Below are 1,136,883 nucleotides of genomic sequence, written 5' to 3' on the forward strand. Positions count from 1 at the left end.
AAGTTTAAATTTGCAGTGCTGCCTGCCCAGCATTGGCTTGTTCTGGATGTCTGCATTCGAGCCGGGAGGTGTAATCTGCAGGCCGGAAGACACCCCCACACTAGCTTTGATCAGAGCTAGCGAGCTAAAAATAACGGTCAGGGCCGGCTCCAGCATTTCTGCTGCCCCAAGCAAAAAAAAAAAAAAAAAAAGCAGCCGTGGTCGTGACCGGTGGGAAAAAAAAAAAAGCCGCGATCGGCGGCGGCAGTTCAGCGTCAGGTCCTTCGCTCCTAGAGGGAGTGAGAGACCTGCCGCCCCCGAATTGCCGCAGGTGCCGCCCCTCTCCCTTGGCCGTCCCAAGCACCTGCTTGTTAAGCTGGTGCCTGGAGCCGGCCCTGGCCACGGTGGCACGAGGCCCAGAGTACAATCCTGTCAAGACCCTATGCACATACTAGGGTAGCTAGCCCCTCCCACCACTCCACTTCTGTTTTTAGGGGGCTGTCTGCTCAAGGTGGGAATTTGACCGGCCAGCTCAAATGTAGAGAGATGCACCCTTGTTTCCTTGTGCTCCCCCATCTGTCTGTACCCACTGGTTGTCTCATGTCTTTTGTCTTATATGTAGGTATAAGCTTTTTGTGTCTGTTGCCCAGTGGAGCTCTGGTCCATGATCGGGGCGCCTAGACACTATTACAAATAATAATAATAGACAAGGCCTAAGTGACTTGCCTAAAGTCACGCGAGAAGCCTTTGTCAAAGCCAGGAACTGCATCCAGGTCCTCAGGACATGAGTCGCCTTTATGCAGCCCTGGCAGTGTAAAGGGCCTTAGAGTGGGTGTGAATGGAGCCCGAGTCCCAGCCTCCGTGTCCTGGCTCCCACCCACGTGTCGTGCCTGGCTGCCTTTCCCTGCGGGGTGATCCAAACTGCAGAGATGCAGGTTGTAGAAGGAGGGACATAAGCTCACTTGGAGACGATCCTGCTGAAAGGAGTGTGCAGTTTCCCAGGAGTGCAGGCGACTTTCCGTGTCTGATTTTCCCTCTGGGAGTCAAATGATTCCCTTATTATAGAGACTGCAGACTCGCCAGGAGCAAATGACCCAGACCGGTTAGCGGGTGGAACTGAATTACTGTGGCTGAACCGAAGGCAGCACCGGGTTTATAGGTTTTCTTTGTAACTGCTTTGTTTCATCTTCCTAGCCCAGGCTGGGAGGAGGGCGTCCTGGGCCTGCGATCAAAATGGGAATGTTAAAAGGCTCCGTGCTTGTAAAAGCCCAGGTCAGAGGCAGGCTCTGTACAGGCAGGCGATGTGTAAGGTCCCCTCCAAAATTACCCTGCTGATTATTTAGACCTGAAAAGTGCTAGCCATGGAAAATAGCCAGCGAGGTATGGTCCCTTCCCCAAGGAATGGGCAGGCTCGCTGCTGTGGAATCCTTACCTACGGCCCTCCCGCTATTCCAGCCCTACAACCCCCCACTCCTGCTCTGCAGCTTCCTCCAGCAGTGCAGAGGTTTTCAATCGACTGCTCCCCTGATTTTCCAGCCTCGGGCTCCTCTCTCCCATGGATCTCTCAACCCTGCCCGATGGCATCTCTGTTCCATCCGTTTGCGTCACCAGACGGAACTCAAGCGAGAGAAATTTCCTTGTCCCGGAGTCTGGATTCCCCAAACGCACACAAAAAAGCATTGCAGCCATGACACAATCCAAACCAAAAGGAAAGTAACTTCCCTTTCTCCGGGGCCTTTCATTCATAGAATCATAGAATATCAGGGTTGGAAAGGACCTCAGGAGGTATCTAGTCCAACCCCCTGCTCAAAGCAGCACCAATTCCCAACTAAATCATCCCATTCAATGGGATCCCGCTGTGCTTTGCGCAGAGATAGACAGATAATTTCGCCTACTCACCCCTTGAGTGCAGCCACTTCTGGGGGATGTCAGCCGTTCTAAGAAGGCCGGTCCTCAGTTTGGGACAGGAAGTGATGAAGGCCACTTGAAACTGCGGGCAGCAATCAATGAAGGAGGAATGGCACCGCCCAGATTGGACTTTTTGTCCCTGACACTGGTGCTAGCACCACAGATCTTGACAGAACTGCACAGGATATTTAACGTCCACAAATGGTTAGTTCTTGGTTTTACGTCTCACCTGAAAGAAACCTCAGCATCACTGTCCCCCTCCCCCCCACAAGCACATTGGGGTCAATACTTATAAGGAAGCGCCCACCAAGTGAGTCAGCTACATTGCTCCCTGAATCACAGCGCCCCAAGCACTGCGCTGAGGTCAGTACTGACTCAGAGAGAGGAGTACCCCCTATGGATTCTCCCACACTACCGCCTGCACCCATTTCTCCATGAAGATCAGCCCATCGAGTGCTACCCAGGACCTTACCCTGCTGAGCCGTGGGATCCCGGGAGGCTGGTTTGACTACAGGGCCTAGAAACCGATTGGCTTTTTGTTCTTACCGGCTGGCCGCAGACGTACAGCCTTTCCCACCTCAGTGCACTGGGAGTAGCGCAGCCATCCAGCCGCAGACATTAGAAGAGAGACACCGAGTCCCATCTCTGGGGCCTGGACTTGCTATGGTATATTCTGTATGGACAGCAGCGGAGCCTTTAACTGGGACTCTCAGGGGCTTCGGCAGCTGGGCTTTTAAAGTTCCTTCCACTCCCAGTGAGTCATGCAAAGCTTGGGCCATCTCGGGAGCCTTTCCGTGCACATCTGACTCCAGCCAGAGAGGAGAGTGCTTCTGAAAGGCTGCAGCTGGCAATTTTCTGCATTGTCCCCAGTCACGTGCAGAGAACTGGAGGGCTTTCATTTGAGAGACAGCTTTAAAAAAATAATTCCAGACTGCCCAATTTCCAGCCCAAATTCAAGGGGGCGTTTGCCCACAGAGACGCCTTTCGTGTCTGGATTTTCCCACCTCACCGTTCTCCCCCTTTTCTGCTCCCATTCATATATCAGGCACTGCTGATCGCAGTCGGAAACGGGGATACGGTCAGCTGCTGTAAGGATTCTGCAGCAAGGCTCTCGCTCTGTAGGTCAGTATTTCCCGAACGGCCGGTCCCGACCCACCAGTGGGTTGCAGGCAAGTTCAAGGTGGGTCACAGGCCCGGTGAGGAGGAGAGGCCAGCCAGGGCCAAACCTGAGTGACGCGATGAGCCCATGTGCCAGGTGGCAAAGCCCGGAGTGTGGAGCTGGGCCCAGCCCTGTGCAACAGGAGGTGTTGGGGTGAGTGTGGGTCGGGCTTGCTCCCCAAACACCTCCCGCCTCCCGTCTGACCATGACACAGACCCCTTTAATGCCCCCTGGCCCCTCCACATACATCCCCAAACCTCCTAAGGAGCCCTCTCCCTGCCCAACATCAGCACAGATATTACCTGGCATGGCAGCACATGGAACATAGGCGCAAGGTTTTTGTTCCCTTCCTGAATGGACTTGGTGTTTGCATTTACTCGCCCTGTTGAAATGCCACAAGTGCTCAGGGGATGCTGCTGCTGCAGGGCGGTTTGCTACAGTCACGAGATTAAAACCCACCTGTGGGCCATTAAATTACTGGCGGAAAAGAAAAAATGTCTTTGCCCACTGCGTGAAGAAGAGAAGAGCTGGGAGAACAAGGCGTTAATCCGGCTGGGGCGGTTTCCAGCCCAGGACCCAGCCCAGCCATTGTCAGGAGCTCATTTTGGGGGCCCATGGTTAGGAATGTAATACCTCAGCAAACAGCTTTTTGAAGCAATTCTGGGGCCGGGTGGACTGAATCATGTTGGCAGGGACATGGGGCTTTTTCTTCCAGGCTGCTCACTACAGCAATTACATTACTAATTTGTTTTTCTGCTGAGCCTTTCTCCAGGGGGCGCAGGGATTAAAGTTGTGCACTGTCACAGATGTCTCACTTGATGGTCTTGATTTCATACCGGGAAATGGTTTATTTAGCGTTCTGCCTTAGGGTGCGGAGGAAAGATGTGGGCGGGGGGGAGAAGAGGAAATACCTTCTCTGCCCTACCCACATTTGCCCTCTGTGCATTATTCTTCCTGACGTAAACTGCTAAGGAACATTGCAGCGTGTTGTTGAACAGCTGCTGCGCTTCTTCCCAGAGGGGGCTGCATTCCAATGGTTGGCAGACGTGATCCATGAATATGTGGTTTGCAGATGCTTCGGGATCCCTTCCAAATGAAAAGCACTACATCAAAACAAGTTATTCTCCATTTGGGCCATGATAATGGGCAGAACTGCCTGCCTACGAACTAAGAGTGGTGTTTTTTTAAGCACTGCTAATAACACACGGGTGTCACATATACCACGCTTGAGCCTTGTCAACCCTAGGAAATTTCCCTGGGTGCCAGCTGAGACGGCGTTGAATGTGGTTTAAAGTCAGAATTAGACTGAAAAAACCATGATCGGGGCGCTTTTTGGAAACCGTGGTTAAAAATATGCTCAATTTATGAAAAAAAATCTATGGGCTTATAACTTTCCCATATGCACCCAGTTAGGCACGTAATTCCCCATTTATATTCCCATCCAGCTCTGAAAATCACACACACACGAGCATTTCAGTCTTCATGAGCCTGATTTTCTGAAGAGATGAGCCCCCACAGCGCCAATTCACACCGTGTGTTCAGCACTATCCCTAGACAAAGAAACAGTAAAATAGTTTGTAAATATTTTGGACTCCCCCCCTCCCCCTCTAATTTTGCAAAAGATTAAAATATTTCAAACCAGCTAAACTGAAAAAAAAAAATTTGACGAAAGATTTTTGTTGATATTTTGGGTGCTCTTTTCTGCCAAATTGTCGATGAAAAATTGGGTTGAAAAGTCAAAATGGTTCAACCAACTCTTCTCAACCCTTCTAAAAATCCGCCAAATACTCATGGCATGGCTGAGTCTGCTGTGTAGTAGCTGAGACCCCACCCTTCTTCCGATAGGCACAAACTTGTGGCACATGGCAGCGTGGCCACCATTTTAGTTCTGTGTAGTTTAACTACATACTCTGTGCTTGAGGGACCAAGTCTGACGAATGCTTCCGGGTCCAACCAACATGGCTCCCTTTAACATCTGGAGCGCTAGTAATTCCCATAAAACCATGGTTCAGTTGTTCAGCCCCTCTACCCAAATCAGGACTAAACCAACAGCTGTAACACGGTGCACTCCTATGGCACTGGTTTGCCAACAATCGGAGTTTGCTGTGGCCTATTCTGTCTCACAAACACCTTGTGAGGTAGGCGAGGGATATTAAAGGATCATTTCATGAGACAGTGAAACCGCAGCCACCGCTGCGGTGAGGCCCGGCACAGCCGTGCCATGCAATGGGCTAGGGCCCCAACGGAAGAGCGGCACATCCGGCTGAAACTGCAGGTGGACATGGGGGAGGAAGAATGTGGTTTTTCTAATAATTTGGCCAGGACATAGGGGGCTAAAACCTCTGCTCTACAACATATCCTATGGGATTTTGACTGCGCACCAGCTGCCGGCACGATCTTTGTTTTGTCTTCGCATCACTTAAGAGCATAAACCAATTGCCACGCAGGCCGACCTAGCCCTATGCTACGGCACGGACTCCAATGGAAAATGTCTTTCAGTGCCAATGGAGCATTCGAAGGTAGCCAATAATTGCTGAGCAGATGAGAAGGGAGCTCCCTGTCTCTCACGGCCTGAGGAGTAAGTGAGCTAAGGAGCTGATTTCATGTCACAACCTCTCGCTCTCTGGCCTCCCCAACCCCACTTTCTTCTCTTTCGTTACTGACTACACTGAAGGGCGAGGGGGAACACAGGTCCCTGCTCTTCTGATTGGGAGCAGGGCGGATGAATCAAGGAGGTGTCAGTTAAATCCATCGCTTTTCATCCAGCAGCTCATGCAGCTCCTCCGAATTTCTAGTCCCGCTCCACAACTGGGGTAATTCAGTAGCGCTGTTAGCTGCTGTAAACAAGCATAGCTGCACCGAAGCTAAGGATCTGGCCCTCTTTCTTTCTATAATCTCACCGAATCCCCCATCTGTCCCCCCGCCCCCATGGATGAAATAGCAACAGATCGCTAATGAAAACCAAAAAAGGTGAGGATTACAGGTGGAATATCATCCCACCCTGTTAGCAGAGCAATTGGAGAGAGAGGAAGTCACCCTGGGGGAATAGAGGACAGGTGTCAGCTCCGTTTAGCTCCTTGAGCATGAATCTGCTGCAATCCAGGAAGCGTGGACTGAATCCAGATTGGGGATGTCTTCCAAGGGTTCCTGATGGCTGCCGGCTGTGGTAGGAGAGACGAGTATGTGAAGTGGGAGGGGAAAGGGTCTTGTCTGATTCCCTTTCCCGCCTTTTGCTCCTATTGTTCGCTTTATGGGTCTGTGAACATGGTGCACAGGAAGGCAAGGGAGTAAAGGCCTTCTGAAGAGCCGGGCACAGAGCAAGAAAGGTGGCTGGCGTAAGCGTCCTCCTTTTTCCTGTACTGTCCCTCAGCCAGATCGACAGTGCCCTTCTAAGCCAGCCCTTGGCTTCTCCCGCAGCTCTGCCAACGCATCTTTTGAACCGCACTGCTATTCCAGTCCTGGGCACACCCCGCACTCAGCTCTGCCTTTGCATCTAACTCCTACTCTGCCGCATTCCCTGCTAGGCCAGTCTTGGGTTTCCCCTCCTCAGCTTTGCCAATCCCGTTCAGTTCTGACTTGCAGCCCCAACCCCGCCATTCTAGATTAGAACTGCATGAAGGAAAGAGAAAAGATTCAGTACAGCAACGAGAATCCTGTGTGTCCTCAACCCACCCATATCTAGGTTTATCCGCAGGCTGTCTGAAACCTCCTGTTCTCAGGAGATACAGAGAGGCCTTCCCCAGCTTGCGTGGTTGGTGTCCATAGCCTCTGTTCTCAGGAGATACGTAAAGGCCTTCCCCAGTTTATGTGGCTGGTGTTTATAGCCTCCTTGCAGAGTAGAATGAGGAGATCCTTGGAAGCATATGAAAAAATGCCAGGAAAATGTAAGAAAAGCAATGCAAAAATTTATATTTTATTTTAATTCAAAATTTTAAAATAGCTTTCAAATTCAGTAAAGTATGCCTGGACACAATGAAAAGCCTCATATACAGAGACAGATAAATTAACTTGAATATACTGCAGACAAGCCAAGTGTATGTATAGATTACATATTTACATTTCTTTAATGTAAACCATATTTATACATTTTATTACATTTACAAAAAAGCCAATCTTCCACTACTGTTTACTACAATAATGAAAAAAAACCCCATTTACATTGTGTCTTTTTTTAACTGTACAAACTTTTGTTTCATAAAAATATATCTCTGTACAAAAGAGGGATTTTTTTTCTTTTTCTTTCTTTTTTTTTTTTTTAAACATAATGCAAGTCCGATGGGCACAAGAATGAAAAATATGTCACATTTCATGACCCGGCCAGCTTGCAAAAAAAATGGGGCAGTACCACCTTTGAACTGTTGCATGAACAGCAATGAAAACTGGTACATAATTGGTTGAAAGCAGCTAGTGCTGTGTTTAAATAGAGCCACAGTTCATCCTGCCATGCTATTAAAAGACATCTGGTGGATTCTAAACTTGTATGTATATCCTGTACTGTTGCATTATCTGAACGAATCAGAAAGGCTGAGAAGTAGAATGTGGGGCCCTTAATTCTTTAGTTAACGGAGTGAGTGTGTGTGCGTGTGTGTACGCCACTGCCCTCTACTGAACAGAATCAGAACTGCTCAAATATGTGTCATAGACCCTGTCCTGCTCACAGCTGGCGAAGATTCTAATTTAGGTCAAGTGGCAGGGGGTCTGTATGTTGGAAGCAGGACGACGTCATTTCTGTCCCCACTCTTGGTCTGAAGTTCTGAAGCAGAACAGTAAGTGTGAAGGTCGAGAGGGCTGCCAATTTGATACAATAATTATCAGCAGAGCATGAATGATTGCAAGAGGATGCTCTCTTGCTAATTGCACAGTTCTCCTTCTAGGGGAGCTGGGTCCTCACACTATACCATGGGGTCACTAAAAAGGATAGGAATAAGGCTCTGTGCAATCAACTGGGGAGCTTATTTGGTTGAACTAGTGGCTGGGATAATGGAGGGAGACCAGAGAGAGGTCTCAAATCTTCAAATCTGAAGCTGGTCACCTATTTGCAGGCAAAATAAAAATCACTGGGCGGATCCTTAGCTTGGTTACACCTTTGAGCTCACAGGAGTTACTCCACATTGACACATATGTGCAAAGGCAAGACGCTGGCCCTGTGGCTATGAAACTGAATGCTGCTGCACACTTCAGTCACGCGGTATGGAGTTCTTTTCTTATACAGCCGTCTATCTCAATTTGCAATTGGATCCAGACCCTCTATCAATCCACACAAGTGGGGACGGGGACGGAATGGGACCCAGAACCCACAAAAATCTTTGCTTTAGAGGGAGCTGCTCATCACCACTTTAACCCCCCACTAAAAAGGGAACTCCCCCTCCCCCAGTAGCACCAGGATGCCGTCTCAGCCTCATCAATGCATTGGGTACAGCCTGTTGCTAGTGTCCTGCTCGGGGAGCTGCTCTTTGACAGCACGGGCCCACTACCCAAACTGTCGAGGAGCAATACGTGAGCAGCCCCTGGCACCTCACTGGCACCACTGGTGTTCATTGCAGGATCGGCGCCTTGGGTTTTCATAGATTCCAAGGCCAGAAGGGACCACTGTGATTATCTAGTCTGACCTCCTGTATAACACAGGTCGGAGACGTGCCCCACAGTAACTCCTAGGGCAGATCCGATAGAAAAACTGCCCATCTTGATTTAAAAATGGCCAGTGATGGAGAATCTACCACAACCCTGGCTAAGCTGTTCCAGTAGTTAATCACTCACACTGTTACAAATGTACGCCTGCTTTGAATACGCACACATACACAAACACACACGCCTGCATGCGTCTCTTCCCAATCAATCTGAGCAGCGTGGTTCTGGGAGCGCAACTGGCCTTTTTTTGGCAGGCTGGTTGTTCAGCAAACAGGCTGTAGATCACTGCTTATTGTAAGACAGCTGTCTAAATAACAGATAGAAGTAAAAATAAATATATCTATATCTCCAGTAAAGGGGAAAGCAAAGAAAAGAACTACAGTGTGGTTTTAATCAGACAGGAACCTAGACAATATTAGACAGGGGAAAGATACTGTTTAAAACCAAACTTAAATGTAAATAACACCTTGGTTTTTTTTTTAAGTCTTGTTTCCTCTTCAGTAACAAAAAGCTGCTTCTTCTAAGTTCATTTGACACATACTGGTCTAAGTCTGCTGCATTTGGGAAAAGCGGTCGGCTTTATCAGGATGTGATAAAACGGCGCGGTTGCTTTCTCTGACTTCAGCCCTGACTAAGAAAGAACTACTCAAACCAAGCAGAATTAAATCCTGAATCAAAAGATCAGTCTCATCACCAAAGCGTCATTCTTTGAAGGGAAAAATAATAACATCAGGTCTTCTTATCTGCTTTCATTGCGGTCAAAACAACCTTTTGGCCTCTGAGAAATATAGTCCACGGCGCTGCATTGAAATTAAAGCCCTTACTGTGTTGCCGTGTGGAGGATCAATATGGAAAGGGCAAAGGTTTCTGAACTCACTAGGGGGAAAAAAATGATCTGTATTTGTAGGGTCTATTTTGAAAAAGAAGTTTTCTTTTTTTCTCTCTCCCTAAATTTGTGTGTGTGTGGATGTTTGTGTAAAGAGTTACAGAAGATTAGCAATCATTAACGCTGGGACAGGAGGGACAGAGAACCATTGGTTGAGAGACTCAATTCCTATTGGCCCCATTGACCTCTGAAATTTAGAGAAAGGATGTTGAAATTAACAGCAGAAACAGAAGAAAACCAAGGGAAAAAATCAATAAGAAGGGGAAAAAAGATTTTCCTCCTCTCTAACCAAAAAAAATCAGAACTTTTGCATCACTAAAAGCCCTTGCCAAAAACCAAAACAAAAATCAACAACAAACAAACCAACATCTCTCCCTTCCAGAAGTTGGACGTCTCAGTTACACCCATAGGCATTTTGTGCCGTGCAACCTGAAGTCCATCCCTTTGCCAAGAAAGCTTTTTCCCAAAAGCAATGGGGTGTTGGTTTCACAGAAGCCCCCAACAACTGTTTCCTCTGCTAGAAAAGTACTCATCCGGCATTAACTGCTTCTCTTGAGATAATGAACAGCAGGTTGGCAAGGCAATTCAGAAGGCGATCACCTGCCTTCTAAGGCTCAGCAGCTGGGCGCTGTCTGATTTCTGAGCAGCAACACTGGGATCTTGAAGTTGGCCAGGAGGAACTGGAAGTGGCTCAATGGAGGGGAAAAGGAGAGGTTCTCCCGAGCTGTGCTGGAGGAGACACTTTGGTTGGCTTGATTATCCACTGCAAGACGTGGTGGGTGGGTGAAGATGAGGAGGATGGATGGCAGCCTCGCAGGCTCTCTCTGGAGTAACTCAAAGTCCAACGAAGGAGCAGCAGGTTCTCCACAGCCTCAGCATGACTGGGGTAGGGAAGAGAATGACGGAGGACTAGTGAGGTGAAACACAATCATCAACAGGACACCTGCCTGTGGAGAATTCTGGGGCAGTTGGGGAGGAAAGGAGAGAGAGAGAGGAGCAAGTTATTATTAGACATGGAAAAACCAGAGAACCAGAGGCAGTTTCACTATCTTTCTGAGGCCAGGGCTGCACTGGAAACTTTTGCTGATGTAGCAATACTGACTAGGAGTGGGGATGCTGCTTATATTGGCAAAAAGAAGTACTTTTGCTGGTGTAGCTTATGTTGATCGCCAAACCTGTCTAAGATGTACCAGCAAACACACTTTTTGGTGATATTTTCTAGTGTATACCTGGGCTAAGATATACCTTACCTTACACCCATTACCATAATATCTGAGCACCTCACATTTTGTAATGTATTTACCCTCCCACCCCACGCCTCTATGACGTAGGGCAAGGCTATGATTCCCACCGTACAGATGGAGAACTGAGGCACAGACAAGCTAAGTGACTTGACTACGGTCACAAAAGAAGTCTGTGGCAGAGCCGGGACTTGAAGCCAGTTTTTCCAAGTCTCAGGCTACTGCCCAAACCACTGCGCCACCTTGCTCCTCTCCTCACACTGTGCACAAGGCAGTCTCAGTAACAGCATCATGGTCTCTGCTTAAAGATGGAACCAAACTACAGTGATCAGATCCAAAGTGTTTGGATGTGTGGATCTAAGGTGTTGGGGACGATCTCAAATCTCTTCCCCTGTATAATAGCCTGGTGTATCTGCCTGCCATTGATGGATTCCCAAACATTTGGGTTCAAGCACTGGCGCTGACTGACTGAATGTGTCTCTACTCCCCTTAACAAAAGCTGAGATGAGTCACAGATCTGACTGTAATAACTTTCTAACTGTTAGGTGCTTATCTGAGCCCAATTACCACGGCATCTAAGCACCTTACAATCTTGCAATGTATTTATCCTCCCAACGCCCCTGTGAGGTAGAGCAGGGCTGTTATCCCTATTGTACAGAGGGGACGGAGGCAGGGAAAGGCTCAGTGAGTTGCCCAAGGTCACACAGGAGGTCTGTGACAGAGCCAGGATTCCAGTCCTGATCTTGAGTTCCAATCCAGCGCCTTCACCACAAGGCTATTCACACTCCCCGAATTCACAAGGGACTCTATCTCAGGCTCCTGCTGAAACCACTAGGCGAGATTCCCTACCTGCAATTTTGTATTTTTATTAAGGGAATGATTCCAGTTTGAAATTTGGACTCACTTTCCCCCTCCCCCCACCAGGTGTCTGTTCTCCTCACTGGAGGGGGGGGGAGGGCAGGGGTGAGCATGTGCCTCTCGGCGGGTTGAACTTAGAATTCCAAAAGATGCCAATTAAACGTTCGGTTTTCACAGGCAAACAGGGATCTGTATGGATCAACACCCTTTTCCGTCCAACTAACAGCGCGGCACTTGGGCCAACGAGATAGATAGATCTGCGGGTGCCTTCAACAGCCAAGTATCAAGTTTTCTTTTCTCGCACTCACCGCACGAGAGGATGAGTGCTATACCGCCGTGCACACGGTGCTGACAGTGAAATCTGCCTCGTTGGCCATGATGTCTGTGGGTTGTAGGTTTCGGTCGTACATCGGGTTTTCAAACGTCGCTCGGACGTTGGTGTTTTCATGGCCGGCATAACCGTTGAACGGTACTTTTGGTCTTCTCCTGCAGGGTGCCGGAAACAGAATCCAAAGAGATCACGGCTAGTTCCTCACGGTATCTGGCTTGTGACCATTTCTCCCAGCTCAGATGCTGAGCCAAAACAACACTGAAAGGTCTAAGAGATGAGCCTGGGAACTTAAATTAAATAGTGTCTGCTGGATGCTAAAAACCACGGACTTAACAGAGACCCTGGTTTTATGGCTCGTTATAACGATTTGTAACACACCCCACTGCCAGCTAACCCTCCATTATCCTATGACTGCAGAGGGGTTTATTGCCTACTTCATTTTAAGTTGTCTCCTACAGTATATGTGAACTTCTTAGGCTTAACAATCTGTCCCACCTTGTATTTAGCTTGGACATCCTGGTTACCTACCCCCGACCTGAAAAAAAGAGCTCTGTGAATTTCAAAAGCTTCTCCCTTCCAATAAAATTGGTCCGGTAAAAGATATTACCTCACCCATCTTGTCTCACAGAAAGTTCTAATGAATTCACTACACTCGAGCAGGGACAGATGTGCCCAAATGGATATCTACAGGATATCTCTGGGCGCTTTCTTAGTTGTATCAATATTACCTCATTGGTAGTGCCCTGATGGCATTAAGCAGGAATGAGGGCCAGATATTTAGGATCTGGCCCAGAATCGCTAGCAGGACAGGTCTGGAAAAGAAGTCTTGCTATCTGATCGGGACTTGAGGTTTTTCAGAGACACCCAATTGCCTGCTGTAAGGCAAAACAAGATGAAGCTCCCCCATCTTGTTCCTTTCAAGACAAAGGGTCTTGAGGAAACGGTACCGGATCCAAGACCAAAAAACAATGGAAGGTGAAATCTGTTTGCAGCCTGCAGAGCCTGCAAGGTCATCCTAAAAGGTGCCAAGCAACTGGGACTTCCACTGTCCTCAGCTGGAGTTGTGGGTAATTCAACTATTCTTAACCAGGCCTTTTGGGCCAAATTTTGAGACGAGCTCAGGGCCAGGTTCTCAAGCATTCAGTGCCCACAATTTTCCATTGTTGTGTCTCGGTTCCAAGGAGTAAGCTGCGTGAATAGGACTCCTCCCCGAGTGGTGAGCAGCACTGGCATTACCAAGATGTAAATATCTGTCATTTGTGTAAGCCAGCTAGCAATGACGCTCAGCTCACTAGCACATGGACTGAGGGGGAGACATTCAAAAGCACCCAAGACGGTTAGCAGCACAAATTCCACCAGCGTTCTCTGAGACTTGTGCTTCTAAACCCCTTAGGTACTTTTGACAATCTCACCCTTAGCTTTCCTATCATTGCAATGCCCAGATTTCCAAAGGCGTCATTGGCCACCCTGGACCAGACCATGGGGTGGGCAAGTCCTGTATCCTACCTCCTGCAGTGACCAACATACATGAAGTTTCAAACCAAAGCCACACCGCTCGCTGTAAAGCATCAATCCTGAGAAAAAATTTCTTTGCCACACCTGCAGGATCAGTCTTAAACTGAAGCATGAGATGTGCTTGCCTTATCTAACCTGCCATTGCTACAAATCTTCTTAGCAGTTGTTAAATTACCCAGTCCTTTGCAAATATGCTGCTACGGTATTTCCTCACCTTACCAACCACATCAGAAAGCAGAACTATCAGGAGCTCTCTTAAGCTAAGCTTGCAAATATTAATATTCCCCTCAGCACCTAGCTCTTTTCGATCCCATTTTCTCCATACATTGCCCCTCGCGGCCCAGCAACGAAACAGGTTTTTTTAATCGCTTCGGCTCCTGAAACCTACCTGTGTTTGTAGAGATAAAGCACAAACCCTGCAATAATCAGGGCTATGAAAGGCACAAGAATGGCTGCTGCCACAGAACTGCTGTTCGATGCAAAATGATGTCCTATTGATTCGGGATCGTTTTCAATCAGGCTGATGTCTGCAACACAACGAAAGTAAATACGTTTAAACCCCAGCTGCTGGGAACTGGGGTTTGCTCAAGTTCTGCTAGAACCGGTTCATTCCATGCTTCAGCGTAAAGATCATTTCAAGTTTTGGATTCATATGCAGGCTGGACTGCAGCTATAGTACAACGCATAATGTTGCCTGGTTTGAGGTTTCTACATTGACTTCATAGTAAAAACAAAACAAAACAGCAAAGATCTAAGTCAAGTAAAAATACTAACACCAGAATGCTCAAGTGTCAAGCTAAGGGGGAATGCTCAAAGGTACCAATCACAGGCTCCCAACACAGGCGAGAGGAGTGAGGGGTAAATTTTTCTAATGCCCCTCAGTGATTTAGGCTAAGTCCCATTTTCAAAAGTGACTTAGGCACTTGGGAATTGCAATCCCATTGACTGCTCAGACCTACGTCTCTACTGAAAATGAGACGTAGGTGCTTTCTGTAAATCATACCCTAAATGCAATTGGAAGCCAATGGGACTTAGGCTCCTAAATCACTTAGACATGGAGGATAATATTTTCAAAAGTGCCTAAGTGCCAGGTGTGCCTTCAAAAATTAACCCCTCATTTGAAAAGCAGGCTGTTCAGTTTGGAGCTTCACGTTAGGACCAGAGCTTTGAAAATCCCAGCCTGAAAACATTAAGAAGAATCAGTTGTGTCTCACAAACCATTTTCTGTACTCTCTAAAGTAATTCTCTGGCACTCACAACCGTAGCATCCGAGCACCTCACAACCTTTAATGAATTTATCCTCATGTACCCCTGTGAGGCAGGGCGGGGCTATGAACTGCATTTTAAAGATTAACTGAGGCACAGAGAGGCTAAGGCCCTGATCCTCAGAGATATTTGGGCTCTTATCTTTCACCGATTTCAATGGGAGTTTGGAACCTAAATGCCTTTGAGGATTTGGGCTTAAGCGACTTGCCCAAGGTCACACATGATGTCTGTGGCAGAGGAGGGAATTGACCCAGGTCTCCCAAGTCTCAGGCTGGCGCCCAACCTACTGTCAGAGGAGTATTTTGTTAAATGAATAAAGTAGAAAAAAAGTCTAAAAGTAAAGGCCATGATTTTCTAAAGCAACTAGTGACTGGGGGAGCCTCAAGTTCAGGGGGTGAACTTGAAGCACCTGGTTTTCAGAGGAAGGGGTGTTTCCTAAGAGCCCCTCCAAAGTTCCCCTCAGGAGCCAGTTTTGCCTGTGCCTTCAACACCAATCTGCCCATCACTGCTTATTAATGACTCTCCCAGGTTTGACTGGGGAGCAAGTGAACGCAACACATTTCCTTTCAGAGACAGCTGGCACCTGGCCATGGAAATAAACTGCGGAGTTTTCGAAGCGCTGGCTTAACGCTGCTCTGTACATAAAACAGCGATGAAAATCGCTGTCGCTTGTTTTTTAAAAAAACAAAGAGAGAGAAAGGAACTACCTGATGCCCTCAAACAAAAGTTTTGAAGGAAACCTGGTCCAGAAACAGTCCTGCTTTGTAATTCGACCGTCTCCTGGCCCCCACCAGGGGACTGTCGGACAAGAACTGCTTTGGTTGACTTGTTCGCGTAGGACTTTGCACAATGCCCCTGGACTGGTTATGTCTCAAGGGCAGGCTTTTATTTCTGAAGGGTTTCCCAGCACATCTAGGGCTGAGACCTTAAGGGCAGGAAGTCTGTTTGTCTCTCTCTTATATAGATCCCTTATGGGGGTATAGCCTGCTCAGAACAGGATGGGGTTCTGACAGGAGTCAAGGAGCTATACAATCATAAATAAAATTGCCCTGATTTTCAGAGGCACTGGGCTGTTGTAACACCCATGGCAATCAGCAGGCACTGCAGGTACTCAAGATAACATTTTCACAAGTACCTAAGTGATTCAGGAGCCACTGAACGTCAATAGCACTTAGATTCCTAAGTCGGGCACGTCTGAAAATTTTACCCTTCATCCTCAAAGCCTTTGGAAAACCAAGTCACCTTTCCAGGTGCTTCAATATGGATTTAGGTAACTAACTTTAGGAACAAAATTTTGAAAACACTGGCATAGAGTTTTAGTCTCGAACATCACCTGCTATGGGCTGGCGCACAGAAACTATGCCCTCAAATTTGCAAGAGACAAGTTTCACCCCAGAGGTAGCTGCATTTCAGTGGTGGGAGGAGTGATTTCTCTCTGTGTGTGTGTGTGTGTGTGTGTTAAAGATGTGCCCAAACTGCACAGTTCAGATTGGACCCAAGCTTTCTTTAAATGTGGAATTGTTCATATCAGTATTTTTGTTATAGGCCCATCGCTAATGCATAGCGTGAGTCTATGTACAGTGTGTAAAGTACTTTGGGTGTCTGTGGCAGGAAAGGTGCTCCATGTCAATATAAGATACTCTTATTGTGATATGCCAATTTTGTTAAGAACCCCCTTGTAAACTTTCCTTAAAGTTTTACTGACAGAGCCCTCTGGACATACGACACCAGAAAGGAGCCAACTAACATCTGCATGGGGCACTTGTACTCTGGGAAAATATTGAGACCTATAACAACCAAGAAACAGCACATGGGTCTCCTGAGTGTGGTTTAATAAGAGGGGAGATGCAGCACATGTCTCCAGTACCGCTCATGTTCCCTGTACTCCCATGTTAATGCTGGCCTGCTAGCAATTGGGTGATTGCAGACAGGGGTGGAAGAGGAGCAGTGGGGCGGCTGCTTATGTTGTCATGCTCAGAGCTGCAGTAACAGCAGGCTAATCGTATCTCAAATACTAGCAAGCAACAGCTGATGGAAAACCTAAGAGTCAGGTCTCTAGCAGAAAGACTCCAGTTCTGTCTGCTGTACCCAGGTACTCCAAAGGCCCCCACCACTGCAGGACACGAACATGTCAGAAATAGTCATGAATGTGTCCTCAGAACACCCCCATGAGGCAGGAAAGTAGTTTCACCCCCTTTAGATGAGGGGGAACTTAGGCACAGAAAGGTGGAGTGGCTTGACACTGGACCGTGACAGAGCCACGCCTCAGGTCTGCCAGCTGCCAGTCCAGTAGGTAGCATGATTTCTGGCTGGCAGTGGGGAGTTTTGCTATTGCTTCCAATATAGCCAAGATTTCACCCACAGGAGTCCTGGCTCCACAGTCTCTTACTCTAACAACTAGACCACATGGGTTGTCTTTTCCTTTGGCTTCATTACCGATATTGATCTTTCTGCTATCCTTAAAGAGGCGTGTTTTCGCCTACATTGACTCTGCCCATCCCCCTGCCATAGAGAAAACTACCGCCTTAGGCTGCGGATGTAAGGGGACGTCTACACTGGAAAAAAGGTGTGTTCTAGGGTGACCAGATGTCCCGATTTTATAGGGACAGTCCTGTTTTTTGCGTCTTTTTCTTACATAGGCTCCTATTACCTCCCACCCAGTGTCCCGATTTTTCACATTTGCTGTCTGGTCACCCTAGTGTGCTCTTAACCTGGGTGTAACTCAGGTTACAATAGCGGTGAAAACACGGCAACTCAACTTTTAACTCCGGTTAGCAGCACAAGTGACAACCTGCAGGGGAGCCTGGGTTTCAACTCAAGCTGCTAACCTGAGTTAAAAGCCGAGTTTCCATGTCTTCACTGCTATTTTAACCTGAGTAAGCTAACCTGAGTTAAGAACATCCTTTTTTTTTTTTTTGCAAAGGCTAGACATCCTTTGCACGAAATCACCAATGCAGAGGTCAGTCCTTGCTTCAGGAGGAGGCGGTTGAGAGAAAGGGAGGAGGCCCGGGTGTTTAAAAGATGGACAGATCAAACAGCCAAAGCAGCGAGGAATAATGGGACAGATCCTCAGCTGGTATAAAATAAGTGCAGATCCACTAGCATCAGTCGGATGAAGCCAATTTACACCGCGTGTAGATAAGGCCCGGTATATTTGAAAACCAAAATGCAGGAATGGTAAAACGCTTCATGTTTTCAAACTTTCACCGGTGCCGAAATCCATCTTAAACATTGAAATAATAAGAAGACAAAATTTACCGAGTCTCTGAAGGCCAAACTGCCCAAACCCTTTGCCGCGTACAAAGCCCTGGTATACAAAAGTGCCGCTTGACGACTCAGACGAGACCTGTAAGCGTGGGAGCCCAAATAAATCATATTTACAATGGAGTCTCAAAAATTCATCGTCTCTTACTGCAGATGTAACACGACCCTGGTGGTTTGGCCATAAATCTGTTCAAAGCCCAGTGGGCAGCAGAAGCATGGATACGTTTACTCACCCAAAGATCAACTTACCTCAGTAGCCGATATTAATATTCATGATGTGCTCGGTTAATATTAGAAGCATGGCCACATACAAATGACACTCTCTCCTGTTCAATGTATATTATTTCAGAGGGTGAAATTCACCCCAGTGCAACATGGGGAGCATAGACGTAATTTCCATTGAAGCCTTATTTTGAACTTCAAGTGCTGTAAAGATCTCATGCTGGCCCCTGGCACAGGGGTGAATTCTAATCTTAGCATCTTCAGCAGCTGACTTCATTGACAAAACCAAGGGTTTGTTCCTTTTGGTCTTGCAGAGCCAACCCAGGTTTGGGTGAAGGAGCGGAGTCTGTTCTGCTTTGGCTAGCATCAAAAGCATTGCCAGCTAAAGTTTCAGACTATGGAACATTTATTAGAGGTGAGGAGAGGAGATGCAGAAAGGACCCAGCGTGATTCTCAGATGCCAGATGGAGTCTGTAGCAATGGCAGCTCGAAACATAATCCCGTGACATGTAAGATGCAGAGCTGGCTCCGGGGTTTTGGCCGCCCCAAGCAGTCAAAAAAAAACAAAACAAAACAAAAGCCGCGATCGCGATCTGTGGCGGCAATTTGGCGGGAGGTCCTTTGCTCCCAGGCGGAGTGAGGGACCGTCCGCCGAATTGCCACCGAATACCTGGACGTGCCGCCCCTCTCCGGAGTGGCCGCCCCAAGCACCTGCTTGAGAAGCTGGTGCCTGGAGCCGGCCATGGTAAGATGAGCGAATTTATCATGGTAACTATTGAGAGAATGGAAGCCCACCATTGATTTTCTCAGTAGTCTTGCTTCCAACTCTACTCTCTAATTGCATAGAATACTGGCATCCGTCTCGCCGGATGCCCCACTGGGTGTCCGGAAGTCCTGCAAAGTGCCTGTTTGTTAGGAGATTCTAGCTGAAGGCACAGAGCGGCACTAAACAACTAACGGTTGAGTCTAACGGAGGAAAAATTTGTGCATAAAACAAGACCAACAAAGTATCCAAACTCTTGTAATGCACCGTTTGCTGCAGTACATGAAGTTTAGTGCTTGGCTCCCAACAGCAGCTTGAGAAACGCAGCAGCTGGATTTTACCAGAGACTCCACATTAGCCACCTGTTTACGAGCAGAACTTGCTTCGTCTTTGCAATCTTTTCCAAGTTTATGCATAGCATTAATTTAGTTCAATTGCACAGAAAGCTGAAAGCATTAAAAAACAACAACCCAAAGAACCCAACAACTTGTTCCTGAGGGGGGAAATCTTGTTTGTAATAACTGCCGCACATACTGCAGATAACAGAGATAGCCAGAGCCAAGGCTGCATCTGGTCATGGGGTCAATCAGATGAAGTCTCCTTCTAAGCTCCAGGAGGCCTCTGAGGCACATGTGAAGTTACCAGAGACAAAAGCTGGTGTGGGAAGCCAAGTCCTCAGGGAAAGATTGGCTCTTTTGGATGTTAAACCGAGACATAATGCTTGAGTTGGAATTAACCTTCTTGGCTTCTTCTTTTGCGTTATCTGGAGAACATATGGCCATAAGTGATAGCAGAAGGGCTGCTTGTGCAATGTTAATCTAATGCACTGGCAGAGAGCATTGCATCCCCCTTTAGCAGCAGAGGATAACAACCTACTACTGCTACCAGCTAAGTGAGTTACTCTTTCAGCTCAGGTGGCAGAGGTCTGTGCTGTGGTTCTCAAGGTCAGACTTTGCTGATAACCCATGAAGGGGCTGTTACACTAACACACACTGTCACGCAAGAGGGTTGTGTACTTACAGTACACATTTGCACATGTGCCGATATACTTACATGCCCATCTAAAGCCCATTTATCATTCTTGAACTTGTTAACAAAGATCTCCACTGGTCCTGTTATCTGATAAACCTGGAGAAGTAGGTGCATGTCTTCTCTCTTGTAAATGCCTGGAAAAGAACACAGGGGTTTTACCAATCAGCCATTCTTGGTCTAGCAAACCTGGCAGGTGCCCTATTTCGATATGGAGGTGTGGGGGCTCAGCCAGCGGAACAAATAGTCTGAGATGATAATTTATAGAATAGCTTCTGAGAATTTTTTACCGGAGCCAGAGATGGAGGCACAATAACTGCTTCTTCCCAAAGCAAGAAACAACTCCTGCGCCATATAAAAGTGTCACTGCGAAGCGATAAAACCAAAACAAACCACCACCCCACAGACCTGCCCAGGATAATAAACCATCTGGAGGACGGGAAGAACCTCGCCTGTCAGGGTTTAAGCTTTATAACCAGTTCATTATAGGAAGCACGGAACGGAGGCTAATGAGGCAGAAGGTGTTTATGCCTTTTCACCTCATTTGTATGAACTAACTGTGAATCTGCCACTGCAGAACCAGGCACGAGCTCAGCACTGGCTTTCAGCTGGAATTAGAGCAAACAAAAGTCTGTATCTTATATACAAGCAACTCCAGGTGCAGCAACTCCTCGGTTTCAATCTCTAACGCTATCAAAGAGCGGAGGTTTCAAACCTCAGCGGTTCTGTCGAAGATCCAGCAGGCAATCAATATCATTCACAAGACAGAACAACGCTGCTTCAGTTTGTGACTCCAAAGGCCACCGTTTCAGTGCAAGAGTCTGACTGCACCTGCCATGGTGAGTGTGGATCCATAGACGCCGCCGTGCTAGGTCTCCTTACCTGACACCAGCAGTTCCACGCCACTGTGGTCTATCAAAGTAGCATTAACTTTACTGGTAGTGGGATCGAAGCTGGTGACAGAGAGCATCGCGGGCTGCTTCTTTCCCATGTATTCGTAAGAGCCTTTCCACAAAGAATTCTTTGCAAACACATCGGCGGGAACTGGAAACAGTAAGAAATAGGGGTGGGGAGGAAAGAGGGGGTTTTGAGCAGAGCTGAATGAATGCAAGGTATATTCTACCATACTGCTCGATGACTGATAATATTGTGAACATCCCTTGGGAGGAAAAGAAGACAAAGAACAGGCAGAAAAGACGACAAAGAACAGGCAGATCCGTAGGAATGAATTTATTTAAAGGTGCAATTTCAGCTGGGCTAAAAATGTATTTAAAAAAAGTCTAATATGAATAGAAAATTGTTTGTCATGTTTGGAAACTCGGATGCACAAAGATCTCCCTAAACACATGAGAAACACAAAACGTAACAGACTAGAAACTAAAGGGAAACTGATCAGTCTGGTTTCCTTGTTCAAGTGGGGAAAGGGTAAACAGGAAACAAGCAGCACAAAATGTCAAAAGTATTGATAATATTTGTATTAGAGTACTGCACAAAGACCCTGGCTGTGTTTGAGGACTCATCATACGAGGGGCTGTATATACACATAGTAGGAGACAGACACAGATTTTTAAAGGTACTTTAAAAGGTGCTGTGCTCAGGATTAGAAAGCCTACGTGATTTATGAGCCTAACTTTCATTTTCCTCTAAAGCCCATTGACTGTCAAAGAGATTTTGACTCCTAAATGCTAAATTTCTTTTGAAAATGAGATTGAGACTCCTAAATTAGTGAAGTGTTGCAATGCTGAGCAGAGAAACGCTGGAGTACCTTTAAAAATCTGGGCCATAGTGTATTAGCCAAAGAAATTACAATTTAAAGACAGACAAAAGGCAGGAGAAAGGAAATGTTATTATGCCCATTTTACAGACTGGGAACAGAGGCACAGAGCAGTTTAAGTGACTTTGGTCCAAGTCACACAGAAAGCCTATGGCAGAGGTGGGAATTAAACCCAGGAGTCCTGAGTGTTACGCCAGGGCCTTAATCACAAGACCATCCTTCCTCTAAAAAGTACTTTTGATTTTTAAAGTTCTCTCCCAAAGGTCTCGTAAAAAATTGAAAAAAAATTGTGAAAAAATGTGTCATATTTTAAAAAAATTATTGCAATTTGTTTTTTGAAAAATTTAGAATCTCCCCCTCCTCCTCCTCCTCCCCCCCCCTTTTTTTTTTGCCAAGGAGCGTGAAAGGAAAAGCGAAACTGCCACTCTGATCCATATTATTTTTCATAGAGTTTAAGGCCAGACGGGATCATTTAATCATTTAGTCTCATCTCCTGTACACAGGGCCATTCAATTTCACCCAGATACCCCTATACTAACACAAAAGATTTCCCTTAGACTAAAACATTTCACTCCTTGGGAGCCTAACGTGTGCCAGAGAGAGTAAACAGGAGAGATGAATGACCGAGGCCCCTGCAACTTCTCCAATTTTTGAAAACTTATGGAGTTTAATTTGTCCTTTTGCCCCTCTGTCTGCAACTTGTCCAGTGTTGAGGAAGTTTTGAAAAGTGGCAAAAGGAAAATGAAAAGAAAAACAAAGTGAGAAAACCCCCAAGCCCCGGTTCATTCTATTGTTTTCGGCAGCAGAAAGGAATAAAGGAAAAAAGGAGGAGAGAGACGGGGATAAAAAACAAACTCTGACCTTTTGAAATGTCCAGTTTTGACAAAACACTGGAAAATAAAAAATAACCCCACCCCAAACACCACAGCTGTTCTGGTAAGTTTTCTTTATGAAAAAACAACAATTTTTCATTAAAAAGTTTCTGAATCAAAAATTCTGACCAGTTCTAGTCCGAGGAGACATACAGGGCTGAGATTTTCAAAGGAGCCAAAGAGAAATTCAATAGGAGATAGGTGCCTAACTCCCTTGGGCTGTGATTCTCACAGATGTCTAAGTGGGGCGCTACCATGGAACCCAGTGGCTAGGGGACTCTGGGTGTTTCCACCAGAAAGGACTGCGGGGAACAATCGAAAAGCTATTTGTTAGCCTTCCGATCGATTTGATAACAGGAAAAGGCAGGGGAGCTGTAGATTGCTCCTTGCCACCCTTCTATTTCTGCGTTAAGAATAAATATCAATGCTTCCGACAGAATAAATAACCAGGCTACAGTACCTGACACTTTAGCAAGGGGTGGATCCCTGGCAGTGCCAACCGGTCTTCCGCTTGGTCGTATATCAGCTGAAAAGAATGGGCAAAACCGCAGCAAATTAATATTACAGGACACTGAAGTATGGTTTAATCCCTTCCCTTGTGGCAACGCATGATGGATGCGTGGGAGTCGCTTCACACTCGTTTCCCAGCGCTCAGATATTTGTGACAGCTCAGAAAGGAGCAGCAAGAGGAGATAAACATTGAGCTAACCTTTCTCATGCCCACAGTGTGCGTGCTCACCCCCAGTAACTGGCACCCCAAACGGCCCCTCCAAACAGCCCCTTGGTAGCTGGAATAGCCCTGGGATCTGGAATTCCCCTCCTATCCATCTGCCTCTCTGTGAGGAGTCGGTTTCTGTTGGGACTTTAACTAGGGTTCTTCAGAGCCAAATGCCACTGCAGGTAAAACAGAGAATCTCCTTCAGCTGCTAGCCCTGGTGTCTATGAGCCTGAGTCACCTGGCACTGAAGCCGATGACAGTGTTTTCCTTGACATCATCACAAGTTGGATCAGGCTTTATACGTTTATATAAGACCTGCAGTCACAAAACAAGAAGACCATTGCCAGCTTCTCTCAGATGTATCCGGAGACAGCAAATTCCCCTTGGATCACAACTCCTCATCGTTGTAGCGATGGGATGGGCTTCAAGACACAACCCAAGCCAATCGGTCCCTTCTCTCCCTGCGGGCTCAGGGCTCTTACCAAGGCAAATGGGCGGTTTCCCTGTCCAGCTGCCATCCGCTTTGCAGGTTCTGTGTTCGGATCCTCCCGTGAGATAGTACCCACTCTGGCAGGAGTAGATCAAGGTGTAGCCCAAGGAGGGCAAATCTAGGGCACCTACATTAGCATGGGATGGGGTCTCTGGCTGTTTGCAGTGATGAGCTGGAAAAACAGAAAGGGCGGAGATGAGAAGACCTGCCAGTGGGAGCTTTGCCATTGACTTCAGTGCAGTCAGGATTTAACCCAAGGGAGTTTTGTCCTGCTTAAAACTCTCTGAAGCCCTTCCGTGAAGATGTCAAGGTTGGGCATTTCACAGATACAGTGAATTCAACAGGCCAAAGACGCAGAGCACCACTTTCAGCAGGTCCCCTGCATCAGAGCCTGTGCGCTCCCAAACGCTTCTGCAAACGGTATCAGTGAACAGCAGGATTCCTCTGGGAATGCTCAGAAGTGCACATCTATGGGCAGAAAAAGCCACACTGCCGGGTTTCAAGTTCACTCTCTGATCCTACCTGATCAGTTTATGAGTCAACCAACGAGCTTCCCAGTTAACGGCACCTCCAATTCCAGCAAGGATTTGAGAGCTGAGCCCTGTTCATCCCACACTTCTTACGTCCCCCTCAGTGACAAAGATCCCCAAATCGGAACTGTGCTGAAGAGACCCTTGCCGATGCACGAGGCAGAATAGAATTCAGCTCATTCTCCCACCGCTTTGCAAGACCTTGCACCTTGAAGTCAGCAGGCACACGAGCGAATACATGGGGCAAGAAGGGGCCGTTTTTACACAGTCCCCTATCGGAACCTAACTATGCTTGAAAAAAAGCCAAGAAAGAAAATAATCTAATCTCCCCCATGCCTCCTCTGGCCGTTGATCCAGCATCGTGTCATCATGTTAACATGCAGATAGAAAATGGCCTGAAGGCAAATCCTGCTTTAATCTTGAGCTACTTTTGCAGAAGAACATCGAACCCTGCTAAGGCTGTGATCGTATCAGTGGTTCTACACGGTGGCTGAGTGATGGATTCTCTCCTTATTTTGCCTCTGTTCCAAGGATCCCTATTGACTGGCCTTCTAACTAAGAATTTCTACCTACCTGTCGGCAGAATCACAGGGTCAAATCTTCAGAGGTGCTGAATACCTGTGTTCCCACAGTTACTCAGAATCTTTCAGGGTTTGGCCCTTAGATATGAGAAATCTATGACATCTGTGTGCGTGTGTGTGTGTGTGAGATTTACTGCTCTATGCAGTCCTGTTGTTAATCATACCATCAGCTTCCTTGGGGGAGGGGGGGTGTTACTAAACACACCTAATAATCTCATTGCTAGGAAGCTTTCCCCAAACCTCCCTCTGATTCTCCCTTTCTGTGGATCTCAAAGCACTTTATAAACATGAATGAAGCCTCAACAGCCCTTGTGTGGTGACTATTATTGTTGTTATAATCTATATTTTACAGATGGGGAAACAAAGACAGAGAAATGACTAGCCCGAAGTCACACAGGCCCTGTGCAAATCAGTAGATGATAATTCAGCTGTCAGTAAATTAGAGTAACTGCACCTAATTCTACTCCTGTAGATTGCACCGACAGACGAAGCTTCGAGAAGAACTGCTAGATGGCAACTCAGTATTTCTCCCTGTTATAAGCAAGCAACAGAAACAGTTTTGCTTCAACTCTCTTAAAAGCAGCAACTAACTGTCACTCACACCCATCGCTGCTTCTTCATACTAGTCCAGCAGCAAGGGAGGGGAGTTTGTAAGCTAAGGAGAAACACCGCTCTCTGGCAGGGCGAAGCAGTCACACAACAGCACACAATTGCATCTTTCTCCTCCGATTCTCCATGTTAGGAATTGTAGCGGCTGATGCCGAATTAAGCTACGTCAGGTTGGCACACCTTGCTCGAACGACAATAAACATCTGAAATAACCGGCTGAAGAAGGCCAAGAACACAGTCAAGAGAATTCTAGGAGCAAGGGAGTGAGAGAACAAGACCTTGGGATTAAAGGGAACTGGGCTATGAATGACATTTTCCTGTTTCTTAAAGGGCCCAATCCAGCACCTGTTGGGAATTTTTCCATGGACGTCCATGGCAGCGGGATCAGCTCAAAGCAATTTATGGCTTTGAGTAAGTCCCCTGGTCTGAAATTACATTCAGTGTGAGGCCAGGTGTTTGAAGGTGTTCACACACCACGGTAAGGAAAATAGCGTAATGATCTGAGTAGAACAGAATGGCACAAAATCCCAATCTACATTTGGTAGGAGATGCCCCTCCCCACCCGCAGCTCAAAGGAGGAGGAATAAGGTTCTCCATACCACAAATTGCCAATCCCTACCCCGCCGAAGGACCTGCTTTCACGTGACCCTGATTGCTTCCCTTTGCAGTTAAGGGCCCATGCTTACAGTGGGGCATCTCAACATCTTCAGAGCTCAGAGAAAGAGACATCTGCATTAAAGTCACATGTCCCCAACCATATGGCAATGCCCGCCAGCACCACACGAAGCGTGTGTCTTCACGGCAAGTAAAAGCTGGGTTTTAAACCTGCGTGAGTTAACTCGGGTTAAAACAGTAGTGAAGACTCGGCATTTTGGCTTTTGACTGGGGTTAGCAACATGAGTTCAACTCCAGACTCTCCAGTAGGCTTGAACTGAAGCTGCTAACCTGAATTCAGAGATGAGCTGCTGGGACTTCAGTGCCGTTTTAACCTGAGTTAAGAACACACTTTTTTTTTTTTTTTTGCAGTCAAGACATCCCCCTCAGAAGGTTTAGTTCTTGCAGCTTGTGTAGCTTTTCAGTCGACATTGGGCCAATACAGAGTTATTAATTAAATGTATGTAGTACCTGCACTTACAGAATTACATTAACTGGATAAGATCATGGTAATAAGTCACCCCAGAAGGGGAAGGGAGAAGAATTCTAATATTTCTGATGAGGCGCTAGATGCCATGATACCAAATTAGAGCTCAATACATTGAATTAAATTCCGCCCTGTATAAGGAGAACTGAATGAGATAACTACAATTTATTCAAGATCTACAGAAACATCATCCCACTGAAGCGGTCTTCTGGCTGAAGACTATTACTTGGTCCCTCCAGCCTGAAAACTGGCTGTTCTCATCTGCTGTATCCATGACACCAGAGAAGTGGTCTGCGCTTTTTTCAACAGAGAGTCAGAACATATGATATTTCAGTGGCCTCTGCCCTCTAACGCGGAATGGCCAAAGTTTCGCTGTGTAAAGCACATGGCCAAAGGAGTTTGTTGCATAGACAAAGCTTCCCTGCGACACTTACGAACACAATCGGGCTGTACTCCGCTCCATGTCAGGTTGGGGAGGCACGTTCTAGTGGTCGAGCCTTGGAGCAAGTATCCTTTCTGACACCTGAAGAACATGATGCTTCCCACCTATCGCAACAAAAGATAAAGAGCCGGATTGTCCAGTGTAACCAACCAGTTGACACCCACTGTGTTCTACGCCAATCCCAGAGTGTTCAGAGCTCTTGGAAAAAACCTCTGCATGAAGTGGGCACAGTGCTGCTTCATTCATAGAGGCGAGTGTGGCTTTATTGTCATACAATTCCCCTCAAATTAGCAGCAGCACAAGTGATTTAACTGATCGACATTTTTCAAAATGTTGATTACAATATTCATCAAAATTGTGTCCATCAAAAAATCCAGGAATAAAATTTCATTAAAATGTTTAGTCAACGTTTCACCTACTCTGGTGTTATTTATTATCGTAGCACTTAGAGGCCCGGGTCAAGAGGAGGGCCCCATTATGCTAGGTGAAGTGCAAACGCACAAGAAGATATATGGTCCTTGCCTTAAGGAACAATGTTTATTTTCCTTATGATAAATGTTTAAAGGGACATTCAAAATAAATAATGATAAGAGGAAACATCCCTTACTTACATTATCGATGCCCCCTTGGCTTATGGACACTGAAAAGGATTTTAAAAATTTAATTTACTTTTCCTCAGTATTATTTATTTTTCACACTTTGTTCTACTGGGACAGCAGAGCCAGACTAGTCAGTTTCAGGTCCTGTTTTCATAGGCTGCTAGCATGATGCTATTTCTTTTGGGTTTCCATCATTGCAAGCAAATGTTTCCTTTTAAAAATAGAATAGATTAAAAATAAAAAAAAAATTCTATATAATTCTATATAAACTCTGCTCTTTTTTAGTTTGGGTTTTGCTGTTGGTGGGTTTTTGTTGTTGAAACATTTTGATCATTAAAGAAACTCCCACAACTAACAAACTATCAGAAACATTATTTCAGATTTTTCCATGGAAGTTCAAGATACATAGTGGGGTGTAATTCTAGCCCCCCCTTAAATCAAATGGGCATTTTGCTAGGACTTCCCCCATGATCACAGGGATTAGGAGGAAATGACTGATTGAGGTCTACACACCTTTCTGAATCCAATTATCACCACTTCCTGGCATTTGCATGGGTGGGTGCTTACCAATCTTTTTTGCAGGCTAAACATTCAAAACCAGCTGGAAATTTGGTACATTTGATCATCTTATCCACCTTTCACAAGGGCAGAAGTAACATAAGATTTTCCCCTGCACTTTCTCCCACCTCCTCATCAGCCAATCAACAAACATTCTGATTTTGTGATGTTTCACCATGTGCAGGCTCTCGTGGGTTTCTGCCTGGCGGATGATGACTGGCTCTCCTTAACACAGCCCTAGAGCGCAGTCTCATCCGCAGCATGGATACCAGCGCGGCTCAGATCTCTTGCCAACCCCACTTACCAAAACAAACAAAAAAAATCACACTTGCGGTGTCTCCGTATTAATGAGGACCTAGAATTAACACACTAAACCCCTGGATCAAGGTAACAAATTAGCACCTTTACTAAAAAAATCCACTTTCGGAGGATAAACCTCCTCATGCCCCACCCTAGCATCTAAGGTGTCTTGTGTAAGACACAGGATGGGAATGCACAGGTGGAACATGGAGGGGATCTCTCCATGACATTACATTGATTTCTTCCCCCATCAAGCCTGAGATTAGGAAAGCCACTTAAATGATTTGGATTTAAAAGTAATGGAAACGGGGCATGCAATGCTAATACTAATTCCACTAATAATAAATCTTAGTTAGCAACGTAATTAACAGCATAAATCTAATACTTAAATACACTGAAGGGTCGCTGTGGAATCACTGCACACTCTGGCAAGAGCCCATATGCACGAAGTCTAATTGAGGTCCCAGGGACTTCTCGAGCAAGTCAGTGCTAACCGACAACAGTACAGGTTGCACAGTCTACGCAACTTGCGCTTGTGTAATGGATTAAGAGACATGGGGATAAAATGGTAATTACATTACCTGATAACCTTGGGAATTGTTCTGCATTCCAAAGAGAGGCACCCCAGGGTCAGCACATGTAGTGAGAGTTGGATCTTAAATAGAAAAAAAACGAACAAGCCATATTAAAAGGACTCAGACACTGAGGGTGTTAGTGAAATCCATTTCAGAGCTATGCATCCTCCCTGCTCGCTCTACAGCTGTTTCACTTTCCTTTTCACGTGGGACTTATGTATTTTGCAACAGAACTAATACGGACCATTAGAGAGAATTAAACAGCTACTTCTGTCTCTTAGCCTGGGGTGGGTCCAACACAGGGTAACAGGGAAGCATTGCATCCCTCAGGGGAAAATAAACAAGACAAAAATCCACCAGCGGTGTATAGTTCCCTCCCTTTTACAGTTCTACACACCATTCGCAGCAGTTAATTTAATACATGATTAGACCTGGGATCCATGCAAGAGCAGGTACTGTGGCATCCCAGGCTGGCCTGGGCGCATTCCAATAGCACGCACCAAAGCTGCAGCAGGAGTTCCTAATTCAACTGGCCGTAGTTGAGGAAAGTGCAAGAGTGGTTGGAAAAAAAATTAGTAACTTAAAACAGGAACCTTTTTTTTTTGGTAAAAAACCTCTTCCAAAAAATCCCATTTTTCAACCACCTCTAGAGAGTGTCTTTAAGCCCACGGGTAAGCAGGACCCAACCCACAACCTTAATTTAGAGACACGGACAGTTTCCCCCAGCTGCACCTGGCATCACAGAATGTCTAACAGACTGCTCCGTTATCACTGTCTGGGCGGGAGATACAAGCATTTGTAAAGGCACATTGGTAATGTCTCCCCCATCTGGGCATTTCAGGTATTACAAAACCCTTTCCCTGGCCATTCCGACGATGTCGAGATGTTGTCACTTTGCGCACTGACGTGCAGCCTCTTGGTTTATTGGTCATTTTCTCTCTATCAACAGGGTTGTTTAATCTCATTTTCAATGCTCCAGGCAGGGTTTACACAGGGAATAATAAAGTGGTTTAATTCCAAGTTCCATGCACGGCCCTGGAATAGCTGGATTCTGCTACAATAATCTGCCGTGAAACAGGTCCTGGCCTTGACATGTAGGCCCCATCTGTGCTATAGTTATTATGGTATTGGGTCACCTATATGCAATGCAGTTGTGTTCTGACGTGACCTTTTGGTTTTGGCCTATGAGAGGCACTAGCTCCCTTTATATCTTCTCTGCCTCTCTGCGGTCGACAAGCAATGTTATGAAAGTTGTTCAGTGTGGTTTTCCATCAGGATTCTGCTCGGCTGCCTCTGTCACCAAACACTCATCTCATAACCCTGCTATTTCATGGTGATTGATGGTGACTGGAGATGTTAATGCATCTCAGATATATAATCTCTCTTTATGCCTAGTTTGGTCTCAATCCATCAGAAGATGGATACATGCAAGTCAGAAATACCTGCCATTGTCATTACAGCATATATCACTTTCTTCTTCCAGTGCGTAGACAAGAGCTGTGAATCAGTTGAATGAAAGCAGAAATGTATCAAGTTTGTCCTCGAGTTCCAAACTGATCAAAGAAGCTGTAATCCCTGCCTGATAGGTAGCAGCAGCAAGATTGACTGGGAGACGAAAAAACAAACCAACCCCAAACCAACCAAACACACAAGCAAAGATACTGAGGATGGACAGTCCCCTGCTGGATCCATTGGGGAACCAGCACTGGCTGACAAAGTGCCAGTTCCTTGCAAACTCTGTGAGCTTTTGTGAACCTGTGACAGGCCAGAGCGAAGCTGAAAAGCCCCCTCTCCTGCCGTGGGATGAGAATGGGCGAAACGTTTGGAACAGGAGGAGCAGCGCTGAATAAGACTCTGCCCAGCAATGGGCTGAGAACAGCTGATATGGATGGATCAGTAGGTGACCTGGGTGTAAAATCAGCTGTGGGCAATGTACATGGGCTTTGCATTCAGGCCTTGAGTCGGGCTCAGCAGGAATAGGCAGTGCACAGATGCACAGAAGTTTAAACACTAGCCAGAGCCGTGTGCACTGCGCAGAGGTAAGTCACAAGCTCCCTGGGTGCTGGGTCCCTCGCGTGCAAGAGCGCAGGATAAAAACAGGGGTTGTGATTGCGACATTAGCAATGCTAGCACTAACGGGGGCTCAGACCACTTGGCGAGGTCCTGATATAAATGTAGAACAGGCAGATGTCAGCAGACAATGGGAGTGCATGCAGACTCTCCACTACGCCGGATCGGGCTCTCCTGTGGCCAGGATCCTGTTCCTCACCCCTGATTACACTGAGCTGCTAGGTGAAGCACTCTGCACCACACTGAGCAGGATCAAACCTTCTCTGGTAACTCTCTCCCTAAGCTAAAAAGAGACTCAAATGAATCGGATGTATCCAGACACAGGAAACACACAGTGCGAAAAGCCCTCACAATCAAACACACAGCAGGAGCAGAGATCACTCCCTCTCCTCCTGGCGGCTAAGGGGAAAAGGGCACACCAATGCTGTAATTAACAGGCCCGTTGTTTTATTCCTTATGACCTGACTAATCGGCCTCTCCATCCAGCATCCTTACGTGCTTCCCTGAGCTCTCCGCAGGTCCTTGGGAACCGCACTGAGTCAGTAAACAAGGGATACAAAGTGCAGCCGGTCTGGGGCTGCAACACACAAGCTAATTCATTTCACTTATTCAGCTCTGCTGAGCTTTTGTCATTTATCACCGGTGCGGTTTCCATGGCATCTGATGGAGGCCCCCCAGATAAATCAGAGTGTCTAAACTCACTAACTAACTAACTAAAATGAAGTTCCATCCCACAGATGAGGTGGAGGCTGACGGATCACGCCAGGTGAGGTGTATTAAATCCGGGTTTCCGGGCTGTATTTTGGGGACCCGAGAGCCCGGCCATCTAACGAACCTCGAGATCGGATGGGATCTGAATAAATAATACTTTTTTATCGTCTGCCTGGACTGGAAATAGACATGCTGGATCAAGATTTTCACCGGCAGACAAGTTTTTTCCCTTCCTGTGATTTGTACGAGGGAGACAAATTTGAAGGAGGAAAATAAATTTCGTTGGCAATATAAACGACTGTGTTATTGCGTCCTTTAATGCTACACTCTTCCAGAGGTGTGGGTGCCACAGCCTGAGCGTATATTACAGGGCCCTGAATAAGGACTCGTGGAGAAGTGATGAAACATTGGAGGCGAACCTAGCTGTGGTAGTTAAATGCCAAGATGCTCCGGTGACCGGGGCTACATGCCTAGCTAATGGTACATGTATACTTGGCTAACTTGCTAGATTAAAGATCATGAATGGTAGAATGAAATCTGATTAGTCCTTCCTCATCACACCAGCCCACATATGAGAACAAGGATGCGACTGATGGCAGGTAAATTTAGAACAATGCAGCTTCTTTGCTCCTGGTGCCCGGATAATAAGGTGATGGTGGCATTAGAAATGGATAGTTAGATGGACAAGTTAGAGGGATAGACGGCATGTCGTCAGCCCATGGAATTCATTGCCACAGAGGCCTGAGTCAACTACTGAAGCTAGAAAGAGATGAGAATGATCTGACTACTAATGATTATGTACTGCCCTGAGCTTTCGTGGGGCCTTGGAAACCACTGGGAAGTGACAGACAAGGGATTTGTTAGGGATATGGGGATTTGTATCCAAGTCAGCAGCTCAAATCCACAGCTACGCACAGTAACTCACATGGTTCTGTATTCTATGGACAGCACCTGTACCTTTCCAGAGGTCTCCTGTTCTGCTGGGAGCAGCTGCCATTTTGGGTCCCATTCAAATGCAGCATGTTACAGAGGACACACACGCTGCACTTTACTTTGTTCCATCAGGAGCTCCTGTGACAATCTGGCCCTGGTTGTGGATGCGGAGAACTTCTGGAAACGTGGCCCCGGGTCCCATCAGCAAAAATCTCCCACAGGTTCCAGGGACTGGGACTTTGCCATGAAATACGGATCGCCGGTGGGGATGGCCAATAGGCAGAGCCAGCATCTGGGGCTGGGAAGCTTGCAAGTGAGGTGAGCCCACACCCAGATCTGTTCTGAGATTTAATGGGGAGGAGGATCTGACAAGTTAGCAGAAGGAAGGTGAATTTGCCATGTGCTGGTCTTCTCTGCAGAAGAAGATTTTCCTCCAGCTCTAACCACAGGGGACAGGGCCGAGTAAGCAGGTGAAAGGGGTAGGAGAAATTGGGGACGAGAGACTGAGTAGATTGACGGGGGAAGGGACAAGTGAAGCTTTGGAATGTTCCCTTACCTATACAGCTGGGCTGGGTTCCACTCCACGTCCCATCAGACTGACAGAACCGCCGAGCTGAGCCCACCAGCACCAGTGGGGACAGGCAGGAGAATGAAACAGATGAGCGGTAAGTGAATCCTCTGTCTTCTCTCCTGCCTTGAGCTGGTGTCCCGGGGTCACCACAGAACACAGCTAGAAAAGCCAAAGGGTAGTCAGAGGATGGCGACGAATCTCCGTAAGGGCAAATAGTGTTAATGGGTTAAAGACAATTCTATTAATGGCCAAAACCTCCCAACCCCGGCTTTCAAGCGCTGCGATGGCTCAGGAAATTACTAGTGGCAGAAGGTACGCTGGCTGCTTTCGGCTCACTTCTGTCTTTTTGTCAATTACTGTTTAATTAACTTTCACTTTCCAACATCTCCCGGCAGGGAGGAGGAACAGACGGTTTGGATCCTTTTTTTATTGGTCTTTTTTCTGCACAATGGTGTGCTTAACTTTGACTGTATCTTTAATTGCACAAGGTCAAATTGCCACGCGGCGCCGTGTCAGACGTAAAGCCCGTTAATTATATAATAGCCGGGGAAAGGTGTAAGGAATGCGGTTGGGTCTTTGTGCTGTTTAAGATGAAAATGGCTATTGTGCAGCTGCCAAATACTCAAAGCTAAAATCCGGCTTTATCATTCTGAGCTGTTTCACTAATCTGTATTGTATCACGCACGCAGGTTTTCATCCAACCACAGGGCCCTGCCTTTGCTCCACGTTCCAAGGCTTGCTGGAACACTACGGGGCTCTTTTCATGTAAGGCCTTCGCAAGCCGCAGGGGCCAGAATTTCAGAAGAGCTCAGCTCCAACGGAGGCACTTAAATCAGGGCCAGACTTTCAGAAGTGCACAGCGCGTCGGGTGCCTGGCGGGTATTAGGGGTCTTTTGAAAATCTGGCCCCCATTTTGCATGCTAAGCGCTTGGAAAGCTGGGTCCTGATCGATTATCTTCACACCACTCCTCTAAGGTGGCGATGAGTGTCTCCATGTTACAGAAGGGGAAACTGAGGCACACAGCAGTTGGGTAACTTGCAGAGCAAGCGGGTGGCAGGGATGGGGAGAGCACCCAAAACTCCTGGCCCTATCATTCAGCGCACCACACTTCTTCCTTTTCGCCAGCATGCTGCCATCCACCTCTGTCCCGATGGGGTGACGCCCTTGCCTCACTGAAGTCAGTGGTAAAATTCCCATTGATCTCAGTGGGGTTAGGATTTTGCCTGGGGTCAAGAATCACTGGAGTTAGGTCTCCAAACCCATATGAATGTTTAATGCCCCAAGGGGGAAGTCTTTGTCTTGTAAGGATGGGACAAGGATTCCCCCCTGAGGCACAGACATAGCTGTGAGATATTGTGGGGGGTCTCAAGCCTGGGTCCCCAAACAGTCCTCAGACCACAGCCACCACCCAGCAGCTCATAGGTACTAACAGGGAGTGTGGGCTGGTGGACCCTACCTAGGTCACCTTAGGCACTGCCCACAAAGCTCCCAATTGGAGAACATATCTGACCTCTTTGATCAGCTCAGACTCACTATTTAAGTCAGAAGGAGGCACAGCAAGTTGTCTGAGTAACTATTTGAATCCCTGGCTGGTTGCAACATTGAACCCCTGCCTTCTTGTCAGACTCCTGAGACCTGCCTTGTTCCTGATTCCTGACTTCCTGTCATGTTCCTGCCCTACTTCCTTGTTCCAAATCCCTGCCTTCTACAGCACATCCCCGGCTACTGATTCCAGCTCCAATCCTTGGCTTGGTTCTTGACTCTGCCTCTGACCTCCTGTTCCTGGTGTCAGGCTCCTGCTCTCACCACTAGGTCTGACCACCCATGTCCTGATCTATGGCCATAGCTAATTCCCATTATTTGAGAAACAATGTATAAAATCCCACCATGAGTTTCATCTCCCATCAGGCACACCTTTAATGGACGGTATTAACAACTGGGTCACTATCCCTGATATCTCCTTCCTTCACCCTTATGCACCAGGCAATTTTCAGACCAGCAGCCAAGGTTATGCTTTACCAAAAAGTGTTTTGCCTTTAATTCAAAATATTTCCCACTACTGTGGGTGCATGCATGAGCCATGATGCTATCTGAAGGTTGGGGGAATAAGTCAATCACTAATTGTGTATGGGTGGGAAGAAACTTCTCCCATGGGCAGGTTATGCCATAATTGTCCATTATGGAGATTTCATACCTTGCTCTCAAACGTCTGGTACTAGCCAATGCTCAAGAGAAGATACTAGTTTGGACAGACCATTAACTGGATCAAGAAAGACTTATCCTTTGGAGGTGGTGGGACACAGGGGGTTTGGAGTTTAAGGCTAGTGCTCCATCCCCTTTGCACGTGAATACACATGGATGTCTGCTTACGAAAACACTGTGGCAGTTCTCCGGTCCATGTCCCATTCCCTTCACAAGTCAGGACGGCAGGTAGTGAGAGCTGGTATCCTTCCAGGCAGCCATAGCTCACGCTTGAGCCCCAGCTGAAATCTGAGCCCATGACTTTCCCGTTGGGGATGACTTGTGGGGATTTACAGGTGATAGCTGAGCAGCAAACAAAAAGCATATTCAGGTCTAATGACTTCTCAGCGTAGTTATTTCCATTAACAAACAAATCCACATAGGATCAAAGTTACTTTCTGTGAACTGAATGCATCACAGGGAATTTAGCTAGAGGGGGTCTGTGCACACTTTCTGTTATATGCATGTGTGTTTGTGTATCCTGGGATTTTTTTCTTTGAGTTTTAGGGTCAACCAAATCCCAAACCTCGCAGTCAGATCAGCAGGCTTTTGCTAGCTTCCACCGAAGATTATGAATCTGATCCCAGCTTAGTGGGAACATCCCCTCAGGTACTCCAGAAGTTTCACAGATTTTGGAAAACCTAGACAAGTTTCAAGTTAGCGATTAACTCAACAACTCGGTTGAATTTTGCCTGGTTGGAAAGTTTTATAGTACTCTGCTTTCAAGCGCATATGAGCACGGGGCCAGATTCTCAGCTGGTGGTGTAAATCAATGTAACTCCCAAGTGAGAATCTAGCCACATTGTGTCTTGCTCTTGCTACATTAGCTCAAAGTGGCAAGAAGAAAAAAGAAGGAAGTGTTGATCTTCACAGCCTTGCAGGGGAGTGAAGTATTTAGGGAAGATCCCAAGTGACCTGCATTTCTGACAGGTGGACCTTAAGAACTTTGCAGGCTGAGATCAGACAAGCATCCAGATGCTGCTTCACATTTTGTCAGTACCCCTGGGGCAGCAAAACACTGACAAAGAAATCACCCTCTCTTGCAAGATGCCCAGTGCTTCCGCATTCTGATCAGAGAAGCAGAGGCAACCACAGCTCTGAAAAATAATACAAGCAGGGGGTAGAAAAGCTTTCCAGACCTTTTGGGAGGCCGAAGAAAATGCTTCATTCAGGTTTGATTTGAGTTTGGGGTGAAGACTTGCATATTTATGCAAAGTGCTTCATCCATTCATAATGAGGGAGATTGAAATCTCTTTTACAATGGTGTAAATCCCCAATAATGCCACTGAAGTCAATGGACGTACTCCAGAGTTACACTGGTGCACATGGGATCAGAATCTGACCCTTAGAGGCTACCCCAGTTTGGAGAAAGCTCTGCTTTAGAGGGCACTTGTTGTCCATGTTTGATTTCAAATAAAATGTGGCTTTCGTATATACATACTTTTTATTTTTAAATGGACACATTTGATCTTTAAGAGGGGCCACCGGTTCTCCAACTCTCCCTTTTGAACCATGACATGTCCAAAAGGAAGCCAGGCTGGTTCTGAGGCTACTGTAGGATGGACAGATTACCCCAGTGTGAAAGTTCCTCTGCAGACTAGCGTATATACACAGCTTAACAGCACTTTAGCGTGGCAGAGCTATAATACCGTCAATCATTTCTACAAGAAGTACTTACGAGCGTAATGCAACAGTTATTGGAACCTGAGATATTCATGCAACTGGATTAGTAAGTCATAAGCCATACTTAAGAAACCATAAACTGCACAGGTGAAGCATTTTGCAGCGGCTGGGTAATTTCGAAGTATGTCACTGCAAGGTACAGGCCTGGATTATTTATGTCTTCTAAACCACAGTGCAAGTTCCACATTGGGGTGGCTACTTTTGGATCCTCTTGTGCATTGGGATGCTTACGATAGATTCTGCAGCCCACTTTGAACCAGGCTGGGGCCGATCTTCCTTCCTACTGCACGTCATGCATACAATTGGGCTGCCCAGAGGAGCCGGAGTGGGTGCTACCTTTAAAAATCATTTATTGGGCGCGCTCCTGCAAGCCTTCCGTGCTCTGTGCCTCTTGACCTCCTGCTGTCTGTCAGGGGACACTAACGGGGCAAACGTGACAAGATGCCAAGTTTCCCTCCACTAAGGAGAGTGAGCGGCATGCAGTAACCATGTGTAGTTATTTACACTAGGGCAAAGGATGTGTGTGAGGGCAGGGGGAAAGCCACATGCTTCTACCTCAGAATGGAAACACTTTGCCCTGGTCCAGGGCAATGGAGAATCAGATCCAGGTTCTCCTAGAAGGCAGCAGATTTACCTTCACTGGCCATGCTGAACTACAGTCCAGTGACTGTTTGGTTGCACGTGATGTATCACACAGTGCCTGGCAATCTGAGTAAACGGTATCCCTGCAGGGTAAATATAGGAGTATTTCTTTCTTTTAAACCACAGTACAGGTTAGATGGTCATTATTTTTGGACCTACTCAGCATAATTCGCTTGAATGAGTGAGGAATTGCTATGGTTCAGAGCCCTTTAACTCCCACTGATGACCAGTTACTCTCCAGTAGTTCCAATGACTCCTCACATAATTGCTTCATCAATAAGAGCAAAGAGTTCAGAGTCTGGCCCCATGTAGTTATGTGGCACTTTCGCAGTAAAGCTTACTAAGATATCTTTAGTTACAGGAGCCTTGAGGCTTGTAACCTAATATCCTCAGACATTTATAGTAAATAGGGTCTCACCCTTGCAGACAGGTTTGGTGCCATTCCAGGTTCGGTCTTTTGTGCAAATCAAAGAGGATGCCCTGTCCGACTCCATCATGTAGCCAGGAATGCACTGAAACACTACCGTTTTATTGTAGTTAAAGTCATTTCCCAGCCTAAAGCCATTGGCTGGTACACCAGGATCCCCACAGTTTATCACTGGGAAAGGAGAAGACACAATGGTTAAATTTTCTGGTGCACATAACATGGCTCAAGCATATGGATATGCAATGGCTAGAAACCTCACAGTCCCCACTATCTTTCAACGGATGATGGTGATCTATCAGCCCCTGAGATGTATGGGCTACAGGGTAAACCTGGGAGCTGGCTCAACCAGAGCAAAGTTTGGAAATGTGTGCGCAAAAAACTTTGCCCATGCTCAGTGGCGTGGACAATAGTCATAACAAATGGCTCTAAGGCCTAGCATTATGCAAAATGATGTGTTAATTAGCACATTACGGGGGCCCTGAGGTTTAATCATAACCAGTTAACATGCCTTTAAACATGACTTGTCCCTGTTTGTCCTAAATGCTGTATGTTGTTTGCAGACAGAATACATTTTCCTAACACAGGCCTGGCCTCATCCACACCTTTCATCTGTCATTCTAAGGACCTAAGTGAACACAGTATATGTTCAACAAAAGCTTCCAAGCTATGGCCCAATCAGGGCACGTACTGGGAGCTGACACACCATAGGGCAGGACTCTGTAGTAGAGCTTACGTCTAGTCATGAGATTTACGACTGCAGAGCACGTAGCTTAGCTGAAAAGACCATCCGAAGCGGGAGTATTCCATGAGGCACTCGGGGCCTCAAAGTTTGCATGAAGAATTATCTCCACTGGCAGTAGATAGTTTTATTACACTTCTGAACACATTGGGTTTACATGTGCCTGTAAGTCTTAAACTGGAGTCACATGCACTCTTTGAAAACCTAGCCCTAGTGCCTTATGTTTGTTATTTACCTTGTCTCCCAGGAATCCACTCAGCTGCTCACCTGTACACTCAGGAGTGCTGCCTGTCCAGGTTCCATTGACAGTACAGTGCCTGCTCAGCACGCCCGTGGAATAATAGCCTTCCCGGCACTGATATATAATGGAGCTGGAGAAAACCAAGCCGTCGTTAAATACAACTCGAGCGTTGCTTGGAGTCCCTGGATTTCCACAAGATATAACTAAAAAGCCAAAATAGCAGAATTAGAAAAAAATTAAAGATGACCCTGATCTCAACCAAAGCAATTCAGCTGCAAAAATCTCCGGATTAATCAGTGGACCACATGCGGTTTTGGAGTGAAATCAACTGTACCTATCAATTCTGTTAGTCTATAAGCTGCCACAGGACTCTTTGTCGCGTTGTACCTCCCAACGCAAGTAAAGAATCCCAAGAGCAATGGATACAACTTGCCCTGGGAAACCACGAGGAAGCACATCTCAATGCTGTGTGACTTCTGTGGTGAGCGACTGAGAAGTTCTCCTGCACCAGAAGCTAATTTCTCCAGCAGAAGATACTCCAGCACGTACCCCATTGATTTCACACTGGGATTCAAGAACATACACTGGCTGCAAGCCTCCGGATTACAGGTCTCTACTGAATTGAAAGAGGTGCTGGTTTTATGCCCCTGGATACTGATCACTCTGCAGGATTGAGCCATTAAATTAGCCGAACCTGACATGCAGCTCAAAGAGACAAAGCTGGGCTCTGGGTGGAATGATGGAGGAGGAGGTGGCACCTAGACAGCTCAGCACTAGCAGGTTATTGGAGTCGCTCATTGCTAATCTGAATTCAAACCCAGATTGGTAGTGACCAAAACAGATACCATTGAATGTTGGCTCGGTGAGCTGTGTGAAACAAGGTGGGTTCAGCCCAGTTTCTAGAAATGTCTGCACAAACGGAGAAACTGGCGATGACTGTCACATTAGTGTCAATAGAGGAGCCGATATGGGCCATGAGACACCTTGTTTTCCCTTCAGGCGCTTCTTGCAGCTCAAGATTATGACACATCTGGGCATGGGAATCGGCACCCTGATCTGGCTCTGAATTTCACTGCTGGCTTCAAGTCTCTATCATGGGTTGAACCAAACCCGTAGGTCCCAGCATCTGCAGACAGTTAAAGGGATCTGAGCTTCATAGCTGGGGCTCGTGTCTGCTTTGGAAGCCAATCTTTGCAGACTTCAAGGGAATCGAAGCAGCGGGGGACTCAGCTACCCTTCCATAATGGCAGCCGCTCCTGCTTATTGCCTGCGTATATCCAATTATGCTTTCAGCTGGGGGAGAATATTGCGACGATACAATTATAGGTTTGTCAGCACCCAGGTTTTATGTCTAAACTGCCTCGGTTCCACTGCAATAAAAGGGCATCAGACTGAATGGCAGTACGCACAGTCCTGTCATGGCAAAATAAGTACCTGCAATAATTGCATCCAGCCCTCATTTACTGTGGAATTACAGTACATGAAAGAAAATCACATGAATCAATAAAGGCTTAAACCGTTTGTCTCTGACTATTTGACAAGGAAATTCCCCTGGCAATGCAACACCATCTCGCATGCTGCAAGAGCATCAGTTTGGAAATAACAAGGTGCCCAAGTCTCCAGGCTCTATCGCTGCCCCCCAGACCAGACACCTGTGGGAGTGGAATATTGCCTGCCATTCTGCACAGGTAAATGAATCTCACTTGGGTCACGGACTGAATGTACTGTGCACAGCTGTAAGGAGAGGCCCCCTTCTTCCTTGTTACTTGGTTTGCTGACAGCAGGTTAACATATGAGCTTGTCGGATGTGTATCTGTTTGACAGGGAAAAACTAATAACCATTCCAGCTTGTGTGCGCAGACATTTTGCATGGCACGAAAATCACGTGGGGTGCTCTCTAGTTACAGATTCCTCATGCAGCCAAAGTCTCAATGATACATAGTGTCATTTCCAATAAATGTGGGGATAAAAGTCAGATTCTATCAGCTTAGGAAAAGCACTGGATAAATATTTCACTGTCATGTCTATGCATCATCCTCTCTCTCCTCCCCCCCACCTGCCTCGCGTATGCCCCCCGCCAAAATGCACACAGCCGATTCTAAAATAGCCACTGCTACAAAAATTAATCGTGACTTCGGAAAAAGGTGTCAATGGGAAAGGAATGACGACGGTGCAATGTTACGGCACAGTCGAGCACGTGAATATAGAGTAGTAATTCCAATCGGACGTCTGCCGAAAGCCTGCATTGCCCTGGATATAAAAGAGACCTCAAACTTATGGGCAAGTGCTCAGACTTCAAAGTCATATTTAAAATAACTCAGAGCCCAAGCCAGGAAGCCACGATCCATGTAAAGAATTTCCCATGGCATTAATGGGAGCTGGGAGCACCAGCACGATCAGGTGACAGAAGAAAACTGAGCGGCATTGGTGTTTGGAGGAAGCACATATCAAGATCAACCCCACTCCTCACCAAACAAGAAAATAATTCGACAAGCAAAATACATGGGTTGGGACTGTTGGTCTTGTTCCTTCGTTAACTGGAAAATATTTCAAGGGATGAGACCCATATAAAATGATATATTTTAACAAAAAGTGTCAGATCCTCAGCTGCAACAAAGGAATGCAAAGGTGTAGGGAACCCATGGCCCTGCCCCCTTTCCCTTGGCCACACCCCCACACTGGTGACAGGAAGGGGAGCTGTCGTACCGCCATCTCCCTAAACTGGTGTGAGCCTCCTCTGGCTTGTTACGGTGGCTGGATTGTTGCCAGGAATGTGGTGCAAAGCAGCCACACTCCCGCTCTGAATCTGGGTTTATAAATCTCCACCTGAATTACTAACAGCTTGTCAGACTGTCAAAATGGAGAGGAATTTAACGATCTAATTCACTTTTCACACTTTATGCTGATTATTTTCTTGAACTTCCCCTCAGCCGTGGAAAGTGAAATTAGATTGATCTGTTTAGTCAGTTTCACTTTCGGGGTCTAGCAATAATGATACCATGCTGTTCTGTAGCGCCTTTCCTCTCAGGGTCTCAGTGCGCTTTCAAATGAGTAATGAATGATGCCCCCAAGGGAGGCATTATTATGCTGATTTTAACAGATGGGAAAATCAGTCAGGGAAAGATGAAATGATTTGGCCAAGATCATATAATGATTCTGTGGAATAGCTGGAAACTGAACCCAGAAATGCTGACTCGCCGTTCTCTGCTCTAACCACTAGGCACCTTCTCCTCACAGAGTTGAGAACAGAACCCAGGAGTCCTGACTCCCAATCCCCTGCTCTAACCACTAAGACAGCCTTACTGTATTCCAGAGTTAGCACAACACACTCTGGTTTATGAGCAATGCCGTGGAATGCTTACCACTAAAAATGATGTCTATAGACACACACATCTAATTGCAAACATTTCTATTAATAACTAATTGTTGTAAATCTCTTCACCCCATATATTTTTTGTTTCCGTAGCACACCTATATTTTGTGCCTATATTATTCTGATGGCGGCCCTTTGAAACCAACACGATAGACGTGGCTGTTAAAAGTAATCACCATTGCTGCTAAAGATAAGGAGAGAGCCCTGTGCTGGGGGGGAGATCAGGCCGAGAATTACAATGAGGAAGGCGAGCATTGCTTGGGAAGTAATGGGACTTTATCATTTGTGGTGGTGCATGAGATTCACTAATGGGGAGGCTAATACCATTATGCAGGGAGACAGCAGCTCAGTTGTGAAACTGGCTGTGTGCCTACACAAGACAGTAACAGAGCATAAGCGGCATCCTTATTTCCCTGCATGAGTTACCTGCACTGGCCAGCAAAGTCAGAAAGAAGCTGGGTCAGATTAGAGAATCCAGATCAACACACAGACAAACACCAGACTGTGGTCAGACCCCTGAAACACACTTGTGGACCAGGATTTTGAAAAAAAAACAACAACAACTCAGCACCAGCTCAGGTTTTCAACAGAGCTCAATGCATTGGGTGCTGAGACTGTTTGAAAATCTGGTTGTAAATGGAGCAATGGGAGCTGGGCACTTGAAAATCTGGCTGTGAGCTCTTCTGAAATTTTTCCCACTGATGTCGTTTGGAAGTTGTAGATCCTTTCAACATCTAATTGTTTCCCCTCATTGCTGTTAAGTCGAGGGCAAGTTTGATTGCTTTCCTGCATGGCTTCCTACCTATTCAAGTTGTGGTTATTAAATAAAGATGGCTACTAATCAAGAGTGACTTCAAAATGAAGGCGAGTAGTAACAGTTATTGGTATAGGAGTTTTCACCAGGTGGCGCTTGTGACGTTTCACTCCATATTCTTTATGAAAATATGCTTATGATATGAATATGACATAACAGATTCTTTATGCAAGATATCATTGGAAAGGTTATAATTTACTGAATGTGATTATCCAATTTGTATGCACGTATCATTTCTGTATCTAAAGTTAGGAATATGGACTATGCAACAATTACAACTGGGTGTGTATTGGGAAGACACCCACCAGACGACAGGCCATCAAATTTGACGAGCCATCAGGAAGGAACAACAGAACCAGGAAGTTTCTAATCTCTCCCCCTCCTGGGAGGTGTCCGGGACGTAACTATGACATTAGTAGGTCAGGTGGTATCGTCACCAGATACTAAACATTACCTGGGACTTGTAACTTTCCATTGGAAGGGAAGGCGGGGGGGGGGGGAGGGACAAAGGATTGCCACCTTATCTAAATCCTAGTTAAGTGTGGGGAGGAAGACAAACAGGACTCCTCCTCTCCGGGGCCTGTCTTCCCAAGAAGAAAGACTGCTAAAGACACCTGAAGGGAAGGCTGGGGGAGTCCAGACTGAGACAGGGGTCCAGTCTGAAAAGAAATATAACTGGAACTCTGAACCAAAGAAACTTTGCAACCTGCCTAAAATAACATTTAGGGTAAGAAATTACATTTTGTAACGTGTTTCTTAAGTATATTGAGCTTAGTTTGCGTACTTTGGTTTATTTGCTCAGTAATCTGCTTTGTTCTGTTTACTATCTCTTTAACCACTTAAGATCCACCTTTTGTAGTTAATAAACGTATTTCTTGTTTATAACATAACCCCGTGTGTACAGTTCATAATTGAATGGGGGTGGGGTGGGGAATAAGAGGCTGTGCATACCTTCCTCCACATTGAGGGAAGAGCCGGATTTTATACTATATCTTTGGGTCTGCACTCCTAGGGAGGTGGACACCTGAGTGCTAGGGCAAGTCCCTTAAGCTGAGCCTTCCCAGAACTGATCTCAGTGTCTGTTTCGTTCTGCAGTTTGGAGCGGCCCTGCCTGTGTGTGTGCTGGAGGAAGCTCAATAGCTTGGCTCAGCAAGACAGGTAAAAAGGGTGCCCAGGTTGGCATAACAGGCAGGCTCAGTGGTATCTCAGCACATCAGGTGGCATCCAAAGGGGGGCAACCCATCACAGCGCTGTCACACAGTCTTCCAAGTTCTTTTTCTGCGAGCAAGTTTTGACTCTTGGGAAGACATGGCATGTGGTGGTTAGTTCTGAGTTATGCCAGAGGCAGCTTGGGGAGAGAGGGAGTAGGGGAGTTTGGTGTCTGCCTTGGGCTCTGATTAGTGTCATTTCTTGAGGCACAGTTGCTTCCAGGGAACCAGGCAGGCGCGTTGGGATGAGATTCCCAGAAGAAGGGAGTGTCCTGTGAGCTGCTTGACCATCTCCGTTCAGGACTGATGTATGTGCCTAAACATAGCAAGTTCCATTTAGAAGACACTCAGACTATGTCGCTGATTTATCCTCCCCTGGGAAGCCAAGCTACAAGGCCACAGATATCAGCTACCATTTGCCATAAGGGGCATCACAAGTATCAGAAGAAGGGGCCACGTTATTATTTATTTACTACAGAGGCTTCTAGGGCACATGTTCTCATCCCATACCATTACATACAGTGCTGCTCTTAACATTCCCTCTGCCCGGCAGGGTGAATCACATCGAATTACACGGAGTGGTGTTTCTTTTAATTTTTTTTTTTAAAAGGTCCTTCCCCTTCCGAACTGGTGGCATTTTAAGGCTCGATGACTGTCAAACCTGAAGCACAGCAATTCCCTCCAGGAAGCTTCTCTTCTCCTCTCCTACAGATTAAAGCTGTTTACTAAAGAGGATTCCAGTCTAGGTAGCATGTAAATAAAATGTCCCACACGTGCCCCCCGGTCTAATCCTTACAGCGGACAGAATCGTCCTTTTGGGTCTTGCTGCCAGTCAGCAGACAGGCTGAATTGGTCTCCTAACAATGCCTGACACATCAGGCAAAATCCACTGCGGGAATAACACATAGCTCAGAGCATTCGGAGTCCTAAAGCCTTCACTTTGCAGATGGTAATTTACATACTGTTTAAATTAAATAGTAACCTACATTCCCCTCAACATGCAGAGGGGAAAAAAATCCTGTCACAAGCATATTCTCAGTGGTCAAATTGGGATCAATTAAAATAAACGCATTTCTGTTTACTTAAACTGGCAAACACCAGCGAGGGTCCTGCCTCATTCTGGCTGTGGATTTTGTTTAATTCATCTGGCGCGATAATAAACACGCTAAAAGCAAATGTTCCATTCAGCTTTTCAAGGAAGGAGGAGAAACTATAAAGCTTAACGGCAACTAACAATGCAATTGCAGCGTCTATTGTGCAGGAGAGCAAGTGATTTTTGTTTTGTTCCCTCGGCCCTTCATTCCTTAGCGCTGTGCATGGAGAGATGGACGGAGAAGAAAGCAGGGGGAGGGAGGGGAGCTTGTAAATTTGCATGTACATTTTAAAACTTGCTGGAAATTAAAGCTAAATGGGGCTTGAAAGCTGAGATTTTAGAAAGCCTGGAAAGCTGGTTCTACTGGAAATGATGCGGCCTCTGCTGTCTAACACAGTCAGCAGCGCTGAGGCGTTCCAGCCGTTACCGATAATTGACTCGTTTGATCTCAATCCATTTGTACCTTATGAAAAAATGATTGTGGGCTTTTTAAAAATAATTCCTCCTCTTTCTTGTTTGACTTCTAGAGCAGTTGAAAGGCACCTGACAGCTCAAGGGAATAAAGCCCCTTTCCTTACCCAGCTGGGCACTCAGAAGATCTGGATTCGGTTCCTGCCTCTGCCACACCCCTTCTCCGTGACCTTGGGTGAGTCACTTTGGTCCTGATTCAGCAAAACACTTATTTTAAGTTAAGCACATGCTTAAATTCCGTGGTCTTCAGAGTGAACCATGTGCTCAGCTGCTTTGTTGGACTGGGATATCATCTCTTTCTGCTGCAGTTTTCCTACTTTTTCCCCGCCCGGTCTATTTAGACGGTAAGTCCTGTAGTGCAGGGATGGACTTGTCTTACGTGTCCGTACAGCACCTGGTACAATGGGGTCCTGATCCCAGCCGGGGCCTCTAGGGACTATAAACAACTTGCTCCCCCATCACCGGGCAGGGACAACAGACGATTCTGCCCAGTGCAGCGCCTGCAGTGAGCTGGCGCACCCTTGCTTTGCAGGGCAAGATGGTAGCTTGATCTCTGTCCCCTTTCATTTCTCAGCCTCTCTGGCAACATTAACAAGGGTGGCAATTAATCAACAGTGCTTTTTTTGTGCCGCAGACCTTGGTCTACTCAAGAACAGACAGAGCTCCTCCACGCCCATTTTGCACCGCGGCTAACAGAAAGGAACGATTTTCACTCGCTGGGCAGGGTCGAACTGAGGCCCTGCAGGCTCCTCCTGACTTGATTATGTTTTCTGTTCCTAGCCGCCGAGCATGAGGTGTGAGTCAGAGACAGACAATGCCCTACAGAGGCGCTGAACGGCTGCGTTGGCATGCTGGAGCTCTGCCACGCCAATGCTGAATGGGGCTCCCATGGAGAGGTCCATACATTCAAATGGGCTAATTCAGAAATATGGAAGGGGAGATGCAATTTAGCAGGTTTTTAAATATGATTAGCCCCAATTTAGGGCTATGGAACATATTAATCACTCTGATTCAGATCACGCCTTGGAGACCTCTAATCACCAGGTTTTAACGAGTCGGGGAATATGGAACTTGGGTGCTGGGGTATTCTCCCTCCTCCCGTCCAAAAATATATAGATGACTCCTGGCTCTGGGAGTTCTTCTTGGACCTGGGCTTATTTACGGCGGGTCGGCTGAACCCGATCCAAGAGTTATGCCTTTGATGAAGTTGCAATTACCTACAGACGTAGGAGCGGCTGGGTCGGAACAAGCTTTTCAATAGGATTTCATTAGTCTGGGAACGTGGTTACTACTGAGAAACCATTATCACATTCTGCAGAAGCTAAAAAAGCCCGGCGCTGTGTGTGGTTTCTAAAGCAGACCAATCAGCTAGTGACATGTAGAGTATGCGGGCCACAGATGTCAACGTTTGGGCTTCGATGCAGCAAAGTAGTTAAGCACACGCTTAGCTTTAAGGCACATCAGAGGGACTGAAGCAGGCATTTAAGCCCACCCCATTTCTGTAAAGCAGGGAAGTCTGTGTTTATGTCCCATCGACGCCAATAGGTCTTAAGAACATGCTCTACGTTAAGGATGCGTATTGCCAAATCAGGTCCTTGCTGACTAAAGTCAAGCACCTAAATAAGAGGCCTGACTTGCAGAGGAGTTGAGCACCTGTAGCTTCTGTTCAGTATAGTGCTTCTGCTTAAATATGGATTCACGCCCCATTAGGCATTGAAAGCTTTGGCCTTACCCACTACATGTATATCCTTAGCTAAAACCATATACAGCTGATTAGGGTCCAAAGAGATTTGGGGGGGGAGGGGGGGGAGGAATTGAGCTGGGGACAGCACCTTCAGTGATGGAGGCAGGCACCATGCCTGGATATGGCCTGCTGGCTTCAGGGACACTGACGGAAACAGCAAAGAACAAGTTTTGTTTCACTTGCCTGTGCTTTTCCCCCAAGTGCAACCTGGTGGATAGTGGGTTGGGGCCAGGGTTTGACCCCCATCCTGCCCAAACATGCCTGTCTGGGTAGATAATTGCTGCCAGCTGCACTGGCTGCCCCTGTGGGGGTACACGGGGATGGGAGAAAGGACTTTGCCACCTGCTTTCCACCTCTACCAAAATGCACATGCCTGGGGCCAGCCATAACGAGCGCTGCTGGTTAAAACCCCATCCCCGTGCAGCGTGGGACAAAAATGACCGTGCACGTGGCTGTAACAGTGGCCGTGGGCATGCCAGGCTGGGAAGCAGAGTCAGCATTGTGGGCTCAGTTCTCAAACCCTGGGTTCAAAGCCTGACTTAGAGCTGAAGCACCAGTGAGCCAGTGGCCTATGTCTCCGATCAGCCTATGTCCCAAACACCATGCCTTCCCCGGCACCATTTGGCACAACTGAGAGTCTGCTCAGTAGAGACAGGTCTGGAGTAGCCGGGGGAGGGGCACTGGGGAGTCCGACTGGCCTGGCAGAGGGGCTGCAAGTCAGGGCATCAGCAGCGTTGCATGTGGCGAGCCCGCACTGGAACAGGAAGAGGTGCTGTGGATTAGGACTGGGACGCTCTGGCAGAGCTGCGTTGGTTCAGGGGGAGGCAGGGTCTTGAATGGCTGGCTGTGCTGCAGGTCGGGATGGAGAAGATGTGAAATAACGGCAGGTGAAGAGCTTGCATAACCCTGCTTGTGCTGCCTCAGTGCTGTCAGTCCTCACTCCTGCCTGCCTTAAATGTACTCGCAACATTAAAACAAAAAGATGGAAATCCCTGCTCCAGAAAGTCAAATCTAAGACTCAGAGAGTGCAGCCCCACGGATACCTGACCCTGTTTGCACCTTGCCGTGAATACAAACAACAGAGACACAGCGCACGACTCCACACTGAGAATGACTTGCCTATTTCGGTTGGCGAGGGCCTAACACTAAACCACCACATTATAGGAATAATGTTACTATTATTCATAAAGCTGTGATTCAAAACTAAAATAGCCCCACTGCATCCTGGTGCCTTTTGAATTCGAGGGGTTATTGATCCCATATTAATATATACAGCCCCTGCCGATCCCCTCCACCAACCCCCCCCCCCCCCCCCCCCAAAAACGGCAAAGAAAAAATAATGCTCCTCCCGCCCGAAGGCCTCAGTAAATTAATAAATGTGACGCGGTGTCTTCAATCAAGGGCTGCATCAATCTGGAATACATTTCCAATTCATTTAAACTCTCTCCGAGCTCTTGGCTTTCAAATCAGCTGAGGAGAAGGACTTGCGCAGGTCTCCTTGCTCATCGGTTTCCTGCCTAGTTTGGAGCTTTTGTTCCTTCTCGGATTGATTTTTAAACACTTCTGTAATAGCAACAGGCAGCACAGTGGCTCGCAGGAGCTGGCCCGGGGTTTATCAGGTTGGATTAGGGGTTTTTTATTCTTTTTCTTCAAACAACATAAAAGGGATTTTTTAAAATAAAAAATGTTTATTAGGATTTTAATTTGTGTTATGCACCGCTGTGTCATGTAACTTATTCATACCCGCACCAGCTCTGGCTTTCACAAAGGTTCCAGGCAAGGAAAGTTTCCCTTTTTGCTGAATTTTCTCCCCCGAACTGGTATTTAATCCATTGGTGGCCCCGGATTTGGAGATTCTAAGCCCAGAAGGAACCATTATGACCATCTAGTCTGACTCCTGGATAGCTCAGACCAGAGAATTCCACCAGCCATTCCTGCACCCAACCCAATAACTGGTGAGGTGGGAACACCGTCAGGGCCGGCTCCAGGGTTTTGGCCGCCCCAAGCAGCCAAAAAAAATAAAAAAGCGCGATCGCAATCTTCGGCGGCAATTCGGCGGAAGGTCCTTCGCTCCCAGCTGGAGTGAGGGACCATCCGCTGAATTGCCGCCGAATAGCTGGACGTGCCGCCCCTCTCCGGAGCGGCCGCCCCAAGCACCTGCTTGACAAGCTGGTGCCTGGAGCCGGCTCTGGGAACACGGGCTGAACGGAGCGGAGAATCAGCCTCCAGCAGACACATCCAAGGTAAAACAGGCCAAAAGGGCTTTTCCTCGTTCCAGCCTCAGATGCTGAAATGAACCCAGCCATCGTGGGGCCCCAGTGAGACCACTGCATGAGGCCTGGCAGATCCAGGTTGGACACAGCACAGAGACATGTGCCCCCCACCCCTTTTCTACTGGGACGTGGAACATGGGGGATGAGACCTGCAGGTATTTGGAGGGTGCAGAAGTGTGAACCACTGTCCCCTCAAAGGTTGGCAGGAAACCCTGGAGTAAGCTAATAAAACAGGTGCCCCTCATGGTTTCTTGCCAGCTAGAGCAGTGGGGAGGTCAGCCGGGGGCTTTGGTACGCCTTCTGCCCCTCCTACACAGCAAGGCCGGGTGTAAGGCAGCCCTAATTATCTTGCTGTGATGGCTCCACTAAGTAGGGCACTACAACACCCAGGAGCCCCCTCCCTGCTGTACATCCCCAATCGCCTGGCCAGGCGAGGGGGAAAAGTCCTGCACCAGAAAGTAACTGGGCTCTCTCTGGATGCGGCGGCTGCCTGGCGGCGGGGAGCTGCAGAGAAGCTGAATGCAAAGGGGAATCTCCAGGCAGAGGATGCAGAGCCAAGTGCGGACCAGGCTGTGAATGCCGTACAGGACAGCGGGGTGCAGGTCTGTGTGGGACCTTACCGTGCAGGGAACCATTGCAGAGAGGCCCCAGAGAGACACCGTAACGGAGTCTGACCTGGAAACCCACAAGCTCCTATTTGCTTGAACAGAGTCTGGACTGGAGAGGACGCCTGAGGCTCTAGGTCCGGACTCTACACTGGACGGCTCCTGGGACCCAGACATTTCTTGCTATGGCTCACTTTGAACTGTAACTGTTTCAGCCTCTGTACCTAGGGTATTTGTAACCTTTCCCTTTCCTGACAAGCTTAGTAAAATACCCTGGCCCTTCGCCATGTGTCTGAGTGGTTACTGGGACCCATCAGGACTAGCCCTCACAAGGCCTCACCAATGAGGCAACCACGGTGCTTGCCTCTGAGCTGTGGTACATGGGGCACATACCAGCACCATAAGGGGTGTGGCGTACTCCACGTTCCCCTGGAGAGACAGCCCGCGAGCAGGGGAGCGGTACCTTCGCACTCCGGCTGCGTGCCGCTCCAGGAGCCGTTGGCATGGCAGGTCCTCTCCGACGAACCCCGGAGGGTGTAGCCTGGTTCACAGCTGAACCGAACCATGCTGTCCACACCAAACTCGCTGCCCAGCCTGATGCCGTGCGAAGGGATCCCTGGGTCACCACACGTTCCCTGGCTGCCTCCTGCCGAGCGGAGAAAAACACTTTGTCAGCAACAGCCAGGGGCAGCAGTGCAGGCGTCGGTCCTGGCCCATCTTCTCCCCAGCGGCAGAGAGGAGTTACTTGTGCTACACAAGCAGCTACCATAGAGTAGCCAGTCTAGACACTGCATCCTTTCATTAACCTTCTAGTTATCCGCTGGGATCATGAAGCCATAGTTATTGGAGCCTCATAGATTTTAAGGTGGGAAGGGACCACTGTGATCTTTAAACCTCATCTCCTCCACAGTGCAGGCCATAGAATTTCTCTTGCTAGGGGGGAAACCACCTATTAACCCATCCACTCCCTCTCCCTGCCGTCCCAGGGACGGATGTCTTCCAATGTTCTGCCCAGTGGGTTTGCTCTAAATACCCCTAAATGATAAGCCTTCCACCCTTCCCTGGGGAGACTAGACACAGCCCGAGAGATCTCACAGCCACTACGTTTTTTTCTCTTATAGCCAGCCTGAATTTTCTCCCTCAGTTTCACCCCTCTGCTCCTGGTGACTTCCTTGGGGACCAAGCAGCAAAATTACATAGCGGGCAGGGAGCTCCAAGTTCCCCTCACCCATTGGTGATGTGGGGGGGGTGTCTCTAAATCTGCTCTCCCACAAGTCAGCCGAGCCTTGAAACGTGGTGGCTGTTGCAGCCGAGCCTTGAAACGTGGTGGCTGGCATGGCATGTTTCATTATACCGCACACATCACTGTAGTAAGTGGGGAGGGTGAAATTCACCCGGTGGGGAAAGCCAGCAAAGTCCGAATTTAGCTCTTGTGCTGACCTTCTGCACAGGTGGTTATTTCAACCCATGTGTCTACTGTCTTGGGAAGCTCATTGCTTTTTAAGCACTTGCAAAAGAGGTCCCATGCCTCCCGAATCTCCAGAAAGAAACCTAGACAGATGCAGAGACTTTCTGCAGCAGCTGCTTAGGCAACAAGAGGTTTGTTTGCCAGCATCAGACAGGCGGATGGTTCCCCTCCAAGCAGAAATGATGAGATGCTCAAAGCCTCCCGCCCCAACCCCGTTATCCTTGCAGAGCAAGGAGCTGTTAGTTTTGCAGCACAGACGTGCTAGGAACCCAGCCGAGAAACATCCGCTTGCAGAAATCACTAGCGCTCAGCACTGCTGGCGGAAAGTTAGGGGGACATGAAGAGAGAGGCAGCGGAAAAGGTTGCCTTGCAGGGATTCTTTGAGAACATGTCTCCCCACATGCCAGGCTCATGCCAAGTCTGACTGTTATCAGCTCTCTCTGCTAATGATCTCTGTAAACACACCAGCCCCAATCCAGGGAGCAATATTTCACTCCTACAGTTAGAGCTCCCAGGCCCTCTGTGCTTTGCTACGGTAATGAGCTTTGCGGCATTGTGTCGGATGTAAAAAATAATGAAGACATTTGTCATCCAGGAAAACACTTGTTTTTAAAAGGGTGGCGGGAATCCCTCTCTCTGGCCTCACTGTTCTCCTCTGCGGGCGACTTATTCCAAAACGGCTTGTTCTGATTTGCTAAAGCCACTGTCGCAATTAACGAGCTGCCTGCACATGGCAAAAACCTTTGCATTGGAAACAGCCTCAACTGGATTCTGGCCTCTATGCATCGCTCTGGGCTGCAAAGGTTGGCCCCGGAGGAGAATTTCCCCAGGGCAGGAGCAGTGTAGGGGTGGCATAGATTGCCCTATGCTGCCTTCAGTGTAGGGGAGTGCTGGGGGCAGGAGGTGGCATGCTGGACAATGGAGAATCAGGCCCTTAACTGATGTTTGAATTGCTGATTATTAAAGCGCAAGCACAAGACAAAAGGTCCGATTTCCCATCACCTTGGTTCTTATTTGCACCAGGACAAGTTGAGTTTGGTGTGAAAAAGTAGCAAATCAGAATCGGTGGCTGACACGTACCAGTGGTCACGTTTCACGCCCTCTTTGCAGGGCTAAAAATGACTCACAGAGGGTGCAAGGAAGCCGGGAGGGGTAGCGGGGAGGAAGTCAGGTCCCAAGTGGTTAGGAGTTTGTTGCAGGGGGTGGGGTTTTCAAAAGCACATGGCACTGGCCTAACTCTGTTCTCTCTGAAGTCACCAGCAGACCTTCCATCCCACTGGTTTCAACAGGAGCAGGGTTGGGCTAAAGCTGAAGGCTTTTAAAAAAAATGGATATGAATTAAAGAAGAACCTTTCCAAGTGGCCATAAAACACCAAGCAAATCACAAATTGTTCTGTACATACGTCCTTCAGAGAGGTTGAAATTGCCTCTTAATATTTCCCCCCTTTTAAGTGCAGGTTAAACTTGGTCAAGTGGAGCTGCTAGGTCTAAAGTGGCAAAATTAAAAATTAACCACTTCCTCTTATTGCCTCTGCTCCAGCTAGAGTCCCATCTCCTTCGTGCCTTACTCTCAAGGGAATGGAAGGCTGCATGGGGTGGGAGTGGAGTTTTACACAGCTCGGGCAGTTTTTCAGTTCCATCGGGGAGGGAATCCGCTGATTTTGTGACGAAAGAGACTTGGATGTGGGTGAGGAACAAGACTGGAACAAGGATGGATTCCGCCCTACTCCAGATTCTCATCATCACATGTGATGTTTGCTTATCAGGACATTTCTCAACCTGTGAGGGGAGAAACCCCACTCTGGTCCAGAGTTTCAGAATAGCTCAGCTCTCAGGGAGGCACCAAGGTGAGTGGCCAGAGCTTCAAAAAATCTGCCTGTGTTGAGATGGGAGCTGAGGGTTCTTGTAAATCTATCACTTATTTTGATACCTGAGCGCTTTAAAATATATAGGCCTGATTGCCGGCGATGAGCACTTGGAAATCGGTTACCGTGCATCTATCCCTGCCCATCGTGGATACGGGACATCCCATGTATCTATGCCTTATCCAAAGTGATGTGCGGTACACGGGACAGCGCTGCTGCACGGAGCAACAGCTCAGGTGTGAAGCCTGAGATAGGAGCATCGGACTTATCTGAATGCATGAGAGAGAGAAAGGGAAAATCTGAAGTTACATTGTGAGGAGCAATTTGTGAGGATGAAACCTCCCCCCAAATCAATGCTCTTCACAGAAGCACAATAGGAACCACTGAATAGCAAAGAGCAGGCTGCAGTATTGACTGTGCCGTGTTATTTGTTATGTTTAGAGCATTCGCTGCAATGATTTATTCATCCTGTGCCACGGGACAAAGTTTACTCTTTATCGGCACCCACTGTCCAAGGTGCTGGAGGCTGGACTGCTGAGCTCCAGCTGGGCTTTCCAAGTCCTGCAGGATCCAGATCCCTCCTTTGTTCAGAATAATATAGATCTGAGAGGCCTCGTGGCTTCTCTTCTCCAGCTGGAGGCCGGGTGGAAGGGTGGTGGACTGTGAAGAAGCAAAGGGTCATCGCACTAACCCTGACCAAGTCTCCTGGCCTTCTCACCTGAGCAGTGAGGGAGGGAGCCACTCCAGTGCCCGTCCAGCTGGCACATACGGGTGGAGTTGCCAATCAGACTCCGCTTCCCCAGGCAGCTATAGCGGACGACAGACCCTACCGTGTACCTATCGCCTGAGATCTGGGAGTGGGGCGGGGAGCCGGGATGGCCACAGGAAACCACTGAAACAAAGAGAACAACATTATGGCTTGCGTTACTATCTAACTGCAGGGGACGAGCGTTCAAAAGGAAGGTGCAATGGGTGCAGCTGCAAAACACTCCCCTTTTGCACCCACAAAGTGGAATTTGCAGACACAGAGCAACCAACAGTTATGGGTCAGACCCCTCAGTCGGTATAAATCAGCATAGATCCATTGACTTAGAGTCATAGAATCCTAGACTTTAAGGTCAGAAGGGACCATTATGATCGTCTAGTCCAACCTCCTGCACAACGCAGGCCACAGAATCTCACCCACTCACTCCCGCAACAAACCCCTGACCTATGTCTGAACCACTGAAGTCCTCAAATCATGGTTTAAAGACTTCAACAGAGCCTCACCAATTTACACGAGTTGAGGATCTGGTGCTAAGTGACCTTAGCATGAACTGCTCATTGAAATCTTGCATACCCTTACTCCCTACTCAGCGGAGCTGGCACAAGAGTCAGGCATCACTGCAGTGCTCGAAATAGAGTTGCAATGGTACACAAACCTTGCATTGGTCCCCGGGGTGAATTTCACCAGGGCTGGTCATGTAAACATTTGCACAGGGGCTGTCCCAGGTCTGTGCATGCAAATACCCAAATGCACACGCAAACAAGGATGTCCCAGGCATGCACTTTGCACGTTCCCGTGAACATCCATCCCCTATTAAAAATGAATATTTACACACACACACACACACACACGCACATATCCCTTGGCAGTGTGGGATTCTGTCAACACATAGCCGTATTAGATGCAATGTCACACCTGATGAAATTACTCTGGCAGCTTGTAAGAACCGCTCACCCTATGATTGCTAGTAAAAATATTGTTAACAATAATTAATTGGTTTATTTAGCTTAGCTATTAGGGTAGATGAAGCTTGGCTGTTCACAAACAAGCTGACAGCTCTAAAGGCGATTAAATATGATCTGATCTAAAAGAATCTTAATGTGAGGGCCACATGCCATTAGGATTTCTGAAGGGAATTATCAGCAATGGATGCATTTCCCCTTTCTGCGTAGGTGGAATGCATGATGTATACTTCAAGAAAAAGAAAAGGGTGCAGATGTTTATATACAGTACGTGGGCACTGAGAGCTGTGACTAAAACCAAGGCCTTTTTCAAAAGAAATGAGTTTGAGAGCTAATAAACTCGTACTGTAACTAACAATTCAATAATGGATACTCCAGCAGACACATCTAAGCTAAAAATCTGTGACCGTATTGGGGGTTGTAAAGCATTTGTACAGACAGTCGGAACAAATTTCTTCCATTGTGCTAGATTTTGCTGTGGTAGATTTCACTTATTGTATCAGAATCCCTCTTCTGCCCCTCACAGAACAGGGTTTTTTCCTTCTCTAAAATACTCACTAGCCAAAATGCTCAAACCTGGGTTACCTGATGGCAAGGTTCCTGGGTCTACATTTTAAAAAGTGTGTAACGAGTACAGGTTACTAAATAAAACTGGCCTGATTTTCAAAGGTGGTGAAAACACCCATAAAATCCTCTGAAGTCAATGGAAGCTGTAGGTGCTCAATGTTTTTAAAACACAAGACCTCGTTTATTTAGCTGCTTGAGGTACCCAGGTATGAGCGGGTTGGCTCTTTGATTTGAGTGCCTGTAGATTCTAAGGATGTGGTTATCACTTGTCAATTTCCCATGGCTTGTGCAGCGTGCTTGTAGATGTCAGATGGTGGCATGCTGGTAACAAAGGAAAAGAAAATGTGCCAAAAAACTAGTTTTTATGAGTTGGTGTAAAAAGGACAAATAAATTAAGTAATTAAAAAAAAAAGATCGAGGCTTTGGAACAGCTCAGCTGAATGACACTTAAGCGGCTAGGTAGGAGATTTGATTGTCCCCCTCCATTTCTGACGGTTTGACCTATTTGTCCTGCAAGGTACAACTTCTGAACAGCAGATGCACCAATTGCAAGTAAAAGAAATCCTAATGATTTTATTCTTGAAGAAGGAATGTAAACACAAAAATCAATAACCATCGCTTATCTGGAGGTAGTGTGTTTCCCTTTCACCTCACTTGCCCCCTGTCCCTACCACATCCCCTTTCTTCCTTGTTAAGTGCTTTCATGGAAAATTGACTGGATCCACTGAGGAGACTTTAACTGAAAGGTTATGTCTAGCTGTGCAGGAAGTGAGCACATCCATAGAGAGGTTCTGCTTTCTCTATCTGCCTGAGCAGCTATATAATTTGCAATCACCTTTGCCGGGTTATAATGATACATTTGCTGCTTTGGATTTTCTGTTGGGGACCATTAGGTGCATGGTGAATTATGCCATTTTCTCAGGGCCTAATCCAATGCCCATTGCAATCAGTGGAAGGACTCTGCAGTCAGGCTCCAAGTGCAGTGTGACTTAGTTGCTAGAGTACTGGGCGGGGACTCAGAAGACATGGGTTCTATTCCTGGTTCTGCTGCTGGGTGACCTCGGGCAAGTCACTTTGCCCTTCTGTGCCTCAGTTTCCCCATCTGTAAGAAGGGGAGAGTGATACTGACCTCCTGTAAAGTGCTTTGAGATCTATTGATGAAAAGCATTATGGAAGAGCTAGGTATTACGAGTCCAGCATCCCCAGCTGCCTGACTAGTATGAACTTCCTGTACTGTATTACAGATCTTGTATCTATCTATCTATGGGGTTTGTACACTGCCTCTCCCCCACTGTACCTAAGCACATAGGACTGGATGATGCTGTGCTACTTAAAATTTGTCACTGTTATAAAATGTTTTTCTTACATGGTGTCTCATCCTGTCTGGTTCCAAACACCAATCTTTGGGATTATATGGGTCCACACTTGGTTGGGGCTCAGAGTTCTTGGGTCTAATATACTTTTAAGGTGACAGCAGTGTATGTGTGTGCACACGTGAGCTATAAAGCACTCATAAGCAATAACCCACCCCAGGGTGCATTACCTAGGTTGCTCCCTAGGCATGCCTCACGAGACAGAAAGAGCAGGGTACTTAGAGCCCAAACTGCACATCCTGCCGTGTATTCAAATGGTTGTTTTGATCAGTTCTGAGCGGTGTGGCTACTGGCTCAAAATCACACAGCTCAGAGCTCCCATCTCCTAAATCAGACTGCTCCCTTAACCCAAGCCTTGGCACAGAATCTCCCATCTCTCTTCACTGTGCCTTTACGTATAAACATCTGTAACTAACTTAAAGGCAGCAAGCATTAAGGTTACTTTAAGGGGGAAAAAATCTACAGCAAGAGTCAAGAGGCGAGTCCTCGGGAACATGCAGTTTGCAAAAGAGTAAGAGCAATGAAGGTGTTTATTTTGATACTGAACTGACGTTGCCTTTCTCCAAAGACATGTGAGCGAGTGGGTGGGTGGAAGTTCGAATGTGTACGAGCTGTGCTAAATCTGCTGTGGCTAATTACACGCTGCCTTGCTATAAATTCCCTGTGTGGGATCTACTGGACGCTTCTCTTCGCCACCTACAATATTGTCGCTGAAGCGGAATGGGGTCAGGAATCCAAACTCAAAGGTGTCTGCATTTCATTGGTGGGTGAAAGGATCCCTACCTAATCTAATCTCTCCCTAGACCATATTTTTCCCTTCTAGGGGCACCCTCCAAAGCCCAGTGAAGTGGATAGGAAGACGAACATTGATTCCAATGGGCTTTGGGTCAAACCTTGTAGGCATCATTCAGCTAAAGAGAGATGTAAACCCTGTGGGATGAAAGACTGCAATGGATCATTTGAGTATGACTTCTTTAGCAATGCCCTAAACAAAAGGGTTAGGCTCTGAACAACTTACAAAGACACTGTGGGAGGGACCGGTCCCAAGTGCCATCCCCCTGACAGGAAAGTACATGTGTGCCCAATAAGTAATATCCATGGCTGCATTGATATGAGACAGTTGTTCCAAAGCTGAATCTGTGAGGACCACTTGGCTGCACTTGACGGATGCTGTTTTCCAGGTGCCCGGGGTCAGTACAGTTTACAACTGCAAACAAATAACAGAAAACAAAAATACAAAACACAGGGTGTAACAAAGAACAAAGGACTCTCTAAAACAAGGAGGAAAAGGGGAAGAAATCTCAAGTCACACATTCCGCAGTTTGGGTTCTTTCTTTTTTCCGTCTTTTAAAAAAAAATCAAACAAAATAATTGGATTCAAAAGAAGAGATCATCTTCTGGGCCCGATCCTGCCACGTGACGTGCAGAGACAGAGCCTCGCTGATTGGCTCACTGCAGGATCGGGCAGTTAGCGGGCAGGTGAGAAGAGCTGACTTTGCCATTGACCAGACAGCAGTAGGGACAGAGATAAGTGCCTTGACGGAGTATAGAGGAACGGAGTGCAGGGATGGGGAGGGGAGGAGGGAATTTGGTAAGTGAACTTTAATGCTAATACTGAAGGAGGCAGGAAGCCCTGGAAATGAGAGGGAAGAGAGGTTAGCATATGGGAACATGACTGAGTGTTTCTGGGTCAGATCCTCGGCTGGTATGGATTGGCGTATCCCCACTGACTTCAATGGAGCCTGTCCTGATTGAGACCAGCTGCAGATGTGGCCCAGTGATTGTTTTGTTCTTATTAGCAATTCACACGTCAATCGATTGGAAGGTGGTGGGGAAGGGGGTGAAGCCTCAGCATTGGGATCAGCTCTGGGGTGAGTAGGGGCAGTGCCCCTGAACTCGGGGTGGGGTGGGGGAGGGGTTGTATCTGCTTATGCCACATAGGAATGTTTGGCCTTCAAACATCACTCTTATGTTCCCACTCAGCTGCAAACTCTGCTTTACGCTGACTCATGATGGCATCTAACTGGATTTCAGGAACCAGGAGTAACCAAGGACGTTGCACAGAGAGCAACAAAGTCCAACTCATCTTGATCACAGGGTGCGGCATTTGCACTGTTCCTTCATCAGCAAAACCCCCATCGCATCCTCTCTGTGCTTCCCACTTACCCTCCCCTGCTACCTTAATAGCACCATGGCAGCTGAAGGAATGACTGAGCAGGAAAAACAAAACACAGCCCCGGTCTGCAAGGGTTTTTCCCTGGGCCAGAGTCGCCTCTGGTGGCGTTCCACCCACTAGTGGCGTTCCACCCACGTCAACAGACTGACGTGACACTGAAAGCGACAGAGCGGGGCAGATTTACACCAGTGGAAGATCTGGCCCAGGGTTTGTGACTAGAAATCAAAAAGTTCACGATGAAAATAGAAGAGGAGTCCCCTGTTTTGGGCTCTGCCCCGTGAATGGAACATACCCTTCTTCTACCGCCATTTCCCACGCGGCCCCTCTGATGCACCCAAGTGCTTGAAGAGGGGGAAGTCGAGCTGCTGCTATTCCATTGTCACAACCCCATTACGCTGCAAACCTGAAGGCATTTCTGATCCTTGGACTATAGCTCTCGCCACCATCTACCCCTTCCAGCACATTCATACGCTCTAGGCCTCAACCCCAGTGGTCGAATGAGGGCCAGGGGGAAGATGACTTACTGCGGCAGGTGGGCAGGGAGTTGCTCCACTGGCCGTTCGCCAGGCACTGTGACTGGGATGCCCCTTCCAAGTGGTACCCGACGTTGCAGACGAACTTGGACACGTCGTTCAGGTTAAACTGGCTGCCCTGCGTCAGGCCGTTGGCTGGGTTGCCCGGGTGACCGCAAGTGATGGCTACAATCAGAAAGCGGAGACATTACCGCTGCGGCCCTCGTGGCTGCAGAAAGTGAGCCTTCTGCCTGGAAGGACAGTTCTCGAGGAATACGGTCACCAAGAAAATACCACCGTATACCACAACAGCCGCCCTTAGCATCGAGGGCCATGTCTTTGGAACCACACTGATTTACACCAGCTGGGGGTCTCTCCCTGTGTTGCTACTGCTGGGGGCATTTCCTAAGGGAGATCAGCACTCAATTCCCACTGTATTTCACGGTGATTTGGGCAGTTAATGCCCCTAGGCTCCTCTGAAAATCCCAGCCATTATTGTTCATTCATTCACCGAGCACCCACAGATGTGCTAGGCACCACCCAGACATTCAAAGCCATGAGGCCTGATTCTTCTCTCACTCACCCTGATGTAAATCAGAAGTTACCCCATTGAAGTCCATGGAGTCACGCTGGGTGGGAGGGAGGGAGGAAGGGGAGAGGAAATAGATTTAACAGTAAGAAGGAAATCAGGTTCCTGGTACCTAGCTCAAAGAGCGCACAATCCAAACGGCATGAGATGAGAGAGAGGAACACAAGCCCTCCTGCTTCAGGGGGTTAGGAAGAAACCCATCAGCAGATTGTCCCAGAATGTCTACTGCAGGATTTTCTCACACCTTCCTCTGAAGCAACTAGGACTGACCACTGTCAGAGACAGGATGCTGGACTAAATGGACCGGGGGTTTGACCCAGTGTGGGATGCTTATGTTCTGAAGACAATGCGAGGGGTAGGGTGGGGACAGAGAGACACAACAAAAGGATTATGTGGACAACCAGTAGAGACAGTGCTTGGATTTAATATAGGCTTGGTTGGCTCATACCTGGTTGGCCCTCTCCCCCCCTGACAGAATCATGGTTGGCTAATGGCTGGTTGCCCCCCACTCCTACAGAAACAGGTCTTAAAGAAAGATTTAAAGCCATAGCAACCCTACTGCAAGGAGTAAAGTTGGGGACCTTTACTCCAGAGTACAGCAGTATTTTTGGTTTGCAAAGGAAGCTCGAGGATTTTCAGCTAAGAGCCTTCTGGCCACGTTAAGAATATGGCATCCTTGGATAGTCAATAAGGAAGCAACACTGATTGGAGGACATAGGAATTGCCATGGTGGAGCAGACTGATAATCCATTATTAGAAGTCCAGTGTTTTGTCTCCAACAGCAGCTGTGCCAAATGCTACAGAGGAAGGTGAGAAAAAATAATATACCTGCTCAATTGGGCAAGACTATACCATGGGGAGAGAAATTTCTTCCAGAATCTAGCTGGTGACTAGTTTAGGCCTTGAAGCATGAAGATTGATAACCTTTTGGTACTTCACAAAGCAGATGTCAGGCTCTCTCCAAGGTACCCATGAGTCACCATTAGGGTCCTATTATAGTGTGTGACAAAGTTCCTCCTCTATCTTGGTGGGTCCTGCGCTTATCGGCGGATTTTTTTCCCTCAGAGATTCACCATGTGGGTTGGGGAACAGCCCAGAGACCTTCCCCTCTGGAAGAACCCACAGTCCAGGTAACTGGGTGGTTTGGGGGGAACCCGGGCCCGCCCTCTACTCCGGGTTCCAGCCCAGGGCCCTGTGGACTGCAGCTGTCTATAGTGCCTCCTGTAACAGCTGCATGTTAGCTACAACTCCCTGGGCTACTTCCCCATTGTCTCCTCCAAACACCTTCCTTATTCTCACCACAGGACCTTCCTCCTGGTGACTGATAACGCTTGTGCTCCTCAGTCCTCCAGCAGCACACCCTCTCACTCTCAGCTCCTTGCGGCTCTTGCTCCCAGCTCCTCACACTCACACCACAAACTGAAGTGAGCTCCTTTTTAAAACCCAGGTGCCCTGATTAGCCTGCCTTAATTGATTCTAGCAGCTTCTTCTTAATTGGCTCCAGGTGTCCTAATTAGCCTGCCTGCCTTAACTGGTTCTAGCAGGTTCCTGATTCCTCTAGTGCAGCCCCTACTCTGGTCACTCAGGGAACAGAAAACTACTCATCCAGTGACCAGTATATTTGCCCTCTACCAGACTCCTGTACCCCACTGGTCTGGGTCTGGCACAAGTGGTTGTGAACTAGGTGGTGGATTCTTTGTCAACATAAAAAGGAGAGATTTTGCCCCAGATCCCTAAGTGGCCCCCTCAAGGATTGAACTCACAACCCTGGGTTTAGCAGGCCAATGCTCAAACCAGTCTCTTTAGACTGCACCCATCACAAATTCAAGTTCATACATAGCTTAGCAACTGTTGTGGAGCAGGTTTAAGAAAAGAAACATTAACAAGGCAGGGAATTCTGATGGGATAACACAATGCCCTGCTTCTATATAAATAATGACACAGCCTCCAGGCATCTATTTTCAAAACCCAACAATACTCCGTTTTAATTACTTGAAATGCACGTTACCCCAAAGGACTGCTGTAGTTTTAATTACTTCGAGGCCATCGTTGAATATCGGGCCCCTGCTTAGGATGCTCAGAATCCAGGAGCAGCCAAAAAAGGAGATGAAGCTAAGCTAAGCAACTGAAAGTCCTATTAAGGCCCCTGCGTTTGAAAGGCAGGTCACCAGTGCGAAGTGCATTGATGCAGTCAAGCAGTGGGACCTGCTTCATTCTAATGGGCTGGGCGTACAGACCTTCTGTTGGATTCGTTCCATGAGAGACCAACTGATCCATGAAAAGGCATGTGCTTTACAAATGCTGTGGTTTAATTAATCTAACTGGCTGAAGGTGTGGTTTGAAAATTCCCACCAGCCAATAACGGTTGCTACCCAGCAATCTGACTTACTGACCCGGGCTCATTACTCACCGAGCGGGCTAAATGTGTTTTCTGCGTCTCATTCTGGGTCACAGATGGCTAGTAAAGAAGAACCAAAATCTTGCCTCTAAACACTCTCACACTTTGGGTTTATTTGGAATCTGGTATCAGAGTCGGAGCCCAATTTTCATCTGATCTTTATCCTCATAACAGAATGAAGGAAAACCCTGGGTGCAAACGGCCCTGAATTTTGGAGCATTCATAAAGTTTTGCAGATGGAGCCCAGCGCTAACAATGAGACTTGCGTCTGTATTATTTATGGTTTTGCAGGGCATCTGCTGGCTGCTCTGTATCTTGCTCTGAAATGGATGTTGCTATCACGTCTGAGCGCATAAAGCTACAGCACAGACAGGTGAAGTTGGAAGTAAACAACCGGCAAACCAGGATATGAAATATATGGACTGCGTCATCTGTTGATGGGAAGATATTAACATCATCGTCAGAAATCCAGCGAGTTATTTAATTAGCTTATTTACTGAAAAGAAACCTTGCATTTTAGGCAAGGTGACTCCTAAAAATGCATCATGGGATAGGGACTAATTTTCCTCTCACTAACACCTGTGTAAATCAGGAGTGACTCCACTGATGTCTATAAAGTTGCTCAGGTGTAAATGAGGTGAGAATCAGTATTTTGAGCCAGATTCTGGCCTCAGGTCTAAATCCAAACTAGCTTCATACATTTTAAGGCCAGAATGGGCCATTACGATGTTGTCTCCTGCAACACACAGGTCCAGAGAATGTCACCTGGTCACTCCCACATCCATACCAATATCCTCAAATTCAACCACAAGTTATCTTTTAGGCAGATATCCACCCTGGCCATTGAGGTTTTTCTATCTGACTTCAATACAGTTTCTCCAGTTTGATATCAGTGGAACTAAGATCGGAATATGGAATGGTATTATTCCATTCCAATGTACCTCCCAGGACATGGTCCTCTAGCACAGACACAAGTGCAGCAACTTCATAAGCTCTCATCAGTTAAAAATATATGAAGAAAAATAAAATAAACCCAAGAAAAAGGCGAGAGGGTTTGTGGATCTGACACTGAAATGTGTACAGAAAATCAATGGTCAATATTTCAAATCTTACCACTCACGCTACACATACAAAGTATTCTCTTGCACATTCAGGTGAGATATTCGTGCACACAAGCACTCATTTTGCATTCACAATAGTTGCAGGCACCTGAGGGAGGCAACACACCTTGGCAATTTGTGAATATCTGGCCACAGGTATTTTAGCAAGGGGAAATTCTTTGTGCAGTAGGGATCTCTTGAACAGATGGTAGATTAGAGGCACAAAATCAACAGGGGGACAGCTCATGAGAAAGCCCATAAATCACAAGTTAGCAAAATGAGGATGCTTGCCTACAGTTTGCCAGTCCTATTTTGTTCCCAGCATGGTGGCTGAAATCACCCTAGCTCTTCAGAATGCCCTGAGAATTAATTTGTTTGCTTCCAATTCAGGGCATCTTTTGGAAACCTGATTACATTTTATTCTCTCCCTTTTGGAAATGAGTTTTAATGCTTGTGAAAGGTGCCAGATTCACAGCCCTGGAGGCTGGTGCTTGGCTAAGGAGAGGACAAGCGGTACAGAACGGGCTGCAGCCAACGTTCCTCATCCATGTGTCTCAACTTTGAGCCGGAAGGACCGCCTGCAGGCGTGAGGTGGCAAGTATCCTCCATGCTGACTCAACTCCTTGGCAATGCAGCTGAGGCTACCAACACACCAGTATCAGTTCAGAGGGGAAGGGGGGATGGTTTTATTGTAGGCGATAGGATCAAGACTGAGATTATCTTCCCAACCCACAGTCATTAATACAGGCCTATCTGGCAATCATTTCTCACTAGGGCTGAAACCTCGACTGATCACCTAGATGCAAAATGCTCCCTCCCCAACCAGTCCTTCCTTGCTTGTTCAAGTGCCTTTTCCCCCAGTTGCTCTCTCAGTCTCTGAACTCCTAGATGAACAATGCCCTGACACTTCCGCCTCTGTCCCTTCAATAGCAGGGCTAAATAAACCTGACAACATACTTACGCACACAGACAGGAGTCTTTCCAGACCAGTGATGGTCCTGCTGGCAGATCCTCACAGACATCCCAATGAGGCGAAAGCCGGGGTTGCACTGGTACACCACGCTGCCTCGGTAGTTGTAGTTCTCCCCGTTGATCTGCCCATTGACGATGGGGTTGGGTACGCCGCAGTGCCCGGCTGGAGGGGGCACACAAGGGGATCCTTTCAGAACTGTGCGCAGGCAGGGGCCGGTGGTAACCAAGCAAAGGACTTCCCATTTCCGGATATGGGGTCTGACCCGGGGCCAATGGGTGTCTTTCCACTGACAGGAATGTGCTCTGGGGTCAGGCCCGGGGGCATTTCCTAAGAGGGTGAAGAGGCCTAGCCCCCACAATAGTAAATAAAATAGCAACAAATAAAAATAATGTCTCACTTTTATAAACCTCTTTCATCTTCCCAATTCAAAGCTTGTTACACTCTTTGATCAGCTGAGCCTCAAATCCCCTTTAAACACGTGCTTAAACCCCTTTGAATTCAGTGGGAGTGGGACTTAAGCACATGCATAAATTCTTGAATTGGGGTTCTGGGCTCTCATTCCTTTGTGAAACATAATTCATCACTTTACACAGATATCGCTCCAGCACCTACCCAAACATTTCACTTCAGTTCCACTCCAAAGCCCATTAGCCATGCATTCCCGTACACGCGATCCCACCAGGGTATAGCCAGTATTGCAGGAGAAGATGGCCGTCGCGCCGTAGATGGTTAAAGTCCCAATCCTGTTCCCATTGGGAGGCGTTGGCAGGTCTCCACAGGAGATAACTGAAAGAGATCCCAAAGCATGCAGTAAGGAAGAGCGGCTGGGGGAATGCTTTGGAATGCAATGTAGTCTGTGGAACCAATTGTCACAAATTATTACGGAGGCCAAGAACTTATCAGAATTGAAAAAGAGGATTAGATGTTTACATGGCTAATGAGACCATCCACAGTTACATGACACAAGATGAAAACATATGGGGTATAAACCCTCATGCTTCAGGACATAAGCCAAACTCTAACTGATGGGGATCAGGAAGAAACATCCCCTATGGACTGGTATTTCCAGAATTGTCCAGTATGGGATTTCTACAGGATCTGGCAATGGTCAAAGACAGAGACAGCATACTGGACTAGACAGTCTGATGCACATTGACAATCTCTATATTTTTGTATTTCAGATGCCTTTTGGGAAGATATACAGAGGTAGTTGGGTGACATTTAATGGCCTGACATATACAGGAAGTCAGGCTAGAAGATCTAATGGTCCCTTATGGGCTTAAACTCTATGAATCTATGAATATTCGGGCAGCCTGAGTTCTAAAAAAACTATGAAGTTGACATCAGAAGTATGACCCCAGAGACTTCCATATTTATTCTCTTCCAGTGACTGCCAGATCTGCTTAAAAGTCACAAAGATATATTCCAGGGAACGTGCCCAAAGTTTGGATGACCCTCCAAACTTCCCCAGTGATTGGGGGGGAAGTGTGGCTCCAAAGTTTAATTATCACGAGCTGTAGACTGAGATCCCGCCCACAAAGTTCAGATCTGACCCTCTTCAAGCTTTCTGTCTGGGGAGTCTCTAATAGTTTCAAACTCAACATGAGATTTGAGGATTGAGCTGGGTTCTTTCTGCCCCTTTTCTTGCCACCAAGATTCTGCAATTGGAACTTAGCTGACAATGCTCCCGATGAGGCAGAATGGGAGCTGACTCACTCCCAGAACAGGTTGAGCCCTGAAATGCCAACAAGAGCAAAACCTTGCATCTGCCAGTGAAGTCGGCAGCTGCATCTCCAGACACGAAGGTTGAGTAAAAGTGACATTTCGAAGGAGTAATTTTTCTGTCTCTATCTGCACTTAAGGAGAGAAAAAGACCTTTTACAAAGGAAAGATCTAAAACACAGCAGTTGCATCAGAACAGACAGGATGCCTGGAGGAGTCACTTAATTCATTTGGCAAGAGCGTTTTGATTTACAGATCTACACAGTTTACCCTTGTGAACTTGGCATTTGTGTCAGATTGGAAGCTCAGGTTGGATTTTCAAGTGGGATTTTTGTTTGTTTGTTTTAAATGCAAACTTCACTATGGCACTAGTGGCAGCTGACAGGCTGGGATCTGACAGCAAAGGATGGACAACTGCATTTGGGTCCATGTAGAGCGGTTCCAATTAAATTAAGAAGCAGATCAACATGTGGCCCATCCCTTGCTCCAAGCTTCTTCTACCTGAGGAATTCGGCAGCACAGCAACTAAGGCAGGGGTAAGGGTAGGGGTCGGTGTGTGTGTCCATGCAGGGGAGGGGGCTTGTGGGCTTGGTGGGGAGGGAAAACAGATTCCTCTGTGAGATGTTTAACACTGCAGTCTGCCCATGAATAGGCCACTGACATTTGCCATCCTTACTTTTACATGTTGGCATAGGGTCACCTATGCTCCACGTCCCATTGGCTTGGCACTTGATGACCCGCTGGCCCGTGTAGTAGTACCCAGGGTCACAGATCAGCATGAGCTGGGCGTCGTACTGGTACTGGGTCTCGTAGGTCAGCCTCCATCGGCCATGGTCCACCATGATGCTGTTGATATCGGGGCAGGTGACGGCTGGACAGCCGCCACAACAGTGGGGGAGCAAGCGGGGGGAAGCAGAAACACGGGAATTAATTAATGATTTCGCTTTGGGGCTCCTTCTGCCTTAGGGCTTGTAACAGGGTGTGCCGGTCCTTTAAGGAAGGCTTTCCTGTTTCTGTTTACAGCCCAGAACCAGGAAACTCTGGGAGACATAGTTTCTAGGTTTGATGGGAGTTGGTGGCTTGGCAGCAATGGATGCTGGGAAGGGGAGAGAGGATGCCTGCTAAGAGACAGGTCAGGGGAAGGAAGCTCTTCCAAGTCTCGGTCCCCCTCTCCCAGCATGCATTGCTGCCAAGCCTACAACTCCCAGGCATTATTCCTCTCAGAAGTGCCTTGTTCTGGGCTGAAACTGGACAGAGACTGTGCTGGGCCTGTAGCCTCCCTTAAAGGGCCACCGCACCCTCTTTTTATAGGGCTTCTTCTGACCTTTGCCTGAATATCTGATTTTAACCTCTGAACAGAGCTAATTACAAAACAGCTGGTGATAACCTGTGAAACACAGTGGGGTAGTGTTAGGGCTTTGCCACTCAGGGGCTGTCTAGAAGTTACATAAGGGATTAGGGGCGGGTCCTTAATTTTTCTTGTTTGTTTTGGTATTACAGAGTGTTACAAGGGGGCGGGTGGGTCTTGAAAAATCACCCCCCAAAATGTGCTGCGGAATTCACGAACAGCCCCTAGAGGGCGACATTGTAGCTCTCGTTCACATACACGTTCCGTCCAGCAGAGGGGGCCGTGCTGCACATTTTAGAAGACCAGAAACAAAGCCGTAAATGTAACGTTCCCTTGGCTGGAGAGCCTTTCTAAATCACCTCGCGAATAAGCCCAGCTGGGGGCTACTCACCCACGCACTGTGGAGGGATGTTGCTGTTACTCCACTGCCCTGTCTGCAGACACTCTGTGGTGGACTCCTCTGCGGCCTGCAGGTGGAATCCCTGGTTGCAATGATAGACAGCTTTGGTACCCACTGTGTACTCCTTGCCGAAGACGATTCCGTTCTTTGGGGCTCTGGGCACTCCACAGGAGATAGCTGGGGAAGGGGGAAAAATACTGCCCTCTGAGCTGAAATGTTGATAGATGGTTAATTAATAGAACTGGGCCCACTCCAGGTGCCCCCACCGGTGGATATTCCAAGCCAGATCAAGGTTTCATAGCTCAGCAGTGATAGACTGAGTTAACTTCCCAGATCCAAGCCACTCCTCATTTTGAGATTTCTGAATCCAGATTCAAACCCAAAGCTGTGGCCCATCTCTAATAAACACAAAGGGCCAGATCCTCAGCTGGTGTAAATGGGGGCAACTCCATTTTTTAAAGTCAATGGCGTTATGCCCCAACCTACGTTTTATATAGTGCCTATAAATACTAAATATATCACAAAGTGCTCCACAGTTTTAACAACAGAATTGCAAGACTAAATAAAAAAACGACCTTTGTATTTAGATCCTATAGCACCCCGGACCTCAAAATGTATTCCTAGCATTAATTAATTAAGCTGTCCGACACCCTGGGAGTACAGCTCAGGAGAATACAGAGAATTGTATGGTTTAGTTGTGGCAGAGGCAGGACTAAATTTAGAGTTACAGGCAAGAGGGAAAAAATGGTTGTCAGATGACAGGTGAAATTAGATGGAGCCAGCAAAGGGGAGTGAGGCAGGGGGGCTGTTCCAGGTGACTGGAGCTGCAGAGGAGAAGGCTCTCGCACTGTTAGTGCTAAGACACTCGCTATAGTAGCCAGAGGGAATGGTTTGGTGGTCAGCTCGGTGTCCAATAAACAGAGGTGCCAGAGAGTCTATTAACCCTTTCCATTCAAGGACTTGTGGGGCAGGATTCCACACCCTGAGTTAAGACAAGATACCTATCTTGAAGGGGGCACACCGATTCCTCTTGATTTCTCCAGGCAGAAAGGGACACCCATCCAAATTCTTCCCGATGGGGCCCTGCTTCCCTATGGGTCAGGTTCTTGAAGCATCAGGAAGAACAAACCAATCCAATCGTAGCTCCAGAACCTCTCGGCTCCCGGGATGAATAGGTCACCACAGACAAATGCATTCTGACTGGCCTCTGTCCCTACTGCTGTGTTTTGTAAAGGGACCCGCTCAGTGTCACAAAAATAACATTGTACACACACAGAACTGCAGGCTGGGGGACTTGCTGCTCTGTTCAACTGCACCACACCTAATGAGTGTGGGGAAAGCTCTCATTGAAAACCAGGAAGTAGGGACGGGGGGGGGGGGACATGGCTCCATCCCCATGTACTCCAGGTAACCCAGTTAACCTCATGATGACCACTTTACTACACTAAGCATAATGGATCGTTAGAGGTGAGGATGCCCTTGACAACTGGGTGCTACAGTGTTGAGAGCCCTTCCTCACCCTGCTAGTCTATCCCAACTGATTTCTGGGCACCCCCCAGCCCCCCGTAAAACAGGAGGCTGCAGGGATGGTGTCCCTAGCCTCTGTTTGCCAGAAGCTGGGAATGGGTGGCAGGGGATGGATCACTTGATGATTCCCTGCTCTGTTCATTCCCTCTGAAGCACCTGGCATTGGCCACTGTTGGAAGACAGGATACTGGGCTAGATGGGCCGTTGGTCTGATCGAGTATGGCCGTTCTCATGCAGTGTGGTGGGTTGGAGTTCAAGGCCCTGAAAATGTCTGGCTTAATGGGGCAGCAGGGACAGAGAGAGCGTGGAGGGTTTGGCAAGGTGGCTGGTCCTAGGGGACAGAGAGGAGTGGACGCAGAAGCCTGTCACCGAAGCACAAGGCGGATTGCAATGCCTGTGTCAGCGCTCCGGGTTTTGTACAACATGCTGCATATCATGCTGACCTCTTCCCCTGCCCACAGAGCTGGAAAATTGGGCAAGCAGAATCTATCTTTCAATCCCCTTTTCTTCATCAGCATTCACAATGGCTGGAAAAGTGGCCCGGGGCTAGCCTCCAAAAATAACAAGTGGGTTCCCACCCCTTTCTTCTCTAGTCCGGGCTAAGACAGCAGCCGGTCCATTTGGACTGGCGAGTCACGGGCCCCGACTCAGAGCCCACCCGTCTGGACTGGCGTAGGATGGCAAACGGGAACGGAGAGCTTGTGTAATGTTACGCTGCCATTAGAAAGCAGCCAACGGAACCTCGCCGCAAAATGCCACCACAGGCTAGGGAGGTGGAAGAAGATAACAGGACTTTTAGGAACGGCCGCTTTGGGGTGGACCCCTGCACCAAACAACGGCACACGTGGGTGTCTCTTTTTAAAAGGGTCTAAAGTGAATTTATTACTGGAGTGACCATCCCTAGAGAAAGAGCTTCCTCTGCTCAGCCACTGCGTGGGCACACTCAACGCACCGTACAAAGGAGGGCTTGTAAAATGGGGAAACTGAGGCACAAAGGGGCACCGTGACTTCCCCAAGGTCAACCAGTGGCAGAGCCATGACTAGAACCCCAATTTCCTGAATGCCACATCGGTGCTCTAGTCACTAGGTCACAGCTGCTGCATTCAAGCTTCACCAGGATGGGACCCCCTCTAGTGGTGAGAGGAGCGTCCAGTCCTCCTCCTTCCTCCTCAACTGAGATGAAGGTCCTGGTGTGCTAGGTGCTGTACAAACACGCAGCGAGAGACAGCCTTAAAGGGGTTAAAAGCCACACAGACAAGGCATGCAATGGGAGAGTATTGATCACCCCTACAGGTGGGGAACGAAAACACAGAGAAGTGACGTGGCTTGTGCAAGGTCCTACCCAAGGGAGTCTGGCAGAGCAAGTCACAGTCCAACACTTCAGCCTTCCTCTTATTCACCTTACAGGCCATGAAAGGTTGCGAAACTCAGAGCCAGTCAGGAGAGTGGACAGACCCATCTCATTTCATTCTGCACAGACTATTGGTAGCATGGCTTTCCACCCTTAGAGGTGCCAAGCGCTTTCCTCTCATTACCAGCGCTGGAGCCACTCAATGCTCCAGTCTGGAAAGCAATTAAGCAGCACCTAACGTAAGCTGGTCTTGCTCATACACGTGGGTAATCCAGCAACCTGGTATTAGCGGGATCAGGCATATCCCCGGTTGAAATGATAATCACACGTATGTCACTTCAGCGAGCTAAGGAGCTTGATGAATCTGGCTAGGAGACGGGGTGTCTAGACAACTTGCCCTGCTGAATACCAATTTCATTCAGAGGTGAAAGAAGATGGGGCTGGAAATTCGTATCATTGTTAGCTGTCAGTTTGTAATCACTTTTTGTCACCCATTATATCTGATCAAAGCAATTGAAGGGGTAACCACCAAGCCAATAGTTTTTCCTCTGGTGTCTACCACACCCTGTCTGCCTCTCGGATTCAAAGAGAAAGAGGAAAGACAAGGAGACGGTGGTGTTTAGGGACTTCGCCAAAAAGAAAACTCTCAGAAGTGAAAACACTAATGGACTGATCCAAAGCCCATTAAAGTCAGTGCAGGTACGTCTACACAGTAAAAAAAAAAACAACCACCATCCACGGTGGCGAGTTTCAGAGCCTGGGTCAGCTGACTCGGGTTCGCACTTCAGGCCGACAAACAGCAGTGTAGACATTCCCACTTGGGGCTCCAAGACCCAATCCCCTGGCTGGGTTTCAGGGCCCAGGCTCGTGCCCAAGCCCCAATACCTGCACTGCTATTTTTAGCTGCTGCGGGGTTTTGTTTCTTTGCGATGCAGACCTACCCTAAAAGTCTTTCTGTTGACTTCACTGGGCTTTGGAGCTGAGCTTTAGTGTGCCTGGAACCAGAGAGCGGAGACTGCTCCGTGCTTTATGCTGGTGCAGGGATCCTTTAGCACCAATGCCTTTTGCAAACCAGAGGACCTAGTGGCTGAGGCAAGGTACTGGACCTGAGCAGAACCAACTTCTGCCACAAGCCCCCAGCATGACACAAGGATGATCATCCCCATTTGGAGAAACTGAGGCACGGAGCGCTTAAGGCTGAGCTTTTCAAAGGGGCTGACGAGAACTGGGTGCCCAATTTCCATTGAAACTCCATGAGATTTGGACACACAATTCCCTAAATTTCCTTTGAAAACCCTCAACCTTAAGCTGGGTATCCCAGTTCCCCCATCTGTAAAATGGGGACTCCCACCCTTACTTGTCTATTTATGTTGTAAACTCTTGGGGGGTGAGCACTGTCTCCTGCTGTGTGTGCGCACAACGCCCAGCACAATGGGGCTCTAGGAGCTACAATACACACAATAAATACTATTGGAGAAGCGACACCAAAGCAACTAGCAACACAGACGTAATATTGGGAAGGGGGTAATGACAAGAGAAGAAGCACTAGAACGAAGGGGCCGGACTTGCCTCTCTGTTGTGCTAATTTTAACCCCACTGCAGTGACACCATGGGACCCAGAGGAGAATTAGCCCCATGCTATTTATGGGTTTCTAGCACTATAACCAGTTATTTCTTCTTGTTATGCTGGTTTCCTTGTGTCTCTGTAGCTGCCTGTTTGACTTTATTTGGACACCTGCCATTGCATAAACCCAGTGTGGACACAGAGGGTAGTCAGCAATAATCGGGGCCATTCCGACCAGATGTAGTTAAATAAAAAGTTCATTACGCTACTAAGCCCCTCCCTTCCGCACAAAACCCTCTGCACCTGCAGCTGGCCAGGCTGAAATATGAACAGTCCATCATAGATGGCTGGTTGGGCCTTCGGACATTCTGCTTGCTGCATGACATGGGCTCCGGTGCCTTGCGCTTTGCAGTGGAAGGATGTTCCTACTTGCAAATTTGGTATCCTTGAACAGAATGTGGGCTTATTTAGTCTTTATTTACAGGGCCCGGCATGGAGCAGAGAGGCTTGGTTTTCGGGATTGCAATAAACTTGCCATCTGCTCCAGCAGTGCATTACCCAGGTTGAAATGCAAGCGGCGCAATCCAGGGGAGTCAGAGAAGAGGATGAAATATTGGAACGCTTCCCAGGGAAAGCAAAGTCAACAAATATCTTTGAGGGACCCATTCGGAGCCTAGCTCTCAGGATGGGGGAGGGGGGAGCTGCTGGGGAGGGAGGGGGAAGGTATGAGAGCAGTGTTTGCAGGAAGAATGTGTGCTAGGGAAGAGGACACAGGCTTTGATGGCAAACATGTAGTTGTGACTGCAAAAACAAGGCAGCTTAAAAATAGACAGCAGAGGTAGAAAAGATGTATTACATCGTCGTGTATTGTCCCCTCTGTGCCAATGCACGATTGCTCTCTGCAGAATGTTCTGTACTAGTTCCATAAATGTCAACCAGGACAGAGCAGGCAATAAAGCTTACTTGGAAAGGATGGCGAAAGGAATGGAGGATTATGAGCTGGCAGCAGGGGGCTATGGGAAATGTCATTGTTAACTAAACCATGTGTTTATGGGGACCCCAGTTCCCATCCTCCTGACACAGCTGATTGTCTGAGCAATTTATTCCATGTTGTGGGGCAAGTTCCCAAATCCCTGCTGTGTGATGCTAGCTACTGGAAAAGAGAGATGCTGAGGACAGCCAGAAACAAAAGGTTGCCAGTTGGCTGGAAGAGAGCAACAAAAAATATGTGCTGGAGTTCATGTAATTGTACTGGGCAACATATACAAGCCAGCAATTGATCTCATCTCATCAAGGCCAGAGGGGGGAGCTGCTACCACTGTGAATTACAGTAATAAGTAGCACTTAGCTAGCGCTATCTAGTCCTACAGAGTCAAAGCTCTCGATAATGGTGGGGAAATAGGATTTGTATTTTAAAAATGGGGGAGAAACTACAGCAGAGAGAGGGGAAGTGACTTGCCAACAGTCGTACAGAGAGACAAGGAGAGAACCCAAGAGTCCTGACTCCCAGGCCTGTACTCCACCCACTAGTCCCAAAGGATGAGCTTTCCCCCGACTTCACCCTATCTAATATTTGTAAAGATACTGGGCCGTACGCATTTTTGAGGTAACTCTCCGGAGTGGGTGCAGTCACACCGGGGAGGAGTTTGGCCTGCTGTGCATTGATAAAAGAAGTAACCCAAATAAAGGGCAGACTGTTAACCCTATCATTGCTGGGTCTCCCTGCGCACTCCTGCTGCTTCAGTGGAACATGCCAGGTGCCTACAGGGCAGGGTTCATGGCCGAGTCACAGCCAGTAAATCGATCCACAGGCACAGGCAGGTGTTATCGGGGAAGCAGCTCCCGAGCAAAACTCTGCTCGCAGGCAGCACTGGACTCTCCAGAGAGGCCCCCGCTGCTTTAGAAACAGCCGTGTGCCTGGAATGACTCTGGAAGGAGCGGGCTTCATGCAGGGTCTGAGCTGCCAAGCTCTCCATAACACCACAGGGGCTTTCTGGCTTCCAGGCCTTGTCGCTGTATCTAAGAGACTGCACAACTCAGGGGAGCTTTGACAGTCAGCTTCAGCGCAATCACCGAGGGAGGCCGAATGGGACTCAGGCCCCCCGTCCCACTTTTATTGTCTTGTCGCTATCCCCCTCGGTGCAGCTGCAGGACGTGTCCCCCACAACCCAAGAACCAACACACTCTCTCTATATAAGTAAAATCTCCCTGGTGCTTTAAAATTCCCTGTCTTGCAGGAAGGCAGGCGTAGATCCTCAAAGGGATTTAGGCACCTAACTCCCCTTCAAGCCAACGGGAGTTAGGCTCCTAAATACTTTTCAGGATCTAGGCTGGAGGGTGGTTGCGTTTTGTTTAATAGGAATGCGATCCCCAATGTAAAGCATCTTTTAGGGCAGGTGGCCTCCCAAGGGGCCAATCTAGTAAAGGCTCCGGAGTGTTACGAGCCTCTGGCGCAGCAACAAGGGTGGTGGGGCTTTCCTTTAGAAAGATGTCAGCGCGTAATTCCTGCTTTCTCAGGTACCAGATAGAAATTCTTCACACTTGGTTTAAGGTCTCATTCCACCGGGATTCGTGAGCAGTAGTTGCCATGAAAGCCTGCTGCTAATAGAACCGTGTTCTGCTGTCTGATTCAGCTGCTCTATTCAACTAACCAGCTCTTACCCCAGTTTGTATTTTAGACTGGGGTTATTCACTTGTTTGCCCTAGCCACATCCCTTATCTGCCGTTTGTTAACAGCACAGCTTTCCACGGCTTGGATTGCTTTACCCCACTCGCCCTTCTGTTAGTACAAACCCTAAAAAGGAACTCAGAGCAACCAAACACAGAGCAGCCCTTGCAATTGGAGAGGATGGGTCCCAGGGCAATCCCTAGCAGTCGGGAGTGTCCATATCCCCTCCTGCCCTCTGCAGTTGATTGAAAAACAAAGAAAGAAGTTAGCAACATTTTTGCGCATTTTACTCCTGAGTTTTTTGTGTCGAAATTTCAAATTTCGACTGAACAACATCACCCTGAAATGCTATTTATCGAAAAATGGTTAAAACATAGAGACAATGTTGCAAAATTTCCCGTTCCTCCCCACACAGCAGCTGGGTTCGTCAGCATTTTGCATTTTGAAAGATGTAGCCATCTGGGTTTTTTCCCCCAGTCCTCAGCGAAGCTAAGGTGTGAATGGACAGGATTTACAAAAGAGCCTAACACCCAGGTTTTTAATGGGCGTTAGTCACCTAAATACCTTTAAAAATCTGGCCCTAAGTAATTTAGGAGCACAAGTGTACCTTACGCCCCTAAAACACTTAAGCATCTCTTGAAAATCCCATCCTGAACTATCCTGCTACTCCGCGGGGTAACGGAGAACACGAGTATAAGAACACCTTGCCTACACGGTACCTGTTCTCTGGCCAGTTTCGAGAATCATCAATACAATCTTGATTCCCCAGCGTTACATTCACTTGGAACATTACAGGAAGAAACATTCGGAGCTATTGGAAAACCCCGTCCAGATAAAGAGGAGTGTTTTATCAATAGAGAAAAGCAGGGTTGATCATGGGATTGAAAACAGGTACAAATACCAAAAGCAGTGAGCGGGGAGGAGAGAGTTGGGTTTAAAAAAACAAGGTGATGCAGCAGGTGATGTTCTGCCGGGAGCTTTCCCCTCTGATGCATGTGCAAAGCGCCGTGTGCTAGAGACACATGATCAATAAGAGAGAAATTCACAAAGGACCATTAGGTGCCCAGCTCCTACTGAAAGCCAGTGGGAGCTGGGCACCTACCTGTCATCCGTGGCTTGGGAAATCTCCCCCTTAGCACACAATAATTAGCCTAGGCTGGGATTTTCAGATGTGCCTGAGGGAGTTAGGAAGCACAATCCTGCCACTGAAGCCACTGCAGGTCAAGGAGACCCATCCTCCGTGGGTGCTTCTGAAAACCCCACCCCAACCCCGAAAGGCCTCGCTCCAGGCTGGGCTGTACCATGACCCAGTTGTTACACACTGCGACCCAGGCTTGGAACCCTGTCCCCTTCCCTAAGGCTTCAGAGCCTAAGCTCTCGCCCAAGCCGTAACGTCGACTCCACCTCCTGGCCCCTTGCTCGCCCGGAGGGAACATTCCCCCTGCCCCTACCCGCAGCCAGAGGCACCCAGCGAGCAGGGGGGAAAGGGCCGGGGCAGTGCAGTTCTACCCAGCCCATGCCCCCAAGCAAGCCAGCGCTTCATCCTAGCTCAGACTGAGGAGAGCTCCGGGGATTGGGAGTCCCCACAGGAATTCATTTGTCTTCTCCCCACCTTGGCACAGAGGAACCGCTTCGCTCCAGTGGTAGTAGCCTTGAGGGTGCCTTGAGCACGTGGTGCCGCTGTGGCCAATGAGACGGTAGCCCGCGTCGCAGCCGAAACGGATCTCGCTGCCTGGCTGCAGCCCGGTGTGGCTGAGAATCGAGCCGTGGAAAGGGGGCGGAGGGAGGCTGCAGTAAGGAGCTGGAAAAGGGGGGAAATATGTCACACACACACACACATCTGTTGGAACAAAAGAGGCGCCATGTCGAGACAAATTCTCCTCTCTGTGCGTACGTGTTAGACGGCGTTTGCTTTGGTCTGAGATCTTACAAGGAAAGAGAGGGGTTGCAAAAAATACAAAGCCGAAGGGGGAAATGTTACAATGGCACATAATCAGGAACGGGCATCATTAACAGCAGTGCAAAGAACCTGTCCGCTCCGCGAGTGATTTCCAGGCATATTTAGGGCAAGACTGTAACATTATTGTGACCTGCATCCGGGGCAGTGCCTAGCTGTCCTGCTCCAGCAGCAGACCAGGGAGGGAACTGAATCAGAGAGGCACTTCCATCCCGGCTCAAAGGGGGAAGTAACGTGCTACACTGGTCTATGCCACATGACTTCCCTCCGTTGCACCAGCTCAGGGCTGCTGGCTGGCATGTTGGGGGAATGGCGTCCAGGCTCGGCCCACCTGCATGGGAGAAGGAGCAGCCACTCACGGAGATGGCCCTTCCAGCATCGTGAGATGCAGCACTGGAGTAAGGGCAGCTCCCAGTCCTGCCCTTAGTAATTTAGGGCCTGCCCCTGCGAGGTTCTGAGTGCCCCCGACTCCCGCTGGATTCAATGAGTGTTGTGGGTGCTCAGGATGGGGCCTTGAGAGGGCTCCGCGTAAGGGGCGGGGGTGTTCTTGAACACCGAAAGCGTCTGAACGCGGCTGATTTCAAGTTCTGTTCCAAGAAGGCAGGGTTGGTCTGACAGTCACACTCCCTTTGAGCAAACTGGGGCTGGACCCGGAGCCATTATTACAAAGCACCACAGCATTTTAGAGTCAGCACCAAAAACGCTGCAGGTGACAATCCAGACGCTGCTGTGCTTTTCGGAGATTCCAAGGCCAGAAGGGACCACCGGGATCATCTAGTCTGACCTGCTGTATAACACAGGCCAGAGACCTGCCCCCAAACCATCCCCAGGGCAGACCTTTCAGAAAAAACATCCGATCTTGATTTAACGATGGTCAGAGACGAAGAATCCACCACAACCCTTAGTAGATGGTGCCAATGGTTAATTACTCTCATTGTTAAAAATGGACACCTTATTTCTAGTCTGAATGTATCTAGCTTCAACTTCCAGCCATTGGATCATGTTCTACCTTTCTCTGCTAAATATTTGTACCCCATGTAGGTACTATAATCACGTCACTCCTTACCCTTCCATTGTTAAGCTAAATAGATTGAGTCCTTGAGTCTATCATTAGAAGGCAGGTTTTCTAATCCTTAATCATTCTCCTGGCTCTTCTCTGATCCCTCTCCAGTTTATCAACGTCCTTCCTGAACTGTGGACACCAGAACTGGACACAGGATTCCAGCAGTGGTCGCACCAGTTCCAAATGCAGAGGTAAAATAATCTTTCTAGTCCCAGTTGAGTTTCCCCTGTTTATGCATCCAAGGATCACATTAGCCCTCTTGGCCACTGGGTCACAGTGGGAGCTCATGTTTATCTGATTATCCACCACTATCCCCAAATCTTTTTTAGAGTCACTGCTTCCCAGGATAGAGTCCCCCAATCCTGTAAATCGGATTGGGGCGATCATTCAAGTACTTTTTCTTGCATGGGAAGCTGGGCCAAACTCTCAATTTTACAAATCTTTTGGAGACAAAAACAGGTAAAACTCAGTGAGCTCGAATGAGTTTTGCTTTGGGTTTTTATGTTCTCGGCAGAGGTCCAGGTCAGAAATCAAAAAGAAAATGTTCACAAGCCCACCCTGAGAGGAACAAAACCACCAAGATTTACCCAGCTCTGGAAATTAGGAGTAATGTCTAGTAATTAAATATTAATTGATTCATTTACTGAGTAATGTCATTTATTTATGACATTCACTCAGGGTCGCACTCTAGTTTTATGGCCTTCATTAAGTAATTGAAATTTGCTAGCTTCCAAAAGATGCTAATTAATTTTGAGGAATTCTTAGTAAACAGTCAGTACCCAGTAATTGGTTTATGCTGGATGAGACATTAAAACTAACCCTGTTCCCTCTGACAGCAATGGCAAAACCCTCAGTGGCTGGAATAGGAGCAGGATTTTAGCCCTAGTATTCCCCTTTGGGTGCCGTAATAAAAAAGTCACCCGAGTCACTTCTCATGCACCAAACGGATTCTCACACAAGTTCCAAGTGCTGCGCTTCTGACGCTACGCACCAGACAGCACCTCCTCAATATTAGGCTCCAAGAACACAGCATCAAAGTGATCTTTAAATGAATCAAAGGGAGGGAAATGCTGTTTTAAGGACTTAGAGGTGGAAGAAACTGTCCAACCAGGGCTTCAGATCCACACAACAGGTGGTGCTTCCTTAGGATAAAATTCCCCCTGGTGCCAAGAGTCTGCAAAAAGCCTATGCTCTACGTTGGGCTTCAGTGGGACTCAACTCGATGCCTGGTCGAATTTCGTGGAACTAGTTTCGGATCATTGAGATCATGCAACATTTTTCTGGTTTCCGTTCCCCAGGAAGGGTTCCATGGAGTTTTTGCTCCCAACACCCTCTCCCCCAAAACTAAAGGTTTGATGCCCAGCTATCACAGGGATGGGGGCATCAGCAATACAAAATGCGGGGTGAACCGCAGGCCAAAAGCTGCACGTTTCCTTTGGAAACCCCAACCTGACCCAGATTCCCAAACGTCAGTGACCGGTGCAGTGAACTGAAAACTAGCCAAGCTTTGAGCTGCCCCAGAATGCTCTGCACAGCTCCATTCCCTCAACACAGCCCTGCGTGGCTCATATAGTGACAACACTTAAAGGGGAAAAGCAAAGGGAGGTAGCCCAAGGAACAGCCACATTCTCAGGGCCGGTTTCCAGTCTCTACTACGCACTCACCTGAGTAGCGGATTTTAAAGCCCTTTCTGTTGTACGCATGGTCGGAGGACCAGCGGAGATAGACCTTGTTCCCAGTGCTGGTGACAGTCAGAGGAGCAGAGTAATTCCCACTTAGAGACAACAGCAGTGGACTCTGGCCAGCGGGACCTTTGGGGAAAGATTGGACACGTGAAGGTTGGGCCCGGCACATGGCAACCCCTCCCCTCAGCGATAGCCACTCCTAGCCTCACACACCGGGACCTGATTTTTGCAGAAGGAACACATGGCCAGACCTGCTTTTGGCCGTACTGTGGGAGCTGTGACTTCCCCTTGAACATTGCCATTGAGTTCTGTGGGCCCAGGATTTCACCTTCATGGGGCAGAACCTTCTGCACACTCACTGGGACGATGAGCAAGGGGTTTGTGTTCTCGGTTCAGCCATGAGGTTGCGTTTCCTGTGACACAGGAGAACCTCGGCTCTCCTGCAAGGTGCCTGGTGTGTAGTTTAGGGAAATGTCCTTGGATAGCTTTAAAATCGTTTTATTCCCCATCTCAACCCATCCTCCCCAATGACCTTCCCCACTGTTCTTCAGCCTGGCACATCCTCCAACTACTCCCCTCTCTCCATGCAAAGCTATCCCAACTACTTCGCTGAGCCATCCCGCCGCGATGAAATCCAGGCCTCCCCCTCTCCCAGAAGTGAAGCACAAAGCTAGAGCTTCTCACCGTGCTGCATTCCCACGTAGAAATGCTCCCCCAGGGTATGTCTACACTGCAGCTAAACACCCCGCGATCGGCCCGCGTCAGCTGACTCCAGCTTGCAGGGCTTGGGCGACGGGGCCGTTATAATTGTGGTGTAGACTCGGGCAGGACACTGCGTTCTGGGACCTTGTGACTGGGGGAAGGTTCCAGAGCCTGGGCTCCGGCATGACCCTGAATGTCTACGCCACGATTACAAACAGCTCCGTAGCCCAAGCCCCATGAACACAGGTCAGGCCAGCTGCAGGTGTTTAAGTGCAGTGTAGACATACCCACTTGTTAGAGATATCCCATCTGATAGAACTGGAAGGGACCTTGAAAGGTCATCGAGTCCAGCCCCCTGCCTTCACTAGCAGGACCAAGTACTGATTTTGCCCCAGATCTCTAAGTGGCCCCCTCAAGGATTGAACTCACAACCCTGGGTTTAGCAGGCCAATGCTCAAACCACTGAGCTATCCCTCCCCCCCCACTTAGGGGGGCTTTTTCCAAGCACAACACAGGGTGATAGACGTGTCGGTGGAAAGAAGCCCCTCGGCTCAGGGAAGACAGTGTTTAGTGACTAACAGCAACGCTCACTGCTACACGGTTGTGTCCTTTCCCCCACCCCCAACAGACAGCGTCCGTGTGCTTCACGCGACAGTTACCATCAAAGATCTCGAACTCGTCGTACTGCTTCTCGCTCAGGAAGTACTCGATGGCGAGGGTGATGTTGTACCCGGGCTCTACTTTGATCACCCAGGAACAGGTCTGGAAATGGGGGTAACGCCCCAGGTAGCTCTGGCTGAGGATCACGCCGGTGGAGTCCGTCAGAACCTCGTTCATCAGGCAGTGCACTAAACCAAACCCAAACAAGAGTCCACAGAAAATGAGACCTCGTTTCAGCGGCCAGAAGAAAATGAAGGGAAGCAAGGAAAGCCGAGGTTTAAAATGCAGGCGCTTAGAGTTAGGCTGCAATTTCCAAAGTGATTTAAGGGGACAAGGCTCCCAACTCCAATTGACCTTTATTAGGATCTAGGCTCCTAATTCTCTTGGGATCCCTGGAAAATTCCAGACCTAAATCCTGATTTAGGCTCCTCAGTAAGTGGGCTGCTGTTTAAGAGTGCTGAGCGCCCAGCAACTCTAGCGGAAGTCAAGGAAAAAACAGCACTTTGCATGTGCTGGGTCCAAGTGACCTCTGTGTCACTCCAGCTTTGTGTGGGGAAACTGTCAAAATCCATGGGAGTTGCATGGGTGTAAAATTGGAGTAACGCAGGGATGGATCAGGGCCTCACCTTTTGACTGACATTCTTAAAGCACTGTGCAGCCATTCTCTTATCAAGCCTCAGAATATTCCCTCCAAGACCAAGCAAACTTTATTATCCCCATTTTACTGACTGGTAAACTGAGACACAGATCTTGCGACACTTGCTCAAGATTACTAGGCAAGTCGGTTAGACTAAAACCCAGGAGTCCTGAGTCCTAGTTGCTTGCTCTAATCCCTAGATCTCACACAAGCTCAGAAGTGTTTATACCAGAAGCAAGTGTTAAATAAAAGTTTGGTGTAAAAACAAACCAAAAAAACCTAACCCAAGAGACACCGAAATACAAACACACAAGAGGATCTTTATTGATCTGTACATCCATCCATCAGCGATTGAATGCTCTATTGAACGCTATCCTTGGGATTACAGAAAACAGCAAGAGCTGTCCAGAAGGGACAGTGGATTCTTTCCAAATCCTTAATCCCATTAATGATTTTTTTTTACCTCTGTAAATTGGTGACCAGATATCATTTAAGCAATCTCTTGGCTTGCAGGCTAACAACCACCAGTAAATAACTAAATGCCTGCCCCTCCCACCCCGTTCTCACACTACTAGAGAGAGACAAAGCTATAGAAAAATCTCCCATTATACAGCAAAAATGTTCAGATGGCGGAAAGAAGATGAAAAGATAACCATGGCTGAAGTGGAAAAAACCTATCAACAGGAAGCGATAGGATAAATAAGATAACAGGGTTGCATCTTTGGCATTCCTCCTGAGTAACAGGAAGGGGTGTGATGCATCACACTCAGAGCATTCAATTTTCTCTCTTTTAATGCACTGTGTAGTACTAATGCAGAAGCTGCGCCTCCCAGACTCTGCCCTCAGGAGGACTGTACTTAGCTGAAGTCAGTTCCTCGGTGCTACCGGGGTTCGTGTATCACTGGCAAATGGTCAGAGAGGGCTTTTTGTCTCTCTGAGGATAAGGATGTTTGGATTGTTGTTTTAATGACTTCACGGATGTAGCCAGGTGTTTGCTGTGTCAGAACAGTGCCCAGAAAGGCTTTGTTCGGGCTGTGACTTGGGGAAGTACTTACACTTATGCTTAAAATTAAGCATGTGCTCAAATGCTTTCCTCGACGGGGGCCTCAAGGCATAACACAGCACTACCCAATGCTAGACAGATTCTACCAGGGGGGTTGAGAGCCGTCAGCTCCCACGGCAGTCTGCAGGGGCTGCAACTGGCTATATATAATTTCTCAAATCATTTCTCAGACGGATCCTGTCATAAATTAACTGATAAATATTTTACTATTCACCCTGCTTTGCTCAGTACCTGCAGCTGGCTAGACTGAATCCCACGGCAGGAGAAGAGCCACTCCCTGCACCCTGGTCTTTCAAATTTGCAAATGTGTTGGGACCCAGGCCAGTTACCTTCGCAGGTCGGGGGCGGCCCTCCAAACTGGAGATGAGTCCCCAGCTTGCACGTCAGGATTTCAGTTCCGGTCAGGGTGAAGCCGGGGAGGCACTGATACCTCACGATGTCACCTGGAAAGAAAGACAACGCCCTCAGCTGGGGAGAAGGTTTGGTTTAGCAAGGATGAAAGTCACCCCTATGCAGAGTGGCCCGTACAAGGCTTAGGTACCATTTCATTCCCGCTGTAGCTGCTATTTCAGGAGATTGCTCAAAGGGGCTGACTGCAGGGGACCCAGTGCATCAATCGCACAATTCACCTATTCTATAGCCACAGAATACCAATCCACAGGGGTGAAAATCGCCCATGTGCAGCTCCACTTAATTCCCACTTCAACCATCTTTTAAGGACTTCAGTGAGGCGCAGATCCACTGCACATGGGTGAATCTGACCGAGTGCCTGCACAGACATCCCATGATCTTTCTAACAGCCAGCGCTGCACAGTCCCTCAGGATCTGAGAACCCCGCTCCCTCCGGGTCTTACACCAGTATGGGTCCTGCAACCAGAACTTAGCTGGCAATGGTGTGGATAATGCGCAAGAAAGACACAAATCCAGCTGGATCCCCCCTTAGCTATGTGGGGATAATATGTGGAGTATAGATAGATAGATTAGACAGGGCAATACAAGTAAAACGTGGCACATGCGGGTCATATTCGGAACGGGTGTAAATCAGTATTACTCTGCTGATTTCAGTGGAGCTAGGCTGATTTATACCAGCTGAGGATTTGGCCCAGAAGGAGCAGATACAGCGAGCAAGGTGGCTTTCGATCACGGGTACTTTTCTGGCTGCGGACATACTTTAAACACAGACACGACACTGAAAATTCAAAAAGCGCAGGAAATACGGAGGGAAGCTTTTGTTTGAAGCCTCATGGCCTGCTACACAGTTTAATCGCCTTAAACATCTTAATGCGGCAGGACACGATTGAGGCAAATAGCTCTGAACACGGACTGGGCTTTCATCGGAGACGCCTCCTTGCAGTTACACTAGTGAGGATAAAAATCCTAAAGACTATCAAATCCAGCTGATTCAGTGCATATGCCAGTCACCGAACTGGGGCAAGCCCTCCAACCTCCCATACTGAATAGCGCAGAATTAGATGGGTTCCTCTGAAGCACACAGCATTGGTGCCAAGATACCAGCCACAGGGAGCGCTCATCTGTTCTGATGCAGCCTATCCTATGGGGATGGGGGTCGGAAGAAGATACCTATGTTAAATTCTTCATTCTCGGTGATGATTTCGGCATTGGGAACAATGGTCGGAGGGTGGCATTTGAAGAGCTGATAGGCTGAAAAGAAGGAAAAACAGCAAAGGTCAGGGCATGGAATTGCTTCCAACGGGATAAGGCTCGCACGTGCCTAACAGCAGCTCAGTGTGGTGCAAGGATCTGCTTCTCTGAAACAAACTGCCACCCTGCGGCATGGAAAAAGGGTGGAGCACCCAGCTGTATCGATCTCAGTTACTTATCTGGTCCTCATTACCCTGAGTAACTCGCAATCTTCCATCCTCACAGCACCTCCGGCAGGCAGGGCTGTGCTATGGTCCCCATTGTACAGATGGGGAACGGAACCACAGAGATGCTAAATTTAGTGGAAGGTCCCACGGGAAGATTGCAGTAGGACCCATGTCCCCCTAGTCCCAGGCTAGCCCCGTAACTCCCTCTTTCTTGGTAGGGCCATGGCTCAGCTTAGTTTACACTTAACACCTTGTGAAAATATCATCGACCCCGTCCTTCCCCAGTATGTGATCCCCCATTATCACGACTGTACAGTTCTGGCTCAGGCTCCCTACATTATCCCAGATCTGTTCAGTGCCTGCTACAGCCAGAACCAGTGCTGAACGAGCCAATGGATTCCAACATCCGTCCAACCTACCTGGCTTCTGAGAAAGGGCAGGTGAGGAGATGCAAGACGCCCCCAGGTATTATTACAGTGTTGTTGTAGCCATGTTAGTCCCAGGATATGAGAGAGGCAAGGAGGGCGAGGGAATATCTTTGATTGGATCCACCTCTGTTGGTGGAAAGGACAAGCTTATGAGCTTTACAGAACTCTTCCTCAGGTCTGGATAAGGGAACCAGAATGCCCACGCTAAACACTAAGGTGGGACAGATTGTTAAGCATAAGGCGTTCACACATATTGTAGGAGACCACGTAAAATGAAGTGGGCAGTTAACACCTCTCCAGTCATAGGACAATGGAGAGTTAATAGGCAGCACGACACTAAAAAAAACATGGACTGGTTTTATGCCTATTACAACAATTTCTAAAACACCCAGCTGTCTAACAACTCACCATTGTCCTATGATTGCAGAGGATCCCTTGCCCACCTTGTCTCTCTCAGGTCCTTGGGATGGTGTCTGTATTGAGAATCAGCACCATGGAGAGCACACTATGCAGCACTTCTCCTCCCAGGAAACAGCTGAGTGGAAGGAGAGTGAAAAGAAGACTACAAGAAACCCTATATGGTGCTGGCTGCAGCAATCTGGTCACAAGAACACCTTCCTCCACAGTCTTGGTCTGCCTAGAATGCCATTCAATAGCACATTACAAACCTTCCATGCCCAAAGTCACTGGGAAGAAAGCTCTTTATTAGTATGAAAGAGTAGAGGGCTTCGTTCGTGGACAGATGAAGGGTGACTGGTGTTTACTGAGTGACTCGTGTGCGGCGGTGATGGGATCATCCACAGAGTCTGGGATACTTAGTGGAAGAGACTGGACAACCTCAATCGGATTAGGTCAATCCGTGAATAACGAGGATGGATGGAAATCTTGTTCTGCTCTGCAGCCAAGTGAATAATTCACAATGAATAATTATTCTGAGAATTTCATCTTTGGTCCCTGTCCTTGAACGGAGATCGCAAAATTCACTGATTTGTCACTTGGAATTATTCATTATTTTATTTTGCAAATAATTCCTGGGATGCAGCTGGTTTGAACTTCCAATTGAGAATATTAAAATCGAAGATGCAGGTTGCAGTGCCCAGTGTAACTTCCCTGCTATGTGATGTAAAAAACAACAGTGCAGGTTTGAAGCAGGTGTTTAATTATACATTTCTCAGCTGGCGCTGTGTTGATGAAATAAAGAAGCCATCCAGTCAGGGAACAAAAACAATACCGTTTGACTTATGAGCCTGGCCAAACACAACAAAGAGCAAATTTTACAATCGAACATACAGCCTGAAATGAACTATCAGCAAATATTCTAGAACTTGAGCAAAATAATTTGCTGCTCACCAACAGATGAGCTCATAATGGCTTCACACTCTAATCCCTATGGAGATGAACACACAAGGAATGTGAACGTGGTTAAAACATCTGCTTTTGGAGCTGAGTAACTCTTCTTGGAAAGCATTTTCTGAGGTCAGTCCTATTCTATCATACCCCTCCCACCGAGCCTGGGCCACCATAAACTTCTCTGCAATTGGTGTCAGCCTGCTAAGCCCAGATGTAGATGATCCACCTACTAGAGAGGAGCTAATTTTCACTAACTCTACAAAGCTAGTGGAAACAGAAGCAGCAGAACAATGTTTCTAAGACTTTATTATAATGTATTTAGATGCTTAAATTAGGATTTAGTTGCTTAACTTTAGAGACCCACTCACCCCTCTCTGTGCCTCAGTTTCCCCATCTATAAGTTTGGGGTACAATAACCTCCCCTACTTCACCAGAGAGGTTGTGAGGCTCAATTAATGTTCATGAAATGTTTGGAAAGAGTTGGATGAAAAGGGTGATTTATTTTTACCTAAGGGCAGTGTATGGCCCAACGTTTGCAAAAGAAAAAAAAAATCCTGACATCATCATAATGAGCTAAGCTTGAACAGAGGAGATCAAAGGGAACTGTCAGATCTGTAATTCTGTGAGATGCCTTCTATATAAGTTCTTTGCAACTTACCAAAAAGTTACAGTGAAACGATGAGCTAATGAGCAGGAGAACAATGCATGTTCCAGAGATTTGGGCAGTTTAACTGCCGAACCTGTCACTTCTCCTGCAAAGCTTCTTTGGTCATGGAGGAATAAAAGGGAGGGAGGGGGAGGAAATGGGAGTGAATTTTGTCAAGCTCCCAGAAATAAACAGTTGCTTGAAGACTCCAAACCTTTGCTCCTCCGGACACTCTGCCTCTGGATAAACAACAGGTGCTTTATTATGGCCAACAGAAAACAAGGAGAGGGAGAAAAAGCCCCAGAAGAAAGAGCAAAGGTCGGACAACTGCTTTAATGGCAGAAGCATCTCTGCAAAGATTTATTTTCATTGAAGTAAAACTCCACGCTAGTGGTATGTCTGTATTGCAATCGGGGAGCGTGAGTGCGGCTCAGGTGGACACACCCGAGCTAGCTTTAATCCAGCTAACTTGGGCACCAGAACAAGGAAGCGGTGGAAGCCTGGAATCCTGGGAGCTTAACTCGGGAGGTGAGCCCACGCTGAAGTGTAGGTGCTGCAGCTACTTCACTGCTCCAGGACCCGAGCCAGCGCCATGAAAGCGAGCTCAGGTGTGCCCAGAGAGCTGCAATCACACCCCGCGATGGCAGTGTAGACACACCCTAAGTGGCAAACTGGGCTTTAGGCCAAGATTTTCAACAGCGATTGATTATTCCATTTTGGGAAGCTCAACTCGAGCCACCATAAAGGGGCCTGATTTTCCGAGTCTGGGTACTCAGCACTTTCTCTCAGCGGTCCCCTTTAAGGAGGTGGCACCGTGGTGGGACTCAAAAATCCCAGGTTCTAATCCCAGCACAGCCACTGACCTGCTGTGTGACCATGGGCACATTTCTCTGCCTCTGTTTTCCCTCCCAACCTCTGTCTTCTCTATACAGACTGTGAACACTTTGGAGCAGGGACTGCTTCTCACTAGGTATGCACAGCACCTAGCAGGAGGAAGCCCTGATCTCAGCTCTAGGTGCGACCATAAAAGAGAGAATAATATCCTTTCTTTTATGTCAGAGTGGAAAAAAGATTCCAGAGTCCAAGGCTGAATTAATCCCCTTGGTTGTGGAATAAAATAAAAAAAACAAACCCAGGAGGAAATCCAAACAACACACCTAGGAGAGAGAAAGAGAAATGCTATTTGCAAGCTTTAAAATGGATGTTTGACAGTGGAGAATAAAAAAAAAAAACCCAGACAAAAATTAAATTAAATGCTATTTTAAAATGCTTGACAGCATCTATTTAAGTGGAGAGATAACCTAGCAATTGGAGCATCAATCTCTATTCCTTAATGGGCTACATTTCAATACGGGGCCATGATTACGACGGTTTCAGCATCTGGATAACACCGCACTGATAAACCTTCCTCTGAAAGCACCCTGATGTGCCTGCACCACAACAAAGCGCAGCCTGTGTCTTTGAAACACCACTGAGACCCACCTTGAGTTACTGTGCCATAAACATCCTTCCCCATCACATTCACACATCAGGTTCTTGGGCTGCTACCAGAAATAAGCATTTAATAATAGGTGCAACATCATCAAGTTTCAAGGGATGCTGCCAACCTTTCAGCCTCCCTGAATCACTCCTTTTCCAGGAGATGCTTCCCTATAGGTGTTTAAAGAGGGGTGGTTCCCGTAAGCGGATGATGCTCATCATTGCATTGGGGAAGATATTTAATGGGATGTCTTGTGTGCCCGATCTAAGTAGCCTGTGCATGCACAAAGAGTTACATTGTGGCAGATCCAGGGGAAACTCTATGGAACTCAGTGGACTTACACTGGCATATGGTAGGCACTGTCAATGAATCCACCCACTTTGGTCAATCAGGGAGCCACCTGTGTGCAAATTTTCTGTTGTACCATGTGCAACTTATCCACTGAAGCATACAAAGCTTGAGCAGAGCAGAGCAGAATCTGACCCTATGTCTTTTTATCATGCTGTATGCACAGAGAAGAAACACTGCAGAGCTGTGCCTAGACATTAATAGTAACAGTATTCAGTCCCCAAGAGAGACGGTTGCAGAGCATTAAACAGAACCCAGGCTGTGTGCCTCCCCCCCACGCCAGGATGAAGATTACCATTGGAATGGAATGATTTGGGGAGGGCTAAACAGCAGGCAATCAGCTTTTAAATACTTTGTGGAAGTTGGTTGCTCAAGATGAGGGTAGGGTGACCAGATGAGAGGAAGAAAATATCGGGAGGGGGGTTTGCCAGCAGAGAAAAAAAAAGGGGGGGGGAGTGCGGACAGCGGAGCAAAAAAAAACAAAACCAAAAACCGAGCACCGCAAAATATCGTGACACATTGCATCCCGACCGAACATCGGTTGGGACGCGGGACAAACGCCTAAATATTGGGACGGTCCCAGTTTTATCGGGACGTCTGGTCACCCGAGATGAGGGTGAAGGCATGAGTTGGTAGCAGGAAGGTGCCTGAGGCTGAAATGGGGATCAGATGAGTGGAATGAATATCGGATGATTCAACTGCTTACTTCCTGGTTGTTTTCCGGTTAGTTTGGGTGGGGTATGTAATCTAAGCCACCTCAACTCAACGTTCATGAACACAGCTGCAGACAATTTCGGATAGGTCATTTTTTAAAAAAATGAAAATCCTCACTGAAATTTCTATGAAAAAAATAATGGATGAAATTTGTGTGCTTTTTTTTTACATTTTTCAACCAGCTCAATCAATGAAGTTTTTAGCCACAGTTTATACTGAGGTTCCATTTCTGTGTATTTTATAAAGTGGTTAATAAACCAGTAATAGATGCTTTAATAGATGGTTAAGCAACGGCTCCTGAGTACAACAGATCAACAGGTTGCTCACAACCACAGTTTATAACTAGGCTTTGCACAATTTGATTTTTATCAATTTAAACGGTTTCAGAGTAGCAGCCGTGTTAGTCTGTATCCGCAAAAAGAACAGGAGTACTTGTGGCACCTTAGAGACTAACAAATTTATTAGAGCATAAGCTTTCGTGGACTACAGCCCACTTCTTCGGATGCATATAGAGTGGAACATATATTGAGGAGATATATATACACACATACAGAGAGCATGAACAGGTGGGAGTTGTCTTACCAACTCTGAGAGTTCCACTCTATATGCATCCGAAGAAGTGGGCTGTAGTCCACGAAAGCTTATGCTCTAATAAATTTGTTAGTCTCTAAGGTGCCACAAGTACTCCTGTTCTTTTATCAATTTAAGTATTCACTATTGTGCAATATGGGCGTTAAGATTTTCTTCTGATTCGTATCAATTTAAATTTTTGCAATGATGGGAAATTATGAGGAGGGGTCAGATGATGTGGGGCTAGACACTAGTTATTTAAGGACAGCAGATGCTGAGATTCAATGAGTTAATGCTTTACAACCATTAAAACACAAATAGCCAACCTCACATGGCAAAATATACAAAGCAAATATCCTTAAATCAAACTCTAATAAGTTCTTGAGCGGGATTTTTCTTACTTTGCCCAACTGTAAACTTCAATTATTATCAAAATATCTTTTCATCCGTGTGCGGTGAAATCGACATTTAGTGACATTTACCGATAAAAGTCTAATCCTGCCAAGCCTGCTTATAACCATCTTCTGCTGAGGTGCTTATATACATACTACTCATGACTAGAACATGCTCCTTAGACGTCTGCTTGGGCCTAATTATTAGGCCTGACCCGGAGCCAAGCCCACCCGACCTGATCCGAGAGGGTAGAGTCATTTTCCAACCTGATCGACCCCTGACTCTGGTCCCTGAACCTGGGTCAGCGGCATGGCTGCCTGCTGCCCATGGGGTCGGCCGTCCTCCCCTGCTCCTGCCGGCTGCTGCCCCTGCTGTGCTGTGCATGTGCTGCAAAGTGAGCCGTGTTGGGACTCCTTGGCACACTCACTGTGCACACTCACACACACACAGCGCCCCCACATCAACCCCACGGGCAGCAGGAAAGGAGCCGAGCTGACCCGAGCGGGTCTGGTTTTTTCCCAACCGACTCACACCCGACGCTTATAGTCGGGTTAGTGTGGGTTCAGGTCGGATGCAGGGCTCAAATGCTTATGACATCTTATTAATCACTTACTAGTCCTTTATAAAATTATAGCGTTGAAAGGGACCACAAGGGTCATCTAGTCTAACTCCCTGCCGAGATGCAGGACATTTAATAACAATACCTGACTCTTGTACAGTACTTCTCTTTAGATCATAAAGAACATTCAGAAAAATAACTTTAATATAAAGCGTGAATATAAATATATTCTGGTGGGCTTTCACTATAGTAACTCTGGTCTCTAACTCCCAGTAAAAGAAGTGTCAATTGACTTGCAGTAGGATTTATGTACTGCTCCCTTCCATTGTTAGATTTTCTGTGGGTTTTTTTTTTGCATAACTGTTATACACACATCCCTTGTGTATTAATACACACCTTATTGTGTTTTGCAGTAATCAAGCAATCAAGCCTAGCAAAGATTCTTTAAACTTAGCCTGGCCACGTAATACTGGCCTTTCCATTATCAGACATAACATTTGGTGTTCTGTACAGACTGGCATGTAACTGATATTAGTCTTTGTTGCAGTTGTTACAAGTGAATTATTGTGGTGAGTGGAAGGTCCTGTTCACATTTTCTGAAATCCCAGAACTGTCATAGGTTCTTGTTTGCTAATCCAATTTAAAGTTGGACTCTTGTTTAGTGATGGGGTGAAAATGCTCTTATTTACAGCGTCATACCTAGCATTTCTCGAGCATGCGCCTCACTCAGACCGAAGAATCCCCAAATAATTTAAGGAATCATTTCTCTCACTGAGAAATGAAGCCACCTCTGGGCTGGAACGTGACTGTGGTTTAACAAAGCACAGCAAGGCTACCCAAGCAGTTTAGCATGGGATTGGAAGAATAGCACCATATCCAACTGAAATGGCAAGAAGTGGGAATGTTAGGAAACAAAATGGATTTACACTAAATAGAATTTGCCAAGGACAGCAGTATTAATAGCTGTCACCGTGTGAGATATGCCATAGGATCTTTCACAGCTGCTAGTTTGCAGGAGTTTGATTTGTGTTCGGATTATCAGGAAGTTGCTGATACATTTCTACTTCTGCATGGCGTACGCATGCCTACTTCGCATGTGCAATTATAAGTGTGTGCGTAAGGCAGGCATTTGCACATGCAAAATTGCACAGAGACTGCAGGTCTCAACTCTCTGAGAGACAGACCCTTCATGATAGGTCTCATCTGAGAGATGGTGCTTCAAGCAGCAGGGTATTTTCTGTATCTTGCCCTCTAAATATATCCCTTTCATGAGCATTATTCTTCCTCCCGATGACCCACAACTGGCTCAGACCCCTCTACGTGCAACAAAATCGTGGGGCAAGAAATTAAAACACAGGCTGCTCAATGAGCAATACAGACCATAGAAATAGATAGCAAAGATCCCTCCGTTGGCTGCGTCACTGTGGAATTTCATCAGGATCTGGTTGGAGGAGCTTTGGGCAGATTTCTTCACTGAGTTCCCCGTGAACATGCCCAGCTGTGGGGCTGTTTGCTGTGGTCCATCCCTTGAAAGCACAAGTCAGAAAGAACACAACCACATTACACCTTTCCCTGTTATCCCAGGGTAGGATCCGATGCACACATACGCACAACCTCCTGTTCTTTCCTGCCCTATCTTTCTTGTCACCACCCCAATCTGCGACATTAGGTTTCCCATTACTCCTTTGGCAGCCAATAACTTCACTTCCAGAGTGGTACAAGTGGATTCTTCCCAGGTTGGCCCATATAATTGCAGGCAATGGGGACTCCAGATGTAACCAGTAATCTGCTTCTGAAGAGAGGGTTCATCTCAGCCTTCTGAACTTTCATCACCTGCCTTTGGAGAATTAAGGCCAGATGGTCCAAAGAGCTCTGCACTTTGGTGCACAGTGGATGCTGAGCTCCTTTGAATGTCCAGCTCCAGCAGTGGGCACTGAGCACTTGAAAATGTAGCTCTGAGCTCTTTAGGAAGTTTGGCCCCATGTGCCCCCCTCAATGGACCAATGTGGGTGGAGTTATTGACGTGCCGTGCATGACTTCTCCTTCCCTATCCTAAGGGGAGATGAAGATCCTACCCTGCCATGCTCCTGGAGCCAAATTCTCAGCTGATGTAAATCAGCCTAGCTACACTGACTTTGGTGGAGTTACACCCATTTACACCAGCTAAAGACCTGGCTCCCGATCTCTGGGCGCTTGCGTTTGAACCCAGCTCTCCATTCCTGATGCCATGCTGTGCCCTCGCTCTGAGTGAAAGCGTTCTGTGATTTCACTTTGGATTGCACAGCTACTGACAAAGCAAAAGCTAAAGAGGACATCAGCAAATGTAGTATTTCCCCCCTGTTCTATATCTATCTAGTACCACAAAGTCATTCTGCCAAGGAATAAACAAGCCTGGGAAAACGTCTGCTGGGGAAATCTGAAGCAAAAGGCAATTCCTATTATGCTAGTTTGAACCAGATTCATTTCATCTAAATTCAGCTTGAGGTAAAGACCCCGTTTGCCATTCATAAAAGTATCCTCTGTCAAGAGATTTTCTCTTATTCCCTTCAGCAGAGCATTTCAGAGATGAAGGGCCGGGCTGAGGAGAGAATCCAGCAGGAGGAGGAGGGACCTGGAAGCTAATAATGTCCAGTCTCAGCTGGGATGATGTCCTGCATTTGCCCCCAGCAGAGATGCAGCGTCTAGAGAGACTAATTGGGTCAGACTGGATGCAGGAGGGCGGCATTTGTTTAAACTGCACACAGCATGGGTTTGATTTCTTTGTTTTTGAACAGGCAGTGATCACAGAATTAGGGCTCGGAAAGACCCCTTGCCACTCAGTCCCTAGACAGTATTTATCCTCCAGGGGCCAAATCATCGGTTGCTGTAAACGGCATAACTCCAATGAAGTCAATGGGAAAAGGATGGCGAGAACTCAAAGTCACTGGAGCTACGGCCAATGTACATCGGCTGAGGGGCCATCTACAGATCTTTGTCCAGTCCCAAATGAAGGGGGTTTCCACCAGTTCCTTTAGGAAACCAGCCCATGTTCAGTCTCATTCCCTCTGGGGACTTTTCATTTGAAATCTAGCCTAAGTTTTAGGTTAAGATCACAGAAGCTAAGTTTGGAGAAGATCTCTCAGCTCATCTTGTCCATTCCCCTTAGCCAGCACAGCACATGGCTCTATGGAGAAAGGGCCTATCAGACACTGAGCTGATACTTACTAGGCCAAATTCCCATCACTCCTAGCTATATTCCAAACCCCTCCAGAAGCATTCTTCTCTCCACCCCTTCCCTCCCCCCCCGAATGCTTTATAATGGCCCAGTCCAGCAAAGCACTCAAGTGCATGAATAACGCCATTGAAGTCAATGGAACTATTCCCGTGCGTGAGCGCTTTGCTGAACCGGGGCCCAAATCCCTACAGATCAGGCAGACAGACAGACCGACTGACCGACCAAGTCAGCTCTCACGCGCCCGCCGAGGCACCCACCAGATGGTGATGAAGTCATTGTAGGGCTCCGTTTGCAGCAGTGTAAAGTTGAGATGAATCCCATATCCTGCAGGCACCGTGATGAGCCAGGTGCAGTCCTGGGAATTGGGGTACTGGTTGGGGAAGCCCGGGGAGTAGACCGTGCCGTTCTGGGTGGTGATATTTCCTCCACATGGGACTGCACGTCATTAATAAAGAAAAACACAAATACAATTAACAAACCCCTCCTGGATCCCCTGCCCCTCTTCGCCTACCCTCCCTTCCTTCCCCTGCTGTGAACCTCCTCCCAATTGAACAGAGATGGATGCACCGCTCACTCCTGCGCCCAACGATGCTGATCTGCTCCTCAGCCCCAGAGGATGATTCAGGAGTGATCCCAGAGTCAGAGGCTGATCCAGATGTCTAACTACAGCTCCCGGCTCCCGTTAGCTCAGAGGGGTCAAGATAAAGGCAAGATTTGAACTCCATTTCCTTTGCACAGTGTCAACAGGGAATAAGCCAGCACTGAGGGGCTGCAGTGACCGGTCTCAACAAATACACGAGAGGACAGAGATAGAGCAGCTAGACAAGACAGTGGTTCTGATTATAGATGGATCCAACCCAATGTGCACGCTAGGAATCCGTGGATCCTGTCCCAAACTTTTCAGCTCCATCCCGTTAACAGTAAACCCTGCTTAGTGCTTCGGGGCTGGGCAGAAACAATTAGAGGCTTTTGGTACCCAGTTGACAGCCAGGTGCGCTGAGAAACCACACCCCCGCTCCAATGCAGGGACTAGGGCTCTCCAGCCATGTGTACTCATGGGGGAACAGCATGCTCCTAAACCCGTCAGTGGGCAAAGCTACCCAATCATAAATATGCCACGACCTGGGCCAGAACTGCCGGACAGCAGTTTTAGAGAGCGGATCTGAGAGCAGGGGTGGGGATTATTAGTAGTTGTTATTTGCATGACAGCAGCATGCCCTGATTGAGATCTGGGGCCCACTGTGCCAGAGACAAACAAAGAATGGGAGGGGAAACAGAGAGGTGATGTGACCTGCCTACAGACACATGGCAGATGAGTGGCAGACAGGGAACAGACCCCAGGCTTCCTGAGTCCCACATCTAGGTTTTACCCACTGCATCATGCTGCCTCTCTAGGACGCAAGATTTCTGGTGCAGAACCTTTTCCAATCTGCTTGGAACAGCCTTGGTGGATTTGCAGAGCGTGATTAGCCCCCTGCAGACAGGACTGTCTCTCACACCCTGTGCGCCTGATTCTCTTGCTTACACACAGCGCGTCACGCCGGAGTCGCTCCATTGACTTCAAGGGAATTAGTTCCAATTAACGGTGTAAATCAGATCTGAAGCAGGCCCTGTGTATTTAGTGCCTAATCCCACTTTGCCTATTCACTTGAGCAGTCCAAGTGAGAGTGTGCGTGTACACACACACACACACATTTACCTTATAGAACAAGGATGAGATTTTCAAAACCACCTCGGAGATTGGGATGCTCAATTCCTCTCAACTGTAATAAAAACAGCGCAACCTAGTGATTTCCAACGGAGTCCCTTCAGTGGCTTTAGAAATCTCAGCCTATACAGATTTATTTCAAAATCACTACTTCTCTTACAGTTAAATGGACTTTCCGCTGTGACCTGCACGGGAAGGGCAGATTGTTGGACTAGGGCAACCACTACTCACGGGCAGCTTCTATGCAAAAACAGACAGCGATTGCTGGTGGTGTTTAAGAAAAAAAAGTATCCGGAAAGGGAGCATTTGCAATGATATTAATAGTGCTAACAGCCCAGTGACTCCTCAGCAAAAACACCCCCCCCAAAACTGTACTTAACCACCTCTTACTGCGCCTAAGTATGTGGCTCCTGAAGCATCACATTTAGAAGTACTGCAGGATATGCCAATTGCTTTGTACTCCCTTCCTCGTGGTGTAGCAGGGTTCTTGCTAAAGAAAGCAAGCAGGGATGAAAGAAAGGGCCGGATGGAAAATGTGGGCAGAACGGTTATTTAAATAACTTAGGGGCTCGCTCCTGGTACCTCCAAGGCACAGTGAAATCAACGAGCATTGAGGGTGTGCAGCACCTGTGGCTAGAACTCAGCACTTTACAGGACTGGGTGCTAATGGGCGGATATTCAGTCACATCTTCAGTGGGTGTGTATCACCAGAGCTCCATTGAAGTCAACTGACACCAGCTGACGTTGTGGCCCTCTATGTTTTATGTCCTCTAGAGCTAAGGAGTCTTGATTCAAAAGAGATAAACAAACGCAGCCCCTGCAGTACAAGGCAAGTTTGGGAGCAACTGGTACAAGCCATCAGGGCCGGCTTCAGGCACCAGGCAACCAAACACATGCTTGGGGCGGCACCTGGTAAGGGGCGGCCAATCTTGGGGTGGCGGGGGGCAGCGCGGCGCGGCATTCCGCGGGAGAAGGGGTGCTCCGGCGGCGCGGTGCACGGTGCTCGGCGCTCGGCGGGGGGCGCGGCGCTCAGGGAGGGGTTCCGGCGGCGCGGCGCTCAGTGGGGGGGTGGGCTCCGGTGGCGTGGCGCTTGGCGGGGTGTGACACTCAGGGAGGGGTTCCAGCGGCGCGGCGCTCGGGGGGGCGGGCTCTGGCGGCACAGCGCTCGGCGGGGGGGCGGCGCTCGGGGGGGGGGGGTTTCCGGCGGTGCGGCGCTCGGCAGGGGGGGCTCGGCAGGGCAGCGCTTTTTTTTGCTGCTTGGGGCAGCAAAAAAGTTAGAGCCGGCCCTGCAAGCCATCCTGCTTACGGGGGAATCTTGCACTTCCTAAGGTTTTATATAAAAGACCCTGCTACAGTAAACTGCACATAACTCAATTTCTCTCTCTTGGACTCATGAAAAGCCAAGATAGCCTTGAACAGAGAAACTACACATTTCAGACCTTAAGCATATTCTCACCAACAACCACACACCGCACCATAGTAACTCTAACTCAGGAACCAATCCATGTAACAAACCTCGATGCCAACTCTGCCCACATATTTACACCAGAAACACCATCACAGGACCTAACCAGATCAGCCACAACATCACCGGTTCATTCACCTGCACGTCCACCAATGTAATATGTGCCATCATGTGCCAGCAATGCCCCTCTGCCATGTACATCAGCCAAACTGGACAATCCCTACGTAAGAGGATTAATGGACACAAGTCAGATATTAGGAATGGCAATATACAAAAACCTGTAGGAGAACACTTCAACCTCTCTGGCCACACAATAGCAGATGTAAAGGCAGCTATCTTACAGCAAAAAAACTTCAGGACCAGACTCCAAAGAGAAACTGCTGAGCTTCAGTTCATTTGCAAATTTGACTCCATCAGCTCAGGATTAAACAAAGACTGTGAATGGCTAGCCAACTACAGAAGCAGTTTCTCCTCCCTTGGTTTTCACACCTCAACTGCTAGAAGAGGGCCTCATCCTCCCTGATTGAACTGACCTTGTTATCTCCAGGCTGATTCTGACCTGCATATTTATACCTGCCTCTGGAAATTTCCCCCACATGCGTCTGACGAAGTGGGTATTCACCCATGAAAGCTTATGCTCCAATATGTCTGTTAGTCTACAAGGTGCCACAGGACTCTTTGTTGCTTTTTACAGATCCAGACTAACACGGCTACCCCTCTGATACATTTCAGACTGGATGTCAAGAACACCGAGCCATTCGTTCCGGCTAACACCCTGAAACCACAGCTGCAGACACAGGTCTTGCAAACGGAGACTCTTGCGAAGATCATTAAAGAATTCCGCCTCCAACAGGGAAAGATTCAGCAGCATTTCAGTGGTGCAGCAGTCGCTGCGCAAGGGAGACCAGACTGCACATTGACCCAATCCTACCACTGAAGCCCGAGAGCTGCAAGGGTCCTTTCTCAGCAAGGGCTCCGCACAGTGGTGGGGATTAAATTTACTTCAGCGCAGCACTGGGTGTTGCAAACCCAAAGCGCGGAGCTGATCAAAGCCCCAGTTCTTTACCTTATTTATTTAGCTGCTCCGACACATCGTAAAGTTCTGACTTTGATAGGTGTTCGAATGGGAAAAAGTCAAAACTTATTTGGAACAATAAAACACGGCTCTAATCAGGCTCAATGTCAGCATGAAATAGCATGCTGGGAAAGGAGGAAAAGTTAAAAAAAATAGAAAGAAAACCAGGCAGAGAATGCTGGCCATGTGCGGCCATAAACCTGTCCAAGAGCTGGCAGTAATTTCTCAGGGGTTAATAAATCAACAAAACGATGATGGTTTCTTAGCATAAGCAGGGAGCACAGATTCTGAAGTTGCCACGTGACAGCGCTCAGGGAAATGTGCTCCGTGGGGAGCTTGCAGAGAAGACAAATCAATGCATTTACAATGTGGAGCCACTGTCCCTGGAGAGATTAAGAATTGATCAGAGCTGGGTGCTAATTTTTGTCTCTGCCGCTGAGTTGCTGGGTGACCATTGGCAAGTCACTTGAATGCTGTGTGTTTCAGCTCCTCATCTGTACAATAGAATTGATAATACATGAGGCAGTGGAGCCGAGAGGGTTAGATAATTAAGATCTGTGAAGCCCATCTTTGTCCTTGGAAGACAGGCGCTATGGACCTGGTTCGCAGAGGTTCTGACAATGGGCGCTTTAAGTGCTCAGCACTTTCAAAAATCAGGCCCAACAGGCATATTCTTCTCAGGGCCATATACTGCCTTATTGCACAAGCACTACTCCCACTGATAGTCAGCAATGGAACAAGCAAAGAATAAAATGCTGTTAGCCAGAGATGGACTTGAATCATAACCCCAGCTGCAAACACACCCTAACTTTGGAAGACGAACCCAGGCCTGGGTGTGAATTTCACCACTCGCCCACACCGCTCAAAGAGGGCTGACCCCAACTTGCTGATCCAAACGCTACCAGGGTCGAGACCTGTATCCGTACTCCACAGCTCAGGCCTGTCTCTAGCAGCAGCTTATGTTTCCAGAGAAACTTTCACCCTATAGGATCACAAAGCACTTTAGGTTTTACAAACGTAAAGAGCCACGGACTGTACAAATGATAAGCACTTTGCTCACTGATGCAATGCAGCTGGCTCTGGGGTGAGACGAAGCAGCTGTTAAACAGTGCACAGCAACGCTACCCAAAGGCTTAGGAAAGGAAGAGCTATGCCCTCGAGGATCACATGAATAAAACATAAAGAAACTGCAGACCATATTTTTATCTCTTCTATTGCATCCTCCAGTATCACTGAGCTGCTGTTGCAAGCTTGTTCCCTTCCCACTAATCAGCATCGGAACAAAGCCAGACTGCATAGGAGTTTGAATGAACCTGAGTCAGCAATCTGGGCTTTGACCTAGAAAGAAGGTGGATTCAAAATACCAAGGCAATGTCATTTCCTCCTTCCTCCCAGCTGATCCATCAAAATCCCCAAGGCAAGCAAGTTACAAGAAGCCAGTACTGAGCAGACTCCTCGGGCTTCCCAGAAAATCCCCATGATGTTCAAAGGTGACCCGATAAAGTCGTACCTTCACACCTGGGCAGTGGGTGGTCCCAGTTCCTATTGGTGCCGTGCTGACACGTCAGGACTGGGTGGCCAATCAGCTGGTATCCAGGAAGGCACTCAAAAGATACAGACTGGCCAACATTGTAACCGGCTCCTCTCACAATGCCATTCGCGAAAGGCTCAGGGTCAGGACACTCTTGGAGTTCGTAGGCTGGAAATACAAGGAGGAGACAGGTTCTATATTTCATGCTTTCCTCTAAAGGCTGGAATCATTTTTCCCTCCTGCCAAGGGTTTCGTAGTGCTAGAGCCACCATCCTCACCATATCTTGGTTGTTGCTCTAGAGGATGGAGGTATAATGGGTGGAGGAGGAAACGGGGCATGGGACAGAAGGCCAAAATGTCACCCCGCTGGACAAAAATCCCTTGATAAATACATGTCCTATGGCGGTAAATACCCCTTTTCTCCCTGCCTTATAGCTGGACATAGGACCAGAAGGGCTTGAAGCTATATAAAAATGGTCTGATCCGGTATGGCAATTCCCAGCTAAAAATCTATCCCCTGGCATGATTACGGATTTCAGGTGAAATTCTGGCCCCACTGAATTCTATGGGAATTTTGCCATTGACTGCAGTGGGGCCAGAATGCCACCGTTAGATTCTTCACAATGCTTGGTGCTTTGGGTTTGGTTTGGGGTTTTTGTTTATTTTGGTGGTGACTCTATAAAGGGTTTAAAGAGCCAAACGTTCTTCTGAACGATAGCGATTAGAAAATCCTGCTACTTGGGGCAGGCGTGGTCATGGAGCAATGGGCCCCACTTTTGGTTTATCCTGTCTCTACGAGGCCTATATCTGCAGAGTCAACCCAGAGCTCGCTTCTAATGGGGGAAATCTGCCTGATTTTTCAACAAAATGGAAGTGGATTTGGTGATAAATGGATGGCAATGGGCTAACATGCTCTGCCTGACACGATGAGTTATTATTGATCAGCACAGCCAGATCTAATTTTCATAGCAATTTCCATGAGATTACCCATGGTGCCTTGGACTGTGCTTTCCCCCCCTAAATCATACAACAGCGCATGAGTTATATGGTGCATGCACGGGAAACCCAAGGGAAAATTAATGTTTTCAATTAGGTCTGAGTAGCTGCTTTTAGTGCTATTTCTGGGGAGTCTGCCCTTTGCCAGCCTTTGGCTGCATCACACGGACAGAGAGATACGCTCTGCCTTTTCCACTCCTAGGTTGCCTCTCTTCTGTGGTGGCAGGATCACTCGGCTCCCAGCTGTGGCACATCAAAGTCCACCCTCATGTCCTTCGTCACAAGACACACAGCTCCCCTGCAGGACACCTTGTCCCTTCAATGCTTGAATCCACCCAGGATGGGGATGCAGAGAAGGCCAAGTGTTTTTGGAAATGTAGTACTGATGAGAGCTCCGGATTGACAGCCCTGCAGACTCAGATATGCACTGACCCATTCCCCTTGAAGTATATATAAAAATGAGGCCGTGTCTAGGTATATACATGGAAATCTGCTTCTTTGGTCTGCTCAGCCCTTGGCTTCTTGTATTGCAATGACCAATGGCCCCTCAGCAGAGAGGCCAACAAGCGAATGAGCCATGAGACTCAACACCCTGCGGGATGACCCGTCCAAAGGCACATTGGTACAGGGACATTGTGAGGGGAAACAGCACTGCTGTTGCCCATGCTGCAGCTGGATGAATCAAGGAGCTCAGCGCCTTCCAAAAGCAGAAAATCTACTCTGAGAAGTTTCAACAAGAAATGCCCAGAAAGCTCCTGCCCAGAGGGATTCACAGACTCACAGGCATTCACTGCTCAGGGGCCTACATGTTTAATGGTGCCTAGGGATCTGGGGTGCTCAATTTTTCAGGTGCCTGACTTAAGACACCTTAAATGGGTCTTGATTTTGAGAGAGTTGAGCCCCATCCCCCTGAAAATCAGGACTCCCTGTAAGGTGAGGATGCAAAACCAGAGGCTCTTCAAATTCACTGGTCACTTGTGAAACTTTACGCCAGGGTTTCCTTTGGAATTGGTGCTAATTTATTTCTCTGCTCCCACTCTCATTCTCTGTTAAGATTCTCAAACCATGCCCAGCGCCATGCATATGAATATTCAGTTAAACTACTGCACCTCTTTTCTTTTAAATGCCCAGTTCCCCTCTCCACAACCCATCTCAGCACAAATCAAGAGTGCATCGCAGCTCTAGGAAACAGAGAGGGGCTTTCAGGATCCAAACTGATTTGACAAGCACCTGCAAAATTCCAAGGCAAAGTCATGTCCATTGGGGACTACTTCTTATGGCACACGACAGTCTAGAGAGCCAAGATCAAAGTCAGTCTGGCCAGAATTAATTCTGAGGCATTTCACTGTTACAAAGCACTACAGGAACATTTGTTATTTGCCTTAGGCGACAGCAGGATGAACGGAACCCAGCTATTAGGATTAAGTATGGATCTCATGTAACACCTTTCCACTCATTTGGATTAAGTCCTCATGGTACTAATTCAACACAAGAGCAGCTCTTGTTCCATCTATTCCCTCTCCACTGCCAGCCCTGGGGACAGAATTCTTCCTCCCTGCTTATTTGGTGGCCTTGTTACCTTGGTATTCCAGCTTAAACCCTGGCTTGTTTTGTGAATGGTCGCTGTGGAAGTACACGGTGGTCTCGTGTGACGTCGACAGCAGGGAGCCCGGGATTTCAGTGCCGCTGAACCTGCCAATCACGTTACTGGTGTCGTACGGTCCATTCCGGATTTCAATGAAATCGTGGTTCGGCTCGGTGGAGAAGTTCAGAAACTGGATGTGGGCGCCTGAGAAGGAGAAGAAATGAATGCAACGGTCAAGCCAGTCTGCTAGTTCGGAAATCGGCAAATACCGATGGGTCAAGCAGCAGGACCTGGAACTCTATTCAGCAAGTGTCTGATGCCACAATGAGCCTGGTGGTGGATGTACCAGGTGCATGCAGGTGGACTGAAGGAACCTGTTTATACGCAGGTAGAATACATTTGTTGTGCTGCTGAATGTCCCTGGTACGTCCAGACAGAAAGCACCTGCTGTACTGACTGTACCAGCTAAGCTCTTTCATTCCTGTTATTTCAGTGGAGTGCTGCAACACAGTAGGCAAAGTGGACACTCAGCAGTTGAGTGCTGGAGCATTGAACATTCGTACTCTTTTTAAAAATCATTCACCCCACTGTTTCAGTGGGAACCATTGCTTAAGAACATAGGCCCTTTGGGTATGTCTACATTGTACACTAGGCTCAGGCTCTGACCCAGGTGTGAGCCCAACCTCACACAAATCCATCTGACTCGGGTCAGCACTCAGGACCCGGGTCCTAGGATCCAGTTAGCTGGATGGGTGAGAGCCTGGGTCCAGCTGTGACTTGGGTCCACGCCCTGTCACTTTGTAGTGTGGATGCAGGTCACGCTGTAGACCCAGGTCAGAAGGTCTGTGAAGTGCAGTATGGACGTGTTAGCACGGCTGAAAGACCCGGGTCCAGCAATTGCAAACCCAGATTTACAAAGCAGCCTGGACACTCAAGCATGGGCAGGGAAACAGTGAGGCCATAAGCCCGAGTCTCACAAACATGGCTTAGTGGACAGTGTAGACACACCCTTTATGTCCAAACCTCCAGCCATACACATCATGAAATAGGCTCACGCCTTACCTTACCTCCATCCATCCAGAGAGAGGAGTCCATCTGTTCCTAGTAGTTCTCAACCTATTTACCATTGTGGGCTGCATATGTGGCCTAGAATGTGTTTTATGGGCTGCATCCAACACTACCTATATGGCCCAGGGGATGCCACATGGGCCGCAGCTCTGTGCTGATTGGGCCGCAGGTTGAGAACCACTGACTCAGACTAATGCTCTCTCAGGGATAAGTTCAGCATGGGGACCAGATCACCACTTCCACTGCCTTGTGAAGACCAGGTTTCTGACAGAAACGAGTCAGACACACGCTCCCATCTTGCACAGAGAGTGTGAGAATTTAGCATTCAGGCGCCGCTTAGAGGGAGACCATGATCTAATTGTATCTTGATTTGCCCTTTAAACAACTCAGCTGGCTTCCAGTTGTTCTATAAGGGATGCTTCTCAAGCTAATGGCCCAGTGCCGCTGGAGTTCCTGCGCTGCACTGTTTGGGGCTGGATTGTGACTGGGTCCTGAGCAGATGTGCTATGAGGAAGGGAGCACCAGGCAAATCTCTCCCCCTTTCCGCATGCTGTGGTGTGTGACCGAGCCATGATCCGGGTGGCCAGCTGGGGTGCTGGGGGAGGCAAGTCCTGACTGCACCCCAACATACAGAGGCATGCGTGATTACAACAAGGGGGAAAGCTTCAGTCCAGAAAACTCAGAAGTGACCCAGAGAATCAGAGGTATTTGCAGGTGCAGTGAGACCTTCCAGATTAAGCCCTGAGTGTCTACCATCACATAGGCCACAAGCAGAAATAGGCACCCAGAAGCAACAGTGTTCGTCTGAAGAAGCGGCAGCCTTACCGAACCCTACGGGCAGAGAGATCCTCCAGCTGCAGTCCATGTTACTGGGGTAGTTTCCTGGGAACCCAGGACTCAAGATCACTCCTTCCATCTCTTCTGCGGTCCCACCGCATTGGGCTGTAAGATTGACACGGGCCTGATGTTAATGGAAAGGATCTGCGGAAAGGTCACTTACCATTTACACAGGGAGACAGCCGCAGCCATCCATTTATTTTATGGAAAAGAAGAAAAATTCACCATGGAACTAACATGATATTTGCCAAGCATCAGCCTGTTCACCCCACTAGTATGTTGCATGTTTTTCCTGCACTCTGTGTCTGACCTATTAAAGCTCTTATCCTGTGACTGGATCCATACCTCTGAGCAGCTCTGGCCACAGCATTGGGACCTTAGGTTGTAAGGCGTTAGAAACAGGGGGCATCTGTTACCATGGGGCACGTCTTCACTACCTGCCGGATCGGCGGGTAGCAATCGATCTATTGGGGATCGACTTATCACGTCTAGTGAAGACGCAATCAAATCGATCCCTGATCGCTCTGCCGTCGACTCCGGAAATCCACCGCGGCAAGAGGCGGAAGCGGAGTCGACGGCGGCGCGGCAGCGGTCGACTCGCCGCCGTCCTCACAGCCAGGTAAGTCGACCTAAAATACGCAACTTCAGCTACGCTATTCACGTAGCTGAAGTTGCGTATCTTAGGTCGACCCCCCCCTGTAGTTTAGACCTAGCCCATGTGTATGTGCAGTATCAAGCCCAATGGGGCCTGTAGGTGGTAACTATTTCATTTCTTAAATAAGGGACAAAATACAGCTAAGAAATCTGTCTGTCTAGCGCTTACGTTGATTCTGAGTGCCTCCGTTTGATCCAAATCAAGGTGGATCCGTTGGTATGATATTTAACAAACTCTGGACAATTATAAATACAGAACAATGTGTATATGCAGTTGGCTCCAATGAAACCTTTACAAAGGCCAGTGCACAAACATCAAAACAAACAAGATGTTTACAAAAGACGACAGATTAAATTTCAACTCAAGACACCATCTTATCTGACTGACCTCTGCGTTACTCTTGTAATACATTCCAGCAGAAGACACGCACTCATATCCCTAATCCAATCTGACACTGAAGGTACAGATTTCCCTTTGTCCAGCATCTAACTATGCATGCTCACGTCTGACAATGCTTCTCTGGTAAGGTTTTTTTTCCCCCCTTGATGTCTGCTTAACATAACTGCTCTTAAATTATGTAAAAGGAAAACATCTGGATTAAATAAACTGAGAGAAGCCAGGGAATTAATATGTTTTCTCCGGTGTTTTGGGGGCTTTTGTATATGGTTTGGAAATGAGAGAACGACGAAGAATCCAACCTCTGGTTTTACATTTAGGTGAAAATTGTCATACTGGGGAGATGCTTGGCACATATACATAGAATTTCACACACACACACACACACACACACACACACACACACACACACACACACACACACACACACACAGAGAGAGAGAGAGAGAGAGAGAGAGAGAGAAATAAGTCGCTACCTTGCTTGATTTTCACTCAATGAGCTGCCGGTGCTCAGCGTCTCCGAAAACCAGGTCTACACAGCCTGCGGCAGCGAACCTTTGAGCCCGAATTGACAGACTCAGGTTCATGGGGCTCACGATACCACACTAAAACCAGCTGCGTAGCCACAGTGACTTGGGCTGGAGCTTGGACTCTGAGGCCTAGGCAGGGGGCGGGCATCAGAGATTGAGCCGCGACTTACAAGTGCTGTCTCCGCAGCTGTGTTGAGTGCGGTAGTGCAAGCCCGAGTGTTGACTTGGGCTCAGATGCTTGCTGCCGCGGGCTGCCCCTGGTTGTGGAGACGTACCCTTATTTAAGGTGCCTAAATACGGATCCAGCTTTACACTCCTGGGCTTGAACAAACCAACCCCAGACACACACTGTGTTCCTTTATTAAAACAGCAGTGACCCGGTCCTGCAAAGGGGTCGCCCCCTAGTGACATCACTGGGATTTGGAGGAGAGAAGTAAGTAGGTAGGTAGGTAGACAGATAGGCAGGCATGTATGGGGAGGGACACACAGACAGAACTTTCCAGCTCTACACTAAAGGGACGATCTGGAGCAAACCCCGGTGTTATTTGCATCGTGGTAATGCATAGACGCCTCGGTCATGGACCAGGGCCCCATTGTGCTAGGCACTGTACAGACACTAACGTCTACAACAGGGTCTTGGCCCATGACTGGGCTCCTAAGTGCTATGCCAACACAAATACATCACAGTAACGATAATATAAGAGTTTTTTGTTCTTGCGTATCTATCCATTAATCTTGGAGGTCCCCGTGGCTGCAGTATTGAGACGCTGTTCCCAGTGCCTGAATTCCTTGACTATAATGCTGAGCCAAAGGGGTTCTGGCTCCTTTCTAAGCAGCTCCCATTGGCAGGAGTCCTATCCGCTCACTTCTTTCTGCTGTAAGTATCTCTCTATTTATTTCTGGCCTGTAGATCATCAGATAAAAGAGCCAGCAGCTATTATAATTACTTTAAAGCTAAATGATGTGAGCTGGAGCAGCAGGGGCCTGAAATAACTGTTAACTAACTAACGCTGTTAAATGCATAAATGTCTCTCTCGCAAAGTCATAAAGTGCAGAATATGAATATTAAACATCTAGAGTTGTTAAAAAGCAAAATATTGCCTTAAAATAACCCAAAAGGTCCCACAAGCTGCCTTCATGCCTCTGTTTCTACAGTACCTGCTCCTGCCCTTATGTAAATCAAGAGCCTGACACTTGTTCTCCTCGACAGGAATAGGATGGGCCCTACAGGTCCACCACCTTTAACGCTGCTGGCAACTCATCACCACCTTTCCCCAGGACATCACCGTAGGCAAGCCTGGTGAACGAGGCGTGGTGAGCTTCTGGTTCTTTACCGTTCTTCTTTTCCTGCAGGGTGGCCACCACTGAATGCCAGGTGGGGGGAATGGCTCTCCCTCTACACAGGCGTGATGGTTCTGTGATGTAGATTCACTGATGGGGGCTTTGTGAATCGAACCAAACCAAGTTTTGTTGTTGTTTTGGACGCCAGTCCCAGTCCCAGTGCTACCGGTCCTTCCCTTTTCACCCACGCTTATTCCCCCACATTTTAAAAGGGCACCATATAGAAGCGGCTAAGCTGTGGCACGAATCCTACCGATGCAAAGTGGAGGTGGATAATTCCAGCGCCGGACGGTCCCCGGCATGCAGGAAATGTGTGAGTGCCCCTACAAAAAATAAATAAAATAAGATGTTTAGAAGATTTGGGGTTTCTTTGTTTCACAGCAACGTTGAAGTCCAGAAAACAAAAACCTTCCGGATTTGCAAGTGTCTAGTACCTGGAGGGCATAGCCTGGCTCACACTGAAAGGAGACGACATCATTAACCAAGTACCTCTCTCCAATCTTCAGGCCATTCCCAGGTACTGCAGGTTCCGGACAGCTGGACAGGCCGACGGCTGTGAAAAAGAAAGCGTGAAACTGAAAGCTCAAAGAGAGAGGGGAATGTGAACTATGGAAAAGGCAGAGAAGGAAGAACCTTGGGTCTCAATGGGACAAGGACATCATACTTACAGATGCACGACAAGCAGGGGGGAGAGAGACCACAGGAGCAAACACAGAGAAAGAGCCAATGCAACTGAGCGTGTGTACTGAAATGGGCATAAACCACAGAGGGGAATCTGCATCTTAACTCACTGTGACCCTTCAATGGTCGCTAATGACCTCCCCCATAGAAATCAGACGGGGAAACTCCATTTTGTCATCTCCATCTCTCTATGAAATTCCCCCCAAAACAGTGTATCGTGGCATGCTTTGCCCAGTCCAGCTTTGAATGCCTCTAGTGATGGGGCTTCCGTCACTTCCACTGGGAGACCATCGCAGGGTCTAACAGAACTCACCACTGCCCTATTTCCCCCTGTCAGTCACCTTAAATTCACCCTTCTTCCATTTTACCCCATTGGTCCTCGTCCTAATACCTCCTCCACACAATCCCTTTACCTCCGGGCTGGGAGCACCTGTACCCGCCAAAACCTCTTCCCAAGGGCCATCAGCAAGAAAGCTGGATCCCTAGCGTTAAATTTGTTCTGCATCCCGTGCAACTTTCTTTTGCCACCTAACTTGATCTGTATGCCCATGCCATGGCTCCCGTCTTCCTAACAGCCCTGATCACCTTTCTCCATCCTCCATGAAGAAGCTCCAGCATCTCATTTACATCCTGGCCTCGGCAGCTTTCTCTGGTATCTTAATAGTTCCCCACGCTCTATTCTCTAGTGCTTTATTCAGTCCAATTTTATTCGTCTTGCATGAGCGGGCTCCCAACACTTCCCTTGGGGAGAGTATTCGTTGGATATGTATAAGTAAGATGTAACCTTCTGGTTGACAGGCATGAATGCTACTGATCAGACCTCACTGACTCAGGGCTAGTCAGCAGTGTAATAATTGCTGTATTATACATAAGCAACAATACATCAGTCTTTAAAGTAACAAAGAGTAGAAAAGCAAAGCACTGAGGCAACTAAAGCCCCCCTGAGAATGTTAAATTGTGTTTGCATTCATGTTGCTGTACATCATTCTGTATCCGATGTTGCCTGATCTGTAAGAAGAGGAAGCCAATCCCAGTTGTCCCTTGCTTGACCAACTCCATTTTATTTGAGTCACGCTTGTAGTACAAAGAGTACATTATTTTTCTTGTATGTAATTTATCCGTTTTGGGGACAGAGATGGCACAATCCCATTTTCCCCCTCTCTCTCTGCCCCCTCCCTCTTTCTCTTCAGTTATGGAATAAATTTATCATTCGAGACAGGTAACAGTAATAGATGTGGGTCTCTCATAGCATCTAAATCGAATATTCCATGAAGATTTTACTCAATCCCGTTTCCTTCCAGGCTACAATTACAATGGGAAGGAGGCCGACTGCAAACAGGATTAGCAACCCCAAAGGTCATCTGTCCGGTGAGGTGCTCTCCTCTTTATGTATTCCCCCATCTCCCACTTCTATGGCGCCACATGGAGATAAAACTAAGACGGTAGTTTGCAGTCACCTCATGCCCACCGTAGCTCAGCTGTCTGCCAGAACCTCCCTCACTCACCACACTAACAGCTGTCGCTAAAAGATAACCTTCAGCATCATTCCAAGGGCTAACGTTCTGCTTCGACTCTACAATCTGGAGGCTGAACTACAAAGCGGGGGAAAAAAAGAAATAACTTTGACACGGGTTTGATGGTGACTCCCCTTCTGAAACCAGAGCCATGCTTCCTGGCAAGAAAACATGCATGGCCACACGTGTAGCTGTATCTCCTGACCTTCAGGGAGTAGTGAGAGCAGATTTGAATAACTTCTCACACAGAACAGTGGGCGACTGAGTCATCCCAGCCAGGGCTTTGTCAAACCTGATCTTAAAAACCTCTAAGGGAGGTGGTGGAATCTCCTTCCTTAGAGGTTTTTAAGGGCAGGCTTGACAAAGCCCTGGCTGGGATGATTTAGTTGGGGGTTGGTCCTGCTTTGAGCAGGGGGTTGGACTAGATGACCTCCTGAGGTCCCTTCCAACCCTGATGGTCTATGATTCTAAAGTCCACTCATTTCCCTCTGGCTTTTGGGCATGTGGAGATAAGGGCTATTTCTCAAGGGATCAGATCCGGGGAGAGGTGGAAGAAACACTACATATGAGCTCACCTCATGCTGCTTCCTTCCGGTGTTCTTAAGTGTACAAGCTGGAAACTTCCTGTCCCAGTCTGGAAACCGGACCCCAAAATGGGGCACCCAGTATATTTCAGCCAACGCCTCAGCTGAGAACCATGATTATCTATCCACCTCAGGGTTTTGTACTGCCGACCATCACCGTAGTATCTGGGTGCCTTCCATATAAAACCAATGGCAGTAGCCACATCATTGCTAGGCTTCATGGACTCGCTGGCGTTCTCGCTGTTGTACTTTGTACTAAGGTACTGCTTTACTAATGAACCCATTAGGAGCGAGGTGCTCTTATCTCCATTTCACAGAAGGGAAAACTGAGGCAGAGGGTGGTGAAATGACTCAAGGTCGCACAACAGAAGAAAATGGGTCAGAACCCAGGAGTTCCGACTCCCTGCCTCATGCCCAAACCACTGCCTTGAATTAGAGTCTTCATAGCAAATGACCAACCTCTCTTGGGCTACCAAAGCTGTCAAATCCACCCTTCCTAATCATGACTCCAATCTCACCACCACCACCCGAGGATGCGCCTGATGGGTCAGGTTTGACTGTTCCTGGCCCGTTGGTCACGGCAGTCCTAAAGGACGCAGGTTCTCTCTACAAGCAAGACTCCTCTAGTAAAGAAACAAAAGCCCAGTGGAAAGAAAGTCATGGGATATGGGCACATTTGGCGACACGCTGCCCAATGGCTAGGAAAAACCACGGTTGAACTTGGTGGTGACTGGCTGGATTAGCACGTGCCTGCAAGTGAGTTGGTAGGCATGGAGGAGGGGCTGGAAATGCAATGAGGGGACCTGGGATCCCCACAGAGTTCTGACGGTCTCCCTCAATAATCAAACAAGTACTAGGAAGCACCAGGGTGACCCGCCCCCAAGAAGGAGAGGGCAAGACACCCTCCAACACATGTGGGAGACTGATGTATTCCCCAGCAAGTCGCTCATCTGCTGACCCACCCAAGCCTCTTCCCTGTGCCTGTCTGGCAGCATTCACCTGGGGGTGCCCCCAGGCTGCATGGAGAGAGAGAGAGGATTCTGGCTACAGACGTGTACGCTGCTGGGAACAATGGGATGGATGGCGAGAGGAGGAAACAGATGGGAAGCAGATCTGCCAGGTGGGCTGGTGGCCCAGCCGATGCCTCACACCACTGACGCAATGTCAAAGCATGCCTGGCCAGCCCCTTTCTCATCGTGCTGGGGAGATCCTTTGCACCCTGCTTCCCAGGCTCTTTGCTGCCCTGTAGCAGAGACACCAGCCCAGAAGGGATGACAAGCCCCGGGCAGCTGGCTGAGTGGCAGGTCTCACTTTCACAGACCCAGAGACAGCATCCTTTGCAGACAGGCAAGCCGTAAACAAGAGCAACACTGGGCTTCAAGGAGAGAACGTGGCGGGGGACAAGAGGGAGCGGGCAAATCCATGCATGACCTTGGGGACTAAGGGAAGTGGCAGGAAATGGGGGTGAGGGTGGAGGAAATGCAGGACCCTTCTGCGGTTACTATGGAAGCTTCTGTAGTGCAACAGGGACGGAAGAATGGTGACATGCCGAGAGCTTGGAGGCTGCCCTATTTACCCCTCCCTGGGCAATTGTAGCTGGGCCAGGAAGGGCCTGGCACAGCTTTTGGGCACAACCGTGGTTTTGCCAGAGACCAAAGACACAGAAGGCAGCCTTGGGGCCAGCCTGGGCCTTCACATCTCCACCCCAAAACTGCTAAGGCCAGGGCTCTCTTGGGGGGGGGGGGGGGAGTGGTACTGAGCTCTCCAGCCTGGCCGGCTGAGTGGGAGCTGCCATCTGGGATGGGAGCCAGGTTGTGGACAGAGTAAAGCTCTGGTGCCAAACAGTCTCCAGGTGAGAGAGAGAGAGAGAGAGAAGGAGTGTATCTGGGCAGGGAACTGCAGTCGGATAATAAGTATTGTTATTTGTATTACTGTAGTGCCCAAGAGCCACCCTGATGGACCAGGCCCCCTTGTGCTCGGCACCCTACAAACACAGATCAGAAAGCCAGGTCCCTGCTCCAAAGAGCTCACAACCTCAGCACTGGAATGCAATACGGAGGTAATTTACTTGCATAAGCTACCATCTAGGAACCCCCCTGAATGCTCACACTCAAGCTTAACTCAGAGCAAGAGATGATGCCTCCCACTCCCACTGGGAACTCTAGAGAACAGGGGAAGGCGCTGGATGTGGTTAGGGGAGAGCTCTCACCTGCAGTTCAGTTCCTGGATGCCAGGGGCGAGCTGGAAACATGGATCTGGTTTGGCTCTAGGACCTGCTTTAGGTCCTTCTGTAGGACCTGCTTTAAAGGACAGATGGAAGCAATTTCCCCCCCCCCCCCAACTCATAGATAGCAGCATGCAGGGAAGTTATCCCAGTCAGTGGGAAGGACCTTGGCCCGAGTTGATCTAGTGACCATCAAAGAGGGATGGAAACAATGGCAAAAAATATGGCGGGGCCCTATGCAATGCCTCCTTCTATGCAAACTGTGTATCTTCAAACTCTTCCCCCTTCTACCAGCTAAACAGATTCCCTCCAACCCTCCCCTCGCACCCGGGTCGTGAACGTTAGGAGAGAACTCCCTGCTCAAACACCCCCCTCCCCCCGACACACCGCTCATCAGGGAGCAACATGTAATGGCTCAAACCTGGAAATGTCACCTGCTCCCACGCAGGGCATTTCTCCTGTATCTGTTTTGGTAGAGCGCAGAGGGAGGGCTAAGCGCTCCAGCAGGAGCTAACCAAGGGAAAGCAGCACGAGCCAATGAGCAGCTGAAAACCTTCCCAATCCTTGCAGAGAGATGAACGCAGTCATGCCTCCTGCAGCAAAGCCCACGCTAAGAGATCTTCCCTGGGCAGTGAGGCTTACTGTTTGCCTAATAGCTGACTCTGGCAATGGCAACAGCCTGCTACTTACAGGTAAAGGAGCTCTTCTTCAGCTCAACTAACCAAGCCATGTGCTTTGGGGGCTGACAGTCCGGGGTTCTATCCGTGGTGGCGTCTCTGTATATTGTCTCCTTACCAAATGGCACCCTATCTGTTATGTGGCAGAAATCAGTGGGTGAAAAGTTATGGATCAGACCCGTTGATCATGATGGTCCCTTCTGACTTACAAATCGAGGAATCTAGACAGGTGGCAAACTCCTGCAGCCTCGGGACGCTGGTTCTGTGCATGGGATTGTGTTTTGCTACAGTTGCTGGGGCCAATCAGTATATAAGCCTGCGACTCACTCACATACGAAGGAGCGCTCCCTCCGCTCAAGCGGCGGGGCTTGTGGTTCTCAGGGCTGGAGGTCCTGGGTACCAACCCTGGTCATATATATGAAGCCAAAGCTCACCATGCCCCACACCAAAACATTCCGTAGGCAGGGAGCAAATGACTTAAATGAACATCTGGTAAAGAGAATAAACGTTAAACACTAAACTCCCTCCCCGCCCACCCTGAGTCAATCTCATGGTTTTGAGGGATCTGACTTGTGGGTTTTGAACATTTGGGGCTGGTAATACTGCGATCAGGTCCAGATCAAAGAGGATATTGCTTGTTCCTGATACAGCCTCGCTCCCAACAGCTGCTGTCCTGCACCCTTCTCGGGTCAATGATTATAAATCAGAGAAGAGACACGCCCAGCCCATCTCAACCAGCTCTTGCTGTGGTTAACAGTTCCCTGAAGCATCTGCTGCTCTAGGTTCCACCTCTGGCTGTGCTCTGAACAGATGAGCGGTTCCTGACACAGTAACTGAGCTTCCTGGAGCACAGTGTTGGCCAAGACACTGACGAGGAATACTCTACGGATCCCCGCCACATGGCGGGAGAAATAAATAGCCCTGCTACCTACCCGTAACAAGCAAGCGGAAACCGCGAAACATTATACCGTGCTAAACACCAGGCAACACGGCGCCGGCTCTGCTCCCAGTGGAGGTCAAAGCTCCCACACTGGCACCGGGGATGGGGCCCCAAAGGAAGATCTCAAACAACTTCAACATGCAGTACACATATTAACCGATCCTCTCAGCAAGCTGTCACTCCCATTTGACAGATGGGGAGCTGAAACACGGAGAAATTAAGTGACCAGCCCACATAACAAGTCACTGACAGAGCTGCAGTTAGAACACAGGACTCCTGGGCCACTACACTGATCCCTCGGGATCCCAGCCATGGAGCAAGCCAGCTACAAGGAGAAGCTGTTCAGATGATAAGCTGTTTGGGGCAGGGATTGTCTTTTTATTTTCTGTGAGTGCAGCAACTTGCACAATGGGGCCCTGACCCCTTCATCTGGGGCCTCCAGGTGCTTCCACAAAGCAAATAAAATCCAGAATCATTTATGTGTATGACAGTAGTGCCCATAGGTCCCCATGAAATCAAGGCCCCGCTGCGTGGTGTGCTGCAAACACATATAGTAAGAGGCAGCTCTTGTCCCGAAGAGCTTACAAACTAAACAGACAAAAGGTTGGAGGAGACACAGAAAGGGGAAGAGACTTACGCAAGTTCATAACCTGTATCTCCTGAGTCCCACTCCAGGGTCCTAGCCTCTCCCAAGTCCGCCTCCTGTCCTGCAGTTTTGCTTTAACCATTAGCACACACAGGCATAAACAGAAGCAACCTGGAAAGTCTGGTAGAAGCAGGCATTTCTCAAGGGTAGAGTCTCTGCAGATAGGCACCTGTACAGCACAGGACCTTATGCCGTTTTCTGGACATTTTGCAAATGAGAAACAGTCTAAATCTATCTGCGGCTTTGGGGAGAAAAAAACCCACAATCTGTTGGCTCAAGATCTGAAGGCGAGAGTCATGTTTGTGAGCAGCTGTGAAAACAGGGTGTCCAGCAAGAAACAATTACGTTCACATCGCCTGCAGGAAGATTCCATTAAAGGAGACAAGAGTCCCAGCACATCTCTCATCAGCTCAGTGCTGCTGATACCGATTCAGGCATGAGTCAGAGAGTCAGAATATCTCTGTATATTAACCTCCACGCATGTAGGGAGCGGAGAATGCCCTGGATTGGTTGTTGTAGACGTACACTGTAAATGCACAAGCCTGCTTGCTTCCACTGCTGTTACAGATACCTTCAATTTCATAACCGCTATCATTCTGCTACCTACAGTTCATACATTGCTGGACTCTGTTCCAGCTTTCATTCACATACTACAGCCACCTGTATGGCATGGCTGTCTGCTGTGGCTTTACCAAGAGATAGCTTTTCTGGATTGACCAGATCTGGTCATAGATGAGGAATCAAAGTACAGGCAGCAGGAAGAACGAACCTTTGGCTTCATGATAAAAACCTGCCGGTTCTCTTTAATGAAAATCCCTCCCACCCCCACTCCAGTCAGACGCAGTGTCCTGCAGAGATGCACACGATCCAGGCCCCCTTTCATATGGATGGCTCCAGGCTCCCTGTCCATACCCATGTGATGCTCCCACAGCCTCCTGGAGTGGAGGTCCAAGAATGGGAAGCGACTCTACGTCACGTTACCTCCAGATCCCTAATGGTCAGACCCTTTAACAGCAATTGGGGATGCACCAACACTTGAATCTTTCCAATAAAACACTGGGAGACAGCAATGGAACACGCCCTAGATTGCCTGGGGCCGCAGCTGCTTTGGCAGAACGGTCTTCCTCAGGGTTTTCTATTCAGTTCATGCTAAGAAGCCTCCCAGGTCTGATGTCTCAGGCTGTGAAAGCCATTAATAAGCATGCCCCTGCCATATTCCTCTGCAGCATCGCTGCATTGCCAGCATCTAACTTGTTGCTTCACAAAGTTCATTGGGACGGGAGGTGGGTTATGACAGACACTGTCGCAAGCCCACATTCACTTCTATTCTTTCATTCCACGTAGGGCCAGGCGCTATTACAAAGCGGTGCCCACGGCAACGATCTCTGCATCCCAGCACAAGGAGGAAGTCGAGGTTGGAGGGCAGCCGTGCACGTACGCTCACCACACACATTCATGCACTGGGGGACTGACATGGCACAGCAGGGGAGTACAGCGTGGGTAAGTGCAAGGCATAAAGTGCCGAGGAAGTGCAGGGGACCCTGATCTATGAACCTGCAGGCTGCCAACTTACTCCTGCCTTGTAACAGGGGCGAGGGTAAACAGGGGATGTCACAGCTAAGCGCATCAGCCGCAGCACGAGGATCACATGTATGAAAATACCTCCTTGGCCATGTCCATTCTATGCCCACATGAATACCTCTTTTACATCCTGTGCACTTGCCCGCAAGAGAGTAGGCCTGGATGGTGTTTGAGCACTGGGTCAAAACCTGGCCCTTAACCTCGCTTGCACCACCCACCTTATGTAGCCTCCACTTGCACTGAATGGTCACCACCTTACACCCCATGCTAGGACCTGCAGGATCAAAGCTAGAGCATGTGCCGTTACAGGAACCCATCTGGGAGCTGCGCTTACTTTTGTATTCCAAGTGAAATCCTGCGGCGGACACGCTGATATCGGAGTAGAAATGCAGATAGAGCTGGTTCGAAGTGCTGTTCAGCAAAGCAGGCACCGTCGTACCTGGGAAAAGAGGAGGGATGTATGGGACTGTAAGGTGTTTTTTTCTCCTCCCCTTTTTATTCCGAGATTTGCTGCATAAATCTGAGAAAAATCTGAGAACAGAAAGTCCTTTAATTTAACAGCCCGCTCAGTTTGAACAGGTTCTCATGAGTCCAGGAGAGGAATAGCCAAGAACGGTCGGAAAAGAGGTTTCCAAAGCCTAGAGACACATTTCATCATGTAAAGTTTTATCAGCCAGAGAGCAGCCGGACTGAGGGATTGAGAGATCGACTTGGTGATGAGCTTGAGTGGGAGTGAAGCTTCAGTCGCTGGGGAAGCCAGGAGTGCATTACGCCGCCCCTGTTAGCTATTAAATTAGCAGGTGCAAGTGTTTCTATCTGATCCGTGGGACTGAGCGCAGCCCTGGACGCAGTGACCGCTACTCTTTGTGAATCTGACCCAGAACCTTTCATCTGAGGATCTCAAAGCATTAAAAAATGTTAATCAATTAAATCTCACAATGCTGTGAATAACCGACGGCAAGTTTTTGCCAGAAACACTGCACCCAGGTGTTGATTCTGCAGGGAAGGGGTTAAAAGGGTTCTGGTGACTCAATGCTGCAGGTGACTTGTTACCCCATTTGGATGTAAGGTAATCTCATTCTCTGGGATGAGAGGATCTAGGGTGATGGCTGAGCGATACAGAGGGAGAAACCATATTAGCAACCAAGTCTAGAGAGAAAGCTTGAGTTAGTTTTGATGTTCTCTTTTTTCTGTTTTCATTGTTAACAAAGGCGGCGGCAATCTTGGACTTGACGCTGTACAAGCACTGGGTTGGTAGAGCAGTTTAGGGAAAGTGCCATAGTATTGTACCCATTTTACAGATGAGTAAAAATGAGACACAGAGGCCTTATCTAAAGCCAACATTTTGCATCTGGCAATGGTGCAGCTTAGTAATGCTAGCAATGGTGAAAGGGCTAGTGCAGACAGGATTTACAGCAGGTTTTCACAAGCAGGGTGGTACAAACACCTATGCCCTACATTAGCATTTACACTATTGCTACTGGAACATTGCTGGAAAAGGAGTACAGCACTCTCTAGTGCGGACACACTCAGCAATACTAACTGACCTTTTCAAGGTCACCAAGTGACAGGTCAGTCCCATCGCTGGAGTGTAAGAGGCAAGAGTCCAGACTCCCAGGTCCTACTTACTAGACCACTTTCTTCCATTTTCCCTAAGACATGGTACTGCTGTTACCAACCTAATAACACTACAAAGGTGACCAGCCAGTGCCATGTTTAAGGTTCTCTGCTGGCATCTTCTGAAGTCAACCATAGCCCAAGGCCTCAATTCAGCAAAGCACACTGTCCCATTTAAGCACATGCTTAGATCCGTCCCTAGTCTGCAAAGCATTTAAACATGTGCTTATTTTTAAGCATCTGTTGCAGTCCAGTTGAAGTCAATGGAAATTAAGTTTGTGCTTAAGTGCTTTGCTGAATACTGCAAATAGGACTTTAAATAGCCACCTACCAGAGAAACTTCCCAGCATGGTGACTGTATTATCCCCTCCATCAAACACTTCCAGGGAATCCCAGTTCTGCTCAGTGACAAAACTGATCACTTGAATCTGAAACATTAAACAAAGAAAAGAATATCATTCACTTAGTACCTATGTTGTTAATAGACAAAAGTAATACCAACCACAGAGTCATTAATAAAGATAACAATAGGTCCCGTGGTTTGATCTCACTAGGAACGGTCATTCTGCCCGTGATGACGCATTACCAAAGTTAACAGAACTATAGTCTCAGAATGTCACTGGTTGGGCTGAGTGAAAGGATTACAGCGAAACCGGAAAGCATCAGTCCATATTCTGGGATTGATCATCAGCGGGTGCAACCTGGCACAGCTCCTTTGACTTCAGAAGCTGATTTGCACCAGCTGAGGCTCTGGTCCTTTGCTTCAATTTGGCAAAATTCCTGCAGAGTTCTGTAGGTTTTCGCACTAAAACGTAATGTTTTCAGAAGGAAGATGCTCTCATGTATAGTAATGCCAATGCCCCGTGATCAGAAATTACAAGACTGGCTTGAAACTCATGATACGATGATGATTATTTTTAATTGGGGGCTCTTCATATTTTCCTTCGGTTTCTGAGCCTTTTGGGTGCACTCTAGTCTTGTTTTCAAGCTTTCCCCTACAACTAGAAGTGCTGGAAATTTACTTTAAAAATGAAAACTGAGATTCTTATGTAATCACATGACTCCAGGAGCAGGGGCTTCAAAAATCACCAAATAAATAAAATTGCTACAGCATTCTGAAATAGCTCCTATTCTTCAGCAAGAACACCTCCAGTGATTACCAGTGGATTTTTTTTTTTCTCTTGATGCCTTTTCAGACAGATTCTAATAGTATTTCTGGGGACAAGGAATTCAAAGTGCTGGAGAAACAAGTTGCTCTGTGCTTCTAGGTTGGCATTTTCAAGGCAGCCTAAGAGAGCTAGGGGCCCACCTCCCACTGAAAGTCAAAGGCAGTGGGGCACCCTTAGCATTCTTTGACAGTCCCCGGCTTAACAATTATCCTATGGCTACAATTTTCAAAAGTGGGGGCCTAAAGTTAGGCACCTAAACCCATATTTAGGCTCCTATACAAGAGGCCTGGATTTTCAGAAGTGCTGAGTTGTGTGCCCACAATTGCCATTCAAATCTATGGGGACTGTGGTTGCTACGCCCCTGACAAAAATCAGACCATTTACCTAGGTGCCTAACTTGATGGAATTTTGTACCCATATTTGGGCTTTTTGGCTGGCTGGATAGAATCTCTCTCATTTCCAGGGCTCTTGCATATACGTATTGCTGCTATTCACTTGGATGATGTAAATACTTCTTACCAATCCCAATGCTTATGATCAGCAGAAGTCCCGTTAAATTCAATGAAATTACTCTTTTAAGCACTGAGCTCAGCGGGAGGCAATTTGCAGGACTAAGCACTTACAGGTACTTTTAGACATGACAAATCCTGATTTATATATAATCACACACACTCCCAGACAACCCTCCCCCCTGCCCATCTGGAAATCCTACGAAAACACCCCCATTTCCTCTAAAATGCCTACATGCTGCATTTACAAATCCAGTCCAAATGCCTGACTTCCTTTTGCCTGCTAATGCAAAGTTAAAAAAAAAACAAATCAAACCATTATTTCTGGCATTTTAACCTGTTTTCCTGCTTGATTTACTCTGAATGATAAAATAACTTTGCAGCCTTTTTTTTTTTTAAACAAATGGAGTCTATCTAGCTGGAATACTAATGACCCCTGTGGAGTCATTACCTGTCACACTGACAGAGTCAATACCTGTGTCAGCCTGCATAACTGCACCCCAATTATTACTTACATTTTTACAAAGGAAAGTGGGTTTCATTTGCTGTCTTAAAATTCCTTTATTTATGTTTATAAAGACAAACATTTTAAGGTTCTAATTCTAGACTGATGTGGATTCATGAGGGAGCGGCATCTATTTTCTGCCATGTATAGAAATTAATTCACAGGAAGATTTGCTCCCAGAATGAATAATTCATGGCAGAAGTGCGAGCTGGTGCATTGATTACATAAAAACCCCTGCCGTTGACTCGCTGCTGTTAAGAAAGCTTTCGTTTCGCCTCCTCCTCTGATTTACAGGTTTTTTAACCTTTAATTGTTGTACAGAACGGGGGGTAAACTGATACTTAAATTAGTATCTAATAACTCTGAACATTTCACACACAAAAGGAGGTAATTGGGGGGATGGGGCACATGAGGTGCTCAGGGCTAAGTGGCTCTGGTTATATTGTGGTCCACCTCGGTGCAGAGAGCGCCTTGGGGTGCATAAGCATAACTAGATGCCAGCTTTGCTTCTATGTGGGTCAAACACAGAGCGATCGCTCTTGTTCTGCCTTTACTGCATCCCTTTTCTTGACGGCTCCCGGAGGCCGACTTCATGGTGACATGTTCCACCTGTCGAAGCCCAATGGCTCTTGCAAACTTTCCTTCAGCTGAGAAACTTCCAGCAGAGAAAAAGAATGGCAAATCAACATCAGCTTCCTCAGCAGAAGGGGGTCACGTCATCTGGATTCACATCTCTGCCCCTTGTTCTATGTGCGTCTTCATGAGTAAAGCTGAAGGGGCTGTGGCTCTATCCATCATCCATATCCCCACTCATACCGTTAGCTAAATGCACTGTGGCCCTCCCATGAAGAGTGGCATGGGTAGAAGTGCTGTTCCAGGCTAACAGAGTTATTTCTTTAGCTCAAGTGGCGGAGGCCTGTGCTGAAGGGCCAAGGGCCAGTCCCTTGCTGATGACTCATCACTAGGGCCCTACCAAATTCATGGCCATGAAAATGCGTCACAGACCGTGAAGTCTGGTCTCCCCCCGTGAAATCTGGTCTTATGTGTGCTTTTACCCTATACTATACAGATTTCATGGGGGAGATCAGTGTTTCTCAAATTGGTGGTCCAGACCCAAAAGGGAGTTGGGGGAGGGTCACAAAGTTATTTTAGCGGGGGCCCAGTTTTGCCACCATTACTTCTGTGTTGACTTCATAGCTGGGCAGCCAGAAGGCAACGGCTGTTAGCCGGGCACCCAGCTCTAAAGGCAGCGCTGTTGTCAGCAGCAGCGCAGAAGTAAGGGTAGCATTACCGCAACCCCCCTACAATAACCTTACGACCCTCCCACAACTTCTTTTTGGGTCAGGACCCCTACAATTACAACACTGTGAAATTTCAGATTTAATCATGAAATTTACGATTTTAAAAATCCGATGACCGTGAAATTGAACAAAATGGGCCGTGAATTTGGCAGGGTCCTACTCATCACCATGGTATTGGATGCTGAACTGAGCTAGTTACGCTTTTGGAAATGATTGACTTGATGCTCACTTAGAGGCAAGATGATTTTTGTTTCTCATGTGCATAAACGCAAACTTTTTTTTTTCTCTTTGCAGGTCACCTTTAGGGCTTGTCTACACAGGGACACTCAGGATAATTAATCCAAATTAAGGAAAGGGGTGAATTTAAAGTGGATTAGTTAAACCACATTAAACTCCAGTGTGGACATTTTGTATTCAGAATTAAACTGGCTTTGTTCAATTTAGATGATCTTAATTCACCCTGGAAGTAAAGTAAACTGAATTAAGGCCACTTTAATTTTGAATAAGAGCGTCCACCTGGGTTTAGTGAGGTTTAACTAATCCACTTTAACTTTCCTGAGTGTCTCCCTGTAGATAAACCTTTAGTGGAAAAAGGGCTTTTGGATCATTTCCTGATTTCCTTCATATTAGTTTTCCTAGTTTTACCCACTGTGTTTTCTGGGAGGGTTTATTAGATGCATCATGATGATGGGGAGACGAAATCGCGGGGAGAGCACTTATGAATGAAAGACACGTTTTTTCTTACCAGCCTATATTATTATTCACTTCCTTCCATATCCAATGTAGGAATGTAAAAACAATGATTGGCTACACATGCTGAGAACATTCCCACTGAAGCTTTGCATTAAAAGTGGCGGAAGGAAGAATCTATTGATAACACTTTAAAAAAAAATCTGAATTATTTATCACCTCTTGATAATGTGAGTCCCAAACATTTTGCAAAATGCATCGACAGTTTACATGTTTAAACGGAGCCTCCTGCAATTTGATTGTATTAATGGCTAACATTTCAGATGAGTGGGAAGGAATCTGTGATGCATTTTGCAGCTTTGCAAAACAGTCTGTTAATTGGACTTAAAATACAAAACAAGAGCAGAAATTTGCCAGTCTGGAAGTAGTGACAGCCCCATTAGAAGCCACAGAGCACTTATCCCCTCCATTCCGCCTGTTAACAAACTGTCACTGATGTGACAGGCCATGGTCAGGCAAGATACTAATCTCAGTGACACGACTGAAGTCAATGGAATCATTTCAGATTTACACCCGTGTCCCAGAGATCAGAATGCAGCCTGGTCGCTTCGTGTCAGACACAGATCCGCAGCACATAATAAAAGTATACCTGATGTCAGAACAAACATGTCATAAGACATACATTTACTGTGTGTGCCAAACAGCTACCCTGTTTCCCCGAAAATAAGACAGTGTCTTATATTAATTTTTGCTCCCAAAGATGCGCTAGGTCTTATTTTCAGGGGATGTCTTATTTTTCAGAAATGAAAAATGCCTTATTATCGGTGGATGCCTTATTATCGGGGGGATGCCTTATATTACAACGAGAGGCAAAACTGTAAGTAGGCCTTATTTTCGGAGGATGTCTTATTTTCGGGGAAACAGGGTATGACTGCTGCAGGGGGGGGGGAAACCTCTATTAACCTAATGCCTGATTAAAAAAATAAGAGCATTTAATAAACAAAACCCCTGCAGATAAAATGGTGTAAAGAAGAAGAAAGAAGCCCAGCGATTATCAGACTCGTGCAATGAATGAACCCTATTAAATGAATCCATCTTATCTGCATCAATTGATGCCAGTGTAACATGTAGCTAGATACCTTTCTGTGAGGATGGGAACTTTATCTAAAGGACTGGTCTCTGTGATGTGCTTTGAATGAATTTAATTCTCAGTCTCCTCAGGTTTGTGCCAGGGATTCTGTGGAGGACTGATAAGTGCCAGAGAAACCCAAACACAGGGCTTCACTACGTGGAGAAACTGACCACTAGAACTACAGTGGTAGAATTATAATGCTATAGCTATGTTGGTATAGTCCCTGTGCGGATAATCTAATCCAGACTAAAAATGATTTATTTTGATATAGTTCATATGATTTTAAACCTGCATAACTACGCACCATGCAGCTACTCTAGGCAACATAAGCTACATCAACAAAGACTCACTTTTATTCCAGAAGGAATTGGGATTGGTTAGTCTGCAGAAGAGAAGAATGAGGGGGGATTTGATAGCTGCTTTCAACTACCTGAAAGGGGGTTCCAAAGAGGATGGATCTAGACTGTTCTCAGTGGTAGCAGATGACAGAACAAGGAGTAATGGTCTCAAGTTGCAGTGGGGGAGGTTTAGGTTGGATATTAGGAAAACCTTTTTCACTAGGAGGGTGGTGGAGTACTGGAATGGGTTACTTAGGGAGGTGGTGGAATCTCCTTCCTTAGAGGTTTTTAAGGTCAGGCTGGGATGATTTAGTTGGGGATTGGTCCTGCTTCGAGCAGGGAGTTGGACTAGATGACCTCCTGAGGTCCCTTCCAACTCTGATATTCTGTGATTCTATGAATAGAGCATCCACACAGAGAGTTAGACTAGCATAGCTATAGTGGCCGGCCAACTTCCCCGTGTAGTAATCCTCCCACTGAAATCTCACCCACCTTGCCAGCCAGGGTGAAAAGGAATGTCTGATTCCAGAAAAGAATTACGCATTCCACCGACCTCCTACCTCTGAGTAGCAGTGACTTGATGGTACTTGTCCTCTACAAGTGCACGAGATACAGTATGTTCCTTCTCTCAATATCATGCTGCAGTGACGGCTGTTTAATATGGTACCTGTATTCCTGCTCCTTCAGGGACGGTTATCTTCCACACGCAATTGAGACTATTCAGATAGGGCTCAGGGAAGCCAGGGGAAAGGATGGTGCCTTTACGCTCAGTCAAGTTTCCACCACAAGGCACTGGAAAAAAAAAAAGCAAACGAGAACTTGAATGTGGGAGAGCTCAGCTTTATATAATAAATAATATATGGAGATATATGGATTGCATAGAAGGGGAAGGTCATCAAGTCCAGCCCCCTGCCTTTCCTAGTAGAACCAAGTACTGATTTTGCCTCAGATCCCAAAGTGGCCCCCTCAAGGCCTGAACTCACAATCCTGGGTTTAGTAGGCCAATGCTCAAACCACTGAGCTATCCCTCCCACCCCAACACTTCACTGGGTATGGGCAGAAAAGTACCTGGGACTGGGTGATTACTTAAGAAAGTGATTTGTGAATAAAACCATCTGGGTTGCAACTCTGTTCCTGGCAGCACAGCACCGAGCAAAATGGGAACCCGATCTTGGCCCCAAATTGGGGGTTGGCGGGGATGGGGAAGGAGTGCACCCATTTCAGCAATCCGGATCAATGTGGAAACCATGATCTTTTGGCGCAAGTTAGAGCAGCCTTCAGGCTGGTTTAATTTACAGCAGGGCCAGGTTCAGCCACCAGCATTGTGAAGGGTGGTAAGAAAGGTGGCATAATGCCACTTATACCCTCCCACTTAGGCCAGCTTTGCTGGGCACTACCCTGGCACACCTGGCGAGCAGGGGCAGAGTCCTTAGTAGAGAATGATACCCTCTCTAAAGGTGATTGTAACCATCCCATAGAATTCAATATTCTGTTAAAAAACCCCTAGAGAAAGAGGATGGTTTTCCAGGACTTTCTATCGGGCTTTCCCACAAGGAATACAAAGAGCTAGGCATGCAGAGAACCTTGCTTTCCCTTTTATCCCCCACAGAACCAGGTTTACAAACCAAGACAGGTAGGCACGGAGACATTCCACTGAGCTAACGCTCCCGGCATAGTCAGGCATTCAATACTCCGGGAGCCCTGGAGAGCATATCCGGCACTGCACTCGAATCGGACAATGGCCCCGACAGCGAAATCACTTCCAATCCTCCTCCCGTAGCGGGGTTCTGGCACGGAGCTGCATTGTGTGGCGCTGGTGCGAGGAACCGCTTTGAACACAGAGGGAGAAAATGTTAGTGTGATGCTAGCAGACCAGGAACCAGCTCATGCCAAGGCCCTGGGGCTCTCTGAACACAGACTAATGCTTAGCTGGAAAACAGTTTAGTTCGCCTGTGGATTAGTATGGTTAAACTAGATATTAGTGTTATAAGAATGTGTTTAGACTTTATGGCATGCTTGTAGGATGCTGCTTGTATTAGTCCTACTTATAATATCTGTATCCCATGCTATAAAGTAATTCTCAAGTGTTCGCTCTATAACTAAAATGTTTGTTCTGAAACTATGTAATTCATCAACCGGGGGGGTGGGGGGGGGAGAGGAGGGGAAGCTTCACCTAATGCAAAATGCTGGATTCCTACAGAAGGTGTTATCTTCTGGCCATTAGGAAGGACTATTGAATCCAAATGGGCCACTGTGGAACAGAAACTTTGTCAATTTCTCTTCCCCTCCCCCTCCGCCCCCAATGAAGAGGTTAGGTGCAGAAGTGCTTATCTCATCAGCTTGGACTCCCTGACCAGAAGGAGTTAGGGTGTTTTTATGATGTTTGGACTCTAACGGACAAAGATTTCTAAACATAAGCAAGAGATCCCCAGGATTAACTTGGGTTAGCCCTAATGGACATATGGAACTGGCATATTTCAGCAGCTCTTTCACCATCTGAAACCTAAGACAGCTACTCATTTGTGTGTGCACATTTATCTGTTTTAACCGCTTAAATAACTCATTCCTTTTTTCCTACTTAATAAATCTTTAGTTAGTTTATTACAGGATTGGCTACAAGCGTTGTCTTTGGTGTGAGATCAAAGGTGCAAATTGACCTGGGGTATGTGACTGCTCCTTTGGGACTGGGAGTAACCTCAATATTTTGTGCTCTTTGGGTAAAATGACCGTCTGTCACAGAGTCAAGCTTGCCTGGGTGGCAAGATAGATTGGAATGCCCAAGGGGACTGTCCATGACTCCATGTTAAGCAAAATCCTGAGGAATTTACCACTTGTTACTTGGTTGGTGAAATCAAATTATAGAACTCACAACCAGTTTGGGGCTTGTGTCCTACCTCTTAACAGTCTGCCCGAGGTTGGTATTCTTGCTTGTGAGCCATTCCAGACAGCATGACAGTTAGATCCAGACACGGTTGCAAAACAAGAATGTATGTTACGCTGAACATCAGGCAAAGATTCTGCCCCAGGATCATAGGTTCTGACTTTAAAAGGTACATACGGAGTATGCACAGTTAGGCTGTAGAGGACAGAGGCTGTCTTTTTGGCTACATCTTCACTGCACAGGTAACCCCAGTGTTTGGTCCTCAGTCTGAACATCTGTATTAGCCTAGCCTTAGTGGAAGCCTTAGTGCAAAGCCCTACTGTGCCCTGATGGTTTCTGCATTCACCCATGTGTGTCTGTAGGCAAATCTAATGGCTCTTTGTGCTGACATGCTTGGGAGACCCAGGTTCACTTCTCTAGGCTGCCACAGACTTCCTGTGTGACCTTGGGAGAGTCCCTTAGTTTCTCAGTGCTTCAGTGCCCCATCTGTAAAATGGGGAACATAGCACTGCCCAAGCTCACAAGGGTGTTGTGAGAATAAAATACAGGAAAGGTTGTGAAGTGCTTTGAGATCTACTGATGAAAAGTGCTATATAAAAGAGCTAGGTATTATTATTATTATTAGAGACACATAGAAAGAATCATTCAGTTCACACAAATCACGAGTCCTTGCACACAATCATTCTTTGATTAGCACTTAACATGTTCACAATGATGTACGGACACCACCAGCTAAAGATTTAGACTTTTTAAAAAATGAATTTAAAATAGTTCCTGGTACAACACTGGCTCCTGAGTCCCCCTGATAAATTGTTGGGATTTTACAATTACCTTTTCCTATTAGTTCAAGATGGTTTTTTTTCTCCAGTGTGAAAGACCCACACAAACAACAGAGGAAACTGGCTATAGAGGGTGCAATTGATGATGAAAAGTGCTGTCACATCCAAACATGAACAAAGAAGAGAGATCATTTTTCACTTTAACCTCTTTGTTGTCACCATCTCAGGTGTTACTTGTGCTAATGTGTTTCCCCTCACAACACCCCTGCGAGGCAGGGCAGTATTGTTACCTCTGTTTTACAAATGGGAAAACCAAGGCACAAAGAGGTTATAGGCTGAGTTTTTCAATGGCGCTCAAGCAAACAGGGCACCTAACAGCCCACTTCTTCGGATGCATGTAGCCCACGAAAGCTTATGCTCAAATAAATTTGTTAGTCTCTAAGGTGCCACAAGTACTCCTGTTCTTTTTGCGGATACAGACTAACACGGCTGCTACTCTGAAACTTGGTTCTTTCAGGCTACTAGGAGTCTCGTTATTGTAATGGATTGTAACAATGGAGTGTGTTATTGTAACATTTTAAAACAATCCTTGTCAACACGAGCGAGGGAGAGAAAAGACAGTTGGGCCCAGGCACTGCCCTTATTTCTGTAAGTGCCTGAACTCCTGCCACTTGCGGATGATGCTCTTGTGAGCTGTATGGTACGGGAAACAGCGGAGCTTCAGAGAGAGCGAAGGGGCGAGAGACTGACTCTCAGACCGTTGTGGGAGTGGGCAAATGCTCCCAGTGGGAATAAAGAAGTCAAAGCACTGATTATTCCTGAGTAGGAAATCAATGAATTTTCATCTCTCAGTGGCGCTAAGATTTATTAGCACTTCAGGCGGGAATTGTTGGGAAGAGAGGGGAAAAAACAAAGATTACAAGCACATTAGCGACGCTTCCGTTGATTTTAATTTGGTCCAGAGAGATGAATGTCCATGTGCTATGTGTTTTGTTTTACCCAGGATGCCTTGCACACCCTCCCTCTAACACATCTCAGACAGGCATCCCCACCTATGCATACACAACTGCCAGGATATGGGGAAGCAAGAAGTTAGACTTTGACGCCCATCTGTGTTTTTGAAAAAAAAAAAAAGGGGTCCACTTGCCAGCCCGTTCTGCTCTGACGAGAACAGAGATTCCTGTGAATCTGAACTGCGGCTCAATAGGGTGAATGGGATTAATCGTTTTTGCATTAGACAGACAACCAACCATGTGCTTGGCCTCTCTCCAAGCTACCGAAACAATTGCACCTGTGTGCCTGACTCCACTGATCTCTTGCCCTCAAATCCACTGAAACAAGAGCGATCAAAGATGCTCAGGACTTTGTAAGATCAGGTTCAAATCTGGGCCACCGATTTGAAAAAAAAAAGTGCTTGTCAATGTCAATGAGATATTTACTCACCATGGACGTATCTCTGGACCACAACTGCACCTACCTTGGTAGACAAAATGAAATCCTTTGGCAGTTGCTTGACCCTTGGCACTGAACTTGATGAGGATTTGATTGGTGGTGGCTAAGGGCAATGATTCACCTAGACAGGGAGAGAGGGAAACAGACGGCAGGCGTACATGTATTACAGCATCACCCAGGGAACTGGTTTACTGAGGCCTTTCTACTAAGACCGTCTCAACATGGGGAACTTTTACGGTATAGGTTTTTCTGAAGCTGGCATGGAGGAGACTTCCTTACGCACAGAGCAATTGTTAATTGTACCCAGGGATCAGTGAGACTCTATCTGTAGAAGTGCATGGCTCTGCACAGCTTGGGGTTGCCTATGGTGTGGGGGGGTTTTGGGGAGAAAAAAATGCAATTGTGGCTTTTTTTAAAGAACCGAACTCAAAATTTTGGAGGAAAAGAAAAAGGTAGGATGCACACCTTACAAAAACACTGTCCTGAGAAGTCTAGTCCCTGGTGAAGATTTTCAGAAGTGATCAGCAATGAGGACAAGTTCTCAGCATGTTTTGAAAATCAGGCCCTTCTAAGGTGTCTCAAGCTGGGCTTCCCAAAAATGAAGCACCCCATATCAAGGGTCAATCTTGGCCTAGACGTATATCGCCCACTAATGGGGATCTCGCGCCACACACGCGACAAGGAAACAAGTTCCTTAAGTACAGCATTGGGGAGATAAAGCCAAACAAGGGATGGGTGGGTCCTGAAAACGAAGGGAAGGCAATGTTCAGTTGGAAGATAACACCAGCTACGAGGGGAGAGACGCTGCAATAGCTTCCTGCGGGGAAGTGTGATTGTGTGTTGGCCGAGAACTGAATCAGCCTCCAGCATCACTTTGGCAAACCAGGAAGACGGTCTAAGTTCCACAGCCATGCCGGGGCTGCCCACGAAGAGCTCAGCAATCTAGAACTGCTCAGAATCTACCATCGTGCTCTGCGTTATGGCCCCTTTCTCCCCTGATCTTGCCACCCCCCCCCATTTTGCAAGGGCTTGTGAGGGGCTGTGCACAGGGCAGCCTATGGCTGACTCACGCAATGCCTGCACAGTGTGTAACAGAGGGAATGAATCCCGCTCTCTTTCTAAATAACCATTCCCCAGCATGCCACATTTGGCACATCTACAATGCCAGGGCCGGCTCCAGTTTTCACTTCCAGCTGCGGCGTAGACATACCCATTGGGCCTTGCCCAACTTACCCCAACCGGCTAGCAGTGCTGCCATATTCTCCATAGCCTGGGGTCGTTGCTTGTCACGGATCAGTCAGCGCGATGACCTTTTGAGAGGCAAGGCCCCATCGATCGTTACGGGGCATTCCGTCTCTGCCAGCACCGGTGACTGATCCTTACCTGTGTGAGAGCCGGAGAGCGAGCTGAGGAGCCGGGAGTGCTGGTTGGGTCCATCGTGAACTTCGATGACATCATTGAGCGCTGTCTGGAAGAAGGCGAACTGCCCGAAAACCACTGTGAATGGAGAGAATGGAACCAGTAAGGGCAAGAGACAGGGAACACACTGCCATTCAACTAAAGCCAACCCCCAATGCTGAGATGCTTCAGCTTCAGGTAACTCCAGACTGTCTTGAGAACCCAGAGAAAAGTGCCCGATTGTCAGCCCTTCAGATGGAAATCCCTTATTTATCCACCAAGCAGGTACAACATGGGCAGCAGCAAGCTTCCAAAATGCTGGCTCACCAAGGTTTCATAGGCCAGAAAGGGATCATATTATGGCGAGTCTAGTCTGGCCTGCTACATAACACAGGCTATATAATTTCACCCAGTGATAATGATCAATTATTATTTATTATTTGTATTCTGATAGCACTAAGAAGCCTCCATCATGGACCAGAACTCCATGGTGCTAGGTGCTGTACAAACACAGAACAAAAAGCTGGTCCCTGCCCCAAAATGCTTAGGGCAAGATTTATTTCAAATTAAAAATTTGTGCCCTTAATTGAGAACATAACATAAAAATGGCCATACTGAGTCAGACCAATGGTCCATCTAGCCCAGTATCCTGTCTTCCAACAGTGGCCAATGCCAGGTGTTTCAGAGGGAATGAACAGAACAGGTAATCAAGTGATCCATCCTCTGTTGCCCATTCCCAGCTTCTGGCAAACAAAGGCTAGGGACACCATCCCTGTCCAATTCCAGCACCAAGCCCATCTGCTCTGGAAGGATAGCTCCTAGTGATGAAAAGATACTTGAATTTCCAGTCAGTCCTAGGCACCTCTGCTGAGACTGCCAATGAGGAAGTCACTCTGTGTTCCCCATTTTATTGCTTATTTTGTAAATGCACCCAGATGACCCCCAATCTCATCCATGGAAAACGATAATGAGACGATCGGGCCATTTTCAAGTTGGTGTGTACGGGTTTGGGGAATTTTTGTAAGTTTTTCAAATTACAACAACAGTATTTTCCTCAAGTACCCAAGCCTCTATTTCCCCCCCCTGAGCTGTGTATCTGTAAGTTGCAAACGCCCAGTTACAGATTCACAAACTGTAAGGTCCCTCACTGTGACATTCATCAAGCTGCAACGTTTGTTACTTGCAAATTCAGTTTTACAGCGTGTCTTCCATGCTAGGACACTGCGATGGAGCTGGGTCAGCCCCCTGACACCTGCTGTCTGGAGAATCAGGAAAGGAAAGGAAACAGGATTCCTACAGAATTTGCTACTAGCAGTTTCCCCACTCACTTTTAATGAAGCTATTGAAACACGGTGGGTGGGGGAAAGAAACTAACTTAGCTGTCATCATACTGTAGATAGGAAGTCAGGTCGCTCATCAAGAAGTTTTGCCTAGTCCACTAGATACTTGACTGATTCAAGCATAAGGATCAGCAAAAGTAGCAACAGTAGCACCTTAACGGGGCTGGATGGCACTGTGGAATGGTAACCACCTATGGCGTATTTCGCAGCTTGGTCACGGGTCCAAATCCACCTCAAGTCAGTAAAGACTGAAGGTCATTGCTGTGTGCTAGCTACTGAGGGGAAGAAGTTGGTAGCCCTAATTAGTCCCAGATAGAACTGGATGTCCTGATTTCACCTTGCTGTGTCAAGGGCTATGGGAACTGACTCCACTGTAGATCAATATAACATGGCAGCCTACAGAAGCTTGCCTTGTGGAATAAAATTTACAGGGCTTCACTCTACAGAGCTGTCAGTGCAGCAAGTTTCATGAGCCCTAAGTTCACTTTGAAAAAGAGAAAATATGTTAAACAACATGAATACCCATCCATCTAGCTGTCTCAAGGGTTCCCAGGTATATATGCTGGTATCCAGGCACGGTACAAAATTAAGCAACATCAGAGTCGATAACTAAAATGTTGGTGCATGGATTTAATCTGGCTCCGATGCACATTTAGGCCCTGATTCAGCAAAGTACTTAAGCACGTGAATGCTCCCACACCTATTCAGCTCAGCTTGTTTTGCTGAATCAGGGCATAGTGCTGTCGTTATCACAGAATAATCACCCACCCTTCCCCCCGCCCACTAGACAGAGTTTTGCTCTAATCTCAGATGCCAATACTCCATGCCGTAGCTTTAGCAAAATGAAGGTCACGACAAGCCTACAGGAAAAATAACATCTCAAAAGGAGTTTTGCACGAGGGAGATAGCTTTTCTCATACAACGGTATAAATATGGTACAAGTGACTGCACCTCCTCATTGTGCATATTAGAATGGCAGAGAGCATTATCATTCTTGCTGGGGCAACATTTCTATCTACTGACTGTGATAGTATTTCACTTGACAGTGGCTGAATTGCAAAGATCAGTTCTAACAGCTGTTCTAACAGTTCTATATTTACCTTCTAAATATCCATTCAACAAACACTTATTTTCTGAAAGATTTTTAAAGGGCTACCAGATTGATTTTTACTCATACTTCTCTCTCTCTCTCTCACACACACACACACACACACACACACACACACACACACACACACACACACACACACACACACACACACACAATTTTAGCACAATATTTAGCATATATTTGGGCTGAATACATTTGCACTCTCAGACATCTTCTGAAGGAGAAGACTGCTGCCACTGCTCCATTGCAAAACCTAATTACTGTAAATTAAATTTTCACTCCTTTTTTTTTTTTTTTTCAAATCAGTAACTCTCAGATTTGGTTGAGAAACTGAAAAAAAAAAAACCCTCATAAAAACTGTGTCAAATTTTTTTTTTGCCATTTTTCATGTAATTTTTAAATTAACAAATTTCCAACATCTCTGTACATGAAATTGAATTTACAGTCAATAATGCCACTTCTGCCGTATTTCCCATTCCTCCTCCTCCCCAATAATAATACACTCACACTCAACTGTAGAAAATAGACTGTGGGGAACATTTTCAGCTGGTATAAACTGACATCTCCAGTGGCTTCAACAGAGCAATGCTGATTTATACCAGCTGAGAATCTAGCCCACTGACTGCACGGCATATACCGTAGTCCTTCGGCACGACGACAAAATACAGGCAGATTTGTCCACTGGTGTAATTCCGAGGATAATTTGGAGACAGAACTACTCCATCTGATCCAGTGTACTGACCACCACACGGTGCTGAAAGACAAAGTCAGGAAGAAATCATTGGAAGAAATCACCGGAGCAGCTGTCATTCAAGCCCCGGCTTCAAGCATTACCCATTTTCTCCACTGCTTCAAAATACATCCAGCCATGTGCTTATTATTCTGTGCAGGACCGGCTGCCCAAGTCTGTGATCAATGCTACATTTCAGGTGGAGCAGCACCCACTGCAAGTTCTTATTAAGAACAATACTGCTTATCCTAACTCGAGTTCATGCTTGCTTCACATTTAATTACCACCACCATACCAGGGACTGGGTGGATGTCACATACAGTATGTAGCCGAATGCGTGATCTCCAGCGCTATCCATCTGATTCTAAAGCACAGGAGTTGGAGGGATGGGTTCTTAATCTTTTCATTGTTTCTCAGCAACAGGAGACTGGCCCAGGGACCAATGCAGTACTCCCCATCAGAACATTTTCAAACCATCGATTTCTCCCATCCACACCCACGTTCCAGCCTCATATTAGTCTCTTGTCCAGCTCCCGTTAGCAAATAGAGCTGGTCAGAAACATTTAATCAAAATTTTCTGATGAAAAACAGGAAAAACTTATGAGAAAAAACATTTTCCTGTTTTCTTACCCGCCCTGGCTCAGGAAATCAATTAAGCACATGCTTAGGTACTTTCCTAAATGAGAATGGATTTCAGCACAGGCTTAAGTGGCTTTCCAAATCAGACGCTGTATTTGGAATGCAGAATTTGTCCTGCTGGATCTGATAATTGGTTTGTTCTAGTACCCTGTCTTTGTTAGATGCTTCCGAAGGAGGGACAAGAAGCCTCATAATGGATATCTATGAAATAATTTGCATACAGAGTAAGTTTCTTTCTGACCTCGGACAGTGAATGCTTTCATTTTTCATTCAACATTTTTTACAGGAGTAAAAACAAATCTCCCCTCTACCCCCGATGAGCTCGCTATAAAAGGGACGCCCGTGCGTCTGAATGGTTGGTGCTGCAGCGAGGCTCGGCAGCAGGCCTGGAAGTTTTGGAGCCGGCTCCTTGCTCACCCCACCAGCCTTACCTGTGCATGTTGGCCGAGGTTTGTTCCACGCGGGTTTCCCATCCCCTCCCATTATGCATGTCAGGGTGGAGACTCCTTCGATCTCATAGCCACCATCGCAGTAGTAGGTAATTGTCGACCCCAGTTTCAGGTCTGTGCCCACTCGGGTGCCATTCTTAACTGACCCGGGATCAAAGCAAGACTCCCTGGGATTTTCTGCAAAACAACATTGCAAGGAGGTTTAGCGTGTTGATTTGACTGTTTAAGAGGTTCATCTAGCAGGTAAATAGTACATGATGCCAGCCCTATCAGTTACAGCAGGTAACTGGGAGTCAAGACTATTGAGTCCTATTATTAACAGCTGTGCCACTCAGGGACTGTCTTCCCTATAGAATCAGCCTGGGATCTTACCCAGGTGTTGACCCGTCCCCCCCACTGTCTGCACACAAAAACCTCTCACTTGAGTTTAGCGGTACTTTCAAGCTAGCAAAGTTGGAGCTGTGGGGTAGAGCCCAGGTTCTGCTTTCACTCAGGTGGAAACTACTCTCTTTGCAGTGGCTAAATCACTCGAGTGCTGATAGTCCTCCAGTGCCTTCCCACAATTCCCCCCATGTGCGCAGAAGGACAGACAAGATCTCCGACAATTCACGCGGAAAGAGTCATAGAGCAGCTCAGCTTACTGCAGCATGCAAAGAGCCACGGGATATGCCACCAGGAGCCCTAGCAACACACATGGGGAAGTGCAGCACCAGTGAGGACCCAGTAACTTGGGTTCAGGCTTTCCAGCATGGCTGCTCACACCTGGGCTAGCTAACTCAGATGCCAGTCATCTGGGCTAACTCTGCAGTGAAAATAAACTTTCACTCACTGGGTGTCGTCGGGAACATCACTTAGCCACTCTATGACTCAGTTTTCCCATCTTTAAAATGGGGGAATAACACATCACAAGGATTTTGTGAGCCTTATTTACTATTTGTAAAGTGCTTTTAGATCTTCAGATGAGAGCGTTTATTACATGCAACCTCCGGAAATGCTGTGGTATTGCTGACATTACAGGCCATTTTTTTATAGGGCCCTCAACTGGGCCTCTAATTTTGCACAGACATTCCGCTGTGGGCACCACAAACCATAGTCACGGAGTTACACACTCAGGAAAAAATTTCTAAGTCATGTAAGTGCCTAAATCCCAATTTTAAAAGTGGCTTGGGCACTTAGAAAAATCCCAATGAAAGTCAATAGGAGTTAGGCTCCTAAATCACTTGATACTGTTGACGATTCCCCCAAGTCCTATAGTGTGTCTTTACAAGTAAGCCTGGACATAAAAATATGGATAATATTAAAAACTGAAACCCTTCCTAAGCAACTATGCTCTTCCATACAACAGGCAGATCCCAATTTCAAAACCAGCTTTTTCTGATCTGGGATTCCGCCTCAGCCCATTTTAACAGACGGGGGTCACCGCAAGATTTGGATCCAGATCCACGCCTGAATTTCAAACACATTCTCACACGTGGAGGAAGCTGGGATATTCAGATCCCAGATTCGGTCTAGGCCATCTCTAAATTACTGGTGAAAGCACAGAGTGGTGGAGGAGGAGAGAGAGTGATTGTGCAAGTATTCACTGGTACCAAAACGGGCACATAGGCAGAGCTTTTATTTAAGTAGCTGCATACGTGCTTTGCTGAACGGGAGACCGAATGCAATGAATTTTGCAAACCAGAGCATGTAACTGCACGTGCGGCTTGTAAAGTAATGGATCCATTCTCTTATATAGTTGGATGCACTACATCTATTCACAGTATCTCTCAGGCACCTGTCAGTCTAGCATCTAACAGCTTAGTGCTCTTACCCACAGTGATATACAGGGCCATGTGCTAGCTGGCTTTTTATCCAGATGTGTAGATTCCTGCAGAATGACTACATGCAATTAGCCAAAATGAAGACATTTTTCATTCTCTTTCCCATGCTCTGCAGAGTTAAAATCCCCGTTTGTATATGAAAATTCCAGAAAGATTGCAGATCTGTCAGGCTGTGCATATTTTTCTTCCGCTTCGGGGGACTTTTTTTAATGAAATATAATTAGGGGCTTTGATTATTCTGGGCTTTTGCCATTAGAAATGGCTGATTAAAAGCTCAGGCTTTTGGTGAACAGTGGGGTCTGTGAACAATCACAATTGCCTGAGAATTATATCGTGCCGTTTTAATTTTGTTTGAAAGAAAAAAAGACTCAACCCACTCTACTAGGCCCTGCCCTGGCTTCTTTGTTTGTAGTGAAAGCAGGATTAGCCTTGTGATCTCCTCCCTGTGACAGCTGTGCATTAGACAGTGGCCCAGGTAGGCAGAGAACAAAGAGTTGAAGTGCTCCTATTAGGATAGTCGAACTGGGACACAGGCGGTGAAGCCTCTCTTCCTCTCTAGAGGGAAGCACTGTCTAGTGGTAAAAGCACAGGACGAGGAGACAGAACTCCAGGGTCTTGTCCTGGCTCTGCCACAGGCTTGCTGCATGACCTTGGCACCTCACTGCCCTCTCTGCAACTTTATTCTCTTAACTGTAAAATGGGATAATGCAATTCAGTTGCCTCTTGGAGGGAGGGGTGCGTGTGTGCTGTGCGGCATAATTAGCATCTCGTTTGTAAAGGGCTTTGATGCTCAGACATAAGGTGGTAGAATAGTTCTGTTCTCAGAAGCTATAAAAGAACTTTGTTTTTATTCCATCATTTCATGCAGTTCCAGCCCTGAGCAGAAGCTGGATGCAATAAAGAGACATTAGCCAGGCCGACTAGGAAGAGACCAAGCCTGGAGGTCTCATTTCACCTATGGCGATGGAGAGCATGACCACCAGGCTATGCGGTCAGACAAGGAGCCCGCCATTTTGTCTTCTTTAAGCCTCACTCTTTGGATAATGATCACTGCTGCTGAGCAGGCAGCCTTCGCCAATACTAAGATTCTTCTGTATACTGTTAGGATGGTGCCAAATTACTATGAATTACTGTGGCCGATATGCATAAGTGTGGTAAGCATGAGTTTGGTATGGCTCGGAACGTCTGTATTTGCTAGAGGATTCTGGGAGCAGGATTCTCTTAGCATCAGATAGTTGGTGTGGAAATTTATTGAGAGTACTGAAATTGCACTTGAATGGTTAATAAGGCGGTATCTGTGCGTGTTTCTCAACGGGAGCCTTTGAAACCTGTCAGCCGATTGACCAGCTCACAAAGGAAAGAAAACGCAAAAACAGGCCATCAGTGAGCTTGGTATAGGTTGACCCGGGTCAAAATAACCCCTTCTGGAGAACACCGCACTAGGAGCTCAAGTGAATGATTGATGAGAGGGTAAATGTTGATTGAGCTTTGGTCTGTGCCTGTTTTGCAGCCCCCTTCTAAAAGATTAATTAAAGAAAACCAGTAATGAAATGCCCACAGGGCATATTTCTGGGACATGTGACTCCTGTGAGAACAAAAGGTATAAATGCTAAGCAGAGTACATTAGTTAGTTAGTTCCCCAATTGACACCTAAAGAGGTCTGTGATGCTGTAAGACAGAGGGTCAGGGTAGCTGAGACCTGGCTACAAGAGACTTGTGTGGGACTTTGGAATCAGAAGGCCTCGGGGTAACCAAGACCCTGCAGCGAGGGACATTTGACAGACCAAGTACCTGAGAGGGGAAAAGAAGAAAAGAAAAGAAGTCTCCCTCTAGGACTGGTACCTATACCTGCTTTGTTTGCCAAGCAGGATACTGTGTAAGGCCAACACAGTTACTGAGGGTTTATGCTTGGGGAATTCAGGCTTATTAGGGAGATGTATATTCTGTAACCTTTACTGCTTGTGTAATTCTTTCTCAAATAAACTACTGTGCATTAAGCATATTGAATCTGAATTTTCACTGGTACCGGTAACAATCCACCCAGTTGTGGGCCATTAAAGCTCTGTTTTAACATATACCACTCAAGAAACACTTGCAGGGCTGAGCATAGCTACCCGAACCTGGAGCTGAGGCCCAAAACTGGGCCTGGACCTCATCGCTAGAACCCAGCACCAGCCACTGGGGTCGAGATCAGAAGCTGAGCACCCCCCTGCACATCTGCAGAGCGCCCGTGGCTCCATCGGCCTGGGAGTGAGGGACCCCAGGCAGTGCCTGAATTTGTGTCCCATGCCCTGAACAAGGCAGCAGTGCTGCTGCCCGGCAAAGCCAAGCCAAGCCCATCATCGCCCAGGAGACCTTTGCAAAAGCAAACGCTGCGCTTGCTTGTCCAAATTGTTTCCCAGTTCTGCAGGCCTTGATGCCTCTGGAATGCGAGCATTCGTTATTAGCCTCTTCCCGAACAAGGCTGCACCCGACAGGTTTCCTCATGACCACGTTATGCCTCTCTTGTGTTTTTGAACCATTTCCCTGCATTTCATCTCACAAGCCGATGTCGCCTCAACCTGCCAATCAGCCTCCCGCCCAGCTGTCGGGTGCCTTAGACATACGCTTGATCTCAGTCTCCGCTCTCGCTTTCAAAACTCCCGATGTTCAGTGCTCCAGCCACCCTGCTGACGGGGGCTGGCGGCTGATTGCTGAAGTCTCCCCCTGCTGCTCTTTTGTTTTCTTCCTTTTTTGGCTGTTTTTCTTTTCCCTGGAGAGTCCATGCCTCTCGGGACAGTATGTACCTCAGCCAGGCGTGCGGATGATTCCCCTCGACATGCCGATAATATCCCCGCCCCAATCCACCAACTCCTTCATTGGCGAGTCGCTGTGACACCAGCCAACGCTGACCTATGAATGTGTTCACAGAGCAAAACGTCAGGACGTTCTCCAGTTTAAGGAGGAGTTTGGTCCAGTGGTGGCTGCAGAGGAGCAGGCGTCAGGACTCCCGGGTTTGGATCCCCAGCACGACCATCAGACTCGCCATGCGATCACGGGCAAGTCTTAATCTCTCTGTCCTTTGATTTGCCCGTCTGCAAAACGAGCGTCGTACCTCAACAAATTCCAGGTCTGTGAAGTAAGTGGCGATTGGTTCAAAACCAGTCCCAGCTGGCAGTGACCGAAAAGCATTTGACATCTTGCACAAAGAGTTTGGGTGTCTCATTCCAGTTCCAAAGGAACAGCTGTCCACATCTCTCTCTCTCACACACACACACACAAATAACTGTCCACAACCAAAATTGGCCCTCTGCCTAGCCAACTTGGCAGTAAGAGCAAAGAATGACTGAGCCAAATGGGGCACGGCTATAAACCTGTCCTCTGACACCTAGAGGCAGTCCTTCCCGGCCACAGACTGGACATGCTGGGGGAACATTGTGAAGAAAACTTGTGCAGCAGCTGTCTACATAGCATCTGTTCTGCAGACAGAGGACAGTAGCTTCTAAGGCTGTTGCTAGGGGGCTTTTCGTGAGCGCTAAATGCTCAGACAACGCTTTGAGAAGTTGCAGAAAAGAAAATAATCGCTGTGAGGTAACATTTAGCAAGAAAAAAATAAAATAAGCCAGAGTGTTACCATGCTGGGTCCTCCGTTCCACACATAGCCTTCGCCGCTCAACTAGAGCCATCAGTGGGGTGCCACTTTTCCAGTGACAATGCAATGCTGCCTTGAAAGAAGCACGGCCTCCGTTCCTTTGATACGGCAAGATCACAAGACACAAAAAAGCCGGGTGCCTTTAGAATGCACATACCCGTATTTCCAAATGCAATACAATGAATCGTTTTACGGGGCGGTTTGAACCGTTCCCCCTCTTTGGGTCTCTCTGAATGCTAAACACCACTGGATGTTCTCTAGCACGTCCTGCCGTGTATCGCGAAGCGTGCTGCAGCACAGTGGGAATTTCCATCTTCAAAAAGGGAACACAGGAATTGTTGAAAGAATCGTCTTGTGTGTATTTATAAGCCTGGTATGGGCAAAGCTGCTTTGATCAAGGAATAACTGACTCGCAATGGACGGTTTGGGGAAGGGTGAAAAGTAATCGGCTGTGCCTCGTTTGTTTTCGGTTCCTTGCCTCACTTCCAGATTCCAGCCAGGAACAAGAGTGGGAAGCATTCAAAGAGTGCGAGAAATGTCACGAAATGCCTAATTGTGACTTTCGCTCATCCCTCCTGTACCAAAGAGGTCTGGATAAATCTGGATAAGCATCTAGGGTCAGATGCTGTGCTGAGCTTCCAGGGGGTATAGCCCAGGGGGAGGAGGAGGCGGCAAATGCGGCTTTAACCCACCTTTGTGCTAAGTTCCTGGCATAATTTAGCCAGCTCTAGGGGCTGCTCTAAGTTATGTCAGCTTCCCCAAGCCTGCCGATACCCTGCAGCGCACAAGCCAGAATTGTTGCAGCAACATGTGCTACAGCTTGGCCCCTCCTGTCTCCAACTCCACCCCTGTGCTTTTCCCTAAGCTAGGGATGCGGTGGGGGCGGGGAGGAGGAACCTGTGTAGGACTGCCTATAGTAACCCAACAAAGTGCCCTCCCTCGGAGATTTTTCCTCCAGCCCCTTGCAGGATATTTATATCCCCTATATTCTGCCAGAGCTATATATAGGGGCAGATTCCCGCCACCAAATTCTGGGGCACTCTTAAGTAGTAAATCTCTGAACAGCTTTAGGACTGATTTCAACGGGGACTTGCTTATCTAAATTTCCCATTCTGAACACCCCTTTCCCTCCCCCATTATCCTGAAGAGCATCACTGTCCTCCAATATTTGTGTGTTCACCTGAGACCTACAAATACTGCAGGCACTACATTTTGGATGCCACAAGCCCTCATATGTTCTATACAAGCAAGATATGACCAACTGGCAGCTTGTCCATTTTAGCTACTGGAATTATTGGGTAATGCTCAATGATTCCAACAGCCCTTCATAGTGTTGCTGCAAATGAGTGCCTTCTAGCTTAGGGAATCATTTCAAATGCCACTTGAAACTTAAATCCACTCATCACGGGCATGTTTTCCCATAGATTAACGTTCTCTCTTGCTGATGGACAATGATAGAGCTTTAAGTCCTTTCTTATTCTTCTTGATGCTGCATTTAAGCTATTGTTACAGAAGAGCTAGCCAATATAGATAAAGAAAAATGGATCTCAGCTTGTGCCCAGACTGCAAATCAAACCTCTCCTGAGGTTCAAAAAAATGCAGTTACTTCCCCAAAATCCCAGTTCAGCACTTCCTGATGCCAGCTGGGATGCAAAGTAAAAAATGCCACTGGGGTGCAAAGCGGAAAGATTTGACGGCAGGCTGGCTATCTGGAGGGACTGTGCTCATGTGATCACCAGAGGCTCAGGAGGTTTGGACAATTCAGATAAGCATCAAAGCACTCAAACTACTGGAGTGCATACTAAAATCCAGTGCAACCTCGGATCCTTTTGAGGTTCAGCAGCCGCTATGAATGACCCCAAATCTGTATTTCGACAGAGCTTCTGCCCTAATGAGTGTCTTTTCTTCAGTCCTCCAGAGAAGTCATCATCATGCTGAATCTGGGACAAAAGCCCTTTGCAAGTCAACAGATTGTGATGCCTTCTCTACCAGAGTGTGACTTCAGAGCAGGGCCTTGACGAACAAGCAGAGAGACAGGGTAAATTTTAGCATTTGGAGGAAATAAATAGCAATAATAATATATTTTTTTGCAATTTTTTAATGTAATTTGCAATTTCTTCTGCACAGCAGGGTGGTTTTCAAGAACATGCTGCGTGCACACAGGATGTTGAGCTCTTCTGAAAAACTGGCCCCAGTTGTGTGTGCTGAGCACTGGACAATCCCGCTATGGGTCCTTTGGAAATGTAGGCTCCACAAGCATAAACACAAGCTAAAAATGTAGTCAGCTGAATTGGGAATACAGGGACGCTGGCTCCTGTGTTAATGAGAACAAGTCACTCCTGTCTTGTAGCAGGAGTGAGAGTGGGGAATGGGGAATGTATAGCTAAATGCACATTAACAGGATGATGGTTGATCTTAAAGCCGTATCTCCTCAACCATGCTGAATCTGTCCCCTAGGACCTGCCTACGCACAAAAGTTGTGCTGTTTTAACTGTACTGGTATGGTGAAAGTAGTACCAACCCCAGTGTGGAAGCAGTTACACCAGTATAAAGTGCTGATACCAGTATAGCTGGTTCCTGTGTAAGAGAGGGGGAGTAAACTATACCAGTACATACATTACAGATATCTCCTGGCATAGGTGTATTGGTCAGGGATGAAAAGTAAAACTGGGTGAATAATGGATTTTTCAGTTTGGGAACAGAAATGGAAAATCTGGGGCGGGGGAGGGAATGTATTTCGATTTGAACCGAAACAATTTTTTTGAAAAATTTTCAGCAAATCAAAAAATGACAGAAAAAAAAGGAGTAAATCAACACCTTTCCATTTACTAAAAACATTTTTTAAAGTGATTTTTTTGTTTCAATTCGGCTGGTTTTGGGGTGCTCGTCACCCCTTTTGGGGCATTCTTTTAAAAAATTGGCCAAATTTGAACTAGAAACGCCATTTTGAAATGAAAAATCAAACGAAACATTTCAAAACAAAAAAGTCAAAACATTTCAAAATGTTCACAAGTAAGCAGTTGTACTTTAAAAAAAAAGTTTTTTTCTCTCAGCCAAAGCTATTTGCTGAATTCTACCTGAATTTACAAATCATTTCAGTGCACCAAAAAGGCGTTTTTGGAAGAAAAATCTATTTGCCCAAACTATTTGCCCAGCTCTAGTGTGAAGAGGTGGGATCCTGACTAACATAGCTGTGGCAATAAAGTGCTCCTAATACAGACACGTTGCGTACCAACAAAACTGCACTTTTAGCTTGCTTCGCTTGGGGGAGGGGGAGCTGAAATAAACAATACCGGCAAAAGTGCAGTTTTGTTGGGATAAGCGCATAGCTATGCTGGCAAAGTACTCCTAGTATAGATCTGGCCTAAGATACCTTCATGCCTATATGCAGCCACATTTTGCTCTCTCCCTGCTGTGTCAGCACAAGTACTGGCAAAACCAGAACCAAAACCAAAACCATTATGTTTCTACATGTTTTTTTCCTTCCCCTAGCCAGTGTGAAAGTAGCCCTTTCAGAGCCATCGGTCCCCCGAATCATAGACTCATAGACTTTAAGGTCAGAAGGGACCATTATGATCATCTGGTCTGACCCCCTGCATGCTGCAGGCCATAAAACCGTCCCTACCCCTTCCCTGGACTCTGCTGTTGAAGTCCCCAATCCTGTTTTTAGTGACTTCAATCGGCAGAGACCCTCCTGCTAGAGATCCCTGCCCCATGCTGCGGAGGAAGGCGAAAAACCTCCAGAGGCTCAGCCAATCTGCCCTGGAGGAAAATTCCTTCCCGACCCCAAATGTGGCGATCAGTAAGACCCCGAGCATATAGGCAAGAGTCTCCAGCCCGACCCCGTTAGCCATTATACTATTTACCCACCATTGCTTGGCTTTCCTTGACTACTATGTTTTACCATTAAACCATTCCCTCCATAAACTTATCTAACTTTATCTTAAAACCAGACAGGTCCCTCGCCCCCACCGTTTCCCTCGGAAGGCCGTTCCAATATTTCACCCCTCTGACGGTCAGAAACCTTCGTCTAATTTCAAGTCTGAACTTCCCCACGGCCAGTTTGTATCCATTCGTTCTGGTATCCACGTTAGTACTAAGCTGGAATAACTCTTCTCCCTCCCTTGTATTAATCCCTCTAATATATTTAAAGATAGCAATTTAACATGAAGAGCCGGGGCTGTTTGAAAATCACCAGGCGTGTTGTAGCTCGAGGCTAGCAATCTGATCCCAGTCTCCGAGAAGATGTTGGATTTCCAAAAGGGGCTAGTGGATGGTTATGGCGTCTTTCCCTGCACATTACTAGTGGAGGATTACGAAGTCCCCGGTAATTGGACTGTTTCGTCTGGGACTGAGACCGTTGAGAAAAGCAGCTTGGGGACCTAGAGTGAAATCAGCCTATGGACTGTGGAGCTGACCATATGCATTGAGATGTTACAAAGAAGCCTGTGTCTTTGAACTGTACTTGGCATTCTGTTCTGGCAAGAAGCCCAATGAGATACTTGATTTCTCTTTCATATACTCTCCTTTTTTCCCTTCTTTTTCTTCTTCCTCCAATTCCCCAAAGTTCCATTTTCTGCAGCTTCTCAAACTCGAATTGCTGTCTCCTTGTAATGCGTGGGGAAGTTAATGAGCAAAGTTAAAGCCTCATTCTTTTCTCCCAGCAGTTTGGCTTCGTGGGAAGTATGTAGGCGTGATTAACTCTGTAGGTGTGTTTAGGGAAAAAAATAACACTGTACAACAGCCCTAATTTAATGAGGCCAACTTTTGTTCACTACATTTTGGCTGCCAAAAGGGGGGAGGGTGGGGAAAGGGAGGACAAAACCAAAGGCCTTCATTTGTACGAAAAAGAATTCTAATTAAAGGCTGGAAATTTTTAATTTGTTCAATTTTAAGAGCTGCTAATTACTTTTGTCTTCTTAGTTTATAGCTAGTTATTGAAGACGCGGCCATTCATGGACAGGATTTGCCATGTCTGACTATAATACTACTTAGCTTTTCAGCTGTAGACCTCAAAACATTTTCCCTAGGAGGGTAAAGTATCATCGCCCCATTTTACAGATGGGCACAGAGAAAGGGGATGAGATTTGGCCCAGGATATTTGGCAGGTCAGTGGCAGCGTTTGTATCCCAACCTAGCACCCTATCCACTAGACCATACTGCTTCCATGTATATAGGTTTGGGCCAGCAAGTCTAGCATTCTGTCTCTGATGCATCTGAAAGCAGACAAGCCTTCCCAATGGTGCACCTAATCTGCATGTGGCGGAGGTGTGTTGAGGAGTCATTTCTTTTTAGCCCCTACTTCTATCATGTCCTAATTTCCCTCTCTGCATAGGCCTGGCTTCCCCAGTTAGTCCAGATGTATTCTCTCTCTGTCCCCATTAGTGAGCAGCAGGGTGCCTTTGGAACAGCAGACTCACTGTAGCCTGCAGGGCATGTAAAGCACATTGGCAGTCCAAGCCCTTCCTTTCCGTAGACGCTTGAATCAATACATCCTCCCAGGAATCCAGCCCGCATTCATCCCTCACACAACAACAGCCTGGCTCGGATAGGGGACCCGATGACAAAAATGTCCTAGCAGAGGCAGCATCTTGGCTTGAACTTTCACAGGAACGAGCGAACGGGGCAGGACATGTTCTATTTTTGCCAATTGTGGCATCCCTGGCAACACCCTTCCACTCCTTGCTCCACCTCTCAAACCATCCACGTGCTCTGCAGGAACTGGACAGCGAGGTTCTCATTCTTCCAGGCTCCGCACTAGAGAGCAACATTCCATGTTTTCGATCATTTCTCTGCCTTTGGCACAGTAGGCTGAACTTTATATCCTCCCCCCCCCCCAAAAAAAATTTTTTTTTTTCAGCTAAAATGCAAGCTGGTTGTGACAAGCAGGAGCTTGTGGTGGCAAAAAAAACAACAACAACTCACGTCCCTGTGAATTGTGGGAGCCAAGGAGAGGATCCCAAATGCAAATGCATTGCTGTAGCAAGGATGCACTTGACTTGTAGCACTGTCTACACTAGTTTCAGTCACCAGGTCCATTCCCATCAGAGAGGGGGCGAACCCGAAAAGGCTGGGTTGGTAGGGAGGGAGGGTGTTCAGTGCAGAGAACTGGGCCTCAGGACGAGTGTGTGCTGTTCCCTGTTCTCTCACTGACTCAATGTGAAGCCGCTTAGTTTCTCTGTCCCTTGGTTTCCCCATCTGTAAAATGGAGATGATCGTACTGAGGGATTTGGAGGTGATAAAGCTCACCTCAGTCGCAGAGGCTAAATCACCCTTTGCTGCGAGCTCCTCAGATGGAAAGCACCGAAGAGATGCAAAGTGCCACAGGCCAGTTCATTGCTGCCCTGCACCTCGTGCCGTCATCAACACTGCCACCACGGGAGTGCCAGATGGGTGTAAAATGCTATCCCGTCAGAACGGGATCCTTTCACATTCGCTCGGCACAGATGTAAAAAAGTGCACAAAATGCAGGGCAGTGGCGAATTGGGTCCTATATTTTGACAGCGCTCCTAGAGAACGGATATGGCCGTGCTTGCAGTTACACAAGCTGCCGGAGACATATGTGCAGACTACCACGGACACGAATGAGAGCAGTACCTACTACAGTAGTGAGAAGCAACGGCAGCTACAATGAGCCATTCACTGTGAAGGTAGGTCTACAGTACACCAAGGATCAGCCTTAAGCGTATTCCTATTTGTGATTCAATGGACACCTTGACACAGGGGATTAGGGGAGAGGCTCCAAGGAGCCTGTTTTTCGCGGACACATTACATTGTACCACGAAGATCAATACAAACTGGGAAGGGATCTAGGACAATGGAGGGCTGCATTAGAAGAAAATGGTTTACACATCAGCTGACAAAAGACAGGATACAGATGGTGCTTTGTTGAACGGGACAAGGTGAAACCAGTAAAACAAGATGGTACAGAGCTAACGTCTGTGCAACATTTCGAACACTTTGGTTTCAGTGTTGAGCTATGATGGAACTGTGGATGCGGATTTTAGAGGAGTCACATGAAGAGCATACGGTGCAAATGTAAGGGTTGATGGGAACTTTCTGAGATAACGATATGCCAAGTAAACTAAAGAGCAAAGTGTATAAGGCCATGATTAGGGTGGCCACGACGTATGGGACAGAATGCTGGCCAACGAGGAAGAAAGAAGCCATCACACAACACTGAAATGAGAACGCACAGGTGGATGCTGGGTAAGACAAGAACTGACAGGCTGTGTAATGCCATGATATGAATCATGATGCAAGTAGCCCCCATCATAGAAAAGTTGAGGGAGTATCAACTGAGCTGGCTTGGTCATGTGAGGGGATGAGATGGCCAGAGCCAAACTGGGTAGTCATGGGGCAAAGATCATGAGGAAAACCTAGAAAAAGATGGTTCTAGACACCAGAGGAGGACACGAAGAAGGTCAGTGTCAGCTTAAAAGAGGCAGTTGATAGGAATACTTGGAGATGAAGAACAAGAACCACTGACCCCGACTAATGGGACAAGGCAAAGGCAAAGAAGAAGAATTTTGATGGTAGTTCAGTTACTTCTATGACATTTAACCAAACGTTGCCAACCTCTTGGAATTCTAAATCTGAGCTGAAAGTCTCAAATGACCATCGCTAGATGCACAGAGTTTCTTGTTTCTGATGGGCCTGAAATAACCACTAGAAAAGCCTTCCAGGAATGTTACTGCATTTTTCCTCAGAGCCGCATGAGATCCCGATCGCCATACCACTCGAATGGCCCCGCCACAAGAACAACGCATTAAGCCCACCATGCAACACCCCATTGGCCCATGTGGCTCTTTGCTCAGGTTCTATCAGACTGTTTGGCTGTGAGCACGACTAGAAGAGGTCTGACAAACAGAGAAAACCCCAGAATCCCTGAAGGCTAAAGCAGAACAGACGCTTCAGTGATGGGCACCAGTACAAAACCCCATGATGGATATATGGCCTGGCTCCAAAGAACATAAGTGACGAGAGAAGAACAAGAAGAGGGTTTGTTCAATGTATTTTCCTGGATGCCTTTTGATTTGCCTCCCCAAATTGAATCCAATGAAGATACTAGTTAATCTTCTGACAGTCAAATTCTCATCACATCCTACTACAGCGAATCACATTTGTATGTAGGTAAAAGAGGGTGTGTATGAGAGAGAGAAAATCCAGTTCCTTGTGAAGATGGCCTAAAAAGGAAACTTGGAAAACTTTCTTTAGCTCTGAATGACCTTCTGGGCACGTGTTAGTCTAATGTCTCATGCTGCTATGGGTATGTCTACACTGAACCCACCCCCCCCACACACACACACACACCCGTGCAAAAAACAACAACTCAGGCTGCAGGGTTTAAAATCGCTGCATGGACATCTGGGCACAGACTGGACTCCAAGCTCTGGGACCTCAGAGTTCAGGCTCCAGCCTGAGCCCGAATGTCTACGTAGCAATTTTCCAGTCCTGGATCCTGAGCCCCGTGAGCTTGGCCAGCTGACCGAGGCCAGCCGGGTTTTTTAATGCCCATGCAGACCTACCCTGCGGGGTTGTTCGTTTGTTTGTTTGTGTATATTTTGCAGTGTAGATATACACTCAGACAGTCCCAACACCGCATTAGAATGGTTTTTTATTCAGCAGTGGCTGGCCTTTCCCCAAATAAATCCATGCTGCCTCTAATCACAGCCCGTTTCTCAAGCTGCAGCCCTTCCTAAACCCTGCCAAATGATCTCTCATTCCACCCTCAGCCCCACCTCGCACACACTAACAATGCTAAGAACAACAGTCTGTTGGGGGGTGCTTTCATTTCGGTTCTCCCTGAATAACTGCGCTGGCTCTGCCGCATCCCAGCCTGGCTTGAAAGAAAGAACAGCTCAAAAGACCAGCTTAAGACTTTAATCATTTCTTACACCCCTCGCCTTTAGAGCCGAATCCACCAGAAGGTGTGTTTTCCCCTGGATTCCCTGAGAAAGAAAGAAAATACTTTAAAGGCTGTAAAGCCACTGCTTTAATAAGAAAGGACACCTGGCTTGGCAACTCGCTCCCTTTATAAATATACTTTGGGGCCTAAGCTCTTTCGCCTGATACGTTTGTGCCACTCCGATGGGAGTAGCTCATGCATAATGGAGAGCACAATTCATCCAGGATTTAAGGCCAGATGCTTTCCTGAACCAAGGCCTTAAAAAGGAATCTGCGAATAGCCCTTTAAAAGGTGAGCTGCCGGGGCAGGGGGAGGGGGGGGGAATTGGGTTATAATGCTGGTTTCTTGCTTCCCTTAGGATAGCTAAAAGCTACCCCAAACAGCCACCCCTCCTGCCATGGAATCTGCTTGGTTTTTTTACATTACAATTTTGAGTCTGGTCTGCCCTAGAAAACTTGACGGAATGTAACGTTGATGACCCCGGTCGTCGGTAGGGTGACCAGACAGCAAATGTGAAAAATCGGGATGGGGGTGGGGCGTAATAGGAGCCTATATAAGAAAAAGACCAAAAAAATCCGGACTGTCCTATAAAATCGGGACATCTGGTCACCCTAGTCATCGGCGGGCAGAATTGAACCTGGGCCTCTGGACTTAGGGCATGAGCCTCTACCGCATGAGCTAAAAGCCAACTGGCTGTTAGCTAAGGCGGTAGAGCAGACTCATTAATTTCTCTAAGGGGTCTCGGTTCCACTAGATGGGACAGAGCACCCCACCCAGAAGATGTGTGGGTTACAGGAAGATCAGAGAACTGGTAGATGTACGGCATCGAAGGCCACGGAGGTGGATCTTCATTAACTGAGACGGAAGCGCTGGGCTACATGCGTAGCAGCAGTAAATTGGCACATCTCCGTTAACCTCAACGGTGTTACAGGGATTTACCCCAGCGGCGGAGCTGGCCCTCTGACTGCACATTGTTTGTGCTAACATCTACTTAACTAAAATGCTCTGAAGAAAACCTCTCCCTGTTACAGACATTCCCCTGCAGCTCTGGAAATGCAAATACCACCCCACTTAAGGCTCCGTCACTAGGAGCCTTTCACTAGGAAGGTGGTGAAGCACTGGAATGGGTTACCTAGGGAGGTGGTGGGAATCTCCTTCCTTAGAGGTTTTTAAAGTCAGGCTTGACAAAGCCCTGGCTGGGATGATTTAGTTGGGGATTGGGTCCTGCTTTGAGCAGGGGGTTGGACTAGATGACCTCCTGAGGTCCCATCCAACCCTGATCTTCTATGATTCCATCCTGCAAATGCCAGGTGAGGACACTTGAGAACTAACTGACGTGCTTGGACACCGGGCAGGATACAAACCCTCAGGGCCAGATTTTCAAACGGGCCTAAATAAGGGTCAGATTCTGGGAGCTGAGCAGTGGAGAAAGTCCCATTGCAAGACTTCTGGGCAGATTCTCCCCAAAAACCTCAGCACCCAGCACATGCGGAACTCTAGAAAAGCTGCTCCCAATTGTGGGTGCTGAGCTCTTTTTAAAATTCTGAGCGGAGAGGGGTGGGAACCAGAGAGTGAAACTGACTAGAAACAGAATGTGAAACTCACCAGTCTAGTTCTGCTCGCTCCATTTCTAGAACACTAACCTGGCTTGGGTATCTAGGCACTAATAGTTTCATTGGGAAAAATGAATGGTGAAAAGCAAGCCAGACTCTTTCCTTCTGCTCTCCCAAAAGAGCTGCTCTGGCAGCAGGGCTGAGAAGCCGGTAGAAATTACCGGGGCCCAGCGGTCCAGAAGGGGGCCCAGGGCCCGGCTTCCCCAGCTTCGTCGGCCCTGTTTAACCGGTCCGCCCTTGCTGGGGGGCCCGAAAAAATGTTTTCACTGGGGCCCGAACTCGCTCTCGGCAGCCCTGTCTGGCAGCATGCAGGGGCTGTAAGGTGAGGATAGACACACGTACCTTAGCCTTGAGAATCCCCCCTGTACAATGGGCCTCCCGAGCTGCAACAGAGCTGCTATAAGGACCTTACAGGTATGTCTACACTGCAGTAAAAAACCTCCACCATGGATTCTCAGAAACTGGCTTAGCTGACTCAGTTTATGGGGCTCAGGCTGCAGGGCTAAAACTAGCAGTGTAGAGATTTGGGTTTGGGCTGGAGCCTGGGTTTTGAGACCCTTCCTCCTGGCCAGGTTTCAGAGCCCGGGCTCCAGCCCCAGCCCGAGCGTCAACACTACAATTTTATAGCCCCATAGCCCATGACCCGCGAGCCCGAGTCAACTAACCTGGGCCAGCCGTGGCTGTGCCGTGGGTCTTCAAATTGCAGTATAGACAAACCCTACCTTGTCTCTTCTCCCAGCCCCCAGTGTAGGGGGGTGGATTGGAGGCGTGGCCAAAACCGACATCAGTTCTGTGCTTCCCAGGCCACACAGGGAGCAAAGGGTAAGTTAAAGCAGCCCTGAGACTGCTCTAACTTATACTGGAGGGTGGACAGGTGCCTGCATGGCAGAGTTTGAAGAGTACAAAGGTGGCTCAAAAACACCTGAAACCCATCTCCTGCATTCCTGCTGTGAGCAGGGAGGGAGTCACTTAGCATCAGGCCCCACATTTCCAGTTTAGGGAGAGGAGAAATTGTTTGAGCTTCGATCTTCACGAAGCGCTGGTGCCGAGTCTCATAAAGCATTCCCTCCACTTCCCATTAATGCCCAGAAGCTGAATACGCTGCCATCTCAACCTTCCAAGTCCCTGCTGGTGCATGGAAAGCAAGCCTGCCGCTCCTGCACTTGGCAGAAAAGAGCACAAACCAGACGCTAACACAGCCAGCCCCAGCTGTGGGGAATATCACACCACGGAGAACAGATGTCAAACAACAAAGAGAATCCTGGAGGCGTACCCAACCGCCTACAACGTAACGACGATTCCCCCATTGCCTTATCTATGTCCCACTGACATAACCTGCGTCTTCTCCTTGAACTGCAGCCACACGGCCTGCGCACCAGGCAAGGTCTGTGTAAGGCCCACGCGATTCAGCCTGGAGAAATAATTCAAGAGCAGCAGACTGGCAACATTTCAGCTAAGGAAAGCCTGGCAAGCAAACGTCCAAGTTGTTCAGCGCTGGGTAAAATACAATGTTTGGAGGAAAACCAACAACACGGCGTTTAAGTGGAGTAAATGAGCAAAGACAAGGGGCAAAGGGACCAGCACCAAGCCCGGCTCACTGGCAGCTTTTGGGTGAATGTTTCGAAGTGCAGGGCTGGGGAAATAAGCTCTTGGAGGCAGGGGCTGTTTTTCAATTTGGCGTGTGTTCAGCCTCCAGCACAATGAGGCTGGACCTTCTTGGATCTACTGCAACACAAATAATACTAATAAAAAACTGATCTCAGAAGAGAACCTGAAGCTTAGTCACGCAAAGGGGGCTGTGTTTCTGTTTGCAAAATACAGGCTCTGTTGAAACAGACATAACTGTTTGCCCAATTCGTATCCAATCAGGGACCTGAAATGCCCCCATGCTCCCACGTCGAACACGAGGGTCTGTGTAACGGTGATGAGAAACTGGAAGCACTGACAGTGAAATCCTGGCCCCATAGAAGTCAGTGGGAGTTTTGCTACTGATTTCAATAGGGCTCGGATTTCACCCTGGGAATCTAACATGGAGTTTTACATTTAAATCTCAAAGTGCTGGGGAAAATGAAGCACAGAGGAGTTAAATGACTTATCCAAGGACAGGAGCATCAGTGGCAGAGCCAGCTGTTCCTAGAGTGTTATACAAGACAATGCTCATCGAAAACCATTCCCCCTTGCAGCCTTCCCTGCCCTTTCTTTGCTGCTGATGCTAATGTGGATGCCAGAGTCAATTCTGCAGCCAGTAATGAAGCTGAATCACAGCATTGTACTTTCTGGTGAGCTTGTCCACTTCAGTTAGGGAACCACTCTGAGAGCTGGCACCTCCCAAAGCCTCCACTGAAGCCAAGCCCCTGGGACTGCTCCCACCTGACGGTAACTGAAACTTTACAAATCAGGTCATTCAGAGGACTTGATTGACCTCAAACCAATGTGATGCCGCTGTGAAAAAGGCAAAGGCAATCCTAGGATGTATCAGGCGAGGCATTTCCAATAGAGGTAGAGAAGGATTAATGCCATTGTACCAGGCACTGGTAAGACCTCACCTGGAATACTGTGTGCTGTTCTGGTCACCCGTGTTCAAGAAAGATTCATTCAGACTGAAATTCAGGTGCAGAGAAGAGCTATTGATGATGAACAGGGAAATGGAGGCCCTATCTTGTGGAAGGAGATGGGAAGAGCTTGGCTTGTTTAGCTTGCAAAAAGAAGGCTGAGGAGACAGGATTGCTCTCTGTAAATACATGGTGTGGCGGGGTAAACCCCAGGGAGGGAGAAGAGCTATTCAAGCTAAAGGATAATGCCGCACAAGAACAAATGGGGATCAACTGGCCATGAACAAATTCGGGCTGGAAACTAGAAGGTTTCTAACCATAAGTGGGGTGAGGTTCTGGAACAAACTCCCAATCGGAGCTGTGGGGCAATCAATTTAATTAGTTTTAAGAGAGAGTTGGATCAATTTGTGGTATTGAAAGACGGGGCTACTTGAGATGGTGGGGGGCAGGGCATGGCAGCCCTCGGGGTCCCTTCCACTTTATGTCTTATATTCCTAAAGCTCATGCTTCAGGGTTTCAGTTGCAGGGGTCAGGAAGGGATCTTTTCCCCGCACTGTATTCTGGGGTTTTTTGGTCTCCTTTCTCTGAAGTATCAGTGATGGGCCTGGCTGGAGATGGGACACTGGACCAATGCTCTGAGGTGGCACCAAGCGTTCTCTCTCTCAGGTGCTTGGCTGTCTGGTTCTTGCTCAAATACTCACAGACTAAGTGATCACCGCATGTGGGATCGGGAAGGAATTCTCCCTCTCCCCCAGTGAGATTGGCAGAGACGTTGGGGGTTTTTCACCTTCCTCTGGAGCATGTGGGTGCAGGTCGTTTGCCGGGCTTACCTGGGTCTATCTCACATAATCATTTACCTGCCATTGCGGGGGCCTCGGGCACTGGTGCACCTGGGTCCCTCCTGTGGGCTGTAATACCTTGGTCTAATGTCAGCCGCGGGGTTTAGTGTGCGCAGGCTGGCTGGTGTTGGTGGCCTGTGCTGTACAGCGGGTCAGACGAGGTGATCTGGTATATGAATCTCGTCCCTGTTCCCAACCACTCTTCTCGACAATTTTTCCCTTGGAGAGCAATCGGCTGCTCTCCCTGCCGGCCTTCGCACAGCCACACAGACTGCAGGACTGATGATGGGAGGGTTCCTATAGCTACCAACTGGGTAAGCATCCTCCTGCTTATGGCTCATCCAGGAGGCCTGATCGAAGTGGGGGTGGTTCTGACATACGCCACTGGGTCGGGCTGGGCCGAAGAACGGCAGGGCACGGTACACGCCACGGTCGATGGGTTACCTGTATAATCGATCACGAAGCCTGCATTGCTCACGGAGGCGTCACTTCGGAAAGCCAGGAAGAGGTTGTTGCTGCTGCTCTCTATCCGGTCGGGCAGCTGGGAGCCGTAGAAGCTCCCGATCAGGGGGCTGAGTGAGCTGGGGCCGTCGTAGATGTGGAGGAAATCGTAGCCGGGCTCCAAATTAAAGCTGGGCAAGAAACAAAACAAGCAGAGCTGGAATGATTACGTGTATTGTGGGAGCACCGGGAGGCCTAACAGAACATCGGGACCCAGTGTGCTAGGTGCTGTACAGACACAGAGTAAGGAAACAGCCTCAGCACCACAATATTTCCAATTTAAGTGGGCAAGACAGGTGGAGGAAATGGAGGATTGTTATCCCCATTTTACAGATTAGGAACTGAGGTCCCAAGAGACTAACTGATGTGCCTGAAGTCTCCCACACTGCCCAGAGCAGTGGTAGGGATTGAATCTAGCTCTCCAAAGCCCCTGTCCAGCCTTAACCACAAGGTTGCCCTGGTGGCAGGTGGGAAAAAAAATCCTGTACAAATCAACATCTATTAATGCTGCCATTCTCTGCTCTTCCGTGCAGAAAGTCTCTCAAGATGCCCGTTACCGCGGTTACTGAAAAGTGCAAATTAAAGGTGAGGAGCACAGAAAGATGTCTCTTTCCCTCGATGTACCCCCAGGGAAGTTTTAAAGGTGCAGAGGGCATAAGCAATAGACAAAGATTCCAGCAGCACAAGCAGCTGTTGCTTGGAAGGACAAGGCCTTGCTCCTGAATCTGCCACCCAGGCCTGGGAAGATGCCCCTTTCAAGCCACCTCAGGGTTACTGTAGGCAGAGCAGAGGGCTGAGCTCGACAGCGTTTTAACTCCAGACTTACTCTAGATCCAGCCCAAGCTTTGTGACAGGTGTAACCTGAGTCTGATTCTGTCTTACACTAGATCCTGTCCAGGAATTACAATGGTCAATCTCCTCAGGCGATACGGAGCAGTATGCACCAACCGGCCCCTCTCCTGAGGTGGCATCTACACAGTGGAGATCAATTGAGATACCCTGGCTGATTGTCCCCTGATTTGGGCTCTTGGGAGACAGGGTCAGGGCATTTCCAGTGGAGCCTGAGTGTCTCCTGGCCTTTGGGGCAGGCTGCTCGATCCCTCTACTGACACAGGCGTGGGTGCGAGCAGCAAGAGGGAGGTCTCACTGAGTTCTCCATGCACTGGAGGGCAGAGGAGTCCAAAAGCTTCTGTGCAGATTTTACATATGGGCCACAGGCAGCATGGCCCAAAGAATTAACCTGTTGATCCAGCCACACTTTGGATCCAGTCTTTTGAAAACACCCGCTAATGAATTAACAGGAGCTGGAAGGGCCGGGGGGGAGTTTGGGGGAGGCATGGCAGACACTCGCTCTGCAATAGCACCAGAATTTAAACACATGCACAAATAAAGCAGGGCTGTAGTCGGAATACACGTATCCTCTTCCCAACTGGGACGGATTGAGGCTAAACATGGGAGCCAATCAGCTAACACTACAGGAACCAGACACCACCCTTGGTGAGACTGGCGGGAGAAGGGGCCGGCAGATATAAGTGGTTTTCTTTGTTTTGGACACGGGTTAGGGGCACAGTTGCCAACTTTCACGTGGTAAATAAGCCCCCCGATTTTCACAATAAGACAAAAATCAAGAGAATCCCATTTCAAAACAAGTCCAAAACAAGCCAATCCCTACAAACCCCAACACCCTATGTGACTAGCTCCCCCCGGCATGCAGTCTGGGACTGTGGTGGGCCTGCTGTGCACCCCTGACTCTCTCCCCCACTTGTCCCGCTTGCCCCTGTTTGTCCCCCCTTGCTCCTGCTTGCCGGGAGCCGATCAAAAAACAGAAGCAACAAGCTACAACAAGCAACAAGCCAAAAACTAGCCAACAAGCAACTCACAAGCCAATTAAGCCAAAACCAAGCCCAATTTTCTGCTTTTTTTGCAGGTTTGGTACGTCTGGTTAGGGGCTCTCTAGGAAACTGATCCATGGAGCCCTGGGACAACCCTTTAGAGAGCAGGTGATGCAAATGGCAAGCCCGTTACCTCAGGCCTTGCCCCACTTCTGAGCTCCTCCCCTCTCCCCACAAGTCCCAGCAGAATTGAAAGGGAGCAGCTGAGTCGCTCATGGGTACATACATATTAAATACCAGGGCAATGACATAATCGGGAGAGACCGTCAACTTCCAGTCGCACTCCTTCCCCGGGGGATAGGGCTCAGGGTACTGCGGTGACAAGATGACCCCGGCCGGCCCCGTCAGGATCCCTCCGCAGGGAGCTGAAACAAGAAAGCAAGGGGGGGGGAGGGGGATAGTGATACACGTTCTGCCATATGGGGAAAACAACAGACCATGGTGGGAATTAGACTTCTGGGTTGAGCTGTGGACTAGGTGCACCTGGAAGTCATGGGGAGGGTAGGTTTAGAAATGGACGGATGGAGATTTCGGTAGAGAGATGAAGAGATGGATGGAAATATGATTGACTAGATGGCGACAAACAGCCATATGGAGAGAGAGAGAGAGATGGAAAGACAGACAGCTAGATTGCCAGAGAGATAAGATACTATTTGTGATACAGTAGCCCTGAGGGACCCTAACCGAGACTGGGACCCTGTTATACCGGGCATTGGACATACACATAGCAAGAGACAGTCCGAGCCCATTACAATTTTCATAAGAGATGGATCATCAGAGAGAGAGAGAGAGAAGATGCCCCGAGCCTTCCTGTTTCATTATCTAGACAGCTCCTGGTCAAAATCAAGGCTCCTCCTCAAGAAGTGAAAACACGTGCTGTCAGGGACTAATGATCGCTTTGCATTGCCAGGAAGGCTAAGCATTCGGTTGAAAAGTTTCCAATTAAGCTTGTTTTATGACAGAAAATTTGGTTTTCACTGGAACATTTTTCGCAAAATGTATCTGCTTTCCAGGGAGATTTTTGATATTTTTGTCAAAAAACGGAACACCCTAAAACAAACATTTATATAGATATGAAATACTGCTGCAGTATCTCGAGGGAGCTGTAGTTCAGTTGCTACATACTCCCATTCTCCTCTATGGATTAGACTTAATCTCCCAAGATGCTCCGCGCCTCCTCAGACCAAAAGGGGATACCGTGATGCATCCAACCAGGGAGATGTAGTCCAACCAGGGAGCCCAGTTTAGAGAGAAGAATGGAAGTATGAGACGCCTGAACCACAATTCCCAGGAGGCACCGCAGAGGTATTTCAGAATCAAAGTAATTTTATTTTTCACCAAAACCTGGAAATGTTCCACTGGGGGGAAAAAAACTCCAAACACTTTTCAACCAGCTGTAATTAGGCAACATAGTGTAAGGCTATTGTAGAATCATTTACAGTATCTGACCACCAAAAATTCCAAAAGCCCTTTGTCATTGAAAGAGAACGTTGTCACTGCTGTTCCCCCCGCCCCCTCCAGCTTATTGGGAGATCTTGCATCTTCTAAAAAAGGATCGCCAGGGCTCTGTCCAGAAGCAACCCACCACAATGGCTCTTTCTAAGTCAAATGACCTTCACTGAAGACACCCTATGAGAATTCCCTTAGCCCGGATCATCTCACCTCAGTTCCACTCCCTGGAAAGAAGAACTAAGATCTCAGCTTTCGATGTGAATGAGAACTCAACGGGGGATTAGCTAGATACCTAAATACACAACACTGTGATTTTAGTTACAGCTCCACAACAACTAAAAGGGCTGTCAGCATCAGATAGAAATGATGCCATGTGAGATTATTAACAGAGTCTTTCAAATATCAAGCTGTCCTGCAGCAAACAAATTCTGGGCATGTCATAAAAGTTTCCCAGCTGGCTTTAAATCTGTTTTAAGAAATGGAGTTAATTAATTTAAGTTGCTTGGGGTAACATTGCATAAACAAGAATAAAGGTTACAGGATGACTAATATCTGGCTAACATTTAATTAGCCAGCTAATTTAACATTTATTGCTTTTATGTGCATAGCATGACAATTGTTATATGTTCTGGCCGTATTGAAAAAAATAATAGATTTCATGAGCTTCTTTTATGACTTTATGAACCCATGGAGAACGTCAGACAGTTTTCTCTTGTGATTCAGAATATGTTACCTCCTGGCACAAAAGTCACCCAACCAAGGTCCTTCCCCAACCAAAAATAATTGGCTTGCCCAGACAATCTCCTGCCTCCTATCTAATATCTCACTCTCCTTCCTTTCTATGCTCAGGGATCATGAGAGCGCTGGGCTTTATATACCAGACCCCTTTGGCAACATGTTCCAACACACCCTAGCAAGGGGAACCTAGACCCCTTGCTGTACAATCAGAGAAATGTTGCACAGATCATACCTATGCAAGAGGGAGGGTCGGGTTGCCAGAAAAACCTGTTCTCAATCTGCACACAGCTGATTTTGGCCTCCCCTTGCAGGGTGTATCCTGGATCGCACTGGAAGACGACGGAGTCACCTGCTTCTTTGCTGTCTGCGCTCCGGCTCCCATTCTGGGGAATCCCTGGGTCATTGCAGGAGGTGGCAGTGGAAACTGGGAGTATCAAAAAACAAACAAACAAATCTATAAATACAGGTTTGCGAACCTCCCCAGGCCTAGCTTACCCTTCTATAGCTTGCACATTCTATATGATGCCTAAGAAAATGAAGTGCTGGTTGAATTTTTTTTCAATTAACATTTTTTGTTGGTGGGGTGGGGGAAATTCTTCAAGAACAGTGTTGACAACTGTCATGCTTTTCTCACACTATCTGGTATTCTTTGTAGAGCCCCAGCACCTGGAGTCATAGGATCATGTGGCATTTTTGGCTTTCATTGATTAAAAAGAAACATAGGAAGTTTCTAGACCTCGTGGATGCAGAGAAAAGCTGGAAAATGCGATGTGAGTGTGATCTAAAGGCTCACAAACCAGAAGAGAAAGATGACCCCCAAATGCATCTTTAAAAAAATATTTCATGATCTTTTAGCCAATCTCATGATTTTAGAAGGGCCTGATTTGTGAAGGCAATACGGCAGTGCAGCCAACTGAGATTTTTCCTTCCAAAACGTTTTTCAACAAAAAATGGTGTTTTATTAGGAAGTTAAAAAAAAAATCTTTGCTGTAAATTTTTCTTGTTTGATTTTTTTTAAGCCAAAAAATGGAAAATTCCAGTCTCTACCCCCTCCCCAGTCTCTTCCTCCCTTTTCAATTTTGTCCCTGGAAAAAGGGTAGGGTGGCGGGGGAGGAGTAGGAACAATTTTTGTGGAGAATTTTGATAAAACAAACTTTTAAAAAAATTTCTGCAAAAAATAATTACAATTTTCCAAGCAGCTCTACTATTCAGGAAATTATTTCCCAGGCTTTCAGGAAATTATAGAGCTAATCAACATTTTTCAAATTTCACAATTTTGGAGTTTTGAATTTTTGGAGGAAAAATGGGGATTTATTTCGATCGTGTTCCTCTCCCATCATTTTTGGCCAGATCTAGTGTACACAGTTTATACTGTGACTTTAAACCCTCCTGGTCGTATCCTTGTGGCAATCTGCTTGCTCTCTCAAACACTGACATCTGCGAACTCTTAACCTACATCGCTGCATATATTGGACAGAAAATTATCCAGACTTTTATAATAAGGCAGCCTTGTTATTTGACCGAATGATACTCCTGCGGCAGGGAACTCTGCTAGCTGCAAATGTTGATTTTCTTGTTGCATCCAGCGTAAGTGCAGATTCCACAAAACAGTGCGGGAGGTGAACATATGTCCTTCTGGGATTCAATATGGTCCCCACTGCCATAATATCCAAGTGCTCCACGCACACTAATATATTTATCCCAACACCATCTGTAAATGGGAAGAAAATATCGCTGCCCTGGTTTTACAGATGGGGAAACTGAGGCACAGAACGACACTGACTTCCTGAAGGCCACAGAAGAAATCGGTGGCAAAGCCAAGAAATAAACCTCCACCTCCCAAGTCTCAGACCAGTGTCTGAACTCCAAGACCTTCCTTCATCTTGTGTTGTTAACTCAACTGCAATAACTGGGTGATGGGCGGGGAGAAGCCAAGATGCATAATGCAGATGATTAGTGCTGACTGTACTATCCTCTTTAAATACACTGTGCCAAGCAATGACTTTTCTCCCTCTTTCTTTTCTCTGTTTCCCCTTAAAGTTCTCTCTCTCTCTCTCTCTCTCTCTCTCACACACACACACACACACACACACACACACACACACACACACACACACACACACACACTCTTTTACTTTGCAGTTAGCATCTGGTCCTCCAGCTGGGAAAGGCTTCGGGGAATGGTAAGTTCAAGTGTGTAACACAGAATGCAAGTCTGATGTATGCTCACGCATTGCACATACATGTTTACTTAACACGCCCAGGCATCCACTAATCTTACATGGCATTTTGATACAATCCTGCGTCAAACATATGCTGTCAAATAAACTGATACGCTAGCAGCTTTCCCGGTCACTGCGTGGCAGTGGAATTTAGCCTCGAGCCCTGGGACGCATCAAGCCTGAACTTTTAGGAATGGACGTGCTCACCTAGCATCCTGGCAGCTGTCCTTACGAGGCAACGGAAAAAAAATACAATGGGACAGATCCTCAGCCCTTGTAAATCAACATAGCTCCATCCTTGCTGATTTACACCGGCGGAGGATCTGCACCATAATGTCCCCATGGCAATCAAACTATTTCGCCTCCTGCGTTTTAGCATTGGAGTTGGAGGAGATGGGGAGGTTATATAAATATATATTTAAGTTATACCAGATCCCAGCCTGTATGTTTGAGCTCAGGTCTCTGGCTACACGATCACACCCTACGAACAAAGGCTGTTAGAAGTAGTAGTAAATAAGGATGCAGTTCTACATCAGACAGCTGCCTGGAGCTTTTTTTCTGCTATAGTAACCTGGCTCTGTGCAATTAGCTCATGCTATGGCAAACTCCAGCATAAGGAGCTGGAGGGAGTTTGCGTCTCACTCGGTTACCCCAGTGCAGGAGCTGGCCAAAATATTGCTGGGGAGCATAGTCCCTGCTCTCTTCCAGCACCCCACAGCAGTTAGGGTGAGTCAGGAAAATGTGCCTGCTCCATTCCAGCCCATGAAGCAAGCCAGGCATAGAGCAGAGGATGCAGCATTGTCTCCAAGGGCGCTGAGCCACCACTCTGTCTTGTGCTTCCCAGGAGGAGCTCGGACTCGGGTAGGATTCACCTGGAGGGCTCCACCTGCAATGCACACACCTCTCCAGCCCACACTCGGGTACCAAGAACAGAATCGTACAATCAGCTCGCAAAACAACTTGGAAGCAGAGACAAGAGCTGCTGCCTAGATACCAAGGAAGCCACTACTCAGCGATCCAGGGACACTGCAGTAAAATGATACAGCCCTGCCTTGCCACTAGAGCTACAAACTATGGCCCTCTGTAACAGGTCCATGCATGCTTAATGTTACTACCCTGAGTAGCCCTATCAAAATCAACGTGTGTAAGCGTTTGCAGGCTCAGGGCCCGTGCAGTGAACACAGAGTCAGGCCGTGTATGTTATATACAGTGACGCTGTACAAAACAACACTGGGCTACAAACAGACTAAGGCCAAGATTTTCCAAGGGTGACGACTGATTTGGGTTGCTTCAATTTTTGGGGGGCCCAACCTGGGTCGTCATAAAGGGGCCTGATTCTCAGAAACTGCCGAGCACCCACACTCGGAAAATCAGGACCCTCTAGGGTGTCTCAGGTTGGACACCAAAAAAAAATGGAGGAAGCGAAAATCATTAGTCATTTTCAAACCTTGGCCTGTCTTCCCATCTGTAGATTTTGTGCAGCACATAAGGTACATGAGACACCGTGTTTATGGCTTGGCTTTCAGACATGCAATAAGCATGCGGCTCCCATTGTTTGGGTGCAGAGTGCTTCTGAAAATCAGTCCGTTAATATTTTCTGGGCAAAGCAAAATCCCCTTTGGGCTTTTCTAGGTTAGGGAAATTTGCACTGGTTTAACTACATCACAGTGCAAATCCTCTCAGTGCAGACACAGTAGATTGGTGCAAAATGGGTTTGCACTGGTGTGACATACCTTGCACCAGTTATGTTTTCAAAATACAATGCACAAGTCTCGCGCTAGTCCCCACCCCCACTGCATGAGACACTACAAACAGGGCCACCAGACCGGACACAACTTCTTAGGCCTTGTCTACACACTGAAGTTGCACTGGTAAAGTTCCATTAACCGAGTGATTTCAGTGGAGTGCACTCACACTGGACTGTTTGTGCTACGGCGTTGTGTCCACACAGCCTCAGGTAACATTGGCAAAGGCATGGTGCCCTGTGGGTAGGCATCCTAGTGCCCTCCATGCCGCCTGCAGATGCATCACCTTCCGGGAAATTTTCACTGTGCATTGTGGTGCCGTGGGATACCTCACAAGGAACTGTGGAGATGTGGGGACAAATACCCACAATTCCTCCTAACGTATTTCCCATGATCAACGGTGCCATTTACAAGCTCATCCCAGTGAACCTGGATACGGCGCAATGGAATGCAGCGCTCTTCCCCGTTACGTTACGTTACGGTAGGCACACATCAGCGGCACTCAAAGGCGTGGCCCGTCCAATGAACGCTGAGTGGTGTGCGTGCCCATTCATCACCAGCCCCATTCAACCCTGAGGAAACAGAGTCTCCGTGGCGCCTACCTGAAAACTGAATAGCGAAGCCCTGCTTGCTGGTGAAGAAGTCGGTGTTGAACTGAAGGACGACGGAGTTAAAGGTGCTGTGGACATCGCTGGGCAAGCTGGAGCCGCTGATCTCCTTTAAGATGATCCCATTCTCCACCGGCCCATCCCATATCCTCAGAACGTCGTGGAATTCCTCCGTGTGGAAAACCATGAAATGGAGCCTGCGTGGAGGAAAAGGAACAAACGCTCATCAGAATCCTTTGCAAAACTAAATACGAGAGTAAGAATCCAGCAGTGTAGTGCAGAATGGGCACCTACTAGAACACCCCCGCCAACGTTACCTCACACACAAGCTATGTAGAGGACGCCATTTTGCTCTACCCAATGGAGTCCTCCATTCTGTGTGTCCTCGCACACACCACGCTGAGTGGGAACACCATTTTGAGAACAAAATGGCACCCTCCATGCAGACAAAAGTACTGGTATACCATTCCGGGATGATCCGGCCTGACGACAGCACAGTCTGTGTCCTTTGTGGATGCAGCTAAAAATGGGCTTGATGCCAATAAGAGACAGCACGTTCGAATGGACAGGGAAGCGGATGGGAACGTGGGTGACCCAAGGTCTGTTCCAGGCACTGCTACTGGCCTGATGGTTGACCTAGGGCAAGTCTCTTCCTCTCTCTATTTCTGAGCTTCTCCGTCAGTAAAACAGAGATAATCTCCTTTGTGAAGCCCTTTGAGAGCTACCAATGAAAAGTGACTCCAGGGGACAGGGTACTCAGCGCTTTATGAAAATCAGGCCCCTTCGTGGTATGTCTAGCCGGGCATCCAAAATCACTAACCAACCCTAAAACTTCTCCAGAGAGACTAAGGGCCCGATTCAAAGCCCACTGAAGTCAGTGAGAACGTCTCCACCAGGGACTTCACCACTGCCATTGATTATATGTGGAAGGCGCTCAGTTACTAGGGTGATGGGTGGGAGGGTAAAACCCTAAGACAGACTAAAGTCAAGTTGACACAGAAAAGTGTGAGGAAGTTGTGCAGGAGCAGTGAAGGGGCTGCCGAGGTGCATCCAATAGTGTTTTATTGAGCTCTTTTTATTAAAGATAAAGACAAACACAGTAAAACCGGGAAGCTGTTCTAAACCCAGAAGAAATGTGCGGGGACTCTTTAAGATAATTGATGTGCATGCATCTAATTCACATCTCATCCCTATGTTGCATGAGTCAACCTTGGCTGTCCTTTTGCTTCCCAGTGTCCTCCCCTTTTGCTTCCCAGTGGAAGAGCTTTTTGTCACAGGCCTGTATCTATCGATAAGGGGGGAGGGGGATCCTGAATGCTGGAATGCAGGTCTGAAATGGGAAAAGGGGTAAAACAGGCGAGATGGGAAAGGCTCTTCTGGAACATTGTAGGGCAGGGCTGATCTGGGAACACTGTGGAAAATCGGAAATGAGGGGAATTTTGTAAAGGTGCAGGGCAAGGCTGAGTGGGGTAGCAGAGCAGTGGATGGAGTCAGGGGACAAAGTAGGTCTGAGTGGAGCACTGAAACAACACAACACAGGTCTAAGCGGAGTGCAGAGACAAAAGCCAGGGAACTCGTGCAATGGTGCAGTGCAGGGCTGGCCTGGGAAGCAGGGCACAGAAGGAAATGGGCGAGCTGGGAAGCTCCCATTAGGCTGCAGCACAGGTCTGATCCAAGTAACAGGTGACTGGGGAAATGGGAAACATGGGGGAGCAAACGTATGAGCCTCCCTCTAATTTTCCTCTCTCCCTGGTTTCATTCCTTTTCCCCTTTCATTGTGCTACTTCCATCCTTGAATCCTTTGCCACATTCAAGTGAAACAATAAAACTTTAGGAATTGCCCCACCTGCGGTCAGGGCAGGTATGTGCAATGGACGTGGGCTGGGTCCCAGGGGCCCAATTGATTTTTTTCTTTTCTTTAACTTTATTTTTATTGTTTTTATATCAAATGCCAACACATAACAAAACCTAACCCACTCTGAATATATGCACAAGATGGAAACAGCCTATAAATCACACAATTCAATGTCACTATTTGTAAAACCTGGAGAGAAAAACAAAAAACCCTGAACCTGTAGAGATCATGCAGGGCATCAATTATTAAAGTGATTAAATAAAAAAATAAGTCAGAACGTAGCATCAGGGACTAATATATACTAAGCTGCAAACGTATGCAATAGTTTCTTGTGTGACTAGACGTCCTCATATTTTTTTCCAAGCGTTTCTATTAGACAGAGTCATTTTTTCCATTAATGCAGTAGTAGAGAGCTCACTCAGCCGGTCTGTGTGTGAGGGAGCGGAGGAATTGCAGATTTCCATTTTCTCAAAATAATTGTTTTGCCCACTAAAACAGTTACTGCAAGCCATTTCTTAATGTTAACTGGTAATACCACCTCCTCCAGCACCCCCAGTACCCACCAGCTTGGAGAAGGAACAATAGCAACACGTAATGTGATTTTCAATCGATTGATTTTCAAGGGCTTCACTTCCTTTATTTGTTTTGTTTTATTCATTTCTCCTGAGGTAGCAGCACCTGTCTGCCGCTTTAATATTTTAATTCCCTATGCAAGATAATGGTTACTATAGTAATGCATTATATATGTTAGTCAGTGATTTGATATTATTAATTGACTACTCAGGAGGGTTCTGCATTTTAGGCTTTTATTTAATATGCTTGTTATGTTTGTTTTAGTGTAATAATTTTGTACAGGAAAAACAATGAAATATTGATTAAAACACAGAGGAATTCAGCTGCTGGGCTCTCCTGGTTATTTATTAGGCAGCACGCCTGGCTTACCTTATATTAATGCCAACCACCCCCATCTTACTGGCTTCCTCTTATAACTCCTCAGCCTATAATTCTGCTCCCCATGTGGTGCTCTGAGAGGTGACCCCCAATTTCTCCTCATTCAAATTCCCTCCCATCTAAAACAACTTTGAAGGCTTCAACTCCCAAGTGAGGAGGACTAGGAGTGATCCCATTGCATGCCAGGGAGCACCCCAGGGAGAGAGGGTTGGAAGATGTGCAACACCCCCCCCACCTTGACTTCCTGGCAGGGCGAGCAGACAACTAGGAGCTGGGTGAGGAATGATGGTCTTATAGTTAAGGGCACCGGCTTGTGGAATCAGGGAATTTGGGTTGTGTTTCTGGCTCTGCTGTGTGACCTGAAGCAAGTCCCTTAGGTTCTGGAGTGAAGTAAATGGGAGTCTTTCCACTGACTCTTGTGGGCTTTATATCAGGCCCATTACTCCCGTGACTCAGTTTCCCCATCTGCAAAATGGGGAGAAGAATACCTACCTCACAGAGGTGTTATGCTGCTCCCTTTAGACCGAGTTCTGAGATGCTCAGACAAAAGGTGCCGTAGCAGGTGAGGTGCATGTCTGTCCTAGATGGATCCTGTACTGAAGTTTGCTTTGGATACCATCGTTTTATAAAACTTTAGTTATTACAAAGCTAAATGCAATCAGCTGATAGAAGAAGTTCCAAGAGAATATCTGGAGAGTAAGAAATTACGACCAGCTCTCCAAAATATAGTTAAAAGGGAACGGAGAGTAAAGAGGAGAAGCAACAGCCAGTGAAATTACACAATGTTCTCAGTTTTGTATTTATTGTAATACTCTGAATGCAGATCACATTTCTCTGCTCCATGTCTTTTATTGCTTCACCTGCCTTGGATCAAAGGTTTCCCAGTACGCGACTGCCTGCACCACTACCACTGTGGGCTGTTATCTTGCCTGTCCTTGTAAGGTAAGCAGGGTCATGCCTGGTCAGCACTTGGAGCAGAGACCCTGGGAAGAAGTGGGGTCGGTGAGTCAGTAGATGGCTCTCCACTTCAGAGTCAGGACTGTGTGGTGGCAGAGGTGCTGCTGCTTTCCATGCGAGACAGCGGTTCTGTCCACTTGTGCTCTTTAAAGTTCCTCTGGAACTTTGCAGAAGGGTTAACTCGTGATCCTGATTCCCTGATCAAATTCCATTCTACTTATCCAACGCTTTCCCTTGTTGCTACAATTAGATATGGGATCCCTTTTCATTTCCTGTCCCAAACACTTGTGTCAGATAGCAGCAGGCTTTTCAATGGCCGTCTGCCTTCTGCTTCAAAAAGATGTGAAATGACCGCTGCACACACATAGTTTGCAAAGAACTTTGGACCTTCCAGGATAAGAAGGGTTATCTAAGTGTAAGATATTGTCATTATTATTGTTAACCAGGGGAGCTGGCAGCACAAGGTGACAATACACCAGGGTTCAACCCCTTCATTCAAAATGACAGGTGAAGAGGAGTATGTGGTTCAGATATCCCTTAGGGGAGGATCTCTAAGTGGAGATTCCCTATGTCCTAGTAAGGAGGAGAGGATGGAAGATGAAAAAATATGGGTAGGATCTGATGAGGAACCGTCAAATGAAAAAATGTCCCATTCAATTACATCATGTAATGGCAGGCAGCTAAAAAGTGACAAGTTTTTGAAGTGCTTATATACCAGTGCTAGCAGTCTAAATAATAAGATGGGTGAATCAGAGTGCCTCATGTTAAATGAGGATATTGATATAACAGGCATCACAGAAACTTGGTGGAATGAGGATAATCAATGGGACACAGTAATACCAGGGGACAAAATATATCGGAAGGACAGAACAGGTTGTGCTGGTGGGGGAGTGGCACTAGATGTGAAAGAAAGCGCAGAATCAATTGAAGTAAAAATCTGAAATGAACCAAACTGTATCATAGAATCAATATGGATAGTAATTCCATGCTTGAATAATAAGAATATAGCAGTAGGGATACATTACAGACCACCTGACCAGGATGGTGATAGTGACTGTGAAAGGCTCAGGGAGATTAGAGAGGCTATTAAAATAAAAAACTCAATAATAATGGGGGATTTCAACTATTCTCATATTGACTGGGTACATATCACCTCAGGGATGCAGAGATAAAGTTTCTTGACACCTTAAATGACTGCTTATTGGAGCAGTTAGTCCTGGAACCCACAAGGAGAGAGGCAATTCTTGAGTTAGTCCTAAGTGGAGCACAGGATCAGGTCCAAGAGGTGAATATAGCTGGACCGCTTGGTAATAGTGACCATAATATAATTAAATTTAACATCCCTGCGGTGGGGAAAACACCACAGCGGCCCAACACTGTAGCATTTAATTTCAGAAAGGAGAACTACACAAAAATGAGGAAGTTTGTTAAACAGAAATTAAAAGGTACAGCACCAAAAGTAAAATCCCTGTAAGTCGCATGAAAACTTTTTAAGGACACCAAAATGGAGGCTCAACTTAAATGTATACCCCAAATTAAAAAACATAGTAAGAGAACCCAAAAAGAGCCACCATGGCTAAACAACAAAGTAAAAGAAGCAGAGAGAGGCAAAAAAGCATCCTTTAAAAAATGGAAGTTAAATCCTAATGAGAAAAATTGAAAGGAGCATAAACTCTGGCAAATGAAGTATAAAAATATAATTAGGAAGTCCAAAAAAGAATTTGAAGAGCAGCTAGGCAAAGACTCGAAAAATAATAGCAACATTTTTTTAAAGTACATCAGAAGCAGGAAGTCTGCTAAACAACCAGTGGGGCCACTAGACAATCAAGATGCTAAAGGAGCACTCCAGGACGATAAAGCCATTGCGGAGAAACTAAATGAATTTTTTTGCATTGGTCTTCGCGGTTGAGGATATGAGGGAGATTCCCAAACCTGAGCCATTCTCTTTAGATGACAAATCTGAGGAACTGTCCCAGATTGAGGTGTTATTAGAGGAGGTTTTGGAACAAATTGATAAACTAAACAGTAAAAAGTCACCAGGGCCAGATGGTATCACCCAAGAGTTCTGAAGGAACTCAAATGTGAAATTGCAGCACTACTGTCATCTGTAACCTGCCATTTAAATCAGCTTCTGTACCAGATGACTGGAGGATAGCTAATGTGATGCCAATTTTTAAAAAAGGCTCCAGAGGTGATCCCGGCAATTACAGGCCGGTAAGCCTGACTTCAGTACTGGGCAAATTGGTTGAAACGATACTAACCAACAAAATTGTCAGACGCATAGATCAACATACTTTGTTGGGGAATAGTCAACATTGTTTTTGTAAAGGGAAATTATGCCTCACCAATTGACTAGAATTCTTTGAGGGAGTCAACAAGAATGTGGAAGGGGGATCAAGTGGATATAGTGTATTTAGATTTTCAGAAAGCCTTTGACAAGGTCCCTCACTGAAGGCTCTTAAGCAAAGTAAGCTGTCATGGGATATGAGGGAAGGTTCTCTCATGGATTGGTAATTGGTTAAAAGATAGGAAACAAAAGATAGGAATAAATGGTCAGTTTTCAGAATGGAGAGAGGTAAATAATGGTGTCCCCCAGGGATTTGTACTGGACCAGTCCTATTCAACATATTCATAAATGATCTGGAAAAAGTGGTAAACAGTCAAGTTACAAAATTTTGCAGATGATACAAAATTACTCAAGATAGTTAGGTCCAAAGCAGACCTACAAAAGGATCTCTCAAAACTGGGTGACTGGGCAACAAAATGGTAAATGAAATTCAATGTTGATAAATGCAAAGTAACGCATATTGGAAAACATAATCTCAACGATACATGTAAAATGATGGGGTCTAAATTAACTGTTATCACTCAGGAAGGAGATCTTGGAGTCATTGTTCTCTGAAAACATCCGCTCAATGTGCAGCGGCAGTCAAAAAAGTGAACAGAATGTTTGGGCATCATTAAGAAAGGGATTGATAAGAAGACAAAAAATATCATATTGCTCTATATAAATCCATGGTACGCCCACATTTTGAATACTGTGTGCAGATGTAGTCACGCCATCTCAAAAAAAGATATATTGGACTTGGAAAAGGTTCAGAAAAGGGCAACAAAAATGATTAGGGGTATGGAACGGCTGCCGTATGAGGAGAGATTAACAAGACTGGGACTTTGCAGCTTGGAAAAGAGACAACTAAGCGGGAATATGATAGATGTCTATAAAATCATGACTGGTGTGGAGAAAGTAAATAAAGAAGTGTTGTTTACTCCTTCTCATAACACAAGAACTAGGGATCTCCAAATGAAATTAATAGGCGGCAGGTTTAAAACAAATAAAAGGAAGTATTTTTTTACACAACATACAGTCAACCTGTGGAACTCCTTGCCAGAGGATGTTGTGAAGGCCAAGTCTATAATAGGGTTCAAGAAAGAACTAGATAAGTTCATGGATGATAGGTCCATCAATGGTGACTAGCCAGGATGGGCAGGGATGGTGTCCCTAGCCTCTGTTTGCCAGAAGCTGGCAATTGGTGACAAGGGATGGATCACTTGATGATTATCTGTTCTGTTCATTCCCTCTGGGACACCTGGCATTGGCCACTATTGGAAGACAGGATACTGGGCTAGATGGACCTTTGGGCTGACCCACTTTGGTCATTTAATTGCCTGTTTTTCATTGCCACATTATCACCAGGGAAAACACTGCATGACACAATGAAATCAGGCTAAAACTGGACTAACTCTAGACATACCATTCTATGTGCTGTGCTGAGGAAACCTCTGACAGTGGGCTTAAAACCTTGGCTATGAGTCTACTGAAGAACACACAGAAACATTAACTGTTTTCCCATTTATCCAGAACAACAGTAAACAAATAAGATGGAACAGAACCCCCCCCCCCAAATAGAACAGTTAAAAAAAACAAAACAAAACAAAAAAACCCTTCAATGTACTCAGCAAGGAAATGAAGTCCACAGAATCAGACAGCGGCCAAAAGAGCTGAATCATAAATCTATCTAAGCAGGGACCTTGAGCAAAGTGAAAAGAAAAAAATAAAAAGACAGACTCGGGGAAAATAAGAATGGATCACACTGGAATCAGTCTCAGATAGCTCAGTGCAATAGCGTTTGCTTCAGGGCTAACTTACTAGCAATGAAAACTCAGCAGTGAATTCACAGGAGCAATTGGAACACAGAGCGGATGGAAAGACACGTGTAAGGAAGTGGTGGAGGGGAGGAGGAGGAGGAAGAGTATAGCAAGGGAAGGCTTGGGAATTCCTATAAACATCTTGTCCTACCAGCTGTTAAAGGAAAACCCCAACAAGCTCGCCAATTACTGGGAACAGGGCCTTACTTCCTAATGGAGCTTTAAGAAGCAACTCACAAACGATCAGGGAGCCATCAACAGGCAACCTGATGATGTAATGACAAGGGACAGGCTGACCAACGATTGCAGCGTCTAGGACCCCTAGTCATGGACTCCTTTGCACTAGACATAGTACAAACCCAGAACAAAGGGGCAGTCCCTGCTGTTAAGAGCTTACGATCTAACTATAAGACAAGAGTCAACAGATGGGTGGTTGGTTTGTGCATCCGTCAGGGATAGCTGAAGTTATGTATTAATTTAAGAGACTAGGTACCTTCGGGAACAAGCGATCTACTCAACAGGGGCTCATGTAACTTTCCTTACCATCACCCTCCCTTCCCTGTGCCCCAAAGAGCTGACAGTGTCATTTACGCAGGACACAACAAATAGGTGTAGCAAATCATACGGAGGAGGACAATTATCTTAGCATTCTGACAATCACTAATAGGTGTATTAAAATGCAGCTAAAAGCAAGTGAGGCAGTGGTTCTATGTATAAACCACAGTAGAGTTGTCTCCTGCTTAGGGGAAGGCGGTGGAAGGTAGGACTTCTGGGTCCTATTCCTAGCACTTCCACTGACTTGCTATGTGGTCTTGGAGGAGTCACGTAGGCCCAGGTTTTCAAAAAGTGCCCAATTAGTTTAGCAAGCCCAATTTGAGGTACCCAGGGCCTGACTTCCAAAGGGTGTTCAGCACCCACAGCTCACACTAACTTCCCGTGGAGAGGTGGGTGCTCAGCGGCACTGAAAGTCAGGCTGTAAACACCTCCGGTTGGACACCCCAGAACTGAAGCACCTCCAATTATGGGGTGCTATTGCAAACTTGGGCCTTATCTTCTAGGTACAGATGAACGCCACCAAAGAGCACAGAATTATTACACCGGCTACCTCCTTCTTTCTCTCAACCACTGTTGTTAAAGAATACCAACCAGTGAAAACTATGGAGCCCTGCGAGCAGGCTGGTATTTGCCTCCTTGAACAACAACTCCAGGAGCCACCCTTTCTGCTCCAAGCCTCCCCCCCAAGTGCGCTCTGAACCCTGGATAAAATGGGCAGAAGGATATGCCATACACAGAGAAGAACTGGCTTTTGCTGCTAGGTATATAAGGCAGCCATGATTAGAGATGCAGGTCAAAGAGGCTTTCCACACCAGAGTGACATAAGTCCTCTAAAGAACAAGTGAAACATGCTGTACTCTGGTACCCAAATGCCTGAAAGCATTAAGGGATTCTTAAGAGGGTGCAGAACGGCGGAAAATTGCCCTGGGTGCTCACTCAACGAGAAGGAGAGAAATATCTCATCTGTAGCTGCTGCAACGAGGACGCACTTTTAAATGGAAACGGCAGGAACCCGAGCAAACATGATGGGAAGAAGTAATGATGTGACGCAGTGGGTCTAACATTAAAACTAACCCCTTCCCCTAACCACAGGGGAAGTCCCTGAGGGAAATCCAGCCCTGCTCAGGGGTGAGATCTGCCTGCAATGGAAGAGGGGCACTCCTGCAGGACAGGGACAGATGGGATTCAACTCTTGGCTCTGCCATGGGCTCCTTAGATGATCCTTGGCATGTCCCCTAATCTCTCGGTGCCTCTGACTCCTACTATAAAATGGGGATACTAATACAGCCTGTTTCCCCACTTCTGTCTATTTAGATGGTAAGGTCTTTGAGGAAGACACTGCCCCTTAGTAGGTGTATGTGCAGCACCTAGCGCAGTGATATCCCTGATCTGGCTTTCAGCCTTTAGGCATTACTAGAATACAAATAATGATACTGAGCCAACACCTTCACTGACTGCAGCCATCAGGATTTTCCATTAATGTCTCCCATTCAAGCAATTCTGCTCAGTTTACATAACACAAAATCAGGTCCTGAACTGGTTAAGAAGCAGAATGATTGTAATGTTAATGATTTATAGCCCATCAGCCAAAGGTTCAAGCCTCTGTTTAAGACTAGGACCCTCAGAGTCAGGAGTTTGGGGCTCTTCTTAACCCCCTGAAAGCGCCATACCAACAAAATAAGAACTCCTCAAATTCTCTGCCCCCAGAAGTCTCTAATGAAGCTGATCCAAGCATCCAAATATTTCTACTCATATTTTTAGATGAGACTTTGAAAAATGGACCTGTCAGTACAGTGCCATTCATTAGGCCGGGGTTAGCAATTACAATAAACTCCCTTAGAACCCCGAGATGGCTGCTAAACAATAAAACACCACCGAATCAGCATATTCACAGACTGTTCTTGAGCATACAAACAGATGTCGGAGGTAAGTTTCATTTGTCTTATAATATCCCTCCCCCTCCCCCCTACCTCTTTACTGGAGCTAGAGACATTTTAGTTGCAATTTTATGGTGGGGGAGATGGTTAATCCCCTTTTGAAGTGCACCCCTTTTAACATTTGTAGCAATAATGGACATTCCATTTTCTATCTTCCGCCTTTTCTTCTTTTCCTCCCCCCCCCTTGCCGAGAGATACAGCTTTATTCAAAAAGCTTTGGTGATTAATTTTAATGGAAGTTATAAATGAGAGCTTTATACAATTGTATCATGCATGAAGAGGATTATTATTCTGATGGATTACCATAAAAATGAAGTTGATGGAAATTCGCTCACCCAACAAACCAAAATTCATCTGTTCTGTTTCAGCTGCACAAAAACCAGATGTTCGGAGGAACAGAACAGGGGGCTTAATCTCTGATGAAAGGGAGGGTCGCAATTTGTATTATCACCTGGCATAATTTCATTCCATTCTTGAGCCCTTCCAAACCATTGGTCTGATCCTACAAATATTAGCATATAGCATGACTCATTCATGTATTGCCATTGAAGTGGCCAGGGATAGGCGTGGGGGTAAATTTACTCACAAGTTTTAGTGGAGGTAGGATCAGCCACCATTGCTACGCTCTTTTGGGCTCTGTGCAGGTGAATTATATTCACACCCACTCTGCGGTCCTTTTGCACTGTTACAATGGTGTAAAGAGGCCTTGGGATAAATGAGAATCAGATCTCTGGGCTTCAAGGGATCATTGTGTGGTTGTACAGGTCTGGCAGAGTGAATCCCACCGAAGATAATGGGGCTCTGCATAGGGTCAGAAATCTGTCTGCATGGATCAGGCTGCAAGACTGGGACCTTATATTTTAATTGTGCATGTTACATGTAGAGCCATAGTCATCTAGGGCACTGTACTTGCCAGTTTATGCTAGCTACACATGCAGTCTTTATTCCATGAATAAATACAGAACTCCGATCTTTTTGATTGTCAAGCCAGTGCCTTCCACGAGTACTAAATTCACATTTATTTTATTTCTCCCTAGATTGATTACCTAATTGGTACCCAGCAATCTAGCAAGAACCACTGTTCCTACTGCTGCAATTTAATGCCTGCTTCTACCACTGCCAATTTAGAACAAGGACCACGGGTCAGATCATCATTTAAATCAGCAAGAGGTGATGCAAACTAGTGCTATTAATAGCGACAGCGCGTGTACATGTTAATTGGAATATATCAGTTGCAACAAAGATGTGAGTAAGACATCAGTGGAGATAAGCTCAATCAAAAGACATCATTGCCTGACGGGAGCCAAGGAGCATTAAAGATTTGCATGGGATATTACAAACTTCTTTGCAGGGAATGAAAAAGGAGAAGAGATTTTTGAGAAATGTTCCTTTGAAAGTCCCCCCTTGCATCCATTAAGAGTTCTCATGCAGATTTCCCCAAACCATCCATCCTTGAATCAGTTTGAGAAGACTGAAGTAATGCAGGAATTTCTACATTTAAAAATACTGGACCAAATTCACCCCAGCATAAAGCCATTGAATAAAAGCACCACCCAGTGCAACGTGATTAACTGTCTCTGGTAAAGATAAGATCAGATCAGTGCTGCTGTAGCGGGTAGGCTGTGGGTCAGGATAGAGGTGGCGGGACAGAGCAATCCGAGAACACAGGATTGGAACAGTAAGGGATTCTGCAGATCAGTATAGACGTGTTACTGCAGAGCTTTTTATAGGGAGCAACAGCAGTAGGGTGAATAGATGGGCAACGGAAGAGCTGGTCTAAATAACAATTTGTTGAATAAATTCTGCTCATTTCTCCATCTATTAGCAAAAAATGTATTTGCAAATAGTTGTTGGTTTTGTATTAAAAGCAGCCGTAGCTGGACTGGACTATCCAGTTAAGTACAGGGCTGTATTGAGGTGGTGTGGCAGGGCTGTGGGGGAATTCAGTGCTGGATCAGGGAAGCAGAAGTTTCCAAAAAGCATGCTGGTGGCTGCACTAAGTCTACGAGCCAGTTCCCCACCTGCCTCCATGCCAAATTCACATAACTTAAAAACTAGAACCCATTAAATTTGAAACTGCAATGAAGCAAAGGCAAAGGGGTAGGAGGGGCAATAACAAAAGGTGGGGGAGAAGTGGGAGGAGGAAACGTTTTCTGGTCTCTATACTCGCCAGATGTTTGCGAACTATTTTGATGCTTCTTTTAGGGCGAATAATTCCCTTTTGTACATTGCTTTTTATTATTAAAACTATAAAACAGTGAAGTTATAATAAAAAGATGCCATGTGTTGCGATCTTATCCTTCCAGCTCCTCCACTCACTGCTCATATCTGGGGACCCATTCCCTGATTCTTTCTTCATCTAGAGCCGTGTAATTCCACTGACTTCGGATGAGCTATTCCTAATTTATGCTGGTGGTGTGAGCGGGAGATGGCTCAAGCCCCTAACTGCCTAGGATATAATCTTGTAGGTGCTTGGATCTCAAATAGAAGCCCATTTGGTAGGATAAAACAACTGGAAGCATGTTGGACCGAACTGGGGAATCTCAGTACAGTACTCTCGTGGTGAGCCAGTTTTCAACTCTGAAATACATCCCAAGAGGAAACAAAATCAAAGTCTCTTGCACGGCACACAGACACAGGATTGAAGGCTAACAGATGAAAGTTTAATAAAGCAATAATATCAGGCAACAGCAGCAGCAGCAAATTACATGACCTTCTCCACAGTGTTGCATGACAGATGTTTCTGACAATAATGTGTGTTTCAGAGACAGGCCGTATAGGGGATATAAATTAACCAAAGCCAGAATGGGGGGGGAATGGTGCCTCTTTTAACCATCCCAGCAGGAGAAGAGCATGCGTTGGTGGCTCATTTGTGATCTGCAAAGTGAAATAACTTTCTTTCTAACCTCTTTAAGTAATTGCTAGCCAGTTTCCAGCATTACAGAAGCAGCAAATGGGAAATAAACAAGCCTATAGTAACCACCATGTAATCCCAGCATAACAAACAAGACTGCATAAGAGCACATGGTAACCCAGCCTCCCTATAGCAGAATTACCGGTCACATTTTCATCGCTGTCTCAGGGACTTGGATGTTTAATGGGAACTAGACATTCAAATCCATTGACCAGTTTTGACTTCAGCCTACTTGTAAAAAGAGTTGATAACAGAGAAAATAGATAATATAACAAATAAGAGAGCAAACAGGGCTGATAACAGAGCACATAACTGATTTTCCAGCTAAGAGGCTGAACCTTCCTCCCCACCCTGGAGCCTCTCATTTTGTTCAGCTCACGCCAAAGCATTATTATTTTCATTTTTTCTCACTGAAACAAAAGACTGAAGAGATTTAGTTTGGGGTTGAATGAAACATTTATCTCAGCTTTTTTTGTTTCATTTCTGGGTGTCTCCCCCCACTTTCTTCTTGTTATTTTTTTCAAAGAAATCTAGCTACATTTCAAAACAAAACCTCGTTCTGAAAGGAAATGTTTTGATTTTTTTGCATTTTTTTCTTCATAATTTCATAGATTTAAGGCCAGAAAGGACCATTACGATCATCTAGTCTGACTTTTTGTATAACACGGGCCAGAGAACTTACCCAAAATAATTCTTAGAGCAGATCTTTAAAAAAAAACACCTTTAAAATGGTCAGTGATGGAGAAATCACCATGACCATTGGTAAATTGTTCCAATGGTTAATTATTCTCCACATTAAAAATTTATGCCTTATTTCCAGTCTGAATTTGTCTAGCTTCAGCTTCTAGCCATTGGATCATGTTATATCTTTCTCTGCTAGATTGAAGAGCCCATTATTAAATATTTGTTCCTTATGTAGATACTTACAGACTGTCATCAAGTCACCCCTTAGCCTTCTCTTTGTGAAGCTAAATAGGTTGAGCTCTTTGAGTCATCACTTCTTCTTCTTTTTTGGCTAAAACTATATACCAAATTTGACCCAAATTCACAAATAATTTCTTTCAACCCCAAACTGCATTTTTAGCAAATAAACTATTCATCCAAAAAGTTTCGCTCAGCTCTGCCGACAAAAGAATGCAGTAAACCCAAGCCGCACCACAGAAGAGCTATGAGTAAAAACAAGGCACAAAACAGCCCCTATATCTGGCCCCCAACTCACCCTATTGTGCAACCAGCTTCTGCCTCGATCGTCCAAATGCAGTTGAGGTTGTGATCATAGGGTGTTGGGTATCCAGGAGACACTATCCGCCCTGATGACTCTCCTCTGATAGTGCCTCCACACTCCGCTGAAAAACAAACAAAACATATGCACTGCTTAGGAAAAGATTCTTGATGTTTTGTGGTTATATACATCCAACTACCCCTAACACGGCTCACACACAAAGGATGTTGTACAGATGCATCTCCTTCCTGGGGTAACCTTTTATCACTAATGTAACTAATCACAGATGCAAGTCTCAGCCTATAATTACTACAGAGCGTGGCAGTTCCTAGGTAGGAATCTCTCTTTTCTCTTAGAGAGATTCTCAACCTTGTTAGATTAAAGCTAATGAGACTCACCTCATCTGGCTTGCAGGGTGAGTCAGCAGAATAGCTCTGCACCTCTCTGCAGCACAGGTTCCTACAACCTGATGTGATCTCACAGCAGACCAAAGATTCTTTCATCCCCCTTTGGCTTCACAGTGCACAAGTTTAGAGCTTATTAGCATTCAAGCTTTCTTTAATTCACACTTTGTGGAGTGATTTGAGAGAGCATAATACCTTTGCCATCCATATGCAAAAATATTTAATAATGATTCACAAGCATAATAAAGCCAAGTTATCTACGTACCTGATTAATTGGCTTATAAAGAACATAGTGCCTCCCCTCTTTAATGTGTTTTCTTAAACATTTGTTACAATTCTGTGAATTTTCACACACACAGCACTGAGGAGACGATGAGAAGTTCAGCGGATTATAAAAACGTGGCCTTTTAATTTTAGCAGCCAGAGCTAAAGTTCGGTATAAGGTCATTGCATAAATTGAAGCCAGTTTGCTTTTGACCCAACTCCTAGTGTGTCATTCCTGAGCTTGAAAATAACCCACCAGTTGTCGAGACTTTCCTATGGAACAGTGCGCCAAGAGATTTCATCATGCACTGGAAATACAGGTTAATTGTGCAGCTATCAGTTAACAGGATATTAGGGCTGGGCTGATCATCACTGAATCATAGTACTGTAGTTAGAGGTGGGAAAAAAAATCTATTGGATATTCTAGTCAATACTACATGCTTCTTACCATACATTTCCTAATGCTTTGTCCAGCCTAGTTTTAAATGTCTACAGCAGTTTTAACTGCTATAATGAGTTATTTTGCAGTTACTGTGTAATAACTTTCAGAGTAACTATGCAGTCAATTGTGACGCTACTGTATATCTTCTTTATTGGCAGATGGGGATATAAATCTTTCCATTAAAAAGGGGGTCTCCTATTTTATCATGTTTCTTGTTTAACTAGTTTGCCATGATTGTATGTACACACACACACACACACACACACCTCTGTTTGTGGGTCTTAAATAGTTTTTTTATTGTTTCCAAGGTCGGGGGGAGAAAGAGAGAGAGAGAGAGAGCATGCACACACAAAATTTTGTTGCGGACAGTCTGGTCTATACTCCATGTGGACGTTAAAGTTCACGAAGATGATGCTGATGATGACAAGCAACCAATTTTCTTTACTTGGATTCTCTTAGCTTTGGCCTAACCTTGGTGCCTACTGAAGCCAAATGGGAGTTTTACCACCAATGAGAATTTCGCATGAATCAAAGAAGAGTTAAGCCAATGCGGAAGGGTTCTGAGAGTTAACATTTTGATGGCCTCCTCAATTGGAAGCACTGTATTTGCAAGCACAAAGACCACGATTTGTCCATGTACATGGACATTGGCTACAGCTAATAAGTGCCTGGCTGCCTATCTAAAATAAAGAACTAACAATGGTTACGTAAAGGGCTGTTGAGGTGAGTGTGTACACGCATGGAACTAATCAGACACATACTGATTGTCCATTCACCACTACTTGTCTATTGTATCCCTTTCCAACATCCTCCTCCTCCGTCTATATATATATAATAGGCTCTTCAGCATAGGGACATTGTCTTCCTATGTGGTCTGTACAGCATGTGATATATTTTGAGCACTTCAATCTAAACAACAATGATCTGTTTGTGCACACAGCTCTCCATGCTCCGTGAGCAAATGGATGCAACTGAAAATATCACAAGAAGCGATAAAATCAATATTGCAAGTGAATTTTAAGGATCCTCCTCGAAAATTTAGCCCATGGGGGTCATTTACTCATTTTGGATACTAAGGTTTTAATTTCAGACTCTTCTAGGCAAGAATGTACTGCTCTTGTGGGGTAAGGAGGAGAATGGACCACTTGGGAGTTGTGGAGAGGAGGCAAAGTAGGAGAGTTAATGCAACAGAGTTAAAACCGCGGAGAATCTGGGATTAAATCCTGTGTAGCTCTCAAATTAAAGTGATTTTGGACTTTGAAATTTAGATCTCTACTGATGTCTGCCATCATCGGAAATCACCCCTCTGCTTTAGCACATTTAAGAGAGGACAAAGCATTAGCAGAGCTGTGCTGAAGGGACCAGAGCTTGAAGATGACAGCAAGGGGTGCAGGACTGGGGCACATTAAACAGGGGGCTGTTTGTGGAGAGCATGCACAGCCCGGTCCTCTCAATCTATAGTCACAACGCGAACATAAAGATGTCTGACAAAAGGACATGTGGAAAGGGCTCTACAGTGCTGTCTCTGTTAGTGTAGATGGATGTGATCAGCATGACTCCATCTCAGGCTAGTGGACTGGTTATGCAGGCCAAAGGGGCATTTGGGACGCGAGATGCAAACAGAGCACTTAGCTAAGAAATGACAGCGGTCGTACCTACGCACACCGGCAGTGGTTGGTCCCAAGCTCTGCGTTCTCCTGTCAAACAGACCAGCGCCCTGCTGCCTCGTAACGTATAGCCAGGGTCACAGTTAAAGGACACAGAGCTGCCCGCAAAGTGCCCTTCGTCACGGACCTTGTAGCCAAACTGTGGGATGCCGGGGTCCTCGCACTTAATGAGCTCAAAACCTGGAACCAGAGACGAGGAAGCTGTTTTCATCAGATATTTAACAGTCAGGTACGCTAATAAGTGGGAAGATAATAAAACAGTTACTGCTTTTCCCGGGTCATCAGGTGTGAGAATTTTCTTCTCCTAATGTGGATCTCACGACTCGTGGGAGAGAAGGAATGTTCAATGAATCATGGTATTGTGATTAAGACACTGGACTGGGACTCCAGGGATTTCAGTGCCCAGCTTTGTCAGACTTTCTGTGGGACCTCTGGCAAGTTCCCCAGGCCTTGTCTCCACTAGAAAGGGTTTGCTGGAATAACTATCCCCATACAGCTGTACTGATACATCTTCCTTGTGGAGATGCAGCTTATACCAGCTCCATGAATGAAATAAGCTATGCTGGCCAAAGGACTTTTTACTAGTATAATTCCATCTACTCTAGGGATGACTATGTCACGCTTCTAACTGACACCGCTATGCCACTAAAATGTTTAAGTGTAGACCGTCCAGGGCTTAATCTCTTTGTCTCCCAATTCTCCATCTGCAATATGAGGATAAGAATGTTTCTTCTTTGCCATACTTTCTCTGTGATGTCTATTTAGGCTACTGGCTTTTTAAGGCAAGGATGGTCTCTCAGTATGGGTTTGTACAGCGCCTCACACAGTGGGACCTTGGTCTCAGTTGGAGCCTCTCGGCGCAACAATGACAGTCTGGGTTTGTCATCTCATGAGCAAGCAGGCCTGTGACTTACTAGAAAACTGTAGCTCAAAGCCTTTACTCGTGTTCTCGCTGTTGGAGATAAATTCAAGCCACATGCTGCTGGAGGTGCTGTTGATACGGGTGCCCAGCATCTCAGTGCGGCTGAAGGAGCCCAGCAGGCGAGCAGAGTTGTTGTTACCGTCATAGACCTGGAAGATTAAAAAAAAAAAAAAAAAAACGTATATTTGGTACTTCAGGGGTCTAGCCACTAGAGGGGGACAGAGAGCCACCCGGTGTTATCACGGTGGCACCCGTTTAATCATTGAACACGCTAATGAACATCCACAAGGATGCCTGTCACCGGGCTACTGACTGATGGGCCAGAATGACGGGACCACCGCGGAAATGGGAAGGAATGGAGTCAGGGGAGGAAGTTGGGAAATGCAGCACTTCTTAAGAAGGCGTGCCTCAGTATGTATTTTATCACCATCTACACCAGGGGTTCTCAAACTGGGGGTCGGGACCCCTCAGGGGGTCATGAGGTTATTACACGGGGGGGGTCGCGAGCTGTCAGCCTCCACCCGAAACCCCGCTTTGCCTCCAGCATTTATAATGGTGTTAAATATATAGAAAAAGTATTTTTAATTGACAAGGGAGTTCACATTCAGAGGCTTGCTATGTGAAAGGGGTCACCAGTACAAAAGTTTGAGAACCACTGATCTACATCCATTCGCTTTTAGGTCACCCCTCTGATGTTCCTACAGTAGCACACCCTTCTCTGGTGCTGCTTTGCTTCCGCCACCCTTTGGAATGAGCTGGGTCTGGATTTACATGGGACCCAAACCCCTCCCACTGGCAGCAGCCTCTGACAGGATGGAGGGGCTGATTAGAGCCAGCTGGGTCACATCCTGTGTGTCATTTTCAGGAGTAGCTCACCAGCACCAGCTGCTTCCCCACCCCACAACCACGTAAGAGTTCTCTCCGTCACAGTGACACATCGGTGGTCAATTCTGAGGATGGTTTTTGTGACTGGAGTCACCCGTGTAGTAGGAACTGGGCTGAAACCACCAAATATTTTCACTTAGGCCATCAAATGGCCACGTTAATTAACGACCCAGAGGGGAAAGTCTCCTTATCATGTTTGCCGATGACCTGAGCCATCCATTTCACCCTGGTAGTACAGACACACAAAATCTAGCCTTGTGGCTAACCTAATGCACCTCCTTTTGTTGGGCAAAAATATACACACACATCGGCTGCAAGTTGTCATTTGCCATGATACAGACAATCTGGGATGAAACAATGGATCACATTGCTGATGTCTGTGAGTAACACCTGTCCCTGGGTCAGCAGTGAGGAAGGTTGGTTTGGGATTAGGGCCCTAACCTAGGACTTGAGAGACCTGGGTTTAATTCCCTGTCCTGACACAGACTTCCTTTGTGACCGTGCACTACAGTGTAGACACAACCTATGTAAATGAGAGGGATTCTCCCATCCGTATAGGAAATCCACCTCCTCAGGAGGCAGTAGCTAGGCTGATGGAAGAATTCTTCTGTCAACCTAGCGCTGTCTACATGGAGACTTAGCTACACCACTCACGGGTGGGGATTTTTCACAACCCTGAGCAACGTAGTTAAACCGACCTAGTTTTCTAGGGCAGACGAGGCCTTAGTCTCACTGTGCCTCATTTTCAGACCCGTAAATGAGGAGAGAAATACTTCCCTACTCACGAGGTGTTGTGAGGATAAATACATTCAAGGTTATGAGGAGCTCAGATCCCACGGTAATGGGGGCCATATAAATACGACAGAAGAGATTAATGAAACATTTACGTTTCCTGCTCTGACAGGAACGTTCCTCCCAGTCCAGGGTATTTCAGTGGAGTTTAACATTACCTCCCGATCTTTCTGCCCAAATCTTTCTCTCTCCAGCATACGAGCGCTAGTCAGTAGGGAGCTGATGTCAGTACACGTTAGGTTAGGCCAACAACCTAATCCTGCTTTGCACTAGTAGGAAATCTCTCTTTCCAGTGAATCTGTGGATAGCGTGTCGGGGGATTCAGCCCACCTCGCACCGAATAAATACAACACTCAAATAAGGACAGATGTTTTCCGGCGAGATGGCTTAGCACAGTAGCATGGAACTTGTAATAATGCTCCCTACAAAAGGCAGTTCTTTGTGGTTAATATAACACGGCCTAGATTTGTCTCCCTCTATATGAGTCTTGAAACTTGTAAATGCAGATGAATAGAATAGTGGGCGCTGCACTGCTGAAGAGCTCGGGTCTGGCGTTTTGCGTTTAAATAATTTTTTTTTGTATTTGTTTTTTTGGCAAATCAGCCTTGACACTTAGACACACAAAAATAATACGAAGAATCTCGCGCATCCTCCGGGTTCGTACTTGCTGCTTTACAATGATGTGGATAAGAATGGAAGTTTGGCTTCAGGGAGTGACCCCCTGGCGTTCCAGCAAATCTCTGAAACGGAGTCATTTTCCCCTCTATTAATGGATGTTTCCAAACATTTCTGCACATTGTGCAGTGTCTGCTGCTCTGTGGGGTGTCGGAAGCTGCCAGATTAGAGCCGCATCTCTATCTAGCTACCATAAGACACAAAATATTTTCCGTTTTTTTAGGGGGGAAAAACAGCCTCTTAGCTGGTCTGTGCGGATATTTCCATTACCTTTTATCAATCTAAAGAGCACACTACATCATTTACATAAAAGACTGAGACCTTTCTCCACCTCTCAGCAAGGACTTGCTAGCTGAAGTTGCAGTGATATTACTATTTTTACAGACTATATACTTTACTTACATGTTTATTAGCAGACTGCGAAGCATCATGAAACAATGAATACTAAGCTAATGCATGCAAAGAGCAGAGAACATTTTGTGGTGTGTTAATGTTGCTTTTATTTATTCTGTGTGCAAAAGACAGCCGTGAGCAATGCGTCTCCCAGATAATAGTGAGAATTGGGAAGGTTTGGCTCTACAGAGGCTTGTGATACCAGAGCACTGCAAATGAATGCATAGTAGCAACACAAACCACACAGTGCCCATGGACAGTGGGATGTTGTTTCACAGACATCACACAAATACACAGTCATTTGCAGCTCTCTCTCTAACCCCAGCAAGGTACCCCAACCACAGACATTGCTGAGGTTCAGTTGCATTTCTTGATCTAGAGTTAAAGAGAGTCTTTCCACTGATTTCAAGGGGCTTTGGATCAGGCCCTAAATGATAACTACTGGTTGGCTGGCTGTCTAGTGACCCATTTGGAGAGTTGAGTCCAGTTTCCAAGGGGTGGGACAACATGTGTATCTATATCATTACAAACAACACTCCAATGGGCAGCCCTGTTGGCAATCTCGGGCGAATGGTCAAGGACTGAAAGAACATGAAGGCCAAGCTTCTTCTCCCGCCCTCCTGGGGATGGCAGGGGACAGGGTAGAGAGTAGCCTGGTGGAACGCCATATGGCTGATGCCCGTGCCGCACAGTGCAGCTTCCAGGGCTATTAGCCCAGTAGCTTTCACCAGCAATGAATGCACATGAAGACATACAGCAAAGGAGAGTTGGATAGACAATGATGGGGCTAATCAACAAAGTCTGAAACTCAAGAAGTTTGGAAGGGTTGGTAAAGCGTCCAAAAAAGGCCGGGTACCCAAGTTGAATACCAGACTGAGAGAAAAACATTTCCTTTAAGTTTTCCCACTACTAACCAGCCATTCACTTGTTTAATCCACACTGCAAATACCACTTGGTTCATCTCTTAGCACTACTTTGGAATGTCCATATTTAGCCAAAAATTACAGGTAAGTTCCTTGTTTTATCCAAATGACTTTACCCATCCCTGATGCTGATGCAAATTCAGTAATGCTTTGCTGGGTCTCGGGATGGCTAGAGGTTGCTAAACCTGCCCTACAAGCTTTGTGGACACAAATAATGCAAACCTTTTTCTATGTCCAGATGTGCACCACTCTAAATATCTGCCTCATCTCTCTTTACAGATCTCACATTTTATCCCAAAGACTCAAGGCTGTATCGCTTCCCAGAGATGCTGCTGACACTACTTCGACTGTGGGCAGGAACTGTCCCTTTGTCCTGTGTCTGTACAGCCCCTAGCACAATGGGCTCTGGTCCATGAGCAGGGCTTCTGGGTGCTACCACGACACAAATGATAGCAATCATTAATAAACTTCAAGATAACTGTGGATTTTGCTTGATGAAGCTGCACAATTGCTTTTCGAAGGGGTGTGTTTCAGTCAATGGGTAATTGGCTAACCCAGAAGGAAACATTCAGAATGATATTTGTCTTTTACAAGTGTCTCCATACATTCTCCAGAGTGTTACTTTCCAACAGAGGAGAGAGAGGCATTACCTTGAGAACATCCCCTGACTCCAGTTCAAAAGTCCTGGCTTTCAGCTGGATTCCCTTTCCTGGCTGGGTCTGGATGGAGTAGATGCATTCATGGTTGTTATTGTAGTTTATTGGATAGTTGGGGGACAACAGAACCCCTTGAGTTCCGGTTACAGATGAGCCACATTCAGCTGTGGGAAGACACAAAGAAACATTTTAATAACCATATGGAAATACTCGCAATATGTATCTGAATCCCTGCATGTTTGTGTATAGGGCACTTGGTCCCTTACACACACCCCAAATCCACATTGCCTTGTGCTCTCTCCAAGTGCAACTGGCATTTCCGCAATGAGCAGGGCTGAGCGAATAGGGTTTAGAAAATTCTGCGAATATTCAGATTAAAAAATTAATCCTAATACGACCGTGTCTGGTCTATGAACATTCAAAGAGCTGAGCTTTACTAGCGCAGCTATTTGCAAAAAGAAAAAAAAAAAACAGTTTAAGCTTGGATGTACCATTCCTCACTGAGGCCCTGATTCAGGAAAGCACCTATGCACCTGCCTAACTGTGAAATCGACAGGACTTGAGCACATGCTTAAATGCTTTCCTGAATCAGGGCCCGAAAGAACATTTTGAAGTGCATGTTACATTATGCTATTCAACCATTTGCCTGTCTGCTTATACTAGTCACCCGACACACAAAAAACAAAACCAGACCCCTTCTATTTAACTAACTGACACAGACAATATTTCATAGCTCAGCCATTGAATAGTGGTAACAAACTCTTACAACGGTAAAGGCTAGTTGTGCAGGAAAATATGCGGAGTTGAAATTCACAAATAATTTTAAATAATAACCAAATCTGTGAATTTCACAATCTTCCCAAAAATAAAGTTGAAGACAGAAAACAGGCAAAATCCGAGACACTGTTCATTGGTAATTATGCCCTTAGCTCTAGTGATACAATAGCAGATCGGGGATTCACTATCTGACATTATTTCAAAGCCTCCTAATCTTTTACTGACCCAGCACTTCTCTCCCCAACCTTGCCGCTGCCAGCTCTAGTAATTTCAACAAGGAATGGGAGAAGCTTGTGGAGATATGAAGGTTTTCCCACTCCCTCATATTCATTTTTTGGTTCCCAAACTAGTCCAAGTTCACTCACCTTTGTTTCCTCCCAAAATTTAAGCCCAGAGATTTTTCAAAGACGAGTCACTTGAACCCCACCCCATTTTCTGTAGGTGAACAAAAGCCAGCCCCCTATTAGGGAGAGAATTCATAGATTCATAGATTCTAGGACTGGAAGGGACCTCGAGATTGCAGAAATGCTCAGCTGACCCTGACAGGCAGACCAATAGACAGGATACAGACTATATTTATTTTGTCATTAGAATTTCTCTTTGCTCCTTTTGTCACACTCCACGTTTCCACTGGGTTTTCTCCCCTACTCCACCTACTTGGGTCCTTTGTCTACATCGTCTCCTAATACAAACATGAACCCTGTAGCATTTCAGTTCAAGCCAAAGTTTGGATTCCACAGTGTCTGAATGGCTCACATTTTCAAAGCAAGCTACTTTCCAGAGGAAGGATGGCCTTGGGGTGACGACATTGGATTGGGACTCAGAAGTGGGTTTAACTCCCAGTGTGACCCTGGGCAAATCTCTTAATTTCTCTGCGTCTCAGCTCCCCATCTATAAAGTGGGGATAATAATATTTCTTCTGTCTGTCTTGTCTATTTAGATTGGAAGCATTTCTAGGCAAGGTTTGTCTCGTATTATGGGTCTATACAGCACACGGCACAACAAGGCCTTGATATTGGTTGGGGGTCCTGGGTGTTACTGGAAAATAACACAACAACAACAGCACTTGAGAAAATGAGGCACAGAGGAATTAATAAGCCTGATTTTCTGGGGTCCTGAGCAATCACTGCTTCTACGGACTCCCAAAGGAAGCTGTGAGCACTCAGCGCTTCTGAAAATCAAGCTGTAAGTGGCTTATCTAACAGTGAGCCCATGGAGGAGGTAGATATAGAACCTGGGAGTCCTAACTCCTAGTCCTGTGCAGAGCAAGTCTGGAATCTTCCTTGCAAAATGCTGATTTATGAAAACTGAATCAGTTTGCGGGAAAGGGTCAGCTCTGATGAGCCTCCCAATTCGAAAATTTGAACAAAGTTTTGAAATTGTCAAAACATCCCGGTTGACTTTTTCTAATAAAAAAAAAAATCATTTTGGGGCTTGAAATGACTTTTTGTTTATATTGTTTTGTTAATTTTTACTAGGAGAAAAGTAAAAAATAATTTTTAAAAGGTGAAAAGCAAAAGCAAACATTTTGAAACTGCTGAAATGACACATTTTGACTGACCCAAATTTAAAAAAAAGGAATATCAGTCTGTCGGTGGGTGAAAATCTTTGAGATTTTGTCTTTTCAGTCCAATTCAGGACAGGAAAAATTTTTTAAATCTCAAACCTTCTCACAATCTGAGAAAACCATTCCCCACCCAGATGTAGTCCTGCACTCTCACCATAAACCACAGCCCTTTTCTTAGAGATCCTATCACTACATAATACCCAGAACATTATTATTAGTTCCTTGATCCCTACCTACTCTTTGCCACACCAGCAGCAGTTTCAGCATTGCATCAAGTAGGCTGCTGTGAAGACTAATCAGGGCAAAGAATTGGCCTTAGCAGGCTGCAGTGAAATCACATTGGCTTTTGTTATAATCTAATGCACATGGCTTTCAAAGTTACTTTTCTCCCCCCAGAATTAAAAAGAACCTTTCATTGACACATGCAATCTATTGTACAAAGCAATTTAAGAGCCTGGAGATGTGATGGTTTCAAGATTCTGTGCATCAGATACCATTAAGCAGCTATGTTCCCTCCCTGCTTGCACCTTTGAATACATTTCAAAGCATTAACAATCATCCAGGCTGGCGTTCACCCTAGAACAAAGCACCTCCCCCTGCCATCGTATCTTTCAGGTATGTCACAAGGAATTCACCCGAGACTCTCAGACGGAATTGATCAGGCAAATATTGATTCAGATGCCTGCAAACCTGCTAGGTAGCTTCACCCTGCGTGTTAAGTCTGTACCTTCGCAAGGGAACCGGCTTCTGTGCTCCCCACCTCTTCAGACCACTGAAGCTACTCTGTTACTTGGCTGGCCTTATGGTTAGTGAGGTCCCAAGATCCCAGTGAGGGCGGTAAGTCAAGCAAGGCACTGCCTTTCCTCTTTGACCCGGCTACTGGAGGGCAGGGGGATGAAATTCTGGCAAGGGCTTGATTTTTCCTCCTCTCCAAACCTACTACCAGAGAGCGAGATAGGGCAGAGCCTCCAAGGGAAATGGGGCCTACAAAAGAGTGTTGCTCTAAGTAGCCACTCGCTTTGCTTTACTTGTGTCTAAGAACCGCCAGGCCTCTTTTGCATCACTCATGGTGATCCATTTGCAGCTTGTCTCTCCAAAGTAAGGCACAGGCAGGCTCCTAAGGGAGCCAGCAGCGTAAGAGCAGGTAGATAACACTGAGACTAGCTTGACGTAAAGCTGGTGTCCATGCAGAAGAGAGGACCAAATACAGGCTGAATAAGGAAGCATTTGTTCAAGGCAATGTGTGAAAGCTGGTACCAAACCCTTCCCCTGTAAAGGGAAAAGGCTCTCATGATCTCCCCTGAGCAGTGAAGGCCCCAAGGGCATCCTGAGACATTTACAGAAACCACAGAGCCCGCTGAGTAACTCAGGATGAAGTCTACATGGACATGTGACTAGAGCAGTGTCCTATTACTTCCCTCACCTCCTATTAAATTAGAGGGTGCTATTAACACTAACTAGGGATAAGAAGACTGAGAGGGGACATGATAACAATTTTCATGTACATACAAGGTTGTTACAAGGGGGAGGGAGAAATTCTTCTTCTTAACCTCTGAGGACAAGAAGCAATGGGCTTAAATTGCAGCCAGGGCAATTTAGGTTGGACATTAGGGAAAACTTCTCAACTGTCGGAGTGGTTAAGCTCGGGAATAAATTGCCAAGGGAGGTGGTGGAATCTCCATCATTGGAGATTTTCAAGAGTAGGTTGGACAAACACCTGTCAGGGATGGTCTAGATAATACTTAGTCCTGCCATGAGTGTAGGGGACTGGACTAGATGACCTCTCGAGGTCCCTTCCAGTCCCGTGATTCTGTAAGAGCTCAGAGAGCCAAAGAACTACTAGGTCTTACACATTTGCCATAGGACCGTGACTCCTCTTGGGCAGCCCCAGTTTTCAGCGAGAGGGTTGGTCAGTTCCGCTGGGCTCCTATCTGTCCATCCTATTTCCCTTAACCGTAGCCTGGGGAGCACTTGATCACAGTGCAGAGGGCTGGTTCTCCATGGCACTTACTCCTCTTTTAAAGAGGTGGTGTTAGCATAGCCAAAGGAACCACATTATATCATTCAAGCAAATATCCACGAGGAATGTCTGCGGATATTTGCTCAGTTGTAACTGCTGACCCTAGTCTCCCTCACAAAAAGTATTTCAGCACTGATTTCTTTACAGGAAAAGGCTGTTGCATGCCCTCTGCAAATATGTAATGTAGTAGCAGGTGATGGAAAATCAGGCATAAAATTCCTGACTGTATTCTTTTACACAAGGCTAACACACAGTTGAGAATCTGATTACCAGCATCCTGGAACTAGTCACCCAAACACCAGAGTTCCCTGCAAACCATCAGACAGTACATTTGATCCATTATTATAAAACCAACATGTTAATTTAAAACCAGGAGTAAACCGGATAAGTAGAAGCCATTATGTTTGCTTAGCGCTGATGTCTGTGGATCGAATTGAAAGCGGTGTTATGACTCCTTTTGATTTCTATTTTCCTGATTAGCTTTCCCTGCAACCTGATTACTATGCGTGCCCCAGAATGGGTGCTTGTCATGGCAGGATGATGTGACTTTGTGACTGGGACATTAAGCAGTGCTAGGAAATGGATTCAGCATGACAGGACTCACAGGCAACGCGCTGCAGACTGCAGAGACAGCCTTGCTCTCTGTGGGATGCCGTCTCTGCCTCGGCCGCAACAGGTTCCTCACGTTTATAGACAGACTCGAAATGGCAGGATTTGCCAGACTGGAAGCGGCGGGATAAATGGATCAGGGATTATCTCTAAAGCAGAGGGCTCTCAAACTGCATGCTTTAGCCCACTGGCAGTCGGTGGAGGACTTGCTCATGGTCTGCAGGGAGATGGCTGATAACCCGGTGTTGGCTGTTTATTTCTAACTGTCAGATTGCGTTACAAGAAACTAAAACATGTACATGAAATACTGCCCTAGGATCACTCCTCTATGTAAAAAATTGCTGTCGGTGCCCCAGAGATGATATGCAATGGCCAGTGGGAAGGGAGGGCAGGGATCAATGGGAGGAGGAGGAGGCTGGTCACTGGGTGGTGAAGAGGGGCCAATGGAAAGAAGACTTGGGGGGTGCTGGGCAAAGGGAGGGGAGGGCAGGGGCCAATGGGAGGATGAGGTGGGGACTGGGCCATGGGAGGAGGTTGGGGGCGGGGCAATGGGAGGGCAGGGCGGGGGCATAGGAAGGGCAGTGTTTTCCAGGAGACAATCTCTGTATGAACTCCTGGTCTGCTCGCTTGTGGGCGTCTCCTCCTAAGTCCCCTGTGCCCCACGTTTCCGTGTTCTCTGGGACTCGGTGGAAAGGGTATCGTTTTCTAGCCATCTTCACGAGACTTTTCATCAGGGATGCAGCCCCCCCCAACCCTCCCCCCGATACCCTATGATTTACTTGCTGCTCCGTGGACTGTCTCCAGAGCTGCTGCTCACTCCCTCTCCCTCCCTGCCCACGCGGTGAGCACAAAGACGTGGCCCTGGGGGGGAGGGCAGGGATGTCGCACGCCGCCGGCGCACGCCCCTGCCCGTTTCATATTACGATAGAATACGTCGACCAAGCAAAATGAAAGCACATGACCACCTACCAACACACCTTGGCAGAGGCGAACTCCACACACGCCGTCTACCCCCCAGGCAGGTGATGCGCGACACGCCCTCCAGCCGGTACCCGGGGAAGCAGGAGAAGGTCAGCACGTCCCCCACGCCGAACTGCAGGCCCTTCCGGATGCTGTAGGCCGGGACCTCGGGCTCGTCGCAGGGCTCCAGGTCGTACTCTAAGGAGGGGTACGAGGACGTTGCGTTAGGGGGTGACTAATCGGGCTCCCCTCCCCCGTCCACAAGGAGCTACAGAAATGATGCACTGGTGACAACAGTGCTCGGTGTTATGATTGCAGCCTGGGTGTAATTCATGCCAAGGCAAAGGGGCCGGCACCAGGCCAGCGCAAGACGCAAGTTCCACTTAAACCCTCAAAACAGGGGTGAGTTTCATCCTAGGGGAGCAGTCAACAGCGCTCTAGATTTAACCCGACACTGGGCCTCATTCTCCATCATTGACACCAGATTCATGTGAGTGCACACCACCACCAATGGTACCAAGTCAGAATGGAGACATTTTCTTCTCCCATTGGACGGGTGTCAATGACATGGGAAGTCAAATCCAATAGTTCTTTCCCATCTTCTCTTCTTCCCAAGAGCCCCCCCTTGGCACCCTTGTTGTATTCAAGTCTGCATTGCTCTCTCTCACACCTGCTCTATTCAGTCAGCCTGGAGACAGCACCTACCCTACATTACTGTCACACCTTTCATCCTGAAATGATGGCGTAAAGTGCCCGACAGACTGCAGAAACCACTGAAATGCACCCACCTCTGGGGTGGAATCCAGAAGCCAACTGACATGCTGCACCTTGCAAAACAGGATGTGAGGAACTTGAACCAAGGAAACCAGGGGCAAAAATGCCACTTCTGTAAAATGCCATAGAGATTTTTGACTTCCTGTCTGCTCCATTTAGAGCTAGCTTTTAAAAGTGTCATCCAGAAAGACACACATACAGTAAGTTGCTTGATATTCACTTTATTTGCTTTAGTGGAATGAGGCTGGATTCATGCGACTGGGACTTCTGCTGCTTCTGAATTGCTAATCCACAGAGTGAATGAGACAAAACATCCTGCTAAGGGACCATGGAAGAATGGCTAAGCTGCTAACCGGAAGGGCATTTGCTGTTAAAGCAGGTTGGAAAATATATTTCATTTGCCACAAAACATTCTGAAGACAAACATTTTTCAACGAATTGTTCAGGTTTTCGTTAAAAAAGAAACCCCCCAAAACAAAAGTTATTTAGTTTATGACAACCAAAAATTAAAAAAAAAAAATATATATATATATAGTGGATTCCCATTTTTAGCTGACAAACAGAAAAAAAACCAATGTTGACAAAACTCCTGAAAAATATTGATAGAGAGGGACACATTCTTGTGCAAATTTCTGTTTGGTCAAAAGCCATGTTTCATCAAAATGTGAATGAAAACTTTTTTGACTAGCTCTGTTTGCTGCGGGGGTTTAGGCGGAACAGACTTGAACTCCTGGTTTCAGAAGCCCTAATACAAGTATTTAAAATCAATGCTTTGTTTTCTACCCCATCCATAGCAGCGCACAAAGGTACACTAGGTATCTATGCCTAGAGAAATAACTGCAAGCACAGCATCAGGCATGATCACCACAATTTTTGTCACTTTTCGCCCCATCAGGCGGTATTTTGCAGCTGTTGCCTTCAAAGCTGAGGAGGTACAGATAAGATATAGAACCGTGATTTTGTTCTGTACAGAGTCTACCATAATGCATGAGGCTTCTGAGGAGCCAGACAGCAGCAACTGTATTTTCAAAATGCAGTGCCATCAAAATGCGCACCTGGGCAAACACACCAGAAATCACGGCCACGTGTTCAGATGGGCAAGTGCAAATCACCCACCTCCACACTGTAAAGGGAGCTTACACAAGTCAAGTGACCATTTGCATGTGCAATCACCTGTTCTGCATATGCAAATATGCATCTGCTAAGGTCTTTATCTAGCGGCACCAGGTATATTTTGCGGGCAGAGCAGATGTTTGTATATGTGAAATTTGGTCTTAGGGAAACCAGTCTACTGTACAATTACATGGGACCTGACCCTGCGAGGAAGGTGGCATGGTCTGGTGGGTAGGGGACTGAACTTGGTATCATGAGAGCTTGGTTCTGTTCTTGGCTCTGTCACTGATCTACTGGGTGACCTAACGCCAGACACTTCCCCCCTCTGTGCCTCAGTTTCACTTTCTGTCTTTTGTCCCTCTTGTATGGATTGTAAGCTCTTTGGGGTAGGGGCTGACTCTTACTGGTTTATACACAGCCTAGCACAATGAGACCCCAGACTCGGTTGGAGCCCATAGATGCTACTGTGATACAAATAATGAATAAAGCAAAGCGCTTAGCGCCCGCCAGCTCCACTGAGATGAATAGAAGCATCAGGCCCAAGCCGTTTCAGAGCTCTACATCCCTTAATGCCCTCCTAGGCTCCAGGGTGCCTGCTTCTATCAGCGACTCTCTTATTACAACGCCTTGAGCAAAGAAATGCACCGTTCCAGCTTCCCAGCAATGCCATCAAGCTAATCTAAAGGCTGAGGCTTTGCAAGACATGTATTCTCTCTAAGATCAACCAGGACCAGCTGCAGCTGGCTTGATGAAGTGCCCTTGGCATATGAGCAGGGCACAGGACCAATGTACCAGGAGACCAGCCAGGGGACAGGAGTGACCAGCTAGGCTCCTTTCTCCAAAGAGTCCGGATTGCTTAGAGTCTCTTTCTAAGGCATCCCATCTGCCACCGCTTCCTGGGCTGAGAATGGACCTGCTGTGCCCTAGCAGTGATTCTGATTTCGTATTCCGGGAATGGGGGTATTTGGAGCAAGGAGGGCTGCAGACAGAGAGGAAACTGGGTTCCCAGGAACAGAGGAGAAAACAAAAAGCCAGTTGGGAGGGGATGATAAATACCAGTGCAGAGGGATTTAATTTCAACAGATTTAGTCCACTGGCTGATGCCATGCAAGAATGAAGAAATATAATTACACAGGTACATTTTTATTAATATTGTGCTTGCATGGATCAGAAGACACGGAATAAAATAAAAAAAAGGGAAATATCCCTTAAAATTTCTGATTTAAAATGAAGAATGGATGGATGGATACTGGTCCCTGTCTAGGGATCCTAGGAGCTATGGTAATACAAATAAAATTAATCATCATCATCATCATCAGATGGCTCAGGGGAATGGGCCTTTTATATTTGGTCATCAGTTCGATCTTGGCTCAGGTCACCCTGATTGCAAATTGTACAGCAGCCAGGACTGAACGATCATGCGGAGAGGGACCCTGTAGAAATCCTCGAAGCACTTCAGTTCAGGGCTCAGGTGCATCAGTGGCGTGAATGTGGCTAGGCAGAGGATTGATCTCCAAGGCACTTCCCGCCAGCAAACTCAATTTGTGACAAGAATCAGTCTTTGCTCTTACCCAAGAAGGTGATGTTGAATCCCTCATAGGACATGGAGAAGTCCGAGACGAAGCGGATCTGAGCGGAGAAGTTCCCAAAGAGCCCGGCGCTGATGGGGGGAGGCAGGCGGGACCCGGTAAGCTGTTTCAGCGGCTGGGTGAAGCTGCCATTTTCGGTGATGAGCAGGTAGTCATGGCCGCTCTCCAGATGAAAGGTGTGAAAGGTGAAGAACACACCTGCAGGGAAGAGAAGGGAGGAGCCCAGCTCAACAGGCGTTTCTACAGTGCCCAAATGCCCAGTGCAGCCTGTTAACCTTCCTGCTCCTCAAAATAGCAGTTCAACACCCGCCTCCCCCCAAAAAGAAAAAGGAGACTGAAAAGATTGGGAGCGTTTACTTTAGAGAGGAGAGAAACAGGCAAAGAACAGGAGAGACTCAATGCCTAAGGCTCCTGCAACTGCAGTGAACTGATGCGGTGAGATATACCGAGATGATCACAGCAGGTGATCCCAGGCCCCATGCTGCAGAGCAAGACGGAAAAACTAATGGGGGTCAGGAAGATGCTTTCCCTGGAGGCAGGTTATGCCAAATCTGCAGGGTTTCCGGCACCTTCCTCTGAAGTAGCTGGTATTAGTGCCGGTGAGTGACAGGATACTGAATTAGATAGACCCTGGCCTTATCTGGTATGGCAAGTCCTATGAACAAGAAAGATTCTGCACTCTCCTCCTGACAGCGTACGGCCAAAAGAGAAATTAAAACTGAATCAACAACAACGACTAAAGCCAGCTGAAGAAAGAAAAGCTCTCCCCTCCTCCCCCCCCAAACCTAGGTTTCCATAGTTTGAACAATGAAGCTGGAAGGCTTTGACCTGGCCACATTTGTTAAGTATTTAGAGGCAGCAATGGATTTTTTAACATCTCCCTCACACCTACACACTCGCAAAAACAGCTACTATTTCTAATTTCCACAGAGGCCTCCAGCTGGGTGATTTCCACGCTGGAAATCAAATACAATTAGAAACCCTTCGTTTACGAAAAAAACCCTGCTGCAAAAATGGCGGCAGCAGCAGCTTTTGGGGAGACAGGAAAGGCGGGCTCCTATCTCCTATGTCACATAAACTATCCAATGAAGTTAACATGCTAAAGCAGGGGTCGGCGACCTTTCAGAAGTGGTGTGCCGAGTCTTCATTTATTTATTTTATAAATTTAAGGTTCCGCGGGCCAGTCATACATTTTAACGTTTTTAGAAGGTCTCTTTCTATAAGCCTATAACATATAACTAAACTATTGTTGTAAATAAGGTTTTAAAAAAGTTTAAGAAGCTTCATTTAAAATTAAATTAAAATGCAGAGCCCCCCAGACCGGTGGCCAGGACTCGGGCAGTGTGAGTGCCACTGAAAATCAGCTCACGTGCTGCCTTTGACATGGGTGCCATAGGTTGCCTACCCCAGGGCTAAAGAAACATCAAGCAACAAATAAACCCCTTTTGCGCTGATACAGCTTCTTTCATCCAAAGACCTCAATGCACTTTCCAAACATTAAGGACCAGACTGATATCCAATCTCATGTTGACTTTTACTGTACACCACGCATACACTGAAATCAGTGGGGCTCCTGGTGGATTAAATCACTACTCAGAACAAGAGTATCCCAACCTGGATTCTAATCAGTTACAGTTGAACTGTAATCCCCTTTAGTGACACAAGTAGCGCCCAGTGGCACAACAAAGGTATTTCATTAAAAAACCCTAATTGACAATGGATGAATTGCCAGACTGGATCAGGTCTGATGTCCATCTAGTTCTGTCTCTGACAGTGGCCAGCACCAGATGGGTCAAAGGAAGGTGCAAGAACTCCACACAGTACAGGGCCGGCTCTACTGTTTTTGCCGCCCCAAGCAGCGTGCCGAATTGCCGCCGTGGACGGCAGGGGCAGTCCGTGTGCCGTTAGGGCGGCACGCGCGTTTCCGCAGCAGCGGCAATTCGGCGGCAGCTTGTCTTCAGCCGGAAGACAGAAGCCACCGAATTGCCGCCGCAGGCAGCTGAACATAGAAGCTGCCGCCGAATTGCCACTGCCACGGAAACGCGCGTGCCGCCCTAAGGGCACACGGACGGCCCCCGCCGTCCACAGCGGCAATTCAGCGCGCTGCTTGGGGTGGCAAAAACACACGGCGTGCCGCCCCTTGCAGACTGCCGCCCCGAGCACCTGCTTGGAATGCTGGTGCCTGGAGCCGGCCCTGACACAGTAGGAGATGCAGGATAATCTGGTTCCCGCGTGAAGTCTCGTCCTAATTTCTAACAATTCAAGATTGGGTAAAGTCCTAAAGCGTGAGATTTAACATCCCTTCCAAATTTTCTGTTGGCATTCAGTACTATTGCTCTGGATATTAAGAACATAAGAGCAGCCACACTGGGTCAGACCCAAGGTCCATCTAGAGCACACGAGGGGAGTAGCTACCAGCGCTGGTGCACTGTAAACTCTGCCACTTTACAGCGTTGCAACTTGCAGTGCTCAGGGGGGTGTTTTTTCACACCCCTGAGCGAGAAAGTTGCAGCGCTGTAAAGTGCCAATGTAGACAAGGCCATAGCCTCTAATAGGCTAAAGCCATAGGGCTGACTACAGACTCATTTAAAAGAAATTTGCAATTCTGACGACACCTTTGCTCTGGTCTGAAATTGACTGCAGCACAAAATGTGTCAGCCTGAAAGCAAATTTCTTTTTACCAAATCAGGGGGAAAAGAAATCATTTTGGTCACTCAGAAGTTATCAGATTAAAAACAAAAAAAAAATCTTTTTTCAGACTTAAGTATCTTAAAAATTAAACTCTTTTTAAACTGAAATTTTACAGCCCATTAGTCCGTAATGTAAATTAGTGCCTTTGGGCATGTAAAAAAAGCCATTACAACAACACAGCTGCTTCCTTTAGAAAACGAGTGTATTGCTCACATGCAATAAGCAGAGCAAAAATTCAGAAAGATCTGGGAGCAGATGACTCATGAAATTGGTATTTGTGCTGCAGAGTATTTCACTGCTAGTTTAGTGGTCTAGCTGACTGGGAATCTGAAGATTTCAGTTCCCTTTCCAGCTCTGTCACTGAGTTGCAATACCCTCCACTGCTCTGTGACTCGGTTTTCCCTTCTGTCAAATGGGGATAATGATCCTGCGCGCCTTTGTAAAGTGCTTGGGATCCACAGATGAAAAGGCGCTTTATGAGAGCTAAGGTGTTATTTTCAACCCAGAACACGGCAGGAAGAAGGACCAAAAGTTACCACACAACAGCTTCTGTGGCCTATCAGAAGAATTGGTGTTTCTCAGGCCAGCTCCTCCAGGAAATCATTAATGCAGTTGGCCTCAACTGGCATAACGTTTGGCAGTCTCAACACAGCAGCTCAGAAATAAATAAATGGGCATCAGGGTCAGACTAGGAGGGGGGAGGGAGGGGCGGGGCTCTTCCAGACTCCAACCACAAAATGAGCCCTGCCCCCGCATCAGAGTTACCAAATGAGACAGTACATTGTGAAGATGTTTAGAATATGATTGTGTTTGCTGTGCTTGGCACTGCTGAGGTCCCTGGGGGTGTGTGTGTGTGTGTGTGTGTGTATAAATAAATTAATTATCATTGGGCATCTGAGTTAACTCCTCCCTGAGGTGTACGGGGTGGCTCACTCTTCTCTGAGCTATTCTTCCAGTCTCTTTGAAGACTCATCTGCCTCAGTCACACTCGAGTCACGTTTTAAAAGTTTTCTTTGCAACCATCACAGCTAGAGACCAACTTTTTTTTTTTAAAGTTGCAAACTGAGATTCTGGAGAATAAGGCTGCATCTTCAGGGAAGGGCTGGTACGGTATAAGGGTGCGTTCCTGCTGGTTTTAAGCCCTAATGGACTTAGGAAGTCAGCCTGCTCTCGTATAGAGACTGTCCCTCCCAATCTTGGACAGCCTTGGCTTTCAGAAATCAGGGCAGCATGTTGAATGTCCTTGGAGAAGCAAGGGCGAGCCTTTTAGAAGGAATAACAACGATGAAGACAATAAAAACAATGAGGAGTCCTTGTGGCACCTTAGAGACTAACAAATTTATTTGGGCATAAGCTTTCGGGGGCTAGAACCCACTTCATCCGATGCATGAAGTGAAAAATACAGGAGCAGGTATAAATACATGAAAGGATGGGGGTTGCCTTACCAAGTGGGAGGTCAGTCTAACAAAATAAATCAATTAACAGCAGGATACCAAAGGAGGAAAAATAACTTTTGAAGTGGTAAGAGAGTGGCCCATTACAGACAGTTGACAATGGGAATTGTGCCTGTTTGACGCTAAGACTCGGTTACTTTTTACTGATGCTCACACGTATGGTTGGTGAAACAGAGCAAAAAAGACGCTCCACGTGGCCCAGGTTATAGTTTAAATTAATGAAAGGGGAGGGTGAGGGACCAATCAGCTCTCTTCCTCCCCCAGCTGACCAATGAGTGGCTACAGCTGCTGGAGGGAGAGGCGCCACGCCTGCATGCACGCAAGTGCTCTCCTTCCCAATTCACCTGGGGCCATCGCCAATCTCCGCTGGCCCCACCAAGCCCCACCTCCCACGGAGGTGGAGGGTGGCATTAGCGCCAATGTAAAATAACGGTATGACCTGGATTATGAAAGAGGCTCTGATAGGGCAATTTGTTTGAAGATGCATTATAAAACAAGGGTTATAGAATTCCATGGCACGACCGAAGGGCTGAGTTTGGACTTAGCCTGAGGAGAGGGACGGTGTTTCATTTCAAAGGGGATGTAGTGTGTGGGAGGAAAACAGTGATCAGAGATGGTGAGATCCTTGATGTTCAGACTAGAAAGTATCACCCCTATGAGAGATCGGCAGATCAAGGCTAGGGCAGCAGATGTGAGCAGGAAGACGGAGCGTCTAGGTAAGCCCCAGGCAATGCCTGAGTGAAAGTGAGCCCGCCCCACAGGAGAGGAGGTGGGATTGATAGGTCACTGAAAAATCATCCATATTAAATATTTCACTGGGGTCAGTGCGAAGCAAAGAGCCAGTCTCAGGGAATGCAGAGGGAGAAAGGGAAGGGTTGTGCCCTCGGGGGCACCGTGCAGAGTGGAGAGCTGAGAGGGGAACAGGCAAATGTGCTCGCAAAGCAGGAGAGAGGCCAGAGCCACTACTCTGGCAATGAAATGAAGAGTTTATTGCTGGTGAGAGGCCAGGCTGACAGGTCCTGAAGAGGACACTTTTGGGAGTTTGGCACAAACCAGGGCAAGGCAAACTGCCTTGGTGCTGTGCCACTGCCCTGAGCTAGGAGTGGCAGCTCAGAGGGAGTAGATGGCAGTTCTGTCTCTCTGGACCATGAAATCCTTTTCTCTCCACTGAGACAGCCCACGCGGGGGCTCAGCTGGCCAGTTGCAATAAGAGCTGGGGAGATGCCCCACAAAAAAGCATGGGACTTTTGCTATTGACTTCCATGGGAGCAGGAGCTGGCTTGAGATTTTTACAACAGATCTCAACAACCCCTTCCGCATCCCAGAACAAGGGATTTCGCCTTAAAAAGGAGGAAAGAGAGAATGAAAAAGAAAAAAAACGAAAGAGGAATAAAAGCAGGAGAGAACAAAAGACAAAAAGCAAGTGAGCGAGAGAGAAAAGCGAGAATGAGCTCTCCGGGTCAGCTCTTAAGGAAGGAGACCGAAAGCAAGTCAATAACCTTGCTAGAATCTTGAGATGAAAGATCAGCCACTGCAAATGGTAAGTCAGCAGGAAGAGGTGTGGGAAAGAAGTGCTCATGAATGAAAGGGTGGAAGGTGGTTAAGGAATCAACCCATCAGCCAAACAAGGAGTCCTGAAGACAATAAAGAAAGGAGTAGTAAATGTCTAAAGCAGTGGTTTTCAACCTCTGCTCTGCAGACCCCTGGTAGTCCGCAGACTACGTCTAAGATTTCCAAAGGGGGTCCCATCTCCATTTGAAAATGTTTAGGGGTCCGCATGTGAAAAAAAGGTTGAAAACCAGTGATCTAAAGGATGGGGCTTAGCAGGGAGGGTGCATTTAGGAACATTCAGAATAATATGCAGACCGGGGCACATTTTATAATCTCGGGGTGCTGTGAGAATGACGGGACAAATTCCTCTCGCACTGTTAGAAATGGCAAGTTGTGCTAGAGGATCTGTCACTGGAAAAGTCACTTTCCACGGAGTTGCTATACAGTCTCAGTTTTGACTTGTGACCTGTGGGGATCAGGCTGATCTCATGGATAAGACCTGGCCATTCTGTAGCTATCAGTGCACACGGCCTTAAACTCCTCCTAGCCTACATCAGAATTCAGAAAACGTCTCTCCCACTCAAGCTGCTTTTTGAAAGACAACATGGAAATAACAACAAAATGTCAGTCACACATTAGGAAGCCCAATTGCAAAGAGATGGCAAACACGCTATGGAACCCAGGAAAAGATCCCTCACTTCAGCATCTCATCAGAAGCTGAAGCACCCCCTGAAGGACCCAGTAAATATCCAAGCAGAAGCCACTGCAAAGCTCCAGCAAGTACAGTCTGTTGTGTCTCCAATGCGAGCAATCCCCATGCAAAACGGCACAACAATCTCCAACAGATTCAGAACCCAGCAGCTGGAAACTCCATCTGTTCCCAGGCACGAGTGCCGCCAGTCCAACAATGGGACAATGAAAGCTGTGTCAGGTCCCCAATATTGGTACAGAAGATGCTGCTGGACTGAAATGCCCTGGCAGAGCTGAGTATGAGGGGGGTCAAAGCCTGGAACAGCAAGATGATACTGCAGGTCTGGGCCGGGTTGCATTGGCAGAGCTGCGAGGAAGCTCAGTAAGGAGTGAGGTATGGACTGAGATATGCTTTAAGAGCCTATATGCATCCGAAGAAGTGGGCTGTAGTCCACGAAAGCTTATGCTCTAATAAATTTGTTAGTCTCTAAGGTGCCACAAGTACTCCTGTTCTTCTTTTTGCGGATACAGACTAACACGGCTGTTACTCTGAAACCTGGCTTTAAGAGCCGTGTGTGTAGGCCCAGGACTGGAGCAGTGAGGCGCGGTGCAATTCTGAATGGAGGTGCTTCAGTAGAGCTCAGTGTGAGTGGCCCGAATCTGGAAGAGCATGGGGTGCTGCAAGTCCAAATTGAGCTGGCATTGGTCAAGAAGTGAGTGTTGCAAAGGGGAACTCATCCCATGCCTGTGGTCAATGCTGCTCACACCAGAGCGGTTAACGTTCTGACTTTAATGAGCACCAAATTCAACTGCAATGTTCGAGAACAGAGAATTCAGAGACGAGGATGCAACAATAGACAACATTCTGCAATAAGGGGGTGGTGGTACTGAAGTCAGTGAGGCTACATGGGAATAACTAGGAGCAGAATTTGCCCCAATTTCTGCAAGCCTCTTCACTTCCCACCAACCCAAATTCATCCCATCTCAATCTGACCCCAGCTCCATTGACTCTTTCTGTAGGTAGGAGAGAGGCTGCTGAACGGGGCTGGGAGATCTCCGTGTAACGCATTATTCTGCAATTTAATGCAGTAAAGCCTAGCAAAAACAGATCATTAAGAAATTGTGCACAGCTTCAATGGAAACAGAATGTATATACAGCACATCATAGTCCGGCCTCTGGCTACATTCTGTCGCCTTTCACAAAATCATTAGATAAAAGGAAAACTTCAGGTGCGCTCCCCTTTTCTTGTGCCGGTAAATAAACGCGACTTGTCTGAACTCCAGGAGCAATGAGGGAGTGGACTGTCTGACATAAAAGGTGGCTTGGTGCCAACTTCCTATAATTGGGTTATGTCCTCTATTGTATCTTCTCCTTTCCCACCCAACTCTAATTCGGTTCCATGTTCTCCTGATTTCCCCCCCTAACACAGCAGCATGGCCCCTGCATGCCTAACCCAGGCTGCTGCAGAAATACAGGAAAGGTGACTCAGCGAGGCACAGGGGCAGAGTCCCAAACTGCTGAGTCATAGCCCTGACCAGCCAAGTGCCTTTGAATGCAGACAGTGGGCTGGGGCAAGGAGAGAGATTCCACCACTCTCTGGTATTTATTTCCAGTAGGCTGCTGGTAATTAGCATTGGTGGAAGGATCCTAGCAAGGGAAAAAGGGGAACAAAAAAACCCCAACACATCCATAGTAACACAGAGTCTCTCTTCCCTCTGGCCCATAGGCCGTTTTTACACTTTATATTTTCCCATCAGTGCTCGGATACTGTTGTGGACACAGTGCGGGGGGTGAGGGAGGGACGCGAATTTTAACTGTGAGACAGATTTTCCAAAGAGCTCAGGCTCCCGCGTGCATTGCTGGACACTTTAGGAGAATTAAAAAAAGAAAGATTAGTACAGACACAGCGCCACTGTTTGAAAATGCAGCTTGTCTTGGGCAAGAGATATTCTTTTGTTCGGGGTTGGGGAGCACATCCACCGTCTGCATTACCTCTTACGAGAGGGTGTCAGGTCTCTGTATTGTGCATTAGCTTAGCAACAGGATAATGCAATGTCTCTCCTCAGAAGAGCTGATTCCAGGGCAGAGTGGATTAATGAAGAGTGGATTGGCACTGCTCAACAGGATACTTTTCACAGCACGTGAAGGCTCCCATCATGCCCTGTGCTTTTCACTGACACGTTTATATGCTTTAAGAAAAATGGGTCTTGCAAAATTGGCTGATCCTAGCTCTCATGTGCCGCTACCTGGTATAAACAGAGCGACATGGTTATATAAGGGATATAACTCCCCCCACACAGCCTTAATCCAGGTTGTTTTAGGAACAGCGGCGGCTCCAGGCACCAGTGCAGCAAGCGCGTGCCTGGGGCGGCAAACCGCGGGGGGTGCCCTGCCGGTCCCTGCGAGGGCAATTTGGCGGCGGGTACGCCAAAGCCGCGGGACCGGGGACCTCCCACAGGCACGCCGCCGAAGGCAGCCTGCCTGCCGTGCTTGGGGCGGCAAAAAAGCTAGAGCCACCCCTGTTTAGGAAGAAACTTCCCCGTGAGCCAGAGCAGCATGGGTATCAAATCTAACCTCATTTCCCGTAAGATGCTGTCACAAAGTCAACCTAAGCTTGGAGGTAGCTCCTTGCACATTGGAGCCAGGCACCTGCGGGGGCGGGGGGAGGGGGCTAACTCCTGACCTCCATGTCAATAAGAGGCAGAAGAGTGAACATACATGATGGAATAACCAAGTATTAAGCAGTCAGACCACGATAATACTTTGTCTGCATGCAGTGGTTTTCATCCGAGGATCCCAACACGCTTTCAAAAGGTGACTTTGGTTTTTTGCTCTAGAGTGACAGGTTGGGAAGCAGAAGCATTGGACTAATTTGCCCAAGGTCATGCAATGATTCAGTGGCAGAGCTAGCAGCAGAACCCAGGAGTCCTGACTACCAGTCCCTTTTTGTAACCACCAGACGCCATTGCTGTCTCTTCTGTAATGGCGACATCACTTCTGAGCAGACATGGGTCTGCTAGGATGTGCTGCAAGATTTCACTTCCTTACACAGCTGGACCTGAGCAGTACAGCTCAGCAAAAAGGAGCAGGACCCAGGCCCCTCTATAAGGAGGATCTGTTCAGATATGGCATTCTGCTTCAGGCCATATGGAAGACCAGTGCCAGAGTAAGGTTTAGTTATGGATTGGGACTTCACCAAAGCTTGCAGAGATTGGATGTGAGGGTTTGGGTCCATCTACCTATGTTATTATGCCACCTCTCCCCATTCTGGAGGAAAGACAAGGTGCTTCTGAGAAAGCCTTGGTTGCATTACCCAACCCTCAGCGTCATTCCCATATCACTTTTGCGAGGACTGATGGGAAACAAAAGAGAGAGATTCCAACACACCCGGGCTATTTTGGGGTTGCCCTTGTCTCTTCTGCAAGCCAACCATCATGTTTACATGGGACGCTGTGTCCGCCCCCCCCGACCCACACACACACACACACACTATCCCACAGCACGGCCTCTTTTCAAAACCACCCTAATCTAAAGGTGTCTCACCTTTGCCGTGAGAAGTTTCTATCACCCAGGTGCAGTTCAAGTTATTGGGGTAGAAATCAGGAAAGCCTGGGGATAAGACGGTGCCGCTGGAGCCGCGGATGTAACCTCCACAAAGAGCTGCAAAAATCAAACGTGCTAAAGTCAGACAAGCCAACGGAGTGACTATGAAAAAGGAGACGAGCTAGAGAGAACTGGGCAGGGATATTTAGGGCAGAAAAGGCTCTTCTTCCCTTCCCCTTGGGGACAATGTGATGAAATCCACACTAAGTACATTTAGAACGTACAAAGGAAATACTTTGCTATGTGGCATGCCGCAGTCAGCCTATGGCACCCACTGAAGAAGGGGACCCATGCTGGCTACAGTGAATGACTAATTTTATGATCAGTGATACTACCCATGGTTACAGCTAATCAAAACTCTTGCATCAGGGCATACACTTGATTATTGCACAAGTCAGGGAAAATAACCCTTCCCCTTCCCTATGTATAGCTTTGCACTGTGGCCAATTGCATTTTACATGCCTTCATTTTCTTGCCTCACCTGCACTCTGGGCATTGCCAGAGAGAGAATGCCAGAGGCAATGGACCAATGGCCAGGGATTGAATGGGCCACGGAGATTAAACTACCTGTTTGCTCGCCAAGAAACTGGCCCAGATCAGAACGGGTGCACACTCAGGGGGCAGTATGGGGGAAAAGCGGTCTGCTGTTGTAATTTTTCTGTGTATCAGCAGAGACTTTTGTTGTCCAGATCTGTAAATTGGGCCCCTCTAATGCAAACTAAATTCACCACCAGCCCCTCCAATAAACCACAGACATTCAGAAGGATAGTTATTCTTGGTGAACACCAACATGCCTCCCTCCCCGGGGAAACACTGCTTGTGAAATCACAAATAAGATTCACAGAGTAGGTGCTGTTAGAAATTCAACAATCCCTGCCTCGGGCCCCTCCAGTAAAGTGGTAGCTACAGTTTTCACATGATCATTGCCCTGGATACTCGAGGTATTGTAGTATTCCAGTCACTGCAGAATTTTAATGGCACTGATTGTACATAAATACCAGCTTCACATGTGTTTCAGCCATGTGATTCACATCAGCCCTACACAGGATGCTGAGAATTCACCACTCTTGGGTTCCCCTTCTCCAGTTGTTCTTTTCCAAAACCCTTACCCTCACAGCTGGGCAGAGGCCTGCTCCACTGGAAGTTGGGCTCACACTCAAGGGCCTCTCCGTCGCTCAGGGTGTAGCCCGAATCACAGCTGAACGTCACTAGAGCCCCCACGTAGAAATCGTTCCCATGGCGCTGTCCATTTACGGGGATCCCGGGGTCCAAACAATGATCTGACTGGAGCTTCACAGCTGCAGCAAAGAAACCATCAGAGATTTAAGGGGAGCAACTAGATCCCTCTGCATCCCCTAACCGGAAAGTGGCTGCATGGGGAGGAGGAATTTTATCATGAACTTTTAAATCATTCTTGTGCTATCTGAGAAACATGCACAAGACCTGGGCTGGCCCCAGTTCTGCTCCCCAGACCTGGATCATCCCTGGGCTGGGAAGCACTCAGACAGCATGGTGTTCACTGCCTGGAATGGGTAGGTTTGGTGTCCCTCAGCTGTTCAGGAGTGGCAGTGAAAGCGTGAAGCGGGATACCCAGGACTGGTGGGGAACAGAGCTATCTCCACCAGAGTTCTGACAGTGAGCGCAGCAGGGCTGAAGATTGCCCTTGAACATCCCATGGCAACGACTGATGCTGCACCTAGCGGAGGGGCTTCAGCTGCATCCCTCTCAGTTTAAACAGGAAGCAGCAGGTGGCTGGGTTTCTCTCTTCAGGTCCTTGGACTATGGATTTTGCTCCCACTTTGGAAGGCCAGAGCCTAGAGTCCTTACTCTTCTAGGCATGCAGCGAAGCTCCTCAACTGAGCAAAGGGCGGGGGTGGGGGGAGAAAGAGGCTTTGTTGAAGGAGATGATGGTTGACAAGTGTTGTCATTATCAACATCATTGTGGGGTGATTATTCTGGACCATATGGTCGCAGATGAATAGCAAACGTATTCCTTGCTTTTGTTGAGTTCGTTCGTAGTTTGTTGCTGGATATAATTTATGTGAGACGTATTTATTTATCTATGCCAACACCCACATATTTTATATCTATGTATATAGACAGATAGACAGACTGATAGACAGACACACAAACACCATACAGCATAGCACTTAGAGCAACTGACAGGTGTTTTTTGAAGAGAGAAAACAAGAAAAAAAAAGACTGCCGCTGAAGTCAACAGAAGACGCATGAGTTGCACAGACAGTATCGGAGAACACAGCTTGCCCATAAACATGTGTTTCACTCAATCAATGCACACCCAGATGCCACTGCAATGGGCACGTTAATCAATGCAGGTAATGATAACCACCGAATAATAATCACAATGCTTAACAAACACAAGTTCCTCTCTCTAGCCAAGCACCCTCCTCTGACTCCCATAAAATCACTCGAACGTCTGCAAGGATTGCGCTGTAATGGGTCATTGACAAGCTGGGATCCTCACAGGCTGTTCCTCTGAGGTGCCACTGATTAGTCTCAAGGTGAGGGGATAACACAGAAAGAGGAAGTCGAATCTGCTTCCTTACAAAAAAAAAAAAAATCTATTCTGAAGATGTTGTTTCAAGTTGTTGCACATAACATAAAATAAATAGCAATAAAGATAATCATAATGAGAGGCTGTTATCAGATTGCAATAGCTTGAGGTCCTCAAAACACTTAAGAGTAACAGCGCTAACTGCATAGCAGAATGGAAAAGTAGCTCCAATGGGCCTTTGATTGAGTCCTTTTGTGCTGCTGGGCACTACACTTACTCTCATATCGGATCTGAAAGCCGATGTCGGAGTGGCTTTTGTCGGTAGAGAAGAGGAGGTAGAGGTAGTTGCTGGTGCTAATGAGGAACTGGGGCACTTGAGTTCCATCGTAGACCCCTATCAGTGGGGAGGAATAGGACCTGCCGTCTCGCACTTCCAGGGTGTCGTAATTCACCTCGGTCTTAAACCTGCCAGGGACATAAAGAAATTGGCATTTTCCATGTTATAATTCTGGAAAGACTAATAACAGAGAGGCAACGCGGTCCAGTGCACAGGAGACTGGACTAGGAGTCCTCAGCTCAATTCATGGTTCTACCGCTGGCCTGCTGCGCGAGCTAGAGCAAGAATTGGGTTTGTTTAGTTTGGAAAAGAGAAGACTGAGAGGGGACATGATAGCAGTTTTCAGGTATCTAAAAGGGTGTCATAAGGAGGAGGGAGAAAACTTGTTCACCTTAGCCTCTAAGGATAGAACAAGAAGGAATGGGCTTAAACTGCAGCAAGGGAGGGTTAGGTTGGACATTAGGAAAAAGTTCCTAACTGTCAGGGTGGTTAAACACTGGAATAAATTGCCTAGGGAGGTTGTGGAATCTCCATCTCTGGAGATATTTAAGAGTAGGTTAGATAAATGTCTATGAGGGATGGTCTAGACAGTATTTGGTCCTGCCATGCGGGCAGGGGACTGGACTCGATGACCTCTCGAGGTCCCTTCCAGTCCTAGAATCTATGAATCATTTCCTTGCTCACCTTTGGTCTGTCTTGTCTATTTACAAGCTAAGGCCCTGATTTTTAAAGGTATTTAGGCAATTAGGCACTTCACATCCATTAAAGGCAGTGAGTTTTAGGCCCCTAGATACGTTTGAAAATTCCATTAGGCTTTTAAAAATCTGGCCTTACGCTTGTTGTGGCAGGAACTTCTATTACTATATGTACGTGCACTTTGTTATGTTGATTAAAAGAAATGGTGTGGCCCAGTGGACTAAGCATTGTACTGGGATTCAGGAGAAATGGCTCAGTTCTTGAGTCTACCACAGAGCCATTGTGTCATTTGGGTTGAATCAGTTCTTTCTTGTCTCTCTCTGTGCCTTTCTTTCCTCTCCCCTCTTTTCTCTGTCTTGTGTATTTGGCTGTAAGCTCTTTGGGCCAAGGAGTGACTCCTGCTAGGTGTATATGCAGTTCACAGCCCAATAGGGCTTCTAAGTGCTACTGTAACATAAATAATAATCATAATATACAGACGCATGATTATCAGAATGACTCTGAGAAGCAGCAGCCACTATAAGTATCAATTTTATAATCCCAGACATAGATGCTCTCAATGGGCCAAACCCCAGTAAATTCCCCCACTGAGCAACATTCCTGTTTGGGGTCAACTGGAATTATGGATGGTCAGCCTCTCTGAAATTTGCGACCACTTTGGAAGATTTAGCCCTAAAATAAGGGCCTTGATTTAAATCCGTTGTGTGTGAATTTCTCCACACAGTCCTACATCAGGGGAGAGACAGGTAATTCATATGCCAGATTCATCCATGATGTATGGGGAGTTGCACCAAACATCTCGTTTTTGGAATACAGAAAAAAAAATTATGAAAATGTTTCCACAGTTTTTCAAACAGTTCTCTGTAATACACAAGGAAAAAGGAATTTGTTGCCCCATTTCTGAAACAAAGTCACATCCAGAATGTAATGTATTTTAAAATGTTTATCCCACTTATTTCTCTGGCCCTCATTAACACAATGCGCAAGTACCTCACAAAATGTATTTATTCCTGCAACACCCCAGGAGGTTTTACAGAGAGAAAATTGAGATACAAAAGTGACTTGCCTTAAAAGTCATTGTGCTGGAGCACAGAATTGATTCTGGATCCTCCCAAGTCCCAAGCAACTGTCCTACCCACTGCACCATGCTTCCTCTCAGAAGTTTTTTTTATTAATTAATTAATTAATAATGGAGATATCCCATCTCCTAGAACTGGAAGGGACCTTGAAAGGTCATCGAGTCCAGCCCCTTGCCTTCCTTAGCAGGACCAAGTACTGATTTTGCCCCAGATCCCCAAGTGGCCCCCTCAAGGATTGAACTCACAACCCTGGGTTTAGCAGGCCAATGCTCAAACCACTGAGCTATCCCTCCCCCCAAGTGTGAAAGTTAGAAACAGCTCAACATGTTCTTAGCTCTGGCTCAAAATGTAGATTAGTTCTTATTTTAGCCATCCGAGCCAGTTGGCTGACACATCCTCAATGCTGTCTAGATTTTAGCAAATGGTGGTCAGAGTGCAGAACTGGGAAACAGGAGCCTGATGGTTCATATCTGACTGTGGCCCTGAATCCATTTGCAGCCCTATGACCTCTCGGCATCAGTGCCCCTATTTGCAAAATGGAGGTAAGAATACTTATTTACTCAGCTGGTAGGGCTGTGGTGAGGATTAGTTCATAGACAGAAAGGAGAGCTGATTGAAAAAAGGGGAAATATTTCCTTTAAAAAAAAAAAAACTTTTCTGATTTATTCATTTATTTCAATTTCAAAATTTCACATTTTTAGAGGAAGGTCGGTAGGGGGAGGGGGGGGGAGATTAACCAACTGTGGAGTTGGTTGAATGATGGGGAACATATCACACAAAAAATCTGGATTGTTATGCAAATTTTGGAAAAAAATGTGCAAAATAAATTGCCTGACTTTAACAAAAAACTCATAAGTGCTACTTTTTAGTGCTGGACATAAGGCTTGATGAAGGACCTGTCTGAAGTCAGTGGGAATCTTTCCATTGGCTTCAGTGAGCACAGGGTCAGACACACATGCAGTATTGGTTAATAGAAGCCATGCTATTCTTTATCCTCAGTGACCACCTGTCAAATGTAATTTTGATGGGATATCCCGGCTGAGCTTCTATCACCCACACACAGTTCAGGGAGTCCTTGTAGAAGGCAGGCCAGCCCGGGGACAGGATCATTCCACTCGGAGAAGTCAGATGGCCACCGCATGGAGCTGGGGAAAGAGGACACAGGAATCAGGCGAAAGGTTTAATTAGCTGAGTTTACTCCCTCGAGTCCCCTGCAGACAGTAAGTATGCTGATGTAGGACATATCAGTTCCTAGACTGGTAGGGTCAATAATTTATGTTCACAGTGAAGTTAGGTCTCATGAAAGTGGACAGTCTGGGAGGCTGAAATCTACTTATGCAAAATTCCCCATGATACTCCCCAACTTACAGGCCTCAAACCTGCCCTGCAGGCATGAGGACAGCTTGGTCTTCACGGCCCAGTTGGGACTTCACCTCTCTCTGTTGAGACAGCCATCAAAGCCTTCAGTCAGTTCCAGCTCTGGCAGCGGCTTTACGAAATGGGCACCAGGGCTGAGACCCAACAAACTCACTTCCCACAGGTCAACAAACAGCTACCAGGCAGTAATGACTCTCAGTCACTAAGGACCAGAGTTACAAAGGTGTTTAGGCACCTACAGATGCAGATTGGGGCCCAGTGGGAATTTAAGAAGTGACTATTTGTGTTAGGTGCCGAATTCCCATTGGCTTTCAACGAACATTAGCTGCCTAACTTGCTCACATGCTTTAGTAAACCCCACTAGGCGTCTACCTGCCTTTGCAAGTCTGGCCCCAAGGGCCTGAGCCATTGATTTGACAGGGCATGGGATCAGCCCTTCCCACGCTGGGTCCTAATCAGTGATCCAAAAGCAAAAATCCATTTCTCAAAACACATGAACTTTCCAGTGTCTCCCAAACCTCCCACCTGCTGTCTACCTTGTTGGTTTTGTGGGAGAAGATGCTCTTTTTTCAGATATGGACTTCTTGTCTAGTCGTTTTCCAGACACCAAACAGTATTTCATAGAGACAAAGTGGGTGAGGTGACATCTTTTATTGGACTAACTTCCGTTGGTGAGAGAGACAAGCTGTTCTACACTTTTACACATACCCTTTTTCTTTTTTAAGAACTAATTAGAATTTGCATTTAATTGAGCACATACTGGAGGGCGAGTCAAAGGCAAGCCAAGAGATCACGCACAGAGAAGTACAAGTTAATAGAGCTGGGTTATCACAGATAAAAGTCGATAAAAATATAATTTTATTTATATATTTCCCCTCCCTCGACCAGCTAGAGACGTGTGCAGTTAAACACTCAGGCTCACAAAGGGAACTGAAGTACTGAGCCAGCCCCACAAATATTTCATTTGCCAATTCCCTGCAAAAATCAAATAAAAACAAACCAAAAAAAGCAGTCTCCTACTGAATTACAATCATTCTGGACAGCAAGTACCCTCTTCTCCCTTTAATGGAAAAGACAAAGCATCCTCCATGCTATTTGCAGACTGGCATTAAAACACGGATGGCCAATTATTGAAATTATTTCTCAATACTTCAGCACATCTGTAATTCAAACGCTTGCAAATATCACTTCCTGGCATCTCTTCTCCGAGAACAGAGAGGGAAAGAGGCCTTTTAATTTCTAACAAGCTCTTTTCATTTCATTTCTGTTTTCCACACTGGAAACTTTAAAGCACCAGGAGCTGCTTTGAAATCCAAATCAGAACCTTTAATTAAGTGAGTGAGTGAGTGTGAGTGTGAGTGTGTGTGTCGTCATAGACATATTGGCATGGAGATGTAACTGCAAAACATCTAATTCCAGAGTTCATTATAGGGGGCCTGATGCAGTCATTGATATACTGAAGATTCACAGACAGGTCTGAATTTCTATAGCAAGAAATTCATTGTTCATTTCACTGCAAAGGCCTATTGCTTCTTCTATTATTTGAAGAATACATAAGATTTTTGGTCTCAAAAATCAGGAGGGGAAAAAAAAAGAAATGAAACGGAATGCATTTCAACACTTTCCTTTTTCTTTTCTTTACATCTCACCATGAGACTTGTGGTAAAGAATTTTATTTTTGTTATTAGCAAATCAAAGCTTTTTGTGTTTGTTTGTATGTGTGTGTGTGAAGAAAAACACCTGTTGTAGACAGATCTGAATTAATAAAAAAATCCCATAATTTATTTGAAAAAAAAGTCACAGAATTAATCACTCAGTGATTATTTGGTTTGTTTAAGTTTCTAAGGAAACTATAGGGTGCAGACAAGAGTCCAATGGTCCATAAATCACACGTGGAGCTGGGGATTAGAACCCTGGTCTTTCAGATCGAAATAACACAAGCTTCTATGTGTGAGAGAACAGAAATCTCCTTTAGGGTCCAGTGCTGCAAAGAATTATGCATAAATTTTGCTTTATCCATGGTGTGGTGCCCTTTGATGTCATTGGGGCTCTTCATAGTGTGCAAGGCACGTAAGGAAGCTTTGTAGGATTGGGGCATCAGTGGGAAGTAGTAATACCTTCCTTCTCTCTAGGCTGCAGCCACTAGCGGGAGATTTCTCTCTCTAACACTAACCCCCTCCCACAATTAAATTATCTATTCAGGGTTTGATCTTGCAACTTGCTAAGCCCTTTGGCCCTGACCTAGCAAAGCATAGCATCTTAAGCACATGAGTAGCCCCTGTTCTTCAATGAGACTATCCACGTGCTTAAAGTTAAGCACATGCTTTGTTGGATCAGGGCCAGAGTCAAGTCATGTATTTAGTGTATTTGTATGTATTTAATCTCCTATCCATGTATTTAATCTCCTATCCAAAACAAATTCTAAATCATCGTTGGAGTTGGAGTTGGGGTTGGGGTTGGGGAGGGAGGGGAAACAGCGATTTACCTTCACATCTCAGCACCGCATTGTTCCAAACCACATTGCCTTCCTTCAAGATGCAGGTGATGGTCTCCGACCCGTGGGTTCTTATGAAGCCCTCATCACAGAGGAAGGATACGGAGCTGCCGAGCTGGAGGCTGTCGCCGAACCGCTTCCCGTTGACGGGCACCCCAGGATCGGGGCATTCATTGTGCCTGAACGCTGCAGGGGGGGTGACAAGAGGGCGGTGAGTCAGCCGCTTCCCCACCCAACCTCTTGCCAATGGAGAAACAACCAGGTCAGACCCAAATCCAGGATCTTCACTTCCACAGAGCTGCCTGGTGTGTGTTCCTGCACCACGGAAGGCAACATTGACTTCAATGGGAGCTGGCTCAAGAAGAGACAGAACAGCGCAGAAGGTCAAGTGCTAGCCTAGCATTTAGGAGACCTGAATTCAAGTCCCTGCTCTGCCACAGAACTCCCCTGTAACCTTGGGTAAGTCACTTAGCCTCTCTGTGCTGCTTCAGTTCTCCATCTGTACAACGGCATTAATAGCACTGCCCCACCTCACAAAGATGTTGTGAGGATAGTTATGGTAAAGATAACAAAGCACTCAGATGCTATGGTTATGGGGCCCTCTAAGCACCATGGATAGATAGATCAGGTCCCTCAAGTGTAGGTGAAGGGTAGAGCTGGTTAAAAAACAGCATAAGCTTATGCAAAACTCCCCCCCCCCGGGACATTTTTGGTCAAAATTCAAAACAAATTTCAAGCAGCCCTAGTGGAAACAATAATACCACCCAACTTTTACATCACACTTCTCGACTATAGATCTCAAAGTGCTTTACAAAGGAGGTCAGTACCATTATCCCCATTTTACAGATGGGGAAACTGAGGCACCAGGAAGGGATTTGGCTTGCCCAAGGTCACCCAGCAGGTCAGTGGCAGAGCCAGGAACAGAGACAGGGTCTCCTGAGTCCCAGTCCAGTGCTCCCACCTTATCCTCCCCCTGCTGTGGTCTCTGGATGGCCCTCCCATACGAAACACCACTGTTTAGCTCCTTGAGCTAAGTAAATCATACAAACACAGTAAGTCTATTAATCAGATTGAAAGCTCTAGAGACTGGAATTTTCAAAGTAGCCAAGGGAGTTAGGAACCCAACTGCCAGTGAATGTTCATGGGATTTGAGCACCCTACTCCCATGGGCTCTAGGAAATCCCAGCCTAAATTTTTTTGTCCATATGACAGGTACAGGCTGAGCAGCGGCATTGCAAGCTTCCCCACCAACGTGTCTCAGCCTTGGCATTTAGGGTGAGGGTTTCCAGTTGTCTTGTCCTTTTAGGTTCCCAGGCTCTGCGTCCAGGAATGCCAATGGTGCCAGGTAGGGCCAGCTGCTCTGGTGGGTCTCCGAGGTGGAGACTGAGGGCTAGTCTACACTAGAAAGTTAAGTCAACCCAGCTGCATCGCTTAAGGGGTCTGAAAAATTCACACCCCTCAGAGACGTCGTTAAGCTGACCTAAGCCCCAGTGTAGACAGCGCAAGGTCAACAGAAGAACCCTGTCTGTCACTGCAGTAAATGGCTACACTACGGTGTTACAGAGGCACAGCAGCGGTGCTACAGCTGTAGGGTTTGTAATGTAGACCTAGCCTCCGACTGCAAATTCGTTCCACATAAGCAATGAACAGCTATCAGACATCAATGACTTGTGCTCTTCTGTAACCTGTACTGCATTCAAACCAGTTAACTAGCGGCTAACTGCCCCACTGCCACTCCCCTGAGCCATCCATTGTCTCCATACGCACCCAGTTTTCATGACTCCAGCATCACCAACACTAACGGTATTTTTCACTTTATAACAACAGGCAGAACTAAGGGTGGCTTTATGGATGAGGCTCTGTTCTGGGACTTCAGGGATTGAAATCCTGGCCTCGCTGAATCTGAATGACCTTGGGCTAATAACTTGATCTCTCCTTGCCTCAGTTCCTCACCTACAAAGTGGGGATGATAATTTCTCGCCCTCGCAGCGGTGCTGTTAGGACAAAACCATTGACGTTTGTGAGGTGCTGAGATAATACAGGGATGGGAACCCCGGAAACACCTGCAATAATATTCTTTACAACTCTTCACTTTTGAAAGATTTGAAACTGCACAAAAACATTGCTTGAGAGAATTTCCCTGAAGCTCCGGAAATGCTACACAACAAACAGCCAAGAAGGGACATGTGTGCACAGAGGGGCAATAAACTGACAGAATATGAAAGGTTTGAGGACCTGAGGCTAACATGAAGAGCACTTTAACCATGGCCTGCCATGAAATATCTGACCTCAGTCATTACTGCTATTATAAAACAAAGGAAACAAAGTAATTACCTTTTTATGTGTTGCAAAATTGAAAGTTTTCAGAGTAGCAGCCGTGTTAGTCTGTATCCGCAAAAAGAAGAACAGGAGTACTTGTGGCACCTTAGAGACTAACAAATTTATTAGAGCTGTAGTCCACGAAAGCTTATGCTCTAATAAATTTGTTAGTCTCTAAGGTGCCACAAGTACTCCTGTTCTTCTTTTTTTAAAATTGAAAGTGGAGTTGCATGTACCCATAGATACAGGGTAGTTGTCAGCACTGGCCTTTACCAGCAGTTAAAAACCAAGGCCATCAATCAGAAAGCAAGAACTTGGTCTCAATGTTTCATTAAGTTGATAATTATGTGTACCATACCTGAACAAAGTTTGTGATGTTCTTCTGGGGTTAGCACCGTATGAAAGGCAGCAGTACCCAGATCAATTGCACACCTATGCTCTTACAAGTGTAATGACTGAGACGAGTTCTGGACTATGTCTGGAGCAGTCTTATCGGCACAGCACTACTACAATCTGTGAAGACCACTTTCAGTTAAGAAAGCGGGAACATTTAGGTTGAATATCACAGTCTCCATTTCCTTGTGCTCCCCGACTGTCTATTGTATGCATCTGTTGTCCCTTATCTTATCCTTAGGTTGTAAGCTCTTTGGAATGGGGACTAGCTGTTTGTTACATGTTTATACAGTGCCTATCACAATAGGGGTGCTGGTTCACGACTGGTGTGCTTAGGTGCTAATGGAACATAAATAACAAGGACACCCTTGCTAACAGTTTCAGAGTGGTAGCCGTGTTAGTCTGTATCAGCAAAAAGGAGGAGTACCTTAGTCTCTAAGGTGCCACAAGTACTCCTCGTTCTTCTTGATAACAGTGGTATCTACTGGACTGTGAAACTTAGAAACTTGGGCTCCATCCCTACTTTTTTATCCTGTCAACCAGTGTCAAGAATGTTAATGGTTGACAGATTTAGAAAAGATGAAAAGAAAGGGACAAATTCTTTGCTGGTATAAATGGGCAAGAAGAATTAGAGTTGATAGGCTTCATTTACAGCAGCAGATAATTTGGCCTAAACACCTCTTCATACAGGGAGCACCCAGCATGTGACATTCCCTTCCTCAGGAGTTCATGGCATAAGAGACTTGTGCTTGAGGACGGAATGCTGCGGGCCTTGCCCTCAGGTCATCATTTACCGCAATGCAAAGCAGCACTGGCAGAGGGGCCGGTCCACCCTTTCTTCTGAAAGCACCAAGGATTAGTCATTGCCCAAAGCAGACCACCTTACCCGAAGAGCCAATAGCCTGATCTGATGTGGCAAATGATTTCTCAAGACCTACATTTTTTTTTAAATGGCTGATTTGCAGTCATCAGCAGGAAAGACTATTAATTTAGCAGTGCCACTTGCTGCTGTTATAACTTGAATCATTTATCATTTCTGCTGAGTAGGTTTAATAACGTTCTTTAGAACATTACAGGGTAACATGAATGTAAATTGTTATGGTAGTTTGCATTCACTTGAACGCGGAAGGCCTGAATTTATGTGAAGCCATACATAACCCTGTCTGTTTCATTCCTTCATTGTATATAGCGTCTCTCACACTGTCCTCACGGCTCTGCATGCCTCCCAGTACAAGTGAATAATGATAGTACTGAACATTTATATGGCACCTTCCATCAAAAGATCTCAAAGCACTTCATGTTGTTGTTTTTTTTAAATCACCCAAACCTCTGTCAGATAAGCATTCATATGTTACAGATGCGGAAACTGAGGCACGTGAGATCCTGACTCCCAATCCTCTGCTCTCACCCTAGACCCTGCTTTCTTTCCAAGCTGGGAAAATTACCCACCCTGTAGTTATGGCGCCAGCCTAGGACTTTGGAGATCCAGGTTCGATCTCCTGCTCCACCATAGACTTCCCACGTGACCTTAGGCAAGTCATTTAACTTCTCTTTGCCTCAGTTTCCCATCTGTGAGCAGGGATACTAGCACTGTCCTATCTCACAGGGAGGGTTATGAAGATAAATGCATGAAAGACTGTGAGGTGCTCATATGCTGCAGTGATGCAGGCCAGGTAAGAACCTTAGAAAGACAGATTCCTCGTTCACGGCTCTCAACACTAGACCACACACATTTCCAGAGCCAGGAACCAGAACCTGTGACTCCTGTCTCTGAGTTCTGTGCCTTAGACCCAAAGGCTGACATTCTGACCAATACCGCACCATCTGTCAATCCAGAGTAACACCACTGATATCAGAGTTACTCTGGACTTACTCTGGTTTCCGTTCGATCGGAATCTGGCCCAACATGATAATTCCACTTGGCAAGACGCCTGTCCTCCAGGTACTAGCAGAAAGGAAGGATTCTGCACTTACTGGTGAATGTGATGTTGAAGCCCCTCTTCTCCATGGAGTGGTCGGTCTGGAACTCAAGCCTGGCTACGTGGCCGCTGCTGGTCAGAGACGAAGGGATTTGGCTCCCTGAGAAGGTCCCCAATACCGGAGACTCAGGGGTCCCTCCATCTTTCACGGCTAGGAAATCAAACTGAGGCTCCACATCAAAATCATTGAAAGCCAAGTGGATCCGGCTCTCAGGCTTAGCTATAATTAACCAAACACAGTGCAAGCTGCTCCCGTATTCTTCAGGATAATTTGGTGACAGGACAATCCCAGACGGGGTGGTGAAGTTGAAAAAGCAGGAAACTGCAATGAGAAATCGCCATCAATCATGCAGCACACAGTTCCTATAACCCTGACTTGTTAATCCCCCACCCCCACCCCCATGCAAATTCACAACCTTTTTGCTTCTCAAAGAATTTAGGATGGGAAGGGATCAGTGCTCCATTCACTGCTGGGCATCAGTGATTTATTTATAAAGGGGAGTAAGAAATATCTTCAATCCAAAAAATATTCTCTGGTCCTTGGTTCTGAATGGTCAATAATTTTCCAGCCAGGGATTGCATTGTCCCCTTTTTTATGCTATGTGTAACCCTGAAGCTTTAAAGTCCCACCATGCCTGCAATGGATTTCATGCCCCCCCTACCCTGCAGGAAGTAGCATGTGGATTTCTTTCTTTCTCTTTCAAGAACTCAATGTTACTTAATGGAATTCACCCTGCAGGAGAGTTTGCACCTTGCAGGGTGAATTCCATTGAATAACACTTAGCTGTTAAAAAAAAAAACCCTCAACCATCCCCTTTCAGCAGGACAGGGAGCATTTTAAAGCTTCAGGGTGCTATTTGGTTTACATGATCATTTGCTAAATGCAGTTCTAACCTAAGTCCCAATGCTACAAATCCACATAGCTCGGTGCACATAAGCAGCCTCCCTGAACTCAACAGGATTCTTCTTATGCATAGCATTCCCATATGTTAAGTTCTTGCAGGACAGGGCTACAAATTGCAAGCTCCTTGGGGGAAGGAGCTGTGGGGGCTCGATTCACCATTGGCCTGCCACTTTTGCAGTCATTTGCACCAAAACAATGTGGGTATAAAACAGTGCCGCTGTGATTTGAGAGCCACTTTGCACGGGGGTCAATCACTTCCCAGGGAATAGGCCCAGTGACTGGATTTTCTCTAAAAAATGCTGTGCATACTCACACTGCTTGGTGCAAACAGACATGGCAACATATGATTGGCCAAGCTCTAGAGTGCTGAGTGCACTGGACAGAACCCTTTCCATTAGGAATAAATCACTGACTTTCACCAGACTAACGATGTCAAGAAGAATCGCACTGGACTCCTGCCCCTGTGAACATAATTAATTGTGTGGAGCGTGGAGGGGTAACCAGTGCAAATGAAAAATCCTCAGCCCTCTAGGGGGTGACTGTTTTCAATATAGGCTGTATTTTAGCTGACAGGGTCCATTAGTTCTGAACTGCAATGCTACTATCTAATTGATACCTACCGGATGATGGTTATGCTTTATATACATCTTGCTTGCTCCTTTCCCCGCCCCCACCACATCGCCTGATATACATTTATTAAAAGCTATCATTTAATACGCTTTTCATGCTAATTCCTGGCACGAGGCTGTAACTCAGAGGATGGCTTTGGCTTGGCATTTATACAATTATTTGGTCTGACGTTTGCCCTCCCCCTAGTATGAGCTTCCTTTATCTTTAATACCTAATGGTCTTAAATCAAATAAAATGCACATTACCGGGCATTACTGAGGCTAAGAGCTACAAGCCATTTCCTGCTCCTGATAACAAAGAGAATAGGCAGCTAGATTAAAGAGAAAAGAAACAGGCGGCAGCATCTACCAAGGATTTGGTGTATGTAGGAATCTTTATTAAAAGGAATGCTGTCAAGTCTTTTTGACAACTAAACCCTATTATAAGGTGTCTGGGAATATCTGTCTATTAAAAAAAAAACAACAACCCACGCCTACTCACTACTGTGGAAGTTTGAGATAAGTGACTCCCACGTGGTGCTATACATCCAAATAAGACCATCTTTTTGTTTTGGGTTTGTACACACACTTAGCACAACAGGGTCCTGGTCCATGACTAGGGCTCCAAGGTGCTACAGTAATACCAATAATTAATTAATAATAATGTTGGACCTGGAACATTGTGCTCTGCTGATCCATGCAACCAGCAGCAGAAGTAAATGGAGGTAAATGGAGCAATACTGAGTTACACCAGGGGCTAGATTATGGCCCACTTGCACGGGCTACCTCCATTGTAGGTAGTAGTGCGGGGGGCGGGAACAGCCCATGCAGAGCTTGGTAGGAGTGGGAGGTGGTGGGCTGGGCATGCCGGAAGACCTGTGCTGTGCCAGGTATTGGACTGACATAGGATACATTAGCCCTGGAGCAGTGGGGGAAAAAATGGGATTCAGACTGTGACTGAGAGTCACAATCTTCTTCCTGATCTGCTCCTGGGATAAAACAACGATACACTGTCTGAGACACAGGTTTGCCTCAAGTGAGGATATGGCCGTGTATATTAATAGACATGCAAACAGAGTGTCCCTTTACTTAGCAAAGCATTGAGGTACTGCAATATAAATGTTAAATAATGAGAACAAGAAGAATCTCAAGAGATTGCAGCCCCCTGCCTCTGGCACTCTGCATAGTAAAGAAACCAATGCAAAGAAAAATAATCACCTCAAGCTACAACAACAGCAAAGATACAATATTAGGTTAAAATACACCATAAAATTAGGACAGGCAAATAAATGCAAGAGACACGAGAAAACCACTCCGTGGTCCAGATTAAAGACAGGCATGTGACGCCCTGGGCATTTCCTTTTCTCTGGGGGAGAGGAGAAAAGGTGCAAAGGTAAAAATCAGATAAACCACTAGTAAAGATCCCACCCGACCCAGGTACACAGAGAGAGACACACGCAGCAAATAAGCAGCACCATCAGGAATAAGGAAAGTTCCTCAGGCCAGGGAGGCTCAGATGCACCACGATAAATCGGCCAGAATCGTTACTCCAGACCAGTGTAAACAAGAGCAGAATTCAGCCCTGGAAATGGATCTGAAGGCACTGGAGACCTGACTCAAAAGCGTTGAGCAGCCAGCCGGTAGTTGGTCAGCACCTCTGACAATCAGAATGTTCAGCACCAAGGCTAACGATAATACAACATAGTAATGGAGGCTTTGATTCAAGCTATCCTAACAGGCAGGATCCATTATCGGAACACCATACTTGCAGGTTTTCTAGTTAAACTGAGAGTCAAGAATCCAGGAGCTCATTATGACCAAGAGCAACCCAGCACAGTCTCTGTTGGGCTTAAGAGCTTCCAAGCCAAGTCTGTTGCCAGTCTGGAAACATTAAACAAGTATTTGAAAAAACTGTCCAAGCCCCGAAAATGTTATTATGGGTCCACAAAATTCCACTGCTGGGCAAAGACAGACCTGGACAGTCTTTGAAGGCCACTTGAAGTTCTGTCCCAAACTAAAGATATCCCCTACAGAAACAAGAAGCATGGTTCCCGCTTGACCTGTGCATACCAAAGCCAACTCCATATAGATGCTAAGAGAGATACAACAACTGAAGGAAGTGGGGTGGTATTGGATGCCCTGCGACTTCCCTGCTGGATGGACACCATACACCCACACTCAAACACAAAACAAGCACCCTTCTAGTTAAAGCTCTATCAGAAGGGACTGGCCCACCAGTCAGCAACAGAGCAGGTACATCCTCTCGAGTCATAGACGGGGGAAACGGAAACATCACAACACAATAAGAAATGGATGGGGAGTGAATCATAGGACAATAAACCCCAATTCAGCAAAGTACTTAAACACATGGATAAATTCATCCCTAGTCACCATGGCACTTAAGCACGTGCCTAAATCTCAGTGCTGAAGTGCTTTGATGAATTGGGGCCATAATGCAGAATAAAGACTTTGGATGCAGAATGGCAACTTCATTTTAAGAACAGGACGCTCTGACATGGCTGCATCTGTGAAAGAAGGTTGTTAATAAGAGCTGCAAATCCCACATGTACATAGAGATCAGAATAATCCAAGAAACAATGGTCCAAAGGGCTCAGGGGAGCCGTCAGAGGATTCAGAGCATTTCACCAATAATTAACCTCTTTGAACCTGACTCTGGCCAACAGTAACCAAAAGTTATTAATGGGTCTTTGTGGACATATGTTCATATCGCGCGCGCACGCACACACTCACGTCATCACTCAGCAATAACTAGTCTCACTCATGGCCGACGCTGTTGATGGCATGAAGCCAGAAGTCATCTTGATGGCCCATAACAGTCACAGAGGAGACACGCTGGCAGGAGAGCTTGCCCTGCCAGCACCCATCCTTTATTTGTTTGGTGGATCAAAGCAGATCGAGGGATCTCATTCCAGCACCTTTCCTGAGCACACAAGGCAAAAAAGGCACCAGGTAAACCAGCCCCAAAGCAACAAATGACAAATGTCCTATTACTCACCCCAAAGCCACTAAACAAACTGAGTCTACAAACAGATGAGCAACTAACATCCACAACAGGTATAACCTAGAAGAATAGTCTCATCCCTTAGTAACAGAGGGGTGGAGCAGCCTACAGATGCAACACACACTATACACGCCATATTCAATCAGCACTGCACAGAGGAAAAAGAAGAAGTTCAAGAGGAAACATTACAAGGAGTGAATTGGAACAATTCCCATTGGAGAAAGGAAACACACTATTCCATGGCTGTTAAAATGAGAAAACCCCCAGTGCCTACAGAGATCCAACTTCTGGAGATTTGAACAACCCCATACACTTTGAATAATTATCTGAAATTTACCAAGAGTTTTAGAAGGGATGTGAGTCCCTCTGCTTCACAGCATAAGCCAGCCACTAATGAGTGGCAGGGACAGGAAGAAACTAGCCCCCGTCTGTAGCTGCCCTTTGCATGGTTTTCTGCACCATCCTCTTTAGAAGCTGGCGCTGGCCTCTCTCATAGACTGCACATCAGCAAGTGGGAGTAAATAGGTCTAGGGAATTTAATGTACCCTTACGGAGTCTAATTACACACTACCTCTCAATTTTGCTCTTAGGCCTTCTAGTCTACTCACAAATGTTGTACTGCATTAACTGTACTGGAATAGTTAGAGCATAACAGTTACCCTAATGTGGAAATATGCTGGCATAAAAGTGTTTATACCACGATAGCTTATTCCCGTACGGTAAGGGGAATAAGCTATTCCAACCTGAGCTCTTTAATATTAGTATAACGACATCCACACTTAACGTTGTACTCGCCTAACTATTTCAACATCACATCCCTCCCCAAAACAGCCAGACTGGTACAAAATCGGTGTGTAGACAAGGCCTTAGAGTCCAAGTTGGACTGTATAAATTCTCAGATGCACAAAATACCATCTACTAACTACCCCCTGGCACTTATCTGACCTACAGCTGGACTAAAGCCAAAAGCCCAGAGCCAAACACACACAGACTTTTAGAAAACTGGAATCCAGAGCCAATTTTACAGTTTGGCCCCAACCCCAGTCTGAACATTTCCTCCCTTTGCTAAGATTCAGGTCAATTTTTTTATTTTTCATTTAGGAGAAAAGTTCAGGTTATTTATTTTATCCAACTATTTCTTTCCAGGCTGGGTATTGGCTGGATTTGCATAAGCACAAGTTAGGGAAACTGCCTTTCTTCTCAAATAACTAAACAGGCAGCTATTTACCTTTTCTTTATTAGAACTAGAGCGGGTCAGACATGGATAACTTTTAAAAAATAGTAATATTTTAATTTATATGTTTTAAATGAACAACTCTGTAACTCGGGGGGGGGGAGATCGTAAATGTTTTCTGTGAAACAAATTTTAAATGTTGGGTGAAAAAAAGCTTTGTTGAAATTCTGAAAATTTGCACACACAAAAATGGCCTCTCTGTACTTAGAATAGAACTGCATTTCCTACCTCTGCCAGACCTACTCTGCTTTTGACAAAGCTTAGCGCAACCAAATTCAACAGATTATTATTGCCTTCTGGAATCTGGCTGTCTGGGTTCCCCGGTCTCAAAATAAATTTCCATAATTTAAAATAAATAAATACAGAGAAGATTTTTTTTCCCTCTTATTGCCACTTATTGAAAACTCGCAAATTGTTTTTTGTTAGGGTGGTTCCATTTGCTGCCATGAATCATGGGCAGTGAGAGAAAGAAAGAAAGAAAGAAAGAAAGAAAGAATAACCAATTGACAGGTTAATTTAGAGCTAAAATTGAGAATTTGTCAAGTTATACAAAATTACATGGTGCTGTTCAGTACGGTGCTGGGAAAACGTCTATCACAGTTTGTATTACCGGCTCGTAATCCTATATGTATGTATCAGGAAGTGAATGCAAAAGGTTAGCCACTCAGTTTTAAATTAGAAAACACACCATTTGCAGTGGGGAGTTAGGATTATTCAGCAGGTATAAAAAGCCAATATGAGATTAACAGGAAGAGTAATTACCGCTAAAGGGAAGAAAAATTATATGTGAGGCATAAAACATCAGGTGCACAGATGGGCTGGAAGGATTCACGAAGAACAAAAAGAAAACTTTAGTGCTGTATAACTGAATGGGAGTTCAGGCGAGGAGCTCGGAGCCAAGCTGCTAACTGCACACACAATGGCTGGTGCTTTTGTGGGACAAATTCAGAATCACCACAACTAGCAACAGGCGCTGCTGAGTCACTCCATGCTAGTTCATAACAGGTTGTGGGCACAAATCGCCAGTTCTAAAACATCTACTGAATAGGCTCCAGTATCAGGTAAGTGCCCATTTTACAGGTCATATATGTCAAAGCAATCAGCTACAGACTGGAGGGCGGTTTCAATTGGTGAATAGGAAACTAAGGTTGGGTGGAAAAAAGCATTTCTAACCATACAGTATGTCGACCCCGAATCTCCTTTCCAGTCAGCTCCAGGGCACGGGAACATGCAAGTTTGCAGTTTGACACACACACACACACACACACACACACACACACACACACAGTCACAGCGCAAAGCACCATGCCACATCACAACCACCCAGACCCATAACACAACCATGTGAAGTTGTGCTAAAAACCAGCACATCACAACTAGAGATAGCAGAAACTTTCACCATTAAAAAGAAAAAGTTCCCACTGGCGTGTACTGGATTCTTTTAAACCAGAAACGAAAGGAACTGGGGGAGTGCACCACAGCTGGGGGGGGGGGGGGGGGGTGGAGAGCGACTATAATTTCACTTGCTAAACTCTCTGGGGCTAGGAGCTGCCCTGTGTTCTGGGTTTGTACAGTGCCTAGCACAATGCAGCCTTGGTCCATGACAGAGGCTCTAAGTGCTACCACAATACTAATTAATTTAAAAAAATAAAATAACTAATAATAATAAAGCAAAAACCACCGGAAACCAGGGATGAGCCTGAACTAAAACCCCAGATTAGAATCACCTGGAAACTTTGTAGAAGTTTGTATCAGGACACGGACCCAAGCTTTCTGGCTCACCCCACAATATCTCAAACAGGCCCAAAAATATGGATCCTCCAACAAAAACACCACTCTTCATTAGGTTCCACACATAACCTATAGGGCAATCAGGGCCGGTGCAAGGAAGTTTCACGCCCTAGGTGAAACTTCCACCTTGCGCCCCCCCCAGCCCTGCGGCAGCTTCCCCCCTGCCCTGAGGCGTCCCCCCCCGGCAGCTCCCCCCTCCCCAGGAGCCGTGCAGCAGCTCCCCACCCCAGCTCACCTCTGCTCCACCTCCTCCCCGAGCACGCCGCCCCCGCTCTAATTCTCCTCCCCTCCCAGGCTTGTGGTGCCAAACAGCTGATTGGCGCCACAAGCCTGCAAGGCGGGAGAAGTGGAGCGGCCGCTGCGCTGGGAGAGGGAGTCTGAGCCACATGTGTCAGCACGCCGCTGGCAGCCCAGCCCAGGAACGCTGTAAAAAAAAATTGGGGGCACGCTTTTTGGCGCCCCCAAATCTTGGCGCCCTAGGCAACCGCCTAGTTTGCCTTACTGGTAGCACCGGCCCTGAGGGCAATTGTAGCAGAACTTCAATGTAAAACCATAAAATTTGCCCCCATGTCCTCTTCACGCATCCATGATCATAATCATTTACAGCTACATGCACATGTATATGTACACACACACACACGCACACACACTTTACCTTTACAGTGCTTGACGGGTCCAGCAAACTACAGCTCCATGAGCGTGAAGACACTGAACTAACGTGCCAGGAAATGATTCCATTTCAGAAATAATTCTCCTGAGACACTCACCAGCACAAGTCATGGAGGAGGGGGAGTGGAAGGCAAAACCATCACCCATATTCACCGGGATTTGGTATCAAAAGGTATCACCTGGCAGTTACAGCTTATTCCATAATTATCCACAACGTAAAATGATCACACATTTGGCGCAATTGTCTCACTTGCTCATAGCACAGGATTGGACCATCGGGCATGGCTGGTCAGGGTTTGAGTGCTTTAACAGGACAGCGTGAGGAACCCAAGACTAGAAGAGCAAAGAGATTTGGGGGACGGAATAGAACTGTGCAGGGGAAGTTGTCAGAATATCTTAGACACGAGCTGGCGCTAGCCAGGGATGCTAGTCTTTCCCTTTTCTTTAGCTCTGTAATTCGCACGTTGTAAAATCTATACTTTAAATGCAAAGCCTGATCATGGAATCTGTTTTGAATCAGGGCCTAGGGTTGCAATAGCCCATCTAAAATCCAGGTAAGAATTACAAAACACCTTATTTTTCATAACACAGATGTGTGCGTTTAAGTTGCAATACGGACACGTGATTGAAAGTTACACTTAGTGCAATGGAATGGGGCATTCCAGTCAATCTGGCCATACATTATACCAGGGTCATCACTGTGGTATATGAACAACCAGTCTGCTCCCTATGAAAGTTCTGTTACCATGGGACTATTTCCCCATTCTTAAACCTGCTTTTCTATTCATTCACAGGTAACTACAGTTTGATTATTGCCTCATATTCATATCAGATCCCACCAATGCATCCAGATGCGGCACCTACTAAGATTAATTAACACAACTGCATGTCTGAGGAACTAATTTTCTCCCTTAGACACTTCCTCACCCTGTTTTCAATAGCTTTAAGTTCCTGATGGACAACCACAACTTGATACCGAAGTGATGATCTTGGTTCTATTGTGCTATGAAAGCTGGATCACCCCTGCTTGTGAAAACGATACCGACCCTGGAATGATGTTACAAATGGTAGCTTTCAAAACGCACGTCAGGGTGAATAACTGCAACCATGAAGCTGGTTTGAGGTCTAAGAGACGCTGCGAAGTGGGGAGAGAGGTCTTCCACATCTAGTAATGATCGTGGCTGAGTGCAACAGAGACGGTCATCATCAGCTAACAGCAAACATGTGGATGGATAACTGCACTCACCCCTTTCAGCTACAGAAACGCAGTGAGCGAAAGGAACCATTTCCACTAGATCAGCCAGTCAGAGGGAACCTATGTGCACTCAAGGCCAGACATACTCTGTCCCTAAGAGGGCAGTACAGTGCATGCATGGGACAGTCTCCTGAAGATGCCCAAGGGCCCGACGTACATAGCATGAAAGGTTAAGGGGTATGACGACAACCACAAGGATAAAGATGGAAGGTCTTTTATCGTGAAGACATAGACAATGGTGGATTCAGGAATCCCTTGCAATAAGGCAGGTACATGATGATTTTATGTGGCCACATCACTGGAAGCTCAGGCCATGAGTACTCTGAGTTCCATACATCATGGACATAAATCATTTGCTCAGGCCAGCAGATGCTGCTTTAATCTTCTTCTGCATTTGTCATGCGTTTGCAGCTAGAATTGGAGGCACTAAATTGTTTGCATATTCCAACTAGCAGCATATGAATCAGGTTACCTTGTTTGTCCACCTGATGCCCAGTACAGGTACAGATACAGATTTCATGCTGAGTTACGTTCTTGTGCCATTCTATTGTGTCATCTCTGCTGACACGCATTCATGTGATGGTGTCTAAAGTAACCAAACACAAGAGCGGCAGGAGGCGGACAGGCAAAACTTCTTTGCGCTATCTATACATTTTGCCTTTTTGGTTAGTAAATATCCACAGCTGGACCAAAGGTGGTGGAAGGTGCTGCATGATTTTAACTGGTGGATTCATGGCTCTTTAGTGATCATGTTTCTCTTCCCCTGCCCCGAGCAATATGGGCTTTGGTATGATGCCCATCCCCCAATTCTGTATCTATGGACAGAGTAAGTGAAAATTCCACACCTTTATTGGACTGAAGATGGGGAAATTTCAACCGTGCTAACATTTTGATGGAGCTGTGACACTCCAGGTACCCCAGACGTGAATAACAGGCATCTATCAATTGTCAGTCCGGGGGAATCTCAGAAACAGCTGAAGGTTTTGTTAAAAATCCCCAAAATTGGATAGTTTGGGGTAGAAAAAAACTGGGTTGGAGTGTCACAAAAAAAAGGGCTGTCTCGTGAGAATTCTAGCACTTCCCATTTTGATCAGGAGGAAAATACAAGGGGGACTATTTTCCTCCAACGTCTCAGGGTGTGTTTGCTTTTGGACAAAGCCAAGCAGTGCAAAAGTGCATGACATTTAGCAATGGGCAAACCTTGTGGACGCCAAGGGCTTTCACAAATTGTGCAAGCGGCTTAGAGGTTTTGCAAAACTTGTTCAAAGCATGTGAAACATTTACCCTATAATTTAAAAGCAAGTTTACTTATTTGCAACTGTTGTTCTTCCACAGTTGCCTCTATGCATTGCCCCTTGTAGCAAGGGTAATTCAATTTTCAAATAATATATTTGTTTCTCTAGGCTTTGCAATGTCTTTGGTACAGAAGAAATCTATGTAAACTACAAGTGAGTACCTTGGACGGGATGCATGTGTGCATTTATTGTATTATAATAAATATACACACAGTGTATCATTTTAGGAACATTTCTGCTGTCTCCTCTCGGCACACTCTTCCACACACTCGCCCTTCCTCTATATCTGTTATTCTCTCTCAGCTCCATTTGATCATCCTGTTGTTTCACTCACTTTCCCTTCTCTTCTCCTCAAAGCTGAACATTCAGATCCTAGAGTGCTCAAGTGGGTAAAATATTAGACACAATGAGTTCACTCACCCTCAGCTGGAGAACAAAATAAAGTAAATACTTTTGTTAGCCTTGTTAACAGTTTCCTTTTGGGTGACGATTCCAATAATTTATAATTTTATTGTGCTTAACACTATCAGTTAAAGGGGAGATTTTCCAAGGGCAGTCAGGACTACTGAAAGCCAGAAAGAATTGGGTGCCTAACTCCCGCTTATGCCTCTGAAAATCTCCCCCCTAAGTCACTACTGGGAGCATCAAACCCTATTTCTGCTGAGATTTAAGACAAGAAATTTATGAGATATGGAGGTAGGAGACGTGAGAGCTGTCAGGTTACAAAGCAGAATTAAATGGCCAAAAATTGAATCTAATTTAATGGGTTTTTACCAGCATGGAACATTCCACTTTCTCTCAGAGATGAACCTGAACCCAAATCCTGAAACCAAATACCATTAAAAAATAAATGTCGGGAGGAGAGATTGGAATCTGAAGCCAGATCCAAATTTTGAGGCTGTCCCTTTCCCCTGTAATGGACAGAACCAAATTCTCAGATTCAAACACTCTCAAACATTGGGGGAGTTGAAATCTTGATCCATATTTTGCAGTTTGGCTTCCATCTCTCTATCTCCAGTATTTTCTGCATTCTAGGTACTAAATCCAGTGCACAAATGTATTGCGTATGTAGCTACTTCACTGGACATTGCAAACACTTTAAAGCAGCCCCCTCACTGACTTACAAACACAGACTGGTTTCTGAGCGGACCACTGGCTACTCTTTTGGCAGGTAATTGTTTTCTGTCCCTTCAACTCAAAGGCAGGCTGGCATTCAAACTTCAAAGTGTCCCCGTGGCGAAATGTTGAGCCTTCTCTCTTGCCGTAGGCTGGTATCCCAGGATCGCCGCAACTCCCCTGGTCAATTTCTGAAAGAAAATAAAACAAAAGTGGGGGAAAAAAGGTTCTGGCAACTGGATACTTTGTTGTAATGTTTGTATTATGCTCTTGCTTGCATGCTATCAACAGATAACATGTGCATTACCCTTACATAATGTCACACCCCTGGGTGGGTCACTGGCATGGGGGATTGAACTTGGAGCCTCTGTATCTCAATGCATGAGCCTCCATCGCTCAAATTAAAAGACCCACCTCTATTAGCTAATGCACCAGCAGCCTTATGGTCCCCTAGCTACGTCCCAGCCACCACTACACGGGGGCAGCATGTTACACTGACTGGGTGAGTGGTACACGTATCAGTGTTGGGACATCAACTAAAGCAAGTAATTATTTTAAACAGCTGTATTTACAGGCACGGTGATGGTTTTCCTGGTTGATTGTTCTGAATTGCTAATCTCTTTCCATCCATCCTTCTAACTGATCTATTTCCAATTGCCTTTCTAAATACGAAAGTACTACAGGGAAAGAGAGATTGATTGTTATACTGATTTCCCATGCAGCTGAATATTTAATCCGGGTGGCATGAGAAGTGGACACACAGTTACTGTGAAACCTTTGGGGAGGGAGGGTAACTGATTTGCGAACCCGGCCATTGAAATACAATGAACGATTTTAAAATCCTCTTTAATAAAGAAAAAAAAGTTCTATAGATCTCGGTAAAGGAACTCTCTGTCTCCATCAACTCATGTTCTATCTCAGGAGTAAATAAACACATCTATAGTACTCGTTGGAAATTAAAATCCACATTGAGCCTGAAGATATTCATTTACTTCTCAAAGGCTAGATTCTGCCACACTTACACTGAGTATAAGACTCAGGCAATGGGAGTTAGTTGCCTATATACCTTTGAGGGTCTTGGCCTTATCAAATACAGTAGAACTCGGAATTATGAACACCAGAGTTACGAACTGACTGGTCAATCGCACACCTCCTTTGGAGCCGGAAGTACGCAATCAGGCAGCAGCAGAGACCAAAAAAAATAAACCAAAAACTAAAAAGCAAATACAGCATGGTACTGTGTTAAATGTAAACTAACAACAAAATAAAGGGAAAGCAGCATTTTTCTTCTGCATAGTAAAGTTTCAAAGCTGTGTTAAGTCAACGTTCAGTTGCAAGCTTTTGAAAGAACAACCATCACGTTTTGTTCAGAGTTACAAACGTTTCGTTCGTGACTCTGACGTTAGCCCTGTGGGAATGAGGTGAGGTGCTCTGATGAGTAAAGCAGACTGTGGCCCCAAGTTGAGGGTCTTTATCGCTACAGATTCACTACCCTGGATACTGAAATCCTAGATCCACAGAGCACTGGTTGAAACAGGACAAGCTTCCATCCAGATGCACCTGGACTTCATGCATCTGCAGGGAACTCCTATAGCAGTGTGTCACAGGGTGAGCTGGCCCCTTTAAGAGAATCTGAATTTAGCCTCACCTGTGAGCAATGTCCCTCTCAGACACTGGGAACTCCCTTGCTGAACTCCTAGTCCTATGATCAGGAAGATAAAATAGTCACAGGTGAGGCTGATCCCAAAGTCCTTTAAAGGGGATAGGTCACCCTGTGACACTCCCTACACACAGCAGATTCAATCCTTTGCCCCATCCTGAAACTAACAACAGTGCCAACTGTGTGGGTGGTTTTATTATATGGAAGGCCATCAGTTCAATCAACGGACGGGGCTGAGGCCGGCAGCCCATTTCACAGAGCCCAACAAACAGGGGGCAATGAGTGATCGACCTTGCTTGTTTCAAAACAGTGACCTGGGAGTTGTAAAGCTCTGCATCCCATTTATCATTCCCAACTATATCGTTTTCACTCAGTTTTCTGATCTGAGCTAATAAAGGAGCAATGTCTCAGGTCACAGATGGAACAGTTCAACCAAATGGTAGTTCTGGAAATTTGAGAATAAATCCCGTCTCCTGAAGCAATTAGTGACACTCCTTCATGAAGATACGAATGCATAGCACCCCTTTAATTCTTCTGGAAAGGCATCTTGTAATGACTGTATAAGAGAAGCTCTGCATGTCTACTTTAGTAAAGTATTCAATGAGATGGGGTCTGTCTCTCTGCTTTCTCCACTCCCCAACTAATGATGACAAAAGGAAAATATGGGGTTATCTTGGAAAGATCCTCTTCTACATTCCACATCACGACTTTGGATTCTTTGATCTCCAGACAGCTCCCAATGTGTCACCCGGTTTTTACACAAGAAAACTTGAGCGTGCTCTGGTCCAACAGGTTCCATAGTCACATCTTGACCCACAACCACATCCAGACCCACAGCCTGCTGAGTCCAGATTTCAATTTCACTGAAGTCTTTCAACCCCAATGTGTTTGTTTCCCTCACGGCATCACAGAACCCCAAAATGCCCCAGTGTATCCAATAAGGAATGAAACACACTTAGTCTGACTTCATAGTTTTTATGATCATCTAGTCTGACACAAGTCACAGAAATTAAGTAAATTGCAGAGCTGGGATTCAAACCCAGATTTGAGTCCCAGCGCCTCAGCATAAATCCATCCTGTCTTCTCTATTTATTCTTTTTTTTTTAACTTTATGTTAGAGGCAAAAGTATCCCTCGACATCCCTTCCTACCAAATGATTCAATAGTGACTGAAATATAAAGAAAAGCAATCATGCATTCCTTTTTACCCTCTCATAATACAAAAACAAGAGGACAGCTCATGATTTAAAAGGCAATACACTTAAAAAGAATAAAAGGAAATAGATTTTGCGTGCATCATGGAACTCTCTGCAACAAGACAGGTATATGAATAATAAGAATATCACCTGCATTATCCCAGCCAGTGTAGACACTTTTACTGGTATCAACCTTCATTCTTCAGGTCACGAATCAACCCCCAAACACTTGGGTTTAGGAACAAATTAGCCCCCTGCATAGTTGGCATAATTATGAGTGTTTTACACTCATCTGGTATTGGCCACTCTCGGATACAGGGCTGGATGGACCATTGGTCTCACCTAGTGTGGCATTCGCTATGTTCTTAAAGCTCTCATTTTGCATATACTGTATGAGTAGGCCCTTTAGGGCAGGAATTGTCTCTTTTCTATGTTTGTACAGCACCCTGCACATGGGGGACTCAATCCTGATTGGGCACTACCATGATATGAACATTTAATCCTTGTCATAATAAGGAGGCCTGGAAGTTGTTCGGCATGAGCAGAGCCTCACTGCAAGGTTCCACCCTTGGAGAGCTCATTGCATGACAGGGGTCTAAGTCTTCGTCGCAGTGGAGGGAGATACCTACAAAATGCAAGTTGGACTGCTAAATTTGTGTCAACATTCTCTCTCTGCATTACCGTATTCCATTTCAACAGCAAATCCCCCATGCAGTTCTAAAGTAGACAGATGACACCTTCTCATGTGGAGATGTACAGGTAGCAAGAGATTAATTGTATTCTGACTTTGGGAAAATCGTGTATGCGATTTTCTGTTATCTGCTTTCATACAGCTTCATTTCTAAAGAGTTCCTTCCCTCTCTATCGCTATTAGTGATGAGACTTTATTCCTTTAAAGCCTTCTTCGGTGCTTCAGCACTATTAATCTGTGTTGCATTCATCTCATCTTCCACTTTCTCTGGTTTTTATCTGCATCATCTGTGATCAGCCTCACTGTCTTTTCTCCCAGTTTTCAATTTCTAACACCAAATTGGAAACTTCTTTTATGACATTTCCCTTACAGAGGAAATCACATAAGCCAAGATTTGTATTAATGCATCTAATATTCTGATGTGATTTGAATATCAACAAGTTTCTCTTTCTGTTATATTGACTCTAGGCAACTTTAGATACAGGTATATTTTCAACAGAAGCCACGACAGAGCATCTGGTTTCTGTTATTGCATTTTATGTCATGCACTAAAAAGTCATTGTCAGGTAATAGGGTCCAAAAATATGATCTAACAATTTAATATTCATAGAAAAGTTTTCATGAAGTGTATTTCTTTTCTGCTTTTCAGTGAAAACAATTTGTTTGGATTTAAATATGGCCTTGCAGGCTTTGCAAATGCCGAGAAACAGAGAGTGAAACAGACTAGATACAACAATGAAATTGACCAGTTGATTGCTATTCTCCAAACAGAGCAAAGTGGGAGACCAACAGTGTAAATTATGAAAAGGAAATTCAACTTGTAAGAGTTTTACAGCTATAATAACCTTTCTTAAAAGCATATATGATTGTAACCAAACAGAAATGTGGGCAATGACCTCAGCTGGAAAAGTCATAAGGCATTTATATTCATACACAAAGTTCTTGGTCAATTAGCGCCAGCCACTTCTACAATATTTAAAACCCACACCACCACCAAACGTACTGACTGGTGTGTGTGCACACTGCAGACCTCTGCTGGATGGAGCATCAGCACTGCTCAAATGCATGACATCAAGATACCTCCTAGTACCTGGATTATCTGCGGAGGAGGAGAGCTCTTAACACTTCCCCAGCTCATGGCAAAAGCCTTGTTTAGCACAGCTAGTAAAGGCCTGTCTCCTTGGGTAGGAAGTCCCATGTTCTATCTTTGCTTTTAACCAGGAGTCCTGTGTCCATTGAACTGTTGCAACAGGCCAGAATCCACCATTCAAAGCATCATGCCTGACCTGTATGGAAAAGTCCAATGCAATGTAAGGAAAATGTTTACTTTTCCCATAGGTTTTTTGAAGCATCCTAAATAGAGAATTCTTTCCCTGCTTGCTTTGCGGAGTTTCCAAAAAACCCAAGAAATGAGCAAATTCTCTCAAAGTATACACTACTTAGAGTAACTACTACAAAACACACTCAGATGTCTATAGAAGTTCTATTAATTTCCACCATTAGTTCAGTTCTGTAGGACTTTCCCACATGGGCCCACACACAGCTCTGACAACCAACAACCCATCCAAAGCTGCCAGTTTCCCCATGCATGCAGACGATCAGAAATATTTTTCCATTTTTAGACTGCACCGCATTCAGTGCTGAAGTTGTTAATAGAGGTCAATAGCAGGCAATTAGAAATAATACAAAACAAAGGTTGAAGGTGGGAAGAATTTTGTTAGCAATAAACTCTCCTCAAAATATTCTGCAAACATCCATTAGGAAAGTCTGTGAGCTGATAAAACGATGTCTACAAATAGCTGATAGACAATATACAGCACCTAGAAAGCAATCCGTGTTGACCTACTTCCTTTTAAAAACTGGTAATGTAAAATGTCTGAGACTGAGGAAGAACCCATTCATAGCTTAACAGGAGATAATGTAAAATAAATAAATAACCCACACAGCAGTTAGGAACAAAACTAATGGCTACAAAAGCTGGATGTGCTACTTATATGATGCTGGGATGCCCGAGTTGTATTGAATCTTCTGGAACTGCTACTTCAAATACAAATCTATTATTGCTTCTTATCCGTCATCGGGATTGAATGGGTCAGCTCTTTGGAGGCTCAGGATTTAGATCTAACACTGGTACCGCCCCCACTGTACATATAGTAAATAAATGCACACCCCCACACAATGAACACTTATGAATATATATTCCACAGACTATATAAAAACACATCCCTGCTCTCCGCAGCATGTCTGTACATGCACAGATAGACATGCAGAGAAAGAGAGAGACACGATGCCATGATGTAGCAGCAAAGGGTTTGAGTGGAATGAGTTTAGATGGCCTCATGGCTCACAAGTGGAAACTCAGCCCTCCTGACTCACAGCACTGGGCTTTTAACCACAATACCATCCCTCCCTCCCTTTTGTTGTGACAGGTTATACCCCAAACCCGGAAAGTTGGGCACCTCTCTACAAATGCCTCCATTTACTGATCCCTCCTCCCAACTCACTCTCTTACACGAAAGCCTCTTGCATGCACACCTCAACCATCCTAACATAATATGAACATGATCTTCTTAGGAGTCATTAAATCCTATTAACTGCAGCACTGATATAAACATCTTTCATCAAGACATCTCTGAAAGCAATTTTCAAAGATTAAGGGCCAGATCCAGCCGAGCATTTAAGAACGAGCTTAACTTTTGTCATAGGATTATTCAGCAAAGGAGTAAAGCATCCTTGAAATCAAGCACTTCGCTGCATTGGGACCTAAGTAATGAAGCCGCAGAGAACTCGGGCCTGATTCTCCCCCCTCTGCACGACACCATTTACTCTCGCTAGCATACCTGTGGTAGGAGACACCGGCCTTTGAAATCCAATTAAAATGCCCATTTTAAAATCTCAGTTGGGTTATCTTTTTCAGTTTCCTTCTCTGGGTGAATGTGCTAAAACCACTCGCCATGTTCCTTGCTATTGTGGTTTGAATGTCCTTGGGGCTGTTCGGTGAAATGTACACCTCACTTCAGGGTATATTCCACTGAATAACATTGTGTCCCTTTAAAAGGGTCAGTTTGCACAGGGGAGGTGACGTACAAGCCCCAGGGGTGAAATTCTGACCCTGTTGAAGTCAATGGGAGTTTTGCCAATGGACTTCAACAGGGCCAGGATTTCACCCCAGGTTGTTTGCTTTTTTGTAACCATCTCCAAATTTTCAGCGCTGGCATGGGAGGCACAGGGCACTAGGAACCCGAACACAGCCAGGGGGCTGCTGTCAGTGTTGCTGGGCAAGTCCACGTGCCAGAGAACTCAATGGGAATACAGGCGCTCATCACTTTTGTAAAATCAGGCCATGATTAGAGCACGGGATACTCAGAATGAGAGAGGGAAAAGAGAGAAGTGCAGCCATACAAAGAAAGGAAGGAATATCTTCTTTCTGAGCTAGTGAAGGGAAAGAATGAAGTTCACAGACACCCCCCAAGAAGCTGATTAGAAGGTCTCTGAAAGCTTCTCGCTCATTCCTATTTGCTTGGGCAGAAAGACTTTCCTTCTGCCTTATGGTATGAACCCCAGGGGCACAAATGGCTCCACAGAGGGAGAGAGATTTAAGGGAGGGAGATGGCAGATTTAAGAACTGGAGTGGAATGAAAGATTATATTGCTCACACGTCCTTTCCCTTCTACAAGGCGCGTTCCTCATTGTAAGCATCAGGCAAACAAACCAGCAGACTTCTTCATGCCTAGAGCAGGTTGGAAAATGGAATGGCTGTTCTAACTTGTAACTAATTGCTACTTGTAGAAGTGTTGTTACTAACACTCTTAGAATTAGTAACTACTACAAAATACACGTCACCCTTTTCATTTTCATACTTTTGAGAAATAAAAATATATAAGATAATATAAGGTAAAAGTCTGAACAAAATGAAATGAGAAAATCTAAACAAAACATTTCAACTTTATCTAAACAAAATGCAAAAGTCAAAATGAACCATTTCAAAACTTTTTTTTGCAAATTTCATTGAAATTCACACCATAGTGCAAAACATTTCAATTGGGCTGAAACAGCGTTTTCTAACAAAAAACTGTTCCACTGAAAATTTTTCAACCAGCTCTATCTAGGCCATATGTAGCTTGGTGATGGGTGGTGGTGGGGAATTTCCATATTGGCACATAATGTGGTAGAAGGAAGCCTGGATTTTCAAAACTACTAATGACTGCGGGTATTTCAGCATCCAGGGGCCCAACCTGAGACATTGAAAAGGGACCTGATTTTCTGAGCATGGGTGGCCAGTATACACCCTCTACGGTATCTCCAGTTTTGCTATCAAAAATGGAGGCACCTAAAATTTAGGTCACTGTTTTCTTAGAGCCCAATCTCAGGCCCCCATGGAGCCTTTCCATTAACTTCAATGGGTAGTGGGAATTAGACCTTTAAAAGAGTGCTTAAACATGGTGCAAAATAGTTAATTGTCTCACCTGTCTAACCTCTTATACAGCGATGCGACTGCGCAAGTAGTTAAGACTGGAAGAAGCTACCTTCTGGAGAGAACTGCAGCACGATCCAGGATGCGCAAGATGCAAGAAGCCTATTTTCTTTTGTTGGTTCCAGAAGTGGGAATAAAATGTCACAGGAAGAAACAAAACAAAAAAAGAAAACTCCCCTGCCCTTATATCTCCTCTCATATCCACTGTCTAGGCCAGAGCTCCCGGGCAAAAATAAAACCTGTATCCAGCAGGCTGTCACTCATTAAAATCCCTCATGGCATAATGTCAAATCATTCCAGCTTTTATGCTCGTCTTTAAAGGTAAAGAGGAACCAGGTGACTCCGAATGCAGCTCAGGTCAGTGGCACTGACTAAAGCTAAAAGCCTGAATGTGTGTTGGTTCAGCGATCTCCAGCCCTCCTGCTTTATGACAAGAGTCAATCTGTTAAATGGAAACGGGGAGTGGGAAGAAGTAAACAGACTTCAGTGCCAGGGAGACTGGGGGGCTTTCCTATAATGTAAGACCAAATAAAAAACAAATATGCACATCTAATCAATGGAGAGCGTTCAGGAAAAGAAACACACAATATGATAGAATCTCAGGGTTGGAAGGGACCTCAGGAGGTCATCTAGTCTAACCCCTTGCTCAAAGCAGGCCCAATCCCAAGACAGATTTTTGCCCCAGATCCCTATATGGACCCCTCAAAGATTGAACTCACAACCCTGGGTTTAGCAGGCCAATGCTCAAACCACTAAGCTATGCACGGCTTCCTACTAGAGGTGGCTTGTGCTAGCAGATCTGGTGTGGAATTCAAAGAAACAAGTAGTCAAGAAGATGCCCTTGGACCCCTGGGTTTCTGTGGCAGCTCCTTACACAACAAAGACTCTGAGATGCAAAACAGATCTGTGTCTGGGTGTCTGTCTCTGTACAGCGAAAGCCTGTTAATAGCAGCCACCAGAGCGACTGTTATAATCCGGACCCCTGAATACAGGAGTAATGCATTTGTGTGATTCGTACATGGGAACCGTCAGAGGGGAGGAGAAAAATTGATCATCTCTTGGGGCAGGTGGCCATTTGCACTGTGTACATATGGATGTATGCATGGATAGCTCTCTCAGGTATTTATCTAGCCCCCATAACTGTTGTATCTGATCACCTCACAATCTTTAACGTATTCATCCTCACAACACCCCTGTGAGACAGGGCAGAGCTGTTATTCCATGTTTCTGATGGGAAATAGAGGCCCCAAGAGACTACACGACTTGCCCAAGATCACACAAGAAGTCTGTGGCAGAGTAGAGAATTGAAGCTAGAACTCCCAGGTTAGTGACTTACCCACTGGACCATCCTTCCTCCCCAAAGCCCCATCTTCACATTATGAGCCAGATTTTCAAGAGCGCTCAACTCCCATTCAAAAATGTAAAAAAGGCCAAATTTTGAATAAAAACTTTTAGCATCCATCAGTTCCCATTGTGACACTATTGTATAGGAGTGATATTCCCCATTGCACCTTGGGTAGACCTTTGCAGCCTCGCAAAATGCGTGTCTCATGCTCCCAAGGCAGAGTGGGAGTGTTTTATACTCACTTTACAATGGTGTAAGTGGCACGACAAGGTGGAAGACAGTGAACAATCAGGCTCTATATTAATTATGTTGTATTCATGCACATACCCTCAACTATGTATTGATGTGTGTATTACATACAGAATAATTACATTCAAATAACATTCCTTAGATTCCAAACTCAAGCATTCAAAAATTAGGAAAATATTTTATAAATTTGAAAGCTTTAAGCAATCTAAATATAGGGGTCACTATCAGCTCCCCTTACAATCTATGTGCATGTGCATACAGATCTGTCTCATCTTACGCTGGGGTTATGTTCTGCGGTCAGCGCGTAAAGCGAAAACCACGTATAGTCAAAATTACATTGAGTGTAATGGCGGGCGGAATCGCCCGCACTACAGGAACAGTATTTAAATGGTTATTTTTCTCTTTTTTTGTTTTTGCCGACCGCGTAAAGCTGAATTTGCGCATGTTAAATGCATGTAAGATGCGACAGACCTGTCAACACTTGCATTTGCATATAGATACATTCAGATGTGCATATTTACGTACAGTGTGTATGCATACACAGAGGTAGGGAAACACAGAGCAACCCAGTGATCCAAATTGCTTGGGTCGCACGGATTTGATTGAAATACCCAGGAGCTCGGTACAGAGGGAATCTTATGCCTTCAGTTCTGCGGAGCTCCTATATTTCTAAGCTCCATGCGGCTAAAGCGGAGCGCTAAAGCTAAACTTCATCAGGGCTCTCCACAGCCAAGTGCTGAGTCAGCATTTAAATGATAGTAAATACTATTCATTTTTCATCCGCCAAACTCATCCACCTGCAGCACACCATTAGCTGGGGAAAGAGGCCTCTGTCAGCCTCCGATTTAAAACCTAGTCTAAACCCAGTACAAATTCGGATCCAAAAACCACCTTTTCAGGGTTTGTGTATTCATCAGAGCTGAACCAGCAAACTCTGGGAGTTTGAGTTTGCCCATCATTAGAACGTAGAGTTTCTGGAAGGAAAGGATTATGCTGGTGAATAGCCGGTCAGAGGGGATACAGGCTCTGGCCAACCTCCACTCATACAACTCTGCCAATTTTGATCCACCAGATCTACAAGTCTTGGGAACTGAAATTCAAGCAATGTTTTGAGGCTGTACATTGTCACCAGGAATAAAGATCCCGCAGCGGGTCTCAACTGAACACAAAACACAGTGAACTCTGGCTCACTCTCCCGTACCTCTATTGGGCCAACAGAAGACTTCATCTTTGTAGCAATACGAGGAGATATGAATTGAAAGACACACACAGAGCCTGATCCAAATCCCAGTGAATTCAATAGAAAACCAAAACACATCTGCGTCTGACGAAGTGGGTATTCACCCACGAAAGCTTATGCTCCAATACATCTGTTAGTCTATAAGGTGCCATAGGACTCTTTGTTGCTTTTTACAAAACACATTGAGTTTAATGGCCTTTGGATGAGGCCCACAGGGTACTGAGTAAGAAAATCACGTACTTGTTAACAGCCACTTTCCCAACTTTACCAGCTCTTCCGTTAACTTCCCTAGCCTCAGTTCTACAGTCCATCATTTCTGAATGCTAGAATGCAGCCCACGCTAGCACAGTGTGGACACTTCATCCCTACGAGCGGTTAAACCACGCACAGATATGCACAAGTCGGTCTTTCAGCTCAGGCAGCAGAGACCCATACTCTTGGATTCAGAGTCTCAGGTTCAATCCATGTGCATGACCCGGCTAGGCCATTGTTACAAGCACAGTAAAAGGACACAGTGGAATATAACAGGTCTGTTGTGTGGGAGAAGGGTCCCGCATATTTCTTTTAGAGTTTTATACTGCTGCTTAAAACCGCAGTATCTGAGGTCCTTGCACATAAAGCAAATAGCAACAGCGAAATCCCTAGTGGACTCCATGGAATCCCTGGAACTTCTTCCTTTTCAAGGTGAACATTCTGCTTGGGGTAGGGGTTTTGTTTTTCATTTTTTAGATTTTCGTATTAATTTATTTTTTTTCCCATTGGTAGGGGTTTATAGGGCAGAAAGGGGTGTCAGCGTTGTGAATGTCATTCTTACATTGGACAAGTCTTTTTCGAGAGGAAGGCTTGGCAGTGTTTCCTAAAGATGTTCAGGCAGAAAAGGTTCAGAAAAGGGCAACAAAAATTATTAGGGGGATGGAACAGCTGCCGCATGAGGCGAGATTAAGAAGACTGGGACTTTGCAGCTTGGAAAAGAGATGACTAAGTGGGAATATGATAGAGGTCTATAAAATCATGACTGGTGTGGAGAAAGTAAATAAGGAAGAGTTATTTACTCCTTCTCATAACTCGAGAACTAGGGGCCACCAAATGAAAGTAACAGGCAGCAGGTTTAAAACAAACAAAAGGAAGTATTTTTTTCACACAACACACAGTCAACCTGTGGAACTCCTTGCCAGAGGACATTGTGAAGGCCAAGACTATAACAGTGTTCAAAAAGAACTAGATAAATTCTTGGAGGAGAGGTTCATCAATGGCTATTAGCCAGGATGGGCAGGGATGGTGTCCCTAGCCTCTGTTTGCCAGAAGCTGGGAATGGGTGACAGGGGATGGATCACTTGATGATTACCTGTTCTGTTCATTCCGTCTGGGGCACCTGGCAATGGCCACTGTCAGAAGACAGGATACTGGGCTAGATGGACTTTTGGTCTGACCCAATATGGCCGTTCGTATGCTCTTATGACTCTAGATTTGCCTAATCTCCTCTGGAGGTTCACTCCATACCGGGATCCCCTTGACTGAGAATCTTTTATCTCCAGCTCTCTCTCACTTCATCTTGGGCTGCATGGTCTATGCTTTCCCAGAGGAACAATGGTTCATAGATTGAGCTTCGGTCTTTGATGTAGCCGGCGTTTGATCCCTTAATTGCTTTTAAAATTAGAACCCAGGACTTAAACTGGCATCAAGAGTTGACTGGGAGCCAGTCGAGGGGTCTAAGCCCCGGAGAAGGCAGGAGCCACATTCTGGAGCATCATCTTCACATTCAGCTTCAAATATAATGAATTACAATAATCCAGCCTGGAGGTGACAAATGCATAGATCACTCTGGCCAGATCCTCATGCTGGAGGAAGAGACGTTACCTAGAAAGATGGCGGTGAAAAGACATTTTTGGAAACAGATCATATCTGATCAGCCAAGCTTAGCAAGGAATCAAACAGGACCATGAAACCTGGAACCACTTTGATGAATGGGAGCTGTATGCCTTTGATAGAAGGTGAAGACAACTTCTTGGCCAGTTCTTCGAAGCAGTTCCTCTTTTCAACGGGCATCACTTCACTCTTGCCTGGGTTCCGCTTGAGCCAGTGGCTTTGCATCCAAGAGCTAATTTCCTGTAGGCTTTCTGACATTTTAGTAATAGTGGTTGTTGCATCGGTAGTGAACGAGAGATAGAGTTGAGTGTTACGGAAATTCACCCCACTGAGGCCTTAAATTAGGAGAGATTACTCAAGGGGATCTAGACAGACAGACTGCAATCAATGAAAATGACATCCACACAGGGGACTTGAGTTATTGGGAAGGGATTGTGCAAAATGAGTCCACTCAGTGCTTGACAGAAAGCTCCGAGGGACTCCAGGCTGCAAAAGCTTGTGAATCCAGAGGTCTGATGGTTTGTGGGAATCTGCTGGATGAGATTAAACAGCCAAGTGCCCTGTGAATTTGAGTCTGGAAAAGAAAATATTGCGAACTGACATTGCTCATCCACCGTGCCTCTGAACCACCAGTTTAAAACGACATTAGAAGGTCTGCTTTGCTAACCTTTTATGAAGCGCAAAGAGCCCATTTCCAAGTGACAGGATGTCGGCTAAAGCCATCCCTCAGTTAGGACCTGATCCATTTCTCACTGAAGGCAACGGCCAAGCTCCCATTGAATCAATGGAGCAGAATCCAGCACAACACCACACAGAGCATTTGCAACGAACGTCCGCGGTAGCTGTAAATGCCTCAGGGCCTGGCGCCTCCCGTTCTAAGGGAGGCGTCATATTTTCACTCTTGTGTTCTGCAGCGTCAGCTCATGCCGGTCTGCTTCAGCTTTCCACGTTCAGTTACGGTCAGCTGAGATGCATTAATGGACACTGCAGATGGGGTTTGAAGTCTAGTCCTTCAAAGGGTATTGGAACAGGGAGGCAGCCCTGTCATACACCAAGTTCTCACATAGGGATGTCATGGAGCAGGCTCCTAGCAGCACATGGTAGAATTCTGCCTGCAAATTAAAGGACGAGTCAGAAGGGGACATGATTTCCTGCTACTCATGGAGTTTACTTCCTCTATGGATACCGTCAAAGCATCCCTATCAGAGATGATTTCTCTTTGGAGCTCATAAAGAATCTTCTGGGGAGCTATTACTCTGTCTTTGGGGTGCACGAGTGTGCACTAAATATCAAAAGACCCTACGCTGGATAGAGGGACGGGAGGGAGAAGAAGACAACCAAGACCCTCTACAAGACCATACCCCATTTCGCAAGTAGAACACAGCACTGTGGCATCAATCAGCTCCATATCGTTTTCAGAGACGAAGGACTTTTCCAGCAAAGCGGAGCTTAATATACATTTCTCTTGCAAACAGCAGGGCTGCCATCCTCGGTTATCGTCCCAAGAGAGTGTCTTTGTTTCCCGGGGAAAAGAAAAGGCCGTGGTTCAGATGTTCAAACTTGTCTAGTGGATTCAGACACACAGTCTCCATTGCTATTGAAAGGCCAGCTGGCATAAATTCGCACAGCTTCATTGTAATCAATGGCACTACACCAATTGACACCAGCTGAGGATCTGCCCCAACAAGCCGAACTAGACAGCTTTGAATTCAGCCTAGATTCACTGTCCTTCTTTACTGTGGGCACATGTATCCCTAGGACATGGCTAAGAAAGGTGACTGGTTTTTCAGGGAGCTCCTTCTTAAAACACTGGCAGCATGTTGCTGCACTCAACATGTTCCTTTCTCTGAGTCCTGAAAAACATGTTTCAATACATCCTTAGGAGTAAGATTAGCACAGGCATTTGAACACCGGCAACGACTGTTGTATTACACTTCAAAGATACACTAAACCCAAGAAGTATGCTAGGATATATAGCTATTTAAACATACTACATAAGCAATACTCTGATTTCCTATTAGGCAAATTCTTCATCTTGACTTTATACAGATCCATTAACTGTGATTTCTTTCTTGCAATTAGGGAAGAGGGTGGCTGTAAAACTGGCAATGAAACTTGTTAGTAAGTTGTGTATAATTTCGTTTGTATTTGCCAAGCACTAATTGCCTCTTACTTAGATGTTTTTTGCTTTGTCGTTTGGCTCAAAGTATTTGCAAAATGAAATGTATTTTATGCAACTGGCTGATTAGGGGAAAGCCAAGCTATGGGATGGTTCCAGCATGGGTCCTCGGGGACACCAGACAGAGGTGCATCCTGCGGGTCATGCACCGGTGCTTTTCAGCAAGACCAAAACCAAATTGCTGCCCTAAGACAAGGCAAAGTGCTTAGAAAAAGGACATTGGACACTAGTCAGCAGGTGGCTCTTCACTTGTAAACCATTCAAGGGTGGATTACAGGTCAGAAACAGTTTGGGACAGGCGCCACCCATAGGAAGGCTCTATGCCTTTAGGTTCATGCTGGTATCTTGTGAGTTTAGGCTGCGATGCACACATGATGAATCTGGCTATGGGGTAAGGAACTAACTTGAACTCCACTCATGCATCTGTCTAACACTTGGGCAGAGATGACATCTCCATGCTAACCACCCCGAATAGGTTAATTTGGGCTACTAGCCAACAGGACCTATTAGCAGGTAACCTTGCCACAATGAACAGCTCTGGGAAGGTGGCTTCAGTCTCTTCTAAGTGAGGTGAAGTTATAGAGAACGTGCATCTTTCACTTAGGTGGGAGGGGCATGAGGCTCACAGTTGGCTACTTTGTAGGGGCACATTAGCCTGGGACTTCCTGGCTCCTAGTGACCAGGGGTCTCTTGGTCAAGCAGCCTCTTCCATCCTGAAGAGGAAGGTGCATTCACACTGATGATAGGACGTTTGTCATCTCCTCCTGCAAAGCCACAGTGCTCCCCTTTCTCCTTTCACAGGTTCTGGGATGTAAATGAAGTAGCAAAGTGTGGAAAACTATGGGAAACCTTGGCATGTGACTCACCACTGGAGTGAGCACCCAGTTAAAGGTGCTAATGCCCAGAACAGGGAGTGGCATTCATAGACTCATAGACTTTAAGGTCAAAGGGACCATCATGAACATCTAGTCTGACCTCCTGCACATCACAGGCCACAGAACCTCCCTCACCCACTCCTGTAATAGACCCTCTAACATTCCTTGCACTGCTTGAGGATATCAGACTACTAGAGAGAGACCTCAGGGCCAAAGTTTGCAAGAGACACTAGTGATTTTGGGTGCTCCATTTGAGACATGTTAAAAAGACTGATTTTCAAGAAATGCTTAGCTCCTGCTCTCTGAAGTTCAGGCCCCTTGAAAAGCCATCTCAGGTTGGCCACCCGGAAATAGAGGCAGCCAAAGTAACCAGGCACTTTTGAAAATCTCGGAGATGTTTTTAAGGTAAGAGAGGAAAGAACTGACTTCAAACAAGTTGGGAGAAGATTGCCTTTTCTTTTCTTTTTTTTTAATACACTTTTTCTAATGATCTGGGATCTACAGACCCAATTTTGCAAACACTTGTGACCACTGTAAAGATACAAAATCCTGGATTTTTATTTATTTAAGGCTGGGGTTTTTAAAGAAATCTAAGAGAGTTCAGCATTCCAATCCCAATGAATTTCAATAGTCTACTTTGAAAATCCCAGGCTTCATTCTTACCTTTCCTTTTCACACCTTGCATAGATCATTACAATTTAAAGATGTTTATTCTGAACATTCACAAGGCACTATTGATGAGATTGATTATTTACACTTCACACAAGGAAACTAGGCTGGTTATTTTCACTCCCACTTGTTTTCTGAAATATACTAGATCATTGCTATAGCATTTGCACTCCCATCAAAGCAAGGGAAATGCTCAAGAAAACCTACCCTGACCATTTTCATGGCAACAAAATATTATGAAATGTTTTCTATTCAAATTGGGCCAAATCCCTATTTCAAAGAGGGCTGCAGGTGCTTAGCATCTCTGGGAATCTGACAACCTCCTTCCTCCACTTTTTTTGTTTATAGCTGGTATTCTTTGACATTGTCTTTAAAAACCCTAAGCTTTTCAATTCCCTTGTAAAAAAGTTACTGTCTGATATCCATGTTAGACTGATGTGAAAAAAAATAAAACAAAAAACAAGGCAACAAAAATAGAACCTTCAAAGAAAACAAGAACTAAAATTACAAGAAGGAAGCCAATATTTTCCCAGTGCTGAATTATGCTGCATAAGATCATTGAAGAGAAAAGCCCTCAGAACTCTTACAGCTTGCAAGACAAGATATGTGACAGCTATGACTCACAGGATAATCTCCTGCTTATTTGGAATTTAGTCTATCATAAATTTTCCATTTTTCTTGGTACTTCTCCCTTTGTAATATGAAGCACATTACCATATTCAAATACACCATGCTCCCTGTATAGAGTCAGTCATTCAAAGCCCAGATCACAGCCCACTAGCACCTAGTGTCAGGAATGCATCACACTCTAAGGTGCTTTAAAAATAAATATTCAAAAGCTCTGAGTCAGAATCCTCCAAGTGCAATGCCCACCACGGAGCTGTCAAAACTGCAGCGGGATTACATGTCCTGAGATGACAAGATCCACACGAGACCACATCCCTGCTTCTTCTGAGGCAAGCAAATGCCAAGAACTGAACTTAGATTACCTTCATAGGTTGCTTTGAATCCTAGTAAGTTGCGGACGCTGTCTGTCTGGAAGAGGAGCCACATCTGGTGATTTGTGCTGACAATCAGATCAGGAACCGTCGTACCTGTCAAACTGTCAAAAAAAATAATAATGCTTATTTCCCCTACAGGAGTATTTGGCTTGCTGTCCATTTCAAAGACCACATACCCCTTCTCTGTGGGGTAGACAATAACTTGCATCAGTGCTATCATATCTCACTTAAAAAAACCTAATTGAGCAAATTTTAGTGCTTCTAAAAGTAAAATATTGATACATCTTCCAGGATCCAGGCTTAGAGTAGGCAAAGGCTAAACAACCTCATCCCAGCCACATTTCTCTCTCAATCCCAACCCACAGCACTGCTCCTTTTCCCTGGGCCAGTCTGAAATGGACTAGCAACAGAAAATGATAACGGGGCCAAGGTCTGCAATGGTTTATTTTTCCTCTCTGAAGGGCAGCAAGAAACAAATTGGTCGGAAGACAGTGAGGTCTAGTGGATAGGGCACTGGTCTCTTAATCAGGAGACTTGGGTTTTGCTCTGCCTGTGACCTTAGCAAACCACTTAGGCCTTGTCTACACTGCAGGCGGCATAGCTATGACACCAGGGCTATGCTGGCATAACCTCGCGGTGTCGATGCAGCCTACAACTGAGGGGTTTTTCCATCACTGTAGAACATCACCTCCCTGAGTGAAAGTATCCAGGTCGATAGAAGCATCCTTCCATCAACCTATTACATCTACTCCAGGGGTTAGGCCAACATAGCTGCACTGCTCATGAGTGTGCATTTTTCTCATCCCTGAGCATTGCAGCTATGTCTGCTAAAATTGCCGACCAGGCCCTAATCTCTTTCCTCTCCCACCTGCTGTCCAGGTAGACCGTAAGCTCTTCAGGGCAAGAGTCAAGCTCTCACTAAGTGTCTGCACAGCGCCACGTTCAGGGAAGCCCTGATCTCAGTTGAGCCATTCGGGCAATATTGTAACGTGGATAACAGCAACTTCCTTTGTCACTGAAACAGGACGCAAAACCTGCAGGTGAGGGAAGCGGGTGACTGAGTCACCTTCATTGCCTCTCCCCCCCCGCAGTTACTTATAAAGCAAAAATGTAGCCAAATATTAGAAATTTAATTTAATCACATTTCACGCAGCACTTCTCAGCTGACAGGTAAGTTTTCACGGGGACCGCAAACAAACTGCAGACGGGCACAAACACTAGTGCCTCTGCTGATCCTCCATGAACCCTTGATGATGCCATGATGCCACACCCTAGGGAAGCGCTGGAGCGTTGTTTAAGTAAGGCTCACCCTGGAAAGATATTCTCAGGAGAGCTGAACCAGCAACCCATTAGAGAAATGCCACAACAGATCCATGTTCACGAGCTACAGAGGGCCTCTTATCTAGCCACCCGGACTATTCACCTTATCTTTGTTCAACACACACACACACGATAATGGAGTAGGGGGCGTGGATCGTAAAGGTGAGGAATTCACTTTGTTTAGGGGCAGGATTTGACTTTTTAACTTGCCTGGCTTACAGGCGGTGGTTTATATTAAATAGGACTGCTGCAGCTAAAGTATTATTTGTGATGTATTTTTAAATCGTGTTATTCATGTATTTTTAAATCCAGTGCTTACAATGGATGAGGTGGTCACTTTTTGGAACTGCATAAACGTACACACATTTGCTCTATGTCCTGCATCATCCACAGATCTAGCAATAAGAGCGCCTGAAAGTGTGCTTGATTAAATTGATCCCAGAGCTCGTGAGGCAAAATTATTGCAAACCAGCACTGCATGTGAGCGACCACAGTGGCTGTGCACCGGCAGCACCAATTCCTCTTCGGGGTTTTTGAAAGAGGCAGACACAGGAAGGGAGATGGAGGATTGACAAAGAGGAAAAGATCATTGCCTCAAGGTTTCACACACGCTTTCAAACTTCACCTTCCTGAAGACAGTCAGGCTGAGATGTTCACAGTTGAAGGAAGGATTTGGATGCCCAATTCCAATTAATGTTAATGGACACTGGGCAGCTGAATCCCCAACATCTCAGCCTAAGCGTCTCCATCTCATCTGAAGGACACGGACGTCGTACTGGGCTGCAAGAAAGGAGAATGACAACCACCAAGCTCCCACAGCTCAGTTTGGCACTCCGATAGTTTACCATTCTGCACCATTAAAGTCATTCAGAATTTTCCTCTTGGTTTCAGTGGATGCAGAATTCAGGTCCTAACAAGCAGACAAGAACTGGTCAAGGCTAGTGGGTTCAGAATCTGACTCCAGCTCTCTCAGCCAGTAGCTGTAGCCAGCGGGTATGCATGCATGCAGGTTTCATTGAATCTGCACTAGAGCTGGGCGAATGCTGCAGGATGTCACCCCCCAAATATTCATTCACTTCTGCTGCCTTTGTGCTCCTTTTGCACCCGCTCTCACTAGTGCATTTTCAGCTCGCACTCTGGGATTGAAAATTCACTCCCTGGACATCTTTGCACCATTCACTTGATGGTAAGAGTTACACTCATCCAGGCAGGAAACAGAAACGATAGTGTGTGACTTGTGCAACCAATCACGGCTAAGCAACAGAGATTCCAAATTTGCAGTAGCAAGGTGCTGAGTATCTGATATTAAAAAATGTGGGCCGATTAAGCACCAAGATTAAATCAGGGATGATCTTGATGATAATATCATTGCCTGGCTCTTACATAGTGCTTTTCATCAGCACATCTCAAAGCGCTTCATAAAGTAGAATCAGTGTCATCATCCCCCTTTTACAAATGGGGAAACTGAGGCACAGAGAGGGGAAGTGACTTGCCCAAGGACACCCAGCAGGCCAGTGGCAGAGCCAGATCTTCTGAGTCCCCACGTAGTACTCTATTCACTAGATCACACTGATTCCATCTGTTCATGGACATCCCACAACGTGAAAATGAGGGACTAGCCATTGACTAAATTATTTATTACAGTCTATTTCCTCTGCTCTAATTTCCATGGTCAGACCAATCAGCTGTGAAATGTTCTGCGACACTTTAATTACAAGTACTTTCACAAGTCATACTTCAGAGTTATATACACCGCGGGTGAGAAACGTTGACTCAAATGTCACTGGAGTTCACACTCCGCTGAACAGAGACAGTGCAAAAGAAGGAGAGAAGGCAGAGAGAAATTCCAGAGGAAAAAGAGTGAAAAATGAAGCAAAATGAAATCAGAGAAGCAGACAGACAGACAGAGGCAAAATGAGAAGAGAGAAAAAAATCTAATATCTAATATAATAAGAAATAGGTTATATATAGTAAATAGGGCAACCACTTATGCCAGCCAGGCTTTTGGACAGTTATTCTACGCATAATGCATGGCACACATTTTCTTTAGCTGAAATATATCTACATAAAGAGGAAGGAGAGCCTAGTGGTTAAGGCACTGAACTAGGACCCCAGAGAACTTGGATCAGTTCCCAGTTCTCCCAAACACTCTTTGCAATCTTGGGAAAGTTGTAATATGGAGATGATCATCCTTCTCTGCCTCTGCACATGAACTAAAAAAACAGAGTTAAAGACGTTTACAAAACCTCACACTCAATGAGGTTCACCAGTCCCCAATGGTCAGTTATCATCTTCTCCATGTCAGAGACAGGAAAGGGATGCAACATAAAGGTTAAAGGTCAGACTTGTAGAAGAGGTCAGTACCTGTTCCAGCACCTCAGGGTAGATCTACACTGCAATGAGGCACATAATTGCAGGTGGGTAGGAGTACCCAGGCCGGCTTTAATTTAGCAAGCACAGCTAAAAATATCAGTGAACACATGGTGAAATGGGCTTCAGCACGGGCTGTAGATGGCTTCCCATAACCTTGGGTTCACACTGCCATTCCTAACCCATGTCAGAGTCCATGCTGCAGTGTTTTCACTGCTATTTGTAGTGTGCTAGCTATATTAAAGCTAAAGCTCCCAGTTGCCTCCTCTAACCATCATAACAGGCTGCTTCTCTCTACAAAGCTATAGAAAACTACACTGCATTCTCCTTCAGTATATTGTATGATTAAAGCTACGGCTCCTTCCATATACTGGAGCTGGATTTGAACTGATGTCATTTTCAGCAACTGGTGCTCCCCCTCATCCCCTGTCCTTCAGGCTGTGGAGGGGAGATGGGACCTACTGGAATAAGATCAGCGGCACACCCTCAGAAATTGGTATATTGGAGACTGGGGCTTCCAGGCCTCATTTTCTCTTTAAGGTTTGTCCCATCCTGCTTGATATTTAAGAGAACTTGACTTATCTTCGTGTTGCAGAAGGGTAGTCAAAGCCTGCTGTGGAGTTATTTATTCACAGGTGTGCGCACAGTTTTAACCAGATAATCCACAAAGTATGGAGTAGAGAGAGACCCCAATGGACAACTGAGACCTTTACCACTATGTACACTTATTCCCCTAGGTCCAAATTCTGAGGTCCCGTCTCGGTTTTTACTTAGTCCACCTGAACCTACACACAGTGATATCAGTGAGAGTTTTGCCTGATTCAGGACCCCAAGAAGTGATGCTTAGATTGTAAGCTCTTTGGGGCAGGGCATGCCTCTCACTGAGTTTTGCAAAGCTCCATGTTTACATGCACTTTGCACAGGTAAAGACAACTGCACATGATGCACAGCAAGTCAGGCATGCTCCACTTTCAATTCCTGCTTGTTTAGCATTTCCTCTTGCATTGGATATCTGACCCCATGCATTTCACTTCCTAGCTATTGCTAGTCTCTCTTGCTTTTCTCAGGCAGCCCCACACAAATAATTCAGATACGCCTTCAGCTTAAAGCAAAACCGTCTCTCCAGTTACTATACAGGAGCTCTGTAATGGCGTTAACATCCTCGTAAGTTAGCCCTATCACGAAGTACTTATTTCCAGGCAGTTAGCATGACGCCATTCACCATGGTTTGAATGATCATTTACTATCAAAAGTTGTAGTCCAACCTTGCTTTGGCATGGTAGGAGTGGCCTAGGTTATCAGATGGACCACAGTCTTTCCTTGGCAACTGAGCAGAATTGCTTAGCCAGCAATGCGACTTTTGCATGCAGAACAAAGATGGAACGTAGCCCTATAAGCAAAAGGATGCCTCACAATGTTCTCTCTACTGAGATAACTGCCACTGCATATTACCTCTGTAAAGGAACCGATATCAATTCAGTGGACCAGATTCTCTATTGCCTTGGGCCTTGTGTTACCATTTACACCAGTGCAAAATGAGCATAAAATGCTACCAACTCAAAATGGTAATGATTTACACGCACTTTGCACGGGTAAAACAATTGCACAAGATGCAGAGCAATTCAGAATCAAGCGCAATCTATTTTCAATTCCTGCTTCTTCAGTATTTGCTCTCGCACTAGATTTCTGACCCCACGCATTCAGCTTCCTAGCTATTGCTAGTCTCTCTCTTTCTTCTGTCAAGTGTCCAGACACAGAGACATCCCAGAAGGATGAAAGCAGCCGGATGAGGGAACGAAGATTCTGACGGCTTCCCTGGATGGACCTGAAGATAAGGTGACTAGGAAGGAAATACAAGGCTCCAGCAAGAACATTCCTTTCATTCTCTACTGCAGACCATCACATAAAACATTCACTGGCTTCTAGCAAACAGGCCCTGGCCCCTCCAGAATCCAAACACCTACAGTAAATATCCTGATGCAAAACTCGTGTACTGATTTGCACAGTGCTAAAAGAAACTACTTACACATAGAGCACAGTTTTCTGGTCTCCAACCTGCCCTCCATCACCCACTGTCAGCGTGTCGTATCCTCTTTCCAAGTCAAATTCTTCAAAGGTGAGTTTGATAACCTAGCAAAGATACAGCATGTTAATATGAATCAACCATAGAGGCAGCCTGCAGCTCCTCTTGTTTATTTGTGTGTGTGTCTATCGAGGAGCAATTTATAGGTGCATTAAATCTTCTGGACAATGGAAATGGTGTCTGGTCTCACTTTTTACTGCATTGTGGCATTTCTCCCCAGACGCACACAGCTATTACTGAAATCATCTTTCAGATTTCTCTGCTGTGTCTGTCGATTTACCCTATGCATTTACTGATACAGAGACAAGCCCGTTGAGCTTACAGAGCAGGGATTATATTCGCTCTGCTGGTTGGTCACTATTACCATTCGATTTTCTTTGCAAATTGGGGATTTGGCTTTGGGTGATGGATTTGAATGCACGTGTAAGTGGCATTAATCAGTCAAACACAGTGCAGGTGTGTTTAAAGCAGCCTGGGGCCCTAGGCTAGTCAATTTGGTAGTGGTTGTGTACTCAGGGGGGTTCCTCCCTGGCTTTAGTGGCTGCTCTTTCTCCCTCTGCTTGAGACACCACTGCATTGGTTACACTGCGGGCAGCTCCCCCATCTCAGAGCAATGGTTTCAGGCTCTCTGCAGACTCAGAGGTCACTGAATTAGTTTACAGTTGGTTCAAATTTTCAGACTTTTTTCACATAAACATGGGATGGGATTTTCCAAAGCACTTGTGTGATTTAGGAGCACAAGTCCCACTGAAAGTCAAAGAGAATTGTGCTCTAAAGTCACTTAGATGCTTTTGAAAGTTCCACTCATTTAAAAAAAAAAATGAATGCTTCATTCTGAAACTGGGGGCTGGGCCCATAGGCGTTGGCCTACTGTGGCTAGACCTTAATTCTGCCCTGGGCAAGCTCTGTAACCTGATGCTAATAATGGCCTGCTTTGCACATCCACAACTGCAATCGGAATCAATGGGAGCTGTCGTTGCTCAGTACTTCTCAAAGGCTCCCAATTCAGGAAAGTACGTAAGCATGTATTTAAATGCATCCTTATTTGGAGAAGCACTTATGCATGTGCCTATATGAAAAATACCTTCCTGTGATACTCATAACACCTTGGGATTATCAAATATGAATTTATTACATCTAATCTGTTTTTTTCGACTATTTATGATATTTATTTAATTTTGCATTTCAGATTAGAAATAATCTAAAGTCATAAAGACAGGGACCTGGTCGCCCCAAATGTCTGCACAACACCACCCAAGCACTATGCCAGTAAATAAATCATTTCATCCGGATTGGGACAGGGGAGTTAGGTATGAGATCGTCAGCTGGTGTAACCTGACAAAGCTCCATTGACACCACTGGAGTTACAAGAATTTACACCAGTTGAGGAACGTTGCCCATAGTCCGTTCCCTATGGGAAGTTATTAGGCATTGAAGCCAATGTAGTTCCATCAACTTTCATCAATTGAGTATCTGACCCTAGGTTGGTCAATTTCACATTCTGACTCCCGTCAGTTTCACGGTCATGCACTAGCCTGTTACCAAAGATGAGGGAGGAATGTTTAAACCCAGTTGTCACTGAAATTTAAAATAAAATTGTATTAGATGTGTCTATTCATATTGGATTGTGGGTAAATAATAATTATTTAAGAAGTATGTAAAGATCAATTATATTTGGAAGCATCTCTCCAAAGGGACACCACTGACATTAAAAGAAAACAAACAGATGTCTGTCTAAACATTTTTCATCTACTATAGTTAAAAGCAGCATTTAAAGTTCCAATCATGCAAGGACTTAAGCACATGCATAACTTTAAGCACACGAATTAGCCCACTGAATTCAAAATGAACACAGATTTCAATGGCAATTAAATTAAGTGGTGCTACCCCCATGCTTAAAATTACATGAGTGTGCCAGTATTTGTGGGACCGGGACCTAAGATTACTATAATTGCAGTAGACAAAAGAAAAGTGTGTGTCTCTTTTTTTCCCTTTTCCTTTTTTTCACATTTGACAGCACTTTGTTAAAACTCATTTCATTGTATTTCCTGTTTTCCTTCATGTTATGTGGGTCTTTCCCACAGCAGCAGGGAGAGGAAAACATTTTAAAAATACAGAAAAAAATGTGAGTGTAAAATTACAACTATTGGCGCAAGGGAAGATGTAGCATCTTAAGCCACTTGTAATTTTATTTATCTATTTATTTATTTATTTATTTATATATATATATACACACACACACACGTGCGACAGGGTGTATCAACTCTGTACTGGGCCAACGGCGGCTGACCAATCGCTGTGGGCCCAGGAGACCACGCCCCCCCTTACATCTGCTGTGCATGCTCCAGGTGGAGGGGACAGATAAAAGGAGACGGCCCAGCTCAGTTGGGGCTGCTGAGGAGGAGGAGGAAGAACGTATGCTGCCATCGACTCTCCAGACTACTGAGGGCATGGATCTAGACTATGCTGCAGAGGTCCAGCTGACCGCGGAGACTGGCAGGGATGCTGAGCTGCTGCCAGCAGAGGAGATGCCCGAGATAGATTTTATGGTAGGAAGTTAACCAGGGAACGTGTTAGGACTGAGGCTTGAACCCTTAATAGGGAGTTTACTGGCTTCATGGGACCCTGGGTCAGAACCCAGTAGAGTAGGGTGGGCTTGGGTTCCCCTATCCCCCTGAGTTTGCCAGTAGGCGTGGCTGCCGGGGACTCTTGATATAGACTAATTGTTTGCTCTGCCCCACTAGGTCAGAACCCCTAAACTATTATTGTTTGCCCTGGAGAAGAGGCTATAGACTGCTTGTTTGCTCTGCCCTGCCCGAGGGTCTGGAGTTCCTCATTGTGATCCCTTGACTTAGCAGGGAATCTCAAGGCTTGTGTGATGGGGTGTATGAACCCTGCACTGGGAAAATGGGGGTGATGCCCGTGGGACACACTGAGCCCCCGTGAGACCACGATTCAGGCAAAATGTTCTTTGCTCCTTCCTTATAACTCATCTCTTTAAAATGTGTAAATCTAGGAAATCTAATGAAATTAGACACTGTGGCTATCACATCTTGGGTAGAGCAGAGCCTTCAAAAGCGTTTGGATTCTAAAACAAAGGGATTCACAGTATTTCACGGCGGTTTAGGAACTTATATACATTTTAGTAGGGCTCAGCTCCAATTCCTGATTGCGGCTTACAGTAAATGTTCTTAAAATCCCCAATCTTCATTCTTTTATGTTCAATAAAAAGCTACTAAGATTATCAGCAAGGCTGAAATAGTAACCGATGCAGAATATTATTGAACCATGTAACAATGAAATAATGTGATTAATACAAAGAACACAGGGCTGTAAAATGGCACACATCATTAGTTAAACCAGTCATGCAAGTAAACTGCATTTTAAAGAGTCCGACCCTCATTAAAAAGCTAATTACCTTCTAATATACTGTAGACCATAACCTTGTTGTACGAGAACACGATAGCGAATGTAACATTTATTTATGTATCTTTCCCTCACAGTTTATATTGTTTTCCTTTTGGCTGAAGACTGAACATTATTGAATGGGACAAACACCTCAAGACCTCCTGGCACATGCAGAATCACTAATGCGACAAAGCCTAATTTTTAATTCATTGACATGACAGGAAACAATCGGCAAAGTCAAAGAAATGGGCTCAAATATGCCTCATGATTTTAAGGCTTGATCCACTGCAATTTCTGATATGAAGGAGGTCACATCTGGAGAACAAAATTACAATAATAATCCTGTCCATGTAGCATAGCGCCTTTAATGTGCTCATCTCAAAGTGCTTTACAAATATTAATTAAGCCCCATGATATCTGTTTGAGGTCAACAAGTAAACATTGCTATCCAGTAGATACATCGACACAGCAGGGGATGTTTTTACAGCTGGAGGGGAAAAAAAAGAGAGGTCAAGGGACTTGCTCAAGGCCAAAGAGTGAGCAGGTGGCAGAGTTGAGCACAGACACTCAGGCATTTCGGGGTCAGATCACTAGATACCCAGCTCTTTCAGAGTACAAATATTTTGGCTGGTTTACCTGAAACGGTTTACCACGCCTCAGTTAATCAGAAGCCAGTTTAGCGTTTCAAACCTATAAGGTGCTGAGCAAGCCACATAAACGTGCTTTTATTTTAAGCATGTGAGCAATTCCTGCTTCGCGGCTTGTAATGCTGAGCTCTAGGAGTCCTTCTCAGAAGAAACATTGACAAATGAGCTCAGTTTTATTTTAAGAACGGGGGAAGCGTCACCAGTGGAGGGGGTGGGGGGCTCAGAAATGCCAATTTTAATTCAAATCTTGTTTCTCCCCAGACACTTTCTCAGTTTGCTTCTGGTTCAACGGGCTACTCACCACTTGAGAAACCAAAGCCTGCAGCCCAGGGGCCAGCACAAAGACTTCAGTCCTCAAAAGAGTGTTTACAGACAGTGGTCTCATGTGGTACCTGGGCCTATTGTACACAAAAGTTTTCAACCAATGCTGCACTGTACCCAGGGTTTCTAAGCACACCTCAGGGCGGATTATGTAACTCAGCGGTCTGGACTCACGAGAGGTATATTTACACGGTTTGGGATGTGATTTTCCCAGCTCATATGCGCATGCCCCACACTAGCTTTCATCTGGCTAGTTCGCTAAAAATGGAAATGGGGATTTAGCACCACCGGCTTCAGTGCAGGCTGCACAAGAGAGTACATACCCTGAGCGGGGAGGGGGGGGTGTCGGGTGGATTTGGCAGCTAGTACTGAGCCTCACGCCGCTGCACCCTCTTAGTGAGCTCTCTAAATGAATGCTAGAATGGGTTTGTACCCTATATCTAGGCTCCACAGAATAACATTTTGACAGATCATTGTGAGGGATGGCAGGTCTAGAATCCGGGTCCTTAAGTCGTCCTCAAACAGCAGCCACCACACAGCCGCTCACTGGTACCAGCTGGGAGCGCGGGCTGGTGGACCTAGCTCACCGGCACCACCACGAAGCTCCCAATTGGAGGAAATATCCAGTCTCTCCGATTGGCTCAGACGCTCTATTTAAGCGAGAAGGAGGCACAGAAAGTTGTCTGAGTAACTAGATGAATCGCTGGCTCGCTGCTATATTGGACCGTGCCTTCTTGCCTGACCCCTGGGCCATGTTTTGTCCCGGATTCCTGCCTTCCTGTCTATTTCTGGTCCTTGCTTCTACACCCCACCCCAGGCTACTGACCCTGGCTCTAACTCCAGTTCTGATGCCCGGCTCCAGTTAACCACTGCTAGGAGCACTAGGACATGTTCCAATGTACAGCAATGGCATTGATGGGACTTTAAAGCACTTTTTTTATTTCTGTTGATTTAAATTTTCACAGTTGTGAGAAATTGGGATGGGGTCAGATAACTACTTACTGACAAAGCAACAGAGGGTCCTATGGCACCTTTAAGACTAACAGAAGTATTGGGAGCATAAGCTGTCGTGGGTAAGAACCTCACTTCTTCAGATGCAACTTACCCACGAAAGCTTATGCTCCCAATACTTCTGTTAGTCTTAAAGGTGCCACAGGACCCTCTGTTGCTTTTTACAGATTCAGAGTAACACGGCTACCCCTCTGATATTTAATGACAGCAGATGTTGAGATTTACAAAGTTAAAGCTTTATAACCGTTGAAATACAAATTATCAACATCACACGTCAAAATATATAAAGTAACTATCCTTAAATCAAACTCTCAAATTCTCAAGCAACATTTTTCTTACTTTGGCTATTCATGAATTTAGATGTTTTCCGCGCTGGTTTAGCATGCGCCGTGAAGTGGACGTTTACTAATGCTGACCAAAAAAACCCTCATCCTTCCAAACCTGCCCTATATCACTTACAGAACATCAACCTTGCAAAATGCTACTGCCCCATGTTGGTTGTAAACTATTTCATACCTTGCTTCTTGAGAAGAAAAATAAATTTTTAAAAAAATGCAGCAGCCCAGCTCTCTCCTTTTCCCAAGCCCAAGGACACTTGAATCTTAAAATATAAACTGGAATAGCCGGATTGAACTCAGTGGAGCCACTTGATTTACACCAGCTGAGGATGTGCTGTAAGCCACTGAACTAACCCAGACTGCTTGCTTTAATGGCACTCTGCGTGGGCACAGGGAACTGGCCACACTAGGCAATCTACTTGCTAGATTGGGGCCTTTGTCGTCAGCACATGTATTTTATTCAGTGATCATGCTTTCCTGTTGAATGCAATGATTTGGAGCTGTATACGTGTGTTTTCTCCCTGCCAATGAGATCTCTTCACAGCTTGGGGTTTCTGCAGCCTCAGATTCCTTCAGTAGCAGCAAATGCTAAATGCAATCGATTTGATTTTGCTGTTTGCCATCTTCCTGGGGCGTGTCAAAAGGCAGCCCTCTCCTTGGATGGGCCCCTGGGACCTCGCAGAGCATTCTCTGCCCTTTGAACAGGGAGCAAGACATCATTCTTTGGTCATGAACTGCATCTCAGATTAACATGAACAAGCTAAACTGTTCACACATGACAAGCAGCCACAGCAACGGCTTTTCCGAACACATCAGTGCATTTCACCCAACCCCTTGTGCTGCAAAGAGATGGAGAGATTATTCCCTACCTGGAAATCGTGTCTCTGGGATGAAGCACTCAACAGTCTGAAGTCTTCCCAGAAACCTTTTATTGGCTGATAATTATCCAGTTACTTAGGGGGAAAGATTATGTTTATTTTCCATGGGCTGGTGTAAAATGGATATAGCTGCAGACATCCAGGGAGTTACACCAGTTGAAGATGTGGCCCATAGAGAACAATGTGTATTCTCTACAGGAATTTATTAGTCATTGAAGTCAGTGAAGCTACATCCGCTGAGGATCTGGTCCCATGGATCTGCTGTTAGCTAATCAAGTTTTTTTTTTTAATTAATTATTATTATTAAAGTATGTTTAAAAGCTAAGGAAGATACCAACTGGAGAAAGAACAGTGGGGATGGGGGAAGCTGCAGCAGGGTGGGGACAGAGTCTGGGAAGCATGCGATGGGCCATTCCACCTAGCAATTGTGCATAGTAGAGGGAAACCCATGAAACAGATTGCTGGAGGAGAAGCAGAGAAGTTCATTTACCAGCTTTTTCATGACTGGTGAAAAAGCAAATGGGAATGTCTGGAGTCTGCACATTCAAGCACCCCGGGGAAGTGGCGCAAGGCAGTTCTCTTGTTTAGGATCACTGAAGCAACTGACATGGCCCTAAACACGAATTTTGGTGCCCAAAATCATGCACCCAAGCTCGAAAGTGTTTGCCTATTTGAAAGCCAGTATAGACAGTGCCAGGCTGATGGCAACTTCCTATCCAAGCCCCGGAACAAAGGGAACTGTTTTCTGTAAATTTTATTTACCAAAATTTCATGTCCATTTTCTTTTTTAAACAAATAAAGATGCAGAAAAATAATGAAGGAAATACGTTGCTTCTCACCTCTTCCCCTGCAATTTCCATTATGGCCCCAAAGTCCTTGTGTCTAAAAACCTACCCCTGAGTGCATGTTATGCAGCTAATGCATAGTGATATTTGCCACCGACACAAGTTATATCTAATCCCTCTGCTGCACCTTGGCAATAGCTTCCAAGCTGCAGTGAAATCTCTTTTAAAGCATTAATGTTCCACTGGAATATCCTCCCTTCAGACTCAGACACCCCGGAGGGCACTTCTTGTGTGTTTCACCTGGCATGCATCGCACAGGGTGCAGCAGGTGCACGGAAGGGCTTGCACACAGGTTTACACTATGTTCACTGAGAAAGCACAACCCTCGGTCCCCTGGAGAAACAAACACTAGCACTAGCAGGTCACTGGCACTGGCAGCTTTTCAACTGTGCCCTTGGCACCTGCTCATCGCCAGCTAAGCTGCCCAGAAGCCAACCCTGGCTACACTTTAGATCTTTTCTCCTCATTCACATCAGCCCCCTCTATATTCCCATGTCACCAGCTCCAAGCCTGAGATCCCACAAGCTGACACGTGGCACATAGAAAACAAACCTAACAGTAGATTCAGCTGCCCAAAAAACTTCCTGAAGTGGCAACAATAGTTCATAGGGAAGCTTCAGAGGCTCGTGGGCTCCCAGGTCACAGATAAAATCAGTGCTACACCCAGCAAGGGCGCAGAGCTTCCCATCAGCCCTCATCCTAGCTTCTGCCCTTGCTACAGGGCCACACGGTGTGCAAGACTATCTTTTCCCGACGACAGATAGCTCCCTGCTGATGATAACCTCAGCACCGCTGGGGAAACAGGACACCTCGCCCTTTACCCCAGCCCCACCTGGGACATTCTGCAGCTTCCTCGCCTCCACCTATTTGAAAGGAAACCTCCATCCATTATCCCCCTTGCTTCAGCATCCGTAACAGTCCTGGCCACTCTCCCCCGATTCGATCTCCCGTCGCTGTGAGCCCTGCCAACACGGTAGGGCAGGTGGGAAGTAGCAGGTTGCACAGTTAGCCTTGAGCCCAATTGAATAGCTCGGCACGGGGTTCCCAGATTCACTTGCACTGGCCCTGTGAGGGCATGTCACCCTCTGACAGGTTCCCTGCATCCATGTTCACCAACACTGAGTGCACGAGCCCGGCGCCTGCTAAAAGGGCTGGCCACATTAAGAAGATCTACAGCAACGTGCCAGGCCATCAACTGGCGTCAATGCACTGATGTCCGTGGAGTTCCTCTGATTTACATTGAGGATCCGGCCCCATGTCTCCCATGTGCACAGGGTACAGCATGGGGACATCGTTGATTCAGTTCAGCAGCCAGGGCCTGAATGAGGTCTTTCGATATCAAAATATTACTGAATGATATTTGCAGAGCTTCACATTATCAGTGCTGGCTGTTAGCAGCAGTCAGTTCTGCACCGGAACAGAATCCTGGTTAGGACAGACCTGTCCGTTGCCTGGATAGGCAGACAGGAAAAACACTAATGAAAATCTGATCGCTGGATTTGGGGCTGGGGAGGATTTCCCCCCAACCCCGGTCAGATTAGCAGGGACCTGGGGGAGGGCAGGAGGAGGGCTAGGTTCACCGGCCGCTGAACTGAATCAAAGATGTCCCCACACTGTACCCCATGTGCACGGGAGACGTGGGACCGGAGCATAGACCTGCCCTCAGTCTTTGCTGTTCTCTATTTGTGACACACAACAGTTCAGTCTTCTTTGGTCTAACTGAAGTCATTGGGCTCAATACAGGGGTAGCTGGGTGAAATTCTCTGGCCAGCGTTATACAAGAGATCCAATGAGATGATCTAATGGTCCCTTCTGGCTTTAAACTCTATGGCATTAATAAATCAGGGTAGAAAAATAGAGCAATGCAACTCCTTGAATTTGGGGCCTAGATACCTGCCTGGGACGCCAAAGCAAGATGCTCATTATATGATGTGTTCAGCTAATGAAGCCCTTAAAACAGAATGCATCCTGAACAGGACGATGTAGTTAAAGGCCATAGGGATAATCTCTCTAAAGCTACCCTTTGCCAGGGACGTTTGCTTCTTAACTCTGGAGTTCTGGGATGCAGTTTGTAGAAGCACTTTGGCTTGGCACCGTCGAAGGGAATGTTCCCTCCAGCACTGCCCTTTGGTATTGTTGCTTCCACAGCTGGGCATGGTTCCATTTCTCTGGGAAAGTATCTCTCTTTTTTTTTAGTTTAACCCCACATTGTTTTTTTCCCCCACCATGTCTGTTGCGCTAATACCTTCTGCTGATCCTCTGTTTACATCCGATCCATAGATTCTGAGGCCAAGAGAGAGCATTATGATAAACTAGTCTAACCTAGGTGACCTGATCAGCTTAGGCCATAGAATATCATCCAGTGGCACAATGCCCAAATACAATGCCCATTCAGCAGCACAGACGGTATAGGGCAGCTGGACACCTCTCGTACATTCACCAGAAGGATAGGTGCACAGTGCACTTCCTTTGGACACGCTTAGTATATTTAGCAGCATTGGTGTTCGCGTCCTTGCTTAAAAGCACTTGGAAATATCAGTTGCAATCACATGGTTAGACATGGCTCCTTCTACGTCCCTTTTGTTTTATTATCAGTAAAGCCAAAGGCTTAGGAATTAATGACAGCATTTTTGTTTCCCTGAAATCTGTTTTTAAATCTTCAGTTGATAAAAAAAGTTAATTCACAAGACATTTACTATGGAATCAATTAAACAAAAACAAAAAACCATAACATACTCCATACTTTGCCCCAAACAGTTCTCAACTGGGGTGGATTATTCTTACGTTTAAGATTATTTCAAAAGCCCTCTTGCAACCTCGTTGCATCCGACGAAGTGGGTATTCACCCACGAAAGCTCATGCTCCAATACGTCTGTTAGTCTATAAGGTGCCACAGGACTCTTTACTGCTTTTACAGATCCAGACCAACACGGCTACCCCTCTGAAACTCTTGCAACTTGTTCACACTTGTCAAGTGACCAAACTGATCAACCAGCAAAAGCTGCCACAAGTGGGCGTGATGAGGGCTAAGGGGAAAATGCAGGGGAAAATCAGCCAGGGAAGGTTTCGGAGAACTTGGGGGGAAAGAAAGAAAAAGGAAAAAAGACTGAGAAAGAAACACCTGACTGAGAGAGACCTGAATTTTCTTCTTTGGGAATTGAGGGCTTTAGCAGTATGTTCTAGCCTGTTTAACAGAACCTCCTGAAGTTTTGGGAACTCTCCACAATTCTCCAGTACCTTGTGGACCCAAAGCAAGGCCAAAGCATTATAGCCTGGAACTCTCTGTGTTATCAAGCATCGCTAGTTTGGGTGCAAAGGCAGCAATCTAAAACTCTCCCCCAGCACAGGCCAAGTGGGGAATGGCAGAGAAAACTCAATGTTTTCTTTCCCAGCTCCAAACCCCAAAGCACAGGAAGGACTGGCCAGTATCAGCGGTGGAGAGAGCCAGTTCCTCCTCCTCTCTGGCTCGCCTTCTGCCCTTTAGACTGTAAATCCCAGTTGGCCGCGGGCCAGGTACCAGTCAAGAACAGTGAACATCAGCATTCGCGGCACGGACGTTTCATGCCCTAACTGAAAGCCAGTTTTAATGAAATGCTTTGCTAAGCTGTCTGGCATTTCAGCACCATTCACATCGAGATATCAAAAAGGCTTTGATTAAAAATAATTACATTGACTTTTAATTACATCCTTTAAAGAAAGATGTTTTAAACGGGAGGTACGTGACGTGTCACAGCCTCCCTAAGTAGTTGAGACACACGTGGTAGGTGGAAACAACAGCACCAAAAACCTGAGCAGCTGTGTAAGAAAGTGAGAAAGATGAACGGTGACTTAAAAAAAAAAGCGAATAAAGATACTAACATGGCAACATCTCTCGGAGACCTACCTTGGCTGGATTGAGGGCGGTGATCACCCACACGCAGTAGGCGTTGTTATCATACTGTACGGGGTAGTTGGGAGAGGTGATCACTCCGCTGGGGCCCCGGAGATATGCATCGCACATCCTGGCTGTGAAGAAGAAAATAAGACAGTGTCTAGGGGAGGTTCATCAGCCCAGGGATGTACATTTGACTCCTTATTTCGGGAGGGGAAGGAGTGCTTGCATAAAATCAGGAGGGAAATAAATCGCTTCACATTGTCTTCAGCAGGTAGGGGCTGTTGCATCCCTTGTAGTACAGAAGACACAGGACTCGGCTGTGATGAATAGAAAGGGGATTCTTGATTAAGGCTGCTGAACAGAGACCGACCCTGTGGCTCAGACTGATTTAACAGAGCCTGGGCTACACCTACGGCCACCGCACAGGGGTTTCTCTAAGCCCTGGTTCACGAAGGGCACTGCAGCCCACGCTGCAGAATCCAACTGGGAAGCCCTGCTTCTTTCCAACAGGCAGGCCCTGATTTCCTTTCCCCATGCTCCTTTTGACAGCCTGAGCAAAAGCCAACACAGCAAACGGTTAATGAGGAGAGGCTGAGTTAAGTCCGATTTCTCCACGGGCTGGGGAAGAGTGCAGCTGGCAGCTCCGCTTAGCATCTTAACAACAGCTTAAGTGAAGCAGAGATGGGAAAGTGCATAAGGGTTACAGAAAGGAAAAGCCCCATGGAGTCTTTTTGTCAGAACTATCCCCCAACTCCCGCTCCACTGGCAACTGAAATGCAGAGTCCTGGCTCTGTATCGGCGTTTGCTACCAGCTGAATGTCAGGGGGGCCTGGCCCACAAACATCAGATCCGGGAGTTGTACCTTCCCGATGTTTGAAGGAGCTGCGTGTGTACGTGCATGTGCCTGCGTTCAGATCCAAGGTTCTGCTCTGGGTCCTTCGCTAGACAGAACAAATACAGCTCCACAGAGCTGTTGATTAAGGGCTATGCCATATGAAAAACACAAACAAACAAACAAACACCCCCTTCCTGAGTTAACCAGTTGCCCTTTCAGTACAGCTACCCAGAGTCTAAGCCCAGAGCAACCAACTCTGGGCCAAATTTACTGGAAATGGTGGTGTTAAAGGGTGTAATTTATAATCCGAGGGCCAGAAAACTGGGGGATGCAGCAAGTGAAATAACCATGAAGCGGTGTAAAGTAAAGCAGGTCCCTCCTACTTCACCTGATCGGTTTCATTTCACACTGACATATATTTGGGGGCATTCTACTTCCCGATCCAAGTCTCACCCCCTCCTTTCTTCCCTATGGCTCCCCCGGTCAGTGATTTCACACTGTGATGCTGCATCCTGCCACTGATGGGGACAAATGGAACTCCTGTTAACGGGACGGGTTCACAACAGGGCTTCTCTCTTATTCCAAACGAGCCCCACCGAGGTCAGTCTCCTGATGTGATTGCTGTATCTTGTTAACCTGAGATCCATGGGCACCCTTTGTACTCGCCTTAAAGGAGGCTGCTCCCTTGTGACTGGTAAGTGGCAACGAGGAGGGAAACAACTTTGGGTGGAAGCACTGGTAGACTGGACCCAATCGATAGGCTCAATGGCTGTGGCCAATGAAGTTGGAAGGGATCATGCTGGTTGCTGTCAGCACGAAGGCATCAGCAGTAGGGGGCACCATTTAGATAGCGGAGAAGACAGTAAATAGTTATGCAAGGATATGGTGATGAGGTCCAAAGTGGTTGCTCTCTGAGCCCACTGAAGTCAATGGGAGTCTTTCCATTGACTGCAATAGGGTTCGGATCAAGCCCCGAGTAACTCCAAGGGTTTCACTAGCCACGGGTAGGTTCCGTTTGCTCATACACACGGGCAAAGCATAGGAAATTTCACACGGGCCTTTGAACTTCATAGACAGCATGGATGAAATGGAGTAGAACTGAAGAGTCACTTGCAGAGGAGCTGAGAAGATCCATCTACATATTTATCTGGCCCCACCACCATTGTATCTGAGCACCTCACAATCTTTAATGGATTTATCCTCACAACACCCCTCTGAAGCAAGGAAGTGGTGTTATCCCCATGGTACAGATGGGAAATGAGTCACAGAGAGGCTGTGTGACTTGTTAAAGGCTACACAGGGGGTCGGTGGCAGAACAGGAAATTAAACCTAGGTCTCTCAAGTCACAGGCTAGTGGCCTACCGGCTGGACAATCAGGAGTTAGATACAAAGTGGCCTCCCATTACAGAATGACCTTTGCATTTCAAGGAAAAGGAATTTGTCATTTAAAAACTAAAAATATAAAACCAGCAACAATGCTAAAAATGGTTTGGAACCGGAATAAGAAGCAACAAACCAAAACAAAACCATATAAAAAAAAAACGGAGAGTAGGAATGAAAAAAAATTAAGTTGATTCACAGAGTCGTAATAACACAGGCAAATCCTTTCTTATCTCAAACGAGAGGATGCTATAAATTTCCTTTAGAGTGTCGAATATTTATGCCAAATATCCTCTTACGCTGATTCAATTTATTCTATACTTGTTTCAAAGAATCAGGTGGTATTCTAAAGCCTTGCAAAAATCTGCAGAGGAAATTAAAAGTGGGGGAAAAGCAGAACTGAAGAAATAACAATTCATGACTTTAAGGGCTTCAGAGGGATTTAATTAAAAGTATTACAAGTTGTTCATTATTAGCATTACAAACATCACAATTATACATGCTGGTTAAAAAGAAAACATAACCAAAACAACCAAGACCTAGATGGGCATCCGTATATGTTGTCCTTTTAAGTAAAACTCCGTTCACACATTTCCCGGTGCTGGGTCACGGGGACATCCATATTTTGCCAGTTGCTGGCTAGTTGCTCATTTCCTAGTGAAAGCCATAATGTGCAGGATTACTGGGCTTTAACACGCTTTTGATTACCAGATGCTGGGAGGGGAAGACAAGGGCGGATCACTCCAACTTTCCAGTTCTGTACACTCTCCCTGAAGCTCTGGCACTGGCCACTATCGGAGACAGGATACGGGACTAGATAGACCATTGGTCTGACCCAGTATGACTGTTTTGTTCTAAAGGCCCTGCGTACACTACAACTACAGGCTTGTCCACTCAACCTTTTAGCACACAACAGCAAGCCAGGGTATAACTCTATTGCACTCTACTGGCCGAGCATTAACCAGCTATATGGACCCTGCTATCATGCATTAAGAGTTCTGCACTTTGACTTCATAGCATCTCTATCTCTTCTTCCTTTTCAGGTTACAGACAGCTCTGCTAAGGGTAGGTAGATTGGGTTTTCTGTATTTCGTTAAGGGTAGGGAAGTGGGGAGCAGCTGATGCCGTGAACGTTGTTCAGGTTGTGGTTGGAAAAGATTTATCAAACAAAGCATTTGCACTGTTCCCCAAGAGATGGATCAGGCTCTGGGTTCATTGAGTCTCCCCTGGAAGTTCAGGTAAGAATGCCTTGACACCAGCTCTCATGCACTTTGTTCTGGGCTTTGTGATCTGCATTGGTCCAACTATCCCAGCCGTTCATGTCTCGGTTGAAGCTGTAAATAGAAGGGCTTGCAATCTGAACCATATTAAGCAGGGCCTGGGTGAAGCCCAGTTATTGTGGGAGAACTGGATGGGAATTGAGGGAGAGCGACATAAAGGTGAAAAATCAGCACTGTGGTGAAAAACCTCTTCTCTGTCCTTTGCGGCAGGAGATCAGCACAAAGTTTATGAACCTCTTAACATCCCACTGAATCCTTCAGGTAGGATTCAGATGGAACTCAAGTGACATGCAGGCTTTGTGCTGGTCCCTCTTCAGAGGGGTGAAAATTCAGTGTTTCCAACTTTCAAGAATTTATCACGAGTTTCCTGAAATAAAAGGCCCAGCTGCTAGGATGAAGAGATTGCATGAAAATCTCAGCTTTCATTGAAGAAAAAAAAAAAAAGGTGTCTAGCTTTTATGATTGCAGAGAAAAGAATGAAAACATGACCCCAGTGCACCCTAAAGTCTCAGAAAGCAAATAAAAAGAGCCCAACTAAAAAAAAAATACTGGGGGGTCAGACTTATTTTTGAATGCTTGAGGTTGACAACACTGTGAAATTCACCTCCAGTGATCAAGGATCCTTAGTGCACACACACTCTCTCTCTCTCTCTAGCCCACCCTGGGGTGTGAGTGTCCACAAAATATATGCCCATGCAGACAGAGCTGTTAACAATGGCTGAGCTACAATCGTCATGGCCCCACTGGACTATTCTGTGACCCTAAGCTACCTGCAGGTTTGGTCTCTGCACTTTGATCTGACCAGCCTCCTCCTACTTTTCTATCAGAGCCCAGTCCCTGGTGCAGGTCTTTCAGCAGCTTTTGAACACGCATCCCGTGTCCCAAAGCACCACAGAACAGACGGTTATGAAGGCCAAGAGCTAGCACCGCTTCGGGCAGCTCGGAGGAGCTGTCTCTGTAGGCCAGCCCCAATGCCCTAGTGCCGCTGCATGCTGAGCGAAGCAATGGAAACAGTTCTTTTCGTCACAGCCCACAGAGCGGCCTCTCAACACAGCCCCCATCCACGCACCTCTGCTGAATGTGTCTCCTGGTGGTTTGAATCTAGAAAGTGGATACTTACAAAGGAGTTTACGTACATAAAGGGAATAATAACTGGGTAGAGGTTATGCGTCTTGCTGAAGCATCCCCAGGCACAACACAATAGTCAATTTTTTGCTGATAGTTAGACAATGGAGTACTTATGAGCATTGCTGGGAAAATACTGCTCATCAGAGACCTGCCGTTCAATCAAATATCCTAAAACAATAACACATATTAGAGGCATTCACTTCCATGCAGGGGAAGAAACAACAATGGAGACTACTACTTAAAAATACAAACAGCCTCATGTTCCGTTGCCTCTGTTTGGCATGAATGCTCTGTGGGGCTGATCACAGAAGGACAACGAGCTGGTTCATTAGCATATATGGCATTGCTAATTTCAGGACAGTCTTTATTACTAGGATCCATTTTTCCCCAGGGTCATTGTTCTATTGTTGAAAATAAGTCCGAACCATGAAGTTAAGACTCTGATCCAAATCCTAACTTCCCCAGCGTGTGGACATTTTCCAGTCGCACCTGTTAGGGTATGTGTACATTGCAGCTGGAGGTGTAGACATACCTGCCCTAGCTCTCATTAAGCGAGCATGCTGAAAAAGGTAGCGTAGCTGTGGCTGCATGGGTGATGGAATGGGCTAACCACCCCATTCCAGAGCAGCTACACTGCTGTTTTTAGTGCGCTAGCTTAATCAGAGCTAGTGGGGGTACGTCTCTTCAAGCTGGAATTTACGCCTCTAACTCCAGCATAGACATACCCTGTGACAGGGTTGGGACTCACCAGCCAGTGCCTCCTGCAGGTTGTCTCTGGGAATTAGCTCAGTCCAGTGGAGCACCCTCTCCTGGTGGTGTCCCACCCAGTGTCTCACCCTTGATTGGCGTCTGAGCCCACGTCGCTCACCAGCTCACAGTGTCCTCTTCAGGACCACTGCCCTCCGGCAGTGCCCTTTTGTCCATCCACGCCCCCTTCCTGTCAGGGATCTGGTGTAGTCTGTAATGGCCGCTCCCCACAGCCGATGACTGGGTGCACTGCAAGGGGGGTAGAGGGGGACCCAGGCCCGCCCTCTACTCTGGGTCCCGGCCCAGGAACCCTCTGGCGGCAGCCTCGCTGTCCTCCTTCTCTCCCCTCGTCTGTCCACTTCCCTGGGCCGCTTCCCCTACAGCCCCTTGCACCTGCTAGGCCCTTCCCTTCAGGGCCTGCAGCCAGGCAGGCTACGGGCTAGATCTCCCTGAGCCTGGCCAGCACTGCGCTGTCCGCGGTGCTAGTCTCCCAGCTCTGGAGACTGACCTTCCCCTGTCTAAGGTCTGGAACAGACTGACTCTCCTCTCCCTGAGCAGCCTTTTTATAGGGCTGAGCCCGGCCCTGATTGGCTGTCTCCAATCTGGGCCCCGATTGGCTCCCAACAAGCCCTCCTCTAATTGGCTGCCCGTCTGTGCGGGCACACTGGTCTGCTGCAGCCCACACTCTCAGGGAGTGGGGCAGTCGCCCCACTACATACGCTTAGAAATAAAGGCTCAAGTCACATCAGAACTGCCAAACTGGATCTGAACAATGGTCTCTCTAGCTCAATATTCTGTTTCCAATAGTGTCTAGTAACAGATACTATCTCTGAGATGTAGGCCTAGTCGACACCTAGAAGTTTTATCAATATAACTGTTTCAGTTAGTGGGGTGATGTTTTCAAATTTAGTTTTATACCAGCAAAAGCCTTAATGAGGACTCAGTTCTAATGGTTTAAATGTGCTTATAACAATATCACGTACTCCCCTTCTGATACAGGATTTAACTACACTGGTGTAAGTATTTGTAAACCGATATAACGGTGCTCACACTTTGTGTGTGTGCGTGTGCACTACTTGAATTATACCAGTATAACTACGGTATAATTTAAATGTGTAGGCAGGTCCAGAGTAATGAAAAACTATGGAATAGACTCATAGACGTTAAGGTCAGAAGGAACCATTATGATCATCTAGTCTGACCTCCTGCACAATGCAGGCCACAGAATCTCACCCACCCACTCCTGTAACAAACCCTTAACCTATATCTGAGCTATTGAAGTCCTCAAATCGTGGTTTAAAGACCGCAAGGTGCAAAGAATCCTCCAGCAAATGACCCGTGCCCCACGCTGCAGAGGAAGGTGAAAAACCTCCAGGGCCTCTGCCGATCTGCCCTGGGGGAAAATTCCTTCCCGGCCCCAAATATGGCTATCAGTTAAACCCTGAGCATGTGGGCAAGACTCACCAGCCAGAACCCAGGAAAGAATTCTCTGTAGTAACTCAGATCCCACCTCATCTAACATCCCATCACAGGCCATTGGGCATATTTACCTATACAGAGATCAATTAATTGCCAAAATTAGGCTATAAGGAAGATTTCTCCCCCTCCCCCCTGCCCCCAACAATAGGCAGTTAGTGGCTAGCTTATGTCCTGAAACCATGAGGGTTTATATATCCCTTATAAATATTTCATCTAATGTAACTATGGACGTTTTATTGTTCATATAAATACTTAAGCTTTTTAAAATGCTGCTAAACTCTTGGCTCTAATGTTATGCTCTAGCAGTGAGTTCCGTGGGTTAACAGTCCCAAGTGTAAACGAAGCATACATTACCCACTGCAATACCATTGGATGAACTCAACCAACCACATTCAGTGAGTCAGCTGACATTACTTAGGGTACGTTCATACTTACCTCCGGGTTCGGTGGTAAGCAATCGATCTTCTGGGATCAATTTATCGCGTCTTGTCTAGACGCAATAAATCGATCCCGGAAGTGCTCGCCGTCGACACCGGTGCTCCTGCTCCGCGAGAGAAGTACACGGAGTCGATGGGGGAACCTGCCTGCCGCGTGTGGACCCGCGGTAAGTACCTTGTAGTTCGAACTAAGATACTTCGACTTCAGCTACATTATTCACGTAGCTGAAGTTGCGTATCTTAGTTCAAACTGGGGGGTTAGTGTGGACCAGCCCTTAGTGCGAAAGGGGGGCAATTCTGTAGCCTATGAGCATTAAACAGCCTTCAAAGATACTACAGCACGGTCCATTACTTTTGAAATGGCAAGTGTAATGGGCAGTGTGCAGAGAGCTATCAGTTATGGAAGGAAAGAGCCTCAGGTACAGAAGCTGGTAGTTCAGACAAAATACCGGACATTCTGGTTGGGATGAAAGTCAAGTCAAGTCATCATTTATTAACTGTTCGGAAGCTACTAAAGACAGCAAATAGACAAGCCATTCTCATGTCCTTCCAGGCATAGCGATCATTTAAGATCTAAACTATCGGGTTGACTTTACTTGGAATTTATTTATTTATTTAACCGTTCTCTATAATAATATAATATAATAATATATGGAGATATACCTATCTCATAGAACAGGAAAGGACCCTGAAAGGTCATTGAGTCCAGCCCCCTGTCTTCACTAGCAGGACCAAGTGCTAATTTTGCCCCAGATCCCTAAGTGGCCCCCTCAAGGATTGAACTCACATCCTTGGGTTTATCAGGCCAATCCTCAAACCACTGAGCTATCCCTCCCATATTAATTAATTAATTAATTAACATGTAATATCTGCAGCCACGTTAATGGTATTGCAACAAATCTGTGCCCATCTACAGCTTCACAGCTGTCAGCATGCTGCAGATTCAGAACATGTTCAGAAACATATTCAGTGGGGATAGAACTTGAGTCCTCCTGCTCCAAAAGTCCAAGATCCTCCTTTTTGAGCTAAAGGAGACAAGCCTTTACTACCTCTAAATGTTTATAATACACTCAACACTGTGGTATCTCAGTACATACAGCAGTAGAGGGCCTATGAAACACAGTTGAGCCATTCCCATTCTCACCAGTGAATGGCAACGGTACACATGCACACTAGCAAGTTTGTTGAAATTACAGTTGGTTAAAAATTGTTGCCAAAAAATAGCTATTTTTCAAACTGAACATGTTTTGCTTCTTTAAAAATGTTCTGGTATCGCAACAAAAACATCTCGATTTTTAAAATCCAAAACCAAGCAGAATTCTTTTCTGGTTTCCATTTTTCATTGAAAAAAAAAATGAAAAAAAGTTTTGTTTTGTTTTAAAGATATTTTTCATGGAAAATCCTTTCCATGTTCCAGCCAGCTCTGAGTGCAGCCAGCTCTGAGTGCAGTATTGATATATCGCTGTCACACCAAAGACAGGTATGTGATTTTTGCATCCCAACTACTATATATATATATGTGTAAAAGAATGTGTGTGTGGAGGGGGAAAAGGTAACTTCATCCAGTCATGACTAAGCATCTAGCAGGGAAATGGGCCAGGGGTGTGTAGAGATCACTGCGCCACAAAGTGCAACAGTGTGCACATAAGGCAAAAGCCGCTTACAATGCTGACGTCAAAGGCCTAATCCTGCTAAGCACTGAGCAAGCTCAGCTCCTACCATCATCAGTGGGACTCAGCACTTCTTAGGAGACCCTTCACAAATGGGCTATGAGGGGCTGTCATTTACCCCCACTTCCCCCGCGCACCAGACTTTCCCCATAGAGTGGACTCATCCTATCTTAAACTGTATTACCTACTGACTTTGGGGGCCTGATTCGCCGCTGCCCAGCATCTCCTGCTGCCGTTCGCACCAGTGCAAAGTGACTGCAAAACACAACCGTTCTGATTTGCTGGTGGTATGTCCCCACTTCGCACTAGTGTAAATGGCGGCCCAGGCTCAATGCAATGGCCGACCAAGCTCTGGGCTTGTATTTCTTCCAGCGATGAGGAGGGGACCTGTTTAGACAATGCCATTTCCTAGTCATCTCTCCCAGGCTCCCGTGAAAGGGGAGGTGGGGGGAATGCTGTGTCGTCAATGAGGCCTTGCGGAAATAGCCTGCGGGAGGAAGCAAGATCAGTGACCTTCCCCCGCGGTGCACACTTATGTGGCGATAGCTCTTTTCTGCTAGAGACCTAACAAGATGTCTTTATCATCATCATCATCATCACTGAACCTGATAACTTAGAGGGAAACCATTCTAAGGATACAACCTCCCATAGAGAAAACCACATGCACCAGAGGGAAGCAATTAGAGTGACCCCGGTACCATGGAGGCAGCACAAACTGCTCAGTTAATGCCAGCCTCAGCAGCGCCAGGCTGCCCAGGTATCAGAGGTGCTATTCTGAAAGCGACACCCATCCGGGGACTGTGCACAGCTTCCATCTTTTTAATTTTTTTCCCCCTTGCTGTTTCTAGTGACCCCCTGGGAAAGTGGGGCCAATTTCTGTGACCAAACTGGGTTTTCCACCATTGGGCTGAGCGGATGGCATTGGCCTCTCCCCTTAACAACAATATTTTGTTCTCCCCTAATGCAGGGCTGGCTCCAGGCACCAGCGGAGGAAGCACATGCCTGGGGCGGCACATGCTAAGGGGCAGCACTCCGTCCATTCTTGGGGCAGTACAGGCCGAGCGGCTTTTTTCTTGCTTCGGTAGTTCGGGCGGCCTTTCTTTTTCGCTTGGGGCGGCAAAAATGGTAGATCTGGCCCTGTCCTAATGCCTTGCAACCAAAGATCTCACCGCACTTGACAAGCTTGAAATAATTAAGCCTAACAGCCCTCCATGAGCTAGGCAGGCACTATGCCCCCCACTTGGCAGGAGGGCAGCTGCCAAGGGTGCCGGAATGGGGAGGCAGGGGGCCATGGCCTTTCACTTTTAAAAGTGGGAGGGTTATGCCCTCCCACGTTTTACCTGGCGTAAGGGGAGCGACAGAGGGAGGAGGAGTGAGTGGGGGGTGAGTTCCTGGATGGACGAAGCAGCACGGGGACGAGGCCTTGGGGGAAGGGGCCGCGCAGGGGGTGGGGCCATGGTTTGGGTGCCCAAGCCCCTCCCCCCCTCAGTTTTAGGGAGTTTTCGCTGTCCCTGGCAGCTGCCAACTTGCCCTGGAGCTAGACAGTGGAACCAGGAGTCCTGGCACCCATTCCAGGGCCCTCTTTGCAGGGTGAACGAGCAGTGAGCCAAACAAGAAGAGAGTGAAGAGACTGCAAGACCCCACAGGTAGGAGTTGCATCGGCTTTGCCAAAAAGATACACGACTCCTTTGGATCTTAGCAACGTGAGAGCATCCCTTTAAAGGCCATTCCCAACCGCACTCCTGAGAGTGGATAAAGAATTCCGATGTAAGAAAAGGAGAAAGTGGAAAGACCAAGGCCTTATCAAACACAAACATAAGGATAGAATGGAGGGTTACGAAACTGGATTTTTCATCAATCACCATAGCTAGGTTAACTCCTAATCCTCCCTCACCTCTGCACGCCGGCCTCTGGTCACTCCAGGCAGCGATCATGTCACTCAGTTTCTTACAGGTGATGCTCTTGGAGCCCTGTAAATCATAGCCTTCATTACAGGTGAACTGGATGCTGGATCCTAACCTAGTAGACAGAACCAAAGGGAGCTAATTAGCATTGGAGAAACTAACAAAGCAACAGTGTTTGTCCTTTGCCTTCTTTGACTCCTCAGTGATTCTCCATAATGTGAATAACAATAGTTCTCTGGCTTCCAGGGCATAGGATGGGATGAACAATGGTCAGTATCTTTCCTCATGCATTTGCTTGTGTTGGGAGCTCATTTCCTAAGGCAATTATAGTCTAATAGGAGGCCAGAGCTTTCAACATGACTTTAGGAGACATTTCCTCAGTGCAGAAGTATAGGTTTGCGCCCTACTTCATTACATGCTCAGCATTTTTATAAATGACAAAATAAATAAGAAAAAAAAATCACCGAGTGCTGGAAACACTGGTTAATTCCACTGTTTTAGCACCAGAGACTCAGCTGGTGTAACCCAGTGCAGCCCAATTCACAAAAATGAAGTGATGATTTACACTAGCTGAGAATCTGGCACATAGTATTTAAGAACTCTGTTTGCAGCCCCTTTTCTTCCCTCGCTCACAAATCCATTTTGTGGATTTCAGGGAACTTGATGGTTTCAGGTTAGACATTTTTAGTGAACAGAAAGCAGTCGACAGAGAAATAAGATTAACTATTGATCTGTCATTGCTAACAGCTGGCTGATTTATTCCTGCACACTTCACATGAAGGCCAGCTACTAAAGTAGGACAAAGGCATTGTTTTAACCGTTAGACGAGAACAATTATCCAACAGTACCTATGCTTATTGACAAAGGGTCGACATAGCGTTCTGGGAAGCTGTCTCAGAAGCCTCTATGGACAGAGCCCTGCGGTGACTCATGCTAATGTAAAACAAGGCCTTTTGTTTGTTTAAAACATTTCTTGCTGCACTTAACCAAAAGGAAAAAATGAATTACAAAGAATCCTGATTGCAAAAGCTTGGTTACAAGGCTGATTATACACCCTCTCTTTCTCTCTCTCTCACACACACACACACGCACACATACACACAATTTTTCTATGTCACTTATCACTGCAAGATTTTCAGACATAAACCATTTATTGGTGTACAGTGGGTTGCTAAAGAAAGAGTATACAACACACAAAGCCCATATGGTGGTTTTGAACAGTAGCTTTGTTGCATGCAGAAGAAACACATACAAGGTTCTTACCTAAAATCGTTGCCTATTCTTTTGCCTCTCTCTGGAATCCCAGGGTCTGGACACATATTATGTCCCTGGGACACACCAACCTGAGTTACTACAAAGCAAAAACAGCACATACAGAGATAGAATAGCACAGGAAAACATCATCTTATATCGACTGTATTGGGGTAGGTGGATGTGAAGAGAAAATGGGTAATTGCTAGTTGGAATGCATTAGCTTTTTGTTTTGTTTTAATTTGGAAACAAGCGTAACTGAAGTCATTTCAGCTCAATTTATGCACCATGTTTTTCTGCTCAATGCCAGTGAGCAACATGGCTTTCTCTTCGTTACACTACAGACGCACCATTGTAAAAGAAGTCCTGCGTTTTGCAAAATTATACCAATTAAAGAGAATGTTTCCAAAGACTGCTGTTAAAAAGGCCACCTGCAGCATGACAAGGTGTGTCCCTAGTGCCCATCAAATTCCCATCTGACTGGTGCCAGTGAAAGAAAACAACTCAATAAAAGGTGGATGTGTGATACAAACCGCCCAAAATAAAAGCCAGTCTAAAGTTTTAAAGTAAGTCATTACGTTTGAATATGAAAACTTTTATGGAGCAACCTGATATAGCTGCTTATAAACAAGAGGCATCAGCACTGAATAAACACATCTGTACGTTTGACCCCTTTCCCATTTCCTCCCGCAAATCTGTCAAATGGCGCAAACAAGCGTAGACTCAGAGAATGGATAATACATGGATGGTTCCCAACGAGGATCAAATGAGCTCTGGCAATATGTTGATTTCAATTTTACATTTTGAAAACCACCAACCAATTTTTTTTCATGCACACTAATATCAGAAAAGGAACAGTTTTGTCATGGAGTGGCTGAAGTCTATATGATTCAATTTTCTCACATCGCAGAGGAAAAGACGCAGGGAAAGAATGTGGCATTTCTCGGCAATGATGCTGAAGCGATGAAGCATGAAACATAAATGAGCATGCTTCCATCCTGCCTTGGCCTAGCTCACTAAATGAAAGGAAGCCAAACCATCCCCTCAGTTACACGCCTTCAGAGCACTCGAGATTGGATGGCAATCCGATGGAAAGCACGTCTTTCACACGGCATGAGTGTACCCGCAGCGTTAGTGCCACGGGACACCGTGCACGCTGGAAAAGGTGTAGGGGTGAGGAAACGTTTCTATGGAACAATAGATGCACATGCACGGTCTGTGGAGACACGGTCCCACAGACCACTGAGTATGCTAAAGGCAAGAAAGCTCCATTTAGCAATTTTTCACTATACAGTTAAACCCCACTTTGTCGTTAGGTACTGCGCTTGCCAAGTGCGTGAGACACCGCTGCTCTCAGACGGATGGAAGGAGCCATCTGCTCCCAGGGGTTCAAAGCTTTAATCCCAATGCCTTACAAGGAGCTGCGGCTGACACATGCTGGAAGCCTTAATATTGTTAGAGCAAATACAGGTTCCCCTTTGGTTCCAGTGCTACAGGAGCATGCCTTTGCGGGATGGAGGTCCTCAGCTGCATGCCGAGGCAGACACAACACCTCTCTTTCTAAAGGATTTTCTACACAGCTCATCCCCGTAGTATCTGAATGCCATGCCTTCATTGAGAGGCATGAAGAACAAGGCCCTTCTCTTCCCTCTCCTTAATCCTGACATCTTACACTCTTTGCCACTGCTGCTCTACAAGGATTTAAAATATGTATAAAATAGATTCTTCACCTTCAGCCTCAGCCACAATCCTTTCACTAAACTGCCCTCTTCACCCCAACCCAGCATCTGCCTGCGTATCTTCAGGACCCAGATGCTTGCTAGGATCTTAGTGCAGGCTGCACCACCCAACTCCTTTGACACACTGCAGGAGCTACGCAACCACAAGGGGAGATGTGGTGTCCTGCTGTCTCCAAGTGCCATGTTTCACAGGCTCTAGGAGCAATCTCTCTTAGAGGCGTCTTTCCAACCTTGTGGATACCAGGGCATCCTCAGAACGCTCTGATTAATTTGTACACACAGGCTCAGGGATGCCAGAGCATCCAGGGAAACAAGCAAAAGAAATAGCATCAATACAGTGGTCCACGCTTTATTTCCTGTTTGCTATGTTTTAGAACAACAAAATTTGCTGCCACCTTTTATATATCCGGGGGACTCTGAATGTGTGGAGAAGCTGGGAGGGAACTCCTCCTTACAGAAGAAGATCATGCTATATATATTTGCAATACAGTGTCAGATTAGACAGGAATCATCTGATAATGTAGGCAGCCATTAAAAAAAAACCTGTTTCCTGAATGGGCACCTCCATTAGTTAACAGAGCTGCCAAATACCCAGTGGTTTTTCCTTCACAGAGATTTGTGAAAATATTTCCTTTGGTTATGAGAGGTGAGAATTTGTACCACCAATCCTCCACTCCCCCTTTGAACATCATACTCAAACACACAGAGATCCTCAAAGCAAAACACAGATGAAAGCTCCATGTTTTACCTGGATTTCAATGGAAATGAATGTGGTGTAACTTAGATTTGAAATCATAAAGAAGGCCCAGAGTTGCTGGAGGGGTCTGCCAGTTTCAAGAAAGATATCAAGGCAACTGGCCTGAATTTCGCAGTCCTTAAGCAAACCCCGAACTAGGAAAGCACTTTGCATTTTGGTGCAAACATTTTGCACAGCTTTGATAGTCTGAAACAGGGAGCAGAAGCTGTAGAATAGAACACGTACGCAACCTGGAAAACCAGCTGAATGACAAAGGGTAATTTCTTTGAGACCTGAAGCCCACTGAGGGATGCACTGAAATGCAACCCAGCACAGTGGCTCAGACAGAGGCAATCCAGCCAGACATGTGCTCTATCTGTCTTAATACCATGCAAGTGATACTTATGTTATATTGAAAATCAGGCTGCTAAATGTACCATGGGCTGCTAAACAAGATGCATTCCTGGGTTGCTGATCTGCTACGATGCAGCGCACCTTGGAAGTGCTTTGTGTGTCCTTGGAAAATCAACTGGAATCAGCAGCAAGGAAAGGTGGATATGGGGCTCCAGCAATGAAGGGGTTGGATGGCCTCTGCCAAAGCAAACAAACAGAAAGGTCAGGGTAAAATGGCCTCCAGAATCCAGGAACAAGGGAACATGTTTTAGGAAAGGAGTTATTTTCACTGGAAACATTTCACAAACAACAAAACCAGCAACAAATATCTGCCTCCCAGAGGGACCCTTGAGCAGGACATCAGCTCTTTAAAGATGGACAAGGTACTTGTGGGAATGACATCATCCATCAGTGTTACCCAGTGGGGTGATGGAAGTGTTGGAAATAACTAATCAGTTCTGGGAAAGGAGAGGTCTGTAGGGTGGGTCAATCAAGTCACTCGATTTTCCTTTGGGTTTCTTAATTCTATTCCGCCTCCCTGCACCCACGTGATATGAATTACCCACCTCAAGGCAAATCTGCTGGGCCTAACTTTCATGTATGTGAAGAGATGTCGCGACAATGAAAAAAAATGGTCTAAGGCCCGGGGAGGGAGAGTGGGTGTTGACCATATTTGCAGTGTACAAGTCACAAGTGTTCAAGGTGATAAACGCTACGATTTCTTCTTTCATTCCTATGCCTTTTCCCAGACCAAAAATGCATTGTTGGGCAGATATGCACACAGGGTATATGTCACATGGTTTCCAATACTTTTACTGGGGATGGGTCAGCATTTAAGCACTTGAGTTCTCGAAGCATCTTGCAGAGCAGCTTCCAACAACACAGACAGCACGTACCGCCCTACCCAGAGTCTTCCTTGCAGCTTTCTAAAAAGACAATAACATTATCCATGTATCCTCCAAAGTTACTTATTTCAAATCCATTCCATTGAACGTACTAAGCCCCATACGAGATGGCGATGCAACTGGAGCCCAGTGGCCCATCGGAATTGACCCGAGGAAGTGGGACATCAAATTGAGTCACGTATAACCCAAAGGCACCAGAGGAGCAACAATCAACTATCCATCACATCGGTGACTCCTGGAAATGGTTATTTCCCTGTACGCTAGCATGTTATTAATATCCACTTAATAAAGGACAGATAAGCCAGCAGGTCGGGTGATAAAATAGGGAGCAGGGGGAGAGAGAAAAGTCACCCGGATGTCCTGGTAGTTGGGATATTATAAATGTAAACGTGGGAGTGAGAGAGAAGGAGGGGAGAGGATGCACTGGATGGCTCACCCACAACTCTGGCTTCTGACTATAATGCACAAACCTTCCCTCTTCTGTTATTTATTTATTTTTAAAGAGAGAGAAATGCCTTGATTTAACCCTGCGCGAGGCTATAAACCATATTTGCCATGCTGACAATTTGTTGGCAGGTCTGCTTTCATTTTACAAGAGGTTTGACTGAGCTGAGCTCCGGGCTCTGGCGTTGTCAATGAATTCTTCAAGGTTACGTGGGAAACGATAAGCCTCAGTCTTAATGAACTGTTGACTTTATAAATTACAGATTCGAGAGTTTTCTTCCCCAAAGGGTTGTGGGGGTTTTCTTCTCCCCCTCCTTCCCTCTTCTTCTCCTTTTGCCAACTCTAATTTCTTTCCATCCCCTATTCAGAAGCAGCCAATTGTGATTGCATTGTTTGCCAAAGTAATTTACTCCTTCTACTGAAAGAAGAGCTAAAGAGGATGATCCTCAATTTTCCCCCTCACGTTAATAAAGGAATTTCATTGATGCCTCTCCTGGGGGCAGCTTTCTATTGAATTTAGGATTGTTTAATATGAGCTACAAGATAAAAGAGAAGTATTTAATAGAGAGGTACAACTCCCCCCTCCCCCCCTGAAAGTTTCTCAGTTCAAGGAAAGCAGAGAAGAGATGCAAGCAAGCTCTTCTATTTTAAAATAGGATTTCAGTAGCCATCATGTGTTCTGAAGAGGTACAAATGAAGCTGGATGATTTCTAAGGTCTGACTACACTGAAAAAAGGGGGTATCTTAACTTGGGGTTAATTAACTTGGGTTAAAATAGCAGTGAAGACAAAGCAGCTCCACTTTTAACTTGGGTTGGCCTGAGTTCACACCCAGGCTCTTCTAGACTATGTCCACACTGCAGCTGGGAGTGAGAATCCAAGCCTATGCGGACAGACTTGTGTCAGCAGGGCTCACGCTAGCGTGCTGAAAACAGCGGTGTAGATGCTGCCATTCAGGCTGGAGTTAGGCTTGAGAGCCCGAGTTCCAGCCCCAGCTATTTTTAGGGCGCAAACATGAGCCCGCCAACACGAGTGTGTCTCCCAGCTGCTGTGTAGACACACATCTGCAGGCTCTGATTTGAGCTGCTAGCCAGCGTTAAAAGCCACGCTGCAGTGGCTTCACTGCTATTTTAACCCAAGCTAACTAACCCACGTTAAGAATACGTTTTTTTCCCAGCCCAGAAATACCCTAAGAGGCAAACTCCGCTTCCAGTTACTCCCATGCAAACCTCTGTCCGGTAACAGGGAGAATAATTTACTTCTCATATATAAAGAGATGATCCCCTGATAGCAACACAGCAAATGCTTACTGTGTTCCCGATCCAAGAAAGCACTTCGGCACCTAGGTATCTTTAAGCATGTGAGTGGATCCCACTGACATCAGTGGTTCAGGATCAGGCATGGAACTATTCACATGCTTCAAGCTATGCAGGTGCTAGCAGGTTTGAAGGATCTAGGACACAAGAGTTTGACATTGTGAGGTGCTGGCCACTTCCACCAAGGTTCTGGAAACTTTCAGCATCATGTCTTTCCTGGGACCCATGGAATGGAGACACCACCATCTGGATGGTTTCAAACCGTGTCTGTTTTGTTGCTAATCTCCAAATGGAGCTTGCAATTTTAGTCTGTGTTTACGCGAAAAGGTGTCCGTGTGCTACACGCCATATCTGGTTACCCCAGAACACAAGGGTCTTCCAAACCCACATCACTGCTATCTGCTCTCTCTCTAGAATAGATCAAAGTAAATGAATGGATCCAGACACCTCTTCTGAACACCAGGAAACCAGAAATCCAGCATCACACAAGTTTCCAGCTTCTAATCATCTCAGACTTTATGAGAAACTGAATTTATTCGCAATTTACAAGAGACACATTTATAGTATTCCTCCCTTCAACCTATATTTTCAAAATTGGATGCCTACTGCTAGAAATCCAGAGTCTGATGCTCTGTTGCTTCTGCAGTCACTTACCCCAGTGCAATGCGTCTGTAGAACGCTCCCAAATCAGAACGGCGATGATGTATGTTTGTATGGCACTCGCTTTGTAGTGCTGTAAATGACTGCACAAGGTACAGGGTAATGGAGAACCAGACCCTAAAATTGATAGTTAAGCACCTAATTAAGTGAGCTGTTTTTCACAAGTGATAAACACCCTGCAGCTCCCATTGACTTGGCTGGAATCTAGGTTCTACTCAGCACCTCTGACATTCTTTTAATTCTCATCTAAGCAAGTTGGAAAATGCCCTTACTGCACACAATTCTTTCCAACAAGATTCAGCAGCAAAAGTTTAGGAATATCCTGTTGAAAGATCAGAGAAACTTACTTCTGTTATTTTTATATTTAGGCAACAGAGGAAATAAAGATGCTCTAGAAAAGATGCTTTCCCATGCTAGTTACATAAGGACAAAATACTCATATTGTACACAATATCTACACTACTCCACAGCTTCGGGAATGCTGCCGATGTTGAAAAAAGTTTCTCTCTCAATTAGTATCGGTGACAGAAAAGCGACTCCTAAAACATAATCCCCTAAGTGAAGGCTCAGCTTTAAGCTACATTTCTTCTGCTTATTCTCCAAAGCAATTTAAAAAAAGCATGTTTAAAAGAAAGATGTCCAATTAATTTTAGGGGAAGTGGGCAATATGCAGCAGATGTAAAATTTCACATTAAAATGTTCCATCATCATTCAATGCAATACAATTTGCACGAGGACTTATAGATAAAATTATTTCCCATTTTTATTTCTAGGCACACAAGAGACATGTTTAAAGATGTGAAATACATTTTGCCACCAATGGGTCATGTGAAACTTGCAGGCTTTAACTAGCCAGTTGGAAACTGGCAGCCATCCATGGCTACGGTTCAGCAAAGCAACAATTTCTCTGAAAGACCTGAATGGGCTGAACACCCAACGCCCGTGGCAGGCTCCAAGCTGGTAACAGAAAGGAATTTGGGTCATAGTTTCTCACACATGTATTTTTAGATCAACTGCTTGCAAGCTGATCTGCCTCCCACGGCTTCAGGGGGCAGCTCTGCCCTGTGCAAAATTGGCATTATGTAGGGTGCTGGACTGACACTCCTGGTGACGAGTCACGTATCCACCGGATGGGGACAGTCTGAGCCGAGCCTGCATAACTCTCTATTTCCCACTTATTTCCAGCGCTTCTGCTGAGATGGCCACCTCGAGGGCCGATGACCGCGGTGGCCTTGTATTATGGAAACCAGAATCAGAACCAACCGTCACCAGATCGCTGCACAGCCAACCACAACATTCAATTCTTAGCCCGTGCCTGGATGCATCGTTATTTTGCTACTCTAGGTTTTTTTGAATCACCGTAACGATCAATGACAACTGGTGGAGTTAGGGAGTGGAAGAAACCCGACGCTCCTGACCATGTTAAATGGGGGAAGCCCTGCACCATTCCATTAAGAAAACAAGTTCTTTGTCTGGAACACCTTTGTGTGAGCAAATTAGGATTCCAATCCAGGCCAAGGCTTTTCTTTAGATAAGGACCCCCACCACCTTTGAGGTGTCCAAAACAAAATGTATCCCCATCCCCCCCCACAATGCCCACCTCTCTAAGAGTTCCAGTGTCCAAACCAATACCAAAGTGAATGGTACCTTCCAACGTACGTTAACCATCAATGCATAGACTGACTGTTGATGGTAGCTTCTTGGATCAGGCAAACTCCTCTTGGCTAGAGTCTTTCATAGGGCCAGAAGTAACTTGGACATGTGGATTTTCCATCCCAATAAAATCCCACGTGTTTCCTCCAACCATGCCTAACTAGCCGATTTCTCATCCTTCCCGAGTAACCAGAGGGCATCAACACACCGGTGTTGAAGCTAGAACTGAGCCAAGGAGTAGAACTTCATTTCAGATAGACGCTCAGTGACATTTTATATTTTTTTCATTGTGTCCATTTCTCTCTTAACTGAATTTTCCCTGCTGGAATTAGAGATACAATGTATCAAAATGGTACATCTTGGATGGGCATCATGTACTACGCAATGGATGAGCAACTATTTTTTCTCACACATGATTATTTTAGTCCAAAAGGGCTAAACTTTGTCAAGAGCCAAATTTATCCAAAATTCAGCTCAACTCTGACTCAAACCTTTCCTACTTAATCTCACAAAAGGTAGAGAGGGAGGCCCTTTAAGAACACAGTCATCTGTCTAAAAACATAAGCCTAGAGAAGTTCTGAATGTCACTTCTGATTTACAAAGTTGGAAGGTCCAAATGGGTTCACTTACTGGAGCAGGAAAACATACTGGGGACAAAATGACCTCCTAGGCACCTCTCTAATAGATTTCATCTGCTATACGCATTTTACATAAGAAACTGACAGAGATGTGGGATGCAGCTGAAGTTTGCATTTCAGTGACTAGTCCTTCCATAGCAAAGTGGTATGATTTTTCTGTAGGGAGGTATAATTAAGTCAAATAACTTGCAAAGAGAGCAAAGATGCTATTACTACCACCGTTATTGTTCCTTCTTCACTAAACTTTCTGTCTATAGTTTCCTCATTGCAGGTCTGACTCCTCTTACTTTTACACTAGATAAATGTGTTTGTTTTCAAATTCATTTGCATTTGGATACTCTTAAGACTAAAAGAAAACACAAAAGTAATGACCCCCTATAACAACAGATATATGTATACAGTATATATACACATACACACATGCACCAGCTCCCCTGCAGTCCCAGTTTAAGGAGTTAGTACATGTTTGTGAATAGAGCACTGGAAGGAGGTGATGTGGTAATGCCAGGGGGAAGGAGGAGGGATACACATTAAACCTTTTAAGAGTGACAACATTTTAGAGATTATTGTCATATGAAATGTTCAGGGAGATCATCTTGCAAAGAGTGCATATCTAGGAGCAGCGAAACTTACACACTGATGTCTTCTGATTATTGTCCTTGCTGGGCATCAGCTTCACTCCTCTGGATTTCAGTTCAATTTGCTTCTTGACTGGAAAGAGATTTTAACCAAAAAAGGGAGAGAGAGAGAGAGAGGTTTAGCTAGATTTTAAGGATTATTGATTTGATTCAGAGACTTCAAAGCACCAATTTTTTGGGGCATCCCCTGTTAACGCAGTGGTTGTACAGCACCTTGCACAACGAGGCCCTGATCCTGAACAAAATAATAAAATGACCTCAGGTTCCAGAATTCACAATAACCTTAGCATGATTATTTATATCAACTTCCATAGCAAAAAGTTTTATGTGGCCTATTTATTATTCGCCTGTTTGGTTGGCCAATTTGGAAGCAAAATCAATAACTTGTGACTTAGATGACCAACAGACACAGTATGAACAACCAACAGTGAATATTCCACGTGCCAGTAAATGGGTGCGGGGGGATCCAAAGGAACAAAGCTGCACCATTGTAAGCTCTCTGGTAGAGCTGCTCTAAGTCGAAAGGAGAGAAGTCTCCTGTCAACTTAATTAATCCACCCCCAACTATGTCGATGGGAGAACTTCTCCCGCGGAAATAGCACTGTCTTCACTGGCGCTTAGGTCGGTGTTGTCGCTCAGCGGGGTGGCTTTTTCACTAGCAGCAGTGCTATGTTTGGGGGCTAGGAGAGCAGACTTTAGTGGGGTTTTGGTTTTAATATGAGAAAAGAGTAATCTTGCCTCTGAAAGCAAAGTGCCCATAGTCATTCTACATGATTCTTTCCATTGTAGTTTTATTTTCATCTGTTCAGCCAGTTTATACTTCATTTCAAGTGGTTCCCTCTGTGTACTTTATTGTTTCATGCTTTCATCTCTACATTAGCACATTTCTAAGACAACGTTGTCAAGAAAAATTACCACTAAAACTAGCAGGGATTTTAATCAACTTTTGCGTGCGTGTGTGTTGAAACAAAATCTGTTAATAGCATCTGTGTGCAAGAACTTCAGGCAGGGAGAGGTCAAATACCTTTTCTTGAAGCTTACCCCAAGTAACACATTCTCTGCTCTACATGTTTGTTGGCACCTTTTCACTTTATCATGTGGCTATGGCATTTTGAGGGATTTTTTCCCCCTTATCTTTAAATAAAGCAGTCAAAATGTCAAGCTGAGATCAGGTCCATAGTCATAAATATATACGTATGTGGGCTTAGGCAACTCTTGTCTTTCCGACACGCATTAATGGCTTTCATCTTTTGGGCAGGGCAAAATAATGACTAGTATGCTGATTGGAGAGGAAAACCTGAGACACACAAGTCTTGTTTAAACGTAAACCAGTTGCACATAGGCTAAGGACTACGCCTGTCTCAGAATGCCTTAACTGGCAATACTCATCTAGGGTCAGATAGCATAATGACCTCTGGCTATAGGCAATCCGGTGTCTCCTGAGTCATTAGTTAACAGCAAACCTGCTGCACGCCAAAATGCTAACTTTGGCTGCAAAAGCCCAGACTGTTTTGGGAAGCCAAGGAGCTATTTCTAGCTCGGCGAATCGGTAACTTTCCCAAATTTCCTCAACTTTGGAAAAATCACAGTGTCACAGTTCATGTTTCGCTTGTTCTCTAACCACTTCGTAAATTTTACAACATTGGAGAAACTTGGGAAAGAAACAGAAGAAAAAAGGAAGAAGGATGGTGGGAGAGGGGAAAAAAAGGTGACAGAAACCCCTCCCCCCCCCCAAAAAAAACCTCGTTTGATTGCAATCAGTGTCAAAAAGGAAAGAATGGGGAAAATGAAAACTGGTAACCTTGAATTGTTGTGGTTTTCAAAAACTGAAACTAAATGAAAATGTCCAGCTAGCAATGAGAACATAAAAATGTTGTTCTGAGGCGATCTGACACATTCCAGGCACTAGAGGGCAGTGGTATACAGATACACTGTTAAAGGCACAGGGCAAATTTAGTTCTGATGTAAGAAAATGATTGAAATCCTGTTGCATTTGGTCTGGGTTTTTCCCATAAAACCTTTTCATATAGAAGCAGGTCAAAAGGGTTCTATCGCTAGTCTCAGAGGACCATGATGGTGCGGGAGGGAAGAATCTCTTTGGAAACTATACTTGGAGAAAACAATATGTGTGAAGACTGCAAAGCATCGAGTGGGCACCTTCACAAATGGCTAGGAAGCAAGCTTAGCAATTCGAAAGCATTTGTTAGTTTCAGTAGCCAGTAACCCACTCATGAGGTTCCTCTTTATAGATCCAGATTTCCCATCATTCCACAAAAATTGGAGGTAATTCCTACCAGCGTAAAGTATTCACAACAGAAATACAGATCCATTTAACCGGATGCTACTTATACTGAAGGAATTAATCCTGTATCATCTCAAGATTCCTGAACAAGTTGTTTTCTTGTGTCCCATGTGATGGGCCTTTGCCCCACACTGAATTCCATGTCAGAACCTTGACTGGCTAAGGAGTATGCAAATACTGGTACCTTAGATCCAATCTTGAAAATCATCTCAGGGATGGAATATACCTCTATATAATGTATGACATTGGGCTACAAAGATTACCTGTGCCCTCTGTATAGATGCACACTGTACACTAGTCAGCAGTCCTTTCCGTAATGCTTTAAACCAGGCCAGGGTTTAGGGGAGCGCTTTGGGGTGGCACTGTGCTGTATTTAGCTAGAGAACCAGAGAAAAAGGCAGGCTCTGTCTGCAGCCTGCAGCCTCAATGAAGAATCTCTTTCATATACATTACAACGGAGTCCTTTCCCATCTCTACTGCAGGAGAAATCCCTACACAAGTCTGCAGCATCACAACAGAACTGGAGTGCTCAGCTCGAATGCTGACACCGCAGTGCAGTAATGAAGGGCTGATGCATGGCTAGAAGTGCTGCAATTTGGCCGAAATGTTGAAATCAAGGTCCCATTCTACCTGCCCCAGGTGACTCTGCAGGCAGAAGTTAATGATCCTCTGGCACTTACCAGGCAACTAAGGGACAACCCCATAGTCCTGAGCAACATTCCCTGTCTGTCAATAAAATATAGTCAAGTCCAAATGTCTAAAGTGCCATTTGAGCTATTACAGGATGCATAATGGCTCCTGAATTTACGAGATCTAACTCATTGCTTTGTAAAATGCTTTGGGGCACCTTAAATATGAAAGGAGCTATACAAAACCAAATTCTACTCTACTCCCTGCCTGGCTTCATAGCGCATCTTATTGTGTGAGTGACAGTTGAGGATTTTTTTTTTTGGTAGCTCTGAAATGCACACAGATAAAAATGAATCTTTTGCCTGTCATATGTTCACAGGGAATTGATCAATTGATCAAAAAAATCTTTTTCTGTCCTTTGGCTTTGAAAATAAATTTCTAATTTTATTGGGGCATTTAATGCTTTCCATCCACCACTGCACACTTGACTGACATCAGTGGGGCTAATAGCCTTTATAGCTGCCTCTGTGGGAGTGGCTGGGATATTCTGTCGGTAGCTCCTTTTGACCCAAGCGGCTTGTCAAAGTTCAGGGCCTTGCAGGGGTTCCAGATGGGAACAGAAATGGATAATGGAGTCTTTTGATGCAGTCTTGTTTATTTACAAGAAATGTACAAAGTCCTGTTTCTCTGAACACAGTAGGAATCAAACCGCAGGAGACGGTTTCTTTGTTCGCTGTTCCAAGCCTGCCTTTCCAGCCGATGCTTTGTACCCAGATAGACTTTTCTCTTAGCTTTATTTCAGGGCCAGGTTGTGCTTCCATCCTGCGGCTGCTTGGCTTGCTTTTCTCTCTCTGCTTCTGTGTCTTTTGGTCCCTGTGTATCTCTTTGCTTCTGCTGCCTCCGTCCCACCACACACAGAAAGACACAGACAAAAACAATGCCTTGTGGAGCTTCCTGCCCACAAAGTCCAAATTACTGGGCCAGTTCACAGAACCCCTTTGTCTGAGGCGGGACTGTTTAGCTGTCTCTCACAGCTAGTGTACACGAGGGATGGAGGTCACAACAGTTTAGACAAGGTTAAACCCAATCCACCTAACGCTTTACAAAGCATTGACAGTGCTTTTGATTGCAGACATTACTGAAGTGCTGACCAACTGCAGCGCCCAATGGCTTCAAAGAAGCAATGCATACACATAACCACAACTGAAGTCAGTGGGTGCTGTCGGTGCTCATGGCCAGTGCCGGCTTTAGGCCGATTCCCCCGATTTCCCCGAATCGGGCCCCGCGCCCGAGCCTAAGAGGGCCCCGTGCCCTAAAGAAGAACGCCTGACTTTTTAATTTTTACTCACCCGGCGGCGGTCCGGGTCTTCGGAGGCACTTCAGCAGCGGGTCCTTCACTCGCTCTGGGTCTTCGGCGGCTGCCAAAGTGCCACCGAAGACTCGGACTGTCGCTGGGTATTCGAATCGGGCCCCGCACTTCCTAAAGCCGGCCCTGCTCATGGCCTCTGCAAATCAAGTCCTCGGCTGTCTCGAGTCGGGCATTTAGTTAGACCCCGATTCAGGAAAGCAATTAAGTTATGCCTAAGTCCTATTGAAGCCGATGGAACATCAGCTATAAGCTTAACTTTAAGAGCGTGCTTAGTGCTTTGGGGCCTTAAAAACAGAGCTACCCCCAAATTAGTGCACGCTGTCGAAAATTTAGGCCTAAATGACTCACCCAAGATCACAAAGTGTGTCACAAAGTGGGCAGAACCACATCGCTCTTACAGAGAGGCCTGGTCTCATGTTCTAACTAGTAAGCCACAGTCTCTCTCCCATGATTTCAGTGCCCTATATTACACTAATTGCATTCGGCCTCTAGGAATAATAACTGGAGAGAGATTCCTAGATGTTTTCCAGTTAATGCTTTATTTTGCTCATTACATGGAGATAAAATTATGAAAGTCAAGCTTCACAGGAGACTTTGGCAACATCTTAAGGGGTAACCAGTAATAAAGGCATCAGTTTAAAAGAGCACAATTCAAGAGATACATTTTCTCTCTCTCTCTCTCTTTTTAATGACTAGGATAACTTAAAAGCAAGACCACCACCCTCTTCCCTAAAAATACAAAATCAGATTGTGGAAGGCCCAATGTTCTTCCAGGTTCAGATGCAAAACAGTACCTCAAAGGATCATGTCAAGATAATTGGCCAAACAAAACTTGTACTGTTTTCTGGAGGGTTTTGCTGTACATAAACAACTGATAGATCTGACAGAATATTCAATTTCTTGACAAATTGAAGTGTGACATTACAAAGCGATTGGGGTGAGCAGACAATCTGGTGTATTAACAGCGGTTTCATGTTGCTTTTGAATAGGGATTTCTCATGGGGAAAACTTTTAATAAAAGAAAGAGCGTTTAAGCAGAAATCTGTTCCTTGTGTCTACACTATCCCCGATTCCACTTGCTGTGGGAGCTACTGAAGAGCTCTATGTTGGAATTGGAGATTGTTTCCTTCTTTCCCGACTGTTGATTCTTCCGGCTGACAAGTCCAATCCTGCATTTGCCCTATTACGATGTGTTGCTTAAAAGGTGGGAGGAATCTTGGGGGGAGGGGAGGGAAGGGGCAGGGGATTTGATTTGATTTGATTTGATAACTCCCTGAACCATTTTGTGGGCCTGCACAAACTAACTTGTGTTTTAGGATTGTTGTTCCACCTGTAATTTAAACTCATTTCCCCTCTCCTCACCTTGACTTATTTTTTAACCAAAAAACAAACAAAACTAACAAATACCAAAATTAAATAAATACATACACCACAGCTCTTCCAGCTACAGGGGAGGTTCCTTTGCCTTAGGGACAAAACCATCCACCGCCTCCCCTTAGAACTCAACAGTCCCAAATCAAAGCCAGACCATGATCTGCACACAGACAGAGGTGGCTTGCAAGAAACCTTAAGCGCGAGTGATTGTAGGAATCCCTGTGAGCAATCTGCACTATTCAGATGGCTGGAGCAGATTATTTGCTGGTTTGGGCACTCATTTGATACCTTGGAAATTGTGCACGCAGAGCGGAGTATGCAGACATGCCTTCCACCTGCATGCATTTCTGCCTGCAATTAACCAATCCGCAAGAGAAATGAATCTGTATAAGCGCCATCCTCAAACATTAAAGGCTTTGGAATCCAAGATGAAATCCATATGTAAATTTCCTCACTATCGCAACAAACAGCCAAATCAAAACCTGTATCTTTTCTGTAGGGTTGAGGATTCCAAAGCCGAATTCAAAGATTGTAGCCATCGTTTATAGCTAAGCTGGGTATGTGCAGATCTGTTTGTCACAGCTGCTGAGCACTCAAAATCCCCATTACAATCAATGCGGATTCTGACATTTCAGCACCTCTAAGTCAGGTCTGTAGTGGGCCTACCACGGAGAGGAAGGATTTTGTGAGTTTACGGCACTGCAGTGGAACTCAGAAGCTCAGGGTTCAATTCCTGACCCCACCACAAACCCCAAGTGTGACCTTGGGCAAGTCACTTATCTCTTTGTGCCTCAGTTTCCCTCCTCGATATGGGGACAATAATCCTTCCTTTCTCCCACCCCTTCTTTTATCTGTTTAAGACTAACTTCTTTGGCGCAGGGAGTGGCTCTCGTGATGTGTTTGTACAGCCCCTACCACAGTGAGCTCTGTCCTCCAATGGGGACTCGAAAAGCTAGTGTGAAATGATTCTCCTGTAGGATTTAATGGTTCCTATTATTAGGGTCCTGTATTTTAAACTCCCGAGGCTGGCCCTCCAAAGTGGATTTGGCAGGTCGATACAATGCATGCTGTATTCCTTTGCAGTCCCACCCAGTTATCTGGGATTCAGCTGGACAGATCTGATGAAGACAGAATAAGAATATCTGAGGCACTTTGTTTTAATGTGGGGTCATATTTTCAGGGCTTCTCTGCACAGTTTATCAACCCATTATTGAAGACCACAGTTCATCTGCCCTTCAGAGCACTGCAACGGCTTGATTGGGCCAGGACTAGACCCACATTTATTTCCTGACTGGTGGGGGGTGGGATAAAAAGTAATATAGGATACAATAATGTGCTGGTAACAATCAGCTAAAAAACAATTTGGGATCCTAAAATATGTGCTGGTGAGAGGGCTCCAGGAGCCAGATCGTTAGTTAGATCCATTTAGCATTGTTTTAAACTCAGCAGCTTTTTCATTAGCTCACTTTCAACACTTCATCCTTGGGCAAAGGACTCCAAGTCAGGACTCATGGGTTCTAACCACTGAGCTGCCACTGACCTCGGACGAGTACTTATGGGCTGATTTTCAGAGCGGCAGGCGCTTAGCACCTCTGAAAGTCAAACCGCTGACTTCTCTTTGCTTCATTTTCCTTTCTTGCTGGGGGTGTTGGAAGATATAATTAATTTTTGCAAAGCATCTGGGGAGACTTCATGTTGAACGATGCTGGAGAAGAGCAAAGCCTGATTATTACTACTGAAAGGAATGAATTTCCTATACATGTCTACGTCAATAGAAAGAGCACTAATTTATGGTTTGTTTACCTGCCACGTCCACAGGTCCGGCCGATCGCGGCTCCCACTGGCCGCAGTTCGCTGCTCCAGGCCAATGGGGGCTGCTGGAAGTGGCGCGGGCTGAGGGACGTACTGGCCGCCACTTCCAGCAGCCCCCATTGTCCTGGAGCAGCGAACCGCGGCCAGTGGGACCCACGATCGGCCAAACCTGCGGACGTGCAGGTAAACAAACTGGCCCGGCCCGCCAGGGGCTTTCCCTACACAAGCGGCATCCCAAGTTTGGGAAACACTGTCATAGATAATCTGAAAATGCAGATGACAGTCACAGAGAGGGGGCATCACAGATGCTAATAAGTTACATCCCTACCCTTGGAAAACAGACAACAAATAAAATCTATGCATTTCAAAACCCGAGCCTGGAACTACAGCAATCCTCTGCTCAGTTTGCATCTTTGGTGATTAAAACTATTTGCTGTGCGCTTCATGTGGGTTGATGACATGTCCTATTTTGCACGTATTTATGTATCTTTAATATTTGTGTTAAAACCACCTTATAGTTTTTCTTTTCTTTTTTTTAAAGAGGATGAGGTACAGTCTTCTGAGGCCCCACTAGGGTGGAAGATGGTTTCACTAACTCATTAAAAAAAGGACAAAGATGGGATCTTTGCACAGTTTGAGGTCTTTATGAATAGGATGGAACTAACTCTACAATGAAAACCAGGCTGGAAGCAGAGTGTCCAGCTATCATGACCTTACTACGAGTCTCAGTATATTCTGTGTTTTTTTCTGAAAGCCTTAGCTCCTGGAGTCATGTGAATATGTGGGAATCTCTACTTTTGATTGAAAAAATAAAGTTTCCAGCTCGCACAGTTGCCGAAAAAAATATTGAAAATGTGACCCTTAAAGGCACAAAGATCAGAAAGTAAATAAGAGGGACAAGATGAGTGAGGTAATTTATTTTATTGGAGGAACTTCTGTTTGTGGAAGGGCCAAGCTTTCAAGCTTTCAGGACCTTAAGTAGAGCTCTGTGTAAGCTCAAAGCTGGTATCTTTCACCAACAGAAGTTGAGCCAATAAAAGCCATTACCTCACTCAGCTTGTCTCTCTAATATCCTGGGAGCTACACAACTACAACAACACTGCAAATGAAAAAGTAAATAAAGAGATCGCAAAATTTACAATTTTTTTTTCTAATTCTCAGGACTGTTAAGCCAATCTCATGATTTTGGGGGCCTGATTCGTGATTCTGAATGCTTTAGGGTGATAAGATTGTGGAAGAACAAGAGTGGGTAGCAGGAATTTGTGTGGGAGGGTCACATGAGAAAACTGGACATTATTAAAACTAAATTATCTATGATCCAAAGTATGACAATTTGCACATTTCAGAGAACGGGAGATGTATGAAAATCCTCAAATTCCCTTCACAGAGGTTCACACATCAATGATTTCTTCAGTTCTGACCATGCATGGGATTCATGCTGCAATGAACTCAATAACTCTAAGTGAAGTTCAGGTAAAACTGCCAAGGGTCATGCCATCAGATGTTGGGCCTGTGAATCCCATGTGCTATTAATGAAAAACTACAAGGAGGATCAGAGTTCCTGCAGGGCAGAGAGCATCTAAGATTCTCTGTTTCTTTTATTATTTGTATGGAGTTCAGATGATGAGCATAGAACAAAAACCTAGCTGGGTTAGCTAGCTACGTAGAGATAGATTTTATCGAGAGAGAGTGTTACAAATAGAGCTGCTTGGAATTTTTTTTTTTGACAAAACGGTTTTTCATTGAAAAATGCCAATTCATCAAAACCCAAACGTTTCCCGCAAGAGAGTCACTTTCAATGGGAAGGTTTCTCAGATCGAGGGGAGAATTTCTGCTCCAAAGCAGTGAGAGAGAGACCTACCCAGAATAGCCAATAGCCCCATGGTTAAGGCACTCTGTTAGGATAAGGGAGATCTGGGTCCAGCTCGTTGCTCTAGAGAACAGACTTGAACCTGGTTTGCCCATGTCTTGTGCATCCCAAATGCCATCATCACTGGGCTCTTGGCTAGTTGGGAGTGGGGATCCCTGTCAAATAAATAAATAAATATGGCAAAGTCTTGGTTTCATCCCACTGTGGACAGGAAATACTGTTTCCCACCCAGCTCTAACTACAAACTCTAAACTAGCTTCCACCAAACCTTCAGAACTATTTCAAGGGAATCAAATATAACTCTCTCTCTCTCTGGCTACATAGCTAGACAAACTCTCTTTCCATGTCGAGGGGCTGGTCTACACACTGTTTTGTGCCACTATAACTACATTGGTTTAGAAACGGAAGCTATGTATGACAGATGGGATAGGTGTGGAGTGATATAAGCACCTTTATTCTGGTACAGCTGCATCTAGACTAGGAGAATGTAACACTTCATCTTAACTATTTTAGTTTCTAAATCAATAATAATTATACTGGTTCAAAAAATGTGTAAAACCAACCCATAGACACATTGAAAAATTATCTCAAGAGAGATTATCTGACTACATAGAGCAGGGGTAGGCAACCTATGGCACAAGTGCCAAAGGCGGCATGCGAGCTGATTTTCAGTGGCACTCACACTGCCTGGGTCCTGGCCACCGGTCCGTGGGTCTCTACAATTTTAAATGAAGCTTCTTAAACATTTTAAAAACCTTATTTACTTTACATACAACAATAGTTTAGTTATATATTATAGACTTATAGAAAGAGACCTTCTAAAAACGTTAAAATGTATGACTGGCACGCGAAACCTTAAATTAGAGTGAATAAATGAAGACTCGGCACACCACTTCTGAAAGGTTGCCGACTCCTGACAGAGAGAGAGAATTGCATCACAAATGGACAGAGACCTTCTTTGCCCCCTGCTGGAAGTACTGAGGTCAGGCCAGGCTACCAACAACTTAATCCTCCAGAGGCCTAGAAGGGCCAGGAGGAGACACTGACCAATTGGGTGCCAGCCGGCCAGTTAAAAGGGCTTGCCTGCTTTTTCTCAGGGACAGTACTGGGTGAGCTTTGGCTAGAGAAGCAGCACCTCATGGCTAGCCCAAAACTTTAGGGCCAACTCAGGCCTTGTCTTCAAGTGCTGCAAATGAAGCACTTAACCTTTGAGTTTTTGTTTGTTTATTTAAAAAGTACAAAGAGAGAAATTTTGAGTTTGTTATTTTTATTTAACTGTGTAGAGACTGATGCCAAGCTTGTGGCAGGTAGCCAGAACTTGTGGCCTAAAGCAGGGAGTGCCTGCAGTACCACGTGTGGCCCTGCAGGGAGCGCTATGGAGCAGCCCCACCTGCAACACAAACCTTCCAAAGGAATCTAAATGTGTCATCACCGCTAGTGTAGAGTTTGTAGCAAAAACCCAACCCAAGCGATCCTGATGTGTGTTCTGGGTACCCAGAGCACATTTACCTGGCTGTAATTTTGATCACATATTCCTCGCATTGATTTCTCAATTCACTGAAGCACCCATAGCAAAATCTCCAGGTTCCACACAGAGGATAAAAATGCCCACTCACCAAGCCCCATTAATACTAATGGCTCCTGTGCCGAATTCGTAGCACAAATGCACCTTTCGAGCATGACACGTGCAGCAGATGGGATGCGCTCCACCACCTCAATCGAGGTCCTGCCTCATTGCCATTTTGTGAAGGTTTTTTTAAGTTAATCTTTTAAGCGCTTGACACACAAACGCAGAGCTCATTATATCCAACAAAACGTTTTCCGAGGAGCTCACTAGATTAGAACCCCCTGACATTTATCTAATCAGAGGAAATTATAACATTAATCGTTACTTTTCTATTTAAGAAAAAAGGCATGATTCAGACAGGTGTTTTAATAGAAAGCAGCAATCATGACTGTGGAAGGAAAATGTCAGATCAAGAGCCATCAATGGTGTGTAATAATTTATGTTAGAAACGAAAAGCTATGGCAGAGCTTTTTGATTTAAAACTGTGACTATGCAACGGGAGGGGAAGAACTGAAAAATGATTTATAAAACAAGGCCCAAATTAAGGCCACTAGAGTGATTTCTGGAGCTATATGAAGGGAAGGATTTTTCGTGTATCTGTATCATGGGACTGGGAATCAGGGCATCTGGGATCTATCGCCCCTCTGCGGCCTTAAGTATGGATCTTAACCACTCTGTGCCTCAGTTTCCCTTCAGTACAAAAGGAGGTAATAACGAAGCAGGACTGTGGGGTTTGACTCATTCATCTCCATTCAGTACTTGGAAAACCTCAGACTGAGATTGTAACAAAGGCCCTGATACTAGAAGACACATGCTTAAATTCATTCCTATTCAAGAAAATCCTTAAACACTTTAAGCATGTATACAAGTCCAGTTCGCTTCAAGAGGAATTAAGCATGTTTATAGTTAAGCAAGTGATTTCCTAAATATAGATGATTTTCTGAATTGAGGCCTAACAGGAGTATGTCCCCGTGGGGGCGAAGTGAGCAGTGTGATACTCTGTACCTCAAAGTAGCACCCTGGAACTCCCATATTCACCACTGTGAGATGATTATGATATGTTCTGTACAATGCATGCCTTGTGAGGTATCATTTCAAGCGTCTTGATCTGTTGAACATGAATATCCTGTTGAATTGCACGTACCATCAGTGTATGGATGTTATGAAGTATTGCTATAGGACTGTTACTGAAATATGTGGTAAGTGGGAGACCCCTACAGCCAGTGGCAACAGAGGAGCAACTATCCCTAGCCAGACAGGTGTTGATGACCCATCAAGAAGAATCCACTTCTCAGAGAGGACACACACGCAGTGGGGGATGCCGAACACCCATGTCACAGCAAGGACCTTTCTAGTACCTGGAGAGAAAGTATAATTGAGGGTCGATGACATCACCACTTGGCCTCTCTCCTCCCCCATCTCAACCTCTGGAAGATCACCTGGAAGACAAAGACTTGGAACTGCGGAGATTGGCCCCAGGCTGAGAGGGAAAGCTAGCCTGTGCATTAAGAACTATGAGCTGCCCGTAACATCTATTAGGGTGAGAAAAGCTGCTTGATTCAAATCTTACTTAGCCTGTTAAAGTTAGAATTGCAGTCTAAATTCTATTTTTTTTATTTCTTATGTAACCAACTTTGATCTCTATGCCTACCACTTATAATCACTGAAAAACTGTCTTTCCATAATTAATAAATCTCTTTTGTATTTTATCTAAAACGGCATGGTTTTGGTTGAAGTGCTTGGGGAAATCTCAGTTCAGGTTAACAAGGGCTGTTGTACGTCCACTGCCCTTTGTTGGGGTGGCGAACTAATTAATGAGCTTGCGCTGTCCAAGGGAGTCTTGAGCAGTGTGAGATGGTATATTTCTGGGGTGCAAAGCTGGGGGTGATTTGCTGGTGTCCGTCTCTGTATAATTCATGAGTGGCTTAGAGAGCATTCATGCAGTTTAGCTGGGTATGGGTCTCCACATGCTCATGGTTGAGTGATCATACCACCCGGAGGAGTATGCTGCTTGTCACTGGCCTAGCTTTGTGAGAGACAGCCCAGGCTGGAGAGTTAAGGGGGCACAGCAGTCCCACAGATCCAGGTTGAACCCTGGGGATCCGGTCACAAGCAGCTCCCTCTGGTTTAAGCCAAGGTCACAGGTGGTCTGTTGGAGATGATCATTGCCTTAGAGGCAAATGGGTAGAGTTGTATAGCCACCTCTTTTGCTCCTTACGTCAGGCAAGCCTTTCATCACCGAGGGCGTGGCATGTCACTTGCTTAGCAGCAATGGGAAAACCTCAGAAGAATTGGGAGGGTGCCATTTGGATATATCTCAGCAAGCTTCCTGCTTCCTGCGTGCCTATGCCTTGGAGATGTTTAAGAGTGGGAACCGCCTCTCTCCCCATTTATTTATCTCATTGATTTTTTTATGGTGCATATTCCTGCATAGTAATAACCGTAAAGCACCCTGCAGTGCAAAGTAATAATAGCATGTTCTTAACTATTAATTCTGCCCTTTCGCTGTAGCACCTTAGCTGATCCTGTTAGATTGCTGCTATAGTGCTCAGTTTTACTCTGTTTATCTTGGGTACTTAACTGGGCCCATCACCGTAGTATCAGAGTGCATCCCAATCTTTAATTTACCCTCACAACACCTTTCTGAGGCAGGGCAGTGCTCTTATCCCATTTTACTGATCAGGGAATTGAGGCACAGAGAGACTAAGTGACTTGCCAAAGGTCACACAGGAAGTCCGTGGCAAAGAGGGGACTTGGAGTTGGGTCTGAAATCCTAGGCTACATTCCTAACCACTGGACCCAACCTATTCCCACTCAGTAACAGCCTAAGAAACCCCCGGTGAAATTCAGCCCTTTACAGAAACCCTGCATGTCACTTAAATCCCACTTAAGCCTTCAAAATAAAGTTTAAGTGGGCCACAAGGGGCATAGGGGCCTTGAGCTGTTCCTCTGAACAGGGCTGAATGCTGCACCCCCAAGGATTATTTTTCATACAGATCCCTGCTCTGTGCTATGATTTAAACAAAACAAAAAAAGCTCAACTCATCGGGCATCTCTTTGTAAAGACGACAAAACACCATCTCCTTCCAAAGCACAAGTGGACAGTGTTCTTTACATCCCAGTGCTAAACTGCAGTCCATGTTGGCCTCCTGTCACAGTCCCCAACCCTGACTCATTGTCAGGATTTGAACCCAGGACCTTCGGCATCAACCTCTGCCACATGAACTGAATTTGGCAGCGATAGCAGGCTGATATCCTCCATGTGGATCAGCCACTAGAGGGGGACATGACACACATTTGACATCCCCTACACATTTGTAAAGCTCTCCACATGCTACTAGAGATAGTCCCACACACTCAGTGCACTAGCCAAAGAGAGCTGGACATCATGTCCACAAAACTCACATTGCTTTGGCTGGATAAGTGAGTTGTCCATCATACCCCCTGATGGAGCTTTGGGGCTGCTTAGCTCTATAGCAGGCAGAGAGACTTACCACCACCACCATTTAAATCAGGCCTTCAACACAACGGTTTTAATTCTCATCTCCATTGTACCAGTTTGCAACTTCACCGCCTTCAATACAGGTACTTTTGATTTAAACAGTGTGAGATCTAAATCAGGATCAGTCAAAATAAATCTGGGCTCTGACAGTCTGACTGAGGGCTGGTCTACACGACATTTGAGTCAATGTAACGTTCATCGCTCCAGGGTATGAAAAAGACACACCCCCGAGCGACGCAAGTTACATCGACCTAAGTTCTGTCCATACCAGCGCTAAGTTGGCGAGAGCGCGTCTGCCGCGGACATAGCTTCCGCCTCTCATTGAGGGGGAGTAATTATAACATGGGAGAGCACTCTCCCGTTGGCATACTGCATCTTCACCAGACGTGCGACGGTGGCCCAGCTGCACTGATGCAGCTGCGCCGACGTAACACAGTAGCGTAGATTTGCCCCAAGTCAAGCAGAAAGCAAATTGATAGGATCATTACAGAAAGACTGACTTAGATGGACTCTTAGCGAGGTAAATTAGGTACCCAACTGCACCGTGAGGAGAAAACGCATCCTGCAGACACTCTCTCCCTACATCTTCAGGGTGAGGAAACAGAACTGATTAACTTGCTGTTTGCTATTGACAAAAAGAGAATGCGCCCAGGCCAGAGGCAAGTGCAAACAGAGCAAACGGATGTGTGCTTCTATTTTTTTTAGACATATGCACATTTATTTGCCAGGGAGAGGCAGCCCTCGTGCTCCTAGCAAGCTGCCAGGGTGGCCATCTATGCTGAAAAATGTGGAAGAGGAAGGAAGCACCTGAGCTAGCCTGTTGAGTGTAGTTTTGAAGCTAAAGCATCTTTCCCTAGAGCTGAAAGGAAGGATGTTAAAAAACATTGGTTAATGATTCAAAATGGTCAATAAGCAGTTACCTTGATACTGGGCACTGAACCCCTTCTGCCGGTGGTTGCCGTCCGACGTAAAGTGAAGTCGCAGCCAGTTTTTACTGCTGATTACTGGGGCGGGCAGATTCATTCCAGTAAACCTGTAAGAAAATCAACCAGTAATAGTCAAATGCCTGTGGCTGGAAATGGTCTTCTGTGAACTTAACCGGAAAGCTGCCCTTCAGATGTCACCCATGCAGGTGCTTGCCAGGAACTGTTCCACACTCAGGGCATCCTGCCCCACTCTGAAGAAAACGGAATGAAAATACATAGACCGTATTTTCCTGCATAGTGTTGCCATCTTCCACCTCAAGGACTCGTGCAGGGGCAGCACCCCAAACAGTTCAGCCTGCATTCCAGAAGGGGAAGTCAAAGGAAAAGCATCCCCATTTCAAGGGAACAGCCCAGGAGCCGCAGCAGAAGAGCAAGCTGGAAAGCTTCCAAGAGGCATTCTTAGTTGATGAATGAGACAGAAGAAATGCCGGGCCCAGTCTCGAATCCTGATCTAGAGCCACCCACTGGCGAGTTACCACTTGCTCTCCTTTCTGCTGAACTTCTGCTGAACGCAGGATGATACAGTGTGAAACCAAAGAGGAAAGTCATTAAACCATTCAGGACGACTCTTTGATCCCACTGTAAAAAATTTAAAAAAACCATCTGCCTTTCCTGTGAAAGGTCCGAGGGATTTTTTTTCTCTCTCTCTCAATTAGAAGGGTTATATTCATAACGGACTATGTCTCCCTCTCTCTCTCTTATTTTTAGGACAAGGAGTGCAGGTGACCAAGAACTGAGCATGTTTGGGGAGGGCAAGGATCCTTCACTAGGGAGACTCTGTTCATGTCCTCGGAGCTAAGGAGCCTGGCTTGTTTGGTGTTAGCTGTGCACTTCTGGCAGTGTGGGAGTGGCGGAGGAAGTTACTCAGCCAACATACCTCAACACGAGCTGCTTCTAGGGCAGACGAGGTTAATTTGACTTCAATGTCATTTGGTTCCTGACCACTTGGTTCAGACTAACAAGAGTGCTGATTTTAATTGAGGGGAGAGGGAGGGCAGGTGTGAGGAAGGCTACTTCTTGTAAAGAAATGAGCCAGGTAGGGTGACCAGATGTCCTGATTTTATAGGGACAGTCCCGATATTTGGGGTCTTTTCTTATATAGGCTCCTATTACCCCCAACCCTCTATCCCGATTTTTCACAGTTGCTGTCTGGTCACCCTAGAGCCAGGTCCACCAGCTGACTTCACTAAGGCCACCGAACAGCAGTTGAGCAGTGATAACGTGCAATCTGCACCAACCTGGAGAAGACTGGAGCCCTCAAACTACAGGTGGAAAGCACCATATCCCATTAACAACCCATTGAGCCACCTACACCCCCAACTCCTTGTTTAATGATAAATGGATTGCTTTAATACATTGCAGGAACATTAAAAAAAACAAACTCTTGGCTAGGTTGTCATGTGCCATGTCTCAGCCTGGAACAAATGTTTACATAAAAGTCATATGCAAGAATGCATCCTTGAAAACTGGGGTTTATAATAGTAGCATTAACAGTCTTTACTAGAGCAGTGCAAACAACATTGCCATGATATCAGCTATTACAGAATCCAATTACTTTGACCGAAGCCCATTTAAAATATTTTATTATAGGACTAAGCCATTTATTTAAAAAATATCAGTATTCTAACACCAGTTCTGTTCTGGACGAGAGGGAAAGAATCTGAATAAATCAATTCCTTTCTCAGAGAGGCTGCGAATGTTATAGCCAACCCGTCCAATAACAGACCAGATAGCCAAAGCAACATAAGAAATCCCACACCAGTGTAACACCCCTATGATAACTTGGATCTTTCCTTCTGGAAAACAGCAAGCTGCTGGGATGATATTTTGCAGTACATTTACTAATGCTGGTGAACTTCAATACATCCCTGTTCTATGTGTTAATGAAGCAGCTAAGATGAGTCTACTGCATAGTTAACACTTCTCTGCCACCTACTGTACAGCCTTTAAACAAAGTTTAACCTTCAACCTATATCCACCCGGGTGGCGCAACTCCAGGCAATTGTGAAACACAATTTAAAATGTTTCTCTTATACTAATTCTTAAGATTGTTCCTGGTCATTTATCTATTGCTTATTTAGATTTGATCTTTGCAAAGCCCTTTGCAACATGGGATGTTATAGAAACGGATCACATATGGCATTTTCCCACCCATGAATAACTCCAAGACAGCTGAACCAATTTCATATAAAAATTTTCTAAATAAATAAGTTCAAACATAATCCTCTTTTGGCTGAGATCAAACATTGGCTGTTTATTACCAATTTTGAGAAAGTTACTATGGATGGTTACAATGGCAACACAATTAAACTTAATCCTTGTCTTAACCCAGAGGCTATAATGTTATTGTGTATTCTGAATCAACGGTCAGACAACTTGACCTGTGTATGTAAAGTTAAATGCCCGAAATCTACCATTGAGTCCATCCTAGTAAATTATCATTCTGCAAATCTACTTTAAAAACGGGCTAGATTCCCTTTTGTCTCACCCCTGTGTAGTTATTTATACGAGTGCAAAATGCTAGTAAACCAGAATGGCAGTGGTTTTTTTGCACCAGTAATTTGGGGGTGCTTGTGCGTAAATCGAGCAGTATATATTTCGTGCGTGGAACTCATCAACACCTCGTGACATCTGCCTAATCCATCTACAGGATTTTGAAGGCATTAATCACTGCAGAATCTGAGCATCAAACCCTGATTTCTACGGGACTATGCATGTGCTTAAGGTTAAGCACCTGCTTAAATCCTTTGTATTCTCTGAGGTGCCAGTGCAACAATCTCCCCCCGTCAACTTCATTTTTATTTTCTAAACTGAATTAGACTTTTAATTTAAAATGTTGCATCACAGCGGGATGGCCTCCTTCAGCATTATGCCCGATCACAGCTATTGATGGTCATTAGCATCCCCCAGTCTTTGTACTGCAGGAGCACCAATCAGGGATTAAGGCTTCCTAGTGCTAGACGCCATACCCGCACACACAGTGAAGAGACAGCCTTCCTCAAAAAGCATATACATCTAAAGTTAGAATTTAAGGACACCCCGAAGTGCCGGTCTATCTATTTAATGTGCTTATATAGCCACTGGAGGATCTGAGCACCTCCCAGTCTTTAGTGAATTTATCCTCACAAAACCCTGAACAATCGGTCAGTGCTATTGTTCCTATTTTACAGATGAGGAACCGAGGCACAGAGAGGCTAAGTGACTTGCTCAGGATGACATAAGATGTTTGTGACAGAACAAGAATTGAACCCACATCCCTGGCTATCCACAACCGCTGGACTGCTATCACTAAAGATGACAGTACTTTGCTACATGAATAGTGCCACTGAGATCACTATAAGGCTGGGTGTGTATCAAGGTACGATTCAGTGTGAGTGTTGCACAGCTGGGCTGGGTACTGCTTGTGTGGGGATATGCATGTGTGCATGTATACATACAAAGACATGCAATTAATGAAGTGTGAGCATCACAAAGCCATTGATTCATACCCTCTCCCACACACAATTTTTTTTTTTTTGCTAACGAGTCAGCTGATCCACTTTATTAAGCTGTGGTAAGGAAAAGCTGGTAGCATTATATCTGGATTCTGCACATTAGCAGAAGAATTCTTCCTATTTTGTCTCTCTTCTTTAAAGCAAAAAGAATAATAATCCCCACCCTCACTAGGGTTTCTGACCACATTAACTTCCCAACAGGTGAGGAGCATTTCAAACCCCACCACCAAATTGCTTTTTCAACCTCACATAAAGTATAGTTAAGCAATTAAAGTGAGTTTTTTAATTGGTTCCAGTTAAATAGAGATTCACTAATGGAAACTGGCTCAAGAACCTGAAGGCCTCATCTTATAATTACTTTAATTGCATAAAAAATATAACTTGAAGTTATACATGTGCACTGTGCTCCACATATGACCCAAAGAAGGGAAATCTCTACAGGATATACCGGGACATTTTGTCTATGGGTGCTGTTGTTAATTATAACCTTCCTGGGTGTTAAAGCTTACATGGCATGAAGTGGTTTTGTACAAACTTTGGGCCTGATCCAAAGCCTAAATTGACGAGAATCTTTCCACTGGCTTCCCTGGGTTTTGCATCAAGCCTTTCATGTCTTTGTATCACTAAAGAAATTTTTGTTTGTACCAGACTAAGGTCCGATCCACTGTGTTACGTTCTGGGTGATCCTGGATGCACGTTTCTGATTCGGTTCATTATAACAAAGGTTGGCACTAGCAGTGAACTTGAATCTGGATCCGAACTTCCCCTGAACTTGGAGATACAGAGATCTGAGGTTAAGGTTTAGGACACAGGAATGTTGTCTCTCTCACCAACAGAAGCTGGTCTAATATCCTGGGGCCAATAAGGCTACAACAACGCCCCTACTACACACACCAGGGTGGGAGGGGTGTCAAATTACAAGCAAATACTTATACCGCAGCACTGGACTGGACAAATAATATTAATAAGAAAGGAGGGGGGAGAATCCTCTGAAAAATAAATGATGGACTGGAGCCATGTATTTAATGGGAAACATGTTCCTCGTCAGCAGTTAATAACTCATTTTTCACCCTAAGGATGGGATCCCACAGGTTTCAAATAATCGCTAGGAAGCATTAATGGTTAATTGATACTGGAATAATTAATTACAATTAAACACGTATTGAACGGAAGCAGCTGCACGGGCCCTGAGTGCAAATGCCGTGGATTACAAACACAAAGTCTCGGATGCAAAAAGGCCAGATGCTCAGCGGGTGTGAATCAACATAGCTCCATAGATTTCACTAGACCTATGCCGCTTTACACCAGGGGAGGATCTGGACCCAAAACGTCTTTCAATAATTATATGGTTTAGCATTTGTATTGAGGTAGCATCTAGAGGCCAGGATGCTAGGCCATCTAGCAATTCCTTCTCCAAAGTGGAGTGTGTGGTGTTTCACTGAACTGTGCAGAAGGAAGCCAGCTCTGTTTCTGGTAGATGGAATTTGGGAGCAGAGATGCTGCTAGACTGGCATGGGGCAGAGTTTAAGAATGTGGCACATATTCAGCAGTGTACAGTCTTGTGCTAGATGGGGATTCGAGGGATTGTACTATGATTAGCCTTAGATTTTCATTCCTTAACTTTTTAGGCTTGTGTTTGGTATATAACCCATAGAGCACTCCTATCTGACACACAACGCTGGGCTATTGTCTATTAATAAAGGGGAAAGTGAATTCTAGAGGCTTAACCACACGGAGCTATCCAGACAATAAATTATGCCTTTTTCTCCTTTCTGTGTTCCCAACGACACATTTCTACTCTATGATGCACAATGAATTTCCAACCCCTGCCATTAGCCCAATAAATGATTGCATTTCTAATAGCTCAGTGAGTCACTGGAATAAATGGAAGTCTATTTTGGATCCTTGCTACTGTGCCTTTCTGGATCGTATCTGAAAAAGAAGACTACTAGCAACTTTGAAGCTTTTTAACCATTCCCAAGTTTTTCCTGCCAGCATCATCAGGAGACATGAATCACCTGATTAAGTATTCAGCTTCCTGAATATGGTGACATGTTAACTGGAAATTACAAGGTTTTTGGATGACTAGCTGGCTACCTATTTAAAAAAAAACCCAACATTACTCACTCACGGAGGTACAGTGCTCATTCTAAATTAAACCCTCTTTTTAATACAGGGAGCATTCAGACCAAGGTGTGGATGAGAAAATGATGTTCAAAGTGCTGAGGCTTAGAAAAGACTGAATAGTTTTTCTGGAAACAAGGTGGAATGGAGGTTGGGGGAGGGGGCAAAGTCACGTGATGGTTTTGGTTTGAGCAGAAGTGGATTTTCACACCTGTTACTTTATTGCCCTCATGTTCAGTGATTCCGGGTTGGGGGGGGGAAGGGCGAAACAACCCCAAGTCAGCTTGACCCTCATTGATTTCCTAAGACAATGCTTCACTCCAGTGCTGTGAGGGCCATATCTGCAGACATCGCAATTTAGGTCATACCTAAACACAAGAACCAAGACAAGAAACCCGGCAATTGCAAACCACCATTTGGAATGCAACACTAGGTGCTGTTCCTGCAAAACAACCAATTAGCATGTACCAGAGCCAGCCCAGGGCTGAGCACATCCTGTCAGGTGTTCAGCACCCTCAACTCCCACTATGTCAACCAGAGTAAAGGACACTCCGGATCTGATTCTAGTCTCACTCCTAGTGGGGTGAATCAGGAGTCACGTCCTGGGGAAGAAGGTTGCTCTTGTGGTTAACAGCACTAGCCTTCGACACTGGGTTCTGTTCCACTCCTTATGTGACCTTCAGCAAGTCATTAATCTTTGTGTCTCAGTTTCCCATCTGCAAAGTGAAGATAATCATATCTCCTTTACTGTTTAATGTCTTGTCTATTTAGAGGGGCAGGATGTGCCTCTGATTACATGTATGTGGAACACTTGGCAGAAGCAGTTGCGGATCTCAGTTGGAGCACTTAACTGCTTCTGTAATGCTGCTATAAACAACCGGCAACTACTCCTTTGAAGTTAATGGAGTCACAACCGGGGTAAGACTCTTAACTTGAATGTGTTTATTCCAGATTAACACTGGTGTGAGCAGGAAGAGAATTAGGACCCCAGTGTTTTCCAGGAACTACTCAGCGGCTTACAAAACTGGCCTGGGAAAAATCTATTTGTTAAAGTCAGAAGAGGGGCAAAGACTTCCACAGATTTCATCCCAGAAACCTTCTAACATTGTTTATAGCCACAGCATTGAAGCAATTTCCCTTAACTGGAATGGAATTCTCCAAGTTAAATACAGCTCATCGGCATCCTTTCTTACATACTACGGAAAGGTTAATGCCCCCAAACATTTGCCTTTTAAGCAAATTCAGTGAAGTGTGGTCCCCTGCTCTAAACTATTTTACTTGTTGGTTTTTTTCCCATTCTTGTATTTTACATTGGATTTAGTCATTAAATATTTATACCGTTCACTCAGCCATTCCTTGATCAGCATGATCAGTATTACTGTATGCACACCGCATAAATTAATCTCTGGCTCTCAGGCACCATTATCCATTTATAATACCCGATTCCCGTTTGACTTAGTTTCCATTTTTTCCTCTAAATCAATAAAATGTCAAAATGTGAATCAGAAGCAGTAGAATACTAGAAGGAGAATATTTCCAGGCAAATGCCAATTTACGCACAAGCACCCCCAAATTACTGGGGTTATATTATTATTAATTTGTATTATGGTAGCCCCCAAAGGCCTCTGATGAGATTATGAACACATTGTGTAGGTGCCGTGCAAACAGATGGTAAGAGAGACCCTGCCCCAAAGATTCCAATTCAAGAAAGCAACCCTATTTAGGATAGCATGTAAGTGTTTTGTTGTAAATCAACGGGACTTAAGCACATGCTCAACTTCAAGCATATGCGTAAGTGATGTTCCGAATAGGAAGAATTAACCCAAGTTGAAACCTTTTTGTGAATTGGGCTCCAAATAGGGAAGACAGATAAAGGAGCGGAGAAAAGCAGATCTTTGTCCCTGTTTTACAGACTGGGAACTAAGGCACTGGGAGCTGAAATGATTTGCCCACGGTCACAAAATATGTCTGTGACAGAGCTGGGAATTGAACCCAGATCTCTTAAGGACTAATGGGGATTATAAAGAAACCTTCCCTGTAGACAGGTTATTATATAACTGGCCCCTCTGGGGTTTCTTGCACCTTCCTCTGAGGCAGACCAGCAGTCTATCAGTCTCGCCCTTGCAGTCCCAGACCCCTGCATTTGACACGGGCACACCCAGAATTAATGCCTCCTCATGCTTAGTATCCCATTCAAGCAGGGCTGCAACACATGTAATTAAAAACTGGCAATCAAAGAAGAGATTGTCTGAGCTGCCAGCCTCTGTGTTGAATAAATTAAACACGAGAAACCCCATTTCATTTGGTTAATTGCAAATTCGATAGGAATTGTGCAAAGCTTTCCCTCATGCAAGGGCCATAATGAACCTCTTAACAAAGCCTCTCATTTTCTAACAGGTTTGTATCTTCAGGATGAGGCCTTTAATGGACTTCCGTTTATAGCCACGGCTCTCACTTAGGGTCCCTCGGGGATTCTGAATCCTTCATTTAAATGGGCATGTCCAGAGCGCGAGAGCTCCTAAAGAAATCCTCGTGTTACTCTTGTACATTAAACTCAAAATTTCTCCTGCACCCTTGGAAAAAGAACATTGACAAAGGGCTTGCGTGGTCTGGTTTGCAAAGTCCCCGTGCTATTGTAACGCACACACCACCTGGGTGTGGTGCTCTGTCACCTCCAGTGGCACTGAAACCACTTGCAGATTAATGTGTCTGCTCTACAGCCATAGCTAAGGGCTGTATGGCTTTTAGCTCATGCAATAGAGGCTCATGCATCTAGCTCCAGTGGCCCCAGGTTCGATCCCGCCCACCAACTACCAGGGTCTGTTGGTGTTACACTACGTTCCAGTGGTTCCACTCAGCAGTCAATTTACCAGTGGTGGCTGGCATGTGAACCTCCAATCCAGCATTCTTCAGTGTGGATTTCCACTCCTTACCTCACCACCTAGGAGAGCAATGCCTTTTAGCCCCTTGTGTATCTGGTGCGGATTGTGGCAGATGTTTGACTAGCGCAACAGAAAGCTGCTGCACTTAACAGGCAGTGAAAAATGTCTATTCTATTCCATAGAGGTTCTCACCGTAGCATTTGAGACGCCTTCTAGTAGTGCATTAAGCAACATGATTAAAACCTGTTTGTTCTCTTATCCTTCCACCAGGGGACAACGTCTGTGTAGTGAGGCGCGTGCGTGTGTACACCCACGCACACACAATGTTTGTTAGAGAAGGCAAGGTCAAAGAAATGTGCCTCCACTTCGAGCAGAAGCTGGTGAGATTTGTGATGGTCCCTGGGCGAGTTCATTCCAGTCTTGGGCCACACCCTAGAAAGCCCTGCATCCTGCACAGGTGAATGTCAGCCTTATTGTAGAGTTCCACTGTGCCAGGGGAGCAAAACTGTTGACCGTGGTCTTCATCCCAGAGTTTTACTTAGTCTTTTCGCTACCCTGGGCCCTGAAGCCAGTTGAAATTGCAGGCAAACAGAGGCTGGCCGACTGTACTTACTGCAGCTGGGATGTAACTAACACCTCTTCCTCTTGTGTGGAGTACCATCAGATCTCAAACTACTATGAACAGTCAGGAGGATCTGTCTTTTCTGCAAGATCCCAGCAGCACAGCACTCCCTCGCTCCACAGTGGGTTAATCACTGACTCAGAAAGAAGAGCACCTGCTCTTTAAATAATCACTACTACTTTCTGAAGCACCAGATGGTCTTCCCTAAACGCCTCTGTGAAGCAGCTAGTAAAGGGTTAAGGGTACCTGCCTGTCATGTGACCCAGCAAGGGGTTTAACAATAGGGTGTGCCCTGGAGAGTAAGGGAGCTGCTTTGCTTTGGTGTTGCAAGTTTTCTGTTTAACCCATAACTCATGCCCAGAGTCACGGAGCAAATCAGAGGTGAGCACATCACTGCCATTTGCTGGGCTGGTCAGTCCGCTCACCAGCTTCCAGTCTCCGAGGCAAATTTTGGGCCAGATGGACCAGGCTTAATTTATGAAACAGCACAGTCACAATGCAAGGAAGGATAGCATTAGGTTGGATACGGTATCTCTACCTGCACATTAATCTATCCTTTCTGTAGGCAAGGGGCCATATTTCAGATGCTCTTCCTATCTTAGTGCATTCTTTATTATTATTCACTTCATCTGTACTTTTACCTTTTCAGCCAAACTTCTACTCAAATCATCTTGAGAGGTGAACGGTCATTAATGTTGAACACTGTACTTTAGGATATTCCCCCTCTTATGGTTAAGCCTGCAGTGAGACTCTCTAACACCTCATTCACTTGTGATATCAGAGCAATTTCATCCTGATGGACTTCCACAAAGACAACAGATAATTAGGTCACGTTGTTCAAGAGCAAAAGCCAGGAAGCGGGGAGGACCAAACAAGCATCCCTAAATACAACTCCACCATTTCGAAAGAGAAGTGAATCAACCTGGAGTTCTCCTGGGGAGCGTTGCGATGTAATGCTGGGTGCATAGACTGAGCTTAAGTCTCTGACAGTCCCTGGATATTAACACTGGAACTGCCATTGAGCACGGGACTCCTGCCCGTTGCAGCACTAAGAAAAAAAAAATACACCGATAAGACTAACAGCAATGCCTTTCAATAGCACCAGCTATCCAAGGACCACAAAGCATTTTACACACAGGAACAGAGTCTTCTGGCTTCCTCATCCCATCGCCCTGAGAAAGAAAGAAATTAAATTACTTTCTCCTTTTATAGACAAGGAAACAGGAGCACCAAGAAGTTACTGGCCTGATCTGCAGAGATGCTAAGCACCCACCAATCCAAATGAAGCTAACAGGAGCGCAACATCTTTAGAGAAAACAGTCCATATGTGACTTGCTCTAGGGCATTCACTGAGGCAGAGGCAGGCAGCTCTGTTTTCCGATTCCAGCCTTACAGATCTCAAGTGAAGTCCTGGCCCCGCTGAAGTCAATGGCAGATCTCCCATTGATTTCAATTTCTCCTCTGAATTTTGCATCCTAGACCCACCTGTAGGGCCAGACCCTCCATTGCTATAAATTGGTCAGAACTCTACTGACTTCAAGCTTCACCATCTGAGGAACCAGCCTCTACTTTCCAATATTTGAGTGCTCAGTCCTTCCTAGACAGTTTCCAACCTTTGAGTGCATCTGCCGGTATCCCTTACAAAAGCTGATGCTGGAAGTGACACCAAGTTTTTATCATTAGGTTTGCACTCTTTTTCTGGTTGTATTCCCTTGAAAGATGACAGTACTTCCACATAGCAGCAAAAAAAATCAGCCATGGCCATCAACTTTAATTACAGTCTGCTCCCAGATAAATTTGCTGGCTAAAAACAATCAATGCTTTTTGCAAACGAGTTACATTGTTCTTAATTTTTTATTTTTAAAGTGACACAGAGTTGGTCTCCCCAGCTCATTTAAAATAAAATTATAAACCAGAGTCTTAGCTGGTAAATATCGGTGTAAAGGAGATACACCACTTTACACTAGCTAAGGATCTCGCCTTACTTATTTTCTCTGCAATTTACTTTCCTGACTTACAAAATGTTTCCAAATTAATTCACTCCCCCTCAGCCCACTCATTATTGGACCCCTTATACCAAACTGTTTCATTAAAATGAATTTAATTAATTTATTTACATGCCTACTGGGGGGAGGGATAGCTCAGTGGTTTGAGCATTAGCCTGCTAAACCCAGGGTTGTGAGTTCAGTCCTTGAGGGGGCCACTTAGGGATCTGGGGCAAAATCAGTACTTGGTCCTGCTAGTGAAGGCAGGGGGCTGGACTCAATGACCTTTCAAGGTCCCTTCCAATTCTCAGAGATAGGTATATCTCCAAATATAAAAAAAAATTCTGAAATTATTAGATGGCTTCACAGTAACCAGGTGAAGTCTGGATGCTAAAGATTTCTTGTTTAATTTAACACACTTTGTGTACACATCCCCTCCCTCCCCACACATGCGTATTAAAGGAAACGGGCCAGTTTATTTCCAATACTTCATTCTCACGGTGGATTTTGCTCCCATAAATGCAATTCTTAACTCCATTCACAGACAAGAACTCGAAAGATGCAACAAGGAGTTTCTGCTGTGACGGGTGAAAGATTTGGGATTGTATATAGATTTAGATCACTTACAGAAATCAGCTGTTAAACAGGAAGCGAACCTCGACCTTGAGTATAGTGGTGCTATAGCCCAGTTATAAATCAACCAAGAAACTTTCTCAAAACTTATCCTGACCCTAAACTTTGAAGTTCAAAAATTCTGGATAACTCTAAAATCTCTCTTAATACACAAACACTCTACATATCCAGTGGCACAGTCCCTAAAAGAGCATTATCGCATTCTGCTGCAGGAGAAATGCATACCAGTGATGAAGGTGAAAACAGGCCATCTGCTGCTAATATTTCTTAATGCCTGTCCGGGTACCAACAGGTGGGGATGTTATACGTATAACTAGGAGGAAAAAATCCTGCTGCAATAATACTTCTGAAATGGACCCCGCAGAGGTGGATGCCCACCCAGGCCCATTCAGGAGAAAAAAGGAAGAGACTCTTACTCCAGGAGAAGAATTTGTTTTAATAGGTGTCCAGGGCTATTCTAGCTATTAGCCAGACAGCTGTCACTGATACAGAGCCTCCTATGACCCTGCTCATCATCTTGCAAAAAGATTTGTACTGGTGACTTCAAAATAAGAGTTGTGCTCAATACCCTCAGATATTAAAAATAGATATTCCAGGCCCTGACCTTTGGCAATTTTTTTTTAATATGTAGCAAAACTTGGTGTTTATATAGCTCTTTTCATTCCTAGGTCTCAGAGCCCTTTACAAAGGAGGGAAAGTATCATTATACCCATTTACACAAGGAAGTTGGAGTGACTTACTGATGGCCACATACGGGGCTGGGAATAGAACCCACATCTGCTGAGACTCAGATCCCTAGCCACTCAATCCCCTGGCCTGTCCCTTAGTATATTTAATACGGATGAAAGGCTCATGACGGCCATCACAGCCTTTCGCAATCCAAAAAAGGCATCCGAAGAAGTGGGCTGTAGTCCACGAAAGCTTATGTTCTAATAAATTTGTTAGTCTCTAAGGTGCCACAAGTACTCCTGTTCTTCTTCTAGTAGATGAAGTGGTAACTGCCTTGCCATTGTGCTTCAGGATACGTCTCCACCACAATCAGAGATGTGACGGCAGCACCTGTAGACATACCTACTTTGATCCAGCTAGCTGGAATAACAATAGCAGTGAAGCCATGGCAGCATGGGCTAGCCATTCGAGAGCGGGGCCAGGGTACCGAGCAGGCCTTTATTGCTGTGACTTCACTGCTATTGTTATTTGAGCTACCTGGATCAAAGCTAGCCTAGGTATATCTGAAAATACTGCTGTCATAAATTACTGCATTGTAGATATACCCTCAGGCATGAGAAGTGATGTTCAGTGAGCAGTCCATGGCCTTCCTGGTTACACACCCAACCCAGGAGCCAAATATTGTCCATTATGGGAGAGATGGTTTTGTGATGTGGTCACATGTACAATAACCTATGGCTATTGGACAGACATCCGATGGAAATGGCTTTCACACTCACTACTGAGCTGGACTGGACTGTGACCTGAGAACTAGAAATGAAAGTTTCACATCCCCTTTGCCAACTAGCTGAGCTAGTCTTAATGCAAATATTCTTACAGTGACTTGATACAAGACAACACATGTAAACATGACACGGTCTTTACAACAGAAAAGAATGGGAAGCCCGTACAATGCATAGACACAATAAACTGCAATAAGAATGGTTACAAAAGAAGGGTTAGCCTAATAGGATGGAGAGATCAAATTATATATATATATATATATATATATATATATATATATATATATATATATATATATATATATATATATATATATATATATATATATATATATATAAGTGCTTGCCATGGTATTTCTATTACTTCAATAACATTAGGTTCAAGCCATAGAAAAAGAAAGGTAACTAATATGATTATATTTATTCTATTCAGGAGAAAACAAACACTAATTTAACCCAAGGTAAAATAGCTAATGCATTTGAAAGCTGTTAATGCCGTGTGCAAATCCCCCAAAGAAATTTGCTACAGTTTTATTACACTTTCCTGTAACCTCTTTCCACCTTATTACCAATGCTACAGAGAGTGCTTTTTCTCAGGACACACACAGCTAGTATGGTGACAGCAAAGAGCCACTACATTTTTATTAGTTATTGTTTTAAATAATAAATGCGGTGTGTGTGTGTGTGTGTGTGTATGCACGTACGCGTGCACACGTGTGTGAGTGAGAAAGTGAATTTACTTGTGATTTCAACAGGACCTAATCATATGCTCAAAGTTAAGCACATGCTTAAGTGCTTTGCTGGGTGGGAGGCAGTGGTGCTGGACTGATAACCCAGGAATCAGAAGCTCTCTCTTGAACCATAGATTAGGCAGAGCATGCATCACAGCAGGGCATGTATTTACACAATGGTCAACCCGGAACATCAAAGACCAACCCCAAGGAGTAGGAAGACAATTCAGTCTCCATGAGTCCTTGGTTGGCTGCTCTGCTGGGACTGCCCACCTGGGTTTTTATGATGGTGGTTTCTTTCGGAACTGGACCGTGAACATTCAATTTAAGCCACTACTGCTTTCAAATACACAAAAACTAACTTACATAGATCCTTCTGAGCATTTGCTGGGGTAGCAGTTCACTCGAAAATGCTAGGGTCCAAAGGGTCATTAACCTTCACCCAACTTCTAAGTATCATATCCACAACTGGAATGCTCCAAGCCCGTGGTCAACACATTCTCAGGGTCCTGCTTAGGGCCTGATCTAAATTCAACCAAAGTCCCTGGGAGTCTTTCCACTGACTTCTATGGGCTTTGGGTCAGGCCATTAATAACTGACTTGAGATCATTTTACTAGCTGCTGTTCATTGACTATTTACGGACAATCAGGCCCAGTCTGACAAGCTGCCAAAACCTGGAAGGAAATGGTTTCAACAATAAGATGGGGGAGGAGGCTCTCACTTACGTGAAGGCTTAGTTGCCTCCTTAAAGTTGCAAAGGATGCTCCCCAAGGCTTGCCTGGCATGTGCAGAGATGCTAGCCCCAGGGAAGTAAGACACTGTTAGTGACCCAGATACCAGGGGCTGCCATTAAACCAGCTCATGCACTATTTAGGACTGGTTGCAAGTGGCTTTCTTGCAGCATCTGGAGCAGCGTTTGAAGCGGCTTTCGACTCTCCTGCAACTTCTCAACTATGCCACAGAGGTAAATTAAACCCCAAAACATTCACCAATTGACCGTTGCTTATAGGCAGTCCCACGCAAACATACCACACGGACGATAAAATAGCCGCAGACATCACGGTCACAACTCCTGCTAACTGGCCTCAGGGATACATGGCAGAGCTGATCAGAAGTGAACCAGGAGCAGGAGCGTCTCTCTGCAGGCATGGTGCTTCCATCAACACCTTGAGGATGAAAGGGGCTGATGGGCTGTGCCAGGAGAGGTGCTGAAGCCTCCCGAGGAAGGCACAAGCCTGCCCTAATGGTTTCTGCCTCAAAGCAGAAGTCTTAACTAATCAAGTGACAAACAGCTCCTCTGGTGCTGGGAGTCTGGAGCAGCCCGTCCTTTGAACTATCTTCACCGGTTCCTACAGTGAGACGCTGACTGATGGAAACAATGCAGCAAAGCTAGGGGATACGACAAGCTGCTCACCTTTCCCATCACATCAGCAAACAGAGGCTGGGAGGACGTCTTTAATTTTTTAAATAAACGGTCTGATGAATCTTGGGACTATTACAACGTCCTTCTTAGTCTAAAACCAGAGCCTGTCCAGATTGCTTATACAGGGCTAATTCATTACACTTAAAGAACTACTCTACGCTCTAAAGGGATGATGCGTATGAGCACCCAGCACCGTGCCTGCACCTTTGGGTACTTATATGAAAGGACTGAACCTCCAATCCTTTCAGCAGATGGCAAAATCTTGTCTAGCTCTTTAAACAAGGGCTATGTGGAGTTGTCTGTCTGGTTACAGCTGGCAACATCACAGGCCATATTTTCTTCAAGTGAAGTCCAACAGTGAAGGAGAATGACAAAAATGGCATCGTCTTATTCAGTAGGAGCCTGGTCTAAAGCCCACTTTAATGGGCTTGTCCTCTCTGCTTTGGCACCTACCTCTGCTGTGATGCCCACAGATCACTAAACGTTTGGAGACAGGGACTGTGTTTTTATTCTGTGATTGCACAGCCCCTAGCTCCCTAGTCTGGACCCTGAGTGGGGCCTCTAGACCTACCATAATACAAATAAATAATAAAATACCACCAACAACAACTAGCACTGGCTGGGCAAGGGCAAGCAGCTCACTTGATGGTTACCTGTTCTGTTCATTCCCTCTGGGGCACCTGACAGTGGCCACTGTCAGAAGACAGGATCCTGGACTAGATGGACCCTTGGTCTGACCCAGTAGGGCCGTTCTTATATTCTTAATTTCTTTTTTCTAAATTGTTTATTGTTGTCCCTTCCCCAAGCCCTTGCCCCATGCCCATTTCTCAGTTTTGTCCTAACACCCAGATGATAAACTCACTAGGGCATGGCAGTTTTCTTTGTTATTTTTCTTCATAGTGCCAAGAACAATGGGGCTTTGTTGAGCACCAGCTTGACTGGGGCTCCAAAAAGGGCTACCATAATATGAATAGATCAACGCCAGTCTTTCCATTGGCTTCAGTGGGTTTTTGATCACGCCTCAGAGCGGCTCTCTGTAGGTATTCCATGTTTTACCTGCTTGATTTAGTGATGGAAAATAAGTGTTTACTCCTTTGCTCTCCCACTACCCCTGCGAAGCCAACACAGCTGGTTGAGAGCTAATTGGATTCTAGTCTGCCTTGTAGAGCAGCTACGTTGACAATCCTAATTCACTACAGCGCCAAATTCTGGCCCTTGCTTACACATGGGCAACTACACTGAAGACTAGAGCCGGAAAGTTTTCATAGCTTCTTTCACTTCATTCCCACTGTGCAGCCTTTTTGGCTTTAATGTCTCCAGCTGATCCTGATTCAACATGGCCTTCTGGCAGCTTGTTCCACTGCCTAATAATTGTCCTGGCAGCTGTAAAATTGTTTCTTGTTCTGCCTTCGACTACTACAGAGAATAGGCCTTCCCCCTTCCTCTTTGGTATATTCACACATGGTTTTATAGTTATTGTGTCTGCCTCCATCATCTTTTACATGCCTCTCTGTGGAGATCTCATTTTCCAAACCATTTTTGGTCACCTTTCTGGGAATTCCTTTCCAAACTATTATTTATCCAGAACAGGCATCACCCCTTGCGACAGCTGCCAGGGGAACGGAATGTGTCCCTCTAACAACCAACAAAATAAACCCAAAAATGTATATATAAGAGCTTGAAGAGGTTTGCTGATATTGGGGTTCCAGGTTTGTTGGACATTCAAGTCTCCAGAGCCCTGCATAAAGAGAGAGACTGGGTGTGGGGAAAGGGCTCTTCTGAAGACTGTATCTTGGAGGGCTACTTCAGCAAATGGACCTATGAAACTCTAGGGGACAAGGGAAGATGCTACACACCGTTCCACTATTCCACCCTTCATTCATTACCTCTTTCACACCCCGGCTTCCCTCTCTTAGTTACACTGTGCATTGTTGCTGCTATTTTCCACTACTAGTGATCAGACTCTGGTAACTGTCATGACCACAAAGTTTAAACGTTTTTATTATTGTACAATAGTTCCTCGGTGAGATCAGGAACCCCGCCGTATACTGCATTTACATATAGTAAATAGTCCTTGCCCTCCACGGACATTACCGCACAAAACAGAACTGGCACTAGAACGAGGCTGCCTTATTCTCACTGTGACAATTACAACACAAGCATATTTTGCAGTCCTCTTCCTAGCTCAACAGGGAATCATTAAGAAAGGGATAGATAATAAGACAGAAAATATCATATTGCCTCTTTCTAAATCCATGGTACGCCCGCATCTTGAATACTGTGTGCAGCAGATGTGGTCGCCCCATCTCAAAAAAGATATATTGGAATTGGAAAAGGTTCAGAAAAGGGCAACAAAAATGATTAGGGGTATGGAACAGCTTCCATGTGAGGAGAAATTAGTAAGACAGGGACTTTTCAGCTTGAAAAAAAGACAACTAAGGGGGGATATGATAGAGGTCTATAAAATTATGACTGGTGTGGAGAAAGTAAATAAGGAAGTGTTATTTACTCCTTCTCATAACACAAGAACTAAGAGTCACCAAATGAAATTAATAGGCAGCAGGTTTAAAACAAACAAAAGGAAGTATTTTTTTCACACAACACACAGTCAACCTGTGGAACTCCTTGCCAGAGGATGTTGTGAAGGCCAAGACTATAACAGGGTTCAAAAGGAACTATATAAATTCATGGAGGATAGGTCCATCAATGGCTATTAGTCAGGATGGGCAGGGATGGTGTCCCCTGTTTGCCAGAAGCTGGGAATGGGTGATGGGATGGATCACTTGATGATTACCTGTTCTGTTCATTCCATCTGGGGCACCTGGCACTGGCCACTGTCGGAAGACAGGATACTGGGCTAGATGGACCTTTGGTCTGACCCAGTATGGCCAATCTTATGTTCTTATGTTGCCTGTGTGACTGCAGCAAACTCTCTTTCCAACAGGCAAATGGGGAAAGCAAATGGTGGATTTTGACCTAACAATCATCTCAGAACAAAGCATTTTGGTTTAACTGACACACAGAAAGAAAGGGTGAAAATTTTGCCTTTGAATGCACTGATTGCAAAGGGCTGACAGATTGAAGCAATCACCTGTAATGACTCAGTGTTTGAATAAAACATGCTAAGTAAATAAAACACATTCCGATATTGTGGTCATTTGCTAAGACACACAGAGAATGGCAAAGAGAACGCAGGCCCTTCAGATTAAAACTAACACAGCTCTCCGCTACTTTGTACTAAACAAGATTGCCCATTAGCTGTGTGAATTACTGGCAGCACTTACCGGCTCTTTCTAGACCTCCAGCCACCAGACACATTATCGGGGTCCTATTTAGGGCCTAATGCAAATCCCACTAAAGTCAAGGGGAGTCCTTCTATTGGCTTGAGTTCATTTTACCAGCAGTCCTGTGTTGGCTATTCATTCTCCATGCACTAAATAAATATATATGTGATCATTCTGGCCCTGTCTGATGTGCTGCCAATCTCCTGGAGGAAATAGTTGTAGAGAAGAGGAGGAGAAGCTCTCGCGTTACATGAAAATTTATTGTTGCCTCCTTAAATTCCCAAAGGGTCAAAAAATTGTACACACACACGCGCCCAATGCAGACCAAAGCCCAGATGTTCAAAAGCAACCGGCAACATTGGGTGCCCCAAGAATTGTTTGGGTCGCTCACTTGAAACATGTCAAAGGGGCATACATTTTCAGAACCTGCCCTCTGATAATCAGGCCCCTTTCTTAGGAGTTTCAAGCTGGGCACCCAGAATTTGGGGTACTCAAAAATTACTAGCCACTCTTGAAGAGCTTGACCCAGAGCCCAGCAGGGTGAGCTGCTGCACCACATGTAGCTTAGAGATGTCTGATTTGCCTCTGTGCACAATGCCTCCCTGTCTGAAAAGCCAGAGAAACGGTTAAACGACGGAGCTCCAGGTACAAAAATGCCTCTAATTGTAATCAGTCACTGCGCAAAGCCCAGCTTCAATGGGAACACTTATTTGATTTTCCAAACTCTTTCTTTTTTTTTTTATATATATCAACCTGTGCTCTCTCATCAAGCTTAATGAGCACCCTGGGGCCGGGGAACTGAAAACAAAGCCAAGAGGTCAGCAGCAAAGATGCTTTGTGGTCCCAGATGCTAATCCCGCTGTCAGCATGGGAATTTTGACGTGCCGAGCATGGCCCGCATGAGGGGAATCTGCTTGCACCCTGGGATTCACAGCTATGACGGGGCAAAATAGGTGTTCTGTAGGGTAGGGAGAGATGTGCAGTATTGCATCTTGTACTCAGTTTTATGATCCCTCCACTTTGGAGCCCCCTCCTCCTGGATATTGCTAAATCCTCTTAGCAATGTGAACAGGGACTGCCCCAATTCAGGGCAGCATGGCATGTAGTTAGCCACTCCCCTTTCATCATCTTTCCCCGTTCACCACTGTGACACAGTCTGTCACTGTTAATGCCAACAGTGTTTACTTCCGCTAGGGACGTTCACCAGTGATGGAAAGAGCACTGAAAACACAATAGCATGCAGAACACACTCGATCAATGCGTGCAAACTTGCTTGACCAAAAACTCAATAGGGCAAGCAAATTAACGGGGCTAATATTTTACCTAATTGATAGCCTGAGGGAATTAGCATTCAATAAATCAGGTAAATACAGATGTGAATGCCTTGGAATGGTGGAAGTTGGGGAAACAACCCTAGATCTTCTTACAAAGAGAGGAAAGTTTAGAACATCCTCTGGAATTAGAATCTGATGTTCATAATCCTGGTGGGAAAAGGATTATCCATTACTGTGCTTTGAGTACTGCCTTTATGTGAATAAAAAGAAGAGAAATCCCTTACTTCGGATCTGCAACATCTCCAACTGATACACACAGACGCAAACCCAAACGCAACCCATTTTGCCACTCTAATTTCTCTAAGAATGATCTCTTAGTGATTCAGTGATGAAGGGTGGGCTGCCTGAGACGCACGCAATTCTGAGCTCTTCTTCAGAAGGTAACAAAACCCCAACAAAACATATATCCCCGAATATGAGGCAAAGAACTGGGAAAGCATTTCAAACCCTACAGAAAGAGAGAACATCCCTTGGATGGAAACTACTATTTCATGCAGGAACAAGGAGCGGTTTTGTTTACGCAGTGTGAAAGAAAGTGCATTCCTTTTCATTTACCACAGACATTGCAATAAGAAATCCTATTAAACAGGGAGTTGAAAAACACCCAACATCCTTAAGCATTATTGTGCTTTTTGATAGCCAGACATCTACCAATTTACAGAGACAGGTTGTTTTCTGGAGTAGGTATGATCATAATTCCTTATTAATTATCACATTTCCACTGCACTGTGCATCAGAGCAACTAGCAAGAGCTAAGAGTCTATCCCAGATTCTTCTGTGCTGGAATAATCCCTTATTGTTATGCACCTGTCATCCTCAAACACTTCACAGGCTGTAGACAATGGGTTGTACTTTAAATGTTTCTACCAGCATGAAAGTTCATAGCAGCTCAAATTTGTTTGTTTGTTTTTGCACTTATTAACAAACTGGGGGGGGAAATAAAACAAAAACCTTTAAAAACAGTAGAAATTTTACATCTAAGGAATCAGGAAAAAACATTGTTAAAAGCTTTTAAAGTGTCTCTACTGTATATACTATACTGTCATCACTCAGCCACTTCTGGTGCAGAACACAACAGCTTTTTTGGAGTGCACGGCAATGCTACTCACCCTAATCAAGAATATTGTATCCAGTTGGAGTCACCGGGAATACTGGAAAAGCAAATTTAGTTACTAAAACTGGCATTTACCCAGCTTACTAGGCGAACCTGTCTACTTTTCCAGTAAGAAACAGGAGATCTTTATTTTTAAAGGACTCTCCATTTTTCATTTTATCCAGAACACAGCAATTCCAGCAGCACATATTCCCTAGCATCATCCAGGGTATTTGTTTACTATTGAAAGAGAACCTCCTACTGAATAACTATTACAACTTCCTGCAAGGCCATGATTTTCATTGTATGGGGTGCCCCACTTGGATATTATCCAGGCCCAAGCCTGCTTGGCTTGTGAGGTTTACTGAAACCACAGAACAGCAGGATAATTGCAGGGCATTGGCCAAGTCCTTTGCTGGTATAAAGTGGCACAGCTCCACTGAAACCAATTTATACCAGCAGACAATTCACCCCAATATTCCAGTTTCCTGCAAAGATGGATCTAAACACCCCAGAATATATGGGATAGTTTGGATTCAGATCCGAGCTTTGCAGCTAAGGTTCAGCTCTATTTTTGGTATGGGTAGGGGATTCTTTCCCTCCCCCATTATATCCAGAAGTTTGGTTGGTTGGATGGTTTTAAACATGCGATCTTAGTTTTACATAAGTAACAAGGGTGGCTTTAAGATTCTCACAGGCATTTCTGAGAATCAGGCCCTAACCTTCCATCTCTCAGAGAACGTCGCATTGCATGCAAACCAATTGCAGTCTGCTCTTTTCTAATAGCAGCACTTAAAGCTTGTCCTTAGACATTAGCGTCCAGTAATGGCTTACTCAATCACAACACTCGCGCCTCTGCTAGCAGCTGCCAAAGGAATGTTTTCGAAATTCTTAGCTTGGTATCTGTCACTTGCAATAACTTACCATAGGAAACAAGGCAAAATAATGCTTTCCTAAATGCTGGATTTCAACAAAAATTCGTTGCGGCCACAATTCCTTCAAGATTAGACATGCTGCAAGGTTAAGGGTGTGTTGTACATTAATGGCATCAGATATATTAAATATCCGCTGCCGAGTCTCTGCTGGGGTCATTAGAAAATGGATGTCAGGCAGATAGAGGAGCAATGCGGCTGGCTGCAGCGGCTGGAAATGAGACATGCTGTTTTTGCAGCAATGAAAAACGTACCTGAGAGAAGCACGAGCCTCCAGAGTTCTATTATTTAGGTTTTTGGTTGTTTAAGTTTGGAAAGGAAACGGCCCCTCAGCGCAACAGCCAGCCTGTGAGTTAGGAAGGAGGGACATCCATCATGGCCTTCTGCTGAGCTTGTCCACACCGTCCTCTGAACCAACCAGCATAGGTAGGGTTACCATATTTTGTGCCTCCAAATGGAGGACACTCCACGGCCCACGGCCCCGCCCCCAGCCCCGCCCAACCCCACCCCCTCCCCAAAGTCTCCGCCCCCTCCCCTGCTTCCCGCGAATATTTGATTCGCGGGAAGCCTGAAGCAGGTAAGGGGGGCGTGGGGGGAGGAGGCGTGGCCCAGGCTGGCCCCCCGGCGTTTCCAGCCTGGGTCGGCTCGGGCCCTGGGGTGCCGGCCCCGGCCGACCACCCCCGCCCAGCACTGCCGGCCCCCGGCAGCCCGGCTGACCCGGCTCCCCGCCGGCCCGGCTCCCCGCCGGCCCGGCTGACCCGGCTCCCCGCCGGCCCGGCTGACCTCCCGATTTTCCCGGACATGCCCGGCTTTTGGGGATTTCCCCCCGGACGGGGATTTGAGCCCCCAAAAGCCGGACATGTCCGGGAAAATCCGGACGTATGGTAACCCTAAGCATAGGCCACGGTCAGAGCCAGGACCCCGGATTAGAGGGATGGCTCCATTATGGCAATTATAGTCTTATCTCTAAGGCCACCACTAACTTACACACAAAAACAATGCATGCTCCACCATTTTAAATTAGGATGGTCTCATGGGTCAGACAGTGTGCTGTCACTCAGGATGTCTGGGTTCATTTCTCTACGCTGCCACAGACTCCCTGTCTGACCCTGTGCAACTCACTTAATCTGTAAAATGGGATAATGATGCTTCTTCGACAGGGGTACTGTGAGGATAAACACATTAATAGCTGTATGATGTTCAGAAACTATGGCAAGAGGGACCATCTAAGGACGCAGATAGACAAAACAAATCTCTATCCTCTTCCTGGGAATCCTGGCCTCAGAAGCAAATCAGGGATAAAGCTTCAATGAGGAGTGTCTTCAACAACCACAGTGCCACATGGAACACCTGTTCCCTATCCTCCCGTGGAATTCTCAAATATCAACCCTCTTTCGGCACTTGGACTTGGCTGGTATGCACAGCGTATCCTGCCTCATTTTCATGCATTGGTTCTACTTTCACTACAGCCGAGATGACATGAGCAGCAACAGAGGCGGTTGCTCAGATGGCTCTTGTTAAGGGAAAACAAGAGGATTATGACCTGTGTCGTCAGAAATAATTTAAGTGCGCCACGAGGCGCACTGGGAGCAGACAGAACTCAACTTTTCTGCAATGGAAACAAACAGGATAAAGACCAGCAAAGTGATGATTTTTTGCACCCAAGAGAAGGGACAAGCAAAACCACGCTCCCCAAAAGGCACATGTGAGCGAGCAGCTTATGCCTTGAACATAGTTATGGCAAGAGAGAGGCGAATCTTTGGGCAGCTAGTTCTCGTGCTTCTGCATAACAGATGCTGTGCTGAGCGGATGGAACATCTGCTACTGTGTAAGGTGCAGAAAACCATCAGTGAGGGGGAGGGATAGTTCAGTGGTTTGAGCATTGGCCTGCTAACCCCAGGGTTGTGAGTTCAATCCTTGAGGGGGCCATTTAGGGATCTGGGGCAAAAATCTGTCAGGGACGGTACTTGGTCCTGCTGTGAAGGCAGGGGACTGGACTCGATGACCTTTCATTTCAAGGTCCCTTCCAGCTCTATGAGATAGGTATATCTCCAGATAATTAAAAAAAAAAGCGAGAGAGGTGAGCAGACAAAGACAGAAAGGGGAGAAGCAAATAAAATTCACGAAGAAAGTTGTGGAAGGGGAAAGGCCAAAGAAGGCAGAGAACTGAGGAGAGGGAGAGGAATATAGACTGGAGGCCTGGTTTTCTATTGCCTTGCACCTCATGCAGTCATTTATGTCAGTGCAAACTGAGATCGTTCCGATTTGGGTAGCACTTAATGACCACGCTGCCCTGGCGTAAATAACCGCAGAAGAGGCGGGGCAATGGAGACTCAAGCGTAGGGAGGGAGCCGTTCAAAGAGCAAGGTAGACAGAAGGATGGGGAAAGGGAAAGGGAAAATCAAAGGAATGAAAAGCAGGACAGAGTCATGGGAAAAGGGAGCCCGGGCTTGGGTGGTGCAATGAAAGTGAGTTGAAAGCAAATCAGCAGGGCTTCTATTCCCTCAGCATGAGTTACTGAAGGGAGACCAATTACTGTGGAGTTTTCCATGTTTCATTTTCATTCAAGGATTGAAACGCTTAAGAAAAAAGCTAAGACTAAAAGCCAGCTCCCTCAGCTGGTGCAAAGTGATATCGCTCCACTGAAGCCAAGGGAGCTCCAGTGATCCTCCAGCTGAAGATCTGGCCTAAACGTCCCCATCAGCCTCACTCAAATCGCACCACTGTTCTGACATGTCATGCAACCAAGAGGCGCTGGTGTAATTCCACTGACGTCCACCATGTGGGAGACTCCGGATGCCAAAAGTTGACAGAAACCACTGTCCATTGAAAGCTATGGCCAGAACACTTACAAACCCTCCTGGGTCCAAAACCATTAGGATCACCAGTTTCCTAATCTCCAGTCTCGTGCTACGCTAAGGTCGTGGAAGCACGAAAAGGTCCCTCGCAAATAGATATGCAAATCAGGGCCCCCTCCAAGGCCAGTGGAGTTACACCAACGCACACGTCGGCTGAGAGGAGAATTAGAACCCAAGGCCAACATCTTTCCATTTAGGCACTGTAGCAGGGTGGACACCTGCTCCTGCCTGGAAGGGCCTGGAACAGCCCTGGGAGAAGGCTGGTGGCTGGGAGCTGCTAAGCTGGGCTGATTGGGGAAGCAGCCGCAGCTGGGCCACACCCCAATCAGGCCTCAGCTGGCTCTATATAAGAGGCTGGGAGCCGGGAGCTCAAGAGTCTCTTTCTGTGTTCAGAGAGAGAAGGGCCTGGCTGCAGGGAGCTAGACAAGGTACCTGTAGTGGAGCAGGGCTGGGGAGCTCCAGCCTGGATAGCCCCAGGCTGCGGCCTGGTAATAGGCCAAGGGGTACTGGGGGTTGCAGAGGGCAGCCCAGGACTAGGCCAAGGCAGCAGGTCCAAACCCAACCTTGCCGATGATGAGTGGCCTATACTGCAGTCTGCCCCAGAGAGTGGGGGCTAGATGGTGACTAGCCGTGGCCTTATCCTGAGGTGAGGTGGGGTTAGTGGGTGGAGGTTCCCCTGGGAGGGGAGACCTAGCGTGTGTGGGTATTGCCAGGGGGCAGCACCCAGAGCAAGGGGCACCGGGGACCTGGGAGGGATACGAGAGCCTGAGGAAGAGGACAGGCAGATCACCGGCCTGCAGAGGGCGCTCCAGAGGCTGGTGAGCTAATTCCCTGGACGACCAGCAGGAGGCGCCGCAGGGGTGAGTCTGGACCGCTTACAGGCACCTAATGTTAGACACCTACCTCAGGGTAGATAAAAACCGATGATATAAAAAAAATCAGTTATTTTTCTTTAAATCAGATGTTTTTATTTAAGTATTTAATGGTTACCAACCAATAAGAATCAACCTTTCTTTAGTAAAATAATTAAGAAGTACAAATGCAAAACAGTGATTCAAATCAATCCACCCTGACCTAAATCCATGTTTAGACACCTAACTATCTGGATTCTCAGAGATGTTAAGCACCCACAGCCCCCATTCACCTCTCCCCTCCCCTATTAGCTCTGCCTCCTCTATCCTTCTCCCTCTTCATAGCTGCTCTTCCCAAAGTTGTTCCCCATCACCATATGTTATCCTACACTCCACCCCCCCTTTCCTCAAAGGATATGTCTACACTGCAAGTGAATCTGGGTTTCTAGCACAGGTAGGAATACCCATGCTAGCTTTAATCTACCTAGTGTGCAGGTGACAACACAGGCTTCCACATGAACTGATAACCGGAGGTTAAACCCACTAGTAGCTTGCTAGCCCACGCTATGACATCTACACCCCCTATTGTTACCGGTACTAGCTAGGTTAAAGCCTATCCATGATACAATCACACTGTCAATTGCAGTGCGGACATACTAAACTTTAGGACCCAAGCAAGGCTGAAGTATCTGACACGGTCAGACCGACGAGGCAGACGAAAAGGAAACCGACGCTCACACTGCAGCTTTGTATCATTGTAGACGCAGCATCAGCAAAATCTCAGTCACTTCAAAACTCTCACCAATAAATACCTTTGTTTTATAGACATTCCCTTCACTTTTAACGAGAAGGGGCAAAACAGCTTCCCAGTCTCCGGTATGAACCATCCTAATCTTTTATGCCTGTAAGCAGGTAGCGGGGAAAAAAGAGAATTCTATCAGCCTCCAAGGTCACTGTGACAGGCTCTCAGCAAATGAGGCCTCTCTGTGGATTCATAAAACTGAAATATATATGCCCTGTACATTAAAACATTAAAAAAAATCAAATGTTATTAAGCCTCTGAATGAAAGCCATAAAAGGCTGGAAATCCAGAGTTAAGCCTGAATCTCTGGATCTGATTCAAGAGAGAGAGAGCGAGAGAGAGTTGGGGAGAGAGATACAGGTAAAGATTGTTTCAGTTTATGAACATTTGTTTAGTTTATTAATTTACAAAGCTCCCATTCTCCAGATGAGTTATCTGGGATTGTGCACAGAATTAAACAGCTGGGCACGATTCCCAGAAAAATGGGCAAAATCAAATGAGAGGCTGAGAAGGAAGAACTGGCAAAAAAGGAGCAGGGGGGGAGGGGGAAAGAAAAGAGGCAGTGATCCAAATATGAAAGCCTAAGACTAATGGTTCTCAGGTTTGAGACTTAGTGTACTACATTGAGAACTCAAAGGAACTTGGTGAATCTCTTTTAAAAAGTATTTAACAATCTCCATAACATACAAAATAATTCTTAGCTTCCCCTCTACATTCATGCAATCAATCACCTTTGGGAATTTTAATTGCTGTGGTCTTAATGTGTTCTTATTCTGATGCTATACTTTAAACCAGCCAGATCGAGGCCCACCTACCATCAGCGATATGTATCCCATGGCTTGAGAAAGCTGCCTTAATAACGACGACAACAAGCACCTACGCAGCAATTTCCACCAGTAGATCTCAAAGCACTTTACAAAGGAGGGAAGTATTCTTGTTCCCATTTTACTGATGGAGGAACTGAGGCACAGAGAGGGGAAGTGACTTACCCAAGGTCACCCAAGTCATCTTTCCTCAGAGGTCAGGTTTTCTAAACCTTTTATCATTTTTCTTGCTTTCCTCTGGACTCTCTCCAATTTGTCCCCATCTTTCCTAAAATATGGCGCCCAGAACTGGACACAGTACTCCAGTTGTGTCCTTACCCGTAACTGAGCAGAGTGGACAATTACTACCCATGATTACACACCACACTTCTGTTAATACACCCCAGAACGATATTAGCTTTTTTCTGCAACTGCATCACATTGTTGATTTTTATTCACTTTGTGATTTGCTGTGTCACTCAGATCTTTTCCAGCAGTACCATTGCCTACTCAAAGTTATTCCCTGTTTTGCAGTTGTGCATTTCATTTCTCCTTTCTAAGTGAAGTATTTTGCATTTATCTTTATTGACTTTCATCTTGTTCAATTCAGACCAATTATCCAATTTGTCAAATTCCAATAGGGTCATGCTGCCTTAGACCAAACAAATCTGGGGTGACATGCTCTGGAAGGCAGCACCATACATATGGGATGCCTGAACTAAAGGGACACAATACACATGGGGATTATAGCTCTGAGGGCCAGCACAGCAGAGATCCCCCAACTACCCCAGAGGGACTGAGTAGGGGAAGCAGCCACTCCAGCACATTAGCCATAGATAGTTAAGGATTTCCTCATTAAATTGTAAAGCCCCATCTCTGAGCCACGCTGCCTCTTGCTTACTGTACGGTGACTGCCCCAAGAATAGAGGAGGACATCAGACTCCAGGGGTTCTCACCCCCTAGCCCCTTTAGACAAATATATTGCTCCAGTTCTTACAATGGCAAGTTATTTCCAGAGCTTTTCCTTCTCTTCAACACCACTACTAATGTCACTCGGGTAGGATAATAAATACAAGTTAGGCAACAAAAAATTATCCATGGGATGCCCGAGAGGAATGTTGACAAGGGAGCAACAACACAGTAGTGATGATGTTGAAGAAGCAGGAGTGGGTACAGAGTGGGCCCCAGGGTAGTTTCTACAGGGACTAGAGAGCTTTAACACACAGGATCATTGCAGGCAACTCTTTGGGAATGAAGTAGGTTCTCCACTCAGTTGGACATGATCATTTTACGCTAATTCTTAAATTGAGTGCCATCAAATATTATATTTTGTCAGGATATTAAAATCATCATAGGAGATGCTGTCTAGTGGTTAAAGCAAAGAATCCCTGGGCTCCATGCTCAGCTCAACCACCGAGCAGCCTTTGGACAGTTGCTTCGCTGTCTCAGTTTACCCCTCTGTAAAATGGTGACAATAATTGTCTATCTACAGGGCTGCTGCAAGGCTTAGCAAAGAACTTTGAGATCCTTGCATCCATAAAAGTGGAATGTGAGATGGATCCTTTGATTAAAGGAGGGCTGGAGTGTGGAAAGAGGCAAAGGGAATGTGAGCAGACTGGACAGCCCAGGAGACAGGATAAGGGACAAAATTTCCAGAAGTGGTCACTGATGCATCAATTTTGGGGTGTTCAAGCTGGCACCTCTACAGCTTGATTTTCTGAGCTGCTGAGCAGCAGTAGCTCCCACTGTCTTCAGCTGGGTGCTCAGCACTTTTGAAAATTAGGCTTAAGGTGTCTCGAGGTGGACCTGGAAACCCCCAAACCCCTGAAGTAAGTGGCCATCTTTGAATATTTGGATGATAGAATCTTGCTGGATAGGTCCTCCAGGGCTCCAATTCATCCAAGTGGCTAAACAGGTGGTTAACTCCATCCTCTCTTTGGCAAAGCACTTAAGTACGTTCTTACTTTAAGCACAAGCTTACATCCGATTAGGTCACCAGCAGAAGCAGAAAGGGTGGAAAAGGGAATTCTCTTCAACAGCATTAATTGCCAAGAAGTTATGGAAAAAATGAGCTGCCTTTCTTTGCTCGGTCTTCCTGTTGGCCCCCTGCCCTACCCACCATTAATGGATTCAGCTCTTCGGAGTGAGAGAGACATTTCAAACAGGCACTTGCGAGATCCCGTGTATTTACTTAGCAAGAGCCGAATAATTAGAGCAGAACAGCATAAAACAAGCCTGGCTCCAAACTCTTTGGTGAATTATTTAGAGAGTCCGTTTTCAGAGGGATGGTGTAACAAAATGGTTTGTTGTTGACCGAGCACTCCAAGCATTCGATCTGAGTAAATAAATCATTGCTTCCTAGGAATGGGTGGCGTGTTGTGGTCAGTGAAATGGGGGCTCCAGAGTCTCGGCCTTAATATGTTTGTGTGCCCAATAAGTCCTTGGCGATTTTAAGTTGGAGCATTTCTTGCTGAAAGTTTTCAAATACGAAAGAAAAACTAAATTGGAATGAGACGTGACAATTCCCTACTGTTTCTCCAAGTCAGCAAGATACTTATTTAGGGTTAGATTGTACCACTGAGGCAAGGTGGGACTCCCAGCCCACCCAGCGAGGGCATAGCATGCTCTCCTGGCCTCTGGCGGTCACATCTCACAGGCTGATGCATAGGGATTGTGGGAGCATGGCGTTACTTCCTCCCACTCTTCTTTGGAGAGGTTAGTAGAGTTCAAGGGTCGTGATTATGGCCACTGGGAGAAGGTGCAAGGGGGACGGAGGAGCCTCAATAGGCCCAGCCCCCTTCGCATAACCTGGATTTTATTGGACATGGCAGTTGGGACAAGTGTGAATTGCAGTCAGAAATGCACAGGTGGCCACAGACCTTTCTGGACATGTCCTGCCTCCCTTTCCAGTGGGCAACTTCCCCCAAAGGGAGGTGGGGGGCTGCCCTGTGTCACCGCCACCACTCTTCCTGCAGACCCCGCACCAACATTGGCCCTGGATTACAGCCAAGAGAGCAGCGCAGACGAGGGGCGAACTCGCCCCGTATTTTATGTATAAAATAAAGCTTTTCACGAGACACACCCAGGACTGAACGAGCCATGGAAACAGATTTTTCCTCAGACCCTAGAAAGCGGGTCCCTGTGCTCAATGTCCACTAGCTGGGGATGACATGGGGGAGCTTTGCTCTAACCCTGTCTGTGCAGTCCTGGCTCTCTGGATACGCAGGGGGACTTCAGTCTCCAGAGCGCCAGTCTGGCACCATTCGTGAGCACTCGCTTTAAGAAAGAAAATGCTTTTCATCCTGTACCACTGCTGGCTGCCAAAGGCATCTCTGCATTTGTTCCATGGAGAGCAGAAAGCTCAATATTGTTACTGCCGTATTGCCCAAGCATTGAAAAAATGAGCATCGGGCAGCAAATAAATCATTGCACTTCACTTAAAATCATGCAGTTAAAAAATAAATGACAGATTTGGGGTTCTTTTTATTTGAATTCTAGTTTGCAAGCCTTTAGGGTCTCATTTTCATGCACTCATGAGAGTTAACCCCCCCCAAAAAATAATAATTTAATTTCTCCCATAGTCACTTGATGCCGCATACTGAGGCTTTAAGAAAAATATCAAAAAACAAAACAAAAAAAACACAAATCACAATACAAATCACAAGAGTTAGTGTCACTGGCATGAGCTGCATCCAAAGATCCAAGATCAGGACCCCACTGTGCTAGGGGCTGTACGTACACATTGCTCTAAAGAGCTTACAGTCTAAACAGACCAGACAGACAAAGGGTGGGAAGAGAAATCAAGGCACAGGAAGGGGAAGTCATTTGGCCAAGGTCATACAGCAGGTCAGTGGTAAAGTCAGGGCCAGAATCAACCCAGCAAGATATGTTTTAGCATGTACGGAGTGTGCAATACAGAAACAACACTCCTGTGCTATCAGCCTGGTATTTATAAAGTAACTTACTTTGCATTCTCTCCCTTTTGCTGTTCTGTTTTGTTTTAATTTTAATTCAGGCTATTATTTATATCAGGGCTGTTTCATGCTGTTTGCTCAATATCAATGGATTTAAGTTGTCTGTGAGCTAGAGCCAGATAGAGAGAGCAATGCAGATTTAATTGGTTTGAATCCCAAGGTAGGGCCTGCCAGAAACAGCTGCCTTCTGTCTGGGCAAGATCTTTTAAAAAAAAAAAAAAGTCCTGTAATGTCAGGCCAGAGAAGACACCATGGCTGGGCACAGCGCATTGCTATCGAATGGGCTGCCTAAGGCTTTAGGTTAATAAACCAAACAGGAAGAGCTTGAGAAATGCATGTCATTGCCTGGCACACAGCAAGGAATGAAAAGCTGTTGCATTCCAGGGTGAGGATATGCAGCGGCTATACATGGGCACAAGGCGGCGAAGCAGTAGGCGTCCTTCACAGTGAGCAGCTGTGTGTCTCAAGCACCTTGAAAGCCCGCTCCTTTACTGTTCCGTGCACAAGGTAGAAAAGGAGTGAGGCCAGGGCAGGGAATGGTGGAGAAGGAGCGTCCAGTGGTGAGGGCGCTAGGGTGGGACTCCGGAGACCCAGATTACAACACCCAGACCTTGGGCGAGTATCTCTGAGCCTCGGTTCCCCATCTGCAGCATAAGGATAATAGCACTTCCCTGGCTCATTAAACACCGCGAGGTGCTCCGTTATTATAGTAATGGGGACCATGAATATTATATCTTTGCCTACGAGAGGTTGAGAGATTGGGCATGTCTGTGGAAACGTGCTCATATCAATCCCCATCCTGCTAAGGAGGTGCGAGGCACTCCCCTCTCAAGCCTCAATCCTGCATGGGTGGGAGGTGGGCCCCAGTGGCTGTGCAGTGTCATTACTGAACTGTGCTCTGCCATTCTGTTCATTGCTTATCATCACTCTGTGCTTATACATACAACACTCACCTTTGCTGGACCGCATCAAGCCCTTTTAATGCACAAACTACCTACATCACAGATACCGGAGTGCAGTAGAGGGTGGGCACATCTTCTAAAACTTCAGCCACTGTTCTTCCCACCTGAGCTCTTCCACAAATAAAATAGTTGTGCATGCAAGCAGCCTGGTGCAAACTGCAATAGAATAGTTATTGGGCTGACTGTCTGATCTGTGCATGCAAACACACCGCTGGAACCAGTTAAGGTCGCAACATTTGACGGTTCACAACTGACCATCAGCTCTGACAATAGCAAACTACACAAATCTGAGCTCAGACGTATTCGAGGAGGATAGGAGCTGTCGAGTGACCAGGTATCAATGTAACACTCGCTCCTCTGACCATTATCAGATACTGACAGGTAAGCATGGAAGTTTTGTAGAATGCAAGACAGGCAAACTCCTGAAACTATGAGACGTTTATGGGATGTGTCAAGGTTGACTAAATGTTGCTCTCCGTTTAAATGAACTGCATCATCCATAACAATAATTAAAGATAATTAATTCTAGACTGACTCGACTGTCTCAGAGCTGCTCAGCGTCATTCCATGTGGGAAGCAGATTTCTGAGACAGGCAGGCAGAAAAGGGCTGGGTGCAACCGTGAGGCAGACTGCACAGTCCTGGCGCTTAGCTATTATGGCGAATGGCATATATAATATCCCAACAGACAGACTCAGGGGGAAGGTGGTGGTGGTGGTGCTCACAGAATGCTTAGAAAAACCCTCCCCCAGGTGCACAGGGCAGCACTGCTGTTCCCTATACGGGTTGGCATGTCATCCCTGCTCAATGTCTGTGTGTCAGAGGCGGCACTCGAGCACCTACCAGCATTAGTATTGTTGCAGCTAATGGAAATTCTCTGTCAGTTCTGGCCCTTCTGATGACTGTAAAGCCTGACATGGCAGCTTTAGACACAATGTAATGCAAGTCTCAGGCAGTACAGCCCACAGAATCCGCACGCTGCACACACAGCACCTCTGGTAACCGTGATGCTGGGGGCTTCATGGAAGGGAAAGAGTGGGGGGGGGCAGAGGACAGGTGGTCTCTGGGTTTGTGTAGCTTTAAAAAAAAGAGAGAGAGAAAGGAATCATTCCAGGAGTGTCATGTGACCACCCACAGGTCCTGTTGAGGACAGCGAGACATTGAATTGACTCCGATCAGGATTTGCCCCTTTGTAATTAGTCACTATCTGAAAAGATGAAGATACCAAGATTCCGACATTTCCAGCCAGCTGTTTGCCACTGGCCTGTGGGGTGTCCTTGGACAAGTTACTTCCCCTTTCCGTGCCTTCATTTTTCTATCTGTTAAACAGGGCTAGTGATACTTCCCTCCTTTGTAAAGCGCTTTGAGATCCATGGATGAAAAATGCTATGTAAGAACTAGGTGGTATTATTACAGATCACAGGCCAACCAGAGAGACTCCAGCCAGGACTTTTAAACGGGCAACATTCACACATGCTAAAGTCTCTCTCTCTCTCTCTCCCTTTTAGATCACCCCATCATACCGAACATCCTGCCATCCTGCATGTTGGCTCACGGGTGCTCTTAGGGCAGCAGTTTTGCCACATTATCAGCTATCACCATAAGAGGGGTGGTATCTGAAACCAAACAGCCCTTCTCCATGACACCGCCTCACAGCTTTCTTGAAAACAAAGCAAATAAAACCACATCCATCTCCAATCCCTAAAAGTTATAATTGCACTTTCCAAATCAACCCATGACCGGACGAATGCCTGGAATGTGAAAGCACTTAGAAACAATTTACGGAAGGGCTAGATTCACCCTAGAGATTCCCTGGAGAAATGTACCCTTTATGATTGCAGACTATACCCCTTCTCTCCTTCCTGTGCCTCAGGCCTTTACCAGAATTGATTTCTCTGCGCGCTCTCTCTCTCTCTCCTACTCTAAGACCCCCAAGTTCCCCACTTGGGATGCTAATTCCATTACCTTATCTGAATCAGCCTCCACAATGGGATTTTTGGTGTGGTGGGAGAAGGATCTGCCACAGCCCCGTGGACCACTATTGAAACTGGCCACTGTGGAGGAGATGCTAGCAAACCAGGGCTTTGTTACCTTTAGTCAGAGCTGTGACATCAAAAATGTCCTTGAATTGTATTGGGGCAGGGACTTGTATTCCCTAAGATGCCGGGAAAAATGTCCTGCAAGGGGACAAAAATAGCCCCTTTACCATTGTAGAAGGAATGATTTGAAGCAGCAGTAGATTAATGTTTATTATTATGTGCATTACAGTAGCACATAACCGCAACTGAGAATGGGGCCCCCATGCATGCACAGAGTAAGAGACAATCCTAGCACTGAAGAGCTTACAAACCAAACACATAAGACAAAGGAAGAAGTATTACCCACATTTTACGGAAGGGAAAAATTGAGAGACTGAATGACTCACCCCAGGTCTCTTACAGGTAGTTTATGGCACAGCTGGGACTTGAACACAGACCTCCTGAATCCCAGAACAGCACCTGGACCACAGCCCATCTTTACTCTCTGGCACACATTTACCCACATATCACTCAGACAAAGCCTGATTTTCAGAGGCGCTGAGCACTTCCAGCTCCCGTAGACTGTCCTGGTAGCTGTGGGCGCTGAGCACTTCTGAAGTTACATCCATAACCCTTAAAACTCTCCAACGATCCACAAATCCAGATGATTCTTTATGCTTCTTGCAGATGGAATGGGCAATAATATTGCAGGACACCCCCCCCCGTCACGACAGGTGAGGACACAGGAGTCGTTACCTGAGATGGCTAACACTGTCTACACTCAGAAGCCAAAACACCTGCATGCTTGATCTTCCAAACCGCATATGAAACCAACTCAGTATTGCCATTCAGTGGTGCCTTTCCTCAAAGGACCCACTACAGAAACATTCCTTGGGCCATGTTATTCCCCAAAATATTGCTAGGGAGGTATTAATGTCGACCACATTTAACTGCATCCCTAACCACAAACAGGTAGAGGCACCAGCAATCCACAGAGGCCATGAAGCAGGGTATCCAACCTAATCCTAACTATCGTCCTAATCTATTTATTGGTTCTCTATAATGTATCATCCTAGTATCTAATCACCTGTAGCATCAAGTGAAAGTGCAAATGCTATAGGAGGCAGTGTCACCCAGTGGATTGGCCCCTAGATTGGACTCAGGAGATCAGAGTTCTAGCCCCAGCTCTGCTGGTAGTCTTGGGAAAGTTGCTTCTCCTGCCTATATGTACAATGGAGAGAAAGATCCTCATCTCCTTTATAAAGCACTTTGAGATGTATGGGTACAAAGTGCTGTACAAGAGTTGAGTATCATTACAGGCTGGCTAAAGCTTTTTAATATTTGAAAAATCAATACAGCAAAATATTTGGAAACAAACTATTGCTTAATTGTTCATAAATAACTTACTCTAGCTAGTGTTATACATTTAATTCATTAAACTGACTTCATTAAAGCTGAGTCGGGTCATTTAATATTTGCTGTGTCACTGTTAAACCATTAACAAATACAGCTGGGAATGAATTTTCACAGCTACAACATTCATTCATTCACAGCTACAACATCCCACTCATTCCACTCTTCACATCCCACTTTCCCAGAGCAGACTGCTGGTGGGAAGAGAAAAACTCCAACTCCTTTAACAGAACCCCTCTAACAAGACTAGACACAAAAGAGAACCACCACAATCATTTTGCACAGTATAAAAGACAAAGAGCTACAGTGGGGCAAGCTGTTAGTGGGAAATGTTCTTAATAGTAAGAGCAAACAGGCCATGCCCCCGACTCAAGCAAAATGGCGTAGGCACCGCAGAGACTCAAGAACAGGAATCCTGGCTACCAGAAAACCAGACTGCTTGCCCAGAATGGGAAGACTCAACAATTTACCTGATGTTTATCAGAGCCTTTCAACGCCATGTCGTTAAATTACTTATTTACTCTTCTCAATTAAAATGGCTGCCCGTTTCACCAATGTCTGTTTCCCCTTTCCTTTCTGGACAGGTGACAATGTCTTATGTTCTGCCATCCACAAAGAGTTACCATTATACTTTACATTAAAATCACCCATCCCGTCAAAACGGTAGTCTATGGCTATAGACAACTTCTTCTAGGCATCTCAAGGTGCAGACCACAGGCAAGAAAACAACAGCCCCATAGCTACATGCACCATATGAAATGGACATCTTAGCTCCCAGAAATAGGTATGAAAAGGCCCAGAGCCTTGATACCATAAGAACAACATAAGAAAGTAAGAATGGCCAGACTGGGTCAGACCCAGTATCCTGTCTACCGACCGTGGCCAATGCCAAGTGCCCCAGAGGGAGTGAACCTAATAGGTAATGATCAAGTGATCTCTCTCTTGCCATCCATCTCCACCCTCTGAAGCTGGTTATGTGGGATATACCCACTTGACTACAATAAGTGACCCCACTCAGTGCAGCAGAATAGGGTAAACTCCTCACTGAGTTGGCCCCTGGGCACAGGGGAGAAACCCCCTTTCATGACTCTACATCCAGGGATTGGTTACGTATGTTTACAGTTTAAAATTGGGGAGGGGGGCTGATTCCCAGAGGTGCTGAGCATCTTTAGCACCCACTGAAGTCAACCGAAGGTGCAGGATGCACAGAGCAGCTGATAAATTTGTCCCTGTCTTTGTAACAAGTACATCGTAAGGAGGGCGCTAGAATAAATATCTGTGTTGATTCCCTTATCAGAGGTCAGCCTTTTGGAGGTCATGAAATCAGCACAGCCCCACATTACCCACATCCACACACACAGAGCCTGGAGTAATTCATGCATCCGACCTAATAGGTACATGTGTCACACAGATTTGTAGGTGGTATCACACCTTAAATGAAACTTTATATGGCAATTACTTCATTTAATATTGTGTAACGGTTGAGCAAACTAGTCAGCAACCTGAAATAGTGAAAAGTTAAATATGGTATTAAAGCAGAAAACACTAACTAAATAATATAAAAAAGAATCAGGAATAAAAAGGCAACACAGCATGCATCAGAGAGAGAAAATAAATACTTTATTACGCACAGCTGAAAGATCTGACAGGTTTTAGCAGCCTCTGAAAAACGAATTCAGCACTTCAGGGACCGTTCCTCTCTTAGCTGCATGGGTTTATCGCGTCATGGAAAATAAAAGGGAACCAAGAAAGGAATGAAAGAAAACTAACTATACGTTCTTCATGGGAACTCAATGAAATTTGATAGACTGGTCTCCCTTATGCAGTTAGTAGATCAAGGACAAGATGCTCCAGGAGACACAACTTTCCTGAGGAGTAATCACAGAGATGGTGCTTTGCAGCATCAGTGTCCACTTAAATATGCAACACCTTGTATTATTAACATCATCATCGACACTTAGCATTTAGATAGCATGCCATCCAAGGGTCTCTAGGTTCTGTGGCACATTCATTAAGCTTTTCAACCCCACTGCGCGGTACAATAGTCCGTATTATTGTCTCAATTTGATAGATAACTAAACCAAGACACAGAGGTGAAGGGCCATATTTTGGAAAGTGACGGTGTATTTCTGCACACCTCAACTTGCACATTCGCAAGCTTTGGTGCGTGTGTGCAATCTGTGAGTAGAGTGCACGCCTGCCTAATGTGTGAGAGGGTGCAGACTCGCAAGTCATGTCAGGATAATAGTGCACTGTGCTCTTTAAAAAAAAAAAAAAATCTGGCCCAAATTGATTTCTCCCGGGTTGCACAGATAGCCAGTGGAAGATGTAGGAATATAGCCCAGCCTCGTGTTCCCTACTCTAACCACTACACAGGAGATAAAGCAGCAATACTTTTCAACATGCAAGGGTCTTCCATCTACACAGGAGGGTGCTTGCTTGTTGCTCAGAGGAAGTTGTAACTATCTCCCTGCCTTTTTCTGAACTGGAACTAGGAACAGAAGAGAGGGGAGGAATTTTGCAAGGGCTTCTGAACGACCATCAGAGGTCAATAATCTAGGGGTTCTCAAATCCCCTTTTGGTCTACCTCATCAGAACAGCTCAAGTCCTCTAAAGAGAGATAACGAGTGATCAATATCATCTTCATTTCCCAAAAAGCATGTGATCTCCATGGTAAACTTAAGATCCTCCAACTTTCCATCTTACTGGAGATGAAGCTATGCTGAACTCAGTGGTCTCTCTGCACAGGGCTGGGCAAGAACTTTCCCTTTGACCCTGGTGCCCAGCTGTTCTCACCTCCAAGCTTTGCTATATACTTTCAGATGAACCAAGGTGCAAACCGTGAAACCCAATGCAACCTGCAGAGCATCACGCCAAAGCCACTCAGAGATGGTGAACGCCAGCGGGAAGTGAACATTCCTCCAGAAATGGACCCGCGAGCTCTTAAGTGAGTCCAGCTCCGCATGTCTCAGTGAAATAGAAGCACCAGCCCACTCTGAGATGAAAGGGCCAAATGCCCAACCCACAGGAGTCACTGGAGGTTCTGCCATTGAATGCTAAATGGAGAAGTAGATGATCAAGTAAACTGCACCCGCGTTTCAGGCTTCGCGGTAAATGCTCCAGGCAGCATCCTCCCCTGGTTCCTGACTCAGTAGCACCTGATCTTCAGAGGGACTGAGCTCCACATTTGAAGAGCACTTCCCACAACTGGGCCCAAAAGGATGGGATTCACTCATGGGCAGAGGGCTTTTCAATCCTCCTCTGAGACACAGCACCGCCAGGGTTAAGCGAGAAGTAAGTGGCGCAGAGGTCTCAGGGTGGTGGTCCCCAGCACACCGGTGAATTTCATCTAAAATTCAACAAGAGTGTGTGTCAAAGAACAGCTCTGTTTATTGCCTTTTCAGTCCCAGGCAGATCCTAAGCTGTACATGCTCATAGCTTCACCCAAGTCAAGGGAGCACTTCTGATTTAGACCAGCTGAATAGCCAGGCCTCTCATTTTGGTGATGTTCTGAAAATATTCACAAAACCATGAGACAGGCACCAAAATATCAAGACATTATAAAAATAATAAATTTAGGGTTCTTTTTATTTTGCTTCTGGTTTCTGAGACTGTAGGTGCACGCAGGTCACGTTTTCAAGCTTTTCTCTGCAACTGCCAGGGCTAAAAATTCACTTTTCTTTTTAATCGAAAGCAATCCCATGAAATCCCATGACTCCAGGAGCTGAAGTTTTAAAAAAACACATCAAGTATTGCATGAGACATGGTTAAATCGTGAGACCTGGCAACGCTAAAATACACAGCACAGAACTTTTAATCTTTTACCACTCTTATATAAGCACAGAATGTTTCAGACATTACACAGCTCTGCTTCTCACTACATCATATTTTATATGGATCCTGTATGCCCAAGTGGGTGTCTGATCTTTTCAACTGAACTCTCAAATGTCAACATTCATTTTCCTTATAATTAACATCATTATCAGCAGACACATTTTTCTCATCATCCTCCTGCTTTTTCGTTTCTTGATGACTTCTGTCAGGGAGCTGTTTTTCTTTTTTTAAAAAAAAGAAATAGTCCAAAACTGTGCTTTCAAATGAACAGCTAATGTATGTGGCGAAGGTGGCTCAGAATTAATTTGTCATCACTGGTTATACTGACCTTAAAAAACATTCAGGCCACAGGTGAATGCAGCTGAAGATTCACCTTTATTGGGGCAACAAACCAGGTCACGGTCTTCTGTTTTTTTCTTTTCTTTTATTATTTTCCCCACATAGCCTTGCACTTCTTATCCTTCTGTCAGGAATTTCCATCTTCCATGGCAGATCATCTCAAATTTCACAGCTTGGTGGAGCTCAAAAAGGTTAGGACTCCAGGGTCAAGCAGGTCAAGGCTGAAATCTGGATACTTTTCGGTTTCTCTCAAGGATATCTGTTTATTACATGCATTATATGAATCTCTCAATTCTAAAACATTTAGCTAGGAATCTAACAAGAACAAGCTGTGTCCACAACAAAAGTTTCCTGCTACAGGTCCCAGCTGGCAAAGCTGTGGTTATGGTGTCCTGGAAGGAACCTGTAAATACGCAAGGGGCTAGATAAAGACATTACGATGACATTTTAGAACCTCCCAAGGCTTTTGCTCCGGCTCAGTTTTGGAAATTGACAAAGATTCAGGGGGGTTGAAACTTTTTTTTTTTATGGAACCAATTCAACATGCCTTCCTCATGCACATCCACTGAAATAAAAAGGCCTCCTCTGTCCAATGCCCCCTTCTGAAAGCCATTGTTCCCAGGGAGGAAATATGCCAAGTACTTGGATCAGGGGGCGTGAGTGTTAAAGGCCAGACTAGTCCCCATCTTCCATGTACTCACTGGGTGACCCTGGAATGGTCCCCTCCTCTCTCTGTACAGCAGTTTCCCTGTCTGTAAAACAGGGATGATGATTCTTCCCCAATTTTGAGACCCTTCCCCCGGAGATGCACTTAGCTTGGCTCTGTTTTGTTAATTGGTGACTGGAACATTTTTTAAACCTTTATCCACTACAAGGCCCCAATTATTGCAACAGCTCCTAATAACTCAGCCCAGGGACAGGCTTCTCCAGCATATCCCCTGATGTCTCATTTGAAAGCCAGCTGTGTTCATGTGCAGGGTGCACACACTACAAAATACATTTGAGGACACTGCAAACTGGACTAATCTTCTCCCACCTGCTAGCAGAAACAACATCCCGTTGTAACTTTGAAGGGCAGAAACCAAGTCAGATGACCTGGGTTCAACAGCGCTATGGGGCCTGGAAGAACAAACCATCTGGATGTAGTTCAATACAGGATTTGCCACTTGACTTCTGAAGCTAAAGAATGTAGAACAATCCCAGAGATTTAATATCCCACCTGTCCTGCAGGGGAAAAAAATGTGATTTTCATACAGGAGCCTAATATTACTCAATGGAATCTCCCTTCAGAAATGGGGTGTAAGACAGTAATCAGAACTATGTGCCAACCAAGTCCCATCATAAGCACAGGTAAAATATAGAGATCAAAAAGGTTCTTCCTGTTAGACATAAATAGCAGCAAAGAACCACAGCCCTGACAAATTACCTGGGATAGAAAACAGCGGTCTTTTCTGTTCAAGTGATTACCCTGTGCAAAGCCCCCTCAATTACCCCAATTATGGCTTCTGTTTTTCAACTCATAGTTGTTCCCCTACAACAACTCTTTATATCCTCTGCTTCCAATCTGCCTACACTTAGAAACTTCAACAGCCTCATTTGTATGATACTAATACAGGGGACCGAGGCAAGAACGGACCCCTCAGCAATACAATGAAAAGGAAGAGGGGAAGGAATCAAGTCCCAGTGCACAGAAAGACATTCATTTGGTAAATAAGAGGCTGGATTCTTAAGAGAGATAGAGCTCAGCTTTTAAGTTCAACAAGGTAAGATGAAAAAGTGAATGGGAGCATATTAAAGCACCAAGTATTCTGTGTCGTCAACACCATCAGTTTCCCTATAACAGAACACAAAGCAGACTCGATGTACCTTATTTTGTTATCAGGCAGGGACAGTTGTTTTTAAATTATAGCTCCCTATAAGCTGCTATCAGAGAACTCTTGTTCTATTTTATTGTGGCGTTACTGACTTATCATATATGACAGATGGGGAAAAACAAACCTGAAACCATTCCTAGCCTCAGCTAGCTCTAGAAGCGCGCAGACAAGGATTAAGCGTTTTGCTGAGATGAAAGAGAGGCTGAGCTCCAGACACAAAGATATGGTGTGTACATGAGCAAACATACCATGGGAATGTCAAGATCACTGTCACTACTCGGTGGATGAGTTGCTTTACTGTGAAAGAAAGTAGCCATTGCAGGGAATTTAAAGAATTGGTCAAACTATTCATGGTTAATAGCTTATGCAATGATTTCAGCCATTTTTTCCCTGTGCACCGAATTACCAGCAAAAAGATCATGATTTTTACACATTTGTTGCTTGAACTCATTAGGCCAATAGTTTTCAATTCATGTATTCGAGCACATAGATTCTGCCTGAGCGGTTTGCATCCAGTATTCAGTCTTATTTGGAAGCACAGTTGGTGCTTTGTGAACGGTCACCTACTGTAAAACTCACATGGCATTGCTTCTCTTTCCCTATTGGATAATCCCAACCTTTATAAACTAGTCACATTTCCGTTCAAATTGAATTTCATTTATCAGACAGGTGAGATTCACTCCTATGCAGAGGGACAGCACACAGTCTATGCACCAAAACCTTCCAAATCAAGATTCAGTGGAATTTAGGTACTTCATAGTCATTGTGTTGGCCCCATTGCATATGGGTGAGCGCCAGCCTTGACAGATTTCATTTTTTGACTAAACAGAGCTCAGCTACAGGCCCAGAATTAACTGCCCATGAACATTTGAATGAAAAAAAATTGCTCGTACAAATGTCCATGAGCAGTGAATAAAACAGGCCAAATCAAAACCAAGTTTCTAGTTCAATGACCAATTCATCAACAAGTATTTTTTTTTTATTCAACTAACACAAAGTGGAACGCACATTAAAAAGCTACATTTGAAAGGGGAAAGTACTCTTTGGTTACCTAGGATAAATTCCTTCAAAACTGTAAGATTAGTTACAGATGACTGTTAATCAGCCCTTTATCTGTACAAAAATAGAGGATGCAATGTTAATGATGCAAGCAAACCCAACCATCACCCAGACACCCCATAAAAATATGCTCTAAATTTGGAGAATCAATCCAAAAGAGAGCAAGTCAATTATACATAAGCATTTTAAGATCTTTTCATCTTTACTTAGGTCTGGTCAACACATAGTTCTTGTGCTGGCATAACTCTGGTGGTTATAGGGTGACCAGACAGCAAGTGTGAAAAATCAGGATTGGGGTGGGAGGGTAATAGGAGCCTATATAAGAAAAAGACCCAAAAATTGGGACTGTCCCTATAAAATCGGGACATCTGGTCACCCTAGGTGGTCAGAGGTGTCATTGTTTTCTTTTATCATTAGAGTTATATGGGTACAGTCCCTAGTGTGGACAAAATTATACCAACATAAAGGCACCTTATGCCCGTATTTCTTATTTCCCTTCCCATACAGGAATAAGCTATACTAATATAAGCACATCTATTCCGGTCTAATTTCACCTGCACAAGCAGAGGAGGGTGGAGGGTTGCAGCACTTGAATTATATCAATACAGCTTTTCTGTCTAGACTAGCTCTTAAAGAAGATCTTAGGTCACCTTTCAGGTCAAGTCAGTTTCACCACCACAAAATGGCTCTTTAGAAACTAAATTTCTAAAGAGTGTATGACCAATATGATGGCGTCCAAGTGTTCTTATATTTACACCCACGTAGCCAAGTGAGGTTTGAGAGGTGCATGCTTGACACAGGGACAGGTTCTAGGGCGGTCTGCTTGTGAAGATAAAGAGATGTAGCTGGACTCTGGGCAAGATCAGCCTTCTACTCCCTGGGCTGATCTACTCCAACACATTTTGCGCATACACCACCGTTCCAGCCAACTGCTGTTCCAGTCGCGAAGCCCTTCCCCCGGTTCTGCCAGCCAGCTCAGTTAAGAACAATAATATTAACACTTCTCTTGTGTACAGTGCTTTTCATCAGTAGATCTCAAAGCACTTCACAATCTTGGTTGTATTTATCCTAGGGTGACCAGATGTCCCGATTTTATAGGGACAGTCCCGATTTTTGGGTCTTTTTCTTTTATAGGTCCCTATTATCCCCCACGCCCGTCCCGATTTTTCACACTTGCTCTCTGGTTACCCTAACTTATCCCCACAATGCCAAACAACGCTATTATCCCCATTTCCAGATGGGGAACAGACACAAAGAGGCTAAATGACTTGCCCACGGGCACTCTGGAAGTCTGTGTCAGAGAAGAGAATTGAACCATCTTATTCCTAGTCCCAAGAGAGCTTCCTAACCACTGAAACGATCCTTCATTCACTGCCTACAATCTCAGCCATTCTAGTAATGAGCCTTTCACACAGCTCTGCCCATCCCTCCCAACCCTGACCTGCATTACTCTCTGATATTCCAGCCCTGGGTCTCTCTTGAGTAGAAGCTGCCTATTGTGCTAAATTAGGTAGGTAATTTGGGGACTTGAGCAAACGTTCTATTGGGATTAGATTAACAGCCTCAACTCAAAGTGATTTTTATAAATGACCTAAACCAGATGTGAGTTTGTCCATCTCAAGTGCATTTTAACACCACACGCTCCTTAAGATAATCACATTGAATATAATCAATTCCACATTTAAATGAAATTCCTGGGGAAGATCTGGAAAGGACTCAGATAAATGAGGCCAAATAAATGAAATCAGGAAAGGAGCAGAAGAGCTTTATTTGCAGCTCTCAAACTCTGGGAACTGGGGAATACAGAAAGTCCCCCAGGCTGAATTAGTGAGATAATAAAGCACCTGCTGAAGAGACCTCCAAGTGCAGTAATCAAATTATTTCATTGCCCCAGAATAATCACAAATGCGGGTTCCCTTTTCAGAAGAAAGAATCAACAGAAGGAGAAGCAGGATAGATAAATGGAATTCAAATCTCCCTCACGGGGAACACAGTAAGCTAAAATGACATACAAGAAGTGAGCCTTATGCTAATGCCAAACAGACTGGGAGTTTATTCAATTTTTATTTCCGACTGCAAGGTCACCGCTAAAAGGTAAGCACAGTAATGGAATATGCTATAGATCACCTGACATGTTTCTGTTTTGCTTCATAAACCACAAAACTGACTGAAAAGAAAACTGCTCAGCACGTGAATGGGCCGAAGGCTAGTCTTGTGTTTCAGGCACTTGACGGAAATCTGGGTTCGGTTCCAGGCTCTGCCACATTCTCCCCATGTAACCAAGGGCAAGTCACTCAATTTCTCTAAACCTGATTCAGTGCAGCACTTAAGCATGGGTTTTACTTCAAGCATAGGCTTAAGTCCCATTGATTTTAACAGGAATTAAGCAGGTGCATATATGAGTCAAGGCTCTTGTGCCTCAGTTATCCACGTTCAAAGAGAGATAATGTCACTTCCCTTGTCTTGTGTAATTAGGAATTACCTACATGTTGCAAAATAAGCTACGGCGTGTATTGAAAGCACGCGAGCCAATCTGGAACAGCTCCCCACACGGACAATCTTATTCTGCATTTAGTGCCCTTTTGCAGTTTAGCCTGATCCACTTTCTGGGCTAGTCTCCCATGGAGGCATAGTCTCCCCTTTGATTATAAGCTCTTTGGGGGCAGGAACTCTCTCTTATTATGTGTACACGGTGTATAGCATATAGCACACTGGGGCTGTGACTCTGGTTAACACTTCTAGATGCTAGAGTAATACGAATAAAAAGAAGTGCCCCAGCACATGAACTGCACGGCCAAAATTTCAGTCGGCTTCATTACAACTATTCATAAGTTCGCTCTCGGCGGCAGTCAGCCTCACAAAAGAAAGTTCTGATGGGACCAGAACTGGGGTCTGTTTTCTCTGTGTGGGATTTTTTAACCTTAAACAAACCAACCAACCTGGGAAACCAGCTAGTTGTGATCCCACCCAAAACTGCAGAACCTTATCACAGTTTCATTTACAAAAATGTAATTAATGAAGGCTTTTAAACCCTCAGAACCTTTCAAATTAATGAAAAGTCCACCCAAGTAAATTAGACTAGTAGGCCAAGTGCTGCAGATTTAAATTATGGTCGTTATCCTGACAGGAACCAAGAAACAGCTGTCACATACAATTATTTTTAGGGCTGCTACTAAACCATTCTCACATTATGAGCCGCCGCCTCTCAGAGGCTAACAATGGCTTCACATTTTATCATGACAAAGAATTAGAGTCATCCAGTTCTCTCTCTGGATATTACCTACATTTATAATATACTGTACATTAAACAGATGGGAATCTCACAGGCAGCTGGAAACATCCTCTCCTAGCCATGAGGTCTCTAAGGCCTTGGCTACACTTACCGGCAAGTTCGACGGCTGGAAATCGAACTTCTGGGTTCGACTTATCGCGTCTAGTCTGGACGCGATAAGTCGAACCCGGAAGTGCTCGCCGTCGACTGCGGTACTCCAGCTCGCCGAGAGGAGTACCGCGGAGTCGACGGGGGAGCCTGCCTGCCGAGTGTGGACCAAGGTAAGTTTGAACTAATTCGAAATAAGGTACTTCGAACTTCAGCTACGTTATTCACGTAGCTGAAGTTGCGTACCTTAGTTCGAATTAGGGGGGGTAGTGTAGACCAAGCCTTAAGGACTACATTGCATGACTACAATTATGACTTCAGCTCAACCTTTTAGCCAATCGGACTGTAGTATGCAAATGACCAAATTCAGCTCTTAGGTTGACTGGAGAGGTTTCGCTTGATGTCACAATCAGACTACCTACCAAACAATGTCAGGAAACCTGAGTACAGCATCAAGTTTGCCTTCTGCAACACCAAACTAGGCAGAACCCTCCTCCCATGATCATCATGCCACAAGGAGGAGGGGACTGTCTGTCTAGTATTTAAAATTATGTTTATTCATTTGATTTGCACCAAAGGAGCTCAGAGCAGATCACTGGACAAACCTGATCATTATGTAAGATCAAACATTTGAAATAATGGTCGGGCATGCTGCAGTAAAACCAAAGGGGAAGTTATCTTCCTATTTGCTCTTCTTCATATCTTTCAAAGAGCAGTACAAGACAAACCAAACAGTCCCCGCCTTGAACTGCATTGAATTATCCAAGAAGTGCTCGGAAAAGTGGAAAACCATCTCTGAGGAGGAGAAAAAGAAGTACGAAGAGCTGGCAAGGGTGCATAATGCCCGGTGTGTGAAGAAGAAAAAATCAGATCCTCTGCGGGGCGTGAGGAGATCGCAGAGAAAGAGACCTGGGAAGAAAGGTACTCAGACCAAGAGGAAGAGGCCACTGTCTGCTTTCTTCCTCTTCATGGCTGCGCATCGCGCGGCACTTGAGAAGTCAAATCCGGGCTGGACCATGGTGGAAATCGCCAAGAAGCTGGGAACAATGTGGCACCAGCAGCCTGACAAAGACAAAGAGATGTACAAACAGAAGGCAGCTCAGCTGAGGCAGAAAAAACGAAAGGGCAAAGCAGCAGGTCAGGGCAGAAGCCGGGGGCGATCGAGAAAGACAGGAGGCTCACAGCGCAGAGGATCCAAGAGGAGGGAAGCAGCTGAGGACTTTGATTGTCTTATTTGTTGCTAAGCCTATAAAACTCATCACGTTCAGCTCCTCATTAATGTAGGTGCAGTTGAATGGGAATCTTCAGCACCCCTCCTTGTGAACTTAAGTAAAAATTAGAGCAGACTTATGTTAAGTGTCCTTCTTTACAGGAAACCATTCAGAACTAATAGAGTGAAACCTGTGCTGGTGAAAAGCAAGGACTTCACACTGCCCAGAGACAGAAGTCCTCCATTTAGCCACAGCACAGGTACAGCGTGGAGAACGGCAGTGCGGGCTCCCCCTTACCACAGCTTGGAATGAGGTCCTTCCATAAGAGGCAAAGGACTCTGGCCCCCTTGGCAGAGGTGCCAATTCACACCAAGGGAGGGAATGATTTTTATGACGTGAACTCTTGCTCCTTAGAGCAGACCCAACAATTTGCTTCGCCGAGGCTATCTGTTGGTAACAACTTCTTTAGCAGAACCTGCCTGAGTGGCATATGGCAGGGGAGATTTAGCCTTGGAAGAATTCCAGTGAGGTCATTGGTGTCTATGCCATTTCCCAGGGGTACCTCGCTATCACCTGCCCTTAGCATGCCTGCCTTGGGTCAGCTCCCCAACTCCACCGGCCATGGGCAATACAAGCAATCCCCTCTCAGCCTCGCAGGCCCTGCTACAGGTTAGCAAATGACATGCCCCAATCCTCAAGATGTCCGAGTGGTCCAGCCCCTGACCACTGGACATTCCCAGTATTCACAGATTCACTACTCCCATGAAAACAGTACAGCCTCACTGACCAGTTCCACTTTAGATGACAGCACGCTTCACGCACAGCACTCAGATATGTTTACAGTGAAAACAAGTATAAATTGATTTAACAAAGCACAGAGATTCCAGTAACAGCAAGTAGACATGCGGGAGACAAATGGTTACCTATCAAATAAAATCATAACATGCATTCTAGAGACTTGACTTAATTCACGAGACACTCATGTCTTGCAGAGTTTTGCTCATTCCCAAGCCATGCCGGAGACCAGCCTGTTGTCAGCTTGTCTCTTCGGTGAAGGATTCCGTGTGTCTCTCCGCATTTCCAAACTAATCCTTTCTTATTATTCGTAAACAGGACACACCCTGCTGTTTGTTTCTTCCTATAGGTTTCCTCTCTTGTATATTATGCAATCTCAATTTGCATCTGGCTTAGTATGCAAATAGGCCTACAATGGGAGGCACACAACAGGCCCCAGACAGGGACACAGGTATTAGTGACTGCCTGCCTGAAAGGAACACCTTTGAGGTCTCTCACTGCTTGGTAACGTGCCTTAACTCCAAAACGTTAAGAATATATTTTTTTCAGTATAGATACATAACTCCTCAAACATGATCTGTACATACATTCTGCCATGAGTATGATCATAGAACATCAGGGTTGGAAGAGACCTCAGGAGGTCATCTAGTCCAATCTCCTGCTCAAGGCAGGACCAACACCAACTAAATCATCCCAGCCAGAGCTTTGTCAAGCTGGGCCTTAAAAACCTCTAAGGATGGAGATTCCACCACCTCCCTAGAGAACCCATTCCAGTGCTTCACCACCCTCATAGTAAAATAGTTTTTCCTAATATCCAACCTAGACCTCCCCCACTGCAACTTGAGACCATTGCTTCTGGTTCTGTCATCTGCCACCACTGAGAACAGCCGAGCTCCATCCTCTTTGGAACCCCCCTTCAGGTAGTTGATGGCTGCTATCAATTCCCCCGCCCCCATCACCACCACTCTTCTCTTCTGCAGACTAAATAAGCCCAGTTCCCTCAGTCTCTCCTCATAAGTCATTTGCCCCAGCCCTCTAATCATTTTTGTTGCCCTCCACTGGATTCTTTCCAAAGTGTTCACATTCTTTCTGTAGTGGGGGGCCCAAAACTGGACACAATACACCAGATGTGGCCAGTGGGCTACTGGCTCGCAATACAGACCTCACATTCTACCCCTTGATGACCTATTATGTACATATCCAACCCAGGGAAACCCTGTAAAACCTAAGCACTCCCTCTCGGAGCGGACACCAATGGGGCCCCAGGTCACAGTGTTACCTCAAGGATTAAGTTGCTGCGGTGGTTTTATCATTAGATCTTAAGCGATCTTTATGTTTAGACCTAGCATGTGGCGATCATTATATTAATACACAGTATGAGTTAAAAACAGAGTACGACATGAGGAGGTTGTAATGGCACATTATACGTCAGTGTTACTGACTGATTGAGGAGCAACTGCATTTCAGTAGTAATGAGAGCCTAACACTGGAACAAAGTATAATCTAAACTACAGAGTAGCAGATTTTACATTCGGTGTCTTCACACCTCTCCGGCTCTAATTCACTCGCAAGACGTGACCAGGTCACATCCACAGGCATAAACTGTGCCACTGACAATAGGTTGCACTTCACAACCGTACCGTCATTCGAGGCCAAGCCACTGGTTTTAATAATCCAGTAAGAACATGGGATGTTTAGGGCTGGATTGTCAGAGGAATCTCAGCTCTGCCTCAAACTGTGGCTGAACCTACATTTTTTGGTTCCTGGGTTTTTTTCTTTTTTCATGTGCAAAATCTCAGAAGTGGTTGCACAAACTGCATTTGAATGTAACTTTTTGTGCATCTACTCCCAGACTGAGCGCTGTGTAATGGTGCAGGCCTGCAATATTAGACATGCCCATTTTGGGAGACCGTTGTGAAAAACTCAAGCGGACAAAGTGCTAGAAAGCATATGGCAGGCATCCATCCCAACTAGCTTGGGACACAGTATGGGAAAAAGTCCCGTTAAAAAAAAAAATTTAAGAGGAAATTAAAAATGAAAGGTGCTAAAACCAGATGGGATGCATGTCAAAAAGCTTTATTCCAATGATCTGATAGGTAAACCTTATACAAAGAAAGGATCCTAAGATCCAAAGAAGATCTTGATACTTATTCAGTCAGCCAGTGTCACAGGAAAACAAAAAGGAGAGATCCAACTAGTTCAGATTCAAACCTCACTGGGCTATAGTTCTGGAAACCTCAGGATGGTTTCCTTCCAAATTCCTGAATCAAAAATTTCACCATTATTACAAAAAAAACAACAACCCCAAAACAAAACAACCCCCCCTCCCTCACAAACCCAACTGAATCATAACAGAACATCCTTTTGCACAACTCACTCGTTCCCACTGATAGGGAGAAAATGGCACCAGGGTGCATTTTCCTTTCAAAACCTCTGTTAGCACATTGGTTTGGATCTTTCGAGAACCGAGGCATGAGCCGCTCTGGCACCATCATTTTCATCAGGCTACCAACATACGCACACCATATGCATACGCGTGCCTACAAACACAACCCCCCATCCCCCAAATAAAAACAGAAAAGCAATTTTTTGCTTGGCTTTTAAACACATTTTCTAACTACATATGAAATGTGGACAGGGATCAACTTGATCAGGAAATAGATGAAGGGAGTTTGTTCCTATGAAAACGGTTACAATGAAACAATAAATGCCTCAAATAAAGGAAGCACGCAGGAACACCATCACTCACACACACACACACACACACACACACACACACACACACACACCACAACTGTAAGACGCTTACCTGAATCTCTCAAAAAACTAAATATTAATTGATCCTCGCAATGCCCCTGTGTGTCAGAGTAACCTATTCTTGGCCCCACATTACACGGGCAGAAATTAAAGCACAGAGAGGTTAAATGCCTCAATGGTCACACAGCAAGCTAGGGGCACATCCAGGAATTGAACACAGAGGTCTCGATTCCCAGTCCCCCTATTCCAATGTCGCTGCCTGTTAGGAGGGAAAGAGCACACTTCCCCTGGTTAAATGTTTGTTGTCCTAGCTCTGTAGTTTTTGTAAGTATTGGGTTCATCTCCATAGGGCAGATCTGAATGGGACTGAACATTTCCTTGGTTTGGTGGAGGAAGGATAGTTTTGCAAAACTATTCACCATTTCCCAAGGCTAAGGTGACTAACAACACTGTGGCAAAGCAGGGAACCTGTTCCTCCCCTTTATGATTTAAAAAAGCCAACCCGCTGTTTGATTAAGGTGGAAAAACTCATTTGTGAGTGCAAGTTCCATGAGGCCCTGGGATAATAAACCACCTTTTAAAACTCTGGAGACGTCTGAAACCAAGGATCTAATCCCAGCTCAGCTCCCCAAGTGAAAACAAGTTTGATTATTTTGCTCCGGACTCCATTTTTCAACATCCTGGAATCACAGCAGTGGTTTGAGCATTGGCCTGCTAAACCCAGGGTTGTAAGTTCAATCCTTGAGGGGGCCACGTAGGGATCTGGGGCAAAAATCAGTACTTGGTCCTGCTAGTGAAGGCAGGGGGCTGGACTCGATGACCTTTCGAGGTCCCTTCCAGTTCTATGAGATAGGTATAGGTATATCTCCATATATTATTTGTAAGGGTTGTCGGTTCTGTTCTGGAGGGAGGAAGAACTAACAGTGGGTGTTTGCAGGTTGAGACTGTTAGAGGAAGGCGAGGAGGGCTGTGTGTGAGCAGCGTAGGGAGCACTTGGATACTATGCCCCTGAACACAGCATGAGAACCTAGACACAGAACATGTTAGAGGGCAGGAATGAGGTGGCCCAATCCGAAGCTACTTAAAGACAATGGGAGTCTCTCCATTGACTCCGGCAGGCTTTGGATCAGGCCCCAGAAGAGCAAGAGGTGCTCCTGTCAGGGATTGAGGTTGAGCTGGCAGAGAGGTGGGAAGGTGGCATTGTGCTTGGTACCCAAACACCTTATTATATCCTATATTGGCTCTTAAGCCACCTGCATCTCCACAGTATCTGAGTGTCTTTCACTAGTGTATCGAGGGTATGCCTACACTGCAGTGGGGGGGATTCCCAGGGGGTAGACAGACTCATGCTAGCCCAGTCCAGGCTAGCGTGCCAAAAATAGCAGTGTGGACATTGCAGCATGGGCAACAGCTCAGGCGAGTCACCCAAATCCAAGCCCACTTGAGGCCCTGGGTCTGAGCTCAGGCAGCTAGCCCAAGCCACTGCCCATGCGGTAATACCCACACTGCCCGGAATCACACCTCCCAGCTGCAGTGCAGACATACCTTATACAACGAGTCTAACCGCTGTCACACGTAGCTCGCTCTCCCTCATCCTCGCCCTAGGGGAAGAATTGCATGTGCAGTGTAGTGTTTTGTTTTGGTAGGTCTGTGTTTGTTATAAGCTCAGTCAAATCCCATCCTCACCTTCCTTCCAGACTCATCCGGAAAATCATTTCAGTTCCCCAAACTCCAAACAGAACTGGCCCTGGTGGTGATGGGATCTTTGTCCCGTATTCCACCAACCGGACTTCTTTGGGATCTTAGCACCATCTGCTGTAATACCAGGAGAACAAGACACCATGGCCAAGCGCTTTCACTGCATGGCCCACTAAATAGTCAGTAAAGACACTGCTGACATATTAAGTAAAAAATAATTCTCAACTATAATTTCTCTGACTCGGTGGCAGAGTGTTTAACTGAGCAGAGACAAAAAAATATCATATTAATGGTTCTCATCACTGCATGGTCACTAACAGCTTGACAGGCCCCATCAATTAAAATCTATTTCCAGCTGCACTAGTAAGGGTGACTCCAGGCTGTCTAGCTATTTTTGTTACATACAGCAAATACAAAGAGGTTAATACACACACTCAAAAATGCACAAGGCATCATCCATCCAACCGAACTTTTAAAAATTAAGAAATGTTTGAGTCTCTGGTTCTTTGAGTCACATACTTCACAAAATGGCAGGGCATGATTGGTATGCAGGCAAAATCATGCTCTGTGAAGATGCCACATAGTTCCACTCAATTTAATGCATCGGAGTCTGGTCATGAGTAATGTCTCTAAATTCCTGCAGCCTGGCCTCCACGCGCACACACCTTTGTGCAAGCGCACACACCTTTGTGCAAACGCACACACACTCCAACAGAGTCTCAATATGGCTGTTGTTACCAATCCTCTACTACTGAAACGCATCCTTCCGCCCCCCTGATTGTCAACTGACTGCAAGGTCGGGGAATTTGTGATCAACAGAAGAGGATTTTATTTTTTTAGCCATTCCAGCTGGCTTTCTGGAACGTCACTCAAACAAAGTAAGAATAAGAGCAGCTCAATGTTTACTGCATATATTAATACCTCCTGGGGGAAAAAGCACTTTACAAAAGGTAGCTATTATCTACACTGTGCAAATAGGGAAACTGAGGCATGGAGGTGAAGGCCAACATTTTCAGACTTGAGTTCTGAAAGTAAAGCAACTAAATCCATAGTTGGGTACCTCAATAAAAGTTGTCCTGATTTCCAGGGGGAGCTACCAGCACTCAGAATCTCTGAAAGTCAAACCACTTATTTAGATGCCAAACTTGAGTTGCCTAATTGATTTGGCCAAAGTCAAAGAGATTAATAAAAGAATCCTGGGTTTCGAACTCATTGAGTTCTTGGCTTCCCAATTTTTTTGCTCAGGGCACTGGGCCACACATCTCAATGAAACTGTTGCACTAGAAGTGTGAGCCAGGACAGACTATTACAGGGAACGGGCAAAAGAAGAAGAGACCATAAGTAATTTTAGAATTCTGAATGTTTCAGAGTTCCACAGAGCATCAGTAATCACACTAGCTGGTTTGCATTAGCAGATAGCATTCATCTCTCTGTTACACAGCTTCCCTTCACAGTAGTCGTTATTAAGGGAAGCAGTGTGATCTGATGAGTAGGTCTCTGGACTAAGGAAAGTGTGTTTTAATTAGAACTGGGTGAATAACTGGCCACTGAGCTGAAAAATCAAACAGGAAAATGCTCCAATCCCCAAAATTGTTTTGGGTTAAATGAAACATTTCGTTTGATCCAAAACTAAATCTTTTTGTTTAATTTCCGGGTGGTCTTTTTAAACTGCTAAATCCTGCTACATTTTCAAAGGAAATGTGTTTCAAAATGAAATGTTGAAACATTTTATTCTGAAAATGTCAAAACAAACATTAGGACTTCCTTGGAATTTCCCCCACCCTCCCTTGTTTTGGCCAAAACTCTTTGCCAAATTCGACCTGACGCTGCCCAGCTCTAATTCTGACTCTGCCGTGCATTTGCTATATGACCTTGGGAGAGTCATTTCACACCTCTGGGCTTCTATTCCCACATCTATCAGTAAGGAGAATGCTTCTTACCTTCCTTTGTTAACTGCTTTGAGAGCTACAGATTAAATGCACTATATAAGAGTGATTAACAAACAACCCAAAAACCCCTAACACTTTCTCAGTTGCCATGTAGCATTATTGAAGGAAGCAGTTATTTCTCAGGACCTGTTGAAATTTGAAGTTGGAGGGGGCTCGACATTGTTAGACTTTCTTGAATGAAGACTCATACACTTTAAGGCCAGAAGGGACCATCATGATCATTTAGTCTGACCTCCCGCACATCGCAGGCCACAGAACCTCCCCCACCCACTCCTGCGATAGACCTAGAACCTCTGGCTGAGTTACTGACATCCTCAAATCACGGTTTAAAGACTTCAAGTTACAGAGAATTCACCATTGACACTAGTTTAAACCTGCAAGTGACCCATGCTCCAGGGTGCAGAGGAAGGCAAAAAAAACCCCAGGGTCTCCGCCAATCTGATCTGGGGGAAAATTCCTTCCCAACCTCAAAATGGTGATCAGTTAGACCCTGAGCATTTGGGCAAGACCCACCATGCAGATACCTGGGAAAGAATTCTCTGTAGTAACTCAGAGCCCTCCCCAGCTAGCACTAGTCACCTTGAAGACCATGGACAGATTCCCACTCCATCCAGTTTCTATGCACCAGTAAAAACAGACGATTAAATTGTATCTGAAATCCACGGATTCTTTCAATATTGAAACAATCCAGTTCAGCTGAGGCTCATTACAAGCCTTAGCATGAAAGCTGTTCCACACGCTTTTCACATACTCCAAACTAATGATAATGACATTATAATAGATCTCGTAATAACATTTTTACACAGCTTAATGCAGCCTTTGTTTCCGTTGCTAAGGGAAAGATGGGTAAAGAATACCTTTTAAGTTTTGCAGAAGAAAATTAGCTGGAATGCCACTTTCCTTTAGTGAGCCAACTAAATGGATTAATCTGGATTCTTGGCAGCAGTACAAAACCAGACAAGTGTTTAGTTTTCTTGTCAACTTGATGCATGGATATCAAAGGTTTAGGGTTCAGCTTGGAGAAGCGACCAGAAGTTTTAGATGCTTATCCAAACATCAAGTCTGCAGAAATCTGCTTTCCTTGGCAGTTTCCCACACTTCCAGTTCTAATTACAGGCAGAAATACAGAACTACTGCCACTTCTCTGGCGGTACTTCTGCACTTCAGATGTCAGATTCATTACTTCTCTTATCTGAAAATTTCAGAGCCTTAAAGATTTGGCTGAAGTTCAAACCATAAAAGAACAAAACAAGTTTCAAGTGCTTTTCTGGAATGGTCTACACCAATGGTTTTCAACCTGTGGTCCGCAGACCCCTGGGGGTCCGCAGACTCTGTCTAAGATTTCCAAAGGGGTTCGCACCTCAATTCAAAAATTGTTAAGTGTCCGCAAATGAAAAAAGGTTGAAAACTGCTGCTCTGGACAGAAATGAAGATGCCTGAATATACAGTGGAGAGACCTGAATTCTAATCCCAGCTCTTCTTGTGACTTTCTACCTGGCCTCTTGCAAATCACGTAACCTCTCTGTGTGTCAATTTTCCCAGCTATAAAACAGGAACAAGGACACTTTTCTCTCACTCTTTGACCAATCTCAAGCTCTTCAGGGTAGGAACTCTCTTACCAGGTAGTTGCACGATGCCAGGCACAAGGGGCCCCCAATCTTGGTTGGGGCCCTCTTGATACTATCATAATACTGACAATAGAAGGGAACGTAAATTCCTTTCAGCACTAGAATTTTCCCCAAACAGATTAGGTTAGTGGGGTTCCTTCTCTACTTTAATGCTTTCAGACACGCTCCTTATCTTTCCTGAGTCAATAAGGCAGGAAGAAGAAAACTCAAGTCCACAGAAGCTTTTTGAAACATTGCATCCGGCATTGTTGCATTTAAAAAAAAAGAAAAAGAAAAGTCTTCCAGGACCAAACGTTTTGATTCCTGGTGGATGTTGCAAAACTGGTGAGAGAGCATGTTTTTGAAAGCGCTTGTTTTATTTTTTGAAGGTCAAAACAATCCTGCTAGGACATTAAATAGATTAGGATTCCCCTCGCAGACTGATTAAATAAACGCTATTATTAGCCTTATTGGCATTGCAGCAAATTATAGTAAGTATTAAATGGGAGAAAAAAAATGAAAAAGATTATAACAAAACCCAACAACCCTGCAATTGAAGTAATCTGTTGGCTGGGTTTGTGTTCCCATCGCTTGTGCAGAAGGTGAATTACTTCGGCAGGAGAAATGAGCAAACTTCTGCCAGCTTTACGCTCTCTTTCCAGACAGTCCCTTCTAATGGAGGTTGCATCTAGCCAACATGGGAGCTAGAGCTGTGTCAACAGTTTCCATCATAAGCCTCTCCACTCCCTCACCTGACCCCGGCCAGCACATCACCACCACCACCCTGCGGGTTTTAAGAACACAGTTCGCCAAACTTCCATCCAGGCTGAGATCTTGCAGAAAAATCATTCCATTTAGAACCCTACAGTCTTAGATCCTTGCGCTGCTCTGGTCCTTCTACTGATTCAGCGCAAGAGGTTAGGGACGATACTTTACCTCTCCTGAGCTCCAACTCAGCAAAGCACACAACCACAATCTTTAGTCCTACTGAAGAAAATTACGGTGTTCAGAAAAACCAACAATGATCTAGTATGCAGAATGTGAGAAACTAGAGAGGTTTATGTAAAAGAAAAAAAACATTTTTTTTTAGGCAGTTGGAGCATATCTTTAAAAAAAACACAACAACAAACAACCGAGATTAACCTCTCCAGAACCTTCAAATTACTATTCACCCTGCACAGCCCTTTTAGGAAATAACTGATCACAAGCTAATTTGCATCAGTGGCAATCAGAGAAACATTTTTCCTACTTAAAAAGAAGATACAAGAGGTTGCTTATGTACCTTATGCGCATAGGCTGTCTGGCAAACCACCAGCCATTTTGTTGGAAAAGATCAGTATCCCAATGTGCTGGCAACATGATGGTAATTTGGCCACCAGGTATCAGTATTTATTTATTTATTTATTTAATACATAACAAAGCTGCCAGAACTCCTTGCAGAAGGAAGAGCAGTAATTGGCCTATTTCAAATCGATCCAACTGTGCATCTTCCACCAAACATTGACACTATTCCTGTATGTTTATTTATCTCTGTAGATGTATATAACAGATAAATACCGGTCAATGTAACAGGATCCCTGCACTCCTGCTGTGTCTGTCTCCAGCTTAGATTGAAAATCACTGGAACAGGGATGGCTTCCGCTGTATGTCTGTACGGTACCTACCACAATGGAGCCCCGATTTACCGAGTGCTGCGCTGTGATATAAATAATATCTTATTTATTAAACCTAAGCATTACTGTTCAACATGGTGAGTTGTTTACCATCCATTCCTTCTGTCAGCCTTGCAGTTCTTAATGCAAAAGCATCCTCAATGTAAATTGGAGTTTGGTTAATGAAACACGGCTCTTCATGAGGGCATTATTATTACCTAACCATGTAACCATCTGTTTCATTTATTTGACAACAATGACAGCAACAAAAAGGCAGATGCTATGTTATTAAAAGTGCAATTAGGGGAGGTTTGTGTTTTTGCTTTTGCTTTTTTTTAAACTGATCTGATTCTCTCCCCCCCCCCCCCCCCCGAGATGTTTCAAGACATTACCAACTAGATTGATAAAATAAATATTTGTTTTTGTTCCTTCCAGCCTAAATTAAAACTATGCCAGGTATGATAGATCATGAGAGACATCATTAACTTGGGTATATGAGGCTAACTTTCTTCTCTATAGTGGGATCAGGGCTGGCGCAACCCATTAGGCGACCTAGGCGGTCGCCTAGGGCACTACAATTTGGGGGGCGGCGACAGCAGTGGTATTTCGGCGGCGGGACCTTCCACCACCTCTGTGGGGGGCGGCATTTTGGAGCGGGACCTTCCGCCGCCTACGGCAGCAGAAAAGCTGGCGGCGGAAGGTCCCGCCCCAAAATGCCGCCCCCTGGCAGCGCTCCTGAGTGGGATGGAATTATGACTAAGACATGAAATATATATACATACACATATATGTAATAACGTACATGGCTGCCTTTTGCTATCTTCTCATATAAAAAAGGAAAATAAACTCTGCATTTAAAATAGACCCTGCTAACAGTTAATTAAGGATAGGTACATTACACATCATTAATAAGTCACAGAAATCATTTCCAATCTAATAAAATATTTTTTCTTTTGAACTTTTTTTTAAATTTAAAGGATTTTTGTCCTTGTAAGTACAGCAAACAGCACAAAGTGCATTCACAGAGGGTTAACTGAATTAATAATAATTCACTAAATTTACAAAACATAGGAGAAATCAGTCAGCAACAATCTGAAATGAAATGCTTGCTACAGAATCCCACTGGTTGCTTGTAAGGATGGGACAGTACATGCTAGCACAGTAATCTAACAACTATCCTCTACTGCAGACTAACTGGTTTGGATGATCTGCCTTATTGGCTAAATCCTGGGTTGCAGGGAATATGAATCTGCCTCTTGGTATATGACAATCATTAATATTAAAGGATGTTATGTATGTGCATCAAGAGAACAATATAATCGATAGATACCCACACACACCTTGTTTCAACCACGCTTGAGTTTTAAAAGGCAGAAGGAGAGTTTATGATGACCTTGTTTCTCCAGAAAATCAATAGAGTTCACTGCCTGGCTTAATTCCAATGCTGGATGAAACATCAGGTAGCTGAAACACAGCCCTGCATCAAGCATCCCCCAAAACAAAGCAAACATATTAATCCTTCCTCGCTGCACTGGAGAAGAGTTTTATCAGATTACAGCTAGCTCGGCCAGCAGTCAGAGCAGGGAACTAGGAGTCAGAACTCCTGGCTAAGCAGCCACTCATTGCTGCGTGACCTTGGGCAAGTCACTTATCCTCCCTGTGCCTCATTTCACTCATCTGAGGATACTAAGACTGGTCTGCCTCCCTGGGAAGGTTATGAGGTTTAATTAGCATATGAATGGGCATATATTAACAGACCTGCTGAAATCCTTGGATGAAAGTTTGTATAAGAACAAAACATTACAGCTGTCTTATTTCTAGGGACCGGGGAATCGTCTGGGATGATTTTTAGCCACTCCATGAAGGCTTCTACACGCATACTTGTTGCCGCTTGCATAGTCTCCCTGAAGGTATTACTACCCCATCAAAGTCTGCTGCTACCTTCCCTGAGAAAACGTCAGCAGCTCCTCACTTCCCCAGCATCTTTCCCTCCTTAGTCTGTTCTCCAGATGGATCAATTACCATCTGCTCTGTTGGAATTCCTTGAAAGGGATTGTGCTGTGCATTGAGAGGCCGGCAAGACAGACCTTATTTCAGTGGTTCTCAACCAGGTGTCAGGGGGGCAAGCAGTTTTCAGGGGGTCCGCCAAGCACGGCTGGCATTAGACTCGCTATGTGCCAGGGCAGAAAGCCCTGCGGCGCAGGACTGCAGCCTGGGCCCCTGAGCCCCACCACCCGGGACTGAAGCGAAGCGCGAGCACCTTAGTTTTGCGGGGCCCCCGTGACATGGAATCCCAGGGCAACTGCTCTGCTTGCTACCCCTTAACGCCAGCCTGGCTTTTATATGCAGAAAAATCGTTGTGGCACAGCTGGGCCGTGGAGCTTTTATAGCATGTTAGGGGGGTCCTCAGAAAGAAAAAGGTTGCGAAACCCTGCCTTATTTCAGCCACCTGAATCTCATCAGAGGAGTTAACGGACAATAATAATACTCAGCACTTACACAGCACCTTATTGTTCCAACAAGTTGATCTGGTAGGAAGGAATTAATCACAAGCCTTACTGTGAACTGAAATAAACTGAAAACGACATTATTTGGCAGAAGAGGGGTGAACGCTTCGGTTCTATTTAGAGTTTCAAAATTCTGCTTTTGAATAATAATCGCTTTGTCGGTTTGATTGATTGTTTTAAGAGATGGGTTCATAACAAAACACCAGACTTAACCACATCCCACCTCCGGTCCCAGACTTGGAAGCAAGTTTTGCAATTTGACTTCTATCTGTATAATGGGAAGAAAGAACGAAAATCCCAGATGCAAACACACCCTAAATTTGGAGTGTTCAAAATCTGAATTCTGGAAGTTCGGCCTTTCCCTTCTCCATTTACCTACACTGGAATTTTCAAAGGGACCTTAAGGGAGTTGAGTGCCCAATTCCCACTGAAAGTCAGTGGGAGCTGGGAGGTACCCCCTTAGGTCCCTTCGGGAATTATTTTGGAAGGGTTAAAAGAACAAAAATGGAAAAAAAAATAGAGCAGTATAAGGTAACCCCAGTGGCTTAACCCTAGTATGTTATTTCCACAAAGGACAGGTGGAATTTTGAGCATCTTCCTAGTAGGAAACCCACGTTACCCATGAGCCAATTAGTGGTAATGACGACCATGTCAAGTGGCTGTAAAAAGAAGCTTTCCAGCTTTGCAATACAAAGAAACAACATATGTTAATCAGTTTATTAGCATCGCTACTTATAAGTCATTTCTAAGCTTGAAGCAGTGATTACTGCTACACTGCAGTCAAATTTGCAAGAAAATGACCAAAATTAGTCACAGTTTAGATGAACTTTTCCCCTCTTTTAATCAATAAAAAGCCTTTAAAAATCCTCTCCAAGTCCTGCCTTGTTTTTATGGTTAGAGATTCGACACAGCCATATTATTGCCTGCAGTGTATTAAAGATATTCCCACTCAAATTGCATTAAACTGCAACATAGCACACTTTTTGCTGCAGATAGTCTGTCGGCGTTTATGTGTAGAGTTGACCCACCATGCTGTGGTGTTTTCCAGCCTGCTAGCCAAATGAATGTTCGGCAGATCTGCTGAGGTAAGTCTCTGGTTTCTGAAGGGTTAAGTTTGCTTCATATTTGAAGATATTTCCATGCTTACTATTTGTCCAGCCCATGTAGGCCCTTTGAACTTGAGGCCAAGAAAAATGGAGACCCACTGGAGGAATTCAAGAAAGGGAGTGATGGTGGATAGAGTGATGGCCAAAGAAAATAATGGTCCCCCCCCCCTTTTTTTTTTGGTTTGATTAGAACACAAAGGTTCCATTGGTGATCCATCCTGGCCTGTACATACACACACAGTAAGAGATGGTCCCTACACCAGAGAACTTGCAACCTGAATAGACAAGGCAAAAAAAGGAATGGTTTAATGTTCTGTCCCCACCCCCTACCATTATATAGAAGAACTGAGGCACAGAGAGATCAGGTGACTTTCCCAAGGTCACCAGGAAGTCTGTGGTAGAGCTAGCAATTAAATTAAAAATTCCTGGATCCATACCAAGTGCTTTAACCACAACACCATCTTCCTGAAGAGAACACTTTGCAGATCTGTTTCCATCCATGGTTCCTGCAGGATTAAGCCTTTTTAATAGGAGATATTTTCCGTATTTTCACTGGTTCATAGAGTAGCAAGACATCGTGGGTTTATGGGGTAAAGAGCGCAACTCCAGTAAGCACAGGAGCTTATGCAAAACTTCTTCGGTACTTACATTTCACACAGGTTTGTATAACAACAAATGAAATCCCGAAGTTCAAACTTGGGCCACGACCTCCTAACGCCATCTTGCATCACACTGGAAGCCGGAGGTTTTCGTAAGCTAAAATATGCCTTCATGCTGCCTGACTATTTAGTCCAAAACCCACTGAAGTTAGCTGCACTCTTTCCATTGACTTCAGTGGGCTTTGGAACAAGCATTTAGCGTAGGAAGGTGATAATCCATTTGAAGCTGGAAAAGATGGCTTCTAGTAACTTGGTATAAAAAGTTAAATAGGTAACTTTTTTTTGGCAATTTATCAAAATCAGGCGAAGTTTCACTAATGAAAAAGTGTCAAAAATCAAACTGATCATTGGCATATATACCCTGGCACCATAGCACATATATAATCAATCATTTTGTCCCTTTGGACTTAATTAGTCCCAATTTACAAAAGGATGACACCAATAAAGATGCTAAACATTAACACATCTTCTGTTAACTTGTTTCAAACGGAAGTTTAATTGCAAGCCTTCGGTTTTACATATATTCTGGTGTTGTATAATTTAATGGGTTTTTTATTCCTTCCACAAAAAGTCAAATATGTGAATTTCATGTTAAAACCCATAGTTGTTTAAGAGAGTTTAAAAAAAAAAAGACCAGACCCTTTGAGTGAGTTCATCCTCTTGAGGTCTTTTTCCTTTGGCGAGATATTGGGACAAGTTTTAAATAGCAGTGTCCCAAAGCTTCTGCTTAAATATCTGCCATCACATTTCCCCCCTACTACTGTAAATAAATAATTTATATGCATATGTTCTATTTTAATTACAGAGGGACCCCCCCAGACCAGAAACCCCAGATCTAAATGTCACCTGACTTTGATCCAAACTTAATTTTAATTCAAAGCAATTGTGTACATAAAACAAAGTTGAATAACTTCAGAAAACATTAGAACAATAAAAGAACCTACACCCATGCTAATAAGCTTACCAGAGATCACCCCCAAATCTAACAAAGGCTTTGGCAGGTGATCAATCCTTCAAACCCCACCAATGGGGATTTCCTGTAGTTCTAAGTTCAAAACAGCTGTTACCTCAGAGCTCCCCCATGAATCTGTCAGTCACTCATAGTTTAGGGTTTTGATCTTGGTACCCTGGGAAAGGTCAGCAGCAGATGCTGGCATGTTCCTCAGGCCATAGTTTCAAAGGGGGCTGGGGATTTGCATAACCAGAGACAGGGTGTAGGGAACAAATATCCTTCCCCCTAGATATTTCCCAGGAAACGCACTTCACATGCATGGTCCCAAAAGTTCACTCTTGTCTGCCACATAGTCCAATAGAGTCCTCTGAGCCTCCAGGACCAGAAGAATACGGAGCCTGTGCATTTAATACAATGGGCCCAAAGATACTTACATGTAATTCAATAATATCGCAAAGATATTGCAGGAAATTGCCTCATCTGACACACAAATGCCTTAAAGGTCCTACATTTGGTAGGGATAAATGCCACGTGCACCCACAGTACCACTTAAATAATGACCTCCAACCATTTGGAGGCCTCGTTGTACAGACTAACGCATCAGCAATGCCTGGTTTCATACCAGGACATGAGTACCGGAATTGCCAACACCAGTACATAAGAACGGCCGTACTGGGTCAGACCAAAGGTCCATCTAGCCCAGTATCCTGCCTACCGACAGTGGCCAACGCCAGGTGCCCCAGAGGGAGTGAACCTAACAGGTAATGATCGAGTGATCTCTCTCCTGCCATCCATCTCCACCCTCTGACAAACAGAGGCTAGGGACACCATTCCTTACCCATCCTGGCTAATAGCCATTAATGGACTTAACCTCCATGAATTTATCCTTTATTTACCTTTTACCTTTATTTATTTTATAGAATTAGTGCCCTAAAGATTTGGCCAAGATCCGTGTCCCACTGGGTGAGGCATTGTGAAAACACACACAGTAAAGAGCTTGCAATCTAAACAGACAAGGCAAAGGGCAGGCAGGGAGGCAGAGGAACAGAGAGGGCAAATGACTTGCCCAGGTTCGCACCAGAGGTCCGTGCTAAAGATGGGCACAGAACCCAGGTCTCCTAACTCCCCATCTAATGTCTCATCCATTAGACCATGCCCTTGTGGAGGTTTCAGCTTCGCTTCGGAGTGCTACCAGCTTCATAGCACCAGGTGACTGAGCTGCAGGCCATTCACAGTAACCCCAGGGTAAGGCTTTTTCCATTATCCTCTATGGAGCTGGTGCAAGGTGATGCAAAAATCCCATTACGCTGCTTCATGATTAAGGATGGTCTTTACAGTGCTTTGAAGTAGTAAAGCACAATAGTGCTAAATACGGGGATTAATGCTTTTACTCCTTTGCAATCTCCCTATCCTCTTCAATCCCTGTGGTGGTCCTAGCTGACTCACTGATTCTTCTATAGGCTTCCTTCCTCTGACGTACTTAAAGTCATTTGCTCTCAATCCTTAAGCTGCATCTTACACTGGATGTTAAGTCCTATTAGCATCATTGTCAGTCTTCTAAAAGATACTTGGGAGGGGGGGGGGCGGGCATGAATACACTTTCAGACCTTGCAATGTAACCATCTGAGGGTATTCCCCTCCCTTGCCCTTTCCTTGAATTTTTGTTCCAGGATCCAGCAATTCTAGGAAGGCTTTTTAAAGCTGCCTTCATGCTGGTTCCATGCATTTTTATTCTGCTTTTATTAAGTGCTAGTACTTGTCTTTCCATCTGCCATGGCCCTTTAGGTTTTGGCAACAGGGGGGTCTCCCTTGTTTCTCACTCTGAGAAGTATCCTTGTGTGTTTCATTTCTTTTCTCCTTCATCTGCTTTTACTGCTCTGTGTTTGCCCTTTAGAGGTTTTTTTTTTTTAATATTGATAACCTTCCATGCCAAAAGTCCGGCAAATTAAATGGCAACTCCCTACACCAGTCATTATTCCAGCTCTAGTTATTATGAATTATTCGCACTGAAGAGTCCAAGTCATAGATCAGGATCCCACTGGGCGAGGAGTGATACAAAGAACAAACACAGTCCCTAACACAAAGATTGAACAGTCCAAGGAATCTCTAGTCTGACTCCTAACCTCGGCCAATGGTCCACAGAATAGATGGAACGCAGCATTTCACATTAAGTCTCAGGGGTCAGGAAAACAAGACAAAGCTACTCCAACCCGGCCCCAGCTGAACCAGCCAGGTTACAATGCAAGGTCTGAAAGTGTATTCATGCCCCCCACCCCCCAGCCACATTCTAATGGTGCAACAGTTCCACACAGACACCATTTAAAGCGTGTACTGGCAGCATGGGAAGTGTTCTGCCAGGGAGAGCTCCACACTCTCAAAGGAGAGAACTGCGGCCTGCCCACTCCTGGTACCCTGCACTCCCTCCCGAAAACATGGATGCTGCCACACTGGTTTGGCATGATGATACTGCAACATCAGTGTCAGCAACCTTGTGTTATGGATTTACCCCATATTGATAATAACTCCGACCTCCCCCCAAAATAAAGCAGAAACGTTTTGAATCCACCCACCCCTACGCTTCATCTCTCAGGACAAAGGACCTGCTATGGAGATTGATCAAGTACTACTATGGCAATGAGATGGTGCACATCCGACAACAGGAGGGGGCAGTATGGTCTAACCACTGGACTTGGAGCCAGGAGCTCTCTACTTCTAAGCACAGCTCTGATACCGACTTCCCTCTGTGGTCTGGGGCCAGTCCTTTCTGCATCTGCAGGATGCACGTTAAGCCCTGCATCCCTCCGAGAGGATAGAGGGTTGTGTGAATTAATTAGTTAATGTTGGGAAAGTGCTTTGCAAATTCCAAATGTCATTAAGGCCCAAGTAGTATTAATATGCAGTGCAGATAAACTCTTGTTTTGCTGTTATTGTTACAATGGCAAGCACAGCTGTGTTTCCATTAACGCCTTGCTTCCCCAATTGTTTTGATCAGAGGAGGGGCAGCCCATCCAGTGATTTAAATCACATCCAGTTGAGTCTTTTGCTCAAAGTAATTAATACTTAAAAAAAAAAACACAGTTATCTTCAGCACCCACACAGTATCTGGGATGCTTTACAAAAAAAGAGCAACATTAATTAAATAAAACTGGGCCAAATGGTCCCGAGAACTAGGGACAATGTGCCAAACAACATAACAGGCTGTGTAGGATAAAAAGCTAATGCAACACTGAATAGTCAACACTGACAGATTTCAAAGCACGTTATCAAGGTGGGTATTGTGGTCAGGTTTTGTTCTTTGCACAGATTGGGGAAACTGAGGCAGAGACGTTAAGGGACTTGCCCATGGTCCTGCAGCCAAGAACAGAATCCAGGTCTCTCGACTCAGAGTCCGATCCCACATCCTCTGGGGCATGCTGTTTCCAGCACTAAATAAGCCAAAAGGCAAAGCGAGCACAAGAGGTGAGCTGACCCCAAATTTTAAAAGTCTCAACAATGACCCAAGACAGCTACAGGGCAGCTTTGGTGGGCATTCCCAGTGAGCAAGCTCCATTCAACAGACCTCTGAACTGAGGGAGGCTCGGACACGGACTGATTCAGATGGAACCTCGACTCCCCTGGCTTGACATGGGCAGGGACAAGTCCGCCAAGTAGGGTTGCCAACCCTCCAGGATTGGCCTGGAGTCTCCAGGAATTAAAGATTAATCTTTAATTAAAGATTGTCATGGGACGACATCTCCAGGAATACATCCAACCAAAATTGGCAACCCTACCGCCAAGGCTAGATGATGAATGGTGAAGAATTCCACTCATGCAGAGGGCAAGCACACTCTCCATGAAGTATGCATACGTGTTATTGACGTGCGTGGACAGGAGTGTATTAAAGAGGCTGCCTATACCAGAGTCCACATAAGATCCAATACACGTAAAATACATGAAAGTGCCCATGTATTAATTTACTTCTATTTAACTTCTTTGCAGGTAGCTAAAATGCCCCCCTGCCATTCTGTCACCCATCAGGTGTGTTGTGTGCCCATATTGTCTTACATCACATGGTACCCAGGTGGGGACTAAAGTTAGACTGTATATTTTGAGGGATATGTTGGACCTGTTATAGAACATCATGGACTTTCATTGCTGTACCACATAAATAATCATTTAACATACCACCAGTACGGCCTGAACAGGATCTGTTGGCTACAATCACGCCGAGGTTACGATCATGGTCCTGGGGTTAAGGCATTCGTTTGGGAAACTGCTGGCTGTTATTCAGACTGTGTGTATTTGACCTTGTTAAGTTACTTAAGGGCTGGTTCTCGGTTGCGCTGCCCTCTTTGCCGTCTTTCCCGCTGGTATAAAATGCTGCCATTTTGGAATGGCGGTGGCTCGCACCCATTGGGACACCGGCATCAGGTGACTTCAAAAGATGAGGCCCTTACTCTGTGTGCCAGCTATAAGGGGAATAACCGCTCTGCCCTGCCTTACCCACATGGAGAAGATGAATTCATTAACGTCTGTGAGGCGCTCAGATATACGGAGAGAACTGGCAGCCTGGGCTAATCAAAAGTCAGGTTTTTTGGGGGTTTTTTGCTGCGTTCGGAAATACCAAAAATTAAACCTCCATACAGGTTGTGTTGGGGGACGAACGTTTAGGTCCCCCCTTTGTGCAGCTTTCCCAGCATCCCACCTAGCACTGCAGAATGCCTCACCGAAGACTCTGCTTGCTCACAACCCTCGCTCCACAGGGAGCAGCAGAGACCCCCGTGGGTTGCAGGCTGCCAAACAGAAGGCTCTTGGTGCAGAGAAGGGAGGGACTGACAGATTGTGTGCTGCCCTATGGAGTCCCCTTTCGACCATAGCCTGCTTCGAAGAACGCCCCCGGGGAGTGCAAACTGTAGGAGCCAGCTCACTTTCACTGACATGATGCAGGCCCTACACACACAAGAGGAGGATACCAACGTGATTCCAAACACAAACATGCTGTTTGAACAACAACAAAAAGCCTAAGGTCTAAGGCACAAAAGCAAAGAAATCCAGATGAGTGGCAGACCAGCCCTCTGGGCAAGGGGAGACCTGATCTCTCTCTGCACACAAACTACAATTTCTAGGCACAAGCTGGTAAGCAAAGGAACTGAGCACCACGAGCCTTTGTTCTCTGGTCCTTCTGGTAGACTGCACTGTAAAATCATTTGATTTGTTTGAATTGTGGATTGATCACTTGCCAACTTTCATTTAAGCAATTAAAAGAGTTTTATTTTATAATTTTGCAAGCACAAACACACCACAGTCCACTGGCAGGGTTTGGTTCTTTTTATTTATTACTAGTCTTTTGTTTAACCACATAATATGTGTGCAGAGTGAGGAGTAAATTTTCTGCTGGTGGATGGTTCTGTACTGGCCACTCGGGAGAGTGCAAAACTCTGGTTACTCCTGACAACAGGGAGAACAATACAAAGAGCAACAGCAAAAGCGCGCACACACACACACGACCCTGTAGTGGTGAGAAGAGCTGTGCAAATAACTGACTTTTTTGGTTTGCCGGCAATTCAAAAGAAACAAACAAAAAATAACAACCATGTTTTGGGTCAACATGAAAAAGATTCTTTTTAAAATTTTCAGGGAAAAGTAAAAAATCATTTTGGGTTGAATGGAACATTTGAATTGAGCTTTTAAAAAAAATACTTGCATGTTTTTTCAAAAATTGAAGGAAATTTTGAAAGTAATGTTTTGATATTTTCAAGTATTTTTTTCCACCCAACAAACCATGTGGTGAATTTGATACAAATTCACTAAATGCGTCAGTGACGGCGGTTGGGGGAAGAGGATGTGTGCGTGATTTGAGTGCCAGGGATCACAATCTTTTTCACAACGAGACCCCATGTACAACAGAAATAAAAGTTCAGGACCCCCCCCTCCACTCCCCACAAAAACAACCCCCAGCTTGAGAAACCACCTACTAGGGAACTGACTGACTTTCAACAATGCTTTTCCCCCCATCCACTACCGGAGAGCAGTGACTTCCATGCAGCTGGTCAGAGTTTGAAACACTGGCTGCATATCTAATTGTATGCCCACCCATCACCATAGCATTCCCGTGCCCACAAGCAATACTGACTGCATTCGCACAGCCCTCTCTGAAATGTAAACCAGCACCATCATCCCCATTCCATCCCTACCTGAGCGCCTGCCTCTCTCCCCTTGCTATGCTGCAAAGCTGAGGTCAGTAATGGCAGGTTAGCTGGAGGATCTCCCTCATTATAAAGGAGCAGGGACAGCTAGCAGGACACCCTCTACGGACTCTGAAACTTGTCCTCCAGGCAGGGCCGGCTCTAGCTTTTTTGCCGCCCCAGGCAAAAAGGCGGCCAGACTGCCAAAGCAAAAAAAAAAAAAAAAAAAAAAAACCCGCAGCCGCAGAGGGCGGTCAAAGCGGCTCGCAGGGGGGTGAAGGGTCTGTGGGCAACCAGGTGAGAGAGGCTCCCCCCTCCGGCCTTGGGGTGTCTTTCCCGGCCGGGCAGGCGGAGCCCCCGGGGGCTGCAGGAGGTGCTGGCTCAGCCGCTCCTTTAAAGGCGGCTCGGCCGGGCTCAGAGCAGCGCGGAAGGCAGAGGCCAGTGCAGGCGGTGGGGAGGGGCGCATCCTGGGGAGCCCAGCAGCACGGTGTGCAGTGGGGATCCCTAGTTCCTGCCCCCCCCGGGGTCGCGGTCCGGCTGGCCGCCCCAAGATTGGCCGGAATGCCGCCCCTTACAATGTGCCGCCCCAGGCACGTGCTTTCTCATCTGGTGCCTGGAGCCGGCCCTGCCTCCAGGTCCGAGACAGCCTGAATTTGAGGACCTTCTGGGCAAGCTGCAAAGGACCCACTGTTTTACTGGGTTCTTGGGAGACAGTGGCGGGGTGGAAAGGGGATCTCTTTTCCCCATAGTGGTTCGCTGGCTACGCTCCTGTTTGAATGACTGTTTTCATGCTACTGGGATTTTGTTGTACGGGGAATTATGCATCAGGGTGGCTAGAACTTTACACATGCCTTTTTAAAAATTACTATTTAATTCATTTATTAATTGTTATTTTAAACGAGGCCCTTAAAGTCACTAGGTGTTGTGTACCCAAACGCCACCTGTGCCTTTGAAATGCTCCTCCAGCTCTTCAAGGATTCGTGGCTGGAGTCTGCAGCAAAGCCAGGACTTGAACCCAGGTTTTCTGCAGACTGAGCCAGCACTTAGATCACAAGGCCATTCTTCCTCTCTAGCCTGTCACTGACAGGGGAAGGCTCCACATCCCAGCACCAACCCCTGCATCAGCTCATCTATCTATTATATATAAATCTTTTCCCTTCAAAGGTTCCTACATCAAAACCATTTCAACGCCAACTCCCTGCCCGGAGCACTTTTTTCCCCTTTAAAAGAGCTGACTTATCAAAACCAGATTTTATAATGAGAAAACTAACACAAGCTAAGCCACATTATTATAATTGATGCAATTAATTACATTTATACTTTTTTTTAAAAAAGAAAAGAAAAGAGAGATCCTTAATGCAGGTAATTTTGGCTAAAAGTGCTAATTTGAATCGTTCCGTCACATAGAAGATAATTATCAAAATTAATTTCGAAAACACATATTGAATAAAGAGGGGGTGGGGAAAAGGATGCAGGGACTAGGAAAGTGATCATATGATCTTCAATTGTGACCTATCTAAATAGGTGGTTTTATATTGTAAATAGTATTGCTAGTCTGGAGTATTTTCTAATGGAATCTAGGTTGTCTAAGCCATTGAAAATGTTATTATGTTTGTATGTTGAATCATTTATATTTAACAAGCCAGCCTGCCACATATTATCAAAGGTTCCTGGGGGTAAATAATGTCACGCAAAAGCATATTCAACACACACAAAGAGCCCAGTGGGGTTTTTTGTACACAGTGCACAACCCGGTTATTTTATGAAGGAATGCAGTGTTGCTCCCTGGAATTTAGCACGACAAGGTGGGCGAGGTAATATCATTGATTGGACCAACTTCTGTCTCTCTCACCAATAAAAGATATTATCTCTCCCACCTTGTCTCTTATTTTATGACAGTGTTGGAGATTGCATACCTTGCTAACTTTTAAAGGCTTTCAGATCACCCAAGCCTATGCCAGTCTCCAATGCAGAATAAGATCAGAGCACAGTTGAAACATTAAAAAAAAAAAAAAGTATAGCTCATATTGGTTTAAATGGACTCCACCTGTTCTGAGTCGTCTCCAGGCTGTTTGCCCTTGTTTGCTTATTTGTGTTTAACAGACTGCAGCACTATGTTGAAAAATCATGGAACTAACATGATGTTTGCTACCACCACATTGCTAACTCGGTTTGTGGATTAGGCCCCTTCCCCCTAACCTGCCTCTCTCTTATAGTCTATTTAGAGTGTAAACTCTTCAGGGTGGGGTCTCTATCTGCTACTTTGTGTTTGTACAGTGCCTAGCACAGGGCAGCCCTGCTCTTGAGTGGTCCTTAGGCAATACTGCAATAAACAGGATTAATAAGAAGTTGGTGATGTGTCCAGAATTGCCAAGCTGGCTGAGGGCTCCTTTATTTTTTGAGGCATTTAAACTGACAAGAGTTCTTCAACCTGGCCAATCAGTCTCTCTTTAATTCTGAATTACCACAAACCATTGCTCGGGAGGGAGATTTTATTTTTAAAGACACGTTCCAGTGACAGTCGGAAATCTGGGCTAATGTATAAACCTCTGACGGTAATAAAATGCATCCTCAACCAGACGATAGGCCAGGGTACCTGTGCAGCATCAAAATTCAGAATACAGATCACGCCTGAAAAAAGTTAACGCCGTAGCCAGCTTTGAAGAGACAAAGGAGGTTGAGGGCTCCTGCAGTAGCGACAGCTAGAGCATGAAGCTTGGAGCTGGGGGCCATTCTTAGCAAAGGGCTTCTAGCAGTAATGTGGTCTTTGAAACAAGTGCAGGCAGGCGGGGCACAGTCAAGCAGATGTTGAAGCAAGCACACTAGATAGAAGTCAGGCAGTGATTCCCGAATGTCTGAAACCGAAGCCCTCTTCAGGAAACTGAAGTCAATCATCCTCGCACGGCCCCTCGCAACGACACTGCCTCTTGTTAAAGGTCTGCCCAACGTGAGCAGTCACTGAGACGAGCTTGTGTACATCCTCACAATACAAGACACTTCCTCTCCTTTCTTGTTTGCGCTGAGCTGTGAAACAGCAAACTAGGTTGACATTTAATGTATCACCGGCATCCAAGGCAGCACCCACCGAGATGAATGGGGAAGTTCGCATGGCAGACCCATTGTTTCAGGCTCTCTGCAAACTGAGGCAGGCATTGCTGCACTAGGTACACTTAGCTCATGTTTTCAAGGTTTCCATCACATGCCTAGCGACTGTTGACTTCTTCTCTGTAATGAAAGCTTAGGTTCTGAAGAGCAAGTGAAAGGCCTATCCACATGCCACTCAGCAAATCCTTCAGCCCCACACTGCTCAAGGGGCCCCACTCTTTGGGAAATGCTGAGTTAAGGACAGACGGTCCATTTTAGCTTCATTTCCCATGGCTTCCCTGACTTTGCCTCAACCTTCTAATATTTATTCAGAACCAGAATCATTTTTCACCATGGGCATTACCATGACAACAGGTACCAGAGATTTGCTGTGATGCTTGATCCAGCTTAGACACACAAAGATGGCCCCAGCCACCATGCCTACCTTTTGTGATCAGTGTCCATCCCACAAATTCTCATTGCAGAATGCGGCCTGCCTTACCCTGACCCGACCTGACACCTGCGAAAGCGGAATCAAAATGCCTGTTCTAACACTAACTGGTTATTATTTCTGGATATAATCTGTGAGAGCTCTCATACTGTTAGCTCCTGCTCTTTCTTTTGATGCCAGAATCCACCGGGGAAAAAGAAATTATTTACCTCCCAAGAGTACTGTCCATGGGGAGAGCATGCCTGCCACAGCAAAGTTCAAGATGAAAGCCACAACATGAGAGGACACTCATGTCCCAGTGAAGTCTGGCATTCAAGGAGATCTTTAAAGACCAATGCTGCCCATTAGAATGAAAACCGTAAACTATGTGGCATTAGAGAGATCAAACATCATCAGAAAAACCACCAGAAAAAAGCAGCAAACAGACTGGCCCATATGAATCAGAAAATCAGCTTCCCTTCGCTGCCCGCAGTGCTGGGAGGTCACATTACAACTGAGCATTGAGAGGGGCTTAGACATTTGGAGTTAGAGGTTTACATTAAGGAGCAAATAACCACTAAGAGCGTTGATAAGAGCTGTATACGTGTTGGTCAAGAGGGATGTGAGTACCAGGGAGAGATGGGAAATACCTCCTATCACTGAAGCATATCAGCGTCCATTTGCCACCCGCTGCAATAAAATTGAATTTTATTAAAAACACCTGGTCCTCCACCTTGTCAACCCACCTTTCACTGTCCTGCTGCTTGGTGGTATAATTTTGGGAGATGTTTGGATCGGCTCATTGTAGAGAAAGGGATTAGACTCAACCCTTAGAAATGGATTCAGAGTCCCACAAAGCATGTAGGGTTTTTCCAGTCTGGCAATTTGCTTCAGTGCCCATTTCTAGATGAGGGGGGGAAGCTGCTTCTAGATATTGAAGTGGTGAAGACATTTGTTTGAATCAGCAATAGGTCACCATGTGACTGTTGAGAAAAAGGAAGCATGAACTGATCACGTACCAAGCAGGGTCAACAAAGGAAAAAGAGAAAACAAGTGTGGCCAGAGAAGTCCAATTGCAAGCCAGCTCCATAATCTTTCAACTAAGAGAGGAAAGATGCTTTGTGGTGAGGGAACTGGGCTATGACTCCATAGATCAGGGTTCAGTTCTTGGGTCTGAGAAAGTTCCTGTGTGATCTTGCTCTCTTCCTCCAGTCCCATCCTTTGACTGTCTTGTCATCTTAGAGTGCAGGCTCTTCACGGTCTCTTGCCATGTGGGGTCTCTAGGTGCCACCATAATAATAAACTAACAATCACTCCATAAGGGCTGTACAGATATCAATCCATTCTCTCACCCTGAGTATCTGTGTTTTATTTCTCCTGTTTATATGACTGGGACTTTTCTCTTATGGACCGCTGACTTCCAAAGCCATCACTCAGAGAGGTACAGTGGAGCACAACCCCGCCCTCCAAACAGGTTGATCGTTAGCAGAACTTATTCATTTTAAAAGAAATAATAGCTCAGGCCTGAAATAAATCAACAGCAGCAGCAGATGAATAATTTTTCACTCGCGCTGAAAGGTTGTTACTCAAGGACAAAAGTCCTCCCTAATTTACAGCATATTTGTCAAGTTAAACTTCAAAAGACTGGCTAGAGAACACAAACCTATTAAAAATATCTTGAAATAAGTACAATGGACTGGCTCCAAACACACTTTCTAATCCTTAATCTCAAAAGTGCCCCCCCCCCTCTCTCTCTCTGTTCTGTTGCAGAGATGACTAGGATAACGTGCCTTTGTTTCACTGCTTCTACAGTAGAGGGCTTTGTATCGGATACATTTAATTAATGTTTCTAGTTCTTTCAACACCGAAATGTTCCTTTTCTATCCTCCCATCTCATCCCCCCTCCTGCTTCCTTGAGCATACTTAAATTTACAAGTCATTTTTGACCCTGTCTTTCTCTGAACCCTAAAATAAAATTTAAAACAAACAATCTCTTTCCATTTCAGGTGGAGGCCATGTAAGGAAAGACACTCAACTGGGAAAGCAGCTCAACAGGATTAAAGAAATGCAGCCTATACTAGCATTGGAAGACCCTCAGAAAACAGTAGTTCAGTGGGAGGAGGAGTGGATATCATGACCAAATGTTCTATCGATATTGAGCAAAATCACAATAAGAATAGACTCTCTCTTAGTCTTACTATTTATATTATGGTAGTGCCTGAGAAAGCTCAGCTGAGGGCAGGGCTCCATTGTGCTAGGTATTGTGCAAACACCAAGTAAGAGACAGCCCTTGCCCCCAAAGAGTTTACAAACAAAGCGAAGTGGGAGGGGAAACTGAGGCAAAGAGCGATGAAAGGACTTGTCCACAGGCTCAGTGGTAGAGCCAAGAATTGGTTCACAGGTCTCCCAACTCAACAAAATCCCAGGAATACTTCGGAATTTCCAAGTCCCAGCAGAACCAGAATGAGCAGGCAAAATAGTTCTCTGAATATTACAGAGGGAAAAGGTTTGTTGTGGAGCATGAGAAATGAACAGAAAGAACATGCTCTTATTCTATTCTGGACTGCTTTGCCTATCCCTTGTATATGCACAGCCATGTAGCTATATCAGAGGCACATGGAGGCAGAAGGGCATCTTTTGCTCTGATCCCTCTAGCACTACTGGCTTCTGATATGCCAGGCAAATCCCATTTGATTACATCCTGAATAGACAAGACAGACAAAGGGGGTGCTAAAGGGCTAGAACACAGAATAGAAAAGTAGGGCTGGAAGGGACCGCAAGAAGTCATCAAGTCCAGCCCCCTGCATTGATTTACATAGATACAAGCAGAAGAAGAGAAATGAAGTGACATCCCACCATCACATGGAAAATCTGGGCAGAGCCCGGAATTGAACCTATGTCTCCTGAGGCTCAGGCTAACGTCTCAAGCACAAGATCTCCCTTATCTAGATGCTAGTCTGCGGTCAACTTGCTGCTTTTTATGACGCTGATCCAACTACCATTAATATAGACTTGACTTCAGTGGACAGCTGGCCCCAAGTCAGTATTGTCTGGGAACCTCTGAAGAGCTCTTTATTAGTTTTTGTAATTGTCTTTCGATGAGGACACAACTGTTTGTAAAGATCACACTCATGCACTGCCCTATGATTACTGCTACAACGATAAATAAAGCTCTCCTGCAGACACTCTGCACCTATGTCCTCCTTGGCTTCCATGCACTTGTGAAGCTCAGATGGGACAGATGTATATGAATAAGAAATGAGACTTGAGAGATTCTGCCAGAAAATTAATGGCACGTCTCCATAATTCAAGCCTGTGCAAGGCATGGTAAATGCAATTCTTCTCCCCCTCATGAATTAACATGCTATGGAAATTAGAGGGGAGTTAGGAGTTTGGACTTAATCATGGTACATGATATACATTAGCATTTGACATCTAAAATGAATTTAAACAACAATAGCGATGCGAATTAGCCCCAAACTGAATCAATTAGTTGTGACTTCCAACTAAGGCACAGGAAGAAAAGCTACAGGGACAGAACACATGTAAAGCGGCATTCTCCTATCCTTTCATAAGAGGAAAAGCTGTAACGAACCAAGAGGGGAAAACAAAACTAAATATGCAAAATGTGTTAAATATATACACTGTAAAATGGCCGCAATCTACTCTCATCCAAACAGGAATTGTTTTGGGGACGGTTTATGGCCTGTGTTATATAGCAGGGGCAGACGAGATTATCACAGTGTTCCCTTCTAGGAGTCTCATGTACAGATGACACGAACCAGCCTCAACTTTACACCCATTTTGCCCAAATGTAAATTCCTGCCCAAGATACAAGGCAGTGGAGAATCCTATCCACAATGTCTTCCCTTCATCACTAACACACTGCTCACTTTGTAGCCCCATTTCCATCCAAAACTTTGTCTTATCCAAGTTTGTACACAAGAGCAATCTTGCTGAGACCTCCTTTTAGCCTGTGAGTAAACAGCATTTTTAGACGCAATCTTTAGCTTGTCCTCTTCTTTTGGGGGAAGAGGCAGGGAGCAACCAGTCCAGCTATCTGACAGGCATTTCTGAAAGCGGATTTCTGCTTGTTGGAAAGCTGCAGGTGCCTCTCCACGTCCTGCAGTCTCTTTCCCACATGGACACTGTCCACTGAACAGCTACCTTAGTTACTCAGGGTTCTCTGTGCTCAGGGGAGGGGAGCATTGAGTCAGTGAAATGAAAGAGGGACAAAGTAGGATGATAAAGACAATTAAAGGATGATTAGTGTAGCTTGTTAACCATGAGAGAAGATGTTTTTAGGCCGTGAAAATTGCCTGAATATTCATAGAAATGCCCTCTACCATCCAGCAAATAGAATTAATCATATTAATGCATGGAAAAATAAGATTAGTCAGGAAACGGTGTAAGAAATCTAATCATGTTTTATTGCATGAAACAAAGCAGAAGAGGTCAAGGGGCCCTTTCATTGTAATTTGTTACAAAAGTCTCTCTCTCTCTGCCATGCTGCTGGCAAAAGAGTTGTGCAGGGCTGGGCTTTCAGAAGCGCTGGGCACCCTGTAGTCCAGATGAAATCACTGGGAGCTGCAAGTGCTCAACAACTTTGGAAAAACAAAAGCAAATCAGAGGCTAGAAGCTAGTCAGGGAAGGAATGGGGTTCCAAGAGCAGCGTTCACAGAAGGGTAGTGACCCCATGTTACCAAGGAGTCAAATGAAGTTTGGCCAAACTTACGGGTGTGGCTGAGCGAATGTGGCCAGTTTTGCTATTGACAAGTTTAAGCAGCACGGTAGCACTATTGGAATGCAATTGCTCTAGCAGTGGGAACAGCGGGCCAGGAGACAATGTTCCCAAGTTCTATTAATAGCCATGCATCAGTCTCACCCTGTGACCCTGGGCAAACCACGTAGGTCCTGATCCTGCAAAGATTAAGCCATAGGCTTCATTTTAAGCACGTGGAGCAGTCCCATGGGACACTGCTCATTGGCTTAAAATTAAGGACATGCCTAAATCTTTGCAGGATTTGGGCTTTATACCTCCTGTGCCTTAAGGCCCCTCTGTGGGCCTACACTCAAAGGGATTGTTGTGAAGCCTCCACCCACTCTCTATTCAAACTTGATCCTGCAATGCTTACTTGGCAGGGGTGGCTCCAGGCACCAGCGCACCAAGCGCGTGCCTGGGGCGGGAAGCCACGGGGGGCGGCCTGCCGGTCACCGTGAGGGCGGTTTCAGCGGCAATTCGGCGGCGGGGATGCCGAAGGCGCGGGATCGGTGGACCTCCCGCAGGCATGCCGCCGAATCCGCGTTACCAGCAGACCACCCGCAGGTGCGCTGCCGAAAGCCGCCTGACTGCCGTGCTTGAGGTGGCAAAATACATAGAGCCGCCCGTTACTTGGGCAAAACTCCTGCAGAGTTCCATGTTTTATTATTATTATTTATATAGTACAGTAGGCCGACATGAAGAAATACAATATTAAAACCCAGCCCATAAAATACCCTAAGTTATCATGCTCTCCATCCCCCCAACTTTGCTTCTGTACTGAGATGAGAAAGCTCAGTTGCATGAGATCTTCACATCCCCCGGGGGGAGCGTTTTAGATGAACTCCAACTCCAAACCGCAGCCAGTAAAATGAACACACACAAGAGCTGTGCCAGCTACCTCCCATTGGGGAGAGTTCAGCTCACTGACCTGAAATTCCTATTTTAACATGAATCTGCAATTTGAAGAACAAGGGCCAAAGCACAGCCCAGCAAGTTGCAGAAGCCGGATCATCCCAGCGAGCTGCCGCATGCCTGCCAGAGGCAAACAGGGAACATCGCACAATAGCACAGCCCTGCCTGCGAGGTAAGTTACTAGCATTTCCAAAGCTGGCTGCAGGCTCGGAGACGGTCTTCACTTCAGACAGGCCTCCTAACTGTCTCTCCAGGTAGCTGCAGTGTCATGGACCCAGAGTCCAAAAATCACAACACAGACCCACCCCCCAAAAATTAGTGAAAATCATGAGATTGAAGAAAACCATAACAGTAAAATAACATTTCCATTTCCCGTCTGTCTTCCTGGGATTTTTGAACTCTTAACAGACAGCGCCCCCACCTGGTGCAATTCAACCTGAAAGATACACTAACTAGCGAAAGTCACGCTGGCGCAAACAGAACCGGCATGACGGCTATGAGTTTGGGCTTAAATGGTACTTAAATGATGCCCAGGCCTTGCACAGGATCTCTGCATAGAGTGGATTTCTCCCCAGATCTGTGCACACAAATTGAGGGATCTGCCTCTTTTTCTTGATGGGAGAAATGCCGTCCCCCAGGGCCCATCTCTGCCAGCATGCGTGTGCATGGTACTTAACACAAAGAAGGCAAGAGCACAAAATCAGATACCGCTCCAGACTTCCAAGGTGCTAAACAAACATTAACCAGTGAAGCCTAGAATATGGGGCACAACTTGCAGGTTTGGCGCTTATACCACTGGAAACTGCATGTCGAAATATCTGAGAGAGACGGGAAGCAAAGGGACTGTATAACATGAGACTAAAGTGGCTGAAATAGCTACATTGTCATGGCCACTACAGCAAATGACAGTAAATTTTCCATTTCAAAGCACTGATTTATCTGTGAATGCTACAGTGAGGAACATTCATTTAAGGCACCCTAGGGGTACCAAGAGACAAGCATACCGATGTGGTAAACGTTACCTGTATACCTGAAATCAAAGGGAGAAAACTCTGCCCCTCAGGACTGACCCCAGATGTCCCCCAGGAGATGCCTGATCTACACAAGGTTTTTGTACCGGGATAACAATGTCAGTTGGGATGTGATTTTTCTACCAATATAGTTGTACCAGTACAAGCGTAGTATAGACACAGTTACCCTGGTATAAAGATACCTTATACAACTGTATGGCTTATTCCGCTTCCCAGTATGACTGTGTCCACACTAGGGAGGTTGTACCATCTCTAATGGTATAGTTAGTGTGTTACAACTTGTACCGTTTGTGGTTATTTATGCCAGGGCGATGAGAATGTAAAACGTTACCATTCTGATTGGACGGCCTATTTTATAGCTGCTTTGCACTGGCGTGAACGAGGTGCAAAACAATGGAGAATCACTTGTCTTGAGTGCAGGATCATAGGAAGTGTTACCCAGCGATCACAGCCTCTCTCCACTGCTCAATGTACCCACCTGTGAGCTGGGTCTAATAATATTTACCCAATTCACAAAGGGGTTGTAAGTTAGTGGGTGGTAAAAAGATGAGTGTGTTGTGGGGGGAGGGAGAAAGTTCAAACATATCCATTTTTGCTGACCAGTTTTTTAATATCTATAAAGTGGTCGGAGATCCTTAAATGAAAGGTGCGGTATCTCTGCAGAATATAGGTTCTAAGATTTAAAAAAGGGAGTGGGGACTTGCGAGGAGACATTATTTGCCATGTAAGAAACAACGTATCTATCTCTGCTAAAATAAAAAGCCATCTGTAGAGTATTTGTCTCCAGTTTTAAGCATTACTGAGCTCTTTAAAAAAATTTAAAAGTGCACAAACTGAATAAGAAAATCTGTTTCCACAGCCTGATGAAGATGTAGCTGACATTTAAACAGTGGATTAAAAAAAGCCACTGCACATACACTTTTTATTCATTCCCAGTCCTCTGAAAAATAGGACCAGGGAAGAAAAGCATCCAAATATTACAGATAAAAATATCTGTTATTTAACCGGCTCTTAAACCTAATTCACTGCACAGAAAAGGGAAACTTTCATACTTGCATTATCTGGGCTTCAACCGATGATGAAATAGGTTATTTCAAGGAGCACAATAACTAATCTTCTCAAGTTTTCTGCCTCTTGTGTGCAGCGAGACGATAGAATGCTTGTCAACTTTCAAATAAAAGTAATCACTGGTAGGCCAAATCCCAAAGGAAAGGACAGCAGATAGATGTAAGCCATTGTTACCCAGCGATAGGGCTGTGTGGTTTACAGCCTCTCCGTTGCAACTGGCAACTAGCTAGGGATCTGAAATGAAACGACACCAGGGAGGCCTAATCCTCTGCTGACCCGCACCTTGTATAATCATTCACTCTAACGCAGAGTGAACGCAAAGTCGGTGCAAACCACTGGCAATTGGAAACATTCTTAAACACACTCTCCTCTGGTGTCAAACAACTGCACAAGGTGCAGGGCAATGGAGGATTAGGGCAGTTGAGCTGCAGCCGTGGTAGTAAAGAGAGAAACACTTCAACAGGCAGTGGGTTATCTGCTTGACTAAGGAGCTGATCCAGTGAAGCCAAACGTCATTCCATTGGCTTCAACGGAATTTGGATCAGGTCCTGAGAGAGCTCTCAAACACAAGCTCTCTCTAGAAAGCCCTGAAGCTGGAAGTCGGGGATCAGAAAGCACTTACAGACATCAGAAAATAAACCCATTCCATGCAATTCATTACAAGTAGCTATGTAAAACAGCAATACTAATGGCTATGAATCATCATCATCATTTATTATACTTAGGAGCTCTAGTCAGGGACACTAGGCCCCCCATTGTGCTAGGCACTGTACAGACACAGAACAACAACAACGAGTGTGCCTGACCCAAAGAGCTTGCAATCAAAGTATCATCATGATATGAAACTGAAGAACAGGTGCTCTGCTCTCCTCAATTTGCTGGGTAGACCATGACATGTATTATTGAACTAGCCCATTCAGTGGTTTTGAATGTCTGACATCGAAGATGAGCAAAAAGCAGATTTGATACTGGAGAACCAGTCAGATAATATTAGATGTCAGTTAACATGGTTTTGCATCCCTGCCCATCATGGCTAATAGCCATTGATGGACCTATCCCCCGTGAACTTATCTAGTTCTTTTTTGAACCCTAACATCCTCTGGCTAAGAGTTCCATAGGCTGACTGTGCGTGGTGTGAAGAAATACTTCATTTCAATTGTTTTAAACTTGCAGCCTATTAATTTCATTTGGTGACCCCTAGTTCTTGTGTTATGAGAAGGAGTAAATAACACTTCCTGATTTACTTTCTCCACACCAGTCATGATTTTATAGACCTCTATCATATCCCCCCTTAGTCGTCTCTTTTCCAAGCTCAAGAGTCACAGTCTTATTAACACAGTCTTGTTCCATACCCCTACTCATTTTTGTTGGCCTTTTCTGTACCTTTTCCAATTCCAATACGTCTTTTTTGAGATGGGGCAACCACACCTGTATGCAGTATTCATGATGTGGGCATACCATGCATTTATATAGAGGCAATATGATAAATAGGAGGTGGGGGTAGGGCGGGGAAAAGACATGTATTCCACCCACTGTCCACAGGACAATTCGGGGAGTGGGAAGAGTAGAAGGATCCTGTGAAGAGATTTTAACAAACTCAAACTAAGCAGAAGATTCTTATATACCTAGGGGCTGCAAGGTACCTGAGATGCCCAACTTTCTCATCCTGAACACCTGAAACACAGCAGGGATTCAACATCCCATTCTGGTTTTGCCATGGCTGCAGCCATTATGGGATTAAAAAAAGAACTCCTATTCCCCCAACTCTCTGAAGGGAGGTGGGGGACTGAAGAAAGGACATTCAAACACTTTTGTGTTCTAATGTTTTGTCTGGTTTCAGGGTAGCAGCCGTGTTAGTCTGTATCCGCAAAAAGAACAAGAGTACTTGTGGCACCTTAGAGACTAACAAATTTATTTGTAGTTTGAGTTGGACACTGAGAATCAGGACACGTGGGCTTCATGCCCAGCTCCAAGGAGGGCGAAGGGTGTAAGTGTTAGAGAAGAAGCCGAGGGTTCAGAACTTCTGGATTGTTTCCCCAGGTACACCTCTGGCTTATGTACAATTATGCAAGTCAATTAACCTTCTGCACCTCAGTTTGCCTATCACCTGGTGACCATAACAACCCCCTGGGGTTTTGTGAGCATCCATGCTTGTACAACATAGACTCCCTTAGAAGCGAGGAGCTACAGACAGTAAATGTGATGTTTTGCCTTACAAAGTTTATTTTTAGCCTTTTCAGCTACCCTGACTCACATGGGACAGAAAAATCAGAATTAAAAGCTGTCACCACACTTCTTTCAATTCTGGCATCTCACAGCAACATGGTGCAGGTTACATATTATACAGCTGGCATAACTTATGCCATGTCATATAACACAATTACTTATATATTCAGCATTCCTTGGGAAGCCATTATGCCATATCGTGTCGCTGCACCCCATCAGGGCCCTGATGTTACTTGGATGTGTGTGTTATTTCAGTGCACCACACCTTCTGCATCCTGCTCTGTGGAAGAAGGAGATATCCAGGGTGCTCCCTGCACTGGGTTAGTACAAGCAAGGCTCGCCCTGTGCCCTCCGGCCCCACATGGCCGGGTTGCTAGTTTCCCCTATAGTTCTTTTGTGTCACTGCTGGAGTTGAGTGTTTAAATTACAGAACTTTTCGTAAAGAACCAGGTACTTTGGTAAGTTCACATGTTTTTTGTTTACCGCATTAATGAGTGACATTTCACAACTTCCCTGTTGGCACAGAAACATTACAATCCCCAGTTTGCAGACACAAAACTGAAGCACAGACTGGTTGAGGGAGCCTGGCAGAGCTGGGAGTTGAACCCCCCAGCACTCATGACCTAGTCCAGTGGTTTCATCACAAGACTCTTTCATTTATAAATTCAGACAAAAAATAAGGCACATTTTTTTTTTAAATCGGTGAGGGTAATTAACCACTGGAACAACTTCCCAAGAGTTGCGGTGGATTCTCCATCACTGGCAATTTTTAAATCAAGATTGGATTTTTTTTCCCCCTAAAAAAGATCTGATCTAGTTCAAACAGGAATTAATTCAGAGAAGTCCTAGGGCTTCTCTTATACAGGAGGTCACACTAGGTGATCACCATGCTTCTGGCTTTATAATCTAAATATGATACTTACCCACCGATTTGTACAATGCTCCGAGATCCACACATGAAAAGCACTATACACGCTCAGTGTCTATATACGTACCTCTCCAAAGGAAAGCCTTCAAGGAGGTTTTGTCCAACTGTAACGGAGTTGGGACTCACCACCTGGCGCCTCCTACTGGTTGCCTCTGGGAATTAGCTCAGTCCAGTGGAGCGCCCTCTCTAGTGGTGTCCCGCCCATTGTCTCGCCCTTGGTTGGCTTCTGAGCCCACATCGCTCTCCAGCTCGTGGCGTCCTCTTCAGGACCACTGCCTTCCGGCAGTGCCCTTCAGTCCATCCACACCCCCTTCCGGGGGGGTTAATCAGCTGTCTCTATGCCCAGCCACCGTGGTCAACCACACCCCAAAGTCTAATCCCTCCTGTGAGGGATCTGGCGTGGTCTATAATGGCCGCTCCCTACGGCCAATGGCTGGGTGTACTGCAAGGGGGGGACCCAGGCCTGCCCTCTGCTCTGGGTCCCGGCCCAGGGACCCTCTGGCGGCAGCCTCGCTGTCCTCCTTCTCTCCCCTCCGTCTGCCTACTTCCCTGGGCCGCTTCCCCTACAGCCCCTTGCACCCGCTAGGCCCTTCTATTCAGGGCTGGCAGGTATCAGGCATCAGGCTGCTTCCCTGAGCCTGCCCAGCACTGCGCTGTCCTGGGTGCTGGTCTCCTGCTCAGGAGACAGACCTTCCCCTGTCGAAGGCCCGGGACAGACTGACTGCTCCCTTCCTGGGCAGCCTTCTTATAGGGCTGAGCCTGGCCCTGATTGGCTATCTCCAATCTGGGCCCTGATTGGCTCCCAATAAGCCCTTCCCTGATTGGCTGTCCATCTGCGCAGGCCCACTGGCCTGCTGCAGCCTGAATTCTCAGGAAGTGAGGCAGCTGCCCCACTACACCAACCCATAACAGTATGGTTGTACAGTACCTCTACCTTGTAGGTGAGACCAGGATCTCATTGCACAGGGCACTGTACATACATATGGTAAGAGAGAATTCCTGCCCTGAAAAGTTTACAATCTAGACAGAGGGTGGAAGGGGAAAGAAAGGTATAGAGAGGTGAAGTGACACAGCAGGTGGGTGGCAAAGCCCAGTCACTGGACCACTCTCGCAAACCAATAAAATTTGTTCAAAAGCCGGCCAAAGTTAATATATAATTCTAAACAAATTTATTAACGCATAAATCAATATAATACAGTTTATAGTTTTGTTTAAAAGTATATGCTAATTAATGTATTAATACAATATATAATTTAAAACAAAATAATAAAATTTACCAAACATTTTTTGAAGTCTCAAAGCAGTTTCAGGTTTGGTTTCTCTGTTGAGTTTACTGACCTCATTATTTTCCCAAATACACAGCTGCTCTCAAAAGTTCAAAGAAAAGACATTTATTTTTAACTTTGCAACAGAATATAAGACTTTTTCCACCTACATCTGAAAGTAGAAATCTCTGATTCTCTCACCAAGCTATATGGACTTTAAGCACTAAAATCAAATGCAGTTTCCATTAGGCTGTAAAGCAATAATTAACTACAGCAACTGGGACAGATTCACATTCCAGGGTAGAATAGTTGTAAAAATTGATCATTCAGGAAACTTTTGCTTCATATAAATGTTGAATGATGATCAGCTAATATTATAAAAAAAACATCAATTAAATCATATCACGCTTTTAAACACTATATTCATCTTCCAAATGGCCAAGAGCGGCTACATTAAACAATTGCATGCTGAGTATTTTAAAATTATTATAGTATATTTATTACTCTTTTAATCAAACATTGCCATTAGATAATGATGATTAGAAATCTCAATTGCAAATACTCAAACTCTACCTGAATAATATTTCTGATTAAAAAACCACCAATCGGTTTTCATTACAATCATATCAGAATGTCCATTTCTTACATGCCCTTGTGAGCACTGCACTCTGGACCTCCTGATGTAAAAGCACCTGACTGTTTCTTATGCTAAAAGAAAGAGCTCCCCTACCTTTTTGTGAGCCAGTGTTACTCAATTCCCCGGCGTGGCACTAAGAGGTGCTGTGCTATCGGAGGTTCTGAGTTTCATATGGGACCTAACCCTAATGTCCTGATGACTTGTAATTAAATTTGTCCTGTACAAAAAACTAACCAAAGGGCTATCCACCACTTGCATCCTATTTTGAGTGCTCATGTGGGACTTGAGTGGTGCATATGCTTTTTGCTATGCTTCTATACAGGGATGAATTTCGCTCTACAAGAAAACAGTATTTTTTGCAGCAATAGGGAGGGCAGTAAGGACACATCCTTCCGGCTGAATTTCAATCTGGGTTATTACACTTTCCTGCCTTCCTGACTTCTCACGATCTAGGAAGTCCAGTGACCTACTGTAGTTTTAAAAAGAAGTTTGTCTTTCATAATGAACATTTCAAAACTCCTAACATCTCAGGGCTAACTCTCAGTTGAAGATTAGACCAATAAGAGAGACACACTCAATCAAGAAACAATGAATCAACATCAAAGCATTCCAGACAGCAGTGCTGCGGTCAAACAAATGAACATTAGTGGTGGTGTTGTTTTTAAAACAACATTAATTCATTTTGGAGGGGATGGGAATAAAGCTTCATCATTGAAATGAATTGGTATGGAGTGACAAGTCATTTTGTTCTAGGGAAATCTACATTCGAATTTAGATTCGGGATACAATTTGGCACTAAGTGGCACCATTGCTAGCAGACTTTGCAGAAAGACACAAAACCGGCAGCATCCTCTTTCACTGCTACAAGTGCTTCTCACAAAGCAGTGGGGGGGGAGGGGGACGACGCAGATGATGCTTGTATTGTCACACACTGGACAATACACATTCTGTTGATATTATTAATTATTTGTATTACCATCGCCCCTAGGAACCCAAGTCATGGATCAGCACTCCTTTGTGCTAGGCCTAGTACAAAAACAGATAGAAGCTGTCTCTGGGCTTCAGTCCCCATCTGTAAAATGGGGATAATACTTACTTTCTCCCATACTTTGTCTATTTTGTCCGTAAGCATTTTGATGTAGGGCCTCTTTCCTTGCTATGTGTGTTTGTATTCCACTTCGCTCAATGAAGCCCTGATCTCACCTGAGCAGCCTAAGCATACTGTGATACCACCAATAGACACTAGCAATTTATATCTCCTGTCTTTACATTCTTGTCCCTGAGAAGTTTGGATTCAATTCTTCTCCCAGTCAAAGAACAGCCTGATTCTAATGTGTTTCCCTCCAGATTTTCTACCTATAAATGACTTTTTTTGGTTGAGTGGGAAGGCACCGTAAAGTACGCATCTCCCCCTCAAGATATTTAGTCAATCCAAGCACTTTGCCTATTAAAAATTAATCAGAGTTAGTTTAGTGTTAGAACTCAGCAAGAGTCATCGTTAATTTGCAAGAACCTTCCCAGAAGATTATCGGCTCCCATTCACTCCTTCATGACATCTAAAATGTAGTAAAACTGACGCACCCTTTTATTAACTTGTATTACGCCACGATTTTCCTCCTTGTTATTCCTGATTAGCCGTATTTCAGCAGTGCACAGAGGCGTTGCCCAGACATACAGCCTGACACAACCCCTGCTCCATGTATTACAATCTAAGCAGATCTTACAAAGAAAAGGGTGGGGGAAAGGAGTATCCCCATTTTACAGATGGGGGACGGAGGCAGTGAGTTTGAGTAACATGTCCAAACATACAGTCTGCAGCAAAGATGAGAATCTAAATCTCACAAGGGCCAGACCCGTGTCTTTGCCATGGGACCATCCTTCCTAGGCCAATTTAGCCAACTGAGCTAAACTATATTCTTGTTAAGAGAGATGTAGCTCGTATTCACTTTCAGAGCATCTCCCACAGACATGCACTGTGAGCATAAATTGCAGAAGCCGGACTTGCACAGAAGCCCTTGAGTAATTTAAATTCACTCTCCCCCACTCTACCGCAGAATCTCAACCCAGGGTGGAACTGGTAAGACAGTCTGTCCTGCAGAGAGTCAAATCTATTGTCTGGCTCTGGTACAATGGTTTAGCACCTTTGTGCTGCCTATCAATGCCTGAATGCTGCAGAATCTGGCTCTAGATGTGTGGCTCAATCCATTCTTGGAGGAACACAGCAGTATCAATGGCACCGGCCCCAACCCTCATAATTTGCATGGCTTGGTGCCCTTGTAAATTTTTTTATTGTAATATTTTGTAGCTTGAACGAGACATGAGTGATTTTGTGGGAGAGCGGCTAGACTGGATTTTGTTTATTTGTATGCATTTCTGGACTTGATTAAAACAGTTTATAATACTTATTAAATGAAATATTGTAGTTGCGAGGTACTTAGATATAATGGTTTATTTGGCCAGGAGTTTATCTGTCACATTACCAATAATTAAAACTAGGTTTTCATAAAGCAAATTAAAAAAAAAGAAAGAAGAAGGGGTTTCTAGCAATATTTTCAAGCTGAATCATATCAACATATTTAAAGAATAGATATGAGCTTCAGTTTTTTCCCCACAGGCAAAAATTATTTAAAAATGGGAAAAAATGAGTCATCTGAATTTAATTACCAGGCTCAGGGTAGCGACGGCCAGCTTTGAAAAGTGAAATTTAAAAAGGACTCTGTAATTCTGCACATGGAACTGACGAGTTTGCTTCTAGAGAATACTAAATTGGGTCCTTCAAATTGACTGGAGCCTATAAATCTTGCCTGTGTGTATTTCACAAATATAGAAGGAGCTAAGAATGCACCTTGGAAAACAAATCTTGCTATGGACTCTTAAGAGTGAAATTCACACCTGCACAAGGTGTGTGATTTCACTCACCAGTTCAGCGTGTCTTGACTGTCCTGCTGTAGCGGCTGATCCACTGGACACAGCTAATAGTGTTGGTCTTTAAACTAAACCCCAGTGGTAGTCCACTGAGGGAAGAGAGTCAATGAATATGTACCACCTATTTTGACATCCTCAGCAGAGCACAGGCCACGTGTTTGGCCTTCTGCATGCTAGTGAGTCTCACCCTTGAGGAAGTAAATGTTGAGGTAACATTTTCAAAAGCACTGAAGTCCCGTTTTCAAAAGGGATCTTGGCAACTGTGAGCCTAAATCACGTAGGTGCTTTGAAAATGTGTATCTATGGATTATGAATGGATTCCCTCTTATCATTTGGTTTTAACATAGGTTTCCTCAAACAAGTGTGGTTTTACTTTCAGGAAGCAACACGCATAGGTTGATGAATGTTTGTCTTCAGAGTCCATCCGATAACTTCCAGCCCTGCTGTATCACTCAGCCTACGGATCCTTCCTGCAGCGCTGAATAGCTAAGTAGTAACAGTGCCCTAAAATATTAATGTATGCTAATAAACACAGTTTGCTCATAAAACAGCTACATCTAATTTTCAAAGGTGTCCTGGGGAACAGTAAACAACTGGTACACAATAAATGGACGCTACCGAATATTAATCTTATTCCCCCATATTTGCCAGGCAAGTATAAATTACATAAATGAATGTTAGCAAGACAAAGTGAGTAAGGTAAGATCTTTTATTGGACCAACCTCTGTTGGCAAAAAATACAAGTTTTCAAGCTTACGCCAAGCTCTTCTTCAGGCATTGTAGCAGGGACAGGACCCTTGTAAATCACCATAATTTAATTTTCTTTTCTGGTACTCCCAGGTGATTTCTTTAATTATTTTAGACCTTTAATTCTTCCCCTTCCCCAGGGTGGGGTCCCGAAGAATAGTCGTCTCCATCAATCAGTAGCTACAAGTTTTAACTCCTTGTTGAGTGAGCAGAAAGCAGTACATGAATCCACCAGGCACCGAGCACTCGACCGCCTGCAAGAGCTGAGGGACTGTTTGGGGCCATCTAGTCTGACCCTTTGTATATTAAATTGATGCTCCCTACATTGTTCTCCCCCATAGCAACAGCAGTGATGCTTTTGGCACCTTCTTTGGGAGTCTAGTTGTTTTTGCCATTAAGAACCTCCTCAGTAACCTCTCATTTAAACACTGCCCTCCTTAGCTTCAGCTCTTCTATTACCAGCTGTTTCCAATACTGGGTATCCCTTACGATTTCTATCCCTGTCTGTCAATCCACCAGCCTTTCGTTCAGGCGCATGAAATAATGGTTGTGCAAAAACATTTTACAACTCTGAACCTGACTCAGATTCATTCTCTCATCTGCTCCTTCCACCTGGAACCGGTTAAGAAGTCTCTACCCTGTTGCCATTTCCAACATCTAAGGTTACTTCGCAGCCTACGGAAGAGTGCTTAACGCATCTCCCAGGTGCCCCTCGTTTCACAGGACTCCACTCATTTTAGTGCCAAAGTGACCTCCATTCCACACATATTTTGGTGTGTCCCCCCAACACACACAGTTACTGTTGAGAAATTATTTACAACCAAAATAACATAATCACGAATCTGCGGCTACAGGATCAGCTGCACTAAAGAGATGAAGCCCACAGCATTTTAAATCTCCTGCCTGAGTAATGTTTGTCTCCTCCTCATTGGGGGGAGGAGGGGGGGCTGAACACTGTGCCCCACATTCGGGCCTTGACAAATCGAGAGGTACAATGTCTGAGCAAGCATGAGGATATGGAGCTAACTTCTTTATCACCAAGGGAATCCAATGAGGAAATCTCAAGTCATCAGTGAATCAAACCACTGCACCCCTGCCCATAGATGGTGGAATTAGGGGTGCTGCCGCACCCCCTGGCTTGAAGTGGATTCCATGATATACAGCGTTTGCAGTTTGGTTCAATGGCTCTCAGCACCCCCACTATACAAATTGTTCCAGCGTCCCTGCCTTTGCACCTCATAGATGGAGCTCTCTCTCTTATGGGCGGCCCAGTAGGCTATGACAAACCTTGTAATTTAATGTCCCTACTCCTTAACGGAATCTTCCTTAAATATCACTTTTATTCTGATGCGCTCCAAAACTGGGAAGGAAAACAGTGACGATCTCCTTCCTTCCACTCCTCTCTTCTATAATGATGCTTATTTCTCTTTCAGTCATTCTCGGAGGGGAACGCAAAATCAAATAGTTTATATATTCAGGAGCTTATATGTCATTTTTAATCTACATGAAAGATAATTCTCTTATCACTAAAGATGGGCCTGAACCACAAAGCTCAGATCTCAGTCCAAACTTCTGCCAAATTTGGGGTTTTCTGTAACAGGCCGCCCCCAACACCCTGAATCCAACGTAAGAACCAGCTACAGAACTAGATTCTGGACCTGAACTTCCATTGCAGATAGGTGGTGATGGGATCCGGAGCTTTCACATGGGTCCATCTTCATTTGTTACACGTGCATTTGAGGCCTAGAGTAGGCTACAATATTTTTCTAGCATAGCTATGTCGGTTAAGAGTGTTAAAAAAACAAACAAACAAAAATCCCCACAGCTTTAACTGACATATCTATGTTCGAATGCTGACACTCACACACACACACACACACACACAAACACACACACACACACACACACACACACACACACGTAGCCGCAGCTTACACCAACCAGAGTCCTTTCGCCTGTACAGCTTACATTGTTTGGGGGGCTGGTTTAATCACACTCTGAAAATAATGCCCACTGTCAGTACATGCTGGGTCTCCACTAGGGGGCTTTGCTGGCATAACTATACCCACAAAGTCTCCATAGTGTAGACAAGACCTCACGCAGTGAATGTACTGGCCTCCTCCTTTTTACATTCCATTCAACTAAGCAGCAAGGGAATTTAAAATTCAGCTGAAATCTCAACAGATTCAATCATCCGCGAAACACTATTCACATCAAACAAGATCTTTATAACATCATCAACTGCTGAACCCAAACATTAACCAACCTAAATCATCATCATGGGGTATCCTGCAACTTTTTTTTGTTAGACGCTATTAGTTCAGACCTCAGCTATCAAATTTATTCTACAAACCCCAACTTGTAATTTCACAGCCCTCACCGTGGAGACATCATTGTTACCTTGAAGAAGGCAAAAGAAATGGAATGACGGCAGCGCAGTAAGTTGCTTACCAACAAAATAAACCCCGCTCTCTCAAAGCAAGCACATTCGTGGAGCAATCAAACTAGACTTAATGGGACGAGAGAACAGGAATACTTAAATTCTGTCTGCAACCTACTGTACATAGAGCAAATCAAACAGTAGCACATTTGCCACAGGGTCGTTAACAGTAAAGTTAACTTGTCAGCAATAGATTTACCGGTAATCAGAAAACAATTGAGCAAAAAGCAAGTTCAAGATTTCTACAGCCACAGGTTTTTAATCTAGTTAACCAGCTACACACCACAGGGCTCTTAAGAAAGAGCAGACTTCAAAAGCAGACACTGTAAAACTCAACTAAAGCCATAAAAATAAATGCAGAGATTTTTCATTACAATGTACTTTAAAATCTCGAATTGTGGCTGTAACCACTGCTAGTGCTGACCGGGAAGTTTCTGGTTCAGGTACGAGGTGAAGTGCACACTGGATCCCATTGCAGTTAATTTCACACCTAAAGTTATATATGTGCAGATAGAATTAAACATGTACAGACATAAAAGGAAATACAGCCACTCACTTACCAGAGTGAGGATCCCTCCGTTCCAGTGACTTCTAAAAAGTCATATCCATCTTCTAATTGAAAATCCATGAAAACCAGAGCAATGGTGTCTCCAGGCTCTGCTAGGATAGTCCACGTACAGTCTGCATTATTGCCATACTCTGAAGGATAATGAGGACTGGAGATAATTCCACTCTGTCCCCGTAACGTCCCTCCACAAGCATCGTCAGCTGAAAGGCAGAAAATACACATCATGGGTGTTTTGCTGGAAGGGAGCATGATGCAAATATGCCACCAAGACATTGGAGCAACACAGTCCTGAGGTTTTTTTTATTCTTCCCCTTAATGTGTTAAAGCTTTCAGAGGGGGTGGGGGTATGACTCATATGCCACATTTGAGACAACGGAGGGAAATCGTGATCAATAATTTCTCCAAAACGCTAAAGGCGGGGGAAGGAGATTTTAAAAGGCCATTGATTGGTCTATAACAATAACTAAACCTAGTCTGGAGAGAGTAACATAAATCAAAAAGGTACTATACAAAACATAATGCCAGATTAGGGGAGATTGGAGTGTGCTGCAAAGATCAAGGCTGAGCTCTTAAAAAGTAATTTAGTATCTGTGGTTGTTTTTTTATTTTGTTGTTGTTGTTCTTTTCAAGTGCTGTAATTTTTTATTGGCACGTTGATCAGACACATATAGGCACTAGGAAATTCAGCAAGTGCACTGCATGTGAAGAGATGCCTCTCACCAGATGACACAGAGGTGACACGTTTACATCTCCCAAACCAGCTACTCCAGCCTCCATCATACCATAGCAGTGGGCAATCCTGCAGTAGCCAGGGGCAGGAGTGGAATAAACATGATCCAACAGACCTCTGACACCTCTAGCTTCTACAACTCCAGTGCTCCTCACCATAGTGTGGAAGAAGACACCTTGCATGGTGTGGCATGAGTTTTGATGGGAATGGGGCCCAGAAAGTGGATGTGTCAATAGCATACCCTGCTCTTCCTCCCAAACCAGAAAACCTTTCAAGAGGTGGGAAAGTTAGAGTAGGCAACCCACCAAACTTCACAGGGTTCTCACCTCTCCAAACTCACCGGAGAAACCAGTGTTATTGCAAACATCCACCCAGATCCCCAGAGAGGTCTCAATCTATACAGCTACCTTGATTTCAGTGGAACTATGCCTGCTGCAGCACTACAAAACAACTGATTTCTGACATGTAGATGTCCATTATACAGAGGAGAGTTCAAGGGGTTCTGATAATGACAAGATAACTAGAAGAGTAAAGGTCAAGTTCCTTCTCATGCCAACAGAACTCTCAGATAGGTAGACAGAATAAGCAGCATGTGACATGGTTATTACAGGTACGTATACAGCACCTAGGAAAACAGTGATTGAGAAAACGGTGCTATTATGCAGTGACGCCCATGGTGATATCTGTGCAACTGAGAGTTGCATTTTATACAGTTGATGGATCACAACACTTTTAAAAATGAATTTGTATGATTAATAAAGTAGTCAACAACATAGGACTGCATAGCAATTGAGAGACCAGTAAGAGACAAAGTTTTTGCATCAAAGAACTGTTGGTGTTTGGACACCATGGGCATGAGTGCAGGATAAAATGATGAGGATTGTAAGCTCTATCTATCCGTCCAATCTAAGATTTAACATAATAAATGAGAGCCATAAAGGGGGTGAGATAAAGATAGTACAGTGGTTACGGCAATATGAAATCATAGGATTGCATTGGTTAGTCATACACACATTGCTGAGGTTTTGGAGTCTTCTTAAAATATTTGGACATATTTTTCTTTAATTCCTTAAAAAAATCCCCTCTGCTTTTAATGGATGCTGGTTTATTATTTGTAATATTTTGGTGTCAGATATTTGTCCCATTCCAAGTAGAAAACGTTTACTGGAAATGTTTATATAGGTCAAGATTTTTGAAAACAGATGCCTAATTTCAGCCATCTAAATCCATACCTTAGGCATCTGTCTGATCGAAAATTCCTCAACACCCAAAGAAGTCAATGGGAAATGTTGGGTGCTCAGAGCTTTTCAAAATCTAGGGCAGATGCCTAAATTTGGACTTACAAACGTAACTTTGGGGAGGGGGGGGGTTGTTTTGTTTTAATTCTTGGCCCTACATAGAATAAATGACTCTCCCTGCAATTAAGACCCTTTATACAAGCTTAACTGTGGTCTCACTACCGCTCCATCATGATATCTGTATATATTGCACACACCAACTACACAGCCACACCTTGAACTCCAGAGTTACAGAACCATCCACTGGGCTTGATCCTGCCACAAGCTCTGCATAGGCAACCCCCTGGACCCATGTGGAGTCCCACAATGAGGCTAATGTAGCTCATCTTGAATGCCGGGATCTGCCAATATGGAGCTTGTTGCAGGACAGGGGCCACTGTTTGTGGAGGGATTGGGAGAAAGGAGATGGTCCAGAGCATAGCTGAAGTTAAAACACCATAAGAATGATTCAGCTTTTTTCCTTCTCCCCCATCACGCTTAAAGTCATGTTTCAGGGTTGTGCTGTTAGAACCATTAAAATATCGCCTTTGGATGACATCATAGCTATGAAATATTAATTGGCTCCATTTTACTAGCTGGCAGTGGCTTTGCTTTTTGTTTTGTTGTTTCCTATCCCCGTTAAGACACCTAGATGTTACAGGATACAATGACCTATTAGGTCATCCAGTCCATCTGCCTGCGAGTGAAAGCTTATTCCCTCTTGTACACTTACCAGTGATTTGTTCAGTCTAATTTTAGACATCCCAAGTGACAGAGCTTCTACCACTTCCTGGGGGAAGCAGTTCCACACAGCCTAATACATCAAATTCTTCCCTGACATTCTGTCCGAGTTCTCTTTCTCCGTTCTTACTCTTTACTCCTAATTAAGCCCCCTTGAGTCATCCTCAATAGCTCCCTCTCCTTACTGTCTGCTAGGGATGGATGAATCTTGTGGCGTTCAAACAGAATTTGTGGGTTCACAAAAATGCATGAAACCTTTTTTCTTCCCCTCCTGTCCTTTGAGCCATGGTTTCCTTCAGAAGGAGAGCTGTGTTAAACACAAAGGGTTTCCATCCCAAAGAGATGCCTGTGTCACATACATGGGACAGAGGAGTTCTGCAAAAGCTGGTACAGACATTTTCATTCTCCGCTTTCCCATGCCGCCTGTCCTCTGCTTCAGTTATCCCTCATCGGCACATCTTTTCCCCAGCATAATCTCTCCTAAACAGGATGCAAATCCAATGAATTCACATCTGAGTCAAAGCTCTGAACCCATGTCTAAATTGAGAATTAAGCAAAATTTATTCATTTTTCCCTCTTGTTTACAGCTTTCAAACTTATATTCCCTCCTACAACAAGCTCCCGATGTTGACACTTGTATATTATATAAAAGCATTGACTGTTTCGCCTTTAAGTGTCAAATTTTCAGAAACTAAAACTGCACCTGCAGTTTTTCATTGGTCTCATTTTCTCCATCCAAAAGCCCACATTTCAGAGCACAGGCTACTATTTGCATGTGGCAATGGGATAAGGAGATGCCCACGTACCTAAAGGGCACAGACAAAGCCAGTTTTAATGGGGGGAGGGATAGCTCAGTGGTTTGAGCATTGGCCTGCTAAACCCAGGGTTGTGAGTTCAATCCTTGAGGGGGCCACTTGGGAATCTGGGGCAAAATCAGTACTTGGTCCTGCTAGTGAAGGCAGGGGGCTGGACTTGATGACCTTTCAAGGTCCCTTCTAGTTCTAGGAGATGGGATATCTCCATTATTATTTATATTTATTTTATTATTTATTACTCAATTTGCCCTGCCAACTGCAATTTTGTGCATGCAAGCCACAGTTCAGGGCCACAGAAAAACACATGCATAAAAATGGGGGTGCAATTTCAGAGGCTGCATTTTATTCCCTTTGAATGTTTGGTTCTAATTCTTTACCCTCTTGGCATTACCAATCAGCATTAAAACCAAGCAGACTGGATAAGAACACATCCTTGGGCTTAGTAAAACATTATGCAGTAATTCATGCACACTGCCCTTCTATAATGAGCTATGAGCTTATGCTACTTAAAAATAGGAAAGTAAAACCTATGGAAGAAGTTGATATGTCACTAAAGCTAAAGGCATTTACCGGTTAGAAATGGGATCTGCTGTTTGCTACAGGTTATCTTCCTCTACAACTAAACTCTATTAGCAGAAGCTATTAGAGCAAATAAAGTAGGAGGATCAAGAGAAAACATGGGCAGGAAGATAAAGGAAACCAAGAATTAATTTGACTTGCATTGTGGCAGTGTGTCACTTTTGTATGTACAGCGTTGTCAAATGCCTTGCTATTTATATGAAATGCACTATGAAAAGCTTGTTAACTGTACAATGCACATTATAGAATGGCATTTCAGACGCTTTAGTCAAGGAGCTCTCAGGCTTTACATTATAAACACCTATTTTCAAGTGTTTAAAACTCCAGCATAAAACTATTAAAAAAAATCCTTCCAGACTGAAACTCAGCACAGTGATTCTCCTGTGTTTTATGCAGCAGTTGATGCATTTTCCTGGGGAGGCGGGACAGGAGGATTTTGGAATACTGCTCCACCGGAAATTCTTAGTGTGATAGTATCAAAACCTTTTCAGGTCTGAGCCTTGCTGACAGTACAAGCCACTATCAGCGGGGCTGGGACTTGCAGCCTCTGATGGATGGAGCTGCAAAAGCAAAGTAAAAACAAACCTCTGGCTCACGCCAACTCTTATTTCTCATGGCCATCTGCTACCCAACTGCAGCCAGTCAGCCGAACACACAGAATGCATATGCACAGACGCAGGCTTCCTGGTGAGTGAGGGCAATCACTCAGATTAGAAGTATCTAGGCTCCCAGACTCAAGTGATATTCCCTCCTAGTCTTCAGTTGATCCACCCAGCCTCCAAGACCTTTTGGCCTGGGGTGTCTTAGCCCCTCCGAGCTATGCCACGTAAGAGCTCCACCCTGTCCAGGTTACCCAAAGGCCAAAAATAAACAAATTCTTCCATCCCCCCTGGACTCCACCCACCCTCAGCAGATTCTCTGCCTCTCCCGGGCTCTGCTGAGTACCAAGAAAATTAATGCTTATGCCCCACCTGGGCTCTTTCAAACCTGCAGTTATTGGCAGCCAAAGGAGACAATCATCTCTTGACAGGCCAACTCTACCCCACTCCAGGGAGGCCCTGACAGGCACCAATCTTCATCTGCTCCTACCCCCACCCCAGCTAACCTGATCTCCCACTGTGACGGCTAACAGCCTGCTCTCCCACTCAGTCAGGCACTAACTGAGCAAAGCCCCACCGATTTAGCTCCTCCCTTGCAGCCTTACCCCTGAGATTCGGGTGTCAGAGCATGGCTTATAGGGCCTCCAGCTACTCACTGACCCTTCCCCTGACCCATGTAGGGTTTGCACACCCTGTCATGGTCTCCAATTTCAAGGTATGATATCCCCATTGACCTTGCATGTTAGGCTCTGGTTCTTCTGGGTCGTTGTTTTTTTAACCCAGAGGATCCTTTCTGCTACATATGAACTCATCCGAGATAAAGGTAGCAGGGGTAGCTTCGACAGCTCTGGCCCAGGCAAGAGGCAGGAGTCTGTCTTACCTCTGATTCCTGGAGATGGGTAGCCACGGTGCTAAAATGGGATCAGGAATAAGGGGAGAAGCACAAGGATGTTTTTTTCTTCCCAGTACATTGAGACTACAGGAGCTCTTCTTACTTCTTGGGGTGTGAATGGGTTCTGGCCGCAAAGGATAAGCACGATTCACTCATTTGCTGGCATGTGCAGATACGCCCAGACTTATTTCAAACTATTCTCTTCAATAACCCCTTGAGGACGCTGGAAAGGCAGTAAATGTAGAAGCGATGCTGCTACTCTCAGTCAGTGAGCTCTCTGCAAGCCACATGCCCAGCAGAAAGATATGACGGAGACAGGCTGGGGCCATTAGCTGCTTCAATAATGCATGCAAAGGTCTGAGCAGAGGCAATTTACGGTAGAGAGGCATTCCTGCAGAAGGACAGCCACCTCCAGCATGGCACAGGTTGCCTTTTAAACATTATTATTGCCTGACAGGAACCTGGAACATTCATGGGGCTATTTTAATATTAATGCCCTGGAGGAATTATATATGCAACAGCGATGAGCTTTTTGTCTGCGCCCAGGTAAGTCTGGCAGAACGCACCAACTGCGAACAAAGCCAAGAGCCGACACCTAATTCACACCTTCTCCAATGTCAACCCAATGACTCAGGCAAAAGCAGGCCGCCTGGAGGACTGGCAGTGAAAAGGTTAATGAAAGCTGGGGCCTACAGTTTCTGAAGTGATGGGTGATTTGGGGAGCCACGTTTTTTTGGATGCTCAGCTGGAGACTTGTGATTTTCAGTAAGTGCTGAGCTCCCACTCCCTGAAAAATGTCGGCCCCTTTAAAGGTGTCTTGAGTTGGAGTTTCCAAAATTGGAACATCCAAAATAACCAGGTTTACAGGATGCAGGGACTCTAGGCACCTAAAGGAGATGGATTGCCCTCTTGAGCAGGGACTGTCTTTTTGTTCTGTGTTTGTACAGTGCCTAGCACAGTGGGGTGTTGAGCCACAACTGGGGCTCCCTAGGGTAAATAAATTATTAATACATACATAATAAATTAAGCAAGGAGAGCATCCAAGTTAAACCAGCCTATAACTGACAGCAGTTTGGAAGAAGCATTTCCTATAGCCAGGTTATCTCCTAGCTGCCTATTGTGGGGTCTCGAAGATTCATTTGAAGCATCTAGTACAACTCTACCCCGATAGAACGCTGTCCTTGGGAGCCAAAAAATCTTACCGCGTTATAGGTGAAACCGCGTTATATCGAACTTGCTTTGATCCGCCGGAGTGTGTCCCCCCCCCCCCCCCGGAGCACTGCTTTACCACGTTATATCCGAATTCGTATTATATCGGGTCGCGTTATATTGGGGTAGAGGTGTACATTATCAGAGAGAGGATAGTGGACTAGATGAACTCGACTCATCCAGTCAGCCAATTCCTAGGTTTCTCTGCAATTCAGCATAAAGCAACATGGGACAATGTTCTTTCCCAGGGAGAAAAGAAAATCCTACAAAATTCTGCCTCTTGATGCTGCATCAATCTTAAAACATTCTTTAAAAATAAATCAGCTGGTGGAAATTGGTGTAGCTCCATCTAAAAACCTAGCCCCCTATTTTTAAAAACTTTAATTAAAAATCTTTTAAAACACATTAACGACTTCCAACACTCATTATATATAGATCAGTTTGATGAGCTTGATATTATTGTTAAAACATATTAAAATGGTCTTGAACAGCTCTTGAAAATGTTTTGGGCCCAGCGCACTCTAAGCAGCTGTTTGAATTATAACAGGACAGGATGCTTTTAATGAGCTACTGCATATTTGATATGCTTAAAATGCAGCATCACAAATGTTCTCAACTTCTTCAGCTGGCTTACTGATTTTTTACTTAACCGCCTACTAAAGTCATAAACCTATCAATTCTATTTACGCTCAGCAAACAAGCTGGGCAAGACTTTTCTCTCCGAAGGCATGCATGCATTTTAGCAAACAGAATCTACTGAAACATATTTCAGAATATTCTACTGGAGCTATAAATGGAAAATCCCACTTGATATAAAGTTAACTGACCCAAGTTTGCACCCAGAATTAGATCTGAACCCAATCTGACCTAGTTTTAAAGGTTTAAATTTAACAAGTCTGTTACGACTAATTTAGTTTTAGTTTTAAACATTTTTTTCCCATGTTCACGCTTCCTCTGAAGCTTATAGGCATCTTTGAAAATCCCAGGGAAATTCTGAAGGAGTGCAGCACCCATCTCCTAGTGAATTTCAATGAGACTTGGCCCTTAGGCTCCCTGAAAATCCCACTCTTTAAGACAAAAGGGACCATTTACCCAAAGACCTTTTATTCTAATCTGGTCCGCATAATATGGGCTGTGGAATTTCACCCTGTGATTCCTGTAATGGAGGGAAATATTCTTCGCTGCTTGCTAAGGGACACTATTGGACCCAGAGAGACAAGGTAGGTGAGGTAATATCTTTTGTTGGACCGACTTCTGTTGGTGAGAAAGACAAACTTTCGAGCTACACAGAGCTCTTCTTCCGGTCTGGGAGAGACGCTCAGGGTGTTAACTAAAAGATGGAACACACTCTTTAGAATAAGTAGTTAACACATATTCTAGGGGTAGGGTTGCCAACTTTATAATTGCACAAAACCGAACGCCCTTGCCCCCGCCCCTTCCCTGAGGCCCTGCCCCCACTCACTCCATCCCCCCGCCTCTGTCGCTCACTCTCCCCCACCCAGGCAGGGGTTGGGGTTTGGGCTCTGGGGTACAGCTGGGGATGAGGGGTTGGGGTACAGGAGGGGGCTCCAGGATGGGACCAAGGGGTTCAGAGTGCGGGAAGGGGCTCAGGGCTAGGATGGGGGTTAGGGTGTGGGGGAGTGAGAGCTCCAACTGGGGCTGTGGGCTCTGGGGTGGGGGCAAAGATGAGGATTTGGAGTGCAGGAGGAGGTTCCCAGCTGGGGCCAAGGAGTCCAGAGTGCAGGAGGGAGCTCAGGGCAGGAAGTTGGGGTGCAGAAGCGGATTCGGGGTGCAGGCTCTGGGCAGCGCTTACCGTGGGTGGCCCCCTGGAGATGCGCAGAAATACAGACCTACCTAAATAAGAGTTTTGGAATTTGGCAACTCAATTAACAGGCTCCTCTCTGAAGATAAAGACAAAAGAGATCTATGTTTGATCATCTACGTCCATTAGCTTGGGCAGGCCAGGATAGTTCCCTTTACTCCATCAGCTCCAGGTTAATACAGGATTAATTCCCTACCATACAGTTTTTCCAGCCTAGTTTTGATCATTTCAAGTTATGGGACTTCTTGCTCCAAGTTATGATGCTACAATAAGCCAAAATAATGACATGTTTATTAAAAAGGCAAGATACTGCCAGGATAAGTCATTTCCGAAGACGCCTGCTTATTTCTGCTACTAAAACAGCAACACCTTAGTCTGTTAAAACAAGGACTTGTAATGGGAGAAGGATGATCTATTAGAACCCGGAGTCAGACGAGAAGGGATCAATTCCCGGTTGTTATACGGGCCTCCTGTGAGAGCCTGGGCAAGTCACTTAACCTCTCTGTCCCTCAGTTCCCAGTCTTTAAAATCAGAAACAACATCTTTTTGTTCCCTCACGGGGACATTAGGAAGAAGGATTCAGACATACTTGCGAGGTGCTCAGATGGTGATGAGGGCCATACTAGCACCTAGAGAGAAAATGGAGCGTACAGTCATGATTTGTATGGCAGTAGCACCTAGGAGCCCCAGTAAAGGACCAGAATCCCATTGCGCTAGGCACTGTACAGACACAGGACAAAAAGCCCCTGCTGCAAAGAGCACACAATCTAAATATAAGATAAGTGACAACAGGCAGACCAACCTCAGTGAGGGAGGAACAATGAAATGAGACAACATTGGTCAGCTTGATAGGTGGTGGTTTATCCCCTCTTTCTAACTTCTGCTCTCCCCTCAGGCCCTTTTGATGCTTTTTAGGATAACAATATTTTCTCTTAAGCATGGGCCCACCCGTTGTACATTACAGAGACAGCAACATTAGACCAATTTGCTCTCAAAGCAGCAGCTCCCATGATTACAGCGCTCTTGTATCTGGACCTCAGTCCTTAGAGGTTTTTAAGGCCCGGCTTGACAAAGCCCAGGCTGGGATGATTTAGTTGGTGTTGGTCCTGCTTTGAGCAGGGGATTGGACTAGATGACCTCCTGAGGTCTTTTCCAACCCTAATATTCTACGATTCTGTGACTTGACACTTAATCCTGATTTCAGCAGCCTGACACATCTGTAATGTGTCTATTATAGACGGGAACAAGCTAGAAATATTTCCAGAAAATGCACTTAATAAAGGTTTGTGTCCCAAGGAGAATTGTTTGCTCCCTTTTGGTGGGAGGAAGCACTGGCTGAATGGAATAAGAACGGATTCTCCCCCAGCACATTTATCCCTTAGGATGTAGGGAAAGGAATTTAATTTTTGTGGGATCCTCTTGTTAAAATACTAGTGCCACACTGCTGCAAGGCATCATAGAAAGTAAGTGTTCCTTAGATGGAGGGTTAAGAAACAAACAAACCCAGACACCACTCATTTATGTAAGACTAATATATCATCAGATATGATGCAAAATACTCCTCCAATAGCCCTGGTGATGCCTTCCCCAATAAGTACATACAGCTGCCGACATACATTATTATTTATCTCCTACCGCAAGATGATGTTACAGTAAAACAACGAGGAGTCTGGTGGCACCTGAAAGACTAACAGATTTATTTGGGCATAAGCTTTCGTGGATAAAAAACCCACTTCTTCAGATGTTACAATATAGACTGGATGTTGGGGAAAGCAGGCCCAGAGCACCACGAATCTACTTGAAAGAAAAAATGTGGCAGGGAGAGACAAAAGAATGAATCAGGTAAATAAAACAGAACCCAACTCACAGCCTTAAGGGAACATGCTTCCAGTGCCGGCTGTGCAGGGATGTGACCTTATTTTCCAGAACAAAATGTTACTTAAGACTATTCCGCCTCCTAATGGAGCTGCAGGTGTTGTTACACGGTTTATGCTCAATTTGATTTAACCACAGAACAAAATGCTAATGTTTACATAAAACGTGGAAAGGGTCGTAGCACCAGCTAAGCAAAGCATTAGAATTCTCAGCGTGAGCTGCTGTTCCTCCCTTTCACTTTATAGCATCCTACTTACAACAAAACACAAGAGAAGAGGTAGCAGAGGGTGACACTGACTGAGACAAGTCTGATTTGGGGTCTGATTTTGCTCCCCCTCCCCCCATCAGCGACTATCTGGAGTAACTCTTCTGGGGCCTATATAGAGTTATGCTTATGTAAAAACTGGTGAAAGACAAAGGAAGTCAGCCTATTTCTAACGTCACCATCTCATACTCCAAGAGCCATTTGCAGGGTTTGAAGATGGGGCTTTGTGTTGCAAGAACAGGCCTCCAGCACTTAAGCAAAAGGCATTAGCTAGCAGTAGTAGTATATTATATTCCATGTTGGCCAGCCACTGGCAACGGACATGACACATTTTATAGGTGTGTTACATACACAGAGCTTTTCTTTTTCTTTTTAAAGGGTAATCCAATGTATCCGGCTGTTTCACAATACTTAGATTGTAACGTCTCTGGAGCTGGGATCATCTTTTGTTTTTGTTTGTACGGTACCTAGTACAATGGGGCGCTGATGTGTTACTGAATCTCTTACACTATTCCACAATCATCATAATCAATAATAGTTCAAAAAACAAAGCATGCCCTTGGAGCTGTAGGACAGTTGAGATTCTCAGCAGAGATAAATGGCTTCTTTTTTGCTGCCCATCATATTGATCCATAGTTAGAATCAAATGAATAGGTACAATGGGTGCTATTAAAAAAATAATTCACATTTGTCAGCAGATACCACACAGCAATATTTCAGATAACTTCAGCTTTTCGCTGTAATTGTAATACAAAATAACTGTAACAACAACAACAACAAAGTTGCTTCTATTTGCAAATGTTGACTTGTTAGTTGCAATCACGGTCTTTGCTCTTTTTAAACAAATGTATGTTATTCATCTGGCAGATAGTAACAAATTCTTTGGAGCCACTCACACAATCTAGGTGACACTGATTCCTTTAGAAATACATCAGTTCCTTAATAGTTATAGGAATATACAGAGTGCTATAGTACAGTAAGATATGCAGCATCAGGTCACATTACACGTCTCAAATACCCATCTGTGGCCCCTACCAGATGCATCAGAAATTATATGCTATCTTTTTAAACCTAAATATAACCTGCCAATTGTGCAATGTTCTACATCGGGAACAAATTCCTTCCTGACCCATGCAGCAATCAGTTTATGCCCTGAAGCATGTGACTGACTTATTTTAGCTCACACAGCTAAAAATATTGGTCATAAAGTTATCCAGCCATTTCAAAAAAGAATCCAGATACAGTATTTGACTGATTTCCTAAGGCAAGGAAATCCACAGGCTGAATACATGATGTGCAGACATTGAGAAGGTCTAATTTCAATCAAAGAACTATATATATTTCTATTCAGGCAGTAGCTCTGAAGAAACATTATTTTCCCAGCAGAATGAGACACTTTTTACCTGTATGCAAATCTTTTGACCCTTGCAGTCATTACAGTCTGTAGTGCCAGCCTAACAGTCAGACATGAATTTTAAATCTGATCACTGAAAAACCTGTTATGGTAAAATCAGTTCATATGGCTGGGCAGGTTCTGAGTTCTCTATTGTGTCAATTTCTTGTCCGTTTTTTCTGCTTTCTACATTTTTGTATCAATTGTAACTAAGTATATGGGACTAGACCCCAGGGAGTCTGATGTTTGCTGCCACTACATTCAGTAAGCATTTACCATTAACATCAAATGGCGCAGAATTCATCCCAAGTTCTTAAGTCTACTAAAACGATCAGCAAACATCTGAATACATGTTGCACAGAATGGGTAACCTTTGGAACATATCACCACATGATACTGCTGGAGCAAATAAACTGATTTGAAACAAATTAATACTTGCCACAATGCAATGTGACCATCACGGCATATTTTGACATTTTTCAATTATAAGTATATGAAATATCAAGAAGGTGGTGGTAATTTTATGTGTGTGGGGTGGGGGTTAATTAGTAACATTAATAGCTTCCTGAACAAAAGGATTGCACACAGGTAAAAAAAGACCATCTGCAGCAAATTCAAATAAAAATTACAAGGGTTATTAATCCTTATGCTCCAAGGCATCAGCACCTGCTGGGGTCAGGAGGCATTGCCTCCCTTATGGAATGGCATTGCACAAACACCTTTAAATAGTGGGGCAATGTTTAACCTCTCTCAACCACCAGCCACTGTCAGAGATAAGACGTCAGAGTAGATGGAGCACTGGTCTATTCTTGCATGGCATTTCCTTTACTCTGAGAGCAATCTGACATTTTATACCATGTTTCAGCCTTGAGGGTGCTTTTTCTCCAGCCAAGTTGTAAACACACTGAAGAATAACGGTTTATGATGGAAGCACCGATTTAGCATGAAACTAGAAAGTCAAGACTGAGGATGCTAACTTGGAGATGAAAAACGAAGGAGGTAAAACATCCCTCTCCGGCACCAACCTATGCATCAACCACTCCTGTATTGGGACCAGGGGTAACACAAAAGAGCAATAGATAAGCAACAGAGTAACAAACACAATAAGCAGCAGGAACCGCAACTGCATGACTCATCAAGGGAAGTGTTAGGAACATATATCATCAGGCAAACAATATTTTCGTATTTAAAATTCAAGATGTATGCTCTGGCTCAGGCTTGCTAATTGATTACACAAGCAAAGGATCAATAAAAGGATCGATACTAGATGGTCTGCTGAAGCCCACAAGGAATTGAACAAAAATGAAGTTGGGAACCAGCAACTATTTTGGTAAAACAACCCAAACACTTGTATATTTACTGACAGTCTAGTCCCCTGAAGCTCCCCGAATCCACAAAGGATAATCAAGAAGCAATTCTCCATAGTCATAAAGAAACTAAAATTCCACTAGTTCCCGGAGGCTGCAGCCCTTTACATAAGCAGTGCGTTAAATCAAGTTTTACCTCCTGTATAAAAAACTTTCTCCAGCCCAGAGTCTTTATGCCTATTTCTCTGCTGTCCTCTACGGTGTGCAGCCTGGAACCAATGCAAAGTGGGTGTCAAACCGTACCCAATCAGAATGGTAGGGTTTTATAGGTGTGAATGACGGCACAAGATGCAGGCAGCAGGCCCAAAGTGCAAACGTGGAGAATTAGATCCAGTAGCAAGCTTTCTAAGTCAGTCTGGCCTAGCCTGGCATTGGTTATTTGCCACTTGAATTAAGCTGGCCTATTAAAACTGGCCACAATTCATTCTGCTTATTAAAATACATGGAAAAAGCAAAATCACCACGCTGGAGCTGAAGTCCCTAGACTCTAAGCCTCCTTTAACACAACAAACTAGCTGTTCTATTGTCTGCCTCCAACAAAACTCTCAACCTGCTGCACCATTAGGTCACAGAGGGTATTGGGGCTTTTTAAATGACCCCGTTGAAGCTCTTTTTTTTGGTCAGAATGCACAATAGGAAATGATCGAAAAACACAATATGGGGAACGTGAAGAAGAGAGGATTCCCTGATGGAGCCTATCAACCAAAGAACACGGAGATGGAAGATAACTATTACACTGCCTTGCTTGGGCACCATCCCAGGGCAGGATTGTTCCCCATGGTTTATTCTCCAGCCCAGTCTGATACAATGCAGGCTATGAACCCTCCACCATTTCCCTTGAGAAGATTATTCCAACATCTTACAGTCAATCAGTTGCAGAAACATACCTCTGAGCACCAAGGCACCTCCCATTTGAGACCCAACTGGAGAGCTCTATCCCTTGCAAATCTGCTTTACAGTTCCAGGGCATAAGGGTGCATAAAGTCTTGCGCAGGCCCTCAGCCTCGGGGTGAATTTCACCCCCAAGCACAGAGTGAACCCAGTGACATGCATGCAGTTTAAAAGATTCCCTTCTAAAGCTGGGGCCATGTTAGAAGCTGCACTGGAGGCATGAGCATGAGGTTGGGAGATCAGGAGGTGCCAGGTTCTAATTGTGTCTCTACCACAAAGCCTCTCTCTGTGGCCTTGGGCAAGTCATTTAACTTCACTGCCTCAGTTTCCCCATCTGGGAATGATAATGGCAATGACCAGGGATTGTGAGAATCCGTTAATTAAACGGTTGCACACATTTAAAGCACTATGTAAATTGTAAGTATTATTGTTCCTCCTCATCCCTGGAGCTTTAGGGATTCTGTTAAAATGAAGCCTGTCTCTCAACTGTATCTTGTTTGGGTTTCACTGGGTTTTGTTTGGTTTTTAAACCAATATCCCACCAAATGCAATGTTGCCAGTCCCATGTAGCTGCTCATTCTGCAGCATCTCTGATTCCCTCTACAGCTGGAGGATCTTTCCAGCTATAGTTGTCTCATGATCATTAGTTTGTGTTCACTGATCTAAAGAGTCATATAAGGAAGCGCTTTACCTCTGCAGGAGGGCAGTGGAAAATCCCAGGAGGCACTGTTTTCCGAACTGGCATGGCAAGTGAGCAAGGCATGACCCTCCAAAAAGAAGCCCGGGTTGCAGCTATACCTCACTTTGTCTCCAATGCTGAACGTCGTCCCTTGCTGGATTCCATTCTGGAGTCTTCCCGGATTTCCACACGTATGACTCGGTAAAACTGCCAGAGAGAAAATTGTTCCTGGTTAGCGAGAGACGGCAAATTCCATAGCCTCAATCCAGTTAAAACACCCTCCTTCTTTTTTTGCCCCTGTATTATTACAAGGTTCGTCACATCAGATACTGAACCCAATTATATAATGAAATAAATGCAATGTCCGTTTGGCACCATTCCAATACCAATGCAAACATATCACTTAAAATGCAAAAAGCAAGTTCACTGACCATCGGATTTACCACATTGATCAGTTCAAGGCCCATCAGGTCTGGTATGTTACCTTCCCTAGGATAATGCTTCACAAAAGAGTAACCGCTCCCAGTAACTCACCTGAACAACTGTGCCAAGCTGTGCAAAGGAGAGCAAACTCCCGACTCCTATAAGGAATTTGTGACCTTCTGTACCTTGGGGGAGTGCCCTGTAACCCCCTATATTCCTCATTTATATATGACTGTGATCTTACATATAAAGCATGCCTTGTAAGGTATCAGAGGAAAGGCTATGATCTGCTGAAAGTCATTTCTCTAGCCATAGATAGATAGAGATAGATGGGGTGGATGGGGATAGATAGATAGGGTGGATGGGGATAGATAGATGGGGTTAGATAGATGGGGTGGATGGGGATAGATAGATGGGGACAGATGGATGGGGTGGATGGGGATAAATAGATGGGGTGGATGGGGATAAATAAATAGATAGATCCTATGAAGTTCTGAGAATTGTGTTGTATGGTTGTCACTAAAACATGCTGTAAATTGGGGAATCAGCCAGATATTAGCTCCCCAGAAGCAACAGCAAGGAAAGTAACCAACACCCGGGGCAGGATGTCAATCAACCCGTTAACAACCATTGTCCAGCAAGGGAGCTTCAATGCAATGACTCACCTGCATGAGGCCACACCAGGGGAATTGCGCAACCTTGCCTGGAGACTCAGCAATGCCCCCAGACATGCCTGGACTTGTGTTCTCCAAGCACATTGTCTGTTTTATACCCTCAGTCCCAGTGGCCACATGCTGGGCCTTTCTCCTTCACCCACCTACTCTGCGTGCTTATATATATTTTTTTTATTTTACTTTGGTAACTGACTCTGACTTTTTGCTATCACTTAATATCACTTAAAATCTATCTTTTGTAGCCAATAAACTTCTTTTACTGTTTATCTTTACCAGTGAGTTTGTATGAAGTGTGTGGCAAATCTGCTCCGGTTTGGCAAAGACTGGTGTATATCCACTTTCCATTGATGAAGTGGTGAGCCAATTAATAAATCTGCTTTGCTCATCGTGAGCAGTGCAAGATGGTATATTTCTGAGGTACAAGGCTGGGAGCTGGGGGGATTTGGATGCTGCCTTTCCCGGTGTGATTCATGAGTGGCTCTGGGAGCATTCATGCAATCTAGCTGGGTGTTGTGTCTTCCCATGCGGTTGTGATCACATCACCTGGAGGGGTTTGCTGCTGGTCACTAGCAAGGCACTGTGAGAGACAGCCAAGGCTGGAGAGAGTTCAGGGGGCACAGTGGTCCCACCGTCCCAGGCTGCACCCCAGGGATCCCGTCACAGAATCAAGATATTTTCTCTATCCATTTTAGGTATTTACAGTATGAAAATCTCAACAGATTATGTTTTACTCAGGAACTCAAGGTTATTCAATGGAATTCACCAGGCAGGGCACACAGTCTTCTGCAATACGGGTGAAACTGTGTACGTCTTTGTGTAATGGTATATAAAATGGCAAAGTCTGGAATTAGCAATTACTCTTAAGACAAAAAGACCCAAAGCTCAGCACTTTAGGTGTCACATATATGGCTAGATCCTCAACTAGTATAAAATTAGCATATCCAACAAAGGCAACAGAGTTACACCAATTTACATCAGATAAGGGTCTGGCCCACAATATCCAATTTTAATGTCAAGTAGGCAGCAGCAGACACTGTAATAAATCCTACCATTTTTCACCAATGCCTCTGTTCAGCAGCCCTAGAGAATCAGTATCAAACTCCACAGGCTCCCAATAAAACCCTCCAAAAAGATCAAGTCTATTCAGGTTTTTAGGGCCTGATGCAAAGCCCAACAAAGACAATGAAAAGACTTCCACTGGCGTAGTCCGCTTTGAACCAGGCCCTTACGGACCAGCCCTCTTCCTCAGCAATGCAACACTGCAGAAAATATAACGGAGAAGAGTTTCTGTTTCAGAGCTGATTGAGTGTTTACCGCACATACAGGAATTTTGCCAAGGGCATGCACAAAAAGGATGAATTCCTGAGAGCTCAGGGACGTTGAGTCTGAGAACCTGCTAAGGAGAAGAGCAAGAGTAACAGCAAAATGAGATGCTAAGTATACAGAGGAGGTAGTAAAGGAAAACAAAGGTAGAGGTGTGCACAGCCAGGTGAAATGAAGTGAACGTTCATAATGACCTATTTAGTCACTGTAATTGGCGTAATGGCACCGTGCTACCGCCCTGCCACCAGGAAACATTTCAGACGAGCGACTCAATTTTCTGCTGTGTCATGCACAGAAAGACAGACCCAGCCAGTAGAACCTGCATCAAATCACTTTCAACCTCATTGCATTTAAGACACTGTAGGAAGGGGTTCTATGCCTCCATTTATAAATAGACACTGTCCATTGAAGATGAGGCAAGACTTGGCTGTAATGAATATAAAAGGGGATTCTTTTATTGAGGCTGCTGGACAAACAGACAAAGTGGCTGACCGACCCTGTGGTTCCCTAGCGCTCCAGTTCCCAGGTTAAACAGAACCCGAGTTGCCGAGGCTTCCGTTAATTCTAATGGAAGATGCATCTAAATCTTTTTTGGACTGTTTTGAAAACCTCAGCGCTGCCTCAGTTTCCCCTCCCATCCTTTTTTCCATCTCGTCTATTTAAATGATAAACTCTTTGGGAAAGGGACCGTCTCTTACTAGGTATCTGTACAGCATCTAGCAGAGGGGTAGGCAACCTATGGCCTGTGTGCCAAAGGCGGCACACGAGCTGATTTTCAGTGGCACTCACACTGCCTGGGCCCTGGCCACCGGTCCGGGGGGGCTCTGCATTTTAATTTAATTTTAAATGAAGCTTCTTAAAACATTTTAAAAACCTTATTTACTTTACATACAACAATAGTTTAGTTACATAATATAGACTTCTAGAGAGAGACCTCTAAAAATGTTAAAATGTATGACTGGCACGCGAATACTTAAATTAGAGTGAATAAATGAAGACTCGGCACACCACTTCTGAAAGGTTGCCGACCCCTGGCACAATGGGACCCTGATCTCAATTGGGGCTATAATTATACAGATTCTGCTTCTAAATAATAATGGCTTCCCCTCCCTGTGCTTCAGTTTCCCCCAGAAAGCCTCTTAGATACCATGGTGATGCCTACCTATATTGAAACCCAGATAGGGCAGAAAAGAGAGAAGATGATACTTATAACTGAACCTTTGGAAAGCGCTTAGAATTAAGCACTTTACATTAAAAGTGCCTCTGTAGAGTCCACTAATAGGCATTCACCCACAACTTTGACAGACACACATGGAGTTACTAGCTATATTAAAAAAAATTCATAGGTAGGGGGGAGATATTGTTTAATATGCCGAATGGGTTGAGAATCGGTGTAAAACTAATGTTTCATTTTCTGCAATGATACTCAAAGACCCAATTTAATTAAATTACTAATGTCAAATTTTTTAATGAACCCACTCCTGCTTTTGTGCTTTCTCCCTTTAAAATTAATGACTGGAACTTCGCTATAAATAAGAATCTATCATTTTTTAAAAAGTCACTCTCTAACACTAGCTGCTCTTTATTTAACGAACTGTTAAGAATTGGACAACCCCGACCTGCATCATATCTTGAGATCGTCTTTGAAAAATGGGATCTCATTTAAAAATTCTGCTTCATTTGTCTACATTAACTAACGTCGTGTTACTGGGCAGACGATGCCCAGAAGCCTTTTGCGCATAGGAGATAAGACGGCGCTAGCTCATTGTTCACTTCAGGTTCAGTCGTGAGCCCTTGCCACATGCCTTTGCTGGGCAGACAGACGCATCCTATCACTATGTGCCAGAAGGAGAACAGGCTCCACAGTGCTGCTTCTCCTCCTCCTGCCTGTACGGGTTGGGGGCAGGCAGGCACATCAAGTGGCTGGATCTTTTGTTTGCCACATCCATGCGGTCATGCTGGGGCAGAGAAGGAAGTCAATCTGCCCCAAGACAAGGGCTAGCACAGACTACTTCCTTCAGGAGCAAGGGGAAAGTCAGAATGTGACTCTCACTGTCGCAATCAGCTTACTGGCCTGCTTCTGTGCCAAGGCAACTACATGCCTTTGAGCGGCACAGCATAAAAAAAAAAAAAAAATGTCCTTCCGCATTGCCCACCGGGTTCATTCCAACAGCAACCCAAGCAAATGCCTGCCTTTGAGTTCCGTGCCTGACTTACAGGGCCCACTACTTATACTTGGCTGTATCTAACAGCCAGCCACTTTGATTGCCCGTGAGGTTAACAGAACTAGATTATTTACCCAGATGTCACACAGAATAGTATTATTGAAGCTTTGTCCTGCCCATTCACCAATTCCACTGCAAATAGGCAGCATGGATTTTTCTCCCCATAAAAGCTGTGTTCCTAACCATCAGCATAATATTTTCCAGTGACTGTATGGAAATGAATGCAGCCATAGACCAGATTGATACAGCTGAATTACAGCACCTGGCTTTTGTTTGTTTGTTTGAACTAAAAGTCTGTTTCTCTGCATGATAAATTGATGGCAGTTTGGTTTATTTATCTCGGTTTTAACCCAGTGTCAAGTTGTAGCCTTTTTTGCTATGGGAGATGGGGGTGAGGATTTAATGTATTATTTTTTATTATAATTATTATGATTCCAAGAGCACCTAATGATCCAGGCCCTATTGTGCTAGGAGCTGTACAAACACATGGTCAAAAGACATCCCTGGAGAGCTTACAATTGAAACAGACAAAAGGGGCAGGAAGAAGATGTGATTTGTAGGTACAAGGCGACACAACAGGGGCAGGAACAGAAGCCAGCTCACCTGAATCCCAGTGAAGTACCAATATCCACTAGACGGCCCCGCCTCTCCAACTCAGCTCAGTTACTGCTCAGGTTATGTGCAGCGGCACAGTGGGAGATGAAGGGCTGTGAGTGGCTGCTGGTCACTTGCCAGGATTATCTGGGTATCTCTCACTTATTCCTTTTCCTGCCATTGTGGGGTCCTCCGACACTGATGCCCGTCGGTCCCTCCAATTGCCTCCCTGAGGCACGTAACAGTCTGGTCTCCTGCAGGCTGTAATACTTCAGTCTAATTTTGGCTGTTGGGCTTGGTGTGCGAATGCTGGATGGTGTGGGCGGCCTGTGACACACCGGGGGTGGGGGGTCAGACCAGAGGGTGGTTTCTTCTGGCCTTAAACTCTATGATTTATCTCATAAGAAGAAAAAAATAATCTTCTGAAGACAAGATATTAAACTTTAGGTAAGGAAAAGGTCAGCCAGGCCTAAACATCCAATTGTAATTGCTTCCAGCCTTCCTACGACTCTGCAGCATATCCCTCAAAGTCCCCCAGAAACAAACTTCAAATTAATTTGTACATACCGGCTGCTCCCTGTCTCTGACCCCTTCGCTGGCTTCCTCTCTCCTGCATTTCAATTCAAGCTCCGCTGTCCTCATCTCCAGGCATCCACGCTGGTTTCCCCACCCCTCACCCCACCTATGTGTCTGCCTTCATTTCACTCTCACTCCCTACATACGTCTCTCCCTTCGCCTCCCCTCTTCCTCCTGGAACATCCTCCCACATCCTGTGCACCACGTGCCCTGAATTCCCTCCTTCAAACCCTACCTTAGGCCCACTACCTGGGCAAAGCCAGACTCCACGAAGCTGATCACACCCCAGGTACGTAGGTCCCAATCCAGGAAGTCTCTCACTGGTTTCGGTCGCACGTGGCCTGCAATGGAGCTACAGATTTGGAGGAAGCCAGAAGAGAGCTGGGCACCTGCCACTGTCTATCCTCACTGCCAGCTAGACACAGCACTTGCCAGAGTTCACCCCGGGCCCAGAGACACACACGTTCTTTTTCAGAGACCCCAATCCCTTCACTGTCTTCTCTCCTCCTGGGTGCAGCTCCCCATTCCTTTTGGTGCTCCGTTGTTCTCAACCGGCTCCACTTGGTTCTCACCCCATTTCATCCCTATGTTAAGCATCACTCTGCTGGACGATTTCAAAAGACAGTGGGAGTCACAACAGCCACAACTTGCTGCCTCTCCTCCTCGTTCCTGTTCGTTCGAAATTAATGAGTCGTTTTGAAGTCATCGGATGTGACTCGGTGCATCCTTGGATACAATCCCGCCATCAAGGCGTATTCAGCCTAATTGCATCAGCCTTTCCTAAAACGCCCCGGCTCCCTTCATCAGCTCAAAAAAAAGATGCTCCCCATCCCATTCGTCATGTGAACGAGTTGAGCTATTGCACCATTTCAGGTAGCTTCAAACACGAACAACAACAATCTACTTATTAGCCATTCAGAGTAAATGTCTTTGCTGGTTCCTATTCAGATTAATCTACAGACCTATTTTCTCCCTTTATATTGCTCAAGTGTAAAATAACGCCAGCATTTAATAGATCTAGCTACTGTCTCCTACTCGATTACCCTATTTACATGGCTAAAAGAAACATTTTTATGGCCTGAATCATCTATGGTTGTTTATAACAGTGATATTTTAATGCTATTGTTGTTCTAACCTTGAAGCCTTAACAAGGAGCACAACTTTTATGATATAGGGACTCATGTAAACTCCTCTGTCCCAATTAATTCACACTCCCAGCAAAAACATGGGCTCCAGAATAAAATGAATGCAGCAAAACAGGTCTTCAAGAGGTGTTAGAGGGAGCTGAGAGATAAAGTGAGATGGGCAGACCTGTCAGGATACAACTAACTCAGACACCTCTGCGCATCCTAGAAACATTTTCAGAAGTTTCCTTTCAGTTGCTTTTTTCCCAACTTGCTTTTGCATTCCCTTGTGTCTCCTGGATCCATTTGCAGTTGGAAGCTGAAGCACCGAAATGCCATGAAAAAGGCAACTCTTCTAATTCCAGTCCAACCCAGGACAGGAAGTTCCAGGAATCTCCCAAGAAAAACAAACAAAACAGCTACACCATATTTTTCACCATCCCAGAAACAAGGGGGAGAGGGAAACCTTACAGGAGAGCATGAGATTTCCACTTCTGAATGGCAGACACAAGAGTATTCAGGCTTCAAGCGGCTGCCAGGCCCAGACCAGGACATGCTAAGATTTGCCTATCATTTCCTTAGAGGTATAGGGTTCCTTCCTTAGAGGTTTAGGGTTCCTTTCTTCTCCCCAGACTTCTGGAGGATTGTAGGAGGGGCGGGCTTGAGACAGGATAGAAAGGGTGCGCTACACCCATCATGCCTTACCAACAACCTTCCCATGCTGATGAGTTAATGACTAATCAGGAGCCCCTTTTTCAGTGGACAATGTGTGCACTGTGAAATCCCCTTTCAGGGCTCCACAGGTGGCAGTGAGTGGTGGAGACCCTGGAGATGTGCTGCTGAGAAATGAGGGAGGGGAAGAGTGTCCCAGACCGTGGAAAAAGGCACAAGACCTCCCACATGGATGGCCACGGTTTGCAGCAGATTGTAAGTACTGGGGTGGCTGAACCTGCTGCCCACTGCATAGCAGGGCAAGACTTCTCCTGGAGCAAGATCCACCAGAGAGAACCACTCATTTTTCCTATAGATTTCTCCATGGCAATCTGGCCCTATGAACTTGGGAACTTCCTAATTTATATTCAGATCGACGTACTTCAACCCTGGATCCAAGCAACCTGCAAGAGCTGACGTGTCCAGGAATAGATTGCATAACCCAAACCAAGAGCCAACGCCAGATTTAAAAAGACATCCTTAATTTTATTAATTAATTTATTAATTAGCTCATAACGTGTCGCTGCTCTGCCACACCAGTACCGCCTACAGTACAGGGAGGGAAGAGGAGGCTTAAAAATCATAAGAGACAGAGGGGTTTTGTTTGCAGGGAAGAAAGCTTTGTATTTGGCTACCTAAATGGTCCGTATCTACTTTGGCAGAATCTCAGGTGTGGAACCTTGCAACTGCATTCTTGCTCCTGATGGACTCAACATCACCAAAAGCCAACCCAGGGAGTAAACTGAATTTACGATTTCATAGGTTGCTTTTTCCCTTTCCGCAGGGGTGAATTGTGATAAGAAAGCTTAATGCCAGCAAAAAGTCTATGCAGCCCGGAAGTACTGCACGCATTTTGCTGGAATGGGGGTGAATTTTGACTTAGGTGAAGAAATACCATTTTCTCCTTTCCCTGTCCATAACTTTTCAGCTAAGTGTGCTGGGGATGTTCTACGGTCCTTTAATGTATATCATCTGTGTTTTAGTGTGATCCGTTTTAGTTCAGAAGAACATTTTTAACCTTCAGATAAGTGTTCACCATGTGCTCAAGAAAAGGAAATAAATGGTATTTTTTAAATTTCATTTTATTCTTTTTTAGGTCGTGATTCATTTCCAGTACAGACACTCCCTGGGTTACGCAAGACCTGACTTACGCAAATTCACACTTACGGAAAAAGTTCCATAAGCCAGAAACAGGATTTTTGAGTTGTGGAAATTTTTGCATAATGTACGGGTATACGTTTCCAACTTACGCAAAATTCGAGTTACGCAAGGCTTTCCAGAACGGAACGATTGCGTAAGTCAGGGGTGTCTGTACAGCCAAAAGAGAGAACGCTAAATGAAAACTATTTTCTCCCTCTCATATTTCTTTGTTCGCTAAAAATTAGTCAGATACTTTTGGACAGTAATGAACGAGGATGCGTCATCATCCATCTTATTTGTGGTAGTAGTTTTGGTGCTTTTTTGCAGATCCACTTTCAATTTCCCTTGCTGCACTGTGCTGGTGCAAGTTTGCCATGATCTTCCAAGAGTACCATGCAGGCAAATAAGGAGCCTTTAAATCAGCCTAACAAAAAAGAGAAATCATTCCTTAAGGAAATAGGATTTAGCTGGGCCCCATCTATATCACCTCGCCATTTCCATGTTCTTCACTATTTTTTTCTTCCCTCAGCCCTTTCACATCGAGGGTATGGACAAACCTGTCAGGGTAGAACAAGTGACCTGGACACCTTTTCTCATCCTAGAAACACTTTTGGAGGTTGCCTTTCAGTTGCCTTTGCATTCCCTTGTGCTTCCTGGATCCAGTTGGAGCAGGCACCAAATTGCCATGAGAAAAAGCGACTCTTCTGCTTCCAGTCCAACTGGAGACAAGCAGTTCATTAGTAAAGCACCAGCATATGTCAACAGATCATCACACAATGGTATCGGAGACACTACGTTTTCCCTGTACTTTGAATAAGAAATGATTATTCTATTCCAGACCCACTGTTAATTGAGTCTATCTAGGCACCTATAGAACCCCAGTTATAGTAGTCTTCATGTGCCTGCCCAATATGTATGGATTTATCCTCACGACCCCCTTCTGAGATAGAAAAGGATTATGACTTCCATTTTACAGATGGGGAATGGAGCCAGAGAAAGTAAACAACTCACCTAAGGCTGCAGACATCTGTGCAGACCTGTGAACAGAACTCAAGTCTCCTGAGTTCCAGTCCAATGTCTTAATCACAAGCCCTTCCTTTGCAATTGTTGACTTTTTTAATATATAGCGAGTATACACCTGTACAGAGCACATCACAAATAGACTGTGTATGTCAAGGACCAAGAACGTAATGGCCACTTTGTTTATCTTCTCTATGGTTTCCTAAGACTACAGACTTTAGCTTGGATTCAGCAAAACACTTCAAGCACACGCTTAAGACATATTCTGTGGGACTGGAGCGCATACTTAACGTTAACACATAACTGATCAGCTGAATTAGGACTTTATTTCTGAACATCCATTCTTCAAAGCTTTTCCGGCACTGAAAACGTCATTGAACATAACCATGAAACGTGCCGTAAGAGATGCAAAACCTGACATATTTCTACCGTCAATTTTGCCCAGAAGCATTAGACCCCTACGTGCTTAATTGACGACAGACTTGAAAGAAAACAATGTAGAGCTTGAGCTTCCAATGATTTTCTCATGAGCATAATTTCGCTAGCATGTCCCAATACATCAGCCTACCCTTCTTCAACAAAGCACTTCAGCACATGCTTTACATTAGGCAAGTGCGTAAGACTCACTGATTTCAATGAGATTTAGACATGAGCTTACGTGGTTCACTGATTTGGGGCCATGAACAATCCCCCTGAGCAATGTGAGACTGAGATTTTATGAGCGTTATGGAGGTTTGCAGTACGAGACCATAGGCTTCAAACACAAAGCACAATAATCAAAGACGAGATCTAGTAGGTGTCCATATTCAAGTAGCTTCCAAGGGCTTATGAAAGACAATGTATGGGCACCGTGACCACCCTGCTCACGCAGAACAGTCCCTTACTCCGAGTAGTCCCACTAAAAATCAACAGCGCTGCATGAAAAGAAAATAGCTGAATCTGGCCTGTTATAATTAATCAACTAATTAAGGAGAAAAAAAAATCAGATTTCCTACAATCAGTTTGTCATTATAAGCAGAATTAATGAAAGTGGCTTCATGAATCACAGTTTTTAAAATCATCTGTTTTGAGCACTGAGCGCTAAGGGAATTAAACATAAATAACAGCATCACATGCAGAAAGGTCTCCAGGTAAGTGACGAGTAGGCATCTGCAACATTTGGGACTTTAAGCTATTCATTATTTATATTTAAATTCAGAAGAATAATGACTTTGAGGAGTTCAGAAGAGAAAATGTGGCCAGGATGAAACCACTGACTCAGGCTCCAATTCAGCAATCCATACATAGGCCATGAATCAGGGCACAGTAGCATCACATGAGCTTTAAGCAAGTGCTTAATTCCCATTGATTAAAGGGGATCTTACGTACCCTTCTTGAACCAGGATGCATTCTGGAATTGGGACCCTATTCAGCAAAGCACTTAACTTTAAGCATGTGCTGCAGTCCCTCAGCCTTCAATGCATCTTAAATACAAGCTTACAATTAAGCATATGCTTAAGTGTTTTGGTGAGTGGGAATGGACTTCAGCAGGGGTTTAAGTGCTCTACTGAACTGGGGTCTAACAGCTTTTATGGTAAGATTAATAAAATTAAACGAGTTTTGCTTTTTCATTATTTCTTTACTTTTAATCCTCGTTCAGGGCCAAAAGTTTCAAGATAAAAAACAAATCCTGTGTTCTCTTCATAACATCAAAGGCCAGTAACATAAAGCAGGTACAGGGAAGGTTATCAATATAGGAACCAAACCACCACACGGGTACCACATAGCCCTGGACTTCAGGTGCCAACTCTGCATTTAAAATGTTTCCCTCCTTTATACCCAACGCCAGCGTGGAAAAAGGGTGAGAAACTTGGAAATCCAGATCTGAAGTGATTCTATCTAGACACTGGGTGCCAGTGTTGATCCACTTAGTAGTATGCTGGAGAGTTTCCCTTTTGACAAGGGACACTTTTCATTTTGTAAAGAAACCACTTAAATACTTCCAACTGCAGGGGCTACAAAAGTTTGTCTCCTTATCAACCTTCTCTAGCTACTGCCCGGTTGCAGAGGAATAAAAACTACTGCCAAGTACATTGATAAATAAAGCAAATGAAAAAGTAATTTGAGAAAGAGAGAGATTATCTATGATTTTTTTACCCTCACTCTTTCTTTTTTTGGATGGGGGAGGTGAAGCAGTGCATGTCACAGAAAGTGAAGAGCAATAACAATGCTTAAAGCTGGGCACCCCATAGCCAGCAGCTGTATAAACTTCCCCACACCGCTCTGCCAGAATACCAGAATACTCCCTGCTATTCCTCCCATACGCAGCTCTGGCAATGCCCCTCAATGCTAACCTACCACACTTGCCATTTCAACCATTAGCCTTCAAACAGCTTAGAGAACGCTCTGCAATCCTTTCACGCAGCAGCCCCTGCTTTTCCAGTTCTACCCCCTTCCTCCTACACAGCTCTGCCAACCAGTGCACCTCAATACTGGCTTATAGTATCCAAGCTGTTCCAGTCATGGGCTGCCTATATCTCTGCAAAAGTACCACACTCAGTCCTTTCCTGCAGTCCTTCTCTGGTAGCAGAGCTTCTGGACCAAGAAACAAAATCAAGCTGAGTTTTCCCCATCATCTGTGCTGCCTTTGGAATGGGAATAAATTATCCTCTTAGAAATAGACCCTCAAACCTCCACAGTCCTACATATCTGATACTTTAACTTCCATTCAAGTACCTAGTCCAACAAATGATTGCATTAAAAAGGCAAAGCAGGGCATGCCAATACCCTCCCACAACAGCATTTATTTAACCTACACCATTTTCTGTTTCAACCTGCCTTCATATTATAACTCATTCTCTCCGTCTTCACCATGAGCCTTCCTGCCCTCCTGCGTACCTTTTCAAGTGCTGAACAGCTGTTTTATGCAGTCCAATAGCCAAAATCAGAAGCATTATTGTAACTGAGAATCTGACCACAGCATTACAAAACCGCTACATTAGCGGAATTCCAAATCAGGGAGCATGTATGTTTGGAAGGGGTGGAATATTATACTGCACAGTAGGAAAGTCATTAATAACAGCCCGCAGAAATGCTGAGCTCATAGTACAAACACCTAAACCTGAGATACAGGAGGCCAAATACATTTCACCGAATGGGCCAGGATCTCACTGCGCTCGTGTAGTGATATGTAGCATCCACTGTCGCGGCACTGGGGAGATGTATTATTAATTTATCATAAATGATTAGAAAAAACACCCAGAAACAAATTCTAATACACTACACTACAAACAAAGCTAAAACAATATAATTATGTCACATAAAATGCCTAGGGTCTTAGTCCTGTTTCATGGATTCATTCACAGCAGTCTATGTTGCAAAATTGACCACAGGCGTGATTTTGCAAGCTACGCAGTAACATGTGCACGTGCATCTGAGAACAAGTTTGAGCTCCACATGGGTTCACCACCATCCCTGCAGATCTTTACACACAAGCAGGCAGTGATTCTATCCAATTTCAAAGCTTCTTCTGGCAGCCGCTCAGATATGGTGGTTGTGGGGCTGAATACGGGTGGTTTTGGGGCTGCTCTTTTCTTTCAGATGGTCATTTTTTAATCAGACCAAGCTATTTTTGTGACCATCAACAATATTTATGTGAGCAAAGGCAGGCGTAATCAAACCTCATGCTTCAAGGCATTAGGTGTTCACTAGCAAGACCAAGAAAGAAACACCTCTTGGACCCACTAAGTAAAGCACTGAAAAAAACTACGCCTCAGGTGAAGAGAGACATCCTTAGGCCCAGGATATTACGATAGATTAAAGTCGCGGCCTGGGTGTAAATTATCTCTGGCTTTGAGTCTCCAAGCTTGTGTCTCCAAGCTGGAAATCGCCAACAAATATTCACTACCTACCTAATATATAGGCAGTTGCAGAATACATAGTGGTCCACACGTGGACTACATATTTGGAGCTACCAAGCACTATTCCACAAAGGGTCATGATTACTAGGACAAGGAACTTGATTTGAAGGTTACACAATAGATACGACAGAGCTGGTCCAAAAATAGGAGGCCGATTGAAAGGGGATTACAGTATTCCATTATTATTACTCCATCAATGGTAGCCTCTACTCCATGCTAGGAGCGTTCCAAAAACTCCAGGAAGATTGTCCCTGCTCCGAGGAGCTCAGAATTGAAGGGTGGGAAAGTGCCCGTCAGAGCAACAATTTCAAACGCACACATGGACAATATATAAATAGTCACAAAGCAGCATGTAAGACTGCCATAATATATTCTGTGATGACTGTGTTTGCTGGAGACAATCAGACTGAGATCTAACAGCGTGTTAAAAACCTACTGATCAAAATAAAGTTAGCAAAGGAAATTAAAAATGCACTCTGTGGTCCATATGGCGCGTGCATGTCTAAACCCATAGTTCTCCTTGAATGTTGCCTTAGAATATGCGCTAGCAATTTATGCTAAACTAGCTCTTTGATCTTGTATTTAGCTGTGAAACTTCATCCCTGTCACAGCCCTGAAGAAGAGCTCTCGGTAGCTGGAAAGCTCGTCTCTTTCACCAACAGAAGTTGGTCCGGTAAAAGTACTACCTCACCCACCTGGTTTCTCTAGACGCATGGGGGACATACCTACACAGAGGTGCTGAGAACCATAACTCCAGTTAGAATCAAATGGGAGCTCAGCAGGTGCTCAGCACCTCTGACAAATTAGGCCCATGCTATGAAAAGGAGACTAAATACAAGTATTCCAGCTGGGCTGAGACTATTTAAACCTCATATTGAGGGTTTTATCAGACCGTACCTGAGGAAAGCCAACAAGATGGAAGTGCTGGTCATTTGGAGCCTTACTGAAAAACGTGCTGTATCATGTGAATGGATCTATTACCCAGAATGCAACAGGGCGAGGGAACTGTTTTCAGGAGTTCGCAAACCAAAGCCTGAGTTTTAAGAGAATCCTATTTGGACTTAGCTGCTGCTAACAGCTGGTTTTTTGGCTATGGGCACATACTAGCAGTACAATACCTCAGTCTGACAAATAACCACACATGCCACTGTCTCCCTCAATTAAGTCCATCTTCCGGGGGAGGGAGGGGAGGGGAAGCACTTGAGTTTGCATTTGAGTTCTTGCATGCTGAAAGGTGAGTTCCCTGTCACTTCTGAGCACACAGCCTGAAGAATGTGGGTATGATTTCATGTGATTTTTGGACAAGGCAGAGGCAACAAGCACTGTGTATCTTTCATAAGCTGCCAGCCCAGTTGTGTGGGATATTATAAGACATGTCTTCCAGCGGCATCCACAACCAGCTTGCTGGTTTAGATTGCTTACAGTTGTTTTATGATCTTTACATCGAAAGATATAAAATGTGGGAACATCCATCCAGCTGCCTAACACTTCTGCAACCAAAATGGCTGCTGAGGAGCGTTTACTCCTTATTTCTGCCTAACATGCCCTTCAGTCTCAACAAATTTCAAAACAGAAATCTGCAAATATGGTCACCAGACTAAAAATACCGCTTGTAAGGCCAGGCTAAGTCCGTGCATTGGGAGATGTGTTTGGGCCAATGTAAGCTAGGCACACAGTGAACAGAAATCTCTATCTGGAGCGTGAATGTCTCTGAAGAAGCCACATGATTCATGATGGAACATAACACGTTTGCTGCTCATCTCAGATCCAAAGGCAAGGCTGGACACAGCAAAATGAAAAGTCTAGATAGAAAATGAAGTAAATGCTTTGGGTCTTTTGATGCAAAGGCATTTAGAGGGGTTACTCGCATATAGACAGCTTGCAAGGGTAAATATATTTGAACATAGCATGCAATAGAATTCCGTTCACTATCATCCTCCCCATCCATTATTTCCATAGTGTATTCATGAGACGGTCACGCGAGACACTATCAAATGCCTTACTAAAGTCAAGATATACCACATCTACTTCTCCCCCCCAGCCACAAGCCTTGTTACCCTGTCAAAAAAAACCTATTAAGTTGGTTTGACACGATTTGTTCTTGACAAATCCATGCTGACTGTTACTTATCACCTTATTATCTTTTAGGTGTCTGCAAATTGGTTGCTTAATTATTTGCTCCATTATCTTTCCAGGTACTGAAGTTAAGGTGACTGGTCTGTAATTCCCCGGGTTGTCCTTATTCCCCGTTTTATAGATTGGCACTATATTTGCCTTTTTCCAGTCCTCTGGAATCTCACCCGTCTTCCATGACTTTTCAAAGATAATCACTAATGGCTCAGATATCTCAAGCACAAATGAGGTCCTGGTTCATTACTGAGGATCATAAGTGTTATTGTAATACAAAGTAAATAATAATAAATTAGCAGCACACGCGCATGATTTTAGCTATCACGGATGAATTTGCCTTCTGGCTAAAATCATGGAATCATAGAATGTCAGGATTGGAAGGGACCTCAGGAGGTCATCTAGTCCAACCCCCTCCTCAAAGCAGGACCAATCCCCAACTAAATCAATGGAGGATATCTGGTCTGAGTCACAGTTTTGAGTGACCGTGTGGCAAGACCTTGCCTCTGTTTACCCATCTGTAAATTGAAGACATTTACCCAGTTACCTCTATTAACAATACTTATCTGCTGTGGATGGAGTGTGGGGGGGGGGAGGCTGTGAAGTTTAAATAATTCAACCTTATTAAGTGCTTTGAGATCCCAGATGGAAGAATCTCTATAAATACTCTAACATTAGGAACCCTTCAAAGGAGAGGGACGGATTCTGCTCTTGATTACTCTGGTGTCAATCCACTGACGTCTCTCTAGAATGGCACTGTAGATCAAGCATTGCAATGCAAAGTTAACGCCACCTGGAATTGGTGGAAAGAGGGACAATGGAAGAAAAATCCATATGCACATTCTTAAAAAAAAAGAAAAAAAAAAGGCGGCTATTTGATCAATGTTGTCATGGAAACAGAACACGAAGTTTTGCCTAAAGCATCCATTCTCAAACTTCATTATACCGCGACCCTCCCTTCCGACAACAAACCTTACAACACAACCCCAGGAGTGGGGACCGAAGCCTGAGCTTGCTGCCCCGGGTTGGGGACCCAAACCCCAAAGCTCCAGGTGTGGGGCGACCAAAGCTAAAGCCCAAGGGCTTCAGCCCCAGGCAGGGGGCATGTAAACGGAGCCCCGCCACTCAGGGCTGAAGGCCTCGGGGTTTGGCCCTGGGTGGTGGGGCTCGGGCTTCAGCCCGAGCAAGTCTAACACCAGCCCTGGCGACCCCATTAAAACAGGGTCATGACCCACTTTGGGGTCCCGACCCACATTTTGAGAACCGCTGGCCCAAAGGACATCAAAAAGGAATGTGTATCCATGGAAAGAGAAAGAATTGAGCCTAAATCTGGAAGAGAAGAGCGCTGGTGATCTCAAAGCTGGCCAGTAGCTGCTTAGGAAACAAGGGGAAGACCTGCATCCGCTGTTAATCAGCCCAGCTCCATTGAAGTCCCCTGGTCTACACCAATTTACCCCAGTTGAGGATTTTGGACCTTTATAATGCAACTCCTATGTGAAGCCCTTCTAGCGTGAGAAAGGATGGTTCTTTGGAAGAGCCCTGAACTTGGAATCAGCAATCTTGGGTTCAGTTTACATCTCTGCCACTGATTTGGAGCACAGTTTCCTCTTTCTGTGCCTCAGTTTCCCCATTTGTGAAATGGGGGGAAAAGTGAACCACTTGCAAAGTAGACTGAGATCCTGGCATAGAAGGGTCTCTAGAAGCGCTAAATATCAGCATAACACCAATAGATTATAAGCCTGCAAGCAATTTACAAGAAGGAAAACAGTCAGCCAGTCCACCAAAACAAAGCAGCCCAAATCGCTTCTGTTCCTGTCTCTTCCTAAAGAAACCTAAGCTGCTAGACTTCAGATTCAAATCCGTGTGTTTGCAACATCACCATATATGGACCCCAATTCTATCCCTAACCAAAATAAACCCTGCAGGGCAGAGGTAACTACCCTGTTACAAAGGGGAAAATCATTCTTTAAATTCTTTTACTCCAAACGTCATTAGCTTCTGACAGAGAAGCAGCCAGAAGAAGGTAAAATTGGTTCTCTGGGGATAGAATTTTTTACCTACATGCAGCAGGGAAAGGCAGAGGGGAATCCTTCCTGACCTTTAGGGTGATCAGTTTATGCCTTGAAGCATGAGATCTGATTACCCTTTCTTAGCATGCACCGCTAAACCTTTAAAAACCATCCAGGTTCAGAACACAAGTCTGACCCCCCACATCCATTACTATTCTTGTACTGTACAATGAAGAACTTGCTCTAAGAGTACACAATGTGCAATAGGTGATCCCTTGTTCTTCAGAGTCAAGGACTGAGCAAAGGTAGGGAAACACCAGGAAGCCAAAAAAAAATGCCTTGCTGTTGAAAAAAATGTGCCCTGGTAAAATGAACAATCCAGGGGACATGACACACTAAGTCCAGTCTACAGCAACAATACCCTAGGGCTTGCAAAAGACACTTGCAATGGACTTCTCTGAGACTGTTGCCAGAGACTTCACTACCCTAGCTGTATGGAAGCAGATATTTTTAGAATAAGAATCTTTCACAAGCTGTTCATCTTATTATTGCTTCCCTCCATTCATGATATTTTTAATCATGTCCAAACAACCAAGCTATTAAATAGATTCAGAGGCAGCACAGCGGGCTGTGGCTTAAGTCAGCTAAAGATCAGAGCCGTGGGAGAGGGAGAACCAGAGTACCTCTCGTGTGTTAAACCTCTCCATTCTAAAAGCACAAAGCAATATTGGACTGAATCACAGCATATGCAGGATTAGGGCTATTTCTCCTCTCCTTTTCCCACTGACAATCTGAAAGGGATTCAGGATCATAATTTGCTTCGTGAAAGTTAAATGCACCCCATAAAGGATGAAGAAAGTCATATAAGTATCTTTTCAACTATTAACATTATACTGCAGAATGCTTTTGTCAGCACTATGCATCCGAAGAAGTGAGGTTTTTACTCACGAAAGCTTATGCCCAAATAAATCTGTTAGTCTTTAAGGTGCCACCAGACTCCTTGTTGTTTTTGTCAGCACTGTTAAAGCAAAAGAGTAAAATATATAAAGAGCTGATTGGTACCTTTTAATACTTGAAGCTTTCCAAGCTTCGGATTTCCATGGTTCAAAGTGTTAGCATCTGATAAACCGCACCAAAAAAGGTAATGTGTCAACGCATCCATCCCAGGCCCCCTAACCTATGGTTGAAGGCACAAAGGGTTGGGCTGCACTGGCTTAAACCAATGTGTTCCATCAAGCACAGTATTCTGCCTCTGACTTCGTCCCTGGTGCTCCATGATCCTGGGTATCTACTAGATCCTCTGCAGCTCTACTCTGGTGTGACATTACCCAGGGTACAATATGGACTGTCAAACAACTATTTCCCCTCAATTCTCAGTCTGGGGTGCCTTTTACACTGTGTTGCTATGAGAACAACCACTCCCGGCCAGTTAAACACAGTCTTTACGATGCAAAATCACTCCCAGCTGAATTACATGAATGCTTTGGCCAGTCACTGATGAATTACATACAGGGTGACACCAGCAAACTCCAAGTCCCAGACTCGTCCCCAGAAATGTGCGTCTTGTACTGCCCAGCACTCACCCCGACAATATAAGCTCATAGAAAGTCCATCATTTCCTCAATGGAAAATGATATGCACAAACCATTATCTCAAGTGGAGGCTCCCAAACAGTTCACTCCAAACACTAGTTTAGATAAAACAATAAAACAAGTTTATTAACTACAGAAAGATAGATTTTAAGTGATTACAAGTAATGAGGCATAAAAGTCAGAATTAGTTACAAAGAAAATAAAAGATAAAAGGCAAACTAATACCTAACTTAGCAAGTTAAATGAAGTCAAAGCAAAAGTTCTTTTCTCACCACATTCTCTTTACAGTCTTTACTGGCTGGGAGCTTCCAGGCCAGGACCCTTCCTCCAGTTAAGTGTTTCTACAGGCACTGTTGTTGCTGTAAGCAGAGAGGAGTGGAGGCGAGAGGTAATTTGTGTTGTGTGTGTTCTCTATTCTTTACCACTTTCCCCTCTTGGAGAATTATCTCTAGCTGGGGTTCAGACGACACGGAGTTTGTGGGACAGGACCCCCCTCCCCCCCGGCTGTGTCTTTGCCAATATATAAATTTCTCACTTACACCCTTCTTCCTGCCAAAGGATAGCCACTTACCCAGGTGATAGCCCACTTGACTTTGTTGACACCTGGCTTAGGTGTTGACTTGTCTTTTGTTTCTAAGGAACTGGTTTGTGCCTGCTCTTCTAACCTTGGAGCATGCTAGAGCAATGTTATAGGTTAAGTAGAATCTTATGACTTTACATACAATGCTGATACACATATTTTACCAGGACAATAATGTTCAGTGGATTAAGAGTTTTCAAATGATACTTCACAAGAGGATAGTTTGTACATAATGTATCATAGGCTTGTAAAAAGGATGAACATAGAGGTACAGACCGTCACATCTCGGCCTTTCCGGGGAGACCTCCCCTGAAGTCGTTCCTACCCACTGGTCTTTTGTGACGGAGCAGGCCCCTTCTTATAAGAATCTCCACCCCAAGATGCCATCACGTAATGCCTGGCACCTGACGCAACCGCCAGCCCAAGCCTAAACCCACCACCTGGGAGCTGAATAACATAGTTAGACACAGGTAGGCTGAGCCCAACTCCCCTCAAAGCACCGTCTCACTTTGTGACAACCTCCAACACAGATCTCCAGTCACCATCGGAATTGATATCATCAAGGTAGCATAATGCATGGAGGACAAAAACTATTAAATAAAAGGGGACTATTTGCGGCAGAATTGTAATAGCTTCCATTCCGCCTCTTAACTCGCAATGGATCTTAAGGTGAAAAGGCACATGGGCAGCTGGACTCTGTTCCCAGATCTCTCAAAGACTTGCTGTATCATGTTGGGACCCTCTGTTGCTTTTTACAGATTCAGATTAACACGGCTACCCCTCTGATACATGTTGGGAAAGTCACCTTACCTGTGTCTCTCACTCTGCCCATTAGCAAAGTGGGGTTCGTACATACATACCTCACTGGAGTAAGAACAAGTAGTTCATTAGCTTCTCTTGAAGCACTTTGAGATTCTCCGAGGGAAGACAAAGTGTCATATCTACCGCTGGTGTATATCAGCACAGCTCCATGGAAATCAAGAGGTATATTGATTTAAAGCTGCTGCCAATCTAACCCAAAAAGTCTTATTATTATTATTAGACTACTACATTTCCCTTCTCACAGTTTGTCTTGGCATTTACTTGGTGCAAATGAAAAACAGAGCACATGGAGAGACTGGAAATGAGAGCTTAAATGCCACAGTTAGCTCATAGTTCAGTTGTCTTTAGTGCCAATAAGGGCACAAAAAAAGTTACGGACTAAATCCTTAATAAAGTCAACAGGAGTTCTGCCTGAATTAGGACTGCAGGATGTGGTCCATTAAAATGTGAGTTGTGACAAACTTATTAGCACAAGAAAAATTCTGAGGTTCAGGTCAAATTGGATAAGCACTACAATATTTGGATGCTTACTGGAAATTTAATAAATACCTAGTATTTACATAATGCTTTCAACATCCAAAACACTGTTCAGACATATACCGAAGTTCTGATAAATTCGGCTGGAATTCTCTTGAGAATTAATGGTCTCACGAGTGCTACGTGCTTCAACTTGAGTCAGAAATAAGAAGAGACCTACTTTGGGGTATCTCAGCATGTGTGCTTTCATCCACAACCTAGATTCTCAAGAGAATGTTGACAGATATTTTTCCAATCTCTAAAGAGTTTCCCATTTAAATTGAGTTCTATCGTAAAGTTCATGATGGCCCTTAGTTTATTCAAGTTAGTCACCTGCCTTTATTTATTAGTGTGGTCTGAATCAAAATGTCTACTGAGAAGTAAAGGCTAAATTTGCAGCACACACATTTTGTTGGAATTTCGGTTAATGTACTTTGAGCAAGACAGATTTCTACATCAGCTAAAGAGAAAACTACAAGAGTTTTAACTACTGATAATTTGCTTATGTATAATTAAACTTTTGGAGTAAGGAATTTAAATTTCCATAAAGCGGTTTTATGCTACTGATGAATACCTAAGCAACAGGAAAGACATTGAATTCTGTTACCAACTGTGGTCAGTGTTTTTTGGTCTTTATTTTGTTTTCATTTTTAAACATATTAAGTACATTGTAAACACATCCCCATGCAGCTTAAGGGCTAGTTCATGGCCCATCCTGAGCAACCATGAAGGGACGTAAGGAGCCAAAAACCCTGCACTGCTTACCTACACCCCCATAGGGCTGCTATGTCCCATATCCCCCGCATATATGGGTGCAAAGAGTGGGCAGAAAAGTGAGGGGGATGGATAAAGCTTGGCTGTACTGCGCCACTATTATGATCAGCACAGCTGTGGCTACTCAAGATGGGAGTGGGAGAGCGGGTCACCATATTACTCCTGGTCGGCTCCTGGGGCAACACAGCTATGTGCAGCCCCATATGTGGGGGTCTATGGCAAAGTACTAGCTAACCCCAGAGTAAGCAAAACAGAATGTTTTGGTCTCCGGTCTAAACTGTAATGCATTATCTGAATTCTCGCATTCGTGTGTGTGTGTGTGTACACACATGCGCGCGCATACGCTTTCTCTAGTTCTAACAGGAATTATTTGAGGACGGTCCTTTGGCCTGTGTTATACAGAAGGTCAGACTACATTATCACAATGGTCCCTCCTGGCCTCATTATCTAGGAATATTTTCTGCTTTTGACGTTTGAGTGTACCCAGTAAAAGGATTATAAATGTCACTAACTCAACACATGCTCCTTGGGTGGCTTCTCTGCTCACAAAAACATTTTTAACCCTCTTAGCCCTGCAGAGCTATTCCAGCAAAGAGAGAGCAAACCAGAGTCTATCTCGTGCATCAACCGAATTAACAACATTTCTACTGCTAAATCTTTATCACTGGTGCTGACATCACAGGCAGGAGAAAGAGCTTAATTTAGCTTAGTTTCCAGATCCCGGGTCAAGCAGAGCACTGGCAGTTCGAAAAATCATCTTTTGATGTGTAAACTGAGCCATTGATCTGGGAGTCACTGAGAGAAAGTAAATAACTTTTAGTCATTCTCCTAACTACAAATGCACTTTAATGTTCCCGTAAGCACAGCTAACGAATGTCAGGCAGCTTTGCAGAATGGATGGCTTCAAAGGGTCTGCGTTAGTCAGAGCATGGCCTTCACAAAGCCAGGACAGCTGCAGCATTGGCCCTGCTGATCTGAGAGGGTAGAATCCCGGCGTTCCAACTGAACTATGGCTACCTGGAGTTTGGGAACTGACATTGCATTGTAAATGGAAACGCAACCTTCAGAAAACAAGCAACTGGCCACTCAGGGGCTATATACTGTACCATAAACATGCCCCTTCTGGTGATGTGAGACAGCTGCATGTTGGGTTTGCTGCTTTGCTGTAAAAATGCAGTGGGCTGCTTTCCTTGCTGCGTCAGGGTCTCAGAAGGGGGATATTCCCCTCATGCGAGACAGACACATGGAACTGGTGCCCATTTGAAGGGTTGCAATTTCCAGACCAAAAACAGCTCCGTCTTATGCTGCTGTTGCCATTGATAGTCCATTGTGTGTGCTACAGCTAGTTCGTTAAAAGTCCTGTTTTTTGTTTGTTTGTTTTGTTTTTCTCTAAAGCATCCAGAGGCTGGGATTGAATAAAATAAAGTAACTCTTTTAATGTAGGTTTGGTCCTTTGCCAGTGCTTTCCATCTAAGGCTCTGAATTCAGCCTCACAAGACCTCCACTCCCGCTCTGGGAGAGATCAGGGTTATCTCCATTTTACAGATGGCAAAAACTAAAACCTAGAGAGATCATGTGACTTACCCAAGGTCACACAGGATGTTTGCACCAGAGCCAGGAACTGAACACAGATCTCGAGTCCCAGTCCAGTGGCCTAACCACTCTGGGCCAGGGGACTGTCTCTCAATAACCACTCACGATGCAGGGCTGTGACCACCAGTGTGCAGTCAGTGCAAAGGGGGTGCATAACACTAACGCATGAGAAAGACACACTTTATACTGGTGTAAATGACTGCACAAGGTGCAGAGCAAGGGACAATCAGGCCAAATAAATTTATGTCCTGTTCTTGGCTGGGTCACAGTCTTCCTAGATGGGTTTGAGTTTGGAGACCCAACTCTCTAAATGGACACAGTGAACCCTGTGTTCCTAAAACCATACATCCCTTCAACTCCTGACCTCTTTCAATTTCTCTAACTCCTCTTGTGTTGCTCAAACACATTGTTGGGTTAATGGTTAATTAGGACTCGAGGAAACAGCAGAGCAACCAGAGATGCAGGAAGCTGCTTTAGAATAAAACACGGCAGGCATATTTATACACAGCTGTGTGGTAGAATCACAACAGAGCACAACCGCCACTGAGATTACTATTTGAAACACACTAGCTCAAACTCATTTTCCTCCCACTGTATGTTTCTCCAAAGCTGGTCTAATTTTACAGGGTGAGAGGTTGCGTGGGAGGAACCAGATAATAGCGCAATCAATGATTACCGGAAACCTTAATTATCATAAAGGTTCCTCAGAAATAGCTTATGCCACAGAAAAGAAAAGCAAGACAGTGGCTGGAAGGCTAACTTCAAAGGAGCCTGGAGTTTGGGGCCTCCATCTGGTCTGTCTATCGTTTTTTGGAGGGCACCCATCACATTAGTCTCTTGGCACAGTGTTGGGACAAGCTACTTTCCTTCTGGAGATCTCCGAGATGACTCTTGGATCCATCCCTGTATCATTGTGATTAGGAACATGGGAAAGAGCCTATAGAGTATCCAAGTCCAGTGAAGATTGCTGGTTCCATTAGCAGTAGGGATGATGTGTATAAACTAAAGTCAGCCATTACAAATCAATATGAGATTGGAAAACACATTGGGCTAATTCTTTTTCTTTCTTTCTTTATTTAAAAATTCAGGTTCGTCAGCACTTCTTGATTCTGGATGAGGCATATGAAGCATAAAGGCTAAAAGAATAAATCTGCAAGAAGGGCTATTCCCAAGGAATATGTACATTGACCAGAAGGACAAAGCTCCACCTACCTCAGGAGAAGACCTGGTTTTCTACCCCAATGGACCAGAGGAGATTGTTGATTTGGGAGGATTCCCTCCCACCAGCCAATAATATCTACCACCAGTGTACACCCGCCTGGGCAGCATTCTTCATCAGAAAAGACCCTTTCACTAAGTAGTGTACCAGATTTTGTTTTATTATGTACACAAATGCTCTCTGCCAAGTACCTAATTTTGACATCCATAGATCAAACTCCTTGGGTCACTCACAGCTTTGGAAGTAAGAAAATACCCGCCCTATTCGTCAAGTTATACATGTAACCAGCCACGGTAAATGCATGTGTTCACTGCTGTTACTCTCATGTTCCCTTTCCCTCTCCCTCCTATGGTTTGTTACACTCATTTTGATGGACCTTGTTTCAAATCTGATTCTATGCTCTGCAGGCGAACCATGGCCCAACTTTTCAAAACCAAGTGGGTTTTTTGGGTGCCTCCATTTATGAGGGGGAGGGCCCAACTTGAGACAACTTAAAGAGGCTGCAATAACTTTCCTCCCCCAAAAGGAAACGCTTGATCCTGTGCTCATTGAAGCAAATGGCAAAACTCCCATGCACTTTAATGGTGCAGCGTAAGTGCTTAGGAGAGCAGCAGGGGAGGAACAGTGACTCAGAAAGAGGTTTGTGTCATAATATCTCCAGGCCTATTCCTAAGGTAGTGCAGGTCAAGAACCACCCCCTCAGTCAGGGCTAATGGTACAGCCGAGGCATAAATTAATTGTTTTTGTTCTTTCCAAACCTTTTTGTTCAGCGTTTCAGGTTGGCTGGCTACATCCTGTATTTTCAATGCAAAGGATGTCATGGGCATTTTGTCACACACATGCATATAAATTGTATGCAGATTATATATATAAGATCAGCATGAAGTCAAGTATTTTCTGTCGGTCCTAGAACTTTGAAATAAGTTGATCCCTATCTTTAACTCCAAAACTCTGTCTAGCAGCAGGAGGTATGTAAATTGGGATGCAAAACATAGATCAGTTGAAGGGGAATTAAACTCTTTCTTCCAATTTAGGGCCCAACCCTGTAACACTGGTCTACAATTTTTGAGACGTCGTCTGCTTCAGAGATAAAATATGCTATTTATTATGTATTTTGATGTGCTGAATTCAAATATGACAATTAAAACAACTGATTGGCTACTGTTTCTAAGATATTTAAATTTTTACATTTTAATGTCTATGTATATTGTGTAGATAGTAGAGTTTTAATCATAAATTGTAAACCTAGGTCTTTTCATGTGTTTATGTTGCTTTACAGGATAATATTTCACCTGTCCTGTTTATGTAACACTTTAAAAATCAGCAAAAGGGTTATATAAATAAAATTTATTATGAAACAAAAGGCAAAAAACTATTATGTACATAGTTTAGTCCTATTCAGTGTCTACTCGGCGCTTCTTGGCTTGTCTCTTGTATTCATTAAATGGAACATCTCTTGTCACTGTCCAGCAATAGTCTGCAAGCATTGATGGGCTCTATTTGCCCTGATAGCATTTCTCCATTGTTGCAATGTCCTGGTGAAATCGCTCGCCGTGCTCGTCGCTCACTGTTCCGCAGTTCAGTGGAAAAAAATCTAGATGAGAGTGCAAAAAATGTATCGTTAGTGACATGTTGCAACCAAGGCTTTTGTATGCCTTGAGGAGGTTTTCCACCAACAACCTGTAGTTGTCTGCCTTGTTGTTTCCGAGAAAATTTATTGCCACTAACTGGAAGGTTTTCCATGCTGTCTTTTCCTTGCCACGCAGTGCATGGTCAAATGCATCATCTTGAAGAAGTTCACGAATCTGAGGACCAACAAAGATACCTTCCTTTATCTTAGTTTCACTTAACCTTGGAAATTTTCCACGGAGGTACTTGAAAGCTGCTTGTGTTTTGTCAATGGCCTTGACAAAGTTCTTCATCAGACCCAGCTTGATGTGTAAGGGTGGTAACAAAATCTTCCTTGATTCAACAAGCGTTGGATGCTGAACACTTTTCCTCCCAGGCTCCAATGACTGTCGGAGTGACCAATCTTTCTTGATGTAGTGGGAATCTCTTGCACGACTATCCCATTCGCAGAGAAAACAGCAGTACTTTGTGTATCCAGTCTGCAGACCAAGCAAGAGAGCAACATATCGCCACAAAGCTGCCACTGATGTTGGTCATAGTTTATGCACCTCAAAAGTTGTTTTATGTTGTCATAGGTTTCCTTCATATGGACTACATGACCAACTGGAATTGATGGCAAAACATTGCCATTATGCAGTAAAACAGCTTTAAGACTCGTCTTCGATGAATCAATGAACAGTCTCCACTCATCTGGATCGTGAATGATGTTGAGGGCTGCCATCACACCATCGATGTTGTTGCAGGCTACAAGATCACCTTCCATGAAGAAGAATGGGACAAGATCCTTTTGACGGTCACAGAACATGGAAACCCTAACATCACCTGCCAGGAGATTCCACTCCTGTAGTCTGGAGCCCAACAGCTCTGCCATACTCTTGGGTAGTTCCAAATCCCTGACAAAGTCATTCAGTTCACCTTGTGTTATGAGGTGTGGTTCAGAGGAGGAGGATGGGAGAAAATGTGGGTCCTGTGACATTGATGGTTCAGGACCAGAAGTTTCATCCTCTTCCTCGTCTGACTCAAGTGAGAATGATTCTGGTGCATCAGGAACCGGCAGTCCTTCTCTATGGGATACTGGGTGTATAGCTGATGGAATGTTTGGATAATGCACAGTCCACTTTTTCTTCTTTGACACAGCTTTCCCAACTGGAGGCACCATGCAGAAGTAACAATTGCTGGTATGATCTGTTGGCTCTCTCCAAATCATTGGCACTGCAAAAGGCATAGATTTCCTTTTCCTGTTCAACCACTGGCGAAGATTTGTTGCACAAGTGTTGTAGCATATGTGTGGGGCCCACCTCTTGTCCTGATCTCCAATTTTGCAGCCAAAATAAAGGTGATAGGCTTTCTTAACCATAGTGGTTATACTGCGCTTTTGTGATGCAAAAGTCACTTCACCACAAACATAGCAGAAGTTATCTGCACTGTTCACACAAGTACGAGGCATCTCTGCTCACTTTGGCTAAACAGAAATGTGTCCCTTTGCAAAACCAAACACTGACAAATAAGAGAGCACGACACTGTATGATTTCTAGAGCTAATATAGGGCAATTTGTTCAGCAGAGTGATGTAAGCTTCGTTAGGATTGCATCATCCATGACTTCTAGGAATAACATGATGCAATTCATATCATGTATGACGCAATACCAGCTTCAGATTGCATCATTCATTGTTTTGCCTAAAAAGCAAGTACTGTCCAAACACAGTCCTAGATTTATTCATAGATCCAGTCAAAGATGTATTTTAGTCATTTCTGGTTTAAATTGAGATCCCTTCCCTTTATAACTCACTTATCCTCCGCCATTCCCAAGTCAAGGGTCGTATATACTGACCCAATAGCATATCTTGAAAACTAGAGCCAATCAACAATTTTAAGCATCATTTTCATTCTCAGTGACCCAGAATTAGTAAAGTTTGACTAGATTTATTTCAGAGCATTTTGGCTGTAGAACAGTGTAATCGCTACCAAGCAGAGTGCTTTACTGCCCTGGGTAGCCCCATTGGCTCTGTTGTGTTTTGTATGATTGAGCCCTACATCACAAGATAGTTCAATCACCATTTTTATTAGGCTCTCAATCATGATTTCATAGATCTCTCATGCGCTTGTGTTTCCATCAGGAGTGTCAGCAAAGTCCCTTTTTTTAAGGTCACTGAGCGCCCGGGCTGGTAGGGGAAATAAATTCATTGTGAATGAAATCAGAGAAAAGACACAAATAGGCCTGAGCCATAACCCCACATCCAAACTCAGAGCTGGATCAGAGCGTGTGTCCTGAAACTCTTTACAAATTATCTGAATCCAAGCACGTCATCACGAAGCATACCAGAACAATCCAAATCAGCTTGGCTTTGAAATGGAGTGGGAAGGGAGGGAGAAAAAAGCATCCTTGCAAGATCTTTTCCCTCTTACCAGAATCCCGCTGAGGTCACTTCCAGAAGTCCCTGGTCTGTGTGGAAGCAGAATGAATGCATTTGTCATATCTCAGAAACTGCACGGTGCACAAATTATCACTTGGAGGATTAATCTTCTAACCATCAGCCACTGAAGTGACAAGGAGAAATGCTCAGAAACTAAGTCCACTCGCAGCAATGAACTTTAATGGATTAGCTGCAACCAATGTTTTCTCTCTGCTCCCCCCCCCCCCCGCCCTTTATTTCTTTGAGCTTTTGTGCGAAGCTGAAAATATCCATGTGTCCTTACTGCTGCTTGTTCAAGTAATGACAGAGCTGCCAAATTTCCCACCCCAAACACACTCAATTACTTATTAGCAGGAATGGAGGCTACAATATCGGAGAAATAATACATATTTATACCGTTTTGGCAGAAAGATGTAGTTTGAATGAATGAGGTTCATTGTTCCCTCTCTCTGCCCCCTCCCCTTTTAGAGATGGCTCTGAGCAGGAACCGAGGAAGTGGATTCATCTTTCTTTATTTTTTTAAACAGCTGAATGAAAGCTAATAGGTTGCAGGGTAAAAGAAAAATCTCTTCTGGATTAGAAGATTTTGGGGGCACCTTTCATACTGGCAAGCTTGTTCCTAGGAAGTCTTATTTCCCTTACCTGACTTTTTAGAAACCTACCCAGCGCATGTTATTGCAATAGTTTGTATTTTGCTTGATATAGTCTAGCAAAGCATTTAGAGCCTAGGATAAGCACTGAAAGAATGGAGCTCCAAAATAAGTTAGATAAACAACAAACCTGATGAAAGAGCACCGGGTTTTTGATGAATGAGTCCCATATGAACTGCACATGAGCTACTCTGTTCTCCTGGTGAAAAAGACTTACGTCTCCATCTGCCTAGTGCTTCCCTTTCTGGGCCTTCCCCAGAGTTGTTTCTCAACCCACCACAGAACATGGTTACAATCACCTCACAGGATAGCAGAGTTTGATAAATGAGCTGATTCAGTTATCACAAAATCCTGTGCCCTTCCTCTCTCTTTGACTTTATTCCAAGGTACAAATCTTACTTCCACCAGTAAACAAAGCATTCTACAGTATGTCTCCACCTGATACAAGTCCCGTGTCTCCATCCCAGGATTAAACTCCCCTAGCATTTTCCCAGTGAGTTTGACTTCTATTCTGATGGCATTTGTACAATCCAATTCAAACAGCAGATGTATATAATTCATCCATCAACAGTAAGGGCAGCTTGTAAGTCCTCCCCCCCATTAAAAAGAAAAAAGTCTGCATTCCAGGGCATAGAAGTCCAAGGACATCTCTAAACAAAACATGTATAACAGAGAAACCCAGCAGAAGTAGATACTGCACAATGTTCTTGAAATATCAGTGTCTACCCCAATGCACACATCACATCCACACAGGACACCCTCTTTTGATCTCTCTGGAGGCAGTTTTACACTAACAGGACTTCAATGGCTTAACTGGAGTTTCTCCTGATTCAAACTGGTGAGCGATCAGAATACATCTCTGATCACAGCACCCGCTACAACAGAGAAGCAGAAGAATTTGAAACTGAATGAGTGTAAAGCAAATATGTGGGCATCACAGGTGTCAAAAGGGGCACAATGGAGAACATCAAGAGCTTTAGGTTATTGGATACAAAATTTAGCAAAATAAAATATACCCAAACTTCTGTCCACACCGTTCATGAATGAAGCAAAGTAACCGCATAGGCATCCAACATATGTCTGGCAGAATTTGCTAGAGGCATTCAGTAAGCTACAGCAGAAAAGGAGGCCAAGTGGTCTTGCAGTTAGAATATAGGAACCTCAATCCAAGAGACCTAGGTTCTAATCCTCTCTCTACTTTGATTTGGACAAGTTATTTCACTTCTCTGTGCCTTAGTTTCCTTGCCTATAAAAATGGGGGTCATGGTTTGTGAACTTCACAGTGTGTTTTGAAATCCTGGGATGAGCGGTGTAATATAAGGGCAGCATAGAACGGTTCAGATTTCCACTGAGACTGCAAGCCCAGGCTGAGAATTCATATACCAAATGATGAAGTCCAAGAGGAAACCTCTTTACTATAACCTGGGTCAGTCTCAGATACTACAATGCTGGGTGCCGGTACTAAATCCCAAGACAGGAATAAAGTTACATCCATATCAGAACACAGTTAAATACTGCTATTAAAAAAGTAGAAATTGAATCCATTTCCAGGCTGTTTCACTGCAGAATTCAGAAAGCTTTGCTGCAAAGCTCTGAGATTTCAGTTATGTCTTCCTGATCACAGAAATTGATTTAGATGCAGGCCTAATAACAAAAAAATGGCATTCGTTTCCCCTGGAATATTTTGATGTCAGCATGCTCAACAAGATACATCTCAATGTCAAGCAATGTCAATGTGATCTCACCCTAAGAGGCCTTCATGCCATCTGCGGAAAGGACTGTAAAACAAATTTAAAAGGTTGCATTTGATGAGGAGATGGTGGCAATGTTGTTATTCCTTGTGGGACAGATCTGAGTTCAGTTCCTGGTTCTGCCCACACACACACCCCTTGTAACCTTGGCCAAATCATGGAGTCCCACTGTATATCAATTCTCCATCTATAACAAGGGGATAAGCCTCTTTTCTTCTGTCTTGTCCATTTAGATTGTACAATCTTCAGGATAGGGACTGGTTCTGATAACATCTATGTATGTACAGCGCCTAGGACAACAGGACCTTGATTTTAGTTATGGTCTGTAATACAAAAAGTAAAACTAAGTCAGGGGCATTCACCCTGTTAAACATGGAGTTCCCTGTGTGAGGGGAGAAATTGTAAAAGACCCATACTGTTGATCTGCTCTAGCCAAGGTGTGGGGAAGGGCGCACAGGGAAGGAAGCAAAGGGAAAAAAACCTAAGTTTCAGTTATATCCTTCTAGATGAGATCTTTCACTGCAAAGTTTCCAAGATAAAGACATGTAAATCACTTCCCCGGGGGCAGATGGCTGCTGCCATCACTTCATCAAGTAATGATTACTAATTTTCATGCAAATAACAAGAATAATGAACCAAGGGTTTGGCAGCCCTGGCAGCCCAAAGAAAGTAACATCCATGAGCTGATCAAAGCGAACGGCTGACCTGGCGGAAAAGCACGTACACAGCGTTATCTACTTGCATACAATTGCTCTGCCACAACGCAGGGTACAAATAAACAATTACCTCTGAGAGTAGACACGGCTGAATTTAATTTGGAACTTTGGGGGCAACCCTCTGTTGATTACTGCGTGCGTCAACCACTTTGTAGGAGCGCACATTAAATGTATTGGTCTATAAGAGTGTGTGTGTGTGTTTTATTTTTTTACTCAATTAATCTTTTCTGGCACTAAAATACATGCAAAATACATTTGCCATCCCTCAAGGGGAAACTGCAGACGAGGTTTTGTGTTAACGAATGGATGAGGCTATTAAACAGAAGATGTCAGGGAGGGTTGTTTTGTTCTGTTTTGAAACCAGAGGTTGTTTTCTTATCTCCTTTGATTGCAAAGCCTCAGGAGAACATCATGCCAAACTGAGCTCTCAGACATTGGAGGGTGCATTTCATGACTCTTTCAGCTGGTAAAACTTGGCCTTTCTATACCTGTCACAATCTCCGCTTTGTAGGCAGTCCGCTCCAAACGTTCTCTCAGGCTCTCTGATCAGTCCATTGCACCTTCACCTCCTGCCCCCAACTATCAGCCTGTCTGCCCCACTCCATCTACTTTCTTCCCAACCATGTCTTCACCTTACACGATCACCACCCTCTCCCCACCCAATTTTGACCCACGAAAGTCAACCCCCTGCAGGTTGCCAGCTCATCAATCTAGCCAAGAAATGATAATGCCATGCCCAGAGTCTTTTCAGGCCTTTCTTCAGGGGAAAGTTTTATCCTGTAAATGCAAAACTCTCTTCCACAACTCCACAGTGGGAATATCATTGCCAGAGCCCTATTAGCCAGAGATTATTTTTTTTTGGGTAGGGATGGTCTTCACTACAGAAATGGGACCGAGATACATCCATTCTGCGAGCTGCGTCCAGAGCAGGCATTGACACCTGCCCATGCTTGTGACTGTAATATTGTAAGGAAAGTGATGCTCTTCATCTCTGACACCTTGGATCTCACAAAGGATCCTGTCAGAGTCGCCAAATTCATTCTCGAACGTCATGGCCTGGAACGATTATTGTGGAACAAGACAACAGCAGCCGTTTAGGCAAAACATCAAAACAAAACAGTTCCTCTGCCCTCCATGGGCTACCGCTCCCCCAGAGGTTCATCCCTTTGCTTCTCTCAGTGCTAAAATAAAAACCACACACCCAATCCCACCTGTCCCATCCCTTTAATAACCCTGCTTCAGAGCTTACTGCAGGAGTATATCTCCCACCTGCAACTGCTTCCAGCTGAGCTCCACTAGTCTTTTATGTGGATCACCTGACCCTTTCCCCAGCTGGGGCCAGATAATTGAACAAGACTGGATGGCCCCAGGTCCCCTGGCTCTTAAAGGGAAGACCACCCAGTTACATCCCTCCTGAAGACTCATTACTTATATGGCACCCACAAAAAGTCAAGAGTTATGGTAACCTAGAAATAATTCTAAACCCTTTTGGTAAAAAAATATCACATTTAGGCTCCTAAATCAGTTAGGCATAGAAATGCTGAGCATGGCAATGCCTAAATACCTTAAAATATGGGTCTTAATATCTTTGTGGCTCAGTTTTCCATCTGTAAATGGAGATAATACTCTCTCTGTCTTACCTATTTAGATTGTAAGTTCTCCAGAGCAAGGACTGCCTCTAACGATGTACTAGCACCATAGGACCCTGATCTCAGTTGGGGTTTTTAGGTGCTACTATAACACACATCATGAGAATATCTCCTGGTAATAACCAGACGCTCTACTGAGGAGACATTCCAATACGTATTTTCATCTCTGCCACATCTTCCATTGCATCCAAGCAAGCCACACACCAAATGCTTCAGCTCCTTCTCCTAAAATCCGAGAAACTTCTCACTCAGCTTGACCTGAGATTCAAGTACATCAGAAGCTAGACCTCTCTGCAATAAACCACTTGCAAATGTTCAGAGTGCCTTTCTTGCTGACAAAAATAATTTGGGGAAAACCATAACCTTAAGAGTAAATTTTCTTTGCCTCTAGGATTGCTTGGGCCCAATTTTCTGTAAGGCTGTTCCACGTTTAGTCCTTTACACCAACACAGCGTGCGAGGAAAGTATTACCCTCTCCGAATGGTGGATTTTTACCCACATTGTGCACTGGTGTAAACGAATGCACGAAGTGCAGCGCCATGGGGTAATCAGGCCCTTTGAGTTCTTGTGCAAGAAATGGCTCTTCCCTTGAAGACATTCCTCTTCTTGCTGTTTCAGGAGATCAAACCCACGTTTAAACACGAAAGGCATAAGTACAGTTATCTTAAACATGGTTCTTCTACCTCCAGGTGTCACTAAACCCGATAACATATCATTAACCATGTAACATATAAAAGATGCAAGAATGTAATAATTACAGTGCTCCAGGAAGAATGAGCGCCAAGGAAGCTAAGTGGCTATTTTTCACACCCAGGTTTTCTAGTGTTCATGCCACAAGAAATACCGAAAAGACATCTGAAAGCAACTGTTGAACAAGTTTAAAGGTAGGTTGTTATTACCCCAGCACCATTTAAGCAATGGCAACGGATTTCCAAGCTTATATATTTATTGCAGAATTTTCAAAGACTTACGCTCCGAATTAGACACAGCAAAATAGAACTTTAGTGCTGAAAATGAACAAGATGAGGGCTGTGTGAAATATCCACCTCCAACCTCAAACTCATTCAAACCAAGTCCTTGGTTCAAGGGCTCAGTGAAGCTTGACCGGCAGTCACAAAAGTTGGCAAACAAGGGCTAAAGTCATTTGCCCACCTGGAAAGCCGGCAAAGGTCCCTCCCCACAAACCCTTGAGTCACTCTTGGACGGTAGGTATAGTGGGGAACTGAGGGCTACTGTTGGGGGCTTCTCTTTGTGTGACTGAATGAGTTAGTCAAGCTCAAAGATCTAAGCAAACCTAGATCATTTCCAGACTCTGTGGAACCACCTGCAAGGTTCAGCTCACAAACCAAGCATTCTCAGAGCCTTATCTAAACCACACCTAGGCGTCCAACCATGATTTTCATAGGGGATACCTAACAGCCACATTTCTCTGGGCACCTACATCTTGAAGTTAAAACTCAGGCCCATCACCAGCTACAAAACAACTAGCTATTCTCCAGTTCACCAAATTGTAATCCTACTGACGGCAGGCAAGTTAGCAAATAGCAAATACATTGACATGGGTCCCAACACAGTATCTGTTCAAGCAATAGCACTTAGCTCTCTACCGTGGCGCCGAAATACATGTTTAAACATTAATGTTAAAACATCTGACTGTTATAACACCTTCCGTCTGAGGCTCTCAAAGTGCTTTGTGAACCCTCAAAGTTCCCCCGGAGGGGCAGGTTGTGTTCTCTTCATCTTATAGATGGGGAAAGTGAGGCAAAAAGTTGAAAAGCAGCTGGAATTTCTACATCACTGAATCAGATTACTTCCTTTTACCCACACACCGAAGAAATTGTAGTATGCTATTTCAAACAAAAACTAGACGGCATGTAATGAATTCCAGCAGGGATATGCTAATGAAAATTTAACACTCGGAAAAATATATTAGAACATATAAATGCTATATAAGGAACCTACATTCTACATATTGCATATACAAGATGTCATATACTTACACATATAAACTAAAGTAGCTCCTACCCTATGACAAAGTCCACATGCATTTGTGGTATATATTAAAACACTAAGCCAGATCCTAAGCTGATGCAAATTGTCATAGCTCAATTGAAATCAACAGAGCTTCACCGATTTACACGAGCTAAGTGTCCGGACCATTATGTTCAGTCCACCCAAGACAAATGTGTTCTTTATACATGGCTCGACTTAACATGAAGCTAACTGGATTGCGAGTTGTCTGGCCAGGAAAGGGTTCAGGATACACAGAAATGTGCTGCTTGTGTGTCTATCTTGCCCATTTCTCCTATTTATCTTTGGACACATCTGGTCTCTTGTTGTATTTAGACAGCCAAACGGGGCTCCCTGATTTCATTTAAAGCTTTAATGCCAAAAGTTTGGTGAATGAATATATGTGCTGGTTTTTAGTGCTTGATGCAATGTCTATTCAAATCAATAGGAATATCTCTGATGATTTCAACGGGCACTGATTTCAGGCCCAGAGGGGCTAATAATTAAGTAACATTAAGTAATTAAACATTGCTCAAAAAAGCGCAGTATTGATAGAAAACCTGAGGCATAAAATATTCCCAATACAGAGGAGACTGTGTAAGCTGTTTTTTCAGTAACAATCAAAAAAATGTGCACAATTTTTTTCCATAGAAACATGGCTTTTTTTTCCAAACAAAAAATCAAATGAAAAACTGTTGACTTTTGTATTGTTTTCATTTTCCAAATCACTTTCTTATGAAAACTGTTATAGGGTGTGAGGTCGAACCAGGGAAGAATAAATGACCATTTCCCTCTACTTGAGTCACAGAGAGATCACAACTGAACCAAAACAATGCAGCAAGTCAGGGGAAGGGCTTGGATTGCAATGCATGTCTTTTGGCTCTCAGCTCCTTGTCTTATTCCTTAAAGAGACACTCTAGCAAATAGAACATATTAGCATTGTTACAAGAGAAGCCCGCAGTTTATAGTGGCCTAGCAGTTGCAGAGAGAAGAGCAGCTTCTGGGGGGCTGGGGTATTATGTTGTGGGACTCTACTGGCCACCTAAGCCAGCTATTCCTGCACTCCATGTCGGCCTATCACATGGAAGTCAGCAGGAGTTTTACTGTTGGCTTCCATGGGTTCTGAGTTAGGTCAGCGCTGATGGCGGTCTTGAAAAGCCCACCCTAAATGGGGTCTTTGGGTTGGGTATTTGGGAGCTCGCACAATGGGTATAGAGAAAAGAAACAGTGCTGGTGATGCCCAGATACCTTTGTTGCTCACGATGGGACAGAAAGCACAGAACAAAGGTTTGCCAGCTTTTGGGAATTGGGTATAATATACCTATTCTTTATGATGATTTCTCCTAGGGCTGGCCAACACACAAGTTGTAGCGATTTAACATACATCAGTTTAAAAAACAGTGCAGACTTCTGTGTGGGTCCACAGATATTGGTTTCAGACAGGCTATACTGATTCTGCTTGTGCCTAATGTTTACAAGCACAAGCTAAACCTGTTAACATAGATTTAAACCTGGTTTATGAGTGTCCACACCAGGGGGTTGCACCAAAGTTAATTACATCAGTGTTAAATCCTATCTTTAAATTAAACTGGTGTCACTTTGTAGACCAGTCCGCATTGTTTCAATGCTCTGTACAGTTCCTCTGGAGCAAGGTCTTCATCCTATGTGGTTCTTTTATTCCCACTGATAATGGAAGTTCAGCAATTCTGCAGGATCAGCCCCCCACTTGCCCCCAAAATACCATAATGAAGGTAACACGTATCTCATTAGGATGGGATTTTCAACAATGCCTGATAAGTTTCAATGACTTTTAATGAGATTTCAATCCCTTAGCTGCTTTTGAAAACTCCATCCTTGCTGGCGAACAGCATCTTCTTTAGAGTCACATTTTTGTTGTGCATACTTCAGTCTTTCTATGGCCTTGGCTACACTTACCCGCTAGTTCGGTGGCTGGCAATCGAACTTCTGGGTTCGACTTATCGCGTCTAGTCTGGACGCGATAAATCGAACTCAGAAGTGCTCCCCGTCGACTCCGGTAATCTGCTCGCCGAGAGGAGTACGCGGAGTCGACGGGGGAGCCTGCCTGCCGGGTCTGGACGGCGGTAAGTTCGAACTAAGGTACGTCGACTTCAGCTACGTTATTCACGTAGCTGAAGTTGCGTACCTTAGTTCGATTTGGGGGTTTAGTGTAGACCAAGCCTATGTGTGTGTGTATATCATATACATGTGTGTTTGTGTGTGTCATGATTTTTCTTCTTGCAGTTTAAGACGACTCATTTCACTAAACCGCAGCTGTCAGCCTTCCTCTTGGGTTCTTTGAATGGATTATTTTTTCTGGAACATGCAAAAGCATTTATTCATGTGAAGATGCCGCCCCAGTGTCTGAAAAATGGCCGATATAGACGTTTTAGGCAAAGCAGATGCACTGGAACTTCATTCAGTGTGCGAGCCACTGATATGTGAAGAGATTATTAATGTTCAACAGTTTTTGTAGCTCTGTTAGGATCAAGCTGAAAATGCAGTTTTATATGGATAACTGCTCTGCTATTCGGCATTGAGACAGGCACAGTCAGGCGTGTACACGGCACTCTGTTATGGGGAGTCTTGAAGCGTGTAACCACCACGGAACGTGCAAATTGGTTCTTTTTTTTAAGTAGGAGAGATGTTGAGATGAAATGCGGTTAAAAGGGGGAAAATCATGACTCCTTTTTGCCATCACATTGTGTCATTCTGATTGCACACTGTTGTGTCTGGAGGTAAAATGGCAAGAGAATTCTCTCAATTGCTCCATTTTTATAAACTGACACTTTTCAACATCCCCTTTCCTGGTGTGAAAGGTCACCAAAGGCTTTAAGCTCTTCCAGCTTTTCTATCTACGCCTTATGCTGTCATCAGGGAGAAAATTATGACTGACTAATCAAACAATAAGAGAGCTGGGTGCTGGTAGTAGTAGCAGTGCTTACTTACAAAAACTGGAGCTGCCTGTCAGTGATCTGTGAAAGTTCATGCAGAATAAATATAACCTGTTACTCTTTCTTAATTTGCTTGCGGAGCTCCATATAGGTCAGAAACTGGTTTCATTTTTTCTGTTCTCATGCCAAAACTGGCTTCTGGAAAATATAGATCTTTTTTAGAATTGTTGGTTGGAAGTAAAACAAAACAAACAAACAAACAAAACAAAAATATCCATGTTGTTTCTGTTTGCCAGAGGATTTTGGTATATGACAAACATTGATAACTATTTTTGACAACTATTTCTCCAGTCTATGCTATTCACCAGCTGCAGCATCTAAATATAGACCAGAGCCCTGCTTTCACTGTGTGAGTGAAACTGAACGTAAGGCTGCGAGGAGCAATTGATTTAACTCATTAGAATAGGGTGGGAAACACTAATTAGCCGCTCAGCATATGGTAGGGACACAACTGGAAATGCCAGCCGTACAGAAGTTGGGATTAGCACTGAGCAACACCAACCACAGTATCTCATTGGAGACGATGACGGTCAACCAGGCAGAATGTCAGGGTGAGTGGTGCCAGGTGCCAGAGGCTGTGTTTCTATTCCACTGGCTTAGCAGCTAAAGAAAGCAGCCCGTCACCATCACAAACATGGGGATGGAGGGCACCAGAAGTCCAAAAAGTGGAACCATGCTCCATGTCTAGCCAGCGCTGAAAGGCTGGCCGGCTTGGCCTTTGAACCAAATTTAACCATGACAGATGACAATGGGAGGAGGGAGGAACCCAATTCCCAAGTGATACATGCAGCTCCCACGGATATGATGAAAAATTACCCAGATCAAGTTTCAGAGTAGCAGCCGTGTTAGTCTGTATCCGCAAAAAGAAGAACAGGAGTACTTGTGGCACCTTAGAGACTAACAAATTTATTAGAGCATAAGCTTTTGTGGACTACAGCCCACTTCTTCGGATGCATATACACTCCTGAGCAGAGTAAGCACAAAGTCCATGTGCGATTTTGAGGGCTTAAATGGTGCACAGGCTTGCCCTGGATGTGTGCACAGAAGGGGAATTTCACCCATCCTACAGCAGGAGGATCAGTGCTCTGATCCTTCATATACCAGCAAGTGCATTCAGAGAACTAGCAATAACCAAAGGGCAATATCCCAATACATGCACGTGCTCCCAACACACCTGACCTGCCTCTTTCCATGAGCTCCCATTCTGTGTACGTGTGAGTGAGAGACCACTGACAATATTCGATCCCACTGAATCAGAACGAATAAGAGCAGCGCAGCCTGTGGAGCGACTTTATGCAGCTCAGATCCCTTAACCTGGATTGCGGGCACAACTATAACTTCATTTCCCCTTAACCTGTGTTCACTTGGCCAGGGGTGAATGGCCAGAGTCTTGACCTGCTTTGATGATCTGCTTCAGACCTCCACCATGACTGCAAGGTAGCCAACGCCTCCATGGGAACTGATGGCTGCATATGTCCTTTTTCAGCCGCAAACAGCTGTCACTGAGAACAGAGTCTCATGCGCTTTGATTGTATAGTTACAAGTATCAGTTGAACACAGGATGTGTGCAGGATTGGTTTTTTTGGTAGTGGGGGAAGGGGAGTTTGGCCCAATATTTTATCTTAAATGACTGACACCTAATCATACTGCATTCTTCATCAAAATATTATTCAAGGTAAGAAGGCGCAGTAATCAGAGACACACAGATGAACATGCAGTGTGTGAACTCACTTCTGGAAGTGGAGATAAAGTTAATTAAATAGTCATTTAATTTAAATTAAGATGGTTTCATTCCACTTGAGGTGATCAAAACCTATAAGGAAAGGTATACAGTATACAGGAGTAGTCTCGCTGTCATTTACATTTTATACATAATGCACTAATTGCATAGACTAATGTACACACACTGAGCTTTTCACACCATCTTCTAGTGGAGCTTCCAACTTTTCCCCTTCTGCTACAAGGAGGATCGTTCCAGGAGGGAAAGTGCATGACTGAGAATCAGGAGGAATGGGTTCTGTTCCCAGCTCTGGTACCAACTTGCTGAGTAACCAACCAACAAAGCACAGCGTTCATTATATTACAGTAACATCCAGAGGCTGCAAACAAGATCAGCGCTCCATCGTGGCAGGCACTGTACAAACGCACCATAAGAGACCAGCCTTGACTCAAATGAGCTCTCAGCCTATACAGACAAAGGATGGGAGGGGAAAGAGACTTTTCAAAGGTCACACAACAGGGGAGTGGCAGAGCTGGGACTTGAAGCCAGGTGTCCTAGGTCACTGCCCACTGGCCCACACTGCCTCTCACTTAAGTTCATATTTTTCAAAGGAGGACTTTGCTTTTTGAGTGCTCAAGTTAAAACATTTTGGGGCCTAATTTTGAGAGAGGCTGAGCACCTCTGGCTCCCATTTTCTCCTGCTGGAGTTGTGGATGCTCAGTGCCTCCAGAAGTCAGGCCCAAGGTGTCTCAAAGTTGGGCATTAAAAAAAACAACCCAACAACCTGGAGACCCCTGGAAAAAATCAGTTACTCCGTGCGCCCAGCCTTGGCTACAAGTGTGTTTTCTCCTGGGCATGTGTGCCAATACATCTGGTCACTCGATGGAACACCGCACAGCCTCTGGGGTCCTTCAGCCTCAACGCATACTCCCCGTTCAGCACAGCTCGCAAGGCTCTGACAGCAAACAAGGGTGCCGCACCCACACACACCTAAAAAACACTGCCTCACAACTCATCGTTCCAAGGCATCGACCGGCTGCTGACCAAAGCATTTCTGGACACAGGACAGGGGGTTACAGCTGTGGGTCCTGGGAGGGTAAGGGTGTGAACGGACTGTTTCTCAATGTGGAAGGGGGTGGGGGAAGCCTGAAAAACATATACAGCCTTTAATCAACGGTGCTATGGTCTATACGTGGACTTTAAAAAGTTTGGAGGAGGATCCAAACTTCTGGGAGCTTATGGAACTCTTGGAACCTTTTCAGGCTTCTTATAGGCTTTTCCACAGCCCCCATCTATGTCTTATAAAGGCCCTTCTCCAGCCCTGGTTATCGCAGGATCTTAGCACCTCACAGCCATTACTAATAATATATCCTCCTGTATTTTATTCCCGTTTCGCAGATGGGGAACTAAGTCATAGTTCCTGATCCAAAGTGAAACAATTCCCACTGATTCAATGGGCTTTTGAGAGATTCAATAGGCCCAAAGAGATTAAGGTTAGAATTTCGAAAGAGGCCTAAAATTCTTACCTCTCATAATTCTTTTAAACTGCTTATTTTTAAGTGACTTACCCACAGTCAGACAGGAAGTCTGGCTGAGGCAGGAACTTAACCCAGACTGCCCAAATCGAAGCCAAGAGGATCCTTTATCCATTATTAACTGCATATCACATTTTCACCCCAGCAAGGGATGTATCCAGTAGTCTGCTTAGCCCCAGTCTCTGCTGGGGACTCTATGGCTCAGAATGGGGCAGTGGTATGTACTTAGCACCCAAGAGCCCACATTTTTGGCCAACATTTTTTAACCATTAAAACCAACCGATTTTAAAACTTTTTTTTTAAACCACCACCATTTATTTCATCTCTTGAAGTTTTAAAATCACTCTCTCAACAAGGAAAGTTTTCTCCATTCCCCTTCCCTGTTGCTCCTTTGCAGTGATTTCTACTGGATTTCTGTTGTGATTTTTCTCTTTTTAAGGAATGTCCCAGTGAGATAGAGGAAGATCCACCTGGCTCTTAAAATCAATGATATTTCAGCAGCCCCATCTCAGACTCAGCAAACTAACCATCAAGGTCACTTTCTGCCCGTCTCTGAGGTAGTGAGCCGCCAGGACGCAGTTGTAATGAATATAAAGGAGATTCTTTACTGAAGCTCCTGGATGCAAACTCACCCTGTAGTTCCCTCTGGCTCTCTAGCTCCCAGACTAACAGCCTGTGCTGCACACACGGTCTCCCCTACAGTGTGGAAGGGGGTGATAAGTACACTGCATTAACTGCTTTTTTAACCCCCAAATTTCTACCCGTTTTCAGACAGCGATGGGCTTTTTTGGTGGAGAGAGCTCTGGTTGTTAATTTTTTTTTAAGCATGCAGATGAGCATGAGTTAGGGACCCCAGGTGACATCTATTACAATAGACAGTCTAAATGTTTTTCCTCATCAAAAGCAAATATTCATATAAAAACATGACAGAGCTCTGCACAACAGAACAACTTTCCTCTTTCGGACACTGGTGTGTAAAGTTAAGTCTGGGTGAAAAGTACTGGACAAATGGCCCTTGAGAATGATGCCCTCAATTTATCTACAAAACAGGCAGCGGCCGGGCAAGTTTCCCAACATAAGAACGGCCACACTGGGTCAGACCAAAGGTCCATCTAGCCCCACATCCTGTCTACTGACAGTGGCCAGTCCCAGGTGCCCCAGAGGGAATGAACAGAACAGGTAATCAGCAAGTGATCCATCCCCTGTCGCTCATTCCCAGCTTCTGGCAAATAGAGGCTAGGGATACCATCCCTGCCCATCCTGGCTAATAGCCATTGATGGCCCTATCCTCCATGAATTTATCTAGCTCTTTTTTTTAACCCTCTTATGGTCTTGGCCTTCACAACATCCTCTGACATGGAGTTCCACAGGTTAACTGTGCATTGTGTGAAGAAATACTTCCTTTTATTTGTTTTAAACCTGCTGCCTATTAATTTCATTTGGTGACCCCTAGTTCTTGTGTTACGAGAAGGAGTAAACAACACTACCAACACTACGGCAGCAATATTGTCCTTCATTCTTTTTATTCCAGTAGCACCTGCTGACCTCAGCTGAGATGAGAGCCCCATGGTGCTAGGCGTTGTACAATACCCACAATAAGAGACAGCCCCTGCCCCAGAGAACTCACAATCTATTTAGACAAGAGATGGGAGAATGGAAGTATTATCCCCATTTTACAGATGGGGGGCGGAGGAAGTGACTTGCTCAAGGTCACACAGGAAATGCATGGCTGAGCTGAGAAGTGATCAAACACCTCCCAAGGTTGAGTGTAGTCCCTCAACCACAAGACCATCCCTTCCTACGCAGAAGTGTTCTTCGGGGATGAAGCCTGCTAAGGGATGGCAGAGCACTTCTGGCTCCTTGACCCCTTAAATTCTCATTTCTGCAGAGTCTCAATCAATCTCTGGAGGATTTCTACTCCTGTCCTTCATTCAAAGACCCCAGTAATCGCCACAAATGCAAATAAAGCAAAGGGTGCATCACCCTAGAGCACACGTACACACAAACAGAGCTGTGACTTCTGCTTGTAAGACAGGCTTCAGCAAACTGCTTTGTAGTTATTTACTTCTTCATAAGGCAGGTTCTACTGGATAGATGACATTTTAATCTCATAACAGGAAAGAAATGCCACAGGCTGAAGAAGAGGGAAAAGAATTACCATCCACAGACCAGGCAGATTTGAGCGGATTGAGACAAGATGTCTCACAGGGGCTTAGATCCAATCAGCTCAGGTCAGCGGATTTCATGGGATAGGTTCTTCCCTTCATTACTCACAGCTGCAGGCTCCATTTGAACAACCTCCCCACAAACTAGCGGGTGCTTCCCACTTACATTGGTCAGCAATGAAAGCCCCACTTCAGGGCAGGCCACTTAAGAATTATGCCTATTGCTCCAATCTGTCCCTCTTTGCATTACATGCATTGGACGCATAATCCCTCAGGTATCATCTCCACACCAGAGACGCTGGATGGACCCTAGAGTTAGGCTCTTAGATATGGATTTAGGCACACGAATAGGTATCTGGATTTTCAGAAGCTCTGAGCATCTCATAACTTCCTTCTTTAGAAGCTCAGCAACTTTTGAAAAACGAGACAGGCCACGTTAGGTGCCCGAATCTGGACTTAGGAGCCTATTTTCAGAATGTTGTAAATAAATAAAGCTGGGCCACTGAAAGCAAATTAACTTATGAGCATTCTCCCTCTAGCAGGGCCAGAGGCTCTGGAGTTGTAAATCACTGTAGCCCCATTTAAGTCACAGCTACACAGATTTACCCAGCTGAGGATCTTGACCTTAAGAGTATGTCTACACTGGAGTAAAAGAGCCGCAGATGGCCCAAATCAGCTGTCTTGGGCTTTTGGGACTCAAGCTGTGGGGCTAAAAATTGCAGTACAGACATTTGGGCCCCGCGTGGAGCCTGGGATCCAGGCCTCTCCAGGCCGAGTCAGCTTCCTGGGCTGGCCACGGATGTTTAACTGCAATGTAGACATACCCTTAGGCTTCTTCTCTCCATCACAGAAGCCAGTTGATTCAATTTGTTATCAGAAATCAACCTCTAAAATTGTGTTTGGGAGCACTTCCCATACCAGGGAATTTGTGCAGGGAGTTCTGGGACCAAGCTTGCATTGAAACCTCTGTTCACGTCAAAAGGCCTAAATAATAAACACCGTCGTTATAAAGAGAATTTGCTCCCGCGCTGAGGTGCATAGAGTGCTGTACAACATCGTCAAAGCCAATTAAAATATAATTAAACAAAACGCCCTTTTGGAATTCAAAACAGAGTGTGAACTACTGCAGGGGAAATTGGTTAAAGGTAATAAATGGAAAACCCAAGAGAGGTCATTCTTATAAGAAACTCTCCTTAGGGGAATGGAAGGCGGGTCAAGTGGTTAAGACAGCAAACTAGGACACAGGCGATTTATCCTTGGCTCTACCAGTGACTCTCTGTGTGAGCTTGGGCAAGTCCTTTAGGGTTACATTTTCAAAAGCACCTGTGTGATTTAGGAGTACAAGTCCTGTTTTCAACAGGGACTTAGGCACCGAGGCCCAGATCCTTAATGGTGCTTAGCTCCCTCACTCTCTCTGAGTCAATGGGAGTTAGGCTCCTAAATACTTTGAGGATCCGGGCTTTAATAGTCCAAATTTCAATGAGGGTGAATAGGACTGAAGCTCCTAACTTACTTTTGAAAATGGTACCTAGGCTTCCAAGTTACTCAGGCACATCTGAAAATGTTATCCTTAATTTCTCTGTGGCTCAGTTTCCCCACTTGTATAACGGGATAATACTACAGACCTACCTCACAGGGGTGACAATAACAAATTCATTCAATTTTACAGTGCTGGAATAGAAATAAATGCACAGATTTATATATAGATTTGCATAGAAATACACAGATAAAACCGGGGGCCTGAAGGTCCCTCTGAGAGAGAGGTGAGGTGTGGTAGGAGGCAATGAGGGGAGGCTCAACTGTGGGAGGAGGAAGAAGGGAGAACATAAGAATGGCCATACTGGGTCAGACCAAGGATCCATCCAGCCCAGTACTCTGTCTGCCGACAGTGGCCAGCGCCAGGTGCCCCACGGGGAATGAACAGAAGAGGCATTCATCATAGAATATCAGGGTTGGAAGGGACCTCAGGAGGTCATCTAGTCCAACCCCCTGCTCAAAGCAGGACCAATCCCCAGACAGATTTTTGCCCCAGATCCTTAGATGGCCCCCTCAAGGATTGAACTCTCAACCCTGGGTTTAGCAGGCCAATGCCCAAACCATGGAGCTATCCCTGTCATCTATCCCCTGTCATCCACTCCCTGCTTCTGGCAGTCAGAGGTTTAGGAACCCAGTACTCGGGGTTGCCTCCCTGACCATCTTGACTAATAGCCATGGATGGGTCTATCCTCCATGAATTTATCTAATTCTTTTGTGAACCCTGTTATACTTTTGGCCTTCACAACATCCCCTGACAACGAGTTCCACAGGCTGACTGTGCGTTGCGTGAAGTAGTACTTCCTTTTATTGGTTTAAAACCTGCTTCCTATTAACACAAGAACCCAGGGGTCACCCAATGAAATTATGTGAAGGGGGTAATTAACACTTCCTTATTCACTTTCTCCACACCAGTCATGATTTTATAGACCTCTATCATATCCCTCTTTAGTCGTCTCTTTTCCAAGCTGAACAGTCCCAGTTTTTTAATCTCTCCTCACATGGAAGCTGTTCCATACCCCTAATCATTTTTGTTGCCCTTTTCTGTACCTTTTCCAAATCCAACATCTCTTTTTTTGAGATGGGATGACCAGAACTGCACACAGTATTCAAGGTGTGGGCGTACCATGGATTTATATTATGGCATTATGATATTTTCTGTCTTATCATCTATCCCTTTCCTAAGGGTTCCTAACATTCTCTTAGCTTTTTTGACTGCCACTGCACACCGAGTGCATGTTTTCAGAGAACTATCCACAATGACTCCAAGGTCTCCGTCTTGAGCGGTAACAGCTAATGTAGACCCCCATTTTGTAGGTATAGTTGGGATTACGTTTTCCAATGAGCATTACTTTGCATTTATCAACATTGAACATCATCTGCTATTTTGTTGCCCAGTCACCCATTTTTGTGAGATCCCTTTGTAACTCTTCGCAGTCTGCTTTCAACTTAGCTCCAGGCTGTGGAGCAGGGTCCTGGGGTTCCTACCTGCTTGAGGACCCTGCTTCCCGACCTGATCCCAGGCGGTGCGGAAGGCACTCCGGCCCCTCTGGGTCCCACTCCCTGTTCCCCAGCCTACTATTGGGCCCTGCAAAAGCAGCTGCAGCCCCCCTAGGTTCTGCTCTTGCCTCTGCACCCCTCCACCTCCAGGGGTGTGAGAGTTTATATGGGCTGAAACCCCCCCCCCCAATATTTCCACTGAGAGGACACTAGCCTCCCGGTCCCACCACCTTGGATAAAAATAGAGAGACAGATCCTCAACTGTTGTAAGTCGGCAGAGATCCAATGACTTCAATAGAGTTATACTGATTTGCGCCAGCGGAGAATATAGCCCAGAATATCCATGTTTTATAGAACTTGGGGGAGACATACATTTAGATATCAGGAAGCAAGTATCATGTCTTATGAACAGTTTGTCTGTTTTAAAGGGGCTACATTCCTCCCTCCCATAAGCCCCAGCCCCACTACCACTGCACGGCCTTAAACCCACTAATTATATAAAGAGGAGGAAAGAAACCACAATGGAAGAATTTTCATCTCCTGGGATATTTTTGGAATAAGCCACAATGTGCTTTGTTTATTTCTCAGCCTCTGTCAATTTCAGAGATAAAGTGACATCATAAGAGGACTTTAAAAAATGTTCAACACTAGCTATAATTAGAAGAAAAATTAGCCAATTCTAACTATGAAAAGAAACTCCACAGCCTTTGAAAAGTAGTTTCTAATTCTCACTGCCTGCTTCCACTGATGAGATATAAACCAGGAACCCAGCATATGGAGATTAAAAATAAAATTAAAATAAAAACAAGAGTAACAGCTGCATGGAATTTTTCAAAGATCTGAGATGTCAACATAGGTATCTCACCTTCCTTTTTTAATCACCATGATTGTACCTGTTTGAGTGCATTGTGCATGAATAAGGATCAAATGGCAAAGAGAGATGGACAGGCCTTTTAACCAAATTGGCTTGGCAGAGAAGCTGCAATTTTCTTGCCGCTCATTAGTGTTGACTTTTTATGGAAGTGAGCGCTGAAACAAAAACCAAACGCATCTAACGACTACATATTCTGCAAATAGATTCCCTGCATGAAAAGAGCACGGCTCTCTATTATACCTGAAAGAAAAGAAAGGGGAGAGAGAGAGAGACAGAATCATCGAGTATCAAAAGCACTGACTGAGATCAGAGGTCCTTTGCAAGATTTCCTTTGACAGCTCTGTAAAGACTTTGAGGTCCAGAACTGCAACGCCCGCCACAAAACTAACATGGCCCTCTGCACACAGGTCTAACCAACACATCTCAAGTACAAAATCAACCTCTTATTCCACTCATGGGCCTTCATGCACTTCTTCCAATGTACATCAACCCTGACTTGCAGCCCCCTGCTGTGTTAGTCCTGGGCTCCCCACACACAGCTCTACCAATCCCCCTGCAATCCTGACCTGCATTGCCCCCTGCTACTCCTGTCCTGGGCTCCCCACACACAGGTTCAATTCCCGGCTCAGCCACAGGTCCTGTGTGACCTTGGGCAAGACACTTAATATCTGGGTGCCTCGGTTCTCCATCTGAAAAATAGGCAACTGGATATAATGTTCCTATCTATATAGGCCACAAGCTCTTTGTGCCATCTACTCGGTCACTAGCACAAGGAGACACTGATCTCAGTCGGGGTCTCCGGGTGTTACTGTAGTGTAAGTAGCAATAGAGCTAGAGGGAAGGTTCATTAGATCTAGGCAAATTCACACATCTTCTGGTCTCCCTGCCAGCATTCACCTTTTATGTGGGGCTGACCAAGAACAGGTCAGCTGGAGAAACACATGGTGGCCTTCTGGACTGCAGACCATCCATGGATTTGCTGCTGAGAAAGCATCACTTGCTGTTTGTTCAAATGCTTCATACTGGTTCCTAGTCACAAGGCATTATTATTCCTGCTGTCCTGAGTCAGATTAATTTCATTTGCATATGCAAATCACACGCCAGTATGATCCACTTAATAGTCCCCAGTCCTCGCTCCTCGGCATTTGGTGTTGCAACTTACAGAGGTCGATATCTCAGACTCCTTCCTCCAGTACCCTGTTTTTCTCTAGCTGAGTCAGCCCATGCTAATTAGCTACACTGCTTTCAAGTCTTAAAATCAATTAGTAGTATATTAAGCCAGACTTGCTGGGAGCTCATTTAAGTAATAAAAATCTTTGGAATCGCTTTAGAAAAAGAAGTAGGGGGCTCCTCATCCCAGGGTCCCCTGGAAGTTGTTCCAAGCTGGAGTCCTAATGGAAAGCAAGGTGTCTGCCTGGGACTGCAGGGGGGAAAAATGGGAACGATAATTGGAAAAAAACCCACTTTTATTATACGCTTCTCTTACACCAAGCTCAGCTATTGCTACACTCAATGGATGAGAACATTCCGCACCCTCCATTTGGGTAACAGCTGAAGGGTGCTAGTAAAACCCATAGAAATAGGAACCTGGAGCAATTTATGCCCAGCCACAAAGCCTCCATCGCTCTGTTTCGTAGCTTCAGTCTTTCAGCGCAACGGCACTGATATCACAGACAAAGCAGATCACTTACAGAGCGGTGCCCCTAGGCTGTTCGCATTGTCACAACACACAGTCTCTCTGCCAGTACGGTATTAGCATTCCAATGAGAACCACCACAGGCTTCCCAGGAAGGGTGATGTAATGTACGGCAGCGCAACAGCCCTAACAGACAAGCCATGCGATGCAAAACTAGGCCTGAATCCCTTTCTAATCCTACCCACCTCCCAACTGGCTTTAGTGAGGTCTTCTCTGGAAGCCTCCCGTGCAAATACAGACCAAGCTGACTCTACTTAGCTTACAAGAGCTGACAGGACATTTTACACTCCGGGCCTATCTGCAAGGTTACCACAAGCGTGTCTGGCCCTGAAGCCCCAGATCTGCAGTATGCCCGGCCCCTCCTCCCAAATGTGCAGTGGTCCCTGGATTGAAGCTAATTTTCCTACAGGCTTAATGGTCAGCTCCAAAAGCTATTTCAAAGACCGCCGTGGAACTCCACAGCCTGTGTGTCAGGCCCTAGAGGCCTACTTCAGAGGGATGGCTAGTTGTATATAAGGCACGGATTTTTATTTATTTATTTTTAGAATTGTAACTGGTTTTATGCAGCAGTTCCCGGCTCCTCGATATAGGTTCTTATGTCACATTCAGCCTAGTACGTGAGCGCTTCCAATGCTTTGGAATGGTGACTGTATAATAACTAAAATCAACAAGAACTAACATAGAACAGGCTACATCCTCACCTGGTGTAGAACAACTCAGCGCCACTGACGTTAACAGAGCTGTGCTGATTGACACACGTTATTCTACATGTTGCTTTCACCATCGCAGGTCTGATGGGAGACGTAAATGCTGACAGGATGATTGAAGAAGAGAGCGTGCCTTCGAAGTTCCACGACAAGCAGAGCCAGCCTATATGAATCACCAGGCCACAGAGCTCCCTGGTTTTGTTAAGCGTCAGCACCATCCGTGTAAGCTACTTGACTTTGCAACTAGCAAGAGAAGCTCTCATTAGCTGCCCAGAACTACATCTTATCCCTTAAGAGAGAGAATTTCAGTTCTATGCATCAATAGGTGTTCACACCTGAATGCTGCCCACATCCGCAAGAAGAAGAAGGGGGAAAAAAGCATATTTTCATAACAGATTGAGTGCCTCTATTCATGCATCATACCAATATGGGAAAACACAGCCACTGCAGCTACTGACCGTTATTGCCTCAATGCGTTGAAATGTCCACATCTAGATATTTTTGCTTTACTAGCCCCTAACTACTTGAAGTATGGACAAGCTCGTAATGGCACAAGGAGCTAAAGCCTGGCTTATCTGTTTGATTTTACTTCACCAAATTTATTGGGCATTACATGCAAGTATCAGACTCCAGAGCCAGGGCTGAGAGACATAACTGACTCATCACTGTCTCACCAATTTGTCATTAATTTCCTTCTGGTGACTGATGTGCCTCTGCTAACTGGGTTGCTTTCTTCCTTTGATACCCACCTTTACATTCACTGCTGCTCATGGAGGAGGCAAGTGTACAGGAGATGGGAGAATTCACAATGAAGAAATATAGCAAACTAAGATTTGCAAATTGACCTTAGATAATTCATGCTTCCTTTTCAAAAAAGTTGTACTTATTTTAATTACCTGCAGTCTTCTGTTACAGTAAGTTTCCTTCCACCCAAGTCCCCGACTCGGTTTTCTGGACTGCCCCATCATAAACAGGAAAATACACATGCTGAGAATCCAATATTTGTAAATGACAGTTGCCTGTTAACCATTTCAAGGAATACAACCTACAGCGTCAATACTTTTTTTTTTATAGTAAATGCAGAAGCTGTTCAACTGTGCACACGCACATATGCACACACAGAGCAAAACAATTTGATCGCATGACCAGTGCCCTCTCTAAAGTGCAAATGCAAGCAAAATCTCTCTCTGTGTGTCAGGGAATGGGTTTTTGTGGGACTTAGCAGGGCAAAATATGGTTCTCTGAAATCAGAGTGAGTAGCTCTTGCATCTTTAACTTGACAACAAATACCCCAGATGTTGTTCAGCTATTCACATATCTGTTGACAACTACAATATACACAACAGTCCTCCTAGCCTTCCAGTGCTAGCGTTGGCCAACTGCTGAGTCTACACTTGGCCAATGGTAGAGTTGAACATCAAGATTTAGCGGGAACTAAGAGCAATTTGGGATACATAGCTCAGCTGAATGACTTTGACCAACCAAATCGGTTACCATTTCTCTTGTCAAGTTTCCAAACATGAATGTGAGTGCACAGAACAGTTGACTGTGAGAAATCATTGTTATTCCCAATATGCACATGGAACATTACATAAAAGTTGCATCTTGTAAGCAGCTGATGATAGAAAGGGAAAGAACTATACAGCTGATCTATTCTGGATACATTTCAAAAGCAGTGATGAGATAAACCAAGACCATATGGTATGCAAACATATTGCCAAACTACATTTTTAAAGGTTAGGTAGAAAACAACACTGAAATTAATTAACTGACAGCAGAATCTATCCATTGATATGTTTTCAACCTAATTTTACAATGACTTCTCTTTCTGATAGACTGTGTAAAGCAATCCTGTCACTCAATATTATTGACAACATTTCATTGCTACCGTGCTTATTGTGTAACACTGTGTTTCATGTAACCCAAATACGGTTAATTTATAACCAAGAAATACATTAAAATATATTGTCCTTGGTTGCATAGTTACCTAGCTTTGCATGGCACCAGTAGCATTATGTGTATGAACTACATAATTATACGGTGAGCCCTAAAAATCACAGAACCAAACAGTCTGCAAAACACTTTTTTCCAAAATGTAGTAATTTGGACATTCCCTTTAAGTGGCGATGAGTCTAAAAAAGAGTTCATTATAGTCAAGCCCCTATGTACTCTGATCTCATGAACACAGTCATTTGTTAGCTAGACAGAATCTGAGTCTGAAATGTAATGAAGAGGTCATTTTTGACTGCTTCTAGCTACTCAACAGGTTCTCATGTAATTTATCTTGGAAATTCAGTCTTTCCCTTAAGAACAAATGTTATGAACACATTCATTCTCATACCAAAACAGGGTGGATTAAATCCCCCAGTATGACTGCAAATCTCAATGCACCCACAAGTGAGGAACAGCTACTGATGCACCCATAATACATGCACTCACAAACTGTGTTGTGTGTGTCCAATATGCAAAATAATAAAAAAGAAACAGACAATTTATTTGAATAAAGTGTTGAATTTTAGCAACAGAAATACAATCAGAATACACTGAATATGTCTAGAGAAAAGCAGAACTGGGGTAAATGAGGTCAGGAAAGTCTTGGAAAAGCCTGGGAGCTGAAAATTAAGAGGAAAGCAGATTAGCAAATCCTCTAGGACTTGAATGGTGATTGTGTGAATTTAAACTACGCCAACATGGATAGAGACGAAAATCGTTCTTCAGCTAGGGAATTTTCAAGCATTTCAAAGTTAAAACTTTTGTCCCTTCTATATTTATAGATTATAAAGCCAGAAGGGACCACTGTGATCATCTAGTCTGACCTCCTGTTTAACACAGGCCATGGGACTTCCCTGAATTAATTCCTGTTTGAACTAGAGAAGGTCTATTCGAAAAAAACCATCCAATCCTGATTGTAAAATTGTCAGCGATGGATATAGAAACCCATAAACCAAATCAGATTTCTTAAAACCAAGCCTGGAAGACCACAACTGAACTACAAATAAGAGAATCCCCTGAATGTTCAAAATACCTGTAATAAATCTAGATTATTGGAGTAAATTTTAGTTCTCAGGAAAATGCGTGGTTGGTGTTAAGGCCAGGACATGAAGACGGAAAGGAAAGTGTTTTTCCCCTACTGCTCTGCTAATTAGGTCATCCCTGTCCTGCGATACCCCAACTGTTACAGTGCCTCTTGCAAACAGACTCCCCAATCACACCAAACTGTTTCAGACATGATGGCATACGCATAGGTTCTGGAACTAGGGGTGCTCCCACACCCCCTGTCTTGAAGTGGTTTCCATTATATACAGGATTTGCAGTTTGGTTCAATGACTCTCAGCACCCCCACTATACAAATTGTTCCAGCGCCCCTGGGCAGAAGGTGGGGGAAAGGAAGGGCCCGCTGCTGAGGAATGTTGTCCCTTCACTATCTGCCAGCGTACACCATGCATTTGTCACCCTCTCGGACAACTCTCAAGCTTCTTCTGTTTCCTTTTCAATCCATGTAGCTTGTTTTTTGCCTCCTGGTGGGCAGGAATGCCAGCGAGGAGGGACAATGGTGCTTTCTGTCTCCTGCTCTTTGTTTTGGGCATGGTACCCATTATGATTAATTATGCTTTCAATCCATGGGCATTAGGGTCCCCAAGGAGCTTTTGGGGACAAGCACGTCTATATTCACAAATAATCATGTGTTGAATTATTTTGGCTGGTTTTGTTTTAAATCCAACAATTCTCTTGTTATCATTTGTAAACTGGAATGCGGCCCACTGCAATCCAATTTAGCCCAAACCCATACAACCCCATTAAGGTAGCGATAGTAGAAAGGGGTTGAGGTGCAGTAGAGCTTAGGGACTATCAGAAAGTAAGAGACACCAGGACAACACATCTAGGACAGGACGGCCACTTGTGTCTCATTGGGTGTTCGAATGCTCTAAGCTGGTTACCATGGCAGAATCAATACAGCAGATGTTATCACCACTGGCTCCTCTAGAAGCATGATGAGCACATTTTCCTATCCGAATCCCAGGGGCTGGTACGGCATCACCCTGCACCTTCTGCAATCATCTCAACATAAAACACGACTGCAGCAGAATACTGCCTTTGAACTGGTGTCAATGACTGCACAAGGTGCTGGACAATTGAGAACCAGACCCCTAGCATCAAAGTTATGGACGAATGAATGGGTTGGAAACCAAGCTAAAGAACAGAAAATAGTCTGCAACCAATACACGAGAACACAGATGCAGGAGATGAAATGAACCGTAGGGAGGTCTGTACTGGTTCACTGTATTTTATGTTGCAGCACAGCTAGAAAAATAACACGCATTTATTTTCTAATGTATGATTCCCACCTGTCATCCCCAAATATTTTATTTCCTTTATATGGCAGTGGATCAGAATATAAAGCAGAAAGAAGTCTGGTCTGATTACCACATGGAGGAGTGGTTGAAAAACAAGAATGCCATTTTCTAAAATATGTTGCCGTTTTGGAAACGCACTTCTTTCTGTATCTGAATCAAACCAAGAGATTGCAAAAATTCAGAGTTAGATCACTCGCCAAGAACCCGCTACAAATCCGGCAGGCTAAGGAACTGAGCCTGGGGTCACCTCAGCTAAATGCCCTAACCCACTGTCTATTCTGGGGTGGGTCTCTCTCTCTCAACCCCTCTTTCCCCAGCCCCCACAAAAATTTAATCCTGGCCCTGAGAAAGTTTTGTTGAAACCAACGCACTTCCATAATAAGTTTTGGTTTTGACAAATTGACATTTTCCAAATGAAAAAAAAATATTGTTGAAAGATTCCTGATCAGCTTTAATCCCATGCTGTTGCTGTGTCCTTGTGCAGTTTCTCCTTGGGCCCACTAGCCAAACCCAGCACTTGTAAGAAATGCTAACAATCAACCAATCGCAGCTGTCCTAGCCAAGGATGGGCCACCGTTGGTTGGCAGGTGCCACAGAGCCACCAGATTTGTGGCCCATCCTGCCATCACATTTTTACATCTACACAAGACTCCACTTATTTTTCAGCAAGCTGGACCTAAATTCTAAGCAAGGTTCCGGTCCTAAGCAAGGCCCCTGGATTCGGCAGCACTCTGGTGTGGCAGATGGGAAATGTTTCAGATTCATTTAATTACAGCTTTTAATGAATTAAACAGAAAAAAAAAGAATAAGGCAATGGAGCACAGCAACCCCCACGTTAACATTTCTATTTTTCATTAAATTTAATTAATGATATCCCCATGTTTTCTGCAGGGCAGCAGATTTCTCACAGCCGTACACGCAGCTACTGTTGAAACTGGAGGTTTTGGCAGCTGTGCAGGAGACAGTTGGGTCTTTGGCATGTGGGGATGGAAGAGAGGCAGTCAGGGATGCTGAGAAGCACACACAAGCTGAATGCGTGTGCTTAAATTCACCACTGATCATTTTGTTTAATGTGACATTTACCATTAGCATCTTTAGACTTCAGGGTTAATGCCCCCTTGGGACAAAGGGGCCATTTGAACCGATTATCTCAGGGTATCGGCACTGTGAGACACCACCGTGTCAGCTCCCAGGCTTTTTTCCTCTACAAATTCTTCTCTATGGTCACAAAGGCAAGAACTTTTTTTTAAATGAAAACTTAGATCCTGGAGCAGACCCCACACCAAAGTGTGTGTTGGGGGGGGAGGCGAATTTAGAGGCACTGTGGGGTACACTGGGATCAGGACTATATTCATATGGAGGAACGATTTCTCCCACCACTAGAATGCAGCCATTTATAGAGTGGAACACGGATACTATTTAACAGTACAAATCAACAGCCCCCTAAGAGTGTAATACAGGAGGGAGGAAGAACATTGGATCCGCTGGAAACTCAGGAGAAATTTAGAGGAGCGGAATTGGCATTGTCCAAATGTGGAAGTTGACCACGAAATTAGCACACGCCACCCCCAAAACGCTAATGAAAATGTTATGGGATCTTTAATGACCACAGGTAGGCAGAAGCTTGGACTGCATACTTCAATCAAAAGAAAGCTCCTACAGCAAGAAAATCCAGGCAGTTATACCATGCTCCTCGTGCTAGTAGTATGCACAGTCTCCTCTTTTGGGGAAAAAAAAAAGGAAAGGGACAGACAGTCAGTCATGTCAGGCCAAATACGGACTCCCAGTGCCATCTGCTGAATTACAACAACTACTTCCATCAACATCATGGGATTTCCCCTCAGAGATCCCCCTTCCAAGCACTGAGCCGGGCACGACCCTGTTTAGCTTGTACGATACAAAGAGATCACGGCCTGGGGTGGCAATGCCGCAGCTCTCCCAGTTCACCCAGCTGCAGCATAGTAAACAAAAGAGCAGAGCCGGCAGGCAAATAAAAGCGTTTGTCATTTTTAGCACAAAAGTCAAGACATGTTAAACAAAGCAGATAATTATGAAATGACGACCCCTAGAATAAAGGACATGAAACGTATGCCATAACGGCAGTGCTGCCTGCCTCAAATATCTACAAGACAATGGACAACACTCAGAAATCCTCCCCAAACGCATCCCCAGACTAGTCCATTTCACCCTCACTCCTAACAATTCTACATTTAACAATCAAACACTTTGTCCATACTATGGGAACAGCCATGGGTACTGGGATGGCTCCCCAATATGCCAATCTCTTCATAGGCAAGTTTGATAAACTGGGAAAACACACCACAAAATGATGTACCTAAGATACATTAATGATATTTTCATTCCCAGGACAGACAACCCAAACTCCCTCAGATTTCCACCAGAACTTCAACTACCACCATCCAACCATCAACCTCTCTCCAGAACATTCCCACACGAGCATCAACTTCTTGGACACCACAATCAGCTTAAGCAATGAAACACTACAAAGAACTATATACAAGTATCCCACAGATCACCACACCTACCTCCACACATCCAGTAACTGCTCCAGACACACCAAGAAATCGGTTATCAACAGCCAGGCCCTCAGATACTATAGAATATGCTCCAAGGAGAAAGTCCAGGATACACATCTTAACACACTCAAAACCACCTTCACCAAATAAGGACACTCCACCAGAGCAGCAGATCACATCATGGAATGGGACACCCAAATATCCCGGGAGAACCTGCTTCAATACAGAAAAAAACTAAAAAAGCCCCTAGTTGTCACCTACAATCCTACACTAGAACCCATATGAGGTATCATCAAATAATTACAATCCATACTTGATGGGGACCACACCCTGAAGGAAATCTTCCCTGAATTGCCTCTTCTGGCCTTCAAGCAACCCCAACCTGGCCAAGCTCATTGTCAGAAGCAAGCGCCCCATGAACCAGGACACACCAACTCAAAGCGGCACCAGACCCTGCCATAGCAACAGATGCAAAACCTGCAGACAAATCTCCACTGCTACAATGATCAACACCCCTCCCACAAGACACCTTTCAAGATCCATGGGTCCCAAACATGCCTATCACAACATGCAGTATACCTCATCCAATGCCCCAAGAACACACTATGGGATCTATGTGGGTGAAACCAAACAATCACTACACTCTTGAATGAACTCACATAGAAAAATGTCCCATCAGCCACTGGTAAAAACTATTCACAAAGTCATCCGTTGTTGTCCTCCAAGGAAACCTGAACAATGCCTCAAAAGACAGCCCTGGGATCTTAAATTCATAGATCTGCTGGACACTAAAAAACAGACTTAACAGGAACGCTGGTTTCGTGGCCCATTACAATTTGTAACATGATACAGCCTACTAAGCCTCTATTGCACTGTCCACTTCATTTTAAAAGGTCTCCTATAGCCTGTGTGAACCCCTTATGCTTAACAATCTGTCCTAACTTGTATTTAGCGTGGACACTCCGGTTACCTTCTCCAGACCTGAGGAAGAACTCTATGAAGCTCGAAAGCTTGTCCCTTCCACAACAGAAGCTGGTCCAATGAAAAATATTGCCTCACCTACCTGTTGTCTCATGAATAGGGTGACCAGACGAGGGGAAGAAACTATTGGGACACATCGGGGGGGGGGGGGGGGGGTGACCGCCAGCAGAGAGAGAGAAAAAAAAACAAAAAACCCCACAGTGCTGCTGGCGGATATCAGGACAAAATGCGTCCTGACTGAAGATCGGTCGGGACGCGGGGCAGACACCTAAATATCAGGACGGTCCTGATTTTATCGGGACGTCTGGTCACCCTACACCTGAATGAGCTGAATGCACAGAAGTCCGGAAAGACATTGCATATAGCTCCTTAAAGTTTTACACCCAGGCTGATACTAAGTAGCTTAAAGAACTATTTAGAGCCTAATCAATCATTTAAAGCACTAAGAGCTATTCCTCCAACTGCAGGTCATTTGTTTTTGACTAGATTCCACTAATTCTTTAAGAGATTCCACCTTCAGGCAAATGAAATGACATCAACCTTCTAAAAACAAAAGAGCAAGACAGGTGAATTGTTATTCTTCCCCACACCAGCAAAATGAGATCTGACCTTGCAGTAACTCAGGCCATATCTACGCTACCACTTGTGTCGCTCAGGGGTGTGAAAATGTGTGGGGAAAAAAACACATCTCTGAGCGACATAAGTTTCGCCGGCATAAGTGGTCATGTGCACAGCGCTATGTTAGCAGGAGAGCTGATGTCTCCATCAGCTGGAGAGCAGAAAATAGCACCCAGGTGTCCCAGTTCAGATTTAGTTAAAGAGATAGGGGAAGAGGGGGCTAGAACCTTTTATTTTATCATCTAAATATGCACGTCTAGGTCTACAAACAAGCACTGTGAAGAATGAGATATTTGTACATGCGAAAGAGGAGGGTATTTATTAAGGAGGAAAACAGTAGCATTTACTTGGGGCTGTTTCTCTCTGTATTTAAACGCTTCTAATTTCTTAAAATAAGCAGTGTTCTTCTAGACATAATTGTTTCTTTTCAATCAGGCACTTAGTGTTTGCAGCTATCAAATTTGTCGCAGCTGTAATCAAACACGATGTCTCAGAAAAGGAAATCTTCACCTACTGTTAAATCCTGTTGCATTATGGTCTAGTGCCTCTGTAGCCAAGGACCCCAGTGTTTGTAATGGTACATGCCCTACGCTTGGTGGCTGACCAGACTTCGCTTCCATGAAGACCTTGCCTTCACTTAACATGGCTGAAGATGCATATAATATTCCTAGAAAGATTTAGACATATTCTTCTATTAAGAGCTGTATGTGCTTTTTCCCCAATAGGGCAAGTCTGGAAGCAATCGTCCTCAACAACTTCTAATGCGTAGGACTATAGTGTTGTATCTTCTAAGTATGTGTCACCAGAGGGAGGAAAGTGGGTCTTGCAGCTAAGGCATTTGCTTGGCACTTAAAATTCAATTTCAATTCCCCAATCTGCCACAAACTCCTTGGGTCTTTTAATGTCTGTGTCCCTCAATTCCCTATCTATAAAATGGGAATACACAATTTTTCCATTCTCTATTTAGATTGCAAGCTCTTTGGGGAAGATATTGTCTCTTTCTATATGTATGTACAGCACAATGGGGCACTGATCCCATTTGGAGCCTCCCAATAATAATACAATGCTACTCAAAAATGGGAGCATTGGAAAGTAAATTGGAAAGCATTGCAAAGTGAAGTAAATTCTAGCTAAGTGGAGGTGCAAATATGAGCATGGAGGATGCAGAAGTGAAGTGACATGCCCAAGGTCACAGGACTAGCTTGTGGCAGAGCCAGGAGCGGAACCCAAGGCTGCTGACTCCTGTTCCTGAGATTTAAATATTTGACCACAATGCCTCTAAAAAGCTTATAGTCGTGAGAGATTTCCAGCCCATTCATGCAGAACAAAGGCACTAGACAGAAGGCACTATTCAGAACGGCAAAGGACTATAAAAGTTTTATTAAGCTCTGCTCAGTGTTTTATAGCACTGCTTTTGTCTTTATTCATGTATGATGAAGAGCGAGCGTTCATAGCATTCTGTTAAGTCCCTCGACTGTTCTTCATGCCCTTAAAACTAATGACAACGCAGCCAAGAGGTAGCTGTTTATAAATTATAATGCAGTTTCATCTTACACCCACATTAATATACTTAAAAACAAAACACCGTCCACTCATGATGAACTGTTGGTATTATTGAGGACAGGATGTGGAATTCCTACTGATTTTCCCCTTACGGTTAAAGACTCGCCCAATTTATTTTAAATAATACCTTACTATGTAGTTATCAGGTATGCTGTAGCACGGATTATAATCAATTTCATATTGTAGATACCTATAATAGTAGCACATGCCACCCCAAGAGAGTGTGTCCTAACATTAGTTTAGCATCTGTCTTTCAGATGAGACATCAAACCGAAGCTCTAACCATTTGTGGTCTTCAAAGATCCCATGGCATTTTTCACAAGAGTAGGAAGATAACCTGGCCAAATCCTAACTTGGATTATTTATAAATGTGCCTCCATAATTCTCCCTGCAGTTACAATGAGATGCAGTGGTTGTCACATCCAATCCTAACCCATTGCGTTGCTGTGTGTGGTTAAGCATCTAACACGTTACACCTCTTATTGAGGAGCACAAAGAATCAGGAGTTCTGGGTTCTGTTCCAGGGATTTGCCATTGATTTACACTGTGCTAGGAAGCACAGTGTAGAAGGGGATAATATCTAGTCCTGTGGGTAAGAGAGAGGTTTATTTAGTGTCTAAACATTTTTGCAGACTTTAAGTAAACATGCATTACTTCTATTATTACTTGTATTCTTTTATCATCATGTGATGCGCATGCTTAACTGGAGTATAGCAAGTATTCCATTTGATCTGCTTCGTACCTACATTGTCCTAGTATCTGAGTGCTTCACAAACATTAATTAATTTATCTTCACAACACACCTGTAAGGGAGGGAAATATTACTGGCCCTATTTTACAGATGGGAAACTGGGAGCAGAGACGCTGAATAATTTACCCAAGATCACAGAGAATGTTTGTGTCAGCACTGGGAGCTGAAGCCAGATCTGCAATCCTAATCTAGCATTTTAGCCAAACAAGCAGCCAGCCTTGCTAGCATCATTTTTAGTAGCAATTATTTGCACAGTGCCAACAGTGTGCAGTGGAAGTTATGGGTGATCAGCAGCTCTGAAAAACCAGGCCTACAGCAGTTATTATTCTGGCTAATCCCATTAAATTTAACAGACAAAAGAAGCAGGATGCCTGTTAATAACTGTGTGTGAGATTCTGCTCTACATATTGACTGGTAAAGTGAAAACTATCGCAGATGTCAATTTTGTCCTTGCATGGACCACTGTGTGTTTGGAAAGTTTTAAATTTCAGAATAAACTTCCTTTCTTCCAGTTTCAGTGCATTAGTTTGCATAACGTTCCAAAATATGAGTCTTTACAGGAGACACAAAAGGAGTTTGGCATAGAGCAGGAGTTGTCAATAGGTGGACCATGGGCCAAATCCGGACCACCAGACACTTTTGAACAGACCCTGAAATCTTTTAATTTACTTATTATCATCATTATTGTTATCCTTTTTTATTATTATTTTTTCCAGAGTCTGGACCTTGATTATTCATTGACCAAGAAATTTGGGCCTTGACAAAAAATAATTGACTACCTCTGGCATAGAGTACATCCAAAATTGGTGCACCGGGCTGCATACAAAAGAAAGCTAACGCACGTTCAGCTCATCTTCACAACCAGCTATTGAAAATCCTTTTGGACCAACAGTAGTAGCAGTCAGTACTGTACAGCACCAGACAAAACAACTATGCACTGTCCGCACAGTACTAAAGCTTGTCCGAAAGTGTGCAGAATAGAATTTAGTTTATATTTTACACATGTATGTAGGCACGCACAAACGCATATGGGGAACCTTTCACTGCATCTGCCTAAGCTATACTTGTGCTGCAGCAGAAAGGTGGCGTGGTCTCCAGGGAGGACAATGTTTCTACTTTTCACCAGTTCTACATTCACCCAGCTAAAAAATAGAGAGACAGTGCAAAAGAGCTTTTCCTTGCACTTTACGGTGCTTAAAACAATATATCCAGCATTAAAAACAGCAGAACTACAAAAAAGGGGAGAGACTAGGAAACAAAAAGAAACAAGGAAGAATGGAAATGGATGAAAAATAGGTGAGACAAGGACCTGAGATGCAAAGCAAAAGGAAAGAAGACAGATGAAGATGGAAAGGGAGAAAAGAGGAAAAAACAGAGACATAGCAATTAGGCAGGTGAAAGTAAAGAAGATTGAAAAGCATGAGCTGAGGGGGGCGGGAAATGTGCCATGATCGAGCAGTATGGAAGTCAGGTATTCCTGAATTCCAACCCCACTCTCACACCAAATTTACCTGTGGCTTTGAGCAAGTGACAAACTCTCAGCACCTCACGTTCCCTATCTATCCTTAAATCATTTATAAAATGGGCTATTGTACAGATTAGCAAATGTATGTTTTTAAAGCGGAAGACATGACCGGCCAGTTTCTGCCACCTTTACTCACATGTAGTGCCCTTGAGTTCAATGTAAATACCACTCAGTAAGAGTCAGCGTGGCAGAATTTGGCCCTACAGAAATATTATTTTGATACAGAGGGTAATAAAATGATTTTACACATACAAATACGAAATATCTATTGTTTTCTAGCACAAATACCATGGTAACTAGATAAATAAAACGTATCTTATGTTAGACAACACTGTTTGTACAGCACCTAATACAATGGGGCCCAACCTGATGTGACCTTTAGGTGTAACTACACTATATATGTTAAATAATATCCAAAGCTGGATACAATGACCTCATTCACCCATTTTCCAAGGGAACAAGACAGCATAGAGACTAAAGTACCAAGAGTACACTTTATATATCCTTTTTGATGCATCCATCTTTGCCCTTGCTCTTTCAATAAAAATTAATTTCCCGCTGTCAATAATAAAATTGCTGAGAAGTGTTTTGTTCCAATGTTAACATTCTGCTTAGGTTTTTTTTTTTTTTTTTTTTGCATTTCCCAGAGATTGTTTAAAAAGAGGGGGAGGATACCAAACATGCTTTGATAGCAGATCATAAAGGAGCCATTTACAGCAAGGACTCTCATTTCTGTCTTTAAACACAAATTGTCACACCACAAGCTATTCAGTGAGTCGTAGATTATGAATGGACTGAAACAGCACAACAGCAACAACATATTCCCTTTCATCAGAAACATAGTTATCTCCTTCTTTACTCTTAACTAACAATGAGTAGCTCACTTTGAGAAAGGTGTATAGCTGAAGTGTTAGTGGGTGTTCCTCCCTTACCTCTCAGGATTAAGTTTTAATTAAAACAGGAATTCTCTTTCTCGTTTGGTGGCACAGGCTGAGTTTTGAGTGGTTTATTTTTCTTCCCTCGGGAGATAAACTCAGTCATTCATTTTGGATCTTTGCTATCTCAGCCGCTGCTTATTAGGCGTCTGCATTTGATTTTTTAAAAGCACCATCAATTATTTCAGGTTTTGCTTTGAGAAAGAAAACCTTTTTTAAAAAATTTTCTATTAATAACATTAGCTTTATCTCAAATTGTTCTGCATCACAGAGAATCACAGAACTATAGAACATTATAGAAGAGGGGGGAAAAAACAATGTTAACCTATCTAGTCCCTGATTCAGCAAAGCATGTTCTAACCGCAGTAGAGTCACTGACGAATTATATTCCCCCCACTCAGCACGACCTGAAAAAACTACTGTCCTACCCCTTGTGTTTATATCTTTGAAATATACATCAGCGTAGGCCAGAATTTTCAAAAGTGCTCAGGACTCAACATTGAGGCCAGTTTTTCATGGGAGTTCTGCACCCATTGAAAGCACCAAAACTTGCAGCCAAAGAGCTCAGCGCATTGGATGCTGAGCTCTCTTGTAAATTTGGCTACTGAGAGCTTGGAAATCTGTCCCTTCCACCCCCAGTTTAGCCAAGCTATACATACCTGTACAAACTTCAGGCAATACCTACACTCAAGCAGTATAGCTTAGACCTAGGCTATGTGTCAGATCTCATGGAGCCAGGAAATCTCTGGCTCCATGCCCAAGCATCAGACAGCAAATCTATGTTACAGCTCACTCACAAAGCAAACAATGATCTCTTCTAGTGGCTCATACTCGCTTCTCTCTATATAGCCATGGCCTGGAGCCGGCCCTGCGGGCTGGTAGTAGGGAGGCAGACCCAATCAGGAACTATTGATCCCAGTCTCCATGAACTTTAGGGTGTCTGGAGAAAAATACTGCCTGGATCCTGAACACCCCTGGCGTGGGGTGTAATTATTACAAAACAAAAACCCAGCTCATGAGATTTTGCCAAGCCCAAGCCCCTACATTGTATAGTGCCTATAGTGGGGCTATAATGGGGGAGGAGGGAATTTCCCCTGTGCAGGGGCAGAGTAGGGCAAATCAATTGGCTCTACCATGTCCTCCTCATAGTCATTAGCCTAGGGCACATGCTTGGCACAATGGCAGCAGAAGGCAGACTGGGAGTAAGTCCCCAAAGCGGTGCTTCCAACAGGCTTCTGACCTGCAGAGCAGCTCCGTGCTAAGGATGCTATAAGAGAAGCAGTGCAGGACTGCTCTAAGTTTACGTCAGGGGCTGCCTTCGTCCCCAGAGCACAGCAGAAGCCAAGAGGCGCGCAGGTGGCATGAAGCCTCCTTTGCACCAGCTGCTCCTGGTGCCTCCCTCCGAGGAGTGGCACAGAATCCAGTCCAGACGATTTAATTGCCGTTGCTTGAGGAACTGAAGAGCTGTGAGCAATGCGGGAATCTGAGAGCCATGCACCGGCACCTCCAGCTGTCACACACCACTCTTACTCTGTTTGCCCTGCAGGTCTGTGAAGGAACACTGCCACCCAGTGGCCAGGTGAGTTCCACACATCCCTCATGTTCCCTTCCAAGCCCCAGGCCTTTCTTTCCAATTTCTAAGCTAGAAACGTGAGCAGCCTTAATCCCAGCTAGGATGGGACAGGCAGTCAACACTGCAGCTCGAACACGCAGAGGCATGAGCGCGTGTGGACTAAGACCTTGACACGGCAAAATAACATCCACTCATTGCCCCAGGATTGTTCTTGGGTTGTTTTCTTTCTTCACTGAAAAAACAACCCAAAAACCCTGTCTGGAAGGTAACTATCTCAATGTAAAACCCTAATGGAGACAAAACATAGGCAGCTTTTGCCTTCATCTAGCTCAACATTATCCCTCTCACCTGGGATTTCAGCAGCGAGGGCATCGCCCTAGAGTCTGAAGTAGCGTCTGAGCAGAAATGTGGTCCTCCTCTTATTATGTAGCAGTAACCTGAGCAAGACTCAGCTGTTTTATTGAAAAGGCAAAATTCTGCTGTAACCCTAGTTCCCTTTCAAAATATGCAACGGGACAGTGTGTGCCTGTATATTCAAAACTCCCCCCCCCCCCCCCCCAATGGCCGATTAGGATCTTTACCAAACTTTCCAAAAACATTGCAGTTCCTCATGCTTCTCTCTATCAGACGCGGGACAGAAAATGCTTTGGAGATTATCTAGTCCACCCATCTACCATTAAATATGGAAAATGTTGACCTTGTAATATAAATAATAGACGCCCTTAAATACTTCAACATTGCTGAAAACATGGGGGGGAATTTAAAATTTGGGGTTGTTGCACAGTTAACCCCATGTAATCCTCACAAGGCCCTAGTATAGAGTAAAGGGTGCTTGTCCCTGGTATTTTTTATATCTATGCCATTGATGAGATGATTTTAAAAATTAATTAAAAAAAAAATCACACAAGACTATGTAATAGTCTCCCAAGAACTTATCAGCTGTGGTGGAGAGGCAGGCAGCAAGGAACTGCCAGATGCAAAATGGCCACTTTCGGGCTTCAGTTGCATGTCTCTGCTAAAATTATTAAGCCTGCCCCAAAAAGACTTGCTGGGGAGGGGGGGAGTGTTAATAAAAGAGACCAAACTGCATTGCAGGGAATTGGTACAGTACAGACCAGACAGTAACCTAAAAAAGCAATACCGGATTGCAATGCTTTGGGGTTGCGCCAGGTATGGTGGTAATCTCTTATTTCCAGCGAGATGTACTGGATAGGACTGGATAGGGGTTTTTCCCTTTTCCCTCTATTCTCTCTCTCTCTGAGTCCACGAAAATAAAAGCTATTGAAAAAGCTGTTGGCTTGTATGTTTCACCTTCTTGGGTTGAACTCCTCACATTTTCCTCCTTGAAATATAGACATCAAAACAAGCATCCTCACAACTGAAATAATCCTTGGGACTGGATGACTCAGGGACAGATGACGCAGCTTTTAAAGGAAAGTGTGTGTGGCGGGTGGGAGTGTTTCATGTTTCATACACCTACAGAGCGCACTGTTGTCATAAAACAACTGGGGCTAATACGCTCAGCTGGTGGCAAATACAAGATATGTTTTGTATCACTGAAGGCTATATAATGTATTTAAATATTACTCCAGACCCACTCTGATAATAAAAGCATTGCAGTCAAAACACGCTACTTGACAATGCTGGTCATATTTTTTTTTGTAATTCCATTATTATTATTAATGATAAAATAATTCATATCCAGTATTCAGAATAACTGGAATGAGGATTGCAAACCTGAAACCATTGGGATAAACAACATGCCTGGTATATGTAATGAATTCAGTCATTGCATAAGGCAGCAAATGGAGAATTCATGCAGAAGCCAAACAGCAGCGAGAGTGAGCAATGCATTTCATATGCAGTTGACCCCATAGTGAAATACCTGCTTAAAACTAAAAACCCCACAGCTCAATCCCAGAAAAGCTCTTGTAGGGTGAGGTTGTTGCCTGGTGAGTCAACAACCAACAATACTAAAAGAGTTTGAAGGCAGCTGAATTGTAGCCTCGCTGCAATTTTTGAATACATTTAAGATCAACTGGAAGACATTCCCAGCAGTTCAGAGCAAAATACAAGTGCCAAGGCCAGATATTTGGCTTTTCCTGAACTCCAAATTGTTTGGGGGCAGAGCTGCAACCACTGAAAGAAAGAATGCTCTTGGGGTTAAGCGACTTGCCCAGGACTCAGGAGATGTGAGTTTAATTCCCAGCTCTGCCACAGAATTTCTCTGTGACTTGGGCAAACAGTTTTCAAAGCTATCCTGGGGAACCGGACACCCAATTCTCATTCATTTTAAAGGGCCTAAGTTTCAAAACTGTGTCCCTAAGCAACTCAAAAGTGCAGACTGGACAGGAGAGATTTGTGTTTCCAGTTGCCAATACTACAAAGACCTCAATTAGGAAAATGGTTCTAAGTTTAGTTAGAAACAGAAGTTAAAATTAAACTTGCATAATGTGACTATCATTCACTGGTCCCGCAGGATTTATCAGCAGAGGGGAGTGGATCCATTCGTGGGGTTCCCCCCATACAAACGTAAAATTAAAACAATGTATATGCAATGGGAACATTATGGTTATGAAAGGCAGTGTGACAATAATGGTATCTAGAGACAGGCATTACTGTGTGCTGCCCATACATAAATGCACCAATGCACCTCAGTCTTGATCTGCTGCACCAGACACTATCCAGCGCTGGGCTCCTCACACACAGCTCTACTAATGGATATCAGTCCCACCTACACCCCCACTCCCTTTCCCACTCTAGTCCTATCTCTGGGCCTCACGGACCTCTCCTGATGCCCTTCAATCATAAAAATGGCCATACTGGGTCAGACTACTGGTCCATCTAGCCCAGTATCCTGTCTTCCGATAGCGGCCAATGCCAAGGGCCCCGGAGGGAATGAACAGAACAGGCCAATTTATCAATTGATCCATCCCATCATCCAGCCTCAGTTTCCAGCAGTCAGAGATTTAGGGACACTCAGAGCACGGGGTTGCATCCCTGACCATCTTGGCAAATAGCCACTGATGGGCCTATCTTCCATTAGTTCATCTAATTCCATTGGAACCCAGTTAAACTTTTGGTCTTCGAACATCCCCTGACAAGAAGTTCCGCAGGTTGACTGTGTGTTATGTGAAGAAATACTTCCTTTTGTTTGTTTTAAATCTGCTGCCTATTAATTTCATTGGATGACCCCTGGTTCCTGTATTGTGTGAAGGAATAAATCACACCTTCTTATTCATTTTCTCCACACCATTCCGGATTTTATTCATCCTCACCCTACTCTTCCAAGTCACGGTCCCTCAGCCTGCTCAGCCCCCTAAGGCAGGAAGCCTCAATCTCCCAGGAGCAGAGACGGCCAGATGTATCAAACTGCACAGCAGTTTTGCAACGTGCACCAACACAGACTTAGAGTGAGACCCTACAACTCACTTTTTCTTGCCGCCTGAGCCAAGATCTGAATCCAGGCCTCCAGAGGCGAAAAACCCTGAGGGGTTTTCAATTAGCCCCAGTGTCCCTCCTGCCCCATATCCCGCTGAAATTTCATATTTCTGATTAATTCAATGAATATGAAAACCAGTTTGGCTAAAAATAAAACCTCTTTGCCTCCAGTCAAACATCCCTCAAATAATTTCAAATATATGTAGGTGCAAACCAATCCTGGATCAAGCTTATCTACTATATCAAAGGAATATTAAACTAATGATCAGGAAGAAAGGTATCAGAAGACAAAAGACAAAGAGGGGATAGCTGTATAAAAATGGAAATTATAAAAAGTTGATCCCATTTAAGTGGCCAGCTAAACCTTGAAATAAAAACCTATTATTAGCTCTCAATCCCGAGTAACGTTCAAACATAAGAGGGGGCAGAAAGGTGATCCTCATTCTTCTGACATTCCCAGCATGTTGATTCTCACAGAAAGACTCTGCAAGCAACTCAGGAGATGGGGCTTTGCACAAATGTTTGCAGTAAAAACCATAAGCAAGTGTGACTCACCTCATTCTCGTCTTGCTACAAGTTTGGCGCTAGGGCCAGGTTCATAAGCCGTTTAGCCCGAGTGCACCCACGGGCTAGATTTGAGGGAATCTCAGCAGAGATAGTATCTCACATTGAAATTGAAATTTTGTGGTTTTGCACAATTTTGTCCCTGCCAAAAAAAAAAAATCCCTCCCAGATGAAACACTGCTGTCATTCCTGATTGTTTGTTTTAAGATTCTGAGCATGTGCAGAGCTGGTACATCAAGCAAGAAGCCTGGGAGAGGAAGCATGAACCCCAGAGAGATCGACATGTTTGCACATGTCCTACGAAGTGAAGCCACTGAGTTTTGCCCAGACCTACTTGTGAATAGACCCTGTAGAAGAACGGTGAAATTGTCTCATTGAAAGTTTTTTTGAATATTTTGGGGGAAAGTATCAAAATGTCTAATTCTCAAAGTTCTAAGCAGCTCTTCCCAGAGTTCCTCCAAAACCAACCAGGGACGAGACTAGATGATCTCTCAAGATTCTTTCCAGCCCTACATTTCTAGGATTCTATACTACGTGTTTGTAGTGTGCCTAGAACGGTGGCTCTCAACTTTTTTTACTGGTGACCCCTTTCACACAGCAAGCCCCTGAGTGCGACCCCCCTTATAAATTAGAAACACTTTTTTATATATTTAACACCATTATAAATGCTGGAGGCAAAGCAGGGTTTGGGGTGGAGGTGGACAGCTCGCGCCCCCCCCCCCCATGTAATAACCTCGCGAGCCCCTGAGGGGTCTCAACCCCCAGCTTAGCATAACAGGCCCTTGATCTCAGTTGGAATCTCTATGCATGACTGTAATACACACAATTATGAGTCTTGGAGGAGAATTGTCCCATATCTCCCAGGTCCTAGCAACAGCAACACACACCTCGGTTTTGGTTTTTGTTGTTTTGTGTGTGGGGGGGAGGGAGTGTCCCTGCACTCCCCCTCTCATGATTCATGTTCTCCCCAAGTGCCACTGTAGTGGCCCCCAATGGAGCTGCTGCAGCTCATTTCTCTTGGGAAACTTTCGTTTGAACGGCAGGCACACAAAGTCGGCTGCTCAAACACTTCCTTTCGGCCCGCATGATGGGAGAGCCACGTGACATTTGGAGGCACATAAACCCCTGTAGCTTCCCTGTGTAAATACTTTGGATGGTCTATTTCCAAGGCACATTTCGATTCGTTCTACAGTTGAGTGTCACCTCTATGCTTTGGTACTTTGAGTCATTTGTGCACCGATGGAGGAAGAAAGGTCAACATTGCGTAAAAATGCCACTAAGGAAAAAAGCAGGAGATCAAGCCAGGTAGCATTTTGGGTTAACCCCTTTTCTGAAAAAGGAGGAGATGGGGCAATTGCTGAAGTAACCTTCTTTGGAGCTGCCTGAGTAAGAGGGAGGAAGCCGTAAGAGAAACAGCCAGTGACAATCTGGACACATACATGAGCAAAAACTAAAAACAGAATCCAAAACCAGGAGCATGCAGAATTAGGCCTTGTCTTCAACACGAGTCAAATCACGCTACCTACTACCATCTCTAGTAGACGCTGTTGTTGCTCGCTGGGTTCTAGTGTGACTTCTGCAGAAGGACGCGGAATGTCCCCCTCCTCAAGAGGGATGTTAGGGCCACATTCTAAAACGTGGCTAGAAGGCTCATCTACACTGCAAAATCAACTGTGTCAGAACTTATTTGCTACACAAGTGCAACACGGTAGGGTTTTGCACTGAGCTGAACTGTTTTAACTCTGTCCCCAACTGGGCTATGGTCCTACCAATGTCCCAATGCTATAGCAGCGCTCAGAATCGCTGTTAAAAATGACTCAGTCCGATCTACACGTCAAGGCTCAGCCACATTTTAACCAGAAATTAGTGTCTAACTGAGATGCCCTAACTTGACTGATTTTTTAGTGCAGAAGGGACCATAAACTAGAGCTCTATATGCACTAAGCAATCTACTGGCTTGTACGGCACGATTAACCTGTGGAACTCAGTGTCACATGGTAGCATTAAGTATACAAGCTTAGCAGGGCTCCAAGAAGAATTTAACCTTCACATGGATCATGAGAACACTCTCAGCTAAATGTGCTTAAAAGCAATAATGTTCTGAACATTATAACATGACTTAGGCTTTCTTGTGCCTAGATACAGCGACTCACATTATAACCATGCTCTAGCCTTTGTAAAGACCTTTCATTAACACAGTTAATTATTCTCTGGTCCCATCAACAAAGAACCAGTTATAGAGACCTAAGCATTTTTGTAGCTGGACAGACTACCGCCACAATTTTGAATAATACAGAACATTTTTCCCCACCTAAAAGGAATGTGCAGCAAAAGGTTTAAAACCTATTGTTTGGGTTTTTTAAGAAAATGCACAGGGAACAATAAACAAAGCTCTGAACTTTTGAGGGCCACCTTCTCCATGCAGCCGTGCATTCCCCATTAGCTCATCTTCCTAAGTCACATTGGCGGGAAAGAGAGCTGCATTCTCTGTCACCCTGAGGAGCCCAGAGCTAACGTTCTACATTCTCTTCCAATCCCCTTTCTTTACACGGTAACTTTTTAAAACATTTTGAGTAGAGCTGGTGGAAAAAATTCAAATTTGCACAAAAAAAAAAATTGGTTTTGTAATTTTTTTCCCCAAAATTTTCACACACATTTTTCCCACACTTTGCAACCCGCTCTTGTTTTTAGTCCCTGCTACAGCGTATGGAGCAGTAAGACAAATGGAATGGGGCGGACCTACCTTCATAGTTTGCCTGGAAGCCTTGAGCGCTGACAGCATAATCGCTCACGAGCCATAAAGATAACACAACTCCAGTGCTCACGATAGGAGCAGGCAGCTGGAAACCTGTTAACCTGAAAGACACCAAGAGAAAGGTTATACTGGCACATACAGGACAAGCCAGCAAGTCTAGGAAGACTTGTACTCACAGGGATAGCTGCCACCTTGGCCAACGTACCAGGGACTGAACCAGGAACTTCCAAACCTAAAAGCATGAGCGTCTACAGCTTGAGCTCAAGAACCAAGTCTATTTAACTGTTATAGTCTCTTTCCTTCATGCCCTTGGAGAATTTTTTTCAAATCTTTTGGCATTTCGTTTACTGGAACGAAGTTCAGCTAGCACGGATTTGTCTCTCCATACAGCGATCAGATCCCGTACCTCCAGTTCGGTCCATGCTGGAGCTCTTTTGCGATTCTGGGAGTCCATGGTCACCTCTGCAGATGAGCTCTGCATGGTCACCTGTGCTGATCATCTTGCAACGCTGGCCAAACAGGAAATGAAATTCAAAAGTTCGCGGGACCTTTCCTGTCTACCTGGCCAGTGCATCTGAGTTGAGAGCGCTGTCCAGAGTGGTCACAATGGAGCACTCTGGGATAGCTCCTGGAGGCCAATATCATTGAATTGCCTCCACACTACCCTAAATTCGACCCAGCAAAGCCAATTTCAGCTAATTCCCTCGTCGGAGGTGGAGTAAAGAAATCGATTTTAAGAGCCCTTTAAGTTGAAAAAAAAGGGCTTCGTCGTGTGGACAGGTGCAGGGTTAAATTGAGGTAACGCTGCTAAATTTGACCTAAAATCATAGTGTAGATCAGGCCTCGGGCTACAACAGACCTACATCCTCTGTGGATTGAGCACCAAGTGGGGCCTCTTACACACTTACCAGCGGCTGTTACCAATTCCTTCATTATCTACATTAACAGCCGTTCTGTTTACTTCTGGTCAGATTTTATATTTGCCATTTTGTTCACGGCATGACATTAAAAAAAAAAAAGACCCTCACACTTTATAGAAGGTACAGGGAGCATAACCATTGTCTATTTATCTGCCTGAAGCTTTTCAACAGCCACCTGCACCGCTGTACCTAAGCACTAACCACACTCGCTTAGATTTGGAATGGTCACATATTCGTCCCCCCACATACTCCAAAGAGTGTAGTCCAGACACCAGAGAAAGGGACAGAGTCCAAATTCCCAAATTCTCATTCCTGGCTCTTTTTCCAACCCACGCCGCGGCCTAAGGCAAGTCACTTAGCCTCCTTGTGTCTGTTCCCACCACCTGTGAAATGAGAATGATACTCAAACTTCGGAAAGTCCCAAGGCTTCATTCATTAATATTTATAAAGCGCTTTAAGATCTGTGAAGTAAAGGCACTACATAAGTGCCTAGAGTGTTATACGAATAATATTAAGTTGGACTCTCAATCTAAAGGAGCAGAGGATGAGAAGCAATAAAATTGGCATTGCCAATTAGCTGCCTGGATTTACATCGACTATTTATTCTGTATATCTACCACAGACGAGGCTTGTGCTAGGAGCCGAGTGTTCTTAAGGCAACAGAACTGCCAGCTAACCCCAAAAGGAACTCTCCTCTGGACGAAGCCAATAAAGACATAACTAGCTCTTGCTTGTCGTCAGCGGATCTCAAAGTGCTTTACAAATGAGTCAGTGTAATTATCCCCATTTTATACATGGGGGAAGCAGCTTGCGCAAAATAATGCGGAGCACCGGAGCAGAGCTGGGACTGAATCCAGATCTCGTGAGTTTCAGTCCAGTGTTCTATCAGCTGAGCCAGTGGGTCTCCCTAAATGCCTTAGAACAGAGCTTTCAAGATCTTTAGATGACTGATTTCTTGCAAAGCTCTCGTATGCAATATATGGAGGGAGAGAGGGATGGAGAGAAGAAAGGGAAGGAGGTTACAGTCTGTGATTATAAGGGAAAATAGGAGTGAGACAGAGTGCTCCTCCAAATAATGATAATACCTATCTTTCATACAGCACTTTTTGTCAGTAGTTCTCAAAGCGCTTTATCCCCATTTTACATATGGGGAAACTGAGGCACAGCATGGCAGTAACTTGCCCAGGGTCACCCAGCAGGCCATCAGTAGCAAAGCTGGAGACAGAGCCCAGGTCCCCTGAGCCCCAGTCCGGTGGGAAAGAGACATGGAGGGAAGTGACACTCCTCACAAGAGAGAGGTGACAATTGTTTCAAAAACATGAGTACAATAAACAAAGCAAGAACAATCTTCCACGACATTGTGTCCTCGGCCTAATTACTTTGGACTGACAGATTGACTCTGAGTTACAAGGTAATTGTTAATTTTAATACAGAAGTTTGTTCATCAACATTTTTGAATTGGCATTATAGGATCCCAGGCACTAATTCCCTGATACTATATTGACACAGAGAATAGCTAATGTAAATTTCTAACAAACAATTACAGTTTTATAACTTATAATCCATCCCCTTGCACTTGGCTAAGATGATTTACATAATAGATTTACAGAACGAAAAAAAAATGTTTTTCAACCACTCATGTTAAATTCTTGCCTGCCATTCCCAAAGAAAAATCCAAATACAATCTCTTCTGTCTGAGAACACTCAGAAAAATCTGGCTGCTGTAAAAATATGTAAGAAAGAGCAATTTAGCCTATGGAACTCATTGCCACAAGATATCAAAGCCAAGAGCTGAGCAGGTTTCAAAAAAGAATTCAATATCGATTCAGATCCTGAGAACACCCACAGTTACAGTACAGGTGGTATTTTAAGAAGTTTTGAAGGAATATTCAGAGTATGAGCCAACCTCTCATTAATGTGGATAGGAAGGAATTTTCCCTTATGGGCAATTTAAATGCCCACTTCAAGAAAGGTGCAAGAAACTCTGAAGCAGCTAGCCTTGGTCAGAGACTGGGTACTAGAACAGCGAGACCACCCCAGTCTGATTCAGTCTGACAATTCCTATAGTCCTATAAAAACAACTAAGAGAATTTTATTCAGAATATTTCCCCTTCCTTGTATAGCATTAGGTCTGAGATAGAAAGTTGTCAGGTGTTCTACCACAGCCCCCTAAATACACTCATGACATACAACCATACCTATTTTAAGAGCTCTTTCATCAAGATAACACTAACGATGCAGAGTCATATATAGCATCTAATGTATTTAAATGACCCTCAACCCCATAGCACCTAAGTACGTCACAATCTGTTTAGTGTATTTATCTTCACAACACCCTGTGAGGCAGGGCAGCGCTATTATCTCAATTTTACAGATGAAGAATTGATGCACAGAGAGATTCAATGACTTGCCCAAGGTCACACAGAAAGTCTATGGCAGAGCAGGGAAGTGACCCCAATTTCCCATGGACCACACTAGCACCTTAGCCCCTGCCATTCTTCCTCTCTGAGGGCAAGAAGTAAACCATTAGGGCTGGGATTATTAAAGGAATCTAAATTAAAGGAGTTCGGTGACCAACTCCTCCAGGCTACTTTGAAAATTCAAGTCTAAAAAACAAATACAGACTCCCCACCCCACCCCACCGCGCCCCGCATTCTTGATATGTCTAAATATTGTGCCAAAAGGACTGAGCCCTGACTGAATAATGAAATTGGACATGCCCTGCCCGAGAAACTTATTAAAGAGAAACTCCTCAGTTATCACCAGCAAAACCCTTACAGTTGCTAAATATGATAGTCAAGTCTTAATGTAAGCTATGAAATATTGAAGGGCACAGATGCGGAGAATAAAATCCATTGTCTGCAGTATTTTAAGCCAATATTTCTGTTGAATAAAAAAATCAAGTTCTATTTTAAAGGGTTTGTATCCTTTCACCATGTATAGATAGGTAGAAAAGTGTGGTGGCTATTTTTAGATTTAATTAGAAGTGCTTATTGAAACCTCCAAGCACTTTATTTTTTACAATAAAGGCGTATACAGAAATGTGGAACAATTTTAATAAAACCATGCGTTGCAGATGACAGACAATTGCATAACCACCTCTCCTCCCCACCCCTCTATATAGGGAGATAGATATTATAGTATCTTGGGAGCAGGGACTAGAACTTTGCACCTTTATCTCCAAGACAGATCTGTACCATCTGAGCTAAAGAAGATCACCCCTTAGCTCGCTGCAGTAGTAAGTCTTTTATCTTGTCCATGGGTCCACAACTAGAGGGCACCATCGAGTAGAGTATTTTACACAGTCTCCACAAAAAGCCCCACAACAGATAAAAACTCCCTCTTCCCTGACACCCCGCACCCCTTCCCACACACAAACATTTGCCCCACTGACTGAGGGAAAGTTTAGAACAACGGTGTCCTCTGAGGGTCAAAAACTCTGGTCACTATCAAAGCCAAGGGGCAGAGCTGAAGACTCTTTGCTGAGTATGCCAGCTCACCAGTCCCCTCCTGTTACACCCAGGTAGGATGGAGCCATTCAGAAAAGTGCTTCAGCTGACTGCAACTATCCTGGGATCAAAGAAGAATAAGGGAATAGAGACATTATGAAAGAGACTGACCGCCACCAGCTCATTGCACACAGGGGTGACTTTGGGTCTCATGCCACCGGAGGCAGAATTGTTCTTACATCTGTTCACCACTAAAATTAACTGATACCAATAAAGGCATGAGGTAAGCCTGCCACTGTGCATTGCAAATCTCCAACCAACCCCTGTAAACAGACCAAAAGACAGCTGGACTTGCCCCAACCAGCTTCTCCTATTATTACTTCTGATAATGACGGTGCAGAGCAACAGCAGCTCCCAGACAGTGCCAAATCCCCTTTGCTCCCGTTTTGCAGTAAATGGGATTTTCAGATTGCAGATGCATAAATGCTGGCCTGAGACTGAACGGCCAATACGTCACAAGGCCAAGACTGGAAAATCCTAGCACATCCAGGGGTACGGCAACACTAAGGGGCATTCTAAATTCTTGCAGGCACAGAACCTTTTTGGTTTCACAGCATCACGATGCAGGAATATTGTGGCACTGATGCTTGGGTGGTGATTTCTGTCGGATGGAGTCGGCAAGAGCAAAGGCTGTTACAACACTTGAGCTCGGGCTCATGTACATAATCCGAGCGTGCTCAGATAACCACAGCTTGCAGCTTTAGGCCCCATTTCATGGCAACACTTCAGAACCTGCTTTTCTTTAAGCCAGCATTTAAGTCCGCTGGGAGACAATAGGATTTAAGTGCTATCCTGAATAGGGATGACTTTAAGCATGTGCTTAAGTACTTTCCTGAAGCAGGGCCTTAGAAGGGAAGGATTGACTTGTGCATAAGGCACTGGACTAGGACTCGAGAGAACCTGGATTCTGTTCCCATCTCTGCTACAGATTCAAATGTGTGACCCTGGGCACATCACTTAATCCCTCACTAGGAGTTATGGGTTCTCAGCACCACTAAACAAATCATGCCACTTATTTAGGTGCCCACATATTTGCCTAGTATCTATATTTCACAAATGAAAAACAAAGGTGAAGTGATGTGCCCAAATTCACAAGGCAATTCAGTGGCAAAGCTGGGACAAAATGCTCAATGGCTGCTTTCCAGCCCCTAACTCTGCCCACTAGACAACACAGCCTCCCTGCAAAAACATATTATTTATGTGATAATTCCTGGAACCAAAGGACAGAGAGAAGGACCTATTAGATCACCTAATCCACTCCCAGATGGGACAGGTTTGCTTTCTGCAATATATTTTTTTGAGCACACAAGTAGTGTACCTGTCTGCACATGCATTTGCCACTTTGCATCACCAATGGCTACTTCCTGCACCTTTCTCTGTCTGTGAGAATATTTCCTAGGTGACTTTTAAAAGTTCAGCCATCACTGTTCTTTGTTGCACAATGCACATACATATCCCATTCCACCACTTGAGGGATACTACAGTCACAGATCTATTATGCTAATAAAACGCATTTGCTAGTAACTGCAATGCATTGCAGTAAGAGCCACTACAGAGAAATACTTTTCAACACCTACACATCCTCATTAACGTTCCCATTCACACATTCTTACGTAACAAAACCCACTCAGAGGGAAGATTTTTTTTTTTTTAAAACCACTATCAGCAGCTTGTCACTATAGCAGGAGAGGGTGCAGCTGGTAAGAGATCCTGCCACTTTTCACGCCATGAGCCTCCCCACTATCTGCAATGACAGGTGCAAGGACATCCTTCGGCAATTATTCCAGTGTACATTGCTAGATTAAATCAGATTGGCATTTCTCCCGCCTCCCCCCGGCATCAGCTGTGGCCAAACCAGAAGTCCTGAGTTTCCTTCAGTTGCAACGTCTTTTCTCCTCGGCTTAGCCAGAGCAGAAGCAGAGGTGATATTTGCTTTGGGAGGTGATAAACACTGCATTTGGAGTGGTTTATTAGACTAGGACTTTTTCAGGAATGGAGAGCAACTAGAGCCAGGTTAACGCTTCAGTATAAGCAGTGGGGAAAAAATTCCTGTAACTGTAATGAAGCCGTTTGGGATTCTCATTCCACTTCTATTCGCTGTCACTGAAACCACTGTGGATCAAATACTGCGGTTTTCCTTCGGGCACAGCGTGCAGGGTTTCCACTCGGATTCTGCCTGAATAAGGACCACGTATAAAACGAGCAAGAGCCTCAGGACTTGGCCCAGTTGTTGGGTCGTCCCCCCTCCTTCCCCCACCCACATACAAGGGGCAGCCATGTGCTTTCAAACTGAAAGGCGTCTATTTTAAAATTAAGTGCAAACACCGGGAAAGAAACTAAGTCAAATCTCCAACTCACAGACTGTAGTGTGCGTGTCTCCTCTGTGACACGTTACAATGCTGCACAACAGTTCCAGGCGCACACGGCTCTTCGTGCAATACCAAGGCAGAATTTGCCCCAAATCACAGCTATCCCAGCAGCAATTTTTAACATGAACGAGTCATTACTGAATCCACTGCCCTTTCATGGGGTCATGCACACCAATTCCCAGTAGCGTGCCAGTCCTAAGCAAGCACTGCAAATCCTTCAGTTACTATGGGGTCCTAACTCCTGGTGGGTCCTAATACGCTCTCCACCAACTGCTTTCAATACCCCACTCCTCGGATACCTCTGGGACCTGCTTCCATCCTCCTCTGCCAGAGACGAGTTACCTTCCCCAGGCACAGGAGAGGAGCACGGGCAGATTCACCTCCTTGCTCACCTACGGCTGCCCAGCAGGGCCAACACATTCTGTCATTTCTGAACATTTACAAGGCAGTGCTTCAACCAGGTTGGGGCCCTAATGTGCTAAGCAAACAAAGGAAATACATAATGCCAAGGGGGAATTCTTCCCAGCCAACCCTGCTCAGCTTGTGAAATCTAAGAAGATCACAGCCAGAAGTGGTACAGCCAGAGGCATGTAGGACCGTCTATTCTATGCTAGTTCTTATATCAGCCTCACCACTGTAGTATCTGAGCCTTCAATTAGGGCATTTCAGCAAAATGACTAATTTCTGTCACACGTGGTACCTTCTCTCATCCTTTCGCCATGGGCAAAATTGCACATGCAGCGGAGTGTTTTCTTTTGCTCGGTTTTCATCCCCATTTTCTTTGTTTTGTTTATAATAGGACCTAGGTCGTACACAGCACAGCATCAGAGAGATTTACAAAAGTGGCATCATTATCCCAATTTTACAAATGGGGAAACCGAGGCACGGGGAAGGAAAGTGACTTGCCCAAAGTCACCCAGCTAGCCAGTGGTGGAGCTTGGAATAGAACCCAGACCTCTGGAGTCCAATCCCAGTGCACTATCCGCTAGGACACACTTTTAGATCAGCTCTACCTTGCGCTATGTGTTCATGTTAGTAACAGCAAAGTCAAAAGTGCATTTGGGAGAGCAAAGAGATGCTGGGGAAGTGGGGAGATGGGGGTCTTAGTTGCTGAGTGAATTCATTCTACAGTCTCACACCGGCCCCTGAAGAATCTCTGCCATCTGTGCAAGGCAAGTTTTACCCTTGCAGTGGTCAAGTCCATTGTGCCTGAGGAACAGAGGTGTCGACGACAGTCCTCAACTCAATCCTTTAAATGTCTCCATCTCCCCACTTTGCATGCTAGGCTATTCCAGTGCATCAAATCTGACTGTGTCATGTAACACAACATGGGCTCCATTTTGCAACACAGGTGCCATAATTAAAACAGCGCACATTCCTTTTTCTGGTAAGATGCCCAACGTCAGCTTGGGCTGCAATCAAAAATGTTATTGCAGCTGGCAATCCGACACCCTTTACAGCACAAATGTGAGAGAAATGCTTCAGAACCTCTGCGCACACCTCTAATGAAAACCTATTGGATTGCATCGTTTAACCCAGCTTTAAATTACACCACATCATACTTCAGTGATTTTTTTTTCCTGCACACAATTTAAATGCACCTATTAAAGAGAATTTCTCATCAAAAAAACCACTCTCTTACTTTTAACCATCTACAGTTAATATGATTGGTGCCAGGAGGGCCAAACTGATTTTCCTGTCTGACACATTATCCTATGACAAAACACAAGCTAAGCCAGTTGGAAGGAGCTCTGTTAAAAACAGCACCGTGAAGCAAGAGAGGTGGCTTGGAACGTTTGGTAAAATAATGTCTGAATACTAATTAATATCTGAACTCTTTCTTCAGGTGCAAGGTGGTCTCACAACTGAGATGAACAGAAGTCAACCCAAAGCAAAGGTATTTGAAACTTGTATGGAACTGATCCAGAACCAACTGACATAAGTGGAAAGACGTCAGTGGACACTAGTGCATGTCTTACAGGCCTGATTTAACAAGGTATTTAACTTCAAGTGCATGAGTAGTCTCACTGACTGCAATGGGATTACTCATGTGCTTAAACTTTGATGTGGGCTTACATACCTTCCAGTGCTGGTGTTTAAGAGAAGGCATTTTAGCCCATGAGTTTTCTCATCTTCTCCAGCAGCAGCATGTTTTCAGCCTTTAGAGCAGAGGGACCGAGATTCAGGATTCCTGGGTTCTTTGCCACCTCTATCGTTGACCCAATGCGTGATCTTGGGGCAACTCACAATCTTCACGTGTTTCCATTTCCCCATCGGTGAAACTGGGGTAAAATCTACTTCACAAGAGTGTGGTGAGCACATAAGAGTAGTTTAAAACCCTTTCAAACTTGCTGGGATAAAAGGGGTCTTAGATACATGCAGAAGGTGATGAAGATACAGAGAAGGGATGAAGTGCTACTGACATGACAGCACGGATTCAAACTGGAAAAAGCCAGGGGAAAGGTTAGGGTGTATATAATTCCGTAATACTTTGCAGTTCTAGAATGCCTTGCAACCCAGGATATCAAACTGCTTTGCAAGCAGAAGCTAGTTTAGCCTGACAAGCCATCTTTGAAGTCAGTGAGTGCAGTTAGCCCCAATTCACAAAAGTGGAAATTGAAACACAGAGAGGCAAATTGATATGCCTAAGATCATACAGGGAATCTGTGGCCGAGATGGGACAGCAGCCCCCTGACTTCTTCTGAGCCACAATCCCATCTTTCCACAGTAGGACACAGCAAGAAAAAAAACTAGAAGAGGGGCTCCCCCAAGAATGCAGCACATTCATCCAGTGCGGTCACCAAATGGCAGGTCAGACAGAAACATGAGGGAGCATCTCCAATTCTGTTACGGCTGATAAACCTAAAGGCATCTTCTAAAGTGCCTTTGGAGAAGTTGCACTGCCTTGGCAGAGAAAGGAGTCATTAGATCAAAGCCTGGCTCCTCAACAAAACAGCTGGGGCTGATCCCCAGAACAGCTCTTCACATCGGCCCTGGTGCAAAGATCATGCAGAAAGGAATACGAAGACCAGTTATCACTGGACAAAGGAACACACAAGGATCTTGGCTAGCTAAGGGACACCTCTTGCCTCCTCCACACGTGCTCCTTTTAGTACATATATGCAATCCTCATACTTCGGCTGGTGTGCACATGACACCTTCAACAATATCTCACAGCATGTTTGAAAAATAAAAGCAGCCTCAAGAGACTGTGAACCAGCCCCAGATATGAAAGGCAATGACTGCTCACAGACGTCATGCTCAAGGCTGCTTCGGGGAGTACGCCATGAAGAAAAAGGAGGAGCAGATACAACAGAGAGAAGGAAATTTATCTGTCAATCCATTACACAGTAGATTTCATAACTAGGGGTTGGTTTTCCTTACAGACACTATTACTGGTGTGTTCTGAAGGGTGAAGTGCTTTATGGAGAGGACAACGTCTTAGCATTCAAAGTAATATCTTATCTTTACACAGTGCCTGTCATTCTGAAGGGGCAGAATGCTCTTTTCAAATTATGGGCCAAATCCCAGATCCTCTTGGGATCTGGACCTATATTATAAGTGAAGAAGGAAGCTTTCTCTCAGTAAACGTCATTTTCACCATATGCACAGAATCTGACAAAAATATTTCCATTGATAATAATCATAATTTACAGATAGGCAAAGTAAGAAACATTCTACTTGAGAACCTATTAGAGGTCCACTTAAGGATATTTACTTTGTATCTTTTAGCATGTAAGGCTGATAGTTTTATAACTATTAAAACACAAATTAATTTTCTGAATCTCAACACCTACTGTAATTAAATAATAATCTGAGCCCCTCAATTTCTTGCCCCATGAAAATTTAAATCAATAAAATTGAAAAAAAAAATGCTTAACTCCCATAAATTCTGTGCAACTATGAAAATTTAAATAGATGCAAATAAAAAAAAAAAGCTTACAAATACTCTATCAAAATTATAAAAAAATACAAATTGAATTCTACAAAGCCTCATACACAATCATCTCCTGGGTGAAACACAGCAGTTTATTTAGCTTCATAGAGCGCTATGCAAAAGGAAGTGAAGAATATTCTATCTGCTTCAATTCCACAGTGAATCTGAAATAGGGAGAACAGTCCTGTGAACTGGAATTTGGCTAGGCTGACGGGCCCTACTCTTGCATACATAACGTGTTATGACCTCAATCAGCAGAGGCCTTGGGTGGTATCACACACCTGAAAGACGGCACCTCCAGCAAAACAGTGCCTGTGAGCTCCAGGTGTGGGCATCAGTTAGCCGTAGGGAGATGAATTTTAGCAATGGATACATCACACCTGGCACCCAAACCTACTGCTGGGTGGTGGCGGCCAGTGCTCTGGAATGGATGCCCCCTTCTAGATGTTTAGTTGCACGCTTAGTGTACCTCTCGAAGCCCACAGACATTCCCACATTTCAAATAGTCCTTAACGAGAGCTGGCAATATAAAGGGCACAAATGTCCCAGGCACAAGGATTCCCACAATTACAATAAGGCTCAAGCCAACAGCTCCTAGCCCGGCACCTAAGGGCAGCCCACTACTGGGGTATAGAGATCTCATTGGGTTCCTCTCCATACCACCATCTGCCGGCAGGCCCTGATCGCTATCCTCCCACAGCAGCTAATGCCAGCAAATGGTGCATCTCTGCTTTGCAGGCCCCATTTCCTGGCCTTCCTTCTGCAGCCAGCTCCCAGACTGCTTGCTTTGATTCTCTCCCACATTGGGTCCCAGCCCTGATCTCTGGATACAGCTTCCTTTTCTAGCTATTTGGAAATTAAGAAGCCCTCTATTGCTTGCATGATAACTAGGTAACAGCCCCCTCCAATGGCTCGATCCTTTACCTTCTGTTCAGCCGGGGTTGAGGGAAGGTACCTATCTAAGGAGCCAGCAGCTCCACGGCATGTATTTCACACATACTCCTACTGCTTTCTCGCTTCAGGGGGTTTTTCAGCAGCTCTGCCATCAAATTTATTTTTTCCTCCTCCTGTTTCCTTGTTGTATTAAAAATTAAAGTATTACAATGAGAAATGTTAGTTTGACTTTTTTTAATATTGGCAGAAACATAATTGATATTTTAAATGCCCTCATTAATCAGCCAAGAAAATGAGCTGTGTATAAACCGAGGACGAAGCTGCAGCGTGCCGTATCTTGGAACATTTAAAGGCCAGCGCTGACTGTAAGGCAAGACTCACCAGCACTTATTTAGATCGCTGTCCTTTAATCTGGAGTCCCTGCAAGGCAGGAATGGTGCTCCAGGCCAAGAAAACTCAACCAACTTAAAATGATATTGTAATGACATACAAAGGCACAGTTTCAGTTCAAGTCTTGGAGGCCATTTGTCTTCGTGCAATGGCTTCTGTTCCATGTTCTCATGATTAAATGAATCTCCCTCCCCCAAATTGCTAAGATAAATTAAATCCATCGGAAGAACCAGAAGTTTAACAAGTGAAATGGCTAGCACGTTGTTTTCAGTGGGGTTTTAGGAGAGCTTAATGTTGGAGAAGGTGTTTTTAGGGCTCAATCGTGCTTACATGCTTAAATGCTGTGGAAAAATCACGGCCAAAGTGCTCAGCACCTTGACAGATCAAGCCCTGAGACTTTTCAAGACACTGTTTTGTTTGGGGGGTTGTGTGGGGGCAGGGTGTGTGTGGCAGGGCTGGAACACAACACAGAGCATACTGTTGACAAGCACTTAAGAACCACATCTCTGAAGATTGGAGTTCTCCATCCAAACAACATGAATCTACCTTAACCGAATCAGTGCAAGTCTGCCCAGCCCTTGTGCAGCTCCTCAATCACATATGCCTTAAAAGTAAGTCCCTAAGATCAGCCCACTCTCCATGCCCATTATACTAGAGTACCACCTGCAGGCTCCAAGAAGGTCAGAGGCCCATTGGGCTGGAAACTGTAAATACACATCCTAAGAAACAGTCCTTGTCCCCAAAAAGTTACAATCTAAAGAGACGAAGAAAAGGGAAAAATTAATATCCCCATTTTACAGGCAGGGAACTGACATGCAGAGGAATTCAGTTACTGGCACACGATTAAACAGGGAGTCCAAGAAGTCCACTAGGGAGTTTGCTATTGATTTGACATGGAAGGTGCTCAGATACTGCAATAGATAAAACCCTAAGACAGTCAGTCAGTGGCACGCCCCTCCTTAGGCTTCAGAGTTTGAGTTCCAGCCCGAGCCACTATTTCAAAGCACTGTCTCCACAGCTATTTTACAGGGCTAGATAAGCCCCAGTCTGTTGACCCAGGCTGGGAAGCTCATTTCTGCAGGCTGTGAAGACATACCTTTAGTCCCTAGTTTTATTTATTTTTTAATTCTGTGCACAAGACACACATTCAGCTCAAAAGAGAATGCATCACCGGGATGGGTGGAGATGAATGCTGATTAACTTGGCTCATTGGAATGATTTATGATCAAAATCAAGCTGCTTTTATTTTCCAGTCAAGCTACAAATAGATCCCTGAGCAAACACCTTCAATCATGTGCATGTTGCAAGCAAGCACTACCCAGCAGTTCCTTGTCCATTCACTGTTCATACTTCAGAGCACAACCCAAGTCTCCTCTGCTGCCAGCCAAAGCCAAGGATCCTATTTTATTCCATGACACTTTACAATCATTCCATCTGCCCAGCTGGTTGATAATTTAGTTGTTTTTAAATAAAATCATCAATTCACTCGCTGCTCGCTCTGAATTGGATTATAATATATTTTTCTTAAGAGGACAGCAATGGGCATTAAGAAACCCATCATCTTTCTCTGTCCCTTACACTCACTCCCTTCATAGTCAGTCTTTGCCAGTAAAACGCGCCCACTCTGTTTTACAGCAATACAAGAGAAACCTGCTGGGTCTACAAAAGTCCATACACTGAATCATCACAAACGTTTGGTCAATTTGAACAGATGAAAGGGGATTTGATGCCAGACCATCCACTGTAAATTCAACAGATAGAAAACCAGTGCTGACTAGTGGGTAACTGCTAGTATGGACCCTGGGTTCTATTCCCAATTCTGTTGCTTACTGACCTTAGGTAAACTGAGGCAGGGAGCGGTTTGCCTATCTGTAAACTGATCTAAATACTTTCCTACCTCAAGAGATTGCAGAGAGGTGGTCATGGTAATGAATGAGTTCCTGGCCATAATTTCCAAACGTGATGGCTAAAGTGCTCTTGAAAATCAGAAGTACCCTGCCTATGAATTTGTCTGTTTTGAGTGTTGCAATTACATCAACTTTCAGATCTTGTTGTTATATTCTGGAAGGGCTTGTAAGCTAATCACTTCTCTCCAGCAAGCTCTGCACTGAACGGTTACAGAACAAAGCAATAGTATATTTGCAGCACCACAACCAATTATCTCCTCCACCAGAGAAATAGCATCCAGGCTTCCCAATGCTGGAAACTTCTCTTATTCTTGCTAATCATGTGGCGGGAGGGTTTGGGGGGGCAGGAGGGAAGGGAACCTCTGATTAGATCAGGTTTCCACCAGACGGGACAACCTATTACAGCCTCGATTCAGGAAAACCCTTTAAAACACATGCTTCAGTCTCACTGACTTCACTGCATCTTAAGCACATGCTTAAAATTAAGCATGCACTTAAGCACCGTTCATGAATAGGGATGTTTTCCTAAAATCTGGCTCAATAGCAGATGAAGCTTTCTCCTTAATACGAATAACTTTGTATCTCCTCTCCACTTTAATCACTGTGTAGTGTTGTATATGGGGATGTTGTTTCCACTGCCAAAATGACATTGCAATGTTATTTCTATGAGTCCTCAAGAAGGATCAGACACAAAGGTCAGCACGAGAAATAGGGGGTCCCCATATACTCGGCCTCTTCAGGCAGCACCATCGCATTTTGTTTCCATTGTAGGAAACATCAGCTCTACAAAGAAAATGGAATGATTAATCTATACAAGGGGACACTATGGCTCATGGGACAGCTATAATAAACGAAGCATCAACAAAGGGGTCCATCAGTTTGAATCCATCCAGGGTTTTTGTTAGTGAGTAAAAGATATTACTAGACATGGTCTTAAAAAAGAAAAGGCAGAAAAAAATTATCAACATTTTCAATTTTCAAATCAATTTCATCAACATTTTGAACATTCAAAAATATTTCATCTGGCTCTAGTTGTCACCTACTGATGGTTCCTCAGCAGTCTCTGTGGAATTCATTGGGGTTTCTGGCCAGTTCTGAGGGATGGGTATTCACATTTTAAAAAAATCCTACCGTGACAATTAGCACCCCTGAGGGAATGCCAAGAACTAACTGGGCCATGGAGGCTGTGCTGTCCTCTCTCACCTCCGGTGAGAGTTGAGACAAGGTTCCAGGAGATTATAGGGGAAATCTGCATCACTGATGTCCCTTCCATACTGGTTCAGCAACTAAACTTAGACCTGAGTGCTATCACCTAACTTTGTGCTGGTGCCAGATTTAAAAATTTTATTAAGATGATGTTAAAGAAAAACATAGTGAACAGAGTTTGAGCATAGAAGTTTCTGGTTATCAGGGAATAACATACAGATTATCGAGGGTGCAAAGTTTGGTTTAAGATAAGGTGGCATAAGGAATACATAATCTGCAATATCCCCGTTGGGGGTAAAAGGTTGATGGGTCAAAGTACAGACATTGAGATAGGAGGGTATGAAGTTCATAAAGTGGCTATGTTCGGGTGTGGATAATAATGAGTGGATATGATGATGAGGATGGATTGACCCTCATTTGGTGAGATTTAATGTTCAGGGAGTTTAGCACCTAGAGCTGAAGATACTTTCTATTGAGCAACAAGATCCTCTGATTCCTATACCAGCTGCCTACTTATTTTATATTAGCTCCTCCTCGCATAGAACCATTCCTAAGTCAAGCTTGGTAAACGACAAGCAGCAATTACAGCATTCATTAAATCTATCTGAAATGAAAAAGAAAGTAGCTCATGCTGCTTGTTTTCTAAGGTGTGTGCACCTTTCTCACTTAGCAACATGACACGGAAGATCTTCTCCAAGAGACTAAAATGCCCCATGAGTCTGATCCACAACCCACTGAAGTAAATTAAAAGAATCCCGTTGACCTCAATGGGCTTGGGAGAAGGTGCTAAGTACATCTGAGGAACGCAGGAACAGAGCCTCAACTGGTGCAAACCAGCCCAGCTCCACTGGGAGCTATGCTGAATTATATTAGCTAACGCTCTAGCCCACGATGTCTCTCCCACCCTGAATGCTAGGCCATAGTACACGAGTTCCTCAAGCCCTGGAATGATTTCCTCCTCCGTGTATTGTTGATGGATACTGTAACTACGACTAGAAAATTACCATGACAGAGCTGACCCATGCAATTTCTTTGCCGTAACGAGTGCAGTTGCTTCAAAAATTATTGCCTGGCAGGGTTTATGTGATTGTATGCCTTGTAATGTTCATGATGCAAATTTCAAAATGGCAACACAAGGTAAGTTTTGGAGCTGTGGGTGGTGTGATAGCAGGCTTTTTTTAATTGGGGCGGAGCAAGCTGCTACCTGCAGGAAGGCTGAGATTTTCAAAGAAAAATCAGGGAAATGAATTTTAATGAGTGGGGCATCTAAATCCCTTGGGCTATTTAGGAAATACCATTTTAAGGCTTTGCAAACACTGCTCAATCTAAATTGGAATGTGCAGTCAAAGCCCATGCGGATATGGCACAGAAATCACCTACATTTGTGTCTCTTCTCTTTCCTGAGCGTAACTGATGAAGCCAAAAATGAGTCCTTTGCTCACCTGACACGGATAACGACTTCATTAACTAACACGATCCCTCGGGACAGTCACGGGGATCATAAATTGCAGTGTGGATGGATTTCCGTGCTCATTTAAAATGGGTTTTGCTGAATCCCTGCTAGTCAAGTCTTATTTATAGGGCTTGAGGTCTGAACATCCAAACCAGATATATTAGTCCTTCACGTCTCTCACATCCATAAACATCAGAGGCTGAGCGTCAAATCTCAATAAATCTGATTTTCACGCCATGTAACCATCTGAGTCCAAAATCCATGGACTCAGTTTTATCTCATTTCTCTTCCACGTTCATTTTTGCCTTTACTTTCTTGCGGAGTTGGAAGTAGATCTGTGCCAGCAGTGTCCCTTGTTTCAAGGTGTGTTAGCTACAAACCTGACAAGGAAACCAAGTTTCAGAAGCCTTTTGGTGAACTGGAGCTGACTTTTGGGGTCTACCTAGACCAATCCAGACAGAAATCAAGCAAAGCTCAGACGTGGTAATTTCTGCCTGTTTTCTGGCTCTGTTCAAAATGAAATTCCGGGTGGGAGCCCAAGTGAATGAGCAAAAAGTTCTCACAAAACTCTGCAAACTCCAAACCATACAGGATTGAACAGTAAGTATCATCGACTCTATATGTAAATGAAATGTGCTGTAGTATTACCATAATGCCTAAACTAGACTCCACCTGAGATCAGGACTCCGTTAAGCTAGGTGCTACACAATCACATAGTAAGAGACAGCCCCTGGCAAGCCTACCATTTAAACAGACCACACAAAGAGTGGGAAAAAGTATCATCATTCCCACTTTACCAATGGGGTAGGCACAGAGCAATTGCGGGTATATGCCTATGCTGAAGCCTCAGGTATGACTGAAGGCCTGAGTATAGACTCTCACTAGCTGTGCTTGAGCTGGCATGCTAAAAAACAGCAGTGTGGACCAGTGGTGGAGCTAACACGGCCAGAGGGGGACAACTCCCAGCCCTCCACCCAATCCCCACCCACCCAGCAGCCTTTGGTTGTATGTATGGCTTCTTTTCAAGCCAATAGGTATAACTGGAAGGTGGCACCGCCAATGACCCATCACCTCCATCACTGCTCAAAACCTGACATTCAGCATGGGCGGTGGCTTGGGCTAGCCATCCAAACCTGGACCCAGGGGGTTGGGTAGGCTTGAACTTGGTTAGCTAGGCTGCGTCACCAGCCCTGCAACAACATGCACGCTGCTATGTTTAGTGAGCTAGCATGAGTCTGCCTATGCAGGTGGGGAGGCTTGCTCTCAGCTGCTGTGTAGACATACCCTAAGTCAGTGGTTCTCAAACTAGAGCTGCCGCTTGTTCAGGGAAAGCCCCTGGCGGGCCAGGCAAGTTTGTTTACTGGCCGCGTCCACAAGTTTGGCCGATCGCAGCTCCCAGTGGCTGCGGTTCGCTGTTCTCGGCCAATGGGAGCTGCAGGAAGCGGCGTGGGCCAAGGGATATACTGGCCGCCGCTTCCCGCAGCCCCCATTGGCTTGGAGCGGTGAACCACGAACACTGGGAGCTGCGATTGGCCGAAACTGCGGACGTAGCAGGTAAACAAACCAGCTCGGCCCACCAGGGGCTTTTCCTGAACAAGTGGCGGCCCTAGTCTGAGAATCACTGCCCTAAGTGACTTGCCCAGGGTCACAGAGCAAGTCTGACAAAGCCAGGAATTGAACCCAGAGTGCCTTAGCTACAAAATCAAACCTTCCTGTCAAATGGCAGCGTATGAGTGCAAAGGATCACGAAGGTTATTATCCAGTATCACAGAACCACACAATAGGGAGACAGACTAGAAATGATTTTATCTGACACCCCTGATTTTTTTTATTATTATTATTATTATTTATCACAATAGTGCCTAAGAGTTGAACAAGAACTGGACTCCACAATGCTAGGTGCAGTACAAACACAGAATGGTAGATGGTTCCTGGCCCAAAGACATAATAGTCGAAATAGACAAGACAGACACAGAGTGGGGGAAGTGATGGTAGCATTTAGACAGAATTCAACTCAGAGCCTTAAGACCTTAAAAAGTGAAAATCAAAACATTATCCCCTGACCAATCCTTAATTTGTATAATTCTACACAGTTCCCCACTTACTGCAGAAATTGTCCAATTAACTGTTCTATGCAGTAACCAGCTTGCCTCAAGTATGATAACGCCTTAAAATAAGTTATGTCGCCACCTTTCTGGCTGGGAAACACCAGAGCTATGAATCAGAATGATTAACAGCAGAGAAATTGGAGGGACTCAATTAGCATATAAGAATGTTCTTTTTCAAATCACAGGTAGCGATGTAAATGTACAGTGAAATACACAAATTAAAACAAATTCTGTGTTGACAATGTTTGTGGGGGAGAAATTTACTTCTGGTTATGCAAGTCACTTAATATCTGCAAATGGAAGAAAGAAAATGAAATGGAATGAAAATAAATGACGTTGTTAGTAGGAGAGCAAACCAAAGTATTAGGAAAAATTGAGTGAATAAAAAAATCCAACATTTAATCCAGATTGAGCTGAGACCAAGGATTTACGGGATGATTGGATTGATATGGATACCTTGTAAGTAATGCAGGCCAATATTTTCAAAGGTGACCAGTGATTTTAGGTGCTTAACAGTGTCTGGGTGCCCAAACAGATACTCCGTAAAGAGGGCTTGGATTTTCAGAAAACATCCCCCATCTAAAAATCAAGTCTCTTTAAGGTTGCCTCAAATTATGCTCCTAAAAGTTGAGATGCCCAATATCACTAGAGCTGGTTGAAAACTTTTCATTGACTCTTCCACTCTCCCCCATGACAAAAATTACTTTTGAATTAAATGGAAATTTTTGCAATGGCAATTTTTGTGCTTTGACATTTTTTGAGTTTCCATCAAAACAACAAAAATTTGAAAACCAAAACCCCAAACCTTGCAAACAGAAAGTTCATGTCCCCAACACTACTTAAGATTGCCCGTCTGTAGGTCACATGGGTTTGGCTTTAACGCACAGGCCTGGCAGCCAGGAATCCATAGTTACATTCCCAGATTTGCTAAGTGGCTTTAGGCAAGCCACTCAGCCTATCTGTACCTCAGTTTCCTCTGTCTGTAAAATGGGGGTAGCAATACTAACCACACTACCGCCCAGGCTTTGAGGAGGCTTAATTAATGTTTGGGAAGCACTTTGAAATCCCCAGATGGAAGCATTATCTTTATGACCACCATGTGAACTGTTGAGAGGACTCCTTTGAGCCATCACCAGTTCCATATGCTGCAGGATGGGTGTGTACCCAACAAGCTACGCGAGTCCGCTTTCAATAGCTAGGCATTTTTGAAAAGAACAGTGAATTAAGAGGCATTACTAGAAACATACAAGCTATTCCCAGGGATACTAAATCAAGGAAACGGCCCAGTGATGCAAAGACAGCATAAGTCAAACAGGTGCCTTTCCACAATGCGGTATCTAGAGAAGAGAGAACCCTGAGGGATTTCTGAGCCTTCATGTGTCAGGAAAGGTTAAGTGGTCTGAGGTGGAAGATTGAGTGAGGAGATCTGGGGTCACACTGCAATAACTGTACACACTAATCAGAAGAACCAGGCAACTCCATGTCGTAACTAGCATGTATTCAATTAAGTGTATATAGTGTGCAAAGCAAAAGGTCTTTTTTATTCTGTGTGGGGCTATTTTCTTTTCTGCAGCAACAAAATGTCAGTTTGAAAAGAGTCTGACAGCCTGTTCCATCTAGCGGGCATGACAGAATGGTTAATTATGTTTCTTGCCAGGAGAATATGCACCGTGCAATCAATAATGTCAAAAGAGAATATTATTCCCTTCCGGGCATTGCTGCAAATGTTGGGGTTGGTATTTTTTTCCCCCCCTTTCTTTCCTTTCTCTCTCTTTTTTTAAACACTGGTTCGGTTACAGCCAGTATATATTTTTTAAATCATTCTGATCAACAATTTAAAGCTGTTTGGGGCAAGTGTCAATTTAACATTCTTTTTTGTGCCTGCCTTTTTTCCCTTTCCATTTCTACTTAATGGTTTTATAATGGATTCATTTAGAACCATTTTCTATCCTAAAAGCGCCTTTATTTTTGATTTGCCCAAATTACCATGCTTTTCCCTCTGTGACACCTGGCATGTCGCTGAAATGGAGGTTGCCTGTTTAATAAAGACGGGCTGCCCAAATAGAATAAGTGTCACTTAACCGATAAAGACCTTTGTTGTAAAACAGGTGTGGTTGTCATGCACACAAACACAACACAAGCCTAGTACCTAGCAATACATACCCTTCAATCCTCCTGCTACCACCATCTTACACCACACACAGGCCATGGCATTAATTGTGCTCTCCTAGGATGTGGGCATTCCAGCACGCCCCTATTACCCCCTCCTACACCAATCATCCACAACTAGCATTGGAAGATGGTTGTTTGGTTAAAAAACACAGCATGCAGAAAGGAGGGTGGGGGCCTAGAACATCATGGCTGTCACAGTGGGGGCCACTTGTAAATTCACAGTGATGGCATATTCCTGCTCCAAAATCGCAGTCTCTGCTACCAGAGCTAAAGGAGAATCTTCATCAGCCATAAGGAGTCTATGACACACACACAGGTACACAGCTCTGATTCCATCCAGGAGAGGCAGTGGCGTACATACACACAAGCAGTTATGACACCGTACAAACCATGTGAAAATCTGTTCTCCAGGCATTTCAGGGACTCTGTTTCTGTTTCCGTGCAAAAAGTCAGTCCAGCTACTACTCACATAGCTTTCTACTAATAAAACCCTACTCCTTATGCCCGTAATTCTGGTGCCTAATGTCTTTTCTGCTGGCAGTGCATTTAAGTCTTTGGCTTAGGAGCCTACTACTGCATTTGATTTTGCTTATATCCATAGTGTCGGTCCACTTCTGAAAACAGCAGGACAGTACATACTGTTAAGGGCATGGCTCTTGCCCATAAGCCAATGCCAACATCAAAACGGCCAGGGACTGGATATTTGCCAAAGCAGCACTTAATTATTTGCCAGACCTGTCCATTACTGAGGCACGAGCTCATAGCTGACCTGTGTGTCATGACAGATCATCAGGTCACTGCTAACTTCCCAGCAGTGCAAAAAGAGCAGACCGGAGAGAAGACTAGCACACCAGAGTTGCTATCCTAAGGAGATAAGGTCCTTTCATCAACACCCAAAGGGAAAAAAACCCAACCACCACACAACAGGTTGGGAAGCAGTGTTTTTACTTGCTTGTTTGCACCACACAGAACGGGTGAATTTACAGAGGGTGGGCAGTTCCAAGTGCTGCGGGTAGCCTGGAAGAAGGAATGAAAATGACAGTGAAAACAAGAGATTCAGGCCCCCAATCAGCCACACTCTTACACACATGCCTCACTCCAACCACACGGGTAGCCCCTCTGAAATCATTTGTCACTTGGTCAAAGTCAAACTGCCCGTGCGTTTAAAGTTCGGCATGTGCTCAAGCAATTTGCTGGATTGGGGATGGAGGAAGAGAGGGAGACAGACGGCTTTCTGGGTGAACTAGTATCTGGAAGGAAGCCCAAAGGGCATGCTGAGTGATTTAAACTGCAGAGCAGACAGCGCTGTAAGAGCAGGCAAAGGACAATTAAGAAAAGATGTTCAAATACCTCCCACTCCCCACACCCCAAAGATCTCGGTGCATCTCAAGAACAGAATGGGGAGAAACCATGTGGAGCCCAAAGTCAGAGCTCTGAATAGACACAGGATTATTTTTTCCCTCGGGGATGAAGCAGAAGCAAAGCAGGGGGAGCACTTGCCAGCCACATCCCCCCACCTCTTCTGACAAAAGCACAGCTGAGAGCACATGGGAAGACCTTCCTTGGGAGACACCTGGGAAGGGACGTTTTAATGCATCCTTCAAGCATGCATTCCACGGGCAAAATCAGGGCAGGACCCAAGTGTTTTTTAATTGACAGCTCAATGTCATCAACTAGAAACAACAGTGCCTTGGACCTTGGGTCACAGGGATTGATACTGCACCAATGAAGCCAGCGGGCAGCTTAGCGATCAACTCCACCAGTGTCAGGATCATGCCCACAACACCACCTCTGCTCAACCAGGGAAGCCAGCCTTGATGCTTCCGTCTGCTTCCTTCTCCCACGGCTGCCTCTGTGTGTTTCTCCATGCCTCCACCTTTCCGTTGAAAGCTATCCCAATCACGACTCACCAAGCTACCATTTTCTCCCAAGAGACACTCATTAATTAGCATCACGGTAACACCGAAAAACTCCAGTGAGACTCAAGGTGCTCCTGCGCAGGTGCTGTACGAATACACTTATTAAAAAGACAGTCCCTGGCGCAAGGACTTTACAGTCTCGGATACAACAGGTAAACTAAGCAAACGTGGGAACAAGGCAAAAGGAATTGGACGACTAGGTAACAAGACAGACAGGATTCCCTCACACAAAGTGCCTCGGTGATGACTTGCCATCTGCACGGACATTTTTCCACGATGCCCACTGTACAAACGCTGTGAAAGTCAGCCCTTGCCCCAGACAGCTCCCTGAACTAGGACTGTGCTGAGGCACAATAGGTGGATAAACAGACAAATGGGGTTATGTTGGGAGGGACAAGTGACAATCAAGATGGGTGTGTATGTATAAATTAGCAGACCCAAAGGTCAGACGAGATTGCCAGCCTAGCCAGTGTCAGATGGGAATGATCTGCAGCCATTGCAGAAGAAGGATGTTTTAAAGAGGGATTCAGTACAGAATAAGGTGGTGGGGTAGACAAATTTTGATGGGCAATTTGGCCCATTGACCGGCAAGTTGATGCTTGGAGAAAAAGGTTCTTGCAGACAGAGCGAAGCCAACCAGAGATGCAGATGGTCAAGGCTAATCTCTTTTATTACCGCTATTTGTGTCTCAGCGGTGTGAAGCCGGCAAAATTTACCCCTTCATCAGAGTGCCACAAATGTGTTACGGAAGGTGGGAGAAGAGAAATGAGACCCACTCAGGCAATCGTAATCAGCAGCCAGAAGACGATGGCTCAACACGACAGGTTTTATTTCAAAATATCATTCCGTTCCTCATGTACATGGCAAGTTTCCATGATATACAGGCATTTGGGCGATTAGAAACACAACTGAAAAATATGTGTTTACTCTGTGTCTGAGCTTGATAGAAAGCAAACGCACAGGCCATTAACTGCAGAAGTGGGATTAAGACAAAAGAATGCTATCTAGCAGCGATAAACAGTGGCTGATAACCGATATAAATATGTATAGACAGTACAAATCTGCACAACAAATGAGGATTTTGCCTGCTATTACAGGCTTGTTCCATAAATATTTGACTGGCGTGGGAGTATCTCCACTTTCAAACAATTCCCCTCTCTCTGTTGTGTTGGCCACAGTAAATATGTTTGTGCGCAATAAAAAGATAGGAGTAAAACGAGGTGGTTGTGTCGGCTTGATAAAGAGGCATCTCTTTGTCTGATGATCGAGGGATAAATCGTCTCCCGAGATTCCTCCCACTGACTTCAATGGGGTCAGGATTTCACCCCTAGATTTTAAATCCAGAAGGGACCACTGGTATGCAGAATTCTAATCTGAATTTGCATACCAGAGACCCTAGAATTTCACCCCAGAATTCCTGCAGTGGAAGAAATTATTCTTTCCTGCTCTATAAGTGAACAGGAATGTGCCCAAGAACTTGTGTTTGAAAAAGAAAACCTGCCACAAGTGGGATTCGAACGTGCATGCTTACTGGATCTTAAATCCAAAGGCTATTCTGGTGATATCCAATTTCTGAGATACCTGGAAAGATATTGGAACAAAATAATGAAAAAAAGCCCCAAACAATTTGTAAGCACCTAGAGGATAATAGGGTTACAAGTACTAGCCAGAATGGATTTATCAAGAACAAATCAAATCAAACCAATCTAATTTTCCTTCTTTGACAGAGTTACTGTCAGGGTTACTGAAGAGGGAAGCTGCAGACATGATATATCTTGATTTTAGTGAGACTTTTGACACAGTCCGACATGTTGTTCTCATAAGTAAACTAGAGAAATGTGGTGTAGGTTAAATTACTATAAAATGGGTGCAAAACTGGTAAAAGACTGTACTCAAAAGTAGTTTTTAATGGTTCACTTTCAAACTGCAGGAGGGCAGGAGAGAAGGAAGGTGTGAGATCTCACAGGTGTCTATCCTAGGTCTGGCTCTATTCAACATTTTAATGAGTGCCTTAGATAATGCAGTGGAGAGTATGCTTCTAAAACCTTGGATAACACTAAGATGGCAGGGGTGGCTAGTACTTTGGAGGACAGAATTAGAGTTCAAAATGACCTTGACAAATTGGTCTGAAATCAACAAGGTGAAATTCAATAAAAGACTAGAGTGGTGGAAAGTACTACACTTAGGAAGGGGGGGGGGATCAAATGCACAACTACAAAATGGGGAATAACTGGCTAGGTAGTAGCACTGCTGAAAAGGATCTGGGGTTATAGTGGATCACAAATTGAATAGAAGTCAACTATGTTATGCAGTTGCAACAAAGGCAAATATCATGGCCTGTATTACCAGGAGGGATGTACATAAGTCACAGGAGGTAATTGTCCCACTCTACATGGCATTGGTGAGGCCTCAGTTGGAGTACTGTGTCCAATTCTAGATGCCACACTTTAGGAAAGAGGTGGACAAAATGGAGAGAGAGAGAGAGAGAGAGTCACAAGAACATAAAAACGGCCATACTGGGCCCAGTATCCTGTCTTCCGACAGTGGCCAATGCCAGATGCTTCAGAGGGACTGAACAGAACAGATAATCAAGTGATCCATCCCCCTCACCCATTCCCAGTCCAGAGGAGAGCAACAAAAAAGATAACAGGTTTAGAAAACCTGACCAATGAGGTAAGGTTAAAAAAACTGGGTATGTTTAATCTTGAGAAAAGAAGACTGATGGGGACCTGATGATAATCTTCAAATATGTTCAGGGCTGTTATGAAGAGGACTGCGATCAATTCTTCTCCATGCCCGCTGATGGTAGGACTAGAATAATGGGTTTAATCTTCAGCAAGGGAGATCTACATTAGATATTAGGGAAAACTTTTTAATTGTAAAGATAGTTAAACTCTGGTATAGGGTTCCAAGTGAAGTTGTGGAATCTCCATCATCGGAGGCTTTTAAGAACAGGATAGATAAACAGCGGCCAGGGATGTTTTAGATATATGTGGTCCTGCCTCAGTGCAGGGGGCTGGACTAGATGACTCTCAGGGTCCCTTCCAGCCCAACGTTTCTATGATTCTTTGGACACCTGACTTTAATGTTGTTGCAAAAGTTTGTTCCTGTCTTATCAACTGGCATTTGGATGTCAACATGGGCTGATTTCCATCACACAAGTGGGCTAGTCTTAGCCTCTTGTGGTTACAAGGCTTGAATCGGGGGGAAATAATAATATATGTGAGACCATGTTGAGGATTCTTCTTAGAACATGTCTGAGCAGAGTCCCTTCAGGTCATGTCTGCTGACTCTCTACATCTTCAGTGCTCTACAAGACAGGAGAACTTTAGTCCAATATATTTGCTTATAGGACACTTATTAACCAAGTACTACTTTTAGTTGACAAGGTAAAATTCAGACCCCACCCCTGATTTACTAGGACCAATCTAGGGGACACCCTTCATATTTGTCTCCTTTCAGGCATGCATTTGCCCCTTTTCCATGTGAGTGCCCAAAGGAACACACTTCACCAGTGAGCCCAAGTACAGATGTTCTACAACTTGTATGGTGAGGAACCGGGCAAGATTCATCCAGGTCACTCACACAAGTAAGGATCTTGGACTGGGATTTAGGCATTAGTTCTGCAAAGCCTGTGCTGCATTTCTGAAGCGTTGGTTAAAACAACCCCCAAAGATAAAGCTCAATATTCTGCTGCCGATCACCGCGCATAATCCTTAATGTTACGTCAGCACAGCGGCTGGCAGAACAGACCCTCCTGAGGTAGAGAATCTGCAGATGGCTATAGGTATCTCACATGGATATTGCTGGAAGTTAAGTGTCTAGGACTTGACAGCAACTCTGCTTCGGAGAAATTGTTTCTCTGTGATCCAGAAACAATGCGAGATTTCCACTCAGTCACAGTTCACCAGTCAGCATGAACTGGAGCCTGGCATGGAGAGAATGGAACTGCAGCAGAAAGAACTTCCTTGCCACAAAGCCGAGCACCTGACCCACTGTGGCTTAACAACCAGCGAAGAGATGAACCCAATCTGACATGATGAGAGCTGAACTAGCCCTGCAGCCCAAATGCAAAGCAAACCTTTGAGACAGTCCAAGGAGCCAGGTTCATTTTCCTTTTGACGTTGTTGTTGTTGTTGTTGTGAATTTACTGCTGGCAGAAAATACATGATTGGCAGCCCAGGAAAGTAAAGCACCTCTTTCTAGCCACAAGAGGTAAGGGGGGGAGGGATAGCTCAGTGGTTTGAGCATTGGCCAGCTAAACCCAGTGTTGTGAGCTCAATCCTTGAGGGGGCCATTTAGGGAGCTGGGGCAAAATTAGTACTTGGTCCTGCTAGTGAAGGCAGGGGGCTGGATTCAATGACCTTTCAAAGTCCCTTCCAGTTCTAGGAGATAAAATAAAATAAATGGAGATATCCTATTTTATTTTATTTAACATGTGCAGGAGCATGTGTAGACAAATACACTAGTCAGGGAGGTAAAATAAAAGCCACGCAAACATTTTGAAAGGGGATATTAAACTTCATGCTTTCAGGGTTTAAGCCAATCTCCAACTATCAAAGATCAGGGTGGGAGTTAGAGTACCCCAAATCTCCCTACTTTGGGATGCTTACACCTTCCCCTAAAGCAGCTGGTGCTGGCCACTGTCAGAAACAGGATACTGGGCTAGACTGAACGCTGAGTCAGTCCAGCAAGTCTTATGTTCTGAGCTGCAGTTCATCTCCAGACCTTTGTCTCAAGACCAGCTTTATTACCACAGAAGGATTTGAAATGAGCAAAAGCAATTCAACACTCTATGCCTGCCCTCAGGAACCTGGCATCAGCAACCTTTCCCCTTGGTTAGTCTTTCACAGCTCCAAAGCTTCCTGCCCAGATTCCCGTGCAGTTAATAAAATAAAACCTTTTTAATCTTTAAACTCAGCTATGACTCTTCACAGCCACAGACAGAAAATATGATGAGCTTGAAGCTATCTGTAGTCTTTTTTTCCAGACTAGAGCCTGAGAAAATAGACTGAGAAATCAGAGATTGAAAATATCTGGATAATCGAACATCCATCTTGTCCCTGCCTCTGCAGGTACATCCAGGAATTCAGCATTGCTGAATGTTTCAGACCTGATTCCCCATTGCTCTTCACACTGTGCAGCCATTTACACCTGTGCACAGTGGATGGAAAATGCTATCAAATCAGACCTGTGGTGGTGTGGTCCATTAGACAGGCCCTAGACTGACTGGAGAAAACTGGGTTCTATTCAGGTTCTGCCACTGACCTGGGTGACAGATTTATGTTACCAATCCGCCTGAGGTGTCAGGTGATCAGGTTGAGGCCACAGGATCGTAGAGGAGGAGATGAAGGAGCACACCAAGTGAATAATTTTAAAGCTTTATTAAGTAAATAACAGCGGTGAGTGCTGGGAACGCTCCCACATCACTCGGAGGAAGAAAGAAAGCGTTAGCGCCCCAGCCCTAACCCACTTTCACACTCTCACACGCACGACCCGAGGCTGGCCAAGCCTGGGTGTAACGTAAGAAGAAGAGGGGGAAGGGTGGACGAGAGTTCTGTCCTGTGCACAGGCTGTCCAGGGTCCGCTGTTGATCTCCGATTTGCTTCAGCTCTTAGTTTTTAAGTCCTGGGGTCATTTCGTTCAGGGACCTCTATCTCCTGTGCTCTTTGTCCCAGTCCAAACCAGCTTTCTGCGGCTTCCTCAGCTTTCCTAAAACACACCGGCTTCAGGGACGCGAGACTTTGTTTTCCCCCTCGCTTGTCTTACCGTCTTACTAGTTTTTGCAGCCTCTGCAGTCCTGCTTAGCTTAGTTTTCCTTTTTTATGGCTGATCGGGGTTGGAATCTTGGCTCCCGTCTTTCTTGGCAGGCAGCTGAGAGTCGCTTGTGTGCCGTGGCCTTGGGCTGAAGTCAGCCTCTTATTTTCGGACCTGGCTGGAGCATCGAGTTAACTCATTCCCTTCTCTTTCCCTCCCTCTTCGGCCTTTTGCAACCTGCAAAGGAACCTTTTACTCCACACTCACACCTTTAACCCTTCCCAAAATACCTTGCAATGCCTGCAACAGCGTTAGCAACGTACAATGCTGATCTGCCTCCCCAGGGGACCCCCTGAGGGAGGGGGCCATTGGGTTGTGACACCTGCTGTTTAACCTTAGGCAAATAATTTCCTCTCTCTTTCCCGTTTCACCCTTTATTTGCCTGGTCTGTGCAGACTTCGGGCTTTGGGGGACAGGAGTGTCTGTACATTGCCTAGCTCAATGGAGCCCTGATCTCAGTTGGAGCCTCTAAGTACTGGCGTAATAACACCAACAAACATCACTAATAAATAGAATGGCAGTATTTTACACTTACCATTGCACAGGAACACGTGACTATAACGAGGTGCTAAACGAAGCAGGGAGGAAAAAATCCATCCAAATCATCCATATGCAACGTGATAGATAGTCCTATTCTTTGATTTCAAAGATACGTTAACGACATGCAGGCATAGCAGAGAACTAGCCACCAAAAGGGTGAGAATTTAAGTGAAACTTCCCCCCCCCCCCCAGCTCTCCTTTTAGCTAGCAGAACTTTTTTTTGTTTCCCAAATACTTATAAAACCAAAACCAGACAATGGCATTCTTTACTTACGAAAAGAATCAAATGTTTGCAGTTGCTCTCCCTCATACGACGAATACCAATTCTGCGTATTCTATTGAGAAGACTCACCACCCTCTGCAACGCAGCAGGAGTAATGAAGTAAAGTCAATGGGCACAGAAGAGTTGTCAATTTTCTATTTGATATCTCTAGTAATAGCACTCCACAATGTCATTGTATCTTCCCTGATCTACTAAGATTGTATCGCTTCTTGTAGACAGTCATTAATTCTGATAAAAGGGAAATACACTGACTGAAGAGGTGCCCGGCTTCAGAAACTTTGAAGGTCATGCCTTCGAATCAGATACACAAACTGCACTGGCCTAAAGATTGAGTTCAGAAGGTTCCCTCCCCCCACCCACACACACTCCCTCCTCTGCCCACGCACACACAATTTTCCTGCCTTCAGGAAAAGAAATGAAGACTCCTGGTTGCAAATTCTCTCTATCTTGCACCTTTGTTACATATTTTCCCACCCCAGCAAATAATCCTCCTTTATACTTTCTCTTCAAGCACTTTGCAAACCACAGTTAAGTCCCGCCAAACCTCTAACTATTACCTGAGACATTTTACAGATTGGAAAACTGAGGTTAAGTGACTTGCCCAAGTTCAGAGAGCAAATCTGTTCTGGAGCTAGGAACAGAACTCAGGACTCCTGTCTGAGGCTCTAATTCAGGGGTGGCCAAACTGTGGCTCCGGAGCCACATGCGGCTCTTCAGAAGTTAATATTCGGCTCCTAGTATAGGCACCAACTCTGGGGCTGGAGCTACAGATGCCAACTTTCCAATGTGCCGGGGGGTGCTCACTGCTCAACCCCTGGCTCTGCCACAGGCCCTGCCCCCACTGCACCCCTTCCTGCCCCCTCCCCTGAGCCTGCCGTGCCCGCGCTCCTCCTCCACCCCCAAACCTCCTGCACACCACAAAACAGCTGATGGGGAGGGGCGGGGAGAGGGGGAGGCGCTGATCGGCAGGGCTGCTGGTGGGTGCAGGGGTGCTGATGGGGGGGCTGCTGACGTATTACTGTGGCTCTTTGGCAATGTACATTGGTAAATTCTGGCTCCTTCTCAGGCTCAGGTTGGCCCCCCCCGCTCTAATTCTTACTAGGCAGCGCTGTCTCACCTACACATTCTGCCTATACTTCCGTTATGGGACAGGTGTTTTCCATGGCTTGTTGCACTGCTCAGAATCTATTCTTTGCGGAGAACTGCCACTAATTTTTGGTGAAAAAAGTGTCAATATTGGTGCAGACTGTGGCCAATACCCACAAACTACTGGGTGGAAGAATTTAAGAGTTTTCCTTTATGGCCAGATCCCGCACTACTGAAGTCAAAGGGACTTCTGCCATGGACTCCAATAGGTCCAAGATCAAACTCTGACCCACCACCTCTTTATCTAGCAGCCAGAACTCAAGGGTGGGAATCAGAAGACTTGGGTTCTATTCTCAATGACCCACTGTGCCACTTTTGGCAAGTCAGCTTCTCTGTGCTGCATTTCCTCATCTGTAAACAGAGACAATGTAGCAAAGTAGAACCTCAGAGTTATGAACACCTTGGGGGTGGAGGTTGTTTGTAGGTCTGTCCATAACATTTGGGTTGTTCTTTCAAAAGTTTACAACTGAACATTGACCTAATACAGCTCTGAAACGTCACTATGCAGAAGAAAAATGCTGCATTTAGCCATCTTAATTTAAATGAAACAAGCACAGAAACCGTTTCCTGAGCTTGTCACATCTTTATTTAAAACTTCTCCTTTATTTTTTTTAGTAGTTTATGTTTAACACAATACTCTACTGTATTAGCTTCTTTGTGTGTGTGTGTGTGTGTGTGTGTGTCATCTCTGCTGCTGCCTGATTGTGTATTTCCGGTTCCAAATGAGGTGTGTGGGTGACCGGTCAGTTGGTAACGCTGAGGTTCTACTGTAGTCTATACTTTGCTCTTGCATAAAGTCTTCCAAAGCCTCCTGATGAAAAGCACCATATAAGTACTAAGTATTATTAGTACCATCTCTCTCCCTCTAGTGTTGGAAATTGAATCTCACTTGCTATGACCCCAAGCACTCACCAACCGGCTTTTGTCAATTGCCATTTCTGCTAAAGGAATAAAAGAAACTGACTCAATCGTTTAAAATGTGTGGCAGCTTTTTTAAAGAAACATTTTTAAAATTAAAAAAAAAAATCAAATACGGGGATAATGTTCATCTTGGGAGACCGCATCTCATAATGTGGCGATTATCGACTCCAACCAGGTAGTGTTTTCTAATCTGGAAAATGAGCAGAGCACAAGTCTCATGAGGCTGCTCGTGACCTCACTATATACAAAAGGCTTTGATACCGTGATGTTGGGCTCTACAGGAAATGCTACGGCAGACAATGATAATTGGAATTTCATTAGGATCTAGAATCTAGTAATTACTATATTAAAAAAAAGGAACCTGACACTCAAATGAGCCACCACTTTTACCATCTGTAGGGATGAACTTGGTCTTGTGACTCTAAATTATTATTTTGAATTCTCTCAACATGAGATCAGGGTCCCACTGTGCATAGTGCTGTACATACACATAGTAAGAGGCAGTCCCTGCACCAAGGAGCTTGCTACCCAAATAGACAAGAGGGAGAAACTGTAGGATGAGAAAAGGGAAGCCAGAAATGTGGAGTGACTTGCCCAGCCAGGTCAGCAATAGTACTGGGGGGGTCTCCTGACTGCCACTAGACCTCATCACCTCCTTAAACAGAGCAGCCTGACATCATCTTAGTTGGAAATGTGAAACTGAAAATGGGTCCTACTGCGCGAGGAATAACGATGCAAATACAATTTATGGGCATCCCCCGCAACTCCCAACTTGATCTGGTGCTAAACATCCAGGTGATCAGTCTCTCTCAGCTCACATCAATAGCTTGAACACAGGAAATCAAAACACACTCTTAATTTCCCCACACCTTTAAAATCTACCTCCTCAATTACTAATGGCATCCAGAGCCAGGAGACCAATCAAAGAAAATTCCATCTTATAGACTTAACTAAACCTTTCAGGTACTATCTAATTAAAGAAAATCTTTCCTTATTCAGTGACTGACAAAGTGGCTGACGAAGTGGGTGTTCACTCATGAAAGCTTATGCTCCAATACTTCTGTTAGTCGATAAGGTGCCACGGGACTCTTTGTTGCTTTTACAGATCCAGGCTAACACGGCTACCCCTCTGATACTTTTCCTTATTCAGCACGCCTTAATACTGGGCAAGCACCATTGCTGGCGTTTTTCTTGGAGTCTTATCTTCCCTCCCCTCCCCCCTCCTCCACCCCCGTGCTTGTTAACAGTTACTGTCAGTGTGGCGGGAAAAGATGAACAAGAAACCAATTCCAAGCAAGAGCCTTACTGTTGTTATTATGGTAACACCTACAGGCTCCAATAGAGACCAATGCCCCATTGTGCTAGACACAATGCAAGAGACAGTCTCTGTCTGAAGGAGATTACTATCTAAATAGACAAAAGGCAGGAGATGGAGGGGAAGCGACTTTCCCAGTTTTATTATTATTAGTGCTGTGACAGTGCCTAAGGACTACGACCGCTTTGTGCTAGATGCTGTACAAACAGCTCCCTGCTCCAAAGAGCCAGGAAGAGACTCCAGCTCCTCCTGACACTCAGCCCTCTGGACAACACCACCTCTCTGTTTTCCCATGCATGTCAACATCTAAAGGGCAGAAGGTCAGAGAAATACCCACGATTAGCCTTACCGAGGGACTCATTCAAAGCCTACAGAAGTCAACGTTCCATCGACGTGCAAATCTGCTGTTCGCTCATGCCCCTTCTTCTGATCTTTGCATCTGCTAAATGTGACCCCAACACAGAGCAGCAGCACTGAACGCCTTTCAAACTTTAAGGACATTTTGCGCAAGGCAGAATTTCTTCAGAGAGGGTCATTTTTTTTAGTTCCTAACTAATTTCACTGGGGCAACCTTGACCTTCACATATGGCACCTGTCTTGTGGTAGAGATGAGGCTTGTTTACTCAGCATTTCCTGGGAGAGATAGGACAGAGGCTCTAACAATCTTCTCATCGCTGGAGCAGGTCGGGTGAATATCATCTTAGGGAAATAAAACTGTTTAATTTTTATTTTATTCCATTTAGAGGGCATGGATTTAAGTGCTTTTTATTCCTGCAGGGTTAAATGCAACATGACAAACTGCACTGGAGGAAAAAAAGAGGTAAGATTCCGAAGTAAAAGTTCCCCAGCACTGACAGAAGAATTTAGTTGATGCTGATTTTTTTCCCTATTTTAACAGAATGAACTAAGGTCACCTTGAATACCTGAGGTGACTGCAGAGGTCTGTGTCATGGGACCAAGAGCGATCCCACAGAGAACCAGGATAAACAAAGAGTCCTGTATCCTGTCTGCCAATGGTCAATGACCAATGCTATCCATCCAGGCATTTATGCAGCTCTCAGCAATGTGGGATCTGAGCAGCTTCAGAAAAAGACAGTACACTTAGATCTGTAGTGCTTATACAGTGAGAGCGTGGTCCAGGTGAAAGGATAAGGAGTCAGAAAACTTGGATTTTATCCTCCAGCACTGCCACTGATTTGTGGCAAAACCTCGAGTGATCCATGTAATCTCCCTGTACCTCACTTTCCCATCTGTAAAATGGGAATCATATGTATTCTGCATGTCAAGTACTAGATGCTGACAAAGGAGAACAACTTCACCTATGAGAAAAGACCAATTTTTGCCAACACTTTGGAAGTGAATTTGTCATGGGTGGATTTTTCAGTGCAGGAAGCCTGAATTAATTTGACAGCGAGTTATTTTAAGCAAGGGTTGTTGTTGGGTTTTTTTGGGGGGGTGGGTGGGGGGGTGTCTTATTTTTCCCTTACCTACAGGCTTGGAATTTTGCTTTCCTCACTGGCTCTCAAGTACAGATTGCCCAATCCAATTTTTCAGAAGGGTAATTAGATGATCAGCACAAAACAGGTATTTTTGAATCATCTGTAAATGGATCATCCCAATAAATAACTCACCTCCCTTAAGCAGTAGCTTCAGATAAAGTATTTTGTTAAATCTTTCAGGCAATTAAATATGGCCAAAGAGATTGGGCATTTTGCAACTGCATATGCACAGTACATTGACACCAATCATTCCCCTCAACGCTCCTTGACAGTTCTTCAGGGGAAAAAACCAAAACAAAACAGGTGTCTCCCTACAATAAGCCTTGTCAATATTTTGCATTATAAACAATGGTTGCCATTAAAACGGATTCTAGTGCCAGACAGTTACTAGTGACACGGTGTCTGAGATTCTACCGATTGTCTCTGTACTTTGAGTTGGAGGCTACAGTGGTAACTCTTAGCAATTGTCTCTAATACTACAGATTCCTGAGCTAGATTAGAAACCATAAAATATTGTGAAAATATCAGATCAGCTTCTCAAGGTTGTGTAAATTCTCATCTCTCGTTGACTTCCATGGATCGACACCCATTGATAGCGATTTCAATCAGCCCCGTGATGTAAATTCGTTCACTTTCCTTGAAACATCCACCCAAACAGTTTCTCAAACAACTGAATTCAGTACCATCTGAAGACCTACCTATACTGGGAGAAGACTGAGAAAAGTGAAGGGAACCGATTACTTATAACAACACAGACATAGCTAATTAATAATATAATATAATAATATAATTAATGGAGATATCCCATCTCCTAGAACTGGAAGGGACCTTGAAATTGTATTAGTATAAAATACATCTTTTCTAACAGTAATTGTAACGCATCCAGAATCTCTGTGACCATGAATGGTGATAGAGTGTCCCTGGGAGAGTTACAATTTTAGGGATACTTTTAACAGAGGACACGGCTATGCTTATCAAATATGGGCTTCTTAACATGATGTCCAAACACTATAGTTGAAGGTCCTCATCAGCACTTAGTAAGCATATGATCTGATTTAAAGGCCCAACTGTACAGCATATTAAGGCAATTTATATTTTAAAATTGGGTTCTTCATCTGATACTGGCGCTTGGAAACCATCTAGAGTTAGTGTTACTTCGTTGCTTCAGAATAAGGTTAGGGTTTGGGCCATTGATGTCCTAGAGTTAGAATTAGAAATGGAACTGGTTGGAGAACCCAGGTGAGAGTTCTAGTCACAGGGACTGGAACTCTCCATGGTCCTGATCTTTCTCTATTGAAATCAATGGGAGTTTTGCCATAGGTTTCAATGGGTACGGGGTCAGACTTCATTTGTGAGGAAATATAAAGCACCTTTATACCAGTTTAACTGCATCCACAGTGGGTGGGGGGGGGGAGATTACCATTTTAACTATTTCAGTTCCTAATCCAATATAGTTACAGCAGTACGAGAACTGTATGTATACCTGCCCTTGCATGCATGAGCAAAGCACGAGAAATCCAGTGTTAAAAGTTCTCTATTAAAGACAGAACTTACCTGGTAACAACTATAAGGATTATCTATTTGGAGTTCTACATTTCTATGATCAGTCCACACCCTTTGCCAAGCAGCTAAATACTGAACTGCAGGCCGGATGTCCATGATCAGGTAAAATGTCAAATAGCTCCAGGTCCAGTTATTGAGGTTGGGTGGGGGGGGTGGGGGTGGAGGAGAGAAGAATCAACAACATTCTTGTGGATTAACATGAATTTTGTATATAGAACAGTAAATCTTGACCAGGCAAGGTGGGAAGATATCTCGAAAAGCACACAAGAATGAGATGGTATTCAAACAAACCTTTTAAAAACTGCTGCATAATGTATCCACTGCAAAGTATTCATTAACCTAAGAGAAGCCTTTAAGTGATCAAAAAGGCAAGAGATAAAAGGGAAAGGGTGTTTGCCATTCATTTATATATGGAATTATTTAAATATTTATCCTTAAATGACTCCTCTCCACATAAGTGCTACTTTATCCGCTTATTCGGTGTACTGGTGAGAGAAAATATCAGGCTTTGTATTTGTACTGAAATTATACATTTGTTCCCCCTTTTTTATGACAATATTTAAAATGGCTAAAAAGAAAGCAAGGAAATAGCATGGAGTGCAATTCTGAAAGGGATTCACCATTGAGGACAATGGAAAATCCCCCCTACATTGAGAACAGTGGAAGTGCTGTGTACTAAGTAAAGCTGGTGAGAAAAACTTTGATGGAGCCATTTTCCATGGTCAAAATTGAAACACTCTGCAAAATCACGTCAATTTTGTCAAAATGTCATTTAGGAGAAAAACGGGGGGAAAAAACCATTCCAACCTCCCATTTCAGCATTGTCAGAACAAAACCTTACGACTTTTCATTGTGAAATTATCTTTTATTTAGCTTTTTGTTTTATTTTGGATTACACTATAAAAACAGAAAACTCAAAAGCTAAACAAAACATTTTGATTTTGTCAAAACAACTTTTTAATCAATCCAATGCTTCATTGTTTTTTCAAAATTTTCTTCTGCAGAGAATTTCCCAATGTTTGGAAATCTTGAAATCCTTCATGAAACAAGACTTCCATCCTCCACACAACTCCCATGCTATGTCCCTTTGAAAATCTGGCCCACCAGTGAACTAAATACCATTATTATGCATGAAAGAGACAAGGTGATCTGGTGGGTAAGACACTCTCAGGGCTTATCCTTAACACAGAGTTAGCTTCAGGTATATTGTGAGTGCTGCCCTTAACCAGACTCCTGTCTGTACTCAAAAATCTCTAGCTTGAGTTAAGTGGTGCTTTAAACCCAAGCTAGCTGCTTCCTCAGGGACGTGGGTTGATGCCCGAGTACAACAGATAATGCAGTGGGGACTCAGGTACTCTGTGCTGCTAATGCAAGAATTTCATGCTGCTCCAGTGTTTTGCAGCATGAACACTCTCTCTGAGAGGAGTTAATTCAAGAGAACCACGCAGTGAAGACTCAGCGGGTCCTAAATTTAACACAATACTCACGTCAGATGTCAGAGTCTCAAATCATTAATATCTATGTTGCCCTTAATGATCTTTGGGGCAGTTACTATAAAGGCACAAAGTACTGCCCTCCTCTCTTACCACCTAAGGATATATCCACATGGTATTGTGCCTTGGAACTCAGTACAGCTAACTTGCTCTAAGAGGAAGCACAATGTAGCAGATAGTTTGCTGGATTGGGAGTCCAGTGACATGGGTTCTATTCCTGGATTAGTCCCCGGCCTGTGTGACCTTAGGCATGTCACTTCCCTTCTTGGTAACTCAGTTTCTCCTCTTATCCTTGATCTAGATTGTAAATTATTCAAGCCAAGCACTGTGTCATACAATGTATTTATACAGCACCTACCACAATGGGGTCTCTGCCTTGGGATCTCCAGACATGGAACCATGACAATCTGGCAGCAGAATTCTCCCTTCTCTGTGCCTGTCTTTCCCCTCATGCGCTTTGCCTCTCATCTTTTTAGAGTGTAAAATCTTGTACTATTTAGAATAATGAGATTGTGTCTTACAAAGAATTAATACAGCACCTAGCACTACGGGGCCCTGATCTAAACTGCAGCCACCATACACTACTCTAGTCTAGATAAAAGACAACAACAACATATGGTTTAAATCCTTGAATATGCATAAATTTATCCAAAGGGCACTTATCACAACAGCCTATTAAAAATAAAGTACACTAACAGGAGCACTGCAGCATGCCTTAAAAGACCTCTTGGCAAGTTACTTTTACTGGTTGAACAATCAGAAGAAAATGTTTCTGTTTAAATATTTAAAGAAAATGTTTAATGTTTAAACAGAAACAATGTTTTCTTGATTGCTCGAACCGATATTAAAGGAAGTATTGAAAACAGTCCATGTTCTCTAACGACAGGGTTTTCACTTACTGTCATCATCATTGTCTAGGTTCCAGTTGCACCCACATTATGTTAGGCACTTTCCGAAAACTAAAGGCACCACATTCCTCAGTCCAGAGTTATACAATGCCACCTCGCCAACATCAAGATGGCCAGTGCATAGGGCACAAGAATGGGAGCTAGGAGACATGGGATCTATTCTACTCTAGTCCTCCTAATTCTGAAGGCTAGCATTTATTTCCAGCTCTGTCACTGGGTCACTAGTATGTGACCTTGGGCAAGTCCCTTCTGTTCTCCATGCCAGTTTCCCATTCTCCTTACTATGTGTTTCTGTCAGGCACTGCACAAAGGGCCCTGGACAAAGCTGGATCAAAACTGGACTAAGCTGGATCTAAGCTGGGCCATCTAGACGCTACTGTAGGACAAATAATGCAGCAACTTTTAATTAAAAACTGTTCTCTTAAGAAGCAGCTCTCGATATGACCAAGTGTGGAGCTTCATTCTCCAGTCTTGAGGAAAATGGGATCAGCTTATATTTTAAATGGCGCGTATTACAACTAATGAACCAAGCAAAATTTATCATGGTAACATTGAACCAAAGTACCTTTGATCTATCGAATAGTAAGGTGCTAGTACCTGGAACACTAGAAAGAAGGATCTGAAACAAACCCAAGAATCAAGCACCCCTAGGGACTTTGGGAAGTTTAGACATCATGTGTGGTATCAGCTGTACAATTAGAACGCATCTCTGCTTATGCTACACTAGGGGTCGGCAACTTTTGGCATGCGGCTCACCCGGGAAAGCCCCTGGCGGGCCGGGCCGGTTTGTTTACCTGTCGCGTCTGCAGGTTCGGCCGATCGCGGCTCCCACTGGCCGCGGTTCGCTGCTACGGGCTAATGGGGGCGGTGGGAAGCGGCGCAGGCCGAGGGATGTGCTGGCTGCTGCTTCCCGCCGCCCCCATTGGCCTGGGATGGCAAACCACGGCCAATGGGAGCCGCGATCGGCCGAACCTGTGGACGCGGCAGGTAAACAAACCAGCCCGGCCCACCAGGGGGCTTACCCTGGCGAGCCGTTTGCCAAAGGTTGCCGACCCCTGTGCTACACCCATAGCACCAGATCTGCAGCTAGTATAAATCAATGTATTTCCACTGAAGTCAGTCAACTAAGTTATGCTAATTCACACCAGCAGAGGATCTGGGCCATAAACTCTTAATTGTACCTGAGTACAAGCTATGTTATCTGCTACCCAATTCTCTCTCAAAGGGCACTGGGCATTTCACTGGTCCAAAACTACTTGATCAGTTGACCAGCCAAATATTGTCAAATAATGTCAAAAATGGTCAAATATTTTAAAACATTAGTTTATCAGAACAGTAAAAACAGAAGCAAGCAAACAAACAAAGACAAAGACTTTATGGTCTCCAGTAGGCTTAGCCTTAGATTACTTATGCCTAATTAAAAAAAAAAGTTACTTAAGGACTTATTTTAACTCAGGAAAATGTGAAACACAATTAAATGAATTTCTTAATACCAAAAGAATGGCATCTACATCGGGACATGTTGTAATAATTGGGCCTACAAATATACCCTAATTGTATATTCAACTGTAGGCTGTGAGTATAAGTTCATACAATGTGGCAATAACCTAGAACAACAAATGTTAACGGGAAAAGGTACAAAATGGAGACAAACTGAATTAGTCCAAACAAAATGGCCTCCTGCTATAACTCATGTTAAAATCATGCTTGGTAAACAAGAAAAGTGTAGAACCAAAAACAATCAGTAAACCCAAATTGATGTGTTGAAAACTAGGCCCTGGACAAAATAATAAGGGCATGAACTATTCTGCCCATCGTTCCCTTTTGAGGTCCTAAAAGAAAGAGACTTTGGAAGAAAAACTGGCTACTGGAATGAGCTTCTCCTTCAATGACTGCCCAGCCCCAAAGAGAAAGACACAAATAACATCACCACCTCCTCCGGCTCCAGCTCATTTCCAAATACTATCTGGAATAAAATGGGGCCAGACTTTAAGAACAGTAGCACTACCAGCCCATCTCAACTAACTTCTTCTCTTTTGCCAAAATGGATAGTTATTGCCATCTTTAATACGATTTAAGAGACTGTCAGACAAGGGGTTTTTAGTTCTAAAATCTCTCTCCAAATAAAGGGAAAGGGAGCAAGGGATGCTGGTAAAATAAAAGCCTCACTTAATATTTTACATTTCAAATGCTTTAACTGTTGTTCTTTCTTTTCTTTACCTTGAATAAAAGGTTAAAATAATTTTAATAGTATTTTTGCCATGAGACTAAGCAGGCTAAAGTCTCTGAACGCCAAACCCCTGTCCCTAATTAGCATTGGTCAATATTAGATAGTAATTGGGTTATACGAACACCTTTGGCTCATATATTCTATCTAAATTAATACAACGTTTCAGTGTCCCATCATGGGGCCTAACAGGTTAAATACATAGTCAAAAAGTAGCACGTTGGCAGACACGCAATTGGGCTAAGTGGCCACAACAGCCACATTGTCCTAACAAGCGTTAGTGTAAAACAGGTGGGCAAGGTCTGTCAGACTAAAACTGCCTTTGCATTTTTAGCGCATTAAGTGTTGCAAATGGCTCATCGGTGCAAGAGTAGTTTCAAAAAGACGTAATTTTGTTGCTTCCTTAAAAATGGAGCAACACATTTAGGTAAAATGCGATCAAAGCTAGTTTTTTTCTCCAAGTAAGTAATCTTAATCACGGTTGCATCAAATTTTAATAGTTGATGTAGAAATATGGCTTTAACTGCGTAAGCAGAAAAAAATCCATCCTAAGAATACAACCAAGAGTAATAAAAGCCAATTTGTTCTTCAACATTTTACAAACATGCAACCAAAGCAGTTTTAAATTTCGTTTTAGCAACAAATAAGTTGCAAGTTCTTAGCTTTATTAAGATCTAAAAAAGTAAGTGTTTTTATAACATCTAGTCAAATAAAATTTATAAATTCCCACTTTAAAATAAAAAAATTACAAGTCTTAATATAACCAAAATATTTTTTCCCCTTTCCTCTACATGCTTAAACTAAAATAAACGTGTTTTTTTTTCAATTTTATGAACAAATATCTAATCCTAGTTCGAATTTGTCCATTAAAAGTTATTATAATAATTAAGCATACAAATTTATCCTAATTATAAATAATTTAAATTAATAAAATATCACAATAACCTATAATAAAAAAATACAAAATCACAAAAACTAAATTTTTCCAAACAAAAAAACCTAATAGAGCTGAAAAACTATATCAAAATTATGTTTAAGAAAATATAAAACCAAAACTCAATAAACCTAAATGAATATAGCAAAAAGTAAGCCTAATTAGTACACAAAATAATACAAGTAAGCGATTCCACCCATCACTCCCAGTTTAAAATCCTTAACTTATTTTTTTTACTAACCCCCAATTCCTAAAGCAAGTTTTGCCATCACAACTGCTATGCACACTATCTCCTAAAGCACTGGACTGTCTTTGTCTAATCCTAAAAGGTGTCCTTACCACCCCAGGCAAAAAAGAAAAAGAAAAAAAAGGGAACCTAAAGGACACCGCCACCTTGATTGGCTCATGCTAAATCCAAGACACGATCTAAAATAAAAACAAACAGCAACTCTGGCCTATCTCCGGTAACTTCTCTTCCTCCTTCCCCCCCCCCCCCCCAAAAAAAAAACAAGCACCACCATATTTAACGCTGTCCAAAAAATAGTCAAACAAGGGAGTTTTTCTTTCTAAAAACTCTCTTGAGAACTGATAAAATAAAAGCCTCCCTTAATATTTTAACTGTTTTTCCTTCTCTTCTTTATCTTTAATGAAAGGTTAAAATAATTTTCATAGTATGTTCAGCATAAGATTAAACAAGCTAAAGTCTCTATATACTAAACTCCAAACCTTGTTGAATGATGGAGTTATGCTAACACCTTTAGCCCATATATTCCATCTAAATTAATACAACAGGCATTCTTACCGGTATATTTGAGAATTTTTGACTGTTGTCAACAGGCGGTCAACCAACCAGCTTGCCAAGCCTACTTACACCTGCAGGTTGTTCCCTGGTGGCTCAGCTGTCAAGTGTAGTTTGTAAAATGGCCATCTAACGGGACACTTACATGTGCAAATACATGCCCTAGGTAGCGGAGTGCCATCGGAGACTTAAAATAAGGAATTCTGCTGCCCAATTTTAGGCTCAAATTTGGAAAGTCATTGGAAATTATTAGCATCAGTGAAAATTCTTTAGAAAACGTTACACGGTTGGATGCACCAGAAAACACTGCGGCAAAAGAGGAAGCCTCAGCTTGGGGATGCCAGGCGCAGACAGCCAGTTCCTAGAAAGTGCTAAGTTCCCTCAACTCCCTCTGATTACTTCAGCCCCATAAATAGCTCCAAGTTATTACTCAGAATTGGTTGCGTTCCTGCATAGCCCCACAGCACAGAGCTGTGAGAAATCAATCGTTCCAAACTAAGCTGACTGGAGCATCCCTTTAGCAATGATACATTCACCAAAGCATGACCGGGAACTGGGGCAATAGCAGCTTTAAATGAGAAAACCCCAGATGTACTCCTCTTGCCCATCCCGACGATTTCAGAGGGAGTTAGAGCGCTTAGCGCCCTGTAGGACTGGGACCTAGGAAGACCAGCATAATATATTTGGCTCTTTGAGAATGGAGGAGAGTTTTGTCTGGCCTGGTGATGCACAGAAAAGTCTCACTGAAGCCAATGGGAGCTACCCGCATACATCTGAGGGAAGATCTGGAGTGTTTAATCTGAATTATTGAAAACACGCCATCCTCTCACTCTGGTCAGGGAAGAAAGTGACTTCTTGCTATCACCATCCCCTAGACCCAAGAAGGAGATTCTATTTCCACATTCCCTCTGAAGATGAGCCCTGGAGATATGTAAGGTGTTGGGAGAGAAAGGAAACGGAGGTGGTCACATTCATGAGATGTTGCAGGAGTAAATAAGGACTCAACCCCTCCCCAAGAGTCAGCTCTGCTGATATCATTATTCTTCCTTGATTGCTATCTAAGGACAACAGCCACTCTAGATGGTCTAAATTAAGAAAACACTGAAATGCATTTATACTCATGACCTCGTCACACGATGCAAATTTCCCAATGTACAGTAAAGCAGTTTATTAGCAAGTGTCTCATTGAATTAAGTTTACTCTTATTGTATTAGGGAACTTTCATACCACATTAAACCGCAACACAATAGGGTGTTTGCTAACAAAAAGAATAGAATTACTGATTCTCTCTCAGAAATTGACTTAGACGTGACGCACGAAGCCCCAGACCAGAAAAAGCAGGGGAAATTCTTGGTAATACAGAGATTAAATGCAATAGTAGGGCCTGGTAAAGTTCCTCCTGCACAAGGGTGACTTTCACCAATAGGGAATACATTAATTTCCACCAAGCTCATTCTTCCGCACCAAGAAGTTGAGTGAAGAATGACACACTGAACAAGCCAGTGTCCCTACATGGATACAATACAAACACATTCATCCAATCCCCCCATTGAACCACTATTCTCAAGTATCCGATTTGTGTTGAATTTGAAAGAATCTATGCACAGCTAACCAAGCGCAGAATTTGGCCTACTGAGAGGATGACTATAACTCCTTCCATTTAAAAGGGATTCTTGTTTATTAAGGTGAAAATCAAATGAAGACCCGGAGGGCCAAAAGAGAAGATTATTGTCCGTCTGTTAACTATTTTACTAATGGCCACCATCATGGCGAATGGCACACCTACATTCTCTTCATAGAGGCAGGTTTTTTTCCCTCCCATTGCACTTGCCTATCGCTTATTTTGGTCAACTTACTGATGAACTTTGATAAATGATGTACAGTTCATCCATCTCCTAGCGTAGCACTTAGATGATGAATGGAGTACATTTGGAAAGCAGACCGAGGAAAAACATAAAATTGATATCCTAGAAAAAGAAGAAAACTGAGCGCTGGCAACAGCGGCAAAGTTTAATAAGGAAAGATTGATGCACAAAATATTAGCTGAACAAAGATTGAGACGTTGAACAGCCAAGAAACAATGAATTCTGATTTCAAGAGCCATTCTGTAACTATGGGGCAATTTTGAGAAGCACCAAAGTCATTTAGGACTTTCAGCGCGACTTGAGCTCCTAAACCCTTTTGATGCCCTTGAAAATCTCACACTAAATGCCCATCATGCTGACTTCAGAAGTTTTATTATGGATGGCTCCACAATTGTACACACGGAAACAAATGACAGCTAACTATTAGAGGGTGAAATTCACACTCAATGAAGGCAGTAATTTGCATGGGGGCCGCTTGGGATGAGGCAAATCACAGCATTGACTCTCCACCACTGCAAAGCTTGCCTCACAAGAAGTTGAGCCTAGAGAAGACTGAGCATATGTGGGTCTCCTTTATACATTACCAAGAGCAAAGTAATGTCCTGCCTCTTGATTAAATAAGAGTATAAGAATGGCTATACTGGGTCAGACCAAAGGTCCATCTAGCCCAGTGTCCTGTCTTCCGACAGTGGCAAATGCCAGGTGCCCCAGAGGGAATGAACAGAACAGGTAATCGTCAAATGATTCATCTCCTGTCGCCCGTTCCCAGCTTCTGGCAAATAGAGTCTAGGGACACCATCCCTGCCCATCCTGGCTAATAGCAATTGATGGACCTATCCTCCATTAATGTATTTAGTTCTTTTTTGAACCCTGTTTTAGTCTTGGCCTTCACAACATCCTCTGGCAAGAAGTTCCACAAGTTGCCCTTTTCTGAACCTTTTCCAAGTCCAATATATCTTTTTTGAGATGGGGTGACCACATCTGCTGCAGTATTCAAGATGTGGGTGTACCATGGATTTATACAGAGGCAATATGATATTTTCAGTCTTCTTATCTATCCTTTTCTTAATGATTCCCCACATTCTGTTTGCTTTTTTGACTGCCACTGCACATTGAGTGGATGTTTTCAGAGAACTATCCACAATGACTCCAAGATCTCTTTCTTGCGTGGTATCAGCTAATTTAGACCCCCATCATTTTATACGTATAGTTGGGATTATGTTTTCCAATGTGCATTACTTTGCATTTATCAACTTGATAAAATGATGAAATCCCATAATCAAGACAATTCTCTAGCATAGCTGCAAGGTGAAGACATAATTTATCCACCCACTTGAACTCCACTATATTCAACAGAGTGTTTTCTTTATTGTTTCTGCTTCTCTAACCCAGATTTTCCAGATGAGTTAGCCGAGACACCAAAAGGACTTGTCCTAAGTCACAGTGAACAAGTGGCTTAAAATGAAATAAAACAAAATCTTGGAGCACCCTCCCCACCCAAGATCACAGCCTTCAGTCCAAGTTCTACACAAAGCAGCCACTTCATGTCACTGAATTCACTGTGCAATGCCAACACCAAAATCCAGTTTTATTGGTTAAAATCTGAAATAAGAAGCCTTTGAACCTATCATTATAATCAACAACCTAGGAGTAAATCTAGGGTCTTGTCTCTGAATCATAAAGTCCAGTCAACATGTCTGTCTCTCTCTCACACATGCATTTTTAATTATCAGCATCTCTATTTAACATATTATTCATAATATTATGCCAGCACGTCGCCGTCTCAACTAAGACAAAAGCGCCATTGCACTAGGCAACGTACAAACACATTATCTGTGACAGTTCTCACCCCCAAAATGTTTACAATTTAAATAGACATTACAGAACCAATGGACTGTTATCCCCAGTGTACAGAGGGGGGAAACTGAGGCAGAGAGGTTAAGTGATTTACCCAAAGTCACACTGGGAATCTGTGGCACAGCCAGGAATTAACCCCAGCTCTCCTGAGTCCTGGTCCAATGCCTTAACCACAAGGCCACCCTGTGTCTCTCTCTGATAGTAAAGCTTTGGGTTTAAGGGGAAAATCTTCCTCATGTCAGACCTCCTCTCTTCCAGCTCCATTTTCTAAATTAAATTCTCCCAGACGTCTAGGATAGATTGATAAGCCATGTTTGTCAGGCACTCTCAGCAGTATTTAGGATCTTATCAAAGATAAGAAATCAAAACAGCTAAGAGAATCTCTCTCACAAATAAGCTGCCAATTCAGTGCACGCCTCCAACCTAAGTATTTTAATCCCAGTGGCAGAAATCTTGAACACGCTTATAAACGCCACCAATTGTTATAGCGCACGCTGTACCTTGTTCTCAGATTCCCCTGCTGAGGCAGTCCATCATAGACTGATAATACATCAAAATCTTCCTCTAAGGCGAAGGACTGGAACACGAGCTGTATTCTGTTCTGCTCCTCAGCAGTGATTGTCCACGTGCAGTTTGCATAATTTGGATATCCGTACGGAAATCCTGGACTTTGTATCGTCCCGTTTGGGCCTTGAAAGACGTAGCTGCAGTTCTGGGCTGGCGAGAGAAAAGACAAACGTTATTGTAGCAGACTTTATAATTCTACACCAACACCACCGTTAATACAGATTTCCTCTTAACAGAGCCAACATGTAGGTTGCTCATTTTCAAAAACTTGCTGGAGTATGATTTTTGTTCAGGTTGGAAATACACTTGCACCGTTAGAGCTGCACTCATCACACAGAGATCATAAAACAAGGCAGTCTCGTCACAAGGCAGATTGGTTTGGCACTTATTGAGGCCTGGGCTACACTTAAATTTAGCTCAAGCTAGCTACAGCATTTGGGGGGGGGGGAAATTCACATTCTTGAGTGCCACAGTTAAGTCAACGTAACCCCTCCAGACAGACGGGGGTAGGTCAACAGAAGACTTTTTCTTTCAACCTAGCTTCTGTCACTGGGGCACTGCAGGGTGTGAGTGGGTGGGGGTGATTGCCTATATCAATGGAAAAAATCCTTCAGTTGACATCTGAAGTGTCTACACCCCAGTGCTACAGCGGCACAGCTGCAGCGACTGTAGTGTAGACATGCCTTAGAGCAGGCCTGGTATAAAGGGGATAGCCTGCTTTGGCTATTTGATTATTAGTATTATAACATTAATGCCTAGACGCCTCGGCCAATGTACAAGGAAACAAAGGTTAAGAGACATGGAAATGCTCCTTAGTCTACTTCACTTTCCCTTCGGTGTTACTTTAAACCTTGCAGGCTGTATTTCTGAAACATGGGACTTGTAATCACTGTAATGCTAGTTTGAGGTAGAACTTGAGTTTTGCCCCCACTCCTGTCCACACACACACACACACGTCTCTAACACTTTGAACTGAAGCTAGCTGGCCCCTCAGTGGCACAGGCCGAAGCCCCAGTGTAGCTGATGCTCCAGCTAGAAATGCAACTCAACCACTGCTCGTCTGATCACTCTACGTAGCTCCAGCATTATTCTGTAGTGCGGTCGCTCTCACTAAAGCGAACTGCTGCAGCGAAGACAAGCCCAGGGAGGCAAATTCACCCCTGCTATGAAGAGATTCAACTCCTGCTGGCGTTAGTGGAATTGTGCCTGTTTACATCACAGCTGAATTCCAGCCTCAGCAAGGGAATTTGGGTTTGTGCGATTAGCCAGTTGGCAACTCTACCTTTTGCAGGGAAACGCAGTGCAAAAACAAACGCCGTGCTACCTCGTTATCCTGTGATCAAGTTGAGTTTGACTGATCACTGCTTGCTGAGTTTGCTGAGCTCTACAAAGCAAGTCTGGCTTCTTCCATTGATGCTAGTTTGTTTGCCCTTATTTATGCTGTTTAGTGAGGATTTCACACTGAAATAGTTCAGACTGGAAATTATGGCTTTGATTTCTCATTACTGTTTTCCAAATCAGTAAAGTTATTCGCCCTTCTGAGTGCCAACCAGCCACAGGTAAAGAACGATAGTAGCATTCATTAAAGCCAGTTATAATTCGATTGGCCTATCTTGGAACCAAAACGCTTAGTAGAACCTGTTCTGTCCCTGCAAGATGAAAGCTCATAACTTTATGGAATTGCAGCAGTCAATCAGATGTACCAAAAGGGGAATATTTTTGTCCAGGGCTTATTTTACAAATAAGATTTAGGATAGCCCTATAATCCAGAGCGGTGGAGTAAATCTGACCCATTCATAGAACTCATTAACAAAGATCAAGAATAGAACTTTGCATTTCTACAGCACCTAGCATTTGTGGCTAGGTTTGCTTTGCAAATACCAAATCACAGAGCACAAGTGCAACCCCGGTGAGCAAAATTCACCCCCAGGCACTCTTAAATTGCACTTGTTTGTGGACTTGGCGTATGTGATGCATAAATCTGGTGCTGGTATTCTAGGCTGGGGTGAATACTCATGATCCTTTGTAAAGCAAGCAACATTAATCCATTTTACAAATTGCAAACTGAGTATAAGTCCACACTGGGAGATCCATAAATTGCCCTGACTCAGTTCCTCTCCCTAACCACTAGATCATATTCCCTTTCCTTCACAGAGACTGTTATTCAGCAGGCAAAGTGTGGATACATAATTTTATCTACAGAACACTTTTAATTTTAATCATGAGTAAATGCCACCTGAACAATTTGGGAAAATTGGTAAATTAAAAAGGCTGTAGCTATATAATTGTTGCTGGTATAAAAACTGTTGATGCTATTAGCTATCATGCTAACTAAGCATATTCAAGGTCAGAGACCCTGTGTTCCAAACACTTCAAAGGGTCATCGGCAGGACAAACAAGATGTAATCAATGTGGTTATGCCAGGATTGCCCTAACTCAGAGATTAAAGCCATAAACAAACAAAAATCTACATCCTCCCAAACCGATGGTAGCTGAAGAAACACAGTAAACGACAACAGAAAAAGCAGATACGGTTCTATAACAAACTAATCTACTGAAATAATTCCACATTCATGATTCCAGCCCAAGATGAGCTTATGCTTCTTATGGACTCAGCTAACAGAAAATTGCTGACAATCTACAAGGCAATATACCTTCATCCGAAATAGCCAGGAACTGCGTTTATGTTGGAAACTGATGAGAACAGCTGGCAGACATGGGACATAGATCAAGGAACCGCGAGAGGTTTTACTCATACCCAATAATCTGGTTTAAGGTCTGAGTTAGTTCATTTTGGGTTTGATCACCAACACTTGATCTAAAGTCTATGTTACAAGACTATCAAATGTTGCATTTCTCCTTTGAAGACTCATGGTAACAATTCTCTTTATCCCTTTGGCCCTGGGGCATCAATAAATACAGAGGAATGCATGTTTTAGTGAAACCCACACTGGTACCTTGAGAGCCCTCAGGGCTGTGTTGTTAAAGGGCCTTCTTGAGTGTGCCTGCCAGCACTGTGCACAAGCAGAAATCCACACTTTCTCATGCAAACTTGAACCCTCAGGGGAAACAGGAGCACATGTCCCGTGCAAGGGCAAAGGAAAGTCCCGGAACTCAGGGAAAAGCAGGGGCTTCTCCCGCCTAGTGCTCCCCTGGGTTGCAATTGGCTTAGCCATGAATGTGCCAACCACCAGGATGAACTTGATGGCATGTGTGGGCTCCCCGGGCCCTCTACTGGATGGCATTGCAATCACTTAACTTTTGTGTCACACACACCCTACACTTAATAGATTTGCCATTAGCTAAACCCAGATCAAGTCTGTGCTTTTGGAGAAAGAGGCTCTGAGATCTATCCCCTCTCTCGCTAGGAAGTACAGCACAGTGATAACCATGAAGACTTGGGCAGAAGGCATGTTTTAGAACAATACTGTAATGCACACAGTAACCAATTTCATTGTACTCTGAATACAGGACCAGCCCTTAGCACCTGCAGCCTCCTGAATCTGAGCTAGATCTACACTGTTCAGGTTTTGTAACATCTAGATGCTGCTTGCAAAATACACTATGGCCCGAGCAGCTATTTGGAGTTCAGCTGCTGCCTAGTATAACTACATGATCAGACCCACTCCATAAGCCTGAGCACAGCCACATAAGACACAATTGTTACTTGTTAACCCGGTTGCTTGCATTTTCCTTAATGTAGCAAACATCGCTGCAGCCCGTGCTAGGGAGAGTCAGGAGCAACCATGCACCATGAAAGGAACTCCGAATGGAGAGCAATATTTCAGTGATGGTTCTGACTTGCTTTCCCCAGCCCACAGGTTCTAAACGCGACTTCACTCCTCTCCCCACAATACACATGGGAACGTAGGACGTGCCAGAGTGGATCATCCAGGCGCATACCCTGCCTCTGACAGTGGCCAGTGCCAGATGATTCAGAGAAAGGTGCAAGAAACCCTGCAGATATTGAACAGCTTATACCAGGAAATTTCCTCCTCACCCCCATTAGTCAGAGGCTGGTTTAAGCTCTGAAACAGGAAGGAATAGATCCTTTCCAAAGTTATTACATTTTGGGGGGGAGGAGGGTAGTATTTTTAAAGCACTTCCTCTGACACGCTGCCATTCCTAATTCAAGAGCCACAACAATGAATGAAAAAGGGTAAATAGATAAAGCTAACAGATTGGATGTCATCTGCCAGCCAGCCCTATGTGTCAGTGTAAATATTTATGTACTCTATTTCCAACTTCTAATACTACAGCTCATGGACTAGAGCTTCATGATAGCAGGGATCACATCAGCATACACACATTTGGATGGACATGACCTGTTTTGTGATGGAGGTAAACAAGAAAAGAGCCACTTCCACTCATGTTCTTGAAAATGGCAGCTGGTATTGGAATTCTGGAAAGTGTTCTATCATAAGGATAATCACAGATTTAAAACATGCATCGTATTAAAGGAATGTATTTCAGTTTATTTTGGTAACACCCACAGACAAGGAGCAGGACCACATTCTGCTAGGCTCTATATAATGAAAAGATAGATTCTAATCTCTTTGGGGCAAGGATGAAGTAAAAAATTGAGTGTAGATGGCAGGATTCATACCTGTGCAGGGAAACCTCAGTTAGTATTAGGACCCTCAGCTGAAATTGAAAGAATCTGAAAAGTCTCATTTACTTCTTGCCTATTTTGTCCACTAAACAATGTAAACAATGTAAACAGAGCAGTCAGTTTCAAGGTCTGGCTTTTTTGCACTTGCAAAATGATGCAACGACTGAGTTACAAACAAACATCTGGCCTGATTCTGTGATGCCTCATCATACCAACTTAAGGGAGCCGCTCCCTTGACTCCAACATGGCTGAAAAAGAAGCACATTTTAAGTCAATAAAAAGAAATACTACATAAAAATCTCACACACACTCCCCCTATGGAACTGACTCCACAAGTTAGCATTGGAGCCAAGAGCTTAACAGGTTTCAAAATATGACTGGCCATTTAAACGGACAGAAAACAGCCCGAGTTACATTAGACAGAATTTTTTTTTTAAATGATAATACCCAAGCTTCACAGCATAAACCAAACTCGAACAGAACTTAGGAGGTAACCTCCCCATAAGCAAATGATTCCATAACTGCATCGTCCTCTGAAGTATCTGGTTCTAACTACTGTTGGAGACAGTATTCTGACTAGATGGACGGCAGGTTTGACCCATTAGGTTCCCATGTTCTGAACCGTGTTAGTAACGCTCAAAATAAGAGTTGTAGAATTATCGTCATTGCAGAAGGATTCAACTGAAAACAAATGAACAAATCATTTATAACATTTAAAAATGAAGAGAGCCAGAGAGAAGTTAAGATTTTTAATTGACTATTTTTTTTAAACAAACATTGAGGGGCAAACCCAGCTGGAAGCACCCTTTCAATAAACTTGACTCTTCGGGCATATGGTTCCTCCCCCGCCCCATCTTAATGCTTAGGCAGCATAGCTGAGTCAGACAACTTACATGTCCCAACACTGTCATTACAAATCTTCTCCTAGCTGTCAGATCAAACTAAAATCATAAACAGAGCCACACCTGATATTGCCAGTGCGTGAAGTGCAAAATGCAGTTTCCAATATTTTTTTTGTCTTCCAGCCTCTTCTTAGGGCTTAAATTTACTGGGCCAGATTCTCAGCCAGTGTGAATCAACGTAACTATTAACTATGCTGATTTAGACTAGCCAAGGATCTGGCCCCCTATATGGCAGAAGGGGGAAAGCAGAATTTATTTTGGCAGTTTCTCATAACACGAGCTGAGGCACTTAATGTCTCAGCAGAAACAAAAACTAATTTAACAACACTGAAGTACGGCAACAGCACAATTTTAAAAAAGGACAAAAATCAAATCATATGCATTGCCTCTCAGCAATGCAATCTATGGAGGATACATAGCCATCTTTTTTCCTTATTGCAGAAGGCGTTTAATGTTTTGACTTTCCTTAGCTATTGTTATTTACACTCGAATGTTTTTCTCTGGTATTGTTCTTTACTAGTCAATAAAATGTGTGAACTTCAAACAAGATACTAAAGTAAAACTAAAGCCACTACTCTGCACATTTTGCTTTCACACATATATGTTCCACTCGGACGTACAAAGAAGGGCGAGATTCTGCCGGCACTGAAACCGAGTAACTTTACTCACTGGATCTACTCATGTTACTACTCACAGTCACTCACACGCAGATTTTGAAGGATCAGGGTCTTATAAAGTAACCCAAAACTCTTGGGTTACTTTAGTTGAGAGGGTCAAATTAAACAAGTAAATACTAAAGAGAGGTAAAACTTTCCCAAGTTGGTTTTTTCACAGATTCTTGGTTTGAACAGTTTATCAGGAATTAATTTTTCTTACACACAACACACTGGAATCAATATCTACATAGACACAAATAGAAAGCTAGCTTCCTGGATGTGACTATGACGTTTGCCAACATGTATTCTCACACAGAGCACACACACAATACACACATTTAAGTCTCTTTTCAGTAAACTTTCAACTTGCCGTCGCCCTTAACTTAGCTTACAGCCTCATAAGCAAAGCCTGGTAATAAATAATGCAGAGAGATTCCATTTACTATAGAACTGTTAAAGTCCAGCACCACTGAGGAGAACATATACTGAAGTGCAGACTGCCATCTCCGATGCTCGGCGCCCACCAGTCTCTGCACAGGGAGCACATGGCTTTGCCTGCATCCCGGGGGAGGCACTCCAGTGCCTGGCCCAACAGAACTCACAACGTAGCACCTGTGGCGGTGAGAGTTTTCAAACTAGCACCATGATGCAGCGATATTGTAAACCAAACCGGCTCTCCCAGATGTTACCTGAGCTCTCAGGGGGACCTCTGCAGAGAGGCATTACTTCTCATCCACCCCGTCCATCTTTCACTCACATTCAGCATCATCGTGTGCTGTCTCACATAGCGCTGCCGGGACCTTGAGAATGGAACCCGTGTTCTTAGAGACTGGCTACTATCTGAGAGACCTGTCCCATGTGAACACGGATGCAATAGCCAGATGAAGCATTCAGTTCTAAGGACGTCCCAAGTAGACACGTTGGGCACAGGAGATGAAAAGATAAAGGGCAATAATTTGCCATTGCTTGATAAAGATGGACGAATGAGGGGTTTATGCAAAATAAGATCTCTCCCTTGCATCAGTGGCTGGGAATGGCTGAAAGGGGATGGATCACTTGATGATTCCCTGTTCTGTTCATTCCCTCTGGGGCACCTGGCATTGACCACTGTTGGAAGACAGGATACTGGGCTAGCTGGACCTTTGGTCTGACCCAGTATGGATGCTCTTATGTTCTGATGTACCACATCTTCAGCCTCAACTGAAACCAAATTATTTCACGGAGGTTGATAAGACTTTGGAGTTTTCTTCCTCCATAAGTGCCTCTGATCGTCGCGAATCAAGAGCCACAAGTGCCAGAATACCTGATTGTAACCATTAGAATAGTTTACACATGAACGAAGGGAATCCTCCATCAGATGAAGACTTTAAGTCAATATTGGATGCTCTTCTAAAAGATCTGCTCTAATCTAGTTCAACAATTCATTGGGCTCAAATCAGAATTGCTAGGGGAAATCCTATGGCCTGTATTACACAGAAGGTCAGACTAGATGATCACAATCTTTCTGGCCTTATATTCTATGGATAGACTTTAGATTTCATCTCTCTGACCTCCTCTATGACATGGGCCAGAGAGCTTCCCTGAATTAATTCCTGTTTGACTACAGCAGATCTTTTAGAACATCATCCAAACTTGATTTAAAAATTACCAGTGATAGATAGTCCCCCACAATCTTTGGTAAATTGTTCCAGTGATTAATTACCCACACTGTTAAAAAACTGCACTTTTGTTTTCAGTCTGAATTAGTCTAGCCATGGGAACTTGCTTAAATAAGACAAACACAAGACAGGCCATAGGTTCAAGGAAGGAAACCTGCAGAGATGGAGGGGGAGGGGGATGCAGGGTTGGCCAACGAGAATGGTCCAGATATGGAACATATGGAGTCGACCGGATAGAAGGTATCAAGTCAAAAGTTGGAAAGGGAGATAGAGAGATGTAACTATTGAGATTGTAAGCTCTCCAGTGCACAGACTATCTTTTTGTTCTGTATTTGTACAGCACCTAGCACAATGGGGTCGGGTCCATGACTGGGGCTCCTGGGTGCTACCACAATACAAATCATAATAACGAATGGGGAAAACATAACGAGTTAGAGCAGGGGTGAGCAGAGACCTAGGCAGGGCTGAGATTATGCAAGGCCTTGTAGATAAGGGGGAGGAACTTGAATGCTCCATCTCTACCCATCCAGACCAGATCTACTCTAGTGACCAAGAAGCGAAAGGCTCCTTTGTCCATTCCCAATTCCCCAAGCCGACACAATGCTGCTGTGGGTTAACTCTGCACACTCAAGTGTGTCTGTCCCTGACTGCAGATATACTAAAAGAACCAGGATTGTTATTTAAGCTACTTTTTTTTTAAGGTCACTCCAAAACCCCTGCCTCGAGAGAAGTCGGTTTGGTTTGATGGTGTCACCCACGGCGACTGCCGCACCATAGCTGCACAGCCCGCAATTAGCCAATCAGAACGCTTGAGCGCGTAAGCCCCATTTTACAACAAATAATTGATGAGGTTTGTAATGTTTCACGGTCAGTTGTTCTGTGAAGAGTTCAGGTGCTCATCTTTTCATCACTCCAATGGGTAGGGACAGCATTTCTCTGCCAGAGTACTAATTCCTTGCAGCGCTGCCCGCTATGAAAGTAACTGCCAGAGCAAGCTATTCATCAGTAATTTCATTATCCTATCGAGTTCCTTGCATTAAACCGGTCTCTTCTCAGGCACACAAACAAGCAGATAAAATTGACCCATCTGCAGACAAAGAGGAAGGCTTCTGAGTGGCTTTAATGAACATCAGTTTCAAGAGCAGAACTCGGCCTACATGATGGAGGCATTTTCTCGCCCTAGAAAAGCAATTCTGAAAAAGGTTTGGCCATTGACAGAAAACACAAAGGCAATAAGTATCGCAGTATGAGGTGACGCATCTGAATCGCAGCACACAGTTAGAGGGCTGTCAGTACAACTGGTTGAAAAAAAAACATTATATTTGCTGGAAAATATTTGAAATGAAATGAAAAAAATGGTTTCCTTCTTAATTCTTCCACAGACTTCTCCCCTCCTTTCATTTTCCCCCGGAACAAGAGGTGGAAAAGGGGGGAGGAAAGAAAGTAAATGAGACAAGATTTTTGTTTTTAATCAAAAATACATTGGAAATTTAGATCCTTCCCCACAAGAAAAAAAAAAGTGAATTTTCAAATAAATAAATAAATAAAAATGGAGCAGCGATAGCTCTCAGTTCAAATCCAATAGGCAGAGACCTGCAAAATTTGTATCCGCATCCGATCCACAAATTTGGTCTGCAGATATCTGCAGATTTGCAGGGCTCTACCAACAGGGCACTGCCTCAATCCTGCAAGGAGTCCCAAGTCAAGCCCTATTTCAGGCAAAGGAGACTGCCTGTGAGGAGCCCATGTGGAATTCATTGCAGAGGATGGGCTGAAAATCATCATCCTAGGAGGCTGTATTGGTGATCTCTACAAAGTGAGTTTAGGGATGGAGGGTTTCCAACAAATTCCTTAAATATCAGCTTCTAAAAAAAAAAAAAAAAAACCACACACACCCACCACAGTTGGTACTAATTGGTCTCCCTTCCTGACAGTCACAGCACACAAGCCAAGGATTCAGCAGGCAACCGGACGCTGAATGAACTCTTCCATGCAATGAATGCAGCTAGTTGGACAAGGCGTGAGGCAGCCTAGTAGCAGCAGGCCAGGCCTGGGGGAAGGGGAGTTAGCTTTCACTCTTGCTACCCAAGCTGTAAAGTGGCAGAAGACGTCCCTCTCCAGTGCTGCTAGCCTGACATCTTTGAGGACCAGCACATTTACTTCAAATCCATGATTTTGTGTTAAATGAATGCATGATGTAACGAGAGTAGAGGGGAGAGGGTCTCTCAGTATTACAGCAGATCCCTTCTGTCGCCTAATCCAAGGCACATACGGTTATATATAGACCAGTGGTTCTCAAACTAGGGCCGCCGCTTGTGTAGGGAAAGCCCCTGACAGGCCGGGCCAGTTTGTTTACCTGCCACGTCCGCAGGTTCGGCTGATCATGGCTCCCACTGGCTGCGGTTCGCCACTCCAGGCCAATGGGGGCTGCGGGAAGCGGCAGCCAGCAAATCCGTTGTCCCGCGCCGCTTCCCGCAGCCCCCATTGGTCTGGAGCGGCGAACCGCGGCCAGCAGGTAAACAAACCGGCTAGGCCCACCGGGGCTTTCCCTACACAAGCGGCATCCCCAGTTTGAGAACCACTGATATAGACCTTGCATAGTGACTGGTGGAAAGGGCTACATCAAATACAGAGGAACGATGGTCTAATAGTCAAATACATGACTCATTTTGTATAGGCCAAAAAATGAAATGGATGTGATAACTGGCAGCTCTCCTGAGGACAGAGCTCTTCCCCTGCGCCCCACAGACAACCATGCAGCAGGGGCAAAGGGGAAAGAAATACCCACAGATGTACTATTTACTGTTTGTCATTCAGATGAGCCTTCACTGTGTTTTCTGTGCCCGTTGCATCCCCAGAGCCAAGAGTCAAGTCTGAAGAGGGGCCCAACTCACAACCAACCAATCCAGAACAGCCCCAAAACTCTGCAGCAGTTCACAGCTGGATCTAAATTTGGCCCAACTTTGTATTGCCACTTGTCTCCGAGGTTTATCACAGGAATGGGGCAAACGCAAGTGGGTTAAAAGAGGACCCCCCCAATCATTACTCAAAAACTTGAACTGAACTTTTTGAGTTCCAGAAAAAAGTTTGATTCATCTGCTTTTCTCCTTCAGTCTTTCCTACATTTCTTCATTCTGTCTTGGAGCTGAAGCCCCAGAAGATACACCAAGAAAAAGCCTTGCTCTGGATGTTTGTTCCGCAGAAATTAAAGGAAGCAAAAAAGCATGGGACGTCTCCTCGGAAAGCCGGTCGACGGGTTTCTATTTTGATTTTTCAGGCTCTAGGCTCAGTTAGTTTAGATACAGAGGCAGGTCCTCCACCGGCATAAACCATCCTTAGTTTCAAAGGTGCTACGACAATTTACACCACTTGGTGATCTGCCCTCTGGATTTCTAGATGCTTATCCCAACTATGGGCATGAGCCAAAGCGCAATGAAACCAACAGAAAGACTCCCAACAGGCTCTGGAGTAAGTCCTAAGTGCCCACCATGGACAGATGTAGAGCTCCAGTGACTTTAGTGGGGATCCATGCATGCACAGGGGTATGCTCACAGGGCACTCATTACAGGATCGGGGCCTAACATCGCAAACCTTTCAGGTGTTGCACACACTCCGTACTCACTGACGACAGCTGCAGTGGGAAGCCCTCATAGTATCTGTACCCTACCAGAGTTTAAAATATTGCTAATGAAATGCAAAACTACGCGGGATTTCACGTTTCATCACAATCTCTACAACAGACCCTTTTTTTTGGGGGGGGGCTAATTTTGCTAAGGTGCATACTTTTGCCAAGCACAAAATAAGCAAAATTAGACCTATTTCTAAGTAAAGAGTGATCTGCGGTGAAGCACAAGAAAAATGGCTTTCATCCATCTTCTGTGCTAAAATGGCTCTTCCATCTAAACTACAAATAAGACAAAGCTTTGGGCTGTTCCATTGCATGCAAAGCCAAACATGTCTGTAAAAGCTTCTCTTAAAACCACCACCAAAAAATCTTGCACAGCTGGAATGGGAGTCAAATCTAAACGTTATAACCATAGTAAGATCAGTCCATTGGTTCAATGAGACGTAACCTAAGACTGCAAGAAATTAAAGAAGAAAGCTCCTCTTAGTTTACTGAATGGAGGCAAAATATTTCAGTGAGCAACTAAGATGTTAAACTGATGGATCATTAGCAGGCCAAAGGACAAATTTTGCTCCCGGACAAATTGGTATAAATCCAGAGTAACTCCACTGCAGTCAATGGAGTTACACTGGGGTAAGCAAGAATTTGGTCCTATATCGATAACTATCCACATGGATTATGTGCCCTGATGCATGGAGTCACTGAAACATAATAGGTATGGCAGGTACTTATAAGTTACACAAATGGCAACTATTTGCTCAGGCACACAGAGGTGATGGGGTTTCCTATGAAAGGAAGATAACACGTGCCCAGCGGGCTGGAAAAAGTGATAAGCCCACTTCCTTCCAACTCTCACAGATGGAAGGAAGACAGCACTGACGGAACCAGCACGTTCGTAACAACCAGCTCCAGACCTCAACTCTGGACGCTGCAGACACCCTTTTGCCTTGTAAGCATTATGTCCCCATGCACAGTCCCTGATAAAACTCAGAGCCCTAATGGTAGTGGCTCACCAGGCCTCTGCAAATGTTCTTCCTTGCTGGGGATTTGGTATCCTCTGTCCTGGCGCAGAAAAGGAAAGGTCAGTTCAAATCCAGGGACCCATCACTAATACTGCCACATTAGAAATAGCAGAATCATCTTCAGTCCCCTCCTGAGACCCACAGGAGAAAGAGGGCAGCAGACTAGATGGAGGGTCCAAAGCCTTGGAATTTGCTGCCTTCTTTGGAGAGGACTGGGAGTTCTGTTATGCTGATTTTTCATTGATGTAAATCAGTGCAGCCCCACAGCTGCTCTAATGCCAGGGTGGAATTAGATGCAAGGAGACCTGAGCTCAAGGGGGAAGGTGCTTGTAGGCGCCCAGGAACTGAAGAAATCTAGACATTAACTAACTAAAAATAAAATCACATCAAATAAGAACAACATTTCTCTGACGTATCGTAACTCCCAAAGCCCAGCAGATAAATACTTTGACACTTTGTTCTTTTGTCAAGATTCTCTTCCCCCACCCAAGTCACTGCTTGACTTCAAAGAAGCCTCAAGCTACTCTGGAAAGACGAGACAGATTCCCATCGGAGGAAGATCTGTTATCAGAGGGTTTCAAAGGCAAGAGTGCTTCTACCTGCATTAATGCTGCTGAAGCAAAAGGCTTGTGGCATCAATGGATCCAAGAAGAAAATTAAACAGGACATATCTATAAAAGATGAGAATTTGTCCTGAGAATACAAAATCTAGGGGAAGAAAAATAAATCAAAAAACGAAGGGAACATACACTACATGGAAAGTACAAAGCTAATTAATATTATAAGCAAGGAGAGCTGGGATGGATGGCCTTGTGGTTAGGGAATATGTGTGGCACTATAGAAACCTAGTGTCTATTCCCAGCTCTGCTACATCTGTGACACTTTGGGTGAGTCACTTAACCTCTCTGTACCTCAACTCCCCATCTGTTTGTCAGTCTTCTCTATAGACTGTAGGCTCTTTAGGACCGGGGCTGTCTCACCACGTTTGTACCGCACCTTGCACAACGGGACACTGAGCTGAGCTGCTGCCTAAGTCGAGGCACGGCCATAAGACACATCATGAGAGGGAGAGACGAGCATCTCAGTAACAGAATGTGAACTTTAAGAGTGAGCAACATTCCATGTGTGCAGAACCAAGGGCAAATCCTGTGAGGTGCTGAGTGCTCGGGTCTCCTACCCACTGCAGAGCAGAGGCAGCTGGCACCCTGCAGGACTGGGCCCTTACAGGGGAAAAACCTACAATTCCACTTTCAGAATGCAACAATTCCACAGTCCTCCCTCCACTGTGTGTGTGTGTGTGTGTGTGTGTGTGTGTGTATATACACAGAGCACAAGACACACACAAACAGGCCTGAATGTTCACCTCTGCATACCGATGAGAAGATATTGGGTGGCATGAGGGGGAACCTCCACCCAACACATAACAACAATCCCCCAAATAAAAAGGTTTTATGCTGATTGCAGCAAACAGAACAGCCTTTGCAAGAGGATGCACAATGCACAATAAGAGAACCTCAGCTACTGTTGCTATGACAATGCACAACACCCTTGCGCCTGTTCTTGTGCCCAGCTTTCTTCAAACAGGGATAAGCGTTACACATGGGTTATTCAGTGCTACAGCCTATCAGCATGCAGAGGACTTGCTCAGGTTATGGGGACCGACGTCAAAACGAGGTTAGTTTCTGCCCATACATATGTGAATGTTTGGAAAGTATAAACAGAGTGTGAAGGGAACAGCCGAGCTTTGCTTCCAGGGTTAAGATCGTAACTGCATCTGGTAGATCTTTTATCAAGGATTTCACTACTGTTCTAATAACGACTATACTGACAGGGTATGTGCAGTATATTCATTAACTCGATTAGGATTAAGAATAACTGGGGGAAATTCTATGCCCTCTGCTATGCAGGTGGTGAAATTAGGGGTATGTCTACACTAGAAACTTAAAGCGACCTATATTAGGTCGACTTACAGCCACCGCAGTAGGCATGTCCACACTACTCTCCTTGGGTCGACGTCGGCGGTGCACAGCCTTCACCAGGGGAGGCCTTCCACCGACCTAAGAGGGGCAACGTGGGGAGCCGAGAGCCCAGTCTCTCTGCTCCGCTGGCAGCTCCCTGCCGGGAGCCTGGCTGCCCCACAGGCTCCCAGCGGGCTGCCCAGGACTTTTCACCTCCCCTTTCTTCTCTAGGAACAAGGGGGAAGCCGACCAGGGCGTCTCACGCCAGCTCCCCGCCGGGAGCGGGATCCAGCTACCCAGCTCTACAGCAGAGCAGGGGGGCAACTAGTCTCTAGCTCCCCAGCTTTCTTGAAAATTTCATGGCTCCTGTCGTGAAATTGACAAGACAGCCAACAGCCAAAGTAAATAACACGCTGTCTACACACTAACTACACTAACATAAGCCCTACACCTCTCGTGGAGGTGGTGTTATGATGCTGGTGTAGTAGGGCGCTTACATCGGCAGAAGCAAGGCTGTAGTGTGTACACTGACATAATTAGGTCAACGTAAGCTGCCTTAGGTCACCCTAACTGCGAAGTGTAGACCAGGCCTGGATCATCATAGTGGTCCCTAATAACCAACTACCCATGAGTCTCTCTGATTGGGAGGAGAGAACTCTGCAGACGTTTATTGATTATAAAAATATTTTGATGACTACAACAGGAGTGCGTTTGACTTCGAAGACCGATCAAAAGAATATTTTTGCTTATGCAAACTCGGTAATGCAAGTAGAAAAAACACTAGGAAATCCTTGTTCATTGAGGTATAAAATAAATATCTATTTCCCTGTTTATTTATACAGTTCATTTCCAACTCAAAGAATATTGCACTCTAGCTTTGCTATCTCAAATTGATGTGTACACACACGCACACTCACACTCACTCCACTCCACCTGCCATTGGTGCAGGATGAAATATCCCTTAAACAAGCAAGCAATGAAGATGACTTTATTTAGTTGATGTGGCAGGGTGACTGTAAAGAGGCAGGCTAAAATCACCACCACGGGAATTTGGCCAGGAAACTAGTGGTATGTCTACACTGCAATACGCCACCTGTGGCTGGCCTATGTGAGCTGACTCAGGCTCCCGGGGCTATAACACTGCAGTGTAGATGCTCGGGTTCAAGCTGGGGCCTAGGCTCTGGGACCCCATGCAGGGGAAGGGTCCTATAGCCTGGGCTCCAGCCAGAGCCCAAACATCTCTACCTCAATTTTAGAGCCCAGCAGACCTGGGCCAGCCACAGGTGTTCTACTTCAGAGTAGACATACCCAAGGGCACCAGGGTTACCCTTTCCCACCCTCCATTACAACAGATGCCCTGGGGTGTTTACCAGAACTCAGCTCTACACTTCACCTGAAAACACAGTGGCCGATGACAGAGGCCATATTGATCATGTCATTTGGGGAGGTTCCTAACACATGCATGCCCATTCTGCATAAGGAGAGATTGTCTCTCCGTTCTACTAGTCTGAACTTGGCCAGACAAGGAAAGCTTGCTTGTGGGAGCCTAATGCAAGAGCCAGAAGTGGGTGGGGACTAGATTGTAACAGTGTCTCACCATCTCCCGAAACCCAGTCTTGTTTGCAGTTCTTCTCTGCCCGATCCTTTTTCTTAGCTGGTTTGCAGCATCGCGGAGTGTGACAAGCCTGGCTTACATCTCCCGAAAGCTAGGCCAACGAGGAGCGCCAGATACATCTTCCTCCCCTGGGAACCTTGCCTTCCAGCAACCACGCTTGGCTGCACATACACAACCTCCTGAATGTTTACGCTCGCAGATATCTGCTAGCCAGCAAGGTGCCCACAAAAAGGCCCTAGCCCTAGGGCACTGGCAACAAGTATATATCGGCCAGGTAGGCAACACGCTACGCAAGCTCTGTGTGGCCTGTCTACTGTAGGAAGAAATTCCTCTGACAGTAACGAAGCATTACCACCTCCAACATCGTCACGCTTTATACCAGCGATGCTGCATGTGGCGAGAAAAAAACAACAACACCCTGAATCTTTTCCACATTGAAGGGAACAAAGATTCGGAGTTTATGGATACTTGGCAACTGTCAGCCAGGCCATATGTACCACAGCTCACCCCAGCTTCAAACAGAGCAGAGGTGTACCAGAGCCAGGCCCTCGCATAAGCAAAGCAAGCCATTAACATCCAGTGCTTTGCACCGCTGCACCAGCCTGAAAGCACAGTCAGCTGCACTAATACGAATCACAGGTTTGTGCCACCTCCCACTGAATGCAACAATTACCACACATATCCAAAGGCACAGCCGTGTCTATGCTAGAGGTTTACACTGGGCCCTGAACCCCAGTGGGTGTAATCAGGGGAACCCCGCCCCCATTGCCACAGTGCAGACATGCCCCAAACCTGTGCTTGCTCCACAAGATCATTTGCACTCCTGGGATAATTGACAACCTGCCAACACAACACCCAAACACCTCTGAAAATTAACTTCCATGTGCTTATGCTGCCACAAACCTTGGTGAGAATCGCAGGGGAAAAAAAACCAAAAACAGGGTTGCGGTTCTTTCTGGAAAATCATATTGAATTCAATTCCACCTTGGTAGTGCATTTGGTGGGAGCAACAAAGGGACCATGTGCATGTGTGGACCCTAAGGCAGAAGCTGCCCCAAGATTCATGCTAAACTATTACAGCTGAAACATCGTGGAGTTGAAAACCAGAAGACAAGCAAAGTCAGCTGCTGCCTCTGAGAAGGAGCTTGAAATACATTCATACTTTGAACGTTTTCCAAACTTCAAGTCAAATGATTGCCAACGAGGAGGGATGCAATTTTCTGCCACTTCCAAAGGGTTAATCAGACTCAGAACTTCTCTAGCACTTTACATTGTCACAGTGTTATCCAGCCGTAAGTATATAAACACCAACAGCCACCTGAGAGGTGGATAAGTGTTAACCCCAATTTATAGACAGGGTACAGAGATTACAGGAGTGGCCCTAGACTGCTTTACAAAGTCCAGGGCAGAAACAGGACTAGACCACGGGAGCTCCTTCCTCCTCTACTCAACCCACTTGCCCTGTAGGTGACAAGCAAGGGAGATGTGATAGGCAGGAGCCTTATGCTAACGATGTAGTCATAGCTTGCAGGAGAGATGAGCTTTCATCCGTCCAGGAGCCACGCCCATTTTAAGATCCACACATCTGCTGCATAACCTGCCACCCAGCGCTCTGTGCCAGCAAAGGGCTTTCATTACACAGGCCAAGCCAGCCAGGTTAGTTTGCTCGGTCTCCTTGCTTCCCCCCCACACCCATACTACTCAAGTGTTCAGATTACATCTCCTGCTACTGCAATACCGAAGGCTCAGTCCCTCTGTCAGGTACAAACTGTAGCTGCACTAACAGGGCATCATCGGTTCTTACACTGATCTTCACAAGTCACTATGGGCTTGTCTCAGCTGAGAATACAAGTGGTCCTTTAAAATGTGTTAGCTCAGATGTGTTGATGAGCGTATTTTTAAACACCACAGAGCAACTAGTGTAGACAGGGTTTAAATGTTAGCCCTAGAGTTGACTCTCCACTGCTCTGACTGCATCCTTAGGCTTCCCCTCTAGAGTAGGCCAAGACCAGTTAACACATTTTTAAAGGTGTCAAACCCTGTCTACCCTGGGTGCTGAGTGGTAAAAGTATGTTAGCACATTAGCTAACATGCTTTAAAATACCACTCGACACCTAGTACAGACAGAAGAGGTATTTGCAGAGCTGTAGGTTCCCTCAGCTCCACTGGTGCAGAATCCAAGTTGTTCACTGGGAAGTGTGAAAGGTTTCACACCTTCAGATCTCTGTGGACAAGCATCCAAGGCCTTGTCTCCACTAGAGGGGGCGGGGAGAGAAAGGCATAGTTTTAACATGTTAGTTGGGAGAGGTAAACCTGGAGCTCCCACCCTAGGGATTACTCTGTCCAGCTGACGTGTGAGAATTCCAACTTCCCTTGTCTATACTAGGATCTTAGCAGGTGTTAAAATACACCTATTTTCCTAGCGTAGATAGGGTCCGAGAGTTAAGACACTGGCCCCAATCCCCTAGGGAGCTGCAGCAGCAGTTCAGAATGCACTCCATACCTTGAAGAATTTGATCCTACATTACTACTGCATTAGGCCTGCGATTAGGGGACCATGGCTATGTCCACACCAGCAGTGCTTTACTAGGATAGAAATACCGGTACACTTTACCAGCAACGCGCTCCTACTGTGCGCATAGCTAAGCTGGACTTTGTACCAGGACAGTAAAAACACACTCCACAGTGAAATAAGCTATACCAGTAGAACTGCAGCTTTGCCTGCATAGATGCATCGGCACTAGGGACTTCTGCCAGCCTAGCTATGCCAGTCGAGGACCCCACCAGACTGACATAGGTATGCTGGCAGAAGTCTGTAGTGTAGACCTGGCCTGTTAACTTATGCAGACGCACCTCCGGGCCCAATTCTCCCTTGCCCTGCACCCTGTGCAGCCATTTACACCCCTGGAAGCAAGTTTTGAATGCTCCCTCTCCCCTTTGGCAGCATTTTATGCATACTGTACCCTCGCTTTGCACTGGTGCAAATGGTTGTGCAACACACACACACACGGAATAAATTGCCCAGGGAGGTGGTGGAATCTCCATGATTGGGGATTTTTTAAGAGCAGGTTGGACAAACACCTGTCAGGGATGGTCTAGATAATACTTAGTCCTGCCTTGAGTGCAGGGGAGTGGACTAGATGACCTCTCGAGGTCCCTTCCAGTTCTATGATTCTATGATCTAGTAGTATTTTACATCCACTTTGCACTGGTTTAAATGACAACACAAGATGCAAGGCCGGGCAGAATCGAGCTCTCCCCGTTTCTGGCTATAGCCTGGTCCACATCTTATTTTCATGCCAGCATAAATATGATGGTTAGGGGTGTGATTTTTTACCGATATAGTTATACAGGTACAACCCCAAGCTTGGGTGCAGATATACCAATAATAGTATCTTATTCTGGTATCATTTGTTCCTCAGCCCATATGGGAATAAGATATGCTGGTATGAGCAATTTTATATTGGTATAATCGCATCTGCACTGGGGGTTGTACCACTCTACCAGAATACCGTTAGAGCACTGCAACTTTGGAGTGTAGCCAAAGTCTGAGACACTCTGGCTGGTGTCCAGCATTCCAAAATGTTAACATTTCTCTCTCTTCAGAGCAATCACATCAGGCTGCAAAAAGTTCTCTTAACATGAGGGCATGCTATGCTCTTAATAAAAGGTTTTCTGGTAGCCGATAACAAAAGAGATCTAAATAGACAGACAAGCGCTTTCATCCAGAGGCAAGCCTGAGAAGAAACTCTGTGGAATCTACCAGAAGAAAATGACGAGATGACCAACCCTCGGGGTTTGCACACAGCCCTCCTGCTAAATTTTGGTCCTGTTTTAAAAAAGCACCAAGGAACGTTTCATGAAGGTCTAACCCCTGGGCTGTTCTCATCCTGTCTCATCTGCTGAGGGACAGTGTCGAAAAGCTGTCTGCAGGCATTCAAGGAAGCCTGAAGGTCAAGGAACTAGAAACAAGGCTTTGCGTGCTTCATAAAGAGAGGCCCTAGTATCTTTCATCACAAATTACCATTCTAACCAGCTCCTTGACAGCCAACAGCTCAGTCCCTAATGTTGGGTTTTCTGAGATGCTGTGACGTTGCTAGGCATGGTTGCTAGGCAAAGGCACACATGCAGTTGTTTAACTGCAGTTCCGTCACAGGGCTGGCTATTAAAAAAAAAAAATTACAGATACACTTTTTTTTTAATTAATTTAAAGCCAAACAACTAGCCACCAGTTCGGAACCTACTTTGTCTGAAAATGACCTTACATGACAGGTTTACTGAGGGTCACAGATAACGCTGTTCCCCCTCTTCCTTTGCAGCATTCATGCCATCAGTATTCAGCAACACAGATTGCTTTCCGCTGCACCGCAGGGCACTCGGCCATTGCAGAAAGCCAAGGACAGTGGGGTGAGGAAGAAAAGAGACAGCACCAACCCGAAGCAGGCCTGACTCTTCCAACAATGAGCCTCAGCCACAAAAATTGGACCTAGATTTTGATCTTGGGGTGCTCTGTTCCAGGGCTTTGCTTTGGGCACATCTGTAATATTATAACAAATCTAGTGGTTGTGTAAGTTTTCCCACTTGACTGCAGCAACAGGGATAGCACTTACAGTCCTCAAACTCCCACCTGTCCTGTTGCAAGCAACCATTTTTGGGTTTTCTCCACACACACACACACACACTCTGTCTAAACTCAATGACTCTCACCCTACATGGCAGGAAGCCCCCTGCAGGACAGATAAAAAAAAAAGCTCCTTAACTAGATCTTCCTGTTCCAGAAGCATGAGCCATTTCCACATGAACTAAAAGGGGGGATTATATTCAGCTCTGAGAAGTGTGAAGCCTAAGCCACATGGCTGAACACTTCTCACTGCCCTGTGCTGGATGAAATGAGTGCACAGGTAGCACTGCAGTGGACCTGATTCTCCATTGTCCCAATCTTGTGCAGTCATTTACGTCAGCACCGAGTGAGAGTTTCACATCATTCCCACGCATCACGTAGAGGAATGCATACGAGAGTCGAACACGAACCTTCTGCTCTGGTAGCGTTGGCACGGGTGTGAATGACTGCACAGGGGGCAAAGCACTGAAGAATCAGGCCCAATAAGTTAAACAACGTCTTTGGAAGCGTCGAACACACGAAGTGAATGTGCTCACCCAGAGCGAATCTCCTGTGGCAGATGAGCCTCGCAGGGCACTGATGCAGGGCAGCCTTACACAGGGAATATTTCAATACGGAGGAATTAAAACCAATCAAATCACCACCACCACCTCTTCTCCTCCATCCAACCTTCTCCAGTCACTGAGACGTCTCCACGCTTAAAAGAGTTCGGACAACATTTAAAAAAGTTCTCTCCTTTAGCCTAACCTCCAACCACCAGCCAGATGAAATAAGAATGAACGTGAGCCCAACTGCAAACTCTGAACACTTTTGTGTGTGTGTGTGTGTGTGTGTGTGTGTGTGTGTGTGTGTGTGTGTGTGTGTGTGTGTAAGCTCTGAGCTTGCTTTGATGCTTCTCGGGGTTCTCAGAGCTCTGAGTTCCCTTGCTGCCATGTGCCCTCAGTGTGGACACTTGCAGTGTTCACAGATTCACTGCTTCCAAAAGGTGCAGTGCACCCCAGACTTGCCAGTTTCATCTCAGACCACCACTTTGCTTAACACTTAGCACTTAGCCATGAGTATAGTGAAAAGAAATAGAAGTTTATTGAATGAAGTACAGAGAGTCAAGTGATAGAAAGTATTAGACACAAATGATTACATTTAAAATACAACTGACACATGTTCTAGATCCTAGACTTACTTAACTAGATAGTTTTATTTCTTACAGAGCAATGCTCCCCCAATGTCCTCCCAGCTTTTTACAGCTAGGCTTGGCTGTGCCCTCCGTTCATAAGGCAAACTTGCTATTCGCTTGCCTCCTTAATGGGTGTACCTTAGTGAAGAACCCCCAATGTACACCACCAATCCATTGCCTTTACCCCTAAACAGGAACGACTCCTGCCATTTGTTTCTTCCTGTAAAATTTCCTCTCTTGAAGATTTCAAAGTCTTGATTAGCATTTGGCTCAGTATACAAACAGGCATTCATTGTGAGGTAGACAACGCCCAACCCACATGACCAGATAGAGATAAGCAACTGTTACCTCTTGCTTGAAAGGAACCTATCCGAGATGTGTCCCCTCCTGTTTACCTGCCCCTATGAGCATAATTTTCAGTACAGACACTCCAACGAGAAACTGCTGAGCTAGAATTGATATGCAAACTAGACACAATCAACTCCGGTTTGAATAAGGACTGGGAATGGTTGAGCCATTACAAACATTAAATCTATCTCCCCTTGTAAGTATTCTCACACTTGTTATCTAACTGTCTGTCTGTACTGGGCTAGCTTGATTATCACTTCAAAAGTTTTTTTTCTCTTAATTAATTGGCCTCTCAGAGGTGGTAAGACAACTCCCACCTGTTTATGCTCTCTGTATGTGTGTATATATATCTCCTCAATATATGTTCCATTCTATATGCATCCGAAGAAGTGGGCTGTAGTCCACGAAAGCTTATGCTCTAATAAATTTGTTAGTCTCTAAGGTGCCACAAGTCCTCCTGTTCTTCTTAGTACAGACACAGAACTCCTTAAATATAAGCCATACACACATTTCACAGTGATTACAATGACCAGTGGGCTACTGGCACATGCCACCCTTTAGTGAATTATAATGCATGTATCCGACCCAGGGGATCCTTATGCAACTCTATGCACCTCCTGTGCCTTCTGCCAATTGGCATCAAAAGGTTCCTGGGTCACACTGACCTAAGATCCCCACCCTCTCCACCAATCGTAATTTTTCATTTTCGCTTCCAGGTCCAAGATGGGAATGGCATGCTGATTCAAGTTGCTTCAGGAAGGCAAATAACCTGTGGGATAACTCATCCAGGGAGGTAATGAATTCTTCAACACTTGGAGTCTAAATCATAGTTGGATGCTTTTCCAAGAAATGTGATCTAATTTAGTGGTTCTTTACCTTGTCCATACCCTGACCACAAGTTACAGTATCCTCCTGGCAGAAGTTTCAAGAAAGTGGAGGGTGGGTATCATCTAGCTATAAACAAAAGGAGAGTGGTTGCAACCCCCTAAAGCCCTCAGTGGGTCAACAACCAAGGATGAGAACTCATGCTCTTGTTCGATCAAAAGTTGTTGGGCTAAATGCAGGAATCACTGGGTGAATCTCCATGGCCTGATTTACTTAGGAGTATCTAGTTTGCCCTTCTAATGTTCCTTTCTGGTGTTAATACCTGCATGAGCATTCTCTGATGGAAAGGCACAGGAGAATACCAAGGCACTACACTAAGGTTACAAATTGAGGAAGCATGGTCTGGTACTTGAAGCAGAAGTCAGGACACTAGCTCATCAGCAACGGGCTCTTCCGCAGAGTTTCTGAATGACCTTGGACAGGTCACTGGCTAAAGAGCTCATACTCAACTTTCCTAATTCACAGGGCTGTTGCATAGATTAATTAGTGTTTCTCAAGCATTGTGATATCCTCTGTTGGAAGTTTAAAGAATTAAAAAAAAAATGCCAGTGATGAGACTATTTGGCATTAAAATCCTTAATGTTGGATAGAACTTCCTAGAATACGGCAGAATTAAGCTAGCATGGTGGTGATGTTCTGACCTAACTACATAACATAACATGTGCAGGTACTAAAATCTCCATGAAAAAGGATGTTCTCACTGTTTCTGGCCCATTAGGAGGCACTCATGAGGCTGCAGATGCAACCAGTTCAGAGAGCTTGGATAATGTGCAGAAAAGCATGTGAACGCGAGAATGCTCCTCTGTGCCCAAATTTTGAGCCTTCTGAGGTTCACCATGGACTGTGACAGCTGCGTGAAGACTCCAAAAAGCTTTTAGCAAATAAAATATAGCTTGTCTGTTTGTGCCTCCTGAGTTTGCTTTCCATAAACTCATCTACTACAATATTCATGTTGCAGGAATGCCCATGGACAGCAAATGTTAAGCAATTATTTTTGAAAATTAAATTGTAAAAAAAAAAAAAAAGAAAGAAAGAAAGCTAAAGTGGGTCAGGACTACACGTTTTGTCTAAAGCTTTCAAAAAAACAACAACAAAAAACACTTCTGATGAAAAGTGATATTTTTCTACCCATGCTGGTAATACTCCATTTCCAGAGTTAGCTTCATCTAACCAAGACATAGAAATATCACCATGTGACCCACATACCCATTTAAAACAAGCCAACAGAAGTTGGCTTCTGAATATTTGCAACAAATTGAACACTCAACAAACAGTTCGAAAACTACCAACAGCCCTGTAATCATTTGAAGAAATAATTTTGATGAAATTGTGAACTTTGCACCGTCAATTCACACACAGGGGGAAAAGAAGTCACTCACTACAAGTTATTTGCTTAACTACTGACAAGCAAGGCAGTTATCCCAATATTCTGCCCAAATGGCCTCTTCTCAAGAGACGCAATTTTCTCCCTTCAAAAACTCTTTCAGAATTGTCTCTTAATCAATCCCGACTGCTCCCTTAGCTCCACGACTCCTTCCTACATAGCCTTTGTCAGCATAATAGTAATAATATCAAGTACTTATATAGCCATTTTCATCTTCAAGACACTTTACAAGCATTAACCAATTAATGCACATTCTTCCCATGCTGTCTCCAGTGTTACTCAAATCCTCATTAGGTTTTCTCTGTGATTTCCTGTCAGTTTCTCAAATGTCCCTGGTTATCCTCTAATAGAATGCAACAGTCAGCAGCTTCCTTTGGTGTTTCTTCCATGTCTTACATTTAGAACTGGGCCAGAGCTGGCAGAAAGTTCCTACATTCCACCTTGTAATAGCACAATGGCTTTGAATCCAAACTTATAGGTTCAAACATTTTTGATGCAAAACCGGAAGCTGGCCCAAGAGAGGAAGGACGATCTTGTGGTTAAGGCACTAGGATGGGAATTAGAAGATTTGGGTTCAACTCCTGCCTCTCTATACACTCCCTGTAAGACCTTGGGCGAGTCCTTTAGGGTCATTTTCAAAAGTGCCTAAGTGAATTAGAATCCTAAGTCCCATTTTTGAAAGTTATTTTGGCACTTGGGGCAGATTTACAAAGGCATTTATGAACCAGAAGATGCAGGCAGATGTCTAGTAGGATTGGCAGAAGCGTCTGAGTTTGGCACCTAACCTGTTTAGGTGGTATTGTATACCTCTACCCCGATATAACATGAATTCGGATATAACGCAGTAAAGCAGCGCTCTGAGGGGGCGGGGCTGTGAGCTTCAGCGGATTAAAACAAGTTCGATATAATGCAGTTTCACCTATAACGCGGTCAGATTTTTTGGCTCTGAGGACAGCGTTACATTGGGGTAGAGGTGTATTTCCCGCTAAGCATCTTTAGTCATCGAAATACCCTTATCAGTCTGGCGCCTACAAGGCTAAGTTTCGCTGGTAGACTTCGGAGCTTTTGAAAATGTCACCCCCCTTCCATCAGTAAAATGGAGACAATGATACCACACTTTGTCTATTTAGATTTAAGTTCTTTGGGGCTGGGACTGTCTCATGTGTCTGTGCAGCACCAAGCATGCTGGGGCCCTGACCTAGGTGGGGGCTTCCAAGCCCTTCTGTAATACAAACATTTTAAGAATAATAATACAATCCAATTTCAAATGGGGTTTGCCTTGAATTGTGCGATCCATTTCAGTTGGAGAGGGAAAGCAAAACTCAGAGCTGAGCACCATAAAAATTGAAACGAAAAGGTTTGCACAAACTCCCACAAACTGACTCCACTCGTGGAGGCAGAATTTTTATGCAGCCTCATTTATAAAGGCACTAATTATTATCCCCAAAACAAGTTTTTCTATTTGTGTTTCAATTATTTTGCGGCAGAAGGATATTTGCATTTAAATGGCTTACACGCCATATTCAAACATATCAAGTCACTTTCAGCTCAGGTGGTGAGGGTCCATTTCTCTGAAGAGAAAAATAGAAAGGGGGGAGAAAAAAAACCAGGATTTAGTTTTGAACCATCTGACAAATCACAGAAAAAAGGCTAATTTACAGATTCCTGCCTGTTAGAGTCTCATTCTTGCTTAGTTTTTGTACTCTTTTATTTTAAACAAAACAAAACAGAAAGGCGTCACCCTGGGGGGACAGATTTTAAGCAAGCTGTGATTTCATTCATCTCTATTAACTATGAAGCAAAGTGTCCATCTACAAAGGTCAATGAACTCTTAAGGTCTCTGACCTAGTTCCTCCTACCATCAAGCTAGCTATGTATATGGCCTCCGTATTAATAAATAATACCTACCTCTTATGTCACTCTTTTCATCAGCAGTTCTCAAAGCACTTTACAAAGAGCTCAGTATCACTATCCCCATTTTATTGATGGGGACATTGAGGCACAGAGCAGTGAATGACTTGCCCAACATCATCCAGCAGACCAGTGGCAAAGCTGGGAATAGACTCCATCACTTTAATGCTTGAAAGTCTCAAAAATGTTTTACCCTCGGTGAGACAGGAAAGTGCTATCATCTCCGTTTTACAGATGGGGAACTACATACAGGGAGATCATCAACTTGGGAACACGTTCTTATTTAGAAATGTGTCTGACCTGAGCTCAGGTGGAGTTGCAACCATTGTTCTGATTCAAGTCTCAATCTCTGGTAGACGTCCCTAAGCATCAGTGTAGCAATCTGATTGTTTCCATATCTATGCAGGATTTACCATTTCCAAAGCATTAGTCTTGCATGTGCAGTATCGGTCGTAGACACATTTACAGACCATTACTGTAGCGTCCGAGCATCACTCAATCTTCAGTTATTTATCCTCACAACTCCCCTGTGAGGCAAGACAGTGCTGTTATCCCCATTTTACTGATGGGAAATGGAGGCACAGAGAGAGTAAGTGACTCGCCCAAGGTCACACAGGAAGTCTGTGGCAGGGCAACAACTTGAACCCAGCTCTCCTACACAGTTCTAGGCTAGTGCCCTAACTACTCGACTACTTTTGCCAGTGACTACTGCCCAGTTTCTTAATGTATAAAATTATTGTCCTTGGCAAGCTCAAATATCACCCTTTTAAAAAGCACTCAGTTATTCGCTGCTGCAATTTTCTTATTTTCTCATCTATACAAAAGCACATGGGACATTTATGAAGTGCTTTGAGATCTTCCACCAGAAGCACTACCATAAGTACACAAATGCTAACTTTTACAATACAAAGTCATCCGAATTACAGAGAGACATACAAACCATGGAAAATACTGCCTGCAAATATTTGAGATATGAATCAAATTTTGTCTTAATTCTATTCAGGACTCTTGTGTGTTTGCTTTCTGAGAATATTCCAGCAATGGAGCTTTACAAGCAAATAGGAAATATCCACATCGAATAGTCACTGAAAGTGAATCTCACATTGTATACTAAATTGCAAAATTCACAACTCACTCTGTCCAATCTGGGGACAGAAACAAGAGCACATGACTTGTGTGGCTAAACAACACAGTTCAAACTTTCGATTTGAGAGTATCGGCAACACACTCGCTCATCTTGCATAGTTTACACACAAGTATTCCCACCGACTTCAATGAACTACTCACATGCGTGAGCTGTAAGTACATGTGTCATGCTTGCTGGTTTGTGGCTTACATGTAGGTCTAAATAAAAAAGGTCTTGGAATCTGTTTCCACGACTATCATTTAAAGCCTCATTTTCCTCTTTATACACATTCTATTTAATCCTAGTTCTCAACCCAAAAAAAGATCAATAGCTCTCTTCTCGAATTTACATAGCTTTCAATTGAATAGTTAACACAGGGTGAACTTTTTAAAATATATGTGTGTCTCATTTTCTACCTGTGCTCCTGAAAAGAAAAATAATATCCCTCAGTTTGATGTTCCTAGGGGTGAAAACGGCTATAATTTATTCTCTAGTTTAAGACTGTCACAGTGATTAGCAGGAACAAATGACAGGCCCTTCTGTAAAACATTAGCTGCTTGCTCACTTAAAATCCTCTGAAATAGACTCGCTCTTCACACAGAGCCCGCAAGCTGGGAACTGATTCTGCTATTCATCCACACAGCCTGTGCCACATGGACCGCACAAGAGTCCGTTCCATGCCATGCTCATGTAAAGGAACCACGCGTAGGATTGAGGGAAGGTAGCAGAGTGTTCTTGGCTTCTCTGTCAAATGAACTGCTGCTCTTCTTTCCAGATGCTGAGGGCACAAGGGCTTCATCCAAAAGCCACTAAATCAGCCGAGAGACATCAACGACCTTTAGCTCTGGCACCAAGTGCCCATTTGGAGCTGGACTATTTAAGGTACCTCTAAGGATCCGGTTACCTTAGTATCATAGAAATTTAGGATTGGAAAGGACCTTCTGGATCATCAAGTCCAGTCTCCGGCTATCACAGGCAACCCTGTCATATAATCCGATCTACAAACTTGCCAAGCTCCATCTTAAAGCTACGTAGGTGGGTGGTTCCCATTACTCCTAGTGGAAGAACATTCCAGAACCTACTTCCTCTGATGGCTAGAAACCTTCTAATTTTCAGCCTAAGTTTGCTCATGGCCAGTTTATACCTATTTGTTCTTTTGCCAACATTGTCCTTTAATTTAAATAGCTCTTTGCCTTCCGTACCGTTGACCAGCCTCTGGCATTTGGACCATCTTGTTGCCTAACCCAGCTCAAAGCAGAGCGAGAGAACCAAGGGGTTAAAAGGTTGCTGTTGTGAAATGTTACAGTGACAAAGTACCGACAAAGCCTGAAGTGTCATGGGTGACATGAACACCAGTCCCCTACAAACTGATCTGAGAGCACCTACTTATTTCATGCGGCCTTCAGGACAAGAACTGTTGTCTGACACTATTCACCTAGGATAGAACCAAATGATCTAGAAGTGAAAAACTCCCTCAATCTTCCACCGACTTGAACAACAACAAAGTTGCCATGAGTGACTTTTTTTCTCCAGCTATTCTACGCTGTCAACTAACGTCCTACCACTATGCCCCATCCCTGGTCTCCTTCCATTTTTAAATCTATGTCAATCATTTTCTTTACCAGACCAGCTGGAAGGATTCTGCAGATGACTGTAATTTTACATTTAAAAGCAAGTTCTATTTACTATTGATTTACTTGTGTGGTGATATAGCTTTGGCATACTCCATTAACAGAAAATACGATGTTTCATCTTGGCTGCAAAATTGGAGCCTAATTCTGCAGAGGCTTAAGCATGTAAGTAAGGGGACTGCTCATGGCCTTAAGTCTTTTCAGAAGCTCTCCCTTGAGTGTAACATTTTAAACATCTGATTAAAAATAAAACACAGTCTCATCAGGTACAGCTTCCCCACGTCTCTAAAGATGAGCATTTCAAGAGGTGACACCATTTTATTATTAAACATGTTGCATCTTTCTCTGATGCTTAACTTTAATGAAAATATTCCTGGATGGCTGCTGACAGATGTCCAGGTCCACAATCACTGCCTAACCTTTATATAATGGATACAAGAAAAACAATAGAGAGACGATCAATACGCTGTGTGATATGAGCAACATCTTTAAAAATGCTGTCGGTTCTTAAAAAGCACGGGGGTTCATTACCTTTGCCAGGAAACATGCTTCCTATTTGGAAGGAAATACATTTTTTTTAATAGTATTTTTCAGTATATCCAACGGGAAAGGAATATTGAATTGTGCCTTTGTAGAAATGAGCTTCCACTTTTCTGTGCCTACAACTTGACATTAACGTCTCATCAAATGTCAGATCAAGCATCGTTCTAACAGTGGGCCTGATTCTCCTCTTACATACAGCAATGTAAACCAGGTGTAAATCCACTGAACCCAATGGAGTTTCAGAGACATAAAACAGGCAAGGGAGAGAACAGAGTGAGGCCCAGCTACCCCTTACATTTTGATGATGCAAGGCTAGCTTTCCTCAATTCAACTAGGAGACCATTAACAAAGGAGTCTCACGGCAAGTGATTAGAGCTCTTAAGTTTGGGAACACTGATTCGCACACTGCTAACAAAAGAGGAGGTTGGGAAAGTGTAACAAAATCTAAGAAACTGCACAATGGTTTTAGACGGAGTGTTTTTCCTCGCCAGAAAGATACAACCTTTTACAGTGATCTGGGTAGAAAAAATAAAAATAATCCTTAAAAAGGCAGCCTCTCTAAACAGCTATGGATTTATGCAGTAATCTCCAACACAACACTCACTAGTTTCTGTCTCCACAGAAGCAGTGGTTCATCCACAATCAATCCTAATTCTATCTTACTTTGAAACATTCTTATATTTTCCACCACCAACTTAATAAAAGTAGAGTTTCTAAATCTTCTTGTCTTCCTTACTAAAGGAGGGAAAACTTCCCGTAAATATCTATGGTACCTATCTAGCCACAATCACCGTAATATAACTGGGTTAAAAAACGAATTAGATAAGTTTTGGAGGATAGGTCCATCAATGGATATTAGCCAAAATGGTCACGGATGCAACCCCATGATCTGGGTGGCCCTAAGCCTCTGACTGCCAGGTGCTGGGACTGGATGACAGGGGATGGATGACTTGATAATTGCCTTGTTCTGTTCATTCTCTCTGAAGCATCTGGCATTGGCAACTGTCAGAAGACAGGATACTGGGCTACATGGACCACTGGTCTGACCCAGTCTGGCCATTCTTATGTAGTAACGATGTTTCACAATCTTTAATGTACTTATCCTCACAACATGTAGGGAAGTGGTCTTATCCCCATTTTACAGATGGGGAACTGAGGCACAGAGATGGTAAGTGACTTGCCCGGGACCACACAAAATCTGTGTCAGCGCAGGGAATTGAATCCCAGTCTCCTACAGACTAGGATAGTGCCCTAATCACTGGACCATCTTCTCTATCAGTATCCTACCACTGCAATGATCAGAACCCAGATCCCTGATGTTTAAAAATTCTTGTCCTTGACAAGTTCCAATCCCATCTCTTAAAACAGTGGTTCTTAACCTGGGGTGCGAGATGCCCTTTCTGGGGGTGCGAGACATGCCAGATTTTTTAGACGGTAAATAATCGAAAACACAAATTAAGCTCAGGCATGTAAGTACAACTACAATTAAGCACAGGCACGTAAGTACAACTACTTTGTTTCATCAAACCTATGTATTTATTAACATTATACACTTTTTAACAATTACTGTAATACACAAAAAATATATATATCTAGGCTTAAGGGGCGAGAGAATATATTTTGAGAACGAAAGGGTTGCAGGCTGCAGTAAAGGTTAAGAACCACTGTCTTAAAAGCACTGAGTTACCCTGTAACAATTCTCTTCTTTCCTCACCAATACTAACGTGCATGGGACAATTATGAAGTGTTTTGAGATACTCCAGCAAAAGCCACTACCATAAGTACACAAACGTACAAAGAGTCAGGCAAACAGTGGAAAGTCTCACCTGCAAATCTCTTTTTGGATAGTAACCAAATTTTGACTTGATTCTATTTTCAACCCTTTTGTGTTGGCTTTCTGCGAATATTCCAGGATTTGAGCTTTACTAGGAAACAGAAAACTTCTACTCACAATAGTAATTAAAAATGAGGCTCAAATTGTGTATTAAATTGCAAGAGTCATAATTCACTCTGTCAATTCAAGGAACAGAAACAAGAGCACAACGGGTGTGACCGATCAACTGTGCAAATTTTGAACGGTGAGTATCTGCAACAAGCTTTGCAAACCAGCTTAAGAACAGCTGGCAGAGTAAGTTTGAGAATCATTTCAAAAGCCTAATTAGTTTGAGAATTTCACTAACGCGGTTGTCCCCATTTTACAGATGGGGAAATGAGACTAAGTGACTGGCCCAAGGTTAGACAGAAAGTCGGTAGCAAGTCCCAGACTAGTCATCTAACAGGTCCGTCTTTCTTCCCTGTGCAATTTATTCAATAGTTACCAACTTCGAGTTTTCCTTGTACCTTTCTCTGAAGAAGTACCACGATCAGAGACAGGTTAGCAGACTAAATTGTCCATTGGTCTGACTTGGTCTGGCAAGAAGAGATCAGTGTAGCTTGAAAGCTTGTACCTTCCACCGACAGAAATTGGTCCAATAAAAGATATTACCTCACCTACCCTGTCTCTCTCTCTCAATTCCTGTCTTGTCAGTCTGAGAGGCGGCTGCACGATTTATACTAGAAGAAATCTATGGCTTTAAAGATAAGTGAGGGAAATCCAAATAAAGTAATTTCATTAGGATAGAAAAGGCTTAACATTTCACAGAGCAGGTACAAACAGCAGCCAACTGCACTGATCGTCTCCCTTTTCTTTTCTTTTAAAAAATGTTCTGGATAAAGACATCTTCACTTGATATTCATTGTTGTTTTATCTGCCTTGAAATGAAGACTGCAGGCACTCTGATAAATGGATTGAGAAACCATAGCTCCTGTAAATGCCCCCGGATCCGCTAGCGTGAACACAATATTTTCATATAGAGACAGTGTCTCATGAACATCTCCTCTCCCATCAACAGCTGCATAACATCCCTATGATGTAGTCCAGTGGATAAGATCCTGGACTGGGAGTCAGAAGATCTAGGTTCTATTCTTTACTCTGTTAATTTGGGAGACTCCCTTTGCCTTTGTTGCCCATCTGACTTTCTGCTAATGTAGATGTAAGCTCTGACCGCCTCTCGATGTTTTTATGCTGCCTAGCACAATTGGGCTCCACTCCTGGTTGGGGCCTCTAGCCAGGGCCGGCTCTAGCATTTTTGCCAACCCAAGCACACACACACAAAAATAAGCCACAATCGCAATCCGTAGCAGCTCTACCGCCGCTTCATTCTAGGGCGGCAATTCGGCGGCAGGTCCTTCGCTCCGAGAGGGAGCGATGGCCCCGCCGCCGAACGGCCGCCGGACGTGCCACCCCCTTCTTCATTGGCCGCCCCAGGCATCTGCTTGCGACGCTGGTGCCTGGAGCCGCCCCGGTCTCTAGCTACTAGCATAATACAGTAATAAGTGTCAACAACAGTGATTCTTTACATGGGAAAAAAAAGACTCCTTAGCAAAGCATTTAAGTTATTGTTAGCGTCTTTTAATGCAATTTGGCACCTGGAAACAAGGAGGAGCAGCCAGGACCATGTGACCAGCTAGATCTCCCTGGACCACCAGCATAGTGGCTCATACACCACTGATGGACCAGTCCAGATATCCCACTTTGGGAACTCTGTTGAAATCCTGGTTTGTGACTTATCTCCAACCAGGGCTGGCTCCAGGGTTTTGGCCGTCCCAAGCAGCCAAAAAAAAAAAATAAAAAAAGCCGCGATCGCAATTGCAATCGCGATCTGCGGCAGCAATTCGGCGGGAGGTCCTTTGCTCCCAGGCGGAGCGAGGGACTGTCTGTCGAATTGCCGCCGAATACCTGGACATGCCGCCCCTCTCCGGAGCGGCCGCCCCAAGCACCTGCTTGCCAGGCTGGTGCCTGGAGCTGGCCCTGTCTCCAACAGCACTCTACTGTCAGACACGACCACCCTGTGCGAGTGGCCAGCTGGGGTTACTGTTACCATTAATCCATCTTGAATGTTTAGACCCTTACAAAACATTGACTCAAAAACCTGCAAATTGTGCATGCAACCTGTCTGTCATTACATGTCCCCATCTCAGACATCCTCCCACCCGCCATCTGTTTGTTGCATATTATCTTCATTTAGACTATAAGCTCCTTCAGGACAAGTACTGTCTCTTACTACATTATCCAGCACCCAGTACAGTGGGGGATCTGATCCCAACTTGGGCTTCTGGATAATACCACAATATAAATAATAAAACAGCGCGCTTTGCATGTGTTTATAGGAGTGGGGAAGATGCACTTCTCCACCTCTTTCTCCAACACGAGCTTCCCAGAAGTCTGTGCTACTCCAGCCCATTATTGTACTGTTTTTTCGTAACAGCTACCTAGCCCTTCAAAGTCATCCCTACGCTGTAAAGCCATAGCCATTCCGAACCGCCCAACTGCAGAGATAAAAATTATATCCTCCTGCTCCAGAAGCACATGGCCTAATGGAGCATCGCCACTGGTTGTTAACACTATTGGGCTTATAATAGAGCTGTGCCGATCTGAATCCACACCACTACCCTCTGCTGCATGTGCACACACACTAGAGAGTTCATTACCACACCAATAAAGTCTTTGTTTAATAAGCACAGTCGATTATTCCCGCCGACAGGAAAATGGGGACGTCGCTGAATCTAAACATAGATGAAGAACATTGTACTTAGTCTACTGTGAAGTGATGTATTAAAAACCCTCTGTCCTGTTTCTACGCAAGGGAGGTGTTTAAAAAAAAAAGTACACATTTGGGCTCATTGAAGTATAATATCCCCATTCTGGCTGGCTGTGTCCATGGCAGCGAGCAAGGAGACTGAACCAGAGTTCATTTGATTTCTTTAATCAATGGGATTTTCCCAGTTACACATTAACCACTATCAAATTAGTCTGCCACTGCATTGCATGTCTGGAGTATAGATTTTGGCAGATTACTGCACTGCATTGTGTGTGTTGTAAGCAAAGTACACCAATTTCCATAATTGCACCAAACGTCACTTCAAGCAGCTCAGGCCAGCGTAAATACAGTAACGATGGGGGCTACTGTTACGTATCTTTTAACCACTGTATCCTGGTTTCCATAAAAACAATGCAGGCTCATTAGGCCAGAGCAAGGCTCCAGGTGCCAGGCACTGAGATACCACACTGCGGGGGGCGTCAAAAACGTCTTACTACATGCACACAGAACCACTACCAAGGCCTGTAGCCAGTACGTTACACATACTCCACACAGAGAAATATTTTAATGGACAAATCAGAGAAGGATGATCTTGGGGTTAGGATAACAGACTGGGACTCTCAAGACCTGCGTTCAATTCCTGCCTGTGACAAAGCCACCCTGCGCAACCCATTCTCTCTGGGGGTACGTTCCCCATCTGTAAGATGCTAATAATCATCCTTCCTTTCTCCTAGCCTTTGTGTCTTGTCTATTTAAATTGTAAGCTCTTTGGGGTGAAGACTGTCTTTTACTAGGTGTATGTACAGCACCAAGCACAACAGAGCCCTGATTTTGGTTGGGGCCCCAGGATTTCAACACTGAAGGGATGAATTATGGTGTCTGTATGTTGGTGCTCATTAGAAGGTAAAGGGGGGCCTCCCTTATTCCCCAGAAGGGCACTTCTGCAGGATGCAGCCCTTATTTCACTCCATCTCCAGGGGTGTGCTGCAAGTCAGGACCAAGATGCATGAACAGGGCTGCACAGGAACCCAGGAGGGGAAATAGTTGGCAGGGGGTTCTTCGATAGAAGCTTGCATGCCATTCACCCAAAGAAGGCCAGATTCTAGCCATTGCTGTGATGATTATTACAGCACCCACAAAGTGCTTTCCAAACACTCAAGAAGGGACAATCCCTGGCCTGAGGCGCTCACAGCCTGGAGCGGCGAACCGCGACCAGTGGGAGCCACGATCTGCCGAACCTGCGGACGCGGCAGGTAAACAAACCGGCCCAGCCCACCAGGGGACTTACCCTGTTGGGCCACGTGCCAAAGGTTGCCAATCCCTGGTCTAGATAATACTTAGTCCTGCCTTGAGTGCAGGGGACTGGACTAGATGACCTCTCGAGGTCCCTTCCAGTTCTATGATTCTATGAAGAGGCCATTTACATGAGTCAGCTCATTTCACACCAAGCAACATGGCAGAAACGGGTCTTTCAGAGGGACTTCAGCAGGGGCCTCCTGGATCAGTTTAAGTAGGTGGTGCCAGCCAGGGCTATTCTTCCATGGTTTCATAAACCCTACATTTACTCACTAACTGAGATTAAAGGGTGAAGCAGAGGGTGGAAAGGACAGAATAGGAAAATAGGAGTCGCTTGGTTCCAGATATGTATCTTCTCCTAAAGAGACACCCCCCGCCCCAAGAGGTTTGATGGTATTAGAAGAGTTTTATGACCTAGGCTTTTCTCTGTAATTGCAAGAAGTCAAATGCTTCGAGCACATATTGCTGGATTTCTCACTTCCTTGAAAGGGAGGGAAGAGCAAAAAATACATTTTGTATGTACGCGGTACCTATAAATAGCAACACAGAGACTTCATTAAGCTATAGAGCTAGAATAGAAAAACCTCAATTAATATGCAGGATTGATAAGGTCACATCTGCTTTTTTATACCCAGAGTTCCAATAGGTGGACCCATTTTTTTTTCCTGTTTTTAATACTTAGCTGTCTGTTGATCCTGCTAACCTCTTGTCATACATCTTCATCAACCAGAGGCTGCCCTTGGAAAAGATGGACTCCCCCTTCTGCCTGAACAGTGATAATATTATCTCTGACATTTGCAATCACTATAGACTGAACGAGCAAACTGAGTGCTGAACTGACAGATTCAATGAATACAGGATCATTGTGAGTTAACTTACCAGTTGCTGTCCTATTCTTAAGGGCTATAGCTTTGATCTAACACTTTGGGAGCTCTGTGCTTTGTATTTGCACAAGTGGATACATTTTAAACCTTGGATCATTCAGGATATTGCCAGACCAACTAGCTACCAGTGTGAAGGACTGACAAAAAGCCTCCCCTATTAAACCTACTGGATAAAATACAGCCTTGATAGAATGCCACTGAAGCCAATGGAAGATGACGTTGGCACACGGTCTTGGGATATTCTTGATACAAAGGCAGATTAGCAGGACTCTGTTGAAGTCTTACGTGCTGTTGCTATAAAACTCCGCACTTGTATAGCAGTTTCCCTCCAAGGCTCTTAAAGCACTTTATACACAACAACATTGTTGTGTAGGTATTATTCCACCCACTGTGCAGATGAGTAAATGGAAGTGAGACAGGAGAATTCTCTCTCCCACGGTCAGCTGCAAAGATGGAACAGAATCATAGAATTGGAAGTCCCTGTCTGACCAGCAGACAGCATTTCTTTATTTCATACTAGGGCTCCGCCGTGGAAAACGCTATTAAGGACCTGCCTTCAGCTGAAGGAAGCTCAGAGATGAGACACTCAAAGTCCATTCTTGAGTCAGCTCTCACAAAGTTCTTTATAGCTACAGCTGGGAATCTCCTGGGCGTATGTTATATGACCGATGCTAAATAAGGTTAGACTGCCTGACTTTTCCCAGAATACATCTGAGCATTAATATTGTCACTAGTTTCTTCTGGACAAGAATGATGTATATTTCACGTTACCATCATCTGAGGGGGTGATTTGCAAGAGCACTTGGTGTCGCCCTAACTCGGCTCCCGCTGAAGTCTGTGGGGCGGGTGGAGGGGTTACCACTGAGTCTGATCACAGCAGTGCTAGACCAGTGCTGATCTCTTACAACACCCCATCCTAAAGGGTTCAAAATGAGTGATGCACAGCAGAGCACAACTGCAACTATTTGTGACCAAGTGCGTAGTACTAAAGTCACTGCATACTACAGGCTCTTTAACTAGTCAATGTAATTCCGAAGGCTAGATCTACCTACAGCCTGTGCTGGCAAAACTTACGTCGCTCAGGGGTGCCAATATTCCACCCTCCTGAGCAACATAAGTTACACCGACATAAGCGTCCGTGTGCACAGCGCTCTCCCGTCGGCATAGAGCGTCTTCACTAGATGCGCTGCAGCTGTATCAGTCCAGCGGTGCCGCTGCAGCGCTCGACGTATACACATGGCCTAAGTCGGTCTTAAAAAAAAAAACATCTCAACTGGTGTAGCAATTATCTACTCTCTCCATAGCAACATAAAAATTATCCTGCAACAGATCATCTAAACCAGTATCCTATCTCCAACCAGCTGCTGCAGAGGGAGGTACAAGAACCCCTTCAGTTAAGAGATAACCTGCCTTCAGGGACAGTTTCCTCCTGACCGCCATGAATTAGAGGCTGGTTTTGGCCTTGAAGCAGGTGGTTTTATATCCTGCTTCTAAAAACTCATGTTTATTTTACAATAATCACTACAATAGACTATCAAGGCCTGCCAATCCTCAATAAACCTCCCTGGACGCTTGCACACTCTAGCTCTAATGACAGAAGGTCTTTGTGGATAATTCAAGCATTCAAGAATGGGATTGATTTTTTTTTTTAAACATGGAAGCTTCTCAGATACTATGGTAATGAGCACCATGATAAAATCTTAAAATAGAAAGATGTTGCCTATACCCTTGATGACAACCAACTTGAAAATAAGTAGCAGCCTAGAACAAGCCATCGGTAGGGTTATTCTAGTTACAATAATTGATGGATAACCATTATAGAATTTCCATGTCTTACAGGACTTGCCCCCACTCCCACTGAAGTCAATGACAACATCCCCATTGACTTCGGTGCTGCAAGACCAGTCTCTCTTTTCAGGAAAACTAATGAGGCATCTAAAAGCCAGGGAGCCCCTGTACTCTTGTTCATGGCATCTTTCTTTGTCCATCTGGTAATCCCTACTTTAGAGAAATGTCCTCATTTTTGTTGCCCCACAGCCTTGCAGAGGGGCTCTCAATCAAGCATTAGGGAACCAAAGCCAGAACTGATCTGTGTGTCAAGCCTGTCTCAACAAGATGGCAAAGCAGGCCCAGATTTCACGCCCGGGCCTAGCAAGCAGTTTAGAATTTATTTTTCCTTGGCGGGAGGAGAAGAGAAGAGACCAGAGAACCTGTAGCATCAGATCTTTGGGTCATGGAAGAAACCCCAGTAGGGTCTCATATATTATGGAGACTCTCCTTCCCCGCGCTCCCACCTCCACATACTCACCATCTTCTGAGGATTAAAAAACAAAACTGTCTTTTCAGGATGTGCATGAATGATGCCTATCATACTGGGATCCCAATAACTGAGTGGGACCTTTAGGTACTACCACAATAAATAACAAACAAGATTTATGGCCCAACCTGGTAACCCTTCACCTATTCTCCATCCGGTAACTTATAGCTGCTGGTGCTGCAGTCATCTACGGCAGTGGTTTTCAAACTTTTTTTCTGGCAACCCAGTGGAAGAAAATTATTGATGACCAAGACTCAATGGAGCTGGGGATGAGAAGTTTGGGGTGCAGGAGAGGCTCAGGGCTGGGGCAGAGGGTTGGGGTGCAGGGGCAAGGTCTCAGGGTGGAGCCGGGAATGTGGGATTCAGGATGTGGGAGGGAGTTCTGGGCTGGGGCAGGGATGTGGGAGGGGGTCAGGGCTCTGGGCTGGGGGTGCAGGCTCTGGGGTGGGGCCAGGGATGAGGGATTTGGGGTGTAGGAGAGGGCTCCCGGTTTGGGGGGGGGGGGGAAATCAGGGTTGAAGCAGGGGATTGGGACGTGGGATTGGGGCGTGGGCTTACCTCAGGCGGCTCCTGGTCAGTGGGGCAGTGGGGTGCTAAGGCAGACTGCCTGCCTTCCTGGCACCACGCTGTGCCCCAGAAGCAGCCAGCAGCAGGTCTGGCTCCTAGGCAGAGGCAGGCAAGCGGCTCTGCGCAGTTCTCGCCCGCAGGCACTGCCCCCCCCCATTGGCTGGTTCCCGGCCAATGGGAGTGCGGAGCCGGTACTCAGGGCGCGCGCAGAGTCCCATAACGCCCCCCACCCCCACCCACCACCTAGGAGCTAGACCTGCTGCTGGCCGCTTCCGGGGCGCAGTGCGGTGTCGGAACAGGAAGGGACTAGCCTGCCTTAGCCGGGCTGCACCGCCGACAGGACTTTTAACAGCCCAGTTAGCAGTGCTGACTAGAGCCACCGCAACCCAGTGCCTTCCACTCTGTGACCCAGTAGTGGGTCGCGACCCGCAGTTTGAAAACCACTGATCTAGAGGACCAAAGAACACGCCCCTCTGTCCTTCTGGGGCCCAACAGAATGCATGAGTTACACTGTAAACGCTTTGCAGCAGGGACTTACCCAAGGTCACACAGAAAGTCAGTGGCAGAGCATGGAATAGCTCCCGAGTCTCTTGAATCATAGTGCAGTGGCCTAGGCATTCATTACACCATGTTGCCTCTCCAGTAAATTACTCTCTCCCACTCCCATCCTGATCCCCCAAATGCAAAGAAAGCCAAAGCTTCAGGACGTATAGTGAACGTTCAAGGAACATTTCCCCCAGCATATTCACTAACAGCTTATACTTGAAGAAAATCTGTGTGACCCCCTGTGCAAAGCCGCATGCAATTCTGCACCAGCATCCTGGTCCAATTGGCTCGGGAAATGCAGCTATATGGAGTCTGCTCTGAGCTGGGCTGATTCTAGGCCCCTGCGCTCCATCGGAGAGCTGGCTCAGAAGGGTTCTTACCTGGCCAGCCAGAACTGCTTCTGTCTCACTGGCAGCATAGAGATATCCCCCAGGGGAATCATTACTTCTCCCAGCCTAATACACTCCCAGTTCTCTGCCCAAAAGGCTCATTCCCAGCTCTTCGCTTCCCAGCACAAAACTGGGCCAAACCAAGAGGTTTTTCCCCAGCCAAAAAATGTTGCTTTGAGATTTTGGGTCTGAACCTGATCATTTGATGGGAAGCTGAGGAGTATGACCAGCGCATGGATGGAGACAAGGAAACCTTTGCATGAAGCAAGTTTATTACAGCCCTAGCAAACATTAAGGGCCAGACAGTGGCAGTGTCTAGTGTGGGAAGGAGGAGTCACAGCTTAGACTTCACTCCCATGAGGCTGCAGCCATGGTCCCCACACTGCTGGAAGGAGGGAGAGCAGAGGCAGCGCGCCTGGTTTTGCCACCTCTCACAAGCAGGTGGGCAGGACGGATGTAAGGAGGCACCGAGATGGGCTGACACCCTTATTCAGCCCACCCTCTACACACTAGGCAGAGTTGTCCCAACGTGAAGAAGAAAATAAGCTGCACCCAGTAAAAGGCTGAAATAAGGGGAGAGCAGGGAATTCATTACAGTTACATAGGACATTGTTTACAGGCTTAGTCTATCCCTAATGTCCAGTGCACCACGGTTGTTAGCAGGACTCCTGTTGCAAGCAGCCGCATCCCAAGCTTTGCTGTATGAGGTGCCGGCGTATCCGACGAAAGAAACTCCCTTTAAAATGTTCTGTCAGATCTCGTCATATCAGTTGCTATTCATTCCCATCCCTACCTTGTCAAAACGTCCAGCCAGCTTTACGTTGAGTAGTACTCACTTCCCAAGGCGACCTGTGGGGCTACTCCACCTGTAAGGAAGCGCTACTCAGCTGGAGTACAGGTACCGGGGATTAAGCCACATTCTGACTTTTTTTTTTTAAAGGGATGATTAATAAAAATGAATTATTTGGGCGCCCATACAGCAGCTCAAAATGAGTACTCAACTTTCCTTCCCCTCTTCCATCTTTTTAGAAAGAAATCAGCCCCAAACTACTTTCTATCAGGACAAAAGAAACTAAAATGTCTAGGCCACTTTCCACCCAGTGCATCTTTGCATAATCCAGTCATCACCAAAACACAGTCTTAACTATAATGGTAGAAACGACCTGCATTATAACAGCTTTTTTTTTTTTTTAAATATCCTATATGTGTCTGTCCATATATATTATCTAAACTATGCACCCCAAACCCATCTCCGAGGCATCTTTGAATAACAATGCACAGATAGCTGAGGGTGAAAAATAATCATTACAAGTATATGCCTTTGAGTGATAAGAAAAACTACAAAACTATTATGTGGTGTTCCCTCTCTCTGACTAGCTGCGTATTGCTAGTCGCCAGCTCGCAACCATAAGAAAAATCAGTATCTTTTCGAAACAGACGACAAACTCCGCCAGGTTATTCCGACACCTCTTTTTAAATTCAGCGAGTGTCTAAGAAATGTATTATTCTTTGAAGAAAAATACACATCCCCTACCTTATAAAGAGAATAGCTTTAGCTACAGTTGGTTCAGTTCCTTGCAGAAAATTAAGACAACTGATCATGCTTGCCATTTCCTGAGTAACATGCATCTGTAGAGATCATCTGTAGCAACCTGCCATCCCCACCCCCCCACCCCTCCGAACTGTATCAGGCTGTAGGAATATTGACAGCTCTGAATAATTAGATAGAGTAAGGGTCATGTAGTAACAGTAGGATTTCTCAATTTTCTTTTTTTGCTCTTTTTCTTTTTTCGAGACAGGCTCAAACTACTAACTGATAGTTTTATATATACAACTCTAGTGCCACACTATGGGAATTCATGGTTATTGCTAGCCACGCAATCCCCAGGAAAAGGCTAGGCTGAAGAGATAGCATGTTGAGGACATGGTCCTATAGAGGCTCATTATTAGGGCCAGCAAGTCCAACCCTAGACTAACCTGAAAATATCTGATCAGAGGACTGCAGGAAACAGTAGGCACCTTCACCCAATGGGCACAGTTATAGCATCCCTGTTAACTAGCTGCATCTTACTAATCTCAGAGTTGATCCCTTGTTTTGACAAAAAGGTTGTTCAGAATCTCATGAAGCAGTGGTGTGCAGGGAAAAAACACACACACACACACACACACACACACACACACACACACACACACACACACACACACAGATAATTGCCTCATGGTCCTACTGCAGCTAAAACAATGAAGGACTTCTGGAGAGCTTTCACAGACCTGGCACTTGTGTAAAAGAAGAATGGGGTACAAATCAATTAACAGCCCAGCAGTGAAGGATCCTGGATAGGTATAATTTTAAATGAAGCAAAAAATGAGAAAAAAAGAAGGGAGCTGTGCTAGCAAGGAGGACTAAATGCAGAACAACTGGGCACTGAAAGAAAACCAACAAGATCCTGCATGAATGAGTCAAAGATAGCAACGGGGAACCAGGGGGAAAGGAGAGAGAAAGAGGAGAATTGTAAACCCCTGGAATAGTAAATCACTCGTTTAGGTATCTGTCCAGCACTCCACTCAACCCAGCCAAACAGCACAGAGCTAGGGGGGAGGTTTCTCTGTCCTCAGACTCAGTGCTTTTGCTGAGGGGAGAAAAAAAAATCAGGACGATATCTAGCTAGTTAGCTATTTCCTCCCAATGAACTGATTTCCTCCTATCCTAGTTGGTGCCCCCAGTTGGTAAAACTCTTTGGTGTCCATTGTACGATACCTCAGGAGCATAAGGTGCTGATGGTCTTTCTGAGTCTCCTTGGAGGAAGTCTGCCTTACATAATAAAATCAGTGTTGCATTTCAAATACAACAAAGTTTACACACAAAAAAAGAGACAGCTTCCCCTCCCAGCCCCCACGCGTACACACACACACACACACACACACACCAACCCCTTTTGGCCATGTTGCATGAGGCACATTCGGGCAAACCTTATTTAGAAACATTGGGAAATTGGGAACCCCTCAGTATTAAAGGAAGAAAAGAACAAAATGTTTTTCTTCCCCTTCCTTCCCCCCATTACACAAAGCCAGACCCTACACAAGACCACAACAGAAATAAACTTCAGTTTTAAACTGAATCCTTTGCTTTGGATATGCTCCAAAGGCAGTTTCAGAAGCAGGGAGAGGGTTAAACCTAATCTTTTTTTTAATCTATTTTGACCTTTCCTAAGTTTAAAACTACATATTTGGCTAAAAATATACACCTGTATAACGCTGAGGCCAAACAGCTAATGCTTAAAAGCACCGCAATCGGAACTGTTTGAGGAGAGGAATCACAGAAGTGCTTCCATTTACATGTAAGAAATCCCTAAATCTATTTTATAGGCTGTAGGCAAACATTGGGTGGAGAAACAATGAACTAAGATGCACACATAAAAAAAAGGGACGGCATTTTTCTTGGTCCTCTCGCATTTGGGACACACTGATCTGATCCTTTGACGATGGGGAGTAAAATAAGAAACAAAACCACCTTTTTATGAACCCAGACTGTAAAATTGTTGCTCCCATAGGATATACAGTACCTGGAAACTTTATCTTCCTATGGAGATATACAGCAACAAACATGATCCTTGCACGGTCTATAAAGGAGGATCTCCTCCTCCCACCCAAATTCACACACACACACACACACACACAATATATAAACCCCTCCAAATGCAAGAGAATGAAATCTGAATCAAGCAGCAAGGGGGGAGGGGGAATGCTCCCAAAGTTGCCAGCTTCCTCCATTGCACTCACCGGTTGCTGAAGCAGCCAACAGCCCCAAGGAGAGCAGCAGAACCCGGCTCCAGTAGCTTACTTCCACCGTCATGAGAGCAAAGATCCCCAATTTCCCCCAATTCCTTCTAAAGCCGCAGCTGCATCCCGTCCTGTCCCATCCCAAAGAAGGTTGCATGTCAAGGGGTGGTGGGGTTTTGTTTTCCTCTCCCCTTTACAATTGGGATGGTCCTCGGATCGGCTGGAGGAAGAGGAGGAAGGAAGGGGGGGTGGGGGAGGTCAGGATGATGATTAGGATTATTATTTTAGCTCGGAAAAAAATCCCAATGCATGGAAGGCTCTGAGCTTCTGCAGCTGGAATGAACCAACTCTCGCACTGGCTTGGGGAGAGGAGGGCTGGCTCTTTTTTTTCCTCCCCCTCCCTCCCTTCCTTCCTTTTTCCCCCCACACTTAAAAAATGCCTATCTTGGATCAAGCTTTTCAGGATTAGCAGCACAAGGTTCCCAGGGAATTACACTTTTTGATCAGCACCATCAGCATCCAGGTGACTAATCACCTCCACATCCTTGTTCTCTTCTTCCTTAAATCGTGGGAAAGGGGGTACTTCAGCTGTGTTATTTTGGCGGAGGGGTTGTGTGTGTGTGTATAGACAGTGTCTGATTCAAGATTTTTATTCCACCCCTACTCCCCTTTCCCTCCATCCTCCCAGAAACAATAAACCACACATTATGTTTTAGGATCCCATTTATTTGTTCATGTTAATACCCACCCCAGGTTTCTTCTCCTTTATAGAAGCAATTCCCCGCAGATTCCTCTTAATCCACAGATAAAATGTCCAATCGGCAGCTCTCCTTGGCGTTCACATATCCGTTAGAATAAATCTGGCATGCATCACCCTCCATATCCCGGCTTTTGGGGGGGCTGTGTAAACAACTTGATGATATGGACACTTTTTATGACCAAGGAAATTGGGTTACAAACACAGGAGGGCTTGCAAGGGGGGGGGGGGGATACCCCAGAGAAAGCCCCCCCACACACACACACGCTTTGCAATTGTTACTTTTCCCAGTAGCATGCGCTCCTGGGGAGAGATTAGGTTCTGACCAGTGGGACTGGTTGTAGGGAAGGAGGGGGGGTAAATGTTTTGGAGATGGGGGGGGGGGGACTTTGCGTCACCCCTTCCCAAATCATCGCATGTTCCTTCTCACTGGGCTGGCTGCTTCGCTGCCTCTTTGCAGAGCTGCCAGGAGGAAGGTTTGGGCTTTTTTTTTTTTTTTTTTGCATGGACTAGCACATTTGCCTCTACGGTTGCATGCAAAAAAATAATAATAATAATAATAATAAAAAAAATGCCAGTCTGTTAAAGCCACATTCGGGCACTTCGCAATGATGTGCAGCTCCGTGGGGGCTCATCCGCGACACACCACACATTAGAAACCCCACACCCCTTTGCCCCCTTTCGCAGTCATAGTTTTAAGCTCAGTCCCTTTGGGCAAACGCAGGAGACCCCCCCCCCCCCAGTTATCTGCGGATTCAGTTCAGCCTTCCGCGTGGAAGGGATCGGACTAGATCCGAGGGGGGATCTTAACTGCAGGTTTTACCTCCCCCCCCCCCCGGAGAAGGGGGTGCGGGTGCATGGGAAAGGCAGAGAGACATGCCTAGAGAAGGGAGGACACACACACACACCAGAGCCGAGGCTTTCACACTGCCTTGGCATCCAGAACATGCACCACTGCGAAAGAGGAAGGGCTGCTGCTGATTTTCTCATTGCAACCTCCAAAGCTGCAACACATGGAGGCGGGGGTGGGGGGGGGACCGGTCCAAAGGCACCACTGATGAGTGCTGCTACTCCAGAATTAACTGCGATCCCTGCCTCCCTCGGCTCGCCTCTGAAGTGACTGGAGAGGGGGCGGAAGAAAGAGGGTGGGTTTTTGAACTAGTAACCCATCCCCCCCTACGTTATTGCTTTGCATTTGCTGCAGTTCCTTGCTGCAAAACCCCCTTCTTCAGACTTGTTACGGTTGCCTTGAATGAGCTCATCTGACAGCTAGAAAACAATTTATACCCAGGGCTGGTAAATCTCTCCCTCCACCCCCGAAACAATCCTCTCTCTCACGCGCACTTTCTCTCGGTCCCCTCTGCTTTTCAATCCCTCCACTGCCCACACCGGGAGCCGATGCCAAAAGCCAAAGCAACCAGGGCTGGGACATGAAAGAGTCGCTTTATGTCTGTTTCAACTGCAGTGTCCTATTCAAATAGACCTTATTGTTCCAAGGCAGAGAGCCAGCTAGAAAAGGATCCGAGAGGAGGGTACTCCACTGCGCAGCTCCATCCCTCCCTGGCCCCTTATACAGATAATGCAAAGAACCCCCCCGACATCGCATTCAGCTGAATATGTGACTTGCTTCACACAGGTAATAGGATGAGACAAAGACGACTAACAAGGGATCAAGAACAATATGCAGGCATAATAAAGTCTTTGGGGAGGTACACTCCCACTTTATTCCTGCTTAGTAAAATCATATCTTTTTCCAAATCAACTCTCCCCCCCCCCTTTAAAAAAAAAAGTCTTCCTCACAGCAATGCTGGGCTTAAGGTCTCCATCTCTCTTAAAAGATTTACATATATTTGGTGACTGGTAAAGACAAGTTGTGTTGTGGCAGAAGCCATCAGGGTTAATGTTGCTCGCCCCTCATCTGAAAGAGTGTGTGTGAGAGTGTGTGTGTGTGCACGCGCGTGCGCTGGTTAACTCGGATCTTAACCTCCACTGCACAGCTGATCCACTTGCTAAATTACCTTCACAGTAGACTAGACACAGGATTTTGCCATTCTAACCACCCACTAAGGAGCGGGGACCTTTTGCTCCGCACTGCCACCCACAGTCAGACCCCAGGCTCAAAACCTGCCTGATGCGGACATGCAAACACCTGTTGTATCCCATCATTTCCCCACACAGAGCCAAAGTCATGTAAATGACTGTGATTCCACACACACACACCCCGCAAAACACAGTAATAAAACGTCTGTAAGCCACGGATCCTGGTATGATTTACAAGTGTTAGGACTTGTCTTCACGTACAGCGGTGAAGCTGCACCAGTGTAGCACTTGAGTGAAGATGCTACTACACCGACAGGAGAGCTTCTCTCGTCAACGTAGTTAATCCACCTACAGAAGAGGCGGTAGCTATGTCAATGGGAAGCCTAGCGCTGTCTACACCGGGGCTTGGTGGGTATAACGACCTCGCTCAGGGGTGTGGATTTTTCATCCCCCTGTGCAATATAGTTAGACCAATACAGGTCTAATGTAGACCTGGGCTTAGTTAGTCCTCACAATGATTGTCTGGAGGTAGGAAGTATTTGCTCCATTTTACAGATTGGGAAACAGAGACACAGGAAGGAGAAAACTTTCCCAGGATCACAAAGGGAATTGTGCCAAAACCGGGATCATCATCTAGGCGTTCTGACACCACGTCCCCTTACTGCTGCTAGAGAAAACTCCAGCCTACATATACAGTCACGGTGGCTATGAATGAGGAGTCCTAGAATTCATCTGAGCTGGTGATCTTAGACTATTTCTCCAAGATAAAAAGCAGCACAATTAGCAAGTCTCCATAGGGATCTGAAAGGTGTTTGGATAAATAAAATAAATCCCCAACATGTACTTTGTTAACCAAACACGGTTGCTGTGGGTGAAAAGAGCAGCATTTAGCCGGGCAGAAAGTATTAGCCAACAGCCGCATACATAGAATAATCTCTCTGATTATACAGAAGCTGCAGTCACTGTGGCTTTGCATAGGTATTATAGAAAAGTCCACTTTTTATATTAGACTACACATGGAGCGGAGATTTCAAAGGAAGATGCAACAGCTACAGTAATAAAAAAATCTACGCACAAGTGTTGCACCTGAAGATGTACAAAGGCACTTTTACATGTAAAAATTTGACTTTTGCCTGACTCCCACCCCCCCCCCTTTTTTTTGCACACTCAGACACATGATGCACACACAGACGTAGGGGCTTTGGACTCACAACTGCCAAATAATTTTTTGCAGATATAACCAGTGCTTCTGAAGTTTGGCCTGTGCTGGCTTCCTTCTTCCCAGTCATATTCCACTGCTCTCCCCAAACCGAAATGTGTTTAACTATAGCTGATAAACCTGTCCACAGGTACAACCTCATTTAATAATTCCCGCACCTCATGGCCTTAAATATCAGCAGGAACAGGGCTTGGGAGCAATAAAAATCTTCATTAGCTGTAGCAGTATTAAGGATTGTCTCCTCCGTCAGGCTGTAGCCACTCCCAGCTGCAGTGTAGTAGATATACCCTCAATCACAAGGTTGGGCCAGCAAAAGGCAGTGGTCACATACACAAGTCAGCACGCGGCAATAGAAATTGCTGGACCAGATCATGCTGCATCAGTTAGTGGCTAGCGCTAAATACTTCAAAGGGAACATTAAGAGAAAAAAAAATAGTTCCCAAAGCAAAAATCCCATATCCAGACACCCCCAAATGTTGGCAAATTCTGAAACTTTGTTTCTTGGCCCATCTGCAGAACAAGAGGCGAGTTGGCTAGCTGTACTCCTGTTCCTTGGATTAGAGAAACAGAGGCAAACAGCAGGACAAGAGATCCATATCTCCCCGCTCTCAGTCCCACACATGCATACCCTCTCCCTCTCCCAAATAAGTCTTCCGGTCTCTTTGCTTCAGTTTATTTCTGTGAGAGAAGGATAAGGAGGGGACCTGATATGGGGTAGGAGAAGGGACACAGCTGAGGGGAGACCCCTCACCGTCAGCAGAGACACCTTGGGGGTAACTCCTTCTATGCACCAGGGGTACGTCAAATATAAAGAACAGATGAAGGAAGGAGGAGGGGGAGGTTAATATATGGACCTGAGAATACATGGAGTCTGGAAGTGGTAGCAATTACATGGAGATTGGTCCCAGAGGCTGCTCACAGCCTTGCTTGGGGGGGGGGGGGAGACATGTGGCTCCTTCTTCTATTTCTTCCTTTGGGTGGTGCTGGCATCCCTACAGCTGTTTCCGCTTGTTGTCCTTCATACCAGTTGCCAAGCCCAGGGGTTCTATGGTTACCAAGTTACCATGGTTTGTTGCTTTTCATTCCATTCTGTACCCACAAAAACACTTAAAAAAAAAAGTTGTCTTTTGGTCCCTGGGTGGGAAGAGACTGAAAGATGCTCACAGGTGGTAGTGGGCTCCAGGATCCGACGATAAGCCCTAAGGGCCCATTTCCTCTAGGACCTTTCCCAAGACACATCTGGATCCACCACAACACCCCTCAAGACAGCTTGGACAAAGCCTGTCACGAGATCTGGAAACGCGTTCAAGGTCTTTCTGAAGAGCTCCAGCCTAGGTCAACGTCCCCAATCCTGCAGCCTACCTGTCACCCACTTGTGTCACCAGAACCCCTCAGAGGAGAAGGCAGCAACTTCCTGAAAGAGTGAGTGTTCTCAAAATGTCAGAGAGGAGATCACTGACCAACTCCAAGTGGAAATTCACCCCCCTCCCTCTCTTATACCCTTTCTTCCCTATAGTAGCTTTGGGAACATGTGTACAAACAGACTAGGTAAGCTCTCAGACTGGTTGAGATAAGACACCGTGGCTGTTTATTTTCACAGCACCAACCCAGAGAGCAAAATGATCTCCTTTCCCTCCACACATTCATTTTCTTATGCAAAACGCCCTGGGATGCCTAGCCACATCTGTAATTCTGAAGCACAGTAAGCAGCTGCCGCATTCAGTTCCCCACAGCAGCTTTTTTTTAAAAAAAAAAGATCAAAATATTTACAGTAAGAAGCAAAAGAAGCCTTCAAAAGAGCAAAGCAGAAAATTAAAATGTTATACTGTAAACAGCTGATCTTTACAAAGGAAAGCTGAATTTGGCAGAGAACTTTTTTCTGCCAAGTCTCTCTCCATGGGGTAAGTCATAGGAAGGGAAGGAGATACAATTTTCAAATTTAAGAGGGAAGTATTTATAGAATTCTCCTGAAGCAGGGCAGGGGGGAACCAACAAAATTAAAATTTGCAAACCCAGCAATTAATTAGCAGAGGTTGGCAACTGCCCTGGTCTTAAAGCAAAAATGCAATACACCAGTCAGGGTTGCACAGACTGGGCCCAGCCTGCTTTGATGCAGTAAATAAGTTACATTAGAGCTTAAATGGCTTTAGGAAAGGTAAGTTAGTATCATTTGTCCCTTTATACAGACGGGGAAACAAACTGAAGGGAAGGGATTTAACCAAGGTCACATAGTGAATCGGTGATATGTATCCAGGAATAGAACCCAGGAGTCCTGACTCCAAATCCAGTGCCCCATCAATGCTAAGTGTACTGTAATCTTGAAGGTAGACTCCAGAAGTCATGAAGAGGCTCATTTCTCCTCTCGCATCCATGTGAATCTGGAGTCACTCCAATGAAGTCAGTCTCCAGTGCACAGCTGGGGTAAGTGAAAGGAGAATGCAGGCCCAAGCGTCTTTATGAACCAGATGTTCATCACATCAGTTAATGCACTAGTGGAAGGCGCTCAGATATTATGGTGAGAACGGCTGCACAAGAGCGTGTGTAGAACAGAATTAAACGACTACTAACAATCTGAATTTTAAGTCCTCCCCTGTTTTAATAAATGAAATTGACCCTTAAAGCACCATAATTTTTGTTTATTAGCAGCGAATTTAGTTGGCTCTGCAAGGGCAGCCAACCTAACATTATCCCTTGCCAATGTGCCTCATAACTATCAGACCTAGGGGGAGAGACTAGAGTGGAGTTCCATATGCTTTCTTTCCTTTGCATCTGTGCTGCGCAACCATCCACAAGCACGCCACTGCTGTGGTGGAGCTTCTGAGGGGGACACCTGAAGAAACAGAAACTGGACTGAGACCCATCAAACTCATTTTTCATGCAATGAGAGAGGCAGCGAGGTCCAGTGGACAGGGCATACTAAGCCTAGGAATCCGGAGACCTGGGTTCTACTGACACCTCTACCATGGAGCTGCTGAGTGACCTTGGGCAAGCCATCTCTCCCATTCCCTCACAGACTTTGTCTTGACTGTTTAGGGCAGGGGCTGTCTCACTTTGTGTCTGTAAGGCACCTAGTGCTAAGGGGCCCTGATCTTGGTCCCTATACAAGTAATAACTGAACTGCCTTCAGATGGGTTTTGATTACTATTGACCAAATGCCAAGACCTGCTTTGCTCTACTCATTTGAGTAATCTCTCTGAAACCAATGCTGCTGCTCAAATGAGGATGGTGAGCAGATTCTAACCTGGGCCATATTTTTACCATTGATCCTGGAGGTACAAGCGTCCTTATCCAACTGCCAGGAAGAGATTTTATAAAAACCTCAGAGTCTATGCTGACGGCCAGTAAAGGTCCATGTATTACCTGATTTGTCATCTGCAACAACACTGGGGCCAAGATTAGTCCTAGTGACCTTGCTTGATTTAGCAAACTTTAATTATTTTAAAATATTGACTTATGCAAATCACAGCTAAGTTCATTTTAAATGCATCTGGAATCTTTTGAACAAACAGTTTCACCTTCCTGGCTTTGTTACTGGAATATTTAGACATAGGAGGATGACAAATCACTGGAAACATCCAGAGCTTCTGTTATGTTTTATTCATATTATGACCATGCCTAGTAGACCCAACTGAGGTCAGGGCACCATTTTGCTGGGTGTTTTCACACGTCTAGTAACAGACAGTTCACTACCTTGATGAGCTTACAATCTAAACAGATGAGGTAGACAGGAAGGATGGTTCAGTGGTTAAAGCCCTAGTTTAGGACTTGGGAAACCTGGTTTCAAGACCCTTCTCTGCCACAGACTTCCTGCCTGCCCTTGGGCAAATCACTTAGTTCCAGATCCTCAAAGGGCCTGAATATCTTTGAGGATCTGGGCCTTCCCAGTGTCCTTATGCGTCAGTTCCCCATCTGTAAACTGGGGATAACAGCACTGCCCTGCCTCACAGGGGTGTTGTGAGGAGCCGTATATTACAAGATTTCAAGGCACTCAGAAACTGGGGTGAGAGGTGCCAGTCGAGTACAACAGGAAAAACAAAAGCTAATCCCATTTTACAGATGCTACACTAGGATTTACGACGATTTGCAGCAAAGAATTTGCATTGTATCCAATCCCCCCTTATTATTATTTGTACTACCTTAGCACTTTGAGAGCCGACTGAAATCAGGGCCCTACTGTGCTGGGTGCTGTACAGACACACAGTAAGAGACAATTCCTTAAAATCTCAACAGACAAGTCCTCCCAGTGGCAGAACAGGCCTCCTGACTGTCCCACGTTTAAAATCTGGCTGTAAAACTTTCCTTCTGTGTTTGGTTCTGAGAACTGATGTGCCATATGAAGGCTGCTTGAAATAGTTCTAAGGAAGGACAAGTTTTCTTTGGAAGCAGCGATACTGATAAACCATCACAGAGATCAACACGGATTCGTAGATTTTAATGTCAGATGGGACAGTTCTGATCATCTCATCTGACCTCCTGTAGAACACTGGCCAGAGAATTTCACTAAGCAAATCTCACCATCTCTGCATCAAGCTCCATAAGTTCTGGGAGAACTGGAGCACCTTTTTTAGACCACTACAATCTTGTTTAAAGGCTTCAAGTGGTGCAGAATCCACCACGCCCTTACGTAAACTGTTCACCTGGTCAACTACTCTCACTGTTAAGAATATGAAGCTTATTTCTAGTCTGAAGGGGTCTCTCAGCAGCTTGCTCCCACAGGAATTTATTATGCTTGTGTCTGCTCTAATAAAGAGGCCCCCTGCTATCAGAAATCTCCCCCCTACATAGGTACTTACAGACTATGATCGAATCACCTCTTAACCTTCTCTTGGAGAAACTAGATACAGCAAGGGACTAAAGTGTAAGGCAGGATTTCCAGACCCTGAATCATATTTGTAGCTCTTAATCCTATCTAATTTGTTGACATCCTTTTTGAAGTGTTGACACCAGAACTGGCCCCAGTATTTCAGTCTCACTAAGATACATACAGAATGGTTTTAACACCTGCCTACTTCTACTCTGTATTCCCCTGCTAATACATCCAAGGAACCCATCTGCTTTCTTCTCCCAGTGCGATGCGCTGGAGCTCAGGTTCAGCTGGTTAGCCACCATGACCCTTAAATGCATTTCTGAGTCACTGCTTCCCAAAATATACCCCCCATCCTAGTAAGTGTGACTTGCATTCTTGGTTCCTGGAATGTACCACCTTACATTTAACAGTACAAAGCACAGGTTTGAGTGAGCCCATTGTTTACCAGGTCACCAATTTGTGTCTCATCAGCAAACTGTACCAGCAGGGAATCCATGTTAGATATTTTCCCTTTATGTGGATATGAATTGCCTTGAACAGCCTCACCACCAGCAGACCTTTACTCCTCTTTCCTTCCTGAGGTTTGGCTTCCTGTCTTTATCAAAGACTCCCCAGGACATTGTAGCACCTAGATTCTGAAAAAAGCCTCAGGTTGGAAATCTCCAATTGGCCCCATTTGTGCACCAGCTGTGATCAGGATTGCACCACCTGACCCTTCCCTATTCTCCCAGCGCATTCTGGGAAAACAGGATTGACCACAAGACTACAGGATTGGATGTGATATGGGTACTTGACACACCAAACCCTTATACAGATGCTTACCTTTACTCACATGAGTAGCCCCGCTGAAAATCAATGGCTCTACTTACATCAGTAAGACCACATGTGTATATGATTGCAGGATCAGGGCCCTAATCTGTACTGCAAAGGTAGCTTTGAACTGGAATGGAAGTCAGAGGTGGGGAGGAAGGTTATACTTTAAATATTAAACAGGCTGCAATTCACCATCTCCCAAACTGCCCCCCCACCCCTCCCCCCCAAAAAAACTAACCAGCTGAAGTTTCTTGGTTATTTTATTTTAGGAAGAGAAGAGCCAGGCAGTTTAAAAACTCTGCTAATTACACAGTGAGTCCATAATCAGACATAATTAGGTGAATTTATAATTGATGATTAAGAAGTTTGGCAAGCTATTTATATGTACACGTTTATAACCCTGGCCATCCCGTCCCCCAAGCCAATAAGGATAACCAGTTTATGCATTAAGTTACAAATCACATTTGGTAATAAGTGAGCAAACTGGGTCCCTCATTACACAAGTAATCAACAGAATGCAGGAGTATTGTGAGCAGGCAACCACAATGGAAAGATCCATAATTAAAAAGTTCTTGAAAAGAAACCAATTTCTAATCATGAACATGCCCATTTCTCCACTGTCCTGCACCTTATGCCATCAATAGATTGTGAGCTCTCTGGGACAGGGACTATCTTTTTGTCCTGGGTTTGTACAGCTCCTAGCACTTCAGGGTCCTGGCCCACAGCTGGGGCTTCTAGGTGCTGCCATAAAACAAACAAATAGTAACACAGCACGCTAGGGCAGAATGGATATAAAACATTACCATTGTGATTCAGGAGCATTTCACACTCACATTTGCACTGGTGTGAGTGGCTGCACAAGACGCAGGGCAATGGTGAATCGGGCCCAATAGATTTTAAAATTATCTTTAAATTGAGTGATTCATGCCCTGTCATCCAGTCCCACCATCTGGCAGTCAGAGGCTTAGGGACACCCAAAGCATAGGGTTGCATCCCTGACCATCTTGGCAAATAGCCATAGATGGACCTGTCCTCCATCAACTTATTGAATTCACATGGAACTCATACTAGGACTGGGATCTTTGACTGCAACTGGAGTTGTGAGTCTAAGCACTTCTGGAGATCAGACCACTTTTAGGTCAAGAGCTTTGTGCACCCAGTGTGTGCAATTTGGATAAAGAACTGGAGTGTTTAGAGAGAGAGATTTGTATTGCATGTGGTAGGTGATTGTGTATTCCCATTAGACATGAAATTCAGGGCTCTGTTCTCAGAATATCAGCTTGACGCTTAAATTGAAGCCAATCTCATTGCACGCCGCACTAGAAGACCACACCCAACTCTGCCTTCACTGACCTCTAACCTACCCCCAAGGCTTCCAGTAAACATTTGTTCTACCATTAGTTTGACTCCCTCTACAAAGGAGCTAGTCAATATGTATTGGTCCCCGAAATGGCCAAAGGTAGGGAAAGACAGTCTAGTGGATAATAGGCTACTGGACCAACTGGGAGATATTATCTCACCCATCTTGTCTCTCTGGAATTCTAGAGACATTATTACTACCAGCTGACGGTCTGTGATGCAACATGGGCATAATCCATAAACTGTGTAAAAAAAGCCAAAAATGGCTGAGAACTTAAACTGGATGGTCACAGAATGCCAGTCCCAGTGATGATTGAGCCTGGTGATATTCTAAACCAAACAAACAAACAAGCTCTCAGACATGCTTCTAGATGTTTCCTTCACGTCACACTGACTCTACAGAGATTCCTGGCTTCAGAGTGGCACCCAGACAGAGAGACAATCCTGGAATTTTATTATAAATATTATCATCTGTATTACTGTAGCATCTAGGAGCCCCAGGCCTGGCCCAGGGCCCCATTGTGTCAGGCGCTGTACAAACAGAATAAAAAGATAGCTCCTGCCCCAAAGAGCTAGGTTAAATTCTCTGCCTAGCTGTGAACTCTCTCTGATTTGGGGGCACGTCTCAGTTTCCCCATCTGTGACATGGAGAGAATTCAGCCCAACCTCACAAGGGTGTTGGAAGGATAAAAATTCATTAGTGATTAGGAAGTGTTCTGAAACTATAGCGATGAGGGCCATTTAAGTACAGTTGCACAATGTAGGCATCAGTGGAACCTTATCTATACTAGGGCTTTGTGGGGGCCCCTTCCCCCCAAATTCTGATGATTTCATCAACATTTCAAATTTCCGTTAAAAAGGAGGGTGCGACAATTCTCTCTCCCCATTTTTAAACTGATTGTCAGAACCCCCCCCCACTGCTAACAACTGGTAAGGCCAGCTGAACTGATGCTGAACTCAATAATTGGCTGCAAGCATATCGGGCTTGGCAACTAATTCATCTGCACCTATTGTCAACAGTAAGTCATTTTCCTAGTGTAGACAAGGCTTGGATTTCATTTTGTAGCAGAAATATATTTATAGACCCAGAATTTACTTTAAGCGCATCTCTCATAATAATTCTTTGCGCTCCCACGTGTTTCATCCAAGTTGCCTGCAGTTATCCTTGTTGAATGTGCATTAACTGTGTTAGATTTCTCTCTTTCATGTAGATCGTTGGAACAGAACTGTGTCAAAGATGAGATTTCCCTTCTGGTGGAACAGGAGTACTTGAGCCTTACCCAGGAGAACATTAGCGAGACAGAAATGCAAGGTTTAGAAGGAAGCAAAAAAACTGCCTCTACTTTAAATCAGACTTCATCAAACAACAGCCTTTTCCTGCTTTCCGAGAGGGACCAGTTGCTAGATGAAACAGAAGCAGTAGAAAGCATGTACCGAGCAATGATGGGAAGCAAAGAAAGGGAGATGAAACTCAGATCTCTCTGTGATGCTCAGCTTTCTACAAAATCCACCATCGCTGGGATTCTACGTCCTGCAAAATGCACCTTCAAGAATGCTAGAGGGGTGGACAATGGTCGTGGTAACCCAGTGGCTTCTAACAAAGAGACCAGTAAGTCACTGGTGCCGTGTCCATTGAAATGCATAGAGGTGGCCAAAGCGCCAGATAATCAGGTGGTGGCGGAGGAAACCAGGCTGACCAAGGACTATCTACAAAGTAACATGTTCAATTCCCCCACCCATAAGGAGAGCGCAGTGGTGCCTCTGCCTTCCATGACAGCAGAAAGCCAAACCACGGGGCCAAAGAAGCAGCTCCCGGTGTTTGCCAAGATCTGCTCAAAAACTGATCCTGACTCAGTTCCCGAGGGACTTCAGAACACAGGTACGGGGTGTTTGGAAGCATCATTTGGGAATGATTGGCAGGGGGGAATAAAATAAAGCAAGAGATGTTTAAAATGCAGCCGACATCGAATGGGAAGGCACCTTCTGGGTCGGGTCCAGTCCCCTGTGATTGCAGGTAGCCATAGACAACAGGTATGGTATTCACTGCTATATACAGAGATGTCATTTCATAGGGGACAAACAAACAATGTGGTTCTTAACCTTTTCCATAGTGGGATCCTCAGTTCCATACCAGGACCAACTCCCAGCATACTCCCTGCCATCCAGCTGGGATCTATGCAACACCCTTCTCCCACTTAACAAGATGGGAGGTGACCCCAATATTGAGATCCCACGCACTGGCAGATATGACTGGTAGCTTTTTAAAGAAGCTAACTTGAAAGTCTGTATGGAACTGCCTTATTATTTGCAGTACTTGATGCCAGCCTGGTCAGAAATAAATCTTGCATGTATCTCTTTCCTTGTATTAGCAAGGGTACGATTTTCATGGTAGGCTAAACTGAGATGATCAAGGTTACGGGATAAATACTGACAGAGCTTGATTCACTGCCAAGTGAAAACAATAGGACTCTTTCCACTGACTGCAACGGGCATTGATTGGGTTCATAATGCATTATCTCACATTTTGTGAGGGTAGAGTTAGCCCCTACGGTCCAAGATTTTCCAGAATTAACTCAAGTATTTTGGGGGCCATATTTTGTTCGGGGCCCAATTTGAGACATTTTAAAGGTGCCAGAAAGTACTGAGCACCCATCCTCGGAAACTGCCCATCAGATGTCTCAGGATGGGCAGTCAACATCAGTAATCCATTTTGAAAATCTTGGTCTAGTGTATTGCAACCCGGAGATGCTATAAAATGAACGCAAACGAACAGCTAGTCAGTTTTCCCCCCTAATCTTAAAGAGGTTTCGAATGCGGCGCAAAGGGTCTTGTTCCATTCTTATTCTAGCTGAACCATTTCATTCATCCTTATCACTCAGACAGTTACAGTTAATTCCAAGTCCTGTAGGGACTGGATGGACAGGTCCTACTAATTAGAGAACGTAGAGTGCTAATTGTTGAATTTGGGTCTCAATACTGAAAGCTTGTAGCCAGTGGAAGTAGCTGAGATCTTAAGTAAATTTGGTTGGTGGGCAAAGCACACCCTTTTAAGTTGGGCTTTTCTTTGCTCCGGTGGATCAGCCTAGCGTGGCTGTTTAATAACGTGTTTAACCATCTTTTGTTTTACAGTAACTACTGCAGCATCGGAGAAGAACCACCTCAAATACAATGGGAATGTTTTCACCCCGCGTTTTGCTACCACGTCAACGACCACCTCCTTAAACCAGCCAGTGTGGCTCAGTCTGAACTATCCTCCACCCCCCATCTATCCAAACCATTCAAACTTTCCACAGTTCCAGGTAACAGAACAATAAACGTGCAGGGTTCTCGTCGGGCATTGTCAGCGCTAAGCCTGGCAAGCCTGTGGTTGCAGCCATCACTGCTTCTAAACCTACTTTTTGCTTTGTACCATTGGAAGGATCTGAAAGGAACTGGACTGCTATCCAACTCAGTGCTTTGGTGGGGGAAAAAACGGGGGATAACTTTGGGTGGCAAACAAAACAAAGAGAACAAGTAGTTTAGTGCATCAGGGGTGGAGGTTCATGCTTCACTGGAAAGGTGCTGAATTTATGAGACAGTGAGTTATGACCGACCGTGCTTTGTACCCATTTTCATTCCTAGGTTAGTACCAGTTTACAGTTTTCATTTGCTAGGATCCCCAAATGGATTTTTGATACTATTGCCACGTTTACAGATAAGGATGCCAAAACTAGGGTTGCCTGTACAACCTTAATTTAGTCTCAAGTTGCAGTGGGGGAGGTGGTCTAGGTTGGATATTAGGAAACACTATTTCACTGGGGGGGTGGTGAAGCACTGGAATGGGTTACCTAGGGAGGTGGTGGAATCTCCATCCTTAAAGGTTTTTAAAGCCCGGTTTGACAAAGCCCTGGCTGGGATGATTTAGTTGGTGTTGGTTCTGCTTTGAGCAAGGGGTTGGACTAGATGACCTCCCGAGGTCCCTCCCAACCCTGATATTCTATGATTCTATGATTCTCCTTGTGTGTATACATTATAATACAGTCTTTAATTCCATGATGACTATTTTTTCCACAGGACCCCGGCCTCATTCAGTGCACAGAATGGATGATGCTCACTCAATACGCAGCTAATCAATATTTTGTTTTCTCCTCATTTTGTGCGAGGCCCCAGGCCTTATTTACTGCACACTATTACAGCCCACATCTGAAGATGGAAATATAAATTTCCTCATGGGCTTTTCTATTGTGCTCATCATCATTGTATTATCTAGGGGCCACACAAACATGAATGAATTTATTTTCACAATACCCCTATAAGACCTGGGAGGGGTTAGGATGGGAAACTGAGGCACGGAGATAAAGGTCAAAAGTATCCAATAATTTGGGGTGCCCAATTTGAGACCTCCAAGACCTGATATTTTTGAGTATGTAGAACTAAATAGCACTTCAAAGCACAGCTCCCATTGACTTTAATCAGCACTTCTACAAGTCAAATACCAGGGTCTCAAGTCAGGCACTCAGAAAATGAAGAATACACAATTGGTGACCCCTTCTGAAAAATCTGGCTTAAGTGACTTGACTAGCATCACATAGGAACGCTGTGGCAGAGGCAAGGATAGAATCCAATTTTCCAAAGTTGGTATTTAACTACCTTAACCATGAGACCCTCCTTTCTCTTCCTGAAATTCCCTGCCTCGTTCAATACATATGTGGAATATTTTGATTTATCCGTACCAACATTTTCTGGTGAGGGAAAAATGTTCCACCAGAAAAAAAAATTCATCAGTTTTGTTCTTCTCCTTTCACTTAACATGTGAAATAGTTTCTTCAGTCATGTCCCACCTTCCACCAATCTTATCTCTGCATTTTTCTTATCCCCAGCTCACTCTGTTAGATTTAACTCTAGATACCACCCTAGCCTCATGGCAGAGTTATCATCCCTCTGGCCTGTTCACCCTATCCAATTTCAATGAGATTTGAACACCTAACTTCCTTAAACCACTTGGAAAATCTCATCCTTAGGACTAAGTTCTTTGACTGGCCTCAACTCAGCCTATCCTATCATTTTGTGGGTGCACTTTTGCACTCTGTAATCAACTACAGTTGTATTTAGTAGGCATTCGTCAGCTGCTTGATACGTTCAATGACAAGTTAGTGATCATCTGCATGCATAATTAATCCTGCTCTCATTGAGGTCAAGGGGAAGTTGAGCTCATTGCAAAACAGGATGGAGAGCGCAGAACCTACCACAGAGAGCTGTAATGTAGAGAAGAAACCTAGACTTGTGGAGTCAGAGAGGAGAATCTTGGCCAAAGATATTAACTAAATTCAGCTGACCTCCACTCCCTTGAACAAATAACGTGCCCTTGAAAAGACAAAGGAACGTATTGCAGAATAAAAATAAGACCTAGTCAGACTGTTTTAAAGTCATGTCTTTTGTATTTTAACAGGGCTTGTATCCGCAGAGAGCACGGATCCCATACCAGCAGACTTTACACCCTCCCCTAGGATGCTATTCGAGACAGGTGTGTCTAAATGGTTATAAATATGCTTTCATTTGCAGAACACAGATGCTAAGCATAGAAAATTAGCCAGAGCTGTTTGTCATGGGGCATAACGGACATTGGTAGCTTTGCAAAATAAGATTTGGGGGCCAGATCCTCAGATGGTATAAATCAGCATAGGTCTATGGAATTACATCAGTTTACATTAGCTGAGGGCCTGGCCCCAAACCTCGAACCAAAATATCCAATTGTATATGCTCCATTTAGTGTTAACTTAGGACAGTCCTTTTTCTCTTTGTAAAGAATGGAACAATCAGCATCATGAAATGGGGCATTTCTATTGCGAGTTAATGTATGAATGAGGAGGAGAACACTGGATGAGCTGCAGCAAGATAAGCTATGACAGTAAGAGGCACCACAGAGAGCTGGAGTGGCTTGGATGTCACCAGGAGAGCCTCAACAGAGTTGATCTCATGCATGCCACTGCAGCACTTCTGGGTCAGATCCAAATTGGTTCCTCAAGTTGGGGCGGGGGAGCTAAAACATTAAGGAAAGTGCCATCACTTTGAAAGGGCAGCAGACACGGAGAATTTTGCAGTGTCCTGCAACACCCACAGTATTATCCCACGGTGATGGGGGGGGGGAGGGGGGAGAAAAAAGTATAACCATATTCTACAGAAATGTTACCAGATGGTGTAGCAGTGTGATCTAGTAGATAGGGCCCCGGCCTTGACAGCAGGAGACCTGGGTTCTCATCCCAACTCTGCTCTGTGACCTTGGATAAATTTTCCTGGGTCCCCTCCCACCCTTCACCTGTCTTGTCTATTTACATTGCAAGTTCTTTGGCCAAGGACTATCTTTTCCTCAGTAACTGCACAGCATCTACCATAAGCGGGGCCCGATTTCAGTTGGGGCAGTAAAACTGCTAATAAATAATAACATAGATGGCACAGAAGGTGGTTTGGGGGTGGCCAGGAGTCAGGACTGCATGGCTCCAATAGCCTAAATTCTCATCTACACATAGGGTGGGTCCATGGTCATCACTGCAGCCTAAGGACTATGGAGTGGCTATCTCCCTGTTCCACATGCTGGCTCTGCTATAGGTGAGGAAAACAGATGCTGTGTCCCACGCTGCATAAACTCCCCTGCCAAGCTAATGGAACTTAGGGGGTTGCCCAAGAGGTAGTGTACTTTTCAGACAACACATTTCTGTCCTAGACAGTCTGTACGATGCTTTGATTCCGCTTGCTTCTTCCATCTTTTCCTTCCAAAGAACTGACAAGACTTTAAAAAAAAGGACTATGGGACTTTTGTTTGAAAAGGAACCAAGTCACCAACTTGGGGGCCTCTCTCTGGGTAAACATGAGCTGGGTCCCTGGTAGCCAGTAAATTAGCTAATCCTTTCTGGGCATTCTCTCCAAGATAAGGCGGCTTCTATAGCAAGATGCAACCCACACAGCACTTAGACACATCAGCTTTTTCCTCTTCCATAGGAGGGTGGGGTGAAGGGGAAACCCCATCGGATCAAAATTTAAGAGCTGGGCATACCACATAGCGGACATCACTGCAACTCTCTCTCCAACTGGAGACATGGCTGAGAAGCACGTTTATTATGCCAAATGCAACTGAATCAGATCTGAATGACACCACGATTTCTTTGTACAACGAACAATAGCAAGTAGAATGAGGAGCACTTGTCAGCTTTGATATCCTTGACATGTTTTGTGTCATTTACAAAGATTCTGTAGGGATGGATGCAAAAATACCTGTCGTAGTTGCAGCTGATTGTCATGTCTTAAGCTTCCGGAGAGCTAGAATTTGGGAGGTGCTGAGTACACTTTCAACCCCTTTGGCATCTGTAAGAGTTGAAGGTTTAATTCATCTGATCAAAAAATGATCATGGGGCAGGGGAAATATAAACTTTTCCCCCCAAAATGTCCCTGTTTTATCAAAGTTAAAAAATTCACTGATTTAAAAAAAAAAAAAAAAAAAACCACTCCAACCAGACCCATAGTCATTAAAAACAGTAGGAGGGGATTTTTGTGCAAAAATGTCATGAATATTTTCCCTTTTTAGTATAATTTTTGAATTTCAAAATTTGAAATATTTCATCCATCTCTAGTTCCAATTGGCATGTGCAGACCTGTCTGTAAACTGTTTTATTTCACCAACTTCTTGCTCTTTGTTTCTTTACCATCTGTAGGTAACTCCATACAATCCACAGCAGATTTTCCGGTCACCTTACACCCCTTTATTGAACTATATCCCTCTGGTCCAGCCCGGTTATTCATACCAGCAGAGGAACCCCTCCAAACCATCTAGCAGCGTACGTGATCCACCAGCAATGGCGGGTGATGGGCCGCAGTATCATTTTTCTCATTCATATGGGTACGTCCACACTGATGTGTGGTCTAGTTCTCAAAGCACATCATGGGAGGGTTTGGTGACTTACAGTAAAACCACATGGAGCTACTGACTGGAGCTAGTTGGAAAATGGAATTTCCACCCAGCTGGAATTTCCAACGTTTCAAACCCATTTGAATACCCAATCAGAACAAAAAAAGTCAACATTGACAACAGAACAGAATTTCCAAAAAACCATCCATCCAGAAACAAACTTTTGTTGTGATAATGTTCGATTGTTTTATTACTAGAAGGTTGGAATATTATAATATATTATAGAAAATTCAATACGAGTCCAAACAAATGAAATGAAAGTCAAAATCAAATATTTTACCTGATCTAAAAAAAGTCAAAATAATTTATTTCATTTATTTGCCATCAAAAACATTGTGAAAGTTGCCATGTTCTTGCAAAGTGTTTCGATTTCAACAAAACGATACTATCCGACGGAAAACTGCTCCCCCCTGCCCCCCGCCCTTCACTGCATGTTCTGAGAGGAGTTGTCTTCCAGACACAAAGCCATTCATCTTGAGTCTTAGTTTAAATAAAGGGAAAGTCGTAAGAACAAAAATAAAAGAGAGAACAGTGTATGCGTGTTTCCTCTGCAACATGCAGCATCAGCCCTGCCTTGCAAAAATGACAGCTGTCCCTGCACACAGGCAGACTTAGAAACGTACAGGGTCACTACTCAGGAAACAAAATGTTAATGGTTACACAGCTATATCCATCAAAATAATGAGAGAACATTAAAGTGAAGGTGGAAGGTTTTCTTGAATTTCTAGGACATTTTTCAAGTCATGGCAAAATTTTCAATCATCAAATTCAGGGTGGGGTGGGAGGAATAGGACAAAATAAGATGAGACTTTTGTGAAAAAAAATTCTCTCCCTTTTTCAAGAGTGGGCCAATTTAAATGTTTTGAATTTCCATTTTTTGTAGCATTTATGGAGCCCAGCAAGGGCTAGCAACCCAAGTACAAACCTAAGGTCCCTGGTGGACTTATACCGGGGCAGCTGGCCCATGCAGGTGTGAACACCTCTGCATCTTCACTCCTAGGGGGAGGGATAGCTCAGTAGTTTGAGCATTAGCCTGCTAAACCCAGGGTTATGAGCTCAATCCTTGAGGGGGCCACTTAGGGATCTGGGGCAAAAATCAGTACTTCGTCCTGCTAGTGAAGGCAGAGGGCTGGACTCAATGACCTTCCAGTTCTATGAGATAGATATATCTCCATATTATATATTTTTTTATTGTTACCCTCGCTAGCTAGATTAAAGCTAGCAGGGGTATATCTACCAGCTACATTTCACCTTAATTTGCAGTATAGACATACCCCTAGACATGATGTTACAAAGAAGTGGGCCTCCAGCATTTTAACCAACAGTGGGAAAGTTTAGGGGGAAAAGACAACTATCTATACAAGGCCAATGGCTCTTAGGGCTGGATTTGTAAAAGTATTTAGGCATCTAACAATGCAGATGGGATTTTCAAAAGCACCTAGCTGCATCTTTAGGCATCTAAATACCTTTAAAAATCTGGCCCTTCAGCAAGATTTCAAACCTTTTACAAACAACAAGCTCAAAAGGGAAGGGGGGGGAGGGGAAACGTGGAGGACATCATAATGAAACTGGATTTAATTTGAATGTTTTTCAGGTTTAGTTCTACACCTGGTGGATCTGTGAGGACAAACCCATATTTCTCTTCCAATGGGAGTGGTATAAACTTTTAGAGCATCTAACTTTTTGATGCATCATTTGGAGACCCTAAAGCTTCAGTCACTGTTAGGAATCCAGAGGTCAAATAAGGACTTATTTTGTATTTCCCATAGTGAAGATTTCTGTCTCGAATGAGCCAACATGACTTATGTGTAAAGAAACAGCTACACAACAATTCATCCGAAAGAGGAGAGTTTTGTTTAGCGGAAGCAAATGAGATTTTTTTTTTTTTTGGGGGGTATGATGGAGAGAAATAATAAAAAAAATGTTTTATTTATGACAGATGCCTGAGCTGCTTAAAATTGAATTTTGCTGCAATAAAGCTGGCTGATATAAAAAGGATCATGGCCACAAATTTCAGAGGTGATAACTTGAGTCGTGTATTCAAAGTGAGATTAACACAGAGGCATTCAGTAGCTACGGGGCTTGATTCTGTGGGGGAAAATGCTTGTGTCTTGTATCTGCATCCATGATACTGATCTACGTTTTAGCATTAAGGAAGAGGAAACCAGAATGCCTGTACAAAGAAACTTATTTTACTATGTTCCCTTTATTGAATTCAGAGTTTCAGGCTCTAACATTTGAAAGTGAGCTTTTGCCCTTGCAACATAGCTCCTGCTCCGGACTATAGCATTAAAACAGCCTCAGGGTGGTAGGCAATCTACAGACAACTATGATGGATGTCTTTCTGCCCTAGGTCAACAACAACCTGTTGGGTTAAATGCAGAAAGGACTGAATGGAATTATATGGCCTGTTATGCTGGAGGTCAAACTCATTAGGTGATCATAATGGTCCCTTCTGGCCTAAAAAAAAGTTAACAGCATCTCTGTTGCAAAGAGTTTACAATCTGCAATTGGAAGGTCCTGCAACTGATAATGTAAGTGTCTCCCTGTGCACTAACATCAGTGGGTCTTTACTTGGGGTTTGTTTACACAGGGAGTTATACCAGTATATGGTTAAGTGTGAATATAAACAACTATAGTTGGACTGGTATAACTCCCCAAGTGAACACTTGCCAGTAGAAGTGCCTATTTTGATTTAGTTTATGTTGCTTTCAAAGCAGTTTAAGCTAAACCAGAAAAAAGCCACTCTAGTCTAGAATAAGACTGTCCACGTAGGGAGTCTAACTATAGCAGATTAATTATACTAGTATAATTTCCTGGGTAGATCAGGCCTTAGATTGTAAACCTTATGGGGCAAGTACCTTCTTTTTGTTGTGTTTGTACAGCACCCACCCAATGGGGTCCTGGTCCATGAGACAGTCTTTTAGGTGCTTCTGCAATACAAATGATAAAATAACGGGGCTCTGTGCAGGCCCTGCATTCTGCTGAACGACGAGGGGAAATGGATCCAGAGAGGAAAAGGATTATCCAGAACATAACCACAGTGGAATGGGATATCAGATTAAGCCCACACTATGACGGCTGTATAATTCCCAGGCAGAGTCTTGCCCCATATTGGAGCTTTATGAACTGCACATATGGTTGATCTCTGCCATCACACATCTGGGACAAGAGAGATAAGAACATAAGAACGGCCACACTGGGTCAGACCAAAGGTCCATCTAGCCCAATATCCTGTCTTCTGACAGTGCCAGGTGCCCCAGAGGGAATGAACAGAACAGGTAATCATCAAGCGATCCATTCCCAGCTTTGGGCAAACAGAAGCTAGGGACACCCTCCCTTCCCATGCATTTTCAAGACTTGTTCCCTGCAAGGTGGAGAGCACCCTCACCCCATATTAAATTCGACAAGAGTTAAGGGTTTTCAGCCACTCTCTCAGGGCCTAATCCAAAGCACTTTGGAAGATATTGGGCATCTCTCCATTGTCTTCCAAAGTGCCTTGGACCAGCCCTGAACACCCTTGGTTTAACAGGCTTCGGATCGGGCGCAGAATGCTCAGTATCTTGCAGGATCAAGCTCCAAATGCAGACGGCAGTAACTTCTGGGTAGCCCACTCCAGAGAGCCGAGTATGGGAAATAAATTCAAACCTCCCTTCCCTGTACACCACATAATGTGCTCCATGGGATGTTTTTCCCCCCCTGCCATATTTTACAGGCTTCAGATGAGTAAGGCCTAAGTGATTTCAGAGTTGCATCGTCCATATTGGCTACACTTGACATCTCATCTCACAGCAATCCTTCAGGTGACATTTCAAACATACTATTAACCTACGTTTTCTCTTTCTCCACACTGTGTCAGCATTTTATTTCGGGTTGTACAGATGATTGATTTGACTGAGGACAATTTATGATAAGAAATCCATGCTATGGCGCCGGGGGGAGGGGAGGGAGGCGCACCACAAGCCAAACCACAGGCAAAGACTCTACCAGACACAATTAGGCCAACAATTAAGAACCTCCAGTGTTTTTGTGAAGTATCAATGTCCTTCACTATGTGCGGCTTGTGGGTAACGTGACAGCTTGATAATAGAACACAAGCTGAAATATTGTTAAAGGAATGCCAAGGCAGCTGGGGGAAAAAAAAAATCAAAGCTGAGGGCCATATGTTGCCCTAAAAACTCTCATTGGTGTCAGTGACAATCCCTATAGCACCTTTCATCCAGAAAGGCTTGGAGCACTTAACACATCGATAGACAAGCTATCTATAGGGATCATTTCACCCACTTTTGGAAGGAACATGGCAGCTGTTTAACTAGACCCAGTAACATTATGCAACAGTTTAGGATTGGATAGGAAGAACCCATTTGATACTTTAAGGGCAATTTAGGTGAGAGGAATGCAGTTATTCCAATTGGAATTTAGCCAGGACACCAAGGTTACTGCCCTTACCGTACTCTTGAGCAAAATGGCATAGTTCATTAGTCGCTACAAGTGGTCCAAACTTCTGATTTATCCCTCAACCAATAATCATTATTCATCAATAGTACAGTATTCAATTCCATGATCACATACTCTTTTTCAACAACCTCCCAGCCTCAGTCAGGGCACAGAATGGACAGTACTCAATTAATGATTCAATAGTTTGTTGTATCCTCATTGTTCAATGTATTTACTGCACAATATTCAAACCCTGCTCTGAAGACAGAATTAATCATTTCCTCGTGAGCTTTTCAATAGCACTTCTCACTGTAGTACCTGCCTGCTTAACAAACATTCATGAATTTATCTTCATAAAACCTCTTTATGCTGAGGGGGTGGAATTAGCTCTGTTTTACAGATGGGGACCCACTAATTTTGGATGCCCAATCTGAGCTCCCAGGACCTGATGGGACTTTATATGCACTTTATATGTTCAAAGCACCCCTCGGATTGACTTCAGCTGCAGATGTGAGTGCTCAGATGCAAGGCAAACCCCAGACTCTCAAGTCAGGCACCCAGGAAATGATGAACACACAATTAGCGACCAACTCTGAAAAATTTGTCAGCCCAGCACCTCCCAGGAACTCTATGGCAGAAGCAGGGATGGAATCGGATTCTCTAGGGCACAGTCAGCTGCGTAAACCATGAGATGGTCCTTCCTTCCCCTGCAATCCCTCTGCCGCATTCACTACACACCTTCCAACTTCTAGCAACAAATGAGACAAGGGTCCTACACACAACAGCCTCCTTCACTACACCCGCCCCGATTCATCCCCAGTGCAGGTCCATTCTGTGCAATGAATGAGGCGGGCTCTCATGGAAAAAAATAGTATGTGATCATGTAATTAAAGTCTGTATCATAATCAACTGCACAAGGGAGCTGAATTAAGGTTGTCCAGGCAAAAATGTTTATTAGTTAAAAAAAAATTCCCTGCTAGCTCTATAATGAAATCTCATCACCACACAGAAGTGTTATTACCCCCACTTTGCAGATGGGGAAACTGAGGGTCAAGAACTAACTTACCTGTACCATGCCTCAGTTTCCCCAATGGGTAATAGTAGGATAAAAACACAAGCAAGCCTTTGACAAAGCAACAAATAGAATCTAGAGCTTTCAAGTCCCAGGGTATTGCTATAACCACTGCACTAGATTTTCTCCCACGTGGCATTGCAATTTGAAAGGATTATTCCATATATGACAATTAGAGCAATTAAGTTTTGATTACAGGATGGGAATAACTTGGAAAATTCAGGAGATCTGATTCCCATAATAATCAGGTGCTTATATCCAACAGTGGGCAGACAAAAAATATCATGAGATTTCTAACACTACCTAGTCCCACCCAAGTCAGAATATCCCTCTCATCCACTAGTCTAGCCAAAACCAAGGACTGAAAATATTAGCAAAAAAGTTTAAAATGGAACAAAATAAAAACCAGCCAAACCTTTTTCCAAGCCTGAAAACCGGTTCAGAATTTGGTTCGGTTCTGTCTGAATTCACCCACCCTGAATTACAATACATAGTAGGGTTCTCGAGTCTTTCACTGCGAGGTTTTTCTCCAATATTCCTAACACAATTAATGTAACAAGATGAAAGCATCATCAAGTCCTATTACATTTTTCTTCCTTAGTAAAGGACTGATGACAAACTAGGAATCAGAAGCTATATTGAATTACATTTGCCACAGAAGAGTTCATTAAGTAATAGTATGTAATAAAAATCCTCATCTGTCAATTTGAAGGATAGACTAAGGAGAGAGAGTCTACTTACAAAAACTGCAGGTTGTTGTTTTCTACAGCACTCTGTGGCATATAAGTATTCAACTGAGGCATGTGTGCAAAAGGGCACCAGAAATGAAGGATGGTCCAGCAGTTAGAGACTAGGAAACCTGGCATTACGTCCCTGCTCTGCCACAGACTTCCTGTGTGCCCTTTAGTGAGTCATTTAGAACCAGATCCTCAAAGGTATTTAGGTGCTTACCACTAATAGATTGTTTCAATGGGACTTAGTTGCCTAAACACCTTTGAGGATCTGGGCCTTTGTCTCTCACTGCCTCAGTTCCCCATCTGTAAAATGGGGATATTAGCACTGACCTACAGGGTATTATGAGGATAAATACATTAAAGGCTGAGAGGGGCTCAGATACTACAGTAATTGGTGCCATATAAGAACCTTTGATGGAGTTAGCATCCTTTCCTCTTCCAGAGATCAAAGGGCCCTGATTATTACTAATAATGATGTGCACCTTTCATCCAACAATCTCACTGCCCAAACAAGAAGTCCCACAGCGCCCCCGCAAGGGAGGCAAGTATTCTTGCGCTCACTTTTCTGATCAGGGAAACTGAAATACAGAGATGAAGTGGGGGCCGCAGAGCGAGTGGCGAATTCAGGAAGAGAACCCAGGAGGCCCAACACTTGGTGCCCTGCTCTGACAAGCCACATCCTCTCCTTTGCTGAAAGTCCAGTATTCCCTACGCATCTGACACATTCAGCCCAGGAAGACAGCGATTCTTCAAAGCCATGAATTTGGCTGTAGAGCCAAAGTTCAGGGCATTCAGCCTTAGGATTCTGGGTCAGGGTACATGAAACCCAGCCCCACCATAAGATTACATATGCAATCACACAGACTTTCCTTGCTGGGGAGAAGGGCACCATTCCCACAGTATTGTTTTGTTTCTCTCTTCCCCTTGCAGTGCCTAAAAACATTGTATAGTCTGAGAAGAGCCCCCCTTGTTAAACAGAGGTCTGTTTAATTTACCCTTTTTGTGTGTGTGTGTGTGTGTAATTTACTGTTTGTGGCATAGGGGTTTCTTTTTAAGGAAGAATTCTCTAGCCATGCTTTTTCCCCTTAATCCATCATCACGAGGTATTGTTTTTTATTAACTGCATAGGACTGTGGCCTCACCTCAGTGGTTTATAGAATATGTAAAAAGAAAAGGGGTAAAATCCTTATTAAAGTCAAACGTCATTAACTCCCATTGACTTCAACGAGGTAGGATTTCACCCCATAAACCCTGTTGTGATGAGCTTCCAACCTGGCTCCCACAAAACAAGTCTTTCATGGTCCCTGAGCTAGAACGATAGCCAGGTTAGGGAACCTAGTTCTAATATCGACATGTCGTAACTATGTTTTTCCAAACAGAAAACATCTTTGATTCTTCTAAAATCATGTTATAATCACATGAAGGCAATCGATCAATCATGCTAGAACATAGATCCTTTCCCAACCCCATCATAACTGGATTCCTGCTCAGTTTTAACTGTAGCATAGACCAGGCCTAAAAGGGCAATTCAACTCTGATATTCCACCACCAGCGTCTATCCTTCAAACCCCTGGCTGCATTCTCTCTCAACCAAAGAGAGCCAGTTTCCTAAAGACAGGTTAGTCTCCAAGGAAGGGCTAATTGCTTCTCTCCTTACCAGTCATCTTGATCTGTTACTCCCCGCTGTCTATTCTTAACACACACTGAAGTTTCAGGAACCTTGGGAAGGTTTATGCAGCTTTTCAGAAGGCTGATGTGCAGAGACGGGCATATGAGCTACCGGAACGTAACAGGCTTGGGGAAAACACTTTGCTTATGTTAGTTATTTGTTTCCTGTACCTCAGCTTACCTCTCTGCTGGGGTACAGACCACAGTTTATCTTTTCAGGACTTCAATTTATGTCTCTCTCTCTGTTATACACAGAGTTAAAGCTCAGAGAACAAAAGTGACATTAAATCTCTTTATAAATGTGGAACAGTTTACTTAGAACTTATGGAACAATTGAGACTATTGTCAATAACAACATTTTAAAGATAAAACATTCAGGGAGCTTCCCCACGTTGTTACAATTCCTATTACCATAGGCCCAAATGCAACATAAAATTTACACTCTGTTGAAGGTTATGTCACAAGGTTGCCCCCTTGGGGTAAAGGGAGGCACCTCACTTACCTCAGACATTTCCTGAGCAACTGCAGTCCTAGGGTCTGGTCCTGTGGCACAGTCCTCCATCTGTTCCTCTTCACAAGTCCACCCTCCCCTCTGGGTAGATATAAAACAGTCCAAACACAATGGAAATGGCCAGACCCCTCCCTCACTCAAAGGAGGGGAAGCAGTCTTTCAACGAGTCTCAGCTCCTGCCATCCAGCAGGGTTTAGGGCCAAGAATTAGTTCTAGGGACGTCAACAAAAGAAACAAAATCAACCCATCACCTTCTCTCCAAAGACTGGCGCTGGTAGCGTGCTCCAGCCATTCCTCAGCAAACAGCCCTGCTCTGGGAGCTCTAGCACTGTTTACTTCAGAGAACCACCCACCACACCTGGGCTGAGTTCCTCTCGTTTAAGGGCCTGCCCCAGGCCTGACAAGCCTACAGGTGCATCAGTTGGGGGCTGATTGTGACCACAGAAGTTCTTTAACCCTTTCTTGGCTGGTGTGTGTGGGGCAGGGGAGGTTATCTGTCTCACCACAGCATATACATACGTAACTCCCTCCCCTTGGGCTCTTCTCTGGGAAGATGTACCCTTCTCAGTCTCTGTAGAGGGGTGCCCATACCCTCTGCAGGGCATACCAGCTCTTTAAAGTTGGGGAATGACTGCTAGCCCCACCGCCTCCTTCAAACTCCCAGTGAATCTTTGCCACCCCAGTCTGCCATCTGCACAGCCTGAAGCAAATTCTAGTCCTCTTCTTCTCCAGTGGGTGAGGGAATCTGCAGCATAATCTAACAAAAATCCCAAAGCCCTTGGAACACAATCCCTTACAACAGAACCTTCCAGTCCTCATGCTGCTCTCCTACTGAATTCTCCAGTAGCTCCTACTCCCATTCTTCCTATTTATAAACTCCTCCCCCTTCTCTTCAGTTCCCATTGGTCAGTGACTCTGAATCCTGCCAGGCTGCTTGCCCACAATGGAAATCACCTAAGTAGTTTCAAACAGATAATGAACATGCCTAGTACTCTCCACATCCAATTTTTGGATGTTTTTTGCCCATCCAGCAGAGTTTCACCCTGCCTGGCTCTGCCAAGTCTCCAGGCAGGGTCCCCCAAAACAAAACTAGAAACTATATCTCCTCTCCAGTTTTTCCCCCATTTACACCACTAAATGCTGTAATACAAGCATGTGGGTTACAGTAGTAAATCCTCCTTTGATTATTTCAAGGTTGGTAAACCTCATCCCAGACAGAAACACCAGTCTGGATGAGAATGCTAACTCTGCTGTCTGTCTCCTCCCTCTCTGTCTCCTTAAAAAGAGACTCAGGTAATTCTCTGAGGTTACATGACTTCATCCAAGAACCTCTCAAGATTAATGTTCCTCTGAGGTTTTTATCACTTCTAATTCATCACAGATGGAAGACAATTGAAATGGAAACTCTGTAGCTGGAGTTGCAGAGACACTCTGCCAATATAATCCTGCTGGTAACACTATAGCATACAATTCACCTTTGTTCCAGTCTTGTCCACCACTGCCGCGTTTGAGGAGTAAACAGTATGGCTGGTACCTGCATTGTTTTACAAGAGTTCTATATAAAGGAGTAGATCTGTACATATACATTGTTAATACAATGAACACTACCTTCTGGCACATATGAGTAAGCATTACTGGTCAAATGTTTGTAGATGCAATAAAATTATTATGCATTGCAAATCACTTCCTGAGTCGAGCTCTTAACAGACCATAGGCCAGTTGCAGCGTTAACAGCTTTGCCCTCAATAACCTTCTCCCCTCTCAAATTTCCCATCATTGCTACCACTGATGCAGTTTCATTTCTAAATATATATCTTCAGCATTTCTCCCCCTCTCTCACCATGCTGTGGATCTGTTATTCTAGCCATTGGATGAAATCAGAATTGTTCCACTGTGTTTCATATGCCCTATACTGCTTTTACCTGATGGTGAGTTTCTATTAGCTCTTGTGATGGGGGTCCCTATAGTTACTGGAGCACCCAGAGGGTCTGAAATCTATCCTTGTTTCCTGTGTGTGGGTCAAAGTGGCCATGCTGTGCAGCATAGTGACAACTGAGAAGTCTGAAGTTTCCATAGATTTGTTGCAATGTTACTTTGGTGAGATAACCATCTACACCAATTGGTCTGAAGCAACTTCCCCCCCTCTCTCCTCTCCTTTTAATGACCTGTAGCTGCCCTGAATGGATCATGTAGCCACCACTGTAGATTTTGCAAAGTCAACGGTTAACCCCTCTGTTCAAAGCAAACTTTTTTTTTAATTAGCTTGCATAGCTCTCAAATCCCTTACACTTTTGAGAATATGTAGGGAGGGAGGGAGGGATTGATTGAATGGCTATTAATCAAAGGATGGGTTTTATTCTCGTGATGTCATAAAGTGCAGTAGCCGAGCTCAAGCAGTTTATTAAATTACTGGAATGCCAAGAAAAATAGATAGCTTTAATAACACATTTCTGCCTATCTGTTATATTTGTATATGTAGCTAAGAGGGGGAAATTAAAAGGTTCCCTACTGTATAAAAATGCAATTTAAAAAAATAAAATAAAACAGACTCATTGTCACTGATGCAGAATAAGGTTATGCCAGGCCAAAAAGTTTATACTGTTGTTGACATCAGATGCGACTGCAATGGGTGGAGAAAAATCTCAAGATAAAAGCTTTTCTCTGTGTATCTAAAAGCATGAACCTCTATGCTTTGATCTAAAAGCTCAAGTCCATTAATTTGGAGACAGTAGCAGACTCATAAATGTATTACATGGTCTACCCACTAGAGGGAGACAAGAAGACACTTGGCGTGTTACATTAATATCAGACACAATCATTGGTCCAGATTCTTGACCCCATTGTATCACCTTTGTGCTGCGTTCTTGGTGCATGGTCCCTGAAAGATGTCCCAGCTGGTCAGCTGGGGATTCCAACAGTGGGCTGGAATCTGTGTAGAATAACACTGGCATAACTACTGGGTTAGGCCGCATGGTCAAATGAGGAGGGGGCATGGTCAGAACATCTCTCCTCTTTGCCAATATCCAGTTGATGTAGTGAGGCTGCTCTGACTTGTTCCAGGATTTGAACCAGTCCTCCGCTGTCCCCGGTGAGAGAGGGAATGCAGGAATGGCCCAAAGCCACCCACCCCGCTCCAAGGCCTGTTAGGAAGAAAGCCCAGCAGGACAGGAATATTGTGGCGATCAGCAGATTTTTGTAACAATTGGTGTGTTACTGACAGCTCCTGGGAAGAGAGATCCTCTCTCGCCTCTTCCCCAGCCACATTCTTGAATTCTTTGGCTACCATCCACTTCTCACCTGCCTGGTGAGTCAAGAAGCACCCCTTCCTTTAAACCCATATTTACACCAATTCTTCTGTTATCTTAGTTTTCTATTGTCATTATTTTCCCTCAGGAATGCAGTGTCGTGATATTACATTCTTAAGCATGGGCCCTGGAGCCAGACCACCCCAGCTATGAATTCAGCACAGCTCACAAGTCAACTGGGGTCAAATCTAGTTAGTGTTTGGATGGGAGGCTTCTAAGGAAAACCCATGTGCGCTGTTGATGATTCAGTAGCTGACTTTTCCCCCTCTGGTTAGGGGATTCACTAGGATAGTGCTAGAAGTCACAGCAAAAGCAACATTCATCATAAGCGATAACCGGAGCAGCAAAGCAGGCCTGAATTGTCCCCAGATCCTTGGGGGTTCCCCCTGGGGAAGTTGCTTAGTAAGTGAGGGCTCTGTTGCATCACCAACACTATTTGACTTTCCAGTGTAACTTTAAAAAAAAAACTATTCTCAAATCAAAGATCTTGAGATCCATGTGTCAGCTCCAACAGCAGAACAGAGGAGCCCAAATGACAGGGTGTGCAATGCAATCAACTGGCAAAGCCTTATGGTCTAAAAACACCATGAGGGGCTGCTGTAGTTAGGGATAGCTTCACTGTAGAGCCCTAAGAAAGAGAAGAGGCCTCTTGAATGACATGGAAAATTGAAGTCAGAACCAAGGAAATCAAGGCACTTTCTGCAAAAGTTACGGGAGCTAACTGTACAGAATATAGATAGAATAGAATATACATGCACTTAAAAATCCCTTCTTCCTGAAGGAAGGGCATGCCTTATTTAGAGGAACACACTAATATTCTGCAAAATTCATTTGACAAGACAGAAAACCCCAAGATGAGAAATTAGGAGTTTTACCTGGAGAGGACTGTCAATTCCCCCTGCAGCTAGTTTCAATTGGATTCCACCACCAGGTCCTGTCCTAAATCCTCCTATAATGTTCCTATGTGCTGTTAAACAGCTGACATGCTCCACTCCATAGCTGTCAGTCCTCTTTCTGGTCTTTGAAGAGTGCATTGGGATTGTTGCAATGCAAAAGTCACTTTAATGAAGCAATAAAATTTTCTTTTGCTACTGTTTTTGGGAGATAAGGAGAAAATAGGAGGATTGGGTCCATGTGCATGTCTCACCAAAGCCCACCACCTCTATACCAAGAGAAGGGAAATGGAACGATTTAGGGAGCAGAGAGAGCATATACAATAAATTATGTTTCTGCATAAAACATTATCCCCATTATAAGACACTATCCCCATTAGACACTATCAAGCCTTATTTGCTTCCCTGTCTGGTTTTACACCAGGTTAACCCCACCGATTTCAATGAAATCCCTCCTGATTTACACCTGTGACAGAGTAAGGTCCATTGTGCAGTCATTTCCATCACGTCTTGCCCCAGCCATTTTAAAACAAGAATTTTATCACCCTTTAAAGTGTTGCGAACAATAAATCTTATACATCGGGAACAGCTCATTTATTTATGTTGATAAATCGGAAGTGTGCTTCCATGCCTTTAATTCTCTCGGTCTCTTAGTGGTGCTTTATACATTAACCTCTTCACACTCTATCTTACCATGATAGACACAGGTAATAAGTGTATTGTACTGTTAGCAGCCCCTTGGGACGAGATCACACACAAAGTAGGTATTTATCAATCTGTACTTGTAATTGCACTGTGGGAGGGAAGAGAGCTGTCTACAGGATTCTGCAGGTAAATCCATCTCTGTGATTGAGATATAGAGAACATTGTCACTAGTTATTACCCAGGGTTAGAGGAGAGAGACAGAGGCCCAGGATTGTATCCAATGGGTTGATATGAAAACTAATTCCATCTGCATAGTCACCTTTTACCAATGTGCATCTCAGTTAATCTCTGCTGGATTTTAAATTAAATTAAATTAAATAATGGAGATATCCCATCTCCTAGAACTGGAAGGGACCTTGAAAGCTCATTGAGTCCAGCCCCCAGCCTTCACTACCAGGACCAATACTGATTTTGCCCCAGATCCCCAAGTGGCCCCCTCAAGGATTGAACTCACAACCCTGGGTTTAGCAGGCCAATGCTCAAACCACTGAACTATCCCTCCCCCCACTGCTTATGCAAAAAGAGGACGTCACCAGAAATTAAGTGTCTCGTTGAATTTGTGCTCCACTCTCACCTTAGAGTTCAGATCACATCTCCTGGGAGGAGAGAGGTAGCCACCAGAGCTGAGCAAACTGCAGGAGATGGTCTATACAAATTCATGACTGATCATATTTGCAATTCTTCCATGTTATCTTTCCACTAGCACTGAAGCAGTTACCCTGCCCCACATGAAGAAGTGCGAAGACTGGATTTCTAGCTCAAATGCCTTCAATATTTGCCGACAGCAAATTTCAGTTTGCTCTGCGTCCATCAGTGGAATAAGCCATATGGTGCAGTTTCTATTCTGTGATTGATCACCTATGTATATAGTCAATAGGATGCTGTGAAAATTCTAGCCCGACATACCATTCAAAAATCGCACCAAGTCAACTTATTTAAGTTTATAAGCTACAAACATCATAATGAATAAGAAAAAAGAAATGAGAAGTTAGCCAATAGATGGATGTTTCCATCACCATGAATCTTGAATTCTCCCTCCCAAAACCTCTGTTGTATTTCTATATGCACCTGACATATCTTGTCTCTGCATAGTCTATAAGTTGTTAGAGCAAAGACTGACTTTGACCTTACATTGGTACAGGGTCCCACACAACAGGGCCTTGCTTATGATTGGCTCTTCTTGTATAAGGGTTCGTGTTACAGTGTTGACAGTACATTAATTTATAATATTCACAGTCTGAATGATTTCCAGAGATGAAAAATCGCCAGCAGAAGAAAGCTCACTCATAATTTCAAAAAACGAAGAAATCGGGGAATTTTGCAATCTGCGTCTGGACAATTTGCAAAGAGAAAAAAATGAATCATTAGAAATTATGCACTTAATGCTAGTTACAAGTATCAGGTACCTCAATGCAAGCATTTATTCATGAGTTATAGATCAGTTTAATTTTCTTCAAAAGCCAAACGGGCAAAAATAAATGTTCTTACAGTGACCCAAGATATAATCGTTGTGACTTCCTTCTCGTCAAATATGTCCCCCTCTATAACTGAGTGGTTTTCCACCATTTAATTGCACTTTTATTTGGGACAGGAATGCTGTTTAGTGACTATGATTAAAAAAAATAAAGTGTTTCTTATTTTTAAATCCTTGGCTGCCCAACATTACCAGGCTGGGCCTGTAGGGGGAGTTCAGTTCCTGGGGGAAATGTATTTGCTATGCATCAGAAAGTGAGCTTTGGATTGCTTTGGCTTTCTCTGGTTTCGGGAGGCTCAGGGAACTGATACGAACAAGACTGTCCTGCTGGAAAATGTGCAGAGTTAATCCTGCTTAATATCTACCATCCATTCTTTGGCCAAGTACATTGGAGAAATGTTAGTTTCTATCTGTAGTAAGAGCTTTGCAGAGACATATAGGTTATTTAAGGGGACTTTAGGGTTGTTTTGGAAGCACATAAACTTTTCAGAGTAGCAGCCGTGTTAGTCTGTATCCGCAAAAAGAAGAACAGGAGGACTTGTGGCACCTTAGAGACTAACAAATTTATTAGAGCATAAGCTTTCGTGGACTATAGCCCAAGAAGTGGGCTATAGTCCACGAAAGCTTATGCTCTAATAAATTTGTTAGTCTCTAAGGTGCCACAAGTCCTCCTGTTCTTCTTTTTACATAAACTTTTGTTTATCTGGTTTTTCACCCCTTTTTCCCTCCTGCTGGTGGTTTAATAAAGTAATTTACTTTCAATCCACTCACCTGATGTATGTTTGTAAAGGTCACCCTAGATGCTTGGTCCATGCAATTTCTCCCCTCGGACACTGATATCCATCCATTACCAGAACAGAGGCAGAATAGCAACATTCTCCCACTTATAAAACTTAGCAAGAGCTGTGTTGGATTCTCAGTTGCTGGAAATTTTTAAATCCCGATTGGATGTAGTTCTAAAAGATATGCTTTAGTTCAATCAGGAATGAGTTTGGGGAAGTCCTATGGTCTGTGTTACGCTAGAGGACACAATGGCCTTGTATTCCATGAGTCTATACACCACTTGCTCTAGGTCACTACCTGTTCTGCTGATATAGCAGAAGCATCTCTGCAGAATGAGCAAGAAGAGGACAAGTTCCACAGTTTATGGAGCTCCCCGTATTGGAGTTTGTCCAGGACACTGGGTTTAAGACTGCCTGCAGCACATGTAGACCTATCTGAGCCCGCTTTGAACTAGCCAGCTTGAATAATGATAGCAGCAGTGAAGCCAGAGCACCACACCCAGCAGCATGAGTTAGCCACACAAGTACATACTCAGAGTCCTGGGCTGGGTTGTACAGCCCATGCTGTTGTGGCTTCGTGGCTATTGTTATTCAAGCTAGCTACATCAAAGCTGACTCAGGTCTGTCTATATCTGCTCCAGTCACACCTCTGACTGCGGAGCATAGAAAGTCTGAAGGCTTGTCTACACAAATACTTAGTTCGCAGCAAGCTGGTTTGTGAATCTACCCCATACTAAGGGCAAGTCTATGCTGCACTGGTGCAGCTGCACCTCTGTAGCGCTTTGATGAAGACACTCTAAGCCGACAGGAGAGAGCCCTTACTTACTTACGGCTTAGTTACTCCACCTCTGTGAGAGGCGGTAGCTATGTTGGCAGGAGATGCTCTCCCGCCGACAAAGTGATGTCTATACAGGGGGTTAAGGTTGGTACAACTACGACGCTCAGGGACCCTTGAGCAATGTAGTTATGCCGAAGTAAGTCCGTAGAGTAGACTTGTCCTAAGCATCTGTGCGGATCCTGCTGTCATGCATTAACTGTTTGTTAGTGAGCTCTGAACTTTGAAATGGGACTAGATCAAAGCACACTAACAATCTGTTAATGCACACCAGCAAGGTCCACTCGGACACTTAGTGCGCAGTAGATTCACACCCCAGCTTGCCACAAACAAAATGTTTGTGTCAACAAGCTCTGAGTTCCCCTGGAATGTCAGAAACACCATGGGATAGACAGCGTCTAGAAGCAGGCAACACCTTGGTTTTCTGTCGCATCATGCCTGCAGCTTCATGACGATAGTTTAGTTTTGAGAGGACAAGACATTCCCTTCACTATCACCACTTTTGGCATGATTTCTTCTAGACATTCTCCCTTCTAAGCACTAACCTAGCCCAACTCTGCTTAACTTGCGGAAAAACTAACAGGATCACAGAATAAGGTGGTACAGCTTAAAAGACACACGCTGTTTGGGAAGTTTATACATTCCTGGTTCTACTTTTATACTTTTTCTTAGACACAAAGAAAGATTTAAATGCAAATCTCTTGCACTGATTAGGAACTGTAGGCAATTTGTTAATCTCTGTTCTGGAGAATCTAGCAGTGCTAAGGAATTTTCTATTTTATAATTTTTTTTATCAAGAGATATGCAACACAAGTGTTAGCTTTGGTTATTCCATAATTTGTAAATTGATATTTAATTTTGCAAACCAAGGGTTCATTTGGATTCCAAGTCCCATTTTCCCTAAGTCCCTAACGTTTGTGGAATAGGGAAATAGATGGTAAACTGTTCTGGCTTGGGTCCATATTACAATTTTGCTCTTATGTATATGATAGTAGCTCCTAGAAGCTCCACTGTGCTAGGCGCTGTACAAACATAGTATGAGACAATGCCTGCCCCGCAAGAGCTTACTATCTAAATAGACAAGACAGATGAATGGTATAGGGAAATATCCTCTCTTTGCCTACCCAAGGTCATGCAGTAAGTCAGAGGCCAAGCTGGGAATAGGAGTCCACACTCTTTCTTTTTGTTTACATCATGTACCTGTAACGTCCTGTCTTCAAAATGGTTAGCTCTTTTTCACAGGGACTGTCTTTTGCTCTGTATCTGATTAACATCTTGCACAACGGGACCTTGGCTGTGATTTTAGGAGCCTCTCTAGACCAGGGAATCCTCTCTTTATTTTAAGTAAAGTTGCCTGGGGAGAAAAAAATGTTTGCCAACTTCTTGAATTGATTACAAATGGTAGGAATTTAGTAACCATCTCTTCATCAGTGCCTGCCAGCAATCCATCACTGTCACACAGCGATAGGGCTTTGAATGCTATCGCTTTGACCCATCAGCTCCCTCACAGAATGGGGGAGATGAACTCCAATGATTTACTGTCAGGGTCTTCTCCATCTGTGCAATTGAAGAGAAGGAGCACGGCTGATAAGACAGAAAGTTCCCGTGATGGAAGCTGGGCCCCTGGTGACTTATTGCTTCTATATATTTGTACCAGCTGTGACCTAAGCAAATCTTGTAATGGGGAAGAAAGTGAGCGTGGGTGGGGGAAGACGGCAGAGGGGCAGGAGGTTGGGGAACAGCAAAGCTGAGGGGAATGACAAGACAGCGCGGCCTGTTCTGATTAATGACGTTTGGGTTTAGAGCAGTCGCGTGTCCCCTCCGCCCCCACTGCAGAATCGGAGCATTTGATTTTCAAGCTGTGTGAAATTGAAATGCCAGGCTTTCTGCTGACTTCTCTCCACTGAAGCCAGTTCAGATCCATGAGCAGAAACTTTGGTCCTAAAACGTCTACCCTTGATAGGAACATTTAAAATAAAATAAAGAAGACCCCCTTCTCTCTGTAGGCGTCATGCAATGTCAGTACCCAGCGGGGTTCCAGCAAATTGGTGCTAGCTGGGAAAGGCAAGAGAGAATAAAGCAAGATGGTTTCAAAGCAGCCTGAACGACAGAATATTTGCCCCCTTTTCAGTCTGAGGATTGTGCTGTAGATGAGCATTAGGGTGATCCAGGGGCTTGAACTCAGGACTAGGAGTGGAGATATTTTAGGTGCTGAGGCCAGCTCTGATACAGTCTCCCTATGTGGCCTTGTTCCAGCCACTTAATTCCTCTGTTTTCATTCACTGAGCTGTAGCATAGGGACGATGCTGACTTCACAAGGTGATGTGAAGAAGACCCAGTGTCGGCAGAGTGTTTTAAAGAGAATGGCCAAGAGTGACCCTCAGTGCAGGCGGGCTGGGTACAAAGAGGAGGCTAGGCCTAAAACTGGGCACATTTTGACTGGTATGGACCCCATCAGAATGTGCCTGTCTTGGTGCCAGGGTTAGAAATGCAGTAGTAGTATATATCTGGATGGGCACCCCATCTCCCTCAAAAGGTGCCCACTTTCAGCTGGGTCTGTACACAGCGAAAGGGGCATCTTTGGGGATCCCAGTACCTGCCAAAATATGCAAGCACAGCTTGCCCTGCTGGAAATTAAGAGGATGGGAGGGACCTATTTCGGTGTAGGACCCATTTTGATAAGACCCCACCTCACTTCATTTGATTTCTGTAGAACACTGCTGACTCCACTTCCTATTCAGTTCAGTAGTTCACATCCAAGTGGGTATGCTCTGCCCTCATTTATACTGGTTGAAAAGAACAGAGCTGAGAATTCTGGGGTGTGCACAGTTATTTCCCTCCTTATAATATAACATATGGAGATATACCTATCTCATAGAACTGGAAGGGACCCTGAAAGGTCATTGAGTCCAGCCCCCTGCCTTCACTAGCAGGACCAATACTGATTCTGCCCCAGATTCCTCAGTGGCCCCCTCAAGGATTAAACTCATAACCCTGGGTTTTGCAGGCCAATGCTCAAACCACTGAGCTATCCCCCCTCAAGATAGCTTTCTTATTGGAATCAGGGACTCCTAAATGCCTATGTGTTGCTGCCATACTTCACTATTTTCATGCTGCTGAATGTATCTTATGATGAAACATAATATTCAGAAGGTTTTTTCTTACTTCCTTTCATTTGTATAAACACGTCCCTCTGCCATGTTCTTTAATTACTTAACATCAGTCAGAAGGAAGAGGAAATAAAGACATTGTGGCTAGAACAAAGTCTAGTTTCCTTTTTTAAAAAGGGCAAATATGGACTGATTAGCTAGTGGGCTGAGCAAACTGGGAAATCAAAGGTAAAAAAGGCTTCCTGCTGTCTGTCGAAGAGCATCGAAGGTGCGTGTTGGTGTGTTTCAAGCAGATTGCAACACTGGCGCCTAAACCAGGCCATTTGCCGAGTGTCTGATTTTACCATTTGGCTAAATATCAGGTTACTGGAATATTGCGAATATTGGAAACGTGATATAGAAATAATTTCTACTCACAGAGGCCCTGATTCTGCAAAGTGCTATGTATATGTTTACCTTGATAAATGTGCCCCATCCCACTGGGTTCACTGGGACTAGTCACGGGTGTAAAGCTAACCCCTAATTTGTGGTCTTTAGTGGGATGTAAGAGCTGGTTAGGTCTCCAGGCAGTGAATTTCACCTCAGGACAAGGGCTGATGGTCATTCTCCATAAGCAGAGACTAATTATCTCCCCATTCCCTGAGCCACGTTTATCTACTGGGACATAGTCACCACCGAGTCTGGCGCTATTCAGAGGGGACTGGATACATGGCTGGGGCATGTGATAGGGAGTCGGCAATAGACAGGAGGCGAGTGACCACCTGCTGTTTGAGCAGGGGATTTTCAGAAGTGCCTCTGGGGGTTAGGAGCACAAGACCCATTGGAAGTCAAAGCTAAAGAGCCCTTAGGCACTTTTAAAACTCACCTTGTGTTGCATGCTAATGGGCTCTCTGATGGGCAGCTCACATAAAGGGCCACCCCATGGAAGCTCTGCCTCGTTCAAACATGGGAAAACATCAGAGTAAAATTACCCCAGTTGGGTGTGCCATTTGCAGTCCTTAATTGGGCAGGCTAACCCTGGGACATGAAGCACCCCAGAACCGTGCAGTGCACGCTTTCCAGCGGGGGGCTCTAAAGCACCAGGTGCAAGGAGACTTCACGGAATAGCTTAGCAGCGACAGCACAAAGAGGCACTTTTAAAAACATGGTTCTAAGCAATTCCCAGGAAAATCACCCTGCACCACCCACAGTCGTGACCTAGGTTTTGCCTGCACTGAAAAGATTTGCTGGTAACCCAGGACTTTTGTAGATCAGGTCCTAGAGTCAGCAATGAATGCCAGTAACAGAATTTTAACAGTGCTAGCTAACGATTTTGTAAAAGCAGTAAGGCTTTCCAAAACACTTCTTACAGAACGGGTACAATACTGCCAATTCCAGCCATTCAAAAACCAAGATTGATACCCCCACAACCTCCATGAAGCTGTCTTAAAAATCATGAGGCTTTTTTTTTTAAGATACATTTGGTGTTCTTTTTATTTGCCTTTTGTTTTCTGCATTTGCTTCACATTTTCCAGCTCTTCTCCACAATCATGGGGCTAGAAGCTTCCTGTTTTGAAAATGACAGTCGAGATTCTCATGAATCCAACTGCTGGAACTTTAAGGAAAAAACAGCTATCCCGAAACTTACAACGAGATCATGATGGTTGGCAAGATTGCTGATCAAGAACAACAGTGGCAGCCTTTACTTCTTGAAACAGGGGCTGTAAAGTTGAATACTTTGTAGATGACAAACAGGAAGATGTTAAATAAACATCCAGAGCCCCGATTCATTTGGTCTTGCCTAGATACAACTTTCATAGCTGGAAGGTCTTGCTGTCACAGTATTGCCAGCAATCTTCCCCTTCTCCCCAGCCTCTTGTTTAAAAAAATAAAATAAAATGCCACAACCGTATAAAATATTATTGATGTTCCAAGATGTATTCTGCTGTACCTTATTTCTGTGCTTCAATGTCACTCTGACACAGCAGAAGATGCAGCTGGGTTTATTGAATGATTTCACGAATGACTATTAACCACAGGAACCGAGTCCTGTAAATGGCATGTCACTTCATGCAAGCCCTTTTTTTTATGACTCCTCTGCCATTGCTACCCTTTGCTTCACTTTAGGGAATAAATTGTGGGTAATTGAAGAATTATTTGACTTGAGCCTTTTTTGCTCCTCTAAAATTGTGAGTTGAATTCAGACCTGTCATGGAAGCAGATGCGTCTTCTAGAGAAAAAAAACACACGTCTGTTTCTTAGGCCATGCATTCACTATCACTTGTGTCAGCAAAACTTATGTTGCTTATGAGAAACAAACACCCCCTGACTGGGATAAGATTCACTGGCATCAATGGTGATGGGCACAGCTGTCCCACCAACATAGCTACCACTGCTCATTAGGTGGTTTTATGATGTCGACGGAAGAGCTCTCTCCCATTGGCATAGAGCGGAACGTGAGTGATCTTACGGTGGCACAACTGCATCGGTGTAAGCTTGCTTAGGTAGATAGGGCCTAAGAGATTCTATGCAACATTTTCCTCCCGGAGCCTGCTTCCCAACTGCCTGGCACCTTCATAAGAACATAAGAACGGCCGTACCGGGTCAGACCAAAGGCCCATCTAGCCCAGTATCCTGTCTACCGACAGTGGCCAATGCCAGGTGCCCCAGAGGGAGTGAACCTAACAGGCAATGATCAGGTGATCTCTCTCCTGCCATCCATCTCCACCCTCTGACAAACAGAGGCTAGGGACACCATTCCTTACCCATCCTGGCTAATAGCCATTAATGGACTTAACCACCGTGAATTTATCCAGTTCTCTTTTAAACTTCAGTTTTCATTGACACCTGGGCATGGTGGGGGTAAATGAGAGAGGCAGCATTTTACACGCGTGTAAATTGTGACAGAAGCCACTTGGTGGTGAAGCAGGTCCGATCATCTTTTGGACTGATGGGTTCTGTTCATGCCCACTCTGAAACTCTGCATGGGACAAGTCCCTGATCCCACAAACTCTTCTACATGCAGACAGTCCTTACTCAGCCACCCAGTCCTACCCAGGGCAATGGGACGATTGGGAGGAGTAAAGATTTACAGTTCTTACCTCCCGCAAAACATCTAGGGGCCTGATCCACCATTGTTCCCCATCTTGGGCCTGACACCCCATTGCTCTGTATCATCATTTACATGCAAAGTGGGAACAAAAGCTAATAAAAACTCACTTTGCAAGGGCAACAGAAAAACAGGCCCCAAGTGTGTACCTTTAAACCAGTGCTGAGTGAGTGCACATTGGGTTGAAAACATTAACACACTGATTGTGCAGCAATTTGGCATCCACTTTCCATTTTACACTCACTGTGCACCAGTGGAAAGGAGAAGGACAATGCTGTATCAGGACAAAGGACCGCAGTATTTAAGTTTATCTATTACAGGATTTGAAGGCTGCAGCTAGGATCCGTGATTTCTTTTGTCTTGTTATGCAGTCTCTCTCCTCTATAGCCTCAAGTTTAATAACCAGCTGTATATTTCCCTATTACTTTTCTATCACTCTTCTTTTTACATCCCTCAGACAGACTCTAATATTAACGTAAGCAATCACTTTTGTTCATATAGGGCTGTTCATTTTTACTGATAAATGTTTAAACAAAAGTCTAAATTATTAACATGAAATCTCTAGTTCTTTCCCAGATTGTCTTGGATGCTGCACTGAAGACGAGGCGATCCACTGCCGAGCTTGGGAAAGGAAATTCATTACCTGGTTCCATACGTTCGGGTTTGATGGTTTAACTTGAAAAAAGCCAGTTTTCTGCTAAATCGGTTTTAGAAGCAAAGTGATCAGTTGTCTCCATTAAGGTGCCAATTAAATGCATGGCTTCCAGTAAGAGAACACCAATAATTCTTCCTTAAATTTCTGGGAAATTACGGTAAACGTATATAGCAGTTTCTAATTGCAGTGCATTACCATGGCATCCATGCCTTTCCCCATCAGGTAGGCATCACCCCATTTATACTCTTTCTCCTAAGTAATGGGGTGAGAAAACTGTTTGTTTAAATGGAACAAAGATCGAGTGCACAATTTATTGCATCCACTAAAACGGCTCGGATTAAAATCTGACTTTAGAACTGCATATTGATTAGTGACAGATGTGCCCAGATTATTATTATTATTTATCACATCGACAGGCCCCTGCAACCCATAACAGTGGCCCCATTGGGCTAGGTGCGTACAAACACAGAGAACGAGGCCAGGGCTTACAATCTAACTAGACAAGAGAGACAAAGGGTAAACCAGAGACAGAGGTGAAACCCCTTGTTCAAGGTCATATAATAGGCCTAGAGAGACATAGGAATGTAACCCGGGGTGAAATCCTGGTCCGTTGAAGTCAACGGGAGCTTTGCCATTGTTTTCAAAGCGGCCAGGATCTTACTTCAGGTCACTAGAGTCCTGGTTAAATGTCATGTCCCCATTACTGAATAGCTGTGGGTACTAAAACAGGCAGAAGTGCTGAGTGTCTGCAGCATGGACTGAGGTCTACAGATTTGTGGGTGCTCAGCCTCTCTGAAAAAAAAAAGTAACGAGGCCTTCAGTATTTAAAGGGATGTTGTTAACCGAGCTTAGGCCCAACATTTAGTTTCATCAAGGCCCAAATCGAATGAATACAGGTGCAGCTCCTCAGCTTGTGTAAATTGGTGCTACTCTCCTGACGTGGATATAGCTACAACAATTAACACCAGCTGAGGATCTGGCCCCAAAAGTTTCCAATTTTCCTCAATTGTCCATTAAAACAAGTTTGGTTAAAAAAAATGAAACAGAACTCTTGCAGCGAGGGGAATCCAAACACAGCATCCATGCAGCTGCCTGAGATCCAGAAAGTGAGAGTGGCCTTTCTGGCTCCACTGTCCAACAGAGCTGGTTGGACGGTAAAGCCAAACCAAAAGTTAAATATTTCCATGAATAAAAGTTGTGAGTCCTGATCACTCTGACTCTTCCATTCACATTTCATTGTCTGTGAGGGATTAGACATTGCAGGGCAATTCATGAAAAGAGGTCCCAAATCCTGAATGTTTGGTGGATGAGTGGTACACATTCATACTAGCCGGGGTGTTATTTGACATTTCTTATTCTGTTAAGTGTTTCATTTTTCCATCAGAGATCAGAGGCAATACCATGTGAACTAGGTACCACCCTATATCCCACCAACAGCTGAAGCAAACAATCAGGACCTGGTTTGGCAAAGGACTTAAGCATGTGCTTCTTCAAACAGGAGTTAAGCACATCCTCGATTACTTTGCTGAATATGGGCCACGGTAAACACCACACATGGCGAGATTTTCAGAAACACCTGTGTGACTTTAGGAACTCAAGTCCCTTTAACTTTCACTGCTCCTCAATCATTCAGGTGCTTGGAGAAGTCCTATCCCATATTGAAACTATTTGGCAAATAATTCCCAATAATATTTGCTGAAGTCAGGGCCACTTTGTGAATAATTGAAAAAACATCCTCCACCTGTGGCAGGAGCCATGTCCCCCTATCTGTGTGTACAGCACCAAACACAACAGAGCCCTGATCCCCACTGGGGCCTCTTGCAATACTACAGTACAAACAATTAATACTATCAGTAGCACCAAGAAGGGATTTATATCATTTTAATCAGAGCATGCTCCTTTGACAGGCTATTTTCAAGTATGTCTCTTTCTTAGTTTTCAAGACCAAGTGCCATTTCTCTAAGAAAATGAGGTGAGAAAAGAACAGCACCGAGGGTAGACAGTGACATTTTCCTGTGTGTCATTCTGTTTTGCAAATAATTCAGCTGAAAATCGGTAGGAAATACACAAAATAGGTTATTACCACACAGTGAATGACAGCTCGCATCAAAGAGAGAATTGCGTGATGGTAAGAAAACCAATTTGAAGCAAACTGTCATTCTTTATACATTCATAATTGCCATGGGGAGAAAAATGTCAAATGTTCATCAGATTACGTCCCGGCTCTATACAGAGAAGGGGCAAGTTCTGGATGGTCCTGCGCATAGGTGTACGTAAGAAGCTTGCAGTTAGCACAAGAATGGCAGAGCTATGGGAGGGACTGTGAAGGGACATTACAGAGCATGGAGAACATTTGAATATGTATATTCCATGACTCAGCAATGGCTGTTATGCACAGCCCACCTAGCAGAAAATTCCTACACATGAAATTCTCCCCCTTCAGACAGGCACTACAAGGGCTGTGCATCACTTAAATCCTAAGAATAGCGCTTAAGTGGGACTTAAGTGATGCATAATCATTTGTGCTAGCCCCTCTCTGTAGGGGTGATTCTACCCTCTAGCTATTAGAGATAGGTGAATAATTTACAGGGAATCATTTGACATGTTTCCCCTCATGTTCTGCTCACAGATCGTTTGCAACTTGGGCCAACAATTCTTTAACTTAGTCGCTATTCAGAACTGTGACTCTCTTCCACCAGTAGTTCCTGGTGTCCAGATCAACTTCAATTTTCAAATATTCATGCTGCCCTGGGAACCTGGCCAGGTGACATGGTATTGGGTCTCTCCCTTGATTAGATGATGTATGTAACTAACCAGCCCAGCACCAGCTGTGATTGTCACAATCAAATTAGTACATAAGCTAAATTATGACTTAATTGGAGTCACAGAGATTTGATGGGACAAATCTCATGACTAGAATATTGATATAGAGGGGTATGGGTGGTGAGACGTAGACCATTTAAAAGTCTTTGGTGAAGATAAAAGGGAATAAAGGAATGGCATCATGGCAGAGGTCTACTATAGCCCACCAGGTCAGGAAGAGGAGGTGGATGAGGCATTTATAGAACAAATAACAGCAATATCCAAAACATAAGACCTGGTAATAATGGTGAACGTAACTATCCAGATATCTGTTGCAAAAGTAAGATGGCAAAATACAACATTTCCAAAAAGTTCTCAGAATGTGTTGGGGACAACTTTTTATTTCAGAAGGTGGACTAAGTAACCATGAGAACAGCCATTTTAGACTTGTTTTTGACTAACAGGGAGGAATTAGAGGAATTATATATATATATCCTCAAAATATGTTCCACTCTATATGCATCCGAAGAAGTGGGCTGTAGTCCACGAAAGCTTATGCTCTAATAAATTTGTTAGTCTCTAAGGTGCCACAAGTACTCCTGTTCTTTTTAGGGAGGAATTAGTTGCGAATTTGAAGGTTGAAGGCCATTTGGATGAAAGTGATTTGAAATGACAGTTTTCATGATTCTAAGAAAGGAAGAAGTGAGAGCAGCAGAATAAGGACAAAGGACTTCAAAAAGCAGTCTTCAACAAACTCAGAGGTAAGGTAGGTAAGGTTCCATGGGAGGAAAATCTGAGAGATAAGGGAGTTCAGGAGAGCTGGCAGTGAGAGATAATGTTAAAGGCACAACGGCAAACTATCTCGATGCAAAGGAAAGATAGGAAGGATAGAAAGAGGCCAATATGGCTCCATCAGGAGTTCTTTAATTACCAGAAAGTCAAAAAGGAATCCTACAAAAAGTGACACATGGATGGATTGCTGAGGAGGAGTTCCGAAGAATAGCACAAGCATGTAGGGAGAAAATCAGAAAGACTAAAACACAAAATGAGTTACACCTGGGCAAGGGACAGAAAAGGCAATACAAATAGACTCTTTAAAACATTAGGAGCAAGATAAAGATAAAGGAGAGCTTCTTGAGGTCATCAGTGAAGGCTAGGGTGTTTAATGTCTATTTTACTTCAGTCTCCACTAAAAAGGTTAATGATGACCAGATATTCAACACAATTAATATTAACCACAAAGGGGAATGAACACAAACCAAAAAAGGGAAAGAACAGGTTAAAGAATATTTAGATAAGTTAGATGTATTCAAGTCAGCAAGGCCCGATGAAATTCATCGCCGGGTATTTAAGAAACTAGCTGAAGCAGTCTCCAAACAGTTAGTGATTATCTTTGAGGACAGCTGAGGTCCCAGAGTACTGGCCAGTCATAGTACCTATCTTTAATAAGGAGCACAAAGGGGACCCAGGGAACTATAGATCAGTCAGCTTAACTTGAATACCTGGAAAGATAGTGGAACAAATTTATTAAACAACCAGTTTGTAAGCACCTAGAGGATGATAGGGTTATAAGGAATAGTCAGCAAGAACAAATTTTGTCAAATCAACTTAATGGTGAATAGCAGGGAAGCTATAGACATGATTTTAGTATGGCTTTTGACACAGTCCCTCATAAGCAAACTAGGAAAATATGATCTAGATGAAATAACTATAAAATGAATGCAAAAGTGGTTGAAAGACAATACTCAGAGTGTAGTTATCAATGGTTAGCTGTCAAATGGGGGGTGGGGGGTGTATCTAGTGGAGTCCTGCAGAAGTCTGTCCTGACTCCAGTACTATTCAATATTTTCATTAATGACTTAGATAATGAAGTGGCAAGTATGCTTATGAAATTTGCAGATGACACCAACTTGAGTGGGGTTGCTAGGACTTTGGAGGGTAGGATTAGAATTCAAAATGACCTTGACAAGTTGGAAACTTGGTCTGAACTCAAGAAGATGAAATTCAGTAAAGACTATGGCAAAGTCCTACCCTTAGGAAACAAAAATAAAACGCACAACTCCAAAATGGGAATAACTGGCTAGGTGATAGTACTGCTGACCAGGATCGGGATCACAAATTGAATATGAGTCAGCAATGTGACACAATTGTGAAAAAAGGCTAACATGGTCTGGGGCCTATTAACAGAAGTGTCGCCTGTAAGACATGGGTGGTAATTGTCTCATTTCTCAGCACTAGTAAGGCCTCAGCTGGAGTACTTTGTCCAGTTCTGGGTGCCATATTGTAAGGAAAATGTGGACAAATTGGAGAGAGTCCAAAGGAAAGCAACAAAAATGATGTGACCTAAGGAAAGGTTAAAAAATATTTGTCGTGTTTAGTCTTGAGAAAAGAAGGCTGGGGGGGGAACCTGCCAGGAGGTGCTGCATTGAGCCAGTTGTGGGACAGGTTTCATGAGATCTGTCTTTGTCTAGATCTATGCGGCTGGGTAGATAAGGTGCTAGATGAAGGCTCAGGAGACCAGCCTCTGCTCTAACATCAGCCTGCTAGGTAAATATAGGCAAATCCCATCCCATCTCCGTGGCCTCTGTGAAATGGAGTTAATGATACCTGCCTCCCTTTGAGATCTCTGCACCAGAAGTGCTGACTTAGTGAGGCGTTGTTGTCTTTCCACCCGGAAGTAGACTGAGCCCAAACCCTCAGAAGTCACCACAGGAGAATCAGATGAGGAACGACTTTCATTTGCTACTGAATCAAAACGATACAATTCTACCCACAAATACGCCCTGCCAATGCATTAATTTGTGGTTGTGTTACAGTAGCACCTAAAGACCTGAAACCAGCATCCCATGGTGCTAAGTGGCATAACACATAACAAGAGACAATTCCAAGCTCCAAGCGCCTGCAATCTGAAGAACCACGACAGACAATGCATTGTCATCCCATTTTACAGGTGGGGGACCGAAGCTCATAGAGATTAAGTGATTTTCTCAGGTCACACAGGGGGGTTGTGGCGAAGCTAGGAATCAAACACAGGTTTCCTGATGTACTGATCCAATGTCAAAACATTTTTCCTCTCAATACACCTCAGATTGGTCAGTCCCCAAGCTGTGTAAAAGGGTTATTGCCTATTTGGTCTATAGGCCTTGTTCCAAAGAGGCTGCCCCACCAATGGGAGGAAGATGTATATCTTTTTAGCTATTTTATCAGTAAATAAGGGCTCAGCCATCCGGAAACATGAGTGGATGTTGCTATGCTGGAGTGTGTATCACAAATTAAATACACTCTTAGAGAGGCAACTGCAGGCAGACAGAATAAATAAACTAACAAACCAAAAAAAAGTGTATTTATTTTTTCCAGTTGGGCTAGCAGTTTATTTTCCTCTGCATCGTATGGATCCCCCCGGAGAGAAGGCGAGGTAACGCTGTTTTCAGACATTTGTTTTTAATAAGTGAAAATATTTTGCCTGCTCCTCAGCTGTGTGGACAAAGCCTCCAGGGTAAGACAAAGAGAATCTTGCCTGTATAGTTTAATAGCTTTTTGTCAGGAGAGACAAATTAGTACATTCTTCTAAGAACCCAGTGTGTCATTGCAGATACTGCATTTACAAAGAGAGTGCATCCTTTAAGACTGCTGAATTCATGAAGGAGAGGGGGACGACTCCTTCCCCATGTGCTAGGGAAAGAGAATGGCTAGACCAGAGCAGCAGGAACTCAGACTCCTAGATCCCCTTCCTAGCATGGCCACAGTCTCACTGCCCTGCTGCCAACCCCAGGTGTTGAAAACAATAGCCAGGCAGGCTATATATCAGGTGCTCAAAATTCATGAGATTGGCTTAAAATCAAAAATAAATGCTGGATTCTTATTTGTCCTATTTAGGGGTCATTTCCTCAAGTTTTCCTTTGCAATCACCAGGACTAGAAACTTACTTTACCAAAAAAACAAACAAACAAACAAAAAAGTACAGAGTTTCACACAATCATATGACTCCAGGAGCTGGAAGTTTTCAAATTTACTGATAAAATAGCTTTCAAAAGAGCACCAATTATCACAAGACTCATGATGAAAATAGTGAGATTTGGCAACACTTCACTATGGGACCTCAAGCAAGTCATGTCACCTCTGGATGGAGAAACTGAGGCACGTGCTGCCTCAGCAAACCAGCAGAGGACGACTGGGCCAGTGATTAGGGGAATAGCTTGGGAGTTGGGAGGCCCCCCCTACCCCCACCATTCCCAGCTCTGCTGCAGACTTCATGTGTGACTTGGCACAAGTCATTTTGTTTGTCTGTGCCTCAGTTTCTCACCTGAAAAATAGGGATAAAGGACTGCCCTACCTCACAGGTGTAATGTGAGGGTAAATAAATTAAAGACTGTTCAGATACTATGGTAATGGGAGCCATATAAGAAGCTAAGTAAATAGACTTCCACATACAATCCCGAGTCCTCCAAATTGAAATTTGCCCTCCAGAGATCTGGTCTACTTTGTAGAAGTGCAAAGTATGCTGACTTCTTACCAATCCTAGAGTCCCCAACTATCCCTAAATTGTAAGTTCATTGGGGCAGAGCTCTTGTACAGCTGTGAGCACATCAGTGATGTAGCAAACATTAATAGCCTATTAAACATAAACACAAACAATATAAATACAGCGATACATAAACATGAATAAGCCTTTACCTGCAGGAACATTTTGCTTTTAAATGTTGAGCTCTGACTTAAACCATTTCAGTTTACCTTTTTAAAAATATTTATTATAATTTGACGCAATGTTTATTTTCTGTGTATTTGCCTTCCATAAATCTCCAGGGAGAAAAATAAAGGTTTGAACAAGAGATTGCAAGTGGGAAACACGCTGAAGAATGTGTGAAAGGTGAAAATGATTTATGCTTTCAAGCCTAGTAGATTAGAAATGCTTTCCTAATGTGAAAGTCCCTTTTCTAAACAGTTAAATATTGATGATGACTAAACTATTGAAATATTTAAAGTCAGCTAGCAAGACAGACATGGTGCTTTAACTGCCATGGTTCATGAAAGTCAACACAATTGGTTTTTTTTTTTACTCCAAAATTTGTCCGTAAGAGAAGCAAATCACCATAAAAAACCATGAAAGTTCATGGGGGAACAAGAGCCACTGTGCTCGGCTGCTGCATTCCTGCACAGAGCGCAGAAACTAAGGTGGCCTTACCCCACCTTTGCCATCCTGTATTTTGGGGCTATTCAGGAATCACGTATAAATTATAGCAGTTTCAGGGATGCTGTAACTTATGCTCGGACTGCCCATGCCCCCATAGGGCTATTGGTGGCTGAGAACAGATGAAGTGCAGTGCTGTATGGATAGATTTCCTCCCTCCCACGGCGCACCATACCCTCAGAGCATGGGGACCCAGTGAGTGACTCGGTTACATGAAGCCAGCCGCAATAAGTGGTCAGATGTCAATTTGTAAAAGCCACTCCAACAAAATAAACGTTATTTTCAGATTGAAGGAATGAAGTTTCCAAATCATCCTCCGAGGTTTGTCCTCTCCTTAAGCTCAGGAAGAATAGATTGTGCAATTCATCTTCAGTTTACAAATGGTCACACAATGGGGAAAAAATAATGAAGCATTAAACACAAAACCTGTGTTTTAACTGAGCCATTAAAGAGCAAAGGAGACACAGCTGGAGCCATTTCGAGTGCTCTTAGCCAGATTCAAAGTGCATAAAAGCACCTGATTTAGAAGCCAGGACAGAAGCAAAAAAGTTCGGAGACGTGAAGAATTGAACATAACAAAACACCTGGCACCAAATTCTCTCCTGGTGTAAACTGGCACGGTTCCATTGAAGGTAAATGATTTCACAAGGTGCAGAGCACTGGAGTGACATCAGTTTACACCAGATGAGATTTGGCTCTTGGCAATAAACATAGGGGTTGGGGAGGGGCAACAGGGCCAGATTCTGCTCTCAGTTACTGGTGTAAATCCAGAGCAACTCCAATGAAGCCATTGGATTCATGCTGATGTAAGTGAGACTGGACTCTGGCCACAAGTTGCCTTTTGCAGTGCAAGGGAGAAGGAAGATACAGAGCGTGATTTTTTTCCACTGCTTCTTAGTCACTTACTTCTACACCTCTTTGCATCCATTTCCAATGGATATTTCCTATGCATCCAGGAGGAATTTCACCCAGGCACAGAAGCGCTAGTGCAGACAGGCTATGCACCACTTAAGTCTCAGTTAGGCAAGCAGAATGGGGCTGGAGTGGTTCCTGGACCTTGTGCCAGCCCCTCTGCATGGAGGCTGGGAATAGAGATGGTGCAGAAGTCTTGAGCCAGCCCTGCACTGGTCAGGGAGGCCCATTGTACAAGGAGTTTCCAACCATACTAAGGCCCCTGGAAGACAGGGTAAAAGGGCCTTATCATAGCAGGGCATCAGGCCCACTGGGGAAAGCAACAGTAAACCAGCTATGCAACCTCCAACTGCAGAGACAAGGTCTCATGGTGGTAGGGTGACCAGATGTCCCGATTTTATAGGGACAGTCCCGATTTTGGGGTCTTTTTCTTCTATAGGCTCCTATTACCCCCCACCCCCTGTCCCGATTTTTCACATTTGCTGTCTGGTCACCCTACATGGTGGGGACTTATTCAGATGCTGCGGTCAAAGGAGGGCCAGAAAGAGCAAGTGTTCCTCCGGCAAGTCATTTCCATCTACTATTACAGGCATTGATTCGCCACAAAGTCGAGGCAGATGCAGCTGTTTGGATGATGACTTGTCAGAACGTGATCGGCTTCCCCCCCCGCCTCGCCCCGCACCTCGCCGTGGCTCTTTGGGAACTAGAGCAGCCTCCAGCAAACGGCAGTGACTTACATCTGGTGGAGAAGAGAATTTTATTTTATTCCTTACGTGGATCTGATGGAGTTTGCAAATGGAAGGAATAGGGCCATTTGGGGGCCTGATCCATGGTCTACTGAACTCATTGGACAGACTCCCAATGATCTCCGGGGGGGGGGGGGGGGGGGGGGGGGGGTTGGAGTAGCCTGTCTGTGCAGAGCCTTTCACCAATCCATTTCACAACTCACAGGGGCTCATTCTCTGCTATTGCTTCCTTGGGCTGGGGCAGGGAAGCCACCTTTGCACCTGTTATGGGGCCTTCCCAGCCTCTGGCGTAAGTTAGAACGCCTTCAGGGCTGCTCTATCTTGTGTTCTGATTCCCCTGTGGACCCTAGGAAGCCGAGAATAGCCGTAGTACTGTGCCATGGGGCCACACCCTCAGTCTGCTCCCTGTCCTGGAGGCTGGGAGCAGGGCTGGAAGACAGCCCTTAACTTGTTATCTGTCTGTACTGAGCTAGCTTGATTATCACTTCAAAAGTTTGTTTTCTCTTAATTAATTGGCCTCTCAGAGGTGGTAAGACAACTCCCACCTGTTTATGCTCTCTGTCTGTGTGTGTATATATATCTCCTCAATATATGTTCCATTCTATATGCATCCGAAGAAGTGGGCTGTAGTCCACGAAAGCTTATGCTCTAATAAATTTGTTAGTCTCTAAGGTGCCACAAGTCCTCCTGTTCTTCTTTTTGCGGATACAGACTAACACGGCTGCTACTCTGAAACTTATGCTGGTAGTAAACCAGCCAGGGTGGGATGAGGGCATTGCCCCAGAGACTCATTTCCACCTAAACCATTTTGCACCGTCAGTGAGGATCAGGCCCAGAGATACATATATGAGGTGCACTGTTAATCAGAAATTGATTCACAACCCTTCAAGCTCTTTGTATTTCAGACGGGGCTTCCCGTTCTTGTAGCAAACAGCTCTGCCTACCTGCTGTACTGTCTATTCTGGGAGCAGATCGGAGATCAGCTATCAGTTGCAGTAGCAAGCATCTAATTTGACTTTGGCAGCAAGGCAGCAGTGTCTTGAATGCTAAATTGCATCTGCAAAAAGGTCAAAGCCCATAGATACCTGTGCATTTACATAAGTCAGATAGCTCATCATCAGTTGCCGCTATTTCATTTATTTATTTATTTATTTTTAAAAAGCGGCTCCCTGGCAATAATTTTGACATGACTTTTGGGAAAGTGACTTTTATCGGGTCTCGTTCTTGGGTTTGACCTTGTTTCCATGGTGTTAATTACTAACTGTCATTAATCAACTGCTTACATCTACAGAAAAATTTTGCAATTAGTTGTAGGAATCAGCCCTCCCCGGCAATCACTGTAATAAACATGAACCCCTGTCTTAGAATGAATAATGTTCTTTGGTCTGGTGTCACCACCCAGTTCCTCGCCCTATCCCTCTCCCGTCCCCAGCCCCAGCTCCAGCTCCATTCTAAATTATCTAGAGGTGTTCAATAGACTGTGTTACAGCTAGTGGGCCAGCTTCTCAGTGGGTGTAAATGGTTGTAGACCGACAGAAGTCGGTGAAGGAGGACAGTATCACTGTGAAGCCAACAGCCTGTATACTAGGCAAGCTGGATTCAATTCCTGGCTGTGCCACAGACTTCCTGAGTGACCTTAGGCAAGTCATTTAATTTTATTATCTGAATATGGAAGAGCTGCAATAGAATTGAAAAAAGAACAGGAGTACTTGTGGCACCTTAGAGACTAACAAATTTATTAGAGCATAAGCTTTCGTGGACTACAGCCCACTTCTTCGGATGCATATAGAATGGAACATATAAAGGACTATTCTCCACTGAGAGCAAGGACTAGAGTCAGGACTCCTGGGTTCTATTCCCAGCTCTGACACTAACGTGCTGTATGAGCTTGGACACATCACTGCCTTGCTCTGTGCCTCAGTTTCCCCATCTGTAAGAAAGGTCTATTAAAACCTACTTGACAGTGGGGATTGTGAACTCTAGAGAATTACCATTTGACAAGTGGATTTAGATCCTTGGATGAGAAGTACTATGGTAAGTGCTCATTATTAGTGCTGAACTGTTCAAATTTCCCTCTCACGGTTTATACCCTCCCTCAGCTGAATTACAGCTTTGCAATTAATCTCCTTCCCCAAGTGTTCTATGTTATTACAGTACAATGATTGTTTCTGGTAATTCCATTTGATAAATGCCCCTAAAAAGTATGAGGCTCTGGCAGTGCAATCTGAAATGAAATCTCTTCTCGGGAAATGCAAGAAGCGGGGGAGAGAACAGGGAGCAATCATTTAAGACCTTTAGGTGGAGGTCAAGATAGCAGGGGGACATATATCCAAAGGGTTAGGGCCTACTTGTGTATATCAAAAATCCATGCACCTTTGCACGACTTTTACCGCATTTGTGCACTCAAACCCATATTGCTGTAATCCCCATCAGCATGTCCCAAATCCCTTGGAGATTTTATCCCAGTGGATTTCACTCCCATTTCGACTCCTGCCCTCAGGTCCCCATTGGACTGAATTCCATTCTAGGGAAACAGTAAGAGACAGTCTCTTCCCCAAAGAGCTTGCAGTCTAAATAGACAGGACAGACAAAGAGTGGCAGAAAGGAAATATTGCAAATTCCTACCCTGCCCCCCATTTTAAAGATAGGGAATTGAGAAAAAGAGGGATCTGGTGACTTGCCCAAAGTCCCACAGCGAGTCTGTGGTAGAGAGAATCTCGAGTCCCGGTCCTGTGTTTTAACTCCAAAATCATCCTTCATCTCTAGTCCTCACTTGATACCACAAACTAGTCAGATCCTCGTATAATGCAAGCCATAGAGACCTGGCCAGGTTGGTGGAGTGGAGAAAATGTGGTAGCATCTACCCACAACACACCTTCAACAATAAATTGCCACTTTGTTGTCCTTCCCAGCCACAACCGTTTTGCCAAGTTTGTTGCCAGCAGGATTAAAAAGTCCAAGGAGTGACAAACAGCTCTCCAAAGTTTAGATACAGAAAATTCAGAATTAATTCCCAGATATGGCTCTCCAGTATGGCAGCCCCATCTCTATATTAAAGGAGATTCAGGCACGGGAACGGGACTCAAAGCGATTTGGGTTGGATTTCTGGCTGTGCCACATATTTCCTTTGTGACCTTGGGCAAATCGCTTCATCTCCCTCCGTGCCTCAACTCATCTAGAAAATGGAGTATAATATTTCCATTCTCCCACCTGTCTTGTCAATTTAGACTGTAAATTTCATGGCAAGGATCATCTCTTAGTATATGTATGTACAGCTCCTAGCACAATGGGGATCCTTGGTATAAAACAATAATATTGTTATAGGTTTAACCTCTGCCCTTCATCTAAGATAGCTGTAAGGGACAGTCAAGCTCATTTCACTGCCCAGAACCAAGGGATGTGTGAATCTGCTCAGGAATTCAAACCATCTGGGCGAAAGGGGTGCAAACAAGGGGACAGACACAGAGAGGGCAGAAAGCAAGACACAGCCTGAAGCAGCAGCTGGTAGCGCAACCCTGAGAAAAGCCTAGAGCGTGAGTTTTAGCAGGTACTGGCTGAAAGAGGTTTGGTGCTGTGACCAAGCAAACTGCTTCCTAATTATTTGGTTCCTCCTGCATTCAGGGGATCAGGACTTTGTACATTCTTTGTAAATAAACAAGATGGCAGGAAAGGTAGCAGACTCTACGATCACTTTCTCCTCCCAACGGGAACAACCTGCAAGACCCCCGATTTTAGCTAGCCATGTGGGCCAAAAGGGATAACCATCCCCATCATAAAATAGAAAAATATCTATTCAATTAATAACCCCCCTTTGTTCTTTAAATTAGTGGTGATAAGATAAATTTAACTTCTAGCGAGGGGCTTCATTGCTTGTTTTGGAAGCAAGCTTTATAAAAATAGCAACAACAACCACCCTACACTGAACACCTGCATCATCAAAAAACACGAGAACAAAAATACTGTCACCCAGCTGTCTCCTCTCCCTCTGCTTATCATGGTACGTATCACTTGCTCCCGTGCTATCAGTCCAACGGTAGTGGTCTGTCTCATTGGCCAGCCAGGTACCTGCCTCCCTGCTCTTCCCTTCCCCAAAATTCAACCTCCTTTTATCTTTGCTGCTCAGAAGACAATGTTTTGTTTGAGGTCTGAAAGCGTGATGGGAAGAGACCTGGTTAGGGTAAATAAATCTCTCTATCCATAGAACATGCAGTTGGTATGAATGAGCATCTCAGATCTCCCCTCCCCTTTGCGTGATGATAGCTAAATTACTTCTAAATATAGTCCTTAAAATCTGCATTAATCCCCTGCTTGCCACAAGCGAGTTGGGTTTTATTGACAACATGAAGCTAGAAACCAAGCACCTGCATGGAACACAAGCTCATAAGGGAGGGAATGAGAGAGATCCGGGTGAAGTGTGATTGGGAATGGCCTCTCCTCAGTTTGGCTTCTTCTCTGAAAGCCACGCTTGCATCTGAATACTGCTCTCATTCTGCTCCGCTCCGTACTTCAACTTTGGCTTCTGAGCTTATAATATCACCATTTTTCCAAGTGTGGAAAATTCAGCTCGCGAGTTGAATTAGAACCAGAACTTCCACTTCAAGTTAAAAAAAAAAAAAAAAATTCTGTGGCGCTTTCGATTCATGTTTTCCTACAAAAAGATTAAGCTCCCTTTCTTGGTGTTTCCAAGCACTACCAGTAAATGAAGCTGTTTAGTTTGATTTTCCCTAGTACCAAACAGATATTACCTTCACAACCTTTGAGGAGCACTCACAGGAGGTTAGCAGGGAAGCGAATTCAGTTGTTAAGGGCTACATATTCCCTGATGTTAAGAGTGCTTTGTTCTCAAGAGCATGCTTTTATGATTATTTTTAGGTGTGTACAATAATGGACATCAAAATGTAAGCATTTCGTCTGTCTGCAGTGTCACCAAGTTATTTTCAGTGATGAATGGGGCCAGGATAGCATCCTCTTAAGGGGCCTTCATATCTTCCACAAGGATATGACGTGAGTGACCTCTTCCAAACACAGAGATGAAACACGTTATCTCCCCAGCTGACATGAAGTGGCAAAGTCATTCTGCACATCCGTCAAGGAAACCATGGGAAGTTGGATGCGTTAACGTCCCGTGGTGATGGGAGTATGCAATAATGCCAACCAATAATGCTAGCTAAACACTGTACAAACCTCAGGTGTGGATAGGTTGGCTTCCTTATTATTGTCTGTATTACAATAGTTCCTAAAGGCCCAATTGTGCTAGACACTGCTCATCACAGTCCCTGTCTAAGGGAATTTACAATCTAAACAGGCAAGATAGACAGGGAAAGCATTACTCTATGTGGGGGCAGAGGGTAGGGGCATTGAATTAGACTAAATGATGTGCCTGAGATGTTTGTGGCAGATCTGGGAATTGAAACCAGATCACCTGAGCCTTGACCACCAGACTCTCCTTCCAGTCCTATTCCAAGCTCCTGGAAAATGTAGCTTCCCTCTCTTTTTCCAAGGCCTCTTACTTTCACCTTGCTCTGCTACTCCAACCCTTTAACCTAAGTCTGTAGTCTCTGCTATTACCGAATTTCAAGCTGACATTAATACGTGAAGATTAGGACGAGCTGCCACATGGGAATCATCTCTCTACACAAATCCGTCCTAATTAGGACAACGGCTGCAGTCTCTACTAGATGCTCAGGCTACGTCTACACTAGGGGTCTAATTCCCAATGAGCGCTAGCGGGAGTATAGACAGTACGGCAGCCCTGGCAGGGGCAGTGGCAGTGCTGGCAGAGCTCAGCCGCGCTGAGTACAAACCCTGTGGGTATGGCTGCTCCTGCTGTCTGTGCGACCGCAGCAATATTATACTCACGCTCACGCTCATTGAGCTACTGCGAGTACACGTACCCGAGCTGGGAAATCACCATCCTAGATCACAGCATAGATGTAGCCAACGTGACAACAATCCTCTCGAGCTTACGGAAAGCAAGCGATGGAGAATTACATCATCTCAGCTGGAACAAATGGAATATTCACTTGTGCACATGGCGTCTACGTAGATATTGCACAGGTAAGAAATTCATAGAATCATAGACTTTAAGGTCAGAAGGGACCATTATGATCATCTAGTCCGATCTCCTGCACAACGCAGGCCACAGAATCTCACCCACCCACTCCTGTAACAAACCCCTAACCTATATCTGAGCCACTGAAGTCCTCAAATCATGGTTTAAAGACTTCAAGGTGCAGAGAATTCTCCAGCAAGTGACCCGTGCCCCACGCTACAGAGGAAGGCAAAAAAAACCCAGGGTCTCTGCCAATCTGCCCTGGGGGGAAATTTCTTCTCAACCCCAAATATGGCAATCAGCTAAACCCTGAGCATTTGGGCAAGACTCACCAGCCAGACACCCAGGAAAGAATTCTCTGTAGTAACTCAGATCCCACCCCATCTAACATCCCATCACAGGACATTGGGCATGTTTACCGCTAATAGTCAAAGATCAATTAATTGCCAAAATTAGGCTATCCCATCATGCCATCCCCTCCATAAACTTATCAAGCTTAGTCTTGAAGCCAGATATGTCTTTTGACCCCAATGCTCCCCTTGGCAGACTCTTCCAGAACTTCACTCCTCTGCTGATTAGAAACCTTCGTCTAATTTCAAGTCTAAACTTCCTGATGGCCAGTTTATATCCATTTGTTCTTGTGTCCACATTGGTACTGAGCTTAAATAATTCCTCTCCCTCCCTGGTATATATCCCTCTGATGTATTTATAGAGGGCAATCATATCTCCCCTCAGCCTTCTTTTGGCTAGGCTAAACAAGCCAAGCTCTTTGAGTCTCCTTTCATAAGGCAGGTTTTCCATTCCTCGGATCATCCTAGTAGCCTGGACTGGGTGAAATAAAACCAGGTAAATTCCACATGATTTCCATTTTCATGGTCCAAATCTCCACAAACTGAGTCTAGTTGGGAACATTTGCCCAGTGGAAAGTTTGTTACATTGGCCAAGATTTTCAAGAGGCACAACTGATTTTAGATGCTTTCATTATTGGGTGTCCAAGCTAAGAAGCCTTAACCAGGCCTGATTTCCAGAAAGTGCTGGGCACCCACCCTCTGCACATCAGGTCCCTTTAAAGATGTCCTGCATTGGATCCTAGGAATGAGCATCACTACAAATCACCAGCCCTTTGAAAACCTTGGGGTTATGTGTTTCTATCCCATGTGAACGAGATCTGCTTTGAAAATAAGATCTTCATGAACCTAGTTAATTCCTATTTTGCTTCGCCCAGTACATTTTTCAAAATGATTTATAGTGCAGCAAAAAATAGGAATCTTTCATGCTGAACTGTCTCTTTTGGAGCAAGCCTCTTGGAAGGTGTGTGGAGAAGCTGGCAAGACTCGCGCTTTGGCTACTGTCCTCAGTACTGTTCCACTGCTACTCTTGGTCCAATAGGCCCACAGCAAACCTATAAGCAGACATAGGGCCTGATTCTCTTCTCTTGTCGTCTGGTGTAAACCAGGAGCAATTCCATTAACTCTAATGGAGTTACACCAGTGCAAAAGAAAGGAAAATAAGGCTGTTATCATGTTCTCTCTAAGGGCACCCCATCCCTGTTTGGTTTAATTCATTTTGCTGGTAGTTCTGGGCTAGTCGCCATCAGCAGTAATTGGATTTCAAGAAAGGCAGCTATCTGGTTCCAAGACACATTTTTATCAATATCTGTCTGTTTACAGGTGTCTGTCATAACCTTCAAATATACTTAAAAAGCTCATCCATCCAGGGATAGAACATATGATGGGAAGAAAGCAGGATTCACAGACCAAAGCCACAACTACCACACAAGTTTTTGCCGTCTCATCGTGGTAATGCAAAGAGCCTTTCACACCCAGAAATTATTTGTAAGGCAGCGTGGAATATTGGCTTCAGCCAAGAAGTGGCACTGATAACTCTGGATTAGATGAACATTTTCTGTTGAAAGAGTTTTGTTTTTTTGACCGAAAATTGGGTTCTAGATTAAATGAGAGTTTAAGAATCTGTTCTCCATGGAAATTTTATATTTTTCATCAAAAAACAAACTCCAAAAATATGATTTGGCGAAGCTGCTGCAATACCAGTGGAAGCTGTAGTTCAGTTGTATCACGTTCCCATTCACCTCCATAGCCTGGTCAGACGATATCTGCCAAGATGAACTACAAGCAAGGACTCCCATGATGCACCGTCTCCCCTCACCAAGAAGGGAGATTGTGTTGCATAATGGGAGATGTAGTCTGACCAGGAAGTTCAGCTTATAGAAGAGATTGGGAGCACAAGTCACCCAAACTACAACTCTGATGAGTCACCGGACACATTTCTGAATGGAAATATTTCCGTTTTTGGCTGAATGGGGTGGACCACTATTCTGTTCACTCCCTCGGAAGCATCTGACATTGGCCGCTGTCAGAAGACAGGATACTGGGCTAGATGGACCATTGGTCTGACCCAGGATGGCCGTTCTTATGTTCTTATGCATGATGTAGTACTCAAATATTTGCTGAAAAGATCAAATTTGTCCTAGAAACCCCTCCCCCATGTTTTCCACCCACTTCTAGCGTGTATATTGTTTACGGGATTTGACATGCCCCAGGAGAAGGACTAACCAATTCTTAATTGCTTCCTTCCAACACCACGTCACTTTCCATCGATACTTCGGAAAGCTACCGTGTTTGCAGAGACCAGTCACAAAATGAATGGGCCCAGTGCCATTAAAACATGCACTGGTCTTATAAATAGAGTTGAACCTTATTTTAGCCATGCCCCTGAATCAGGCTGAGAACATGAATTACCCCCATGGTTTTTAGAATGAGTCGGGGACACATTTAAAGCATGCTTTGGTCCCATCTGCACCCCCGGCTAAGAAACACACTGTAACCATATAAGGTAACTGGGGCCCACAGCTTCTGTGACTGGGGGCCTGTGATTCTCATAAACTGATATAGAAATTCAGAGGAAAAGTAAGATGCACTAGTTGACCTGAATGCATTTCAGAGCCATTGTAAAAACAAAAAACTGTATTATAATTGTAAGTAGGGTGATGGCCCTGGGACTCTATGTCAATTAGTGTTAGAGGTGCTGCAGAATTACAAATACAGAGCAGACTTATGCACTTAACGGTGTATGAACATTAGGTTACATAAGTACATTTATTCATTTCAAAACCCTATCATTTAATCCACTCTGGATTCCAAAGAGTACACGGTTTCCTTCTATTTTTTTTTCTTATGCCACACTTAGCTCGAATGAATAAGCCAATCTATCAGAATTCATAACCTATCTCAGATCTTTTGGCCTCTCCTGCACTAGAGTAAATCAGACTTTCTAATCCTTCACTCATTTAAAGATCTGGTGAACCTAGATATACCTGCAGCTGAACCTTCAGTGAGAGCTTGACAGAGTCTGTCAAAAATAGTCCTCAGGCCAGTACAACCTGTACAGAAGGGCCTTTCTTATTTTCAAAATTAAACCGTGAATGATTTTCCAGCAGTCCCTGGCTCCCTACATCTGTTCTGAACACGAGAACATCGCTTATGCCTTTAAGGTGCAGAACGGTGGTGCTATTCCCTATTGCCATTTCATCCTAATACAAAAGTTGAGATTTTAAATACATTTATCCAGTCTAACTGAATGGATCAGTTTGATGCGACTACTGTCTTTAACCACAACACCCAGCAGACAGAACAGTTTTGAAATGACGGGCTAAACACTGTGCATATCAAACAGTCCTGCAATTGCACATCTCTCTAGGTACTTATATGGCCCTCCCAACACAGTAACTCTAAGCACCTCACAGTCTTCAATGGATATAACCTTATAAGCCTCTTACGAAGTAGGGAAGGATCATCATCCGCATTCTCCAGAGGGGAAACTGAGGCACAGAGAGAATGAGCGCTTGGCTCAAAGTGACAGTGAAGGTGTGGCAGAGCTGGGAACAGCAGTCAGATGTCCAAGCTCCATGCTCTGACCTTAAGATTGACCCACCCAGTCTTATGTAGCAGAAGTGATGAGCCATGTAACTTACACTGATAGAGCCTCATTTGCATATTGAATATATTCTTTCAGGGATAGAAACTGACCCAAACAAAACTTGGACCTAGATGGTAACTTTCCCAGAGTTTCAGGGGTGCTCACGCAATATGCTTGAGAAGTGCATAGCATCCCTTGCTACCCGCTCATCGGCACACAGGGGAACAGTCTATGGCTACTGCCAACGAATGGGAGCTGCTCTTTTATTTCATTTAACAGAGTCTGTGCTTTGGTGATGAAGGTCCTGGAGTCGATCCCAGCCCATGACCTGTGGCAATGGCTGTTACATTGAAATTCAGGCCTCTGATCTAGCCCATTGCACAAGGAGGACCCAAAGTATGGATCCAGATCTTCACCATCTATTATTGATATTATAGTAGCAACTAAGATCAGGGCTCCTTTGGTTAGGCATTGTACAAACACCCCCGGAAAGATGGCCCCCGCTGCAAAGAGCTTACAGTCTAAAAGGCCTGAATCCAAACCTCCCCCAAAGCCCCAGGAGTTCTTGATTCACTGTCAGTCTCCAGTCAAAATTAACCACAGCGCTCCCTGTTCATGATCTCGTCTTTAGGGTGACCAGATAGCAAGTGTGAAAAATTGGGATGGGGGGGACAAGAGATAGTCGGCATAAGACAAAGCTCCCAATATCAGGACATCTGGTCACCCAACTCCTCTTCCCAACCAATGGTTACAGAGAGAGACCTCACTTATTTCCTGTAGCATATGGAAAGTGGATAGGATCCCTTTAAAGAGTTTGCTCCCTCATGGGCCTCCCTGTCTTCTGGTGCAGAAGCCACCAGAACTTAACAGGGGAACAGTGTGTTTGTGTAACTTGGCCTTGCATAGGGTGACCAGATGTCCCGATTTTATAGGGACAGTCCCGATTTTTGGGTCTTTTTCTTATATAGGCTCCTATTACCCCCCACCCCATCCCAATTTTTCACATTTGCTGTCTGGTCACCCAAGCCTCGCATGGTCACCGATCGTTAAGAAACACAGATGCAGTTGAGTTCCAAATAACCATGTTTTTCCTAACTACATCATGCTTCCCATTTAAGAAAGATTTATACCGGGGGCAAAGAGAGAAGGAGAAATGTGTTTTGCTACTTGCGGGGAAGTTACGCAATGAGAAAATGTGAGCGACTCTACCTGGTCTAATCAACATCAAATGGCTCTTGGCAACTCTGTCTTATTCTTTAGTCTGTGAAAGATCCCAACCAATTCTATTGCCTGCTCTCTGTTTGCTCTACTCCCATGAGACTACTTTGCTCAAAGGTTATCTAATCATCCCAGCCGCTTGCATGGAACACAACTAGCTTTACCTCCCTCTCCCCCATCCCCACCTCATTCCAGCCTTTTTTTCTTCTCAAATGTAATTTTCATAACAGTTTGGTCTTTCGGTGACTTCACTTCACTAGTTGCAATTAGCTTGATGAGCCGATGGCAGATGCTCATTGATCAGTTTATTGTTTGAGACAAAACAAGAAAACGAACTCAACAAGGGAACAGGGAGAAAAAAAAAGACAAAAACAAACCCAACCCCCCCCCCCCCCCCAACACACACACACACACCAATCCAGTTCTGTGGCTGGAGTTATTTGGTGCTGTCACTGCAATTAAACCAATTCTCTTTGAAGAATAACAATGCCCATTCCAGCCTGGTGCCTCTCTCTCTGTAATAGTATTTCGAGGGCATTAACCTGAATGCAGTCATTAAACTCAGGGAGGAAGGTGTACTTCAGGAAGACACTTCTTGTTGTAGGAAAGAATCCACTCCTAGAACCATAGAATGTCAGGGTTGGAAGGGACCTTAGGCGGTCATCTAGTCCAACCCCCTGCTCAAAGCAGGACCAGTCACAGGAGCCAATGCAGAGACAAAGGCAATGCAGCTGGGGTATCCCCTCTTAAGGGACCATGGGAGTCGGTATAAACACCAGGGCACATCTGAGTGACCCTGCAACAGTGTCTCCAATTGATCTTTGCATAGGCACAGAATGGCTAGGGTCTTCTGCGGTTATGCCCCTTCCTCCTTTGACCCTACTCCATTCCCAGCTCCTCCAGTTGTGGAGCACTCCTTGGGGTCTTACCCTACTTCCCTTTGCACCCATTTAGGTGGCACACAGAGGGCCCCAACGTGAGGTTGAATCAGGCCCATCGGGTGCAACCTGCCATATGCATAAAGAGCCAAGGGAAGTGATGTATTTAAAAACCACCTTTGAGCATTAAAATGATATAGGCAATCTTGCAGCTTACAGAGTGATTTTGCTGGTCAAAGCGGATTTTCCCTGCCCAGCACTGTCTGCATGATGTACCTTGTTTTTCTTTTCATCTTACAGCGGGTTCGGTCGCCCAGCTTTTTAATACCTTAGCAACAGCCAATGGGCACACAGACACACACATACAAATCCTTCAAAAACCCACCTGTCTGGGGCACTGTCCGAGGTTCCAGCACCGGTTGCGAGGTGGGCAATACCAGACTGAGCAGACAGGTGATTGGCTGCCTGTGCATTTTTAAATATGGATTCATTTGGGGGATGCCCTAAAAAGTGCAGAAAGCAAAACAGTTCGTTACTGGAGGCACTGAGCTCTGTTAGCTCCCCTTCTACCATGCCAACAGCACCCTGCTCTGATCCTGGGCTGCCTCTGAACTTGAAAGTAATAGAGGAGCCTAATTATTATTGTGATTTGTAGGATGGCAGTACCCAGAGGCTCTGAGCTTGGGGCCTCATTGTGCTAGGTGCTGTACAAACACAAAATGACAGATGGGCCCAACCCCCAAAGAATTTGCAGTTTAAATGGTGAGGCAGATAAAAAGGGGTACTATACTTATTTTACAGATGGGGAATTGAGGCACAGATGGGGGCGCTGGAACCATTTGCATAGTGGGGGTGCTGAGGGTCATTGAACCAAACTGTAAACCCTGGATATGATGGAAACCACTTCAAGCCAGGGGGTGCGGCAGCACCCCCAGTTCCAGTCCCTATGGGTACAGAGAGACTAAGTGACTTGCCAAAGGTAATACAGGAAAATTGTGGGAGAGCAAACCATTTCCTGAGTCCCTTTCCAGTCCTCTCACTACAGACCATCCTCCCTCAGGTTACCTGTTCACTTGCTTCTGTGATTTTGAAGGTACAGGAGAGAACAGAACTGGTGTTGATTTCTAAGGCCACGTGGGTTGATGTGTCCAGCTCGGCTGATCCTACATATCCTGTATCATTTGGGGTGGGGGTGGGGGGAGAAGGGGAATGGATTTCGGATTTTGGTTCAGGCCCATTGTACATTCCTCCCTACTCACTTCCAGTTTCAAGGGGATATGGATGTGCTGAATCGGCACTTCCAGATTGTGACCAGAGGCACAAAAATTACACCACAAAGCGTCTGCTCTTGCCAGATTTCCACCCCTGGTGCACAGGTAAGCTGCTGGTAAAGCGAGATGTGTGTGCAAAGAGTAGAGGCCTGATTCGGGTCACACACACCCGTATAAATCAGGAGTAACTCCACCACGACCAGTGGAGTCAAACCTGTGAACATCTGGAATAAGCAAGAGGAGAATCAGTCCTCCTTGGCCTGGATTCATCTCTGGCTGGTGCAGAGCTCAGTGCCGGGACAGCAGGGAGGTGATTTGCCCCAGCCTAATTCTGGGACTGCAGAGGGATAGCTCATTGGAGTTCCTGCTGCAGGTTAAGGCAGCCATGAGGTCACCACCAGGCCATCTGAATTGCAACGGCACAAAAAACATTCAGCCATACCCTGGAACAGCCCCTGCACCACGGCCTTCTGGGGAAGAGCATACAAGAAGAGAGTCTCCACCAGGGGAAATTCATGGGGGAAGGGGGCTCCTGCAGCTTGTTTGGGTGTCTTTTGCACTGGAGGCTGCTGGGAGCTGTAAATTGGGCCCACTGAATGTTTATATATCTCTTCTGTAACAGGTGTTACATGAGTGCTCTGTATCTGGATGGGGACACACACACACACACACACACACACACACACACACACACACACACACACACACACACACACACACACACACACACACACACACACAGAGTTAGTGGATAAGGTGCCAATAGATAGCACACAAAAATAGATAACAGTTTCTACATTTTGAAGGACCAAGCAAACTGAGTTGTGCACTGAAAATGGCTTCCTCTGGCAGCTCTTAAGAGGGTGTCTGCAGTGGGATTTGTATGAGAGCAAAATGGCTGCAGTCCCAGCAGCTCGGTAGAGCATTACTTGCTCTCATCAATAATACTTGGTATTTTACTTAAAGCTCCAGTTCCTGGAGTCAAGTGATTACATGAGCATCTCATCGTTCATTTAAATAAAAGAAGTGCACATGTTACTCTCCTGGTTGCAGTGAAGAGCTTGAAAACATGATCTTAACCCCTCCCCTTCCACCCACCCACACCCTCCAAAGGCTCAAAAAACGGAAAGCAAATTAAAATAAACACAAACATTCATTTAAAAAAAAAACCACATGATTTTTAAGCCACTCTTGATTTGGGGGGCCCTGACTCACTATTTTGGGAGGTTTAAAGATGCATACACCACATTTCACTGCACCCAGAATGGCAAGACATTTCAGGAGCATAAGGCCTAGTTTAATACTCTAAGTCCATTCTGAATAAGTCACTTGCAGAGAAAGATACAAATATGTTTATTACTCACACCTCTAGCAACTCATCCTCCGTAGGCTCATTTATATTTATTTGCCTTACGAATGCCCTAACACATTAGACAGGGGGTTATAAATGTCTCATTAAGTCTATTATAGTGTCTTTAATGTTTTACCTTTATATTTAACTTAATTAGGACAGCAAGGAGGGGAGGGATTGGAACCCGGTATGTGTCGCCAGCAGCGCCTTTTCAACATCTGAATTGGAAGGGCCGTTAGCCAGATGAGCAATTACGCTGAACAGCAGACAGTAGCAATCCTTGTATGCCAGGGCCGTATGCTTCAGCCTAGCCATAGCATAGAGCTTTGGGATGTTCTGTCACTTCCCAACCGGTTTCTCCAAGCTGCACCTTCTACTCACAGCATTTTCACGCAAAACCTTTCGAGATGCAGGATCTTAATAAGAAGAGAACAAGCCCCAGATCGCTAGCGCTCAGCGTGCCTGCCAAGCACCGGCTGATGCTCAGAGGAGAGAGGCAGGGACAGAAAACTGGCGCCTGTGATCTCCACATGCCACGGCTCAGCAGGAAGGAAGAGCTCTCAGTTAAGAGCATGATTCTTTAGGTAGGGTTCCTTCAAAGCCAGGCAGCAGGGGGCCCGGCGTAAGCAGAGGATGAGTGTGACAAATAGGCCACCGTGTTGTGGGGAAGCGACAAGGCTTTTTATGCTGATGAATGGAGGAAAAAGCAGTTCCTATGAGGCACAATCAGTAGCTCCTTGTAGCAGAACAGGGGAATTTTAATGACATTGCAAACAGAGTCCATTCCAAAGGACAGTACAAATCCCCTGTATGCACCTACATAGGAAGATAAAGCCTCTAAGATGCATTTTCAGTTACTCCATTTCTGAGCTGGGGGCCTGGGCCGGGCAGAAGCAGCACGGAGGTGACTGTGACAGCCGCCTTCTTGGCCAACACAATGGGGAATGAACCAGGGTCCTCCGGAGCTGAATGGGTGAGGTGCTAAAACATGGGCTAAAAAGCCACGGCTCTGTAGCTAGAGGCTATAGCAATGCGGATCTTCTGTGGATCAGCACACAGGGGGACTTCTAATGCACACTCACCACTGGGTTACATGACTCAAAGCCTCCTTTCCACTCCCTCTGATTTGGGGCCACGCATGGCCCTGTCCAGCCCCTGGTGTCAGATAGAGCAGGCCTGAGGCTAAGTTCCCATGAGCCCCGGGAAGCAGAGAGTAACCGCAGTGCACTTCAGCCACACCCAAGCCAACCCTTACATCAAAGGGAGGAAGCAGTCAGAAGAGCTTCATACACCATCTCTGCACTTGTGGGGGAGAGAAGCTCTCCGGGCCATTTCCACCCACTTTTATGTTGCCAGAGTGGGGCAAATTGGCCATAAGTGCAACCGAGAATCAGGCCCCGATCTTTTTCTTTTGGCAGGTGTCACTGTAGTGACTCGCACTGGTACTGGTCTAGGGTTACTGTCTCTACACAGCTAGAATAGATCATATTACTAGTAATAATCATATGTTGCATTTATACAGAGCCTTTCATCCAAGGATCTCATGCTTTCCAAACCTAAATTAATTAAGCTGCGATCCCCCTGCCCTCCATGAGTTCTATAAGTGCTCCGTCAGCATTTCTAGAGTGCAGTGTTCTTTTACAGTGGTTATTAATTGGTTGCGAGTCTGCAAATTTCTCTTCAGAGAGAAATTTAATTCTTGCAATTAAAACTCCAAACTGGGAGTCAGGAGTTCTAATTCCAGGCTCTGCCACTGATTCATTTTTGTGACTTTGGGCAAGTCACTTAACTGTTTTGTGCCTCAGTTTCCCCCATCAGCAAAATGGAGGTGTGTAATAACGCACTGGGGTGTGATGAGGTTAAATGCACCCGGCATTATAAAGTGCTTTGAGACCCTGTCCCACAATGACCTGGCCCTTTAAGAGGGGTCCAGCTCTGCCCAATTCCAGGATTCTGGGGCTTGTCATTCAAAAAGATCATGTGAATTAGAGGCTGGCAAGGGATGCTGGGAAAGATGCCAGCGGTATATAAACTACCCAACCAGCAAGAGGGGGAACTGAGGCAGCAGTTACACTTCCAACAGAGACAGAGTAAGCCTGTCTTAGGGTGTGTCTACACTGCACCTGGGAGTGAGCATCTCAGCCAGGTTTGACATACCTCTATTACCGGGGCTCAAGCCAGTGGGCTAAAAATAGCTGTGTAGCCGCTGGAGCTCGGGTGGGTTTGAGAGACTGAGCTCCTGCCTAGGCCACTACATCAAAACAACAACATCTACACAGCTATTGCTAGTGCGTTAGCGCAAGCCCCGCTAACCTGGGCGGGGCGGCTTGCTCCCATCGCGTTGTGGACACACCCTCACGGACCCCCGGACGGAAGGTGCAACAGGAATATAAACAATCAGTATGAATGACGCACGCAGAAATCCCACTGCTCCACCGTCTCTCCGTTCCCCTCCCCTCCCCCGCACTGTCTTTAAAGTCCCTTCAGAAACGTTTTTTTTTTTTTTTTTAAAGTGAGGGCCAATTTCTGCTCTCATTTACATCAGTGTAACTCTGTAAATCAATGGAACCCCTGTTCCTGAATGGAGAAAGAAGCAACACAGAGAGGCAGCCTGCCTATGTGGCAGTCCTTGCCTCTCCGCATCCCCTGCCCTACACAGGTCCAGAAGTAGGGTGACCAGATGTCCCGATATTTGGGGCTTTTTCTTATATAGGCTCCTATTACCCCCACCCTGTCCCCCAATTTTTCTCACTTGCTATCTGGTCACCCCACCCAGAAGCCATGTGGTTAGAGCCGCTGTTCACTCCTCACTCTGTGTCCTTCTGCAATGCGGACCTGAAAACCTAGCAAGATAAATCTCAAACTTCGTCATTCTCCTGTCCCTTGTCTGTAGTTTTTTTGTTTTGTTTTTTTTTGGCCTGGGGACATAAAGGGCGGTGGGACATTAATTTCCTTGTGTCTTAATTTGTTTAACCCTTAGGAAAGCAGCCAATTCTCCAGGTGCATAAAGTAACAAAAAGGGGTCTGACAATCTTCTATGCTGTGCTTCCCATCCCAGCGGGTGCCTGACAGAAATCACCTCCCTTCACCGCTGAAATGCAGCCACCTCTAGGGTGAAACATGGCAGCTGTTTAATAGCACACACACACAAAACATTTAAGGAAAAGAATGAAGGGTGGCAAAATGCTGTCCCCCCCAAATCCTGGTGCCCTAGGTGACCGCCTATGTCACCTAAATGGAAGCGCCGGCCCTGTCCTTGGAGCATTTCCAAGTTCTCCACACTGGAGGTTCTTTGGAATGCATGAAATTACATCCCCACATTGGAGCTAAGTCCCACTTGATCTGGCTGCTGCAGCAAGTCAGCAAAATAGCTCTGCATCCCAATTCCGGAACCCTCCGGTATCCTGTCACGTTAAAAAACAACAACATATGAATCATTAGAGAGACTGCTGCAAAACAGCCACTTTCACTTCAAAACCCTTGGTCTACTCATTTAAATTCTCCATGCCCAATGCTGCCATTTGATACAAACATGCTTGCAGCTCCAGCGGAAATCAATGGGACCTCATCCGCACGGTGAGCTTTTAGGCTTTGTGCCTCATTTCCTGCTCCACCCATAAAAATGGTGAGAACGCTGCTGACTAACCTTTGCGAAGCACTTTCAGATCCTCAGACCAAAGGACGTGTCTAGATGCCAAGTGTCGTAGCAGCCATATTCTTTGCAAGAATCCTGTTGCCTCTTGCAAAGAAGAAGAGGATACAGAAAGGAAATGGATGCCCCTTTGTCTTCATCTTTCATTGAAGGAAACAACCAGATCATTTGATTTTTGTGCCCGCTAGGGGAGGTCAGGGGAAGTTGAATCCATGGGCCTCAAGGGAAGATTTCTCCTCCACTGAAGTGACTGCAAGAGACAGACTATAAATGGTGAATGCACAGAGAACATCTGCCAACACCTGGATGTGCTGTGGGTGGGGGAAGGTGGTATAAAGGTATCAGAAGGGAAAGATCAGACCATGCAAAAGAGCACCCATTGCTGCAGCATGTGCCCAGAGCACAAAAGGCCCAGTTCAGCCCAAGTGTAACTCCATCTTGCCATTACACCAGGCACTGAGTTTGGCCCAGTGGAAACAAGGCTGCAGGTAGGAAGTCTCCCAAAGGGCTCCCTGCACATTGAAGCAGAGAGGGGAAACAGTCAGACATACAGAAGGATCAAAGCTAGCAAAAAATCATGCTCCCGCTACACTCGGATGCAGCAGACAGGCCCCTATTTAAAATATATAACCTCGTGCTCAGCTCTCAATAACCTGCTGCCATGATGAAAGGATGCTGTGCCGCTGGGAGAAAAAGGGTTACAAGAACAGAGTTTAAAAATAAATCAACCTCTGGGCTGCTTTGGAAGTAATCTATGAAAAGGATTTGGCTGAAAACGGCACCGTATAAATGGCAGGCGTTATTATTTTTGACAATAAAAAAAACATACAACCAACCACCCACCGTTTCCTTGTATTTGCTTGGGAGTAAAACCATTTTGCAGATGTCTCCAGACAGGCTGCTTAACTGCTTCCAGCATCTTAATTTTCCCTTTTAAGTTTTTATTACGTTTAAATTAAAATTATGCCCGGGAGGAGGGAAGGGTAATTTTAAAAATCTATTACCATTGAGCTTTCCACTACTCATGACACCTTCGCTCAGAAACCTGAAAATCTTTCCCCATTAGATCTCATTCTTCTCTCGGTCTTTAAACCTAGGTATCCTTTCCCACCACCCTATGTTTCAGGGCAGCTCATTACTAGCATATTGTTACAATGTTATAACCTCACTGTCATTATTATTTGTGTCAAGGAGCCACAGTGAAGATCAAAGGCCCATTGTGCTAGGCATTGTGCTAACCCATTTTAAGAGACGCTCTTTGCCTCAAAAAGTTTACAATTGAAGTTTACATTAATAAAATAGTAATAATAGTCATTCCTTCGTCTTATTTAGCACTTTTGGTCAGTCAGATTTTACTTCTTTGACTATATTTATTCTTGTTACACTCAGTCAAAATAAATGCTCTTTAGACTGCAAGTACATGGCTGCTTTTTGTGTACAGAGAAACACGAGTGCGCCAATACGCGTTCCCAAGAGCAAAACGAGGTAAGACTTTGGATACGTCATATATTCCGAGTTCTGAACTTGTGTGTCTGGATTTGTTCTTGTTTTCTGGGTCGAATGCGTCTTGTTACATTAGTTTTAACTACTCTGCTAAGCTAATCTTCAGATAAATATATATACACCTCTACCCCGATAGAACGCTGCCCTCGGGAGCCAAAAAATCTTACCGTGTTATAGGTGAAACCGCGTTATATCGAACTTGCTTTGATCTGCCGGAGCACACAGCCCCATCCCCCCGGAGCACTGCTTTACCACGTTCTATCCAAATTCGTGTAATATCAGGTCGTGTTATATCGGGGTAGAGGTGTATTATGTATATTTAACATTAACATGAAGGTTCCTTGGATAGAATCTCGTGGGCCCAGATGCACTAGGGGGGAAAAAAGAGGCTGTTTTATATATTTAGCACGTCTATTTATTATTGATGCATGGCCAGATCCACTGAGATGCAAAACATCTCAGTCGCAGGGACGTCCTCTGTCTAACAAGAGGAACATCCGTTACAGAGAAAGCCAGCCCCTTTTTGCTCAGCTCAGCCTGGACATCTGGAAATTCACAGAAAAAGAGAAGCACTTCACACCACCTACAAGCTGTGAAACATACAGAGTTCTCAATGACAACTGGCATTTCTCAGCCATCAGATGGAGGTGATCTCGTGTAAGGTATTTTAGGGCCCTTGTACACAGAGAAGTCATTGGAATAGCTATTGCCAAATAAGCTAAAAGTCACATTATTCTAGAGCGTCCATGCTGGAAGCTATTCCAGGATAGCCATTGAGGAATAGCTTATTCTACAATAGTTATTCTGGTCAATTTCCCCATATAGACAAGTCCTAAAATATATTAAGTGACACCACTCCTCAGACTCCTACATCTAAGGGCCTGTCTGCACAATGGGTTGGTTAGTCATGATTGGGCATATAAATCACATGGCATTATTTGCAATAAATCATTTAGCTTTTCTTATTGCTCAAAGACTGTTCAGAGGAGATCAGTCACCCTGAACTTTCCCCCCTGTTATTCCAAAGTATTTGATTAATTTTCTTGGGATTTTATTAAACCTGATTTTGAAAACAATAAGCATCCAGCAACTCCCACTGAGGTTGAAAGAGTTATTCTGGATTTGCACCTGTGAAATGGACTGCAGAATTTGGCCCAGCGTATGTAAAAATGTTAATGTATACAAAATACATACATATTTTGATTACACCCCTCTTTGTCAACCTTTGTATATCATGCAACTTCTTAGGACCTGATCCAAGGCCCATTGAAGTCAATGGGAATGGTTCCTCCATCTTCAGTGGGCTTTGGCTCAGGCCTTTAGACTGAGATTTTCCAAAGTGGCCTAGGGGGTTTAGATACATTTCCATTCAGCTAATAGTGTCTAAATCCCCTAGATTGCTTTGAAAATCCCAACCTTAGATTGAGAATTGTTTGATTTGAGGAATGTGGAATTTTTCAAGAGTGTCTAAGAGATTCAGGAGCCAAAGATTCCATTGAAAAGTGATTGGATTTGGGCACCTAAATACCTTAAACATCTTTAAAAATCCCAGTTTTTGACTGTCAATGGGACTCGTTTTCCCAAGCCCATTAGGCACTTTTGAAAGCCCACCTTGAATCTTTCAATGTGTTTGTGGGTGTGCACGCAATGTCTTGCAAATTGTAGGCACTACTGGAATACAAATAAATAATGATGGATGTAATCTGTATACAGAACAGTAAGAACAACAAACTATATTGTGCAGAAACAGAGCATCTGCTGGATACATCTCATTGCTAGAATTACAGGTTGCCAGAGTTATGTATGATAGTGTTTGGCTGAAACCTTAAAAAAGTGAGATTCTATCTATGGCCTTATGAACCATCATCTTATTTTCATATCAAGATGCAAAATAAAACGCCCATCAGGCATTCCTTCTGATGCTTATATTTTTCCTAAAAAGTTCTCTAAGTGGAATAAGCCATGCAGTGAATTTCAATTTTTAAAAAAATGTCTTATTTAAAGTGAAAAGCACTAACATTCTCCCTCTATTCCCAGACTCTAACACAGATGGCAGTTTAGTCCGAGATTACTGAAGAAGGATGGGTTCGAGAATTTCACCTCAGGGCTGCGAGTTCAAATCCAGCCCATGTTTGGAATGACCAAAACTTTGCTATTAAGTGATGTTTAGTGGCTTCTGTCTTGTATCAGTTCAATTTGCACCTGCAAGGTATGAGCAGGCTGTGCTCTGTGTAGGTGAATGGTATCCATCCACTCACCATCGATTTAGAGCCCATGTCTGTGGCGCGAAACTCTCCTTGACTTTAGTGGTACATCACTGAGCCCTCAGCTCCAGTGTCTTGTCTCAAGATGCACTGGGATCAGCACAAAACCAGGGATGGATTCTCTGAGGCTGGGGGCAGTTTCACCTTTGGCGTTGTCTACACTTGCAGTGCCATGTAGGATACCTGTAGTTGCTACATGCCACAGAGACAGGCAGGCTACATCACGGAAAGGCTCCAACATCTGCCCTGGCCATACCCTTTGCCCACTGTAGAAAAGACAACTGGGAAAGGCTCTGGCAGGGGAGAGGCAGCGGGACACTACACTCCTAAAAATAGCATTACAGGTGGGAGGAACTACTTGGGAGTGCAGAGGGCTGTGTAGTGGAATAGTCCAGGGGTTCTGGCACGTTTTTACTCAATCCACCTAAGCGGTGTCTCCCCATCTACACTGCTACTTATACCAATGCTAGCTGAAGGTGCAGTGCTCTGTACACGGCCATAAGTGTAGATCTAGCCTGTGACTGAATTAATCTCCTGGTCAACATGTTCCCAGCACATTACAGTGGCACCATTTAAGATGTGTAAAAGGTTAGTCTGTTTTTTAATCATTACTTGATGATTCCCCCCACGCCCCCTCCCCCTTTTTTTTTGGTTACAAAAATAATAATACATTAACCCTCAGTGAACTGCAATCATTCTCAGGATTTCTCCTTGCAAACTCATTTGCCAGGCAGGTTGGGAAAATACCAGGTGTGGTATTTATGGAGCTTTGTTTAAGTCTCCAGGGCATGAAGCACACCACAGCGGTCACCAGTTAGTCCAACAGATCGAGGGGGGGGCGGGAAATATATGCCTGACTTAGCAGATTGTTTTGATGGCAAATGTTGACTCTGAAAGGTTTTGGTTATTAGGAGATCCATCGGCTCAGAGTGGAACCTTTCGCTGTTTACTTTACTTATTAACACTCTAGGTCCTTGTTTGGAGAGGGCCCCGTGGTGTGTGTGTTCTAATGATTCTGTAATCGCCTGGTGTGAGCTGCCCCTGGATGCAGTTCAAGTAAAAGAAACAAGGCTACTTCCCCATCGGAGCTGGGGAATTCTTGCGGATTAGCAGGAGGACTCAGAAAATGGAATCGGTACCTGATCAGCACAAATACGTGGCGTACACAGAATGGTGCGACTTTACCCTTTAGTAGCTAGCTGTTTTCTCACTTATTCAGCGTCTGTGCTTGAATCATAACTATGTTGTGCTTAGCATACAGTGGTGAAACCTCTTTGATAAGCCAGCCACCCACCTTCCAGCCATTAGCAGCAGGAAAACACACCATTTGTACGGCTCATTACTAACACGGCCATATAAATTAGCGAGGGGCTCAAGAGAAGGGAATAGCTCCTCAGCGGCAGTCAATTGGCATCACCCCATTTGCTTCACTGGAGCTAGCATAACCCATGCCCACGCGGGCCTGCTTTAGCGGTGGCAAGGCCATAGCTAGAAATTAATGAGCCTGCTGCAGCATTGGCTAAGGCCCTGTCTACATTCTGGCTACGACAGCAGCCCTGCTATTGCGTAACTATGCCACCTCAGTGCTGCCCTACTGTCTGGAATATAAACGCACCCAGAGTCCGTTCTAAGGGACAGGCAAACTGATTTCATTAACATACCCCCCTCCCCAGGGAACGGCCATGCCAAACTAAAGGCGAAACTCAATCCCTTCCCAAGCTTTTGAAAACCTTTAGCTAACCTCTTTCCTGCTGTTTATTCGTTTTACACTGCTGCCGCGTATTCCACTTCTTGAGAAGGAATACGTGAGCAGGAAACACCAGGAACCTTGTCAGAGACGCTCCTTTTCTCACAGCACCTCTCCTGCAGACTTGCCTGCTCCACTTTGCCTGGGTTCACAGAAGAAGTCAGATTCATTGGCTAAATAGACCCTTTACAAGCTCTACGGTCAACCAGGCTCCTGCACTTAGCTATTCTCAGGCAGCCAGGGAGAGTTTAAAACGCTGGGGCAGTGCCTCAGCTGGTGTGAATCATCATAGCTCCATTGACTTCAGTTCAGCTCACTGCATGGACTGCTTGACACCAGCTGAGGTTCTGGCCACCTTTAACTGTTTTACTCTTGGCAAGCTGGAGCAGCAGAGACTAGCGCAGGGGAGGGCAAACTTTTTGGCCTGAGGGCCACATTGGGGTTGTGCAACTGCATGGAGGGCTGGGTAGGGAAGGCTGCCCCCCTCAGGTCCCCCAACCCATCCAACACCCCCTGCTCCTTGTCCCCTGACCGCCTCCTCCCGGGACCCCTGCCCCCTATCCAACCCCCCTGCTCCCTGTCTCCTGATTGCCCCACCCCTATCTACACCCCTGCCCTCTGACAGCCTCCCAGAATTCCCACCCCGTATCCAACCGCCCTCTGCTCCTCATCCCCTGAGCACCCCCTCCTGGGACCCCTGCCCCTAACTGCCCCCTGGGATCCCACCCCTTTATCCAACCCCCCCTTCTCCCTGTTCCCAGACTGCCCCGACCCCTATCCACACCCCTGCCCCCTGACAGCCCCCCCCAGGATCCCACCCCCTTATCCAACCCCCGCTTGCTCCCTGTCCCCTGACTGCCCTCCCAACCCCTATCCACATCCCTACTCCCCAACAGGCCCCCCCGGGACTCCCACTCCCAACCTTCCCTGTTCCCCATCACCTGACTGCCCTCTCAGAACCTCCGCCCCCGTCTCCGTCTGCCCCCCAGGACCCCCTGCTCTCTGCCCCCTTACCAGCAGCAGGAGCTTGCAGCCGCTACACCTGGCCAGAGCCAGCTGCGCTCCCCACGCTGCCCAGCGGGAGCGGTGGGCCAGAGCGCGGCCCACGCAGTGACATGGCTATGGGGGAAGGGGGACAGTGGGGGAGGGGCCGGGGACCAGGCTCCCCGGCCAGGAGCTCAGGGACCAGGCAGGATGGTCCCGCGGGCTGGATGTGGCCCGCAGGCCGTAGTTTGCCCATGTCTGGGCTAGCGCTCACCTAGCAAAATACCTAGGCCAGTGGCACTTAACCAAGGCTAAGTGTACCCTGGGGGTACACAGAGCTCTTCCAGGGGGTACATTAACTCACCTAGATATTCGCCTAGTTTTAGAACAGGCTACATAAATAGCACCAGCGAAGTCAGTACAAACTAAAATTTCATACGGACAATGACTTATTTATACCACTCTATATACTACACACTGAAATGTAAGTACAAGATTTATATTCCAATTGCTTTATTTTATAATTACATGGTAAAAATGAGAAAGTCAGCAATTTTTCAGTAATTGTGCGCTGTGACGCTTTTGTATTTTGATGTACGATTTTGTAAGCAAGTAGTTTTTAAGTGGGGTGAAACTTGGGGGTACGCAGGACAAATCAGACTCCTGAAGGGGTACAGTCATCTGGAAAGGTTAAGAGCCACTGACCTAGGCCACATCCTCGGCTGGTTTCAGTGAGTGAAGACAATGGAGACATGCTGATTGACCCCAGCTCAGGATCTGACCAGTTGTGTGTGAGCCACGCAGGGACTTAGGCTGTGAAACACTAAGCGTGGTGGTATCTCACTTTTAACGAGGACTCTAAGCAGGGAGCTGCCTAACCTACCCAATAGGAGATGCCGACATGAGAGGCAAGGGCAAAGCCTGGCCCCTCTTGTGGAAATAGGTGCCTGGACTTGGGTATCTATCTCTGCTTAGCAAGCCACTGGGAGTCAGGTACCTTCGGTATCTAGGCTGCTTCTTGAGAAAATGAGTTAGGTTCCTGCCTGGCTCCATGCAAGATGGCTGGAGACAAAGGGGCCCACCTTAGACCCTTTAGCCCAGTGGTTAGAGCACTTGCCGGGGATGGGGGAGACCCGGCTTCAATTCCCCCCTCCCGCTTCTCAGCCAGAGGTGGGGAGAAAGGATTTAAACAGGGGTCACCCACCTCTCAGGAGAGTGCTCTAACCATTGAGCTATGGGACATTCTGGTGAAGGGCTCCCTTGGTCGCTCTTGTTGAAGCCTGTGGGGACACAGTGGAAGAGTAGGTGGAACAGAGGGACTGGAGCCAGGATCTCCCGCCTCCCAACCACTGGAATAAGGGTGCTCCTTGTCATTCTATCCACAATAGAATAGACTTTGGGCCCAGCAGAGAGAGAGAGAGAGAAAGAATGAGTGTTCTAGCCAATGCATTAAAAGTTACAAGGAGGGTGTCAACACTTCCCCCATCCCTTTGGATTTTGAATGGGACCTGATCCAGTAGGCATGTGCACAGGCAGGGGTAGAGGTGCCTATGAAATTTTAGGTGCTGAGTGAGTTTAGGCACCTACTGTGTTCAGCGGGAGTTGTGTGGATTGTGGTGGAGACAAAACAGGGACTTAGGCACCTAAATCTGGGGGTTTGGAGCCTACGTACCTTTGCAGAGCCCACTAGAATCATAGAAGATTAGGGTTGGAAGAGCCCTCAGGAGGTCATCTAGTCCAACCTGCAGCTCAAGCAAGACCAATTCCCAACTAAATCAAACCAGCCAGGGCTTTGTCAAGCTGGGCTTTAAAAACCTCTAAGGAAGGAGATTCCAACACCTCCCTAGGTAACCCATTCCAGTGCTTCACCACCCTCCTAGTGAAACTGTTTCCTAATATCCAACCTACACCTCCCCCACTTCAACTGGAGACCGTTACTCTTTGTTCTGTCATCTGCCACCACTGAGAACAGCCGAGCTCCATCCTCTTTGGAACCCCCTTCAGGTAGTTGAAGGCTGCCATCAAATCCCCCCTCATTCTTCTCTTCTGCAGACTAAATAACCCCAGTTCCCTCATTTTTGCTGTTTATGCTCCTGTGTAGATTGACACCATCTCCTTGGGTCACCTTGGCCTTTCTCGGTGGGGTTTTTTCTTCCTCATTCTTTTCTCAGTTTACTGGCGTCTAATCTCAGTCTCTCCTTTTTTAATTTTTTTTTTTTTTTACATTCTCTCTCTTCGCCATCTGATCAGTCCAGTTAATTTCCTGCCTAATTACTCTGTCTCTCAAATCCATCTCTAATTACAAAGGAATGTTCTTAGTTTAGACCCAAATTTAACTCCAGCCCACACAAATCTGCTACAATCTGGTTTGTTGCTAAAGCCTGATCGTTCTATTTAAGACTGCGAAGGGAGGGGGAGATAAATGAATTCTGGGCTGAATTTCAGCAGATTCAAGTATTCGATGCCCAGAAAAGATCCAGCGTGGGTGGCCGTGAGGCAAACTTCCCGCAGGCCGCCCTGAGCCAAAGCCCATCAAAGTCAATGGGAGTTCTTCTATTGATTTCCAAAGGCTTTAGATCAGGCCCAATGTGTCTTAGCCTTGATGTGAAAAGAGCATCTTCCATGCCAGTTCACCCTTACTGACACTGCTGGAACAAACAGAAAGGGAGGTGATTTGCACATTTGCCCATTAGTAAGTGGACTGAGACCCAACCAAACTCATTGCATGTCTACTAGCTTTCAGATTGCAATGGCATTCATTCTTAACCAGTCTAGACTGGGTCTGAACCACTGGCCAAGAAAAGAAAAGCTCGGGATCCCATTATAAGTCCTTGCTCTGGAGCTGTTAAAAATCCATGGGCTTCACCAGTCATCAGCGCCTGTGAAAAGAGGCTCTTCGCTTGCCAATTCTTAGGGTGGGGACTGTCTCTCACAACATGTTTGTACAGCGCCTAGCACAGTGGGGCCCCATCTCCTTTGATGTCTTTAGGTCCCACTATAATGCATATAATAAACAGTGTTCATACTATTTGATGAACGTTTGCTCTTCCCACAATATTCCTGCCAGCCGGGGAGATTAATATTTGAGGAAACTTATTATTTATATCATGGTATTGCCTTGAGGCCTGAATCAAGATCAGGGTCCCATTGTACTGGATGTTTTAAAAATACATAGTATGACATGGTCCGTCCCCTCCATTGCTTACCATCTAATTATGAACACAAAAGGGGTGTGCATGTTACTCAGGGATGAGTGCATGTTACTCAGCCCCCGGCTGTGCCCAATCCACAGAGGATGTGAGTCTGTTACAGCTTTCACTTTGAAGGAGTGGTTCTTTAGCTGAACTTGTAGCAACTTGTGCATTTTAGCTCCGGAGATCCCTCGTTCGGTGTCCACCAAACTGGTAGTTGTCAGAGGAACAGAACCACACTAAATCCATTTAAAGATCTGAGTGAGGGCAGTTTGCAAGATTCAAACGGCTACTGACTTACCAGCCTATGCAAGAGGTTGAAGCAGCGACCTAGATGTGAAAAGCTCAGAAACCACGTCCTGAAGATGCTCACTTCTCCCACCTTGTGCAGGCCAGTCAGGACTCTTTCCCCAAGTTTAGTTTCAATGGAAAAAAAAAATATCTGGACAACCCTGCTTGTATCCCCCACCAGCCACTCTGAATAGAAAATGTAATGTTGTGCTGTACTTTTTTAGTGCACTGCATCAAGAATTAGATGCACAACTCCTGTTGCCATAGCTTTCATCCCTCTGAGACTCCCATGCATGACACATACCCAATGTGAGGTGCACAAAGAAAAGGGTGGGCAGAGACCAGGAGTGGAGGGAGCTAGAAACAAGGCAGGAATCCTTTCTTTTAACCTCAGCCTCATGATTCAATGTTTGTGATGTCAATAATTTGCAGCCGTAAACAGCAAGCTAACACCAGATCTGTGTGGGAGGGAGTTAAATCTGAGCTGAAAATGACTGGTAGCCTTCATAATCACCAATCAAGCACATTTAAGAGATCTGCCTGTCACTGCTAATAAGAATTCAATAATGAACAATCTTCCCATAGGAGCTGCCATACTAGAATAGACCAATGGTACATTTAGTCCAGTGGCCAGTGCTGATGCTGCATAGCAGAGGTATAAAACTCTCCCATAATATACCTAATTATGCAGTACAGTTCCCAGCACACACACCATTAGCACTGGCAACAATCAGAGGATGTTACATACGGGAGCTGATTCATTTCACTTTCGCAGCTGCAGAATGTAAAGGGAAGAAGTTCTGTTTCAATAAACAGGGCTTCCTTGGGATTCTTACAGACGAGTAACAAATTGTTCTCTTTGACAGTGTTTGTAAGAGGTGCCAATCCACTTCAGGGCTGTGCTGTAAACAAACAGCTGTGATGTGTTGGGATTCCGGGCGGCTTCAGTTTTGCACGGAATGAATAATCCGCTTCAAGAATTGGCCTTTAAAACATGATGAACCCCTGGAATTTGTGCGATCTGTAACCAAATGACACGGTGGAGTTTGTTGCTGACGTGCCACTAGTGCGAGAGAGGCTGTTTATGTTCCCAACTTATAAACAGCCAAAGATCCATCACTTAGCTTTGTGGAGGCCGGAACTGGGATTTGCAAAAAGGAGTTTAAGGGAGTTAGGTGTCCAGATCAATTGCACATGTGTAATGAGCTGTGACTGCATCCACATATAGACACGGTGCTCATGAGAGAGGATTGAAGTCAGGAATGACCAAAGTGAAATTGTAGAGCTTGCAAGATGTAGGGCATGGGTCTAGATTTTCATAATTGTCATTCTGGCCTTAATATCTATGCATCTTCTACCACCCATGCTGAAGGAAAGCTTATGTTCCCTTCCTGCCCTTTCTTTAGATTCTTCCTATGCTCTGGACCTCAATGATACAGTCTGTCCATGAGTTCTGCAGGCTAATTACTCCTTGTGTATAAAGGTATTGCCTTGTGCTAGTTTTAAATTTCGGTGTCATTGAATGTTCTGGTGCTATAACAACGGGTGAACAGAGGGGCCTGGATGGTGACAGAAATCTCACAAAGAATGCACGTCCCCATGCAATTTCCATCTTGCTTCTGCATGCAAGAGGTTTTGAATAAGCATCCAAAATTAACAGGAGTACTTGTGGCACTTTAGAGACTAACACATTTATTTGAGCATAAGCTTTCATGGGCTAAAACCCACTTCATCGGATGCATAAAGTGGGTTTTAGCCCACGAAAGCTTATGCTCAAATAAAGTCTCTAAAGTGCCACAAGTACTCCTGTTCTTTTTGCAGATACAGACTAACACGGCTGCTACCCTGAAACCCATCCAAAATTAAAGGCTGAACGTTCTGAGGGGCCCGTGTCAGCACCCAACCATCATCTGGAATATAGATATGCTCCATCTAGTTTCTGCATGCAGGAGAGCTGGGCTATGGGAAAGAACAGTTGCTGGAGAGGCTTTTAAATAAGTAATAATATATGGAGATATACCTATCTCATAGAACTGGAAGGGGCCCTGAAAGTCCAGTCCCCTGCCTTCACTAGCAGGACCACGTACTGATTTTGCCCCAGCTCCCTAAGTGGCCCCCTCAAGGATTGAACTCACAACAACCCTGGGTTTAGCAGGCCAATGCTCAAGCCACTGAGCTATCCCTGGAGCAAACTTTGGAGTAGAGCAATCCTCAGTGAAGAGCCAAGGGGCTTGGGCCTGAGAGGGCAACAAGGTTTTTCCAAAGGGCACAGAGTGTTCTAAGGCGCTTGGAATCAGAGAGGGGAGCAACAAAGCAGGGGCAGTGGTGACTCAACTGAGGTCTCTGGCATTTCTTCTGCACAGTTCCGGCCACCTCTGCCAAAGCTGAGCAGGAGGTATGCACAGGGTTTAAATAAACACCTGCACCATCCCTGCATCCACCACAGATGTCTCTAGCGATAGAAACTCAGTCCCTGCCACTTATTGTTGATTGTCTTCACTATGGCAATGGGCTAGGACCCCTTCGTGCTAGGGGCTGTACAAACAGGAAACTGCTGTGCCAAAGCCTGCCACTGTGTGACCATAAGACAACAGTGACACCTGCCTCTTATATACCCCTTTTCATCAGCAAGTCTTAAAAAGCTTTCCAAAGGAGGTTAATATCACAATCCCCATTGGTGCCTAGGCATAGAGACTTGCCCAAACTCACTCGGTAGCACAGCTGGGACTAGAACGTAGCCTTTAGAGTCCTAAACCAGGGCTTTCGCCACTAGGCCACAGTATACAAATGTTATTAATGCTGATGTTGTGGAAGTGTGGAGTGCCCCGTTGGGCTAGACACTGCAAACACAGAGGAAGACAGCGTCCCGGCCCTAAAATGCTACCACCTCTTGGCCTCTCACTGGAGCATCATCTTCAATAAATCGACCCCAGAGGGGCCAAAATCCTGCTTGTCTTGCTTGCATGAGGAGTTTGATCAAAGTCCATGGGTTGACTCTTTGTGTGAGGGAGTGAGTCTAGCAGGGTATGGCCCAGCATGGACTCACAGAGGTGGTTTTATTATGCCGACCGGAGAGTTTTCTCCCGTCAGCACAGAGCGTCTTCACCAGACGTGCTGCAACTGCACTGCTACGCGCTGTATGTGTCGACGAGCCCTAAGTGACCGGCACTGTAAGTTTACAGTGGAAACAACCAAATAGTTTCACTTCCCTGTGAGGCTTTTATTGACCTTGGTGTCTCACAAGAGACTGACGCCGTATTTTAATGGTGCACTGCTTGGTTATCTGTGGAATCTATCATCGCAGATCCATGCTTATCACTTGCCACCACTGTCATTATTAGTACCTTGGGACCTTCCCATGTGAAGCCCCTCCTTGACGAGGGAGGTGGAGTACTGGCAGCGGGGCTGCCACGGAGCAGATGCAATTGGCTGTGTTTGGGTGGCTGGAATTATTCAGAGATCGAGACAGCTCTTCGAAAATAATCATAAAAAAAAAAAAAGAAGACAAGGCTGAATTGCTCCCGCTGCCTTATAATTTCACGATAATGGCCACCAATTAGCTTATGGAAACACTCATCTTTGAAATATTCCCCGGGCTGGTGTGAAATTGGCTTCGATTTCTCTCGTCCATTTCAATCCTGCAAAAAAACCTTTTTTTAAGAGGGGGAAAAAAGGAGACATTTTAGTGTCGAGTTTTACTGCTTCCAACGTGTTCCTCCCCTAAATCAAACTCAATCGAGCTTTTGTAAATGCTGCCTTCCTTCCAGAATGACTTGATCCTGAGTCAAAGTGTCATATGGTTTTATCGACAATGCAGGAGCTGAATTTGAACTGTGTTTTATTTATTTGTCCGATCTGGTGCACGGTAACATAGTGCAGAGCTGAAGAAAAGCAATTACTCCCAGGTATTTCAACAAGGCTGTATATTTCTGAGAGGCTGGTTTCTCGGACTATGAAATAAGCTGCCCTGCTTTCAGAAATAATATTCAGCCCATCATGCTCTGCATATAAAGGAAAGCTTCCAATCTAACATCTTTCAAAATTAGCACTCTAAAGTGTGCCTGACAATATTTTTTTTGCAAGTGAAGACCTTCCATTCATGTCCTAGTATGACCTGCCATCTCAACACTGCAAACAAGTCGTAGAGCTGCTACGCTACAAAATTGGTTTGTGATTTTGTTGCCAATTCAGCTATCTGAGATATAATCAAATTTCACTTGAGTACAACGGGGCTGTAAATTGCTTGTGTTCGACTTGCATAGCTTTGTTTAAGCAGGGAGTTGTTGGGGTTGTTTGGTCTACTGTTGTGTTATTGTAGGGATAAATTGCTCTGAGCAAAGTTGTGTCAATTCTGTCAGTTAATCACCAATGGGACAAAAATCACCTGCTATTTGCTCACCTCATCTCTGGGGACTTTTACATTAATGGATGCAAGAAACTGGCTTCCAACATTTGGGAATCCCCAGTATTACCACAATCTGCAAAGAACTGATCCGCCGAATAGGAATTTAGCATTTTTACTTCCACTGCTGTCCAGAACAGACATGCTAGCTGCAGCAGGGTTTAAATGTGGTGTTGCTAGTAGAATTCTAGCAATGTTTTCCTGACCAGTGTGTGGACAATTGAAAGCCGTCCTAGCCATACTGTTCAGTAGATAATTCCCATTGAAGGACATAAATCTACACTGTGTAGAGGTCAAAGCATAGGGGTTTATTACACACAGCGCTGGCAGAGTGTTACCTGGCTTATTAGGCTCAGAGACACTGTTAATTAATTGATTACAATAGAATATATAGATTTTCCATGGGCGGGGGAAGGTGACGGGGTAGGCAGTTCCACACCCCGGGATAGGTTTTGCAGCAAGACAAGATAGCACAATAGCCAATGGTTAAAAGGTTACATAATGTCTCCGCCCATGGTTTCAAGTTAGCAAGTTAACATTTAATTAATACTTTGATAAAATGTTATTAGTATAAAATATATATGTTGAATTCTGTTTTGGGGTCCATAGGAACGGAGCAACTCCTTTGATTGTCCGACAGGTACATGTCTAGGGGATAAAGCAAAGAAACAGTGAAAGCATATGGAAATAGAGATTGTCTCCTTTATGCCTTAAGGCAGGGCATTGGTGCCTTGGAAGGGAGGTGGAAGGATGCCATATCATTATAGTGACATGTGCCAATTTTCATAAACTCAAGGTTGGATCTGTGGGAAGACTGTTTTCCCTTCAGGAGAAACACAATAGGAACAGGGATCCTTTGTTCAATTTGAAACATTGGATGAAACATAATTATTTAGTTATTGCTTCAACATCTGGCATTTCTACTGACCAAGCATATCTTAGCAAAGGCAATGTTATTTTGTTTACCCCAGCTTTCTCTTAGCTGATCACTATTAGCTAGGCCTCTGGTCTCCAGACCAAACTTTGGACTTTGGGTCTGAGAAAGAGCTGGCACAGTTCATATACCAAGTTGTTATATAAAATGCACATGTATTTTAACCCTTCACCCATTATCCTGTCTTTCGCATGGTTTTATAACACAGTTCTCCACCATCTCGGGTGGCTTCAAAGAGCTGCCCACGTTGGTCAAAGAAGAGCAAAGAGTGTTCCTTTTCCAGTGTGAAATGGGTCTTAGAGGAGATATTTCTACACATATAATTTCCAGTTTGTATGTTAGAAACAAGCTGTTTGCTTGGTACTTCAACCAGTGGGGCTTTTGTGAAGTCACAGACCAAAGTCTCTAGTTCTGATTCATAGATTGGCCAAAAGAGACCATTGTGATTATCTGGTCTGACCTCCTGCATAACAGAGGCCATTTTCACCAAGTCAGTGCTGCATCAAGGCCAAAACTTCGAGTTGAACCAGAGCAGATATTTTAGAAAGACGTTCAGTCTTGATTTAAAGACTCCAAGAATCCATCCCATCCCTTGAGAAGCTGTTTCTGTGGTTAATTACCCTCACCCTTGCAAATTTCCACCTTATTTCCAGTTTGAATTTGTCTAGCTTCACCTTCCAGGCATTAGATCGTATCGTGCTATTTTCTGCTGGATTAAAGAACCTTCTCGTTTCAGAAATTTTCTGCCCATGTACGTATTTATAGATTGTGATCAAGTCAAAAACTGCCACATGATGGACAAACGTCAAAAGGATCAGTGTTTCCATTGGGATGAATATGCAACAGTGTGGACCCTTATCCAGAAGTTTACAAGAAACATAAATAGCTCCACTGATTTTTACAGCCTCTTGCTTCTCTTCAACTGTCTTTTTTTAAGGGCCATGTTGTTGCAGCTGAGTTGGTCCCAGGATAATAGAGACACAAGGTAGGTGAGGGGATAGCTTTTATTGGACCAAAGTCTGTTGGTGAGAGAGACAAGTTGTGTAAGCTCGAAAGCTTGTCTCCTTCGCCAACGGACATTGGTCTAATAAAGAGATATTACCTCACCCACCTTGTCTCTCTCTTTTTATTTATCCTAGTTAGTGTGTTTCTCCATCGGGTTACTTCTGTCTGAATTTTGCTGTCTGTATTTGGACGGTCAGGGTTAGTCTGTGCCCTGTCCACTCCCCAGCATGTCCCCTTGGTTCCCTGTTGTCTGTAGCTCTTCTAAGCATTTACTAGATTAGGATCTGATCCAGTTCCCAAATTAACGTTCAGCCTCGTGTTAATGTCACAGGAGCTGGATCGCAGAGAGAAAGAGAGGCAGAGACGATGCATAACTCTTGATGGTGAGGGGGGATAATTTAAAGTTTGCGGGGGCATGTGACTGCCCCACGCATTGCCTCTGGGCTGAGGAGCAGCAGCAGAGCTCGGAGCGCCAGGGCAGAAGGAGGCCTCCAGGAGCATCTCATCGCAGCCGGGCTCTGTGTGCAGGGGCTGGCTCCAGGAGAGGGCATAAGGGGTGCAGCTCGGAGCTGTGCCAACCCCTGCCTGGGGAGTGCCTGGCTGTGCAGAGGTGGCCCAGCTCGGGAAGCAGGGTAGGGAGGGCTGCCAGGCAGCCAGCCAGCACCCCAGCTCCCACAGCGTGGAGAACCAGAGGCCTGAGCGGGCCAGGTGGCTCCCACCAGCTTCGGATCTGCTGGCTCCTGGCAGGAGGCGGCGGTTTTCAAACTGTTTGAAAACCTCTGTGCTAAATGGAAGGCAGAAATCTGGGGTGGGGCATATGACCCCACATGCCCTCCCCCCCACACACCTTGCCTCTGAAGAGAGGTGTGTGTGTGAGAGAGAGAAAGAGAGATCATAGATGGCTCTAGTGGTGAAACCTAGTGACTACAAAAGCCTGCTACTTACTGCTACAGAGAAAACCTATCCCTTACCTCAAGGAGAAGGAGCCTGCGTATTGAGTAACAAAAGGTGGATGTTCAGATCCGACTGATGACTGTATATTCTGTAAGTATTTTTTACATATTCTGCCCACCCTCCCTTCAGTGAATCGTAAGGAGGAACGGTCGGGGCTTTTGAGGCATACGTTGATCATTACAGAAGGCAACACATCAGGTCAGATTCAAACTAAGCTGAAGCCCCCCTGGCTTGTTCTGAGCCCTGCTGGGTCAGCCGAACACCCACTCCGCCTGGCTCTTCGCGTCACTATTGATTGCAGTTGCAAGTGCCTTATTGCCAGGGCTGTACACATGACACGTGGTACATTTTTTTTTTTTTATCCTTCTTGTTTTCCTGTCCTCACCACTCCTTTCGTTCCCCGCTTTCCTGGAACTGTGAGGCCGCTTGACATAACTGATCTTTTTCAAAGCCTGGCTGTCAAACTCATTACATCTTTTTTTGTCAGCTTCCATTAGGGCTCCGGGATCCAGAGCGAAGCTGACACCACACAGCTGCTGTGTACACGCTTCCCCCCACCTTATTTTTCTATTTTTTATATTGTTTTCTTGCAAAAAAAGGAAAAAATAGAGCCTTGAAACACACACAATTCTTGCTGCTCTTTTTTGAGACCCTTCTTGCCACGGCATGGGCAAAGACAAGCGCAGAGAATCATAGGCCGAGATTTTCAAGTGCGACTAGCGTATTTGGGGATGCCTTCATTTTGGAATGTCTGACCTGAGACACCTTAAAAGGGGCCTGGTTTTCAGGAAATGTCTGAGTACCCCTTACGGCCTCTCAAGTTGGGCTCCCTGCAATCAAAGGCCCCCCAAAATATCACTAGCCCATGTGAAACCCTTGTCCAATTGTCTGGTCTCTCATTTTATTGAATGTATTCCTGTGAGACAGCATGGTGAATCTGAGACACAGAGAGGGGTCAGGTAACCCACCCAAGATCACAGGGACTTAGCTTCAGAGCCAGGAACAGAACCCAGGAGTCTGGTCTCCTATTATTATTCTCCAATGGTTTATATAACAGCTGTGTCTTGAGGTCCCAACCGACAGCAGGGCCCCGTTGTGCTAGGCGCTGTACGTATACATAATGAGAGACACTTCTTCAAAGAGCTTACAACTAGAACAGCTCGGGAATTTTTCAATTAGTCATTTTGTCACTGGGTTGGGAAAGGCTGGATACAAAGGCTGTGTCTTACTCCCATCTCCAGTGGGTGGAATTTCTACCTCTTTCCCCCCCCCCACCCCCACGCCCCGTAGGTCTTGGAATAGAATTCGATGCTGCTGTCTGCGTCACACCTGTCTTTCCCAGCCTTATGTTGATTTTACGTCTAACTGATGCCTCTTGGCCCACGTGGGACTCGGTTCTCTGCTGTAGATTTCCCCCTCTGTTGTTTCAGTTGATGTTGTATCATCAGCCAGATCAAGGGAGCGTAAGAGGGAGTCCCAAAGGACAGACATTGCAATACCCTGCCCATTGGGGTGGTTTTTCCTCAAGTGAAGCAGAACAAGGACAAGGAGAAGGAGACAGAGGCCTTGTCCACACTGGATTTTGCCCTAATTTCACCTCCCAGACCTTTAGGGCGAGATTCTCACCCCTGCATGTCCTGGCAGGGTACAGGGGCCATATGTTGCAATGCACGTTACAATACAAATAGAACAGGCAACCCCCGCCCCCCTTAGCTGACTGGAAGAAGATCTCCCTGGCCTAGGCACTGTGTGGGAGAACCAGAGGCTATCCTCTGTGGCTCCCCTCACAAGCTCTAGGGCAGGGGGCTGGAAGGGGTCATATTACGCCAGGGGTTGCTTCAGCCAGTAGCCTGGAACCCAAGGGTGCAGATGTGGTGTAAAGCCACCTTGGTCCCTTGCCTTACCCCCAGGGCTGCATGGTCTATTCGTCACCTCCTATTTGCAGCACAGGGTCTCGCCCCTAGCACAGACCGTGTAAATTACTATAAACTGCTGCAGCTTATCCCAGAGCCAAGCAGGGGCCAGCCCCCTCCGTGCGAACGGCGACCCTGCCTGTCTCCACAAGGGGCTAGGGCCAGGGCACGTACGCTGGCAGCTGCCAGCAATGGCCAAATCGAGGCAAATCCCCTGCATCGCATGCACAAGGCCAGGTGACGTGGAAAGACATTTGGGCCTGAATATCTGTTGCTTTGCACCTCGTGGACAGCGGCAGCTCCAGGGGCCTGACTCCAGCTGCATGAGTTTAGCAGCCCAGCCCAAGAGGAAGATGGAGCTACAAGAAACCAACTCTAACTCCCGCTGCGGGTGTTAGAACTTATGCCATCGGGGGGATCAGGTGTAGGGTAGCTCAGCTCCAGCAAGCCCTCTCTAACACCCAGCATGTCCCCCTCATTCCTCTTATGCCAGGTGGAGTGGGGCTGCCGGCATACCAGACAGCTAATCTGCTTCTTCTGATGGCGCTGCTGGGGATTTCCCCAGCGTAGGGGGGATTCTCGAGCTGGTTTAAGTTCACTCTGCACTGCCTAGGCAGAAGCAGTGCAAAGCAAACTTAGTGGCATGGAGAATCAATCCTGCTATTACACCCCTGTGCAAGGCGGGTGTGATATATTACCCATTGGATGTGGTAAGGTTTGACAGTCGCTTTGCATGAGTATCAGTGACCACCCAGGGACTGGGGCAGCAGGAAGTGAGGTTGATGGATGGAGATTTAGGGTATGTCTGCACTGTAGCTGGAGATGTAATTCCCAGCTCAGGTAGACGCAGGCACTCTAGCTTTGATTGAGTTAGTGCGCTAAACATATCAGTGTAACCGTGGCTGCATGGGTGATGGGATGGGCTAGCCACCTGGGTACGTACCTAGGGTCTCGGGCATGATCGTACTTGGGCAGGCTAACACAGGCATTCCCACAACAATTTTTTTGGTGGCCTCAGAGTGTGGCAATTTTTCCTAAAATACTTAATTAACTTTAGGAAAAACAAATAAATATGTACATGTATGTGTCCAAATCATTGTAATTTATTTATGTAGAGGTTTTTTGCAGACTCAATAATAAAAATAACGTACAGTTGTCTCTATTCTTTACTGGTCCTAAGCAGAATAGAAACACAAATAAGGTGCTTTGCACATTCTTGTCGTTGTTGTTTCTTTTGCTTTTTTTTTTAAAAGACTTGCTAGCTAGTAAATCGGCTACTGCGAAAAGTAACATTTGTATGTTTGTTAATCTCACTTTTCGCAGCAGCCGACTTACTAGCTAGCTGGGAGGCTGGGAAAAGTGATATTAGCAAACATACAAATATCAATCTTCACAGCAGACTTACTCAGCCCTGGCAAGCCAGGGGACAAATTCAGCCCTGGATGGGGAGGTGGGTAGGGAGACAGTGGGGGCCAGGGGCGATGTAGGGCGGGTGTGTGAGATGAGGGGCTGCACCTGCGGCTGGAGTCCAGGGCCGGAGCCTGAAGCCCCATGACTGGAGCCTTCCACCCACCACTCCAGGGCTGAGTCCCAAAGTCTGAGTCTCACCACTATCAAGAAGGTGGGGAACTCACTGGCTGCCTGCTCCTCTGGCATTTGTGGATCTAGAGAGGGGCAGGGCCCACCCACTGCTCCCCCCACAGTCATTGCCCAGGGGGCTGTGGCTGCAAGAAATGCCCCTGGTGGCTGCATTTGAGAAACACAGGGCTAAACGGTCCTGCCCCCTCGCAGCTGCCCCTGCACTGCCCGTGTTAGCATGCTAGCCCGTTCAAAGCTTGTGTGCACATCTACCTGAGCTGGAAATCACAGCTCCAGATCAAGTGTGGACGTACCCTTCGGCCCTGAGTCACAAAAACATGGGTTTAACTCTAACCATGCCATTAACCTACATGTGTGCTGCCCTGAATCAGGCCAAGAGAGAGACACACAGGGAGTGGATGGGAGAGAAAGCGTCTGGCTAGAGGAGACTGATAACCAAGTGGCTGCTTTCAGCACAGTTTAGAAAGCACAAAGCACTAGAGATATTAGGATTACAGAAACCTTCCGTCATGGAGCTTTGGGGATTATGGCCTACTTATGAGGCAGACACATCTCTGCGTTTTGGGATTGAATGGCGAATCAAAGCCCGGGTGAATAACGGATGTGTGCGCTGGCTTGAGGCTGACACCACTTTTGATTGGATTTCGTGAGTTCTCTCCTGCCCTCTCCCTGCTGCCAGTGCATAGGTGGACTGTTTGCTGCTGATTGAGTGAAAATGGCAGCCGAAATCACACCAAGCTGGTGTTCTTCTGGTGGGAGACCCGAGGAGGGGACGGGGAGGAGCTCATGTATTTCTCATCCTGCAGTGGCATACGTGTGCATTTGGAAGGGCGCGGGTGTGAATAAGTGACGTGAAAATAAAGGGAAAAGACTAGTGTCAGGAGCAAATTACAGCCCTCCTTGGGCAGGACGCATGGTCTTGCAGCTAAATCGCTGGACTGGGTTCAATTTCACAGGCTCCCTGTGTGACCTTGGGCACATCATTTAGTCTTATGATGTAAAAAGCCCTTAATAGCCTGGGACCAGCCTCCTTGTCCCATCCAGCCTCAGCAGGGGCATTTGAGTTGATTCCCCTTGTTTTAAAAAAGAGGGGGTGGTTGGTGGGCCAGCCTCTGTGTGGGCTCCAGGGCTCTGAACTTGCTCTCCCCCTTTGGCCCGAAATAGCCCGATTTTGGTGTCTTTCAGGTTGAGGGTGGGTCTCCTAGATGATGAAGGGGGTAGGTGGCTAGCTGGCCAAACTCCTGTGCAACTGATTTCATTGCTGCTGAAGTTTACATTTGCTGTCTGATTAATTAAGGTAGGGTACCTTGGACAAGTGGCTTTGATTATTTTTTTTCAAACTCTAAATAAATATAAGATGCACAGCACCGAATACAACAGGGCCTGAGCTCCGCTGGAGCTGCTGCCGTAATGTAAATAACAATAATGGTTTCATATTATTTTTTAATGATCTGCTTTGTATTTCCATAGTTCAGCAGCATAATCTAGCCAGTGGGACTGGGGGCTTTCGTTAAATTGTAAAGCCTTTTGGAGCCGGGGCTGTCTCTTCCGATGTGGCTGCGCAGCGCCTAGCACCATGGGGCCTGCACCACAATCTCAGTTGGTACCGTAATTCGTATCAATAACAATAGTGACTTCTGAGCTCTTTTGAGAGGGGAGGTCAAGAATGCAACCCACAATATTCTTTGTTGCCCTCTAGTTGCCATACCGCATATAGAGGTTTCTATGAGTCTGCTCCCACCTTTGAGCTAAAAGGAATGATCCCGTCACTAGAACCTCTAGGGGGGTGTCTACACTGCAACTAGACACCCACGGCTGGCCCATGCCAGCTGACTCAGGCTAAGGGGCTGTTTAGTTGCAGTGTAGACATATCTTGTGGGTCATGCTCTGAGGTCTCCGGTTCACCCCCTGCACTTGCCCTGAGTAGGCCTAACACACCCATAGTCTCCTAAACAAAGCACACCCACCCACTGGATGTGCTGCCACTTTTGCCCGTTCAAAACACAGATCTGGTTGTTGGAGGAAGAGGCTGAGAATGAAATGAGAGAAATACACATACAATTGGAGGTGTTTCAAATGTGATGATTCCCTACATCCCTCCCAGAAAGCAAGCGAGGCCAGTGATCAAACCAAGCAGAATCTCACTTGTAATTGAAAAAAATATATTGTTATTTTTTATTTTTGGGGGGGGGTTCATTTCCCTCACTGCAATTTCATTTTTAGGTACCAATGACAACCAAGAAACTGAAATATATAGATACATCTATTTTACACCTTCTTCACATATAAGCTCTCTCCTGGTGGAAGTCTTGCTTGAGCAGATGCAGGAAATGGAAGGCGATAATAGATCTGTAGCTTAACCAAGCCTGCATGATTGACTGAGGTACACACTGCTGAAGGGAGATGGGAGGGAGGGAAAACCCCCAAAGCATATATATTTTTTCAAGTTCACATCAATTACGTACATTTCCAGCCGGATGAACTTAAATTAGGAGGGTTACTGTAACCGGCTGACAAGTGAAAGTGAAGCAATCGGTGCTCGTCTTTATTGATGTATCACGTATTGGGTGTTTATAGGACAGAGACATCTAAAGTGGTGCACGATATGAAAAAGAAAGGAAGACTGGTGAAGGTGGAGCGGGGAAAGAAATTTAGCTGTAGGAAGAAAAGTTCCAAAGGCTGTTAATTGGATACCCACCAGCTGCTAAAAATAAAGCCTTCTGCCCTCCATTCTGCACTTGGTTAAGTAAGACCCTGATTCAGCAAACAATCTCTTTGCAACAAGGCACATAAGCTGATGCTTAATTTGAAGCACGTGCTTAACGTGAACCACATACTTAAGTTCCATTGCGTTCAAGGGGATGAGGTTTAAAGTTAAGCATGTGTGCTTTGCTAGAAAGGAATGGATTTAAGCACGTGCATAATGCTTTGCTGCTGAATCGGGGCCTGCAAAAACTACAGTGGTGGCGGCCACATAAATACCTAGACTGAGAAGTACTTAGGCAGATTCACATTAAGTGGCCAGATTTTCCCCACACTGCAACAAGCTCTCTCTAAGATCGGTTGGGTGCTGAGCATTTTTGGAAATCTGGCTGCTCCATTTAGGGAGCTCAGCTCTTAGGGAAATCTGGCATGAAGCGTCTGCAGCCTCAGAGCCAGAATTCTGCTATACTTTGAATTCTACATGTCTCCCTTTACCTAGGAACATAAATGGTGCACGCACTGTGCTCAGGCCACTCCCCTTCCCCATTCCCCAGCCACACCATTCCTCCCTGTGGGAGAAGTCGTGTGGGTGGCAGCATTGGGCTGTTTTGCTGGCCCTGTACCACCTGGGCAAACCTCCTGGACCAAGGAATGCTTGGGTGGGGAGATCCAGTGCAGCGTTGCCAGCTCTGGCATTTTTATTGCAAGTCTGACAATACTTGTTTATTGTTTTTAAAGCCCCAGGTCCTGTGGTGAGGTGATTACATCGAAGTGTCACCTTGCATTGGAAAAGGGGAGTTTCTAGCCATCATGGTTGCGGAGAAGAGCTCAGACCCCTAAATGCTCAAAAACGAGAAAGCAAAATAACCAGAACTCAACATTTATTTCTTTGTTTAAGTCTCATGATTGGCTTAAAAACAATCTCATTATTTTTGGGTGGGGGTCAGGGGGGTGTACTTTAGGATTTTTGACCATTTGGGATAGGCAATACTGAAGCAGTTTTCCGGTCTCTTTTATGCTACAGGAGTTTCACAAAGGTGCAGGAATACGAGCCAGAATTGAGGTCTATTTTTTTTTGTCTCCTATTCTGAGATGGGTTTTGAGGGAGGCTTCAATCACTTAATGTTGAGGCTTAAAAAGATAATAAAATCTCACCTAGTCATTTCCCCTTAATGCTCAACCATGGCAAACATTTCTGTGTATAATGTACAAGGGGGATAATAACACTTACCTGTCACAGGGGGTTTGTGAGGCTTAATTCACTGTTTCCAAAGTGCTTTAAGTGCCACAGCTGAAAGTGCAAATTATTACTATTATTATTGTACATAGGAAATGCTTTGCTCTCTAGATAGTTAAAAAAAACTTTGTCCATGCACTTAAAATACACACGCTAGGTAAATGCTTTCTCTCACCGACTTTAACTGGCAATGGGGCAGGAGGGAAAATTCTCTCTCCCTCTTCTCTAGTCTAGGACTTCAGAATAATATTTACATCCAGTGGGAAGCTGAGTAGGTTTCCTGTATCTTATGTTGTTATTAAATGCATTAGGGCAGGTCTAGCTAGGAAGTTGTTCCTTGTGCTAGGCGTTGTCCAGATACGCAGGAAGATACAGTACCTGCCCCAGAGAGCTTATGAAATAAATGGACATGAAGTAGAGAAAAGGAAGCATCATGGAACAGGGAGACTAAGAGTCTTGGCCAACATCACAGAAGGAGTCTGGAAGAGCTAGGATTTGAACCCAGACCTCCTAAATCCCTTACCAGAGCCTTAACTGTCAGATCATCTTTCCCTTCTGGCTGTAAACGCTGCAGTCAAAGACAGTGGCCACACTGCGCTGGGTGCTTTACACACGTGTGCAAACTTTGCCCAGCTGAGGGCCAGGATGGCAACTCCCCAGAAACATGGATCGAATTTTCAGTCTGGATTAGCAACAGTGGACCAGGTCTCCAGCACAGATGTCCCCTGAGATTCAGCTTCCTGCATGCAGTGCACCGTCTCAGTGCAGGGGAAAACGGAGCAGCAGCTGTAATTTCCATGACTTGCACTTTGCGCATTAAAGAAGGCAGCCACAGTGTACATTTCTGGGACCTTTGCCTCCTTATGGAACCTGCCACCACCTTCATCTAGAATTGGCTACGTGGCTGTTATCAGCCACAAACATCTGTGTCTTCTAAATACATTCTCTAACTCTGAGCAAATGAAACAACCTGTCCTGAGGGGCTTGATATTAAGACCGATGGGGATTTAATTAGGTTTCTGTAACCAGATGGCTTCTATTTGTTTTTAATTTCCTTCTGCTTTGCACAGTAAGTTGCTTCTCTTGCATCTTCGGCAGGCTCAGGCTCTGTGCAAGGTTTATGCAGAGAACTGTTTCTGTTTTCTCTTTCTGGCTGGTGTTAAACTTTGTCTGCGTTTGTGCTGGCGAGTTTAACTTGAACACCAGTGTGGAATAAAGCTTGACAGTAATTGGTACGTTCACTTGTTTGACTCACAGTTACAATAGACCCAATTACTGTACAGCTACCACTTTCTCTGTAGTGTGTGTAGAATGTTGTTATTACAACATGCAAAAGAAAGAAGAAAGCTCTCTCTTGCTAAGGGTAGATTTTACACATGATTGCATTAAAATGCAAAATAAAGAGCTCAGCAGGGCAGCCTAGGCAGGCAGGATGGTCTTGTGGTTAAGGCACTTGGCTGGGGTTTAGGAGATTGGCGTGTAAAACAGCTTTCCTCTGAGGTGTTGGTCCAGATTGCTCAAACTCTGTCCCCGAGTTTCCCCATCTGTAAATGGCGATGATGCTTTCATACCTCGCAGAGGTGTGGAGAGAATAAATGAATTAACGAGCATGAGGTGCTCACGTGCTACTGTGATGAAGGCCAGGTCAGTACCTACGTAAACAGCGGTTTAGTAAATATGTTCATTTTTATTCTTTATGAAGAGTTTGATTTTGTTTTAGTGTCTCCAGTTTATTAAAGGAACACAACTCTAGAGGTTTAGAAACAGCTGTAGGATAATATGAACAGTGGGAAAGCTTGTCTGGTTCATTAGAAATAAGATATGAAGCAGGCAGGCAGAGTAATAAGACAAAAAACTTCAAGGAACACACGAAGAGGTCAATGTTACGTGCTGAGGTTCTGCTGTTTGTACCCCAGCTGCTGCCCTTGGGCCTGCAATCCTGAGCTTCTGGTTCCTCCCAGTCTAGGTCATCCCCCCTCCAGCTCCACTCATCCAGCGTTGCTACCCAGGATTTTCACCCCGGCTGGACCTAATAGTTTCCAATGACAAGAGAAGCATTTTCTTGGGTTTCGCAGCATAGCAGACTCGCTTTCTGAGTCTCTGGCTGCCAAGCACTGGACTTCATAGATAGGTTATCGTTCACCGGTACAGTCTTTACAGTTCCATAGGAGATGATCTGTCCTTGCCCGGACCATGAATGTTTTGCATAGCCCGTCCTTATGTTCGTTAGTTTATTAGGAATAGACTACAGGAGAAGCTCCACCCCTCATGCAATTTTTAGCCCTGCCCAGGGTGAAGCCCCTCTCCCGTGATTGGCTACTTCCTTACCTTCTAGGGTAAGGGAGCCAATCTGAGCTGCTCCAAAAAGAGCCCAGGTACTGGGACGAGACTTGGGTTGTGGGGGAGTAGCTGACACCATTCTTGGGATGTGAGGGGGGCAGAAGGTAAGTCAGCGGGGGTACGTCTCCCGTCGACACAGCATGGGGTAGATACCTTGTTAAGTAGATCTAGCTACGTCAACATCAACATCAGTTAAGAAGTGACACAGAATCCTGTGGCACCTTATAGACTAACAGAAGTATTGGAGCATAAGTTTTCGTGGGTGAATACCCACTTCATCAGACACATGCGTCTCATGCACGAATACCCACTTCGTCAGACGCATGCGTCTGCCGAAGTGGGTATTCACCCACGGAAGCTTATGCTCCAATACTTCTGTTAGTCTATAAGGCGCCACAGGACTCTTTGTCGCTTTTTACAGATCCAGACTAACACAGCTACCCCTCTGATACTTAACGTCAGTTAATTTATTCATGTAACGGAAGTAGTGTAACTTCAATCGATTTACTGCGATAGCGTAGCCCTGGCCTGAATCATGTGATGTTTCTGTTCCCTGCTTGGATGACTTCAGTTCCTGTTAGAACAATAAGGTTCACAAACATATTACCAAAAAAATGCATCTTGGATTTAAGCAAATCTCCACAGCTTTCCTGCACTCTTTGCTCATCATTTAAAAACACATTCACCAACAGAAAAGAGCTAGAGACCTTGATTAAAACTATTGATGAAATCAGCCCAACTTTCTGGTTTGGATCAAGATGCTAATCCTGGTAAATTTCATGTGCTGTTGGGTTTCTTAAACAGGTTTATGCATCTTAAGGCATCCTCCTCTTTGCTCCTTTAAAATGTGAGAGCCAGAAACATACTTGCAAAAGGAAGAGTTGTGTTAGAAGGGAAACAAGATAAACATTTAAAATGAGGAAGGGCAGGTTAGTGGAATCCTGGCACCCCGATGAGAACCTTGGCAGCGGAAGGGGCTGTTTGCCTCTGGCATCTCATTAAAAAGCTCCATTCTTGGAAATGACAGGTTGGCGAGTAGGAGAATACAAAAGTAGTAAAGTTAAAGCTGACAAATTGTTCCGACAACAAGTCTTCTTTATTACCCCGAGGCAAATCCCTCGTGCAGTAAAGGTTAACAAGTGGGATTTAGGAGCTGGCATTTTCCAGAAGTAATCCCCACAGTGAGGCAGGTGTTTGCTGCTAGAACTGTAGGCACAGGTGAGTGATGGCTGCTCTTTCCTGGCCCTTTGTAGCCACTGGAGAGACTAACGTGACTACTCGGGGAGATGGCTGAAAAGCAAACACTCAAAATCCAAACTCCTTTGGATTGAGCAGTGTGGGTTTAGAGCCATTTTGGTTCTAACCCCTGCTTGTAACACAGCAGGTACACAATGCCCCAAACTCACCCATTCCCGTGGTCTTTAAAGTAACGGATTTAGGACAGGTCTGTACATATTTCCTAAGCTCCCTTTGGAGGGGGTTCATCCGTGTTCCTTCCTGCCCTTTTCTATAGCTTTTGCTTGCTTCAGAAAAGCTTTCAGCCTTTTATCTTCCTGAAAAGAGCTAGTCGGCTCCACCTGCTTTGTCCACCAGGATGAGTCAGTTGAGACAGCTCTGCACGGCCATACAGGTACTGCTGGGATAGGCACTGTGTGACCAGTGGGAGCCTAAAAAGACCTATTGAATCAGCTAGCCCAGTGGTTCCCAACTGGGGGTACTTGTTCCCGTGGGGGTACGCAGCGGTCTTTCACGGGGCACATCAACTCATCCAGATATTTGCCTTGTTTTATAACAGGCTACATAAAGAGCACTAGCAAAGTGAGGACAAACTAAAATGTCCTACAGACAATGACTTTGTTATACTTCTCTATATACCCTACACCGAAATGTAAGTCCAATATTTATATTCCAGTTGATTTAATTTAAAATTATGTGGTAAAAATGAGTCAGCAATTATTCAGTACTAGTGCGCCGTGACACGTTTGTATTTTTATGTCTGATTTTGTAAGCAAGTAGTTTTTTAGTGAGGTGTAACTTCGGGGGTACGCAAGACAAATCAGACTCCTGAAAGGGGTATAGTTGTATGGAAAGGTTAAGAGCCACTCAGCTAGCCCATACAATTTAAAGATAGAAAGAGGGCCTAGGTATCCATGGTTTTGCAGATGCCTTGTGTGCAGGCTCAAACCTCAGTGGTACTGTACAGTACTGAAACTTCTCACGGAAACCACTTACACTTGTTGGGCTTGACGGATGACTTCATTTACAACACTGAACAAATGTTGGGACTCCAATTTCCTCCCGCAACTTGTTTTTCAAACTAGAAACCTTCATTCCGGTTTGCTTCTAGCTAAGCGGCTAAAGAACAGCAGGCGTGTTAGCAGCAATCAGAAAAGCAACAGCAAGTTTAGCTAAGGGAGTTCTTCTCTCTGATTTTTTCTGGCTCTGCCAGGGCCCGAAAAGGCTGGAAAGCCAAAGAACAAATAGTCGATATAACAGGGTCTTAGTGCACCCAGCATCAGACCTTGCTGCTGCCACATTTTCCCTTTCACGGGGGTCTCAAAAATGGCACCCAGACTCTTATCAGTCAATCCCCCTTCCCATTGCCTGGAATTTGGCTAATTAAAACATCACAGATGAATTGTTCACTGAAATCAAAACAAATTTTTCTCTACTCTACTGGTTTCTCAATCGTATGCTAGGGTCAATAGTTCTTTCCCATAATCCCGGTCTGCCATCTGATTTTTCCTCAGGCTCCTGCCAGGCCTAGCTCTCTGGCTGGCGTGAAGAATCCCCATCACGACAGATTCCTGCCCTCACCAGAGCAGAGCAGACTCCCATTTATCTGCACCAATGCCTAATCCCCGGGGAGGCCCCTGACAAAGAACAGGTGGGGCTGAGTTCAACGCAGGGGTTCTCAAATGGGAGGTCGTGACCCTTCCGGCAGTCATGAGGTGGTTACGTGGGAATCACGAGCTGTCAGCCCTGTGGGGTTGACAGGCCCGAGCCCCCATTAAATTAAAATTAAATTACTCCCCCCATTTTTAATTTCTAAGGGGGGCGGTCACACTCCTAGGCTTGCTGTGTCAAAGAGGGTCACCAATACAAAAAGTTTGAGGATCACTGGTCCAACTCCGTTGGCAGGGCAGCCCGCCCTGTGCCAGCCAGGATATTTGAAAGAACCTACAATCGGGGCCACATTTTTCAGAAGAGCTCCCATTTGGGCACCGGGACAAATGGCCTCATTTTCAAAAGCACCCAGTCCGTGTGGGTGCAGAGCCCTCTGGGAAATCTGGTGGGGAGCATCACAAGGCGGGCGGCTGAGTGCTGAGTGCTCCACAACCTGCTCCTTGTTTTGAACCCTCAGTAGGAGACTAGCTCTTTTGAAAATCTGCACCCAGCTGTGGGAACTGAGCCCTTGAAAAGCTACCTTTGAGCTCTTGTATAGCTCCGTGCCGCCATTCCTCCTTGCCCTCGTTTGCCTGCACCTTTATCTCTCTGCTCTTTCGCGTGCTTGCCTCTGTGTGGGTGATTAGGCTGTTTCTCTGGAATTTTCCAAATACATTTTTTTCCTTTCGCTGTTATTTGCAATAACCTCTTGTCAACTTCAAACTGGAATCTGCTTCCCAGATGAAATTCCTTTTCCCCCCAGCACGCATGTGGATTTGTTGGCGCCGGCTTGCGCCTTGGAGCATGGCTCTGGATGCTTGTTCTGTATTGCAGCACGGACTCGGATTGGGTTGAGTGCGCACGGGGTTGTTGTAGGTTTGTGCTGAGCTGTGCCTATGGGTTTTTCATGGTAGGGTTGTACAGCATGCTGGGCTGTGCAGACTAATTTGTAATTATATTGTTATTCATGAGGGCGAGATGGGCTCTTAATAATATTTGGCCCACGTTTTACAGGCCGCAGTAGTGGTTCCCAAGGCCTCACTTTTTAAGAGCTCTCCTTCGGACACCTGAAAGGGGCCTGACTCTCAGGAAAAGATTGAGATCCCAGGGTGGGATCAAGGAAGTGACTTAGGGTTTGCAATGCTGAGCATCGTGGCGCCTAACTTCTAAGCACCTAGAAAATCACAGGAGTGGCACTATGAGTGGTGCCTTGGCTCCATGTACAATGCGTAGGAAGAGACAGGCCCTGGCTAGACTGCAGTCCCCAGAAGCCAACAGGGCTAGGTGGGGAACTGCCTAAGCTAGCCAATGGGAGATGCTGATGCGAGGGGGGGGGTGCTGAGCCCACCAAGCTAGGTGCTGAGATGTCCAGGCTGCTGGGAGGCTTCTATCTCCGCTTAGCAATCCAGGTGCCCAAACAGCTTCTTGCAGGAATGAATGGGGCACCTGCCCCACGCTGCACAAAATGGGGGCAGTGAAGGCGGTGCGGGTGCCCACCTTATGACTTCTAGCCCAGTTGTTAGTGCACTCGCCTGGGATGTGGGAGAGGCAGGTTCAATTCCCCCTTCTCTGCCAGAGGGGGAGAAAAGATTAATAGGCTGAGGGTGCCCTAAGCATTGGACTAGAATAATTCTCTGTCTCTCTAGCCTAATGGCAGTTCCACTGTGGACAAATACTTAAAGATAGTCTCTCTCTCTGGCCCAATGGCTGACTCTAGTCCAGTGGTTGGGGCACCTGGGTGGGAGGAGGGAGACCCTGGGTCCAGTCCCTATGCTCCAACCACTCTTTCATTAGTTATCCACAGTGGAACAGCTTCAGCAGGAGAGATGGAGGGAGCCTTGCACCCCGGTGTCCCATAGCTCAGTGGTTAGAGCACATTTCTGAGTGGTGGGAGACCCTTATTCAAATTCTCCGTCCCCCCGCCCTCCAGAGGGGGAATTGAAGCTGGTGAGTGCTCTAACCACTGAACTAAATGTTATAACATGGGCACCACCATCACCTCCTCCGGCCGGATTTGGAATGGGACCTGATCAAGTAGGCAATCTCAGAGGCTGCCTACCGGCTTGGGTCCACATGCAACATAGGTAGCCAAATGCCTATTTTCCCCCAGTCTGTGACTCGCTTTGTGGCTTCCCTGGAGGCAGGTGTCAGACACTTAGAGGGAGGTGGCAGTGAGCAGCATGCACCAGGGTCTAAAACGCAGACACAAAGGGAGCTCTTACTGCGGAAAGTTACTCACTGAGCGAGTTTAGGCACCGACAAGGTTAGGCAGCAGCTGAGTGGGAGTGTCATGGACCATAGCAATGCTGTGCGCGGGGACTATGGGGCCTAACTCTGGCCGTTAGGCACCTACGTTGCTTAATGGCTCCCACCTCCCACCCCCTCTGAAAATCAGGGCCCTGTCTGTTGTCTCAGGTTCATCGCCCCAAATCAGTAGTCAGTCTGGAAAATTTAGGCCACTATCTTCTATAAAGGCTTGAAAGGATTCATTTGGAAAGAAAACACACGTTCACAAGCCATACAGAGATATTTATCTCTATCTAAACTTATAAAAGGCCTGTGAACAGATCTAGCAAATGAAATCCGGGTCTATTGTCCGAGGTATCAGTCAGCCTTGATGCCCTCCTATTAAGCCCGATGCATAATTTGGATTCTGGAAACCTTGGCATTAGTAACTTGCAAATTCATTCTCTGCTGACTGCTGATCTCCTGGGGCTCAGTGAAATAGCGGAGGAATTCTCACGCATCCTGGAGTGGCAGAGATGAGCATCAGCAATGACGTCACGGGGTGGGGGAGAAGGAGACAGAGAGAGAGAAGAATTCAAGATCTCTTTGAAAACTTTTCCTAGCTTCACTCAGCCTTGTGCCCCCCTAATGTTCCACACATACCTTACACACTTATTTAGACAAATAGCAAGCTACAGACAGAGCAGCTGCTCAAAGAAATGTGCACGGAGACGTCACTGTTTAAAATTGAGGTCAGCAGAACTGTGCTGATTTACAGCAGCTAAGGATCTGGCCTTTATGCTGTGAAGAAGTTAAGCTGGTTAATGGGGCTCAGAAGGGACATCAAATTTGGGGGAAAGGAGAGAGAGGAAAAAGTCTTGCTTGGAATTAGAGTGACCAGACAGCAAGTGTGAAAAATCAGGACCGGGAGGGGGTAATAGGAGCCTATATAAGAAAAAGACCCCAAAATCGGGACTGTCCCTATAAAATCGGGACATCTGGTCACCCTACTTGGAATGCAAGAAAGTTTGGGGAATTGCCTCTTGTTTTTTCCTGGGACATTTGATTGCAGCAGAAAGTTCTGCTGTCACTTGTGACTGCAGAGGGTGGTTCTGTGGTTCATTGCAGCCCAGGCTCACTAGCTATGCTGGTTCCAGACTCTACCGCCTACGCTCTTTGTGCAGTGTGGGCGGGATACCCTGAGGAGGAAAACACAAGATGAAAACCACATGAAAAATTCAGGGGGATTTTTTTGATTAGTAATATGGGGGATTTTTTTATATTGACATGATTATTAGAACCAACTTGAAGATGCTGGGTGTTCAGATGCTGCTTCGGATGTGAAGGAAAAACTGATATTTTTAAAATGAAAACAAACTCTTTGGTTAGCCCTGACAAGCCTCCTCTTCCACTCAGTGGTGTTACTCAACTGTATCTAGAGATGGGGAGGGGGCCTAAGGCTCAGACCCTGGCCTGATACTTGAGCGATCCAGGTTCAAGCCCATCATGTGGGGTTCTTGCTTTCTGTGTTAATTATGCACATTCTTAAGCTTTTCAGGGCAGGGACCATCTCCTTGTTCTGTAATTATACAGCATCTAACACAATGGGTTCCAGGACTGGGGTCCTTAGGCAGGGCCATCATACAAATTACAGCAACAATACTTTTGGATTTAAATGCAAATAGTTTAGCCCTCCCTGTAGATTATATACTTCGTGTTACTCTAGGGATATTTCTACACTTAATATGCAACAGTTGCAGTTGCACCGTTGTAGTGCTTTAGGGGAGACACTTACTGCAGTGATGGGAGGGGTTCTCCCATCGCTGTAGCAAATCCACTTCCCCGAGAGGCGGTAGCTACGTCAACAGAAGAATTCTTCCAAGCCTGTCTAGGGTATCTTCACTATGTTGCTCAGGGGTGTGGATTTTTTCACACCCCCGAGTGATGTAGCTGAGTCAATCTAATTTTCTAGTGTGGACCAGACTATAGGTTTCCTGGGAAGTTCCCTCTCACTCCTTGGTCCTGTCTACACTAGAAGTTTTCTAACAATTTCCCTACTGTTTCTAACACTGGTTCAGCTCCTGCATAGATAGGTCTCTGGCTGTGATCTAAACTTACTGCAACAGACGTGGTATTAAAAATGCCCGTAGCAACCAGTGACCCATCTCTGCCAGGGCTCCCACTGTTGTTAACAGCATTGGACCTGAATTGGGTACTAGGAAGTTTCAAGAATCCCTCCCATCCCTAGTGTAGACAGGGTCTTTGAGTTGCATCTCATATATTCCCACCCCCCAATGTGCTTTGAAAAGATGCCACAATGATAAGACCAGGAGACTCCCCTTCCTAATTCCATTGTGGTTTATGCTGAACATCTTTGCCAAGGGAAAAGCAACAGCTACAGGGTCTCCTGAAATCACTCCCTCCCCTGGGCTGGTGTGCCACCTTCACAGCTGATCCAAAGATTTAAGGAGATCCTAACATGAGCAGAGCACCATGAAAGGGTTCAGATATCTGTCTTGAGAGAAACATCTGAATACTCTGCTACCAGCTGTTGGAAGAGCATTGGTTGGGCTCCCCAATGCAAGAAGTATTTTTTTTTAAACTGGCATTTGGAAGATAATGGGATGTAGTGGAGAGACTCCCTTCTGGAGCGGGCTCTGCAATTCCTATTGACTGGGATTCTGTTGTACAGAAAAAGGACTGACTCTGTGTGTAAGTATAAATGCCTCCGCAGCTCAGCATGGCGCAGAGAGCAGAGCTGTGCTATTGAAGCATTTCAAAATGTCCTGCCAGGGTGATTTCTTGAATGCTGTGGGTTAGTCCCAGCGTAATTGGATACTTCTGCCAAAACAAGCAACGGTGAAATAGTTCATCACCACGACCTCTGCCCTGGCCACATGTTGTGGCCCAGACACCAGGCCGGGACTCAGGAGAGCTGGGTTCAGCTCTTGGCTTTGCTGCAGCTTACTTGTGTGGCCTTGGGCAAGTCACTTAATCTCTCTGTGCTTCATAACCTCATCTGTACAATGGAAGGATTAATACTTTCTTCCTCCCACCTATTGTCCATCCTATCCATTTAGACTGTAAACTCCTCTGGGCAGGCACTGTCTCTTATGGAGTGTGCATCCACACTGATGAACGCACCCTTTTTCCATCATGTTAGTTAATATGTGGTAAAATCCTAGTGAAGATGAGGCAGTTGTCATTTTAACAGGTCAATGTAAAGACTAGGGGATGCCTAGAAACACACCTTTTTTCCTAGTGAAGACAAGGTTTAAAAATTTAGTTTAATAAAAGGGTAAAACCCACCCACTAATGTTTGAAACGAGAGACTTTCATTTGGGGGAGAACAAAATGCTTTGTTTGACCCAAAATGAATTTTGGGGGATGATGATTTTATTAATATTCTTTTGGTTCAGCCACCAAACTGAAAAATCAGCTATTCGCTCAGCTCTGGTAAAGAACATCAAGTGCCTCTGTGCAGGAATAACCCCCTGGCTCACAGTCTCTAAATCAGTTTGGTTTGCAATATTTATCAAGTGTTTGGGGACACCTGAACGTAAGATGCTAAATAAATGTCAGCAGTTATTACGGTTTCTTTCTTGGGTTATTGATTTCTCCCACGCCGTTCTCTCATGGTTGAAGTGATTTGATGCCCCCAGTAGACCGGTTTACATGTGATACCCTTTTGTTCCTATAGCCTGTGTGTCTCTCTCTCTTGCAGTGCATTGCATTTTTGAAAAACACCAGAATGTATTTACATGTCTTGTAACCAGATATAACTTCCTTGCTTTGGCTTCTCATAACTCTTCAGCTGTGTAGGTTAAACAGTGCACAGATCCCACCTGAATACCATCCGTGCTGTCTGGGCACACAATATCCTTCATGATCCCCTGTGGCAATGTGCTGTAGATTTTATATTCTACTACCCCTCCAATGTGCACACACAGCCCCACTTACCCTTTATCCTACAAAATCCGCTCGTGTTTGAATAAAAATATGTTCTGCTCTGTAATTTTAGCCTGAAGGACAAAGTTATCATTTTGTCTCCTAGCAAATATGCTGCCCTAACCTTTGAAAGAGCAGCCGTGAAATATGAACCTTTGTCAGGATTTGATCTCCTGGGAGGCCGTCTGGTGCTGTAGTTTTACAGGAAAAGCTGCTTTGGTTTGAAAAAGTGGCTTCCTCCCTATTAAAATAATAATAATAATATTAATGATCGGGATTCCCATTTTCCTTCCGTTGCACCCCGGAGCTGTCTCAGCTACTTTGGATACTTCTGAGATTTTAAGACCACTGTGATCATCTAGAGATGGATTTTCAAAAGCCCCTAAGGGAGTTAGGAGTGCACATGACCTTGAAAGTCAATGGGACTTGTGGGGAAGATTTTTAAAGGTGACCAAAGGCTTTAGGAGCAGAAGTCCCACTGACTTCCAATGGCACAAGCACTCCTAATACCATTTTGTGATTTATTTATTTTGGGAAACCTCTCCTTATGCGCCAAAGTGACTTAGGAGCACTTTTCAGAACCCCACCACGATCTGACCTCTTGCATAACACAGAACAGGGAATTCCACCCAGAAACTCTCGCATCAAGTCAGTGACTTGTTGAATAAGATCAGAGCTGAACCTTCAGCCAAACTTGCATTGATTTTTTTTTTTTTAAGTCAGGAAAAGGTCAGATGCCTTTTTATTTTCTCTCTCTTTTTTTTTTTAATAAGGGCTGAATTTTTATCCCAGTGAAAGGTGCTGAACTGAAGACCTTTGTTTATCCGTAGAACAGGGCTGACTGCAGCATGAGCTCCCACCACCACAGCCCTGCTGCCAGCTGGCATACAAGGGCCGATCTCCATTGACTTCAAGAAGAGACTTCAAAGGAGTGACATCCATTTACACCAGCTGAGGGTCTCACCCAGTGTCAAATATCGGAGGGGTGGCCGTGTTAGTCTGGATCTGTAAAAAGTGACAAAGAGTCCTGTGGCACCTTATAGACTAACAGACGTATTGGAGCATAAGCTTTCGTGGGTGGATACCCACATGCGTCTGACGAAGTGGGCATTCACCCACGAAAGCTTATGCTCCAATCCGTCTTTTAGTCTATAAGGTGCCATAGGACTCTTTGTGGCTCACCCAGTGTCGTCATTCCAGATCAGGGTTGAGTTCCATCTAGGGCAGTGGAGAGGGAGCTGAGTCTCTGCAGTGCTAATACTCACAGCATTAATTGCTCATCATTTGCTCTGGCTATTGTCCTGCACTCGTGCCTCTGTGCAAAGGGTCCCTCGCAAAAAGCAGCTTTGAGACAAAGCTTGTTTCCCATACACCGAATACTAGACAGCAAGCCAACAAAGTGCTTTTAGAAGAAGATCTGCTAGGCTAGTGTTTTACAGTCTCAACTCCCTTCTCCGCGCTGTATCCTCTTCAGTACTTGTCACTCCACTTTTGAACATTAACTAGACTTTCTTTCTCTCTCTCCCCTGCACTTAGGGTAGGATTGTTATGGTCTAAGCAGCTCTTTCCTGGCAAGCACACTTGACAGTCCCAAAAGTGAATGACTGCTTTGAGGATCACTGAAGTTCTGCCATTCCTAAAGAATGTTCCTAAAATTAGTTCCTTTTCCAGTCCCTAGAGGCTGGCAGCTAAGGAGGTGTATCCTCTAGACTCAGGAGCACTAGGGTGAAGTGCCACTCTCACCTACAAATTGAACTCTCAACTCAAACTGCGGCGGGGTATGGTGACAACCGTACCATGCGTCATCATTTCTATCTTGGCGAGAATGATTGCCACTTCCAAAACCATGAGCGACTCTGGCAGTCTTGAGTGATATACATAGTATAACGTCTTCCAGTTTGCTAAGATTTATTATTTCAGGCTCAGGTTGTTGGTCAGTTTTTGATTCAGGACATAGAAGTGTTTTAATGCTTTCGGCATCCCTTGTCCTCTGTGATAGCAAGGTGTCATTCATGGGCTGTCATGTCAGCTCTTAAAAATAAGGGGAGAAGGTTTTTTTTGGATTTTTTTCTTAATACAGTAAATCCCACTTACAGTGATTAAAATATTAATGAGAATGAAATTACTACTACTTAAATAGGGAAATCCACTTGCAATAAAATTGCAAAATTGGTTTGCATGCAAGGGCAAAATAACATATCCTTAGGATGGGCTAGACCCAAAGTCCATTGAAGTCAAAGGGAAGGCTTCCGTTGACTTCTACAGGTGTCAGATCCGGACTTAATGCCCATAGTCAAAAAACTATCCCCATTCAGAATCATAGAATATAAGGGTTGGAAGGGACTTCAGGAGGTCATCTAATCCAACCCCCTACTCAAAGCAGGACCAATCACCAGACACATTTTTACCCCAGTTCCTTAAATATCCCCCTCAAGGATTGAACTCACAGCCTTGGGTTTAGCAGGCCAATGCTCAAACCACTGAGCTATCCCTCCCCCTCACTTAAGTAGATGCTTAACTTTAAGCATATGCCAAAGTCCCATTAGCATGAACGGCATGCTTTAGTGCCATCCTGAATGAGTGCCCAAGTGAATAGATCATAGTTGGACCATGGACCGTGCCAACAAGCACTGATAGAAAGTAGTTTGGGATAGAAATGTCCTAGCTGATCTTCATTAATTCCATCTTCCAGCTAGTACAGGATATAATGCCAGCCCTGCAAACTCAGTTAGGAATCTGAAGGTCAGGCTGAGCGCTTTCCTGCCACTACATCTTCAACAATAAAGATTCTGCAGTTGTCTGCACTTACAGCGCCGTAGAGGTACAGCTGCAGTGCTTAGTGAAGGTGCTGCCTACTCTGACGGGAAAGCTTCTCCCATTGGCATAGGTACTTCACCTCCCCGAGAGGCGGTAGCTGTGTCAATGGGAGAAGTCAGGGGGTTAGGCTGGTATAACGATGTCTCTCTGGGGTGTGGATTTTCCACACTGCTGAGTGACACAGTTAAACAGACTGTTAAATATGTCTGTCGTGCTGAGCAGGGCCCAATCTAGCTAGCACAGGTAACAACAACAGTGAAGATACAGTAGCCTGGGCTTTAGCATGGGCTAGCAATTAGAGTACAAGCCCATTGGGAACCCTGGGGTCCCTGGTACGTACCCTGATCGCTAGCCCAAGCCACCACATCTACACTACAGTCACATCTTCACTTGCAGTGTAGAGATGCCCTTAGACAGACCAACAGATACAGAGGCATAAGTGGAGCAAAATAACATACCTAAGGTCACAGAGCAGGTCAGCATTAGAGCCAGGAGTAGACCCTTAGTCTCATAACTCCAAATCCAGCGCCCTGTCTGTAGACTGTTCTGCCTTGTTGCTTGCAGGAGTGGTATCACATTTTAAGCCTAGTGACTTTCTTTTTCAATGCAGTTCAGCTGATGCCAAAGTCTGAATGATTACAGCCGAACAAGGAGGGCATGTGGCTCCTTCATCCTTGGCAGGGAGTTTGCGAGAAGATAGGAAAAAAAGAGTAATTTTCACCTAAATGTGAGTAAGAGCGACACTTTTATGTGTTCCTTCCCTATTCCATGTGTGCGGTGGGAGCAAGAGGCGATATATTAGAGGGTTTTTATAACACGAATAAAAGCTGACATTGCTAAAATATCACATTATCACAAGCTGCCATAAATGAGCTCTTCTAAGAGACACAGCTGGACTTCTTGAATATGGCGGCAAAGTGATTACCAGAAGCCATCAGCAGGCACTAGAAGAACTGCAGGAAAGTCAATAACTTATTAGCGCTAGTTTCTGGATTATCTGGTTTCCTAAAGAGATTTCTTCTCTTTTTTTTTTTTTTCATCACTCAGCTAAATGGCGTTTTCCATTATGCTAAGCTAAAGATCACCCTTCCTTTTCTCAACTCCCGGCTTAGAGTTTCAGCTTCTGAGCAGAGAGGGGATAGGTATAAGACCTGCCTAGCACTGTGTGAGCTCCAGACTGGGCTTCGTTGGACTTGGCTCTTGTTTTCTCCAATATCTTTCCGGGAGTAGAATTATCCTCCATCCTAATGACCCCACCAAAGGCCAGCCAGATTCTTCAAAGGAAGCTGCAGAGAGAGTCATCTTTGGTGCCCCTATTTTTTTCTAGTAATGGTTGTCGCAGCGGTGAATATAAAGCTTTCATATATTAGCACCTTCCAGTTAAAGATCTCCATGCACTGTGTAAAGGTAAGTATTATTCACCCCAGATGGGGAAACTGAGGCACGTAGCAAGGGAGTGGGTTGCTCAAGGTGACACAGCGAATTAGTAGCAAAATGTGGAATGCTACCCTGCTCTCCTAGCTGCCACAGCTGTGCTTTGACTTACAAACCGGGGTCCTCGGGGGCTGTTTAAGTAACACTTTGAATGTAGCAATGAATAAGGATAACTTGCCTCCCAAAGTGCTTTGCAAACTGATAGGGTAAGAAAGGTTTGGAGGAATGGGATGCGGTGGACTCCCCACACTAGCCCAGCAAGAGCTGAATTGAACCAGGTGGGCCCAATCCACTAATTAGGCTGCAAGCAGGGGAGATTTAGGCTGGAGGCAGCTAATTAAGGACAGGTTCAGCTGGGCAGTGTAAAGTCAGGTAGCTGGCTACAGAGAGGGGGCTGCTGCTGGGAAGTAGGTGGTGACCAGTCACTGAGTGGAGGGAGTTGGAGGCTGGCAAACCCAGAGAGCGGAGAAGCCAGCTATGTAGAAAGAAGCCCAGGGAAACAGCAGCAAGAGGTAGGACTGTACAGGGACTGTCTGATTGTTATATGGTTCCTGGGCTGGAACCCAGTGTAGAAGGCAGGCCTCAGTTCCCCTACCACCACTGGGGAGTGGCAAGGGCGTTGGAGATGCCAGACAGGCAGTGGGTCTGGAATGACTGTGACTTCCTTGGAAGCTTTCTATTTAGTGACCTGGCTGGAGGGCCAAGCCACGGAGAGGAAGCTGCAGACCTGGGAGTGAGCAGGGCAGCACAGTGAGACAAGATGGGAGAAGACCCCACTGGTGGAAGAGCCCAAACTGGCAGAGCTAATCCCCAGGATGGCTAGCAGGAGGTGCTGCGAGCGGTGAGTGAGCCCTGTGACAAGAGGCAAACCATCTCAAAAGGAAAAGTCTGGGATATATATAATCCCTCTGTACTCAGAGCATAATGCATCCCAGAGAATCCATGTATAGTAGACAGGCTTGCCCCTCTCTCTAACATGGTCTGTATCAGGGTACCCAGAATAGGCTCTATCCTGAGTAAAGAACTTACCACAGAAATGTAGGACTGGAAGGGATCTTGAGGTCCTCTAGTCCAGTCCCTCATACTGAGGCAGGTTTAAATGTATCTAGACCATCCCTGACAGATGTTGGTTCTTAAAACCTTCAGTGACTGGGAGGGCACAGCCTCCTGTGCTAACCTCTTCCAGTACTTCACAGTCCTTCGAATTAGAAAGTTTTTCCTAATGTCTAACCTAAATCTCCCTAGCTGTAGAGTAAGTAGATTTACTTCTTGCCCTACCCTCAGTGGACAAAGAGAACAATTGATCACAGTCTTCTTTATAACAAACTTTTACATATTTGAAGACTGTTTCCCTCAGTCTTCTCTAGACCAAACATGCCCCATTCTTTCAACCTTTCCTCAGAGGGGATGGTTTTCTGAGCATTTTATAACTCTATTTCGTTTTCGTCCGGACTCACTCCAGTGTTTTCACATCTTTCTTGAAGTGTGGTGCTCAAAACTGGACACAGGACTCGAGCTGAGGCCTCACCAGTGCCAAATAGAGAGAAACCATGACCTCCCTTGTCTCACATACAACGCTCCGGTTAACACACCCCTGAATGAGATTTGCTCTTTTTGCAATGGTAGTACTGCTATTTCACAGTGAGTTGTGAGGCTGCTCTAGCTTAGGGGTAACCTTAAACCCTATCCCAAGGGCAGGAATGGGGTAACCAAGAATCACATGACTTGTGTGCTCGCTGGGGAAGAGAAGTGGGAACCTTTTCATTTTCATCCCATCTGGTTTGTCCACCACACACACACACACACATTGTGGTGGCGGGTAGGGATACTGGCTATCTTAAATAATAAGCTGCTAGGAGCTGTATAAATGCAACTGCTTAGAGAGACTTAGTACAGTGCATCAGGTTCAGTGTTTGTCTCTGGTGACATGTTTAGCCTTCATTCTCCTTGGCCTCTGTCCTCAATCCCATCTATATTAAATTAATTTACTTTCTCGATGGACCATGATACCTTATCACCTGTAAAAAAGAATGTATACAAGCGATATACATATTTCCAGCACCATTAAACTAGTCTCCCAATGACAGAGCCTATTAATAAGTTACAAGGGGTAAGAGAGACCATTTTAGGGCATAGCTCTTTATAATACAATATATATCTGTACATTTGCCGTCTTCTCATGTAACCCAATAAACATATATATGAACATGAATCCCGTATGGTAACAAAGGGGCCAGGGACCCTTACTTGACCCCCTGCTTTCCTCCATCCCTCAGGATGGGCCTGGCCAAGCATTGCTGAAATCCTGATCATTGTGACTCATCCGTCACTTTCGGGAGGATTCACCCTCATTCTTAGCAGCAGGTCTAGTCAAGGTTTTTTTTTTTTCACAAAAGCTACAAAAATATTCATGTTGCTCAAGGTTGTTTCCCCCCCACCCCCCAAAACAAATCAAAATGAAACACTTTTTTGGATTTTTTTTAAACTTCTTTCTCTTGCGTGCCCCCGCCCTGCCTTTTCCCGTGGAGGGGAGAAAAGATGGGAAAAACAACAAAAATCAGAGAAATGAAGAAAACTCTTCATTTTGATGTGTTTTGATGAAAATGGAGAAATTCCATGGGAAAATGGTTTTCTTTCTTTCTTTTGAATTTATTTTATTTTATTTATTTTGCAAGAAACAAGTACTGGGTTTCAACTAGTTAATAACTTGCAAGTGCTCTAGAGTCATGGTTGAATTGCCTCCCTATTATACTCAATTGTGCGTTTTCCACAAGCCCTGAGCAAGGGGCAGCCCATAGCTGCCCCAGCCCAGGAGCAGACCAAGGCCAGACTGTGGTTGAGCGTCAGGGCAGGTCTACACTACCGCTTAAGTTGATGTAACTTATGTCACTCAGGGGTGTGAAAAAGACACCTACTCTGAGTGAGGCGAGTCGCAGTGACCTAAGCGCTGTCCACACCGCCGACATAGCTTCCCGCCTCTCCTGGTGTGGGGGTTTGCAAGACCAAGGCAGCTGGGTGGTGGCGGGGGTTAATTTGCCCCCTCCTCTCTGTTATGCTCTGAGAGAGGTGGGGGGTGGAGGGGGAGCAGAATCTGGCAGAGGTTCAGGGAGGAAAGGTCTCTGGAAAGAGGGCTGGAGGTGAGGGGGGAAAGACAGGGCCAGCTCTAGGCACCAGCGTTCCAAGCATCTGCTTGGGGCGGCACTTTTCAAGGGGCGGCACTCCGGCTTTTTTTTTTTTTTTTGCTTTGGTGGCAGCTCTCCGTTTAGGTTTTTTGCACCCCCCCCCCCCCAAAAAAAAAAAACCCAGAGCCGGCCCTGGGGAAAGAGAGCAGTTCCCTCCTCTCCCCAGCAGCTGAGAGGAAGTTAGCCATGTCTTAGGCCCCAGCCTGTTGCTTTAGCTTTTGGCTGAGGACACCCTCTTGTAGCTGGGCTTGACCCTTAGAGGGACAGGACATTCCTTCCCTTCCCTTTCTCACCCTACAACAAAACCTAACACAAGGGTGTTTAAACTCCTCCTGGGACTGCAGAACCTTTCCTGCCCACTCTCCCCCACCCCACCCTTTAACCTTGGCATCTCCTCTGCTGAAGCGGGGGAATGGGGGTGGCAATTCAAGCTCTCCCTCCCGTCCCCAAACCTGTTGCTCCTCCCCCTTCTCCCCACCGTTACCTTGGGGTGGGGGTGGCAGGGTGAAACACCACGGGCAGAAGGCTGGGGCGGGGGAAGCTTGTTAACACTTACGTCTTGATACTGAGTAGATTTGCTGCCATTCCTTGGTATGGGACACACGTAATGGGGTAATCCTAGAATGTCAGGGTTGTGAGGGACCTCAGGAGGTCATCTAGTCCAACCGCCTGCTCAAAGCAGGACCAACCCCCAACTAAATCATCCCAGCCAGGGCTTTGTCAAGCCGGGCCTTAAAAACCTCTAAGGAAGGAGATTCCACCACCTCCCTAGGGAACCCATTCCAGTGTTAATGAATGTCCCAAAATTACAATCCATATGAATTAGCATGGCACAAACCCATCCTTTCTTAATAATAGAGGCAAGATCTTTCAAGGAGTGGTGATGCGAGAAGCATGTTCCTATACATTCTAGTTTACTCACTGAGTAATTATCTCCTCACTCCCTTGTCGTGATAGAAAAGGGTTTTATCACCTCCTCCCCCATGCAATGCAACAAGTGCCGCTTTCAGGCTGTCATGTAAAAGAAGGCCCTGAAATAACAGCGATAGATTGATCTTCCATTTCAATGCACGTGTGTTCCCCAGTGAGACGCAGGGCTTTCTAAATCACAGCGCTTTGTACCTTCCTGGCACCTTTGAGCAGGGGATCTCAAAACCCTTTACTTAAGTCTCCTGAGGTCGGTAGCATTGTAAGGATGGGGAAACCGAGGCACAGCAGGCAAGTGACGTGCTTGAGATCAGACAGTAACTCAGTAATTGTAATTTACTCGCTAAGTGGATTACTTAGATTGTAAGATCCTTAGGGCAGGGGTGGTCTTTGTTCTGTGTCTATACAGCACCGGGTCCATGATTGACACTCCCAGGTGCTGCTACAATATAAATAATAGTGGCAGAACCAGGAAATGTTTCAAATATGGTGTTAAACTGGCCTGGGTTTCAGCCTACGATTCTCAGCTGATTCCTCATGACAGGCCAGTAAATTGATTATAGACCCGGGCATCTGTCATCTGTCTGTCTCTCACACACACCTCTAGTGTAATTACACTGATTTGTCTAAACTGCTGACATCCCAAATGTAAACATTCAAAACTGTGTTAATAGAAGGCTATAAGCCTTTTAAAGGGGGGTTGGGGGGAGGACCAGTGGATCAAGCACTCAGCTGGGACTCAGGTGAGGTTGTTCTCTTCCTGGTTCTATATGATGCTGGGAAAGTCGCTTCTGTGCTCTGTTCCTCAGTTTCCCTTCCCATGTTTTGACTCGTGTGTTCAATTTGTAAACTCTTTGGGGCTCAGCTGTCCCTCCCTGGGTCTGTGCAGCACCTGGCACAGTGTGCCTCAGATCTCATTTGGGACCTCGCATCGTGGTAGCACCTAAAGAAAAGAACCTCCTCACACCATGTCTAGTGAAGGAAGCAGCTGTAGAGGTTTGGGGTTCAGGCGGGGTTTGGATGCTTCTCTTAACTAGCCAACCCTCTATCGCCTGCAAAATCAGACCAGAAATGTTATGAGAACAGATGTTACCTTGAAACAGTCCTGCTGTTTCTTGCTAGGCTTATCTGTAGGATACCTATTTTGCAGTGGGGGCTCGTGAAGCTTCTTTCATTTGTTTTTACATTGCTTTGAGATCCCCAGGTGGAAGGGACGACAGACATTGCAATATTTTGATTGTACACTCAGGCCCTGATCCAGTGAAGTTGTAGCACGTGCATGTAATTCCCCTGAATAGTGCCGTTGAAACCAGCTGCTTAAAGTAACTGCTGCATTGGGACCTCGCTATAGTATCGTGGCTGGTTATTTATGGGCTTGATGCTAGAACAGTGCCTCCAACCAAAGACCCCACTGGGAGTTGGGCATCTGAGTGCTATAGACAAGCACACTACTGTGAGCTGTTTTTCAGGTAAACCTGCAGCTTTGGGGCACGTAATTCAGACCCTGGGTCTGTGTTTGAGCCAGACACTCCTGTCTGCTCCGCAAGACAAGGTGCTGGAGTCCTGAGCTGGCAGGGAAAACAGGAGCAGGGGTAGTCTTGGTACATCAGGTGGCAGCTCCCAAGGGGGTTTCTGTGATCCAACCCGTCACAAGTGGGTATTCACCCACGAAAGCTCATGCTCCTATACATCTGTTAGTCTATAAGGTGCCACAGGACTCTTTGCTGCTTTTACAGATCCAGACTAACACGGCTACCCCTTTGATCCTTCCAACCAAAGCAGTTAGCCTGGATTTCCTTGCTCACTGAAAGTTTATATAAAACTTCAAGTCTATTCATTTTGCTATTCAGTTGTCTCCTCCTTTATAGCTAACGACAAACTGCAGCCACAATGGTGCATCTTGCACTATGCTTCCAAGTTACTATCTCCCCAAGAAGTAACAAACGTTAGCTAGACAATCAGTTTTGGGGGAGAGCCTGGTGAAGAGAGAATTCACAAATGTGTTAGGATCTGGCGGGGGGAGAAGGGGGAGCCCCACAGAATTTTTCATCAATTATTTAACCGCATGGCAGCATAAAAACAATAGTGAGAAATGACTACATTTCCCTGATGCCAGGGTGCAGGGACCTGGAGGGATCACTCCCTTCAGGTCTATGTAACAGCCATCTCTAGTGTATAAGGAAGAAAAGGAAAAACCCTCACATCCTTTAGGTGAGTGGTGTCTTCATGCTTTGTGACAACACACAGGCACTGAAATCTCATGAAACAGCTTGTAAGTCCCATTTTTAGAAAAGCCCACAACCAAACCAAGTAGCTAATCGCCTTAGTCCTCACTCAGGCAAAACTCCCATTGAACTTCATTTTTTTTTTTTAATATTTCTATTACAGTAGCATCTGGAAGCTCCAGCTGAGATCGGGGCTCTGTTGTGTTTGGTGCTGTACATACGAAATAGGGCTCTGCCCTAAAGAGCTTCGTCTAAATCATCCATCCAGACAACGGTTGGGAGGGGTAAACAGAGGCATAGAGGAGGGAGGTGAGTTGCCCAAGGTCACACAGCACAGGAGCGGCAGAACTGGGAACTGCAGGGTTAAGAACCTTAGAATTAACCTTGTCATCAGAGACTTTTTTAGACCATTGTTAAAACCCTGTTTAGTCTGTTCCTTACTTGGCTTATGTAGGACCGGGGAGACGACTGCTGCATTTTCATGGCAGTTTTTCAGGGCTCATTCCATTCAAATCAGTGGTGAAGTAAAGCCTATTGGGGAGACGTTGCCAGACCAAGATTGACTTATTTAATTTCTTTTGATTTTACATATTAAAAAAGTGCCTTTCCATAAAGCCGTAGGCACTTGCACATGATTGAAATATACAATCCATAACAACGAGATGAGCAGCAAACCAGTTGGATAACTTAGATTGGCGAGGTACATCAATGCATCCTCCATTAACCAATCCACAAGAACAAATACAATCGCAATATGAAGAGCCGACCCACTTGTAGGTCTAGGTTTTAAAAGGACGTCTAAATTCTACACTTGACATGTCAGATCAATTGTATAGCACCTAGCGTGGTAATATTGGGGGTCTTAATGCTACTTAAATAGTAGTAATTGCTTGGGCTCATCAAATAGGCATTTACCTGTCTACCAATCCCAGCATCCGAAGAGGAAGGATGGTCCTGTGGTGAAGATACGGGGTTAGTCTCTGAAGATCAGAGTTCATTTCCCAGATCTGCTACAGACTCCCTGTGTGACCTTGAACAAGTCATTTAATAATGCAGGGTCTCAGCTCCCCATCTGTAAAATGGGGTTTAATAATCCTCATTTTGTCTGTCTGGTCTACTTGGATTGTAGCTCTTCCAAGAGAGAGACTCTTACCACCTATCTGGTCAGCGCCTAGCCCAACAGAAGCCGGTCACTATAGTAGCATAAATAATAACAAATATGTTCTCTGAATGCTCTGGTTAGTTTCCCACACTGGTGGAAATTGGGTGTCACGGTAGACTATGCCAACGCTGTTATGGTGCATGTGGCATTGTTGTGTATGTTTGCCTTTGCTACTGGAACAGATGCAGAAGAGAACAAATTTGAATCTTGAGACTGATTAACCCTAATTGTGCTGTCAAAGTGGCTTAATTGTAATGACTCTGGGGAAGTTTAGGTTTTGTTTCTTGTGGGTTTTCTTTTTTTTTTTTTTTTTTTGTAAATTCGAAGGCTTTATTTATTGGTGTAATCAGAGCACAAGACAACTCCAACTATAATTTGTTCAGCGATGTAACAATTTTGTCCCTGCTGTGCTGGAAATTATCATATCAATATTCATCAATTATTGCTGAGATAAATTAAATCCAGTTTATTAAGTTAAACGGAGTCCCAGAGCCAAACTTCCACCTTACCTGTGTTTTACTATCCTGCTGTACGGACATCAGAATAGACACACTGCTTGGACCCAAGGTTCATCTAGGCCAGTATCCCGTCTGGCAGTGTTTAGTACCATATTCTTCAGAATCAGCTGCACAAAACCCTATTGTGGACAATGTGGAATAATATGTCTCCTAGGGAAAGTTTCTTTTTAACCCCCATTAGTTGGAGGTTGGCTAATGCTCTGAAGGAAAAGGGATTACATGTGTGATGTTTGTAGATAAGTGGTGAAGGATGGGAGCTTGGGAAGAGTGGTTTTTTTTTTTTTTTTTTTTTAGAACCAGGATTGACTCAGTCTTAACTCAACAGTCTTAAAAAAGGAGTAAGAAAAACCAAGTGGCTTACATCTTACACTGTAGCTGGTCAAAAAAACAAGGGGAGGGGAGTTTTTGTTAAAGGGTTTTTTCTCATTTGAGGGGTCAACAATCAAGATTTTTATGGACACTTTCATTGGAATATCAATGAAAATCTTGGTTAGCCCCATCACACCCATGTGACCAAGGGCGGAACTGGGCCAATGAAGACTTGGCTGAATATTTTGCGCTGTGTGGGAAAGCTCCGAGTAGACCTACACTTGGTCTAATACCGGTTATATTCATTGTTTTTAATCTGCTCCCCCTACTTGGTTTAGCTTTCCTCCTATAGATCACGTTAACCCATTACCGGCACCAAGGAGCTGATTTAGAGCAAACTTATGCCAATTTGTCACAGATGTGACAGCAATGGAGGGAAAGGTGGTCTTAGTAGCTGAGGCATGAGACTAGCATTCCAGAGGCCTGGGCTCCATTTCTAGTTCTACCATTGACTTTCACATGACCTTGAAAAAGTCACTTCATCCCTTTGCAGCTCAATTCCCAAGCAGTCAAGTGGGCATGATGAGAGGTCCTTTCTCCCCGCCTTGTACAATTAGCTTGTGATCTGCATGGCTGGACTGCTGTGCCTATAAGCTGAACAATACAGGAGCCTTAGGGTATGTTACATTACAAATACTGCAGTGTAGTGATGGAAGGAGTTTTTCCATCGCTATAGTTAAGCTACCCCCGTGAGTGGCAGTAGCTAGGTTGATGGAAGAATTCTCCTATCGACCTAGCAGTGTCTATACTGGAGCTTAACTACGTCTCTCAGGAGTGTGAATTTTTCACACCCTTGAGCAACATAGCTAGATTGATCAAAAGTTTTAGGTGTAGGCCAGGCTTGAGACTAAACTCTTCAGAGCAGGGATTACCTCTTTTATACCTACAAACACACCCACAAAATTAGTGGGACATCCGTGTGCTGTTTTAATGCCGCTAATATAATTGACTTCAATGGAGCTGCTCCTGATTTACACCAGATGCTCCAGAATCAGGTTTTAAATCTCTCCATTTCGAGTAACTCTTTCATATTTCTCCGTCACATTTCTAGAGTGAATGGTTGTTTGAATCCCCTTCGATGGGGAGTTTCTGGGAAGTTTGGAGCTGCCAAAGAGAGACCACTTCCCTTGGAGCAGCCTCTACATAACCTCACTGCATGCAACTCATCAATGTGGGGGGAAATGTCAGATGCTTCAATGGAGCCTTCAAGGGATGGGATTCTATTGTTCTCACTTTCTGTGGGGCTGGATACCAGTCAAAACCCTCCAACACTCTGTACCTTTACCCCAGTTTTCTGAATTGCCTAATAACGTTGTGTCTATTCCATTATACCATAATGGGCCACTTTACCCACAGAGGTCATCGGTAGTAGTAACAATCAAGGTGAGCTTTTCCCATCATCCAAACCACTGTTTAGCTGGTTATTTTGTTTTGTGAACTATAGAGTTATTTTCTCCTCTCCCTGCCCGCAGATAAAAATGTCTCCTTTTCAGCATATCCTGATGCAGATGTAAAATCCTGCCTCTGTCTGTAGAGGCAACGGGATCTAAACCTGGGCTTCTGTTGGAGAAAGCTGGGTCAGAACAGAAGTCACAGAGGTGCCTGAGTCTCATCTCCCTTTTGGACTGATCCAAAGGCCATTGGTGACACTGGAAAGAATCCTATTAACTTCAACAGGCCTTTGAGCAGACACTGGCACAGATGTAACTTTGCTGAGGTCAGTGGAGTTACATCCACACAAAAGCAGTTTGGTGAGATAAGAATCAACCCCTCTGGATTTAAAGGATGGAAACTGCCCCTGGACAGACAGCTAACAAAAATCCCTATGCATTATGTAAGTCCCACTTCCTCCCTATTTGGAGGTATGCAGTGGTGTGTACACCTGGTGCTGCTAACTCACTGAAAAGGAATCAATTTCACAACACATCATCCCAATGACTAGTAAATGTCCCCAACCATTGCACAATTATTCTCTTGCTCACCTTTCATATTCTCCATATCTAGTTTCAGGATATTCAGTAGAAACACCTGATTGGCAAACAAAATTTACTTAGGGGCGGGGCTATTTTCTTGCCAGACTAGGATTAAAATGTTTTTTTAATAAATAAAATAAATTACATTTTATTTTCTCACCAGCTGCCAACTCTAAGGCAGATTGGGAGATCAATTATCACAGCAGTGAATGAATCTAATTTTTCAATATAATTTACAGTAATTCCATATTCTCTGCACTTGATGGAAACAGCCCTGGCTTTTTTCCAAGGAGTGATCTTAAAACCCCGACAACTCGGTGACACACTAACCAGGACGCCCAGGGTTCTGCTTGTTTTGATAATGCACCAAAGATGGCAAGTGAAATATTTGTCTTGGGTGCTTCCTTTACCGATTTCCTACTGCAAATTTACCCTCTGGAATTCACTTTGGGAAGAGCTCATGCTGCAGCTGGATTTTTAAAAGGGTTGGATCATTTTATGGGCAATTGCAGCATGCAGGGTTATGAAATGTGGGCCTGTCCGAAGGCAACAGGAGCTGTTTGGTGGACTTCACTGAGGCTACATCTACACTACAGGGGGGAGTAGATTTAAGATACGCAAATTCAGCTACGTGAATAGCGTAGCTGAATTGGACGTATCGCAGCCGACTTACCCCGCTGTGAGGACGGCGATAAAAATCGACCTCTGCGGCTTCCCGTCGACGGCGCTTACTCCCACCTCCGCTGGTGGAGTAAGAGCGTCGATTCGGGGATCGATTGTCGTGTCCCAACGGGACGCGATAAATCGATCCCCGAGAGGTCGATTTCTACCCGCCGATTCAGGCGGGTAGTGTAGACCCAGCCTGAGTTTTGAGTCAGGGCCTGAATATGAAATTCACCCCTGTCTATATGCCATTCTTTTCAATTGAAGCACCCTCCTGTGTCCCCATCCACCACCCCGCCTAGGCCTGAGACCTGAACCTTCAAGTCCTTCCTTACAGAAGTCCTTCCATTTGGCCAAATCCTGAATGGTGCTGAGCACTTGTAGTTCCCACTGACGTCAACGGGAGTTGTTAAGACTCAGGGGGTGGCTGATTGCCTTCAATGGGAAGACTGGTACTGCTGTCCTGGACGCTGCTCGTGAGAGGGTGGTGCAGCTTATCTCCCGTGGCTTTGTTGGAAGTTAGGAATGCCCAGTGCCCTCTCTGGATAAGGGCTTATAAAAACAGGGTGCACAAAGTTCAAGCTTCAAGGTATAAACTGTCCATTGCAATGGTCAGGCAGGAATTCCAGAACTGCATTGGCAACAGGTGAGGTGAATTAAATGAAGATTTGGCCTTCCAAGAAACAGTTACTGGCAATTGCTGGACCCCAGACTTGACGGACTGATAGTCTAGTTCCAGGAAGCTAATTCTTTTGGTATCGATCCTGCAATCGGATTCTTACAATGTACCTTTGCAGACATGTGGAGTTTCACTGAAGTCAGCCGGGCTTTGCCCACATGCCTCCGCTTGTAAAATCAGGGCCTTGGTTTGCGTGTTTCTAGCTGGGGCGTGTGGCTTTGATTTGAAAGCAGGCATGGTATAATTAAAAAACGGGACATTGATAGAGTTTATTGCAGGATCCATGACACGTACTTAGTTCCAAAAGTGCCATGCAGGTGTCGTGTGGTCATTTGTTATTGTTAGAGGCTTATTGACTTAAAATTGGGTTGGGGGAATTGAGAGAGAGAGTTCTTTAAGAAGTACAGCTGTCCTTGCGAGCATGGCTACACCCAATGTCAGCCAGTGATCCTTGCCGGTGCTGTTTTTGTGTTCCCCTGCTGCTTCTCCAGGGACACTTAAAATTATATCTATTAAAATTATTATTTACCAACAAGGCTTCTTGGAATGCAGTCAAGGCAGAGGCATACTGTGGGGGAGGGGGAAAGGATGCTTATGGCTTTTCATCACCGTAAGCCATTTCTAAGCACTCATGTCATTTACGGAGAAGTATAGTGCTTAGCATACACTTCAAATGAGTTAAAATAATTAACCGAAATGGCACGCACAAGTTAGATGGGGAAAAGGGAGGGGAATAAAAAAAAAAGGTTGCAACACTTGTTCTGTTCATTTTAAAAACCTCAGTAAGTCTCAATTTAGATCTACTAGGAATACCGATCGTGCAATTAATTGGCTGTAATTTAGAAGTCCTCCATTTCCAAGGCCCCAGGATAAAAAGCTGGGAAATAATAAATCTACTAACATCCGCTCCAGTTTGCCACCCCGCCTAAGACTCAGACAAGCTGGGGTGAGTTTTGCTCTACCTTTTCTCCCATTGTTTATGGCCCTTGCTGACAGAGTGACAGCGAGTCAATTGCACAGAAAACACCCTCCCCATAGAGGAGAGGATATTTTTTTTTCTCTCCCTGGTAATGCTAACTTGCCAATGCACAAATAGCAAGATAATTATTTTCACTGTAGAATGAACCATGACTTGAGTAACTGTTTGAGCTCTAGTACAAACACTGAAGCCATCGAGGAACACAATAACATGAAAGGGGTCATCTTATCTGGGCATGGATTTTTTTTTTTCCTCCCTGTTCACTGAATAACTGCAATTTCTCTTTATCTTTTTTCTGGTGTGTTGTTGTTGTCTATACAATCACCATTGTCCTTTGTGGAGTGAGTGTGATTTTTCGATATTACAAACTAGACCTTTATTCTGTAGATGACAAGTTCACATAAATGAAACAGTGCATGCTTCATTTTCCTATAACTCCGCTGAGGGATTGATTCAGCCCTGATGCAGATGGAAGAGCAGCACCTATCGACTCAACCTCCCCCCCCCCCCCCCCCCTTGTAGGCTTTGGGTTTTCTCTACAGGCCTGGAATCCTGCTTAATCCTGTTAATAGGATCATGCATCTGCAAGCTTGGGTAATGACTGTGCGCTCCAGTTGTAAAGAACTACCCCATCTCATCCACTAGATCATGTTGAGTTAGATGGATCGCTCCCAAGGATAAGATGGTGAGATTTCTTGACTGCAGCTAGATTGTCTCTGCTGAAGACATAATGAGCCGTCTTCATTCTTAAAGTCAGGAACATGGACAGGAGACACACCTGTCTCATTACCCAGGCTTGCAGACCATACCACCTTCAGACCTCATCAGCTGTTGTAAACTAAGGGTGGGCTCATTTATTTGAAACGATGTTGCAGGATGGAGGCATCAAGTTCTAGTGGCCACAAAAAAGGGACCATTTTCCAAACCCTTTGGCAAAGAGTGAATCTCCTTGTTTTAAGGAGATGGCAGCAAACAGCATTTGGTTACAGACTCCCACTTAGACCAATGATGTGAAACTTTCAACTCAAATCAGCTCATCTTGATTCCAGAGGCCTAGATCATAACCTTACAGCCTGAGGTTGGGGGAACATGTGGGGTGTTCTTCTCTTGCAAGGCACTGAGAGCCTGGATTTAACATCATGTGGCTCTAGCACAAAACCAGCCGGAGGGCGGTGTGGATAGCAGTTCCCTTCAGTCTTGTGCCTGGCCTTCCAAGACGGAGCCTGACCCTTGGTCTCTGTAGTTGCAGCTACTTCTGTTACATGATGTTAGCAGCTGCACTTCTTCCCAGGAGCAGACCATGACTGCAAGAGCATCCCCTAGCCAGAACGCCATCCACTCTCCTCCCACCACCCTGTGCAGCTCCGGCGATGCAGGTAGCCCATGCAGGGATGGATGCAAAAAGGCTACTGACTGTACTTCCTAGGGCGGGGGTGCAGCTACTCCAAATTGAGCCCAAAACACCTCTGCTGGAAACCTATTGACTTGACCGGTGCCATGAGGTGAAGGGAGAGCAATCAAAGGCATTTATGCTCTTTCTATGACCACAAAACTGTCATTGGGCAGGTTACAATTAAGACAGGGTGTAAGTGCACATGTGCAAAAAGCAAACACCCAAGGAAGCCAGTGGGAAGATCTCCCTGGCCCAGATCCTCCGAGGTATATGTGCCTAATTCCCATTTAAATCAGGAGTTAGGTGCCTAAATACCTTGGAGCATCTGGGCCCCATTGACTACAGTAGGCTTTGGATCAGGCCCCACATGGGTGGAAGGAATGAATGAGCATTTGACTATTGCCGATGATGGGCTGCAGTGGAGAGGGGACATCCCATCATGAAAGAAATCAGGTAGGAAAGAGATAATATTGCCAACCACAGATGTTTAAAAATCACGAGTTCTTCCCCCAGCCCTGCCCCAGACCATGAGGTTGGCTTAAAAATTGTGAATTCTTTTTGGGTTCTTTTTATTTGCCTTGTAGTTTCTAAGCTTTAAGTGTGCGCTCAGTTATGCTTTTCCAGCTCTTCTCTGCAACCAGGAAGGCTAGACACTTCCTTTATTAAAATGGAAGCTGAGATTCTCCCCTGCTCACGGGATTCCAGGAGCTGGGGCTTTAAGAATAACATTAAATATTGTGAGACTTGTGCTAGAAGTAACAGGAGTTGGCAGTACTGAAAATATCTCTAAAATCCCTGATGCCCATGAAACTATACCTCTGCTGTAGTAGAATAGCCAGTGAGAAGATGTGTTTGGGAAAGGTAGGAGTGCATTCGTCGTCAGCTAGTCGTGATAGGTGGGTTCACACCCAGGCTGGATGCTACAGCCTGTGAGTAAAGAGAACAGTTGGGGGTTAGACACATTGATCTTGGAAGCATTTTAAGGAGTTTATTAACCTACTTGGTAAGGACCTTGTCTCTGTTGGCATCTCATCGCTGGAGAAGTTATAGCGTCTGCCAGCCACTGAAATAATAGTGAATCACGATGGATGCCCTCCTGTATCCCCATACAGTCAAAGCAAAGGGCTGACACGGATCTGCGTGGTAACGCAAGGTGTCGGAGACATCACAGAAGCCGAGGAGCTAACAACACCAGGGTGCTGTGCTGCCCTTCAAAGCAAGCAGAGCACGAGAACAGCTGCAAGTCTGAAAACATTGGAGCCAGTAATAGACTGCACCCCAATGTGCGTTTGTGAAGGCTAAGGACACGTGGATGAGTGAACATGTTCTGTGGCCTACAGAGATGGCATGGGACCAGCCTCTGTCCTATGCTTTGGCAGTTCATCCTGCCACTGAAGAAGCCGAGGCCTGAATTCCTGAAGATGAAATACTAGGGTTCTAAGCCTGGCTCCCCAACTCGTAGGAGGGACAAGATGAGGTTATTTTTGAACATGAAGGGGGAGGGGAGACATAATCTGATGGCAAGATGTGGTCCTCTGAGATCTATTCCACCAGCAAAAGCTCCAGCCATGTAAGGGGGGAGGGATAGCTCAGTGGTTTGAGCATTGGCCTGCTAAACCCAGGGTTGTGAGTTCAATCCTTGAGGGGGCCACTTGGGGATCTGGGGCAAAATCAGTACTTGGTCCTGCTAGTAAAGGCAGGGGGCTGGACTTGATGACCTTTCAAGGTCCCTTCCAGTTCTAGGAGATGGGATATCTCCAATAATTTATTTATTTAAGGTTCAGTTCAGGACTTGGTGTGCTATCAGATGTAGAGAAAAAGCTTGGCCTTTTAGCTCAGGCATTTAACCGGGACTTGTGAGATCTCTGGTTCGGTTTCTGTCTCTGCCAGAGATTCCCTTTGACCTTGGGCACATCACTTGATCTCTGTGCTGTGCTTACCCAATATGTTTAAAAAGAAAAGGGGGAGGGATATTAATACTTTTGGTCTATTTGTAAGCTCTTTGGGGCAGGGACTCTTTCTCTGTGCACAATACCTTGCACGAGGGGGGGGTGGGTCTCGTTTGGGGTCTGCTATAATACAGCTGATGATTATGCTAACCGTCATTGGTAAGGCACTTGAGAGTTGATTGTTTCTGTAAGTGGGGTGGTCCTATGGCACACTCCACACCCAGCCACTTCTCTCTCAGGGGCCTGCACAGTCCCTGATCCTTGTTCTGCCTGAGCAAGGTCAGGATCTGCCTCGGTCTATGCCATTTACAGAAGACTTGATTATCCTCACCCTGGAGCATTTAGGCCTATAAATATTTATTAGCCTCCTCCAGGAAGTGTATCACAGCCAAGATGAAAATGAACATCCCTACGGCTGTGATTGTGGATAATGGAGCCTCCTTCATTGAGCCATCTTTCACAGGGCCGACATTTGAGCATCGGGGCAAGGGCATTGAAAAACACATGGCAAAGGGCAGAAAGGGACCAAAGGAAACCAATAAGGGTTAGAGCATAAGAGAGGCAAGAACTACCTGTCCAGACCAGGAACTCCTAAATTCTGCTTGCAGGTACATCTCCAGCAGAGGGGCTCCTGCTCCAGGGTTCTGACAATGATTCTCTTTGCAGACTTTTGCAAGTTGCTTAAAGTGACTGAGGTATAGGAAATTATCTGTAAAATATGGAAGACCACACTTAGCTACTCTGCCTCATTCCCAATATATTATTAGTGACTATTGAGCTTACACATTGGCCTCTGGTGGGGCCAAATGCTGATCTCCTTTCCCTGGGTGTGATCTCCTTTGAAGCTGGTCCATGAAGTCCAGCTGTAAGAAACCAATAGAGGGAGCTCACATTAACAAGATGGTACAAGTTGCTCGCTAGAGAAGAACTAACCTTATTTTAGCACTTACACACCCTCCTGATTAAGAGCCAATTCTGTACTTGGACACCCATGTAATACCCATTGCCTGTAACTTGATGGGGCGGTGATTAATGGTCCCCACCGACTGACTGGTCCATATAAGAGGTTTGGGGTTGCTTCTGGTTTCACCTAGTGAAGTTGGTAGCAGCTTATGTACTTAGCACTGAAGGTCCCAGGTTCAAATCCTGCAGGTAGCCTGAGTGGGGTTGGTTTTGCTTATAGGCATCTAAGAGCTAAACTTAACTACAGTGGTAAACTCTATTTTATAAGTTAGCTGGTGGAAGCCCAAGAACTGATGGGCATTACACACCCTTTACAGACATTACGGACCCAGCATCTACGCCTAAGGAGACAACAAGCTTCACCAGGGAGTTAAGCACTTCACACACCCCACTGGATGTCTGCATGAGGGATGACTTGGCATCTCCTTACTCCAAGGGTATTAATACCACTGAGGAATGCAGAGGTAGGAAGCTGTAACAGAGTAGGGCTTCCTCATCCTGCAGTCCTTGCTTCAAAGAGTCCGCCCACGCTACTGGGGCATGTTCAACACCATCTGCTTTATTTACAATGTGCTATTAAGTGCTTGTTCCCTACAGCATAAGGCTTTTACCTTCTCCCAGACACCAGGGGAGAGGGGGAAGAGATCTCCCCTCCTTAAGTTCCTGGGCTTCTCTGGCTCCTCCTTCAGCTTTCCTTCCTCCCCAACTCTCCTCAGCTGAATCACCTTGTTAACAGGCTACTCCCCTGGTGCTTAATCAAGATCTCAATTTGTCCCATGTGGGGACACATACCAAGTGCACAGCCTGGTGACTCCGCCGTAGGCTGTTCCTCGGAAGTCTGGGCAATGACTGAGGAATGCGTTTCAGAGGTGGGTGACTCCACTGAAGCGGCAGATTAACAAGGGAACGCAACCATAGGTCCGGGGGGGGGGAAGGTTTTGTAATAAATTGTAGAGCAACCGGGAAAGAGAATCCAAAGGGCTGGAGGGACGTATTTATTGGTTTCTCATCATCAAATGAGTCTGCATCATTTTGTGGTATTGCAGTGAATTAAAACAGGTGATCCTGTCCAGGCTTGAGGGCAAACTGGAAGTGTTCCAGTCTGCATACAGGAAGAAGCCGTTTGCTGTGATATTTGGGAAGCAGGGCTCTTGCAGAATATAGCTGTACAGAGGTAATAGGAAGCCCTCTTACAAAGTAACTATTGATTATTTAATGGCCTGATAAATACCATGGGGCTACAGTATAATTACTCATTTAAACTTCCTGGCCTGAGCAGGCAACTCTTGCTCACTGCAAACATCCGTTTGACTATAAAGGGGAAGCCGGGACTACAGAATAGGTCTTTGTGTGATTACAAATCCATCTGTGCTAACCGCCAACTGTTGTTACCTGTCCTCAAAGCCCTGTCCCATGAGAGTAACTCAATATTAATCATATTGCATCACAAGGCAACCTGTTGTAATGGCCAGAGAAGTAATAATCCTTGAGGTGATAACCGGTTTCCGTGTACATAGCTCTCTCTTAGCCCCAACACCAGCTTTCAGATCTATTTGTCTGCCTACAGTATCTCTAGGGCTCTAACTATGGGGTTGTCTCTAATGTATCACTTATATCATGTGTATCACTGTGATTTTTGAGCACCGTTTTACAGGGTAATTACTTCTAGTAACTATATAATAGGTTTTATGTCATATACAGGTGCATAGGCAGCAATTGTGCTGTATTTAATATGGTATTACTAAGTGTAACCTTAGGTGGAGTACCGCAGCCTGCTGGAATAGTACTATTGTATATACGTGAGACCAGATTCATCTCTGGGTGTGGTTCTCCTGAGATCACTTGGGACCGTGTGCCTGTGTCCCTTAGGGGAGTTTGAACTAGCGCTGATGAATAAGAACCCCGTGAGCCCACTGTTCATATGTACAATAGAAAGCATCATTCTTCAGGTTTTGAGATGAGATTTCAAGTCTAATTTTGCAGACACCCCCCCCCCCCCCCCCAGCAGATGCTTTTCTGAACTCCAAACCTCATGAGTCACCTGCTCCATGTATTCCTCCACTATTCCTTTGGGCTACATCCATAGCAGGCTTCTTAACCCCATTCTCAGATCAATAGGCCCCGTCTGTTCCTTTTCATCTAGCTGGGTCCCACTTGCACTCCCAGTCCCACTTAGCCATATAGAAAAGCATGGGTGGTCAGGAACCTCCATGGGTGTTGACCCCTTCCCCCCTCCGCAGATAGAAACCCAGTTCTTACTCCTCCACAAACAGGTCCCAGTGCCTGGTGGCATCTCCAGAGTTGTGGCATTTCTGGGTGTTTTCACTTTCACCTTCCTGGAATTTTTGAACAACAACTGGCTCTTGGCAAATCTTGCAAAACTTTTTGCTGTCTCAGGCCAGTAGCCGCAAACCTGCATGGATAAAATATTGAGACAAACAGTAAAGTATCTTTCTCCCTTCTTTCCTTTTTTTTTTTATTTTTTTTTGTAACCCAATTTATTAATGATAAGCCCTATTTACCATTTTGCAGCACGGAGCATGTGGAGGCCAGCTGCAGCAAATATGAGAATTTAACCAAATTGTTACACTCAAGGGGATTCTTTATGATCTTTAGCGAAGCAGAAAGCAAAATGAACATTAATTTACTTAGGCTCCTCTATTGTAATGCAAGTAAATGGTGATAATAAAATTCAAATTGGCTATCGCAATGGCTGAACTATGTAGTTTGCTAGTGCATTACATCTACCCCCTGCATCCTAAATTGAGTTTGGAATTGAATGGCGCTTGCTAGGATGATGCCCTAAAGTGCACAACCAATCCCTTAATTTGGTGGGACTCAGCTGTGAAAAGTGCTGACTCTCCCTGCTGTACATTGTCTGGGTGCGAGGACTGGATTGGATGCAGGTAGCTTCCAGTATTGGTTACAGGCTATGGCCTGCAATGTTTTCTCCATAAAGAAAGGGATTATTATCTCTAAAATGAGAAATAATGAGAGGAGGGGACTTGGTTATGCCTAGGCTAGGGCTGTGAAAGAAATAAAATCTGCCATGGCAGTATGCAAAGAGGAAAATCTGGGTAAGCATCATAAAATGCATGAGGGAGTTGGTGTGTTACGGCTTAGGCCTTGGCTACACTTACCCGGTAGTTCGGCGGCGAGCGATCGAACTTCTGGGTTCGACTTATCGCGTCTAGTCTGGACGCGATAAGTCGAACCCGGAAGTGCTCGCCGTCGACTGCGGTACTCCAGCTCGGCGAGAGGAGTACCGCGGAGTCGACGGGGGAGCCTGCCTGCCGAGTGTGGACCAAGGTAAGTTCGAACTAAGGTACTTCGAACTTCAGCTACGTTATTCACGTAGCTGAAGTTGCGTACCTTAGTTCGAATTAGGGGGGTAGTATAGACCTGGCCTTAGAGCAGGAGATAGAAAGAATGTCAGGACTTCGAGTATTTTTTTTCCCAGTTCAACAGGTGTCTTGCCACATAACGTTAGAGGAGTCCTCTCCACTCGGTGCCTCCGTTTCCCCATCTGTAAAAATGGAGATACCACCTCCCTCACAGAGGCCACACAGGGTTTAGTTCATTAAAGTTGGCAAGGAGCTTTGAGATCCTTGGGTGGAAGGTGCTGTATAAGGGCAAAATATTACTGCTTCATTTATTAGCAATTTTATCATGCAATTGTGTTGTGTGATCTCAGATACAGCATGGGTATGTTAGCCACTTGTACGCCAAACTCTGTGTTACAACGTCATTTCTGCATGTACCACTTTGTAAAGCTCTCTTCCTCAAAGCAGTGGGAATCTTGCCATTGAATCGACGAGAACTGGATTTGGCCCATAGTGCTATATGGGGAAATAGGGGCCCCAATCCAGCACAGTGCTTATGTATCTTAATTTTGAACCTATGAATATTGCCATTGACTGACTGAATTGGGATCTAGTAGCATAGACAGTGCCAGGAAATTTATAGATCTCTAAAGCTGCCGTGTCATTTTCGGACATGTTTCTGGTTAAGGAGAGACTGTGATGCCTTATAAATGCTGGAGATACCTAGAGGTACTGCAAATAAAACAGAGCTGGTTGAAGTTTTTCAACTGAAAAATGTCCGTCCCCCCCACCCCCTCCCCAAATGAGATTTTGTTGAAGCTGCTTCATGGGAAAGTCATTTTTGACTACCTTTTTAATGGGGAATTTCAAAACGAATTGAAAATTTGTTTTTTTAGTTTTTGAAAACAAACAAATTAATTCTGAAGTTTTGAACTGGTTTCTCCCCCCCCCCCTTTTTTTTCCCCTCCACCAAATGTAACAGAATGAATGTGTAGGTGTGGTGGTGTTTTTTATTTACAACTAGAAGTTTTGAAAAGTTAGAGTGGCAGATTTTACAATGTACACTTCTTCCTTTTGCCTCTCAAGGGGTGAAGGGGGTGGGGAAAACAAATCTGAAATGTCATCATTATTGCAAAAAAAAATTAAATGTTTTGGGTTTTGGAAAGCCAATAAAAACACAATTCTGTGAAACAAAACAAATTTCCTTTTGTTCTATTTCAAAATTTTCCTGCAAACCACAACATGGAAGAAAAATTGAACAAGAATTGCTGAATAAACCTTTTATTGTACTAAGGTTTTTTTGCAGGGGGCGGGGGTGGGCTTTCCACCTGCTGTAGGGAGAGAGGTAGAGATGGATAGGCCAGATTGGCAGACAGAGGTAAAGGAGGCAATGGGTGAATTTATAGGACTGCCATTAGGAGCATATTCCCATTGCTTCCCATGGCCATGCCCTCAGACCCATACGGACCCTGCCTGCAAATGACACGCCTGCTCCCCATTCCATGCTGGGAGGTCGCTACAGTTTTCTGCACTGGATTAACTCCATTCACACTAGTGACCGTGGCTCATGACATCCCTCCCTGGCCCATACAGGGGTGCAGAGTGTCCAAGTGAGGAGACACAAGGAAACTTCCCCCTTGCGTAGCCTGGGAAGAGCCAAGGTAGGAATGCAGTCCATGTGCTCAAGGAAGCACAGGGCAGCTCCATAGCTACTCTACTCCCTGCTCCCCTGAGCCTCCGCGGGAGACTGGACCATGGTTCTCCATCCACACCTACCATGAGCCAGCCCAGGAAGCTAGCTGACTGTGGGAGGTGATAAGCAAGCTGTTCTCGTTCTCTCTCTCTCTCTCTTTCCAATGGTCCCCCACGGGTCATGGGGCTCTGCAAAGCAAGGCTGTGCCTACTGGGAACAATTGAGCCCTGTCTGAGCATGTCATTAGAAAGGCAAATGAGATCATGGAGGACTTCGGGACCGAATCCTGCTGACTGATGCACTTGGCCTCATGCTGTTCCCATCTCCCCCATCTTCCCCTGCTTTGGCTCTCTAAGTTACAGCATTACTCTATTGACTTCTGTGAAACTGCTCGCAGACTGAAGATGGCAGTGTTGGTCCCGATGGGATCGTGCAGGGAGTAAGATGTGACTCAGCATAAAGAAGGGGGGGAGGGCAGAATCAGCCCATGTGACAATAGGGCAAGCCACTAGATTCCACTGTGTAGTGGATGTAGGGTGACCAGACAGCAAATGTGAAAAATCGGGACAGGGGGTGGGGGGTAATAGGAGCCTATATAAGAAAAAGACCCAAAAATCGGGACTGTCCCTATAAAATCGGGACATCTGGTCACCCTAAGTGGATGGTGCGCTGCAGAAAGCGAGGTCATCTAGAGTCTCCCTATGGGACTGGGAGTCTGGAGTTCACACCCTGGATCTGACAATGCTAGCGGCCGGGGCCTTGTGCAAGTCACTTAACCTCTGTGCCTTGGTTTCCCCCGTCTCTGAAATGGAGATGATGCTGTTTACCTTACAGGGTTAATTTGCTGATGTGTATAAAGGGCTTTAAATATGGAAAATGGCTAATTGTAGTTACTAACTTTGCTATACTGTGAGTGCTTTGTGGTGGGGATTGTTTAAAGGTCCCTAATGGCTGATTGGCCCTGCTACATGCTACTGTAATAGAAATGATAAACAATGCTTTTTAAAGAGTAGGATTCTCAATTAAAAATACATGGTGCATCTTGGTTTGAACTGCTTTCTGGGGGAGTAAATTCCCTGAGTCTGCAAACAACCCCCCACCACACACCACTGCACCTAATAATAACCAGCAAATAGGCACCCGTAAAAGTATGCCTGCATCAGACTAATATTCTGTCTCCCCAGTTCTGGCTCTGAGGCTGTGAATACTAAACATGTGCTGTTGTCACATCAGCATATCCATGAATTATAGCAAAAGGCGACCGGGATGTTTTCACACAAAATGTCGTCTTGCAGAAAGAAGATGATGGTTCAGAATCTGGCCCCGATCAAGATTCATCCATCAAACAAACTACAATGACAGCTCAATAGTCCCACTTGTAAGCCAGTGTGATTGCAATCTGAGACAGCTCCCTCAGTCTGGTTCGTTACTTGCTACTTATTTTGACTGATTTTTTTTTTTTTGAGAGGCACAGGAATCGGAATGGAACTGCAAAAACCAGTAGGAACCTACAGAGATTGAGGCAACATGTAGCTAATAGAAATTACGCCTAAATTTTGATGAGCATATGTTAATTATATCCCAGCTTCTTGCAAACTCTGTTCCATTGATCTTCGTTTTACAAGGAATTCATTTGAAGCCTCTTTAATGAGGCAGACCTAGAGAAAGAGAAGTCAGAAAGGAGCAAGGTTATGGATAGATATTTCTTCTCGATGATCCATATCAATTCTCCTTCAGTTTGTGAAGTGAGGCTGTCATGGAAGAAATTGAACCCCAAATTGGTTTAACTGCCAGCCCAGCTGGCTTCAAACCAGCATCCGAGCACAGCTTGGTTCTCATTCTGCCATATTCTGGCCCTGAGCAAACCTTGCCTGTTTCACTTGGTGGGGGTTTGACTTCACTTCTGATTGGTGCAAGGTTCCGAGTCCCTGAAATTTGCTTCTGAGTTTGGAGTTAGACTCTCAAGGGGAAACTCAGTCAAAATTGCTGAGTTCACCTGATTAAGCTTCCAAACTACATCTTTGAGGTTCTTATTCTGGGCCTGTCACCTTGGTCTCTGAGCGACGTCCAGGCTCTCCAAAAAGTTTGTGATAACCCTTTTGATGAACCTGGTCTGAATCTCAATTGTGTAGTGAAAGCTGAAACAAAGGAGTTTTGTTCATACAGCAACATGGCTACCAGAGAACTATGCTGGCAGCAGTGTTGATGTGCTGCACATCACATGGATGGACTGCCGCTAGCCTTTCCTTTCCTTTAAAATTAATATTTGATTAAGCCATTTGCAGTAAAATTAGTACAGATAGACTCTCAGCGGGGCAAGCAAACCATGTCACCAATAAATTCAATTAATGGAGTGGTACACAGTAATGACGGGCATTACGGAATTGCTGCTAGTTCTTCTGTTAAGGCTGGACTCTATTTTCTGCTTAAAATATACAGAAAGGGACATATCAGCCTGAAAGTTGATAGGCCCAGGATAGAATTTGTGGGGGGAAATGGAGGCCGTTCCATTGAGGGGTTCCTGAGATACAGAACCTCCAAAATGAGCTGCTTTCAAAGTTTCAGAATTTTTCAAATATTTTTCCCTATATTAAAAAGGGAACAATTGAGGAATGGGGGGAAGATACAGATGGAAATTTCTCCTTCTGGAACACTCCCCAAAACCAGAACAGGTCCAAACACATATCACGTCACATTATTGATTAAAGGGCCCATTCACAACTCAAGAAAACCAGCCAATGTTAGAAAAGCATCTTCTTTATGAAAGCAGTCCTGCAGCAAGCAAGTCCATGACAGAAGGGCCAAGCAGAACCCTACTGTGCTAGATGCTGTAAGGACAATAAAGATCGCCCTTTGCCCTACAATCTCGGCGTATAGGTAAAACGGTAATAATCCACCCTGTTTTGTGGAGAAAGGGGAGTCATTTCACCATGGGGCAGATTCATTTGTGGTGTAACTATTGAATCCAGAGGAATTACATCAGGCAAGCCTGTGAAATGTCTGAGAGGATGGTGCAATTCATAATTGTGCAAGGCACATGGCAAATGATTCAGAACCAGCCCTTTTGGCACCTCTGGTTAACCAGAGGAGGCGCCAACTCCCTTTCTCACTAGTTTGGCGTGTGCAAAGAATTAGAGCTGCCCGCAGCATGATTGCCTGGGATTAACCTGCCTATGGAGTCTAAGGTCCTGGCAGCTTCCAAAGAGAAGTAGATATGGGACAATCCCAGATCCTCTGTTAAGCAGCAGCCTCTCTCCCTACTCCTACCACTGCACACCCATCTCTGGCAAAATGCCCCTTCTGCATAGACCAGCAGGGAGTCCAAGGAATAACCTGGATCCATTTTATATGGCATTGTCTTAGAATTTAAGTCCACATAACACATTGGGATATTAAACTCTGTCCTGCTGAGAAGGGTCATCAAGATTTCACTTTCCTAGTTCCCAGCCCCCAGGAGAGATCATACTTCTGTGTCCCTAATCCCCTCCAACTCCAAATGAGGTAGACCGCCCCACCACGCTGTCATCAGCCCTTTGCTTCTGGGGGTTCCAGATGTCGGGACCTATCTGGGCCACTGAAGGAGAGGTAGACGGAATTCTTCAAGAGCAAGAAACCAGGAGCTTGTCCTGGTTCCTTCATACTGGTCTTGGTTTCTCTCCATCCCACAGCTAACCTAGTGCATCCTTGACAGGTTATCTTCCCACCCATTCCTAGCATCCTTGCAACTCAAATGCCAATATGAGTGCCTCTGTGGGAAGGAACGTCTGGCCTACTTGGGTGTCCTATCCTGCTCTAGCATTTGTCCCACAGAAAGCTAGTGGGAGTTGTTTTCTAACTCCCTGGGGTGAGAATCCCACCCCTGGGTCCCAACGCAATGACCGGCAACAGGAGACCGCTGTGGCTTTGTTGCAAAGGCTCCTGAATCTTAAGTACTGAGGGTAGTGAGTCATGCTGGGCGGAACACCGCAATGTCTAGTGCGGCCATGGGTTCGTTGTAGCCATTCCTCTGGTTCCCAACTCCTGTGGCTTTATGGGCTCCGCAGTGTGGAGAGCAAAGAAAAAGTCTTTGCTTGGCGTGTGTTATTTGTGAAGGTGCGTGAAGCAGTTGGGGTGGGAGACCCAAGGGGAGCAGTCACAAGACATTCCTTAACACGGCGACGTTCATCCTGACTTGACTGCAGCTGGCCCAGCTCTTTGTTACTCAGTGTTAGCTGGGGCCCTTTAGTGCTGGAGGTAAAAGAAGAGCCAGTCCTGTTCTCCTCCCCTCACAAGCTTTTGCCCAAAACTTTAACTATCCCTGAGCCAAAGTTTTGGGCGGGTCTGAAGACGTTCTGTTCTTTCTCCGTTCCCCTGATGGAGGTGAGCCCATCATCCTCATCTCCTTGCTTTTGTCCTACGATAGCACTATCCGTGGCTTCTGTGGACTAGATGATGATTGTGTATTATAGTAGCCAGGTCTCATTGTGTTACACACACACACACAGTAGGAGAGAGTCCTTGCCCAAAGCACTTACACGCTGATTAGGCAAGGGGTGGGAAGGAAGTCGGCGGCACAGAAAGGAGAAATCACTGGCGCAAGGTCACAAGGGAGGTCATTGGCAGAGCTGGGGATTGAACCCAGGGTCTCTGGCTCCCTGATCATCTATGCAGCAGGCACCAGTGTAAGCGCCTTGCATTGGGCAAACGCCCTCTGTGCCTCCCAAAGCTCCCTGCGGCAATGGGCCTTCTGGAACCATGCTGCCTACAGGTGTTGCTGCTGTGGCACAGATCCTTTTCACGTGGATGGTGATTTATTTGCACACCCGTGTGCTTCCGCTTTGTGAGCGCAGCCTGAGCACTGTAGAAAAAGCTGGTGTGACTGGACGTGTGCTGGAAGAATTCCTAGGTGCCATTAAATGCAGTATCTATGGGCTCTCTCTCACTTCTTGTGCACACAGGAAGCAAAGGGGCGAACATTAAAACTGACCCTGGGGGCAGTCATGAAATGCGGCAGCAACATAAAATGCTTTTTATTTTCCTTCCTTAATGTGGCTCCGCCATAAAAATGGGGGTTTAATGAATTAAAAGGGAGCAGTGTGTTGCTGGGCTGGGATTCAATTCACCGGGGCAGTTTCTCTTTCTTTCATGTATTTCTTTTGTTTTCTTGCTGTTAAAGGAAATCGTTCAAATGAAAGATGCAAACAAATCCCCCCCCCACACACACACCTTTCTAGAGCTCTCTGTACACTGGTGCATGCTGGGAGAGTGGGATGGTTGGATAAACCAGCGTGACAGCTGTCAACACGCTGAGGATCTCCAGAGCTGCTTGAGTTTGAGTCATGGCTCTCTAGCAGACTCGTCTTTTGTGGATTAAACCCAAATGGAGCCCTGTAACACACCCTTACCACTGGGTTATGCTAGCACATGGAAAGATGGTTTGGATTGGACGAAAATGGGCCTAAATCTTTAATGGAAACCTGAAAGGAACTCAAGTCCTTCTCAAGGTTCGGAAGAGTTCGGCGACCTACCTCCCAGCCGTTTCGGCTGCCTTCTGCTATTCCAAGCTTCGGCTGATCCAATCCAATGAGTGAGTCTGTATTTCTAGCCTGGACAGCAGCAGGAAATAATAGAAATATGGAATCACATGAGATTTTCAAACGAAAATGTCTCAAGATAAGCACCTCTCCCTTTTGAGATTCACCTGTGTCTAAGGACACTTCACATGAGAGCACTCCTTTAAAAAAAATCTTGGTCCACCCCTCTTGAGAAGCAATGTCATTGAAATCAATGGAAAGGATAGATTTTTTTAAGGCCAGAAGGAACCTTTATGATCCTCTAGCCTGACCTTTAGCATAACACAGGACATAGAATTTCAAGCAGTAATTGCCCATCTCATATGGTGGATTTAGTGCCTATCTTTTAGAGAGACATCCAATCTTGATTGGATAGGACTCCAAGTGCTGAAGAATCTACCAAGGCCATAGGTAAGTTATCCAAACAGTTGGTAAACCTCACTGTTTAAAAACTACTTAGTCCTGGACTGAATTTGTCTAGCTTCAGTTCTATACATCAAGGAAGAGTGTAGCCCATTGTGCTTTACACTGGCTATTCAGGAGAACCAGAACAAAGATCTGAGGGACACCACAGCTGGAACCCATGTGGTTAGCACCGCTCATCCCAATGACAGAACAATGGGCTCTCTAAAGAATTTCTCTTCCTACCCAATCTTGAGTCATCATGATTCCGTTTTGAAAATGACAAATTACATCCTTCCCAGCCCCATCAATGTCCTTTGCTCATTAGCTTTCTGCTGGTTTGACTTCTTTTCATGCACCTGGCTTCCACCTCCACTCCTGTAACATGCCGGATGCTTTCCCTTCTCCAGTCCCAATCTCTCTATTGCATGAGCCATTGAGAGAAGCATTACCATGTTTATACAACATAAACTTTAAATTTGATGGCATTATAAACAGCTGACAGGCTCTTTTTGTTCATATTTCTCTGCTAAGACATTTGCCAAGACATGTTGAAACATAATAACAATAATCCTTGTTTAAGCAATGGCATTTACTAAGGCTGGGAGGGATGTGCATTTAATTAGCACAACTGAGTGAGAATCAGGACTCCTGTGTTCTTTCTCTAACTGTGACAATGGTTTATTGTCTGGCCTTGGGTGATATAAAAGTCTAGGTGGATTGCCAGAGGCTTCAGTAAAATGGGCATAATAATAGTGCATAGAAATTGGTCTCTAAAAAGTCTGGTAAGCATCATCAACCCAGTGTTAGCTATGGGGAAACTGAGGCACAGAGAGGGGGGAGAATGACTTGCCCCAGGGTCCCTCACAGAGTCAGTATCAGAACCAGGATCCAGACCTCTTGATTCTCATTCATGTGGTCTATCCATTGGACCACACTGATCCAGTTAACAGCAGTCATAGGAGTAGATGAATAGGCAATTAATAGGCAGCAGGTTTAAAAAAACAAAAGGAAGTATTTCTTCACAGAACACACGGTCAACCTGTGGAACTCCTTGCTGGGGGATGTTGTGTAGGTCAAAACTATAACAGGGTTAAAAAAAGAATTAGATAAGTTCCTGGAGGATAGATCCATCAATGGCTACTAGCCAAGATAGTCAGAGATGCAACCCCATGCTCTGGGTGTCCCTTGCCTCTGACTGCCAGAAGGGAGGAGTGGATGACTGGGGATGGATCACTGGATAATTGCCTGCTCTGTTCCTTCCCTCTGAAGCATCTGGCATTGGCCATTGTCAGGAGACAGGATACTGGGCTTGATGGACCATTAGTTTGACCATTCTTTTGTTCTTAGATTAGTTGTAATACATCCTCCTTCGTTTTGATGCGGCTGTGTGCATTGCAGTGTGGACTCCAGAGCCCTAGGTTCAAGCAGAGGTTAGAAAAGTCTTATCGTAGGGTTAAAATACAATGTAGATCCTCAAGCCCAGGGTTTCCCTAACACGGATGAGCTGACTCTAGTCCCAGCTAACCCTGGGCTTACATTGCAGTGTAGACATGCCCTTAGTGGCTTCAGTGAGGTTGCTGAACACTTTACAGAATCGATTCCCTAGTCAGTTCTAAGCTTTTCGAATGCTTGAACTTCTATTACAAAATATTATGCATGTTCCCTTGGCTGACATGAAGAGAGTGACTGCAGTGGGCTATTTATATAGGAAAGAAACCACTTCCATTTCCACCGTTTAACAGCTAAACTAAATACAGCAGCAGCAGCAACAGCTTAAAAAATAAAAGCACAATGACACTGACTGTAGAAATTGATCAATTGAAATTGATTCTTCCAGAATGATGGTAAATAAAACCCACATTTTCCAGGCTCTCTGCACAAAGCTTATTGTAGTGTCATGTAAAATATTTATGCCAAATTCATTTGGAAAGCTGTAACGTACATTATCTGCGAAATGAGTTCAGCCTAATCTTTTCAAAAGGCATTTTACTTCTGAGCAGAAAAACGCTTTGTTATCGAAGGCCTCGTGTTCTTGGCTTTGCATCCGTTACCCTCCCGAGCTATAATTTTTATCCACCAAGGAATGATTTGTGTTGAAAGGATCATTGTTAAGTCTTTTATTTCTTTGGTCTATTTAGAAAGCCCGTCTCTTCTGGATTTTCTCTCTGCATGCTCTTTGCCCCTAGCAGATGTGTTGCGTCTTTGTTTTAAAACAGGGGAAATATCGTCCAATGAAGGCACTGGACTGGGAATCAGGGCTCAATGTAGGCATGATGATCGGGAGGAAGGCTGGTGCTTAGGACACAGGAACCTCGGTTCAGTTCCTGGATCTGCTAAAAACTCCCTGTGTCTCTCTGGCCAAATCTATTTCTATGTGGTATTTGTACGCCACTCAATTGCCATTTTATCTGATCCCTTCAGTTTTTAAATGTATTCCCCTACCCCACAGAGGTGTTGTGAAGATAAGTGCTACGTATCCCTATTTTACAGATGAGGAGCAGTGGCTAGCTTAAGGTCACAGGGCAAATCTGTGGCAGGGCAGGGATTTAAACTCAGATCTTTAAGTCTTAGGCTAGCATCCAAACAACTGTACCATACTTCCTCTCAACCTCTGTGTACATCCGTTCTCCCATCTGTACAATGGGGATAATGACACTTCCTACCTCTCACTTTTTGTCTTGTCTGTTTAAGTTGCACACTCTTTGGGGCAAGGACCATCTCTTCCTATGTGTCTGTTCAGTGTCTGGCACATGGGGGCCCTGCTGTCAGTTGGTGCCTCTCAGTGCTACTGCAACATAATAAGTAAAAATATGGGTAGGCCACTTCCCATGAGACAGCCACAAGCTGGTGTGCGCTTCTGAACAATGGCTTGACAACACATGAGTGTGTGCTTGGTACAGCAAGAGGTGTGTGTTTGTAGAGGAAAATATTTCATTTTCCAGCCTGTCCAGGGTAGAATTGAAAGAGAAGAGTAAGAGAAAAATCAACAAGCCCATGATTTTGCAAATTATAAAAGGTGCATGTAAGAGACAATTTTGCCCTTGGTGACCAGCCTTCACTGGGGTTAACGTACCTACTGTAACAGCCAAAAGAGATTACCTTTGGCCCAAGTACTAAAGGCCTCTGTTCATGGAGCAGAGTGGTCTCCCCAGCTCGCCCCCTGTGTGTGTGTGTAATTTACCTAGCACTCGTATCTATTCTCTGCAGCTGATGAATTCTTTATCCTCATCCAGATCATTTTAAGGGCAGCTAAGCACCGATGGTATTTTTCATCCGTGGTGTTGGTTTGTTTGTTTTTTCTTAAGGCTGCTATCGCTTTTCGGAAACCACAAGTGTCTTGTTCCTTGCGAGTGTGGGTCATTTACCCGCCTGCCTGGCTCCTTCAGGAAACCTTTTTAAATTGCAGAAAATAATGAGCTGATTCATTTGCGGGGTTTATTTATTTATTTTTGTGGCAAGGGCTCTCCTCTAGCGACAAGGGAAATTGGGTTGTGACTGAAATGGGCCTTTACTGCATCCCTGAAAAATGCCGTAGCGTCGGGCGGACGCTGCGGCAGTGATAAATATGCAACTTTCATGATTTTAATAATTAAAAATGCACTTTAAAAAATCCTTCTGTACATGCTACAGAGGGGACTGTGGCGTTTTCTCCTAGCCTCTCATGGATCCTTAAGTTTTTATGGACACTTTAAAGCAGAAATAAAGATCCTTTTTTCTATTGGAAAAGCAGATGTCTCTCGAACTGCCACCTCATTCCACACAACTGTAGTTATTTTCTCTTTTACATGCTGCATCTGGACCATCATTTAACAATAAGCTGCTGGGGAAGATATAAAACGACCCACAAAGCACTGAGTCAACAAACTCCGCTGCCTCCGATGCACCTTTATAGAGATGCAGACTGGGGTAGGCCCTGAGGACAGGTGGAGAGCTCACAGACCTTACCTAAGCAATCTACCCCCTTGTCTCAAACTTTTACAGGGCCATTATATGATGACTTCATTGTTAAGCTGGGAAGACCCTGGCCTGATTCTCAGGTATACGTCAGTAGTTTAAAGGAGCTTCAAAGGCCCATAAATGCCCCCCTGAGAATATCCTCTGCATGGCGGGACTCCCAGGCTGGTACAGAACTGGCCTACAAGATCTACACCAGTCCTACTGCTCCGCAAGCCCCAGGTAGTGATGCTCCAATGGATCTGTTGCTGGACTAAAACTCGAGAGAGCTAGCTTTAATTTCTGGTTTAGGTATTCACTTCCTATGTGACTTTCTGCAAGCCACTTAACCTACTGCGTATCTTAGCTCCCCATCTGTAAAATGAAGCGAATACTTTCCTACCTCTTCAGGTTAAGGCTAAAATCCATTAATGACGTCCTTAAAGGCTTAGGTAATGAGGGTCACTTAGGACCCTAGAGAGACCTGGCTTTTCTTTGCTTCTTGGAGCCGATTGTGGAGGAAGAAAAGTAGTTGGGTAATGGAAGCTCTACAGTTGACGCTGGGGATTGTTAAAGCCTAAGAAAATGCAGGGAATGAAAGGGAAAGTTTTGTTCTGTACAGAGGTATTTTTTGGTATGAGACTCACAGATGAAATCTCCCAGAAAAATAGAACTGATGAAGCCGGTTTGCTGGGGTGGTATATTTCATTACTCTTTTCTGGCAGAAAATGTTCCCTGTAGAAAATAAATAAAAACAACATTAGATTGGAAAAACCAGTAATTTTTGGAAGCCACTTTCATCCCAACTTGCTTTTTTTGCGGGGGGAGGGGTGTCTTTTTATTTCTGAAGTTTCTTTGAGCTCATTTGTCTCATGGGCAACCGAGGAAGACTTACAGTGTGAAGTTTGATTAGCAAGGCACCATATTGCATGATCTAGAAAAAACAAGAAGGAAGGAAAAAAACTACTGATCTCGCTGATGCGTGAGGTGAGTTTCTTGACCACTAATGGCTTTGACTGGGTTTGGGCAACAGCAAAATACCCTCATGAGTGGATTTAGTGAGGGACTAATCATACTGAGAAGAGCTTGGAATAATGCAGTTAGGTGCTGTGCATTAGCTCTGCCAGTGCACCCCAGTTCTGACCTACAGAAACCGCCCATCTCCCGGCACTTCTAGTCCTGGGCTCCGGACAAACAGCTCTGCCAGCATTTCTCGGCGTTGCCCTGCAGGACCTGTTGCTCATGGGCTCCCTCCACAGCTCTGCCAACACCATTGCTGTTCCATTCCTGGGCTCCCCCTACCACAGCTCCCCTCGCTCCCAAACCACAGCTCACCCTGCTAGTCCAGTCCATGCTCCATTCTCTTGATGCTACTTCAGCACCTACTGCTTGCAGGCGGGGGTACTGCTGTTAAACGCCTGCCACTTGTGGAGAGGATACATTTTCACTAGAGTGAAACCCAAATCTACTTTTACTGGTGACAAACAAAATTCGCTGAGGCTGAGGCTGGTGCACTAACCTACTGCAACAACCTACTTCACCAGTGGTGCATTAGATGACGGCAAAGTGTATTGGGCCACGTTCACTCCTTGTGTAATCGGGTTCCTCGGGCAATGGCGTTACATCACGGAGAAATTTTGGCTCATGATTAAACAGTGTAGGGCCAAATGCTCCCCTTAGATACACCGGTTTGAATCCGGAGTAACTCAGTGAAATTACTTGGGATTTATACTTCTGCTTGAGCTGTAATTCATCTTTTAGAAAGATTTTGAGTCTTGGATTAAAACTGTCAAGTGATGATGGAGTGCCCACAAGGTTCCTCTGTAAATTGTTCCAATGGTTAATTGCCCTTGCTATTAGACATTTTTGCCTGATTCCTACTGTGAATTTGGCTAGCTTCTGATTCCAATCATTGGACCGGGTATGCCTTTTTCTGCTAGATTTAGGAGATGTCTGCTGTCAGAACTCTCTTCCCATGCAGGGACTTGCAGACTGTAATTGAGTCTTAACTTCTTCCGCAAAGGCTGCGACATTCCATGTGTCTTTCACAAAGACACAAGTCTAGGAGCCAGATTCTCAGCTGGTATAAATCGATGTAGCTCCATTGAGATCCATGGAGCTTTGCCAATCTGCACCTGTTGAGGATCCGTTGCTTGGGGTCCGTCCCTGTTGTGGACTAAATTTAGACACATGCTTATCTTTAAACATGTGTTTAAGTCCCAGGGACTTTAAATAGCCTTAAGAAGGGTACTTAAGTACTGCCCTGAATTAGGATCTCAGTTGACGCAAGGTAGCAAATGGTTTGGTAGTGAAGTCTGTTTGGACAGGCGGGGATTACAGGCAATTGTAACAAACTGACCAAGAACAATGTCTAACTGTTATGGAAAATTCTCTGCAGCCCAGTACACAGCTGCAGTGGGAAATGCAGGCAGGCTAGTAAGCTGCGTTGCAAGAAGAATCAAATATAAATCAAAGTGGTTAAAATAGACTAGAAGTGAAATATGAGGCTACCTTCTCACTGTCTATGGTAGAAGTTAGGCTTCAGATGGTGGGCTGGGAATAGGATTATCAATTGTTGTACCACAATCCCTTAAAGGCTGCAGATTAAACCAGTCCTAGGCAAACGTAATGAGATTAATCTCTCTCCAACTGTGGGAGATGGGAGCGAGGTATAAGATTGTCTATGCAGGAGAGGAGAGTCTGTGATGGCTAGTTGGGGATTTTTTTAAAAGCTATAATAAAAAAGTGCATCAAAAATATCTTTTGTAAGCAAAATGTGGTGGTGCCTGAAGGAGGATGCAGGCAAACTATTCCGTGCACAACTAAGTGTGCAGGAGTCAATTGTCAGAGGAGGAACAATTCTGTGCAATTTTTGTCGAAGGGCTCACGACTCTTTGGAAGCATTGACTGAGTCACAATATCTCAGGGTGGGGATTCATTTTTATCAGGCCAGATTCTCATCGGGTGTAAATTGGTTTAGCACCATGACTTATATCAGCTTGAATTTCATGAACGTTCTCTATATCGCAGGGCAACAGAAGCAGCAAGGGCCAGGAAATAAGGTGTTGACCTTTTCCCATGGAATTGATGTTCTATTCCCGGCTCTGTTATGTGACCTGGGGGCCAAATCTCTTCCCCTCTCTCTTTCTCCTGCTGTTCGTTCTTTGTTTAGCCTGTAAACTCTTTGGGGCAGGGACTGTCTGTGTTTTTGTACTGCACCTACTGTGAGGCACCGATCTCAGTTGGGGCCTATATGTGCTACTATAACAACAATAATTGAGTTATTTACCTGCTGGAAGGAATTTTAAATTCCTGCACAGATAATTTTTTCCCCATTTTGGGTCTTTATCACTCACTGCCCCCTGCATTAGGGGCCCCTGGCAGTTGAGGGGCATGAGCCATCTGCAGCACTCCCCTGGCCCATTAATTTTTAAATGAACTGACCAAATTTCTCTGGTCTGATTCTTTTTTCCCTCTCTCCATAGGAAAAAAAAATCCTAATGCAGTTTAGATGTTAACAGCCAGGTACCCCTTTTCTGCTGTAAAGCAACAGCATGAGACAAAAAAAAGGACTTTGTAAAAAGATAATGTCCTAAGGGAAGAAGAAGAAGGAGGAAAAAAAAGAGCATTCATGCTTGAAGGAATAACTTGTGTAAATGTCTGGAGTGAGTAAAGAGAAAGGACACGATGCAAGGGGAGAGGACCAGAGATGTGTGAAGTGAGGGGAGGTGCATTTTTTTCCCCCTCTGTGCTTCGTGACAAGTAAAACAAAGCTCATTCTCTTCTCCTCCCCCAATTTGGATGTGTGTTTTGTTTTAAAATTGGCTAATTTATGCTATTTTAACATCCCTTCAACGCAGTCGACAATTGTGCCACTTCTGGCTCTGTATTGATGTACACGTTGGGAGATGATTTTTTGTAATGTATTAAATGAGCTTTGTCTTCATTTCACCTGAGGAGGAATTAAAGAATAATAATAATGCCTGGTTTCCAGTGGTGCTGAACACCCACGGCTCCAGGTGCCTTCTGAAAAGGAAGCCCCCTTTTTGTTACAATAGCAACTTCAGGCCAAACAGAGATTAGGGCCCTACTGTGCTTACTGCTGTATATATGTATCCCATGGGTGAGTGGATGATTATTATAGATCTCTGTCTGTGCCCATTCACAGAGGGTCTGAGGTCTTACAGCCCCCCTGCTCCTTAGCTCAAGATATGGTAGCTGAATTTTCCAGTTCTGGGAGGCCCCGTGGTTGGAGTCTCCCATAGTGGTTGACAGATGAGCCAGTTTGTTTCAGTGCATCATCTTCTGCGAATGTAAAGCAATGAGGGATCTGCAGATGTGTCCACACGTCCAAGAGACAGGGCCAAGTGTTTTTGCTGCAGCCTGCTTTCTTCCCTCACGCTTCTCTTTTGTTTTTTTCCATTCTGCTGTTCATGATGGCTTTTAACCGCAGACCAGTAGGTCTGCTGCCATCTTGATCTGTTGGGACCTATGTTCAAGCTTTTAGGTGAGCTTTGAGAGTGTCTTTATACTGTTTTCACTGGCCTCCCAGTGTACGTGCTGCCCTTTTCAACTGGCCCTAAAATATGGCCTTGGGAGTCCTTTATCCCTATGTACGAGGTGACCAGCCCAGAGAAGTTGCACCTGTATGATTAGGGATTCAACGCTAGTCATGCACCACTGGTCCAGGATTTTGAATGTTGGTATCCTGTCTGACCATGAGACACGGTGCGGGCATGTGAAAATGCTCTAATAAATTAATGGAGATAGCCCATCTCCTAGAACTGGAAGGGACCCTGAAAGGTCATTGAGTCCAGCCCCCTGCCTTCACTAGCAGGACCAAGTACTGATTTTGCCCCAGATCCCTAAATGGCCCCCTCAAGGATTGAACTCGCAATCCTGGGTTTAGCAGGCCAATGCTCAAACCACTGAGCTATCCCACCTCCCTTCTAGTTGCTTCAAGTGCCTGCTATACAGTGTCCCTGTTTCACAGCCATAGAGAAGCGTGTTTAACACGATTGCATGATAGATGCTAATTTGGGTGTGACGTCGAACTCCTTCTGCAGGCAGTGACAAAGTCTCCCATAGGCAGAACTGGCTTTAAAAATGCACAGCATGATTTCTTCATCGAACAGGGTATTATTAGATAAAGTGCTGCGAAGACAGCAGCGTTTTCCTACTGCGTTAAGCAGTGTGCCATCAACTGCGATTTAAGGGACAGAATACATTTTTCCCTGGAGCAGGCTGCTAAAGCACTTTGGTTTTCTAGGAGGTTGCAGAAAGAGCTGTTTACAAGAGCAAGGAATGCCCCAGCATTATTTCTGCATGCATCATTTTTGTGTCCCATTTCCCCCCCCCCTCCCCGATCACCCATTTTGGGTCTTTGTCACACATTGGCTCCCACATTTGGGCCTTGGCAGGCTGAGAATTCAAGCCTTTGCTGTCCCAGTGGGAGCTGATGAGAACTGAGCCCTTTGGAAAATCTTCATGAGTGAGAGGTTAATTCCTTCTCTGTGGCCTGGCAAGGCCTTTTCCATTTAGAGTGCCAGCAAGGGGGTCCATTTGAGGTCATAATTTTTGCAATGTGGCCATTTTTTCACTGGGATCCGGAGTGAACCCGCCAGCTCCTTACTCCCTGAGAAACACTGGCCCAGATTCTGCACTGTGGAGCAGCCCCTTGGCACCACGGCACTTTGTGCCAAGTGGCTCTAAAGCTGGCAGGGCTGCTGATGGAAGGATTACCCAGCTTAAGAGGGATCCCCTGGTGGTGTGGCTAGTGGCAGCTTCCTTCCTCTTTTGTTGCTCCATTGGGTCTGGTAGGTAAAATGGCAGCATAGCTGAGTCTTCTACATTCTCAGGAATCCCCAGTGACCCACCCAGTGACTTTAGATTCCTTCTGATCTAAGGTTTCAGAGTAGCAGCCGTGTTAGTCTGTATCCGCAAGAAGTGGGCTGTAGTCCACGAAAGCTTATGCTCTAATAAATTTGTTAATCTCTAAGGTGCCACAAGTCCTCCTGTTCTTCTTTCTTCTGATCTAAGGCTTCACAATCATGTATCAACCCCCTGAGCCATCCAGTTCCCATCCACGGTGTATTTTAATGAGTGGCTCTATTTAAAAAAAAAAAAAAAATCCGCTTAGCTGTCACTAGTAATATTATACAGGTGATTGGTATACATGGCCTTTATTTGCAAGCAGTTTGCAAATTGGTTACCTCGCTACCGCTGTCTCTTCACGAGATGCATAGAGGAAAACAGTAATATAGCCAAAAGCTATAATCACTTTCTGCAGATATTCCCTCCTGTTTCTTCCACTTTTGATATATCTGGCTACCTCATTGGAGTCACTGGTTGAATTATAATCTCTTTTATTACAGCCCATCAATCAGATTTCATCATGTGCAGACCCTATTACTGATAATGCGCCTTTTTCCTTCAGCGAATGCCATAAAAGAAAAAAATAGAAAGGGAAGAGAATTGTTTCTGGGGAAAAAAACACAAGTTGGTTTGTCCAAAACTTGACAGGAACAACAGAATATTTTGCAGTCTGCAGGAGCTGTCTAGATATTTTGTTAAAAAAAAAAAAAAAACTGCTCTCAAAAAGACAGATGATAAAAATTATTTCATTTCCTTCGGTTGCTTTCATAAATACCAGCGCGACTCCGATTCAGCAGCTGTTTGAAATAAATGTTAAAATAGGATGTTTTGTATCATTATCATGCAATCTGAGAAGATCATGTCATCTTCGCTGTGTTGCCTACAAAGTTGGGGATGTATCATAGAATTGTATATCAGAGAGCTGGATTAAATTGTTCAGTTGTGTATTACAAGGCCAGTAATGTAATAAATGAATTTTGGATAGTGTTGTTTAAACCTGAGTGATTAGCTGGGCAGCTAAGGAAATACACAGGTGTTGGAAACCTTGTAAATTTAAAGTGGTTAATAACATACAGCCGGCATCTAGGGCCCGGTGCGAGGTAATTTAGCACATTGTACACTTTGAAATACCAGGAAAGCAAAACAATAGCTTATGTCAGAGAAGGGGAAAAACCAGACATGTTTCTAGAATGGGAAATGAGGTGCAGAGAAACCATGACTCATGTGAGCAAGGAAATTATCTTTGCTTTGTTTGCATCACATTAATGCAATTGTTCTACACATAAGAGGAAGAAACCAAAGTCTTGATTCCATTAGCCTTTCCATTCAGCATCAACACAAATGCGTTGGGTAAGAAAAGAAGGGTCCCAAGAAGAGCTCTTTGAAAAATGCCATTTGTCTTTCATGGGAAGTTTAAAAAACAAAACAAAACAAAAATTAAAAAAAAAACTCAAATAGTTTTCAGTTTTTAATGAAAACCCCAAACTAACTTTTTTCTGATTTTGATTTTCATTGAAAAACTGTAAAATTTAGACCAAATTAAAATGTTCATTGGGGCCAAAAAGCCATTTTTCTTGGGAATCTTTTAGACAAAACAATTTCAACTGGCTTTATCCCTAGTTTCTAGGCCAGATTCATCACTGTGATACTGCCGTTATAATAGGGTTACCATATCTCATAAATAAAAAAAGAGGACCCTCCACGGGCCCTGGCCCCGCCCATTTCCCCGCCCCCTCCTCCCTCCCACTCCCAGCCAGGGGGAAAGGGCTGCCTCAGCGCTACCGGCTTCAGGGTTTGCCGGGCAGCCCCCAGACCCTGCGCCCCCGGCCGGCGCTTCCCCAGCGCAGCTGGAGCCCGGGAGGGGAAGCGCCCAGCCGGGGGCACAGGGTCTGGAGGCTGCCCGGCAAATCGTGAAGCCGGTAGCACTCTGGCTTTGGGCAGTCCCTATGCCTCCGGACCCTGCGCCTCCAGCCGGGCACTTCCCCTCCCGGGCTCCGGCGGCGCAGGGTCCGGAGGCACGGGGGCTGCCCGAAGCCCGTAGCGCTCGGGCAGCCCGGTTCTTAAACAGAGTCAAAGAGTCGGGGAGGAGCAGAGCCGCCATTTTCCCGGACATGTTCGGCTTTTTGGCAATTCCCCCCGGACGGGGGTTTGACTGCCGAAAAACCGAACATGTCCGGGAAAAAGAGGATGTATGGTAACCCTAGTTATAAACCCGTCAAAGTCCATTGATTTTCAAATAGTAGTGAAACCGGAGCAATGCAGTGGTGAATTAGACCCTGTGTTTAAAAAATGCCACCTGATAAAATTCATTGGGTCTATTTCACTGACATAAATTTGTACAAATGCCTGGAAATCAATGCAAAGTGGAAATCCATAGTGGAAAGATCAAATTTCATTCACTGATATTTTTTATTTTTTTATGGTCAGCGATTTTTGTCTGATTCTTCTATCACTCCCACCAGTTTTACACCGGTGTAACTCTGATCTCTGCATTGTTCTTCCTGATTTATGCCAGCCAAAGTGAGAGGAACATCAGTCCAGTGTGTGTGTTTACATAGCGAGATTCTCAACTGGGGTAAATCATTGTAGTTCCACTGGTGTCAATAAAACTGTGCTGATCTACACCGCCTGAGGATCTGTCCCAGGAACTTCTTTTCCTAATACTTTTCACCAACCTGCTTATCTTCTCTATTATTAGAAACTCATCTGATTCTTCCTCTAATATTGGGTCTCTCTGCTTAATTGGGAGAATGGGCTAGTGGTTAAAGCAAAGGCCGGTACTGAGGCAGGACTCGTAAGGTCTACTCCCAGCCCTCTGTAAATTGGTGTAACTATTCTGGGATCTTACAGTGAGTGGAAATAGCCCACTGAGAATAACTCCTCTGCAGATGCCCTCCCCGGCTGGGGTAAGGGCTCTTCGCCCTCAGTGTAGGTGGTATATCAGAGATGTGGCCATCACGTACTCCACTGTGGCCATTCTCTGCTTCCCAGGGCCGAGTAAAACTCTAGGCGGGTGGATGCAGTTATTAGTGTAAAGATGTTTCCTACTGGGGACTTGTCTACATTAGAAAATGTTTACTGGTATAATTAAGCCAGTATCCTTGTACCAGCAAACCCCCTTAGTGCAGGTCTTCACTACGGGTGGGGGGGGTCAATTTAAGATACGCAAATTCAGCTACGCGAATAGCGTAGCTGAATTCGACGTATCGGAGCCGACTTACCCCGCTCTGAGGACGGCGGCAAAATCGACCTCTGCGGCTCCCCGTCGACGGCGCTTACTCCTACCTCCGCTGGCTCCCCGACGAGACGCGATAATTCGATCCCCGAGAGATCGATTTCTACCCGCCGATTCAGGTGGGTAGTGTAGACCTAGCCTAAGGCTATTGTTGGCACAGGTATGCTGGTTTGGGGTATGATTATTTTTTTCACCCACCTAACCGCCATAGCTAGGCCAGTAATATTTTCTAGTGTAGACCAGGCCTGGGGGGATAACTATATGGGTATAAGGCACCTTTATACTGATATAACTGTGTTTACCCTATTGGTTAAAATCACACTCCTAACTGATCTAGTTATACTGGGATAACTTTCAAGTGTAGACCAGGCCTTAGGATGATTTGTGTGCAATGTTGTCGGATACATACCCGGTGATACACTGTTCACCTCAGTTTACAGCTTAGAGATTTTTATGCAGCTTGCCCTTTTCTAGAGATTTGGGGTAAAATTCATCCCTGTGCAGAAAGACAGCACAGGGCCTTTGGCCCCCTTTAAGCTGTGCTCTTTGAGGTCCTAAGTGGGACTTACATGCTGTATAGGGCTTGTGCTGGACCTCAGCACAGGCTTAAATTCACCCATGTTGAATAAATTGCTGTATTTGGGATTCTTACATTGTACAGCTCTTTGTGCTGACGTTCCCACAGGAGTTGTCTATTATTCCGCCAGCTAGAACCTGGCTTTTTAGCCCCTAGCTGTAGCCTCTGATGACTTTAACTCTGGAGATCCCTGGTTCAATCACTGGCATGTTGGCTAAGGAGGCAGCTGTCAGACTTGAAACAGTGCTTGCGTCGTGCATTGCTTGTAACTTAATAAATTATTCCTGCCCACCTGAGCTGGGGCTTCCGATAAAATCTTAGGCTTCACCTGCTTTTTATGGTGTTTGTTTAAAACATCTTCGCTATGTTTTTGTTCTCATATTTCTTTCCTTTGTCCAAAGGAGCCCAACTTCTTTACATGAAAGGGAAATCTTTCTTTGGTTTGTTTTAAAGAAGGATGTCAAAAATAATTAGTTTCCTGGAGAATAAAGACAACTGCTCGCTTCCTGAAAGTTCCACCATGTTACATTCTACACAAACTAGTCACAAGAGACTTGGGCATGGACTTACGCTGTTGTATGTCACCAATTTAAACAGGGGTGGATGTCTAAATGGGGTAGGAGTATTTTGTTTGCTTGTTTGTTTTTAGAAGCACAAAAGGTGGTTGAATATTTTGCTTGTACTTTGGAGCACAAACTGGCATTTTGCTGCTGGAATACCTCCAGTACTTAAGGTTGCACTGTCTGTTTTACAAGATGGTTGATGTGCATCTCTTTACCTCCGAGGTATCAGGATGGATTCTGATCTCCGTTGTGCCAATGTAAAGGCAGAGTTACTCAAACGCTGAAGAGGTTCCTTTCTTTCCATTTAAACACTTACCCTCCTGCCGTGCTAGAAACCCAAATCCAATAAAAGGATGGCAAGGCGCTATAGATGTGATCCAGGAAGATGAAGTGAAACTAAACAGTATCTGTTAATTGCACTGTGTCCAATTAGAACTAAGTGCAAACAGTAAAACACACAGACCTAATGGTGAAATATATTATGATTTCAGTTTAATGAACCTTCAGTTTTCAATGTATGATTTTTATCTTGGTGGTATCCCTTTAATGTTGTGTTTGTGAAAAGTTTTCTCTTTACCCATATTACAGCAGAAAATGAGAATCTTTTTTTTTAAGTTGTTGGCTAGACAAGTGTGGGTCCCTTCCTCCCCCCAATGGAGCATGTAGCATAGACAAACAAATAACTAGGTAAAAAGGAGTGCTCTAATCCCTCATTCCTCCACTAGGACTCTAACACAAAGGGAAACTGACATATGATGCTTTTGAACATTGATTCAATGGCGTGGGCTGGTGTTCATGCATTTTAAAGTGACATTAAGGTCAGTGAACATTCATCCTGACACAAGGTGTCATCCTGACATGGCAATTACAGATTTGCTATCCAGGGGTGTTCCTTTTTCTCCAAAATTGTATGTCAACCCAGCATTCCCTCCCCCGCCCCTGTGATTCAAGCCATAGCAGCTCCTAAAAGGGTTTAAATCCTGCAAATGTTCAGTGGGAAAACCTATAATGAATAATCCACAAGGTTGCCCCATAAACAACAAGATACTGTATTTCACAGGGAAGACCCCTCTTTCTAAATTACAACCTGTGCGGAACGTTTAGAAAACATGGCTGAGGCTTATCGATAACAGATTTCTGCAGCGCTGTGCTAACCGAGAGCTAATGCAAGGAAGAGACCGTCTTATTAATGCTGATTCCAATGCCTGAGAGCCAGATACTCAGCTGGCATAAATTGCCATTGAAGTCCTCAACCAGGATATAAAAGATCCTAGAGTGGCAACTCCAACCACAATATCAGGGGCTGGAATGTCTCTGTCAGAGACAGAAGAATCTAGGGTTTGGGACACAGGAGGTCCTGCAAGGAAACAAAAAGAACAACCAATTTTTGGGGAGAAAGCTTAGGCTGAGGGGCGGGCTAGATTCTGCTGATGAGTTACCATTAAAGCCAAACCCCAGGAAGGGGGTAAAGCCAACATAGTTAGCCAACTCCTAGCTGTATCTACAGTAATGAGCCAGATTCTCATTTGGTGTAAACCAGGAAATCAGTACATCTATGCTGGTTTATACCAGCAGAAGCTCTGTCCTAGTGTGTGTATACATAGTCTGTCTAGACATGGGTAACAGCTCCACCCCCATCCAGGTGCTTTTTTGTGTGTGAAGTGTCCTCCAGGTATTTCTTCACACAACGCACAGTCAACCTGTGGAACGCTTTGCCAGAGGATGTTGTGAAGGCCAAGACTATAACAGGGTTCAAAAAAGAACTAGATAAGTTCATGGAGGATAGGTCCTTCAATAACTATTAGCCAGGATTGGCAGGGATGGTGTCCCTAGCCTCTGTTTGCCAGAAGCTGGCAATAGGCAACGGGATGAATCACTTAATGATTATCTGTTCTGTTCATTCCCTCCGGGCACCTGGCACTGGCCACTGTTGGAGGACAGGATACTGGGCTAGATGGACCTTTGGTCTGACCCAATATGGCCATTCTTATGTAGGTATTGAACATGGCCACCATCCCCTTTCAGACTGGCAACTACTTATAAAGTGCTGGTGCAATAAATTAGCCTCTCCTGCAAAGACAGTCAACATCTCTATTAGCTTGATAATTACTCACCAAAGTTCTTGTTTTCATTGCAGCAGAAACAGTTGTTAATCACGTGCTGAGCCAGGATTGCACCTTATGCCAATCCCATATATTACTCTGAAAACTTGACACACCAGCCCCAAATGCAACTTCGTGCATCTACCAGCAAGTTTTATTCTTCCTGGACATAGAGCGTAAGGAGATTTTTGGAGACGAGCATAACAATGGCATAACGCTCACTTATGTGGAGGGAGGACATCTGTTGGCACAGACGTAGTGGGTGTAATGCAGAGCTTCTAAGAGAAACCTCCGCAAGGCGTGAAGAGATTGGGGGAGAAGCAGTGAGGGATTAGCAGAGAGGAACCTGAGACTGTGGTGACTGTAGTAGTGCTCAGATGCCATGGTGATGGGTGTGCTATAAGAACAAGGCTAGCTGGCTAGACAGAATTAAAGGATAAAATGGAAGCCTGGATGGATGGGGGAGGGGGGATTTATAGATATCTGTGATAGATAGGATAGGAAATACCAAGCCCATTGACACTAATGGGGAGGACCTACCAAATTCGCCGTCCATTTTGGGTAAATTTCACAGTCATAGCTTTTTTAAAATCTTGAATTTCCTGGTTTCAGATATTTAAATCTTAAATTTCACAGTGTTGTAGCTGTGGGGAGCTCCTGATCCAAATAGGGGGTCAGGGTGGGGGCCAAGTCTATTGTAGAATGGTCATGGTATTGCTACCCTTGCTTCTGCACTGCCTTCAGAGCTGGGTGGCCGGAGAGTAGTGGCTTCTGGCCAAGAACCCAGCTCTGAAAGCAGTGTTGATGCCAGCAGCAGCGGAGAAGTAAGGAGGGCAATACCATACCGTACCACCCTTACTGCTGCTGAAGGCGGCGCTGCCTTCTGGCCTAGGTGCCTGACCCGAAGCTGCCACTCTCTGGCCCCCTAGCTCTGCAAGCAGTGGAGAAATAAGGGTGGCAAGACTATTATTCCCCCCCCACACTCACACACAAGAGCCAGATTTCATGTGGGAGACCAGATTTCATAGTCCGTGACGTGTTTTTCATGGCTGAGAATTTGGAAGCACCCTACTAATGGGACTACTCGTCTGACTAAGGGACTGTTAGACTGAGGGTTTGCGGAAGCAGGCTTATCACAAACACCTTTTGAATCAAACTTTAGTAGTTTCAATGGGAAAGTGTCGGTCTATTTATCCATCCATCCCACTTCCAGGTGAGTGAAGGATGGACAAACAGGCAACTATCTACTATATACTTTTATGAAAGCCTTTTACTAAAGCATCTAGTACTGAAGACTAAAGGTGTGATCCTTCAGTTCGCTTATATTTGAGGCCTCTCTATATATATATTTCACTGATATAGATGGATAACTGAATTCTGTATAGCCATGAAACAAATTTAAAATATCTGCCTATTTGCCAATAGAATGACTGCACTGCCTGAGCACATCACACAACCACTGAAAACACACATCCCCAAAATGGTTAATCATAAAACATCCAGTGTCTGAGCTGTTGCATTATCCCTTGATATTCTTTATTGCAAAGTATAATGTGGCAGAAGCTAGTCTGAAAGGGTTCATAAAGTTAGTGTGATAAATGAGAAGAGGAAACACGAAAGGAGTGCTGAAAAAACCTCCACAAACCCCCAGGTAATAGGGAAAGATATTTCAATTTTTATCCACTTAATATTGGTGATGTGCCTTGTACACAGACCTTTGAGTGCTGAATCCTTAACAGCTTCTTCTGGCCAGAAGGAAAATACTATCCAAGAAAGTGACAGCTGAAACAGGAATCTCATAAAAGAAACGAAAGGGTCAGGAAACGGGAATATAGGGCCAGATTCTCAGTTGGTGTACGATCAGTGGAACTGCACTGATTTATACCATCTGAAGATCCAGCCCGTCATCTTTAAGTCAATTCACTCCGCTCTTTCCAGCTAATCTAAAACCTATTGCCTTGGGATCGTCCTGTAGAATTTCTCAGCAAGCCTGATATTCTAATATGCTCGGGTGGCTGGGATGCAGTGTGACAGGTGATACCATCTCTTGTTTAGCATGCAGATTATATGGATTGCTTGGGGCAAGCAAAGAAGAACAAGCAATTTTAGTGAACATTAAAAGCAGTTGGAAAAAATGCTGTGGGAAAGAACATGTTTTTCTTTCTCGTCCCTCTGAAAGCATGAACCCTGAGTAAATCAGATGCTTCTGTGAATACATGACATGTACAGTTAGGAGAACAATTGCATATCGTTCAACGGCAGCTGATGCTAGAGTTAGTTTCTAGCCCTTTAAAAAAGAACAAGCGCAACCAAAATCCCTTCTGTCCCGCAGTGAGACGTCGATTGGATAACAGCGAGTTCCTATAAATTGGACAGTCCCCTTCCTGCAGGCAAAATTAAAGGGCCAGGTCAATAATCACTACAAAAATGGCCACTGACTTATCAGCAGAATCCCCTAGTCCTCTCATTCGAAAGGAATGAGGGAGAGCCACAGTTAAAGGGAGGGTCTTTGGAGCTTAGCATGTGCTATTGATTACTGAATGGTTTGCACCAGATGAGGAAACCGTCACCCCCCAAAACAGGAATGATCTGGGCTGCTGCTAACGCTGCCCCTGTTTGTTTGTTTGTAACAGCAGCCAGCATGAAGCTGAAAGCGCCACAGCTCTGTTTTTAGGTATCCGTCTCGACAAGGCAGCGGATGGTCAATGCAAATAACCATTTTTCTCAGGCTACTAGGTCTCTAAAGAAATGGAGCCATAAACAATGTTGGACTTGAATTTATTTAGCATGGCATAACCTTGTCATGGGGGGGGGAGCCTCTCCTGGAATCAGCTTGATTGATAGGGAGACAGTGTGGTCAACTGGTTATAGGGCACTGACCTGAGATTCAACAGATCTGTTTTCATTCCTGGCTCGGCCACTTCTTGCTAGGTGACCTGAGAAAAGAAGGTCACTTCTCCTTGCCTCTGTTTCACTTCCCACCCTTTGTCTGTTTGAAACGTAAGCTCTTCAGGACATGGGCTGTCTCTGAGGCCCTGTCTACCCAGCAGCTAGGAGGGGTAATTCCCAGCTCGGGTAGATGTGTCCCTGCTAGCTGTGCTCAAGCGACTATGCTAAAAACAGCACTGGGGCCCTGACGTCTTGGCCTAGCTGCCGAAGCACCCACCCATGCTGCCGTCACCACTCCGCTGTTTTCAGGGCACTAGCTGGGGACAGAGCGCCACACCAAGCAGGCAGGGGTTGTAAAAACAGAGCCTGGGCTCCAACTGCTAACCCCAGCCAAGTCATCTAGCCCAGGCTTTCTGCGCCTCCATATGCAGGTCAGGGGGGTTTCTGTGTGGATGATAGAGGATTTGGGTTCAAAACCTGGGTAAGAACATGGCTTGGCTGTTCAGTGATGACACACCCCATGGGTCTATGTATCAGTAGCCCATCTGGAAAACGAGACTAATAATCATTCCTTTCTTCCGCCTTTCATTTGTCTGATCTATTGAGTTTGTCAGCTGTGCAGGACAAGGGAGTCTCTCGCTATGTGTATGTACAGCACCTAGCACAACAGGGCTCTGATCTGCCTTGAGACCCCTCGGCACAGTGGCAATCAAAGAATAACAAGGGGAGTGAGCAGGACACGCACACCGCTGCGGGTGGACAGATGGACGGCAGAAGGTTTCTGTCTGAACTTTATTTCCTTGGGCATTTGCTCAAAGAAAAAACGCAGACAGCAGGAAAAAAACAAATGCAACAACGAAGTGATTGCTGCAGGGGAAAGAAAACCGACTGATGCTGACTGATGCTGGCACAAACCAAAATAATTTCCTTTCTCCGTGACTTAATTTTCTGCAGCCTGCGTCTTGCATAACGAAGAGATTGAAGTAAACCCCAGCTAGGGTGACCAGATGTCCCGATTTTGTAGGGACAGTCCTGATATTTGAGGCTTTTTCTTATATAGAAGCCTATTTACCCACCCCCCCAACCTCTTTCCCGATTTTTCACACTTGCTGTCTGGTCACCCTAACCCCAGCTGATCAAGATCACCACATGGGGCTAAACTGACAGGCTACTTCCTCCAATAGCAAGAAGACTTTTCAGACGGTCCCTGTTATGACACATAGTTCGGCTCAGCCAATGCGTCCTGGTGCTGGGGACCAATAGGCTTTGAATGCTGTTTGGCAGCACTTATTATGGATAACTGTCTGGTTTGGGGCCTTTTGCCTCTGCAGCAAACAAATATGGATTTGCTCGCTGCACTTGGGTTAGAAAAAAAATCTCTTTTTAAGGTGACTCTCTGAATAGGAGGGGATCGTTCTGAAAGATCCGTCTTTTTGCTCCCGTGCCTGTCTATGGCACCTCTGAGTGAGTGGAGTCGCCGTCTGTGCTCTGCTTACTAGCTCTCTCACTCACGCCTTCATGTGCCTGGGAGGGCAGGTATTGCCAGATGGCCAGGACTGCAGTTATATCCAATTAAAGTGTTTTGTGGGGGGGCTGCCTCCCCAGCTTCTCCCAGCAACTGCTTTGCCTTCAGAGACCACCCCCAACATTTCCTCGCGGCCAGACTGTGGCTGTCTGCCATGGTCCAGCACCAAGACAGGCTTAAAACCCAATCCTCTTTGACCTGAACCATCATTGTGAGCGCTCCTTCTATCTGGCCTTCAGGTGTGCTGTGTGGGAACATGCCTCTCTCTCATGGCCTCTGAAAACCTGCAGCACCATAGGCGCGATTGACATGGATCGGGGAGAGAGAGGGGTTACTGTGACCGATTGGGTCACAGAAACCCCCTTGGGACTGCCACCTGCTATGCTTAGGCTACCTCTGAACCCATATTCCCTGGCAGCCTGGGACTTCAGTACCCAGTCATGTTCTGCCATACACGCTAGCCTGCCACAAACACAGACCCAGGTCTGAAGCATGCCCCCCCAAAGCTGCAGACTTAACTGAAAATGGCTTTAAAAGTGTTCCTGTCTCTAGCACCCAGATACCCAGTTCCCAATGGGATCCAAACCCCACATAAATCTGTTTTCCTCTGTATAAAGCTTATACAGGGTAAACTCATAAATTGCTCGCCCTCTATAACACTGATAGAGAGATATGTTTGCTCCCCCAGGAATTAATTACTTGCTCTGGGTTAATTAATAAGTAAATAGTGATTTTATTAAATATAAAAAGTAGGATTTAAGCGGTTCCAAGTAATAACAGATGGAACAAAGTAAACTACTAAGCAAAATAAATAAAACATGCAAGTCTAAGCCTAATACAGTAGGAAATTAAATGCAGGTAAATCTCACCCTCAGACATGTTCCAATAAGCTTCTTTGACAGACTAGACTCCTTCCTAGCCTGGGTCAGGCAATCACTCACACCCCTGTAGTTACTGTCCTTTGTTCCAGTTTCTTTCAGGCATCTCTTTGGGGTGGAGAAGCTATCTTCTGAGCCAGCTGAAGACAAAATGGAGGTTTTTCCAGGGGCTTATATAGTCTTTCTTTTGTGGGTGGAAACCCCTCTACAAGCTGGAGTTTTGCAGTCAGCTGGGCAAGTCACATGTCTATGAATGATTCCACATTTTGCAGGCCCATGCCAGTGTTTACATGTTAGTTTGAATGTTCCTAGAAGAGTTCAGATGTGGATTGGTGTCTCTCAAGGTCCATTATTAGCTAAGTACTCCCAATTACTTGAATAACCCCTTCACACTATGTTGACCAAATCTGCCTTATGTGCTTTCTACAGCAAACACTTTAAATACAAGCATAGAGCCAATGCTCATAACTTCAGATATAAAAATGATACATACGAATACATTCAGTAGATCATAACCTTTGCAAAGATATGTTACATGGCATATCTAGCATAAAACATATTCCAGTTATGTCATATTTACACTCATAAGCATATTTCTATAACGCATTATGGGGTGATACTTCACAGTAACACCTTCCTCTGCAGTATGGGGTGTGGATCTCCTGCTGGGATTGTCTGGGCATGTCTCACATGATCAATCCCCTGGCCCTGGTGCCCCATGTTCTGCCTGTGGCATAACCGTTTAGTCTCCTGAGGACTGACATGCTTTGTCTAAAGTCATCGGGCTCAATAAATGGATATCTGGTGACATTTAATGGCTTGTGATGTGCAGCAGGTCAGACTAAATGATCTAATGTTCCCCTTCTGCTGTTAAGCTGTGAAATCGATGAAAGCACAGCAAAACCCTGGTCATCAGTGTCACTTGATACCTCATTCAAAAGATGGAACTCAACACGCCTAGCTCCTGGGTTTCATTATGACCCCTGTGGGGAGAGTGGTAAAAAAGTGTCAGTGGGTCACAAGTAGAAACTTTTTTACAAGAAACATTTTCTCAATGAAAAATAGCTTTTACGTCAAAATGGAAATGTTCATTTCCGATGCAATTTTGGAGGAGATTTCCTTAGGGAAAACCGAACCCTTTTGGGTTTTCCGCAACTGGAAGCTGCAAAATTTCCATCAAGTCAGGAGAAAAATGTCAGTAAACCAACATCTTGCCCAACCTGCTGAAATGGCAGTAAATTCCATTTTTAAAAATGTTCAATTTTTGGTTTTTCGATTAAAAAAAAAAACCTCCCCCCCCCCCCCAAATTGTAGAAAAATACTGACCGACATGAAAGACGTTTCGTTTTTGCCAAAAAAAAATAAAAATTAAAAAAAAAATGGTGGGAAACCTCCCACTACCACATCCCAACCAACCCTAATCATGACATCTCCCCCGTTTCTTATGGCTAGATGGGTGAGAGGTCCCTAGTCTTATTGCTGTTCTAGCGTGGAATTCCTGTATGGAAAAGGCTGAGAACCCTGGCACTAGCCTAACACCGGGACTTTGGATCAGTATCCCAGCCAAATAAAGACCAATAACTTTGTCTAACACCAAAGATCTGCTCAGCCCTCAGTTTGCTTGACGTCCCATCCCTCCTGGAGTGATCCAAGCTCTGTTTGCTGCTGCTTCCTTATTTTGAATATTTTATTGAATCCCGCATCCCTTTTTAAAACATTCACATTTTGCAGCATGCAATCCTGCCAATCTCTAGCTACAGCTTTAAAATAAATACACCGCGTGGAGACCATTCTGAATGCACCAGGAGAACTCATTACCACGGCCCGCTTGAATGCCCACTCGCAGGAAAGCGGTAATGTTGCCCGTGTGATTTGACTTCCTGGAACCATCAGGTTTCTTTCTTTTTATTTTTCCTCCCCTTATAACCTTCTCACCTCCCATCCAGTAAGTGACAATTATTTACCAGCTGCAGGACGTCGGGCTGAACAGATTTGTTAGGTAACTTTTCTTTCGTCAGAAAATGGGATGAATTCTGACTCCTTCTGCTGGGGTTGGGAAAAGGGCTGTAAGGTGAAACAAGGAAGGAAACAAATGATTTTAATTTATTTTAGGAGCTGGCTGATGAGATAGCGAGGCTTACGGGGCTGAATCCTCAGCTGATGTAAACTGGCATAGCTCCATAATATTTGACATGTTTGCTTAATGCCCTAGGTGTAACTTTAGTCATTACTACAAATGCTTAACAATGGCACTGCAGAGAGCCTTGAGACACCTGGACTGCGAACAGTGCTGTAGAAAGAAAAGAAGACACATTGCTTTGTTCCCCACTACCCCCTAGGAGCTACGCCAATATACTCCAGCTAAGGATCTGGCCTGTATTTTGGTCCTTGGCATTTGGCTATTGTCCCACTTAAACATGAGTTCTTTAGAGGCTGGTCCTCTGAAGGTTTTAATGTAATATACCGTATGGAGAGACGCGGTTTTGGGAATTCTGTGCTACAAATTCAAAGGCGCATCCAGGCAGTCTAGATTTGTGGGTTCACGAGTGCTGCACTGGGTGTGTCTATGAGATCATAAAGACTGTCTTATTGTTGCCTATATTCCCGGAGGGAGAGTGTTCAATGATTCAAGCAGGGGAAGTCAGAGTTAGCATTCCTATCTTCTGTTCTCAGCTCTGTTGTGTAACCTTGGGCAAGTCACTTAACCTCTCCGTGCCTCGGTTTCCCTATTTGTTGAACAGATAAACACTCATCCTGTTACTGCTATCACCTTACATCTGACAATCTCCAAACCTTAAATGGGTTTGACCTAACGCTCTCTATTTGAGCTGGTCAAAATTTTTCCTCTGAAGCTTTTTTGGCAAAAAATACATATTCATGAATTTGTGTCAAATTTGCCGAGTTTTGTTTGGGGGCTGAGGGTGAGGAACCTAAACAAAACAATAAAGAATTTTAGAAAACAATGAAATATTCTCTTTTGATATTTTCAAAATGAAAAAATTCACTTTTTTTATTCAGAATTACTTTCCCCCCAATTTCATTTTTTTAAAACAATTAAACATTTTTAAATAGCTCAAAAATGTTGTTTCAGGTTGAATGAAAAGTTTTGTTTCGTGTTAATCAAAATGTTTTGGTTCTCTGGTTTTTGTTTTTTAAATTTTCGCAGACCCTCCAGACATCCAAAAATCCATCATTTGCACAAGCTATAATTACTCTCCTTATTTTATAAATTGGGATTTTAGGCATAGAGAAGTTAAGTGACTTGACCAGGGTTAGAGTAAGTCAGTGGCAGAGCCAGAAAGAGACACTGGGAGTCCTGATGCACAGCTTTCACCAACAAACATTTCTTCCTATGAGCTGCCTGGCTAACATCTCCTGTTTGTTCATACAGCCGAGGATTTGGAGCTGTATGTTCATAAGTGGGATCTGATGCTGAGCATGCGGTGGAGCCAGACTCCCAAAAGAACTCAGGTAGATTTTTCAAGTTCAAAGTTCCCATATAAGTGGGCACATCAGGGCCATTGCTCACGACCCAGCAGCTCCGGTTGTGATACAGAGGACCAGCTCTTCAATAGGGCTCACATCCAATGCCACTGGCCATTTGGAAAGTAACAATTCCTAGCTCTTATATGCGTCAGACGAAGTGGGTATTCACCCACGAAAGCTTATGCTCCAATACGTCTGTTAGTCTATAAGGTGCCACAGGACTCTTCGCCACTTTTTACAGATCCAGACTAACATGGCTACCCCTCTGATACTTAGCTCTTATATAGCATTCTTCATCAGTAGATCTCAAAGCAATTTACAAAGGAGGGCAACATCATTATCCCCATTTTACAGATGGGGAAACTGAGGCACAGAGCAGGGAAGTGACTTGCCCTCAAACACCCTGCAAGCCAGTGACAGAACCCAGGTCTCCTGAATGCTAGTCCCGTGCTCTATCCACGAAGCCATGCTTTATTTAGGTGACTGAAAGGGAGCTGAGATTTTTGGAAAAATTTGGGCCCCTCTATGGGTGCTGAGCCCTTCTGAAAATTCCAGCTAAGGGGTCAGACACTCGGCTTATCTCCATTGACTTCAAAGTCGACTGGCCATCGGAGAAAATTCTTCCTCTCTTTGTTTGATATCTTTTCAGTTGTCGCTGATGCCAAATGAGGCTATTAATGTTGGTAAAGCACGTTGGGATCAGTGCATGAAAAATGTTGTATAAATATAAAGTATTGTTATGTTTATGAGATCTCTTGGCTTAAATTATAACCCTTTTTGGGGGGTAATTTAACATGAAGAATAGCCTGGAGGGCTGTCAGGCAGAAATGGCACATTACAACCTTTTTCTAGATTATTTGCCAGAAAAATTGCAATAAATAAAAAGGTGTTTAAAAATCCACCTTCCATTTAAAAGACATACAGTCACATTTAATATCAAATGATCTCTGGTATGAATAATAGGAAAGGATAGCAGAGAACAATACAGCGTGGCTTCTTTTTACATCCCCATTCCTGCTCCATCTCTCCCAAGGCAGCCTGCCAAGCAATTATGAAGCATTTTGAAATAATGACTAAATGTACTGATAATGCAGTGACTGTGTTAGGCAAATGTGGCAGACGTTATGGTCCAGATGCTGCACTGGTGCAAATCAGCAGATCTTCCCTGAAGTGAAAGGGGGCCATGGACTGGAATAACAGGGGGGAGGGTCTGGACTAAGGTGTATTAGCAGAGCGGCCTGGGTGCGCCAAGACTGGAAGAGCAGGGGCAGGGCCTGCCGGTGAGAATGAAGAGGCACTGGCAAAGCATTGGGGTGGGGGGACAGGGACTGGAATAGCAGTGGGTGTTGCAGGTCTGCACTGAAGTGCATAAGTAAAGCCGCTTGAGGGAAGCTAACTTAGCATTCTCCCAGTTAGTGTTTGATCGTACGGTGCAATCTTGCAAGGTGCTGAGCTCTCACTGAAGTCAGTGGGAACAGAGCGCACCTGCAGCATCAACCCTGTGCCTTCATGCGCACTAGAGTCCCTGTTTAAATAACATTTAAAACAGTCTTTTGAAATGAATGCCTTCCAGTGAAAGTCTGGCTGTTAATTGTAATTTATAGTGGAAACGTTTAACAAAATCTTTGCTTTCCCGGAGTGCAATCCGTCATATTTTGAAATATACAAACAAAATAGCTTGGGGAAAATCAGAGTTGAAAAAACACAATCCAGAACACTGACTAATGGTGCTTTACTCAGTCTTGGATACTAGCGCGATTATTCCTCCCCTAATGATCTAAAGAGGTTTTCTCTTCGCTTAAAGGATCCCTAATGAGGGTGTGTTTTTTTTTTTCCCCAGGAACAGGGGGAACTTTGCAATGTGACAGAGATACTGATTTGTCTCTCCCTTGTATTTGTTGTATGTTGCGTATCATGACGCGTGACCTTCAGTGACTTGGATAAAATGGAACCCAGGGTCTAAACCACCCTTGGTTTTAGGTTTCCAAAACCCAAATCCACTCTGCTCCTCTTGGGTCAGATGCCCAACTGCTCTAAATCAGTGTAGCTCCATGGGTGACAAAGGGCCAGGTCCTGGGCAGGTGTCAATCAATGTAGATCCGTCAGAGTCAATGGAGTTATGCTGATTTCATTTATTTTAATGGGATTTGAGCCCTGAATTCCAGCCTTGGTTTTGCCCATCGCTTTCCTGTGTCCTTTTTGTTAAAGTCAATGTTGTTTCCTTTGTCACCTTATCGGCAGCACCTATTTTCATGTATCTTAGAGGCACAAGTGACTTCCCAGCTCACTCCTGGGCTCTCCTAAAGTAAGCCTGCATTTCAAACAGCGCTCTGCTTCCACAGAGGCTGGGTTTTAAATTGTATAATAAAACTTAATGGACAAATGAGTCTCCTTGGGTCTCAGGTGTCTGATATCAGCCTCTCTTGCTGATGCATCACAGTGACATTCCAGTAGGGCAATGGGCCCCTAATGATGTATTATTATAATTTCATATATCTTTATTATTAATAAAGGAGAGAGCTGATTAGTTGGGTTGGGGAATTGGTAAATGGTGGAGAGTATCAGACATAGTGATTGCGAGACTGGGCAGATGGGAATATGGGGGTGGGGGAACAGAACTAACGGCAACAGAGTTTGATCTCTAAAGGCAAGTCCAGTTCATTTACACACGCTGAGTGAAATTCACACGGGTGCAGGCAGCCTGTAGAAGGATTTAAATGGTGCACACACCTGGTGTGAACAGGAATCAATTTCACCTATAGCTAGTAAAAGGCATGCAGCTTGTCTCACCTTCTAAAACAGCATTTCTCAAACGGGGGTCGCCGCTTGTGTAGGGAAAGCACCTGGCGGGCCAGGCCGGTTTGTTTACCTGCCCCATCCACAGGTCCAGCCAATCACGGCTCCCACTAGCCGCGGTTCACCACTGCAGGCCAATGGGGGCCGCTGGAAGCGGCGGCCAGTAAGTCCCTTGGTCCGCGCCGCGTCCCGCAGCCCCCATTGGCCTGGCACAGCGAACTGCGGCCAGTGGGAGATGCGATCGGCTGGATCTGTGGATGGGGCAGGTAAACAAACCGGCCTGGCCCGCCGGGGCTTTCCCTACACGAGCGGCAACCCCAGTTTGAGAAACGCTGTTCTAAAAGGCACCACACTTGGGTTCCAGGGAATGGGTCGGGCAGTGAAGCTAGTTTCTAAGCTCTCGCCTGGGCCCCAGTTCAGAAAAGCTGGTGGATTTTCAAAAGTGCCTCAGTGACTTAAAAGCACGAATCCCACTGGTTTGTGCTCCTAAGGCATTCAGGCACCTTTGAAAATCCCACGTAGTATCTCTGTTCAGGAAGATCACTTAAGGATGTGCTTAATGTTAAGAAAGTGCTTACGTGCTTTCCTGAATCAGGATCCCAGACCAGGAGCTGTGTGGGGCAGGGACAGTCCTCTTTGCTACTTCTCCATAGAATGTCTAGCGCCATGGGGCCCTGATTCCTGACTGAGGTTCCTACATGCTACCGTAGTAGAAATAATCCTCACTAGATTCCAGCGTGGAAGGACTGGGTTGGGCAGGGGATGCAGGCCTGTTTGGGGCTGATAACTGTCCATTGGCTCAGCTAGGAGACGGCATTGTGGGGCGGCCGTGATCCGGTCCCTTGCAGATGGATTTCTTAAGGAATGTACTGCTGCTTTCCAGTTGCTCGGTGGGTGGTACATGCTCTTGCAGGACCAGAGCCGGCTGAATTATGAGGTTCTTTTCCTCTCCCCTCTTCCTTCTGTTTTTGTGTGGTTCTGATTCTGGGTGATTTTCCCAAAGCAGTGTCTTTTATTTTTTTTCCCTCTCTATTACTTTTCCAGTCTCTCTGTGTGAGTCACGCTGTCAACCTGATTCCTCGTGAATGGGGAAGAGGCTGGACAGCCCAATTAAGCAAGATGTTCTTAGACTTTGCTGCAATGACTGGGAGAAACGCATTCAGATATTAAGCAGCACAGAGGATGAGGAGGCGCCCGATGCGTGAGAGTGGATGACGTTTATTTCATTGCTTCTCCTTCTCTTAGCTCACGCTGGCCTAGCAGATCACAGCGTGCCCTGGAATACACCTGAGGACTCGTCCACCCTGGATGTGTTTGCCCAGAGGTGGCCACATCAGAACTGTGCTAGTGCACGTGCCTAGCGGAGGTGCTGTGGAATAAGCAGCATCAGTGCAACATACTTTTGACAGGTAGGGAGCCTGCCATAGCCCCGCTGTGCTGCCGGACTTTTAGAGGTCTAAAATCTCCTGGATTAGCTTCGGTAGCCTCCGGGAGATGGAGCCCGATTCCGGAAGACTTCTGGCCAAACCTGGAGGGTTGGCAACCTTGCCGGTGCACCTTTCTGCGCAGACCTAGGCTAGCAGTCTCTCTCAAGCCTGAACAGCTTCGTACCTCCTATCCACTTTGACAGGACTGTGCTTTGCAGGATTGTGACCTGTGCACTAGGAAAGTAGGAGACCTTTTGCACAATCCTGGCAAAGCTGATAGGAGACCACATGACGAGTGAGCGGTGCAGGGGCAAACAGTATAATCCACCCAGGAGACATGGCAGGCAGATGCTGGCTAAGCCTGTTCTGAAGAGACCTGAGAAATAATACCCCAGAATATCTGCGCAGCAGAAAGTGGCATTTGCCCATGCAAAGCAGGCCGTTGTCTACACAGAAGATGCAAAATTGTGAGATTGCTCTTTAAATTGGTGAATACTTGATTTCAGAGGCCCTTTGAAAATCTGACCCCTAATTTCTGTCCTGACTGGCTCGTTACATCTCTACTGGAAAACTGTGCGTTGGTGGGTGTATACTATCCATCCCAGGCCACTACACTGGAGAATTAAATAGGCTCGTGTCTCCACCTTTGGATGCAAATTAATTATTTGGCAAGGATTTCACAGCCAGGCTCCTTGAAAACAGTAAATCTGAAAGAAAATCCGGGTTTAAATCATTAAAAGCATTAAAAACGACCTTTACCTGCTGCAAACATAATCCATTAATAATGTGTCTTGTACTGGAGAGATAATGGGGCTCTTTCACCAGGGGATTAAGGGATTGTGGGAACTCAGAACTGCCGATTCACTGAGAAAACGGTTTTTATTGCAGGTGGGACTATTTTAAAAAAAACAACAAACCTAAAACACACAGGACAGATTTAACAATGTTCTTGTTTTATTTACATTCCCAGAACAAAGGTTTTATGGAAGAGGCAGGGAAGAAAGTTTAACTCTTTGCCTCAAGCCTCTGAGGCTATCGAATGTGCAATAAAACCTTTGATGCTCTACAGGGACTTGTTTAAGGGCCTGATGTGCAGTCACTTTATTGCAGAGAGAATTTCATAAAAGCTGCACTGCCTATGCATATTGGTTTGTTATTATAGGGTTGCTCATGAGATCTTAGATAGCTATCTATCCTAGCTCCCTCCTTCCCTTTCTAGTTGGGCTGGTTGAAAATTTTTGAACAAAACATTTTTACATCAGAAAATGGGATTTTGTTAAGAAAAAAATATTTCACACAAAAAGCTGAAAAAGCCAAACCTACACGACGCGTTTTGATTATGGTTGGGCCAACATTAATCTCTGCATCTACCTATGCCATCATGGCACCTCATGGGAGTTGTAGTTCTGGGTCCACCATACCCCCGTTATAAGACTTGAGTCCCACTCCGCAACCTGAGCTACCTATCCCATGATGCATGGCAGTCTCTTCTTGTGCCTGAGCTGCTGTGGTTCATGGTGTGAATCCTGTGATGCACTACAGTGACTCCACCATGGGGAGAGGCTGAAGCGCATCTTGGGAGATGTAGTTTGGCTTTGGAACAAGGCCTAGAGGGAAGAATGTGGGGCAAGAGGGAATCTTTACAACAACTCCCAAGAGGCATCTCGGGTGGGTGCAGAGATTAATGTCTACCCAACGCAAGATGAAACATTTTGTCTTTCCAAAGTGAAATATTTCTGAACTTTTTGTGCCATTAAAAGTTTTGATATTTTGACTTTTTGGGAACAAAGACAAATGTTGAAATAGAATCATGGAATATTAGGGTTGGAAGAGACCTCAAGAGGTCATCAAGTCCAATCCCCTGCTCAAATATTAGAGTTTATCCCATGAGATGGAAATTTTGTTTTTTGATCAGCTATGCTCTCTAGGTTCCTGGCCCATGCTATTAGCCATAGCTTCTGAATGCATATACGTACTATTTTGTTAATGCTAGATTGTTCATGCAGGCTGGACTGTGAACACTGGCTTGTTATAGGGTTGCCTGTGAGGTCTGGGAGATGCATCTGTTAGTATAAGATTCCTGATGAAATCTTGTCTGCACACATTGGCTTGTTATTGTACAGTAGTAGTATTACTATTTATTATTTGTGTTGCGGGACTGTCTAGAGGCCCGAATCCTGGATCCAAGGCCCCATTGTGCTAGGTGGATATAGGGGAATGCTTCAGTATTAAACTGTTGGCTGGTTTTTGTTTGCTTGCCTGCTTTTTAAAGAAAAAAGGCACTGAAACGCTTTAATGTCAATGTCGCTATGTTGACTTCCATCAGCTGAGAATCTGACCCAGTGCTCCGATAAGACATTGTGGACCACAGTGTAGAGAGAATTCGACACTGGGCTGTACAACCAGAGCACTGATATCCTTGTGGCTACATTTCTGGTGTAACCCTGTGAGTGCTCTGTGGTAGTTTAATGGCACAGTCAGGGCAGATTTCCCAGCTTTACGTGAATAAGGAAAGGGGCTTAGCTAGCCAGCCCCTCATCCATCTTGACTAACTCGAGCGGCTTGCACAAATAGAAGTTAAATGTTGACAATGTACCGAGCAAGGTGGACAAAATGTGTCGTGACACTATTCTTACAACTGAGGAGGCTTCATGGTGGCTGAAGCGTGTCAGGTTGATTTATCACGCGGCTTCAGGAGAAAATAAACAATTCTGGTGGCAGGAAAGAGCTTTGCTCACTGACGAGCCTTTGGATTTTCCAGGACAGTAAAGGGCCCTGGAGATAACCCCGGATGGCAGCGGGGGAGCTAAAGCTGGAAAGAGAACTGCCACGTGAAATGGCAGCGAATGCTGCCTGTCCCTGCTAGGAAGTCGAGGGAGTCCCCCTGACTTACAGGCTCTTTAAAGGTTGACCCCTTTTAATTAATCCCCATTTATTTTATTACTAATAACAGCAGCTCTCAGTGCACTTTACAGCATCATTATCCCTGTTTTACAGAGAGGGGAAGTGACTTGCAGGCTGGTGGCAGAGCTGCATCTAGAACCCAACTCTCCGGAGTCCCACTCTAGTGCTCCATCCAGAAGGCCAGTCTGCCTCCCATTTGCCTGCTGGAGAGCGAGGCACAGGGAGATTAAGTGGTTTACCAAGGTCACACAGGGAGTCTGTAGCACAGAGAGGAATTGCACCCATCTTTGCCTGCTGCCCAGGCCACTGTTTTAAGCACAAGACCCTCCTTCCTCTGTAAGCAGCACTAGTCCTGATCTTTCTTTCACGGCAGTCAGTGGAAGGTTAGTTGTTCACCCTACCGGGGTCAGGATTGGGTCCCATGTGTGGATGGGAGGGGGGAACTCACTTTACGAAATGTAGAACTTACCTAGAATCACAGGGTCTGATTCTCCTCTCTTACAACAGTTGTACACCAGAGTCACTCCACTAACTTAACAATCCCTCAGACAGAGACAAGCACCTACAAGATCTCTATCAAGCATTCTTAAAACTACAATACCCACCTGCTGAAGTGAAAAAACAGATTGACAGAGCCAGACGAGTACCCAGAAGTCACCTCCTACAAGACAAGCCCAACAAAGAAAATAACAGAACACCACTAGCTGTCACCTTCAGCCCCCAACTAAAACCTCTCCAGCGCATCATCAGAGATCTACAACCTATCCTGAAAGATGATCCCTCACTCTCAAAGATCTTGGGAGACAGGCCAGTCCTCGCTTACAGACAACCCCCCAACCTGAAGCAAATACTCACCAGCAACCGCACATCACTGAACAAAAACACTGACCCAGGAACCTATCCTTGCAACAAAGCCCGATGCCAACTCTGTCCACATATCTATTCAAGTGACATTATCATAGGACCTAATCACATCAGCCATGCCATCAGGGGCTCGTTCACCTGCACATCTACCAATGTGATATATGCCATCATGTGCCAGCAATGCCCCTCTGCCATGTACATTGGCCAAACTGGACAGTCTCTATGCAAAAGAATTAATGGACACAAATCTGACATCAGGAATCATAATACTCAAAAACCAGTGGGAGAACACTTTAACCTGTCTGGTCATTCAATGACAGACCTGTGGGTGGCAATTTTGCAACAAAAAAGCTTCAAAAACTGACTCCAACGAGAAACTGCTGAGCTTGAATTGATATGCAAATTAGATATAATCAATTTAGGCTTAAATAGAGACTGGGAATGGCTGAGCCGTTACAAACATTGAATCTATCTCCTCATGTAAGTATTCTCACACTTCTTATCAAACTGTCTGTACTGGGCTATCTTGATTATCACTTCAAAAGGTTTTTTTCCTCTTACTTAATTGGCCTCTCAGAGTTGGTAAGACAACTCCCACTTTTTCATGCTCTCTGTATGTGTATATATATCTCCTCAATATATGTTCCATTCTATGCATCCGAAGAAGTGGGCTGTAGCCCACGAAAGCTTATGCTCTAATAAATTTGTTAGTCTCTAAGGTGCCACAAGTACTCCTGTTCTTTTTAACTTAACAAAGTTCCTCCTGATTTTCATGCTAGCGGTAGCAAAAAGAGAGCTGAGCCCCAAATCACTTACGTTCCTAACTCCTTTTCATAATCTTCCTGATTTGGAAGGCTAATGTGGGCCTTCAATAGCACCTAGGCAATTTGCACAGGGGTGGATTTCACCCTTGGACAATATTCACTTAGATGCATAGATGTTAAGGCCAGAAGGGACCATTAGATCATCTTGTTGGTCCTCCTGCAAAGCACAGGCCAGAGAATTACTGCTCGTTACTTACTTAGCAGGACCACAAGGCCTGCGTTCAGACCATTCCTCCCAAGGTGTGTGGTTATCTCTGTCTCGTATCACAAGGTATTTTTGCCCAGTCCATTAAATAGGTAACATACATGGTTTGCTCCAGCTAGTCCAACAATGGATAGGCAGCTGCTGTGCTGTGACAACTGCTTACCACACTGATCACTCTTTACCTTGTGCTCTGGGACGTGTTATATCCACCTTATATCTTGCCTTATATTTTATTTAATCTTTATATTGCAGTGGTGGCAAAAGGGCACAGCTGGGTGGCATCCGAACTGACAGCCCTGGACCACTTGGACAGTAAATTCCTCAGCGCAGGGACTGCCTTTTCACGACATATTTGCACAGCTCCTAGCACAGTGGGCCTGGGGGTCTCTAGGCACTATGGCAACACAGATAATCAAGGAGAGTAACAATAGTCCAGCAGGTCTCAAACTGTGAGTTGCGACCCCATTTTGGGGGGGTTGCCAGGGCTGGCTTAGAGTTGCCGGGGCCCAGAGCCAGAGCCAAAGCCCGAGGGCTTCAACCCTGGGCAGCAGGGTAGGTTACAGGCCCCCTGCCTGGGGCTGAAGTCCTGGGGCTCTGGCTTTGCCCCCGCCTGGGGTGGTGAGGCTCAGACTTTGGACCCCCCTTCTGGCGTCATGCAGAAATTTTTGTTGTCAGAAGGGGGTTACGGGGCAATGAAGTTTGAGACCCCCTGCAATAGTCTGTCCAGCTCTCCCCAGGAAACCACCCCAATTCATTAGACTTCTGAGATGTGACCTCTCTGGATTTATTTTCCCACATCCAGCATTTAGTGACAAACAGGACAACAGAGGGGAGCTGGAGGAGGCAGCCAGCGCTGGAGCAAAACCTTTCAGTGGCAGAGCTGCGTGCAGTCAATTAACCCAGGTTTAAATCTCAAGCCTGGCTGTATAATTACGCTTGCCGCTTCTCTGGCTATTCCCTTGGATTAATGATGTAGGGGTGTGGCCGGGCTGATTCGTCCTAATGCTAGGCAAACCTTTTCAGGAGAAGATGACAAGGAGAGGCAGGAAAAGCACTTACCGTGTGTGTGTGTTTGTGTGTGTGTGTGTGTGTGTGTGTGTGTGTGCCCTGATCTTGGTTGGCATCTCCAGGCACAACTGTGATACAACGCCCCACCTCCACCCCCTTATCTAACAGTTGTAATTGTACCTCCAGCAGATTTTATTTTTGTTGTGTAGTATTTGCCAAGAACGGATCATGTCGTCAGTGCTACCGAACTCAGTAACGACACTCCAGATCCTTAGCTGGTGTAAATCACTATACCTCCATGTATAGTGATTTACACCAGGAGTTTGGCTGATTTACACTAGCTCAGGATCTGGTCCATCCTCTCTGCCCCTGGGAGCTTTCAGTCTGAAGATGTGATCAGCTCTCATCGAATATACGTAATGGGTGAAATTCAGAAGAGCCGGTATGAGACGTGCACCACTTAAGTCTTACTGAAGCTCCCTCAAGAGTCACATAGGCCTTGTGCTGGACATCTTTGTACGAGGCTGAATTTCCCCCTGTGCCTGTCTCCTGGGGAAGCAGCTGTGAGAAGAGGGTGACCAGCTCAAAGTGACCCTGACAAATTGGAGAACTGGTCTGAAATCAACAAGATGAAATTCAGCCAAGACAAGGGCAAAGAACTGCAAGAGGATGGAAAGAAAAATCAAATGCCCAACAACAAAACGGGGAGTAACTGGCTCAGAGGTAGTACTGCTGAAAAGGATCTGGGCATTAGAGTAGATCACAAATTGAATGAGTCAACAGTGCGGTGCAGTTGCGAAAAAAACAAATATCATTTGGTGGTGTATTAATAGAAGAGTCATGTGCCAGACACAGGAGGTGATTCTCCCACTCCACACTATGGAGACCTCAGCTGAAGTCCAGTTCTGGGTGCTGCACTTAAAGATGTGGACAGGTTGGAGAGAGTCTAGAGGAGGGCAACAAAAATGACAAAAGGTTTAGAAAACCCGACCTACGAGGAAAGAGTAAAAAAACCTGGTAGTGTTTAGTCTTGAGAAAAGAAGACTGAGGGGTAACCACATACCAGTCTTCAAATATGTTAGGGGCTGTTATAGAGGATGGTGAGCAGTTGTTCTCCATGCCCACTGACGGTAAGAAGTAATCAGCTTAATCTGCAACAAGGAAGATTTACGTTAGATTTTAGGAAAACTTTTCTAACGCTAAGAATAGTTAAGCACTGGAACAGGCTTCCAAGGAAGAATTTTGAATTCCTGTCATTGGAGTTTTTAATAACAGGTTGGACAAACTGTGAGTCTTGGTCTAGGTTTACTTGGTCCTGCCTTAGTGCGGGAAGCTGGACTAGATGACATCTTGAGGGCCCTTCCAGCCCAACATGTCTCTGATTCTATTATTTTTCTTCTTTGTCTGATGCATCTTGAATGGAGGGAGCAGGACAAATGGTATATTCCCTGTGAATTATATTTTGTCAGCTCAGTTTCTCTCTTGTTCTTCTTTCCCCTTTAAGTTTGTGTCCTGTCTCAATGCCTTTCCCTTTTTCCACACTTCCCTCAAGAGTTGGAGAGAGGGAGCGAGCGAGCGAGGCCTGGAATATTTTATGTCCAAATGACACAGGGTGCAATTTTCAAAGTCACTGGGACTTGTGCTCCTAACTAACTGAGGCGCTTTTGAAAATCCAGCTCTTTATACCTTTCTGCATGGTTTTTTGGGTGCCCAGCTGACTCTGACGTGCTGATCAACCACACAACTCTGGTTGAAGTCAGTGGCAGCTGTGGGGGCTGAAAACCAGGACCCAAGGTCTCAAGCTGTGCATCAAGATTTAGCGTCTGCTTTGACCGGAATCTTTAGGTGTACGATGGACTGACAGCAATGAGAGAAGTAAGATGCCAGCCTCTCTTAACAAGGAACACCATGACCTTCAGCTAATTGGTGATGCCCAAGGGTTACAGTGTTGTCTTCATTTCAGAGCATGCTTTCAAGCTTTTCTCTCTCAATATGTTATTCTGTAACGGTAGGGGAGGTTGCAGGCAAGCCAGGGATCAGCCATGGGGATCAAAAATTTAATTCTGTATAGGAGATGACTTTTTTCCTAATTAAGGATGATACACCTGGGATGTGTTCCTTAAAGTAATTGGGCAGCAAAGCAGGCTGCTCGCCCAGCCTTTTAACAGCACATGCATTCCAATGGGCCAGGGCCATGGAGATCACTTATCCAAGAACACTGTGCAAGACCATGCGGCAGAGGCTCGGTTATCATTCCAGTTCCGTACCTAATAATAATACTTAGCTTGTATAGAGAGTTTTCCATCTGTAGTTCTCAAAGCATATCACAAGGGAGGGGTGGTATCATTAGCCCCACTTTACAGATGGGGGTACTGAGGCACAATGAGGTGAAGTCACTGGTTTGAGGTTGCTCGTGGTCAGGTCAAGAACTTTGGTCTCACAGTTTGTCAATAGGAATCATTCTTGACAGGGCCAGGTTAAGGAAATGGGAGGGCCTGTGCATATCACCACGTGGCCCTTGACCCAGTGCCTTTCTTGGGATCATGGGAGTTATCTACACAAGAGCTCTTTGGTGAGGGATCCCCCATCAATAATAATGCCTAGCTCTTATCAGCCATCAATCTCAAAGCATTTTACAAAGGAGGGTCAGTATCATTATCCCAGGGGAAACTGAGGCACGGAGCGGGGAAGTGACATACCCAAGGTCACCTAGCAGGCCAGTGGCAGAGCTGGCACTAGAACTAAATCTCCTGCATCCCAGGCCAGTGTTCTGCCCATCAGGTCATACTAACCACTCATTAGCACACTTGTTAAAATTAATGATTTGTTGTTCCCAAATAGAGAAAGTTCCACCCATCCAAGCAGGGAGCAGGGGCAACACCAGGTGATTACAGTGACCAATGGCACATGACAAATGATGAACAGTTATGGTCAATGGTCAAGCCCAGGGGGTGGAATTGTTCAGCTAAACTATTTAGTATTGAATTAATTGCCTATGTCGAGAGGCCATACCACTGCCTCTGCACCATCATTCTGGGATCTATTAGCGGAAATGTTGTAAGCAAGAGGCGAGCAGTAATTCTTCTGCTCTACTCCACACTGATAAGGCCTCAACTGGAGTATTGTCCAGGTCTGGGCGCCACATTTCAAGAAGGATGTGGACAAATTGGAAGAGCAACACAAATGATTAAAGGTCTAGAAAACATGACCTATGAGGGAAGATTTGAAAAAAACTGGGTTTGTTTAGTCTGCAGAAGAGAAGACCTGGTAAGATGGGGGACATAACAGGTTTCAAATACATAAAAGGTTGTTACAAGGAGGAGGGAGAAAAATTGTTCTTATTAACCTCTGAGGATAGGACAAGAAGCAATGGGCTTAAAGTACAGCAAGAGCGGTTTAGGTTGGACGGTAGGAAAAACTTCCTGTCAGGGTGGTGAAGCACTGGAATAAATTGCCCAGGGAGGTTGTGGAATCTCCATCATTGGGGATTTTTAAGATCCGCTTAGATATAAACCTGTCAGGGATGGTCTAGATAATACTTAGTCCTGCCATGAGTGCAGGGGACTGGACTAGATGACCTCGCGAGATCCCTTCTAGTCCTACAGTTCTATGTGACTTTCACATAACTGGTAAATTGCTCTTTGCATGGGGGTGAATTGTACTCACAAGCTTGGGCGGTGGGTGAACCTTGGGCTCTTGGAGGCTAGCCCCTGGCCTGACCTGCTCCTTCTGCCTGAGGCCCTGCTCCTTCTGCTGAAGCCCAGAGCCCTCTGCCCCCCGCATGGCCACCAGCCCTGGGCCACCCAAACAGCCCCCACCCCCTCGGCACAGTGGGCAGGTGGCACAGCTCCCCCCCCCCCCGCCCCCGGTCCCGGAGCACAGGCTGGTCCCCATTAGCCCCAGCCTCGGGGCCCATCCACAAGGGGAAGCAGCACAGAAGCAGGAAGGAGCCCGGGGGCGAAGCATGGGGGGGGGCATGCAAGGCTGTTTTGGGGAGGCTCAGCCTTCTCCTGCCTTTGATACCCGCTGCCCATGCTCACAAGGCTTTATTGATCAGTGTAAACATATTGGGCTTGATTCCGCACTTCATCACGCCTACCCTTCCCCTGGGGTCACCCCGCAGATTTTCCATGTATATCTGGTGTAACGGAGCAGAGAATCAGGACCTTTCTGTTGCACTTAGGAAGCCAGAGCGGTCTTTGGGCGCACAAAACGATTTGTTGGAACAGGAGGTGAAGGGACCTGGAGAGAAGATGTAGGGCCTGCTTATCCAGCTGGCGATGCTCATTTCTACCCCCCTGCCCCATAGCACTTGTGAAACCCACAGCGCATTTATTAGCTACTGCAACACACAGGCTGGGATGTTTTAAGGATGTAGGTGCCCAAATCCCATTAACAAACGAAGGGAGATTGGATGCTTAATTCCCACGTGTGCCTTTGGACATCTCCTCCTTAACCATTTCCTGCATCTCTTCCTATCCACAGAGCTCTCGCCTCATCCTTCTGCTAGGCACGGGGCAGGCTACAGCTCCAGAGAGCTCCATGTGCTACCTGCTCTTCGGTTTCAAAACCACTTACAAGGTACGACCTGGCTAATAAGTGGGGTGCTTTAGTGCATTCTCGCGACAGTATGGTGCAGGGATTGAGTCACTGAAGTGATTATCCTGGGAATGTATGGGGCCATAAAAGTGTCTCTTGCTCATAACCCAGCTGCAAAGGCTAAGAGGCGCTGCTGGGCTGCTCTGATTCCACCCGGCTCTGCTGCATTTCGATTGCAATTAGCGTGTGTTTGGGTGGAAAGGGGAGGGGGGGGTTGACTGTGCTGTAATTCAATGCAGGTGAAATTCACCCCTACCCAGGAGGATAGAACAACACTTGTGCACCACTAATGTCCCTCTTAAGCCCCTTAAAGCTTTTGAACAACTTAAACCATTAAAGGCCCCAGGAGTCTCACACTGAGCATCGGAAACGTGGAGGATTTTGCAGTTTAGATCTGTGTTCCGCTCCTTGGCTGGAGTGCTGGGTGGTGGAGCAGGGCAAGCCCCCGTGCCCCGACCCTGCTCCCCAGAGGGACGCCTGGGCCCAGAGGGACCCCTGGCCAGCATGTCCATCGCCCCCTGTAAGGCTGGGTGGGAAGCAGCCCCGATTTTTCCTGTCCCCCCTGCCCCCTGACCCCATCATTGCCCACACACCCGAAGTCAGGGCCCACCCAGGTGTCCCATCCTGGCTACGCCACTGGGTGTTTGTAAAGAGCAAAGCAACAACGTTTCTGGAGCTGATTTAAGTCACTTTTTTTTTTTTTAATTCCCCAAACAAGCCTTGCCCAAGCTGACAACTTCCAGTGCGCGCTAAACTGCCCCTAGTGAAAACATCCCAGTTAGAGGGCCCTTGACACTGGCCTGCAAAGCTGCGAGTGGTCCGTTCTGCTGCTCTAACCAAACAGGCCGAGCTCCCAGATGGCTGGTGGGCCCTTTGCTGAGATCAAAAGGGACATTTTAATGAATACTAATAATCTGGAAATCATAACTTTCAAATGATTGAACAATTACTGTGACTCTGAGCAACCCTCGAGCCATTAATGAGACAGCCGTAAAGAGGTGGCAAACCCATTCTGATTAGGGGCTCACAAACCTTCTCTTATAATATCCAGGAGAGTCTGCACTCTCCATTTCTGCACTCACCCAGCACATGCTGCCTTCAGGCAGTTAATTCACTCTGGACACCAACTCACCAGAGCTCTCTGATGACCATTTATTAATTGGGTGGGAGAAGAGGGAAGAAGCCACAAGGAAAACACATCTGGTCTGTAACGAGCTGGCCCCTTCCAAAATTCATTCCTCAGCACGGTGACTGATAGAGAAGTTCAGATGCACCCTGGATGCATGTGCTGAATATATTATTTATAGCTCTTTGGGAAAGGTTGCTGCCCCATTTGGCCATAATTGTGGCTTGATTTAAAGACTTTCTTCCCCCGTCTTTGAGCTAAACCTTTTATATCCTTCCTTGGAAAGCACCGAGCTGAGGTTCCCAGTCCAGGAAAGGTGGTCTTGCCTGCCGTTATCAATGGCTATTTCTGTTGTCAATTTGTGTGTGCCAGGTGAAATCAATGTTTACTGATGGCTAACCATTGAAATCGAAAGCCTAGCTAGACCGGAGGTTAGACTAGATGATCACAGTGGTCCCTTCTGGCCGTTTAATCAATTAATCTATGAATCTTCAGGGCAGGAGTTGCTATTTACTACACATCTGAGCAGTATCCTGCACAATGGGGCTTGATCTCACCTTGGGTTTTAGGTGCCATCGTTAGTCAAATAATTAAGCACAAGATGTAATGGTTGTTGAAGGAACGTCACTTTAGTAGATGGGGTAAAACGTTAACTACAGTCAGATTAGGGCACTGAAAAGCTCCTGGGGTAAGGCGATGGGAGGGAGTGCCATCTAGTGGTTAATGCAAAGGTTCTGTAGTGGGGGGCCCAAAACTGGACGCAGTACTTAGATGTGGCTTCACCAGTGCTGAATAGAGGGGAATAATCACTTCCCTCGATCTGCTGGCAATGACCCTAGTTATACAGCCCAAAATGCCATTAACCATGTTGGCAACAAGGGCACACTGCTGACTCATATCCAGCTTCTCATCCACTGTAACCCCTAGGTCCTTTTCTGCAGAACTGCCGCTTAGCCAGTCGGTCCCCAGCCTGTAGCAGTGCATGGGATTCTTCCATCCTAAATGTAGGACTCTGCACTTGTCCTTGTTGAACCTCATCAGGTTTCTTTTGGCCCAATCCTCCAATTTGTCTAGGTTACTCTGGACCCTATCCCTACCCTCCAGCATGTCTACCCCTCCCCCTAGCTTAGTGTCATCTGAGAACTTGCTAAGGGTGCAGTCCATCCCATCATCATTAATGAAGATGCTGAACAAAACTGACCCCATGACCAACCCCTGGGGCACTCTGCTTGATATCGGTTGCCAACTAGACATCGAACCATTGATCACTACCCATTGAGCCTGATAATCTAGCCAGCTTTCTATCCACCTTACAGTCCATTCATCCAATCCATACTTCTTTAACTTACTGACAAGAATAGTGTGGGAGAACGTATCAAAAGCTTTACTAAAGTCAAAGTATATCACGTTCACTGCTTTCCTCATATCCACAGAGCCAGTTATCTCATCAGAGAAGGCAATCAGGTTGGTCAGGAATAGCTTGCCCTTGGTGAATCCATATTGACTGTTCCTGATCACCTTCCCCTCCTCCAAGTGCTTCAAAATGGATTCCTTGAGGACCTGCTGCATGATTTTTCCAGGGACTGAGGTGAGGCTGATCGGTCTGTAGTTCCCCGGATTCTTCTTCTTCCCTTTTTTAAAGATGAGCACTATATTTGCCTTTTTCCAGTAATCTGGGACCTCCCCGATCACCATGAGTTTTCAAAGATAATGGCCAATAGCTCTGCAATCACATCAGCCAACTCCCTCAGCATCCTAGGGGATCTGGACCCAAGGACTGGTGCATGTCCAGCTTTTCTAAATAGTCCTTAACCAGTTCTTTCACCACTGAGGGCCGCTCACCTTCTCCCCATACTGTGCTGCTCAGTGCAGCAGTCTGGGAACTGATGTTGTCTATGAAGACCGAGGCAAAAAAAGCATTGAGTACTTCAGCTTTTTCCACATCATCTGTCACTAGGTTGCCTCCCCCATTCATTAAGGGTCCCACACTTTCCCTGACTCTTTTCTTGTTGCTAATGTACCTGTAGAAACCCTTCTTGTTACCCTTCACAGCCCTTGCTGGCTGCAACTCCAATTGTGCTTTGGCCTTCCTGATTATACCCCTGCATGCTCGAGCAATATTTTTATACTCCTCCCTAGTCATCTGTCCAAGTTTCCCTATCTATACTTAGAGCATCCTGCTCTGGCAATGTAAAGAACTCTTAGAGTATGTGGGAAAGGCCCTATGAACATCCCCCTCCCCCTACACAGCCATAGAATTAGTATAAGGCCCCAAACACAGACCTCCCCATCTGGGGTGGATCAGGTTGGGTGTGGCCAAAGCACATTGCACTATGGTTATTCTTTTTTTCTTGGGAGTTAGGGGAAGCAAAGGATAACTAGAGCAGCCTCGAGGCTCCTCTAACTTATACCAAGGACTGGGCTGACCTCTGCCTGGACCCGTGATATGGGGTTCACAAAGGTGGCTTCAAGACACTTCAGCCCCACCCCGTCTTTCACTGCTGCATCCCTGTTCCAAGTGCAGGACTGGAGTAACTGAGAACCAGGCCTGTTCACTGGCTTGACATCCCCATATGAGGGTAGGTAGGGGAAGCAGCTGCTATTCTAGCCCATGGGATGCAATGAGTGTGTTGCATATTGAGGGGAGTCCAGCCTCCCTATCTGCCCCCCATGTCCCAGGCCCAGTTGCTAGAGCTGTGCATGGGCGAAGGGTGGATTTTTTATACTAGGTGAAGAAGGAGAGCGCGTGTCTGTACACAGCTACAGATGGGTGTGTTACATCATATTTATTTATACTGCAGCGTTTCCACATGGCAACTGGCAGGTTTGCTTTGTTCTTCACCAGGCCTTTTATTAACACATGGCTGGATCCCTCTGTCTATCTGCTAGTGATCAGACAGTGTGTAATTGTGCATCTGCCCGGAGAAACAGGGATGTGATGCTTGGGCAATTGGAAGTGGATGTATCTTGTGCCATAGAATCATAGAATATCAGGGTTGGAAGGGACCTCAGGAGGTCATCTAGTCCAACCCCCTGCTCAAAGCAGGACCAATCCCCAGACAGATTTTTGCCCCAGATCCCTAAGTGGCCCCCTCAAGGATTGAACTCACAACCCTGGGTTTAAAGCAACAGAGGGTCCTGTGGCACCTTAGAGACTAACAGAAGTATTGGGAGCATAAGCTTTTGTGCGTAAGAACCTCACTACTCCCAATACTTCTGTTAGTCTCTAAGGTGCCACAGGACCCTCTGTTGCTTTTTACAGATTCAGACTAACACGGCTACCCCTCTGATACTTAACCCTGGGTTTAGCAGGCCAATGCTCAAACCACTGAGCTAACCCTCCCCCATGCTTTCAAAGGAGGTGGCAAAAGATGGTCCTAGCAATATATGTAACTCCTATGCTGGCACATGCCATCCTTTCCCTAATGTCTGCAAGGACAAATGGACTTTGAATTAGTGTCTCTAACGTATCCTCTACCAGGGCCTGTAACCTGCCTCAGCAGGGGCACAGAATCAATGATCTAATGGGCTTCTGTGATCCTACTTTTTGCCTAAGAAAAGGTGGGTTTGGGTGGGTTTTCCGAGAGCACTGCCCTTTGGAAGTGCTGCTCTTCTCGTTGCCAGCTGTACACTTGCATACGTGTGTGTGTGTGTGTGAGAGAGAGAGAGAGAGAGAGAGAATGAGAAACAGGGAGTTGGAGGGAAAAGGAAGACTGTGTATGAGAGACAGAATGAGAAAGGGAGGGAGAATGTGAAAGACAAAAAGCAAGTGTATCCGATAGGGTTGGCTGCATTCCTGGAGATTCCAGGACAAGCATGGAGGGCTGGCAACCCTATCAGAGAAAGAGCATAAAAGACCATCCGAGGGCAATTTTCCCGGGCAAAGGCCCTGTGCATTTCATACCCTCAGCTGGAACACACAGTTCCATCTCGCTGACTTCTCAGCCGTCTCCCTTTCAAGTCACCTCTGGGCTGAAGCCCGGCTCTGCTGTGCGGGGCTGAGTGAGGGACTCTATTTTCAGATGAGGAGTGCCAGAGTGCATGTTCTAGGCACAAACTGCTGGTGGCCCCTGCTGCCAACCCATTGCTCTTTGCAAGGAGCTTTAACTGGAGCCATCAAATCCCTGCTTTGGAGTTATTCTCTCTCTCTCTCTCTCTCTCCCTTTTATGCTGGTTTTAGGGGTGGTTAAAGGGCCAGAAGATTAAGTGCAGCAGCCTCTTGTATAGGATCGACCATCTCCGGAGCCTTTAGTTAGCTCCCTTTCGTTTTACAAGCCTGCAAAGCTCTGTAACCGCTATTATGAGCTGGCTCTGCAGAGCCACGCTACTTCCCACCGTCTTTTATTCCGCCCCATAAAAATCTAAGCTCAGTGTGGAGAAAACAAGCAGTTAAACACAGAGAGCCAGAAACAGGGAATTTAAATAAGGTCTAATAACCCACCCTTATCTTCACGCCCCCTCTGGAATGGCTATTCTGAAACAGCCAAGGACACCAGAGAGGCTGGCAGGAATGAGCAGGAATGGCAAGGAATTAATAAGTACGGCGTGTTTTCGCTCTCATGAATTTTTACCTTCTATTTCTTCCTGTCTAACAAACTGATCAGTTTTATATTAAGGCTGCAGGGATCTTCTCCTCTCACATATGCTGGGATAAATTAGGAGTAACACCATTGTAAGCCAGTGGGTTTGATTCTCCTCTCTCTCACCTGGTTAATCAGGAGTAACTCCACTGAGCTCAGTAGGTCCAATTCTCCTTTCATCTGCCTTGAATAAATCAGAAATACCTCAGCTTAGCCAGGCTAAGCTGCACTGGTGCAAGCCCTATCTGCATCAGTGTAGTGCATCTGCACTGGGGGGTTGCACTGGTGTTGTTACATTGGAGCAGCTACAGCAGTGAAAAAAAATCTAGTCTGGCAAGGACCTGAATAGCACTCCATCCTCTGCACTTAGCTTATCTGGAACAAGAGACAGAATCAGGACCCCTGTATCCTGTCCCCCCTTTTGACTCTGTGACACATCAGCTCTGACCACTAGAAGCGATACCATATCTTGATGTCTTCTTGTGAAGCACCAGTCTTCTCATGCTGATCAGTCTGGTAAGAGCTCACACGAGGCTCCTGTCCCCGCCCTGCACAGAGAGACAGATTGCAACAGAAAAACAGCTGAGCTTTAACTAGCAAAATTCTCTGTGTTCATTGGGTTTCTGCTGCTGAACACTTCCCCACGAGGACTTTGGGACTCGCCTAATTCTGTTGCGGTTATTTCTTGTCCTCTCCTTGTGGCTGTGGCGCTTGCTGCAGTTTGAAAGCAATGTCACAAAACGAAGTGACTTCTGAGTAGGAGGAAGGAGGTTATATTGTCTCTGCATTTGGCACTGGTGCAACCACTTCCAGAATAAAGTGTCCAGATCTTGTGTCCACAATTCAAAAGGGTTCAGAGAAGAGCCACGAGAATGATTAAAGGATTGGAAGACATGCCTTGGAGTGGAAGACTTCAGGAGCTCAATCTGTTTAGTTTGACAGAGGAGGTTAAGGGGCTGACTTGTTCACAGTCTAGAAGTACCTACATGGGAAACAGAAATTTGATAATAGAGGGCTCTTCAGTATAGGAGATAAAGGTACCCTGGAAATAGAGGGGGTGTAAAACCTGGTGGATGGATGGATAGATAGATGGGTGGGCATGGGGATAGATAGCTACGGTTGATACCTCTTTGGAAATTTGGTTTTCAACTCCTCCAGTAGTTTGCAGGAATGAATGGGTATGCTGGAACATGGAGATTAGGCAATGAGTCATAGGTAAAACAACACATGGGAAATCCCTAGAAAGTGTTTTGAAACTGGAAGAAGGAAGGTTTAGCTGTAAGTGATACTAGCTGGTTAGCTCTATGGGGAAGGGACGGTCATTTTGCTGAGCGTTTGTGCATTACCTAACACAGTGGGGTCTACGATTGGGGTCCCTAGGCACTATCCAATACAAATTATTACCATTATTATTATTATTTATTATTAAAGAATGTGATCTATTAGTTTAGATGCCAGTGGTCCATGAAGCACAGTATCTAGGGTGATTATACTCAGGCTTCAGATGAAGGTGATAGTTTCCCATAGCACACCTGGCTAACTGTGCAGAGCTGTGCATGTGGGTGGAACAATGCTGCCCCATTCCTGGCCCTTGTGATGATTGGCTCATGCCCTGAAGCATGAGGTTGATTTATCCTTAACCTTGTGATTGTATAACGACAAACATTAATGGCTGTAAAATGCCCCAGCCTTTGTTTATACCTATCCGTTCCCAGGCCTCAAACTGAAATCTCAGCCCCTCCCTGCCCCAACTCTTCCTGCAGCCAGTCTTGCAACCTGGGAAGAGCGTACTGGTGAGAGGAGGAATGTTGCTGGTAATAAGCAGAAAGGCTTTGGCCTTGACCATCTAGTGTTATTCCTTTTAAAGCCCATCCCGGCTCTGAAGCTCTGATAGGAAGGAATCAGTGGTCGCCTGCTTGCTAAGGTGCCTCTCCCTCCTGCACCCTCTCCTCAAAACACACTCCTCTGCCACCACTAACCAGTCAACTCTTGTTCCCAGTGCTGAGATCACAGCTATGAAATACCGTCCAGAATGAAATCCAAGTCCCATGAACATTTCCGACGTGGGTGGGGAGAGGAAACAAAGACTTATGCTTGCCTATCCGAACTCGTCCAACTGATGGATGTAATAATCCTTTGGCAATACTCTACAGCTTCCGTTGTCCCCAGGGCACATGGGTCATGGGGAACGGTTTAATAGCCAAAGGTTTAGAGAATCGAGGGGCTCCCCACTGTAACTATTAGGTGGTGGTAAGAGATTTTACCCTGGTTTGGGTGATAGAGCGGAAGGATGGTTCACTTGCCTGGGACTCAGGACACCTGGATTCCATTCTGTTCAAAGCCTCTATCACAGACACCTCGGGCAAGTTACTTAATATCGTTGGGCATCAGTTTCCCGTCTTTGGGATAATAGCTCTGCATTACCGCACAGGGGGGCTGCAAAGGTCAATATGCTAGAGCTTGTGAGGTGCTCAGAGATTCTAGTAATGGGGGCCAGAGAAGGTGGAGAGGTTTGGACAACAGGCTCCAATAATTGAGGTTCTGCTGTGCTGCCGAAGGGTCTGATTCTGCCACCCTTATTTACATTAGGCCGGATCCTCCATAGCCTTGCACCTTTGCAGTCATTTATACCAGAGCAAAATGATGCTATTCTGATTTTGTCCTGCACTAGTGTGAACTAGGTGCAGGGCAAGAGGGAATCTCATCTGTTGAACGGTAGGTATTCTGTGATTAGTCACACTGAGATTGAGGAGACGGCTTGCAGGGGATGGTGGTGCTCCAGGGGCCGGCTTGCGAACCTCTTACGCTGCTAAGAAGTCGCTCGCATGAGTAGTCTCTTTGCAGAGAGCACTGTTGAGGTGAACAGCTGCTTAGCAGTTAGGGTTGCCTCCAGGATTGTCCCAGTGTCTCCAGGAATTAAAGATTAATCTTTAATTAAAGATAATTTCATGTGATGAAACCTCCAGGAATTCATCCAACCAATGTTGACAACCCTATTAGCAGTGTGAATTAAGAGCTCAGGAACCCAGACCGAAGTGAATAAGGATTGTAGAAGCAGGCCCTAAATTAGGGCCATTTCTGTTCTCAATCATGCCCTCCTCAATCCAGTGTAACTCTACTAACAGGGATAGAATTGTTCCGGCGTTATCCTGGTGTAATTGAGAACAGAATTCAGTCTGTCAACAGTAAGGGCCAGATTCTGCCCCCTCCCCGTAGCATCACACTCCACTAATAACCCCCTGGGTTTCATCAGGACTATGCGTGGTGTATGTCACTACTTCCCATGAATAAGGGAGGCAGTGTTTGACCAAGTTCTTCAGGGTGCTGGCCTCACCAGTTCCCGGCCTCATCTTGCAGGAGTCCCCAGGAGGCATAAGACTATTACTGGGTGCCTGTCTCTTCTAATCATAGTGCAGTGTCCAACGCCAAGCAATCACCATCGCTGCCCGGGTGGGATGGGGCCTGGCAATGGGCACTGAATGACATTATCTAAACCGGGAGGGCTTGTGCGTCAAATGGACGGATCTGGTGCTACTCTGAAATCGGCTAGATCGAGTGACCCAACGCAGATTGTCTAGGAGATTATTTATTTGTCTCATAAACAGTGGCGCCGCAGGCAGCTAGAAGGAAATTTTTGTCTCTCTCTCCTTCTCCTTTATGCTTTGAACATTATATTTCACTCTAGCAGGATAGATTTGTCTTGACTGGGAAATTGATTTTAAATCCTACTGCTCATCCTTCTGAAGGCTGCTACCTGTGTCTATGGGTCTTTGCTGTCCTCTCTCCCTAGGTCTTTTGTGCTTTTGCTCCTCTGCCTTTCCCCTCCCTCCTCTGACTGACACAATATACGCAGCTCTGAGCAACATCTGGCGTTTTATGTCTTCATTCAGCGTATTGATTTGCTTTTATTGCTAAACCCTCTTACTGCACCAGAGGGAACGGCCACTTCTTGGCCCTGCTGGGTTGAATAAGGCCTGACAGGACCTCGGGACTTCGTTCTTGAAAACAAACTCAACGACAAAAGTTGGCTGTGAATTCTCTGCCTGACAGAGCTGTGCTGGGATGGACGCCAGAGCCAGTGCTTCTCAAGAGGAGAAAAGATTCCGGAAGTGCTGGGCTGACAGAGGAAAGTGGAAGCCTTGTAACGCGAGACCACCAACTACAACCCCTCTGAGGTCAGACAGCTGTTCAGTGGCCCCTATGTGAAATGAATCTAGTGGCCACTGGGCAGTTCAAGTGCATGAGTGTCCACGCCATGAAACCACTACCGCCCTGGATGTTAGTTTGCCCCCTTGAGTGATAGTCTCAGTCTCAGCAGAGGAACCAAAGACTGAATAAGCCAGAGCCAAACTTCATGGGCCAGGACATCAGCTGGTATAAATGAGCATTCAGTAGATTGACATCTGCTGAGGGTCTGGCCCCATCTCTCGAGTTGGCTGAATCACAGAATCATAGACTTTAAGGTCAGAAGGGACCATTATGATCATCTAGTCTGACCTCCTGCACAACGCAGGCCACAGAATCTCACTCACCCACTCCTGTAACAAACCCCTAACCTATATCTGAGCTATTGAATTCCTCAAATCATGATTTAAAGACTTCAAGGTGCAGAGAATCCTCCAGCAAGTGACCCATGCCCCACACTGCAGAGGAAGGTGAAAACCCCCCAGGGCCTCTGCCGATCTGCCCTGGGGGAAAATTCCTTCCCGACCCCAAATATGGTGATCAGCTAAACCCTGAGCATGTGGGCAAGACTCACCAGCCAGCACCCAGGAAAGAATTCTCTGTAGTAACTCAGATCCCACCCATCTAACATCCCATCACAGGCCATTGGGCACATTTACCGCTAATAGTCAAAGATCAATTAATTGCCAAAATTGGGCTATACCATCCCCAGCTCCGAACACTCCGAACAGGGGGGCTTGACATCCAGTTCCCAACTGGACCTTTCCCCAGATTTGTTGTTTGGTTTAGGCTGGGCTCTGGGCAGATCCGAACCCGGGGTGGATCAGGGACTCACGCTCAGGGTTGGAGCTTTTGGTGTCAATGGAACCTTGAAACTGATGCATAAACTTCATATTGGGGGTGGCCTTGAACCCCTGAGAAGAACAACTTGCCAAGTTTTTCTCTGATGTAACAAAGACCCTTCCAGAACCGTTTCCCACTTCTGGAAACCAATCCAAATGAAACGGTTTAAAAAAAAATCTACTTTGTTCCCCAACTTCCCTCCCTTCCTCCCCCCGCTAATTCGGCGTTTGTGCCAAGATCAGTTCAGCTTCCAGCATTTCACGGCATTTCCAGGTGGCATCAGGGCCTTTGAGAACTGATCCACTGAACCCATTCATCTGGGATGCAATTCACAGCAGTGCATAGGAAGGATGGTCTAGTGTCCAAATATTTGGGAGACTTGACTTCACGTCTCTGCTCCGCCCCAGACTTCTTGTGTGACCTTGGGCAAGATATTTAACCTCTCAGGGCCTCAGTTTCCCATCTGTAAAATTGAGATACTAGCACTGCCCTGCCTCCCAAAGGTGTTGTGAGGATAAATACATTAAAGATTGTGCCGTGCTCGGATACTAGAATATAAATACCATAAATAGTACAAGGCTTATGCATCACTTAATTCCCAGTGGATCGTCAATGGTGCATGGGCCCCATGCTGGGTTACACACAGGAGTGTGATTTCCTGCACACTTTAACAGAGCCAAGGCATCAGGATAATTTGGATCAACTTTGCACAAGTTGTCCAGACATTAGGGTGCTGCTCAGAATTGAACCCCGAACAATTTCAGGTCCCCTCAGTCCACTATGGAAACTGGCAGCACTCTAAGTTGCAACAGATTGTCATGATGACAGACAGAATCAGAAAAGTAATTTTCCAGCTGCCCCTGGGGTAAGTGTTTTGCAGGTTTTCTCCTTCCAGCACGGTGATAGGAAGGGCTGAAGTTAAATTGAAAAGTGAAAAAGGGCTGGTTACTTTATTGTCAAATACTATTGATCAAAGCTTGGCTGGCCTCTGCATCCAGCCCCATTCGTCAGCTTGCCCTAAAGATGTTAAACTGAAACAAACAAGTGGAGGGGAGGGGGAGCACTGGATTCGTAAGGACAAGTTAAGTGTGTTTTCTGCTGGGGGTCTTTTACCTCCAGGATGAGTCATTGTGTCCTCCACACACGTCTTCCAGGGTGAAGGAAAACTGAAAAGTGACTATGTGTTGTTGATATGTCTCCCAGAGACACAACTTAGAGGCATGTTACATTTCACCTGGAAAGTGGTGTGTGGGTGTGGGTGTGAGAGAGAGAGAGAGAGAGAGCGCACACCAGGAAACTGATTTGTGTGTAAAAACAACGAAGAGTCCTTGTGGCACCTTAGAGACTAACAAATTTATTTGGGCATAAGCTTAAATTTGTTAGTCTCTAAGGTGCCACAAGGACTCCTCGTTGTTTTTGCTGATACAGACTAACACGGCTCCCCCTCTGAAACCTGATTTGTGTGTGTATCTGTGTGTGTGTGTATATGGAAATGAAATAAATTATTCTGTATGAAAAATGGAGGAAAACAACTTATGCATGTGTGTGTTGATATGTGAAAACCACAGGAAGATGGTTCCTGCATGGCTTGAAAAGGACCCATCACATCTGTTAACAGCTGGGAATTCAGACAGGGATTGATTGGAATCTTCAGCCTGGATCTCTCCCAACAGCAGATTTTTGCTCACTTAATTGTAGCGGGGCCCTAGATCCATGTTGTTGCTAAGTAGCCACAGAACAGGCTGGGGGGCTGAGTGGGAAGCAGGCCTAATTTCCTACACTTTTATCACTAGCTCCCCCTGTGGAGGGTCCCTTTTGCCCTTCACCCCTGTGATGTAGTGGTCTCTTAGGTCCTGATGCAGTGTTCACAGAAGCCACTAGAAAGGCTCCCAGTGACTGTGGCAATGGATCAGGCCTTTAGTCAGGTTCTTTGTCAATGATTAGCCTGGTCAAAAATATCAGGAGAGGGGGAATGAAAAAAGGTCGCCGGTCTGGGCGGCAGGATGGTCAAGGGCTGGGTTAGGATTCTTGGGTTCCACTCCCAGCGGTGCGGCTAATTTTCTGCAGTCACTTCACTTCTTTGTGCTTCTGTTTTCCCATCTATAAAATAGGACTATTAATGCCCACTCTCCTCTATGAAGAAACTATTGGGTGGAAAGCAGCCATCTATGTGTTAATGACTAGTATGAGTAATTGCAGCTGGCAGCCTCCATTCAGGCAGGGCCTAAAACCCGAAGGGTGGGGGTGATGCAGGATTAAGGAACAGCAGTAGGATTGTGTGGGGAAGCCAGGACTGGATTGGCAGGTGGCTCTGTGGGTTGAGATGGGAAGGTATTGGCAGAGCTCTGTGTGGGTGGAGAGCCCGGGGCTGGGATTGCAGGAGAGGCTGTGGTAACGAACTGTGTTAGCAGAGCTGGAGTCCAGGGGGGAAGGGACTCAACTGGAAAAGCAGGCACGCTGTGGACCAGGCTTGAGGGGCATCAGCAGAGGGGTGGGGGGGTGCACCAGACTGGAATAGTGATGGCGGAGGAGGGGTCAGGATTGTGTTAGCAGAGCTGGGCCAGGAGGAAGCTTGCATTGTGCAAGCATTCTGCCCACCGCTACGCAGTGCTTTTTCCTTTCACAAGCAGCCGCATGATTCACCAAAAAAACAAACAAAAAAAGACAAGCAGATGCAGAGCAAAAACTGGACTCAGAGGCCTCTCCGATGGAGACTTATTGAATTAGCGGATAAATAGTGCAATAACTTATTGAGAACTGTGTCTTGCACTCAGTGCTGAAAATAATGTCTTGCACTCCTCATTTAAATCAAAGAACTGGGCCCCAGGTTCATCAGCCCCATCTCTGATGGGCTGATCCTACCCTGAGAGCAGGAGGCTGGGTAAAATACTGCTCTGGGTTGCTCCAGCATGAACCCGGAGTACCGTCCTTGAGATCAGTGGAGTTACTCAAGATTCACACGGGGGCAAATGAGATCAGGGTTGGGCTCCTGGTTCTAGCAGCTATCGAGCCCGATTCTGCTCTCACAACTCTACAACTCAACTTACAAGAGTTACTCCTGATCTACACCAGGGCAGGTGAGAGCTGGATCAAATTAACCCTTTCAGGGGTGTCGTTACACTGTCTGCAGTAACACAGACTTCCTCTCCTCTTCCCAGGTCAATCTTTCTCTCTCTCCCTCTGTAGTAGCTACGTCCTCCACTCCCTGCAGAAGTAACCTTTTCCCTTTCTGTTTGTCTCTTTCTGAGGGCTGGTCTACACTGGGGTGGGGGTCGATGTAAGATCCGCAACTTCAGCCACGGGAATAGCGTAGCTGAAGTCGACGTATCTTATTTCGACTTACTTCCCGTCCTCATGGCGTGGGATCGACGGCCGCAGCTCCCCCTTCGACTCCGCTACTGCCGCTCATCCTGGTGGAGTTCCGGAGTCGATGGGAGCGTGTTCGGGGATCGAGCCCCGATAGATCAATTGCTACCCGCCGATCCGGCGGGTAGTCTGGACGTACCCTGAGTGTCTCTGTTTCTTTCACACCTTCCTCTTCATCTCACTCTCTCCTGGAGTTTCTTTTGGTCCAAAGCCTTGTCATTCTGAGTGGGGACTTTGCTCCATGTTACAACCACTGAACACTGTAGATCAGCAAATTAGAAGCACGGCCATGGCCAAACACCGTACTGGAAGGAGCCAGATATCAGAGGTAGATCTGAAAGCAAGAAAACACTTCTGACCAGCTGTGACAGGCCGGTTAAAGCTGACCAGCAGGCCCCCTGCTTAGATTGGAGCAGATCTCGGCTCTCGACTCACTTCTCTTTCAGATCACCAGGGAGAGAACATCTCCTGGTTGACAGGATTGATCCTTGGAGTTAAAAGTTTATTCCTCCATCAGCACATTAATGGAAAGCGAATTCTGGCCCAGGGAAGCAGCTTATCAAAAAAAAACCATATCAATCCCCCAACTTGCATACATGAATGCATTAGGTGGCACGGTGCCTGGAAGAGGTCAGAGATAATGGGTATTCCATGTGCAACCACCAAACCTTTTAAATGCAGAACAGGGGAGTGGCAAGGGGAGGTCTTCTATGTCTCCTGTGAACTGTTAGCTCTTCCTCCTGAGCCATGGCTTCGTCGTCACTCCCCTCTTTTTATTAATTTGTATTGGGGTAGCACCTAGGAGCCCCAGTCATGGGTCAGGACCCCATTGTGCCAGGTGCTGTACAAACAAAACCAAGCCACTTCCGTTTTCAAACAAGCACCTTTGTACCTTCTCCCATGCTACCTTTCGTACTTAGGAGGCACTCCCTGCAGACATCCACAAAGCTGCCTTATTATCCTGCTTCAAACCCCTCCTTTAAATTCTCCTTTGCCCTGATGCCTGCAAAAAACGTGACCAGGTGTAGGCCACTGGGGTGCTGAGACCACCGCCTGTCCTGCTGGCCAATACTGCCGTATTGGTTCCTTGTACTCACCCATCTGTCTGCCTGTATCCACTTGCTGTTGCTTGTCTGACACTTACATTGTAAGCTTTTGGGGAGCTGTGTTTGTACAGTACCTTGCACAATGAGGGTCCGGTCCATGAGCAGGGCTCCTAGGAGCAACAGTAATACAAAGAAATAATAATAAAAAAAAGACAGTCCTCCCTGACGCTCCTCCTCCGCTGCCTCTGGTTAGGTCCTTCTAGGTCAGTAACATTGACTTGTGGTGATGGGGATAAGAAGGGTTAAATGCACCAGCCTTTCTTCTCTGAAGATCGAGGCCCCCATTGCTGCAATTGGGACGTGGTGTGGGGAAGGTGGCTCGGTGTCTTTCAGCCCCCTTTGCATTCTCTGGGTTTGATTCTCTGGTGCCCAGCCGTATTGGGCCGTCCTTAAACCTAGTGCATACAGAGCATGAAAGCAAGTTTCATAGCCACCTTGCACTGGTGTCAATGATTGCCCAAGGTGCAAGGCCAAGGGTAGCAAGCTCCACTGAAGTCAATTGTTCCAAGTGTGCTCTCTGCATAGAGGGAAATCGCAGGTTAATAAAAACGTGCCAGTAGATGGCACTCGGGAATATGTAGCATTGTTTCTGGGCTTTGGACGCCCGGCGCAGTCCAGTGTTGTGCACTGCCCGTAGCTTCCTTTGGGAGGTCTTTACAGCCACTCTTCACATAAGTGACGGTACAGGGTGCAGGACGATGGTGAATCAAGCTGCTTACATCCTGGGTCCAGGTGTAAATGAGAGCCGCCCCTGGCCTCGCTTCCCAATTGTGGTCATTGCGATTTGAAACCAAACCAAACCTTTGGGGATGAAATAAGCAAGGCCGGCAAAGCCAGATCACAGCCAAGCTGGCCTAGGTATATTGCGGGTACATCACTACGCTACCTGCTGTGACAGGAGCAATTTATCTTGCGCTGAAAAAAGCCGCTTCTCTCCATCCTGTGCAGTGCAGGGTCATTCATCACTTTTTGTTATTTTTATAACCGTACAGGGAGTGCTCTGGTTTCCCCTACCCCAGCCAATCCCCTCTGCCGATGGACAAATTAGCAAGTCTAAAAAGGATGAGCTCAGGGGCTATTTTTATTTATGTTTTTAATGCTGAAGCAGAAAGCACCTGGCCTCCCTTTGCACAGCTCCATCCCGCATTCTAGGGGATATCGAGGGGAACGGTCTGTTTGAGCAAAGCCGCATGTGCCAGTGGGTGGGGAATGGGACTGGGGGATAGGGCTCCCGGGTTCTGTTCCCGGGTGTGGCTGTGGGTAGTTCTGGGCCTCCCCTTCCGTTCTCTGTACAATATAGGGGATGATCAGGCTGCTTGGAGAACTGCAGGTGAAAAGCTTTAGGGATGGTAAGGATAGCGGCGGTGTACATGGTACAAGCAGGAGCTCTCTCCCCTCTGCCCCTGGGAAGGAGCCGTTCACTCTGACCCTGATGCTGCACTGAAGTCTGTGTGTGGGCCCAGCAGTCCAGCCAGCTTGGTCATATCACGGGACTGGGGCTTTAGATTGCATTGTGTTCTTTTATTCATATCGGCACAAAGGGGGCCCTAACTCCTCCATAGCAGGACAGCTGGGTGCAACCCTAGGGCAAAGCCATTATCATCAAAGCCCTGGCCACCACCTGCAGCTGACTCGCGAGGAGAGAGAATATCACAACGGAGCCTTCCCTGCACCTCTGGATAATGCCCTGCTAGCTACACCCTCCTTTCCACTCTGAGTGGACATCTCCTCAGTGGCGTCTGCCAATCACCTGCCACTCAGCCAGCCTGTCAATTCTGCTGCAACCAAGAGACTCGTTCTGCAAAGTGGCATAAAACAAAGAGGGGGCTTTGCATAATTCTCCGTGTGAGGGAACAGAAGCGGGAGGCTGGGTTCAGAGCCCTGCTTCCATGAAAAGTTTAAAGCGTGCTGGTGAATCCTCTCCGCTCTGTTAAGTTATTAGGGCACAGCAGCGCTCCGAAGGTTGTGCTTGTAAATTTAGAATCCGCTTTTGAGTTTTATGCATCATTTGAAAGAGTTTTCCAGTGAGTTTGTTCCGAGAAAGGGCAATGAGGAGAAAGGAACAGTAATGCCTCACTCTGAATTAGCCTTCTGCCCCTGCAGAGAGCTGATGGGGATACCTGCCCTTCTTGTATCCTCAGCACGGACTCGCCAGAGATCCTCTCCTATCGGAGTCGGAAGTTGCTACCATAGACTCATAGACTTTAACGTCAGACAGGACCATCATGATCATCTAGTCTGACCTCCGGCACATTGCAGGCCACAGAACCCCACCCACCCACTCCCGAAATAGACCCAGAACCTCTGGCTGAGTTACTGAAGTCCTCAAGTCATGGTTTAAAGACTTCGAGTTACAGAGAATTCACCATTGACACTAGTTTAAACCTGCAAGTGACCCATGCCCCACGCTGTAGAGGAAAGCGCAAAACCCCCCAGGGTCTCCGCCAATCTGACCCAGGGGAAAATTCCTTCCCAACCCTAAATATGGTGATCAATTAGATCCTGATATATGGGCAAGACCCACCAGTGAGATGCCAGGGAAAGAATTCTCTGCAGTAACTCAGCGCCCTCCCCAGCTAGGCCCTCCCCAGCACCCTCCCCAGGGCCCTCCCCATCTCCAGCCATTGGAGATATTTGCTGAGAGCGTTTGGTGGCTCATGTGACATAAGATCAATGGGTCATAGTTTAGGGTCGAATGATGGTCATGTGGGTAAAGTGCTGGCTTGGGAAGCACAAGAGCTGGATTTGCTTCAATTCCGGGCTCTGCTCCTGTCTTTCCGAGTGACCTCAGGCAAGTCACTTCATCTTTCCCTTCCTCAGTTTCTCCATCTGCTAGATGGAGGTCGTGATGCTCGCTGTCCTGTGTAGAGATCCGTAGTTGGCAAATGCTATTGAAGAGACAGGTGTTATTGGTAAAGGCCCCAGATCTCTGCTGGTGGGAAGTCCAATGACGTTAAGTGCATCTCTGCGGATTTATATCAGCTGAGGCTCTGGCTTCAGATTTCGTCAGGAGCCTCAACAATAGTCACGTGTCTCCCCAAATCCTCGTGGCTTGAATTGGAGATTTGGGGTTTATTTTCATAATTAGTATCGTCATTTCTTACTTCGATAGAATCCATAGTCCTGCCCCATCCAGCTCATCCAAAGTGCGGGCTTGAAGATGCCCTTTAGGTGCCAGAGAGGAAGGATATTCCAGTGGTTAGGGCACTAACCTGTAACATTAGAGGCCTGGATTCAAGTCCTTTCTGTGCTACAGGCTTTGTGTGTGACCGTGGGCAAGTCTTGTCTCCCTGTGCCTTCGTTCCCCATCGTCCTTGAGGGTAATAGCCTTCCGCTACCTCGCAGGGTGTTGTGAGGATAAATACATTCTAGGCTGAGGTGCGCTCAGGTAATGTGGACCATGTAAGTACCTTAGATAATATTTCCCTTCTTTTAAATCCCACTCCATGTAATGAACTCAAACACTGAAGAGTTAACAGTATTGTATTGCTCTTGTAACCGTCCTTACTTCAGAGACAGGTCCCTCCCGGCAGCGTCAGCCTGGGCTAGAAGTTGAAGCCAATAAAGCCACAGGCAGCTGCCTTGTTTAAGTGTTTGGTCTTTCCTAAGCTATTAAAACTCTGCTCTCCCCGTTCTGCAAAGTGCTGTGCAGCTGCGTTCGTTTCTAGCCACAGAGGGCTAGATGCGACTCTCCCAGTTCTTGCTGAGACTATGAATCAGCAGGCCAAGCCGGGATTCAAACTGCAGTCCTGACATGGGGTTGCGTGGAGCTGGCTCTCCAGCTGGGGACCTTCCTGCCAGTTTTTTAAAAATCACTCTTGCACTTAGGCTCTTCATTATCACTGCTGCTTGCTGGGCCCGACAGCTGCTAACAAACGCTAGGGGATTCTAGACAGCTTTACAGCCTATCTTTGAGTGCCTCGGGCAAAGCCTGCAATACTGACAGTACGAGAATAGACTGGTTAAGTCATACAGCTTTATCCCATTGCTATCTATCCAGTTGTATCCAGACCCACCACTAGAGGGCAACCCATTAAATCATAATCCTAGCCATGGATGGCGCTTGATCCATTCACACCCCGTATCAAATTGGAAGGTGATCGTGTGTTTAAAGGAGGTGGAGTTAGGCTCAGGAGATCTGAGTTTAGTTCCCAGCCCCGCCACAGGCTCCCTGCATGACCTTGGAAAAATCATTTAGGCCCTGATTCAGGAAAGGCAGCTCAGGTTATGCTTCAGTTCATTCCTCTTCAAGAAGGCACGTAAGCATGTGCTTAACTTTAAGCACACGAGGGATAGACTCAAGGATGTGCTGAGGTGTGTAGCCTGATCAATGATTATAATTACAGAATTATTTATTGGAGTGCAGCATGCACTTGTCGCCGATGACAGGTTCCTTTTCGGGCGGCTACTTAGAGTTAATTGAGAAGATAAAATTTGGTGAAGCACACACAGAAACTTTATGGTCTTATAGTTAATTCAGACAAATATAATTGAAATCTTAAAAAAAAATCAATATCCCTAAGAGTGAGATGAGTGCAGTTAAAGTGGTGTTCTGCATTGTTCCTACTTACAATCTTATTTTGTACCTACTTAGAGTCTTGCGTTGTGGAGGCTATTGGAAACAAAGGTGGAAGTAAAAGTAAGTGGAGTCCATCAGAAGGGAAGTCCTGATTCAGTTTATACCATCTGGGGGATTTGATGAACCAGCACAATTAGGAAACTAGACTGGGTCTTTTGTACCCCTTTGTATGTAACTTATTGGCTATACAACCATATCGGATCAATTTCCATAACCATAACCCGATTAATATCTGCCTATTATTCATATGCGGCATTCTGGGTGTTTATAATCATACCCCTAATCATTAATATTAATAACTTGCTTTCATCATTTCTTAATCATTCCTGTGCATCACTGTGGTCTAACTGTCTCATTACTCTCAAGTTACCATATTACAAAAGACCCCCAAGTCCCCTCCAGCTTGGATAACTGGCAGTGTACTGGACATTTTGTGGTTACTTGTTTGTCCTTCCAAATGTGAGTGCAGAATTTGCGACCTGGGGTTATTTTCTTGGGCCTGCAAACTTTTTAGCTAAAATTCAGCCTTTAGCCTGATTACTCCCGCAAGGACTCACCCCAATAAAATAAGTCTTTAACCATTGCAAAGGCTAATAACCCAGTTACGTGTGGTCTCCTATTTGCTACAGCTTTCATAACTTCCTTTATTATTCCTATAATATGCGTAGCAAATCAATTATGTTTAACCCCAAACTATAAACCTTCCAAGATCAGGTCAGGGGGCAATGGGTGCTTGCTTAAATCAGGGCCTTTATCTCTCTGTGCCTCCATTATACACCTTTAAGAAGGGGATAATATTTCCTTTTCCCTGGTCTTTGTCTATTTAGATCGGAAGCTCCTTGGGACAGGGGCTGTCTCTTAGTACATGAAGCATATAACATCACTTGGCCCTGATCTCATTTGGGGCCTCATTGGAAAACTTTAATACACATCATCATAATTTTTTTTCATGCTACGTCATCAGCCAGGGAGTAAAAATCCATGGTCATTGATGGCAGAAATCTTGCCTGTGGGTTACTGATTTCTCTGGTTACTGCCTTGTGGTGCTGGAATTATTATAGGTGCTTGTAGGATTTATCCCTTCTAATCCCCCCTTAGCCAATAGGCTGCTCTGTCTTTCATTGTAAACAAACAAACAAAGCCTTAGAAAGCATAGTCCCGGTTTGCTGATTAGAACCATCCCGCCTGGCCTGGATTCTCGGCCTGAATTCACTCGGCCATCCTCAGGGTCCCATGGGGAATGGGTTATTGACGGACCAGGAGAGGTGGCTTGAAAAGCAGTTTCATTAAGGCAGAGGAGCAGATCAGAATTACCTGAGCTCTCTACACCACCTAGCTGGGGGACGGTTGATTCCAAAGGCACGAATGTGCCCCACCGAGTTTTAAGAGGATGTAAACGAGGTTGTCAAGAGTCTGTTAATGACAAGAGAACAAAGAGCATGGATGCCACAGTATGTTCCTGCTCTGCATTTATTAGCAGCTAAAATATTGTTGCTTCCCAGTGCCGTTGATGTTTGCTGACAGCAGAGACAGTACAGAAATTGGGGACAATTGGAATGCAGGCGAAAGAAAAGGATTTTCCCTATTGCACCACTCCTGAGGGATCCAGAAAAATTAGAGAGGCAAAAAACCCACTTCCTCATTTTTTCCAGGTTGGGGGGCCAGTGTGTGTTGAACTGGCCAGAGAAGGGGGTCAGGACTCCTGCATTCTATTCCAGTCTTTGCTACCAACTCGTTGTACCTTTGCAATAAATTAAACTCTACTTCCTCTTAGTTTATCTAAAGAGACCTGGCTCCCAGTCCCTTTCTCTAAGCACTAGATCACCCCCCCCCCCTCCCAGAACTGGGAAGAGAACCCAGGAGTCCTAGCTTGCTGACATCTGTACAAACCACACTCTTCTGCCACAGATGGGAAAAGAACCCAGGCCTCCTGACTCCAAGCCTCTTCTCTAACCACTAGGCCACAGTCCTATAGATGACGGGAATAAAGATCTTGTAAACAAAGGGTTATTTCTTGCTTTTCTGCCCCAGCTCAGTTAATGCCCAGTGTGTGTATTGTCTTCCGGCGCCTTCTTCAGGCGGTAATTTCTCGCCCAAGCCCTCTCCATGGTGCTGAATGCAGATTCTTAGAGCTGGCTCTCGGCAGCCGTTTCCCAAGTACTGCACTTTCTTTCCTTTTTCTGGTGACCAGGTGCATGGATGAAATGACCTGTTTGCAATCTGTACAGATGGGCAGGCTTCTGGTTGTATATTTCTTTCCCCGCTGCCAATCTGTCTCCAAGGAAGGATAAGACCCCTAAACTGCTCTTGCACAATTTTATGAGATTAGTAAGCATTATGTCCATGCAGGATTGTTCCCTACAGCATCTTCACTTGCTGCTGCAGCTGCATCCTGTCTGGTTTAAAATGTATCTTTCCGTGCTTCCCATGTCAGATCACTGCACCATCGAGTGTGTATCACTGTTAGGAAGTTTATCCCAATGTTCAGCCTAGATTATTCTGTGCTTAATTTTACCCCATTACTCCTGGTTGTACCCTCTTGGAGCAACCGAAACATGAGCAATGTGCACCGGCTTTCCTCGGTGCAACATAATTAGCTCCTTCACAAGCTATCTCCAAAGAGCGATGCAGTCATTATTCTGGGAAGAGGAGAATTCAGCAGCGCGAGCTGGCTCCAGCAATATGATGCATTTCACTTCCGAGAAAGAACAGCAGACAGCCATTGACCACCCATGGTTAGTTTTATCACCGGTCACCCCAGGAGCTTGGAGGCATGCAGTGATGCCAAATGATTGAAGCAAACACCTTTGGGCATCCATTTGTTTCTGGTAATTAAAATAAAGCCACGCAGCTCAGATGCCATGCTCTTCCAAGGAAGCAGATGCATATGCCGTGCCTTCTATGCTTGTAAAGACACGCCATCCAGAGTGTAAACTCAATGGGAATTTACATTGTACCCCAAAGGGTGGGCTACTGGGAAATAAGATTAGTTGGTTCTGTTTGTTTAATCCAAGAGGAAGGAACCAGTCAGTCCACTGATGAGGGGAAACGTGGTCTTGCAATTCAAGCACTAGGGACCCAGGAGATCTGGTTTCATTTCCCAGCACTGCCAGTGTGTGACCTTAGGCAAGTCACTTCCCCTCTTTGCGTCTCAGTTCTCCATCTGGGGATAATGATGCTTCTCTTAGCACGTCTTGTTTGTTTTAAGCAGGGGTCTTCAAAGGTGTCTAAGGACAGTAGGTGCCCACTTCCTATTGACTAATTCCTGAAGGCCCCTTTGGAAGTCCCCTCCTTAGCTTGTAAGCTCTTCAGTGCAGGGACTGTCTCCTTCTACGGGTCCGTGCAACATCTAGCACAATGGGGCCTTGGTCACGTCTGATGTCGGTCGGTACGACCGTACTAAAAATGCACAGTCAGTCAGCCAATTGACTTTGACTGGGAAGGCTTTTGGTTTTGCTTTTAACTAGTACTACTTACTACCTGCATTATGCAGGTAACGAAATAGAGAAAGACCTGAAGAGAAAACTCCAGGTCCCTGGAACCCAGATTTTGAATCCAAATCAGAACTGCAGTTCTGGACTCTTTCCAAATCTTGCAGAAGTTTGGACCTGGCTGAGAACTTTCCAGCTTGCACCTGTCTCTAATAACAATCATACCGTTTGCGTCTGTAGCATCATTCATCTAGGATCTAGGAGTGCTTTGCAAACATGAAGTAATTAAGCCTGCCATCCCCCCTCTAGGGTAGGCATTCTGATACTTTTTTAACAGGTGTGTAAACAGAGGCACAGAGAGCGCGAGTTTTTTCATGTTCAGAGCACTTTGCAAACATTGCCCAGTGAATCCTTAGAGCAGCCCTGGGAGGTATTGATGAGTCCCGTTCAAGGACAAAGCAAAGTCATTGGCAGAACCTGAAAAGGACCTTGAAGCCCGACTTCATGGTCCCCTCCCCCAACTAATGGGCACAGCATTGTCAACCTCAAAATGTTCAAAAAGCATGAGTCAGGCTCACGAAAAATCATGAGATTAGCTTCAAAATCATAAAATTATGTAAAAATAATAGATTTGGGGTTCTTTTCATTTGCCTTCTGCTATTTGACCCTTTAGTGCGCGCTGGGGTCACATTTTGAAGCTTTCTCTACAGTCACAAGGGCTAGAAACTTACTTTATCTTGAAGAGTGATGGCTGAAATCATCACATCCACTTATCTCCAGGAGCTGCAGCTTTAAGTAAAACAATAATTATCATGAGACTCATGACAAAATCATGAGAGTTGGCAACGCCAGGGGCAATATTAGCTCCACCTTTATTCTAGGTTTCTCAGAATCGGAAAGGATTAGATTTAAGTTTAAAAATGTGAAATCCATAATCCAGCTGAGAATAGAGGATATTAATAAACTGCTGGATATGGTGGTAGTTTCTTTTTCAGATATGTCACCTTGGTTTCCCCTTGTTAAATGGACTCATTGGTATGCCAGATATTTAGATAGTTTGCGTAATAACACGCTAAGGAGGGCATTTACAGCTCTCCGCTTTCAATCCATACCGACCGCTTACTTAGAAGGCCAATATACTGGTACTAAGAAATGTAACTGCCTCTGCCCATGTGTCTTAGGGCAGGTGGAAGACCTTCTCCATTATTTATGACATTGTAATCTATATTGCCACTGGAGGTTCAAAATGGCTTGCTGTGTTTTTGTCCCAGATGCCTTTTTCTACAACCTCTCAGAACACAGAATATTTGTTAGGAACTGACAATATATCTGTGATCCGAGCGGTTGCTCTAGTTGCATGGGCAGCCTCTAAAATAAGGAAAAGGCAAGTGGCATGGTAACCATATACACTTTAATGGTCTTTATCCTTTTTAATCTTATTTGTAACTATTTTAACATTTTAGAATTTTAGATTTAGTGTTAAGTTTCATTATCATGTTTTTTGTTTTTTTGCACCTTGGCCTAAGACTACCATTGCTCCTCCTTCCATCATTTGTGGGGCTACAGCTTTGAGATTGGAGATTCATTTGGTTTAGGTTTGCAACAGGAGTCGGAGTTGGGAGAGCAAAATGGTTGTTCGGTATCCTGCCGGATTTATATAGCACACGCTGTTGGCAGATGTGTCATTCTGCTTTGAAACCCCTTTGGAGTTTTGCTTTAACAGCGCCCTATCTAATTTTCCTGTCAGAACAAAAATATTGTTTTAGCTTTGCTAGCGGCCTTCTGCACTGCGCTGATAGTCTGAGACGGCTGGTTAGAATTGTTCGTTCAGTTGGTGAATTTAACTAAATTGGTGTATTTCACGTATCCATAGCACATCATATTGGACCGTTCACAGATGATTTCTGGGTCATGGTGACCCTCGGATGGCTTTGTGTGAGTCTTGTCTCATGATGCTTCCTCTTGGGTATTTAGCTGAAAACACTTTGTCCCAGTTATTTCCTACTGCAGTGTTATGAGCTCCAGGGCCAGAATCCTCAGTCGGTGAAAACTGGGACAGCTCCTTAAATGACTTAAATGGAGATATGTTGATTTACAAGTCCTTTGCGTTATTATTATTATTTACTCCAGCTGAGGATGTGAACCGTGGTTTCCAACTCTTCATGTACCAGTCCAGACAAAAGACCCATGACATTAAAGCTCCATGACAGAAGTTCATGACCAAATGAGATGTCACTTGGACCATCGAGGTCTCTTGGGCTGTGAAGAATGTCCCAAGGACAGGGGTGTATATTGGTCCTTTCTGTCTAATATCTGATTACTCAGCCCACCTTAGTGAATAGTTGCTTACAGAGCAAAGTGCCACTTAGAGATGTGGAATCCAGGACTCCTGGGTTCCTGATCCTGCAAGTATTTATTTGGCACTGTGACCCTTGGACAAGTCACTTCACCTCTCTGAACCTCCATTCACTTAGAAGTAAGCAGGGGTAATAATAATTAATGTCCTTCAGAAGTCTGTTGGGAGCCTTCCATGATATCCATAAAAGGCTTTGAGGTCTTTGGATGAAGTTGCCTACTATAAGAATAAATGCCTATATCTACGCACACTGTACATAGACAGGAAATACCGTGGCCCCATTACCTCAGCTGGGGTAAATCAGCATGGCTCTGTCAAAGTCACTGGAGCTACGCATATTTACCCCAGCTGATGATCTGGCCCCATGTAGTTTTAAAAACCCATTTACCTCCTAAGGAGCATCGGAGCCCTTTTATTAGCCTTTAAGAAGGCAGAGTTGCATCAAGTTTGGGCAGTGCTAATTATATTTTCTGCCGAGTTCTACTTACACTGTTAATTATTAATTAATCTCGCTCTCTGTTTTTAGCAATTACCTGCCCTGAATCACCTTGCTGCTGTAACTTCCTGGTCCAGTGCCAGCTCACATTGCTGAAATGCTCTGAAGCAGTTTAAGATATTAATATGAATGTAATTCTACTTCTATTGCTTGCCCCAGAGCCACGTGGGGCCCCCAGGGGCTGCAGGAGCGCATTGGCCCCTTCCAGGAGCGGCGTGGGGCCGGGGCCACCCGAAGTAAGTGCCACTCCCTTCAATGGGCAGGTTCTGAATAGCTCTTCCACCACCCAACCTGCAGCCTCCCAGAGCCGGTCCCCCATGCCCCCTCCTGCACCCCATACCCCCTCCTGGAACCAGCACCCATACCTCCTCCTGCACCCCAAGCAATATTACCAATAACAGGAATATTACCATATCAGCCAACAAAGAACTCAGAGTGTTCAACCATCTGTGGCGGGTTGATGGGACCAGGAAGGCATTCTCCTCCACAGTGTACTCAGGGTGGAGGGTTGGTTTCCTTTCTCTGAAGCATCAGAGATAGCCATGGTTGGAGATGTGACATTGGGAGGGGTGGGCCAGTGCTCTGAAGTGGCACTGAGCGTTTTCTCTCTCTCAGGGGTTTGACTGGCTGGTTCTTGCTCACATGCTCACTGATTGCTATATGTGGAGTGGGGAAGGAATGTTCCCCCAGGTCAGACTGGAAGTCATCTTGGGTTTTTTTGCCTTCCTCTGCAGCATCGGGGTGCAGGTCACTTGCCAGTGTATATCTCACTTAATTATTTCCCTGACAATGCAGAGGCCTCAGAAACTGGTGCACCTCAGTCCCTCCTATTCTCTGTCTGTGGCACATCATGGTCTAGTCTCCTGTGGGCTGTAAGACTTGGTCTAATTTTGGTTGCTGGGTTTAGCAAGCAGGTGCTGGGTGGAGTTAGTGGCCTGTGCTCTACAGGGGGTCAGACTAGGGGATCTGGGTTCCCTTCTGGGTTTAACCTCTATGATTCTACATGCAGTGGTGAATTAAACGCATTTCTGCACAGGGCATGCCCATTTGCACACACAGGTGCACTTTTGGCACCAATTGCACACCAATGATCTTTGAAGTTCACAGAAATTAGGACTGGACAGGACCTTGATAGGTCATTTAGTCCTGTCCTCTGTCGAATCCTCAGCTTAGTTCTCGTTGGTCTGCATGGAGCTCTGCCAGTTTGCTCTAGATAAAGGTCGACTTCTACATTTTAAAAAGGGTTAAGCAGCCAAAGCAATAATTTTTGGAGGGCTGGGGGCCAGCGTGATGAAGGAGATCAGAACATTTCCACGCGTTTATGGGCACTCTGGCACAAGACTTGGGGTCGTGCGTGAGACCAGGAAGTGAAAGTGACCAATGAGAGAGGAAGGATGGGATAAAATCGTGTCCCAGTTCTGGTTTCTAGACTATCGAGCTGGATCACAGAACTGATTTTTAGCCAGGTCTGCGAGTACTTTTAGCTCGTAGCTTCTCGGGGCTGGAGCCTCACTACAGCATCCTTCTCTCCTCCCCGTGTGGAGCACTAGTCCTAAGTCACACGAGCCCAACGTTACAGTCTGTGCCCCCGGCAGACGCTCTCTCTGACTTTTCAAAGGGATTCTGGCTCCGAGCTGGAAACGGTACTGACGGCTGACCCGATCTCTTACATCCAGCTCTGCTCTGGGGCTGCTTGTCTGATAGTCATCACCAGAGAGCTGGCTGCTCACGGCGCCGACCTGGGTCCTATATGGGCTGGTTTGTCTAAATGCTCATATCTCATCCCCCAGCTATATGGGTGGCATTGCGCCCGCTCGCGAGGTTGTCTGCTGGTTCCAACCTTTCCTAAGTGCCAGTCAAAGACAGGTTTATAAAAAGAACCCCCAACGTTTTAAGGGGCAAAAGTGGGATAGGTGCTACTCCCCTGAGGGTGGGGCATAGACCAGGGAGCACAGTTGCTAACTTTCATGCAGCAAATAAACACCCCGACTGGGTGGCTGGGAAATGGCAGAAAATCCTCTGAGCACCAAGCCACACCATATTAGGCCCTGTATGTTGCACCCCGGAGAATCGTATCTGTTATAACTTGCAGTTCGTACGCCATCAAAACATGCTTTTTCCTGGGTGGCTATGCTGAGTTGGAGAAGTACTGCAGGGCTGAACTGCCCTCTTGGCCCTAGAGAAGATACCTCTCCTAAGGGAGGGCTGAGATACCTAGGGCCTGATCTTCTGCCGCTGAGTTTCGATAGGTAGGATAGAGGCCGTGGTGGGGAGACCACGTGTAGGACTCTAGCGTGGCTGCTGTCTGAGCGTCACCTGTTCCGTGCAGAACTTCAGCAACCAGAGCTGTTGAGCCTTCCCCTTTCACCAGTGACAAATTCCCGCATATGCCAGAAGGAGAAGAAGAGAAAAATGGAGCCAGATTTGAGACTCGGAGCCAAGTTTTCTGCAGGCGTAGTTTGGAGTGAGTGCAGCTGCACCGATGTAGGCCAGTATAGAGTTTGACCGGCTCTATTGCCAAACTGAGCTGCCTGGGCATTAACCCATATCTTGACGCTGTTTGAAACGCACCATGCAAACCTGAGGCCATGAAGTCTGTAAGGAGGAATCATGTTCTCTACTGCTGAGCCAGCCCGCAGGTCAGCTGCTGACACCACGAGCTCCAAAAAAGGCCCTTTTTGTTTGCCAGCACTTGAGCGAATCAGCCCATGGCTGCCTGATAGCTGATGGTCAGGAGACGCGATGCCGTCTTCCTAAGCTCGTTGCCTGCAAGGTCCCCCTCTCGCATGGCACAACATGTCACGTAACGAATAGGAGGAGCGGGGAGGAAAAAGCCCCCACACATCAGCACAGACCATGCCTAATACACGCCAGGCTAGTCCGCTTCCTCATTAAGTTCCTTTTGCTTCTCACGTGACAATTATTCACACCAGGACGTTGCCCCAGAGCCATCCCTCTTAGCCACCCAGGAAAAAAAGCATCTCATTTGTGCAGGTCAGATCTTCCCAGCCAACTGTGCCGCTTGCATCCGCAGCTTCATTTGTGTGCTCAGGCATGTCTGAGACATAGGTTTCCAGGCACAAGATAAAACCCTGCCAGGCAGGCTTTTCTTCCGCCTTCCAATGGCTGCTTCCCCACCGCTTGGCTACTTGTCAGTTGGGCGGACGAACAAATGTCCGCGCAGCTGGTTGCAATGAGAGACAGTTATAGAAGAGAGCAAGGCTAAGGGTCCTTCCCGGCGACAGCCGGACACAGCTGTGCTTGTCAGATGTGGTGTGTGCCCCAGACCCCTATCAGCCTCGTGCAATTGGGTTAAAGGGCACGCTCCTCAGCTCGAGGAAATTGGCATAGCTCCATTGAAGATCAGGGTCCAGCCCGAGATGCTGATTCCATCCTGTGTTCCCTCAAGAATAACATCAAGCAGCTGAAGGGGCCCTGGCTGAAGCTAATCAGCTGTTTGCTGTTCTGTTGCAATAAGCAGGGAGGTGGCTCACGGCTCCCCAGTTCTGAATTGGATGCAGCGAGGAGAATGTTTTTCCAGGAGCGAGGATTCAGAAGGGCATTGTCAGGGACCAGCCGAGGGTCTGTATCCTAGGACAGTCCTTTGGGTCTCAAAAACACACCAAGGGCTTGTGCTATTCCCAGCATCTCAACAGCATGGTGGGAAAACGGCTGTGCTTGGGCATTTGTCCCTAGAAAACCATGCCTTTGTTGGGAGATGTTTCTGTGAACAAAGCTTTGTTTGCAGACGGAGACAGGGGCACAGCTGCGTGTGCAGATCCACATTTTCATGCGTGCTTGTTCCAGAAGTTCTCGCGTTCTCGTCTTCACAGCTGTTTGCAGGTTTGGGAATCATCCAGTCAGAGAACTGAGCCGTTACCGTGCTCCAGATTTGTTAACGATATTTAGGCGTTGCTGTGCTCAGCATTGCAACGCCTAACAGATTCAGGAGCCTGTGTCTCATTTTCAAAAGGGATTTAGGCACTTAGGAGACAAAATCCTATAGAAATCTGGGCCCATGTGCCTTAGGCAACCCGTCACACAGTGCCAAGTATGAAGATCAAATACTTAAAGCAAGATACATGGGAAATATTTGGAACTAAGACTGTGAATTGGACTCCATGACCACCCAGAACAGGTCTTGGATCTAAGCCTGTAGGAATAAATGTCTGCTTCCTGCTCTCTTACAGAGCAGGTGGGTGAGGTGGGGTCTGGCCGAGCCTTGGCTCCACCCCCGTGTACCAGACAGTTCAGCTAAGCCAGTGCAGGGACTGTTACAATTTTACTACTTGTGTAGTCAAGCAGCAAATTAGGAGCAAAGGCCTGGCAGAGGGGTCCCTGCTGGGGCTAGTCCTTGGTTAATGACACTTACACACTTAACAGGTACAATCTAGCCCTTAGTGAGCAACCCATAGGCTCAGGGCCGGCTCCAGGCACCGGCCCACCAAGCTTGTGCTTGGGGCGGCACCTGGAGGGGGGCGGTGCGGTGCTCCGGCTCCGGCCGCCAGGGAGAGCGGGGCCGCAGCGGGCTCGCCGCCCTCCCCCGGCGCTCTGGCCACCAGGGAGAGCGGGGCTGCGACTGGACTCACCGCCCTCCCCGCCCTCCTCCCGGGGCTCCGGCCGGTTGGGGAGAGCGGCCCGCGGCCGGGCTCGGCGCCCTCCCCTGCCGCGCTGGTGGGGAGGGGCAATGGGAGGCTTTTTTGCCTGGGGAGGCAAAAAGCCAGAGCCGGCCCTGCATAGGCTGAGGCATCTTTGTATCAGCCATGTGCTGAGTATCTTTGAACACAGTCTTCAGAGAAGCCTGGTCTCCACTCCTTTTCCAGTTAAAAAAACCCATACCAATCCTAGGCTGAAATCGCAGAATAGATTCACTCAGAATCGTTCACCCAGCTTTTTCTGCCCCACGTGAAAGGGGGCTAACCTGTCAGGCGAAGATCCTGGTCCCACTGAAGTCCATGGGAATCTCGGAATGGACTTCAGTGATGCCAGGAATTTAGCCCCTCTGGTCTATCTGGCCTGTTTGAAGGGAGTGGCTTTTCTGCAGTTAATCGCTGCCGTTCCTGCAAGGTAGGTTGAATTTAGGGTTCCTGGCTTACAGCAACGTTACTCAGGTGTACTCTCCCCCTCCCCTCCTTCCCGCAGTGGGGAACACTGCTATGCCAACCCCAAACCACAATCTCGCAATCATCCATCACCCACCTGCAGCCTTCGAGCAATCTCCAGCATGCCAGGAGAAGCCTTTTACTGCAAAGCAGACGAAGCAGCTGCTGCCCAGCAGGCTGGGAAATAGATGCCCTGGCACCATCCAATTGCTTGGCTGGGCCAAGGCTGCTCTGAGCGCTCTGGAACCAGCCTCGCTTTTATGATGCCATTGTGGAAGGGGATGGCCGTGACTCCGGACTCGGTAATGCCTGGAATCAGCCAGCTGACTTAAATGCAATTGCATGATTGTGCCCCGTTGATGCTTCTCTCTTGTCTTTGTCACTCGAGGGACATCCTCAAGTCACATGGGTCCAAGTGGTTTAGGACAGTCGCGTGGCTGTTGCACCAGATGGGGAGATCATCTCCTGAATCTGAGCACTATAGGGAATGCAGTGGGCATTGGAACAGAGGGGCTTGCCCGTGGCCTCTTGACAAGTGAGGGACCTCCTGGGGCATCTGTTTGAAAGCATCAGTGACATGACTTAGCAGGCCAAGCCCTCAGCGTGTCTAATTTGGGCATTTACTTTTGGTTTCCTGTTGTTTCCCAACTCCCTCTTTGCCTTCTCTGCAACAGGAATGAAATGGGATGAGTAGACATGGGTCAGAGCCAGATGTGTTAGTCCCTGGGGGATGGAGCCAGCTGTGAAGGGCACTTACTGTTTATGGTCTCCAGAATCCCCATCTGAGGCTGGTGACTGCTTGGCGGATTAACGTCCAAGATTTAGCCCCACACCTCTGACGGCTCAGCAAGAACCGCTCTCATCCAGGGGGGGCTTATGAAATAAACTCAGTACAAAGATGAAAACTTGGTCTTGTGGTTAAGGCATGGAACTGGGACCCAGGAAATCTGAGTCCAATTCCCACCTCTGATACAGGCTCACTGTATGACCCTGGATAAGACCCGTACTCTCTCTCTAGCCCAGTTTCCCATCTGTAAACTGGAACTAATCACTCTTGTGTGACTAAATTTGTCAGCACAGGGCCTGAAGCTTGCTACGTGTGTGTGTATATTGCACTTACCACGATGGGGCCCCAAGCTTGGTTGGAGCATCGAGGTGTCAGTGAGAACTAATAGCAGTTTTCAGGATTATGAGTTTTATTGTTCCTTTGTACATGGCATGATTAACCCCACAGCACCGACTGACCCCCCCCCCCCCCCCAAAGCTCTATCCCATCTAGTGCTGGGCTCAGTGCAAAACCTGGGGACAGTTTCTAGGTGCCTCAGCTGCTTGACTGGCTCTTCCAGAGTCCTGGTGGAGAATGTGGAAGGCAAATGTCCCAAGGCACTTCTACAACCAGTGACCACCAAAGTCAGCCATTGAAACTTCAGGTGATGAAAAGTTGCTGTGACTCCAGGATTTTGTGATAGCTCTGAGGTGGCGGATCCCTGTGCATTTACCCAACCTTGCTCCAGTAAATGCCAAAGGTGTCGGTGTGAGTTGAAGAAAGGCTGAGAACAGAGACGGACACCTCTGCTTTCATTCCACCTTCTCCTCCACCCTGAGCTTCACGTCGGAGAAGCATGGGCACTCCACCACCACCTGTTGTCTGGGCTCCAAGTGCTAACCAGCCACGTGTCCTGGTCAGCGATGTCCAGCGTGAAATGGGTTAAAAGCAGCCAGGAGAGGAGACGTTTTACCTCTGCCGAAGCACTGGCACATAGTACGGGTCTGTTCTTTTCCAAAGACAGCCACGCAAACTGATATAATTTGAACAGATACGTTCTGTGCCCGTGAGGCTTACACTAGGCTTAACGGCTGAGTTTGATGGTAAACCGATATGACAATGCATATGTTTAAAAACTATTAAGAAGTTAGTAAAGATTTACTGCCAGCCAAAAAATAAAATTCAGGAGGAAGAGGATGAAAGTGATTGCAAAGTCTAGGCTTGTGAGGGGACTGTGGTTGGAGGAATTATCGGCATTTGTAGCTTGTCAATAAGCTGGAAAGGGGCAGATCGGGCTTTCTCGGGTGTATCTATCTGTCAGCTGAAATAGACATTAATGGTAAGCTGAGTCCCAGAAGAACTCTGTTCATGGAGCCATGAGGAGGTGAGCGAAACCCACAAGAGAAAAGGGAAAATCGTGTTTGAGGTAGGAAGACATAATCACCTCGACTCAGTGAAGACAATAAAAAGAAGAACACAGCAGAAAAGAGTATCGGGGGTAGCCGTATTAGTCTGTATCTACAAAAACAACAAGGAGTCTGGTGGCACCTTAAAGACTAACAGATTTATTTGGACATAAGCTTTCGTGGGTAAAAAAAAATCAGAAGAAGTGAGGTTTTTACCCACAAAACCTTATGCCCAAATAAATCTGTTAGTCTTTAAGGTGCCACCAGACTCCTTGTTGTTTTAGCGGAAAAGAGGCAGAAAGAGAGAGAGAGATCCAGATTTTCAACCTTAGCTTTGAATGATCTTTTCTTAACTTCAATTCACACCTGTTGGGTCTGATTCTGAGATCATCACTGGGGTAAATCAGCAAGACAGGAGGAATGACGTCCATAGCTTCATAGCTTGCTCTCAAGTCTAGGTGCCTAGAAGAAGTTAGAATACGTGGGTGCAGAATTGGACCCTGTATTACAAGTGGAGCTGGTAACTTTGTTTACTATTAAAGTTGCAGACTCTTCCCATTATTATAAAACCCTGTTTTCAATTGCTTCTATGTTTGCCAAACTTTAAACATGGAAACATTAGGATGTGATCATGTCATTAAAGACTGCCTCCTAATGCATATGCTCAAGAGGGCCAAATGAAGGTTGCACAGGCAACCTTAATTCTGGCATTTCCTAGCTTTTAAGTGCAACCTTAAGGTTCTGTTAACATAGTTTTCAGTGTAACTGTCACTGAAATTGACTTTTTAAATGAACTTCCTTTGTTATAGCATCCAAATATCCAGGGCTAGTTCCTTATCTGGTGTAAATCAGTAGAGCACCATTGAAATCAATGGGATGATGCTGATTTATATCTGGCCCTTTTAAGAAAACAAGAATAAATCACTACCTATAGTGTGTGTTAATGTCTTCCGAATGCTGTGCTCATCTGATCATCCATCATTGTCTTTCCCTACATGTGTGTTGTTATTGACTGGATCAAGCACTTTTGAACCTCACCCATTGCTAATGTTTACTGCCGTACACTCAGAGGGCAAAATGCTGTTCTCAGCTATGTGCTGGTGCTATCATGCTCCTATTGGATTGCAATGTTGTGGTTGACAGTTTTCATACTACAGTAGCAGCTGAAGCCTCCAGCATGCGCAGTACAAACTCTTAGTAAGAGACAGTGCCCCCCCCCAAAAAAGAGTTCACCATTTAGTTAGAGAAGGCAGACAATCGAGCATTATTCATCCCATTTTACAGATGGGGAAACCGAGGCACAGATAATACAATTTTCAAAAGCACCTAGGGGACAAGGGCGCCAAAGTTCCATTTCCTAATCGCCTGCTACTTTTCAAAATGGGACTTAAGCTCCTTAGTTCCTTAGGCACTGTTGAAAATTTTACCCAAGCGAGATTAAGTGACTTGCCCAGTGTCTGAGAACGATCAGTTGCAGAGCCATGAAGTGACCCCAGATCTCATGGGAATCCCATTCTTGGGCCTTAGCCACTGTCTCAGCCTTCTCCTTTGGCTGGCTTTCCTCTCAAAGGATCCTAACCTGCTTTCCACATTTACAAAAATCCCTCGGGGTACGTCTACATTACACTGTAAACTTGGGTCTGTAGGACCCATACTTGTGGACTTGGTGTTTCGAAACCGGAGCTTGAGCATCCACGCAGAATAGTAAGCCCAGGCTTACAATTGCTGGCCCAGGTCTCACAGCCATGCTAACACCTCCCTATTGCATTACACAGACTTTCTGACTTATACCCCTGGCTGGGTTTTTAACCCCACAGCCCGGGTCTAGCAAGCCTAAGTCCGTTGACGTGGGTTTTGAGATTTGGCGCCATGGTTTTGTTTGGCTTTTTTTTTTTTTTTTTTTTTTTGCAGTGTAGACATATCCTTAGAGGCCCTGGCAAACTACTGGGGGTCTCCTGTCTGGGCCGATCTTGCCAACAGGAGACAAAGGCAGCTTTGCAATTTTGCTTTGCTAGATCTCTTTCATGAATGCCTCCCCCCAAGGTACTGCAGAGCCTGCAGACCCCATCGCCAAGAAATTCCGATTTTCCTCTTATATAACAATGTAAATGTAATAATTTCATCTCCCGCTCTGACTGTTACCCAATCGAAGTTTAGTAAAGGAATGGGCCATTAGAGAATTTGCTATGGCAGCTGCTGGCAAGGTTTAATATGAAGTTTGGTTTATTGTCAGATTACTATTAATAACATTTCTGATTAGGGACTAACTTTTCTCTGAGCTGTATAAATGTCACGGAGAGATTGTTTGGGGAAAAGGAAATGTGCTATCTCCTCCCCAACCTCAACCTGTGTGTCACAGGCACTTCCACATGTTACAATCTTCCCATTGTTTTTCATCCTATTGTAGAAGTGCTGCAGCGGTGACTAATTCTTGCATAAATCATTGCCATGACAACACCTGTACCATACGGCCAAGTGGAGCTGAAGCGGTGAGATTCCTTTGGCTCAGCCAAGGGGCTAGAGTGACACAGATTCAGGTTAAGTAACTGTGCTAGGCTTTTTCTTGCTATGAAAAAAGAGGTGATAAGCAACGTCGTTTCATTTTTTCAAGAATCTTTCTTTCTTTCTTCCTTGAATGGCACTTGCCCACTACCTCAAGAGTAAAATAAAGGCCCAGTGCCTACATCACAAACCTCTTTAAAGTAGATGCAGATACCAAATGCATCCAAGCAGTCTCACGTGTTGATTATTGTGCTCCCAGCCAATCTGGCCCTTCCTTTATAGATCCTTCCATGTGTTTGGGTTGAGAGACTCCATCTTTTTTGACAGGTTTCAGAGTAGCAGCCGTGTTAGTCTCTATCCGCAAAAAGAAGAACAGGATTACTTGTGGCACCTTAGAGACTAACAAATTTATTAGAGCATAAGCTTTCGTGGACTACAGCCCACTTCTTCGGATGCATTATGCAAGGCACTGCATTTAGCCGTATGGAGTGGAAATCCATCTTTTTTGAGAATGGTCATGCTGTTTGCCCTGGGACACTGCTTTTCTTTTTGACATTCTTCATTCATTCTTTAGTTGTGTGTTGTTCTTCCTTTTCACACCCATGAAGAGCTAACATGCTAGCTCTCAGCTTTATTGGCAACCAGGAGCCCAAGGCCCCGATCCTGCAATTTGAGCCCACTCCTACAGCCGATCTGCTTAGGTTATGGGCAAGGACAGCATTCTTGGTGCTGCCTGCATAGAAGACACAGTCTAGCTGCATTCAGCGGCATAATCCCTGGTAAACGTGTTTTAGGTGGGAAAAGCCCTGCTAGATGTTCAGATCTCCCACTGAGCCTGATAGTTTTAGAAAGAGAGCTCCACAAGGGACTTCTCCTTAGTGTTATTCATACTGCAGTAGTACCCAGAAGCTCCAGTCGGGGGCGGGGCTCCATTGTTCTGGGTGCTGTACTCCTCAGCTATACTGATTGACATGGTCCTCCCCAGAGTGATTCATCAGAGGTGTGGGTTTACACCAGGGACGGATTTGACCCAACTGGTACAAAAATAAGTGGCTGTGACTTTCCAAATGGCTAGTGATTTCAGGTGCCCAATTTAGAGATGGTTAATGGGCTGATTTTCAGTAAGTTCTGAGCACTTGCTCTATGAAAACCAGGCTTCTTTAAGGTGTATCAAGTTGGTCACCTACAAATTGATGCTCTCAAAAACACTAGTTGCTTTTGAAAATCTTGAGCAATGGATTTTTTTTTGTTTCAGGGTTATGTTTTTTTCCCTAGAGGAGAAATTCTTATTTCAGTAAAAATGCAAGGGGCTCTGGTTTTATATTCTTCTATTTAAATCAAATTGGTAACCAGTAAATACATCCCACAGGACTTTCTTTTCTTTTTCTTCTCTTTGTATTTCACCGTATGTCACTTAACTTCTCTGTGACTCCATTTCTCAGTCTGGAAAATGGGGTTAAAGATACTCATTTACCACACAGCGGGGCAGAGGCTTAATTAATTAGGGCTGATTTTTTGAAAAGTTCTCAGCTGGGCCTCAATCATTTGCGGGTGCATAATTGGAGTCCATTTTAAAAATGAGGCCCATAATGTTTGGGTGATGCAAAGGGACCATGAGATAAAAGGGGCTAAAGACAGACATAGAATTGTTTTACATACCGGTCTAGATCCTCAGTTGCTCTAAATAGGAGTAGCTATCTTGGGGAGGCAATGTGACCTAGGGACTACTAGGTCACTAGATTAGGACTCAGGAGACCTGGGTTCTGTTTCTGGCTCTGCTACTGACCTATGGTATGACTCTTGGCAAGTCACTTCACTTCTTGTCCCCCTCTGACCTTTTGCGAGTTTCTGTTGTAAGTTCATTGGGGCAGAGGCTATCTAGTACCACGTGTTTGTAGAGCACCTAGTGTACGGGGTCCCTGACCTTGGTTGGGGTCTGTATATTCGACTGTGATACACATAGTAGTGAATGGAGCTAAGCTGCTGTACGGTATCTGAGGACCTGGCCCACTGTGTCTGAGCCAAATGTACAGCATCCGTGATAAAACACTGATTCCGCTCCGCCTGCAAATGCACGGACAAAGCCGGGTATCATGTGGTGTGTTCAATTAGGGTCTGACTCTGTCCTTGTTGTAATGTGATCAATAGTATTTTAGGGCCGGGAGATCCTGTTTTGACTTTTAAACTGAGTGGATTTGATACACGAGTCACCAGCTGAGCCATAAATGTGAAGCACGGGGATGTGCTTTTCACAGACTAACATCTGTTATGAAAACCAGAAAGCTAGATTGAGTTTAATGGCAAAATATATCAGCCTCCCTCCCCCCCCCGCTCTCCCCGGCCCAAACTACTAACTGCTCTCAGTTTTGATTTTTAGAAAGGAGAAGGTGACGGGGGGAGAAGCTGACCAGAGAGGTTACTGATTATTGTAGAATCATAGACTATCAGGGTTGGAAGGGACCTCAGGAGGTCATCTGGTCCAAGCCCCTGCTCAAAGCAGGACTATCCCCAACTAAATCATCCCAGCCAGGGCTTTGTCAAGCCCGACCTTAAGAACCTCTAAGGAAGGAGATTCCACCACCTCCCTAGGGAACCCATTCCAGTGATCATTAGCTATATTCCTGTAGCGTAGCAAAGCCTACTGTCTCCTACTAAGATTATACCAACGTCTTACTCTGAGCAGCTTTCATCCAAAGTTCTTGACAGACAACTCTGGATGAAAAATTCAGTGGCCTCTTTAATGACCACAAATGGCCTGTCTATGTCTCTCTCTCTCTCGGTTTCAGCCATCCCCATTGTATCTGAGATCTTCCATAGTATCTGGGCATCTCCCAGCGACCTCAGTTTTAGATCTAGTTTGAAAGACGGCGCTTCTGGTTGCACGGCACCTCCTAACAACATTCTCGGTCCTAGGGCAGAAGGGTGAAGAAATAAAACGATGCCACCTATTGGATCACCGTCATCACTTCCTTCAGTGTTCTGGCTTTTCTTTGGAGCGCTCCTGTCTGGGGGCTGACCAGGGCTAGCCACGTTTTATACGCGGGGGTTGATTCTCCACTCCACTGCACCTCCTCTGGTCACTGACACCTGGGCACAGTGGTTGCAGAAAACTGCCATTCTGGCTTTCACACCTGGCTGTAACGGACTCCACAAGCTGTATGGCAGTTGAGTAACCAATCACTGGGGCCGGATCCTTAGCATAGCGCCACTGAAACGCTAGGCCACTTTACCCCAGCTGGGGATCTGGTCCATGGTGTTCAGATTTACCTTTTTATAGTTGTTCCTGAGCTAAGTTTGAACTGTAAATTCCATTCAGATCCAGAGGCTGGGTTCCCAGTGTTTGTTCAGACTCCACTGTAAAAAAAAAAACTAGGGGCAACAGTTCCATTTGCTGCTGGCTATAGGCTCTCAGCAACGTGCCCTCCGGGAAGGAGAATGGGTGCGTCCCAACAGGCCTGGCTGAAAACAGACCTCTCGTTGCCGAGCAAGCGCGGACTAAAAATATTGACTTTTCTCCCTTCTTTCTTTCACTCCAAAGGCTGCATTCCCAAAAGAATGAAGGGCTAGACTGTCCCCTGGGCTGAGTGTTCATGTGGGGGTCCCCAGGGAAGCAAGACACCCCTTAACCTCAAAGAAGTGCCCCTCTGATCCAGGGGTGCAGGAGGAAATGAGCGTTGGGAGTCTTTCACTCCCCTCCTTCCTCAAGCAAGGGGGTGGGGAGTAGAGCTGGGGATTATTTTTCCCCATTAAAAATAATGAATGATTTTTGGGGGGGGAAGCGGGGGGGGGGGGGGGCGATGTTTCAGAACATAACCAAGTAATCAAAAGGAAAAATGCCATTTGAAATTAAGCAAACAACTTTTGTCCCCATTTGAAAAATGTCCCCAAAAATATTGCATTTTTATGATGGGAAGATTTTTTGGTTGGAAAATTCATTTCAAGTCGCTTTGGGGGGGTCAGTGGGTGGAGAGTGGGCGGAGCCATGCCTCCGCTCAGGCCATGCACCGGCTGTCACTAGAGTGTTCCAGAAAAGACAGGTCTATACATAAGTAAATAGTTAGTTCATAGATAAGGCGCCAGCAGATGGCACTCAAGAATATGCATCATTGCTCTTGGGTTTTCTAGGCCCCCAGTAAAACTTCTGGTTCTTGAGCACTGCAAAAGGCTTCAGCGGGATGGCTCTTTACATACAGCTCTTAACTTCGGTCACTGCAAGTGAGCCACAGTAGGACGGTGTCATAATGTGCTGATGGTCGATGTCAAGGAGGAAATAGGGGATGAATTGTGACTCTTTGGGTGATGAGGCTTCCTGTGGCTATTCCTGGTGTGGTGCAACTTATACCTCATCCCCTGAAACAAAAGGCACAACTCAACCCTCAGAGTCTTCGTTTCCCTCTTCTTCCCTTTTCTCTACCTCTCCTTCCTTCCTCGATTCTTATCTCAGTTACACCAATGCAGTATTGCTAGCTCCAAGTGCTCCAGAATCATTAATCAGATACCCCCAAAATCATGAGCTTGGCTTTCAATTTTTTTTTTTTAATTTAGGGTTTGTTATATTTGCCTTCTGGATTTTGTGCCTCTGGGGAGGGGAATGTGTTACATTTCCTAGATTTCCTTCGCATCCACTATGGCTAGAAAGAGAGCTTTCCTTTTTAATAAAGCAAGATTCTCACATAACCCCATGACTCCAGGAGCTGGGGTTTTAAGAAGAAAACTCTGAGATTTGCAATAAAATGGTGAGAGCTGGCAACACTGCCACTGCCACTCCAAAGTGACTCCATTATTTCAGAGGAGTGTACTCCCGATTTATGTCAGTGTATCTGAGAGTGGAGTCTCTCTCTGTCTCCTGAGTGTCACTGCTTGTTAAAGACTGCCAGGCTCCTGGTGACATTTTCACATCCTGACTTTTCATCTCTTTATGCTTTAAGAGCTTGTCTCCAGACCTCCAAGTCTTTCCCTTTGTCTCATTTCCAGCACAAGAAGAGCAGAGTCAGAACACCCCATCAAGTCCCTTATAGCAAGAATTACAGCATGAAAGAGGGAGTTCCTCACCCCAACAAAATCCACCCTAACCCCCTGCCTCAGCTGCTAAAGGACTGAGAGCGCGTATTGCTGCACTGGCATTTGTAGAGAGTTGCGGACACTGGATTGAATTTTACTAGGACTGCAAATGAAGTCTCGGGTGTCAGCGGCTGATCAAGATGAAGCTTTTTCTCCCCATGCTCTCGCACTTCCCAGATGATCAATATTCAGATTCACCCAGGGCCTCATTTGAGAGGAGAAAAAACACCCTCCATAGATGGCAGAATGCTCCAACCTGTATAATTTTATTCAGGGCTGGCAGCCTGATTTGCGAGTGTCTGACTCATGGAATAAATCCCTGATTGCTGCCTAGGATTTATGGACAAAAAGTGTGTGTGCGTGCATGCGCTTGGATTTGAGTGAGTGTGTTTGCAGGCATATGAGTTTTTAAATGAGTGTGTGTGTAGTGTGTGAGGTGCATTTGCTCGTGTGTGTGTTAGTGTCTCTGGATGTAAGTTAATATGACAAATCTGTGTTGCTGGGTACGTGCATTTGTAATTGAGTGTGTGTTTGCCTCTGTGTGTGTGAATTTGTATTTGAGTGGGAATGTATGTGAGTGTCTTTGTGTGCCTCAGTCCATGTGTCTGATGCCATACAGAATATAGACTAGAGAAAAAGAAACAATATAATCAGTTTTGATCAACTTTCAGCAGAAAAGGACAGTCGCAGAGCTCTCCAAAGCCATTTGTAATATTTTGCACTTCTAGCCTCTTTCATCTAAGGAGCTCAAATTGTTCTGCAAGCGGTAATGGTCCATGAGGAGGGCCGTGTTTTTGCTAACTGCTGCCTCTTTTTGACTCATAGACTTGAAGGTCAGAAGGGACCATCATGGTCATCTAGTGTGCTTTTTGTTCCTGTCTTTCTGAGCCGAGTGCATTAGAATGAGGCAGATAAAACATTAAATTTGCACAGGCTAAACTTCAGTGTATTCCCCTTCCCCCGCCTGAGGAGGGACTGTCCAGAGGCGATGGGAAAAGAAGGGATGGTGAATGGGTTTGGAATAATTTTAGAATTCATCCGGTGGTTTTCATGCGGTCAGTGCCTTTAGCAAGGGACCAGAGAGGCACAGATTTGGAAATACCTGCTACTACCTCCAATGTCCATTTCTTTAACAGAGTCCAGTTTTCCATAGTGTGTTGCCCATGGATGAGCTAAAATAAAGAACAAGTATTCTTTTTATGGCCGCAGATCAAAGACTTTGTTGCTCCTACAGGCCGGATGTGTGCGATGAGCTCGGGTGCTTCTAGCATCCCTCCATTCTCCGCCACAAGCTCCCCGGGTGCCTCTCTCCCATCCCCCTTTATTTTAGTTCTCCTTACAACTCCCCCACTCCATCCTTCATGCCAGGGGCTCTGGGTCTTCCCCATTCTCCTCTCCTCCCAAGCCATGGCCTCTAGGTGCAACCTCATTTGCCCCCAAACCTTCTTCCCCTCATGTCTCCCCATGCCGGCATCCCCCATCCTCCCCTCTGCCAAAGTTCTGTGTAACTCCCCACTCCCCCTATGTCAGGGGCTCTGTATGTCCCCCTGTCCCCTTTCCCCTCCCCCCCAATTTTCACAAAAATCAGTACACTTCTGCCCAATGAGGCCTAGAACATTCCCTGGAATATTGGCATTGATCAGATGCAACTGTCAAAAATTATTGCATTACAGCCAGATGGAGAAATGCCACAAGTTGAGTGTAAGGGCCTTGCGTGCTCAGCCAAATAACTAAAGATTAAGGGCCAGTTGAGGAGCTGGCTCAAGGTTTCTTGTATTACCTGTACAGCTCCTGATTCATCCCAATATTCACCACTGGAGGAGATCAGCCCATATGGTGTAATATCCAGGTTAGCGGTAAACGTGTGTGTGGGGGGGGGGGGACACAGCAGGATGGGCCAATTCCTGAGCTGGTGCAAATCTGTGCAGCTCCAGTGAAATCAATTTATGCCAGTTTACACCCGCTGAGGACCTGGCCCCTGATTTTGAAGATTTGCATATGGGACACAATTGCAGTGCCACCTCCAACCTACTGCAAGCCTTGCTTAATTGGTGAGCTGTGGGATGAGCTTTTCCGTCTCTGCTACTATATTCTGCTGCAGTGAAGGTTTCTGTCATTAGTTTTATAGGAAGCTTTCAGTGGCCTCATTTGCTATTCATATACATCTGTTCCATCAGAGCCTGTCATTAATCTCTTGGTAGGTTTAAGGTTTCCCTCTTGCAGTTGCTTCATGGCCAGTCATCAAAGAAACAACTAAATGAATGTGGATATGAAACAAATCGTAGGTGGTAAGGTTACTGGATAATTGCTTTCCTGCTAAAATATATACACTGTGTCTCTCTATCAGTTGAAGGAAAGGCTACAGGGAACATGCTGGCAGTCCCCTCTGACCGTGTTGGAATGTGAAGTTCTGAGACCTAAACCGGCCGGCAATATTTGATTAGTAAAGCCAGGCTGATTTGTTCCCCTGTTTATAAGTATGCGCGCTCCTGCAGCCCCCTGCTCTACTTCTTTGGCAATGATAATTGAGTAGCAAGTGGAGCTAGAACGCAGAGCTAATGAATGGTTTGAATGCTCATTTAGGAACAGCCCCCTGGAGAGGAGTTGGCTTGTACCGAGTGGACTGGCAGTCTGCAGTAAGCACGATGTTAATGAGCTAAGCTGCTGAAAAATGCTTGCTTGGTGGGAATTGTGCCTGGGTGGGGACAGCCTTTGGTACTGACATTCTTTGAACATGATACGGGCTGTTCAGAGACTGGTTGGTCCAAATTCCTTACTTCAGATTTACACAAGTGAATCTAAGAGTAGAGTTACCGAGATTAATGGAGTTTATAGACTTATACGCGCGTAACTGAGACCAGAGTTGCTCTGGATTGAGTTAATATCGATTTACACCAATATAACGGAAAACGGACTTGTTCTAGATTAAATGACGTTACTATAGATTTGCACAAATACAAAATGGTGAATAACTGGCTATGCCGTAATAGTGCAGAAAAGGAATGATAGTGGATGACACATTGACTATGACCCAACTATGTGATGCAACTGAGAAAAAGGCTAATATCATTCTGGAGCGTATTAACAAGTGGCTCCTATGTAAGACACAGGTCATTGCCCCACTCTATTTGATGCTGGTGAGGCCTCAGTTGAAGTGCTGGGTCCAATTTTGGTGCCACACTTTAAGAAAGATGTTCTCAAATTGGAGAGAGTCCAGAGGAGAGCAACTAAACTGATACCAGGCTGAGAAATCCTGACCTATGAGGAATGGTTTAAAAAATACTGGGCATGTTTAGTCTTGAGAAAAGAATATTGAAGGGGTCTAATAACAGTATTCAAATATGTTAAGGGCTGTTACAAAGAGAATGGTGATCAATTGTTCTCCATGTCCACTGGAGGTAGGACTAGAAGTAATCTGCTTAATCTGCAGCAGGGAAGATTTACATTAGATATTAGGAAAAACTTTCTATCTCTAAGGATAATTAAGTTCTGGAGCAGGTTACAGTTGGAGATTGTGGAATCCCCGTCATTGGAGGTTTTTAACAGTTTAGGCATACACCTGTCCAGGATGGTCTGTATATACTTGGTCCTGCCTCAACATGGAGTAATGGAGGAGATAACCTCTTGGGTCCCTTCTAGCCCTGCATTTCTGTGATTTACCCCAGAGTAACTGAGAACAGTGTAACAAGTACACAGGTGCACATGACATTTTGTAACCTAAAGCTATTATTTTAATGAGGTATAAAATGTCTATTAGCCCTACAAGCATACCCTGACCCTTTAACTGAGCGAGTGCATGACAAGATAGCTCACTAATGACTGAATGTTGGTGAGAAGTTGGTGTCCTGAGGGCAGTGACGGATGAGGCCTCATTTGTTCCCTCGCACCAAATCCCCGTATATACCAGACCTCATCCTCTCCGGAATAACTTCTTAGAAGAGAAAACTCTATGCCCATGAAAAAATGTTTGTTATGATGAGTCTTTTGCTTTCCACTTACAATTTTTGTTCTCTACGCGCCCCTTATGTGTCAAAAAGGATGCAGTGGGATATACTTCTAGGAAACAGACTGGGTCAGGTTTACCCTGAGTAACCACAGCTTTTACAGTTATTGTTATGTTTTGAAGCACTCTCCTCATCCTCCTGAAATGGGATGGCTATTAGCCAGGACAGTTGGAGAGCTGCAAATGATCTGCCCAGATTCCAGCAGGTGGGTAGAAAGGTGCTTTTTAAGGCTCTTCCTGAAGGAAGATGGAAATTAAGAAAGATATTTTTGTCATAGGGCCAGATCCTGAGCTGGTGTAATTTGGTCTGGCTCAGTGCTTAATTTGTGCGAGGGATGAACCCCGGCACCTCTAGGCTTGGCAGTTCATAGCCACGGTACCTCTGGGCCTGCCATGTCTGTGATAAAAGTAAAAAAATTGCTGGAGCCCCGGCACCTCTTAAATTACAAATTAAGCCCTGGTCTGGTTCCAGTGATGTTAGTGGAGCTTTGCCGATTTACACCAGCTAATGATACGGCCCATAATTGTTAAATCATCATCATCATTTATTTTCTCTCCTTGTTAACATCTCAGAAGAAGCATTCCCAGCACCAAGCAGTCAAAAATTGTGAGGCAGGGTCCAAAAAATCAGTAGATCAGCTTAAATCATGGGGTTTTTAAAAAACAAATGTATTTGCCTTCTGCTTTTTTCAGTCGTTAGGGCTCATATTTCCAAGTGGTTTTTGCAACCACAAGGGCTGGAAACTTACATATTCACATGACTCCAGGAGCTGGGGCTTTCCGATAAACACAAAATACCACGAGAGTTGCCATAAAATAGTGAGAGTTGGTGACACTGGAGAAGCTCAGATCTTTAATGTTTCCTTAACAGTATCTTCTCCCACCACCACCCACACATGCTGCTGTGTTATCGTAATTCGGTTTGTTGTTGTAGGGTTGCTCATGTTGCACTATTTCATTTTTGTAGTATTGTTCAGGAGCATAGTGGCTTGTTAGTGTCATGAGCACTCTTCACTTAAGATTCATTTTTGTTATTGTATGGTTCTTGATGGGAAAACTGGTGTGTTATTTTAGGGTGTTTAGGGATGCACTGGATTATTATCATAGTGTTGTTCAGGAACACATTGTTTTGTTATTGTAGGGTTTCTCATAAGTGCATTCTTGTTTTCATAGGGTTTTTCATGAGTATACTGTTTCATTATTGTAGGGTTGCTTATGAGTGCGTAGGTTTGTTGTTATAGGGTTGCTCAAAAAAGGATGCTGGGCTGTTGGCATTGATTATATTTTTAACTGAAAAAAAAATTGTGTAATCCTCTCATGAGCTTCTGTTACAGGTTCCCCCTCTCTGCTAATTCATATGAGTTGTTACAACTGCTGATTACAGAGGCTTGGCTCTTTAGCTCAAGTTGTAGCTCCCCCCCCACACACACACACCCCTTATTCTTTTAGTTCTGGAGGTCCTGGCTTCAATCCCCAGTGTTCTAGCCAAGATGGTGGCTAAGGCATTTGCATACATTTGCATTTTATGTGGGAAACACATAAAAAAAATCCAAAAAGAGATATAGAGATTTTATGTAAAAGTATAAGAGAGTGTTTTGAGGGGGAAGGCAAGTCAAATGTTGGCTCCTCCAGCCCTTTTAAACTTCCAAGGTGTTAATTTGATTGGTGGAATTCCCTTTTCACAGGCTTTCTCTTTCTCTGTGTAGTTTGCCTCCTGGGACCCTCCTCCTAACTGGTAGTTGTCCGTGGGTTCTGATCCTCCTCCAGTCAGTAAGATGGGTATAATAATTCTTAGGTGTCTCACAGTGGGTATTGCGTCTCTAAATGATTTTTGTTTGGCAGCTGCCTTGAAATTGCCAGATGAAAAGTGTGAGAACATTCTTCCATGCTGTCTTCTCACTAGGGTGACCAGATGTCCCGATTTTATAGGGACAGTCCCGATTTTTGGGTCTTTTTCTTATATAGGCTCCTATTACCCCCCACCCCCATCCCGATTTTTCAAACTTGCTGTCTGGTCACCCTACTTCTCACCTGCCTTGAAACAGGGACTGGAAGTGATCTGACTTCATTTCAACTCTGTACCTGCAGCTGAGATTCTGTTTTGCATCTTGATTCTTCTTTGGTACGTCAGAAGGGATGTCCCTATACTTCCTGTGGCAACAAAAACTGCAGGGGGAGCTGCTACTCAACTTTGGCCTTGCCTGGTGGGACACCTTAGCCTTCTCGACACTGCTCCCTAAACACCCAGTCTCGTACTAGTACCAGGGCTAATACGAGCTCAGCTGGGCATGTTGTATTAATGGAATTACATCCTAAAAACTGAAAACGAAAGTCCCTCTGCCACCCCCTCATTTGTTCTTGGTTACAGTACATTTACAGCTTGGTTCTAAATGGTGAATTTTAATATCATTTTCTTCAAAAGTGTTACATATAAATTTAGTATCCCAGTATAAAAGTGTCTACAGGCACAGAAATCATTATTGCCGGGCTGACTGTTAAAGACTGATATATTTAAAGTGAAATATATTCTCTCCAAAGTGAAAACTCAGGGTGTAAATTAAATTTGTCAATAAATATGGAAATGGCTTCTAACCCTCCTCCACTCCCCCGACCCCGCATTGCTGAGATTAATTGTCTCGGTTCCATGTCATCGGCATGACAAGAGGAATTATTGGCTCCCACTCCCTCTGTTGTTTAATGTATGCTCAGTTTCAAGAGACATCTATTATCACAGCCTCAGATCAGCGAGTTAATTGTACATTCAACAGTGGTATCAACCATATGAACTCTTTAGGAACAGACTCTAGGAGGAGGTCATTGGATTTAGGGGATTCAAGAAAACCCCTGAGCAACTTATCTTCTTCCTGGCGATTTGTGAGTGGTGGAATAACCAGCACATACATTTTGGTCCTCTGGTTTATACAAGTATTTATATCAGAGAGGAGCCCAATGCAAAATCCTAGAAATAGGAATCCCCAAAATTTGAGAAAGTCCAGATCCCAGCTCCATTCTAAACCTTAACACCTCAGAACTTTGGGAAAGTTTGGATCTTCTGAACTCTGCTGCTTTTATCTGTGTTGAACATCCATATAGTACAGTGTATGGAAATATTAGCATCATGTGTTTTTCTTACCCTGATCTGAGATATTGCTTGGTTAGTACCATTGCAGGGAGGAAAGAAGAAAGCCCCACCCATAATGCACCCAGCCATTGTGCAATGTATTTGAATGCTCCCGTCTGCACTTAGGAGTTTATATTGATTGGTTTTGTGCCAATGGGTCAGATTTTGAGTGGCGCAAATCAGCATAAATGCACTGAAGCTAGTGGAGTGATGCTGAGGATTTGGCCTTGAATTTTGCTCTTGGATGTAGAGTTTGGGTATCAATGTTTGCAAAGCAAGGTCTGTGGGCCTAACAAGATGTATTGTCAGTTTGAAAAGAAAAAACCGACAGGTTGGAACTTTGAGAGGCTCTGATGACATAAAACTGGGTAATAAAATTTGTCTGGGACCCTCAGCTCCCACTCGAGGGACCAAACAAACTCAGAACTATCCAGAAATGTAACGAGAGCCCTGAACTCTGGTAAGTGAGACCACCGTATCAGAAAAGAAATATTATTATCTCCCCAAGTTTAATACCCATCCGTGGCTATTTTGTTGAGTGGCAGGTGAGTTTCAGATTGATTATGTTTGCAGCAGAAGGGGTTAGTATTGTTACAGTCAGGCTGGATTTACCATAGCCCTGCAGACTCTGAGATGTCACCCATTTCGGGAGTCCTGGATATCGCCTTCCCGTCGGCAGAGTGCTGGCGCAGACCAGGATGAGCTGTAGCCAAGGTCAAGAAGGATGATTGTGATGATGATGGGATGACATTAATACTGCATCGAGGAGACATAATGGAGAATGGGAATGAAGACTCATCTGTCACAAACTCCTCATCCGTCAGCTGGAGGTTGGCAGTTGACATGGCAACGATGATTTTAGTTTGTTGTGCTGCTGCTCTGCTCAGTTTGCTGTGTTTCAGGAGGGACAGAGGAGCACGTCTGAGGAGTTGTTGTCCATAGCTGGCAACCCATGGGACCTGAGATGCTATCTCTCCTTCCAGCCATCTGGAGCTTGCACCCCGCATCCCCCCATCGTCTGAGCTTTCCCAACAGCCTGAATTCTCCCCACTAGCTGTCTGAGCTTCCCCATTCCCCACTCACTTTCTCACCTTCCCCTCTGCCTGCTTCTGAACACCCCATGTCCTCAACCCACCAGCTGATGTGGGCTCTCCTTCACTACCCACCCCCCTCCTGCGGTGCTCCCCTCATTTTTCTACCCCATCTCTTTTCTCTCTCGCAGATACAAACAACCTACACTGATCTTTTCCTGGACCAAGGGACGTTGTCTTCAAAAGTCCCAACTGAGACAAAGGAAAGACAGCCTCTGACTTCAGCAGGGTTTGGATCAGGCCCTTGGTCAATTGGATGGAAATTCACAGGTAAGCGACAATGCTGCTCATTGGCAAATTACTCCCAGTCCCTGCAGCACATGGCATGGTGAACGCTCCCAGTACCCCAAACTCCATGCAGCAGAGAGAAGGCACAATGAGAAACAATGAGCAGATCTCTTGGGAAAACAGGTTTTACTTCTTTTTATTACCTCTCTCTGCTGGGCTACTGCTAGGGGGAGGGATAGCTCAGTGGTTTGAGCATTGGCCTGTTAAACCCAGGGCTGTGAGTTCAATCCTTGAGGGGGCCACTTAGGGATCTGGGGCAAAATCAGTACTTGGTCCTGCTAGTGAAGGCAGGGGGCTGGACTCGATGACCTTTCAAGGTCCCTTCCAGTTCTAGGAGATAGGATATCTCCATTAATTTAATTTAATTTAATTTTACCTGCCAGAAGTCCAGGCTCAGTGCAGAGAACTGCCTGTTGCAAGAATGGCTGGATTCTTTTTGCTTATTTTCTGTGTTTCTAGTTCTTATCTGTTGCTTTAAAACAAAATGTTAATTGTTAAGGGTGTCTGCCAAAGTCCAGGCATTGGCTGGAGAGTTAAACCCAAGTGATATAATTTTGGTTGAGTTACATAGACTCTGCCTTTATCAGAGTAACATCAGAGTTTGCCTTGCTGTGACTGCTATCAGCAATTGGCATACCCTACAGAACCTGGTACTGAACAGTCCGCAAGTTCAAAGCCTCTTTGTCATCAAAGTACATTAGCTTGTAACTAATTACGTCCAAGCATTATCGGGACCAGTTCCTCCTTTTAAACACACTTAATAACTCCATCGTTGAAGGTTCTGGGCATAAAAACAACCACTTTGAATAAACTCCCCAAAGACACATGCTGCAATAGGTAAGGAATTGAACTAGACCCCTTGGGTCCCCGTTGGCAAGTAGCTGGAGTGAATGTGTTGGTTACATTTTCCAAATGATTAAAACACCAGGGTTTTTGTATTTCACAAGTGCTGCTGGCATAGTACGCCATCATTAAAGAAGGAGCTAGAAAGCTGGATTGTGCCATAAAAGAAGGGCCCAGACCATTACACATTGAAGTCCATGGAAAGACTCCGATTAAGTTCAATGGGTGTTGAATCAGGCCCCAAACATTCTTGGGATAGCTAGATACAAATCTGAGGAGCAAACTGTAACTCGCGTGATGGGTTACCCACACCACCCCGGGAAGGCTTATCAGCCTGGGTTTGTAGGAGCTGAAGTGGAAGCCTGATCACAATAGCTCCAAATATATCTATAAATGATGTCAAACATTAAGATGCACTAAGAAAATGCCTCACTGAGAATGTTACAAACACATTGTCTGTGCATTAAGGACTCTGCATAGCTAATCGGATGTTTTTCTGTATCTCTTTCCTCTTGTCCTTTTATTATTAAAGCTATTTGCATGGAAACAAGAGCTTTGCTTGTAAAATGCTTATCTGTTCCTATTGCTTATTCTATACTCAAGGGAACAGTTTTCTCTCTGTGGCATCAAGAACCATTTACCCAGCATCCCATTGCGATATCAACCCTGTAATGAAAGTTTGTGATTTCCACTGGGAAACATATGGTCAGTCAGACAAAAGAGAGCTTCTTTCTAGTTCTGATCACTGTGTGTGTACAGCTCCTCTCCCTTCTTCCATGATTTAGGGAGCACATGGGGTCTAGTGGTTACAGCAGGAGCGTGGGAGCCCAAACTTCCAATAGAACTTAAAATCACTTCTTTACAGTCCTTCTTTCATCTATTGGTAGAGCTAGTCACATTTTTTTGGACAAACTGCTTTTTTAGGCGAAAAATGCTGGTTTTGTCAAAACCAAAACTGTTCGAGAAATAAGGGTTGGTTTTGACGAAACTCCCAAACTGAAACCAAGTTTTGAAATTGTCACAATGTCCTGGTTTTGACATTTTCCAAACAACAAGCATTGGGTCTTTTTGAGTCAAAACAACTTTTGCTTTAGACATTTGGTAAAATTTAGAATAAAAATAAAAGTTAAAGAAAAGAAGGCCAAAATGGAAAGAAAACATTTCAACATTATCAAAATGAAACGTTTTAACTAGCCTGAAGTGATCCAGGAAGCATGTGAGAGTCCAGTGGTCAGCGCAGGAGATGAGTTATCTGTATTCATGAGTTCTATTCCCACTGGGTCACTATGTTGTTACGAAGGGCAAGTCATTTAGACCAGCGTTTTTAAACTTGGGCTCTTAAATTAGGCAACTAAATCCATATTTAAACACTTAAATAACAGTGGCCTGATTTTCAGAAGTGCTGAGCATCCACAAATGTCACTAAAATTAATGGGACCTGCAGGCACTCAGCAAACATTGAAAATCAAGCCACTTTTTTAGGTGCTTCAATACCGTGTTTGAACCCGAGGGGGACAGACCCTCAACTGGCATAACCCAGAAATCAATGGAATTTTGCTGATTTGCCCCACATGGGGATCGGGCCCAGGTTTTTGGTTGGGCCGATGACTGATTCACTCTGGCTCATCCCACTGATACAGTCCTTGTCGTTCCCGAGCACTAAAATTTACCCCAAATTACAACAAAACAAATCAACCAGTGCCATTTGAATTTTTTCTTTTCTTTTTTAATTTCCTTTTTCACAGTGTGACTGACATCCCTGTGCTGCCTGGGATTGATGGGAGTGTGCCAACCTCCAGCTGCAGGCTCTGTGTCTTTGTGCATTAGGGACAAAAAAATATCTGTGTACAAGTACCTTGACAGAAAGGGAGAACAGAGGAAAAATGCAGGCCTACGGCTTCTCATCCAAACGAAGCCGCACAAAAGAAGAAGCTAACACAGTGGAAAACCTCATGTCTGCAAAGCACCAAGGAGGAAATCAACACAACTTTAAGAGGTAGCAGACAGGGAATAGATTACAGCACTTTTAAATTAAAGGTGTTATGGGGCTCCTGGAGGGAACTGGCTGGGAGTAAGAAAGGAATTTGGTGTAGTTAGACTCACTGCACTCGTGAATCACCTACACTGTCTGGGTCCATTAAGCTTGTGTCTTACAACGCCCTCAAAATGCAGACAGAATCATTCAGTATCAGTGACAGCCTGTTTATCTAATCTCAAATGACCTTTCGCAGAGGAGGCTCCACAGGCGACATGAATATTTACAATCCCAATGTTCCTGACCATCATCCCTTTAATTGCAATTAAAGGTGTTGTCGTGGTTCTGGTGAATGGCCTTCAGGTTGATTTACGTGGTCAAACAGCAGGTGTGTTTATGGGAGTTATTGATGGTAATATTGGCAGTGGAGTTTTCTGTTCTATGAAATGAAAACGTAAGCAAAGGAAAGGTTGGTGTATATGTAAGCGGGGGAATAGTCCAGCTGTTGTGGGGAACTTTCCAGGTTTATACCCTACCCCGGTGAAATGGGCTAATGAAAGTATCTGAAAGTACCTCGCTCCCACTTCCTTTACCCAGAGTCCTGCCTGACCTCGAGGACTCCCCTTCTACTCTCCCGTGTGGCAGAGTCCTCATAACCCCGACAAGGCTGGGCCCAGGATTCCTGGGGGGCTCGACTCCCAACCTTGTTGTGGTCACTTAGGATAGGGGCTAGGGTGTCCCCACTCTGGGCTGCTCTCTCTGCACAGGACGCTTCTCTGACCCACTGATCATTACATACAGTTCAAAGCAAATATGATTTATTAAACAGCAATCAATTAAAAAAGAAGGGGAAATGGGAAAGTTTAAAAGAAAACCCGTCACCCCGCTCTGGGAGCTAGCAACCAAAAAACCCCACTGAGTTTTAGTAAGGGGCCAACAGTCCCTTACATATAGTATGGGGGATGTGCAGAGTTCAAAAATGTGCTGGGTCCTAGGGGCCAGAATTTGTTTTTGTTTACATTGGCTTTAAATCCAGAGCAACCCCAGAATTGTTAGTCTGGATTCACATCAAATCTCATGTACATTGGTGTATAACTGGAGTAACCTTAATAGTTATTCTGGATTTACATCTAATCTTATTTACATTAGTATCAGCCCAGAGTAAACTTGATAGAATTAGTCTGGATTTATATGTGATCTCATGTACATTACTGTCAATCTGGAGTAACCCCAGAAGAGTTGCTCTGGATTTCCATCTGAATTCACTCAGTCTGGAATATCTCCAACAGTTACTTGGCTTGGTGTGTAATATTTTACAGTAATTTCAACTGCAATTTTTAATTGATATTGACATATAAAATAAAAATATAAATTCAATGCTTGTGAAACTCAGCCAGCTCTGCCAATGCATATCAGTCCTTCCCTACAGCAACCCTTGCTATTCCAGCCCCAGGCCCCCACCCAGCTCTGCCAAAACACCTCAATCCCTCCCTCTAGCAACTTGGACTGTTCCAGTTCTGCCAATCTACCCCAGTTGGCATAATCCCTGGTCCTGAGGATAGAGCTTGGCTAAAACACTTCAGAACCCCTTGCTTTTCCATTCCTGTCCTCCACATCAGTGAACCTCCACCCTCTTTCCTTCAGTACCTCCAACTATTGCTGACCTGGTCCCCTGCTGCACAGAGACCCTCTGCCATTCTACATTGTTGGATGGTCTTTTAATGTGCATTAGTGGGGGCTGGGGTGAATTGAAAAAAAAAACATCAAAGTCCTCTTTGGTTGTGAGAGATCAGAATTGGTATTAAGGTCTCCAGAGGTGAGATTTGATGCATTCATAGAATCATAGAATCATAGAATATCAGGGTAAGAAGGGACCTCAGGAGGTCATCTAGTCCAACCCCCTGCTCAAACCAGGACCAATCCCCAACTAAATCATCCCAGCCAGGGCATTGTCAAGCCTGCCCTTAAAAACCTCTAAGGAAGGAGATTCCACCACCTCCCTAGGGAACTCATTCCAGTGCTTCACCACCCTCCTAGTGAAAAAGTTTTTCCTAATATCCAACCTAAACCTCCTCCACTGCAACTTGAGACTATTACTCCTTGTTCTGTCATCTGGTACCACTGAAAACAATCTAGATTCATCCTCTTTGGAACCCCCTTTCAGGTAGTTGAAAGCAGCTACCAAATCCCCCCTCATTCTTCTCTTCTGCAGACTAAACAATCCCAGTTCCCTCAGCCTCTCCTCATAAGTCATGTGCTCCAGCCCCCTAATCATTTTTGTTGCCCTCCGCTGGACTCTTTCCAATTTTTCCACATTCTTCTTGTAGTGTGGGGCTCAAAACTGGACACAGTACTCCAGATGAGGCCTCACCAATGTCGAATAGAGGGGAATGATCACATCTCTCCATCTGCTGGCAATGCCCCTACTTATACAGCCCAAAATGCCATTAGCCTTCTTGGCAACAAGGACACACCGTTGACTCATATCCAGCTTCTCAGCCACTGTAACCCCCAGGTCCTTTTCTGCAGAACTGCTGCCTACCCATTCAGTACCTAGTCTGTAGCAGTGCATGGGATTCTTCCGTCCTAAGTGCAGGACTCTGCACTTGTCCTTGTTGAACCTCATCAGATTTCTTTTGGCCCAATCCTCTAATTTGTCTAGGTCCCTCTGTATTCTATCCCTATCTTCCAGCGTATCTACCACTCCTCCCAGTTTAGTGTCATCTGCAAACTTGCTGAGGGTGCAGTCCACGCCATCCTCCAGATCATTAATGAAGATATTGAACAAAACCGGCCCAGGACCGACCCTTGGGGCACTCCGCTTGATACCGGCAGCCAACTAGACATGGAGTCATTGATCACTACCCGTTGAGTCGTAGTTTTGCATCCTGCTTCTCTCTAATTCTTAATTAACGATGCTCAGCTGAAGTTTGTAGCTATATACAGAAGAGAACAGGACTTCTTTAGTTTCCCTTTGCCTTAAGATTTTGCTTTTGGTAGCTCTTAGGAGACGTTTGGCATGTCTTAGAGCTGACATGGAGATGTGCCTGCCATACCTTCCCATATAGAAAAGCCTTATAAAGTATGCCCTTTCTATAGATTGTTTTGAACCATCCTATATAATTACTTAGATTGTAAGATTTGGGGAAGGGGCAAGGATTGTCTGTGTGTATGTGTGTAGTGCCTAGCACATCAGGGTCCCAGTCACGGATTGAGGCCCCAGATGCTAATTTAATATTGATGATGATAATAATAATAATAATAATTAATGACTTAATAGGGGCCTAAATGCTTATGGCAAAAACAAACAGCCTGATTCTCAGTTGATGTAAACTGGCATATTTTCACTCAAGCCAGCTCCCCCGGTTTACACCAGCTGAGAATTGAAACTATTGTGTCTCATAAAGCTTAAAGCAGCCTGCTTACTGAGGTAGAATAGAATGATTTTTTTAAAAACTCTGCTGTGTAGCTCTCCTTTCATCTGCCAATCTGTCAGTCTGACACTTGTCATGAACCATAACAAATATTTATTGGAATATTTAATGTAAAATTTTCCAAAAAAAAAATCATGGGGGTTTTTTTGGGCAAAATTTCAATTTTTTTGAAAGATGGTTATTCTAAATGCTGGTTGAAAAAGGGGAAAAATGTTTAAAAAATTATTAATTTTTTCCATCGGGTGTACTGATTTCATACCAGGGCAATGGCATTCACTAAGTCTTATGCCCAAATAAATCTGTTAGTCTTTAAGGTGCCACCGGACTCCTTGTTATTCACTACACTAGTTCAGCATTTCTCAAACTGGAGTCGCCACTTGTATAGGGAAAGCCCCTGGCAGGCCGGGCTGGTTTGTTTACCTGCCGCGTCTGCAGGTCCGGCCGATCGCGGCTCCCACTGGTCGCGGTTCGCTGTTCCAGGCCAATGGGAGCTGCTGGAAGCGGCGCAGGCCGAGGGACTTACTGGCCACTGCTTCCAGCAGCCCCCATTGGCCTGCAGCGGTGAATCGCGGCCAGTGGGAGCTGCGATCGGCCAGACCTGTGGACGGGGCAGGTAAACAAACCGGCCCAGCCCGCCAGGGGCTTTCCCTACACATGCGGCGACCCCAGTTTGAGAAACGCTGCACTAGTTAGTCCTGATTTGCACCAGTGTAACTAAAAGCAGAATCAGGCCCCTTGTAACCTGTTACATTTGAAGGTTATTCATGCAGCTGTAAGGAATTCCCTGCTGGCTCACTCTGATTCAGCCTTTTCAGGTGCATTTTGAAATCTACCAGGGGCATCCTTAAATAAATCCAGGTATCTCTGAAATCGCCCAGCTCATGTGATTTTGTAAATTCACCTCTAGATTATACCCCAATTCTGCTCAATTAACTCTGCAGTCTTACAACTGAACAATAGCTCCAAACTTCATGTTAACAGCAGATATGCTATTCCCTTCACAATGGCCTCATGCCTAGCTGAGTTGCCATCTATATCACCAGCATAGAACAGGCCAGTAAAATTCTTTACATTTATCAGAGTGATGAGTTCCACAGTTTGCAACTTGCCACCCCAGGAAAAAAAAAAGATCATTCTGTCAACACTCACATCTGGTCGCTCATTCAGCTATAATAGGATACAATTAATTATTTCAGCCTGCTGTCTATCTGTCAGTGCAGCATAAAGAATATTTTTGGTCTGCATTGTCTGTCTGTTTTTTTTAATATATAGCTGCTTTGGTTGCTTTATAATGGGGTTTATATTTTGTCCTACATTTTTCTTGTCTGTTTATTTCCCCCCTTTTAAAACATTCAATTCCTGTAGTCTACAGCCCTCCATCTTTCACTGCTGCTGGTCAGTTATCCACAAGAGATTACATTATTTCAAGTATAAGTGTGTTGCAGGTGCCGTCATAGGTGTCATGTGGCTTTGTAGCTAGTAGTTAGAGCAGGGGACTGGGAATCAGGTATATATTTCCTGCTGTCAGAGGGAGAGTGTAGTAGTAGTAGTAGTAGTAGTAGTAGTCATACTACTACTAACAGACTATACCAGGGATCGGCAACCTTTGGCACACGGCCCGTCAGGGAAATCCGCTGGCAGGCTCATCACTCTGATAAATGTAAAGAAGGAAATTGACCGGCTTGTTTACCAGGTTCGGCCGATCGCAGCTCCCGCTGGCCGCGGTTCGCTGTTCCAGGCCAATGGGCACTGCTGGAAGCGGCACGGGCCAAGGGATGTGCTGGCCACTGCTTCCCACAGCCCCCATTGGCCTGGAATAGTAAACCACAGCCAGTGGGAGCTGTGATCGGCCTGGCCCGCCAGCAGCTTTCCCTGACGGGCTGCATGCCAAAGGTTGCCGATCCCTGGACTATACTATACTAATAAATTAATAGACCAGTTTGTGCCTAGAAGTATCGGCCAAAATCAGGACCCCATAGTGCAAAGTGCCATACAGATATACTAGAGCAGACAGCCCCCGCCCCAAAGAACTTACAGCATAGACCAGGCAGACAGAGGGAGGGAGGGAAAACAGAGGGACAGAGCGATGGAGTCGTGTGCTGAAGGTAACAAAGCACTTCAATTGCCACACAAGGGATAGAATCCACCTCTCCTGATTTCTGGTGTGCTACCCACTAGAACACACTGCCTCTGCTCTGGTATCAGAGGACGAGAATCAGGACTCCTGGTTTTTGTTCCCTGGTCTGGGAGGCAAATGTTGCCTAGTGGTTACAGCGATTGGCCTGGGAATCAAGACTTTTGGGTTCTGTTCCCAGATCACCCATGGTGCTTTCCAGGAGACCACTTAGCTTCTCCCTGCCATGGTATCCCTCGCTGTAAAATGGATATAATAACTTACAGGGTGTGCTGTGACTAATTCAATGTTTGCAAAGCACTTTACGATTCCTTGGTGCAGAAATGCAGCATGTCCTTGTTGCTGCTATTAGATGTGCTGTCGTTTCCAAAGACTCTAGTAGCAGTGAGGTCAGAACAGCCTTTTCTCCGGCGGTATACTCCAGGTGGCAGCTGCTATAAAGGAGACAGATGTTTTGTTACAATTTTAGTGGAACTTTAATAGTTTTGTGAGATCTTGGGGAACAAAGGGCTAAGGTCAGCAACAAACTGCAATCTCCCAGAGCTGCAGAAGTGATTTTAACACGAGAAAAATGACTGTTTATTAGCGCTGGGTAGAGCTGGGGAAAATATTGCAAAAGAAAAAAAGGATGTGTGACCATTTGTTTGATATAAACCCCCCAAAGTGACTTGGTTGGTGTTTGCAAATCCCCTTTATCAACCCTCCATGAACCACGGGGCTAGCAAAGATTTGTCTGTAGGAATGTTCACAGAAAAACAGGTGATGCAAAGATGTGTGCAAACACGAGTATGTGCATCAGAGGAGAGCGTTGTTAATTTCCCTTGGTGCATATAGTGGTATGGCAACATGCCAGCTGTGATGCCAATACTAGCAGGTGGGAAGCAGCACAGAGGATCTATGCAAGGATTGAAATCCTGGCCCCATTAGAGTCAGTTTCCCCATTGCCTTCAATACAGCCCAGGGTTTCACACTGGGTTTTTAGCGACACCAGTGTAAACCTTTGGTGTGGACGCGATTTACACTGGTGCAGCATGATTTGTACCAGTACCACTTGCTCCACAGTACTAGCGTCGATTGTTTCTAAGTAAAGGAGTTGCAGTCATGCAGCTCCACCAGTGGCTAAAATCCCCATGGAAACGGAGTCCAAGAATACTTTTCTGGAGGTCCTGAAACTAGTGGGGTTTGAATTGCTTGGGCCCGTGGTTCAGATTCTGCTGACCCCTTGAGCCCATGGTTCTGATCCATTGTGCACAACATCCCATCCCATCCCAGTGCCTCATGGTGGGTTTGATTTCACTATTGCTAAACCATCCCTAAGAGAGGAACAATGAACCTCTCCCAAAAACATTTCCTTTGCCAGTGCCTTCCACTGCCTCTTTGTTCTTAAAATTACAAAGTATCCCCTTACATCTGCCCTTCTGCAACTTAAGACTGTGACGGTACAATTTCTTTTCTCTTTGTGGACCGGTGAGACTCAATCCCTGTCCCCTTATCAAAGGAATTCTCACACTGGATCAGACCAGGGATCCGTCTAGCCCTACATACCATCGCCAGTAGTGGCCAATACTTTCTGCTTCCCCTCTTTTCTCTAGTCCTAGATGTGTCTGGGTCTCTTAACCTCTCCCCGTAGGTCTTAATTTCAAAACCATTTCAAAACCAAACAAGCCAGGCTGACTAGTGGAATCGCTCCCTTTAACTGAACACAATTGGCCGTTCTCTGCTCAGAATCTGTATCCTATTCCACTGCTCGCTCCTCTTGGTGCATATTTGTGCTTTGCTGCATGGGAACAGCGTGTGCTAATCATCATCAAAATAACATGTGCTCACGTGTTCCCTTTCACACGAGGATCCCAAAGCGCTTTGAAAACGCGAGTTAGTGAATTCTCTCAATGCGTCGGTGAGATACTTGTAGGAGTGATACATTTTGCAGAACGGGAGAGTAAAATGGAAGGGCAGAAGCTAGTAAGAATCCACAAAGCAAATCAATGTCACAGCGGCGAATAGAACCCCAGACTTTTAGCTCCTAGTCCTCTGCTGAAATTACTAGACAGTGTCGCCTCCCTTGGTTAATTGGACCAATATGTTGTCTGCTAGCTGGGGACGTTGTGAATTCATAGGTTTTAGGGTTAGAAGGGATGGTTATGATCATTTAGTCTGACCTTCTGCATGACACAGGCCATAAATTTCACTCTGGTTTCGCTGCATGAAACCTGACAACTAGTGGTTGATCTGGAGGATAAATTTTAGAAGGACTTCCAGTCTTCTTTGCTATCTACCTTACCACCAAGGCACCAGATGGCTCTGGAACATAGCATGGCTGGTAATAAGGACTTTATAATAGTTCTCATTGCCACTATGTGCCTTGATTTACTAGCGAGATCTGATTGGATGGCAGCACAAAATAACATGTGGGGTCCGATGCATCGGTAGGTTTGCAGTTAGTGAAATATTAATAAAGAATGGAACCCCTGACTTTGTAATTTAGGACAGGGTTCAAAAATCAGGGATAGACCCCTTTCCCCTCTTTCCATTTATATAAAATCCACCCCCTTCCTCCAGCCACGTCTTCAGTTTTATACTCACCCCGAACAAAAGACCACCAAACCTATCTGCCTTTGGGTCTGTATGAATCAGGGCTGGATCATCAGTCAGACGCGAAGCTCTGCTACTGCTGTAAAGCTAAGCCCTTAAAATAATAACAAAACAACCCCAAAAACCATACGTTCCAGGCCTTCATCTCCTTTCAGAAGTCAAAGTCTGTATGAGGACTCTTACTTCCAGGACAATAACATCACGTCTTGGAAGTTTAACTCCTTGTTTGCATACAGATTTCTCTGAGAGCAGCTCTCTCTCTCGCTCTCGCTCTCTTTTTTAACCTTTTCTTTCCATTCTGTGGTTCTCATCAAAGCCATTTTTTTCAGGATTTTTTTTTTAAACCAGCAGCAGTGAAGGCTTCCTCAGTGAAGCCAAGACTCGCAGCACTGCTCAGCCTGACAGCAGATTGGAACGGCACAGGCTGGGAGTGGGCAAGGTCAGGGTGAAAAGTCATTTCACCCGATTACAAATCCCAATAACTTCATGTATTGAACTTTCTTCTACTGACTCAGTTGCGCCATTTACGAAGCCCCGAGGGAGGGTGGTTCTTTAGTAAACCACTAAAAGGGCTGCTCTGGTATAAACAGCCCAGGAAGGATCTGGGCTAAAACTGCCAAGGAGATAAATATCCCTCCACTTTTCCTCCCCTCTTCAGACAGCACATGCTGGAAGAGCATATGGTCCAAGAAAACCCTAGAGGACAAATTTCTACCTTGCCCTGAAGCGTGAGTGTTTATCTTCCTTCCACTCAGTTATTGCCTACAATTGCTCAGCTGTATGTGCAGGAGCGCCGCCAGCTTTTTTGCTGCCCTAGGCAGCGGAAAGTCCGGCCCCCGAAATGTCACCCCCGACAGAGGCGGCGGAAGGTCCTGCCCCCGAAATACCGCCAACGACCGGGGCGGCCGAAGATCTGGCCGCCGTGGTCACCGCCCCCCAAATGTTAGCGCCCTAGGCGACCACCTAGGTCAACTAGTGGGTTGCGCCGGCCCTGTGTATGTGGGGGTTGCTGCTTTGAAATGGACCCCGTGAGTCGTCTAGTCTGATAAGACATGTGGCTCCTTCAGGACAAAAGGAAATCCTTTGCACCATGCACCGAAATATACAATACTATGGCCAGGAGGAGAAATTCCCTCCTGAGCCCAGATGGTGATCAGCTTGTGCCTTGAAGTATGAGGACTGAGACCCTTTTAGAATTTCATTCTAGCCAGAGTAGCAACCCTTGAACCTCGTCACTCAGATGTGTTGATGTATTTTTACCTGCCTGGTCATCTTTATAATGTTCTTGTTTTTGTATGTAACATTTCTTTCCTTCCCCCCAAAAGGCAGAGCCATTCTTTGGGGTCTTGGGGGTGAGGCTGTAACTTGGGCTACACACCCAAGGGAACAAGGGGGAGTCTGACCATGCCTTACACACCTGTGTGGGCACACGGGAGTAAATAGACACGGGGAGTCTATCGACTCTGAAGCTGCAGGGAAAATTTCCAGGTCAGGTAGGTGTACCCGTGCTTGCTTCTTGAGCTAGGACACTAAAAATGGCAGCGTAGCCACGGACCACCCTAGGTGTAATCAAAGCTAGTGTCTGTACATCTACCTACGCTGGAAATTACCCCACAGAGCAGTGGGGTCAGGACTTAGTGGAAGGGGTGGGGAATGCTTAGAAGTTTGACTCCACCCTCCTACTCTCTGGCCAATGCAGGGAGCGGCTTGCACGGGCCAGCCGCGCATTCCCAGGCCAAGGAAGAAACAGGGAGGGACTAATTACTCGGAGGGTGTCTCCCTGTCTGTAGCGGCTCCCGGGCTGGTGCAGTTGGCACCTGACCCGTTGCTCGGGGTACTGAGCACGATCCAGCGTCCTGAATGTCTAAGGGGCTAATGCAGCGGAGCGTGAAGTCGGCTTTTTGTAGAACAGTAGCCAATATTTCCAACGGCAGTCACAGCCAGGATGATCTTTAAGCTAAATGCTATTTAAATTGCTGTATCTCCGCTGCTGCGGGAGCCGAGCACCTCATCTTAGCATGCTAAATATACCTTATTAATTGCCTTGCTCTTTCCATACACCAGAGGCTGGAGCATCGTTAAATACACTAGGAACATTTATTCCTTGCAGTTTTGTTCCTTATTAAGCTGTTCTTTTGTATAATGGCTTCTCTATATGGGATAGGGCTGGATTTGGAGCGCTGCTACGTGGCTTTCTTCTCCTCTGTCCGCCAAGGCAAACCATTATTAATTAATATTCCTTGCTTTATCTTTGTTTGCATCTGCGTCTAAGGGAACCAGCATCACAGGGGTTGGAGCCATGAGTGGCTTTCCTTTTAAGAGCATTTGTTTCTAGACTGTTGTTACTTGTATTACAGTAGAACCTACTGGCCCCAACCCGGATGCTAGGCACTGTCCAAAGCGAGAGTCAGGCCCTGTCCAAAATTTTATGATCCAAATACGCAAAGCAGGTGCTATATTGTTCTCCTTTTACAAAGGGGAGACTAGGCTCATCTCAGCAATGACAGTCCAGTGTGCAAGTCATTGATTGGTAAATGCATTGGAAGAGCTTGGATTTGAGAGGCAGGGAGGCCTACTAGATAGAACACTAGGTTGGCACTCTGGGGATCTGAGTTCTTTCCCAGCGCTGCTACTGGCCTTCTGGGTCACCTTGGGCAAGTCACTTCTGCTCTGTGCCTCAGTTTCCCCATGCATAGGATGGCGATAAAGATACCGACCTCCTTTGTGAAGCACTTTGAGATCTATGGATGAAAAACTGTTACGCAAGAGCTGGGTGTTCTTCTGCTTCTCTTGTTTATACTGGTGCCAATCAGGAGAGATATTACTGAAAGTCAGACCAGTGTTAGACTGGCCTGGAAGGAGGACTGAGCTCATTTCAAACTCAAGGGACCATCAGCCACTATACCAACCCCCACCCTCTCCTCTGTTCTGAAATGGAAGGTGTCCTAGGAGACTTTAGCCCCTTTGCATTGGGCCTGCATACGCTCCTAGCCAGGAGTTGGCTAGGACTGTCAAAGGGAGTTAGGTACCCAAATACATCCATTGTGCTCCTTTGAAAATCCCAACCTGCATCCTTGTTGCTGCAGAGAAGGAAAGCTGAAATAGCATTTTTCTGGCTGTAGCAAACATTTTCTGGATGGCAGCCTGACTGTACTCCACCCTACCAGCCAGATCCGGGGGATGGGCTTAAGTTAAGAGTAAAGAAACCTCTGAGTTCCAGCTAGTGTATTTTTTATGAGGGCCTCTTCTGTTTTACAGCCCTATTTGTTCTTGCAGTAAAGATAGTGAAGCACCCTGCAGAGCGGTATTCGGTCCATACATCTGCAACGGTCAAGCCTTGCCAATCTCTCCCATAGCCACAATGAAGCAGCTGTGAATGGGGAAAATGTGAGTGCAAATGAGCATGTTTGGAGGGACCCAAGGCTGCGGGGTGGAGCCAATGGCCGCTAAGGGCATCTTGCAAGGAGCATTCCCTGTGCCGACTGAATCAAACACAGAGCATCCTGTTTTGTTTCCAGAATGAAAGCTCCTTGGTGCTCTTCCTTAAACAACTGAGCCCCTAAGGGGAGGTTTTCTAGTCTGCTTCCCTCCCTGAATGCATTTGTCAAAGGAAAAAAATACAACAGCAATCATCAGCAACAAACTGTTGCATTATAAATATCCCGCCGTTGGAAATAAACCCTGCAAAATTCATCACAGCCTCCGCACAATGGTACCTCATGGGATTTCAGCTCCTCTGGCTTTAATGGGGCCTAATGGCCCCCCTGTTGCACAGAGGTCTCTTTCTGTTCATGTGTCAAGTCGCTGTGGTTCCTGGGGTGTATTGTTCGATGTAACAGCATTTAATGTGCCTGATGTTTGTCATGCACCGTTAGCATGCGATGAGCTGCTGGGAGAGGGACTCATGAACACTCAGTAAATAAATGCAAAGGAGATCTTCCCTGCAGTATTAATCATGTAATATGCTTTTAATAAAACAAGCTGTTTGGACAAAATGTACCCTGCCGCAGTATACTACGGAGTAGCATCTCAGAGTGGGACCTTTTGTATTTGTCTTCGTTAATAATGTACTCTGGACTTGTTTGGAAATGAGCATAGCTTAGAAAAAAAATGAATTTCTATGTTCCATGTCCTATAGCTATACTGGAAGCCAGATTTTCCAAAGAACTTGTGTCTGCATTTATCTAGCAGCGTGGCCTGCTGGCTAAAATACTGGGAGATTTGAGTTCTGATCCTGGTTCTGCCACTGACCCGCTGTTTGACCTGGGGCAAGTCACTTCACCTCTCTCAGTCTCTATTTTGCCTCCAATAGATCTTGTCTATTGAAATCGTAAGCACTCTAGGGCAGGGATATTCCCTAAGTATGTATTTTATGAAGTGCCTAGCATGAGACAGCCCTGATCTCAGAAGGCCTTGAGACACGACTGGAATGCTATTATAAATAGGTTTTTTGCACCTGGTCTCATTTTAGCATGAAAATATTGCAAAAATAGGACTGATCTTGAATTCTCAGGGAGCATTTCAAAGTTGTGTGTGCTACTTCACTTTTCTAAGTAGGAAATACCTTATTTCCCATGGCTGGTCCTGCCACATGGAAGGTTTCTATCTATCCAAGGTACTTATGTTGTATGCTCGCCCCCACCTTAACATACTATCTTTATCTACCCACATAATACCCCCTTACAGGGTAGCGCAGTGCTATTATCCCCATTCTACAGATGGGGAAAATGAAGTAAAGACAGGCTAAATGGTTTACCCAAGGTCAGACACAGAGTATGTGGCAGAGCAAGGAATTAAGCGCTGGTCTCCAGAGTACCACCCTTGGCACTCTAACCACTGAGCCATCCTTCCTCTAATTACATAAAAACTAGCAATGGTAAAGCCTTGAGCTTGCAATTGGATCTTCATGGGCAGCCCTTCCAGCCGTGCACACTTCTGGTTGGAACGGAGTTCTGAGTAGATGCAGGAATCAGTCCAAGTGGATCAGACTGCAGGATCGGGACCTGCCTTTTACTCTCTGATGGCAGACAGTTGTATTGCTGCCGTGCTCAGAAGATACGGAAGATGGCCTTGTAACCATTAGCTGGGTACCATATAGTGATATTGTCTTTATAGCACAGAGAGTGAACGCTGCTTCACAGCATCCATAAACTCCAGCATTGAGTAAGGGACTGACAGAGCTTGGCTAGTTCAGTCTAATTAACCTCTGTTGCGATGTGTACTGGGCTCTGTGCTAACGTACAATCTCACCCAGATTTAAATTGATTATGCAGTGAATTCCAGCATAATTTAAAAGTGCTGGTTTGGGCCTTTTGATAGAAAATGGCTTTTTCTGTTTTCAGCACAAAAATATTGGCTTAACGAGGATAATAGGATTTTTCCCCCACTCCTTCACTCTTTCCCCATATGTGCATGTGCTTTAATTAAAGGTACGCAGAATTCCACAGCTTGGTAAGACTGAGCTGCTGGCTTTGTGATACACACGCACATAAACACACATCCACACACTCACGCCAGTGCAACTGCTTGGAAAAATTAAATAGACCTGAATCAACTTGCTGGAGGCTTTTGAAATCAAACATTTCACAGCTAATCCCCTACGGACACCTCTGTTCAGCCTGATGCAGGATAAATAGTACTGTAAGTTGGTAAACATGGGGTCATGTTAAAACATTGCGTTTAGGTTTGGTTGTCATAAGTGTAATTGTTTACCAACTAATAGTTTGGAACCCAAACGCACTTTGATTCATTACTTAACTATATTATTAATGAAAACAAATCTAAACGCTACTCTGGTCGTTCGAATTTTTTGCTTTGGGAATTGGAAATTAAAACTGTAACCAAGTTGTGCAGCCTTTTGAGTGGATCTAAAGTTGCTGCAAATGTAAGATGTTTGTAAAAACGTGTCCCCTGGAACATTATTGGAAGTCAGTAGAAGACTCTTTCAGATGGCCTTGTTGCTTATGATTCCTCTGAATGTATAAGCAGTTAGCACTTTGACAGATGCTTGTTGTTAGCTTCGATGTAGTTCTTTTCAGAAGCTGAGCATGTCACAAGCAAAGTCAGCTTCTTGCCTGACTTAGTCTCTTTCTGAATGAGCAAAATCACACAGCATACACCCGCACAACCAACCAACCAAACAAACAGACAATGTTGCACGGTGCCAAAATATAACATCCTGCAGAAGCAAATGAATTAAAGAGACACTGGTGAAAATTGGCTAGAAACGCCGGTTTTCTTTTCTAAAATCAAAAGAAAGATTTCAAAGTTTAAAAGGGGAAAGTTATATTTGTAAGATGAACATTTTTATTATTTACGGTAGCGCTTCGGAACTCTAGTCATGGACCAGGATCCCATTGTGCTAGGTGCTGTACAAATACAGAACAAAAAGACAGACCCTGCCCCAAACAGCTTACAATCGAAGCATAAGACAGAAGACTACCACATGTATCGACACCCCCAAGCTGGCTTTGATCCGGCTAGCTTGAATAACAATAGCAGCGAAGCCGGGCAGCACTGGCTAACTGGTTGTACGTCACCACGCATGCTGCTGCGGTTTCACTGCTATCGCCATTGGAGCTAGCTAGATGAAAGCTAGCTCAGGTGTGTCTACGCATGCTGCAGTCACACCTCTGATTGCAATGCAGACGTGCCCTCCACTGCCCTAAATCCGCAGCTGTAAATCCGTTGAGTTCAACAGAGCTCTGCTGATTTGCACCAGCTGAGGGTCTGGACCAAAGTCTCCGCACTAGCGACAGGCTTTCTGTTGAATTTCTTCAGGAACAAATAGGAAAAAAATTCTTCCATGTGCCTGTTAAACCCTCTTCTGGAAGGGTGTTTATTCCCATGCCCTGAACTGAATATTTCATTCAGAGCCAAACTACCTATTCTGGTGTTAATCACGCCGGTGCCTCCAAGCTTTCTCTCATCCTCCCTGCCTCATGCTAGCAGTGAATTAATCAAGACTTACAAGCATTACGGAACTCAAAATAAGCCCATTGTAGGGCCGGCCTTAGCAGCATCCATTTGATAATTTACTTTAAGTCTTGGGCTCTAATAACCTAATCGTACGGATTTGGGGAAGGAGGCGAGGAATTTGTTTGTTTTTGCCCCAGCCACAGGTGATATTTAAGCGAAGAAAGACAAATTAATCCCATTTTCTGATTTAGTCTTACAAAGGATATGCAAATGGCATCAGCAGCTGATCAAAATGCTGATGATTACCGGATTGCTAAGAGTGCATACGAAAACAGTCCCCATGGAAAGCCGTGTTGTTCTCGTGCCTGAGCAACACTCATGCAGAAGTGTTACCCAGGTGGATCAGGGAACCAGGCGCTCGCCTGCAGGGACATGCTGAACGTCCAGGCCTTCATTTAGGTCAAATGTAGAGATGAATTGGGCGGTCAAGTACTGGTGCATATTTGTCTGCATCAGGAGAGCATGGCATTACTGAGACAAGAATAGGGTGACCAGACAGCATGTGTGAAAAATCGGGACGGGGGTGGGGGGTAATAGGAGCCCATATAAAAAAAAAAGCCCCAAATATCAGGACTGTCCCTATAAAATCGGGACAGCTGGTCACCCTAGACAAGAACCAGGACTGGAAGAGCTGTGGTACATAGATTCGAAGGCCAGAAGGGATCCTTATGATTATCTAGTCTGACTTCCTGCATAACACAGGTCAGAGAATTTTCCCTAGTTAATTCCTATTTGAACTAGAGCAGGATGGCGGTGAATCAGCACAGCAGGGTGTGGGCAACCGTGGAGGGTGCCAAGCAAGACCCAAATTGCACCAAGAGAAAGTGTGGGGATCTAAACCTGGACTACCAAGGGGTATAATGCCAAGGTTAGGTGGATTGGCAGAGGTATGCGGAGGCCTGGGATAGATAAACAAGAGATACTTCAGGAGGATTGCATTGCACTGGCAAAGTGGTGGTGGGTGCTCACAGCTGGAATAGCAAGGGATAAGGTAGATCAGCATCAGTCGAGCCCAGGGCTGGAACATCCGGGATTGCTGCAGGTTAGGTTTGAGGTGCATTGGCAGAGTTCTTGGGGTACAGCCTGCACAACTCCTTCCCAATATTATCCCAGCTCTTTTCCCTGCCGTGAGTTCACCTGCCCAACTCAGGAGTGTAAAACAAGCTGAGTTCCTCGCTTCTGAGCATTATGCAGGGATCTCTTAACATCTTCTGCTCCCATCAACTGCTCACTCTTCTTCCTCAGCCAAAACACCGCATGTGTGCTGTCAGGGAATGGCTTGGTTCCTAAGCTGGCATCGTCCCGTTCTTGCTTTCCTGGCTGCCTGAAATCTCACTGAGTGGTGGAAAAATCTGTCATCTCGTGTTTGCAAGCTTTTTTCAGTTTAATACATTTTAATCAGAAAATTAATCAGGAAACACCAGTTCAGCAAGATAATTGAACAATGAAGGGACACGATAATTACTGTTTAGTATAATTAACTTTGCTAAGTCTTTATTGGGAGCAGAGACTTCCTGAGTGAAACTTATTAAATGGCTCTCTCTGGAAAACTGAATCCCTGTCAAAAAGCCTGATTTATTAATGCTGTTCTTTAGAAATCGGCCACGTGTCCTTAAATACTGATTGGTGGGATGTTTGGTCAGAGCTATGAGTTACTGTCCAGGTTCTTCTCTTAGATCTTTAATTCATCTCTGCCTCTGTCTTTCACTGCCCTTCTTCTCACCTCTTTGCAGGTGGGTAAGGGTTGGGTAGCAGTGAAAATGACGTGGTTCATCGATCTATCTATTTGCCCTGCATACTTGTCTAACTATCAGTTTCGTATAACACCCATCTCCCTAAAATCTAAGTGCAAGAGAGGTGCACAGGTCATTGCAGATTTTCACCCATGAGGGCAGCTGCATGTTGCTTTGCTGAGGCGAGTAATCACAGGAGCCTTTGCTGGCGAGTTGGCAGAGCTACATGATAGCCGTTGGTGCAGGTCCAGACTGAGCTGTGGTGGTTACACTAGCAGGTGGTCAGGGTAACGGAGCATTGTCAGAAGCATATTGGGGCACACCGATTTTGCTATAGACATTTATCTCTAGGGTTGGAAGTTCCCCTTTCCCCCAACTATGGGGAACAAAACCTGACTTGCTGTTTGCCTCCAGGTCGTTGGTTCTGACCTCTAGCTATATAGGTTCTCCGAGGACTCAAACAAACTAGCTAGATTCATTGAAGAATATTAATGGCCCAAATCAGCCGTGCCTGCTTGGGCAGCCATTAGCATGAACAAGCAGCCTGCGTGGTTACTCCATCTCCCAGCCTCCGTTTCGTTTCCATAGGAAGGGCACAGGATTAAATATTTATGGTTTTCATTGGGAGGATTAAAATAAATATTGAAATGAACTTGATTGGCTTCTGTTTTGATGAGAGAGCCCTTTGGCTGGCCACAGTTCAACAAGCAACTGGCACTCAGGTAGCTTGTGCATTATTCATATCGGGTCGGGTCTGGAGAGATGAGGAGAGTAACTCTCTGGATACAACCCCTTAAGAAGAGGCATGAAGACGTGTGATTTAATAAACAGTGGCTTTCTGGGGTTATCCTCTCCATGCAGCCAGCTAAGAGGCAGTAGAAAGTCAAGGGTTCCAATCTTGCTCTTAATTACACTGGTGACTCTTGTGTATTCAACGGAGTTACTCAGGATTGACATGATGTAGCTGAGAGCAGACTCTAACCCCCATGGGCAGGAGAGCCGCTAGACTTGATCCATAATCCTTTGCCTGTAACAGCTGGGTTCTTTCACTAAACAATGGAAGCAGCAACCCTGGAAACCTTTGGAATATTCTGAAAGTAGGACAGGTGTGTATTTTCTGAAATTCAATTTTTTGATGACCTTTTTTGTTGAAATTTCAATTTCAGACAAATAAACTCCCAAAAGAAATGTCCATGCTATTTTCTCATGTCCCTGGGCCAGCTATATAAATGGTCAGTGTTTTTCAGATTTCAAAATTTGGTGAAAAAGATGAATGTTGGTGACAAAAAAAAAAAGCTATGATTTCCTCCAGATCTCATAGTTGCATTGACGTCAGAGGAGCTATGACAGTCCTCAAATTGAGAATCTGCCCCCAGTTGCTTACTTTAGGTGGCCTTGGTCCTGGTTTCATTAGACCTATAGCACTGCCTGCCTGGGCTACCGTGGCCGGACATGAAATGGAGAGCTGTGTTTGTAATGAAAGTTTAAAATGGTCTTGGAACACAAACCAGATTCTTGGCAAATTTCTGCTGAGGTCCATGAATCTTAGGCTTGGTCTACACTACCCCCCCTAATTCGAACTAAGGTACGCAACTTCAGCTACGTGAATAACGTAGCTGAAGTTCGAAGTACCTTATTTCGAATTAGTTGAAACTTACCTTGGTCCACACTCGGCAGGCAGGCTCCCCCGTCGACTCCGCGGTACTCCTCTCGGCGAGCTGGAGTACCGCAGTCGACGGCGAGCACTTCCGGGTTCGACTTATCGCGTCCAGACTAGACGCGATAAGTCGAACCCAGAAGTTCGATTTCCAGCCGTCGAACTTGCCGGTAAGTGTAGCCAAGGCCTTAGTGCAAATCTGGGTTCCATTTTCAGTGAAACTGATGCAATTTCATGGGTTTTGTGTCGTGTGCATTTCAACCTCTTGTGGAGCTTTAACATAAAACCAGTGATTTGGGTGGAGGTTTGGCTTTGAGGTCCATTTAACTTTGAAACTTCAGTTGGGGGGATGAATCCCGTATCAATCAAGATAAAAGAAAGTGTTTGCAGTAGAGAGAGATCAAAACATAAACAATTTTTCTCTCTTCCTTCCCCTCCATCCACCCACAAAACGTTGGTAAATTAGATAAAGAAACCTAGATGTGAAATACCCTGGCTTGGGGTTTTGCAAAATCAAAACCCAACTGATGAGTTCTTGCAAAACCTTGGCTCAGCTAAACCCTGGTAGGCAAAAACCAAAGCATCTTATATGGATCTAGTCAATTGCAGTCTTAATAGACTGGCAAAACTGAACAGGTGTATCATTTTAACCAATAAGATAACAGTATGCAAATGAGTTGAGAAAGGAGTAGCTACCTCTGAGAACATGACTGAACATGACTCATTGTAACCAATAGGATTTCAGTATGCAAATGACATGAGGGAGGAGCTACACTTTGTCTCCTATCCACCAAGCCATGAATTGTCCCATGTGTATCAGCTAGTTCAGGGGTTCTCAAACTGGGGGTCAGGACCTCTCAGGAGGTCGCAAGGTTATGATCTGGGGGGTCGCGAGCTGTCAGCCTCCATCCCAAACCCCACTTCACCTCCAGCATTTGTAATAGTGTTAAATATAAAAAAAAGGGGTTTTAATTCATAAGAGGGGAGGTCACAATCAGGCTTGCTGTGTGAAAGGGGTCACCACTACAGAAGTTTGAGAACCACTGAGCTCGTTGTTTCTATAAAGGGATGGTGGACACTTGTGTCATACAGAGCTCAGACAGCGGTGGTAGGGTTAGTCCTTCGCATAAACTGATCTGTCATGCCTTGCACCTTGACTTTCTCATTAAAACAAGGGTGTGAGGTCACTTCCCACAAATGTTGTTGTCTTTTGCAGCTAATTTGTGCAACTAATAGTCCAAACATTTTGAATGTCTCTTCAGTGAGTGGCTCTGTAATTGAATTTCTAATTTATTCCATCTAGTTATAATTAAAATAAGTATTCTCAATTATTTATGTCTGGCAAACTTATTCTATGTTCTCTGAAAGGCAGATTAAGATGTAGGTTCTGCAAAGCCCCCCGCTGATGCTCGTTGATTATTTTGACCTGTGTCTAGATGTTGGAAATAATCTATATTATTATTACAATTACCTGCCTTAATCCACTCAGCCCTGAAGAGTCAGTGAGATGACTGCATCTCACTTGACTTCAGCTTGATAAATGGCTCAATGTGCCATTAAAAGAACAAATCTATAACAACATTTAGCTTTTAGGCTCCATCTTCAGTCAATGAAGCAACAATGTGATGCAACGAACTGCCGTTGTGATGCAACTGTGCAACTTTATGATGCAGTGACTTGACACAATGCCTGTGGTATGATGTCACAACCTTGCGAGTGACATCATCTTGCACTGCTGCAATGGTGTGTGTGCGTGGGGGGGGGGGAATCCCAGTTCCATTTCAGTTGCAGGTCTCTTCAGCTTCAATTTCTACAGTCTCTCCTCTGGGTGACAGCCACCCACCTGAGTGCTCAGAAAGAGGGCACCTTTTTCTCCTGTCTTCTGCCAAGGCAGGTGGGGAACATCCAAACTACTGTCTGTGCTCACTGCTGCCTTTCTTTATGCAAATAAGACCCTACCAATGAGAGAATACTATTCCCCCCTCACACCTATTGGCATGGATGGGGAAAGCAGTGCTCTCTGCCTCCCTGTCTGTGGATGGAGGGGTAGGTGAGTGCAAAGAGCCTGCTTACCCCTGTTTACCTGTGATGGCCATTATCGGGACTGATACATCAGGGACTGAACTGGGGAAGGCCAGTGCTAAAAGCCTGAATTGCTACAGCCTGCAAGCTCCCTAGCTGAGGCTGCAGGAAATTCGTGTCCTCAGTAGATCCAGCATTGAGAGGGACCTGTGACACACACACTCACCAGTGAGTGACACACAGAGCTCCCTTATCTGAGGTGACCACTGGGGTAGGGTCTTCGCCCTTGCACGGGCATGAAGGTAACACAATCTATCCCTAAATGACTTGCTCAAGGTCACACAGTGGTACCTCTTGGTAATGAACCCACGTCTGCTGCAGCCTAGCCTGGTGCCTTAACTACAAACCACCTGTAGCTCTACCAAGCCACTTGTGTTCCAGGAGTCACCGAGCAGAGCTTGCGACTACACAAAGGCTCTTCAGCCCACTTCTCCTGGTGAATTAATCATAATTTCCTCACCTTCCAGCCTTCCACAACATTCACCAGGGACACAGTGGAGCCACCTCGCGCAAGTTTATTTTACCCCCGCCCTTCGGTTAATTATCCTGCAAACACTATTGATTACCGGAGGGTCACTCCTCAGATCTGGCAACCCAACTTGCCTTTCCCCAGGGAGAGAGAGGAAATACGTTGTTTTTTCTGGAGGGACCTTTTGCTGTTTCCCCCCTTCACCCCCAACTCCTGTGTAGACATTTAGAAAATAAAATTGTTAAAGCTTTTAAACCATTTCCCTTGCTGAACAAGAGCATTTGTTTGTATTTAAGAAAGACAAATGGGCAAGGTTCAAAGCTGTGAAATGAAAAGAAAGGAGAAGTTAAAATGACCAAGGGAAGGAAAATGGGAAGAGAGACTATGTTTTTCCAGAACGAGGTATTTAAAAAGCACATGATTTGCAATTTCTGGCTGAAAGAAAAGTGCAATTTAATTCTTCTCTCTCTCTCTCTCTCCAGTTATAGGTTAAAAATGGCAATTTTCTTATTTGGGAAGTGAGAAAGGAACAGACTGATCTAAACCATCTCGCTGTCGCCCAGCGTGGCAGCTCCACAAATGGATTGGCCTTCTAGCTTGCAGTTCCTCACGCTTGGGAGGAGCGTCCCATTAATAGCTAGTCCATCGCCTTCCGACAGCTCACCTCCTATATCTCTCCTTGGCGGTGACGCCTACAAAAATCTTGACACGAGTTAGACCGCTGGTGTGCTGAGATCACTGCCGGTCACACCGAGCAGCGTTGTCTCATTCGGTGCTCGTGCTTCCCCATCGGTCTGTACTCACCTGTTCTCTCGTGACTGAGTGAACGCCTACACTGCCACCGGGCGGGCTGACTGCAGCATGTGTAAGACATACCCGAGCTAGCTGTGATCATACCCATGTTGCTAGAACAAAGCTAGCTAGAGTAACAGCAGTGAAACCACGCAGCTGCTCAAGTAGGTAAGCGGGGTGATGGGCGGGTGGGGCTAGTCCATGCAGCCGTGGTCTTTTGTTCTGTGGTTGTACGGCGCCTAGAACAATGGGATTCTGGCCTGTAACTGGGCTTCCTGAGCCTGACAGCAAAACTAATCATAGAACTTTAATATGGGCTCTGGTCCATCCTTAAAAGTGGAATTCATGCCCATGCAGACATGAAATACAGGTCTATAGGCTCCAGGAAAACCTGGTTTTGTGGACTTAAGTTCTGGGTGAACAGATCAGCTGCTTCCTGTGCCAACACTGCTCTGTACAGGGGCTTGATCCAGCTCTCACTGACGTCACTGGGAGGCTTTTGGTTGATTTCAGTGGGACTTTGATTGGAGCCAAAGTCTGGAATTCAGCCTTGTTCAGACAGCTAGCCCAAGCCCTGTGCACTGTCTGTGTCCTGCAATATGAGCTTATAAACATTCAACGTGGGCTCCGGCTGGATCCTCCGGCATGCACTGGGATGTAAGTGGTGCATAGACTTTGTGCTGGCCCCTATGGGGGGTAAATTTCACCTAAGGGTCCAATCCAGTTCTCCTTGATTTCAATGACATGGGGCAGGCCTGGTGCAGGACTATGCCACTAGGCCATGGGTGGGAAGATATCTTTCCCCACAGCTGTGGAGGGGCAGGAGACAAACTGCGTAGCTCTTACTGTATCCCTGAGCCCTTTCCTCAGTTTCCCCTCTCTTGCCAGGCCCACGAAACCCACTTCATGGGGGTGTTCAGGGAGCCCCGAGATGCTAAGCTCTCCAGGTACAGGAAATCTGCTCCCCAAATCCCACCCTGCCTTTCTTCTATGCACCAGAACCCCCTAGTTACCCCATCTCTAGGATTTGCCAGAGAAGATGGGACAGAACCCAAAGGGGCAAATTCAGCTTTCACACTGGGGTAAACCTGGAGTTAGCCCCAGTGGGAGCCAGAAGAAGGCCTGGGACTTAACTACCTTGGCACATTGCTCCCACGGGAAATAATTCCTCCCTGACCCCTACAGCCATCAGTTTATGCCATGAAGCTTGAGATTTGCTTACCCTTAACTTTCAGAGCCACAAATATGGTTATTGCTCAATGTGTAGCTAGTCACAGACTGCAGAAAGGAGTGCACCATGCTGGCCTGTTCCACGCTGGACCTTGCAAAATAGCGTCCCCAAAGCTACTAATGCAGACAGGACAGCAGGCAGTCTCCTATTTGCTTTGCCATAAAACTTCCAAGGCAGCGCCTTCAACGCACTTACCTGCATGTCTAACTTTTGATTCACTGTAACAGGCAGGTTATAGCACCTTAAATAAATACCGGTTGGTCATTAAGGCCCTATTTATGGAGGTTTAATAGCTCTGTAATAGACATGAAACTTGCTCTGCAGAGTTGTTCCCGCATAAATATGCGGTAATACGCAGCTGGTAGTTAAATGCTTTGTAATACATGAAGGGCTGTAATTTGCTGATTAACAATGGCTGATTGCAATAGCTATTTCTTAACATTATCATAAGCCTGAACCATTACCAAAAAAAAAAGAAAAAGAAAAGAATAAAATGAAATGAAATGAAAATGTCATTGCGGCTAAAGCAGAAAGGGCCGGCACAACTGGGAATCAGAGGTGTGTTGGCTGAGAGTTCTTGGTGGCTTTCAATAGGGATGGGGTCGGGTCACTGTTTTAAGCAAGCAGTGTAAGGGCTGGATCCTTAATCCCCTCGGCGATGCTGATTCACACCAGCTACAGCTCTTGTCCTATAACTCTGAGGGTGAGTAGAGCGCTAACACAAGGCCTATGCACCACTTCTATGCCCATCTCTGCTGCTGATCTGCTGGGTGGCCTTGGGCAAGTCCCTTCACCTTTCTGTGTCCTCCTTTTCCATCCCACCCTTTGATTCTTGTTGGCTCTTCGGGCCAGGGACTGTCACTGTGTTTGTACAGCACCTGGCACAATGGGGCCCTGATTTGGGAGAGGCTTCTAAGCACTACTATAATCCAAATAAATAATCATAATAAAACCCACTTCAATCGCACTCTGCCCTAGTATGGAGGGCAGTGCATAGGCACTCCTGTTTCACAAGGGTGAATTTCACCCTAAGCACGCCCAACGGTTCAACAAGACTTTATCCTGATCTGTGCAAAATCTTGCACCCCTGCTAAACAAAAAATAGCGTGCCTCAACTACATCTTCAGATGCATCCTGCTGACACAGACTTGGAGTTTACGATGTTAATCAAATCCTGTTCATTGCTAACAGCTCCTTCCACCTCAGCCTCACAAACGGAGACAAATAAATGCACGTATTTGGGAAGTCGGCATTTTATATCTGTTTGCATCCACGTGACTTTGCCTTATTGACTTTTTAGAAGGAAATCGGCCAGGCAGGCCCCAACTGGATTAATGATTAATTATTTGTTTGTACCAGCGATCGGGGCCCCATTGTGCTAGGTGCTGTACGTGCATGTAACAAAAATACAGCCCTTTCCCCCGAAGAGCTTACTAGCTACACAGATGACGAGAGCCAAGAGGGGGAGGGACGTAAAGACGCAAGGAGGACCAGATAACGGTGAGATGATTATGATCAGTGTAATGAGCATCATGTGCGGCACACCTGCTGCCCAGCTACTCTGTGTGTTGGTGACATGTGATAGGTGGGTTTTAAGGAGGGACAATTACAGGGAGCTCTTCCCATGTGTACGGGAGAAAGTGCAAAGGTGCTTGCAAGAAAAAAGTATTAATAGGCAATAATCATACGGCCCCGGTGAAGGAAGCTTAAGTTTATATAAGCCCCAAACCGGTCTATTGAAGCAACTAGCTCAAGCAGAAGGGGGTCATTGGAGAAGGACAAAGAGCTAAGTTAATAGGGCTTTTGGCATATTCTGTGTCTTCCTTCTGTCCAGTGTCCTGCCACTTTGCATCTTCCTTCCCTGCATTCCCGCTGAGCGCTCGCTCTCACTGAGAGATACGGGAGAGGGCAATTTGCAGAGAATGCTACAGTAACTGATGGCCTGTTTCCCTCTGCATTGTAACATACACCATGCCAGCCGGCTGCCTCTTCTGTACAATGCCAAGACTCAGATGCGAATGGCATGCACCCAGCTCTCTCTCCAAGTCATGTCGGTGATGCCCGAATTGATCATCTCCGGGCGCCTTTCGGGGGGAGTTAAATTGTCTTGGGCCAACCCTCTGAGGGTGTAACTTGATGTAGCACCATCAAAGGGCAATGGATTTTACACCAATTTCTCACTTTTTCACCATTTAAACTGTCAGGGCACTTGGAAAGTGCGTTATTTTAAGCGATCAGCAATTGTCGTTTTCTATAGCCTCTAGAATAAATCATGTTAAGAACTCCCTTATCGGGAAGCATAAGTAATTAGAGTCAGAATCCCAGGCACATGCGCCTACCGACATTAGCGCATACTATGAATCATGAAGCCTGTATTCTTGGTGAGACACTCGTTCATCTAGGGCACAATTCAAAGTGACCAGCTGGGAGATCACGAGATCACCAAGTCACTCAGAATCCCAGCATGTCAAGAAGCCTGTGTGAACCGAATCGCAGCTCTGAAGAGGCTGGAGCTTGTGGGACTGCGGTACCTGGCCAATGCTCAGAAGGGGCAGGAGCTCCCTTGGAGCAGTAGCTCATTGGAGCCAAGTTTCAGCATGGTGTGGCAGGGTTCAAAGACCTATGGGGCTTAAGTGGTGCCTCGGCCTTGTTCTGGCCTCATGCCTAGGGATGAATTTCACCCATGGGAGCTGTGATATTCAGCAGCCATTAGCCCCTCGGTTTCCCCAGAGATGGCTGAAAAATGGGGGGGGTTCTGTAGGAAATTTTGACTTTTTGGCAAAAAATCAAAAACGGAAATGTATTGGCCAAAATCGCTTGATTCAAAAATGCTGCCACAGTGCTTCATGGGAGCTGTAGTTCAGGTGCATTGTGTTTCCATTCCTATCTCTAGGTTGGGCTCCCTTGTCAGACTACATCTCCCATCATGCACCATGGACTCCCTTTGGTGAGGTGAGGTAGTGCATCATGGAAGAGGATATATTGTCTGGCTTGAAATCCTGGCCCGCAGAGGACAATGGGGACTTGAGCAACCGAACTACAGCTTGCGTGGCATATCTGAAGCAATTTTTTTTAGTTTTGGGGCTTTCACATTTTTTTGTGGAAAGCAGACACTTTTTGGGAAAAAAAATCTAACTCCCTAATATTCCATCAAAAACAATTTAGATTGAACATTTTTGAGCAGCCTTACTAATGATGCTTACCTAATTCACAGAGGTCTTTTTGAGTCTTAATTAACTAAGGCTGGTAAGACTGCAGTTTTCATCCCAACGGCGCTCCTGGCATGCCAAGTATGATGCTAATTTGAATCCCATTTGGGGCATGCAGCCATCTCTCCCTTTGCCTATAGCAGGGAGACACGCTGGAATTTGCACACACAGCTGCTGATAAGAGATGCATAAGCGGGTAAAGCAAAGACGATTGTGTAAATTTCGAAGGCCGACTTAATTCAGGAAGGATGTGTGTCTCTGTCAAAGGTGAGGGTGATAAATTATTTCAAGAGTGTCTTAACCTTGGGACAAATTAAATCAAAGTCTTCTGTGAAGCTTACAGGCATCAAATTTGTTAGCTGTAACAATATATTCTGACGAGCAATCCAGGTTCCTTGGTATTAATTACTTTATTCAGTAAGTTAAACAAATGATAAGATATCTGAATTCAAGGGAGAGACACCAAGGAGTTTTATAAAGGATGCAAAAGTTAGTCCCGCCAATGAGCATCCAAACTAGAGTTGCTAATTTGATGTGGAGAGCATTAATCTGTTTCAAAGCTGCCTTTCTTTCTATGTAATATTATATCAATTAGGGCCATAATTATTGGGCTGGCTTGAGCAGTGCATTCTTCCTATCCGAACATTAACCATGTGCATGCTATGTGACGTAGCTGCACTGGAGGTCCTCTCTACAGCTCTTCATCATGGTTTCTGAGATTCTTCAGCATCAGGAAAGAGCTAATAATGGCTGCAAGATGAAGTAAGAAACATTCGTAGATTTTAAGGCCAGGAGGGACCAGTCGATCATCTAATCTGACCTTCTGCATAAACTGGGCACGGCATTTCAACCCACCACCTTTGTATTGAGCCAAATAACTTGTGTTTGGCTAAAGCATCTTCCAGCGTGGCAGTCAACCTGGATTTACAGAGAATCGGCCACTTCCCTGGGTAATTTGTTCCAGTGGCTGTAAAAAAAAAAAAGTGTGTCTTATTTCTAATTTGGCTGACTTTTACTTCCACCTTTTGTGTGTGTGTGTGTGTGTGCCTTCCTCTGCTTGCTTAAAGACTTAATACCTAGTATTTTCTCCTCATGAAGGAACTTACACACCCTCATCAAGTTACCTTTTGATCTTCTATTTGATAAGATAAACAGATTGAACTCTTTAAATCTCTCACTATAGACCATTTTTTCCAGCCCTGGAATCATTTCTGTCTCTCTTCACTGCACCCTCTCCAAATTTTCAACATCTTTTTTAAAACGTGGACACCAGGACTGTATGCAGGATTCCAGTATCAGTCTCACCGACGCTGTGCATAGGGGGAAGTTGGAAATAAGATGCAAGCGATGAGCATTCTGGGTAATTACCCACTAGAACAAGGTACCCAGGGGTGGATGGATTCTGCATTGTTTCTAGTCTCTACATTAAAAGCGCATGTCCTTCTAAAAGAAATGTCCTCGTTCACCTCAATATGGGAATCACGGAAGCTTTACTCACAAAAGTATCCCCAAAGAGTTTGGATGCCTTTCCAGACTGAAGTCGATATAGGTGCACCCTCTTACACCATTGCTGAATTTGGCCCTGTAGTGAGGCAGAGTGGCCTCCCTCCGGCCTGGAGAGTGAGGGACCACGACACTCCCCTTGGTAGGTGGAGCTGAACCCACCCTGCCCCCCCTCGCCGGAAATACCGGGGCGGGGCAGGAACTATAAAGGGAGGGACCTGCAGCTCAGTTGAGCAGGAGCCAGATGTCTCTGCCCTGATGCTGTGCCCAGGAGCTGAATCTACGCTATCCCGGACGAGACGGACCCAGACGAGGAGTTGCCAGGACTACCGCCAGCTATGTAGCGCGAAGAGCCCGAGGACCAGTGGATGCGCAAGATACCAAACCCTGGGGAGGTAGGAAGTAGCCCAGGGCAGCCAACGACTGGCTGGCTACAGGGCTGACCACTTTTAGGTTGGCGTGTTGCGGCAGGATCCCTGCCGACCCAGTGGAAGACCTCTCTAGGGCCCTGGGCTGGGACGCGGTGGGACGCATGTATCTGTGCAATAAGGGGTGGTGCTGAAGCAAACCTACCACCTACTTGTTGCTTCTTACCAGTGTAACGGGGGTGAGGGCAGAACGTAATGTTGAGCCCCGTGTCCCTCCTGCTCTTGTCTAAATGAGGGGTAGCGCCGTGAAATTGAATGGAGTTACACCGCAGTGTAAAAACTAGTGTGAGATCTGACCTGGGCCAGTTGTCTTTGGGTGGGAAGAAGCAAGAGGAGTGTGTTTAATCAAATTTCATTTGCTGTGGCATGTTGCCAACACAAAACTGTAATTAATGACCCGGGTGGGAACCTGCTAGAGTCCTCCTGCTAAGTCTTGATTTTTAAACGCTTCTTCGCTGTGCACATTTCTCAGTTCATCTAACATCCCTCTGCTTTTCCCTTCATTTCTCTGCCCCTTCCTCCCACCCTGGTCTGGGTTGGGGAGTAATTGCTGTGAATCACAAATGCTAATTAGACATTTACTTTATTATCCTTATCGCTATATTATAACATTCCTGTTTAATAATAATGGGATTACAGTAGAGCCAAAACGAGATCAGGTCCCCTTTGTGCTATGGGCTGCCTGTACACAGAGTAAGAGACAGTCCCTGCGTCAGGCAGATTGCAATGTAAATAGACAGTACGGGGAAAGGGAATTATTAGTACCCTCCACTGAGATGGGAAGTGACTTGTCTATGCTGTGGTGCAGCTGGGATTTGAACCCCAAGCTCTTGGGAAAAGGGCGACAGGGGATGGATCACTTGATGATGACCCTCTGGGGCACCTGGCATTGGCCGCTGTTGGAAGATAGGATACTGGGCTAGATGGACCTTTGCTCTGACCCAGTACGGCCGTTCTTATGTTCCTAAGTCCCACGCCGCTGCCTTGAGCGTAATGCCCTCTTTGCTTATAAGGGTGTGTTTGTGTTTTGTTCGTTCCTCTTCTTCACAGTTTCTTCTGAGATGCCCCTTCTCTCTCTCTCCCTTAGGGTGACCAGACAGCAAGTGTGAAAAATCTGGACAGGGGTGTGGAGGTAATAGGAGCCTATATAAGAAAAAGACCCAAAAATTGGGACTGTCCCTATAAAATCGGGACATCTGGTCACCCTACTCTCCCGCCGCACATTTTGCTTTGTGTCTCCCACCTCTGTGCCCCCATCCCCCATTCCAACCCCAGCCCAGGGGAGGATGCGGTCACATTCCTGAGGAGCTCTTCAGCTTGGCTGCTGGGATAACTGTTTTGCCTGGCTTATTAAATCCAAAGCAGAGCTTTCAAGATCTTCTCATTAAGAGCACTTTTTATTAAGGCCGTATTAATAGGGCCAAGCAGCGCAGCTATTTTTGGAAAAGATCAAGCATTAAAATGCAAAAAGGAGAAGGGGAAAAAAAGTGATTCTCCAGTACAGTGCTCGGTTCATGGGCTCACTCGGCCCTGAATAACGTTGCACATTTGCTCTGGTATTAAACTTGATTTATGTCCATAAAAAAATGAGATGGGGGAAGGGTGAATGCAAAGCTCGATCCTGCCAGATACTTCAGTGCCTGCTGGTGGCTCAGCACTTTGCAGAAGTTGGAGCAGCTCAGCATCTTCCAGGAACCATCTCCCTGGCTACTTTATTGTGATTCTAGGTGGCAGAGCCGGCCGTACAAGAGCAACAGAAGCTCCCAGAAAATAAAATCATGCCCCGGTGGGAAGATACCAAACAATTTCAGACTCATCCCGAGGAGCGGAATGCTACGTCACCATATCGGAAGGAAGGAAGAAGGAGGGAGGGCAAGGGGAACTACATGTCCCCAGCGTGCAAGAGGGTGAAGATGAAAAACAGGGAAGGGAATAGCGGGAGCCCAAAAGGGACACACATGAAACATTCCTTCGTTAATGCTCCCAGCTCCCTGCGCTCGCTGAAATGCTGTCACATAAATATGGGAGCCAATGGCTTGTGTTCGCACCGGTCTGGAAAAGAATAGGCTTTCAAAGGAACATTTAGACCTAAAAGCCATCACTCAAAGTTACTGCCGCAGCCACGGCCTCATACTTCCTGGCGTTATTTATGGTCCAAGGAAGCAGACATCATGTCCTTAGAGGTTTTGAAGCTGAAAAAAGTCATTAAGGAACCAAACGTGGAAAGACCGGTTGCACACATCCATCCCCCACTGCATACGCTGAGACAGAAAAGGAGATCTACGGCAGATCATGGATGGCTGTTAAATACTTTCAGGGATGGGATGTGCTTGGTAAACGGTTCTTTGGGGAAGGGATTGTCTTACTGTACATTCAGTGCCAGGATCCTGGTTGGAACCTCCAGGCGCTACCGTAATACAAATTACTATTACTGATAATAAATACAAAGGCAGTGATCCGAGCTTCCTACTTAGGTTGGTGAGTGCTCACTCACACCAGTAAATGAAGATACTTATTAGCTTCTATCGCTCACCGGTGTGCATAAGGTTGTAAAATTGTTGCTTTTGCAACCAGTTCCAATGACCTATGGCGGTTTCCCATTGATTTCAATGGACATGGAGCCCATCACTAAATGTACTTGAATTTGAATCATTGGATTTGATCGTAGCACTTCAGAAATGAATCAAAGGGAATAGCTTTTCTTTAAACCAAGGACTTTAGCAGCAGGATAAGTTTCATAGAGTCCCGCAGTCCTTCAAAAAGCACCACCTGCCTATAAACAAGCACCCCCATCTCTCTAGTGCACCATAAAATTCCTCAGCAACTATCATCTCAGAAACAATAAACCTGTTATTTCCAATCTCTGCAATTTATAGCTCTGATGGCAGAGGTGAGGTGGCTGTTATATTGTGATGATCAGATGTTTGTGATAGGAAAATACACCCAGGTTCCTCCAAAGCTACTTCATAGCAGAGTCAGGAAGAGATTTCCCTTCCCATTCACAATACAGTATACATATTTTTTCAAGCCCTTTCTTTTTACAGTGTAAGGGTGAAATCCTGGCCCCACTGAAGTCAATGGCAAAAGTCCCATTGTCCTGAATGAGGACAGGATTCCCCGCAAGTCTTAGCTACACTTTGGATAGTGTGATTCAGAACCTGGGAGAGCTGCTTGGTGCAAAATAATAATATAGATGATGATCATGAATGATAGCGTATATATGGCATAAATGGGTGCAGATGTGATCTCAGTGGCCCCAATGAAGAGCTGGAGTAACTCCAGTGCTTTATCTCAGGCCCAGGGAGCTTAAGGACAATGTTTTCAAAAGTGACCACTGATTCTGGATGTCCTGATTTTTAGGGTGGTCAACTTGAGACACCTTAGGCCCGATGGCTCATTCCAAGGGGCACGATGCTAATGCACCATCAATCCTACTGGGAAGGCAAATGAGGGAGTGGAAGGTGAAATACGTGTCCCTTGCACAGCTCCCATTGGCATCTCTGGGAATGGTGGGTGCTCTGCCCTTTTGAAATTCAGGCTCAGGTTTTCTCAAGTTAGGTGCCCAAACATTTTGGCACTGAAAATGAGTGGCCACATTTAAATAGCTGGCTTCAACGACTTGCCAAACAAGTGACAGAGCCAGGATTAGAACTCAAGAGTCATGAGCATAGAGCTCGGAAGATCAGACCCTATTTTGCCTATCAAATGATAGGAAGCATCTTGAGCTGTACTGTGACTCTGGAGGTTGAAATACAGTTGATTTCATGGTCTTTGGCTTCAGGGCAGCCTGCTGTGGGCACAGAGACCCTCGGGCTTCTAGGGGCTGCATTTCTGGAGCAGCGAGCCATGTGGCCTGTCCCTGAGTTGTGGACCCCAGGGCTTTCCTTTTCATGAAGAATTTCAAACTTTTTGGTTTTCCTTTCTTCTTGGAACAAAACCAGATACTGAAATCCTCCGTGAAACAGAATGGCCTTTCTTCGCACAGCTCTAGTTAGAGCTAGACCCTAAGGGCCTGGCCTGCCTTCCAACAAACAGGCCCCACTCCTCCTACATGTAGCATTGAACTCTGTGCATGTAGCTACTCGAGGAAGAATTCATTCTATCCACGAAGAAAGAGGATGATGGAGAATAGAGGCTTCATGACTAGTTCAAGAGTTTGCATTGGCTAAATCGGTCACACTACAATGTCTATGGGGGTATGTCTACACTGCATTGTTAAACCCGGGCTCTAATTTAGGATTGAGCCACACCCTCCCCCTTATGGTCTGGTCAGCAAGCGCTCAGATCCAGGTCCTAGGACCCGCCTGGGGATGGGAGGAGAAAGGTCTTAGCCCAAGTCCTGCTGAAACTCAGGTTCAAGCCCTGTCAATTTTCAGTGTGGAAGTAGCTCAAATCCTAGACCTGAGTTGGGAGATTTGCACAGTGCAGTATCATTGCATTTAGCAGGGTTGTGAGACCCAGGTCCAGCAATTGTAAGCCCAGGTTTACATGCAGTGTGGATGCTCAAGCCTGGGTTTGAAAACACTAAGTCCACAAGCACAGGTCCCACAGACCCAGGTTTAGAATTCAATGTAGACACATCCTGAATGATGGATGGGCCAGCAGGGATTTTAGCCCTGTGCCGGCTAGCTATTTCTTTCTGTGTTAAATATCATTCATTATTTTTATCTGAATTAAACATCCACATAATATATCCTGCATGGCTGCTAATGTGTAATCAAATGCATTTAACAGTAATAATAATTAGACTAGCCAACACAGTTGAAACTGGCCTAAGTGTTGCTTGGTAATTAATACAATCACAATTCAGAAATCATTCACAGACTTGAAAAGCCTGTTGTGTCCTAGGATAAATAAACTGGCTGCATAACTTCTGTATGCCGAGCAATCACCTGGGCCTCACACATATGCTTGCCCTGTGCCAATACATCTGTGTCTCAGAAAAGGTTGTATTTTAAAATCATAAAGTTTCTCCACATTCCCTTGGACTGGAGTTATCTGTAATAAGGAAGAGTGGTTAGCGTGAGTGTCAGAACCCTTGAGTTCTGGTCTCAACTCTAGGAAAGGAGAATGGGCTACAGCTGCAAGGTCACCAAGTCTCCTGGGTTCTCTTTCCAGCTCTGGGAAGTGAGGGTGAGCTAGGAGCGTACCAGGACTCCTGGGTTCTATTCCTACCTCTGGGAACGGAGAATGATCTAAAAGTTTGCAGGGAAAGCTGTTAAAACTCCTGGATTCCATACCCAAACACTCCCTACCGCCTGTTAAGTCACTTTAGAAGTGCGCTGACTGCTCTGACCCTCACTGTCATCCTTTCTCAGTTCAATCCAAAATCACAGACTGTCCCAATCTCTCTTCGGGGAGAGGATCTCTCTGTGTACTCCTGCAGGAATGTGACTGATTTCTCTTTTCAATGAGTATCTTATTCACCTGCCCTGAGTCGCCCAGTCTTTGTTCTCCATGTCAGATCAGCGGTTCTGACTCTCATGAGTTCGTTTCTGATGGTAGTTCGTGCCTTAGAATCTGTTGCTCCGTTTCCTTTTCCTGTTGTGGTGGTGTGTCAGTTTGCTCTATGGCCTCTCGGTGAAAGGGCAGTTTCTTTCGTCTGTTTGTTAGTTGGTGTCTCCTCTCCCCCTTCAGGTTAGTAGGTAAAAGAATTCTTCCCAGGACATGTTGCTCCTTCCTTGGCTAGGCAAAGCTGCCATCTGATCTCACTGTCCTCCAAACTGAATGTGCCTAGAGCCAATCAGTTAAAGGGTCTAGAATCTCTCCCTAAGATACAACTCAAAGATCTTAAAGTTCAATCCTTAAACCTTGTGCAGTCCTTTACACTTGTGGACAGTGAGATAAAATACTACGCTGGTAATAAGTGAATGGTCTGGCTGGATTCCCGCACAGGTATAAATGACTGTGCAAACCAGAGGAAAATGAGGCCCAAGGTATTTCTAGCTGTCGATCCATCCACATCTCCTATACAAATGCCACTAAACCGCTGAAGTTATGCTCAAGACATAGTCCCTGATCCGCCAAAGCCTTTAAGCGAGTGCTTAATTTTAACCACATGAATAGTCCCATTGGCTTCAACGGGAATACTCACATGCATAACGTTACGCACTTGCTTAAGTGCTTTGGTGGACTGGGGTCAGAGCTGACCTTGCAAATCCTTGGTCATAGGCATTGTCCTTGCTCCCCTGTTCAGTCCCATTAAGCTCAGTAGGTGAATTGCATAAGAAAGAACTTGCATGAGCAAAATTTGGCAGGATCAGCACCATCATTCACAACTTTTGTGTCTATACCTGATAGGGTGAAATGAAATAAGGACACTGTATAGATATTCCTCATGAGGTTAGGAAGAAACACATCCTGTGGGCCAGATCCTCAGCGGGCATAAATCAGCATAGCTCCACTCAGCGCCCTGGGGCTGCAAGGATTTGCACCAGCAGAGGAATTGGCCCGGTACATGAGGATCTGGCCCAGTACATATACGAGTAAACAGCAGTACCACAGAAGGGCTATCCAGTTAAGCACAGACACCATCCCAGATTTAACACCACCCACAGATATCCTTCATGCATCATATTTGTACAGTAGTTTTCAATTATCACAGAGAAAATGTTAGCCCCTTTTGGTCAAGAGAGAGAGATTGGGTAAGGTTAGGGTCTCTCTCCCTCTCTTTCACGTGCACACACACACACACACAGAGTAAATCTCTGGCAGGCAAAGCACTGTGGTTAGCACTATTCCGATTGCTGAGGTGACTTTGTGTGATTTTCAAAAGGCTGCAGTAGTTGGTTTGCCCAAAGCGACCGTAAGCATGTGTCTGTCCCTTGTAGGTCTCATCAGCGCCACACAGTTGTCATCCGAGCTTGGCGTACATGAGAGAGAAGTGTGTCCTTGTCAGAATGCAACAAAAGATTTGCAAAGGCAGAAATGAGCAACTAATGGAACCATCCCATCCAGATGACACCTATAAATCCCCCCATTCTATTGTTAGTTTTTGTATTACTGTAGCACCTATGGGTCCCAGGGGAGATCAGGGCCTCATTGTGCTTGGTGCTGTATAGACACATAGTAACTGAAAGCACCTGCGCCAGATAGCTTACAATCTAACCAGAAAAGCTTACAATCTAGTGAGGTTGATCAGAAGCAGAGGGACAGCAGTCTCGTGGTTTAGGACCTGTACTGTGGCTCAGGAGATCCAAGTTTAATTACCAACTCTGCCACAAACTCCCTATGTGACCTTGGGCAACTCACTTAATCTTTTTGTGCCTCGTCTTCCTCACGTTTTAAATGGGGGGGTCGTAATCTGTGTCTTTAGATTGCCGACTCTTCAAGGCAGGTACTGTCTCTGTACAGTGCCTCGCACAATGGGGCCCTGGCTTTTGTTGGGATCTCTGGGTTCAACCTCCTTACAGATCATTAATAATAAGGCAGCATTACTACATCACCTCTTTCCATCCAGTTTCCACCAAGACGATCTGATTGCATAGGGGGTTGGATTCACTGGCAGGAGTGCTGAACCCGACCTGCATTTCCCTTCATTTCACAGCCACATGCTTTGTTTTCAGTCACCTCCGATACATTTCAAACGGGTCAATTTAAGTGAACGCTGAGGCCGAAGTGCAGAATGAAGGGAAACACACACACAGGCACAAAGAAGGGACCGCGGGTGGGGAGCACATTTCCTTCCAAACCAGGGCTTCATTAAATCCCCTTCACATCTCTGTGCTGGGGTGAATAATGGATAGCTCTCGCACAGAAATATGTACTGCACTCACTGCATTAACCAAGGGCTCCGAGTGAATTTCTCCCACAAGCGGTAATACAAGGACTAAAAAGTGCCGGATCCTGCTTGACGAATGGCTTAAAGGAGGCACCTTTGAAATGCTTTTAGGATTTGCAGCGATTGATCAAAGAGCCGACCCACTGAATGCTTTTGGGGGTGGGGGGGGGGCTGATGGAAAGGTGCTAAAGCTTCTTTTCCTTGATTGCTAATATATTTACTCTTCCACAGATAGGGGGCTGTCGTTGGACCCATTGGAAGTGTGTATTCAGCTGATGAAGGGGCTGTCTTCACTACAGCTGGAGTTGTAATTTCCTGCCCGGGTAGACATTCTCGCACTGACTGATTGAACTAGAGCACTATAAATAGACGTGATAGCATGAACGGCGGGAGGCTACTGCTGCCCCGTCTGAAACCCTAGCCACAGCGCCATCTCGGGGGTTTAGACACTTCTCTTCCATTCATTTCAAAAGAGGAAGATACGTGTTTAAATCTCCTAGTTGAAAGTCTCAGCTGCTGTGATCAAAGGTCAATGGATTTGAGTCTGCTTTGAGTCAACCTAACCCCTGGTGTAGACCAGTGGCTCTCAACCTTTCCAGCTTATTGTACCCCTTTCAGGAGTCTGATTTGTCTTGCGTATCCTCAAGTTACACCTCACTTAAAAACGACTTGCTTACAAAATCAGACATAAAAATACAAACCTGTCACAGCACACTATTACTGAACAATTGCTGACTTTCTCATTTTTACCTTATAATTATCAAATAGATCAATTGGAATATAAATATTGTACTTACATTTCAGTGTCTAGTGTAGAGAGCAGTATAAACAAGTCATTGTCTCTATGAAATTTTAGTTTGTACTGACTTCGCTAGTGCTTTTTATGTAGCCTGTTATAAAACGAGGCAAATATCTAGATGAGTTGATGTACCCCCTGGAAGACCTTTGCGCACTCCCACGGGAACATGTACCCCTGGTTGAGAACCACTGCTGTAGACATAGTTAGGTTACAGAAGAATTCTTTCATTGACCTAGCTACCACCTCTTGGACAGAGGGATTAACTGCATTGATGGAGAGACCCCTTCTGTTGAGGTAGGAAGTGTCTACACTGTGGTGCTACAACAGCACATCTGCAGTGCGATAGCTGGTTTGCTGCATCGTAGACCAACAGAGGGAGGGAATACCTGAACTGAGATCCTTTTGCTTAGACCAATTGTCTCCAACACCTAGATTATCTGTTGACTGTTAGCAAGAGCTCCTTAGCTGGTAGGAACTGTTGTGGTAATGCATAGAGAGACAGGCACAATTCCCACATAGCCAGGCCCCAAGTCATGTAGGGCTTCCTAGATAAACAGTGACCTGTTGAATTGCATGCAGAAGCAAACAGGTAACCCCATAAACTTTGGCAAATGTAAGCAATGTGCTCACATCACTTCAGAAAATGTGGCCCTTGGAACCTCCAGCAGCTCACTCAGCCTGCATTTGGAAGGTCTGGAGATACATGCTGGGTAGTTAGGGAGAGGGACAGGGAGACAGGACGCCTGGGTTCTGTTCCAGTTATCTTGGTCTTGGGCAAATCACCTTCCACTCTCTATTTCGCAGTTTCTCTCCATCTGTTGCAATGGGGACAATCAGACTCATTCCGTAAGTATGAAGTGCTTTGAAATCCTGGGCTGAAATGCATTCTAGGGGCCAGATCCCCAGGGTGTATAAATCAACATTGCTCCATTCAAGTGAAGACACCTCCGTGTGATTTACACCAGCTGAGTCTCTGCCCCAGTAATTTCAAAGTGGTTTTGCTGTGGCGATTTCTGAAACGCTGCCATCAAATATATTTTCAATCTACAATTGCTTTTTAAAAGAACAACAAAACAGAGCATACAATAAAGCCAATGGGAAATATCCTTTTCCTGCTTATCTCCCAGGGATAATAATAACCCAGGCGTGTGCTAACTAAGTCCAGACTGTCTAGTGGAATAATCAATAGCTCTTGCTTTAGTTGACCTGTGTATTTCACCCAGGTGAGTGCACTCTTGTTTAATTGATGTCCTATTTACCTTCAAAGAGTTTGATGATTTATTTATTTTTTGTGCATCTCCCACTTGTGGGTTTGGGCGACAGGCTTTGGTTCAATGGTCGGTCAGGAGGGGTTAGTGAATCGACAAAGAACAGGAGCCCTGGAACATGTTACAGATCAGCTGTCCTCTCCGCAGCCCCTGCGCTGCCTTTCCCTGAGTTCAGCAAGAAAAGTGCTGGGAGAGGCTTTCTGGAGATGAGGTTTTCTGGAGGATCAGCACAACAGCCTGCTGATTTATCATTGTGTGCAGCGGAGAAGAGTGATTCGGTGCCACTCTCGGGCATTTGTCGTTAATTTTATGAATGACTTCTTCACTCGATATTATTCTACAAAAATTCTCAGAGGAAGAGGGAGACAGAGACTGAGAGATGCACGTGAGACACAAAAAATGAGGGGAGGGCAAAATTCTGGCCATGAGGTGGGCGGCTGAAAGGAGTTTGTATAAACTCTAAGAACCCGTGTTCATCACTGACCCTTTAGGTTAGTGTAAGGGGCCACAAGGCAGGTATAAGAGCCCCTACGCCTGGTGCAGAGCTGGCTCTGTGTATGGACACCCCCCCACGCCCGGTGCAGAGCTGGCTCTGTGTATGGACACCCCCCCCACGCCCGGTGCAGAGCTGGCTCTGTGTATGGACACCCCCCCTACTCCCGGTGCAGAGCTGGCTCTGTGTGTGGACACCCCTACACCCAGTGCAGAGCTGGCTCTGTGTATGGACACCCCTACACCCGGTGCAGAGCTGGCTCTGTGTATGGAACCCCCCCCACGCCCGGTGCAGAGCTGGCTCTGTGTATGGACCCCCCCCACACGCCCGGTGCAGAGCTGGCTCTGTGTATGGACCCCCCCCCCATGCCCGGTGCAGACCTGGCTCAGTGTATGGACCCCCCCCCATGCTCGGTGCAGAGCTGGCTATTCTACCTGTGGTGCTTCCTCCACAGCAGCTCAATGCACAGAGCAGGGGGCACAGGACGGGGCAGGCTGGAGGGGGCTGGCGAGGGCATGGCCAGGATGTTCACACTCCCGAGCTATTCTCCAACTGAGGCAAGAGACGTATCTTGGCCTGCCACTCCAGCTCCCAACCCCTCTGTGTGGGCAGGAAGAAAGTGCCAGCTGCCTCCACTCTGACCCTGAGCTGGAGGAGAATCTGGTCGTGAGGATCTGGACCTTTGTGAGCCCTGCAGAATGGGGAAAGGAGTGGGTCAGTCCGAGCCAGCAGCAGCCAGGTTCTTGTGCTCTGTAATGAGGGCGCTGGGAGTGGGATGGTCACGTGCCAACCAGGAGGGGATGGCGTGAGGGAGGGCGAAGCTTCGACTCTGCCTGGTCTCTCAGTCAGAGCAGAGGCGTTTTAATGAGCAACGGCTGTGCTAGAGGGCTGCTGTGTACGCAAACCAGAAATCAGCCCAGGGAACCGACAGTGCTCGCTGGCAGGCCAGGCGCAGATCGGCCCCCGTCTCCATTTGATCTTCCTCCGGCTGCTGGCTTTGTCCTCATTATGCTCAGAGAGCCTTTGGAAGAAGAGAAGCTTGCGCTGAGCAAAAGACGAGCAGGGTGATTGGGTGGCCGGGGCAGAAGACGATCTGTCCCTCTCTTTGTACCGTCACATCAGGAGCATCTGCTTCTCAAAGCTAAAAATGATTCTGTAATGAGCCAACATCTCCCCTCATTCAGCCGGGCCATTAGCAGACACCGATTAATATTTACACCCCTTTAAGAAAGGGAAGAGAGGGACTCTCCCCACCACCACTCAGGGCTGATGAGTCACTTGGTCAAACAAAATGATGTGCCACCGAAGTCGACCAAATGACTCTCCAAAGGGGCTCGTTCCGCTCAGCAGCCACTCGGTTCCTGCCCAGAGCTCCTTATTTATCCATGCAAATTGCTTCATTTGCATATGTGTCCTTAACTCAAGAATTATGTCCTAATGAAGCAAAGCAAACCAAGTCTTCCCTGCTCACTCTTTTAGATAACCGCCTCATTTACTTGCAGGAGAGAGGTTGGCTAGCAGTTGGAACAGGGAGCTAGGGACTGGACTCCAGGGCTGTGTGCTCAGCTCTAGGAAAGGAGCGTGGTCTGGTCTAGGATACAGCACGGAACTGGGAATCAGGACTCCTGGATTTTCCTCCCAGCTCTGGTAGAAGAGCGTAGTCTAGGGGACAGAGAAGTAGGAGCTGGGAGTCAGGACTCCTGGGTTCTCTTCTCAGATCTGGGAGAAGAGCATGGCAAAATTCCTCCCTGATAGACTTTTTAGGTAAAATGCTAGTCTGGGACTCCGGAGAGCTGCATTCAGTTCTCTGCTCTCCCACTGCCTGCCTGTGCAAGCCACTCAGTCTGTCTCTGCCTCAGATCCCATCTGTGCAATGGGGATACAAATGCTCCCTTTGTCTGCCTATACTGCAAGTTCTTTGGGGCAGGGCTGCCTCTCACTCTGTGTACGTACCGTGCCTAGCACAGTGGGATCCTGATCTTGGCTGGGGCTTGTAGTTGCTACCAGAGTATGAATAGTTAATTAAAGATGTCCCTTGCTGCTTTGGTCCTACCTGAGCCCCATCTCTTTCTGCTGCAGCTGCATCTCCCCGTCTGAGTCCGTGCAGTGCCAGCATCACTTGTGAGATGAGTTGAGGGACGTGTTTGTGGTGCTGGCAGTCAGGCCACCCTGCCAGGGCGAGGTGCCCGCCTGCCTTGCATGGATGGAAACCCATTTGCTGTCCCCGACTGCCGGTAAGTTTGCTTTGTCTTGTCATTCCCGGCTCTCGGCGCGTCTTCCGGTCACAAGCGATCAATGTTGTGTGTGTGCAGCTCTGGGTGGCAAATTAAATACAGACAGGACGGGGTGGGGATGGGAGGGTTAAATGGTGATGAAAGGCCCAGTGTCACCAGAGTTCGTTCTCTGGGGCAGCCCCTGGTCTCTGGGAGGGGCCCCAGCGCTCACCCTGGCCACCGCTCTGCAATCTCACAGCTGGGACTACTGGGTGCTCAGCGCTTCTCAAAATTCAGGCCACTTATTTAGGTGACTAAAAGTGGACTTAGGGGACTGGCTTTAGGCACCTGCATTTGAAAATCTTGGCCCGAGTGGCCTTAAGAAGAAGGTGCAAGTCTGGCCAGCCTCTGCTTGTCCTGCCCAGTGGATCCCCATTTGACACCCGCGAGGGCAGTGTGGTCTAGTGGGTAGGCTACTGGATTGGGCTTCCATTCCCAGCTCTGTTCTTGGGCCGTTTTTGGAGAGCGCCCAGCACAAGCCTGATTTCAGTTAGGGCCTCTCAGTGATACTGTAAAACGTACCCCCAAGAGGGGATGCTTTGTCCCTAAGGATGCTCAGCGGGGCCCATTCACCACCTTATTCCCCCCATGAGTCATTGCTCAGCGAATACCTTCTAGTTTAGGTGCTGCAACTCTGGAATTTCCATAAGGCAACAGCCAGTGTCAGGCGCAGATCCAGGGGCGGAGCCATGTCACGAGTGGCTGGATTATGGGCTGGCCAGTTTTGCTGGGCGCTGCACTGGGAGCAAAGACTTTCAGGAGTTCTCGTAACAGAAGGTGCACGTCCGTCCAATGGAAAATGATTCACCAGACACTAGATGGAAAGAAAATAAGGGAGCTATTGTATCTGCTGCCATTCAAATAATTGCACTGGCCAGTTTACAGAGTTCCCATAACTCAAGCCAGGGGGAGCCTTAGACCAGAGAATTTAATACCCTGGCTACTAAAAGTCCTAGGGCTTTGACGTCAATGGAGCAATGCTGGTTTATACCAGTGGAGGATATGACTCTCTCTCCAACCCCCTTCCATTTGAAGCAGAAAAACTTTCCTCTGTAGCATGTTGCAATGCAAACATCTCAGTGTTGTGCTAGCACAGGAGAACTGGGAAACAAAATTGACCAGAAACAAAAAAAGATTAATCTCTTTTCATATAGACATACAGACTGGAGGATGGGCTGGGTTAGACTTTTAAAAATACTTTCGCGGCCAAGCTCCTTGCTGAAAGCTGGGGTAGGGAACAGTGTCCCCCACATGAACAATGCCATTCTACTGCTGGCCACGCGGTTGCTGTGGCCTATGCAATCCTATTAGTGTTTCCTACCAATTTGAATGAGCATGGGATTCATTATGCCGCCTGTGTTGGTTTTGCAGCCTCACCTTGTGCTCAGATACCTTGGCATTTCATTAGTTCAGTACAGCAAAATAATTTTTCCCTGAGTCTCGCTCATTATTTTGTTGTGTTTGGTGTGCGTGCTACACAAGGTTGGAGTTTGTTCTTTGGAAGGAGATACGGAACAAATTTCCAGGCAAAGGAGAGAGCTGTGCACTGCGGGTCACCAACCCTACATTCTAACAAGTGTAATTAAAAGGACTTACTCCATTATCCAATTCAATTACAGGCAAATTGCTGGGTAAACAAGGAGAAAGGAAGCCCTCGGTGAACCCATGTGACTGAAGTAGCCCGTTGGATCTGATCTTTTCAACCTTATTTATGTAAATACGCTTGCCAAGTCCTCTCCGTCAGGTTCTTTTTGAAGTTCCCCAGATCTCCCAACGCTGCTTAGTAATAGAGCTGAATGGATGATTCACCACAAATAATTTATCTGACCACTTCTGCCTTTGCTTTGCCTCATAAACAGATCACGCAGCCCTCGTGTTGATTCATTATTCAAGAGTTTCTTTCAAGGAACGAGTTCTCAACCTGCAGGTGTCTCATGAAGAATTTGCTACAGTTCGTCCTGGTTTGGTGAAGTCATCTGGTAAGGTTTCTGCTCCTCGATTAGCTGCAAAGTGAATGTTACCGTTGTGTATACATTTCTGAATTTAGCAGTAACAAGGCTCCCTGGCCCTTTAATGCAGGTCACAGGTCTAACAGAGTCTGGTTTCAGCCTAGGAAAGAGGCTGAGAATTGTAGTCCCCAAGGTACATGGGAACTGTAGGCTTGGAGCAAGGAATGCTGGGAAAGGGCAATGCGATACGTAACCTCGCTTTGAGAGCGAATGGGCAAAGCCAGTAACGGAGCTCCCAGCTGAGAGGAAACCAGGAAAGGAGCCTGTGAAAAGCCAGGGAGGAGGCCCAAGAAACAGCTAGGCCAGTGGAATGAAGAACCAATGCATCTAAGAGTTGCTGCAACACTGAAGGGGTTAACTGATCTCAAGATGAAGAACTCAAAACTCAGAAAGTATTTGTCTTCCTTTCTGAAACTCTCCAACCTTCAACTGGGGTTGAGGACAGCCCGCACCCTAGGTTGGGGAGGCGGGGGGGTTCATCCCTTTGGAGGATCAGGTTTAGGGTGCATTATACCTATTAATGTCCAACTGTGTGTGTTGTCCCACTGTGTGCTTTCATCCTGCAAATAGCCTGAAACCCAGTCTTTTTTTTTTAAAAAAAAAGATATTAATCTTAAATGAAGAGAAAGGGCACGCTCAGCAGAGCGATCGCCCATGTCTGCCCCCCCACTTCCATTCTATGCGCCAAGCTCATGTTCCCGCTCTGTCCTGCAGAGCTGAGGCCCCTTAAGGCATCTCACATAGGGTCCCTCCCGGTGCTTGAAGCATCCAAACTAGTCACATCTGAAAATTTAGGACCAGACCAGTGGTAGCTAAATGACTGATCACACCCATTTAAACACAATCGCAGAATTGGTGCACGCTGGCCTGTCTCTGCAGCGCAAAAGTCCGGGTTGTGATTCTGAAGGCAGGCGTCAGGTGTTGTCTGAATGAAGTGTGGTTGAGCCAGTATGTTAAGCACACAGCATCAAAGTGAGTTAGCTCTGTACCTACTCACAGACCATTAAATCAAATCTTTCCTTCAGCAACACAGGCCTGCCCAAGGCCTGATTACTCAGTGCTTAACAAGTGCATTAGTGTAAACCAAGAGACATGTTTCAATTATCTAATAGAAGAATAATCGATCCACCCGCTCATTCTGGATGTTCAAATGTTCCAGTAGGAGGAACAATATTTGTCTAGCTGTAAAAAACCCCAAACCTGAAATACAGTTTTATGTTTCAATTAGGTCGTAGTTGGAGAACAGTTGCAAGATGTCTTTATACAGGCAGCTGTGGCCAAACTACAATGCATACGTGGGTTACCTGGAGTTCACAGGCTGAGTTCTGCTTTTGTGATATTTTTTGTCCCTCTCTGTGCATGTCTTCTCACTGAGGACGGGACCAGAACTAGCTGGGAATTTTTTGAGGAAACTTTTTTTTTTTTTGGTCAAAAAATAGCAATTCATTGAAACAAAAGCATTTTGCGGGAAAGGGTTGGTTTTGACAAAGTTCGTGACTTGAAACATTTTGGGGGGGGAAAAAGTTTTGAAATGGTCAAACCATTTTGTTTCAGCATTTTCTAAATGAAAAATTCCAGTTTGCTAGTTCAAAAAGGAACTTTTGTTTAGAAACTGAAACTCATTACAGTTAAAAAAAATTTAAAGTTGAAATCTAAATAAATGAAACCTTTTATTAATGATTAGTAGTAGTAGTATTTATTATTTATTATTCTCGCACAAAAATAGAAATGTTGCTTTTCATCCTGATTTGGGACAGGAAAACTTTTGAGTTGTTTCCCCCCCAGTTCGAGGTGGGACAGACTTTCAAACTGCTCCATTCGGATGCCAATAGCAAACTTTCTCTGGCGCTTGAGTAGGGCCCAATTCAGGGAAGGTGTTGAACACACCTCATTCCCCACTGATCTGAAATGGAGTTCACAGGGTGAGTATCTTGTGGGTTTTACCCCTCAGAGTAGAAGTACAGTGAACACAGAATCTTTTATGTAATGATTCCAAGTCTAGGCCAGCCCCTTTGGCTCTGGAAGCATTAGTCGCAACCATTTGAGTAACTCCATTAGCTGGCAGCACTAGTAGGCTCTTATCGGGACAAGCCACTAGAAGGGGACATCAAATGAACTGTGGCAGCGTGGGTTGCTCCTGCATTCTGGTGTTGATGGGAAATTCTGCAAGAACATGCTCTGTCTTCTTTCATATCTGTAAAGTGCTTTGGGATCCTTCGATGAAAGCTGCTGTAGAAGTGCAAAATATTAGTATTCAAGTAAGGCAGTGCGGTCTAGTGGTCACCACAAGGGAATTTCAGTCAGGACTCCTGAATGCCATTCCTGGCTATATCACTGACTCATTCTGTGAAATTGCAGAAGTCACTTTGTCTTTCTGTGCCTCAGTTTCCCACCTATCAAATAGGGTAAAATAGCACCCAAGTCTCAGAAGGCCTAACTGGTGTTTGTAAAGTGGTCTAGATCCTGTAAAAGACCATAAAGACCTGCAAAGTATTATTATTTAGCTTGGGTAACATCCCGAGTTCCCAGTTTCCAAATTGGCACATCCTGTGAGTCAGCTGATAGATTGCAAGAGACCTTGTTGATTTTTCTTTCATCCCATGTTTAACTTTTCTGCATTCATGATCTGGGATGTGTCAGGTCTTTGCAAAGCACAAACCCAAATGTACAGAGTCTTGGGCATCTCATTTGTAAAACAACATCCTGGAAAAGAGCTAACGCAAAGCATTTGCTTTGTGTCCATTTTCTTTTGGTCACTGTGCAAAATGCAAATGCAGGTTGTTCCTTTTCCCCCTTTCAGAGATAAATACGGGGGTATTATAGAAACTTTAAACCCATTCCAGGCTCTGCGCAGTATTTAAAAAAAGCCGCTCAGTCTAGCTGTCAGTCCCTGGCTTTGGCTTTAATTAAATAGGTTTGTAACCTTCACTGACAAGCAAGTGTCTTTGGTAAGTTGCATTCTGTAAGGAATCCTTTTCAGCCTAAGAAAGATGCCAAATAAAATGTCTCTCATCTCCCCTACAAGAAAGCTCTCTCTAGATTTAAAAATAAATACACAAATAAAGTTGTGCCACTTGGAAAGCTGTTGATAGCACTTTTCTAGGGCAGAGGGAAGCTTAGATTAGAAATGGAAGCAGTGGTGAAAGTAAGCCGGTCCGGTCCGGTATGGCGTACCGGCAAGAGCCAGTACGCCGTGCTGGACTGAACCGCTTCCGCGGCAGTGATTTAAAGGGCCCAGGGCTCCAGCCGCTGCAGGGAGCCCCAGGCCCTTTAAATCTCCGCCGGAGCTTTAATTCATCCCTGAGCCCCGGGGCTCCCAGCCATCTCTGCAGCTGGTAGCTCCGGGGTGATGTAAAGGCCATGGGGCTCCCAGCCACAGCCGGAGCCCCAGGGCTTTTAAATCTTGAAAGGCCCCGCCTCTTCCGGTTGAGGCCACGCCTCTTCCGGTTGAGGCCACACTCCCGCTCAGGACTCCGGCGTACCGGTAAGTCCTTTAAGTTACCTTCACCCCGAATGGAAGCAATTGTATGTCTGGCATACACAGTCTTGGCGGTGTGAAGATCTAGGGGCCTGATTCTCCATTGCCATGTGCAGCTATTTACACTGGTGTAAAATGCAACCACTCTGACTGGGTAGAGTCTCACACCCCCTTTGCACTGGTGTAAGTGCCTGCACAAAGTGCAAGGCGGTGAGGAATGTCCCACAGGCATTTTCCTGCCCTTCAGGAGGGAATTTCATTGAGTCTCTGTTTATAAGGACTCAGCGGCAATTGGAAGCCTGCAGGATTGTGTATGTAGATCCTGACTCGAGTATCTTTGAGCATCTGGGGGGTTGTAAGATGGAGCTGAATGTCAGCCATTAGCAAGGGAACCACAGAATCAGTTCACTCATTCAACAGCCGAGGTCCGCTCCCTCTGAGCACCGTCCGATTTGTAGCAGCCCAGTCCAATGAAAAACAAGAGCACTGTGCAGTTCTGTGCTGCCATCAGACGGGATGCACCTCTCCTCTTCCCATTGCTTAATCTCTCCAGCAGCAGGAAGAAGAAGAATTTTTTGCTGCATGTAGCTAACCTGCTGGCGTGTGGCCGCTAAATGAATCTGACCCAGGTCACGTTTTTTCATGTTCTGCTTATTGCATACATGAAAATCCCTGGGAAAGAAATCGAGATCAATTTGAAATGAACGGGAGGTGCAAAGCAGCAAGCTCATATTGTTGTTTTATTAGGAATGAGTCCGTCTGCCTTTTTTTTATATACATTTTTAGGCACAGGAAGCCTTTAAAGAGCCATCAAGGGTTTAGGGTTAGAGATGGACCCAATCCTGAACCAGATGTGAAAGGTTTCAGAAGAGCTCAGCTCCAGTTTAGGCACCAAATAAGCTTTGGATGTTGCGCTCTTGGGAAAACGTGTCCATAATCCTGGATGCCGCGCACGTTGGAAAATCTGCTACTCGGGATGTTCGGATGCAGTGTTTTGATTCAAGCCTATGTTTGCACCGATGTGCAGCTCATGCCCCATTCTCCGAATAGCACAGGGGATGTGGGCTTTATTCGGATAATCAAGAGGCCAGGAGGGGCAGTGCAGGTTGTGTGACCACCTTGCTCCCTTATTCCCGTGACGGTGACAGCAGGTCTGCAGAGGGTTCCCTGCACTGCTGCAGGAGCCATTTGGCAGCAGGATGGCCTTGCCACAGCTGCGGTCTCTTCTCTCTCAGCCGAACCTCCCCATTATCCGAATCCCTTCCTCTTCCCCGGGGGACAAAGCATGGATTTCGATAATGTGGACGTTCAGCTCATAGGGTTTTGGAAAATTGGGAGTAGACTGTATTCCCGTGTGGGAAACAAAAACTTTTCAGGATGATTTTCACAGTGAAATCTAATTTTTTAAAAATGAAGAATATTTCAGCCCGCTCTAGCAGGGACAGGTTATCATCCCTATTTTGCAGGTAGGGCAGAGAGAAATTAGGTGACTTGCACAAAGTTACATGGTGTGTCTGAGGCAGGATTTAAACCCAGAGCTTCTAAATTCTAGTCCTACGCCAGTGTCTTACCCACAAGACTATTCTGCTCCTCAGCCTTTATGTTGTCTTTTTGCAGGGAGGCTTTGTTCGTGACTGTTCAGCTCAAGTCTTTCAGGGCTACCCAACAATAATGCACCACAAGCCCCTGGCTGCAGCTCTTCTACTAATAACTTTTCTGGGGATCATTAGTCACTCCCTCGTGATGGTTCTTTCACCTACTCACTATTCATTTGTTAATGGCATGATAAATCTGCTCAGGTTGAAAGAATAAAAACAGGGCAAGAATTACATTTGTACTGGCCTGTTTACATTTGTTGTCGTTCTCTTGATGGAGTAGAACTAGCAAGATCAGTCAAATGCCAGTAGCTCAGGAATATTGACCTTCTCCCCAAGCAAACTAACCAGAAATTGTTTATAGCTGTTTAAAGGGGGTGGTTGGTACTGAGTCACATACACACAGTGAGAAAGGGAGGCAAAAGAAAGATACGCTCAGATGGAAAACAGGTCACTTGGCACTCCGGAGACTGTGGATAAGTCACATGGGCAGAAATGCAGACTAACTCCGTGGACTTCAGAGGAGTGACTGGATTGACAGAGCAGAATCTGGCTCTCTGGGGTATTCAGTTAAAGCCCAGTTAAGGGCTAGAATTAACGGCAGAGGAATCTGTGAAGATATGAGGAGTTGGTAACCATTATAGCATCATAGAAATGTAGGGCTGGAAGTGACTTTGTGAGGTCTTCTACTCCATTCCTCTGTACTGAGGAAGGACCAAGTAAATCTAGGCCATCCCTGACAAATGTTTGTCTAACCTGTTCTTAAAAACCTCCAATGATGATTCCAGAATCTCCCTCGGAAGCCTGTTCCGAAGCTTAACAATCTTTGTAGTTAGAAAGTTTTTCCTCATATCTAACCTAAATCTCCCTTGCTGCAAATTAAATCCATTATTCTTGTCCTAACTCCAGTGGACATGGAGAACAATTGATCTCAGGGTTGTTTTTTTTAAATAACAGTTTTCAAATATAGTACGAGCTATTATCAGGTCTCCCATCTGTTTTCTTTTCTCAAGATGAAACATGCCGAGGCTTTTTTTAACCTTTCCTCATAGGTCACGTTTTCTAAACCTTTTATCATGGTGGCTCTCCTCTGGACTCTCTCCAATTTGTCCACATTTTTTCTGATGTGTGGAGCCCAGAACTGGACACAGAACTCCAGCTGAGGCCTCACTAGTGCCATGTGCAGTGGCACAATTACCTACCGTATCTTACACACAACACTTCTATTAATACACCCCAGAATGGCATTAGCCTTTTTCGCAACTGCATCAGATTGTTGACTCCTATTCAATTTGTGATCTACTCTAGCCCCCGGATCCTTTTCAGCCGTACGACCACCTAGCCAGTTATTCCCAGTTTGTAGTTGTACATCTGATTTTTTCCTTCCTAAGTGAAGTACTTTGCACTTGTCGTTACTGAATTTCATCTTGTTAATTTCAGACCAATTTTCCAATTTGTCAAGGTTGTTTTGAATTCTAATCCTGTCCTCCAATGTGCTTACAACCACTCCCAGCTTGGTGTCATCTGCCAATTTTATAAGCGTACTCTTACTCCACTACCCAAGTTGTTAATGAAATTATTGAATAATACCAGACCCAGGAATGACCCCTTGGTGAGGTTCGTGGCAATGCCCCAAGGTTATTCCTGTTCCAGGAAAGAAAACTCAGCACTTCATAATATATCATAGTAAAGCTTTCCTTGCTCTGTAAGGAGCGCTAAATGCTCTGCCCTACCATGCAGCAGACCTCACTTTTGATTCTGTTATATTTCCATACCGACAGAGCAAAGGATAGGCTTGCAGTCCAGAATAGCTTCATTTCTATATTGGCGTCCAGACAAAGGGGGTCTAAAATGCTACCATCCGTGTGAGTGGAAACTTCCACTTGCTAGCCTTCATTTGCACTGCTCTGACAACCCACTCATTTTGTACATGTGTAAATGATACACAAGGTGCAAGGCAGTGGAAAAATCGAAGCCATCTGAACAATGCAGATCATGAATAAAGCTGGTTGAAAAATTGTTGCTGAAACAGATTTCTGTCAGAAAATGGCATTTTGACAAAACCAATTTTTTTTTTTTTCAAAATCACGTCGATTTTAATGAAATTGTCTGTCACCAAAAAAAAGGGGGGGGGGGATATTTTTTTAAATGTTGATGTGTCCTGTTTCAAAATGTTCAGAATGGAATGTTTCCGTTTTTCATTTTTGAAATGCCTTGTCGTTTAGAAGTTGACTTGATTTTATATACAAACGAGTTCAAAGTATATTAAAAGGGTTGAAACCAAAATGAAACACTTCAAATGTAGCAAAAGGAAACATTTCAGTTGATCCAAACTGCAACTTGAGTCAGAATTTTCTTTCATGAAAAATTTCAGAATATTGGCTTCCCTGCCCCCCCTCCCCGAAATCTTGAATTTTTTTGTGAAATGGAAAATCCACTTTCTGACCAGCTCTAAGATTGATACTTCCCCACCTTTATGAAGAGTACCATATAAGTGCTAGTTTCAATAAAAACAAAACCAAAAAACCCTTTTCAAATGAACCCGACACAGTACAATAGGTACAATTATGGTATATAGCAATAACTTGATATGTTTAGCAAGGGGCACTGTGGCTATATAGTTGCATTATGTCATGACGGGTGTGGAATTAACCATACCTAGCCAGTCTGCCATTTGTCTTATGGCCAAAGGACACAGGAAGCTGTTTGTAAAAGCAACTATGCTCATGCTGCTTCTCAACTGCCTCTTGGACGTTAAGGGGACTCTGTTACTGCCCCAAAGCATATAAGGGCAGAATGCAGTGTGACATATTAACACAAGAAAGCTAAAAAAGTTAGAGGAGAAAAATAGGTATGATATGATGTCAGCATGAACCGCTGGAAATCAAGAAGCTATTTATGAACCATTTACTTACATAGTCCTAAAAAGACGCTAAGGCTGTACATGAAAATAGGTCTGTGATTGAAATCAAGTCCTAAACACAATGTAACTGTGGGAATAGCTCATGGAGAAAGATGTAAGCTGCTAGGTACTCTGTTAGTTCAGAAATAGACTCAGTGCCCTTTCTGTGGATGGAGGTGATGCTGGCTTGGGTGTTGTTATTTTCAGATAACGGAGGAGGAAGATACAAGAAGAAATGTCATCTCATAGAACTCCTCTTTCCATTCTGAACTAACCAAGCAACAGTATTTGGTCCTGCCATGTGGGCAGGGGACTGGACTCGATGACCTCTCGAGGTCCCTTCCAGTCCTAGAATCTACGAATCTATGAATCTTGCGTGTGCAAAATCAGCCTAGAATATAATAGGAGTCGTCAGCAGGGTTCAAACCATGAGCTTTCAGAACCACAGTACAGATCTTTGCTACTTGATCTGAAGTAGCAACACCATTAGCTAGTAGCAGTTATAGGTTGTTGTCCTATATTTGAACAGGCTACTGGGTGGGAGGGGGAATTGACCCATGCCTTGACTAGCATGTTACAAGGACAGATAGACTCTCTCCCTCTCCTTCCTATCAGAAGGAGGAAACAAAAATTTGACTAAAATGCAGGGCAATGTTTAAAGTTAAACTAACAGACCATTTTGTGGGGCGGGGGGGGGGGTTGGTTTCAGCGGGAGTTAGCTTGTTAAATTTTTCTATAAGCCAATTTAATGCTAGACTTTCTCTCTTTAACCTAAAGTTAAGAGTCTCTCAGATTGAACCAAAGTAAAATCTTCCGTGAGAGAGCGATGCTGGTAGTTCATTAGCTGGGACTGTCACTTCTGAATCAGTAATGACTCTGCGCTCAACGTGTCACTAGGGGTTTGTTTTGAGGCTGGAGAGCCTGCCTCTATGATGAGATGTAAATGTTCTAACTTGTTAACTTGTAGTTATTCAAGATCCCAGACAGCTAAGAGTGTTAACTGACTTTTAGACCAAACTTCAAATAGGGTAATGACATTCTTCCTCTTTAAACCCTCACTGCCTGCAGTTTTGTCTGATTCCCATTTCCTGACCTAAGTGCTGGTTCAGGGTGTAGCATTACTGGGAGTCACCAGATGGTGCTAGTTTTTCAATATGCATGATAGATCTGTTCATCTGAAAGCACAGGAGTTAGATCTTGGAGAAATGTGTATTGTCAACCATGATGCATATATTTTAGCTGCTGAGGATATCATGAGTGAAATTTGTCCTGCTTTAATGTGTCTGACCAGCAATGCTCTCTTTCAGAATGCTTGTTGCCTGCAGGCTATACCAACACTAGCAAGCCAAACGTGACCCAGGACACAGAAGTTGCGCTGGTTTAACTAAAGGTGTGGCAAGCTAAACTGATGTAAGGCAGGTTTAAATGGATATACAAGTGTCCACACTAAAGTTGCACTGGTTTCAGTAAATTGATTCCACATCACACCTTTAGTTAAGCGGCTGCAACTTTGTGTTTAGACCAGGTATTTGTGCCAAAACATTGCACAGGGCTGCTGTATGCTGTTAAACAGTTGTTGCATTCCACACAAGAGGGGGCTGACCTTTAATGGTCGGTGAAATTAATCCCTGTAGATCCTTTATTTCTCAGATTTGTTGGGAGGTATAATTCATCCATGTTTCTAAAGCACATGAAAGGAGGCAGAGAAGTATTATGGATATGGCAGAAAACTCAAGCAGGAGGAAGGGAGTGTGGAGCCTTCATGAGAATCCAATGCATTTCAACACATGACTAGATCACAGAAAACTAATTCATATAATGAAGGCAGCAGAAGAGGGTGAGACGGCAGAAGCAGGGACTTCTGAAAACATGCCAATTACAAAAAGTAATGTAATCCATTATTATTCGTTCAAATGTCAATAAAGCCTCCCTCGTTGTCTCACTCTTTTAGACAGAGAACGGCCAAAAAGTAAAGGCATTTAACCTACAGCAAGCTTGTGTGTGTGTGTGACATCTCCTCCCATCCTGATTGTTCCTTATCTGCTTCTTTCCTGGGTTCTTTTATTATAGCTTTGCACGAGGCTGACCTTCGAACAGTTTAGAATCCCTAATGTCTCCATACCCTTTCCCTTTCCTTCCCTTCTTTTCGCCCTCCTACTTTAATTTTTATCCTCCTGTGCATAAAAAAAAAAGAAAGAAAAAAGAAAAAGAAAAAAGCTTGACTTCTTCCATGATGCTGACAACAAACTCATGGGTGGAAGAAGTGAGGCTAAGTCTGTAGCCCTTGCCACGGGCCCATTCCCTTCCAGCCTAGCAGCACAAAAGGCAGTGGCTGGTGGGAATGTGCAACTGCATCTACTGCTCCCTAGAAAGGTAGCCAAGCCAAAAGGGTCTCTGGGCCCATCAAGCCACCTAGCAGCTGCTGTCTATGCAAAGGCGCTGCAGAGAACATGCTCAGGTCCCGGCAAGGCTTAAAGAGATAAGCAGGCTGCAGCCTGAAAGGAGGCAGGGAAGGGGCAAAAAGGCTGAGCTGGCCTCGGTCTGAGAGTGACAGACTAGTGCGGGTTTGGACATTCAGTTCAGAGTAGCAGCCACATTTTCCACAGGTGCTGCATCCTCTTACCTCCCTACTTCTTAGATCTCCTCACACCCAGCAGCGGTGGGGTACCTCCCCAAGAACGCTCCTAGGATGGAATCTGTCCCAGGTATCATTCCGGGGAGACTCTGCTCACCCTGCCTCCATCTGCAAACACTCCCCCCGAGCCCTCAAAGCAGCACTGGGGTTTGGGGGGCGAACACCCCTGCATTTTTCCTGCTGCCCCCTATAAGCAGGAATCGTCAGAGATTGAGGCTCTGTCTGTATCGGTACAGGCAACTCCAATGCAGCATGTTGCCTAAAGTAGACAAGCCCTGTATTAAATCCAGTGCATCTGAATCGCATGCCCCCATCACTCCCTAAAAACTCTCATCCTCCCCTTTAGCCATTTCCACACAATGTTTAATTGTGCTGAATTCCTCTGAAATCAGGAGTGTGCAAAGGTGATACGCGCCGTGCCGCAGCTGTCTCTAACTTTCTTTCTTTCACTTCTAATCCTTTATCTCTTCTCAGCACTTTTCCCCACAGCAGCCCAGAAAGCAGCATGTCTCTCGCTCCCTGCAAATGCTGCTGGGTGTTTGATAATGTGCTGGCAGCTTTATTCCTTTCCAGTTTGTTCCATGTGCCGTTTCACTGCCGGAGAAATTGTTTATCTCCCTCCACTTCCCATCCCAGGCTCCCTATAATTCTTATTTCAGGTGCACTCCAAGGTTATCGGTTAACAGAAACTCACATGAGACTGCAGTCTGTGACTCAAGTCAGAGTGCTGGGTAAGAGCATAGAGCCAGAGAATGAGCTAATGGGAATATGGGGGACCTGAGAGGCAATAGGTCTAGGTGGATGTTTTCAGCTGCCTGGATCATGCCATAAATCTTTCCTTGTCTTTTTCGGATCTCCTAGGTTGCTAATAGGGAAGCCATTATTAAACGGTTATTCCTTCCTCTTGGCTTTATGGGTACAAACGCTGGCCACACTTTTCACATTTCACCTATTAGTTCCTTTTGTGCCTCAGTCAGCGGAATAAAAGAAGGTGTTTGAAATTCCGACGCTAGGTATTTAGCAGCTCCCCTTGAACCAGAAATAATTTTTCTGGACAGCAGGAAAAGAAAATGAACCCAAATGATGGCAGAGGCTTAAAGTTTAACCTGCACCTGCTAAGCGAGCAACTAAAGAAATTCACCAATTTGCAACCCACTCATATGACCAGGGTTTCACTCCTCTGGGACCTGAGCTGGCTAGATTCATGCTTGCTTGGCTGTATCTACTCACACTGTAATCACACCCCGTGATTGCCGTATAGACATACCATAAATCTAATGTCCTCTGAAATTCAACGGAGCCACAATTCAGATTACAAATTCAGATTTGGTCTACACTGGGGAATTTAGAAAAAAAAGTGCTCACCTACAATCACTGTACAACTTATATGAGTGTGTGCCATAAGGACATACAGTTCTGAGATCACTGAAACTCACATATATATGAAATCCAGGGGCATGAAAATCAGTTAGAAAAAAAAAACAAGTGGTAAGATTTCACAAAATTTTATCTAAAGGAAAATTCAATTCCCATACATCATGCCTATTCACCCAGAGCATGGAGGTTGCATCCTTGACCATGAATGCTAATAGCCATTGATGGACCTATTCTCTTTTTTGAACCCAGTTATACTTTTGACTTTCACAACATCCCCAAGCAATGAGTTCCACAGGTTGACTGTGTGTTGTGTGAAGAAGTAATTCCTTGGGTTTGTTTTAAACCTGCTGCCTAAAAGCCCTATATCCCTGGCACCTCCAAGGGTACCAGGGACTCCAAAAAATCTTCAAATAAGGAGGCCTCTGATAATCCCAAATGTTCCAAAAGATTTGGGGCCTCCGATAATCCCAAAAGCCCTGGGGCCTTTAAAAATCCCCTAAATCTCTGGGGCAGGAAAATAAATCCACAAAATCCTCTGTGACTATCACTGCACATGGAGCAGATGTTTTCAGAGAACTCTCCAAGCTGACGCCAAGATCTCTTGATCAATGATCAGTGCATCACAGTAGCTCTCCGTGTCCTGTGGCCACCCTTGCTTTACTGCAGTTGAGTGTAAAATGGCTGCACTCCTGACTGGTTATTATTTTTATTCCCCATTGTCTTTCATCTCCCTTTGGAATATATATGGGATGACAGAGGCTTGCATAACCCAAGGGAGCAGAGGGGATTTATGGCTATCAGGCAGTGTTTAGTACAGATGTGCAGTACAGCAACCATCAGTAGCCAGAATAGCTCAGGAGATATACATCATGGAAGAAAGTTGTCTGCAATTAATTTTCAAAGGGCTAAAACGTCGCCCATTTTAACAGCAGAGGAGTCTGAGAGAGCACAGAGGGTAATAAATCATTAATACTGGTGGGAGTTTTTATGTACTTTGCAAAAGTGGTATTACATTTTTTTCTCACAACACGCAAAACACATTTTAACCCATTTAAACAAAGAGCCTTTAATGATCAAGACTTCAAAATATCTCCCAGCTAACTTAATTTTTATTTAAATCCCTAAAATGTATCTCATCCAGTCCATAAAGAAAGATACCTGATGACAACAGTGGTTGTGATTTCAGCCACAGCAGGTGACTAGTCTTATGGGTGGAATTTGGAATTCTGGGAGGAGCTTGTATAGAAAACAGACTTTATTCCCCATCACCCCACAAATACATACATTCTGAGCCCTGATTGTGAGAAGTTTGTAAAAGGATTTGGGGGGGGTTGTTAAATTGTATTGTGATTCTCTGCCATTGTTTTCACTTCAGGTAGTCTACTGGCCACCAAATTCAGAATAAGTCTGAGTCTCCTCAACCTATAGATGGCAAGGCAACATCTATCTATCTATCTATCTATCCCCATCCACCCCCTCTATCTTTCTATCTATCTATCCCCATCCACCCCCTCTATCTATCTATCCACCTACCTATCTATCTATCCCCATCAACCTATCTATCTCTCTATCTATCTATCTCCATCCACCCCATCTATCTATCTATCCCCATCCACCCCCTCTATCTATCTCCATCCACCCCATCTATCTATCTATCCCCATCCACCCCCTCTATCAATCTATCCACCTACCTATCTATCTATCCCCATCCACCTATATAGATAGATACCCATCCACCCCCTCTATCTATCTCCATCCACCCCATCTATCTATCTATCCCCATCCACCCCCTCTATCTATCTATCCACCTACCTATCTATCTATCCCCATCCACCTATATAGATAGATACCTATCTATCTATCTCCATCCACCCCATCTATCTATCTATCTATCCCCATCCACCCCCTCTATCTATCTATCTAGCTATCCCCATCCACCCCCTCTATCTATCTATCTACCTACTTCTGGTACATTGGTGAGTCACAGTCCTAATTGAATCAATAACTTTTAAACAGATAATAAATAAATAACGACCATCCCTATCCGACACAAGGTTCATTTGTCTTTAGAGCCTCGATTCATCAAAACACTGAAGCACATACTTAACTGTAAGCACATGCTCAAGTCCAGCTCTATTGAGCAGAGAACTTGAGCGTTATTTTAACGGGACTTAAATGCCTGCTTAAATGCTTTGCTGAACTGGTTCCAAAGCATTGAACCATGTTTAACTTTAAGCGTGTCCTCTGCTGAATCATGGCTTAAGGCTCTGATCCTAAAAGATCCGGGCATGCAAAACTCCCACTGACTTCTTAATGTGGGCTTGCAAGATTGCACCCCTCATGCTGAAAGGGATGTGGCATTTCTAGCAGGTATCATCCAGGGCTTAAATTCTCATAGAGTATTTCCCAAAGCCCCCCAGTGGCCCCCTCCATGCTATAAAAACTCCAGGGGGGTTGAAAATATTTACCAGAGCTCTGCTCTGGACAGCTCCAGCTGAATTTAAGCCCTGGTAACACCATTTTAACATCGCTGTTTTACCCCCCTTGTCAATAGCTTTTACACCTGCAAATAAGATAATGTGACTTTCAAAAAAGCCCCACACACTTTGGTCTGCAGTGCTAGATATACATTTAATGTCCAACACTCTGGCTTTTAATGCTAGTAAAGTTGGCCATTACCATTAAATTAGATTATTATTTTCTCCCTAATGTTGACAAAGCCCTTCCTATAATTAAACAAATCCACAAATCATTTTTTGTTTGTGCAAAGAAAGCAACACTGACCCCTCCTTTCCACTCCCCCACTGCATTTGCTTTTTAAATGCAAAATATAACATGCAGAAAAACACATCTTAAAAGTCAGAGAGCCAGATCCACCGCTAGTGTAGATTGGCATTTCTCTGTCTACCTCTGTGGAGATACATCCCATTACACCAGCTGAGGACCTGGGCCATAACACTCATGAAACAAAGAACTTCAGCAGACTCATAACAGAAAATTTCACAGTCAGATTTCTCTTTATTACCCTTTCCTCTGGGGCCATGATGGTATTAGTGATATTTCCATTTGTCAGTTTTCTGTATTTTGTTGTCTCATTTTCTGAAAAATGATTACAGAATGAAAAGTTGCTCAGGCCCCAGGGTCCAGCAAAACCCTCGTAGGAATCGGTTTCATACCATGAAACAGTGGAAAGTGAACAGGTGTCTAGGGAAACAAAAAGAGATGAAGAAAAATCATTTTATTAGACCTTTGTTTTAATATATGAAAATAGTTATTACCGCATGTTGAGGAGGCAGAATACAGACAGCTGCCAAACAGGAAGGCAGCAGTTTTTTTCTGTCAAGGGCCCAAAGACTTTGAAATCAAAAGAAAACAAAAGCAGTAATAAATATGCAACTGAGATGCTAACCTGGCAGGAAACAAAGCTAGTTATTTCCCACATAGCTGAAACTTTGAGGCAAAGGAGGAAGGTTCATAACAAAAATACATTTTCAATTGAAAAAGGGGGTTCCAGCTGGTGCGTGAAATTAATGAGATGGGACGGGATCTATATAACTGCCTCAGACACCTTGACTGGCTATGCCAGACCTAAATGGATCTAGTTCAAACCAGCCCTCCTGGGTTATAAAACTCTCTGTGGAGTGGCTCCAGACTGTATCACACCTATATAGCTATTGTAGGGTTTCATACTGCTACCTATCACCTTTCATACTGCTACCTATCACCATCACAATGCCTTCCATGTAAAATCAATAGCAATAGCTAAGTCCCTAGTGCTCTCTCTTTTATATAATACATCCATGCTCTTTCCATTCCACTATCACTGGTTTCCTCTCTCTCCTTCATTCTGTTATGTTAGTGAAAGCCTTCTCCTCCACAGCCCCAGATGTGCAGAACAACATCCCTGCCTCTCTTCATCACATCGACACATCATTTCAGCCTAGCCTGAACACCCACCTGCACCTCTTCCCCTCACTCTTCTTCTTCCATGTGTAACTCTTTAAATCATGTGGAGATTTGTTTGTAAGGGGCCATAAACAAATAAAGTTGCGTTGCACTGGATTGAGATGAGGGACCCTGCCAGGGGAGCTGATCCATTTCTGTGCCCGTTAATACCAACAGAATTTCCCTTTGACTTCAGAGGATGTGAGATCAAGCCCTCATTGCCCGGAATTCTCTTTTTGGGAGAGATGGGGAGGGGGTTTCCAAACAGAAACAGAGGAAGTGGATGAGAAGAATCCACTATCCCTAAATTCTGGAGGTCCAGTCCCACTGCCAGGCCATTGATTGTGTGCGGCTGACACCCACTCCATCTGGACAAAGGAACTAAGTGATAACCTGTCCGTGTTTGATCCAAGCTTGCATATCTGCAGATCTGTTCTCATTCACATAAATGTCTCATCCTTTTCTGTAGCTCACCAAGCGATTTGCTTCAACAGTATCCTGCAGGAGCAGATTCCATGACAACGGGCGAGAGGCAGTGACTGAGAGAAGATATACACACACACACACACACTGCACAAAAACGCACAGCACCAGTAAGGTATGTCCAGAACTTCATCTCAGTATAAGAGACCTGTATGCAGAGCAGGATGGCTTGGGGACTGGGTCTAGATTGCCTCTTGGTTAATTTAAACTAGTGGGGGTTGGAGATTTCAGGAGGCCGGGGTCATTACTTGTAAGGAAGGGACGGAGCATGAGCTGGGATGGTATGGACCTTTCTAGCTTTGTACATAGAGTGTTGTAATGGGTAAAGGGGACACTATGCTCTCAGGAGGCTCGGGGGTGGCACTAGTGGGTCCATGCTAACTATACGGCCCCTTTCACCGCATCCCTGATCACCACTTTAGAAATTCGGTGTCTAGAGGGCAGCGACTGTGTCTGGAAAACACCTGCTGTGCTGTGGGTGCTACAAGCATCTAAATCAGGGGTTCTCAAATTGGGGGTCGGGACCTCCTAGGGGGCCGTGAGGTTATTATGTGGGGGGTCATGAGCTGTCATCCTCCACCCCAAACCCCACTTCGCCTCCAGCATTTATAATGGTGTTAAATATATTAAAAAGTGTTTTTAATTTATAGGGGGCGGTTGCACTCAGAGACTTTCTATGTGAAAGGGGCCACCAGTACAAAAGTTTGAGAATCACCAATCTAAATAGTAATTAATAGTTTTCTTTCTTTGGTCAGTTCTTTCTATCTCCAGGTGCATTACCATGCATCTGCGTTATGCTGCAGGCAAAATACTAGTCTTTTTTGGTGGCCAAATAGTTGTGTATGTCCAAAGTAGACTCTAACCCAATGACTCTCTGAAACTCCAGAGGCCAAAGGGGATATATAGGAAACTATGCAGCTCCTGGAAAAGCCCTTTGGCTTGTTCATTAATGAGTTCGCATTTACAAAAGATGCAAATACCTCAGGAGTGTTATATTGTGATTTCTCCCCCGCCACCAGCTTTGTGTCTGTAACTGAGTCAGAGAAGAGAACACTGCCACACACTCCCTCTTGTAAATTCTGCCTCAAGATATGGACTCAACAGGAAAATCCAATTGATTTTGCCAAGATTTTCATTTCAGGGGGGGGAAAAAAACAGAAAAACTGATACATTTCAAAACACTTGAGGTTGGTCATGCTGAGGTTTTTGTTATGCTAATTTCACTGGCAACTGAATCTTCTTTGCAGACTTTTCAACAGGACTCTAAGTAACAACCCGAGTGTATGTAATAGGATGTGGAGCACTGGCTGGTTGGGCATCTCGGAACCAGCATCTCCCTGCCTTTCCAAGCTTTCTGAGGCATACATGTGGTGTACAGCGGTGCCAGTTCAATTCTATCCAGGACGCTGAAGGACTTTAATAAACCAGACAGAGTCCATTTAGCGTAGCTGTTCCTGTCATGAACTTTCTAATAGGCATAAGACAAAGCAGCTTGCTTGGATTCGCAATATAGCAATTTCTGAGAGTGCAAATGCCAAAGAGAGGCCTCCCCAAAGCTTGACCAGGTGAGTTGCAGCAGCTCTGAATTGGTTTCTTAATCTGAGAGAATGTAACTGGATGGACGGATCAGAGCAAAAGAATGCGTATGGAACCAAAGTTTTCCTGGAGCCCTGAAATGTTCTGGTAAGTTTTTCTTTAATGTTTCAACAGAAGTCTTTAATGCTTCCAGGTTTCAGCAGGGGAAAAGCTGTGTTATGTATTTATCTGCCCCTCATCATCATCATCATCATATCTGAGCACTTCACAGTTGTGGTTGGGGCTCCCCTTGTTGGCAGTCATTCCTGGATTTCATCCTCACTACCCCGTTGGGAGGCATGACAGTATAATTCCCATTTTATGGATGAGGAACCAAGGCACATGGTGTGGCTAAGCCAGAAATTGAGTCTGGATCTCTTGAAACTGACCATCCTTCCTTCCTTTCCTTGCAGCGGGAAAACATGTCACCTTTTGCCCACTTCTCCTTGTGAGAATCACTCATGCGGGAAATCCATCCATGGGCACTAGGCTTGTGAAGGACTTAAGTCTCTCTCTGGGTTTAAGTAGAACATGGGGGATGGCCGCGTTTTGTGCTGGCATCTGGCCAGGGTGAATCACTATGAAGCTAGTAATGTGGTCTTGAGCTCTCACACAGAAGGCATCACACAGTATCAGTAGTCATCCATCATTACTACTCACCATATATTGCCCAGTCTCAAGGAGAAAGACTTGCATTTAAATACAAATATCTTGCCATTTATTGGATGGGAAAGACCATGCAGACAAAGTACCCTGCATGGCTGGGATATGCTATTATATTTCTTCAAAGTCTGTGTATATATAAGGCTTAGAGAGCCAGCTCTGATAAATTAGGGTGTTTTTAATTTCTGGAGGTGAAGATTCTTTGGGCACGTTCATTTGCTGTTGTGAGACTTATAGGTAATTAAAACATCTTTTTTTGGCACTGCACTGTTAGGAATGAATGCCAGAATTTCCATTTCAGGTTTTATTTGATTTTTTTTCTCATTTTGCAGCGCATTATTATATTAACCCTTCCACTCTCAAATTGTTTGCACTGCCATGACATTTCTGCAAGAAAAGAAGTGTGTTCTGTAAGATACGTCCAGCAGGAGAATTCTGCCCAGTAATAAATAGAGTAGCTTCTGTTGTTTCCTGTAGTAGTAGAAGAAAAGATTGTTCCTGTTTTAATGGCTAGGCAAACCAGTTTGGATAAATAGCTAACATGAGTCTTCACCTAAAACATCAACAGACCTAGAGATGGTTAGGAAATTTTTGACAGTGTTGTTTGTTTGTTTGCTTGGTTGGTTGGTTGGTTCTTTGTTTGTTTTTTGTAGGAAAATGCTGAATTGTCGAAGTGGAAAATTTTCTTGGGAAAGGATTGGTTTTGATGAATTTCTTGACAAAATTTTTTTGGGAAAAAATGCAAAATTGTTAAAATGCTTTGTTTTGACAGTTCTTAAATGAAAAATTCCAGTTTTCCCGTTCAAAATGAATTTTATTTTGAAATTTAAGCTAATTATATTTAAAAGACTCTTTAAACATCATAAATGTTGCAATCTAAACACAATGTGTTAGACTTATCAAAATAAAATGTTTCATTTAACACATATCAAAACTTTTGGGGGGATGTTTGGTTCACTAAAATTTTCAGGATTTCGACTTTTCATCCCAATTCTGGATGGGAAATTTTTTTTTCAAAAATGTTCATGGGACATGAAAACCTTTTCCCAGCCAGTTCTAAACAGAATCCTAAAGCTTTATTGAGGTTTGGAAATGCTCTGTTTATTGCTTATTCTATATATTGATATAGTTCATGCCACAAAAACCATACATTAAAAGAACATTGTTCATAAGGCAAACTCAAGCACTCAAAATTAGTCAGTGTCACCTTAATGTTTATGAATTATGATAGTCTTTAATTATGTGATCGCATACCTATTGATATAGTTCATGCCACAAAAACCATACATTAAAAGAACATTGTTCATAAGGCAAGCTCAAGCACTCAAAATTAGTCAGTGTCACCTTTATGTTTATGAATTATGATAGTCTTTAATTATGTGACCGCATACCTATTTGTATGTGTGTTAGACAACAAAATAATAACTGGCTTTTCGCAAGAGCTGCATTTGCCTAAGACAAATTCAAACTTCAGATGCAGGAGAATTATTCCAATCCCAAATGAGTCACAAAAACTCTATGCTCCTCGCAGGATATTGAATGAGACACTCAACCATTGAAAGACAAGACAGGAGCATTACCTCATCAGAACAAGCTGTTATTGGCCAATCAGAGATCCTGAGGCCAGGCCATTGTTTCCTAGGAGCTGACTAGCTATAGAAGAGACTCAAAACAATTTTTCCCACAGTCCTCTCCTTCCGTTTTTGATCTCTCTTACAGTATCTCTTTCGATGCCAATCTAAGAGTATTACTGTGTCATGTGTTCCATTCTGGGCCATTCTATGTGAATTTGTTCTTTCTAATTAAGTTTCCAAAACCTGGAGACACCCAAGGAAAAAGTCTTTTTTTTTTCAGTTTTTTTTTTTCTTTTTTTTGCGTTAAGCTGAAGCTCCTATGCCAAGACTCCGGCAGTTTTCACTAAATATATATAGTCATGAATCTATAATCCTTTGTGCACGGAATTTCTGTCACTGAGGAGAGATGTGAATGGAGGGAATGGGGGGCCAATTTACCGTCTCGTATGCTCCTGCAGACCTTTCTTTGCACCCGTTGAGATAAGACTGCAGTGAGCATGAAAAGCAATGAAATCATCTCCTACATGAACTCTGCATAATACATAGATTTTTATGGCAGTCATTACGCACAGTGCTGGCAGAAAACCCCAAAGAAAGAAGATTCTTCACATAGAGCAAGCAATTTTTCTTCGACCTTATGAAACTAATTATTTTATATCCCCTAACTGAAACTTATAATTCATCGTAATTGGCAGGAGAAGTCCCACAGTAACAATAACAGGGTCTGTTATTGTTTCCTTTAGTACTCCACAGTATGAGTGCTGGAAACACAGCCTCCCGTTCTGTTGTTTAATGGCACGTATTAAAATAAATCATGCCAAACTCAACAACAGGCTCAACAATAAATAATTCCTTCTTCTCTTGAGGTGTTTTACTCATGCTGGAATTCAGCAAAGTAAAGACCAGGGCATTTTGCAATGAACTTCCGACAGGGGGTTGGTTTACTGGTTAAGAAGAGAGGCCGAGGAATCAGGAAACCCAAGTTTTAGTCCTGGCTTTGCCACTGACTCATTGGGTGACCTGAGTCAAGTGACTTCACAACTCTGTGCCTCAGTTTCCCCATCTGTAAAATGAGGAATATTTCTCTACATTACAGGACTGTTATTAGGTTTCCTTTATAAATGACTGTAAAGTGGTGTAAGATTCTTGGATGCTATTTTTAAAGTATTATTATTCATTTTACAGTGGAAGCCAGAGGCCACAACTGAGATCAGGGCCCCGTTGTGTTTGGTGCTGCACAAACGCATAGTACAAGACAGTCCTTGCCCCAAAGAGCTTACAGTCCAAATAGCCAAGACAGAGGAAGGATGGCAGAAAGTGTGTGTTACCATCACTATGTTACAGATGGGGAACAGAAAGATTGCAGGCCAGATTTTTAAAGGTATTCAGATTCCTAAAGACGCAGATAGGCACTAGTGAGACTTTCAATTCCATTGGACATTAGGTGTCTAGCCATTTTTGAAAAGCCCAGTGGGCATCCATCTGCATCGTTAGGCATCTAAATAGCTTTAAGAATCTAGCCCTGAGTGACTCACTCAAGGTCACACAGTGAATCTGTGGCAGAGCTGGGAATTAAATGCAGGTTTCCTGAATCGCAATCCAGTTCTTTAATCATGAGTCCATCTGTCCTCTTTTACTATTATTATTAGAACTATGAGCTCAATCAATATTCTCCCTAGACGTAATATACAAATAAAGATGCTTGCTTTTTCCCCCCATTAGAATTGTATTATTTTAGGAGTTGAAGGTTGAGTCATATGTCATCAGAAAAGTATGGTATGATAGTCTCACCGTTGACCCACGACCTCCATATCATGCGGTCCTGATGTACCCTACATAGGAACAGCGTGGGCAGGCAAATGCATGATTTTATTGCAATAGACTCACTATAATTTCATTAGGTATAAACTCAATCAGTAGGAATTATTAATTTCTCACATGTACTTTATGCCATTCCTTGGGTAAGCAGCTCTGCTAGTAAATAAATAGAGGCCCTGGTTAATGACTGTGGCTCGTTCTCCTGCAGTTTATAATGATCCCTGCCAGTTAAATTGCTAAGTGGCAGAATGGTGGGCCAGGCTAGAGAAGCCTGTCATGCCACTGGGCAGCATGGACAACAGTAAAAAGAACAGGAGGACTTGTGGCACCTTAAAGACTAACAAATTTATTTGAGCATAAGCTTTCGTGGGCTAAAACCCACTTCATCAGATGCATGCAGTGGAAAATACAGTAGGAAGATAGATATATACACAGAGAACATGAAACAATGGGTGTTACCATACACACTATAACGAGAGTGATCAGTTAAGGTGAGCTGTTACCAGCAGGAGAGAAAAAAAGCTTTTTGTAATGGTAATCAAAATGGCCCATTTCCAGCAGTTGACAAGAAGGTGTGAGGAACCGTAGGGGGGGAAAATAAGCATGGGGAAATAGTTTTACTTTGTGTAATGACCCATCCAACAGTATCATCCAACACTCTTGCCTCGGTTCTCATTATCGCACCTCTCAACTCCTGCAAGCTCCTTCTTTCTGGTTTGGACAAAAGCAACCTCGTCCTCCTCTTAAATACGTTCCAAATGCTGCTGCAAAAATCATTCTCCCGGCCACGCCCCTAGAAGCATGGAATTCTGGGAGAGCATGCATCTTACCCCATTCTTTGCACCGTCTTCCTCAGAAGCGCCTCCAGACAGCACAGGGCAAGCCTGGGTCAATAGCGTCGACAGAGAGAGAGTTTATGAGCGCAAATAGCACTGACGTTGAGGAGCATGCTGTGCTGAACGCTGCCAGGCGAGACAACAGCGGAGTCCCTTAGGTACACATTGCTGGGTAGCACTTTGCACTGACACAAGGGATGACGAAAGGTGCAGGGCAATGGAGAATCTCCTCTCCCCATCGGCCTGGCCTCATGAGGTAACCTGGTCTAAAATGTTTATTCTCCCACCCCCATTTAAAGTTAGTTTTTGAGCCTGCTTCTCATGGACGCTAAGATCCCTTTACACCTTCCTGGCAGTGTAAAAGAGCCTTGCATTACATTCATTGGTGGAGGCCCACTTTCAGACCCCTCTATGGAGCCAGAGGGGCGTAAAGGGGCAGGAATGTAACTGGGGACTCAGGTTCCAGTGACATTTTGCTTTGCTGCATTTCATGATAGTCACGTCTCCACCAGCGGGCTGGACACACCTCCAGTTAGGAAACCCCTAGGCCTTGAACAAAGGGGAGGCTACAGTCCCCAGTCATGGTGCGTTGGCGGATCAGGATGGGGTGTCCTGAGAATAACCCTTCCCTGTCTCACAGGGGGGCTGCAAGGAGAAATTCATGGACTTCTGTGAGGCGCTCAGATACTGTGGTGGGGACGGGCCAGTTAAGTACTTAAATATCTAGCTGGATTGGCAAGCTTAGCTCAGAGAGGAGCAAAGACTTAAAGGGCCATGGGGACTTATCAGCTGGGGTGGGGGGAGGGGAGGCAGGCAGTAACCTTGCATCGCTGCTGCTCACATTGGATCTGTCCTGTGGATAAATAGAAGCCTCCGGACGTCAGAAGCTACATTCAACATTCTGTAGAGCTCAAATCTCTTTCGCAAAAGCATTAAATAACACCACCAGATTTCATCTGTTTTCCCCACCCCCTATTATTTACTCCCTAGATTCCTCTGTCAGAGCCCATTGACTTTCCCATCCAGCCTGTGACCTGCACAGTTTCTCTGCCTCTGATTGTCTTCGGCGTTCAGCCAGTTGGATTTTTCATCCCCACCTCCCCGCCGGCTGACTGCTCCAGTCGATTGACACCAACTCAAGGCCCTGAAAGAGACAGACAAGAGCTGAGCGTCCACCAGGGCCGGCTCCAGGCACCAGCCCACCAAGTTTGTGCTTGGGGCGGCACCTGGAGGGGGGCGGCGCGGTGCTCCGGCTCTGGTCGCCGGGGAGAGCGGAGCCCCGGCTGGGCTCTCTGCCTTCCCCCCGGCGCTCTGGCCGCCGGGGAGAGAGGAGCCGCAGCGGGCTCTCAGCCCTCCCCCGGCGCTCCGGCCAGTTGGGGAGAGCAGCCTGCGGCCGGGCTCGGCTCCCTCCCCTGCCGCGCTGGGGGGGGGGGGGGGCGGGACGGGGCGGCGGGAGGCTTTTTTGCCTTGGGCGGCAAAAAAGCCAGAGCCGGCCCTGGCGTCCACTCTCCCTAAATCCATCCTGGCTGCTTACAAGGCATGAATTTTCCTGAGCAGTGAGCCCTACCTGGGACAGCATTTATTAAGAGACAGGATTCTGGCTTGAAGCATGAAGTCAGAGCAATGAAGAGTAGAGAAGGCAAAGGGATGGCTACAGCAGATAGGAAGATGGAGATGGGGCAGATCCATTCCCATTAGACAAGACACGTGTTCCTAGCTTACCTTGCGTGTGGCCGGCGGGTTTTCCCTTTGCAGGAACATGGAAAGAGAAGCTTAGACTCGGCACAATTAGGCCAAAGTGGCGGCTAATTTGGGGTGCTTTCATTTTGGGATGCCCAATTCAAGACACCTTAGTCTCGATTTTTCTGCTGCTGAGCACCTGCAGCTCCCATTGGCGTCAGCGGGAATTTCTGGGTGTTTGGTGCTTCTGAGAGTCTGAACCAAGAAGGCCATACAAAATGGTAGGGCCTCGCCACCCCTTGGACTAAAATCTTAGGATAAACCCCGGGGTGAGGGCTGGGGAAACTTAAGAAAATGCTTTCCCAGCAACCTTTGGGAAGTCTTTGCAAGTGTCCCCTCCCAGCACACAAACAGGGACGGTGGCTAGCCCTCTGTCCCTGCTCTGTGCCTCGTTCTATCACTGCAGACCATGGGTTCATATGCTTGTAACCACGTCCCTTGCTCAAGTGCCAAGAGCGTTCCCCTCCCACAGTGCAAATTCCCCCCTTGGCTGAGGAGGGGAGTGGACAGTCGTAGGAGCGGCTGGGGAAGGTGGGTTATGAGGGTGGGGTACGAGAAGATGAAATAAAACCCCGCTGTGTACTAAGCTTGTCCTCACATCAGGTAGTTAGGCAGTATCAATGTTGCTTAAGCAGAGGCATCTGAGAAGGGGACAGTGTTCCCTATGAAGAGCTGGTCTGTCATTAAGGCAAGGATGGGGACTGGAAGCAGGATCTGAAGGGAGGCCCCTAGGAGAGGCTACCAGAGTCCCCTGCCTTACAGGCAGCTCCTGTTCATGCCAGGTCTTCCCACACAGGGGCGCCTCTAGGATGGTGAGCACCTGGTGGAGACTGCAGGCGAGTGACTGACGGCTGAAAACAAGGGCAAAGTGATGGCGGGCATGAGTTTGGGGGAACTGAGGCAGGAAGCCCTTGCAGCACCCGACCAGAAGGGGGCACAGCGGGAAGCCAGGCCCTGTGACAATCAGTTTTGAAGCATGGTTTCCATGGGGCGTGGAATGGGCAGGACAGGCAGGCATTCTCTGCTTCGAGGCCAGGATATGACTCCGTCCGAGAAGGAGGCTGAATTTATTCCAGTTCATGTCTCTACAGCATCTCTTCCAGCACTTCACTTCCCTCTGCCCCATGTCAGCCTGGCCAGACAAGCCGCTCTATCCTTCCCAAGGGGTAAAAATCAAATGCTCTGGGGCATTTCACATTCCTCCCCAGGGAATTAAATAACAGTGGGAGTTTGCCCCCCAAAATCCCCTCCTGCCTCCCTTCTGTGCCCCTCCACCCCAGAGGGGGCTGCATTTGGTACAGGGAAAGTTTACTAGGGAGAGTGGATGGTAGGAAGGGCTTGTAAGATACAAGAAGCCCAGGGTTAAGGAAAGGTGTCCTGGATAAAGGGATTTCTTGGGACCATTCTGGAAGGGAAGCCAGTGGAGTCCACCTGCCCCCAAGAAGAAACGGCACAGCCAACTTCCCTCTGGGGAGAAAAAGGGTCACCGTTTTCAAACCAGCCCCAAGCTGAGCTAGAGACCTGGTCACTTGAAAGCAGAGAAGAAGAGGTTGGATAGAAGAGAGAGTATTTGAAGGGAGACAAAAAAAAATCACTCTGAGATTTCCTAGGCAAAGTAAAACTATTTCCCCATGCTTATTTCCCCCCCCCCCCCCCGCCTAAAGTTCCTCACATCTCCTTGTCAATGGCTGGAAATGGGCCATTTTCATTACAACTACAAACCGTTCTTTTTCTCTCCTGCTGATAAAAGCTCACCTTAAATGATCACTCTCCTTATAGTGTGTATGGTAACACCCATTGTTTCATGTTCTCTGTGTATATATCTATCTTCCTACTGTATTTTCCACTACATGCATCCGATGAAGTGGGCTGTAGCCCACGAAATCTTATGCTCAAATAAATGTGTTAGTCTCTAAGGTGCCACAAGTACTCCTGTTCTTTTTGCGGATACAGACTAACACGGCTGCTACTCTGAGAGCTACAAAGGTATCACCCTCCTTCATTCTGTCAGAATAATTCATTGGCTAATAATTCCACCCATCACACACAGTGTGGCATGAGGCTAACCCCCCATACCCATAAAATACACACATACACACCCAAGATTCCTCCTCGTGCATTTTGCAGTGCACCACCAGCAACACGGCAGGCGCGGCCTGTGAAGCAGAAAGATGGTCAGTTTGAGGTCCTTCGGTCTGTCCCCTCCTCATAGGGGAGTTAATACAGCGATGCCTCTTTGGATTCCCTTTTCCAGCTGTGCTGAGTGGCAGACACCATTCCTTCTGCACTTAACAGTGCAAAGAAGTTGAACTGAATATGTTTACTTAGGGGCCGCTTTTGACAGTCTGTCTCGCAGGCCCTCTAAAGCAGCCTCCCGGGGAGCAACTTGATATATTAAGTTTTTTTTTTCTAGCTGCCTCTAATTTCTGCCTATTTGTCTCCCAGGTGGAGTCTGCGGTGACAAGCTAAGCAGAGAGATGCATCTGTAAGCACTGAAAACCCTACCACCTTGACAAATTCCTGCACAGCGTCGTCTGGGAGTTGCAGCAAGAACATGATTAGGTGGTAACGAAAGGTTACAGACTGTGTCCTCAGCCGTACCACTGGGAGCTGGGTTCTTAATGGCGTGACCATGACCCCTATGAAATTGGAGGGACCAGGACGACTAGGGGTTGCGAATGCTAACATCTTCATTCTGCTTCCGCTGGTAATGGACTCGGTTGGTTATGAATGAGAGACCCATGCTGGGTCTAATGCTTCAGTAAGAGAGTTTGGATCACATCCTCTGCTGGTGCAAATCAGCCCAGATCTGTTGACTTTGATGTCAAAAGAGCTGGGTCAGTTTACATCAGCTGAGGGTCTGGCCTTTTGTTCTTGAAGACCTCCGTTCAGCAAAGCACTTAAGCACCCACTCAACTTTAAGCATGTCCTTATGTCCCATTCAAATCAATGAGTGCTCAGCACATGGTTAAACACGTTCTCAAACAGGGGTGCAGTTAAGCACATGCTTAAAGTTAAGCAAGTGCTCTACTGAAATGGGGCCTGAATGCTGACTATTAGAGCTAATTTTCCATTCAAACAGGGGTTATTTTGAATGAAAAATGGTTTTTTGATTACATTGAAATTACCACCAAAAAAAAAATCTTTTTGTTGATTTTTTTTACAACCCCACCAACAAATTCAAAGAAAAATTTTAGATGAATTTTTTTTTAAAAATCAATGTTGTCAAAAGTATTCACAGGGAAAGAAAATCATTTCCCAACCAGCGCTATGGATTACAGTTTCAAGAAAGAAAGAAAAAGAATAAGTTAGTTGAGTGCTGCCTGTTGTAGTAAAAGTAATAATAATTTACAGTCAGTAAATGAGCACAAAAGATGAAAACCTCTTCTCTCTTCCCTCAGTTCTATAGGAAGCTTATTTTACAGAGACTCTGAGTTAGATCAGCAGGAATAGGGTAAACCAAGGCTCCTCAGGGGAACTTGCTCACAACTGGGAGAGAATCTGAGGCTGGGTCTACACTACCCACCTGAATCGGCGGGTAGAAATCGACCTCTCGGGGATCGATTTATCGCGTCCCGTTGGGACGCGACAATCGATCCCCGAATCGACGCTCTTACTCCACCAGCGGAGGTAGGAGTAAGCGCCGTCGATGGGAAGCCGCAGAGGTCGATTTTGCCGCTGTCCCTACAGCTGGGTAAGTCGGCTCCTATACGTCGAATTCAGCTATGCTATTTGCGTAGCTGAATTTGCGTATCTTAAATCGACACACCCCCCCCCCCCGTAGTGAAGATGTAGCCTAAATGGAAGATGAATTTCTTGGCATGCTAATGTCCTAATTGGCGTCTCTGTCTCCTAGAGTGATGATGGAGGCGGAAGACGAGGAAAGAAGCCCCATGGGTAGAACAGTGGATGGAGGGAGAAATGGAAGAGTCAGTATGAAAGAATGGCTGAAACACCCAGTTGGCATAACCTTGTCCATTTAAAGCCACTGCTAGAGGGCCTATGTGATACTTATTCATGCTAGTGTCAAATGGGAGTTTGGGACTGGTTTTATGGCAGTCGGATATTGCAGGGATGGTGGAGACTGACAGAGAGAATCCTAGAAATCAGAGCTGCAAACAACCGACTAGGTACATCAGGCTGTGAAATGCTTTGGGATCCTTATGAATAAAAGGTGCTCCATACATTTAGGATTATTTTGTAGCGTACCTGGGAACCGAGAGATGGTGAGGTCTGGACTGAGAAAACATCACGATAAATATTGCATAAAAATAGATTTTAGACTTGTATTATTTGGCCTAAGTGGGCTCAGTAGTGTTGTCCCAAGTGGAAAAGGCCGGAGCTCTATATCTCCCATTACAATCCTGTCTTCCAGCACTGAACAAGCCTTACATCTGAGCTGAAACATCCTGCTTCAGGAGTTGTTTTCGCTTTAAGTCTAAAACAGGGGGATTAGTTCTTCCTTCCCTTTCAAAGACCTAATTTCACCTCCCACATGTCTGAGATGCCAATTAAGGAACCCAAAGGAGGAAGTGCTGTGAAAATTATTGATTAGGGCCCTAATTGCTTATCTCTTTCTCCTCTCCAAGTGAAGTGAGCTTTATGGAGTCCTCTCAAGACAGACAGAGAAATGTGGCTGGCTGCCACTCAGGGTGAAATGTACCTTATTCCCAAAACAAAAGAAGCAGGGATATTTTTGAAGCTATTGTTTCTAACCGGGGCGGGCTTTGCCTCCCCACCATTGACTCTATTATGCCGAGTTACAAATAAGGCCTCACGTTGTGATTGGCTGAAGATGCTCGGAATGGAATGACCAGTCATTGGCTTCAATGCCCCATCCGTCATTCTGATTGGCTGGGAAGGGTCCGACTGTCCACTAAAATAAGTTGGTCCAATAAAAGATACTACTTCACCCACCTCGTCAGAACTATTAGTGACAACACATTCCAAGTGATTGATAGGGTGTGTGATGCAAAGCATCAGCATATGCCACTGAAGTTACTGGGTAATTAACTTCTTTCCACCTTGGAAACTCAGCCTGGTCTACACCTAAAATGTAGGTCAACCCAGCTATGTCGCTCAGGGCTGTGAAAAATGTCACTCCCTGAGCACCATATTAAGATCAACCTATCCCTCAGTGTAGACATGCCTCGGTCGAGAGAAGGACTCCTCCATCAGTCTGACTACCCTCTCTAGGTGGAGAGGTGGACTAACTACAGAGATGGAAAAACCACTTCCACTGAAGAAAGAAGCGTCTGGATTACAGTGCTACAGTGGCGTAGCTGCAGTATCCTGAGTGTGCCGTTTTCTGCAGCTCCTAAGAGAATTAAGGCCAAGTTCCCTTGACTCCCTTTGAAAATCCCAAACAAAAGTGTTTAACAAGTGAAGCAAAGTGCTTAAAATTTTTACATAGGCAAAAAGATCACAGTTTGACTCACTAGGTTTTCCTGTACAATAGGTGCACGGTGTGTACCGGTGGATCTGCCTACCACAGCGTGTTTTACCAGCTAATCAATTTAATCTAATTCTTATTGAGTTAAATCAAATTGCCTTAAATTCACTTTAGGAGACAAAGCTCATGCGCGGATTCATGGAACGTGCTTGGATTAAGGCTGCCACCTTGAGAAATGGTTATGCCAAGAGAAAAGACTTATTTTTCCAAAATACGTTGCAAAATGAATTTCTGCGACTCATTGCCACAGGATTTCACTGAAACAAGACTCCCCACATGGTGCATTGTTGCACAAACAGGTATACTATGGGTTGTAGCCTCCCCGCTGCCCTTCTGAATGATCCAGGATTGGCAATTTTCTGAGAGAACATGAGATGGACCTTTGGTCTGTTAGGACAGGGAAGTTCCTTTGTTCCTTCCTCAGAACCGGTTTATTCAAGTTAGGACAATAGCATTGAATTCCCCTTCAAAATGAAAAACAAATACAGTGAAATATGGAGCCTATATAATAGAATATTGTACACTACAGTCATTGGGTTGACCTCTGCCACAGGACATAAACCAATGGAGAATTTGGTCTGTAAGGTATATTTAGGCCAATATTTTCAGCTGACATTTTCAAAGCTGCCTAGGGGGTTCAAGCACCCAATTCCCATTAAAGTGAATTGGCAATGAAGGTCCAAATCTCTTAGGCATCTTTGAAAATCTCAGCCTTCAAACTTAGGTGCCTAAATAGAGGCACATCCATCCTCATTAAGGCACTTATATAAGTAGCTTGATGTTCTATTAGGCATTGAGGACCCTTCAGCTCCTGTTGACTTTACCAGGTAAGTGCTGGAGTTCAGTACCTCTGGGAAATCAGGCCACTTATTCATGTGGCAAAATGTGGATTTGGATGCCTAAAATTTGAAAATGTCAGGCTTATATTTTATGCCCTGTATTGAATTCCATACAAGGACGGGCCTGGGAAAGGTGTTGGAAATGGTCACCCTGGCTTCGCCCTCAGCATTTCCTTGCTTGGATGCCTGGAGTTTTAAAAATGAACATCAAGCACATCAGCCGAGATGGGATTGTGCCAAATATTGGGGGCGTGGGTCTATGTCAGGAACCTCCAAATCCAGGGGCAGTGAGTTCCGAGGTTTTGCTCTGGCTCCTTTTCTACACATAGGTAGACAGAGGCTGCCTGTCACTTTTGCTGCTTGTTCAGGGGAACGGATTTCTATACATCACCCTCAACTGTTTAAAATGGAAAAGAACACCGGGAAAGCATGCACCAGGAGGAGGTTCGCTGTGGTCGAAATGGAAATTTTGGCCTGCTCAGCTTCCTAGCCCAGTCTGAGCCTCCTCTGTGGTGAACCAGTCATAAAGATCCCAGAGGGGAGCTGGCTATTTTGTGCAGAAATCATTTGAGGAGGAATAAAAAGCGGAGATTTTCAAGTCAACCAGCAATTTATAAAAGCCTTGCTCTGTTCACTTCCTTTCTCTCTGTCTGCTGGTCTAACCTGCCCACCCTGCCTCCCCCTCATCCTGCTAGCGCTAAGACAGCTCTGATTTTTCCCTCTAATCCTTTCTGTCTCTTCTCCAGACTCAGACTATTCCCTTGTGCCTTTTCTTTCTGGCTGATTTTTCTCTTCCCACGGCCTTGTGCTACCAACATTGCTCTTGCTGCTTCTCTTCCTCCAGCGATGTGGAGAGACACGTGCCTGCTCCTTAGTGGGCTGGAAACTTTTCTGAAGGGTTGTCCCATGAGTTATGCCAAGAAAAGAAGCCTGTTTAAAAGGACAAACAGTGTATTTAATGTTTCGTTCTAACGGCTAATGCTCCCAGTGATCATAAAGGAGTGGGGTGATCTAAAAGTAAAGCGCTTCTTGTATCTTATGTTTCCTACATACCATAGTGGCCAGCATGTTATAAATGGGTTGGGGAGGTATCTTCCATAGTCAGATCGGTAGGTAGATGATAAATATGTAGCTAGACAGGTAGGTAGATAGAAGAGTAGGTGGTTAGGCAGCTAGATAGACAGGTAGGCAGGTAGATGTTTATTGTTGTATTGCAATAACACCTAGGAGTCCCAATCAGGGACCAGGACCAGCTACGTGCTATAAAAGCCCAGAACAAAAAGGTGGTGTCTGCCCCAAAGAGCTTGCAACCTGAATATATGACAATAGATAGAAAGGCAGGCAGGACGGTAGAGAGAGAGAATGGCAGGCAGGTAGATAGAAAGGCAGGTAGATAGGTAGAAATAAAGGAACAAAGGTAGGTAGAGAGAGAGAGAGGAAGGCAGGCAGTACATAGACAAGTAGGTAGGTAGATACATCAATACATCAAATGGTTTCAGTTTAAGTCCCCTTTGCTAAGGTTTGCTCCAGTGTAAAAACCCCTCTTTAGTGTCTGACTGCTATTAGGTGCTCACTATGGCAACTGACTCACATCACAGAAAACCGATTCTGTCACTTCCCAGATGTTGGCAGTGGTCTCCAGCTGTTAAGGCTGGAAGATAGAATTGTGCATCACTTTCCCTCATGCACTTCAAACACTCCTATTAGCTCAGGCAGGGATCCCTTTGTCTGTCTTGCAAAGTGGTTTTATTTTTTTGCTTGCCAGCCACAGACGAACCTGACAAGCAAAGCCCAATAAATATATTCCAGAGGCTAAGAGGGAGCTGAAAATGTCATTGATGACATTATTGGAAAGGAAGGAAAACAACTACCCAGCAAATTTGGGGATGAGGAAAACTACAAGCAAGGGGCTCCTGGGAATAAGAGAAAAATGGGACACTTAACAAGGATCCCAGTATAAGATTGCTGTCAGCAAGGTCAAGTATTGTACACCAATTTGGTCTAAAGGAGGGCTGTGAACCAAATCAGCCTGAGACTAAAGCAGTCACGGAATCTTGGAAGCCTTGAAAACAATGAGGCGCTAGAGAGATGGCAAGCAAGGACGGGGATGGGACTGTGCAAAAAAATCCCCTGAAAGCTTCATACTTGGGGACCTGAAGTTATGTACTTAATGGTTCTATTTTCAGAGGTGGTGAGCACCTGCAGCGAGTATTGAGTTCAACAGGCGCTGCAGATGCCCAGCAAGTGAAAGTAGCCTGATTTTCTGGGCTACCATCAGCTTCAACAAGACCATCGGAATTGCAAGACTGAACCAAACCAGGGTCCTTCTTCTCGTCTCCAACAATGATCAGTACCAGCTGCTTTGGAGGAAGGCACAAGGAACCGCAGAATGGATCAGGAGGGGAGTTGTGGCCTCTTGGCACTTCTCAAAGGCAGGGCATTTTGATTAAGGTGTCTAAATAGGGCTCTAGGTACTCAACTTTCGGAGCACAAGTTTGAAAACGGTGGCCAAAATTCATACCAGTTCTTCCAAGGGCCAAAGGCCCCATTGTGGGATGTGATTGAATCACAGTGTGCTGTGGCTATCTAGCGATCTATCTACTATGCCACCAGCCCCTCCAGCCTAAGAAGCTAATCCAAAGCATATTGAAATCAATGGAAAACCTGCCATTAACTTCAGTAGACCTGGGATCCTAGAAGTAGAGTATAACACATCTCCAAACTGTCGGGGGGCCTTTGCAGGTAGTCATTGATAGACTTCCTCGTCTAGGTCTAACAGCACTGAGCTGAGTGGGGCCAAAACATAGCGTTTCAATGTTGTTATTTTAAATGACTTTTTGTTTCAAATTTTACTTTAATTTGAAAAGGTTAAAAAACTCAAAAGAGGAACCAGCGGTTTTGTTTAAAAATGGCAGGGTGGGGTTCTTAACATTTTCAGTTCACTGAAAATTTTGAAAAAATGTAGTTTCAGGTTAACTCCAAACAAACGTTTGGATGGATTTTTTGGTTAGGTCAGTGAAGTGAAAAATCAGTTATTCCCATAACTACTGGGGATGTAATCGGGGAGCCCTGGATAAAAAAGGGTTTTGCAATGTGTGTGGGAGGGCGGCCATGGGGAAGGGACTTGGACAATTTAATTTTTAGCATCCAGTCACTCCTGGAAATACAAATGAGTTTTCGAGCTGTTTCAAGTGCACTTGTATTGCTAGGGCCACCCTGGAACCAAAACTAGTTAGGAAATATTATCGAAGGGTTACAGCATCGTTGTAAAGTGTGATTATCTAAGGTTTGGGGGCAAGGTTAATTAGCAAAAACTGAATTGATTCTTCAAAGAAGGATTTTTCATTATTTTTAAACAAGGGACGCGTCTCCCAGAGATCGGAGCGATCACAGCTGCACCTACTGGGGGATTATGAAAATAATTGTCACTTGCTAATCTCCGGTAAAGTGTGAGAGGCTCAAAATAACTAAAGCGGATGACTCACAATAGCTAAAGCCTCTAGGTGTGGTGTGTGGTGATTAGATTTACTGGACTGTGTGTACAACCATGCGAGCACATGTAACGGTCTGCCCTCCCTCTTCACCTCACATCATATACAGGGACGTAGCCTAGCATCAGATCTACTGAATTCTATGGGCCACATTCCGAAGTGGTGTAAGCCAGTGGTTCTCAAAGTCGAGCCGCCGCTTGTTCAGGAAAAGCCCCTGGTGGGCCGGGCCGGTTTGTTTACCTGCCGCGTCCGCAGGTTCGGCCAATTGCGGCTCCCGCTGGCCGGGGTTTGCCGCTCCAGGCCAATGGGGGCGGCGGGAAGTGGCGGCCAGCACATCCCTTGGCCCGCGCCGCTTCCCGCAGCCCCCATTGGCCAAGAGCAGCGAACTGCGGCCAGTGGGAGCTGCGATCGGCCAAACCTGCGGACGCAGCAGGTAAACAAACTGGCTCGGCCCTCCAGGGGCTTTCCCTGAACAAGCGGCGGACTGACTTTGAGAACCACTGGTGTAAGCGGGTGAAGATCCCATGAAAGTTGTAGGCATGATGTTGTGGAGAAAGCACTTATGTGGGAGCCAGGAGACCTGAGTTCTAGTTCTGGCTCTGTCACTAACCTGCTGTGTGACCTTGGACAAGTCATTTCTCTCTCTGTGCCTCTGTCTTGTTTATCTAGATTGCAAACTCTTTGGGTGGGGCCGTCTCTCACTATATGTATGTACAGCACCCATCACAATGGGATCCTGATCATGGTGGAAGACTCTAAATACGACTAATAATAATAGATCTCTGGGACAAATTAAGCTGTGACTTAGATAGGGCATATGTGGGGTGGAAAACTGGTGTGAGTGGGAAAGAAGTGTAACTGATTTGGGGCAGCTGCCCCACACAGGCCAACAAGAATTGGAGACCCAATTGACCCATCTTGCTGCACCTGGAGTTGGTGTCAGGCTTGATTTGTTATTAGACCCAGCTAAGGAGGAGGTAGGTCTTATTAAAAGATGGAGGTGAAAGCTACAGAGAAGGTCCAGGAAAGGGAGTGGGGGCAGCATCTTTGGTTTCAGAAGGGCCTGAGGAATGCAGACTGAAGAAGGCTACGGGGATGGAATTAAGCTCTGTGGTGGGCCCTGGAAAGGGGGCATCAAAAGAGGGTTCGACGTTCCAGCAGAGAAAGAAAGTGCTGAGAGGAGTTAGGGAGAAGCCAGAGGCCTGGGACCAGAGGAGAGGCTGGATTAAGCACCGGCTGCAGAGAAGCAGCACAAGGGGTTCAGAGAGAGGAAGCGGGCAAGGAAAACAGCAGCACATCCGAAGGAGCAGACCTACCTGCTTAACCCTGGGCCCCTGGACTGGTCACCAGGGTGGAGGGTTGGCCTGGATACCTCTGCCAGCCTCAAGGAAGTGGGTTACATGCCTGATGTGCGGACTGAGCTGCAAGGCTCGTCTGAGGAAGAGCCCAACAGGGGGCATGAGGATGTCTTGTGTTAGGATGTTTGTGGATTTTGAGGACCCATTACAGCGGCCAGGCCTCATTCCACTTTCCCTTACCCTGGTGTAACTCAGGAGTGTCTCTTCTGAAGTCGTTATAGTTATAAAGTGTTAGTAAGAGCCGAATCGGCTTCATCGGAACAGAGCAGTTGACTTGAACGGGACAGTATCAGAACCAATGTTGTTGTTGTTGTTGTTTTCCAGAATCATCTGGAGCTTTCAACCAAGACGGGAACCCCGTTGTACTGGAGGTTGTACAGAGTCATAGCAAGAGACAGCCCCTGCCCCCACAGTTACCGAAGGCCCTGACATTACTCCTGTTCAGGAAAGCCCTTAAGCACCTCTTTAACTCTGTGGTCAATGGGACGAAAGCACATGCTTAAAGTGACGTCACACAGGTAAGTGATTTCCTGCATGGGGGCCTAAACAGACAAGTTGGCAAAAAGGGTGTGAGGCAAAACGATTTACCCAAAGTCACCGAGTTGGGCAGGTGCAGGGCTGAGAATAGAACCAGCTCTCCTGACCCCCAGCCAGTGTCTCCCCTTGTCTGGGGAGAGAAAAATATCATTTCGTACATTGTAAGGCCAGGTGAGCTGGGAAACCCCAAGCGCCTTTGTGTAATTCACGGAGCAGCCCTGCCGGTTGTGTTCAATCCCAGCTTTGCACGTGATCCAAATCACTATTCTGCTTGGCCTGGCTGAATCCGGGATAGTGAATCTCCAGAGGTGAATCCTTGGATGCACCAAACGGAGTGGGCTACTGGGTCCATGCTGGTCTTGGTACAAATAAGGATGCTGGCAAACAGGATGAGGTACTGTAGCAACACCAAAGTCCACATAGTGTAGCAGCCTGGGATAAGCTGGGGCCTTGCCCATTAAGCTTGCAATCTCTCCCACAGCCTGAGATAAGCCTGTATGCAACATGCAGCTGCTTCATCTCGGCTGCTTTACAAGTGGATCAATGAGGAAATGTCAAATGATAATGTCAGCTCAGAAAGGACCCTGCTCTTACACCTGGAAGAAAGGCTATGGAGCCAGAGGGCCTGGAACGAAGTGGGTATCTATATTGGTCCATAGCTCACTCGATCCTTTTAACGGGGTTTTGATTTTATCTAATTATTGTTATTTTGCTGTGCCAGACCTATGTTACAGAGGGGAATGACTATAATTGTACCTACTGGCTTCTGAAAGACTGACCTTTCTGTGCAGAGTAAAAATGCCAATAATAGTTTTGAACTGTGGGTCGTTCTCTGTTATCAAGTACATATCTTCAAGCTTTCCCCCCATCCCACTAGGTCCATTTTATCCGTGGGAGAATGTATATTCTGATAGCCTTAGGGATAGATCTGGCATGGGACAGTGGTCGGGGCTCTGGCATAGTACTTGGGAAAACTAGATTCTGTTCCTGGCTCTGTGTGACCTGGACAATTTACTGTCTCTCTAGTCCCTCCCAGCTGTCTCTTATTGTATGTACATCCAGCACCTCGCACAATGAGGCTGCAAGTACAATAGGGAGCTCTAAACAATGCTCTTTTGACAATAACAATCATGCTGATGGACGGTATCTCAGTGACTTCAGTGAGAGTTGGATTTGACCTTCAAAGCCACACAGAGTTCTTGCTTAGTGAGGCTGGTGCAGTGCTGGAACGGGTTAGGGCGGACTACTAGATTCTCATCATTCTGTTTGCTACATGAGAACTGATTGGCGCCGCCCTTTGATTTGAGGGAGAAAGCACAGTCTGGCGTTTAACATTCAGGGATGGAAGTCAGGACTCCTGAATTTCTTTCTGTGCTGGGCCACTGATTCATCACGTGGCTTTGGTCAAATCACTCAGTCGCCCCAGGCCTCAGTTTCACCATCTGTCAATTTTACAGCAAAGGGGAGGGAAGGGCTGTAGGATGTATGTTGGGTGGGAAGATGAGGGATTTCCCATCTAGCGAGCTCCAGCTGCATCCTGGACTTTTACACCATAGGAGCGTCACAACAGGACCACCGCATGGCTCAGGAGTGAGCCCACTAATAAATGTTCGCAATCATGTTCCATTCAGATTTTTTCACCGAGCGCCTTACCATGGTATCTGAGCAACACCCTTGGGAGGTAGATCAGTGGCTGTGGCGGAGGGATTAAGTGACTTGCCCAAGTCCATGCAGGATAGCAGGAGTCAGAGCCAGGATAGGAACAGAGTAGTTCTGGCTCCTAGGCATGTGAGCAGATCACAACATCTCATAGTCTAACATGCTCCTGCACACTCGTTCATCTGCTTGCCATCCTGTCCTCCACTCTGGCAATGTGCAGAGCGCCCTGCCCCTGCTCTCGCTGCTGAGATGTTTCTGCCACGCTGCAGAATGACTAGTGTGAAGATTAGTTTGATCCCTTTGCAGACTGCAGGCACATACACTAGGCATTCGTTTGTGCTGGCAGGCTGGAAAATAACAATGTCCTCAGGGAAAATGAGATACTCCCTTGTTGATACCTTCCTTCTCTCTGCTGGCAGTTTCTCTACACACATCACGACTTTCATTCTGCTACCTCTGAGATCCAGAGAGAAAGATAAAACATTCCTAACCCAGTGGTCTTGTCTTTTCTGTCAAAGTTCTGTCTCCCTCTCGCTCTCCTGGTTGTCTATATCTCTCCATATATCTGTATCTGCATAATCCCTTAATATCAATAACTATATAGTCTCTCTCTGTTTCAGTACAGTTATTGGTATAAAGATGATGCAGATATAGACATATGGCTAGATATCAACAATAGTTTGTATATGACACCTGTGAGTGTGGGCACATCTTTTCCATCTCCCTGTCTGATACCTCTTCTCTGCCTCCATCTGACTCATCCATTACCTTGCCAACTTAAGAAGAATGAGGCCCGTTATTTTCAATGACTCGTTGAACTGATTCTACATCTTTCCAGTCTGTGCCAGTTATCATGGTATCCAGGCCTTGATTCTCCATCACCTCCCACCCCAGCACTATTGCCAGCTGTAGAGCCAGGGAAGCAGAACAGCCGGAGCTGCTGGAGGCATAAGAAAATCTCCCACATCGGGCTGGACTGATCTCTCGCACTCCGGCTTCTTGTTTAATGTTTAATTAACTGGTGCGGTAAGCATGGATTGAAGGAAACAGGAGGAAGAAGAGAAGGTTAATCTATCCTCTAGCCTTGTTATTCCCTCCTCCTGATCGCATAGAGCAGGGATAATGTCCCCTTTGAAGTGAAAAGCACTTCCTCTCCTCCCCACCGAATGGTCTTCCCTTTTCTGATCCTCTCAGGGTTGGTCAAGCCACTCGCCTGCAAAGCCTTGCTAGACTATCTGATACTCTGGAGCCAGCAACATCTTTATTTAGTAAGTGCTTTCTGTTTAAAGGAGGATTCTCTAAAATCCCCAAGCTTATTCCGAGTGTCTTGACGATTGCTGTGCCTCAGGAGGGTGCTGGGTAGTGTCTGTTGAGCAAGGGGTTCCCAAGAGACAGCCCCTCCAAAACCCAGCATTTTTCCCATTTTGGGTCTCAAACTGTGGCTTTGATTGTCCCCCAAATATCTCAGCCCCTTGAGATTTCTCTCCGTCGGTGCTTGGCACCCCCTGTCCCTTTGGGGAGGTAATGTTGAAAATGGTATTAAAGGAAGCATTTGGCTCTCCGGGAGGGCATACGCTCCGCTCTCTCCCAGCCAGGGCAGACAGGTGTTTGGGAAACAACAAGGAGTCTGGTGGCACCTTAAAGACTAATAGATTTATTTGGGCATAAGCTTTCGTGAGTAAAAACCTCACTTCTTCGGATGCATTTTCACTCTATGCATCCGAAGAAGTGAGGTTTTTACTCACGAAAGCTTATGCCCAAATAAATCTGTTAGTCTTTAAGGTGCCACCAGACTCCTTGTTGTTTTTGTAGATACAGACTAACACGGCTACCCCCTGATACTTGACACCATGCAAGGTGTTTGGGGTTATTAGACCCAGCTGAGGAGCATCAAGAGAGTGATTAGCTGACTGGGTGTGTGACTAAAAGAGGCTCCAAACTCACTCAAGAAAGGAGCTGCTGAACGTGAGAGGAAGCACGGGGATGGGACACAATCCTAAGAAGGAGGGCAGTGAATATCCAAACTGGAAGGGAGAGTTTTAGGGCCAGAGCTAAAAACACACAGGCCCCAAGAAAGAGGGCTGTGAAATCCTGAATTTAAAAGGAAGCACTTTGGGGGTGGGGAGCTGGTGAATCTGAATAAACTAGCCCCGAGGAGAGGGGGAATATTGTTCTGAACTGCCCTGAGTGTAAGTGATTATTCCTGGAACTTGGGGACAAATGGAAGCAGGGTACCTGCAGGACCATCCCAGACCATGAGGGGGCGGTCTGGGACAGCAGCTGTTTACAAGGGCCGTCTAAGTATAATGATGAGCAAAACCACCCAGTCCAGTAATCCTATTTTGTTGATCAATTCAACTCTTCAGGAAGTTCCTGGGGGATGATAGCCCTAAGAGAAAAGGACAAAAGTCTCTTTGATCTGGAACAGAGGTCCATTGGGGCACAGCCTCGCAAACAGACCCTTTCCACAGAAGCGGCGTTCTCACCACGTCATGGTAAGTGAATTGTTTTAATATTAAAATAGCTTTGCTGGAGCACCGCTGGGGGTCAAGGGAGGGGGGAGCAGAAGGTTTGTATCTTACATAATAGACTTAAGCTAATGCAGAAAGTATATGAATAAATCTCTCGGGTTGTAGCTCCTGGAAGCCTCCTGTGGATATCAAGAACGCGCCATCGTCACTGCTACAGGGTGTTTGATTGAATTACAAATTCGAGGCAACTCCAACAGCAAAGCTGATTAAGCCTCTTTTACTGCAAAAGTTTTTTTTTTAATAAAAAATTATCCCATCAGCAAATAATTGCAATTGGCATTCTATCCATATAGACATGTATGCACAACAGCAGCAAATTGGTAATAAGCAAACCTGTCCCCATTATGACAAATATGATCATTAGTTACCTCTGAGTGATACTGAAGGAATGGGCTTATTATGAAGTTAATGCCTTTTAGTTTGAGGGAAGCTTTTGTGGAATGAAATTATGCACGCTGGGTGCTTGTCTATGCACTGAGCCCTCTCGCGTAGCCCAGCTGAATGGCTGCGATAATCTAAAGTGATGGTCAGTCTAGGCCAACAGCCTGTCTCCACACATAGCCAGCCTTGGTGGAGGCTTCATTTATTTGTTGTTATTGCAACAGTGCTTAAGTGCTAACCAGGGCTGACTCCCCATAGTCCCTCCCCCAAGTTGCCTGCAGTCTGGAAATACAAGCCATAACCCGTAGATGAGCTAAGTGGGTGGAGGGAGAGAGAGAACAACCAAAGGGATCAGATGCCTGCAATGCTGAGGAGTCAGGAGTAGTAATCGCAACTGGCCATCTGCCACGCGTCAGCTGCTGCATTGTGTCCTCTCCATTGTAGGGCAGGATGTTTCTGGATGGGAGCTGCTACAACAGGGCTTAGATCTGGCTGAGCCGGTTGCAAGGGGAGAATCAGAATGAGGCCCCACGCTATCTTCACCACCTTGTGCATGGGGCTCTGGGGGAATCCCTGTGACTGATTCACGTCTATGATCCAGAGCAAGCGTCCTCTCCACACCCAGCTAAACAGACGGGAGGAAGTTCCTCCTTCACCTAACCGCACTTAGAACTTCCACAGGACTTGTCATTCAAGGCTCACCAGAGTCTTTACAAAACAAGGTGTCATTATCTCTGCTTTCCAGATAAAGCAACTGAGGCACAGAAAGGGAAAGTGTCTCGCCCAAGGTCACACAGAGAGTCTGTGGCAGAGCCGGGGACCGAACCCAGCTCTCCCAGTGCCCTATCCTGTGCTTCCCCCCCGCCTCCAATCCCATTAGTTCAGTGGGTCTGAGAGCATGCCTGCTAGTCAGCCTCTCATTTCCAAGCCAGAAGTTTAGAGAGTTCAAGCCCCCCCCAACTAGACTTAGGCTCAGGAACACTGCAGGAGTGTGTGTGTGTGTGTGTGTGTGCGCACATGGGGTGAGGGACGTGACACTCAGACTGAAGCTCACTAGCTGCTGGTGGCTCTTTAATGCGTCGTCTCCTGCTCTTTGCAGCACATGACATTAAATCTCAGTGTGATTTAATTATTAACCAGCTAGGATGCTTTCACTATGTGATTAACTGATTGTAGTTGTAAAATAAGGCGTGGTTGGTCGTTTTGCTGTGAGAATAATAGATATAAAAAAACTAAATATTTCCCCCACCCTCCTGTTTAACTATGAATCTATAAACCAATGAAAGCAACAGAGGGTCCTGTGGCACCTTTAAGACTAACAGTTTTAAAGGGACATTGTTAGTCCCTAACAGGACCCTGTTAGTCTTAAAGGTGCCACAGGACCCTCTGTTGCTTTTTACAGATTCAGACTAACACGGCTCCCCCTCTGATACTAAACCAATGAATTCACTCTACAGTGGCTCTTTTGGGTAATGTTGGTCCCTAATTTGGCTCTGGAACCACTGAGGTCTGAATACCACTGGGCTAGGGGCTGGACTCAGTGGTTACTCATTAAACCATAGAACCATAGGGTTAGAAGGCACCTGTTTTACATGACTCCGGTGGAAATTGCAAGATACCTGCAGTGTTGTTCAAAGGGGGCCGGGGAGAATCTCCCATACAATCTCCCATTGTGTGTATCAGCTATATTTGAGCCCTCAATGACGGTGGTGTCTGATTAGCATGGTCATTGCACTACTAGTATCTAACTAGTTGCTTTGTAAAACATCATAGGTATAAAAGATGCTAGAGAAATCCGCTTGTTCTTTCCTATTATACTCTCAATAAAAAAGTATTGTAACTCAGCAGCCGTGCATCTCTTACAGTGCTGTCTGTCTGAAGAACACGGCGCTGGTCTTTACCAGCCCTTGACAAGTGACTTTTTCTAACAATCCGATGGGAGAACATGCTCTGTTAAGCTCATAATTGATAATATATCACTGTTGAAATATGCCTGTCAGTTCTGCAGGTAGATAGTTATATTGTGTTGATATTTGATAATAGCTTTCACGTGCTGCATCAGAAACCATTGCCCGCCCCAAGCAGATAAAAGGCTAGACAAAAATATATGCATCTGTAGAATCCTACTTTCCATCTCCTCAGTGAAAGCGGAGAGAAAGACTTCACACAAACTGAGCAGATGCTATAATAACGCGTCACAGTTTGTAATACCCTTCATTGAAGGGTTCTTTAGTGCTTGGCAGACAGATGTCACACCCTTAGACACCAAGGGTAAGGTAAGTATCAGAGTGTCCAGTTTACAGATGGATAAAATGATGAATTGGAAAATGAAGTGCTTTGGCCGGGATAAGAGGCCAATTGTTAACAGCAATTTACCAATGGATGTGAAGGTCTCTCCATCACTTGAAACCTCTAAATCCAAACTGCCTGTCTTTCTAAAAGATGGGCTGTTAGCTCATCTACAAGTTTTATGGGCTTGATGCAGACATTACAGGGTGAAATTCCATGAGCTATGTTAAAGCAGGCGGTCAGACTAATAATCACAATGTCCCTTTAAAACTATGCATTTCACATAGCCTCGGACAGTCAGGAATAGAAGCCAGGGAATCTTGTCTTCCACTTCCCTGCTCTAACCACTAGGGTACTCTTCCAACCTCTTGAGACAGTTCAGTATTACACACCTGCATATCTGATGACTCTGCTGGGTACCTGCCCATAGGATGCGTCTTCAGTGGGGCTAAGTGTAATAATTTATATAACAGTAGCATCTAGAAGCCCAAACCAAGATCAAGGTCCCACTGTGCAAAGCACTACATTCACAAAGTAAGAGACAGTCCCTGCCAAGAAAAGATTGTCTAACTAGACAAGACGGACAAAGGAAGGATTAATATTTCCATTTTAAAGATGGGGGAAACTGAGGCACAGAACAATTAAGTGACTTGCCCAAAGTCACACTTGGAGCCTAAAGCAGAGTTAAGGTGGGAGCTACAATCTCATTCCCAGGCCAGTACCTTAACCACAAGACCATCCTTCCTCTTCAAGATGCCCACAGTGCCTGGTGTTCCCAGGTGGCATGATCCTTAGCGAATTAGATACGTTCAAGTAAAATGCACCTACCAGGTACAGTTACGTGCAGTGCTGAACAATCCTAGCCCAGTCCACTGTCTTTTACTGCTGGATGCTGCCTGATGTCGTTGTAAAGCTACCAGTGGAAAAGCTAACGAGTGACCCTAGCTGTGTTTCAGAGCAGTGGGCGAACAATTAATCGTGCTCAATTGTTTGTTTGTTTTTAATGTGGTCAGCTCCTCCACTACAGTGGCTGTTTCTACCTGCCTGAGAAATTGGGGAGGAGGGTTCAGGAGCTTGTTAACGGATAACACACTCACCTTCTTAAAAGTCAGCCGGTCTGCCCCATCTGATGTTCTCCTGGATTTCACATCATGCCGTGATGCATTGCTAAGTCAAGAGGAGTGGGTTACGGTTAGTGTGTGAGAAACTGACCCTCTTTACGTCTGCCGGGTGGTGGCAGTCTGCTCTGACTCACAGAAGGGTATGGAGATCCAGGACGATACTGGTGCTGACCAGTCAGTGGTCCACTGTGCAAGGAAACTAGATGATTGAAGCAGCTAACAGAACCTTGCGGTTGATGCAAAAATAGGTCTGGTGATAGGTGAGGAAACCCATCATGTGACTAGAGCAAGGTCGTGGGAGTCAGGAGCAGCCGGGTTCTTCATCGTTTAACCTTTCTGTGCCTTAGTTTCCTTGCCTTTAGACAGGGGCAGCACTGGGTAACTAGGAGATCCTCAGATGGAAGGTGCTGACAAAGGGCCTATTATCATGCTTGATCAATCTTTATGGAGAAATGGTCTGAAAATAAATGAGATGAAATTCAATAAGGACAAATGCAAAGTGCGCCACTGAGGAAGGAACAATCAATTGCAAAATACAAAATGGGACATGACTGCCTGGGAAGGAGTACTGCAGAAATGAATCTGGGGGATATAGTGGATCACAAACTAAATGAGTCAACATGTAACATTGTTGTGTTTAAAAAAAAAAAAAAGTGAACATCATTCTGGGATGCATTAGCAGGAGTGTTGTAAGCAAGACACGAGAAATAATTCTTCCGCTCTACTCCCTGCTGATAAGGTCTCCGCTGGAGTTCTGTATCCAGTTCTGGGCACCACACTTCGGGAAAGATGTGGAGAATGTCCAGAGGAGAGCCCCCATGCAGATCTGCCAGTATACCCAAAACGCCTCTGCTTCCTCAGGGCCTGGAGCAGGGGCTAGTAGTCACTCCAGAATAATGTGCAGTTTTTAGACATGTGCCCATATTGTACTGAGGGCTCCATCCAGATCGGTTGGACCAGAAGGGTGTTCAGAATCTCTGAAAACTAGGCCCCAGCTGTCTCAAGTTGCTTGCTCTAAATCTAAGGTGCATTCAAAATTAGTGGCCTCTTCTGAAAAATGTGGGCTGAAATGACTTGCTCAAGATCACACAGCTGGTCAATGGCATGGGTGGGAACAGAACCCAGGATTTCAACTCCTAGATCCGCAAAAAGAACAGGAGGACTTGTGGCACCTTAGAGACTAACAAATTTGTTAGTCTCTAAGGTGCCACAAGTCCTCCTGTTCTTTTTGCGGATACAGACTAACACGGCTGCTACTCTGAAACTCCTAGATCATTATCGCAGCCCCTGGATCTGGCTGTTAAATAGGAAGGTCACTACCAGGGCCAGCTCCAGGCACCAGCCGACCAAGCACATACTTGGGGCGGCACTTTCTAAGGGGCGGCCATTCTTGGGGTGGTGGGGCAGTGCTCTGGTTTTTTTGTTTTGTTTCAGCCGGGCGGCGCTCAGGGTGGGGGGGTTGTTTCAGCGGAGCGGAGGTAAGGTTTTTTTGTTTGTTTGTTTGTTTTGTTTCAGCGAGGAGGCCCTCGGGGGGGGGGGGTTGTTACTGTGGGGCGGCATTCATTTTTTGTTTTTGGTTTTTTTTTTTTTTTGCTTGGGGCGGCAAAAAAGTTACAGCCGGCCCTGCCTAGGGTGGGAGGTCATGGGGGGCTTGCAGGAAGCAATGGGAGGGGGGAATGCAGCACCCCTGGGAGAGGAGGTGGGGCAAGGGATTTGGGGAAGGGGTTCAGAAGGGGTGGAGTTGGGGCGGAACCAGGGGCGGGGCACAAAAAAAACGGGAGGCGGTCAAAAATTTTTTTGCTTGGGGTGGCCAAAATCCTAGCGCCGGCCCTGGTCACCGCCACAAAGGGAATAGCTTTGTATCTTTCAAAGATGAGACAAATGCTATCTTTCTGAACTACTGCACGGAAATGTATATTTTTTGCATGACAATGAAAGCCATTGACTGCAGGAGCACTTGCGTGAAGCTTCCAACACCGCTTCTATTGCAGCCCCTGGGTCACACCGTGCTCTCCTGGGAGAGCCGCACATCTCAGTCCGCATCCCGGCCTAACAAGGTTTTGGAGGCTGTTTGGACGGAGGGTTATTAATCCTTCACGTCCCCCAGTTAGCCCCCAATTAGAAGCTTGCTCGGAGCCTGCCTGACGTTGATAGTAGCTGTGCCGGCCTCTTCCCATTTGTTAAGGGTATTGACTAACATTTGGAGTCAAATTAAGGAAGTGTAGCTAATGGCAAGCTCTGAATTCTCTTCAGGGTTGGCTGCACCCGGTGAAATTAAAGTTTCCTAACTCCTTGGTTTTTCCCCCCCACACACACCCCTGCTAATTAGTCTTCCCCAACCCGCATGGTTTGACATTTAAAATGAACTCTGTTACAATGAGTATTTTTCTTACCAGGCTGTAAACACCAATCAATAGCAGAGCAAGGGGGAGAGGCGACTGCATAGTCAGGATTTCGCAGAGCACTTTGTGCCTGATTTCTGAGATTTCTTTTGGACCTAAAGGCTCCAAGTCCTTGCTCCACCACACACTTCCTGTGTGACCTTGGGCAAGTCACTTAGCCTCTCCTCAGTTCCCCATCCATACAATGGGGGTAACAGCACTGCCCTCCCTCACAGGGGTGTTATGAAGATAAATACATTAGACTGTGAAGGGCTCAGATGTTACGGTAATGGGAGGGCCACATAAATTGGATAGATGTAATGTAAGAATGTTTTACTGTCTCCACCCCTCATGTCCTCAGTGAGAAATTTCTCCCTTAAAGCCGTAGACGTCTGCAAATTCAGGGCGAAGGCCGAAAATCCACAGCTGACTCTCGAGATTGAATGTACTCTGTAGAGCCAAATGCAAAAGCGTAAGTATGTGAATTAAGGCAGGAATCTCCAACCAGACTGTGGGACTCTCAACTCGCCCTTTCCTGGCTTTGGTGGGTTTAAATCAGGAGGGATCTAGATGTATTAAGAATGACAGTTGGCACTTGCAACCCATTTTATCTTCAAGGCACTGCACAAACATTAATTATAGATAGACCGTGTGTGCAAACATATAGCTGTGGACATGTGCAGCTACCCTTTAGAGCTACAAGGGGCTTTTATTAACAGTGCTTTATGCTGCATGAATTACAGCTGGTCACACCCCCGGTGTGGCAGGGATTGCGTTGGTCTCACATTACCCCCTGGAGCAGTGTTTCCCAAACTGGGGTCGCTGCTTGTTTGGGGAAAGCCCCTGGTGGGCCGGGCCGGTTTCTTTACCTGCCATGGCCACAGGTCCAGCCGATCCAGGCCAATGGGATTCACTGCTTCAGGCCAATGGGGGCGGCAGGAAGCAGCGCGGGCCAAGGGATGTGCTGGCCGCCGCTTCCAGCAGCTCCCATTGGCCTGCAGCAGCAAACCGTGGCCAGTGGAGCTGCGATCGGCCAGACTTGCGGACGCGGCCGGTAAACAAACCGGCCCGGCCCGCCAGTGACTTTCCCTACACAAACGGCATCCCAAGTTTGGGAAACACTGCCCTGGAGGACTGGAGGCACCAGAGAGTGGCCCATGAAAGGAGAGTAAAGAGCAAAGTTGTGTCCTGAATGGGCCTCGCTACATACAAATAGTCACTCTACGACCTGGAAGTCAGGATACTTGGGTAAGAATTCTGGCTCTGCCATTGGCAATCAAGGTAGCTAGATTAAAGCTAGCTCAGGTGTGTCTACGTGTACTGCAGCCATACTGCCAATTGCAGTGCAGACATACACTTAGTACGACTTTGGACAAGTCCCTTTGCCTCTCTGTGCCTCAGTTTCCCCCATCTGTGATCCATAGCTTACCTTCCCCACGAGGGTGAATTACAGTTTGTGAAGAATGTTGAGCTCCTCAGCTGGAAGGATGGTATTGTGGTCAATGCACTAAAGTGAGGTTTTGGAAAGCTGCGTTCTCCTCTCGCTGTGTTCCTCAGGTTCCCCTCCTTGCCTCACCGGAGGGTGGTGAGGAAGACTTCATTAGGGGTTGTGCAGCACTCAGATACTCTGGTGATGGGTGCTAGATAAGCAGATTTGAAAAGGGTCCATTGTTAGGGGTATGAATTTCGGAGAGTCAATGCAGCCGAGTTGATTAGATATTGGGCTAAGAGTCAGAAGACCTTGAGTCTATCACCAGCGATGACTCATTGGTGCCGTGAGCTTGTTTCGCCTCTAGCACAATGATGATCTTTGTTGGGCTATTGCAATGCGAATAATTAATAATGATCATAGTAGAGCTGGTTGGGAATTTTTCAATCAAAAATTTTTTTTTCTGCTGGAAAATGCCAGTTAATCAAAACCAAAATTGTTCCCGAAACAGGGGCAATTTTGACAAATCTTCCCGCTTGAAAATCCGGGAGGGGGTTTCAAGCTTGTCAAAACATTCCACTTTGACATTTTCTGAAATGAAAAGTTTCAGATTTTTCAAGTCAAAACAACTTTTTGTTTTGAAACTGTAATAAATTTAGGCTGCAAGAGGTTAAAAAAAGGTGGAAAAAGTTGAAATCGAAACAAAGTATTTCAGAGCTACTGAAATGTTCCAGTTCACCCACAAAAAATTTGGTTAGCCAGTTCATGAAGATTTTTGCAATTTCAACTCTGTCTCGATTTGGCATGGGAAACTTTGGTATCTTGATTCTCATTGGACACAAAACCCATTTCCTGCCTAGCCCTAGTTATAAATACATTTTGATCCCCTGTACAATTTCCCCTTTTTAAAACTAAAGCCCATTTCTGGAGAGTGACACAAATGCCGAAGAAAAGAAGGATAACTTTTCAAACCAGCTTTTGTTTCTCATCGCATGCTCTTCCAACTTTAAAATAACCCCATCCAGACGGCTTGTTCTAACGCAGAACAAATTCTTGGAGCCAAGGTCTAGACTCCTAAAAAGATCCGTTTCTAATGGAAGTGCCAAGAAAGCAGAGAGACGTGCACCATGACGATAACATATGAACCTATGAATAGCTATATTTGAGCAGATTAGAATGTGCTTTGTGTCTACGTTCTAGCCACAGTCTAATCCAACAAAAAAGGGAGAGAGAAAAAGAAAGCAAGCTTCTTTGCTTCGCTACAAAAGGTCATGAAAGTTGTTCAAAGGTATTGATGGAAGTGGGCTCATATTTCATGAGATTTAAAGCAAGAGAGGGAAGTATCTTGTCCTTTAGGTGAGCCGTGCTCAAAGTAAAGCATCTTTTCACTGATTTGAAGCAGTCTCCCACGCTCTAGTCTCCCCCGCATCTATCAACATGCAGGATAAATGGAGACTGTATCTCTTATAGGGAGGGAGGGATTTGGGGGCTGCTCATAGTTAGGTGCACTAAAAACAGTGTTACCTGCAATTCAAGGGCAGAATCTGGGCCATTCTCTGTGGTTGACAAACAAGCGGAAAAGGGAGAAAGGTGAAGTCGAAAGAGGAGTTTGTTGTTGCTGTATCCCGGTGCCTGTGACTTGGGGGTAGGGATCTTTGCTAAGACATATGGTTCCAGATAAATCAGAGTGGCCACTATTGCTTTTAATGGCCCAAAGTCCTGAATCCAAGCACTCCAAGTTCAGATAGGAGCTCAGGCTGAAATCCCGGCCCCATTGAAATAAATGGCAAAGCTCCCACTGACATCAAAGAGGCCCGGATTTCACTCTGTTTTTTATGGCTTGAGCACATCTCTAGACATCATGTTAAATGCCAGTTATACTGTAGCATAGGAGAATTACAGCATGTGTATTAGGGTAACCCATAAAGAACCCAGCTGACATCAAGGCTCCGCTGTTCTAGCTAATGTACAAATAAATAGTGAGACAGTTCCTGCCCCAAAGAGCGTCCAATCTAAATAGCCAACGCCAACAGAAGGAGTATGATCACCCTGTTTTACGGATGGGGAACTGAGGCACAGAGAGAGTGAGTGACTTGCTCAAGGCCGCTCACAAAGTCTGAAGCCAAACAGGATGGAACCCGGCTCTCCAGAGTCCAAAGTCAGGGGCTTCACTAGACAAGCCCCTCTCCCCCGTAAGGCTGTTTGCTAAGTTCTGTCACGCTGCTATGGAACAATGGTCCTGGATTGTAAATTCCTCTTCCTCTTCAAGGAATTTCATTCTCTGCAGGGAGCAGTGAGGATGGAGGATGTGGGATGAGTAACACTTCCTTGGCTCATACTCTTAGAACCTGTATGCAATACCATCATTGTGTGTGTATCCAGGCTTGGCACAACTTGGGGTTTTTTTTATATAATTTAGACAGTTAATATCAATATTTATTTGTAAGCATTTTTTCTGATTTTTGTCGATTTACATTTTGACAGTTGTGGGAAATCATTGGCAGGGTCAGACAGTAGAGGGGATCAGCCAATAATGATTGAATAACAGATGCTGAGATTCAAAAAGTTGACGCTTCATAATTCTTCAAACACAAATTGTCAGCAGCCCCTGTCAAAATATACAAAGTACGTATCTTTAAATCCAACTCTCCTACGTTTTCAAGCGGGATTTTTCTTTCCTTGCCTATCTGCAAGCTTCTGTTGTTATCAATGGAAATATTCTTTTCCCCCATTTGAGTGCATATGGTGAAATTGACATTTATCAACATTTAACAATTAAGACCTAATCCTTCCAAGCCTGCGTATCTCTATCTCGGTTGTTTCAGTGCTTGGGAAAGAATGTGTCATCTGCTCTGCTGGGGAGATGTTTAGTCCGTAAACTTTATAGACAGACCATAGGCTAAATTGCCACTGACAACAGGTGACGTGTTCTCCTTTGACACCTGTTCTGTGTGAACAGTTCAGACCACGATGGGGCCTCTAGGCACCATTGCAATATACATCATAATAATTTCCCCAGTTTGCCCTTGCCTCTCCAAATTAAAATAAAAATTGCAGGACTTTATGGGAACTTCTCTCTTCAAATATATTTGCATGGGCAGAGGCTGTGGATACACAGTCTCTGCCCCCAGACTGATAATACTCCTTAAGACTGGAACAGGGACCTGTTAGAGGAGCTTAGCCCTGTCAGAGTGGGAGGAATGTGAGGGGCGGAGGGGGCCGGGAGGGAGGGATCAGCTGTGCAGAAAGCCAGAGTCTGATTCCACAGTCTTTCCCAAGCTCCGGCCACATGCTGGACATGCAAAAGATCCTTGTTTCCTTGGAAACAAATTATTCGTGCATGCACTGCAGCAAGTCGGGAAAGTTTGCTTTCATCAGTCCCCCACAGTGAGAGGAATAAGCTGCAAAGATGCTGTCCCAGGGATCACAGTCTGATTGCTAGCCTGCTTTTTTTTATTTTTTTTTATTTACATCTATTAAAAAAAGATCCCTGTGCGTTTCCTTCTAGAGATGCCAGAGACAAAGAGCTCTCCTGGCACCTTTCAATCCTCACATGTTTCTGGCTTTCAAAGGATCACTATCACTGTTCAGTCTGACCTCCTGTATTGAACAGTCCTGTTTCCTGCACTGAACCTGATAAAAATATCCCTTAGGGCCCCAGATCCTCTGACACTCAGCAAGTCTTGGTCTGCAAACGCTGCTTCCCCCGGGAAGCCAGCAAACACAGGCAGGCTTTGGCCTCGTCTCTTCCCTTTGTTTCCTTGACTCTTTATTCACCTTCCAGTAAAGCACCAAGTAGGGTTTGGAGATGAAAGACCCAAACCAGCATTCTGAACAATACATCTCTAGGGCCAGACCCTCAGCTGGTGGAAATTGGAGTCTCTGTGAAGCCAACAGGGCAGGGCTGATTTATAGCTGGCTAAGAGACTGAACATTTTTGCATCGGATGAGTCCAGCTCAGACTGCAAGATGAGATGAGCACAGTCGAAGGTCAGTAGAGCCGCGATCAGCTGTGGTAGCGTTAACGTGGGTTCTCCAAAGCTGCTGGTGAAATCGGTGTCTCCCTCCTGCTTCTTCTCCAAGCCCTGAGCTGTGAACAGAGGCAGCTGAGAGGGAAGCAGAGATGTGTTGGTGGGAAAATGGACTGGACCAAACCGGGGAAACTGCGCTTTTTCCTGGCAGAATTCTCTCTGAATCCCTCCAGCAAGGAAGAATGGGTGGGAGACAGGGTCCGTTCCCCCCCCCCGCACTTCTCAGGATTTGTCCCCATCGCATAGTCGGCATGGTTCAGCCCTTCGGCATCTGCTCTACACGTGACTTACTTTGTGGGCTCATAGATGGGGGGGCATAGAAGGAGGGGAAAGGACAGGGTATAGCCAGTGGGTCCAGGAACCGAACTCATGCACCGGCGATGGCTGTGTGGTTTATTCCACCTTGAGTGAAGATCAACCCCATCCGTATCTGGGTTCCCCGCACTGGCCCACTATCTCTCCCCTGTCCATGACGGTTCTGTTGATTTGCGGCAGTGCAGAGAAGGCTGCTGCAGCGTCCTGCTTGGATCTGCCAGACGGTGCTGTTAGTGTGGTTTGCAGCGGGCCATGGAAGCCTGCGGCCGGAAGAGAGGCCATGCACTGTGACACAAATTGCGGTCGTACCTTGCTCTGATGTTGATTTGTGTTCCTCCGGTGCAACATGCTGCAAGAAACAACAAAGCAGAGTGGCAAAGATAATGGTAATTCAACCGAGCAAATGGAAACTTCCCTGTCTTCCTTCTAAGCAAACCTTTCTCATTTGATACATTTGAGGGCAAGTTCAAGGAAGCAGAAGAGCATCTGTTTGCAGACTGCACCAGCTGTCGGGTGCTCGCTTTCATAGACAGGAGATGGTCCAAAGGGGCTAGAATGAAAGGAGAAGATACCACAATATGGTACTATCTAGCCTACTATCATGCATTGCCTTTGGGGTTGCTCAGTTTCTGCTGGAAACAAAGCATCAGATTCCAAAAGCAGCAACTCCTATAAAGTTTAACTCAAACTGCTTTCCGCAGAAATACATCAAATCCAGTTACCTACTTTCTTTATCATTTGGACCTTTCTGATTCTCCAAACAGAACCCCTGAACCGTCTCAAGTTTGTCTACCCCTTCCAAAGCTTTGTCTAGATTGGGAATTTGCCCCCTTTCCAGCAGTTGATGACTAGACAGTGATGTAGCTGCCCCTATGCAAACCTCTGGTGCGGACAGGTAAAGCTGCTGTTTGAACTGGTGGAATTCATCCGTGCTTGAAACCATTCTATAAGCTCCATTGAGGCAAATCATGGCTTTTCTTGTCTATGCCTGGAGTTTGTTTTGTGAAGCTATATATCTGGCCATTGCTTGGTGTAATAGGGCTTGTCCATAGTGGGAATTTGCCCCTAAGTCAGAGATGTGAGTTTATGCAAAGAGGCAAGGAAAAATCCTATAATAGTGCAAGGAAATGAAGGAAAGAGATTTCTGGGAGTAGATCATAAGCAAGAGCTAATAATAATGCCTAACTCTTATGTAGCACTTTTCATCCATAGATCTCAAAGTGTGTTACAAAGGAGGACAGTATCATTATCCCCATTTTGCAGGCGGAGAAACTGAGGCACAGAGCAGTAAAGTGACTTGTCCAAGTAAGCAAGTGCAGAGCTGAGAAGAGAGCTCAGGTCTCCTCACACTCAGGGCAAGTCTACCCTAGAAGCGCTACATCCATGCAGCTGCACCAACGCAGCTGTGCCGCCGTAGTGTGTCTGGTGAAGATACTCTATGCCGACAGGAGAGCGTCTCCCACCGACCTAGCACCAGTGCAGACAGCGCTTGGGTGACTGACACTTGCATCGCTCAGGTGTGGGTCTTTTTTTACCCCCACTCCCCAGTGACGTATGTTAGACTGACTTCAGCGGTAGTGTACACCTGCCCCTACAGTCCGGGGTTCTGTCCTCTAGCCCCCCTCCTCTCCCCAATGGCAGCTTCTCTGCACTAATGTTTAGCTTTATTTTAAACTAATTTAATAAAATGTAACTTCCCAATGTGATGCTTCTCAGGGAATCACAACAGGTGTTCCCTACCAGTCCTTACAAGACGACAGAACTCTGCCTTCAATGGCGGAAGTAGAGCAGTGTCACAAGAAGCCTGGATACCAACAGCCCTGCGGGAACACTCAAGTGCAGACTAAAAGTGTGTGTACGGGGGGAAGGAGCTCCTTGGAAGATGCCATTGATCAAATTGTACCAGAGGGTCTGATTCCCACTTGCATCACTCCAGCGTTTTGCCAATGTCATTGTGACGGGTCGGACCCCCCTTCTGGGATGTCACCTGATGTACTGGGATTTCAATCAGCTTGGGCTCCCTCTCCCTGCTTTGCTGAACTAAACTGTCCGGCCTCCTGCAGCCACACCCAGGTGGGGCCACCCCCCACTGCAGGCACAGACTGAAGTCAGCTCCACGTGAGAGGACTCCCCCAGCACTCACGTGCACACCTCCTTTGGGGAGATAAACCCCAAATAATACTGTCTTGTGCTGTAGAGAAAAATCTGCACAGCGCGAGCTCATAAAAATCCACCCTCCTCTTCAATGTGAAGAAGAGATGTGCACACTTCTTGCCCCCCGACCAGTTAGAAATTGCATAAACTGGGTTTTATTATAAACAAGAAATATGTTTATTAACTACAAAAGGTGAATTTTAAGTGGTTAAAGAGATAGCAAACAGAACAAAGCCGATTACCTTAGTAAATAAACAAAAGCCGGGGACTGAGCTTAACACACTAGATAGGTTGGATACAAATTAGCAAATTCTCACCCTGAGTGGTAAACAGGCTGGCAGATTCTTAAGACACAGGCTTTCCCAGGTTTTCTTACACAAGCTAAAGATCTTAGCCAGTTCCTCGGGTATTTTCAGATGTGGTGTTGTAGGGAGAGTGAGGACCCCTCGTGTCCCTCTTTTACATCTTTCCCCCTCCCACCCCACCCCACTTGCTGGAAAGCTTTTTTGCTGTGACCTGGGTCAAACCGTTCCCATTGTGTAGTGCTATCTCTGAGAGGTTTCTATTGCACACAGTTCCTGGGGTAATCCTTGTGCTTGGCACATTTCTTCAGTAAGCCACTAATATTGTTTGGCCTCATCCAACATGGCACATTTGAAATACAGAGACATGGTCAATGTTCCCAGCTTCAGATACAACAATGCTACATGCATACAAATTGGATAAACACATTTGTGAAGATATAGATATTCAGGCCTGTCTGTAAAGGCCTATACTTTAAGAATGTAGGTGTATTCTTATCACTTAGCTAGTTATAGAGGTACAAAATAAGAATCAAAATCACAGTCTGCCTGTGTATAGGCCTTCTCTCACTAGGATAGTCTAAGGCCGTGTTCTTAGGCTAAGATCTTTCTCTAACCAGTAGAGGCAGCCATAAACTGGAACATGTATGGTCACATCCTTACATTCCAAGCTAGTCACATTGAATAAGGTGCTATTGGGCTGTTAGGAATACAATCCTGTCCTAATAATGCCTATCACCTCCAGAGAAAGGGAAGAGCCTAGAAGATGTAAAAGGAAACTTTGTTTGATAGCATCCTGTCTGGCAAGAACTCACTTATCAATAGCTGGGATGTGAAATCCTCATTTCTTTGTTGTTCTATCATTTTAGTCTCCACTTCCCTATTGTTTGTCTGTATAATCTCTGTCTGGTTCTGTGATTGTTTGTCTGCTGCATAATTAATTTTGCTGGGTGTAAACTAATTAAGGTAGTGGGATATAATTGATTAGATAATCATGTTACAATAAATTAGGATTGGTTAGTTAAATTTCAGTAAAATGATTGGTTAAGGTATAGCTAAGCAGAACTCAAGTTTTACTATATAGTCTGCAGTCAATCAGGAAGTAAGGGGGGGAATGGGAACAGGGAATGGGGGGGATTTGCTAAGGGTGGGGGACATGGGAACAGGGACACAGGCAAGGCTCTGTGGTGTCAGAGCTGGGAAGGGGGACACTAAGGAAGGAAATTGAGATCATTGCTTGCTGGAAGTTCACCCCAATAAACATTGAATTGTTTGTACCTTTGGCCTTCGGACATTGTTGCTCTCTGTTCATGCGAGCTGGACCAGGGAAGTGTGCGGGTGAAGGAATAAGCCCCCTAACAATGTTCAGTAAATCATCCCCTTTCCAATGAGACCCTACATGGGCCATCTTGCATAAAGTATACCTTAGTCATGCCATCTTCTTATCATTACCATATTTCCATGAAGAATATGGGGTGTAATGTCACAATAATCGCACTGCACTCAACAGAGCTGCTTTGATGTAAGATTGCAATGCAGCAAGGCACTAAAGCATATGATGTGCTTAACTTTAAGCACACAGGCTTAAGCACGTCTGCCACTGAAGACATTGGCTATTAAGCACATGCTTAACTTTGAGCATATGCTTAAGTATTTTCTTGACTCAAGGGCTAAAACTGGAATAATGTAGTAAATCCATTTTCCCTTTAGCGAACCTCCTGTCCCTTCTTTTCAAAATGGTCTGCAAAACTATCATAACTGAACAGTAGAGGCCAATCTGCCCTGGCTAGGTGATTGGACAGGTCTTTGCCATCCCTAATTTCTCTGGGTTTTGCCTGACTCCTCTCCAAAGAGGACAGAAATGTTTATGCCAGAAAGCTGGGGGAGCAACATGCAAACCAATGCACAAACAGGAGAATGCTCAGTGAAAGAAAGCACAGACACTAATCTACTAGCCTGATTCCTGGCTTCTCGGCTGAGCATTTCGATCCTGGACTCAGCTGCCAGTAAATAGGAGTTCATTTTAAAGTGAATCTTTACCTGGTTTTGAGCAATCATGGGTCAGATGTACAGATTTGGCTCGGAACTCATGACCAATTCATACTGACTTCAGTGCAAATCCCAGAAAGTCTCAGCCTCTGCCGTGAGATCTTAACCCAAAACTCAGGCAGGATAAAGCCCAAGACGGTCAAAAGAAAGAAAAAGTTTGCACAACCCCCTTGCAAATCAAAGCCTCTGAATTCTGCATGGCTCTGAAGAGGCACAAAGGGAAGAGAGATGGACATTTTTGTCTTTGGGTGCCCGTCTTTGAATTCAATAGGAATGTGGCCTCTGTGATGAGGGCGGCAGGATTTTAGCCCTAAGAAAGAAAAACAAACCACTTCTGAAGTCGCTTTTCCCCATCTGACTCCAGGAGGGTTTCCTTTCCCATTGGGTGCACGCAACGTATGAGCTTTCTGACAAGTCCTCCCAACCCTGGGATGTATAACGCACCTAGCAACCCACATACAGAAGTGATTCAATATGACAGTGCTCTAGTGCAGCCTAGTGTTTAAAGCTGAGAATCTGAGCTGTCGCTCTGGCTTTCCAGGGCCCCTTGCCTGTAACGCCCAAGCACTGATTCTCTTTCAAAGCTGGGACTTTCGTTATTATTTATACAGCACCGAAGGCTGTGGTAGTGGAGCAAGGTTTGCATGACAAGCAACAATATCCGATCCCATCATACCAACTGTCTTGAGGGGAAAAGAGAAAATGAGGTGAGTATTAGGGGAATCAGAGCCCCTTCCGGTTTTCCTGAATGTCTCATTTTAGCGGCATTTTTGATGGGTGTGCAGTCCATTGTGGGGAGTGTCTGCTCCAGACACTGCTTTGGGCCCCGCTCCCTCGAGCTCACCCTTAGCCAATTATCTTAAGCTAGGCTACATGAGAGGCAGAGTTGTCTAGTGCACAGGGCACTGGCCTGGGAGTCGGACGCCTGGGTTCTCTTCCATCCTCTGCTGCTAACATGCTGTGTGGCCAGTTGCTTCCCCTCGGTTTCCTTGATCTCCTTGTCTAGTTGTTTTCTAAGCTCTTTGGACTGGGGAAAAGTGACTGGCGCTTCCTCTGTGTCTTGCACCACCTACCACAATGGGGCCCTGATCTTACTTCTGGCGTCTGGGTGCTCGTGTAGTTCAAACACAGCAGGTTCAAATGACAGTGTAATATTTCCCAAGTGTGTGTGTGTGTGTGTGTGTGTGTGTGTGTGTGCAACCTTCACTGATTTTTTTCCAACACATTTAAAAATCCAAACCTTTCAATGAGCTCTAAATACAAATAAGAATCCGGAAGACAGGTGGCCCCCCCGGGTCACGGGGGCGGAATCTGGAGGTGGCTCAGTCCTAGACTGTTCAGGGCTTTGGATTTGGGACCAGATTCTTAAAGCTATTTTGGTGCCTAAAGATACAGCTAGGTGCCCAGTGGGATTTTCTAAAGTGCATTTGTGCCTTAGGCTTTTGTAATCTCTCGAGGTGCTGATCTGTATCCTTAGGCACCTAAATACATTTAGAAATCTGCTCCTCATTTACCAGCCCATGAACCGCCCCCACTAGATGACTGGCAGCCAGTGCAAAGCACTGCGAATGGATGTCATCTGCTCTCATTACCCCAAACTTCCTCAGAAAGCAGCTTGTGTTTGTATTAACTTTCTAGGCCCCATTTTTTTTCCCCCCAGGCAGCCACTGTTGCCTTGGATACAGATCATTGCAATGGACTGTGAGACAGGTTTGCAAAGCTGCACCTTCTCCTGTGTCAAACCTGTGTTAAATGTGAGGTTTAAAACTCTGGGCCGCCCAGCCTAGACCCTCTTGTTTTATTCTCCTGCCTTTGGTGGGCATTCTGTACCTCTCTCCGCATGTCTGGGTAACTGGTGAAGATGATTGAATGGGCTCTCCACTCAGTAACTACATTCTCCCAAACCATGTGCTACAGGACTGTCATTTGTCCGGGGGCTATTATGTGCTATGTGACACGCAGGAGCTGAACCCAGCTGGAACCTGCAGCCGGGGTGACTGGCGTCAGCAGGACGAAGGACGTTCTGGCGCTTGACGTGCTACCTTGGGACTCTGATGCCCTGGATTCGGTTCCCAGCTCTGGCACAGGCAAAGAGCCTGGCTCCTGTCCGACTTCCACCATCTTCCCCCTTGCATTCAGAATCCAGCCCACGCTGCTCTTTTCAGGTGGATTTTCTCGAGTGCTCAGGGTTGACCTACCTCTGCTCCTGTTGAAAGCCGGGGGGTGCTCAAAGGGAGCAGAATTGCGCCTGATGGGCTGGGTGCTTGTGAAAAGCCCACCCAAAGGCTTGTTTGTTAAATGCTCCACGGGCTTAGCTCCCTTCCCCACTTATCCAGCATCTGCCTCTCCTCTGGCTTTTCTCTGCCCACTAGGTCAGGGGCTCTTGCCATGTGGACTAGCCCCGTGCACTCTTCTCCATCCTTGACGCTCATCTCTTTTTTTTTTTAAATGCCATCTGCAAGCTAGATCCTCATCTGGTGTAAAGCAGGGTGGCTCCCTTGACTCGAGTGAAGCTAGGCTGATTGACACCTTTTCTCCTTTAACCCCACCTCTTATTGACTCCTCCCAGCTGCTGCTCTGTTTTATCTGAACTTCCCAGAGACCGAAACCCTTAGGGGCAGATTTCCAAAAAGCACCAAAGAGATTTCGAAGCCCCTGTCTCTAAAAGTCAGTGGGACTTCCAGGCTATCTCGCCCTCATCACTGCCTTGATCCTTACAACACCCTTGTGAGGCAGGGTAATTATCCCCATGTTACGGGGGGGGGGAGGGGAGTTGAGGCACAGCGGGGATACATGATGACTTGGTCACACAGGAAGTCTGTAGCAGAGTGGGGAATTGAATGAGGGTCTCTGAGTTCCCAGGATGGTGCCCCAACCACTAGACCTGCTCCTCAGGCCCTCAGTTGCATATGAGAATCCGCCCCCAACATTCCAGTTGACCCACAGGATGGTTCTGTCTTTAGCAGAAAGAACTCAGTGTTACTCAATGGAATTCGCCCCTCAGGCTTGGCGGGATTCTCTGGTTACGTCACTGGACCTGCATTTGCTCTGGGGATACAGCTTGTCTGAGGTACAGCTCCCCCCGTGCCTACCAAATGCCACCTCACTCCCTTCCTCGCATCCCACCGCACCCACCATTGTCAGCACCATGCCCAGCGGTCAGCCCCCCTGAGAGATTATCATCATCTCAGGCCAAGAAGCCGCCCCCCCCACACACACCATTGAAGAATGCAGTGAAGCAGTAGCTACTAAAGAAAAATCCTCATATATAGGTTTGGACACTTAATTTGGTTTGCTTTGGTCAAATTTCACGCTGCTGCAGGTTTTGATTTATGCGCTTGGAGAGTCCTTTGCTGTGCTGCAGAAAGCCAGCTCGGCCAGCCTGCTATAATAATTAAACAGCCTCAACTCTTCAGAGATGCCTCTTCTTCTTTTAGTGACTCCGGCATGTCCGGATCATCCTGACGGTAAACAAACTAAACAGATTGTTTTCACTTTCCAGTCTTTGTCATAAACAGACTCGGGATATGACAGCTGCCTGACAAGCCATTAAGATAATTTGATCATTGTCATAATAATCCCACCTACTTTAGACAATGCGCTAACCCTCTCTTTGCAGCAGAGGTTATAAAACACAGATGCTAATGATGCAGCACTCTGTGAAATTATTTATTAGTGGCTTTTTTGGTAGCACCTAGAGGGCCTGGCTGAGATCGGGGTCCTATCGTGCTAGGCTTCCTACATCCCTGTCCTAAAGAGCTTATGACCTAAACAGAGGGCAGGAGGGGGGAAACAAATACAGGATGTGATGTGTCCAAGGTCATAGGCAGAGCTGGGAATAGGGGACTGTATATTTCTGAGTTCCAAGGTGCAAGAACCTGTGGGACTAAAATTCAGGACGATGGCAGTGGAGGGGTTGTAAGCTACAAACATTTCTGCATCGCCTTTGGAAGCTCAGGCTGAGTATCTGTTGGAGAAACTTGTGAAGCTAGACACAGCAGGAAGTACCGCCCTGCAAGGCCTGAGTGGCGGCCCCCTGCAGCCCACTGATTGGCTCATCCTGGTATATAAACCAGGAAGCCAGCTGTGGGAGCTATCTCAGCAATGTGTGGGCTGCCTGCTAGCTCCTGTTCTGGAGTTTGTCTTGATGTGGACCCTAGACTCTGGCTTCTGACCCGGGTTTGTCCCTGACCCGGCTACTTGCCTCACCCAGCTCGAACCTGACTGCTACTTGCCTCCCACTTGCAACTTGGTGCCTGATCCTGGTATCCTGACCTGGCTTGTCCCTGACTCTGCTACTTGACCTATGCCTATGGCTTGGCCCTGACATAGTGACATCATCATCCCCTGTCTCTGCAATGCACCTGGATTTAAGCACATATTACTACTGATGATCCAGTTGGTAATGGGCAGCAATGAACCAAACTCCAAAGGTTTGGGTGTGAGTTCAGTTCAGATAAACAGTCAAATGTTTGGGTGTTTCTACCAATTGCTCAAGGTTCTGTGTCACCTGCCATAACCATCAAAGGAGGGGAAGCATCAAATCCATCCAACTCTGACGTCGAGCAGAGGAAAGGACCAGCTGCTGCAGGCTTGTGAATTATTAAGGCATTACCTAGAGCCATCTGTACCACAAATACCCCCAATGTTTGCATACCATGCCACAGCCCTACACATGGTGTCATATGGCTTGAACATCCGGACGGCCCTGTCCATGCTTCTTATCCATTTGTTACAATCAGGCCTGCAACAGCAGCTCAATTTTGTTCTTGTGTCAACTCAGCTCAGGCCTGGAGTTTATGGCCTTGTCTTGTATTTGGGGAAATAATGAAGATGTCCACAGAGCAGAACAAAAACTTTCTAAGCTGAACAGTCCTGACCTTTTTTAGTTTCTCCTCCTATGGAAGCCATTCCATACCCTTGATCATCCTTGTTGCCTTTCTCTGAACATTTTCCAGTTCCGCTCTCTCCTTTTTGAGATGGGGCGGCCAGAAATACTCCCTCACCGAGCTGTTGTGAGAATAACTATAAAGATTGCGAGGTGTTCAAATGCCTAAAATCAGTAGATTGGTTTAGTTGTGTGGAAAACCTGTTATCAGAGTCATCAGGAAATAAAAGGTTCCTGAATTTACCAGACTAAACCCTCTAGAAGGGTTTCTGATAGCTACAAACCAGCAACCTACTTAAAAAAAATGGATTCAATGGGAATTTCTATGCTCTGTTACTTCAGAATTCCCTTTGCAAGTATTTCCATGCACGTTGGCATCTTGCCTTTGTCAGGGATGCTGCTATTGGAAGAGTATAGATCAAAGGTGGCGATTAGAGGCTTTTAGCAAACACACTCAGTCTATTAAGTTGTTAAATTATGCAGAGACAATCCTTAGAGTATTTGGTGGTTTTGGGGGAAGAGGAAGAAAGAATGTTGAAAACCCTTGGAACGAGGCGTAGGACACGTGTACTTTGTCTTGGATCCGGCTCTCTACACTTGCATCTGTTATCATTCACATTGCTCTAGGCTACTCAGAGCCAAGAACTCCCATCAGAATCCAGGTGCTCAAGTCTTGTCCCCCCCAAAGGCTCACGGGTGATAAAGCTGGTGTAGGAAAGATGGGAAGGACTCAGGGGACAGGGGTGAATTGCTGGCCCTGGTGCAGATTTCCTGTTGTGACCTTAGGCAAATCATTTAATCTTTCTGTGCCTCAATTCCCCATATGGAACTTACGGGTAGTACTTCCTTTCCCCTGCCCTTTGTCTGGCGTTTCTGTTATACTTCTCTTCGGGGCAAGGACTGTGTCTTGCTAGCTTACATTTTACAGCTAGACAACTAAGGACATGTCTACACTGGCAATTGAACAACAAAACTTTTGTCGTTCAGAGGTGTTAAACCCCCTCTCCCCCGCCCCGCAAAAAAGACAAAAGTTTTGCCGCAGCAAGTGCCAGTGTGAACAGCGCGTTGTCAGTAAGAGCGCTCTCCTGCCAACAATGCGAATGCCACTCATTGGGGGTGGATTTTTTGTCAGCGAAAAAGCCAACAAACAGCAGCTACACTGCCTGACTTTTAGTGCCACGGCTGTATCGACACGGCCGTGTTGCTACAAGCTGCATAGTGTAGACATGGCCTAAGATTAAGTGACTTCCCCAAGGTGATACAATGAGTCTATGGCAGAGCTAGGAATTGGATCCAGATTCCCTACATCCCAGGTCCATGTCTTCCTCCCAAAAGCTTGCTTCCTCTCTGATTTCACCTCTCCTTCACTGACATCCAACACTACTTGATTGTCTCAGTTTGTTTAAAATTTAAATTGACTTTACAATCAGTGGACAAAAGAGGCACTTTGACTCCATGATCACTTATAGTTGGGCATGATCAGGCAGGCTATAAATTTCATCTGGATAAAAAGAGCGGTGCGCAGCAAAAACACAGCTTAAGTAATTAATATTTTGACTTGTCCCTGTCTGTTACAGAGGGTACACTGCATAGTCCATGCCAAATGCCATCTGAGCAAGGCCTGGGTAAATTCCTTTGGATAGAATAAGGACTGTCTCATTCCTTTGCTCACACCTTGAGCTGAATCTGACCAGAGTCCTTCGGGAGGTTGGAAAAAAGTTTGGCCAAACTATTTTTTTTTTCTTCCTAAACATTCATGATTTGATTGAATTGAATTGATTGAAACTTATCTACTGAAAAATTTGCCTGATAAAACAGGGTTTCATCAGAATCAACATTTTTCATAGGAAACCATCAATTTCCACCACAAAAACCAAACACTGTTTTTGAATCAACATTCAAAAATGTCAACAACGACAAAAGTTGACATTGTGAAATGAAAAGTTTCATTCGGAACCAACATTTTAATATTCAAATGAAATGTTGGATATTTGGATGTTTCATACTAATTTGAGATGAAAACAAAAGTAAATGTATCAGGTTTTCCCATGGAATGGAAATCCTGTTTTCTGAACACTTCAGTTCATGTGTGTCTGCTTGAAAGGGGCCTTCCCCAAGGCAGCTCAGGGGGTGTCTGGATCCCAAGCCCCTGTCTTTTGGATGTTTGAAATGTAGCTCCACATCTGTATTTTCTGGCCTGGGGCTATCTTGTATCCTCCTAGCTTGGTCTGGCAAAGGGAACAGAAATACTGAGAGATCACAAGGCAGGTTGTTCGCAGGGCATTCCAGAGCTGTCAGAAACTAGCAAACCTAGCACCAATCTCAATGGAGAGCAAGTATTTCCTCTCAGGAACAGGTTGGGATACATTTTGGGCTAAGAATTTTAAAAGCAAGGGTCAGGATTGAGAGTCACTAGCAGAACTGAGGGGAAGGGGCCAAGACTGTAATTGCATGGGTTGCAAATTGGGATTGAGGGTCATTGAGCTGATTCGGGGGCAGCACTGGAATGGCAGATGGCTGCAGGTTAGGAGTGGCAGAGATGACCGTGAGCAACCTAGACAAAGCTTGCCTGCGCTATGCGTAGATTTCACAGTAGTGCTGCCTGTAGATGACTTTCCTAAGCGCTCTGAAGCAGGCAAGTGGGGGGTGCACTTCCCTAGGTACTGGCTCGAAGCCCCTTTGTAGCCCAGCTGGTCCTGTGAAACACTCTCCAAAATAATTAAAAGGGAGGACCAGGAGAAGGAGGCCGCTTTGCAGTTTTAGTGGCGCCTGGCTCTGAGGTCTCCTCTTGGCTTTTGAAGGTTAATGGGTTCCCAGCGTGTGTCACAAACACATTTCAATCTGCAGGAAGGACCAGTCTGGCAAGTCGTAGCAGGATCCTTGGAGAGGAGGCAGCTGCAGCTCCCAATTATATTAATAGGGGAGGCAAGGTTTTTAGCCAGCGAGAATACAAAATACAGCTAATTTGTTTTTAAAAGTTAGGGAAGTCTTGATTCTCACGGGGGGAGATGCTGCCGGGTGCAAGAATAGCGAAGACATTCACTTCAAAGCCTCTGACTGCCAATGTTTTCTCCTGCCCTCCCCCTCTGATTTCCCTGCTTCTTCCTAGATCCATGCCAGGCATCTCTGGTCTGCATGATGGCTCTCGCTCTATAGATCTAATTTTCTGCTTTTCATGTACTGTCAGGCAACAGTTTTGCAAGGAGCATTCCCACAGGCACAGAGCTGAGTAGCAGATAGAAAACATCCCTTACATGGAGCGGTGCAAACAGCACCCCCTCCGGGTGCACATCTGTCATGCAGAAGGTGAGCAGTTGCTCCCGCAGTTTGAGTTGGGTCATTCAGAAAACCATGTTACAGGGTGTGTGTGTGTGTGTGTGTGTGTGTGTGTGTGTGCGCGCACATACACGGAAATGGGGTTGGCCCAGGAGGCCCCTATCTTGGGATCATTTCACGAGGGGAAATCTGTTGGAGATCAGGGCTACAGGAAATGGTTCTCCCATCCCATGAGAAGTTTCAAGACTTTGGAAAAATGTCCTGATCCAACTTGGGATGAAATGTCAAAATCCTTAAAATTTCAGCAAACTGAAAATCTGGGGGAGGCAGGGGAATGGACTGGGTCAATCAAAGTGTGTTTTGTAGTTGATCTTTTAAATTTTTTAAACATTTTTAACCATAAATTAACTTTACATTTCTAAACAAAAAGTCATTCAGAACCAAAAAACGGAACTGTTTTAAAAACGACAAAATGGGACATTTTGACAATTTCAAACCCTTTCTCCCCCCAAAAATAAATTTAGAAATGGGAAGTTCATCAAAATCAACCCTTTCCTGCAAACAGTTTTGGTTTCAATGATTCGGCATTTTCTGATGGAGAAAGGTTTCATCAAAAAATCCCCCTACCTGCTCCACTCAGCGCCCCTCAAGAATTGCTCAGCATTTAACAGAATCAGGCCTCTAACAGGAGGGAGAGCAAACAGTGTCAAAGCTGCTTGCTGATTTGGTCTGCAATATTTGTGTGAGGCAGAGAAACCTTTTAAACCATTCATCATGACCCTGCACCCACTGATAGCATCTTGCACTCACTTTGCACCAGGAATTAAGACTGCTCCACTGCCCTGCACCTTGGCACAGGTATAAATGACAAAACAAGGGACAGGGCAACTGAAGCCAGGTTTGAGGGACCACACATGGCAGTTGTGAATTGAGCTTCATAAATCTAGCATGTAAAATGTGTGTCCTTTGCATCCCTTTGGCTTTTTTTATGCCCCTCACTCCTCCTCAGTTGTGTCACTTCTCAGTCCTTTACTTCTCTGCCCCTGCTGTGAAGGCTGCCCGGAGTTCCACATGTGCACTCCAGGACTTGAGGAGGAGACTCCGTTACCCTCCTGATGTAGCGACCTGCATGGAGCTTGGAGGGAGGAGCACAGGTTGCGAGAGGGAAGAGTTTAGAGGAGCCACCAGGAAGCCAGTCTGTGTGCACGTGGCTGGAATGCTGGCTGCAGCTGTAGCACGTCTGTAAATAGGTCTCTGAATAAAGAACCAATTTAGTTTTAGAAACATAGAGTCCTCTCCTGTTGTTACCCAGCACACGGTACATGAAAGACAAAGTTCCTTTTGTGCCCAGCGTCCTCCCAAAATGAATCCATCTCTGGTGAAGACCTGAAAGTACCTCTTCCCAGAATGCCCCTCACTGACTCTCGCCCCCTCCCCGCGACAATGCACTGTTGTCTGAACACACATCCGGTGATCATCTCATTTAAATGGACACATTAATCCTGCTAGGGCAGCCTCAGCGGAGGCTGAGTTACTTGTAACCGGAGTCTCATTCCACTCCCAGTTCATGTGATTTATGTTTATTCCCTGCATATGAAATGAAGTGTAAAGCAACTGCTGCCACATTCACAGTCCCTCTACCTTGATTTGTTTTAGCAAGAGGGAGCGGTTTGCTTTGGTTTTTCTCTCTTAAGGAAAAGGAAAATTTGAACAGGATTAAATCTAAATCCTTTTGAGCGGAATTCAGATGCTCCTCGGGCAGCAGCTCCGGTGACCCCGGGCAGCACGATGAGGATGAAGAACTCTGACATGTCTCCAGCAGTTTTCGATTGCAAAACAAAAGTGGGAAGAGAGGCTGGCCTGCCTTAATTGGAACCGCACTATTTCCTCGTTGCTGAAGCATCAGCCCTGATGGATGCTTGTTCTGCCTGTGGTTCCTAAAGGGCTTTCATGGCTGATGCATTGCAGGGTGGGATTTTCACCTACAGGCCATGGCGTCTAGTCGTCAGCCTTGTCTACACTTCTAGTGCTGCAGCGATGCAGCGAGTGCCTGGCGCAAGCATTTCCAAACCTGTCCTCGGCTCTACACTGACTTCTCATTGAGTATTGAGTCAAGTTCGAGATCTCGGTCCCTTGTCTTCAATCTGCACAGGACACAGAACTTTCTTGGGGACAGGTCCCAGACTGTGGAACTAACTTCCGTGAGAACTAAGGGTCATCACAACCCTCTCCATCTTCTGCTGCAAGGGCCAGGCACAATTCTCCAACCAGCCTTCTCTTACATAAACACAGAGCAATAAAAAAAAAAAGCAAACAATCTCTCCCCTGGGGAAAAGATGAGAGAGAGAATGAACCACATGTGACCTCATGCTTAATGCACTAGTGGAAGGTGCACATGTACTATGCTGAGGAAGGTGTTATAAGAACCTGAATAGAACTGAACTGAACTGTGGAGTGACTGACCTCCCAAACACACCTACTCGTATACTAATGCTCACAACTAAATGCACACACATGTAAATGCCTGTGGGTGAACGCAGGCTCACATGCTTGCGGCTCAGCAATAGGAAGGCACTGGCAGACAGGAGAATGGTCCGATGATTAGGGTACTAGACTAGGAATTCAAAGACCTCACTTCAAACTCCATAGGCTCCCTTGGGAAAGTCAATTAGCCGTTTTGGGTTTCAGTTCCTCCTCTGTAAAATGCAGACAGTGGCACTGCCCTACCTCCCAGGAGAGTTGTGAGGGTAATTACATGGAAGCTTGGGAGGTACTCGGCTACCACTGTAATAGAGGCCATGTCAGCACTGTAGACAGCTAGCTAGAACAACTTCCCACGTGTCTGGGACATCAGTCAGCTGTGCAAGTCTCTTGATACAAGCGTGTGCGAGGTTGCAAGTGTGCCTTTGCCCTGGACTGTGCATTTGGATAGAGTTATGTATGTGTTGCTTTTTGGTAGCTGTGGAAGGTGGATGAGAAACCTTCTGGAGTCAGGGAGCGCATTATTGACCGTGTTGTGGGCCATGTGAAAGTTGCAAGGAGCACAGGAGACCTGCCCTTAACTTGTTACTGCCACGCTCTTCAGGTTTGAGTTGGGGGCACGGGCCCTGATGCATCTTAACTGTCTTGAAACAAAGTTTGTGGGTGTTTCTTAATATCCGACGTAGTGCATTATTGTCAAGAGCAACTCGAACGCTGGTGTTACCCCTTCTGGCTTAATTTAAAACTGGTGAATGCACATGGGGAAAAACCCACCCCTGATCTTGGCTGTGCAATTAAAACAGTGCTGATCCTGACTGGGCCCAGAGATTTCCCCATCCTGCTGAATCCCAGAAGCAGCCAGCTGAAGCCAGAGAGCCACCCACTGCTGCTTAAGTAGGTTCCCTTTAGGTTGAGCCCTTCAGGGAATTCTCCTTCCTCTCCCCAAGGGGACCTTGATCTGCTAGCAGCTCATCCCTAATTCTCATCCAATGTTAATGAGCATCTCCACTGCTGCTGAAGACTTTCATATTGGGATTTTCAGGCAGCGAGCGGTGTCTGTGAGTAATAGCCTCCCATTTTTCATTTTCGCTGTAATGGATGCTGGACAAGCTATTAATGCTTCCCCTCCAAAATCCTCTCCCTCCCCCGCCTCTTCCCCATCTCTGTCTCTCCCTCCCCCGGTTCGTGCGCTGACTCATGGCTCCCCGCAAGCAGCGAAATCCAATAGCGTGGAAATTAAGCATACAGTTCCACGGGAGGGTGTCAAGTTTGCAGGGCGCAGTGCCAAAGGAAATAAGTAAAAGTGAGCGAAAGCAGAGGGAAGGGATCACAATAGACAAGCTCAACAAAAGCCCGTCCGCTGACCTTTTGGAAAGAGACAGCGCTGGTCGTGAATGCAGGAATCAATCATGTTCTTATGGACTAGGTGAGAGCTGACGAAGATACGTCCGGTGCCGCTCGGGATTGTGGAGTGAGAAAAAGCTTTTGAGAACCTGAAGGGCTGCGACTCAAAGCCAAAGGACCTTTTATTTATTTTCCCCTCAGCTCCCAACAGGAGATGAATGTCTTTCTTTCTCTAGGGTGCGGGTAGGAATGTACAGTTGAAACGGATAAAAATATAACAGCAAACATGCCCTGGGCAGCAACGGTGGTCTTGGGGGAACAGTACTGGCTCTCTCAAGATCGGGGTTCAAGTGACATCTCAACCATAGCCTATTGCTAAGTCTCTAAAGGCTGGGGGGGTTTCTAGTGCTCGGCAACCCCAATTTAAACTAGCTTTTCAAAAATCTGATTTGGGCCCCTAAATAAAGGCCAGATTTTCAAAAGCACCCCCCCCGTCCGCACCCAATATGCTGAGTACTTTGGAGAATCTGCCCTTTAATCGCTCTATGTCTTTCTTCCCCCGTCTTCCTTTCTCTGACCCTTGTCTGCATAGATTGCAAACTCTTGGGGAAAAGGATTGTCTCTAACTATGTGTAGGGGCAGCACCCCGCACAACGGCGTCCTGACCTCAGTTGGGGCGGCGAGGTGTTAATGTAATGCAAGTGATCATTCAAAGCCTTGCTTGACACAATAAGCTGCTCTTGGGCTGCGGGATGCAAAGGAGTTTGGGATTGAAAAGAGGTTTGTATTAAATATATTACGGTAGCACTCGGGGGTCCCAGTCAGCATCAGTTGTGCTAGGCACTGAACATAGGGATGGACGCAGCCCCTGCCCCAATGATCTTACAGTCTAAGACAACAAGCAACACATGAATGGAAACAATCAAATTATACAACTTCTATTGTCCTATATACACTTGGGGGAAATCTTCATGGGCTTTAATTTGCTGTAGGTCTGCTGCAGTCAATGCTGATTCACAACAGATGAGGATCTGTCCCTTGCTCTGTTTATTATATTTAATTTTGGTTTAGAGAGACTAACTAAGAGAACACTGATATTTTCCACCTGGCCCTCAGCCTAGCCCTTCACCCGGGTAGTAAAATCAGAATTTGCCATATTGGGGTTTAGTGCTACTCACGCCGCATTAGATCTTGCAAAGTAGATGGTTCTGAACATGTCGTAATACCCCTGCACCTCAGTCAGCCAGCTGTGTGCCTCCCTCAGTGCAACACCACTGCAACCTCAGCAGAGTGGCATGCAATGGAAGAGAGCATGTGGCCAAGAGCTTTTGATGAGTAGAATACAAGGTAGAGTATGGGATGGAGAATAGAACCCAGGGCCAGAATGGGACAGGGATCAAATGAGGCTTGTGCACCAAGCCCTAAGACCGTGGTTCTCAAACTTTTGTCCTCTGACCCCTTTCACATCGAAAGCCTCCGAGTGTGACCCCTCCTTATAAGTTAAAAACACGTTTTGTACATTTAACACCATTATAAATGCTGGAGGCAAAGTGGGGTTTGGGCTCACAGCTTACAACCCCCCCTGCAAGAACCTTGTGACCCCCTCAGGGGGTCATAGAATATCAGGGTTGGAAGGGACCTCAGGAGGCCATCTAGTCCAACCCCCTGCTTAAAGCAGGACCAATCCCCAGACAGATTTTTACCCCAGATCCCTAAATGGTCCCCTCAAGGATTGAACTCTCAGTCCTGGGTTTAGCAGGTCAATGTTCAAACCACTGAGCTATCCCTCCCTCTGAACCCCCACTTTGAGAACCCCTGCTTTAAGATATCCTCAGGCCACACACTCCACTAAAATTCTGCCTCAAATGAAGTGAGACCACTTCCCCCAGTCCTCACATGAGGCCCTGGCCCCCATGGCCAGCAAGGGAGCCGTGTCTCCCTATGGAGATGAGAAGATGGGGTGAGAAGAAATCCGAACAAAAATTCCAGCACTGAAGTGACACTCCCTGTTTCACCACTGCGTTCCCTACAAGGACTGCTTAGCCTTGCCCACTACAAAATCTTACAGGTGACCAGTCGCCATTGACTCTATGGGGACTAGATCCATGTGTGTTTGCATAGCCCACAGCTCTGGGTGTATCACCGATCCCCCTCAGCACCCAGTTACAGAAGCTATGGGTCTGGCTGGAGAAGGTCAGGCTTCCAGCTCTTTAGATACCTGCTTCAATACCTTGTATCAACTAAGAGAACAGCCCATTGTGTTTGCAGGATCAGGGCACCAGATTGCAAGCTGTGTGGGGATAGGGCCTTTCTTTGCCTTCGTTCCTGTCTGCAAATCCCCTAGTGCGCTGTTTGGAACAATGCCCCCAGTTCAGCAAAACATCAAAGCATGTGCCATTGCAGTCAATGAGACCATGCATTGGTGGGGATTTTCACAAGCACCTATATGACTTAGGAGCAGAAGTCTCAAAACAATAATAGTTGTTCTCCTAAGTTAAAGAAGCCCATTTGAATGTTGCTGATTCAGGGCCTATAGGAAAGATAACAAAATTCCCCCTGCAAGGGAAGGGTTTAGCACCTTCTCTCCCTGTTAGGAAAAACTCCCTGCTAAACTATTACCAGATAAATGCAAAAAAAAACCCAATAAATGCCTAGATGCAAAAGAAACAAAACTCCGTGTTTTCATGACTGTTAGTTTCGCCAGCTGAAATACAGTTATCCTTGTGCTCCACCCACGGCCCTGTGAAATACAGCATAGGAATTCCTCAGAGCTCAAGCCTGCACTGAGTTCATAACTTTGCCTTCCTCAGATAGCTTGTCAAGCTGTCAGGAAGATATATTTCTTTTAGGAGAGCTGGTTTTAATAGCAGCTATGGATTGACCGCTTGAATTTCCACTCACGTTTTGTGAATGTGTGGGTCCTGTGCTGAGTTATTTTAAAACGTATTTTGGGGTCTTTTTTTAAAAAAGCAGGTTCAGAATCAAAGGTAGGACGGGCTTAGTGGTTTGTGGTGCTTTAAAGCCACTATGCCACAAAAACTGCAGCTCCCACAAATATAGAAGAGAGGTGGCATTATCTGGGGTGCGGTGTTCTGTGATCACACAACTCTTCCCCACCAAACAGACTTGCTTCCCACACTCTCTTCTCTTTTTTCTGTGCATCTGCTCGTCAGCTAAGCCAAACACCTGCAGTGGCTTTATTTTTGGGCCACCAATCTCCATTACACGTCAATCGTTCCTTTTTTGATGTAGGGAAGCTTTATTATGCCTGTTTTATGGGCAGGTAAACTGAGGCATGGAAAGATTGTGTGACTTGCCCAGGAGGAGAGTGAGCCAGTGGCAAAGCTGGGTATGGAACCAGGTGTCCTTACTCCCAGTCCAGTACTGTTACCACTACACCATTATTAAAATAACCACTAGGGCCTGCCTCTTGTACCTTGGGCAAAGCAAAGGCTATGAGCGTAGTGTATGAGCTGGTCATATATCATATTGCTGTGCTCCTTCACTAGACGGTGTATGGTTCTGACACGGGCTCCTCGGCTGTGGAGGAGAGAGGAAGGACTCATCAGAGCTACAGTGGTGTGATGGGATAAAGCTCTTGTAGGGCCCAGAGTGAAGGAAAGAGAGCTGATTGGCCAGCTGGGCTGTCACTTACCCAGAGAGACAAAGGAGGGACTTCTTTCCCCCAAAGGCTTCTGGGTAGGGAAACCCTCTACAAAACTTCTTGGCTTCCCTTCCAGCTGAGGGTGAGAGTTTCTGGCAGAAGGGTCCCCTGGAATTACAGAAGGTAGGTTTTTGCTAAATATTTATTTGAATATATCTGGGTGTTATGTTTTTTAAAAAATTCCTTTGAACTTGTTGCTTATTGCACAACCTTGATGTTGCTCTGCAACAAATAGGAATGGGGTAGATACCAGGAATCAGCTAATACAATTCTCCATTTCTTAGGTATAATTTACCCAAGGTGACATTTGCTCACGGCACCAGATTTATTGGCTCTGGTTTGTGTGGGGAGTGCCATGTGGTGTGCAGTGAACCCAAGTGGTCAGGACCTCTGTTTAACAACTCATGTTAAAGATGGGGTCTTCAACAGCACAGTGCTCCTTAGGGGACATTACTTACCTAATGCTTCTTAGGGGGAAATGGCTCGTGTTGAATTGCTAAACACTTTACAAAGGAGGTCAGTATCGTTATCCCTATTTTACAGATGGGGAAACTGAGGCACAGAGGTATGAAGTGACTTGCCCAAGATCAGACAGAGCCTGGAGTAGAAACTAACTCCTATTCTATGCTCCCTTCTGTTACATAACTGGCAGAGTTTGGCAGGAGCCCAGATCTCATGAGCCACAGTCCAGTGGCTCTTAACCTTGCCAGATAACTGTGCCCCTTTCAGGAGTCTGAGTTGTTTTGCATACCCCCAAGTTACACCTCACTTAAACTGCTTACTTACAAAATCAGACATCAAAATACAAAAGTGTCACAGGCTGCTGTTACTGAAAAATGGCCGACTCTCTCATTTTTACTATATAATTATAAAATAAATCAATTGGAATATAAATATTGTACTTGCATTTCAGTGTCTAGTATATAGAGACACGTAAACAAGTCATTGTCTGTAGGACATTTTAGTTTGTACTGACTTCGCTCGTGCTTTTTATGTAGCCTGTTGTAAAACTAGGCAAATATCTAGAGGAGTTGATGTACCCCCTGGAAGATTTCTGCATACGCCCAGGGGTACACGTACCCCTGGTTGAGAACCACTGTTGTAGCCATTAGGCAGTACTGCCTTCCATTTCCTTGCCTTCGCTGACAGCACTTCCTCCACTTGCTTTCCTGTCTGAGCCCAAACCTGCTTAACTTGACATCTGAGAGGGTCAGAGCCTTGGGAGGTGGTGTAGTGACAGTGCTGAGTGATGGGCTTGTTGGGGAGGGAAGGAAGAAAATATATACTTAAAAATAAACCTAAAAGGACACAGCCACTGGAGAAGTTTCTTTCTGTTGTTAGAAAATAAGAAATGAGATTGTGTTCTGTGTACAGCTCTTCAGAGGCTAAAGAAGAACATTTTCTGCTTGAACGTGTCGCATTTAAAAGCCAGCGCTCTCTCCCCAGCAAGATAAGGAAGTTTTTCTTATTTGAAACTTTCAGTATCTACACTTGGCCAGCTGCAGGGAGTTGGATCCCTTTGAGCCATTCAGCAGAGACAGAGGAGGGGAGTGAATGAAATATGGCTCAGTGCAACAACCTAGAAGGTTTTTCCTCCTTTCCCCCCCATCCTGGAATTAACTAATAATAAGAACCCAAAGGAGCCAGAATAAGGGGCATTGTGTTTTTTATTCCTTTGTTTAAAAGACATAGATGGATTTCATAGCAATTATTAGTCAGCATTTTTATTGTAGTCCTCAATGCGTATACGTCCAGCGCCTACCAGAATGGGGTCACGACTGACATCTCTATTGTACAGTGTCATTGTAGTATCTGGACACAGTCCATGTCAAATGCATAGCAATAGCAAATTGTTAGTGGATTTTGTTGCATCTCTGGCACTTCTCCCCTTTCGAGGGTAAAAAGTCTGCTGGGGATTTTAGGGTTTTTTATCAATTTTGGTTGGTTTGCTTTAGGAGGGTTTTTTGTTGATATTTAAAAAAAAAACACCTATTCAGTTGTAGGTGTCCTAGTCCTTAACAAAGGAGGTCAGGAACATTACACCCATTTTATAGATAAGAAGACATGGAGTTGCCCAGGGTCACCCAGTAGGCCAGTGTCAGAGTTGGGAATAGATCGTAGATCTCCTGAGTCACAGGCCTTAGCTTTAGCCACTAGACTACACTGCCTCCCATATTTCATCTCTATGGAACCAACTAGGTGTTCCTGTAATTCTACAAGTATTTCAGTTCTCTCTGGCTTCTTGACAATCTCTGTTCCATCACGACACTTGGATAAGGTCATCATCGGGCTAATGCAACCTTACAACATTTTACTCATTCCAGTGTTCCATTAGCACGAAGTGATGCAGCAAGGCAGGGCTATAGAGGGAAAGATCTTCAACAAGCATGCATAGACGCCAGTGTTGCATGCCAAGAGACTGGTGTTTGGGAGCGGCCTGGCTCGTAGCTTGCATTCTGGAACTCCTGGGGTCTCATGAAACCTGAGCTCTTTCTCCAGTCCCCCTCCCTCTGGTGCAGGGTATGTCACGTTCTTCTTTGTTGGGGGAGAAGATACTATTAGCCTTTCGAGTGGAGCAGAACTTTCAGAAGCACCTAAGTGACCTATGAACCTCAGGCTCCTAAGGCACTTAGCCACTCAAAAATTTTGCTTATCCTCATTGTCGTGAGAATAGATTCTATGCGTGGGTGGCAGACACCTAATGCATAAGGGCTGCGCTCCAGCTCCCCCATCCATTGGAACTGCGAGCCAAGGAGTTCTGAATGAGAAGCTGCTGGGTGGTATAGCTGGTTCTCTGTCTCGCCAGTGTATTGAAATTCAATGGGAGGCAGAGCTGAAAGAAGATTAAAAGCACCGGTGCTTTTATTAAACCCAGAAGTGGACACGCATATGCATTAATGTCGTCTTTCTGGCCCTCAGAAGTCTACAGTTATCCAGAGCATCAAACGCTAATATATATCAAGACCCAAATACCTGCCCCTGATCACGAAGGAAATGAAAGTTGTTCTATTATGTATTTATCTGCTCCTGAAGGGAGGTGTTTGAAACAGCAGGCGACAAGGGGAGAGTGGAAGACTTTATTTCTATGACTCATCTGAGACGAGAGGTAAGTCAGGATATAGAATGCAGGATGTCCTTGCAGACCTGGGACTCTCAACTTTGTCCAGCCTCTTCTGTTCTGTGCAGCCATCCATGCCAATCCGGGGACTACCGAGCCCTTCTCTTCTGTAGACCTCAAAGCACTTGACAAAGGAGGTCAGTATCATTATTCCTCTATTTACAGATCGGGAAAGTGAGGGACAGACAGGAAGTGACTTGCCCACAGTCACCCAGTAGCAGAGGCAGGAATAGAACCCAGTGGTCCTAAAACCAGTCTCCTGCTCTAACCACTAGGCCACCTTACAGTATCAAGCACTTGAGATTTGTGATAATCATGAGTCAGGCTCTGTCACCTCTCCCCCCTTCCCCCCCCCCCCCCAAAAGAGATTAATAAGACTTTTGATTTGCCTTCTGGGTTTTGAGCCTTTCGGGCCATGTTTTCCAGCCCTTCCCCACAACCAGAAGGGCTACGAACTTAAAAATGAAATGAAATCAACTGAGATTTTTCAAGTAATCCCTTTACTCCAGGAGCTGGGGCTTTAAGAAAAGCACCAAATATCCCATGACTTGCTATGGAGTAGTGAGGGCTGGTAATCCTGCTAGTTTCAATTCATTCTATGAAGGAAGTGCCTAGGAGTCAAGGTCCCCAGGCACGATGGGTTACACTGGTAAGTAATAAAGGAGTCACTTTCTGCTGCCAGAGAAATCACAATTCTAGCTGCGGATTACTATTGTTTGTTGAAATGCTGTAGGTCACATCAAAGATGGAATCTACAAGCTCCATGCCCTGGAAAGCTGGATGTTAGTTCAGTGCACATATAATATGTTTATTTTGGTAGCATCTAGAGGCATCAAGTATGATCAGGAGCCCACTGTGCTTGGTGCTGTACAGATAGAGTGAGAGCTGGTCCCTGCCTTGAAGGGAATGTTCTCAGACATACTTTAGAGATGGGGGAACAGAGGCACCGAAAGATTAAGGGTAAAACTTTCAAAAGTGATTTAGGAATGTCAGTCTCATTGAAAATCAAGGGAGTTTTGGCTCCCAAATACCTTTGAGATTCTGCTCCTTAGGCTCCTAACTCCCATTGAAATCACTGAAAGTCAATGGGACTCAGACTCCTGGGAAAGTCTGGTCTGCTTGTTAAAGCAAGGGACTGGGAGTCAAGGCTCCTGAGTTTTATTCCCAGCTCTGCTACTGACTCTGTGTCCTTTGGCAAGTCTCTTCACCTTTCTGTGGCGTGTCTTAGTGCTCTGTAAAATGGAGGTACTAGTACTGACCTCCTGCCCTGGGGTGTTGAGGTTTACCCAGCATTTGAGCTCCTTGAGTGAAAGGTGCTCTACACGTGAGCCGAAGGAACAGGACTTTGGAAAGGGCTTAGCTGTGCCTCCTTGAGGGTCTGGTAATCTTCCATTTCTACTTTGTGGCCGCTCTCCCAGTGCGGCTGGATCCAGGAGCTCGCTTTCTGGGCCAGCCTGAGACGATGAATGCTGGCACCATCCACAGGAGCGAATTCTTCTTTAAGTAACTTTAAACCCAATCACGTCTGACTTTGCTTGCGGAGAGGTCTCAAGATGCATGGAAAGCCCAGCACCGACTCATTTACCCTCTGTCGCGCCGACTCTTCTCCCACCTGAACAAGTGGAACCACGCCTGCCCTTTTTGCAGTTTTCCTGCCAACCCAGGAGAGACTCAGTGTGAAGCGTTATTGTGATTTGGGACAAAGCCCAGCAGAATACAACTTGTAGAGTGTCAGGATTTATGATGCTGTCCTCAGGGAACTTGCATGCTGGGACTCGGTGTTCTGTTGTCTCCTGTTTCCTGCATCTTGATTACCATGCTGAAGGTGAAATGTACGGTCACAATCTCCTGATTACACCCTCTCACTGGGAGGGGAGACAGCGGCTGGTCTGGGTGGGAAACCCCAAGAGGGGAATAGGCTACGTGGGTGAATAGTGACAACTTCCCGAAGAGCAGCAGTGGAGTTTGGGTTTTTATTTGGAATAATCCAGGAAGCCATCCCAGTGAGGCAGGCGGGGTCTCTTGCGCTGCTGGATTAGAGCACCACTTCCCGAAGCAACTTCCCCTTCCAGCACTGACTTAACAGTGTTTAAATTCTACTGTTGAGCCTTGCAATGGCAAAACCCCCACCAGCCCCTGCTGGGCTTGTCACAGTTCAGGGCAACTGCCACTGTATTCCTCCGCTAGGCTTCAGCAAGGGCACCTACTCTCAGGCTTCAAGCTCCCCAGCCATCACCTCTCTTGGGTAGAGACTCGCATCTCTCTCCCTCCTCTGCAGACTGCACAGTTCCCTGCCTATGCTGAGTTCCCCAGCAAATCAGACTGCCTAAGCTGGCCTGCTTTACTTCTCCTCCATGTAATGTTCACACTTATAAGGGACCATGCAGATTTTCCTAAGCAAGCACATTTATTCTTAAGGTGAAAGTATTCCAGAGAAAACAAGTCCAAAGAACCTACGCACATGCTAACAAGCTTACCAGAGATCACCCCATGTCCAGCAAGGGCTCTGGCAGGGATCAGTGCTTCCGACCCCAGCAAGGGCTTTTTCTGGGGTTACCAGTTCATAATTGCCTTGGCTCAGAACCAGTACCCTCATCAATCGGAGAGTCGCTCCCTTATACGGTCTGGGTCTCTGATTTGCCGAGGTAATCAGCCAGACGATGGTCCTCGCTTCAGGGCAAAGGCTGGGTCTTTCCTTAACCAGAGGTGGTAATTCGCATTCACCTCCTCCCAGGGAATACCTCAACTTTCTCTGGCATATTGTTTAAAATAGCCCTTTTGAAGCCCAAACACTTCCCAAGGTTGACACTGGCCATGTCTTCCCCCCACCCCATACAATCCCACAATAATACATAAACATCCACATCTTTAATACAACAAACTCCTAAGATACTTACCCTGAATTCAGTAAGGTTTGCCCAGAAAATTGCTACCTCTGCCATAGTGACCACACACAAAGGCTTGCGATGGTGAGAGCAGGTCTGCATGGCACAGCACTTAACATACCTGTGGCACCTTGCTGAATTTACTGCTCCCACTGAAACTACCCCTCATAGGAGCTGAAGCAGTGGTAGCCACAATGGGAAACGTGATGCAAACAATCTCCAGGTGTAGATGTGACCAAAGAGATTCGAGATTCGCAGTCGCAGCTGGGTGCTCTAATCTGTCCCTTCACCCCCTGTTCCATTTGTTTGTTTCATCGGCTTGTTGTGTCCTGCTTCACCTTGATTGTGTGCTTGATTGGTGGGGGAAACTCAACGCTGAACACAGTAGGGTCCTGATCTTTGATTGGGGTTTCTCTGTGTTACAGTAATAGAAATATTAAATAACCGTGGTTTGCTCTAGGCAATAACTCTCCCCAAATATTTATTTTTATGAAAAAAAAATGCAGGAAATCATAAGTTATAAAACAATATTAATATATTAATGGTTGTGTTAATAGTAATGCGGTGTTACATAGTGATTTTAATACTTAATGCTATGGTTTTATGCGATGTTAATAATTGCAGTGATATCAATGCAACTTTGTATAATAAATATTAATAACCGTGCAGCTTCATGGGATTGTTTTTAAACTTTTGCTGCTTTTTTTTTTTTTTCATTTCTCTCCTGCCCAACAAAAATAAGACTACCCCCTCTTTCTCCCACAAGAGGGTGGCCTATTTTTCCCCCTGAAAAGCCACAAAGTGAATAAACCCACCGGATGTGCGCTCCAGGGGGCAGGAAGCGTCCTCTCATTCCAATTATACAATGCCTAGCATCAAGGGGGCTTGGCCCAGGATTTGGGTTGCTAGGTGCTACTTCCACACAAATAATAATGCAGGAAACGAGCCCAATCAAAAGGGGCCAAAGAGATGAACACATTCTCCCCTGGCAAGGCTGCATCCAACTGTGTTTCATGCCATGGTCTTTGAGAGTTTACCACATTCTAATTACATTTAATTACCTACTCTCTTCCGCTGTCTTCTCCTATCACCTCACCTAGTTCCACCTGACTCCACATGGGGAAAATCCCTTCTCATTGTCTTCAAGCGCCTTCCTCTTCTCATTTTCTTTTCTTTCTCTCCCCACCCCCTTGTCCTATGGAGCTATAATTATTTTTCCTGGGTCCTGAATGCAAAGGGCCATTGTGTAACCTTGTCTCAAGCTATCTGTCCGATCAAATTGCCCAGTTTTAGTGAGATTTATGAGAGGAATAGCTGAGCACCGGGACAGGTTTTGTTTACGTGGTTATAAGAGTATGGTCAGTGGGCCATATCATTGCCGAGGAGCTTTCGTTTTCTACTTGGAATTGGAGCTGGATTTGGGAAAGATACATTTGAAGAGCGATATCCAGAAGGAAAGTTCTTTAGGGGCTTCAAAGTCTGAGCAAACTTTGACATCTACATTTGCAGTGATGGCATTTCTGCTTAGAGATGGGTGAATCTTTGAAGGCTCAGGCTTGAAATTGACATGGAATGAATCCATCACCTGTATCCATCCATGCATAGTAGTAATATTTTTGCCTACCTTTGCCATATCACGTACTCGGCTGTGAACTTACCTGCATGTATCATTGCTATACCTGTTACCTCATGCCTTCCAAACACCTACCGGAGAGGCAGGATGGACATGCAGCACAGGGCTGGAACTCAGGAGATATGGATTTGATTCCCAGCTCTGCCACAGATTCCTTGTGTGACTTTGGGGAAATTGCTTAGTTTCTTTGCACCTCAGTCCCCATTTATAGCATTTCCTTGGTCTATGCTGACCAGCTCTTTAGTGCAGAGACTGTCTCTGTCAAGGCACATGCAGACAAAGTACTTGCTTAAGGCCAGGAGCGGAGCAAAGAGTACAACTCAGGTCTCCCAGCTCTGTCCACTGCCCTGGTCACTAGGCCATACTTTCTGCACACACCCCTCTGCTGTGAAACCTTTGAAGAAGAAGCTGCAGAGATGAGCACCCCATGCTCACACCCTGTGGCCTCCTCACATGCTGCTCCATTAACAGGCTCTCTCTACCTCAGGCACCCTAGCGGGGAAGCTTTGTCATGAGATCCCAGCAGAGATAACCATTTAGCGGGTGCTTATTCTTCTGACATGGCTGGTAATCACTGCATTCCACTAGCCGGGGCCAGAGTTCCTATTCATTTCCACAGGCTTTAGAACCTTGATCGCGTATTCATTTGAAAGGGTCTTGCTACTGACAGACTTGAGGAAGGGCCGGGGTGAGGAATCTGTATCCTATTAGCGGTTTTCTAGTCTTCCATCAAGTCTCTAAGTGGGTTTCAGGCTGGTTGGAAGAAAAAGGTTTTGATTAAATCAGAAATTCCATCTGGAGCGAAGCTCTGAACAGGCAAGTGAATGCTTCCACCTGGTGCTTAATGACATTGCTGTGGGGATGCAGTTGTTCTTTTTCTCACTCTCAGGGCCACTGGGAAGTAGTAAGTAGGCCATGAGCAGCCGCTTGGGAGCAGAGGGTAAACATCCGAAGGACACAGACGCTGTCTGCAGAGGAGGAGCGCCAGGACTGACCCAGAACCAAACACTAGTGGGGCAGCGTTTGATAAAGCTTGTGACGCAGCCTTGGAAGAATGTGGTGTGGATTTATGGTGGGTGAAGGGAGCGGGCCTTGAATGCACTGTCCTAACCACGTTTGCTGCCTGCCCTTCCAGAAGTGGGGGGGATAAGGGGGGGGGGGTGAAGAACTGGTTGTAACGTTGCAGTCTATATAATTTTATAAAAATACGCTAATGAGTGAATATAATGTAACTGGAATATGCTTATAATCTACTGAGTGTGATCGTCCTATTTGTATAAATGTACCACTCTAGTATCTGAAACTAGAAGTATGAAATATAATTCTGAGGGCCTATTGTAATTATGCAAAGTGTGGGCCGTTAATGGTGGTTTGGAATCTTGATGGCTCCCATTAACCAGGACAATTGTCTGCAGATGGGTGTGTTTTACCTGTAAGTCTTCCTGTATACGTGTGTGCTGGCAAGTGAGCAATGAAGTCTTGCAGTGACATGTGATCATGTCACCTGAAGTGGAATCCATCTTTAACCTGGTGTCTTTCCATTGAGAAGGAGGGGGTGGGAACCCAGAGAGGGACAAAGGATTCCTGCCTTATGCAAAAGATATATAAAGATGTAGAACAGAACAAAGGGGAGAGAGGAGCCATCATGAAGAATCCCCTAGCTACCACCTGAGCTGGAACAAGAGCTGTACCAGGGGAAAGAATTGTGCCCAGGCCTGGAAGGTGTCCAGTCTGAGGAAAAAACTTACTAAAGCATCTCTGAGGGTGAGATTATCTGTATTCAGTTTGATTAGACGTAGATTCGCACATTTTATTTTATTTTTGCTTGGTGACTTACTTTGTTCTGTCTGTTACTACTTGGAACCACTTAAATCCTACTTTCTGTATTTAATAACATCACTTTTTACTTATTAATTGACCCAGAGTATGTATTAATACCTGGGGGAGCAAACAGCTGTGCATATCTCTTTATCAGTGTTATAGAGGGCGAACAATTTATGAGTTTACCCGGTGTAAGCTTTATACAGGGTAAAATGGATTTATTTGGGTTTAGACCCCTTTGGGAGTTGGGCGTCTGAGTGTTAAAGGCAGGAACACTTCTGTGAGCTGTTTTCAGTGAAGCCTGCAGCTTTGGGGCAAGTAATTCAGACCCTGGGTCTTTGTTGGAGCAGACGGGCGTGTCTGGTTCAGCAAGACAGGGTGCTGGGGTCCTGAGCCGGCAGGGAAAGCGGGGGTAGAAGTGGTCTGGGCACATCAGGTGGCAGCTCCCAGGGGGTTTCTGTGATCCAACCTGTCACACTGGTATGGAGAAAATACAGGGCAAATCAAAAGTGCAGCCCACTGGTGATTGTGTGTTAGAGGTCCCATCCACAGAGGGCATGAGTCTGTTGTTGGGGAGCCTGGCCTCTTCAGCTCAAGCCATAACCGCTCATGCATTTAGCTTTGGAGGTCCAGGGTGCTGGCCAAGATGGCGGCCGTTGCACAAAGTTGGAAGTAGGAGGGCGAGGGGGGAGATGGGAGAGTGAGCAGAGAACCTTACTGCACAAGGCCTTCTTTGGGAAGAGGCTATCCAGATACTGAGGCTGTGTCTACACGTGGAGCTGTGGGTGTGATTCCCAGCCTAAGTTGACAAACTTGTGCTATTGAGCGACAGTACTAAAAATAGGAGTGGAGCCTCAGCACCATGGGCAGCGATGAGGGGCTGCACGGGGCGTCCCACTGCGAGCCCATACTCGGGGAGTGCTGGCGGGTTTGTACGCAGGGCAGCTAGCTCTTCTTGCCACTCGGGCCACCAGGGCCGTGCTTCTATTTTTAGCTTGGTCCGAGCTAGTGGGGGTAGGTCTCCTTGAGCTGCAGTTTACACCTTCTGGCTCTGGTGCAGATGTACGGCAGATGCTGTCCAGGGGAAGCGAAAGGAGCCACACACAGGCCATGGTAGAGACTGAAGGTGAGCGTTTATCTGTACGGCAGTAGTATTGCAGACACTTCCTTTTCCCCAAGCACCTAATGTATTAAATGCCCTCTAGAGGGCGACATCTCACTCACGCACACAAAGCCAATCCGCTAGGCTCACAATCACCATTGCTTCTCAGAGCAGCTAAGCCCCACAACTTCTGCCTCGTCCGGAAAGCTGGAGCAGCTATGACTGAGGGTAATTAATGCTCTCTGGGCAGTAGCTTCTTAGTCAAACTCTGAATAAAGGCCTGGTAAAATACCAATAGCGTGTTCTCCGAGAACAGAGCAGCTGTCAGACCTGTTGGATTTGTCAAAAGTTACCTCAGCAGGGCTGCCAGCCCTGTAAACCTGTTTCCTTCAATGGCTGATGAAAGAGGCTTAAAGATGGGGAGGAAAGGGGTGTCTGGTGGCTCAGGCACTGGACTGGGAAGCAGGAGACCTGGGTTCTCTCCCTGATTCAACCACATATCTGCTGCTTGACCGTCAGCTCTTTGCTCCATCTGTGTCTCTTCCCACCCACCATCTAATTGGACTGTGAGCTCTGTGGGACAAGGATTGTCTGTTGACATTTGTAGGTCCAATACTGAGCCCAACAGGGCCCTGATCAAAGCTGTAGGTGCTACCATAATGCTATTAACAGCAGGTTTGCTTTAAGATGGGGGTGAATTTCATGTTGGGTCCTATTTAATTCATTCCTTCTTCTTGGGCTGCTGCATATAAACCTCTCCCAGGCTGGAGGCAAAGCCTGTTCAGAATGGGCAATAAAGGAGTCAGTCACCCAGCTGTATTTCATCTGCCCTGCTTTTTTATAAAGAGCTTGCAAGCCCTCTGTCCTTGTTAGTGTTTCCTTAATAGCTGCTTGGCTATTTTGTGCATCTTCTGCTGCACCCCTGTATTCACCAGAGTAATTAGAACATCTAAATCTTTCTAGTAGGTCATCAAGACTCTGTGAAATTAACTGATTATTGGCACCCAGGCTGCAGAGTTGCAGAATTTCACCCAAATGATCAAGATAAGCATAATTGTGCCTCATTGTTCCCTCTGAAAAGTCTTTGGTCTTTCTCTCTCCTTTATACAGAATTCAATGGCTTTGCCTTTTATTGACTCTGGGAATCTTTGTGGGGCATTGTGTCACCTGATGTGTAGAGGGAGGAGTGTGTCTCCCCCTCTACTAACAGTGTGGGGGGCTCCACCTACCTTACTTGGGTAAGCAGTAGGGTGAATATGTCCCGTTTTGGCCAGGACAGTCCCCCTTTTTTAAGCCCTGTCCCAGCCATCCTGACTTTTTTGGCAAAACTGGACATTTGTCTCATTTGCTCTTGCCAACTGATCATCAGTTTTGCCAAAAAAGTGGGGTGTGAACCATAGCGGGGCACCGAGGAATGTGTGGGGTGGAGGCCGGAGAGCAGCAACCAGCCCTGAGTGGAAAAGAGGGAGGGCTCAGGAAAGCGGCTTTGGCTGGACCAACCCTGCCCGTGTGGGTGGCAAGGGTTCTCGGCTGATCCCATGTGGGCAGGAAGCAGAAGGCAGGGCCACACACGGTGTCCCATTTTCCCTTTGGGTAAATATGGTCAACCTAGTAAGCGGCCCTCCCAAAGCTTCCCCCTTCTTCTGGGCTGGTGCATTGAGAGCTCCCTGGTTTTGTTTCATGCTACCTTATGTATTCCTGGATCCACGCCCTACATTCAGCTTCACCAACCTATTACACAGTGGCAGTGGTTCCCAGGTGGTGGGGAGATGGTCCCTGTGGAGGCAGGGGTGGGATGTTAGCTGGTGAGATACATGGTACGATCCCCGCCAGGGTAACTGCACCTTGCCAGTGCCCCATCTTTGAACCCTAAGATTGGGCAGGTCAACCCATTCCCTGGCTTCTCTGCCAGGACAGCCCAGATCTGAGCACTCATTTCATGCCGGCCTTTGAAGAGCCCGCCATGAGATGGTAACAACTTCTGCCCACTGCTGGGCTGGGACCAGCTACCCAGAGACCATGTGTTCCATGTCCCACTGCTGTTCCTCCTGAGTGTCAGGGGATCCCAAAGGAGAGATGGAAAAGTGCATGTCTGTTTCTTTTTAGAGCTTCAACCAGCCCTGTAAGCTGCCTCCCGTTAGATGCTAAGGCTGCGCTGAACCTGGGAGAATTTGCCGGTATTTCTCTGTGAAAACTGAGAAGTTTGCAGGCTCAAATGTTCTGGAAGCAACTGGTGTCTCTGGATCAAATGCCTGTGGTAAAGAAGAGAACAGTCTGCTGGAAAGGCAGTGAAGCAATAGGCAGGAAGGGATTAAAGTCTAGTAGCACGGAGTAGTAGCAGGAGTAGGATGATGGGGGGGGGGGGGGAGAAGCACAGAATTGGGGTATTCTAGTGAATGCTTCACTCAGCCAGAAGCATGGGCATGGGGGCTGCTTGGGGTGTGAGTTTATAGAAGTTGATCTCTGGGGAAGGAGAAGAGTTCTCCTGGCGAAGCCAGACAGTGGAATGGAGAGAGGTAAAATCTGCATTGGGAACAGACAGCTGCAGCTCAATTAAATATTGAAGCCCTTCTGTAAATAAGTAATAACTCCCAGCACCGAGACTGGGGAGAGGAATGCCGTTTTACAGCTGGAAAAGGAGAGGTGAGGGAGTGAGCAGGTCCTTCGCAAATCCGTTCCCTTCCCCTCCACTACAGGGAGCAGCTTGTTAAAATAATGGTCTTCTCCAGGTTTGTTGGTTCCAGCAGTGAACCCAGTGCTGCTGAAAGCTGGGAGCTCTTTTTTTCTATTGAACAGCAGAGCAAGCTTCCTGCATGTGGCCCTGTCATGCTGATCTAACCCTGAGCTGGAAAAATACCCTCTAGTGGTGGGGCGGGAGCAGGCTCTTCACAATCATAGACTCGAGTCCAAGGACTCTGTCCACAACGGTGTGAATTTGTGCTATGTATGTGGCTGGTTTTTTGTTATGGGGACACTGGATTAAGCCCCTCCAAACTCAGTGCACACAGGAAGCCAACTGGCTTTCAGGCCTTGATTGGACCACACTGGATTTGACTAGGAGATGAAATGCCCTTTCTGCTATTTAGGATTTTATCTGTGTTCAATTACAGCCAGTCCAAATTTTTCTCTCAACTTTTTTTTCAACCAACACAGATTTAGAATTTGGGATGTGTATATCATTTTGGCCTTTCCCCTCTCCCCTTCCTGCCCCAAGATGGAATCCAATAACCTTATTTTGAGAAGCGTCACCATTGAAAATGTACCATAATAGCTAACTCCTTTATGGCATATGGCCAGATCATGCCAAGATATGATCTAGTTAGCACCTTCCAGCTAAGCAAGTCTGGGCTAGAAAAGTTAATGGAGCTGCAGAAAGAGGTCTTGGTGATTCAGTAGAGGATGCTCTTTCCCCTGATTCAGCGCTGATGCTAATGCCCCATCCTGGTGTTAGCAGGCCCTGTACTGCAGGGAGCAGTGTCGGTAACTCTGTAGGAGGCACTTTCCTTCCTACATGAATCTACTGACACCACTGCCCTTGCCATAAGACCATGCTGCTTCTCTGCGCCTATGCAGTGACTTGTTAGGAAAAGTATAAATCAAGTACTGGCATCTCTTAACCATCTAGCAGGGACCCCAATGAGGCAAGTGGAGGAGCAAGCCCTCAGATTTAACTCCACAACACTGAGGGCTGCAAAATGACAGCAGCACATTTTCAAGGCCACCCTCTAAAAACATGGCCCCGAATGCAGCCATCCTCCTGCCGAGGGATTTCACCGTCCTCTGTGTCACATGGGAAGGGACGCGGATACTGGGGTAATGGGGAAACAGTGCAAACCCCACCCCCCAAGATGGATAGATGGTAAGAATCACCAGCAGGCCAAACTCTCAGCTGGTGTAAATCTCTGTGACCCTATTGGCTTCAATAAAGTTACACTGATTTACACCAGCTGAGGATCTGATCCACCTTGTTTTCTTCCTCCTTTTTGTGCCTGGCAGCATCTCTCAAAGGAATCCTCCATGCACTGTCCATGGTGCTGAATGCACTTAATAAGGTGACCGGAATGCCCCATGGACTCACGCTCTGCTTTGCAGTAAGGCAAAGGACTCTTTGGTTTGAGAGCAAGGGGGAAGGAAGGAAGTAAAGAACTCCTCGTATCCAAGAAGACTTATTCCAGGGGGTTTTCAACTAGGAGGGGCCACAAACAGATGTTGCGACCAATCTGCCCTTTCCATTTTGCTACATAAAAAGGGGGTCCCAGATCAATTCTGTTATTAGAGAAGCATCTGGACAGGCCCAGTTTGGAAAAGTTTGAAAGTCAATGAATTGGTTCTATGGATGTGGTTCTGGGTCTGAGAGAGAAACTGCAGTAGCATCTGACAATACATTTGCAAGTAGGAGGGGGGACTCTTGAGGAGGAAACTTGTGTGCATGCATGTGTGTGTATCCAGATGTGCACAATTCATTCACTGAACCCTGATCAGTTTCTGCCTCCCAAAGACTAACATTAGGTTTCTGCAATCTGGAGTTGTGTCTTTAAGCATGAATGGCCATTCATCAGCTTGGTCTTGCCGTGCATTTGTGTTAATGATCAGCTGTGGGAAGGTTGCCAGTTCCAGTAATAAAGCAGAGACAAGACTAGACTAAAGCACCATTATTGATCATTATTAGTTTCTTGTTAAATGAGGTGTGACATTGACAACTTACCTGTCTGGGGAGGAAATGGGTAAGTAAGGCGAAGAAATTTCTTTCCTTTCCTGTTGCCACACAGAGGTAAGAATTCCATCCTAGCTTTAAGTTTACTCAAGCGCTGCCCAAATGTCCTTCACACTTTTATCTCTTCCACTTTCCTTGAGGACACTTGGTACGTTTTACAGCCTTCCCATTAAACAAAGAAAGTGACTGGGAACTAATGTAGCAAAAGACTTTGCTGACTAGAATTTCTAAGGATGTTTTAGTGTCCTCCCTTCCCTTCTCTCTGCATTCAGAAAAAAATATTGATTGCTATTTTTAATTTAAATCTTGGACAAGATTCCCCCCACTCCTCCGCCTGGGTCTTTTGTGTTGCTAGTGATGAAAACTGATTGCAGTCTCTGGGAGGCATTTTGTACTGGGGATATTTAACAGAGCAATGAATGGCATTTGAGAGAGCCTCAAAAGCCGGGTGAACAATTTTCATTGACTCTGATGGGGGAGTCACACTTATAGATCAGGGAGTAGAAAAATTCTCCGGTGTCATCGTGGTTCAGAAATAAAAGGATTGTTGAATCGAGGACTTCATTAACTGACCTTTTCTGAAAATCACCAGGACGTTTGCAGTGAGGGAGAAGCTGGGGGTGGTAACATGTCAGCCTCTTAATAAACAGGCACGTTCCAAAAGCCATGGGTCACTCTGGATCTCTTTCAGTTGAGCCCAGGTAAAGGCTGCAATCCAATACCTGTGGCGGGCCTCTCAGGCCCTTTTATAGCGCTGAGCCCGAGTCAGCCGACACAGGGGTTTTACTGCAGTGCTGACCTACCCTCTCGGACCTCCATGGCCATTCTGAGCTCAGCTGGACATAAGGCTCAAGGCTGGAGAGGTGATAGAGCCCTCAGCACCCAGTGATGTCCAGGGAAGTCAAAGGTGCTGAGCTCTTAGAACCTGGTCCCACGTTCTCAGAAACCCACCAGCGTCTTTGCACTGACTTTATTGGACTCTTGTGTGCAGTGATGGGACATGTGGCCCTTTAAACCTACAGCGAATGAACTCGGAGACTGGTCTTTACCATGGGCCAAATACTAAAGGAGCCAGGATGTGAGGGGTGTCAAGAATCCTGCTCTGAAGCCATGGAACGGCTCTGGAGCTGCCAGTCTGAGCTTGCAGGCACCCCTATGCTTCCTCTCTAGTGGGGATAAAGTCCGGAGGAGGAGCACTGTCCTAGAGCCACCCTCTGACCCGGGAACCATATCAGAATGACGGTTTTATGGTTAAGGAACTGGACAAAGACTCAGGAGTAATGGTACAAATCCAGGCTCTGCCACGGACTTCGGGGAAATCTCTTAATATCTCTGTTCTCTGCCTCTAAAACGGGGATCAAATATTCCTTCTCCCAGCATCTGTCCAGATGATAAGCGCTATTGGGGCAAATCCAGTCTCTTCCTATGTGTTTGTACAAAGCCTAGCTCAGTGGGACCCAGATGCCTCCAGGTGGTCCTGTCCTATAAATAATTCTAACAAATGACATTTTAGGAACCAGAATCTCAAAAGCTGGACGTTGAGAAGCTGAAATGACTTTGGAAAAGTGCCGGTAAAATTCACTCACACAAGGAATGGCAATCTTGGCATTTGCAGTAATAAAATCTGGCATTCAGTGTTTTGTTTCTGCTATCACAATAGATAGAGTTTTCAGAAGTTATATATGCTTCAAAGGTTAATATATGTTTATTATGAATGTGCTTCTTGTAAATGTTAATTATCGCTGCTGCAATTACAGGGTTTTTTTTCACTCCGTAGCATATGCCTTTTATGTGTGTGTGTGTATTTTACTACCTCTTATTATTTGCCACACTGCATTGTTCATCTAGGAGATAACTCAAGATTAAAGGCTTGTGGGGGCTGTAATTAGGAGCTGAGCAGTAGAATTTTGGACAATTTAAGGAGAAAATATGTAAAGCTGCTTTAAGGGTGAATGCAGACAATTTCCATAGCCGCGCTGAGACAGCAGGGGATTGGTGCTGAGACAACCGCCCTGGAGACCTTTTTCAGCTTGGAGTCGCACTCCCGAGGGCGCAGAGCTAGCGGTGAGTGACTGGCACATTGGGAGCTTAATCTGGGCCTGCTGCTGCAACCAGGCCTCTGAAGGTCTGTCTACATTGCAATAAAACACCCAGGGTCCGCTGCCTTGAGCTCACGATGCTCAGGCTGTGGGGCTATAAAACGGCAGTGCAGATGTTTGGGCTTGTGCTGGCAGCCTGAGCATTGCAGCCCCACTCAGCAGACCAGGTCAGCCGCAGGGGTCTTGTTGCAGTGTAGCTGTACCCTGACATGCAGGCCTCTGAATGCTTTGGAAGAATGCAAGTAACCCTGGCCAGTCGGATTCCCCCCGCCCCTCGTTCCCCTAGGGCGGGGCTAGGGTGTTTGGTTTTGTGCAACTAGCAAGTTGGCAACCCTAGCTCCATGAACCTTAATTAGAACCGCAATAACGTACTCCGTTGCAAAAACATCATAACCTGAAGGATTGACTTCTAAATGCCTCTGGAAGGGGAGTCTGGCTAGGGCAAGGGAAGAAGTCTACTAAGTCGAATGGCTGTTTATAGCCACTGTTTGATAATAGCTTGGGAACCTGCATTAATCTTTTAATGCTGGCACAATATCTATCCTTTACAATGTTTTGCAACAGCTGGTCATGGCATCCCCTCTTAGGCATCTGTTAGTGATGCCATGAACAATAGGCCTTTGGGCTAAGTTATTGGTGGCTGCATTTAGACCTTGCTTTTGCAACGTGGTCTCAACAAAATGCCTCTTTCCTAGCCACAGTGCTCTAAAGGTGACGCTGTTCTTTTGCTCTATACACAACAGAATTAAGATGAAGAAACCACAGGAGTACTGTTGGGTCTCTAATAACCATGTCGGCTAAATCTATGCCACAGTGCAAGGCCAGCGACATCAATTCTGCTGGGAGCTTACGGCTTCTAAAATGTAGACCACACTGACTATTTAAAGGGGTACTACCCTATTCCTATACTCGAGTGACAGGGTGAATTGAGTGACAGCAGGGTGTTATATTGAGGCAGACAGTGTCCTTCTGTGATGCAGGAGGACAGACAGTGCACAGCAGGGGGAACACTCAGCACCTATCGCAGCGGTTCTCAAACTGTGGGTGGGGGGCCCCAACCCCATTTTAATGGCGTCATGCAAGCCCCCACTGTCCTGGGCGGTGGGGCTTGAGCTTGGGCTTCAGCCCTGGGCAGCAGGACACAGACTACAGGCCCCCTGCCCAAGGATGACGCTCGTGGACTTTGGCTTTTCCCCCTCAGCTGTGATCTGAATCCAGACTTCCCCAGATTTTGGTGGATTTGGGCGGGAAGGGGTGGCCTCAGGGATTCAGCTCTAGGGGTTGATTTGGGTCCTCTCATATTTTCAGATATAAGGGATCAGCAGTCTCTAGGTCACTGAAGTTGCTCTGCCCCTCTAGAAATTAGAGCACTTAGTTCTGGTCCCTATACATAGACGTAAGAGACCAGCTGTAGACACTGGGAACATAACAGCAGCCAGACTGGGTCAGACCAAAGGTCCATGTAGCCCAGTATCCTGTCTGCCTGCCAATGGCAGGTGCCCCAAAGGGAATGAACAGATCAGGGAATCATCAAGTGATCCATCCCCTGTCGCCCATTCCCAGCCTCTGGCAAACAGAGGCTAGGGACACCATTCCTGCCCATCCTGGATAATAGCCATTGATGGACCTATCCTCCATGAATTTATATAGCTCCTTTTTGAACCCTGTTATAGTATTGGCCTTCACAACATCCTCTGCCAAGGAGTTCCAGAGGTTGACAGTGCGTTGTGTGAAAAAATACTTTCTTGAGTTTGTTTTAAACCTGCTACCTATTAATTAATTTGGTGGCCCCTTGTTCTTGTATTATGAGAAGGAGTAAATAACACTTCCTTATTTACTTTCGCTACACCAGTCATGATTTGATAGACCTCTATCATATCCCCCCTTAGTTGCCTCTTTTCCAAGCTGGGGTTTGAAATGGCTGCCTGCTAACCTTCATGTGCCTTGGATTCCATAGCTCTAAAGGGAGGTTAGGGTACCTTTGCAAGGTGCTTTGAGATCTCTGGAGGAAAGTGCTTTGTATTATCATGTGACTCCACATTGCCTGGTTAACAGGAGGGGGTGGGCACTCTGCTCAGATGCCACACTTTCTCAGCTCGCCTGCCTGCCTGCCTGCCTTCCTTCCCTAGCCCATCCTCCCCGCTGACTCTTCCAGCAGGAATGCTGAGGCAACAGGCTTAAGAGACCATTATCCCTCTGGCTCCATTTCCTATTTTTCTGCTCATGCCTGTGATCCATCTTAGACTATCAGGGATGGGAAACTTGAGCCACAGATTTAATCTCAAATCCCCTTCCATTTGCGATGCGGGGAGACAAACTGCAATTTCAGTCTGTGAAAAGGGAGAGGAGATTCCCAGCTCACATTAGCGGATGATAATTGCTTTGGGAGCAGAGACTCCACCTCAGCGGTGGGGGTTTTTTTGTTTTGTTTTTTTTTTCCTTTTGGTTCCTTCCCTATGAGTGAATTTGCAGAAGGATTTCCACTAGCTGGGGAAGGCAGAACGTTCCGGAGATGTCTCCAAACATCACCTTCCCTTCTAGGCTAGCCCCCTGCAGGGTGTTCTAGTTGTCGAAGCATCATGAGCTCACAGACTAAATAGATGAGACGGACAGAATCAGATCCGGCTAGCCCAGGATCTAGTCTCAGACAGGGGCCAGCCCCTGCTGCTTAAGGGAAGTGCAAGAAACCCTGCAGCAGGCAGATATGGGGATACGCTGCCCCCATGAAGGTCTCATCCTAGCCCCTAATAGTTAGCCTGTCAGGAGCCCTCAAGCAGAAGGTTTTCTATCCCTTCCACAGTAGTTGGTGGACAAGGAGGGAAGCAGAAAGGGGAGGTGACTTGTCTGAGGTCCTACAGCTGCTCAGCATCAGGAGAGCTGGATTCTAGTCCCAGCTCTGATTCCTAAACCAGCTCTCTGAGCAGTGAATCCGGTACTTGTTTGGAGGTGATCAGCAGACTTCAGTCCCTTCCTTTGCCAAGCCGGTGCTGCTGAAGAGGGAACTTCATCTTCCACTGGACGGCAGCTGTTCAAGCCTCAAGAGCTCTAAGGAGTTTGTCACCACTGGGTCACTTCTGGCACTGTGGTCATTGCACGGGAGTCCCTTGTTCCTTTGTTACCTGGGCCCAGGGGAGCTGGGGGAATTGCAAGACAGAGGCACTTCCGGATCACTAGTTCTGAGAGGAGCAGGACTGGCAGGTTCAGGGAGCTAATGAGAGGGGATGAGGCCAGGTGTGGAGAGCCAATGGCAAAGAGGAATTGGACTTTTTGTGGCTGTCTCCAGGAATAGAAATGCAACGGGCTGGCTCCCCAAGATTGGAACAGCGGGGCCCAGACAGGTGGAAATATGCTCACTGTGTTGAAAAGGGAAAGTGGGCCTGGAGAACCCGAGGCAGAGAGATTTACAGCTTCCATTGCACAGGGTCTGTCCACACTCCTATTTGAAGCCAGTGGGAATTTTTGCCATTGACATCGATAGGGGCAGAGGCACTCTGGTACTGTGGCAATGAGCGTCGTGACGATGAACAGATAGCCAAGGGCAGCCCCATAGCCAGCAGGATTGCTCGGGGATGCAGGGAGCTTCCTTGCAACCTCTTCGCTCATTGTGTTGAAAAATGGGCCTAGTGAAAGGCGGCTCTGCGCTGGAAATCGTTGGAGTTCTTGTGAGAGCGACTGCATCAGCGGGGCAGCTGCCGAGGCCCTCGTGCTAGATGTGGGGATCTGAATATGATCTAAGGCGAGAGGAATCTTCCATGCTCAGAAACTGGGTGTGGGATGCAACTGGCTGAACTCACTCTGTGAGCGGCGTGGGCCGTGGGGGTCAACATGTGAGCAGAACCCAGTCCCTGAGTCCTGGCTCCTGGATGTTTAACCATAACACGTCACCCCTCTGTTGCCTTGGGGGATTCCAAAAGCCGGGGCTGAGATCATTGTGACTGGAGATTGCCCTTCGCAGATCTAACAAAGCCAGGTAGAAATGTCCCTTCCCAGAGAGAGTCCTTGGCTATTGGACTCGTGTCCTGGTTGATCATCCAGAGAGGACTTGTCGCCTCACCCAAGTGAATGCCAGCCTTCTCCAGTACAGGGCACCACCTCTTTGCACAAGGATGATTTATTAAACGTGTTTATTTTAGCTGTAAAGTTCTCACCATGTGCTGGGCAGGACATACAAGTGAGCTGATGACTTCAGCATGTACAGACTCAGTAGCACCCAAGGGTCGGAGGAGCCTTATGCAAGGATTCCAAGGGCATGTCTACACTGCAGTAAAAGACGCACAACTGGCCCAGGCTTATGGGGCTCGGGTTGCAGTGCTATAATTTGCAATGTAGATGTTCCGGCCTGGGCTGGAGCATGGGCTTTGGAACCCCGTGAGGGTACGTCCACACTGCAATGTGAGCCCAGGGTTAGTGGAACTCCAGTTAGCAGATCCTGGGTTTAACCTAGGGCTTCAGCGTCTAGACTTGTTTGCAACCCCAGGCTAGAAATTGTTGAACCCTGGGTCCCAACCTGGGGCTCCTGCATCTACACTGCATTATGTGGGCCCAAATTCGACCATCTGTATCCCAGACTGCCTAGTGCCCTCCTGAAATGTGACCGCTCTCGCCCTTTGTTCGTGGTGCCATGTGGGAAGACTTTGACGGTCCACCAAATTTGACTGTCCAGCGGACACACAAAGTTGGCCTGTGGGATACTTTTGGCGGACTCTCAAAGTATGAGTCTAGTGGGGTTGCATCTACACTGCAGAGCAAGAGGGCCAGAACCCTGGCTCCTGGCTTGTCCCAGGTTCAGACCCTCCACCTCCATGGGGTCCTGGGTACGAGACCTGAGTTTGTGCAATTTGTGGTGTCAACAGAAGGGGGAGGGGAGGTTTGAGCCTGAGTTTGAACCCTGGGATTAAACTGCAGGATAAACATACCTCAACGCACCAAGGCACGGTCTAGTGGTTAAGACAGTGAACTGGAGCGCTGGGCCCAGTTCTTGACTTTGCCACCATCTCCCTCTGTGATCTTGGGCAGCTGACTTAATTTCTATGTACTTCGGTTCTCTTTCCGAATAATGGGAAGACAATGGTTCCTTTCTTCCAGGCGCTGACTGTCTTGGTTGTATAGACTGAAAGCTCTTTACTATTCGAGTGGTAAAGTTCAGCATGGGAGGGATGTACTAGATTCTCTCTTGAGGTCCCTTCCAGCTCAGCATTTCTATGAATCTCTGTGTCTGGGACTGTCTCTTACTGTGTTTGTACAGCCCCCACTTCTAGCACTTCTAGGTGCTTGTGTAATATGACTAATAAATAACAGTCCACTCCACCAGCTTTCACTTAGGGATTGTTTATTTGTGTTATCATAGTGCCTATGGACCCCAGTTAAGGACAGGTGCCCCCGTGTGCTGGGTAGGGTGACCAGATGTCCCGATTTTATAGGGACAGTCCTGATTTTTTGGGTCTTTTTCTTATATAGGCTCCTATTACCCCACCCCCGTCCTGATTTTTCACACTTGCTGACTGGTCATCCTAGTGCTGGGTGTTATACATTTGGATGAACACCCAAACGTTTGGAATTCAGGCATGGTTTGGAAAAGGTGCCATGAGGTTTGGATGCTTCTTTGAACCTCCTGGGACTGTGAAATTGAGCTGGGAATCTCATGAGAACAGCTCATCTCCTCACACCTTGGGAACAAAGAAAACGAGACACAATTTCACGAGACACAGACTTCATGGAAGTTTTCAGGTCAAGTTTTATGACCGTTGCAGGAGGGAGTTAATTTATCGGAACTTGTTCACCGATTGCTAGGTTTAATGTCGGCATTTCTTTCATTGGAAGGGTAAGGATCCCCCTGTTTCCTGCCCCACAGAACCCTCTTTTTCCCTCATCTAATTCCTCTGGCCTAAAGAACCCATTACTAGTGGATTCTGAGTTGTGGAAGGGGCTGGGGCATCCCTTTTCCGCACTGAACTGGGAGACCTGACCTAATTACCCCAAGGAATTAGTCAGCAGTTAGCAAGCAGATGCCCATAAAAATAAAATGGTGTTTCAAACAAGGCATCTTCCCTCCCCGGCAACCAACGCTCTTTCCTTGCTACACAAAGGTCAATTGAATTCATTACAGTGTAAAATGCAGTTCTCTGATTGAAGGTTCTTCTTTAACATTTCAAATAAATGTTAGTTTTGCTTGATGGAATGCTTTAAAGGTCCATTATAAAATACCCTTTTGTATGAGAACTAATTTCTTTACATCATTTTTCTTTTCTTTAATTTCATGGAACATAATTATTTCTTCCACCCTCCCTCCCCCACTCCACCCTCCCTGCTTTTTTTCCTCTTCAACCTGTTTTGCCAGTGAAAACCAAACAATATTCTTTGAAGGGATATAGTCAGGGCTGATAGAAGATTAAAATATTGTGGATATGATAGAGCTATCTAAGGTATCCCCATTACCATTGTAACTGAGCATCTCACAGCCTTTTATCTAGTTATCGTGCAACACCTCTGTGGGGCCGGAATGTCCTTATCCCCTTGTTACAGGTGAGGAACTGAAGCACAGAAACTGTGACCTTGCCTGAGTCACGGACTCTCTCTGTGCCTCCGTTCCCAGCTGTAAAATGGGCACAAGAGTAAATCCTGCTTGGTTTGCAAGAGGCCAAGGAATTTTCAAGCTATGTGTATGTACAGCACCCAGCACAATGGGGCACCTCCAGATGCTTCTGCAATACAAATAATAGTGTGTGTTTTAATAGCACTAATAAAATGCACTTTTCTCCTCTCTGGCAGCTCCCCATTTAAGGATCTCACAATTATAGGCTGTGGGTTAAACTCTCAGGCAGACCAGGGTGTCAGACACAGAATTGAAGCTGGTTGAAATGTTTTGGTCACTTTTTAAAGAAAAATGACCATTTAGCAAAAAAATGTATTGACAAAATTGACAAAGGTATTTTTTTTCTTAATTTTCTGTTTCATTAATGAAAAATGAAACCCCACATTTTTGGGGTGGGAGGGTTATTCCCTTCTCCTCTCCCTTTTACAGTGGCAAGATGGAAAGAAAGGGATGGGGGAAGTTAGAATAAAGGAAAAAAGGTGGGGGGGAGGGGGGGAGAAAGAAGAGTTGAAAAGCCAAAAACTAAAACTTTAGTTCTAGGTTTTTATTTTATTTTTGTGGAAAAAATTGGAAAATTTTGGATTTTAATTTGTGAAAAAATGAAGAAAGGGGAAAAATGGGGTTTGGGGAAATCTGAATAATGGAAAATATATGGCAGTTTGTTTCTTCCACTTTGAATTCATGAGGCCTGTTCTACCAAATAGACTTACAGCATTCTAAGAGGGCAAAAGTCCCTGTTTTGCCGGGAAAAGGAACATGCACCTCTTATGTCCAGTTCCAGTTGTATTTTGAAGTCTTCAGTGTGGATTATGTGGTGCAAAGGACTTTGTGCTGTCTCTCTGCATGTGTGTGAATTACAGTCTCAGAAACTTGTGATCAGCCTAGAGCCTGAACAGAAATTCAGTGAATAATAATTTCAAATCATGATGCACCCACACCTTGTGTCCAGGTCTGGCTGCCCCATCTCAAAAAGAATACAGCAGAAATGGAAAAGGTTCCGAGAAGGGCAACAAAGATGTTCAAGGGTATGAAATTGCTTCCACACAAGGAGAGACCAAAAAGATTAGAGCTGTTCCTCTTAGAAAAGAGATTAAGGGGCTATGATAGAGATCTATAAAATCATGAATGGTGCGGAAAAAGTGAACAGAGCTATAGTATTGATCCTTTCCCACCATACAAAAACAAGGGGTCACTTGATGAAATTAATAGACAACGAGTTGAATACAAACGAGGAAGTATTTCTTCACACAACGCACAATTAAACTGAACTCACTGCCAGGGGATGTTGTGATGGTCAAAAGTATAACGGGGTTCAAAAAAGGGCTAGATAGATCCATCAGGGATACAACCCCATGCTGGGGGTGACCTTAAACCTCTGAAGTTGGGAGGAGAAGATGGGTGGATCTCTCAAAGATTGCCCTGTTCTGTACACTCCCCCTGAAGCTCTGGTACAAGCCACTGGAGACCGGATACTCGGCTAAATGGCTGACGGGTCTGACCCAGTATGGCTGTTCTAATGTAAATTCTGTTCTGCTTGCAACTATCCCACAAAAACAGTTAAATCTGCTGAATACACGATGCACTGCAAATCACTGGCTCTGCTTCCAGCATTGACAGGGCATGTTCTTTTCATTGGCTGACGGTCGAGCCCTCTCCAAGTCCCGTCGACGATGACTGGCATTCATTGGCATTGGATGAGCCCTCAAGCTGTAAAACCTGAGCCCTTTCAGAAAGGTCACTTGAAAACAAAACCTCTTCCGCCCCCTTGCCTACCCTTTTAACACAGAGAGAGCTATGAAGTGAGGAGACAGCCCTTGTCATGGCCACTAGCGTGGGACCAATCCTGGCAGTGCTTCAACAAGCCGAGTCTGCCAAGCACAGGGCCCATATCCAAGTGCAGCTTGGGCACTCTCCATCATGCCAAGGAAACAATAAATGCAGCCCAGAGATGACTCTAAGGGGTGCGTGTGTAAACACCCACCAGAGAGAAGCTCTAGGTGAATCAGTATGGACTTTATATAGGTCACTGGTAGAATTAATGTCCCAAACAACACCGATGCAACCACATAAAGGGAAAAGCCAACCAAGGTTGGTTTGTTTTTTAAGGCATGAAGCATTGGGCCAGTCAGCCCTGTATTTAGCCCCACCTTGCAAGGCCTGTGCAAGGTGTGGGACTTACAAGGAGGAAAACTCGGCAGTTGAGAGCTGGCCGGGGTGGAGGGCAGATGGACCAACAGAGAAAGAAAGTGAACAGGCTATCCTGATGTGAAGCAAGAAACTGCATTTGAGCTCAGAACTGACTGAAGCCTGTTGGAGGCCCTTGGTAGGAGGATAAACCTGACCCAGATGACAGGAGCCGGCAGGGAGACAGGCAGCTGTGACTGGAGGCCTGCCTGTAAGGAAAGGGGCTGAAGACTGAGCTCAGTTGGGCTGAAGAATTCTTTGTTTTTGTGCTTTTGGTTGGACTTTATCTATAGGACTCTGTTACCTCAGAAAGGGTTGAACTCTCTAAAGTAGCTTGGCTGAAGGGCCAAATTCCCTCTATGGCAGGAGGAGGCTGAAGGTCATTGTGGGTAAACTGAGGCGGGAGTGTTGCAGTGCCACTCCATACCACAAGGGGGTGCTCCAGGATGGTCAGTCTTGTGATGTGGGTATTAACCAGAGACTTTGAGTCAACAAATTTCAGCCTGTGGAGGTACTCACAAGGGGTTCTCTTTGACTGTCCGCTCAGCAGTTACTCATGGTTAAAGGTGGTCAAGATGTCTTTGAATTTCAAAATCTCAACTAAAAAAAGTTTTGAATTTCACAATGGTAGAAAGGGGAGGGGGCTATTTTTACAATCCTCTTCCCTTCCCCCTGCACCCCCCATGGTTTCCCCCCACACACACACACACACCATCTCTTTTCATGGTGCATGATTGGTTCCCTAAGTCAGATGGTATTGCTTTTGCTTCTTGATTGGATGATGGACACTGTTAAAACAGAAAAATAGCAAATGGCTCTAAACCATACTTCACTGCTGTGACTCTTCATTCATGATAAAACTTGGGGTCCATGAATATTTGGATGAATAAATTGTTGCCCACACCTAGACTTACAGAGAACAATAAATATGAACTCTTGAGCTTCTTCTCCAAGACAAGGGAATTAGATTCTTAGAACTGTGAAGAATGGTTCATTGTTTCAGCAGTTCTCCAGGTGGATAACGGTGCCAGTGACCAGACCGGGATAGAGTCTTACTGGAAGTACCTGATTTTACAAATCATAGGTCTGAGTCTCCATTGTCTCTGCACCTCATATAGTCCTTTCCACCTGTGCAAAGTGGTTGTAAAACACCATTATTCTGCTTGTTAATGACTTCCAAAAGTCAGGGGTATAGAGTAACTGCTTTATTCATTGCTGAAATGCAGCTGGTTCTGGACTGGAATTGATGAATGTTTCATAGCCACAGCCCAATGGTCAATGCTTTAGGACTGGAAGTGAAGAAGAATATCTAAAATCCTTCTAGATAAGGGAGGCTGCATGTAATGACCCAACGTGGACTTCAGCCTGGATCCCGAGGCTCCCACCCCAGCAAGTGAGAGAGGTCATGGGATGTGTAAGTCTCGCAAATGACTGAGAACAGTTTAACGGTCCAGGTCCCCAGTTGGTGGGAGTCACTGTCGCTGTATTGATGTGGAACCTGAAGTCCCACCATGGTGCTGGGGTTGGGGAGGCAGGGTTGCTGGGGCAGAGCCATCTTCTAGGTGGGTGAAAACCCGAAGGGCAAGGCTTTTGCCTGCCATAAAGTAGAGTAACTTCTCTGAAGTCTTTACAACTCATCCAGAAGCTGGGACCTCAAGTCCACCCCCAGAACCATGGTGGGGTGTCGACTCATGGAGGGGTGTGCTGCCAACTGAGTGAACATCAGGGCTTCTTGCAGAACCCTAGTGTTGGTTGGAGTGTCCCCCACCCCCAATGCAAGTCCTGACCAGCCAGCCCCAGGTGAGCAGGCGCAGAATACAGGAGTGCCCGGGAGCTGCCAACCGCATGCCACACCCTATCTCTTCACTCACAAGAGCTGAGCAGAACAATCCCACCTGCATGCTTAATTTCCAGGTTTAAAAAGACCGAATCCCTGTGTCCATTCATCCCCAGGGGCTGGTCACGGCAGACCTCATTGTTTGACGAAGTGCCAGTTCTAATGCAGCCCAAGTAATGCTCCTTGTCAGCTCTGATAAAATCTGGAATCTATCACGGCTTTTTCCTCACTAGCCTTTGTTACTACAGAAAGTAATTACAATTTTTGCTTAATTCCCAAAGTATTGCCTAGAAATATACGGGGTAGGGGGAACCAAGAAGCTGTTCAAATGGATTGCTGGCCAGGGACTGAGGGACTCTGTAATTGCCCAAAACCTCTCAGCCTCACAAGCGTTCTCTTTCGTTATCTTGTTGGCCGAGAAACCATTGTCGCTAGAAATATTCCAGTGAGATTTATGTGGTGGGGAGGGGGAATACATGATTCTCCCTTCCTTGTACAGGGATACCGACTCAGATTTTCAGACCCAAGTCCTTAAACCATCCTTAACACCGCAAGACTTCCACTGTAGCCAACAGAAGCTGAAGAAACTCAACACCCGAGAAGCTCGGCACCAGGTATGATAGGACCGAGTGGATGACAGCGTGGTCGCCTCGGTCACATGGCTTTCTTTCTGCTTCCTGATTGGAGAAGGGAAACCTTGTCAGCCATTAATACCTGTAGCATCTGATAGGATCAAAGCACTGGATGCATAGGATTAATCGTAACAACGCCCCTGTGATGGAGCTAATAAGTGATGCTCTTGTCTCCATTTTCCAGGGGAGGGGGCTGAGATACAGAGCCGAAGTGACTTGCCTGAAGTCACACTCGGAGTCTGACGTAGGGCAAGGAAGTGACCCCAGGTCTCCTAAGATTCCCCCTCCGGTCTCTTAAACACAAAACCATCCTTCCTTTCGACTCAGCATGTGGAGCCTGGCTTTACCGCTGCCTGACATCTCTTGTCAGCAAGCTAGCACACAGACCCAGACCCTGAGCCTCCGCTTTCTGGGCCTGGTCTGTTGACCATCATGCCATGACCTGATGGAACTTCCCATCAAACCACTTATTTCCATCTCCTTTCCATTTTTGCAGCGCCTTGCACCATGGGACCCGGATCGCAGCTGGGCTCGCTAATAAAAATGCGAGGCAGAAACCTTTATGGGATCTGCTAGGCTGCCGCTCCAGCTCTGGACTTCCATTTTTCATCCCAGTTTGTTTGCTTGGAAAGGCTCAGACTTTTCCTGGGTGTTCGGCGGTCGACTCCACCTAGCACTAGTGAATTTACTTCCACATCTGAACCCGCCAAAGGCAATTCATGCACCAAGCTCCCAGAGCATCACCCGCCAGCTCAAAGCTATGCCATCCACCCTCTGACTCTTTTATCGCTGACGAAGACAGAAAGGAACTCAAGCAGTGCCATGTGAACGAGGAAGCAGGGCTCTCTCCCAATCAGGTGCCTGCTAAGAACTCAGAGAGGCATTGAGATTTGACATGTGCCAGGTGGGACGGCTTGAGAAATGGGTTCATCGTGTTCTAGGCATGTATAGCTTTGGGCAGTGAATCCAACATCAAAGCTCCCCATCTCCTGAGCAGAAGGCGCCTCCTTTCAGCAATGCCGATATCAATTCCCCCGTTTAACCCAGTTCAGCTGATTAAGTTAACACTTGTATTTTTAAATCATTTTGTTAGTGTTCTCTCAGCAAAGCGTCCCTAAAGCCTGGTTTTCAGACAGAGGAACCAGCACGTAGGCTTTCATCACCAATCACAAGCAGCGGGGATCTGCTGTCTGGAGGACTGTGCAGACAGTTCTTTGAAGGGAAGGAAGTGAAGTAGGCTTGAAGTGATGGGAAGAGTTGGGTAAATTTTTGGGGGGAGGAGGGAGTGTAAATGCGGATTTGATGACACAAAACATTTTGCAAATCTATGTCCATTTCACTGCATCGTTCATGTGGGGGGAAAAACACCCAAAGAATTGATGTTTTCAGTTCACATTTCGGAAATGAAATATTTTGATTATTGGTTTAAAGACTTCTGATGTCAAAGTTTCCTTTAATTTAAATAGCCACCTATTTCAATTTGGACCGTCTTTTAATGTTTCGATTTTTGTCAAAGCAAAATGTTCGGCTCAACCCAAAAAGATTTTTTTTTTTTTTTTTTTTTGGACTTTTCAAAATCGCCAGTGAACGGACCAATCCCTTCTTCCCACCGCTCTAGTGATGGCTACGCAACTGCTGGGGGAACCTCCGTTGGTTCCAAATGCAGCAGGATGCCTCAAAAGACACTAGGGAAGGGCTCATTCGGGCATTGGTAGGGTACAGGCTGAAAGAGTCGGTCTTTTTTCCTCTCTCTAGTCTCCATGTTTCTGTGGCTACTTCCACATTACGAGCCGGGGGGTAATTCCCAGCTTGTTTATACATACTCCTCACACTGGCTCCCAGCGAGCTACTGGGAGTGTAAATAGCTGTGTAGCCCCAGTAGCATTGGTGGTGGCAGGTGAGGCCTGGCTGAGCTGGGCCGAGTACAAACACAAGACTCTGTACGCGAGCCGGGGAACCGTATCCCTGGCTGGCCTTGTAAACGTAGCCCCATGATTTTTGGCTCCTGGACTGAGCATGTGCCCGGTTCCAGCACTGAGCTCTTCACGGTGCTGATGATGCACAGCTGTGCTAGAGAGCGGGTGGCGAGTGGCTGCCGTTGTGAAGTCACTGTCCCATCAAAGAGGACGCAAGCCAAAGTTCCTTCTCCCCATTTCTTGTGGCTGACACTCCCAGGACCCATCTGTTCCACCCCCACAAGCCGCAGGACAACAGAGAATCCACTTCCTTGTAGCTGTGGGACACTGAGTCTAGGCAGCATGGCCCAAGGTATACGATGTGGGAGTCAGTCCTCTTGGGTTCCATATCCAGCTCTGCGACGTTGGGCGAGTTACTGCCTCGCTGGCTGCCTCAGTTTCCCCACCGTTAGTAGGGATGATAATGCCTCACCTGCCTGCGCAAAGCCCTTTCAGGTCTATAGGAGAAAATGCAGTCTCAGTACAACACAAAGACAATCTAAAGTTGCATGCAGCAAGGGATTTCTTCCAAGGCTCCCTCTCCGTCCGTGTTTCCTGGATCCTGTCTCTGTTCAGGGAAGCACGCCGCATTCACGTGATGCTCTGGACTTGCAGCAGATTGCTGGCTGATCACATTTGATTGATTAAACAAGGTGGTTGTTTGACCCAAGTTGTTCCCGAGGAAGGGGAAAAAATCTTCCATCAGACTCTCGATCTGATGCAAGCAGACATCTGGCACCGAAGATGAATTGAGGGCTGTATCTAAAGTGCCAGATACATAATACATTCTAAATAGGCTTCATTAATAGCCGCAATTAAATTTACCACCATGGATTGGATACATTTTCTATTAAATTTGCCCTTGTGATCCCCAACTCTGATTGGCCTCATAATAATGAATCATGCCACTTCTGATCTATTTCTTTCCCCTTGCCCTAGGCAAAATATGATGTAAGAACTATAATCCTTATGTCACGGGCGTTTACTCTCTACGAATCAGACAGGGTGAGAGGAGAGCCTGGGCGAAGGATCCCTGGCTAAACGTGGACTGTCTTTTACAAACTTGCTTCATTTTTCAGCACACAGCAAGTAGATTCTCAGATCCACTTTCAGGCCTGTATCCTAGTCCCTTTAACTCGCTCCAGCAGGGTCAAGGTGCTGGAAACCAGTTAGATCTCCCCCCTGGGAAGTGCCCCTGGCATACAAGAGATGATCTAGTGGTGCACAGCTGACATAATGTCCCTATGTGGATCCTCACAGCCCTGGGGGTTGGGGGAATAGGAAGTGAAAACAGCGAACAATGTCCTCTGGCTGTTCTGGGCTGTTGGGTGGTCCCTTGGGGACAGTTTCACCCCAGGCATCAGTTAGAACAACTCCTGGGGCTGGATCCAGTGTTCGTGGGCTCAGCTCCATCCACTTACACTAAGTTTGAGCTAGGCCCAGTCTGTTGTTAAGCTCACTGATACCCCTCGTAATTGGGAAGGAAGGGGAGAGAACTAACTTCTCTTCTATTCCAGTAGATCTATATAATATTGGCCCGGTGTCTATTATGACCAGCCCCTGGCTAGGGGACTGCTCAATAGAGGATAACAGCCTACTACTGCTGCCAGCTACCCAAGTCACTCAAGTGGCAGAAGTCTGTGCTTTGGTGCTGAAGAGCTGAGCTCAAACCCTGCTGGGTTCTTCCCCTCGACATCTTTCCTTTTAAGGTAGAGTCTTATAAGCTACATCTGAATGAAGCATCCTCATCACCGATTTCTCGAGGAACCCAGAGGCTGGCAGTGGGAGGCCTGTACGTAACCCCCTGGTGAATGTACTATAGAGGTCCCCTTCTGTCCCCCATCCACAGAGGATGCGAGTCCTATCGCCAGAGCCTGGCTCTTCAGTTCAAGCTGTAACAGCTGGTGCTTTTAATCTCTGGAGGGCCCCAGTTCAAGCCACAGTGTGGTGGTTAAGATGGGAGTTGTTACATATTCACCACTTAGATTGGCATTTATTTTTGTCCATCCCAAAGACTGCTCTAACTTACTCACTGGCTGCAGCAGTCTTGCCCCTCCACCGATATCGCCTCTCCTGCCCCTAGCATGCCCCACCACCAAGAAAGGGAAAGCAGCTCATGTTGTTGTTTCCTCGGGTTCCCCCATCTGTCTATCTGTATCCAGCTGTTATCTCTTGTCTTAGGCGGAGATAGTAAGCTGCTTAGGGCAGAGGCTGTCTTGTTCGGTTTTTGTACAGCACCCAGCACAATGGCACTCCGCTCTAAGATTGGAGCTCCCAGATGTTACTGCGGTACACATAATTCATAATAATGTGGTGACCCTTCGGCATGGGGGGTTAGTTGGATTTAACCCTCCAATACCACATGAGGTTTAAGGGGGACGTAGGCCTTCTGAATTTTCCCCATTGAGAACAGAATTTGTCCCTTTAATCTTTGCTGCCAATGCCTAACCCTGGCAGAACATCCATCTACACTGAGGGAAGTGCAGAAACCAATTTGTGCCCCCGAACGAGGGTTTTAAACGAAATCACCCAATTCCCAGGGAAGAGACTGATGCCGCATCCGCCTGGCAATTTTTACATATAGGGAGATTAGGCTGGGTGGGGATAATTTCTGATAGAAAACATTTCCTGTCTGAAAGGCAGCCATCCTGGTGGAAGAAAAAAGAGCGAAACTATCTGAGGATTAAGCTTGGCTCTCTCCTTCCGTCTTAGTGTTTCTTTTATCGAAGGATTTATTGCTCCGTGAATTACATTTTTAATTTCCTTGTTTTTGATTTTGGTACCTGAGAAGGATTTGAGGGGGGCAGGGAAGTGCTATCTACATGCCATGCTTTTAGCATCCTCGAGGATCTGCCTTATAGCAGGGCTTGCAAATCACCTTGCAGGGGAAATGCCAGCGCCCCATTCTGCAGAAGGAGCAAAGAAGAGGGAGGGCACATCCCTAGTGGTGTAACTCACAGTAGATCCCTTGGAGTCAATGGGCCAGGCGCTCAGCTGATGTAAGTCAGCATTGCTTTAGGCCAGCTGAGGATCCGGCCCCAGGAGACTAAGAAAGTGTCACTGTAAACAGGTGAGCCCAGTGCTGCCCTTTGAGAAATGGAAACAAAGGGAAACACGGGGCCAAATTAATCCCGAGCAGAACTCCATTTTCCATTGCCCTCAGTATGGCCCCATGCGGGACAGCTGCTGTGTTTGGCCCAAAGATCTGCAACACCGACCTCTACCGCTGAACCTCCAGGCGTCACTTGGGTAGCTGGCAGACGCGGTGAAGCGTATAGTGAATGCTGCACTTCTCCTTCCGCGAAGGAGGCTTTTGTAGACCCCAAAGAAGTACCTAAATATTCTCTAAAGAGACACACACATTTCTGATATGGGGACAGCCCAGGCAAATCCAGTTCAAGCTTCATCCGAGGGCCAGTGCGCGTTCACTTGGGCTGGTTGGAAGAAAGCTCGCTGGACCAGCAGGATGGACTCGGCAATGCGGATTGTTCTGTGGGTTAGTTCTGAGACGCTGCATAGAAATTCTAGGTGGCTGAAGATCTGGGTTACAGCCTGTAGCCCCTCTCATGCTGTCCCATTGCCAAAGTTTGCCGCTGGGTATCTGGACATCAGCATTACATGTGGGAACTGCCATTGACTTATGGACTTCTGGCCAGAGTGACCTCAGGAACCCGAGTGGGACCCCAGCCTTGTTGTTTTGCTGATTTTTTTCCCACAGGGAAGCTGGGACAACAGCGCTCACTCGGAAACATTCCCCAGCCGAACCTGCTCGCCTTCCCCTATGGGTCTGCATTTCATATACCTCAGCTGGGTTCGTAAGCCTTTGCCAAGTGCAGAGCAGCAAAACCCGCCTGACAAATAGCACCCCCGCCCAAGCTGAATGTCTTCATCTCATTATATCAATAGGGATTAAGAGGAAACTGGTAGTTAATCCCCTGCAAGGCGTTTTGATGATTAAATCGAGAGTGCCTGGTATGGAATTACAGCATATTACGTTGGACTCTGGGCAGAGACAAGCATTTAGAGCCTCCTCTCCAGCACTCCGCCTTGCAGGGAACCATTTTTGCTCAGAGCATCTTTTGTTTTATGTTGAATATTTTTTAAAATATTCCGGGTAAGTCCAGAGCTGGAGCGGTAGCCTAGCAGATCCCATAAAGGTTTCTGCCTCGCATTTTTATTAGCGAGCCCAGCTGCGATCAGGGACCCATGGTGCAAGACGCTGCACAGACATAGTGAGAGACAGTCCCTGACGAGCCTATGCTCTAAATCGGGTTGGAGAAGTGTAATTTATTAGCATCAGCTGGTTTGCACATGACAGATCAAGTGACTCGCCCCAGGTCACACCTGCCATCTCTGGCACGGGTAAGAATTGAGCGTAGCTCTCCAAAATCCGAGCTTTGTGTCAACCCCCCAGACTTTCCCTGCATCCCATTAGTCACCGCCTCTCAGCTGGGAATCTCGAAACACTTTCACAAATGTTCATTAATCAGTTGATTAAGCCTAACAGCACCAGCGGGGAGTTGGTGACTGCTTCTCCTCCCCATCACCCGGTAGAGTAAACTGGGCAACAGACCTGTGTGAGGTCTCAGAGCAAGGCTGGGTCCCAACTGGGAAAGGAACCCAGGAGTCCTGACTTGTACCCTTGGCCTGGCTCCAGCCTGAGGGTCCCCGCTGGGAGAGCTTTTGTGTCTGGGTGACGAGTAGGGAAATCAGTCCCTGGCGTCTTCTGCCTGATGTGAAATCAGAATGACAGAGCAGCTGATAAGTGACATCTGCTTGGCTCCCTCATCTGTATCCGCGACTCTCCCCCCCTCCCCCCTCCCCTGCTAAGGGTTAGTTAGACAGGTATTTATCTCACTGCCTCGGCAGAGCGGGCATGGCCCCTTCCTCAGCCCCTCTGGCACCATCAGCAGAAGGTTAAGGGTCCCCGTTGGACAAGCAGTGTTGGTGGCTGTTAATTAGGATGGCAGGCGAGCTGGCGTGAGCCACCCCCCTGGCCCCATGGTGTCTCCCAAACTCCGCTTTGAAGTGAGATCTGCTCCCATGGAAGGGGTGTGGGCAGACACTGGGAACTCATATTATGTGACATTGGGGGAGCAGGGAGAATCTTGGGGGTGAACTGGAGATGTTTTAGCAACTGGGGCTATGAGGGGTAAACTCAATTGGCTTGAGCACAGGTAAGGTGCTCTGCAAACATCAGTCACAGCTCTGCAAGGCCCAACTGCTGGCCTGCGACTGGCAAGCTCCTGGCACTACTGTGCCAGGTCCTGGGGGCCCCACCCCAGAGCCCCTAATGCATCCAAGTCTGTGCCTGCAGCACCCCTGGCTGCTAGCCTTGCATTCCCCAACAGCTTGGCCAAGCACCTGAGTGCAGAACTGCCTCCATCCCCTGCTATCCTCCTACAGTCCCCGCTCTGCCCCTTGCCCCTCAGTCTAGAACTGCAGCCCCGCCTCCCAGTTATTCCAGATGCTGGGGCCTCAGTCCACATCTGCATTGCCTCCTGCTACACAACACCAGTGATGGGCTCCCCAGCAGCTCGGACTTTAAGCGCCCTTTGCCATGCCACTCCTGGCCTCCACACAGATCTCCAAATTTGCTTCAGTCCTAAGGAACTTCTGCATCCTCTCAGATCGCAGTCACGGGCAGCTCAACGGCTGGCTTCCCCAGTGCACTTCAGTCGTGACATAAAGAAGCACCAGGTCTATTTCACTCTGAGGGCATCCATGCATATCAGGCGGAGTGGGATAGACCTACTGCTGCAGGTAGCATATTGGGCTCAGCTGTGCACCCAGGAGGGCATGAAGAAGAGAGCACAGGAAACACACTGGGCCAAGTTCATGGCTGATTTAACTTTGCTGATGGCAGTAGAGTGGACCCTGTACACCAGTGTGTGCTGTAGCACGGGGGCATGTCACTGGCCCATTTCGCATGGTGCAATAAACAACGTGAGCCTAGCAATATGTTTGTATTTGGCCCCAGTTCCTTTCTAGGTTTTTTTTCCCCAGAGCTGCACCCTTCCAGTACCGACATTTTCACACAACACCCAAGAAGCCTGTGGAGCTCATTGCCACAAGACTTCATTCCCACCAAGCACTTAGCAAGGATCAGACATTTTCTCCAGAACATCCAGAGTGACTACGGTGTGCATTTAAAAAGAAAGATGGTGTAAACTGGTACAGATCTATTGAATAATGGAGCTATGCTGACTTACTCCAGCTGAGGAGCAGACTCAGAGCGTTTTGGCAGGGACATAAATCCTCATGCTGCATGGCATAAATCAACTTCTCACTAATGAGGGTCAGGAAGAAATGTCTCCTGGGGGCAGGTTATCCCATAACTGCAGGGTTTCGTGCACCTTCCTCTGAAGCGGATGATACTGGCCACTGTTAGAGACAGGATATTACATGGACCTTGGGTCTGATCCAGTGTGAAATTCCCGTGTTCCTGCTCTGCCAAGCTGCTGTTGAGTGACAGGCTGAGACTCACTCGCTGACACTGCTGCATGCTGAAATGTTCTTCCGTTGCTCTTCGCAGACAGGCCTGTTCCTCTGGACCCGGCTGATGACTTTGTCATTGTCACCGTGTCATCGCCATGAGCCTGACAAGTTCACGAGGGCTGGGGTGGGGCACGGTTGTTAGTTTGGCTTCCCCCCCCCTCCTCCCATGTGTTTGTTTTCTGGCTGGCTTGCTCCGAGTAAACAATGCGTCTGAGACGGGAGCTGTGACAAATGCCTTTCTGTCAGCAAGAGTGAACAGACTCTGATGCCTCGGAACCTTTCCTGATCATTAAAAGAAACGTGCTGGCTCCTCGCTGGTGCTAATTTATTCTGCCACTCTGCCATAAAAACCTCACTGACAAGAAATGTCACATTTCCCTGTATCAGGCCGCGCTCATCTGAGCAGCCCGGAGTTGCTCAGACATTCGGGTCTTGGCTGTCCATAAGTTCCCCCCCGTTCCAGTTTTATCAACCCTCCCCGAGCCCCCATAAATATGCATGAAAAGGCAGCACGCATGAATCCTGACCCAATGTGCCCAGGCTTGTTTCTGTCCTTGTCATGCTTCTCCATTTCCCCGGGCCATGCTCACCTCTGCCACTTGGCAGCCTCAGGTCACGTTTGTCCACGCGGTTCAGTATCCGCTGGGAGGTTTTTCCTCTTCACTCCTGCTGCCAGAGGACAGTCCCGGAGCTCTGGGGCGAGTGTGGCTTTCCTTGCAATGATCGGCAGAGCGAGTGCCCCTTGCAAACCCCCGATCTGCCAAAGGCTGTAGCCACCCAGTTGATCTTGAGCGTCCTCCTGAAGCAGTGCAGGCGAAGGCCGGTGGATAGGCAAGCTACTTTTGCAGTGTGTGGCCACTGGCCTTGGAGGTCTAATTGCCTGGTTTGTTGTAGCACGACACCATCAATCCGCACCTGAGTCCACACGATTCTGGCTCAGTCCTGCCAGCCAGCCGGCTCTCCTGCTGTTGACCTAGCAGTCCGGAAGAGGCAGAGAGTCAGGCCCAGAATTAGGGGTAAGACAGGGCTGGTAGTAGCTCAAGTAACTCAACACCACTCTATGTGCGTTTGCATGGCCAGTGGAGAAGCTGCCAGAGGTGGAGGTGGCTTGCAAGTAAATCTCCAGGTATAAACGTGGAGGGGTTTCAGTGAGTGACGGCAAAAAAGGTGTATGTGTAGTGAAAGAAAGGACTGTAGCTCTCTCTGGGCCAGATGCCTGAATTCTTTGCTCTGTTCTCACACCATCAAAATTCCCACTGGCTTTGGGCTTTGATCCAGGATGAAATGAATGGGGGCAAAGGGAAGAGCTGGGAAATGGAATGGTGTAAATGCCAAGGACAGGCAGAAATTATTGTGGCTGATACGGGCTGGCGGGGGGATATTCAAGAGGGCTGGGATGGAATTAAGCAGGGGAAAGTATGCAGAGTAGCAGGGAGCTATTTAGGTTGGGGAATAGTCTCCCCCAGGAAAGTAGTAGGAGGGGAAAACAGCTGATGTGTGTGTCCGGACGAGGGCCTGGTTCTCAGTCGCCAGGCCCCTGGCGCAGTCGGTTACGCCGCAGCAGAGTGGGTGTTAGTTGCAAATCGGCATGGCAGCGTTTGCTAGTGGTGTAAACGTAAATGACTGCGCAAGGTACAAGAGCGATGGGGAATCAAGCCCAGTGCACCGAAAAGAAAAGCATCTGGTATTGCAAATCCTGCATTCTGACCTATGGCACCCCTCTCTCTCAATGCCCACCTCCTTCACTCTACTGGTATTTCCAGAAACTGATACCCTAGGCGCTAATATTACAGGTGCTATTGCAATATAAGTAATAATAGTGAGTCCCAGTCATGGACTGGGATTGCATTGTGCTAGGCGCTGTACAGACACAGAGCAAAATAGATGGGCCCTGCCCCCAAAAGCTTGCGTAAGAACAACAGACCCCAGTTGGTGGTGGGTGGGATTGAACCTGGGACTTCGGGAGCTAAATTCATGAGCCAAAAGCCACGTGGTTCTTAGCCAAGGCTGTAGCAGACTCATCAATCAGTATGTGCCACTAGAGGGGGACAGAGCACCACCTCAAGCAGGCCTGGGTTACACTTGTATATTACAATAATCCTTCCCTGCTGTGCTTCCAAGGGCTACCTCTTCTAGGGCTTCGTATTACACTCTCCAGCCCCTCCTAAGCAGACCGGCTCTTCAGAAACCAGATTAAACCGATACAAAAGAGCTTGATTAAATTAACAGAGAGGAGTCGACAGCTGCCTTGTGGCCCTGCAAAGTCTGTTCCAACACACCGTTTTACGGTCTGTCTCTTCCCCAGAAATATTCTGTCTACGCGCCAAGAAACGTTGTCACTCTGTTGGCTTTCTCCCCAACACTACGGCAATAATTCCCTTGCCTTTGTCAGGATGAGTGGCAGCCCTGGGAAGAGGAATACTGCTCCAGTGAGAGCTCTAGTTTCAGAGCAGTGAGGTATCCGGAGCAGGGAAAGGCTACCTCGCTATCTGCAAGAGCTATCGATAATGAGTTGTCTAAGGGGACTGAACTTGGGCTATCTTGACCTAAAATCACAAACTGCGACTATTTGAGCTAAAGGATGACGGTGGTAGCGCTCACAAACCTTGACATATGCGGTCTATCCACTAGGGGGAGACAGTGTGTTAGCAGACGGTCCAGACCTACTCACTCACCTGCCTTAAGTATTTCTAACCCACCCATCACTGCATCTCTCTTTCCTCCTGTTTGTACTTTCCTTTGACTTGCATCACCATTCCAGCTAGCGACTGCTCTCACGCAAGTCCTTCAAGACTCCGGCATGACCTGCTCACATGTAGTTGTGCCTTTGCGTTTTTTTGTGCACTGCACCTTTAAATTTCTAAGCCCTTTGCGTGCCGAGACAGTGGCTGTTTTGTTCTCCAAGCTGCGGCAGCATGTTACAGAGATGCACACGCTGTGCTCTGGCCTGGAGACTCTGGTTCTCGTTGCGTGGGTTCCTTCCCATCCCATTCTCCTCTACAGCTGTCACTTGAGGTCTGAAAGTTCATGGGTGCTCTTTACAGGTGGAAAAATAGAGATTTCGCTAATTATGAAGCACCTATGTGGTGGTAGACCCTAGAGGCCTCAACCAACTTCAGGCTCCATAGTGCAAGGTGCTGTACAAACCAGACAGCCCACAGTCTCTGCCCCAGATTACTCGAACACTGACGTCTCTTGTCTCTGCTGTCCCCTACCCCACCGCCTTTTTACATTGTGGAGCAGGCGGAAGCTTGTACTGTGAGACCAGGCTGGGCTTTTGGCCAATCGAGGGCGTCAGAGGGCAAGTGAAAGAGGGGCAGGGGAAAGGTGCCAGCTTCTCTGCTCTCAGCAGCATGCCTGGCTTCACACCCTGCCCTGGCTGTCGTGAGAATGTTCCGCTCCCCTCAGAGCTGTGACTCAGCCCTGCCATTATTATTTAACAGGAAAAAATCAATGTTATTACCCACAATATAGCCCCCTGCAATCAAGGTTAAGTGGCAGGTTTCTCCGACCAGGGCACCGCTCTCCAGCTCAGTTACATACCTACAGCAGAGACCAAAGAGCCGGGATTCTTCTTTTGATCCGTGCACCAGCGATCTCAATGGTCTAAATGATTCTCTTTGTGCTTTAATATGATTCCAGGCAGCATGCTAGTGCTGGATGCTGCCTTCCTTGGACACTGCCCATGTTCATTTCCCCTAGTGCTAATTGGATGCCTTTGGCTTCCGCTCTACTTATGTCAACCTGGCATGGTGTATCCCTGCGTTCTTTGGAGACAGAGCCCTGGACTGAGGCTCAGGAGATCTTGGTTCTATTCCGGCTCTGTCACTGGCCTGCTGGGTGATCTTGGGTGGGTCACATTGCTGCTCTGTGCCTCGGTTTCCCCATCTGTAAAAATGGGGATAATGATACTCACCTTCTTTGTAAAATGCTTTGAGATCTACTGATGAAACGTGCTATATAAGTGTTATTATCTGGGCTCACCTGGAGAAAGGGGAGGGCACAGAAGGCTAACAGAAGTTCTTACTTGACCACCACAATGCTTTGCTTTTCCAAGACCTGATGCCCTCCCACCTGTACCCCTAATTAGCTCTAGGTCTTTGTTCGCCTGTCTTCTGGAGAGCAGTCTTTTAAGGTTGCTTGAGTAAAGTTTCCAGAGTGGGCAAAAATCATGATGTGTTAACAGGCGGAAAAGGTTGTGACGTGAATTTCATTGACTCCTTGTTATTTGTCCCTTCAGATGTTGATAGACAGTCCTAGTGACCATGCAGATGAACCCTTTGTACATAGGTGGACAAGAAGAGCCGAGTGGAAGGGAAGATGGGGATCAGAACAAGAACTACCAGGTGGTGCGGAACTGGCTACAGGGGAGACAGCAATGGGTTGTGCTGAAAGATGAATTATCAAACTGCTTTTTATTAATGACTCTGGCACAAAAAGTCAGAGTGTGCTAAGGAAATTTGCTGATGATACAAAGTTGGGAGGGATAGTCTGTGAAGAGGAGGATCGGAATATTATTTAGGAAGATCTGGATGGTCTTGAAGAGGGGGGTGACAGAAATGGGATGCCATTCAATGGGACAAAGCGTAAGATCATGCCCTGAGGGTCTGCTGAATTTCTGCTGCAAGCTCATCAGTCGGAAAGAACAGAGGAAGAGAAAGACCTGGGTGCACGGGTCAAATCCCAGGATGACTATGGTGCCACCATTGTGATGCGGCTGTGAGAAAGGCAGATGTGATGCCTCGGGTGAGGCGTTTCTAGGAGAGATAGTGCCATTGGACAAGGCACTGCTAAGACCTCAGCTGGAACACCGTGTCCAGTTCTGGTCACCCATGTTCAAAAAGGATGAATTTGAAGGGGAACAGGTGCAGAGAAGAGCTACTAGAATGGTCGGGGGACTAAGGGCTTAGGAGACAGAGCTTGGCTTGTTTAGTCCAGGAAAAAGACGGCTGAGGAGGATATGCTTGCTCTCCCTAAATATATTGGGGGGCAAATACCAGGGAGGGTGATGAGCTATTGAAGCGAAAGGAAAATGGGGATAAACTGGCCGTGAACAAATGGGGATAAACTGGCCATGAACAAATTCAGGCTGGAAATTAGGTTTCTAACCAACAGGGGGTGAGGCTCTGGGACAGCCTCCCAACAGGAGCTGTGGGGCAAACAACTTCTTTAGTTTAATGAGAGAGTTGGACCAATTTATGAGTGGAATTGTATGTCAGAGTTGTTTGTGAGGGTGGGGAGCAGGGCTCAAATGCCCTGGGGCTCACTTCCACTTTGTATCTAACGTTCCCAAAGTTCATGCTTCAGGGTTTCAGCTGGCCACCCATAGGGGTCAAGAAGGGATATTCCCCCCTCCATTCATTCCATTGGGGTTTTTTAATCTCCTTCCTCTGAAGCATCACAGATGGCCACGGCAGGAGATGGGACATTAGGTGGGGTAGGCAGGCTCTGCAGTGGCACCGAGCAGTCTCTCTGATGGGTGCGTGGCCGACTGGTTTTTGCTCACACGCTCACTGATGGCCATAGGTGAGGTGGGGAAGGAATGTTCCCCCAGGTCAGACTGGCAGTGACCTTGGGGCGGGGGGCATTGCCTTTCTCTGCAGCATGGGGGTGTGAGTCACTGGCCAAGATTACCTGGATCTATCTCACTTACTCATTTCCCAGCCAGTGTGGGGCCTTGGGCCCTGGGCCCCTCCTATCTTCTGCCTATGGCACATCGTAGTCTAGTTTCCTGTGGATGGTTCGGTTGCTGGGTTTAGCATGCGGGAGCTGGGTGGTGTTGGTGGCCTGTGCTCTCCAGGGGGTCAGACTAGAGCATCTGGGGGTCCCTTCTGGCCTTAAACTCTGTGCCAGAGCTGAGAGAACATCCTAGGAGTCTTGACCTACGTCAACTGCTCTAACTGCTAGCCGTAGCCCTCAAAAAGATGAGGCAACCCTGCTATTGTTCTCCTGCCTTGGATGTCAAGCTCAGAGAAGCGAGACTCGGAAGAGTTCTGCCAGACCCTTTATCATTTGCAATGTTTCCATGCCAGTCTCTTCAGCAAGGCACTGACATTGCTCCTTTCCCACCTGGGGGCCAAGAACAATATTGAGCGTCTGATTAAAGCTTTATGCCCTACCAAGTCTAATACATTGTAGCAAACGTCCCTCTCTCCTGTCTGAAAATGCCCGTTGTCAAGCAGTCGTTCCCGTCTCCCTGGATGGCTGTCTGGCGTACCCTCCAGCACACACAATCTGTGTCCAGAGGCCATCAGGAATGCCATTATGCTAACAACCATGGCTTGCCTCTGTTCCTCTTCGCTTAAGTTTCCCTTCCCTCCGAAGGCGGCAGGATTTAGCATTCAGAAGTGAGGCGAAGGGAGGGGACAGCCACGCAGCTGTGGTAAAATGCTTCACCAGGGCCCCATAAAAGGAATTCACATCTGTCCCAAGAAGATACTTGAAAGCAGTGAGGCTGTATCGTTAGTGGTGCCTGTAATCAGCATGGTATAGATGCCTGAATGGATTATTATTGTTATTTATTATTTTAATCTATCCATAGTCCCCTCGCACAGGCCTGCCACACAAAGACCAAGGAATGTCACCCTGCTGTGAGCTGGGGAACTGTTAGTGCCCTATTTTGCACATAGACACAGAGGCCTAGTAATTTTGGGTGTCAACTTTGGGTGTCCGAAAGGGGCCTGATCTTCGGACAGTAACTGAGCCCCCACCCTCTGAAAAGCAACTCCCTTCAAGGGCTCCCAAGCTGGGCCCCCAACATCACTAGCCACTTCTGAAATTCTCAGCCAGAAGATGAAGGTCCTGATTCAGGGAACCATCCCTATGCGTGGCAGCCCTGAAGCATGTGCTTAACTTTACATATATACTTATGCTCCATTGAAGTCAGTGGGTCGTAAAGCACATGCAGACGTCTGGCCTGCAACGGGGTCTAAGCACTAACCTAAGATCACACAAAGGATCTACGGCAGAACCATGACTTCATTTCCCCAGTCCCAATTCAGCGCTTAACCACAAGACCAGCCTTCCAGAAGCAAAGCCGGCCTGTCACAGATAATCCATAAACAATAAGTCCCCTGCCTGGAGAACCACTGACTGCAGAGACCAGAAGCTGAGGGGTGCTAAAGGACATTGGTTATATATACGTGGTTAGACAGACAGACAGCTGGGGATAAATAAATTTATTATTTATTAAAAAACAGAACCTGAGCTTGTATCAGTCCCAGTTTGGTTAAATTACAGAGTAAAAAAGAAAGCCCCAACCCCAGGCATTTGCTGCTGAGTGTTTTATTTTTTCAGCCTTCCTTCCATTACAGCATATTCCATTTAACACTTGAGTGAAAACGCCAGAGGGTCTGCCTTTTATATGCTCTCTACTAAGCATTATTCTGCCCCCCTCCTCTTTTCCTTGGCTCTTAACCTTTCCGAGAAGTTTTAATTAATCGCGATGAAGCAATTGCAAAACTTTTCCCTGCTGGAGGAATGAGAAGTGTTGAGAGTGGAGCCTGTCGCCCGGGGACAGTTCACAGGGAAGCAGGAATTAGCACCTCAAAATCTCAGGGCAGAACATTTCGGGAGAGCACATGTAAAGACACCACATGGGGATCTGAACCCTGCACCTTCAGCATCAAGCTCTACCAATCAAGGAGAATCTAACACACTCATTTAGGACTCATGAATACAAAATTTTGGATACAAAATTCCCTGCTGTGTCACAGACTTCTGGTGTTACCATGGGCAAGTCACGTCCTCTCTCTATGCCTCAGTTACCATCTGTAAAATGGGGATAATCTTTTTCTATTTAGACTTTCAACACGGTCAGTGACTGTCGCTTACTATGTCGATACCACAACAGGGTCCTGATCTCAGCTAGGCCCTGTAGGTACTATTATAACCCAAATAATAATGATAATGTAAAGGAGTAACCCCATGGGTTAGCAGCAGCAGTAGGCTGTTACTCTCTACGAGACATGACATATGCTTCACCAGCATGTTACATACAGAAATGCTGCCTGGTTCCGGGTGTAACAGGATTGTACTGATCACAATGAAGGTGTGTTTCTGCCTTTTACTATAGATATCAAGCCACTAAACATGTTCATTTCGATGCAAGCTGCGGCCTGCTCTGTCTCCATCAGCATCTTGCTGCTAAATCTATCAACAAAGGTGATGTGCTAGGTTAGTCAAGCATGTTCCTCCTGTTACTATTATGTATTAATTCACACAGCACCAATCACAGGCAGCTTCGTGCTTCCAAAGAGACAAGCAGGATTTGTGGAGGCTTCGAAGCAGGTCGGATCCTTTCGGTGCTCCACTGGTGCCATAGCTGTGTGTGCTGTCACGTCAACAGGAACAATGGCCCTGCACGGTCACTGACACCGGCCCAGGTGCACTGGGTGGCGCTCTCCGCTTTGAGTGCTTGCGGAACTGATGATATAACGTGGCTTTCAGCAGCTGCAGCCAATGAGTCCTAAATCCAAAGTTCTGACCCCTTAACGCTGATTAAAACCATCCCACAGCACTTTTAGCAAGAGGAGAAGGGTCCTGGCAACTCAGACACGGTTTCCTTCCCCAGATCTGAAGAAGAGCTCCGTGTAGCTCGAAAGCTAGTACCTTCTACCAACAGAAGATTGCCCAGTATCCGAGATTCCCTTACCTGCCTTCACTACCCACTTCAATTGGATACAGTGGTCTGTTTCACTTCCTGTCCTAAACTGTTGCCAAGCGCTTAAACAAAAGCTGCCAAGCTCCATCCCAGAGTTTTCTGCATGGGAGTGCTGATTACCTGCTGCTAAAAACTGGCACAATGCTTTGGGATCCTTCCAGAGGAAACGCACTATACAAATGAAAATTCATTATCAGTCATTTTGAAAGGAAAAATAGCCTGGAAAAGATGAGCATGAACCCCTCTTTTTTAGGTGCCGTCCTTCTTTGCCCCATTGGGAATGGGCAGAAATTACACCAGCATTTGAATGGATACGGTCCTGTAGGGGGACATGTGACCACAACCATCTTCAGCGAGACATCAGGGACTGAACCAAGAACTCCAGAGCAAAAGTCAGGCTCTCTAGCTGGAGGGTACAACAGACTCACTTTCTCTGTGTGTCGGGCACGGAGCAGGACCTGTCCCACACACTCAGCTGGGGGTTGCAGAAATGCTGTTTAATTCTATAGAGACGTATGACCATGAACATCAATCCCAATCCTGCAATCTTTACTCTGGCAAAACTCCCTCGCATCTCAATGTACTTGGCCCCTGAACTCTGACTCATTTCAAACAGGAAAAAAATAACTACGGCACAAACGCTCAGGGAGAGAGGAAAAGTGCCAGCCCAGGTTCATCCCAAAGGTTTAGAGACATCAGCAGATTGGATGTGGAGTTGGGATTTTCTCCCAAAAGCGGAGCTCAGCTCTGTCTGCCGGCCACCTGCAATACCTGAGCATCTCCTGTATATTCACGAATTCACCCTCCCGACCTGCCCTGGGGGGGAGACAGGTCAATAGTCTGACCTGCTTTACGCAGATGCCCCAATTTAACAAAGCACTTAAGCACATGCGTAAGAGCATTCCTATTGAGCAAAGCACTTACATACGTATTTAACTTTAAGCACGTGAGTTGTCTCATCAAAGTCAATGGAATACTCATGCTAAAAGTTAAGCGTAAGCGCTGCTGCATTGATGCCGGAGCCTGGAGTGGTTAACCCGAGGTCACACAGGACAATTGTAGCAGGACTAGGAACTGGACTCCCATCTCAGTCCCAGACTAGCGGCTTCCTTTCAGGAACCTCCTTCCTCCCTCCTGGCTATACCAAAAAGTAGGAGACCATTTTTCATGTGCACCATATAAATCTTACCCAGAGAAGCACTTTTAGAGTGAAGATCTGACGGAGGAATAAATTCCAGAGAAGCGGAAAGCAAAATGTCATCAGACGCCGCAAAGAAAGGAGAGATCTGCTGACAATGAGGTTTGCAGAGCACCAAAATCAACTATATTTTGTGCAACAGCCAAGATGTCGAAAGCAAGTCCCTGCTACAGGGCTAGTGCTGATGGAAAGATGAGAAGCTGGTGTGATCTATCAGAAGGGAAGAAAGGACTCACACAGCATGTACACACCCGTAGCATAGCCCAGACTAGAACATAGAGCTGATTGGAAAGTGGTTTGTTGGGTTTTTTTTTCCTCCCTGGAAATTTGGACAAAAAGTGTAGGGGTGGAGGAGGCAGGGGGAATTGTTGAAAATTTCAGCAGAAAATTCCAGCTGTTCATAGAAAACTCAAACACCCCAAACCTGCAGCATTTTCAGACAAAAGCTGAAAAGTTTCAGGCGCGAGCTTTTTGTTTTTCTGTCCAAAAGGCGACGTTTTTCACCGAGCGCAGACACTTTCTGTGGAAAATTTCATTTGGCTGAAAACTCAGTTTCCCATTTGGAGAGTCGAAAGGCCCCAGGACAGGGTCCTGCGCCATTGATTTCATTGTGGGGCCAGCTCAGGCCCCATATGCCATCCTCACCCTCTGAGCCATTAAGTCCCTCGGTCCTGGGGGGGCGTCATGGAAATCCTGGGAGCGGCTCTGTCCAGATCGCAGTGGCCCCGTCAGGGGGTTCATGACGGCTCAAATAAGAAACCTCGGGATTTCACTGTCTGCTTAGCAGAGCTCTCTTCTTGCCCTGCCTTTTCTCGGCACTAACCCCCTTTCCACACCCTCTGTGCATCTGCTTTCACATTAGGCCTCTCAGCTGGTGCTGCTTCAACTCCAGCCCATTGCTGGGTGGCTATTAACCCTCTCTATCCCATTACTCACCGAGGTTCAGCCCCCTCGCTAGTTAGCACCCGTCATAGGGATGCATTGGGCAGGCTCTTTTGGCCATGCCTTGCCCTCGCAGGGGAGCTCCCGCTAGCCCCAGCATTGCCGAGCCTCGCTGATCCGGCCTGAGCAGTGTTTGCAGCTTGGAGTGGATCATGCAGCCAAGATAATCCTGTGTTTTAAGCTGCTTATCTGACACCTGCTCTGTGGATATGATAGGAGGGATCACTATGGCTCCCCTTTGGTCTGTGGGCTCAGTGCCACGCTGGATAGCCAAGCACTGTCCCTTCTCCAGAGCCTCCCCCCGTCCCAGTGACGGCCCATCTCCTGGCACATTCACAGATAGAAAGCCGCAGCAGCAGCCCCATTTACCGACGATTCCACTGACTCGTGGTTCATTTCAGGACCCACCCCACCTTGCCCCGGGACCTTGCCTTGCTGAGCTCCCCTGGGGCACCTCTCTCCCGTCACTTTATCTCGGCATTGCCAGCACGAGAGCCTTCTCCTCGGCAGCTCCCGTCACCTTGAACACGTCTGGCTGTTGGCAGCTCTGCATCTCAGTCCAATTCCCGACTCCCTTGCTTGTGCCTCTTAATTCTCCTCTTGCTCGGCCGCTCGTTAACGCTGTCCCGCTGACGAATCAAGCCCTTTTCTGTTGCCCCGGACTGGCTAAAATGTGATCCAGGCACAGCTCCGCCCCAAGGCAAGAAGTTAACAAAAAATCACTCCCACCTCCTGTAGGCTGCTGAAAGTCTTGGCAAATGGGTAAGATGACAAAGCGCGTTGGGGTATATGGTGCATTGATCATAGGGCTGCCTAGAGAGAAATATGCAACCAAGTCAAATCAAAAAGCACCTATAACTGCTCGCTCTCTCCCTCTCTCTTCTGAGGGCTGGATGTTGCTCGAAGACATGGCTTATCCTGCCTTTTGGCTAATACCTGACTGCTTTGTAAAGATTATTTCACACTGCAAAGCGCTACGGGGGACATCCGATATGAAAGACTGTACAGCCCTGGGCTCTGATCCAACACAGGCTTATGCAGCTGAGTAACTTTGAACTCAATTCATATCCAGGCCCTTGGGGCCCAGTCCTGGCGTTTATGATTTCTTTGTATTTCAGGAGCACCAAGAGTCCCAAGGTGAGATCGATCTCTCTCTCTCTCTCTCTCTCTCTCTCTCTCTCTCTCTCTCTCACACACACACACACACACACACACACACACACACACACACACACACACACACACACACACACAGTGAGAGACAGCCCCTGCCCTGGAGAGCTTGCAATCTAAGCATGAAACTCTTTGGAGCAGAGACCATCTGTTTGATTTGGGTTTGTCCAGCACCTAGCACAGTGAGATCCTGGTGCAGGGCTACAGCTCCTAGGACCAGTAGTACTCAGGAGGGTGTATTCTCTCCATGTTCCAGGTGGGGAACTGAGGCCCAGAAAGACTTGAGTGACTTGCTCAAGGTTCTAGAGGGTGCAATCCTGCTCTTGCCTAATGCTTTTCATCCATAGACATCAAAGCACTTTACAAAGGAGGCCAGCATCATTATCCCCATTGTATAGATAGGGAAACTGAGGCACACACAAGTGACGTGACTTGTACTGAGACCAGTGGCACAGGTAGGAACAGAGTCCCCGTCTCTTGTGCTAGCCATGAATGCAGAGCCTCCTTTCAGGTGATTGAATCCACATCTCTTGTGTCCCAGTGCACCCCTTTAATCACCAGCCCTTCTTTCTTCTGAGCCCGGCTGCTAAGACTCAGCGACAAAGATTCCCGTTGGCTGCAGGGGGAGCCATCCAGGAGCTCTGTTGGAGCGTTGTGTGGTACTGCACGTTGCAATGGGTGCAGAGCTGCTAAGGAGTTCTGCGTCCCATCAACCAGCTCCCTTTTGATCCAATCACCTCAATGATCTCCACTGACTAGCGGAGGTTTATTTTCTGCCTGTTGGGTGAGTTCCTAATGACAAGCCCTCTTTTTTCATTTCCACTTTTGAAAAATACGCATTAATTTGTCTTTCCTATCAATTGATTTTCCCGTTAAAGCTGCTCTCTGCCTGTCCTTGATCTATCCCCTGCAGGAAAATCTCTGTAAAAGAAATGGATACCCTATTGCTTAAGAGAGTAAAATTTACTGAAGACTTCTACGCATCAGTCCCCAAAGGGGTGCAAGGAAATGATTTGTTCAATTAATTATAAATGTTTTAATTTAAATGGCTAATGTAGAAGATAGATATAAAACAGCAAACTACTGAAGTGTTTTATGGGTCCTTAAAGACCACTAAACACTTGTTCCGATTCTGCTAAGATCACCCAAATGACTTTTGTGTCTGCAGTTGGGAGTGGGTGGGAGGGGAGAGAAATTTCCCATTGTATTTTAAATACATCCAGGCCAGTTGTGATAAACATTGAGTGATTCATTACTCTGGAGCCAGAAGTTTCCTTCAAAAGACCGAGAGGTCCCTGGTGCTATGGAGGGGTGCAAAATGGAGTAGGGAGCGAAGGAAATTTTGCGGGATGAGGTTCAGTGTGTCTGGTGTGGAACGTCACTTACGTTCCATCCATTTGTCTCAAGGGACAACACTCATTTTAGTTCTAGGGGCCTTGAGCCTGAAAGGTATTTACATACCTGACTCCCATTGAGTTCAGATCCCTTTGAGGACCTGTGCCAAAGTGCCACACACTGCATGCAGATGTGAAACCAGACCCTCAGCTGGTGCAAATCAGTGAAGCCCTATATATTTCAATGGAGCTACACCGACTTACACCAGCTGAGGTTCTGGCCCTTGGGGGTCCCCCTCCCTTGTCACAATTTATTTTCATCAGAACAACTGAATCATGAAACGAAGTCCTAGGAAGAGCCATTTCCAATAAAGGAAGGAATCCCTCAATGTCTGAAGTTTCCTGAATTAATCATTTTGTGTGTGTGTCCCTGTAACAGGGCACTGGCCCTTTAAGGGAAGCTAGAGGCTGTGCACAGCCCCGCATCCTGGTTCATCATGGCGCAAGGGAACTGTGGGAGTTGTAGTTTCCAGGGAGACCCTGGGGATTGTAGGCTGCAGCAAGGCATGCTGGGAAGGAGTGCCAGGGATATAAGGAGCAGACTGGGCAGGTGAAGGGTAGTTGAAGTTGGAAGAAGTGGTGTGAACTCCTAGTGTCTGCATAAAGCTGGCTGAACAAAGGGTTGGTAGAGGAGTGCTGGGAAGAGCGGGGAGAGGAAGAAACCTTGGCATGGTAAGTGGTTCAGTCAAGCTGCTGGGGGGTGCTGCAGAAAGGGGTGAATCTATAGGCTCGTGGTGGAGGTGGAAGGACATGAGCTGCGATGAAACAAGTGGTGGCCTGGTGTGTGCCCCCACTTGAATTTAGGGGCCTCTGACAGGACCTAAGGGGGGGAAGCCCCTCCTTCCCTCTCTGCCTCAAGGGGGCAGACTAGGGCAGACCTTGAGCAAGACTAGTGTAGTCCTGGAATGGCAAAGGACTGTCTGCTGATCTTTTCCATTAGTGGTGGATCTCCTGGGTCCAGGGGTTGCTGATTGTCTAGGGTCTTGTAGCATTTTGGTGCCTCTGCTCCCAACTGGGAGCAGGAAATGTGGTTAAAAATGAAACCTGCTTAAAGTGGGGTGTGGGAAGGGGGAATGAACTGAACTCCCCAAAGGTTTATGTTGAGTTCTGAGTTGATGCCTTGTGCATTCACCCCACCTCCATAGCAGTCTTGGGGGGGGGGGGGAATACCCAGCACTGTGGGGTGCGTGTGTGTGATGCCAAAGGTTCGAAGTAGTGTTCTGCCTTCGGGGTACAGATGGCCACTGGCAGATTCATTCTCGTGATAGTATCTGTAACTAGCTGCTGGAGTGATTGGTTAGGGGGTGGCCTGAACTACCTCCAGCTCTGCTCCTGCAGTTTAATGCAGGTGAGTTAATCTCTTCTGATAAACCCAGTGGTTTTCTTTTTGTTGCTCCCATGATGGTTCCCCTGCTCTAAACACAACGCCCCTTGCAGAGGCTACCACAGCTAGACACTTCATCCTGGCTTTTAATCCTATCTGGTCTTTGAAACAGCATTCGGAGCTCATGCAAATTCCATTCTCTCTTCCTTTCATCCCTCTTTCTCTTTTTCCCTCTCCCCATGTGCTGTCCCTGTCAGTACATATCCTGCAAGATGATACTTAGGAGTAGGACTGTTTCCCCCCCCTTCCCCCCCCCAAACACAATCTGCAGCCACCCTGGCCGCCTCCATGGTGACTACACCATGCTCCCACCATTCACAATGTCATGACAACAGCAGGGGTCGTACTCGCAGCCTCGTGTTCCAAAATGCACCGGCCCTGATGCTTGTTTCCTTGGTAGGTCTCCTCCAGCTGTTCTGCTGCCGTCTAGCCCAGGGTAATGGTAGCATGTGCATCCTGGTGCCTGGGTGGCAATATGTTTTTGAGGCAGAGAAACAAGGGGCCTGGTCCTGAGTTGCAGCCAAATTGGGGTTGGGAGCAAAGGTAGCTTTGCAGGCCTCGCTGATGCGTCTCAGTTGCATGGGGCGGGTGGGAACAGGGGCGGGAAGGGAGATGACCCGTGCAATGCCAACTGCCTGTAACTCCAGGGTTTTCTCAGGCAGATGAAGATAACCGATGGAATGCTAAAACGACGTCCTGTTACACATGGTTCCACCTAGGGGAGGAACATAATACCTGACCTGAGCTGGTAACAGTCACTTCATGCACTGCCAGGTATATCTTAGATAAGAGATTCTTCTTGCTCCACGAGGAAAGCTCTCTAGCCAGGCCAAATCAGCTATGGAAGCCTGACCTGCTAGTAGCAGGCCCGCAGCCTAGCATGGACAAGGAGTACATGACAATTACCATGGCACAAGGATGCTTAAGGATGCCACCTACACTGGCTGCAGGACATAGGTTGGTGTAGGATCCCTGACGGCAGTTCTTCATCCTGCAGCCTGATCCACTGGGTTTAGGGCCCAAAGGTGGGGCAAGATCTGGCTGAACATATCCCCTGTCTATGGGCCTTCCAATTCACATTGGCTGTGAGTGCTGACGTTGGTATATTACTGTGGGGTATCTGGGTGTGAAGTCACGTCCGCGTATAGGAGCCATAGAGCTGGTCATGTGACCATGGACGTCCACATCCTGATACCACGTTGGTTCAATCAGCCAGGAGCAAACTCTGGCAGCCATGCGCGGCAGGGAGGCTGTCTGGAAAGCTGGCTCCAAATTGCTGGGCAGTTGTAAACGCACTGCTGGCTAGGAAACAACTGCAGTGAGGCTGGTGTGTAAGAACCAGGCCCCCTTAACTGATGATGGGCTGGAAGCTGGTGGAGTGCAGATTTCAGCCCTCTGGAGGGGTTATTAGCGGTTTGCTGACTTCAGGAGAGTGCAGCTGGGCGAGTTACTGTGGATTGCACAGTGGAAAGAGTGGGTGAGCTGTAGCTTGCACCATCCCTGGAAAGCCAAGGGAGCAATGACCTACTGGATGTGAGACCTGGAGCATAGCAAAGGAAGCGAGATGCTAACAGCACTCTGCCTGTTACACCTGGGGCTCTGTGCTCTACGAAGGTGGTAGGTATCCCCATTTTCCAGACCCGTAAACTGCAGCACTGGGAGGAAAAGTGTCTTGTCCAAGGTCCTATAGCAAGCCCATGCCAGAATCCAGATCTCACGATTGCCTTGCTCTGACCACTAGCTCATATTGCCTCCCTTTCTAATTCATCTTGGCTGATGTATGATGGAAGTAGAGGGTTCGGACAATACCCCTTTCCTGGTCTTCAACATGACTATTGCTGGCCCAGTTCTGCAACCATGAGTAGACGTGGAGCAGCTTCAGGGTCAGATCCCTCCTGGGTAACTCGCATGCTTTGCAGGGTGGTACCAGTGGGCCTGAAAGAAGATGCTGGGATGAGAAGGTTTGAAACTGAACTATGCATTGTCCCTGGATCCACTTAGACCAGTTCTCTGATGCTTGAGCATTTAGAGCTAAACTAGTTCTGTTAGCTGGAGCAGCAAAGCACGCAACCCTCGTCCATGGTCCAGCCACTAGAGGGAACACAGGACTTCTGCCCCCTCCCCCCCCTACACACACCCCACCCCTAATCTGAGTGAATAATTCAAAGATGGGTCTAGGCTGACTATGAAGCTGCATTCTCTTTAAGGATATGCCTGACAAACCTGGGCTGGGTTTATAACTATTGCATACCAAGGATACTTGGGCTTCCATACAGCTCTAGTTAGGAAACTGAACGCTGACCCCTCTCAATTAGTCTTGAGGGCCAAAGTGCCCCTTGCAATGACCTGCTTCTAGTAAAATCTCCTATTTCTGCTTCCCAAGTATCCCTACTTGAGAGTGGGAGGAGTCGGGCCGCTCATGAGGGTCTCCTGGCAAGCTTTGTTGCCCTAGCAACCTACTGCTTTGAGGATGTGGAGTGGGGAAACTGCATCTCAAGGATGGGTTCTTTACCCTGAATCTCAGATGCCTGGTCTGTTGGGTGAATATAAAGGCTTTTCTCCATGCCATTAACCTACAGCCAGTCGGGGTCAGGAGCAAGAGCGTGAGACTGCTAAGAAGAAGGATGAATCGTAATCTTTCTTTTTTTAAAAAAGCAGGAGGCGTCTCTCCAATGGATTTCCAATTTCCCAGCCACCTGCGTAACAGATTTCTTGCTTTGATCATTACTTTTAGGCACTTATAAGATCTGGTTTCCAGGCAACTTGTTGCATCTTTTCTTTCCTCTTGCCAATCTGTTTTCTCTGCCTTTAAGTGTTGGAACAACATCATCCAGATTCTTAAAGCAGAGTTTGCGGGGGGAGAGGCGGGGGAGCCGTTTTTCTTCCCTTCACTCTGCTGGGTAAATGATGCTGTACCAGCCTTTCAAGCCCAGGTCTTGGGTGACAAGGTGTAGCTATTAGCATTGCACACAGCCAGATCCCAGCGTCCATCCATCACCTTCGTTGCATTCTCTCCTGGAGCTAGGCCAACTTACGCTGGCTGAGGAGTCAGCCTTAAGGACCGACAGCCTCAGGTCTGCCCACCGTGTCCTTTCAGATCGAACGGCGCTAACTCGGGGAGATCTGACTGATCTCCCTGCACTGTGAGGTTCTGTAGGATCTTCCCTATGGGGAGGCAGGCAGCCTGCTGGCTACTCACCCCTGGTTTGAGCCAGGGACAGGCAGGGCTAGTCTGCCAGGGATTCAGCAGAAGGTGAATGTCTAGAAACCTGGATGAAAACACTCTACTGATGTAGATGGAGATGGGGCAGTTTATACCAGCTGAGTCTGGCCCACTGTGGTCAGGCTCTGATAAATGCTGAGGCCACAATTCAAGCAAAGTGCATGCTTAAGTCCCTGTTTACTCAGCAAAACCATGTAGGTACCGGCCGAAGTCCCACTGAAGACCATAGACTTAAGCACGTGCTTTGAGTTGGGGCCTGGTTGTGGAACCGTTACTTAACCCTACAGATGAGCACTTACTCCTACAAGCAGACCAGCTTACTCCAAGGGGGGTGCTTTGTGCAAGCACCTTCCAGCATGGTGATGGCCATACACCTGGGTCCTGCCAGCTGTGCTGGTCAGGGTGCAATGCTGAGCAACTGACTCAGATGGAGATCCCTGCACAGTGGTGTGGCAACACCTCACTCCTCCAGGGCCTGCATCCTAAAGAATGGGAAGAGCAGGGTGGCAAACTCTTTCTCAACACTGGAGAAGGAACACCTCCCAGGCTGGGCCCTATATTTCTGTGCTCTTTGGAAGGGCCATTTTGGATTGGGTTTAAGCGTTGGGCAAAGGCCAGAAGAGAGGTTCTGACTCTGGACAAATCGGTTTGTCCAGCTTCTACGTTAACTCGGAAGCCCGATGTTCCCAGCTCCCTAGCACATAGTAGCATCTCCCATTTAATGGCACCTGCTGAAAGGGCTTCTCTGGAGCTCGTGCAGAGCTGGACCTCAAGCTGCCGTCTGTGGATTTTTTGAAAGTCAGGGATGGTTGGGTTCGGCCAGATCTAAAGTGAAGGACCATCTGGCAGATTCCGATCTGGATCCACGCTGAGTTCTCGGGGCATGTGAAATTGGGATTGTGGTTTGGACCATCGCTTGTTGAGACAAAATTCTAGGAGCTGGATTTGCATCTTGCAACCCAGCCCTTGGAAGTGGCTACACCTATGGGCACCAGTACTGCATAAGGAGCAGGGTAGGGACTGAACTGTGACTCAAGCTTTACATTTAGTTCTTGCTTCCCCTCCTCTCATGAAGGAAGCTGGGCCAGCCCTTTCCCTGGTGTAGGTTATTGCTCAGCAGTACTGGTTTCCATGCTGGTTGGAAGAACCAACCTTTCCCTTGCATGCCCACTCCCTGCTCACCTGTGTAGGGAGTAGCCACCGGCTGCCAGCTGCTCTCCTGACCACACAGGGTCTGCTGATGTGAGCAGCTCATGCAGGGGAGGAAGGGGGCCTGGTCAAAGCCAGCTTCTCGCCTGAGCCCATAGAGATGAAGTTGCTGCCAGAGCATCAGAACGGCCTCAGCTCAGAGCCACAAGGTCACTCGACATTCCCTGAAACCGTTTTGTGGGGGTTTTATAGCCCTGCAGGGGACTCTATGACACTGCCTTCCTCAGACAAAGGAGGAAGGGGAGGGAAAGAACAATGGAAAGGATGGGCTAATTTACAGAGCAGGGGGATCTGTGCATTATCATGCAAACAGTGCAGGCAAGTCAATATGCTCTGAATGCATATTGATGTCTAACCTTTTAGAGACTGACCTCATTGTTAAAGTGTAATTTAATTAACTTTTTGCTTGACTGTTCACAACCTGGAATAATTCCGAGATCCATGTGGGTCACACAGCCAAAGACTCGGCTGGCCCATATCGCTCGCCTGACTGTTAGTCTCAGTGGCCTTCGCTCTCCCTCACCATCTCGCTCCCACACCACCCCTGGGCTGACAGCTGTCATTAGTGGTAACAATTAGGCCATCGATCAATAAGCTAATTCTCCCATTTGAAATCATTAGGGACGCTGGATCTGAACATTGGCTTTTGCTAACAATTTTTGAAAGTTGGTTAAATATGGCGGGACCTGCTCCATGGAAGAAGCAATAGGGAATTTGATTTAGAACTGGCCTTCAGTGAACATGACCAATTTTAATGACCAAGTTTCTTCTGTTCTCCCAACTAACTTAAATAGATAGGGACAGACTATGGGGAGGGAGCAGATGTAGGGTGATAGGCACTATACAATAAGACCTAGGTTGTGGGGCTTTTTAATGGCTAGTGATTTTTGGGGAGCCCAACTTAATACATTTTTTTAAAGGGTCTGATTTCATCTTACCAAATGGGTGCATGGCACTTCCTGGCCCTTTAAGGTTTCTTGTCTTTGCCTAATGTTCTAGTTGTCTAGTAATGTGGCTACTTGGAATCACAGGCTTGAATTCCAACATCCGCTTTGCATCCTTCTGGAGAGCCTGTGTCTAAGGCAGAGGAGACAGACTCTATTGTAGGCAGGCCTGTTGGACGAGCCTTCTTTTTAAAATGGAAAAAGCCTGGTGGTCCAGCACCTCTAGCTCTCACTCACTCCACTGGGAGTTGTGGGCGCTCAGCACCTCTGAAAGCCAGATCACAAATTCCTACCTGACCAGAATAAATGCCGGGTCCCAGGATGCTTGTGTTGTCATTGGCTTTGCACAATAACAGGAAGGGAATTTTTTCCCCCCCCAATGTGCCAGCCACCTGCAGGCTGCTCTCTACACCCAGAGGTGGCTGCATTTCAGTGGAGCTGCTCCGTGTAGAGGGCCAAATCCTTTGTGCTGGATGCAGTCTTCCCATGTCCTTGCTATCCTGGCATTTGAGAGCAGTTGGGATGCTCGTTGTTCCTCCACCCTGCTGGTCCAAAGAAGCTGGAGTGTGCTCCCATGGGAGCAAAGAGTTGATTTGCTCAAGTTTGGGGCTGAGTTTTTCACACTTTGGGGCGAACTCACTGGTTACCATGGGAACACTTGGATTTTAAAAAATGATGAATTTTAGATCCTGGGGAGAATTTTTTTCCCCATCTTTGCCTCCCCAAGTCGTGGGACTCATTTTACTGGGCATGTCTGTCTCTAGAGGTCGTGACACAGAGGATCAGCAATTGACAAGCTTGTTCTTGGCTGGCTTGATCCCTCTCTCAATGACTTGCCAATTCTTGAGTCAGCTGCTGAGTGCAGAATGGAGTCCAAGTCACCGATTGCTCCACATGGTGTGTAACCATCACTCTTCCTGAATACATCTTGTGGACCTCGGATCTCGTCCATAAATCTAGCGGTGAAATAACCCCTTTCACATCCTCTGCAAGCTCTGTATCCTAACAGTGCTACGTTTCTCGCCATCACTTATTTAAGGGCAATGTTTTACTAAGTGGTTTTTTTGTCTGCACATGACTAATTCTAGGGGAGGCGGTGTGATGAGGAATGAGCAGTGCATCGTGACTTACAGCACAGAGTCCTGGTTCTGAGCTGGAAGAACAGGTGCAGTTGAGGCCTCGTGTTGGGACGTGGGAGACCTGGGTTTGATTCCTGCAACTGCTGTACCAATTTATTTTGGTGGGTGGCCAATTATTAGGCTTTTTGTGCCATTCTGACTACTGGACTCTGTTGCCCCTTTGCGGAGGCAGAGGTGCGTATGTATACGAGAGGAAAAAATCTGAGGGGCTTCATAGTTTGACCCTTAAAATAAAAGGCAGCAGACCAGAGCCCTCAGCAGATGTAACCTGCAGTCACAGAGCTACAGTAACAGACATCAGCGAAGGACCTTGCGCAATGTGGTTCTTATAAGCATGTCCAGTCTCAAATACCAGCTGACTTGTTCTCTCATATAAAGCTCTAGCTAATCCTGAACATGATTCTCACACTTCTGTTCTCTCCCCCACATACACACACCTATTTTTAACACAGTCAATGTGGTTACACTCAACTTCTCATTTCCTCTTGGAATGGTTTCCTCTGAGACAAATTCCCCTCCCTGTAATTCAGGTGTGGGTGGGAAATGGAATATTTTTGGGTTCCTCTGTGAACACTAGTTGATTATGTGCTGTTTCTTTAAGAAAGTGTCTTTAGAACACAAGCACCAGACATTCAGCTGGTGCAAATTGGCATAACTTCACTGGAAACAATGGGAATACACTGATTTACTCCAGCTGAGCATCTGGCTTCAAGACTTTACCGGGACGGTACTGAAAACCCTGTATTCCTATGTGGAATGAGATCTCCTTGTCTCATTGAATCTTCATAAAATGACTTAAAATCTTTCTCAGCCTCCCCCCAATATCCCGTGCTAATGCTCATCACTGCAATGTCAATTCTGGCCCTGAACAGATAGCTGGTTGGCAGGCAGAGCTTTCCAATGGCTGGATGACTCAGAGCTGTAGTCCATCAAACTGAGCAGTTTCCAATGTACTTCAGAGCAATAGAGGAAACAGGATTCCTAATCTGCAAACACTTGGTCTTAAGTGTCCAGTGATTATGACTTAATGTAGTAATCATTGGAATGGGGATGAGCCTAATGAATTGGCTGGATATTTACAGGAAGGCTGTTATTCAGTAGTAGCTGAATGTACCAGATGACTGCATGGCTCCAAAGTTTGATATTGGGTTATGGAGCCTTTCCAGTGCTTGTCCTGTCTGTGTTGACATAGGAGGTCAGAGGCAGGTCTGTGTCCCTTCATGCAACCCAGCCCACTGTCAGCCTTGTAACAGGCTAAGGTAAAGCACTGAAGCATCCTGTCTTGCATCTCAATGTTCCTTACTTGTATTACTAACGCACAAGCCTTTACATAGCCGAAGCTTAATTTCAGTTGTATTAAGCTTTCTGCACATTAGGCCTGTAGTTAAAATACCGTCCGTTGGAGGTTTGTGGGAGTTGTGTATATTAAGGACCCCATCCTTGGTAATGCAGCAAGCATGTTGCTGAAACGTGCAGGGAGCGGATGTTCCAGGCTAAGGAAATTACATATCCGTAGCAGTGTGTTCAGCCATGCACCATGGTTCTTTGAGGCAAAGGCTTTCTTGGTATAGTGCCCAGCACAATGGGGCCCTGGACCATGACCAGGGTTCCTAGGTGCTAGTGCAACAAAAATTGGCTTCTATTTTGCTCTTGAGCAGAAACCCAGGCTTGACACGAAAACCCCTCTTTGAGGAACTAGATCAGCCCCAGCCTCTTTCCAGACACTTGGTCAGCTGGGACGTGTAAATCATCCTGGCCACTTCCTGATTTGCGAGGGGCATTTCTGATGCGTGTCCAGGTGCCAGGATGGCAAAAGGGCTAAAATACAGACCTGCAACTGGCTTGTGCTGCCGGGTGTGTCTGTAGTGCATGCCGACGTCACTGCTAAGGGAGCAGCTAGAAAAATGGACTCCGGTCCAACCTCAAAAGAGCACCTGACTTTTCTACCATTCCAGAACCCGCCGACAGCCAGAAACAAGGGCTAAGCACATCCTGTAACGGAAAGACTCCGACTTGAAGTCATTCTCTAATGGAAGCTAGGAGGCGGGAGATTGATTGTGGCTCTGATCCAGTGTTAAAATTCCTATCTTCACGCTAGTTTTACCTTCCCAAACCAATGTGTTCCTGCATTTATTTCCATAGACGGGATGGAGAGTTCTGTTCATCAAGGGCTGAATAATACCTTTGCTTTTGGAATCTATGATGTAATGATCCCTGCATGAGCTATCACAATCTCTGCATGGGCACCCACAAATCACACAGTGCAGCTGCTATGCATGTTCCCAGTGCACACACTGAATACCGATTAATGGCTGTAGAGCTTCTCAGCTTGCTCAAAGTGATGTGCCGGGCTGGACAGGAAATGGGTTTCCTGGCTCACAAGAACTTGAGGTGGGGTTTTTTTCTCCTCAAACTCTCTCATCCTGAATCAGGATGAAAAGTCAGTCTTTCTTTACAACCAGCTCCGCTTTGCTTGTCTCCTTCCCTCTCTAGCTCTGTTAGATCTGAGGTTGAACTGCAAGCACTCTGGAGCCTGAAATTTCCAAGTCCTGAATTAGTGACCGGACCAGCCATGAGGAAAGTGTACCCCAGGAATCAAGTCAAGGTCACATAGCAGACATGAGTGCCTCTTTTCCCACCCTGCCCCACCACCTCATGTTGGAAAAGTGAGCTGCCTTCAGAATAGGTTTCAGAGCAGTAGCAGTGTTAGTCTGCATGTATCAGCAAAAACAACGAGGAGCCCTTGTGGCACCTTAGGCTTGGTCTACACTAAACCCCCAAATCGAAGTAAGGTATGCAACTTCAGCTACGTGAATAACGTAGCTGAAGTCGACGTACCTTACTTCAAACTTACCGCGGTCCACACCCGGCAGGCAGGCTCCCCCGTCGACTCCGCGTACTCCTCACGGCGAGCAGGATTACCGGAGTCGACGGGGAGCACTTCTGAGTTCGATTTATCGCGTCCAGACAAGACGCGATAAATCGAACCCAGAAGTTCGATTGCCTGCCACCGAACCAGCGCGGTAAGTATAGACAAGCCCTTAGAGACTAACACATTTATTTGGGCATCAGCTTCCGTGGGCTAGAACCCACTTCAGAATAGATGCTCTGCAGTTCTGTTACAATGGCTGCCTCTGCCTGTGTTCTGGTGGCAATTCTTGGGTGGACTCTGGCTGCTTAAAGTGTCTTCCGGGCAAAGGATGAATCTGTCCCAGCAAAGCACCCAATGGCTCCGATCCCATCAGAGCTGGGGTGGAAGCAGGGGTAAGACCTACATACAAAGAGGGATGGGAAGCTTAGCACAGCTTCTACCAGCTTGGCTCATTGATTGGCTTTGTCTGACAGGTCTGTGGGCATCTATCGCTGGTCCTGGTTTGACTCAAAGTGCAAATGAATCACATGCTCTGGCTCGGGGCTAAGCTGCAGCTCTTTTGCCCTGGAACTCGAATGTCAAGGCTTCCTCTAGATAGCATAGGCCTGTTTCCCATAGCAGTGTAAACGGATCCTTCCATGGAACAGAGCTGATGTAGGAGCTCCTACGTCCACCTGATCGCCATTGCTGGGTGGGGGAGGGGTGTGGTCTGGGGAAAGGGGGTGAGGTCAGGACACAGCTGTGCCTTGCTGATAGCTGGCTGCCATATCCGCTCCAGTGGCTGTTGGAAGCTGGTGCAAGATAGAGCAGCCTGAAGGCTGCTCTGACTTAGGCCCAGAGAGCAGAGCAGGTTGGGGATTGGGCAAGTGCAAAGGGGGCTTAAAGCTACATGTCTAGGCCCATCTTCCTGAGTCACACTGGGCACTTTGCAGCCAGAGCAAAGGAGCTGGGCCAGGGAAGGGGTCAAGTGACATAACAGGAGGTTGTGCTTTAGGTAATAAAAACCGAATCCCCCTGCAATCCTGATCCAGCGGCTGGAAGGAAGAGGTGATTTCCCTTGCCAAGCAACCTTTCAGAGCACCAAAAGAATTCCAATCCCAGCTCATCAGAGTCCATAGTAACAATGGTCCACTTGCACCAATTGGTAAGTAGGATTACCATACCTCCAGATTTTCCCAGACATGTCTGGCTTTTTGGTCCTCAAATCCCCGTCCGGGAGGAAATTCCAAAAAAGCTGGACATGTCCGGGAAAATAGGGAGGGGTTGTGGGGCTTGGGTCTGGGCTCCAGCCGCTGGGGCCAGAGCCGGAGCCGCTGGGGCCAGCCGTGCTCAGCCGCTGGCCGGCGCTGCTCGGCCAGGGCCGGGGCCAGGCCGGAGCCGCTCGTCTGGAACCGGGGCCTGAGCCGAGCCGGGCCGGAGCCGCTGGGACTGGGGTTGGGGGTGCTCGGCCGGTGCTGCTCGGGACCGGGGTCGGCGCTGCTCGGCCGGCGCTGCTGGGGCCCGAGCCGAGCTGGAGTCGCTAGGGCCGGAGACGCTGGGGCCAGAGCCTCTTGGCCAGGGCCGGCCACCGGAGGGAGCCGCCCGGCCAGGGGGGCCAGACTGGGCCACGCCACCTCGCGCCCCCCCCCACCACCGCCCCAGCTTACCTGCTGCCTGCCTGCCTCAGGCTTTCCGCGAACATTTGATTCGTGGGAAGCAGGGGAGGGGGAGGAGCAGGGAGACGGAGCGTTCAGGGGAGGGGGCGGAGTTGGGGCAGGGAAGGGGCGGGGCCGGGGCCCTGTGGCGTGTCCTCCTTTTAGAATATTAAAATATGGTAACCCTATTTTAAGCACAAGCATAAAACTTTGTTAAGTGGTCTCATTGCAATCAATGGGACTCCTTGGGTGCATAATGTGCTCTGATGAACTGGTGTCCATTGTGCCTACAGCTGCAAAGTAGGGCTCTGGTTCCACGGAAAGGGGGCTCTCAGGGAAGGGGTATTCAAGATTGTGTTTGAACAAGAACTGGTAGAACTTTGCACAGAAAGATACAAAATTTAAAATTGGAATCCCAATCCTGGGCTGGATTGGGGCCAGGGCACTCATCACCTTGTAGAACTGAACTCATGATCATCTTCTCTGAAAGCTCCATGTGTTTTTAGCTTTAGTGTAGATATTAAATCTTTTTCCAGTATGCAATGCATCACCGCTTTTGGAATCTCAGGGCAGGCTCAGAATGACAGATTTAAAAAACAACCTTTTTTAAAAAAAAGTCTCTTCTCCTTTCCTTCCTAATTCTTCACTGAGGCAAATTGTGGCATTATCTGCCAGACAAAGGTTTTAGGGCACTATCCTCTCTGGATAAAAGCAAAGCCTCATGAGGGGATTTGCCTTTCAGTGAAGGTTTTTCTTTCTTACCCATTATTTGTTACCTATTATGTACCTGTCCTTCATGAAACATGTTCTGTCCAGCTACAAAATCATATGGATCATGGTAAAAGCAAAGTTAGAGGTTTGAAATCAGTCTTTTTATTAGAAGTCATTTAATCTCTAAGGAACTTGTAGTGCATTTATAAAGGGTGGGGGGGGAATCAGTCACCCTTTATCGTAAGATACACTGACTGCAATGAATCTGCACAGTTGCACATAGGAGCTATGCTTTTTGATACCTGTAACTACCACTAATTCATATAACCGAAAAGGCCACTATTTTACTGAGAATAACTAGTGGAAATGCAATGTTTTTAACAGACTTTGGGTCTAATTGTCTGTATCAGCTCCATGTCTGTCATTAGTGATGAATACTGTGAAGTAATAACTTCATGAGCGCTGTACAAGGCCTGGTCAGTGAGCAGAAGTTACTGTGCATTGGTAGGGTTACCATATTTTGTGCCTCCAAATGGAGGACACTCCCCGGGGCCCCGCCCCCAGCCCCGCCCATGCCCCCCACCCCAACTCCGCCCCCTCCCAAAGTCTCCGACCCCTCCCCTGCTTCCCGCGAACATTTGAGTCGCGGGAAGCCTGTAGCAGGTAAGGGGGAGTGTGGGGGGAGGAGGCGCGGCCCAGGCTGGCCCCCGGCGGCTCCAGCCTGGGTCGGCTCGGGCCCTGGGGTGCCGGCCCCAGCCGACCACCCCCGGCGGCCCGGCTCCCCGACCCCGGGGCCCGGCTCCCCGACCCCGGACCGCTCCCGGCCCCGCGGCCCCCGGCTCCCAGCCCCGTGGGCCCGGCTCCGCGCCCCCGGTTCCCCGCCCGGCCCCGCGCCCAGCCCGGCCCGGCACTGCGACCCTGGCCCAACCTGGCCCCCGGCCCGGCACCGCGCGCCCGGCCCGGCTCCCGGCCCGGCACCATGCCCCCAGCCCCGATTTTCCCGGACATGCCCGGCTTTTGCGGATTTCCCCCCGGACGGGGATTTGAGCCCCCAAAAGCCGGACATGTCCGGGAAAATCCGGACGTATGGTAACCCTATGCATTGGGGGATATACTGGAATACCTAAATGCTCAGAACACTTGACTTCAACAGGGGCTATGTATGCAGGTGATACAGTGGCTTGCCAGATAAGAACACCCAAGCATATACTTGAAAGACAATGGGAGTAAGCGTCAAGGATCCTGTATCTGCCCTCCAACGAGTGGCAAAATAAATCTTGCTAACACTAGGAGCCTGGAGATCAAACACTAGAGTTAGCTCTTCTGAGGAGGAGGGGCGACAGGCAGACACAGGCTCTGCAGAGTTCGGCCTGCCCAGAGCTGGGCAATGATAAACCATGGGTGACAGCAGCGAGATATGAATACAGGCTGGCTCGCTGGCAAGCACGTTTCCCCTTAAATGCTTTTGTTCTAAATAAAACTCCTGTATGAGGAGGCTGGTCACTGGTTACCACTGTAATTGCCCTAGAGGAAAAAGAATTGCAGGGCCTGAATGTAAATACAGGCCTGATGAGGCCAATTATAACGGGATTGCAACATGGGGCCTGCTCTGAAAGTGGGAAGATCCTGTGATTCCACCCCGAGAGAAGATGCTGGCTAGAGGCCTCCAACCTGAAAGGGCAGTGGCCAGCGGGCGGAGCAGGTGTACTCAGACCAGGCAGGGACACAGGTGCAGTTATCTGACTGGTGGTAACGAAATCCATTGTCCGTTTACCTTCTGGTTTATGAGCTCGTCGTAACTGCATAATGAAGAGTCCACAGTGTAGCACTCCAATTATCATGCACAGCAGAAAATCATGTGCACCTTTTAATGTCCAAGCTTGGAGTTGGATACTGTGCAAACTATGAAGCAAAATCTGTAGGAAAAGTGCAGTATGTAGTGTAGATGTCTTGTATTGAAGAAAGTAGTTCTGTTGTCACAGAATTAGACCAGCAAAGTTATTGATAGAGGTGGGTAAACGAATGCATAATTAATAACCAGCTTCCTCAGCTCAGACCAAACAAACTCCCTTTGTGACAACTTTTAAGTTGATCTGGTGGCTAAAGGAGGGGACTAGGAATTGAAACCACATGGGTTCTATTTCTGGCTCTGGAAAGGGAGTGGTCTCTAGTAGTTAGAGAAGAAAATAGCCCACAGGACTCCTGGCTTCTATTTCTTAATGTGACATTAACTCATTGTGTAACCTTGGAGAAAGTCACCTGTGTTTCTTTAATGATACAAGGGATAAGGCTTACCTGAAATGCCTCAACTTCTGGCTTCTCTTCTGCCATTCTAGGAACTTAAAATACCATTAGCCTCAAATCATTCTCTTTAATGAGAGTTCACAATAACACACAGCATATTTGTCTTCTACGACGTGGAGAACATAGTGGAGTTTGGATTCTTACAAGACTCTTGAGCTTCTTAGGTTTTGGGGTGGTTCTTCTGTCCATTGGCATTGTAGGTTGGGCTCCTCTAGGGTGCAAACTTTCTGCTCTGTGGGTGTGTTGAGAGTGAATGGGAGGCTTGAAGGAAGTAGCTGGCAGATCCCCCAAATAGGTCAACCCCCTTGGGCTCAATAAGGGGGAGTGGAGGGTTAAGAACCATCTTGGGTTACTTAGGGAGAGTGAGAAGGAACCTGGTCTGCATCGCAGAGGGATCATGGAGGAAGCACTGAAGGCTGTGGGGATAGGGTGTCTCTAGGATCAAGGAGAAGGGCATCTGCAGGGAAAGGAACTCCTCCCAAGGTTCAGACAGTCCTCCAGATTTTCAGGACCAAACCGGCTGAGTCTCTGGGGCAGATTCGTGTAATCACCGTTGTTGCCACTGAAACTGACAAATAATTCCCGATGTCTCCAGTGGGCCAGGTCCTCAGCTCGTATGAACTGGTTCCATTAATGTCAATGGCAGCGTAACAACTTGCACCAGCAGAGCGTCTGGTCCCTGGTGTACTAGTTACTGGGGGGAGAGGGGGAGTTCCCCAAAGTCATTGCTGTAAGTACTTCATTACTGCACCGTTATGGTGACACACCCATTCACTGGATTCGTCACTCTAACCTCATGAAGATTAGAGCCCCACTATTGAACAATGTTCACTAAACAGTAGCCCCCTAGGATTATGCCCCTGGCTATATATTGGCCGTGGAATCCCCTACCCTAGCCACTGGGGTACCAGGAGAACAAACACAAAAGGAAAGAATAAGGACTTGCCGCAGCGCATAAATTGCCAGCAGCATTAAAACAGGTCTTATTGCCAAAGGTCTGCTTTAATAATGACACCCTAAGTGGGGAAACAAGCCTCTTACTACAGACACTATTTTAAAAGTCAGCCCTTGGTACAGCAGTGTCTGAGTCAACAGATTTCTCCCCCCACCCCTTCCCCTGTGCTTAGAATAGGAAAGTATTGGGGAAATCTGTTGGCAAGTGATCTGTTGATAGCAACTACTGTATCTTCTTAGTCCCCTAGCCTTTTCAGAACCTCTTGAGGAGGGGGCAGGGAACAGCTGCCATCACTCAGAGCTGGTCAAAAGTTTCAAAGAAAAAACTTTTATTTGAAAAATAGTTTTTGGTTTTTGTTGTTTTTTTTTAAAGCCACACTTTTTATAAATTGGAAAAAAATAAATGTGTCTCTGGTTTCATATTTTATGGGCTGGAGGGAAGACAAACACTTTCCAAAACTACACACTCTAGCTTTAGAAAAAAACTCATGAGGTCTTTTATCTGCTTTATTTTGAGAATATTAAATTGCCTTTTTCCCCCCAACCAGCACCGTGGCAGGCTAAAGGGGCCTCTGGCAGCTACTTGAAGTGCTATCTGTTGCTTTTTGGCCTTAAATCAATCAGACTTAAACAAACCAAAACTAATGGTGTTTGGATATCCCAGTGATAAATGCTTATAAACACTGTTCCACACCGTGAATAGGGTAGATGAATGCCTTTGATAAGACAGATTTATTGTGATGAAATTCATATAAATCAGTTATTTATCTTCAGCATTCCCTTGGATGTTGCAAACACAATTGCTTTGGATTTCTCCTGCATTGCAACAAAGTGAAACTGACTAGAAATCCTGGCTCCATTGAAGTTGGGGGAGCTTTGGTACCATTTAAATCAATGGCAGAGACGTAACTGACTAAATAGACTAGTCTTCAGGCCTGCTCCTGCTCTTCTGACTGCTTTGTGTCATTCAGGCAGCAGAAGGGTACAGGGAAGTTGGAAATTCCCAGGATGTAGATTTTTTTCCCCCCAGGTGGCCCTTACGAGTGGAGAGTTAGGGGTGAACGAAGGGAAGGAGGGGGCATGGTTAGAGCGCCTCACGCTGATAGATTCCCTAGCTGGTGGATTGGTCAAGCAGGCATAACATAGAGCAGCCTTTAGGCTGCTGTAAATTACATAAGGGCTGGAAAAATGTTTATAGCCAGCTTCAGTAGAACAGCTGGATCATCTGTTCTACTCCAGTAATAACTTTTGTCCTATCTGTATCATGGACTTATTTACAGTATGTCCTTAATATACTTAAGCCATCTGAATCTCATTTTGATTTGGACCATGTCTCCTATTCAGTGTCACTGTCTTGCAGGTATCCATGTGTGGGCTGAGTAATAAAATTCCCAGCTGTGTTCAGGCAGTACGATGCTGCATTGAACAACAGATGATGCACAACAATCAGCAGAAAAAGCTACAGCTGGTGTAGCAGAAAATTGATTTCTGATGTCTTCTCCCCCTCTTCCCTACAATCCCCCCCTCAAGGCAGAGACTTGATAGCTTGATTTGTAATTTTCTCTACTGCCTTTGTCGCTCCCGGTGGGAGAAGGGGGTGGGAGGACAGGGTCTGATGGTGGCAACCGGAATAATTGTGTCCTCTTATGCCCACAGAGAGCACCAGCCCATCCTGGAGGGGAGAAGGGGGCTGTGAATGGTCTGTTGATCTCTGTGACTGGGAGGGGGCAAGGTGGGGGGAGGCCCAGTGTTCCTGAGGAGATGCACCTCTGTCATTCTGTGCTTGGTGGATGCTGCTGAGATGAAGTCAGCCTTGGCTGCACATCATTCTCCTTTCATCTGAGCTTATGGATGGAGACCAACTTTCGTGGAAGGCATCAGTCTCTCCCCAACCCACTCCAACTTCCAGACCTGTCCTCTTCTCTTTTTGCGGGTGTCTGGCCTGTGTTTAAATATTGCTCTCCATGTAATTTCCCCTCTTTAACCCCCAACAAATCCCCCCTCCAGCTGTCAGCCGTTAGACCATCATAAAGGCCACCAGCAACCTGGTATCTTCTCAGGAAAACTCCAAAGCCCAGGCCAAGCCTCCAGCCTGCATAGGGACTGTGGGGTCCGGTATATAGCATTAATCAAATCTACATGGTCTGTGTTTTGAGTGTCACTGATACGCCAGGCAGTAGAAGTTGCCCTCCCTCCTGGATGCCTATTGTCACCCGTAACTTTCTGTAGCCTGTTCATGAAAGCAATGTGGCCTTAACAATGAGGAACCTTGATGGGAAATGAGATATCAGGTTTGTCGATTAGCAAAAGGTAAAGCATGTCCGACTTTATGCGTGCTCTGAAAATCTTACGTACTCCTACAACCCTCATTACCATAGCAGCTTGAGCACTGGACAAATGTCGTTCTCCTCACAGCCGCTCTGTGAAGGAAAGGAAGTGCTGTTAGCCCCGTATTACAGACCGGGGATGCATACGGAGACTAAAGCCTTGTCTACAACCACACGTTGTACCCCCTTAACTAGACCAGCATAGTAAAAGCAACGTGACCCTACTAGTGTGGACACAATTATACCAGTTTAATGTGTTCTCCGTAGTCACTGAAGTTACGACAAGAAGTAATGGGCTTAATCTTCAGCGTGGGATATTTAGGTTCAATACTAGTAAACAGTTGACTAGAACTCTGAGGGTAGCTGAAGATCTGGAACAGGCTTCCAAGGCAGGTTGTGGAATCTACCCAGCCCGTTCTTAAAAACCTCCAGTGACGGAAACACCTGTCCGGGCTGGTCTAGGCATACTTGGTCCAGCCTTAGTGAAGAGGGTGGGACTTGTAAAGACTTTGAGAGATCATCCAGCCCCACACGTCTGTGATGGTATCCCCCAAGGGACAGAAATACACTAGCCTGCTGTATGGCACTGTTCTCCTAGCACGGATGTGCCTCTGTAACTACTTCAGTAAAATCTCTCCCCAGCTGAAATAGTTACACAGGGACAAAACTTGCACATAGACCTAAGGGACTTGCCCAAGGTCATGTAGCCTATGGCAGAGCAGGACATTGAACCTAGGTTTCAAGAGTCCTAGCCTAGCATCCTAACCACCGGATCATCCGTTCATTCTTTCCCTAACAGCTTTAAAGCAGGCAGAGAAGAGAGGAGGTTATTAGTAGCATCACCCATATACTAGAGGTACGAACTCCTGTCCATATTGCAAATAGCTCAGCTCCCAGCTGTCCTGGGAACCTCGGAGAGCGACGGGCTTTCTGGAGACTCCCTCCCAGCCTGTGCATCTTGTGCAGCGGAACGGCAGCAGGTGTTCCTCCTAATTGCTTTCCTGTTTTCACCCTCGCAGACGCAGCTCCAGCCACTTGACTAGAACCTGAGGGTCCCCTCTTCCTCTGGAGCGATTTCCGTCTCCTTGTAGCTGACTGAACTCTTTAGAGGTCACTCATTCAAGTGCACTTACTTCCTGCTCATGCTGTAGACCGGAGCTGGACCCGCTGGTATTGCTAGCGATGTAAGGGCTACACACCCAAATCCCCTTTTTGCAGCATGGTGCAGGTTGCCGCTTTGCGGTGTAGTGGGCTGGCAGCGATTTCACATCCTCCCGTGCTAATCCACATAAATTCTGTTAATCGCGGATTTAATCTTTTAAGCATGCCGTAATTAAATTACATGCCAGTCAGTTACAGCCACATTAACGTAATGTGCGAGGTTCGCTCGCCCTGCCGTTGGGGAGAAGTGAAAAAGGAGCAAGGATAGTTTTGTGGCTAATGCACTGGGCTGCCTGGTGGGAAGATCTGGGTTTTAGTCCCTGCTTTGGCACTGACTTTCTGTGTGACCTTAGGCACCATCATTCCCCTTTCTGGGTCGCAGTTTTCTATTGATAAAAATGGGGACCACGACACTTCCTTTTGTAACGTGCTTTCAGGAGTGCGGCCGGGATATGCTCTGAGAAGCAGGTATTGTTAAGGGGAGCGCACTGGAACAGGCTGGGGCCTCCATGCAGGAGCTAGGGCCTAATCCAAAATCCACGGGAGTCTTTCTATTGACTCAATAGACTTTGGATCAGGCTGCTAGCGGGCAGTTAGCTAGCACCTGTTGGCATCTGTAGGGTTGTCAGTCCCGGCAGAGGATTCAACGGGCCATGCAGCCTGAACTTTGACAGCCGTTAGCCCAGGAGCTCGGGTACGCACTGGGCATGTGGGAGACCTTGGTTCAACTCCCCGCTCTGCTGATGAAGAGTCATTCTCACTCTTTTAAGCCTCTGACTGCCAGATGCTGGGACTGGACGACAGGGGATGGAGCACTTGACGGCCCAGTTCTGTTCATTCCCTCTGAAGCACCTGGCAGAAAACAGGATACGGGGCTAGATGGACCATTGGTCTGACACAGTATGGCCATTCTTCTGTTCCCTCTCACCCCTGCGGCCGCTTTCCACATCACAGGTGACCTACTGGAGCACGCTGTGGGTAAGGCCTGCTCGGCTTCACCCTGTTGCCCCCGTCACACAGGTGTGACGTCAGTCCCCAGGCCTGGTGAGCTGATACCTTCCACCCACCCTAGACTCACTCTCAATTCAAAAGTCCCCCAAGTGACCCTGTCCGTGCAGGGGTCACTTCCAACTGTGAAGTTTTTGGACCTTGGAGGCCACCTGAGAGAGACTATGCTACTGTTCTGACTATTTATCTGACTTAGCAGAAATCCACTGGATGGACACAGACTTCTGCTAGCTGAGCTCCATTAGCAAAGACAGTCAGTATCTGACAAACCCCGGGCTGTTCCCAGATCTGGGGAGAGAGGTCAGTGAGGATTGTTGCTGGAGCAAATCCTTAGTCTCTATCACTAGAAGCATCAGTTCAACCCGGGGGAGACTCTTTCTGTCACCCAGGCTGTTGATTGGACTCTGGATAGCATCAGGTGGCACGTTGCTGGGAGCTCTCTTTAACCACAGCCAATCAGAATCCTCTCCCCATCGCTTTGCGCCCTCCCCTGGTCTATTGCATCCACCTGTCACCTCTCCACTTGGATAGTGGGCTCTTCAGGGCAGGGACCATCCGTTCCGTGTCTGTACAGCACCTAACACAGCGGGGCTGGAGCTTCTGGATGCTACAATATAACGAATACAGCACAGCCCTACAGGGGAGCTGCTTAAATTCACTCTCCCACAATAGGTGACCTGGATTTAAAAATCAAATGGAACAGAAATAGTTGATGGGCAAGTGCCTCTGGATCTAGTCCATTCTGCATCGGGGGGACCAATCCTTTCTAGCCCCCTCGTAGCAGTTTCTCTGCATTTTCACCGCAATCTCTGGGCTGCCATGAAACGTCCCACTTCTTTCTTTATAAAAAAGAAATAGTAATCCCCTGGGAATTAAAGATAATCATTGCAAATGAGAATTTTATGAAACATTAAGTCTATTCATAAATCCTGGTGGAGCCGCATGATAGTCTCGGCCGGCCTGCTTGCTGCTGGATGCATTGTCTTGTGCTGGCAGAGTGAAAGGCTTAATCACGCTAAGGTTAAATGAAACCCAGCGGGGATGTGCCGCATACAGCAGGGGCTCGGATGAAATGCCGTTCTCTGCCAACTTGCAGTGCAAGATTTGAATTCCTTAGAGGAGGAAGACACAGAACTCCAGGTGATGCTCCCTACCCTCTTCTCTAATGCCTGGTGTTAGGCAAAGGTAGTGACAGATGCCATGTTTCAGCCATCATATCTCAATCACTTTTATACTGCAGTAACAACCGGAGCCCCAACCAAGATCAGGACCTGGTTGTGCTAGGAGCTGCACAATTGCTTCGTATGAGACCATCCCAAGAGTTGACAGTCTAAAGATACAGTGCGCTATGCTGTAAGCATGGGGTTTTCCTCTAACTACAAGGAGGTTTCAATCTACTATAGTGCTTGAGTTAACAGTGTGGGTCTTTTAGCTCAGACAGGCTTGTGGCCTTAGATGCAGAGGTCCTAGGTTCAATCCCTGATATCTGGCAATCCATCCCAGGGTGTTGCCTTATGTAAAGAAAGGGTGTGGATTGGATTGGGAAATAAAATCTAGCGGTGAGGGGACAGTTTTGAGGTCTGGCTAGGCTGAAATCAGTTACTTTCCCAGAAACTAGAGGCAGGGAAAGAAGGTGATTTGCCCAAGGTCATGTAGCAGATCAGTGGCAGAGCTGGGCCAAGAGCCCGGGTCTCCTAAAGCCCAGTCCAGTACCCTACAAACTAGACTGTTTCTCAATTGGTGGATTACAAACTGCAGTGGGGGCAAGAGAGGTGAAAATTTTCACCTCCATCTAAAATGTCTTGCTCCTCCCCTTCAAGGTCAAATGTTCTCTGTCAGCATCTTGATATTTACCCATAAGCCTATGTAATTTCTCATTGTTGGCAACACTTATTATTATTTTATTGTAGAACAGATGTAAGAAGGGTTGCAAAAATCTTTGTCTAATAAGAGATCTCCAGCCTGAGAAGGCAGACGGACACTGTATTCATAGACTCATAGAATATCCAGGTTGGAAGGGACCTCAGGAGGTTCTAGTCCAACCCCCTGCTCAAAGCAGGACCAACACCAATTAAATCATCCCAGCCAGGGCTTGTCAAGCCGGGCCTTAAAAACCTCTAAGGAAGGAGATTCCACCACCTCCCTAGGTAACCCATTCCAGTGCTTCACCACCCTCCTAGTGAAAAAGTTTTTTCCAAATATCCAACCTAAATCTCCCCCACTGCAACTTGAGACCATTACTCCTTGTTCTGTCAACAAGTGTTCCAGTGTGCGGCTTCCCCAAGAAAGTACAAAGAAAAGATGTAAATGGAATTCTAGAGGCAGCTTTCTGGTGTGGTGTTAAAATGTTCAGTAACGAAAGTATTGGAGCTACAGGACTAACTCCTATGAAACTCTCTTTCTTGACGGGGCTGGGTGGGGTCCAGGCCGTTCCCTTTTGTGTGTATGGGCCCAGCTAATATGAAACCACGAGTAGAGGACAAGCCAGGAATCCAGCCCAAGTTTGCTCAAAACTGTGTGAGAGTCGTAGAAAGTTCCAGATTCAGACATCCCTAAACTTAGGGAGTATTGGAAAAGCTAGAGAAGCACCCAGAGCAGAATTTTGCAAACAGTCTCTCTCAAAACCGGTCAAACCAAACCCCAGCTGCAAACGTTTGCCCTCTGGATCGAGATGTCACTTCCCTTGGGCCGACTTAGAATCATAGAATCATAGAATATCAGAATTGGAAGGGACCTCAAGAGGTCATCTAGTCCAACCCCCTGCTCAAAGCAGGACCAATTCCCAGCTAAATCATCCCAGCCAGGGCTTTGTCAAGCCGGGCCTTAAAAACCTCCAAGGAAGGAGACTCCACCACCTCCCTAGGTAACGCATTCCAGTGTTTCACCACCCTCCTAGTGAAATAGTTTTTCCTGATATCCAACCTGGACTTCCCCCACCGCAACTTGAGACCATTGCTCCTTGTTCTGTCATCTGCCACCACTGAGAACAGCTGAGCTCCATCCTCTTTGGAACCCCCCTTCAGGTAGTTGAAGGCTGCTATCAAATCCCCCCTCATTCTTCTCTTCTGGAGACTAAACAATCCCAGTTCTCTCAGCCTCTCCTCATAAGTCATATGCTCCAGACCCCTAATCATTTTTGTTGCCCTCCGCTGGACTCTTTCCAATTTTTCCACATCCTTCTTGTAGTGTGGGGCCCAAAACTGGACACAGTACTCCAGATGAGGCCTCACCAATGTCGAATAAAGGGGAACGATCACGTTCCTCGATCTGCTGGCAATGCCCCTACTTATACAGCCCAAAATGCCGTTAGCCTTCTTGGCAACAAGAGCACACTGTTGACTCATATCCAGCTTCTCGTCCACTGTGACCCCTAGGTCCTTTTCTGCAGAACTGCTGCCTAGCCATTCGGTACCTAGTCTGTAGCAGTACATGGGATTCTTCCGTCCTAAGTGCAGGACTCTGCACTTGTCCTTGTTGAACCTCATCAGGTTTTTTTCTGCCCAATCCTCTAATTTGTCTAGGTCCCTCTGTATCTGATCCCTACCCTCTAGTGTAGGGTTACCATATCTCATAAATAAAAAAAGAGGACCCTCCACGGGCCATGGCCCCGCCCATTTCCCCACCCCTAGCCCCGCCCCAACTCCGCCCCTTCCCCCACCCTAACTCCGCCCCCTCCTCCCTCCCACTCCCAGCCAGGGGGAAAGGGCTGCCCCAGTGCTACCAGCTTCACGGTTTGCCGGGCAGCCCCCAGACCCTGCGCCCCCAGCCGGCGCTTCCCCAGCGCAACTGGAGCCCGGGAGGGGAAGCGCCCAGCCGGGGGCGCAGGGTCTGGAGGCTGCCCAGCAAACCGTGAAGCCGGTAGCGCTCGGGCTTTGGGCAGCCCCTATGCCTCCGGACCCTGCGCCCCCAGCCGGGCACTTCCCCTCCGGGGCTCCGGCGGCTCTGCGTAACTTACACTGTATAAGTTACACAGAGCCGAAGAGGAGCAGAGCCCCCGCAGCTGGAGGCTCTGCTCCTCTTAGGCTCTAAGAGCCGGGCTGCCCCAGCGCTACCGGCTTCGGGCAGCCCCCGTGCCTCCGGACCCTGCTCCGCCGGAGCCCGGGAGGGGAAGTGCCCGGCTGGGGGCGCAGGGTCCGGAGGCAAGGGGGCTGCCCGAAGCCGGTAGCTCTTGGGCAGCCCGGTTCTTAAACAGAGCCTCCAGCAGCTGAGGCTCTGTGTAACTGACACTGTGTCAGTTACACACAGCCCTGGGGGCTGGAGGCTCCAGCCGCCCCGCTCTGTTTAAGAACCGGGCTGCCCAAGCGCTACCGGCTTCGGGCAGCCCCGTGCCTCCAGACCCTGCGCCCCCAGCCGGGCACTTCCCGTCCCGGGCTCCGGCGGCGCAGGGTCTCCAGGCAGGGGGCTGCCCGAAGCCGGTAGCTCTCGGGCAGCCCGGTTCTTAAACAGAGCCTCCAGCAGCTGAGGCTCTGTGTAACTGACACTGTGTCAGTTACACACAGCCCCGGGGGCTGGAGGCTCCAGCCCCCCCTGCTCTATTTAAGAGCCGGGCTGCCCGAGCGCTACCGGCTTCGGGCAGCCCCCTTGCCTCCGGACCCTGCGCCCCCAGCCGGGCACTTCCCCTCCCGGGCTCTGGCGGCGCAGGGTCTGGAGGCACGGGGCTGCCCGAAGCCGGTAGCGTTCAGGCAGCCCGGCTCTTAAACAGAGCCGCCATTTTCCCGGACATGTTCGGCTTTTTGGCAATTCCCCCCGGACGGGGGTTTGACTGCCGAAAAGCCGGACATGTCCGGGAAAAAGAGGACGTATGGTAACCCTACTCTAGTGTATCTACCACGCCTCCTAGTTTAGTGTCATCTGCAAACTTGCTGAGAATGCAGTCCACACCATCCTCCAGATCATTAATAAAGATATTAGACTTCTCCCTGAACCCTTCCATAAACATTGTTCCACAAACATAGGGCCTGCAGGTACAGGCTCTAGGCCTCATGTGCTAGGCATTGTGCAAACTGCTACAAAGGGAGCCCCCGAGAGCTTCCAATCCCAATGCAAGGTGAGAGACATGAGCTGCACAGGGACACTGGGTCTGATCAGCAGAAGTCACAGGGCAGAACTCCTGCAATCCGTGTGGAAACCCAAACCCCAGCAGGGTTTTGTAGAGGCTGGTTCAGGACCTTGTGAACTTTCCCTACGGCTGCAGCGTATTCTTCCCATCCAGCTGCCTGGGAACGTACATTTAAATTGATTTGCCTTATTAATGTCACATCAGACGTGTTTTAGCAGCTTAATCTTCGGCGGTGAGGGAGAAAGAGGGTGGGGAAATGGAAATGAACACTTCGGCAGAGCCACTCCGACTTTGGGAATGTGACAATTACTGTCCTTAATTTTTTTTTACCATTAAAAGGCAAATAGGGGCGCTTTTTTTTTTTTTAATTCTTTATAACAGTAAGAAGCGGCTTCCATCATCTCTAGGCAGTTAATCGGTGCGCTATAGAAAAGGATGGGGAAATAAGTGTCTCCTAATGAAAGGGTCCCTGTAAGGTCAGCCTTCCGCTTGTTAGCTAATCAGAGACTTATTTGTTTTGCAAATTGCTCTCCCGTTTTGAACGCAGTGTGGTAATTTCCATGGCAGGGAAGCAGGAGTGAGTTCATGGGGCTGGGGTTTGTTTTTTCATGTGGTGTGTTTTTTTGAAGCCCTCAATCTGTCATTGGGAGGGGGATAAAAATAGACTGGCAAAGAAAAAGAGCACGCTGCCGGTTTTGTTCCAGGCGCTTCAGTCGTGTATTCATGGCTGGAGAGCTGAGGGATGAATGATGACTGGCGGGGTTGTCTTATTGGACAAAAGTGGTGTCTCTTGTGCATCTGCTGTGGGCTTGGGAAGGCTATAAATACCTAGCTGTCCTATACCACTCTTCCTCCATAGATCTCAAAGTGATTTACAAAGGAGGTCAGCATCATTAGCCCCACTTTTCAGGTAGAGAAACTGAGGCACGGAGTGGGCAAATGACTTAGGTCACCCAACAGGCCACTGGCTGAGCTGAGGATAGAGCCCAGGTCTTCTATATCCCACCCTGTAGCCCTCTGCTCTTCCCTATAGATGCAATGCTCCGTTATACATTTTCATCTAGCTCTACAGGGGGCCATTTATGCCTCTACTCACCAAGTGCCGAGGAGCAGGATGTCGGGCAGGACGATGAAAAGTAATGGCTGCAGCACGTTGTGCCTGTGGCACTTTCATCTCGGGCCACTGGGGCTGGCCTCCAGGCTGGAGAACAAGTTCTAGGTAACATTGGTCTGCACAGGCTGCCACAAGGAAAGTGCGTTTAAAAAGTCAAGCACAGTGTAAGTCCTTTTCTCCCCTTCTGTAAACAGCACAGGCAGGATTGGTCAGGAGCGGACAAGGAAAAGGCTCTGCTTGGTTCCCTGCCGGAACGGAGAATCGCTGTGAAATTAAAAGGAAGGGAATTCATCCAACAAACAAGCCTCCTTCCCCTTCCTCTCCCACGCCGCTCTGCTGCGACAGGGTGGAGCCCGTGAGGTTATAGAGCGCATGTGCCCATGTCCATGTGTGCACTTCAATACTACGGGGTCGGGTGCCTTTTAGAAATGCCTCAGACCAGACAGCCAAATGCACCTCAACTGTGCTTGAAATATAGGTGTTCCCCCTTCCACCTCCAGCTCCGCCACTGACTTCCTGTGCACGCTGCAGAGGCCCCAGCCTGCTGCCATGGAGGGCGAAGGCAATGCCCCCGCAACTTCAGCAAGGAAGGGTTGGCCTCTTGGTGCCTCAGGTTCTCCTCTGTAAAGTGGGACAATGCTGGCTCTCTCAGCAGGTGGAGATCCTGTCCAAATGCACCTTCCAATTCTTCATGAGCTCCAGCGTCCGCCAGCGAGGCACGCCTCCCTCTAGGGAGATCCTGGCCTCTGATTGGAGTAGGAGCTCGCAGAAGAGATAAAAGAAGCTCCTTGCATTACGTGGGGGAAAACCAGGTCAGCCCTTAGTTGTCTGCAGCCACGACCATTTGTGCTGGTTCGTACACGAACATTCCTGCTCTGGTTTTACTTCTGGGGCAGAGCCAGAAAGGGAGCCCAGTTCCGAGGCCCTGTCCTGCCAGCTCACCCCTACTCTCCCTGTCAAAAGCTCCCCCAGCCCATCGGATGGCTCTGGCTTTAGAAAGTCACATGGATAAAACCCATTTCTGTAATGCAGTATGTGGGGGTTCTGTATGCTCTAAGGCAGCGGTTCTCAAACTGTGGGTTGGGACCTCAAAGTGGGTCGTGACCCTGTTTTAATGCGGTCGCCAGGGCTGGCATTAGACTTGCTGAGGCCCGGGGCTGAAGCCGAAGCCCGAGCCCCACCGCCCAGGGACAAAGCCACCTTATTGCATTCCAGTTCTCTGGCTACCAGTCAGCATGTAGGGCCAGTACAGTGAGAAGTTATTTTAAATTCTCCTCGCATATACCAAAATGTTCTTCTGACCCCAAGAGGTCAGCCACATTCCCAGGTCAGTATAGGTTTGGATCTTACCCAAAACACCACACTGCCAGCCAATCCTTTAGTCTAAAACTAAAGGTTTATTAGACCGAAAAAAGAACAAGAGAGATGTTAAATGGTAAAACTGTCACATACATACAAAGATTGCAAAGTCCATAAATCAGGTTCCTAGCAGTATTGATGAGATTGCTGGCTTGAAAGTCCGTCTGCAGCACATCCACAGCTTGGATGGGTCATTCAGTCCTCTATTCAGAGCTTCAGTTTGTAGCAAAGTTCCTCCAGAGGAAAGAATCAGGACTGAAGACAAATGGAGAAGATGCAGCTGCCTTTTATAGTCTTTTGCCACGCGGCCTGTGTTTCCTTTGTTTCCAACACAAGCTGCCCAGCACATGGCTTGAAAGCCTTAGAGTTCTGTCCAGAGGCATGTCCCTGCTGAGTCATAAGGTGTATCTGCCTTCTCTCAATGGGTCAGTTGTATAGGTGATGGTCCTTAATGGGCCATCACACAGGCTAGGTAGTGCTGCTGCTGCCAAACTGTTTGGGGGTGTCACCCAGAAGCATAGCACAAGTTTTGTAAGACAGACAGACATATCTATAACCCAAAATTCAAAGGCGATACAAACGCATACATGAGATTATCATATCTGGCAAATTCTAACATTTTGGCAGATATCTTATGGCATATCTAGTGTAACTCTGCAATTTTACAATATCGGTATTTATAATATCCTAAAGTGTCTCCCAGATTCCATATGGTGTCCCACCTCTCCTCACCTGTCACATCTCCTCCAAACTCTCTTACCTGTGCTGCTTACGTGGAAAGGGCACCTGCCTCGTGACTTCTGCTTTCATATGGTTTTTGTGTGCCTAAAGAAAGAGGGAAAAGGAAAAAAAACCTTTAATTAGAGCAGTGTCAGTTGCCAAGCTGAGCTCTCCAATCCAGAGTCCATGCAGCCAGGCCAGAAATGCCAGCCTGACCCGTGGAGGCGCGTCCTCCGCATGAGACACAGGCAACGTTCAGTCCCCTGGAGTTGAGTGCACAGGTCTGTCTACCCTACAGCTTCCAAAGGAGGCGCTGAAAAGCTGGCACCAGAGGAGAAATGGCAAGTGCAGGCAAGGCCCGAACGACTGTGACACTTTGCCTGCTTTATGCTTCTCTGGCATGATAAAAGGGGTGTGAAGAGCCATTGAGAATGCCCCCAAGGGAGGGGCTGCCCCCAGTGATATAAGAGCTTGCCCCAGCCCTTTGTGTAAGAGGGGTGGCCAGAATGCAGTGTGGGACAGCTATTCTCTGCGTAAGCAATGCATAAGTTAGAGAAACCTCAAGGCTGCTCTAACTTGCACCAGCGCTGCACATACCCCGAACCTAAGGGGGGGCCGAAGCAGCCTAAAGCCACCTTTGCCCTGATTCCATGCCATCCGTGCAGGAAGGGTGAACTGACCCAGGCCTGATAAATGACATGCTCAAGCTCATAGATGGAGTCTGGGGAAGCGCTCGAAACTGAAATCAAATCTCCTGACTCCTAGCCCTTTGCACTAACTGCTAACCCAATGCTTCCTCTTTAACCCTTCCCTGAAGATTGAAGGCAGTGCCAGTGGTGCTAATTCAGAACTGCTGTTGGAGCAAGACTCTTGCTTGGCACCGGTGACCTGTAGAAGCAGCTGAATGTATCACAGGGGCATGAGACCTGTAGTCTGCCGTTAAGAGCAGAGGAGAGGGGGTTTTGTTCCCCTAGTGTCTTGGGTTTTCTTTTCCTCGGACTTTTGTGCCCTTGCTGACATCCAGTTGACACTGAATCGCAGTGTGGAGATAAGGCCCCAGGGTTTGCTCTGTATCACCTGCGTTCCTGTCATTTGTAATCCACTCCCTGCTGCACGCAAGAGCTTGTAAAGGAAGCAAGAGAGATGGGGCTAGCAGAGGACAAAGCCAGACAGGATACGCTGCACCAAGTAGAGGAGAGAGTGTCCAGCGATTAAAGCAATAGGCTCCGATTTGGGATGTCTGGGTCCAATTCCCAGGTGAGACTCTGGAGAAAGTCATTTAATGTCTCTGTGCCATCACTGGGCTGTAGTTCTTGTTAGATGCTCCCATGTTCTGCTGGTGAGGTACTTAGGCAGACAGTCTACGCCAGGCAATGGTGAATCAGTTGGGATGAAGGCAGAGCTGGTTCCAAAACAGGGCTGGGTTCTGTCTGGATAGTGCAACTCCATTGTCTTTACAGCAAATGGAATTTGGCCCTGGTACTCCCCCCACCTCCTTCCCCCCCTTTCTTGTTTTTGGGCATCTGGATGTGGAGACTCTGAAATACCCCAAGGAAGCTTTTCTCCTAATGAGGTGTCTGGCCCGGTTTTGCAGAGCGGAGAGATTCAGTAACGGGTTGGAGAAGCATGTGAAATGCGGGATGCTTCTCTGGATGAAACTGACCTGCTTGCTGTGAAGCTCATGTATTACAGATCCCAAAGCTCTTCACTGTGCTACGCATGATGTGTAAAGCAGCCTCCCAAATTCCAGGCATCGAGGGGTCGGGTCTGGATCACTAGTAATTGAAACTCTGGCCAGATTGAGATCCAAACCCAGAAAGGGCCGTTTTTCCTAGCCTGCTTCAGCTGTGTCCCTGCATAGCGAAAGAATCTCAGAAACAGCTGATCTCACAAGACTTCCACCAGCTGGGGTCAAAATCCATGTTAGACTTGGGCACTAGTGAACCTTTGCCCAGGTTCAATCTGGAACCCCGAGTCCCTAACCCTAAATCTAACCTAGACCCAAACATGGCCTACAGCTGTAACATACACCCGCAGTCTCTCTTTACCCTTCCTTGAGCTGTTGACTCAACTTCTTCCATTACCTAGTACCTTAATTACATTCCCTGCAAGCACTTTCTAGCCCTTGGACTATTTGTTACCCAAGAGGCTTCTGTCCCTACAATCCAGTCTTCTCTAAATTTCTTTCCCACCCCCCCAGCTTGGTGGGCTCACATATCCAATATAAATCTTGGGTCCTATCCAGCATCTTCTGGAGGGTCCATCTCTCATCTTGTGTGCAAACAGATTGTTCCTTCCATGGTTTATATCTTCATGTATGTAATAAGCTGCCACTTATCTAGCCCCAGCCGCAGCCCAGTGAGCAGACCTGACAGATGTGGGCTCATCAGGGGCGGGCGCCCTATTAGTAATGAATGGAGAGTTTACAATCCAAGCAGCTGTTCCACTCGGGGTGCCGGCAGTTCCCAGCCACTCTGCTGACTAATGCCGTGCTGCATTCGTTAGCAGCAATATGGAGCCGCCTCCTGGCCCTGATGTTCCTGCTGCTGCTGAAACCAGGCTTCCCTGATCCTATTCTCCTCCCCTCCCTGCCCTGTCCCAATACTCCGCCTGCCCACCTCGATTTCCAGAGCACTGCCTGGCCGCCATTTGAGCAATGGAGCTCGGCTGACACCCCACCTGCCTCGGAGTGTTTCCAGCCATGCACAGGGAAGGAAATGTGCATTGGTGCACGTCTCTGCACCGTCTTCCCCAGGTCCAGCTGAGCTGTTCCGCCTCTCACATCTGGCAGCTTTCTACAGCAGTTTGTGTGGCGGCCTTGTGCACAGGCAAGAGGATGGGGTGCAGGGGGCTAGAGGAGAGGTGGCTCTCCTCCTCCTCTAAGGCCCTAGAGCGCCTTCTCCACTATGTCCATCTCACGGGGGTCTCTCCAGCAGAAACGAGGCTTGGAAAAGGTGGTGCCTGCGATTCAACAGTAATAATTAATTTAAAAACCAGCCTCTCCGCACGTTGCTGTGGTTAGCACTTGAGAATAGAGAGAGCTGCAAAATATCTGGATTTTTTCTTTTCTTTTTTTTATTTAGTCAATCTCCTGATGTTTTGGAGGCCTGACTCCTGATTTTTGGACTGCTTGGGGTTGACAATACTGTTTTAATTTCACTGTAAATTCACTTTTACAAGCAACATGAAAGCCCCTCTCTGCATATTAGGCTCTGTGAAAAATCCCTTCTTCCTGCCCCTACTTAATTTTTTTTTTTTTTTAACAAATGTATGTGTGGGGATAAACTACTTGACAGCACGTCCCTTTATATCGCAATCCAGAGCCATCCCCTGGCACATCAACAAATTCCGGGAATGGGAGATTATTAGATCATTTCTCTCTTGATGTCAGCATCTCTTTTTTGTTCCCTCTCCCATTCTCTCGAAATCTCATCGTTAAAATTCTCAGGGGCTTTTCTCTGCATTGGGAAGAGAGGGAGGTTTTCTTGGGCGGAAGGGTGAGGGGAACAAACCAACCCTGTTTTCAAGTAAAAAGGAGACAAGTTCTGTGTCAATTGGGGCTGTCACCCTTTCCCCAGCAATTCATCAGCTCCGGTTTACCGTTCCCTTGCTTTAGAATGTGTGTGTGAGAGCCGGATGGCTGTCGGTGCTCATTCCTCTCAAACATGTCGTCAGAGCGAGAAAGACCCAAAAACTAGAACACCCACGTCCCGACCACGTCTGCTGCGTCCATCGCCCAGAACATGGCTGCACGCTCCAGGCATGAAGCAGTGGGAGGTGCTTTGCTGGGGACAGTCCAGTTAGGGAAGATGGTGAGAAGGCAAGCGGGATCCAGCGCCTTGATTTCTGGTTTGAAGACAGCAGCGAGGCCCTCCTTCCTTGCCGTGATGGTTGAGTTGCTTTCGTCCCATAGTGGCAAGGGAATCGCAGTTGTCTTAATCCTGCTTCCTGCTGGGAATGGCTTGGAGATCAGCCCCTCCCACTGGCAGTGCAGAGGTCTCCGGGGGTATGTCTATGCTGCACGCTGAACCCAGGCTCTCACTGAGGATTGAGCCCAAGCCTGCCTCCCATCCACACACAAATCAGTCTGACTCAGGTCAGCCAGCACTCAGGACCCAGTCCTCGGTTCCTGCTAGAGGGGAGGATCAGTGCCCGAGTCCCATTGCGACTTCATGCAAGCGCTGTGATTTTTGCAGTGTGGACGCAGGTTAAGCCATGGACCTGAGTCACAAGATCTGCGCAGTGCAGTATGGGCACATGAGTACGGCTGTGAGACCCAGTCCAGTAACTGTAAACCCAGGTTTACAGTGCAGCATGGATGCTCAAGTGAGGGCTTGGAAACTCCACCTCCACAAGCCCCATTCCCCCAGGCCTGCGTTCATAATGCAGTGTAGATGCTTCCTGTGTGTGAAGTGACAGCTGACTGAAGTGCAAATCGTGCCATTGGCTTTTGGCTTTCTGGCCCAGTGTTCTCATTAGGACTGAAGTTTGCCACAGGCAGCTTTCCCCAGCCACGAAGAGAAACAGAATATTTGGAGAGGGAGAGTTGGGTCGCCCAGGATCAATTCCTGGCTCTGCTGGGTGGCCTTCAGCACATCCCACTAGCCTCTGAATGCCCGTATTTATCCACCTGTTTTCTCTCTCTCTCACACTCACTCACACACACACACACACGAGATTTAATAGTGTCAGTTTCTCGTTTCAGGGAGACCATCCAGCCCAGTGTTATGACAGAAACCAGGATCACATGCTTCAGAGGAAGGTGCAAAAAGACCTAATAAGCAATTACGGAACAACCTGCCCCCAGGGGAAATTACCTCCTGTCCTGAGGCAGTCGCGTGTCCTGAAGCATGAAGGCTTATATCAGAACGGTAGATATAGCCCCCATTACCATAGCATCTGAGCAATTCACCATCTTCAGTGGATTCCAGTGCTGTTATCCCCCTGGTGCAGATGGGGAATTGAGGCACAGATAGACTAAGGGACTTGTCCGAGGTCACGCAGAGAGTTGATGGTGGAGCTGGGAATTGAATGCAAGTCTTCTGAGTCCCAGGCCAGCACCCTAACCCTAAGACTGTCCTTTCGTCCAGATAACATCCCCTCATAGTTAGATCCTATATTCTGTATTAATTTTTACCCTATCTAGCATAGCTGGGGATATTTGTATTATTCATGTACATATCTAATCCTTTCTGTTTCTTTATGCTGAGCTGTGACCTCCCTGATATCTTCTGGCAATGAGTTTCACAGCTTAATTATGCATGAGCGGCATTGGCATGCAGCCCTCAATGCCCACAGCAGAAATTGATGCAGAGATGAGACTCTGACCCTTAGTGGCTGTAACAGGGCCAGATAATATTGGATGAAGTGTTATGGACGCATGAAGTATTGTTAATCAATGGATACTGTGATGTAAGAAAGAACCCATGACAGTGGCAATGTAACCCTGCCACATGCCCCACGCCTGCTGTGGCCACACATTTGCTATGGCTGGATCAGTAGTTAACCCTTTATAGATCAGTCCCTTGGAGGTAGAATAATCATCGTTCCGTTACTTAAGGGAGACGCTAACTAGCCAGTCTATTCCTTCTGCTGCGCGGGGAGAGCAACGTCTGTAGATAAAAGTGATTCTGCTTGTGCCGATTTCCCTTCTCCTTGGGGTTGCTTTGGGCTTTGGTTTTCAGGACACCTAGGAAGGCAGGAGTGAGAGTGACATGCCAGGGGAAGCCTTTTTCTTGTGCTCGCTTCATTTTGCTGGGCAGACTCCAAGAGGGGAGATGACTGGTGAGCCGGGAAGCTGTTCTCCCAGAGACGGGCTGGATGTTTGTTTCTGCTAAGTCCTTCAGTGTCGTTTCCCTGTGTAAGAAGCCACTTGGGTGCCTTCCTCTGGGGCCCAGCGTCGGGGGAGTAGGATCCTCTGCTCTCCTTCAAAAGCTGCCCTGTGGAATAGCTTGCAAGAGGAATGGGGGTTTGAATAGTGTCTGACCTCAGAGCTCCTTGCCACATGGGGACTATCAATGTACGGAGAGTCAGTGGCCGCACATCAATACCTGTCACCTGCCCATTGCCTGAGATCACTAGCCATCAATACATCAAAACTTGCACTCTTCCCCATGCCCGAGGAAACGCAGGGGATACTGTCTGTTGTCAGACACCACCGGTGTGGTGCTCTGGGCCTCTGATACAAGAGTTTATGTTTCAGGGCCTCATCTTACTACACTGCCAATGCTGAGGTTGGATGTGTGCATGCATATTTATCTTGGCATTCATATAGGGCCCAGCACGGGGTGTCTGAGCACCAGCCCTCAGAATGCTGTGCTGCTGACTTCAGAATTTCCATCAGCCTTTTATTCATCTCGGGATAGGAGCAGGCCGGGAATCCCCCATCGATGGACAGGTATGCCAGGAATGGAAATAATCAGGCTGCGATCCAGCGGGAGTCTGCAGCAGTAGGGCTCACTGCAGGATGATTCGAGCCGTTTACTGCTCATGGTGGGGTAGGTTTGGATTATTATCCCTATCCTACAGATGGGGAAACTGAGGCACGGCACGACACTGATTTTTTTTTTCCTTTTGTCAATGACTTTCTTCAGGTTCTAACAGCATGTTAGTGGCAGAGCTGGGAACCGAACCTAGGAGTCCTGACTGTTCAGCGCTACTAGACCGCTCCTTGCACAGGCAAAAAAAGTGAAAATTAGACACCCAGAAATCTCCTTTCTTTAAAGGCTCTGGCAAAATAGGGAGGCCCGTAGTATAAAGAAGGCATCTCGGGGTGCTACACCCTCCCAGTGCTAGGGATGTGGAGGGATTTCAGCTACTGTATATTTGTGTGCGTGTGTGGGAAGAAACTAGATTCATTTTAAAAGGTTATATTGATTGCAGTCAAGCATGAACCTCAGGCAAGGAGTGTTATGTAATTACCCACTCGGAGCTGTGCAGATGAGAGAACCAGCTGTTTTCCTCTCCGCAGAGCCATTGCACTTCAGCATCTCCTCAGCGCGCCCAAGTGTCCCCAGCGTCACAGATTATTGAGCAGTGTGGAACTGTGTGTCTGCAGGCTCATCAATCCTTCCCTTAAAGGGGGGGAGAGTGCAGAGTGCATGAGCCACACATTTAGGGGCTGGGAGCAGCTTCTCCTAAAAGGCAGAGCTTCTCCTTGTTAAGACAGGACGTGCAGACCAGCTCCAAAACCGATGTTCACGGGCAGTAAAGGATCTAGATCTGGTACCACTGAGAACAGATGACAGAACAAGGAGTAATGGTTGCAGTGGGGGAGGTTTAGGTTGGATATTAGGAAAACTTTTTTCACTAGGAGGGTGGTGAAGCACTGGAATGGGTTCCCTAGGGAGGTGGTGGAATCTCCTTCCTTAGAGGTTTTTAAGGTCAGGCTTGACAAAGCCCTGGCTGGGATGATTTAGTTGGGGATTGGTCCTGCTTTGAGCAGGGGGTTGGACTAGATACCTCCTGAGGTCCCTTCCAACCCTCATGTTCTATGATTCTAAAGTAAACTCTTTCTAGATTCTTATTTATTCAGAAGCCCTGCGCAGCTCAGTCTTTCTCCTGGCCTCTCTGAGTTCTTCAGCATAACGAAGCCGGATTCCTGCCACTGTGTCGAACCGCCATGAAGAACGTGTTAAGAAAAGGCTTGGGAGCAAGACGCCTCTCCTAGCCAGTGAATAAAACCAGGCTGCCTGTTTTCAATCCCAGCTCCAGTTCAGTGTGGGCTGGACTGTCTGCCGTAAAGGGACTCGACCAAGGAGATTAGGGTCTGGATCTTGCTCTATTGAAGCCAATGAGGGGTCATGTCATTCACGTGAATGGGAGCGATCAGAAACCCGGGTGAAACGGGACGCTGACAAGGAACAGAATGTGAAGCTGGCCAGCTCATTTCACTGTCCAAGCCCAGCAAGGTGCAAAGGGCCATAAAGCAGGTGATGAAGGGTGGACTGACATATCCACTCTGGATCTGGCCCAGTAGGTATGAGGAAGACGTAGGTTGGCTGTGTGTGTTTGTGGGCCAAAATCAGCCCCACTCCTGCAATGGAAAAACAGCTGGGGAACCAGCTTAAGAAACGACCTGAGAATTCCTCTTTCCCACCTTATATTGGTCCCCATTCCATCCCACCATCAGTGCAGGGAACGTGCCGTGGCCAACCCTGCCTACTAGAGGGGCTTGTTAGGGCAGTAGGCAGCCAGGTCCAAGTTAAAGCAATGGAGGCAGGGTAGAATTTTTCTCAGTGTGGGATTCCCTCTTTGGGAACCCCGCATTTAACAGGAGGTGCACAGTTAGCTGAATCCTTGATGGCTGCTTCCTGCATCCCTGGTCCTCAAGACCTGGCTGCCGACTGGCTCAGTTTTGCATGAACAGAGATGGTTCCAATTTCCTGCTGCTTGTTCCATTACCTGGGCTGGGTTTCAGCCTCTCTCACAAGGACAGCAGCAGATGTTGTCCCTCGAGGACTCGTCCGTCCCCCGTCCCCCGTCCCCCCCCGCTCCTCCTTCTCAGACAAGACTTCGGAAGGGGCTTCCGCTCCCTGGCTGCGTGTGGCCTGATACCTGAAAGACTTGGGAAGCTAATGGGAGCAAAACCAGCACCTGTTGCTTCTTCTCTCCCACTGCAAAGGGGAATGCGTTAGCAGATGTCCACCTACCATGGGATGGACGGGACTGGAGTTCATGACAGGAAGTAATTTTCCCAGGAGGATTTGGCCAGGACACCTGCATTTAGTGCCCTCCTCTTGTGAAAACACTACGGGATTTTTTTTAATGACAAGTCACCGGGACTTTACCCTGACAGCCCCTTACCTCCCCTCTACCTACCACTTTGCTGGAGTACTGACTCCGCACAAACTCACAGGAGCAAACTCCCCGTTCTACCTCGTGTCATAGCATCTGCGTTTTGGCACTTTCCCCCATCCACGTATAAACCGGACAAGACCCGTCTTAGCTTGCGCCAAGTCCGAGGCGGCTTCGCTATAGAGACACGTCCATGTTCTCTGAGCATGAAAGGTTCCTTTATGGGATCCTGCCTTCCAGCGAGTGTCAAGGAGCTGGGCGGGTAGCTCCTCCCGCTCCATTTGTCTCCAGCCGGCCGTTCTCTTGGAGTCACTCGCTGGGATCTGGCGGCCACGTGTTCCCAGAACTCTAGGTCTCAATTACAGGAGTGGGAAGCGTTTCGCCTTTATCAGAAGGGATAAGAATAGAGAACGGCAGGCGGCTAACTGCGGGATCTGGATGAAAGGCAGCTGGCTCTAATTCTTTCCCCGCACAGGGCGCGCCTGCCCCTTCTTCCCTTCTCTTTTTTTTTTCATGAGCCGTAATTGGCACACCACGCCGCAGTTGACTGTAGCACTTCACCAAAGCCAGGAGCATCCTGAGGCCAAGACTCCAGACTCTATGTCAATGAGTTCGAGGGCAGGGAGGATGCTTTTGATCCCGCACTACTACTTCTTCCCGTGTGCTGGAGGATAACTAGCCTCTGTTGAATGTATTCCTCTGGCCTGAGCTTTGCCTCTCTCAGCAAAGGAAACCGAGTGCTGCGGCGCCATTTCACCAACGCCCTGCGCTGCCCCAAGATGCCACGTGCCGTTGTAACCAGATCAGCAGATTTGCTCTTCCTTTGAGGCTGGCTAGCTGCTTGAGGATCCAGCCACTGATGTAGCCTCACCTGCCCAGGACTGGGCTGAAGTGAAAATCCAAATGGCTGATGCCTACAAAGAGTAGAGTTGTCAAGGGCCTGATGGGGAACTTGCTGGAAAGCGGGGGGGGAAGAGATTTTAAATTCCCTTTCTTTCAATTGCTGAGTTTAGTGCCCGCAAAAGTGAAGGGCTCTTAAGCACAGCCTACTAGAATCTGGTGCAATGCAAGATGAGGGTGTGTAAACGTCCCCCACCCAGCTCTGCAGCTGCACCTCAATCCTGATTTAAGGCACGCTCTGCTTTCTACTCCCGGGGTCCACGCTCCTAGCTCAGGCTGTGTCCTGACCTGCAGCAGCCCCTCGGTCTCAACAGCAATTCCATCCAACCGTGTGGTATTCTTTTGATGGACCCAAACACATCCTAGGGTGAGCCTGCCAGACTGATCAGCACTTGGGGTCTGAGTCAGGGTTTGAATCCAGGGTCCCAGAGAAACAAAGGCAGCACAATGACCTTCTGTCAACTTTTGGCCTCATTTGTAGCCATTTAAGCTTCACAAGGGAATGACTGACCCAATGGACCAGAACCTCTGGTGACTAACAGTGTTCTAACATCAAATATCTACCAACCTGGTACCTGAGCAGCTGGGGAGAGCTGAGTCATGGCTAACCATGGGCACTTCAAGGACAGTTCTGAGCCTTCCTGATTTTTTCCCTAGCACCCAACTCTGGGGCGTGTGAGGATTATATTAGCCATTAAGAGAGGCCCTCAGCCCCTGGCTTTGCAACTGGATCAAAAAATTTCCCTGGAGTTTGAGGTTGTTCAGTACTTGAGGTTTAGTTCAGGTCAATCACATGAGTAAGTGCTGTCAGAGGTTTCTCATGATGGTGTTATTCTCGCACTAGAATGCCAGCGGTCCTGGCTTCACAAGCCTAGTGGTGGATGTGAAAATGACTATACCTTCAAATTCTGAGGTCAGACTAGATGATCACAAAGGTCCCTTCTCACACTTAAAATTATTTTCAGAGGGTTAGGGTTAGCACTTTCTGGAACTAGGGCCCCTTTTGACATGTCTCAATGGGAGTACACAAAAACTGAGGCTTCCAAAATCACTAGTGACTCTTGAATGTGTGTGCGTGTGTGTGTTTGCAATGGTTCCTCAGACTTTGTTTTCATTAAATTAACACCAGTCTCCAGTAATTATCCAGTCCTCCAGTGTGACTCATTTGGTGCAGTGTTCACTTCTAGTCAGCAGATCGTAAAGAAATTCACTGTGTCACTTAGCGAGGCACAGAGAGAGATTATCCCAGAACTTTAAAGCTCTGAGTTATGACTCCAGCCGTAGGGGTAAAAAAATCAAATCAAATAAAAAGGATAAGATTGGAGACTTAATTGAGGTAGTAAAAAACCTTGAGTGGGGGACATCTAGATCTGAGATAACAATAACCCAAGTTTTTATTTTCAGATGAACGTGACTTGACAGGAGGGCACCAAAGGAAATGAAAGCAAAACAAACCCCAGCAGGTCATAGTAAAATATATGGAAAAAATCAGGGGCACTTGCTGGAGCGGCACCAGGGTTTTTGCTGCCCTAGGCAGCAGCGCTCCTCCTCTGAGCATTCGGTGGCAGGGGGTCCTTCCGCTCCGGGTCTTCGGGGGACTTCGGCGGCGGGTCCTTCACTCGCTCCGGGACCCGCCGCCGAAGTCCCCCGAAGACCCGGAGCGGAAGGACCCCCCGCCGCCGAATTTCCACCAAGGATGGAAAAATGCTCCCCTCCAAATCCTGCCACCCTAGGTGACCACCTAGGGTCGTCTAGTGGAAGCGCCGGCCCTGGGCACTGGAGTCATCTGTATTGGTATAGAGATGCTAGAAAGGAAAAACAGACTCGGAGCTTGCCTTCATAAATGCTTAGGGAATTGTTAATGCTCAGCAGCAGGGTCCACATGGACACTTAGTTTGTGGTAAGCTAGAGTATAAATCTACCCCACCCTATGTCTGTGGCTGTGGACCAAGGAGCTACGTTTCAGTTGGAGCTGGGTAGACGAACAAGGGTTTTTGGGTATCGTTTTGTGCCTGTGTTAATTTTGAAGGGTCCCAAAGTACTTTACAGGCTAGTTTATAAATAAGAACACTGGGGATCAACCTCTTCCACCCCTGATGGCAGCAGCGTCCGGGTGAAGCAGAGCGGTTGCTGGTTGCTGCGTGCTCTCAGCGGTTTAGGCTGTATGTGAAGAAGAATACTGGGTCTGACTCTCATCTCTTGCGCCAGCCAAAAGCTTCCTGGTTATTTGTAGGTTAAGTCATGGGTGGGTGAGAGAGGGAGGGGAATCTGGCCCAATACTGTATCCGATTTGGTGCTCCAAGGGAAGTTTTGGGAGGCAGAATACTGTCCATGCCTCCACTCTCTCATGCAAAGTGACATGGAAGTTTTGTTGAGAACAAGGTTCTCAATTTGACCTCTCCTAGGAAGGATGGCACCTTGAGCAGCCCAGTACCACCCTTACAGGGAGCTGGGGCATTTGGCTGGGTAGCAACGTCAGAAGGAAAGTCCTGTATGCTCAGCACCTCTACCTAGCATGGCTTTACAGATAATGGGGGAAACCTAGACTAGAGAGGAGTGACCAGAATCTCAGTTGCTGTCAACTGGGGTGGCTCCATTTACACCCACTGTCTGGCCCTATAGTTGAGGCTAAACAATTGAAATGAGATGTGCTGCCCTTTGTGGGATCCTGCTCTTGGGTATACCTGAGTCTGCAGGTGGTCGCAGAGTATTTGTGACGATGGCTAAGAAACCAGTGAGGCTACACTTGCTATTCGTTCTTCGTGGCTCCCAGTTGGTGGAATTCACTCTTGCGCCGGACTGGACTGGTGCTGCACCCCTGCACCGAGGTGAGTTTTCTCCTTTTAGTCATTCATTAGTCTCCTCTTTAAACACGTTTCCTCCAGCCAGCCGGGAAGTGGGAAAAGGAACCAGGTGACTGCCCCAAATGGCTTATCAGCAAAGCAAGCAGTTCATGAAAATTGTTCATCCACCATCTTCAGCAAATGGTCTTGGATAATGACTGTGTCTGTAGCTAATGAGTCTGGCTGGGGAGTGATTCAAGAACTGGATTTATAAAAGGCTAAAACTCCTCTCGTTTTTGGTTCAGGAAGTACTTAGCCAACCACCTCTGCTCCCCATGTAACCCCGGGGAGGGGGGCTGTCTGCACTGCATCTGGCCCCAAGCCTCCCAGCCCAAGTCCACAGACTTACGTTAGCAGAGCCTAGAGCGCTACCTACAGCGGCGTGGCCGGTGCGTGGGCTTGCGACGTCTCCGCGGCTATTTTTAGCATGCTAGCGCTAACCTGAGTCTGTGGCCCCCTTCTGGGAGGTTTGCTCCCAGCTGCGGTCTAGACGTGCCCTGAGGGATCCCGCATGCAACAGCTGCCCAAACAAGTTCCTGCTTCGCTTGTGGGATCTAACGAGCTGCTAGGTTGAGCTGTAGGGTTTAGCGTTGTGCTTCGCCGCTGCAGGTGGCTTTGTTGCCCTCAGCCATTATCTGAAACATCAGGCTGCTGCTTGTTTCTTTTTAGGAGACAATATTGCCTGGAAGAGTCTTTTCTCGGCGGCCTGACAGGCGATAGCATTCATGGAGAACCAAAGCCGCCCTCATCAGAAAGGAGCCTTGTCTGAGAAGTGCCAGCTTTGACAGGCCCCGTGTCACGGGGAAATCCCCATGGGGCTGGGCTACTGGCAATGGTCTTTTTCTTCCGCCTGTATTTTTTTTTTCTTCCTCTTTAATTTCAATCATGAAATAAAGAGGGAAAGGGAAGCTTTAACGTGACACAAATCCTCCCATGTCCATCAAGGCAGAGCCCTGGGGGATTGTAGTTGTCCTTCACTCTGTTATCTTATCTCCCCCGCCCGTGGTTCTCAGGATCTGCCCCTGTTTCTCACCCTCCCTCCCCTTGTTCCGGCTAAGGACAGGCAAACTGGATCGGGTCAGATAAGCTCTGGGGAAGCGGCTGAGATGCACAGTTTGGGACCAGAAAGTTAACTCCTCATTTATTGATATTAAGGTAGGACCCAGAGGCTCCAACCAAGGTCAGGGCCCCATTGTGCTAGCTACTGTACAGACACATAGCAAGAGACAGCCACTGCCCTGAAGTGTATAAATCTAAAGAGACAAAGGGTGGGAGGGGAAACTGAGCCATAGAGAGGGGAAGTGACTTGGGCAAGGTCATCCAGCAGGTCAGGGGCAGAGGCAGAAAGGACATCTCTGTCTCCTGTGTCCCAGTCTGGTGCCCTGTCCAGCTGTCCACGTTGCTTTCTCAGTACATGTGGTCCCAGTCATCAACTGCAGTAAATCAGTGTAGCTCCATTGACTTCAGTGGATTCACATCACGGAAGTGATTCAGACCAGCTGAGGTTTTGGCCCGTTGGGAGAAACCAGTCTCAGACTTCGGATTAGGAGCCAGATCCATATTCTCACCCCTCTCCACTGTCCAGGAAGTGTTTGGGTTCCAGGGGCCTGACCCAAACCTTCAGTCACATCTTGAACTGACCCTCCTTTCAGTTAGCTGCTGCGTCCTTGTTTCTAGTGGGTGGTGGGAAAGGATTCGCTGAAAAATCCAGGGAGACCGTGTCCCTACAGTATTTCTGACAAGACGGGAAATCTCTGGAGAGACCCAGCCCCTGTCTTGTAGACTCACGAGGGTTGGAGAGCTCAGAGAAGCGTGGGAATTCTGACGGGGCCCAGTCAGAGAGCAGCAAGGCCAGGCCTGGAGGAAGGGCGGTGATCATGGAAATGGACGGATTGGGCACAGGCTGGTGGGAAGGGAGCAGGAGGGGCGTGACGCAGGAATGGAGCCAAAGGAGCTGCAGAGGGATTTGCAGAGTGGACGTGGGAGGACACATAGACTGGAGGCAAGAGAGGAACGGACGCCTGCGTAGGCGCCAGATGGAGAAGCTATAGCTGGAGAAGAAAGCAGAGGGAGGGTGGGAGAGAGACCTGCAGATTTTTCAAAGGGTATTTTCCCCTCTGTGTTGCTCAGAACACCCCACTCATCCCCTTCTCTGGGATCCCAAAGGGAACTCTCCCGTCATCGGCAAATGTCAGGGAGGAAAGTTGACGAGCCTGTTCCTCCTCTTCACCTTAGCACTTTAAAGAAAAATGAAGCGCTTTGAGCTATGCGAAGAAGAGAGTGAGTGAGAGAGAGACTTGAGTCTCCTCCAAATGTAATTTTTCTGGTGAATAAATGTCCTCATAAATACAGGCTGTGGAATGAGCTCTCTCTGGCTAGACCAGAGGTCTGAGTAGCAGCCTCCCCAGGTCGTGCATTAGGAAGCGAGGCAGAGTGATAACTTGACCTTTATGAAATGTCCGGTGCTTTTTATAACTATTTTATAGACAGCAGCCTCATTGCTGAGTGGCACTTGCCATCCGGCGAGGCAGTAAATCATCCAGGGTGATCTCTGGTCCCTGTGCGAGCACCGCAGTGTATCTTCCAGCAGCTTCCTCCTCTCAAGGTGGGGGAGGAAACAAAAGTTGTGCACGAGATTTCTGAAAAAGGAAGTGCCAATTTCAACAGAATCCAATTTGCAGGGAGGGTCGCAGCTGTCAGGCCTTATCGTGTAGCTCCTTAGGGCCCACAAGCAAAACAGAGCCCAGAACTTGGGTAGGAGACCTCAGAGAGTAGGGCAAGCAGTGGGGCTGGCGAGTCTATAGCCGGGGGCTGCTCTGCCTTCAGGGTCAGCACCACCACACTGAGACACAACGGCGCTGCTGCTGGAGGTGCCACCTGACAGATGAGACATAAGAACTTGGGTCCGGACCTCTTGTGGTCCATCGGGGTCCCCTGGTATTGAAGTGCATTCCCTCATTCTAGTAAGCTAGTTCCTAACCTGCGGTGATCGGACGGGTAGGAGAGTTAGGTGAAGACATTTCGAGAGAGGACCTGGATCTTCACCCAAACCGAAAACTAAATGCAGAGCTGCAGTCAGCGGGATAAATTCACCCTAAAGCGTCTTCCTATAGTAACTGGCTTCAAACCGCTTGACTGGAGCTTAGCCCTCTTTGCCAGACTTGCACCACAGGGTGCACACACCCAGGGTGTGCTGGTCAGACCATACACCTGCATCCCTTTCTTCATAAAGTGCCCTGCCAAATGCTGCTGAGGAAATCCAAACCTCTCTGTAGGGGGGGATGCCTCAGCCACTTCCCCTGATGCAAACCAACCTGGCCACGAGACCAGCTGGGAAGCATTCCAATTAGCTAACGGGGGAGCATCCTGAGACACTGTTATCAATGCAAACTGCCTTGTAGCTTGGGGCGGATGGGAGGACCCAGCATGGCTGCTGCTCTTAGCTAGAAAGGTCCTTACAAGGTGGTGAGTTGCTTGGGATCATCTGGGGATGCTCTGAAGCCTTCCCTGTTTTACACTGTATTGGCTGCGGGCTCAGGTGTATAATGAGAACTGAGCTGTGCTGAGAACGGAACTGAGCATAGACAAAATTGAAGCATACGCCCATATCCAGCCAGCTCACAATCTCCTAGGACCAACTGCCTGGATAGCTTCTCCTGAAGGGTAAAACTGACAACAGGTAGATTTGTCCTAAAACATCCCCACCAGCTAGGTGTGGTTGGGAATTGGTTGGCAAAATATGTTTTTAGTTTTTGGTTTTGCCCAAAACATTTTTATTAATTGAAACCAAAACTGTTCATGGGGAAGGGAGAATTTTGATGAATTTCACAACTCAAAAATTGTTTGAAAAAGACGTTTTGAAATGGTTGAACGGTCCTGTTTTGACATTTTTAAAACAAAGTTTTGTTTTTCGGCTCTAAAGGACTTTTTGGTTAGAAATTTACTTTATACTAAAAAAAAAACTATTTAAAAAAAGGCTGAAATCAAAAGGAAACGTTTTGATTGACGTAAAATGAATTTTTTTGGTTTGCCACCTTGTGGAAAATGTCAAGATTTTGACTCGTTTTGTCCTGATTCAGGGTGGAAAAAATGTTCCAAATTTCCAAAATTCATGCTGGCTGGGGACATTTCCCACACAGCCCCACCACCAGCAGCTCTCTCCTCCTATTCAATCATCTACCTTTATGTTCAGAGTTATGTTCTTCTAGGTGCCCTGCGTGCCGTAGCTACCATGACAGTCTCTAGCACCTATGTCTGTAGCAGACAAAGATGTTCCCAAGAGCTAAAATGACTGCAGTGTATGTCACCCGGTAATGGTGCTCTTGCTTCACACTGTAAATCCTCTCCCGTGCTGGTGCTGAAGTGTCTTTCTGCAGTAGCACCGGAGGACGAGGGCCCATGCACGTGTTACTTGGCCTTTTCCAGAGATGAGCTCGGGAGCAGTGAGTTGTCAGTGAGGCCTTCTGACTGCTTTGGAACAGGCTTGTCTGGCACTAGAGGAAGCTTCCCCCACCTTAGAGTTAACGGAAGCAGTGTCTGTCTAGTGGTTAGATCCGAGGGCACCTTGAGACGGGACCCCTGGGTTCTGTGTCCAGCTCTGGGGTCAGCTGCTTAGAACAGAGGGGTGGGAGTCAGGGTTCCTGGGTTTGGAAGGGAGAGTGATCTAAGGGTAGAGCAGGGGACTGAGAGACAGGACTCCTGGGTTCTATTTCTGGCCTGGCGAGCTCTGTGGCTTTGAGCAAGTCACCCCACCTCTGTTTGCCTATCTGAAACATGGGGATAATTATATTGGACCTGCTTCCAAGGACCATGGGTAGGTTGAATAGAGGAATGAAGGTAATGTACTTTGAGATCCTCAAGGGAGAGGGGCAGTAGAAGTGCCCATTGTTATTGCTGAAAAGCTGAGAGGAGAGAGATCCTCTCCCGGGGGGCATGTGGATGGCTTCAGAGGAGACCAAGACAGTGGGGTGGGCAGTGCCAGGGTCAGAGAGAAGCGGGACTGTGCGTTCTCAGCAGGCCTGTGTCAGCAGAACGTGACCCAACCTTTTATCACAGGAGGGCAGCCTTTCATCCTCTGGTTTTATTTCGCCTGCTTCCAGGAGAGGCGAAACGTGCTGCTGAGAGCTTGCCCCATCTCCCATGGCCCCCGTGAATCCTTCATCTGTTCCTTTCTTGCTTGCCATCATCTCACTGCCGTCTGTCCCCCCCCCCCCGAACCCCCCGGCACCTCCTACACACACCTGCTGGAGAAATGACACCCCAGAGGGTGCAGCGTGGGGAGGGATCTTAGCATCTTAACCTATAGCAGCAACAGAAACAGCGGGGATGATGAACTCGTCTTCCTCCAAACAAGGCGAGATCGGCTGTTCCTTTCAGCCGGGCTGGTGGATGACGGATTGAATGAATATCCAGTTCATTAACTGTCATTTGTCCTATTGTGTTTACCGCACATCCCCACACACCGGTGCTTAATGAATGCTGCTAGATTAATAGGCACTGAGACGTTGTTCTAGCCCCATAGAAACCTAGGGAAAGAAGCAATGTTGGATGTGACTGTTCCGCATAGCTGAGTGAGACCAGGGTGTGGGACAAAGGGAATGGCTAAAGCAACACACACACACACACACACACTGAGGTTCAGGTGTTTGCAGACAAAGGAGGCTCTGACAATGGGGGGTGGTAGTCATTGCAGGTTTGGGAGGACAGCGGGGCCACATCTGGAATGGGAATTGCACACCCCAGTCTTCATACCCCCTTGCACCTTGTTTATAAACCCAGAAGCTCTATTCCTCACCCCACTGGCAGGGACCTTCTCTTCCTTCTAACCCTCGGGAGTCACAGATTCCAAGACCAGAGGGGACCATTGGGATCATCTCGTCTGACCTCCTGGATAACACAGGCCATAGGGCTTCCCTGAATTAATTCCTGTTTGAACTAGAGAGGCTCTTGTAGAAAAACGTCTGATCCTTACTTAAAATTGGCCAGTGATGGAGAATTCCACACAGCCCTTGGTTAAGTTGTTTCAAAGGTGAATTGCCTTTATTGTTAACAATCTGCACTTTTATTTCCAGGATGGAATCTCTACTCTTCTCACGATCAGGTGGGATCTCCGTTTGCATCCCAGTTCCACCAGGTGGCAATGACAGTCTGACCTAGTGGCCAGTGCTCTTGGCCACTTCATACCTACTTGATGGCTATGCACGAGCAGACCAATGCCTCATGATGGAGACCTGCCCCTTCCAGGTAGCCACAGATACAAACCAATGGTCTTAGAAAATTCCCATTTAAGCAATTAATTAGGCCTGGTCCAAGTTTTCCCCAGGTTGGGCACGGATCCAGTTGTCCACATCTTCAGCCAATATCAACTGAAGATGTGGACAACTGGATCCATGTGTCTAGCCAGGCAGGAAGAGAGGAGAGGTGGTGCTGATGAGATGTTCTGTGCGCCTGGGATTCCGGAAGGGCTGATAGCTAGTTGACAGCCTGGTATTTACATTGGTGTCAGCGGGACTCTAATGGCTTTTGTGGGGCTGCGATAGGAAATGAACCAACTTATCACGATGCCTCAGCTGCAGATAGAGGGCTCGGTCACCTTTGCAGGCTTCCAGCATTTACCACCCGATCCAGAATGCTGCCCTTAGCTTCCACTCAATTACTGCTGCGGTTGCAACACATGGGAGGGATGGGCGGGAGTGTGTTCATGGCTCACGAGGCTGGAGCATTTCGCTGTGCCCTTGAGTGATCCCGCATTGTGCCTTTATTCTGTTCTGTCCCGGTTCTTACGCCGCGCTCATCACCAGAGTATTGGAGCAATTTCCAGGAGTGCATTGAGCAGTGGGTACAATGCAGGCAGTGGAACGGCATTTATCTGATTTGTGGCCTGTCCAGAGCAGGAGCCTCCTCTGTCATGATGGTTTGGGGACCTCTTTCTATTGCACGTATCAGTTCCATTTGCTAGAATGGACCATCCCTGCTCAGCTGAAACCCGGGACAGGGAGAGCAGAGCCTGCAAGTCAGGAATGAGATGTATCAGCCAAGCTGTACGTGGGGCGCGCTGGGATGGAACAACAGAGGGACTCTGCGGGTCATGATTGTGAGACATCAGCAGAGCTGTGTGGTGAGAAAACAAAAGGTGCTGCCGGGCAGCAAAAGGTGGCGCACACACGCATCAGCAGAGCTGGGGGCAGGGAAGGCCAGGACCGGAGTAGCAAAGGGGACATGTTGGGTACTGATAGAACAACGGGAAGAGCAGGTCAGGGTTTAGGCTCAGTGACACAGAGGTGCTAACCCTGCCTTCCATTTGTCCGTGTGCTTGCGGTTTAATGGTGTATGTTGCTAGTGTAGGAGGCTGGAATTCTGTCCAGTTCTTGGGTGGAATTTTAATAAAACAAGCCCAGGAATCTTTCAGAGCTTCGCTCCTCTGGCTAATGCCTCTCAGCTGATGTGATCTAAACTGCCACTTCCCTGTGCGGGTGTAATTTGCGATGGCTTGGTGGCAGAGACATACAGTGCTGGAGGTCCCAGGTTCAGCTCCCCCGTGAGCTCTGGCATGGGGAGTGGACGTTATAGAGGCAGTATTGCAGAGTAGCCGGAGCACTAGACTAGAACTCAGGAGACCTGGGTTGCATTGCCAGCTCTGCTGCTGGGTGACCTTGGGCAAGTCACGTCACCTCTCTGCCTCAGTTTCCCTACCTGTAAGAGACTAATGACCTCCTTGTGAGATCTACTGGTAGCAGCTTGGTGGCATTAGCCTCCCCCCCCCCCTTGGGCTTGAGTCAAATGATCAAGAAGGCAGCAAAGACAAAGCAACGTGGACCGAGCTTATATTTAGGGTTTTTCCAACATGTATGTATGCGTCAAAATCAACGTGCGCCAGTGGATGGGGAATGGGCTGGGAGTCAGGAGAGCTGGAGTGTGAGCTTGGGCAAGTCTCTGCCTTGGTTTTCCCTTTGTCCATCTTGTCTATTGAGATTATAAACTCTTTGGGCCAGGGACTGTTTCTTGCCATGGCTACATACGACACTTAGTACAATGGGGCTGTGCCGTTATCTGATTAAAATATGACCATATAGATCATTGTTGCAACTGCTGTTATATATTTGCAGCAAATCTGGTACACAGCTTATCAAGTGAGGTGTCTATGAAAAGGTTTTGATTTGCTGGTTATTATTATGCTATCTGTTTGCATGTATCATTTTTGTATTTGAAGTTCATAGAATCATAGAAGATCAGGGTTGGAAGGGACCTCAGGAGGTCATCTAGTCCAACCCCCTGCTCAAAGCAGGACCAATCCCCAACTAAATCATCCCAGCCAGGGCTTTGTTAAGTCGGGCCTTAAAAACCTCTAAGGAAGGAGATTCCCACCACCTCCCTAGGGAACCCATTCCAGTGCTTCACCATCCTCCTAGTGAAAAAGTTTTTCCTAATATCCAACCTAGACCTCCCCCACTGCAACTTGAGACCATTGCTCCTTGTTCTGTCAACAAGTATTCCACTGTAAGTTATAAGTATTGGCTCTATACTTGGATTTCAAATGTTTGCTCCTGGGGTAGCACCCACAAGGTAGCTAGGCAGCACATCTTGGAGGGACTATTCAAATTGAGCGGCCCATCGAAAGAACATTTAACTGACAATGGACCATGGGAGGCGCCTATCTACACTGAATGGAATTTCCTGCTGTCACTAGGCAAAATGCATGGACAGGGGACTTGCCCATGCGACTCCAAACTCCATCTTGTTGCTGTAAGTTTCCACAGTAAGAACAATGGGATTCCCGTCACATGGCAGAAGCTATAAAAGGCGCTGGAAACACCTCCATTTTGCCTCTTTCTTGCCCAAATCTCTGGCCTATACTAATGGAAGCATTCTAACCAAGGGACTGAGGTCCTTCCAGTGATCTGGAAGCAACCAGAGACTTATCAAGCCAGCAGTTTATTTCACCACTGCTACAAGCCTGATCCAAAAACTTTGAAATTACTGTATGTAACTGATTCCTTTATCCAATTTCAGCTCTACCTCTTTCTTTCTATGAATAAACCTTTAGATTTTAGATACTAAAGGATTGGCAACAGTGTGATTTTGGGGTAAGATCTAAGTTATATACTGACCTGGGTGTGTGGCTGGTCCTTGTGATCAGAAGAACCTTTTATTTGATGAGGCTGGTTGTAAAGAACCACTCACCTTTAAATCAGGGCCAGCTCCAGGCACCAGCTTACCAAGCCGGTGCTTGGGGCGGCTACACCAGAGAGGGGCGGCACGTTCAGCTCTTTGGCGGCAATTCAGCAGTGGGTCCCTCACTCCCGCTCGGAGCGAAGGACCTCCTGCCGAAGTGTCGCAGATCGCGATCGCGGCTTGTTTGTTTGTTTTTTGTTTGTTGTTTTGCGGGGGGGGTGGCTGCTTGGGGCGGCAAAAACCCTGGAGCCGGCCCTGCTTTAAATCCAGTGGTTTTGGTGGTGATCTAAGAACTGGAATGCCTGAGGAAACTGTTTTTATGACTTCTTGTTAGCCGGTTTGGTGAAACAGAAGTTTACCTTTGTCGCTGCTTTGCTATATCCTATGGGGGATTAGCCACCAGTCTTGGCGTGTATCTGTCCTATTTCTCAGCAGTTTGTCCTGAATTTGGCATCCTCAGTTGTGACCCACTAAGGCACAGTTACAGAGGCCCTGATGTCCGTCTCTTGGCACTATAAGAGCAACAATCATCCTGTTTCCTTTGTGTGGGGGAAGATAGTCTCTCCAGTTACGCACATTATAGGCCCCTGTGCAATAAGATACTTTGGGAAACTTTCACTCCTGGCTGGGGATACATGGTTTCAAGTTGAAGAAAACAGCAGGACAGGACAGGATTGGCAGAGGGACAACACAGAGCTTCTGAAGAAAGCTGATAAAGGAATTAGGAGGAGAACAGGGAACTGTAGATGCCCAGTTAGGTTATAAAGAGCCCTCTGCCGATACCCATTGTATCTTGCTTTACAAGGTTATTGTTATCCACGGTTGTGTTAATTCTTCTAACAATCCATCTCCAGTTCGCGTGTTTGACATTTGAATGGCCTTTGTTTCCCAGGTTTGCTTTTCACAAACTGAATGGGAAATCCTTGACAGGGGGAGAATTAATACCACAATAGATCGATCGATCAGTGGATAGTGTTCAGAGCAGGGAACTACGGGTCTGTCTACATGGCAATAAATAACCCAGAGCCTGGGGCAACTGACGCAGACTCTCGGGGCTCAATCTGAGGGGCTAAAAATGGCAGCGTAGACATTTGGGCTTGGGCTGGAGACCCTCCCTCCTCGCGGAGTCTCAGACCCTGGGCTCCCGCCCAAGCCCCCACATCTACACTGCAGTTTTATAGCCCCACAGCCATAGGCTGGAGCCTCCATAGGGAAAAAATGGTGGGTGCTCAGTACCCACTGGCAGCCCCCCATCAGCTCCTCCCCTTCCCCCCAACCCTCCCACCTGCCAGCGGCTCTGCCGATCAGCACCTCCTCCTCCCCAGTGCCTCCTGCCAGCTGTGGGTCAGCTGTTTAGAGGCGTGCAAGAGGTGCTTGAAGGGAGGGCGCGGCGTGCTAGTGGGAGGGGCGGGAAGAGGTGGGGTGGGAGCGGGAAGAGGTGGGGAGGGGATGGAGACTATGGAGTGGGAGCAGGGCCTGGGGCAGAGCGGGGGTCGAGCACGCCCCGGGAAAGGACAAAGTTGGCACCTGTGCCCACAGCCCACAAGCCTGCGTCAGCTGACCCGGGCCAGCCGTGGCCATGCCACGGGTCTTTTAGCACAGTGTAGACCTTCCCTAAGATGCAGTGCTTCTGGTGCTCTGTTTTTCCATCTACCCATGCTGCAGACAGATGCTTTCAGTCAGGGTGACCCTTCTTGTACCAAAAAGAGCACAAAATGCCAGCCCTTCTGCTGAGTCCTTAAAGGTGAAGTACAAAGAAAACAAAAGCCTAATAGTTTTAAAGCTTAACATGCCACACCTTGGCCCCAGTGTGGCAAGGTACACAAGCACCTCTCTAATTCTGAGCGCACAAGTCGCCCCAGGAGCATCAGTGGGACTGCTCACCGCTTAAAGTTAGGCATGGGCTTAAGTAGTTTCCTGAATCAGAGCCACAGCCTCATTGCTTGACCATGTCTGAATCATTTCCCTACTCTGTGCCTCAGTTTACCCTTCTGCAAAATGGGCATAAGAAATATTCCCAGGAGGGGTGCAAGGCTTACATAATTAGTGGGTTTAGAGAGCTCTGAGAGCCTCAAAATGAAGCTTGCCGTAGAAGTGACTTGCCAGTGGTGCTGATTATTAATTAATTGAGGTTTTATGATTTGTTATTTATTGATGATGTGCATTGTAGGAGTGCCTCAGAGCCCCCGTCGTGGACCACGACCGCTTCGAGCTAGGTGCGCTATAAATGCAGAACCAAAGAGATGCTCCGTGTCCCAAAGAGGCGCTCGCTAGCAGGAGTTAGGCTGTGAATGGGCAACTGACAAAATTCACCCGGTGAAACAACCTGCAGCATAAAGGCAACACAGGCGCGATAGTGGGGGTGGGGGCAAAACAAGAGGATCAGTTGGACTGTGGGAAGTAAAAATGATCTGTCCCCCTCTGCTAATGCCACCTCTGTGCCTCACCATGCAAACAATGTTTCCTCTCCCTTTTATTCTTGATAAAAATAACTGTTAGGTTTACAAGAAGCTACACTATCGACCTCCCTCCTCCTTAAAATGCCAAGATTTTAGTTCTGCCGAGAACTTAACTTACCCTCCTTCCAGCCCACGGGGCATCTAATATAGTTGGACTCAAACCCTGTTTGCAGCCCTTGACTATTTTGTTGTTTAAAGGGACAGTGTCAGGTTATTTAGAAAGAAGAAAAAAAAAAAACTTTGTAGAAATAGTAATAAATCTGTAGTGTTATGGCAGGTCTCATCAGCTGGCGCTCTTATACTTTGTCTTATTTAGCATGTGAGCAAGCTTTAGTCTTTTGAAGAGATATTTGTTAGTTTTGTTACTCAATAGTCCTTTGACAGAAGCTGTGGTAGGTAGCATGATTTGCCCTCTGTATCTGAAGGCAATTCTTGGGACAAAATAGCTTCCTGGGGAACCAGGATTTGGCGTCAGGGCTGATCTTTGTGAAAGAGGCGATTGCCTGTGTGCAGTTTGTGACCGCCCCTGTTCCAGGACATGTGTATGTGTGGAGATAAAGCAAGTCACACATAAAATACACCCAGACTCTGCTTCATTGATTTCTCCACTAGCAAGCCAATCTGCAAGACCCCAGAATTCTGCCAGCCTTCCACAGAGGGGCGAGGATGGACACTGGGGTCAGAAGGGGTCACAGTGCTATGGAAGTTCCCTGAGACCCCTGTCAGGCTTGGGTCCCCATTGGGCAGGGCGCAGCTCAAGCCTCAAGAAGAGACAATACCTGCCCTGAAGAGTTTACAATCTAAAGACACAGACAGATGAATGAAATGTCCCTTTAAAACTCCCAGGGAAGATGCAGACCTTATTCCCACAAGGTGGTCTCTCCTATGCTTGGATATGCTGCCCTCAGAATAGGGTCAGAGGAAAATCTGTGGGGCAAATTTCCCATTCTTGCTTTTTCAAGGATTCCCTAAACTGGGGGTTGTGACCCTATGGGGAATTGGGGTGGGGGTAAAGTTTTGCAAACAACTGGTTCATTACATTTAAACATGATTTTTTTTAAAATGGCTATAACATAAGCCTTTTCGTGGGGTGGCCCTTTAAGGCCACCATAGAGCTGTGACTTGTGAAGTCCAGCTAGCAGCTGTGTGTAACCTGCAGCCAGATTCATGCTAGTCACATCATTGTCGGCTATGTCTTGATTACAGACTTTTATTAGTCAGGTTGATTTTGGAGGCAGCGAGGAGCCAGACAGCTCCCAGGCAGAGTTTGCAATGCGGCTGGCAAGCAGGAGAAACTAATCATCTCCTGACTCGAGCAGGACGCCAACGGTCAAAAGCTGCTCCTGATTTGGGGTGCTAAGCTTGAGACACCTTGAGGCAGCGTTTCCAAAAACGTAGGGAGCCTCGTCCGAGAGGCACAGAGGAGGCTTGGAGAGAGCCCTGAATCCTTCTCCAGACTCTCGGCATTCATTTCTTTTTTAAAAAGTAAAGCTCTGGCTCTTACAGTTGTGAAGAAAACCTTCTGAGCGTGACCTGATGTGTAACTCACGCAGCGATGTCCTCCTGCGTTTGCTGTGGACCCGAATCACTCTGCTGTAGTGGGGCCGGATCGCACCAGAACAGCCTCCCGGCACTTCTGCTGCGTGGCCGATGACAAAATGGCATCCTTTGCACTGCGTGACCTTGCACGCATTGTACGTGTGAGGTCACGCCGCACAGAGGTTACTATTTTATACAGAAACAAAATGGCATCCCCCAGGCGGGTGCACGAAGGACACCATTTTATAGAGCAAAACAGCATCCAAAGAGTGTGACCTTGCACGGAAAATGTGTGCAGGGGCCACACCGGTGGGGGAAGGGCCATGCTGGCAGGGGCGGAGTACCTGCCCTTAAAATATCAGGACTGCATCACTCCTGGAGAGATGTGAAATGCCCTCTTCATATCAACATGTGCTAACTCCAATGTCAATGCTGCACCAAGCTTCAAGAGGTGTGTGGACAGATGGGGGTGTCCAGAGGAGAGTAACAAAAAAGATAAGAGGTTTAGAAAACCCGACCTACCAGGAAACGTTGAAAAAATTGGCCATGTTTAGACTTGAGACGAAAAGGTGGAGGGGAAACATGATAAATCTTTAACTATGTGAAAGATTCTACCAGAGCAGAAGTTTCACCATGCCCACCGGGAGCAGGACAAGAAGTAATAGGTCAGTTTGCAGCAAGGAAGATTTGGGCTAGATATTAGGAAAAACTGTCTAACTCTAAGGATAGTTAAGCACTGGAACAAGTTACCTAGGGAGGTTGTGGACTCCCCGTCCTCGGAAGTTTTTAAGAACAGGTTAGACAAATCTCTGTCAGGGCTGGTCTAGGTTTACTTGGTCCTGCCTCAGCACAGGGGGCTGGTCTACGTGACCTCTTAAGGTTCCTTCCAGCCCTGCACTTCTATGATAGTTACATACTTTGAGGGTGAAATATTTAAGAAAGAAGAGAGAGGATCAGATTATGAAGATTTTATACCAGTATTCCCCAAATGTGGGCCACACCCCTGGCACGGCACGGGGAACTGGTTGGGAGATGGAGACAGGCATGGAAGAAGTACTGTACAAATGAAGACACATAGGGTTTTAACTACACTTGGTGCAGTTGCAGGGAGCGGGAGGTTGTCCTTGGTACTGTTTTGCTGACGGGTGGGCTCAGCTTGGGAGACGGCTGCCTTAGCATCGCATTCGGGTATCTGAAGTTTGAGTCGCTCAGAAGGCCGTGTTTGAAAACGTTGGTCTGATCTCCGATGATCTCACCTGGAATGCGTGGAGGGGAAATAAATACAAACATTGCAGCGTTTCTTTTCCGGAGTGTAACGACGCTTTGAGGTGGCTTACGAAGTTAAGGATCTGAAGGCATTTGATGGGCTGAAAATGATGTTGTGACATCCGCCTTCTGACACTACAGAGGGAAGAGGTGTTCTAGGGGAATGGGGCAGGCTTGGAGCGAAGAGAACGGCAATATTGCAGCTGTTTGGCTTTCTGTGTGATACATAATTTAGGAGACAAAACGCAAAAGTCAGCTCAGCGGGGACTCGGGAGTTGATCTGGAAACGTGCAGGAGGGGAGACGCTGTCCCTTTGATTAGCTAAGTGCGGAGGAGGGATGACAGGCAACAGGAAGCAGTCAAAAGAGAAGAAAACCCCGCTGCTCCCAGCCTCTGCAGACGCGCTTGGGCCTGGCCCCCACAAACATGGATCGGAGAAGTTATTAGTTCAAGTGCACGCGCTGCACAAACAGAGGTCACCTCACTGAACCAGCCACAGATCCTTCTCTCTAACACCTCGTTAGAGGCAATGGGGTCACGGAGGGGCTCGCCTCTGCAGGAGAGGAGAGGAAAGCCACAGGAATTGATGCCAACAGGGAAGTAACTAACAAGACAGCTGCAGTGGGTGGCAGGCGAGCACTATATGGTGAAATGGCAAAGCACAGCTCATTGGGCCCACTGGGCAAGGGCCGTTTGGAGGGGCGCTGACTTAGCTCGCCAGGTCCCGCTGCCCTTCAGGTGCTGTTCTGGGGCATGGTGGGCATCAGGGAAAGTGGGAGACGGAGTAGGAGGGGACATGAGTGGAACACAAGGGGTGGGATCCTAAACGCAAGCGCAAAACAAAGTCCCGGATGAGAGTCTGAGCTGGAGAACGGAGTAGTCACAATAAATCCCCTGCCCTTCGCTCGGATTGAGCCTCGTAGCAAACCCACGGTCCGATTTCCCCCTCTCCCTCGGGGATACGGGTAGCTCCCTTCAGGGCCAGCTCTAACCTTTTTTGTCGCCCTAGGCAAAAAAGAAGAGCGCCGCCCCACCGTAACACGCCCCCCCCCCCGAGTGCCGCACCGGGCTGCCCAAACCCCTGCCCATCCCCCCGAGTGCCGGGTCGCCCAAAACCCCCGGAGCGCCAGGCCGCCGAACTCCCCCGAGCGGCTCGCCGGGCCGCCCAAACCCCCACCCCCACAAACCCGACCGCCTCGCCAGGCCGGCCACTCCCCCCCCCCACCGAGCGGAGTGCCACGTCAGGTCGGGCCAGGCCGCCCAAACCCCCGGTGCACCAGGCCAGGCCGGCCAAACCCCTGACCCCCCAGTGCCGCGCCGGCCAAACCCCCGGAGCGCTGCGCCGGCCAAACCCCTGCCACCCCCCAGCGCCGGGACGGGCCGCCCAAACCCCCGCCCCCCCCCCCTCAGTGCCGCACCGCTGAAGCCCCCGCTCCCCCCCAGCGCCGCGCCACCGAAACAAAAAAAAAAAAACCTTGAGCGCCGCCCCGCTGAACAAAAAAAAAAACCCCGTGAGCGCCCCCCGCCACCCCAACATTGGCCGCCCCTTATAAGGTGCCGCCCCAAGCACGTGCTTGGTCGGCTGGTGCCTGGAGCCGGCCCTGGCTCCCTTTAATCCTTCCTACGTGATTTCACTGGTAGTTAATAGTATCCAGTGAGGGGGGAAAGTGGGGTCCCTGACGGAGCTGGGAATAGATTCCATGAGTCCTGCCCCTCCAGCGGTGTCTGCTCCAGAGGGAACGCTCCTGCCCTCCGATAGCACCGTGATGAATGCAGTCTAGGTACAGAGACAGGAGCACAAATGGATGCGCCTGTCAATCCCCACACGGCCGGGAGGGAACGCCGCAGGCCAGCAGCCCCCTTTCGCTTGTAAACCTTGCAGTTAGTTTGAATACAAACGCCCCCCTTTGCTGGGCCAAATGAGACAAACAAGGACGCTTCCCCCACATCTCCTCGCACGCTCGGTTCAGCCCAGACAGTCCTGCTGCAGAGAGGCACAGAGAGAGAGCACAAATGGAAACGTGTCTGTTGACATCTTTCTTTCCCCATCACCAGGGAATGGGCAAAACGGGGCAGCTAAAATAACAGTCGAGTTCTGTTCGGGGTCATGTTCCATTGAACAGAAGGAAAAGGCATCACTGTATGTACCTCAGAACAGTAGGCAAGGCAGACAGGAAGGCAGGCGTGAAATCACTAGAATATGTCCATTAATCAAGTGGGGATGCGAGAGCAAACCAGGACGTGTCACTCCTCACTCTGGTCCCTTTGCTTGGATACCCTGCAGCCTGCACCCCTCAGCTTTGGATTGTGTGGGATTGTTGTTTTTTGGTGTAAGCTTTTTGTGACAGGGACAGTGTCTTCCTGTGCATTTGTACAGCTCCCAGCACAATGGGCCCTAATCATCACTGGGGCCTTTGGATGCTACAACAAGGCAAACAATTAATAATGGGTGCAGTATAAATGCCCAAACGGTGAGAGTGCTATGTAGACAGATGGATAGACAAATAGATCTTGGTAGGCTGATCCTGATAGAGAGAGATGGAAAGATATAGAGCAGTGGTTCTCAGTTGGGGGCACGGGTACCACTGGGGGTATGCAGAAGTAGGGTTACCAGATTCCAGCTGTGAAAAAACGGGACAGGGGGTGGAGGGTAATAGGCGCCTATATAAGAAAAGGTCCCCAAAAACGGGACTGTCCCTTTAAAACCGGGACAGATGGTCACCCTACGCAGAGGTCTTCCAGGGGGTACATCAACTCATCTAGATATTTGCCTAGTTTTACAACAAGCTACATAAAAAGCGCTAGTGAAGTCAGAACAAACTAAAATTTCCTACAGACAATGACTTGTTTATGCTGCTCCATATACTGAAATGTAAGCACATTATTTATCTTTCAATTGATTTATTTTATAATTATATGGAAAAAATTAGAAACTCAGCAATTGTTCAGTCACACTGCGCTGTGACACGTTTGTATTTTTATGTCCTATTTTGTAAGCAAGTAGTTTTGAAGTGAGGTGAAACTTGGGGGGAGGCAAGACAAATCAGACTCCTGAAAAGGGGTACAGTCGTCTGGAAAGGTAGAGAACCACTGCTAGTATGTATGAGAGAGATGGATCGATCCTGAGGAATGGCTGGACAGACGAATGGACAGATCCTAAATCACATCTGTCAGGAGACACTGATAACCCATAGGAAGGCTTCTCTCTAATGGCATTACTGGGTGAAATGGGAAGGAAGGTTGGAGGTGAGGAGACAGGAGGAAGTGATGCATTCCCTTTAGCTGATACAGTATGCATGTGCACAGCCAGTGCTCGCATAATCCCCAGCCATGTGCAGTTATTAGACCCAGAAGCTGGGTACTGAGGTACCTGGTTTGTTTCATTAGCGTCCAGCACTCAGCCAGGGGCTGCCCTGGGACGGCAGAGCCCCTGAGGCTTTGCAGCAGCACTCTCTGAGCTCAAACCAGGCTGCAAGGGGTTGTGGGGGCAGCAGCCTTGTTTGTTTCCATTGGCCCAGCGAGCGGGGGTCATGTGAATTCAAACCAACAGCAATATTTACAGGCCAAAGGGGGCCGCTGGCCTGCCAAGTTCCCTCCCGGCCGTGTGGGTTTGACAGGCCCATCCGTCTACCCCGCCCGCTGCACTAGGCTCTATTGGAAGGCTGCATTATTGTCACAGAACAGAGCTATTTGGAGTCTGCTGCTACAAACGCTGCCTCTGGCTCCGTTCAGACATTGGGATGCAGAACGTGTCCCTGGCCGGCGCCTGCTAAGTAAACAATCCAGGGAAGGTGCGTTCCAGGCCAGGACGACTCTACCACCGAGCACCTCTGTTGCAATCTGCCTTTGCGGGACGGCCGCGGCCGCATTTTGACTAGGAACCTACTTGATGCCCAGTTAGAAAGGCACTGAGTTGGTTGTGGGCTCTTAGCTCAGAGAACCAGACATCCTGGGTTCGTCAAAAGGTTGGAGACTCCTGCTGGCTGGCTGCTTCCTGGCGCCTGCTAGCAGTGAGCAGTGTTTGCCCATCTCTGGATGGCGCTGGATTCGAGAGCAATCGATGGCACTCAGCCTAGTGAAGGGCGTTCCAGTGGGCTGGGTCTCAGCCAGTCTCTCCCTATATTTTATTGTTAACTGCATTTTGGAAGCCGAGGGAGCTGTGGGGAGGAGCCTAGCAGAGAGGGAGGGGATGTGGGCCACTGAACGGAGGAGTACCATGCCACAAAAATCACTGTGGGAGGATGTCCTGGCGTTGCACGTTGTCACCTCTTGATTGATGCAATATAGCAGTGTCCCCTAACCTTTTTCGTCTGGCGGGTGCCAGATGACGAGCCACGGAGGACCGTGGTGGCAGACGAGCATCTGCCGAAATGCCGCTGACAAGCGGCAACGGCAATAGGCGTTGCCGCTGAAATGCCGCCGACGAGCAGCGTCATCCAGAGGCATCGCCGCCGAAAATCGACGACACTTCTGGATGACGCTGCTCGTCGGCAGCATTTCGGCGGATGCTCGTCCGCCGGCCAGTACGCGGGTGCACTTAGACGCATTGGGGACCCCTGCAATATAGCAACTCAGACATGGCAACATATCGGCAGGATACTGGGCTAGGGAGATTTTTATAGCTCTCCATAATTCTATCTATCCATCCATCCACCCCATCCTGGTTGCTTGCTATCCCAGTGCCCATCTCCTTATCCATCCTGACTGCTGGGAGGGTGGGTGGGTTCTCTTTGATGCCACCTGCTTCCGTCCCTGGCTTATGGGGAGAACTGACCCTGATCACTGCTGCTCAGAATTGCCTGGACTGTGCCAGGAAGCACAGGGGAGTGCTTTGGGGACCGGTGCACCATGCAAGGGCAGGCAGAGGCAGAAACGCAGACCCCACCACAGTCCCACGTGGTGCCCCATGCTCTCGAGCTACAGGGCAAGCGTCTCTGTTTTAAAGCAAACCTTGTGCTGCCCAGGCTGCCCAGCCATCTTCATTACAATGCAAAGCCGATCGATTGACTGCACTTGTGGGTCAATATTTAAAATGTTCAAGGGACCAAATAACCAAGCTTGGCCAATGTATTGTGTAAAGACAAAGCATCACAGTATGTAAAGGTGACGTGCATTCCCCTCCTTTTGGGAATCAAATCTTATTTTGCAGCATGTTACCATACACAAGAGGTGTGCTTCAAAAAGACCCTCCCAAAACTACCTCTCTTTGTACCCAACCTGATTACAACTTAGAAAGCATGGTATACGTCCCCCAAGACTAAAATTCACCATCAGCTTTTTTACCTTGTTTTGCTGGTACCGTGGTGTATCTTTCCTTAGCTTTGTTTTGGATACCACATTCCAAGCCAGTTGCCTGGGAAGGTACCTCCCAACCTGTACTAGGACATAGAACGAATGTATTTTGCCTTTGACAGGTTTTATATTTGCTAATGCCAAAAGCTGTGTTTAGCTCTGCACCCTTTTGAGCAAAGTGAACAGAACTGTGGAGAAGACACAGTTTAATTTGGTGAACACACCTGCCCCCAGGCTGGGCATAATACAACATCAATATGGTATGTCCTACGCCCAACAGATATATTATGGCGAACAGGCACCAGGGCGCTCATTCTGCAAAGCTGAACAGGGGAGAGAGCGCCCCCTATTGATTCACTTCCTGCAGCACCTGGTGGAGAGGCCCCCTTGCTCTCCCTCTTGCTACCCTGCTGTCTTCCTGCCTGGCTTTGTACAGCCCGTGGGCTGCGCTAAGAAAGATCGCTGGAACAAAGCAAACTCTCCGAGAGTTAATCCACTAGCAGTGTTTCTTTGTGTCTGAGGCCATTAATTCAGTCCTCTCCATGACTGCGGGATTGGAACAGTAAAAGCAAGGATTGATTAGGACATGATCTAGGCAGTAAACATGGGCGGTGATAAGCTACAGAACAGGTCTTGTAAGCAGTGGGGCGAGCAACCTCTAGTGGCCTCAGGTGTTCAGGGGAGGTAGCAGAGATCCCTGATAGGGTGCTTGTGTGGGCTGTCAGCACAGGCCAGGGGGAGCTGAGTGATGAAATACAAGGATATTTGTGAGCACATGCAGGTGCAGGAGGATGGACCACTGGCTAGAGTGTGAGACTGGAACTCAGGATACCACTCCGCTCTGCCACAGCCTTCCTGAGTGCAAATCTTTTACACTCTGTGCCTCAGTTCCCCGTCTGTACAATGGGGATAATAGCACTGCCCTGTCTCCTGGGTGGCGCTGAGAGGATAAGCATATTAGAGTGTGAAATACTCACTCCTGTGGGAGCCATGCAGGTACTGTGTGGGCAAGGTGAGCATGCTTGTGAGAGAGGGGAGCAGCCGTCGTCTGGGATCGAACCAGGGGCCTTCTAGAGTTCATGCTAAAGGATGAACCCCCCCAGCTGACAGTTGAGGCAGAGTCACAGTCTGTGGGACAGACACACGACAACACCCACTGAACAGCGTGTTACAAGAGGCCGTGAGCGGGGGTGTGCACATGTGCAGATGGCAGTGTTTTTGAGCAAGTGTGAGCACATGGGGGGGGGGGTGTGCATGTCTGTACAACATATCTCTGGGAACCTGTCAGGCAGGAATTCAGTGGCCTTTAATAGCTATCCTTTCCGTTCGTTCTCAGTGGGCACTCGTTTAAAGCATGAACACCGCTGCCCATGTTCCTAGACGAAGTGGCTTTAATGCAGTGCACTCTGAAACCTTTGCTAGCAAACTCATTTGCTTTATGAAAGCTGCAATTTGCTCCTTAAAAAGAAGCTGCTGTTCTCTATTTTGTTAAGGAATAAGCGGTGAAATTCCATTAGCAAAGCATTCGGGGCAGGGGAGAATTAAACAAACCCATTGAGATGGGAGTGAGGTTGTGCGGGGGGGGGGGGGGAGTGGAATGTACCATTGAGAGCATGGAGGAATTCAGATCCTTCATATGCACCTAGTGCTAGTGCAGTAATGGGAGATGCCCCAAAAGATTTGTGAAGACAGGGTTTTCCTCTGTGTTTGTACAGTGCCTGGCGCAATGGGATCCCGATCCAGACTGAAGCCCCTGAGCGACATCACAGTACAAATAAATAATAATTAATGGCAATAGTTGTTGGCAAATGCTAAAAAATGGTGTGTGTCCCCGTATTTTTAAATAATAATAATTATGGTATCTCAGCATATTTTATAAGGGCATCTAGCAACTACAATGTAGCTATAGGGCTGTCAGCTTTTCCATTAGAAACTCTGGGCCCAATTCAGCAAAACACTTAGGTACATGCTTAACGTCCAGCACGTTTAAGTGCTTTGTTGAATGAGATGGACATAAGCCAATGTTTAATGTTAAGCACATGCTTTACTGAATCGGGGCCCCTAGTATTCATGGATTTAGACGTAACAAAGCTCATAAAATGCACTTTAACTGCTCAAATTCATGTCTGTATCCCTCGTAATAATACGCAGCACTTTTCATCACTCCATCTTAAAGCATTGTACAAAGGAGGTCAGGCATTGTTGTCTCCATTTCACAGAGGGGGAAACTGAGGCATAAAGCAGGGGGAAAGTGACTTGCCCAAGGTCACCCATCAGGCCAGTGGCCGAGCCAGGAATAGAAGCCAGGTCTCTTCAGGCCCAGTTGAGTGAGCTAGCCACTAGACCACTCTGCCTCCCTTTTTGTAACTAGGATTTGAGTGTGATTATTTCCCACTTCCAGCATCTTATCTATATTCTTGAATCCATTAACATAATTTGAAAATAGTTTTTAAAAGGAATGAAAGATAGAGAAGATCTCTTATGTGGCATTTAATTCTTCCCTCCTTTGACGATTCAGCCTCGGTCCTTAGCATAGTCTCCAGGGCTTTGTGCAATCCAGTTTTAAACTAATCAAATCAAGGGGGGAGGGATAGCTCAGTGGTTTGAGCATTGGCCTGCTAAACCCAGGGTTGTGAGTTCAATCCTTGAGGGGGCCGCTTAGGGATGTGGGGCAAAATCAGTACTTGGTCATGCTCTATGATTCTATGAAATGATGGACCTTCTCCCAGTTCCCTTAGTCTCATGGAGCTCACCAACACCTCCCTTTGATAACAGTTAAGAAATAACACGTAGTTTGGGAAGGAAAAACCTTCCTCTTCATATGTTGGAAGTTTGAATTTTTCTGGGGGCAGTAGGAGAGGTAAAGGGTCAAATGGTGCTTTTTGCTTTGAACACCACTTAAAAGGCCTACTCTGACTAACCATTACTAGCAATACACAGTAGATTTTACTAGAAACCGAGCCAAAGCTGAGAGAGTAGTTGCTTCTGAAAAGAAATCTGATTGTCCCCATTAACTAGCAGAAGCAAACATTAACTTGCATCTCTAGGGAAACCCAGATTGAACACAATGGGACTGGCTTTTACGCAGTGCCTTTCATACTTAGGGTATCTCAATCGAAGCATTTTACAAAGCAACAGTCGGTGACTGCGCGTTGGCAAATGCAGCAACTGTTCTGTGCGCGACAACAGCTTTGTTCTTCTGGCTCAGCTCAGGGGTCCTTTTGACTTCAGTGGGAATTGTACAGGCAGAAGGCTTGTAAGGTCAGGACCCAAGTGTAGAATCAGTCTAGACTCTGATGCGTCCTCTGCTCCGAGGGCAATGTGCTAGGCTTTGCCTTTGCAGCAGGAAAGGATTTAGTGACTTACTTCACCTCTAACTTGTGAGGAATGGTCAAGCCATCTTCAAGCTCATAGGAGCTTCCAGCATCTAGATTCCACAGTGAATGGTGCTTGACAGATATGGACATTGAATCAGTATTAGTCCCAATTCCATACCCTTTGCACTGCCTGTGAGAATTCCCACAGCATCCGAGAATTCTCAGGTGGTGTAAAGGCAGCATGGTCTCTAACTGTGTTTGTACAGCGCCTAACACTATGACGACCCAATCTCAGCTGGGGCCTCTAGGCACCACTATAATACCGACAATAGATACAGGATGGGGCAGTTCTTTGGAGACGGGCCTGCTGACGTGTGGGTTCTGAGCTGAGGACATAAGTGGGGGGAAACACAAAGAAATAACATTATGCTGTTTCCTGTAGTGGAATGCATGCATAGTTCATATCAAGGGAATAAAGGCCTTGTGGCGACAGAGGTAGAAAACACAGTGGTCGGAAGGACTGGTTGGGGAGCGTTAAGAAATAATTGGACGACACACCGAGGAAGGAATCATGAGTACTGAGGAATCATTGTACATGAGACTCTATCCCCCTCTACCCATGGATGATGATTAAAGGGAAACCTCAGCTCATTATATAGTGTATCACAGCTTCCTTCACGCCTTTATGGGTACGTCTACACTGCAATAAAAAACCCACTGCACCAGGTGTCAGAGCCCGGGTCAACCGACTCCGATGCGCAGGGCTCCAGCTGCAGGGATATAAAATTGCAGCGTAGACATTCAGGTTTGGGCTGGCGCCTGGGCTGTGAGACCCACCCCCCCTTGAGGGGTTTCAGAGCCGGGGCTCCAGCCCAAACCCCAGTGTTTACACGGCAATGTTTAGCCCCGTAGCCCAAGCCCTGCAAGCCCAAGTCAGCTGCTCCGGGCCAGCCCGCAGCTGGGCCGCGGGTCTTCTATTGCAGTGTAGACGTTGCCCATCCCTAGGGACACGGGAATGAGCCGTGCTGCGGCTGCCCCCTGGGGAACTGTAAGGTAAAAAGCCCTCGTTGATTTGAATCGGCTCCCCATGAGCAGCACTGGAATGCTGACCCTCCGGGCTGCTGGGCTGCAAGGGGGTCACCCAGCTGTGCTGAAGCCAGGCGTTAAATCCCCCTGTCGTGGACGGCCCCACCCATGCTCCTCCCCGAAGCCCCCTCCTGCTTGTATCGCCCTTGGCCCCTGCCCGGGCAAGCTGCTCGGGTTAGGGCAGCTGGGGGGCACTGGGGCTGGGGGCACCGCCCGCCCTGTGCTCGGGGGCCGGGGAGGGCCGCATGCTGCCCACTCGCCTGCCCTGCGCTCCCTAGCCTCCCCCAGCCGGTAGTTCACCCACCGCCCATGCCCACTGTGTATTTGGTGCTGTCATGGGACTCATTTGAGCAATTTCCTTTAAGGATGATTACAAGGTTGAAAAAACAGGGCATGTTCTGTCTTGAGAAGAGAAGACTGAGGAGGGGGGACCTGATAACAGTCTTCAAATCTGTTAATGGCTGTGGGAATCCATTGTTTCCATGTCCACTAGAGGTAGGACGAGCAGCAAGGGGTTTAATCTGCAGCAAGGGAGATTTAGGTTAGATGTTAAGAAAAACTTTCTAACTCTCAGGGTAGTTAAGCTCTGGACTAGGCTTCCAAGGGAGGTGGTGGAATCCCCCTCACTGAAGGTTTTTAAGAACCGGCTGGACAATCACCTCTCAGGGCTGGTCTAGGTTTACTTGGTGCTGCCTCAGGGTATGGGGTGGGACATGACGACCTCTTGAGGTCCTTCCGGCCCTCCGTTTCTATGGTTCTCTGATGGTTGCTAAGGTCAGGAGGTGTCGTTAACAGTGCTCTGACTTTACCAGCCCACCCTGCATTATGCCCAGCCCGTCCATGTGATTAAGGTGAACGGTGATGGACATCGCCGAAGAGGCTAGAACATACCAAGTGACGGTGATGGCGCCGGCTGCAACAGAAATGCCGCATTTTGGATCTGTCCTTCCTGTGTAGCCATAAAGCCTTTCGATCCTTTGCTTGTGGACCTGTGACATTCAGCACCAGTTCCCCAAGGAGAGTCAAATGAATGCTCCACAGCCATGTACCTGTATCTGTTGAGCTTCCCAAAAGGCTCTGGAATTGTGTGCCCAGCAATTAATGACCCATTCTGCTGGGTTTTACAGGTTCCAGTGTGCTGCCTCCTTGGAAAAATTTGGCCCCTAAAGCCCCTATTCTATTGGCTAATCAAGGCGTCTAACTGCTGCAAGTTGAATTGTTTTCCTGAAATTACCATGGCAGGTCTCCAAAAGACAACACCTAGGCCACTGGAATCCAGGGAGGCCGGACATTGCAGGGTGGTACTTCCAGAGCAAAGGCGGTTTATGGGCATTGTGATCCTTCCCCCAGAAACGGCATTTTCTGCTCTGTCATCCTGACTTTTCTGGTTTTCTTTACCAGACTGTTTTGGGAGAGAAAGGGCAGTCCAAGGCTTTCTCCTGGAACTGATGAGCTTCTGATGCCATCTAGAGTCTCTTCTGCAAATGGTTAGCCTCCAGGACAGACACTGTCCTGCTGTTATTTTATTTTATTTTATTTAGGGTATCAGTTCTTGTTTATTATAAGATGGTTTTAGAGGCCCAGTGGTGCTTTCTGGCTTGTTATGAACAATAGTACCGGTGGGAGTAATACCAGGTTTGACTTGATTATGTGCTATATAATTTCCATTCTGCAATAAAATTCAGCCCCTTGGGTGGGATGGACAGCAAGGAAACAGTGGCATGTCCGGGGTGATTAAAGTCATTCAGCCTTCAGCCCCGTGTCTCATAACTCCAACATCACCTGAGGCGAAATCACTCAGAAATGCATTGCCCTGTCCTATTGCCGGTGGATTGGGAGCACAACCTCTCTCCCATTTAGCTGCTGTTTCAAAATAACATAACTTGCCAGGGGCCTGAGATGACTCAGGCTGGTAATGGGATATAAAGACTCTGACCCGCAGGTCGCCCGTTCGAATGTAGCCAAAGTCAGTAGTGAGCTGAAGATGTTGCTGGCAAGGGGGCTATTCAGTGGCACAACCCATGTGGAAATAATTGGTGCACTTCCCACTGGCAACAGCTGATCCCCTTCAGAGTGATCTTGAGAGAGAGGCCAAGGGCTGAGCAGCTGGGGTGTGGCTGTACCTCACCCCTACAAGGGAGACTTTCCAGGGTGGTAGAGGAGACGCCTCCAACGTAGCTGCCTCTTCCGTGAGTAATAATAACGATACATAGCTCTGATACCGTGCATGTTACCGGTAGATCTCAAAGGAGGTAGGTGTTGTTATCCCCATTTTACAGAAGGGTAAACTGAGGCACAGAGAGGTGCAGCAGCTTGCCCATGTTGCAGAGCCAAGACTAGACCCCAGATCTCCTGAGTCCCAGGCTAAGGTATCTCCACTAGACTATACTGTGACCAGGATGGCCAAGGGAGCTAGGCACCTGACTCCCCTGACTGTCAATGGGAATTGGGAGCCTTCATTGCCCTTTGAGCCTTTGGAAATCTCCTCCTGGGTTTTTAAGTGCAACAAATCCAGCCCTTCTGGTCCCCATCCATGCATGAACCGCCCCGCCCACCGACCCAGCCAAGCCGCCAACTAGCAAGATCTGCAGTGGCTTCCCATCCCCTGCTTTGGCAACACGGCAACGATCCTCTCATAGCGGGATTGCTCCGATTCCTTTGAGACAAGGCACTTCCTGTGGCATTGCCAAGCCTGACCAGGAAGCCTCATCAAAGGTGGTTGGCTTCACCTGCCATCCGCTGGCCATGTATGCCTTATTTGGGCAGCCCGGCTTCCATATCTTGGTAATGATGCTCAGTCTGTTGCCTCTTTAGATTCGTTATCGCCAAGAAGAACTCCTTTGCCTTGGTTCTCTCCTTCACCCACATGTGCTCCTATCTCTCTGTGTAACACCCACATCTCCCCAGACTTCCTTGGCCTCGCTCTTAGCCTCTGCTCCATCCTGCCCCTGGGGGCTCAGTGCCAACCAAATCTTACATGCTGATGGCAGCAGGGCATCTGCTATCAAAACAGGGGCCTTGTTGTTCATTTGGGGCTGATTGTTTGCAGGAAGTTTTCAGCAAAACAAGACCCAGATCAGCTGATGGGTATGGTTTACTGATCTCTAGCTTTGAGCCAAATGCACCCTTGGTATAAACACGTGCAACTCCTATGGAAACTTTTGGGCCAAACTGACTTGAATATTCAGGGCCTGCTTGCTGGTGCGGGGAGTGGGTCTGTTTCATCTTCCACCCCGTTATCCCAGCCAGTTAGTGGCTCTGCATGGCCTCACCCCTTGTTCCTTTCTGTGTGGGCCTGATTCTTCTTTCTGTGCACTGGAGCGTAAATCAGGAGGAATCTATGTAGTCACGCCAGTGTAAAACCGGTACGAGTGAGAGAAGAATCAGCCCTGCATGTGCAAGTGACACTTACCTTGCACACTCACCGAGTGCCGGATGGGTGCAAGTTACACTGCACTGCCCTTACACGAATTTCACAGACTAAATACACCCTCCCCCGCTTTTTTTTTTTTTAGCTGATACAGCAGTTTAGGTCACTGTTGAATTTGGTCCATAATTGAGCACATTTCCAGTGCTTTGGGGGAGGTCTGTGGTCACCAGGGGAGAAATCTCCAAGTCCCCATGCACAGGTGGGACCCAAAGCTGCTGGAGGGGAGGGGCTCCCCCACCAATCCCTGTGTTCTTCGCTCTCTGCTCCCAGAGCCAGCCAGGGAGCTGCAGGGCTGGCAGGGGGAGCCAGGCCCCAGGAAAGCTGCTGGCATTGTTTGTCTTGCGCCTGGCCCTGATGCTGGAGGGAGAGAGGAGGATTTGCTTCCCTGCTTTCTGAAACTGACTCAGGCCACTGCCCCTACCGCGCCTGCTAGTTTTCTTCCCTGTGTCCCGACTCTCAGCAGCCTGCGAGCCTCCAGGATGCAGACCCACACTCTTGTCTCTGCTGGGGCCAGCGTTTCTGTGGTCAGAGCCACCAAGAACCACTGAGGCTATACCTAAGAACGGCTACGGCTGCACTTACGGCTGTAGAGGACAGGCACCACCCTGCAAAGAAAGGCTGCATCCACCCTTGTCACTGCAGGGGGGAGCGGCCAGATCCTTTCTCTGCTGCCTCGCCCCCCCGCCAGAGCCTTTCCCTGCGACGGGGAAAGGCTCTGGTAGCAGGACACTACCCTGCTAAAAGTAGCAGTCTAGACATGGGAGCACGGCTTAGGCCTGTAGAAAGCCATGTAGCGTATATACCCTGGGGGTTGAAGAATGTACTAACTGTCTACACTGGTATTTATACCCATGCTAGCTGGGCACGTCGTGTCTGCACTCTACACGTCGCTGTTAAGTGGAGACATACCCTAAGATATTCAAGTGACACCCCCGTGCCCTCCTCCCTCTGCCGCCTGAATGCAGATGAGAGTTTCCCAGGGCAGCCCTGCCCTGGCGTTCTCTCTTTTTGATCTATCATTTTATTTTGCCACGTGCTCCCTGCCTGATGAGTCCCTCGGCACGTTCACAGGCACCGGCTGCCCTGATATAGGATCCCTCTGACCCGTCCGCATCCCCCGCTACCACTTGCTGCACAAATTTATTTCCTCGGTAGCAAAACCTTTCGTAGAGTTGGTTTGATTCCATGATTGATTAAGCTCTCAACAGAAATGAGGTTGCTCCCTGCAGCCACAGTTATAAATATTAGCAGATTAATGGGTCCTGGGTATATTAGATAGTCACTACCAGCCTGCACCCGGGATAGTTCGTCTCAGCTGTAATCCAAGGAGTCCTTGAAGAGGAGCTTGTACTAAAAAAGCTGCTAAACTGGCGCAAATTGTTTCCGCTGAAAACTACGGCCTTGTCGACATCAAGGAAATTTGCATCGGCGCAAACCACTAATGTAAACAGGTCGCGTTAGTGCAACGTGTACTGGCGCAGTTTGATCCAGAAGCATGCCAAAGTCCCACCCGCATGCATTTCCTTAAGGGACCATGGTGCAGGAGGACAGGTGCCAGGACACTTGTGTTCTATTCCTGGCGTGGCCACTGACTCACTGTGTGGCCTTGGGCAAGTCACTGCGCTGCTCTGTGCCTCAGTTTCCCCTGCTACCCTTTATCTGTTTAGATTGCAGGCTCTTTACGGTGGGATTGTCTTACTATATGTGCAGTGCCTAGCGTGATGGCGCCCTGCTCATTCTGTAGGTCCTACTGTAACATGAATAAGAGTGGACACCAGGCTTGCAAACCTCCTTGACACCCTGCTTGGAACTGGGTCAGGTTCTCTCTCAACCACCTTTCAGGCTTTCAGCAGCACCCTCGGCCAACGTGGCATGGCTGCTGTCTGCTGGTGGAGTGATGAGTCCCTTCCTAATTAGCGCTCTCCCTTCATCCTGCTGTGGCTGCAGAGCTGGTTTAATTGCTGTCCCGCTCGTTAGCACATTCTCCATCATAGAATCATAGGACTGGAAGGGACCTCGAGAGGTCATCTAGGCCAGTCCCCTGCACTCAAGGCAGGACTAAGTATTATCTAGACCATCCCTGACAGGTGTTTGGGGATTTTTAAGAGCAGGTTGAACAATGATGGAGATTCCACCACCTCCCTAGGTAATTTATTCCAGCGCTTAACCACTCTGACAGTTGGGAAGTTTTTCCTAATGTCCAACCTAAACTGCCCTTGCTGCAATTTAAGCCCATTGCTTCTCGTCCTATCCTCAGAGGTTAAGAAGAACCATTTTTCTCCCTCCTTCTTGTAACAACCTTTTATGTACTTGAAAACAGTTATCATGTCCCTCCCTCTTTCTTGTCTTGTCCAGACTAAACAAACCCAATTTTTTCAATCTTCCCTCATAGGTCATGTTTTCTAGACCTTTAATCATTTTTGTTGCTCTCCATCTCAGTCCAAGTGTATACCTTTTTAATATATAGGGCAACACCTCCTCCCATCATCCTACCTTTCCTTTAATTGTAAACTCCCACGTTCCTTTCCCTGTGAGTTGGGATGAAAATTTAGAGACGGCCTTGTGGGCCCAGGGTAACTCTTAAGGAGGCCATCAGCCAGACCTGGCCGTGGCGTTTCCTGCTCTTCTTCTTCACGTCCCACAAGAGAGGTCGCTCCAACGACAAGGCCACGACTGTTCAGAGGATGCTGCATCGTGATCTTTAGAGTCCATCAACGCTTGCTTCCTAGACCTGTCTCCAAGGCATCCCATTCCCTGCCCCCAAACTGCTCATTTGCATTTTCCAACGCATGGGACAGTTCTTCAGATGGTGTAAATCATCAGCGCTCCATTAATTTCAGTGGCTCTGTGACAATGCAAGGATCTGGCCCATGGTTTCCAATGGAGCTATGCTGACTTACCCCCACTGGGGACCTGGTTCAGTATGTTTAACTCACTGGACATCTGAACTGGCATGCATGAGAGGCGCTGGACCGGGACCTTAAAGGGCAAGTGACATAATATTTTAGGATAAAATCTTGTAGCGTGGGCGTGGATCAGGGCCCTCTTCTGGGTGGAATCAAACTGCTCAGCGACTAATCCTTTACCATAGCTTCTTAGTGCTGATGGGGGATACCAGATGAATGTACAGCTGGACTCGTTCTCATGGGATGCTGTTGCCGGTTAGATGCACAGAAGAAGCCATTTGCAAGTGCACAACGACGGGAAGTTGTCCTGGTCCTGCAAAACCCAGGAGCGATGCTGCATCTTCTCAAGCCCCATCTCTTGGCACTGTATTTATTAACCATCTACACTTCCACAGACCTCTCTCTCGTAGAGCACTCTGGTAATGCAGCCCTTCAGAAATACATCAGCAACCCGCCCCCTCTTGCAGTGAATGACAGCCTCATCTCCGTTCCCATTTCTTATCCTACAGGTTAGAGAATATTCTAGCAGAGCTCACTGGTTGCTGAAACAATGGTTAGCTGTAAAGTTTCCTGCAGGGGCTCTCTGAATCTGAACAGCAGTGCATTTGCCCAGCGTATTGGGGCTAACACTTTGCAATCACTGATGGGCTAACAAAAGCGTAGCATGAAGTGATTGGTTTGTCTAACGGTGAGGCCAGCGCTTTGCTCCAGAGGTCAGCGCTATGATTTAAGCCAAACTCTCTGTGCCATAGTGGAGATGAAGGATGCCCTTTTCATCACTCTCCGATTGCCTGCCAACTCGCCTGCAATAATAACTAATAATAAATCTACACCCCCTCCATGATTTCCTTGCTTCTGCCAGAGCGGCCGGGGAAGAAACCCCAATCCAAGCCCACCTGGGGGAAAGCTGTGGAAAGAGCGCAGTGCTCAAAGCATCTTTGATCCCAGCCGTCTCCTTTCATACAAAAACGTTGTTGATGGATAGCGCAAAAGGGGAAAATACAATAGAACACGTAGGCAGTTGCATTACTCCAGATCTATCCCTTCTGCTTTGATTCTGGACTCAATCAGCCCTTTTTTTTCTCTCTCTCTCTCCTCTCTGGGCTTTCTCTGTCTTTCATTCACTTGGTGTGACGACGTGGGAATTTTCTGTAATATTTTTCTGAATGATATGCATGGCAGTGACTTGCATGACTAGGGATTGCTGCCCAGTGAGTGCAAAAGAGGTAGAATAATCCTGAACCAGAGCAGGAGAGAGGCAGTGGGTTACAGAACTGTCTGGGCTGGAATGAATGGGTCGCTAAAGGACTGCCTTTGAAACCAACCCACACCAATGGAGGATCTGAAAAGACAATGGGAGCCCTAAGGACTCCGGCAGGTGGAATTCAGGGGGCTCTGCCAGAGGAAGTCTGTGGGTGGAAAAGGGCCAAGTGGCTGGGATAAGAGCTGGCTTTTGGACGGACTTAGCTGTTCTCACTGGGGACAGACAAAGAGACGGGGGGAGAGAGCCACAAATGGATCCCACAACAGCTTGGCTGGGTGGAGCACTGGCTTGGCCTGGTGGACTATGTCCACTTTGCTTCTCTGTGCTACCCCAGGGACTTCCCGATGCTGAGTTCCAAGGAACCCTACTCTGTTCGGAAAAGGCTGCCTGGTATCACCGCAAATATTTGCGGAGCTGCGTTGGCCCCTGAGGAGTGTGAGTGTCTGACCAGGAGTCTGTCTCAGTTGGACTCACTGGCTACAGCTCACGGTGGAGGCTTCATCTCAGTGGTGTTGGAGCTCCGTGGCCTGAGGGACAGTGGGACCGGCACACCGAAGGGGGACTGTTTAAAAGCTGGATTCTTTTCTTAAAGGTGAAACGTCCTCCAGCGTGTGGCCGTCAGTGCCCAGGGACCTACGGCCCCCTGGACAAGAGTGGGGAGGGGGCTGCAGGCAGTGGAGATGCTCAGAACATTTTCAGCACAACGGTTATGTGGGAACGTGGCAGTTTGACGGGAGGGGGGAGGGTTGCAGGAAAAAATGGAAACGTTTTGACTCTTATATTTTATTATAATGTTATTTTAGTATCATATTTATATAGCATGAAATGCTGGTTCCTGACAGCTCCAGTAGTAACGCTTCAGGGCCTGATTCTCCATTGTCCCACACCCAGTGCAAAGTGAGTGTGAAACACTAGCAAATCAGAATGGTGGCACCTCACTCCCACTTTGCACTGGTGTCAATGGCTACAAGACGTGCAGGGAATGGCGGATAAGACAACCCGTCTGTGCCTTTCAGCTCTTCCCTTATAACACTCTGGTTCCGTCTCGTCTCTTCCTCTTTCCCGCTAGCCCTCTGCAAAGTGATCCCAACCTGCGTTGCACTTTCCACTCCCATGCACAGTTTTTCACAAGAGTGCCCCATTAGAGAGCCGCGATGTTTAGAAATAAAACAGCCCTTATGTCCCACCTCGTGGTTTGCTCTCACTCCATCTGCAGTGGTGGAAATTCCTAAGTGTTGAGGGGAGGGGAGGTGGGGAGTAAAGATGCAAAAGAGGAAGGAATTAGCCCTGTTACTTGAAGCAAGAGATTACACAGCCATGCAAAGCAGCCAGCGATTTCCAAGGGTGCCTTGGGAAACCGGCCACACTCAACAGCTCACTAATTCCCTGGTGCTGCCCTTCCCCGAGATTCTTAGCTACTAAACGGAGCTTTGCAGATAACCATGGGGCGCTTGAGTGGATCACAGCTCCAATAAAGGGAGAGGGATAATTGTCGGCTCTGGGCCAGATCCCTGCCTGCACCGGCAGGGGGAAATGTTCTGTATGTCTGACGGGACTCACTCCCTTTGCTGCATGTCTTTTGGGGTCATACTAGTTTGCAGGGCTTTTCCCTTTCTGCTGTCACAACCTCCCCTCTGGGAGGCTTTGCCTTGCACCCAGGAGTCATTGAGCCCTATATTTTGGGATGGAGGGGACTAGGGATTTGCTCCCTTCTGTATGCACAAGACCCCAAAGTCACCCCCCACTGGGACCCTTCTCCCATTAGCATCTCAATGTACCACATTAGAGCCTGGATTCCACCACACCTTGCTAGCGAGAGCAGAAACTGCATGTTGGCACCAGCAAGGTGACACGCCGGGCCTGGCTCTCTGCACTGGGGCCTTGGCTATGCTGGGAAAGCCGCACCAGCTTACCTGAGCCAATTCCTAGGGTTGCCAACCCTCCTCGTTTGGCCGGGAGACTCCCAGAGGTTACTGAAGCCAAACCAGGAGATTTTAGGCCGCTAAAAGTCCAGCGGCACAGCGGGGCTAAGGCAGGCTCCCTGCGCCACTCCCAGAAGCAGCCGGCATGTCCAGCAGTGGCTCCTATGCAGAGATGTGGCCAAGGGGTCTCCGCATGCTGCCCCCACCCCGAGCGCCAACTCCGCAGCTCCCATTGGCTGGGAACGGGGAACTGCAGCCAATGGGAGCTGCGGGGGGTAGTGCCTGCAGGCAAGGGCAGCGCGCAGAACCGCCTGGCCACCCCTGAACCTAGGAGCTGCTGCCAGACATGCCGCTGCTTCCGGGAGCCACTCAAGGTAAGAGCCTGCACCCCACACCCTCTCCCAAATCCCACCCCCTGCCCTGATCCCACTCCTGCACCCCAACCCGCTGCCCCAGCCCTGAGCCCCCTCCCACACCCAAACTGCCTGCCCCAGCCCCCTCCCACACCAAACTCCCTCTTGGAGTCCACACCCTGAGCCCCCTCGCACACCCAAACTCCCTGCCCCAGCCCCCTCCCACACCAAACTCCCTCTTGAAGTCCATGCCCCAAACCCCTTCCTGCACCCCAACACCCTACCCCAGCCCTGAGCCCCCTCCCACACCCAAACTCCCTGCCCCAGCCTGGTGAAAGTGAGTGACAGTGGGGGAGAGCAAGCGACGGAGGGACAGGGGCTTGGGGAAGGGGTGGGCCAGGGGGACAGGACAAGGGTGTTTGGGTTTGTGCGATTAGACAGTTGGCAACCCTACCAATTCTGAATCCTAGATAAACTGGTGCAAACCCTACTATTCCTGGCTCTGCCAGAGGACATTGGGCAAGTCACTTTCCATTCTGTGCCTCTGTCTCCCTTTTGCCGGTTAAATTATAAGCTCTTTAGGGCACAGCCTGTCCGTCTCTGACTATCTGTATGTATGGTCCCAACTGCAGTGGGGTTCTGCTCTCGGTGCGGGGCCCGTTGGTGCGACTAGGGGCGGGATGAAAGGAAAGCCAAAGGTCAGCAAATGCAGCATGGGCATCACCAAGGTAGGTGGATGTGCTGAGGTCCAGGGGCCCTGCCTGGAGTGGGAAGGGGTAGATATTGAATGCAGTGGTGCAGAGATACCCTTTTAGGGTCTGATTCCAACCCTCTGACTTTTTTGGATCAGGTCTTCAGTTGTTAGGCAAACTTCTATGGAGAAGAAAGGACCTGAGGAACTGGCCCTGAACGTCGGCTCCACAGATATTCTCTGAACTGTGTGAATTCTGTATTTCAAATACACTAGGGACCAGATCTGTAGGCCCAGCGAAGTCAGGAACTTGGGGCGGGGGATGAACAGCCTAACGACACACACACACAATGTGAAGTCGCCGGAGCTACGCCGATTTACCCCAGCTGAGGATCTGGCCCTCTTTCTGTCTAGTGGAGGGCACAGCTCATAAAGAACGGCAGCTGGATGCGTAGATCAGCACAACAAGGTTGTAACTTTGCAGCTGCCACAGTTTAATTAGCCACAACACGTGAAGCTTTGTGTAGCCGTCAAGGTCACTTTCTCAGCTCTGCGGGTGCAAACGTCGTATCCCCCAGTGGAAATGCTTCTGGGTCAATTATAAAGAACACAGACAGGCCACACATTTGGTCTTGATTTGCACTAGACAGCCAAAATAGCAGGGTCAGTTGGCACAGGGATTTAGAAGCCTTGAATTATCACCCGGCAATGCCTCTGGCTTCTCCTCACTAAGAAACGGGCAGTTTCCATTTGCACTCCAGCCACGAAGTAATGATCACTCGAGCTGGTCGGAACCCAGTGACAGGCGTGCCGTGAAAAACACTTCGTGTTTTTTTCAAAATAAAAGAAGTTTCGGTGCAACTTGAAAAACTTTGCAACCGAAACACGAGCTGCTCTGGCATCACCATTTTGGCGTTTCCATGGCAATTTCCATCTGAGGATCTCAAAGCTCTTTGCAAATGGGATTATGATTTTTTCCCCCCAGCAGAGAGCAGGCGCTCGATTCTGTTGACGTCAGTGGGGCTGCTCTGGTGAGAGGTGGCACTACAATGGGAGAAAGAGGCTCACAAGCTGGCCTGAAGTAATCCTCACACCCTTTACCCCCTTGCTGAGGTTTGGGATTGTCATCGCCTGTGCTTTACAGATGGGTGAACTGAGGCACAGATGTCAAGGCTAACGACTTGAAAAGTGGTCACTGATTTTTGGGGTGCCTCCGTTTGTGAGCACCTGGCTTGGGGAGAAGGGTCGGGCTTGTTGTAAAGGGACTGGACTGGGAATCAAGAGATCTGGATTCTGTTCCCTGTCTGCCATTGCCACTTTGGGCAGCTCCCACAGTCTATCTCCCATCCGTCATAGCACCAGTGTTGGGAAGTTAATTCCGTAGTCTGTGGTCATGGGGGCTATAGAAACCTCACTAATGAAACTTGAGATACCCTGGGCCTGATTGTCAGAGGTTCTCCGTGCTAAGAGCTCCCACTGGCTGTTAAAATTAACTGCTAGCCTGTCGGCGTCTGGCCAGGACCAAAGCCAGACCTGCTCCTCTCTTGGCAGGGTCCTCTGGCTCTTCCCAAACTCCCCTGGATACGGCAGGCGCTGGCCTGTTGTGTTTTGCTCATTGGCAACCACCACTTCATTGACATGCCACTTGGCTCCAGCCCGGCACCTGCGCAGGCTCGAAAGTGGCGTTAGCTGCCTGAGGAGAAGGTTTCTGGGCAGCTGTCTACGTTGGCATTGAAGATAAGTCCCAGTGAGAGGCAGGCCTGGAGAAGAGAATTAAGGGAAGGGCTGGTAGGGGATGTACCTGCTTCGGTACCTTTGATACAGACTGGATCCAGCCAGATCCCATCCCAAACTGCTAGCCATGGTCCCTGGGAGCATCGGTGCTTTCTCTGTCAGCAATCCCAGAAAAACCAGTCTGGTTAAGGGTCCTTCCCCCAGTCCCCACATTACCATCATGTATATCTCAGTGCCTCACGACAGAGACGGGAATATTGTCAGAGTCCCAGCATAGGAAGTGGCTTCCAATCATAGAATATCAGGGTTGGAAGGGACCTCAGGAGGTCATCTAGTCCAACCCCCTGCTCAAAGCAGGACCAATCCCCAACTAAATCATCCCAGCCAGGGCTTTGTCAAGCCTGACCTTAAAAACCTCTAAAGAAGGAGATTCCACCACCTCCCTAGGTAACCCATTCCAGTGCTTCACCACCCTCCTAGTGAAAAAGGTTTTCCTAATATCCAACCTAAACCTCCCCCACTGCAACTTGAGACCATTACTCCTTGTTCTGTCCCCTGGTACCACTGAGAACAGTCTAGATCCATCCTCTTTGGAACCCCCTTTCAGGTAGTTGAAAGCAGCTATCAAATCCCCCCTCATTCTTCTCTTTTGCAGACTAAACAATCCCAATTCCCTCAGCCTCTCCTCATAAGTCATGTGCTCCAGACCCCAAAACCTTTTTGTTGCCCTCCGCTGGACTCTTTCCAATTTTTCCACATCCTTCTTGTAGTGTGGGGCCCAAAACTGGACACAGTACTCCAGATGAGGCCTCACCAATGCCAAATAGAGGGGAATGATCACGTCCCTCGATCTGCTGGCAATGCTCCTATTTATACAGCCCAAAATGCCGTTAGCCTTCTTGGCAACAAGGGCACACTGTTGACTTATATCCAGCTTCTCGTCCACTGTAACCCCTTGGTCCTTTTCTGCAGAACTGCTGCCTAGCCATTCAGTCCCTACTCTGTAGCAGTGCATGGGATTCTTCCATCCTAAGAGCAGGAGTCTGCACTTGTCCTTGTTGAACCTCATCAGGTTTCTTTTGGCCCAAACCTCTAACTTGTCTAGGTCCCTCTGTATCCTATCCCTACCCTCCAGCATATCTACCACTCCTCCCAGTTTAGTGTCATCTGCAAACTTGCTGAGGGTGCAGTCCACGCCATCCTCCAGATCATTAATGAAGATATTGAACAAAACCAGCCCCAGGACCGACCCTTGGGGCACTCCGCTTGATACCAGCTGCCAACTAGACATGGAGCCATTGATCACTACCCGTTGAGCCCGACGATCTAGCCAGCTTTCTATCCACCGTACAGTCCATTCATCCAGCCCATACTTCTTTAACTTGCCGGCAAGAATACTGTGGGCAAGAATCCTTTGCAGAATGTAAAACAACCAGGACTAATTCTCAGTTACTCCAGCCCTGTGGTTAGGACAGTACCTCAGGACTTCACAGTTGGGCCTGTATTTATTTATCCCCAGGGCACCCCAGTGAGGCAGGGCAGCGTGGTTACCCTCCTTTTCCAATGGGGAGCTCAGGCCAGTGAGACTAAGGGCACGTCTACGCAGCAAAATAAAAACCTGCGCCAGTGAAGTCTCAGAGCCCAGGGCAGCTGACAAGGGCACAGAGGACTTGCACTGCAGGGCTGAATATAGCAGTGTAGACGTCTGCGCTTGGGCTGGAGCCCAGACTCTGAGACCCGTACCCAGGTTTCCAAGCTTGGGCTCCAGATGAAGAGTTTACGCGGCTGTTTTGAGCCCCGCAGCACAAGTCTGAGTCTGAGCCTGACCTGGGCTCTGAGGGTATAGAACTGGAGTCTCTGGCTAATACCCAAACCACCCTCCAGGTCCTTCCTAAATCTGCAAGGAAAGGTAATGGCTCTGCCGTGCGCTCCGTACGATCATTTATATCAGTTTGACGTCAGTGTAAAACATCACCGGTCAGTTCCGTAGCCGGTGTAAATTGGCGTCACACCCTTGGATCATAATGTTGCTCTTGGCCGGAGTGCGGAGTTGCACAGGTCAGTGCTACCCGGCTCTCTTCTGACTGGCTGATTGTAACCAATGGAGCTTCTGATTTACTCCAGCTGAGGCTTGGACCTTCCCATCCTGATCTGGTAGCATTTTACACCCATTCTGCATAGGTGTAACCACTGGGCCCATAAGTTCTAGTCTTGCTCAGGGCTTCTTCTGTGGGTTATCTTGGTGGGATAACTCACTCGTTCTGTGCCTCAACGTACCCATCAGAAACTTGGGGATAATAATGTTCATCCCCCTCCTAGGGGATTCGTAAGCCTTACTTGATTCATGCTGGGATTTCAGCCTGAGATTCTTGGATGAACGACGCTACATAAATGCAAAGTGTTATTAATATTTCATGTTGCAGTGCAAATGTGCTAACGGGGCTTGTTACGGGAAGATAAAGTGATGCCATTAATACACCTCCCGCTGGGTTCTGGTGGCAGCAGTGAAGGGAGCGGTTGTAGCGATTGATGGAATGGCTCATGAGTGTGGACAGAAATTACGAGGCTCCTGTGTACTTTCTGGTTGTCCCCACTCCTGCAGTGACGTGGAACGATGCAGCCCAGATCTCGCCACAGGCATGATGGTTGCACAGGACACCGTCACGAGCTACCACTCCCAAAAGCAAAGACGTAGTACAGTGCATTGATGTTAACAGTGTAGCTCTAACAGGCAAGAGCATCTGAGTCAAGAGACTGATTCTCCACTGAGGTGGGTGTAAATCAGGGGTTGCTCCATTGAAGTCAAGGGAGCTATATCCTCAGCGGGTGTGAATCAGCATAGGGTCATTGGCTTCAATCAGATTTACACCCGCTGAGGATCTGGCCCTTGTTCCCTAAGCCTTTCTCTGCTGCGTCCCCTTGCCGGAGCTTTTCACTGGGGCGGGTAGCTGCAGGTATCCTGCCCGGCGCTGTGGTGTGGTGTGTAGATGCAGCCTTACTTGGCCCAAGCCCAGAGCAGCTTCTAAAGGAGATGCTGCTTTTTTCACCGTCTGCCCAGCGTCTGCACAGGAACTTGGCTTGATGCAACTACAGGGACTCCATTGGAAGCTCCCTTGCCAACAAGATTAAATACACAAACTCTCCATTTGGGATGAAATCCTGCCCCCATTGGTGTCAGACCAATCACTGAGGGGTCAGAGAGAGACTCCACTGATGGGCAGGTTAGCCCAGAACAACAGGGTTTCTTGCACCTTTCCCTGAAGCAGCTGGTGCCAACCACTGCCAGGGTACTGCTGGGCTAGGTGGCCCCCCAGGCCGATCCAGTGTGGGAATTCTGATCTTCTGCTATTCCCAAGCACTAACTATGTGGTAATGCCACTGGAGACGGCCGTAGCTACATAGAAACTCCTCTGGAAATACCAGTGACCACACTGAGACTTCTGTGCCCAGCTCTGTGGTGCTCAGTAGCAAAGCACCCACTTGGACTGCCTGGAACTCGCCATGCCCAGGGAAAATCCACTATGCCAGGAGGAACCAAGCACCACCTCAACTGACCACCATGCTCCCCGACTCTTCCACCGCTCACCACCAGGCCTCAAACTGGGCACCTAGGCACTCCAGCCACTAGAAACATGGTGCGCACTCACATATAGACCTGTCTTCTGGCATGAAGCCTCTACACAATGAGCTAAAATGCAGAGCTTTGCTTTTTTAAGAGGCCGCAATACACTTAAATGCTAGTGACGATGGATAAGTAGGTGGGATGGGATGGATAGAATGAGTGGGATGGGGATGGATAGAAAGGAGGCTGTATATGGAGATGGATGGGTGTGGATGGGGATGGGGATGTATGGAGATGGATGGATGAAGGGGAGTGTACGGGGATGGATGGGTGGGTGGGTATGGAGATGGATGGATGGGTGGGGATGGAGATGGGTGGGGATGGAGATGGGTGGATGAAGGGGTGTGTATGGGGATGGATGGATGGATATGGAGATGGATGGATGAAGGGGTGTGTACAGGGATGGATGGGTGGGTGGGGATGGAGATGGATGGATGGGTGGGGATGGAGATGGATGGATGAAGGGGTGTGTACGGTGATGGATGGATGGATGGGTATGGAGATGGAGATGGATGGATGAAGGGGAGTGTACGGGGATGGATGGATGGGGTGTGTACAGGGATGGATGGGTATGGAGGTGGATGGGTATGGAGGTGGATGGATGAAGAGGTGGGTACGGGAATGGATGGGTATGGAGATGGATGGATGAAGGGGTGTGTACAGGGATGGATGAAGGGGTGTGTATGGGGATGGATGGATAGATGGATGGGTATGGAGATGGATGGATGAAGGGGTGTGTACAGGGATGGATGGATGGGCGGGTATGGGGATGGATGGATTGGTGGGGATGGAGATGGAGATGGATGGATGAAGGGGTGTGTACGGGGATGGATGGATGGATGGGTGGGTATGGAGATGGATGGATGAAGGGGTGGGTGGGTGTGGGTGTGGATGGGGATGGATGGGGGTAAATAGAAGTATGATCTCTTAGAATTACCAAGTCCCCCGTCCAGCTGAGATCAGTCACAGCCGTGCAGTTCATTCACACGCTATCAGGTAATAAAAGACTGATACCCCAGGACAGACCTTTAACCCCAAACTGTGCTGTTCTCACTGTTTGATCCTCCCAGTGATGTGCACAGTAAAGATGGGGGGCGGGTGCTCGACTGTGACCAGCAAGCCTGGGGAAATGCTGTCTGTAGAGTGGACAGCAGGGAGCTTTCGTCCACTGAGCGCCTGCAGCACCATCTGCTACGGCTCTTGCTGGTTGGTTTTCAACCCTCTCTGTGGTTCAGAAGGGAGAAATGATGGCAGAGCAGCACCTGGGTAGATAGATAGAATAGCTATACAGTCTTCTCTGCAGAGTATTTGACAGACAGACCGCGGCTGAGCTCCAGTCTGGGTTCACTCATGACAATGTCAAGCAGCGGGATGCGAAAGGAAAGCAGCGTGGTCATCTGCTTGTGCTCTTCGTGTCTTCGAAGCAGGTGTGTGTGTGTGTCTGTGTGTGCACGCGCTGGTGGGAGGCTCAAAAGGGGTCTTTACAGTCCCCCCACCCCAACTTACAGCCTCCTTCCCCCCGCCGCCCCCGCCCGCCAGGGGAACCCACCTTGGAGCACCAAGCACATACCTTGCTGTCAGGCACGTCTGCTGAGAGGTGGAAGGTGTATTCCACCTGGAGTCATTTGCTGATAATAAAAAAAAAAAAGTCCATCATCCCTGACAGCTCAGCTCCCTTCCACTGGGCCAGCTGTCAGGCAGCGTCAAGACGGGGGCTGAGAAGGACGGAGGGAGAAGACAGGAAAGAAGCAGTGGGATCATCTAAGGACACCCAGGCTGGCCTCTGGGAGAAGAGGCTTTGCAGGCAGGCATCTTGCTGGCCATATCCCCGCCTGTGTGTTCAGGCTCCGTTTGAAATAATCCTGAGATTTTTGTTCATTCATTTCCTGGCTCTGTTTGCAGCTCTGCAGTGCCCTGTCCTTACCAGATCAGGGTCTTTGGCTTATTTTTTTGCGCTGCTATGAGCGCTTGCCAAATTAACTAGCTAGGAAGGCAGCATCAGGCCTCAGATCATCTTGACAACCACATTAGCCAGAGGTGCTAGGAAGTTACCCTGAGGATCCCCGTTCGTCCTGCTATGGCCAAGCACAGGGTCTGCTTTCATTGCCTGCTGGGTTAGATCATTGTTTAACTTGCCTGCTCAGGTTTCTTCGTCTTGGTCAGCAATGCTAAGAGGCAGGTAAAACGAAGCCGCTTGGAAGCTGGCAAGGTGCGAACGTGAGATCTGGGGGAACTGCTTGTACTTCCAGAAATCCCCCTGGGTGGGGGTGTCTTGTCAGAGTTCACAAACTAAGCCGACTCGGGCCTGGCTAGTGGTTGGATGGGGAGACCGGCCTGGTGCAATGGGCAGTGGTGTTGGAGATTCCATAGGGGCGCTCTTCCCGCTGAATCAACACTGAGCCACTGGTGCCAGAGAGCCAGGGCCGGCTCCAGCTTTTTTGCCGCCCCAAGTGGCGAAGCGAAAAATAAAAAAGAGATAAAGCCGCGATCGGCGGCACTTCGGCAGCAGCTCTACTGCGCCGCTTCATTCTTCGGCGGCAATTCAGCGGCGGGTCCTTCGCTCCGAGAGGGACTGAGGGACCCGCCGCCTAATTGCCGCCAAAGACCCTGACGTGCCGCCCCTTTCCATTGGCCGCCCCAAGCACCTGCTTCCTTCGCTGGTGCCTGGAGCCGGCCCTGCAGAGAGCAGGGGCTGGGCTGGTTTTTGGATGAGACATAAAACCAAGATACAGACTCCTCAGGGTGGCTGACAAGCCCGAACTTTTTTTCCCCACAAGATTTTTGGGGCATGAACCACACTGTCCTGGCCAATTCGAAACAATCGTCATGTCCTACCTCTCTATATTCCCCTTTGCGTCTCAACTGGATGCCACTTTCTCTCTCCTTTCAGCTGTTGTGTTGCGCTGGTAGAGAGCTTCTGTGCTCACAGCCAGAGGTGGCTGCACTTGTGAGGAGATTCCTTCAGCTCCAGGGCAGGGTTCTCTGCTGCAGTCTGGCCCACTTCGCACTGGCCTGGTGGCACAGAGGGGCTAGAAAGCCACTAGATCACCCCAGCTGGAAGTTCCCCCAGCAAAGGGAGTGCGGCTGAGGCACTAAAGTCCACCAGGGCTGATATAAAACTGGCTCCAGAATTAGAGATCTAGAACTTGTCCGTCCCTCTCAGTGATACCGAGTGGCTGTTGGCCCATAGCTGGGCCATAGTTTGCAAAGACACTGTGGGAAAGATGGAGGAGAAGGTTACCTGGCATAGACACTGATGACGTCAAATGAGTTACACTGGAGCAAACCTGGGGGAGTCGGCCCACATCAGCCCCATCCCTGTATCAGCCTGGTCCCTTATGGAAAACCGTGCTCACTTCCTCCTTAGTTTGATGCCAGCGCAGATGGGAGCAGGAGTGGGTCGGCTCTCTGTGCTGGCCAGGGGTTGCCCAAAAGAGGCGAGTTAAACCCAGAGAGCTGCAAACAGAGCCAGTTATTTCCTATGTTCAAGTCAGACCCCAGAACAGCCTGTCAATGAGAGGTGATCCTGGAAGGAAACCTGGATCGGAGAGCCCTCTGCTGAGAATCGGTGGAAATTCAGATCTAGATCAGAGCTTGGATCTATGTGTGCTCTTCGGTTCAGGGGGCGCTGGAGTTTGTAGGCCACACCCCTGCTTCCCGTCATGGCTGTTGAATGTGGTAATATGAAAAAATGAGCTCCTTTGATTTAAAATTGCAGAGCTCTTCCTTGGAGCCGTCACCAAACTACAGTCATTTACTTTACAGCTGTTTAGATGTTTCTCCACATTGAACTGCAAAGAAAACCAGCAGTCGCTACTCAAATGATTCCAAGCCCTACCTGCATCCCCCCGAGCAGTGCACCTGATTAGTGAGACGATCAGGCAGCTTAATGACTCCTTATCGCTGCCAGTTCTTCCCTCTCCCTGCGCTCTTCCACCATGAGCTGGTTTGCTCTGGTTGGCTCTGCAGAGGGGCAAGCGCCTGGAAATCATACTTTTAAATCTTACTTTTGAAATGCCCAAGGAAAGATAGCAGCCCCCTGGCCTGTGGTATGAAAAGCTCTTGGGATTCCTTCATGTATCATAGATTGTAAAGCCGGAGGGGACCACTGTAATCATCTAAGACTGCTGCGTAGGGCGGGAACGAACCCCGGGCTTCCTGGATGGCAGATGAGAAGCATACCACTGAACCACCACTGCAAAGGCAACGCATCAATCCAGGCCTTTGCGAGGACTTGTCCACAATTTGCACCCAAGGGAGAATCATAGCCTTCGGCCAACAAGCCGCTTTCATGGGTGAAAGGGTTAATGTTTTAAAAAATTGTACAGACGAGTATTAATATATTCGTAGGAATGAAATGACTTTGTTGTGGTTACCTGCTGCTTCTCCCCTTCGGGTTTGCACTGCTGCCCAGGGAACTGCATTGAATTAATCAGGGACAGAGTTGCAGAGGGCTAAGCATGCTGCAGTGGGGTATTGCAATGGCCTTTCGCCTCTGACGCTTTCGTGATCCATCAGATATGGGCCACAGAATTCAGGTTTGGGCTTTGCAAGGGGGTGAATTGGATTTTTATCAGCACTAGCAAAGTCTCGGGGGATTCAGACAATAGGATCCTAATTTGGTCTCTCGCTAGTTCAGTGGGATTTAGGTCAAAAGTAAAAATGACTTTGGTGTGTCCCTGTCCCTGAGCCAACTCCCCTCCCACATGAGTCACTTGTGTATATTCGTCTGTTTTTACGTCCTGTGTGATGTTGCTGTGTGTGTAGCTGTTAAACAGCCACTGCGTTCCACACCAGAAGTGGCTGCATTTCAGGGATGGGAGAAGTAATTCATAGGCACACCAGGTTTTCCAAAGAACTCGGCACCAGATTATCTAGGACGCAGCATCCGCAATTGGGGACACATTTTCCAAAAAAACTCAGCTGCTGGATAGGCACCAAAACCAGGGCCAGAACTGCCGAAGTGCTCAGCACCTCCCAGCTCCCGTTGTGACTCTGATGGCCAGAGTTTCCAAAGAGCTCAAATCCAGCCCCAGTTTTGGGTGCTGAGCTGTGGTGGAAAACCAAGCCCGCAGTTTGTAAATCTGTAAGTGTTCTGGGAGCTCTTGCAACGGGACAGATGTTATATAAAAATGACAGAGCATGATTATAACATTGCAGCAGAGAATGGCCCAGTTAGCAACGTCCTCACAGGAGCAAAGAAAGCCTGCAGGTCTGGTGACTTCAGTCAGGCCTATTACACAAAAAGCATCACTAGTTTGACTACTCGTATAATAGGAATCTGCAAATCTTGCAGCATCTCTTGGTTTTAGAAAGACTTTGGGGAAACTTCCTTCCTTGGGGAGTCAGAAAAAGGAGGGGGAGGAGTGCAGAAGACTCTTAAAGGGATTCCCCCCGGAGACAACTGGATAAAAAGAAGAACCAAAAACCTCATGCTGCGGGCTTCCAGGGCCAAGCGCCTGTGTCGCTCCAGTGCAGTGCTATGCCACCACCTAGTGGCTAGCAGCGGTGCATCCACAGGGTTGAACCCCTGGGGTTCCTGCCTCGGTCATTATATTTCTCTGCAAGGGATCAAACACGGCGCGCCGGGAAAGACGCTAATGCCCGGTTGTAGCGAGGGGAGTCCGACGTTGCTGAAACGGCTGTTAATTAATTCCCTGAGAAATAATTAACCATCGGCACTCATTAAAAGGGGGAGATGAAAATGCTCCTCCAGCTGCTGGCATGCTAGAAGAGGGGATCTAAAAGGCACCTGTTCGAGAGGTGACGCTAACCTGAGCTGGACAGACCTAGGAGACCGACTGATTGAAACTCATTCTCAGCTACACTTCAGGCTCCTTGATGCCACTGCAGCAGCCTAAAGGGATGGAAATGGCCCCTTGAGAATATCCCTTGCCTGAAGTCCTTCCCCTAGCCCTGCCCCAGCCCCGGGGTAGGGGGCAGAGGAAGGGCGTGGCCAGAGGGCACGGTAGGACGCTGTTCTCCGCCTCCCAGGGCCCATGGGAAGCAGCACGTCAGTTAGAGCAGCCCCCGGGAGACATGTGGTGTGCGCCCAACCGGCCTGCTAGAGACGAAGGCCGGGCCAGTGGTTAGGACGCTAGCCTGGGGCCACAGAGATGGGGGTTACAAGCAGTTTTTCCCTTTTTATCCTTTCCTTCCTCCCCCCTTCCTTCCCTACCTCCCCCCTTCTTCCCCCTGTAGCAGTTACATTAAATGACCTTGGCTGTGTAGCTTGTTCGCAATGTTCCCTTCTGCAAGTTATTTTGTCCTTCTGCTAGAAGCATGTAGGTTCCCCTTATCACTACCGCTTTCCAGCTGCTGGCCTGTGAGGTTAGTAAAGTTTAACATGGAGGGGCTTTGGTTCACTTTGGCCTAGAGCGGGGGGGCTTCATCAACTCTCGTGGTCTTCCACCCCCCCGAGTTACCTAAGGTGATGCCTAGTGACACCAACAAGGTAATGGGGGTTGGGGGGAAACAAGTACCTTCGATAGATAGGCAGGGCCCTAGGCGATCTCTGTGTCTGGTCCTCCAAGCTGGACTGGAGTGATTGTGAATCAGGCCCACTCTGCAAAGGATGGCTCCGGAGCTGGTCTATTGCCGGGAGCCTGACGATATTTCCCGCTCCTTGGCCTGCATCAGCTTTAGACGAAATATGTTCCTGGGAATTTGGTGCCAGCCTGGGCACCCGGGGGCCCAGAGTCCTCTCGGTACCAGGAGGCAGCCACGGGGCAAGCTTCCCCTACGTCGTGCTCAGCCCGGACCTGGAAAAGCCAGCCCTGGGAATAGGAGGGGAGAGCCACAGCCGTGGCAGGCTGACTCCTTCCTTGGTTTCTTGGCAGAGGTGACCGATAAGGAAGCCGCATGGTGCCAGAGTTACGGTGGCAGTTTTGCAGATAGGCGAGGAGGGGGCACAGGGCTCATGTCATCTGCACCACCAAGCAGCATTGCACAGTGAGTGACCTGGGTTGGACTCAGGTGAAAGGCCTTCTCCCATTACCAGTCCCCCGAGGCATGTCATCCCGGCCACATAGTGATCTGCTGAGCTTGTCCCAGGAGGAAGGTTTTCCTGCATTTGGTGCGTCTTGCCCCCTTGCTCCGTAGCATTTCGCCTCCCAAAGGGCACCACCAGAGGCAGCAGGGGAAGGCTGCCGCTGTTTCTGTGGGGAAAAATCTAGCCAGCCCTATTAGTTTAGGCTTTAAATCGACATAGGCCCGCCCTGCAGGCCACAGGCCTGATCCAAACTAAGAGTCATGTTCTCTGCCAGTAACTATCAAAGGTTATGACCAGAGGAGGGGGCGTTGGGGAGGAAAAGAATGAAAAGCCCCAGCTGCAGCAGTAATAAAGTGGGTGTTTATGGCTGGCGAAATATAATAACCGCTTGTGTGAAGCAATAAGCAATGCAGTAATTATCTAAATTGACTAATCATGCCCCCCCCAATCTAATTGCATAAATACCCCATTATGTAATTGTACCCTGCCTGGAACATTTAAGTAACAGCACCCCAAATGATGCAAAGAAATGACAGTATCGGAAACCGCCAAAAAGACTCTCCTATTCCTGTCGATGAAGTGTAACGTGTAATATGATTGCGGTTTTGGGCTTTAAAAAGGCAAATTGTACTTTGGATCAGGGTAGTTCTCAGACTGCTACCCCAGCGCGTTGGTATGTATTGCAATAAACAGGCCTCAGGCTTGAGTCTGTGAACTAAAATCAATGCGTGGGTGACTTTCCACGACAATCTGGGGGCTTGTCCGGGATCACTCGCCGTCCCGCCGGACGGGAGGACCATGGACCACTTCCACACCGATCCCAGGCGCCAGGTAAGAGACCGTTGTCTCTATTTGGGCTTCGGTGGGAAGCTGCCCATAGGCTCTGGGTTCAGGTAAGGGCGCGCTGTGATCCGAACCTTTTGGGGCTAGACTCATTTGCCTGACGCCTGTTCCTCTTGTGTCAGTAACTGTTCGTCTTGTAACTTGTCTGTCTTGTAAAAGAAAATGTCTGTTGGTATCGTAATAGGTAGAGTAACTGACGGTAGTGTGTTTTGTATTAAGTGGGTTTTGTTTGTCTGCTAAGTGTATTCGACTTCGGGCACTGGTCCCCCCGAAGGGCGAAGAACGGTCACTGTAGGCCCCGAGAGGAAGGGCCCCGGAGTGACGCGTGAGGGTTGGCGACAAGACCCACCGGCAATAGGCCAGTGGCGGTGAGTGCCGTAATGTTGTCCCGAATTAGGTGTGTTGCATGAGTGTGGGTCGTGCGGTGGCCCTACCCTTGTTTCCCTCTTGGTGCCTCGGGTTGATGCCCTGTGCCCCCTCCTCACCCTCCGGGCGAGGAGGCCCCAGGAACCTGCCCACAAACTCCTAGGCAGTAGGGTAACCTATCCTGTTCTCTTGAAGGCAGGCTGGTGCTCTCTGCTGGGGGAGGGGTGTGCGGGGACCGTGCCTTTCCTGGCCCTTCTGTTTGGTTGGCCTGCGACCGAGTTCCTCCCTTGATTTTCCACTTGGAGTGGTCCCGCTTGGAGCGGGGGGCTCCCTCCCCTTGCTCGGAGAGAGGGGAAGTCCCTGGAAATCGCCCGCCGTACCGGAGGCAATAGGATTGCCTTTAAAGGACGGGCCGGTGCTCTTTGCCGGAAGAGGTGTGTGCGAGGATCTCCCTTATAAGCCCTCCCCATTGGTGTGAATGTTGAGGAGTTGGCCTCGCCTGGATAACAGAGGCCTGGCTTGCTGGTGTAAGGAAAAACGGTCTCGTCTAAGGGAAGGAACCCTACGAAAGGAGACTTGGGCTTTTTAAAAGGCCTTGCCGAGAGGAAGGCCTGAGCTGATAGCGCTAGTTACGTGTTATGTGTAACCTGTCTAATGTGTTTCTCATTTATTGTAATATAGCCGTTAAAGAAAGGAGGCGGGTTGTACCCAACTCATCATAAAGGGACCCAGCTAAGTGAAGAAGGTCGTCCATCCGGCGTTTACAATGGGAGCCTCTCATTCCAAACAGGGCCCCGTGCTGGAAAAGGGCACTCCTGCCGCGTACATGGATTCAAATTATGGTCCCTCAACTTGCCAGTTTATAAAAATTTGAAATAAGAATACTAAAAATAACCCTCGCCTGCAATTCCCCCAGACGGAACTGGGCAGGGAGCTGCTGTCCAGCCCCCACAGGCCCAAGGGCAAGAAATATTAAGCGCCTTAAGTATCGAAAGCCCTTACACGTACCCCTCAAACAGTGTCTCCCCGTACTGAGGAAATGTTCCCCTTGCGCCATTTCCCAGGCATTGGTGCTTCGGGTCAGGAGACCTTGGAGTCAGTGCATGCACCTTGGTCTCCCACAGAATTGTACAATCTGCTGTACCCCAAATGTTGTGTATCTAAATGTGTCTGATCCCGCTTACAATAAGGTCCTGACATTTTTGCAAAGGACACTCTAGAGGGAGGGACCAACCCCAGCCCTTCCTCGTTGCAACAGGAACGGCTGGCTAAGCCTCCCCCCCCCCCCCCCCCGCCTATTGGGGGCTGATCATGCCAACCTGATTGGGCACATTGGGTCTGCCTGGCCGGCTGAAATTCACCCAAACCCAGCAAAACCCCTTCCCAAAATGCAGTAGTACCTTCTCTCAAAATAAACCAAGGAAGGAATTAATCACCTTCTTAATTTAGCCAAAAGTATAAATAAAACGGGGGTTAGTCAAAAAGCCCACCCTCCTTGCTAAATTGGTAGTAAAAGTACGCCTGTGCCCATGAAGAGAAAAAAAAGTGAACCAGCAAGAAAAAACGGATCAGGCCCAAACAAGCAGGCAACCGCAGTTTAAGGAAGTTAAAAGAAAGAAAGTAAAAAGTTAACTCTGTAGTTACTGAAGAAAATTAAGTATGTGTTAGTTTTAGTCATGTATTTTCTTGTAAAAAGGCAAATGCCAAAACTATTGTAAAACTGTTGCTTAAGGATTTTGTATGACAATCTGGCATATCTGGACTGATAAAAAAAAAAAAAACCTTATGTGCAGCTTCATAGATCCAGTATGGCCAAAGGCCTTTTAAAAGACCGCTCCCAATCCAAAGACCAAACTCAGCCCTCATAAATTTCTAACAGGATCGCCCAATGTAACTACCAGCAGTGCCCTCTTGGCCCTGGCTCAAATGGACATTTATTTAATAAATAACACAATGCTTAATTGTTGCTAGGCACTAATGAAATGTGTTAGGTTTTTATATACAGCAGCCCTGCCACTCGCTGGAACCAAAAGACTGGGTCTACACGGAGGTCCGTCAGCAAGAAAACGCCCTGGCCCCATGCTAAAAGACTCTTATCGAGTGCTGTTAATTATCAGCACCGCTGTGAAGTGCTGAGAATCGACTACCTGCCCAGGCTTCTCACTGTAATGACTTTCCGACTGATGATCGGTCTATCTTTCCTTTTGGCGTTGTTGCTCCTTCTGGACGACAGAAGTGAAGGACAAGGTAGAGAGCTGGTAACCTCTCCTTTGTCCACTGACAAACCCACTGAGTCTTTGGATCTTGCTAAGAAAACAACTTCTCCACCTGAGGACATAATAAAGCCTCCAATCAAGCAAGGTGATCGTGCCAGTAACCCCTCCCTTGCAGCCTCATTGCTGGACAGCTAAGTGAACTAAGACTACGAAATCTAGAAGAATAGCTTGCGGAAACTAGCCAAAACTACCTGAAGATGAAACTTTTACCTCTAATTTAGCCTGTGCCATGTTGTAATCTTATTATCAAAGCACAGTTAACTCAGGTCCAGGCTGAAGTTGGTAAATTGCATGTCATTTCCGCCCTTAGTTTAATAACCCAAAGGTTGCTAACAAAAATGGTATTAAATATCACCGGTGCTGCAAAGGCATTGCAGTGGCACTTGGCATGTCCAAAAGTTCAAAAAATTTCCTAAATAACCAGCTAATGACCATTCAAAGTAATCTCGAACACTGGGCCTGGCCCACTGCCCTTGCAGACACCTCGGAAGTACCATCTAATCTGTGGCCATAAAGGCACACGTACAAGTTTAAACAGTCGCAGTGCTCCTTCCAAGCATATAGGCTGGTCGGAAGGATGTAGGCTCCCGCATACCAAATCCTGCCAGGTCCGTAAAAGGAATGCATGTAAAATTAAGTAATTCACTAAAACATTTAAAAGAATAAACCACCTGGTATGCCTAACCAATTTATAGTCAGTGCTACCGCGCTACTATGCTTTGCACTAAACTAATGTCCTTTGTTTTCTGTCTAAAGACCCCCACCCCTTCCTCAGGCCCTGCTCTTCCCCATCACCCAGCCCGAGAAAAACGAAGCTGGTTTCAGGGAGGTGCGGTATGCAATGGGGGATCGGGCGGAGGTTGTAAGCCCACTCAGTGTCAGTACCCCTAGCATCAACTCCCTTAACCAAGCCGGCACCAACCTCGGCACTGCCGAGCTGGCCAGTTCACGATCCTCAGCCATGTCCTCAGCTGCTTTCTCGGTGCCAACGTACAGCGCCGGACACCTCCTGCACAAGGAGCAGGCCCTGTGGATGAAGGGCACTTGGATTAGGCTGTTAATGGTGTGCATTGTAACTGCGCACGGGCCACGCTAAGCCAAATCACGATGAAATCAGAGGGACGGATTCTGTGGTGCATCTCGCAGGAGGCACAACCCAGGGTGGCTTTAAAGAAGCCCCTTAAAAGTGGCCTGGATTCTGGCTCTAACGTACGGCAGCGTTAGGCTGCCTGGGGCCTACGCTGCAGCGGGGAAGCTCTATGGCTGTACATGATAGAGACTATTCCTCCTGGCCCCACGCCTGGGGCTGCGTGCGCGCATTAGGCAGGGGGCAGCATTCATGGTCCCTACACTGCTGGGCTGAAAGAGTCTCCTCCAGACAGCTGTGCTGCCCTGTCAGACCTGACCCCCCCAAGGAGCCGTTGCGGGCATGACTGCAGCGCTCATCTTCTTGGCCTCCCTATTTTGCAAGCACCCGGGTGTCGGCTGAATAACTCCAGGGCTGTTTGCAAACCGCAGGTGGCATTGCCGAGCTCCGGGTGGGGAGGTGTCTAGGGCGGAGGGGGGGCTGCATGGTCAGAATACCCCGGCCGGCCAGTCTTGGGAAGGGGTGGTTTAGTATAAACGGCAGGCGTGGCAGCAGCTGAGGGGTCTGCTACAGGCTACACCTGTGACCAGTGGGGATGGGAGTGAATGTCTCATTCTCCATGGCCAGCGTCCTCTTTGCTGGGACCGGGCCCTACATTATTTACACGACCGGCCGGAGGGCCCCCGCCAAGATCAGCCCTGAGCAATCCTATTGATGCCAACAGGGCTGCTCAGGCGAGTAAAGTTAAGCACGTACCTTAAGAGTTTGCAGGATCGGGGCCTAAAAATGCCATTGGGACGAGCCTCTCCTTCCAGCGATCCTGCAAGCCGGCAGCCAATGGGCATCTGGGAAATCCACCTTAACTCCTAGCCCCGCCCCCGAGAGGGCTTCCCTCTGTAAATTCCTCCTCCTGGCTCCTGAAAGTGCAGGGATGAATTGTGCTTCAAGCGCTGCCTTGTGCTCCAAGCCCCTTAAGGAAGAGAAGGATTCTGCAAGGGACCTCCCACCAGGTAAGGGGCATTCGCTGGGGGAGGAGGAGCTGCTTGGAGCTGGACCTAGGGAGGCTGCTGGGCTGGAGAAGGTCTGGGAGCCGGAGCATGTGTCTCAGACACATGGGCACAAAAAGGAACGTTGGCTGTCGGTTTGTCTCGGAATTATGCCCACGGTACACCAGAGAGAAGCAAAGCATCCCAGGCTGGTCCTAGGCGTTTGCAGCGAAGCGTGTCAGCGTGTGTTTCGTATGGGACTAGTCTTGTGTCTGACTCTGTAGCTAGCTGGAGAGAAAGTTACTCCAGGTTTATACCTGAATAAGGGCAGAATCAGCCCCATGGGCTCTAGCGTGTGTCCTGGATATGCATGAGTTTGGGTGTCGTGCATGCTGTGTGACTTGCTGGGGGTGCATGTTGGGGCTGTGTTGTGTGTGTCAGTGTGCCTCTATGGCAGAGTAGCTGATTAATAATAGTAGTTTGCATTCAGGTAGCACTGTACATGTGCTGCTGTCAAAGAGTTTTGCAAAGGACGGTGAATATCATCCGTATTTACTGATGGGGAAACTGAGGCACGGAGGTCCGGTGACTTGTCCAAGACACAGTGATTCTGGGACAAAGCCAGGAGTAGAAGTCAAGTCTCCTGGCCACCAGGTCTAACCACCAGTCCATTTCCCCTCCTTCTATAACCTAGTGTAGCTTTTCCTAGCCCTCCTGGTTCTTGATTTGTGTCTGTACTGAGAGTGACTCTAGATTTCCCAGTCCCGCCCTCCTCCCCCTCAGCCTCCTGGTATTGATCCAGGCCATTCCACACTAGCCAAGCATCCACCTTGTGTGGGATGCAGCAGCCAGATTTATCAACATCCTTCCGCCCAGACTTTGTTTTGATGCCAAGTTGGGATGTCGGTTGCCTTGCGTACACAAGGTGCCGCCTCCAGTTGTTTGTCAGGCCTGAGGAATGAGTCTTCCCCTCCAAACGCACGGTGCCCTGGCCTGGGGGGGGTGGGAGGGAGGGAGGGCAGCAGGGGAGATCTGGTTCCTGGCTCTGCCACTGTAGAGCACGTCAGATTCCTGCGATGGGAGAGGACCTTGGCATCAGAGCTGCAGACCTATTACATGATTCATCCCTTCGCTTGTTTTATGGGTGGTTTTCTGAGGCCCTGCCTGGCAACTCAAGGCAAGTGAATAACAAAGAGCTTGGTAAAGAGGGGCTGGCGTAAGAGAGAGATGGGCAGGGAGAGCCACTGCGCTCCGAAACCCCTGAAATCTGCACCCGGGAATGGTCTCTGGAGAAAATCAGGAGTTTGGGTTTCTCGCTGGCTGGAGATCTAACCCCATCTTACTGGCCATCTTTTATTCCAGTACAAGACTCGCCCAGTTTTGCTCAGTGGCTAGAGAGGTGACCAAGAAAGGAAGGGACGTGGAAGGGGACTTCGAATTAGCAGCCCCCATTCAGACAGGGAAGGGGGTCGCCATTGGCCTGGGTTGCTCAGTGATAGAGTCTGTTTAGATATTACCCTCTTCTACGTTGGCCTCAGCCATCAGTCTGAGATGGCAGAGCTCCAATTGTAAGCGCTTTGGGGCATGGACACGCTCTTTGCGCTAGTGCGGTACAAGCTCAGACCTGTGGGGTCCTAGCCCCTGGCTGGGGCTTCTAGGCACAACTGCAATTCGAAATAACGGGTGAAGGGTGCAGAATGCACCCATCCAGCCTTAGCCCTTCCCACAGCGGGGTCCCGTGCGGCCCACACCAAAGAGCATTGGCCCCAATCTCACTGGGTTTGCCCTGCCAGGTCATCACATTTCAGGTCAAGTCAACCACACCGCTGACTTACTTGCCAGGCCTGATCCTGGTGGGGAATCAACCTCCCTCCCATGGAGGTTGCAGCTCCAGCCCCTCGTCCTTTTCCCACCCTTCCTCCCACCTGCCCCGGGTCCCTGCATCACTTGCCTCTGCAGAAGCCATCGGGTTGCAGCCTGCCACCATCCACCGTTCGTTTCTGCAGGAAAGTGGGCAAAGGCTCACCCTGGATGAATCAATACATCTCATTTCTCAGACTGACAAGAGATGAATCAGCCTTTTCCACCCCGGCTCCTTGGGGGAACGGACTTTCTTTCCTCACTTGCCCTGCCTTTGCCTTTCAGGAAGCAGCGTTTAGGAAAGGATCCTCTCTTAGGGGAGGACCAAGCATCGCTAAACTGCAATTCGTGTGCTTACACGAGGGCTAGACTTCCCTTACAAGCTCAGACACGTTTGGTGGGGGAGTGTCTGATTCGCATCGCCCTACCTGCTTTAAACGCGGTGCTTCCTTCTCCTATTTGTACCTTCACAGGGTTGGAAGCCAGATGTTAGGGATTGGTTAGGTTCCTTGGTCACTTCAGACACCAACAAACTTTGCCTGGGCTTCCAAAACGCAGCAGGGCCTGAGGGGTAACTTCACCCCTGTGCAGAGAGCCAGTACATGGCCTAGACACAACTTAAATCTCTCCCGCAGCTAGCCCTGTTTTGAGGACTTAAGTGCAGAATAGGCCTGTGGGTGAGTTTCAGCCTATGTGTTTAAAAAAAAAATACTCTCAGGGCTGAGTGACGGGCATAAAACCCCACCAAGATTGCCCTGTCCCCCATAGACACTCTCAGCATCGCAGTCTGGGCCATGTCTGTGGCCACTGTGTCACAGAATGCTTTGTCTGTGTGCACTGCGGCATGAACACATGGGTTCTGTTCCTGGCTCTGGGAAGGGGTGTGTTTGGGCGGTGGGGAGAAGCAAGAGGCAGGACTCCTGGGTTATATTCCCAGCTATTAGAGGGGAGTGGGGTCTAGTGGCTAGAGCTGGGGAGGAATGGAACTGGAAGTCAGGACACCTGGGTTGCATTCCCATCAGGAAGCAGGTGCTTGGGGCGGCCAAGGGAGAGGGGCGGCACCTGTGGCAATTTGGGGGCGGCAGGTCTCTTACTCCCTCTAGGAGCAAAGGACCTGCCGCTGAACTGCCGCCGATCGCGGCTTTTTTTTTTTTTTTGCTTGGGGCAGCAGAAATGCTGGAGCCGGCCCTGATTCCCATCTCTGAGAGGGAGTGGGAATAAGTGGTTAGAGCAATAGGGGCGGCACTGGGAGGCAGGACTCCTGCATTCTCTTCCCAGCTCTGGAAGGGGAGTGTGCTTAGAGCCGGAGCCTGGAATATTGATTAGTGTCTCTATTTCTTCCCCTTGCAGACCCAATTAACGGGAGCCACAGACCATGAACTGGGGTGTCTTCGAAGGGCTCCTGAGTGGGGTGAACAAGTACTCCACGGCCTTTGGGCGCATCTGGCTCTCCCTGGTCTTCATCTTCCGGGTGCTGGTCTACGTGGTGGCGGCTGAGCGAGTGTGGAGCGATGACCACAAGGACTTCGACTGCAACACACGCCAGCCTGGCTGCTCCAATGTTTGCTTCGACCACTTCTTCCCCGTCTCCCACATCCGCCTCTGGGCCCTGCAGCTCATCCTGGTCACCTGCCCCTCCCTGCTGGTGGTTATGCATGTGGCCTACCGAGAAGCCAGGGAGCAGAAGCACCGGGAGGTAGCGGGCGAGAACTGCCGCCGGCTCTACCCCAACCCCGGCAAGAAGCGGGGAGGGCTGTGGTGGACCTACCTGCTCAGCCTCATCTTTAAGGCTGCCGTGGACGTGGTTTTCCTCTACATCTTCCACCAGTTCTACAAGAACTACACCCTCCCCAGTGTGGTGAAGTGCGAGATCCCCCCGTGCCCCAACATCGTGGACTGCTTCATCTCCCGGCCCACGGAGAAGAACATCTTCACCCTCTTCATGGTGGTCACAGCCTGCCTCTGCATCCTGCTGAGCGTGGTGGAGGCCTGCTACCTGGTGGGGAAACGGTGCCGAGAGTCCCTGTTATCCAGAAGCGAGAGCAGCCGGAGGGAAACTAGGCAGTTCAGGAGTGTCGTTCATAACAAGGACTGTTCCCTCTCCTACGGCGAGCAGGACAGCCTTGAGCCGGGAGAGCAGATTTTCCACGCGGCGGATTGCAAGCTAGTCACAGCTCCAAACATAGCCAGCTCCCAGATAGGAGAAGATGTTATCTCCTAAGCGGAGGGAAAGAGCTAGGGAGGCTGTCTCCGTGCAGAACGGCCCTCGTTCGAGACCTGCCTTCCTTGTTGGCCATGCCTTTAAACATCAGGAGCCAAGATCAGACCTGGTCTCTGCTGGCAGCTCTGCTCCCATCACACGCCCGGGTGTTAACGAGATTGGGTGCTCCCCCTGCATTGCATTGGTCTGGTGGAAATAAGTGGACTCAGACACTTCAGAGAAGAATGGCCTCTCTAGTCAAAGGGAAGATCTATAAGAACCACAGGCTGGAGAGAAGCAGGGGGAAGGAGAATGTTCAGAGGATGTTGCGAAGGCCAAGACTATAACAGGGTTCAAAAAAGAACTAGATAAATGATAGGGCCATCAATGGCTATTAGCCATGGTGTCCCCAGACTCTGTTTGCCAGAAGCTGGCAATGAGTGACAGGGGATGGATCACTTGATGATTCCCTGTTCTGTTCATTGCCTCTGGGGCACCTGGCATTAGCCACTGTCGGAAGACAGGATACTGGGCTAGATGGACCTTTGGTCTGACCCAGGATGGCCGTTCTGATGTTCTTAGTGCAAAGCCTAGAGTTGTAGGATTTAGACTTATGAGATTTGATGGGTTCTTGCACCAGCCGCTGCTGGAGACAGGACACTGGGATCGAAGGACCCGTGCTCTGACCCGGCCTGGCAATTCCTGTGGTGAGAGATCATGCAGGATTGTGCCCTCCTGTGTTTTCCAGTGGCGTGCCCAGCCTAACTTTAAAGGTGTCCGTCGGAAGGTCAAGCCTCAGAGAGAGGAGTGGGATGTAAGGAACAAGCCAGACTTCTCAGCTGCCAGTGAGAATTTCTCAGCCAACAGAGCTAGTGCCACTGTGGAAACAGAGCCAGGCCCTTCTGTCTGTCCCTGAGTGACATGCCAAATGGTAGGGGGGCGTTGGAGAAACCCGGCCTGGCCGTGGGCGGGGCTGCCAAGTGGGTATTTTCTCTCCAAGCCTGCTAGGGGTGAGGTCTCCAAAGTGCCTCATTTCATGAACAGTCCTTCAGCTTTGCTTAACCCATCAGGACCAACTGGGAGTAGCAGAAGACACTAGAAAGAACAGGAGGCTTCCCAGTGAAAAGAATGCAGCGTTTTCCCATCTGCGGGAAATGACCAATAATCCATCCAGCCAGAGATTCAAGTCATGGAAACTAAACACTTGCTAGCGTCAGTGATGGGGAATCCATTCACCCTTAGGGAATTAAAGAGTTTTGCTGACGGGGGAGGAGGGTAAGGCGGTGGCCAAGGGGAAAGAAAAAAATCTCCTAGATTCACTGGTTTTCAAGGCCGTTATGATCATCCTGTCTGACCGCCTGCACAACACAGGTCAGAGAATTCCACCCAGCCATTCCAGCATCAAGCCCTTCACTTCCAGTGAGCTGGAGCCCATCTTCTAGAAAGGCATCCAGGCTTGATTTAAAGACTCCATGGGGCGGAGCATCCACCACATCCCTTGGTAGGAAGTTGTTCCATTGGGTAAGGTTCAAACATCTCCTTTCGTTGATGGAGCAAGGGCAGCTGCGTGGGTGACCCTCTTCCTGTGGAGTGATTTGTCATCTAACATCCCATAGCATCCTTCAGGGAGTAGCTAGTGATGATAGAGCCAAAGCAGGAAACTGCATCCTGCTGCCCTAAATTCTCAGATATCTCACTCCCCCTCTTAAAAAGAAAATGATGATTTATTTGGCACTGGATGGCTGCTGTGTTCCACCCCAGAGATGGCGGCATTTCAGGGGTGATCCACCCCCAGAGGGTGGAATTCTATACTCATTCCATGTTCACGGAGCTAAGGCAGCATATGTAACACTGATGACCTTCCACAAAACCATGCGGTGTGGACATGATACATATATTTTAAAAGCCCAACGCTAACAATTCATTTAGCCACTGCACTGCACTGTCCGTAGGCCGGCCCCTCAGCTGCTATGAATCCGCTCAGCTGCGCTGTAGAGAGTGGAGTTGTGCCCTTTTACACCCACTGCAGATCTGACCCCCGTATGTATTTCTCGCCTTGTGTACCCTTGCAACTAATAAAAATGTCTCTTTATAAGAAATGGGCTTTATTTCTGTTTCTCGTCCTTTGTTTTAGCTTAAAACCAATACAACGCTGTGGCATAAATGTTTGTGAATGGGATTTTTCAAAAGGTGCGCCCCAAATAAACCATTTTTACAGCGTTGAAGAGTTGCTTGCGGAGACAGGTGGAATAAACTCCCTAGTTCTTCAAAAGAACTTATCGCCCTTGGAAATATGGCCCTCTTTCATCTTCCTTTGAAGCAGCTGCAACTGGCCACTGTTGGGTATTGGAACCTGGACAACCTGTGGTCTGGCCGTGCCTCTGTTCATGTGTGTGGCTTGGGAGAAGCCTTCTTGTAATATAACGCACGGAAAGCAATTTTCTAAACACTATTAAAAACAGGCCTTTACTTTTATAAAGAGCCAGGATTCACCTGCAAACAGCCCCTGAATCAGAAAAAGAACAGCCTCTGGAAGCCAGCATCCTCATAGCTAATCATTTTTGATTAGCAGGGTGGGAGCTGAGAGTGGTTGGAGCAGAGGACAGGGGACCAGGAATCTCTTTCGGTTCCATTTCCAGCTTCACTCGTAATTGATTATTACTTGCCGAGTGCTGGTGACCTGCCCGGCCCTGACTCTGCTACAGGACCTTGGGTGAGTCATTTCACCTCTCAAAGCCGTGGTCTTGTTGTCTGCAAAGTGGGGAGAGCACGAGTGGGGTTGCCGCCTTCGGGGATTCCTGCTTCCAAAGCAATTTTGCTCAGAAAGGCAAAGCATTATCCTTCTGCTCTCACACATTGCACAATGGCTCAAAGCCCAGATAAGGCCAAGCCCTTGTCTCTATGAAGTCCATGGCAAAACTCCCATGGAGCTCCATGGGCGCTGGCTATAATTCTGAGCTAACATGTCAGGTCCATTTTATTTTTCTGTGACTCTAGGCTTTTTTTTTTTTTTTTTTAAACCTCTCTGAAGAAGGGCTGCTGAGCTTATTGGCGAAAGGGAGGCACGCCCAGCAGGTGTCCGCATCCCCGGTGCATCAGCAAAGGCAGCGAGAGCTTTCAGACTGTGAGTTTATGGGCTTCTCTACCGTCAGGTAAGAGGCATGGAGAGAGCTCGCTTGGGCGAGAGGAAATACCCTGGGTGGGCGGGTGCAGTATGATTTAATGGAGCCTACATGCAGGATGAGAAACTTCACTGTTCTGCAAGCTGGCATAGCGTCTACTCTCCGGAGGCAAGTGCTGTGCATGGGGTGTGAATGTGTAACAGAGACATTCACGCAATGAGAGACACGGTATTACTGCTTACAACGTTTCCTGTTGCTAAAGCACTTTGACAGTGCTAAGATACATTCCAGTGGTAATTTGTGACTGAGGTTCTGATCGATTCGGGAATTTATTAATGCGTTACACATGCACTAGACATGCAGGTATCAAAGCGAAGTGCATGGCATAAGAACCTATGTGGATAGATCGGTAGCTCCAGATATTGTGACTATGATAGATAGTATTGTCGACTTGCTAGAGGATACCCTGTATATTCCGGTGATTTCATGGAGGTGAGCTTTGTTGTTTATTTACTATGGAAAGCTATAATAAAATTACTGGTAGTATTTAATATTGATAGTGTAGAAGGGTCCCCAGCCCCAATTGGGACCAGGGCCCCATGTTCTAGGGGCTGCACCAACACTCATGAAGATACAGTCCTTGCCCTGAAGAGCTCAGAAGCTAAGAATGCTAGACATTATCACTAAGGGGCTATTTTCAAATTTTCAGAGCAAACTGCCAGTCCCCACCAGTAGCGGTACCTGCTTTTTCAGTAACACTGCAAATGTTTGGAATTGGATGGAAGGGAATGTCCACTGCAAAGCAGGGACCCAAACCCAAGGGAAATCCCTTGCCGAGTAATCTTATTGCATTACCAGAGCGTGTAGGAGCCCAACCAAAATCTGGTCCCTGTTGTGCTAAGCATAATACAGGTTCCAAAGAGCTTATAGTCTACAAAGACAAGACAGCCTAAGGGTGGCAGGGGAAACAAGTACAGTGACATCAAGTGACTTGCCAGAGGTCACACAAACAGTCAGTGGCAGAGGGGAGAATGGAATGCAGGTCTCCTAGCCCTGTGCCCTAGCCCCTACGTCATGCTGCCCCTCCCCCCGATTGTTATTGCATAATTTTTCCTTTTTTTTTTTTTTTTACACACTGAATACACAGAGGGCCAGAGTCTGCCCCCTTGACTTCAATGGCCTGCTCAGAGTAAGGCACTACGAAATAGTGTACACTTTAAGACTCTTCCAGCAAACTCTTCCTCCCCTGTGGAGTCTCTTGACCAATCAGTGGCACTACCCATCTGAGCAAGGCCTGCTCAGGTGAGTAAAGGTTGACAGAGTCAGGCCAACAACTGGAGAAGTAAGTGACCCAGTGGACTGAAGAATCTATGAACAGAGCCCCATGGAAGCACATTAACATAACATCCCCATCTCGTTAATAAACAAAAATTGATAAAACAACAGCACTAAATGGCAAACCCTGATCTGGTTTCCTGCAGTAGTATGTTGTGTTCTGCAGCGACTCGGGCTGCACTGTAATTCCTGAGGATCTCAGTCCGTACCTGAACGTTTTCTGGAATGAATAGCCAACAATAATTCCACGGTAAGCGCACTCATCAGTAACATTAACATTGAACGTGACATTCAGTTTATTATTGGGTTTTCATTGTTATCTTGGGCCAAGATTTTCCTAAACCACTAGTCATTTAAGGAACGTCCATTTTGGGGAGGGTGGAGGGGGTCTGACTGTAGGTGCCTTTAAAAGGCCAGATTTTCACTTTTATTTCTGAAAGTCGAGTCTCTTTAAGGTGTCTGACGTTGGATCACCTGAACTCACTAATCCCTTTGGAAACTCTGGGCCTTTGAAACACACACGGAGAGGAAAGGTACTTTCTGAAAACTTTGCATCTCTTTAAGAGAATTTGGAGGGGAGGGAATTTCATCCCTGTGGCCTCCTGGTGTGAAACTCAACTCCGATTAAATCCCTGGTATGCAGCCGCTGTCACTCCCAGAGGCAATGCTCCTGGTGGTTTATGTTCTTTTCTTCAGACAACTGCACCCATTTTGCTCAGCATGGCCTTGTGGAAGACAGTGTGGGTTGGGAGGGAACAACTGATAATAGCAGACCATATGAAATGCATGCTGGGGAAAACAAGCACAGACTTGTGGGCTAAGGGTGAAATCCAGCCCGGTACAACGAGCCAGCAAAAGGACTAGCCACCACTCAAGTCCCATGCTCTGTTGTCTTAAGCAGAGGTTATAGGCAGAGGTCAGCGCACATGAGGGCTTACGTGGGATTTAAATGGGGCCTGAGCTTGGTGCTGCACGGGACTGAATTTCATCCTAGAGTACAGGAGGGCTGTGGTCTGCATGCTGGTCCCATTACAGACCGTGACTTGCTTTCCTGAGGCCATGGGCTTGCTCTCCAGCACCGTGCCTGGCTCCGATCAGTGCAGGCCATATGAGAACGCTGGTGTTACTCTGCACTGGCGAGGAGGCGAGAGCAGTGGTAACGGGGCTTATGGCAAATCCAGGGGTACATTGTTCCTTCAGACACAGCCCTGAGCAAGGCGTGTGTATTGGTGGCACCACCCCAACAAGAGCCGTGGAGGGAATCCTAACTCAGAGACCCACCTGTGAGGCACAGTTCACCCCTGCCTCTCCCTTGCTCAGGGTGAGGGGCAGGAATTTACTGTTGGTCTCCACCCCTGGACTGCTGGCCAAGGGAGTAGGGGCTGGTGCCAAGGCCCCAGGAGACCCCAGGGATGTGTAGCCCCCACAGGGGGATTCTTACTCCCCGTGTGCGGGCACACAGGGCTTGCTGCAGTCTAGCCCTCATGTAGCCCGTTCCACTCACTGCAGCTTGGTTGTCTCCGCTCCAGCTCCTGCTCTGCTAACCCCAAACGAGAGGATGAATTGGTCCTGGTTCCAGGAGCTCCTGAGCGGGGTGAACAAGTACTCCACGGCCTTCGGGCGCATCTGGCTCTCCGTGGTCGTGGTCTTCCGCTTCCTGGTCTACGTGGTGGCGGCTGAGCGGGTGTGGAGTGACGACCAGAGGGACTTTGAGTGTAACACGCGCCAGCCCGGCTGCTCCAACGTCTGTTATGACCACTTCTTCCCCGTCTCCCACATCCGCCTCTGGGCCCTGCAGCTCATCCTGGTCACCTGCCCCTCCCTGCTGGTGGTCATGCATGTGGCCTACCGGGAGGCCAAGCAGAGGAAGCGCCGGGAGGCGGAGGGAGAGAACTGCCGCCGGCTCTACCCCGACCCCGGCAAGAAGCGGGGAGGGCTGTGGTGGACCTACCTGCTCAGCCTGGTCTTCAAAGTTGCTGTGGACGTGACTTTCCTCTACATCTTCCACCGGCTCTACGCCAATTTCAACCTGCCCCGCGTGGTGCGGTGCACTGAGGCCCCCTGCCCCAACACGGTCGACTGCTTCATCGCCAGGCCCACCGAGAAGAAACTCTTCACCTACTTCATGGTGGCCACCGCCACCCTGTGCATCCTTCTCAATCTCTGCGAGATGACCTACCTGGTCGCCAAGCGGTGCTGGGAACTCGCCGCCTGGCGCCAGGGCAGGGAGCAGTTGAGCAAGCCCACAAGCTGCCATCACTGTGCACAGCAGAAGAACCAGAGTCTTAGTACGACATCCTCAGGGCAGGCTCCATTCCGGTCTGTCCCTTTATACCGCGGGGAGGGTGCTGCTAGTGAAGGGAGAAGAGGCTCCTACCTCATCTCCGTGCATTCACAATCTCTCGCACAGACTCCATCCTCCAGTGCAAACTTCTCACCGGCTTCATTCCCTGCAGACTGACCGACAAAGCAATCAAAGGGTTATTAGAAACATTTCTCTAAGGGTTTTCAGTCCAGTGCCCATTGAAGGCAGGGTCACGCTGTGTATGAAAAGTACGTTGACAAATAGCAAAGCCAGTCAGCACTTTCCAAATTTCTATTTTTTTTTTCAACAACAACAAAATTTAAAAGGGATGAAATTTGTGAGAAAATTTGCCTGTTTCTTGATCATATTCAATAAATACTTTGCAAAGGGTTGATAAATGATTTGTAGATGTTCTAAGCATGTTATAGACGGAGTCATGTGTTTTTTAAATGGACGTAAACACACTAGTGGAATGTGTCATGGGTGGTTTGAAGCCATGTCTATAAGCAGCTGTTGGACTCAATAAAGGTCTGTAGACATTTTAATAAATGGTTCCTCAAGTGTCATAAATGATTATAAATAGACCTGGAATATAAAGTCCTTCTGTGACAATTTGGGAGCTCTTTCTATGTACAGCTTATGAACTCTGTTGAAATCATTAACATTCTTTGGACTGCAAACTCTATTTTGAATGTGGGGTTTGGTTGCCTTCTCTGTTGTCCTTTTACCTCCAAGATGGACTGGGATTCCAAGGGGTAGTGGCACAAAGCTAACAATAGAGGGTTGTTAAACCTTGATGATACTATATTCACATAGAAGCACCCTAAACAAAAGGCTGGCTCCTACCCAGGAGAATTGGGCTATCCAGGGAGAGGTCACCTGGTTACAAAGTCACCTGGTAGGGATCTGTGCTCATCTGTTGAGACTGATCAGGAGGTCACCTGACAGAGATTATAAAAGGGCAGGAGCTGCTCTAGTCTGGCGCTTCAGCCATTTCCAACAGCTGAAGATGAGGGGAGCAGCTGCCAGAACTTGATGAAGTAGTGGAGAGCCCTGCCCACCTGAACACAGATGGCCCCCCAAGGACTCCCAAGGGAAGGGTGAGCCGGAGTGAGGAGCATTGCATTCAGGAGGGGGGTTGTTTTCTAAATGATATGTGCTCTGTCAGGGTGGTTAAACACTGGAATAAATTGCCTAGGGAGGTTGTGGAATCTCCATCTCTGGAGATATTTAAGAGTAGGTTAGATAAATGTCTAACAGGGATGGTCTAGACAGTATTTGGTCCTGCCATGCGGGCAGGGGACTGGACTCGATGACCTCTCGAGGTCCCTTCCAGTCCTAGAATCTATGAATCTATGAATCTCTTGTGCTTTTGCTCTTTATTTAAGAGGTACTGAGTTACAAACCTTTTGCCACACCTGTGTCCATTTGCTTCTGCTGTCATGCATCTCTGTATCCCTGCGGGGCGTTCTGGGGACAGGCAAGAGCTGCTGGGGAGGCGTGGTGTAGATGGCATTCGTCTAAGGGCCTAGGCAATTGGACTGCAGGGGCTCAGTGCTCGAAGAGGTGTCAGGCATGAGAACCAAAGCCAGGAACAGTGTGTAACCTCTGCCATCCCCAGCAAGCTAAGGGCATATGGGGTTCAGCATTTAGATCCCCTTCCCAGCAGTCTGGGAAGTGTCTGCGGGTGACACCTTCTACTGTCTTCAATGGGGCATGGGGTTGGGCCCAGAGACCTAATCTGTTTTATGCAACTTTCAACACCGCACCTGCCAGATGGTTGCTGCCTCTCATAGGTTGTGTGAGATTCTCTGTATGGCCTTGGCCTAGCCATGGGATTGGAAGTTACTTCATGCACTGATGATGGTGCAAAGATACTGAGAGAGATGGGGACAGGGAGAGCTGGTAGGTGGAGATGGGACCCAGTGGGACAAAGGTAGGATGTTAATTGCATGAAGCACATGAGACTGACACCCCAGCAACACAGCGTGAAGGTGATTGGATGGCAAGGTCACGTCACGTTGCTCAGCTTGTCCCCTGAGTGGAGGATGTGATCAGTTTTCCAGGAAGCCATAGTCACGTTTCTGTGTCTGAAATTTGCTTTCTCCAAGTAGCCAAATCCTCAGCTGGTGATAATCAGCGTAGCTCCATTGGTTTCAAGGGACAATTGAAACCAGTCGAGGATCTGGCCCATAAGCGCGAATACATTCTTTCCATGGGCGTTCCTGCTCATTTGCTAGAACAGTCATGGAAGGGGAATCGGCAGAGTTGGATTTGCTACCTTAGGTTCTTTTCCGGCCCTTCGCATCTCAGCCTCTCACAATCTTTTCAGTGTATTTATCCTCACAATACTCCTAGGAGGCAGGGCAGTTCTGTTATCCCCATTGTACATCTGGGCAACTGAGGCACAGAGAGACTAAGGCCCTTTGAGGATCTGGCCTTAAGAGACTTGCCCAAGGTCCCACAGCGAAAGCTGTAGCAGAGCAGAGACTTGAATCCTGGTTTGCCAAGCTCTAGGCTACTTCCCTTGCCATTGGATCATCCTTCCTCCAATGGAAACTGGGTCTCCCAATCCCTTAGGCAGCTTTCAAAATCTCAGTCTGAGTATTCTTATTCAAGCTAATATCATGGAAACATTGCTAATGTGCTAGCCCATGTCTAAGAGAGGCTCAGTATATACAAGTCCAGCTGAGCATCACCTGGAAATGTGATCTCCTTAAAGGCAACTCCTTTAAATATCAGCTGACATAAGTCACTCCCGAAATCAGCTTTACTGTAACTTTCGGAGGTTGAGGGGGGGAGGGTTCTTGTGTTTGGTTTAAATCATGAGACCTTTTGACGTTTCCATTTCACAGGGTTTGAAACGGACCGTTTGGTTTGTTGGGAGTTGTTGGTTTTTTAAATCTGCATGGATTTTTTTCACCTCCAGTGTTATTGACAACACTGTCAAAATGATTATTGAAATTCTTTATTTACTGCCATATAAGGTTTTCGGTAAGAGCTTCGGAATATCGCTAACAGTTTCAATTAAAAAGGTGAAAAATGTCTAAAAAGGCAGCTGTTTTGTGAAATTTTTTTTAAAGGGCTTTTAATTAAAAAATTTAGTGTTTGGAAAATGTTGACCGAATCTAATTCTAACTGAGCAAACTTTGCCCTTTGCCGAGCACTGAATCTCTCTGCCTGGCTGTTACCTGCTCTTACCTCAGAGCAGTTTGAAGTTTGCCTTTATGCTGGGAAATTAAGACAAACTGATTTATTGGTTGTTCTGTGGAGCTCCCCTTCTATTTCCAACATGCATGAACCTGTCCGTATTCGGGCAATGCCTGCAAAAGAAAAACATGCTCAGAAAGCCGTTTCTGTAAACAGCCAATTACTGGTATGTGAAATATCTCGTCTTGAGCCAGTTTTTCCATAGGCACCGAAACGCCTGCAAGCCGCAGCCTGTTGTGAGACGGGGTAACAGCAGTTCCCACTTACAAGCAGCAGCTATAAACCAGAAAGTACAGTGAAGTCGTTGCCAAAGCGTGGATGAATGATAATGATGTTAAAGTCAGGTTGTTTTTGCTCGTCTCTTGTGGTGAATTTCTCCTGGCTGAGGATCCGATCTCTGATGCATATTCTACAACCAGCCCCGCACGGAGTGTGTGCAGGAGAGACAGGGCAGGATAGGCAATGGGGCCTTGACAGGCAGGATAAGAGACCCAGGCCAAGGTTTTCAGATCTGACTAGTTGTTTTGCATGCCCAATTTAAGACACTCTTCAAGGGCCTGATTTTCAGAGGACGGGGGCTCAGCGCTTTCTGAATCTCGGGACAGGGCTTTGGAGCGGAGCCCGGAGCTGGAGCGCAGACCAGTAGGTTTTTGCCCGGAGCCGAGCAATTCAAAAATTTGATTGCTCCAAATCCCTGCCTCAGGACCTTTTAAGGTCTCTCAGCTTGGGCACTGTTGCCTGACTCTCTTTAATGGTTAATCATAATTGTACTGATTGCGGGTTGATCCTGATTAATGAGCTGGGGATAACGGGGTTCTTGTCCCAGAATCAGGCTACACGGAACTACAACCAACGAGTTCAATATCGTGTAGGGACCCTCAGGGTGTACTGCGAGGAGCCTCGCACTGAGGGCAAAGCAAAGTCTTGGTGGTTTTCATTCAAACCGATAATAGAGACAGGAAAGCGCCAACCCACATAAACGGATAGGAATAATAGACTATGGGAGGTATCTGTGGTATCATTCCTTGCATATGTTCTTAGACTTGTAAACTTACACCCTTCCTTGAGGACCTAGTGGTGAGAAACAAAGGGCCAGCCCTGCCTCTGCATGCCAAATGAGTCTGATGGTCCAGGCTCCCCAATGCCCAAGACTGGTGGTAGTTAACAATAAAGCTGAAGGGTCAAATGATGGGAAGCTAACCCCCTCCATGTGGTGGTTAGGTCTATTATAGGGCCTGAGCGTGACCATGAATATTCATTCTAATGCCCAGCCTTCCATGTCCAACTCTAACTTCCTCATCCTCATAATACTGGGTGCACTTATTGTATAGGTTAACATATAATGCCATTTAACTCAGTATCATCTACATCACCTATTGCTCAAACAAGTTGATGGTTAGATATCTGCCAACGATTGTCCTAAAATACCCACACCCAGGATCACTTCAGTGTTCCTGCAGTTAGAATCCTAGAATATCAGGGTTGGAAGGGACCTCAGGAGGTCATCTAGTCCAACCCCCTGCTCAAAGCAGGACCAATTCCCAACTAAATCATCCCAGTTGCCGGGTACCATTAGGTTGCTATTGAGCAAGCTATTCCTAGTTCCCCCAAATCCAAGGGTAACCGTCAGGTCATTCATTATGGCAAAGGTCACAGGCCTGCTTGGCTTGGCTATACTTATGCTAACTTGCTTAAGCTAATGTCTACAGGATACAGGCCTGTAGGTTCCTTGCATTACTGCTGAATAACTAGCTCTATGGACTACAAGCACCCAAAACCACTAGTCGCTTGATAATCTCGGCCCCAGAAATTTGCCCTTAATCTGTAAAACCCCTCTTGCTTCCGCTTAGGGTGACCAGACAGCAAGTGTGAAAAATCGGGACGGGAGTGGGGGGTAATAGGAGCCTATATAAGAAAAAGACCCAAAAATCGGGACATCTGGTCACCCTACTTCCGCTCCCTGTACGATTAGTTCTGTTACCCTCACTTGCCTCATCTACTGGTTGGGTCTTCTTGTCACAGGCCAGCTGGCCCTTTAAGGGACGTGGGGCCCAGCCTCGCCTGTGACTGATCGGCAGCCTCCCGACTGAGACCAATCAAGTGATGATAAAAGCCAGCAAGTGGCTGAGTTTGAGGGGAGCTGTGGGAAGCAGGTGAGTGCTTGGCTCAGGCTGGGGTGAAAGTCCTCTGTCTCCCTGCAGCCTGCTTTGGTCGGGGGAATAGCTTTGTTTTGGGATTACTTTATGAATCTTACAGTTCACAAATGAAGGGCCTGAACTGACGCTGTTTGTGGAGTTGGTCCTTCCTGGGTTGGGGGAGACCGAGCAGCCACTCACACTGCTCTTAGACTGTGAGCACTTTGGGGCAGGGACTGTTGTTTTCTATGCGTTTGTACAGCACCTAGCACCATGGCACCAGATGTTGCTGAGGCTCCTGGGTGCTCCCAAAATATGATTTATTCAGTCCCTTCTGTGCCTCATCTGTTCCCACGGACACTAGGGGCCTGGTTTTCTTCTCTGCGCCAGTGTCACGCCTCAAGAACGGACCTGCTTCTTACCCAGTCAGGTCTTTTACTGAAGTCCTGCTGGGGAGTGAGAATTTCAGCGGTTGCCCCAAGGAGCATTTCAGAACACCCAATTGTACAGCCAGAGACATGTACCCCGTGAGGGAGCTCAACCTAGGGACATCCCAGAGCTGACCCAATTACTTTAGATTGAATTGTTTTCTGAAGCCTTCCATTGGCTATAACAGATACTGGGCCATGCCCTCTATTTGAGGTTGCTCTGTATAGAGACACGTGTTCAGTAAAGAATCTGACAGTAGATCCTTCTCCTAGGAGGATGTAGGTTGCTGGTCTCTTTAGGATGCTGCTTGGCTGAGCATGGCAGCTTTTAGCATGGTTCCCTTCCCAGTGTTCATGTCAGGTGTATTTTAGGGACACTAATTAATAATGCTGTAAAAACGAATTGAGAGCCGCAAGGCATGTTTCACTTCACAACCTGAAATGACACAACAAGTGTAAACGAATGGGGAAATCTGTATAGCTGGATGGCTTTGTGGAGTGTGAAATGGTTTAAAAGAGAGGATGATATTAAAATGCACAAAATCTACAAGGCCAGAAATAACAAACCCATGAATTATCCCACCTGTGCTGAATTATTCTGAGCTCTGTAATACTGTACAGCGCATTTCCTTCTCTCTCCTGTTTCCAGATCACAATTATGGAGACGCTGGGGAAAGGAAGCATGTTAATATAAGATGCCCGCATCCATACAAAGCCAAATCGTAGAGTTGCGACTCACCCCTGTATAAAGAGGCATTGCACCGCCTATGGAAAGCCCAGACCGTATTTTAAAGATGATGATGATGATGCAAACCAGGTGTGACTCTTTTTCCCTGAGGGTTAAAGTGGTGCAGACTCTGCACATGGTGAATTACTGGACTCCTGAGTCATTTCTTTCCCATGGAAGCTAACAGTAGTTAGTGATTTGACCATGGTTCCCACAGGAACCATGAATAGAAACCAGGAACCTGACACCACTTTTCCTCTTATAACCACTACACAACTCTCGCGGTGTTTCTTCTTACCAGGCAAATAAGGAGAAGTTTGGGAGGAAGCTGAGAGCAAACTAAAGAATATAGATCTGCCAATGTCTCCTTGGAAAAAGTCTGGTTGGGCTTCATGCTGTTGATGCAGCATTTCTTTCCTGAGTTTCTTACTCCTTGTTCTCAGTGGATAAGGCCAATTTGTAACAACATTAGATCACTGCCTCTCAGGAGTTTCTCTGCTGCCACTGCTTTTGGGTTTGCTGATCAGCAGGCAGGACCAGCGTGTTTCTGCTGTGGGAGGGCATGGTAGCACAGCAGTGTATCTTTTAGTTTAGAGCAAGGTTGGGCATCTTTCTAAAAGACTCTAAGGGGTAGAGAATTTAGCACATCCCTAGTTAATTACTTTGGGTACGTCTATACCCAGCCGCTAGTTCGGCAGCTGGCAATCGAACTTCTGTGTTCGACTTATCGCGTCTTGTCTGGACACGATAAGTCGAACCCGGAAGTGCTCGCCGTCGACTGCGGTACTCCAGCTCGGCGAGAGGAGTACCGCGGAGTCGACGGGGGAGCCTGTCTGCCGCGTGTGGACCGAGGTAAGTTCGAACTAAGGTACTTCGAACTTCAGCTACGTTATTCACGTAGCTGAAGTTGCGTACCTTAGTTCGATTTGGGGGTTTAGTGTAGACCAAGCCTTTGACTTGAGCTACTTCCAGCCAAGAGTGAATTCCAAAGTTAATCTGGAACACTACCATGTTCCCTTGTGGGCTCCATTTCCAGTGCCTTTGTTGATCTCCACTGAAGGATGGGAAGACAGGCTGTTGCATTGTTTGCACTGTAGCAAGGCTTCCAGATGGAACGTTTGGGGTTGTTGTTTTTTCCAGAGTGCCCCCATGAGATATTAGCTCTCTCCTTCTTGGCTAACATCCAGGTTTGTAGCAGTTTAATATCTGATACTTGTACATCCTCTGTCAGGGGACTTGTGAGGGGATGCTTCAGTGATCTAACAGGGCTTTTCCGTTATGGGCTACAAGATCCCACCGGCTGAAAAAGCTGAGGGCGGGTGGGTTGGAGTACACTGGTTAGCTCTCAACCACCAGAGACTCCTAGAACTTAGAGGTGGAAAAGTCTCATTAGGACACCCAGACCAGCTCCCTACCAGTGCAGGATTGTTCCCTACAGCACATTGAGTGTCTGCTTTGTACTAGTCCTAGTTTCATCAACTGGGCTGCAGTGGTCATGTCACCACTGCAGCTCTGCAAGAAACTAAGGGCAACTCTTCACTTGCCCACCCTGTCCCCCAGAGACACAACTCTGCAGCGTGGCCGGTGCGGGGTGCTTAGAACATCCGTTGAGATCAGTAGAAGTTTTGCTGGTGGAACAAGAATCCCATGTCCCTTACAGAGGAGGCCATGCTCAGCTCAGGGGTGCACCATGCGGATCAGAGAGGAGAATCCTGCGTTCTGATTATAGAACATTCTGTCCTCTCTCCCATGCCTTTTCCCCAGGGGTATTGTTTTCAGTTTGCTCCCAGGTGTCATGGCTTGCTATTTGTCTCCCTTTTGTTTGTCTTCTCCGGTAGTTGATTTTAATTCTTTATTTGCTGGCTTCAGACCAATGCTCATACCATTCTCCTTCACTTCTTAAGTCTTGCCAAGAATTTCCCTGTCTAAAGTGTGCTGATCTCCCAGGCTCAACCTGGTACCCCACGTAAAGCTTCATAAACCAGTACTCCAGTTCCTTTGTCCCTCCTGGATGGAAATGAACCAATAGTAAGATGCCTAGTACTCCATTACAGCATGCTGATGTGGCTAAGAACTCACTGATATTATGACTATAGTTGAGTCGGTGCGGGAGGGCTGGTGGTAAGATACTTGGCCTTCAGTTCTGTTCCAATGTGGGGTTAAAAGTAAACTGGGTCCTGTATACATTAGTCTGTATACAGGGCTGACTAGTCTAAAAATCAGTGGTAAGTAGGGTTGCTAACTCTGACTGAAGCTATTCCGGGAGATTTTTTTTTCCCCCCCAGCCTGGCATAATGTCATATTTTTAAAATATCCTATTAAAATCTCCTGGATTGTTTTCAATAGTCACCGGGAAATTGATGCTGATTCCGGGAGACTCCAGGCCAAACCTGGAGAGTTGGCAACCCTCGTGGTAGGACTGAATGACCTGATGTTCAAAAGTCCAGCGTACCCAGTCCGGCCCCAAGTGTTCAAGCTGTTTAGAGATGATGAACTTCCAGGCCAGAAAGGGCCATTTGAGCCTTTCGTCTGACATCCTCCAGCGCACAGGCCAGAGAATTCCATGCAGTAACGCCTGCATCTAATCCAACCACTCGCGCTTGAGTTTGAGCATATGTTTTTAGGAGGGCATCCAGTATTGATGTAATAACTCCAAGTGGCAGAGAGTCCACCACACCCATGGGTCAGCTGTCCCTTATGTGCACCTTATTCCCAGTTTGAATGCTGGTCTCCATTTTCCAGCCATTGAATTTAGCTCTGCCTGTGTTTGCTAGTTTAAAGAGCCCTTTAATACTGGAGCTCCTCGCCCTGTAAAGGTAGTCCCTGAAAACCAAAAAGACCATGCGGACTTAGTTGCAAATTAAGTGATAATGGCATTTTTCCAGTTTACTGTCACAGCTGCATTAATACCCATGAGTATTGCAATCAATGTTATCCCAGCGCGAGGGAACGAATGCATATCTGCTGCATAGTTTAGATTGAAGTTCCATGTTCAGATAAAGCATCCGTGCTGGGCACACCCCAGAATAGGGAAAGCTTGGCTGTGTCCTTAATAATGAGAAAGAATGTGCCTGTAATTTAATCTCTGTGTGTTCTGGTTTCAGTTGGCTGGGGGAAATCTAAGGCCAGGCGGTGGGTAATGGAACTCCAGCAATTTGGTAAAAGAAAAGAAGAGGGAAGGGAGGAAATGCATTTAGCGAACAGTTGTGGAGCCCATCAGCCAGAGATGACTAGGAACATTGGAAGTGCCTTAATTGAGAGGCAGTGCTGCCTAGTGGATAAGCCAGGGGCTTGTCTACACTGGCACTTTACAGCACTACAACTTTCTCGCTCAGGGGTGTGGAAAAAAAAAAACCCTGAGTGCTGCAAGTTTCAGTGCTGTAAAGCGCTAGTGTAGACAGTGCACCAGCGCTGGGAGCTGCGCCCCTTATGGAGGTGGGTTTTTTTTAGGCTCCCTCCCAGCCTGCGCCACAACCACACAAGCCACGTTAAAGCGCTGCCACGGCACCACTTTAATGTTGCCAGTGAAGACATGCCCCAGGAGTCAGGAATAGAAACTACATTTCCGAGCTGTGTCACCGACCTGCTGTGTGATCATGGGCAATTCTCTTCCCCTCTCTGTGCCTCTGTTTCCCCTCTCATGCCTTGTCTGTCTGGTCTATTTGGATGGGAAGCTCTTTGGGGCAGGGACTGTCTCTCACTTGGAGTATATACAGTGCCCAGCATGATGGGACCCTGATCTCAGCTGCAGTATCTAGGCACTACCGTAATACAAATGATAATAACAGATCAGGTCAGTCTAGGCCAGTATCCTGTCTCTGAGAGAGCTGCTCCAAAGGAAAGTGCAAGAATCCCTGCAGTCCATAGTTATGGGATAACTTGCCCCCCAAAAGATTTTTTTTCTAGCTCTCAGTAGATCAGTCGTCCCCAAACTGTGGGGTGCACCCTCTCAGGGGGGCGCAAAGGAACATTTGGGGGCACGGTGGGCCCGGGCTAGCCCCCACAGTGGGCAGGGAGGGAGCAACACCCAGCTGCGGCCCCAGCCCTGCTCCAACCCAGTTGCGGCCCCGGCTCCCAGCCCCTGCCCAGCCTCGGCCCCTGGCCGTGACTCCGTTCCTGGCCCCAGACCAGACCCACCCCTGCTGTGGCCCCAGTCTTGGCCCCCGTACCCCTGTCCACATCTCTCCCCCACCCCGAGCCGCAGCCCCACTCCCGGGGTAGGGCTGAAGATGAGGTAAGAGCGGGGGTTCATGACCCTGACTAGTTTGGGGACCACTGCAGTAGTTAGAGGTTGGCCTATGCTTTGAAGCAGGACAGTTTAGATCCTTCTAAAACTCTGTGTCTTTTAACCCTCACTGTTAGAACTCTGGCTCTTGTTATCCACAGACATGCCCCAATCCCTTTTTGAATCCTCCCAAGCTCTTGGCCTCAGTGATGTCTTGTGACAAGGAGTTCCACTGGGCTAACTAGGACAACGTTTTTTCTGTTCACAGTGGTTCACTCAGGTTGCCCAGGGAGGGAAACCAAAAGGATTTCCAAGAATGGAGGAAGCTCATAATGTATCCCCATTTTATTTATATATATATTATACCCTAGCAACAAGCTGAAACAAGTAACAGCACTTGCATGCAAGCACTGAGTCCTTGTTCTTTCACGTCCAATTAGCAGGATGGGCACCCTCTTCCCTTGGGCAGAGAGATTTGTAAATTTCACTAGGTGACGAGAGATCCAGTGGGAGGGAGCCAAAAGTCATGGAGATGCAGGCCCCGGTTGGTATTTATTATTCCCAGGGCATTAATATGGGAGTCACGTGGAATCCCAGCCCCTGCGATGTGTTAAATTTATTTTTAATGTTATTAAAAGAAATGTTCTCGCCGTGTCCTGGGAGCTGTTTGGATGTTAGACGGGGCAGTGTGAGGCCCCTCGGCTGCCTCCAGCACTCATGTTTTATGCATTAAAGGGAGCGCGTGGATTTCTCTGAGTGTGACATTTAGCGTGAATAATGAATCATGGGGAGGACGTTAGTTTCACAATCGCTGGCACAGCAGCCTGGACAGAGGGATGGGACTGCTGAAGTGCAAAGGGAACGTGCAATACTGGCTCATGCAAGGAGCCCGTCCTTTATCTACTTCTCTCGTTCTCACTGCTTAGTGGACAGAGTGATGGGATGGCTCTCAGGAGTCCTGGGTGCTAGTTCTGGCTCTGCCACTGGCATGTCGGTTGCCCTTGGGCAAGTCTCTGTGCCTCAGTTCCCCCATCTCTAAAATGGGGATAACTATAGGGACCTCCTTTGTAAAACACTTGTAGATCTACTGCTGAAAAGCGCTAAATGGGAGCTAGATTTTATTACTTTATCTGAGCATCTCCCAATGCCGATGGAGTTGAGCTTCACAGACTCCCTGCGTCGTGCTATCCTTGTTTTACAGCTTGGGAACTGATGCCCAGGGCAGATCAAGTGGCTTGCCCAAGGATATGTAGGGAGTCTGTGGCAGACATGATAACTGAACCCAGATCTCCTGCATTCTGGTTCCACGCCCTACCCATTGCCTGAGCTTTGTACCTGCAAACAGTCCCCCTGTCTTCCATGAGATGGCGCACCCCCGGCCTGAGCCAAATCCATTTGTGCTCAGTGGGGACCAGGTTTTCCAAAGTGATTAGCGAGGAAGGATGGCCTAGTGGGTTTGCCCACCTGTAAAATGGGGATAACAGCACTGCCCTGCCTCAGAGGTGCACTGAGGATGAATGCATTAAAGACTCTGAGGTGCTTAGATCCTACAGTGATGAGGAGGCCCAATCTGAGGCGCCTTAAAGGGACATGGCTTCCTAAAAGTGACGGAGCCCCCTCTCTGAAGACCAGGCCCCTGTAAGGCATTGTAAGATGAGCTCCCCCCATGAAAACTCAGGCTTCCCTTGCAAACCGTGGGACATTCCCCTGGCTGTAATGAGACCTGGGTCTGGCTGATAAGCAGTGGCAGGACTTGGGCCCTTTCCTGTGAGGTCTGGGGAGGAGGGCTACTGACTATTCCCTGAAACTAAAAAGCAGTAAATTCAACACAAGAAAAAGGACACAGCTCATGGAACTCATTGCCACAAAATAGCAGGGACATTAAGTGCTTAGCAGGCTTCAAAACAGGACTGGACATTTGTGTGGATTATGAGAACATGCGGCGTTAGAACAGTGAGGATGAGTCAAACAGCCAAGAGGTTTGGACCGGATCTAAACCCTCTTACCTCATAAACTAGCCTCGAACGCATGAGGGGTCAAGCAGAAACTTCCGCGGCGGGCAGGTTATCCCGTAACTGGAGCGTTTCTTGCACGTTTCTCTGAAGCAGCCGGGGCTGGTCACTGTCTTAGAAAGGAGACTGGATAAGACAGACCCTGGTCTGGTTCTTTATGGCAGTTCTTGTGTTCCTATTACCACCCTTCCTTCCTGAAGGCCTCCACTCTCCTTGTACTTTCTGTGAATGAATTTAAGGAGACGTGCGGAGGTTAGATGGATGTGGTATCATGCAGGTACATGAACGCAGTATAAACCATTGCACTGAACGTATGTTTTTTAGAAATGTCCTTTCATCACTCAAGTGGATTTAACTCCTGTTCAGATATATTGATTTGTTCTGGCCTGGTGACGTTGTACAAAGAGCTTCACTCTCTGCTGTTCAACTGCCCTGGCCTAACCTGTTTGAGGATTAAATGCGGAGTTTCACCAGTTCCTACCTTCAAGAGGGTGTAATGCAAAAAGTCAGATAGGGCTTGGTTGAGTCATTTACAAAGTTGATTAAACTAGGGAATCTGCCAGCTCTCATTCCCTCAGACACGCAGACATGCCCAGCCATTCACCTTTGGGGGTGTGGAGGGGAAGAACCCAACCCCAGTCAACCGTAGGCTAATGGGGATTATCTGTAACAAACTAGCCGGGGTGGTGCACATGCACCAGTGACCCAGGTACTGCCAACACCGGGAAACTTTTGCAGTGTGCCCCACTGGATTTACGTGGGTTGAGTGATCAGACCAGGGGTGGCCAACCTGGGGCTTGGAGCCCCATGCAGCTCTTCAGAAGTTAATATGCGGCTCCTTGTACAGGCACCGACTCCGGGGCTGGAACTCCAGGTGCCAACTTTCCAATGTGCCGGGGGGTGCTCACTGCTCAACCCCTGGCTCTGCCACAGGCCCTGCCCCCACTCTACCCCCTTCCCGGCCCCTCCCCTCTCCCCAGAGCCTCCTGCAAGCCATGAAACATCTGATTGGGAGGGGAGGGGCAGGGAGGGGGAGACACTGATCTGTGGGGCTGCTGGTGGGTGCAGGTACTGGGAGCGGGGCAGGGAAGCTGATGGGAGGCTGCTGACGTATTACTGTGGCTCTTTGGCAATGTACATTGGTAAATTTTGGCTCTTTCTCAGGCTCAGGTTGGCCCCCCCTGGGTTAGAGCATCGGGGCAGGCTGGGAGTCAGGACGCCTGGGTGCTTAGGGGCATGCTTCCCCTCCACAGGTTCCAGTCCCTGATAAAGGGGATGATAATTCCATATGTTCTTTGACCAGATTTCTTTCTTTATGCCCCAAAGACATGCACAGTACAAGCCAGTGATGGGCAAACCTCAGGGGCTGAGTGGGGATATAAACAGTTGAAGCCTGAGCGGGTGGCAGTGAGGGAATCCACGTTCTCCCGAAGCGCGGTGGTGAAATGGGAGGCCTAGGAGTCTCTAGTGGAGGGGACTCTGCTTAGGGGGTATGGGAGGAAGATCGAGGAGAGAGGTTGGAAGGAAGGGTCTGTATGGGAGGCCTGAGGCTTTTGGTGCTGTCATTAGCGAGGGGCCTGAGCAGGAATCCCAGACCCAAACTGACCCCCGCCATCTTTGGGAATGTTCCGGGCCAAATTTCACAGCTTAGACCCGTCCCCAGTTCACATGGGAAACCAGAACAATCAACTGGGCCCAGGGCCGGCTCCAGGGTTTTGGCCGCCCCAAGCAGCCAAAAAAAAAAAAAAAAAAGCCGCGATCGCGATCTGCGACGGCAATTCGGCGGGAGGTCCTTCGCTCCGAACCGGAGTGAGGGACCGTCCGCCGAATTGCCGCCGAATACCTGGACGTGCCGCTCCTCTCCGGAGTGGCCGCCCCAAGCACCTGCTTGACAAGCGGGTGCCTGGAGCTGGCCCGGGCTGGGCCAGATCCTCAGCACAGATCCACTGAATGTGAGCATCGCTACACTGCGTTACCCCAGTGGAGAACCTGGCCTGCTCTTGTCAGCTGGCTTGGCTATGGGGGAATGTGTCCAAGAATGAAATCCTCACTAGGTCTTTCCCTTTCGCTGCTCTGTTCCAGAAGGCGCACAGGGACTGGAACGAGGGGTGCAGAGGTGCTGCCTTACCCCTTGGCTGGAAGTGGTTTCCATTATATGCAGGGTTTACAGTTCGGTTCAATGACTCGCAGCACCTCTGAGAAGAGGGCAGGGATCCGATGCGGTAACGACTTGACTCAGCACTGAAAGACGTGGAGGTGACCCCTGGAGTGACCCTGCCAGATATTCCAGTTCCCCAAAGGCACCAACTTTCTCCCAGAAGCAATGCTGCTGAGCTGAGCCATTGAGAACTCTCTTTCCCTTTCCTGTCTCAGTTCTGAATCAGCAGCTGGGTCTTCGCAAGTGCTGAGCTGTCACAGGAGGGACCGTTGCCACCCGTTCAGCGGCATGGCTTTTCCTGCTCCTCATGTTCTCTCTCCAGGTAGCCTGGATCAAAGCAGAATGAGACTGGAGAGTTTTATTACTGGAGGGGGAAAGCGATGGAGGTAATTACTGCTCCAATAAGGAATAAATCCTGTTATTTCAGCTGGGTATTTCTCGGTCCAGCACCACACATGTGACTTTCACGTCTAAGGACACAGCCCCAGTTTAATCTCATCTCAGCACTTAGCTCTTGCTCATGTGTAAAAATGCTGTCCCGCCTCTCTCAAAAATCACTGAAATTCCTGGTTTCTCTGCTATCGTCAGAAGGAATGTACAAAAACAACTCCTCCACACCCAGGGGGAGATTGCTCACAAGCTATAAATCTCACACACACACACACACACACACACACACACACATACATATATTGCCAGGTAAAAATTTGACCATTGCAAGACACTGTTTCTGGTAGGATACAATCCAGATTGGTTGTGACAGTGAAAAGAGCACAGGTAATTTCTATCAAGCCATCTTATTCATTCTCACAAACCAGCAGATGGGTTGGGGCAGGAGGGAGAAGGTGTTTCCCCAGAGGGGATGTGTGAGATTTACAGAGACTTCTGTTTCAGTGGAAATCGGCGACGTTGCCTCTCAGCTTCCAGCAGTGGAAATGAAATCAGAATCTGGTCTGTGTAGTTTTAGATCATTCTCCGCCAGTACAGTGTGTGTGTCCATCCAGATAAAACCAAACTCTGACAAGTGGTTAGATCTGTTCCTGTATCTGGCCACCAGTTAGACTGAATAAGATGCAATCTTTTCCCCTTGTTTTCTCAAGAAGTGGGATTAGAAGGGGAGGAAGCAACTTTTGTGATTTCAGATGTTACCTTTGTTGTATTTCTCCAAGCAGAGTCCTCTGGAGTTCTGCTGCCTGTTTCAAACAAAGATCTGAACGTGCAAAACAAGTAACGATCGGATACATGAACCATCAATAAACAGCTGGGGCCAGATCCTCAGCTGGTGTAAATCAGTGTGACTCTGAGTTCAGTTTACACCAGGTGAGGATCTAGCCACTGAATTTGTAGGGGTTCATCTAAAACGAATACGTGGTTGTCTGTTGCAGGAACGATGTATTTAAATACACACACAACCATTTTTAAAGTCAAACTTTAATGACGCAAGTGTAAATCTGGAGCAACTCTGCAAAAGCTAACTACGTTACTCTGGAGTCACACTGGATAGAAACTGGCCTAGAGGCCTTTCCCTGTGGAATGCAAAACTTGATTATGGAGCTCAGCATACAGGAGTAAATCTGGTCAGAAATAACTACCCTGGTCAGAGCATTGCTTTACTGTGGAAACGCCACTCATTTTTTCCTTTCCTTTTGCACATCTTCACACCAGCATCCATGCAGACTTCACTTCATGCAGAGCTCCCACCAGAGATTGTGCTTCTGCTGGGCACTGTGTATTCACAGGGTGAGGGACTGTGCCTGCCCCAAAACGCTTACAATCTCCCTAGGACTTGGCTTGCCCAGTATCGCACAGCAGGTTAGCAGCAGAACTAAGGATCAAACCTAGGTCCCCTAAGTCGAGGTGCCGTGCTCTACCCCTTGCACGGTCTGAACTACCTCTAAGGTAGCATAGGACAGAGCCGTCATTGCTCCAGATGAGGGGAGAGGGAGGAGGCGAGGCACCGAATTTCCTTTTTCTAACAGCTTTCTCAGGATCACAGCTGGAAGCAGAAACGGGGGCTTTTATACTTCAGTGACAGGCTCAGCTCCAATCAACCCCCAAAGTTCGCAAGAGGGTTGAGATGCAGCATTTGGGCTGGGTCCTAGCTTTGCTCTGGATAACAGATTTTAGAAATCCACTTTCCTTTCAAGCATTCTCTTTTGCCAGCACAGCTTTGTTAATTCTTGAACACTCGCCATGAGTCACCTGGCGCGCCCACACTGCCAGACAACGTTACAGGCAATTGGTTGCGGTGTGAAGGGTACAGTTAGGAACCCCCACACCAAGGTATTGACAATTTCCTACCAATACACTTTTGCTGCTCTGGTTTCTTTACTGTGTGGTTGGGTTAGTGACAAGGGAATGTCAAAAAGTTCCTAGCTGAATCGGGTTGTAGTTCCTTTGACTAATCCAGGAAACAGACAGTGCTGTGGCATGTACTTTACCAGCACTTTTCCCGAGCATCTGAACACTGTTCAGTCTTGGAGAACATGCTGTATTGTTGTTAGATTTCATGGGATGTTCCTTTGCGGGGGAGCTGTTGCAAAGAGTGAGGGAGTTTGATTTCTGCCTTCAATTGCTCTAACTGGAGTCAATTCTTGGGGAAGAATTGCTCCCTGGGAGCCAGTCATTGGTGTTGGGCAAAGGTTTCTGAAAGAGCAGACTTGCTGCATGCTGTTTGTGACCACCATGTTCCAGGACTGGTGCAATACACTATAGATAAAAAAGGTGTGCTAAGAATATACTCAGACACCACATTACTGATTTTTCCTCCAATGGGAAAACAACCTGCAGGACCCAGAGGTACCAGCCCCAGAGGCAAGGGGTACGTCCTTTGCTGATGCCATTTTGTGCCTCACATGAGTTCTGCAATATTTCCATTTCTCTCTTTTCATTGCATTTCTTCTGGCAATGAAGCTTTTCCCCATCTCTGCACTCTTCCCCTCCTTCACCCACTCCTTGGGCTGCTTGCTCAATGCTACTCCTCAGTCCGTCCACGCCCTGCCCTGCCCTGCCACCCCGTACTTTAAAGTTTAATGGTTTACATCTTGAGTGCATGCTAAGCTGTGATTGAAAGGATAGGAATGCACAGGCTATGAGCCTGATTCTGATCTCACAGCACTGTACCTCGGGCAGCGTGGTTCCTCCTGGCTCACACCACTATTAAGGGAGAGCAGAATCAGGACTCTTGTATTGAAACTCTTGGGGCCAGATCTTCAGCTGATGAAGGCAACAGAGCTATGATGATCTACCCCAGCAGAGGGTCAGACCCTTAGACCTCAAAACCACTTCTGCTCTGCATGGGAAATGAAGTTCTCCCCCGCTGGCTAGCCCCGTTCCAAAGCCAAGAGAGGTGGGGCTAAGCTGGTTAGTAGAGCAAGCTCTGCTGTGCGTGCCCCTGCTCTGTGCCTGCACCAGTGACCTTCTCCTCCCCAGACACACCAGCACTGAGGCTGATGTTCCCCCTTTGCATGCTGATTGGCTCTAAGAGCTTTTCTTCCATGGCTCCAAATGTTTTTGTGAGCTGCAAAGCAAGGGCAAGATCCAAGCATATAAACTAAAGTGGGGAGAAGCCCTTGTTCCACCGAGGAAAGGAAGGAGATTCAGAAAAGATGGTCAGTGAGATTCCCTTGGGAGCTGGCATCACTCACGTCTTCGGAGATGTTTCAGGGGTCTGCGAGATCTCGGTTTCCACACCACTGGGAGACCAAAAGCATTGAGCCCACGCTGGGTAGATCATAAAGCCAAATTCTTCCTTCTGAGCGGGTAGGGACACTGTGGGGTTTAGAGCAGGGATAAAATCTAGCTCCTGACCAGTTGTGGACGTCAAAGATCCCATGCTGGTTTTGTTAAGACCAGGGTCCTGGCCCAATTCTAATCTGGGCAGGAATGTTTGGCTGACCTATTTCCCCACTGTTTTCTTCGTCACTTGCTTTCCTAGTGTAGGGCTGATGGTTCAGAATGACGGTGGTGCCCCACCCCCATGCTGGATGCATTTTAGAGGTGGCAAAGGAATGATCCCTCTAAGTGCTTTGGGGCCCTGCATGAACGGTACCATCGACGTTATCATAGGGCCAGGGGTTTCTGTCTGGAGAATAGGGCCCCGTATGGTTTTTTGCAATTTGGAGGCAATGGATGAGACCTGGGTGACATATTTGTGTTTGAGCATGGCCAGGTGCTAAGTTCAGGGTTGGGTCCCTTTGCCCGTTTCTACTCAATGATTCTACGTCCCGGCTCTCAGGAATCTGCCATTGTGTCTCCCTTCTTCGCTCTTGTCTGCATGTTCCCCTTTACCTGACCCTTGAGCGCGAGTCCCAGCAGAACCCCTTATAACGCTTGGCACCCATTCAGGGAGCTCCTTTCCGCCACTCCCCGACTGCACAGTCCTGCCAACCTGGCAACAAAAACGCTCCGAAGAACCTGGCACGCACGTGTGGGAGGGGGCCAATTCTGTGCCTGCCCCAGGCTTGCAGTTTGGGGGGGCAATGCCCCTCCTGCCCCTGCCCCCAAACTACTCCCAGGGTGTGCACACGCAAAATATCCCTAGTTTGGTCAATTTCTGCAGCATGGACAAAAAAAGCCGAGCAGAAGTGAGAAGACTCGCCGTGGAAGTACAGCGAGAGGTGGCCTGCGGCGAGGGAAAACGCCCCACCTGTCTAACGAGAGGCTCGCCCCCGCGGCCTGTTAGAACAAGGAATCCTGCGTGCGTGTGGGAGGCCCCGCTCCTGCTTCTTTGAGGGGCGTATTCATTTCTGAGTGGGGCGGCTCTCGGCTCGGAGCTTCTCAAGCGTGCGATACCGGCTCCTCCCTTTGCACTAGAGTAGCGAGCGGCGGGCATGTCTGAACAGACACAGGTCGGAGGTGGGGATCCCTCGCCGTTTACCTGCGTGTTTACCTTGACACTCAGAAATACCTCTCCCCCCTCCCCGCCCCCTGTGGCCATTTTCCAGCATTCATGGAAAGGTGCCTGAAATGAAATGGCAAAGATTTGGTGGAGAGAACAGTGCTCCCCCATTTACTCAGCATGTTGTGGGTTTGGGGGAGGGGGTTGTTTTGTTTATAATTGAAGGAAAAGGAGACATTGCATTGTGATTGGGGGTGGGAACGTCATTTAAGGAGGAAATGACCAGTGCTGACTAGAGCGGGCTGAATGTATTCGGTGCTGCGGCTGCTCCCCTGTAGCCCAGGCGTTGGGGCATTCATCGGGGATGTGGGAGACCCACGTTCGAATCCCCGCTCTAGAGCAGACCCAAACCGGACTCTTTCAATTCACTGCAAAACTTCCCATTAGTTTTGACCCTCGTGGAATTTTTGTTTCGATTTTTTTCGAAACAGCCACTGAACCGAAAAATCAGCTCTAGTGAGGAGACCAGTGAAGGCATCAGATTCCCTGCATGAAAATCTCTCTTTAAATCAGACTGCGGTGGACAGTGGCTACAGAGCCAACCCACCCCCTGCAGTGGCAAAGGGTTCCTCGCTGCTTTGCACCCCGAGGCACTCTGACTCCGCAAGGCCAAGGTGAATGATGAAACCAGTCAGTAGTGAGTCACCGCCATCGTTTTCCAGAGCACCTGCGTTCACCATCCCAGGCTAACGTGTCAGAGCTGATAGGATCATCGCACCTGGAGATATGGCTGCGGAGACACATGGGTTGCCTGAGGGCCTTGGAGGGTTTCCTAGTTGACAGTGTTTCAATGTTAGTGTTTCCTAAACAGCAGCCACACTAGGGATGATAATTGCTTAGTGCTGGATGGGGTTTGCAAAAAACAAAGCAGGGCATTCCCATGCATTGTTGTGATTAAGATCTCAGATCTCCGTAGGAAAAAAATCATTAACAAGAGGCCCAAGCCTGCATTGTACTGAGTAGCGTCGACTCCTGTTGAAACTAATGATACCAACATCTTCCTTTAGCTGTTACTTTTGTTTCCTCAAGACCCTTCTCCCAGGATGCGTTTAGAAGCTCAGGGATGTTGAGAGAGATGCTGATTGGCTGCAGCTATCCAGTAAAATGGGCCATTTCATTCCCTTCCAGTCAGGGCCGGCTCCTGGCACCAGCTCTGCAAGCAGGTGCTTGGGGCGGCCAAGGGTAAGGGGCGGCACCTCGGGCTCTTCGGCGGCAGGTCCCTCGGTCCCTCTCGGAAGGAAGGACCTGCCACCGAAGTGCCACCGAAGAAGAAAGCGGCGCGGTGGAGTTGCTGCTGAAGTGCCACCGAGCGCAATCGTGGCTTTTGGTTTGGGGGGTTTTCCGCTGCTTGGGGTGGCAAAAACCCTGGAGCCGGCCCTGCTTCCAGTCATTTCCGCAAGGGTGCTCACTGACTCTTGTTAAATAAAAGAGGCCTTATAAAATTAGTTCCACTGCCAGAATAACTAGTCATCGTTAGAGATGGGATCTGGATCCAGCTTTAAACCTCCCCAATGAACAGGCTTCTTTGAATCTGGGTCAGGAGCCAATGTGCAGGTGTGGTTAGGGCCAGAGTGTTGGTTCTGGCCCATCTCTATGTATAAGATATTAATGCATGGAATTGGTGGCTCCCAAGTTGAGGCTGTTCACAGAGAGACTCTTACTCTTGGGACTGCGTATCCTCAGACATCCGGCATCCCTGGGATCAGAATCTGCCCCAGCCAATCCAGCTACAAGAGTTCTTCCTGCCTTTATTCTTCAGCATTTAAAACGCACCCACAAGAAGATCTGGGACGCGGGCCAAAAACAAGACACAGCCCATAATGAAAACTAGACTCACCCAAAGCAAACCACCTCCCCACGCCTATAGCAAAAGCCTGCTCACAGAGATGACAGGATGCCTACGGGGCAACAAACCCGGGAAGAAGAGATTTCCAGAGCCAAGCGCTCGCCACCGAACAGTCCTCCTGATGCTGAACACTAGGGGCAGTTAGTGTAGGGCATCGGTTATGGGAGAGGTGTCGCTCTGGTAGCATGAGTTGGAACCATATTGGGCTGTAGGGATTTAATACCGGTGGGCATGGCCTAGGATGACCAGACGGCAAGTGTGAAAAATCGGGACGGGAGGTGGGGGTAATAGGACCTTATATAAGACAGAGCCCCAAATCTCGGGACTGTCCCTATAAAATCGGGACATCTGGTCACCCTCGCATGGCCAAGCCCACTGTGCAATCAGGCTGCCTCCTTGTGCAGCAGCTGCTTTCAGGTGCTCCGCAGGGTCGCGCTGAGTGGCAGACACAAGGCAGGTTGCTTTGGGCACAAGCGCTCCGGGGCCTGGACAAGCCATAGGCGATAACTCTACCAGGAACGGCAGCTTCCCTCCCAGCTGAGGCCTCCACTGGATTGGCGATGAACTGTAGCTGCACACAGGCTACGTCCGTGCTACAAGCTCAGGGTGTGAGTCCCCTGCTCACGCGCACGTGCGTACGCTCACTCTCAGCACGCTAGTGCCAGTGTAAATAGCAGGGCAGCCGCAGCAGGGATACGGCTGAGCTGGGCCGAATACACACCCATGGGCTTGTACTCAGCATGGCCCAGTCGTGCCTCTGTTACCGTGACCACAGCTATTTATACTCGGCCTGGCTCAAATCTGGGCACACAAGCAGGGCGATTACAGCCCCGGCTCGCAGTGGAGACGCAGCCACGGGCAGATGCTGTGGGGGTCAAACCTCCTGTGTCGAAAGCAGGAAGCCGGCCCATTGCACGCAGCGGCACTCCCTTGGGTGTCCGTAAGAGGCAGGCTCCAGAACTGCGGGGCCTGACGCTATGGGGAGATCTGCCCTAAGGCAGCGTGTTGCGTTATCCGCCCGGGCAGGCTTTGTCCCTGCCCGTCCGTGGGCCGCACGCAGCACAGCACATAGAACAGTTGTGCGCTAGTGCAACTGGCGTGAATTGCTGGGCACAGCCCCCCGCCGCACTGAGCAGTGGTAAGTCCCCAGCTTCTTAGCCATCCCCTGCTCCCCCCCGTCTCCAGCACACTGGGGGCAGAGGGGTGGATCCAAGGAGACCTAGGCTGAGGGCAATCCTCATCTGGCAGTTGAGGGGCTGAGCTCTGGACGCCCTTCCTAGGGCCCCCTGCTCTGGAGCCGAAGCAACCCGGCTGCCTCGGTGCCAGATCAAGCCCTCCATCCTACTTGTGTTGGATGTTGTGTGGCTAGGCACAGCGATCCGGGCTGCACTGGGCAGAATCCGGGCCGTGGGGCCGAGAACCCCCTGCTGATTTGGCACGTCGGTGTCCGTGAGGGCGCTGCCCCTGGCCTGGGGGTATTACGGCCATTTGCTTGATGGAAGTTTGCTCCCTGCTCCCCAGCTGCACAGCCGTCCTGGCTCCAGGTGGAGCTCTGGCTGGGAAAGTTGGGCCTTGCCCTTGCTCCCCCTGGCTTCTTATACTGGTTCACCAGCCTGAGAAGAATTCTTTTCCCTTTGCACACTTCCTGCAGGGCCACACCTTCCGTGCTGGGCAGAAAATCAGGGAGGTTGTGGCACGGAGATGAGCTGGAGACCTCATGCTGCCGTTTTCTCCCTGTCTTCCTTCTGCAGGGGAGGCTGTTCAATGGCATAGACCTTAAACAGGGCTGCTTTGGGGGATCTGACGGCTTTTTCGTTCAGCAGGAAGTATCGGGACAGACAGAGAGCTGTGCAGGTGAGTGCAGTTTACCTTCAGTTTCACCGGAGTATTGAATATGGGACTCTAAGCTGGGTGCCAAAAAATAGCACTAGGAAATGGTGCTGACCCGAGTAGATCAGTAAATGATATTCTCAGCTCTGTCTGGAAGGAAATATACCCCTTGGCGGAGTATTTTCACTAGGCAGATGAGCACATTCTGAGTAAATCTAGTCCCGTTTTCAACCATTTGTCCTATTTTGAAAACAATGTCCAACTGTTAAAGACAAAGTAGACCATTTCCCCCTCCCTTTCGAAGTAGAGTTATACACAGCTGTGAAGGATCTCTGTATTTATTTCACATTTTCCTTTAAGTCATTTTAATCAGCCAGGCTGCTGGGCTTTAGATCTGGAGAACAGAAGAGAATGCAAGACTCTGGGGGAAGTGGAAGGGGAAACGAGGCTGGGTTTTTTCACAGTGTCTCCTGCAAGATTTATATTGTGTGGTCTATAAAAAATAAATAACCAGTCCCAGATCACTAGAAGGTGCAACATAACGTGTCTGAAAGGTTCTGATCACCAGACTGACGTGGTGAACTGTACTCTGAAACCTGTCCAATAATCAGAGAGAAAGAAGGGCGCATGAGAGAGTCTCTCAGAAATGTTGCTAGGATATAGAAAGAAAACCGCACTTAGGGCCCAATCCAAAGTCAGTTGGCTTCCACTCAGGCTGTTATTTTTGGAAAGCCTATGTGTCTCAGAGTTGGAAGGCGCGGGGGGCATTGTCGTCCATCTGGTGGGGTTTATGCCCCTCTTTGGATGCTGCTAAATTATCCAAGCCCAGGAACTGATGGTTCCCATCCCTGGCTCATAAAGATTCTCCTGGAAACCAAAATGTCTTGGCCACTGGAGGGCACCAACTTGCTCTGAACGGCCTCTAATTCCCTATAATGCCCCAGCATCCCCCCACTGAGCAGTGTTCCCCACCCAGCCCCACCTCTCTTTGCATATGGGCCGGTCCTTGCCTCTCACTCCACCTGTAACCGTCATCTGGACACTGCCCAAAAGCAAACAACCGTCAGGCCTCCGTTTGCATGGGCAATTTCTGTACCGGAGGGATGGGTGGGTCTCCTTGCTATCAGTAGAATGCTGTCCCCCAACATGCTTACAGCAAGACCGCATTGTGCCATGGAGATGGGGCTTCAGTCATGTCCCTGAAATGTTCTAAATCCTGGAGGACGTGGATAAGGTTCCATGCCCACGAGTAGTGTCCCACTGAATAGTTTGTGGGCCCCCTACCAGGCCTTTCTGTCTTCTGTTGCAGAAGCCACCAGAACCTAACAGAGTAGCAGTGTCTATATTTAGCCTTGTATGTTTGTCTGTAGCTAGTCAAGAGGGTTCTTTGGAAGCCAGCTGTATCCATGGGGTTTTCTTATGTTCGTAATGTTGTGTAAAGCACAAAGACACAACACTGCTTTGCAGAGAAACCGGGCTTTAGCCATGCTGGGAGCACAGATGGGTTGTTACCTAGGCAACTACTACTATTAGTTACACATTTTGGGGCCAATCTCCATGCCGGCGTGTCCCTAGGTCCCATGGCAGGGTCAGGACCTTGGTTAGGACCCCCTGCCTCCTGGGAAAGGGTGGGCATGCTCTAAAGCGCTTTGATGAACTGTTTACAGCCCATGGGCCACTGGCAAATTGTTCTCTTTGACTCTTCCCTCTTTGTTACGTGTGGTGTGTTTGGTCTCCTAAGTCACATGATGCCATTCCCATTGCGGACCCAGTTGAATCAGATACGTAAGTCCCATTGATTCCAGTGGGCCTGCTCGTGTGGTGCTTGAAGTTAAGAATGGGATTTAGCACTGGCTGAATCCAGCTCTGAAGGACCAAGACCTTTTGAGGACAAGAATCGTTCTGTGTCCAGCACTACTGGGCCATGATCCTCTTGGTGCTTCCCAATATAACTAGTGAATTTCCAGTTCAAATTCCCAGACAAATAAACATTCCTGCTAGAACTCATGAAACTTGGGATTTTTTGAGTGGACAATTTCACAAATAAATGGAGTCATAGAATATCAGGGTTGGAAGGGACCTCAGGAGGTATCTAGTTCACCCCCCTGCTCAAAGCAGGACCAATCCCCAGATAGATTTTTGCCCCAGATCCCTAAATGGCCCCCTCAATGATTGCACTCACAACCCTGGGTTCAGCAGGCCAATGCTCAAACCACTGAGCTAGTCTTGCAGATACTAAATAATTTGACCCCAAGAACCAAACTTGGAGCCTGTATACGTACCAATATTTGTGAATCAGTCCTTCCACCATTCAGCCAGCTCTCACATTCACTAACTTCCTGTACAGTGGCTTAAACTGAACGTTCTTTTTTGGCTCTGATCCAAAGTCCATTGAAGTCAATGGGAGTCATTCCAATGGGCTTTCAATCAAGTCCTTTGTGTCTTCTATAAAATATGCCTGATATCGCCCAGAACTGGCTTGTCCAGTCCAGGGAACCTTCCCCGATGCATTTCATCACCATGGGCACATTCTTTCCGCATGAATAGTGCAAACACCCAGCGATCAGACGTCTAAAGAGTAATCAGGGCTTTTGGTTACAGAACTTGCTGCTACCTCAGGATAGGGATTGAAGCGCAGAAGCCGTTGGTTGTCTCTGTTCTGGTTATGGCACATTTGCCCATGAATTTTGGGCAACGGTGGCTTTGCAGTTTTATTCCGGCACATTCCACAGCCGGGCAACATCGTCGTTTTTGTAAAAAGGCCAATTTTGCAGGGAAAGATTTTGAGCATTTGCCCTTTTTGCAGGTTTCAGTATTAAAAAAAAATAATTATCCAAATGAAAATTTGCAAAATATAGAGGTGTGTGCTCAAAAACTGTACCATTTTTCAGGACAGCTGGAAGCATGTTGACTCAAAAATGGTCCTGTAATTTGAACAAAGCAAGGCAAACGTCACAAAACCCTCCTTGGAAATTCAAAATGAAATGCGGAAGATCTCTGCTGAGGGTTTCCAGTGTCGGGCTGTATTGCGTGCATGGCCCTCTCTGTGATTGTTTGCCCACTGCTATTTTCAAATGGTGAAATTCACCCCAGTCCAGAGGGCCAGTAAAAGGTCTCTGTGCCGCTTAAGCCCCTCGCTAGCCTGCTTCAGTGATGCGTGGGCTTTTTGCTGACCAACTGCACAGTGATTGCATAAAAATTAACATGGGGCTACCCTCTTGATGCTTTTGCAAAGAATCCCATCTCCAAGGAGACACGTTTACACCCGTAAAGGCCATTTCGCTAACTTCCCATTCCGTAAAGTCAAGGAAGGGTTTTGAAAATGGAGCTGTCTCCTTTCTACCTCTAACACCGCCATCACCAGAAAAAGGCTTTGTGATCAAAATCTAGCTGACAATTGTCTTGATGACATAAGAGGCACAATAGACACCAGCTGACTCTCTATAAATGCATTTCTTCCCCCCTCCTCCTGGCTATAATCACAGCAGAAAACCACTTGCCTTTTGACATTGCAATGAACAGCTCTGATTCAGTGACACAGTCCTGCATGCTCAAAAGTGGGTACTGCTTTTGCGTGCCCGACTTGAGAGGCGTTAAAGGGTTGTGATATTCAGAAAGTGATGAGCACACCGCTGGAATGGTTTTGGTGTCTGATGAACATTTTCACAACACTGAAACATGTTCCTGTCGCAAATTGGGATGGAAAGTCAAAATTGCAAAAATGATCACAGACGGGGAGGAAAAAATCTCCGCTCGGGTCAACGGAAACATTTCCCTTGGAGAATTTCTTCATTTAGATTTTGACCTGGTTTTAGCTAATTTCTTTATTATAATTAGCTTAAATTTTTAAACGAAAAGTCGCTTTGAACTAAAGCAGATTTTTTCATTGTGAAGACATGGAAAGGAAGTGTTTTGACAATTCCAAAGCTGTTTTTTTTCTCCCCCCAAAAAAACTTTCAAGTAAAGAAAATTTGTCAGAACTGACCCTGGCCCATAGAAAGTGTGGGGTTTGCTGACTCAGCGTTTTCCAGGACAAACATGGTTCCTTCACCGTTTCCTAACCAGCTGTATTGTGCACGCACTGCCTGACAATCAGCCCCTTTCGCGTGTCTTGTGTTCAAATTACTAGTCCATTGTGAAAATGTAGGAAACAGCTATTGGGCACTAAGAAAGGGACACTCTATAGGATCAAATTCTGCTCTCATTTATACTAGTGTAACTTAGGGTGCTTCCGAAATTGGCTGAGCTGTGTAGATATCCAGCTGGTGTCGCTGAGAATATAACAACACCTAGCTCTGGTATAGCAACTTCATCAGCGGATCTCAAAGCACCTCACAAAGGAGGTCAGCATCATTATCCCCATTTTACAGATGGGGAAACTGGGGCACAGAAGTGGGAAGTGACTTGCCCAAGCTCACCTAGCGGGCCAAAGGCAGAGCCAGGAATTGAACCCAGCTCTCCTGAGTTCCAGTCCAGTGCCCTCGCCTGGCCCTTAGACCTAAAAACTGCTCTACAGCCACCTAGACCAAGTGCGTCTTTTCTTTGACATTATAAAGCGAGAACAATATTAAAAACTTGACGGGAATTAAAATGATCTTTCCTATACCTCCAACTTGAGCCTACTGCAGGCAGGGCGTGCAGGGTTAAGGCTGCAAGGGAACCCACCCTATCTGTTTTGTGTGGCCCAGATGACAGGGAGATTCATGGTTGTAGTTTGGAAGGCATTTCGCTCCTGCGCTGGCCAGCCATCTGAAACTAACTAGGCTGGTTAATAAAGCACCCTCAGCCGGCGTGCAGGTAAAACCCGAGATGGATTGTAAGGGGGCAGGTTGTTCCAAAGTTGGTGGGGCGCATAGCCCTAAAGTCCCAGGAGTGAGCTCCGGCACAACTGCACATGAATCCACTGAGGGCTCCACCGGTGCTGTCTCCTGGGGGTCTCCACTCACTCCCTGCCTGGGCAGGGTATCGTCTTCTGGGAAAAGCATCCCGAAAGGAAGGATGGTCTTAGCCTCCTTCATCCCACAGACTCGCAAACTGCATTCAGGCAGCATCGCCAAGAGGCAGCTGCTGCTGGGGTAGAGGGCAGCCGACAAAGCACACCACACTGGGAGAAGGTGTGCAGCATCCTGGGGTAAAGCCCCTCCGCAGCCCTGCTGGTAAGAACGGTGCCATGAGGTCTCTTATGGCCAGGCAGACAGTCAGGGCCTTGGCTTTGGAGTTTTTGAGGGGCTTTAAAGGCAAAGCAGTGGGCTATGGGCAGGAGCTGACTGTAAAGGGAGAGATGGAGTTAGTGTGGTGCTTTCTGAGTCAGAGATTTGCAGACTGATTGTGGCAGGGAATCCCAGGAGGAGCAGCCAAAGAGTTCTTCGTAAGGCTGGTCGTAAATTTTCCATCTAAATTGTTTTTTGATGGAAAATTGGGGTTCCGATTAAACCAGTTTTTCATGAAAAATGTCTGCTCTCTGTAGACTCTTTTTTTTTTTTTTTAGTCAAAGCACTGAATGGCCAGAAAACGACAATATTTCAATTTTGAAGGCTGCTGCAGTGCCTCTTGGGAGTTATAGTTCCAGAGCCTCCTGCTCCCATTCTCCTCTACAGGCCGGGCTCCCCAGCTGAACTTTATCTCCCATGGTGCACTGCAGGCAATCAACTGCCATGATACACTGCCCCCTACCAAGAGGTATTATGGCAGATGTAGTCCAACCAGGGAGCCTGGTCTATAGAGGTGAACAGGGACAGGAGGCAGCTAAACTACAATTCCCATGAGGCACCACAGCAGCATTTCAGAATTGAAATATCTCAGGATTTAGCCAATCTATTTGGGGTTTTAACTTTTTTTTTTGGCTGAAAACGACACTGGGGGTGGGGAAATCCATATGCTGAACAAGTTCTAGTTATTAAATTAAGAAAATCACATTGGATTAGGATTTGGACCTACTAACTTTTCCACAGGATGTTTCAGAGACCTTCTCCTTGGCATTGTCCATGGGCCTCCCTCCCATCCCAACCAGGGCAGTAATGGGGATCGACTTAACACCATTACTCAGCCTCTTTGCTTGGGCCAGGAGCCAGCATGTTACTGTGCTTTATGCATTGTCCTCAAAAGTGTGGGCTGCCCAGATCCAATTAGGGATGATTATTATTTATCGAGGGGTGCTTTGCACACTACGTCCCTTGCAGAGGGGCTAACCCAGGCCATTAGGAGATATGAGGCAATCATTTAGGAATGGGACAGCACAGAGACATCGCTGCCAAAGAATTCAGCACAGGAAGGCTTTGAAGTAGTTGTGCGTTAAAAGGGGAGCACTGGTGCCTGGCACGTGGGGCACAGACGCCTGTTCCTTGCACAAGGGGTAGCATGAGGGAAGGCCGAGAGTGTGAGGAGACAGAGGGAGCAGAGGGGTGTACGGAGCAAGACAAGGAGCGGGGATTTATAAGGGAAGGGTTATAGATTGCAATGAAGTGCACCAGGGCCTCCTAGGTGAGACTGGGGAGCGGGATCTGGTGCAGAAGGAAAAGGCCAGGGCACGGATGGCTAGTACTATGGGGCTGCTGCAATTCCTATTCAGTGGCCATTTAGGCACTGGGCAAGACACTGATTTAGGCCTGGATTGGGCCCTGGGCCATTCCATGGAGAGGCGATGGTGTTTGGAGTGATTGCACTGCAAAGCATCAGCCACCCCGATTCGCCACGGGTCAGCTACTGGGGGAAGGAGCCAACACCCTGCTCCTTGTCTCCGTTCCCGTAAGAGAGCTCCTTACTAGCCAATTGCATTCGTGTTCCGCCAGACAGCACCCCAAGCCGTGATTCATCTGCAAATGTTACTTGGCTAATAAGTTGTTTTGTCTCCCAACCTAGATTAACACCACGGGACAAATGTTTTTTTTACTAACCCTAAAGGAAGTGCCCTAAATAAACACCTAATCACACAGGCACTTTGATGTAATAACCCTCTTGTTTTCTCCAACCAAAGCCAACTGGATCATTAAGAACATATTTCTGCAGGGTTAAGCATTATAGACCTCAGCCAGTGCCACCTAGGGTAACTTTTGTGGGGGCGAAGCAGGAATGGGATGGGTCAGTGCTCAAGACGGTAATACACAGGAAATGCCATCGGCCATCCAGCAAATGGTAATTTTGATATGAGTCACTGGGGTGTTTTGCCAGTTTCCAGAAGGGACCCAAAACCAAGCTCTGATCTGTTAGTGATCTCATGGGAATAGCTGCAAGGAGATAGGACTTCTCACTGGCCACGTGGGTCTGTGTCCCTATGGGGACGATCAAAAATGGGATGTTTCCGTCAAAAAAAAATTCCAAGAAAATGAAAATCTTTCATTTCATTCAATATTTTTCAGGAGCTTTGGGATTAAATGACTTGAAACAAAAACATACCGCTCCATTTCAGATCAAAATTTTTCATTTGCTTTAGATTTTAAATGGAAATTTTCTATTCATTTCGTCAAAAACTTGAAGGAAAGGGAAATGTGTCACACAAGTATTAATTTCCCTGGAAAAGCCAATGTTTTGTTTTTAAAAAATCAGTGGACGTTTTTCAACCAACTCTACTTCCACGTTGGGGGGTATTTTGATTCTCACACCTGCTCTGTAGTGATCCGTCACCTTTATTAGAATTGTTACTATTATTACTATTTACGTGTGTTACCATAGTACCTAGTCAAGGACCAGGACTTCATTGTGTTGGGGGCTGTACAAACAGAACCAAAAGGCCTTGGATGTGGCTCTTCTGGGAATGGTCACACATTAGTACATGTTGTAAGACCCCAATATCAGCAAAGTGTTAATACATTTCTGACCCTCTAGACTATTATCCCCTCCTCTTGTTTCCAGGTGTTAATTGATAGGAGTAAAAGCCTATTATATAAATTAGTTGTTTCATACCCAACCTGCAAAATATTTCACCAAGTTTGTGGTTTCTGGCAATCAGTTTCATGTGGCTCCTGCTTTGTTCTCTTCCCGGAGTAAGGCGAAGGCTGACCCTGCATAACTTGTATATGGGGGAATATGCCCCAAACTCCCCTAAAAGCTTGCTTTGGGGGTTTTGCATTTCTTTTGCTGAAATCTATCTCCGCAGTGTTCCATGCATTGAAACGCAGGAGTCCTGCCTTAGGTCTGAATCTCAAGGCCTGATCCTCCACTCACTTTTACCAGCTGACTCCAGTAAAGTCATCCCTGATTTATACCAGTGTAAAGGAGCAAAAAATCAGGTAGCTAATTGCCCAGTGCTTTGGTTTGCAGGTAGGGACCTTGCCCAATTCGTCATCTCTTACTCATAAGTCTTTGTCAAGGCCGTGAGCAACACAGATGAGTCGCTCCCCCACATGAGCTGTTAAATGAAAATGTTCAGCACTGCCTGGGTTAATGCCGCCGGCTGACCTAGATGTCGCCTGGATTCAGGTGGGGCGGCTCCCCTTTGCTCTGACATGGGTTGTGTTATCCCCATCCCCAGGCTGACTTTGGTGGCTGAGATTTGCAAAGCGGCCTAAGGAATTAGACGCCTAAATCCGATTGAATGGCAATGAGAGTTGGAGGCCTAAATTCCTTTAGTCACTTGGGAACTGGGTCTGGACTGGACTGATGATCTGTCTGTGCCAAGAGGGAGGAAGACTGTTTTGGGGGCCAGATCTATGATCTACTTCACCTCTGGCCTAGTAAAACCCATGAGCCAATAGGAGCGGCTCTCTCCTCTCCCGGGTGCAAGGCCCTTGCTGTGTTTGAGCTAATGGCACTCAGCAATGCCTGAGCCTCATTCCTGCTCCCAGCTGCGGGATGGAGCAGGTTGACTGGTTTCCAGATTCCACAAAGAGATGCTCTGGAAGCAGTTCTGGAGCAGGGCAACCACACGGGGCCATTCAGGAGCTCCTGGACTCCGAGCCACCAGTTCTCCTGTCACCGGAGCCCCCGCAGCCACATCGGTCAAGGGGGAGAAACTACACTCACAGTGGCTGCAATTTGCCCCATGCAGAGGGCCAGCACAACGACTCTGCCGGCTAAATCCCACCCCCATCCAGTGTTCTTCCCCGAGGGCTTCGGGGTGCGTCTACACACTGCAAAAAAACCAAACCCATGACAGCGAGTCTCAGAGCCTGGGTCAGTGGTCGGGGGGGCCTCAGGCTATGGAGCTAAAAATAGCAGTGCACACGTTCCCACTCAGGCGGGAGCCTGGGCTCTGAAACCCAGGGATGGATGAATTTCCCCAGCCAGAGCTCTGCTCCCCATAGTCTTTGCCTTCTTGCTGGGCACTTTTCTGCTTGAAGGGGTTGAAGTTACAGATCCTTTCTTAAAGGGGTGCCCCCTGGTATGTTTACTCCAAGGACAGGGGCAGCCTGGTGTGAGGCTCAAGGGATTGAAACGTGAGTTCTTTCAAAACCAGAGAGTGTCTGAGCAAAACTGCTTGGGCCAGCTCCCAGCCGGGGTACATCAGTGAAGCTCTGCTTACTTCAGCTGGGCTGTGTTGATTTATACCAGCTGGGGATCTGGCCATGTGATATTTCCCATTGCGTTCCCTTCACTTGCTATTTCTCTTGCTTTTCTCTGATTTAGGTGAGTCTGGCTTCCCCCGACGCCCGTCACCATGGACTGGAAGACGCTGCAGGGCCTGCTGAGCGGAGTGAACAAATACTCCACGGCCTTCGGGCGCATCTGGCTCTCCGTGGTCTTCGTCTTCCGGGTGCTGGTCTACGTGGTGGCGGCGGAGCGCGTGTGGGGGGACGAGCAGAAGGACTTTGACTGCAACACCAAGCAGCCTGGCTGCACCAACGTCTGCTACGACCACTACTTCCCCATCTCCCACATCCGCCTCTGGGCCCTGCAGCTCATCTTCGTCACCTGCCCCTCCCTGCTGGTGATCATGCACGTGGCCTACCGGGAAGACCGGGAGAAGAAGAACCGGGAGAAGAACGGTGAGGACTGCCCCAAGCTCTATCGCAACACAGGCAAGAAACACGGCGGGCTGTGGTGGACCTACCTGCTGACCCTCTTCTTCAAGCTGACCATCGAGATCAGCTTCCTCTACATCCTCCACAAGATGTGGGATAGCTTTGACCTACCGCGCCTGGTCAAGTGCGCCAACCTGGACCCCTGCCCCAACATCGTGGACTGCTACATTGCCCGGCCCACCGAGAAAAAGGTCTTCACCTACTTCATGGTGGGGGCCTCCGCCATCTGCATTGTCCTCACCGTCTGCGAGATCTTCTATCTCATCTTCAAGCGGGTCGTCCGGAGCCTACACAAATGGAAGAAGAACTCCAAGCACCTGGTCAGCTACAACAAGGCTTCCACCTGCCAGTGTCACCTCAAGTTGGAGCAGCAGGATGGCAAGGCCAAGAACAAGCCTTTGGATGCCCTCCGGGCCTCCGCTCCCAACTTGACTCTGATCTGACAGGGCGTGTTGGGGGAGGAAAAGCCCTCATGTTGGCCAGAGACAACTGACTTCCAAGATGGCTGCCTGCCATGCCACAAGTGTTACAGGAGTACTTCAATGGGACCTGGATGGCTATGACAAAGCGCGGGAGAGGAGGCACGTCGCCAAGGCAGGGGCTCTCCCTGTTCTGCGTGGCTGACTGAGTTTTGCATGCGGGGATGTTCGTCAGACTGTGTGCTGCTACCACCATTTTGTTGGGGCCGGGCAGAAAGGACAAGGCCCTGGCAGTACGTTGCTGCAGCTGCTCTTAACATGCAGGGCACAGGTGGGTGGTTTGCCTAGCCAAGGAGGATGTGTGACTCCAAAAGTCTATGCTTTTCATTATTTACATGCTATCGAGCCAGTCGGTGCGATCCTGCAGGTTGGAGCTTCCCTCCTACGTGCTCAGACAGGCCACAAGGGAAGGGAGGAGATGGCTGGCTTTTAAGTTTTAGGAGAAATGACTAAGGTAAAGTTGCCAAGGACAATATTTGTCTCCTGTTCTCTCCCCACTCTGCTAGACTCGCAGCTGCCACGCCCAAAACGCCAGCGCCCTTCGCAGACTCCATCACATTGCGTAGAGAGGCACTTGGACTCAGTACCTCAGTGGATGGTTCATTAACTAGGACATTGATGGAAAGGGCTTTATTCTGATACTGAAGTGAGCAAATCCTTGCCTTTCCCATGAACCGTGACCTTTACCAAAGAACCAAGTCCATGGGGTCTAGCAATTGTATGGGAATAAAGTCATAGGCACAAAGTGGGGTTGTGGGTGTGTCTCTTGGGAGAGTCTCTGTAGTTTGCATCTATCTCAGAAACTTCAACCTGTCTGCAAAAGCACTCAGTTCAGAGAGCAAAGAAGCCCCCTGGTTGTGCCTTCGGGTGCCTAGGGAGGGCATTAAACTTTGCCTGGGAGTTTAGTCAGTAAAACATCCTCGATCAAAACCTCGAGTTAATGCACTGGCTCGTGCTCGAGAAAGCAACAGACGCAGTAGCTATAATAGTGGTTCCATGGCCCAGCTTCCCCGTTCTGAACTGAATGGCAGGAGTAACAGTGACTTTGCAGGGGAAAAAGTTTTGTATATTTTCAAGAAGCCGCGGAACAGCCCAGTGGAGTTTCGGGGTTTGTGACCTGTTCTGGGCCAGATCCTCAGCTGACGTCAATGGAGCTAGGCCGATTTCTACCAGCCGAGACTCACAATTTTTCATTTAAGTTGTTTTCTGTTCTAACGTTCAAGCTTTGTCCAAACTCTGTAAACCCCCGTTACCGAGTAGCTTCTGGCTGAAACCAAATGAGTTCTCCCATTCCTGGTTGAAAACGGGATCGGGATGTAAAATTCAAATTAAATGTGTCAAATTCATCCCTGGGGTAACTCCAGTCAAATCCAATTGAGGTGTCAATCAAAATACACCAGAGATGACTCTGTCCCAGTGAGTTGATTGTTAACCATGGTTGGAAATCCATACCCATGTGCCCAGGTAACTGATGTTCATAGTTGACTAGGACAGGACATAAGCCCATAAGATAGGACGAATCTGAGTGTGTATATATTTGCAGGAAGTTCTTGTTCTTTGGAATTTTTTTCATACTTTGTCAAGATGTTTCTGACTAAAATAGAGTTCTGAGCAGCTGCACCTCCAGGGAGATGTCCAGACCCTCACAAAGCAAACTCTATGAATGATGCACATGTTTGCGGATATTAACAAGCAGTAGTGTTGGATGGGAAACGTTCTTCCATCCCACAAGAATTTTTTAGATTTCAAAAAAAAAAAATTCCCATCCTGAATCAGGACAAAAAGTCAACATTATGAAAATTTTCATGAACTGAGAATCCAAAAAGAATTTCCGATCTGGTCGAATGAGAGATTTCCTTTTGATAATTTCCAAACTTTTTGTTTTGATGTTGACCTTTTTTATACTTTTTTTTTACTTATATTATTTTTACATAATTTAACTTAAATTTTGAAACAAAAAGTCATTTTGACCCCAAAACCAGCACTTTTTGTTTAGGAAATGTAACGGGTAAGTTTCAGAGTAGCAGCCGTGTTAGTCTGTATCCGCAAAAAGAACAGGAGTACTTGTGGCACCTTAGAGACTAACAAATTTATTAGAGCATAAGCTTTCGTGGACTACAGCCCACTTCTTCGGATGCATACAGAGTAACGGGTAAGTAACAAGTGTCTCGGATTCTGCTGGCATGAATTCAGGCGGTCCTAAAGGCAAACATTGGCATCTGTTGGGACCTTAAGCTCTGTCAATTGCCAGGCTGATATTTACTGATTGGTCGATATCAGGCCATAAGGACCAATGTCATCCTTGAAGGATATGCATGGAGAAGGTCAGTCTGTTTGCGCGTACTATTGTGCTCTAATGGCCATACAGCTCCTTTAGAAATCCCAGGAAAACATTTCCCTGCAGCGAGAGGACGAGATTAAAAGAGATTCAGAGGCGCAGCCTGTTTAGAAGTGCTGTTTTATTTCTCATTAGCTCAGCAGCTGACCGGCCCCTGATATTAATAACTTCCCCATCCTCCACCCCCTGAAAATGAATGCCAGGTAGCCACTCATGGGCTATAGCTACACTACAGAGCCTGCATAGCTATGCCGGCATTGCCCTCTAGTGTAGACGCAGCGTACTCCAGCAGAAGGAGTTTTTCTGCCTGTGTAAAGGCACCACCTCCCTATGCAGACAGAGGCCTTCTTCTGTCAGCACAGCTGCATCTGCAGTGGGGGGGTTGTCAGCAGGGCTTTGTCTCTAGCGTCTGGGCTACACTCAAATTGCCCTCGCTGTGTTGCTCAGGGCTGTGAAACCCCCGGTGTAGACGTGGCGAAGAATTCTTCCATCCACAAAGCTACCGCCGCTCAGAGGGTGGATTAATGACACTGACAGAAAAACCCCTTCTGTCTCTGTAGCACCATGCCTGGGCAGAGGTAGTGTGGACATACCCTATGGGTGTGGGCTTTTTTCACAGCCCTGCCCAACATCGCTAGACCAGTATAAGTTTTAAGCACTGAGCAGGCCAGCCCTCGCTCCATTTTGCCAAGTGGCTGCAGCGTCCAGGGAGTTCTCTCTCAGGCAATGCACAGCTCAGAAAAAGTTATAGACAAGAAACATTCAGCAGCTACTTGTCAAACATCTTTGCTGGGTCAAAGTCACGTTGGGATGAGCTCCGAAGCTGGTATGAACCGGCATAGCCGGTTTCCGCCAGCGGAGGATCCATCCCGGCGGGTTTTGATTTATCAAACCCAGTCAACTTCGTTCATGTGCCCCTCCCCCACTCCTGCTGTCTGGGACGCTCCGAAAAGCGCTTCACAGCAACACGACTAGTATTTAGTATTTTACAGCTGTCCTGCTGGGCTGGGGGGGACGCGTGTCCCACCCGCAGCGGCCAAAGAAACATTTGATTTGTGTAATCCACCAGGTAATGGAATGGCCAAATATACGCTACATTGTTTATCTATAGGTACATGCCTGCTTTCTCTGAGGGATGTATTCGGTGGGGCATGGCCTCTGCTGGGGACCACTTGCCGATTTCAGCACAGGACCACTGTATCTCATTTAGGATATGTTGCTCCCATTATTAGGGGCTTATTGTGCTAGGGACTGTACGTACACACCATAAAAGATAGTCCCTGTCCCAAAGAGCTTACAGTCTAAATAGACAAAGGGTGAAATGGGAAACTGAGGCACGGAGCGGGGAAGCAACTTGCACAAGATCACCCAACAAGTCAGTGGCAAAGTCAGGAAGAGAACCCAGGCTTCCTGAGGTCCTGACCACTGGACCACGCTATCCCTGCTCCAGATTGCCCCTGGACATCGGCCTGGATTTAAGTTTGCTAAACACAAAGTGCCCCAAGATTGAAACGGAGACCAAAGGGGGTCACCAGCACAGTATCGCTTTACCCCCTTGCAGCTTGAAGAGGATCAGTGCAACTGTGGTCAGGTGTGGTTAGGAGCATTGCCGTGGAGAATCGCTACCAAATCTGGAGAAGAGAGGGGATCGTCTCTGACGTGGTGAAAGGAAAACTCTCTTCTGCCTCTGGTTAGTGAAGAGATGGATGGCTGAGATACGCAGGGATGGGACAGAGGGAGAGAGAGAACAGTAAGTGCAGAGATAGATGGAGGCGCAGCCGGGGATGGATGGATGCATGACCCAAGCCAACAAGTTTGGCTTTAAGGGACTGGCTCAGCCCATTGCAGAGTTGGGCCCGAACCACGAAGTGGGGCCCTAGGCGTGGCCTTGCCCCCGCCCACTGATGCTCAGCCCTGGCGTTCCGTCAGCCCAGGCCCGTTGCCGGGACGTACGCTGCCCACTTTGCAGCCTGCCACTTCGCCGCTGTCGTTAAACTTTAATTCAATATAACCAGGCTCTATCCCCCCCAGGAAATCAAGAAGGGATCGGCATCAATTATTCACTAACCCTTGATAAATATTACAATAAATAGGGATGATTTCCATTTAATCTATTCTTAAACAGCCCCGGCTCTATGTAAAGGGCCTGTCAACACTCACTCCAGCTGGGGCTTCAAACTCCCACTCGCCCTGCTGGGCACCATCTCCCGGGAGGCTTTTCTGTTAACCCTTTCATGGCACCATTCCAGGCGCTAACGCTCCGCTGAGGTCAGTGGGAGGCGGCTCCCAAATGTACCGGCGGTTCAGAAATTCCTTTCTACCTGGCCGCACCTGTAGCACCTCTCCCTGCTTTCAGGGGCTGATCCAACGCCCACTGAAGTCAATGGGAAAACTCCCCTGGGCTTTGGTTCAGGTTCTAAGACAAGGAGGGAGAGAAATCCCAGACTCCTTGGACTTTAGCTGCATACAAATTCCCTGCTTCGAGCAGCACTGGTCTCGGTCATTCTATCCCCTCTGGGAGATGCCAGCAGCCCTAGAAAACCTAGCCTGCATCGTCATGGCTCAGACATTCTGGCAGATGTCCTAGAGAGGCCATCCAGAGACCTCCAGCCCCGGGGGAAAGGTCTTATGGGAAAACCCTGGAGGTGGGCGGGCGCACCGTGAGACATTGCCACGCCCCTCATCCCCAGAATGGTGGGCAAAATCACGCTCTGGGGGATGCCATTTTGAGGAGCACACCGCCCTGCCCCGCTGGCATGACCTCGCACGCTCTTCAAAATGGTGCCCCCTCCTTCCTCATCCGATACTGGACAAAACCACGTCTGGGTTTGTCTCAGTACCAGACGGGGAGAAACTTTAGAAAAGCAGGATCGTTCGGCTTAAAACCGGACCAACAGCCTGCCTAATTGCACATCTGTCTCACGTAGCTACGTAGCTACGTGGCCCCCCTGGCCCTGGTATCTGAGCACCTCCTAATCTTTGAAACCACCCCAGCGAGGCAGGCCAGGGCTGTCACGTCCATTGTACAGATGGGACCTGAGGCCCAGAGAGATCCTGGGGGACATTTTCAAAAGCGTCTAAGGAACTGGGACACAGGCACTGTTGGAAATGGAAATAAACCTAGATCTCGGTGGGGGGAGGGGGAATGGCCCAGTCGTTAAGGTGTTGGCCTGGGTGCATTTCCCTTCCCTGCCATGGACCCCCTGCATGATCTTGGGTCACTTTTTGCCTCAGTTTCCCCATCTATACAATGGGGATAACAGTACTTCCTTACCTCACGGGGCATTGTGAGGATAAACACATTACAGACCGTGAAGTGCTCAGAGACTACGGTGAGTGGGGCTGGATAAGTACCTTATAGGGAGAGATGCTTTGAACCTAATCTTCTGGAAATCACCCACATTTCAGACTGCTGCCCGCAGGGCCCATACCTTGGAGACAGGCCTGAGAACTCAGTGTCTTTCCTCTCAGAATCCAACCAGTTTGCCCAACAGGGAGTTCAAGAAGCAGTGCAGGAAAACAGAGGCACCTGGCTAGTGAAAAATTGCTGAAAGTAGCCACATCGCCTGAAGGAGCTCACCACCACTGCTGAGCCGGGGAGCTGCGGCCTCTCGTACCTCTGGGAATAAGGCCACCTTCATCTAGTAGCCTGAATATGGATTTAGTAGCTGAACTTTAGGGACCCAGGTTGGAAAATAGCAGCCCTAAAGTATCACTCCTGTTTGGGGGAGGGCAGAGAGCGAGGAGAGGGGGAAGGATGGTGGATGAGAATAAACTAGAGGGGAAAAGTCTTTTCATTCTTTTAAAACCCTGCATGATCCAGTGTAGAGTATTCTTCTTACTCGTTCCTTTCTCCTTCTGGCCAAAGGGTGGTGCTGCTCGCTTATGTGCAAAGTGCCTGAGCAGTTTGCCAAGGGTCCGTCTCCTCTCGTCTAGCTCCCCCTTGCTCTAAGGGGTAAGGCCCTGGCCCAGTGAGCTCACATGGGGCTCTGCTTGTAGGGTGACCAGACAGCAAATGTGAAAAATCGGGACTGGGGTGGGGGGTAATAGGAGCCTATATAAGAAAAAGGCCCAAAAATCAGGACTGTCCCTATAAAATCGGGACATCTGGTCACCCTATCTGCTTGGGGGGTTGAGCTTGCAGGATACGTGCCTAGCAGGGGGGTGATCCGGGCTGCTGCCGACACACGCAAGGGTTTGGGACGCTCTGAGTTCAGGAGCAGGTCAGCTGGGCCAGAGGGGACGGGGAATATACTGGTGGAAGCACCTTTATACTGGTACAGCTGTCCACAGAACTAGGGTTTGTACCAATACCATTGTACTGGGGGGGCAAAATCACCCCCCTAAACCAACACGTTACACGGGTACCAAATGTGTGTGCAGGGCAGGTTATAGCCAGAGAGCGAGATTATGGGCTTGCCTGTGCCTCGCCTCACACCGTGTGCTGTCATGTACCCCTGTGCAAAGAGTGTAACGTGGGTGTAGAATGCTGCCCCATGAGGGGTGCGTGTATGTGTGCGCACATGTGTGTGCGTGAGAGAGATTTAGAGTGCGGCAGAGAACGGCCCTGTCTGGATTAGTGAACTCCTACAGCTCATTCTCAAAGGAGTTATCAACCCGGTTTTAATTAATCTGTTTTGAAACCCCAGGGCACCTAGTGTGGTCAGGGCTTTACCATCTCTGTTCATGGTCAGCCTAGCAGGGTGTCATACCCCTGTACCCCTGGCCCTCAGCCCCGTCTTCCTTCACTAGCCACCTCTGGGCCAGTTCCCCTACAATAACCGTGTGCCCCCTTGCCATGGAACCCGCAAGTGCCCCCCTCCCTTTCGGCGGCACCCGCCCCTCCATCCCCTCCGCCTGGAGCTCTCAACTCGCTCGGCCCTTCGCTTGAAGCCAGTCACCTCCTCCCCTACCTCCCTGAGCGTGCGATCGAGTCTGCACGTCACACAGCCCTCAGCCAGGTGACTAGTCCCTGCCGAAACCAATGGGGCTTCCCAGGTAAGTGCTGCTCAGTGAGGACGAGGGTGGAAAGATCAGGCCTTTTATGGTGGCTTGGGCCCCTCCTGAACTCAGAGTGTCCCAAACCCTTGCGTGTGTTGGCCAGCCCCAGCAGCAGCCTGGAGAGAGCTGTTCAACTTCACCCCCCCTACCCCCTGCTAGGCACGTATCCTGCAAGCTCAACCCCCCAAGCAGAGCCTCATTTGAGCTCACTGGGCCAAGGGGAGCTAGACGAGGGGAGACGGACCCTTGGCAAAGCATCTGAGCGGGGGCACTTTGTAGGCCGAATTCCAGCTCCCGTAGCCCCCAGCCTAAGTAACTTGTGCACTGGCGCTTTGGTTCAAATGCCAGAGTTCTTCCCTGGCTTCGGGGGAAGACAGCCCTGAAAACGGAGCTTTCTCGGGGGCGATGCCCCCCTAGAGGCCTGGTTGTCACCGGACTCTCACAGCTCCTGGCCCGGGATCTTCCCCGTGTTGGTTTTGGCTCCGCGGGGGAGGCCCTGACCTGGCCTGATAGTATTATTATTTCAGCCTTGTCTGGCTTGTTTTCCTCCATTTCCTATTTCCAGGCTGCCCCGTCCTCGTCTGTGACTCCCTGTGAAAGAGGAGGGAGCCCAGCAGGGCCGCTCTCCCCCCGTTCCCGCGGCCGCTCCCAACTCTCGCTGTTGTGCTCTTCCCCCAATATTGCTGCGATTTCACGTGGAACCGGCAGCCAGGAAAAGAATAAAGTCACCCCCCGCCTCACACCTCCTCCCCCCCCCAGTCGCACACCTGCCAAAGCAGCTGCCCCTTTAAAGGAGGGCTCTGCAGCGAACTATCAATTTTACCAACCCCCAGTTTCCTGCAGCTCCTCCCCCCGCTCCCCTGTGTGACTCTACCCAGGGTCAGTTTCCTCCTTCTCTCGGACAGTCTCAGGGATCTGGTGGGAGCAGCAGCCTCTGGTATAAAGAGCCACAGGTTGTAACCCCCTTGCCCCACCTGGGCCAGCAGGGAGCTGGGGCTGAGGTCGCACAGCTGTGCCTGGCTTCGGTGAGTAAACACCAGACTCCAGCTGGCTCTGGGTCCCTCTCCCAAGCAAGCCAATGGTGCTGGCGTGGTCAGGGATGGCTGGGCAGCCCCTCTGCTCTGGGGCATGGCTGGGCCGGCCAAGGGGCTGGGACTGGGGACAGGGGCTCGGCACAGATGCTGCAAACCAGACGGTTGCTGCAGGGAAGGGGATGGGGGAATGCAAAGGGGGTCTGTGTCCTAGCCCACTGCTTGCACCTGGGAGCCCAGGTGGTGCATGCCTTAGCCCTTAGCTTTGCACCAGGCTGACTCAGTTTAACCCCTTCATGACTGCATCTGGCCCCATCAACCTGCCCCCACTGTGAGTCCTTGCTTTACAGAGCCAACAGACCCCTTGATTGGTTAATTGATAGGTGTTCCTTACAAATGAGCTTTCTAGGCTGGGGTGTGGTGCTGCAGGGAGGCAGGAGCCCCTGGCCTGAGGGGGTGGCTGCTGTGCTTAGCTCTGAAGTGCCCTTGGAAAGTGACTGAGTGAGACCCTGGGAAGGAATTGAGTGAGTGAATCTCCCCTTTGGGTAGCTAATTGCTGCTGCACTGGGGCTGAAATGCCTGGTCTCTCCTGGGGGATTAACATCAGGGTCTGTTTCTGCTGAGTGGGGCTCTGAGTAACTACCCTCTGCTCCCCAAAGGGTAAGAAAGTGGTAAAGTGTGTATGGGGGGGGGGAGTCTCTGCTTTGTCTGCTGCTGTGACCCTGGGGAGAAGGATAGAGCACCTGGAGCTTTCTCATCCTACTCTTCCCCCTCCCTGTCCCCCACTTTCTCCCCTGGGCAGGGGTGCTGCCTGGAGGCTGGGCTCCTATCCAGGAGAGCTGCTTAAGCCCCAGTGCTTTTGTGTCTCTAACAAGCTCCTCCGTCAGAGGGGCTCACAGTGGTGGCATAGCTGTCTGCTCTCAGCCTCCAGCCCAGCTGCAGGGAGGACTGGCCCGTCTCTAAACTCATGCACCCAGGTGCTGGCTGCTGCCCTATGCCCTGTCTCAGGGACAGATGGCCCATGGGGCACCTGGATTCCTTGGCACTAACCTGCCCTGTGGCACTAACCCAGCTCCTACAAAAAGCCACGGGACAGCTACACTCTACGTCCTGCCTCAGTGGCTTCTCGGCTGGACACCCAAGGGCTGGGGGGAGAGAGGCTGTGCTAAGCCCCTAAGTTCCAGGGGCACCCACGCTTTGCAGCGCTAAGGGGGCAGTGCTGGCAGCTGGCCAGGAAGCTGAGGGCTGCCCTTAACTGGGTCCTGCACCTTTAACTAAAAGTAGCGTGCCCCCAGCTGTAAGGTGCTGCTTTCTGATGGACCCTTGGTACAGCTGCACTTGCTAGTCACCTAACCAGGCTTATCTGCACCCTGCAATCACCAGGCAAGAGGGGGTGTCCCATTTCCCTCTCCTCCCCCCCCCCCCCTTGCTTCAGTGGCTAATGTTGTCTGGCTAGTGTCGCTTTCTCTGCTGGAGATTTGTGGTCTCCCAGTGTGGGGAAAAGGGGTGGGGGCCTGGGTCTCCAGAAGGCTGACTTCTTGCTGCAGCCCTAGTATTTTGGCAGTGATGGTAGCCTGCTGAAATCCCCAGTGATCCGCTTTAGGGTCTGACTGCTAGCCCAGGGCTCCCAGGAAGGAGCAGCTCTCCCTACGCTCTGAGGGGATGACTAGGCCAGCATCGCAAACTCCTGCCCGGGCCTCAGCTGGGACAAAATGTCTTGTGCTCCCCTGAAGCCCACCTAGGGTTGCCAGGTGTCCGGTTTGTGACCGGGCCACCCAGTCTGGTGGCTCCAGTCAGCACTGCCGACTGGGCAGCTAAAAGTCCAGTGGGTGGGGCTAAGGCAGGAACAGCAACCAATGGGAGCTGCGGGCATGAGGACAGCGTACAGCGCTTCCCTGGCTGCCCACGTGCCTAGGGGCTGCAGCGATGTGGCTGCTGCTTCTGGGAGCTGCAGTAAACACCGCCAGGGCCCCGAACCCCCTCACTCCTGCCCCATCCCAGAGTCCCCTCCTGCATCCAAACTCCGTCCCAGAGCCTGCATGCCCCCAAATCCCCAGCCTGGAGCCACCTCCTGCACCCCAAACCCTTCATCCCTGGAGCCCTCACCCCCCTCCTGCACCCCAACTCCCTGCCCCAGCCTGGTGAAAGTCTGCAATGGAGGGAGGGGGGATGGCGCAGGAAGGGGCGGGGCCTTGGGAAAGGGGCGGGGCCTCAGGGAAGGGGTGTTCAGTTTTGTGCGATTAGAAAGCTGGCAACCCTAAGCCTGACCCCACCAGCCAGTTGGCACCCAACATGAGCTGCCCGTCTGAGTCCTTCCCCTCCTGCAGAGCTGCCTGGTCCTCAAAGCGATACCACACACCGCTTAGCTCTGTAGAACCTAAGAACCGCACGCTGAGCTGGCTAAAACCCAGTGTCCCGGCTCAGGATGCGGGTGGGCAGGCCCTGGTCTGGGTTCCTAGTCGAATGAAACACCAGCCATGGAGCAGGGTGATGGGGAGTGCTGCCAGGCCGTGTGGCAACCTGGGAAGCCCCGTGCGTCTCCTATCTCTGGCTTTCGTGGAAACGAGGGCTGAAAGGTCAAACGGTCAGGTTGACTTAACTCTTGTTCTCTCTCTGCCATCAATAGCACAAGACCCCCTAGAAGATGGGGGACTGGGGCTTCCTGGAGAAGCTGCTGGACCAGGTCCAGGAGCACTCAACAGTGATTGGGAAGATCTGGTTGACGGTGCTGTTCATCTTCAGGATACTTATCCTGGGCCTGGCCGGGGAATCGGTGTGGGGGGACGAGCAGTCGGATTTCCTGTGCAACACCAAGCAGCCGGGCTGTGTCAACGTGTGCTACGACAAGGCCTTCCCCATCTCCCACATCCGCTACTGGGTGCTGCAGTTCCTCTTCGTCAGCACCCCTACCTTGGTCTACCTGGGCCACGTCATCTACCTCTCGGGGCGGGAGGAGAAGCTGAAGCAGCGGGAGAGCGAGCTCCGGGCGGCGCAGATCAAAGACTTGAAGGCGGAGCAGGCTCTGTCGGCGGTGCAGAAGAAGATCTCCAAGATCTGCGTGGCGGAGGACGGCCGCATCAAGCTCCGCGGATCCCTGATGTGGACCTACGTCGTCAGTGTCATTTGCAAGAGCATCTTCGAGGCTGGCTTCCTCTTAGGCCAGTGGTACCTGTACGGTTTCTTCATGCCGCCCATCTTCGTGTGCGAGAGGGCCCCCTGCCCCCACAAGGTGGACTGCTTTGTCTCCCGCCCCACTGAGAAGACCATCTTCATCATCTTCATGATGGTGGTGGGCCTGATCTCCCTGGGCCTCAACCTCCTGGAGCTCTTCCACCTCTGCTGCAAGAACCTGCTCAGCAGCATGAGGGAGGCCTCTTCCTCTTCCAGCCCAGCTGGGGACATAGACTCCTTCCCAGACAGCAAGCCGTGTCACTACCTCCCCCTGAGCGAGAGCCACTCCCCTCCCTACCTGGCCTACAACAAGCTGTCGAGCGAGCAGAACTGGGCCAACTTCAACACCGAGGAGAACCTGGCGCTGCGCAGTGGCAACAAGCCCTCCCCTGAGTCCTACGCCCCAGGAGCCCAGCCCCTGCAGGAGAGACAGGCCAGCCGGCCCGGCAGCTCTGCTTCCAAGAAACAGTACGTCTAGGAGCGCACTGAAACCAGGCTGCTGTGTCTCGGGGGTATCCCTTGGCCATTGAACAAGGGGATACTCTGGTTCTTGGGCATCTTGGCCATAGGACCTGTTTGCTACAGAGGCTTTAAAAACCAAACCAAACCCCAAAGCTCCTATTGGAAACCCACTTTGGTTGACTGGCAGGCACCTCCTGCTCTCCACTGTCCATTGTGTCTCTGTGTATTTAAAGTGTGGGTGCTTTCAGGTGAGTGCACCTCTTGGCAGACTGGCCGTGCCATAGGATGTGCATGTGGCTCAATCATATGTTGCATTGTAGCCGGCTGGCTGAAGTTTACAGGGCGCGAGGACCCTTCCTACCATTCGGCTGGCGAAATGTACCTCAGGCTCCCTTGGGAAGGGTTATTCTCTGGTGCCTTCGTCTGTACAAAAGACCCGAAGTAACCGGTGTCACATGACACCAATACGTTCGCCTTTCTCCAGCTGCAGTCCCAGGAGAGCGGGTGCTTTCTTTTTTTAAACTGTGTAGACATGGAAACCAAACGAAATCCTTTCCTCAGCTACAAAAGCGTCTTCAGAGGAAAGCTGCCTGGGATATTGTGCGGCTTGCACTTAAATCCAAGGTGCTTTGCCTTGGGGTGGACCAGCTACTGCGTCTTTGGGGCAATATGTGGGGAAATATCCTTACTATAACTAGGGGAGCGTCCCCTTTCCTGCTCAATGGTTTCCATCCTCTCTGATCAGAGCTGTGCTTTGTAACCTGAACTCTAAATCTCTCTAGCCGAGATCTTTAATTCCTAACTGGTGGAGTTAATCTGGCCTAGCCTAGGTAAACGATTCTCCTTCTAAAGGAGGGAGTGGGGGAAGTCTATTTGCCTCTGAGATCTTAGCAGCTGCAAGAGTTTGCCTTCAGCCTAGAAGTTCCCTAGGGCAGTTTGCTGTAAGAATTACTGTGGGGTTTGATTGGCACTCCAGTGCTCCCCAAGCAGCTGGTCCTGCTCCTAAACCAAACCTCTCTCCTTCTTCTGGGTCACCTCCCAAAATAATCCCGACATCTAGATATTGCCACACCGAGTTGCATGACTCAGTAGCTTATCTGTCCAAGCTGAGGTGCCAGCCCAGGGTGAGGAAACCCTGAGGGGCTAAGTAAAGGCCGTATCCCAGGACTTAATGCCTACTTCCCTGTGTTCAGTCGCCCCAGAGCAAAGTTATAAGCACTGTCCTCATGTACGTTCAGAGTAACTTCCTGTCCATGTGTTTGTCGGTGTAAGGGATTCCCCACTGGTAACTGCAGTAACAGCCCTGATCCTCTGCCCCAGATGGCCTCGTTTCTGAGGCCCAGATTTCCATTGGTTAACTATTATTTTTTAACCTGCTGGTCTGACTGTAAAACGACTGCAGCTTCAAAGCCCACCATTTGCCACTGGCTCTGTTAAGCTGTTGGTTGGCTAGTGCTAAGTGTGAGTATTCACTTCCCAGCCGCTTGACAGGGATCCCCCTGGTGTGTTCAAATCTGCTGGGAACGAGGGGCCTTCACGTGGGGGGGGGGGGCGTGAGCACTGGGACTCTGCTGGCATGGGGCTGCCCAGGGATTCGGCCAGGCTGGAGGGGAGTGGGGATGTTGTGGGTAAGTGAATTGCCCCATTCAGAGACCTAGAACCATTGATGGGAGCTTAAGGCTGATCACACTCTTCCTAGGTTCCCTTTCCTCAGCCTCTCAGATAGGGACTGACTGCACCAGGCAACCGAGCTGGCACCTCCTGCCCAGCACAGATCTGATCCCCGAGTAGCTGGTGGTGGGGTTTGAGGAATAGAGCTGCATGGCAGAGTGCTCACGTGCACTGTTTAGGCTGATGATTATTTCACTTTAATGAGCACCAAAGTCACTCAAAAAAAAAATCTTCATTTTAAAAAGGGGTAGGAAAAAAAAACCAAGTGACTTTGTTTGTTTGCACAAATGTCTTCTCCTGCTGGGGTGTGAAATGCTGGGAGGGGTGGGCTGAGGGAAACCTGCCGTCCCTTCTCAAGAGAGCAGGCTCCAGGGAATTGTGCCTGAAAAACCCCAAAGCTGTGAAACCAAAAGGGTCTAGCCTTATGTCCTTCTGATTGTTTGTTCCATTTTTAATGTAAGCCAAACCACCACAGATGCCTGCTCAGTCTGTATTCTTATCTCCCCAACGTGTTCGCGCTCCAGGCTGAGAGAGTAGCAGATGGAAGTCGCTCTTCAGCTCTTTCTGGCAGACTTAATGTTACATTTTTGTCAAATAAAACTTTGACATAAAATACCTCCTGCCGTGTGTGTGTGTGTGGCGCTTTCTCACAGCATCTAGTGTAACACGTCTAGTCCGCTGGTTCTCAGTCTAATGCTCCCAGCTTCTTACTGTGAAAAGCTGGCTGACTGGGCTTGCCCTCTGTCACTATCAGCGGGTGAACTTTGAATAAAGTTTTAGCCTGATGCTATAAATTAACCTGGGGTCTAGTAAATGAGGCGAGCTGGTCAGACTGCTGACATCATTCACGACGTGGGCTGAAATGGTCTTGTTTGAAGTTCAGCTCCAGGTGCTGACCAGCTGTATAAAGAACGGGAAGGGCCTTACTGCCAAATAGCTCACTGCCTTAACCCCCCAATAGCATGGCTGAACAGCCTTTCTTCAGCCCTTCCTCCCAAGCCCTCTCATGGCGTAGCCCGTAGTCAGTGAAATCAATCTTTCCCCCCCCCCCTTAACTTTATCACTGGTAAAGTTTGCATGTGCCCCAAAAACTGAGGGAGGGGTAACTAGTGAAGAGGACCGATCACTGCTTCAGAGCTAGCTGGATGGCTTGGTAAACTGAGCCCTCTGTGTGTTAATAGGGCTAAATGTATACAGCTAGGAGCAAAGGAGGAGGCCCTACTCCCAGGATGGGGAGCTCTAGCCTGGGAAGCAGGGACGTGAGAGACGTGGGGGTTGTGGTGGACAATCAGCTGAACGTGAGCTCCGAGTGTGACTCTGTGACCTAAGGCAATCTTGGGACCTCTAGGCAGGGGGCTCTCAAGTACCAGCAGCAAGGTTATTTCCTCTCCATTTTTGGCAGGGGTGGGGCCCCTGCTGGGTGGAGAACTGGTACCCCCCCCATTCAAGAAGGCTGGCGATGGATTGGAAAGGGTTCAGAGAAGTGCCATGGGAATGATTAAAGGATCAGAAACTCAGCCTTGGTGACTGAGCTCTTTGAGTCTCTTTCGCTTACCCAAGAGAAGGTTAAGGGGTGACTTGGTTACAGGACCTACAAGGAGAGAAGACAATTGGATCATGCTAGATGGAAGAACCCATTATTCAATGTCTGAAACTGAAGCTAGACAACTTCAGACGGATAAGGTGTCCGTGTTTAACGCTGAGAGTAGTTAACCATGGGACCAACTCACCAAGGGTGGGGGCGGATTCTCTGTCCCTGACCAGTTTTCATTCAGGGCTGGATGTTTTTCTAAGGGCTGGTCTACACTAACCCCCCAATTCGATCTAAGGTACGCAACTTCAGCTACGTGAATAATGTAGCTGAAGTCGACGTACCTTAGTGCGAACTTACCGTGGTCCAGACATGGCAGGCAGGCAGGCTCCCCTGTCGACTCCGCGTACTCCTCTCGCCGAGCAGGATTACCGGAGTCGACGGCGAGCACTTCTGGGTTCGATTTATCGCGTCCAGACAAGACGCGATAAATCAAACCAGAAGTTGGATTGCCTGCCGCCGAACCAGCGCATAAGTATAGACAAGCCCTAAGAGAGCTGCTCTGGGAGTTATTTGGGGGATGTTCTCGGGTCAGCGCTATACAGGGAATCAGATGAGATGATCACAGTGGTCCCTTCTGGCCTTGGGGGTCTATGAATCTTAGGGTGACTATATTCCTGGCTGGGGAGGAACTCTGACTAATAGTTCAGACTCTTGGGTAGAGATTGTCCTAGGGCTATTTCGCAGGGGACTGGCCTGGGGGGTGGGCCAGCCTTTACCATCCTTGCCTCTCTTGTATTGTTCATGTGCTCTCCAAGGTACAGTGATGAAGTGCAATTCGGGCCATGTACTCGCCCGTTCTCACATAATAGGTGGAAATGGGCTCTAGATAAGCTGAAACGCCTGTATTGTTTTCTGCTTCTATAACCACAGGGCTTAAAATACACCAGAACAGGCCATTCTCTCTGGCAAACTGCTGTGTAAAAAGGGTTTCAAAAATAACTCTGACACACGCATTTTTCCCCCCTTCCAGCTGTGTACTGAATTCATGTGCTGGATGAGCAAATGGGAACAATAGAACTGCAGTGAGCTGTGGAAGGAAATAGAGTGAGGCCAGAGATGCCCTATGCCTGTAAAAATGGCACTAGTCTCCTGTGATTATCCGCTTGGTTTCACATTGAATGTGCTCAGGACACAGGCAGAAGTGTCTTTTCTCTCCCACTGCCTGCCAGCCCTGCCTGTTCCACTGGGGGATCTGAGAGTTGTGCGTTATTGCCACTAACACAGAGGCTGATGCCCTCAGTGACACTGGTGCGGCCTTGTTGCTTACTTGGAAACAGTAGTAAACAACTCTCTTGATGCAGGGGAAACAAATAGACTCCAGCTTGCCCTCCTGTTAGCCCGACAGAACCACCACAGCAGCTGCTGAGTTATGAGGTTTCCTCCCCTTCCCTTGCGTGAACAGCCTTGTACCACTGCAGTAAGTACAGCAGAGCCCTTCCTCTACTCGGCAGGTCGCCTTTTTCATTCCCACCCTAGCGCTCTCCTGCTAGGATTCCGAGTTTGTTCAAGTGCCTGTGACACTCTTTCCTCTATGAATCTCACAGCTGTTGTAAGGGTGGTGGCGGGTGACTCTAGTCAGGGCAGGTGCTACCATTAAGGCAAACTAGGCGGTTGCCTGGGGCGCCAAGATTTGGGGGCACCAAAAAGCGGTGCCCCCAATTTTTTTTTACAGCAATCCTACGCTCCCTCCCTGAGCGCACGGTTGCCACTCCACTTCTCCCGCCTCCCAGGCTTGCGGCGCCAAACAGCTGTTTGACGCCGCAAGCCTGGGAGGGGAGGCAAATTAGAGCAGGGGCAGCGTGCTCGGGGAGGCGGCAGAGCAGAGGTGAGCTGGGGTGGGGAGCAGCCGCAGGGCTGGGGGGGGGGGGGGCACAAGGTGGAAGTTTCGTGCCCTAGCAAAACTTCCTTGCACCAGCCCTGACTCTAGTGATCAGGGCCTGGGGCCAGGCTGCAGAAGACCTAGTTTTTCTGGGTTTTCTTTCTAGTTCTGCCACAGATGCACCATATGACCTGGACCAAGTCTCCGTGCCTCGGTTTCCCCATCTGCTAGATAGGGCTAATGCTTCTCTACCTTGTGCGCTTCAGGTGCGAGGCTGCATACAGCAGGTGTGCAATATATTGGCTGTTAGTAGGGATGAAAGAAGAGTGTGTGGGGAGCTGCTGGTGTTTTTGCCATTCCGAAGCGAGGTGGGCTAGTCGTGTGTTTCAGGTGCTAGTCTGTGACTTGGGAGAGCTGGGTTCAATCCCCAGCTCTGCCACAAACTCCCTGTTGGACCTCGGCTGAGTGACTTAGTCTCTCTAGGCCTCAGTTCCCTACCTGTAAAATGGATAACAGCCTACTACACTTTCACTAAGCGTCCCTAGAGTTACACAAGTGCGAGTGAGACACCAGTTAGGCCCTGCATCCTTCGCAGGGTGCTGCTGTGAGGTACCATCATGCGTGACACACACGGATATGCAGAAATGGCTGTCAGGGAGGAGAAGTAGATGCTTTTTCAGGAGGGATTCCCACTGGAGCCAGTCCTGGATAGGGAGAGAATTTCTATCCTGTCAGTGAACTGTGTTGTAAACATGTGGAAAACTTCCCCATGCTGTGCCTCGGTTTCCCCTAAGTGCTATCATAATACTGATGATAACCTTCCCCCCCACACACACACACACAGAGACTTGGCTCTCCAAAGAGAGGAGCCCTGAGCATGCTGAAGGGAGAGGAAATGCCTGTGTGAAAGGTAACTGTGCAGACGCCTCTGCCACCCCTGGCCAACAGCAGCCCGAGTGCTTAGTCTGCTATTTATTTGTGTTGCTCTCTGTTTTTGCTCCCTCTCCTGGCCTGGAGTGAATATTTTCATTGGCACAGCCGGGGCTTCAGGCTTTTCCCACTGTTCCAGCAAGGTGAAAAACAAGACAGCCGCAAGCCCCCTTGTCTGGAACCTGCCGCCACTCCTGCCCAACCTCTGAGCTCCCAGTGCCAGCGCTGGCTGTGAGGTGAGCTGGAATAATAAAGCTGCCGAGCGTGTTATTGTTTCATGTTATGATGAGGCTGGCCCTGGCTGCCCCAGTGACCTGAAGTGCCGGCCGGGGGCTCGCACAGCTGGGGGAAGCTGCCTTCATTGCGCTCCAAGAACAACAGAGAGGAGTTAATTTTCACAGCGAGGCATTTCCAGGGGGCAGCCAGGACAGGCTTGGGAGCCGAGGAGACAACCGGGCCCTGCTTCTGTCCGTGCCTGGAGTGACACAAACAGGCCTGTTTCCCTAGAAGGAGGGCAGGCCGCCCTTGTACAAATAAAAGGTTGCAGCTGATAAGGGTGATGAATGGAAAGGAACCACTTGCTCTCCCCTCTGCACAGGCCTGGCGGGGAGATAATACGCTTCAGTACTGAGGCCTCTGCTCCCCCTGTGCAGCAGCCAAGGCGAGAGTGCGGCCGCAGGGCAGTGAACTGGGCCAGGAGCGGTGCTGGTTGGTATCGTGGCAGCACTGGGGCTGGGTTGATGCCACGTTCTGATTTAAACCCCAGAGGAGCACGGTGCCCCGGGGTGCTGTATGGACACATAGTAAGAAAGAGTCCCTGCCCCGAAGAGATTGTAATGGAAATGGGGAAACAGGAGGGAGGATGTCGAACATCACACAGCAGTTCGGTAACAGAGCCTGACCCCCAGCCCAGCCCCATACCACCTCCTGTGGGATGTAAGCACGCTGCTTGGTTGTAAGTGCTTTCAGGCTGAGACCCATAGGCAATGCAATGAGTGGAACAACCCGTTCACACCACTGCATGTAGCTGGAAAGGCACATTATTCCTCCATCTCTGCCGTGCTAGCATCCTGGCTGGGGAGACGTTAGAATTCTGTTCCAGTGCACGTCAGCCCTTTTGTGGTTTCCACGGCCGTGTGGCACACACCACTGCACCAGGATGTGCACAAGTGTCTGCCAGCGAGGGGCAGGAGATGCTTTTTAGGAGGGATTCCCGAAGGAGCCAGCTTGGCTCTGAGGCAGCCTTTCTTACCTCGTCCAAATGGCCAATGAACCGTTCAATGACTGTCTCCCCCGGGCTGTGCCGCCGTGATACTTAAAGTGATTTGAGCCACTCGGAGAGACAGTGGCTAAGTCTTGCTACAGTGATGTCAAGAAAAAAACAGCTCAGAAAGTTCTGTGCTTCTGCCTCAGCCCGGTTCTATTATTCATCATCATCATCACTGGTGCTTTAATTCATCACAATAAATGTCATATTGAGGGTGGAGCTTAACTGAATAATCTTTCTAGGACGGGGTCAAAGGGCAACTAATCATCAGAGAGAGTGTCCTGTGCAGAAAAGGAGCAATGTGATTGGATCCTCAGTGCATCCGTAAGGATTTGGGGATGCACGTGGCGCTCGTTTGAGAAGTCCAGCCCAGGATTGGCTGACACACTCATGTTGTCGCCTGGTAACAGACTCTATTGTCGTATTATGTTTTCGTCCTTGGAGTTTGCGAACTGGATTGTCCCACTTTTCCTGCAATACGAAGTTGGCGGCAGGGCTGCCGCTGCCTTTGTGTGATAGCGTGGGGCAGGCCCGGCCAGTCGATCCCTCCCGTTCTTTTCAGAGCTCAGGAAACAGCTTCTTGATAACACGCACAGAACAACACCAAACAAAGCACAGCCTGGACCAGGGGATGTGCAGACACTTCAGCTCAGAAGCTGTAACCTAAGAAAAGGCCCTGGCACTGAACTGGGCAGGAGCACGGTTAAGTGTTTACAATCGCGTGGCTGGGCCTCAGAAGAGCTTGGATCTATTGCTAGCTCTGCACTAGCCTCTTGTGTGGCCTTGGGCAAGGAACATCGCTTCTCTGTGCCTCAGTTTCCCCATCTGCAAAGTCAGATGAATGATCCTGAGCTACCGACCTCCCAAGGCCTGTAAAGCGCTGAAGGTAACAGTCTGTGCTGTCCCAAATTTGCAGCCCATGGGAAGTGGGGGGGGCTAAGGTGGCTTTACGCCATCCCCAGCCTCAGCTGCTCCGGAGCCTGGCGTGATTCCCTCAGATAACGCAGCCAGCCCTGGGGCCTGTCTAGGTTACGGCAGCCTCCCTGGGTTACAGAGCAGCCTGGGAGCTCCACTAGCCTGCAGCTGAACACACCTTGTGCCAGTCATTACAAGGGCCTCCTAGGAGGGCACCTTATGGATGCCTGGCACAGGGCCGGTGCCAGGGGCCACCTCACCAGGCTGGACCTGGGGTTTGAGGGCCCCTTTCACCTAGCATAAAAGGGCTGGAACAGGGGAGTTCTTTCTGCTGTAGCCTCCTGTGGTCTCCCATCTTCATGTGTAAGTTCTTTGGGAAGGGACTCTCTCTTTGTCTGGTTTGTACCGCACCTGGCACAGTGGGGCTGTGGCCGCTACCGTAATCCAGTTACTGAACAATCATCGAGCAGGAGGGTTTTAGTGAGAGCGGGAAACAACACCCCCCCCCAACAACCCCCTCCCCGGCTCTATGTCTCGAAACACACCCCGTCGCACTGGTTCTCCTGATGGAAAGGGCTGCTGTCCCCACGGCCTAATACAGGCCACCTTGGACTCAATGCTCCCATGCCAAACCCACATGCATCATGTACGTAAATACATGTGAACCCCCCCCACACACACACACACACATATGGGCTGCGGTTAAAGCACTGAACGGGCAATGCCCCGCTCTGCCACAGCCACCGCGCTGACTCTGGCTGTTCCTCAGGGCCTTTCTCCCAGCCCGTGTTGGTCTTCGGGGCAGGACGGGCTCTTACGACATGGCTGTGCAGTGCCACTAGCCAACGCCACGTCATAATCTCCTCCCCCTCCACGCCTTATGGAAGAGTCCCATTGACCGAGCATTTTCCTGGCGCCCGGCCTAGAGACAATTGCTTCAGGCTTTAGAAAGGAGCTTGCTCTTCGTTCGGTTCTAGCGGCATGGCTCTAGCCCCCCCGATACATTTCTGTAAGACCCTCAGCTCCATCCCTCACAAAGTCTATAGGTAGTTTCCCTAGGGAAACCTTCCATTTCTCAGCAACCAGCCCCTGGGCTCATGTCTAACTCTAGTGTGTAAAAGTGCCCCCTCCGTCCACCCACCCCTCTCCTGCCAGGTCTCCCCACCCCCTTTGCTATAAAGGCTGGTGTGACCCGCTCGATGCGCGCTCTTTCCTATGCCCACCCTATTGCTCCCAGCAACGCTAGCGGGAGACTATTTTCTGAAGCTACATAAACAGCTAAGAAGGGCTATTTCAGCGGCTGCAGTTCCTGGAAGGCACAGTGAGTCCCAGCCTAGGCCCCGGGACAAGTGGTCACCAGGGGATTCAGAAGGGCTGAGTCGCAAAGAAAGAAACTCAGGCGTGTTCTCCAGGCAGATTTTGTACCTAGCGGGTGGGAGCACTTAATCGAGAGCGAGCCGGCCTCATGGGACCGGAAGCAAGGGGCAGCAGAGACTCCGGTGGGCGGGGGGGGGATAGACACAGCAAACAGCTGTTATTCCTAGAGAGTTAAAGGGACGGGGGTTAGCACAGGCTGCTGGGAATGTGCAGGGCTCCATTGACAGGGAGGAGGGAGTTGTTAGAAGGAGAGAGAGAGAGAGAGAGAGAGAGAGAGAGAGAGAGAGAGAGAGAGTGTGTGTGTGTGTGTGTGTGTGTGTGTGTGTGTGTGTGTGTGTGTGTGTTTTGCGCCCAGTCCGGTGTGTGTGTGGTTTTTTTGCGCCCAGTCCGGTTCCGTTGAAGTCGATGACGTTGCAGCAGGGATGAATTTGTTGCTTGATTAATGCCCTGTCGTTATAGGGGCGGTGGGAGGGCGCACTCTCATTGCAACTGTCATCAACCCCATCCCCCCGCGGGCCTGGCCAGCTGGAGCCACGAACGGATGCAGCACTTCCTCCGCAGCCGTAGGGACACCCCAGCCTGCACTTTCTCAGAGGAAGGGCCGTGCACTCCTTGTGCCTCGACCAGCCTGGGTTTCCCTGCACGCTGGGCCTGCGCCAGGGCACTGGTGTTTGGGGCATGGGGTCCCTGAAGGAGGCTCCGGCAAAGGGTGGGGGGAGATTGCTTTGGGGCGTCCCCCTGGTCCTGCCTAGACTGTATGTGCTCTGCTGGGAAGAGCGGCCACAGGGCCAATTCCCAACTGCCCAAGAGACCAGCAGCCCACCGGGGCAAAGTGGCTATAAATGCCCCTTGGGGCATCCAGGGGGAGTCATGGCAGGCAAAGAGCGGCCATGGCTGGGTCTGTGCCACCCATTGCAGGCCCCACTCCATTACCACCCCCAGCAGAACCTCGGGGAGGGCGCCTGGCCCCTCTAGGTCCCAGCAGGGGGGCCCTAGGGGAGGCCTGTGACCCAGTGAGTGAAGGGTGGCTTTGCTCCCTGTCATCTGAGCTCCTCTCCCTGTCCACAGGGGAGGGGATGCTGACCACACCGAAGAGGGCTCCTCGTGGAGCGGCAGGTGAGCAGCATCGCTAGGCACCACGGCAGTCCCACCCCCTGCGGAAGGCCGTGCTGCGCGGCGCCGGGGAGGGGGTGTGGGTGTCTATTTTTAAACTTTCCCAGTATAAGAAAAAGAAAACATTCCCAAAGCAGATTCCCTCGCCGGAAACCCAGGACAGACGCAGCAAGCCAAGACCTGCTGTGGGGGGGGGCTTGAACTGAAACAATCTCATTGGCTGGGAGGAGAATGGGTGCCTCGTCCACAGGCCCCTCTGGAGCTATTGCACACACACGCCCCCACCCCATGCCAGCTCTGTGCCGGGGACTGTGCCAGGCCAGTGCCCCAGGACATAGTGTATTGGTTGGGAAGCACCGTGAGCAGGCTGGGGACTGGGTGCTGCTGGACCAAAGGGTGGCCAACTCTGCTTGGTGAACTGCTGGGCACTGGGTAGAAAGCAACCCGGGGTCTCGCGCCATACAGGCAGTGTCCCCGGGAGGGACACTTGCAAATGGGCCCTCGCCAAGACCAGCCACTGCTGTCCCGAGGGGAGGTACAGCAGGTCAGCGGAGGCTTCCTTTCCCTCCGGCTCCGCTGGGTTTTGGAACAAGCCAAGTGGCTCATTTCCTCTTCCTCTATTGCTGCAGTGCTGGGCTGTGCTGGCGCAGGTGGTATGTCCCCACGGGAGAGCTGGGGGCTGGGCTGGGGGACCAGGTGTCCCGATTTTATAGGGACAGTCCCGATTTTGGGGTCTTTTTCTTATATAGGCTCCTATTACCTCCCCACCCCCACCCCCGGCCCGGTTTTTCACATTTGCTGTCTGGTCACCCTAGGCTGGGCATACCCAGGCCTGCATGTCATGTACCCGGGCTGGGGCAGAGCACCGGCTGCAGCCAGGAAACACAACCTTTAAAACCCCCTCTCCATCTCCTTCCCCCCCGCCCGCCCCATCTTTACTACACAGCCCTGGCCAGCATGGCCCGGAGACTCGGCAGCCAGGCTGCGTCTCTACTTCCAGCTAGCCCAGCCGCACGCACGACTTAATGCAGCCTCCCAGCCAGTGGGCCAGCGCCCATTTTAACAGGGAGCTAACCCACGGCACAAGAGGGGTTAAGTGACTTGCTTACGGCCACTACCAAGTGTCCTGGTACCCAAGCCCTGCTCTGCCCACTAGACCCCACTCTCCCCTCAGAGCTAGGAATGAAAGCCAGGCGGCCTGGCTCCCCAATCCCCTGCTCTAACCACCAGGCTACATTGTCCTTGCAGAGCGCCTGTGACCAGCCAGGGCATTGTGCCATCGACATGAGCCTGAACTCCTGGCTCAGTTACACCCTTCGGGTGGCGGGGTCTTGGCCTGCCTTTTCCCGTCCCACGTACAATGGCAGCCGCTGTTGAGACGCCAGCACCTGCCCCTGCGGCCGCCTGCACCCATGTCCCTGGGCCTCCCATTGTGCTGCAAGCAGTAACAAACCCCCGTCACCCGAGCCTGGTGCCAGCAAGTCACAATAAGGGACTGCAAGCCCCAAACAATCCCCCCTCCACCCCGTCCCAGCTGTGGGCGCGGGGTTACATAGAGTGCGCCTCTCACGGGGGCTGTGCCAGACAATGCTGAGCCCGGCCCGCCTGAGAGATGTGTGAGAACCACGATGCTGGAGGAAGTGCTCTCAATAGCGTCCACAACTTCCCGTATCCTGACATTGTCAGGCCCCTCCAACCGCACTTCCGCTGGCTTCTTCCCGCATGGGGGTGCCGGCTTCTCCTTGGGGGGCAGCAGCTCACATGCCCCCCCCCACCTCCAGTGCACCCTTGAAACCATCCCCCACCCCAGCATGCCATGGCACCCACAGTATGCTGGGCCGCTAAGGCAGCACATTGAAGGATCGGCTGGTGGGTACAGCTGCGGGTGTGTGTGTGACTGGGAGTCAGGATGCCTGGGTTCGCTCCCTGGCACTGGGAAGGCCGTGGGGGCCTGTGAAGTAGGCCTCACACATACTGTTCTTGGCAGGTGAGTTAGCCCAGGGGCAAGCACACACCTGGGTTCAGTTCCTAGCTCAGGGAAGTGTGTGGGCTAATGGGTAGAGCACGGGCCTGGCTGCCAGGTCTCCTGGGTGCCCTACCCATGACTCATCCAGGCAGGGAGCCTGGTACGTGGGTTGTAAGCTGTGTGCTACTAACACATCACCATGGCCAAGCTAAACCCATCCGGACCTAGCAGCCGTGCCCCTGAGACGCGAGGGAATCGGCACCTTACCTGGCAAAATAAACACACCCGCCCAAAGAGAGGACAACAAAGTCTGTGGACCCCAGATGGGAAACACACCCCCCAAGTGACACGATTGCTGTGTTACTGGGCTCCACAAACCTCACTGCCATACCCACCCCACTCCCAATCCAGAGTCCCTGGGCTTATCGCCACGCAGGAGCCCATTGGTTTACATTACACAGATATAATGAAACCAGGGGACGGACAGACGGATGGACACGGGGACACACACACACACACACACACACACACACATACACATACTGTCTCACTCTCAGGTGGGTTTTCAGTTCAAGTAACCCCCGCCCCCAGTTCCCTTACGCTAAACCAGCATACACACAAAGCCCCTCGTTCAGCCTCTAACGCCGGTTCACCCAGTGATTTTTCAGCCCCCTTTGCTGGCTGCCCCTGGACTAACTACACCGGGCTGCAGCAAGAGCTCTGGCCATTGGGTTTTCAGTGGCGAGAAAATGAGCAGGGCCTTGGGAGTGTCTCTGGGCATCACCCCACTCGGCCTCTCCAGCTCCAGGCCCACATTAAAGTGTAAACACAGACCGGCTCCTCTCAGCAACCAAGCGCTTTTGCTGTCCCTGGTTGCTGGGGACGAAGGCTCAGCTGGAGGCGGAAGCTGCAGGGCTGTGGGGACCACGCCAGGAAGAGGCTCTCCCCGAGAGAAGGCTGAGAAAAGATTCCCACAAGCTCATGGAAAAAGGGCAGAAAAGGAGCCTGAGAAACAGACCGGCGCGGTCAGTGAAGGGCTGGGGCAAGCAGCAGCCAGTTTCCCTGGGGATTTCCACGGGCTCGGCTGCTTTGTTTTCATTGGTTGGCTCTGGTTCGGCTCCAGGGCTTAGGTGCGCGGCAGTTTTCCAGCCTAGGTTCCCATGCATTGGGCCACAGCAGGAGATGCAGCATTGCCCAGCCACCGCCCAACCTGACACCAGCAGCTCGCTGGGTGTGGCTTCAGTGGCAGGGCGAGCGGGTGCAGTCATGCCAATCCCATGCTTGGAGCAGGGATGCAAAGGGCATGAAGATGGCTTTACCACGCCTCTGCGTTCCTGGTAGCCTGGGTCGTGCAGGGCCCTGTCTAGATCCCAGTGTAACTTAGAGCAGTCTCAGGGCTGCTCTAATGCAGCGTCCCATTGGCTTGGGGAAGCAGAGTCTAACCATAGTATGATGCACTCCAAACACACCCCTGCCCCTCCCCATATGCCAGAGGCTAGTGCAGAGCTCTTACACCAGCACCACACCGGGGGGGTGGAGGAAGGACAGCGCCCTGTGCAGGGGGGACTCTCAGGCGGCCCTTCCCCCCCCTTTCAGGGCTCTTCATGCTGCCAATGGGCTGTAATGAGGCCTGAGAATAGAACCGTGGATAGGGTTACCATACGTCCGGATTTTCCCGGACATGTCCGGCTTTTGGGGGTTCAAATCCCCGTCCGGGGGGAAATCCCCAAAAGCCGGGCATGTCCGGGAAAATCGGGAGGGCTCTTTGGCCGGGGCCGCGGGGCCGGGGGCATGGTGCCGAGCCCGGCCGGGCGCGCGGTGCCGGGCCGGGGTGGGCGCGGGGCCGGGCGGGGAGCCGGGGGGGCGGTGCCGGTCCGGGGGGTCCGTGGGGCCGCGAGCCGGGGGCTCCGCTGGGCCGCGGGGCCGGGAGGTCCGCTGGGCCGCGAGCCGGGGGTTCCGCGGGGCCGGGGGCCAGTCCGGGCCCGCAGGGCCGCGAGCCGGGGGGGCCGGGGGCTCCGCTGGGCCGGGAGCCGGGGGGGGCCGCGGGGGCCGCTGGGCCGGGAGGGTCCGCTGGGCCGCGGGGTCGGGGGGTCCGCGGGGCCGCGAGCCGGGGGGGCCGCGGGGCCGGGAGGTCCGCTGGGCCGCGAGCCGGGGGGGCCGCGGGGCCGGGGGCCAGTCCGGGCCCGCGGGGGCCGCGAGCCGGGGGGGCCGGGGGCTCCGCTGGGCCGCGGGGCCGGGAGCCGGGGGGGGCCGCGGGGGCCGCTGGGACGGGAGGGTCCGCTGGGCCGGGGGGTCCGCTGGGCCGCGAGCCGGGGGGTCCGCAGGGCCGGGGGCCAGTCCGGGCCCGCGGGGCCGCGAGCCGGGGGGGCCGGGGGCTCCGCTGGGCCGCGGGGCCGGGAGCCGGGGGGGGCCGCGGGGGCCGCTGGGACGGGAGGGTCCGCTGGGCCGGGAGGGTCCGCTGGGCCGCGAGCCGGGGGGGCCGCGGGGCCAGTCCGGGCCCGCGGGGCCGGGAGCCGGGGGGTCCGCTGGGCCGCGGGGTCCGCTGGGCCGGGAGGTCCGCGGGGCCGGGAGCCGGGGGGTCCGCTGGGCCGCGGGGTCCGCTGGGTCCGCGGGGCCGGGAGCCGGGGGGGGTCCGCTGGGCCGCGGGGTCCGCTGGGCCGGGGGGTCCGCGAGCCGGGGGGGCCGCGGGGCCGGGAGCCGGGGGGTGCGCCGGGCCGGCAGTGCTGGGCGGGCCGGGGGTGGTGGGCCGGGGCCGGCACCCCAGGGCCCGAGCCGACCCAGGCTGGCCGCCTCCATGGGGCCAGCCTGGGCCGCGCCTCTTCCCCCCACACCACCCCTTACCTGCTACAGGCTTCCCGACTCAAATTTCGCGGAAGCAGGGGAGGGGGCGGAGACTTCGGGAGGGGGCGGAGTTGGGGCGGGGGCGGGGGCGGGGCTGGGGCTCCTGGGGGTGTCCTCCATTTGGAGGCACAAAATATGGTAACCCTAACCGTGGAGTTCTAGGCCCATACAACATACGCACAGCAAAGCCCCACCAAGACACCCCCAACCCTGATGGGGGCTCTATCTGGGCCTGGATGGAAGGGAAGGGTCATATGGCCCCCTCCCCATATCACTGTACCGCTTCCACCCGCCTTTTCATGTCACACGGCATCGTTCCCCCTTTCCTTGCTGAGTTACTGCCCTGTCAGCCCAGCTGTTATTTGCACTTTCACTCTGCAACGAGCTGTTTGCATGCGCGATGCTGCATCACTACCAAGCCGCCCGCTGGTCTACGCAGCCTTCGTGCAAGGTCAGGTTCAGCTCAGCGGCATCCTGGCTGGCTGGCAGGCGGCGGTGGGGGGGGGGCGGTGGGGGGGGGCGGGGGGAGCCACAAGTCTTGCAGGAGGCCAATATCCTTGCGATGAGCTCATAGGGCTGCCCCCAAGCTGCGTGCTGTGACCCTAGACCAGCCATGTGTGCATTAGCCAGCCCGAGCTGCTGCTGGTGGTGCCTCGGGGTGGGGAGAGTGGCTGGCTTTTCGTGGGCCTGTGGCAGTGATGAAGCGGGTGTGCTAGGAACGGAGGACTGGTGCGGGGGGGCGGGGGGGCATGATGAGGAGCTGGGAGTCCCAGGCTGTGCAGAGTGGGCAGCAAAGGGGCCTCATGGACGCTGGCCTCCCCAGTAATGGATGGGAGGTGGCCTGAGTCCACAGCCCTGAGCCACTGACGCCTGCTGGGTGCTCCCCCAACACTAGTGCCCATCAGCTCTGCCTTTTGCGCCCCTCCGTCCTGCCCCCGGAAGCAGCCCCCTTCCCCTCCCCCAGCTCCTTCAATGAGCTGGTGTCGGTAATGCCCCAGCGGACAAGCCCAGCCGGCACCAAATTCAGGTCGGCAAACAAGGGCGCACGCAGGCGCTGCACACCCAGGGCCGGCCGCTGGCAGTGACAGAGGCAGGCAGGAGGGGGGCAGTGCAGAAAGCAAGCAGGCTGCCTATTAAACAACCCTGCAGCCTGTTTAAGCCCCTCCTAGAAGCCCACCTTGCCCTGGCAGAGGTACAGGGTATGGGGCAGTTGCTAAGGGGCCTTCGATATGGGCCACCTCTGGGCTGGACCGCGGCAACTGTTTAACCAGCTCAGAACAATACAGCATGGCAGGCAGTGACGAAGAGCCCCCGGTGGTATTGACGCTGCGGGGGGCAGATTAGGGATCACTACCTGGGACGGACGTCAGCCAGGCTCCAACGGGACTGGAATGGGTTCCCTAGGGAGGTGGTGGAATCTCCTTCCTTAGAGGTTTTTAAGGTCAGGCTTGACAAAGCCCTGGCTGGGATGATTTAGTTGGG

At 46.4% G+C, this 1,136,883-nt stretch overlaps 6 protein-coding genes and 1 long non-coding RNA gene across 11 annotated transcripts; 6 read left to right on the forward strand and 1 right to left on the reverse strand.

Moving 5' to 3' along the window:
* Window positions 1–9,046: 9,046 nt before the first annotated feature.
* CSMD2 (CUB and Sushi multiple domains 2) lies at window positions 9,047–573,022 on the reverse strand. The gene is made up of 71 exons (XM_065576901.1): window positions 572,563–573,022; window positions 528,406–528,622; window positions 481,943–482,055; window positions 409,906–410,100; window positions 394,752–394,959; window positions 302,460–302,572; window positions 287,109–287,186; window positions 278,005–278,092; window positions 276,732–276,856; window positions 265,891–266,012; window positions 254,503–254,606; window positions 248,775–248,887; window positions 231,351–231,533; window positions 219,444–219,770; window positions 214,749–214,943; window positions 211,893–212,031; window positions 209,052–209,239; window positions 207,369–207,557; window positions 206,200–206,316; window positions 196,252–196,467; window positions 192,803–192,991; window positions 186,855–187,024; window positions 182,529–182,685; window positions 181,603–181,794; window positions 178,835–178,961; window positions 164,295–164,497; window positions 159,958–160,149; window positions 157,762–157,900; window positions 155,587–155,774; window positions 135,762–135,956; window positions 134,599–134,715; window positions 131,496–131,609; window positions 130,138–130,233; window positions 126,626–126,829; window positions 125,668–125,792; window positions 119,688–119,784; window positions 118,074–118,178; window positions 109,327–109,445; window positions 109,146–109,215; window positions 105,959–106,075; window positions 104,060–104,269; window positions 101,464–101,652; window positions 95,963–96,140; window positions 93,872–94,017; window positions 85,756–85,836; window positions 84,504–84,617; window positions 82,474–82,662; window positions 81,092–81,238; window positions 78,020–78,208; window positions 69,289–69,474; window positions 68,226–68,420; window positions 66,440–66,613; window positions 65,816–65,989; window positions 60,780–60,953; window positions 59,098–59,286; window positions 55,130–55,303; window positions 51,542–51,724; window positions 39,524–39,700; window positions 38,509–38,688; window positions 35,895–36,068; window positions 33,509–33,682; window positions 29,245–29,318; window positions 27,199–27,310; window positions 23,896–24,075; window positions 23,156–23,221; window positions 20,932–21,093; window positions 20,074–20,186; window positions 18,030–18,117; window positions 13,894–14,032; window positions 11,968–12,145; window positions 9,047–10,519 (listed from the first exon to the last, which is right to left on the reverse strand). The coding sequence occupies exons 1-70, from the start codon at window positions 572,717–572,719 to the stop codon at window positions 11,986–11,988; spliced, it is 10,794 nt and encodes a 3,597-aa protein (XP_065432973.1). The 5' UTR covers window positions 572,720–573,022; the 3' UTR covers window positions 9,047–10,519; window positions 11,968–11,985.
* Window positions 573,023–577,734: 4,712 nt separating this feature from the next.
* Window positions 577,735–593,166, forward strand: C23H1orf94 (chromosome 23 C1orf94 homolog). Its single transcript, XM_005298468.2, has 6 exons — window positions 577,735–578,000; window positions 584,769–585,436; window positions 586,687–586,856; window positions 588,986–589,060; window positions 591,243–591,427; window positions 593,091–593,166. Exons 1-6 carry the CDS (start codon window positions 577,735–577,737, stop codon window positions 593,164–593,166), a joined length of 1,440 nt encoding a protein of 479 aa, XP_005298525.2.
* A 90,346-nt stretch (window positions 593,167–683,512) lies between these two features.
* LOC135977250 (uncharacterized) lies at window positions 683,513–699,376 on the forward strand. Of its 2 annotated transcripts, none has more exons than XR_010594640.1 (3): window positions 683,513–683,661; window positions 683,822–683,990; window positions 698,332–699,376. It is a non-coding gene; the product is annotated as an uncharacterized LOC135977250 (long non-coding RNA). The 2 variants fall into 2 exon arrangements; XR_010594641.1 differs by having other exon boundaries at window positions 683,834–683,990.
* A 270,016-nt stretch (window positions 699,377–969,392) lies between these two features.
* LOC101945120 (gap junction beta-5 protein-like) lies at window positions 969,393–1,069,336 on the forward strand. Of its 2 annotated transcripts, none has more exons than XM_024104254.3 (2): window positions 969,393–969,587; window positions 1,066,388–1,069,336. In XM_024104254.3, the coding sequence occupies exon 2, from the start codon at window positions 1,066,413–1,066,415 to the stop codon at window positions 1,067,256–1,067,258; it is 846 nt and encodes a 281-aa protein (XP_023960022.2). In that variant the 5' UTR covers window positions 969,393–969,587; window positions 1,066,388–1,066,412; the 3' UTR covers window positions 1,067,259–1,069,336. The 2 variants fall into 2 exon arrangements, with proteins under 2 accessions (XP_023960022.2, XP_005298524.2); XM_005298467.4 differs by lacking the exon at window positions 969,393–969,587 and adding an exon at window positions 1,063,076–1,063,201.
* Window positions 1,069,337–1,069,478: 142 nt separating this feature from the next.
* Window positions 1,069,479–1,074,548, forward strand: LOC101944833 (gap junction beta-4 protein-like). The gene is made up of 2 exons (XM_042854031.2): window positions 1,069,479–1,072,227; window positions 1,073,224–1,074,548. The coding sequence occupies exon 2, from the start codon at window positions 1,073,253–1,073,255 to the stop codon at window positions 1,074,153–1,074,155; it is 903 nt and encodes a 300-aa protein (XP_042709965.2). The 5' UTR covers window positions 1,069,479–1,072,227; window positions 1,073,224–1,073,252; the 3' UTR covers window positions 1,074,156–1,074,548.
* A 22,702-nt stretch (window positions 1,074,549–1,097,250) lies between these two features.
* On the forward strand, window positions 1,097,251–1,109,251 carry GJB3 (gap junction protein beta 3). Its single transcript, XM_005298406.4, has 2 exons — window positions 1,097,251–1,097,494; window positions 1,107,032–1,109,251. The coding sequence occupies exon 2, from the start codon at window positions 1,107,063–1,107,065 to the stop codon at window positions 1,107,867–1,107,869; it is 807 nt and encodes a 268-aa protein (XP_005298463.1). The 5' UTR covers window positions 1,097,251–1,097,494; window positions 1,107,032–1,107,062; the 3' UTR covers window positions 1,107,870–1,109,251.
* A 6,873-nt stretch (window positions 1,109,252–1,116,124) lies between these two features.
* GJA4 (gap junction protein alpha 4) lies at window positions 1,116,125–1,122,194 on the forward strand. Of its 3 annotated transcripts, none has more exons than XM_005298405.4 (2): window positions 1,116,125–1,116,269; window positions 1,118,902–1,122,194. In XM_005298405.4, exon 2 carries the CDS (start codon window positions 1,118,920–1,118,922, stop codon window positions 1,119,922–1,119,924), a length of 1,005 nt encoding a protein of 334 aa, XP_005298462.1. In that variant the 5' UTR covers window positions 1,116,125–1,116,269; window positions 1,118,902–1,118,919; the 3' UTR covers window positions 1,119,925–1,122,194. The 3 variants fall into 3 exon arrangements, with proteins under 3 accessions (XP_005298462.1, XP_065432906.1, XP_065432907.1); XM_065576834.1 differs by lacking the exon at window positions 1,116,125–1,116,269 and adding an exon at window positions 1,116,646–1,116,799; XM_065576835.1 differs by lacking the exon at window positions 1,116,125–1,116,269 and adding an exon at window positions 1,116,794–1,116,935.
* Window positions 1,122,195–1,136,883: the final 14,689 nt, after the last annotated feature.

This window comes from Chrysemys picta, chromosome 23, assembly GCF_011386835.1.
Source record: "Chrysemys picta bellii isolate R12L10 chromosome 23, ASM1138683v2, whole genome shotgun sequence".
In the NCBI taxonomy this organism is placed as follows: Eukaryota; Metazoa; Chordata; order Testudines; family Emydidae; genus Chrysemys; species Chrysemys picta.

Coding starts and splice junctions, on each gene's coding strand:
- CSMD2 (XM_065576901.1), bottom strand. CDS start 572,719: ATGCAACCTTCTTTGGGATGGGACAGGACGGGATGCAGCTGCGGCTTT. Junction 266,013..276,731: donor CCAGAGGCCGGCGTGCAGAG/GTGAGGGAGGAT, acceptor TCTTCTTCACAG/CCAGGATGTGCGATGCATAT. Junction 23,222..23,895: donor GAAACCGCCCATTTGCCTTG/GTAAGAGCCCTG, acceptor CATTCTTTTCAG/CTGATATACGACCAAGCGGA.
- C23H1orf94 (XM_005298468.2), top strand. CDS start 577,735: ATGCTCACAGGTGGTAGTGGGCTCCAGGATCCGACGATAAGCCCTAAG. Junction 585,437..586,686: donor CGAGGGACTTCAGAACACAG/GTACGGGGTGTT, acceptor TTTGTTTTACAG/TAACTACTGCAGCATCGGAG. Junction 591,428..593,090: donor CATTTTTCTCATTCATATGG/GTACGTCCACAC, acceptor AATGTTTTTCAG/GTTTAGTTCTACACCTGGTG.
- LOC101945120 (XM_024104254.3), top strand. CDS start 1,066,413: ATGAACTGGGGTGTCTTCGAAGGGCTCCTGAGTGGGGTGAACAAGTAC.
- LOC101944833 (XM_042854031.2), top strand. CDS start 1,073,253: ATGAATTGGTCCTGGTTCCAGGAGCTCCTGAGCGGGGTGAACAAGTAC.
- GJB3 (XM_005298406.4), top strand. CDS start 1,107,063: ATGGACTGGAAGACGCTGCAGGGCCTGCTGAGCGGAGTGAACAAATAC.
- GJA4 (XM_005298405.4), top strand. CDS start 1,118,920: ATGGGGGACTGGGGCTTCCTGGAGAAGCTGCTGGACCAGGTCCAGGAG.